Source organism: Castor canadensis, chromosome 10 (genome assembly GCF_047511655.1).
Source record: "Castor canadensis chromosome 10, mCasCan1.hap1v2, whole genome shotgun sequence".
Lineage (NCBI taxonomy): Eukaryota > Metazoa > Chordata > Mammalia > Rodentia > Castoridae > Castor > Castor canadensis.
In genome coordinates, this window is record NC_133395.1 from 119,687,481 (window position 1) to 120,511,774 (window position 824,294).

At 41.0% G+C, this 824,294-nt stretch overlaps 3 protein-coding genes, 1 long non-coding RNA gene and 1 pseudogene across 10 annotated transcripts; 2 read left to right on the forward strand and 3 right to left on the reverse strand.

The window, feature by feature from the left end:
• Positions 1-76,112: 76,112 nt before the first annotated feature.
• Ptprg (protein tyrosine phosphatase receptor type G) lies at positions 76,113-734,741 on the forward strand. 4 transcript variants are annotated; one of them, XM_074044097.1, is made up of 30 exons: positions 76,113-76,593; positions 243,313-243,417; positions 455,850-456,029; positions 462,646-462,794; positions 528,853-528,948; positions 581,391-581,457; positions 603,029-603,186; positions 612,816-613,008; positions 631,123-631,307; positions 634,966-635,074; positions 640,529-640,578; positions 642,394-643,150; positions 656,617-656,746; positions 668,759-668,845; positions 680,350-680,441; positions 691,732-691,823; positions 699,240-699,336; positions 703,429-703,511; positions 703,690-703,824; positions 704,684-704,818; positions 706,567-706,739; positions 708,283-708,418; positions 708,991-709,137; positions 711,068-711,161; positions 712,001-712,077; positions 712,579-712,707; positions 716,586-716,732; positions 717,741-717,883; positions 729,719-729,854; positions 730,415-734,741. In XM_074044097.1, the coding sequence occupies exons 1-30, from the start codon at positions 76,509-76,511 to the stop codon at positions 730,559-730,561; spliced, it is 4,314 nt and encodes a 1,437-aa protein (XP_073900198.1). In that variant the 5' UTR covers positions 76,113-76,508; the 3' UTR covers positions 730,562-734,741. The 4 variants fall into 4 exon arrangements, with proteins under 4 accessions (XP_073900198.1, XP_073900197.1, XP_073900200.1 ...); XM_074044096.1 differs by having other exon boundaries at positions 76,120-76,593; positions 656,614-656,746; XM_074044099.1 differs by lacking the exon at positions 668,759-668,845 and having other exon boundaries at positions 76,126-76,593; positions 656,614-656,746.
• A 15,391-nt stretch (positions 734,742-750,132) lies between these two features.
• LOC141411408 (ATP synthase F(0) complex subunit f, mitochondrial-like) lies at positions 750,133-750,394 on the reverse strand (annotated as a pseudogene).
• Positions 750,395-754,309: 3,915 nt separating this feature from the next.
• Positions 754,310-771,234, forward strand: Cep15 (centrosomal protein 15). Of its 4 annotated transcripts, none has more exons than XM_074044103.1 (6): positions 754,310-754,440; positions 754,971-755,066; positions 755,615-755,790; positions 757,232-757,371; positions 766,418-766,492; positions 768,351-771,234. In XM_074044103.1, the coding sequence occupies exons 3-6, from the start codon at positions 755,781-755,783 to the stop codon at positions 768,483-768,485; spliced, it is 360 nt and encodes a 119-aa protein (XP_073900204.1). In that variant the 5' UTR covers positions 754,310-754,440; positions 754,971-755,066; positions 755,615-755,780; the 3' UTR covers positions 768,486-771,234. The 4 variants fall into 4 exon arrangements, with proteins under 4 accessions (XP_073900204.1, XP_073900203.1, XP_020028301.1 ...); XM_074044102.1 differs by having other exon boundaries at positions 754,971-755,148; positions 757,248-757,371; positions 768,351-771,225; XM_020172712.2 differs by having other exon boundaries at positions 755,709-755,790; positions 757,248-757,371; positions 768,351-771,225.
• A 32,553-nt stretch (positions 771,235-803,787) lies between these two features.
• Fezf2 (FEZ family zinc finger 2) lies at positions 803,788-807,862 on the reverse strand. Its single transcript, XM_020172725.2, has 5 exons — positions 807,588-807,862; positions 806,344-807,244; positions 805,880-806,014; positions 805,550-805,682; positions 803,788-804,672 (listed from the first exon to the last, which is right to left on the reverse strand). The coding sequence occupies exons 2-5, from the start codon at positions 807,184-807,186 to the stop codon at positions 804,413-804,415; spliced, it is 1,371 nt and encodes a 456-aa protein (XP_020028314.1). The 5' UTR covers positions 807,187-807,244; positions 807,588-807,862; the 3' UTR covers positions 803,788-804,412.
• An 817-nt stretch (positions 807,863-808,679) lies between these two features.
• LOC141411341 (uncharacterized) lies at positions 808,680-810,235 on the reverse strand. The gene is made up of 3 exons (XR_012436105.1): positions 810,032-810,235; positions 809,398-809,530; positions 808,680-808,818 (listed from the first exon to the last, which is right to left on the reverse strand). It is a non-coding gene; the product is annotated as an uncharacterized lncRNA (long non-coding RNA).
• Positions 810,236-824,294: the final 14,059 nt, after the last annotated feature.

Here is an 824,294-nt window from a genome sequence, read left to right on the forward strand (position 1 = left end):
GCAAACAGCTGGAAACTAAATAACTCATTACTTAATGAAGAATGGATCATCGATGAAATAAAAGAGGAAATTAAAAAGTTCCTGGAAGTCAATGAAAATGAAAACACAACCTACTGGAACCTATGGGACACAGCTAAGGCAGTCCTGAGAGGAAAGTTTATAGCCATGAGTGCATATATTAAAAAGATTGAAAGATCCCAAATCAATGACCTAATGATATATCTCAAATTCCTAGAAAAACAAGAACAAGCAAATCCCAAAACAAATAGAAGGAGAGAAATAATAAAAATAAGAGCTGAAATCAATGAAATAGAAACCAAACAAACCATAAAAAGAATTAATGAAACAAAAAGTTGGTTCTTTGAAAAAATAAACAAGATCGATAGACCCCTGGCAAACCTGACTAAAATGAGGAGAGAAAAAACCCAAATTAATAGAATTAGGAATGCAAAAGGGGAACAAACACCATGGAAGTCCAGGAAATCATCAGAGACTACTTTGAGAACCTATATTCAAATAAATTTGAAAATCTAAAAGAAATGAACAGATTTCTAGATACATATGATCATCCAAAACTGAACCAAGAGGACATTCATCACCTGAATAGACCTATAACACAAAATGAAATTGAAGCAGCAATCAAGAGTATCCCCAAAAAGAAAAGTCCAGGACCTGATGGATTCTCTGCTGAATTCTATCAGACCTTTAAAGAAGAACTGATACCAACCCTCCTTAAACTGTTCCACAAAATAGAAAGGGAAGGAAAACTGCCAAACACATTTTATGAAGCCAGTATTACACTTATCCCAAAACCAGACAAAGACACCTCCAAAAAGGAGAACTATAGGCCAATCTCCTTAATGAACATTGATGCAAAAATCCTCAACAAAATAATGGCAAACCGAATTCAACAACACATCATAAAGATTATTCACCACAACCAAGTAGGCTTCATCCCAGGGATGCAGGGGTGCTTCATCATACGAAAATCAATAAACGTAATAAACCACATTAACAGAAGCAAAGACAAAAACCACTTGATCATCTCAATAGATGCAGAAAAAGCCTTTGATAAGATCCAACATCATTTCATGATAAAAGCTCTAAGAAAACTAGGAATAGAAGGAAAGTTCCTCAACATTATAAAAGCTATGTATGACAAACCTACAGCCAGCATTATACTTAACGGAGAAAAACTGAAACCATTCCCTCTAAAATCAGGAACCAGACAAGGATGCCCACTATCTCCACTCCTATTCAACATAGTACTGGAATTCCTAGCCAGAGCAATTAGGCAAGAAGAAGGAATAAAAGGAATACAAATAGGTAAAGAAACTGTCAAAATATCCCTATTTGCAGACGACATGATCCTATACCTTAAAGACCCAAAAAACTCTACTCAGAAGCTTCTAGACATCATCAATAGCTATAGAAAGGTAGCAGGATATAAAATCAACATAGAAAAATCATTAGCATTTCTATACACTAACAATGAGCAAACGGAAAAAGAATGTATGAAAACAATTCCATTTACAATAGCCTCAAACAAAATCAAATACCTAGGTGTAAACCTAACAAAAGATGTGAACGACCTCTACAAGGAAAACTATACACTTCTGAAGAAAGAGGTTGAGGAAGACTATAGAAAGTGGAGAGATCTCCCATGCTCATGGATTGGTAGAATCAACATAGTAAAAATGTCGATACTCCCACAAGTAATCTACACGTTTAATGCAATTCCCATCAAAATTCCAATGACATCACTAAAGAGATTGAAAAATCTACTGTGAAATTTATATGGAAACACAAGAGGCCACGAATAGCCAAGGCAATACTCAGACAAAAGAACAATGCAGGAGGTATCAGAATACCTGACTTCAAACTATATTACAAAGCAATAACAATAAAAACAGCATGGTACTGGCACAAAAACAGACATGAAGACCAGTGGAACAGAATAGAGGACCCAGATATGAAGCCACACAACTATAACCAACTTGTCTTTGACAAAGGAGCTAAAAATATACGATGGAGAAATAGCAGCCTCTTCAACAAAAACTGCTGGGAAAACTGGTTAGCAGTCTGCAAAAAACTGAAACTAGATCCATGTATATCACCCTATACCAAGATTAACTCAAAATGGATCAAGGATCTTAATATCAGACCACAAACTCTAAAGTTGATACAGGAAAGAGTAGGAAATACTCTGGAGTTAGTAGGTATAGGTAAGAACTTTCTCAACGAAACCCCAGCAGCACAGCAACTAAGAGATAGCATAGATAAATGGGACCTCATAAAGCTAAAAAGCTTCTGTTCATCTAAAGAAATGGTCTTTAAACTGAAGAGAACACCCACAGAGTGGGAGAAAATATTTGCCAGCTACACATCAGACAAAGGACTGATAACCAGAATATATAGGGAACTTAAAAAACCAAATTCTCCCAAAACTAATGAACCAATAAAGAAATGGGCAAGTGAACTAAACAGAACTTTCTCAAAAGAAGAAATTCAAGTGGCCAAAAAACACATGAAAAAATGCTCACCATCTCTAGCAATAAAGGAAATGCAAATTAAAACCACGCTAAGATTCCACCTCACCCCTGTTAGAAATAAGGGCAAAATAGTTTCTGCTGGGTATTGAGGGGGGAGGGAGAGGTAAGGGAGGGGGTGGGGGCAGTGGGGAGAAATGAACCAAGCCTTGTATGCACATATGAATAATAGAAGGAAAGAAAAAAAATTATGGATTTCAGGACTGGTGTACAAATTGAGTCTCAAAAAATAAAGAAGTTTGACAAATGAAAAAAAAAAGAAATCCTACCTGACCAAAGTCATTAGCCCTCATGCCAACTTGCCGTATCCTGAGCACGTCTCCATCACAGTGAGTCAGAGCGAAGACAGGTCACCCCAATGTGTACACTCAGTTCCTTAATGAACTCACACCCAGTGAGAGAGCCTGGCCTATTAATATTTAATGGTCTTCTGATATGATGGCATGGAACTATTGAGTATCCCAACATGCCTCACTAGTGTGAGGTTGTAAAGTCAATTTGCAGCTTACCACCATCCTTGACTTCTCACCAGCAATTTATTGCCAACCCTTGTGATTTCTGTCCACAAGGAGCTTAAAAATGAAACTCAGATTGATGAAAGAAAACTCACAGGATTTCCACTACCACTGGAGCAGGGTGTGAATGAGTAGGAGATCAACTGCATTAGATATATGACAAAAATGAAGTCTAAAACCTTGTGGATATGGGCCAGGGACAAAGGAGAAGATTGAGGGAATGTGAAGGAAGCAATAATAGAGTTGTAGAAGTAAAAAGGAAAATACAGGTTGAAAACCACACTGGAGTTCCTTGCTTACGAGGTTAGGCATAACAAAGAAAGTAACCATAGATAAGAGCTGGTAAATTTTAGAATATGACTTTTTAAATACACAAATAAGACAGGTTCATTGTAGAAACAGAAATCACACTGCCCAAGGATAAACACAGCTGAAACTTAAATGTGGTTCTTTGTTAAGCCTAAATATGCACTCTGACTCTTACATACTGTTTATTACAGCCTATAGATACATAGATATAATATTTTATGATCATTCTTCCATATCACTAAATATTTTTTAATTGTTTTATTATTCATATGTGCATACAACACTTGGGTCATTTCTCCCCCTTGCCCCCACCCCCTCCCTTACCACCCACTCCGCCCCCTCCCTCTCCCCCCCACCCCCTCAATACCACAGAAACTATTTTGCCCTCATCTCTAATTTTGTTGTAGAGAGAGTATAAGCAATAATAGGAAGGACCAAGGGTTTTTGCTAGTTGAGATAAGGATAGCTATACGGGGAGTTGACTCACATTGATTTCCTGTACATGTGCATATCACTAAATATTATAAACATTTTTAAATGTCTTTTTTCAGCTAACTACTTCATATTTCAGACATATTAAGCAATGTAAAGGGCACAGTGGAGTGGCTCACCTGTAATCCTAGCTACTCAGGAGATAGAGATAGAAAGATCACAGTTTAAGACCATTCCAGGCAAAAAAAGTTGGCAAGATCTTAACTCAACAAACTGACATGGTGGTACAATGCTATAATCCCAGCTACATGAGAGGCATAGGTAAGAGGATTGCAATTTGAGGCTAGTCTGAGCAAAACACATGAGACCCTATCAGAAAAATAACTAAAAAGCAAAGTGGGTTGGGGGCATGGCTCATGGTTTGCCTGCCTAGCAAGCAAGGAACCCTGAGTTCAAACCCTAGTACTACCAGAAAAAAAAGATGTTCAAAGAATAATATAATGAGCACCAAGCCTGAGAGAGAAATCATTACAAACTCTGCTGGAACTTCACACGTACATGGATGACATTCTCTCATGGTAACCACTTGTTCATTAAGGATGACTTTTTTCCTCGTTGTAAAATGTTCCATTATAGAAATGGACCAGAATCTACTTAACCAATTTCTTACCACTGGGCATTTGAACTGTTTCAGATTTTTCATTATTATAAACAACACTGCAATAAACATCATTATTTATATTTTGCATATATATTTGTATATAAAAGTAAAATTGCTATTGCCTTGTGGTAAGAACATTTTTCTGGAATGCAACAGTGCCAAGTTGCCCTTCTGGAAAGTTCTAACCCCACACCTCCCCTAGTCATTTTATGAAAGCTGGTAAAACAGCTGCCAGAGGAACCCTGGAGAAGCATCATCAAGTGAGTTTCTTTTTCTTTTTTGGGACTGGGGTTTGAACTCAGGGCTTCTCAGTTGCAAAGCAGGTGCTCTACCACTTGAGCCACACCTCCAGCCCATCAAGTGAGTTTCTACTCCACATTTTTCAATAAGCCAGCAGGTGTCAGTCCCTGGACATGGGCCCTATGCCAGCTACTGAGGCTACAAAGGCAAGTCAGGCCTGGTGGATCAGCAGGAACAGCACTGGAGCAGGAGGCAGAAGGTGTGACGGTGGAGGGCAGCCTAGCAAAGCACTTCAGAGCCCAACTTCTGAGCCCATCTCCACCTGGACAAGTGATTTTACTTCTCTGTGCCTGGTTCCTTTATCTGTAGCTATAGAGATCATCAAACTTGTTCTGCTTAATCCAGAAATCTGAGACTCAAAAGAAGCCACACACAGTGCCAGTCACTTGGAACAGTGCTATCAACTCACCTGTATGCACAGCATCTTCAGAAAAGCAAGGGAGAGGAAGGGAGGCCAGAGGAGCAGACCCAAGAGGAGAGATAGAATGTAGAATGTAAAGAAGCTGAGGAGCTACGCAGGAGAAATGGTGGTTATCAACCAAATGCAGGGGCTCAAGCCTGCAATCTTAGCTACTCAGGAGGTAGTAATAGAGAGGATTGCAGTCAAAAGCCAAGCCGGAGGTGGACATGGGCAACCAATAAGAACTGGACATGGTGGTGTGCACCTGTCATCCCAAGTTACACTGGAAGGGAAAACAGGAGGGTCACAGTCCAAGATGACCCAGGCATAAAGCCAAACCCTATCTCAAAAATAGCCAAAGTGCCAGGAGCATGACTCAAGAGGTAGAGTGTCTGCCTAGCAAACAGGAAGCCATAAGTTCAAACTCCAGTACTATCAGAAAAAGAAGAAAAAAGTGGTTTTCAGAGGCTGGGGAGGGTGGAGGTGGAGAGTAGGGATAGGGACAGATAGAAGGAGTAAGTTCCAGTGTTTTATTGCACTATGGGTAATAATATTGTATTGAATATTTCTAAATAGAAAGAATTTTGAATGTTCTCACCACAAAAAAAGTGGTAAGTGTGCGAGGTGATGGATAGCCTAGATATCCTGATCTGATTAGTATACAATGTATTCATGTGTCAAAATATCACACAAAATTTGTACAATTATTATGTATCAATTAAAAATAAACTTAAAATAGAAACAAAAAGGGAGGATGGGCATGGAAAACAAAGAGGTTGTGCTCACCACACAGAAATACACTTACCCTCCTAAGTAAGAAAGCCCAGAAAATCTTCCATGCCAGGTTTCCTGTGTCCCTGCTGATGTGTAGCCCCCCAGAACAGATTAACAAAATGCTTTCTGACTGTGGCCCATTTCACTTGCCTCAGGCGAGTGAACTTGAAGACAATTTCAGAAAGGGCCTGGCTACATGCACAGGGCTGTCTTTTGTTGTCAAGAAAGAAAGCACTTGGGCTGGTAGAATGGCTCAAGTGGGAAGAGCACCTGCCTAGCAAGTGTGAGGTCCTGAGTTCAAACCCCAGTACCACCAAAAGAAAACAAAAAAAGAAAGAAAGAAAACGCTTTCTTTCATCACTCATCCCATGGAATCTATGCGTACTGATGCACCACAAACATTATATTTACACATATACCATTCGTGTATATGTGTAAATATATATTTATATATGCCATAACTCATGTACTCAAGCAGTAATGCATTTAAAAAAATATTCAGGGTTAGTAGTGTCAGGTCCTATGCTAAATGCTGGGGAATATAGCAAGACTATTATTCTGAACTGGGACACACCTGTTATTACAATCTCGGGAAACTGAGGCAAAGGACCTTGAGTTTGAGACCAACTGGTGCTACACAGTGAGACCCTGTCTCAAAAAAAAAAAAATAAATATATATATATATATATATATATATGAAAAACAGGGATGACAGAGGTGAAAGAGTAATAAAGGGGTTGAAATTGATCAAAGTACTCTACCACTTGAGCCACACCCCTCAGCCTCTTTTCCTTTTGTTCTTTTTCGAATAGGGTCTCGTGCTTTTGCTTCAGACCATGATCTTCCTACCTATCACCTGCACTGTACTTGAGATCATAAGTGTATACCACCATTCATTGCTAATTGGTTGAGATGGGGTCTCACAAACTTTCTTTTCCCCCCTAGACTGGCCTCAAACTGAGATCCTCCCAATTCCCACTTCCCAAGTAGTTGGGATTACAGTTGTAAATCACCAAATCCAGCCTAAGTGTTCAATAAGCAATATTAAAGTACTAATATTACTACTATTAAGAACTGTGTGTTATCCCTTTTTGTGCAAATAGTCATAATTTTTAAAATAATGTATAATGCTTAACATTAATGGTTAACATTCTATGCACAAGCTTTGGTAATTTTTGAGTCAATTCATCTGTAACACCTATTTTATTCTTTTTAATGACTTTATAGAATTCCAGTGTCTTGGTATAGCATTGTTTGACTAATAAGCCCACTACTAATGATCATTTAAACTTTCAATTTCAGGTTCTCAATGCTGGAGGGAACGTCCTTGATACAGGTTTGGGTTTTTATAGGGATATTTTCTTAGGATGAATTCCCCAAAAAGGAATTGCTGTATCATTGAATATAGATGTTTTGATTTTAATAGTTATGGCCTAAGGCAGTCATCGTCCAGAGCCCAGAACATTTCCAGCTTTCTGCCTTCTAGAGCCTCATGGAGCTGCCCCTCCTCATCCCCTTGCCAGTGGAAAGGCCATCAAAGTTGGCCAATAGGTTATGAGTGTGAGGAGCACATATTCACCATTTTATTGCCAATTTGAAACCTTCCAGAGCCTCCTTTCTCTTCTACCATAGTGATTTTCCACAGTCAGACAGTGGCTTCTCCACCCGCCTGACTTCTTTAGTGAGTCCAATGTGGATCAAGACCTGAGCTCACCTGCCACGAACATAGCACGGATGAAGAATAACCACTTGTTGTTCGTTATATGGCATAACCTGCTTGACACACAGCCAAACAGCTCTCCACAAAAACTTACTACGAATTCTCACTCCTACCAAAAGTGCCTGCTTCCCTGCATCACTTTTGCTATTTTCCTGAATTTTACAGATTTCTCCTTTCCACTGACTTAAGAGAAGTGATCAGAGAAATGCCTCAGTCACTTACTAGGCTTTATTAATTTCACACCCCTATTTATCTATTAGCAAATCCCGTTTTCTCAAAAGTACCCACCAGCTAATATGCAATTAAAAACCCTTCTTGTGCTTTTAAATTGCTTTGGTTTCTCGACATTACTAAATTCCTTTTTAATGCCCTCATCTTAATGTCAATAACACAATAATCCTGTCTATGTCTCTCCTTACTCTCTTGACTTTTACCCCCTCATAGAGAACTGAGCAGTCACTGTATTTTATACGTGTCTACATCGAATTGTCCTTTTGAAAAATTCACATTCACACTCCTTATCTTTTCCCTGTAGGTTCAACAACAAATGGAAGTGAGTACGGAATACATCCAAGCCCTAACCACTCTGTAAGGACCAGCTCAAGTGTTAGCTACTTCACCAAAACAGTTCCATATCATCCTTCGCTTAAGGTACCAGCCTCTCCTCTCCATTCCTCTGCACTTTATTTTTTTCACAACAGTCCCTCTGTTGAACTGCAGTTAGAGGGCTATGCTTTGTGAATGCACCATTCCTCTGTCCCATTGGCAATCATATCGTTATTCATTTATATGGAACATATTTTGCTACTGCTGAATCACAAGTTGAATCATTGGGTAACAGCTGTCCCTAGCAGCTAAGGAAGACATGTGATCAGATGAGCACCAGAGTGAAGCAAGACCTTTCCAACAAGCACATTCTTATTTATATATATATATATATATATATTTTTTTTTTTTTTTTTTTTTTTTTTTGTGGCACTGGGATCTGAGAACAAGGCCTTGCAGTTGCTAGGCAAGTGTAACTATCACTTGAGCCACACCCGCCAGCTCTTGTTTTGCTTTAGTTATTTTTCAAGTCTCACATTTTTTCCCAGGGCTATCCTCGCACCTTGATCCTCCTAATTCTACCTCCTGCATAGCTGGGATTACAGATGTGCACCACCACACCCAGCTAGCATTCTTATATATTTTTTCTATGAGTTGAATGATTCTTCTACTGATGAAATCCAGGACCAAGGAATTTATAACCTTTGGTGTCTGAACAAACTTTCTCATGGAAAGTCTCTGGTTGGAATAATATAGCAAGACTCAGGCCAGTTTAGTAAATTATAGCTACTAGGACTTTTTTTTTTTTTTTTTTTGGTAAAATGCAAGTCCCAAGAGGGCACCAAAGTTGTTCAGTAATTGTTTAATACATACTTGGAGATAAGTGAAGATAAACTACCTCTCCCAAACCTTGCTGCAATAAAAAGCAAGTCTAGAACCAAATCCTATCATATTAAACAAAACCCTTATTAGCTAAGCACTCATTAATCAGCAAGAAGGTACAAAAACAGTCACATAACTCCCAAGCTCAACCAAGCCCCAGATCTGTGTTCTGGGTTCTGAACATTCTTTGCAAAAACCATTCCCTTGGGACAGAATGTTAACCTTATAGCCAGCACCAGGGAGCTAGAGTTATTTGATACCACATTAGAATCAAGCCTTAGGCACCATTCTGAATTTTGGAGTCAAAAGCACACTGGAGTTTTACGTCCTAGTCATGCAAGACTGAGAAATGTCTCTAAAATATTTTAGCAATCTATATATCTTGAACACCAGTCATTTACCAATGAAAACCACTTCTCTTACTTATGCTAATTTACATGATCTGTGATACTGGTCAAGAATTCATACAGTTGAGGCACTCATGGCTAAATTCATCTGGAGTGTGATCATATGAGCAAATGCGAACTGGCCATCTCTTGAGCACACTCTCAACTGGAGACTGTCTGCGACAAGGGTGCAGCTTAAAACTAACCAACCACCTATTCAGACATAATTTAAAATCAATTATAAACATCAACACATACGGGGTGACTTATGTAAGATGCAAAAGCACAAAAATTAGGGTATTGACTCCAACTCTTGAAATTTGGGATGGCCATGAACAATGAACTCAGTAGGCACCTCTCAGTGAATTTCTGGCCATATTAACTGTGACACTGTAAAAAAAGGAGAATTTGATTCACTAAGAAGACATTTCTTCTAGTATATTACTGGTATACAGTGGAAACAGCTGCCAGGTGAGTCTCTGCACCCTAGACTTCACACCCCGTCCTCCCACCTCAACTCAAGCATTGGAACACATCCAACACACAACTCAACATACAACTGGAGTTTTTTTTTTTTAAAGAAAGATGTTTTATTCCTTTTTTTTTTTTTTTTTTTTTTTATTGTTTATCTGACCTCCTAAGAAGTCAGGATTAGAGTGAAACAGCCAAAATTTCCAAACAGTCTAGTTTCTGTCTGCTTTATTTTTTTTTTTTTTTTTTTTTAGTTAGGCACAATAATCTTTTTTTTTTTTTTTCATTTTTCTTTTATTATTCATATGTGCATACAAGGCTTGGTTTATAAAAAAGACTTGGTTTAAAAAAAAGACTTCATTTTTTTCCTCTGGTAGTATTGGGGTTTGAACTCAGGGCCTCGTGCTGGCTAGAAAGGCACTCTACCACTTGAGTCACTCCACCAGCCCCTAAGACTTCATTTTTTAGAGAAGTTTTAGGTTCACAGCAAAATGAGCAGAAGGTACAAGATTTCCCATACACCCCCTGACCTCTTCACCTACACAACTACCTTCTATGTACGTGGCCCTTAGGGCTGGTGGGGTGGCTCAAGTAATAGAGCCCCTGCCTAGCAAGTGTGAGGCCCTAAGTTCAAACTCCAGTACTGCCAAAAAAAATGCTACCCCCCTCTATGAACATCTCCCATCAGAGTGTGGTTCATTTGTTGTAACTGATGAAACTACAGCGACACTACTATCACTGAAAGTCCATGGTTTACATTGACTGAAAGTCCATGGTTACTTTTGAGACTGTACATTCTATGGGATTAGACAAATGAGTAAAGACATGTATCCAACACTGTTGTTTCATACAAGTAGATTCACTGCCCTAAAAATCCTCTGTGCTCTAACTATTCATCCTTCTCTCCCTCCTAACCCCTAGCAACCATTGATCTTGTTACTGTCTCCATAGTCTTAACTTTTTGAGGTCACAGAGTTGGAATCACACATTAGCAGCCTTTCAGATTGACTTATTCCTTCCTTATTGTCTTTAAGAAAGACATAAAGGAGGGAAGACCTCTGAGATCCCCCCTCCCCTGCCTCCTCGCCACATCCCTCCTCTCTCTGAAGAACATTCTTCCTGTTAATATTTTGTGCGACATCTCTCCGTGCCTCTGTAATTCCTCCACTAAGCCAAGGGTTGGCACTTAAAGGTATAACCGATTGGACATGGCCTTTTATTTTTTCTTCAGTATTTATATAATGCCTTTTAAGTGTTTTTTTAAATGTGCTTTAGGTCAGTGTTAATGAATAAAAAGTGTTGAATGGTATGACTCTAAGTAAGTATCTAGATTTTTTTTACGATAATTCTTTGGTTATACTGTTTCACTAAAAGTCCTTGCACTGCAAGTTGCATTTTCCTGAAAAAATAGCCTTGACATGTGATTCAGACCCTCTATGTTTCCAGGCATATCTTATCTCCCATTAGAGGTTCCAAGGGCAGGACCCGGGCCTCTTTCATGGCCTGTATGTGAGGCTTTTAGTTCAGCACAGCAGGACATAACAGACCTTCTACACAAACTTCTTAAGTAAGTGGATAGGAACTGGTGGTTGTTTGTGCTGTTTCTTTGTTGGCAGTATTGGGGTTTGAACTTGGGGTTTCACACTTGCTAGACAGGCACTGTACCAGTCAATTCACTCCACCAGACCTTTTTTTGTATTGGGTTTTTTCGAGATAGGGTCTCCCAAACTATTTGTCCGATCTTCCTTATCTCTGCCTCTTAAATAGCTAGGATTACAGGCCTGAGCCTCTGGCGCCCAGCTTGTGCTTGCTTTGACTATGGTTCTGGCCATATTTAAACTTACCTTTATTCTGAAATTATGCTAACATTTCGGTGTATTTAATTGCATCCTAAGTGCACATAAGTTTAGAGTATAACTTAGTTCATTATTCCCTAGTACTCATTCTACATTTTTATAGATGGATGGTGGGCATTGTGCCAACCCCAAAGAATTTTTGCCTAAAATTCAATCAGTAGTTGCCATGTTTTTAAAAGACTCTAAATTGTGGGGACAATTGAGAGCTAAAGCAATTTTCTAACTAGAAAATTTCTAGCCTGGGAGTTTATTTAATAATGATGGTTTGTGTTTACTGTGTACTTACTATGGGCAAGGCTCTGTGCCAACCACCTTACAAGCATGATCTCATTTAACCCCTTTTCCTTTTTGCCTCAGGCTCCAGTATGGCTTGGCACCACACCATAACCGATCTTGTCCTCATTGAAAATGTTGATAGTTTGTTCATTGCAAATGTTACTGCATTCATTTGGATTTGTAAAAAACATTATTTATCTTGATTGCTGAGTTTTTTGGCAGCCCCTTAAATTTTGTGCCTTATTTCCAGTAACAGCTTAGAAGGTGGGGCCTTTTATGTTTCTCCCTACAGAGATGAGGAAACTGAGAATCAGAGTGGCTACACTTGCCCAATGTTTACAAGTGCCAGGAACCGTGAAATCTGAATCCTGAGGCCCTGACATGGCAGCCCTCAGCTTTGATACACAGTTACACAGATGAGCTAACTCAGAAGCAGAATATCTTGAGGATTCTCAGAATAACGCAATAGTTAACAAGAAGTACACACAAGAACCCAGGACTCTTCACCTGTCACTGGATCATAGTGAAAGGAGCCATTCCCTGCAGGTGAAAAACTGCGTTTATTCCTGGGCTGCACCAAGCTGCAGAATTTATTCTTACAAAATCATCTAGGAGCAGCATGCTATATGTGCTTTGTCCAGTCACGATCCACTTTCTGGCAAAGAATTTGGGAAGAGGTACTCTTGGAAGGCATTCGTTCCTTCATTCACTCCCTTAGACTCTAAGATACACAGCACAATAGAGGCACAGGCAAAAAAGACACAGATATTTAATTAAAAATCTGAGATGCAGTATAATAAGCTCAACCAAAGACAGGCTCAAAAGTTAAAGTGCCTCTGTTGTACATTCTGAGTGCTGAATAGTGTTAGCCACAGAACTCAGCGTTTAAAACACAGCGTTAGGCACTAGTGGAAGAGGATTCAGAGAACTATAAAGTAAACATCCTTCCTTTCAGAAGCTTATATTCTCTTTGAAGAAAAAACTCATATACATAGGCCATATCCAGCTCCCCCTCATTAAGTAGTTGACCCTTTTAGTGATTCTCATAACTTACACATTTCTTTGTTGCAGACACACTCACTCACTTCTTCAAAATGTATTGCCTGCTTACTATAGACAAGTGTTTTCTAGGTATTGGAGATATAGGTATGTACAATATGAACAAAACTTCTGCTTCTGTGTAGTTGATATAAGCAAAGAAATGAGCACCATAACAAAGAAGCCCTAAGACAGCATGCCACAGTCAAGGAAAGCTTTTCCAAGGCACTATCACTTGAGTTGAGACCCAAATAATTTGAAGGAGCCCTCAAGTGATGGTGTGACATAGAGCAGAGGAACAGCAAGTACAAAGACCTTGCGTAGGAATGACCTTGGCTGTACTCTTAAGTGCAAGAAGGATGTTTTTAGATAAAGATAAGAGATAGTCAACACCCAGGACATGGGTTTTTTTAAAAATAGATTTTAGTTTAAATTTATCCTTTTTTGTAATTATTTAGCATCTGCCTTCCAAAATACAAAGTAAGATTAAGGAGGGCAGGAGTTTTGATCTTTTGTTCTTCGTGGTATTGTCAATACCTGGCATAGCAAATGGCACAGAACTGAGGCTCAGTGGGTGTTAGGAATAATGAAGAACAGCGGAAATAAGTCTTTTAGGAATCGTGGGATTTTGGACATAGCTTTTCTCTCTTTAAAGTTTCTGTTAATAGTCAAGCACTGGTGGCTCAACTATATAATCCTAGTTACTTAGGAGGCTGAGATTGGGTGAATTGAGGTTCTAGGCCAGCCCAAGCAAATAGTTTGTGAGACCCCCCATCTCCAAAATAACCAGAGCAAAATGGATTGGAGGTGTGGCTCAAGCAGTAGAACACCTGCTTTGCAAGTGAGAAGCCTTGAGTTCAAACCCCAGTCCCACCAAAAACAAAACAGTTTCTATTAAGATATTTATTTTAATCTTTTTCTTGCCTACAATCCCTGACTTAATCATCTACCTCCATGGGCAAAAGCTATGCTAGATGGTAGTATGATAAGAAGGGGTCTTTGAAGTTTATCTTGGAATTTGACTTAAGTAAAAGTGTACAGTGCCTTCCCAATATGAAATTTTAAGAATGTGATAAATACTTGGTCTTGTGGTTGATGTAATCTAGTGTAACAATGCCCCAACAATGCTTTGGTCAGACAGAACTGCAAGTTACTTAGCCCTTCTAAACCACAATTCCTTCATTTGAAAACAGGGAAATGAATCATACCCAACTCCAGAACTATTGCGCTGATTAAATCCAGTATTGTATGCCATGGTAAATTTAGAAGTGGGCCACTCACATCCCCTTCAGTGAAGAACTTGCTGTCCACATACAGGGAATGCAGGCAGCAGACGCTCCAACTGTCTGTTCCCTTTGAATCAGACTCAGATGTAAGAAGCCCCTCACTCAAGGTCAGCCCCTTCCTCCATCCCCTTCCTGAGCAAGTCAAGGTGACTTGTGATTAAGCAAAGCATGAGTGTGAAGGTGTGACAACTTCACCTTAACACAGAACCTCTTCATAGTCAATACCCAACTAAGAACACCCACCAGATCAGATGAGAATTCTCCAGACCTGAGTCACAGGTCAGCCTCTTCCTCCTCTGCAACATTTTTCTTCCTCTTCCTTCCTTTCACTGAGTTGATAACCACCCTATACTTCAAAGCCCATCTCAATATCTGCTTCTGGAGAACCCAACCCCAGATGTATGGCAGGTACTCAGCACAGAACTCAGCATGTGGACTGTAAACACTCAGCCAGTATTATCATTGTTATCATTATTAGCCCTAATGACAAGAGCAAAACTCCTTGCTTGTTTTCAATATGATTTTCTGCAATGAGATCAGGACTGACAGTTTTCAATGGAGTCACCTGGACTCAGTCATATTCTCTCTCTCTCTCTCTCTTTCAGAGTGTACATGGATTCATTCATTCATTCATTCAAAATCTCAAATGATTGATATGGGCCATAAGTGCTGGGAATTACTAGAATACGAGGGCATTTTAATTGGGCTTAACCAGACACAAAGGCAAGGATGAGACTTACTACCCTGTTTCATCAGATGATCTCGAAAATATAGAATTGTTTATCCCCAAAATAGGGGCCCTAGTAGGGAACGGAAAGAAGTAGACAGTGTGAGGGCTCCAGAGAGCACAGCAACAACAAATCATTCGACCTCTATTGCAGAAAGAGAGCGTTACAGTCAGTCTGTTTATGTGCATCTTTACTGTTTCTATCAGCTTCCTCTTGTGCCTTATGCATGGATGATGGGTAAATTTGTGGGTGGCTGAGTGAATGGAAATTCTGTTACAACTATGCCAAAAATCCAGGAAGATTACCAGGGAAATAGTAAAGAATATACAAAACACAATGAAGAGAAAGAAACACTTCTAAGGCACCCAGTTATTTCATTCAATCATTGCCTAAGCTTGCTGGATTCACGTCCAGCTATGATGCTAGGGATAAGAGACACAGAAAAGTAAAATGACCCCTAGCCTAAAGAAACCAAAGGCTTTTGAATGGAAAAAAAAAATTATACGCTAGAAGGAAGAGATTTTTTTCTTATAGTTGAGTCCTTCCCACTCTCTCTTTGGGGACATGCACTCAAAATCTTTAATTTGAAGAATGGATTGATGAACAAAGCTACTTTGGGATGGTTATAGAGGTTACCTGGTTTTTTGTTGTTGTTGTTGTTGTTGTTTGAATAAAAAAGACAAACAGATTTAAAACAGATTTAGAAAGTACTCCTGGATAAATAGCCTCACAAGTACAAGAGTCAGATTATTTGTAAACAACACTTTGAAAGGCCGTTTTGAAAGCAATTCAGGAATTGGTATCAGCAGGGCAGGCACTAGATAAACAACGCTGCTGAACACAAGAAGAAAGCTGGATTAAAAACATAAAAGTGTCTGTTTAAGTGCTTGGCTGGACTTGGATGGAAAGGATTCTCCAGAGGCCAAGAACAGAAAAGCAAGGTTGCTGGGAAGCATTCCTCTGAGACTCGAGACCTTGAACTTTGGCAAGGTCAAAGGGATGGAGGTGGGCGAAAGGTGCTAATTTGATATTCCCACATAAAGCTGAGACCCTCTCTGCAAGAAGCAAGAAGAAATAAACGTAGTGTACTGACAGCAACCACAATAAAAAAATAAATAAATAAATAAATAAAAGCTCTGTGTGAAACCAGGAGAAAAATCTTCCCTGAGAATTTGTAACAAGCCTGCTTTCACCCTCCTTGGCCTGCTGTCTGAATTCTACCTGTAGGATCCCAAAATACTTTCCAAATAAAATTGAATTTCAAGTTGAACAGGATAGTTTAAGATTGTGTCTTTTCATACACTGAACTGCAATTTTTTTTTAATTTCATTTCTTTATTACACAGTTCCACTTATCATACATGAAAAGGCAGAAAATGTACAAAAAGAAAAAAACATGTGAACAGTCCTCAACATTCTTCTGAATTAGTAAGAAATTATAGAGAATTCTAAGAGCAGCAACCAAGGACAGCTATGGTAGAAAATGATTCAAGGCAGCATAATGAAAAGAATGACTCATTTAAATTATTTGCCTTTGTTTGTTTCTTTTGTTTTTTTGTTTGTTTTTGTTTTCGCATACAAAAACTAGGTAAAGCCTTTGGGGCCCTGTTAAAACAAGGTGATAAGATGTTCCTCATTAATTTGTGAAATTAATGACAACTAATAGCTTTCTTTCACTGTATCAACATTTAAGCTCAGTGGAAATGATATGAGGCATTCTTGGGACTTAGTCAAGCGTCTGACAGTGGCAAGAGCTCAAAAGCCTGGACAAGGCAAATGGGCAAGATAGAAAGACGTTAGATCTGGGGAAGGACTTAGGTCACTAGGGAAAAGTAGTATACAGGGAACAATTATCTTGATACTGCAATGTTTTCCTCTGGCAATCAACGAGATGTTCAAGTTTACCTAAAATATTCAAATTTACTTAATTTGTTCAAAGGGAAGCAATGACATCCAGAAAGCATCTTATTGAAACAGTCAGGCTCCAAATTTTTCCAAATTGATTTTTTCCTCTACCCAACTCTTCGCCTGTTCTGCATTTTTTTTTTTTTTTTGCAAACATCCTTCCTGTATATAAAATATCAAGCAATTCGGCATTGTCATATATTTAGGAGTTGAGTGACAATGAGAGGAGACAGAGTCTCACCAATGCCAAAAGAATTAGTGGCTCTATTATGGGAACGGGACTTGGTAGGCAGGCTAGGGCTATTTGAAATCTGAAGTCAAGATGTCTCAACATTCTTTTGAAATACGTCTGTATAGTATTTCATTAAAATAAAGGCACTTCTTTGATAAATCAGAATTAATTTCATTTTTCTAAAAGACGTCTTCCATAGGAAAAGCTAGCGTCCTGCCCTCTTCGTTTATTTGTAAGGCAGGCTATAGGAAGTGGGAGGATGATTGCTCTCAAGTCAGACATCTAGCCACACTCACCAAAAATGGGCAAAAAAGATTATGCTACATTGAAATTTAGCAAAAAACAGAAGAGGACTATACATTAAAATTTAAAAGTAACATTTTGGAGAGAACATTTGTTAATTGTCTCCCCCTGAATACCTTCTAGTCTTCTCCTTTTTTTACTAAGACCCCAAAGTTTTCAATCATAAGCTTTCATTGGAATTGAATAAGGGTAGGCCCAAACTGGCTATGCCAGCCACCCAGTGCATCCTTCTCCCAGCCACAGTGAATGGCTTTTTGAGGAATCCTGGGAAGCATTTAGTTTCTCTTTTCCATGGAAGCTACCAAAAGAATTCACCAGAATACTGTGGCCTCTGTTCCAGCTACCAGTCTTTTGTGATCATGAAATTGATGCATACAATCTGTAGGACTGAGTGGTCTTTTTTTTTTTTTTTTCTTTTTTGCAGTACTGGGCTTTCAACTCCAGGCCTCACTCTTGCTAGGCAGGTGCCCCTCCTCCACCCATGTAAACTGGAAAGTTAAGAAACCAACACTCAGGGCCAGTAAAGCAGCTCAGGTGGTACAGTGCCTGCCAAGAAAGCACGAGGCCCTGAGGTCAAACCCCAGTATCCCCCCCTGAAAAAAAGTTTGGTGATTTATTATAATAAGAAGAATTCCAACAATTTTTGAGTGCTTACCAAGTAATAAGTGCTAAATCCTTTACATGACTTACCTACTTAAGCTCAAAACCATCCCCAAGGGACCTACTGCTATACTCATTCTCCAGATACGCATATTGGGTGGTTAGGCAAATCATCCAAGGTGGAGCAAGCATTCAAATCCACACCATCTTATTTGAGGCCATTTGTTTTAAACTTCAATATCCCATCTCTGGTGCCATCTTGTACCCAAGGTTCAGATGTGCCTCTGTCTTTGAATCTATCTAGTATTTGTAATGTTTCCCTTTTAGCTTAAGTTGGTTTCTGTTTATTGCAAGAAAAATGTGTCTTAAGGAGAACATTAGTGACAATCAGGAATTAACATTTATAGTTCCAAGGAGCTCCAGAAACAGTGAGTAAATGGATAATCAAATGCCATCGGTCCCCCTCTGTATTGGGCTGCTGGGCACCCTGATTCACGACTTCTTCATACTCACAGGCTCTGAGCAATGTTTCCTGTTTGTGCCCTGTGCATAGCAGATGCTCCGTCCCTGGGCATTTTGCTAGGAGGTGGATAATTTCCTGGAACTGGAAGCACAGACAACGCCCTCTCCTGCAGGCTCGGCATTCTGAAGGGCAGATGCTGGACTCAGAATAGTTAGAATCCAAGGCCAAATTGCATTGAGATTGGATTTTTGAAAACAAAGCCACCCTATTTATGGCAAGATTAACTCAAGGCTGAGACTTTGGAGGTAAGCACATCTGAATTGGAGTCCTGACCAGCTCCACCCCTGACTGCTGTGTGACATTGGGCAAGTTTCTGAATGTTTCTAAGTTACATGAATTTTTAAAACATTACTTTGGGATTTGAAAAAGAAACCCAAGTACAAAGAAGAAAATAATTAGTTCTGTTTCCCCCAGAATTAACTATTACATCTTGCTATATTTGCCCGTTTTCTTTGCTCAGTTGGTTAATGTCAAAAAAATCTATTACTTCCAAAAATAAAAAGGAAAAAAAAGAAATAAAGAAATTTAGGAACTGGCAGAGTATCTCAAATGGTAGAGTGCCTGACTAGCAAGCATGAGGCCCTGAGTTCAAACCCCATACTGCCAAAAAAGAGACAGAAAGAAAGAAAGAACAATAGTATTCATGAAAATGGTAAGTATTCATTATAAAGATCCAAACAGCCAGGCACTGATGGCTCACACCTGTAATCCTAGCTACTGAGGCTGAGATCTGGAGGATCATGGTTTGAGGCCAGCCCAAGCAAATAGTTCTCAAGACCTCACTTTCAAAATAACCAGAGGAAATGGACTGGAGGTGTGGTTGAAGTAGAGAACCTGCTTTGCAAGTGCAAAACCCTGAGTTCAAACCTCAGTCCCACAAAAAAAATTTTCAAAAAAAAATACAAACAATGCAAAAAAGTAAGAAGAAAGTTTTTTCATCACCCAATTCCACTATCCAGAAATTATTTTATTTACATTAGGAAATTATGGAAATTTTTTTATATATGTGCTGATGGAGGGTTGGCTACATAAATAATTATTTAATAAGCTGATTACATAGATGGATAGAAGTATGTTCCTACGATCAGATCTGCTTTAAATTGTTTTTAAATAAAATATTTAATTTTATTTGTCTTTTAAAAATAAACTTAAGGGGATTAGTCTTAAATTTTTTTAACTTCTAATTTTCTTCTTCTTTCCCCACCCCTCCCCACCCTGCTATGGAGCCCAGAGTGATCTGAAACTCCAGATCCTACTGCCTCAGCCTCCTGGGTGCTGGTATTACAGGCATGCACCACCCTACCAGGCTCTCTAGTTTTCTTCTTTTATTTTTTCTTCTAACTGAAGACCCCAGGTTCTCTCTGATCCCCATACTCCCCCAATGTCCAAGTCACCTAAATTTTAAAAATTAATTTAAAATTAATATTTCAGTCCAGGCATCATTGGCTCACACCTGTAAACCATTAGCTACTCAGGAGGCAGAGATCAAGAGGATCATGGTTCCGAGCCAGCCTGGACAAATAGTTTGCAAGACCCTGTCTCAAAAATACCCAATGCAAAACAGGGTTGGCCGAGTAGCTTACATGAGAAAGCACCTGCTTAGCAAGTGTGAGGCCCTAAGTTCAAGCCAAAAAAAGATGCAGGAAAAAGGAGTGTTTCTGATCATTCCTTGTTTTTTTTTTTTTTTTTTAGCTGTGACATTGTCGTGCCCCACAGTTTGTGCCCATCTTGTGTCTCTCAGTGTTATAGCTCTTGCTTATGTGAAGAGATAGTCTCCACAACTCACATGCTCCCAGGTATAGTGAGAAGCAGACAGGCAGAGTGAACTGACCTCACAGTCCCTTTTTAGCCATGAGACAGCTGGCCACCTCACCTCCCAGGGCCACTTCCACTTCCTCTCCATGAAATGAGGACCATGTTGACATTGCAGGATGCAATCCTTAGTGTTAATACTATAAAGCTCAGAGGAGAGAACTGAGAAATTATGAAGATACATAGCAACATGAATTTCTCTTCTCTGTCATCTGTCACTAACAAGCACTGCACATAGTAGGAGCTCAGACAATGGCAGCCAATTGTTGTGTTCATTTTGCATTTAGCCATCAGTCTCAGGTAAAGGTTGAGACTCAGGCAAAGCCTCTTCTTTTGATGTATTTGCTAGTATTTTGTACATATGATATTTTCACTTATTGTCTTATCTGTTTTTTCGAAAAAGTTGATGAAACACAAATATTGTCTTGTCTAGGTAAGCTGTTCCCAAAAAGTCTTGTCAAAATAGTTACAGGCACAGAAAAGTGCTGTGGGGAGGGGGCTGTTTTACAACCCTATGGGCTCAGAGGGAACAATTCAACTGCACAAAGATTAGCTACCATTTACTAAGCAATGCTGGGTGCTGACACTGTAGTTCCTATAGCCATCCTGGATGCCTCACCAAGACCCCATGGTTCAGAGATGGTGTGGGGAAACCTTTAAGGTGAGAATGGGCTGGCAGAGTGGCTCAAGTGGTAGAACGCCTGCTTAGCAAGTGTCAGGCTCTGTGTTCAAAACCCAGTACCACCAAAAACAAACAAAACAAACTTTTCAGGGTCCACAACTATGGCTTCTCAGCAAGTTCCAGGGATAGAACTGAAGCATGTCAACTGTCTGAAGAACTTTAACTACACCTCATGCTCCCTACAGCCTTTGACTAAACTTCCAGAAGGAGCCATTTGAAGCATACAGGATTTTGCCTCACACAAATGTTAGTAAAGAAAGACCTCAGAGAAACTGGTTTCAGCCAGGTGAAATGAAATGTCATCAATGCTAAGACCCAACTCATGAACTCCAGAAGTTAGGTAGGGACAGGCAAATACCACTGTATCTAAATATATAACCCAATGATAATCCTTATCATTTTTCTTTTTTTTTTCCTTTTTCTTTTATTATTCATATGTGCATACAAGGCTTGGTTCATTCCTCCCCCCTGCCCCCACCCCCTCCCTTACCACCCACTCCGCCCCCTCCCTCTCCCCCTCCAATACCCAGCAGAAACTATTTTGCCCTTTTGTTGTAGAGAGAGTTCCTTATCATTTTTCTAAGGTGAAAATTAAATGTCATTTAAGCCTCAGGATTGCATATATCAAAAATATCAAGTTAACATGCAAAAACAAGCATATTATCAGAATGAAACCACATGCTTTTACTACCACATGCTGTGGTACTCAGAATAATAACTGCTGTTCCCCAAAGATGTCCACACTTTAATCCCTGGAACCTGTGACTGTGTTAGCTCACATAGCAAAAGGGACTTTGCTGATGTGATTAAGGGTCTTGAGATGAAAATGAGCATGGATTATCTAGGTATGGCCAGTCTCATACAAGCAACTTCATTAAGAGGGAACCAGCATAATATATTCCACAAAATAATAACAGAAATTTTCCCAAATCTAGAGAAATCTATGCCCATACAGGGGCAAGGGGCCTCCAGAACACCAAACAGACCTGACCAAAATAGAATCACCCCACCGCATATTATCATTAAAACAACAAGTATAGAGACTCAAGGAAGATGATTGAAGGCTGTAAGAGAGAAAAAACAAATAACATACAAAGGTAAAACCATCAAAATCACAGCAGACTTCTCAACAGAAACATTAAAAGCAAGAAGAGCTAGGGGTGAGGTCTTCTGGGCACTGAATGAAAATGACTTCAACCCCAGGATACTCTACCCAGCAAAACTATCATTCAAAATAGATGGAGCAATAAAAGTCTTCCATGATAAGCTGAAACTAAAACAATATATGACCACAAAACCACCTTCAAGGGATTCTGCACACAGAAAGTGAAACCCTACATAACCATGAAAGGGCAGGTAGTACCAAGCGACAGGAAAAGAAAAAGCAAGAAAGTAGAGAGTAACATCGATTTATGTACACACAATCAAACCTTCAAACAACTAAGACAACTAAATGACAGGAATCACCACATACCTATCGGTACTAACACTTAATTTTTTATTAATTTTTATTTTTTTATTATTCATATGTGCATACAATGCTTGGGTCATTTCTCCCCCCTGCCCCTGCCCCCTCCCTCTCCCCCCCACCCCCTTGATACCCAGCAAAAACTATTTTGCCCTTATCTCTAATTTTGTTGAAGAGAGAGAGAGTATAAAAAATAATAGGAAGGAACAAGGGTTTTTGCTGGTTGAGATAAGGATAGCTATACAGGGAGTTGACTCACATTGATTTCCTGTGCGTGTGTGTTACCTTCTAGGTTAATTCTTTTTGATCTAACCTTTTCTCTAGTTCCTGGTCCCCTTCTCTTATTGGCCTCAGTTGCTTTTAAGGTATCTGCTTTAGTTTCTCTGCATTGAGGGCAAAAAATGCTAGCTAATTTTTTAGGTGTCTTATCTATCCTCATATCTCCCTCGTGTGCACTCGCTTTCATCTTGTGATCAAAAACCAATCCCCTTGTTGTGTTTGCCCTTGATCTAATGTCCACATATGAGGGAGAACATACGATTTTTGGTCTTTTGGGCCAGGCTGACCTCACTCAGAATGATGTTCTCCAATTCCATCCATTTACCAGCAAATGATAACATTTCATTCTTCTTCATGGCTGCATAAAATTCCATTGTGTATAGATACCACATTTTCTTAATCCATTCGTCAGTGGTGGGGCATCTTGGCTGTTTCCATAACTTGGTTATTATGAATAATGCTGCAATAAACATGGGTGTGCAGGTGCCTCTGGAGTAGCCTGTGTCACAGTCTTTTGGGTATATCCCCAAGAGTGGTCCAATACCATTAATTTATAACATCTGTATTAATTTATAATGTCTCATACACTTTATTGCTTGCTCTGCACATATATGTCTGGGAACCTTCTCTTTTTCGCCTTTGGGATCCTTGTAGTTTTTACTGTGGCATGTTACAGATGTATAACACTGACAGGTTGGATGCCACTGGCACTGCTACTACCTCAGCATCTACCTGTAGAATTGAACCGGATAATTCAGTGCATGTGTCTTTCCTGTGTCCCCCATACCCATCCACAGAGTAGACACAATAAGATAGATTTATTTAGCCCAAAAACAGACATGAAGACCAGTGGAACAGAATAGAGGACCCAGATATGAAGCCTCACTACTATAACCAACTTGTCTTTGACAAAGGTGGTAAAAATATATGATGGAGAAAAAGCAGCCTCTTCAACAAAAACTGCTGGGAAAACTGGTTAGCAGTCTGCAAAAAACTGAAACTAGATCCATGTATATCACCCTATACCAACATTAACTCAAAATGGATCAAGGATCTTAATATCAGACCACAAACTCTAAAGTTGATACAGGAAAGAGTAGGAAATACTCTGGAATTAGTAGGTATAGGTAAGAACTTTCTCAACGAAACCCCAGCAGCACAGCAACTAAGAGATAGCATAGATAAATGGGACCTCATAAAACTAAAAAGCTTCTGTTCATCTAAAGAAATGGTCTCTAAACTGAAGAGAACACCCACAGAGTGGAAGAAAATATTTGCCAGCTACACATCAGACAAAGGACTGATAACCAGAATATATAGGGAACTTAAAAAACTAAATTCTCCCAAAACTAATGAACCAATAAAGAAATGGGCAAGTGAACTAAACAGAACTTTCTCAAAAGAAGAAATTCAAATGGTCGAAAAACACATGAAACAATGCTCACCATCTCTAGCAATAAAGGAAATGCAAATTAAAACCACACTAAGATTCCACCTCACCCCTGTTCGAATAGCCATCATTAGCAACACCAACACCAACAGGTGTTGGCGAGGATTCGGGGAAAAAGGAACCCTCTTACACTGTTGGTGGGACAACCACTCTGGAAAAAAATTTGGAGGCTCCTTAAAAAGCTAAACATTGATCTACCATTTGATCCAGTAATACCACTCTTGGGGATATACCCAAAAGACTGTTACTCCAGAGGCACCTGCACATCCATGTTTATTGCGGCACTATTCACAATAGCCAAGTTATGGAAACAGCCAAGATGCCCCACCACTGATGAATGGATCAAGAAAATGTGGTATCTATACACAATGGAATTTTATGCAGTCATGAAGAAGAACGTAATGTTATCATTTGCTGGTAAATGGATGGAATTGGAGAACATCATTCTGAGTGAGGTTAGCCTGGCCCAAAAGACCAAAAATTGTATGTTCTCCCTCATATGTGGACATTAGATCAAGGGCAAACACAACAAGGGGATTGGTTTTTGATCACAAGATGAAAGCGAGAGCACACAAGGGAGATATGAGGATAGATAAGACACCTAAAAAATTAGCTAGCATTTTTTGCCCTCAATGCAGAGAAACTAAAGCAGATACCTTAAAAGCAACTGAGGCCAATAGGAGAAGGGGACCAGGAACTAGAGAAAAGGTTAGATCAAGAAGAATTAACCTAGAAGGTAACACACATGCACAGGAAATCAATGTGAGTCAATTCCCTGTATAGCTATCCTTATCTCAACCAGCAAAAACCCTTGTTCCTTCCTATCATTGCTTATACTCTTTCTACAACAAAATTAGAAATAAGGGCAAAATAGTTTCTGCTGGGTATCAAGGGGGTGGCGGGGAGAGGGAGGGGGTGGAGTGGGTGGTAAGGGAGGGGAGTGGGTGTCGGAGACAAGGCTCCCTTTGTGAGCCATTCTGTCTTGACCTTGCCCTGGAACATTTTGCGGTTGTTTGTCCCAACTTCTCCATCTCCAGCACAAGATGGCGCCATCCCTGCTTCTCTTCCGGGAGTTTACCTTGCCGCCGGCGCGAACGTGCACCCTATCAGAAGTCCTATAGCAGAACCAGCCAAACAGCCTGCACCTCGTCATACCCCTCACTCCCTCAGCACATAAATACCCCTGTGTGAACAATAAAATTTTGCAGCTTGATCAGAACTCCTGTCTTGCTGTCAGCCTTCGTGTCTCTTGTCCCTTCATTCTTCCCCTTCTAGGTTCGCTACCCACGCTGATGTGTCCTGCAGGACGGGACAGGTGGGGGCAGGGGAGAGAAATGACCCAAGCATTGTATGCACATATGAATAATAAAACAATAAAAAAGATAGATTTATTTAAACAGGTTGCTTATATTGTATCACTTTGACACTGTCTAAATCTTCTAAGAAAATGGGAGAATGAGTGGCTGGGGAGATGTGACTCAAGTGGTAGAGTTCCTGCCTTCAATCATGAGGTCTTGAATTCAAACCCCAATACTGACTGAAAGACACAGAGAGAGGGAGGGAGGGAGGGAAGGAGGGAGGGAGGAAAGAAGGAATGAAGGAATGAAGAAAGAAAGAAAGGAAGGAGGGAAGGAAGGAAGGAAAAAAGGAAGGAGGGAGGGAAGGAACGAACGAACAAACGAAGGAATGAAGGAAAAAGGAAGGAAAGAAAATTCTGGATAGAAAAATTTTCTTCTTAAACTTGACCTGGTTCTGTCCTTAATGACCTAATAAAAGGAAAAACAGGCTTTTTTGGCTGGGATGACTTCATTAGTGTGCTGTGAAGTTTCTAGGATATAAACAATCAAAATACAGATGATTTCCAAAGCCATTGTGAACACTCTCAATGGACACTGAACTGGACTAAATCTCATCACAAATAAACCACTTTGGGTTGAAAAATGACTGGAGATGTGCAAACATGGACCAATACCAATTTGCAACTTCTGTTAAGACAAAGTACATGGCCTTTTGGATTTATCAAAGCTATTTATAAAAGTCCACAGGGCTGAGGATTAAAAAGAGTATTAGAGAATTGGCAAGGTATAAAATCCATGGGCCAGTGTCCAGAACTAAGGAGTTTACCTTAAATGTTCAAAGGAGACCTTCTGTCTCACCTTGGAAAAGTGAGTGATGCATAATGTTAAAGGAAGAGAAATGAGACTTGAGGACCAGAATCATCGGAGTCAATATAAACAAAAATGTCCTTTGGCAAGTAATATTTTCCATGAATAATTAAAGCTAGGATTGGCTAAAGCCAGACTACAAATAATTCCTTGATGCAAAACCAAACTCACTGAATAACCTCAAGGGAAATTCTCCATGTGCTAAATGGAAACCACAGAACCAAGGTTCTGGACCTTGCTCTTGGAAAGAGAAAAAATCTGGCTACATTTCTAATCTTACCACCAGAGAGCCCTGCCCACCTGCTCAGTGATTGAGATGCCCAGACTTTCTTTTTTCTGAAATTAAAAGCATAGGAATACAAAATAGTTATTACTTTTTAACCAGCTCTACACGTCTTACCAAAAAAACACTGTACTTGTTTTAATTAGAGATGATTAAGACATAGTCTCTTTCTTCCAAGAGCACATACTATTTTAACAGTAATTACAGTAAAACTCGATGAATTTAGTATTAAAAATAGCATAGATGCTCTTTTACCTAATATAGAGTGAGGCCCCTAGCCTTGTTCTTTAATTGATTTGGAAATTCTAGGTTGTTGTCTTCATTTAATTTTATATTTTATTCTGTCAATTTCTATTTACAAAGATGACTGAGATTTAGATTGGGATTGTGTTGAATCAAAGCTCAACTTGGAGTAAATCAAACATATTAACAATATTTACTTATACAATCCATGAACATGGTACATATCTCCATTTATTTGGGTTTTCTTTAAAAGCACAGAAATATTTTTGTTGTAAAAGTCTCAGTAGATTTGTAAGTATTTTGTGTTTGAAGGCACTACTGTAAAAGTATTTAAACTCTTATTTATGGCTAGCATATAAAAATCCATTTGAGCTGGCCTCAGGTGGATTACACCTGTAATCCTAGCTCTTTGGGAGACTGAGATAGGGAGGATTGTCGTTTGAGTATTGTGCCAGCATGAACAAATAGTTCTCAAAACCCCATCTCCAAAATAACAACAGCAAAATGGACTGGAGGCGTGGTTCAAATGGTAAAGCACCTGTGTTGCAAGTGTGAAGTCCTGAGTTCAAACCCTAGGCCGACCAAAAAAAAAATTTTTTGATATATATTAAAACATGTTTATATATTGCATACATATAAATAAATATAGATTGTGATGTTTGTCTTGTGGTTTTATGATATGATGGATTGATTTGATTGACTTTCAAATGCTGATTTTCAAATGTCATTAGCCAAATTTGGAATGTTTTCAATCGTAACTCCTTAAATCATTTCTCAGCCTCACTTCCTTTTCATCTTCTTCTGTAATTCTGATAATATAAATGTTGCAACTTTATTTCCTGTAGGTCCCCGAAGAACTTTTTTCTATTTCTGTCTTTTATTCGTATTAGGTGAATTTTATTATACTGCCCTCAAATTCACTGATTCTGTCTTCCTCATCACCACTCTACTGTTAAGCCCATTCAACAAATTTTAAATCTTTTCTGTCATTGTATTTTTCAGTTCTATGACTCTCATTTTCTTCTTTTTGTAACTTCTGTTTCTTTACTGGTATTGTCTATTTTTTACTTTAATTTGTTTCAAGGAAGTTTGCATGTGATTGTTGAAACATTTTTATGATGGTTGCTTTAATATCTATTTTTTCTCAGTGTTGGTGTCATTGAGTGCCATTTCTCACTCAAATTTTGATTTGCCTTGTCTCTTGGTTCTTGAGTGATTTTCAGGTGTATGCTGTATACATTCCTATTTTATTGGGAGACTCTGGGTCATATATAAGTGTTTTAGTTTAGCAGTCAATCACCCTATTTAGGGTTAGCAGTGGATTGTGGCCTACTTTTGGGAACTGTGATTTCTATGGCAGTTTAAATTTCAGAGACTTTGGGATTCTATTTTCATCTGCTTGGTTTACTATTGCTTCTGGCACTGTTGGAAGGTACAGAAGAGGTTCCCCACACCAGACTACCAGATGTCTTTTGGTGAAAGATGTATGTGGTCAGATCTACCTACTAGTGGTCCCCAACTGTCTTACTGTCCCTAGGTGAGGGACAGAATGGCTTTCTGTATCAGGTTACTTGATATAATTGGAGCTCCAAATTGCTGGGTTTTTGTTTGTTTGGTTGGTGGGTTGGTTGGTTGGGTTTTGTTTTGTTTTGTTTTGTTTGGCTTTGCTTTTTGCGGTACTGGGGCTTGAACTCAGGACCTACACCTTGAGCCACTCAACCAGGCCTTTTTTGTGGTTGGTTTTTTTTGACATCAGTTCTTGTGAACTATTTGCCCAGGCTAGCTTTGAATCTCAGTCCTCCTAATCTATACCTCCTGAGGATTACAGACGTGAGCCAATTTATTTTGCATCAGGATTTGCATCAGTGATCTTCGGGGATTTGATTTATAATTTTTTCTTCTTGTAACGTCTACCTCAGGTTTATGTGGTAGGTTATGGTGGCGTCATGAAGTGAATGGAGGTGTACTCTCTTCTCTGTCCTGATTGTGTAAGAGAGGCATTACTATTCCTTGAAGAGTTGCTAGAATTCACCAGTAAGGCAATCTGGGCCTGGGAGGATTTGATTTGTGGGAAGTTTTTGATAATGTATCCGATTTCTATAATAGCAAAAAGGATGAAGTTATTAAGATTTTCAATATCATCTTCTATCAGTAAGTTGTATTTTTTAGGAAATTTTTCATTTTCAGATACATTTTTGAATTTGCTGACATAAAGTTATTTATAATATTATATTAACCTTTTAATGCATATAGGGCTTATAGCAATAGCACCTATTTAATTTCTAATATTGGTGATTTGGGTTTCATTTTCTCCTGATCATTCCATCTAGAGTTTTATCAATTTTGTTGATCATTTCAAAGAACCAGCTTTTTGATTAGTGATTTCTCCTCATTGTGTACTTGGTTACATTTTGCTTTTCTTACTGACCTGCTATAATCTTTGTTGTTTTCTCCCTTCTACTTGTTTAGATTTACTCTGGTGCTCTTATTTTAGCTTCTTGTAAATGTAGAATTTTAGTTTCTTTCCCTCTGTACACTGTTTTAGTTTGATCCCACAAATTTTAGCATGTTGTATACTATTTATGATATAGTTCAAAATATTATATTTTCCCAGTGAAACATGAATTATTTAGAAATACATTGTTGAATTTGTAAATGTTAGCAGGGTTTCTATATATCATATTATTACTATTTTTTAATTTCATTCCTCTCTATTTAAAAACATTTGATATTATTTAATTCCCTTAAATATATTAAGACTTGTTCTATGAACTTATTTATTTATGGTTTGTTGCATCATAAACCCTTAAAAAGGTGGTATATTGTGGGGCACCAGTGGCTCACACCTGTAATCCTAGCTACTTGAGAGGCAGAGGTCAGGAGGATTGCAGTTCAAGGCCAGCCCAGGCAAACAGCAAAATGGATATAGCTCAAACAGTAGAGTGTCTGCATTGCAAGTGTGAAGCCCTGAGTTCAAACCCCAGCAGAAAAAAAAAAAGATATATTTTGCTGTCCCTATTATAGTCTATAAATATCAGTCAGAACAAGTTGGGAGACAAGAGTGTTATGAAAATTGTCTAGTTCTTTACTTGATTTTTTTTTGTTTGGTTTTTCTATCAATTTGATGGAGTATTAAAATCCTGTACTATAATTGTGCTATTTTCTTTTTCCCTTTAATTCTGTCAAGTTTTCTTCATATATTTTGAAATGTAGAGGTAGGAAAAGCAGGATATCATCTAGAAACATTTATGCTGGGTACATGCCACTGGGCATGGAGTTATGAATTCTTGTCTTTATTAAATAATGACATCATGGATAGTAATGACATTATCCTGCTATTTCTGGATCATGGAGTAAAACTTTATTACAATAAAAACAGTGTTATCAGAAGACTCTCCAGGCTCTTCCAGGACAAAATATCATTAAATGGAGTTTAAATGAGATCTTTTATGGAAAAATTGTATTAAAATATATAAACACAAGTAGGAGGTATCCTAGTCATTATCATTATAAAATCAGAGATGGAGCCCTCTTTAGCCAATTCCACGCTAGAGAAAACTGTGTTCTAGAAAGCCTTTCATATTAACAAAGTTCATTTGGGCTGTTAAAAAAAAAAAAAAAAAAAAACCAGAGTCCTCATAGTGTTGGTAGGGAGTTCTTTTCTATGAAAAAAAGAAGAGGGCAGGAGAAATATTCTAAAAATTACAGAAGATACATCATATGGATTAGATCAGGATGAAGAATTAAATAAATCTATACATAAGCATATGAAAACCTGACTAGAGTATAATACGGGGGTTTTTTTGGTATTGGTAGTTTTTTGCTATTGGGGTTTGAAGTCAGGGACTCACACTTGCTAGGCAGACATTCTACCACTTGAACCACTCCACCAACCCTTTTTTGTATTGGGTATTTTCGAGATAGGATCTCTTGAACTATTTGCCCAGACTGGCTTCTAACCACAGTGCTCCTGATCTCTGCTTCCTGGAGTAGCTAGGATTACAGAAGTGAGCCACTGGCGCCTGGCTATAATGTATTTTTTAAAAAACACACAACTCTACAGGTGCATGTATACATGTGTGAACATGTGCTTATTTATTTATTTATTTTTGGTGGGATCAAGGTTTGAACTCAGGGCTTTGTGCTTGCAAAATAGGCAGTCTACCACTTGAGCCACATCTCCAGTCTACATGTGTTTATTTACTCGTACAGGTCTACATCAAGACTGAAATTGTTAATATAGATAATTCTTTGGGGAGGGACTTCAGAATGGGGAATGGGCTAGGAAGTTGAGGTTAATGGGAGATACAGCAAGAGGGGTACTTTCACTTTTTTGCTTCCTGTAGTCTTGGGTTGTTTTTGGGTTTGTTTTTGGCAGTACTGGGGTTTGAACTCAGGGCCTCACACTTGCTAGGCAGGCACTCTACCACTTGAGCCACTCCACCAACCCCACTTTCTACAGTTTTATATTGTTTGTATCTATTTTATAATCAACATGAATTGTTAAACAATAGTTATTCTTTAAAGTTTGAGCAAAAACCAACTGATCCAAAAGTGGTAAATATACACCCAAAAAATAGTTAAAATTTCTAATGTCGGGACAGAACTGAAACTTGAAGAAAGATAAAGAGGGAGTCTTTAGAGAATTTACTAATACAATGCAAAGTTGAATAATATTGCTGCAATATTTTTCCACATATTCACGAAAATAATCTGCTCTGAGATTAATGATAAATATACATTTTATAACTTGTTTGTTCTATTGGATTTTTAATCAAACTTTAAAAAAATAAGCAAACACAAAGCTACCTCCTGAGCATTGCAGCATAATAGCAGCCTTCCCTTGTGCTGTACTTTATAAGATTAATTAAATTAAATTGGCTCTTAGGGGATCCTGAACTTCACAGAAGGGTAAAGGACAAAGACACGTGGAGCTCTCCAGGCACTGCACCACTGGATTTGGTTTGATGGGCTGGTCAGTGAGAGACCAGTGAGAGAATTTTCTGGCAAGCAGTAACATCTTTAAGTAGGTCCATTTTATCCCAACAAGATATGTCATCCTGCGAGTGCATTTAGAATGCAAAGCGATGATGTGACTGAAAGTTGTATTACCATTGTATGGCATACATTTTTTTTTTCACCAACCTAACAGCCATTTTCCTACCCATCAATTTCTGATCCTCCTCAAGTGAGAGCCTGGGCATGTAACTGAATCCTGTCCAAAGGGACCGGAAGGGGACACTTCCTGGGGTAAAGTAGATAGATGAATGAAATAAATACATGTCTCACACCCTTCCTGCTGTGGAGCGTTGCTTTTTTTGCTGCTGCAGCTGCCATTTTACAACCATAGAGACACACATGTCAGTGATACACTAAGGATGAAACAGAAAGAATGTGGGCTCATCGGTCAGGTGGGAACTTTACCTTGGAATCCCCTCTTGTTATACTTCTGTTTGCTTCTGCTTGGAATAAGAAGATATCTGTGGACTGAGCAGAAACCATGAACAAAATCAGGGGTCAGATGCGATCCATCTCTTCAGCATAGATAAGAGGATGGCCACAGTGTGCAGCAAAAGTATTAGGCCTGTGATTAGGAAAGGTTTTGAATGACTACGTGTGATCTGCGAAGGCACTGGAGCCAGGGCAGCTGGAAATGAAGAATTAAATCAGTGCCCCTCCCCCAAACAGAGATCCACTTCCCAGAGAGAATCAGCAGTGAGACAGAACCACCTGAGTGTTCAAAGCAGAGAGTCATTCTCGGCACAGAATTGCTTGTTGTTAGTATTTAGGCCACATTCCATGGTTCCTCTGAGACCCTCTTTGGTGACTTGCACCTTCAAAGATCTGCAAACTTTTGTACATAACTGTTATTCCAGCTGAGGGTTTTAACTCCCAGGCAGTAATAATAATATAATCATTTATTGATTATATTTACTGATACCCATTCTATGCCAGGTACTATTTTACATGTTTTCATGTATTAATTGACAATAATTCCATAAAGAGCATGCTATCATTTCCCCCATTTTACAGGTGAGGAAACTAAGTCATTAGGTAACTTAACCAGCATCTCACATCTAGTAGGTAGCAGAGTTGGGCTATGATCCCTGCCAGTGCAGTTTCAAATATTGTGTGCCCAACTCCTACACAGACCTTCCTCTTAGAAATAAGCTTCCTTCCACATTTCAGGGAAAAGGAGAAGAGAGGAATTAATCTGAAGAACAGATGTGTAGAGAGAGCATAAGAAAAGAGCAAGAGAGTTCACAAGTAGGGAAAAATAATGACCATGAATGTGAGTGACTTTCTCTATGTCACCAAATCGTTCCAAGCCCAATTCCCTTGCATTTCCTTCTTTCTATCAAAGCAGAGAAGGCATCAGAGTAGTCAAAACATTCCCCTCCCTCGCTTGCCAAGGTTACTCATCTCTTCTCCCAAAGTTCCTACTTTCACCCTAGCCTTCATGTTTGTTTTATAATGTATTTACCACATGGTAGATGGGAGCTTTAGGCTGTTATTTTTCTTTTAATCATTCAGAGACAATGGACTGTAACCCCTTTGGTGGCTAAAAAGAAAGGAGCCAGGGCAGGAGCTGGGGCTTAAGTGGTCTACCACCTATCACCTGCCTAGCAAGTAGGAGGCCCTGAGTTCAAATCCTATTACCACCAAAAAAAAAAAAAAGAAAGAAAGAAAGGATCCACAGGGGTAGGAATATATACCAGGAAAATATGCCTTTCCCCAATGTTTCTTTTACCTAAGAATACTCAAAACCAACACAAGACAGAGCTCCCAGTATTCTCTCTTCCCTGACACTACTCGCAGTCCTTTCCCAATGAGAGTCCTCCAGCATCAGTGCTTTCACTGGAATTTCCCAGGACCCATGCCATGCCCCAAATCAGTTATTTCAGAATCTCTGGAGGTGCTGCCCAGTCAACAGTATTATTTAAAGCTCCTCCAGTGATTCTAATGAGGTTGAAAAATCACTTCCCTTAAATATGGTGTGATCACATTGTTAAAACACCATTTTCAAAAAGGTAAATCCTGACTCTTATGCAAATATAAAATGAATGTGTTTGGTTTGTTCAACTCATCAATGAAGAGCCAGTAATATGTCAAAACCAGTTCAAAGAGAATTTGAGGAGCTGAATAGTTATAGGCAATATTAGTATAAGGTTGTTGTGTTACATACTAAACTAATTAATGTCACTCCCTAAAGTAAATACAGAGTCAATGCAATCCCCATCAAAATACCAATGGCTTTTTTTTAGAAAATGGAAAAAACAATCCTAAAATTCATTAAGAATTACAAGGGACCCTAGGTCACAAAAACAATCTTGAAAAAGCAGAACAAAGTTGGAGGACTCACACTTGCTGACTCCAAATCTTATTACAAACCTACACTAATCAAAATAGTGTGAGACTGCCATAAAAACAAACATCCGTACCAATGGAACTGAACTGAGAGTCCAGAAATAAACTCATCTGTGTGTAGCCAGTGGAATTTTGACAAGTCCATTAAATGAGGAATGAACAGTCAATTCAAACAATGGTGCCCAGACAAGTAGTTACACACAGGCAAAGGAATAAAGTTGGACCCTTACCTTGTACTATATTTTTTAAAAAATCTCAAAATAAATCAAAGACCAAAATAGATCCAAGAACTAAATGTAAAAGTGAAAACAATAAAAATTGGAAGAAAACAAAGCAGTAAATCTTCATAACTTTGGGTTTGCCAATGGTTTCTTAGATTTGACACCAAAAGCACAAGCAATAACAACAACCAACCAGATAAACTGACGTTAAGAGGGGAAAAGACAACCCACAGAATGGAAGAAAATGCTTGCCAATCATTTCTCTGATAAGGATTTATATGCAAAATATGCAAAGAGTTCTTAGAACTCATCAACAAGAAGACAAACAACCCAACCATGGCAACGGACTTAAATAGACAGTTCTACAAAGAAGATAGAAAGCATATGAAAAAATATTAATTGTCTTTAGTTGTTAGGGAAATACAAATTAAAACTACAAGATACCATTCTACATACACAAGTATGGTCAGACGCCCCCTCAAAAAAGGAAAGTGTTGGTGAGGATTTAGAGAAGTTGGAATAGCCCTACATTGTTTCTGGGAATGTTAAATGGTAGAACTGCTATGGAAAACAGTTTGGCTGCCCCTCAAAAAGCTAAACATAGAACACCTACATGACCAAGAAACCCACTCCAAGGTGTATACATAAAAGAATTGCAAACTAGTATTCAAATACTTGAATATTCAGAGTATCACTTTTCATAATAGCCAAAGATAGAAACAACCTAGTGCCCATAAACAGATGAATGGATAAACAAAATGTAATATAGTCATATAGTGGAATATTATTCAGTCATAAAAAGGATGCTATAGCTACAACTAAGATAGATGAGCTTTGAAAACATCGTGCTAGCCAGGCACCAGTGGTTCACGCTTGTAATACTAGCTCTCAAGAGACAGAATTAGAAAGATTGTGATTCAAATCCAGCCCAAGGCACATAGTTCCAGACCCTATCTTGAAAAAAACCAATGCAAGATAGAGCTGGCAGAGTGGTTCAAGTGGTAGAGGGTGTACCTAGCAAGCATGAGGTCCTGAGTTCTGAGTCCAGTACCAGAAAAAGAAAACAGTATGCAAAATGAAAGAAGCCAAACACAAAAAGCCACATATTGTATGATTTCATTCACATGGAACAGCCAGAGTAAGTAAATCCATAGACAGAAATCAAATTAGTGGTTGCCAAGGAGTGGAGAAGGTAGGGTGAGATGTGCTATGAGGTTTTCTTTTTGGGTGATGAAAACATTTTAGAAGTAATAGAGGTGATGGCTGGCTGCGCAATAGTCCAACTGTATAAAATGCCCCTGAATTGTACACTTTAAAATAGTTAATGGTTAACATTATGTTGTGAATTTGACTCCAGTTTTATAAAGAATTGGTTAACATCCAACATCCCCATAAATTGTAACCTTTAGGGTTAGCCGTTCCACCAGATGGAAACTAATTTCATCTGGCCAAACCCTGACAGACATTAATCTACACGTTAACCTCTCCCCCTATGGATTGTAAAATGGCCCTGACAATAGAAAGTCACTCTTGCCCTGTACTGAAAAAAACACCCAGTAATTTCTTCCCTATTTCCAGGATTTAGAAATTTTTCCCACCTTCAGACAGAGTCCAAGTTACCAGTTCGGACTTCAATCTTATTGGGGGTTACTTTCACCTTTGCAGAGAGCTGCCATTTTGGAGAGGGACAACCATACTGGGGTTTGAACTCAGGGACTCAGCACTTGCTAGGCAGGCACTCTACCACTTGAGGCACTCCATTAACCAGGGCTGTCATTTTTTTAAATCAGCTGATCTCATTCAAGACCTCCCTAGTCTGTTAGAAATACTGGATTTAGTGTGGAAAGAGAAAGGGCTGGGATTTAGCTTTCTTAACTCCCTGAAGATTTTTTTAGCCCCAGTGCAAATTTACTCATTCCTTCCCAACAATCACCAAGTCTTTTATGTGTGGGTTTATCTGTCTATTTACCTATGTCCACAATGGGTAAGAAATAAGTACCTCTCACTCTGTCTGCAGAGCTGGAGTCTAAGCCCTTTGCAAGTAAAGCAATCCAAAAGCCCTAGCAAACTTTCCGCTTCCCACCCCCAGATGAGCTAGACCTAGCAAAGGAAGAGGGGTGGAAGAAAGTGGGGGACTGAGGGAAGACTCAAGGCTCCCAAGAGCAGGAAAGTGCTGTAGCAGTTTTGGTTGGCACTTTGATTTTTACTGAACATTTTGGGCATGACAGTACCTTCTGAGAATTTAAAGAAAGCTGAAGAGTTTTTCTGCAAGAAAACACACATACATACATAAACACAAAACTTGGCAGATATTTCAGATGCTTCTGTGCCTCTGGGTAAGAATTCTTCCTACTCTGGGTGCCCCCAAACCAGCAGAAATAGCCAGGGTAAAGCATTTTAGTGTGATCTGACTAACCCATCTGTAGATGAAGCCTCCAGTCTGTGGCTTTCATCTTTTTAAAAAGATCCACAGAATATATGAAATTACTTCCTTTATCTGTAGGTTTCTAAAATAAAGAAATCAAATTGTGAGCAGGGAAGAAAAACATCAAAGAGGAAAACTTCTGTTTTTTGGAGTTCTGTTATTTTAGCTAATTAGCCAGCTACTGTTAAAAGACATTAATTTCCAAAAATGTATTTATTTTGCTCTGTCACATTTGTTTGCTTAGTGTCACTCTTATGTACATAGATTCTGGTTAATGAAGTCTCGAGCACGCTTCGCAAGTTTACACTCAAAATGCATCGAGCTCTCTCAACTTCTAGATGAAATTCATCGTACTTTTTTCTCAGCTTATATATTTTTGATGGTGCTTTTTCCCCTCCCTTTCACAGCTCATTATTTTCATCTGTTAACTTATGTAATAATTATTTATTTATTAGTAAACCTTGGACTATTTCAGAGAAAGGGATTTTTAAGGCGATCTAAAGTTAAAACTAAGATTTCTTTGCATGCACCATTGTGGGTGACAAATCTCTCAGTTTAATTAAGAATATAATAATATCAAATGTCATGGAAATTCCTTTTCTGTGCCACTTATGACATTATGAAGCTTAAAGTAAAATTCAAGGTCCTTTTTTTTTTTTTTTTGAAATGTAGAGTTGATGAACAATGCCTCTGGAAAGATGAGGAAAGAGCTGTAAACCAGAGCCAGTAATCAGTTACCATGCACCCGTACCTGGTGGGTTTTTAGAGCAAGCATTCTTGTCTTTGGACCAGTGACCCTTCTGACCAGTCAGGCACCTTACTCTTGACTGTTTGTACAAAACTTCTCCAGTTTAACCACTGAAGGCTAGCATCCAATTTTTGACAGTTGGTCACCCTAATTACCCCTTTCAGCAAAACCCAACATTATTAATTTATTGTAAACAATTGTCTTTCATCAAGCTGGTAATACACTCCAGAAAAACTGGTTTAATATACTCAACTTAAAACACATTTAAGACCAGAATGGAAATTACGTGAGTTTTGTGTCAGAAAAGCCTGGTAGCAGAAAGACTAATTTGCATTGGCATTTTACAATGGAGAAAATTTACATATTACTTGTGAAATTAAAAATAAAGACTTTTTAAAAAGAGGCAGATTTGGAAATCTGCCTATAAAATGTTAATCTGAGAACAGTAAAGAATTTCTTCTACAACTCAGATGTGTTATCATATTTAAATATGAATTGTATTTGTTGGAATAGGTAATAAGTTTAGATAGTACAGAAATTCAAAGGGAATACAGAGGATATGCTCAAGGAAACATCTCCTCCCACTCCTATTCCCCAGCCATTCAACTGTCCAAACAATTATTAATTTCTAGGATATTGTTCAGAGCTATTCTATACAAACAAATGAATAGCTAGAATTTTAGAGAATAAAATAATAATTACTGAAGATGAAGTTGAAGATAGGCAAGGATGCCTAACCTGAGGCAGAGGTTGGAGAAACCCATCCTGCAGGCCCTCTTTGGAGCTGAAGGGTAGGATTAGCCAAACTAGAAGAGCAAGGAAGGGTGAGAGGCATAGCATGGAGGCAGCTTGGAGCCCTCGGGGAGCCACCTGCAGGTCAGAAGCGTAAGGGAATAGAAGTGGTAGGGACAGGGAGAGAGAATCTGGAGAGACCAGCAGGACCAGCAAATATGCTTTCTTTCAACAGGTAAGCATGAGGGTTTTTTTAAATGATCATTAGCCAAAGAGAAGCAGACTCTCTACCACGGAAGAAACACAATGCAAGATCTTGAAAGGCAGTTCTCTGTCTCAAGGCAGAGTATGGAGGAGGGGCAGGTGTCTCATTCAAGAGCAAACTGATTTGGGTATGCTTATTATTAGTGTAACTCAGAGTACTTTTCCCTTAATTGTTGAATTTGATGCATGCCAGATCTTTCCTTATGGAGACCTTATGTCCCAACTCCAGCTCCAAGGATATTTCTTTTATATGTGCCCCATCCTGGAACCCACAGGGAAGCTGATATCTGTCCAGAGTGGACAGATGTGGGGTGAAACACCGGGTATAAAGGATACCCTTCTCCCTTTTATGACAATCCTAAGGGCTGGACCAGACCCCAGGGCACTGGAAAGACTCCAATTTCTTCATCCAGAACAATCAACAGTCTTTTAACAGACTACAGTCAAAATCACAGCTGTTTCGGACATACTCCTCTCCTACTTTAAAGATAAACAATGTAACCCACTTAGATTAATCATAGAAAGCCCTTGGAGTATGACACAAGAACCATCTATATTTCGTAGATATGGGTTGGGACAGATGTCTCAGGACAGACCTGTTAGGTGCCTTTAAGCTGCATCTAGCTCCCACCTCCTCCTAGGTGACACTCAGTTCTACCTTCACTCCAACATTACCTCCACGTTGTACAACAATCGACTCAGGTAACTGTAGTGGAAGCCAAGGACCTAAGACAAACTGTGGCTATTGAAACTGGGAGACCAGTCTCAGGTGGTCCTGTTTCCATTAGGACAGTCCTCGGACCAAGATGGAATGTATTGCATGTTGGCTCTGTTTCAGGATGCTAAAGCTTGGGGCAACGAACCCTGCCGGACGCTGTCACTACTGTTCCCAGAGGTCAGAGGTCCTACGGGTCAGCCCCCGAGGACTCTTAGGCCACCCACCCTAGATGTCAATTATACCCCATGTCTCACCAGACAGGAGGGACATTGACAAATGTGGGAAACCTGACGGGATGCAGTGAAAACCAGTTCTTCAAAGCCTCACAAACCAGTCCACACTCTCGGTGGGCAGAGCCGATGTCTGGTGGTACTGCGGAGGACCTTTACGTGAGACTCTCCCAGGTAACTGGGCAGGCACCTGTGCTTTGGTACAGCAGGCAATGCCTTTCACCCTAGCATTTAGATCCCCAGCCTGTGCCACACATCTAGAAAAAGGAGAGACACAGACATAGACACTGCAGCCAGCCACAGAGGCTCCTTTGATCCCCACGGTTACACTGATGCCATTGGGGTTCCTAGAGGGTGCCAAAGGAATTTAAAGCCAGAAATCAAATTGAAGCAGAATTTGAATCAGTATTCTTCTGGTGGTCCACTATAAATAAAAATGTCGATTGGATTAATTATATTTATTATAACCAACAAAGGTTTGTTAACTCTACCAGGAATGCCATCAAAGGAATAGCAGAGCAATTGGGACCAACTAGCCAGATGGCTTGGAAGAACAGGCTAGCATTAGACATGATGTTGCCCAAAAAGGGAGGAGTTTGCATAATGACTGGAGTTTCGTGTTTCATGTATATACCAAATAATACAGCCCCTGATGGAACGATTACTAAGACCCTACAGGGATTAACATCCCTATCTAACGAGCTAGCAGAAAACTCAGCTATAAATGGTCCCTTCACTGACCTAATGGAAAATTGGTTTGAGAGATGGACGGGCTGGATGACCTCAATCTTAACCTCCTTGATCGTAGTGGCTGGAGTTTTAATTTTAATAGGATGCTGCATAATTCCTTGTGTCCGAGGACTAATACAACGGTTAATTGAGACAGCCCTCACCAAATACCGCCCCCCCCAGCCCTACCAAAATAACTTGTTTCTATTAGAAACGCAGGAACACGAGAGCCAGCGGCTCCTAAATGAGTTTGAAGAAAAGAATTTAAATTAAAAGAGGGGAAAATTGTAAGAAAAATTATCTTTTCTATCAAAGTATTTGTTACCCTCTTAGAGTACTTAAAAATTCCTCAGGTCATCATGTTAGGTGACTTGCATGTTCAAAGGGTCCTTGCTTCTTCTTCCGGATTCCTGTACAACTCCGTTGCCCAACAAACTGCATGCCTAACCCATCCCCCAAGCCTTTTAGCCAATCAGGAAAGACTGTGAACCTTTGACCTGCACAAATCCCAGGTGAGGGGCAGGTACGACTGAGTCATGCCTATAAGGAGGAGCCACCATCAGCCATTCTGTGCTTGCGTGTTTGCTCAGCTGGAGTGAGCACAGCTTGCACCCTCTTGATCAAGAGAAAATTGCCTTGTCAAGAAAAAAAAAGAGCAAACTGAGTTTCCTCCAAGATTCATATCCAGCTCCATGAAGTGAGCCATAAGGAAGGCTTTGACAAAGATATTAGGGGAATTGTTTCACCGAGACTCTACTGTCCCTTAAACTGCCTGGACAAGCGCTGATGGTCTCCATATGGCTGGGAAGGGTTGCAAAAAAACAGCATTCATCAGTCCTGCCTCCTCTAGTCAGGGCTCAGCAGACATCAGGACTGTGAACTGCATTCTCTGTGGTTGAAACTCTTGGAAAAGCTTAAGGAACACTGTCCCTCCATGTAAATTTCCTCTGCGTGTCAATAGCCTTCCTACAACTGTAAGCTTGTTCCCCTTTCTGAGCCAATAAGTAGGGACTCACATTCTAGAAAGAATGGCTTGCACCATTGCATAGCCATTTTTAAGAAAGAAAAGAGAATTTTCAAGCAATAGAAAGCAGAGGTCCCCTAATCTGGTTCTGTATTAGGGTTGTCTTGATAACTTAAAAAAAAAAAGAGAGAGAGAGAGAGAGAGAAAATTTAGGACCCTGGCCTTGATTTACTTGGTCAAAAGAGGAGTCATAAAGGAGTTTTAGTAAAACTCCTTTATTAACAACAATAACATTGTTTGAACAACAATAAAATTGTTGTCTCATTTTTCAAGCATCATGAGGGTTACAGTGATCAACTGAATTTGAGAGACTTTATCCAGAATAGGGAAGAGTTCTCAAACAATTTGATTTGAGGTTGTTGAAAGGTTTCTAATGACAGTTTGGGACACTCTTCAACTCCCCAGCAATTGCTAGTCTCCATAGCAGAGGAACTGGCCAGAGGAGAAGAAAGTCCTCATAAAAATCCATGGGCAATGGGTCATTTAACCACATTCACGTACCTTAATGCAGTAGACATGTTCTAGAATAAAGGTTAATAAATCAAATTTTTATGAATAGAATTTTTAATTGTACAAGGAAAGCTAGAAATTTAAAGAGATATTATGAAGGAATTTTTCAATTCAGTATTTTAAGTGTAATGCGTGCAAAAAACCTACATAGTAGAGAAATATTGAGGTGAAAGTCACTTCTCCCTTCTAATTCCTTCCAAATAATCAGTTTTAACCCTGTCTTTTCTTTTTTGTTGGTCTGAACTCAAGTCCTCACACTTGCTAGGCAGGCATTCTAGCACTTGAGCAACTCCACCAGGCTTGTTTGGTGATGGGTATTTTCGAGACAGGGTCTCGGGAACTATTTCTCCTGGACTGGCTTTGAACTTCAATCCTCCTGATCTCTGTCTGCCTTCTGAGTAACTAGGATTACTGGTGTGAGCCACTTGTGGCCAGCCAGTTTTAACTATTTCTTGTTTCCCAAGCATTTAAGCCGTCCCATCATGACTTTATAGGATGTTTGCCTTCTTTTTTTTTCTACCTGTTTATATATGAAGGACACCACTCCATGTTAGCAGATAGAGTCCCTCATTTTTGCATTGGTAGAATTAATGGGTCTTAATATCTATGGTCTTTGAAACTATTCCTCTACTTAGAGGTGATCTACTTAGGTGATCTGTCTCTCTGTCCCCCGGTCTCTTTTTTTCTCCCTCACTCTCTGTCCCTCTGTCTCTTTTCTTTGTCTGTCTGTCTGTCTGTCTCTCTCTCTCTCTCATACACACACACACTCACACTCACATTACTCCAACGAATGTACGGGTAACTGGTAAATATATCCTTGTGAGTACATTTTTATACTTATATGAAAACGCATTAACCCATTTTCTGTTGCTAAAACCACGATACACAGAGTGGTCAGTTACAAAGAAAAAAAGGTTTATTTTGGTTCATGGTTTTGGTCCAAGGTTGAGGGGCCACATCTGGTGAGTTCCAAGATAGTTGGAGGCGTCATATGGCAAGAGTCAGGGAGCACATGAGTGTATGTGTCCTGACTTATCCTTCTTCTTATCTATGTATATATATATGGATATATAGATATATACACACACATTCTTCTAATCTTAATTACTAATCTTAACTACTTCCCACAGGTCCCACTTCCAAACCCCATAGTCATTAAGTTTATACCCTCTTAACTCCTCAGAGTGGGTATTAAATTTCAATATCAGTTTTCAGGAGGGACAAAACTATTCAAACCATAACAGAGAATATACATATGTCTATAGGGTGTTGTATTGTATAACTACAGGATAATTTACCAGAAGTAAAATTCCCAGGTCCATGCATATCAAATTTAGTAGACAGTCCATTCTGAAAGTGTATTTCCCCAAAAAGTACACCAACTTCCACTTCCAACTGCATGCATGGCAATCCAATTTTCCTGCCTCCTCACCTCCCCTCTCTACTATCAAATCGCTTCCTCTTGGTCAGTTTTACCAGTGAAAATGGCATCTCATTCTTATTTAAACTAGTATTTATTTGATTTACAGATGGAGTATATTTTTTTATTTACTGGCCACTTGGATTTTATTGAGAATTCTTTTGCAAAGCAGAGTCATTTTTCAAAGTGATCCTTCAGCTCCCATGACTTATCTCTTTCTAAGTTTGTGTTGTCATGAATCAGCCAGAACAAGTCATTTCCAAGGAGTAACCATGCTCAGGTCACGCTTATTTTGCAAAAGCCATCATTGGATCCTGCTCCTGCCCCACTTCTTGCCTGGGCTTGGCTGCCAAGAGACTGGAGCTTATTTCCTCTCCACCCACACCTTCCTTACTTCCCTTCAGTTCTGGCTTCTGTCCATAGCACTGTAACAAATGGGCATTCTGGAAGGTCACCAAGTGCCTCCTTATTGCTAAACTCCTCGACCTTTGTGATATAATCATTCTCTTCCATTTGTGAGAGGCACAAGGGCCCCACTGCTTCCTAACCTGTTTGGACTTCAGATAACTCAAGAAACACTAATGAGAATAACCTTCCTGTCTTAGGCTTGGTGAGAGTCTTGTTTTGTTTTTTGCCTTTTGTGGTACTGGCGGTTGAACTCAGGGCTTTACACTTGCTAAGTAGATATTCTACCACTCGAGCCACTCTACCAGCCCTTTTTTGTGTTGGGTATTTTTGAGATAGGGTCTTGCGAAGTATTTGCCCGGGCTGACTTCAAACGGTGATCCTCTTGCTCTCTGCCTCCTGAGTAGCTAGAATTACAGACATGAGCCACTGGCACCTGGCTTGGTGGAGTTTTAAAAGAAAAAGAATATATATATCTATATATGTATATATAGATATATATGTATATATATAAATGAGCTTTGTAAGCTATAAAACACTCCACAAATGGAACTTGTCATTAATGTTCAACTTCAGTTCCCACACAGGGTTAAGCTTCAAGGACAGACTTTATGCGCTTGTGATCAGGTGATGAGCTGCCTCTCTTAGTTTCCTCTCTGAAGACATTTGGATTGAGTACCTACTGTGTGCCACACAGCATGTGGGGTGCCAGGGAAACAGCAGTAACCACTTTGGGAAGCATTCATTGAGTGTCGCCAATGTGCCAGCAGTGTGTCTTACAGATCCCTAGGACAAGCAATGTTTAATCCTCATATCAATTCTGAAGCCACTATCATTTTACCTCTGCCAGAGATCCAGAAAAGTTAAGTGGTCTGTCCAAAGTCACAAAGCTAGTAAGGAGGGAAGCTGGGATTTGAGCCTGGGTTTTTATAACTGCTTCAGAGTATGTGCACACAGTACACCAGCCTGCCTTATACAACTGCTGGGAAACTTTCAGGAGACAAGGCAGACGCTTCCTGAGATGATGCAGGTGTAGGTGAGATAAGTAGGTGCTTAATAAAGGCAGATGCTTGCTAACTCCAGGGCCAAGCATGTCTGCATGGATAACTTGGGGACATGTGGGTTCTAGACAGGGTTGACATGAGCTAGTGCACAGACCTCGGGGACACTTTGATTTTCCAGCTGAGCACAACAGTGGCACTGGATGGTGATCAGTGTGTGCCACAACCAATTGCCCACATCTTCCTTCTGCCACCGGGTCCAGAGCCACTCCTGTTTTCACTCAGTTGAAGGCCTTGGCCAGAAGGAACAAGAAGCGATCAGGTGTCCAGCTGAAGTCTTGACCCTGGAGGAAAGCTTTCCAAGGTGTCCCCGCAGGCAGAAAGAGCAGCCACTTCCGAGCACTCCAGTGTGAGGACCAGGTTCTCTTGCAGAGGCTACCCTGAATTAGCCATCGCTCTGGGTCATTTTACACATTTGACATTCAAGTCAAAGAGAGACAAAGTTCATTGGTAAACCATCGTTATCAAAAAATGAAAAAATTACAAGCATAGAGCTAAATGGTTCATTAGAGAATACACCCGACCCCACAGGACACTGGGACCAAGTACTGTTGCAACAACTCTGACTACTGCCACTTCTTACCCAATCTAAGACAGTCCCAGTTGGAAGACATGGCACTTTTTAAAGCACTGTAAGGAAAACCATTGTGCTATGTAATTGTAAGAAGCGCCCTGACTTTATAAGAGGTTGGAAAGGTGAAAAAATGTCTCCAAATGGACAGTTAGTAATAAGAAGAAGTGGTAAATTTTTAGTGTTTTCCATTCCAGGAGCAATCTTCAGAGCCCTGTGAAGGAAGTATTGTTCTCCCTCTTTCATAGATAAGGACATGAAAGTCTAGAAACTTCAGGTCACAGAAGTGTCCCTGGAATCCAGACCTGCCACCCACACCCAAGTGCTCTTTCTTGGAAAAGGTCTGAGGCAATGTGGAGTCACAGAGACCAAGTTGGAGAATGAGTGTGGATGGGAATAGTGCCCAGAGCTGCCACCTGCCAAATGACATTGGGATGACATACTGTAAGAGACATGTCTGGCTCCCTGAATAGTTTCACCAAGGTCATCTAGCATCAAGAACATGAAGACAAGCACCAACAGGCCGTGAGCTGACCTGGTGAGGGTGGCAGTGAACATGGTGGAAGGGACTCTTACCCCATCCTCACTTCCCTGCATGTGGCTGAATTCTGGAATGACAGGCTCATGGGTGGTCAGTGCTGAAGCTCTCTTTTGGGTATATTCTCTGAGAGAAAACACTTGTGATAATCATATGTATTTCATTAGTAAATTACAACTGCCAGCTAGGGCTCCTCAACCTCCTCCTATTCTTGCACGGCTGCTGTCTTACCCCCATTTTCATCAGCTGAACAAACAGAACAGGTCACACAAGTTGAGGTCTCAGTCCCACTCAGATGAGTTTGTCTCAGGAGAAGAAAACTGCTGGATGCTTTTACAAGGGAAATCAGTTCTGTGATGAATAAGGGACATCCGTGTCCTCAGGCCACACTCTCAACAGGCAAGTCTTAGGATTCACCTGGGGAACCTCATTAAAAATATTGGTGCCTGCTTCCTCTTCCCCACATCTACTAACTCAGACAAGAATTTGTATTTATATTCTAAATCTAGAAGTTACATTTTTGTTAAAAGTGCTCCAGGCTATTCTTTCTGAGCAGGGAAGTTTGGAAAACCCTGCCCTGCAGGCAATTCTTGTTTTAATGGCTGGAAAGCCATGGAAATAGGTGACACCTGGGTTAGGACATTGCTGAAATGCAAATTAACTTGCATTGCTGGAGACAAATGGATAATCAAGTTCCTCTTTCTATTGTTTTCTCTCACAACAACAATAACAACTTCTTCCAGCTGATTTCCAGGACATTAATGAGGCCGATTATACCAACTAGCTGCATCCTAAGAAGGAAAGTCAAGAATGCAGAGCAGATGCCCTAAATTAAGCTTCCTGGAAGTAAGAATATTATTGCCATTTCACAGGAGGGGATTTCAAAGCCCAAGAGGTCAGCAACTTGCTAAAGAGTCAAATGTGAGTGCGGCTAATGAAGGGAGCCTAAGCTTGACATTACCATTTGAGTAAATCTCATCTGCTTAGAAATATTATTTTAAGCTTTTTAAAAATCGTTAGCCTCACGCCTGTAATCCAAATTTACTCAGGAGGCAGAGATCAGGAGGATCATGGTTTGAAACCAACCAAGGCAAATAGTTCGAAAGACCCTATCTCAAAAAATACCCAACACAAAAGAGGGCTAGTGGAGTGGTTCAAGGTGTAGGCCCTGAGTTCAAATTCCGGTACTGCTAAAAAAATCATTAAGCTTTAAGTTATGGAGTCAACCTTAGTGTCCATTAACCCATGAATAGATTTTTTTTAATGTGGTGTACATATTCAGTGATTAAAAAAATAAACTGAGCACTGGTGGCTCACTGCTGTAATCCTCACTACTTGGGAGGCTGAGATTGGGAGGATTGTGGTTCCCCAGCAAATGGTTCACAAGACTCCATCTCCAAAATAATAAGGGCAAAGATGGATTAGAGGTGTGGCTCAGTTGGTAGAGTGCCTACTTTGCAAGCACAAAGCCCTGAGTTCAAACCTCAGCCCACCACACACACACACACAAAAAAAAAACAGAAGAAATCCTGTCATTTGTGGCAATGTGGCTGAGCCTGGAAGATATTATGTTAAGTGAAATAAGCCAGGCACAGAAAGATGACTGCATATTCTCCCTGGTATGTAGAAGCTAAAAAAAAAAAAAAAAAGTTAATCTCATAAATGTGGAAATAATAGTTACCAGAAAATGGGAAGGGGGAGGCAGTGGGGAAGAGGTGAACAGAAAGAGGTTGGTTAATGGGTACGAAATTACAGTTAGATGGGGGAATTAGTTCTAGTGTTTTATAGCACAGTAACATCCTTACTGATAAGGATGAGGAAATATTGGTGGCACTTGAGCTGCAGCCATCTGTGGTTCTAATTGTAAAATGTCAAGCTTACAAGAAAGGCCTTGGTATTCTACACAGAGCCAAACAAAGTTACACTATCCTGGTGAGTATTATTAAAATAATTCTTTAGCTCTGTTGATCAAATATCAGTGCAGAATCCCCTTTGTATGTTGTTAGAAATGGAGGCTCCCAGACCTCAGATTTTTAGTCAATAGATTAAGTTTGGGGTGAGACTTAGCAATGTACATTTTGGGTTGGCAGAGTGGCTCAAGTGGTAGAGCAGTTTCTTATCAAGCATGAGGCCCTGAGTTCAAACCCCAAAACTGCAAAAAAAAAAGAAAGAAAGAAAGAAAATAAAAGAAATGTGAATTTTAATAAACACCCCAGTTGAATCTGTTGAATCTGAATCTCATAATGGGCCCCCCCATTCCTGAGATTCTGCATTAACAAAATGTTCTTGTAACTTCTTCCTGCTCTTACTGTTCTGTTTCACTCCAAGGGGACCTGCTTTTATATTTGATACAGAATTGTCAGAGGTGCCTGAAAGAGTTTCAAGAAAAACAGGTAAATAGCAGCAGTGATTTAGGAAGTGAAACAATTCACTCATTTAGGCAGATCAGCGCCCCCTTGTGGATTGTCTTCTATGGCCGATATGGGCCTGGTAAAGGAGCCACACGCAGATCTTGCTACTGAGCCCATCAACAGAACTAAATCAAGAATATCCTTGTGGTTTGAGGAGCTGGAGTTCTGGAAAAGCCATTTGGTTTTCTGCATCCTCCTTCTTTTGATTTCTTGCCTCTGATCTGATGTTTGGAGCTCCTGTCCCACTGAAGGCATGAATAGAAATTAATTGACTTACCCTGTCTCCAATTTTCACTTGCACAAACCCACTTAGAATTTAATTCTGTAATGTCTGCTTCTCTCAAAGCCCTCTCTTTTAGAGGTAAAAATCCCTAGATAAACAAACCACCAACAAAAAGGTTTTTCCCTTGGCTATTTCCAAAGATAGATAAGCTAAACGAATTTTGGATAATACCATCCATCATAATTTCTAAAACAAATATTTTTTTCAAAATCTCTTAATTCTATGATAATCCCTTGTAATATGTGTTTGCTGTATTATTTAAGATTATTCAATTCTGCAATATAAAGTAAGAGAATCAAATAAGGAGAAGAGATGAAACTAAACAGAGAAGCAAGTAGCTTATGAAACGCCTTAGACACAGATAAAGGAGAGCAACACATGTGCCAAAAGTAGATAGCAAGGAATGGGAACCAGCAGGCATCCTGTGTCCCTGCTACACGAGTCACGGGCAAGATTTGAAAAAGGGATGTGGGCAGGCAATCACAATAATGCAGTGGTGACTCCAAGTTCAGCAGGCATCCAGTGGTCCATCTATGTGGTCTTAAATTGGCTGCCATTGGTGACACCCATTCTGGCCACAGGGTATCAGCCCAAGAAAGACCAGTGGCTGCCTACAGGAAGAGCTGGAACCCTCCCGTCCCTTAACTACTAGAAGTTATCATATCCATCAAAAAGGACCCACAGATGATAAAAAAAAAATTTACCTCGGTTAATTTGACACATGTATTAACTATCTATTACTTTTTCCCAAAAACTTAGTGTTTGGAGAATGAGCACTGATTGCCTCACAGTTTCTACAAATCAGGAATTCAGGAGTGATAGGGCTGAGTGCTCTTGACTTTTCCAGAGGCTGAGCCAAGGTGTGGTCAGGGTCACAGACATCTGAAGGTTTGACTGGAGCTGGTGCAGAGGTTTCCAAGGTGGATCACTCTGAATCCTGGCAGGACAGTGCTGGGGTTGCCGGGCCTTGGCTCCTTGTCATAGGACACTGGAGCATCCTCCGGATGTTGAGGCTGGCTTTCTCCAACTGCCATGGCAAGCATTAGTATCTTTTATGGTATGATGTCAAGAATCACAGATTCTGGGCTGGTGGAGTGACTCAAATTGGTAGAGTTCATGCCTAGCAAGCGTGAAGCCCTGAGTTCAAACCCCAGTACTGCCAAATTAATAAGATTAAAAAAATAAAAGGAATCACAGATTCAGTCCCTGCCCCGCGCTACTCATTAGCAGGACTGGTCCCCATCTTTTATAGGTTGAAGTGCCACATGGTCATATTTTAAAAACTCCCCAAGGCACCTACTTGATCCTCATATTTGCAAGCTAAATGGAATTTGTTCCATCCCGTCCACTTTCTTTCAATATCTGTCAAGTATTTAGTAAGTGCCAGCCTTGTGACAGGTGTTAAGAATACAGTTCTGAGCAGAGAAATGCTTTGGGGTGACAAGATGGAAGAGGCCACCAGTCAAGGACAAACCCAAGGGCAATTGAAGGATGCTGCCTGGGGTGAGAATGTGGAATGGTTACCAGAAACCCTGGTAAACAAAGAGGAGTTTCCTATCTACAGAAGGCACTCACTACCAAGTTCCGAGGATAATATGGGCTCACTATTTCCAGACTTGTGATTTTTTCAGAGAAGAGTGAACTATATGTACACATATGTAAAATGTAAAACTAATTTACATTTTTACAAAACACTAGGAAGAAGCTAGAGTTGTGGCTCAAGTGGTAAGAACATCTGCCTAGCAAGCATGAGGCCCTGAGTTCAAACCCGTGCCCCCTCCAAAAATAATTTTTTTAAATACTGAAGAAAAATTATTTGTGGAGCTAATTTAACCAAAGTTTGCCATTTTTCCAAGTCTAAACTTAAAATCACGTAAACAAGCAAACAAATGAAAAACTCTGCCTGGTGACGGTAACTCACACCTGTAATCCTAGCTACATGAGAGGCTGAGATTGGGAGGATGGAGGTCCAAGGCCAGCCAGTTGGGGGGAAATAGTTGGAGAGACTCCTCATCTCCAAAAAACAGCCAGAGTAACATGGACTGGATGAGTCAGCGCAAATGGTAGAGCACCTGCTTTGCAAGCTCAAAATCCTGAGTTCAAACCCCAGTCCCACCAAAAAAACACAAAATAAAACTGAAACTTTTAGGATTTTAAGATAATGTCAGCAAAAAGTAGCAGAGTGATTCACAAGTCTAAGTGATAAGGTAACACTTTAGCTAAAACTGAAAGATGAGAAATTCATGCATAAATATCATATAGACAAAAGTGTTCACATAAAACAATAAGAGTGCAGATGAAAGTTCAGATAAAAGCCCTATTATCTTTGTGTTATTGATGAACTTGAGTTAGATTCTTATATTTTAAAATTCTGTTAGTACTTTTGTAAAGCTTAAAAACAAAAATTTCTGGGAAATAGAGTTGAAAAAAAATGTGTAATGGAAGAAATTGAGACAGTCTGCACTTAAGTAAAATAAATTTACGATATCCTGGATAATATTTTGTCCTGGCCACTTAGAGAGAAAAAAACTGTATTTAAAGAAGCAGGTAGAAATAGGAATAGATAAAGGTGTAAAGATATACTTATGTCCAAACCTAGCTTGCTGCTTTTGGTGATTAAAAATAAGAGCTATCATGCTTTGTACCAGTGGCTCATGCCTGTAATCCTAGCTACTCAGGAGGCAGAGATCAGTAGGATCACGGTTCAAAGCCAGCCTGGGCAAACAGTTCAAGAGACCCTATCTTGAAAAAAACCCATCACAAAAAAAAGGACTGGTGAGTGGCTCAAGGTGTAGACCCTGAGTTCAAGCCCCAGTGCTGCAAAAAAAAAAAAAAAAAAAAAAGAGCTATCAAATCATAGAGATAGCTCAAGGATAGAGCCCTTGCCTAGCATGTACAAAGGTATGAGTTCAACCCCCAGCACTGCAACACAAATAAAATTAAAATGAGAGCCATCAATATTCTTAGTCACTCATTCCCCCCTCCAAATTATTTATTCTGTCCAAAATTTACAGTTTATGATTGAGAAACAGAAATGATTCAGAGTGTCTTGAGTTTATAATATAAATTTTGAAGTCTGTAAGATTGAATCTACTAGGCTTTCTGATTTAAGTGAGAATTTTTTTTAAGACTGATATTCTGTAGATAAGACAGAGTGGGTTTGAATATTCAGTTTCAAAAGGTGAGTCGCATCTGCAGATAAAAATCACAGGATTACTGCCTAGCAAGTGAGAGGTCCTGACTTCAAACCTCAGTACTGCCTCCTCCCCTCCCCGCTAAAAACCCGAAAAATCATAGGATTATTCAAGAGGGTATTGGTGCCAGGTGCCAGTGGCTCATGCCTGTAATCCTAGCTACTCAGGAGGCAGAGATCAGGAGGATTATGGTTCGAAGTCAGCCTGGGCAAATAGCTCTCGAGACCCTATCTCAAAAATATCAAGCACAAAAAAGAAAAGGGCTGGAGAAGTGACTCAAGGTGTAGGCCCTGAGTTCAAGCCCCAGTACTGCAAATAAATAAATAAATAGAATTATAACCTCTCTCCAAACTTTTTATCTTTTAATTTGTAAAATTAATATAGGTAGACAACACATGTCCAAGTATAATAGAGGTAATAAGATTGTACAAGATCTGTGCACACCCTCAATGTTCAATAAATGTCACCTCTTGCTATTACCTGGCCACATATCTTCCATATGGCAACCTTGTGGGAGAGGAGTCAAACCACCTCCTACATATCTTTCTTGCCCGTAAAAGCCATGGGGTTCCTTTTTTTTTTAATTTTTGGCAGTAGGATTTGAACTCAGGGTCTATACCTTGAGCCACTCCACCAGCCCTTTCTTGTGACGGGATTTTTCGAGAGAGGTTCTCAAGAACTATTTGCCTAGGCTGGCTTTGAACCGAGATTCTCCTGATCTCTGCCTCCTAAGTAGCTAGGATTACAGGTGTGAGCCACCAGCGCCCAACTTCATGGGGTTCCTTGTAGGACACAATTTGGGCCAACAGCTGCCAGGTGGGTGTTTGTTTAGTTCCTGAAAAATTGCCTTCATATCTTCATGCAAGTTCAAATCCTGGCATTCTGTTCATGATCTCAAAAAGGGTAAATCACTTAAACTCTCAGCTTGTTTGCCTGGAGATAAGAATAAAAAGTCACTTTCCCAACTGTGATATTAATTAGTACAAGTAAAGTGTTTTGGAAATGCAAAATATGGTTCATTTTTTTAAAGGGTGAAACATAAATGTGAAATTCATTGGAATTTTAGCACACTGTAGAGGGAATGTGACTTTTAATGCTTTTTTGGAGGAAAATATTAGATGGTGGCTGTGCTACTTAGCTTTCAGAGATGTAAGTTCATTTGGAACAGAGGTAAGAAGCTTGGGAGATGAGAGAAGTTGTTAAAACTTGGAGTAAAAAGCAATACAGAAATTAGGAATTTTACAGGACTCCTTCCCCTCTGAGATCTCTTTAGTAAAAATGAATCTCTTTCCAGTTTCCAAAGATTTCCACTACTGAAGAGCTCTGGTTTTAATATGGGCCTAACAGCACTCAAATTTTCTCCTTGTCGTGAAGGGACTCTGTTGAGTATTAAATTGCTCATTTTACTTGTGGAAGTGAGGGTCCCTTAGTCACCAGATTAATGTAATGGGCTTTATGGGATGGTTTATCAGTGAAGTGTCCTAAAATCATAACTTGCTTAAAGAACTATTTGGTTTTTCAAAATGGAAATGCCATCCATTTCACCAATAAAATTCACGGAGAAAGTCCTAATGGGGAGGAAAATCTGTCATGGCCCACATTGAAATAAATGTTGATAATGAACAAGGGTGCTGCCTCATTTTTATTACATAAAGACTGTTAAATTTTTAATGCGTGTTTTATCACAATTTTTGAAGACCCCCTGTGGGGTAGACATTATCCTCCCCAATGGAAGGAAATCGGGGCAGTTGGGCGCGGTGACTGCCTTTTCCTGAGTTTGTGATGCAAGTTAATGAGGGAACCAAAATTAGAATCCCTGAGTTCCTGCCCACTGTCCTGGCTCTCCTGAACCCACTTCTTCCCAGGCAACCGCCATTCACCGTTTCCTGTTTGGTCTCAGAGGAGTTTAGACCCTCCCTATTCTTTTTTCTGACCTTCCAAAGATAGGAATATTTATCATCACTCTCCCCCTAAAAGGTCTGCCAGGCACCAGCCATTTTTGGGTTTTACATAAAGAGCAGGCTGGTGACATCCAGCATTTGGTGAACTGGTTTGAGTGGGACAGGGACCTTAGCCAAGGGGACGGTAATTAGACAGGCTGGGCAATGGGTCTTGGGTGTCAAGGATGGACTTAGCTTAGAAATGGAAACTGATCTAAGGATGACCTGGAAAGGGAAGTATTAAATTAAGGAAAGGAACAGTAGTGACTGGTGGTGTACTGTGATTGTGAGCTGAGCTGGAAATCAAAGACGCAGATTGCAGGAACGAGGTTGAAAGAAGAGGAAGTTTTTTGTTTCCTGGCTCCATCATTAATTTAATGATGAAGTCCTTAAGGTGTTTAAGTGCAGTGCTACCTAGGACAAGGAAATGCACTACAGGAGTCTGTAAGGCCTCTTTGTGTCTTGGAGTTTTTTTCTTAGAGCTAGACAAGTAGGCAAAGGTGTAGGAATCGTGGTAAAACGCAGATTCTGGACTCCATAGACTTAGACGGAGCCCATTTTCAGTAACAAGGCTCTATCTAGAGCTGTGCTGTTAAACAAAGATGCATACATAGCAAGTTCCAGGCCAGCCTTGGCTACATAGCAAGACTGTCACAAAATACCAAAGAACCTGGACACCAGTGGTTTGTACCTGTAATCCTAGCTACTTGGGAGGCAGAGATCAGGAGGATTGCAGTTCGAGGTCAGCTTGGGAAAACAGTTCAAGAGCTCGGATCTGGAAAAATACCCAACACACAAAAGGGCTGGTGGAGTAATTCAAGTGGTAGAGCTCCTGTATACCAAGCATGAGATCCTGAGTTCAAACCCTAGTACAGCAAAATAATAATAATAAAAACAAAACAAAAAATAGACTCCAATGTGAGCTACATATGTAACTTAAAATATTCTTGTAGCCATCTTACAAAAACAGTAGGAGAAATTAATTTTAATATATTTTCTTAATACAACATATCCAAAATATTGTATTTACATCGATTACATTTACTATGTAATCAATATAAAATTATTGATGAGCTATTTTCCTTTTTTCTATATTAAATCGTTGAAATCTGGTGTGCATTTTATCCAACCAGAACATTTCAGTTGGGGGCTGGCCGTGGATGGCTCATGCTTATAATCCCAGCTACTTGGGAGGCTGAGATTGGGAGGGTTGCAGTTTGAAGCCAATGCAAGAAAATAGTTCAAAAGACCCCATCTCCAAAATAATCAGAGCAAAATGAACTGGAGGTGTCACTCAAGCGGCAGAGTACCTGCTTTGCAAGTGGTAAGTCCTGAGTTCAAATCCTATTTCCACTTTAAAAAAAAAAAAGGACATGTTATTTGAACCAGCCAAATGTGGGATGGAGTGACTGGTGGCTTCTGGACTGAGAATGCAGAGCTCAACAACCCCAGCAAAAACTAAGGTGAGTTCAGATACTTAAGCTTCTCTTCCAGCCCTTGTTTTTTTGTTTTGTTTTGTTTGCAGTACTGGGGTTTGAACTCAGGGCCTACACTTTGAGCCACTCTGCCAGCCCTTTTATGGTGTGTGTGTGTGTGTGAAGGGCTTTTTTCGAGATAGAGTCTCGCAAACTGTTTTTCCGGGACTGGCTTCAAACCCTCCTGATCTCTGTCTCTTGAGTAGTTAGGATTACAGGCGTGAGTTACCGTGCCCGGCCAGGAGTCCTTAATTATTCACCAGGATAATTAATAGGAGCCTAGTAGCACAAATTAATGAACTGAGGGTAGGCCTCAATTACAGATTACTGGGATTCACTCTCAGAGATTAAAAAAAGAAAAAATCTTTTTATAATGAAAAAAGTATGAACATCTGTACACAAAAACAGAGAAAGAACACTGGCCCTCGTCCCTCTCTTTAAAGCACCGCTGTGTTAGAGAAACTGGGTTATTCAGTGATCAAGGTTGCTTGTCTCTCTTTTAAATGTGGCTGCTAGCTCCCCAGTGGTGCTGTTTCACTTGTTCTTATATTCCCCATATTTCCTGCAAACTGGCATTTATTGCTAGACAAATGAAGAGACTCAGAGTCCCACAGATTCTAATTAGAAAAGGGGTTTCAACCCTATTCTATATAGGGACACTTGGGAACATTAAAAATTACTGATGCCTGTCCTGCATCATCCTGCACTTTAAACTTAACTGGCATGGGGAACCCTCTGCACATCAGGGTTTTTGGGTTTTTTTAAGCTTCTGGGGGCTCTGGTGGGCAGCAAGGGGAAAATGCACTGGCTAGACAAACTCTAGCTTGAAACTAGTATTTCATCAAGGCCTCAAAACAGGCTTTCTCCACCCCTTGTCATTCTGCCTACCCCACACTCTGTTTGAAAGCCTTCTTCTCCTGTCCCAATAGAAAGAAAAATCACCAAAACACTCCCAGAGAAAAACCTAGAAGAAGCATACAGGTTTTGCTTGCAAAAGAAATTTATATTTTTCCTTTTAGAATTTGCTTTGCAAAGACGCCTCCATCAGGGCACCCTGCTGAGAATTAGTCACCTGGAGAGCTTAAAAAAATAATGACATATGCTAACAGTGACTCACACCTGTAATCCTAGCTTCTCAGGAGGCAGAGATCAGGAGGATCATGGTTCAAAGACAGCCAGGCAAAATAGTTCACAAGACCCTATCTCAAAACTTACCAACACAGAAAAAGAGCTGGTGGGGTGTTTCAAGCTGTAGAGCACCTGCCTAGCACTGCCTAGCAAGCGTGAGGCCCTGAGTTCAAACTCTAGTACCACCAAAAATATAAATTAAATAATAACGATATCCACACACCGCCTCCAGGCAATCTGATATAATTGTTTGGGGTGGCTCCAGTGACACAGCACCTGCATAGCAAGCATGAGGCCCTGAGTTCAAGCCCCATACCCCCAGGGAGGAAAAAAATGTGTTTTTCTAGTCAAATTAGAGGAGGAAAAAAAGATACAGCCTTTTTATGTCAGTATTATTATTATTATTATTTTGCAGGACTGGGGTTTGAACTCAAGGCCTACACCTTGAGCCACTCCACCAGTCCTTTTTTGTGAAGGGTTTGTCCAAAATAGGGTCTCACAAACTATTTGCCCACATCAGCTTCGAACTGCGATCCTCCTGATCTCTGTCTCCTGAGCAGCTAGGATTACAGAAGTGAGTCACTGGTGCCCCGGCTCTCTCAGTATTTTTAAAGCAAGCTATTTATTAACTGATGCAATGAGCAAATATTGAGTGTTTGCTGTGTTTAGAACACCATGCTGAGTGCAGCGAAAGGAACTAAAGAGATGAAAATATAAAGTCTCTGTCCCCAAGGCCCTGGAAATCCAGAAGGGAGGCAACTCTACCTGAGAACCTATTACACGTGGGCACCCTGAGAAAGCTGTTTCTCAGAGCCTTCTCCAGGCCACAGAGATTTTCCTGGTTCACGCAAATACTATCCATTGTGTTATAATTAGTTGCCTCCTCCCCGTTCCTTTGGAAGGCTGCAAGGACTGTGAGGTCAGAAACCTTATCTCAGTATCTCTAGGTCTAATCAGGCCCTAGAACACAATTGGTTTCTGGTGAAGAATGAAAGGAAGAGAGGGAAGCACTGAGAAAGAGGCCTAGCTGGGGGTGAAACGACCTTAAGGCTTAGCAATGGTGCTTGTGTTCCAGGCATTCAGAGCCTGTTGAGATTTAAGTAAGGCTTTCTAGCCTCCCAGGAATTACACTGAGAAGGGTGCAGTGGTTCAAGCCTGTAATCCCAGCCACTTAGAAGATGGAGGCAGGGGGATCTTGAGTTCAAAGCCAATCCTGGCAAAAGTTGGACAGACCTCATTACAAAAGCAAAATAAAGGACTGAAGATGTGGCTTCAGTAGTAGAATGCCTGCTTGTATGCGTGAAGCCCTGAGTTCAAACCCACCAAAAAAAAAAATTAAAGAAAAGCTTTAATGGAAGCAGGTGTGACAGAGCTAATCTGAGGAATCGTTTTAAGTGTTTATAGCACCAACAAGTCCAAGGTAGGGGCCCTGGGCCTGGGTTTTTCTCTTTTTCTTTTCTTTTTTTTCTATGCTGGAGATAAAATTCAGAACCTAGTAAGTACATGCTAGGTAAGTGCTCTACCACTGAGCCACACCCCCACTGGCCCAGAGATATTTTAAGAGAGAAAGTAAGAAGTCCTTGGGCTGGGAGTGTGGATCAGTCAGTAGAGCACGCAGGATGCCCTGAGTTCACTCCCCAGCCCCCAAACAAAAACAACAAAAGCAGGGATCCAGCTGGATGCTGGTGGCTTACTGCCTGTAATCCTAGCTACTCAGGAGGCAGAGATCAAGAAGATAGGGCTCAAAGCCAACCCTATCTTGGAAAAAAACGCCCAACACAAAACGAGACAGACAGGTGGAGTGGCTCAAGTGGTAGAGTGCCTGCCTAGCAAGTGTGAGACCCAGTATCACCACCAAAAAAAAAAAAGCAGGAACTCTCTTCAGTGACCATGATAGTGAGTGAGCTGGTGAAGATCTCGGGGCAAACCCATCCATCCTGTTTTGTTCATGAACCCAACATACATAATTGTATATATTGAGCCCTAAAGCTGTTCTGTGTTCCAGGTTCTGGGGACCAGAGCAATGTAGATCTGTGAGCTTCCTGATCGTGTGAGGCTCATACTCTAATGGAGGAGAAAGGCAACCATGGAAGAAAGCAACAAGGTCAAGGTCAGGTGACTACACAACGTGATAATTTTAGTGTGAAGGGGCAGTGTGTTGTGATAGGTTGTGTAGAATAGCCAGGTAGAGTTTCTCTGAAGCTGAACTTGAAATAGTGAAAAGAAACGGGCTGGCAGAGTGAGTCAACCGGTAGAGCGTCTGCCTATCAAGTGTGAGACCCTCAGTTCAAACCCCAGTGCTGCCAAAGATAAAGAAAAAAGAAACAAACAAACAAGGGTTGAGGAAATAATTCCAGCTAACACAGCAGTCTGGGACAGAGGATATTTTGCTCCCCATGGGAGCATGTCATAACATTTATGGGTAGAGGCCAGGGATTCTGCACATCCCACAGTGCACAGGACAGCCCCACAGCAAAGAACTACCAGGCCCCAAATTAAGAGGCCCTGAGCAAGGAGGACCAAATTGTAAGGGGCTTTGTTCACCCTGTCAATGATGCACCTAAACTGTGTCACTCCAGAACAATAAACCTGGACCGTATAGTTACTACAATTTAGGAATTTAAGTAGATGAGGTATTTCCTTTAATAACTTTAAGCTAAGCCATTGTAGATGGATTGCTATTCCCAGCTCTCTGCTATTCCAATAACAGAGCAAAAAAACAATTTCAGTACAATTTTCTTCTGAGAGTTTGAAGGAAAGAACTTCCAAACAATCGGCCCCTTCGTTCTGTGGATCAACAAAATTGCTGCAGCAACGAGGGACCCAGAAAATGGAATCTTGTTTAACCTTGTTTAATCCAATGCTCGGGTCTCCTGTCATACATCTTTATGGTTCTTTCATCCACCTAAATTGCTAATGTGGAAAGAAAGACACCCTCATTACTGAGAACTCAGACATGATGGATGATGATGTAATGATTGATTTACCGTTGCTGGAACACGGAGCCGCACATGTTAAATCCTTAGTAGAGAGAAGCGAGGTTGAACGGGAAATATGGCCATTAATGTGGTTGTGGAGAAACATGAAATAACGTGCTGTTGGAGAGTTTTGATGTTCACACACGTATAGTTTTATAAATGTGTTCACAAGTGCTTTAGTTTAAGAAAAAAAAAAACAGGCACTGATGGTCATGCCTTTAATCCTAGTTACTCAGGAAGCAGAGATCAGGAGGATCGCAGTCAGAAGTCAGCCATGGCAAATAGTTTGAGAGACCCTATCTTGATAAAAATCCATCACAAAAAAAGGGCTGGTGGAGTGGTTCAAGATGTAGGACCTGAGTTCAAGCCCCGGCCCTGCAAAAAAAAAAAAAGAAAGCTTTATTTTTCCCCCATGCGAGCTACTATTGTATGTAGTGTTGAAAGTGACAGGAAAAAAAACAAGGTAGACTCCTTGGTTTCCAAGCAAACAGAGTGCAGTATGATTCAGAATTAAGGAAATGCCAAGTGAAAGTCAGAAATTTATGGCTTCCACCCTGTCTAGCAGGCATTCTCTCTATTCTACAAACAGCAACCTGATTTTTCCTTGTGTGACCACCTCACTCTAACCGTCAGTCTTGTGGATTGGATCAGTGTGATTCCCAGTTATTTCATGTCACCAAGAGTAGGCACAAGACCCAAGCCCAGCCAATCAGCATCTTCCATTTCTCTGGCCACAGGTTGGCCTGTTCCATGATTCCAGGTTGTATACCTGGCCCAAAGTGACAGTCAGCACCATTAAAAAGAAAGCCTATCTGAGATTAAATCTAATCAAAAGAAAGAGAGAAAAAAATTGAAGGAGCTCTGTGTATGTGTGTGTGTGTGTGGTCTGGGAATCAAACCCAGTGCCTCACACACACTAAGCAGGTACTCTACCACTGGACTACATGCCCACCCAAAGGAGTCTAACTCTGCTGACACTATTTAAGTCCCTGGATTTAGTCATTCCTGATGCCAGTGCACCATTTTTAAAATTTATTTTAAATTTACATACAGTAAAGCTGACTTTTCTTTGGGGCCCAGTTTTATGACTTTTGACACACGCATATATTTGTATAGCTATCATCACAATCACGATTCAGAACAAAACAACAACAACAAAAGATTCAGAACAATTCAAATCCATTACCCCCAAAACTCTGTCCCTCGTTATACATTCCCCCTGGCAACTACACACAGCTTCATTTCCATACCTCTAGTTTGATTTTTTTTCCAGAATGTTACAGAAATGGAGCCATGAAAATATAGCATTTTGATACAGGCTTCTTCACCTGAGGACGGTGACTTTAAAATTCGTCCAAGTCACTGCATGTATTAATAATTACCTTTGTATTGCTGAGTAGTACTCCACAGATAAGATATACCACTGTTTCTCTAATCTTCATTTGAAGGACACTTGGGTTGTTTACAGTTTTTGAGTGGTTACCAGTAGAGCTATTAGAAATATGGATATGCAGAGTTTTGTGTGAACAAAGCTTTCGTTTCACTTGGATAAATAGCCAAAGGTGGAATGGCTAGCTCATATGGTAAGTACACATTTAACTTTACAGGGAACTGCTAGAATGCTTTCCACAATGGTTGTACCGTTCTATATACTCCCAGAAGCAGTGGAATGAGAGTTCTATTGACTATGCAACCCAGCCAGCACTAGGCATTGTCAGTCTTTTTTAAAGGCCTTTTAAGTGGTGTGCAGTGATATCTTATCGTGATTTTAGCTTGCATTTCTATAGTGGATTACAATGTTGGACAACTTAACATGTACTCACTTTTTTTAATCCATACACCCTCTCTGGTGAAGTGTCTGTTGATATATTTTGCCCATCTTTGCATGTTTTCTGACTGTTCAGTTTTGAGAGTTAAAAACATATTCTAGCTACAAATCCTTTGTTAGTATATGATTTTCAAATATTTTCTTTTTGGGAGTGGCTGGTACTGGGAACTGAACTCAGGGCTTGAGCTTGCTAGACAGGTGTTCTACCTCCCAAGCCATGCAGCCTGGACTGCAATCCTCTTTGAGCTTCTCCAGATAGCTGGGTGACAGGTGCACACCACCACACCCAGGTTATTTGTTGAGATGGGACATCAGTAACTTTTTGCCCAGTATTTTTTCAGAACAAAACTTATTTTTTATTTTTATGAAGTTATACTTATGGGTTTTTTTGGGGGGGAGGAGCTCGCACTTGTTTGGCAGGCACACTTGTTTGGTGTGGCACTTGAGCCACACCTCCAGCGTCATTTTTTTCTATTACAGATTTTGCTGCCAGTACCCTATTGGAGAAATTTTTGCCAGCTGAAGTACATAGGTTTTCTCCTATGACTACTAAATTTTGTACATTTTTATTTTACATTTAGATTTGTGTTCATTTTGAGTTAATTTGGGGTAAGATATGTAGTTGTAGGCCAAGATTATTTTGTTTTGCCCATTACTATTCTGCTGGGCACCAGTGGCTCACGCCTATAATCCTAGCTTCTCAGGAGGCAGAGATCAGAAGGATTGCAGTTCAAAGTCAGCCTGGGCAAAAGGATTGCAGTTCAAAGTCAGCCTGGGCAAATAGTTCAAGAGACCCTATCTTGTAAAAACCCATCACATACACACACAAAAAATCCGTCCTATATTAAATAGACTCTGTAAGATCCGTTGGCCATGTGCATGTGGGTTGGTTTCTAGGTTTTCTGTTCTGTTACAATGTTCCCTGTAGCTATGCTGCAGCAATACCATACTGACTTGATCAGGGCAGCATCAGAGTAAGACTTAGACCTGAGTAATGAGAGCCTTCCAACTTCCTTCATCTTTCTCATAATACCTGGCTATTCCACTCCCTTGACTTTCCCATGTAGATTTGAAATCAACTCGTCTATATCTATGAAAAGTCTTTCTGGAATATTGATTGGGATTGTTCACCACATCCATAGATGTATTTTCAACTGACATCTTGATTACAATGAGTCTTGCAATCCATGAACATGCTATAGTTATCATTTATTTACCTTTTATTTTATTTCTTTGATCAATTTTGCACTTTTTAGGATGCTGCTCCAACACATGTGTTGCTAAATTTATACCAAGCTGTTTAATTTGGGGGAGCTTTTTTCATGTTCAGTTGTCAGTTATTTGCTGCTCATGAATGGACATACAAGTCATGTTTATAGGTTCATCTAACATCCTGGACCCTTGATAAACTCACCAGGATTTGTTGTAGATTCCTTGGGTCCTTTAGTCAGAAAATAACATCATCTACAAAATAGACTGAGCTTTATTTTTTGCTTTGTAATATGTATGCCTTTTTTGCTTATCTTATGGCACTAGTCAGGACTCCCAGAAGAATCTGAGAAGAGTTGCCTCATTGCCAGTTTTGGAAGCCAATAATTCAGTCTTTCACATGTAAGTAGAAATTAGCTGTTTAAAAAAAAGAAAAAAATATATATATATGCTCTCTACCACATTAAGAAACTTCCCTCTATCTCTATTTGACTCATAGTTTTTGGATTTTTTAAAATCATGAATGACTGTTGAATTTTGTTACATGCTTTTTCTGCTTCAACTGATAGGAGCACTTAGTTTTCTTTAATCTGCTAATATGATGGAATATATTGACTGATTTTTAAATATTGAACCATCCTGGTATTCTAGGGTAGACCACATTTGGTTGTGATATATTATTTTTGTTGCATATTGCAGAACTCAGTTTGACAATATTTTGTTGAAGATTTTAAAGCCTCATTTTTTTAAGCCAGTTTGAGTTAGATTTCTGTCACTTTTTATAGGTACAAGAAAGCAGTGTGAGTATTCCAAAGACAATACAGTAATTTCTGAATGTTGTGATCAGGAAAGTTTACATTGAAGAGGGGTGTGAGAGCTCTTTTATTTCACAAATATTAAAAATTTTTAAATGTGAAAAAGTACATTATTGCAGGCTTTTCTATAGTTCTGATGGATACTCTGACTTATACATAAAAGTAAATTGGTTTTAAAATTGAAATAGCTTTATTTTTGAGGCTGCATATATATTCTATAGGGATACAAAGGTCATACATTGTATAACTCCACTTATAAGAAATATAGGACAGAAAGACGATTGTGGGTTTCCAGGAGCTAAGGGGAGAAGTAGGGACTGATTGCTTAATGGGTATGGGGTTTCTTCGGGAAACGATGAAAATCTTCTGGAATTAAATACTGGTAATGGCTGTACAACCTTGTGAACATACTAAAGGCAGTGAATTATAAACTTCTGAATTTTGAATTTTGTTATGCAAATTATATCTCAATAAAACTATTATTAGCAAAAGAAAGAAATGATAGAGAAATCCTATGCAGGCTTTACCCAGTTTCTCCCAATGTAATGTTCCTGTAACATGATATCTCAACCAGGATATTTTTTGTTTATTGATTGATTGATTGATTGATTGCAGTATTGGGGCTTGAACTCAGGGTCTACCACTTGAGCCACTCCACCAGCCCTTTTTTGTGTTGGGTATTTTTGAGATACGGTCTCTCAAACTATTTGTCTGGGCTGGCTTCAAACCATAATCCTCTTGATCTCTGCCTCCTGAGTAGCTAGGATTACAGACATGAGCCACCAGCGCCCAGCTTAAGTCTACAGTTTATCTTAGTTAATTTTTAAAATAAATTGTAAGCTTAGTTAGATGTTCACTTAAAAAAATCTAGGGTTGGGGGTGTAACTTAGTGGTAGAGTGCTTGCCTAGCAAGCACAGCAAAAATAAGTATTATATGAACATATTATTTGAATATAGACACCCAATTCCTTCAGCTCCATTTGTTGACAAGGCTAATCTTAATCTATGGAGTTCTTATTGCACCTTGGTGAAATATTTCCACTTGGATCAGTGCTACACAATAGAACTTTCTGTAATGACTGAAATATTCTAATAAGCACTCCCCAACATGGTTATCACTAGCCTCTGATGGCTACTGAGCACTTGAATGGTACTGGGTGTAACTAAGAAACCAAATTTTAATTTTATTTAGTTTTTACTAATTTAAATAGGCCTTATGGCTTTTTTTCTATCATGTTATTTATTTTTGGTGGTTCTGGGATTTGAACTCAGGACTTACTTGCAAAATAGGCACTTTACTACTGGAGCCACCTCCAGTCCTGGCTACTGCATTAGACAGTATAATTTTCGACATCTTTTCATACCAGAATTTATACCTGTACTTTAATCTATATATCTCATATATATCAAATTATTCTCATAACAATACATTTTCTTCTTCTTCTTTTCTTTTCTTTTCTTTTTTTTTTTGGTCACACTTGCTAGGCAGGCGCTCTTACTGCTTGAGCTACCCCACAAGCTCAACAATAAATTTTTCATACCAAATATACATTATTCTTAATGATAAACTTTTATGTGCCACAGAATAGTGGAAAAGGTAATTAAAAACTGAGTTTTGAGAAAGTCACATTTATTGCATAACAATTTTGTGTGTGTGTGTGTGGGACTGGGGTTTGAACTCCATGTTTTGCAATTGCAAAGCAGGTGGTCTACTGCTTGAACCATGCCTTCAGGGCATTTAACTCTGGTTATTTTGAAAATGGCGTCTCTCAAACTATTTCCCTGGCCTCAAACTACAATTCTCCCTATCTCAGACTCCCAAGTTGGTAGGATTACAGACATGAGCCACCAGTGGCCAGGCTTATTGTATGGACAATTCATCAGGAATATTTTCAGCAATAAGTAAGAGACAAGACTTCCTACGATAGCTTAAACAGATAGAAATTTGTTCTTATGTAGGAAGTATGAAGTTCATGAGTGTCACCAAAGACCCAGGATTTGTTCCCTTTTTCTGCTCTGCCATTCTCATCTTCATGCTTTTAAGCCTCATGGTGGTAGGATTGCTGCTACCGCTCCACACCACAACTACTTCCAAGTGAGGAAAAAGAGGAAAGAAAAGGAAAGTATGGCTAGTGATCGATTCCCCCACACGTACTTTTAAAATATTTTGTTATGGGAAGTTTCAAACCTATACCAACAAGTAAACAAATGTGATGAAGGCTGGGGATGTAGCTCAGTGCAGAGTGATTAACTCGTATGCATGAGACCCTGGATTCAATCCCAACACTGCTAAATAAATAAGTAAACAACTGTGATGAAGCCCATGTATCCATCATAGAGCTTCAACAGCTTGTTTAATCTGTACCTCCACCTACCTCTCCCATCCCAGAGATATTTTGGGGGACACTCCAGTCATTATTTCATTTGCAAACATTTTAGTATTTATCTCTAAAACAAAAGATTTTTTTAGGTATAAATACAATACTGAATATCATTAACTGTCTCACAGCCTTAAAGAATATTTTCTTTGCTGAGTGCTGGCGGCTCAGGCCTGTAAGTCTAGGTACTCAGGAGGCAGAGATCAGGAGGATTGCAGTTCGAAGCCAACCCTGGGCAAATAGTTCGCAACGAAGATACCCAACATAAAACAGAGTTGGCAGGGTGGCTCAAGGGATAGAGTGTCTACCTAGCAAATGTGAGACCCAGAATTCAAACCCCAGTACCACCAAAAAAACAGCTTCTTTGAATTCAGATTCCCCGGATATGATATAGCTCTTAAATGATCTTTAGGAGAGGTTATGCGTTTTTCATCTTACTTTACCACGCATTTGTTAACATCTAAGGTTTTCCTCGGTCTGGGATCTGCTGACTTTGTTGGTGTGATGTCATTCAACGTGTTCCCCTTCTACATTTGGTACAAACTGCGCAGATTCACAGATTCACATTTTATCCTTTAGGAGATTACTTTATGGGTGGCAGAATATTGTTCCCTCAGACGGGAGACAATCTGGCACATCCTCTAAAAGTGAGCGTCCCCACCTCCCTGCTTCTGCCTCAGTCTCCTTGGGCAGTACTGGATCCTGTGACTATCCACAGTTGCAAAGGAGGATGGGAAATAAAATATCATATAAAATGAGCAGTATTGGGATTGGGTCTATTAGTACTACAAACTAACTCAGAGTTTTCTTAGCAAGAAAGAAAGGGCAAGACGTGTTATTCGGACAAGGAGTATAGTCTGCCATCACAGTTTAATAAAAATTCATGAGTAAGCAAGAAAAGCATTATGTAGTTAAAAGTATTATGACCTGGACGCCAGTGGCTGGTGGCATCTGTAATCCCAGCTACTCAGGAGGATCGCGGTTCAAAGCCATCCCTGGGCAAATTGTTCCTGAGACCCTATCTTGAAAATAACCTACACAGAACTGGGCTGGTGGAGTGGCTCAAGCGGTAAGAACCCCTGCCTAGCACCATGAGGCCCTGAGTTCAAACCCCATGCACCCAAAGAGAGAGAGAGAGAGAGAGAGAGAGAGAGAGAGAGTTATGATATGAGTAACATCTGTACATGAGACGGATGACAGTTAATGGTAACTTATGCTGCATTGTATTTGTCACGTTTCAAACAGGTCCATCTCTCCTCGGTGCTTTGAGGTAAGTGTAATATAAAATGGCACTTTTCAGATAATTTCTCTTGAAACAACTTGATCCTGTAAATGATCGCTTAGTTTCTTAATAGCCTCCTGTTTGATATGCTGAAAGGAACATGTTTCTAGAATTTTTGAGAATCCTCTAATGAGTGCTGGCTGAGCAATGAGCCTCTTGTTTTCACATAAAAATAAGAATTAAGTGCTTCTATCTTAAAGTTGAAGAAGCTGTTATTTGACTTTCTGACTAAATATTTTCTGTTCAAACTAATTTCATGTACTTTATTAGGACAACAAGACTTTAAAATTTTTTCCAAGTAAATGTTTCTGTTTTCAAAAATTCATTGTAGAAAAAGTTTAAAAATATACGAAATTGAAATCACTGTGACTATCCTGAGATAATCACTGTAAATATTTTAGTGTATTTCCTCCCAATCACTTAAATATGCATATAAGAGTCTTTTATAAAGTTGAGCTCTATGTATTTAAATTTATGTGTTGATTCTTATCTTACAGAGTAAGGTGAGCCCTTTCTCTGTTTTCACACATGTCATTTTAATGGCGATGCAATAACCCGCTATATTGAGAGTAGAGTTTTCAACATACTGTTGTGGATTTATAATTGGCATTTATAAATATTATTGCAAGGAAACCTTATAAATCTTTTTCAGAGTTTTTCATTTTTAAGTATCATTGTTTTAAGACTACTGAGTTTTATTTCTGCACTAAAAGTACAAGGGTTTTTGAGGCTTCTTTTTTTTTGTGAGACTGGGGTTTGAACTCAGGGCTTTGTGCTTGCAAAGCAGATGTTCTACTGCTTGAGTCACACCTCCAGTCCATTTTGCTCTGGTTATTTTGGAGATGGGGGGGGGTCTCATGAAGTTTTTGCCTAGGTTGGCCTCAAGCCATGATCCTCCCAATCTCAGCCTCCCAAGTAGCTGGGATTACAGGTGTGAGCCACCAGTGGGAGGCACTGAGACTCTTGATACATATTGTTTGATGTAAACATGACTTGGCCCCTGCATCATGCTGAAATTTAATTCCTGTGTGAAGTGTGAAGAGGGTGGAAACTTAATTTGATTGTGTTATTTGGAGGTGGGCTCTTTGGGAAGTTATTAGGATTAGACATGATTGAACACTGGTGGCTTTAAAAGAAGAGGAAGAGAGACCAGGCAGACAAACAGACAGACACACACACACTGTCTCTTGCCATGTGATGCTCCGTGCCTCCCTGGTACTCTGCCACTCGGAAGGTCATCACCAGATGAGCCCTCCAGACTCTACATCTCTAGAAACCATGAGTCATAATGACCCTCTATTCTTTATTAAGTAGCCAGGTTTGGGTATTTTGTTATAGTAATGAAAAATAGAGCAATGACAATCTTTTTCAGGATGTTCATCAATTCATACTCCCCTAACAGCATGAGCATCCCTGTCACTTTGTGCTTCCTAGCATTTAGTGTTATCAATAAATATCTTGTGTGATAATTCCCTGTTTTGGTTTGGTTTTGAGGGGGTTAGATTGCACAGACATCATAGATGTGCAAAATCAGCCATTTCAGGAAAATTTGGGACCCTTCTCTTTTTCACTAACAGAAAATCCTAAACAGAACACCCAAGTCCATTGCTTTCACACATTGTATATTTATTTGAAGTCCCCTTATTTTCTGCAGTTGTTCAAAGTACTGTATGGGTGCCTGAAAACTGTTTTAGGTTTTAAAATTTTCAATTTCAGAATCATCATTGTGAATGGCAGCAAAATATTCCACTAAGTGGCTATGTGATTTAATTAATCCCCAATAGTTGGAAATATTTTAGTTGGAGATTCTTGTTTGTAAACTGTTGTCCCTTTATCAGATTATGTGCATCCTTTTGCTATGATCTGATTCTGACTTTAGCATTGAGGAACAGTAGTTAGGCTTCAGGGCTTACTTCTAAGTCTAAAATACCCAGCAACTGAGTCCTGACTTTATTCCCCAGTCCTGGGTATTTTCTCAAGATACCTAGCCTCTCAGAGCCTTAGATTTCCTTTCTTTAAAATAGGAATAGTAATTGTTCCCACCTCAGAGAACTGATGTCAAGGATTAAATGCAATTGTAGCTACTTTTCCCACCCCTCCTATCTGCATACTTTTCTGGTTCTTGTCTTTTTTGTGTATGTGTGGTATGGGGGTTTGAACTCAGGGCCTCATACTTGCCAGGCAGGCACTCTTACTGCTTGAGCCACTCCACCAGCCCTTTTCTCATGTTGTGTATTTTCGAGATAGGGTCGCTCAAACTACTATCCTGGGCTGGCTTTGAACTGTGATCCTCCTGATCTCTATCTCCTGAGTAGCTGGGATTACAGGTGTGAGCCACTGGTGCCCTTTTAAGTATAGCAGTCACCAGGAAGAAGGGAGACAAAGCCAGTGAAAGCAGAGTCATAAAAGTAGGTGCAGGAAATATTGTTGGAGTCCCTGAATCTAGTGTTTTTTTTTTTTTTTTCTTTTTTTGGTACTGGGTTTGAACTCAGGGCCTACACCTTGAGCCACTCCAGCAGCCCTTTTTTTTGTAATAAGTTTTTTGAGATAGGATCTCGTGAACTATGTGCCGGCTCGCTTTGAACCGTGATCCTCCTGATCTTTGCCTCCTGAATAGCTGGGATTACAGCGTAGGCACCGGTGCCCGGCTTCTAGTGTTTCTTGGTGTCTCAAACTTCCCAGTAGAAACTGGGAATTATTAACTTCCGTTCTGTGCTCTCTTTGGTTCATTTTGGGCTTTTGGTACTGTTAACCAAAAAAGCCTTTTCAGTCCTATTTACTATGAGCATTTAATCCTACTTTGTATATTGTTTATTAAGCAAAACCATTAAATTGCTCATTCTTTTTCAGGCCCTAGATATAGGGCTTTCTGTAGTAACAAATATTATTATTTGAGGATAGTGAGGATTTCCTTTGTTCTATTTTTTTCAAAATAAGCATGCTTTGTTAAATTTAAATTTCTTTTACAGTAAAATAAACATTGTCCTAAAATTTAAAGGCAGCATGTCTAGAATGGGCTCTTTGTTGTTACAGTTTTGCAAGCATTCCACTTGTGTGGCTAAAGAGCCTGAAAACTATTTAGGGAGAAAAAGGTTAATGGGTTCTATATTAGCTTCCTACCACTGCTGTAAGAAGTGGATGATTTAAAACAACAGGAATTTACTGTCGCACAGTTCTCCGTGCTAAGAGCCCAAAATTAAGGTGTGAACAGGGCTCCTTCTGTAACTTATAGGATGATTCTTCTTAGTGTCTGGAGTTTACCCACAATCCCTGGTTCCTTGGCTTGTAGACACATCACTCCATCCCATGGCTCCTTCTTCCTGTGTCTTCTCATTGTCTTCCTTGTGTGCTTTTTTGTCTCTGTGCCCAAAGTTCTTCTTTGTGTAAGAACACCAGTCGTATTGGATCAGGGCCCACTTTTGTGACCTCTTTTCAACTTGATTACCTCTGTAACAATCCTATTTGCAATAAGGTCACTTGCTGAGGTACCAAGGCCTACGATTTTAACAGGATTTTGACCATACCTTCAACAGTTCACCCCTAACAGGAACCAATTAATTTCAATAGATGAGTAGATCGTTTGCAAAGAAGGTCACAGCATGTCCCCATCTCACATTCATGTCACTGTGAGATGTGACTTTGTGGCTCCTCCCATCAAGAACTGTTCAAGGGCGGGGGGTGTGGCTCAACTGGTAGCTGATAGTGCTCTTGCCTAGTGAGCATGAGGCCCCCAGACAGAGAGGGAGAGCAAGAGAGAGACGAGAGAGAGAGAGAGAGAGAGAGAGAGAGAGAGAGAGAGAGAGAGAGATGACGAAGTCTATTTCACTTTGGCCTGGCTATGTGACTTGTTACTGACTAATAAAATGCAGCAGAGCCAGGAGCTGGTGACTCATGCCTGTCATCCTAGCCACTCAGGAGGTGGAGATCAGGAGGATCGAGGTTTGAAGCCAGCCTGGGCAAACAGTCCTTGAGACCCTATCTCGAAAATACGCAATACAAAAAAAGGGCTGGTGGAGTGGCTGAAGGTGAAGGCCCTGAGTTCAAACCCCAGTACTGCACAATAAATAAATTAAATAAATAAATAAATAAAACGCAGCAGAAGTGATGTCATACAACTGTTAAATCTAGGTGTCAAGGTGCTGTGTAGTTTTCACTCTCGTTCTGCCACTATGTTAAGAATAAATCTTAGCTTGGCTGCTGCAAAGGCAGATGGGTGAGGACGACAGTGTCCCAGTCAACATCCGGCATGCTCAGTAAGCATGTGAGCGAAGCTGACTGGTACTGCTGCTGATTGACCTCACACAAGGCCTGCAGAAGAAGCACCTAGTTGAGCCCATTCCTAACGGCTGGTATACGGCATCAAGAACTCATAAAATGAGCCAGACACCTGTGTCTCACACCTAGCTCCCTGGGAGGCTGAGATTGGGAGTATCATGATTCAAGACCAGCCCAGGGGAAATAGTTTGAGAGAGACCCCATCTTAAAATAACTGGAGCAAAATGGACTGGAGGTGTGGCTCAAGTGGTAGAGCACCTGTTTTCCAAGCATAAAGCCCTGAGTTCAAACCCCTGTCCCACATAAGAAAAGAGCTAATAAAATGTGATTATTTCAAGCTACTAAATTTTGGAGCAATTCATTACCTAATAATAAAGAGATTTGGTGTCACAAGCTTGGGTCCTTTGTTTTTTACAATCTTAGTCAACTCAACTAAGTCACATAATTCTTACAACTCCCACTTCTTTCTTTTCAAGGTGAATATTTTACTTATCTGTCACCATTGATTTCAGGTTTTTTGTTTCAATTGATGAAACCTCACCTCCAGTAAAAGGCAGCTACCAACTCAAGGCATTGAAAAGTTGTTTGGTCTGGCTTCAGATATAACTTAATTCAAGGTCTCAAATGAAGATGATATTGGGGTTCACTGGCCCCCATAAACCTGCATTCTTCCTTCTTATGTTTGCTAGTCTCATCCTGAGGGCTGTGGCCCTTCTGCAGCTTAAGTTTTAAGTCATCAGACTCAGCAAACCCAAGAGGACAGTCGTTGGACCAACTGGAAACACAGCCAGTCAGATCGGGGCATGAGCTGCTCCTGTGGTCAAGGCAGGGCGTGTGTCCATGCTGGGCTGGTGAGGTGGAGAAGCAGAGTGGAGGAGTGAGGGAAGACAGGTTTAGGCTCTCCAAGTCCAGCTGGGAGTTTCACACGAAAGAAAACTGAAGAAAGAGAAGCCGCACAGGTAGAAAATAACAGATGTTTTGTCTCTATCACATTGCTGGGTGAGCAGATAACAGTAATAGCCTACATTTATTAAATGCTTAATGGGTGTCTTGTACTGCTCTAAGTATTTTTGTATATTAATTCCTTTTAATCCCCTTAGTTTAAGAGTGAATGCAGTATTTTCCCACTTTACAAATGGGGAAGGCAAGGCTCACAGTGGCTGTGTTGTCCACGATCATGCCATGAAAACGTAAGTTGGCATGAAAACTATTGCCTTCAACCTCAGATGTCCTATACAGATAGCCCTGATTTATGATGGTTTGATTTTTCTTTTATGATGATAGGGACAGTCAGTAGGCAGTAGGAACCATATTTCAAATTTTGAACTTTGAATTGTGATCTTTTATTTATTTTTTGTGATACTGGGGCTTGAGCCACTACACCAGCCCTATTTTTGTAAAGGGTTTTTTTGAGATAGGGTCTTGTGAACACTGCCTCAGCTGGCTTTGAACCGTGATACTCCTGATTGCTGCAGCTATGACTACAGGCGTGAGCCACCGGCACCCGGCTTGAATTGTGATCTTTTACCTGGAGAAGTGACATATGGTATGATACTCTCCAGAGATGCTGGGTACCTCCATTTATTGGGTAGCCACTGGGTCACAAGGGAAAACCACCAGCACTCTACCATCTGCTGTGTTGGTATGCTTTTTTGCCTTAAAGTCTTTTTCACTTACAATGGGTTTATCGGGCCATAACCCCATGCTACTCAAGCAGCATCTGTACTCCAAATGGGTCACCAGTATGGAAGACAGAATTAGAATACAATCTCCAACATTCCCACCCTCTGATTATCTAATCCCGTTTCTAAGAGCAAGTGAGGCTTGTGAGTGTGACTGGATACTCACTCCCTTGAGTAGATCATTTGATAACACAAAGCAGTGGGATATTCCCTCCTAAGACTCATAGCCAATTGTAGTGTTTGAAGAAGTAAGCTGCCATATTGTGAGGGACCATGTGCCTTGGATCTAGGAGTGCAACCCTTGGCCAACAGCCAGAAAGAAAACAAGGATCTCATTCTAAGGTGCTGAATTCTGACAATAATCTAAATGAACTTGGAAGAGGACCTCAAGCAATACAGGAGAAAGCCTTGATTTCAGCTGCATGACACTCTGAGCTAAGGACCCAGGACCCAGCTCAGCACTGCTGTGTCCCGGCCTCCAGAATGGTGAGATGTGTGTGTAAGTGCATTGCTTTAAGTTGCTCAGTTGGAGGTGACTTGTTACCAACCGTGGCCTTCTCTATGTAGCTCTCTCTTCTTCCTCTCTTCAGCTCTCATTCCCAGGACCCTAGCTCTGGTCTCTGTATTGTGAACCCCACATCACCTGGGAGGGGTGGTGTGTTGTCATCAACAAGTGGGGGCACAGCAGGACAGATGTCAGGTCCTTTTTGTGCTATTACTTCAAACAGTTTCTGCTGTCTGTGCTCGTTATTGGTTGTAGAATGAGAATGAAAACCTCTCTGTGTAGTATGCCTGCGAAACTTTTATCTTTTATAGGAAGGAGGGGGCCTGGATTGTGCTTACAAGACTAGTTCAGACTTCAATCCAGTGTCCCAGGACAGCCACCAATGAAAATCTAATGTGATGTGAAATTTGGGCCTCTGCACTATATGGAAGTGGTCATTCACTCTCCAAACCCACTCCATGTGTGTTTCTTTTCATTCCACATTTTGACGTCTTGTCAATCATCTTTCTTTGTTCACAGCCTTGAAAACAGGTTGCTGTGTGTTTTGCCCTGTTCCCTGTATGTCCAGTACACAGTAGGTGCTCATGTGTTGAACCAGCAAACTGTTTATAGGTAGAATTCAGCAGTGCCTGATAGTCGGTCAGCATTCCACAAAGGGCAGCTTTTCTTTTTTACAGATGAGGAAACTGACCTGAGGAGGCTACCCGCAAGTATCAACTCAAGCTTCACAGATTTTCCCCCATTTTATCAGTCACCCTCTAAGGAGACAATCAGGTATGTCACTTGCCTATCTGAACTGCAGGTGACAAATGAACATCCCTAAAACACACCACTTCTAAGAAAACTAGCCCTCACGGGCATTCATGAGGGAGTCAGGGCTCCATCAAAACCAGGAAGGACCAAATTCCAAAGCAAACAAACTTGCCTCATTCTCCACCCGGCGGAGGGTGTTCACCCTGTCCTGCTAAAGATAGAATTGGGGCCCTCCCCTCCTTCCTGGCTTTTATTAGTTTCTCATCCCAAACGGTAACTTTTCAAAGGTTTTTCTTTGGAAGTGTGGGTGTGAAACTGCTTCCTAATCACATTTTGCAGGAGGCTCTGCGAACATCTGTATATTATTTGAAAACCTAGCATCCGGTTGGGACGTTTGGGTGGGTGTGGGACCCTGCCGTGCTGGGATGAAACAGCAGCGACACGTTTAAGATCGCTTTAAACAGAGGCAGAAAATTAGGCAAAAATTACAAATGGCTAATTACTTTGGCTTAATTACACATTTAATCAAAGGCCGCGCCTCCCCCACTTTTAGCATCAGCGTTAAGAGGAAAAAAATAGGACGCTTAGATGTCTTAAGCGATAAAGATCTTCTCAGCCAGTGCCAAGGGGCAGAACTCATTACAAGATAAACCAACCCCCCCCCCCCCGCCAATACTTCTCCCCAGGGCCAAAGGAACAGTGGCTTCTCCTCCCTCCCACCCCCCAGCTGCCAGGAAACCAGTCGTGCCCCGCGGCGCTGCTTTCACCCCGCCAGGGTAATAGGCGCACTTCCTGCGCACTCCGCGAGCCCCGGGCCGTGTGCTGCAATCTTCTCCCAAGGAGCAGCGAGTTGGGAACTCCGCCACCGATCCTTCGTGGCTCGGGGAAGAGGATGTGGGATTTGGGCTTTAGAGATCGATATCCCTCCCCTTTCCTCTCTTCCCAGTGGTGGATTCGGCCAATGGAAACTCGAAAAGGAAAAAAAAAAAAAATCTCAACGCAACCTGAGTGCAAAGGCCGCTCGGCTTTGTTTCCAAGTGAGGGAATGCGCTGGGCTGGGGGGCGCAAGCAGGGGGCGCGGGTGGTGCGTCCCGCCGCAGTACTCCAAGGCTGTGAAACCGAACAGGAAGCTCCCTCATCCCCCAAAAGCAGCTGGCCAGCCCACTCCTTTCTCCAGACTCGGGCCAGGCCATCCCTCCCCACCCCCAAGTCCCTGATCCTCGAGCTCCGCGGACGGGGGATCTCGCCAAAGCCGCGCAGAGCGCAGCGTCTTTAAGAGCTCGCACAACAGGAATCTGGCAAAGACACGCCGGCCCTAGAAAGGCAACCGCCCTCCTCGCTCTCTAAGACCGGATCGCGGTCATCCCCAAATCCCCAGCTGCTCCAACATAGCCCCCAGCCCCCGGGAAGCGCCCGGAAAGCTGAGCTGTGCAACCCCGCAGGCAGGAGCTGAGTGTGGCCGCTTTAAGAGCGCGGAGCGCGCGCGCTCGCCGCCGGCTGCCCCGGGCCGCGCGCTCCCGCCGTCACCGCGCGTGCCCTACTTGCGCGCTTCCGCCGCCGCGCGCCCCCTGCTCGCTCGCTCGCTCGCTCGCTGGCTTTAAAGTCTCTGCCAGGATCCATGCTCACATGTTACTTCCTGTATGGAGGCATGGCCAGTTTCCAGCCCCGCGCTCCCGGTTCCTCCCCAGCCTGCGCCGGAGCCACAACTTTCAGGAGCATGGACTGAAGGCGCCCTCGCCCCAGCGCCCCTCTGAGATCCTTTGTGTTTTCCTCGGGCCGTTTCTATTCTGGGGGGCTCGCCGCTGCCCCCGCCTCTTCCCTCCCCTTCCCCGCTGGCAACCATGCCTCCTTCCTTCCCGGGGCCCTGGAAGAAGCTGCCTGCCTGAAGCCCGGAGACGCCGCGCCGCGCCGCGCTCAACCCCGCCGTCGCCCGCCGGCTCTCCGGCTGCGCTGCCGACTCAAGTTGGGGATCCTCGGCAGATAACCGCCGTCGCGGCTCGCGGTTCCTGCCTGCCCCGGGCCCGGGGCATCGCCGCCGTCCGCCGACTCCTGGTCCTGCCCGATCGGCTCGCTCCGGTTTGAACGGAAAGCAGCCCTGCTCCGCCGAAAGGATCGTCCCCAGCGTGGCTTTGCATCCCCGGTCACTTTTTGAGATTTTTCGGGGGGCGCTCGGCGGCTTCCCGGATTCCAGCGGGACTCGCCGCGGAGCGTGGGGAGCCCGTGCAGCAGGCGAGCCGGGAAAGCGCCCAGGTTTAGCGGAGGCTCGCACAGAAGCAAGAACTTATTCAACAAGTTTACCCCCCTGCTTTCCCCTTTTCGATGTGCGTTTTCGGACATGCGGAGGTTACTGGAACCGTGTTGGTGGATTTTGTTCCTGAAAATCACCAGTTCCGTGCTCCATTATGTCGTGTGCTTCCCGGGTGAGTGCCGGCTGCCGAGGGGATTCGGCTCCGGCCCGCGCGCGCGGGGTATGCGGAGTTTGTGGCTGGGGCGCGGAGCTTGGGCGCCAGTCTTAGGGACCCCGGAGAGGGTGGAGGGGGGCCGGGCGCCCGGGCGCCCGGGGAGGAAAGCAGGATCGGCTTCATTGGCTCTGGCGATATTTAGGGAGGCTGGTGGTCGGGGAGGGTGGAAGTAAGGGTTGGCCGGGGAGGAGGATTGGGGACCTAGGGGTCTGCTCCCGCTCTGGTTTGGGGGGCCTGGAGTCGGAAGGAAGGGACACTTGCTTTTCTAATCCTGCGCCAATCGGGAGGACTAGAGTTGTAGGGAGACTGGGACCACCGGGAGGATGCTTCTGTGGGTTTGGGGGTTCGGAGTGGTCTTTTCGCTCCGGCGGGTATTGAAGGAGCTCATCGGGGGGGGGGGTGGCGTTGCTTTGCAGCCGTCAGACCTTAAGGAAGGGCTGCTTGGTGTCCGGGGATGAAGCCGAAGGCTGGCCGCACAGGATTGAGGATGTGGGGAGCCGCCCGCATTATGGTCCCAGGGACCCGGGGCACCTTCTCCCACCCCAGCTCGGGACTGGAGTGCAGGGTACGCCTCGGTGCCGGCGCGAAGGCAGCTCCCTGGGCGCGGGGGCCTGGGCGCAGTGGGAGGACAGCCAGCGGGCGGTTCAGGGAGATCGGTGCTCTCCCCCCTCTTCCCCGGCTGCCTTCCTTTTGCTACTCTGCTTGGCCCCCGGCTGCCGGGATCGGGGCGCAGGGGGGCGGGTCGGCGGCTGGGTTGCCGCCAGGGCGGATTTTTTTCCCTGTCTCGTGCGTCCTGCCTACCTTCATCTTTGCCCTTTTGCAGGCTGTTGGCGGCTGCCAGCTCCAGACCCGCTCCTTTTTGGCCAGGTTAAGGTAGTAGCAATATTGGCCCTTGACGGCAATAATAAACCACGGCACGTAACGGTGTGCAGCTCTGCGACCCTCCACTCCCAGCTCCCAGCGTTTAGACACCCTCCTCTGTGAGGGCAGAGGCCAGCTGTTTGGATCTCCTTGCAGGGCCCCCAGGCTGTAGCCCCCTCCCTCGAGATGGAGACCACGTCCTCTGCTGTAGCTGGGGGGTGGGGAAGGGGTGGAAAAAAGGGGGCGAGTCTGTTTTCTTCCCTCGCTCCCCTAAGGACAGAGAATCCCCCTTTTTTCTGCCTTCTCATCCACCAGTTTTTGGCTACTTGGAGGTGGGAGGGGGGAAGGCATCCGAATCAAGAAACGGGAACGTGCCCGATGTTCCTCCGTCCCTGCTTAATAGTCGCCTGTCCCCGGGCGACCAAAGAGCCGGATTTTGGTGCAGCGGGTCCCCAGCCCCGTCGTGCGCCCCGGACCAGGGCGCGGGCGCCCTCGATGCCCTCCAGGACCCGCTCGGGAGAGGTGGGGGAGGAGGCTGGCATAGAGTGTCCCCTTTCTAGTTTGGAAGGTTGTCTCGAGGGGCAGAGAGGCAGAGCACGGTCTTATCCTCGGCATCTCAGTTTCTCTCTGCGCATCCTTCGGTCCCCGGAGCCGCACGGAGCTCTCGCCACGGTCCAGATTCCCGGGTTGGCGGCCGAGCGAGGATGTGCGCTCGCCGGCACCGGGAGGCCTGGGGTTTCCCCACCAAGGTCCTGCCTCTAAGGGGAGTGGGGCAGTGGGGCCATGGACCATCTTTTCCTGCAAAACAGCCGCCCTCCCCCTTGGAGGCCACTGTTCAGTGTTGTATTCATCATCCCCTTCGTTGTCACGCACTTGCCTCCTGAGTGGGCTCAGGTGCACCCAGGGGTCGAGCTTTGTGAGGGTCACCCTTTAATATGGGCAGTGGGAGTCAGCGGAGGCCAGCCTTGCGAAATACTCATTCCCAATTCCGTTTCTGGCCGCCTTCCTGGGGATGTAGTCAGTGTTCCCACCGTGATTTTCCTTTCCTGCTGTCGGAGGAAGCTTGAAAGCCTAAATGGGACCACCAGAGATGCCTCCTTGTTATTCGTCTTCCTCCTTTTCCTTTCTTGCCCACGCTGCGAGGTAAACGGCCCTTGTCCCTCGCCTGGGAGCCCAGGGGTGTTGGAAAGGGAAGGGGCAGTGGCAGGAGACACAGGGCGACGTGGGTTTTGGCTTGGAAAAGTGCAGCCGGCGAGGGTGTATCAGCTTTTGGAGCAGGCAGGCAAAGTTACAATGTCACAACGGTGGGAGACGCCGGCTTTCGGTTTTCCGAGGGTGCCGCGACGCGGCTGGACCTTAGGGGGCGCCCCTGAGCCACTCGTCAAGCTCCTGCCACCTGCACCCACCGGCCTGGCCACCTCCACGCGGCGGGGATGCAGCGCACGCGCCCAGGTTCTGAGGCTGGGGACTGCGATGCCCCTTGGCGCAATGAGGTGGCCACGGCTCAGAGCTGCTCCTTGTGGCCCGGTCGCGACTGGAGCTCGCTTTGAGATTCCCCACTTCTTAGATAAAAAATGCGTCTGGTTTTTGGATTAGGGTCCTCCTTGTACCATCTTAACCCAAATCCCCCGTTACTTATTTTGCTCGCTCTTAGAATGGCACCAACTTCTCGGTTGCATTGGAGTTCTCAGCTCCGGTTCTGCACACGGAGTCGCTGTCGTTTGGGGAGAACTTTGGAAACAGACCTGCCCCGGGTTTTTTCCCAGTGTATCAGAAACAGCATTTTTAGTCCTAAAGCAGCAGTATGGCCAGCGTGAGATTCGTGTCGTGTCTAGTGCTTCAAGTGATGCGTTCCAAGTGCAAAGCTGAGTGAAGTATTGTTAAGCAGCAATAGTGGGCACCTTGCATTCTTCTAGATTTAAAAACAACTACTATGAAAAAAATGTTACGACAGAAGAATATAGCCGGGTGTCGGTGGCTCACGTCTCTAATCCTGGCTACACAGGAAGCAGAGATCTGGAGAATCGCGGTTCGAAGCCAACCCGGGCAAATAGTTCACGCGACCCTACCTTGAACAACCCTTCACAAAAATAGGGCTGGTGGAGTGGCTCAAGGTGAAGGCCCTTAGTTCAAGCCTCAGTACCACCAAAAAAAAAAAAAAAAGTACGCAGTTTCAACAGTTGTCAGCCTAATTTGTTATCATCTGTACCCCTCAGCCACCTTAACAGTTATTTTAAAACAATTTCTACACGTAGTTCATTTAAATACTACTTTCTGTCTAGCCATTGGGGATTTAATCGCCTGTGACAGGATGTAAAATATTTGACTTGAAAGGGTTAATCTTTTTATCTATTTTGCAGTCTCTAGTTATTCAGTATAAACTCTTGAAGAAAAAACTGGATTTCTTTCTTTCTGCCTTCAGGATGGGACTTTCTCTTTGGTCCTGATGTTTCGTGTGGTGATTACCTCTAGGAGACTGGTGGGAAACACTTCAGGTGGATAAGCTCATCTGTGTGCCTTGGATATGTGGGAATTGGATGAGCTGGGGTTGGTGTCCTGTAATCCTCGCTCTTCCTTTAAGTGGACTCTTCCTGTATTTGCACGTGCATGGTTTTAGTCTGAAGGGCATCTCTCATTGCTTTCTTAGTTTGGCACTCCATAGTCTTATTCTCAGAAGTATGGTAAGAGGACCTGGTGCTGTGGCTCACATCTATAATCCCAGCCACCATGGAGTTGAAAATCCAGAAGCATCCTTGTGTAAGAAGTTATTGAGCCCCCCCCCCATCTCAGCCAATAAGCTGGGAGTGTCTAATCCCAGCTACTTGAGAGATGTTAGGAGGAGGATTAAGATCCAGGTTGCAGGGCAAAATGACAGGAGGCGCAATTTGAGAAGTAACTAAAAGCAAAAAGGCTGGGGATGTGGCTTAAGTGGTAGAGCACCTGCCTAGCAATCACCAGGCCTTAAGTTCAGGCCCCAGTACCACCAAAAAAAAAAAAAAAAAAAAAAAGAGAGGAGCAAGGTGGGAGATCATACAGGTTTTTAACCCCCCTAAAGTGTCTTGTTTGAAGATTATCCATTTTCTACACTGGGTCCCTTTGACGTGGTTATGGAAAAATTTTGCTCCCTTATAGACCGTGTCCTTAGGTGGCTGATGATGTTAGACTGGGAACACAAACAGGCAGAATGGAATCTGTGGAAAGTAGAGGAAGTTGCGCTGGGAGGCAGAAGAGTCACAGGAAAGGTCCACCGACGGAGGAAGCACCCTGTTGTCACTGAATACAAGATTATGTTGTTTATGGGAAGTTGTCCAGGGAACACTTGACGATTTAGTGCTGTGGAACCCAGCAAAAAACCTTTCAGCCTTACGTTTCTATTTTCTGAAAAATTCCCAAGTTAACCTGGTGTATTGGTATATGTGGCCATGCACGCTGCCATACCTGTAAGGTCATTTAAGGTGCTCTAGCGTAATCGCCATCAGGGAGCCCCTCCTTGCCTCCCCCTCCCATTTTTCTGGCACCTTCTTAACCAAGGGAGCAGGCTGGGTACCTTGGTCTTGCCTAGGCAAGGAAAACTCATGAAGTGTGGTTCTTAGCTTGTTGCTTTACCCAAAAGGCCGTGGTGGTTGGTTGTGACAGGATCTTTATGTGTAGTGGTGGCCTTGAATCCCCTGCCTCCACTTCCCCAGAGCTGGGATTACTGGATTTGGAAGTGGTGTTTTTACAATCTGGACGTCCACTCAGTGCAACTCCGTTTATAGGCAGAATGGAGATTATGGTTAAAGCATTTGAGAATATGGAGATTGAAAAAGGACGATTTCATTTCAGAGGCCTATCTCTTATGGTCATACTCCATCACCCGGAGTTTAGGGGAGAAATCGAGGGCATTCAAAGTGCTTGATGCAGTCCAAAGTCAGCCCTGGTTACATATTCACTTTGGTCATATTGTCACCTGTGGTTTTGGCCCCAGGGTTTTGGCTGTGCCTGTGAAGGGAATGAAAGGCCTGTGTAGCTAATAGCTTAAAGGGAGCCAAGCAAGCTCATCCGCACATCAGCTCATCAGCTCATCAGCTCACCTGTGTGGGATCTGGGTCACACAGGCAGCCCTGTTGCCTTAGAAGAAGTTCCCAGAAGAGCTGGCAGGCGGAGTCTTGTGGAATTTGGCAACTGTCCCTGGATTTATCCCAGAAAGAGGTGGCCTGGGCACAGATCAGGCCAAGGGTGGCTGGGCATGCTTTTTTAGACCCTCAGTTAATATTTGCAGAGGATTAAAAGCCCAGGCCTCCAGTTCCCCCTCTGCAAAATGGGGCAACCATCTTGCCTGCCAAAAACGCATTCTAGGCTGTGGTGGTGTTTTGTGCACAGAAAATCCAACGCCCAGCTGGCAAAAAGACTAACCTGTCACTGACTGTATTGTGACTTACTTTTGGTACTTTGTTTCTGTGGATCTGTAATTATAGAGATCACTCCATGGCTGGGGGTGTAACCCCTGGGTTTGATCACCAGCACTGCAAAAAATTTTTTTTCTTCCAAAAAGATAAACGTATTTTAAAAAACTGTATTAACCACTACCCTTGTTTCCCCCAGCAATTCTTCTGTCTCAAATTTTCAGAAACACAGAATCGCTAGTCTCTTCAAAAGACAGTTTTTTTTTTGGTGGGCTACTGCTTGAGCCATACCTCCAGTCCATTTTGTTCTGGTTATTTTGGAGATGGGATCTTGGGAACTAGTTGCCTGGGCCAGCCTCAAACCACGAACCTTCTCCACCTCAGCCTCCCAAGTAACTAGGATTCCAGGCGTGCGGTAGCAGCTCCTGGCTAAAAGACAAAAATCTTGTAGCCATGTGAGCTGAGTTTCACTTTGGGAAAAATCTGTGCAGATGGGAATGTGTAACATTCCTGGTGTGCAGGACATTGGTAGCTGTTTAGGTCATGGTTGTGCAAGGTTGCTTTCGGTACTAGACGGTTCCCAGGGGATTTCCTCTCCTTAGGGACACCTGTAACTGGAGGGGTTGTTTCCCTTGGTATCATTTGTAGTAAAGTGTTTGTCTTTTTTGTCTTTTTTTTTTTTTTTTGGTAGTACTGAGGTTTGAACTTGGGGCCATTAGACAGGCACCCTACCACTGAGCCATTTTTGGTGTTTTGACATAAAAGTATAGTCATTGTTAACAGGCTTGCCTGGTCTATGAAGGCTTAAGATTTTTGTCTTTCTTTTTGGCCATACTGGGGTTTGAACTCAGGGTCTCACAGGCTTTGCTAGGCAGGCACTCTGGAGCCACTCCACCCGCCCTTTTTTGTGTTGGTCATTTTTGAGATTGGGGGGGGGTCGCCAGAACTATTTGCCTGAGTTGGCTTTGAACCGTGATCCTCCTGATCTCTGCCTCCTGAGTAGCTAGAATTACAGGTGGGAGCCACCGGCACCCAGCCTCAAGGTTTTATTACAGCTGCATTTAATATGGTTCATACTAAAAAAATTAAAAAGTGCTTTTGGGGCTGGGAGGAGGAACGAGAGCTGATCAGGTGCTCTGAGTGCCTGGTTTTCTCTTTTGAAAGCTCCCTAAAGGTCCAGGAGGATGCAGTTCAACTCACATTGAGAGCGTTAACATCTGCCAGCCAGTTCATCCAGATCTGTATGCTCTGTTATCAGTCCATAGCAAGGAGAAATGTTTTAGGAGACTGGAACTTGTTAATGCTTATCATTTAATTTTATTTTTTTCTAGACCACCTTGCTGTTGAGAGCTGTACAAGAGCAGGAGAATTTGGCCGCTGAGAGGAACCCTGCCTCTGCTCTCTTTAGCTGTGCTACCTTAGACAAGTTAATTAACCTCTCTGTGCCTCGTTGTGTTATTTCCCTTTTTGTGAAATGAGATAGTGATTGCATCGGGGACTTCTCAGGTCTTTATGAGGCTGGAATGGGAATGTATACTTGCTCCACACCAAATCCTTCCTCCAGCCTCACTGGCTGGAAAGAGTCATTGGGTCCTGCACCCTCAGGCTTTGTGGACTTTGTGGTAGTAACTGCTGAGACGGTTCTGCTCTCCTTCTGTCATTTTTGTCTTTTCTTTTTGGTTCTGGGATCGAACCCAGGCCCTTGCTCATTAGAAGCAAGCACTCTACCACTGAGCTACATTCCAGCCCCTGTCATTTTAGGGTTTTAATGTGGTGCCACCAACGGGAAGCGGGCAGTAGCATTTAGGTGCTTTGTTTAATCTTGCACCGGTGTGACCCTCCAACCTACTCACGTCTCCGTGTTTCCACAGATCTGGGGCTGCAGAGTGTGCAATGCTAAGCACCCAGGCTCAGCTTCCTGCAACCAGGAAGGTGGTCAGTGACTCAGTTTAGCTATTTTGGGGGAGTAGCAAAGTGACACAGTTGGCTCCTACGATCTAGCTGGCTACTAAAAAAGAAGGGAGGAAAGCACAGTTCGTAGACTGTGTAACGCTTGCACAGAAGAAAATGGGACAGAGCTCTTATTTTTGGGTCTGTGATTCTGTCTTTGTCAGGAGCAGAGGGACGCAGGCTGCCTTAAGGTGCAGCAGGCACACTTTTGAGGAATTCACATCAGTTAGTGTAGGAATCAAAGTGCTTCCTGCGTTCCCAGGGCTGCTGTGGGAATTCTGCAGTGAGCTGAAAGCAGACAGTGCATTGATTTGGAGTCATTTGGATGGGGCCACTGCCATCAGCAGTTTGCCAAGCTGAAAAGCATAGTCGAGATCAGGGAGGAAAAACCGTTGACTTCAAGATTGACTTTTGGAAACTTGCTCAGAACTGTCAAGATTTCTTGACAAGCAGTGGTGATTTATAAATGAGTACTATCCATTTTTATTTATTTATTTGACGGCACTGGGGTTTGAGCTCAGGGCCTCGCTTGCTAGGAAGGCACTCTGACCTCCTCCCAGCCTGATTTGTGATGTTTTTTTTTCCCCCATAGTGTCTCACTAGCTACTTGCCTGGGGCTGGCTTCCAACCGTGATCCTCCTGATCTCTGAGTAGCTAGGGTTCCAGGCATGAGCCACCACTTCCCCTGAAGTGTTTATTATGTGAGTGTGGACACTGAGAGTCCACCAAGATCTTTGCACCATCCCTGGGTAGCTGAGATGCCTCGGGCAAGTTATCCAACATCTTTCAGAAGTGGGATTGGGTGGTGCTGGGAGTCTGGCAGTTCTAGGTCTACATAACCCTCTCACTCAGAAACTAGGGCCCCAGGAGATAGACTGAAATTCTTGGTCCATTGTTACAGTTTCCTTGGGCAAATGGGCCTCAACTTTTTAATCTCTAAAATGGGCACAATGGTTATAATACCCCACACTCCCCAAGCACTTGTCATGACATAGGCACTGTGCCTATGTGTTTTATATACCCTAATCCTCTTTGGAAGTGGAAACCATTATGATCTCTACTTCAGAGTCAGGAAACTAAAACTGATGAGGTGGTCACTCTTCTAAGGTCACCTGGGTGGTACATGGAGGTGGCTGTAATAGGTTTCCTTAATCACTTCTCAGTTTTTCAAACTAATTATTGTTCCTAGATAGTTTGAAAGCTGGTTTTCCTAATTGCACCAAAGAGCCAATGAAAAGACAGACCCAGCTTTACTTGTCTTCCCCTATTACTGTTCCTGAAGAAGCAAGTACCATAAACCCTGGGTGGAATAAAGGTGACTTCCTGTATCTCCTATAACTAAATAAGGAAGCAATGCAATTAGCATAGGATTTGATTTGGTCACATTTACAGAAGACCTTTCAGCAAATTACTTTAGCTTTTAAAGAAGCTGTAATAACTGTGCAGAGAGTCTGGATTTGTTGGTGGTGAGCTTTTTGCTTCCACTTCTCTTCAAAATAATCTACATTGATTTGGTTGGTAATTTGAGAACTTGTTTGGAGCGCTGACTATAGTCATTTTATAATCACGTGGTATTTTTATTACACCTTACATCATCTTGAGTGTGGGCTGTAGGTTGGAAATCATGCAGGACTTCAGGAAAAGGCTGGAGGGAGTTGGTTGTACTTAGCAAGAGATGGTTTGGGTTCTAGATTTTTCCTCAGGAGTTTAGAACTAGCTTTGGGAGCTGCCTCACCATTTGGGGGATCTTTGGCAAGACCCTTGATTTCTATGGGGTTATTCCTCCCCTCTTTAACTAACTGGGCCTCACGCTTGCCAGGCAGGTGCTTCATCACTTGAGCCGCTCCACCTCCACTGTTGATCCTCTTGATCTCTGCCACCTGAGTAGCTAGGATTACAGGTGTGAGCCACGGGCGCCAGGCTGTAAAATTCTTCTGCAATTTTAGGGGTTACTTGGTCTCCTCTGGGCAGTACATGGTGTGATTGTGGGGGACACTCCCGCTAACTTTTATTTCCAGTTTGCCTCCCACAGAGTTAAGAAACCTTCAGTTAGCTTGCTAACTGCTCTACAGAATCTTTGAGAAGATTTGCAAGGTGGTGGGCAGATCTCAGACCATGGATGCCTGTAAGCTTTATGTTACTCTTGTTCTTTTCGTTTCAGAATCTCATTGCGCAGGTATTTTTGGAGTACCTATGGGGCAGGCTGGTGAGCATGGTGAACAGGAATGACATAATTTCTGCTTTTGCACCGTCTTCGGTCTGATGGTGCTTGGGTTTCTGCAGTGCGGTGCACGTGACCCACGCCTGCGACTAGACTTCCCTTTGGGGGAAGACAGCTGGGGGGTCCTTGAGAATAGGCAGGAGCTACAGGTCAGTGACTTCCCGGGAAGACTGAACTGATGCAGACGGAGAAGCGTTTTCCAAACCACAGAAGGGTCGGCTGGTGATGTTGCACAAGGGGCACGCTGACTGCCCAGAATGGCAGATATTAGGATGGAAATGGGCAGAGATGGGTTCAAATCCTGCTGCTGCTTCTCACTCCCGCCTGGAGTTTGACCACTGCTTGATGTTTCTTCACCATTATAGTAAGCATAGTAATACCTTATTAATTAAACAGGGTCATAAGCAAAAAAGAAAGAATCCTGAGTGTTACTGTCCTTGGCTTCTTTTTGGAGACAGGGACTCACTGTGTAGCCCTGGCTGGCCTCTAACTGGAGGTCTTCCTGCCTCCTGCTGGGATCACAGGTGTGAGCTGACATCATGCCTGGCTCTTTTTTTTTGCAATTAAAAATGCTTTTTTTGGCTAGGATGGCACTTTGCCATTTGAGCCACATCCTCTGCCTGCATTATTTACTTATTTTTGCTTGTTTGTTTTTGTGGTACTGGGGTTTGAACTCAGGGCCTTGTGCTTGCCAGGCATAGGCTCTCCCACTTGAGCCAAATCTCCAGCCCTATTTTTTCTTTTTTTAAATGAACATTCAGCCTTATTTCTCCTGAAGTCCAAGTAATAACAGAGGTTTACTTATGCCAACAAAGTTCTGAATGGCTTTTAAAGCTAGCAAGTGTGACTTAAATTTGGGCTGCTGAGGACAGAAGCCTGTCCAAAACAGCAACACAAGGCTTGTTCTGGGTCTGTGTCTTACTTTAGAAAAGAGAAATGAAGAAAGAACAGGCCATCAGATTATCTGGAGTTCTGTAAGGGGCATTTGGCCAAAAGATGCCCTGTTTGGTCAGACTGTTTAAAAGAAAAAGTTGAATTAAAAACTGGGGAGCCAGGCATGCTGGCACATGGCCTGTAATCCCAGGATCCAGTGTCTTAAGTTCAAGGCTAGCCGGGCTACATAGTGAAACCTTGACTCAAAAAACAAAAAGGTGGGAAGGGAGGGCCGGTGTGGTGGTGCACATCTGTAATCCCAGTTACTTGGAAGGTGGAGAGGATTGCAGTTTAAGGCCACCAGCCTGGGCAAATTAGCCAGAGAGCCTATCTGAAAAACAATAGGACTGGGGACCTGGCTCAAATGGTAGAGTGCTTGAGGCCATGAGTTCAATCCCCAGTAATACCAAGGAGGTGGGGGGGTTCATCGAGTGTTTTCTGAGCCTCTCACTGTGCCCAGGCACTGGGAGATAGATAATAGTGACCAAAACAGATGGACGTTCCTGCCCACTTGGTGGCTTCTGTGAGAGGCTGGGTTACTTGGTAAAAAGTGTCCTTGCTTGACAACCACGGTGAACTAGAATTAAATAGTTCCCCTTGGGAACCAGTGTGCACCTGGCCCGCAGTGGTTATTTACAAGACTCAGCTGATCCCCGAGGGTTTACTTTCTCTGGATAGGTGAGGTCTACCTGAGGGACTGGTCTTTTTTCAATGCTTGCTTGGGGTTTTCTAGTGCCTGGCCTGGTCAGATGTAAGTGCTTGTAGATTCGTGCATAGACTGAGAGCATGTGCACCGCTGGCTGCTGACTTGACTTCATTCCTGTCAACCTGGCCCATTGTGACCAGTTGACTATTTCACGGAAATTTGTTGACTGCTATAGGTATCTAAAGAACTGTCACCTCGGTCAATTAAAAAGAAAAGTGATTTGAAAAAGCTCTGATTGAAGCATTGTCTTCCTTGGTCCTTTCCTTGCTAGTGAACTACTCAAGATGGGGTGATGTGGGGTGGTGCAGGGCTAGGCCAGTAATGAACACAGTAGTATCTGAGGAGACTTAATCGCGCAGCTGTCACACTAACGGGTACCTTGCCACTTAATTTCTTTCCATACACTATCCCCACCCATTCACTTTTGTAAGCAGATTTTTAATAAATGATTGAAATCACATATCTGTTTTTCTCACCAACAAATAAAGCCTGAACTTGATTAAGTAGCATGGCAGCTTTTGACTTAGAAGACTTAGGGAGAGGCTTAAATTTTCTAGAACACTTTGCTAGTCTGTGCCTGCCCTAATTTTATTCAGCCAGTTGTTTTCTCTTCTAAAACTCGTAGACATCAGTCCCTCATTTTCTCAGTTGACCTATTTGGGAAGAAGATGCTGAAATAATTTCCAGTAAGACAAGGTGGGATAGTCCTGGCATTACAGTTCTTTCTGAACATGTTGTAGGTTATGTTTTCCGGAAGAAAAGCTTTGCCGTTGTTACTGAAGTGTCTTAACTGCTATGAGGGAGTGGCTGGTCTTGAAATTACTGCCTTTGCTCATGATGCATAGTGGAATGAAAAACTGACTTCTGGACAATTGAAGGAATACGGTAGGACTCTTACCACATGAATAAATAAAGGAGTGTGGGAAAAACTCTCATATGCCGAGAACCTTTAAGCAAGATATTGAAGGAATGAAACGTTAAGATGGGGAGTTTTGTCCAAAGAGGACAAGTGCAAATGCATAGTATTGCATTTGCAGTACTGCAGTGCTGGAGTGGCTATCAGCTCTGTCCTTTGTTGACTTTGGCCAGTTGTTTACCTGTATTAGTTTTTTCATCTGTAAAGTGGGGATGATGACTTTCACCAGCCTGCTGGAGTCCATGTGAAGACTGCTGCAAACACCAGGAAAGTACTGAGCACACACAGTGCTGTCAGTGGCACCTGTTTTTAATAGTGATTGCTTAAGACTTGGGAGACAAATGCTTGAGTAAATAGACTGTCAGTGCTATGCAACCCTGGGAAGCGGGGGTGGGGCGAGCAAAGACCCCCACAGCTGATGAAGTGGCAGAACCAGAATTTGAACTGGCTCTCCAGATATTGTCACACTTCTGGCCCTGCTAGCAGAGCAGGTGGTGGATGAATTTGTTATTGACAGATTTAGCAGAGAGAGATGGCTATTGTTAAGTCAGATCTCTGTTGCTGTGACAAAAATATTTGAGATACTCAGCTTATGAGGAGGAAAGATTTATTTTGGCTTATGGATGTTAGGTCTTGTTTCTTTGAACCTGTGGCCAGGGCATCATGGGAGAGAGAGAGAGAGAGAGAAGGGGTCAGGGTCTGAATATCTCCTTCAAGGACACATTCCTAGTGATATAACTTCCTTCCATTAGGACCTGCCTTGTAAAGGTTTCCCCACCTCCCACAAGCATCACAGACTGGGAACTGAAGCCTTTCACATCTGAACCTTTCAGAACCAAGCTACAGCAGTGACTAGGTTTCATTTACTCCACACACTTCCTCACTTGCAGGGATAGGTTTATAGGAATGGGCTTTCTTTCCCAATGCTGTTGACATTTTCATTCCTGAATTTATCAGTGTGCATACGAGGTGCACGCCTGACTGCACACCTGTGTTAATGTGGGGCCCATGGTGTCTCCTGGGTGTGTGTGGACGTTCAGTGAAAGTCAGCAGCACTCTGCTGCCTGCCCCCGTGTGAGTTGGCAGCTTTTGTATAGAAGGGTTAGAGGCTACTGGCATTTGAGCTGAGGGTCCTCACTCATGGTTGAGGCAGACATTGCTCATCAACCACAGAGCTCTTTGCTGCAAACACCTGCCTGAGGTCTTAGACCCCTTTGCGAGCCTTCACGTGGGAGGGGACTTGCTGTCTCTCTGCTGTACTAAGATGCATTAGCCAGCGTTTGAAAACAGCATAGCAAGGAAGCTTATCTTTGCAGATAGGGGTGCTGCTGCATGGGCCATTTTTAAGGTTTCCTGGTCCACACCATTGACTTTGTCTCATATTTGTTTATTCAGGGAAAACAATGCCATCTCTTGATGGTGGTTACATCATATTCTAATTAGTGGCCTCCACTAGTGGAGGCTCAGGGATCTAAAATTACTTGCTTGTTTTCCCTTTCTTCAAAGCCCAGAGGTTCTGCATCTGGTGATGGCTTGCAGGACTGTTTGTATTCCAAAGTGCCACCTTTCTGATTTCGTACCTATTAAGTAACTGTTAAGTATGGGCTTGGTGACAGCAGTTTTAAAAAACTGACTGACTTAATGGATCTCTTTCCTCTGATGTTTATACCTAGTAAAGCATCTTGTGTTGACTGTGAATAAATCCATTGTTACTTCTAGGGTAGCTTGTCCTGGTCATCTCATGAGTGTTATTTTTGTAAGGAAATTGGAGAGGAATTCTTTTGTGAAGCTGACATCGATATAGTTTTGGTGTGACATCAGATACTCCTGTATTTGTTTCCTGGGTATGAATTTTTCTCCCTAAAGGTCCCTTCTGATGACAAGCCTTGGCTTATTTACTATGAAATGTGTATAGGGCTGCTGTGGTGTGGTAGCCACTAGCCTCCTGACACTCGAAATGTGGCTTTTCTGCTTTAAATGTAAATACACACCGATTTCAAAGACATCTACAAAATGCATGTAAAATATCACATTACAGTTTTATATTGATTGCCTGTTAACATGGTAATATTTTAGATATATTGACTAGAAAATACTACTAAAGCTAATATCACCCATTTCTTTTCTGTTTCATATAACTCATAAAACTTAAAATTATATATGTGTCTGGTGTACATCACAGGTACCGTACATGTACACGGCACGAATCCTGCATTGCGTGTCTACCAGATGGCACTTGTCTGGAGTGCTCTTTCCAGTCTTATCTCAACTTCCAGGTGATCGGATCACTGCTGCAGTCCCCTGTGTGACACCGATTTCCTCTGCTCCTTTCCCTGGCCTTTCAGAACCTGGGGCCAAGAGAGGGTTGCTTTCTGGAAAGCACTGTCAGTAGAAAGTATTGGAGTCTGGGTGACACAGTGGTGACTCTGTGTGCTTGTTTGCCCCACTGTGAAATGGAGTGATGGTTCCTACTCATAAAGTTGTTTGAGGAATAAATGAGGTAAGCCACATAAGGCCTCTGGCACAGAGGAAGCACTTGAAAAATAATAGCCACTGTTGTTTTCCTGGCTCATGAGTGAGCATGCAGCCAACTTCCTGGCATTGATTGCTCCCTCTCTGGTTCTTGTTGACATGGGTCTTGTGGAGGGTCGCGTGCAGACCGCAGAGGATACTGTGAGCATTCTAACTGGGTTCTCGCTCAGTGGTTTCAACCTTGGTGGGTCTTCCAAGATTGCAGGAGGCCCTGGGAAAATCCTTGACAGAAGTGCTAATGCATCCTGGCATGCATTCCCTTGTGCCTGTGTTGCGGACTTTATCCATCTTTTCTCACGCAGCATCCTGGACCCCTGCGTTGGCTTTCCTGGGAATTTCGTTTTACTGAAGCTCAGATTCTCATTATGAATGAACAGCCAAGCCTGTGTAGGGTCCACGCTCTGCACACCCAGGCAGTCATACAGCTGTGGACTTACTTGGTCGGTTGGATTTTGGGGAGTGTTTCCTGCATCTGTATGGAGTGGAAATAGTCCGAAGATCTTCTTAGGGTGTCTGGCTCCTTTGTCCAACACAATGTGAAAATGAGTGCTTCTGTAAGTGGAGTAAAGGGTCAGTTACTTTCCTCCCTTGGTACTGTGTGAGAGACTGATTCCTGGACCTCCCAAGGACATCAAAATCCACAGCTGATCAAGTCCCTTAGATATTTAAAATAACTCTTGTGACCCTTCTGTTTACTTTAAATCATCTCTAGGTTACTTATAGAGCAAAATGTAAATAGTTGTTCACTGTATTTCTTAGAGAATAGTGACTAGAGAAAAAGTGGGTACATGATGATTACAGATGCAGAATTGTTGTTGAATATTTTTGATTCATCACTGTGGAACCCGTGGGAAAGGAAGCAGTGATACGGAGGGCTGGCTGCACTTGGAAGAGAAAATGGGGAGAGTCTAAGAGGCGACGACATCCTCTTACCAGAAACTCTGTTAGGATTGTGCGGAAGTGACCCTAGCATCAGTGCGTGTTCCCAGGCCAGGACCGTGGGCAAGGTTAGTGGAGGCTGGGGTGGGCAGCAGGGGGACCCCTGTGCAAACCCCAACCATGTTTATTTTTATCTATCTGTTTGTTTATCTTTTTTTGCTGTGTGATTGTCTTTATATGATTCCAACTCTAACTTTTTCAGGTTCCCACTGGTTCTGCTCCCTAATGAGGAGTTTGTCAGGGCAGACACCTGTTCTGTCAGGTGTTTGTCAGGGCAGGGGTTAAGAATGGTGGGGCTTCTCTGGTACCTTGGTTTAGGAGGGACAAACAAGAATGCTGAAGTCTTCCAGGGAAGGGGTGGGAGGGGGTGGGGAAAGCCTGCCTTGGAAACCCAGGGGAGAGCTTTCCAGAGCAGCTGTGTCACCTCCCTGGGGATAGGGAAGGGGAGGGGCTCTCCAAGGACTTTCTCCCCATGCTGTGAGGCCAGAGTTCAGAGTGATTGTTAAAGGAGACTAGTTCCCTAGGCTGGCTGTCCACTCAGAGCAAACCCCTTTTAGAGATCCTGTCACCTGCTCTGGTGACAGCTGTGCCCCGTCTATCCCTTCACCTGGAGCTCTAAGAACCAGCCCCCTCTCAGCCAGTCTTTGGGTGGGTTGGGGGGAGGATGTTCTAAAATTCTTACTCCTATGGGCTTTTTTTTTTTTTTTTAACATTTTTATTAGCATATATTTGTTGTGGGGGTTTCCTTGTGACATTTGCACATGTGCTACAGTATATCTTAATTAGATTGACTCCTTCCATCATTCTCCCTCATCCCTCCTCCCCCGTTAGAATAATTTCAACAGGTTTCATTGCTGTATTTTCATACACATACACAAAGTACATCCACCATATTCGCCTTCCTTTTCCCTTTCCATTTGCCCTCCCCCTACCACTCCCGCCCTCTCTTGGACAGGACCTGTTTTACCTTCCTCACCTTTGGTTTTTAAGTGTGTATTGATTGTTCATGGGGGTTTTGCCTTGGTATTTCAGACATGTATCCATAGCGCTTTAATCAGATTACCCCCCCATTAGTTATTCTTTCTTTATCGCCCTGCTGCTTTCTGTGCGTGACATTGCACTGTTTTCATACACAGATTCATTGTTTCCATATTACATTCTTTCTCTTTTCCTTTCTTGCCTTCCAGTAGTCCGTTCAGAGACCCACTGTTACAGTCATGTTCTCTCTCCCTGTATATATGTATATACGTATTTGTGTGTGTGTGTGTATATATATATATATATATATATATGTATATATATATATGCATATTTATGTATAAGATCATATATGTATCTATCTATACCTTTACCTTTGGAGTCTTATCTTCCCCAGAGAGGAAAAACATGAGACCTTTGTCTTTCTGATTTTTGGCTTGCTTCACTTAACGTGATGATCTCCATTTCCATCCATTTACCTGCAAACAACATGATTTTATTCTTTATGGCTGAATGATATTCCATTGTGTATGTACCACATCTTTTTAGTCCATTCATCTGTTGTGGGCATCTGGGCTGTTTCCAAACCTTGACTGTTGTGAGTAGTGCTGCAGTAAGCATGGTGTGCAAATGGCTCTGTTGTGTCCTGACACACATTCATTCAGCTATATGCCCAGGAGTGGTATAGCTGGATCCTATGGCAGTTCTATTTTTAGTTTTTTTTGAGGAGCCTCCACACTGCTTTCCATAGTGGCTGCACTAATTTACATTTCCACCAGCAGCGGATAAGGGTTCCTCTTTCCCTGTGGGTGCTTATAATGCTTATAATGTGACTGACACAAACCACTGTGCAAGGGCTGGCAGAGTGGCTCAAGCAGTAGAGCACTTCCCTAGCAACGTGAAGCCCTGAGTTCAAATCCCAGTACCTTCAAAACCGCTGTACATACTGAGCACCTGCTGTGAACACTTACTGTGAGACGAGCTGGTAAAATAAAACAGCCTTGCGTTCGGGGCTGGATGTAACCTTCTTTCTGATTCATCCTTGCACATCCCAAGTGTGCACATAGAAGTGTTGCCAAGTTAGGGACCTTGCCCATGGTGAGATACCTTTGAAAGTGCTGGAAGCAGGCTCCTGACTCCATAGCTAGCACCTTTTCTGTGACATCGCTGTGCCTCTGTGAACTGCACTCACTGTAGTGAGCTCTGAGGACTTGAAGGTGCCAGCCGAGTTTGAGTTCTGAAAATGGGAAAGGACAAATTGAACACGTGTTTTAGTACTGTGCACTTGACCACCATAGGGATCCATGGGAGATGGTCGTCTTTGTACGCATTCCAGTTTAGGGTTAACGAAATGCTGGAGTGTATGTTAAACTGAGCAAATGACACGTGCTAGTAAACAAGGAAAAACTGGTGTGTTTTATTCCTGTGGCCAAGAATAAAATAAAAGGACTTCAAGATCACCTTCTTCTGCCTCTTTTTAAGCGTCCTTGGGTAACAGATACAATTATCGTCCTCTTCCTCCTAATGGCACATTGGGAAGGTGCTGTGAGGGTCCTATTGGTTTTTGGAGGTTTCTGTAGTTACATCTCTCTCTCTCTCTCTCTCTCTCTCTCTCTCTCTCTCTCTCTCTCTCTCTCTCTCCACTCCTGGGCTGGCTTCAAACTGCAATCCTCCTGAGTAGCTTGGATTACAGGCGTGAGCCATTGGCAAGGGACTGGAGTTGGAACTCAGGACTTTGAACTCGCAAAGCAGGCGCTCTGCTGCTTGAGCCACACCTCCAGTCCTGTAGTTACTTGTTTTGATGGAGAGAAAATACTTGTGTTTCCTTCTTTGTTACCTTAGTCCCAGGGCATAGCCAAACCTTGCTTTCTGCCCTCTGACTTTTCAAAGGCTTTTGGGCCTGGCCTGTGTGTGTAGTCAAGGAAGCATCTGTGTAGGTAGGGAGGAATTTTCGTCTTGGGTTGGCAGAGGGTCATCTAAAGCCTGGGTAGGTGGCTCCTGGCTGAGTAATGCATCCCATCTAGCTGTGATTCAGTTGGTTCCAGCCTTGAGGACTCAGTGTAACTCTAGTCATCAATTCCTGGAGAGAACGTTGCCAGGTTTGGTTTTTTCTTTCTTTCTTGCCACACCTGTTAATTAGTTGCAGACGCTAGTTAATCAGACTACAAGTGTGAAAGCTCGGGGGTAAAGAGGAAGGTCAAAGTCTTTTTCTGCACACACAAGCACTCCTTTTAGTGGAAAGATTTTGTGGCAGCCTTCCCCACCTGTCACCCCCTCGTGGTTCTCGAACTCTGCATTTGAGTCCTTTCTGAGTGAAGGCTGCCCACTGCCATGGAGCTTTTGTCCTCTGTGGACTTGATGGGGAATACACACAAGACTGGCAGGGCAATCACAGAGGCCAAAAGGGGCAAGAAGTGAGAGAACCCACTGCACTTGCCAGACCTTCACTTATTAATTAATTAGTTAATTGGTCAGTGATGGTCTCCCAGTGTAGCTCAGGCTAATCTTGAAGTTATGATTCTCCTGCCTTAGCCTCCCAAGTATTGGGATTACAGGTATGTGTCACCATGCCCTACTCCTTATTTTTAGTTTGCATGGAAATGCTGGATTTCATAATACAGTTCATGTGTCACTAATACAGGTTGAGAATCCCTTACTTATCTGAGACTCTTAGGACCAGCAGTGTTTCAGATTTTGGATTTTTTCAGAGTTTACAATATTTGCTTAAACTTAATTGAGTTATCATGGCAGTGAGACCCAATTGTAAACATGAAAGTCATTACTGTTGCATGCAGAAAGCCTGATGCTAATTTTATCCAGTACTTTCAGTGCACCTGTATATTCTGACTCACATGAGGTCAAGCATGGAACTTCCCACTTGGGTTTCAGATTTTGAAGCTTTTCGGAGTTTGGATTTTTGGATTAGGGATGTTTATCCTGTGTATAAATGATAAAAATTATAAAAGTAGTAACCAAGTGTGCGTTTGAACAGTTTATCCTAGGGTACCAGCTCAGCTGGAAAGTACCACAGTTGGAACCCAGTTTATGCCAGGATTCTGTGTTAAGATGCTGGGAAGGAAAGATGAGCACATTCACTCTTTGGTGAAGCTGTTCGCTTTGGGACTTTCTGTTTCCAGGCTCTAGATACAGAAATGAACGCCTGGGCTCCCACTGGGACATTGTGTGGGGAGCCTCCTGTGTATTATTATCTCAGGGAAAGTAATGCATTCAAGTCAGCTATCTGAAACTCCATGAGTTTACACTTTGCTTGGTGTTATAAAAATGTATGTGAATTTGAGGAGTGAAGTAAAGATCCCTAAAACATTGGTGTAACTGTGTAATGCTGAAGATGACAAAATACTGAAAACTAAGTGTCCATCCCAGCAACACCTGGGAAACGAGGTGGGCTGCCTCCCTGAAAGCCTGCCTAGTGGGTTCTTTTGTTTGGGTGGTACTGGGATTTGAACTCAGGGCCTCATGCTTGTTAGGCAGGCTTTCTTATCACTTGAGCCACTCTGCCAGCCCCCTGCCTAGTGTTTCATGTAAGCATGGAAGTAGGGAGCTGGTGAGCAGAGGCAGTGTTGAGCCTGCTCAGGCCGCTGACCACTAAGTTAGCGACTTATTCTAGGACAAAGTCAGGCAGTTCTGAGATTTGAGAACCCATATTTGCCTCATCTCATGCCTTAGCTGCCGCCTCTGTAATAAAGTCATTTGTGTCTGTCCCCTCGCAGGTGGGGGTCACAGAGGCAGGAGAGGCTTGGGAGCCAGTGGTGACTGCCAGGCTGAGGTAGTCACATGTGATTCTGTTGTCCGTGGAGAATAAAATAGCCCAGAGAAAGTGATTTTCACACGGTCATCTTCAAACTGAGACTGTAGTGCCTTCTTGTTTATCATGGACTGGGTTTGCGTCCTTAGGCTCCATTTTGTTCACTTATGAGATAGGATAATGGTTCCTGTCTAAGACTTGATGTAAGAACTAACAGGGCTGGACACTTGACTCATGCCTGTAATCCCAGCTACTTGGAAGGTATAGTTAAGTCCTATCTCAACAATTAAGCTGGGTGTGATGGCAAATGCCTGTCATCTCAGCTACATAGGAGGATCATCGGGCAAAAATCTCCAGACCCCGTTTGAAAAATAACTAATGCAAAAAGCTGGGGGAATGTAAGTAATCACTGGTCTCTAGCAAGCATGTGACCTGTTGATTTTGTTACTGTACTCTATCACTGTTCTTCTTTTATTTTGAGACAGGGTCTTGCTGTGTATATAGCTCAGGCTAGCTTTGAACTTGAAATCCTTACGCTTCTGCTTCCCAAGTGCTGGGATTACAAGGGTATACCGCCATGCCTTACTTACTGTGGTAACTTTTGCCAGTCCTGCACCCTTTATCAGTTTTTTTGCTAGCACTTCTTTGCTGGGCTTTGGGTAGCCATCCTTCCTTCCTAGGACCCTCTGCTGATCACAGGGCTCTATTTTTTCCTGACTGAGGGTAGCACAAAGCCCAGGCTAGGCTCTTTTCACCTTTCCTCCCTGGGCTTGATTGCTTGAGCCAGGTGACACAGGGACACCATTATCTCTCTCACTTCCTCTTCACTGAATCCTCTGAGTGGCTCTGATCCTTGGCCTTTGTGAAGCTGGACTGTCTGGCTGTTGATTGGGTAGGGACAGACAGCCTCTCGAGGAGGCATGCTGATAACACTTAGCCTTAACGGTTTCTCTTGATTTTATTTGTAAATTAGAATAGTAAGGATACGTAAGGAAAGGAGTAAAACTTAATTGAACAACACTTAGAGCCTTAGTTTGAAAAAATAATAAAAAGAGTCCATAATGGCAGGAGGCCTGTCATGTTTTAACTGCTGCTTAGACTGGAGGTCAGCAGAGTGTCCTGATGGCCGCCAGAGTCCGTCTTTCTTATCCTGTCTTGTCTCCCTACCCTCCCACTTTCCTTTCTGGCTTTATTGGACAGCAAGTGTTCCAACCTAAATTAAAATCAATGAGAAGCAATTTCATTTGTGTTTAACAGCGAAGACAAGTGCTTCCAGCCGAGCCCTGTATTTTCAAGTGGAGTTCAGTTTTGGTGTTTGGGTTTTTGTTTTTTTTTTAATTCTTTCTGGCTGATGCTCAAAACACATTAATTTTTCAGTGTAAGCCCTGCTTTGGTTTAAGGCCTTATTTTAACATGTGGGATTTGGATTATGTTTATCCTTAGCAATCTCTTGCAAGGGAGTTTTTTTTTTTTTCTAATGGGATTGGGGCTTGAACTCAGGGCTTCGTGCTTGCAAAGCAGGCGCTCTACCGCTGAGCCATGCCTCCAGTCCATTTTGCTATGGTTATTTTGGAGATGGGGGTCCCATGACCTATTTGCTAGGGCTACCCTCGAACAGCCATCTTCCTGATCTCAGCCTCCCGAGTACAAGTGGCTGGCTACAAGGGATCTTGCTGATGATCAGAATCAGCTCTGCAGGTTCCAAGAGGCTCTGCAGGTCTTGGCTCTGCATGTTGGAGTTTGAATTTGGCTCTACATTTGAAGGTTATTTTAATCTCCTTGTTTTTTATGTTTCACTGATGACGAAGTGCAACAAGTGTTCATTACAGGACAGAAAGTAGAGGAGTCCATATGGGTCCATGGAGGAAAATAGAAACCATCTATAATGTCACAGTCTAGTCGTAATTCATGAATTAACCGTTTGCTCTGTAACCTTCCTTTGGGGTGGGTTAGTGGCACATTTTAAAGACAGTATTAGCATTATGTTACAAATATTAAAGCATCTTCTTGTTAGCATGGAGCTTATTTCTTAGGAGATGAAAAGACGAAGAGTCAAGTTCTCCTTTGGTCAGTAGCAGAAGATTCTTGGACAAAGAATCTTTTATCCCACACCTGACGTATTGGTCGGGGGCCTAACCGGTAGCAGGTCCTCCTGCCTTGCCTCATGGAAGCATTAAGTTGATAACCACAGAAGGATAATGGAATTTAAGGCACTGATTGTGGTGTGGCGTCCTCACGTGTAGTTCTGGTGAAGCCAGTGGACCTTTGAGACAAAGGATATCGTTGATACCATTTGCTTTTTGCTCAGTTTTGCTCTTTTTCATTTGTTTAATCTTGGCCATGTTGTACTAATCTGAATTTTGAATTAATTGCTGCTCTCATTGTTTTTATTAGGCGATACATTCCTCTGATTGGGTAGACCTTTTCCATCTCAAAATAGCCAAGATTTGAAACTTAAGGTCAGAAAGGACAAGTTCTTCAGCAGGGAGGTTAAGAAAAAGAAGGTGGTTGTCTTGGCAGCAGAAGCTTGCTAATTACACTGCCAGTTGTATCTATTTATGATGGAGACACTGGGGACCCAATTAGCAGGTCGTGTTCATGCAAGGGTTTGGGGATTGGGCTGTGGTGTATGAAGATGATACGACAGTGCATGAGCTGGTGCCTTCTCAGCATGGGGGAGTTGGGATGGCTTTGGATCTAGGTGCCTTGGACTGCCACCATTCACTGGTAGAAGAAAGTCAAGCTTGATTGTCGTTCTGATCAGTTGCTTTACCTGCAGTGCTGACTGCACTCAGTTGATGGTGTAGAGAGGATGGCTTCTCAGGAAGACACCAGCCACAGTGATGAGGCCTATGGTGGTGGCAGTCATTGAGCTGGGAGCACAGAGATGGGAGAGGCAGGGAGGCCAGGAAGGGCTGGATACATCTGTTTGGCCTGGATGTCACATTTATCTTGGGGACTTTCTCTTTTCCCTTGGATTCTGTGACTAACATGATAGGGACATGGTGAAACAACGTTAGACTCAATGGGCTACCGTTTTCATACCCTGTTTATTCTTGATCACCCAGGTATTTCTGTGCCCAGGTACCCATGTGACCCACCTGGGGTTTCCAAGGCATAGTGGTTACCTGCGATGGGGTGCTGACGTGTCACTATTGAAAGGTTGGGAGAAGAATTTTGATTCCTTTTTATCTTGGGGCAGAAATTACGGGTCTGTAGTGACAGCAGACACAATCTTGATGTTGCAGGACTGATGGTAAATATCATATTACACGGTTTTGCACTATAGAAATTCAGAAAGCAGCCAGTATGCTCTGTCTATAAAAGGCTTTAACAGGGAACTTGTAGCTCTCATTTATTTTTTGTCCTTAGCTTTTGAAATTGTGAAAAAAACCTCATTTTTTCTTGGTTGCAAAAATTGTACAAAACATCCCTGTGTTCTCTTCTGTTCAGATCCCCTTCCCACCCATACTGTGTTTCTCATGTTTGCTTTGTCTGTCTGTCTCTCCATTCTCTACACACATGCAGTCTCCTCTTTGCCCCAATCACTTTTTTCTGGGTGGTTTGAGAGCAGTTTGTAGACACGATGCTTTCTTACCCTTCACCACTGCAAGGTGTATTCAGTTCTCATCTGGAACTGTAACATGGATGGAATTTGGCCGTCTAATCCATAGACTCTGTTCATATTGACTCAGTTATTCCACTAATGGTCTTTGGAGGAAAACAGATTTTAATTTTTAACTTTGCCAGGTTCAGAATCTGAACCCATGATGACGAGTTGCATCCTTTCACTCGTGGCTTCTCAAATCTGGACCTTTGTGTTTCAGACCTTGCCCTTGTACCTGAGTATAGCCCTAAGTGAGAGTCTTCTCACTTTGGGTTTTTGTGGTGTTTCCTCATTGATTATCATTGATATTGGTTATCATTTGCTCCTTACTGCATTTAGGGGTGCTGTTTCTGGAACGAGGTTGCAGGATTTGCCTTAGCTCTTTTTCATCTGATACTCTGATTTGGGGGGGAGGGTTTTGAACATAGGCCCTTAATATACGTGTTTTTCTAAATTATAGATGTACTACTATGCTGATGTTAAATGTATAAAACATTCCCAAAATGCAAATTTTAAGAGGCATGAATTAATATTCATACAACACATGCATATTCATACATGCATATACATATTCATATGCATATCCACGCATATGAAGGCATAGCTATTCTGTTTCCTTCCACTAAGCTCAGGACTAGAGACTCTGCAGGAAAAGCAGTGACACTCTCCCTGGCATGGTGTGCCGGCATTTCTTGTTCTTGATTTAGATTATACTGTTCTCTGTAATACAGGGGTCAGACATCCATCGCCTGGGGCCAAGCTGGCCCACTGCCTGTTTTGTACAGCCTGTGGGTTTGACAACATTAGCGTACTTTTTAAATCCTTAAACCATTTAAAAGACGTGAAATTTAGGTTGGAGATGTGGCTCAGATAGTACAACGCCTGCCTACCAAGTGGGAAGCCCTGAGTTCAAACCCTAGTACTACAAATACCAGAACAAACACATGAAAAATCATAGGACAAACTTCAGGTCCACAAATAAAGTTTTATTGGAACACAGCCGTACCCATTTGCTTACACAGCATCACAATGGCAAGGTACTATATAGCCTGGAGGCTTAAAAGACTTAGAGGGAAAAGGTTGCCAGCTCCTGCTCTGACGTCATCTTAATAATGAAACACTGCTCCTGCCACTTCCTGCCACTTCCTGAACGACTGATACGTGTACTGTGTATTAATTCAGCTCTCACCACAACTCTAAGAGGTAGGGGCCTCCTGAGCTCTTTCCTTCTCAGAAACATCTGCTTTAGAAGTCAGAAAACGGAGGATATGAGAGAGAGAGAGAGGAGAGAGAGAAAGAAAGAGACAGAGGGAGTGGGGGGGAGGAAAGGAGGGAGAGGGAGGGAGGGAGGGAGAGAAAGGCACCCAGTCCCCAGTGACACAGATGGTCAGCAGTAGGCTGGGATTTGAAGGCTACTTTTTCTCCTCTTGGCTCTTGGTGACTCAAGGTCATTCTGAATGCCTAGAATTCCAGTGACTGCTGGGGACTTAGTGGGGGTCAGTGTGAGGAGCCTGGGCCACCTGATTGGATGGACAGTGTGGCTACGATAGCCTGGGCCATTGCGGAGCCTGTAGCCCTCTGGGTGTGTGACAGTGGCTTGGTGAAGAGTGGAAGAGTGGATGGATGGAAGGATGGTGTCTCAACCCAGGGTGGCAGTATAAGTGGGGTGGGGACAGCTATTGGCTAGAGCAAGAGCCCATAGTCCAGGAATCTGTGACGAGGACTTGAGTAGTTGGACAAGGGACAAGGCTGGAGCCCTAGGGCATCGGATGGAAGGTTTCTACTGCAGGACTTCTGGAACGTCTAAATCTGTTCTCTGTGCCTCTGGGGCAAGTGTTTTCCCAGGCTGGCCTTATCTTCTCTTTCTGATTAGATGGATCTGCCAGGAGGAAGAGAGAATCTACTCCTGGGTAGGCACCACTGGCATTTCTTTCTTTTTTCTTTAATTAAAAACTCTGAGAGAATTTCTAAGAAAGAACCTTTCAGCTAAAGCTTAGATCTGTTGACTACTTTCCTCACCCTGCCTCTGGCAAGTGAAATTATTGTAATAGATTTTCACATATATTTATACAAATACATAATTTCTATACAAATAATACTGTATCATTCTATTGCTTGCTTTTTTTCATTCAAGGACGTTTTTTAAAGATGTTTCATTGTTGATCTCCAGTACACTTAACAGTCCTTCTAATTGCTGTATAGTATTTCACTGTTGAAATGTGCCAGAGAGGTCATTAGATCTTTGCTACTGCTACTAGTCATTAAGACCACAGAGAACCATTTTTACGTGCCCATTTGCCAGGATTTGTTTAAAGTTGATGAACAGAATTGGACCTGCAGGGTTGTAGGATAATAGGAAGAATAGAGCCTCTCTCCTCTGGTTCTGGATCTCCTAGGCTGTGAGTCAGCCTTCCCTAGCTGGTCCTCTTGGTCTGGCTTCTGGTGTATTTTGTCCCTTTTCTTTCTTGGTGGAGGTTGAGAGTAGCCTGCTGTGTTATTTGCAGGCCAAATGTGCATGAATCCAGAAACACTCCACACACCGTGTCACCAGCCCTGCAGTGTGTTGTCTTCTGTTTGTCCGTGGTGGAAAGGAGGGTGACATTGGCCAGGGCATTCTTGCCCTACTGCTTAGCTGCTTTTGAGCATGAGGCACACCAAGGCATCCCTTGTAGGACTGAGCTGTGCAAAATGGATGGGGAGGCAGTAAGGAGGGGAGGAGAGGAGCTGAGGAGTGTAGAAGAATTAGAATTGTGGACGACAGGCTTTGTTTTTCTTTTCTTTCTGTGGAGCACCATGGTGTAGCTTTGGGGGATAGGGCAGGAACGTGGGCTTTGGAACTTGGTGGGCAGAGTTGGTTCAAATCTTGTGTCTAGACACAATCAGCCAAGTTAGTTAACTGCTTGGTTCCCCTGATCTTTGAGAGACATTCCTCCAAGTGCATATATGCGTACATGTGTGTACACATGTATGTGTGTGCTCACACACGTGTGCGTGTGTGTGCAGTGCTAATGGTTTAGAAACTGCCAGGTAAGTAAATGAGCAAAACTAATATGTTATTTGAGCCCAAACTACTTGGAGATTCCGTGGTAAGAAGTATGGGGTACAGTTTGGCTGACTTCCTTCCCTGGATAGTCAGCCATGCTCTAATATTCTGCAGTGTACATTTTTTTTTTTTCATGTAGAGCTATGCCTAGAAAAACGGGTTTTGAGTTTTTTTCTTAGTTCTAATTGTAGGACACACTCGTCTTCTAAAATAAGGAGAACAGGTAGATTTGTAGCTTGTGAACTGTCAGTATTCACCCTGTCTCTGAAAACCACCCTCTCACCTCGCTGAAGTCTGGGTGCTTCTGTATGGCCCCACAAGCTTGTATTCCACAGGGCGAATAGCCCTGTTAGGAAGGCAACAGTCCCCCCACAAACTGTGACAGGAACCTGGGTGCTGACTCCTCCTGGACTCGTGTGGCATGGCTGGTCTCTGGCGTGCTGCAGGTGTTTTCTAGGGAGAATGAAGGCTAGGCAGGCAGAACAACTCAGGTTCTGTATCTGAGATAGAGTCTTACTAAGTTGCCCAGCCTGGCCTTGAACTTGTCATCCTCCTACCCCAACCTCCTAAGTAGCTGGGGTGGTTCTTCTGCATACTGAAATTTGAGATGCATAGGGCTAGGACCCTCCAGGGTGTCAAGATCCATATATAGACCTCCCTTTGCAGCATTTCCCATGAATACCCAAGGCACCTCCCTTCCTCATCAGGATAGATACCTGTGAGTCCCTACAACCACCTAGGTCATATGAGGCCCCATTGTGATGACTTGCTACAGGTAATCCTGTAGTTTCTTTCAGCCCAGAAATCAGCATTTCCTATGTTGGTCAGCAAGGTAAGAAAAACAGATTTAAAAAAAATGTAAAACAGACACACATTTTCCTCATACTCCACATAACTGTGGTTACAAGGGTGGGAATAGCTGCTTAAAGGCTTAACTTCTGTTCCTTAAAAATACGCTGTGTATACACTTCTCCTTTTCCCAGCTAAACAAAATAAAGTGGCTTTCCAAAAGCGGAGATGAGTAAGTTGTTTTTTTTTTTTTTTTGTCGTAACCACCACTGTCTTTACTCATCAGTTCCTCTCTTCATTTCTTTTCAGATCTAAGCATTTTTAATGAGGAATTAGAAAGGTTCGGGGAAACAAAAAAAAAAATGGAGAGAAAATTCTGCTGAGCTGGGTAGCTACTCTTAGTTCTTTTAAAGTACTTGAAAAGTAACATTTTGTTTCTCCCAAGTCTAATTAATAGCTAGTTGGATCTCATGAAGACCTCATTCCTTTCAACCTTGAAGACAACTAGAACGATCCATAGTTCTGTGTATCATCACAATGAGTGAATTCTCTCTCCCTGGTCACTTAGCTTTATCTGCAGTGTAGGCAGCAGACGACAACTGTGTTTAAAAAAATAAAACGTATCCCAGGGTGTTCGCTGTGGCAAGTGATGAATATGTATTGATCTTTAGAATTACTTTTTAAAACAATGTCATTTTGAAAATAGAGTCTAAACTATGTCCTAAACACGGCTCTTAACCAAGTATCCAGCCTGTTCCTGAGTGTTTGGATTAAATGTGTTTGGAAACCAGCATGGAGAAATTAGAATGACAGCTGATCAAGATGGCTTTAAGCAGAGAATTGAAACCTTATCTGAGCCAGGCATGGTGGTGTATGCTTGTAATCCTAGCACTTGGGAGGCTGAGGCAGGAGGATGTCAAGTTCAAGACCAGCCTGGGTTACGTGGTGGCATCAGGAGATTCCAAGCAGAGCCCTGTATCCTTGCCCGTGTTGGTTCACAAATGCTGTGACTCATTTGTCACTGGACATTTCTTCATTCTGAACTGACTAAGTCTGAATTGGGTTGGTGTCTGAGGTAGTCTCAGGAAAATAGGTCAGGCCTTTGTTGTGACCATGGGACACTCGGGGTCCAAACTGAAAACAGGCAGCAGTTGCACAAGCTGCATCCTTAGGGACAAGAGGAGCTCCGGAGGGCTGGCTGACTGCCCTCCCCAACCCAGATCAGTTACTTTTTTTGAAGCACTCCATTTGCGAGCACTGGTGGTGGTTGGAATTTGGTAGGCAGAGTTATGTTTCAGTTTGGTAGATGTTTGCTAAGTCTCTTCCTTGTGCCAGGTCCTTAGTTGGAGCCTCAGATATGCCAGGGGGTGGGTTGTGCCTGGTGTGGACTGCCACCAGCACTTGGCCTGCGGGTAGTTTCCACTCTAATAGTCTGACTGCCTTTCTTTAAGCTGACTCTTATCAATAAAGCATGACTGAGAAATCTGCACTGTGTGTTTAGGGAAATAGTTTACAGAAAGAAACACCATCTTGCAACAAAATTGGCCTGATCTAAGCAGAGCCAAGGTCTGAAATCCACAGGGAAGTGTTAAAATTAGTGGACTTAAAAAAAAAATTCCTAGTCTGTGATTGGAAAATGAAGGCGTAATTCTTAATCCAGATGAAAAGTGAGAAAACTGGTCTCTTTGTTTATAGATGTTTGTCACTTAGTGAAAACACACAGATGATGGTTTGTGTTTTCTGTTTCCATCTGGACATGCTGTGTGTGTTAGTACACACAGTAATAGGAATCTCCCAACGCCCTGGACAGAACTGATCAAGAGGGTGTTTCCTTTGTATCCTGGATGTACAAGCCTTGCCTTCTGTGTTTGTGGATGAGCCATTTGTTTCCATACTGGGAATGATGGTAGAACCAGCCACAGTCATACTCACATTTTAAGAAATTTATTAATTTTAGGCTGGGTGCCAGTGGCTCATGCCTGTAATCCTAGCTACTCAGGAGAATTGCGGTTTGAAGCCAACCTGGGCAAACAGTTCACGAGACCCTATCTCAAAAAAAACCATCACAAAAGAGGGCTGGTGGAGTGGCTCAAAGTGTAGGCCCTGAGTTCAAGCCTCAGTACCACAAAAAGAAAAAAAAAAGTTATTGATTATAACTGTCTTCTGCAGAAGGGGAAAAATCTGAATCTACTTAACTGCAATAGAGGGGTAATTTGATCGAAGTACATTATATGCGTGGATGGGTATATTACAAGGAAGCCACTTTGTACATGCTAATAAAAAAAATCTTAGCTGTGCAAAAAAAGTTAACTGAAATAAAACTATGGGAACTCCAAGGACCTCAGGGTTTTTTCTGTAAGGCATGGGGCTAGAATCAGGTAAAGAAGGCATTTATTGTCTGGTGCTGGTAGCTCACCCTGTAATCCTAGCTACTCAGGAGGCAGAGATCTGGAGGATTGAGGTTCAAAGCCAGCCCGGGCAAATAGTTCAGGAGACTCTTAACTTGGAAGTATCCAACACAAAAACAGGCTGGCAGGGTGGTTCTCATGGTAGAGTGCCTGTCTAGCAAGTGTGAGGTTCTGAGTTCAAACTCTGGCACTGCCAAAGGAAAAAAAAAAAAGGAAGCATTTATTTCCCTGGGACTTTGAGGGAAGGTGGTAGAGAATTTCCTTTTGATACCTTAGTATTTGTCCCTAGGCGTTGACCCTTCTTCTGAACAAAATAATACAATATTCACAACCTGTATATACACAGCAGCTGTCAGGCTCTGGGTGGGGCTGTGTCTAAAGCCTGTACACAGCTGGATTTGAGTCTTTATCAGTTTTATAGATGCATGGTTTATGTAATAGGCAAGAAATCTAGCTAATGTTTACATCAGGGTGAAAGATTAGATTATTCATGTTGCATTTTATACGAATGTTTTCTCTCAGCAAACAAAGTTTGAGATAGCTACCAGCTAAAGGTTAGCACCCCTGTGTTCTTCAGGAAGATGAAAAAACTGAAAATATTTCGAAAAGCAGGTTCTCCTTTCCCTATTTATCCATGGCCCACCCTCAAGGCAAAAAAAATCTCATTAGGACAGAAAGACAATTCATTTTGAATGTAAATGTGAATAAACCCAACTTTTATTTGGTTTGAGAAATGGAAAATGAATGATTTTCAGTAACTCTGGTCAGGAAGTATTTTAGGAAGTATTCCTTAAAAACTGTCTCTCTTTCTTTTTTCTGTTTTTTTTTTGGTGCCTTCATTCTCTGTTGGATCTACATGCTCACCTACCCCTCTCAATCGCTTATCTTCGAAATGTATAGAAAAAGGTAAAACTTTATCTGTGGCCACTCCCTCATTCTTTTGTTTTATCTTTTCTTTTTTGATGCTGGGGGATCAAACTCAGGGCTTCCTGCATGCTGGGGACTTCCTGCTATCACTGAGCTATGTCCACCCCAGCTCCACTCCCTTTGTTCTTGAACCCAATAAAATCAGTCCCAACTTACTACGTGGTGTATTAAAATACTTAGGTCATTGTTGTAAACAATAAATTTGTTTGAATATCCTATATATTGTTTGTGCGTGTCATGTTTAATTTAATCCATTAATGGATAATTTGAAAGGACATTGAAGATCCTGTATTTCTTTGACAGATTTTTGTGAGTTGTTCAATCACTTTTAAACAGTGATTTTTTTTTTCTTTTGCCCTGTATTGATGTTTCTGTGAAAATGGATAGAGTGGTTTGTGTTACTTGCAATTAGGGTCATTTTACGAATATGGAGTTTATCTTCTTAGAGCATTTGCAACCATCACCATAGAGTATAAGACAAAAGAAAACATTAGTCTAGCATGAAAAATCCACTTACAGAGCACAGTTGTTGCCAGGTTTGTTTCTCTTTACCACCAAGATTTAGTTTTGAAAACAAGGGCCATTGGCCATGGGAAGCTGCTACTGGCACTGAATGAAAAGAAATTTTGCACACGATTCTTCTGAAACTCTGCTACTTTTGTTCAGGGTTGACTAGGCTCAGTGGTAACAAGCTTAAAATGAAATAATGCCTTTTTGCCAACGCCATCTTGATTCTTCTTGTATGGACTCCTTGAGCCAATGTAACACGTAATGTAGGGCCAAACAAGGAATCGATAAAGCCATTAAGCAGCTCACTGTCTGGCTAGGAATGTTGATGAATGGGTCTGCATTTCCCCTTGGGTGTTTTTACTCACCACGGGAGGAAAAGGAGTGGGCTGACAAAGTAGAGAAATAGACAACAGCTTTGGTCCTTGGCATGAGGCCATCTGACTAGTGTCTTTGTACCTGGAGATGCCTTCCTTACCTATGGACTAAGATGTGAGGCTGACCTTACTGTCTTTTTATTTTATTTTATTTATTCGTACTAGGGTTTTATTTATTGGCACTAGGGTTTGAACTCAGGGCCTCATGCTTGCTAGGCAGGTGTTGTACCACTTGAACTATTCCACTAGCCTTCATAAAGTGAACAGGTATGAGACTTACTCATGAAACTTAGCCATCAGTGAAGTCCTAAGTTCACTGAGAGTCCCAGGGCTACCGCCCATGAATTTGGGTGGGGTGTGATGGCCATAGTACGGTTGGTCACATCGGGAAGTGGAAGTGAGTATGGTGTATCCGTGTGTCAAGACTCCAGGAACAAAGTTTAACAGTCTGTGTGATTCACACAACAGGAATTTATCGTTTCACTTTCTAGAGGTCAGAAGTCTTAGGTAAGGTGTGGACACGGTTGGAAGGAATCTGCTCTGTGCCTTTCCCTTTCTGGGCATTTTCTAGCCATCTTTGACATTTTCCCAGTATGTGTGTGTCTGTGTCCAGATGTCCCCAGCATACCTTTTTTTTTTTGCACTGGGGTTGAACTCAGGGCCTCATGCTTGCTAGGCAGGCACTCTACCACTTGAGCCACCCCACCAGTTAAATGTCCCCTTTTTGTAAGTACATCAGTCATTCTGGATTAAGGTCCTCTTAATGACCTCATCTTAACTCTGGACATCTGCATGTACCTTATTTGCAAAATAAGGCCAAATTCCTAGGTACTATGGGAAAAGTACTGGGAGTTAGGACACAGAAGATTTTGGAACACAATTCAACTCATAATGGATAGAACCATAACTAGTATTTTTCTTTTTTGCGGTGCTGGAGATCAAATTTAGGACCTTGTGCATGCCAGGCAAGTAATCGACCGCTGAGCTATGTCCCCAGCCCCCCATAACTAGTTTTATGTGTCTACAATCTCAGTTAAGTCTGGTTCCAGTCAAGGAACTATAGATTCAAAATGACTCAACAGCCGTCATGTTAGGACTTCTTTTCAAGCTATCACCTACCCTGCATTCTGCAGAGGTCGTATTACTAGAGTAAAGAGAGCAAACCCTGGAGGTAAATGGACACACTTCAGCCTTTTATTTATCTTGTTGTTTCTGGGTACCAAAAGCAGAGTAATTATAATCCTGAGTCACTTGCATGAAGACTTTGATTTGAATCAAGCTCATGGGTGGCAAATGTCGGCACAACACCAAACACCTGCTGCCTTGTTACAGAACACGTGGACCGTACTTGCGGGTGAGTCAGGGGATTTGTCAAGAGTAATTTTAACTCTGGCTGAAACTTTGTGTGCTGACCTTTTCCATTTATTAGAGCATATTAATTGTACAAAGGGGTTTTGTTGTGCTATTTCCACATATATATAAAAATGTACTTTGATCAAATTCATCCTTACTATTGCTTTTTTTTTTTTTTTGGCGACAGTGGAGTTTGAACTCAGGGCCTCATGTATTCTTACCACTTGAGCCATTCTGCCAGCCCTTTTTGTTTTGTGATGAGTTTTGTCCAGGGCTGGCTTTGAATGGGGATCCTCCTGATCTGTGCCTTCTGAGTAGCTAGGATTACAGGCTATTACTCTATCTTAAACACACCCTTCCACCAACACACACATTGTGTACTTTTGAACTTTTTGAACTTACCAAAGTTTGGTGATGGTGTGGGTTTTTTTTTTTGTGGGATCGGGGTTTGAACTCAGGACTTTGAGCTTCCAAAGCAGGTGCTCTACTGTCCACACTTCCAGTCCATTTTGCAGTGGTTATTTTGGACATGGAGGGCTCATGAACTATTCGTCTGGGCTGGCCTTGAACCCCAATCCTCCCTATCTCAGCTTCGCAGGTAGCTAAGGATTACAGGTGTTGCCTGACTTGTTTTGTGTTTGATTGTTTTAAAGTTAGGCGCTTTCTGGCTTGCCTTTGGCAGTGGAACCTATTTTGTGAATACAGTCTTAATTGAAATGTCAGCATATGAAATGAATTTTATAAAAGCGATCCACAGATTAAACCAAGATAAAGACTGATCAGCCATCCTTCGCCTCTACCTTCCCTCATGAACTAACAGTTGGAAGACACAGAGGAACTAGGGGGAACATGTTTGACTTTGCCTCGTGATGAGAGTTATAACACGCAGGAGAAATTTGTAACAAGTAAAGATATTATATGCTTTGGGTCATCTCAGACTATTCTGGACTAAAGTCAGTGCTTGTGGCATATTATTCAACAAAGAGTGGCTAAAAACTGTGTAAGATGTTGGCTATTCAAAGATGAGTGAGAAGCTAGTGGTTCACGCCTATAATCCTAGCTACTCAGGAGGATCAGGGTTGAAAGCTAGCCCTGAGCAAATAGTTCCCAACACCCAATCTTGAAAATGCCCATCACAGAAAAGGGCTGGCAGAGTGGCTCAAGTGCTATGAGTGCCTGCCTAGCAAGCGTGAGGCCCTGAGTTCAAACCCCAAAAGAAAAAAAAAAAGAAATCAATGCTCTATACTTTGTTCTGCAAGAGTTCACCTATTCGTTCCATTTTAGGTATTTGGAACAGTGACAAAGCCAATGAATAATACTTGCTTTTGTGGCACTTGTGCTTTAGTGGGAGAAGGTGCTATGTGTCAGGAAGAAGGGAGATGTGGAGTGACTGGAGGTGGGGAGTTGGGAGTTGGGTGGGTGGCCACCTGTGTTAAATAGGCCTTTTTGGAAAAAGTTGACATTTGGCAGAACTGTGAAGGAGGGAAGTGAAGCAAGCGCTATCTGGGAACAGAGGGAACAGACTCCTTGCCCCCAGGCATGATCTTATTTGCACCCTGGCCGCACCCTGCCGGGGGAAGGGACTGTCTCAGTCAGCAGTGAGCCAAGGTTGAAGTGGTCAGGACCAAGTGGCTCAGAAGTGGTGGTGGAGCTGCAGCTGGTGGGTGGCTCTGAAGGAGATGCAGCTGGCTAATTGGGCAAACGTGTCCTTGTGACTGTGTTGATGGGAAACGCCTTAGGTTTCTGTTGCTGGCCTTTTGCTAGCCTGTGTGTGGCAGGACCAGAGCCCTATATTTATTTTGCTCACTTGGGTCTCAACAGCCTGGTTTATAGACGTTGCTTGTTGTACATGTGCTGGCTGAATAAGGACTTAATAGGACTCCCACTTTTGAATTAAGAGAGAAGCCAAAACACCTAAGACAGAGGTGATAAGACCCAAGGGTGGTTCAGGAAACCACCTCTCCTGCAGCTAGAGTTCCAGGTAGCTGTCTCTTGTACACAGGCCTCTAATTTTCTCTGTGGGTCACAGTAAATAGTCCATTGTTCATCAAGGAGAGAGGAAATTGATTTCAAATTACTCTCGTATTGGTTAAAAACTGAACTGCCACGAATGCTTTATGGGATCAGGGAGAAGATAGGCCCAGGGTTTTAGCTGCAGTAAAACCTGTTTAATTAACCGAATGGTGTCTGTTACCACCTGCCAGCCAGCGTGACCCCTTTTTTTGCAAAGGAGCTTGGTTTGCAGAGCATACTCCCAGGGCCAGGCGGAGTTTAGACTTGTGAGGGTGGAGGATTTATGCACGAGGCCCTTTCCTTCTGTTCTTCCAGTCTTTTCCCTGGGTCAGACTGATGAAAACTGCTTACTACTTAGTCAGGAATTTTGAGATCCGGTTATTCAACACAATCTTTTAGAATACAGAATTATGTAAACTTACAGTTAGGCTTTATTTAAGAAGTTATGAACACCCCAAACTCATCATTTTCTCGTTACATTTTTTTGTGCTTCCGTGTGTGGTACTGGGATTTGAACTCAGGGCCCGAGACTTGTGACAAAGGCATTCTATCACTTGAGCCACTCCGCCAGCCCCTTTTTTGTGTTGGGTAGTTTTGGAGATAGGGTCTTGTTTTCTAGTTACCTTACTGTCGTCTGTGCTCTGTACACTGTGCCCGTCTTGTGTGTTTGGCAGAAATCTGTGTAGTGGTTTGCTACTGCACCTTTTTCCTCCTTCACGCTTATTGATGTCCCATCATGTTGACAGTTTGAAATTCACTGTGGGGAATATTTATACTGTGGAGATGGCATATGCTACAATCAGCAAGGTGGTAAATATTCATCCAAACCACTGCCCAGAACCATCCTATGCACTAGTTGCCTAGGTCGGCCCTAGCAGAATGCTACAAAGTGAGACAATGAAAGTTTTGTCTGTTGGTTCTGGAGGCCAGAAGTTCAAAATCAAGGTGTTGGTGAGTTGGCTCCATTTTGGAGGTGCTGGGGGAAGATTTTCTTGCCTCTTCCTAGCTCCTGATCCTTTCCGGAGCATCTGTTCAGTCTCTTCCTGTATGTGTTGTCACATGGCCAGCTTCCTCCTGTCTTTCTCTCCTTACTACAAGGACACCAGTCATACTGGATTAAGGACCTATCCTATGACCTCACCGTAACTAATTACATCTGTAATGGCCTTGTTTCCAAGTCATGTCATATTCCAAGGTATTGGGGGTTAGAACTTTAACTTAATTTTTTAGGGGGGTGGGGGGCTGGGAGGTACACAGTTCAACCCTTAACCATCCTCCAGTGGTTTTAATTTGCCTTTTGGGGCAACTTGCGTGTAGGGACCCAGCTCAAATAATACAAACAAACATAAGAGCTGTGTGTAGAAAGGCAGTTGCTGGTGGCTCATGCCTGTGATCCCAACTACTTGGGAGGCTGAGATTGGGAGGATGTGGATTGAGGTCAGCCTGGTTAAGTAGTTTGAGGGACTCCATGTCCAAAATCACAAGAGCAAAATGGGATGGAGGTGTGGTTCAAGCAGTAGAGCACCTGCTTGTAGCTCCAGTCCCAGCCTGTGTGAATAATAACTTCAGAAGTTTCTTGTGCTTTGTGGAACATTCTTTTTCACATGTGTTCTCAGGTAATCCTCCCAGCCACCCCATTATGTACTCAGTCCTATCTAACAAATGAGGGGTCTGACAAGGTAGAATAATTGTCCTAGCTAGTGAGTAGTATATTAGCACTCGAACCCAGGTCTGTGGCCAACTATTACCACACGGCCTCTGAACAACTGGCCATGACTTATTTCTCTATTAGCTGTGCCAAGTGCACATGGACAGTTACTTATGGCAGAGGAGGAAGGAGGAGGAGAAGCTGTTTTTTTGTAAAACTCCTTGCACATCCGGGCATTAAGCTGAGTGCCTTGTATCTCTTGATTTACTCCTTGGCAAACTTCTGAGTTGTTCCTGTCTATGTAAATGAAACGGAACTGTAGGGTGATGAACGAACTTCAGTCCCTGGCCAGGATCACAGAAATGCTGGAGGGGGGAAAGCTGCGATGGTGACTCTCCCGACCCACAGACACGTCCTCTTGGATTCTGCCACACTCTGACCTTGAGTGACTCCCACACCTGATTAGCTAGCACCTCCCGTTGCTGATTCTTCTCTTTGCTAGAGGTCCCACCTCTGTCTCTGCGCTTTTCCTGGTGGTTGACATCTGGTATATTCCTTTCCTACTGCTGAGTAACAGATGAGTGCAGACTTAGTGACTTACAACAACACAGATTTTTTTCCCTCTGTCTCCCTGTGTTGGGGAGTGGGCTGGGTCCTCTTTCCAGCTGAGAGCCAGGGGGTCAGCCATGACTGTGATCGAATCTGAGGCTCAGGGTCCTCTTCCAGGTTCAAAGGTTTTTGGCAGAATATAGCACTCTGTGGTTGGAGGACCAACACCTCAGCTCCCCATGGCCACCTGCCTTTGCCAGTCAAGTGGTTGCTTCTACCGTATGCACTTTTCTTCTTTAAGGCCAGCAGGCAAGGATTTCTGCTGTGTCCAGTCTCTTCTAAAAGACTTACCTGATTATGCCAGGCCCACTTGTGATAAATTCCCTTTGCATTAAAGTCAGCTGATTAGGGACTTCAATTACATTTGCAAAATCTCTTCACCTTTGTCTTTTTTTTTTTTTTTTAAGTACTGGGGCTTGAACTCAGGGCCTTCACCTTGAGCCACTCCACCAGCCCTATTTTTGTGAAGGGTCTCACGAACTATTTGCGTGGGCTGGCTTTGAACCACGATCCTCCTGAGTAGCTAGGATTACAGGCATGAGCCACTGGTGCCTGCCACCCTTGTCATTTGTAATGGCTAGAAGCACAACCCAGGTTCACCCCCCACTCAAACAAGGGCATAGCATAAGGGATGATGGGGGTGTTACACCAAGTGAAAGAAGTCAGAGAAAAATACTGCATGATCACAGTTAGGGAACTCACAAACAGAGTAGAAGGGTGATGGCCAGGAGCTGATGGGTAGAGCAAGAGGATCGAACCTAGGGCCTTGTGCATTCTAGGCAAACACTTAGCCACTGAGCTACATCCCCAAGTCCCCCAGTTCCTTATTTCTAAAGAGAGAAACTGCCAGATAACATGGCTTACTCTTAGATATCAAGACTTGAGTCACATTCGCCTTGGCCACAGATGCTGTCCCCACCTGTGTGACTGAGGTGGGGACTTTCACTCGCACTGTAGCTTTGTTGAATGGCATTTTCTTAGGAAACAGTGGACGCTTGAGCAGGTGAAAAGGATTGATGTCCACTTTGGAACCAGAAGTGGCCACCACACCCTGTATGGAGCAGCCTGATGCACTTGCAGGGTTAAGATCCATAGCCGGTGTCTGCCCCCGTCCCCCACCACTGCGGCTGAGAATGCTGAAGTGGTGCAGAGAGCCATCTGTGAAGTCAGAGCTGGGGGTTCCTGGCCGCTCCTGCGATCTTTTCCATTTGGTGTAAATCCTCTGTCTTCTGACATGGGCATCGTTTAAAGACTAATCGATGTTGTTCTGAGGAAATGTCTCAGAACTTCAGAAGTCAGATTAAAATATGTTCTTTGGGATTCATTAAAACTGAAAAGCCTGGGGCCAAATGCCAGCCAGGTGTGGATCTGACCCATATCTCTGCTACTCTAATTTTACAGGATTTTCTTTCCACAAAACACATCATTCCACTAACTTTTTAGGCCTTACAAGGCCTTATTTTTTCGTAGTAGTCGTATTTAAAGGAAGGACCTGAGCAAAGATAGGAGAATATGGGTGGAAATTTGGTTATTAGCCTGACTGTCCCCTCCTGCTTCTCCTTAGAGATAAATTATCTGGGGGAGAAGACACCAGGGTGGTGTTTCTTGCTGTTGGGTTTTATCTGTGTAGTGTCCAGCAGGTACCTGTGACAGCTGGTCTTGGGGTTGCAAATGAATAAAGTGCCATTTGACTCAGGAAGTGAAAGGGGTGAGGTGGGAGAGCATCAGGGCATGGCTACAGTGTGGGGTCCTGGACACAAATGTGTCTTCTCGAAAGCCACCTGAGTTGGGCATGGGCTGGTTATTGCCTGGTGTAATTTGCCCAGTGCTGCTGCTAGATGATTCTAATATTTCTGTGGAAGCACAGCTCTGAAGTCTCCCCTAATTATTTCTAGTCTGTAAATTTTGCTAAAGCATTCACTTCCTGCAGGTGGCCAGCTTTGCTGTCTGTGTTGCGTCTTGCCCAGGTCAGCGGCTTCCCGGGGATGCTACTTGACCCAGTAGCAATGTCCATTTCTATCTTCCTCTCATAGGAACTTTTGCACAGGTGTCTGGCCACCTTCTTCCAGGAAGCCTTCTGGCTGCAGAGGAGCCAAGTCCTAGATCTGGGTTGGGCTTTTTTGAATTACATACTTTATTAGTGATTGGCTGAGGACTGACCGTGTGATCTGACTGTCCAGTGGAGTAGGAAGATGCACAATTGGGCCTGCCCACAGAAAGCCTCCTCTTTCCTTGAAGGCTGAGAAGCTATGGGAATGTGCCACCCACAGTTGCTGCAGCTGTCCTGTTCCCATCCTAAGGATAAAGTCAGGGTTGAGGAGGGCCGCCCTGGAAGAGACTTGAAGAATCTGGGTTCATGTTGACATCCTTGGGCTGCTGAGTCAACTGGCTCTTAAGCCTGCCCTCCCTTGGACTTGAATTTGTGGGAGATAAGAAATTCTTTATTGCCCATTTTTATTGCTGAAGGCAGCTTGAGCTGACCTGAGCAGCAGAGCAGAGGAGAGGCTCTAGTCCATTTGTAGACCTCATGAGGCAATACAGAACACCTCCCTGAAGCTGGATGGGGCTGTCCCTAATTCAGGACTTGGTAAAGGAAGAGTTCATCTTATGACTTTACACTGGTCCCTTGCTTTTGGTCTGTCCCTAGGAGGATTATCCAAGGTAACATTTCATCCTTCTGTGGAGAAGGACCCACCCTCTGGGCCTTGTGGGAAGAGGAACATGTGCAGTACATCTGTGTGGGGCTCAGTGTGAAACCTTGTCCTTGCCCCCCAAGGTTTGTGGCCAGGCCAGCCTGACCATGGTCGATGGAGGCCTTTGGTCTCTGCAGAAGGTTAGGTACAAATTGATATGAGTAAACTACTTTGTATTTAAGAAAATTGTTTTTAGGATGACTTAACTTCATCCTGGAAAGAGCCTCACTCTTTGAGGAGAAGGCTGAATTTAGTTAGCATAATCCCAAAAGTTTCATGCACTTAAGAAAGCATAGAGAAGGACTGGAGGTGTGGCTCAAGCAGTAGAGCTCCTGCTTCACAAGCATGAAGCCCTGAGTTCAAACCCCAGTCTACCAAAAAAAAAAAAAAAAAAAAAAAAAAACAACTGAAGAAAGCATAGAGAAGAAGGCAGTTCTTACCTGACCTTTGGTTTTCTATGAGCACAAGTCAACTGGAAACACCCCACTTCGTGAAGCACCCCACATCGCTAAGCATTCCAGATGCTTCTTTTTTAAATGAGAGTACCATTGCATTTCAGATGTTTTCTTCTATCAATCAATTAGAGAAGGTTGTTCTTCCCCGCCTTTTTCCAACTAGTTACAAATTTCAGGACTGCCCTTCTGTGAGTAGCGCAGATAACTTTTGATTACGCACAACTGGTTTTTCACATCTGCATGTTTTTAGTTGTGGGTCGTATGGAGTCTGGAGAGACAGGGAGGTTTGTTAGTTCTGATGTCACCCTGTTGCCTTGGTTCACCCACCAAGGTTTGGTTGGTGCTGGGGTTTGAACTCAGGGCCTTTGCTCTATGACTTGAGTCACATCCTCAGCCCTTTTTGCTTGAGTTTATTTTTTGAGATTGGGTGTTGTGCCTTTTGTCCAGGGCCAGCTTTGAACTGGGATCTTTCTATCTTTGCCTCCTGCGTAGCTAGGATTACAGGCGTGTACCACCACGACCAGCCCTGCCTGGGTTTTTACTGGCTACAGGATCTTGGCAAATGGGTTACTTTCTTTGTGGCTCAGTTTCCTAATCTGTAAAATGAAACTAATTATTGACTGATCTTGTAGGGATGTGAAAATTAGTAATTTAATACATTAGTGCATTTGAAGTGCTTGGAGCTGTGCCTAGCATATTGTAAGTACTATGTATTTGCTATTAGGCAAGGTCAAAATCATGAAAGCTGCTACTCTACAACTGGCTGCTTCATCAGTCTTTGATAAGAGATTTTAGAAGACTCAAATTGTTTGGTAGATGTAATGTCACTGCCTTTTAGATTACAAGTGATTTACTGCTGGATATAAAACATTGCCCTGGGAGATAAGTTTTAGAGAAGGGCCTCCATGGGCTAAGAATACTGGGCTGTAGCCAGCAGTCTTCATGGCAGATGGCAAAGAGATTATATAGTGGGTTTGCCTAGATGGATTTGGCTGCACTCAGGGTAATGGCGGGTCCAGGATCTGACGTTACTTAAGAGCTCAGGACTGAGGCATGTGGAGTTTCAATAAGACAAACATTTCTCTCTTAAATGACCATTCCTCTCAAAGGCAGGTAAGTCTTCCCTTTCACTCTCTTCCTTTCTGAATGGCCATGGCAGTACCAGTTTGTGAATAGGAATCCTAACCATCTGTGGGTGTAGAACAATAAAGCCTGTGCTTGAACTTGAAGACATCCTGTAGTGCTGTGACCTTGGAAGGACATTGTTCAGCCTCTCTTGGGCTCAGTGTCCTCATCTGTAAAATTCCCATCTCCCGTGAAGCTCGTCGTGTGGATCAGATGGGATCACGTATACACAGTGACCAAAACTATGCTTCCTTCCAAGTCATTTTTTCTTTTTTTCTTTTTCCTGCTCTGTTTTCTAAGCTAGCATCTTGGCTACCAAAGTTCAGTTTCAGGAAATGTGAAAGCTTTTTTTTTGGGGGGTGGGGTGGGACTTTTATGTTTCATTTTTACTGGTCTCAGTTTTTCTGAGGTGGGAGCCTATTTCAGGAGGAAAAAATACTTTCTCTTTTCTTTTTCTTGGATGTTACTGGGGTTCGAACTCATGGCCTCACACTTGTGAAAGTGCTCTACCACTTGAACCGTTCCCCCAGTCCTTCTTGCTTTAAGTTTGTTTTTAGATAGGTTCTTGTGTTTCCCCTCAACTCCGTGGCCTCAGACCAAAATCCTCCTATCTCTGTCTCCTCCATATGGGGATTATAGGTGTGAGGCAGTGCACCTTTTTTTTTTTTTCTTGAGTAAGGTCTTGTTATGAACTTGCGATGTTCCTGTGTTTGACTCCTGAGTGCTAAGTTTATAGGTGTGTGTGCCACCCTGCCTAGCTACTAGCTACTTTCTTCCTTTCCTGAGTAACTACATTTGTCTTTTCTCGCTCCTTTTTTTTTAACACTGGGTCTCACCATGTTATCTAAGTTTTTCTTGAACTCCTGGGCTCAAGAGATCCTCCTGCCTCAGCCTTCTGAGTAATTGGGACCACAGGTGCATGCAACTACACTCATTTTAGTTACTGCATTTTCCTAATGAGCCTTAATTCATTTGGAGTTGCTTTTCTGAGATTTGAGGGTGGCAAACGTTTTCTGTACAGAGCCCAATACTACACATTTTGGCTTTGTGGGCTGTCTAGCTCAGCCGTACCCCATCTTTTCTCATTTGTATGTGCAGCTTACTGGGTAATCAAGTTCAAATGCAGCAACAGACAGTCCGTTAGTGAACAGACTTGGCTGCGTTCTGATAAAACTTTATTTATGGATTCTGAATTTTGTGTACTTTTCATGTGTCATGAAATTTTTTTCAACCACTTAAAAATAGAAAAACAAATTCTCCACTTGAGGCCCATACAAAAAGAGGCAGTGGGTTGGAGTTTATTGTCCCTGAATTAAGGTTTCGATAAACTGTGTTATAATAATCTGGGCAGGTGAGAGGCTCTTGTTGAAAGAACTTGTCTGGTGAATCTTGGGATGCAAAGTCACATTTATAGGAACACCCGTGTTCAATGTGGTTGAGAAACTTTTCTTGGGTGGCCTCTGCCCCAGGTGAGATGCACTTTGTGTTTCCTGTGCTCTTGCAGGTAGTGTGGGCGGGGCCTTATGTGCTCTTTTTGCAGCTGGAGATGCTAAGGCCTGCCCCAGATGCCTGCAGGGCACCAATTGCCTGATCGCCTTCCTGAACAGCTGTGAATTTCTCTTGTGGGGAGCTTCAGCGTTCTGCATTCTCCTGCCTGCTAGGTCCCTTTGCCTTCTTTCTGTCTTCTCTGCATTAAGGGTGCCTTAATGTATTCTCAGTGTGACTGTTGGCAGAGAGCAGTTGTATCCCATAATAGCAGGAGTATCCATGGAAAGAGATAGATGGCCAGGTTGTAAATCACCTCGAGAGGATCTGATGCTATCAGCTTCACGGGGAGAACAGGATTCCATTACTGAGTTTGAATTCTCTGGTTCCTGGAATTCTTTTTTTTTTTTTTTTTTTATACTTGTAATTATTTGGCGGGATGGCCTTTGCCATGAACCATTGGTGACAAAGAGCAGGTCAGCTTTGCCCTGCACTCCGCCTCCGTCCCTTGCTGTGTGTGTTTACCTGCTTTCTGTACAGCCCTAGCCAGCACTGCAGAGCACTTCCACTAACACCCGCACAGGGTAGAAAGAACACTTATGCCTCGTGTTCAAAAGTGAAGAAAATCACACCCCTTAGACTAGGGCACTGAAAAGCCTAGCCGCCTCCTCTCAAATGCACCTGCTGGCAGCAGAATGCAAAGGACTTCTTCTATTTTTAAGAGAGTAAACTGTGCCTTTTACTTTCTGACTTAATGCACAGAGATAAAAATATGCTAAAAACATGCTCTTTTAAATAAAAGTCACAGACCAGAGACATGTTGGAATCTTTTCATCCAGCAAAGCTAGCTTCCCTTGAAGCAGGACATCGGTATTTAGGTATTAATATTCCTCTGTGGCTCAATCAGCTCTTTGAAAATGAATTTCTCCGTACTGCTGTCACAATTAAAGACAGACATGCTGAGGTGAACGGGAATTTGTGTGTTTCTTAGATTGGAAGGATGTGTTGAGTCAAGTGAACATCCTCTCAAGGTTAAGTTATCTATTTAAATCCCTCCCAATTACAGGGCCAGGTACAATCTTTGATGAGATTCAGGGAGAACAAATGACTTAATCTGTGGGAGAGAGAGTCTCTTTGTATGAAGGGAGCTGTGCAATCAGAATGAACTGGACGTTGTTTATTATCGAGGGAAAATGGTTACATAAATTGAACACGGCGTAGTCTGAATAAAACACAAGCCGTTATTGGGTTACTGAAGGCTTCATGATAAAAGAGGGGAGGGTGTTTTCTTTGTTGTTAATGGCTTGGATCTTAGATGCTTCCCAAAGGCTTGGTCCTCTGCTGATGGTGCTGTTGGGAGGGGGTGGAAACTTGAAGGGCGGGATCCAGTTGGAGGAAGTTGTGTCATTGGAGATGTGCTCTTGGGGGTCGGGGTTAGGACCCTAGCCTTTCCTCTCTCTTTGTGCTCCTGGCCACCACGAGGTGAATCTTTCTTCTTCCATATAGTTCTGCTGTGATGAGCTGGGCTGCCACAGATCCCAAAGATTCAGGACCAAGTGACCATGAACTAAAACCTCAAAAACTATGGACCCAAATAAACCTTTTTACCTCAGGTATTTGTCACAGTGTCAGAAAACTAACACACTGATAGTGCTTTTTTGGGGGAGGGGGTTGTGGAAGAGAATCACGAAGTGATCAGAACCAGAACCACTGGCAGTAAGTGCCTGTTTGTATTGAGTCTCTTCCAAGGAATTTGGAAGGGAATACACTTTCACTTAAAAGATGATCTCCTGGCAAGGCTTTCCAGAACAATCACCAAAGTCCTCTTGGCTTTACCTACAAAATAAGTCTGGGTGTTTCTGGCCAGTGCTCTTTTTCCCTATTGCTACTGACTTGGTAGTTCACTGTCCTGAGTTCTTTTTCTGAGTTGTCTTCCTGCTTTCAGAAACACGGAGCATGGACTTGCCTCTACGTTACTCACTGATTACTTTCAGCCTGTGTGACTAGAGTGTCCTGTGCACCTGGCTCTACTGTGTCTCAAAGCCTTTGTGGTTAGTTGCTTGGGATTGTCTTGGTAGAACAGTAGTTCTACAAAGAGTCTGGAGCCAGACTGGTAGGTCCAAGTCCTGGTTGGGTCTTGGGCAAGTGACAGAAAATTTTCTGTGTCTCAGTTTCCTCTTCTTTAAGTTGGTTGTAGTAATAATTTACTTGAATGATACTTAATAATTACTCTTTTAAGCTTTCATTGAGGAATGAATGAGTTAACATATAGAAAGAATTTAGTCCACTGCTTTGTACTCAGTACACACTGATTGCATTTGGATGGTATTACTGTTTCATTGTAAAATAAACATTGTAATTAATCTTTTCCCCATGGATTTTTTTATATGGCAGCTCTATCTTTTGTACATTTCAAGTCAAGTGTCCTTGTCTTTCTTAGTACCTTTCTTCTCTACCTCCCAAACACACCTTGTACTCTTCTCTTTAATAGGTGTGTATGTGTAAAATTTACAACAACAGTGTAAAACCTGGTTTCCTCTGAATCACTTGGATTCATTAACACACTTTTCTCCCCCTGGACACTTGAATGAGTATTTTCTGGGAGCAAGGATATTCTCCTATCTTATCACAATATGTCCATCAAAATTGGAAGATTAACCAGCATTGCACTACTCTAATCCTCAGACCCCATTCAAATTTGTGCCAGTCCCCAAAAACAGAAGAAACAATTTAGAATTACATGTCATGTTTTAGTCTCCTTCAGATCTGGAACAACTTTTCAGGCTTTCCTTGGCTTTTATGACCTTGACACTTTGGAAGATAACACAGCAGTTACTTGGTTGGCTGTCCCTTACTTTTGGTTTGTCTGGAGTTTCCTTAGGATTCGATTCAGGTTCTCATCAGAGTTGAAATATCACAGAAGTGGTTCTCTATTCCTTTCATTCCACCCTGTCAGATAGAACCTCATTTTTATTTGCCCCATTGCTACCGGTGTTAACTTTGGCCATTTGATGAGGACAACACCTTCATTGCAGAGTTGCTCATTTTCCCCTCTTTGTAATAAATATTTTGTGGGAAGGTATTTTGAGATCATTCTCACACTTTCAATTAATAAGTTTATTATTATTTAATAGTTTATGGACCTATGGATTTCCATTTTATTTAGTGTGTTACTATCTTATCATCATTGTTTGATACTCATACTGCCCCACATTTAGATGGTGGGAATTCTTCCAGCTGGTTCCTTTTTGACATGTCTCCATCATTATTTGAGTAGTTCCTTTTTGGAGTCAGAAGGTGCAGTATATCTTATGCTTTGCCGGACCAGCCCTGGGTTTTTGGCCAACATGCTGAGCTCCAGTGAGTTCTGATTCCTCTTAGAGGAAATGGTGTGCTCTTTGCTCTTGGGATGTTGCAGTGCCCAGACTCTTTGAGTGATCAAAAATATATATGCATGTCTGTTTCTATAGTTTTATGTATTAAAAGTCACAAGTTCATACTGGTACCAACCCAGCCCAATACCACATGGTTCATCTTACTTTTCTCCTTTGTATGGATGTAATTATATCCTCCAATAGAGAGACACTTGGCTCTCACTCTCTTGAGTATGTTTACTTACCCATCCATCTCAGGACATACTGAGCCACTCCTTTGTTGACACCCTTTTCAACTTTTCTAAATGCCTCACTGTACACCAAGCTCTTCTTCCTGCCAGACACAATATCATCCTACCTCCCCTGGATGTCCCTTTTGCATAGCTGATGCCTTTTTTTTTGTACTGGGGATCAAGCCCAGGGCCTCACACATTCTAGGTTAGTGCCTTACCACTTGAGTTACTCACCTAGTCTTTTTTTTTTTTTTTTTGACATAAGGTATTGTTGGCCTTGAACTCTTCTACTGCCTCTGCCTCTGGAATAGCTGTGATTACAGGAGTCCAGTACTATGCCCAGCTCCAATGATCCCTTTATGCAATAAAGTCATGCCGTTCTCCAGGTGGAGAGCAGTGCTGTACCAAGTAGTCAGCTTGGCAAGTAGTGTGGGTGGGGTGGATTTCATTTCCTTCCATTGACCCCTCACCTTTGTATTGTTTTTAAAGTACCACACTTTATGTGACACCTCTATGTCCTGATGACACCTCTATGTCCCCAGCTACAGTGGATTGGTCAGTAGTGGCTCCTAATCCACCTTACCACTCAGGTGCTGTTGTGACTGCTTCTCTGTTGACCAAAGATTTGAGAAACTCTGAGTCTAGTAGTTGACTTCTTGCCACTGATGGTGGAAGACAGAGAAGACTTGGCCTGGTAAGAGGGGAGTGAAGTGGATGGGCAGAGAAGGGACAAAAAAAGAGGACTATTGGAGGCTTGGTAGAAGGACCACGTGCCTGACCCTGGTTTGTCTGAGGCTAGCTGCATCCGTGTTTGGTATTTGAGGAATAACCTCACATTCTTATAACACATTCATCTTGAAGTTGAGCAAGACATACAGCGAAGCCCTAGGTCCAGGGACAGATCAGGACGCTCTGGGAGGCTGCAAAGTCCCTGGATACAGGGACTGATTTTGCAGTCTGCAATAGAGAGGTGAGGGTGTCTGCCGAAGGCTAATGTGTTGGTAGGTGGTAGAACTAGGAATCAGATGAGCTCTGTCCAACTAGGTTATTGGCATTTAATTGCTCTGTCATGGCTTCTGCATAAAATAATAAGAGACTTGATGTACGTGTGGGCTTCTTAAGGTGTCGAAGTGATTTCAAAGATTGTTCTGTTTTTGCTTTCTTCTGCCTTCTTGCACGTAGGAAGTTTACTTTTAAGAAGATGGTGTCAATCAGATACAGATCTTTTGAGAACCAGATGGCCTTCATTTCTTTCTCCCTGATTAGCTATATAAAGCTAATTGTCCAACTGAGAAAGGCTTAATTTTGCAGGCTTATAGGGGAGGCAAGCTTATTGTTTACAGCTTTTCACCCACCTCTTGCCTTCCTTGCCTGAGGCTCTGCACCAGCAGGAGAACCCAAATTTAATACTGGAGAGTTTTGGAAGAAGTTGGAGTCACCCATAGTCATAGAAATTAAAGCGTTTCAATTTGGCAAGTTAAAGGTGCACCTGATGTGGTTCTGAGGTCCTCCATTACATGTCATTTTTGTATTTTTCATACTGTAAATGGCTTGACCGACAGCAGGAGTTTGTATAGTGTTTTTCAGAGAGTGTCTGCATTAATGTCCTGTAGGCAAAAGCTTGGTAAGTGCTGGAGACCATATTAAAGAATTATAATATAAAAATTATGCTGAATTATAAATGTGCAGGAACACATTATTCTAACTAATTATAAACCTCACAAAAGAGGCCAAGTGGTACTTGGTAAATCTGATTATTTAGTGTAGTAGAAAAACTATTTTTGCATCAGTGAAAATATTATGCTGAGGCGTTGTGCCTTTTATGTAGAGTAAAGATAATAGTGACTAGAATACAGGATTAGCCATGCGCCGTGTGCAAAATGGCAGGCTTAAACAATTCATTATATTTTGGGCAAATTGTCTTAATATAATCTTCGTGCCTTTCTAATTTAAGCCATGAAAGTTAAAGTGTAGACTGAAGTTAAATCCATTAAGAAACTGGTAAAATAGTTAGGGCATCAAAGCCTAAACCCCAGTAGTGTATGTGTGTGTGTGAGTGAACATTTCAGTTGTGAATTCACATTGCATTCCATTGCAAAGATGTGCCATTTTTAATTAAGAATAAAACATGGCGGGGTATTCTAAATTAGGCCTGATTATAATTGCAGATGGCACTTGAGCTTTTGGAAGCTGGTTTCTTAAACTGTTAAATAAAAACCGTCTTTTTCTTTTCCTTTTTTTTTTTTCCAATTGTTTTGCAGAAGTTGTGCAGTGGTTGTTTAGGGAGAAATGGCTTTCAGCTCTTTACTTCCATTAAGCTAAAAATCACAGCATTTCCATCTTCTCTTAAGAGGGTTTGGGTCTGAAAATTTTTTTCTTAATATTTTCTTAATCCATGCAATAAAAAATTTTTATCTTACCAAACTGGACTTTCAGGAGGCTTTGTGTGGATGAATATGGAAAAGTCATGATAAATACTTACCAGGTGTCCTGTTGATGGTTGCCCAGTCACTGCAATAGTAAAATGACAATATTCTCTTTTATTATAAAATGTACATTTGACCATCAGTAGACTTTTAGTGATCACAGTTAGTACCTTCACACTCCCTTTTCTTCTATTTGAGAAAGCAAACTGACTTTGTTCAATGTTCCAGAAAGGCTTCTGCTCATGGTAGGCTCTTGCCTGATGTGTACTGGAGCGCCTTGCGTATAGAAATCACCTGTATACTATTTCTACTTGTTGATTGATGGCTATGATTACCACTAGACCAGCAGATCACACCTGGGAGGTCACAATTTTGCCCCTCAGGGTACATTTGGCAAGGCCTGGCAATGTTTTTGACTGTCATGACTGAGGTTACTCTTACTGATGTTCGTTAGTAGAAGTCTGAGGTGCTGCTGGATGTCCCGTAGAGCAAAGGACAGCCCCACACAGGAAAGAGCTACCTGCTCCAAAATGTCACTGGTGTAGGAAGTCCTCCTGTATTATGTACAACAAGCACCAGTGGTGAACTCACCAGGAATCTGCCGTACTTTATCCTCTCATTACAGTTCTGGTGGGTTGTGTACTAAATGTGAATTGGTTAAAAAGAAAAAGTGTAATCTGGCTGGGGTATAGCTCATGCTACCCCATGTATAGCTCATGGCTAGGATACATGAGGCCCTGGGTTTGATCCCTAGTCAACCAAGAAGTCAGAGGGTGAACCATGAATCCATCTTTTTTTTTTTTATTTTTTTTTTATTTTATTTTTTTTCATTTTTCTTTTATTATTCATATGTGCATACAAGGCTTGGTTTATTTCTCCCCCCTGCCCCCACCCCCTCCCTTACCACCCCCTCCATCCCCTCCCGCTCCCCCCCTCAATACCCAGCAGAAACTATTTTGCCCTTATCTCTAATTTTGTTGTAGAGAGAGTATAAGCAATAATAGGAAGGAACAAGGGGTTTTGCTGGTTGAGATAAGGATAGCTATACAGGGCATTGACTCACATTGATTTCCTGTGCGTGGGTGTTACCTTCTAGGTTAATTCTTTTTAATCTAACCTTTTCTCTAGTTCCTGGTCCCCTTTTCCTATTGGCCTCAGTTGCTTTAAGGTATCTGCTTTAGTTTCTCTGCATTAAGGGCAACAAATGCTAGCTAGTTTTTTAGGTGTCTTACCTATCCTCACCCCTCCCTTGTGTGCTCTCGCTTTTATCATGTGCTCATAGTCCAATCCCCTTGTTGTGTTTGCCCTTGATCTAATGTCCACATATGAGGGAGAACATACGATTTTTGGTCTTTTGAGCCAGGCTAACCTCACTCAGAATGATGTCATGAATCCATCTTGAATCAGGCAAATGGTATCCTGGACCGAACCAGAAGTTTCTGACAGGCCAGGTAGTAGATTTGTTAGGGAACTTTTGGGGATGCACTGACTGCTTTGACTTTTAGAAAGTCTCCTTTTGTTAGGGTGTATTTCACCATCTAAACATTAGTCCAATAAGTGACGAACTCTTCAAAAGGTGTTTCTGAAAACATCTTAATAAATAACATCCTACAAATTCTGTTCCTCCCTCACACCACCTTCTCCCTAATGAAGATTGGCTGTGTGTGGCTACCACCGCTTAATTGTCTTGCATTTGGAACACACAGCTCAGAAAATTCAGAGAACCAGGGAGCCAGTATTGAGTAGAATAATAACAGGACTTTTTTGAATGATGGCATTTCTGATGGCTTTTTTTTTTTTTTGCCTTACATAAGTGGAGGAGGAGGGATGGAGGATGTCCTGGGGCTTCATTTACATTTTGTAGCTTGTGTTTCTCCCCCCCTCTTAAGCTCGTGCCCAGGGAATTGAAATTGCAGTTTGCCTATTATGCGTTGCAGTAATCTTTCAGAAAAATTTTATGTTTCAAAATCAGGCAGCCAACAGCAGTAGCCAGTGATATATGGAGCTATTGATGCGAATTGAATTTGCAGAGGGAAAATGGGATTTGGTTGCTGCATGAACTCATAACGAGGTGGCCCTACAGATTTGTAATGGTCAGCCATTGTTTGTGCCCAGAATCAGCTAGGAATCAAATACCTTTTGAAGAGAGACTGAAATGAAACTTACGGGTTTTTAAAATTCCTCCAATGAGGAATCAAAATGATGTCATTTAATTTGACTGTTGAGGATACCTGAAGATCACCGTTTTTCAGAAGTGTAGTATGGATTGGTGGACTGTATTGATCCCATTGTCAGTAAGGACTCTAGACCCATACCTCTGTTATATGTCTATTTATTTTACCAGTCATGTATGTATGTTCTTATGCTAAAACCCAAAGCACATTAGAAAACACTGAAAAATAAAACATAAGGTTAAAATTATTATGGATAGAAGAATATAAAGATTTTTTTCTCATGTGCCCAATGCCTTTTCTTAGGCACTCCTGGGTACTAGGTGCTGGAAGTGACAGGCACTAAGACTGACTTAGATGACTATCCAGTGCCCTTCCTCCCGTGGTGCAAGAGGATTGAGCCTGTTTGATGTGTGGCGGGAGCTGTGGACAGGATCAGATCAGTCCTAAAGATTCAGGAATGGTTCTTCTCCTGTGTGTGACTTTGTAGGTGACAAACAGATTAAGTCAACTGAAGCTTGGTTGCCCCTCATTTTTTTTTGGGGGGGGATGGTATTGAGGTTTGAACTCAGGGTCTCACACTTGCTAGTCAGGTGCTTTACTACTTGAGCTGCTCCACCAACCTTGTTTTCTGAGATAGGGTCTGTGAAGTATTTCCCTAGACTGGCTTTCATCCATGATCCTCCTGGTCTCTGCCTCCTGAGTAGCTAGGATTGCAGGTGTGAGCCTCTGGTACCCAGCTTGAAAGTATTTCTTGAAAGTCTCCACTCAACCTCAGAACATTATTTTATTTGATTTTAATTTTTGTTTGCTGTACCTGTGTTTGAACTCAGGGGCTCATGCTTGCTAAGCAGGTGTTCTACTTCTTGAGCCACGCCCCTTTTTGGGATAGGGGCCCATGTTTTTTGCCTGGTAGGCCTGCTCTGCCATCCTCCCTGTTTATGCCTTCTTAGTAGCTGGGATTACAGATGTACACCAACCATGCTCAGCTTTGTTGGTTGAGATGAGGTTTTGCTAACTTTTTGCCTGGGCTGGCCTCCAATGGTGTTCTTCCCAATCTCTTGTTTCCTCAGTAGCTAGGATTATAGGTGTGAGCTACCATGCCTGGCCTTCACCTCAAAACACCTTATATACCAAAGGACAGATGGGACAATATGTGCTGAGCCTAGATCATTTCACTTCAGTGTTCTCTTTTCTCTTCCTCAGTAAAAAGTTTCTGTAGGGTAGACAACTCGCAACTTTGTTTTGTGGTTGACTTTTCCTGACTCTTCTCCAACACTATGGTCAGTGGGGGAATTAAAGAAGATTTCACAGTTATCAGGCAAAAAGGCATTTTTGTGTTTAAATTCATCAAACTATAGCTTCTTATTGAATCAGATTTGCTTTAGAATTACAGAAGGTGAGTGAAAATGGGACACTGGAAGGATTTCAGGAAGGAAGTTTTTTTTGCTAATTGTAATTAGTGCTGAACAGAAGTTGGTACAGTTCTGTACTTTTCCAGTGTCAATCACTTTGGGTGATTTAAAAAAATTTTTTTTGCTATTATTTTAAGTGACAGATTGCAGTACATATTTTAGGACTACCACCCATTTTGATTTGAAAGATTATGTTGTTGGAATTTTAGAGACTGCAGGTAAAGACCTAATTTTACTAAATAACAGAGACTTCAGAATCTTGAAAATGACTTTGCTCTTTGGAGCTCAAAGTGTTTTTCTCTGATTTACTGTTCAAATCACTGTAAATCCTATAACCAAGCGAAGTAAAACTTTGCATGTCTTTTAGAACCTGTTTTCTGGTTTTCCATGTTCTGTCACAGTCTTACCTTAATAGGCAAGAAGTATAAATTGTGTGGATTGCTGAGCGAAGGTGATGGGCAATATATTTCAGTTATTTCTGGTTAGCAGCTGCTTCTTAACAATGGATTATCTACCCGAGCCACTACTTTTTTTCCAAGTTGCCTTAGGAAAACATTTTTGCATCTAAAATATAACACGGGAAGTTTATTATTTTGTTGCTTTTTTGGTTCTTATTTTCTAGTTCTGGAACCCCAGGCATCATCCCCTGAAGCTGAAGTTGGGACTAATTTTCCACTGTGCCCAAGGCCAGGGAAATACCTCACTTGCATATCAAGCTTGATAATAACACAAAGCTTCTTGGTTCAAGCAACAGAGTGGATTGTGACTGACATAGGCTCAAATATGACTTTAGGTTGAGTCCTTTTTTTTCCCTTTTTGATAATTGGGTTTAAACTCAGCCTTGCACTTGCTAGGCCGACCCTGTACCACTTGAGCCATGCCCCAGCACAGCTGCCTTTTTTTTTTTTTTTTTTTTTTGGCTGTACTGGGGTTTGAACTCAGGGCCTTAGGCTTTTGCTAGGCAGGCACTCTACCATTGAGCCACTCCACCAGCCCTGGGCTTCTTTTCGTAAGGTTATCCAGTCTGGAGCTCTGACCAGAGAGTGGGATATCTACTGGAGGAGCCAGAGGGGCTCTGAACTCCTTCCTGCAAGCCCTGCTGGGAGGGTAATGGGCTTAGGAGGGCAGGCCAGGACTGCAAGCGCACACTTAGCCTCGTTTTCTGCACCTTTGCACAAGGCTAGAGAATTTGGTTCCGAAGTGATGCTATCTCAGATTGGAAAAGAAAATCCCTCTCATTTAGCACAGATAATGTATTGACAGTGTTGTAGAGCTCTTATAATTGGAAAGGACCAATTACAGACACAAAGAAAACTTCTAGCTGGTTTTTTTCCCCTAGTACTGGCTGTTGAACTCAGGGTAACAAGTGTTCTACTAATTTGAGCCATGCCCCCAGTCCTTTTGCTTTTAGTTTTTCTGATAGTGCTTTTTGATGGTGATTCTCCTACCTCTGCCTCCTAAGTAACTAGGATTACAGGTATGAGCCACTATGACCAGCCCTCTTTGCTGCTGTTTGTAGAAGTCAAGTGATGGGTTACCTGGGAAATGGTTAACTTAATTTAGGAATTATAAGTACCCTTTGAACAAAGAAAACACCCAAGGGGCCAGTAACATGCCAGGTAAGACTGTTCCCTTATTGCAAAGCACCAAGTGCAACCTGTAGTGTTTATGTAGAAAATGGGGCTGGGGTGGGTAAATATGATCAAAGTATATTGTATACATGTGTGAAAATCCTTACAAGGGCAGGAGGAGGGCTCAAGTGGTAGAACACTTGCTGAGCAAGCACAGGCCCTGACTTCAAACCCAGTACAAAATATAAACCAAAATACAAAAAAAGTTAGAAAATGCTCTTTTTTTGGAGGGGGGGTGGGGAGGGAACACCGCAAAGGCTGTGTTAGCCCTGTCACTTCGCTTAGATTCATTGTTCAAGGTTTTTGGTTGACCTTGAAACTGAAAAAGAGAGGCCACCGAGCTTAGGAGCAGCTCTCGGGAAGCCAACTGCCCTCCCTGGGTAAAGGTTTTGGGTTTTCTGAGGGTGCAGTGTGCTGTGGCAGTCCCAAATGTGGTTTTGGGATTAAGGTAAGATAATGGATTCGAATCCTCACCTTTCCACAGCAGCAGGGATGGCCGGTGGGTGACATGTTGAGGTGTTTGTTTCCATGAAACCTGTTCTACAGGGATCATTAGGTAGAAAGTGTCTCCTTTTTGATAGCTCACATTTTACATCTTGGGTGTGAAATACAGATGTGATGGCTTGGATGGCCTGGAGCTGTGGCACCTAGTTTGGCACATGAGGGAAAGGCCAAGGAAATTAAAGACTTGGGCATCTTTGAGCGGCTTTCTGCATGCAACCACTTGTCTCCAGTCCTCTTGTCAGGTGCCATCTCCATCACGTCTCTTCCTCTGAAAGAAAATGTAAGCATCTGAATGGAGCTGTGGCAGCAGCAGCATATGGGTCCTGATATCAAACCTCTCAGATTCCCAATTTGCAGATCAAGGATACTAGAATTAACCTGGTGGTGTCTTTCTATGGCTTCAAGGACAGCACGTGGCAATACTCAGTCCTGTGATTGACAGCTAATCCTGCCTGGTTTAAGCTACTGTTACCACACGGTGCATAGCTTGAGTTGCTGTGACAACCTTCTGCGCCGAGTGGCTTCTTCACTGTGTCCAAGTTCTGGGGACAAGTCCCAAGATCAGGGTGTTGCTTGGGCTGGGAGGGAAGGGCCCCATCCAGATTCTTGACTTACAGATGGCTCCCTTCTCACAATACCTTCCCTCTCTGCACATTTTGGGTCCAAACTGCCTCCTTTTACATGGACCCCAGGCATGTTGGGATAGGGTCGTTCTACAATCGCCTTTTAGCGTGATTTCCTTTGTAAAGACCCATGTCCATTTTTGGTCACATTCTGAGGTACTCAGTCTTAGGACTCTAGTACAGCTTTTTGGGGGGCAGAATTGAACCCATAAACTTGCCTCTAGTAACATCACCAAAGAAGACATAGTGCCTCACCCTTGTTCTGGTTATAGAATGTCTTTATAAATAAAACAAATACTTCTTCAGAAAAAATTGCCCTCCCAAGCTGGGTGCTGGTGACTCACTCCTGTAATCTAGATACTTGGGAGGCTGAGATTAGGAGGATCGTGGTTCAAGGCCAGCCCAGGCAAATAGTTCGTGAGACCCCCGTCTCCAAAATAACCAGAGCAAAATGGACTAGACGTGTAACTCAAGAGGTAGAGCACCTACTTTGCAAGTTCAAATCCCTGAGTTCAAATTGTCCTCCCCCCTCAAAAAATGTCCTGATTTAAGGATACCTTTGAATTTCCACCTCTATGGCTTCTCGAAGCTCGGGGCTTGTAAAGAGGCCATGTCCATCTCTAGCTGCTTCTCTGGTGATCATCCGCCCTTACAATGCTCTTGGGAATGGGAATTCACCCGTGGGGTTTCCAAGCCCTGACTGAGAAATACAAGAGTCTTAACTCCACTCTCTTTAGAGTGCTTTAGAAGGAAATATCAACGCTGGGCAGCTGATGTCCACGGTGACTTCTGCCTCAGGACATTCAATGATCCCACTGCACGGGATTTGTTTAAGTCACATTCCCTGCATAAACATTGAAAAATGCTAAATGAATTAAAAAAATACATAATCTATACCAGGTATTACATAATACCTAATATTAGGTAATATTATGTACACCCTGACCTCACCTGGCTCTTAAATAAACTATTTATAAGGCAATTAGAAAAAAAAAAAAAAGAAGTGAAGCCCAGTAAGTAGTTTGTGCACTAGGTAAATAATGTCCCTGTCCTGACAGGGTTTGGGGGGAAGATCACTTTTAGGTGACATTGTGTGTTTGAAGAAGCTTGTCTGCAAATAAAAGGCATAATTGAAATATAGCTGAATAGGGATCAAGAGTGTGATTCAAGTGGAAGGTAAAACTGATGACATCTCTTACTGCTTTATAGATGAATTACTTTATGGTGGCCATTTCCTGACAAAGCTTTTTTAAAAACTAAAAAAAGCATTTTTTCTACATTCTAATCGTCCATCCTGGTGGCAGCAAAAGAAAAAAAAAAAAAGCTTTTTTTTTTTTTTTTTCCTCTCTCCCTTAGCAGTGATGGGAGATACTGCTTATTGCTTAAAAATCTATATTTGCCTGCTGGTGTACCATTAAAAAGGGATTCGGTAGCCTGAATTCCATTTTTTATTTAACATAACATAAAGGCTTACAGTTTCCATATTGGCCAAATGCAGAATGGGTAGGTGATTTAAATTTTTTTTTTTTTCAATTCGAGTATTAGTATTCAAAGTCCACTTAGGCCAATGAATTGGGAACATTTAAATGTAAGCTGGGAAGATGACAACCGACTTGCTTCTGTGTGATCCACCATTGTAACTGCCTTGGAGGCACAAACCAGCCAGGGATGCAAGATCACCGTGTGGACTGGTTGCCAGGTGCGTTTGGCTGCCAGATGCCAAGGTGGGCCGTTGTCAGTTTCTTGGTACTGTCAGCAGTCCAGTCTGGTGCGTGTGAGCGCAGGGGCTGGGATTCTGGTTGGCTTATCATGAGAGCACTTGACACTCATTACCCAATTATATTTCCTTGGTCCACCAGACCACCTGTGATGTGTTCCTGGAAAAAGAATAATAACTCAAATTGTGGGTCAGATGTTAGGGACAGAGCATCACGTAGATGACAACACTGTGAAAACAACAGTGACGCCCAGAAGGAGGGTAATCTAATTTCAGATGGTCCCATTGAGCCAACAGATGGATCAGGCAGCCTGAAGAGGCAGGGGAGACCCTGTGAGTAACAAGAACTTCAGTGAGGAGATGTGTCAGCCAGATTTGTTGTGTGGACTTCAGGTCCCCATTTGAACAAATCAATTGTTTTTTTCTTTTTCACATGGAGAAATTTGGATTCTAGATACTATCTGATTTATGGAATTACTGTCACTTTTTAGGTATAGACAAGGGAATGGTGCTGGAATTATACTTTAAAAGAGTTCTTACTCAGTAAAGCCCATTGTCCTAGTAACGTATGCTAATAAAAATAATAAGAAAAAGAGTGTATTTCAATGGCTTGCTGAAATAGCTGTGTGTGGGGGATTATAATGTCTAGAATTTGCTTTAAGATAATTCAGTTGGAGTAGAAAGCAGTAGGATTTGCCATATGTGATAATTGCAGAAGGCAGGGGATGTGTATAAGAACACTTTCTTTGAATGTTGGAAACTTTCATAGTACAAAGTTAACAAATAATAATGACAAACCTGTGTTCTATTCTTCATGGTGTCTTCTGGCTTTGTAGGGCCTGTCCTTTTAAGTATTCTTGGGATGATGAAAATTTGAACATTTAACCTTTTATCTCAAAGTACTCCAAGTATAAATATGGTCACTAATATAGCAAGCAACTCTTGCAGAATTGACAGGTTTTATTTAATGACACATTTTCCTTTATTTGAACTCAGCCCTATGGAATACCGGGGATGTTTTATCCATCAGACTTCACTTTTTCTTTAAGTTTTAGAATGCTTTTGTAGGAAGTAGCAGGTGTTTAACGATCAGTGGGAGGGTTCTCTCTTTGCTGAATGCAGTAGAAAGTCATTAAAAGAAGTTTAAAATATGAAAGAGTGAAAGTAGAATTTGGGGGGAATGTATGAATCTGTTCTCTCGCGGCCTGAGTTTTATGGAGGTCAGTTGAGGTGTGCTGTAATGGTTTGCAGCCTCATTGTAAACTGAGCCAAAGTCAGATCTTTCCGCCCTTTGGTCAAACATTCCTGAATGAAGAGAATATCAGCTAAAATGGAAGATGGCCAAGGTGTGGGGTCGTGCATTAGATCTTAGATTCAGATAATAGATCTTAGATTCAGATCTTAGATTCAGTTGTGCTGATCTGGGAATTATGGACAGATTTATCCCCAGACTCTTCATTACTTTTCTTTTGCATTTTCTTTCCTGCTGTGAGTGTGTGTGACCTGTGTGCTAGGCACTGGGGAAAAAGACAGAAAAATTACATATACTTTGCTCTTTGCTCTCTCTTAATTCCTCCTGTCTTCTCACTTTCCTCTTTTTCTAACATTATCTTATCAACTTCCTCCCTCACTGCCTCCCCCACCCCTGGTGGTACTGGGTTTTGAACCCATGGCCTTGTGCTTGCTAGACAGGTGCTCTACCACTTGAGCCATGCCCCAAGTCCTTTTTGCATTGGTTATTTTTGAGATGGGGGTTTCACATTTTTGCTTGGGTAAGTCTGGACCAGTATCCTCCTGCCCAACTGGAAATACATTTGTGTGCCACCATGCCCAGCTTTTATTGGTTGAGATAGTGTCTCAAAATCTTTTTGCCTGGCTGGCCTCTAATCTTGATTTCCCCCATCTCTGCCTCCTGAGTAGGTAGGATTACAGGCGGCAGCCATTGGGCCTGACCTTGTCCTATCAATTTCTAATGCTATAATAGCCATAGTGAAGGTCAATTACTTGGTTTCAGGGTTATGGTTATGGTTAAGTTATGGTTAAGTTGAAGCAGTTGAGGGTTGGGGTGAGATGGGGAAAGTGAACGTCTACCATTTCTTCAGCTCTGATCTTGGGCAATGAAGACATGTCTAATTTATTTTATCAAAAAATCCTGCATAAGAATCACTTTTTATTTACCAGGAAGAAAGGGAAACTCTGAAAGCTAACACCATGACCAAGTTCTTATGGCTTGCAAGATTTGTTGGCAAACACTGAGTCAGTGTATACCCGTGCTTATAACCAGCTGCCACCTGCCCAGGATGATAGGACTTCGGGCAGTTTTCAGTGAAGTGTCTGCCATCTGTTGACACCATGATGTTGCTTTTTATTGATTCCATAAGGGACATTTAGAGGTAGGGGTGTGTGTGGGGGCATTTGGAAAGTAGGGGGTCTACTGTACCTTGGGCACATGCATGTCAGGGGTCCTTAAACTAGATTTACACTTGAAATATTTTTTGGTAAAAGAGGGACCCAGGAAGAAAAGAAAAATGACAGTAAGTTTGGCTGCTGTGTGGTGACTTTGCTGGCTCTGGGTTTTAATTTCCAAGTTGAAAGTCCTATGACATAATACAGAGGGACCTTTGTGATAGGAGAGCACTGTCCTCTCAGGCTTGTGCCTGATGTTACCTTTGAGGTCTCAGGCAAGGAGATAAAGGGTGAAGGTTACCCAGCAGTCCTTGGATGCTCCTGCTATCACCTCATGTGACGAGTGTGTCTGCTTTCAGCTTGGGCGTTTTGGCTGCTCAAGGGCCCTCCTGCCAGACTCTGAGCCACTGTGCCAGGAATGAAGTTCGATGTTACAGCAAAACGTTTGCTAAACGGGGGATGAGGAGCAGTTACTCTGGCTGTGGCAATGTGGCCAAGGACACTGAGCGCTGACTGGCGGCTGAGATGGCACTTAAGTGGTGTTTCTTGGCTACACATGGTGGGATCAGTCAGCTGGATGTGTGCTTTAAATGGATGATGTTATGGGCAGGAAATAAAATGACAGGGAGGGAGCAATCAACTTTGTCCCTGGACCTTACGCTGGGTTTTTCTGGTGTCATTGGCCAGAGCAGATTTTGAGGGGAGCTTCATTTAGTTCAAGCAGTGGTCATGGAGCTAAGTCAAACAATGCAAACAAACCCCATTCTTCTGGCTTTCCACTTTCCTATGTGAACACAAAATGTATCCACATCAGAAGAAAACATTTCTGTTTGCTTTATTATTTTAAGTACCAAACTGTAAAATGCCTGGTAAACTTCAGTATTCTGTACTTTTCTACTAGTAGTGACTTTTTTCCAAATCAAAGATACATTCTTTTGTCATCCCTTGTTCCTCCTGCAATTAAAATAAAAATGGTTATTTCCTATTTTCGAAGAATTTTTTTTTTTTGAGATAAGGTCTTATAGCCCAGACTGGCCTCAAACTTGAGGTCCTCTTGCCTCTGCCTCTTGAGTGCAGTCAGCAAGGGATCCCCTTAAAGATTAGGTCAGCGGAAGGAATTTTTCAGTTTACCTGACCATCTGTGCAATGTATTGTGGCTTGGCCTGGTTCAAAATATTTATCACTTCAAATCTTTTGACAAACAAGGGGAGAAAGAAATACTAGCAGACTGTCTTCAAAGTGCTACCATTGTCAGCGACTTAAAAATGTATCCTTAAGATTAAAATTCAACCAGCACGGGTGGCTCACGTCTGTAATCCTAGCTACTTGGGAGGCAGAGATCAGAAAGATCGTGGTTTGAGACAAATAGTTCTCCAGACCCTATTTCGAAAATACCCAATACAAAAAAGGGCTGGTGGAATGGCACCTGACTAGCAAATGTGAGGCCCTGAGTTCAAACCCCAGTACTGCCCAAAACAAAAATTCAAATTCAAGTCATTAGACTGGGAATGAGGAAATAGAGTTGATTGTTGGTTTTACATTCTTCAAACTGTAAAGTTAAAATAAAAGGTGGCAGCTTTTTGCCAGATGTAAAAATCCTTCCAGGTATGTTAAATAGCTGTATTATTTTCTAGAAATTACATTTATTATATGCAAATCCATGTTGCCTCTCCAGCCTGTTTTGCTCTGGTTGTTTGGGAGATGAGGCCTCAAGAACTATTTGCCCAGCCTGGCCTCAAAGTACAATCCTCTCAACCTCCCAAGTATCTAGGATTACAGGCGTGAGCCACTGGTGCTCAGGTATGTTGCCAAAAGGTTTTAAGACTTGTGCTTTCATAACTAGCTTAAAGCCATCTGTGTTTATTCTCCTTAGACTGGGAAGCTCTTTCTGAATCAGTAGAGAGGAGGGAGATTGCAAGCATTGCAAAGCTTCTCTTTGACAGTGTGTGACAGAGGCACTGAGGTATAGATAGAAACAAGGTGTGCATCTTCCTTCAAGGAATTTGTAATCTAGTGACAAGGATGATCATGGAAATAATCCATTCCAGTACAGTGACTTGGCTGCTCTGATTGACTGCTGCAGTGGGTGCCAGTTAAAAGGGCTGAGCCATTCTGCAGAAGTGAGAGTTGGCACGCGTCAGTCGCCTAGAGTAAGTGAAGACACATAGCTAGTACTTACCCACTGGATGGGGGTGGGGTGTGTGGCTGTAAAAGGAGGTGGACAAAGAGCCCTTTGTTTGTATGCTGAGAAGTTACAGCCAGCCCTGTATCTGCAGGAGATTGGTTCTAGGATCTCCTGGATATACCAAAGCCTGCACGTGTTCAAATTCCTTCTATAAAATGGTGTAGTATTTGCATAGAACCTATGCACATCCACCTGTAAATTTGAATTTATCTCTAGATTATATATAATACCTGATACAATGCAAATGTATTTTTCCCTGTTTACTGTTACTTCCCCATTGCCTGGGATGTGAGAAGCAACTTGTAGGTATTTATTAAGTGAATACTTGCTGAAAAGTCAAGTTAGGTGGTTTTCTACGAGAGCCAGAAATGAAACTCACTGGGATGACTTTGGGGGCAAGGTGATGGGGGCCACAGACTTTCATTGTCATTGTTGGATTGCTCGTTGCTAATACACAGAAATAGCAAGTAGATAGGCTTGTATATTTATCTTGCATCCTACAGCCTTGGCAAACATTAGCTCTGTGTTTTTTGTGGACTCTTTAGAATTTTCTGTATACAAGATCATGTCACCTGCAAATAGACAAAGTTCTACTTTTTTCTTCCCAATCTGGATGCCTTTTGTTTCTTTTTCTTGTCTTATTTCCCTGGCTGGAACTTCCAGCATGGAAGAGAACAGAAGTGGTGAGATAGGGTACTCTTATGTTATTACTGATCTTAAAAAGAGAAACAGTCTTTTGCCATTGTGTCTGACAGTACCTGTGGGTTTTTAAGATGTCCTTTTTCAGGTTAAGAAAATAACTGTTTTATTGCTGGTTTCTTGTCTCTCTCTTTCTTTTTTTAAATTGTGAAATGCCATGAAGTTTTGTCGAATACTGGATCCACAGAAATCTAAGCTTTTAGGCTAAATTCTGATTTTTAAAGCATATATTGCAGAATAAACTTCAGAATAAAATTTCCTTTATTTATTTGGGCAGTGCTGGAGTTTGAACTCAGAGCTTCATGCTCTCTAGGCAGGCACTTTACCACTTGAGCCACTCTGCCAGCCATGAATTTTCCTTCTTGACCCTCGCTCAGCAGAGATGTGAGGGGTTTACCCCTGCCTCTGAGCTCACGACCTACCCACAGCAGCATTTGTCTCAGACTTAACCATCCAAGAAAGATGCCTGGACTTGTCCTCTGGAAAGAACTCACTCTAATGACAGGATGTTTCTTTGTCAGTCTCAGAAACAATCTGCAGGACGTGATGCCACATTGATGTGAGCACGGTGGCCAGTGTTTGTTTTGTGGGTGTGTGAGTGAGCTGCTCTGAGCTGTCGATAGAGTTCCGACCTTGCCACTTGTCTACTCTCCTTGAAACTTCAGTGTTTGATTGCCTTCATTTGCCCTGCAAATGATCTCCAAGTGCAAATCTATCTAAAGTCTGTATTTATAATAGACAAGGTTCAGAGCAGAGCCGGGACCTTGTGAAAGACACCTATGACTTCCTGTGTGTGGGACAAAGACTTCCACTCTTTGGAGCCTGTCAAACAGGCATTTTGCAGGCATGATTTGGCTGCATGGGGCCTTTTAATTTAAGTTTATATATTTTTTTAACAGGTATGTAAAAATAATCTGTATACTGTAAAATGAATTTGGTGAAAAACAAACTGTTAGGCATGAGGATAAAAAGAAAAGGTGAGATATATATGAAATAAAAATAAAAGTGTTTTATTTCCTAGCAGTAGTAATCTCTATTTCTATCTCTAAACATACACATTCTATTTCTGGCAACACTTTACTGAGACAGAATTCATGTACCATGTAATTCATCTGTTGAAAGTGGTTCCATGAATTCCCAGTCGTGCCACCATCAAAACAATGAGTTTTAGAATATTTTCATCATCCTTAAGTCCTGGCTGGGGATGCAGCCCAGTGGTAGAGCACCTGCCTGGCAACTACTAATTACATTTTTATAAATACTTCATATGATTGTATTGTGTGCATGGAGTTAATACGGTATGTGATCATTTTCTGACTGACTTTGATTTAGTATAATATTTTCAAGGTTCACCCATCTTGTGGTGTGTACTAGTCCTTTTTTTTTTTTCTTTTACATTACTGAGTTTGAACTCAGGGCTTCCTGCTTGGCTAGGCCAGTGGTCTACCACTGAACCATACCCTTACCCCCTTCTAAGGCTTTAGTTATTTTTAAGATAGGTCTTAGACTTTTGCCTGAGCTGACCTTGGATTGCTGTCCTCCTTCTTCCATCTCCACATAGCCAGGGTTGCAGGTGTGTATCACCACACTTGCCTTTTTCTTTGAGATAGGGTCTCCCTAACCTTTTTCCTCTGGCTAGCCTTGAACCATGATCCTTCTATCTTTGCTACCCAAGTAACTAAAATTAATAGTATGAGCTACTAGATTTGGCCTTTTCTTCTTTTTATGGACAAATAATAGTACACTGTATGGATATACTGTATTTTGTTTATCCATCCTTTACTTTGTGGGCATTTGAGTAATTTGTACTTTTTGCTTTTTTGAGACGGGGTCTCGCTCTGTAGACTGGGTTCCTGGCTCTACTTTTGGACTTTTATGAATAGTATTGGGAGAAACCTTTGTTTGCACGTAGTTCCTACTGAGCACCTGATTCTCCCACTGCTGCCTGTCTTCACTTGTTGGCCCAGCTGACTTGTAATACTTTACTTAGTGAAATCTGCTCTCGTTGGTCTTGGGTCCCCCTTCCTTAGAGATGGGAAATTAATGATTCTTTGATTGATCCATTCATAACAACCTTGTGTGTAATCCCAGTCAGTTAAATCTCCATTCTTTGTCTTTCTTCATCTCATGGATCAAATTACTGTACACAGTGAGAGTCGATTGGCTCTGTCAGGGGACAGGTCCTCCCTCCTAGCCAGTTAGGGGACTAATGCTAACTTACAGTGATATGAAGGGAGTTCTGGCGCAGGGAGTGCTTTCTATCAGAATGGCACTGGGCAAGTCATCGAAGCTTAGCTTGGTTAATTTTCTCATCAGGCAAGAGAGGGAGGTTATTGAGAAGATTGTGGGAAGCAGTCCATATAAGCAGGTCATGTGCTAGGCACCTTGGTGAGGGTTCTATGGCAAGGAAGAAAACAGAGGCCAGAGAATTTTCAATGACTTTCTCAGTGCTCAAGCTGGAGCTGCACACGTCTGGCAGAACACTTCTGCTTCCTAGCTCCTGCTCCCCCAAGGTTTCAGTTCCTGAAGGAGGTGGAGCTGTTGGTGATGCTGGCACACGCACCTGGGGACCGTTAGCCTTCCTGGGAGTTAGCCAGGGCTGCTGTCCTGCTCCTTCCTCAACGCTGTTGTCCTGCTCCTTCCTCAACGCTGTTGTCACAGGTGGGTTTTGTCTGTGTGGTTGTCATTATTGGCCGTGCGCCACAAGCAGAGGTTTCAGTCCCATTTGAAACTGACAGCCACCCCACTGTAAAAGCTCCTGCTCACAAGCACAGCCGAGCCACGTGAGAGCTTGCCTCTTCCCTGATGGAGATAAATGTGGACGCATTCAAGCCTTGGACTGGAACAGTCTTACTAAGAGAACCGTGTGTAATCCTTGCATTGCAATTGGATTCCAGTTATCAGTACTGTGACTTGGTCTTAAGGAATATTAAGGACATGTTAAAAAAAAAAAATCCTGTCAGACACCAGTGGCTCACTCCTGTAATCCTAGCTACTCAGGAGGCAGAGATCAAGAGGATTGTGGTTCAAAGCCATCCCAGGAAAATAGTCCGAGAGACCCTACCTTGAAAAAACCCATCTCTCTCTCTCTCTCTCTCTCTCTCTCTCTCTCTCTCTCTCTCTCTCTCTCTCTCTCACACACACACACACACACACACACACACACACGGGCTGGTGGAGTGGCTCAAGGTGTAGCCCTGAGTTCAAGCCTCAGTACCGAAAAAAAAAATTAGGTTGGCTTTTAGAAAGGGGGGTATTGACCTCAGATGTGCCAAACCTGTAGCCAGTGTTTTCAAAATCATGGTAAAAGTTACCGAAGGCCAAGTATCCCTTAGCCTAAATGCTTGGGACCAGAGCTGTTCCAGGTTTTGGACTGTTTGGGATTTGTGTAGACTTTACTGGTTGAGCATCCTGAATATGAAGAACGAAAATTAAAAATGCCTCAAACTGTAAACCAACCTCTCTCTGTCCCTCCCTCCCCTTTTCTGTAGTACTGGGATTTGAACTCAGAGCCTTGTGCTTGCCAGGCAGGTGTTCTGCCATATGAGCCCTTAACCCTTTTTTGCTTCAGTTATTTTTAAATAGGGCTTTGCTTTTATGCCCAACTTAGAACAAGATCCTCCTGTTCACATTTTCTGCACAGCTGGGATGACAGATGCATGCCACTGCACCCAGCTTATTGGTTGAGATGAACTTTTTGCTCTGGCTGGCCTCAAACTGCAATCCTGCTATATCTATCTCCTCGGTAGCTGGGATTACAGAAGTGAGCCACTGCACCTGGCTTTGGACTCATGCCAGTGGATTTGTCGGAGCATTTTGGATTAGAGATGTGTAACTTATTTTTGTAAGTATTCTAAAAACCCAGAAACTGAGGGAAGAAAGGTATCTTAGTGTTCATTCTCTTCAGATGCTGATTGGGTTAATTTTCTCATCTGGCTAATGAGGATAACAGTATTACTTACCTCACAGGGTTACTGAGAAGACTGAGTGATGCTACCCTGATTTGTTGTGTATTCAAGAGCATTCACTAAAGACATTTAAATGAATACTTATATATAGTCATTTTCTTTCATTACATTTAGCAAAATGTCAGGATGATACTATAGAGTTGTGTTTCTCAAATTTAATTAATCTATAAGTCCCTTATCAAGGGGAAAACATGTAAGAACCCTGGCCCCACAAACAAGATACTTCAGGTTTTTTTGACTGCCATGTGCCAGGTTTCTTACCTGGGATGGTTTCAAATGTGAATGTTTTCTTTTTTAAATTTTGTTTTTGGCAGTACCGGGAATTGAACTCTGAGCACTTTGTTCGCTAGGCAACCACTCTACCACTTGAGCCATGCCTCTAGCCCATTTGCCTTTAGTTTGTTTTTCAGATAGGGTCTCCTGCTTTTGTCCAGGCTGGGTCTGGACAGAGATCTTTCTACCTGTGCCTCCTGAGTAGCTGGGATTACAGGTGTACACCATTACACTTCCTTTGTCATTTTCTGACAGAATGTGGCGTCTGCCTGGCAATGTTTGTGGATCCTGGACTACATAAGAAGGAGGGAATGTCTACGAGGCCCTATTAGTGTGAGGTGAAGTAACAGTGTCCAGGACGTCACAACTTCAGTGGCTTTAAACCATAAGAGTTTATTATTCTTTCTCAGTTCTGAAGATGGGAAACCAGAGATCAAGGTGTCATTGGCAGGTCACGTTCCTTGTGGAGACCTGCTTTTGCCTCTTTCAGCTGGTGGCTTTCTCTCTGTCTCCATGGTCCCTATCATTTTCCTCCAGCCACACTCTCATGAGGGGCCTTTGTTGACTTTAGGGTCCACCTGGGTAATCTAGAATATACTCCTCTCAACACTCTTACTTGTATCTTTTTTCCAGTCAAGTCAATATTTACTCCTTTGTCATATGATGTGATCTTTACAGGTGGCAGGCATTCGGACGTGAACTTACCCTTTCTGGAGGATGGGGGACACTGTTCAGCCCACTGGCCTAACCAACCACTAGCTTGTGTCTAGAGGACCAAAGCATAAATGCACAGTGCTGGGTATGGCTTTTTCTAGGGCAGCCACTTTTCCTGCCAAAGAATGACATGTGGTGCTTCTTTTGCATAGTACTCTCTGACTTTCACTAACACAGTATTCTATAGCCTAGGCAGTTGGTGGGGGCACCCTGCTAAGTGTTCCTGACGCTACGTCTTGCATTCCCATGGGGACCCTCAATGTGGTACTTCTCTCTTTGCACTCTTACTAACCCCCAGCCTTTTCCTCCCCTGACCTGTCTTCTCAGACTCCTGCCCGGGTTCCTGATTGACAGCCCTGTTTCTTGGTTGAGCACTTTATATGACCATGAAAATTCATAGTGGCCTTAGGGGAGGAACAAAGGGGATGCGGTTGGTTGGCAGAGGACAACCATCGCTGCTTTGTCTTTTTCCAGAATAAAAGCTGCCCTCTGGAGAAAGCAGATGGGCTTATGGGGGCGGAGAACCCCCATCTTCAACTGGGTTTTCTCTGCAGTGTGGTAAGTGTGTGTGTCCATCCATCCCCTCTTCTTCTCAACAACACACTTGTTGAGTGTAAATCCCAAGTTTTTTTATGTGGCACTCATATTTAAACCTCGTACAGCCCCAGAAGGAGCTCCGTTCTCATGTCATATAGCAGATGAGGCAAATGTCTTAGAGTCCTGTGGCTGCCAGTGTGTACTGCCTGATCTGGAGCCTGGGCTGATTCTGGTCCCTCCACCCCCCTTTTATTTCGGAGCACAGGCTTTCAGGTCTTAAGAATGAAGTCACACCAACTGCAGTATTGTGGCGTATTCAACATCTACTCACTGTTGGATATTTCACATCGTACCTACTGCAGGTTTCTTCTCAGATCACCTTCAGGATCTAAAGGATCTGGAACAAGCAGGGCCCTAGGCTCGGGGGATTCTTTTCTTCTCCTTCAGTGCTCCATGTGGGAAGGTGTTTGTATACCAGGAGAGAAGGACATAGCTTCCATAGTGTCCCTTGTCACTTGAGGGGTCCCATGGGAGCACAGGAGGCCAGGAAAGGGCATCCAAGCTCGGGCCAGGGTATGTCTAGGTAGGTTATGTTCTGATTACATGAAACTGGAGGCGATTTACAGGGAAGACTGTGGCCTGACTCTTTGCTCATCACCTCAGAATGTCCTGTTAGATCTGAAGTTGTAGTTCTAGTGAGATTAAAATAATTCCTCCTCCTCCTCCCCCCTTCTCCTTCTTCATAAAGCTCATTGATGGTGCTGGGGTGGCTGCCATCAAGAGCACCCTCATGGGACAAAATAGAAACCTCAGAGAGGTGAAAAGCCCAGTACATAGTCATCCTGGGGTACAGTTACACAGTGTGAGGCATTTGTTAAGTCAATCATTTCTACTAATCTTGGGAATGGAGTTTCTTTTCTGCACCACCGTTTCCATGTATTTATTTATTTATTTTGATGTTTAACCTCAGTGCCTCACGCTTGCAAAGCAGGTGCTCTATACTTGAGCCGCACCTCCAGTCTCTATTAAAATATTTCCCCCTATCATCCCCCCCCGGAGATTCTGTGGTTTGAACTCAGGGCCTTGCACTTGCTAGGCAGGTGCTCTGCCACTATCGATTTCCCCAGCTCTCTGTGCTTTGGTGATTTTTCAGATTAGGTGTCATGTTTTCCCTCAGTCCTGTTTAGATCACGATCCTTATTCCTATGCCTTTGCAGAGCTGGGAATCAGACGCACGAGCCACCGTGCCTGGTCTTATTGGTGTACTTTTAAAGGAAGATCATGCTGTTCTTACTGTCATTTATGTAAACGTTTCCAATTCCTTTGAGGCTTATCAGCTTTGGCATTTTGTCACACTACAGATGGATGGGCTTGTTCTGTTTAGAAGATGGGCCACTGGTACTTATTATGGAGTCTTAATCCAGGTTTAGGACTGCTTTATGCAATCTGACAGCGATTAAACACACACACCTCCCCACCCATACACACACGCCCCCCCCCCCCCACATTCTGTGGGTGCTTTGGGAGGGGTCTTTCCAAATCTAGAAGTTGGTTATGGTCTATAATTCCACTGCTTATGCCTTTTAGAAAGATTAAAAGCAGGAAGTGAATCTTGCCTGCTCCTGAGGTCTGAGATTCAGAATGAATGGGTCTAATTTTGTTTCACATATATATTTAATGGCCTGGGCCCCTTTCCTGTGGACTGGTGGACATTTAGCTAATGAGTGCCTTCTGTGGAGCACTGGATGGTGGTAGAGGGAGGGCATGCCCAGCCTTCCCACAGCAGGGCTCATCTGCCCAGTTGCTTTCATGCTTTGTGTTTTGCTGGATTGTTATTTTATACAAATCAAAGGATCAAGCATAAGCCCAGCGGCTGACCAGGAGTTATTTGCTTGGCTTCTCCAGTCATCTTTCTCCACCACCATAGGGGAAACATCTGTCCAGGTCACAGATGCTTGCTTTAGGCTTGGGGAGCAGCTTGGGGGTCCCCTGACAGTTCTGGGAAAATAATTGAGGAAGGCGCTGCTCCCAAGAGCTGCTGGCTGGGCCACATCTGTGTTGTGACCCAGGCTACAGAGAGAGAGAGGAACCCTGAGTTCACTTGCTTTCCTTGAGTATGGCCCTCTTGTATTTTGAGGGGTCCCCTGAAACTCCAGGTTTCATTTGAACATAACAAGGCTTTTGGTCATAGTCTATGTAGTAGAAGCTTGGATGTGTGATAGGTATGTGTTTAAAAGGATAAGAATACTACAGAGGCTGAAGGAGGAGGACTCTTGAGTTCAAGGCCAGCTTAGGCAACACTTTGATCCCTTCCTTCAATTGATTTCTTTAAGAATAATTTTTGGGGCTGTGGCCCTTGCCAATTATATGTGAGGCCCTGGGTTCCATCCCCAGATGAGGGCAAGTTTTCCTATATAAAATCGTTACAGCTAAAAATGAAGACAAAGTGATGGAAATGAGGGCTGTTAGTGTGCAGCCATTTATGAGTTGATGGATCCCCAAGAGACATCCAGCTGCCCTGGTGGTAAACCGTTAGTGCCAAGAAAGTAGCCCTGCAAAAACAAGGCAGCCAATCACATTTGTTCAAATACTAGCTTATGGAAATTACCGAGGCACTGAAATATGTGAACTACCTCATACAGACCAAATTCTAGACTGACCAGAGACTTGCTTACTTTAAGAAATAAACTGCAAGGAATAAAAAAGAGATGGAAGCCTGACGCCAGTGGCTCACACCTGCTACTCAGGAAGCAGACATGAGGAGGATCGTGGTTTGAAGCCAGCCTGGGCAAATAGTTTGTGAGACCCTATCTCTTAAAAAAAAGCAAAAAAAAAAATCTATCACAAAAAAGGGCTGGTGGAGTGGCTCAAGGTGTAGGCCCTGAGTTCAAAACCCCAGTACTGCAAAATAAGAAAACAAAGAAAGATGGAGGTGTGGTTTATATGCTTGCAAGGCTCCAAGTTCAAATCCCAGTACCACACACTACCTCACTCCTCCCAAAAAGAATTCTTACATAGTAGCCAGTCTTGTTATGGGCTTTATTTGGATTCTGATTCAAATTAATCTGTTGAGCACAAGCATGGTGGTGCACACCTGTAATCACAGCACTTGGGAGGCTGAGGTACAAGGATTGTGAGTTGGAGGACAGTTTGGGCTACACGGCAAGACACTTTCTTAAAATCAGTAAAAACTGAGATTTGAAATCTGATTAGAAATGAGACCGGTATTTGGGAGTGGCTATTGAAATGTTTCAGGTGCAGTAATTGTTTTGTGTCTTTATTTATTTTCATTTTTTGGTTGTACTGGGGGTTTCATGGGCTTGCTTAGACAGGTTCTGTGTCTCCTGAGCCTTGTCCCCACCTGCCCCTTTTTCTGTTTTTGGTTTTGTTTTATTTTTTTTGGTGGGATTGGGGTTTGAACTCTGGCTGTTGACTTTGCAAACCTGGTGCTCTACTGCTTGAGCTGCACCTCTAGTCCATTTTGCTCTGGTTGTTTTGAAGATGGGATCTCACGATCTATTTGTCTGATCTGCCCTTGAACTGTGCTCCTCCTGATTTCATCCTCCCAAGTAGTTAGGATTATAGGTGTCAGCCACCCGCTCCCGGCTCTGTTGGTTATTTTTGAGAATGGGTTTCACTTAAAGCACTGCCTGGCCTGGACCAAGACCCTCTCTTTTTTATATTTCTCCAGGTGGCTGGGATGACAGGCGTGCACTACTTACTGCACCCAGACATTGATTGAAATGTCTTGAGAACTTTTTGCCCAGGATGGCCTTAAACCATGATCTCTATCTCCTAAGTAGCTAGGATCACAGGCTTGAGTCACTACACCTGGCCTCTGTCTTTGTTAAAGGTTACTCTCTGTTAAGTATTTGTGGATGAATGTAACTGGGGTTTGTTAAAAAATTACACGGAAAGAGAAAGTGGGAGGGTGTCCTGAAGCAGGATGGGCTAGGAGCTCCCTGTCTCTGAAGGCCATTGGTGAATACATGGGGGTGAGGTTTCTTTATACTGTTTATCATTGTGTGTGTTGGGAATTTTCCATAATTGAAAGTGTAAAAGGGAAATATGGTAAAGTACCACCAGTACAGCTTTTATTGATTTCTTAATGTAAAACCACGTATGTTCACTATAATAAATGCAAGTGAAATAAATCTCTCTTTGAATTGGTTGCTTTGTATACCTTCATACATCAGTCTTTTTAAAATGAAAGCAGGTACTATTATATTCTCTTGTCACCTGCCTGTTTCATTGATCTGTTTGCATGTTGTCCTAGGCCATTGAATCTTCTTCTGAAACCTTTAGAATTGACTGCAGAGAAATGTTCGATTTAGGTTTTTATACCCTGCTTTTATCAAACTGTCCCTTTATTGTTAAATAAATGGTGCTTACAGTTTTGGATGTTATAATGAGTTAAAATGTGATGAAAACCTTTGTAACTAAATCTCAACACATATCCTTCTTTCCTTAAAATAAATTCCTTGGAAGTGCTAAGACAGTATTTATCCAGCTTTTCAGATAGCTTTTGCTCATATGTGCTCCTTAAGAATCATTCTTATCTTCCTTTTGATGGTACTGGGGTTTGAACTAAGGGCCTTGTACTTGCTAGGCAGGCGCTCTACCAATTGAGCCATGTCTCCAGCCCTCTTATCTTCATTTTGCAAGGATTTCTGTTTCCCTCTTGAATCATGACTCTTCTTGAAGCCAGATCACGTATTTCTAATATCCTTTACGCTTCAAAACTTGTCCAGGTGTTCAAGAATGTTCACACAATCTTCTTATAATTTTCAGGAGACAGTATTCTTAATGGAAGTTAGCATAGAAGATGGCATGTTTATTAACTAATTGTGCCCAGGTAGCATCTGGGAAATAAAATGAATATTCAGTGTTTTCATCAAGCTAAAACTGCAAGCCCAGCCCAGTGTTCTGATATTTATTAATCTGCAGCTCACATTTCCTGTGTGATCCTGGAGCACTGCAGGGGAACAGGCAAGGAGGTGCCTCCTCAGTGCCGTCTTCTATGCAGGTCAGAGAAGAACTCTTCAGGAAGTGCCCCAGCATTGCTGAACGTGTAGGTTTATTTCCTTTCGCTTAGGTGCAGCCAGATGGAAGATTATTTAGATCCTCGTAGAAGCGTGTTTTGTGCTTACAGGGCACGTCTCCTCCTAGACTCCAGTCCTGTTTTTCTCCTCTCTTTTTCAGGGCATTGTGAGCCTGGACCATACTTGAAAAATAGGCATGGAGCTGTTTTGTATTTCCAAATGCCACATGAGCGCCCACGTTCTCTTTGAGATCTAGAGGCGTTTAGTCCAAGTTTAGCATCTCTAGTTGGGATGTTCAAAATCTTAAATGCTCCAAACTCTGAAAAATTTGAGCCCTAAGATGACTCCACAAATGCCAAGTTGCACATCTGTCCTTGTGTGATGGGGTGACAGTGAAGTCTATAAAACCTAAGTAAATTTCTTGTTTAGAATTCATCCTGTCCATCACATACCTCAATCTGCGTATGCACACATTGCACAATCTGAAAAAGTCCAGGATTTGAAACCCTGGGCCCCAACCATTTGAAGTAAGGATGCTCAGTCTGTAACTGTGGAGTGGGGATGGGGGCTGTTTGGCTTGGAAAGCAGGTAGATGGTGGTGGAGGAGGGGCTGTACCTTTCAAAACAGAAATAGGACTTCTTTTTAAAATCAGAAACATTGTGCTACAGAGATGACAGAGCTTGTCTAACATCAGTGTTAATGATGAAAGCGACACATCCACCCAAGGCTTCTGGGAAGGCCGCCAACTGGACGGAAGTACTCATCACTCCCTTCTCAGCCCTGTCTACAGAGGCCCACAGATGTGGGGTCTTGTAGAAGACCTTAGAGGAAACAGGTGAACTCTGGCTTTGCGTTTAAAGGCAAAGGCTGTAGTGTAGACAGAGTTTGCACGCATATGCTGAGCGTGTAATTTTGTTATTTTGGGGAAAATGACATGACTTTGTGACTTAGTTTCCTCATTTTGAAAATGGTGGATAATAGCTGAATCTCCCTCACTGGGTGATGTGAAATAATAAATGAAGTACTGTGTATGTTTAGAGTGGTGAGAATAGCACCTCGTGTGTAGTAATGACTTTATAAATGATTAATATTGATACTCTGCCTTGTTTTTGTAGTGCTGGGATCAAACCTCGGGCCTTATATCTGCTTCTATCCCCCCGAGCTACATCCCCAGCCTTTGGTTTTCATTTCTTCTTTTTAACAACAGCATCACATTTTATTACAGACATTATTAGTAAGAGGGCTTCATATGACAACTTCATAGATCCCAGCCCTTGGTTTTCTAAGACAGAGGCTTGGGCTCCTCGTGGCCTCCTGAGTGCTAGGACTATAAGCGTGTATCACCACACCCCGCTAGTTGATATTCTGACTTTATTAGAAACATTTTGACGCATCTTATCTAACACCTTCATATAGCAGGCAGTTCATAAAAGCTGTTAAATGATTGCTTTGATTGTATACAATAATATTTAAGCTGAATTTCACTCTTGCAGATGAATTAGCAAGTCCTTTTTTTTCCCCCTGAGTGACCGTTTATACCCTGTAGAATGGAACAGATGAGCCTCCTGGTTTTTTTTCCTTCCTCTGGGCTCTGTGGAAACAAATCCATTATGTATACTGCACCTACCCTAACAGAGATGCTCGTACACATTGAAATTACTCTGCGCACCTACAGGGTTTCAGCAGATGTGTGAATATTAAGTTATTAATAACTAATTGGGTGCTAATTATGTGCCCAGGAGTTCTTGGAGCTGATAAAGAGGTGTCACCTACTGTGCCAGGCCTCTGTCTTGTCAGCTCTGGAAAATCATTTCTGGCAGATGTGTCAAAGTGAACTTCTGAGCATTGGGTTTTGAATAAATTCCCCACAAGATTTGGTTTTATTTATTTAGTTTGTGCCACCTAAAACCTCCAATGAAACAGGTGTGGCTTCCCATAAGTAGAAATTTCACGTACCATTTTTGCACAGATAGGGGTGGCCCGTAGGTAACCGCAGCATTCATGTCTGGGGAAATAGGAGACCTATGTACCCCAGGGAAGAACTTGAAGGCACTTGATAAATGATTCTAAAACCCAGTGGGTTCTGGATATAATTTTAGAGATAACTAGTTTTGAACGGCTTTGAACTTGAACCTTGTGAGACTGCAGCACTGAGGCATGCGCCCCATGTTTGCACCTTCCCTCTCATCACTGGTTCCATCTCTGTCCCAATCAGAAATACTTTGGCTCTAGTTAGAAATCTGGATTCATGTCAAGATGCTGGGAGTGAGCCATCAGATCTAAGAGTTTTGCAACTCTGTAAAGTGATGTTCTGAATGAGGTAATAATTGAAAAAAAAATTTTTTTATCTGTTTTTGTCTCTAGTTACTCAGAAACTTTAGATTGCTAGAAATTTTCACCTTCTACTTAGAAATGACTTGGAAACGGGCAGGACACTCATTTGTCTTAAAGTCAATCCAAAGAGAAAGGAAGGTGTTGGGTGGACAGGACCCATTTACTGCTAGGAAGTTGGTACTGTGTTGGGACTGCCTGGTTGGTTTGTTGGTTAAAATTAACTTCATCGTAAATACACACAGTTTAGGAGACTTTAACCTTGGGTATTACTTTGCCTCCTACTAAACTAAGAACATTTCCAGCCCAGGGATAAAAAAAATGTAGTACAAAAGATATAAGGGAAATCTGAAGATGAAAGTAAATAAATAGAAGCCCAGGCTTAGCAAATATTGACAATGATTAACACCTCTTACGGGTCAACTTGGCAGAAAACCCAGTGTTTGAGTTGAGCCACAGAAAATAAAAACTAACTCATTTGGATTGTGGTTAATAGCTTTACCCACCCAGCACATACTCTTTCTATGCTGTGCTTTTGCCTGCCTGCTGTCTGAGAGCCCTATCTGCATCTCGTTCTTGCCTGCTTTGAGTCGTGGTAGAGGACAGAGTCTGTTTGGAGTTTAGGTTTCCAGCTTCCCTTGCAGCTAGTCTTTGGGCACATGGTGTGCCCTTCATCAGTCCCATGCATTTGGCCCAACTTTTGCATTGGTTGGCAGTTTTGCAGTCATAGGGACTGAGGAAGAGGCATTTTAGCAGTGGCTACATTTTATGCACAAGGACAACAGTACCTTTGCTTGCCTGGTTCCCAAACTTGGTTGTTTAGCCCCAGGGTTGGGAAATCATTTTCTATAAATCGTCTTGACAGTAAGTATTTTTGACTCTGTGGGCCATTACAGTCTTTGTTGGAACTACTCAGCTCTGCTATAGTGGCGTGAAAATAACCGTAGACAACATATAAAGGAATGAGCATGGCTGTGTTCCAATAAAACTTTATTTATAGGAACAGGCAGTAGGCTGGATTGAGTTCTGGTTTGTCAGTTCCTGATCTCGTCTACCCAGTGAGTCCAGTTGCTGAGCTACCTAATTTTTCCAATAAACTCTGTTTCTTACATCGCATAGAGGTGGTTTATTTTCCTTGCCACTGGGATGCTGCCTCACGAAGACTCTGTTGTCTAATTATTTTGTGTACTGGCTGTAAAATCCTGTATGCTTTATACAGATACAAATGGGGGCTACTCTGTGTGGAGATGGGAGCTCTTTTAGGGTAAAATACAACTTATTCCTGATTGTTACATTAGATTTTCTTAATTCTTTTTTTGGTGTGGTACTGGAGATTGAATTCAGGGTCTCTCACTTGCTAGGCAAGCACTCTACCACTTGAACCATGCCCCCAGTCCTTTTGCTTTTAGTTTTCTGTTTAGATAAGAGTTTTGTGCTAACTTTGCTTAGACTGACCTTGAACCATGATTCTCCTACCTCTGCCTCCCGAGTAGCTGGGATTACTACATCTGGGTTTAGTTCATCTTATTGTTAATGGCTCCTCTTTGTCCAAAACTCTTACAGAGTTACACATGCAGAAATTTTCCCCTGGCAACTTTTCCTCCCCTAGAAGCTATCCCTAACCCTGTCTTCCCCCAGTGGTATCTTTTGTATAACTATAGGATAATAATCAAGATGATGGAATTGCCATTGCCCCATTTATAGACTTTATTCAGCTTTCACTAGTTTTACACGCACCCAGTTGTATATGTGCTGTGTTTATGGGTGTGTAGTTCTGGGTGTGTTACCACATGTGTAGATTCATGCAGCCTCCACCATAATCATGATATGTCACAAAGATTCCGTGTGTTTCTCCTTTCTAGCCACAGCTCTCCCCTAACCATCCCTCTCTGACCTCTGTTAATCACTAATCTATTATCATCTCAAGAATTTTATTTCAGTGAAATTATATAGTATATACTCTTTCAAGATTGCTTCCTTCACTCAGCGTGATTCTTTTGACATATTCAAAAAATTTTTTTATTGGTGAATAGTATTCTGGGTTGTGGATATAGGCCAGTTTGTTGAACTGTTGAAGAATATGATATTTTTTTCTATTTGAGGTTATTATAGATAATGCCCCACTACTACCTAATTTAATCCTTACAATTCCCCAAAGAAGGGCTGACTGATACTGTTATTTTTCTAGAGAAGGAAACTGAGTCTCACATTATGTAGTTAACTTTTTCAGACCTATGCCACTCACCAAGTGGCAGTCATAAATTCTGTCCCTTATTGGAGCTAGTGTCATCTTACTAGGCTGCCTTGGTAAAGCACCACCGAGATCTTGGATGTACCCAGTGCCTGGAGATGAGACATTCCCTTCCAGAGTGCTCTGACCCTGAACGTGGCCTTCAAGACCCATTACAACCTGCCAACCTGCCGATAGATACCCTTTTGGACTCATCCACGAACATTCTGTTGGTTGGGTTTCACATGCCCTCTTGCTTTTATTTGCCTGAGGCATGAGGCTTTCTACTACTTCGTGGTAAGTGGAGGCTTCATATTTGTCCAAGATGGTCCTGCTGCAGTCACCTGAGCATGTTGTAACAATGGAAGTGATGAAGGAAGCTATTGTAAGGTTAATGGACCACCCCAGAGAGGAAGATTTTCTGAGATTATAATAATGTACTTACAGATTCATCACCCATGCAACTCTGCCCCACACAGGGCCTCACAACTGAACTTCAGCTGGACTCAGTAGCTTCCAGCTACTCCAGATTCCCTGACATTCTCAAGGAACCCATCCACTCTTTCCTGAATGCCTTTGTGTGTCTAGGTACAGTCCCAGGCTCCAAGGATCCAGATATATGACACTTACTCTGCTATTGTCAGCTTCATGATGACCACAGGAAGGGGGCTTAATAAATGAGGGATTTTTGCTCTGGAATTACACATCTTGGAATGCCTCAATTCTTTCATCCTGAATCAAAAAAGTACTTCATTTTGTGCCAGCAGTTAAAGGCAAGGTGTTTGATTGGGGTGACCCCAGGTTAATACACCTGCCCCTCTGTGACTTTCAACTTCAGAACACCCACTTCTGACATGTTCATTTTGTTGCCATCTGGAACACTTGTAAGGAGAGGATGTAGAAGATTTTTTGGTAGGTCCTGTTACTCTTATTGGAAGAATAATGGAATATTGCTTTAGTGTTTGCCAAGAGGATGTTTTCATGTGTTCCTTGTGTATTTCAACTTCCAACTTCCAAATAAGAAGAGTAAGGATGGCGGAAGGGGACTGGTTAGTGAATCTCCGATGTTTAAAGTTTCTGATCTTTGTTGATGCAGTTATTCATTTGCATAGAAAATAAAGGAGGCCATTTTCTTGAACTGTCTCAATGAATCCAAAAGTTAAGAAATGTGTCCAAGCATGGTAGCACATGCCTCTAATCCCTTTACTCAGGAGGCTGATCAGGCAGGAGAATTTTGAGTTTGAGGCCAGCCTGGGCTACACAGTGAGATCCTGACTCAAAACCAAACAATGCATATACAAGTTGACTATCAAGGTTAAAAACCCTAGTGGCAACTTAGAATTTTGTTTTATTCTGTTTCTACTGTCATAGAGAATACAAGAGACTGGATGATTTGCAAGCAATAGAAATGTATTTCTCATAGTTTGGGAGCCTGGGAAGTCCAAGATCAAGGGTGCCAGCAGTGGTCTGTTAAGGGCTGCTCTCTGTTTCCACAATAGAGTCTTTCTTCTGCATCTCCTGGAAGGGAGCAGTGTGGTGTCTTCACATTGCCCAAGTGAGAAGGGTGAGTGAACCCAGTGCTGGGTGAAACCTTTTATAAGGGCCTTAATCCCATTCTCTAGGGAGGGGCCCCCCTGGCCTAAGCACCTTCAAAAAGTCCCATCTTTAATACAGTCACATTGGCAACACCTGCATTTTGGAGGGGACACATTCCAATCTTACCAGGGTGCTGAATAATTGAATAGCTTGGCTTTACTCTGTTGAGCATAGTGCAGGAAACTTTGCTTGTGTATTGGCTTTGCGTAGAACTGGATTGTCCTGTTGAATAGAATGAACTTGGACGAGTTTTAGTCATTTGCTCAAGGTCATCTGACTTGTGATATAGGTCTTGTGATTGGTAGAGCCTGGATTTGGAGCGTGGGCCTTGATTTGTTATGCTGCTAAGACTATCGTTTCATCCAGTGTGCTGTGTTTGGCTCATCAAAGGCAGGCTGCGAAGAATTCCTTTTATATTGGGTAAGGTGGTACATGGTTGTAATCCCAGCACTTGGGAGGCTGAGACAGGAGGCTGTCAAATTTGCAGACATGCTGGGATACATAAGAGAGCCTGTCATCAACAAACAACAACAACAAAACAAAACAAATGGTAGTCTCAGAGTCCTTGTAAACATAACGTAGGGTTTGATCACTAAACTTAATATGTGACATCGCTGGTTTCTGTTTCTCCTGTCCTTAATTAATGTTCCCTCTTTTGTGATTCCCGAAAGAAAAATAAAACCCACATACATCAGGGATTATGGCAGTTTTTGTCCTCCCTGTTTAAACGTAGTGAAATTATGAAAACCAGAGCCACTGAGAAATTCTCTCGGTGCCTAAAAATTGCAAAACTACATTAAGAAAGCCAACCAAGGGTCAGTGCTCTATGTACTGTAATGCTTAAAATATCAAATGCCAGTGAAGTATTACGGAATTTCTCATTGCCCCACACTGGGAACAGCAATGGGAAAGTGTAATACAAGATTTTTGTGGAATGAGCAGTGTTCAAAGAGCAGAGTGGAGAGTTCTGCTCAAAACTGCCAAGAAGCAGCCAAAAAAAAAAAAAAAAGGAGCTCAGGAATGATTGAGCCCTGGCCAGGAGAGGGGGAATTTGGCAGTCGACTTTTTTAGGATGCAATAGTTATCCAATGGTTGGGTGCATCCGTGACTTTTGTGAGGAAGTCCAGAGGATCTGGGTGATGACTGAGCAAGGAAGTAGTTTGGTGTCTGAGCCCATGCAGTCTCACCAGCAGTCTCTTTTCTATGGAATCCATGCTTCTGTTTAATCACAGAAAAGAAACATCTCCTCATCACACACGCAGTCAGATTTTCTGTTTTGTTTATTAATGTCATTTTCAAATGGTTCGTGATGTTTTCACCTTGATTTGCAAATTTGCTTCTCTGTGAGATGTGTGCCTTTGGAACAGTCTTTCCCCAGGTTTGGCTCATAGCTTGCCTTTTCTTGTTTCCTTTAAGTTGTAAAGTAATTTTAACTGCCCATAAAACTTTTAGGAATCCTATTTACATCTGAACAATGATTCAGCAATTTGAACCTCTATTTTCTGTGGAGTTGTCTAGTAAAAACTTTATATGACTCTGCTGACTCTAATGGTTTAGATAAATTACACATTTATCTCTGTGTATGTTTATATTTCTTTCCTCTCTGCCTACACTTCTAGAACTATTCATCAACCTTAATTACTCTGGATTTGGATACTCTTTCTCTCTCTCTCTTTTTCTTCTTTTTGTTTTTTTAAAAGGAAAAACATAATTTCTATATGCTCAACCAGATGGGTGTGTTGGCTGTAAGATAAAAATCCCAAAATACTTCACAGGCCATCTGGTGTCTTGGTGGGGTTTTTTAGTTGATTAAGTTCTTGTATATTGATTTTGGTCTCAGCCATGGTAATCACACCCCCTTTAGATTTCTCCTTTAAAGTCATAACTGAGATTTTGCCCCATTGTTAATTAATATTTTCCTTTCACAAGAAAATATTGGTGATAGCTGGTCACAGACTCTCAAGTGTTGCGTGTATGAATGCACTCATGTGTTGAGGAGGTCATTCTAAATAGGCCTGATGCAGTCAGTGGACTTGCTCTGTTCATGAGACACAGGAGATGGTGAAGGGTTCATATGGGAACTGCCTTTCCCTGGAATCTTGGTACTTGGCAGGCCACCTGTTCATATTGTATTTCTTGTGAGTCTTGGGCAGTGCAAGAGGTATAGAGAAACTAAGCAGTATAAGTTATACAAGAACGAAATAGCGCTAGAGGCCTCCTTCTGCAGATCAGGGTGGTAGCCATTGGCACAGCTCACCCTCAAGGCCTCCATTCCTGATTCTGAAGTTGGAGATTCTTTTGTGCTGCTGCTCTGTTGCTCTGGTGCTAGGATTAAGGGAAATTTGAAACAGATGTTCCCCTTCTTTGTCTTTCTGGAACCTTGCTCATTAGTAATAACACTTTCTATAGTTTTAATCATTTTTTTCTTTTATTTAGGATTGATCCTCAGGCTCGCTACTTAATAACAGGGTATGATTTTCATTCAGATATCCTGAGGGCTTTTTGACCTCTCTGACATTTTTAGGCTGGATAATTCTGTGTTGTTGGACCTGTGCTGTGCATCGTGGGATGTTTAGTAGCACCCCTGACCTCTACTCGCCAGCTGTCACCAGCAGCTGCCTCAGCTGGAAGAACCAACAGCATCTCCAGTGGTTGTGTTTGTGTGTGTGTGTGTGTGTGTGTGTGTGTGATCATTGCTACTTGAGAAACACTCTTCTAAAGTAATGCTAGTATTTGTCACTGAGTAAAGGACAGAAGTCTGTTCTGTCAGCTGCAGAAGCTCCCTGTCAGAGTGGTGTGGAGGGGAGGTTTCCAAGATGACCACTGGATATCATGGGGGTGGAAATTATGTCAACCAACCAATTCGTATTCATGTAAAAACAGTTTACAAGTACAGTTGTCTTTGAACTAGGCAGGGGATCATTTCTAGAAACCTTTTCCAGTAGCAGAGCCTGCAGATGCTCAAGCCCTTTAAAATGCTGTGCTATTTGCATAACAGCACATTGTCCCCTGTACTGGAAATCATCTCTAGATTACTTGTAATAGCTAATCCAATGTCAGTGCTATATAAATAGTTGATAGACTGCATTGTTTAGAACATAATGACAAGGGCTGGCAGAGCACCTGCCTAGCAAGTGTGAGGCCCTGAGTTCAACCCCCAATACCGCCAAAAACAAACAAAAATGACAAGAAAAAAGTCTGTACTTTGCTCACTAGATGTGCAGTTTACTTTTTTTTTTTCCAAATATTTTTGATCCGTCGTGGGTTGAATCTGAGAACACAGAATTCACAGATAGGGAGGGCTGACTGTACATGTAAGATAGGAAAGGCGGTTTTTAAAAAGCACTTGTAAGCAAAAGAGGGAAGAATATTTTAAAATCTCACAATCTAGAGATAAGTGTAACTTCACATTTTATTCTATGTCTTTGTAGTTTTGTTTCAATGTACATTATGTACAGAAAAAATAAGCTGTACCCATAGAGATGGACAAACCGTCCTGTCTGGCCTGCTTTTTAAAAAATTCATGTTGAAAATTCTCTTCTGGGAATTCATTCTCTCTCTCTCCATCCCTTCTCTCACTTCTCTATCTCTCTATCTTGGTTTTTTTTTGAGACAGGGTCTCACTGTATAGTCCAGGCTGGCCTTGAACTGATGATCCTAATGCCTCAGCTTTCCAAGTGCTGGGATCATAGCCTGAGCTGCCGTGCCTGGCCCACATCCCGTTTCTTCTAAGTCTCCTTTTCTAGCATGGTTCATAAATGACAGACTACCTGTCTCCCTTCCCTTCCTCCTCATTTCTTTCAGTTGTAGTAGTAATCATTAATTGATGAATAAATTTGGTTTACTATCATTTTGTTGATGACATTGTTTTTCAAATGCTTTGATTTATTCCTTAAATACTTGTGTTGTGTTGTGTTGTGTTGTATTGTGTGCCAGTCATTCTTGCTTCAAACAACCACAATGAAACAGTGAACAAAACAGACTTCTCGCCTCGAGGGTCTTACAGTCTAGCTACATAGCTATAGCTTGGTCATTGACTGCGTCTTCGTTTTGTTGGGGTTCATTATGCTCTTCTGTTTTCTCATGTGCAGCTCCCTCCCCTTCTAACTTTCTTTAATCATTGGGGCAGTCTCTTCTCTGTAAGGGCCCAACCTCTATGAAAAGTATGATCTAGAATCTGTTTGCCTGTGAGATTGCAGTCAGCCTTGGCTCTGGCTGCTCCCAGTTTTCTAGTGAAATCAGCACGAGCCAGAAGGTACTAGAAGCAGTATGTGTGTGCGTTATTAACTGTGGGGAACTGTGAAGGAACATGTCAGGCTAATTAAGGAACAGAATTTGTTAAAGCAGACAGTTGACGGAAGGGTGCTTTTCTTGTCCTGGTTTTCATGTATGGCCTCGTGGGAAGCCCGTGTAGAATGGAGGAGGTCTGGAGGGTATGTGATGTTAAGTGCCCTTCTTGGATAAGTTACCTCATCTCTTCAGATCTGTTTGGTGTTGTGTCCAAGGCTTGATGTAGTCATTAACTAGGCCTGAAAGCAGCTTTCATCCTGGGTTCTGGGAAGTGGGAGTTGCTCAAGAGACTGGAGGCTGCTCTTGTTTCCATGCCCATCTTTGCACAGTCTTTTGGGTGACTCTTTCTGTGGGGAGCTGCTGTATGCCAGACACTTGGCATACGTTCTCAAGTCGTCTTAGCATTCTTAGGAGATGGAGGTGGAATTCTGTCAGTTTTTGCTTCCTATGTTTTGGGGTTCTGTTATTAGGTAAATGTATCTTTCTACTTTCTTTTTGGTCAACCGACACTTCTATCCTGGGTGCTTGCAGATAGCACAGAACTTCATGGGTTCAACTAACTGCTGGTGATGAAGGAGAATTAACTGATGCTGTTTGATCAACTGGTTGAGATGTGGGGTCGTGGTCCCCTAGTGAGTCATCCTACAAGTGGAGTTGCTGGTTCTCTGAGAGTCCTATGTACTGCTTCCCTACAGTCTGCTCCTCTGTCCTCAAGTAGGTCAATAGCAGGTGGCAGTGTGGAAGATGTTAGTTTCCTTGTGAGAAAGAGAGCCAGCATGGACCAGGCTGTGCTGCTGGGTGTGTGTGTATGTATGAGTGTGAACTGGGCTTATGGTGCTACCCTAGGTACTCACCCCAGGGATACCCAGCTCCACTAAGAACGTGTTTGGGAATTCAAACTGCTCCAGGCCCTGGGAAGAGAAGAGATGGCAAGAGGACCTAACTTGAACCTCAGATTTGCTATGTGTCCTTTCATCCTGAATCAGGTCCATCTTCTGACATACACTTCGTGGTTTGCTTGGCTTCAAGCTCAAGGCTGTCAGAACTGTGGAAATAGGAGTGTTTTGGCTAGGTTCAAGCAAGTACCAGTATGTATGCATTTGTGTCAGGTCATTCTGAGACTGGACACTGTTAATCCACTGTCCCAAACTTCTTAGGAAGTAAAGGCAGGAAGATCACATGTTCAAGGCAAGCCCGGGCAAAAGTTTGCATGCGACCCTGTTTCAAAACAAAAATAAAATTAAAGGCCTGGGGGCACAGCTCAAGTGGGAGAGCCCTTGCTTAGCAAGTATGAGACCCTGGGTTCAGTCCCTGGTACTGTCAAAAATAAAGGTGGGGGAGGTTGTCTTAAGCTTGGGTTGATCCTTTCCTCAAGTTCCTGTGGGTTCAAACAGCAGGTCACTATAACGGTTTATATGACCACGGCAGTGCTGGGCAACAATTTGAGCTGATTACATTAACTTCTTGGTTTCTGTTCTTCCTACCCCACCTCCATCACACTTTTCTTTTCAAACTTTATTTTCCTTCTATTGCTCATCTGTGAGATAAATGTTGATTTTCTTGTTTATTTTCCCAGCTAGGAATTAAGGCTTTTGAGGGCCAGGGATTTGATTTATCTTGTTTGCTGCTCCATCCCAGCCTCTACTAGATAAAGTATTTATACCCGGAATGGGTGAATTTGCTACAGGCTCACAGCCATGGTGTCCCCCTCCCTGGCCTGTTCTTGGCCACACTCAGGAAAAGATGATCTTCAAGTGAGAACACGGTACAAGTATTTTGAGCTTGAGCTCAAAAGTGTTTTCAGATGTTTCTGAACTTTTCCATTTTGTGTGTGTGTGTGTGTGTGTGTGTGTATATATATATATATATATATATATAAATAAAATGAGGTACTTGGGGCTGGATCCCAAGTCTAAATGCAAAATTAATTTTTGTTTTGTGTATACCCGATACAATATTCTTAGCAATTCTGTGCATGAAACACATGAGGTCAGGTGTGTTTTCCACTTGTGGTGACAACACCACATGGTTGGCTGTCAGTTCTGGATTTTGGAGTATTTTGAATTTTGGATTAAGGATTGTTAGGAATGTTTTTTAAGATAATTGGGGTGTCACGAGAGAGATGATACTACTCAGAAGTCAACAGGCAAGGCAAAATTTACTTCTGCAGAAGGGCACACACTGGCAGGAAGTCCTCAGGGGGTTTATCTGAGCCATGCTGTCCCTCTTCTGCCCCTGGATTGGGCAGGTTTTGGGCTCACAGTCTACACGGTTGGCTAATTAGAAAGGGGCCAGGTTAGGAAGGGGGCTTTGGGAACAAAGAAGTTTAAAAGTTCATGGAAGCAGTAATTGTTATCAGCTCCAGAACCAGGGCATCTAGAGGAATTCTTGCCTTGGCCCAGCTGAGGATAACAACCCGTTGTTCTTAATAGAAACTTTTATCATGGTAAGCAGAGTCCGTGATGCAAACATATGGGAGGCGAGTTAGTGAGACTAACATTTGTAACAGCAGTGGTTACTGATTAAATCCTTGGACAGAAAAGACCCAACTGAAGTTGATTCTCACAGCATGCTCAACCTATATATGCCTATCAAAGTTTTAGACATCAAGGATTTTACCTGCTATGCCCCTGCACTTCTGAGTCCATTTTCAGCTCATTCATGTAATGCTGTTCTCAAGGCTTGCTTTGGAGGATGTTTTTGGATATTGTGAGCAGCCCTCTCCTTGGGAGCATTATCCTCTCTTTAATGCTGTGCCCCTGGCCTGCAGGGACACCCCTGGACTCCTGCAGCCCGAAAGCCTGGCCGATTCATCTTTTAGGGGTCCCAAGCCTTGGCCTGATGAGAATCAAAGTCATGGTGCTGGTGGTTTTATTCTTGGGGCTCCAAAGCTGTCTGTCTGATTAGATGTTCTCAGGGCTTAAGTAGACGTATAAAATATTTTTTTCTCTGATCGACAAAGGCTGTGATGGAGCAAGTCTAAACAGTACCCTTCAGCTGAGTAGTTCTGGGAGCTCTTGACTGCCTGCGCTCTGTTTGCTGGGAAGGACGATGCCTTAGTGGTGCTATTTCTTAATGTGAAGACACCTTTGCAGGGTTTGTCCCCACAGTGGGATCCCAAGACAGGGTCCTGCTTTTGGTAGCTCATTTTCCAAGAGTGCTTAGGCAGTTAAAGTATGCGCTTTTAAACTTTTGAGTGTCAATCTTCTTTTTCCAAAGAGTGCACCGGATCTAATGTTGGATGGCCGGTAGGTGTCATTGTAAGTATCGTTGATGCTTAATAGGTAGTTACTACTCAGAACTCTCTGTCGAGAAGGATTCTCAAGTTGAATCTGTACTTAGTGGAAAAAAGGTCACAATAGACCTATTAGTGTTTCTGGTAACCTGTTTACCTAGACAGAACTTACTAGTTTTTCATTCCTGTATGTGATAAAAAATTTCCTTAAAAATTCATTTAATTGGAAATAAGATTAAGCTAGAGATAGGAGGCATGAGGAATATGGCAAACCCATGAACATCGGATGAGAAACAAAGAAATTCTGGAAACCCTAAAGAGATGAAAGTCAGTGTGCCTGATAGGATTGCGTTGGGGAGGATTAACGATAGCAGTAGTTTGAAAATATGCCCACAATTTTGTTGCTAATTCTTTGAGGAGGTGATACTTAACTCTCCTCCCATTGATTGACTTGGTGACTCACTTCTAATCAACACAATAAGAGAGTGACTTTAGAGACTAGGTCTCTCAAGAGACCTGTTTCTTATTACTCATTCTTTGGGAAGCCACCTGCCACCTCATGGGGACACTCACTCAAGCAGCTCTCTGAAGAGGCCCATGTGGAGAGAACCTGAGGCCTCCGACTGATAGCCGTAACTGGACCCGAAAAGTCCATCCTCTGTCAAGGTCACATACGGCAGCCAACACCTTGACTTGTAACCTATGAGCAATCCTCAGTCAAAACCACCTGGCTAACCTGCTTTGAATCTTGACACTCCTGAAACTGGGACATGATAAATGATTGCTATTAGATACTGCTACCTTGTGGAACCATTTGTTACTCAGTAATGATAGCTAATGTGAGTTAATGATGGAGTCATATAGACAGCATACAGTCATTACTTTGTCCAAAGATTGTTTCCTTTCCATAAAGAGCCTCTGAATGGGGTCAACAGTGGTGAGGACCTAGATAAAACCTTGCTGGGGGCAGAATAGGAAACATTTTAGGTTCATATTTGGTACTTAGCATGAACAAGAGAGACTTCACGAAATGAGACTTCCCAAATAAGAGTTATTGAGTACAGATGGACTGTTGGCATGCAGGAGTGTGGCAGAACAGACGTCATGAACGGAGAATACAGAAATTGACTTTGGATTTATCTCCAAATCAAGTAGATTTTCACAGGTCATTTCTTTAATTTTCAAAGTCCTTAGAGCAAGGACATTGGCATTCCACCCATGTTTTAGTATGAAATCTGACTGCCACTTAAAAGTGTAATCTCCATGAAGGGCACCATGTGCTGGTGTGGTTCCGTCCCAGATGACTGGTGTCACAGAATGGAAGGTTCTCAGTGTATTCTTGTTGAAAGAATGAGTGAACATCGTGTATGATTTTGAGCAGATGACATAGTAATTTTGAGTCTCAGTGATGAGGATAAATAACCCTATCTCACAAGGCTATGGGAAGGCCCGGTGAAAGTGTGTTTAAGGTATCTACTTCACACGTAGCCTACACATAGCACGGGCATATACTCCTGAAGGACAGAGAATGAATGTGAAGGTTGGATCATGTTGCACTTTCTGCTTTGGCAGGAACGGCCTAGGTAATTCAGGTCTTTAAGGTGTCAGTCAGGAGTTCAGAATCAGAACTGTTGGCGTTTGGCTTCATGGTGAATCATGTAAAGTAGGGTACCGCCAAGTTCCCGCTGAACATGCTCTCATGGTGAGGTGATGTCACGCCCCTCTCATTTCCAAGAAGACGACATTACAGTTGTGAGTCAAGTGCTCCAGCAAGAAGCCATGTGCCTGAGACTCAACTGACGGTGGCTGAGAACAGAGCTCTTGATCTGATGGGCCCTCACTCCTCTGTCAGTCCTCAGGGTGAGAGTATGTCAGTCATTGCTGTCTTTCACTAAGATTGTTCCCATCAAGTGACCCACTATAAATCTGGATATTCCGTACAAACAATTCACTTTTGCCTTTGCGCTGTAGACAGTATTTATGGGCCATATATTGGGTGCTACCAAAGGCATTATAGGAAGATGTTGAGTAAGATGCTTTTGTCTGAAGGTCATGCAACGTTCAGTGAATTACATATCCCTGGTTTCATTTTAGATTCTTTGGTTTTTGGTTATCAGTGGCAAGTGGAGTTTCCCTATAAATCTCTGTGTTGTCACTATTTGAATAAGAACTCTCACAAGAGGATTTTGTATTTAATGTCTGATTTTGTTTTGCTTGTGCCGTTGGGCTGTGGTCAGGCTGGGGTTCTAAGGGAAGGACGTCTTGTGCAGAAAGTAAGGTCATCCTCGTCACGCCAGCCCTTTCCTTGCTGCTGTCCAGAACTGGAGACCTGGACAAGGTAGGGCATGGGGGTCCAAGAAATTCCTCACTGAGCCTTCAGTAATAGTGCACTTCAACTGTCCTCTTCCTGGAAATACAGGTTTACATCCACTGCACAAAGTCAGACAAATACGTCTGTTTGTCAACAGTTCTTCTATAGGAAGACTCAGAGAGCTACTGTGCCATGTCTGGGCCAAGTAAAAAAGTCCAAAGCAGCTGGGTGTTGTTGGCTCGTGCCTGTAATCCTAGCTACTCAGGAAGCAGAGAAAAGGAGGATCTTAAATTTTGAGGCCACCCCAGCCAAATATTTCACAATATCTGATCTTGAAAATACCCAACACAAGAAAGGGCTGGTAGAGTGGCTCAAGTGGTAGAACACCTGCCTAGCAAGTGTGAGGCCCTGAGTTCAACCCCTAGCACCACCAAAAATAAGTCCAAACCAAAACATAGTGAGTTTTTAAAAAAATGAATAAATACATTATTTCATTAAAGCTATTATGTTTCTAAAAATGAGATATGCAGATAAAGCTCTTATGGAATTTTTACATGTGATTTTGAGAAGTCTAGAAAACTAGACAGAATAAGACTTCCTTTGAATAAGGTTGTGCTTTGTTTTTTCCCCATTGACACGGCTAATTAAACTGGGAACCGGAAACAGGTGGCCGTGTATGTATCTTACTTGATAAGTAAAGAATGATGTTAACCTTTCCCGAATGCTGGCGGCTATTGAGTTTGGACAGAAAATCCTATAAAGGAGAAAGAGCTGCAGAGTGTAATAAACTCCCAGTGCTCGATAAAACCCCTGTACCTCTTATGCAGGCTGGTCAAGATCAAGGGCACTGCTGCTGAGCTGCTGAAGGGTCCTTGCTGGGGCCGAGGTGATGAGATTTCTCTCTTCCTGCTATCTGTCTGAATTACTTCTGGTGCTGACAGAGATGGGGACTCTCGTTTGAAAGCAGCTCAGAGCCTTTGGATGTCTTTCTTGCCTTTAGTTACACCTACCAGTCTTCATTTCCCAAATAATTTCTTCCACTTCTGGATGGTGTGTGTGGAAAACAGGCTTGTATTTACTTCCTTGCTGCTGATTTGAGGCTACAGGGCCTGGAGGAGGCAGCCCAACCTATCTGTGCCATCTTTTCTAACCTCTGCCAGGGAACAAAAGGAACACTAGTTTTGTTGGGTTGTTATGAGGTGAAGTGAGGTGATGAAACAAAGTGGCTGGCAGGGTCTTCCTGGTACTGCTTTTCTCCTTATCTAAGGTAAGGTTTTGAAACTCCTCTGGACTCCTGACAGTTTGGGCCACAGAATTCGTTGTGATGGAGTTCCATCCTATGCACTGTAGGGTGTTTAGCAACGCCACTCACCTCGATCTTAGGAAACAGGAAGACTGCCCTCCTCTTTGTTATACAAAAGATGTCTCCAGACACTTTTGTCCCTGTGCACGGATAGAAATGTACTTGAGAAAACCTGATGGCAGATTTTTTTCCTTTGTTCACAAATGGTGTAGAACAGAATTTGGAATTAACAGGTGACTTCAGTGTAATAATTGCTTTTCCATTTAACAAATTTTATAATGACACCGCTTCCCACACACCCCTAATTCATTCAGTTGATTTAAAAGGTGCTTTTAAAACTCACACTCAGCTGTGTGTTCCTTCCTGTTGCCTCAAGCAAGCATTCATCTCTTCAGAATAGCTTTGAAAATAACAGTGGCCATGGTCTCTGGTGACCCCAAATCATCACAGAAGCACCCAGACAGCTTATGAATAAGCTCAAAACTTAAATGTGTCCCTAACAATTTAAATTGGGATTGCATAGCTTAGTATTTGATTGGATATTTGAGGCTCTAGAAATTTAAAAAAAAAAAAATGGATGTATAAGCATTGACCAAGAGATAGAAAGGAAAGTTCTTTCTAGGTTTTTCTGGAAGTTTTGGTGTATTTGATATAACCATAACAGAAAGAAAAAGGATGAGTTTTGTGCTGGTTCTCAGTAACGGTATTTGTTATATTAAAAGAATGTTTATAACAAACTTATATGCAACCCAGTGTATTCCGCTTACTATTTTTTCCCCCCTATTTTAATTCTCTTGCACTGAGCAACCTGTGAGGAAGGTTGTTTGGCTACACCAAGAAATTGAAACCAAGAAAAGTTAAATAAGTTGCCCAGGACTACCTAGCCAATGAATGTCAGCCGGGGTACTGATCTTCTGCATTGGTTCAATTGATTGTACAGCCTGATGTACGAGACTAGGGCTTGGGCAACCTTGGCACATAGGCAAAGTCTCACCAGTATCTATTTTTGTAAGCAAAGTTTCATTGGAATACAGCCATGCCTTTTGTTAACTTACTGTCTGTGACTGTTCTCTAACAATGGCAAGTTCAGTTCTTGCAGCAGGGACTAGATGACTGCCAGGTCTCAAATATTTACACCTGTCTGGCTCTTTACAGAAAAAGTCTGCATTCACCAACACAAGAACATTCTTACCCATATATATGGTCTAGAAAAATAGGAAATTAAAAAACCCACCATTCCAAAAACTTTCAAATACAATTCAGTTAAAATTCATCTTCTGCATTGAGGGTCTAAATTTTTTATGTGCATTCTTGGTGTTATGATGGATATTAAAACATTTATAGAGCATCCCTGTTCCTGGGGGCATGCCTGACAGTCCTTCTTGGGAGATTGCAAAGGAACAGGTGAAGTTAAACACAGTAGAAATGGAAGTGAGTGTGGCAAGACTGGTTAATGAACACCTGCCCGTGAGGGCAAAATTAAGATGTTTCAGAGGTAGATAAAGACAGTGGGTGGTATTACTACAAGTAGGGCTTTAACTCCTTGCGAAATTTGAAACTAGCACTCTTAAACATTCCTTGCTTCTCCCTGCTTCTCTGTACTTGCTTCCGAATACAAACTGACAGAAAGCACTTGGTAAAGTATGGGTTGGTTCCTTAGAACATGGGGCTCACGGTTGGGGAAGGGGAGATAAAGAAATGAGTTTCTTTTGTCAAATCAGAAATTATGCAGATTCTATGCAAATTATTAGAGGAAATGTGTAAGGCTTTAACTAGTTTTATGGTTTTTATTGCTGTTTTAAAAAGGTTGCTTTGTGAACATTACCCTCCGCTGAACATGGTGACACTTCCTGAAGTTTAAAGAGACCTTGGAGTAGAATCGCAACAAATATGACACTCAGCTGTTTTGAGGAGATGGGATTATCTTGGGCTAAAAGTATGTCACACTAAGGCTGTCATTTATTAAGATTCACTTCATCACACAAGCTTCTCTTTATCTGAAATTAGTAAGAGCTGCAACCAGAAGCTGCTGGCTCACACCAAATTCACAGAAGACTTATTTCGTGTATATGAAATCAATGCTGGCCTAGCTATCATAGGCTCATTTATTGTGCTGGACTTTAGTTAATATAGGAATATTTTATAATTAACAGTCTTGTCCCCTGGTAAAATGAATAGTGTGCATTGCATTTTTATTATTGACTTTTCTTCCAGGTGTCTGTGAGTGAAGAATTCTGGCTGCTTTCTAGGGTTGGTAATTTTACACTTTGATTTTTGCTTGCGAGTGGACAGAAAACATAGGCAGGAGTGTTAGTTTCCAGTAGGGATTTTGCAGTCCTTTACTTTGTGGGGTTGATGGGTGATTTTTATGGTACAGAGCTTGAGATGCTGTTACTTGTGCCTAAACCTCAGAAGCAGGTCAGAAGAACTGATGTAAAGTGTGCATCTTGTGGTTGGGGATGCAATACAGTGGGAGTCTCTGGGTTCCATTCCCAGCTCTGCAAAAGATGTAAAAAGAAAAAAAAAATGCATATTAGTGAGGCTAAGGTTGGAGCTCAGTGGTAGAGTGCATACTGAGCACACTTGGAGTCCTGGGTTCGATCCCCTGAGCGCGCGTGCGCGCACACACACACACACACACACACACACACACACACACACGGGTGTGCGTGCACTCAATGAAAACCACTGCAGCGTGTTTGATGCTGGTAGAGGCAGGCAAGGACTCCTTAGGACAGACATCCTGTCCTGTCCATCTTCCTCTTTTTTTCTCCTTGTAGACTTTACCATCACTGTTAATTACAGTTCTGTGTCTATTTCAGGTGGTGTGTTCAAGGTTCCTGTTGCACGCTAGCGCCTACAGTGTACTGTTGAGCGAGCAAATTGTTTTGAGTTTTCCCTTCTCCTTTGAAGCAAGGAATTTCCTCCTTGGAGTCACTTTGCCCAGGTTTATCTTGCCAGTCTGCAGAACACATGCACTTTGATGGCATTTGTCCCCCATGGCTGCTGTTTTGACAGGCTGGCCTGGGTTCAGAAGGGATTGTGACACACCTTGGTTGGGTATTGACCCGTGGGCTAAGAGGTCTCACGGAGCAGAATGCATGCTGTTTAATTGCAGGTGACTGAGTCTGTGAGTGTAGTCCTAGGGTGCTCCTTTCAGGGAAGAGGTGCTTAACAGCGTGGTTAAGAGTTCCATTTTGGAGTCCAGCAGACCTTGATTTCTGTCTCCCTGGTAGGAGTCCTGGTTTTTTTGTTTAAATTATGTTACCGTGCATTGTGAACCTGTAATCTGTTTTCAAAATGGTATTTATCTGCCCCACATTGATCAATGCCACATCTTTTCCTTGCTTATCTTGGCTTCCCATATGGCCAGACTCCAAAGCCAGACCTAAGGAGGCCCAGGAAGTCATTAACCTCTGTGACATAAAATCCAGACCTTCCAGAGTGGAACTAGTGATGAAAGGCAGCGTGGTAAAAAATCTTTCAGCCCCATTGCTTTTTCCCCAATCCTGGTTAGAGGTATTAGACCTGGTATGAGTTTTTGCCACCTGAGGGGATTTGCCATGGTTGAGTTTGTGCCATCATTTGAAAATTATTGCTTAGTTCTTTGAGAAATAATTAAGTAGAATTGCAGAAAAGAGCCCTTTGTTGGCCTGTTGTGTTCAGTTGTAGCCATTGAATTCCCAGCCCTAACTTGGGGCAGGTGTGAGGTAGAAACACTGCAGATTTGGAACACTCAGCCTAGTTGATGCTTATGTTCATTTTGGGTGAAAGAACAATTTAGGGATTTTTTTTTTGGTTGTTTTTTTTGTCTTTTTGGTCTACTGGGGTTTGAACTCAGGACCTCACACTTGCTAGGCAAGAGCTCTACCATTTAAGTTACACCCCAGCTCTTCTTTTTGCTTTAGTTATTTTTCAGATAAGGTCTGTGCTTTTGCCTGGGGCAGTCCTTGGATCTTCGTAATGCTGCCTCCTGTGTAACTGGGATTATAGCTGTACACTACCACACCTGGCCCATGATTCAGTTTGAGAACATGATGGTACCCCTCTCTTGGCTGTCAAGGGAATTAGAAGAGGCATCTGCAGGGAAAAAGCATTTCCTTTTGGCTTTTTTATTTTATTTGAGTTCTGTTCTCCAACGCCGTGTGACTATTTTGTAGAGAAAACTGATTCAGAGAGTTCCCTCATATTTTGGGTTCTAAAATGTTATTAGATTGTTCCCACATGTAAACTAAGCTTTCTGAAAGTTGTAGACATTTTGGTGGACTGACAACTTGGCACCCATTCTGTCTAAAACTCTGGGTTAGAATTTTTAGTGAAGAACAGAGCACCTGAATGGTCCCATGGCATAGATCACCAGATCGAGGCTCTCAATGTTGAGCTCTCACTGAGCTGTTTTGTAGTGTGTGGGATGGGGATGGCACATGGGAGACTGTGGGAATCAGCGCTGACACTGAGTGCCACCCTGGCACAAGGTATCTGACTGAGCAGGATACCATCACTCATGGGGAAGGCTGGAGTAAGGACAATTCGAATTATAGTAGAGGGGCTGGGTGTGTAGCTCAGGGGTACAACACAGCCTTAATCTGTGTTATGCCCTGGGTTCAATCCAGCAACCCCCCAAAAAATGTGGTTGGAAAGAAAACCATATGACTGCACACAAGAAAACACTGTGGCTTGAGTGGAAAGTCCTGGATGCTGAGCTCCATCTCTCCCCTCTCAGTTTTCAATTTTGCTAGTACCTAATGGACTAAAAGCTGTAATGCAACTCCATAAATACCCCCCTCCCCTTTTTTTTTTAAATGGGAGGTAGGAGGAGCTGCCCAGTACTCTGAGAAAGTGACTTGATGCGTTGCTGGATTGTTTTGTTTAACAAGTGTGTATTGAGCACCTGTTAGTTGAATTGGTAGAAAATGAATTTAGAATAATTTTATCTTGACCTTTTCCTTCTGCAACATTCACATCACCTCGTGAGGTAGCTGGAAAAATCCTGGAAGGCCTTTCAAGCTCTGGGTGGGAAATTTAGAAGTTGTCAGCCAGTGTCACTAGGTGAGAATTCCCCTCTGTGTGAATGTCATGGTTACAGTCTGCTTTTTTGCCTCTAAAAGAACAATTATATTCAAGAAATTTCCTAGTGCATTTAAAAACAGCTGGGTGAAAGTCATTTTAAATCCCCAAATCCAACACATTAGTTCTTTTATGCATTTAATTAAGCAGAAGTTAAAATAAATTAGAACAGAAGACATTCAGTGCTGATTGTTGAATCAACAAAGCAAGAAACAGCCTAGCATTACCCCTACCACAGATGTCTGTCACTCAGTGCTGGTGCCCTATCAACTTGCATCAACTCTTAACGTTTTTTGAATAATGATTTCTTTTCTACTAAAAATGGCATGTGATGTATAGCAGGCAATGTTCTTTACAAAAACCTCTCTCTCTCTCTCTGTCTCTCCCTGCCCCATGATACCTGCATGCATGTTCTTTGGAGAATGGGGAAGGTTAGACTGCAATGGTAAAGTTTAAGAAAAAGTTTCAAAATTAAGATTTATCTGTACATTTGGGTATTATTAGTGGAATGAGTGTTAAAATTGTTTCACTTTTTAATGCTAAAACATTCTTACTACTAAAACAGTCTTATAATTTATCTTTATAATGCAAGTAATGTATGGTTTGTTGTGGAAAAAGCTGAATAAAGACACATTTGCCAGAAACTGAGCCTTGTATTTTTAACCCAACTATCATTGTTAGTGTTTGTGTGTGAAGACTTTTTTCTAGAATGTATGTACCTTGATAATTTTTTAAAAATTGATTTTGCTTTCTAGGCGGTTTTTACCCTATTTTCCATTTAATAGAATATCATGATTGACACGGTATTTGGTATTGACCTCCAAATAACCAGTGTGAGGGGTGAGCATATGGCTAGTGTTTTAGCTCACAAAAGGCTAGCCTTAAGACTAGGGTAGTTATTGTAGCTAGGTAATGTGAACACCGAGGCATCTTTACAGCCTGTTACTTTTGTCTGTTTCCCTTAACAAAAACATTCTGGTTGTCAATAGTCATAAACATTTTCCCAGGTTCGCACATTCACATCTGTGTCATCGCTCTGAGGAGCCACATGTCATTGCATTGTAGCATGGACCACAGATTCTTCATTTCCTAATTGTAGACACCTCTGTTCTCAGTTTTTAGACCATTTGTGGCAACAGATGAAAACTTGGCATTTTTCTTAAGAATAACTTGTAGGTTAAATTTTTACTTTTCATTACCAGCAAGGAATCTTGAATTTTGATAACCAAAGAGATTGGCTGGAATTTTGCCTACTTTACAATAAGCACAAATCTTAGAAAATTAAGAAGTTAGTAGTCTGTGAAATCAGTACAATTTTTTCTGTGTACTTTGTTGTGATTCAGATGAGTCTTGCAGCTATGCACACACACAAACAAGAGTTTTGTCCGTTAATCTTTATGGAGGGATGTATCTTGTCATGTCATGTGACTGTGTCCAGCTGTTCTAGAGAGGTCTGCTGGGCAGTGGAGACTGTGTAACTCCTGTGTGGTCTATCTTTTTTGAGCGATTTACCCACCACCAGCTAGTATTTGCCATTTCTCAGCCGAGAGCTATTCTGGGCTTTTCCCTGGCCAGGGGACAGAGGAACCAGCTAGAATAGAAATTGGTACCTTCCAATGTGGACCAGGATTTCTTTGTTTCCTGCTTCTACATTTAGTCAGATTGAGGATCTTTAGGGAGGAGAACTCTGTGAGCATCAAGTTAGTTTATTAATGATCACTACCTATGTGTGCACAGTACAGGACAGGTGCTGTGTCACACCTGGCACCTGCCTTATCCAATTGAATGTTTACAGCAGCTTTCAAAACCAGTCCCTACTATCTATCACCACCCCCTCTTCCTCCCTCTGTAGAAGCAAGGTACTAAGGCCTAGAGACATAACATAACTTGTCCCCTAATGGTCACCCAGCTAGATACAGATTTCTGGACATCATTGTTGATCCATTTAGTGTCTTGAATCAAGAAGTATTAGTGCCAGACTGGTGGCATGGGTCCAGCAGCATAGCAGCTGACTGCCTAATAAATGCAAAGCCCTGAGTTCAGCTGAGATGACCAACAAAACTGATCAATGGATAAAGAAAATAGGGTATGTTACATATGTACCATGAAATATTATTCAGTCATAAAGTAAAAGGAAATTATGCAGTTTACAGGAAAATGGATCAACTAAAGGTCATCATGTTTAGTGAGATAAACCAAGTTCAGAAAGCCAAATACCACATGTTCTCACTCATTTGTGGAACTTAGAGTGATGATGATGGTGATGAAGATAGAACATGAATGTAGAAGGGGGACTGTCTACGGGGATCAATGGCACAGAAAGTGGGTAATGGAAAGGATACTGGGGGGAGGGTTAAAAATAATATACACGTTTATGTTCAAAGACAGCATAATGAAATCCACCAAACATGAGCAGAGGAAAGGGACTATAATAGAGGGATGAACTTGTTCAAAGTACACTGACACGTGTGGAAAATTAATCCCCCTCCTCATTACTGTATGCTAATGAAAAAGATAATAAAACTGTAAAAATAAAATACTAGAAAAAAAAAGAAACGTATTAGTGTTGTTTTTGGGAGATACACGTTTTCTTCTTAATTATAATGTATACAAATGGAAGTCCCAGATACTGTGGGACTACCTACCTGTTGGTTATATGGCTAAAAATTTCTTTCCTTCCTAGGCCTTACTAGATAGGTTTTGCTGCCTTTTCATTTTTCTGTCTTTAATTTGATTTGGAACCACCCACATTTTCCAATGCACAGGGTCTCAGAGCAGTGGAGTAGTATGCTTTTTTGACATATTTGTTAAGTTAGAAATTTCTGGAAATTGGCAGCTTCCTTTGATGTAAAGCACCTAAGCCGTAAGTCAATCATAGAGTCCTTAGGAGTGCTAAGCTGTGGGCTAGCAGGGGCAAGGAAATGACTGGCAGAATTTCCAAACATAGCTTGGGCAAAGCCTGTCCCGTGCATTAAAATTGATGAGTGTCGTTGGGGGAAATGTGAAACCCAGAGGTAGAGATTCTGCACGTGGAAACATGACATGCTGTGCACAGAGCCTGAGCAGTGTTCTGATGTTCAGTAGATTAGAATGCTTTATCATCATTAGTCAGGCATGGGCTACACGAAATCCAGGGCTGGGATTGGGTGAGTAGGCTCAACTCACAAGCAAGCCAGAGGCATGAGTACGACTGCTTCCACCTCCCCCTCCACCCCACCAAAGGAAGGGGGATGATGAATATAAAATGACTGTTGTTTTAAAGGCCACTTGAAAGTCAGCAATTGAGAACACTGTTCTGAGTATCTAAATGGGCATCCCTGATGGGTTTTCAAAAATTGAAGGCAGGGATAGATACTTCTGTTTGGTCCAGGGAAGAAGTAGTCAACATTTGTCTGCTTATTAGTCTTTAAACACACTTTTGAAGGAAACTAGGCTTGGCAAGAACCAGGTGCTGGTAGCTCATGCCTGTAATCCTAGCTACTCAGGAGGCAGAGATCAGGAGGATTGCAGTTTGAAGCCAGCCCAGGCAAATAGTTCATAAGTTCCTATCTCAAAAAAAAAAAAAAAAAAAAACCCATCACAAAACAGGGCTGGTGGAGTGATTCAAGTGGTAGAGTGCCTGCCTAGCAAGTGTGAGGCCCTGAGTTCAAACCCCAGTAACCCCAAGAGAAAAAAGACTGGGAGCAGTCATGTGACTGGAGTTGCCACATGGATCCTGGTATTTCCCTTCATCTTATTCTTTGAGCAGTGCTGTTGTAGGATGCTTCAGGCCCTCTCAGCTTTAAGGCTGCCATGCTGTCAAAGTCAAAAGTTATCTGTGCCCTTAGTTAGCACAAGTCTCTGCCCATCAAGGCCACAGAGAAATCAGGAAGGTAGAGGAACTCATGTCTTATTTCATGCTTTCCAAGATTGCATTTTCTGGATATGAGGAAGAGGCGGCAAGTGTGATCTCTTGTGGCCCCGACAATGGTTGCATGTCTCCATGAAGAGGGCCCGTGGGTTGGGTTACAACTGAATGGTCAAGCCAGTGTCTTACCAGTATGTCAACAGGACAGCCCCCTATCTTCATTTGGACCATAGGCTCGAGGAGGCTCAGTAGAATGGAGCCAGGTCTGTCCTAGTCCTCCTCATAGTCCTCAGAAGAGGCCAGCCTGATGATGTCTTCCTCCCGGGAGCTGCTTCTCCCCTGAATAGGCCCACACTTTTGCTTAACAATTCTGCCTCTGGTCTGGGGGACCTTTTGGGGGTCCTTGGGCCATGGGGGACATTCATTTTTCCAGTGTCCTTCCTGATGACAGTAGGCACACTGGTCTCGCCTTAGTACCTCTCTAGAGTGGGACCGTTCTGGGGGTGCTGACCACCGTCCACAGGGATTGCCTCTTCCTCTGCCATGGCCTGCACACTGGGGCCCACCCAACTATCCAGCTAGAGCTGCAGCAAGGAGGTCCGCCTTCCTTTTCATCATTCATGATTGACAAAGAATTGTGCGGCCACCTGCAGAAGCTCGCTGGCGTTCATACCAGCCAACCCCTCAAGTTTTTATAATTTTTTCCTTCTGTCCCCCTGTGCCTGGCTGACATATGCTGCATAAATCATCCTCTGGTTTTCAGCTGCCTCTGGGTCGATAGGGAGTGTATAGGCAGAAAGCTTCACATAGCCAATTATACAACTGGCGGGGGCTCTCATCTGGCTCTTGGAGGACTTCTGCATTTTACTCAAGTTCATGGCTTTTTTCTGCCCTTCCTTCATGCCTCCTAATAGTGTCTCCTGATACTGTTCAAGGTGCTGATAATCTTGGTCATCATTAGGGTCCCAGTGGGGGTCCTCCTTGGGGAACTGGCCTTCATCGCAGGCTTGGGCAATTAGAGTGCACACAGGAGCATGATCTTGCAGTCACTTTAGAGCCACCAAGGTTGTATGGCGTTGCTCCTCAGTATTAAATAGTCAGAAGAAGCCGTCAGCATTCTGTCCAGGTGGGCTTATGAGTTTGGATGATGACAACATTAGATCAATCAGAGCCTGAGGCTTTTCTGTGAAGGAGAGGGTACAGTGGCACATAAGGGGGTATGGTCTCCCACTAATATATGGATCTCCCTGGCTCTTTACATTTTTCCCTGCACTTGGAAGCTGCCGCTGCCCTGGCTACCATAACTCTACATGCTTTTTCTAGATGGGGCTTTTGCCACATGGGCCAGTTGAGGACTGCATCCTGGCAGCAGTTAATACAAAGAAATTGATACGGGTGTCCAGGCTCCCCTGTATTCACTTCAAAAAGTCTGTTGACTATGACCTTCACTAGTGACACCTCCGAGGGCCATCCTTCACCAAAAGCAGACCAGTCTATTTCACAGAAGGTCCTAAGCTGTCAGGAGTCACTTGACTCCGTAATTTCCATTAGATCCCCTTTTAAGGTTGTTAAGCATGCACTCTAGAGGGATGATCTTACTCTGACCTTCTCCCATTCCTCCTGTTACCAGACAGAGACAGAGACAGAGATGGAAGGGATGAGGGCTGTGGAGAGGAGGTAAGGGGTCCTCCTCTCTGGCACAGAGGGGAAAACACCAGAACTTGATTTGGCCGTTCCCCTGTGGGGATTTAGGTGTTTCTTAGCCATAGTGAGTCCACAAATAAGCCCCAGAGCAGAGGCCCTGTTACCATATGAGTTCACCCCGGACCTGCCAGTCGGGACTCCACGTTCGCTTTGCAGCTGGGCTGCGTCTCAGGTTCACACTTAACACACTCTTACAGCACAGTACTTCCACCCCACTCTCTGAACCCAAGAGACGTGGTTTCACCCCAAAAGGTGTTTACTAGGGTATCTCGCCGGGAGTTGATCAGACTCCTCTTCTGCCTCCTGAGGCAGGCCTTAATTCAAACCTGGGTTCTACCAGTCTGATGAGTGGGGCTCCCAAGTTGGTTCCCGTGCCTTTCTGGATTCCGTAGTGCAACGAAACTCACCTCTTTGGTTTTCTGGGAGAGAGGCTTCCTCCCCTGGATCAATGCGTCCAGTGACCTCTGGCAGGGGCGGCCCTCCTGGTGGGTGCTGAACCCGTGACAAGGAGTGAAAACACTGTCCTCTGAATACCTGACTAGCCCCCAGAAATGTTGTAGGCCGGCTCAGACAGAGAGGCAGGGTGCCAAAGCTTTTGGGAAGCAAGTTTATTAAGTAGGCTGGCAGCTTCTCAGTGACTCTAATCCAGTGAATGAGCCCCATGAACAAGGGGGCTTTCCTTATATACCATTTAGAGCAGGTTACAGATATGGGGGGGGGTACAGCTTATCTTATACATGGTCACATATTATTTCACTGTCTATTTTAACCCCTGGGGCCAGGTGACCCTTCTCTAGATTTGCCCCAGGTGTTACTTGATATTCTTCAAATCCATTTTTTTTGTTGTTTGTTTCACTGTTGCACTCATTATCTCTCATTATCTCCCTCATTGTCTCTCATTATCTCCCTTCCCCCTCCCTGCCTTTCTGCCATGGTGCCATGGGTCCATGGCTGCTTTCTTCTGTTTGCCTCTTTGAGTGCTCCAGCTGTGGAGATCCCCAAACAAGATGGCCATCTCCCCAATAACAGAGCCCAAAAGTCAACATCCTACTCTGACTTCCAGGTTTCTTACCTTGGCACCCCACATTTCCAGACAAAGTGATTATCCTGTTGTAACCATTTCTTCTTGTGATAATTATTAAAAACAAGCCCAAACTCATTTTCTGTTGGGTGACTGAAACATTTCTTTTAAAAATGGGGTCTTGCTATGTAGCCCAGGGTAGCTTAGAAGTAGTGATCCTACTTACTGCCTCAGCCTCCTGAGTGCTGGGATTACAGGTATGTACCACATATCAGGCTTTTAAAACTCCTTTTTTTAAAGATCTCTAAAAGTGGGTGACCATTGTGATATCCAGTGCTGTCCTTCAGGCTGTCAAGCTTGCTAGGCAGCATTCTGCCATGTCAGCCACCCCACCAGCCCTCAGTTCTGTGTTTCTTATTACACCCTCTGCTCCTAAGTACAGGGATGCCTCCCACTGCCCACATTTTTCATGAAGGATCTCTGTAATAGCTTTTGTTTTCCTTTTTTGAAAGCTTTTCTGGAATAAAGCCTTAATTTTTTCTTCAGTGAGGACAATCACCCTTGACTGGGAGAGGGAAAGAATATTCACAGAGGGCACCAGTGATGGGACAGCAGAGTCTGTGCCACTGTGTGATTGGGTAGTGTGGACAGTTTGCTGCCTTGGGGAAGGAGGTATATACAAACTCCCAAATGGTACATTAATTGATTTTGATTATATGACTCCAAGAGCTGGAACATTTCAAACTGTTTTCAAACTAATGGCTGCTACTTTTGGCAAGGAGCCCAGCTGCATGTTGGCTTCACTACCAAAGGAGATGATGACAGCACATCAGGAGGACTGAAGACTTACTAGGCTTTTGAGTAGCTGCTCAATGTCAGAGAACTTTTGTTTTTCCTTGAAAGGTTCCAGAAATTTAGCACCCACACCATGAGCTAAGCCTGTATGTTACACAGTGAGCCCAGTAAGTACATGTACAACCTGAACAGTAAGAGCTCAAGGTGTCCCCATCAGATCCAGCTAATAAAACCTCAGCTCATCAGAAGTTCCCAGGGCATAATGGAAGTTGATAGAAAAGCAAAGGGTGGCTCTCAGGAGAAGGAAAACCGGTGATACTCTGCCTGCTTCACTGTGTCCTACTTCTCCCACCCTGGCACACTAGGACATTTTCTGTTTTGATCATCCCCCTAAGCAATTTACTAATTAAACATTAAGACTAGTATCCTCCCAATCCCAAAGCAAAACTCACAAATGCTGCAAACCAAAGCAGTTGGGCTAGAAAAGAACAGAGAATCAAAAAAGAATCAGAATCAAACCCAGAGCCAAAGCAGGTAACCCAAGTTGGGTGGCCATGTGTCCCACGAATACCAGCTTGTCCCAGTGTCACCTTTCACTCTCAGAAGTACTCTGGTCTAGACAGTTAATTAAGAGGCCACTGTAGGAATGCGAGGCATGAATGAGACCTGCTGGGTGAATGGAGTCAGCCTCCTCCCAGGGAGCAGCCAGCACCCTGCTTCCTGGACAGGGTCATGGGTGAACCTGAACCCACTGTTGCCCCCATGGGTTTCAAGAGAAGTCACAAGTCTGGATTTTTAGGTGAACATCCTGATTAAAAATTGTTGGCAGTGATCCCACTTCATAAAAAACACTGGCAAAATATGTCTGTGATCTCTTGGCTTATTTCAACGAGGTTTTCCATTCTTTCCTTTTTTAAAAAGGGAAAACCAAGAGATGAAGGAGAAGATCAAGGAGGGATGGAGATTGTAACCCTTAGTATCGTACTTGGGTCACATTGTTGAGCAAACTTTGCCCGTAGCTACTTGTGGTTGTAAGGTAGTGTAGAATAATTACTGTCACTGGGTCAGAGTTTGGCTGCAAGTGGCACTTGCTGGGCAGTGGTATCTCTACCTGGCACAGGTCAGGTGCACCTTGGTGCATGTGTAATATGTAGAGAACAATTAGTTGTAGAAATCATTTTCAAACACGACTGTGGCTTTTAGGTCATGGATTTTTGTTTCTTTCCACAACCAGCTTAGATGAACAGCTTTGGTTTTGAGTCAAGTTGAGTTAATCTTACGTCTTTATGGTTCTTCTAAAAACAAAAATGTAATAATGTTCTTGCTTTCCCTGGAGCCATTTCTGTCTCTGTGAAATAGGCGATTTAAGGTCCATCCCATCCTAAAAGCTTTTAGCTTGTGAAAAGCTTCTTTTCCTGCTTTTAAAACCTTCACTTTGTGTTTAGAATAAACGGCAGTCCTGGATCTGTTAAGCAGGCAGTTAATAATGCCCACTGCACACCCAACCATAAAACCTGCTCGGAGGGCAAGGCGATCAGGTACTGAAACATTACAGTGAGCTGTGACCCCTCAATCTGCATTTTTAATTACACTGTTCATTTACAGTGGGGTATCGATCCACTTTCCATTGTCCTGAAGGTTGCCTTATCATAGGAGTCTGTTCATATCAGACTGCCTGCGTGGACCAGCTTGAATTCAGCGCTTTGGAGGATGATTGTCATAGGGAGAAAACAAGGCTGTTTGTTTCACCTTGATAGACTTTCCAATCTATGCTTCATTCTCTGGGGATGATTCTTATAATGTGGATCATAAGAATGAAAGCCCATGGAGTCTTCCTGGGGTTTAGATGAGATAACTCATGTAAAGTGCTTGATAGTTGCACACAGTAAATAAACTCTGAGGAAAAGGTAGCCATTATAGGATTTTCCTTGCTCTGAATTTAAATTTTTTAAGAGCCTGAATCCCCCCCCCCATTTTTATTAGTATATATTTGTTGTATAGGGGGATTCATTGTGCCAATTCCCAACAGCTTTACATTGTACGTTGGTCAGATCACCCCACCATCTCCCCTTTCCATCCCTTCCCTGCCCCACTTGAAGCAATTGCATGAGGTTTCATCATCCTATTTTGTATATGTATATGGAACCCATCAACCATATTCTCTCACCCTCATCTCCTCCATTCACCCCCCCACAAGTACCTCCCCATGTACTGAATCTATTTTCCAGTCCTGTCTTTCATTATTAATTCCTAATTCCGTGTTCAAAGGGGTTTCTCGATGTGTCCCTGCTGTGAGTGTACTTTCCTTTGGTCCATTCAACCCCTTCCATTACTCTCCCCTTAACCCTTACCTCCCATTCCCCATTATTCAGCAGCTTTCAGTATATCTCATTTTGTCCTGTACCTGTAGATGTAATGTTGACTATCATTCTCTTTTCCTTTTGCTCCTCTCGAGTTCCATAAAGTAGTTTTACAAACATGTTCTACATATAAATTTGTATATGATCATGTTTGTTTTTGTGTGTACATTTACCTTTTGGATCTATCTTCCACATATGAGAGAAAACATGTGGCCTTTGTCTTTCTGAACCTGGCTTACTTCACTTAACATGTCCTCTAATTGCATCTGTTTACCTTTAAACCACTCATTCTTCCTTTTAATAGCCTGAATTTTGGATTAGTCATGCTGCTGACTATAAAGGGAAGTCAAAAAAAAAATGTTGCCTTCTTGTTCTTGATTATTGAACAGTGAGCTAGTCATGAAAACAAATGACATAAAGACAATTAGGGAAAATTGGCCAAACACAAACAAATATGGACTGTAAATTAGATCACACGCTACTGGTGCTGATGTATTGGGATCGTGTGCGAGAATGTCCTTGCTTTAAGATAAACACTCAAGCACTTGGGGCTAAGAGGAAGGATAACAGTTTTCTCAAATGGTTGAAAGAAAAAAAGCATAGAAACTTATGAAGCAGATGTTACCAAACGGTAATAATTGGTGTGGGTGAAGGGTTTGGAGTTTGCTGTAATATTCAGTCTAGAAAAGCTTTTAGTAAAGAGGACTGGGGAGGGAAGATGTAGCTGGTAAATGTCACATACCTGTTTACCAGGCAAAATGATTCTCTTGGATTCTCACCGAAGTTCCCATCAAAAGGTGGTAGATATCTCCCAGTGGGTCTCCCTTGCTGCCCTCTTTCCCTACCCTGCCATTCTCCATTCCTGGGATGGTTATTTGGAAACAGGAACTTCCTCACCCAGCAGTGAGTGCCCTGCTATTTTGTTCCCAACTCCCAGCCATAATCCTTTGTTCATGACATTATAATCATCACCACAAGTGGCTAATTGTGATGTCACAAACGGAGGATTATGACTCAAATGAGGAATAAACAGCAGGGGCGGATTAATTCCTAAGCAACAAAGAAGATCTGTTGGGTACAAATGCCCCAGGGTAATAAAATTTAAAACAGGAAAAGGCAAGAGGAAGACAAAGCTGAACATATGTGATCTATTAGCCAAATTGTCTTTAAGTGGAAAGAGGACCCCTCCCCTTAATTTTCCACGTGGCCTGAATAGTTCCTTTATGGTAGATACACAGGTTTGTTTTTAGGTCTAACTGAACTCAAGGTGTCTTGTTGACTAATTATAGAGATGTCACACCTGGGCTGAAAAGTGGCCATTATGGAGCCATTGAGGTGTTTTCATTTTCCATAAAGTTGAATTGTTCTTTGCAGTCAGTGTTGCTGAAGTCAGGCTATAAAGATCAGCATGATGGCTGGAGACAGCTGGGGTGATAATTGACAGCAGTCCCAACCTGGAAATCCTCAGCCAGGCTGCAGAGCCAGAATGGCCTGGGTCGCTCAGGACAGTTTTCTGAATGGGTTACATGGAAATGAAGCAGGGGTAACAGCTGTTGCTATGGATTGACCTAGAATTAGTAGACAATTCTCCACGGAACTGTAATTTTCAATTCCAAATGAAGGATGTATTTTTTTTTTCCCCCTTTTAGAGAATAGGTGGTTCTCATCCCCTTCGGTTAACCAAGCATTCAAATTCTCCTCTGAAGACGACACTTAACACACTCCTTTATCCTTGGGAGTTTATATGGGTGTTTCAGGAGTGCTTTTGAGTTTGTGGCCTTTTCAAAAACCACGTAGCCAAATGAAACTGAAATTGTTCTCCTCTTACTAGGACATCGTGTTCCCTTTCTCGTTTGTTATTTGTAGTGCTTTTCAAGCCTTCTGGACTTGAATGTGGGAAGCTGTCTTGAAACACATCTGTGAACAACTTGGGGCTACAGTTAGGTATTAGCAGTCGAGCAACCAAACCCACATTTTAAAAACATGGTACATTTAGTTATAAAAGAGATTTCCCATTTGAATCTAGGCATTTAATAATAGCCTTCCTGCACAAAGTAGAAATTACTTGATTATTGTCTTGGGCTGAGATTAGAGCATGATGCTATATTGGTAACATTTAAAAACTTGTACCTTCATCCCTGGCTTAGCTGAAGCAGCTTAGTAGTGCCATCCAGCTGGGCATTAACATGGCCTTGCAGTTGCATGGGAGTTTGAAGTTCCCTCCAGACAAAACAGCCATGGGAAAGCCCAGCACCCACTGGCCACTGTGACCTCCTCTGTTGTCTGAATCTGTTAGGGATGTTTCTAGGGCTTGTCAGAGGAGCTCAGACCTTCTGGCCTGTCCCAGCTTGCTGTGTTCAGGTTGGCTGGCTCTAATTCCTTTTGTTTTTGGTGATACTGGGGTTTGAACTCAGGGTCTCACACTTGCTAAGCAGGTGCTCTACCACTTGAGGCACTCCAGTCTTTTTTATGTTGGGCAGTTTTGAGATAGGGTTTCTCAAACTCTTTGCTCATTCTGGCTTTGATACACCATCCTCCTGATCTCTGCCCTGTGGGGAGCTAGGATTATAGGCATGAGCCACTGGGGTCCTGTGTTTGGCACTTATTTTAAGGTGTGTATTTCATTTGGAGCATTTATGACCTTTTTCAAAAATGCAGTTATTTTGGCATGGTTTTCTGGGAGCCAGTGTTTGCCACACTCCAGTGATACTGGGAGAAACAAGCCCAAGAGGGCTCTGTGTCTGCATGTGGCAGCAGCTCCCTACCCCAGTGTGGGGGTTTTTGGGGGAAGTCTCTGGCCTATTGCTTTGGAAACACAGCATTACACAAGTTGTGACCTCCGAACTTGGGCATTTAGAATTCCTTTGGGAGCCAAAACCAGGACTATGTGAAACAGCTTAGAACAATTTAAACAGCAAGAATTAGATTAAAACTTGCCTGTGAGATTCGGAGGAACTTGGAGAGCTGAGTATAGTTCTTGGGAACACTTCTTGCCGTTGTTCAGTCTGAGAACCAGCTTTTAAAAGCACCAATGAAGGATGATGAAGACGAGCAGTGTCTTTGTCCCCAGAAATCCCTGCTTGTGAGTCCTTTCCCTGCCTCCGAGTGACCTTGGAACCAATTATTTAAACCAAGGCTGGTCTCCTGGAGATGAATTGAAGTCCTTGTGCCCCTTTCTGTCATATTCTCTCACCTTTTTTTTTTTTTCTTGGTGAAACTGGGATTTGAACTCAGGACTTAACGTTTGCAAAGTAGGCATTCTACCACTTGAGCCATACCTTCATTTTGCTCTGGTTATTATTATTCTGGTTATTTTGGAGATGGTGGGGTCTCATGAACTCTTTGCCTGGGCTGGCCTCGAACTGAGTGATCCTCCCTATCTGAGCCTCCCAAGTAGCTGGAATTACAGATGTGAGCCACCAGCGCCTGGCATATTCTCTTTTTTAATACAGACACCTTTCTCTATTGACTGGTGATGCCGAGAATTAAATGGGACCCTGCATGTGAAGAATTGGACAAAGGACCTGCACTTCATTGAGAATTTGGACTTCTCACTGGGGCAGAATCATGCAGGCAAACTTATGGGAAGGGTCATATCAAGCACCCTTTTGTGGACAGCAGGTTGGATTGCCTAGAAAGAAGAGCCTGGGGCTGAGGGTGATCTCAGTGGTAGAGCCTGTACACAGCATGGCAAGGCCCTGGGTTTGATCCCCAGCACCAAAAAGAAAGTTCAGAAAAGGTTTGACCAGAGAGGAGGTGAAGAAGTTCTGATTAAAACTGGGAGTGTCTTTCATTGTCCCCACAGTATCTGACTGACTTCCTCATCTGTCAGTGTGTCAGTTCAGGTATGCAGGCACTAAGTTAGTGGTGTAAGGAATTAATGCCTGTGGCAGAAAAAGGGGTGGATGGGGGAGGACTGGACTGCGAGCTGCAACTCAGATTTGACAGTTGCAGCTAACTCAGCAGGCAGCTCAGGAGCAATGACTCCCCCATAGAAGACTTCTTTGTCTCAGTGCCACTCCCTGTGCAGCCTTTGGCAGGGGACAAGCTTCATCTGGACACAAAAGCTGCTTGGATTCTGAAGGCTCCACGCTGAGCAAGTTTTCCCTCCCTCCCTGCTTGCACTTGCTAGGCAGGTGTCGTACCACTTGAGCTGCGCCTCAGCCCTTTTTATTTTGGTTGTTTTTCAGATAAGGTCCATGCTTTTTGCGTGGGCAGGCCTGGGACTGTGATCCTCCTATCTCTGCTTTCTATGCACTTGGGATTACAGGTATGAGCCACCTGGCCCAGGCTGAGTTCTTTGCTGTAAGTGGTGCCTCTCAGGCTGCTCCACTGGCTAAGGTGGGGCTCTTACTCTGTCATATTTCCATCAATCACATTATCCTGTTTATTTCTTTCACAGCATTTGATCAGCAGTTGTTACAGTAAATTTGTACAGTTAATCTCTGTCCCCAGGGAATAGCCTCTGCTGGTCTAATTGACTTCTGGCCCTTGAGGTATACTCATGGGGCCCAGAGGTGGCCAGTTCTTGGAGCCTGGCCTATGACAGTGTCAGGCCTCTAACTGCCATGATGTCTCATTGGGGCTTGGAAAGATTAGTTTCCACATGTCGGGCTGAGAGCAGGAACGCAGTCATTGTAAACATTGGCTAAGCTTTCACCAGGGCTGTGTACTGTGGTGAGCACTCTGTGTGTGTTTTCTCATTCCTGTGGTCCAGTGTGGCGAGGGACTAGCTTGTACTTGCTTAGTAGAAGGATGTACGTATGCATGTCCAGCTGGTGAGAACTTAGACCCGAAGAATCCCAGGGCCCCTCACCTCAGGAGCAACAGAGGTGGGTCTCAGCTCATTCTGTTCACCAAGCCTGTCCTCTAAATTGCTGCCAAGTAGCAGAGAGAATTGGGAGTCAGGGAATGAATGGAAGGAGAGCTCGATGCAGCATCACTGTCTGATACTTCTCGTGGTTCTCTATGCCAGTGCTCGTGGCCTGTTAGGACTGGCCTGTGCCATTAATACTTGGTAAGGCTGTGGAGACACGAGTCATCTTAGACTTTACTAGTGGGGACTTCAAATTGGTACAGTTTCTGTGAAGGAACTTGTCTGTGACCACCACAATTATACATGCGTATGTAGTTTTATTGTTGTTATTATTATTATTTTGGTGGTACTTAGGGTTGAACTTAGGGCCTTATGTTGCTAGGCGGGCACTTTGCCACGTGAGCCACACTGCCAGCCCTTTTTACTTTGGTTATTTTTATTTTCATTTTTTTTTTTTTGTGGTGGTACTGGGGTTTGAACTCAGGGCCTCATGCTTGCTAGGCAGGCACTTTACCACTTGAATCACTCCACCAGCCCTACTTTGGTTATTTTTGAGATAGGTTCTCACTTTATGCCTTGGAGGGCCTGGACCTCCACTGTCCTATTTGTGCTTCTCTGTGTACTTGGGGTGACAACACGCCCATCATTGATTGAGATGGGGTCTTGAGAATGTGTTTTGCTTGAGGTTGGCCTCAAACCGTTAATTTCCAGATCTTCACCTCCCAAGTAGCTAGGATGATCCTCCTGAGCCACTACACTTGGCTAGTTTGAGAAAAGATCTCACTGTGTAGCTCAGACTGGCCTTGAACTCAGGATCCACCTGTCTCAGCTTCCCAAGTACCGGGATTATACGTATATCCTTCGATCAGGCAGCTATGGCTCAAGGAGCTTATTACTCTGTGGTAATGAGCAATAATTAATAATAAGTAATAAAAGTACAAAATGACATATGTCAAGGTTATTCATTCTAGTAGCATTTGAATTTGGAAAAAAATGGAAGTAACCCTATTGCCACATTAACTGGGGTAGCTTTAATGAATTATACTCTGCTAAATAATGGCATATGTACAGCTGTTACAATTAGCAAAACATCTCCCTGTGAACAGACACATATGTTTCTCCTTATATCTATATTTCTCTAGAATTTTTACTAGTTGGGGAAGGGATCAAGGTACATTTGTGTGGATGTACATAGGAGTATCATTGAGGGGTTTAGGGGAAGATGAGGGAAGAAGATGAGTTTTTCACTGTCCATTCATTTCCACCTTTGACTCTGATTTTTTATAACATCTGCATGCTTTATTCCAAGAGATAAGTTCAGTAAAGACATCCTCAAAATCAACCAACCAAAAATAAGTTTGGCATTGGCCATGAAGACCAAGAAGAAGAGATCATGGTTAGCATACCAGCTAGACAGTCCTTACTCTGAAATGAAGCAAAGTATCTATTTTCAGCTGAGAGGAAAGTACCTGGAGAATTTTTAACAAATTTGAGGGGAATGACTTGAAAAACATTACCTGGAATTGCTAGGGCCTTGGTTGGCTCTGCAAGTAGGTCCTTAGCTGTTTGCCTGTCACCTACAGACCCATATTTGCAGTTGCGAGCTCTGGCTGTCAGCCCTCTTCAGGGTAGCATCTGACCTTTCTTCATCTGACAATGCTTAATGGTTGTTCTGTGCAGTGCCAGGGCACCTGCCTTCCAGATAGATTTGTCAAGACCTTAAGTGGTCTCTGGGTCCAGACACTAAGGCACCTTGTCTGACCTGACCAAGACACCAAGGCACCCAATGCGACATTGGGACCTTTTTGGAAGTTACTGGCTAATACTTTTTCTTTTTCCCACTGCAAGTGATTGCAATAAAAAGAAAAGGAAACCATTGCCTTTTATATTGATACAAAAGTATGGAAAAGAATGAGGTGGTAGGAAGCGTGAATTATTTTTTAAGTAGGACTTTGTAGCTTGGCTGGTCATAGAAATCTTTCTATTAACACATTAGACAAATTCTTTAGAGGCCAATTTGCATTCACTTAGAGAAACATTTGTGGGGGTGGTACAGAAAGGTGTAGCAATACCTGCTCCTTCTCAGGGAAATCAATTTGTTAAATAACCCTGAGCATATGACAGCTTTATGATAGGGTTATGACTTTTTTTTGTTTCCATGTCTGCTGAAGGGCTAACAAAATAAGACAGTTTAATCACATGCCATTGTGCGGCTGGGGGTGTGGGAAGCTCAGACTTGCCTCTAGAAGAGGAAGTGGGTACCAAGTTCTTCCTAGCAGAAGCTTGTAATTACATGGTTTGGACACTCACTCAGTTGGCCCCTTCTAAGGGTGTCTCACTTTCCTGAGGTGTGGCTGACATCACTTTCTCCACCTCACATCTAGTAGGTGAGGGAATCACCAGGTAGGGACTTTAGAGGGAGAGAGAGTAGGGGCAGGGAAAGGGGAGAGAGAAAAAGAGTGGGAGGAGGAAGGAGTTGGGGAAGGAAGAAGGAAACAGATGACTGTATCTCCTCCTGGGAAACCCACATTTCCAGCCACATTTATATTATTTGCAGTGGTTAGGCAAGGACCAAAATCTATACAGGTATGATTCTGGAAAATTGTTTTCAGATCACAGGCCAAAAAGGGCCTTGTCAGTCCCCAAGAGGCAGCTAGACTGTGTCCAGGCATTTGTCAGCCCTGCTGGGGATCTTTGTGGAGTCTGAACTCCTTAAAGCTAGAGCTCATCCAGGCCTCCTTTTCTTCATCACCCCCATCCTTTCGAAGACTCTGAGGCCACCAGCTGTGGCAGCAGGTCTCAGCTTTATCAGTGATTAGCTGCACTGTGGGAAGCTTCCCCTCTCCCTCTGTTTTGGATCAGCAGTGTAATCTGGCCCCTCAATGAGTTGGGATGCTGGCAACTGCAAGTAAAAGAAAGAAGGCGATATCCCACCATCCCTGTGTTTCCCAAACCAAAGGACTTAGCATTTCTGTTTGCAAAATTCAATTGTTAGTGCCCTTTGTCAGCTGCTACTTTAAATTCTGTGTCCTTTTTGTGTTTCTGGGTCACTGCCTCCTGAATAGCAAACACTGCCCTCCCCCAGCTCTCTTTTTTTCTCTTGCTATTTTGTGTGAACCTTGTCAGTGGCAGAGGCTTTGGTGGAGTAGTTTGACTTTGCCTGTCTTGCCTAGTCATGTTTGTCCTGTCAGTCTGCTTAGCACAGCAGGGAAATTATCCTAACATGTCCGGTGTGACCTTGAACCTGATAGAGAAGGCCAAGGTTGAGGAACTTTTGGCAATGGACCCTTACTCCGTTGGGGAACCAGTGTTGGTGAATTAGACCTGACCTTGCCCAGGTGTCTTGACATCAGTTTGAGGACTGTTTTTTGTTTTGTCTTTTTCATTAATAATTAATTCACCACTCTGGACTTAAGGTTCTAGGAATGAAAATTGTATTTGCTTTTTGCCTAAGCATATTTGTGGCTTCTGTAACAAAGATCCCTAAATTGGAATTACCTGTTTGATTGAGCTAATGGATCCCTTATCTACATCTTTAATACAGAGCTGAAACTATGTGTAAGGTACTGCCGAATAAAGACCACGCTACATGTGGAAAGGAAAGATGTATTAATCCAGACTGTAGGGCTTCCACTCTTTTCAGGTTCAGAGTGAGGCAGCTTGGCTGAAAATGGGTAGTGGGCTTTATAGGAGGGGCCAAGCCATGGGGGAGGGAGAGAGAATCTGGTCTCTGATTATCTGGGATCACCAGATGGAACAGGTCGACATGCCTGGCTAGTTGAGTAACTGGAAGTTACTGAGTTGTTTTGCAAGCTGAGAAACAATCAGGTAGGGAGAAACAAGTGGTAATAAATCAGAGGGTCTGGTTTTGCTAGCCCTCAGGACCTTCTGCCCATACCAAGAATGCCAGGGACCTAACACTATGTATACATTCTCACACATATTCATACACACATTGATTTGTTTGCTTCAGTGACATTGGATGTACATTTATGGTGGTCAAGTGTGGCAGATATGAAATTCACTTTGGAGGGAGCCCTAGAAGAGCACTTCAAGTAAGTAATAAATAAGCAATGTAGCTAGCCAGCTGGGAAGACCCAATCTCTGCTTACAATACTGAGCAACCATGGTGGCTTTGGAGACTGAGATGCCACCACTGAAGTGACAAGGGCAGGTGATTGCAGACATTGATTTGCACTCTGTCTACTTCTCCCAGGTATATTTGGGTGCTGCCCAGGGGAAGGAGCCTTTAGAATTCTAGACTTAACATTGATTGCTGGTGGATAATGTCTTGCTACAGGTTAGTGAAAGAATTTACACAGACTGAGAGTGGGGAAAAAGCGAAAAAAAAAATTTATTAGGATGCTATTAAAAGGGTGAGAGAATGGCCAGCTGTGCAAAGAAGCATGGTCCAGTGTGGCGAGTAGATCTTATACTTTTGGTTAGGCTACTTTTGATTGGTTGTGTCTCTTTTTGTGGAGCTTACTGATTGGTTGTGTTTTCATGACCATAGCCCCTCCTTCCTCATTTGGCCTGTCTCTTGGTATTTTGTTCCTGCCTTAGCTCCATAAGTGGGGGACTTTCCTCCACAGATAATTCTCCCAAGAAATAGGAAGGCAAACCGATATGATGATCATGGTGAAGACAAAATAGAAGATTACCTCATTTATCCCCATCATGGAAATTAGTTGAGCAGGGAAATTGAGATCTTAATCAGCTTTTACCTATTTTATACTGGGAGCATTTGGGGAGTCTCTGTTTGTACTCTGACAATTTTCTAGGTAGTAAGCTGTGCTAGAGTTTGAAATGACGTTCCTCTCAAGTGCTTTGCAATGAAAGCACTCCATGGAAAAGCCCGTCAGCCATGGGCTCCCCTTCTTTGTAGCAAGTCTCATTGTTCTTACCATTTTATTATCAGCTTCCATCTCTTTTCTTCCTCTGGGCACTGTCCAAGTCCTCCCTGGGTTAGGTGATCAAAGAGAGCTGTGCCAGATTTCATTTTGGCATTGGCCCCAACCAGGCAGTGGCCTTTACTTGTTGTGACAATGTCACCAGCTCTCCGTGCAGCAGATGGTTTGGAACACAAATGCAGTGATTCCTGTGGTTGCTACCACTTCTTGGAAGTGTGGGGGCTTTGGGTTCTTCAAGTCCAGTAAGCCAGAGAAGTGGGAGACTTTAGGATGGCAGAGACCCCCAGTGGTAGCACTGATGCTTGACAGGACATGCGGTATGGACCCCTGCTGCCTTGTTTTCCATCTACAGACATCTGATATGTGCAAAGTGAAGGAAATGTGGCGAATAGTGGAAGATAGCTTGAAAAAAGAAGCATAAAAATAGGTAAAGGCTGGGTGAGTCCTTAACACACTCTTGTGGTTTTGCTGTGCAGGTTCAGGAAGGGAGAAATTCATCACCATTATCATGCATTACGGCCAGCATTGTGCTTTATCTCCATCTATGAGAAAGCCATCCACTCACATAGAGTCTGGTGATTGACTCCTGTTCTCTTTGAAATACCCTTTTAAGTAATTGTCCAGAAACTACTTTGAATAACAGCAACCCTCAGCTGGCTTTTGAGCCTGTGTTAGACTTTCTAGAGAATTATTTCTTTTTTCAAGGAAATTAACAGACCATACATTCGATGCCAGGCAGTTTTAGATCTCAGAGCTGTCTTCCTTGAAAGCATGTTACTGTTTCTTTACATCTCTCAGATGAAACTGCTCAGAGAATGATTGATTTTTTTGGAAGGAATAGCTATGTTTTTACATAGACAAAATGAAACCACATTGTCTGTCAATGGAACAATGGTTAAATAAAGTATAATTTGTTCTGAATTTGGAATATTAGGGACCCTCAAATGTCAGAAATCTGTGTGAATGGGCATGGAAAGACGTTTACTCTGTTGCTGGGTGATTGAAGCAAGTTGCAGAACAATATACCAAGTAGTATATTTTTGTGCTTTATAAATGAGTGTCAGGGCAGCCTAACTGTGCGTGCATATCTCTGTGTATGATCCTATAATTACCTTGAAAAGTGACTGAAAGGTACTCGTGAAATTTTGTTCCTTTAGGGGCTTGGGCTGCACTGGGTGGAAGGGACAGGGGTTGACCGTTGTGCTCTGTTTTAACCTATACGTTGTCCTGTTCTCATACAGTGAGACTATATTTATATGCTGTTGGTATATAAGTTATTGGAAATCTTCCAATAAGATGAGTAAAGCAGAAAGTACTCTACCTGAGGCCATCGTTTCTGTTCTTATCAAGAACATATGGTAGCACCAAGTATTTCAGTACAGTATTACAACTTCAGAAAGCATATGGCCTTCCTAAGATCTGACAAGTAGTAATAGAATCACATTAAGGGCAGAGGACTTAATGTTTGAACTCTAGATTCACAGCAGACTTCCTGAGGAAGGAGAGAAAGGGGTGTTCATTCACATAGGTCAAGGATAAATATATGTTAGGTTTTAGAGGGTATTTAAGTGCAATGAAGAACGAGTTGATTTCTCTGTCTTTCTGTCTGTCATCTTCCAGTGCTAATCAGTGGATCTTTCCTGGCAAATAATGACTTTTCTTCTGTCACCAGCCAATGTCTCCTTAAGGATTCAGCTCCCCTTGAATAAATGTGGAGCCAGTTCATGGTTTGATGAAGAGTTTGATGTTACACTTAAATTGCAAATAACTTTCTTTTTATTTGTACTTCCATGGGATTGGACAGATCCGTGTTCAGGTCTCTATTGCACAAGTTCATAGCAATACATCCTTGTATTAAGCTTTCAGCTGGGGGTTTTCACCTATAAAATGTGAATAACAAAATGACTTAGCTCCATGGAGTTGATGTATTAAATGGAACAGTGCACCAAAATGACAAGTAAAAGTTGGTGGCATGTATTGTTCGATACATATTAGCTGCTGTTTACACGTGAAAATGAGCAGAATTGAAAATCCACGGCAAAAGTTAGCTTCTTCTCTGCAAGCCCATAGTAAAACTTTTTTTTATGTGTTGTACATTTTCTTATTTAATATCTTCCCAGCCCTGTTAGTAACAGTTGTTCTTAGAGCAGTGGGATAGGACGAGAAGCTTAAGAATTTTTACTAATTGGTTGCTATTTCTTGGAATAAAAATGGAAAAAAGATTAACAAAGGAAGAATATTAAAAGCGCAATTTGCCTATTCATTACATGAGCTGTTTCGGTTTTATGGCCAGGTAGGCATTATATTAAAGTCCAACTATTTAGCAAGATGTAGAAATGATTAATATATAAGAAATTGTGAATTTAATACATGTCCAAAACTTGTTAGAATAAATGATTTTTATGTTTCCATTAGGTTTTGTGATGGGAAATAATATATTTTATGTAAGGGAAATTCAAATGCTTCCACTTACTATCCAGGAGGTGTCTGTAGACTTTGGACTGCAGTCATCTTTTCTAATGTGTTCTGAGCTCTTATGGTTAATCTGCGTAGGTAATGTGTTGTAATTGAATATATGATCACATCAGTAGTGTCTGTTAGCTAGTGTCTGGTAGATTCAGCAGATGTCTTCTGTCCATTAGGTGGGTGGAATTAGTGATAATGAGTCCCCCAGGAGAGCTGGGACCTTGACCTAGGAAGGTATGTTCAAATACTCCACAAGGAAGGACGAGGGGGTGTAGCTCAGTCTTAGAGGGCTGGTCTGGCCTGCAGCAGACCCTGGGCTCCACAGCAAGTGTAGAGGGAGGGGTCAAATAAAATAAGCCAGAAGAGAGACAAAGATTCAATCTGCTACAAAACAAAAAATTAAAAGATATGTGTTCTGGGGTGGAGAAGGAGAAGAAGCCATTATGAAATCTGGCTCATGTGGAGAGGAACTAAGAGTGCAAATGACATTTTGAGTTGGGAGGGGCTTGAGGGTCAACCATGTCCTTTCAGAGACAGAAGACAGCATTTTAGGTAGAAGGAAAAAATGTGCTAAGATGTGGGCACAGAATAGCAGTTGTTCAGTGCTGCAATGCAGGTGAAACTAGAGTACTGTAGGCAAGAGGCCGGTTGTGTAGAGCCTTGCGGGTGCATTAGTGACCACCACTACAGCTGGGAAGGAGCCTTCCTAAGAATAGTTACTTTTTAAATTTTTAAAGTTCTTTATATATTTGAACCACAGTGAGATAACCATTGTTATTATTATCATCATTGCTATGGTTATTATTGGACTGGGGTTTGAACTCAGAGCTTTGCAATTGAGAGAGCATTTATCTCAGGTGGATTGTCAAACTTTCCATAGAACACCAAATTAGGAAATGAATGGATCAAATACTTTATCACTTATTCTTAGTCTAAAACCGTATCAGTGGAAATACATATGTGGTTCCGGAAGTGTTGGGAGGCAATGGGTTGACTTCCACAGAAGTAAAAATATGCTTGCCTTTTGACTGAGTGATCTCACTCTTGGGAATTTATGCTGTGGTTTAGTGTTTGCCTCGAATGCATGAGGCCCTGAGTTCAATCCTCAGTACCACAAAAAAAAAAAAAAAAGTAGTGGTAACTGAATAGTAATACCAATGTTTATGTAGAGTTCCTCATTTGCAGTAGTTTCTGGAATGGGAGGAAACTTGAAGCACTCTCTCTTGAACCTCCCCAACTCTGGGGGCTCTGTTCTCCTGCTTTACACTTTTCCATCTCAACAAACTCCCCTGTTTTGCTCTCAAACAGAAAAAACAAAAACCTAAGTGTTCATAATTCGGGAAATTTTTATTAGCATATAATTAGTTGTATGGGGTATAAATTGTGGCACTTACACATGTGCTTACAATATATCTTAATTAGAGTCACCCACTCTTAGGTCTCTAGGGGAATTTTTAATTGTGATGTATTTGTGTAATGGCGCCTTACATAGCCATTTACAGGAAAAGTGGTGATTCTGTGTATTGATCTGGAATAATTTCTGATGTCTGTATCAGAAAAGTGAAAAGGGCCATGTGTAGATTTCATTGGATATTCTGTTTGTTTCAGTTTGTGGACCAGAGAGCATTCTCTTTCTCTCCTCCCTCCCCCTCTCCTTTGTGCACACAGCGCGTGCGCGCTCTCTCTCTCTCTCTCTCTCTCTCTCTCTCTCTCTGGATCTGGAAGAATGGTTACCAGTTGTAGCTTCAGGGGAGGAGATCTATTTTGTTGTGTACTCTTTGGAATTGTTTGGATTTTTGTTACAGAATCCTCTAGTTCTTCAAAATTGAAAAATAAAAAAATCCTTCCTTGGCTTCAGGCTCCCTGATGTTGATTTGAGGTTTTACAATTTGGATTTACTTGATTTGATTTTCCACCACTTTTGACAGTACATGGATTGAGCTCAGGGCCTCATGCCTGGTAGTCAAGCACTCCACCACTGAGCTATATCCCCAGCCCTTTGTTTTGTTTTTGGATTTTTGACTATTTCAGAATTTGTTTATTTATTGATTTATTTTGGTGGTACTGGCAGCTGAACTCTGGGCCTCACGCTTGACTAGGTAGGCGATCTACCTCTTGAGCTACTCTGCCAGCCCCAGAAAAAAAATTTTCAAAGTCACTCATTTCCCTTGAAGATATGATGAATTCTGAGCCTCACAACAGCCCTTTTTTGCTTTATTTTTTCAGATAGGGTCTCACAGTTTTTTCTCAGAGCCAGTCTCTCTGACTTTGATTCTCCTACTTATGCCTCCCATGTATCTGGGACCACAGGTGTACAGCAATGCAACCAGCTTATTGACTGAAATGGGGTCTCACTAACTGTTTGCCTGGAACTGTGGTCCTCTAGATCGATGCCTCCTGAGTAGCCGGGATTGCAGGCTTGAGCCCCCGCTCTAGCAATTGAATTTTAATTTTATTGTTCTTGTCAAGTGAAGAGTGTTTCTAATCAAAGATGCTATTAATCATATGTACTGTCAATCAATTTTGACATTAAAAGATGCAGCTATATTAAATACACATTAACTTTTTTGAGTGGTTTAGGATTTGAACACAGGGCCTTCTACTTCCTAGGCAAGTGATACCATTTAAGCCATGTCTCCATCCCAAACTACACGGTCTTAAAAGTAAGATTTTGAGGCTGTTGTCACGGGAGCAAATCTTATCACACGGCTCTTCCATGTACTGCAGTCTCTCCCCTTAAATTCCCTTAAAATTTATGTGATCATGGGGAGAGATGGAGATTGACTAACATCATAAGCACATATCCAGTAAAAAAAAAAAAAAAAAAAAAAAGTCTAAACACTTGTTGATTTGCAGAGGGGGCCCATGCCCAGTTGTGTAGGTCTTCTTGGCTAATGGGCTCCGTTTGGATGTTTTCTTCTGTGTTTTCCTTGGCTAGGTATTTTGGGAGAAGGTACAGGGAGGAACAAGCAACTGAACCTCAGAACTAGGCTTTGAAGCAGTGAATATCAAAATCTAAGTCCTCTACTGGCTCTTGGCTCACAGAGGGTAGAGTGTAAGAAGAAGGTCTTGTGAAAAGCTAATATGTTTCCTTCTCATGCATCATTGGGTCATGGTTAATCTTGGAGTTGGACTGGGGTTTGCATACTGCCTTCATCTGAGATGGCCTTGTGACTTGAGGGTAGCTTGCACCTCATAAGCTGCATTTGTTCCCCCCTCTAATAGTGAGAATGGTAGAAAGCTTCAGGGAGTCATTGGGAAGATTAATGTTTGAGGGGCCAGGACATATCACCTCCAAATCTGGCTCATGGGCTTTTGAAAGAACAGAGCAGGAAGGTCACTCTCACCTTTTCCTTCCCTTCTCTTGGGCTGGTGATAAGAGCCACACTGAAGAGCTGATCTTCCCATACTCACAGGAAGCAGCATCCTGACTACTGAAAACATGAAGGCCCAGAAGAATCTGGTCTCTTCACTGTGTCCCCTTGGTTTGCTACCCCTGACTGGATCATGCCCTTGCATCCTCCGGTCACACTTCTCTGTGACTGTTCTCTTCATCAAACCTAAGCCTAACACTCTACAAGCTTACCGATTTCTTAGGGTCACCTTCCCAAGTTTCCAGTGTCAGGTAAAACTTAAGTAGATTCTATCATATGCTTTTTTCTTGCTTATCTGTTTTGTGTTACAACATGTAACAGCCATGAACCTAAGATGGAAGAAAAGAGTTCTTTTTCCTATAAGTTTGATCCATGTAAAGTGCTCCTGCCCAGGGCTTTGCTCATGGGGGTTGGACAGTTAGGATTCACGTTGTAGTTTGTCATCATCATCTTCCTCATCTTTTGTAAAAAGGCTGATAGTAAATACTTTAGGCTTTGTAGACAACGGCTTCTCTGTCAGAATCACTCATATCTCCTCTGTAGCAAAACAGCAGACATAATAGACAATATGTTAGAAATAAAGTCAGGGGTGGTCCCTTTTCAAAGGCATTTAACCCTTACTCCCTGCTTGCTTGCGGATCAGGGCCTATTGATAAGGGAACTTACACTGGGAAGGGTAAATCATGATAGAATGAGGAAATGGGTAAGAACTATGTATGTGCCAGAAAGCACATGTCACAGGGAGACCTTCCTACCACAAAGGAAGATACCATTTAAAGCCGGCTTCTAGAATTTGACCAATCCCAAGAAAGGCATATTTTAAAATAACCCAATAGGAAATGTAGGTAACATATGGGAAGAATGCCTGCCCCATAGTCCTCAGCCAATGAGGAACTGGGGGAGGCACTTGCACACTAGAGAATATAATGCTTGTTGTAACCACTGTGGGTGTGCCTGCTCTACAGGTGCCCTATCTTTTAAGCCCACCTTTAAAGTCTTGCTTTCGCTGTATTCCATGTGTGTCTAAGTCCATTCTTTCATTTTCTACAAGTGAGCGTATTTCTCACATATGTAAATGAGTGTGTGTGTGTGTCTGTATTCCAATAAAGCTTTATTTGCCAATTTGTCCCATATATATAGAGAGATATAAACGAATGTAGATGAATGCCAGGAAGATTAGTTAATTGGCCTATGGACATAGAAATGGTTCTGAGATCTTTTAAAAATTAATTATTACTTATTTTTGATGTTGGTGGTGCTGGGGTTTGAACTCAGGGCCTCATGCTTACTAGTCAGGCCCACTTGAGCCGTTCTGCCAGCTTTCAGACCTTTTGTTCTCAGATCTCCTTCACACTCTTAAAAATTACTGAAGAGGACTTCCCACACACACCAAGAACTTTTGTTTATCTATCTGTTTTAAAAAATTAAAACTGAGCCAGTCCATGGTGGCTCATGCATGTAATCCTAGATGCTTGGGAAGCTGAGATCCAGAGGATCATGGTTTGAAGCTAGCCCTGGCAAATAGTTTACAAGGCTCTGTCTTCAAAATAACCAGAGCAAAATGGATTGGAATTGTGGTTCAAGTAGTAAAGAATCTGCTTTGCAAGCCTGAAACCCTGAGTTCAAAACGCAGTCTCCCCCCCCAAAAAAATTGAAACTGATTAAAAAAATGAGTTTATTTAAAATAGCATGTTCACATAAGTGACACATTTATATGAAAAGCAAGAAATTTTAGCCAGAAGAGTGGCATTACTTCACATTTTGCAGGTTTCTTCAATATTCCAGCTCTGCAGAAGACAATATTCCCTTCCATCTGTTGTGATGTTACAAGTGAAGGAGTCTCTGGAAAACCCCTAGTACCTCCTAATCCAATCTTGGGGGCCCCACAGTTTGTGAATCTGTTCTGTAGCCAGCATGGAGGAAAATTCAAGGAGGATTACCCGGTAAATGTCAGTTGCTTTTAGCTGCCATTTCAAAGTTCCTTTGTCATTCTTTTGTGAGCTGAAAGTGAACGTGGCAGTGTCTTGCCCTGCCCCCACTGCAGAAGGCACAATTAGTCAGGTGGTAGGAGTAGATGAGAGGAGGTTTGCTTTATTTTCTGCAATGATTGTCACCTTAGCTGAAATTGTCTGCCATTGCATCTCAATAGAGTTTTACTACTGTAGAGAAACAAAAGCCAGAAGATAGTCTGAATTCATTGGAGTAAAGGCGAACAAAAGACTCCAGCTTCAGAACAGAAGCATGCCTGTGAGGACAAAAAGGCCTAAAAGAATGATTTGCATAAAAGTGAGGCACTTGAAAAGCTCTTGGAAAATAAGGTTAAATACAAAAGGAGACTGAACCTTAGAATGGCTGCTTTTAAAATAACTTTTCAGGATTTTTAAGAACAAATGTTTCATACTGTAGTTTTGAGGGCCCTTGAACTCTATAGGGAAAAGAAGTCTAGAGAGGGGTGTGTGTGTGTGTGTCTGGTTCACTCAGAATTGATCCTTATTTAGTGAGTAGGTGGCACTGAAAACCTTGTAATTTTCATACTCATTGTCTTCTTCTGGCTCTCTCCATCTCCCAGGGAGTTCCACATGCTGCTATAACTTGACTTTTCAACCAGAAAATAAGTTGACTCACACGTGGCTGGAGCAATGCTTTGAGATCCTAACATAAGCCTATATATGTGAAATTTTTCTCATAAAGAAAGGCAAAATTTTTTCATCCAGATTCGTTTGCTTCTTAGATACTTTCGAGTAAATAGATTGGGGAGAAAGTTACAAATAAGCTGAGAATGTTTAATAGTAAGAGTTCTCCTAGCCCTGACTAGATAGAAATGAGTCTTAAAGTAATTTAGCATAGTGCTAAAAGCTGGTACCTAATTGCCTTATCTTTATATGTAGCTTAACTTTAAAGGAAATTTATAACTAAATTGGGCTCAATGAATTCCCTGGTTGCCTACTTTTATTACCCATTATAACATATTTCTGTTTAATTTACCTGTGACAGCCATGATCTTTCAGTGTATTTGGAAGATGTTAAAATGAACTTGACTGTCTTTGGAGGTTGAATTCTAGGACTTCTCAGAAAGCCTCACCAATCTTGATTCATTCGAGAATTGTTCCTATTTTGAATTTTCTCTTTTGAATGTAGGGGAAACACCCCGTTTTTTTCAAAGACACATGTTCAGCTGTGTCTTTTCCATTCTGTATGCACACCCCTCCCCCATTTGTGACATCTGCTACATTTCTATTGCACAGGAAGTATATGTGAACCAGCCTTACCACTCTGATTAGAAACAAATGTGCATCCTATCATTAAAGCCACACAGCAATTAGCAAGAAGTGAAAAGAGTCTAGGAGGGAGATTCCAGCTTTTTTCTGGAAGCACAGGCAGTGGGAGATTTAGCAGTGGTGATCCCCTACCCCGCCTTGCTAGCCCCTTTGTTCTGTTTACTGCTAGCTACATATTTCTTCCTGTGTGTTCTGGGAGCTCTCCACCCTCACACCATATGGGCTTTTTCCTCTGGTGATTAATCAGGCTGCATGCTGGGCTTTCTGATTCATTGGGGACTGTGTTTCCTCGTGGTCTTGTCAGAACATGCAGAATAGCAGTGTGATACTTCTCATTTGCACTTGCTGCTAACAAGGTATCTGACAACTCAGTATTGCTTTGGATGCAAGGCCCAGGGATGCCACTGGGCAGGTGCTATTTCATTTTCAGATCTCTAATAGATTAAAGGTTGAGGAGGTCCAGATCACATTTTATTTCTGTTGTATCACTAATTTTGTGTTATTACAATACTAAGATGGATTTTTTTTTTTTTTTTTGCCAAGGGGAAGGATGTAACCAAAGCCCACATTCAAAGGCCCATTCTTACCTCTATAATGTATTAGTGAAAGTAGAGAAGTAATCTCTAAAGGGTTGTTATCATCATAATGATAATGACAGAGAAATAGCAGTCTAGGTGTTGTCAGAAGACAAAATTACAACAAATATAGCTACAGATCTAATTTACTTTTATTCAGCATTCATCAATCAGGGCGGTCTCCATTCTACAAAATAGAATGAGACTCCCACTGGACAGTGACTCAACAGTGGGTTTCCTAAGGTTCTTTTTGCGACACAAAAGGACAATGGTAAAACACAAAACAAAAAACTGATTGTTTTAAGTAGGTTACTCTAGGTTCTTTTGTAAGGTTTCAGGTAGGGGTGTGGGGGAGTGGGGGTATTGGGGGGAGGCAGGAATCTCCTGTTCTTAGAGAGTCTATTTTGGGTCTATGGCTTCCTTAATGGTTCAGTTTGATTATATTCCATTTAGCATGAGTGACTCCATTTTGATTTGATCTGGTTTGCAGAGGTGTAAAGCAGAAACGCTGTTCTAAACACTGGCTTTCTGTTTTCGCTTAGTAATCTTCGGAGCATGAAGCTAAGATTTCGTCCATCCTTCGCTCTTGTTGATACTTACTATAGTGAGATGTGGAGGAAGGGACTGTTGTTACCTTCACTGTAGAGAAAAGAAATTCCAGACCTAGGGAGTAAAGTATTCAGCCTTGAGACTCTCAATTAATAAGTTACAGAGTTGCATTTTCTTTTTGCTTTTCTTTAAACAATTTAGCATTTTTTTGTAGTTGAATTAAAAGAGCTATTTGTGTATAATAAAACACGGACATCTGAGGTTTATGTCTGGACACATTTACATAGGTGTGTTATTTCTTCACCAGAGTTGCCATCCTCCAGATGAAGACATTGAACATTCCCAGAATTCTCGCCACCTGGTCATTTGTCCCTATCCGGTGGTACCAGTTACCACTGTTGTGCTTTCACTCATCATGGATAGCTTTGTCCATAGAACCTCATGGAACCATACGGGGTTTTCTTTTCCATGACTTCTTCAGCTCACTGTGAGACTCCCTCACGATTGCATGCATGCACTTATTCCTTAGTTTTCATTGATTATATGAATGTACAGCAGCTAACCCATTTTCTTGTTGTCAAACCTTTGAGCTCTTTCTAGTTTTAGACTTTTAGAGATAGAGCTGTTAAGAGCAGTCTGGTAATGCCTGTTGGTACACGACTGAATGTAGTTCTCTTGGGTGAACCACAGGGAATTGCGAGGTGGGTAATGACTTGCTCTTGACCCTGGTTCTCTATCCCCAGGAGCTTTGCCACTTTTTTTTGCTACCTGCTGCTGCTTCCTACATCTTAAAAATCTGAATTTCTCCTTATGTGATGAAGGTGTAGATTTTTTGGTGAAAGTTCAGTGTACTGGTCTTGGAGACCATTAAACAGTTCATTTTCCAACTGATGCTTTTGGTAGAATAATGACAGTAGAAGAATACATCTTACCAATATTGCTGGAGCTTAACAGATTGTAAAGAAGTTTCTCATTCAAAGCTGGGCTCTGGTGGTTCAAGTCTATAATCATAGCTACTTGGGTGGCTGAGTTTGGGAGGATCAAAGTTTGAGACCAACTTGGGCAAATAGTTTGTGAGACCCCATTTCCAAAATAACCAGAGCAAAATGGACTGGAAGAATTTTGCAATAAAAACCTTGAGTTCAAACCCTAGTCCCATTAAAAAAAAAAAAAGTTTCAGTTATAATAATGTCACGTTCCCCAAGGGTGGTGTTGAGAGAGTAGCCGTATTTCACTTTTCCTCCTTCGGCCTTATTTCTTGGCACAATGGAGTGATCTGAATTCAGAAAGCAGAATAGGATTTCTAAGGCATCCACAGGTCGGGGAGAGCTGGCATCTTTTCCCATACTCCCCTTGTACTAAATGGTTGAGTGGCCTTGGGGCAGCCAGTTGGCTTCTCCTGCCCTAGTTTACTCATTTGTAAGATGGGTGATGGGTGAGTATAGTGTTACATTGAGAAGTCTTCCTCTTTGTTGGTAAGCTTCCCTTTCAAAAACATGTGTAAAATGCATATTTGGGACAAGAGGTGTGGCTCAAGTGGCAGAGCACCTGCTTTTGCCAGGCCGTGATTTGTAAGTGTGATGCCCTGAGTTGAAACCTCAGTCCCACCAAAAAAGAAGGAAAATTCGTATTTGTATAAAATTTTATGTGAGCTTGTTTATGTGTATCAGCTTAGGATTCCTTGATTATAAAGGATATTTCTGATATTTCCAATTCTTGTATTAAATGAAGGCTCACCCATCTGCTGTGTGAAGTCTTTCGTTGCACTGGGTTTCTTGTTGTGGAATCTACTATTCTCTCATCGCTAAAATGAAAATGATACCCATGAACTCCTGTAACAGGAGGAAGCTGGGTACACCCTTGGTCCCACTTTAAATCACTTATCTTGGTAAGCTGCCATTGTAGGGGATTCTTGTGCTGGGGGCTGGGAGGGTACAGAGAAGTGAATGAGGCATTTAGCTCTACTTTTTAGAAGGGCAGTGGGATTGGATATGGTGACCAGCTATGGAGAGGAGAGGCTGAAATTGGTCATCTGGGAGGCCATGTAGTGTAATGGTGAAAAGTACGAGTTCTGTGGGTGGACGGCCAGGTATGAATCTCAGATCTACATGGGTCAGTCTTTCAATTCTCTCTGCCTCTTCTTGTCCATCTGTGGAAAGGGTCTATTATCTGTACCCACCATTTAGGATTGTGAGGGCTTTAAATGAGTAAGAGCGGAGTTTCTTGGCCTTGCTACCTACCATCTGACACTTTGTGCTACTTAATTGATGTCCTGTGTCTTATAGGATATTTAGCAGTGTCCTTGACCTCTACCCAGTAGACTTGTCCAGAGTGGCAGTGAGAAATATCTCCAGGCATTGCCAAATGTCCCTGAGAGGGGTCAGAACAGCTCCTTCACTCCCTGTTGAAAACCCCGATTCTTCCATGAAATTACCTGCTAAATGCAGTGGTAAAAATGTCTTATTGAAACAATCTTTGCCTTCAAGAAAAAAAGAAATCTGAATAAACCCTAACTCCTAGCCAAGTGACCCACGAATGGAAACAAGCTCTCAGAGCTAACGCAGGTCATGTAATAAAGTCTGCTTGTCCCCGTTGCCCAGCTTACTGAATGATCAGTGTGCTTTCTGTCATTCACTCTTTGTGTCAGGTGGGTCAGAACCCACTACCTTCTTCATGAGCAGTAGCTCTGCCTGGCCCCTGCCCTGACCACTGTGGGGTGACAGGTTTGCCACCTGCCCATTTACAGTTCAGCTTCTCTAGCAAAAGGCTTTGTTCTAGTTCTTTCTCAGAGCAGACCTGTGAAATCATGTCAAAGCCAGGCAGCCCTGCTGAGAGCGTGCCAGCCTGCTGGAGGTGTGGACACACGATGGGCACCATGGTGGGGACCAAAGACACAGGCATAGCTCTCAGGAGTGGTGCCCTAGGTAGTGGCTTCTTGCTCATTAATGGCCATGTGCCCCCAAGGTATCAGCTAAGTATTTGGGACACCCTGGTGAAGTTAAGTCACCGAAGATGCCTGGGAGAGGTGTGAAGACCAGGTGGACAGAACACCTTGGAAAAGACTGGAAAGCAGGAGCCAAATGGCAGCCGTTGATGGGTGTTGCGGTGGGGGCGTGGAGGGTTGGGACTGGAGGGTGGCAAAAGGCTTGGGAGGTTTTGATTCTTCCTTTATTCCCTTTTTTTGTTCAGTGATAATATTTTGTTAGTGGTTTCAGGCTTTGGATCTTGTAGGCAAGTTTAAGGGAAATGTAGAGGTCTGTTGTAATGTAGCTAACCTTTAAATTTGCCCATTTAAAGGGGAAAAATACCATTTTCTGTCACTATCATTGTCCCAGTGAAAGTATGTTTTGTCTCCCCCAAAACTGGGAAGAGCATATCCATGAACTAAAGAGGAATCCTAAGAATCCACTGGTTGCTAGGGATGGCAGCCAGGCTGTGTTGGGGTTTATTTCACCAGGGCCAGGAGAAGTTGAGCTCGTTCTGGGCCACTATTTGGTTTGTTTGACTGTAGCTCTTATTAGTGACATGGACAAGAAACTTAGTGAGCTGCTGAGTCCCCTGCCCTTGGCAGTGGGAAGACTAACAGTGCAGTGGCAGCCATGTGGTGTGGGACCCTTACATTTGGGGTGCTCTGGTCCATGCATTATCCCCTGGTTTCCCTCTCCCTCTCTCCAGCCTTTGCTTTTGACCTTTCCCTCAGTAGCTGGCTAGAGTGTAGCAATACCTCAGGGCAGTCCCATTCCCAAAGCTCTCACTCATTCTGCCTGTGGCCTATTGTTTGTCTGGGCCCTATGGAAGGAACCCTTACCTTGCAAAAGAGCTCAGCCCCCCACTCCCATCCTCCCCACCCCAAATCCAGAGTAAATTAGCTGATCAAATGTGGGGAATGTCATTCTGTCAACACACACAAGATCAAATACTTGCAGTCTGTTGATATTCTGAAGTACCCTGGGCTTGCAGAATTGAAGAGGCCTTTAAGTGCTTGGGGCTACCTGTTATTTTTAAATTCTGCTAAAACAAAACAAAACAACCCTGAGAAAATGTAGGCTGCAACTCTGAGTATCCTGGTGAATTTGTGCCTATGGAGAGCTGCATTTTCCTTACTTCTTCCCGCCCTCTCTCCCTCCATCCTTCCTTTCCTCCCTTGGTCTCCCCTTCCTTTTCTTCCTTCTATCCATTCAGTGGCAGTGGGATTTGAACTCAGGGCTTCATGCTTGCTAGGCAGGTGCTCTACCACTTGAGTCCTCCACCAGCCCTTGCATCTTCAGTTTAAACCGAGGCCCTGACCTGTTCTTGTTACTAATAAAACATTCAGTGATATGTCTTGTTAGACAAAGGAGACCCTCAGCTCTTGGTTTGGAGAATGAGCATAAAAACTACGCTACCTCAGCCTCTTCCTTTTATTTTTATCTTACTGGGTCAATATATTACTATTTTTGTTTGATGTTTTTTTTAACTTAAAAAGTGCTATATGAATACACTGCTCTTTGAAAAATCCTAAAAATATAGAAACACACCTGACCAAGTCTTCCTCATTCTAGATGTTCTGACTTGAGGACAGTCCTGCAAGAGGATTTTTATTAGATCAGTCCTTTTGTTGTACTCCAACCTTTACCTGATTGGATGAGGCTCACCCACACCAGGGAAACCATTCAGTCTATGGATTCAAATATTTACCTCATCCCAAACCACCCTCACAGACCCCTTGAATAAGGGTTGTCCAAGTACTGGGGTACTCCTTGGCCCAGTCAAGTTGACATAGAAAATTTCTCATCATAATATTAAAGAGTATTTTATTTTGTGCTGCAGATTGAGCCCAGAGCCTTGGACATACTAAAGAAATGCTTTCACATTGAGTTGCAATCCCCCCACCCTCACCTCCCCACCTATGAAGGGAATTTGTAATGGCTACTTAGTCTCTCCAAAATGCTGTGTCACCTTGTACTGCTCACACCAAATTATTAAAGCTGCCTTTTTCTTCCTCCCATAGTACTGTGATTTAAATTCAGGGCTTTGTGCTTGCTTGGCAGGTGCTGTGCCTATTGAGCCAGCCCCTTTTCCTCTGATGATTCTGGAGCCGGGATCTCACTTTTTGTCGAGGCTGACCTGTACTGAAATCCTCCTTTTTTATGCTTCCTGCTGTAGCTGGAATGACAGGCACACACTAAAATGCCCAGCTGTTGTTTGAGATGGAGTCTCACCTTGCCCAGATGGGCCTTGAACCAGGATCCTTCTGATCTCAGCCTCCCAAGCAGCTAAGATTACAGGCATGAGCCACTGGCACCCTGAAAGGCCTGTTTTTTTAATGCACATCCTAGCCACCTTGTGATCTAACACCAGTAAAAAAATACCAAGTCCTTTGACGGAATAAACTGAATGAAAGGAAGTATCAGACTTCCTACAGAGGCCCGGGGACCCTGGGCTCCTTTCCACCCTGAGAGTGGATCTTTAGTTTAACACAACCTGGTTCCACACCTCTTTTTTCAGGAGCTGGTACTCTGCAAATCTTCAGTTGAACTGTGCACAACATTTCTGTTCTCAGTGGAGCACACCAACCTGAGTTTCTGCAGAATGTTTTGAAGACTTCTTAATTTTTACTTGCTATTTCCTAAGTGACAGTGAGGATCTTGCCCTAAGAACACAAATCACACAGGATAGGATCATTGAAAAAAAAATATGTCACAGAGGCATGGTATCGCAGGGAAGCAGAACTCTGTAGTACAGGCTTAGTGGGACAATGCAGCCAGCCACAGGTGTGTGTCACTGAGTTCAGTGCTCTGTATGTCCAGCCTTGGATCTCCATGAGGAAGTCACTCAGCCTTGGATCCTTCCTGCAGCCTCACGCAGTCAGAGCTGTGGTCACCGAGGCAGTCCTGTCTTGCTGATACTAGAAAGATGGGCTGGTTGGTGCTCAAGGCTGAGGCTGAGGTGGCCATCCCAAAACTCTGGACCACTGTCAGTCACGAGACTGGCCACTTGGTTTGTAAGGCCAAGAATGGCTTTTCATTGTAAATGGTGCAATAAGTATGTATGCAATCTTCACTGTGCTTCCTGGCACACAAAGCCTAAGCTGTTTTATTTTCTAGACCTATACAGAAAAATTTGCAATTACGGTTAATCCTATCTGTCTATAAAATTGGAAAAGTTTTACTTTGGGAAAAAACAGCCCATTTGGTATGATGTTATGGATGCTTTTACTTTCTTAGAAAAAGCTTCTACTTTGTTTCAGTGCCACCAATTGATGGTGAAAATTTGAATTCCATTAAATTTTTACATAGAGAAAATACACCAGACACTCACTTTAACACATGCAAATATTTTGTCACAGTTACTTAAGACATTATTTTTTTTTTAAAGAGAAAACACTAGAGAATTGCTGAGTCCCTAAACATCCATATTTCTTCCCTCCCTGCCGAAGTCGCATCTTGTTTTGTTTATGTAGATTTATATATGGAGGGAAACTACAGAAATCACACATGGTAAGTCTTCTGCATTAGGCTCAGTTTGTCATGGTGAACAGTGTATTGGCAGTTTACAGATCAAGTACTCTGATAACACCCCAACAGCTGGAATTTCTTGTTTTGTATTTTGAGGGAGATGGGGGTCTCAGTATTGTAGTATAGCCAAGGCTGACCTCAGCCTACCCAGTGCTGGGATTACAGGCATGCAATACCATGCCTGTCTCTGACATCTGGAATTTCTATATGGCGTCCCAGCCCTTCTCCCTTTTGTCAGTCAGGTGTGTTTTGTTTTATGTGATTTCTTACCATCTCTCTTTCTAGAATGCATGTTTTTGGGTTCTGAGCTTTAAATTCATGACAGAGTTTAGACAAATTCTTAGAGGCAAAAAATATTTTTAAGCCCTTGGATGTACCAGACGTTTTACTGGGCCAAGGGGATTTGACAGAAAGTGAGACATGACCCTTCCCCATGGAGCCTGAGTGGAGGTCATTCCAACCCCTCTCCTCTCATGTAGTATTATCCCTGTGTAGTATAATTTGATCTTTTTTTCTAGAAGGGAGTAATTCCTGCAGTTAAATTCCAGTGTTCTGCTGTGATTACCAGCATCCTTGTGTGTGACAGGTAGTGTATCCCCATTTTTGGTCCATTAGAAGTGGTCACCTTATCTATTACCTGGCAATGAGGCATACCCTCGCCTATTAAGTGGCCTGCAAAAGTTATGTGGCCATTTCCATTTGTTATCAGACATTGTGCTAATTGCATGGGTGATTTAAATGTTAAGAAGGCATTAAAGCATTTGTTGTAATAATTTACAAAGGAATTGGTGTGTTACAAATGAGGATAAGGCCATAGTTTTAAAATACTGCGTCGCGTATCTGTGTGTAAAGTGACACTTAGGAGACATTAAATATCCAGATGAGAGATTTGAACCGAATGCTCTCAACATCCTTTCACGTAAGTCCTTCCCGAAGTGTGACTTCTGCAACTATGACTTGCCTACACTGGGAACGACTCAAGGAGAAGCCCTAGCCTACCTCGTGTCAGTACTGCTGTGTTAACTGAATCTTGGACGGTGGTCTAAACGTTGTCCGTCCATTGTCTTCTCTTGCTTTTCAGTAATGCTAAGCTTAGTTTTTAAGGTGAAATACAGACTTTTCTTCTAGTTAGCTGTGCCTTAAGTTCTGGTGGCAGTCGTGGGGTGAGATGCTTATGTATATGACTTGAAATTCTGGAACGTTTTCTTAAGGGTGGGGGTGCATATCTTTTGTTTTTCATTCTTTCCTGCTGGGTGGAACGTGGACATGACACCTGGGCTGGAGAGGTTGCTACTGTGTGTAGAACCCCAAGATAGAGACAGAAGTAGTTTGGACAGCACTATATATTGTGTTGTGTTGTGTAGATTCTGGCTGGCTGAGGGGATGAGTGAGAGGACTGAAATTCTTTCCAGGCCCTGCTTTGCACATTGTGCACATGAGGAAGGAGAAAGCTCAGTCTTTCACTTTTCACAAGAGAATCATGGGCTTGCTAAGCCAGGGACCTGCAGGACTCCTCTCACCTGGAGGTGCACCTTTCTGTAACTTATTCAGAGGTGCCACAGGGGTCCTCTTCTCAGGTGCTCTCCCTCTGAGCTATGTTAATGCTAGTAAGAAGCAACAAGCACCAGAAATGTCTTGCTTCAGCTTCTCTTGCTTTGATGGTTTCTGTTTTTGGTACCTGGACCTAATCCTGATCAATTCACCCTCTTCATCTTTGCAGGGGTCACTTTGGGTTTATAAGTCTGCCAACAACCAAAATGAAACTTGGGTAATTTAAGGCAATTGGAGTTTGGGGAAGGTTCTCGGGAGCTCACAGAGCTGAAGACTGGCTGTTGGTCAAGCCTGCAGAGGCTGGAAGCATGCACACGAGGGGTGTGTACACTGGAGCAGCGCAGTCTGCTCAGAGGGGTGGCTCCTGCTTTGGGGACAGTGATCCCCAGCTTGTCTCCTGTCCTTCCCAAGCTCATCTGACTTGCTCCGCAGTGTCCCAAGGCTGGTGTCCACTGGACAGGGACAGAATCATCTTGTCCCTGATTCTGCCAGGTTGAGCAGGGAAGGCCCAGTCCTTGGGTAGGACAGCACACCTCTGGGTGGAGGGTCCACCTGCAGGGGGCAGAGCATGCTTTCCCTGGACTGTTGCGTGAAGAGGAAAAGAGAAAAAATTAAAGGAAGACAGTGGGGAAAGCTCACCCCACTGTGTGCTCTGGAAATCAGAAATGGCTGGGAGCACACACCAGTTCCCTACGATCAGGCTTTCCCTGTCTTTCCTTTAGTACTTAATTCTCTCCTATCCAGAAGAGAGGGCTTACTTTCTATTTATTAGTCCACACATCGATCTGCAGATCCTTATCGACTCTCTGTACTTTGTGTAGGGTCATAATGACATAATGGACGCAGGGACCCTGGAGGCCGCGTGCAGTGTGCTGGCCTCCAGAATCCCATGGACGCCGCAGATGAGGCTCGGGACACTTAGCTCGCGGCCACCTGTCCTCCCTTTCACTCGTTAGGGAAGAGTTGATTGGCTTTTTCCCCAGAGTTGGCGATCCACTCTCAACTCTTGAGTTTCTAGTGTCAGCCTGGGCCCTGCAGAAGTCTGTCTGCCTCAGAAGTGCTATTTTGTGGTGGTTTTATGGTTTTTCCCTTATGAATAATTTACTCATGGAGCTATAGTATCTTTGCATCGCAGTGAGCTTTGGTGTTTGTCGGGGATGTAGCCTATCTGGAAGAGAGAGACCAGTTCTTACTACAAAATACCACAGACCCTATGGATTCAAGTCCTGAGCTCATGGATGCATGAACAAATTATGATCTAGTCCATTCTCTTAAAAGTATGCCCATTATTATTATTACTGTCTTCCCCATTGCTGGGTATGAAGTGCCTTATGCTCCAGTATTTGGGGACCAAAAGACAAAACTGTATTCAAACTACCTTGGAAGAACACGTGCCTAATTTCCCCTTCCTCCCTCCCTCCCTCCCTTCCTCCCTTCTTTCCATCTTTGAAGTACTGGGATTTGAATTCAGGGCCTCCTCCTCCTCCCATCTTCTTCTTCGACTGGGGTTTGAACTCACGGCTTCGCAATTGCAAAGCAGGCGCTGTACCACTTGAGCCACACCTCCAGACCACTTTGCTGTGGTTATTTTGAAGATGGGGAGGTCTCATGAAGTATTTGCAAGGGCTGGCCTTGAACTGCGATCCTCCTGAGTAGGTTGGATTACAGGAGGGAGCTACTGGACCCTGCCTCCTGGTCTTACTTCTTTAATAAAAATTCCCAGTGACATTGGCTCCATAAGTTGTTTTGGTGGCTTTTTAATTTATTTTAAGCTTTTTTTTTTTTTTAAGCCCTTACAGAAAAAGATATGTTGATGCCCTTACTCAAAGCTCTTACCCAAAACTTAGGATGGGATGACATCCTGGTGAACCCCACTGTGGTGCCTCCATTGTCTCCCTCCCATCATGGGGCTGCCTGGGAGCCACGCCCAGCATCTCCAGAGATCTGTGGAGACTAAGAAAGGTCACAGCTCACACTTAGAGCATGGTTTGCCCCGCGTGTACATCGCTTTCACATCCTTGTAAAGCTGAAAAGCCCTGTGTCACAGAACCCCAACTCGGGGACCATCTGTAAATGTTTTGTGGACTCATACTTTGTAAGATGTTTGAGTGGCTCTTGCCCAAAAGCCTCATAGCAGCTGTTTTTCTGAGCCTTTCGTGGCTAAGGTCGGAATGCTCTGAGAAAAGGAGAATAGTAAAAACGTGATTACAGTTGATGGAGCGCTTCTTATCGGCAGTACGTAATGCTGACCACGAGCCTTTGTGGTACACGCTGTTGTTGGACCCATTCTACAGATGGGGAAACTAAGGTGGAGGATGTCAGGATCCCAGGCAACAGATCGGACACTTGCGTGATCTCTGCCTCAAATGTAATTCCATGGGAAACCAAAGTTGCTCTTGTGTTTCTCCATGCTGGGCGGATTGAGATTTATGTTTTACTCGAAGGAGAAATGGTAGGTGTTGTGTGTGGTGCAGAACGAATTGTGTTTATTGTGGATAGAGGCTCCACATTCCTACAATAAACTTTAAGCCATGCACTCAAAGCCTTTCAGATTTTGGAGAATTTCAGATTTCAAAGTTTTGAATTAGGTTTATCCTCAATTAGGTAAAGTCTATGCAAAATACTCTGAAATCTGAAGCATTCCTTTTCTTTTCTTTTTTCTTTTTAAACTCGGCTTTGTGCTTGCTAGGCAGGTGCTGTACCACATGAACCACACTCCAAACCTTTTTGGTTTTATTTTTTTGGGCAGGGTCTTTTTTTGTGTGGAATTGGCCTTGCACTGTTATCCTCTGACCCATGCATCCCATGCAGCTGCGATTACAGGCATGCATCACCACCCGTGGCTTGTTGGTTGACATAGTGCCTTGTTACCTTTTTTCCTTGACTGGCCTCTCACCATTATCCTCCCAGTCTCTGCCTTCTGAGGAGCTGGGGTTATAGGTGTGTACCACCACTCTTGGCCTCTGAAACACTTCTTGTTGCAAACATTTCAGAAGAGGGACAATTCTGAATCAGTATTGGAGTATACCAAGCCTCTGTTGGACCCAGAGAAACCCCAACTTCACTCTCTTCTTGTTGGCCTGTTACACTCAAAAATTTTTTAGGTCAGTGGCATTATTTATGTTTTTCAAAAATTCCTCCCATGTTCTTAGCGCCTGTTCACTTTGGCTTTAGTGGGTTAGAAGTGAATAGGGTTGTGACATTCTGATACTGTTGTTTAGCTTCAGAATCTCGAGGTGTTTTATATTGGTTATTGGGAGGGAGCAGAAAGCTTAGAAGGTAGAATTTTTCTTTTCTGTCTTCTTTTTTTTTTTTTGGTGGTACTGAGGTTTGAACTCAGGGCCTCATCCTTGCTAGGCAGGGACTCTACCACTTGAGCCACTCCTGATCGCTACTTCCTGAGTAGCTAGGATTACAGGCATGAGCCACTGGCATCTGGTCTTGAAAGTGGAATTTTTGCCTGTGTTTCCTTTCTTTGAAACAAAATGAGGAACTCTGTGCATCTCCACAGTAGCCTGTGTCCAGGCTTCCATGCTGTGAGATAGTAACTTTTCTCAGGGATGAGGAACTAGAGCCTGGGGAAAGCAGAGGCCATTGAAATGCTAGAGACCCACAGGGCAGCGATAAGCTGGCTGAGTGGAGCTAGTCCGGATGGCAGGTTTTGGTAACTTCTTGGCCTGGTCTGCCTCTTGTCTGTTCCCATTTGTCAGAAAACATGAAATTCAGTGCTGTTGACTTGGAGCTGTCATTGCACTGCAGGGCACACAGTGATTCTGGAGTTTGGTTCCTAAGTTGGAAGAATATAAACAGTTAGCATGGAGTTGTTACCTGCTAGTGCTTTGGTGGCCTCCTAAATTGTCCCCATGGTTGGGAGACACCAGCCATCACATGGCTTCCTAAAAGCAATGGAAACCCAGAAACCTTTTAGACAAGGATTTCCACTCTTACTGTTGCAAACACTTTCACAAACTGCAGAGTTCTTCATGTGAGACTTTGTGTTGCTTGCCTGCTCCCAACCACAAGTTATCTTAACGCAGAGAGAGAATGAATGATGCCCATGGAGTATGAAATTTTAGAGTAAGAAGTTGTTGCCTTGTGGGAAGCTGTAACTGAAGAAAAGTTCCTGGGGTTTGTTTCCTTTCCTTTTCTTTTTTTGGCATTGCTGGGGGTTGAACTCAGGGCTTTGCACTTGCTAGGCAGGTGCTCTACCTCTTGAGCCATGCCCCTAGTTCTTTTTGCTTTGGTTATTTCTCACATAGGCCTTGGACCTTGTTTGTTCTATTTAAACCTCCTAAATAGCTGGGATTACAGGTGTGAACCACCACCTCTGGCTAATTAGTTAAAATGAAATACTGCTCTATTGACAAGCATTGATTAAGCACCTGCCACCTTTGCCTTGGAGTAGAGGGAGGACTGTGGTTTGCAAGTCTTTTCCAGTAGAGTCCTGGGGTACACTGCATCTTCTCTGTCCTTTGTAGCTGATCTGGGTCTCCCTGCCTCCTGACCTCTGTGGTGGAGCTGGGGTAGGATCTTTTCTTTGGCAGCAGGTGAACAAGCCTGGGGGAAGGTAGAGGAATCTGTGATGCCCATGTTACAGTTCTGTGTGTGATCTCCCCCACCTCCCCATTTCCACTTATCTCCTATTTTCTCTCCATGGGAGTTTTGCAAGATTCCCTCTTTCTCTTCTGTCTTCCTTCCTGACTCTAAAGGCCCATGATTGCCTTTCCACAGCAGTGTTTCTCACCTGGGGCCATGTTGGTACCCTGGGGACATTTGGCAATGCCTGGAAACATTTGAGGTTGTCACCTCTGGGGGTGGGACTTGCTAATACACCAAGTAGGTGGAGGTCAGGGCTGCTGCTAAAAGTCCCAAGAGGCCCAGAAGGATCTCACAGCAAAGAATTGTCCCACTCCAAGCTCAGGAGTACCAAGGCCAAGAAGTCACTTGGTCTGGCCTGGCCCCCTGTCATTTGCTCACTGCTTTAGCCATCCGAAGTATATAAACCTGCTTTCTTCTGTTTGCCATCCGAAGTATATAGACCTGCTTTCTTCTGTTTGCATTGCAGACATTCTCTTTAGGTGAGGCTAATCTAATCACTGCCCAAAAGCACGAACAGTTCTACGTTACTGGAATCCAGTCTGGAGGTTGTATGCCTCGGGAGTCCCACCGGTTACCAGTCATTAACGGAAAGACTGACCAGTCCACAGTGCAGCGCACTGGCATTGTGCTGCTCTGGACACGATAGCAGGTACTTTGAAGTGACAGGGTGACCCAGCCAGTCTCTGTGATCGCTTCAGGTGCTCACTCATTTTGGTGCAAGCCATGTGACGTGTTGTTTGGGGGCTGTTAGTCTTTTTTGGCCTCACCTTGCCTATCACTTCCTCTAGGAAGCCTCTGCGACCCCTGGAGCTCTCAGGTTCAGGTGTCCCTCCCCAGGACCCACCCTTCTAGTGTCATAACTCTTAACTCCTTGAATCCCAGGGACTTGTCCTTGCCTGTGGAAGTCATCACCTCCCACTGGCCTAACTTACTCCTGCTGGGCACAGAATGGGGCCTCTGAAAATACTCTGGGCTAAATAAATCTAGGACAATTGAAAATCAGCATTTTGCTTAATTAGAAAAGGAATGGTGGTCAGAAAAACCCAGGAATTTGGAGTCAGTAAATGTGTGTTTTCGTGTCGATTCTCACACTCACTTATCAAATAAATAGGTAAATGAGTGGCAGAACAGAGAGCTATGAGCTGGGGAATTCTGCCAGGACTCTTGGGCACACAGCGCCATCAACACAGAGTTGATCTGCATTGTTTATTTCTCTTTCTTGGGACTGGAGTTTGAACTCCAGGCTTTGTGCTTACAAAAGCAGGTGCTCTTCCGCTTGAGCCACACCTCCAGTCCGCTTTGCTCTGGTTATTTTGAAGATGGGGTCTCTCAAACTGTTTGCCCTTGAACCATGATCCTCCAGATTCCAGCCTTCTAAGTAGTAGGATTATGGGTGAGATACCAACAGCCAGCTCATCTGCATTATTACAGACAAGGATTTCTGCCTATCTGGAGTCAGTGACTGCTGTAAGGTGAATTCAGATCTGTTCACCCCCCTGTGCATTTCTCAAACAGGAAGTCTTGCTGGGAGCATCCAACACCCCAGCTCCTGCCTCTTTGGACTCCTAGCTCACTCTGCTTCAAAGTCATCTTGTCCTCCTTGCTGTTCCTCACTCTTCTTACCTTGGTGTTGCATACAGAAGTTCCTCCTTAACTGAAAAGACCTCAGGGGATGCCTGAAAGCTCAGAGAGTACCAAACCCTGTATCTTTTAAGAGATTAACAACAGAATATAATAATAGTAATAATAATAATAGTAATATAGTTTTAATGTACTATGGTGAAAGGTATTTTATTACAAGTATGTAATGAAAGGTATTTCATCTGTTTATTTCTGGAATTTTCCATTTAATATTTTCAGATCCCACTTGCCATGAAAGGTGAGACTGTGGTGGAGAGGTCGGTTTCATTGCCCTTCCCTTTGCCTGGAAAGTTGTGACAGACACACATGGCTTGCTCTTAACTGCCCTGTGGATCTTTGCTCAAATGTCACATTTTTGTTAGGCATTCTCTAGAGTTCACTGTCATAAAATACAGAACCCTTGCTACTTGTCCTATCTCCTCTCTGCTTTTTTTTCCTTCATTGTTAAATGCCACTTGACAGTCTGCATATTTTATCTTGTGCATTTTCATTTCTTGCCCCTTCTCCCAGTAGAATGAAAATAAACAACAACAAAAAAGTGCATCCACCCTGATGGCCAAGGGATTTTCTTCCTTCATTTTTATGACGTGTACCATGCATGTGGAAAAGTGCACACTCTGCAGTGAGCTTGGTGATTGCTCACAGCCTGAATACGCTCAGCCAGCCAGTCCTCAGATCAAAGCTTACAATATCACCAACACCTTCCTGTCCCTTTCGTTCCTCTTCCAAGGACAGCTACCATCCTGACCAACAGCATCAGAGGTGTGCATGGGAGGGACTGTTTTGCCATATTCGTAGTATATGCTCGGCCCCCAGAGCACAGAGTGACTTAAAGTAATATGGGGAGCGATTCCTGTATGCAGAGGTAGCTGGATCTCCCAAGCTGTTCTGTGCCGATGGGTTAATCCTAACCTTTTTACAGTGCATTTGGAGACTTTGTTTTTGGCGATACTGGGGTTTGAGCTGAGGGTTTCACACTTGCTAGGCAGGCACTCTATCATCACTTGAGTCCCTTCTGATCCCTTTGTTTTTGTTGGGTATTTTTCAAGATAGGGTCTCATGAACCATTTGCCTGGGCTGACTTTGAGCTGTGATCCTCCAGATCTCTGCCTCCCAAGTAGCTGGGATTACAGTGTAAGCCACTGGTGCCTGGCCATTTAGAGGCTTTTTGAAGCATTGTCTCCCCGCAGGACACTAGGCTTATAACTTAGCCAGTCACCCTTGCCACTTGTTTCTGCTGTGTTGGCCTTGGTTATTTAAGCATTTTACCTGTGATCTCTTTAGGTGAATTCTTCTAGTTTGTAATTTTAATTTATCCTCTATTCTATTTGCTGGACACCTAATGGACATCTCTTGGGTGATCATTTTACAGAATTATGTAACTTTTCTTGCTTTTCACCTATATTGTAAATTTAACCAAGTGTAATAAATTTGCACCAAATTTTACCCTTTAGTCTTGGTTCTTCGATAGCTGGGATTATTGTACGTTTTCGCTTCTGGTCACTGTCCAATCTCTGGGGTTATTTGACAGTTGGTGACGGTTCCACATGGCTGCCTCCCTTAGAATTGCAGCTTTCTGGTTTTAGTGCTTTAAGTAATAGGACGCCATCAAATCTGATTACACTGCTAACTGTTTGAGATTTGATGATATGTTCAGAGATGCAGTGGCTCCTCTGGCTGTAAAGATGTCTACAAATTCAGGATATGCCATTGGCTACAGAGTCACTTTGTAACTGAGCAAAGTTATTGGGCCTTTATCCTGGAAGATGGCACGAAAGAGTCCAAAGAAAGTCACCATATCAGCTTAATGTGAGGTTTGACTACATGCTAGAATATTATACAGTCATCAGAATTCATTATATTTTAGGACTGGTTTTGTGTTCTGTCTTTTTGTATTTAACACCATGTCCTGCATATTTATGACAGGAAATGCCTGGATAAATCAACTTGCTTCTCTCTCTTTGTGTGTATGTGGGTTTGAACTTAGGTGTTTTCATTCTTGTGAGGCAGGTGCTCTACTGCTTAGACCACGCCTCCAACTCCTTTTTGCTCTGGTTATTTTGGGCATAGGGTCTTGCTTTTGCCCAGGCTGGTCTGGACTGAGCTCCTTTTATGGTTATATGTGCTTCCCACCATCACTGTGAGCACAGGCATGTGCCACCATGTCCAGCGTTTTTCTGTCCAGATGAAGTCTTGCAAACATTTTGTCCCACACTGGGCAGGAACTACTGTAATCCTTCCAATCTTAGTCTCCCACACAAATAACTAGGATTACAGGTGTGAACCACCAGCGCCTGGTTTACTGCTCTTAAAACCCACAGAGACTGCACCCTGGCTAGGCCTGCCATATAACCAGACCTATGTACCAGTTAGGATGAATTCACTGGCAAGTAAGAAAAACCCAACTCACATCAATGAGAAAATAAAGAAGTATGTTAGTGTACGCTAAATACACAACCAGAGGGAGTGCATTTCCAGGTCACCAGTGGCCAGCCAACTTCACTGGGAGCCCAGGGTGCTTCTGTCCTACTGCTCTGTCATCTGTGTATCAGATTTGTCCTTAGAGTGGTTCTCAGCTTGGGCTACCCACTAGCTGCTGGGAAGTTAGGTAGCATCCCTTAGCTTTTGTCACAGACAGAGTAATTTATAGTGAACAGAACCGGTGCACAGTTCTGGAGACTGGGACGTCCAAGATTAAAGGGTTGGCGTCCATCCTTATTGCCTCCTAATGCCATGGCAGAAGGCAGAGAAAAGGGAGAAATACACACACACACACACACACACACACACACACACTGCAAAAGAGACAATAGGGGCCAAACTCATCTTTTTAAAAATTATTAGCTTATTGTTGTGCTGAGGGTACATTGTGATATTTACAAATATTCTTATAACATATCATAGTTGAATTCACCCCTTTCACCATTCTCCTTTATCCCCTCTCCTTCAATTCCTGGAATAGTTTTAACAGGTCTCATTTTTCCATTTTCATACATGAGTACAAATATTTCCACCACCCAAACTTATCTCTCCCTCCACCCCCTTTGGCAGAACTGGGGTTCAAACTCAGAGCCTCATGCTTGCTAGGCAGGTACTCTACCACTTGAGGCATTCTGCCAGCTCTTGTGTTGGATGTTTTCAAGATAGGGTCTTGTGGGTTATTTGCCCAGGTTGGCTTCGAACCGAGATCCTCCTGATTTCTTCTTCCTGAATAGCTAGGATTACAGACATGAGCCAATGACACCCTGCTGTAAACTCATCTCTTCATGAAGTTATTGCAGCAATAACAAATCTACTTCCAAGATAATCATGACATCAGTCCTAGCCACCTCTACACATTGATTTTTGAGGACACAGCCAACCATAGCAAGGCACATAGGTGAGTGATGGAAGGGCGGTCCAGGATTGAATGGATTCTGATCTGGAGGAGGAAGTAGGCCAGGTAATGGTGGGGAGAAGATATGAGATAGGGTCTACCACATTCCTGGAAGTAGGATTGGGCATTGTGAGGTCAGCTTGTGCATAAGTATCCTGGAAAGTTCACATTAAGCAACTACATGGAATGCGAGAGTCTATCAAGTTTGTTTCCCTTTAATTTCATACTCATCTTCAGTGGGAAATTGTTACTTTGGTTAGGTAATGAATTAACTGGATTTTTTTGTTATGCTTGTTTATTGTGATTGAATTTTTAAATAGACTGCTTTTAATATGTAGTTATTTAACTATGGAAATACATTTTCTGTTAAGAAACATATGAAGGTGCCAGCTCATATCTTGGAGATTAAAAAAAAAATAATGTTTTAATGTGTGCAATTTGCAAGATGAAAGTGGCCCTTATCGGGGGTTGTTTAGGGAGTGGGTTTGTGGGAGTGGGGGTAGGTGTGAATGGGTTAATTTAGAGAACTATTTAGTATTGATTCCAGGTCAAATACTTACTTTATTTTTTATCCCCTTTTCAGGAAATGCCACTGTTGTAGGAATTATATAATGTCTTAATTGGTACATTGTTCAAAGACCCAGTAATGTGTGGTAGCACAGTTTTATTTTATTTCCCAGTATTTTATCAGATGTTCAACAGGATATTACACATTTAAAGTGAGGTGGCTTTTCTCTTTTTTTTTTTTTTTTTTTTTGTTCCTTCACAACATCATTAATTTTTAGGATCTGATTATCTGTGGAGATAGCTTTCTACAAAGTTGCTAAGTTTCTTGGTTCCCATCCTCTTCATACCCTCCCCCTTTGGCTTTCTATTGTAAATAGAATACGTGTATACATTTTGAGAGGAAGAAGAAAACTCTGTGATCCCATTGTCTTTAAGTATCTCCATCTTCTTCTATGATTTCCTGTTCCCATGTGGACTTACCAAAATGGTGACTGTTAATAGACAGCTCTAGAAGAATTTCTGTTTGTACATAACATACCTGTATATAAGATCTTTTATACATACAGACACTCCTCTCCTTATGACAAGGTTATGTTCCAAAAACTTATCTCAGGTTGAAATTATCATAAGTAGTAAGTGGATTTAAAACCCCTGATCTCCTGGACACAGTGGCTTAGCAAAAGTGCCCTGTAGTGCATCCATTGCTTTCTCTCCCGATGGCATGGCTGACCAGGAGTTGTGTTTCCTTCTGCTGCCCAAAATCCTGAGAGAATATCTTGCGGCAATTAACTAGCCTGGAAAAAGCTCAAAATTTAAAATTATATGTAAGTATTATTTCTGCAGAATTCATAGAGTTTTTGCATCATGATAAAGTTGATAACTCATAAGTCGGGGGTGATGTGTAGACGGGTATGTCTTTGAGATACAGATAGTTTACCTTTTAGTTTTGAAACAATTGTACATTTACATGAAATTGCAGATGTTGTACAGAGATTTTACCTTGTTTCTTCCAGTCATGGCAGCTTCGGTAGATCTTGTGCGTTATGGCACAGTGGGCGTTGCTACAGTATATGTTTATAGTGTTATTGACATTTGATCTCCTGGGGTGTGTAACCATCAAATTCAGAATGAGTCCATCACCCCAAAGTTCTGCCTTATTTCTATTCCTCTGTAATCCCACAGCCCCACCCTACTACTCCCAAATGTCAGCATCTGTAAATCTGTTTTTATATGTCCATAATTTTAGGATTTTGAGAATGTTAACATGCAAACAATCTTACACCGTGCAACCTTTTGAGATTGACTTTTGTCAGTCATCGTTATGCCCCCGCTCTCCCTCCGCTGTTGTGTGTGACACTTCAGCCAAGTTCGCGGTGTGGTGATGTTCTGTGGCATGGGCGCACCATGCTTTACTTAACCTTTCACCTCATGAGGAAAATTTTGGTTGTTTCTGCTTTCTGGCTGCTACAGAGTCAACCAAGAACCGTTGCGTATAGGTTTTTAAGTGGACATAAGTTTTTGCCTCTTTGGGATAAATACCCAGGAGTACAGTTGTGGGGCTGAATGGTAAGTATGTTTAGGTGTTTTAAGAACCTGCCAACTTCTAGGCCAGGACTGTGGCTCAAGTGGCAGAGCTGCTGCTTAGCAATGAGAGGCCCTACGTTCAGCCCTTCCCTCCCCCCACCCCCCCAAAAAAGGAAACTGCCAGGTTGTTTTCCAGAGTTCTCTTACCATTCCACGTCCCTACCAACAGTGTGTGAGGTCTAGGTTTTCTTTCTTTTTCTCTTTTTTTTTTTTTTGCAGTACTGAGGCTTGAACTCAGGGCCTTCACCTTGAGCCATTCCACCCACCCTTTTTTGTGATGGGTTTTTTTTGAGATAGGGTCTCGAGAACTATTTGCCTGGGCTGGCTTCGAACCTCAATCCTCCTGATCTCTGCCTCCTGAGTAGCTGGGATTGTAGGTATGAGCCACTGGCACCCGGCGAGATCTAGCTTTTCTGCAACCTGTCCGCCACAACCTTAAATGTTGTTATTTAGTATGTAAAAAGATTTTTTTTAGCCATTCTGATAAGTACTCAGTGATATCATAGAGTGCTTCCAATTTGTGTTTCCCTAGGGTAATAGCGTTGAATATCCTTTTATGAGTCATTTGCTGTTTTTCGTGTTCCTTGCCCACTTCCTTACTGGGTTGTGGTTTTTGTTTTTTAACTGCTGAGTTTTAGGAATTCTGTGTACACTCTAGATTGGAGGTGTCCTCTGTCAGATACATGGTTTGCACTTTTTTTTTTTTATTAATGCCTTTTACAGGACCAAAGTTCTGACTTTTGATGAAGTCGTCTATGATCATTTCTTTTGGATTATGCCATGGTTGTCATCTACAAAGTCTTCCCCAAGTCTCAGGTCTAGGAGATTTTCTCCTGTGTTGTTCCCTACGAGCTTCATATTTTCCATCTTAGTCTGCAATCCATTTTGACACAATTTTTTGTATTAGGTGTGAATTTTATTTTTTTGGCAGCACTAGGGCTTGAGCTCAGGGCCTCATGCTTGCTAGGCAGACAGTCTACCACTTGAACCACTCCACCAGCCCATTATCCCTTTCTTGTGCCAGGTATTTTTGAGGTGGGGTCTTGTGAACTATTTGTCCAGGTTGGCTTCCACCTGTGATCCTCTTAATGTCTGCCTCCTGAGTAACTAGGATTTTAGGTGTGAGCTATCGGTGCCCAGCTGAGGCTTGAATTTTTGGTTGAGATGGAATTTACCTGTGGATATCCAGTTGTGCCAGCACCATTTGTGAAGACTCTTCTTCCTCCACTGAGTTGCTTGTGTGCCTTTGTCTAACATCACTTGGGTTTACTAGGTTGTTCTCTGTTCTTTCTGCCCATAGCACACAGTTTCAATTATCTTAGCTCACAGCAAGTCTTAAAATTGAATAGCTTGACTCCATTTAGTCTGTTCTTTCCTATTGATGATATTCTCTTTAGAAGACTCGATTCCTGAACTCCACCTGTCTCCATTTTGCTTTTGCTTGGAATGGCCACTGTGTTCTGTACACATGACCTCAGTGCCCCTTGAGAAGTCTCTTTCATGTGGCACATTTCCTGAGGACCAATCTGAAAGGACTGGAAATGTCTGCTTATCATCTGTTTGATGTCATTCTTTTTCTGGATCCCAGTTTTGAGCCGGATGGAGAGGACAAAGCCTAGCTCAGCAGGAGAGAGAGCGCTGAGATCTTAAGTACTAGCTGCCTTGGGTTTAGGACAGGCACATGGTGTCAATACTGCTGGCTTTTTTTCTTCTAGATACCAAATAAAACACTGCTGAGTGGTAGCTGGAGAAGAGCTAGGTGTTTGTGAGTGCCTGGGATGGGTGGTAGACAACAGGTCTTCCCTACACTTTTACTTCAGCCTCTCTGGTTTATATATTTTCTTTCACTCGTCATTCTACATGACCTTGTAACAGAAATCTTCATGGAGCTGCAGCCAAGTGTCTTTACTCTGGTTTCTGTGTAGTGCTTCTGCTCGTTGTTTACCATCACTTTCAAGTGCAAGGGCTCCTGCTTTTTAACTCAGTGGGACATTTCTCACCATCCATAGAGACGTGTATGGGTTAGTGGTTGAAGGAATGTGGGATTTGGTTGTGCAAAGCATATCTAGAGCAATTGGGTGAATAATTTGGGGAGAATATAATCTCAAATCTCACTTGTTCTGAGAATTTTTATACTGGAAATATATTGCTCTTAAATGGATAAACACAGAAAGCGCTAAGTATAATAATAACTGAATACTTTCCTACCTACGACATGTAAGATACCTTCAAGGCCATTTTATAATTCATTAAACATTGCTGCCTCTTCTGATGCCCTCGCTTTCACCATTAAGGGTTATAATTGTGGTATTTTTGCAATGGTAGAAATTCTCTATGTAAGTTTGGAAATTCTGAGTTTGTGAAGCAGTTCCTACTTACTGAGATAGTACTATTGAATTTCATCTTGATTTTCTGTGACAGTTTGCTGAGTGCAGTAGTTTGTAATACAGAGATGAGAGATGAGAGAGAGGAGTACTCATGGAGTTTAAGTTGTTTTTTGGTGGGTGGTGGAACGATATAAATCATTGCAAGGTAAGGTCATAATTTTCAAAAAGTTAAGAACCTGTCTCTCACACAAACAAAATGAATACCTGTCAGAATCATATCGTTACTGAGGAGAACAGTAATATGGCAGAGCTGGCTAAAGGGCTAAAAAGGAATGGCAGAATGATTGTCAGGTTCTGCCCAGCACTGGTTAATGTCCTACGAGGTAATAAAACTCTAACTGTACCTGTAACTGTAAAACTGCAACCTGTTTATCTTCAACATGGATGTAACTCTCTACGTTAATGTGTAACTCAAGTCTTGCCTTTAATCAAACAATGGTGCATTCTCCTTGGTCCTTAGGTAATTTGGGGTAAACTGTTAAGTTCTGTAGCAAACTGACATTGGTAAAGCAGGCTGGATTCTCTACCTTATTTCTGAGTTTTGAGTAATTTTTCTCATTGGTGGCAGCTGACAATACTGGGGTCTTATAGTTTGCTTTTGACTGGTGCTAAACGCTGGTCCCCTTGGCTACTTGCTTTTTTTTCTTCTCTGTTGACATTTGCCACATGCAGTCCCACCCCAGTCCTCACTGCATTCACCCTGGCTGTGAAAGGACACTGAGAGTGTACTCTATAATCGGTTAGCATGCTGACAAGGAAGGCCAGGCTGTTGCAGAAGACCGAATTACAGAATTCCCACCTTACTTGTTTTTGCTGTCTTCAGCTTGGAGAAGCATGGACTTGGCGCTGCCATGTACTATCTGTGTGACCTTGAGCAAGTCAGTTTTAGCCAGGCCTCCATTGTGGTCACCTGAAATGGGCTCAATACTGGGGTTTACTTTGAAGGAATATTGTAAGGATTAAAAGGAACAATGAGAAGTGGTACCCAGCACAGAGTAAGTTCTCATTTAGAGAGATCATGAAGAGCTGTGTGTTGTTATGATTTTGTATCTTGTTACTTTAGACCTAGTTGCCCTGAAAGATTTGCCAACCCACGTGCTTAGGAGGATCAGAGGCATACACTTCTTATAACTGAAGAGGACTTAAAAATTAAGCACAGGAGAGGGACAGGTGGCAGCTGTTATCTGCATCCCAGCTGGGCAGAGGATGTGAGCGTTAGGGCACAAGTGAGGGACAGGTTTTTGCAGCTCTGCATCTTGGCCAGCTGTTACCATAAGGTACAGGATAGCTTGATACGGAGTTCTATAAAAGAGGAGACTGACATGTGGGTTGCCCTGGATTCCTTGTCCTTTGTGAATGTTGGCTAATGATAGACATTAAAAATACATCCATAAAGTTGGTCTCTCGCTGTCCATTTCATTTGCCCTGGGTTGACTCAACAGGAAAAGTGCATTGTTCAGCTTAGACCATGGCAGACCTTGAAGTGACATTGCAGTCACTTCCCCAATCCGAGGCTTCACAGACAAGGCAGTTGGGTTTGAGTACAGTCACGTGACCTGTTGGTGGGACTTTGAATTCTTTGTGGCAGTGAGCTTTACACACTCTTTTATTTGAAGGGTTAAAAAGTTTAGCAGTCTTACGTGTGTGTGTGTGTGTGTGTGTGTGTGTGTGTGTGTGTGTGTGTGTGTGTGTTCGCTTGCAGTACTGAAGTTTGAACTCAGGGACTCCTGCTTGCTAGGCAGGTGTTCTACTGAAGTTTGAACTCAGTTGACCCCAGCTGCTCTAGTTTTTGAGACATTGGTTTTACCACCTAGACCAGGCTGGGGTGTTACTCTCAACACTCCTGCCTCTGCCTCCTGAATGCTCGGATTACAGGCATGAGTCACCGTGCCCCTCCTTGGCACAGACTCATTTTTGAAAGATTTGTTACACGTTTTTTTTTTTTTTTTTTTTCTCTTTAATGAGCCTGCTAGGTGGACACCAGGTGCTCATTTCTGTAATCCTAGCTATTTGGGAAGCTGAGATCTGGAGGATTGCGGTTTGAAGCAAATAGTTCATGAGACCCCCATCTCCAAAAAAAATAACGGGAACAAAATGGACTTGAGGTATGGAGCTCAAGCGCTTGCTTTGTAAATGTGTGTCCCTGAGTTCAAAACCCAGTCCCTCAAACATACAAAAGAGACTATTGCTTCCTGGAACAAGGGAGAGAAATACACCAAAATTTGAGCTGTGATTGTGGTTATTTTTCTTATTTATACTTTTTATGTACTTTCCTGTCTAATGTACTCTGCTCATGAGTGTACTTTGCCTAATGTGCTTCTATCATGAATATTTATGACTTTTATAATCAGAGAAAGTAATCAATGCTATTAAAAAAAAAATCTATCACAGAAAAGGCTAGATGTGTTATAATATAATTATTGATCAGTTCCCCAGCTTCAAGACTGTTCTTTGGCTGCAGGAAAATGACGGTCTTATTTTGTTACTTAGACTGAATCACCTGGGTCTTCCTTAGTTCTCTGACGAAATGGTTTGTGACCATAACAGTCCATGGAAGTTGCAGGTCCTTTCTGTTTGTGCAGAGGCAGGAGCTTGTGATGCTGGGCTGGAACCGACCAACCATTTCAGCCTCAGCGTCTCAGCTGTTCTCCTGTTCCTCTCTTACTAGCTAGGCAGACTTGAAAGTTCAAGCAAGGCCACATCTGCTGTGAGTCCTGTGACCTTCAGAACCCAGGCCAGAAAGAAATTTGAAACACCCCCGCAGCCCCCCCACGCCCCCCCCCTTTTTTTTAATCTCCAGGCTTTCTGCAGACACATCATTTTAGAGGGCTTATTTATTTTAAAATATTTTTCTAAACCTACGTTTGAAAGATTTTTACTGCCATGCTCATTGTTGATGATTTGACCGAGTATTGCTCCGAATGTGGTTTGAAACCACCTGCATCTGATCAGAAGCCTGAAAATTTCTATTCTGGAATAATACAGAACCATAATCTTAGGGGTACATTTTTCAGTAACACTATTTTATTACTTTTTGAGACAAGGTCTTGCTAAGTAGCTCAGGCTGGCTTTGAACTCACCAAGTTGGCCTGAAACTTCTCCTGCCTCAGCCTCTAAACTCCTGGGACAACAGGTGTGTACCACCACACCTTGCTCCAATAACTTTTTTGGGGGGGAATGTGTTTGAAGTACTGGGGTTTGAATTCTTGCTAGGGAAGCGCTTTTACCACGTGAGCCACTCCTCCGCCTGGGTTGACATCAAACTGTGATCCTCCTGATCTCTGCCTCTCGAGTAGCTAGGATTACAGGTGTGAGCCACCAGTGCCCGGCTCCAATAACATTTTAAACTAGTGATTTGGGCGTGTGAGACTGTGTACCAAAATAGACATCCTCTTTCATAGAATTGTCATGAAGTTGGGAAACTGACACTAAGAAGAGTGGTTGTGGCACTCCCCACCCCCCCCAGACATGCCTAGACTTGTTAGAAAGTTTGCTTTTGTTCATTTATCACATGGTGTAGAAAGTGGGTGGAAAATGAAACTGTTCTCTTCTCTGTACATGCTGTCTTTACCCTCCCTTCCCCTTGGTTCTCTCTGAAACCTGGTGAACACTGTCCTGTTGTCTGTATGCTTCAGTGCCAAACCAGGTTGTTAAGCCTCCTGATGGGTACATGGACCTTCTGTTTTCAATGCTAAAAAAATGAATAGACCTGGGCATTCTCAGCTTCATAAAATACCTTCCTTCCCCACTGAATTAGCAGTCTCTTCAATAGAAAAAAGAGGGGAGATAGAAGTTGAGTTCCCCTACTGTGTAGGAATGGTTTGGGGATTGAGGAAAAAGAAATGGAGGGATTGACCAGGGTTTTGTGCTTGGGGACACTGTTAGGAACATCTCATTCCTTCTTAACCCTTTCAGACACGAGCATTGTAGTGACCATGGCAGGGAAAGGATGCAGAAGCTGGTGTTCCCAGTGCCATGCAAGGTTTTAAAACAACATGTTTCACAGGTGTCAGATACAGGCCATTGCTTTCCTCCCCTTCTTTGTCCAAAAGTTTTTCCAATGCTCTACTGTCCAACAGAGGTCTGGGATGTAGCTGGGAGTGAGGGGTTGCATGCATAAGGGCCTGAGTTCAAGTCCCAACACCGAAAATACAAACACAACACACGAGTGAGCTACATAGATACTTTGAGCTTTTCTCATAACAATCATAAAAAAGTAAAAAAGAAACACGTGAAATCAACTTTGATAATTTATTGTGGATCAGGCATGGTGACAACATGCCTGTAATCCCATCTACATGGAAGGCATAGGTAGATGGATCAAGTCCGAGTCCAGTCCTGGTCAAAAAGTATAAGATACTGGCTGACAAATTACTAAAATGAAAAAGGTTAGGAGCGCGGTTCAGGTAGAGGGGCCCTGAGTTCAACGCCCCCCTCCCCAGTACTGAGAGAGAGAAAAAAAGATTATGTAATCCGATGTACACAGAAAACTATTTTAACATTTAACAAAAGAACAGATTTTAGAGACACCTTCTTCCCTCCCTCCTTCCTTCCTTTATTTTCTCCCCTCCCTCCCTCCCTCTTTTTCATTGTACCTTCTTCCTAGGTCATTGAGGTGCTATGTACAGTCTGCACTTGAAGCCCACGTGGCCTAGGGCTAGTGAGGGGACAGTGTGGGACAATGCCACCCTAAAGCTGCTTTTCATCCCCTTTTCCCAGTTGAAGCGTGAACATATGCCTGTGGAACGTTCACTTCTGTTTTAGGAAAGTGAATTGTTTTCTCAGCAGTTCCTTGGTGTTGGCATAAGCCTTCGTGTGTAGGCTGTAGTGTTAGAATTCTCTTTGCAAGCCTTGTAATAATTTTCAGGAATTATCACTTTTATTACAGTATATTTGGTGCAACTAGAGAGATTTTACAGTGCGAAATCTCTTAAAAGGACAATCAAAAACACATTGTGTTTCTTCAAAGACCCGGGGCTGGGAATTTAAGTATCTCATTGAGTCCTTGAGAGTGAATGTATAAAATTAGAATTGCCCTAGAAATTCCCGGTGCAAAGGTCACTTTGTCTCCGCCTGAACATAACAGTGTTGGCATTTGTGTTTAAGTCTCTGCATATGTTTATTTTAAAAGAACCTAGACATGTGCCATTTACAGGGAATCTATTTCCTTTTCTTTATGTGGAGTATCTGGGTTTGAAGGCTTTTCTCTGTCATCCACTGTGACTTTGGCAGAGAACTTCCCAATCCTGTGCAATGGTTGCTGGGGAGGAGGAGAGGATTTAGCCTCAAAATTATGGTTAGGATGAGGTGAGGTAAGACAACTGCAGGAAAGAAATGTACCTGTACCAGTTTCTGGATTGATTGTCCTTGTTAATTTTACAAACTGAAGCACCCTAGAGGACTTTTAGGCATGCATTTGCTTTTTTGACACAGAGATGGAACTTCAAAAAATTCTGCTTTCCTTCCCAAAAACATGAGTTGAAAATTGTTGTTTCTGCCACACTGTCTTCAGTGCCTTTTCCTCATCTTCTCCAGTGTTTTCTCTTGGGATTGAGCATCTCTTTCCTTTGGGTAAATTATTTCCTTATTTTTATTTATTTTTCTTTTTCACACAGGGTCTCTCTGTGTAGCTCAGGCTGGCGTGGAACTGGTGATCTTCCTGCCTCTGTCTCCTGAGTGCTGAGATTACAGGTGTATACCATCATGCCTGACTGGTAGATTATTTAAACAGCTCTGGTTAGACTGTCACCTTTGAAAAGAACGTCTCAAATGCATTTCAGTGTCTTCTTCTCCTGTTTTCTTTCCTATAACCCCAGTTCCTGAATAAATCTCAGATATCGGGCATGATTTGAACAACACCTAGAATCTGCAGGCTCTTTTCTCCCCGTTTTTTTGTTTCACTGTGTTGAAAGTTCCAGAATAAAAGAAAGACCTGATGTTTTTATTAGTTTCCAATACTCTCTGTCCTCTTGCTTTTTAAGTGCTGATAATGCAGAGGTGATATTAAAAAGTGCTTCTGTTTAATCGACCTGTGTAAGTAATACTTAAAGCAGTGTTTGTTTTTCCCAATTTTCTCAGGAGCTCTGTCCACGGTGCTGTAGTTTCCGCCTGTGTGTGGCACCAGTTTGCTGTCCAGTATCTCACTGCAGAAGCTAACATACTTCTCGCCTGCTGTGCAGAATTCCAAGGGAGAATTTGACTTATTCAATTTGGAACCCCCCAAAGATAGGAAATTTCCATTCAACATCAGTGTATTTATTCCTTTAACAAAAAAACAATAGACCGTCTCTTTATTCCCTCTCTCACCCTAAGTTTGATTTGACTGGATTGCAGAGTCATAATAGAATTTAAATCCAGAGTAGAAATGTCTCCCTGAAATCAATTTCACTCAGTTTCTTGTATACAAATAGGTATTGCGGGGGGAGGGGGAGAAATACTGCACTGTGACTTTCAGCTTGGGGTTTGAGCTTATTCTAAAGTGAGAAAAACTGCTTTTTCTATTTCTTCAGATGGGTATGGAAGTGCAATTGGTCAGAGCCAGAGGTTTTAGAAAAAGCAGAACCCAGAAAGAAAAAAAGAAATATACCCTGTTTTTTTTAAAATCATGGCAGTTTCTTCATCAGGAAGGGACTTTTGGTTAAATAGCTCTTTAAAAAAAAAAAAAAAGGGGGGGGGGAGAATTTTTTTTCCTCCTTGTAATTATTTAAGAAACTGCCTCTAGAGCTATTTAAGGAGACTGAAAGATAAGTGCTTTAGCTATCTTGAAGTGATCTGGCAGAAATTTTTATGTGTGTGGTTAGAGTTTTTTAATTAAATAATTTTATTTAAGATTGTAATAGCCCTTTTAAATTATTTTCTGTGAGTCTTGTATTGTGTTATTTCAAGTTAATAACTCCTCTTCAAGCAAAGCAAAATGCAAGATATTTCTTGTGGTGATTTCTTGCTGGAATTGATGAGAACAAAGCCAAACTCATTCTGGCTGGAAAAGAAGCAAATTTAACACCTAATGAAAATGGAGATAACAAAAATGAACTTGTAGCCCTGGGATATTCCGAGTAGCAACGTGTAAGTGGTTGCCTGGGCAATACCAACTCAGTTCCTTGGGTTATTTTCTCTTTAAATGCCTGAGACCCATCTACATTGAGTGAATCAAAAAACCCAGATGAGGGGCCTGTTTATCAGAGAGTGTCATATGGAAGAAAGTTCCTATGGATTTGGAATAGTCACTTATGTCCCTCCCAGCTTCATGGAGGGGCGTAAGTGTCTGTGATACATTTGCATGAATACAGGCAATCTTAAACAGTCGCTAAAGAGAGTATCTGTAGCATTGTGCAGAGATGAATTACCTTAGATTTCATTTATTAATTAGCCCTTGTGTAAGTTGCTTTCCCTTCCAGTTTCGCACCCGTTCTTGGGGAAGAGTTTTTCCCAGTGGCATTGTGTGGGGAGGCCGAGTTGGGATTTAGGCCATGTTCACACATAAAATGGTTAAAAGCAATAGTCCTGAGCTGGGCACCGGTGCTCAGCTTCTTGCTTCTTTCTTTCCATCATTTTTTCTTTTTTTTTTTTTGTAAACAGTTGCTGCTTTGTTTGACTCTTACAAACTGTTGCCTTTTTTGGGGGGAATATGTATAATCAGTTCATTTCTTGAACAGCCTGCATTCACATGAAAAGAACAGAGGTGAAGTTGATAGAACACAGTATCAAAGTGAAACTGAAAACCAGTTGAGTAGGCATTTGAGCTGGTGAATGTATTAGGCTACTCTTTGTTTCCTTTCCCAAATTTGGCTCCTCTAGAAGACTCCACACCCCTGCACACATAGGCAGCTTCCTGACGCCCTGGGATCCAGGAGGATGGATCTCTTCTTTTGCCACTCTGTTCCCTGCACAACACAGTCATCTTTTCAATGCAACATTGGTAAAATGCTCTAAAATTAGATTTTGGGAGTAGTTGCATAACTGTAATAATATTGAAAACGATCATCTTTCAGTAAAGTTGTATTACAGCATATCAGACATCAGACTTGATTGGCTGCCACCTGAGACTCTTTCTTGCCTTCCCAGTCTCCTACCCTGAAGGATCTACTCTCCCCACTCACCTCCATGCTTTCCCTTCCAACCCTGGCTTACCAGCCTTCACAAAGGCTGGCCTGTTTCCGCCATGCTTTTCCCTGCGTCTTCATCCTCATGCAGGCTATGCGCCAGTCTCAGATTCTATCTTCCTTCCCCGCCAAGAGCTCAGCTAATACATCTCCTTCCCCAACGACACATGCACCCTCTGTGGCTGTCCCATTTATTTCACTTCATTTCCACATTTGTTTCACTGTTGTACACAAGTTCAGTGCCAAGAGGGCAGGAGGACATGAAGTGTACTTTGTCGAATGCCGTGAGATGGAGGCACCCTACCAAGCAGAGTCCTTGAGTAGTACTTGGTGAAATCTGACCACAGTCCTTAGACTGTGTTCGACCGAAAGAAGTTAGGAACAACTCCTCCTCCTCCTCCTTTGGTCTTGACAACTTACTTCTTTTGAAAGGTGCCATTTTTAGTTTTCTGAGGCTCATGTAGAAATTTTTTCCATTTCTTTCTTTCTTTCTTTTTTTTTTTTTGTGGGACTGGGGATTTGAACTCGGGGCTTCACACTTGCAAAGCAAGCCCTCTACCGCTTGCATCACACCTCCAGTCCATTTGCTCTGTTCATTTTTAGGGGACACTATTTGCGTGGGCTGGCATCGACTGCAGTCCTTCCAATCTCAGCCTGCCAAGCAGTTAGGATTTACAGGTGTGTGGCACTTGTGATATTTATTTACCTTTGAGCAAGGGCAAGTAGCATATTACCTGAGAGACTCTGATGCCAAAAATTCAATTTTGTGAAGAGTAATTGGAAGGGGCTGTGGTGTACTGGAGCATTTGCCTATCTTGCATGAGTACTGGCTTTGATCCCAGGTACTGTACTGGGGTGGCAAAATTAGTTGTAGTATAGTATGCAGGTTTGTGAGTAGTATCTGCCTCAGGGCTGTGTGTTCTTGGACAAATAACATACCTTTTTTGAATAATTATACCCAAGCTACAGGATTTATTGGAAGAATTACACGAACCATTGTATTGATCAGACTTTTAATAGTGCCTGCCTCTTAGGCAGTAATTGACTTAGTAAATAACTTATGACTGAGCCAGGCCACGAGTGCAGACTCAGATGGCAATATGTAGACAATTTAAGAACTACAAGTGATCAAACCAAAAGAGACTAGATGGAGTGAGAGGCCAGCTCTGTATTCATGGCTGTTACCTGAAGAGCTGATCGCCATTCACATAGCACATTGTTTGCCTTTTGGGAATAAAGTGTAGAATTCCCATTTATAAAAGAGAAAGATATTGGGGTTCTCTTTTGGGTTTCCCCATGCTGACACATGTCCATATGTACGCACAGCGAGTGAGATAAAACATCTGGATGGATGACTGTTGAAAAGGGTGGCCTCCCTGTTCAAAATGGTGGCCGCCCGTGTGCAGTTTCCAGGCTGTGTTTGTCAGTTTTGTGAATCATTAAGGATTCAAAGAGACAACAGAATTGTGAGCTTGTCGTGCACACCTGTGACTTTGGACATCACCAAAACACTATGCGTGAATGGCTTTGACTTTCCTGGAAATATTACAGGGTTAGGAGATTTGATTCTTTGCAAACCAAATAATAATAAAGCAGAATGGAAGAGTTGGTGGTTTATTTCTGTCTGATGTTATAAAATATTTGAAGCTGGAAGCCCAATTTTTTTTTTTAAAGCAGAGTGCCTTAAGAAAGAGTAAAACTATGTTATTTTTAAGATTTTCTTCATATATGTATAATGATCCCCATTCTAAATCAGCTTTCTAAGTTTCTCAAAACTTGTAGGTTTTTCTTTTGTTTTCGAACTTGTAAAACTGTGACAGAGTTAATAGCATGGGGTAGCTGTAATGTCCTTTTAGTCCTGATTTAAAAAAAATACATGCTGCCTTTTGGGACTAGCATCATTTTACAGGAAAATAATGACTAGAGGTTCAGGATTTTGCTTTTCTGCCTGACTGAACTAATTTTTATTAGGCTGTTTTGTGTCTTTTTTGCCCCCTAGGATAAAACTCTGCTGGGTGATTGCTCTTTCCCTTGAATTGCCTCTGAATTTTAGTAATTTATTTTGCTGGGAAAAAAACTCATGGCTCTATATTAGGTCTCTTTATCACGTTAGATGATGGAAAAAATGTCTTTGTTAGGACAATAGGTACATTTGAATATGACAAAATAGGCAATCTACTGTAATATAATCTATTGTATTCGAGGTTAGCTCAGTATCACAAACAACTTGAGGGACCATCTGTAATTTGCTAGTTGCAAAAGAACACACTTTTTGATTCTACTTTTTCGGACACGTACCAAGGAAATTTTACTACAATTAATTGCAATACAGGCACAAAGAAAGAGTGGCTGATCAGAATATTTAATTACTTAAAACTATAATTTGATACTTTTGCTCATTGTCGGCAACAAAAAAAGATAAGGATATATTCATTTCAGACTATTGTGTGGGCTTTAATGTTCTTAAATACTCTTTTAAAATCCAGAGAAAATTGTATTTGATTTCACCATCCTTGAGGGATCTTTAATTTGTTTGTTTTATGAGTAGTTAAAATAGATACAAACAGCTTACTGAACTACTTGCCTGCCATTTTAAAAATCTGTACCCTGAACTTGAATATGAGCGTACTTTTATTTTTAGTGGGCTTATTTTTGGCAGTGACTCTGGCAGAATTAGAACTTCTTAGATGAACACCCTCCATCCATTCTATGGACTTTTCATTTTGTTATGTGGGGACCAGAATTTCTTTGTTCTGATGCATTCAACTTTGGGTGGAAGTTAGCCTGTTCTTCCAGGCTCACATCTTTTGAAATGACATAGAATTGGGCAGGAAGTTCAGTGGAAATAGCTTGTCCCTGGACGGTTTTCCTTTGGACAGAATATGTACAACTATGTAAGAACTTTGCATGGTCTTACTGTAAATTTATTCTAGCTTCACTGCTGTGTAACCTTGGCCATCTAGGTGCTTTTCCCTGTGGGAATTGAAGACATAGACTAGGTGGAGGGGATATTAATGGCTCCACAGGGGAAGGTTAAACAGTATGGTGGGGAAATGCATACTTCCTTGGAAATCCATGGTGGCCACCTATCTTCCTTTCTTGGTGGACCTCTCCAACTTCCATTCCCATATACAAATGCCTATGAAAAGGGACCACCTTCATCTAGAAAAAGGAAGACATCACTGTGTTTTGTAATTTTAGTTTATGCATTTAGAGTTTTGAAAGAAAAGCATTCTCTGTTCATGTGTAATGACTTTTTTCTTATCTCATATAGACTCAGTGACCCTTGCTTCTCTTTCACAGTAAAGTATATTAAAAAAAAACTATGTCAAGAACGTTATTTTTAATGTGGTGTTCAGAGAAGTAGTACCCTTCAAAGGAAAAACATTCTCTTGCAAATTAACACAAGTTCAAGTTATTTCTCCCCCATGCCAAAATTTCTGTGAAATGCTAATTCCCCAGAACCCTCCTGAAAGTACAGTTAAGTCAGATGGGTAACACATCTGCTTTTTAGATTCTCATAATCAAAACATTTATTCTTATAAACTATGTCTGGTAGCTCTGGGAAATTAAATAATGTACAGAGGAAACAGTTTTGATGCACAGATGACACACGCAGGAATTTCAGGTGCTCAGGGTTCTTGAGCCTGCTCTGAGAATGAAAACACAGGCGGACTCCAGCAGCAGAGGTTGGAAAGATTTTATTTGTAGAGAAGAGAAGAGAAAGACTGCATAGTGGGGGATGCAGGGGGACCTGGAAACTGGTAGTCCCCTGGTTTGTGTTGGGAATTGGGTTTTTAATAGCCTTTTTGCATTGCCTGAGGGCAGAGATGTCTCTCTGGTGCAGACAGAGGTTTCCTAGGAAGGAGAGGTGTCTCCTTGACCACTATCACCTTTTGGGATCTACTGCAGTCCATCCTCCAGTTTCATTGATGGTCTTCAGTAGTAGGTAACTCTTAGGATATTTTTATAGGAAAAGATCGGGCCTTTGGGTCTGGAAGTGTTTTTATCTTTCTTTCTTCAGGCTGAAAAATAGGTACGCATGGTAGAAGTTCTGGGAGGAGATGGAATTTAGGCAAAGTCCCTGATGAAAATACCTGTTGACTTAAGACCCCGCCTGCTGAGTGAGATTTAAGTGTCATTGGCTAGTTAATATAATCGGTTGTGAATTGTGAACTCTATACTTTCATCTTGTCAGCACTGAGAGACTCCAGTACTCCTATAGGATGGGAGTAGCTGGATTTTCCCATTCTAACCCTGTTTCATTATTATATAATCCAAACTCTTAAAGATGGCTAAAGCCTGAAATTGCTATTGCCTGGCTTTGCCAGCCTATCTGGAGTGTATGTGTGTTGGTTAAAATGACATTTGAGGTCAACTGTGTATAGGACAAGGTTTCTTTATGTCTTCCATAAGAGCTATTGGAACTCCTTGCAATGTGAACATAACAAAAAGCCTTCCTCAACTTCTGCCTGTCAAATGACTTGGGCTCCATAAACTGTGGTGGGCTTGGTGCGGTAGAACTTGCTAGATACATGTTTGCACACCTCCATCCCCTCCCTCTTGAGTTTCCCATGCATAGGCAGATTTACATTTATTGTCTGTTTTTGAAGTACAAAAGCCCACCTTCTCATCAGCACACTCATTTTTAATTGTGTAATTAAGCTGCTGACATAAGCAAGTATGCAATTTCACATTAAGGTAAGGATCCGTAAAGGCATGCATTTGCATAACTTAATTTTCTGCACAGAGATATTGAAAATCAATAGTGTGATTCATAGCCATACCACAGCAGTGCCATGCTGCCGTTGCTTGGCTGTTGGAGCTTGGGAGAGTCTGGGGCATTCAAATTGAATTTAGTATGCTGACTTTGTAGCTTTACTTTGAGATCACATGTTGTTTCTATGTCCAAATCTCCAATCCTGGCCAAAAAAATAGTAAGTTGCTTAATATACTCTCTATACATTTAGGACTCATGCTTGCTGGATGCCTTGAGCCACTCCTCCAACTTTGTTTCCAGATAGGGTATCCTGAACTACTTTTGTGGGCTGGGTTTGAACCTTGATTCTCCTGATCTCTGCCTCCCAGGTAGCTAGAATTACAGGCATGAACCACCCACGTCTGGTGGCTTGCTTTGTGTTTTAAGTGTTCCTGCTGAGTGGGCAGTGGTGGAGAGGAGAGGCAAGGAAGAGGAGGGTGGTGTTTTGGCCGGTGGCTTATGTAAACACACAGGCACATTTACAGAGGAACCTAAATGGACGGTTGTGTCCACTGTCCTGCAGAACACAAACCCCACTGGCTTTCTTGCACACATGTGCATCCCTGCTTTTCCTTCAAGCACTGCTTGTGAGGGTTGGCCAATGGGGGAGGTGGGCCAGCAGCATCCAGGAGTGGGTGTGCTCTTTACTTCCTGGGACTGCACAGTCAGTAGGTCACACAGCATGCCTTGCAGAAGCATGGTGTCTTGCACAGCCTGACAATGCTGTGTGCATCCCACACTGCACTGCAGTATTTTCAAGGGTGTGGAGAGGAAGGTATGTAAGGACATGGTCATTCTGTCTGTAACACTACCTCGCCTCTGCTTTTTGTCCCAAGATACTCACTGTTAGCCAGGGAGTTCTGCTTTGGGATGTATCCTTATAGATTGATTTTTTTTTTCTTTCTTTTTGTGGGTAATTCTGAGTTTTGAGCTTTGGGCTTCATACTTGCCTTGCTACACACCTCCATCCCTTTTTGCTTTAGTTATTTTTGGAACAGAGACTTACCTTTTGTCCTGGGGATTGCCTCAGACTGTGATCCTCCTATCTATGCCTCCTGTATAGCTGGGATTATGGATGCACACCACCACACCCTATTTGTTGAGATGTGATCTTGCTAACTTTTTTACCTGGGCTGGCCTTGCTCTGAGATGCTTCTGATCTCTGCCTCTCAAGTAGCTGGGGTTATAGGCATACACCACCACATCTGACCTCCTAGATTGACTTTGAAGAGTTAAGTGGGCTTGGGGAGGTGGAGGTTGTGAGACCCTAAATCCAGTAGCCTGGATGTGGTCTGGTTACTTCGAAGGCTGTGCCTACCTGGGACTGACTGCTCCGATAAGAGACCTTCTCCGTAGCCTGTGTCCCTCTCCAGCCACCCTGATCTCCAAAGTTCTGGGAAATGAAAAGCACCTGCTTGGGCAGGGGGAGGGGGATATCATAGGGATTATGATTCTTTCTTATATCCTTTGTGCAGGGCATGCTTGAAGAAAACCCATTCTTTCTCTCATTTTCTCTCTGGTCTGTTCCTGCACTTTTTGGTTAGAAGTCTGTTCTGGCTCAGTTCAGATCTGTTTGTCTAAATTATGGAATTTGCTCTAAATTCTTAAGTTGGTACCACACTCTTATTCATTGTGCAGCAGGCTTCCCTTTTCTGCTTGGCCAGGCTGTCCCTTGTGTGAAGAATAGCTTTGAAGTTATAGATGACGAGGGCCAGAGCTGGGACTGTCGGAGATGAAAGGGACCTGGGTTCTGCTCACTAGGGAAGTTTTCGTCACTTCTTATCTCTGGTTTCAGAGTAGAACCATGGGGAACCAGGTACAATGGCATTTATGCCTATAATCCCAGATAGCTGGAGGACTGGGCAGGAATTTGGGGCTAGCCTGGGCTACCTGGGAAGACCCGGTCTCTTACAAAAGCCAAAACCCAAACCACATCACCTGGAGTACTTTTTTTGGGCGGGGGTGGGTACTGGGGTTTGAAGTCAGGGCTTTGCTCCAACAGTGGCCTTTTCTTGATGGAGACATTGATGGTCAGAAGTTGAAGTGACTGTTGAAAGGCCACCATCAGTGTCATTAGGGCATCTGGCATGCCGGAGACAGAAAATGGAGCTTCACATGGATTGGTAGAATCAACATAGTAAAAATGTCAATACTCCCCAAAGTAATCTACATGTTTAATGCAATTCCCATCAAAATTCCAATGACATTCATTAAAGAGATTGAAAAATCTACTGTGAAATTTATATGGAAACACAAGAGGCCACGAATAGCCAAGGCAATATTCAGCCAAAAGAACAATGCAGGAGGTATCACAATACCTGACTTCAAACTATATTACAAAGCAATAACAATAAAAACAGCATGGTACTGGCACAAAAACAGACACGAAGACCAGTGGAACAGAATAGAGGATCCAGATATGAAGCCACACAACTATGAGCAACTTATCTTTGACAAAGGAGCTAAAAATATACGATGGAGAAATAGCAGCCTCTTCAACAAAAACTGCTGGGAAAACTGGTTAGCAGTCTGCAAAAAACTGAAACTAGATCCATGTATATCACCCTATACCAAGATTAACTCAAAATGGATCAAGGATCTTAATATCAGACCCCAAACTCTTAAGTTGATACAAGAAAGAGTAGGAAATACTCTGGAGTTTGTAGGTATAGGTAAGAACTTTCTCAATGAAACCCCAGCAGCACAGCAACTAAGAGATAGCATAGATAAATGGGACCTCATAAAACTAAAAAGCTTCTGTTCATCAAAAGAAATGGTCTCTAAACTGAAGAGAACACCCACAGAGTGGGAGAAAATATTTGCCAACTATACATCAGACAAAGGACTGATAACCAGAATATACAGGGAACTTAAAAAACTAAATTCTCCCAAAACTAATGAACCAATAAAGAAATGGGCAAGTGAACTAAACAGAACTTTCTCAAAAGAAGAAATTCAAATGGCCAGAAAACACATGAAAAAATGCTCACCATCTCTAGCAATAAAGGAAATGCAAATTAAAACCACACTAAGATTCCACCTCACCCCTGTTAGAATAGCCATCATCAGCAACACCACCAACAACAGGTGTTGGCGAGGATGCGGGGAAAAAGGAACCCTCTTACACTGTTGGTGGGAATGTAGACTAGTACAACCACTCTGGAAAAAAATTTGGAGGATACTTAAAAAGCTGGACATCGATCTACCATTTGATCCAGCAATACCACTCTTGGGGATATACCCAAAAGACTGTTACTCCAGAGGCACCTGCACATCCATGTTTATTGCGGCACTATTCACAATAGCCAAGTTATGGAAATAGCCAAGATGCCCCAGCACTGACGAATGGATTAAGAAAATGTGGTATCTATACGCAATGGAATTTTATGCAGCCATGAAGAAGATCGAAATGTTATCATTCGCTGGTAAATGGATGGAATTGGAGAACATCATTCTGAGTGAGGTTAGCCTGGCCCAAAAGACCAAAAATCGTATGTTCTCCCTCATATGTGGACATTAGATCAAGGGTAAACACAACAATGGGATTGGACTTTGAGCACATGATAAAAGCGAGAGCACATAAGGGAGGGGTGAGGATAGGTAAGACACCTAAAAAACTAGCTAGCACTTGTTGCCCTTAACGCAGAGAAACTAAAGCAGATACCTTAAAGCAACTGAGGCCAATAGGAAAAGGGGAACAGGTACTAGAGAAAAGGTTAGATCAAAAAGAATTAACCTAGAAGGTAACACCCACGCACAGGAAATCAATGTGAGTCAATGCCCTGTATAGCTATCCTTATCTCAACCAGCAAAAACCCTTGTTCCTTCCTATTATGGCTTATACTCTCTCTACAACAAAATTAGAAATAAGGGCAAAATAGTTTCTGCTGGGTATTGAGGGGGGGGGAGAGGGAGGGGGCGGAGTGGGTGGTAAGGGGGTGTGGGGGCAGGGGGGAGAAATGAACCAAGCCTTGTATGCACATATGAATAATAAAAATGAAAAAAAAAAAAAGAAAATGGAGCTTCAACAGGTGAGAGGTTTGTGTAAGCATTGTACCTGTGAATGTTACGATAGGGCTGGCTTCAAATTTGCTTTTTCCAGGGCTTCAGTATCAACAGAATGAGCCCATAGGTTTTGAGTCCTCTGCCCTGGTTCCATTTTTTAGCTACTCCCCTGATCTCATACTTGGTCCTTGTGATGCCCAACCACCCCGTCTGGATTTGGGGTGACATCATAACACCCTCCGAAGGAAAGCAGGATCTGAAGTCAATCAAGACCCATCCCTAGAGCTGACAGAGATGGTGGGGGCGAGGTGGCTGTGCAGTTCATCTTATGCAGATTAGTTGGAGTGTGGTGTAACTAATTCAGAAACATAATATACAGCACATACCCACTGTGTAGTGTGAGAAGGAACATCCATCCCTTAGACCAACTACGTTCTGTAGACTTTATTTGAGCAAAACAAGAACAAATGTGAAACAAGCAGACCCCTAGAATCAGAGGCAGATTCTGAGATTTCAGCCAATAATGTGACCAGACAGTGTTTGTAGAGAAATAGGCAAGATGTGGAAAACAACTTCATAGACCACAGCTTAGTCAATCTATCAGTCCGTTGATTACACAGTTTGCAGCCTAATCAGTTAACTGGCTACAGAGCCTTCTGCACCGAGACAGAGGTCAGCTACTGTGATTAAATTCACATATTAGTTTGGGCTGTTGGGTCCAGTACTGAGATACGTGTTCTGCCCATACTAGGACCTGTTGTCCTCATAGCAATCCTATGAGGTTGATATTTCGGGCTGCCTTTATAGATATGGAAACTAGAGACACACCTGCAGGCAAATGGAAGCAAATTCATGTGGTCAGGATGCTGTTTTATACATTGTCTTGATACAAAAAGAAAGGATTATTTGGGAACAATTATTGAAGTACAGTAAACAGGCATATTAAATACACAGAAGATAAATAAGCCTTACAATTAATTATTTAGCATGCCTTAGTGGAGAAAAAAAATACATTAGGAGAGTAGGAGATGGGAAACTTTATTTTTGATTGCTAGAAGCAGAGAATGGTCAACTTACTGGTACTTTGGCTCATCTGCAAAATTGTACGATGGATTGGATGATAGGCATCTTTAAAAATGAGCTCTGACTTACAGTTTGACTTGGAGTTCAGGACCAACGAGCAGATACAACTAATACTAGGTTTACTTTTTCAGATGTGTTGCTTGGAGTTTCTTAAATTCTCATTTTCCTCTAAAGGGCTCATCTCTATGGAGTATCTTTTTCAAGCATTTTTCCTTGTGTTAAAGCTAATCTTTGCAATTGCAGTGTAAGTGTGAAATATATTCCATTTCCTAATTTTTCTACAAGACTGTCACATTCTCATCGAAGCTAGTGCTATGGAGATGGTATTAATATTTTTATTATTGACTAATTTGGAATAGAGAAAGAATTTTGTCCCTCTGTTGCTGTCCTCATGTTAAATTGAATATACAGGTTCCCAAACCATTTTCTTGGCTTTTGAAAGGCGCACTTGATTTTGTTTGGGTGCATTTAAATATTAACATAGTCAGGTGGTGAGTATTGTTGGAGCATAATCCCATTTCATTTTGGATTCTGGGCACCTGTGGTATTTGTCTTTGTACACATCAGTGCATTCAGGTGTGGGCTCTCAAGGGAAATTTGCATCCGTGAAGGGGAGGAAAGGGGAAAGGCTTGGAAGGCTGTGACAGGCAGCTGAAGAGAGTATTTTTGCTTTTGCTGGGTGGATCAGATTCATTCTGTGCTTTCAAAAATGCATCATTAAGCAGTGTTTCTTTTCTGAGCATCATCAGACTTGGAGCGTTTCTTGTTTGTGGTCCTCAGTAACACAGGTGACTGCTTATGGGCCAGGGGAGTGGAAGATGGGTACTCACCAGGAACAGCGTCTTAGTCTCACACTCCATTGTGTTTGGGTGGCAGAGGCCCTGACTTTGATGTAGAGATACTCCTGCTATGTTCACAGATCTGCTGCTTGCTCTGCCATGTGTGTCTGAGCCCGAATTCCTATAGCCCCCCAGTAGAACAGATACAGTGACCCCCTAGCTCCGAAAACATAAACCAGGCTTGAGGGCCATTGCACCTTGCACACTTGCTTATTCATACATTTGGAACCAAAACCACAACTTCTAGTTCTACCAGCTGTCTGACCTCGGGCGAGTGAAGATGACTTCACTTTTTGAAGCTTCAGTTTGCTCACTGCACATCTACTGCCTGGTGGTGTTTGGCAGAGTGAATAAGATAATAACCATAGTAATCTCTGGATTCTCCTGTAGGCTTTTTTTTTTTCCAGTAAAATAAGGAGGTTCTATTTAGTCATCCCCAAGGACGGTCTGTGCTTCTGCAAAGTCACCTGGTGTGTGTATCTGTCACCCCTCCTGTGTCCAGTGAGTGAGGGCTTCGTCTCACTGTGGTCTCCCTCTCTTCCAGCGGTGACAGAAGGCTACGTCGGGGCCCTGCAGGAGAACAGACACGGCAGCTCAGCGCAGATCCGCAGGCGCAAGGCCTCAGGCGACCCGTACTGGGCCTACTCTGGTGAGTTGAGCTGTCTTGATGGCCATCTATGCCAGGGGACATTGTATCTGATCACTGGGAAACACAGCTTTCACCACATTCTCAACTCTGCTCTGTGCGTTCGAACTCTTTGGAGTTCCTTAAAAGTTGAGAGTCAAGTCTGTATTTCCTTAAGATTGTTAAGCCCCTAATGGATCTTTCCCACTGCTTTCCACCCTCCTAGTGCATGTACCTGAGTTCATGAGTTACTGTACCAAACTGGTAACTTTCTGAAAGACACAGTTTATCTCTTCTGTCTTTTTAGTGGCTGTAATTTCAGAAAGCAGAAGACACAAAGCTAGTCTTCAGTTGCTTAAGTGTCTGCTAAATACGACATCAGATAGCAAAAATGGTCTCCTGTGCTCTGATCCAAGAAATAGAACTTTATTTTCAACTCAAGTCTTGTCGGTTGAATTTCTTGTAGCCCTATACCAGATTCTTTTCATTCTTATTTTTACTTTCAGCCTTGGAGAGAGTGAGATGAGAAAGCACTGTTACAATTATGTTCAGCCTTGCATTGGAAATAATTTTCTTGCATTTAGAGACCTTTCTGGATTATGCTTTCTAGGACGACCAAAAAAATATGACAGGTGGATTGTTATTGCTGCAAGAGATTTTGTGAAGCTCAAAAAATACATGGAAAATGGATTATAGCTAATTAAGGAGAAATACTTGAAGAAGCTAGACCACTCTAGAAATTGCTTTGGCACTGAATAATTTAGATTCTGTGTATGAAAGAGCTCGGAGGCATGGTATATTACTTTCAATAATAAATCTGTGTATTATGCAATGTTGTTGCGTATAGAGCTGGAAGGTATACTTTTCATAGTCATGCTCTGATTTTAAATCCTGAATTTGCACCTGCAAATCTGGTTAAATTTATGTCAGTGTAAAATTTATAGGTCTGATCTTTAATTACACCTTATCTATTGGCTTTTTGCATCCTTTTGTCTATTGATAAATCTCCTGCCCATCCAGGGAGAGGAGCCTATCTGTTTTGTTTTGCTGCTAACAGATAGCAGTTGTGAAGTCTTCCATCACACCTAGTTCTTCGTGATTAAATTATGTAATTAGAGCCTTTTTGTCACCATTTCTGATAAATGAAGGAAATTGGGAGACCGAAGGCCAAAATTACATATATATAGCTTCTTGCCAAGAAACCCAAAGAAAATTTATCATGTTGTATTCTGTGGTTCCAGTATGAGTCAGGAAGAGGCATAAAGTGGCCTGCTATTTACAGTTCATCAATTTAAAATAATAATGCTGTTAGTCAGGAAATTGGAAGCTACAGCATCAGCACCTCCAATTGTAAATGTTGGCGAAGAAATGAGAGGCCTAAAACTTCTCCCGTTACTCAGTTAAAAATGGGCATCAGTGGTGCTGTCCTTGGGATGGAGTAATCATTGATGGCCTTACCTGTGGTGGGCTTAAGTAGTATCATTTTGTACTTATACAGTGCATTGTATCTGGATTTGTTCCTGCTCTTTTCACTAGAAAGGCTAACAGGTCAAGATAAGGGGTTGACATACTTTTTGTAGAAAGTATAAGATAATACACATGTTAGGGTTTTCAGACCCTGTGGTGTCTGTGACATCTCTTCAACTCCACCATTGTAGCATAAAAAGCAGCCAAAGATAATACTGGATAAAACTTTAAGAACACTGGAATTTCAGTCATATAGTTTTCATGTGTGAAGAAATATTATTCTGATTTTCTCCCAACCATTTAAAAAAAATATATATATATACCTGTATGTATGTATGCATATGTATGTATATAAAATTCTTTGTATACTGTGCCAGTTGGATAGGGTTCATCGCTATTTTAGTAGCTCTCTTTTCCCCTGGAGTTCAGCTACCACAGTCATGCGAAGAGTCCCGCAGAGGGATATGAATTGGTTTGGAAGAATCAGTGTATCATGTGCTAGGTGTAAATAAGAAGAAATAAGAGAAAATAAGAAAATGAAAAGCATGAGCCAGATATCAGATACAGGCTGAGTATCCCTAATCCAAAAAGCTCTGGACCAGTAGTGTTTCTGATTTTGGATGTATTGAAATTTTGGAGTATTTGCATATCCATAGTGAGGGTGTCATAATGAGGCATGGGACACAGGTCTGGGCATGAAATTCATTTGTTTTTCATGTGTACCTTATCTACAGAGCTTGAAGATGTTCTGATTCAATAGTTTTACTTCACCTGTGTTTTGACTCGGACCTGTCACAAAAGGTCAAGTGCTGGGTTTGGAGTGTTTTAGATTTTCAGTGTTCAAGTTAGGGATACTCAGCCGGTACGCAGTCCTCATATGTGGAACAGTTCTGGGAATTCCACAGTGTTGGTGGTGGTTTTGTGCTGTTGGTTCAGTACTGGTCTTCATGGCATGAAGACTTAGGGTCCAACAGAGACTCCTTGGCATTTGGCCAATGGGTATGGAAGGGGCAGGAAGGAGTAAGAGTTGGGGATCTGTTACTTTTGACTCATTAGACCAGTTCCTTAAAATCACAGCAAACTAGATGTGGGATTATTACAGGGACATACCTGTAAGTGTAAATCTTGTTTCAAATCAGGGGGGAAAAAAAGGCTTTTTCTTAAATTTAGCAATAAAGAAGCAGACCATTTCTGTAAGGTTGATGTAATGGTCTTGATTTTAATCTTTTGTCTGTAATTCTCTGATAAGATACTATCACTGGTGCTTTGGGAGTGTGGCATGTGAGAGAGTATGGATTTTGTAGTCATATCAATAGACCATAGTTTCAGTAGCAGTTTAATAAGTTGTGATTATGTCAGGACCCTTAATTGCTTGGAGCCTCACTTTCTCCATCTGGGAAATGGGAATAAGTAATAGCATTTTCTTCATGAAGTGTTGTGGGAATGAAGTGAGATGATGAGTGTGAAAGTTTTTAACATAATCTCTGCCATGAAGTAAGTACCTAATTGTTTTTGACACTATTACTTGTTTTGCTGCCTTTGGCTTTGCTACTACTGGAATTCCCAGTGATTATTAGATAACACCAAGAGCTAAAGAAGTGAGATTTGTTCAGCCAAATTTATAAGATTCTGCCATTTGGGGTTTGGGAATGAGGGTTAAGCTTACTCTTCAGTTCAGAGGTGGGCATACTACCCAGGAGTGTTTTTATTTATAAATAAAGTTTTATTGGAACACAACCACATCCATTACTTTGCCTATTGTCTGTGGTGCTTTTGTGCTAAGCATTTTTGACAGACACTTTTGACTGAAAGTGCTAGGAAATTAGTATCTGGCCCTTTATGGAAAAGGTTTGCCACCCCTGCTGACGTTCAGCCTGGGTTTTGAGTGGATCTTAGCTTGAGTCAAGAGCAGAACTGTTCAGGGGTTGGGAAGACATTTTTTGTTGTCCTGCATTTGTGTTGAGCTGAAGTGTCTCAGCAAGCCTTCTGGGTAGCATTCACAGTGAGTCTGGTGATCCTGCCTCTGGAAAGTCTTGGGGAGGAGGGAATATGAGCCAGGTGGACTGTGGTTTGGGGAATGGCCAGGCAGAGGAGTGGCCATTTGCTTAACTGGTTTATTGTGTTCTATTCCTTAGTCAATGTGGTGGGGTTTTGTCAGTGACCCATAATTCTGATGGCATCCCACCCCAATCACTGCAGAGAGTTCCATGAAGTTTTAAGTTGTGGATAGTTTGATTTTAGGATATTGTCATGACTGGAGTTCATTAACGTTAGGATAACATTTTAATTTTCACTTGACTCATATGGAAATTTTCAGAGTCCTTTTGCATAATACAGATACCCTATTTAGATTTGAAATCTTTTTAAAAAGATATTTTTGTTTATTTTTGTTGTATTGGGGTTTGAACACAGGGCTTTGTGCTTACTAGGAGCTCTACCAGTTGAACCACACCTCCATCCTTTTTTTGGGAAGGGAAGAGGGTTAGTTATTTTGGAGATTATATCTTGCTTTTTGCCCAGGCTGGTTTGGACCATGATCCTTCTGTTTTACTCTTTCCCCTGTAGCTGGGATGACAGGTATATACCACTGCACCCAGCTATTGGTTGAGGTAGAGTCTTACAAACTTTTTTTGCCCTGGCTGGCCTCGGACTGTGATCCTCCAGATTTCAGCTTTCCGAGTACCTAGAATTACAGGCGTGAGCCACCCACTCAGCTCAACATCTTTACTTTTATAGGCTTATCGGTACTGACAACTTTAGCATAGAGGACTCTTGCTTGGGGAATCTCTTACTGCCTTGTGGTCATTTGAAGATGAGTTACTACCTTCTGGTTCTTGATTTGGCCTACTGTTCAAAAAAGGTGGTAATATCTGAGTTTATGTGAAAACATCATTGATAAAAGGTATGAAATGGAACATACAGTTTCAAGATTGCTTTATATCTTTGAATTTCTTTCTTACTGCCAACACAGAGAGGAAAAAAAGAATGACCTCTTTATGTATTTCATGTAGAATTTCACTGGAAAAAAATGTACCTGTCTAACGTATCACATGAGAAACATTACAATAATTCCTCTCTCTTAGTTTTATCCACCTAAGATGTAGATGTTTTTCTGTGTTACTTCAGGTGATGACAGCTCATGAATTTTGTAGTTTGCCCAGAACTTCTGTTATTATTACACAAAAAATAGCACGTGTGGATAGGTCACTGTTGCTGGAAAGAGAGATGAGAAAAAGTCTGGAACAAGTTCAAGTAGAAATTTGAGGTATTTTGATAAACCTGCCCATTTTCTCCTTGTCCCTCCGAATACTTGGAGAAAAATAGGTTGTCTCCCCTATACCCCTTTTTTCCTGCATCTCTTATGGTCTTACCTCATGTTAATTCTATGTGTAAAGATCTTCTATGAATCAGTACAAGGGAGACATCTCTCATCTTTATTGGAATCCAAAATTGAAACATTCAAAGAGCAAAATTCCCTTGAAGTCAAGTTCTGACATCAGACATGGTGAAGGTCAAATACAATCATTTTAAGAGGCATTCCTTCATGGGCCAGGCAACAGCCAAGGTCCTTTCTAAAGGGCACAGGATGATGACTTGCTGCTCTGTAATATGGAGATAAAAGGTCCACCTTGGTGGTCTCTGTGGCTACACCTGTCATCCTATCGCTCAGAGGCTGAGGCTGGAGGATTGTGAACTCCAGGCTGGCCTGGGCCACCTAGTAAGACCCTGTTTGAAGAAACAAACAAATAAAAAAAAAAAAAGCAAAGCAAACAAACAATAAAAAAGGACCTCCCTTGCAGGATGGCTCTGAGCCATACAGCCCCTGGAAGAAGTTTTTATTTTCACCCTGCACTAGAGTACAAATCACTCTGCTCTTCATATATGTCACTGCACCATATGTGCATATGACATCTGGCTGTGTGACACACACGAGTCGGTGCGTCTGTGCATGTGTGGGTGTGTGTCTCATTTCCTCAGTAACTGTACACTCCTTCAGGACAAGGACTGCAGTTCTGTTTTTCTCTACATTGTGCCTGAGCATCCCCTTTTGTGCATATCTGGTTCCTGTTTTTCCAGTGGGCAAATGGCTGGCTAGATGAATGTGGATGGTGCCAGAGTCTGTGCTGTGGTCGTCCTGCTGTGAACTTCAGATAAAGGAGTGGGTGATTTATGAGAAGTTTCCCCGCTGGGCCTCTTTAAGTAATGAGCTCCCCTGGTGAACTGAAGATATAATTAAATTCTATAAAATTACGTTTCCATGCCTATTTTTAAGAATGTCTGTACAGGGTAAATCAAAACATACCTGCCTGCAAAAGTCTGCTTTTGTGACTACAAGAAAGGATGATGCTGTAGAAATCCAAGATTTAGTGTTAACATTGTCTCATTATTTGCCCTTCTCCTTAAGGCCTCCTATGGAGTCTTTCTTTTTCTCTTTTTTTTTGGCAGTACTGGGTTGTAAACTCAGGGAATCATGCTTGCTAGGCAGGCACTCTACTACTTCAGCCACCTTGCTAGCCCTTTTTTGTGTTGGGTATTTTCAAGACAAGGCCTAGTGAGCTATTTGCCCAGTCTGGTCTCGAACCATGATCCTCATACTCTCTCCCTCCCAGGTAGCTGGGATTACAGGTGTGAGCCACTTGCACTCAGCCTATGGGGTCTCTTAAAGGATTCACTTCCCTAGAGTCTTGGTCTTCACAGGCGATCTCTTCTGATAGGATGGAACTGCGGCAGAGCTGGGATGGATCAGCCTTGAATTTATTCTTCCACATCCTGCTCCAAGGTCACCTCTGCCCTGATGCAAATCCATCTCTGCCTTAACCTCACAGTCTCCTCTGTATTATTTACAATGACTTTCCATTTTCTCTATGCATCACTATTAATCTGATTATAGTTTTGAAGTGAAAGTTTTTTTCCCCTGGCATTTATTAACTGCTTACTGTATGCCAGATGTTGTGCTGTCATGAGAGGGCCAGAGAAGATACTCATGGAATTGCTTTTGAAGGTTCCCTGCCTTTTACGATGGGCAGGTCTTTGCCAGCGTGTGCAATTGCAGTGACCTTGAGGCATGAAGCCAGCTGGCCATGTCTGGGCACTGGAAGCCGCCCGGTAGTTCCATAGCACGGGAGGGGGTGAAGAAAGTTCAGGGAATGTCACAGAGCCTTGCATGTGCCGCACACAGGGGCTCAGGCCATTGTACTAGTGACCAGAACTCCTTTCTGTAGCTGGTAGGGCAGCGATACAGGATTCCATGGTGGAAGTGGACCACAGTTGGTTTTATCTTTGAGGAAGACCACTAATTGTAGGGTAAGGATTGGAAAGAAGAAGGAAAGATAAAAAATGACAAGGGGATTTGAGAGATAAAGGGATTTATTGGGGACTGAGAGATAAAAGGAAGGAACCCATGGAAATGTATTGCTGTTTGTCATGTACATGGACGAAAAAGCAAAATGAATCTGGTATGATTGAGGATGGCAGTGTCTTTAATTTAAAATGAGGAAATGGGAAGAGGAGTGGTGGGTTGCTTATAAATACAAGAAATTTGGAGTTGAAACTACTTAGGTGTGGTATTGTGTTTTGTCTCTATTTTTATGTTCTTTAGACTTCATGTGCTTTGAGTAGGAAGTCTGTAGTTCAGCTTCATATTTCCCTGTTCTTACCTAAATGTTTTGGGATAGGAGGGCCTGAAGGTAGGGAAGAAGTTGTAGAACACACTGTGACTTGCTGTAGGTGTTGTATTTCTTTTGTACATGATCTGTGGTTTTGAGGATAGGTAAAGTGAGAAAACAGGTGGTCACACACTAATCCAGGTTTGATGTATAAAAGAGGAAGATGGTTGTCACACGCTTAAGACACCTTGGGCCTGTTTCAATACTTGGCCTTGTTTGGCTGTTTTTGTTTTTCTCTTATTTAAAACAATTTATTTTGTCTTCTTTTTTCATCATTCTTTCATCTTAAAACAATTCACCCTTGCTACTTCTGAAGTTTCTAAGCATCTTCTCTCTGGAGATGGCTTGGCTAAGTGTAAAGTTAATGGGTACAGATGCGTATTAAAAGAGGACATGACTGTATTCCTTAGGGTCCTTGTGACCCTTGGGCAAGTATATTAGGAAGATAACATTTTGTTCAGTGCTGTGTTGGCATGAAGTGATTCCTGTCATGGATAACAATTTAAGTTGTTGCTGTGACAGGGCATTTGAGACATGGGAAAATGGAAGGTTGAGAGTTTTAAACCTACTTTGAAGGTAACAGTTTGCTGGAGCCTTTTTTGGAGGACTTTGTGGTGATACCTGTGAAATTTAAATATTGACAGTCACTCACCTAGCACTTCTGCTGTTAGGACCTTACCTTTAAGAAACATTTGTGCATGTCCCCCAAGTGGCACTGTGTTTAAACAGCCTAAATGACCATCAGCAGAGGTGTGGGTGATTTAGTAATTCCTTATGCTGAAATACTTGCCTAGCACTCACTGCTTTAAAGAAGATGCTTTAAAATAACATGAGTCATGGTCTCATTAATGAATGAAGCCAAGGAATGTGGAGATTACAAACAGCACTTCCTTGTGGTTATCCTTGACAATTGAGGGATGTTGTGTCTCTCTTTCTCTAATCTTCAGAACAAAATGTTTTTACTAAATGCAGGGTCTGGCTAATTATGAAATTCGTGTAAAGCATTTACACCCATGGTGGAGTTTTATAGCGCTTAGGGACGTTCTCTCTTTACATTTATATCTCTAATACATTTTAGTATCTTTCAGAAGTAGATGTAGAGCATTTTAGCTTCCTATTCTAGTATAACCACATTTTTAAAAATGATCCTTTTATTTTAGAATAGATGGCTGAATTATTTCAAGTTCAGGCAGTGTTCTTAGTAACAATTTTGAGAGGAGAGAGGGAGAAGGACTAATTCTCAAAGGGAAACCAGAAGGAAAGCAAGTGTGTTTTTTCTCTTTAATTGGCTGTCTCTAAATTTTTAAGGTGAAACATTTTCACTGGCAATTCAAATTTTATAAAATGCTGATATGAACCATGCAGAAATTAATGAACTGATATTGACTTAGCTTGAAAATGAACATCAGGATTTATTGAGCAAAGCAGTAAATATTGACCCAGGCAGAGATAAGGTCAATATTTACTTTGACATAACATAAATCCTTATATTCATTAACCTATAAATTTAGAAGGTCTACACAAGGCATACTGAGAGTTATGTAGAAGTATATATTTTTCATATCTTTGATGGATCAAAGTCAAACATCTTTTTTTTCTTATCATAAATTTAAGAAGAAGATGTTCTCGCTTTTGATACTAACTTCTTGTGAGAGGGTGGGGGGAGGACATGATTGATTTAATAGGTCAAAGAAAACTATTCCTATCGAAATGCATATCTAATAATCAGAGAGCACAGGTGTTCTGTGTGATTTACTTAAAAGCTGGTGGTCTGTCTTTCTAACCTAACAAAATGCATTCATTATATCTGATTTGGTTCATAAAACCCACTTTCTGATGATATGAAAGAGGAGAACATTCCATCTTTCCCTCTGGATATTGTTAAGCTATGTTTTGTAGAATTTTCTTTGACAAATAAAATATCATTGGTATATATCATTTTTAGTACCATTTTATTGGCCTTTTTCTTGTTGAAATTATTAAGTTGAATTGAACTTTTAATATTTATCTAGTTGTGAGGGCTCCTGGTGGGGCCATTGGTAGCAATTTAATGTAAGCTGTTTCACTGGCTTGTGAACTTTCAGTATTGTTAGTATATTGCTAGATTAAGTCTAACATGTGCGTAAAGATTCAATTTTCTCTCTGTTTATTTAAAGTGTAAACCTTATCACAAGGTTAAATGTAATCTTGTCCTGGAGTAAAGTCTTTAGTTTCATATGAGCCTGTTTTGTCGAGTTCACCTTGGTGTTTTTGTCAGCTTTCTGTTACAAAATATCTGAGATAATCAATGTATAAGGAGGAAGGGTTTGGTTGTAGATTATCGTTTCAAAGGTTATAGTCTGTTGGTTAACAGGTTGGTTGACCTGTTGCTTTTTGCCTTGTGGCATTGTGGAAGCTGGTAGCAGAGGAAGCTGCTCACCTGGAAGTGAAATATACAGACCAGAAGGGGCCTGTGTCCCTATAACCCTTCAAGGACATCAGTGTGCCCTCCACCCCCATGACCTAACTTCCTCCCACTAAACCCCACCCATTAAATGGTCCTTTCCTGTAGTGCCACCGGCTGGCCACCAAGGGGACATTCATGATCCAAACTGTAGCATCTGGGGTGTTTCTTGAGTGATTGTACTAGTCTTCCCTGATTTGTTGAATGACTCTGAAATGACACTCCACCATTCAGCTAGTGACCTTTAAGGATCCTGTTTGAGAGTAACGGCATTAAAAGTAATGTGTCTTCTCGGTGTCTTTCATGCTATTAAAACTTACCTGTCCTGTGTTTCATTTTCTATTGTGTAACTAAGATTAAAAGACACAGAAGTGATATGTTCATAACATAGAATCTTGCCTTCCCGAGAAATACTTTCTGCTCACTTCAGGAATCCTCAATTTTCATTAATCTCACCACAGTGTATAATATTTTCAGTGAGCATAGCATCAAAGGTGATTTTATGTCCTATGAAAAAGGACTCTAGTGTGATATAATGGTTTGACTTTAACATAATCAAGTAATTTCTTCTTCAGTGTTTTTTTAATCAAGGAGGATCTCATACTTACGTACTAATAGGTCTTGTCACCTCTGGATCTTTTGCTATTGTCTTTCTCGCCTTTTTATTTTTTTTTGGCAAGGAGAGATAGTCTCCAGCTGAGAGTATCTTAGAATTGGACCTTGCACATTTCATTATTTCCTGGTACCCTTCCTATCTGGCAAACCCTGCTACTTTTCTGTTTGAGTGTGCTAAATTTTCTGATAAATTATATTTATGGTTTTATAAAAAGCCGACCAGGTTCAAGAAAAATTACCTAAACATTAGTACAGCTGGCATTCCAATATGGCAAAATAAGTTTTCTTTTGTAGGGGATGCTGTCACAATCTTGGAAGAACTGGAAAAAGCCTTTTCTTGTATGCCATGTCATCAGATCAGTCTGCGATGTGAAAAGTTACAAAGGGTATGGAGTTTCCTTAAATTGGCTTAAAAATTAAGGAAAATATTTAGTGTCCTGGTTTAGAAACCATGACTCATTGCTTGCACTGGCTCTCAATTAGCCATGTAAGTTGTTTAAAAGTCTGAACTTCACACTTGGTCCAAGCCACTCTGCCATTGCCCTAGGAACTCCTCTCCCTATTTTGGTATCAACTGAGGATCCTACAGTAGACTTCAGTACCTGTTTTTCACTGTTTCTCCCAAATCTGGCATTTGCTAAATGTTTTAAACATCATCTTGCTTATCTTACTGGAGGGGATTTCAGAGAATGATGGGGGCTAACTTGATGTTTTAGGATGTGTGTCACACTGTGTAGACCACTTCTTCAATTGAATCCATCTTGATGTCTTCCATAGAGTTGGGAAACCACTGTATCCTGATTTCCTTTGTATGTTGGTCCACATTCTCCCAGTTTGTAGGCCACTCCCTTGGAGGAAAACAAGCTCCTTCTTGAAGTGGCATGAAACCTGTCACTCCCAAAGGAACCCTTTTGTAGCTCTGCCCCAATTATTGATGTCCTCTTTTCCTCCTGTAATGCCATTTTCTCTGTCCCACTGTTCCCCTATGTCTAAGTGTGAAGACAGTGTTCTTCCTCTTAGTAGGGCACAAGTGCCATTAGTACAGTCAGTATTGATTGACCATTGAGAAATTTTAGCAGGAAAATGAAATGTGAACCCCTTCTAGCATGCTTGACTAGTATCCACCAGGATGAGGGAGCCAGTTTTCTTGTGCTTCTGTTTCTGGGGCTTGCTGTGATAATGGGAGGTATTTTCTTCTCGCTGTTGTTAAGTTCATAGTCCACACTCTCCTGGAGGAGTGATTTTGACACTTTTCAAGGTCCTGTGGCTTTTACATTCTTACACCACCTCCTAATGAGCTATCTTATGACACCCCTTTCATGTAAAGATTACCCTTTCTTTCACATTCCACTAGGGTGTGAAAAGGAAGTTTCCACACTCCAGGCCAATTGTGCTGCTCACCTGCTGTGCCAGGAAGAACTAGTCAAGATTTGCTTCCCTTCTATCATAAAAGAGTGCACCACAGTAAGCAGTATTACCAGGATTTGTCTCCTGAAATCCCACAGAAGTCATTTCCAGGAGCGTGTTTTAGAAGCATTTATTTTAGGATTAGTCACAATGTTTTAATCTCTCGAAAAGACCCCTGACGGATGGCTTAATAATAAGGCCAATTTATTATCTCATACACCAGAAGATACCTCTGGACAGCCTCTTTGTACTTATTCTGTCACCTTGAAGATATAGAGTTCATCTTCTGGATACTTCGTCATCCTAATTGTGTGGCCTTGGTCCTTAGAATCACTCTCCTTGTGGTTTTAACATGGCCTCAGGAGTTGGGGAAGTCAAATGGTTGAGTTATGAAGTCCAGAGAAAAAGGAGAAAATACTCTTTATTTGTGACTGTGTTTTAAAGCAAGTAAAAGGTTCCTAAGAGGACCCTATCCCTAGCCAGTTAACCCTCATATTTTTTTGGCCAGACCTAGGTCATTTGGTCATGCTTAACCCAGTCAGGAGGAATGATGATTGAGTTAAGACCCATCAGTACTTAGGCAGCACCAACAGGAGAAATGCTATAAACAGCCTATGGTAGCTACTACTTTTGCCATTTTGTCATAGGTCTTACAGGCCACACCACCTGATGGCACTTAAATAGTGGAAGAAATATTGGAAAGAAATTGACTTTTGGAATACAAATCTTTTTTCCTAAGACATTGTTGCAAATAACACAAGAAAGCTCTCATTTGAAGTCCTTTGTAGTATTCAAAGGTGCTCTGTCCACTTCTGTAGCCATATGTGGCTATTTAAATTTAAACTAATTAAAATTAAACAAAAATTCAAAGTCTGTTCCCCAGCCACATTAGCCTCATTTAAAGTTGTTAGTAGACACAGCTGCTGAGTACAACACAGTTACAGCATATTTTTATCCTTACAGGAAGTTCAGAGGGTGGAGGCATTGTAGACCAACGACAGGTTGACATTTATAGAGTGCTGGCTCTGTCCCAGGCACTGGGTCAGAGTCTTGATTCATATTTATACAAGTCACCTGTGATGAGCACGTTGGAGTCCCCTCAGATTCACATTCTACTGGTGTCCTCTGCCTTCCCACCCAGAGGCTGGGGAAGTGGGTGGTCTGACACTTGGAAACATTCTTCATGGAAGCATTAGGTTCAAGTGAGGATTAAGATCTTTCTGAAAACCTTCCAGACTGCCCACCTCCCAAGCCTCTCAAATCCAGGAAGCTCCATGCAGACCTTCCCCTTCCTTGTGGGGGCTGAGCTAAGGAAGCTAAGTTAAGTTATATAAGATTCTGTATCTTTGGCTAAATAAACCAGGAGCTGTCAGTGAGTAGAGGGTGTGGAGGCAGAGGTGGGGCTTCCAGGTGTCAGTCTCCAGTCTTTGAGTCCTTCACTGAGAGCAGATTTATCAAGCATTGACATTGTGGCAAGCTCAGTTCTAAGAACTAGCATGACCACAGAGAACAAAATAAGTAAGAAAATATGGTGGAGACAGACAGTGAAGCATATACAAAGTAATAGGTACTCTCATCGCATAGTGCTTTGAAGTACAGTAGATGTGCTGTAGAGAGTGTTGGGAGTGGGGAGGTGCTCCTTTAGTTTGAGAAGACCTCTCTGGTGATATGTGAGCACAGACATAAATGTATCTCTCTCACAGGGACTGAGCCCTATGGGCATGTGCGGTTAGTATTCCAGGCAGTGGCAAAAGGGGACAAGACACAATGGGAAATGAAGAAGGCTAAATGGTGTTCCTAAATTCATCCTGCTAACTTTACTTAGGCCTCTTTCTGGAATCTCCTGCCTCAATATTCTGGCTTGGGATAAGTTTTCCATTGTGTAAGAAATAGTTCTCAACTGGGGACTGTCTCATCCTCTTTGGGAATAATTGACAAAAGACTGAAGACATTTTTTGATTGTCACAATTTGGGTGGATGGGTGGGCAACTGATGATTTAGTAGGTAGAGACCCCACAAGAAAGAAACAACCTGGTTTCAAATGCCTGTAGTAGATTGGAGGTGTGGCTCAAGAGATAGAGTTCCTGCTTTCCAAGTGCAAAGTCCTGAGATCACAAAAATAATAAAAAAAGGAATAAAATATCTGACCTCGAATGCCTGTCATGGCAAAGTTGAGCAACCCTGTACCACAGCCTCAACAGAGTTGGTCCCCATGATGCTGTGAGAGTTAAGTCTTGCTAGCCAGTAATTGATCCAGACTTTCCCATTTAGTATTCTGGGTAACACAGCCACCTGTGGTGTGCAGGATGGCTAAGGTATTGGAGAGAAAGGCAAGTGACATGGCATTTAGTCCTTTTTGGAGACTGGAGAGTAGAAATGAAAAACTTGGCAAGTTGACCATTCCAGAAGTCTATGCATGAAGTCATAAAGGCAGGAACAACACTTCTGATCATGGTGCACAGCCCACCTCTTATGTCTTATGGTAGTGATGAATGACAGCTGTGCTGCAGTAAAGACATGGTGAGATTGCTTTTATGATTATTGTTTTACTTCCATGGTCCCTGATGACTACTCCTAGTGTCAACTCTTTGATCTAAGAGGTTGTTATGAAATAATATCCATTTTAGTGTTGCCAACCACGAGTGACCGTGAAGAATCAAACTGGCCAAACTGCTGTAGCACTATGAGAAAATTTATAGTTGCCCTGTTGTAAACCTTGGCAAGTCACTTCAGGACTGAGCAGGGCATAGCAGCTGCTTTCATGATCACCTTTAGCAGGAGTCGAAAGGGAAACAGAGCTGAGAACAGTGATGGATAGGCACTGTCTTTCAGCTTCTTGTCTAGTGTCAGTACTGTAATATTTGATGAGTTGCATAAATGTTGCAGTGATGGTCACAGAGACCCTTCAGAATAGATAGCTAGTCCCTGTGTACAGACCCAACAAAAGTTCTATTGTGGTGGGGTAGAAGCATGTATATTTCTTTATTATAACTGTCTCGGTGCCCTTAGTTCCCACAGAGCAGATGGTTGGTGTTACGTGCTATCTTTCTCCCAGTCCTCTTGAATATGGTGTGTTTTTTGTTGGGGGAAGTGGGCTTGGGGTTTGAAGTCAGGGCGTCACACTTGACTAGCAAAGCAGGTACTCTATTGCTTGAACCACACCTCCAGTCCATTTTGCCCTGATTAGTTTGGAGATGAGGGTCTCTTGAACTATTTGCCCAGGCTGGCCTTGAACCTTGATCCTTCTGATCTCAGCCTCCCGAGTAGCTAGGATTCACAGGTGTGAGCCATTGCACCAGGCTTATGTGTTTGAATTTAAAGATTGAATTCATGTGGTCTCTGTTCTGAGGGAACTCAGTCTTTTTTTTTCTCCTTTTCTCTTTTGAAAATGAAATTTTATTATCTATGACAACCAGTGACTTTGTAGGTTAAATATATCAAAATCTAATATGTTTATTCTCATACTCTTTGTAGACCTGGAGTTCTACCTGTGGTCTCCACAGAGTTTGAAAAGATGTAAGATCAGTCATGTATCAGGCCCACAAAGAAATGTCTTTTCTTTACATAGGAATGCTAGTACCTTACGAAATTACTTGCATATCCATTTTAATTGTGTGTAGACATGTCTTGATCTAGCGTGCTTTCTTCCTATACTTTGGAGCTCAAATCCAGAAGCTTGTTGATGGTGAAAGTCATTCTAGGTGTATTTTTCTCCCCAAAGAAATGTTCACCTCATTTTAGCATCTTTTTCCTGCTCTGGATTCTTTAATCCCAGGGTTATTTGGGTTCTTCAGTCAACGCTGTTAAAAGGAACTTTGAGTTTTGAAGATTATTTTTTTGTGCGTGTAAGTTTTCTCTTTTAAATTTTGAGTCTTAGTTTCTCTGATTGATGTATTTCCCCAAATCTCCCTGTATATGTAATAAGGGTAGATGAGGGATTTTATATTTCTCTGGCGGAAATAAAGTTTGCATTACCTAAAGGAAAATAGGTTCCTTTCACAGACATACTACTTAACATCATTATCATTAAAATGTTTTCCTACTTAAAGATGATAATAAGATAGCCATCAGTTACAAAAACATGCTACTTAGTAGAAGAATGACCAAACTGTTTTTCAAAAGTAATTAATTTGCTGGTATGATGAATGCTACTTCATGTTCTGGTTTTCCTTTTGGCTGATTACATCCATGTTGATTTCCTTTACTAAATTATTTTAAAATAAATTTTCCTTGCCAGGTGCCAGTGGCTCACCCCTGTAATCCTAACTACTCAGGAGGCAGAGATGAGGAGGATCGTGGTTCAAAGCCAGCCCAGGCAAATAGTTTTTGAGACCCCGTGTCAAAAAAACCCAGCACAAAAAAGGGCTGGTGGAGTAGCTTAAGGTGAAGGCCCTGAGTTAAACCCCAGTACCATTAAAAAAAAAAAAGAAGTAAATAAAATAAAATAAAAAAGTTTTCCTCATGTAGATATCCCAAATACAGAGTCTTATTTCAGTGGGTCACCTACAGTTGGTTCCATTGAGCCTTTTGTAGAAAATGTTTTTCAGGGTATGGAGAACATTCAAAGCATTCTTTGCTATGAATTGCTTGGCATTTAGATGTTATTTTAAGAAGTGAGGTAAAGCTACAATATAAAAGGTGGAAAACATACTTTTATAGTGTGCTTTTCATTAGCACACATTAATAGTAGATGGGTTTCATTGTGATGATTCCATAGATGTGGAACAGTGCATTTTGAACAGGTTCACTCCTCTATTCTCCTCTTCCCCTTTCAGTGTTAGATGGGTTTCCTCATGCTGCTTTCAGGAACTTCTATGTATTATATATTGATCTTCACTCCCCCCCCCCCATCCTCCTCTTCCCCCCTCTCCTTCCTGCTGTCCCCCTCAACAGTCTCATTTTATACTCATGCCTCTTCCTCCTCCTCCTCCTCCCCTTTCTCCTCCTCCATCTTCATCATTTAAGTCTAGATTCCACATATGAGCTAAAACATTGCAATATTAGGCCTTTTGAGATTGGTTTAGCTTACTCAACATGATGATCTCCAGGTCCATTCATTTTCCAGCAGATGACATAATTTCATTCCTCTTTATGGCTGAATAATCCTTCGTGTGTGTGTGTGTGTGTGTGTGTGTGTACGGACTTCTAGATCACCATTTGTTTGTATATCCACTTACTGGTTATTGAGCACTTCAGTTGGAGTTCATGTATGGTGAAGAGAGCTGCAACAAACATGGCTGTGCAGGTGTCTCTATCGTTTGTTGATTCACACTGCTTTGGATATACCCCCAAGAGTGGTATGGAAGTCATAATGTAGGTCTGTTTTTAGCTTTTTGATTAACCTCCATACCGATTTCCATAGTGGTTGCATTAATTTACATTAGAACCTCCATCCTCTCCAGCAGTTTTTGTTGCTTTTGCGACTGTGGTTTGAACTCAGGTCTTCTTACTTGCAGAGCAGGTGCTCTACTGCTCCAGTCATACCTCCAGTTCATCTTGCTGTGGTTATTTTGGAAATGGGGTCTCCAGAACTATTTTTCCAGGCTGGCCTTGAACTGAGATCCTCCTGATCTCAGCCTCCCAAGTAGGTAGGATTACAGGTCTGAGCTGCTGGTGTCCTGCAGCTCCTGGCTATTTGCTTTCTTGATTTTGGTCAATCTGACTGGGCTGAAATCAAATCGAGGTATAGTTTTGATTTGCATTTCTTTATGACTAAGGATTTTGAACATTTTTTTCATGTATTAGCCATTTTTCTTCTGGGAACTGTCTTGTTCATTTATTAGTTGGATTATTTTTTCTCTTACTGTTTAATTTTTGTGTTCTTTGTATATTCTGGATACTCATTTTTTATCCCCTGGAGCATTCTTTGATATTAATTGCTTGACATTTAGATATTTTAATACATTAAGTAAAGCTACAATATAAAAGGTGGAAAACATACATTTTTCACATTTTAGAATTTCATTATACTGTCCAATGCTTCAAATGTAAGTTAAGATAAATATTCGCTATTTTATTTTGCGCTCATTACAGAACAGATTTATGGATTGGGAGGACAAGATATATCATAATTAGAAATATATTAATTGATTTTAGGTTTTTATCTGTAAAATAGGAGTCATAAATAGAGTTACTAGATTTCATGTTTATGGTCTTGGAATTTGATCGAGACAGAATTATTCATCAAAAGAGCCTCCAGTCTCACCATTTATCATAACTAATCTTGAATTTATATCTCTGCAACTCACAGGTGTGATGTATGTCTTATTTTTGGTGGGGATGTTTGCTACAGGAATTATTTTCAGACAATTGGGAGGCTTCCACAGTCATTTTAACTGTTAGTTGCCTAGATTTAAGTAGTTTCATTAGTTCCCTGGTGTTAGAATTGTGGGTGCAGAATCAAGTCCCCTCTGGCCACCTCAGCACTGATTCTCAGTTTCTGGCAGGGGGGTAAGTAGTGGTTGTTTCTCAGAGAGTGGTTTCCCACTGTCTGTGCCTGAAACATTTGGTGAGCAGCTGTTGGATAGGCTTTTTGTGGGAGGAGGAGACTGTGGTCAAGGAAGATTGGGAAATGCTGAGGTTTGGATGGTAATGCTTGTGTGGTTATTGAAGGACTCCTCACAACCTTGAATAATCCAGCCTTATTAAAGAATTGGACACTCACCTTCCTTTAGGAAGAGAAGGCAAGAGGAAAATAGAGTGAGCTTGTAGGGCAGAGGTGAGGACGTAGGACGTTGATTCTCATGAGATGGATTAATGTCTGTTATCAGAAATGATCTCCTAACAGCTATAAGAGAGTTGGTCTACTTTTGTGGATTGTGGTGACAGGGAATTACAGTCTTAAGAAAGGGGCTTCACCTGATTCACCCAGCTTCTGTAAAATAGTGAAAGGTAAAACTGTGCCAATGTGCATCCAAATTATTTTACTCTTTCTTGAATTTATTGGAAGTAGAGCATTTGTGTGAAAAAATTCCGTGGGGGAATGGAACATCACTTAGTTTCATGTGACGAAAACGTGTATTCAAATCACCATAAATGAAAATACTTACTTAAAAATCCTACATTTTAATTTAAGGGCATATGTTTTATAGTATACCTCCCTTGAGAACAATGATAATGTATGTGAGGGTGGGATGCTTGCATTTAATACTGAGTTTGAGAATAAGAGAATTGTTACCCAATAATGATTTCAGCCAAGTCAGACTGCATGCGATGGGACCTAGGCAGTGAGGGTCCCAAGGAAGATTCAGTTGTAAATTGATTTTTTTTTTTTCTGGTACTGAGGTTTGAACTCAGGGATTCACACTTACTAGGCAGGAAGGAGCTCTACCACTTGAGCCACTTCTCCAGTCCTTGTATTTTGTTGTTTTGAAACATTTGTAGCCCAGGCTGTCTTCTAACTCAGGATCTTCTTGCCTCTGCCTCCTCAGTGCTGAGATTATAGGTATGTGACCCAACCTGGCTGGAAATTTAATTTTCAGAGGGAAGAAATGGGCTTGGAGATTATGGGTATTGAAAAAAGTATGGACACGTGATTCTCTACTTGTCTTTTTGTTCTTTCTGACTTTAACTAGTAGTGGGATCCCCAAATGGGGCAATCAAGTGTGTTTCTAGATGTTGCCACTTGTCCTGGGGCAGGCAGGGGCAAACTGGTCCTTACTCTGCTCTAGAGCAGGTAAGAAATGACAGTAGGTAGTTAACAGTGTAGCATAGTGTAGAATTATTAGTGGTAAACTTGACAATGGTGATTGACCTGACAAGTTTATGTCGGTAATTCTAAAAGGTTTCTTATTATAAGTGGGTAGGGTTTTAATGTTTCTTACCATTTGTTGTAACAAATATGGTAGATTAGATTTTATTTCCCTTTACTTTGTGCTTTGTCTGCCTTGAAAAGTGGGGATGATGTTGATTATAGTTCAGGTTGTCTAGTTAGGAGGGTGGGTGTTGGCTCCAATCTGTATACTTCCTTAATTCTGGTTAATGACGTGGGATGAGTGATTTGGTTTATTTTTAGAGTTTGGTTTACTTTATCAGGGTTATCCTCAACAGAAATTTATGTCACATTTACTTCAGTAAAGAATCAAAGTTGCTGCATATGGTTAATTCATGACAGTGGACAGACTTGTAATGTTAATTACCTGAGTATGTTAAACTGAGAATATACAGATACGTGTATCTGTATATGTGTATATTTGTGTATATATGTATATATATTATTTTTTGCATGGGGGTTAGAAATAATTATTTGGATGAGGTTAATTTTGCATACCCCCCCCCATTTAGTCTAGTGTAATTCACCTCATCTTTAATTTCTCTGGAAATGGCTTCATAAAGTATTTAAAATGAACTGTGAAGGGAGATTTACTCTCAGAGTTGGAAATTGCCTTTATCTATGTTAGAATTTTATCTGGAATTACAACTTAATAGCTCTTAAAATTATTTTCAAATTCATATCTTAGTGCATTTACAGTTGGCTGTTTAAATTTTGGGGCAGAAGGAAGGTTATGTCTTTTGGCTGTGATTTCTATTGTCAGATAATTCCATCTCTCTGTGGGTCATGGTCTTCTCTCCCTCTTAATAACCCTCCCCCCCTTCCCTCTCTCTCTCTCTCTCTCTCTCTCTCTCTCTCTCTCTGTGTCTGTCTCTGATGCACACACGCACACGCGCACGCACACACGCACACACATACACACATGCACACGCACGCACACACACACACATGCACGCACACACACGTATACGCACACTCACGCACACACGCACACACGCGCGCGCGCACACGCACACGCACACACACGCACACACATACACACACGTACACACACGCACACGCGCACACACACGCACACGCACACAAACACGCACACACATACACACATACACACACATACACACACGTACACACGCACACACACATACACACACATGCACACGCACACGCGCACGCACACGCGCACACACGCACGCACACGCACACACACATACACACACGCACACACACATGCACACACGCACACACATACACACACGCACACACACATACACACACGCACACACATACACACACGCACACACACACGCACACACACAGTTTTCCCATTTGAACCATTTGTTCTGTGCTGACATTCTCTTAACTATCCATCTGAGTAGATACATAAAAATTGTTTTAAAAGTAACTGCATATCATTGCAGAATGTGGTGTTTAGACATTTTCTTATGGAGGAACATTGGTGTTGTGTTCATGGTTTTGATATCCCCACACCACTGAAGTACCCACCCTCATGTGCTTTTATTTTTGTTGGAAAAATGGTTAAAAGCAATTATGCTAGATCAAAGAATATGGTGTTATTTTCCTCCATCATATCCTTCAGTATAGGTTTTTTTAGATTGGTTATCTCCCATCACAAGAGGAGGAATGAATGGAACAACTCCCTAATATATAGAGTGAAAGTAATGAGTTGATTCCCCCCACAATGGAATTGTTTTTATAAGCAGAGACAGCATTTCAAACTTCACGTATTCATTTTCAGAGCTTAAGGTCAAAACATGGAGGTGCTGTGTATGTAGACTGGTGGTAGCTTCGTGTCCAAGGGAATTGAATGTACTCCATAAACTCTTTGTATTGGGTAATCATAGTCAGATAGACTTTTCTTAGAGGAAAAGGGGGGAGGACCATACAATAAGAATTACTTACTACTTAGAGTTGTAGAAGATCAAATTTTTACTGGGCGGCATATTTAAGAAATGAAAGTGATATCCCTGCCTACTCTTTCAGGTATTGTTCATAGGTTTGAAACTGTTTTCTGTGTGAGCTGAAGAAGAGGGAGGAAGAAGGGACATTAATTGCTAACTACTGACCAGTGATAGGAAAATAATGAAAGATTCCAGTTCAGTGGGGAAAACATGGTAGAAAGTTCTGGGAATGCTGTGAGTTTGGAAAATGAATACATGTGGCCAAAAAGAGAAACTTCAGAGGTTGGAGGTGGTTATTGTATAAGTAATACTGTATTCCTTTGTGTAAACGTGTTTGACGTGAGTAATATACAGCAATCCTAAGATGAGGATGTGGTTATTGTTATCATATAGCTGTGAAAATCCAGGGTCATAGAGTTAAGTAAGCTTCCCAAAGCCCATGACTCCGTCCCAAGACCTATCAAACAGGCCTGGCACAGAGCTGCTCAGGAAAAAGTTTTTGCATGACTGAAAACTTCAAAGCTTGTACCATTTTAGGAAATTGCAATCCTTGCCCGAAGTCAGCTACACGGAACATCACAGAAGCTTGGAGTCGAAGGAAGAGTTTATCTATTAACAGGCTCACTCACAGGCAAAGTGCCAATGACAAATGACTTTGGTGACTCTGCTGTCCTTGCAGCATGAGATTGTCTTTGTCATCTGGCCACTGTATTGGGCAAGTGTGCCTGGGCCTGGGCTCCGTTGTTTGGTTCTCATTTATGTGCATTACCTAATCATTTCTTCAGATGAGTTGTGTATATTTATACCCACTTGGAGTTCGTTTGCTGGCAGTCAAAACGTTTGACTTGTGCAGAAGTGATGTGAGAGTTGGTACTGGGCTATGGTAGAAGTGTCTACATAGTTTATGAAAGTAGTCAGGTCAACCGCTGCCTAATGAGAGGAGAGTTGGGCCCGGGATGCTTGTGGCCTCAGTTGGATGCAAATCTCAGTCGGTTCCCATTTGCTTGCTCTCCAGAAGTCCAGATGTGTTTTGACTACTCGCTTGGGAAACTTCAAAGTCAAAACTCATTGTTTCACAATTAGACAGTGGTAAACTCATTGTCCATTATGATAGAATCAAAATGCCATGTGTTGCATGGATCTGCAGGCAGTCAGAGGAAGGTAAGTGTTGTTTGTTGACTGATGTCTGCCTCCCCTACACTCATGTGGCTACTGAGTAGCTTTTTGGGATAGTAAGAAAACAGAGCCTTAACAAAATTGCAACACGTGCTCCAGTGATCCAAGGATTGCACTGTGTCTGGACTGTTTCAAAAACAGAATTTATTCTTTTGTTAGACCTTCCCTCTTGTTCCAAATTGGGCCCCTTTCTTGTGCCTTCCATAGTTCTCACTTCTTAGCAGATAGACTCCTCTCCCACCTCAATTAATAATAACTTTATATAGTTAGAGATTGCATGCAATATTGTACCCTTTAAAGAAAGTTCTTTGTACATTCTTAAACTTGTAGTACTATAGCAAACTTCTCAAACCACCATGACCTGCCTGCCTTGCTGAGCATTTATTTGTTTGTGCTTTTTTTTTTTTTTTGTTAGTAGTATGAAAATAATGTTGCTGGAGAAATGTCAGCCTCATAATGGAAATCTTCCTTCAGATAATGTGGTTAATATTAAAAAAAAAAAAAAAAGTCCAGGAAGATGATTCAAGATAAAATCCCAGCTCTTTGAGAAGTGGAGGAAGGTGAATTGTGAGTTTGAGGCCACCCTGGACAAAGTTAGGGAGACCCTATCCCATAAACAAAAAAAAGCAAATCTAATTTCTGGGAGCATGGTTCAAGTGGTAGAGTGCTTGCCTTGTATGGTCAAGACCCTGGGTTCAATCCCTAATACCACAAACAAACAAAATCAAGCTCATCAAATACTCAACAATTTTAAAAATGGCTTATTTCTGTGGACAGCAAACCCTCAAAGTTCTGATGGCATGAGTGGATCAGGTTGTTCTGACAATGCGACATCTCCCGTTGGGAGATGGGTGGAGAATGACAGCGTAGGTTGTGCTTACGGTGGTGTTGGTACTGCTAGCCAATCCTAAAGTATTTCACCAGGGTTTTGTTTAGATCTGTGAGAGCCATGAGTTTGATTTACTTTCTTAAAATGTTAGCCAACTTTGTGATCACAAGCTCTCATTGTTTTTGGAATTTTCAACTTAGATTTATTGAGTCAATTGATACCAACAATTTTCCCCTTCTTTACCAAATGTGGAAGAATACAAATGTTGAACTTGGTGGTATTGGAAAGAACCTATTGGCATCTGTTCTTAATGCCTTCTGTCTTGGCCAGAGAGAGAAGAGGCCATTGCTCGTGAACAAGGGCCTTCCTGGGGCAGCGCTCAGTTTTCTATTCAACTAGACCTTGTGGGTGCTTCCTGCTCTTTGGTTGCAGTTACATGTAGCCTTAAAATTTGCCACTTGTACTTAATATGTTAGCACCAAAGACATTTGTCATTCTTGAACATTCTCATTTTCTCCTACAACTGAATCCTAATTGATTCAGGAATGGCTCCTTGGTGTTTGTTTAAATTCTGTCTTCAACAAGTATCTCAGAAACCATGTCTTTGCTTAAGTGTTGCTAGAATTTTAAGTTCACTCCATTCTCCCATTGGAATTCATTATTGCATGCCTGTATAGTTTTCCTTATTTATTGTTGTTGCAGGTAAATATTCACTGGCACACTGTGGTTTGCTTTGCACATTGGGCTGTGAAATTCTTGAGGGGAAAGGATTAAGTCTTACTCTTCTGAATCTCTGCTGGGCCTAATCTGGTACCACACAGAAAAAAGTTATTACATAAATATTTGAAGCCTTTTTATTAAACTAAGTGTCTCTGTAGAACGTCAAAAGTAGCATTTCTTTTAGTCAATAAGTAATAAACTGTTTACTTAGTAACTTTATTTTATAAAGATCTGTACAACACTGTCCAGGAGAACTTTCCTTGATGATGGAAGTATTTCATTCTGTGCTGTCTTGACAAGTAGCCACTAGCCACATGTGACCAGTGGGCAGTTGGAAATATGGTTAGTGTGGCTGAAAAGAGGATTTTAATTTGATTTAATTTTAATTTAAGTAGCCACATGTGGCAAGTGACTACTGTGCTAGACAGCTGATTTAACCTCAATCGTTTCCTCTTTCATTTCAACAATCTATTAAGCATATGTTAGGTGGCAATACATTTACAAGGCCCTGGGGATACCAAGGATTATTGTTTACTTCCAGAAAGGGGAAAAGTATCACAGACCTCCTGAGGGTCTGAAAAGATCCCAACACATTCCAGTAAATGTGATGCTGATGGGGCACCTAGGGGACTGAGGAGACATGGAAGAGGATAGGTTTTGTTTTTTTTTTTAATTTTTATTTTATTCATATGTGCATACAATGTTTGGGTCATTTCTCCCCCCTCCCCCCCACCTTCTCGATACCCAGCAGAAACTATTTTGCCCTTATCTCTAATTCTGTTGAAGAGAGAGTATAAGCAATAATAGGAAGGAACAAGGGTTTTTGCTGGTTGAGATAAGGATAGCTATACAGGGCATTGACTCACATTGATTTCCTGCGCGTGTGTGTTACCTTCTAGGTTAATTCTTTTTTTTTTTTTTCATTTTTCTTTTATTATTCATATGTGCATACAAGGCTTGGGTCATTTCTCCCCCCTGCCCCCGCCCCCCCTCTCTCTCCCCCCTCAATACCCAGCAGAAACTATTTTGCCCTTATCTCTAATTTTGTTGTAGAGAGAGTATAAGCAATAATAGGAAGGAACAAGGGGTTTTGCTGGTTGAGATAAGGATAGCTATACAGGGCATTGACTCACATTGATTTCCTGTGTGTGGGTGTTACCTTCTAGGTTAATTCTTTTTGATCTAACCTTTTCTCTAGTTCCTGGTCCCCTTTTCCGATTGGCCTCAGTTGCTTTTAAGGTATCTGCTTTAGATTCTCTATGTTAAGGGCAACAAATGCTAGCTAATTTTTTAGGTGTCTTACCTATCCTTAACCCCTCCCTTGTGTGCTCTCGCTTTTATCATGTGCTCAAAGTCCAATCCCCTTGTTGTGTTTGCTCTTGATCTAATGTCCACATATGAGGGAGAACATATGATTTTTGGTCTTTTGGGCCAGGCTAACCTCACTCAGAATGATGTTCTCCAATTCCATCCATTTACCAGCGAATGATAACATTTCATTCTTCTTCATGGCTGCATAAAATTCCATTGTGTATAGATACCACATTTATTATAGCTTTTATAATGTTGAGGTACTTTCCTTCTATTCCTAGTTTTCTTAGAGCTTTAATCATGAAATGGTGTTGGATCTTATCAAAGGCTTTTTCTGCATCTATTGAGATGATCAAATGGTTTTTGTCTTTGCTTCTGTTAATGTGGTTTATTACGTTTATTGATTTTCGTATGTTGAACCTCCCCTGCATTCCTGGGATGAAGCCTACTTGGTCGTGGTGAATAATCTTTTTGATGTGTTGTTGAATTCGGTTTGCCTTTATTTTGTAGAGGATTTTTGCGTCAATGTTCATTAAGGAGATTGACCTATAGTTCTCCTTTTTGGAGGTGTCTTTGCCTGGTTTTGGGATAACTGTAATACTGGCTTCATGAAATGTATTAGGCAATTTTCCTTCCCTTTCTATTTCGTGGAACAGTTTAAGGAGGGTTGGTATCAGTTCTTCTTTAAAGGTCTGATAGAATTCAGCAGAGAATCCATCAGGTCCTGGACTTTTCTTTTTGGGGAGACTCTTGATTGCTGCTTTAATTTCATTTTGTGTTATAGATCTATCCAGGTGATTAATTTCCTCTTGGTTCAGTTTTGGATGATCATATGTATCTAGAAATCTGTCCATTTCTTTAAGATTTTCAAATTTATTTGAATATAGTTTCTCGAAGTAGTCTCTGATGATTTCCTGGACTTCCATGGTGTTTCTTGTTATCTCCCATTTTGTATTCCTATTTCTACTAATTTGGGTTTTTTTTCTCCTCATTTTAGTCAGGTTTGCCAGGAGTCTGTTGATCTTGTTTATTTTTTCAAAGAACCAACTTTTTGTTTCATTAATTCTTTGTATGGTCTTTTTGGTTTCTATTTCATTCATTTCAGCTCTTATTTTTATTATTTCTCTCCTTCTTTTTGAAGAGGATAGTTTTAAGCCAGGATTGAATGTAGCCCAGACCTTGGAACTGAGAGATGGACACAGAGGGTATCACAAAGGATGACCACTTGTCATGAACACATTTTATGGTTCATGGGGGAGGGTGGTGAGGTCACTAGCTATAGATTTGTTTCTTGTTTGTGAAACAAAGCAGATAATAACCTGTATTATCCCCTCTTTTCTAATAGAGCTTTGAAGTCCTATTACTTTTAATAAATGATATTAAAAAATGATATTACTTTTTCCATTTATTTGACTCTGAGCCCTGACACTTGTAAAATTCACAGCATTTCATGTACCACGTGTATTTAGCTTAAGAGTTGGCTTTCCAGTGCCTACTTAATACCAGTCACATGGAAGGTCTACAGAACACTTTCGTTTACTTACTCACACAGCAAATGCTCAGTGGCCTGCTTCATGAGACACGGGCTGCTTCTGGAGAATGTGACCTGTTTGGTTCCTGTTCCCATGAAATATCCCTAAGTAGGGCAGTCAGGCAGCAAATGTGAGAACATGTCAATAGACAAAACTGACCTATTGCAAAGCAATGAAGGAAACAAATGTTGCTGTGATAAATGACAGCAGTAGGTGTCTGATTTTGGTGAATAAGGTCTTCCCAGTCATGTGATCAGTTAGGGACAAAGAGTTCTAGACAGAGTGAATGGCAAATATAAAAACCATGTGGTTGGGAAAACACGTGGCTTGTGCTCGTGTCTGATGGAAGACCACAGAGACTGGAGAATGTGAGAGAGAGAGGAATAGTGTGATTGGACCTTGGAGAGGGAGGTGAGGTAGGGAGGAGGTAGATCTTACAAAATCTTCTAGGAGGCTTCCAGGTGAATATAATCCTTAGGGTGGTGACAGTCATTCAAGAGAGCAACACACAACACTAAGGGAAGAAAGTTTGTAAATTTTTGGTCAGCCTTAGAAGTTACTGAACACTTCTTATGGTCAGCTCCATTGCTATTTTGAGGTACTCTCATTTTGGCCATAGTTTAACATTGATTAGGAAACTGTGCAGAGTTCTGTGTTCTTCAGGGAGTGCTTGAAGTCAAGAAAACCAGGGAACATCTGATGAATCCTTGGAGAGACAAAAGTGGAGGAGATAATGCTGTAAAAGTAGGTTTTGACTCTAGGTCTAATTTTAAGAGCCAGTCTCCATGCGAGAGGCAGTAGTTGGCCAAAAGAATGTGATTGCTCCTAATTGCCTTCCTAATTACACTTGCTGGTGTTGGGTGCTGATGGCCTGGTGTTTGGCACTGTGCATCACATTTGACTTGTCCCTGGAGAGCTGAGACTAATATACTGCCCAAGGTTGAGCCTATTTTCACAGCCCTCCTGCCAGCACAATCACAGATAGATGTTGAGGGGTAGAGATGATGTAAATGCTCATTTCTAGGTAATAAATCCACCCGGAAGTTGACATCCTACCAGATCTTCCAGTGCAGGAAGGACGATGTCTTAACTTCCTTTGTTTGAGCTCTTGCTCAGTGTTAGTAGTGTACCAAGAATTGAGGGAGCATAGGTCCTGTTCGTTCTAGCCCATGTTTTCTCTATATTCATCTCCAGACACTTCACTATCTCAAGCATCCTGGCCTACCATCCATCGTTGGGGTCTCACGCACCACAGAAATCTGCATTTGGCATTCCTGAAAGGCTTGGTGTTGGGCTTGGGAAGACAGGAACTCCTACCGTTTAGTCAGAAGCTTTGATCCTATGAGTGATCAGAGCTGGACATCAGTCACTTCCCGGTCCTGTTCTATCCTTCCCTATTGTTTCCTGGGTCATTTCCCAAGTAAATTCCTGGTACTTTTCCCTTTGTATTCGGACCTGTTTCTTGGCATCCCTAGACTAAGTCAGTTTAAGAAAAATTGAGGGGGAGAACAGAAGAGGGAGAATGATGGGAGAGTGAATTTGATCATTAGAATGCATTGTAAGCATGTGTTGAAATGTCACAGTGAACCCCCCTTGTACACCTAATACATGCAAATAAAAACTTTTTCAAAAGCAAAAAAAATAAAAGAAGTTGATACAAGAACTTAATGTTGACAAGACATGGAGGTCACGTGCATAGCAAGTATGTTTCTCTGAATAAGATAAAGACAGGTTTATTATATAAAGTACAGTTAAGTGATGCCAAGTTTCTTGAAGCTAGTCACATCGTGCAGACTTCTGGGACTGATGGCCATACTTTGTTTTGTTGTTTAGTGCTGGGATCATTCTAGAAAGCTGGAATATACTGACTCTTGATTGAGGGACAGGTGGGCACTTGGACCCTCAGTAAAGAAACTTCAGAATGCTTAGTGAATCGAAATTGCCTGCAAACTGGATTTGTCTCTAATTTTGGGCTGCAGTGGATCTGCTTCTATTTTTCTCTTACCTAGTGTTTAATGTCTTTGAAGCAGTTTTTAACATTTAAAAGTTGAGGCCTTCACAGACCAGTGGTGCAGTAGATAATGCAGAAGATTGTAAAAATTGAGGACTGTGATGTGAAGAGCCTATATTAATGTTTTCCTTCCATTAGAATCGCAGCACTCATCTTTACATGCTAGTGTAAAATCAAGCAGGGTCCCTGGGTTGCTGCGTGTGCGCAGTGCCTCCCTCTGCCGTTGACATTCTCTGCCTGGCCCCATGAGACATCATTGAATTTGCATCCATGATCTAAGAATTTGTTTTCAGTTCATTAACTGTTTGAAAAACTTAATTCTCAGGCACCGCTGCCAATTAGCTTTAAATATGAAGATAAAAGATCTATGAAATTAAAATGTGAGCCAGTGTCCATCCTTTTTGTTAAAGAGGGTGATGTACTTGACAGTATGCTATTATAAGTTAATGGGATTTTGTTAGCCAAAACATCCATGAGTTCAGAGCGTTCCTTGAATGTGCCTCCAGAGGGAATGGGGAGGCATTTCTGTAATTATGCAGCTCTTAGAGTATCTGATTTTGGTCTCCATAGTTATGTTAGCTAACTTCAGATGACTTAGAGTGTTTGCCAAAAGGTTGAGGGAACACATGGATTAGGATTTGAGTAGGAAGAGCTCACTGATGACCCCTGTAGGAGGAAGAATGCACCTAGTCGGGAATTAATTATTGATTCTGTTTGTGCATCTACGTTTAAAAAGTTCAGAGTTGGGCGTGGTGGCTCACACCTGTAAATCCCAGAGGTTTTACTGGGGCTGAGGCAGGAGCATTGCAAGTTCGAGGCCAGTGTGGGCTATACAGAGGGATCCTGTCTCATAAAACAAACAAATCAATATCGTCCCTCTAAAAGTTCATAACATTAGCAGCAGAAGAGCTAGTGAATTTGCAAACTGTTTCCTAGAAAGAAATTTTTAGTAATGTAGACTTTTCAGATAAAACACTGATGTTTGCTGGGTATGTGTTTCATTCTGTTTTTCTAGAACAAAATGATTGATTAAAATTCTAATAGTAGTTTGATGACTGTCTTTTGATTGTTTATTCCAATGTGTTCTATTTTTAAAACTAATGAGGAGTAGTACTCTGTGTGGATCAATGAATTTGAAATAGATGTCCTCTCTTGTGTATTCTTACTTCTCCACTAGATAAAAATTTGTCCATGACCATGGTCGGTTGGTTATCAGCATAACACTGTCTAACTCTGAATACAGACAAGCAGTTGATTGTCAACTGAACTGTCATAAGGATGTCAATCTCTAAAGTAAGAGAATTTATTTAATTACACTTTGTGTTTTTCTTAACAAACATGATTGAAATTTGTCATAGTTTCTGCTTGGCCCAAAATGACCTGCACTAACTTAACTAACTCAGCAAAGTCATGCAGTGAGTAGCTATTTTGTTTTGGCTCTGTGACTTTGGGACACACCATTGTAGAGTTCTACTCTGACTTTAAGACCTCTAGGGCCAAAGGGCAAGTTACTTTATGTTTCCATCTTCCTTGGCTTTAATTAAAACTTGTGTTATGCCTGTAATCCTAGCTACTCAGGAAACAGAGATCAGTAGTATCACAGTTCAAAGCTAGCCCTGGGCAAATAGTTCTCAAGACGCTATTTTGAAAAAAAAAAAAAATCACAAAATAGGGCTGGTGGAGTGGCTCAATGTGTAGAACCTGAGTTCAAGCCCCAGCACCCCCAAAAACAAAAAACAGAAACAAAAACTTGCGTTAAAGATGGACTCAGTCAAGTGTACCTCTCTGTGTACCATGTCTTCAATGCTAGACATTGTTTATTTTGCAGGGTGTCACTTGGGTAATTTAACAAACCAATCAGTGCTAATTTAATAATAAATGAAGACAATGCTTTATTCATCAATTTAGTCATGTGTTAAATCAGTCAGTAAATTGAGTATGAACCATTAAGTCTGGCTGATGAATCTAGCCATCACAAAACTTAGCTGGCATTAAATATTAAACACATCTTTTTAATAATATAGAGGGTGATGTGTACAAAGAAGTTTGTGTGTGGCTAAATAAGTATGTTGAGTGGTCCAGAAACTGTGGAATTTTAAGGAGAGGGTGATCTTAAGACACAAGGGCCAAAAGAGAATACTGACGTGGGATGGACCCTAGTAACCTTGTTGATCCAGAATATTTTCTTGGTGATGTGATGTTTAAAGCTGAAGGTTCTAGTCCCCTCTGCTATTTCTTCCATAATTGCATAACTATTGTTTGTGCCAAGCACTCTTGCGGGCACTGAAGACTCCTTTGAAGTTGGGAGAGATGGGGATGACTTCACACAACACCTTCATGAGGTAACTGAGATAATAGGGAAATGCCTGTGTTGTGACAGGAGCATCTATATCTGTCCTAGAGTGTGGCATACTGGACAGGAGAAGGTTTCTGGGTGTTTGTGTGCGTGTGTGTGTTGGCGGGGGGCAAAGGAATGGAGGAGTGATACTAGCGCCATGGGTGAGGAGGGTTGAGAATGGTGTGTGTTGAAGGTTGAGATTGTCATCATACTGGGGTGGGAGGTGGGGCTGGTAGCAGCATGTTTGCTGCAATAGACAAATCCTGATGTACAGAGGCCAGAACTGGCATAGGTACCTGCTGGAGACCATAGATAGGACCCTGGTCCTGGAAGGAATTTGAGGACAAGCATTAGAGGAAAATGGCCTTGGGTTGCCAAGCAAAATCCTCATCAGTCTTTCTTCCCTTTGCTCTTTGAAATGGGGAGCCACGGAGGGGACTTGTGCTTTGGGTTAGCTGGGCTAGTTGGAGGTGCCACGCAGATGTGCTCTTGGGAAGGTCCAGCTGGTCCTGGCCATTTGAGCCTGAAGACTGGGCTGGGGCAGAGATTTGATGTTAACTGAGATGACTCAGTGAAATTCATAGAGCAGTATCCCTTGAGAAACACTGAGTTTTAAGGATCTGAACAGGAAACAAGGCCCACCAAGGGAAGGCTTGGAATGGTGACAGGTACACAGTGACATCAGAGTGTTGGCTGAGCCACGCACTGCCTGGGAAGTTTTGAAGAGAATAATGATCGAATGCATGAGTAGTTCAGAGCCACGGTGCCAGGAACCCACCGTCCATTCCCACCAGTGATCGGAAGGTTATTACATTGTGTCACCCAATGAGGGGGCAGTGCTGATCTGGGCAAGAAGCATCTGTCAGTCAACTGATGTTTTCCTCCCTCTTCTTAATGTGTATGATAAAATGTAAGTACTTTTGATAATACAAGGACATGTGTTTAATGAGCACAACAGACACACAAACAAAGTTTATTCCTGGAAGGAGTGCTCCAGATGGGGAAGTAGAGGCTGGTTTTGAAGCTGTCTTTCTGGACTTTGGAGAAGTACGTGCTAGGCCTCTAAAGTTGGTCTTCTGGGTAGCTGCTCCTTTTTAAGTTTCTCATGCATAGTACTAGGCAGTTAGCCTGATAATTTCATTTGGTGAGCACAATCTGTTTCTTCCTCCGCCCATTTTCACATGTAGAAGCAAATATCATTAACAATCAAAATGATCCATTTGCTCTCATTACGAGGTGCAGTTCTCTTCAAGAAGTTAGTATGCATATTCTTGACCTTTTTTTGGAATTAAAAATTATCTTGAAAATTTACCTTTACATCTCTAATTTCTGTGGTGTGCTCAAGAACAGCTTAATAGTCTGAAAATGGATGAATTTAAAATTAGAGAGTTGAAGGTCGTCACCCAGCAGTGATAACTCAGCTAATGAAATATTCATTTCCAGCTACGAAGTGGCACTGTATATCAACATGTTGTCACTGTCTGTCATAGTTACGTAGAGCGCAGGTATATTTATGCATTTATAAATAGCTAAGAAGAAAAAAAAGAGGCTAATTACATGCAGGAATGCTACAGAAATTTTCATGGCTCTGCTTCTACCAGGCAGCTAACCATTTTTCCAAGGCACGTTTGTGAATTAAGTATAGGTTCTGCATATTAACCTCTGGTGTGTTTGGTTTTGAGAATGATGCAATTAGACGGAGGGCAATTTGGGAGATATACGTGGCTTTTTTAGGCCATGTGCACACCGGGGCTTTGTTTTACAAATGTAAATCGAAGTGCACCATTTAACACTTACCTAGGAAAAATTGAGCCCAAAACTCTTTGGTTTGAAAAATCTAGAACACTGAAGAAGGGATATATATTTATATAATTAGCTTCACCAATTAAGAATGAATTTACTTTAGCAAAAATCAATGTAATTATCCTGATAATTCAGGCTAATTAAAAGTCCTTCCCACATCCTTAAACCTTCATTAGTTGTGTGTTTCTGCTAACAGCAGATTTTTTGGTGTTAAATTAGCTTCATATTTTGTTTAAAAGTTTTGCTCTATTGTGGTGGTGTAGACCTGGCTTCTAGTGATAGTGCCTTGATAAATAGACATCCTTCAGGAAGAAAATGAAATGGGAAGTGTAAAACATCGTGCATTAAATTGAAAGCATGATGGTGCATCTACTCACAGATCAGTAACAAAAGGGAGATGTTATTAGAAATCTTGTGTACAGGGTTGGATGGGTATTTAGGGTCATGATAACCATACTTAGTGCAAAGTCTCTGTCTCTCTGTCTCTCTGTCTCTCTCTCTCTCTCTCTCTCTCTCTCACACACACACATACTCGGGAAGCAGACCCAGTTCTACCCCATACTTTCCCTTTGAATCCTATACTTCCCCTTGTCTAAAGATAGCCACCCTTATCCTAATCTAGCTGTGGCCCCTCAAAACAGAAAGTGACAATACTAATTAGACTTATAAATAAATGCCACCTTCAGTGAACGTCATATGTAGGTTTTCTAAAAAACATTTGTGCCTCTGGCATTTTCTTACCATTCGCTGTGGAATTTAAAAAAAAGCAGCCCATATTTTCCCGTATAATCTGGAGGGGGTGGAGTAGGTGGTATCAGATGTATGTGTCATGTTGGTTGTTCAGAAATTAAAACAGGAAGATTTGCCTTGGGCAATTGGCACTTTGTTTTAGCTTCTGAAAATTTTATTTGGTTCTTTTTCTTCTTCCTTGACAGTTCCTAGCTATTTCACTTGAGAAAAGAACACAGATTATGGTTTGGACTCACTTCCGGGCTTGGCAACCACATGGTACAATCAAACTAGTGTTTGGCTGTGGGTTGATACCTTGAGTTTTTTGAGGTATTTTATTACAGTTGGTCATGAGTTATGGTCCTTTATCCTTAGAGGGCTGCGAGCAAAATTTTAAACGTCTGGGTTAGTTATGATGATTATTGTAGGAATTCAAGGGTGGTTAGAGGATCAAGATAGGTTATAGCTAGAAAAAAAGAAATATCTATTCCAAAGCTGGGTATATATACTTGTTAGTGTCAGGAACAGGCAAGAATATTATTTTTGGAAAAAAGGCCTACTTTTACCTTTTCTGTCTATTTATATCCTTGTGTCTCATGGGTTTTTTTTAAACACCAGAAATGACATGTCTATCAAGTTCTGGAGTGAATATATTTTAAAATAATTATTCTGATTAGATCATGTAGAATTCAAATATGCTAAAACTGTGGAAAATTACCATTGTGTCTTTGAAATGTCCCACTGGGAATGGAAGCAGTACTCATTGTAACTGTGCTTGAATGACAGGGAGCAAACAGATGCGTTCTGAAGTCTTTCTGAATTACCACCATGATCTTCTGGGGTTCACTGCTGGCTTTTCTCAGCCAAGTACAGCTGGAGTTTTTGACATATATCCCAAAGGGGATATATGCTTGATAAGTGCTCTAGAACCCAGGCTAAAAAAAAAAAAAAAAAGTCAAGCGTTTTCCCTCATAAGAGCTGCATGCTGATGGAGGGAGGGAAGGAGGAAGGAAAGGAGGAGAGAGGGACAGACGAACAGACATTTTGAAGGAATTATGGGGATGAATCTAGTGACCTATGAATATTCATTTGTGTTTTCTGTTGATGGTTAAAGTTAAGAAAAATTACTTTGGAAAGATTCCAGAAGCATGAAAAAGCCTACAGTGGGAATTACCAAATTCACGCTTTTTCCCCCTTTCTGCTAGTTCCTGAATGGATCTAAGGCACCTCAGGTAGAACCTCAGCGTCTCCTGGAAGACCCTTCCTGCACTGAGTTTTAGTGGATGTGCTATCTGGCTGGTGTTTGAAATGGTAAGGATTCTGAGCGGTACCAATAGTGTCTGCCTTTCGGTGGTCTATGAAGTCAGGTGTGCTGTGTACCTTGAGAGGCGCAGAATCTCTGTGATAGTCTTGTTGAGGCCTTCTGGGCATTTCCTCAGGCCTGATCACTAACCCGTAGTCCCTAAATGTCTCTGTGTGCCTCTTCTGGACCTTAGTGTCCACACCTGACTTTATGAAAGTCTTTAATCTCAGTCAGATAGACACTTTGTCACAATGGTTACCCTGGAGTTGTTCAGTTTCTTCTCAGAAACTTCTAGAAAGTCGATGTGTTGACTTGATGAGCTGTGAATCTCTTCCCCTTGATGAGAACTCCCTTCTTAACTAGGCATTGGTGCCCACGATTTTGTTCACAATACTCCTTGTACCAGTGGAGTCCTGTTTGTTAACGGTGTTGGAATGGGGCCACTCATTCCCCAAGGGTCTCTACTCCACTGGTGGACTTTTGTCTTGAAGATGGCGCCCAATACACCAACTTCTGAGCTCACCTGGGAAGAAAGATACGGTTGTACTATCCAAAGTATCCAAGATGTTAGCTTCTGGTTGTCTCCTGACTTTTGCTTCTTCCTCTCTCATCAGTTGCCTGTTTGGCAACTCCTGTCCCTGTCCCACTGTAAGAGTGACACAGTCACATGGACCAAGTATCAAAGCAGGGGCTTACATTTCTTTCTTGAGAATTAGAAGTTCAGATCTTTAGAACTACTAGATTTAAAACAGGTATTTCAAACCATGTCATCAAGGATGTTTTGGATTACAGAGGAAACCAGTTATATTGAGATAGCTATCAAAATAGTGAAATTTGTGATTGGCATTACACCTTTTATTAACATTACAAGATCTACAAGCAGGTGGAATAACTATCATAATATTAAAGTTGTCATGGGTGACTACTTTATCTGTGGCAACTGTATGAGTTATTTCTGATGACAAATTCTCAAGTACTGGTAATAGCACTGTGGTTTTTTCTACATTCATATTTGAAGGAATTATTAAATGTTAAATTCAACAACCTGAGTCTGAGATTGTAGAAAATAAAGACTAATCTCTTTTCTAGTGTAAGGTCACAGATCACTGGAATTGAAACTATGGTTTATTGTAGACCAGGAGTCATAATTTGTTTCTGTGACCAGTGGCTTGGCAAATGTTTTTGGGGCTATGAGCCAGATAGTGTTGGTTACACCTAGTCAACTCAGTCCCATGAAAGTAGCCATAGATGGCACCCAAATAATTGTTCCTGGCTGTGTTCTAGTAAAAGGATTTGGCCCTTGGGCCATAATTAGTTTTTTGTTTTTGTTGTTGTTGTTGTTAGATGAAAGCTTTACTTTCTAAGAGTCCCCATCCTGGCTGAGAAGTTCTCATGTTGGTTCTTACCATAGTTTCTGTTCTCTGTTATTTGCATTGGTCTGCCCTTATGTGTGGGAACTCTCTTGCACTTCATTTGCATTGCATTTAATTTAATAGATGTTATTTCTTGAGTACTAGTATAATATAGAGATGAGTAAGACATAAATCTCTGCCCTCTGCTCCCTCAGCTAGTAGAAGGTTTCCTACTAGTGAGTAGACCAACACAGAAATGCTCCAGTATACATAGTGTATTATTGCTACCACAGTTAAGCATGAAATGCTGTTGACCTTGGAGGACAAAAATAAGATCGTGTTCTTCCTTTCTGAGATTTCTCCCTGTTTTGCATTCAGTACTTTCTATGGGAAGTTTTTATTTCTTTCTGTGACCTGGAATATGTACAGATCACTATGTTCATACATATTTTAAGTGAAATCGTTCAGAAATCAAAAGTGTTTAGTTTTTAGTGGTACATGATTTACAGATGATGATAGCATATTACTTTGGATGTCCTTTGCTTCAAATTAGTTATTATTTTAGGCTTCTGAGTAAGGTGAGATAAAGATAATGCTTGAAGATTGTCTTCTACCCAGGGAGCAGTAAATTTGGCTCGTGGGAGGAGTTTCCACACCTGGCTCATTTTCTCCTAGTTGAGGTCCTTTCCATCATGTTAGAACTTCATATTTAGCCGCTCTTTCCAAATAGTACCAAGGCCAAAATGGCCAGTGGGTTTCATTTTCAGTGCTCATTCCAGTGGATGGTGTCTACCTGAGTGATGGTGAGCTCCCAGGCTGTACCTGAGCTCACTGGGGTTGACTGGTTTGATCACTCAACCATTATCTGTTATGGCCACTGGAGTGGAGGGTGGAGGGTGGCTGCCTTAGCTCTTGAAAACTGATTATTTTTCAATTAATTGAGAATGCCCCATGTCCCCTGGTCATGGCGTTCAGTGGTCAACCATTAGGGTCCTTGCCTTCCGCTCACCCCCCAATTCCCCTTGTCCAGCACAGGATACAAAGGAGAGCCATCTTGTTTTTGTAATTATCTCAGGTACCTCTTTATTGTAAACTTGCACTTGAACAAAAAGTGTTACAGTCTGTTGGTTTGGACTAAAACCAAATTTGATAACAAAACTTAGGTTATGTGTTATTTTACCGAAAACATCAGTATTGAGATCATTTGAGCTTGTAGAGATAGAATAAGAACCATCATGGTTGCTGCTGCTGTTTTACTGACCTTTGTACATAAAATATCCTTTTGCTTTTTCACTAAGCTCATGGATCGTGTTATAAATGTAGCTTGCCTTACAAATTCACAAGAGGAAGTACCAGAGCAGCTCTTCATAGCTGTTTGCTCTGTTTTACCAAAGCATCCTGAGATAACCTCTCACTTTAGAATCCCTTTTCATCTCTGAAGTTCTTTGGCATCTTTGCATTTTGTTTTGGAGGGAAGGAGTGGAGGGAATTTTTTTCCCCCTGAAATTCAATTATGCACATTGTGATTCAATCACTTTAGGAGTGTATGTTTCAATAAGCCATTCATCTCTGTCCTCTATAGGTAATTGATTAGTTGATTAGTATTCACTTATCAATAAGTAAGGTATATGTAATCTGATTTCTCTTTTGAGACAGGGTCTTGCTGTGTTGCACAGGCTGCCCTTGAATTATTTTTTGTGTGTTTGGTACTTGGGCTTGAACTCAGGGCTTATACCTTCAGCCACTCCACCAGCCCTTTTTTGTGATGGGTTTTTTTCGAGAGAGGTTTTTATGAACTATTTGCCTGGGGTTGGCTTTGAACCATAATCCTCCTGCCTCTGCCACCTGAATGTTGGAATTACAGGAGTGCACCATCATATCTGGCTTTGGTTTTTCCTAATGTATAATTGCAAGGAAATTCTAGGTTAAAATGAATTAGAAACCAACATCTCCTTTTGCCCTCTTACTGTGTAAAGATAAGATATTGGTGATCATTTTAGAATTTTTTAACGGGGGTGGGGGCTGTACTGGGGCTAGAACTTGGGGCCCTGTGCTTGCTAGGCAGGTGCTCTACCACTTGAGCAATGCCCTCAGCCCTTAGTCATCTGTTTAAAATAACAATTGTCTAATCAATGGTTAAAATAGTTTTAAATTATTAATGAAACAGGAAAGAAGTATGATGTAATTTTTTTTATTTGACTTCACTTCTCCACATTTATTTATATATAATTGATCCTGAGCTGTTAGATCTCAAGCTTTGAGGATAGTTTTGGGAAGACAGAAACCATAATTTCTCAGTGGGCAGGAAAAACAAAATCAACGTTTGCCTTGGGTACTCAAGAATGTGTTGTTTTGTAGATTTGTAATTCAGGCTTGCTCCCACAGAGACTGGGAAATTACTTCCTCTTGCAAAGATGTGTTCCTGGAGACATGTTGTTCCAGTCTTTGATTCAACATCATCCAATAATTTTAAAGATGAAAATGATCCTATTACTTAGGTCACCTGTTTGTACCCAAGCTTGGGGAGGTGTTTGGAACAGTTTCAGGTGCCATGTCCTGTTTATTTATGCTACTTAATGACTGTTGGACAAGCTACAAATCTCTGTGCTCATTGGGACATTCAGGTTCCCTTTTGCTTCCAGAGGTATTATTTATTCATGAATTTATTTGAATCTCATCTCACTTTTTGGTTTTGTTAATGATTTGCAGATGTGTAAGGGAACGGGAAGGCAGAGAAGTACATATTTAATGCATGGTCATGAATAATAAGTGAGCCTGAGTTCTAGAACTTGGGTGCCTCCAGTTGTTGAAACTCCTCATTCTGCTTGTCTTGTGACATCAGAGCACAAAGGTTTTCTGGAGCAGGCAGGGCTTGTCAGAAGATCTGTGCTCTTCTAGTTGGTATGATGTCACCAAAGTAGATTGTGGCCAGAATATGTGGCATATTCCAGGTTCTTAGTGTTTGATCCCTTCCACCAGTGAAGTCAGGAATTTGGTTTGAAGTGTCATGAGTGTTTGTCAGCCTTCCTTAATTCTCTTTTCCGTGGCAAGTTTTTTTTTTTCTTCTCTTTTAAAGAAAGCCTTTGACATGACATGTGAAGTAAGAATTGTATGCTTGTGAATATTGAAAATATCTCAGAATTTGTGTCTTTGTCGGTCTAGCCCATCTCTTCTGATTCCTACTCTTCACAATGACCAGAACAGGAGTGGACCCTTTACATATCCTGGTCCCAGAGATGGGAATGTCACTTGTTGGAGTACCCATCTAGAGTGGTGGTTTCAACATTGGCTATATGGCTCAAGTCTAAAGAGTATCTTCTTTGATTTGCTAGTCCCCTTTTTCTTTTTGGCAGTCCTGGGGATTAAACCCAGTGCCTTGTATATGCTAGGCATACAGCATCCCCAGACCCTGCCAGTCCCCTCTTAAACAGAGAATTTATCTATTGCTAGAACCAACTGTACCTGAAGCCTTGGATTTAAAGTTTTAAATTGTTTAAATCAGTCAATTCCCCCCCACTTTTTTTTTCTTTTTTGGTGCTGGGTTGGAACCCAGGGCCTCATGCCTCATGCATGCGAGGTAAGCGCTGTGCCACCCACCTACATCCCAGCCCTCCTTCTCACTTTTAACTTAAAAAGATAGTCAAATAGTACTTTGGGGAAGTGGGCACAAAATGCCACTTAAAACAAAGGCTGTTTTGAAAGCACAAGGTCTTAACCTACAAATTGTCAAGAGTCTAGGTACAACTTCCTAGATGCCATTCTTTTGTCCTTTTTTCTAGCCACAGCCACCATCTCTTGCTAGTTGCTTTTTAGCTAAAGGCACAAAAGTTTGGCTAGGTTGTGAAAGAGCAGCAGAGTCATCTGTTTTCTGTTTTTCCCTGCCATACACAAATAAACATCGTTTTGGTTATTCACTTATAACTAACTCAGTGTTGAAGTTGCTTCCAGCAGATGTCTTGGACCATCCTGACTTGGCTGCGGAGAAGGTGACATCCCCTGGCGTGGCTAATGCTGCAGTCTGGTGTGTCTGCTTGTTCTAGAAGCTCACTGCTGTGCTTAGTTTGCCCAACTGCCTCTTCTCAGCATAGAAGATCAATTTACATTAATGTTCTTTTGTAAATCCTGTCACTCCTGCTACTTTCTCCTGTTGGTCACCTCCACCCCCTATTTTCCTTTTTAAAATCAGGATTTATCATGATTAACACTATGACTTGGATTTGGACATTTAAAAAATTGATGTGTTCAAATTACTATTATTTAAAAAATTCTCCATGTCTTTATTTTTCGGTTGCCATCTGTTCATTTAAATATTCTCAGATTGTTTAAGGCTTCAGTTTCCCCTCCATACATTTTCTGGCATTTGGCTCTCCTTTTCTGACACAATAGGTCAGGCTTGCAGAAATCTGGTCCCGTTGTAATTTGACTTTTTCCCATCGTCAACATACCGCCTATGCCTTCCGAAATCTTTCATCTCTTAGGTCTTTGAGCAGATGTTAACTGTTTAAATATTTTGTTGTTTTGGTGTAAAGAAAATTGAAATACAAGACGTCAGTGATACCATGCTTTGCTTATATGAGAGCAGATTGCTGCCTACAAGTTGAATATGCAAACGTCTTGAAAACATGGAACATTCTTTCCTTATGCATTTTAACCATCATCTACAGGTTGTGTTCTCTGCAAAATGAGTAAATGCATCAGGTTATAATGAAGTTTTTTGTCGAGTCTGGAGTTTATCTCAAAAAGGATGTTTTAATTCTCTGAATTGGTTTTCAACCCTGGGAACACAGCTGAGGCTTAGACGTGAGATTTGGAGAGATGTGCATGGGGGAGGTTTGTATATTTCATAGTTGATAGGTTCTTGTTCATATTTATTAAGTTGTCATATGAATGTCTAACACAAATGAGTAATTTGTAGGTGTTGTAAAGTGAACTTGGTGTCACTTGGAGCAGCAGTAATGGCGTCTGTGGTTTTTATGAACATAATTCTTTGCATGCTTAGCATATAGCAAACCCTATATTTCATTTATTTTTGTTTTTTAATTTTTTGAGACAGGGTCACCCTGTGTAGGCCAGGCTGACCTCAAACCCATAGTCCTTCTATCTCAGCCTTTTGAGTCCTGTAATTACAGGAGTGCTCCACCACGCCAGTTTTCCAACCTGTCATGTGACCCTTCAGTTAGCTTTATGTGTTGATCCCTGTGATTGCCCCGTTTTACAGATGAGGGAACTGAGGCACAGAATAAACAGCTTTCCTCAGGTCATACCAGTAATAAGTAATGGAGCTGGGATTTTAACCTTCCTCGTCTGAGACCACTGCTCTTGGACTTGGCCTGTGTTTTATTTCTTCATTGTGGTAAGTGACTTTTAAGAGTAAAGTGTGTGAAGGTCAAGAAGTACCATCACTAGCTGGTAATTTTTTCCAGCTATAAGTAGATATGCAGTGTTTCTTCCTAAGAGTTTGGAAGTTGAATGACAGAATGCAGATCCCTGTTTGGTATGGTGGTTGGGAGACACCAGCTGTTGTGATTTTTAGGATTGTTGATCCCTGCTACACTGTAGGACTTGCTATCTACCATGCCTCCTGCCTCCACTGTCAAGTGGCCTTTGGAAAGTGACAGCTCGTTATGACTTGGAGTGTAATCACGCCTTTGTATAGATAATGCTTCACTGCCTCTGTCTTACGTGATATATTAAATAATTGAATTTCCTCAACTTTATTCAGATTTCATCCTTGGGCCGTTCTCTACCAGCCAAAATGAGGAGAAATTTGTAGCTCAGGCTCTCATGTTAAAAGTGGGCATTAATATTAGCAAATTCCCCTTAATAATCATCACATTAAATTTGATGACTGGAGGGGACATCCTCGTAGCTTATAACGAGGAAAGTAATGTGTCTGGGAGACAGGGGAACATTTCCCAAATGTTAACTATTGAGGGAGATTAAAGAGACGGATGACCAGGGAGGCTGACGGCTAGCGTTGTTAATCTGATAGTCTACACTCAGCTAACTCCTGGTAGGTTTGCTGTGCATCTGTGGCCTTTTAATCTTTATTGCAGAGATAGAAGATTATGGAAACCTGTCCTGGAGCAAAGATTATTGTTACTTTTTTCTTCTTAAATGAGTCAAAACAAAGGAGAGCTGTAATAAATACAGGCTCTGACCTTGAGGTTATTAGAAGAGGAGTCCTTAAATCCAGGAGCCAGGAGAACTGACCCATTGCCAACAGGAGGCCCTGAATGGGCAGTTTTTCTTCTTCCTTGAGGCAATAGAAGCTGCTTAGAAAGGACACTGGCCTGCCCAGCATGAGATGAGCAGGCTGAGCCCTGGGAGGCTGGGGTCTTTCATTTTGAGAGCTAGCCCTAACCAGTAGTCATTGTCCCTTCCCCTGTACTTTGTAAGTCAAGCTTTTTGGTTTTCCAGGCTAGGAAATAGGTTTCCTTTCTGGTGTCATGGATTGCCAGTGGTTTATTGGAGTTGTATGTATGCAAGCCATACATGTAGGCCAGGGTTAGAATCTTTAGTGCCCAACAGTGAGTGGGGTGCCTAGCACCCCAGACCTCCACTCCTGGGTCACCAGGTCATCAGCTCTAATTTTAAATGTAAAACAGAAAGGCAGAGAGGAGGGAGGGAGGGAGCAAAGGAATGGAGGGGAGAGGGGAGGTGGAGCTAGAGCCTAGGCAAGGCCAGCCTGTGCTACACAGGGAGAGCCTATCTCAAAAGAAAACAACAACAACAAACAAAAAAACAGCCCCCAAAAAATGAAAACCACAACAGCAGCAAAGAATGAGATAGAGAAAGAATGGAGAAGAAGGGGATGTTTAGAGCCATTGGAACTTCTTCCCAGCATAAGATAAACACGACAGTGAGATTTTTTTGAGTTGAGCTCTGTTGGAACCATTGTGGTCACGCATTCATTCATTCTTAAAATATTTGTCTGCATTTTAGCATACATAACTTCCTGAATTATCTCTTATATCAATAAACTTTTTCCACAAAGATTTGCTCTGTCTGCTTGGTACAGGCTTCAGAAGAAATTTATTAGCTGTGATGTAGGAAAGAAATGTTATAAACTGTGACTGCCAACCCAACATTTCAGTTGTAGCCCTCCCCCAACCCCTGTAGACATTCCCACCAAAATAATTGTATACGACAGTACAGTGACATGCAGCTAATTCTCCTGGTAGGTTAAGAAGGGTTCTTTGGGTGTTGAAAATAATATCAGGCATGAAATTACTTCTTTTCCAGTATAATGCTGGGCCAAATCATTTGCGACTCATGGTTCGTCCTTTGAGACTTATGTGGAACATTTCCCAAGAAGCAATAGATATTTTTCAAAGTTGCCATGCATTTAATGACCTGTTAATTAACACTCTTGTAAGGCATGCACAGTAGTGTCCTGGTTGCTGTTGCTTTTTTTCTACTTCTTTATAAAGTTTTGAACGGTTTTGAATCTTGTCATTTTTATCTTTGCATTGGAAGGGCCTCTTGATAGAGGTGATTTTTCATTTGTAAGATCTCCAAGATAGCTGGCTCAAAGATAACTCATGATAACTCGAGTTAGAGTTGGAGGCAAAGATATGACAGTGAATGATGTGGTCTGCCTTTATGGATGAGCAGCATCTAGAGTGTATCGGTCAGTGTATCAAACTAGGGGCACGGTGGGCATTTGCCTGGTTACCCTTGGTGTAGAGCCAGCCTTCTCCTTGCCAGGCATCTTCTGTGAGGGTTTCTTTCTTTTTTACACTGTTCTTCCAGCTGTGAGGGTCATACTCTTTAAAACATACTGTGTATTTTACAATAGTTTGGATTTATGGGACAATTGTGAAGGAGACAGAGAGTTTCTACTGAATTTCTGTCTAACTCTTACCTGTCATTAACACATTACATTACACTGGTACATTTACCACCACTACTGGACAAAAATTGATACATGGCTGTGAAGTACATACTCACATTTCTGTAGATTTTATCTAATGTCCTTTACTGTCCCAGGATTTCAGAATTGCTTTTTCTTACCCTATCGGCTTAGATTCCTCTGGTTTATGGCAATTTCTTGTATTTGCCTTTTTTGAGATGACCTTGACAATTTTGAGTAGCACTTGTCCAGTGTTTCATCCCTTTAGTTGGGATTGTTTCCCTCATGATTAGACTCAGGTTCTAGATTTTTGGTGTGGAAAGCAACGGAGGTAAAGTGCCATTGTCACCACATCCTATGAAAGGGACATGCTAGTGACACAATTTATGACTCTTGATGTTGACTTTCATCGGTTATTGTTGGATTTATTCACTGTAAATTTGCTCTCCTTGTCTTTGGTGTACCAAATTCTCTGAAAGGAAGCTTCTGTGTACAACCCACAAATGAGATGGGAGTCAGGCTTGACCTTCTTGAGAGCATGGACACAATAATCCCCTCACCCCCAAAACCTTTGTATTTATCAGCAAGTACTTGAATTGTTATTTGAGACATGGTGTGCTCTAAAGTTAAGTGTGAACACAAAGCCAGACCAGCCTGGACGTACATTCCACCCTGGCTCTTTGCCACCTGTGTACCCTGGAGAAGTTGCTTTAACTGTGTGCCTCAGCTTCCTTACCTGAAATAAAGCGAAGGGTAAAGGAGGGACTCTGTGCACAGTGCTGAGGGCCTCTTTGGAATATTCTAATTGCTTAATAAATTGTAACAAGGTGGTTGGGGGGTGGTGGCTGATGTATTACTGCTTTGGAATTGGCTTGTTTTCCCACAGGGGGTGTTAGGTTTTCCAGGTGAGTTGAAGACAGGTGACATCCTGCTATGGCAGCAATTTCCAAAACAGAAGCAAACAAAGAAGAAACCGTGTGGGTGAACATACCCTGAGCACTGATCGGGAATGCAGTTTCTGTGGGAAGGTTGGTGGGTGCGGGGAGTGAGTAGGCTGTCAAGGTCACTTCGTGGCATCTTTGCTGGTGCTGAGATTGGTTCTGGCTCTTGATGTCCAAGTTGCCCCCAAAGCCTGAAATTCCCTATAAGGCCAACCTGTTCTTACTCCTCCCTCTCAGGACAGGTATTTTGGCTGAGTGAAGGTGGTTAGGTTTTCCTCAGTTAGTAGGGGTGGAGGAAGAAGAGCAAGTGGAGTGTGGACCACACTCTGCACAGAAAGAGAAGAATGGCAGGAAGCAGAATTTATGGAAGCTTTGTTTGCAGTGTTCTCAGGACGAGATTCCTGCCTCAGCCCTGCCTGCTTCAGCTATCCTCTGGGAAGTGACTTCCTGGGAGGAAAAAGTGTATAGCCAGCTGCTTCTGCAAAAACAGATTGCTAGCAGCTCAGAGGAGTGATTGTGAGGTGGGAAATTACTTCTTACTGCTTCATTTAGCTTCAGAAGTACACATACTTTCATGACTACCCCTCAGGGGTCTATGCATACACACGTACAACTACACACACCTACCTAGGTATACTTTCCAGATACAGACCATTGGTGTGTGTGTGTGCGCGCATGCAAGTAGCAAGGAGAACTAGTTTACACACAGACACACAGAACGAAAGGAGGGGTGGAGGATGCAGAGTGAGGGAAGGTGAGCTGGGAATAGGAAGGTAAAGAAGGTAGGTTTATGAATAACCCTGGTCAGGTACAACCAATAGGTACAAATTGAGGGCAGAACTTTCTAGGAAGCCCAGAGGCCTGCTAGATTGGCAGGCCATGTCCCATTGTATCCTAGCTCCATTACTTGTGTAGCCTGGTTCAACCTCACAGACCAGGTGGACCTGCAAACATGTCTTAAACCATTAAAATTATCATTAATATATAAAAGAAGTAGAAAGCCCCCTTATACTCATTTCCCAGCTTGGGTGAAACTTTGTTTTTAATTTTCAGTTTAGTCATATTCATATAGTGAAGGTGTGGCCACCCATATGAACACCAGGGTTGTTGCCCAGGGATGTCAAAATAGGGCTTAGGAAGCTGACCAAAGAGTAGAGAAAGTGCATGCTGGGAGGCCAACTGCAGTGCCATTACCCAGCTAAGAATGGAGGCCAGCCCTGTTAGATATGTTAGTTTCTTTAATATGAAAGCCATGCTACAGAGGAAGTGTCATCAATAGGTTCCTTAATTGTTGGTAGACGTCATCGTTCTGGGACACTGAACAGTGTTTTTATTGCAGCTTTGCTTCCTTTATCGGTAGGATAATTGTATACATTCTCATCAAACTCTGTTATTCAGACACAGTCATTAATTATGTCCCTCTTTTCACTCTCAAAATTGATTTGGTTTGGATAATAAATAGCGTGGTCAACATTCTTCTCAGTCCCTGATAAGAATGCATATTATCTGATTCTTTGACTGTCACCTTAGAGTGCCTCCTTGTGTGCCATCACAAGGACACTTAGGCTTGAGCAGCAGTGAACACTGTGTGGCCATGAAGGCCTACAGTCAGTCTAAAGGTATTTCATGTTCAGATTTGTCTGAAACCCAGGCCAGATGGAAAAACATATTTGCTCACCCTGGTGTGTTCATCCCCCTCTATACAGGAAACCTCTAAAATTCCGGGCTTCAGGTAGGCATAGTAGGGCTGAGAGGCCACATTCAGCTGTCGTCTTGTTTTGGAAGTAAGCATTTATGGCAACACAGCCACTCCCATTTGTTTCCACATTACTCACCGCTGCTTTCGTACCATCCAGAGGAGAAGGCCTACGTTAACAACTTACAGAAAGTTTGCTGTCACCTGCTGTAGAAGACCATGTGCAGCAGAAGTATCACGTGACCTATCAATATGAATCATACATGTAATTTAAAATTCTTTCGTGGTCACACTAAAAAATGTAAGCAGAAACAAATGAAATAAAACATACTATTATACATCATTTCTGAATTACCATTTTGACATGCGTGAATGAAATTGTTGGTGAGATATTTAGCATTCTCTTTTTCCTGCTGAATGTTTGAAAGCCAGTGTATTTTTCACGGTGTAAGCACATCTCCCTTCTGACTAAGCCACACGTCAAGTGTTTAATTGGCCATCTCGGGCAAGGAGCCACCATATTGGGCCATGTGGTTCATAGAAGGTGTGCCTGCCTGTAATATGTCCCTGACATAGTGTGACTCAGTCACTTTCCAACTTCCCTTCATGTTGTATTACACATCTTTGCCTCCTGAATGATGTATTTATTAATCTATCCACCCCATCATCTACTGACCTACCTCCCTATCTATCTAAATTAATTGAATTGACTTTGTATTTTTGTGTTTTGGGACAGACTTGCTATGTGGCCCAAGCTGGTCTTGACCTTGTGGTCCGGCTGCCTTAGCCTCTGAAGTGCTGGGATTTTAGGTGTGCATCACCAGGTCTGGCATGATGCTCTTTTATAACCACATGGCGTTGAAATGTGAAATCCGGTGGTTGGCTTGGCATTCTCAGTGGGTGATGTCCCTACTCTCCACCAGGTTTTTGGTGTTCCAAGCTGTTTATTCCTCAAAAGATTTGAAAGTACCCATTTGTCTTGAATCTTCTAGGCCTCTTAGAATAATCACCAAGCATTTGGAAAGTTAAAAGTTGCAATGCTGGGATCTTCTGTGCTTCCTCTAGGACACAGCTGTCAGGTATGAAAAATCTCCTTGGTGAGATCCATTTGTTGGATTAATCACCACCTTTCCTTTGGTTTTGATTTATGGTTCTGTGGGAAATTCAGGAAGGTGTTCAGTGCAAGCGAGACTAGGCTCATTCCTGGAGAAAGTCAAGGGCAAGTTCCAAGTGAAGAAAAAGAACAATTCCCAAGGTTCCTGGAAAGAAGCATTGGCCATTCCAATTCCTGTGGGCATTTTGTATGTTAAGTATTGGTCCACTGTCCCCTTTGTGGTTCTCCTAGCATCTCATGAAAGGAAGGAGTTGTGTAATTATGTGGAGCAGCTCACTATATTAAAAGTTTTTGGATTAATCTCAGGTCTCTGATGGTGTTTGAGCTGACAAAGACATACGGCCTATGACTCCCTTTCTTCTATTCTTGGGAAGATGCTCACTTGGATGGGCAGACTTGGAGTTAATGGTTAAAACTAGATTTTATCCTCTTTACTGGGTTATAATCTCTGTCACCTGTGTACCTCAACTTCTTCCTAAAGGGAGGTACTTTTAGTTCTTTGTTTTTATGCTTCCAGACTAGGTTTGTTTTCATATCCCCCAGTGTCACCAAATTCCTCCTTACTCAGTGGTACTTTGCAATAGGCTGTGTTTGACATCCTCTTCTCCCAAAGGGTTAAAATAAATCTGGCTCATCAGTGTCTTTTTGTTTGAGAATAGCCTGAAAGTGCTGATGTTACATTTCCTTACTCAGATGCTCATTTTTTATTTTCACTCCAGGGTTTACTTACTTTCCTACTCCTCCTCCCAGAAAGAAAGGAAAAAAAAAAAGACTTCATTGATATGTCAAAAAGATGAAAAGATATTATAAACATACTTTGACTTTTCTGTTTCTTTACCCTCACCCCCTTTAAAAAATAAGTCTTGTAGCATCAAGCGTTTACTAAAACAGCAGTTTTGAAACTTAGGATTTTTCTTTTCCCTCCTGTATAAATGCTTATCTTCTTCCCTGTTTGCATACACAGGCGTATTCCCTTTTGGGGTTTGAGTTTTATGATAGCACATTATTAGGAATTTGACAGATCCTTTACAGCGCGAGTCTGTTGTGTTTCAGAGCTTCATTGGTAAAGGGAATGCAGGCATTAGAACCACACATAGGCAGGATAGATTTGATTGGTCCTTCCCCATTGCTGGGGCTGACCTTGGCTGTCTTAAAGAGGTTATTTCTTTTGCTCTAAATCAGTGATTGTGAAGTTGGGGTGATTTTACTCCCAGGGTCATATTTGATAATGTCTAGAAATAGTTTTTGTTATTATAATGGGATCAGAGCTGGTAGTATCCAATCCAGCATCCTACAGCACACAGAGCTGTCCTTCTCAACAGGATTTCTGTGGCTGGAATTGTTAGTAGTGCCAAGGGTAAGAAATCCCACTGTACAGGATGCTTTATCTGGGATCAGGTTGTAGCTTCTATGTTTCTTTCTCTTTCTCTCTTTGTCTCTTTCTGTATCTCTGTCTCTCTTAAACAAATGCCACCAAGTCAAGAGTCCTTATGTATATTCATAATAAATTACCTCTTGAGGAAAATCTTAGGTCTGCTTTTCCTAAAAATGGGAGAGAGAAAATCAAAGTGACCCTATGGTACCAGTTACGCACTGTTGGGTTTCCCTCAGAGGTCTGTTTTCTGGGTTAGTATAATTAACACAGCTGGAAGGTTGTGAAGACTAAGGGTGTCACTAATCCATCCCTCAGATAAACCACTCCGTAGGGATGTCTGAGCATATAAACTGAGATCACATTTCCTCTTGTATTTATTTTATGATTGGAAAGAAATACCAGACTAGTCCTTAAGTCATTCTTAGCCCGAGCAGAGCTCATATATTTTACGTTTATGTCATTTCTTATGAAGGGTAGATGTTGGATAGGGCCAAGAGGTGGAAATGAATTTACAAATACTGCGCTTTGCAAAGTTATGATGTGACCTTTGGTTTTATATTGTGGACCGTGTTTTCTATTAAGCTGTCAATCATCTTCTCTGTTTGCCATTTAAGAAAAAGAAAACCTCTTTGTGGATTTTGGTATAAGGTGACAAAATTCACTAGGTTGACTGCTAACGTTCTGGGGTGGACATTTGGAGCTGATTGCTTTTGAGTCAACAGGTGTTGAATGCACTAAGTACAATTTTGTGTGTTTGGTTTCTGTTAGAACGTACATACCATTGTTAGCCTGTACTCATGAGACAGGGTAAATAAAGTAATGTGTCCTTTGGGAGTTAGTATTTTGATCTTTCAAAAGTGGACAAAGGAAGAAAGGGAGAGAATGAGAATATATCCAATTATAGCAAACATTTTGATGGAATGATCTTCAAATGCATTTTGTGGCAAATAACGGTGTTGGTGAGAAGCAGTGGGGTTTTGTGAGGTTAGTGAACCTTTCCATCTGTCAGCAGAAGGGGATCTAGGCAAAATCTCCCTGGGATAATTCACAGTACATGTGGAATATGGATGGGTTAAAGACTTCATTTCACCACCCTCCTCATCCGAGTTTTAAATACATATGCCCTGTCTGCTCTGTGGCTCATTTTGGATGCAAGGAGTGGAAAATTGAATTTAATGATTAAGTCCTTTTGGTTTCTGAGTCGTGGATATTCTGATGATTTTTTGTGCTTCTGAATTTACAGTGCATTTGAATGAATACCACATTTTCTTCTTAAATTATCTAAAACGTATGATAGAACAGTTAGTGAGTTGTGCTGGTTATATCTGTGGGAAAATGAAGGAAAAGAAGGTAACAAAACCAGATTCCAATAGGTCCCCGGCTGAACCAAAGAGTGGTAATTATTCTTTAAATGCTAAAATACAGTTTTACCTAATAGAAGCCTCATAAAACCAGTGTCCACCATGCATCTGATTTCACTGTTGATGTAATTTTAGGAAATCAAATGAACTGAGATAGAAATTAAGTTTCAAACTCAGCAGCTTCTACACCCCTCTCAGTTCTATTAGATTTAATAGAAGCTTTGCAGGTGGAAACACAGCAGGCCCCCAGCCGTTATCACTTCAGAGAGAGGCCGTTCATAAACAGAAAACACATTTGTGCCTTTTACTTTGCCATTTAAAAATTCTTCAGTTTTTTTTGTACCTAAGTTATTTATCACACGCATGGAGAGGACAATTCAGGATATTGTATTTTGACAAAGGGAAAGAGAAGCCATTTGGATTCCTATTAAAATGAATTGCATGTGCTGTACATCACTTTCTCATTTCTAAGACCACCTGTGAATCATGGAGAGAGGGCATGCTACCATTGGCCACCAAAAATGGGAAATTTAATAGTTTATCAAAGACCAATTGGAAAGGAGGACCATGCTGAGAGACCTTGCTTGGTGAGCCAGCTTGTTTTGAAGTCTATCAAACTTAAAAGCAGATAGAGGGTTTAATTGAAGTGTTTTTTTGCTACCTGGTACCTCTGAGACAGACAGCATGGCTGCCAGTGACATTGTCAAAACTTGGATTTGACCCCGAGCTGTGCATGTTTCTTTGACTCTATACCCATTCATCTTTTATCATGTAGGAATTTTTAAATTGTGGTCAATTTTATATCATAAATATTGGTCATTATAAGTCCCAGGGGTTAACTGGGCTTTGTATTTTTCTTCATTTTTTTAAAAGGCTAATAATGATTCAAGTTATGGAAATATGCTAAGCGTGCCTGGAAATAGCTAATAATACACAGATATATATCTATGTGTAAATTTTATAAATAAATTTTGTCCATGCCAATTTCATCTTGATGTCAGAATGACATACGCAGACACACACGTGTGTGCACACACACGGATCAATGAGTGTTGTCTAGAGATATTTTTGCCTTTCAAACTGTAAACTGTGTGTTGAGACCGTTCATAGCATTCTTACAACCAAAGCTCTTCCTGCAATGAAGCTTAGAGAATGACTTTATCTTGGAGACTCTGTTTTGATGTTGTGTAGAGCAAGGAGCACTCTGACATCCAATTCAACAAAGACTCTGAGGCTCAGACATCCAGTACTCCTGGTGCTGTTGTTAACGCCTGTTTATCAGATTATTGAAGGGCAAGCTACTTGCCTCTGAGTGTGCTTGCTGCTCCTGCATTTGTGTAATCCTATCCAAGCACAGTTCTGATAGCTTTGTACAACAGAACTCTCCACAGACACTACCAAAACACAGTAGACTAATTCTTTAGGATCGGGCCTTTTGTGTGGGTGTAACCGAGTAAGTAGGTGACCTAATAATTGCAGTCTGCAGCTTTTGAAAATTTGTGTTGTTGATGTCATAGAAGTTGAGAGTAGAGTAATGGTTCACAGGGGTTGGGGAAGTGGAGAGAGGTTGGTCATCTGATCCAGAGCCAGAGTTAGATAAGAGGAATGAGTTTCTGTGTTCTGTTGCATAGGAGGGTCAGTAGAGTTAACAATAAGACATTCCTTGTATATTTCAAGGAGTTGTAAGATAGTTTGAATATCCTTAACACAAAAACTGATAAGTACTAAAAGCAGTGGATACATTATTCTGATCTGATCCTTACCCATTGTGTACTTGTCTTGAAACACTACATTGTACCCCATAAATGTGTACAATTATTTTGTGTCAATTAAGAAAGAAAAAAAATAACTGCAACCTGGGCTACACAGAGAGTTTGAGGCTAGCTTGAGCTGCATTGTGAGACCCTGCTTCACAAAACCACACAAATAAACTAAATTGCTAGCTAGTTATTTATTTTTTAAAGTGGCATTATTGGAAACTAAAGTAAAACATTGTGAGCAACATTGATGCTGCTTGTTTGGCTATTTAGGGTGTGGAATGCAATAGTTCTCAACAGATACCTCCGTGGAGCTTTGTAGCAGCCACCTCCCTCTACTCTATAATCCTGAAGTCTTTGGGGTTTTTGTTGCTTGGTTGGTTTGTTTGTTTCATTGCCCCGGATAATTCTTATGCAGAGGGTCTCTTGGTCCAGTTTGGAAATCCTAAAATAGATTACAACCTCACGAGAACCTACCCAGACAGGAATCAATTTCTGTGAGCCATTAAAATTCCATAATTGGTATAGGACCTTAAAGCAGATTTAATTATAGAGGACAGACCATCCTCATTACAAAACATGGAGATTTCAAGTTACGTCTAAAGTATTTGGAATTTACGGTACATTGGGCACAGATCCCCTGGCCTAGATAAAACTGAGTTTTCCCCCTCCCCCTCCCGCCCTCCCACGTAGAAGTTGGCAAGAGAGCACCAGTGAAGCTTATTCTGGAAACCAATCCTGTTGTTCAAATCTGGCAGTGAAAACAGCTTTCAAACTTGAGATGGCCCCTAATGGAGCCTCTGGATCCAAGTGCTTTTAATGTTCACCCCCTTTGTGTCCTAGTGGATGAAAATAGAGATACACCATTTTACTTTATATTATTTTAATTTTTGAAACTTCTATTTAAAAATTTTTATTACCATATATTAATTGTTCACAGGAATTTCACTGTGATATTTCTCTTCAGGCATACTTTGATCATGTTTAATCCTTCTATTAGTCTTTCGTGTAAAATGTCTTGTGATTTCTATGGGAGCTGTTGTTTTTCCTGTTAGGTGACTTAAGTTTGCTACTTTGCTTCTTTATCTGCAAAATGAGGACAAGAGAACCAGCAAATTAGGAATAAGCAGATCGTGTGCACATTACTAGCTCACTGGCTTCCCATGGTGAAGATGGTTGTCTCATTACTATAAATAGTGTAGCGGGATGTTACAGAAGGACTGAGCAGTGACACTGGCCTGCAGTGTCCAGTTTGGAGTGTGGTGTAATTATATTACCCTGCTACCTTTGGGACGGACCATAGGCTCTAAGGGTAGAACAGAACACCAATTGTACTTTTTCCAGACATGGGACTGCTGATGGCTCTTTGGTGCATCTGGAAGGGGAGCTCCGAACCCCTGTGAAATGAGTTCTGTACTGAGCCCAGCAGGAATCATTAAAGGGCTGGGAAAGTTAGTAGAACACACTGGAAGACAAAACGATATAGTGTAAGAGGCACCCAAAAAATAATGATTGAAAAGCACTAGTGTTGACACAGACAAACTTGCACTGGAGCTGGTCCTGTTAATTTCTGTAAACTGGGTGGACACATGAAGTAAATAGTATGCATGATATGATAATATAACTATTCTGTATTCCTTTGGAGGGACAGAAACACATAGATTAGAAGTATAAACATGGACCCAATAATGAAACCTTTCTTTCTTTTTTTGTTTTAGTATTTGTTAATTATACAAAATAATGGGTTTCATTATCACCTTTATCTTCTCTTGTCCCACTTGCCCCTCTCACTCTTTCCTTTCCTCTTCCCAAATTATCCCCCTTCTAGAAATCTCTTTTAAAGGAGGGTAAACGTGATTATTTTGGTAACATCATAAGCTTCGGTTCTTCATTTCCCTGCAGTTGTCATGATTTCACTCTTCACAATGGCTGAATAATATTCCTTTGTGTGCATATATCACATTTTCATTGTCTATCCGTTCATGGACACTTAGGCTAATTCCATAACCTGGCTTTTGTGAATAGTGCCTCAGTAAACATGGGTGTGCAGGGATCTCTGTTGTATACTGACTTAGATTCCTCTCGGCACCCACCCAGGAGAGGTATAGCTGGATCATATGGCAGTTGTATTTTTAACTTTTTGAGGATCCTCCATGCTAATTTTCATGGCTACATAATTTACATTACTGCCAGCAGTGAATAAGAGTTCCCTATCCCTGTCCTTGATGACAGCCATTCTGACTGAAGTGAGATGAAATCTCAATGTTGTTTTCATTTACATTTCCCCGATGGCCAAAGATGGTGAAATTTTTTCATGTTTTGACCATTTGTACTTATTTTGAGAAGTGACTGTTCCGTTCATTTGCCCATGTTGGTTGGCTATTTTTGTGATTTTGGTGCTTAGTGTTTTGAGTTTTTATATATCTGGATAATAATCCCCTTTTATATGAATACCTGGAAAAGATTTGCTCCCAATGAAAGTACTTTACTGGCGATCTAAGGAGCTTAGATTTGATTCACTTGACAGGTGCGAACCATGAAAGCCATTTCACTAGGAGCACAGATATCAGTGCTCTGAATTCTCATGATTTCAAGATAATTCCTGTGGGAAAAGCAGAAAAAGACTAGTTTCTCCCCTGTACCTCTTTTCTATTGGGGAGGCAGAACTCTCCCAGGATCCTTACTGCACACTCACTTCTGTCCTACTGCTTGGGATGGTGTCCGTTCCTGTCCTGTCGTAGCACAGAGCAGCTGAGAAAGTTTCTCCTGTTGAGCCTCTGTAGCTGGAGGTGGGCTGTGTGTGCACTACACAAATGGCTCCTGGCTTGTGGCCAGGCTACTATTGATACTTGTAAGTTGGAATACACTGACACTTGGGAGCCAAAGTTTACTCTGTGGGGAGCGCAGGAGAAGATAAGAATACACTGCTGATACAGTGTGGAGGATGACAAAATTCTTTGTGGAAGACCAGCACAGCCTTTGGGCCTACTCACTTTGTAGGGCCAAAGTGAGTTCCACTGTCTGGAAAAGTGATCCACGGGCAAGAGTGCAGGGTTAGAAGAATTGATCTGGGAATCTTTTACTTGAAAGGTTACAAAGAGACCCCAAGAATCCCAAGAAAGAAAAGGTTATAGTGGAATGGACAAGAACAAAAGTCTTCAGAGTTCCTGTATATGCAATGACATTGCCACTTAACCGTCCACTCAAAACCTCTATTTCCTGTCCACTGGCACATGCCTTCAGTAGAAGCTGCAGTGGGCACCGTGTTTTGTTTTTGGCGGTACTGGGGTTTGAACTCAGGACCTTATACTTGCTGGGCAGGCGGTCTACCATGTGAACCACTGTGGTAGCCCTGCATTGTGCTCCTTATGCAAACCCACTGAAAATCCAGTTCCTGGGTCTGACTGTCTCCTACCCACACATCATGCCACCAACTTCTACCTCTTTCTAGACAGATTTCTCTGCCCAGAGAAGTGGGGAAGTGACAGAGACTCATTGAAACTCATCACAATAGACAGGCATTTATTTTAATTTACTGTAAAGCTTTATTGAAAAGATGGCAGTAGAATTTTCCCTCATGGGCCTTTGTTGGAGCATTCCACCATCAGGGCGATACCACACAGAGAGAATGAGTATCTGATTGGCCATCTGCCAGCCAGGGAATCATCCACACTACATCTTAAGCACCTCTTAGCCTACCTAGCCTGCGGAATGAGAGGCCCTGAAGAGGAGGGCATGTGACGGTGCATTTGGATCTGATTATTGTTTAGATTATACACTATCTCCAGAGTAACTCCTTTACTGTATCTCTGCTGTGTCTACCAGCTGTGCTGACTGAGGACATTCCTTGGGCCCATTGACCTTGAACTGGGCTCTGTGATTCTCTTTTGTCTATGGGATATAATAGAAGGCACCTCAACAAAGGCCTTGAATGAATTTGGCCTCTCTGTTTCTACCATCTGCCATGAGACGTGCATGACCCAGGGTCACAGGTAGCTGCTGGTCTCAGAATGAGAGGTAGTTAAAACCTTCTTTACCCAGCCTATAGCTTAATCTCTTCATCACCTAGTTCTTCCAAATACCAGAAATAAATGTTTCTTGTTGTCCCCCACCAACATTCTTCTTCTTTCTTCTCCCCTTCTTTTGGTCACACAGTATTATTCCAGAAATCTGACTTAACACAGCAGGCAGGTTGACTAATATAGCTACTCTTAGACCAGCAAAGCAATAGGAGCTAGAATGGTCATTGACCTGGGAAATGAATCAGTCATGTGTAGGGTCACTCATTCTGCTCTGCATTTGACCAAACTTGAATTTCTGTCACACCAGTGTTCACCGCAAAGTGATCTACCTTACTGTAGATCACAATTTGAATGTTCATATTCTAATTAACAGAAGCAACATACATTATTAGACTTAACTTAAAGGAATAATCAACTGTGTCATTCAGACAAGAGAGAAAATGGTGCCATGGACCTTTTCCAAATTCCCACAGGCTGAAAATATAAAAACTCTCCCCAGAGTGCTGACAGCACACCTGGTATTACAGCTCAGGTTTTGTTTTGTTCCTCTGCCAGTCCTAAAATATCATTAGGTTACAAATCAGCTCTAACGGTTTAGATTATTGTTCATCTTGGGCTCCGTGCTTTCTCTCCATTAGTTGTGGCGTAACAGAAATAATTTAATTTATTAGTAGGCCCGTCTTCTAAAAAGCTTTTATTTCAAAATGTGCTTGAGGATATAGTGGGAGAGAATCATGGGCTTATTATATTCAGTGTCTTAGGAGGGAAAATTGCTAGGATATAGCAGGTTTTGAAACATGTGGTTTTGTAGAGTAAGAAGCTACTTCTAACCTGACCTAGCTGATGTTTCCTAGCTGGTGTTTGCTTCAAAGAACAGATTTTCTGCTGCATGCTAGCTGTAGTAATTTTTCTGGTATGTCAAAAATTATGATTTTTAAACAAGCAAACAAAAACTCTGATTTTAGATTTATTGTCTCGGGGATAACTGAGTATTAGTGCTGGCATTTATTCATTTATTTCATTAATCCATCTGCCAGCTATCCAACAAACATTTATTCTTCATTTTTATTCAGATATGATCACTTTTTCTTTGATATGTAATCGTCTTTCTACACAGGTTGAAGATTATTCAAAGTGAAGGTGTATATTTTAGTACTATAATGATCACGAATGTAATCTCAGATTTGTTACTAAATTTCCTAGTTTTCCTTCATAAGGCCTCAGTTGGTTGCTTTCCACAGTGAAGGTTGCAGATTATTCTAAATAGACTTAAATGCCTATGTTCACAAACTGGAAATGCACATTCTTCATGAAACTTCATGAAACTTGGGTTTCTATACCGTTCTTCCAATGAGCTGCTTTTCACAGTAGAGATTGGGGGGGGGGGGGGCACAGGATGAGGAAAATGGCTCCAGATCTGAAAAGAAGTACTGTTACCCTTGATGCTTCTCTAATGCCCACCTGTGGCTACCCTGCCCATATTGGTCCAGCTCTGCGTTCACTCAGGTGATATGGGTGGAGTGTGGGAAGAATTTGAGGGGATCAAGATGGCAGACAGAAATGCTGTGCACCTCTGTGGCTGTTTTAATAGATATTTAAACTTGAAACCACTTAACTGGTTTAGAATGCTGGATTCACCTAAAAGTACATGACTGTCTATAGGATCTTAAATGCTTGCCCCATGTTTTATGGAGACATTTATAGTTTAGCTGCTGTTAGCAGTGTTGTTCTATGAAATGAATAATTGCTTACATTACCTGAACCAGGGTCTCATCAGTTACTGTTCAGTGTCTTGAGATACAGGGAAAAGGGAATGAGGAGGAACACAGTAAAAACTGTCCAGCATGAGGTATGTGTGAGGCTCAACTTAATGGGAGAGGATGTAATCTGAGACTTTGGCTACAGTAAGGAATTTAAGAACTAAATATCCTTACTTGTGGGTGGAGGTGGGAGTTACAGGTCACACTGATTTGTTTTCCACCCATGATGGCTTGCTGAGTTCTTGATGACTTTGATATAACTTTAATAATAGTCACAGTAGTCATAGTCATGGTAGTCGTTGATGTAATACATGCTACATTTCTAGCTCTTTCCATGGAACAGCTTGTTTGGTTTACCCAATAAACCTACGATGAAGGGTCTGCCATTATTCATTTATGTAGTACTTTTCTTATCTTTTTTTGGTGATTTTACTGGGATTTGATCTCAGGGCTGTGCACTTGCTGGGCAGGTCTCTACTACTTGAACCTTGCCAGCAATGCAGAGAATCTTCTTTCTTTTTTTTATTTTTGCAGAACTGAGGATTGAATCCAGGCCTCACCCTTGCTAGGCACGCACTGTCCTACTTGAGCTATGCCCGGCCTTGTATTTTGTATGTATTAAATTAATTCTCTTTGTTTTTTTCCTTTTTGTTCTTTGAACATGTTCTCACTAGGTAGCCTGGGGTGACCTCAAACTTGGGATCCTCCTAACTCAGCCTCCCAAGTGCTGGGATTCCAGATATGCATCACTAGGACTGGCTCAACACGATGAGATATTATATATTTCACATTGAAATGGACAAAGAAAGGTACCTGTCCTAAGTCATACAACTTCTAAGTGTTGAGCAGGATTTGAACTGGATCTTGTTTAAGGACTGGTGCTCAGTAACCATTGCATCATTCTCTTCAGGTATAAAAGAACAGACCGAAGGACAGGTTTTGCCTGTTTTCGACACAGTGATTGTGACAACACACCAGGAGACTTGTGTCTAATGGGAACTTGCTTTGTTGCTTTTTGACTTGCTATAGTGCAGCCTCTGTCTAGTTTCTCACATAGTTGCTTGATCATGTGTTTGTTTATAACTTGAGATCTACTGTTAAGCTCTTCTCAGAACTCAGAGAAATGTGAGTGACATGGAAGGCTGCCTAAAACTCCATAAAGTCAAGATTTGCTTTTGGAGTGGCTCATGCATAAGCCACAGGAGAAAGAACTTGTATAAAAATTGTGGGTGCCCTTTTAGGGTGTCTTTGTTTTGTTTTACCTCCATCTCATTTTTTTCTTCTTTGTATTTATCTAGGATGAAGTAGGAAGTGCTCAGGAAAGTACATTTGGTTGTATTTTGGCCACAACTGTTGGGGAACTAAGTTTTGATCTTTATTTTGTAAATAAAGATGCTGAGGCATAGACAGGACTTAAACTCACATCTTCCTAGCTCCAAGCACACCACATTTTCGCCTCTGCAGGGCTGCCTCAGACTCTTGCTAGGTAGGCATTAGCGGGTGCTGCTCTCTCAAATTTGTTTTCATTTATTATTAAAAGAAATCTCATTGTTTCATTTTAGTGTCTCAAATGACTGAAACTCTGTTTCCTGTGCAGTCTTGGAATATATTACAATGGGTTTAACTATTTCCCGGTGTCATCTCTCATTTGAGCTAATCAGAGCATATGAGCTGATATATTGCCAAGATCGGCCAGCCTACTTGATGCAGTCTTATTGTTTTACTGAGCAAAAGTACTTTATCCATTCTTTATTACAGGTGCTTATTGAGAACCATATTGCTCCACGGTGTCGGTCATTACCAAGCAAGATGAAAGCTACACCAGCAGTTTATTAGGAGAGGGGAGGCCCACATATCATGCTGTAAACTTTTATAAAGCACCAGTTGCATGCTGGGCACTGTTACAGGCACTAGAGATACAAGACTGAGCAAAGCCTATTAGATTCCTGATGTTCTTTAGAAACATAACTAGAGTTTGGAAATACTAGAACAGACCTCTCATTATTTTCATTTTTATTTCGGTATATAGGCTGTTTGATTGCCTAAGTCATTGATTACTGGCTGTCTTTGAAATCCCTGAAAACATTACTCACAAATAGAGATCTTTTCATGGAAGAACTGATGTGTTCATTTTGATGAGTGTGCCTTGCCTGCTGTTTGATAAGTTTTTCAAGTTTGGTATAAAAGTTGTATGATGAATTCAAGGTCATCTAGTCAAGCTTCTCAGGTGAATGAATCAAGACCCAAGAATGTAAAGTTCAGCTAACAAGGCAACCTTGTTCAGAGAGGATGTTGCTTTGTTTCTTCTTTGTGTCTTATATTCCTGAGCAGACTGAAAAACCTGGAACAAATAGTCTTCTCACTGCACTCATTAGCTCTACTGGTTCTTAAGGTTTTGAGGGCCAAGAACTCCTTGAATATCTTCTCCCCAGAGAAACTCCTGTGGCCACATAGATTCATTTTCCTTGAAAATGGTGTGAAGAGGACATGGTTGGTTGATCTTGTGGATGTCTTCTTAAGAGATGATGAAAGTTTGGTTGAGAATGGTCATGAAAGAGACTGAGAGAAGTCACCAGGTGTGAGACTTTGGTGGGCTAGAACCGACATCTCACTGTGCTGATTCAAACTGTTTCACCTGCAAATTTATGGATAATGCAGCTTTTAGGGGAGAGATAATTTATTGATAACATTTAATTTAATATTTTGAAGCTTGTTGGTATGTACTTGTTTCAGAAATTTCCTTTTTTCTATACTTAACTTTATGATATTACAATAGCTATTAATAACCTAAAACAAAATTAATAGTAAACATTTTAAATTTAAAGTACTTTTTTTTTCATGAAAAAAGCAAACAGTTTCACAGAAAATGTTGGTGGGTGGAAGTCTTGATTTTGGGATGAGTTGATCGATCAATCAATCAATCATAAATCTATCATAGGGTCTTGTGTCAGACAAGCTTCTGATTTGCAGTCCTCCTGCTTCAGCTTCCTGAGAGCTGGGATTATAGGAATGAACCACTATGCCTAGCAAGAGTCTAGATGCTTTTATTTACCTTTAAATATATCTATGAAAAAGAAAATGTTTAGATGTTTGGGTTTAAAGTTATAATTTGAGTTGCCAGTGAATTGAAAAGAGAGTACCAATGGTGACAATTTTCAAATCTAAAATTCCTCCATGAAAAAATAAAGCAACTAAGAAAGGTAAACTATAAAATTAAAAAAATATATGTATTTGCAATGAACCTAGGTTATGTGGTACATCCATCCATCTCAGAACACGTGATGGGACAAACCACAAACAACTGAGATGTGGGTGGACTTAACCCTTGGGGAAAGGGACAGAAGACCTAACTCCCCTGCCCCACCCCCTGCCAAATATCATCTACATATTGCCGAAACATTGGGCAAGTGTTCTTCTATATTCCTATATGTTCAATTCCTCCACGAGTGCAAGGAAAACTTTATAAAATAAGATTGGTGATGTCTGCACACTGCCATTACTGAACTAACAAACTGAATCTTCTAAGGCAAAACTTGCCAGCCACATGGAATTGTGGAATAGAACCCAGACTGAGTAAGATAGGGCAGTGGAGGCTCAGATAAAATGGGACAGTGGAAAAGAGAGATCTTTGAAAGCATAGTTCACAGTTTTGGGATCATTTTATGAATACAATAAAATGGCAGGTCTAGATGTTTGCATGCTTTCCCCATGTTTGATGGTAATATTTATTTTATTAAAAAATGAACAAAGGAAAAGACTATAGTTGAACCCCTTATTGAAGAGTAGTGCTCGTAAGCATTGAAAACTCTGTACACTAGTCTTAGAGAAAGAAGAAATGAAGATTTGTAATGAAAGATGGCAGAATTTACGAAAGAAATAAAAATTAAACAATAATTTCAGAAATTAAGAGTAAACTGAAAAAACCGAAAGAATAGATAAAGACAACTGTTAATTGAGTTAATGAGCTTTGTATGACTATTGCAAAATCCTTGAGATAATTAACTACGTTTATTTTGGCTTACTGTTTTGAAGGTGTCAGTTCCATGGTCTTTTGGCTCCATTGACTTTTGGATTGAATTTTGGGCAGTATGTCATAGTGGGAATTTATGATGAAGGAAGTTGCTCAATGTCATGCTGACTGGAAGTGAAGGATAGAGATAGGGTAGGCGTGCACTCCCATTTCTCCACAGAGGGCATACCCCGAAGAAGTTAAGACATCCCCAATATATCCCATCTCTTAAAGGTACCATGTCCTTGTAGGGCCAAGACGGTGACCAAGGATGGACATTGGAAGACATTCTGTATCCTAACTGTAGCACTAATATTTCAAGAAAAGAAGAGGAAGCAGTGTTGGAACATTTTAATAATCAAAGAGAATAAAATGAAAAAGATGTAAGGAAAAAGTTGTATAGAAGTATGTAAAGGAGAACCCCAATAGACGTGATAAGAGTCATTTGAGAAGAAATGGAAAATAAATAGAAAAAACAGTATTTAAAAAGTCATAAGAAAACCTTATTGAAGTACGAGTCCTTGAAACTACACAGAAAGGGCCATTGGGGTCCTCAGAAAATCTCTTGAGACATAGTAGAGTAAAAATATGAGTCAGTAAGAAGAAAAGAAAAATCCTTTCATTATCTGGCAAGTAGGGGAAGGAAAATTGGATTCTGTGAAACTTTCTTTTTGACAGTAGTGCTATATGCCAAAAAAGATAATCTAGTTTCATGTTCAAGTTAATTAAGGAGAGAAAATGTGTGTCTTGAATTTCACAACCATTAAAACTGATCTCCATGCATCATCCAGCAGATGATGGTGAGTCTGTCAGAGATCAAGGGATGTTACTTCTACATGAGGTTTTTAAGGTCCTAGCAGAGAACGAGCTTGAGACAACCTCCCAAGCTAGGAGGAGCCCTGATTGTATAAGGACAGGTAGGCCATCAAATGGAGGCACTTTCTCTTTGTAGTAGTGTTTCGGTACCAAGGTCATTGTGTTGTGTTTAAGACCATCACGAGAAATGTTTCCAGTGAATTCAGGAGAGGTAGCTCGAGTATTGACATCATTTGCAACCCTGAATAAATTTGTGGATCTAGGAAAGAATCATCGAGAGCCACTAGCATTACATGGATTTTATATTATATTCCCTGATAGACATACAATGGTACCCATGAAGTCATTCTGCCAACAAAATGTGGAATTGTGGTTGGATCAAGCTTCTGGATCTATCAATTTACAAGAAATGAAAGGGTAATGTAATAAATGGCACCATTTATTACAGTCAGTAAAACAGTAAAACAGACAATCTAGATCATGGGAAGCTTTACAGAAGCAAAATGTAAAAGCTTTATAGGGGCAAAATGAGGAAAAATGGGAACCTGTACATTAAAAGTGGTTTATGAGTACATTGGTTTATCATAACATATGGACCTTATTTGCTTGGTGATCCAAACAAACAAGTTGTAAATCTGGAAAAAAGTTATGTAGATGGGAAAATATGAGTAATGAAGTTTTGAGAACTTCTAATTCATCTCTTTTCAAATATTTCATCATATTTTGCCTTATATCAGTAATAATGGAAAAGAATAGATTAAGGATCACAAGGTCTGAGCAACCAGTTAAAGATCTATCTATCTGTCTGTCTGTCCATCTATCTATTTTCTATTTATCTGTTTGTATCTATCTATCTGTCTGTATCTATCTATCTATCTATCTATCTATCTATCTATCTATCTACCTATCTATCTATCTATCTATCTATCTATCTATCTATCTATCTAATCTAGCACTGGAGTTTGAACGCAGGACCTCACACTTGCTAGGCAGGGACTGTACCACTTGAGTCACTCTGCCAGTCCTCAGTGGAGATTTATTGTCCAGGTTGGGCATCCCTGATTTGATAATCCAAAATCTGATATTCTCTCAATCTTAGAATTTTGAGCACTGACATGATGCCACAAGCAGAAAATTCCACCCCATGAAACTTTGTTTGGTGTGTAAAATTACTAAGAGATGTCTGAAATTCCCTTTGGGGTATAATGTATAAGGTATAAATGACACATGAACAAATTTTGTGTTTAAAGTTGGATCCCCTACTTAAGATGTTTAATCATGTATATGCAAATATTCCAGAATTTGAAAAACTCCCTAGCCTGATCTCTTTTTTTTGGTGGTACATTTAGTAGAAAACACCCCTTTTGTATTTCTTATCATCTCCATGTATCCTTTGTCTTTGTGACTGTAGGTGATTTCACAGTAATTTTTTGGCGTTTGAATCACTGTAGCTATCAAACTGGAAAGGACAGGTGTTCAGTTCAGCAGGTTGAGGCTCCTGGCCGCTGGGGATGGCTCAGAGGGTTCTTGCTTCTGCACTTCCTCTGTTACGGTGGGAGTAGGGGGTTGTATGTGAGTGAGATTTCCTGTGGCGCCTTGGCTACTCTGGAGGACTTGATTACTTGTTACTTCTAACACCTTTATTTATTTATTTATTTATTTTTAATTTTTTTCGTTTTTTTCATGGCTACTAATAGGGGATTTTTGGTACTAAAATACTTGCTGGTCCTTGGTGTGGTGACCTGTACCCTCAGTCAACTGTATACCTCTTTCAGCTATGCAAAGTCAGAAAATCGCCTCTGTAACAACATCTTCATACCTTACCCCACCAGGCAGACACTGGAAAGGAATGTTCCTTTTGAGGTATATTCTTACATGGCTGAGGGGAGAACACTCTCCCTGTATTTCTTTTGGAGGGAAAGGGAAACAGAAGGGAGTACCTATTCTCTCTTGCCATTGAGGATCACCATCTCTTTTGATATTCCTTGTGATGTATTTTCTAGTTAGGAATTCCTGAGGCATTGGATTTTCCACCATCTATTCCATCCTGTTACGTTTCCTTTTTACCCCAAAGTTTGGTTGCCTTGGAAGATTGATGAAGCTGGAGTGGAAAAACCAGTTAAAATAGTGAAATCATATTATTCAGTGTAGAGGAGCAAGTACATCTGCATTGTGGCAGGCATTTAAAAATGGAATCGATTTTAACATAGGTGATGAAAACCTAAAGATTATTGAACCTAGGCGGCGGTGCCTCACGCCTGTAATCCTAGCTACTTGACAGGCAGAAATCAGAAGGATCGGGGTTCAAAGCCAGCCCAGGTAAGCAGTTCATGAGATCCTATCTTGAAAATACCCAACACACACATAAAAAAAGGTCTGGCAAGTTACTCAATTGGTAGAGCACCTGCCTAGCAAGTGTGAGGCCCTGAGTTCAAACCTCAGTACTGCCAAAAAAACCCCATTATTCATGTTACTTTTATTTTGTAGATTAGCTATTAGGATGGAGAAGAGAACAAGCCTGTTTTTCATGGAGGTAACATGTGCATGGATTCTCAAAGCAGTCAGAAATTGATCAAGTAAGATAGTGGAGTAATAACCTGCATTTCTTGGACACACCTGTCAATTTGGGTCAGGAAGGTGAAAATTTTACTACCCGGACTTAAATATTCCTGTTGAGTTAGCTTAAACTATTTGCAGGACTTTTCCTGCAGAAAATACTTGTCATGTTTATCGATGCACACACTCATTCTGCCAGAGAAGCTAGGTGAAATTTTTATTCATTTGCTTCTTTGGGTATTAAATTTATTTTTCTAAAAAATAAGCAGCCTTCACCCATGGACCCCAGAGAGCCAGCAGCTAGCTCAAGTAGGGCAGTTAGATGGACTAAAAGCAAAGTGTGCATTGAAGATGTGTCTCCTTGCAGCAAGGGAAGCCATAGCTACAGTCTGTTCCACTCTGGAGATTATTCACAAGAATATTGTACGTAAAATAAACTGCAACCCTTTAATTACCAGCTTGTGGTATGCATTAAGCCATTAGGGTTTACGTGGCTTCTTTGGGTTTAACAGCCTGTGGAAGACAGAGCCCAGGGGGGATGTGCATGTTTCTTGACCTTGATTGATTTAACCAGGTATGACCCAGAATCTTTCAGACAAGTCCTGAGGGCACAAGGGCAAACTAAAGGTACACTTCAGAGTAGAGAAAAGGCTGTGTGGCATTTTACCCTGACTTATGGTCTCCTCGAAGTGTCATTGTGAAAAGGACCAGGACGCAAGATGAGCTGGAAATGCGCTCCTGAGGTTTACATGGACTGGAGAAACTCCTGGTCATTGCTCAGAACTAGAGAACTAGGTATCCATTGTCTCCACCTGATTAGGAGTGACCAAGGAGGAGAGGGCCAGCCCCGTCTCGATAGGCTTACCGTCCCCCAGCTTTTATTTTCAAGCTCAGTAAGTTGAATGCTTAAAGGGGCAAATGTTCATATTCAGCATGGAAGAAGGAGAAATGCAAGTAGGGACTTGTCATTTGTGAGATGAGTTTGCTTGTGGTTGTGATCACTCTAATAGTAAAGACAAGAGGAAAAGTGCAAACAGAACTCGATCCCTATTTCAGTAACTTTACAATGTGTATGATTCATAGTTCTTGTTTCTTTTCTTTTTCCCCCTTAAGGTAGTGGAGTTTGAACTCAGGGCCTCACACTTCCTAGGCGAAGCAGGCACTCTCCCACTTGAGCCACAGCTTCAGTCTTTTTTGGTTGTTGTCATCTTTCAGACAGGATCTCACACTATGACGCCCAGGTTGTCATTACAAGTTTAACAACACACCCAGCTTATTGATTGAGATGGGGGTCTCTCAACTTCTTTGCCCAGTTTGCCTTCAACTGTGTAGCTAAGACTACAGTGTTTGTCAGCCGACTTACCCTATATAGTTTTTAAAATACTGTAGGAGAAGTATTGTCTGGGTAGTTAAATAAATTTCATGACGTTGAAGTAAGACTTTTATTTGATATCATCCATTGCTTGCTACTTTCATAATCTTCTTGAGAAAGTGAAACTAATCTGAAATTTATCAGTCAGAAATACTGCATGTAAGTTACCTAGCAATGTGCATGGCACATGGAAAGAACTCAGAAACCCTTGACCATGACTATCATCACTAACTATCCCTCTGGTTTCAAAAGAGTAAAGTGGATATCTGAAATTAAGCTTTGTGTTTTCACTTGGGATGTGTGGGTTTTGCATGGGCAATGCTAGCTGGATAGTGCTTCTTCTTTTGTCTCCTAGAGACTTTGTCTGTGTGTGCTAAGGCCTTTTATTCCTGTTCTGACATAGGGTCCCTGCTCTCCCAATGGCGTGTTGCCCATAGTGCATATCAATGCAAATATGCCGAAGTTGTGGCTACAGTAGGACCAACCTGCAGTGATGCTAAGTGGATCTGACACGATAATGACATGGAGGCTGTTGTCATTTGATCTGGGTCACTGGAAAATGGCTGGGAAATGCATTTGTCCTTTCACCTGACCCTCCCACCCCCCCACAGCAGTGCTTGACTGTAATCATGGGTTTTCTGGTCCATTTTCCCACATCTTGCAGAACTTCAAAGTCTAATGTCGGTACTGTTTTTCCTCCTCCCTTCCTTTGGTGACTGCTGATTTGTAAACAATCTAAGAATGGCTTGATAGTCAATGTTAGCGTTAGCTGCAGCTTAGAGTGAAGGATGGTTTTCTTTACTATGATAGAAAAAGCTTCTTACCTTATACGTCCTTTGTAACCCATTGATTGAGTAAGGAAAGATGAAAGACTCCTCTGGTCCTCATTTCTCAAGATCTGCTGGTTTAAAGTCCAGGAGACCCAATGTCCAAATAAAGAATTTCTGAATTTCTTTTGTTGTTTAAAAGTTGGTCTTATGGTGGAAAAAACTAACCTTTCTGAAAATCATTTGGTGACTTAAGTAGTGATTGCTATGCTTTAAGACATATTTTTAGCTTTCCACCTCCCAACCTATGGTAGCCCTCCACTTCTTTTCCCCTTCTACTTTGGGTGTGACTCTCCAACTTGCTCAGGCATCTGGACTGTGAGTGGGATAGAGTGCTGCATGCCTTTGGCTGGAAGCTTCAAGAGTGAGGGCATACTTTGTGACATACCCTTGCTCACTGCTCTGCAGTCTGGGAACCGTGGAAGAGCAGCTTCGTGGCCGGGTACCTGTGTGCGGGAGATGCTGAGTTTCCTAAGTGGTACCTTTCGAGCATGAGTGTGTTAGACACTTTTCTCTTTGCTGTGACCAAATGCCTGACAGAAACAACTAAATGGAGGAAAGATTCATTTTGCTCATAATTTCAGAGGGCTTAGTCCTTGGTTGTTTGGTCCTGTGTGCTTGGGTAAAATATGGGGCCGATGAGAACATGTGGCAGAGGAGTGTCTTCACCTCATGACAGACAGGAAGCAGAGGCATAAAGGAGGACATGGGAATGGGGAACAGGCAGCACCTTCAAGAACCGCCCCCAGTGACCTACTTCCTTCATGGAAGCTCCATCTCCAGCAGTTTCTACCACCTCCTAAAATAGGTTCACCAGCTGGGGACCAAGAATTCAACACATGAGCATGCAGGGGACATCTTACTTCAAACCATGACAGTGAGCAAGAAAACACCTTGCTATTTTAAGTTTCTCTTTTGGAGGATTGTTTGTTTTTGCTATATAACCTGATTGCCCTGAGTGGTATGGAGTCAAGATAAGACTTTCATTTTCAGTCTTTACAACAGTGTTGGAGAAGGATTTCATTCCCCACCTCCCACTGTCATGTTTGTGTAGCATTTTCCTGATCATGTTCCATCTGTCCCCTCTGCTGTCCACCTCTATAATGACCAGTAGCATTTGATAGGAGGTAGAATTAGGATTGAACCTTGGGTCCCAGGCTCACTCTTGGGTCTACAAATCTAGGTCCTATTTAATCACTGAGAATATTTCTTATGACCTTTTGATAGCCTGTGACATCCCTGGTCAGTCCTTCCATCCAGGGAAATGTGTCTGCCTGCTTGTGATGATTCACACATCCCCTTTTTTTAGCTTCATTAGATCATACAAATATCAAAACAATATAACAGTTATATCAAGTACATTAAGTTTAATGATTTTCTATTTTAAGATATAGGTCATGACTGCTGGCCGTATGATATTATCTACTTTGTAAAATTATTTCATGCTATACTTATTATATGCTATCTTAAAATGTTTATGCCAGTGCATAATAAAATAGGATATTACTTCAGATATACTACTTAAAGAGAGATATTCTTACTGTTTTGGGAAAGTTTAGGTGCTTTTCTTAACATTCAAATATATCTTTTCCTAATCATTTTCTTGAATCAATTGACGGTTCTTAGATTGAGTCATTTAAGCACTGTTGACTTCTGTTCCACGTGCAGTAGTTTTTGTTTTGCTGTCAGTATTGAGTCACTGCTACGTTTTTGTGCTATGTGGTTTTTTTTCTCCTTCTGCATGACTTCTTTTCATGTTGTATCAAGGCATGTTATGTGGATTTTTGTAGTAAAAGCATGGGTATGAAATAAGTGTCACTTACATTTTAAAGATTTAAAATCCTAGGCTGAGAAAGGAATAAGTTACTTTTCATACGCAGTCAGACTTGGGTGACTGGACAGAAGATACTTGATCTCTGTCTACTCTTGTGGCCATCTACTGCGTATATCAGCACGTGTACCTCTTGTAGTCAGTAGCATGTGGGATGTACAGATGGAGAAGTCCTAAATCCTTGCTACTCCATGGGGAAGATGCCTCTTAGACTAGAACAAGGTGGACAGGATTTGTTTTGTACATGACCAAACCCCTTCATTTGCATAATTCTGCCAATCAATCAACACCAGAGATTGTTGATCAACATCCAGCACCCACAGAAGCTGGATGGGATGCATTGGAACAGCTTCAGATAGCATGGTGTTGGTCTTCAGCTCGTGGGAATTGACTTCATGAAGAGCTCAGGGGGCACAGAGTGACAACTCAGACAGAGCTTGTGTGAAGACACAGTGGCAAAGATGATGTGAAAAGGTGTACACTGTGCTTTCCATTTCCCTCAAGGGATCTATTTATTTGAGCAGTGTCTTTCATATATTTTTCTCTGTTTTCTTGGCCGGGAGTATAAGATAGTTCCTTAACTATGAGACTGACTCTTTTCTCAGAAGGGGTCAAACCTGGAGCATGCTCTGTCAGCTGTTTGCCCTGTATCCAGGTACATATCTTCAGTGCATGGTGTTTGTGCATGCGAGCAAAGGGGACCATGCTGGCATCCAGTTCAGTATTTGTTGATCCTGCATCCCAACAAAGGAGAAGTAAATGTCTCTGTCGTGTCCCACGTAAAACACGGAGCCCTAAATAATACTGAGAGAGCTTCCCTGAGTCCTCCACAAATAGTACATTAATGTCAAGGAAGTGTTGAGCAATTCCCAGAGAGCATTGTAGTTCAATAATGACCGTTATTTATCACAAACGTGTACTCTGTTTGTTCACATTGGGTAATGAATGACCTTTCTGTTTCCACAGCCAGGGCCAAACGGGCCTCTGTCGACACGGGTGCAGGCTGGGGGCCATTTATCATGCCTCACTTAAACCTGATCATTGCCTTAAAGATGCCACCTGGGAAACACTGTGATGGAAGGATCAAGCCAGAAGAAAGCCCTCTTGGGTTAACTCAGCACCAAATGCTCTTCCACCCTTCCTTCGCTCTTGTTCTCATTCATATCCTCCCTCCCTCATCATCATCAGTGTTGTTAGGGAAAGTGACAGACATCCACAGCAAACGTCTGCTTCCAACCTTGATGTTGCTTGCATGATTTTATCTTTGTTTTATTGCTGCGTGGCTTATCACCACTTTTGTTTTTAGTGAAAATTTCCATCACAGTCCAGAGCATGACTCAGTAATGTCATTTAGCTGATGTGTCATGGACCTGAACTGGGAGGAAAGCTGACCCAACACCTGTGCGTTTAGGAGAGAGGTGGTTGTTGTGAGGGTGATCTGTTTGTGGCTGTTGGTTTTGCAGGCAGCTAAAAATGACCACATTCATTTCAGTTTTAATAATGTCATTATGTTGGGGACCAGTGTCGAAGGTCCTTGCCTTCACTAGCCAAAGAATTGACTCCTGGGATGGCAAGGTCAGCACACAAGTAGGATTTATTAGAGAGAAAGGCAAAGCTTCCCTTATTTATAGATCAACAGGGAACCCGGAAAATCGGTAGCTCACTGTTGTTTATATAGAGGGTTTTTTTAGTTGGTCCTTTTTATTGGGGAGGGGAGTTAAGGTCTGGGGTGGAGTGGCCTTTTGACATATCTTTGTAGGAACACACTGTTTGGGAGGGGAGTCAAGAGTTGGGGGTGGAGTGTTCTCTTAACATATCTCTGCAAGAACATACACTTCTGTGAAAGCCTCCAGCTTATCAGCCTTGTGGCATTTTGAGGCATCCCCAGGGGGCCATAACTTGTGAAACTGCATGTCCCTTTACAGGATGTAGGGTTCACAGTGCTCTCATGGGGCATGGTAGCACTGGCTCATTTTTGTCTTTTGATCCCCCAGACACAACAATGAGGTTCCATGGTGCACATCTCAGCAAGAAGAGGAGGAAAAAAAGCTTTCCTTCTGGTGATAAAATACTGCGGTGTGAAGACAGCATCTTTGTCACACACGGTAGTTGTGCTTAAAAGTTAAGTTTACATCAAATGTTGGTCAAATTTATTCACTTAAAAAGACATTTGAAAGCTGACTCTGAGAAATGCCGTGATGTCATGGGGCACAACCCTGAGAATGCTGCCAGTTTTGAAAACCTGGGGAGCAAATCAGAATCACCATCTATTCAGAAACTTCACTGTGTGAACTTGAATTTCGAGAATGTTCTGCATTGGAATTGCTTAGTGCAGACCCTCTTACTCATGTTGAGTAGTACAGTGGGGGGACTGTACTTCAATTCTAAAACCTAGACATTCTCTGTCAAACGGAAAACAAACAAAATTGTTTGTCTGTTAAATGGTAAACAAACCTTAGGGGCTGCTTGGTTTGCTGCTGCTTGATAGATTTGTTGACAGTTTTCTCTGCATCTTCAAATTATTTAAAACAAGTGATGGTTGTCATTACCAGGAGGTAATGAGCACATTGTATTTTGTGAAGCTGAAGTGAAGGGTTTGCTTTGTTACTTCTTTTTAAAGAAATGTTGTGGCTGTATACCTGAAGTTGCTCAGGCTGAGATTGTCAAGCTTTTGGGGACCAGTGGGAGAATGGTGGTCATGGAGCTGTAACGTATGCTCTGTTAATCTGTATAGTTATTGTCACTGGACTAAGGCTGTGTGGGAAACCTAGCTTATGCAAGGATCAGTTTCAGGCATAAGCAAGGATGCTCCTAGGTGATGTTGCAGACTTTTTCATGGGAATACATGAATAATGTGTGTAAACATCTACCTGAAGCTTTTCTGAGAGATCATAATACCCATTTATGGTAAGAGAAGAAAGTAAAGAAAAGCTGGGAGAATTGGTGGGTGACTATAATCCCAGCCCTCCAGTAATCCCGGCACTTGATTGGCTGATGTAGAAGGTTCATGATTTTGAGGCTATCCTGGGCTCCATAATGAGACCCTGTCTCAAAAAACTAGCAAGTAAGTAAAGGATTGGATTATTTTGTTATTATTTGCATAAAATCATTCGGATTATTTTTGTCTCATAAATACATCACACATAGAAATAACCTTTTGTCCTATTTCTTACTTTGAGTGAGTCCTGAGTTTTTGATTTTTTTTTTTTAACTTCGTACCATATCCGTTGCTTGATACTTATCCCATGTGGAAATGAAATTAGAGTCAAGTCACCACTCAGTTTGTTCATGCCTTCTGGTGGCCATCCAACTGTTTTCTTCTTACTGTGTTAATCCAGTTACTCCACCTACAGTTGTTTTCTCTGCTTAAATGACTTTGGAATTTGAGGAATGGTGAGTTGAAAATGCCAGGTGGCCCTTTATGGACAAAATTCTACCAAAATTTGAATATTTTTTGACTTGTTCCACTTACAGGAAATGACATTTTCCCCTTGAGAAAAACAGGATACTTTTGAATTAGAATTGTCAGTTCATGGCTGGATTGACTCAAGCATTTAAGAGTATCTGCCTAGTAAGCGTGAGGCCCTGAGTTCAAACTCTGATGCAGCCAAAAAAGAAAAAAAGAAAAGAAAAAAAAAAGTTAAAGATAATTAAGTGCACACCTGTAATCCTACCCACTCAAGAGACAGAGATCAGGAGGATCATGGTTCAAAGCCAGCCCTAGCAAATAGTTCCTGAGACCCTATCTTGGAAAAACCCATCACAAAATGGGCTGAAGGAGTGGCTGAAGAAGTAACTGAGTTCAAACCCCAGTGCTGCCAAAAACCAAAGAATTGTTAGTTCAAACTGTGCATGTAAGTAGCTAAAAACTAATACACACACATATTTATTCATACATGATAGAGATTGATTATTATAAAAGTTTTCTAATTGTTTCAGATAAGAAGACTAAAAAAATGAAAGAGGCCAAATTCATCATAAATTGTTCATTACTATTCTAGGTGGTATGGTTTTTAAAATATAATTTAATATCTATAATGTTTCTGGATGAAGGATTATATTTATACATTGATTTATACATTTGTATCTTATAAATATCACAGAAAGAGTCAATCAGGAAATTATATCTGCCAAAATACATGTAATCATGTTGTTCAGCCAACAAGGAGGAGGTGCTTTGCATGCAGAATTCCATGCAAATGAACCCACATTTCCATTTAGCTGTAACAGGCATATTCTCCCCACAGCTGTGCTTTTGGTTTTGACATGGTGATAGAAACTCTGCTTGCAAAATTATTGGATTTGGAAATAAAGCTTGGAATATTGAATTTGCTGCTCAAAATAATAAGTTTTGAAAAAACATTATTACTTGCCAGGTACTGCTCAAACCCTTTGCCTGTAGTAATCCATTTAATTTTCATTACAACCCTAGGAGGTAGGTACTGCTAAAGTTTTCTGAAGGGAATTTTGAGGCTTAGAGAGGCTAGTCTTTTGGCCTAGGGCCACACAAATGGTAAAAGACTGGCCTGTAGGTGAACTCAGGCTTTTCAGCTTTGCATCTGCCACTTTTGACTAGTGTGGGGTTTGGTCTGAAGAGCATCAAGCCTGTGTCTTAGATTACCTCACCTGTTTCCCTCTGTGGTTCTACAGAGTAGGTATCATTAGCTTCATTTTACAGCTAAGAAAACTAAGGCCCAGAATCATTTCCCTGGGGGAAAATATTTACCTGCATCATTTTTTTGAAGTTTTTCAGTGATATGGATTGAAGCCAGGGCCTACTGCCTGCCTGGCTAAACTAGACTCCTACCCCTTACCTGCCTCTTCTTATTGGACAGGAGACTTGGTTGCAGGTACAGGTGTAGTCTCTTGACTGAAAGTTTTTCAAGGAATTCTATGTATGTTTAGGACTCAGATTTCCATGCCTTCAGTTTTGCAGGACAGTTTGCTTTATCTGTCAAAATGAAGGATGTGTATTTTTCATATTGCAAATCTACTTAAACACTCCAATCTCAAGAGCCTGTCCTCGTTTAAAATTTAGATTTTGTGCTCGGGGCACAATTGTAGTCCTAATACATTGTCCTAGCAAGGATGTCGAAAGATGTGGCCAGTGTCCCTGTGGACCCATTATCTCTTGCTGCTTCTCTTGTCTTCTCTGCACTTGATTCTTGACATGTTTTCAAGGGAAGTTCATCTTCCAAAGGAGAGCACTGTCCAAGTGGTAGATGTTCTTATCCACCAGGCTATGTGTTTTCTTATTTCTCGTTTATTTTACTGCTTGAATTAGCCAGAGCACAGTAACTTACCATGATTAATAAAGTATAGGTCAGCTTTAGAACTTCAGGAAATATTTTTCTTGGGAAGTAAACATTATACATAGCTCATTCCTGTTTTTTTTTTTTTTTTTTTTTAAGGCTATTTGTCAAAAAAATCCATTTTCCTTGAAAGGAAATTATGTGTTTTAGCGTCTTCTCTTGACATGTTGCCTCCCTTGAGTCATTTCTTCACAAAAAATCTCCTGCAGTTAGAATTGCTGGATTGAGCTTTGCTAAAAATTGGTCTCAGATCATCTGCAATAGTTATATTGTCAAGAGTGTTCATCAGGCTTTCTTTTTTGGCCTTATGATTATTTCTCTCTCAAGATACTTTCCTGGTAGGGGGGAAAATGTACAGTATAGTACTTTCTTTACTGTTGTGCTTAATTTATTTAAAAATCTGGTTCTGTCATTCGTGAGGTGCTAATTTTGGCTTTTCATTTTGAAATTTTATTTTTAAGGTGGACATATCAGGAATGTAGGGCTCAGGCTTAGAAAATTGAATTTTATTTCAGCCAGATTGTCAGTCTAAGCCAATCAAGGCTTGTTTTTGTAGGCTTTGTTATTATCCGTATTTGGATTTGTTTCATATTTACAATCCATTATGGTACTTTCTATCTTTAATTCAGCTAAACATAGAAAGAAAAGCCAGATATATCTAAGGTCCAGAATCATAAATGTCAGGTCCATCGAGAGCGTTTGTATTTATGTTTGGAATTAGTGCGGTGGCTTTCCTGTGTTTCTTTGATTGAGCAAGAGTCAAGCCGCCTTACGATGGGTCATCACTATGACTCCATCTTGTGTTCTCTTGGGACACAGGGGCTTAGGATATCCCCTCAGCTTCCTTTCCCTCTGCCTGCCTCTACTACTTCTCCACAGCTCCAGACTCTTCTGTGATTGGAAAAGTCAGTTTTCTTCCTTAATCAGATCATGTCATTGCAAATACCCGTACCTCTGATCATCTCACATTGGTGGCAATGTGATGTCAACATCTGTCTATGTTGTTGATTCTCCTGTCTGCTTTCCCAACAGTGTGAGAACAAGTTACCTCGACCCTACTGCAGGTTACTGGCTTTGTGGGTATTTTTGAGGCCAGAGCCTGATTCGTGCCCCAAGAGCTCTATTGTGGGAACCTCTGGGGTGTCCTAACTTTCCTGGTCTCTTCTTTGTAAACCATGGTTCTTTGGTGATCCCTTTATCATAGTGGTATGTCCGTCTTGTCTCTTTCCTGTAGGTACCTCTGATCTCTCAGGTGTGGTCACTTCTCACCCTCCTCCTTGCTATGAGTGTCACACATATGAGTTTCACACATAGTAAGTGGTAGATAGTGTTGTGAATGTGTTTTAGGTGACAACATTCTGGGGCCTGGTGTTGATCTATAAGGATGGTATGCTCAATTCTAGATCAAGTTACTGTGCTTGAATCTTGGCTGTCAACTTACAGAGGGACCTTGATAATACAACAGAGCAGCTACTTTTCATTATGCCCTTCCTACCTTCTGGTCACCTTGCTAAATGCTCCAGATGTTACTGACATGCAGGCTTGATGTTAAGGAATTAGACGTCTATTGTCACGACTTCCTAGTTGAAGAAGTAGAAGTACAGCAAGTGTTCTTAACTTGCTCAGGATGGTGTAGCTTGTAACTAGGTTAAGTTCAGCTTGAGTTCAGGTGTGACTTGAGACATTGAGCATTTGATAGCTACCAGGTAATACCTCCCGAAGTGTGTAACTGTGTCACATAGCACAGAATGTGACTCACGAGCAGGGCTCTATTCACCCATGTCTTGCAGAATGCTCAGGCGCCAGGGGTACCAGACTGTTAAGGACTGAATACAGACGTGCAGTCTGAATGTAGGCCACACAGCTCAGTGGAGGAGGTCAGCAGCATCTTCTGGATCAAATGACAGTCTTGTTGAGCATTGGGTTCTGTGTTTGAGGCAAAGGGACAGCATTGGGAATGTCTGTATAGGCATGTGTGCTATATTTTCCACTCTCAGGTGCCTTTAGCCAGCAATTTGAGTGATCATCAATAGTTAGTGAAGATGCTCAAGCCAGGTATATTAGTCTCCTAGGACAGCTATGACAATACTGCAGCAGAGTGATTTAAACAGCAAAAATGTATTTTCTCACAGTTCAGAAGGCTGGAAGTTCACGATCAAGGTGGTGGCAGCTGTAGTTTCTCTGGAGGCCTCTCTTTTTTAACTTGCAGACAGCTGCTTTCTCACTTTGTCCTCATGTGGCCTTTACATTTTCTCCTTCCTCTTCTTTATAGGGACATCTGTCCCTTTGGGTTTGGGCCTTGTGCTCCAGACCTCATTTAATTTTCTCTTTCAGAGGCCTATATTGCAGTAGAGAGGCAAACTGACATAATGATTGGATTTAAGTCTTTTCTAATTTACTGCAGCACTGAAGTGATGAACATTCAATATCAACTATACTTCTGAGTTTTGAAGTTTTGTTTTTTTCCTGCGTTAATGATATGCAGTAAGATACTCACCCTGATGCTGGGCAGTGGTGGTGAAACCCTGAGCTGCCCCTAGCATGCGATGTGGAGGAGAAAGAATCAACACCCTATAGCAAGTACACCGTGTTGCTAAGCTGGGAGGTTCCATAGGTTAGGTATATTGAAAGCGTTTTCTACTTGGGATATTTTCTATTTACGACGGGTTAATCTAGGAGTATGTATGATCCCATTAGGACTAGGGCATCACCATGCCAATCGAGGGGTGTTACAGTTCCCTTCCTGATCAAACTGTTCAGATGTGGTGAGTGGGAAGAAACTGAGCCAAGAAGCCAGGTTTCCTGTGACAAATCACGAAGGCATCAGAATCATTGTCCTGAATTAGTATCTGAGAAGCAGGTAAGTTGAGAAGTATATGTTGTGTGTGTGTGCTGAGATCATCCCAAAAATTGTTTCTGTGTGTGTGTGTGTGTGTGTGTGTGTGTGTGTGTGTGAAATGATAATTCCTAGAATTTGTGTTTATGGATTCGGGACATTAAAACTAACAGAAGAATTTATGCTACTCTTTTTCCTTAGAAAGATCCGTTTGGATTGAATTTCCAAGCAAAATTGCCAGATTGAACCTCCTAGTCATTTTCAATGCTTTTGAATTTTGGATGTGCTAGACTTAGTAAGCTTAATTGTTTCTGTAAATGATTGGTCTGCAGTGGATGAAGAAAGAAACTCTAATGTGGTATCTGGTCCACGCAGTGAATAAAATCGGGCTTTTCCTTTAAAACTCTACACGGTGGTTTATGGTTGTGAATGTCTAAGTAAAGACAGTCTCTTCAATCCGTGACACTTTAAATTTGCTGTGTGTACTTGACTTTAAAAGTTAGAAAAACTTCTAAAGAGCAGTTAACCAAGTTTTATTTCAATGAGGCCGTAATTTCCCTCATAAATGATTGGACAAAAAGCGAGAGATTGAGTATTCTTATCCCTTTTCCTATTTTCTTCATCTGCTCTCTCCCTTTCAAAATGTCATTTGGAATTAGTTCTTGCCTTGTGTTTCTGTAAATAAAATTGATAGCGTGTTATTAGCGTCTTTGTTTCCAGGACTTTGTGAGTTTCCATTTAGAAAGGAGCTATATAAAATCTAAGCTTTTCATGCTTAATGGACTAGTCTTTTAAGTGAACAATGGTGGGAAGTTAGCACATATTAATTAAAATGCATGGAAAACCAAAGCTTTATGAATTTGGTGAGGGTTTAGTGAAGTATATAGATTTGACTTTTGTCATTAACAGAATTAGAAATGTTTTAGCAGCTCGAAAACTCGTAAAGTATATGTCCTTTAAGATAATAGGTAATCTTTCACTTAGAAGCTTTAAAGAAACGTCACTGAGTAAAGAAATTTCAGGGGAAATGATTTTTTATTGGTGGCAGGAGGGCTTATTTGATGTGCTAAATACATTTATTTAGCTTTTGAGTTGATTACACCTGAATAATATACTTAGTTAGATCTAAGTTTGACCTCTGTAAATGAATGCCATTTTAGATGTAGAAACAGCAGATAGAAGAGAATGTTCTCTAGTATTTTCTGTTTCTTTTTTTAGTACTTTTATTGTATTTGGTGGTGCTGGGGTTTGAACTCAGGGCTTTGTGCTTGCTGGGTAAGTGCTCTACCCCAGCCCCCCAGCCCTCTGTTTCTTTAAGAATGTGTGCAGTTGCTCCTCCAGGCCCCTAAATTAGCAAGGAAGATAAATGCCAAAACAAATTAAATGGAAGTAAAGCAAAAAGGTAAGGAGAAAGAAGAAATTTCTTTCTTGCTGGAAGAAATTTCTAGAAAGGACTAGAGCCACAGGCTAAAATCTTTTAAATCAACCTTGTTAGGGCTTGAATTGAGAAGGTGGAAATTTGACTTATAGGACCATACAACCTGATAGAGCAACATTAAATTCTTACTTGAGAAAAATGGTTTAAAATATTTTTGATGAAGTGTAAGGTTCTAGAGACTACCCGTGTCCAATCTAGAGAAGTTAGCAAATAGACCTTGAGAAGACTCAACTAATAATGAATTACACTAGGGAAAAGGAGTGCTTTTGACATGTTGTGTATTTTCTCCCAGTAGGATTCTCCCACTCCTGTCCCCCCCAACTCTCACGTCCTCGCCCTGTCCACACAACATTTTCTTTAGAAAACTCACACCTCTCACACTTTTGGTTTATTTTGTAATCCTAATGCCTCTCAGAGTTATATGAATTTTATGTGGTACTATTTCTTTTTCCTCCCCAAAAGGTGCTATTAAAATGACTGTGTGTTTCAGAATTCATGGAGTCTTAGTATTTAGGGAATATAGCACACGTATATTTACGTGTACACTGACAGTTCTGATGCACATCTATATTTAGACATGTGCCTGCGTTTTCCTTGATATTACATCATGGACACTTCCTCGTGGTGTTAAGGTCTGGGCATGGGCAGTGGTAAATCATATTACTTTATATGATTAGGTCTTAATTGAGATGGTTTTGCTTTAGTCATTTTGATTGCTTTTAATTTTTGACTAAATATGCTTAATTTTCTTAAGAACGTTCTTTATTAATTCTATCTGAATGTGCAGGAGTGATTCTACCCTGTGTTTTTCTAGTTACTAAATCTTTCAGGTCGAAGATAACGCAGGTTTGTGTCCTTTATAAACTAGGAACTGAATGTGTTGCACATTGAATTATCAGTGGCAAAAATATTATCTTCTTCTAGGGCAACAAAAATTAAGGTTTTTTTCCTCTTAAATTATGTGACTTAATAAGCAGCTAATGAGTGTGTAATGAGGATGATTTGGGTTTTATTAGAAGTGATGGCAGAGTTTGAATTATGTAACTCTTTCTTTGGTTTTTGCCAATTTGAGTTTTAGGAGTAAATATTTTACTCACCAAGAGATGTTTGAATGACCAGGCACTGCCTGTGTGGAGGTACACAGGATAAGGTCTTCTTGTTACCTTCTGGAGTTTGCATTGAGGGAGGAAGAGCTAGCTGGTCTAGAGACAGGCAATATCCAACTCAACAAACATGTCGAATGTGGATAACTTCCAGTAGCTATTAGGTGTATACTGTTTTCTATCCCTGAATTGTTTTTATTAAGTTCAGCATACAGAAAAAAAAAAAAGATGAACTGTGTCATTATGAGTGTTACAGAAGTTTAAGCAAAAGCATGTTATAGTGAGTTGGGTGTGGTGGGTTGTACACAACAATAATCCCAGCACTTTGGTGATTGAGGCAAGGGAGTTGTTAGTTCAAGACCAGCTTTGGCTGCAAGGTAGGGCGCTGCCTCACACAAAGAAGCAAACAAATAGGAAAAAGATAATTAGGTATTTTATATATAATTGACAGTCATAGTACAGTGAGGGGCAAAAACCTTTGTATTTAGTCACCAAAGACAGAAGGTTTCTGGAAAGACATGAGGTAAAGTGGGGACTTGCATTGAATTCTCTAGGCAGAGAAAGTAAGGGCCTGTTGCCTGTTGCTGTCTTTACTGCATTTTGTGTGTGTGTGAGTGTGTGTATGTGTGAGTGTATGATGTGTGTGGTGTGTGTGTGTGGTGAGTGAGTGTGTGTGTGTGTGTGTGTGTGTGGTATGTGTGAGCTTTCTTTTTATAAGAAAGGGGGGAAAAATCTTTGTCCTGTAGGTAAAAGTGATTACAGGGACTAATGGGGCATTGAACTAACCAGAGGTACAGTGTGCACTCTTTCCCACCCTTTTATTGAATCCTTTTCAGTGTCAGGTCAAATATATGTAATTAAACTTAGTCCCCCTCCATCCCTACCCCATCCTACCACCCCCAAGAAATGCTCCAACGCTAAGGAAGTGGTGCCACAAGAGAACAACCACAGGTTTCTCTTCTTCCCTCCTTCCTCCCTTCCTTCTTTCCCTCCCTCCCTTTTTTGGTGGTGCTGGGGTTTGAACCCAGGGCCTCAAGCTTGTTAAGCAGGCGATTAACCTCTAAGGCAAAATCCACAGGCCTTTTCTACTTTAGATGTTTTTCAGATAGCATCTCATGTTTTTTCCCTTGCCAGGCTGGAGCATTTATGCTTTCCGTACAGCTGAGATGACAGATGTATACCACCTCACCCAGCTTATTGGTTGAGATGGAGTCTCCCTGCTTTTTTCCTGGGCTGGCCTCAAACCACGCTGTTGCCGATGTTAGCCTCCTTTCATTTATTTTTAAAGTTATGGCTGCAAGGGAAATTTGGGAAGTATCCATCAACTGGGAATTTCCTAAGGTTCTGAAGACAGGAACAAAAACTGCTGTGTTTTGCAGTATTTTAAATGCATAGGTTTTGTAATTTTGAGAACTTTACATTCTGTTTTTAAGAGTTTTGTCTTTTTTTCTTTTTTGGTTATGAGAACCTCATATACTAAGTGTTAGGCTCAACTAATATTGTCTTCCTATTACAGGTAGATTTATCCTTAAATTTCAATATTAAAGAGGAAAAACCTTTCCTTATCAATGGAATTTTGATAGAATAAATACTTGGGGTGTGGTAATAAAAAAGAGGGGAACATTGCTCCAGGGATATCCGTTTTAGATTTGGGAAGGACTGTAGAATCTGGGAGCTGTCAAGGTTATTAAAATACCTGACATACAGGCTTCCTTAACCAAACCTTTTTATTAAATTTTCCTTAACATGAGTTATCTCAAAATACTCCCTGGGGGTGAGTTTTGCTTACACTCATTTATCTCTGTCTCATTTTCCATTTGTACTGGATCTGTTTCTAGGTCCTCTGTGTACATTTTATTTTTCTTTATTCTTTTTTGGCAGTGCCACGCTGCTTTAAATACTAACTTTAGAGTATGCTTTTTTTTAAGTGCTTCAAACCATGTATCTGTAGATACATTTGCATATATATATATATATATATATATATATATATACACACATACAGAGAGAGAGAGAGAGAGAGATCTATAGATAATATGTTTGGTTTTTCAAATCCTTTCTGGTTATTCCTGGTCCATATGACTGCAGACTCAGACATTTCCAAATATTGGTGGTCACGTGACGTAGGAAAGTCTGAATGACATGCAGTCAAAGTAGATTTCCTTTGCAGTATGAATCAGTATGAAACAGAGAGGAGGAACTTTCTCTATGAAGTGGAATGTATTACAAATCAGACCAGAATGACAGAGTTGTAAGAGGGGTGCCAGATATTTCACAAAATATAATTTGGATTTTCATTTGAATTGCCATGCCTTGGGCATATATTAATATTGCTGATGTCAGTGAGAGCCTCTCAAATCTCAGAGTTTGACTAGAATAAAAGTTTGATTCTGACTCATGCAAAGTTAATAACACAAGTGTGGCTTCTTAATAGGTTTAAGCTCCAGGTTGGCATTCAGAGAGCCAGGCATCTTCTATCTTGTAGTTCTGGTGACCCCATCTATCTTAGCCATATTTTATGGTTCAGGCCTAGAAGTGGTACATGGTACATTTGCCATATTCCTTTGGCCTAACACTGGTTTTTTTTTTTTTTTTTTTTCTGTACCTACAGTGCACTGAAGGAATTGGGGAATGTCACCTCCATTGGTGTCATCAGGGAGAAAAGGAGGCAAATTCTGTTGTTGCAGTGAAGCCTCTGTTTAAATGCGTCCTGTTCACACTTATTTAAGTTGGGTTGAATTATCGTGAGCCTTCGGAATCTTTCTTCTCTGGGCCCGGAATAGAAGCGAGACTGGAATACAATGTATTGATGGTAGAGCTGCACTGTCTTCCCTTGGGGATAAGTCTAGAATGAAGAGCCACGGATCTCTGCTCACCTGACTGGTGAGGGAGCGTACAGTGTGTTTACGTGTATGTGAGCTTGTGTCATAATGGGTCTCCACCTCCCTGATGTGTAGCACTCCTTCTCAAAACAATAGGAAATTTTACTTCATCTGTGCCATTTGATGCCCCGAGATTTCATAGATGTTTAGAGCAGCAGGTTGACTGTTTTGGATTAAATGTGCTGCAGGGCATGATAGTGTTCTACTCAGCACTGCATTGATTCCTACACATATGTTTATCAAATAAAACCAGAAATTCCAATCCCAATGAGAACATTTCAGTCAAAACCTTCCCTTTTTTTTTGTTTGCTCGCTAGGGTTGCTGTGTGATACAGTCCTGGGGGGTTACTGTTTACAGCAACTGTTAGGAATTATGTGATGACCTGGGGTCTCTTCTTCCACACTGTCACACATAAATGGGAGGATTTGTAGTTAGTAATTTGCTTGAAGTTCTTAACTCTGAGAGATCTGGTATAAAATCTGTATTTCATGTTTGCAGTTTAACATGACTGGCTAAGTGATGTATTAGGCTTGTCAGATGATGTACAGGACCCATAGTTACAGTTAAACTTCAGATAAGTGACAAATAAATTTTTAGCATAGGTCCATCCCATTCAATATTTATGAGCTATTCATACTAAGCAGTGTTTGTTCTTCATATGAAATTCAAATTTAAGTTGAACTGGGAAATCTGTATTTTATTTACTAAGCCTGGCAGCTGCAGTTTGTAGAAATATTTCATCATAGATCTTTAGAAGATTATGAAATGGCTGGACAATTTGGGGATACCTATATGAAAGAATTGCCATAGTTAAAACGTTTAGCAGGCTGAGTGTGGTTGCTCACACCTGTGGTCCCTCACACCTGTGGTCCCTCACACCTGTGGTCCCTCTACTTGGATCCAAGTTCAAAGTCCTCCTGGGCAAAAAGTTAATGAGACCCCACGTCAATAAAACAAGCCCGTGTGGAGGTGAGTACCTGTCTTCACCTTCGGGGTGGTCTTAGGTAGGAGCTTCTTAGTCCAACACTGGCTCTGGGCTAAATGCAAGATCTTATCTGGAAAATAACATGAGGCAAAAAGGTTTAGGGGCCATGGCTCAAGTGGTAGAGCTCCTGCCTCACAAAACTCAGTACTGCACCCACATACTCCCAAACAAAAAAGGGTTTTGACTAAATAGACTAGGGCAAGGCTGTATCTGGTTTCTATTTTGTTCCTAATTCTATTACTGTACTTGGAACAAAGGGGTTTCAATATCCATTTTTTATATGGCTATGAATAAAGGAAAAACTGATTCATTTATTTTGTCATTGTGTTTGTTTTAGCAGCTTAAGCATCTTGTGGGTGGAGATTGTTTCATACTCTTCCTTTCTTTTTTCAGAGTTTTAATGATTTAAAAGGTACCTAGCAGATTCCTGGTAGGAGCCCTTGTGAGTGAAATACTCACCTATCAAGACTTTTTACTGGGTGCAAATCACTAAGGGATTATTTGAAAGAGCAGCTAGTGGCTCCCATGTTGAAATTTAAAAGAAAGAATTTTAGACTATAGATGAGAACAAATAACCTCACAGGGAGGATGCCTCTTGAGGCAAACAAGCACAGATTGGTGCTTTAGGCAGCCAATGGCGAGTGTCTCCACTGGGAAGTTGTCTATTGATCTTATTGTCCAGGGACTTGAAATAACATTTCAGTTTTCCCCTGGAAAGTCCATGATGTCATTTTCAAAATCACACAGTTCATCCCTAAACTTTTATGCAAACTCAGAAATGTCTTTAAGAAATACACTCAGTGTAAGGGTGTATATGGTAGAGAATGACCACAAAAAGCTCCTTTCATTCTGTTACCTAGGATGGACTCTTTACAAGGGGAATCGCTACAAAGTCTGTGAAAAACTTCATATGTAATGTAGTGTTTCCCATTAATTTTATTGATTCGTAATTATATGGATCATTAGATTGTACGAAGTCAAATGGCAGAAAGGTTCTGGAAGAGAGAGGTGTAGTCACAACCCATACGTGTTTGGGTCCTAGATTAGATGGATGATTCTTTTGCTTTCAGTAGCTTAGCCTAAGTCTCTTGGGGATAATAGTAATACGGTTTGGATACAAATGTCCTTAAAGGCTCATGTAAAAGGCATGGTCCTCAAGGGAACTAACCCAATTAATGGATTTAATTCATTGATAGATTCATAATTTGGTGGTAGTATTGGGATGTTACAGAAACTAGGAGCTGGGACCTAATTGGAGGAAGTAGGTCACTGGGAGTATATTCTTGAGCTATACTTCTTGTTCCTAGTATCCCCCGGAATCTTTTTGCTTCTGGGTCTCCATGAATTGACCAGCTCCCCTTCACACATTCCCTCTGTCATGATGTTCTGCCTCGCCATAGGCTCAAAACAATGGACTCATTGGAGTATAGATGAAAACTTTTGAAGTCATGAGCCAAAATAAACCTTTGTTAATTTTCTCAGGTACTTTGTCACAGCAATGAAAAGTGAATAACACAAATAGTGATTGCTGTAAGAATGGAAGATCTGTATAAAGCATTCACTTCAATGTCTAACTCCTGATAAATTCTCTGAAAATTTGAATTGCTATATTTTATTACTTATCCAGGTAATGTTTAAGACAAAATTATTGTTACATTGTTAAGACTCATCTACAATAGCAAGTAAGCAGGTAGGGAGTGTACTCATCCATGTGACTTGCGTATCTTAGGACAGTGTCACAGTTAAATTGCAAAGGACTCCACTGCTATAGCAGCTCGACTATATGACCCTGAGTCTGTACTTAGATGCTCTCTGACCTTCAATGAAGAACAAGAACCACTCTTACTTGAGTATCCTCCTTCGGAACATGGTAGTCCCAGTCCCTCCAGTGCTTACAGCTTGCCACGGTGCCAAGAACAAAGCAAACCTTGGCAAAAATGCACAGTGGAAGAGAAAACATGTGGCCAGTCCAATTCAAATGAAATAAAATAAAAACTTTAGTGCCTCAGTGTTGGGGGGTGGAATTTTACCCCCTTTCTCCCAGGAATGTATTGAAGTTCTAGCCCTGAGTACTCTAGAAAGGGACCTTATTTTGTAATGGGTTCATTGAAGAGTTAAGATGAAGCCTTTGTAGAGTAGAATGAACTTCTAATCCCTTATAAGTGGTGTCCTCTGGGAAATTTGAACAGATACACACACAGTCAGAGAGAACCTCACATGACCTTAAGGATTGGGATCAAGGTCATGTATCTTATCAGTCAAGAAACGTCAAAGCTGCCCAGCAAACCTCCAAAAGCTGTGATACAGGCATGGAACAGATTATTCTCACAGCTGGAGAAGGAACCAACCTGACCACACCTTAACCTCAGACTTTATCCTCCAAACTGTTTGACCATGGGCTTCTGTTGTTGAACCCACCCAGTTTGTAGTTTGTTATGGCAGCTCTCACACACTTCATGTACTCGCCCTCATTAGTCATATATTAAAGGCTCAGCAGCTGCTTGTGGCTGCCATCTTGGAAAGTGAAGCTACCTAGCATGACAAGTATTACAGAAAATTTGTGGTCACCCTTCTTTAGGGGATTGCAGACCATTCATAACCCTATAAGCTCCAAGCCTTGAGTGAGTTACGTGTGGTATACTCTGTGTGTTTGAAATACAGTGCAAAATGCAAATGATTGCCTTAAAATTGGACTGGTCAGAAAACCCAGATATTTACTGGGGCTTCCTGTTTTGGAGGAGGTGGGGATAGAAGTCAAGAAGGGCTTCTCTCCTGTGCTGGATGAACCCCTCCTTCCCCTACCCTCACACTCTTACATAATTGCAGTCTATATATAGAACTTCCCTTTGTATTCAGCTCTGCTTTCTTCCCTGTCTCCTTCCTCAGACTCTACAGAAGTGTTTGCAAAGAATCTTCCCCACTTTGCGAACTGTAAATTGGCAGATGAACAGGGTTGTTTCTCTAGTTTTAGGACTGCTTATTGGTGTGTGCAGGTTACAGAGCTGTCCCTGGTTTCAGCTGAGGACATATTGTGAAAGTTTCTGCACCCTGGCCTTGGGCTGGAATACAGATGCCAGAGAACCTGTGCAGGAGTGGCTCCTAGGAAACGCCTCATAGGTGGGGAGTGCAGGTGGAAACCTGTCTGCAGGGCTGCTTGTCTCCTCATCCACCAGGATTTGTACTCGCCAGTGGGGTGGTCCAGTGACCTCTTGTGGGGCTGAAGTGGTCTTTTTTCTGCAGTCTCTATTCTCTTCTCATGAGGTTGGACCCTGTTCACTAGGCTGGCTTGCTGTGGTTTTTGGTCTAGCAAGTGCAGTTTATATCCCTGATCTCAGAGTGGCTCATTCCTCTTAGCTCTGTCTGAGATGCCTCATTTAGCAAACTTCACCTTCAGTGAATCAGAATTTGTTACCTTTTTAAGTTAAAGATGTTCTTTTAAAATTGTGGAGTATCTTAATATAATTTAATTACCTTTTCATTGTGGGCACGTTATTTCAGGCTATTTTTATTCATTAAAACTTTGTTTAAATAAGTCCTTCCTATAATGAACATGGAACACAAAGAACTTCTCCTTCCTGAATAGCCCCATACACTGTATCTTGGGTTGATTTATACTCGATGTGAAACGCCATCTATAATATACGTATTTAACACCACTGTTGCTTCCCTGCTATGTGCCAGGCACTATGAAACCCAATACATCCATTTTAATCCTTAAAGTGAATCTTACAAAGGGTTGGAGGATCCAGTCAGTTCCATTTTGTAGATCGGCAAACTGAGGTTTAGGTTAGTTTCCTAACAAGTCCTCTGGCTAAAGGACGGAAAGAACTTATTTGACACCACAGCGTACCCCCACCCCCCCACCTTGCTTGTGAAATAGTGATTTCATTAAACGTTGTTTCAACCAACATTGTGTCTGTTCTTGCAGTCTCTGGAACATACTTGGCCCTTTGCAGTCAGGACAAACCCATTTCCTTACTCAGTGGGAAACACTCCAAGTATTCCTCTTGAAACAAAACGCCAAAGATTATTTTTGCAGACTTCTGCGGAGTCATTTTTGGACAACACCCTGGAACAGGAAACCGCAGTTTCTCCTAAATTGGTAGAGGATGGAAACAGATAACACTCTTCCTAAAACCATGCCCACAATTAGTGCTTTCAGGTCAGCCCAATGGCAAGATGGCTTGTTTTATGCATTTCCTACCTAAACAGCTGATTGGAATCTGCAGCGTGGGGATTTTCATGAATAATTTTAGAGAGTTTTATTTAATTAACTGGAAATGCACTGCAAGTATATGTGGAGTTGAGGGGGAAAAGAGTGCTGTATGACTCAGACTCTTTGAAAGCTTTCCTGGGAAAATGGATTGGATATAAAGCAGGGTATTGCAGTGTAAGTGACGAGAACGTGCTTGGCTGTGGCTCCCTGAAGCCCAGGTTCTGTCTGCCCTGTGTTATTGGAGAGAAAGCTGTGAACTTAGTGAAATAGAGGGTGTTGTGTGAGGGAAGGCCTGCTCTGAGATGTTGACTTTTTCTTTGCTTTGCTACAGGGCAGTAGCCAAAACTATTCATAGAGCAAACCCTAGGTACACCCATGGCAGGCCCAATCCTACACCCAGAATTGGGAAGTAGTTAAGCCATATTTCCAGAGCCAGGGGACCTCCTTTCTCTTAGGTCTGCTTCTGCAAAGTTCTGATAACTGAATTGACTGAAGCAGAATGAATTTTTTCATGATTAGTTTTTAATTATTATGAGCAGTACATGGCTCTATTTTCCTGGTTAAAAAAAATTGAAATATGTCACAAAAATTTCACTCCCCCTACTTGTAGCCCAATTCCAGGGGTTTCTACTTCTCTCAAATCAAAGCCATTGGTGGGTTTGTTTGTATACTTCTGGATTGCTTTTTTTGTATATATGCATATGTCCCCTGGGGAAATATGTATTGTCATTGCTCTTTTATTTTAAAATACACAGTTTATTTTATAGCTGTGTGGATGTGTATCTGTATAAATAACAGTTCAAAAATGGATTTTATTGTATTTATGCCTTATATAAGTTATCTGCAGTAGTTTGTCTTCATATTTTAAACTGTTACAAATCATTGATTTATTTGCTCCCTCATTACTGCATTTTTAGATTGTTTGTATTTTATTGACATTAACAGCCTCTGGCTGCATGCCTCCAGTGTCCCATCTATGCCACTGTCTCTGGTAGCCACATTTAGAACTTAAAACACTGCAAAAATGAGAGCACCATCTTTAAGCAAATCTTAAGGATTCTTTCTGCAAAGCAAAAGATGACTTTGTATGAAAAAGGATAAACTGAAAGGTGGATCTCAAGTTTGCATCCCTGTGTTATATCTGAATTGAGGGAGCTCCTGGGCACCTGCAAGTAAGATTTTTTGGAGTCTGCATCACTGATCAAATAGGTGCCAGGTTAGGTGGGATTCTCAGTGAATTCAAAGTACCTGTTTTTGTTTTGTTTTGTTTTTCCCCTGTGCTCATTGATGGCCGATTATCCTGTCTGTTGAACATATTACTGAGGTGGAGTCCACACACAATACAAAATTAACTGTCATTGTGACGGTCAGTGTGGCACACAACAGAGCGTACTCTGGCTAAGCTTACGCAATGATGGATTTTGTTGGAGAAAGGGAGCTGGGAAAATCTCTAGCAAAGTTGAAAACCCAGTTTAGCAGGGATTAAGGTTCCCTAATGAATCTGACTCAACTTTTTTTTTTCCCCCCACTGTTTCTGTTTAGAAGTCTCTTCATTGTTTGTTGGGCCTACTCTAGGAAAGGATGAATACCCTGTTTGAATGGATGGTCTACCAAAAAAGGATCTAGTTGGGAAAACATTAATGCAAAAGGAAACCAACTGCTCTTAGCAGAGGGAGGAATTTAAATGCTTAGCGACCAACAAATACATGGTGTCTGTTGCCAGTGAATGCATGTGCCAACAAATGACAAAGGTTGCTTTATCAACACGAGTGCATAACATTCAACAAATTCTGTTCTCACCTCTCATGAACTTGCTTTACTTGCATGAGGAGGACAGGCTGTTTGAGTTGTATTAAGTGTTAACAGTTAACAATCAGAGCAAAGTGATGTGCACCATTGACAGCACATTCAAATTTGAAGATGCCTGTGAATTGTCACTAGGAGGGTTTGTGTTGAGACTATTCTTAATGGGTTTCTTTTTTCCTTTTTTGGCAGTACTAGGTGTTGAACTCAGGATCTTGAGCTTGGAACAAGCGCTCTACCACCCAGCCCTTTTTTTATGTGTGTTTTTCAGATAAGGTCTCATGCTTTTGCCTGGCCAACCTCACAGATAGCGATCCTCTTACCTCTGTTTCCCAAATACCTGGGGTTATAGGCATATGCCATTATGCCTGGCAGTGTTGTTTGTTACTTATTGTAATAGAGATATAATATTACAAAATTTGTAGTATGTATGGTTAGTGAGTTTGTTCTGTTTTGCCTTTCATAGCATAATTTGAAAAATACAAAATTAGAAGGTATGCCTTTTAAAAGCAGTTTTAAATTGACATTAAATTGGAACCACGTTACTTAAAATGTTTTATGATACTGATTTGCTGGCCTTCAGAATCGGTGATGTAATTAACATGGGTGGTTTTAAACTACTAAGTTTTGAAGTCATTTTATTTTGTAGCAATAAATAACTAATACACTGCTGATATGGTTGAGGCAAAATATTCGGTTGATGGGGAAAATATTTGTAATTCTTTGAATTATGTTTTAGGGATTTAACAAAAACATCTGTGATAATGGTCCTCTTGGTGTTATGTTTGAAGATGATGCTAGATTTTAATTTTTTCTCTTTCTGTGTCTGTTCTCCCCTAAACATAATTGTTGGAAAGGAGATGTTTTTGCCTCTTTTCCAAGAAGGATGGGTTCTGACTTTTCCTTTTTCGTGGTCAGTTGTAAAGTTGTATTTAGGACTACTTTGACCTTTCTGGGGACTCTGTCTTGGTGATTACATTTCACATACATTGTGAGTTGATTTGTAAGGTGGTCCCAGTACGTAAAATAAAGATTTAAAAATGAAATTGATATGGAGATGTATGGTTTGACAAATCCTCTTGCACAGATTTTTTTTCTGAATAGTTTTTACATTTTTATTTCTGCAATATATTTTTATTTAAATGACATGTAGTAATTGTATGTATTTGTAAGGTGCAGTGTGACATTTCAGTACATGTGTACATTTATGGGGTCATTGGTGTTTCTATCCTCTTAGACATATCTTTTTCTTTGTGTTGGAATCATTCACAATCCTTTGTGCTAACTAGTTTACAATTTCTGATAATCGCCCCCCCCATAGTTATCATATTATGTTGTAGAAAATTTTAAGTTTTTCTTCCAGTTGCACTCCAGTACATTCTTATTAACAGTCCTCTCTCCATTCTTCCTTCTCTGACACCCTTCTTTGGCTCTGGTAAGCAGTTCTATTCTCTACTTCTTTCAGATTACCTTTATGCACATGAGATACTTGGCCTTGGTCTTGTAGTGGTACCCTGAGCTGATTCCCAACCCCACACAAGCACACATGAAAAAAGAAAAAAAGAAAACAAGAAGTTCAGAGTCCTTTGTCTCCTCCTCCTTCAACCCTCTACTCCTTTTCAAAGTATTGGGAATTTTTTCTCTTAAGGTCTGTGCCTCTTGAGTGTACACAGAAGCATGGACACATACATTTGTACATGGTTAATTTGCCCTAGGTGGAGTAGTATGCTGTAACATGTATGAAACATGGGCAGTGTGTAACTTCCCAAGAGTGATGCCGGAAGATCAGACATATCCAAAAAGCAAGTAGCTCACTTCCTGTAACAGGAGCAATCTGAGCCAGTGATACTTACCCGCGGGTTAAGCCAGGTGTCAGGTAAGAGCACTGCTATTTGAACACCCATTATCCTAATGACCTGTGATGTGAAATGTGTGGTGAAAGTGAACACTGAAGGTACAGTAGAGAGGGAGAGTTTCGTTCACATTTCCAGTTTCAGACCTTTGATATATGTGCATGTCATGCTCCTAAATTTCAGATTCTAAATTCTCTATTTTTTAGGTTTTTCTTTTTTTGCTTTTTTTGTGGTACTGGGATTTGAACTCAGGGCCTTGTGCTTGGTAGGCGCACTCTACCATGTGAGCCACCCCAACTTTTTTTTTTGAGAGATTCTCAGTTTTGCACACTAAGTTTTCTGTTAAAGCTGGGGATGCTGGTTTAGAATGACATGAAGTCTCTTTGGGAGGTGACTATGATTTGATTTTTCCTTATTTTCTCTGCTTCCATAGGTGAGCACAGTAACTGTGTGTTTCCTGAGTGTTACACTAAGACTTTTTTTGCCTGCGTTGTGCTCAGTCCCCAATCCAGGTCCCTTTGAGGGTCTTTGGGTTCTGGGATTGCAGGTGCTGGCCTACAGGATGTGACAGGATGCACCACTTTCACAACTGGACTCTGCTTCTGTTTTATCTCTGTCCTCTCTTTTCCTGAAGGGATTGATTTTTCTCTAGCACTTCCCTCAGTTCCCTAGATTTTCTAAGTTACCTCTTTGCAACGCATACCTCAGTTTCTAGGAATTAATTTCTTCATGCTGTCCAGATGGAAGATGCTCTCACAGCCCTCCTTCTAGCTCAGTAGGATTCTTGCCCTGTGGTTTTTCAAAGTGTGTTCTAGAATTGTGTTTTTCCTTGGAGTCATACACAGTTTTATTTTCTATATTGTGGTCTTCCATGTAAAACTTCAAAACTCAGTTTGAAGAAAGACTTGGAATAGCTTTGGACAATTCATATTTTAAGTTGACTTTACAGTGCTATACTGTTTTTCTCGTGGATATAAAATAATATGATAGGGTATGGCCTTTGTAAAGTCCAGCACACACCTTATTATAATATTCTTAATTTTATTGTTGTTCTTTTGACGTGGGCGCTCGATGGGTAGTTCAGGCTTGCCTTGAACTTGCAATCTTGCTGGGATTCCTGGTGTGTACCACAATCAAGGCCCATCTTCTTTTTCTTTTAGTACTTCTTGTGTTCTTGGTTAGATTATGCTGCAGGCATTGCATTGGGAAGCTTCCTGAGGTGGAGAAACTTGGGCTGTTTGCACACTGTCTTCTGTGGAGTTTTGGAATGTTGGGAGGCTCAACAGGCAATAAATCAGTGAAGGTTAGGGAGGCACAGCCTAGCATCCCTTGGTTTTGAAGAGCTAGGGTCTGAGTCTCTCTTGCAGATGTCTCTCTGTCACTCTGGGCATGCTCTTCTGCCTGGTCCTGCCCTCTGGAGAGTTGTCATTCTTGCTTTCCCTTCCTTTCAACATGCCTCCTCTGCTGTCTTTGTATCTAAGTTTTAGGTGCTTGTGATGGTGGTCAGCAACTATCAGGGTCTCCAACTCTTCTACTTTTCTAGAACATTAAGACCAAGAATTTTTAAAATTGTAAAATACTCATAATGTTAAATTTACCATTTTAACTGTTTTTGGTGGTCCTGCCATTTGAACTCAAGGTCACACGCTTGCTAGGCCACACTCCACCACTTAAGCCACTCCTCCAGCTTTTTCCCCTGGTTGTTCTGAGATAGCGTCTAGCATTTATTCCCACATGGCCTGGCTAGGATCCTACTTAGGCTTACCTCATAGTTGGGATGGCAGGCATGTGCCGCCACCACCCAGGGTGGCCTTGAACTCTGATCCTCTAATCTCAGCCTGCCAAGTGGCTAGAGTCACATGCCTGGGCCAGTTTTATCCATTTTGGTGTACATTCAGAGGCACTCCTACCTTCACAATGTGACCTACTGTTACACTGATTCGTTCCAGAACTTTTTCACCACATCCAAATGGAAATTTCATACCCTTCAGTCCCTGGCAGCCACGAATCTCCTTTGAAAATTCAACAATTTTTTAGGGTATTTATCAAGTTGTAAGATTTGTCTGTTAGGATACAGTATAAGGATAAGCCAAAAGGCCTACTGACATGGAGTCTACGCCACAGTGGCAGCCTTCTTCTTAGCACTCCTGCTTTGCCACCCAATCTTGGTGCATTCACATTTGCCTGTTGCATGGAAAAATACACACCCATTCATCTTTGATTCATTTCCCGCGTGTTTCCAGATACGGGATTATCTATGCCTCTGCAGCTCACTCTTTCTAAGTCTGTTATATGGTCGCGTCTCCAAGTCATTTCAAAGGACGCTCACTCATTCACTCCACAGCTCTGTAACATTTTGTAGCGTCCATAAATTACTCAATCATGCTATGATTAATCTAGAGAAATTCCCATGATGAGAGCTGTACAGGTGGAGTTAGTCCCTTTTGTATGTGAGGGTACTGAACCTCACAGGGTCCCCTCACAGGGTAAATCATTTCCCTTAACTCACAGGAACAGAAATGCTCTGTGACATTGTCACTCAAAACAATGTCTTTCAAATTAATTCCACCCACATCTATTTCCAGTGCATTTTTACATGCGTGTTGTTCTTTATTTTTAAAATAAAAACGTCCGTTTTGTTGGCAGTTCTGATCTTGATTCATTCCTTTCCTACTCTCACATTTTTGCTTGTGTCTAATCTTTTTTCTTTACTACCTCCAAACTGCTCTGTGTAAATAGTATTTGACATTTTTGCAGTAGGTACAAATGCCTCGATACTCTAGCAGTCTTATATTGGAACATCTTATTTAGAGTTAGGATTAAAATGTTCTTTTAAGATCACTTTTTGTATGTTACATAATTATAGGAAGTACACCTAGATAGTTGAAGTGACTTACTTAAGTTCATACAGCCCTCCAGTGGCCAAGGCAAGACTTGAACCCACGTCTCTTCTCTGTATATCTCAGCTCAGAGGGCACATCCATAGGGTACCATGGGAGAATAAACCTTTTATTGCTTAATGGTGTCTGCCTTGAATGGTATGGGCAAAGGCAGACAGGACGGGAGGAAGATCAAATGGTGGCACTTGTGCCTCTGTTCTCACATGTAGATGACTCGTAAGTATGGCTAGAGAATTATATTTCAGGTATTGGAACAGTCAACCTAGGGACCAATCACAAAGTCAGGTGAAGTCTTGTGTGTCATATAGCTTTGAGGCTTTAATTGTTTCTAAGTGGGTGAATTATTGTTAATTGGCGTTATTGCTAGTGTCTTTATATTAGTCTTGGGAAGACCAATATAGTTCTTATTTTATCCACTTTTATTAGTATATTGCTGTTGAATGTTGGGTTTGTGACCCTGATTTCCTTCTTTTTTCTACAATCAAATATGGTTTTCTCTTTCTTCGGGAAGAAATGACATAGGTTTGGTTAAACTGCTGTCACAGTTTATGTCCTCAACATAATGGACTCTGGGGCCAGATAATTCTCTGTTGTGGGAAGTCTGTCCTGAACATTATTGGATGTTTGTTGACACCCCTGGCCTCGTACTGGAAGCCAGTAGAACCTCCTCTTGCCATTCCATCTTGCCAACCTTGGCTACTGGAAAAATTTCCATTTATTGCCAAATATATTCCCATGGTAAAATGGCCCCTGACTAAGAATTATTTGGTTAAACTGACCCATGTTTTCAGTAGTGTGTAATAAAGGTGTTTGTTTGAACTCGGGACTTCTTGCTTCCGAGGTAGATGCTCTACTATTTGAGCCACGATGCCAGCCCTTTTCTTGGTTGGGTATTTTCAAGATAGGGTTTCGTGAACTGTTTGTCCAGGCTGGTTTCTAACTATGATCCTCCTGATCTCTGCCTTCTGAATAACTAGGATTCTAGGTGTGAGCCTGCAATAAAGTTTTTAAAGGTTATTTTTCCTGTAGCCCATTTGCATTTCAGGTGTTACAATAGTGACAAGAATGCATAAAGGAAATTCTGAGTACTCATTCCTGCAAGAAAGATGTAGCCAACTTTTTTTCCTCTTAGTATTAAGCATGAAAGCCACAAATACCGAAGCTCATGTTACAACAATAGGTGGCACCCTCCTCCTGGAAGCCTAGTTCAGAAAGTGGATGGAGAAGACAGTTCTGTGAGCAAGTATGTTTTACTCACTTTTATTAATAATATCACCAATTCCTTTTATCTCATTTCTCTTAAAAAGGATATTTTGCTTAATAGTGCTCCCAAAGCCAATTTTATTCTTAAAAACAAGCACAACTTGCTATTACAAAGCAAGTCTGCAGCTAATTCAGTGTTCATAATAGAAATGTCATCTAATCGTAGGATTAAACCAAGTGAACTTCAATGTGCCAATTTTCCCTGTGCAGTACATAAAAATACTTTTCTTGGGGTATTAGGTGTTCTGTGTGTATTTGTTTGAACAAGTAAATGAGTATTTACTCTTAGTATTTTAATTAAGAATCACACTATTGTAATATATGGCTTCTCTAGAAAACAGGTCAGTGGGGGGAGCTGAAATTATGAGGGCTCACTGCTTCCTTTCCTAGTAAAATCTAAACTTTTAATTATGATGCCTTCATGTATGTTTGGAGAAGACTACAAATTGAAATGTAAAAATTATAACCACAGTGCTTCTATCTGCACGGTAGGCCATTTCATCACAAACTTCTCTTAATCAGCTATCTACCCATGAATTCAAAAGTAAATGCTGTCTTCCTTTTTCCTCACAAGTGTGCAGAGCATGCTGAAAGAATTAAGGTATGGAGACCAGAATGTTCTTGAATGAATATTTTTCTTTTTATGGCTGTGTCTTCACTTGTTTGAGGGGATCACTAAGTAGAGCAAAGTTTCCTCAAAAGGAATGATAGTATTCCTGTTGAACATCCTGGTATTTTATATCCACATTAATATTTGTGCTTGGGTCATTTGTCCTGAAAATGTCATTGATCATTTATTCCATACCTACTTGTGTGCCCCATGTTGTTAAAGACCTTAGGGATATTTTCTTTTTCAATTTTAGTTTTGAATTAGCATATGTTAATGATAGGTGGTGACTTCTTTGTTATAAGTCCATATATGTGTACAGTGCACTTTGTACAAATTCACTCCCTCCATCCCTCCTCCCTCTTTTTTCAAAGAGTGTATAGTGGGTTCCTTAGGCTGTCTTCATATGTCCTTTTCACTGCTCAGGATCCTTTTCTTCTCCCCTCCCCCTTTCCCCTAATTGCCTCCTAGTCCATCCCCCATTCACATTCAGTTACATTTTCTTAATTTAACCCATAAAACAATTTGGTAGTAATGAGGAGTTTCTATACCAAGGAGGGTTATTAAGTAGCTGAAACTGTACTGTTATTAAATCAGCCTGAAACCCAGGTGTGATTGAATTATTCGTCATTCAAAACCACAAACAGTCCCAACAAGGAAAAAATTAGAGCCACAGTGACCTAATGGCTTAACTTCCTAGTATCCCTGTGTGCCTCTGTCATTCATTCTTTTAGTTGCAGAAAACTGCTTGAAAAGTTGACAAAAGCATTTCCTGATTTGAGGTCTTGGCTTGTAATCAGTCCCTAGTTGCATCTGTTTGGTCCTGAGCAGTTTCATTTGTTAACCCACTGTATTGTCCTAGACTCTTGATTTTTTTAGTTTTAAATAAAGAAGGAAATTGAATTATGGAAAGGCCAGTGAATGATCAATGAATGACTGAGCAGTTGCAGAAATAATGGCCTGAAATGGAAATCTCTTGAGAGATCCTTCGAGAATTCTTTCTCTTGGGCTGATTTTAAGCAACCAAATACTGTTGCCCATGGCATTTAACCCTGCATGGATATTCATTCTCTTTACTTGTATTTTTTTTTACACCATGACAGAAACTCCCTTGTTTACTATGTATTTCTAGCACTTAACCTAGTCTCTGATACATATTTAGTGCTTAGCAAATAGTTATGTAGAGAGCAGGGTTTTATTCTTCTTTCATAAATAACTGATCCTGTCTTGGGATGTTTGTTTTTGATCAATCAACTCTATCATTTATTTATTAGTATTTCCTTTATAATTTAGTAAACTCTAAAAAGACCAAGGGATTCCAGTTTGCCCCTCGATCCTTAAAATCCTGTGTGATTGCTTTCATCGTGTTACTGAAGGTTTTGAGTAGAGGAGGAAGCATTTGGCATTCTGTGTAGATTTCAGAGTGAGGAGGTTGGTTGGTGGTGGAACTGAAAGCAGGTGGTTCGAGTGCTGCAAATCCTTCTGCTGAATCTTCAGAACTTCTGTAAACATCACATCCCATCTCGTTTGTTGATCATTGGTCCTGTCTTTTCAAGTGTCACAGACTTCTAGATATTCCTTCTTTGCCTTAGAATGCCATTGTTTGATGGAGAAAAAAAACTCTGAAGGTTTCTGATGACTTCAATTTCATTTGCAGTAGTATGAAATAAGAGAGGTCTGTTGTAGACTTCTGTGTGTGTGGGTCTTTATTAAGTTGTATACAATTTTGTCACCTGTGTAGGTTCATGCGTGGACCATCACATCACGATCTTGAACAATTCCAACGTCACAGGCATGGCTACCCTTATCACCAAGCTTCCTCCTGGCTCTTCATCCTTGTTCCAAGTCCCTGGCAACTCCTAACCTCCTATTTTTTAATTTTACTCTTTTTTCATTTACTTACATGTGTAAACATTGTTTGGGCCACCTTCCCCCCAGCCCCCCAGGCAGAACCTTTCCCGCCCTCTTTTTCTCTGATTTTGTTGGAGAGAAAACATAAGAGATAATAAGAAAGACATAGCATTTTTGCTAGTTTGAGGTAAATATAGCTGTACAGAGAGATGCCTAGCATTGCTTCCATGTACTTGTGTATTACAGCAGGAATTGGTTTATCTCTGCCAGACCTCTTTGCTACTTCCTGGCCCCCTTCCCATAGTGGCCTCTACTAATTTAAGATTACTTTATTCTCTCCTGAACAGGGAGCTCATCAACCACATTCAAGTTTTAGGTTTCCTTTCCTTTCCCTATTCCGTGCACATTCTCCCCTTAGTGAGTGACCCATGTCCAATAATATTTCTGCATTTGTTTTAGGTCTATAATCTACATATGAGGGAGAACATGCAATTTTTGGCCTTCTTAGCCTGATTAACTTCGTTTAAGATGATGTTCTCCAATTCCATCCATTTACTTGCTAATGACAAAATTTCATTCTTCTTTGTGGCTGAATAAAATTCCATTGTGTATAAATACCATATTTTCTTAATCCATTTGTCGGTATTGGGACATCTTGGCTTTTTCCATTGCTTGGCTATTGTGAATAGTGCTGCAGTAAACATGGGTGTGCAGGTGCTTTTGTAATAACCTGAGGTCACATTCCTTCTGGGATATCCCTAGGAGTGGTATTGCTGGATCATATGGCAGATCTGTGTTTAGATTTTTAAGAAGCCTCCATATTGTTTTCCAAAGTGGTTGTACTAGCTTACATTCCCACCAGAAGTGTATGAGGGTTTCTTTTTCCTCCGCATATTCACCAACATTTATTGTTCATGGTGTTGTTGATGATAGCTATTCTAACAGGGGTGAGGTGGAATCTTAGTGTGGTTTTGATTTGCATTTCCTTTATGGCCAGAGATGGTGAGCATTTTTTTCATGTGTTTTTTGGCCATTTGGATTTCTTCTTTTGAAAAAGTTCTGTTTAGTTTGTTTGCCCCCTCCTTTATTGGTTCATTGATTTTGGGAGAGAGTGTAGTTTTTTGAGCTCCCTGTATATTCTGGTTATCAGCTCTTTGTATAATGTATAGCCAGCAAATATTTTCTCCTACTCTGTGGGTGATCTTTTCAGTTTAGAGGCCATTTCTTTTGTTGTACCGCTTTTTAATTTTATATAGATCCATTTGTCCATCCTTTCTCTTAGTTGCTGGGCTGCTGGTGTTCTACTGAGGAAGTCCTTGCCTTCCAGAGTATTCCCTGCTCTTTCCTGTACTTACTGCAAGGTTTTAGGTCTCATATTAAGGTACTTAATCCACTTTGTGTTGATACTAGTACAGGGTACAGGCAGGGATCACCCTGTGTGTGTGTGTGTGTGTCTTTATAGGGTAAACATTTAGGGGATCAGACAATAAACCCTTGGGGACTGGCTTTATTCTTTCTGTCTAATCTACTAGAGGACTTTCCCTGTTACCGAGTATATCAATAATTGGTTCCTTTATATAGTAGAATTTTAAGAATATGGACTCCCATTTGGAGAGGATGCTCTAAGAAGCTGAGCCTGTATTGTGGAAGCTTTAGTGACATAGGTATAAAGGGGGGAATGTTTTATTTAACTGTCGCTCTCCAGTGTTTCTACCAAGTAGCATTTTCTTTTTGTTTAAAAAGAAAGAAGGAAATGGTACAGGGATTGCCCCCTTAAAGCATTTATCAAACGGGGTGTGGCAGACAAAATCCCATGAAGATACTGATCAAAGATGCCCTGTAGGAACAAGGCCTGGAAGGGAAAATACTGCCTTCTTTGTACTGTCTTGCTGCAGTGGCTGTTAGTAGAATCCTCTGCTTTGTCTTCAAAGCTTTGGAGCAAAGCTCCACATAAAAGAAGTGGAAGCAGGGGCCACCAAAGAGGCTTGTCTTTGTTGTTGTTTATACTCAAAGTATTATTCTCTGCTATTGGCAAAGTAATTTTCAGCTCCAGGTGAGCCCAGATCAGTCTCAGTGGTTTTCACAAGCCTGAGAGGGAGGACTAGAATGGTGTTAATTAGTCAGAGATGAGTGATGGAGGGCGTGTTTGGCACACCCCATCAGCACAGAGTTCCTCTAGTGGCATGAGGCATTCCTCAACAGTCCTGGCAAAGGTAGGCCAGTGAGTATTGTGGATGCCCAGGGATTTTATTGTACTATTTAAATTTTCTGCCATGTGTCCTGATGGTCAGAGCGCATTGCTGTTTCAAAGTTGCAGTATGAGTGGTGAAATTAAATGGCTATCGGTGCAAAATGAAGAAACATACAGAAGAAGCAGAGGGGCAAATGCTTGCACACTCATAAGGTATGTCACTGAGTAATCAGTACATTGCAACTCTGACTTTGGCAGAGTGGCCCCTTGTTAGGTCTTGTGAGAGAAGGTTTTTATAAAGGGTTAAGAAAGGCCCCTCCGAGCCATCTGGCTTCCTGTTTTTGCCTTGTGACCTTTCTCTCCTGCCACTATGCCTTCTACCGTGAGACCCTCAGGGTGCTTGGTATAGGAAGAGTTGTTCCTAACCTTCTCATTCTGTCCACTTGCAAGCAAAGTAGCTAGACTGAGCGTTTTCCGGATTCTGGGAGAATTCAAGCAAATCCTAGGTGATTAAGAAACCAGAGTCATTTGCTTGTCACTTGATCTTTCTCTAATAAACGATCAAGTTCAGCTTTGCATGGTGAACTGAATTTGTTTCAGCTCTTAATTTTTCACCTTGTCACTGTAATTATCTTGCTGCCTCTGCATCTTTAAATCCGGTTCACCAGTCACCCGGCGCGTTCAAATAACCCAGACATTTTAAAATTTTCACTTCAACATCTGTGCTTTTGGAAATTGAGAGGAGATCTGAACTAAGGAGTACATTAAAAAGTAGGCAGGGAAAACCATGGGACTCATTGTCTTGTAATGTGTACCACCTCTTTTCTCAGTTTTACTAGATTGCTCCACCATGTTCCTCTCTGCACTTTTAGCTACATGGTTTGACAAAAATGCTGCCATGGCATTTTGGTGTCTGAAAGGCCTCTGTGCCACTGTCACAGGGTCTCATTCAGTGATTCCCTTGCTTTTCCACTCTGAGACCATTTTGTTTTGGATTCCTGCATTGCCAAATGTTCAAGCCATTGGCTACATCTGGTATCTGCAAATTGGGGAGTCATTTTGCTGATTAGTGGGGATGCTGGTGCTTTTTTCCAGAGGCATACTTTGACAATTGCTTTGTGCATGTGGCCAGGAAAGAAAGGCCTTTGGTTTTTATGGGTCAGTGTTAGGTAAATGCTGTTATTATTCTCAACTCCATCTATACATGTGAAACCACTGCCAACAATGGTGTCAGTGATGATGATGACGATGATAATGATAATAATAATAGTGGTTTTCTACTTAACAGAGCTAAATGTGATCTTTAGTTAGAGCATCTCATTTAATTCTCTTAAAACTCTAACAAATTATTTCTTCCCATTTTGTAGCTGAGCAAGCTGAGTGCTAGAGGTGTCTTTGTGGAAATTTCATAAATGATGAAGCAGGGATTTGAACTCATATCATCTCAACCTAGTTCCAAGTCAGTACTGACTGCATCTGGTCCTCCTACTACTCTCAACTGTGGAGTAGATGGGACCAGGGGTGCTCTCCTTCTTGTGGTCCTGGACCTGGTCATCATAAAATCATCCTTTCTTGAATGTAGTCTTCCCCATGCTGACAGGGCAGGTGACAGCAAGCTGCTTTCTCTGTGTGAGTGTGGCAGAGACCATTGCTGTATCATGCATTCACTTCTCCTTCCTTTCTGTGCACACATCTTCTGCCACTGGAGTCAGATTTCAGAGTGCACTGCCCTAGGTCAAAATGTACTTCCTCTGATGGCCTGCCTCTGTGCTCTGGTAGAAAATGCTGAGATTCTGCAGTTGTTCAAAAGGCACAGACATCTCATTATCATCCTGTAAGCTGTTGCCATAACACGTCTGCACAGTGCAGTCAGGGCTGAGAGGGGCTTCCTTCCTTTATCAGTCAGGTGCTGTGCTTGGCTTACAGATATGATTGTTAAGTCCTTGGCGGCGTGAGTGTGAGGAGACTGCAGTTACCAGTGGGACAGTTTTGTAATTGAGCCAAGGCACTCCTCAGTGCCTGTTCCTGTGTGGTGCTGTAATTCCTGCAGTGCCATCCTGCATGGGGCTGACTTTGATCTGTCCACTCTTCAGTACCGCTGCCTCCAGCTACCTTTGATACTGTGACAAAATACTTAACACAAAGAACTTAAAGGTGAAAAGATGTATTTTCGTTCATGACTTCATAGGTTTCAGCCTGTGATTCGCCAGCTTTATTGCTTTTAGGCCTGTGGCAAGGTAGAAACATCACGACAGAAGGGAATTTTGAGGGAAAGTGGCTCATTTCTTGGCAGTCAGGAAGCAGAGAGACAAATAGGAAAGGGCCAGAGACAAGATACATCCTTCAGAGTCATGTCCCCAGTGACCCATTTTCTGTACCCAGAGCCCACCTCCTAACAGCCCATTTGGCTGGGAAGAACTTACCAGTGGATTTATCCATTGCTGACATTTGCGTCCTTGGGATCTGCTCACCTCTCAGTAGCCCCACCAGCTGAGGACGAATCCTTTACACTTGAGTCTTTTGGAGGTGGAGACACTTAATCTCTAAAGTGTAACAACAGGTGTCATTTTGTTATTCTGCTATTCAACAGCTGTATTTGGGTATCGTTGTCTTGGCTCTGATGAAATGATGAAATGCTTTTCATTTTGCCCATGGTAGTGCACACCTCAATTTGCGTTTTCTCATGATCACTTTTTTACATCTCTTCTGCCTTCTCCCAGATGAGTGGAGGTAACATAGGACAGGAACCAGGAGGCTGCTGTCCCATTCTGTGCAGGCTACTGGGAGATGGGATTGTAGCTGAGGTGTCACCATTCTGAAACACCTGGCCAGGGCTTGGACAGAGAAGTGAGCATAGGTCCCTCTGTACAAACTACATTCATGCAGAGTTGTTTGTCTTTAGAACTCATTCACTTTTATCCTGTTTGCAGTGAAAGAGATACTGTGGAGGACCTAGGGCCCACATCAAAGATTTGATAGGAGTTTCATGGTTTCTTATGGGCTGTGTATAAGATCATCCTTCAAGCCAGGCATAGTGCTTCATCAGGTTGCCTGGGATTGGAAGTGGATGAGTACCAGATGGCCTCTTGGCCCTGAATGTTCCTTCTGGAGCTGAGAAGGGTTTTCTTGTCATCATGATTCAGTGACAGCAGGCATTTATGGAGGCCCCTCTGGGTGCCTGGCATGGCTTCCTACCCCCTGCTTCTCAGAACCTCCCATCTTCTTTTATGGCCAAGGAACAATTGTATATGGAGACCTACCAGCCACCCCTGTTGAGCTGACTTGATTTCCTGAAGTGAGAATGGTTAAATGGGTAATGAATGGAAGCAAAAAGCTAAGGGAAATTGGTGCCTGCTGGGTCAGTGGTAGTTTAAGCAGCTGTACATGTATAGTTGAAGTTGATAACCTTTCTAAGGTGAGTCTTTTCCCTTCTGTTCTTTTATAATAATAACAACTTTAATAATTCATTGCTTTTTATGAGTCATATGCTAAACTGTTTACATTTATATTCATTTGATCATTTCATGACTCATATCTTCATATTAAAAGAAGGGGAATTGGAGCCCAGAGAGGTGACATGAAGTGCTCATAGTCACACATTTTGAGGGCAGATCCTTCCAACTTGACAGTCCAAAGATTTACTCTGAACCTCTTCTTCATCACATTCTGTAGCTCTCTCTCCCTTTTTTAGGACTCCTCTGAGCACGTGTCCTGTTCCAGATTGGTGGTGGAGTTCCAGAGTGACAGAATGTAGGCCTTCCTTGAAGGAACTCTGAATTCAGATGAAGGGACCAATGAATTGTGGTGGAGCAGTTGCCATCTTCCTGCATGAGCGTGGAACCAAAGCATGGATCTATAAAGTTTGAGAGTTGTAGTTGTTCCCCAGGGAGATGGAGCTTTTGGGGTCATGCTGATCTCAGAACCTTTGTCCTGGACACTCTCAGAGCAGGAGAAGCCAGTGTCGTTCATTTTCTGTGTGGCTCTCCTAAGAAGTACAGCATAAGGTACAACATAAGGGCCTCCTACTTTACTTAAGCCGAGCCCCGCCATCTCCCATAACCAAGTGAAGAATTACAAAGCAGAAGTGTCCTTTTTTCCCTTTCCTCTTTCCTCCCCTTCCTCTATCCCCCTCTCTTCCCCCCCCCCCCACCACCTCTTGATTTCTTATTAGTGCATACTAATTGTAAAAAGGGGTTTCATTGGGGGGTATTTCCATATTTGCATATGAAACATTTTGATCAAATTCATCCCCTGTATTACTTTTTATCCTCTTTTACAGCTATTTTAATAGGCTTATTTATTCTATTTTCATAAATAAATATGAAGTGCTTGTATCATATTCACCCCCGCCCCCCTGCCCGCTGGTTCCCACTTTCCTGTTTTACACTCATGTATTCATTTTTTTTAAGGTCTAGATTCCGCATATGGAGACATGTCTTAAGACCGGTTTTGTGCCAGGATCTGTGTTGGGTCTTTTCGCTGTTAGATATCTGAATTCATCTTCAGAGTTGCTCTGTGCAGTGAGTTCAGGAAAAGCCCTAAGACCAGAGTTGAAGGTGCCTTTTATATCACTTCTCAGTTTTCAGCCTTTTCAGGATTCCTTACCTTTCTCAGAATTCATCCCCAAGTTCCTTAGTGCTAGGATAAAGGTCTGATGGAATCCATTTTAGGTTCTCTCATTGACTTGGTTTGCTGTTGTTCTGTTCCAGGCACCCTGGCCTCCTGCTGCCCCTTGAATTGCTGCCTGTGTCCCACCCAGGGCTGTGCCTCCCTCTGCTTTTCTTTCTTGTCTCCCCCTCCAGTCTCTGTCTTTTTTCTGTTGTATTTCCTTGTGTGAGTTTTGCTTAGAAGATTTTCTTGGGCAAAGTGAACTCATTTGGCTCATTGAATTACCCTGTGGCCAAGTTGTAATAGAAAATTGTTTGGAAAGGAACGTTTGTTTTTTTTTTTTTCCTCTTTGAGTAGCTGGAATAAGGCAAACCATGCAGGCTTGAGGTCAAATAACTGTTTCTCCTTGTGTTTAAGGGTTCAAAGACCAGGCTTGCTAGTTCTTGGATCATTTTAAAATCTTATGTGCATCAATCTTCATATTTCATCTGCCTCATATTTAATTCAACACACATTTATGGCAAGGCCTGATTTGATGACTTGCTCATATTTTTTTAAAGAAAAGTTTTTAGCAGAATCATGGGATTATTTGACCTTTAGGTTGTTCACCTCTAAGAACTTTTTGGTGAAGTGAATCTGATCTTGTCTTTTCTGTCTTGCTTCATAGACCATTGGGAGGATGACTTTTCCATTGCTAGACACTGGCTTTTCCTGAGACATCTGTTCTGGGGCCATTCCTTCTAGCTGTACTGTCACTGTTAGCACCCAGCAATAAAGTTCCCCACAAGAGACTAAATTCAGAGGAGGAGTCACACCCCGAGCTCTCTCCAGAAAGAGTCCACGTTTCTCTGAAGTGTCTTCATGTAATTCAGAATTTACTTTCCATTTTGACTTAAGGGTGTCTTTGTACAAATCCCTGGGTGTGGCTCTCTTTTGCCAGAAGCACAGAATGAAAGAACATCTTGTGGGCAGATTGTCATGAAAGCAAATCAAGTTTCAGTGTTTTGGCCCCATGACCAAAAAAGGCCAAAGACCTAGAATGAATATTTGCTTTTCTGTCGAGCGACTGCACATGGCTTCTTTGATGTCCTCATCATGTGCCCGTTATGAAATGTGTGAGCTGTGCTCACAAATCATGCGTGCCCTTTTTGATTATGTCATTTATACATTTCTCATCTCCTTTGAATAGAGTGCCACCACAGCCCCTGCTTACCTTTTCTTGCTTCTTTTCCTTCTTGTCTCCATCACTTATTATGGAGCTGTCACTTGGCATAGGCCCCTAATACTATTATTACCTTGGGGCTCAAGTTTCAGTATGAATTTTGAGGGGACACAAACATTCAGATGATAGCAATATGAGATTCCTCACACTCTTGCTGTTTCTGTGGTCTCAGAATATAAGTGCACCTAGATGCTGTTGTATAAAATACTGTTTTCTTTCTGTTGGATATTCATCCATCCCATCCATTCATTCATCCATCCTTATATGTATATGTATGCATTTAATATAGTTTTTATACATAACAAACATTACTGTTGCTAGATTTCCCATTACAAATTCGGAAAGTTATTTTTTTCTCTAAGTTTTGAACATCCTATGATTGTATAAAACCTGTGAAAATGCTATCTATTTAATCAGTGACATCCTATTGAAATGTTGGTTAAAGCAGAGTTAATGATAGTAATAATAACTGAGTGTGCTATACTTCTGTTTTTGAAACAAATTAGGTTATTTACAAAAAGCACTTTTAATGAATGTGACTTATGATTTTCTTTTCATATCACTGTTCAGAATCAGCAGTGGAATAGAGTGATTTTCACATAAAAATGCAATTTGGAGGTATTAGGAAGAACTTAGCCTGGTTTCTTAGCATGTCAGTCTCTGGGCTTCAGAGGTTCCTAGTTTCTAGGACGAGTATCTTGAAGGTCCTTCGCCTACTTTCCCCACACCTTATTTTGGTCAAAACTGCAAAAAATGCTGACCCTCCCCTGACCATCTGACTTTAATGGATAGAATTTCATCCTCTGGGCCTTTGTTGGATCCTGGTTGATACTGTTTGGCAGAATCTGCAGTGAGTTCATGAAAAGAGGAAGGCTTTGTTGATGTGAGATTTGTTTCTCTCCAGCCTGGCATTTTAGAATTCACCTTGCGTTCCATTTCCCATTGATTCTGGGGTGGTGCCTTCCATAGTCAGGACAGCAGGGCCTGGAAATCACCAGGCCTTTCTGAATTGCAGCTCTGAAGCAACCTTGCTTGCTTGCTTGCTTCCCTTTTGAAGGAGATAAATTGCTCCCTCTCATCGCTCTTTCTTTCTGTTTCTCAGCAAGGCTGCTTAGCTGTAAAGGCCATGGGTATTATGGATCCAGGGATCTATGTTTTGGAGCTGAGAGTTCTTTCCCAGCCTTTAAGAAACCCAGCTCTGAGCCAAAGCTTTCGACAGCTGAAATCCCCTAAGGTCTAGTCAAGCAGTGTAGAGATGCTGGCTTCTGGGATACCAGAGTTTTTCTCCTATCCTCCATGGACTGTGGAAACAGTAAGGGAAACACTTTTCAAAATGTCTTCTTTCGGAAAGGATTTGGCCAAAAAGTCTATTTACTGTGCAAAGTAGCATGCACTTACACAAAAGCAGTTTCTCAAGTGCGGCTGGAGTTTGAAATGCAATAAGAGTGTTGGTTTTAGAGTTAGAATCATTTGGTTCTAGTGTTTGGCTCTGTGGTTCACCAGCCTTGTAATCTTGGACAAGTTTCTTACTCTCTTGAGCCCTGGGGTCCCCACCTGTAAAATGGGCACCATGCTTGGTCTAAGCGTGGCTGGACGATGCAGGCTGTGCGTATATTGCCTGGCCCTTTGTCAGAGCCACACAGTTGCCAGTTGTTTTTTTTTTTTTTTTAATCCCACCATGACCATTTGTGTAGTGCACCATATCTATGAAGTTCTTCCTTTGGCCAAACGTTACCAGTTCATTTTCCTCAAGAAAACACTATTTCATGACATAAAATGAAACACCAAAGGCAACCTGGAACGTATCCCGTTCATCCTGGCTGGCGCTATCAAGCAGAATCTGCACTGATGTCCATGAAAAGAGTTAGTTTTCTTAGTGTGGAGAGGAAGGGCTTTTCAAGGCTTCTGTCTTCTCAGGCTGTCTTCCTGTGCTCTTTTCAAGAGGTGAGTGGTCTCTGGAGCTCTGTATGTCTAGGCCATGTGTTCGTAGAATAATCCAGAAGTCATGGCAGCAGTGAAATTTCCAAGCTGGTTAAACCACTGCATTTGGACAGGAAGATGTTCTTCAAATTCCATATTACCTTCGTGATACACCTTCAAAAAATGTGAGAAGTTGATTGTGTACCAGACCTCTCCATCAGGGGAAGGCGAACATGAGTCAAAGAATCAATTAAGAGTTGTAAAATATGGCCTTTTAACTTTTCCTCTTAGAAGAGCCACGGAGTGAGGTCAATTGATACAGCCATTTGGGGGAATTGAATAATAATTCAGCGAAGTTGAACATCTGTATGCTTGAGGGTCCTAGCAATTCCATGTGTCACTTAGAGCAACTTTTGGTTTGTGTAGTAAGGGTGACAGGGACAAGAATGTTTATAATTAACATCAGTTAGTGACAACTGGAGTGACTGTCACAGGTAATAGGTAAAGGTGCTATGGTCTATTCATAGCTTGGAAGACCATATAACTACTGATGAAAAAAACAAACAAACAATAAAACCGGATCGTATACTGATGGTTCATGCCTGTAATCCTGTCTGCTTGGGAGACTTACATTGGGAGGATCACAGTTCGAGGCCAGCCTGGTGAATAGTTCACAAGATCCCATCTCTAAAATAACTAGACCAAAATGGGCTAGAGGTGTCGCTAAGTGGTAGAGCATCTGCTTTGCAAGTACAAAGCTCTGAGCTCAAACCCCAGTCCCACCAAAAAAAAAAAAAAAGGACCACCAGATCATTGTGGATACATTTTTTTCTTTCTTTGCCTATAAGATTTCACATACAAATTATTAAAAGAACTGAAGCAGCCTGAACAAAACATGAAATCTTGTTCAACTAATCATGGTGATTGTATGGCTATCAGTAAAATGTTTTGAGTATTTGAAAATTTTAATTTCAGATTGCTAGTACAAGAGAAGAAAAGTGGTATAGAATAGATTATGGTTTATAATTGGCAGATACTTTTGTATCATGTAATACTGCTTTCTTGAAGAAAACAGAGTAGTAATGTGTGAGCAAATGAAGTGTTTTGAGTGAATATAGTTATTTTGGGGGAGTGGGCTACTTCTCCCCTTCCCATTCTGAGTGATCAGGGCCACTTTCCTGCTTTTCTGGGTTTATGTCTCAGTCCTCATTCTTCCTGGGTGTGCAAAAGGCTGAAACAGATGCTCAACCTATGTCCTGTTGATTCTCCTTGAAAACTGTCCAGTGGAGTAGTGCACATTCAAGTGGACAGTATGTGACAGAATAAATGGTACCTGTTTTTTATGGTCTAGTTTGATAAGGGGACAGCTGCTCTACGATGCAGTTAGAGCATCCTAGCAGTTGAAGCTCGGATCAGACTCTGGGCCGCAAATATCCAGAGTCTACAGCACTGTACCATGTCCTTGGCTCTCACCTCCTCTTTGTAGTTGAAGTTCTTGATTCAGAGCAGTAAATTGGTGCTACCTTGATTACTTTATGTTCCTCACCTTGAGATTTCAAGGTGGCTTAGCAGCCCTTGCTGGTTACCTCTATCCCCTTGGGAAGGTTCTGCTCTCAAGTTTGATTATGTCCCACCAGATGTGTTTCTAAGATTTGTCTAGCTGATGCAGATGTATTCAGTGGAGCTGAAGCGTTGGTTTTAAAGGCATTCACATAATTTCAGATTTGTGGTTTCTTCTGGGATGGAGTGCATTTTGAGGCAGAGAGGTAAAGGCCTCTCTTTTTGCTTAAATGTTTGCAATACTTTTTTTTTTCTCTCTTCCTTTTCTTTTTCTCCATACAAACATATACTCTCACCCTCTCCAAACTGTAGGACTTGGTCTAGGACCCTGAGTGATGCTGCTTGGAGTGGTTTGGCATCTTTAGGAGCCATATGGCAATGTCTGAAGAGAGATCTGATTGTGATGACTTGGGACATTGGGCATGGGCTGTTAGCATCCAAGGGATGCAGGTGAATATCCTGCAATGCTCAGGACAGTCCCCTACAACAAGGTTCATCTAGCCTATTCACAGTGCTGAGGTGAGAACACCTGCACCAAGCCAAATGTGGGAGTTGTAAGCTGATGCCCATCACTGAGCACCAGAACCCCTTCCCATTGGCATTGTTTCAATGTGCAATCCAAGAATTCTCTTCTGTAGAGTTGAAAGATGAAGCAGTCAGAAGTGAGTCAAACCTGTGAAGTCTTGACATGTGAAAGCTCCATCAGGTGCATGAATGTACAAGAAGAGAAAATGGCTTCCTTTTAAAGGTCCCTCTTGTCTTTTTATTCCTGCCATGGTCCCTTGTGAAAAGAGGGAGATTGAGAGTAGATAAAGTTCTTAGAAGTCTTTTGCTCTAGCTTTTGATGCTGCTTCTCATTTCTTTTTCTCTTTTCAGTATGTAGAAGTCACATGTCGAAGCACAGAACTGCTTAGAAAACTAAGAGTGTTAATACAGGGTGAAACCTGCCTTTTCCTGTGCCTGGATCAACAGCTGGCACTTGAGGGGGGAGCACCATTGATACCACTCAGTGCCTTTCTACAAGGGTCTGGGATGCCTGGGGACCTTGTCAGAGGTACTTGATTCCGTGTGAAAGGCAGACCATCTGCTGAAGGAATGATAATGTTTTTAATGTTAATTATGTAGGCGACTGAGTTAATCAGTAAAGTGCCTTCTTTACATATTAGTGAAAGTGGAAAGTGATTCAAAAGAAGGGTTTCCTAGCAGCTTGAGAAAGATGTTTGCTCTGTGTTTGTCTTTTGTGACATGGGTAGCTGGCGAAGTGGACATCTGTGAGGAGAGCTGTCTGCTTGGAAGTATGCCTCAGCTACGCATGCATGTGTACACACTCAAACACACACACACACACACACACACACACACACACAAACACACACAACCATGTTCATTCCTTTGCCAAGGTCTTCCTATTCTTTTAAGAGTTCCGTAGTTTCTTACAGAGATGTAGCTGAAGGACAGTGCTTCCAGAGGCGGTTGGATTTTTTTCTACTTCTTCCTGGAATTACCAAGAGGTAGCAGTCACACTCCATTTATTTTTGTCTCCCTTTGATCAGAACCCAAGGTAAGGGACCCATCTGGCAGTGATGAAGTCTTATCATTGTAACGCAGTCCCTATTTTTGAAAGTCTTAGCCATGATCAACTACAAGTAGTTTTTCCTTATTAAAAAAAAAAAAAACTTTAGAAACAAGATTTAAGTTTTTGATACTCCAATCTCCCTCAAGAAAAGAGGCTTTTACAATTAAAAGTGGTAATCAAAACAGATGATATATTTTGTCTGTGGTATTTTTGACAAAAAAGCACAATTCTAGTATGACACCAGATTATAAAACCATGTAGGTGGTGCTTCCAAATGCAGTACCAAACTGTTTTTGAGGCTAATACTGGACAGTTTTTAAATTCTAAAAGCTGTAGTCTTATAAGAGTTAGAATAATCTAAAGTCAAAATGAGAATTCTCCTTTTCAATTCCTGTCTTTAGCCCCTCTTATATTACCACCATACCTACATCCAAAGTTAAAAGTTTGGCACAAAAGATGCCAGAAGTTTTATTCACAGATGTGAGGGACATAATACATAGAATCATATTGCATGTGTTCTGTGACCCCACGGTAACTCATGCTTTTTAGGACACATTTCTTTTTACCTTATGTCATTCTTTCACTCTATGATATGACAATTGTAAACATTACATTCACTTAATTTCAGCAATCTCTGAGAATTTATTCCTAAAGTATGCTCTTATGTGTGGAATGTCTTCTGTTTTTTTTGGACATTAAAAAAGGGAAAATTTGTAATTCAGTCTTTCATTTTTTTATCTGAAGAGCCTGGGATCCTTGCTTTTTGCATTGCTTTTTAATTCTCTCTTCCTAAAGTATGACTTTGTAGATGTCAAATATCTGGGTCCAACTCTAAGAACATTTTATATTTCCATCTGCAAATAAAAAGACCTATATTTAAATTCCGTGGTGTCCTACTTGTCGTTATTTGTTGGGGTGATTTTTATTGGTCAGCGAGTGCAGAAATGGGTCTTAGCATTTGTATATTGAGAACATGGTTGTTTTTCAGAGGTGGAGAGGTGAATGAGCATGCTGGCTTGGTTGTCAGAAGTTAATTTTGCATTTTTAATCTCTGGTACAAATGTTGGGGCTTACTGCAGGGGGTTCCTAAGTAAATGAGAGGAGCCAGAAAGGTGCTCACCTGTGCTTGTCTGGCAGTCCATCATTAGATCAGAAAGGGTGACTGGGAACAAACAATTTACAGAAGTGTATCATGTGTGAAAGGTTAATAGAAATACAATAGACAGAAGAAATTCTAGTGCTTTTGTGTACAGTTTCATTGAAGAGCACTTTGTGCTTGCTTGCATATCAGAAATGCACTCAGGGGATACTAACATGTTTTCATATAGAAACTGAAGATGCAGTGGGACTGAATTCTAGTTGGTGAAAGAAAAATAACTCTTTGTTTTCAAAATATTTAAACTTCCAAGAACTGGGTTGTGAAATTAACAGGCTCACCATGACAACTTTCAAAATAAGGAGGAACAAGTTGTATTTTTTGAACATAGAAAGCTAACACAATTACTCAAAAGTATAGTAAATGTCCCAATCCTTCTATGCATTTAATCCTAACTTAATTAGCTCCTTGCACAATGGAGTGTTTAATCTGAAATGCTGCCACGGGTCATTAAGTGAGAGAAGTACTTCCTGAGATCTCTGTTGTTAAAGCTAGGACTTTTTTGTATGAGATAATGTTCCCTACATATCAGAGTTTTTGCTCATATTCTTCCATTTATCATCAAAACTCACTTGAAACACTGAGCACTTTCCGTTTTATTGATGGGGCCTTTTAGGAATATTGGGGAATTTGCACATCACACGGACAGACATTAACTTCCAGAGACTTGACAAGCCTTCTGCGTGATGAATCCATTTGCTCGGAAGAGCCTTCCTGACACAACAGTAGTAATAAACTGGAGTCAACGGCATTTGATTCAGCTCGGATTATAGGTTCTGTTTAATTGTTGATTGCTGACTCAGGCTAAAGAGTATACAATATGAACTCCAGTCTTCTTTGATTACAGCTCTGTTTTGTTTGTGACTTAAGGTTTGCTCAGGTTTGTGAAATACAGTTGGATCCTCCTGTCACTTTGGGGTGTGAGGGTGGGTTATTTTAATATGCTTGAATATTTTGTGCATACGTCAAGCTGCATGCCTTATCTAGCAAGGTATCTTACTTCATAAGATCACTGACTCGTGCATACCAGAATTCGTTGTTCTACTCAACTATTTCTATACAGTAATATGAAGAAAATCTAACCAGGGCAATAGAAAATTGAAAAGTAGTAATCAACATGAATTCATCAAGAATATGTCCTCTGAATTTGGCCTCATTTTCTTTTTTGATACACATTGAACCAAAGTTGCAGAAACTTTTTTTAAAAAAATAATTTGGCAATTTGCGCTCTTAGTTTATATCAGGTGTTTCACTTTCCATGGTGATCAGTCATCTTAAGTCTTAATTAATCAGGCAGTGAACACCAAGAGGGACAGTTTTCTCTGTCTGTTTCTAGACTGGCTCTCTGTCCTCATCATCAGCTCAGACTGGAATATTCCAGCAATTTTAAGTGTTCTTGTCGATGAATGTGGGATGTCTTTCTGATTTATTTAGATTTTTTAGTGTTTTCCTAGGTGTTTCATAGTTTTCAGTATATAATATTTGTTTTTCTTTCATTAAATTTATTCCTAAGTATTTCATTTTGCATTGCGGGGAATTGAACCCATGGCCTCATGCATATGAAGCTGGAGCCCTTCCCCAGAACTCTATTCCCAATCCCTATTTTATTGTGTTTTGATGCCCTTGAAATGGAATACTTTCTTAATTTCATTTTTGAATTGTTTATTGCTAGTATAAAAAATGTGGCTATGTTTTATTATTAAAACATAGGATCCTATATCCTGCAAACTTGTTAAATTTGTGTATTAAGTCTTACAGTTGTTTTCGTGAGTTCCTTAGGGTTCTTTGCATTTAAGATCATGTTATCTGCAAGTAGAAGTAGTTTCTCTTGGTCTTTTCCAGTCTGGATGGTTAGAACCTCCAACACTGTTGAATAGCTGTGGTGAGACCTGACATCCTTACCTTCCTAGTGCATTTTGGGAAATATTTTCTTCTTATGTTCATTTATGTACTTTTAGTCATTGCTTAACTAGAGCTGTATATGTAACTTCACATGGTTCTTTTGTAAACCTTTATGTTATAATGAAGCAAATCAAAATTTACTTTATAGTTCAGGTGTGGAAAACTGAAGGAAGGATTGTTTCCCCCGCAGCCTGCCCATGGTTCTTCACCTGGAAAATCAGTCAGTGATGTTACTGTTGATGGTTCCTTTTCTGTGCATCTGCGGCGTCTTGTGGTGTGGTCCAAAGCCTCTGCCTCCATTAATGGAGCTGCCACATCTGTCAAACTAACAATGGTACTTTTAATTCATTTATTCATCATATTCACTGAGTATTTACCAAATACCAAGTAAAATTGATGTTTTAAAGAACAGTTCATAAGAATCTTAAGAGTGTAGTTGCTAGATGCCATGTAACAATTAATTTGATAAATACAGAATTTATTTAGAATATACATCCCTATCACTCACCATCACCACCACCTTTTCAAGAACAATATCTTAAAATGGATTCAGAAATGGACCAGTGGCCTTGTGAGAAGATCTGAAGCCATGTGGCATGGGGAGGAGCTAAAAGTCAGGGAGTGATTGAATGGTGTTCAGCCAAGAATCTTGGGATATAAGAAAGAAAGAAGTTACAAGATTATGAAGCAGATCTATGTCCTATAGCCACGATAATGTGTTAATTACCACTGAAACTGAAGACCTATTATGGGAGCTAGAGTGACAGACATTTGGGTCTCTTTATAACAGTATGTTTCTACTGAATCAGTTTCCCTTGACTTCTCTGTACCGAACATGGCATCTTTTTTTGGGTTTTGTTTTTGTTGTTCTTTGTTTTGTTTTTGCCACAGTCTCTACCACTCCCTATTGTCTTCATTTCATTCATTTTGTTAGCAGCATCTTTAACGTATGATTTCTTTCTTTGTCTTATTCAGCACACAATTCTACCATTCTGGAAGACAACTATGTAGTTGACTAGATTTATTTTTACGTACTTAATACTTCACTCAGATATGCCTACATAGCATTCCTCCTCCCCCTCTCCCTGCAGTATATCTCGGTGAAGAGAAATTTCTTCTGTCCCTGTCCTCTTGGCTTCCTTTACACTGTTTTAGCTCTTGATGGACCTCTGCAGTACCAGGGAACACATTGGGGAAACCAGTGGGTCTAGTAATCTTTGAAGGTCTGCATTTCTGTATTTTAGTGTTTCTCAGCCACAGCAGTATTAACCTTGATCTGGGCCCTATAACCCATAGATTTGGGGGTGATCCTGTACACTGTAGAATGCTCGGTAGCATTGCTGGCCTGTACCCACTAGGTGCCAGTATCTGCCATTGCAGAAGTGATTCCAGGCACAGAGAAGGGTGTATGTGTGTTGGCTTTGGTGAGAACTACAGGGTCTATATTAGGAGTCTGGGTAGCCTTTGCAGTCTCAAGTACACATCTAAGAATTTTCAACAGATTTGAATGCTGAAAGATGCACTAAGGCATTTGGCTTCTCTGTGATTTATTTGTAAAATAGATTTTAGTAATACCTTTCTCATAAGACACCTGAAAGTAAAATACAGGTAATGTATTTTATGGCAATTTAGAGCTTAAAGAGGGAGTGCAAACCTTACAGTACATTAGTTTATTTGATTTTGTGTTTATTGAAAGTTTTTGTGTGGACTGTTTCTAAACACTCTGGTAACTTAAGAGAAATATTTATTTCAGGGTTTGAATCACTATTGATGGTCTGCCCCTCATGCCCCATGAAATATATTGTCACAATCACCTATTCTTATCCCCAACTTCCATATATTTCAGAGTTGCTTCTTCCTCCTTGGAGCCTCATGCAGGGTAGGAGCTTTGGAAGGGTGTGTCACATTTGTCTAACACCCAGTTACATGGCATTAGTACTGATGGTGAGTCCCTTCTCAAGAAAGCACATGCCAAATCTTTCATTTCCTGAGAACATAAACTGGGAGCAGTTTTCCAAATGGAAAAATCATTTGGCATTTTGAAACATCATTTAGAAGCACCTGGGTAACTCATAAATTGTGGGTCAGTCATTATTCACACAATGCCAGTAACTAGTTGAAAAGCTGTTTCCTCCGAACCCAATGGCTTGCTCAGATGTGTTTGCTTTCCAAAAGACTAGATTTGTTAAATTGGTTTATGATCTATTTTCAGAAGCAAGAATGTCCTAGAAATTGTACAGTTCTGATATTTTTGAGTTACATCCATGCACTTCCTAGCAAGTTATTCTCTGTGATACGAGGTAAATGAGTCTTAATCTTGGAGACAAGGATTTGGCTTGATCTAGTGTTGGTGGCACAGTTAGGATGAATTTACTAAGAGCTTTGAAGCTGGTGCCATCTTACTTCCCGGCTCTGCTAGAAAAGTCCAGCACATTTTCTATGAATGTTAAAAATGATGCCTCTTAGAATTACTTATCTAAATACCTTACTCCTCATGCGAGTTAGCATTTGAATGATAGTCTTTCTCTGGATTCAGAGCACTCTGAGTTTACCTCCATCAAATTGCTGCTACACTCTGTTACATCTGTCTATTCATTTGTATCTTTCTTTCTAGTTTATGTGGTCCAGCACAGTTATTGTCTGTTTTGAGGAAGAACCAGACAACACAGGAGGTGTTTCCTGACTAAATAAGTGGCCCAGTCTCCTCTGTCTGGCCTCCCAGACCACTGCCAGTATGTGACCTGCATTTTCCATCTCCTCTGCTGCTGTCTGAGGACTCTGTCACCTTGGCTGGGGGCTTAGTGGCTGTCTCAGTGCCAGTCCTGTTCTTAGCAGATTTTGCTCACCTTGCTGCCTTCACATGCAACGCTCACAAGTCTCAGGCTAGATCTGGTGACCACTGTTGGCCATGGCTGGGCCTATTGGTTGGATGTCCTTCTGGGAGACTTTAATTATCACTTATAAAGGAAAGATAACCTTGGGAGCAGAAATGAAAAGTGACAAAATCTATACGTCAAATCCTACACAGTATCTGCTAGCTAAGCCATACCCCCTACTTTCTGTTTTCCTACCTATATTAGGCTCTTGGCCACTTACACCTCAGTGAAGCTCCTGTGTTCCCCATTTCTTTGTGGTTTTCTCTGTGGTTCTCTTCTTGCACTCTCCAACTCATTCCAGAAGAACTTCCAGTGCCAAAGTCCCATCCTCTGGAAACCTTTTGTTTACTGCTGTAGGAAGATCAATCTTTCATTCTAGAATCTCCTTTAAGAATACTTACAAAATAAGTCCTTATCCTTTAGTAATTCCAAACTTGCCTTCTTCTAGAAAAGGAATTAAAATATAATTACGGAATGATTATGGGAACATGGAAAATTCCATAAGTGTGCCATGTGAACAAAGAATAGTATCTTTGAGAGTTCCATATAAAACAGGATCAGAAATGAGATTCATATTAAAATGCACAGGATACAGTTCGCAATACCTTTTATGGGCTCTGGTACTTCTCATATCCTTTGTGTGGCTCTGTCACTGTCCACTTGTGGCATCGTCAATGAATGCACCGTGGCAGGAGAGAATGGCAGAGGAAGCTGTATACCTCATGGTGGCCAGGAAGCAAGGAGAGAGAGAGAGAGAGACGAGGTGGGGGTCAGAAGCCAGTGTCCCAATATCCCCTCCAATAATACATGCCCAGTGACCAAACTTCCGTCTGCCAGGCCCCATCTCCTAATGATCCCATCACCTCCCTACAAAGCCAGAGACTGTTGAGCACACCTTTAACACATGGGCCCATGGGGTGATTTAAAATTAGAATCTTAATAGGAAGATTGCAAAAACTAAGTAAAGAAGCAGAAGCATTAAATGAATAGAAATTGTGTCAAGTGTTTGGGAAGATGGAAAATTCTGGGACCCTTGATCGGCCTACGTTGCAGAAGGCCTTTTCAGGATTGCATTTAAGCTATCGTGAGAAGTAAAAGACCTAGGGTGGTGGTGGTTGTTGTGTGTGTGAGAGAGAAATAGTGAGTGAGAGAGAGAGAGAGAGAGAGAGAGAGAGAGAGAGAGAGAGAGAGAGTGTGTGTGTGTGTGTGTGTGTGTGTGTGTGTGTGTAGTTTTGCCTGGTAGCAGGAACTATTTACCTGAAGTCTTCAGTGCTAGCCATGGTTGTGTGTTTGAAGAAATAAGGACTGTCCATGAATCAGGATAAAAACTTTTTTTGTCCTTGTAAAAGTTGAAAATGCTCTTGAAAGGCACGAGTTTCATTTATCTTTGAAAATCCTCATCTCTTTCTGGTTCGATAAGTAGGTGTGTATACAAGGCTATGTTGTGCCTCATACTTTCCACTTGCCACTTCTAGTAAACTCTCCAGGAGTGATCTTCACATTTGATTCCTGACTGATTTAAAATGCCCCTAGCAAATGAAAAGCCCAGAGGAAAAGCATGGTAAAGCTTTAGAAAATGGGCTGCTTCACGCTTAATCAGAATACCTTCTCTGAGCCCCAGCCACTTACGAATCCGTCCTGTATACCCAGTCGGTAAACAATCTTGACATGTGGTGTTTGCTTTCATTGTTGGCTGGAGCAAAATGTCATTTATTTCACTCTGCCAATTTGAAAACCACGCTCTTCTATGAAAATACAAGTAGATGAGGTGTAGAGGTAGGGTTTTTGCTGTCTTTCCAACCAATTTGTGATTTTTGTAGATCATGTAACAGGGTAAACTGTGACAGTTTTGCTTCAAGCCAGACACTGGGCAAAATGTGTTCTAAGTTTTGCCTACAAATCTCTGTTCTGCTGTGTTTAATAAAAACAAAACAAAACTAAGTATCTTTTAATACAGTACAATACTTGGAAAATGTACTGATACCTAAAGACATATAAATGATTACCCCCTACTTCTTAAGCTGTTGTCAGGGTGTGGTATTTTTTCCTGTTTCTTTTTCTGTATGCATTATTCACATTAATTCATTTGGGACCTCCTGTGTGTGCAGTCTTGTTATTTTAGTTTCTTATTACAATAGTCCTCACAAACTAACATAAAATTCAATGGTTAGATAAATATCAAACTATTCATTTTACCAGTGCTCTCGTCAGAGTAGACAACGTGGCTTGCATCTGTCATCACAGTGGAGAACCGTTGTGTGTTTTCAGTAGATGTCAATCTCAGGACCTCCCCACGCAGAGATGGGAATGTAGGGTAGTTTCTCAGTGAGCTACCTACACCAATAGTCATTTATTTTCTCACTCTCATTGCCTACAAAGAGGAACACGAAGACATGTACACACTCATATAGAGAGATCCTGGACCTAGGACAATTAGAGCACCCCCTGCAGTGACATGTCATGTACCACTTGGTGAATGAGAAGAACTTAACACAGACCAATTGTCCTAAAATGGAACTGCGAAATACTTCCCACACTTGTTAGATTCCTGTTTTCAGTTCCAAATTCTAAAGACCACCTTCCTTTCTAGGGAGAGAAGTGGCTAAGAGGATGGAGACAGAGAATTCTTTCTCTCCTCTCACAGGGACTGGGGAATAAAAATAAGCCTTTGTGTGTCAAGTTTTTAAGTCTTAACATCAGGTTGAACCCACTATCAAGTAGATCATTTACTTCCATGTATTTTCTATGCCTTTTTGTTGGGGTGATTTTTGTTGTATTATTGAATATTTTGATTTGACATCATAGGGAAATCATTGGGAAGACCACCTGTACTAAGAAGGATGGTGTTCAGAGACATCAGTATCTGATAATGGTCGTCTCCCTCTTGTACCACTTGCTGTCTGGAGCCTACCCATTGCTGCACAGATCTGCAGGAGTCAAAGGCAGAAAGTGGAAAGCTTAAATCAGGCAGGTTGGAAGTTGATGGGAAGAGTTAGTTATTGGGCACAAGACATATTGCTGAGATTATACTTCCTGCTTACTTAGGGCCCGAGATGATTTTGGACTACCTTAACTAGCCCTTCCATTTTCTGTTTCTTTTCAGATTTGTGTTTCATAGATAATCTTCTTCCAAATAGAAGGGTTTTATTTTCTGCTTAATTGAGTGTATACAATTGATTATATGTTTGCTTCACCAGCTCTTTGTATTGTGGCATTTTTCTGCTGTTGGGGAATTGATCAGAAGAAGACTGAACTTTTTTTTTTAAGTGAAGTTTTGATTAGGGATGATGTCAAACAGCGCAGTGTTCATGGGCGATCAAGCAAGCCAATGAAGCATCTTGTGTGCTCAGTTAATAAGAGGAAAAAACTCTCAGGTTCCAATTTTCTGATTGTTTTTCACTGAAACATCTGTAAATACTATTTTTTAAAGCCTAACTATAGCCTCTTATTTTTAAGTGCCACCATTAAATACTCATTTCAGTATGGTAAAACAAAGTCAGCCATTGGTGAGGAGAGGAAGCAAAGCTTGAAATACAAATCTAATAGATGAGACCCTGCTGGGAATTCTAAACCCCTGGCAGTCATTTCTGTGCCCTACCCAAAAGCCATTAAGCCAATTTTAACAAGACTTTTTATTTTTTTATTTTTTGACGCAGTGAAAAAACATGCTAAGGATAAAGAGTGCTGTAAAACTTCAAAGTTTTTTCTCTCTTGAAGATTTCCAATTCAGTATTCGCAACATGTCCTCGGTCTTGAAATGTTTTCTCATGTCTTAAGGCGAGGGAAACCAACAAACAAAAACACAGAAATTTTATACACACACCTGAAGGAAAGTTTCTTTATCTGTTAATGAAATCCTTGTCCTTTTTGCTGGAGCTGCTAGACAACCTTTTTGTTCAGTGTGGTGGTTGTGTGCAGTTACTCTTGTTTTGCAAATTCTAAGGCATAGATCATAGTTACAGATGATGGCTTTCAGTAAGTTAAAAAAAAGTAAGTTACAAAAAGAGGTTAAATCATACATATTTATTTAGGGCAAAAAAGAGGACTTCAGTGTATCTTTGCTTATATTCTTTTCTCTTAAACAAAAATTAATATACCACTTACCTAAATATTGCTGATGTCACATTCTTGGAAATGCAAAGATATTAGAGGAACATTACTCAAAATCTAATTTTTCATAGGAACATTCAATCACAGAGTTCTGGAGAATACCAAAGTGGATTAAGGTAAGATCAAATAAGAAAGATAATGTTTTTTAAAAAAAAAAAAAAAAACCACATAGAGCCAAACAGAATCAGAGTTGTAGAAGGTACTCAAATAGGGTGTGCGGTGTAGTGATTTATTTATATCTTTCTCTACAGCCTTAGGGGGTTTTGACTCTCTGTATTTCTATATAATTTTAAGCTGTTAGGAATGTTGAAAGCATAATACAAAAACTATGTGCATACTTGTGATTCATTACTTCTTATTTTAAAAGTTTTAGACATTATGCCCCTTACAAATATTTTACCCATCCATACCCTAGGAAAATGTACTTACCTGAATTATGTTGGTGTGATTACCATCACTGGAATCCATGTTTCATGTTCACATTCTACCACTGTTCTTCCCAGTGGATTTCTCCTTTGTTCGTGTTGCAGTTCAGAGTCATGGATTGTATTTTCTCATTGTGTCCTTGTAGTCTTATTTGATCTGGAAGAGTGACTGAGTCTTTGAATTTTATGAAATTGATGTTGTGAAGAATATACGGCAGTTATTTTGTGGAAGGTACTTAAATTAGGGTTGTCTGACATTTTCTTAAAATGAGGTGTAGATTATGCAGGTATGGTTATAGATAATGTGTTTTCCCCAGTGTGTCATATAAGGAGGCCCTGAAACGCTCTACATTATTGGTGATGTTGACTTTTATAACTTGAGAAATCTGATCTAACCTTTTCTTTAGTTCTTGGTCCCCTTTTCCTGTTGGCCTCAGTTTCTTTTAAGATATCTGCTTTAGTTTCTCTGCGTTAAGGGCAGCAAACGCTAGCTAATTTTTTAGGTGTCTTACCTATCCTCACCCCTTCCTTGTGTGCTCTCGCTTTATCATGTGCTCAAAAAGAATTAACCTAGAAGGTAACACACACGTACAGGAAGTTAATATGAGTCAACTCCCTGTATAGCTATCCTTATCTCAACCAGCAAAAACCCTTGTTCCTTCCTATTATTGCTTATACTTTCTCTTCAACAAAATTAGAGATAAGGGCAAAATAGTTTCTGCTGGGTGTTGAGGGGTTGGGGGGGAGAGGGAGGGGGTGGAGTGGGTGGTAAGGGAGGGGGTGGGTGCAGGGGGGAGAAATGACCCAAGCCTTGTATGCACATATGAATAATAAAACAATAAAAATAAAATAAAATAAAAAAATGACTTGAGAAATCTGGTGGGCATCTTCTTTCATAGTTAAGCTACTGTTTCCTCAAATTATTCTTTGTTTTTGTTTCTTTTTGGTAGGATTGGGGTTTGAACTCAGGGCTTTGGACATGCAGAGTAGTCCATTTGTTGGATGTGGGTTTCTGGGACTATTTGTCTGGGTTGGCCTTGAAAAGTCATCTTCTAGATTTCAGCCTCCCAAGTCGGTAGTTTGTAGGTGAAGCCACTGGTGCCTGACTCAAATTATTCTTAAGTTATTTGTCAGGTAATTTTTTGAATCTGTGAAAGTACCCTTGTTTTTGTCTTTATCAAATTTTCTCTGTTAGTTTTTAACATCCCTTCATAATTAATCTTACTGTTTTTTTGGTGGTACTGGGAATTGAATTCAGGGCCTAACTCTTGCTAGGCAGGGACTCTACCACCTTAGCCACTCCACCAACACTTGATCTTCCTTTGATGATAGTTTTCTACATCAATTCCTCTCATTTAATTCTCTAACCTCACTGAAGAAAGAGCTCCTTTTCTAATCATTTATTTATTCCTTCATTGACTGTTGTCATAAGGACTAACATTCTTGCTTTATACAATGGGTTAGCATCTGTAATTGATGTTAATTGCAGTATTCAATTTGGTTGTCCCAGATTTGGCTAGTGGGACCCTTTTAAGTTGATTCCTTTGTTAATTGTACATATCCTTACTATGTCAAATTTTATTAGGAATGCTAATTTTTGCCCCAAAGTGGAATATATATTTATTTATTTTTCCATGATGTGGAATATGAAATGTTGCATTTTTCTCTCCATCAGTGCTTTTTCATTACTCATGCAAAAGGGTGTTATTATTTCTGATTTATATACTTGAATTGTTTGTTTGCACATTATAGTCTACTTAATGTTAATTAGTATTGTCTTAAAATAGAAAATTCCAGAAAGTAGATTTTTCTTATGGGGATGTCATCAGACTCTGCCCCAGAAATCTGTCCTGCCCTGCTAAACTATTTTCATAATGAACTGCAGATGTCGTTTAGTTCATACTTTTAATTTTAATACTCATATTATTTCCCTTGTCACTTCTGCAGCAGGCCAGTATTCATAGTCTGGATTTATTTTTTTAAAAAAGAAAAGACATTGTAGAGACCTACCTGCAAATAAGTAAAGAATGAGAGAAAGTGATGGGGGCAGGATTTTCTGTGAAACGCATGGAGTTCATTTCACAAGTGTCTGTTAAGGGGCTGCCAAATGGAGAGATTTTTGCACATAACTGTTCTCATACTTTTTGTAGAAAGAAATTTTAAGTTTTTCCCACTTAAGCTTTTCTGCAGGGTAAGCGACGACAGCTGTTGCATTCTTTTCAGTAGCAGAGTATGATTCATTTTGCAGACTGAAGGTCAGACTTGAAACCCAATTATTACACTTAAGGTATTTAGTAGATGGAAAATAATCCATTGCTTGATATTTAAGGTTAACTGTATTGCCAAACTTAACTGTGGGAACAGCTTAGTGAACCTTGCCATTTCTGTTGTATGTTTGTCCTTGTCTCCCTTTTCTGTTGACACTTCTTGTCCTGTCAGATTAACCAATCCAAACCTTTTACCATGGAGAGTGGTGAGTAATGGATGTGTGTGAACTTATTTTGTTTTGTTTTTTGGCCTTTTCATAGTCAGGGTTTTCAATTTTTTTTCCAATTCCTAACTCAATACCTGTCATCTTTGTGTAAAGGAGTTTGGAAGCCTTGACACCAGGAAAATTGCAGACATTCCTTGAGATACGATGTAGCTGCTGTCATTCCTTTTTATTCTAAACATGAATATAATTGAAATTGATAGTTGTAATCATCAAAAAATTTGGGAATCCATCTTGAACTCCCCATTTTGAGAAAGGGTTTTCAGTATAAAAATGGAAAAAGGTGTAATCTTAAACTGAATTCCAATTTGGCATTTAGGGATCTCTCCTTCCACCCGCTTGGTGATACTGGAGTTTGAACCAAGGGTCTCATGCATGCTAAGCAGGTACTCTAGCTCCTGTGCCACACCTGCACCCCTTTTTCATTAGGTACCCTTCAAGTAGGGTCTTGTGTTATTTGCAGGTCCAGTTTATGTCTTTTGCCTAGCTGAGATGACAGGTGTATACCACCATTCTCCACTTCTTTTTGCTGAGGTGGGTTGTCTCATGATCTTTTTGCCTTGGCTGGTCTGGAATCATGTCCCTCTGGATCTGAGCCTCCCCCTGAATAGCTGGGATTACAGATGTGAGCCACCATACCTGGAAGCATTTAGTTATAAAATAATCTTTCTTCTTATGCTTTCAAAGCATGTGGTCATTTTCTGCCTGCCTTTGAGTTTCTGACAAAAGACATTGCTTACATGCCTGGGGTGGGTGGAGGGGGTATGAGGAAGAGTCTCCAAATAGTGCTTAAAATTTTACTTTTCAATTATAAAAAGCTATCTTGTTTAAAATTATTATGTTTACAAACTGATGAGTTTAGTATTACCTGTGGTTCTTGAAATTTTGATGTTTATCTGTGGAGATCCCACAGATTTCAGATGTCTGTTTTATCTGCTTCCGTCTTTAAAAATTGAGTCTCTGACCTTTCTCATCCTCTGTCTTTTCCTGTATGTGATCTCAGCTGGCTTTTCTCCACTCCCTGGTTGACTTATGTTACTGAATATCCTGAAAGATGTAATTTGACAGGTGGGTTTTCAGTGTTAACTATTTATCTTTGGACTGATGATGGAAACACAGAACTTAATAGAGTTCTTTTAGTTGTGTGTGTGTACCTGGCCATTGCAAAATGTTGTTAAACAGAGACAATTCAGAAATGAAGTCCAGAGTCAAGAGATGTTACCTTCTGGGGATAAAGGGTAGCAAGAGCAGTTGGGATACCCAGAGATAACCAGAGGTTTGTTTTAAACTGTGAAAGACATATTCAGCTGGATTCCCAAAAAGAAGCTAAAATGTGTTCTGCAAAGCCATTATACGTCAGACCCTTATGGAATTTTTAGACTCTTTAAGTTATTATGGGAAGTCTGAGGCCCATCTTTAAAATAATTTCGAAACTGCTACTATGAAACAATAATAGTTCTTATTTTCTACATATCGATGATGTGCTCTTTTTAAGAAAGGTTTTTCATTTAGTCCTCTCAGTAGCTCTTTGTATTGTAGTCTTCATTTGACAGATTAGAAAGGTGTATCAGAGAGTGTGTTGAACAATTTACAATCCATCCAATTAGTCAACACTTCCAAAAACCAGGCTTCTAACCCACACTGTGTGATGGCAATGCTGAAGTGCATCCTTGGATGCCCCTAGAATATTCTCAATTACTATGTGTATTAATTAATGAAATAAAATTGGGTATGCTTTATTTTATTTTATTTTTTTAGTATAATCATCTCAAGGGTTTCAGGTGGCTAATACCTAAAGATGAGTCCCAATAAAGAATAATATAATCAATCTCTATACATCATAAACTTCCATTCCCAGTTTCTAACTCAGCGATATAACAGACATTCTTACATTTAAACTGTTATCTTGATAGGTGGCTTGTCATTATTGTCGACTGGGATGGAGTGCAGATAAGTACTACTGGGAGCCATGTGTGATAGGAGAGGAAGTTCTAAGTGGAGTGCACTGAATGTGAAAAATTTCAGAACTTACCAACTTTTAGGAGGTAGCAGCTTGAGCTTGCCTGTGAGCTGCTGAAAGATGTTGTAATGCACTCATTGAAGAATCAAGAACTGTAGGATGCAAAGTTGGGACATTCCAAGTCCTTTGCTAATAAAGATAATAATAATCACTCTTAATTGTCAGCAGGTACTGTGCAACTGCAATAAATGTGGTAATTTATTTACTCCTCATGAGAACACAGTGAGGTCAGTGCAGTCTGAAACACATCCCCTTTAATATCCTAGGCAGTAAGACTTAGTAAGGCTGTTCTGGAAAAGCCATAGTCTGGCTTCAGTGCCTGTGTTCTTCACCATCATAGTTTAGCCACCTCTGTCGTTTTAACGGTCCATGCGATTTGAAGATTGCTTGGGAAATAGGAGTGGTGGTCTGTGCCTTGTTAAGGTCATCCCTTATATGAGGTTGCTGGTAGGCTCAGTCCCCTGGCTGATTGTGTTATTCATAGCAAACCAACTGCCACTGGGTTTACATGCTCATTAGACATGGTCAGCCCATGTCTTGTACTGGACGAGCAGAAACTAGTTAAAAGAGTAACCATTATGGGGTTGGAGGTGTTGCTCAAGCAGTAGAGTGCCTTCTTTGCAAGCAAGAAATCCTGAGTTCAAACCCCAGTCCCAACAAAGAAAATAAATATAGAACCATTGTATAATCTGAAAGACATGGAGTATCAGAAATGGTTTATTCCATTGGCAGCAGTTATGGGAAAGAATGCATTAATAACAATATGTATTTCTTGTCTGGAGTCTTTTCTACATTCGTTGACAGCCATATCTTGTTTCTTTTCCTTTTTTCTAATAGCTGTTAGAGGGTCAAGCAGTTATTAATCCCCCCTTACAGATAATAAAGTGATACTTACTAAAGGTAATTGCCTAGCTTAATGTCACCTAGATATTTAGTTTCAAAACCGAGATGCCAACTAGGGCTTTATCGCTGTGCAGTTGATGCTCTTAAATACTCACAGTTAAAGAGAAAAATCTTCTTTGGTATGAATCAGATTTAAGCATGCTGAGGGAGTCGCAGCTACCTCTGTCCTGGGACTTCACCTCCACTTACTAATTTATTAAACTTGTTTTCCCAGATAGCTTTGCATTACTGTAGCAAAATAATAGAGATAAATAATTTATAAGGAGGGAAAGTTAATTTTTCCTCAGGGTTTTGGAGGTTTCAGTTCATGGCCATCTGGCTTTTTTGCTTTGGGCCTGTGGCAGCACAGTACACGAGGTGTGGGAGTTTCCTCACCTCATGTCCCCTGGGAAGCAAAATGAGAGATACCCATGCACTGGGGTTCCAGTTTCCCCTTCAAGGACACAGCCAGTGGTTTAACTCCCTCCTACTAGGCCCTACTTCCTAAAGGTTCCACCACTCAGTATCACAACAATTGGGGACCAACTCTTTAACACCCTTGTCTTCTGGCGAACATTAAAGATCTAAACTGTGATGCTTATTCATTCTGTCTCTCTCTCTCTCTGTCTCTGTCTTCCTCCCTTCCTCCTCTGCAAGTATGTTTGTCAGAAGTTCAGCCTCAACCTGAGTGACATTTTATGTTTGCTGCCTGGGAGCTATCCTTGGGATTATAGGATGTTTAGCAATATAGCTGGCCCCTTTTATCCCCTTTGTTTTAACAAGCAGAAGTCCCAAGACAGATACCGTGCTGAAGGTCCCCAGAGGAGAGTTGTTCTCTTCTGAGAACCACTACTCTGTGTGAGGAAGACCAGCCATAAATTGTAAGGAAAGAATTTGACAGGGGCTCTGAAACTTCCATGTATATAAGAATCACTTGATCTTTTCAAGCATTACTAAGACTTAGAGGTCTGGGAAGGAGCCAAGGACTCTGTGAAATGATGGCTTCAGAGTTGGTCCATACTTTTAGAGGAAGTGACGATGGAAACTAGCTGTGGGCCCTACACACAGGAGAGAGTGGTACCTTTGTGGGAATTAAGATGCTTCTCTCTCCATTTCATTTTTCTTAGATCTGCAGGCCTGCTTGCAGTGATTACATTTACAGTTCAGATAATGACTTGTTCCAGGTTTCTCAGCTTGTAAAATCACATGCTGTGGATACAAATTTGTAGGATTTTGACCTTACTAACTGAGGAGCAATTATCCATGTGTCTTCAGATAGAGGAGCCCCCTTTGACTTTGAAAATACCACCCAGAGGATGTTTTATTGTAGGAAGTCAAATCTTGTTTTCTAAAAACTTGTTTATTGGGCTTGATGGGAGCAGTTGAAGACCAGGTTTCATTGTGTGTAGGGGATGACACCGCAATAAAAATCAAGTGTAAGATTTTGTGATGGGATCCAGTTTTTGTCACACTTGTCTGCTGTTGCTGCTTATGAGCTCTGTGAGTGAGTTGTGCCAGGATTCAGGAGGGTGTCATGCAAGTCTCAGTTTGGAAAGCATTGCATTAGGAGTGATTGTTCTAATGAGTGCATTGTTTTCCAAATGTCTGCTGTGGGATTGGCTTTGATCAGTTTGAATATTAAGCCATTTGTAGTTCAGGATCCCCACCAGTCAACAACATCTCCATCTTGGCCAGTAGCCAGCATCTTTTTCTCTTATAGCTTAGCTTTTTAAAAATTTTATTGTGTATATTTGTGTGCAAAGAGTGATGCCCATGTATTGTTTCCCCAAAGTTAGCCTTCTCCAAAATCTACACTACACATATCATGAAATACTACATTGATACAATTCACTAATGTTACTCAGATTTCCTGAGTCCAGTTTATATACTTGTATGTATATGGTGCTCTGTACTATTTTATTTGTTTTGGGTCCTAATGGTTGAACCTGGGGCATGTCACCTATGTACCTTACCCCTAAGTCTTATCCCCCAACCCTCAGTTCTGCACAGTTTTATCATGTGTATCATATTCACTATTGCTGTGAAGGTATAGTAATGAATAGTCCCAACCACTTAAGAGTCTCTTACTTTTCTTGTAAATTTAGTGACTTCATCCCTAACTCTGGGAAATGCAGCCTTCTTTCCTAACTCTTGGAAAACCCTGGTCTGTGTCCATTTCTAAAACTTGTGCCAAAAATGTTATTGAAATAGAATCATATAGTATGTTATTTTTGAAGATTGGCTTTCTTTTACTCAGAATAATTCTTAAGAATCCATCCAAATTGTTTCATGCAATTGTTTGTTCCTTTTTATTGATAATATTCCAAGGTACAGATGTGCCATAGTTTAATCTTTTACTTATTGAAGGGTACCTGGACTAATTCTAGTTTTGAGCTCTTAGAGGTAAAGCTGTGAACGAACATTGTCCGCAGGTTTTCATGTGGACCTAAGTTTTCATTTTTTCTGGGATAAATGTCCAAGAGAACAGTTGCTGGGTTGTATTGTGGCTGCATGTATAGTCTTGTAAAAACACCTGACAAATGGTTTTCCCTAGAAGCTGTACCATTTTACACTCCAGCAGTATATGCGGGTCAGTTTCTCTGCATCCTTGACAGTTGTGGATGATGACATTTCACCCTTCTGATAAGTGTGTAGTGCTTCCTCATTGTGATTTTAACTTGTATTTCCCTCATTGATGTGTAACTGTCTTGTTACTTTTCGTGTGCTTTTTGCCACCTGTATATCCTCTTCTTTGAAGTTGTGTTCATGTTTTCTCCCCAGTTCCCTTTCTAATTGATCTGCTTTTCTTTTTACTACTGAATTTTGAGAGTTCTTTGTGTTTTGAATCTTAGTGTTTTGTTGAATTTATGTCCCGCAAGTGTTTTTCCCAGTCTGTAGCTTGTCATTTTTATCCTCTGTGACTTTGTGTTTATGGACTTTCACACAGCAAAAGTCCGAAATTTTGATTAGGTCTGACTTGTCCTGTTTTTCTTTTATGAATCGTGCTCTTAGTGTCAAGTCTTTGAACTCTTTGCTTAGCTCTACATTCCAAAGACACTCCCCTGTACTTCCCTGAAAGTTTTTCAGTTTTACATTTAACATTTAAGTTGATGGTCCACTTTGGGTTAATTTTTGTCATCAGTATGAGATTTAGGTCTATTTCTTTCTTTCTTTTGCCTATGTGTGGCTAGTTACTTCAGCACCATCTGTTGAACAGGCTATTCTCTTTTCATTAATTTTAAATCTTCAGTTAAAAAAAAAGAGTGGAGCATATTTTTGTGGATCTGTTTCTGAGTTCTCTCTTCTGTTCCATTGATACATGTGACCATCTCCACCAGTGTCACATAGTCTTCATTGCTGTAGTTGTACAGTACACCCCAATATTAGGAGAATGGTTTTTCCCTCTTTGTTCTTTGGTTAAGATAAGTTTTAGCTCTTCTAGGGCATGTTCTTTTCCATATAAATTTTATAGTCTGCTTGATGCCTACAAAAACTTTGCTGGCATTTTGATGGGAATTGCGTTGATAGTGTAGATCAGTGTAAGGCAGAATTGACATTTTTACTGTATTAAATCACACGGTTCACGAACAAGTCTGTCTCCATCTATTTGCCGCTTTGATTTCTTTCAATATTGTTATGATTTTCAGTGTCCAGGTCCTTCACTTACTTTGTTTATTATGTATCCAAGAATTTCATTGTCTTTGGAATAATTGTAATGGCCTAAGTTTTATTTCATTACTTCATCGTGAGGGTATAAAAATGGGATTATGTTTTATGGTTGGTCTGTTGTTCTGCCACCTTACCGAACGCAATCACTAGCTCTAGGATGAATTTGAACATTCTGTGGGATTTTTTTTTTTTATGTAGATAATCATGGCTTGTTTTTTCTTTTTGTGCGCTTTTTTTTTTCTCTTTCATGTCTTATTTTAGTGTCTAGAAAAATTTTAATAAAGCATCAAGTCAGAGAGATGAGAGCATATATCCTTCTGTCATTTTAAATCCTGGGAAGAGCACATTCAGTCTTCACCCTTAATTAAGTTGGTTTAAATTGTAGCTTTTACTGTGATCAAGTTGTGGTAATTTCTCTCTAAGTTAAGTAAGATCATATGATTTTCTTATTCACCTTGTTGATATTGGAGTATTACATAGTCTCTCTATTTTTAAACACATCAGGAGGCACACCTGTCTCACCGTGTGTCCTCATGTGTCTTCTGTTTTTCTTTCTCTTACTCTGACATTTTTATTTCTCTATAGGTTAAGGTTTAGACAGTCCCAGTCAGAAAAGTTGGGGCAGATTCTATTAGGTGATTCATCCAGACCATCCAAATTCATGGTTTAGCCTAGCTTTTCTGATTTGACAGAAGTAGGTGTGACATGGCACATTGGTTGTTGTTCCCAGGTTGTGCCTGTCCTTTATGATTATTCAATGATTCCTCTTTTGTTATTTTGGCCAAAGTATATTGGGAACAAATTTCAATGGAAAGAGACCTCTTTGCATGTTCTGTTTGCTTTTAATGTGATCAAATGCAGAGGAATAAACAGTCAAGAGGGAAAAAAAATACAGAAAATCATTGTGGTGACACTGGGTTGAGATTAATCTGGCTTCAACTTTGGTTTGGGGCATTAGTCGTGGCGTCTCCCAGAGGAGTTTGCCCAACCACTTGTAAATGTTTTTAATCTCTGAAATGTAGAGATATCTCTCTCAGGTAGGCGCAAGGAAATTGTACAAGTTGGCCTCTCTGTCTAGTGCCTGGCTACCTTGTTCACCTGCCCATAAATAACGCTTAGTTTTGACCATGTTGGCTGCGTGTAGAGTGGGTGAAGAATTCTAATAGTGAAAAAGAATGAAGAGTAGAAGGGCATTGTGGAATGGATGCTGAGACAGATTTTGCTCATATTTTTTAGGGGAATGAGATCTAAGTGAAATCTTTTCAGGAAAAAGATCAGAATGCCAAAGCCAATTATGTTTCATAGTGAATGTAGGGAAAGCTCATGAATTGAAAGTGATTTCTGATGATTTGTTAAAGATGCCTTCACAACAGGGAACTGTCAGTTTCTGCTTTAGTGAGTTCCCTGGCTTGGTTTTAATGTTGCTGTCTGCCCTAGTCCTATGGGAGAGCATGAACCTTCCAGAAAACCTGCCAGGAATCAGTCCCAAGGCGAACTTCCCTGCAGACTCATCTTGGAATACCTGTTACTGGATTTTCAGATCCTCATTCTCTGGATTGGGGGGAGGTGAGGGCAGGTCAAGATCTCTCTTTACTCATATCATCAGAAATCTCAAGAAATTCCAAAACAGGTCCAAATGATGAATGGGAGCTGTGGGGATGTCAGCAACATTTTGGATTTAACTGTATTAACATTGCAAGTTACTCCTTTTTTGTGTGCAACCATAGGAAAATCGCTTAACCTTTTTGTACCTTCCTTGACTCAGCCTTTTGAATGAGGAAGCCTAAGGGATAATAACTCTGACCTATTTTAGATGGTTGTTGTTAAGAATTACTTTAAAAAATGACTGCAAAGCACTTTACAAATAGAAATTGCTCTATAAATGCCTTTTAAAAATGTAATTTTCTAACACAGCTTTAAACAGAAATAGTCATGTTGAGTGCATCAGCTCAAATTACAAGTATGAAATGACATGGTATGATGGCTAGAACTTGGTTTTCCTTCTTTCTTTTTTAAATCCCCTAAGTTGGAGGCAATAATGGAACAACATAAGGTTGTAATGTCTCCTTTTATCTGTATCATCGTTAAAAAATAATGCTGACGCTAACCTCTAACACCCACATTTTGTTTGGTTTTGTGTTTTTAATAGGCTACTCCCACCAATTTGAGAATTTAATTAGAAAAATAAATGAATCTACCATTGCTGCTGTGTTGTTAATTCTCCCCGTGTCCCAATCTCTCAATTAAAGGCTTGCTCTTCTAGTTACAGACACATCTGTGGATCTGTTAGAAGCCTGCAAATTGGTGTGCACCTGCAGAGTTGGCAAAGATGCCTTTAGTACCTGCCCTCATATGCAAAATGTGTTCTGTCATTTATCCTTCCTTGCCAGGATTGTGTGAAACAGCCCCTCCTAAAATCTGAGTCTCACTGTCACTCCCAAACCATCCCATCTCCTCAGCTGAGACAATTGGAGACCCATTAACACCAATGGGATTTATACATTATAAGCTCATTTTCCACCTCAGAACTTATTAGCCAGATGGTTGAGGTGGTAGCAAATATTAGACAAGTTAAAGGGAAGAGGCCATGGGAATTCAGAACACATGACTTTTGACTTATGTCATTAGATGCTTGTCCTGTCATTAAAAAAAAAAAATTGTAGGTGACAGTATTGTATGGTTGTTCCAGAGTTGGACTGGCCAGGTATAAGTTCTGGCCCTATTGTAGCCTTAAATGAAGGCCTGAATTCTGTTACCTTATTTTTAATCTAGAGATGGTAACAATAATGATCGTGAAAGTTAATGGATAAAAGCTTGGAAAATTCTTAGTTTGGGCCTGGTGCATAGTAAGTGCTTACCTATAGCTGACAAAAACGGTGTCCTAATAGGAATAGAAGGCAAACCAGATCGTCTGATCTGAATTTCAGAGATCATAATGCTGATGCTAGTGAACTTGAGTTTAATCCTATGGATTACATTTTGCTGCATTTTTCTCTTAAATTATGTTTTATTACTGTAAGTTTGGTATATTTGTACTTTCTGTATAACTAAAGACACTATAGAACAGGGATTCTCTCTCTCTATATATATAAATATATAATATCACTTTTTAACAATGTGACACTGGCAAGTGGCCTGAAGGTCAAGTTGACAAGCGTAAAGCTGCCATTTTTTAGTTTTGCTACGCAAAAATTTGTTGAATGGCTTTTTATGTTTAAGTTATGTTTTAAGTCTCTGTTGACTACTGATGTCAGGAAAATGTTACCACCTGCCCACTCCAAGTGTTACACATTGAGATCAGGTGGAAATTGTAGTGTTTTAGCTCCCTTGGCAATTGTCAATTGGAAGGGTTATTTGCATGACAATGAGCAAAATGCTTATCTTTCCCCAAGTTTAGCTGAAGATCCCTCAAGCAATAGAGAAGCATTGGTTTTCACACTGCCCTTTGAGACTCGGCAAAGTGTTAATAGCATCCCGGGCTCTGTAGTCCAGCAAGTTAAGAGCATTTCACACTCCTTCTGAGATTAGCCAATTTACCACCTGTTCTCTTAGGGTGACCACCTGCTCCTAGGGTCTGACCCATCCTGTTTTAGACAAATTTGGGATCCTCATTTTGTGGATTGCTCATTCTATTTCTTGTGTTTTGAAATATTGATGTCTTTGCCAGAGATATTTGCATTAAAAAAGCAAAAGGAATCTATTTAATTAAAATGGAATTATTTGGTAGTTATGATTGCCTGTTTGTATTCCTCCTTCACTTCTCAATGAAGGTTTTAAGTTGTAGACTGGATGAGGAGGTCCTCTTCTGTCCTACCAGTTTGACATGGAGAGAATGGAAACATTAGATGGCAACTGAATTGTTGATAATGAGCCACCATGGAGTGTCACTGTCCCTTTCACCATGGGGCACCCTATGTACATCTACCATCCTGCTCTGCTTTCTTTAGTCTTCCAGGTGATTAGAACTGAAGAGGTTTGGGCATAACTGTCAGGGGTGGCTAAAGGAGAAAAGGATTCAATGGGAGAACATACAGCGCTGCTTTCCATAGTGTGGTAGTCAGTAGACCCAAATAACACTGGCCATGGGACCAGTAATTTGGGAACAAAGTACATCTAAGCTTAAGGGAACGAATTTAATTCATAGTTCACACCTTTTTTTTTGGGGGGGAGGTATTTTTTGGGGAGGTGTATTTTGGTGGAACTAGGGGTTGATCTCAAGGCCTTGATCCTTCTAGGCAGACACTTTACCACTTGAACCATATCCCTATCCCTTTTTGCTTTAATTACTTCTAAAAAAGCATCCTGAATTTTGCTGGTTGCATGACAGACTTGAGCCACCAGCCCTGGCCCCCACCCTAGTACTTTGAGATTGATAATACTATTATTTTATCAAATCAAAGTCCGCATTGATCCTCAGGCCTGTCATTCATTTGAGCAAGAGAACTTACTACTATTTAAACTTTGTATTGCTGAGATGCCATCAATTATAGGATCTGTCCTGATTTTCCTGAAGCAGTTAAATTGCTGAGGTATAAATAAGGAGCAAAACCATATTGGCCAGTGTCTATAAAACATCAGCAGTGTGTTAACACACAGTGACCACTCAGTAATCACTTGAGCGCCCTTGACCTCTCCTGCTTGTATTTTCTTCCAATGGTAAGTCTTTTCTGAACACATAATACTTACCTGGCATTGTTGCATATTAGAGATCTATGAGTGAACAGAGCAGACATAAATCCTATGTCTTGTAGGGCTTTCACTTTATCCTGTTGGCTCAGTGTTAGATATATCACCTCTTTAGCTGGAAGTTACCCTTGAGCTCAGCTCCCTTGTTCTACTGGGAAATAGTGTTCTTTCTGGCCCCATTGTTGGGGGTAACTGTATATGTGCACATAGATAGCTCACATGTGTCCCTGTGTCCTGTGTGTCTTATGTTCAGTCTACATTGGTGGCCACCCTTGCCTCAAACAACCCTGCTATGCTCAGTCTCCCTCCTTCCCCCGCCTAGGTTGCGCTGTTGCCTCCATCTGGTATTTTGTGTGATCAAACATGAGCTTGCCACCTCCCCAGCACTTCTAGGAGCTGCTGTTCTCCTGAAGTCTTTCTACATCTTCCATTGTGATTTGCTTTACCTCCTAGGCCTTCTTCCTGACATTCCTTTTCATTTGCTTCTCCATTGGAATTCATTGAAAATTGCAGTCACATGGATATAGCCTCCTTGAAGAAGCCCAGCAAACAATAATTATAGGCTAAGAATATGTGATTTTATTAGCACAGGTGGACAGTTTTCAGTAGCTATCTACCTAGTCTTCCTGCTGTGCTCTCTCTCCCCCACAGTCAATTCTGAGTATGCAAGCCCAGCTGATCTTATGAAAACACATGTACAGTGCTTCTCTTATTGTCAGTGAACTTGTTTCTAGACACCCCCCCCCCCCCCCCCCCACTGAAGGACTTGAAAATGCAGACAGTTCCAGGTCCTATGTATAGAATATTCTTTTCCTATACATAGTCATGATAGAGTTTAACTTAATGAATTAGGCACAGGAAGAGAATAACAACTATAGTAATAAAATAGAGCAGTTATAATTCAGAGTAATAATGGGGAATGTGTTTTTTCTCCAAAATACCTTTTTGTACCATACTCATCCTTCTTTGGGGATGATGTGAGGTGATACATAAAAGGAATTACGGTATACCTTCTCCTTCGCATAGTTGAAATGTCAGCATTGCAAATCTTATGCTTCGGGTCCGTTATTAAATAAATTAGATTGGATAACCAAGATGGCTAGGAAGTGACAGTGACATATACGATGTGAGTATGTTGGACAAAGTGTTGATTCACAACCTAGATGAGACCAAGTGAGATGGTGAAAGAATTCATTGCACTACTCAGAATGGTGTGCAACTTTAAACTTTTGGATTGCTTACTTCTACAATTTTCCATTTAATGCTTCTAGGGTGAACATGGGTAACTGCTTATAAGGTACTAGCTACTATATTCTGTTTTTGTTTGTTTTTTGGGTGGTGCTGGAGGAAGGGACCTGATGCTTGCTAGGCTTGCGCTCTGCCATTTGCACCACTTCATCAGCCCAGTTTTTTGTTAGGTCTTTTTGTGTGTGGGGATACTGGAATTTAAACTTAGGGCCTCAAGCTTTTTAGGCAGGCACTCTTAAGACTTGAGCTCCTCCTCCAGCCCAATTGGGTATTTTCAAGATAGGGTCTCATGAACTGTTTGCCCAGACTGGCTTTGAACCATGATTCTTCTGATCTCTCCCTCCTGAATAACTAGGATTACAGGCATGAGTCACCAGCACCTGGCTCTATAGTATGTATTTTTCACAAACTAAGTCCAGGGTCTTACAGTGAGGTCATGTGGCAGGCTATGCTCATTCAATTATTTTTGTACTTTATTAACAGGAAGCACATAAAGAAAAACCAACAACTCTTCTTACACCTTTTCTTTTTATTTGCATCTGTTCTGTCATCTCACATTTCTGGACTGATTTAAAGTTGTCAGCCAGCAGGATGGATGTCATTCAGGCATTGGCAGAAAGAGGTGCTTCTGTAAATAGTCTCTCACATCTGGGTGTTCAGTTTCTCTGGCTGGGACTGAGGGAATCAGGAACATAGAGCTTTTTTTTTTTTTTTTTTTTTGTAACCAGGACAGATCCAGCCTATGCTGCTGTGTACTCTGCTGGGGCCAAACTTTCCCTGGCCTTTCACATTTTCAGTGTCCAAGCATAGCTGTGGGGCCTCACCAGCCTTGGACTTGCCAATACTAACCACTTGAAACTAGGCCCTGATGTGATTTTGAGTCTGTCCAGAAGGAGCTGAGCTTTTCTCAGGACTCAAGAGACTGTGAAAGTCTTAGGAAAAGGAAAAAATGCATGCCAAGAGAAAGAAGTGCAAATACCCTCTGTTTTCTGCCTCTCGAGCAGGGCCAGTGGTTTCCGCTGCTGGGTTTTCTATGTTATTTGACTAACCATCTCCCTTGGTGCCCAAGCAAGTATGGGCAGTTTTAGCCAAGCCTTGCAGGACTCCGGGGGATGACTTGATGCAGTGTTTCCCTATGTGAAGCATGACCCTAGTGTGCTGTTCACAGGATTCTCAACCTTCCTGTGAGCCCTCAGTCCTCTGGCTCCTATCTAGTTCTGTGGTCAGCTTTCTCACTTGTATATAATCCCCAAGCACATAGCTGGGCTTTTCACTGCATTTAAATTGTGACTCAGAATTTAATGTAATCTTTCTAAAGATTTTCCCTAGGTGGTTTGAAAAAGGTGTAAATCCAGTCTGTAAAGGCCATGAGAGGCATACATGCGTACTGTTCATATTTAAAGTTTCACATACACATTTTTTTCCTTTTCTCAAAAGTCAGCTGAGTAATTGTACCTAGGTTTTCACCTCAGTAAATTGTTAAATATTACCAAATGGCTTTGATTTTAATTGGAAGGCCTTCCCCTCCCTTCAATTTTATTTTTCAGATTTTTCCTCCTCCTGTGATGGAATAAACAGGGTGCACTTAGGGTAACATTGGGAAACTTTGAACTGAGTCCATGAAAATTAAAGCAAGGGCCAACATGTCTTTACTTTTAATCTCTGTGTAGATGATAGAATATATTCATCGGTCTAATATTTACTTCACATATTTTATATCTCTAATAAGTTCTCTTATGCTTTAGAGAAAATATTCTTATGATAGGATCATTTAAGTATTAATTAATTAACTCAGGGCATCATGCTTGTTAGGCAGGCACTCTAGTGCTTGAGCCATGCCCTCCATTCCTTTTTGCTGTAGTTTTCAAATAGGGTCTTGCATGTAGGTCTGGGCCACAGTCTACATATTTATTATTTATGGTTCCCGAGTAGCTAGGATGACAGGTGTGCCACCACACACAACTTTTTATAGGCTCAGATGGGGTTTTCATGAACTTTTCCCCCAGGCTAGCTTCGAACCGCTATGCTCTTGAGTTCCTAGGATTACAGACTACTTCTACCCAAGTTAACTATTAATTTTTCATTAATATATGTTGGTTCAGAAGACATGAACACATTTAGTTTTATTTTTCAGATTTTCATTTAGCTCCAGAGTTGCATGTGATGTCATTAAATTGGGAGGGATTCTATTTTGTCATGAAGTTATGCCATCTGTATGGATTGGTGTGTGTGTTTGCTTTCTTATTGGTGGGACTAGGGTTTGAACTCAGGACTTCCTACTTGCAAAGCAGATGATCCTACTCCCTTTGATTATTTTGGAGATGGATGTCTTATGAATTACTTGCCTGGCCTGATCTCAAACCACAATCATCCCGATCTTAACTTCTCAGTGTTGGAATTAATGACCCTCCAGTGCTGAAAACAGTCACACAAGAGACAGAGAAAATCGTGACAAGGCAATTTCTATTGATCAAAAGGATACAAGCATGCTTCCACTGCAGCAGAGTGGCCATGAGAGCACAAAATGCCTGACAGTGGCTCCTTCTTATATCCCTCACTCACTTGTACCTGCCCCTCACCTGGGATTTGTTCAGAGGAAAGGTTCACAATTTCCCTCGATTGGCTGAAAGGCTTGGGGGATGGGTTAGGGCATACAGTTTGTCAGGTAGTGTAGCTGAACAAACATCTGGAAGATGAAACAGGAACATTTTAAACAACACCAAGTCACCTAAGATGGTGACCTGAGGAATTTTTAAGTACTCTAAGAGGGTGACATAAACTTTCATAGAAAAGATCATTTTTCTTTTTCTTTTTTTTTAATTTTTATGTTTTTATTATTCATATGTGCGTACAATGCTTGGGTCATTTCTCCCCCTTGCCCCCACCCCCTCCCTTACCACCCACCCCACTCCCTCCCTCTCTCTCCCCCACCCCCTCAATACCCAGCAGAAACTATTTTGCCCTTATCTCTAATTCTGTTGAAGAGAGAGTATAAGCAATAATAGGAAGGAACAAGGGTTTTTGCTGGTTGAGATAAGGATAGCTATACAGGGAGCTGACTCACATTGATTTCCTGTGCGTGTGTGTTACCTTCTAGGTTAATTCTTTTTGATCTCACCTTTTCTCTAGTTCCTGCTCCCCTTCTCCTATTGGCCTCAGTTGCTTTAAAGTATCTGCTTTAGTTTCTCTGCCTTAAGGGCAACAAATGCTAGCTAATTTTTTAGGTGTCTTACCTATCCTCACCCCTCCCTTGTGTGCTCTCGCTTTTATCATGTGCTCAAAGTCCAATCCCCTTGTTGTGTTTGCCCTTGATCTAATGTCCACATATGAGGGAGAACATACGATTTTTGGTCTTTTGGGCCAGGCTAACCTCACTCAGAATAATGTTCTCCATTCCATCCATTTACCAGTGAATGATAACATTTCGTTCTTCTTCATGGCTGCATAAAATTCCATTGTGTATAGATACCACATTTTCTTAATCCATTCATCAGTAGTGGGGCATCTTGGCTGTTTCCATAACTTGGCTATTTTGAATAGTGCCGCAATAAACATGGGTGTGCAGGTGCCTCTGGAGTAACCTGTGTTACAGTCTTTTGGGTATATCCCCAAGAGTGGTATTGCTGGAAAAAAGATCATTTTTCTTATACCAAGCAGGTAGGATTGCAGGCATGAACCACCAGCTCCTGGCTAATTAGGTCATATTTGAAGAAAACATTTTTAAGACATGAGATTTCAAAATTATTGGATCATGTTCATATAGAATATATGTTATGTTATGTTTGAAATATGTTAGATTATGGAAATCTAACATATTTGAGTTGGGTTTTTAAAGTTCTGTCTTACTACTGTTGCTCTTGGCTGAAACATTAAGAGAAGTGTCCTAGATTTCTTTTTTGGAAAGAACTATTTTTCCTCTTTTGTAGAAAACAGAATTAATTGAAGCAATGAGTAAAGTTGTTGTACTTTTGATTTGGGCAGCTTAAAACACAGAAATCTTGAAATTTTGAACACTTTTCTTCAGAAAGTGTTATTTGGGGCAACGTTTTCTCTCCATGTGTTACTTGTTCTCCCCCCCCACCCCCCCATACATCATTGATGGTTCATAGTAAGTGTTCTTTATTGAATGTAACTCCCAGCCAGTTTTTGCTGTATGCTTGGTTTATGCTCTTGCTAAAAGAATCTGAATGGCGTCTCTTAAATTTTAGACTAAAAGAAGTACGTCCAACATTTTGCAAAACTTTCATTCTGGAGTTGCGTGCACATGGTCTCCCCCTGACTCCATCATCTTGGTAGACATCACTAATCAATCAGGCAGTCTTCCCAGCAGAGCCCAGATGTGCCTTCTCAGCACTTCTCTGCAGATCCTCCATTCTTTGTGTTGAGTTAGAACTCAAGATGACATCTGTTTGTCATCTTTGAATGAGATATTTTTATTGAAGGTTCTTTTCTGGGCAAAACCCTATGCTGTAGGAAATCAGGGAAATTCTTTCAGAAGTTCATATTCCTAGTAAGGAAGATTTCTCTGAAACTAGGTGGAACCTTAAGCAAAATACTGGTAGAAGCATCTGTGATTAAGTGATTGCCAATGAGGGGCCTAGGAAAATTCTTGGTTGCTCTGATTTCATATGAATTTGGACAGTCAGTGGAACTTCTTTCTCAATTGAGGTAAAGCTGATGAACTTGTTTCCTTTGTACTTTTTTTAGAAGAGACCAAGGCACAAGTATGAATTAACATTTAAAAATCAGTATTTTCAAAATGATGGACTGGAGGAGTGGCTAGTAAGTGTGAGGCCCTGAGGTCAAAAAGCAGTACCACAAAAAAAAAAAAAAAAGAAAGAAAGAAAAGAAAACTATATATAAAAATCTGTATTTTAGAAATGGGAATGGGAACCATGTTGAAAAATGTATGTTTGGAGTTCATTGACCATTTGGCACTAGTTCTGTATTTAAGCATTGGAGAACATGGTTAGAGTGTGGATTATTTAGGATCAGTGGTTCAGTGTGGCTTAATTTACTGACTCAGCAGAGTGATAAACCCTGAAACCTTCTGTATTTATTGTGGGCCGGGGTTAAGAATAGGTAGAAAGAAAGGAAACATGAGTGAATTTGACTGAATGCACTTAAGCTCACATTGGTTGTGAGGTAGGACTTACCACCACTCTAATAAGATTGAGTAATGCTGACATTTAAAAAGGAACATTAATTATGTTGCTGTGATTGCAGATTTAAATCATTTCAGCATTATGGTTACAAATCACAGGAGTCTTATGTTCCTGAATTTTTAGGACATTGACTGCATGGAAGCTGAGATATGGTGGAGGGGTTTGAAATACTGACCCTTCTCCCCTTCACCCCCTCCTCCTCCCTCAATCCCAACTGAGATTTCCTGCTGATTCTTTCAGTGACTTGCCCTTTCACTAAATAATTTTTTTTTGGTCCTCAGAAACTACTCAAGCGGCTTTTGCTTTTTCTTAGAGTGGTTAGTAATGAAGTGGGTTTTTTCCACCCTCTTTGATTACCAGGTGATTTTAATAGCAAGGCTATTTTTGGCTCCATTCCTTGGCCAATTTTGAGATGATTTTTTTGAGTACATTAGAGCCACATGCTCAGTGGCAGCTCTTCAGTAGAAAATTCAAAGATGAGTTACTAAGAATTTAAGATTTCCTGTCATATGAGGTCAAGCAAATGATACAAATTACATAAGTATTTCTCAACAGTAGGGGAGCTGTTCTCTCAGGCTGAGTGTACCCTTTCTAGATAGCTAATGGGAATCCCGGTCAGCTTACATTTATAAGCCTTTGAGACTGTGAAGATTAGTGTGATGGGTGGCCGAAATATAATAACAAAGAATATGTACACTTTGTCAGAAAAATTGCTTATATTTGTGCCATGAAGTTCATATATCATAAAATATCAAGTGAGATCTTTATTATTGATGAAGGAATAAAGTTTGTTGCCAGATTACTTGAATACTTTATTTAAAAAAAAGCAGGTGTCAAGTTCAGAGGGTTGTCTTCATGGTATATTAACACTGTTGGTTTGTTTTCTTTTACTAATTTCCTTTTCTTTTTCACTTGGTTTCCATTCTTTTTTCCTCACAGATACTCACTGCTAGTATGTGTAATACACTTGTTTCTTTTTGTATTAGAGATGCCATTGCCTGATTGAACATTTTTACTCAGCACCATCTTTCAAAATGTGTGTGACAATGGAATTTTATGCAGCCATGAAGAAGAATGAAGTCTTATCATTTGCAAGTAAATGTAAATGTAATGAACTAGAGAACATCATTCTGAGTGAGGTTGGCCTGGCCCAAAGACCAAAAATTGTATGTTCTCCCTCATATGTGGACATTAGATCGAGTGCAAACACAACAAGGGGATTGGACTTTGAGCACATGATAAAAGTGAGAGCACACAAGGGAGGGGTGAGGATAGGTAAGACACCCAAAAAACTAGATAGCATTTCTTGCCCTAAATGCAGAGAAACTAATGCAGATACTTTAAAGCGACAGAGGCCAGTAGGAGAAGGGAACCAAGAAGTAGAGAAAAGGTTAGTTCGAGAAGAATTAATTAAGAAGGTAACACACATGCACAGGAAAGCAATGCGAGTCAACTCCCTGTATAGCTATCCTTATCTCAACCAGCAAAAAGCCTTGTTCCTTCCTATTATAGCTTATACTCTCTCTTCAACAAAATCAGAGATAAGGGCAAAATAGTTTCTGCCTGGTAGCAAGGGGGTCATAAGGGAGGGGGCAGGGGGAAGGGGGTAGAAATGACCCAAACATTGTACGCACATATGAATAAAAGAAAAAATTTTAAAAAATACATTTAAAAAAATAGAAAAAAAAGACTGGAAAATTCTGGAAAAAAAAAAGTAAAATAGAGACTCAAGAGTAAACAAAAAAAAAAATCTGTGTGAATTGCCTAATGTGCCTTGCTTATTATTTTTTGTTCTAGCATAGTCCATGCATCCGTCCGTCCCATTCTGTTTACCTGTTTTCACAGTGAGGGACTCTTTGGCTGTTGTAACCCAGTGTCACATGAGCATCTTTGTACCTGTAGCCTGCTGCACAATTATGCATAAAGTTGTGTTTGTGCGTGTACTTGCATTTATCCATCCATCCAAAGATTATTTTTTTGAATTTTAGGTGACTTGCTCATTTTTCCAAATTTGGTGCATTTGATTATTAGTGAATTTTACCAAAATGTGCTCTTCTGGTTGCTGTTCTTTCCAAGCTGTCATCATTTGCATGTGTAGATTCACCTGAGTGTACCGTAACTCACATTGCACCGAATCCTAATTTTAGATGACCCAGTGGGTATAAAATAGTATCTCCCTGTGTTACTTTGCCTTTTTCTTATTAGTGGGTTTTTTTTTTTTTTTGGGATTTGAACTCAGGTCTTTGGCACTTGCGTGGCAGGCTCTTTTTCACTTGAACCATGCCAGCAGTCCCCACTTCATGCCTTTAACCATTAAAATTTCTCCTCCTTGCAATTTCCTTTTCTATACCCAGTTTTATTATTATTTTTTAATTCATTTTTCTCCCTTTTCTTGCTAGTGACCATCTTCTTAACCATGTTTGTGAGGTTTAGGGTGAGGACATCCCTGTAGTAGTTGGTACAGACTGTGTGACTGTGAAATACCACCTGAGGTCACTCCCTATTATCTTTTTAACAGCAAGCAGTCCTGCTTGTGCCTGTGCAGTTATCTCCCTGCTCCCAGCTTTCCCCTAAGTCAGCCCCTGCCACCCTGCTGTGCAGCTAGGTGGAGCTCACCTGGACAAACCTCTTAGGGCCACTGCTTTGCCTTCCTTGGTGCTTGGTGGAAGATCAGGGTTTCTGCTGTGTCTCCAGCAGAGATGATGTCAGCTTTGACTCCTCCTGCTGTCTTTTTTGCAGCCACAGGTTCCTTCTTTATCTTTCTAGGGCCTTCTCAGGCCCAGCACCTACTGTTCCTTATGTGTTACTGCTGTTGTCCCCTGCAGAACGTTTTCCACCGGGTAAGGTCTAGTCTTCATCCTCTCCAGCCTTCTCTCCCTTTGTGCTCGGTTAAGTCATTTTGTGATCCCACCCGTGGCGATCCCTACTTCTTACTTTGGAACTTTTTCCCTACCTCAAATTCATAAACTACAAATGAATATGTTCTTTGTTTAGAGACAAAATGGAGGGAATGCAGAGGATTCCTCTTGTGAACTATGAAGTCAGTGCCCTGTGCCCTTCTTTCTCCTGCTACCTCCTAAGCCTCCAGCCAGGGACTTGGGACATAGAAGCACAGTTAATGTTTGTTGACAGGGGACTGCGTGTGTGGGCTCATCACTTTGGCTTGCCATCTAACATTTGATCCGATTTTTATCCAAGTGGACCTTTTCTTGATTTTGTGGTTTATATTTATTAAATAAATATATTTAATTGCATCTTTCTTATTGATTAAATATTTATACTTACATGTGTGTTGGTCTGTTAACATTGACTACAAGTTATTTTTCATAGGAGATGTGTTGTGTGTGTCCCTATAAATATCATTATGGGCACAGCAGCTGCTGTGTCACGGTTTCTCGTTTCCCGATTTTGAAGTAGTAAGTTGATTTCAGTTTCATTATTTTTTATAATGAAATGTAATATTTCTTGATATAAATTAATTTCTTCACCACCTAGTCATTTCGTTGGAATTACCATGTTGAGCAGCTCTTATTAAAGGCTGCTAGATCATGTAGGAAGATTGAAGTTGGTTTCCTTGCTGGTGCTATGTACCTGTTTATCAGAAGCACCACCAAAATTGAGTTTTATAATTTCATTGTATTTTAATAGCTCTGAAGTGTAACTTGAAAGTTGTTCCTATTTGCTACTCTGCGTTTTTCACCAGGATGATTTATACCCTTAATTTCCTCTATTTCAGTTGTCAATATGCATTCTTTGATGTCCTTCTAATACAATCAAATCTTTTCTTTTGTGATTGGTAGGAAGAACAAAAACTCAGCTGTGTAATATTTTAAAAAGTATTTTTGGAGCCTTATAGAATTTGCTTTTTGGCATATTCTTTGTTACTTTGAGAAAGGGCTCACAAAGGAGGGTCAGGCTTTGGTAACTTCCTTCTTTATAAAGCATGTGTATTTCCATATGGTTATGGCCTCTTACTGCTACTACGACCAAAATAGTAATAGCTTTGCTCTACTGAGTGACAGATACCCTCTACTGCCCACCCCCAATAGACAGGAATTCATATGTAATAGAGAATGTGTGGTCTTGGTTTCTTTTGAAATTTAAAGGCTATTTGTGGATTTGCATTCCATACTGTCGCAACACATCATCAGGATTAGGCTTTGCTTACTGAACTCAAACTGCAAAGCTTGCACTTAGGTGTGATGCAATTACTCTTTAATGTAAATGGGGGGGGGGGGGGAAAGAAAAAAATCCACTGCAAGCTGTCATTATGATTGATTCTTGTGCTCAGAAGACTGGCAATCTTTTCTAAAACTTTCATGCCTGAGTTTTGATCTCTTGCCTTTTTGTTTGGTATACTCAAATAATCTGCATATTTTTGATATTTAATTCCCCTTATTCTTGTCAATTGGGAGCTAGGTTTGGGAGGCTGGCATTTCTTTATTCTCTATCCAGTTAGGGGATTCTTCTAAAGCATTTGAATTATGTAAAGTCGAAAAGCATTTGAACAGTGGTTTAATACAGATATTTCAGTTTACTCGGAGGCAATGGACTGTGTATGGATTGGAGTCAAGGAAAAGTTTGATATTAAGGAGGGCATGTTGATGTTCGAAGTTAATTTTTCACCATTAAAAATTACTGTCCTCTCCCCATTTCTTTTTCTTTACTGGTTTTCGTCAAGGTGAAAATGACAGGAAGGTTTCCTTGTGAAGTCCTGCAGTGGACAAATTGGACAAGGTGTTGACTGTGCAAGACTACCAGCCAAGGGAGGACAGGGTGGCTGGCACTGTTTTCTAATTTCTAACTAGTTCAGATAAAGTCTGAACGGGTTGCCATCCTATGAATGTGTGACTTTAGTGTTCACTCAGTTTTCTAGGTTTATATTTCTAGGTTTCTTTTCCTTCTTCTACTTAAGATTTTACCTTTTGTGGTCTTCAAAAAGAGATACCAGTGGCCTGTGCCTTTTTCCTCCATTTATGTCATATTCTTTATGAAGTCAACACCCTTGGTTTGATCACTGCTACCCCACTCACTTAGCCTGAATTGAGGATAGTCAGTTGTACTTCTACTCTTGACTTTTTTATGTCATTTTCTTCTCACTGGTTTGAATGTCTAGTTTTACAAAGCTGTGTAAACGGAGAGGTCTGGTCTTAGAGAGGAGCTCAGCTCTCAAAGATTAGGACAGATTTGCAAAAGAGTCCCCTTTTGTGTCTGCACTATTGCAAAAGAAAAACCTACCCCCTTTCAGCCTAATTGAGTCTGTTTCACAGTGGGATCACAAATGTTCTGGTTTATTTTCCATCTGAATGAAAACCGTAGGTCATGGAATTGCTTTTCTTCTTAGCCGCAGCTGTCCTGTAGCTCTGAGTTTGAGTGGAGCAAGACTTCAGTGAAAGGTCTTACAATTGACATCACCATGAGAAAACAGATGAAGGTCAAGATAAAGATTCCACTGTTCTCTGACTTTTTTACTTTCTTGACCCACTTTCCCTGTGTTGGAAAGGATTTATTTTACTTGACTTAACATTTCTTACTGTGATTCCATGTTGCCTGTGTAAGAGGTGAAGTTCATTGATGTTCTTGGAGATAATCCTTCTACTTCAAGACACAATTCACATCTCTCCCCACTGGGGTCCTAAATTTTCTGCTCCCTTCTTATTTATTTTTTTTTTAGAGAAATGCTCTGAGGACACACAACCAGCCTTATCTGGTACTTTCTTACCATCTGGTAGTCATCATTGACTATTTCTCTTTCATGCTATAATCCTGCAGTGTGGGAGGCAGATCATCACCCATTTCCTTGTGACCATGTTCCAAGTTTGAGCATCTGAAACTGTTCTTCATAAGTTAGTCAGAATGGTCTTACTGTTTATGAATAAAGATGGAGTTATAAAATGATACTAGTTTTTAGAATCAAATATTTGCACAGTTTTATTAGCTCAGTTTCTCTGTAGATCACGACCAAGGAAGTAAAATATTGATAGCAAAGAGAATGGATGATTATCTTAGCATAATATGTAAGTGTAATTTAGAGAAAAAGGACTAGAAGTATGTGCATAGACTTCATAGCTCATTCTTAAGTTCACTCTCTGGGAATAGGTAGGGAGGACCCTGAAGACTTTTGTGTATTCCCTACACATTACTGTATTGATTTTTACAATTTGAATCTCTTACTTATATAATAATGGAGTAGGGCATGATTTTCAAAATCAATTTAAGATGAGTAGCTGTTGATTATTTCTTTCCTTGCCCTTACCAGTTCTGAAGCAGGCCATTCTTTGTCACCCACTTTTCTGTTCTGTGTTTTTTGAATATTTCAGGACATCACTCTCACTTCTTTTCTGTTAACTTGAGGATGGCAATGGCAGGGGAATTGAACTGAAATCCTGATTAATGTGGAAGTTGTTCCTGTGTCTTTACCGTTTTTAGCAAGAAACGGCTTCAAGTGGTGGAAGGCTTTGTTGTTCTGTAATTAGATCCGCAAAATACATTTTATTTGTCATCATCTTTTTATGCCTTGGCCTATTTCTAGAGATCAGTGCAATAAAGCTGTGAATCTGTATTCAGTAATTGCAGTTTGAGCCTGTGTGAAGGGAGACCTTAGAAGAACTATGTACGTTTTTATTTTATTTTTTTACTCTGGAAAGAGAAGTTCAAGAACTGCATATATCTGATTATTTTTCAGATTCTCTATGTAAATAAAAATTCATCTTTTAACAGGAGCACTGAATCTTGGGAGGTATTGTTGGGGTTTGCAAAACATCACATTATCACTTGATTTAAAGTCACATACCTAAATATTACAGGAAATTGCAAATAGTGACCTGGGATTTCAGACAGTTTGTGTTGCATTTATAATTCCTAACCAAATAGCACACATAATTGCAACCTGTTCCTGAATAAATGTTTCTGGGCCTGTGTGATTTAGCACATATGAGGGAAAGGAAGTTGATATTGCTCAACTGTTGTTAATTCTTATAAATCGAAAATATACACATGGCTGGTAAATCAGACATGGTCATTGTGGCATTTAATCCCTCAACCAAAATGGAGTCAGGTGCACTTGCTGTGGGAGGAAGTTTAATTTACCCTTCAGTCTGAAAGCTGAGGAGATATTCTTCTCTTGAGCTATTAAAAGACGGCTGTGTATATTTTTTTGTTTGCCTTTGCAAATTGAGTTTTTCACAGGACTCTATACTTATTTTTGGCTGTGTGTGCAGAGCAATAATAGTTAATGAAAATATAGTTTGATCAGACCTAGGGTTGTGTTGGTGAAAATTATTTTAGTAACTACATTATCTTAGAAATTAATTTTGAAAATCCTAATTTTAGTGCTAGATGGCACCCAAGAGACCATCTATTTGAAAGTATGGGTTTTGTTTTTCTTTTTTTCATGATTTTATTAGCATATAATGGTTGTACAGGGGGATACATTGTGAAAATACAGCATTTGTATTCTAAATTGAGGTTATCATTAAGTTTTGAAATAGTTTATTAAATGTGTAATTTTTTCCTTTTAATTTCAAGATACATGTTACTGCTGTTCTATTTAATCCGTGTTTTAGTGTGTTGAGCTTCAAGCATGAAGAGAATGCTATGCATGGGTCCCCCTTTCTAGGCAAGGAATACCTTCCAAGACGCACAGTGGATGAGCGAAACTATGGATAGTATCGAACCCTGTATATGTCATGACTGTTCCTATGCTGATAGAGTTCTGATAAAGTTAATTTTAAAGGTTAGATGTAATAACAGATTAACGGCCATAAATAATAATGAAGAACAGCAGTTAATATGGTGTCGTAGAGTTGCCAGCGTCACTTCTCCTATGCTTTGCAGCCATTATTCAGCAATATAAAGGGTTACTTGAACAACAGTACTGCCATTCTGAGACAGCTACGCTGATTGACAGGGGAATGGTGTATACAGCATGGACACGCTGGATAAAAGCTGGATTCCTATTCTTGATGGGACAGAGTGTTGTCACATGAGATTTCATCATGGTACTAGTAATTTAAAACTAATGAATGGTTTATTTTTAGAATTTTCCATTTAATATTTTTGAACTACACTTGACAGCAGGTTAAAATGTTAGAAAGTAAAATTCCTGTTTAGGCAGCAGCCGGGGGTAGTGGTAAACATGTTTGTTTAATTCTCCTAACAGCTGTATGACTCATGGGCACTCTTGTTATGTCCATTTTCTTTCTTCTTGGTGGTCCTGTGGTTTGAACTCTGGGCCTTGGGCTTGCTAGATATGGGAACTCTACCACTTGAACCATTGCACCAGCCCTGTCATTTCCATTTTTAAAATGAAGAAATTGAGGTATAGAAATATTAAATTGTGAATTGGTGTGTGGTAGATACATTTCCATGCGAGATCTCAAGCTTTGGATCACTGTTTATAAAACCCCGGCCAGCTCCTTTATAAGTCTGAGCATTATAACATTCTCAAAATGTCCAAGTAATGATACTTCAAAGGATGCTGAGTGATGCTCGTTCTGGATAGTTTTGCATGTGTCCTCAGCCATTCTTTGACCTGTCTTTGTCCCAGTGCTGTAGGGGCTGGAATGCTACCAAGTCAGCTTTCCTGGCTGATGGCGGATGCTTTTTGGGTCAAGGTGGCAGCCAGTGCTTTTTGGGTCCCCTGCAGCTGTTGAGACAATATGAATCTGTGCACCGCAGGTCTGCCAAGTTAGACTCCAGCTCCTCCTTATGCTTCAGGAAGTCACACTTCCCACAAACCTCCTGCCCTGCAGTGGCTCACATCAGTGCATCGCTATGTCAGGCTGAATAATTCGCAGCATTTAGCACTTAAATTGGCTCATTGCAGACAATCCAATTAGAATAAAGTCTATTATCGTTTTGGTACCTTGGAATGAAATGGAGTGTTTAAGGGATGAACGTGCCACGTTGCCTGGCAGCTGCTTCACGTATAACTCATCCTGTCTTGCAGGTTCTTTGCGTCTTGCTAAAATGACGCCCTGCTTTAGTGTTGAGGCATGCAGGAAGTTTTGGGACACACCTTTTCATACATTCTTTCCATGCTTCAGTATTTGAAGTCTCCTGAGAGCTAGACCAACACTTATTAACATCAACGTTCCCTGTCCTGCTAACAAGGGACATTTAATTAAGGTTGCCTTTCAGATTGAAGTCTAGAATCCCAACAGGCATTGATAAAGGAGGTAGGAACATCCTGCAAGTAATAGATCATGCAGTTTAGAGATGTGTAAAATGGAAATAGCAAGTTAAGAGCAGTTTATTGAAGTCTGGTATTTTTTCCCATAACTTGGGCAGTAATAAATGTAAAGGGGATCGGAGGGAGGCTCAATAGTGGACAGATGACGCAAAGAAGATGCTAAAGAACACAATCTTTGGATTGTATCCAGGCTAGAATGGCAAAATTCTGGCCTCACTGTGAGGCATTCTTGGGAGACTCAGAATGAAATGAGCATTAGATATAAGTTGTTTCAAACTAGGATCATAAGGACATAGATAGATTTAGGCTCATCATGCTTATAACTGAGAAAAACCTTCATTATATTGGATGGGATATATACATATAGTGAATAAATATGTTGAATATATGTATATACTCTGGATTTTTAATTATCTTATGCTTAACGGTACTCTGAAAATACCATTGGGTATCAGATTCAACAGACTTGGATTTGACATTCAGCTTCAACCTTTTCTAGTTGTATGACCTTGAGAGATACCTATTAGTCTTCCTACAACTCTTTTGAAAATGTACAAATAGTACTGTGTTACAGGAAGTAGTTTGTGAAAGCTACTTGTATTCAGTATATCCATAAATTTTGTCTGCTTATTTGTTTCAAATGTAAGCTTAAAAGTCACATGGACAAGGAAGGCCCCTGAAGTAGCTTCCTTTACCCATTGAAGATTTTTGAAAGGGCTGACTTCGAATTGGACACCATGAATGGACTGGGAGCAGGGGTAGGGACTGCCCCTGCCATCCATTGACTGTGGCAATGATTTAGGCCATTTCTTTCTACCTCTCCTTCCTTTTTGTCTAACACACGTTTTATATCGCTAGCCCACTGATCCTCATTGATTTATTTAAGGCAGCGGATCACAAAGGCTACCTCATTTCCTGGCGAAAGTGTGGGCCTGTAAATATCCTTTTATCCTTCTGTAAATGCTGGTAATGGCTTCCTGAGGAGAATTCTGTGCTTGTGAGAACAGGACTAGGAATCTCTGTACACTGTTGCCACACTCTATAGTTTTTACTGTGGTTCCCTGTGTTTGAAATATTTCCAAAGGTCAAGGCATTAGTGCTTGTAACTGTTCCTGTGATTCCTGTAGGAAAGGTCAGGCACCTGCTCCACCCCTATGTCATCCTTCAGAAGCCTGGCTGTCCACCTATGGAGGGAGCATTGTTTTTAACTCTAGAGAGTGGCTCTCTGATGTTTGTTCAGCTCCTGTTTCTTCCCAGGTGTTGTGAGGAGGGTTGAAGATACAGATGTGGTTGGTCCTGCACAACTGGGTAAGGGAGTGTTTGGTGGGTCCTTTCCAAAGTAAGAATGTGGCAGAAATAACAGAGCATTTAGAGACTGGTCACCATTTACTTTCTATATATTCTGTAATAGGGAGGAAGCAGATTAGATGTCCATACAGCATCTCGGATCCAGGTGGTCATCTGCTATGTGTGTATCTCTTTGCTGTAGTTGAAATTCCTGGGTGGAAACTCTTGGTCCCTCCATTCATGAGGGTGTCTCCTTTTTGATGGTGGAGTGGAAGGTTTTACACATAGCCCGTATAGGACAGTAGGGGAAATTGCTCCATGTATGGGAGTGAAGTTGGGTAAAAGGGAGTAGTTCTCAGCTAGCCTGTTCCATCCGTAGGAATTTATGGTTGCATCCAGTCATGAGATGGATATTCCCTGGTTCATGTGCCTAGTCTGTGGAATTCTTACATGTTTCTTTATGAACATACTACCTGCTCACAGTGTTTTGTTTTGGTGGGACTAGAGTTTGAATTTAGGGCTTTGTGCTTACAAAGCAGGCAGTCTACCACCTGAGCCACAATTCCAATCCATTTTGTTGTGGTTATTTTGGAGACGGGTTCTCATGAACAATTTGCCTGGGCTGTCCTCCAACTGCGATTCCCCCAATCTCAGCCTCCCAAATAGCTAGGATTATAGGTCAGCACCTAGCACCCACACTGAGTGCTTCAGGTCTTGGGTAAAACATGGCTGGCTATAGGTACTTCCCTTTTCCTCTCCTTCTGCAGGAAGGGGCACAGTCTTCTTCACAGGGTTTACTTAAGTGCAGTCATGAGCCACTGCTGTTAATCCAGTTAGCTCCCTGGGAAAAGAAGAAAAATCATCATTTTGTGGTGGAACAGTATTGCCAGCACGAACTAGGAAATTCTCTTGATTCTCACCCATGGAAGAGAAGTGTCGTAAGTGTGAATCTAGACTGTTCCTGCTGTAGACATGGTCTAGGAAGGTGTGACAGCTCTGCTTTGCAAAGGGAGCTGCTCCCAGGAGGAGAAGGAGTTTTCCTCCCTAGTGAGATGACTCATGCCTGCACTTGCCCCCACATCTCGGTTCTAGAACAAACTCGTCTTCACCTGTCAAGTGTGATTTCCAGACTACCTCCAGATCCGTGCATCTGAGGAGCCATGTTCAGAAATACTCTGGATTATTTCTTCATTTGCCGGCTACCCCAAAAGTGTCATTGTTGCTATTTATGTATGGGAGCTCTTGCTGAGTGTTTTGACAATTGGTAATCCTGCATTAAGTGAAAATATTTTAATGCACATTTGGTGATTGTGAATTTCAAATCATTAGTGTTTTAGATTTAGTGCAATACATTTAGGGGAAGTTGACTTTTCATTTGTTAACCTCCCCACGTAAAAAGTTTTGTTTGCTTTCATTTGACCTCACAAATATGATGTCATACTTGTGTATATGATAGGTACTTTATACAGCAGCAAACTGAGGGCCTTTTTAAAAAAAATCGTAGGAATAGAGCCTAGGGCTTCAGGCCTGCCTGGCAAGCACTCTACCAATAAGCTGTAATCCTAGGAAGCTCTTCACAGTTTATTTCACTTCCCTTTTTTCTCTCTTCCTTCTCCCTCTTCTCCATCTTCCCCCTCATTTGGCCTCTAGGAAGTTTTGTCTTCTTTGACTTTCATTTAATTGTTGGGATAGTAGGAAAGAGCTATCTCCACACAGAGCCTCCTCCTGCAGATACAGCGTGAGGACATGGGACCGTCCATATGGAGTTACAGAGGTGGCAGGAAGCTGAGGCGGAAAATGGTGTGCTGAGATGTGACAATCAGGAGATGGATTGGCAGAGTCCCCCGTTGCTTAGGAAATTGGAAATTAGTTTCCTTCCATAGCCTCTTCACAGAGAGCAAGAAATAGAGTCTATGCATATTGAGTTTAATGAAGCCATAGTGTACATGTCTCTTTACTTAGCATTTTATAGCTTCTATATATTTAATATGATAAATTAGGCCAGGCATGGTGGTGCATTCCTGTAATCACAGTGCTCAGGAGACTGAGGTAATAGAATCTAGAGTTCAGGACCACACCCCCCTCCCCCCAAAAAAGAAAAAAGCCTATGATAAACATACAGATCTGCTTTTAATTGTATCCACTGTGTCCCTAGATCTAGTTTAAAGGAAGCTCCGAGTGTAAATTGGGCTCAATTTGTAGACCCATTACAGCTGGCTGAGCTTCTGCAGGCATGGGCTATGGTTGAGCCCCATGCTGCTAGTCAATGTGACCTGCCATTAAAAGTTTTGTTCCCTGGCATTATGCCAAGTTGGTATTCCCAACCCAATGTTACCTAAAGACATTTTAGCAGAAATAATTCTGGACATTTCTCTGGGATCACTTTCCTGCAGAGTCATCTTGAAAATTTGCTGTTTCATTCAACAAATGAACCCAAGGAGAATCTTCTTTGCAACAAGCTTTAGAGTTGGCACAGTTGTCTGAAGCTTGTTTCCCTTCCCCCTCTGCCTGCCCACTCCTAGCCAGCCATGTACTTTGCTTCTTTACTCAGTGTCTGAGTTTGTTTAAACTTCACTTTCCTATTGAGGCCTACCAGTACATAGCTTGTCCAAAACATGTTTCTCTTGTGCTCTGTTCCTTTCTCCTCACTTCCTTTCATTTTCTTCATCTAAATTATCCTTCTAGCCATTGTATGTTTGTTATCTCCCTCCTCCTCCTAGAACTTAACTCTTTACACCCTGTTTTCCCATGGTCTAGAGCTTGGTAAGTCCTGATTACAGTTTATTAAGCTGATTAATGCTGACACATGTGCCAGTCTTTACCATAGTTTTCACCCTTGAACTGTTTGTGTCTGTTTTCCCCAAACTGATCTCAGTTATGTAGGTGTGCAGGTAGAAGCCCTGAGCTGTGTGATCATGAAGACAGTAGGATAGTGCTGTGTTTTCTTTATTTGCTCAGTGAAATCGCCAAGGTTTTCCCAAAAGGAGGGATCTCCCCTTTTGGAACAGTTCCTTTTTTGGAACTGTTTTTTCTTCACAGACTCCTTGAGGAAGAATATGCAGACACAGTCTACAATAGATTGTTAGTTGATCAGCTTAGACATTCCTAGTATTACCTGTTTAGGGATAGATAAATAATGTGGAGAAGAGAGAGAAAGAAGGAAGAAAGAGAAAAGAAAAGAAGCAGAGAGAAACATAGAAATATTTTATTTTGGAAACAACAGTGTAATTTTGCTACCACCTAATAAGCCTTTGTGTCACAAGTGTGTATTGATATACACAGGAGTGGTATGGTTTGAATTTGGTTTGTCCCTAGGAACTTGTGTTGAGGTTTAATTCCCCAGTACTGCTGTGTACAGAGATGGGGTCAGGTGGAAGGTGTTTGGATCATGGAGTGGACCTTTCCCAATGGATTAATGCCTTTCTCTCAGGAGTGATGTCTTGTTCTCTTGGAACTGGATTAGTTACCACAAGAGCAGGTTGTAACAAAGCAACACTACCCTCTCTTCTGCACTTACTTGTTTGCCCTCCTCTTTTCCCCGAGTTAGAAATACCGCAAGACTCTTGTGTGCAGCAGCTGGATCGTGCACTTCCCAGCCTGTAAACTATAAGTGAGAATAATCCTCTTACCCTTCTAAATTACCCAGTCTCAGGGATTCTGTTACAGCAAGAGAAGTAGGTAACATAGGTATTATCATTATGCCTTTTTTACGGATTAGTAAACTGAGGTTCTGGAAGGCCAAATGATTTACTCCAGGTCCCCAAGCTGGAACTCCAACCTTGTTCCTATTCCATCACCTGCTTTTTCTTTTTCTTCCCCTGTTCTACTATGCCACAGAATTTTGTGGGGGAGATATATTAACTAATTTTATCAAGAGAACTATATTTCTTTAAAGAAAGCTTGAAGACAACCTTACAAACATTTTTAGAGGTCACTGTAAGCCACCAGTGCTGGTTGTTATGCTGCAGGAAGATGGGGCTTTTACTCACCCACGGATCTCTCCTACTCAATTTCCATTCGTGGATTTCCAGTTTTTCCCTTTCTTCCTTTTCTCAAAATTTATGCTTCCTTTTGTACTCACCAAAGGCTGCCCACTATTGTGTGTTCTGGCTGTGCCGTGAGCTCCAGTTGGCTAGACTTGGAGCTGCCCATCCTGCAGTTTGCCAAAGAGGTCTGGTGGTCACAGAGATGCTGACCTGCACTACCAGGTCCCCAGGGTCAACTGCTTCTGGATTTGTCAAGTCCAAGTTCGGAAACTCCATTGTGTCCTGACTATAGGTGGCCATGGCAGAAGGAAATGGAGTTCAGGGAGGGTGAAAAGCAGGCTGTTATTATTAACAGAAGGCTATATTAAGAACTGTCATTTTTAGCACATTCTACGTGCCTTATATTGAAGAGCCATAGAAGGGAACAGAAACTTAGATATATATCGATTGAAAAAAAAAAAAGTATGGGCTTAATGAATGAGCGTCTCCCGTGTGCTAAGTGCTGACCTATTTGAAAAAGCAGGATAATCTGGACTTGACTGTCCAACAGGGAGGCTAGGCGTGGAAGAAATACTCAGACTGGAAACACTGCAAAGTTGAAATGGAAGAAGAGATGATGACTGTGGGGACATGATTTTATGTGATAGGCCAGGGCTCAGCAGAGTTTTTCTGAAAAGTATCAGCAGTAAATATTTTATCCTTTAAATGTCCTAAGCTTTTTGCAAGTACCTGTCTTTGCCAGTGTCTTACAAAAGCAGCTGCTCTGACTGAATGTTAGTGTCCTTGAAATTCCTATGCAAAAGTCCAACCCTCAAAGTGATGGATGAGATTTGGAGCTGAAGCATGTGGGATGTAGTTAGGTCATGAGGCAGAGCCTTTATGAATGGGGTTAGGGTCCTTAGGTGAGGAATGTCTGTTGTGTAGTGATCCAGTAAGAAGGCAGCTGTCTGCGAGCCAGGAAGAGAGATCCCTCCAGAGCTCCTTTGACCATGGTGGCCACCCTGATCTTAGACTTGCCAGCCTCTAGAATGTGGGAAATAAATTTCTGTTGTTTTAGTCACCTGGTGTAGTATTTTGTTACAGTGGCTAGAACTGACCGAGACTGCAAACATAAATAGAGTGTGTGCAAACAGGCATGCTTCTCCTTCATTAAAACTTTGGGTACATAAACATTTGAAAGTCTGGATTTGACCTGTGGGCTGTAGTTTGCTGACCTTTGACCTGGTTCTTATTTTACTTTCATTCTTTGGTCCTCTTTGTGTGTACTTTTGCCTTTATCCTTGTCACCTTGTGATTCAAAGATGGCTCCCTTAACCTCAGATAGCCCTGCCTCATGTGACCCAGTCCCAAGAATGTACTAAGGGACAGGAAGTCCAAACAATTTCTCCTTAAAAATCTTGGTCAAAGAAGGACTACCTGCCCACCCCCAGGCCAGAGGGACTAGGGTGCCAGTGACTGGCTTGGCTCAGTCATGACTTACCACTTGGGTTGATTATGTTGTTGTTTCAGAAATACTCAAGGCCTTTTTCACAGTAAGAAAAATGATGGCTACTGGTTAGCAGTTGGGGAGGTTTCTATAGAAGCTGAGCTCCTGGCTTCTTCATACTCTGCCCAGGTACAGTCCTAGGTGAGTTGCAAACACCAGAAATGCTGGTCTAGAGGGTACAAAGAAGGCTGTTGTCTGAAGTTCATGGTGAAATTAAGACTTTGGAGAAAGATTCCATTGAGTGGTTATTATACTGTTTTGACTCCAATTCTCTAATGCCATTATAATTTGGTTTGTAATATTTCACATTTCATGCGAGCCTTAGTACGTTGTATGGTGTTTAGTGTTCAAAGTAGGCAAAAAACATTGATTGATAGGATCATGTTAAGTCCTTTGTGCCTCTAGCAAATGCCAGCAGTTCTCATGGTGGTAGGAAGTTGACAGCTTTTTAAAAAGACAACATGAGAAACAGAACAAACTATTGGGAAGAAAATAAAAGTGTGTAACATTGTCCTTTTGTTCCACATTAAGTGTGCCATGATATTTCTTGTCTTCATTTATGACGTGCACCTGCATGCATGCCTATGACTGTCAAGTGTCTGGATTCTATTTTTGTCCACAGAAAACGCCACAGTTAAGTAACCAAGTCCCATTTTGGAATGCAGATTCTATTTTTTGTTCTGTTCATTTGATCTTTTCTATTGGTAGATACATTAGCTTCTAAAGCATGCAGCTGTATATCCTTCACACACTGAGGGCTTCCCTGGAAATAAATGCTTGGCTAACTGGAAGTGTGGCTGCTCTCATGCTATATTTCAGTCCTGCACTACAGCTCTGTGCCTGAAGTTACCTTTGTGAGACATTCAAAGGCTAAGCTCTGAACTGTCCCTTGGAATATCATTAACTGAACTGTTGAGAGCTCAGAATAGACAGAGACCTATTAAAGATGTTCCTGGCCAGCTGGGCAGGTCTCTGAGTTGGCTGGTTTGAGAATGGCTGTGTCCTGTGCTGTGGTAACAGGATGAACTTGGCCAGGAATGTCAGCTAAAGCCCTCCATCCCATTTCTGTAGCCTTGCTGGCTGGGTTCTGAGACATGAATGATTTCATTTGGGAACTTGTTGTAGTTTGCTGCTAACCATCTGAGTCTGCAAAGTGATGCCTTTTAAGCATGACTGGGACAAAATAGCCCTGGGGCTGTGTTTGGTGTGGTTTGTCTGTAAGGTTTAAAGGCTCACTTTAGGATTTTTTCGCTTTAGAAAATTCGAACCTCCTTGAAAGTTGTCATTTCTATGGTTTGTAAATCAAATTATCATCTTCTTTTCAGGGTGGTTGTTTAATGTTTAATAGAAACAGGAGATAAAATTCCTCTGCAAAGATTTCATAATCTCTTTGTAGAGTTGGATGATTCTTTCCTTTCTGTGTGAAATGCATATACTTGAACTCAGGGAGGGGGGATGGCCAGGGGGTCAAAAAAGGGTTGACAATGATCTAGAAGACTTGTATAGCTCAGGTGTCTTCCGTATCGGCAAGCCACCTGAATCCACAAAGTTGTCGGGGAAGATAAATCAGTCAGTGATGGATTGTGCCCCATTCTTCTTCTGCCATAAGCAGTGTGAGTGGAGAGGCTAAGTGAGTTCATTTGTCAGTGGGAGGATGAAGCAGAGAGTTAAGTGACCTTCCAGCCCTTTGATTAACCACAGTGTGCTGCTTTGCTGCCCATGTTGTCCCAAATTCTTGTCTTTCAGTTCCACCAGGAACAACATGGAACAAATCTTGGATATTGAAATACCACATCCCAGGATCCCTTGTCCTGAATAAGGGGATGTTTCCACGAGGCACATAAAACGCTGAGCAAATGCAATGTGTTTGTTAACCACCCAGGCCTCAGAGTGTGGCAAGTTCCCATTTCAAGTGAATGGAATTGGGATCCAAATCACACTTTCCAAGCAAACTTACTACTTTGCCTCTGGGTCCATTATTGTTTAGCCCCCTAATTTCTATTTGGAGGATCAAATTATATCCACTTACTGAAAGAAAAATCATAACTATTGTTAGATTGCATGGACCAGAAATTTATTCACCTCTCATACATGGGGGTCAACATTTTCTAGAACGAGATGGTGAACTTTTAAATTACAATTTGCTGTTGGGGAGTTTCCATAACATGAAAATTTTAATACTATTGTGATAATACAGAAGACAGAGACACACTGGTGGTTTAATTTTTTTTTGTTGTGGTTTTAAGTATAATTTTTACTTCTATTTTAAGAATTTTTAATTCGATTTCCAAAGACAGAGATATAGTGTTTGAAAATGTTTTGTCTCTAGTCAGTCTTTGATAGGTTTATATAAAGATATCGAATGTATGGTAGCAGGTTTTATATATCATAAAATGTCATTCCCTATAAAACCATCGGTTAGAGAAGTACTCAAGAAATGGTCATTATTATTCCTGCCCCACTTTAGGGGAGGGGCATTGGCAATGCCTGGACACATTTGTGGTTTTCACATTTGGAGGGATGTGGATGCTGTTAAGCATCCTAGACTGCCCCGAGCAATGGCGTATCTGGTCCAAAATGAGTGACCTTGGTATAGTATAACCGAAACCAGTGGTCTGCCCTAAGATTTTTGTTATTTAGTATAACATTTGATTTTTCCAAGCACCTGTCAAAGATGTATCAACATGCAGAAAACACGATTTTTAAAATAACAATGGTGACCCTTCTGAGGCACATGGTTTCCTCAAGGTGTTTTCTCTCTGGGAATGAGGACCAAGGTGCTATTTCACATTCTAAGATTCTTATTTACTGAAGAGTTATGAGTAAATTTTATACAAAATAGACTGCGTTTCCGAGACTGAGTATTTAGTGTCATTCTCTTTTAACCCAGTGATTTTTCAAGTGGCGCCATATTTAGTTTTAAAAGTCCTGTCATAGACAACTGCCAACTCAATGTTTAGTGGTATCCTTTTTTAATCCAGTGTTACTCGAATGACTCATGTCTTGTCCTAAGAATTGTAAGATGAGTAGTCAGCTCTTGGTCCGTATGCTTTTCATATTGTGTGTTTCCTCTAAGAAAAGCTCGTTAATTGAGCCAAATTGTCTTTGGAAGTTAGTTTTTCATTGTGGATCACTGCCCAAAAGATGATGAATTAAATTGTTAAACTCATTCTAGTTGTGACCTAAGATGAACAGAAGAGATATCCATTTGAAAAACGCAGCCCAGGTTGTTGGGTCAGGTTGGGTGAGCCGTCCCTTCAGGGTTAGTGCAGAAGCAAGGCAGGCACCAGCCCAGTGGCCTGAGTGGCTCAGTAACATGTAACATCAGGGGAGTTTGCATTTGTACGACTTTAGCTTCTGGATACTTATTTTCCTTTAATATCTTGATTTGTACTGCATTTCCTTTCTATCATATGAATACAGTCATGGATACCAGTTTAGACTAAATAAAAGGCAGTAAATTGTCAGTAACGAAATACTAAATTTTAATCAAAGTTATTAGTTACGCTCTTTCTTGCCCTGGGTTGGATATTGACATAATTAATAAGAGAATAACAGAATGTGGTATTTTTTTAACTCCTACAAATTGCTTTTAAGTTCTTCATAATCTGGTTGACAATTGCAAGTATGAGTATTTATAGAGGAAGATAAAGATGGAGCTACCTACACGGTATCTATAAATACAGCTGTACATATAAATTTGACAATGACAGCCATCTTGCAAGTTTTTAAGAAGTTTTGAATATAGAAAACTTATATTTGTACAGTTTTTTTTGTATTTTGAGCATGTTCTTCCTTACCTTCACGGGGACGTTGACCCGGAAACACTGGTGAGTTTGTACCAACACATTCCATCTGGACGAATGCCAGTGGTTTTCTGTGCAGGTCTTTACTGAGGTGCTCACAGCACCCGGATAGTCCTTTTAGTTCATTTTGGGGTGTAGGACAGGATCTTACATACTAGTTCTCATTTTTGATATTTTATCAGCAATGATTTTCTTCATCAGGTAGAGACAGACTAGCAGCTAGAAAGGACCGAGATCACTGTTAAGAGAGGTGAATCCACAGCACCTCAAGGCTGTAGGTGTCCAGGAAGCTGTGGACCAGGCATCACTGTGACCACCATTCATGGGTGATTCTAAGTAAAATTACAGGTTAGAGAAATAATACTAGTGATACTGGTGTTGAATAGCACAGAAGAGAGCAATGGAAAAGAAGCAAAGCCAACTGCATTCATTCCTTGGAAGGGTGCAAAACTTGTGTTGCCCAGGGGACCTTGCAATCTCCCCCTACTGGCCTACTTAATATAATCATTTTCTGCTCCCTCATCTCTCTCTGCCCAGTGTCTTAGCAGCAGTCACTTTTGGCCACATCAGTTCTTTTTTCCTCTGCTCTTTCAGCCTGGAAGGCTCTGGAAGGGTCTGGAAGGCTCTTGAGATGTTCAGCAATTTCTTACCTACAGTCTTTCTGCCAAAGGATTTATTCTCTTTTGGGTCTGACTCTAGTCTACTCTTGCTGACTTTTGGCTCTTAGAATTGGTTTTTGTACTTCTTTCTTAGGAACCCATGAAGTCTTTGAGAGAGGGACCTTGTCTTCATTCTTGATCTGTTCCCTGCCCTCATGTTCTTCTGGCATACCCACCAGCTATGGAGTATTCAGTAATTATTTATTCAATAAATGAATAAATTTTTACCCTTTATTTTAATTTTAGCACTTAAAAGAGTAAGCATTCATTTTCTAGAATGAATTTTTGATATTTATATAGACTTTTGTTCACCATAACTGTTGCTGAAAACAGCTTTTCCATTTCATTGTTACATCTTGCTTTGCTAAATTATTACACATTGCCTGCCACACTACACCACTATTAAGCTTATCTCACTGGTTTTTCTGGAAAGTCCCAACTGGGTCATTGTTCAAGCACAAGCTAATCCCTCCCTATCTGCTGTAGTTGCTTTTACAGTGTCCTCTGGCCACAGTGGTCCTTACTTTCCTCAGTCCAGGGAGTTAGGTATTTACCTTTCTGATCCACCCTGAATACACTTTTTTCAGAAGAGTCAAACTAACAGTGGTGTCCATGCTTTTTACTTTCTGGTGGCTTTAAGAGAAAAAAGAATTATTCCCCTCCCAAAAAAACACCCCCCAAAATACTACCAGATTGAGCAACAGTGATGATCATATTATCATATTTCAGTGATTGTCTCTGTGAGATACTGGGTCTATATTATAACAAATTCATCTTTCACAAGCACATAGTTTTCCTTTTCTTAGCTCGAACATGAGGCCTTTGGACTTAAGTTTTTTTAAGCATTGCTCTTTCATATTGTCTTCCTTACCAACTGGCAAATATTTATTTTGCCACCAAATATGTCTGATGTTCACCATTTATTCCATTTTAGCCTTTTTTTTTTTTTTTTTTGCTAGTTAAAGCATGAAGTTTTTGGTGAAAAAATACCTGTTCTACCAAAATTTGCTTTTTAAAATTGAACAAGATCAGATTTAGCCACAGTTTAGCTAAATAGCTACTACTGAACATGTGAAAGGTGAGCTCCATAGGTGTGGGAATGACATGATTAAGCCGATAGTTAGGTAAAGCTTTTCTAGTTCAAGAGCTGCATCCTTTGACTGGATATTGCATAGATTCTTGTTACTGTACTGCATGGAATTATCCCACTGTGGGCATTGGTGTTGAACACAGCAGACCATAAAATTCCATTTCATTTCTGTTGCATAAACATAGGATCACAAATAGTGTGATTATTTCTGGCAGCCTCAGGCATCTCAGCTGAAAGGAAGATGTAGGTGAATATTAATAGTTAAATATATTATAAGCTTCCCTGCTTGAGCTGACCAAGTGCCTTTTTTACTCGCCTTTAAAACGGTCAAATATAAAGACATCTAATACTGCCATTTGTTGAGTTCTTACCGTGTGAAAGGCACTGTTTTCTAGTTTGCATTTTCGTGATCATAGGCAGTCTTCAAACCAACATTTGTGTGTTATATTCTCATTTTACAGGTAAGCAAAGGGAAACCCAGAGAGGCCATGAGACTTGGAAAAATTACACTGTAAGGAAAATCTCACGGCCTGCGGGAGCTCATCCTAGGAACCTAAGTGGGAGCGTCTGGAGATTGAGAAAAGACAGAAGACAAACATGAGAGAAAACTGGGATTAGGTGGGCTTGGTGCTCTGGTGGAGACGCACAACAGCCTTGTCCACCTCCAGCGAGTTTATTATATACAGTGGCAAACAAGGAAGCAGAGCAACAGTTCTCAGGGTGGCGTGTCTTTGTATTTATCAGGAACAGGGGAACCTGTGGTCCATACTCTTTGCACTTAAACATCTTATGACAAGCAGCTGTGCTGCATTTTGCTCTTGCTCCCTTCTGCAGTTGCCAGTCCCAGCCTGCAGATATCGCTGTGCTTATGTCAAGTTCTCATAGGTTTCTCATAGTCTGCTCTCCACAGGTTAAGAAAAACCCACAGCTTTTGTCCCCATGTAGAAATCTTGGTCACACAGTCAGAAAAGACTCATGTTGCTCACTGTTTCATTGACTTTGATTGGTTTTCTCTTGAGGGTTTTTCAAGTGTCCTCTGCTCATGGTCTTCTCATCCCAGTATCTCTTGGGAGGCAAGCAGTGCCTCCAACCCTGAAGAGGCCAGTGTTGACCAAGAGTAGGGCAAGAAGAAACCACTGATTTTACTTGCTACTTTACTTTTCGCTAAAGAAGCTAAAGTGCAGGGTGGCTAAGTTGGCCGTCTGGATAGAGACTGCCAATTAAGAAACCCATATGGCTAAGAATGTGTGGTCAGACACGCAGGATTGTTTAAGCATCACCATTGCTGCCATCCTATAATTGGGGCCCCTGAATCCTTATAAATATGTAAAGTGGGAAGTGTAAGACAGGAGTAAATGATGGCACTTCAGTCTACATGGAAGTCTAGTCTCTCTTCAATGTCTGATTAAAAAAGTAACAATAGTCACATCTTGAAAGTTTGGTGGTCAGTTGTCATGTTGAGTCTGTGCCTTCTGCAGTTCCAATGTAGGGCTTTTGTAATTGTACTTGGAACTTTGTAGGGACACATTAAATGTTATGAATGAATCAATCACGTAGTCAATCAATCCATCAGTTAATCAGTCTCATTTTTCTCATCTCTAAAATAGCCATTATATCATTTCACAGCTCAGGGGATAAAATGAGATTCTAAACCAAGTACACTTTGCTTAGAGTGTCTGGGGAGTGTAAGGTATTAGAAATGCTAAAATTTCCACTAATTGATTTCTACCATGCCATTCCTCTTACTTTACTTGGAAGCAATAAGTATTTGGAAAAGATCTTCTAAAATCAAAGCGTAATTCACTTTGACACTGGGAGCCGTAGTCACCCAGCCTTCCGCTACTTGTTCTTTGTTTGTTTGTTTTTGTGCTGGAGATTGGATCCAGTGCTAGCTAGGTAAGTGCTCTACCACTGAGCTATATCCCCAGCCCCTGGGTGCTCTTCTAGTTCTGTAGTTTCCTCTGTATTTTCTGCAGTGTTATTTCAGTCTGTGTATCTCGCCAGTAGCCATAGGAAATGACAAGATAATCTAATTGATTTTCCCCTTGTCTTCTCAATGATATCAGTCTTTTCTTTCTTTGGCATTTATATCAAACATATAATCAGTAGATCAGCTAGTTTGAAAATAGTTTCCACTACAGAAATTCACCCCATTAGGTATCTGTCCTATCAAGCCCAGGGAAAGCAAATTTCCTCTCTGTAAGAGAGACACATGTGCATTGGGTAGGCCCAGTCTTTCACTCCCACACCTGTGTTTTTGTGCCTGAATATTTTCTGTACTCCAAGATGCAGTTATAAATACCTTGCTTTGTGCGAACATTTAGCTTGTTGTACTGGATGTTAGGATTAGCAGTAGAAGGAGGGTCATAGATCCAAGCTGTAGATCCTAGCAAGAATGAGAAGAAAGGTATCAGTCTTAAGCATTGCGCTTATCACACTAAGCTTTACGTAAGAGAGATTCATGTATTTTCATATATGATTTAGAATCAGTGACACTGCATATTCTAATGAATGTCAGAATGCCCCAGTAACGGATGCTGAAGTAATCTGCAGAGTGGGTTATATATTCTTGCATTTGCTCTAGAAGTTAAAATTTTAAAATAGTGATTCTGCTCTTCACAGATTAAATCTGTCTTCTTCTAGGTGTTTGGTTTCCTGTACATTTGTTGTAACAATAATCCTAGAAACCGTGGCTTAAACAATATGGTGGATTTTGTTCTCGTGAAGTAGTCTGTACCATCCAATATGGGAGCTGTGATTCCCACCATAATACCTGCACTCTAGCCAGCTGGAAGGCACAAAGTGGACCTTATTTCCCATTCCCTATAAGAGGAAGTACTGCTTCCACTGTTGTCTTACTGGTCAGAATTAAGTTACATGTGCAGCTGCACCTGTCACAACTGTAATGTGGGTTTGTGTGGCCATTAGCCCAAGTAAAATTTGAAGGTTCTATATCTGAATGCATTGCCATATTGTGTAATCTCTTCCGTCTGGCCAGTCTATTGTCCCATTGTCTATCCTAGGGAACCTCAAGTCAGTGGTTGACACACCATCAGTATATTTCTTAAAAAATGAGCGAAAGGGAACCCAGCTCCTCTTTGCAACTTTGTGAGCATGGAGTCCCCAACTAATTGTTTTCACCTCCCTTTTGTTGCTCTTCTTTCCATACCCTGGGTTTACAGAACACCGCCCCTCCTCTTCCCACGGATGTGCTTTACTTGATTTGAAGACAGCTGCCTTGTGCAGCTTTCCCCTCTCCCTTCCTTCCCCTCCCACCAGGACCTGCACCCACATTTCTCTTAACTGTCGTACATTTTTATAAACTGGAGTCCTTCACCAAGCCTTGTCTCTCACCTCCAAACCCATTCCAGTTTGCTCATTTCTCATTTGAGCTACAGACTGAAGCAGTTTCTCAGTTTTGCAAGTAACAGATGGACAGAAAGCAGTCTGCTTCATGTGCTTTGGATGGACACTCCGTCTATGCAAACCCTGGACTGCAGCTTTTTTCTGTGTTACAGGGGGTGGTAGATGTAGGCAGGTTCACACATTCCTGCCCATGCACCTCGCCCCACCCAAAATATACTTTCAGTAAATTTTACTGAAAGTGGACAGAGAGAGCATGTCTGGCCCTTCTCTATAAGCCGTGAGAAACACCAGCTCAGCATTGTGGAGTCCAGCTTGCCAGGCAGCTGGTCCCTGGTGCATTTTTGTACAGCATACTGGGGCCTCTATAGTTTTAACACCTCACTTTGCCTCTCATGTCATCTTTTCTTATTGTCATTCCCAGATGTCCTCAATTTTTTTTAACATTACACTTTTTATATATTTGTAAGATTTCTCAAATCCAAGTAGCGTCTTTAGGTATGTAAGTATGTATTTCTTATAATTATTTTAACATTAGTGAACCTCACCTAATGCTTGGTTTGTCCTGGGCAGTGTTGTAAGCACTTCATGTAGAATATTTAATTTAATGATCCCGTGGAGTAAATATCATTCCTCCTTAGGAAAGCTAATGCCTAGACAAGCAAGTCACTTACCCAAGATTGCTTTTCAAAGGCCAGGTGGTCTGATTCCAGAATCGATCTTGTGAGTCAGTATGCTCTACTCTTTTCACTTGTGACCTTGAAGTTTGGTCATGATTAGCCATGGCTATTGCCATAGTTGACAGTACATTAAATAAATGAAAGCCAGAAAATAGGGACAGCAAAACCCCCTCCTCCAACATGTGCACATACACCCGTGTCAAAATAGAACCATGCCAGATACAAATGATGGCCAGAGCAAGACTGTGGTGGTGAGGGCTGGTGTCCATTATAGCAATGAGCTCTCACCATGCTTTTTTTGCTTTGCACATCTGTGTTATGAAATGGGGATAACCAATTGCATTCCAGTTGTTAACAGTGTGGGGATTAAATGTCAGCCTTGTGTTCTGGGTGTGACAATTCTATTGCATTTATAGGTGACACAGTACAAAAATTACCAAATGCAAATAATGAGGAAGGAATATCTTCTGTGGTTGTACTCTCTAAAACAACCATTGAGGAAACATTTTAAAAAGCCAGGTGATGGACTAGTATGTTTTGTTTAGAAGCCAAACTACATTCTTACTGTTTAGAAAACTGATAGACACTTAAGAAATTTTTTTTTTTTCTTAAGGATCCTGGGGTTTCAATTCATGTCTTTGCACTTTCTAGGCAGGTGCTCTGCCACTTGAGCCACACCCTCCAATACTTTTTGCCTTAGTTATTTTTCAGATAGGGTTTCACACTTTCTGACCTCAAATCCTCCTGTCTCTGTCTTTTGTGTAAGTGGGATTATAGATGCAACCTACCATTCTGGCCCTGCCTGTTCCTTTTGAATTTGAGATCTAAAGTCCATTTCATTTTCCCCCAAATCTCACCATTGTTGAATCACAGTAGCTCTTGTGAGGTTTGCTTTTTCATACAGGGGTGTTATGAGTTGCATTGCTCTTGCAAACAAAGCTGAGATTCTGGGCCAGGCCATCTCTACACATTGGTTATCAGACGCAGAGGCTTAGAAGCTATTTGAAACGCCTTTATTGAAGATTTAAAGCTGTTCATATTTCCATTCTCCTGCACAAACATTTAAAAATGTAAGACCAACTGCCTTTGATGGCGGCAGCTGAGGCAATCACACTTTATGAGTTCTGTGTTCTCTTCTTTGAGGCCTGGAAACTTGGAAACATTTTCACAGCTTCTTGCTTATTTTAGAGGCAAAAAACTTGCAGTCAGAGTGCTGACATTTTTAGATTTATAACAGGTGATGGCAAAAGACATACATTGTGCTCATGGAAATGCTAGCGCCACTTCCATGTCCTAGCTCCAATGTATTTATTAACAACTTTTGAGTAAAATCTTAAAATTATCTATTAAGCATAATTTTTCACCCTTTCTGACAGATTACTGGTGCTGCCAAGAAGCTTTTAAGCTGTAAATGAAAAGGGAAAACAATCTTGCATTTGATCTTGAGGGTTTTTTTCCCTCCCCTTCTTCAGTGAATTATCTTAGAATGGTATTGTGCCTTGAGTGCTTTCATTGGAATTTAAAACTGTAAGGCCACCTTTTCCTTCTGTCTGGACTTAAGGTTTCCCACTGTTCTAAGACTGCATTTGAAGTTACCTATCTTATCTTAGGAACGGTTTTAGAAATACTCTTCCTTTTCATTTAAATTTCTTTTCTCTGTAGGTAACCTAATCTGAATAACTGGTTTTTATCAAAGCTTTAATATGCATCCCCCCACCCCTGGCAGCTTTTTACTCCTTTCCTTTTTTTTTCCTTTAAGTTTTTACTTTTATAAAACTTCTGTGATTTGGTTGGCTAACTAACTGGTGTGGTGGTAGGAGCTTTTGTGTTCAACTATAATCTTGGCAATGGGTTTTAAGCAGACATTTGCACTGTCTTTTCCTGCAAATTAGAAACTTCTGGAGTTGGAATAGGACTCCTATATTTCCTCGGAGTTTGATATAAATTGAAATTTATTGTTATCAAATTCTGTTCTAAGTGTTCTTGAAGATTCTGTAAAGGCCAGTAGAGAAAGGAAATTGATTTAGCATTCCAATCTTTGTGATGAATATCACCATGTTTGAAATTTTTAAGTGTCCTACTTATATTAGTTATTTCTCCTAATAACCTTCCTAGCGAGTATGCTAGGTAAAACTGTTGGGGATTTTTTTCCCCCTTAGTTTGTATTCAGAGGACATCCTTGCCATTGCTCTTAACATCCTACTAACGTGGGTCTGTTAATGGCAGTGATCAGATTTCCATAGTTTTGTGTTTCATGTGGAAGAATCCATGGCAGGACAACTGGGTTTAAATAGAGTTTGTTAAAAGTTAGGGAAAGAAAATACAAAAGGGAGTATTGTGGACCCAGGTAGAAATTGGAAGCAGAGAGAGTGTGTTTCTCTCTTCCAGGTGCTTTAAAACCTTTGCTAACCTATGGGAATGGAAGAACCTGGTGATTCCCAACCAATAATCAGTGAGTGGAGAGGGGCATGGGTGGTCCCTGGGCCAGGTGGAGGTAGTTGAGTTGTTCTTGAGTTAGGTTGGGGATAACCCACACACATTTGCAATTGAAAAGAAGGGTCAGAGGAAGAGGGGAATGTTCTATCTGAAATACAATATTAAGTCATATGTTTTCTAAGAGTCCCCAACTTTCCCTAATTCTAGCCTGCCTCAGATCTAAAATGGAAAATGAAAATTTTTCTTAGGTTTCCATGTTTCTGGAAGAAATTCACAGGTAGTGTTAGCATTGCTAGCATTGCTTACCATTTTCATCTTGCAATTTCCAGGTGAAATAGGGTTTCCTGTTTTTTTCTTAGGGGCTGAAAATTTTTATAAGTGGCTATTAGTTTCCATCATACTTAAGGTAAAATGGCTTTTTGTCTATGAATGGAAAAAGTAGATTCAGACATCAAATGTTAGTTTCTGGAAATGGCCCATTGTAGCTCAGTGTAAATTTGTCATTTCAATTATAAAATGTGACAATTACTGAAGCAACTGGGAAACCAGATCTTGGTACAGCTGCACTGTCTACAGAGCGTTCTGGCAGTTGTTTGGATAATGTGCACATGAGTCCAAACCAGTAGTCATGCTTGTAGTGTGTCTTGGAGCAGTTTTTACATAGATTAAAGAAACTTTTCAAATAAACCTTGCTTTCCAATGCAAAGCAGCTCTTTATTTGCTCACAGAAGATTGGGAAGCTCAGTGGAATAAGCTGACATCATGGGCCTCTCAGCAAACTTCAGACAAGTTCCTTCCCTGCACTAAGCATAAAAAGGATGCTTACAGAGCAAAATCGCATTAGTTCACACCGGGCTTCTAAAAAGTCATAAGTGATGGAACCCAGAGGAAAAACTGATACATAATGAAGTCGCCTTGGGAAGCTGTGTTGCTAAGTCTATGACCATTTGACGGTGCTAAAGGAATACAGAGAAATTGCCTAAGAGTTTAGAAAGTCATTTGAAGTTTAGCCAAGTCAAGAAACCACAGTGCAGAAGACAGTGCATACTCTTATTTCTGAAATGAATGGCTGCTTGTGTTGTTTTTTAAAATTTATTTTAACAGTACTTGAAATGACGTGAAACATGTTTTCCTTTATTTTCCTGCTTTCATCCAAAGGATGCAATAACATGCTGACATTTATTATTTACAGAATAATAATTACCTACACTGAAAAGCTGATAATTTTATCGTTCCTTTCTTTAGGAGATTGGGGTTCTGTATCTAATACTGCCTCCTGTCCATAATGCTTGTGGTGGGTGTCCACCCCTATCAGTGCAGAGCTAGAGTGAAAGAAAACTCTGGAGGCTCCTTGAGTTGAATAGAAAGATCTCTTTAACTGGGTTCATGGCTTGGCTTTATTACTAATTTGATTTTGATATAGTTGCATTCCTTAGTTTCTCAGTACCTACTTTAATGTTAAAAGAAAAGTCACTTTTCTGGGAAAATACTGAGTTAAATAATCAGGAATTGGATACATTGTATACACCAGTTGAAAGCTCATGTATGAATGAAATCCATTCATACGTGTGTTTAATTTGAACCTCTAATCTTACAACTCTGAGGATTTTCGGGAAGACATTCAAAGGTTTTTTTCCACCAAGATTTCTCAATTGCTAATTTATTTCTAATGCTTGTACATGTGATTTTTGCTTACACTCTTGTACATCTTGGATTGATTTCTACTTTTGCTCTTTAAGTAAATTCATACATTTTTATAAGAATCGGACCAAATTTTATTGTGGTTTTCGTAGAGTCCTTTGTATTTAATAGGTGCTTATTATTTGGTGGTCAGATGTGGCTTGGTGAAAGGTGTTCTATGATTGGTGTCAGACATACAGTGTTTCCAGCACTAGCCTTGACTCACTATATTTTCTTGGGCAAAATGACAGCTCTGCCCTTTCTTTTTCAGGTTTGAAATGACAAAGAAAAGTCCCAAACACATCATATAGCTCAGAGGTGACAATCAGGTACATCTTTGCAGGAAACTATCCTGTAATAATCGGGCAAGCTTCATACCTGAAGAGCTTAATCCAGTGCTTGAAATGTGACTCCCACCATGATGATTTTCTACAAGGAGTTATCACAAGGGCCCAGATGGTCAGTTAAAAGACCAGTGATTGGGGGTGGCAAAAAATTTGACTTTGTGCTGACCTTTATATTTGGCTACTTACCCACTGTTAGGAAAAACGCCGCTCACAAAGAAAGCTCATGAGAAAAGTCTCACATCCAAGAGCAAGGTTTAAGGGCAGGCTCAAACTGCCAGGCTGGCTGGGGAAAGATGGCACAGCACAGACTCTGGTCCAGGCGTGGCTTTTACAGAAGAGGGAGGTTGAGGAAGTTAGCGCATGCGCTGTAGTCTCTGGTAGGGGTGGGGCTGTCTTAGAGCACTGGAATTTCTGTTAAGGGACGGAGCTGCCATTTTTGTCACTGATTCACAAAATGGCCACATTATTACTGCATCACCCACCACCTTTTTAAAAAACATCGAAGCCACTTGGCTATTAAATGTTTTTAAAGTAGTTTTACTCTGTGTTGGCTTATACTTTTTTTTTTCCAGTACAGGGATTTGAACTCAGAGCCTCGTGCTTTAACAGTTCTCATTCAAAGTCCTTTATGGTTGTTTGACCTCTTCCCAATCTATGCCACTAGTAACATTTTCCTGTTGTGGCAATGTCTTCTCTTCAGACTTTGTCCAAATGTTCCCTTCAAAGCAAAACCACTCCTGAATGGCACCGTTGCCCAGTGTTCACATATTAGTGTCCCTGTAATTCGGGGTGCATCTTACAGCTGGTGACTTCCATAATTGTGTTTGGCAGTGGTGGATCTTTGTGACACGTGGTATCATACAGGAGGTAAGTACAGCATGCTTCAGCCAGCATTTTCTTTCTTTCAGCCCCATCCTTGTAGGTCACAATTGTTTGATGGCATTAGAAGTCTGGGGATTGCATGTAAATGAAGGTGAATTTAAGTCCTCAGTTTGCAGAATTCTATAACTTTATCACAGCTGAAACTCCCTTTTGGACAGTGCCAAAAGGCCTCATCTTATGCAATAAACTGTGGGTTCCCCAGAGATTGGGTAGGGCATTTGTCAGCCTCTGCCTTTTCAAAGCATAATTTTGAAATTTTTAAAAAATTTCAATGTATAGTTTTTCCCACTAGAATATATTATGATTGGCTATGAACTGACTATTAGTTTTTAAATTACTCCCATGTTCTAGCATTGATCGGTATGATTTTATCTACCCAGTCCAAATCTTTTAGAATCCAAATGGGAGGGTGACATGGCAATCTGACTTCCTCCACCGCCCAGGCTGACATTGCCCATGCATTAGTGGTGTTTCTTGAGATGCCCCCCAAGGTCTATGCTGGTTAGGGTGAGAAAGAAATGCATTCCATGTAAGTCCCGTCTGTGTCCTAAAGACTTCCGTACACTGGCTCTGATACCCTTTCTTCTTTCTTCACCTAGTTTCTTATAAAATGTACCTGACATGGACAGGAAAGAGCTGAGTTGAGTATGGGGTTATTAAGCCAATCAGTGTATGTTGTACAGGGTACAGTCTTGGGCAACAGGTTGTAAGCACAGCACCAGAAACTTCCTAATCTATGAGGATATTTTGTATACTTTCAAGTCTTTAAAAAGAAAACTTAAATCAAGGCACAGCTGGAAGATTGTGTGAACTCACCTGAGTCAGAAAGGATGTACCTACAAATCACAAAAACAGGCTTAAGTGAACAGATGGAATTATTCTGGGACACAATGACGAACTGCAATGAATAACTTGTTATCTCTGTGCAAGTATTTTTGCTAAATTAGTAAGATCTGCCAGGGCTACCTTTTATTGAGCACTTAATGTATGCCTAGATACTGTCCAGAGACCTATGAATGGAGACCAAACACTGAACTTGTTGCTCCAGTGGACAGGGACTGCAGTGGATATGGCAGTTATACACTGTGACATGGAGTGCTTGTCCAGGCAGTATATTTATTAAACATCACTCTTGAAATACACTGTCCTCTGCCTAGCCAGGCATTTTGATTGGCTTATTGATTGGTTCAGTCATTATTCTTTTACTTCTATTCTTTTACCACAGTATAACTTCTACATATAATACTGAAATTGGTGATTCTAGGGATTCCTACCTTTTGGCTTCCTTATACAATTACAAAGTCCACTCCACCCGGCATAGCAGTTGCTAAAAGCCCAATGAATAATCAGTTTTAAATTTTCTGTCTGTCAGGTATATGTTCAAGACTGCAGTGTGCAAGTAACATCACAATTGGTCAAATCTGAGAAACAACATAGTTTTTGTTTTTTAATATAGTAAATAAAAATGTTAATTCCTGCTGTGCCTAAGAAGTTTGGAACAGGGAGCAGGAAAGAATTTAATTTGGAAGATGACTTCAATAAGACTTGGGTCATAATTTATGAATTTTGAAGGGAATGCATCAGGCCTCTGTGCTTTTTTTGTGGGACTGTTTACTAGTGAGTTTTCTTCTACCTTCAGAAGTTGTCCTCTGTGGTCTGTGAATGGCAGTGAGCATTTTTGAATCCAGATGGGTCGTTCTAGCCACAGGTAAGCCAAGCCCAGGTATGATCTTCCATTTCTGTGGATTCAGCTGTCTTGATTTTGTAAATGAGAGGCCCAAAATACCTGCGCTCAGTAATTAGTGTCTCTTACTGCATCAGTGTGCTATTTTGGCACTGCTGTCTTCTGTTGCAGAAATTCGATGACATCTGTTTACTTTCAACTCTGAAAGACCTTTTGAAGCTCACTGAATTTGTAGGACATGAGCCTGTTCTTACATTAGAGTTCTTTGCCGTATCTTCTCTCTTCTGGAACATTTTTTACCAAATTGTTGAAAATTAATGAAAACATTTGAACAAATTTAGACATGTATGATGAGAAATGACAGCTTCTAATAAAGGAAAGAGTGTTCTGCTCAAATCTCTTCTTGGAGGCTGTGTGCTTGAGGTTAAGTAAGGAAGACTTTCAGTTTTTCAGTGGAGTCTTTTAGAGAAAAGGCCCTCATTGCCTGTAAAAATCTCCAAAGTGGATCGACCAGGGTGACAGTGCTATTCTTAGCAGTGATAATTAGTTCGGCTTAATCGTGTCTGCATTTGGGCTTTTGATCCTGTGCTCATGTGTAGGCCTGTAGAAAGAGATAAACTAAGGTGGGCTAAAGGTTTTTGCTGAGGTTGGTCTATGCAATAAGCATGTGTTCAACTGTAGAAAATGATTGACTGAAATTGAATGGGTTATGAAATGGCCTTAGAGTGGAAAGGACCGTGCTGCATTTATATGTGAGGAATTATGCATAGCAAATACGTAGTGGTACAGGGAAGGATTCATTTCAGCAGCAGTGGTTTTGACCAATGCCTTGGCACCATGGAAATGACAGATCAAGATACAATGCCACTTGTGGAAGAAATGCCAGACTTGTAGAGCAAATCTGAGGCCCTGCAGTTTGTCCCGATGAAGGTGAAGATGAATGTGTACCTGGTCATTAGGAACAGGTCTGGGGCATGCAACAGAATATTCAGGAGAATTGGACAGAAATAAAAACTCAAATTTATTGAAGTAACTGAACAGGTTGGACTGGTTGTGGCTCTCTGTTTGGCTATAGTTGCAGGTGTCTGCCTGAGTTGGCTTCCTTTCTAGGCCAGCCCTTTCCACGTGGTAGTCTCCAGCATCACAAAGTTTAAATCGTCCTTAGTGTTTGCAATGTCATTTGAGTAAGAGCTCCTTGCCCTAAAATTTCTTAGAAAGGACCTATCTCTGGGCCAGTCACTCTGCATCCAGAGTGACATGTTTGTCTAATTGTTAGGTCTGGATTTCTGCCTACTTCCAGTTTCACAGGAGCTTGTAACACTTGGCTTGCCTTTTAGAAAGACTGAATATTGCTTGAGAACTAGTTTCCAGAAAGGAAATCTGAGTACATTCTTGGAAAGAGAGGAATTGATGCAGGCTAAGCAAGAACCACACCTGTTTCATGGGGGATCCAAAAGCAATCTAGTCATTCATTTATTCCCTCATCCTTCCAACAAAGAATTATCCAGCACCTACTATGGCTAGGCATTGTTCTAATGGGGGTTCAACAGAGTGCAGAATTCCTACAGCCCTTTTCTTCGTGGAGCTTACAACATTTTCGTGCTGTTGTTGGGGTCGTCTAAAGTGGAGAATGTTCCCCAGACATGGTTGCTATAGCTACAGTAAAGGGCAGAGGGTTCAACTGATTCTAGGAATGCAATCAAGGGAGCAGGGCATGAGGTACATTAAGAAAGGAAGGAAAAGATGGAAAGAGGACGTTGATGCTGAGTACTTAGAATATTTTTTTTTATCAAATGTGGAGGTGTTTGTAAACCTTTCTGTTAATTGGGAGTGGGAGAGTTAATGTATTTACTTTTGAGAATGTAGTCATGATACTGTGTTATTTGAGATGCTTTGCCTGCCCTGGAAGAAGCATGGCTTTGGTTATCTACGAGCTTGTTACCACCACTAATGTCTATGATTATCTCTGTCACAGTGGGAATATAGCTGTCAGGGAAAGAGAAAGGCATTTCTTCTTCACCATCAGTAACGCAGCTCACTCACTAGCACTCCAACAAGAGGGGAAGGCACTTAGTAAGAAAAATACAAGCAAAAAACTGTCCTAGAATTTTCACACGTGGAGGTTTTTAATGGAAATACTCAAATAGTCTCACCAGTGGCCTGGGTTTGTTTTTCTTTTTTCCCCCTCTAAGGTCTGAGTTCTTTTGAGCATGAACTGATGGCTTATAAAACAATAACAATAAACAACAACAGGAAAAAAAAACAAGGAAACAAAACAAGACAAAAGCAGGTGTGGCAGAAGTATTTATAACTGAGAGAAAATGGATTTGAATGAACAGATGGAAAAATAAAAATAATACACTTCTTGTTGATGGTGGCAGGATGAGGATTTATTGTGTGCAGAGTGGGTGAAATGTGAAGAAGTGGATGTGATATATGGAATTAAATATATGGAGGAGAATCAGGGTTTGCTCACTGTTTTTGCTGGTTTATGGCCTAGTGTATATTACCTTTTGCACAACTTCCCCTGCCTGAGAACTGGTGCTGTCCTAATTTCACATGGAGGAATTTGTGACAGAGAAGGGTTCAGGAACTAAGTTTCCATGATTCGTAACTGTTAATTCAGGCAGTAAAACCCAAGACTTTTTTTTTTTCCCCACTTCCTAAGACTTTAGTTTTGTTCTTTTTTTTGTTGTTGTTGCTTGTTGATTGGTGTGATGGTTTGGTGTTTGTTTATTTATCTACTTATTTTAGTTTTCTTTTTCCCTTTGGCTTTTCATCACTGCCCTCATTGCAATTGTCCCTTGGTTTCAAGGGAGAATTGGTTCCAGGATCTGTTGCAGATAGCAAAATCTGAGAATACTTAAGTCCTTTTTATAAAATTGCAAACATTTGTATGTAACCTACAGGTATCCTCCAGTAAGTTTAAGATCCGGTCTAGATGACTTGTAACACCCAGCACAATGTAAATATATGCAAATAGTTGTCATGGAGATAATGACAAGGACAAAATACTTCTTCATGTTCAGTACAATGAAGTTTAAAAAATTTTGTTTGGATTCATGATTGATTGCACCTGTGTGTGTGGACCCCAAGGACACAGAGGGTCAACTTTACTTCATATCATCTGGTTAACATATTAAAGGTGATCAGGACTCTTCTTCCAGAGGAATCCCTGCATGGCCTTGCTTTGCTAAGAAACAGTCCTACTTTGCATGGTTTCAAGGTCCTTTCTGAGCACTCAAATGATTACCACGCCTGCTCTGAACTCTTTCTCTTCCCTGACAGTGCCTCTTTGCTCTCAGCTTTCTTCCATCTCCCACCTGCTACCATCTTACTTGCTCCCTCTTGTGCCCATGCAATTAGTCTTATTCTTCTGTGGTGACAATTGTGCCTCCAAATTGCTTTTTTCTGAATGCTTGACTCTGGGAGCTTCTGGGCAGAAATTGGGTCTTATTTGTTGAAGCTCTGTGTTTTTACACTAAGCAAAACTACAACAAAAGAAATGCTGAAGGAAAACATATAAGTGGTAAGATTGAGAGGGCTGGGAGTTCTTGGAATTTCCTTTTCAGATTGAATCCCCAAGAAGAACGTTAGGGCCAGGAACCATGCCTAAAATGATTTCTAGTAATATTTTTAGGAAAATTCTTGGCTCTAGGTTGTTTTTGAATGGCTATTTTGGGGCAAGATTGCCTTTCTTTTCTTGTGCTCCAGGCAATTGGATGAAAAAGTCTTCTTTCAAATGGGAAGACTTGTTCATAGCTGAACTGGCTGATTCAAGTCTCTTAATTATTTTACCATATTTATGCCTGCCACAGGAAATGTGAAAGTGGATATTTTTAGATCCTTAGTCTTAAATTATTAATACAAGAAGTCAAAACTGGGAAGAGAGCTCAGTTGCTACATGGCCATACTGTACTCATAAACATTATCCGACTGCAGAACAGAATTTCTGGGTTAAACCCTGGAGGCATTGCAGTAATCCTCTGTGTGGATGAATTCTTTCTGTAAATGAACCCTGGCATCTCCAAAGCAAGCCATCTCCTGCCTCTAGTGAACTGTCTTTGCAGAATTTCCATTGCTAGAACTTGGAATGGGTTAAAAAATTTATTTTCCCGAGTAGTGCAAGGGACCAAGGATTATCCCCCAACTCTGAAAGATTGCAGTCCGTGTCCTGTGTGATAACACCTGTGCTTATGAACACTTTTTAGCGATGCTTCACTGTCTTTCAGTTCCTTCTGATTATATCTCTTGTATTGGATAAGAGACTTTACCTTTTTCGATTGATTTCCTTCTCCTAGTTACTACAATTGGAAGTGACAGTCATGTTTGTTTTTTTTTTTTTTTTTTTTTTTGTTTTGATGCTGGAGTTGGCATCCAGAGCCTCATGCATGCCTGGCAAGCTCTCTTACACTGGGCTGCACCCCTAGCCCAACACTTCTAATCCAGTCTACCTAGCATTTTCTGTGAGTCCTGTGCTGAAGCTATTTGGAAGTTCAGTTCCCATTCTAATTTGAGCTGGTAACCGGCTTATTTGTATCTCTTTATATTCTTAGTTTCATAATAATTACATTTGTTTTCAAAGTTTACTTAGAATTCCTGTCTTTTTTTTTGCCTATGGTGGATCATTCTTTGTCTTTGTACTGGCTTTGAATGATTGATACTTCACTCAGTGTGGTAAATTTGACATGAGGCTATGCACTGACTTCAGGCAACCTTTTTAAGCAGCATTCTTCATCTTTATATGGTTGAAGGAATTTACATGTTCAGGTCTGGATTATTCAGCAGCAGGATGTCTTCTAATTTCCTTTCTTGGTGTCCCTGAGGGCAGGGAGCTCACCTAATTTCCTATATAACTTCCATTGTCTGTCTCAGTGCCCTCCTGGGAGATGGTCTAGAAGCACTGTTTGTTGGAGGATGTGTAAGGATTTCTTCCTGCCAAGAATCAGGTAACTTCCAGTGGTGTACAAAGTACATGCAGGATGTGATCTGTTGCTGATGGAGTTGTTTATTGGTTCTGTGAAGTCTTGTTTATCTAACTGGTATTAACAAATAACTCAAATCCAAACTAGGAATGGTAGGCTCAGAATGTCAGTATTGCTCAAACCTGAGATGTGGAATGAGGTGTATGCTGAGAAGGCCTAGGATGCTGTACTACTGAGGATCCCAGGAAATCACTGCTGATCACATAGGACCACCATGGTACCTGATGTCTTTGGGAGCAATTTTATTTTTAAGCAGTGATGGAGAATTCTACTCAGGTTTGTAATCTGCGAATGACAAGCCATCATTTCAACTATATCAAGGCTGTTTATGATAAAAGGGTCGTCACATCATTATCATTCATCAAATTCGTTATCTATGGGTAATTCTTCTAAGGACCATCTTGGATGCCCCTTCTTTACTCTCTCTCTATACTGTCTTCCAGGCAGCCTCATAAGAACAAAAATTACCATATGTCTCAAGAGCTCTCTTACGTTGATATTTCTGACAAGAGTTCCCTGTTTGAGCTTAAGGCCTGTATGCCTAGTTGATTGACATTAGGGATTCTCAAAGTACCTTAAAACCATGCTTCCCACTTCCTTACTTCCTACCTGTTCCTCTTCCATTCCTTCCTTACTTACATCCCTTTCCCGCTTCCTTACATCCTACCTGTTCCTCTTCCATTCCTTCCTGTCCCAATTAGTGGCAAAAACGAAATTTCTATTTGCATGAACCTTAACCCTGAGGCCCCTCTCTTCCTTTTTCTGTATTAATCATATGTTCCTCTGTATTAGCTCATACCAGTTTTTCCATGGCCTCTTGAATTCATTCTTTGTATCCTTGCCTTGCTCACTACCTCATTCATTCATAATCGCTAGCCTTGATGTCTCTAGAAGATTCTGAGTATCTCTCCATGTTTACTCTTTTGTTCCTCCATAGGTGTCTGCCTGGAAATCTGGAAGACCTTTTGAAAATGGGATGAGGACTTGGGGACATGACTCGAATGTTAATGCCCCTGTGTAGCATTGGCAAGGCCCTGAGTTCAAACTCCTGTGCCACTGGGACAAAACAAAATGGGTGTGTGACCGTGTCAGACTCCTGCCTTCCACCCCCGCCCCCAATTTCCCCTGCTAGGTCTACGCCTACAGCTGACTGTGCTTGGACCCTGCTTCTCCCTGCCTTGCCTTTCTACCTCCCTTCCCTTTGTTTGATTCTGGTTCTGGCTTCAAAGGTCAGTTTTAAACCCGTTTGATGTCACAGCCTGGCCATTTTCCCTACACCCTATACTTCCCTTTTCTGTGTTTCTGACAATGAAGAATTACTTGAAAGGGGCAAAAACAGAGAAAAGAAGTTTTGGCAGAGGTATTTAGGCCAAAGGATTGATTATTAAAGCAATTGAGGGTCAGTCTTGGTGTTGTTAATTTTCTCCTGTGGACTTTGCCAACCAGGGCAGGACTCTTAGCGTGAGAGCCTCTAGGAATAGGAGCGCCTTGGTATGCCAAGCAGCACTTGTAGAGGTTGACCTAAGGGCTCCCTGTGAATTAATGTTGGCTTTCAAAATGGTAGCCAAGTGGCGTAATGAATGTGGTTGTGCAACAGGGACTTAGAGAGGATGCTTTTGCTGAAAGCACCGACTCTTCCCTTGGGCCTGCAAATTTCTATGGGTAATTAAAGGCAGGATAAAAACTTGTCATCTCAGCCTCCTTTTTGCATCTGTCTTTTTTGCTTTCCATTGGTCTTTCCTGCAGTCAGTCTTGGATTGTAGGAACAACAGATCTGATGAATAAACATCTTTTGTCAAGAATCCAATCTGGAGCTGTGGCTCAAGTGGTAGAGTGCCTGTGAGTGCAAAGACCCGAGTTCAAACCCCAGCTCCACCAAAAAAAAAAAATCAAATCCACCCCTAACCCAGGCAGCAGTGACTTTCTTATAGCCACAAGGCCCTGCCTGATCAATCTTGATAATGTTCAGCCATATTGCTATAGATTAACTCTGTATGCTTCTTGGCCCCCTCTCCTGTCCCTTTGCTATGTAATCTAGGATATCATGTCAGTGTCTCAAGACAGAGCTCAGAACTGGTCCCTTTTGCTCTTCCATGGTAGCTATAATTAAAGTTACTTTCCTGCTCTTAACTATTACGTTTTTGTTTAATTTTTGGGGCAAATTTCTTTGGGTCTCTGGCCTATAACTTGGGTGACAATTGTAGGGGTTGTCCTGTGGGGTAGAAGAGCTTCTCCCGACAGGCTGGGCTGGCTCCTTCCCTGTTCTCATCTATTTAATGCTCAGTGTGGGTGAGGGTCATGAAAGAAAGACCCCTTTGTGCATATAATATATACGGTTCTCTCATAGAAACTGGAGAAAATGTGGGGGACTGATAGAACCTCCTGCTCTTTCACTTAGTGTAATCTGTTTATGAAGTGATGTTCTAACATGATTCTGGATTTCAGTGTAGATCTTTTTACATCCGGCCAACTTGCAGGCCAGCTCCTACTCCTCTGGACAGAGAGTTTTTGGTTAGAAACCTGCATAGAAGACTGACTGATTGATGTTCCAATTTGTCTTCCTAAAGAAACTTCTGGATATAATTTTGATTATACCTTGCTTGGTTTCACATTTTATGTTCACTTTAGCACCTGAATCCTATCCATACCCATCTTCCCACACTCCCCAAATTTCTTGGCCCATTCTTGAGGTGTGAACATGAGCAGGGGTCCCTGTTAGTTTCCCTTGTTTCACGGTCATTTCTCATGACCCTGACTGCTGATGTGCTTTGAAGGGAAGGAGTGGTAAATGTACCTGTTCAGTCTAGTGTTTGGGGAAGCTGGGCAGGCAAGGGTGGTGAAAAACAGGCTTAGGAAGAGCTATAAATACCATCTGCTCCTATCACCTTGATGGTCTGTATAAGATAAAATGATAGATAAAGACAGGGTTGGCTTGTAGAGCTTTTCTATTTAATGAAGTGAGCACTAGGGCTCTCTGGTGATTCATGGGGGAGATGTTTATTGCAGCCCTGAGAAATGGCATGAGTTGGGCAGACAGATTTGGAGACAAGAGCCTGGACTTGAGAGAAGCAAAGGGGACAATTTAAGATGAAGATTTTTCAGATACTGACTTGGGTAATATATTTCCCTTTATTCCTTACAAAATCGTAAATGACATCATTATTCTTTCTGAAGCTGAGTTATAGCAGTGGTCCACTGGAAATATTTTGGGGTGAAGTTATGGGAATTTGGTGGCATAAAGAAGAAAGCTCAGGTTGTACAGGTGAAAACGTCTCAGAAAGGTGTGGCGTGGAGGACTTAACAAATCAGATGGAATGGAGAAGCTTGAACAGAAATCAATTTAGGTAGAAAGAATTGCATGCATGTTTTGAGCAATCCTAACATGTCCTGGGAAAGGAAGAGACCTTCTATAATCCTTTGATGGAGTCAACCTGTATATTGTTACAATGTCAGTATTGTTTCAATTTAATGGCCTTATATAATGGCATGGCCCAGTGATTAATCTAATACTGACCCCGGCCTTAGTTCTCGGAATTATGGTTTAGGCTGGTGGATAAGAATCACTGGCTGTTCCAGTGCTCTGTCATATCCTTGAACCTTATCTTTTTCTGCTTTAGTCTTTTTCAGACCCTCACCTATGACACGAAATCTTTACTGTTTCTGACCAAATAGAATGTTAGATGTTTTTAAATAGAAACATGGTTTTAAATGACCATTTCTTTTCCATCTGAGGAGTAAATGTTACATAGATTGAATCTTAATGTATTTGTGTTTCCAGAGGATGATAAAAGCCATTAGCTGATATTGAGGATGTTCAAGTTCATTTTAATTGTAAAATAATATTTACAATTTGTAGTGCTAGGCTGTATCTTTTTGGACTTAGGAAGAATTGATGAACATCTACATAAATGTGTATGGATTGGAAGCCAGGAATAAAATGGCATGAAAGTCCAAGTATGGCTTCAATCTATTTATATGTAAGTTTGCATCCCAAGCAGGATTACTATCTAGCTAGAAACCTGCCTGCTCAATTATAACTAAATGTCAAATTCCCCTACAGTCACCCATTATTAAAAATATCCTTGTCTTAAATTTACTTTGGCAGGATAATGTGCTACTGTGTTACTCTGGGGAGTTAAAATTTACATTGTTTTTCTGTTCCCCTGAACTTACAGCATTCTCAGACACACACACACACATATAAGTGTGTATACAGATGTACTTGGGGAAAGTTTTACTTCAACAGTAGATGATTTTAATATTGTTTGAAATGAAATAAAAAAGCTTTGTTTCTTCACTGTGCAGTGCCATAGATTCCTTCCATTTCTTTCCTTGTTCCTAAAATAGGTAATGCAACATAATATGTTGTGCTCATTAAAGAACAGAATTTCAATTTCAGAGGTGGAATTGCCAAGTTCATTATTTCTGGAAGCAACAACAAATGTACCATCCCCTTACTTTTACCTGAAAATAAAAGAACATATGTACAAATGAAATACATTTATGAAAAGACAGAACATTTGGCCTTTGAGCTACTATGTATGCCTTTTTCCTCCCCAATTTCATTTTTTATTTTCATCCCATTAATTATTCACAAAGAATTTATTGTAACATTCAATACACACACACACACACCTACCTCCATACATGCTCATCACACACTCATCACACACTCACATACTCATTTTGCAGTCAAGAGACCATGAAGGAGATTGTCATAGAAAGTAACATTCCAGCTATGTGCAGAGTCATTTTAGAACCTTCTTATCATTTATTTGGGTCAGGTGTAGTTCCTTTTCCCCTCAACCTCACTATTTATTGAAATAACATTTGACAAGGACCTAGTAGCTCCCAGTCTGATTAAAGAGATTCAGGAGGACTGACCATGTATTTACTAATCCCTATTTTACATTCCTGCTCAACATTTAACTCAATAGATGTATCAGAGTCTAAATCTAGAAGGTGCATATGAGAGATTGAAAGAAAACAAGGAGGAAGTCAAAAGGTGATTGCTCTGGGCTTGGTGGAATGCACGTCTGGCCCTTGATACCTGGGAAACTGAGGCAGGAAGATCACTTAGTTCCAGGAGTTTGGGGCCAGCCCAAGCAGCATGGTGGGACAGGGTCTCCCTCTCCCTCTCCCTCTCCCTCTCTTAATTACAAAGCTAAGGGTTTGGCTTAATGGTTGAACCTGTGCTTAGCATTCATGAGTCCCTGGCTCAATCCCCAGAATCCCCTCCCCCCCGAAAAAAAACTTACTCATGATGTATTGAAATGAAAACATGTATTGAGTCCTTTTATACATATGTTGAGAATTGTACCTTCTCAGGTGTGGGTGACAGTATCATGCTTTGATTTCAGGGTGTGGTGTCATTTATGCATTTTTTTTGTATAGGTGACATGACATCCACGATGAGTGTTTTCTATCCTGGAATGTAATCACAGTTTGTTCCTTTTCTCCTTAAAACACACCATGTGTCATGGTATGTATGGGTCATACCATGATTTTTCTCTTTATTTCTGTTAAACCTGTTCAACATACATAACAAATTGTGTTGAAGACTTGTTAGTAGTCCACATTAATATTAACTTGAAATCTCTCCCTCATATCACTAAATCACTACAAATAAAAACTGGTACTGTGATGCATGTTGCTTGTCTATAAATATCACCTGAAAAAGAGAGCAAATAAAGTTGTGTATGTTTAACTGGGAACAGTTGAGAATTAATGCTAAATTAAAATATTGTCACACAGATTAGTAGAGGCATACATACAAACAGTCTCTGATGCCTTTTTCTTTACTGTGAACACTGAATAATAATTATTTTATGAAGGTAGTACATTGTAAATATTTATAAACAGAAATGTAAAACAGTGAGACCACAGTGAATAAATTATTTTGAAATATTTTAAAATCCAGTTTTTATATGCTTTTTAGTAAAAATTATTCACGGTGATCAATATTTCTTTCTCACTTGCCATCTGCTCTGCTGCTTTGGCTGTGTAGATCTAGGTGAATGATTCAGTGTGCTGTATAATGCACTCCCCAAATTTATGAACTTGGATGAAGCATTTATACAGAAAGCATGCAAACATGTCATCACTGAACACAGGCCTTCTGGTGTTGGTAATTGGCAATCCTTCCCTATCCACCAGAACATTTAGGTGATTATGATACCTCTTCTCCTGGTGCTGGTGTCTTTCAGTAGCTTTCTTATGACAAGGTAGGAGAAACTCATTCTGAACAAAAGAATTTCATTGCATCCTTCAGGCAATTTTGGTATTTTTCTATTGCTCTTGAAATAAAAGGCAGGCAGAGTCCCTTTCATGTGATTCCATTTTAATTGATTCTCAGCAGCCCCTTTTTCATTCCTCCTCCCCCACAACCTGAAAGCCTTAGTTACAGTCTTTGGGCTGAGAAAATGACACTTACGTGGTTTGGCCACCCCTTTCTTAATCTGAAAGCAGATGTCTGTATCCAGTTAATAATCTGTGACTCTAGTTCTTTCTTTTTGTAATTTGGCTTGGAGGATTTCCCTTAATGACATTGATGTATTTTGGTGGTTTATTGGATACCCTTTCTAGTCCCCCAAGTAAACCATTGTAGACTTTACTGTTTATGGTTGGGCTGGTTACAAATGTTCTTGACATTTTCTTGAAAGATTACAAATGGAGTGATGTTATGTGTATATAAGGACAGATGTCTCTCCTATGAAGCCACTCTTGATTCTCTTAGTTTAAATGAATTGCCACCCTCTTTTGTATGCTTCCATAGTTTTTTTTTTTAATTTTTTTTCTTTTATTATTCATATGTGCATACAAGGCTTGGTTCATTTCTCCCCCCTGCCCCCACCCCCTCCCTTACCACCCACTCCACCCCCTCTCTCTCCCCCCCATCCCCTTGATACCCAGCAGAAACTATTTTGCCCTTATTTCTAATTTTGTTGTAGAGAGAGTATAAGCAATAACAGGAAGAGACAAGGGTTTTTGCTGGTTGAGATAAGGATAGCTATACAGGGCATTGACTCACATTGATTTCCTGTGCGTGGGTGTTACCTTCTAGGTTAATTCTTTTTGATCTAACCTTTTCTCTAGTTCCTGGTCCCCTTTTCCTATTGGCCTCAGTTGCTTTAAGGTATCTGCTTTAGTTTCTCTGCATTAAGGGCAACAAATGCTAGCTAGTTTTTTAGGTGTCTTACCTATCCTCACCCCTCCCTTGTGTGCTCTCGCTTTTATCATGTGCTCATAGTCCAATCCCCTTGTTGTGTTTGCCCTTGATCTAATGTCCACATATGAGGGAGAACATACGATTTTTGGTCTTTTGGGCCAGGCTAACCTCCCTCAGAATGATGTTCTCCAATTCCATCCATTTACCAGCGAATGATAACATTTCGTTCTTCTTCATGGCTTGTATGCTTCCATAGTTACTGGGATGTTCTTTTGTGCTCTTTTATGAGTCTCCCTTACATAACTTGCCTTCATGATGTCTTCCCTGCTGGATGGTAAAGCCTACAGAGGCAGAATTGAGCCTTCTCATCTGTGATTCACTCTGCAAAACACAGAATATACAGTTGATAATTACTTATTAAATTGTGGATGGTTAAATTTTTCTAGTCTAAGTACCCTCTGAACCCTCATCATATCAGTCAAGGATCATTTGGTGGCTAGAATAGAAATTCACACAGTTTCTGAAGGCAAAGGCAGGAGTTTATTTGCAGAGTATAGCAATGTCTGTCGGAGGCAAAGCTGCCCAGCATATCCTGCCAGAACTCGGTAGGGAGGGGGTCAAGAAGTAGGATTCCCCAGGTTATTGTCCCATGGTTTGCCTGACTGTCATGTGGTCAGATGGAACCACTGTTCCATGGTCAAACCACTGTCAGTTTTTAGAGATACCATTTTTCTTTTCTACTAAGTGATGGCTGATGAGGAATGCTGCTGCATTGTCTCCACTTCTACAAGCCTAAGCCCTCAGTTTCCAGTTTCCTGTAGAGATCCTGTCAAGATTCTTCTTTGTGTATAGTGCCTTTCTAAATTAATGTAGCCAAGAACCTGGGAAAATGATGACATTCCAAGATTGGATCACCTCGTTTGGAGAGTTTCCCCCCCGCCCTTTCAGGCATATAAGTACTTTAAGCAGTGGGTTTGGATGGAGAAAAATAATTGGTGGAGGTAAATGATTGGCATACGTGGTACACTTCTGCCACTGAAAGATGTTGGATAGTGACCATATTTGGATGGAGGAAAATAATGACTGCGACAATTCTGGTTTTGTTGTCAAGTTTTCTTAGACTCATAAAACGTGTGTCTACTCGTCTCAGACATACCAGCTATACCCGCCATGATTGATCAGTGGCTTTGCTTATATAGGAAGTCTTCATGGAATACTGGAGTCATTGTACCTTTGTTCTTCTTTGCCTTTTCGTGATGGATACAGTCCATTCCTTTCACATCTGTGCTCCTCTCAACATTGTCTTCTGTATTATGTCTTTCATTCATCTTTTCCATGTGCTGGGAACACTCACCACTCAGCTTTATAGGTCCGTAATGGCTCAGCTTAACTGCCCTGTATTGTCTAGAGTCTCACATGTCTTGTTTCCTCACTTCAGTTATTTCGTGCTCTTATTCATATGTTTTGCAAAGTTTCTGGTAGGTAATTGCTTAGTGCTTTTCTCCAGAATGCATCCCCCCAATTTTCTCCCTTCTGTACCTTGGATCTCTGTACTTGCTATACAGTAGGAGGCCTATGAAATGTCTCTTTCACCCATGATTGTCTGGCTGTCATACCTCTCCTGGTAGCCTCTTCTTCAGCAATTAAAACTAAATCCTTTATTTGGCCATCTGTACCAGGATGATAAATTCCCTGTTTGTATAGTCAGTTGCCCGGCAATCAATGTAATAATGTACATAATATAGTCATTTAGCTTTGGGGGTTGTTTTTCTGCATCGTTTAATCAAGTCATAAATCTAAGTTATGGAGTCTATTCTGGAGACTGAGTTTCAGTAAAACAGATCAGTGGGATCTGTCTTGGGAACCAGAAATTTAATATTCTGTGCTTGACATCCCAATAGAGTCATTGTTTTAGCATCCCAAATGCTGGATTATAATGTCCTTATATGATAGGTGTAGGTGTTCAAATGAGCAAAAGTTAGGCATTTTTGCCCTCACTTCTGGATCAGAGGACTCTGGATCTGGTTTTAGGCTTCTGTAGGTTAATGCAGCCATGAACCTAGTGATTAAAAAAAAGATGACTTTCTAGTGGGACGAGGAAGCCATCCCTTTCTATGGTCTGTCCTGTGACCTCTGTGCTCAGGTAACTCATCTTCTAAAAGTCCTACAATTAAAGACTTGCTTAAATACCAACCAGTCCTTTCTCTGATCAACTGTATTAACTTGGATAAGTTATTTAACCCATTCTTCATTTATAAGGTAGGAATCAGAATAGATTGTCTGAATCAGAATCTTGTAGGGATTCACTTGGATAGAGGTATTTTTAACACAAAGGCAAATAAGCAACAAAATGGGAAGAAGCTTTGTCATCACAATAAATATCATCACCATCATCTTTGTCTCGCCAGGAGAGCCTTTAGGCGTGATCCTGGTGGCACCAGGAAGACCATCAGTAGGTACTCACAGCTGCAAATATGATCTTAGGGAGGGTAATATTCCATAAACATGGATTGATGTATTATTCATTGCTTCAAATTTAACTTTTTCTTCTTGTTTCTGAATGATACTTTAAGGGATCATGTGTTGGGGAAAGTTTTATCTACAGATTTCCCTCGGTAGTATGTTTGTTTTATACAAACTTCTTAAAATTTGGGGTTGGGTAAATCACGCACAAATAAACCATTTCATTCATTCATCTTTGTATTCTGATGAGATTGCTTTCTGGTTTCTTGGTGATAATCGTGGCCTACTCCTTTGTTTACTTTTGTAAATAAGATAGGTCAGAGAGCTTGTCTTGAACTATTGCTTTCTTTGATCTGTACACTGTTCTAAAAAATAGCCTAGGAAAACCCAGCCTTGCTTGAAATCTCTTACCAATTCTTTGTGTGTCCATTTCTGGATTTCAGCAATTGGCTGAAGTAGTTGCTTTCCTTTATATTAACTGCTCTCTAAGTGTGATTGTTGAATAGCAGTATTAGTATCTCTCTGGGACTTAGCAGATAGGCATGTTGACACACCCATCCAGCTCCACCCCCAGGCTCTTTTTTTTTTTCATTTTTCTTTTATTATTCATATGTGCATACAAGGCTTGGTTCATTTCTCCCCCCTGCCCCCACCCCCTCCCTTACCACCCACTCTGTCCCCTCCCTCTCCCCCCCACCCCCTCAATACCCAGCAGAAACTATTTTGCCCTTATTTCTAATTTTGTTGTAGAGAGAGTATAAGCAATAACAGGAAGGAACAAGGGTTTTTGCTGGTTGAGATAAGGATAGCTATACAGGGCATTGACTCACATTGATTTCCTGTGCGTGGGTGTTACCTTCTAGGTTAATTCTTTTTGATCTAACCTTTTCTCTAGTTCCTGGTCCCCTTTTCCTATTGGCCTCAGTTGCTTTAAGGTATCTGCTTTAGTTTCTCTGCATTAAGGGCAACAAATGCTAGCTAGTTTTTTAGGTGTCTTACCTATCCTCACCCCTCCCTTATGTGCTCTCGCTTTTATTATGTGCTCATAGTCCAATCCCCTTGTTGTGTTTGCCCTTGATCTAATGTCCACATATGAGGGAGAACATACGATTTTTGGTCTTTTGGGCCAGGCTAACCTCCCTCAGAATGATGTTCTCCAATTCCATCCATTTACCAGCGAATGATAACATTTCGTTCTTCTTCATGGCTGCATAGAATTCCATTGTGTATAGATACCACATTTTCTTAATCCATTCGTCAGTGCTGGGGCATCTTGGCTGTTTCCATAACTTGGCTATTGTGAATAGTGCCGCAATAAACATGGATGTGCAGGTGCCTCTGGAGTAACAGTCTTTTGGGTATATCCCCAAGAGTGGTATTGCTGGATCAAATGGTAGATCGATGTCCAGCTTTTTAAGTAGCCTCCAAATTTTTTTCCAGAGTGGTTGTACTAGTCTCCATTCCCACCAACAGTGTAAGAGGGTTCCTTTTTCCCCGCATCCTCGCCAACACCTGTTGTTGGTGGTGTTGCTGATGATGGCTATTCTAACAGGGGTGAGGTGGAATCTTAGTGTGGTTTTAATTTGCATTTCCTTTATTGATAGAGATGGTGAGCATTTTTTCATGTGTTTTCTGGCCATTTGAATTTCTTCTTTTGAGAAAGTTCTGTTTAGTTCACATGCCCATTTCTTAATGAAATTAAGAATGATAATTCTTAATGATATTCTCTTAAATGAGAATATCTGGCCTGGTTACAGAAACTGCTCCAGGTCCTTTAGGAGGTGACAATGTGACTAGAATTGAGTAGCTATTTCACACTGAACTCCTGCTTCGAATTTCTCCACAGTCCCTGCCCTTCCTTGCTGCCTTACATGTAGCTCTTCTCACTGAGTTAATTCAGCCTCCCTGGTGCCTGGAGATATTTTTGTCTGGGCACTTAAGAATTGCAGGGTTGCCTCATACATGTGTTGATTTTTGTTCTGCCTCAACAGATCTGACACCTTAAGCTCCTTTTAAGTCCTTTAAGCCCCTCTAAGCCTGAGTAGAAATACATGGTGAGAGGGACATGTCTCTAAGTGTATGGTTAGCATTGTGGGAAGACTTTTGACAGCTGTGTTGACCCTCAAGAAAAGTCAAGGATAGTAGACTGTCTAAAAATGAGTGTATTAATTTTATTCCTTAAGCACACTAGAAAACTGGGATTTAGAATCAAAGGTACCTGGTTGCAAAAATCTTAATTTTGTTTCTAAAATTTCATGGTTTGGGGAAGTATCTATCAGTTCTTTGAGTGCAAATTTTCTCATCGATAAAATGAGTATAAAGAAAAATAGGGGGAGAGTTAAGTGGTTTGGATATAGGAAGCTTCTCCTTAGTGTTAAGGTTCATTTTTCATATCCATGATCAGATTTATCAAGCTTTTTCTGAAGAACAAATGAACACTTCAGGAAGCATGGTTAAAAAATGGGGACCTTATTTATTATATAATCAATAAGCCATATATTTAATCACACATTAATCATGGGTATTATGTATTATAAATTAGATGAGTCACATTTTCAGTAAGTGGATTTTGATGCTTTGTATGTATCAGGGACTGTTCTAGAAGGTGGATACCTCTGAGAACTAACTATTTGGCAAGATCTTTGCTTTTTTTTGGTGCTCATATTATAGTTTGGGGATGGAGAGAAGAGAGAATGATCAAGAGTGCTGTGATTCCGTATGTCCTTTAAGAAGGCATTCTTTACAATACCTTAGAAACAGGTGCTCATTTAGTCTATCTAGGGCTCACAGAACCAGCCAGAATAGAGACTGCATTACAGTAAACAAGAGTTGCAGGTCCTGTGTGAAATTTTCTTCAGTAGGCTGAGGCCAGGATATATAAAATGTTAACTTTTCAGGAATGTAAGTTTTATTCTAACATGGTTTGGCGGCCAGCCCAAACACATTAGTAATATGGCTTTATAATATAAACCATGACTTAATTTAAAATTGGTAATCTTCACAGAAGTAGAAATTTGTGAATGGAGCAGGAAATGGCATGAAAAAGGTGATCCCTCCTTCCACACTGGGAATATTTCGTAGCTAGCTTCTTCCTTTGTGTCCTGTCAAGCACATCATTGTCTCAGTGACCATTTGTTTCCTGTGAGGTTACGAGTTACTGACAGCTCTCCCACCTCCCACAAACACACACTCTGCTGCCAGAGCAAAATGTTCATTCAACATCAAAACCCTACATCAAACACTGTTGAATTCCAAATTGTTGAACTGCTCTTCCCTGGAAGTGAACTTGATGCAACCTCTTCTGTGTGTCTCCAGGCACCTGTAAAGACAATAATTGTCTGTTCATGCCAATCTCCTTGTCTTTATTGCCTTGGTCCTCTTTTTCCTCTCTTTATTGTAGTTCTTTGTCAGTCCATGTTGTATTTTGGCTTTACATGCATGGCTCAGCCGGAGCTTCAGGCTTTGTTCTCACTGCTGTTTTTTAAGCCTTTTTGATGAGTTGCTGGGTAGTCCCAACCCACACCATTGTCATTTGATCACGTATCATCTCACTGACCTAGAATTGTACAGGGAATGCGGTATAGATGAGTTTCTCTCTGAATTATTCAGCGTTCCCTTTTTACAAAAGAAAGAAAAAGCCCAACTAAAATGAAATAATTGTGTAGTTCATAAAGAAGTGAGAATAGTCCCAGTGTTACGTTAAAGTCTTTGGGGTGGACTGATAATTAACAAGCATGAGTTATTTCAGTGTGTCCTTCTAAAGTACCTGTAAAAATAGCTCTAGGTGTGTTCGGTCATTGAGTTGTTCTGTGGGAATTTATCATAGTCCTACTGTGTGATCAGCCTTAGGTGATGATAATGGTCTAAGTAATTCTAGCTCATTGCTAAAATGTATTATGTTGTTTGCAGTGCATCATCTAAAGCACCTACCCTTATGTAGTACTGTGAGTTAGGCACATAGTACCTATGTACGCACCCCATTTTATAAGTAAAGAAAGTACGGGGCATAGAGTTGAGGTGAGTTGTGCAAGGCCACTTATGTAGCGTGTACCCATTGTGGGATTCAGTTGCCTGGCTTCGGTATTCAGGGTCTTTAGCACTATTATGTGCATGATATCTTTTCTTTTTTGAACTGATCAAGTTGAACCTATTCCACGTGGGTTTATTTTCCAGACTCTCAAAGAAAACCTGTCTTCCACGTCATAAGAGCAAGTGTTCCTTCTAGTTCCATCTGCGTTACCACAGGATCCAAATTAATAGAGTGCAAAGGAAGGAGATTTCAGTGCTAGTTACCATGCTTCTCCACCTAACATATCACTTGCACATTAACAAAGTCTTCCATATTGACTGACACTGGACATGGGATATTTGGTTATCTCCTTGCATGCTTAACTACCTCCTGGCCAGTGTTTTGATGCTATGGAATGTTTCTGAGCCAGTGGACCATTGCAGGTTAATTACTTGTGTGCACAGCAGGCAGTGCTGTAAACAGGGAGCCACCAGCAATTCATGGATGAGACATTTACCTGAGACAGCTGAGACTGGGGCTGTTAATGAGTCATCATGATGAGAGGTGAATGAGGAATATGAAGAAGGCACAGTACCTCTCCTTTCTTGGGAGTATTGTTTCAGGTGTCATGGTGATGGTCTATGAACCAAACCCTTGTTTCAAGTTGCATGTGCTGCTGTGAAGTTGTCTTCTGGTGACACCAGTAGAATTGTATTGTAGGGATTCAGTATTTCTAATGTCACTTGAATTCCATATGAAAAGCATGTGTTGAGAGGATCAAGCCCAATGACTTGGTATTCTTTCATTTATTAGGGTTTTTTTTCACATTATCAATTTTAAGAAAGATTTTTTTGGGGGTACTGAGGGTAGACAGTTTTGCTACCCTCAGGGGAAATAAGGGGGAGTAAAATTGACAGGTGCTCTTGAATTCTATGTTGAAGTCAGTCACTACTGTGTAGAGTTGCATGGGTTGTCTTGATTCAACATTGGTATGGAAAACACATCACGCTCAGGCCACTTTGGGGAGATCCATGGTCAAAGTTCTCTCATTCTTTTTTGGGGGATGCCATAAAACTCGTGGTTGGGCTTGTGGAAGGTAGGAGTTGTCACAAACAATGCAGACTCAAACTCGTTCAAGGGAATCAGTGGGATTAGTGGTCCCGGGGGAAGAAAACAGTTTTCTGTATTCTTACGACAGAATAAATTAAAGTGGAATGAGGGCTCAAAGAGGAGTTTTTGAAGAAGGAAAACTTTTGTTTCGGTGTGAACCTGTCATGTGGAATACAGGCCTATCCTTGGCATTGTAAGCCGCTACACAGGGCTTATCCAAGGTATCACAGGACTGACCACCCTCCATATTCCTGGCAGGAAGATGGTCTGTCATAGTGGCTTCTGGATGTGTATGATGTGATCTCTTGCATTGAATTGTAAAGTCTTTTTTAAAAACATCTAGGGAGAGTGGAGTGTTAAAAACTTCCATTAGAGAAATTTTATTATTACTCTTTTTATCAGCAAGCCTTTTGATTCATCTCAACCTTTTCAGTTCCCTAATCTCTTTTCTACTTGTCAGAAGTAGTAAGAAATATTAACCCAGCATAGGAATGGTCTCAAACTCATTTCAGATGTTGGTGATGCATCACCCTACGTCTTATATCAGCAGCATTTTAGACGTCTAAATTCATTTCTTTTCTGGGAAGGAAAGGTATAGCTAAAAGGAAAAAAAGGCTAATGATATAATTATTAACATTCTTTCAGATTTAGTGCACTTAATGATTGCTAAACACAGATGATAAATTTAGCTAATTTAGACAAGTGCTTTCCTTGTTGGGTAAGATGGCCATGTCTGTCTAACCTTTAAAGTGGAATCTCTGGACCAAAGAGAATGGATGCTTTTAAACATGGATGAATGGATCTATATATAATCCAAAGGTTCTATGTGTCCTTCTTAATAAATATGTGTTTCCATATATACTAATGGCCTTTAGGTTTTTTTCTAATAATCATGTAAAACAAGCATTTTAAAGAATAATAAATGATATGTGACTAATTTTACATATAAGCTCTCTGTCTTTCGTATGGAACTAGAGGTTGGAGAAAATACATGTTAAAGTATATAAAGTATTCCTTTTTGGAAGTTGAGTCATAGCATGGAGAAAATCCTCACAATAACCTGTTATTCATATAATTGCTGCAGATACTAAGCTACGTGGTTGATGCCTTCTGATCATAAATCAAGCACTATACTTGCTAATGAAATTGTCTGAACTCTTAAGTGTAAAAAGATGTAGTTTATCAAACATCTATGGAATGATGAAGTTTATAATCTTGGGTGTATTATTGCATTCGCTCCTTGTCAAAACCATTTTCCTTGTGGAATGGTCTTTGCCTGTCAATTTTAGAACTCTGTTGTCTATCACATGAGGGTGCCCTCCAATTGTTGAGACAGGGAGTTTGTCATTGCCCTTTGACATTAAGAATCGGGATATGAAGCCTATCTGTGCTTAGTTTGGGCTTTCTTAGGGCCTTTAATTTCACCTGTAGAGTTCACTGGATTTCATGGTGAAGATTGTTAAAGTTAAAATATATATTATGAGATGTGTCTCCAAAATATTTGTGTTAAATTTTAGTGCCATTGCCGTTGTCTAAGAGGATACTTCTGCCAGACTGGTTTCATAATAGATCCAAACATGATGTAATTGAGGCGCTGTCATTGTGGGGTTGGTTTTGGGCTCTTCACTACTGCCTTCAATTATTTCCTTGTTTGTTAAATGGAAAATGGGAAAAGGAATTAATGAAGATTATCATGGTGGCACTTCCTGAGAGTGATGAAGATTTTTCAGGGATAATACAAAGAAAATATATACGTACAGTTGGTTAACCTTAAAGAATGTTTGTAGGGTTTTCAAGGCATGTAATCCCAGGATTGAGTTCAAGGCCAACCTGGGCTCTATAGTGAGCCTCTTTCTCAAAAACCAAAAACAAACAAACAAACAAACATGAAATCAAGAGCATTTGTAGGGTAATTAATCTCATAGCTCACTTTCACTTAAAACCTTAAGTTCTTTGAGCCATGGTGTCTGTTCTCTGCATATTTGAACCATGTGAGATAGCGCTTCTGATTGCTTGAGTTCATACCGTTAACTTCAGTTAACTCACCAGCTTAGGGTACCTGTGTGGTTTTGAATATTTTAAATGCCTTTCTTATATTCTGGCTCCTGCCTATGCCTTGGTGTTAAGAAGAAGACCCTTCTTACGGAATTTTCCTTTCTTCTTTGGTCATTTACCAACAAAGCAATAGAGAAAACTGAAGCAAACATCTTGATGTCTGAAGATCGTAGTCACTTCTTCAAATTTGGTGTTATGTGTTGCTGATTTGGGAAGCTAATTTAATGTCAAAGAAAATAGTACCACTTTATATCCTCATTGCTCTGCGCCTGAAAGAGGAAGTTCTTATATTTACAAAATGTTCTGACCCCCTAGAGGGGCATGCTCCTCCTGACACTTGAGGAAGGAATCATGGGTGCTTTCAGTGTGACATGAACAAACAGCGGTGTAGTTTGATTTGTTTCTCTTGGTGTCCTGCAATTTGCTTCTCATTTGGATCTTACTCACAGAGTGAGGAACAGCTCTGAGTCTATCCTAATGGAAATGCCACCGTACGTTTTAAGTACAGTAGTATTGTTTTCCTCAGACCCACAATGCTTTGGAAGTCTGTTTATGGTGTCCTTGCTCAGCAAGCAGAGTTAAGAGCCAGAGACTTCAATGTCTGTTCCTTTATCAAATCTTTTTTTCTTTTTCCTTTTCATTTTTCTGAGTTTTGTGTTTTTGGAGGGAGTTAGGGAGAAAATTTTATGCTAATAAATGAAAGCAACCCCTTCTTAGACACTCGAAAGGTCCAAATTTCCCCTTAAAAAAGTAGTTCTGGAGTTGAGACCCAAGTCTGCCAAGAGAATGAAGCTGATTACAGCTTGCTTCCTCCTCTTTGTCCAGCATCTCCTAAAATGGTTATTTTACATTGAAGCTTTGTCTGCATTAGCAGTTTTGTCTGCAAGGAAAGGACTTCTAATTTGCTAATTAGAGCACTTGTTTTTCAAAGCCAGGATCCAACTGTTTTGAAAAATCATTACGCATTTTCATGGGAAGTGAGCTCCTGAACTAACGAATTCCAGCTATGTCCATCAAAGTGGACTTGATGTGCTTGCCTCACTGAGTGTTCAGTTCTAGAATCAGGAAGGGAAAATACATGTGCCAGCTGCTTAGTCAGAAGCTGTGGCTCTTCACTTTCTAATCAGTCTCCTTTTTCTCTTTTTTGTGCAGTGCTGGGGTTTGAACTGAGGACCTTGTGCTTGCTATGCAGTCACTTTTAAGCCATGTCCCCAGGTCTTTTTGCTTCACCTCTGTATGCCTAAGCCACCCTGCATTGCAGTCTTCCTATTTATAATTCCTGTCTACCTAGAATGTGCATCACCACACCCAGCTTTTTATTTTTTTGAGATGGTAACTTTTTGCCAGGGATGGCCTTGAATCTCGGTCCTCATGATCTCTGCCTCCAGGGTAGGCAGAATCTTGGATATTTGCCACTGTGCCCGTCATTTTCTTTCAGTGCTTTTAATGCATTTTGCTCGGTAGGGTTCTTCAGTTTAGTGCCTTGAAAAATTATTCATGTCTATCTCCTCTTCTCCTTTTTCTCTTTCTTGTTCTTCCTTTTCTTCCTACCACATCTTCCTACCACACCTTCCATCTGCCCTTTTCTCCTCCTCCTAATTTCTCTTACTCTTCTTCCCTTCCTCCATTCTCCTCTATGTCTTCCTTTTGTTTCTCTTTGCCTTCCTCAGTTTTTTTTTTTAATTTCTTTTCTACAAGAACTTAGTCTGAAACTGTCCTGAATTTTTGTCTGGGTTTAATTTTTCTCATTACGGGAGAATTGCAGAACCAACACTACAGAGCCATGCTTCACTTGTAACTTTTGTCTTTTTATTTCTAGTAAACAAGTATTTACACAGTTACGTAATAGGATGTCTTCTTTAATGTTGGTTGGTGCTGCTTCAAATTTAAACAGGGCGGGCTGTCTTAGTATGCAGAGATCTAAAATTTTAACTAACTTGTGTTAATTGGTGTATATTGCCATCAGTGTTTTTTTCCATCTTCATTTCAGCATTGATGGCATTGATCTAAAACTGGTAATTATTTAACATTGTGTCATTTTTGTGACTATCTGTCGAGACACAAAAGCAGTTTGGAACTTCATTTTCTTTTTCCACCTACTTTTGTGTCTCACCTACAAACACATGGTTTTATTGAAAATTCTAGTGAGTTTTTTTGTAACTATAAATATTTTCTTTGCTGATTATGATGAATGATGGTCAGTGATAACCAATGAGCCATCTCACCAACTTAGAGCATTGGCCAAGCTCTCAAATCCTTTGTGGGACAGCTAGGCTCTGCTTTTAGATCTGGACATGGAATTGGACTTGAAGTTCACCTCTGGAAGTGGCTAATATCAGATCTGCCAAGAAGCACTTACCTATGTAAGCCATGACTGGAGCTTGATACTCACGTCGGAGGGTGGGGGGTTCTGGAGCTGTCCCTCTGATTGCTCAATCCTGCCTCTTCTCCTTGCTTACTGGCATGCTCTAAATACCAAATAACTTTTTTCTTCGCTTCAGTGTCTCCATTCATAAGTTGGAGATAGTATTGTCAGAAGCCAGTAAGATAACTTAGGGACCTTGGTCTGTTATCAGAGGCCTATAAATGTTACCTGTTAATAAAGAATGGATGGGGAGGGAGAAGAGTTAAAAGCTGTTTACTTGGGCAGAGACCTAGGTTTTTTAACTTTCTTACCCTCAGCTGTTTCATCTGTAGAACAGATATCACCACTGAGTTTATGACTTACAGTTGGTTTGAGAATTGTGCAAGCTCCTGGTAACAGCTAGTACTCAATGCTTACTCTTAATATTGTTGGCTGTTTTTGTTCTTAAAATACATTTACCTTGACCTTTCTCTTGGAGGTGCTCAGATGGTGGCTGATCAATTTGTACTTCCTTTTTAATGAAGTTCCCAAGTGCATAGCACCCAGTACTTTTGGGACCCCCTGACCCAGTCATCCCTAAGTCACGTTAGTGGACTGCCACTTCAGTCCTGAAGTGAAAGTATTTTTCACTTACAAATGACATTTTCGATAGTTTTGTCTAGGATCCTTTTATGGTAGCAACTTTATTTGCAGTAAACAATAAATCCATCCTTTCTCTAACACTCGCCATTGAGCTTGTTTCTTCTCCATCAGTAATCAATTTAGCTCCTCAAAATACGTGAAGATTTTCACCGAACATTTTATGTTGATGACAAACGTAGAGACCCTGTAAAAACCAAGAATGTTGGTCAGTTTTTGTTTTTATGATTTCCTCTTTGTCATATCCCCCTGACATACCCCATTTATGTCATGTACTCCTTATTTGTCAAACGCCCACACTGGCCGATGTCATCTACAAAGCTGAGAAAGATTAAAGTGTGTCTTGCCCTTGGAGAACTGTGTTCTGGTCTTTCACAAAGGAAGTCACTTGTTTTTCTCTGTTGCAAACCCTGCAGTGTGTTGAAAACACTGGTAGAATTTCAAGTGCAGCTGACTGGAGTACCTGGATTTTAGTAAATGGCTCTTGATGTTGTCAGAGTTGAGACAGAAACATGAGAATTCATAAAAGATTGAAAAATCCTTCCTAGAGAATTCTAGATAATGTACCATTTGCTGTGATGGAGAGTTCTATCTTTGGAGTTGGCCTTTTGAGCATTTTTTATCAAACAACTTGACAAAGGAGATGGAATTATTAAGTTTAAGAATGGCGTGTTGCTGGAGGCACAGGTCAGAAACTGGATGACAAAAATCTGTTCCCAAGAAAGAGGTCAGAATGTTGAATGAAAATTAAATGCAGTAGAGGAGAGAAGCAACAGGTATAGAGTGCAGGGATAGAAAAACTGCACAGAGGTATCTCATTTTTAGGTTAAAATAGTCATATGCATCTGATTTAAAAGGCTGGAGGGCGTTTTTTTTTCCTCCCTCATATAATTCCACAAGACATTGTCTCTCACTTTTTTGTTTTATTGTTATTGTCATCTGCCACTTAAGACATAGATTTTCTAATCCCTTGAAATCTTAATACCGTAGTGATTTGATCTGCTACGTACTTTATACGAACAAAGAGTAGGATATTTACTCTCCCTAAACAAACTTTGACCCCAGGTGTGTGTGCCACAATGTAGTAAGACCTCAGGAGTTTAGATTCCATTGGAATGTTCTGAGGTCCAGGTTTCAGGCGTGTGTTTTTCTGCATTCTTAAATACTTTTCATGTATTCTCAAAGTAAATTGAATTCTTAAAATAAGAATCTTCCTGGGCTGGCCGAGTGGCTCAAGGGGTAGAGTGCTGCCTAGCAAGTGTGAGGCTCTGAGTTCAAAGCCCAAGTATTGCAAAAAATTAAATAAATAAAATATTTTAAAATATCTTCCTAGATCAGGCTAGTGTCTTTTGACTCTCATTCTAGACGTGATGGACTTAATTATTTAGTAAACTTCATTCCACCCTTTATATTTGTTCCATTCTTGGTTTTGATCGTCTTTGTTTTTCATGCTCTGATGTAAATCTATAATTACATCTCCACAACCAGCTTTGTTTTCACGAGTCATGTCACATACTCTTGCCTGCATTTTAAATTTGTATGTACTTTTTAAAATATAACTTTAAATAGGTAATAAATTTATATGGTTCAATATTCAAGGAGTATAAAAGAGTAACTACTGAAAAATCACCCTCATTTCTTTTTCCCTTGTCAGTGTTAAGAGTGTCTTAAATGTGCTTGAAGAGGTATTTGATGCACATACGGATAAGTGTATATAGTTATTATATACACTTTTGCAGTGCTGGGTATTGAATACAGTGCCTTCCCCTTGGGAGGGAAGCAAGCACTCCACTCCAAACTATACTCAGCCCTATTTCCTCACTTTTAAAATGAGTAGCAAGCAGCTTGTCATGTGTGTCTTGGGTTTTCACTTAAGAATAGAACTTGAAGGTCATTTTATTTTTGCTTAAAAGAACGATATCCTTCTTTCCTCTCTTGCTCCCTTCCTTCCCTTCCAGATTGAACATTGCTGGTAGTACTACAATAACCAACCTGAACCACTCACAAATGCAGAACTAACCGCAGGGGTAAAGGAGTATATATTTGTAATTTTAATACCGACTACCAATTTTCCTTCCATAAGGATTGTATCAATCTCAGGTAGTGATAAATGAAAGTTCTTTACTTGTTTGAATATATCATTGAGAATTATATGTAATCGGATGTCTTAATGTTTACAAATTTAGTAGGTAAAGATCTTTCCTACTAATTTTAATTTTTAAAAAATACTGATTCATATCCTTTGCCCAACAACATAGGGTGTTTTTATTGATTTTTTATTGTCTCTTGTCATATTCAAGAACCTTTTTAACAGTGGTTTCTGCAAAACAGAGATGAAATATTCTAGAATGTATTTGATTTTTGTAGTGTAGTCTGACTTTGGCATTTAGGTAATAATGTAGAAATGCTTTCCGCACTTTGTAGATTTTCCCACAATTGCTTCTAGCATTTTTATTTATTTTAAACATTTATATTTTGATGCACGTGGAATTTATTGAACTTTAAGGTTCTCTACTTTTTGGACCATTGTATAGTGTTGTGTAGTGAACTAAGTTAGCTTAGGACATCCCTTCTTATGAATACTTACATTATTTCCACTTCTTTCAAATTATAAAAACTGTTGACATTTAATATTCTGTTTTAAAAACATATTTTAGAATTGCTAGGGCATAGACTTCTGAAATGTACATATTACCTATGTTACATTTCTGCCTGAGAAGTAGGATCCCAATATGTTTTAGAGACAGGAAAAGGAAACATTTCTTGTAAGAGTCAGATGGTAAATGTTTTAACTTTCTTGTCTCTTTTACAACTACCCAAGTCTGCTGTTGCATAAGTGAAATTGGCCTCAGATCTTAAGTAATGAGTGTACATGGCTGTGTTCTAATAAAACATTATTTACAAATCATGTAGAACACAAGAGTTGGCCAGTAGGATATAATTTACAAACCCCTGTTTTAGAGTATGGTTTAGATGCATAGATCTGGAATTGACTTTTAGGTCTGTCCTTACTATGTAAACACAAATTTAGCTTCTGAGCCTCAATCTTCTTACCTGTATAATAAGAAAACTGATACATACATGACACAAGTTGTTGAAAGGAGCAAAGAAGATTATGATGTAGAGAGTGAATCTCAGTGAATATAGTGGGTGTTCTCCAAGTGGATGACTTACCTAGTGATATCTGCTCTGCAATGTCACTCAGTTATTTAGTTCTCAAACTTGGAGTAGCTTTCTGAATCACTTAGTAATCAAGATGACTTGTTTTAAAGCTGTATCTGTGATTGTTGATTTTTCCTTTTGCCTCATACTCTCATCTCTCTTTAAATTTTTTTTTTTTTACAATTACCTTAAATTATAAACTCTTATTTATTTCTATACCTGACTGGTGAACTCCGTACACCACGTCTTCAAGTTGAATAGTCCTGTATTGAGAATAAGCAATTCTCTGACATGGTACTTATTCCCCCATAGCTCTTAATACCAGGAAGAGGAAGTAGCAGAGTTGTAGAGATAGAGTGGTTGGCCTGTGGTAGTAGATGGCAAGGCCAGAAAGGGCCCCTTTGGTTTTTGTCACTACTTCTTTTGCTAAATACCTCTAATTTACTTCCTAGATTGTATTTATTTTGGAACTTATTTACCCTGTAAACTTAGGAAAATAGTAAAAAGTACAAGTTAGTCTCAGTGTGACAGAAACACAGAATCCATCATGTTCTTTTGCCTTTACCTCATAAATGTGGCGTTTTATGTCTAGACATTTCCCTGGGTAGTGTTTAATAGTTAATATATTTTGAAGCATACATTCCTTTTTTAATAGTTGTCACAGGACAGGCGTTAATCACCCTGTCTGCACTCTGTGAAGTGTTTTCTAGTCCCACGTTGCATCCGCACCAGGCCCCTCAGCTGCTGAGTGAGTGAGCATTGTAAAATGGTTTTTAATTTCTTGTTCTTTTCCTCTCAGCCTTTGTGTCAGTGGGTTGGTATAAGAATCCCAAGTTCTTGTCTCTGGGAATTACCCCTCTTTTTTCTTGTATTAAAATTTCTCATAAGCTCAAACAGTTTAAAATGTGTGGTAGGATACGGATTGTAGAAAAAATGGTATAGAAAAGTCCTTTCCCATAAAGACAGGACGTCCCATCCGAGCCCTGTTAGAAATAGGCCTTAAGCACTGGTTTTGTTTTGCTTAGTGGCGTGCGGTTGTGGCCTGGCAGAAGTGTTGATGGCCCTCTCAGCAAGTCTTCCTCACATGATAACTCGCTGTGGCAGTGTCTGAGGCAGAAGATGCTAGTGAGAGGCAACTCTTCCCACTGAGTCTTTCATGGATTCTTTCCTGTGACCCCTGTGTTAGCAAAAATTTTATCACAAGGAACCTCTGAGCTGTTTCCTTTCTTTGTCTAAATGAAACCCTTACCCAAGTTTATCCTTTCTTCTAGGGAAAGAGGAGATGAAGAAAGAGATGGGAAGACAGAGAGTGTAGGGCAATGTTGTCTTTTTATTAAATCCAGCATGCCTTCCTGATTTTTATCTTTACAGTTTGACATTTTTGTCTTAGTGATGAATGTGGAAAGCACTGAATACTTTTTAACTATTGGTCCTCTTAAACTATCCTTCTGATTCTATCCTTATCGTTAGATGCAAATAGCAGAAAGCCTATTCAAGTGTGTTTAAATACAGACACTTAAAATGGAAAAGTCTAGAAATAAAATTTAAATTTGACCAGGACTCTACCTGTATCTCGTTTTCCTTCCTCCTCTTGTTGCACTGGTCAACTTGGTTTCCCGCTGATTCCATCCTGCTTTCAGGTTAGTGTCCTCTTTTCCTTCTTTAGTTCCATTCCTGATAGGAGGTAGGTTGCTCTCTAGACTCTGAAGGAAAGTCTGGGCCTTGCATTGAAACTATTACCAACCTAAACCAGGCTCTCTGAACCGTGAAATCCCATTTTCTAATTGGTTTAGGCCTTGACCAACACAGTTTCCTGACTCAGTCTACCATTCTACTAATTGCCAAATACCAATTGTGTGCCATTTCTGAAACTGGGTCAGAGTCATTAAATCCAGACCTTAGGGTTTAAATGTGGTTCCTACTGGAAAGTGTAGATAACTGTGTTCATTGAGCTCTTAGTATAGGCCCATTACTGTTTAATGAGCTCTTGGTGTAATAACTTTTCTTATCCTAATCACATCCCCCATGGTTAATTTTAGGAATGCGTGTGGTGGGGTTTGGAGATTGACTAGTGACTCTCCAAAAATATCTTACATATATTTGATTCTTTTAGGTATTGCCATAAGTGCTCTTAAGGAACTTAGAAGTGTCTGGAGTTTTAAAGATAATCTGGTGTAACCCATAAGGAAATTTCATTTTTATAAACTTGACTACTGTCACAGTCCACTCTAACCTTCAGGTCTAAACTGGGAGTGGAAGAAGCAAGTGTGTATCATGAATATTACCATTTGCCTCCCTGCACCATTGACAGACATTGCTATTGGGTCTGGTCCTCATGGATAAGTAATGATATAGTCTATGAGACATTTGGGGCTAATACGTGAATCAAAGCCTTTTTTCCGTCTTTAAGCTAGGACTCAGGTTCTAGCCCTGTTGCCTAGTGCTCGCTTCAATCTGCTGTCTGACTTCCTTATTCCTTGGGTGGTTACGTCTTGTGTGAGTGATCAGAATTCTTAAAGAGCAAATCCATGTCACATAAATGGTGTCGAGTATTTGAAGTATAGCTCACTTGAAAGTTGAAAACATCAGGTCCAGAGGAAGCTTATCTCCATTTTTCTAAACACATAAGATGCTTGGATCACATGGGAAAAATGGTGGCGGCTTTGTTCATAGCTCACATACTTACTGTAACCAATTCCTTGGTGTAGCCACAAGAAGCAAAAGTAAAGTTGTCCCAGTTTGAAACCATGTTAGTGAGATTTTGAGTGAATGATTGACTCCAGTTAATGACAGGAGTTTTTATTGAGGATTTGGATGTAGGCTAGATTCAACTAGAAAGACAATACTTTTCATCTGAGATATATCTAAATATGAATCATTAGAGACAGTGTACCCTTGAAGGACCATCAGAACCCTCTGGTATGTGAATTGAATGTGGGTTCATGCTGTCGCTTTTGTTATTCCTCTCTTAAACCCATACAGACATCACTAACCAACCAACTGCTCCTGAGCTCTCCCGCAGCCTCTGGGTGTGTAACTGAGACCATTGGGTTGCCTGTATTGCCATCATCACTCTTTATAACATCGTCACTCTTCAAAACAGTAAAATAGGCTCCAGACACACCTTCATTGTACAATTAGCTCTGGGTCCCCCAGTTTTAAAGACTCTGACTAAGAAAGTCACGTTGCATAGAGAGCAAAAGAATGCTAGGCAACAAGACTTGCTCCTAGACGAACTTTGACTCATATATTAGCTTCAAATAACTGAGAGTGTATGATTTGTGAAGACTACATCCTTGTTCAATGTCCGTAAAACATGCCATCGGGGCAGGTGGTGTCACCTGTTAGAGAGTCATTGTGACAGTCATGTCACATCTTTGCTCTTTCTATTCCTGGTTGAATGTGGCAGTGGTCAGGTTTGATGGTCCTGAAATTAATTTTAACTTTTAGGATTAAAATAGGCATCCTGGGAAATCAGTAAAATAATAATTGATATTTAAAAAATTAACAAAGTCTTATTTCTGGTGCTATTGTCTGGCATTATTTCTGGTGTTATGACTAGTTACTGAGAGATAGTTACTGAGAGTTCTCTTAGAGCACATCATTTGATGGAAAGTGGAAGAATAAAGTGTTTACACCTATAATGTAAAAGCTAAAAATTTATGAGCATACTTTATTATATCTGAAAGGTAACTATATTTGCTTGACTGGCTTAAAAATTAGCATATTTCTAGTAACAAAGTTAAACAATTTCATAATTATGCATTAATAAAGTAAAAACAGTGGAGAGCAATATGAATGCTTTTTAGCACTTTTCCCATTTTTCATATGTATAATAATAAATGCATAAAGTGTAATTAAGGTACTAGTGTTGGTATATGCAAAGGAATTGTAGCTGAATCCCATAAAGTTTTTAATTAAAAAATGGGATAAAGATGTGTATTAGATTGGGTGGAAAAGCATTAATTATATTACTAGGTAAAATGGAATACACATATTTTTAGATTGTTGTTCTTGGTGTAAAAAAGACACCAATATGCGGAGATCTAGGTAATACTTTCCATAAAAGTTCCTTGAAGGGGGCATTAATAAGCATATTTGACTAGAAACAGCATATAACATGAATATTATTTTTGTTTTTAATTAGATTTAGACAGAATTCATTTTTTTTAATGACTTTTCATTAGTGAACAGAAACCATTATTTGAATCTATTGTGGTGAACCAAATTCAGAGGGCATGCTTATTTTCAGGGTAAGACCTCTTACGTATTTAAAGAAAGTATTGTTTGGAATACAACTCACAGCTAAGCATTTAAAAATCCCTTTCTTTTAGACAAAAGTATGATTTATATGCTGTGAAAGTACAACTTTTTCTCAGGTCAGTTATGAAAAGACCTACGTTGAAGTGTAACTATTTGATTAAATTGTAGAGAAGCCTTGTTGATTACTACTTTTGTTTGTTTTTATCTGGACTTTTAAGTAGTGTTTCTGGTATGAGTAAGAGTGGATGTGGGGCCAAATTAAAATTCTTCTCTCAAGTCTTTATTTGATTTTCTGTTTGAATAGGATAACTAGTATTAGTTTATAATTGATACATCTGGACCATGTTCTTTGGGCTAAATCTACCTAAAAAAGAAACAGTGAATATCAAATAGGCTTTTAGACCTGAGCCAGGATTTACAGTATTTGCCATTATTTTCACGTAGGGAATTCTGTCTGCCTTAATCAGGCCAGTTGGAATTAATCTCCAGTTGGTGATTTATCCTCCATACTGTAGAAATTCGTCTTCCTGATGCTAGTCCCCTGAATTGTTAACATCACAAAATGCGAAAAATATAGTGACTGGTTAATGGTACACTGAGGAGGAAAAGTGGGTTATTTCAAGGCATAAACGAGTCATAAATTAAGCTAATGATGCTGTTTCTTAACTACAATTTTAAAGGTGCATTTCTCCAACTTTATATGTTACAAGAGTTTTATACAACCTTCAATAATGAAATATCACCTATAAGCTTGCTAGGTTTTTCTTTAGCCCAGTTTGCTTTTCTCCTTTGCTCTGTATAAATTCCTTTCTTGCAGAAAGGCTGTGAGAAGCATCCCAACACACTAAATCAGTGTCCATCTGTATGCCATGGACCATTCTCCCCCAACCAAGTTCATATCAGTAAACCTGGTAAAATCTGGATATTAAATGGAAGATCCATTTAACAGAACTTTGATTTTATTTGCTTTCTCTGAAATTTCATAAATAATTCTTTTCATTTTTGGGTCTAATGGTTGATCTTTTGTCTGAGACAATGTAAGAAGCCAATCTTGGTGCATTACTATTAATTGAATTTCAAATTGAACTCAGAGATTTCGTGACTTTTCCCACTGAATTCCCAGTGTTGCCTCTGCTACTCAGTATTGATTGTCTTGATTCTTTAGCCTTCTCTGGTCTGTGACAGTGTTTTACACTGTCCTTGTTTTTTATGACCTTGACATTTTAGGTCATATATTTTGTAAGTTGTTCCTCAGTTTGAGTTCATAATGTATTCCTCATGATTTAGACTAGAGCTTATGAAAGTTTGCACAGCATACAACAGAGATGATGTGCCATTCATCCAGTCAGGATGTCCTTGGTTGCCATGTTATCACAGGTGACATTAACTGTCTTCACTTGGCTGTCATATCTTTCCCAAGTGTCTCTGCTGTGAAGTTTCTGTTTTCATCATTCCCTTATTAATTATTGTCAAGCAACTCACTGAACTCAGCTAAAGCTGGAGTAAAGTCCCACTCTTAGAGGTGTTAACTGTTTTAAAGCTTGGTCTCTTCCCAAGTCAAAAACCTGTTTCAGGTGACCAGGGCCTTAAGGGTGATGCCACCCAAGTGTCTCCTCCTCTTGAAGTCTTGTGTGAGGAGAGAGGAGGCTCTTTTCTCTTTGCATTGCATGAAATACTTGAGTGCACCTTGCTGTTTCCTCCATGGTAGAGTTTCTTGACAGCTTGCTACACATTTTGTAACTCAGCAACAAAGGGAGTAGTCATAGCAGCCTGCACTTACTGAGCTTTCATTTTCTGATATTTTTCTAAGTACTTCACATGGGTTATCTCAGAGTCCACACAACCACCCTTTTTTTAAAATTTTATTTTATTTATTTATTATTCATATGTGCATACAAGGCTTGGGTCATTTCTCCCCCCTGCCCCAACCCCCTCCCTTACACCCATTCCGCCCCCTCCCTCTCCCCCCACCCCCTTGATACCCAGCAGAAACTATTTTGCCCTTATCTCTAATTTTGTTAAAGAGAGAGTATAAGCCATAATAGGAAGGAACAAGGGTTTTTGCTGGCACAACCACCCTTTGATGTGAGTACTGTTGTACTGGGAAAGAAGCTGATCTTCAAGCAGTTTAAGTTGACTAAGGGAACCCTGGGAACCAGGACAGCCCTGATCGCTTGCGCCCATTTCTCTCTCAGCACTGTGTCTGGTCATGAGCAAGCGTTGACTCACTATTTAAAGGGAGATGATGATGGCTTGTTCATGAGACTAAATTTCCTCCTCAGATGACCTCTTTCAATAGGGAAAGTTTGTTAAGTCACAGAAAAAAATAAGAGGTTTGAAAATAGTCATTTTTCACAGAAGGCAATGAAAGCAAAGGTTCTGTTGCCCCATAGCTTAAAAAACCAGTTGTCCTTGGTCAGCCTGTTAAATTTACATGAAGATTTGTTTGTGTAGATCACATAGTCAAAGCTCTCTTAGTTTGTCACAGTTCAGACTAATTGAATGTATTAGCAAAGAAAAGGACTGTTTACTTCTGAAATTGGCATCTTGGCTCTTGAGATCAGAGAAATGAAGAAGACTTACCAAGGAGTTAGCAGATAGATATTTAAAATTTGAATTAAATCATGACAGAGAACATGCATAGTGTCATTAGAAAGTTGAACTCTACCACTCTTTAATCTCTTTGTCTATTTCATTTATTTGCATCCAAAAATATATTTTGTGGACTTACTGAATGAGACAGAGAAAGATACCTGCCTCATAGAGTTTAATCGTAGTAGGGAAGACAGATTTTTAGGACTCCACAACATAAAACATAATAACACATGAGGCTCAAACAAAACAAGAAGCCTGTGCCAGCCTAGCACTGAACCTCTGTTCATCCTTGCCAAAGGAACGTTTTCATTGAGATCCAGCCTGCAGCCAGGGATTTTAGATACATTTATTTCATGATTTAAAAAAGAAAATATTCTTCATCATAGGATAAATGAGAACCCCGTTAGATTCTTAGGATGTCTCCATTCAGATCTCATTCCTGCTAACCTTTTAACAGGACTATGGGAAATTACTTTTGGCATCCCAAAGCACCCTGGGTTTGTACTGAAGTGGCGGTGTCAAGAGCTGGTGAGCCATTTCCAATGATCAAGCTACCGAAACCAAGCTACCTGCTCATTGTAAGAAAGAGTCAGTCAGAGCAAAGTAAAAGAAAAGTGACCTGTCCTTCTTACTTTTGATGGGCAATGTCATACCCCAGAGAGGAAGGCTTATTGCTGATTGTTCTTTTCCCTCCAAGCTAGGCTTAAGTTAACTACAGTCTTTATTTGGTGTTGTGTTTTTTACTTAGGAACATTTATTCAAAGTTCTGAAAAACAAAGCATTCAATACTGTGAGACTTTGTGTAACTGCAAATGATTAATGACATAATTCTGAATCCTTTTACAAAGTGTCTTAACACCAGAAAGATTTATATAGTGTGGAATGGCCACAGTGGTTCGATTTGAGAATAGGTAATCAATACCTGTGGACTTGAGAAAAGTCTTCTATTTCCTCCACTAATGACACAGGGGTTTTTGCAAGGCAAGGGTGTGTGGAGCATGAAGCTCTCCAAAGAAGAATTAATTTAAAATCTGAAGTGGAAGATCAGTTTCAATTAAAATTGCACTTGAACGTATATTGGGTGGAAGTGTGAAAGCAGGCATGTAGTCAGCTTAAATCTTCAGATTGTTACCAGTGAATAAATGAATCCCAGTAGTTCCAACCCTGATCATAGTTTTATAGAGTGCTAAATTACATTTCACCCACCCCTGGAAGGTTATGAGGGGTAATATGAATGGCAAATACTTTCCCGACACTGCAGAGTATTTTTTGGGAGGGGTAGATAATTACCAGTTATTTGTGTTTTTACAAAGAATGGTTTCCTGTTATTTCTTTGGAGTCATAGGTGTTTGGATTTATTTTACCATGCCTTATAGTGTTTTTTCCCATTGACTATAATTTTATTACACTAGCAGATTTCTAGATGGCTTTTTACACACACACACACACACACACACACACTAAAACATTACTTTCTAGTAGATGAGTGGATTGATCTTCTAAGATCACTTCGTCTGGTATATGAAGAATTGTAAAACTAAATACCCAAGGAGATAGGTTTGTGTATGTATTCACACACTAAACTTTCCTGACTGAGGTCTGTGTTTTGTCTTCTAAAAATTGTAATGTTTACACTTATTCTATGTCTAGTTCTCAGAAAAGGGATGCATCCTAATCTTTTAATCTGAGATTGTTTCTTTCTTGCTTTATGTCAACAAGGTTAAAAGTAGGATTCAAGAAGTTCTAAGGGATTTTTATCCACTTAACACACTTTGCCCCTAGTAATTTCTTTCCAAATGGGGCAGAAAAGGAAATGCACTGGGCCTTCTGTGCTTAGGTCTTATTGGAACCTGTTAGAATGACGTGTCGTGGTTGCACTTCGTGCACTTTTTCCTTTATTTCTGTGGTGGATGTTCTCCCAAAAGTTTTTGTTTATATGAGTGGTAAATTCATTGTGAAGGTAACTTTATCCTTCTGTCTCCTGTGAGAGAGAGGGATTGAAAAGGAGAGGTTAGTGGCTTACTATCCAAGAGTACAGACTGTCACCCAATTGAGAAGTCTTTTGCAATTAGTCAAAGGTAACCCTGCCTGGTTACCTCCCTCATTTATATTGATTTTAGTCACTTTATTATTATTATTATTATTTTGCTTTTCATTTTCATTTTCTCCTTTTCCTATTTATAGATTTCTGAGAGCTAAGGAGAAAATTGTATTTAGGATATTATTCACCATAACAAAACATGCTGAATTGATTTAGACACTTTCTTGTGAGTGAATGTTCTGCTCATTTTAAGGAACTTATTTAATAGTTTTCAGAAATGTCAACAACTCTGTTAACCGTCCTGCATGACTCCCTGAATCTGATTAAAGACTAAGTTAGCAAATAGTTTGACTGCAAATCAGTAAGCAAAACTATATGAAGTAATGTGCCTTTTCTGAGATCTCGCCACACCAAGCAAATGGCTTTCATCCATAATTTCTGGAATTGTGCTGACCTCTTTGTAATGGGAACACCTTGGAAAATGTATGTGAGAACATGTGGCACTTGGCTTCCTACATCTTGTTGGTTCCCTCCCTGACCCTTACCCACGAGGACTGAGTGTTGCTTTCTCTCCACAGGTGTCTATGGTCCTGAGCACTGGGTCACATCTAGTGTCAGCTGTGGGGGTCGCCACCAGTCTCCAATAGACATTTTAGACCATCATGCACGTGTTGGTGAAGAATACCAGGACCTGCAACTTGATGGCTTTGACAATGAGTCTTCTAACAAAACCTGGATGAAAAACACAGGGAAAACAGGTAGACCAAGAGTTCTTTACTTATCTACCACTCAACATGAAATATTTTGGGGTGTTTGACATGTTCCTTAAATAGTGCACATTGTTAAGGGGTACCTAAATCAGCTGTTACTTTGATAAGCAGCTGTGTGTGTGTGACCTTGGGAAATTTACTTAACCATTCTGTGCCTCAGTTTTTAAAAATATGTAAAATGTAGATAATAAAACAGTATCAGTCTCTTAAGGTTGTTATGCATCAATGAATTGATAGGTGTAAGGTGCATAGAATGGTGTTTCTGGAAACCTATCAATATGGTGGCCACTAGTCATATGGTTTTTATTTAGATTTAAATGTTCAATAAAATTTAAAAATGTGAAAATTCAGTCAGTCTCTCAGTTGTACTGGGCCCGTTTCCAAACTCAGTAGCTGCATATAGGTAGTGGCTACCATATTCTAATAGCACTGGACCAAAGAGACATAAGGAGATAAAATACTTACCTTCCTTTGGATGTTATTTGGTCATATTTTCTTACTCTGTCAGACTGCAGATGAGCTCTCTTACCCTTTGTATATCAGATCAGCAGTTTGATCCTTCCTCTCCTTGCCCACTTGTCACTCGGGGAGTCATGAATATGTAGCAGCATCTTTTTACATCTCTAATGGGAAGCCAATATTGTAGCCCTGCTAACTGCTGCGTGGGCTCATGTTGATGCCTAAAGATTTTCATATCTTGGTTTTTATCTACTTAGAATTTTACCCATTAAAACTCATTTCTCTTGCTCTCTCATACTTTCTCTCACTCACCTTCAGCCTTTTGGTACCTGCTTGCTTCACCTTACAATTGCCTTTCCTTTAAACCCTGCTGGTGCTGGAACAGCTCTTGGGATCCATTTTCTTTGCCCAGAGTAGCATCTGTTGGAGATTACTCACTGCTGATTGCTCTGAGTTGGCCTGGCTTCTTCATACAATTGCTTCTCACTTAGACTGGCTCTGTGCTCTTTTTCATATAACCCCAAGAACCTTTCTCCTTCCTGTCTTATAGCAGGTTACCTACTGTCTTCTGTTCTGTATTTCCCCCTTTGTTTAGCTGCACCAGGGACAGCTGTGCTATTTGTCCACTCCTTGTCATCCCTCTTCCTAGCCCTCAGCAGACATTGTGTGCCTGTTGTTACAATCCATGGTCTTCAGTGGTCTTTCCTTATGTTCCATGTGTATATATGCATATGAAAGATTCCTTTTGAGATCATCTGAATATAAGCAGCCGAGAACTTTGGTCCAGTAGTTTAATCAGTGCATGGAATGCAGTGCTACTTGAGTTTCTAGAAGCCTGCCAGAGGCAATGCACTGGGCTCTCTGATCCAGTTTTCTCCTTGATTTGCAACGCTTGACAGCCTTCTGCAAAGATAACACGTTTCAGTGACAGCTTTCAGCTTGGTATCGCTAGTGAAAGGTTTTCAACGTGTGTAGGGTTCACTCAGTGTGAGCTGATTCATGACCTTGCTCTTCCAGAAGCTGATTATCAATCTCTGTCACTCTGCTAACTTCCTAGAGTGATCCACAACCTGTGGCTATCTGAGTGCAGGCTCCAGTTTTAGAGCACAACTAGCTAGGTACGGACACATCTGTGTCAGAGATTTCAAAATACAGTGTTTGGAGAAGCAAAGTTCATCCCATTACCTCTCAGACTGTGCTGATTACTGTGAAATTCCCTGTATAATGCTGGATAGGCCCATCTCTCATAAATCCTCTCAGGTGACTCCTGAGGAGGGTTTTTTAAAAAAAGTGACAGCCAGTTATATGCAATTTGAAAGAACATGAGAGTGTTTTCTTAATGTCTTGAAAGTGTGTTAGTGTATAGTGGTTTTTGAAAGTTGTGATTTTTTTTTTTCAAGCATAAGCCTTGAAACCTTTCATTTTGTAGATCTTAAAATGCCATATGAGTTAACAAATTTTCCAGGATTTTGGAGAAATGAGGATTCATTTACTCTGATTTGTCTGAATCTCAGAAATTTATTTGACCATTCCAGCCACTGTGGTGGGGGAGGGTTCTGCATGTACAAGTTAAGGTGGGGGAGCTAATTTCCTCAGTGAACCTTACTGAGAAGGAATTTGTGGAACTCCAGTGTCTTTTAAAGCATGCATATCATGACTGTTGAAAGATATAATAGGAGGAAGTGTGGCAAAGGGGCACAGTGAGTCTGCATCATTTCTTAGAGCTCATATGAATGTGTAATTATCAGAAAGTTAAAAATATTTTAATTTAATTTTTTTTGTCTAGTACTGACATTTGAACTCAGAGCCTCACCCTTGCTTGGCAAGCACTTTATCACTTTAGTCATATCCCCAGTTCCTTTTTGCTTTAGTTATTTTTCAGATGGGGTCTTGTGTTTTGCTCCAGCCAGCCTGAACTGCATTCCTCCTGCATACCTGGGATAACAGGTGTGCATGTTACTTGTTGGTTGAGATGGGGTTCTTGTCAACTTTTTTCTGATGCTGGCCTTGATCATTCATCCTTCCCATCTCTTCCTCCTAAGTAGCTGAAATTGCAGACATGAACCACTATGCCTGACTAAAAGTTAATTTTTAAAATAAACTTACAAGACATAAGCCACGTGGTCTCATTTTCTATCTGTGTTAATACCAAAATGTAGTAAAGGCTTCTTTTCCTTAACTCATTTATGTTTTTTTAATGCTAGGGGTTGAACCTCTGGCTTTTTACATGCCAGGCTAGCTCTCTCCTACTGAGCCACCTCCTCAGCCCTAGAATCATTAATTTTTAGGAAACACTTTTTTCTTTTCATAGTTCCAGAAAGTGAAATCAAGAGGGAGTATTTATTTATTTTTTCTATGATGGAAATTTGCAGGTCACTTATCTGTAAAATAGAGCCTGTCTTTTGCTTATTGAAATATGAACATAGAAAGTTAATATTTAAAGCAGCCTATTGCATACAGACAGTAAGTTTCCCATAAAACAGTTTTAGTGTTCGGATCTGTCTCCTCACCAAGACTGCTATATATCCCATCGGGCGTAATCAATAGAGCAACTTGGTTGTGCCTCACCCATTTCTGGAAAGTTGTCTGAAATATCTTTACAAGACAGATAGTGTCTCCCTATTTCTTCCTGAGGAGCCATAACTGTCTGTGGTGCCAGTTCTTACTTCATTTAAAGTCATTCCTCTTGCTTTCATTTTTGTGTAATGAAGACAAGAACATTTCAAGATAATCTTACTCTTCCTTACCTTAGCTTTCAGCTAAATGATCAGAACTTAAGATTTACATGGTACTTCTGGTGTATGTCAATAAGCCATGGCTTCCATGAATTTTAACTATAGGCAGTAGGCAGCTTTTTCTTTGTCTTGCCTCCCTCCCTTGCTCCCTTATTTGTTTGTTTTTAGGGCAGTACTAGGGTTTGAAACTCAGGCTTTGTACTTGCTAGGCATGCTCTCTACCACTTGAGTCTTGTCCCTAGCCCTTTTTGCTCGGTTATTTTAAGATAGGATCTTGGGTTTATGCTGCACATATGTTTGCCATTTTTTCCATTTTATATTGGTTTACTGTATTTTTGTTGTTGTTGTTGGCCTACATTCTTTCCTATTTGACTATAGCTAACCAGTGCCTGACAGAGATTCAAGAAAAGGATGGTAAAGTAATAAAAGCTGAATGCAGGGACCGTGGGTGTTAGATCTACACAGGAGCAAGGATTAGCAGACCATCAGATTCGCTTCATTTTACCCAGCCTTAGAACTTTCACAGCGCAGTTGCACAGTCAGAATACACAGACTTAAGAACAAACTAATTGCTGTCTGCTATAAAGAAAAAATTCGAATCCTAACCTTGCTCATATCCACATGCTGTTTTCCCACCTGAATGTGTGTCCCCAGGCTAAGTTCTGAAGAGGAACGTTGGCTCTGCCTTCTGCCCGCACACAAGGTAATAAATGCATCCTCAAGGTCAAGACCATGCTGGTGTCTGATGCATTGCAGTTCATAGCTCAGTGTAGTTGCTGTGTCTCTGCAGCTCTGAAGAGTTGTTCTTCCTTTCCAGTGTTGGTGGGGACATTGATCCGAGCCTGACTCTGAGTGCCAACATGGGGCTGCCACTGTAAGGGCCTCGTTGATTTTCCTATGCCTTATTCCCTGGCCTCTTGTCTCACCCTGTTCTGTAGTACCAGTCACCCTGGTCTTTTCTACTCATTTCTACTACCACAGGACCTTTGCACGAGCTGCTTCACCTTTGATGTGCCCTCCTGTTTTCAGGTTGTCTTTTTACTCAGGTCACTCCCATAAGGCCTTGTCATTCCCTATCCCTCTCTCATCTGGGGCTTGGTGCTCACTTGGTACAATGTGTTACTTAGGCATGTTTTCTTCCCTTGCTTGTTAGTTCTTGGGGCCTGTCTTTCCCACTGGTTATAAGTCCCAAGAGGGCAGGAGCTGATTCTGATATACCTACCTTTTCTTCCCCCCAAAATACTCAGTAAATATTTACTTTAGAATTGAGCTCCATCTGAAAATGGAGCCCCTCACCTGTGTGGCCGCTCTTCTGTGTACACAGGAGGTTCGTTCTGAATTGTCAAAATGACTGACAACTACCCTTCACATGTGCTCCCTGGGTTCCTGGCACTGTGCTCAGGGCTTTTGGGATGTGATTTCCTTCAGGTGTCAAAACAGTGCCCTGGTAGGCACTGAAGAAGCTGGGGCACAGAGAAGTGAGGTAACCTGCATGAGTCATACCGCTGTTGAGTGGCAGAATGAGATGAGTTCACTGGCTTAGGCATTTTGTGGTCTGTTGTAACTACCTGTACTTCCTTCTGTTTTAAAACATTTCTGTTATCAGTGCTAATTAGAAAATTGTTACATGATAGCCAGGGAATTTCTCTTTTTCCAATTTGTTTTGTAAACAAAAGTACCAGCCTTTTTTGGAAGAGGTGTCTGTGCGTGTAGCATGCTATGTGAGAAATTCCATAAAATGAAAAATGAGATAAATGCTTCTGATTGTGCAGTTCCCTAATTATTCCTTTCATTATTCATATAAACCAAATAAAATGACCCCTGACAGAGATATAAATGATTTAGGTCAAATCAAACATTTATAGAGTGATGCTGAGTCCCTTCGTGTATTGATACAGACACCCTCAAAATCTTTGCCTCCATCCTTTGAATACAAGATTCTATCTGTAGAATTTGTAGCAGGCTGAGCTTAAGGCCTAGGTGTTTTGACACTTGAACAAAATGTATAAGGATCGTGTTATATAATACTTCAGATCATTTTTTGTCATTTAAGATGTGTCTTAGAGGCTGTGAAAGGACAAGCCCTTTGCCTGTTTTTACATTAAATAGTGAAAAAAATCAAAAGGAAAACATTACTTTGCGATTAGTGAAAACTGTATCCAATTCAAGGTTCTGTGTGGTTCAATAGAGTTTTATCAGAACATAACCGTACTCATTCATTTACATCTGATCCTTGGCTGTTTTTGTGCTACAAAGATTGTTCGAGAGACTCAATGCCCTGCCAAGGCCTAAAATATTTACCAAAAATTTAGCCCTTTAAAAAAATACTTGGTGACTTCTGCAACCTACCTGAACAGAGTAAAGCTGGAACAATGCTGTGGCTTGTTTAACTGCCACAAGAAACACCTGCTTTAATCCCCTGTCCCACTCATTGAACTTTCACTGTGTATTTTTCAGCAGTGGGAGAAAAATTGCCTTTAGAATGCACTGAAAAGGCACTTACACAAGCAGGGAGCCTTCCCTGGCTTTTAATGCCTCCCTTATATAGTAGAGTACTGAAACTAATTGCTCTGTTGTAAAAATGGGTCATTAGCCTAGTCCTATCTTTTCTGGAGACCTCATTTTCATGCAGGATTTCTCTGTAAGGCTCTCACTGGGACCTCTTTATGAAGAGGAGACAATGAGGATCCAAAAGCTTTGGTTTCCCATGGTTCACACCAGCATGGCTTTTGGTCACAAGCCATTGGGTGTATTGGTTGTCATCTTACTTGGACTCAGCAATCAATAAGAATTTCAGTGAATGAGTGAATCTGGTTTAGAAGAAGAAACAGACAAGGTGTTGCATGTTACCTAGAGACTGTTTTGTATGCCTTACATATTACATTCATTTTTAAAAGTCAGTCTTTTCTGTTAGTATAAATCCAGATTATTCTCCAGTGCTCTTTCCCATGATTGAAGAGAAGAGTGTTTTAGAATTTAGGGTTGGAATTGGTGGAGGTTCTCTGGGCTGTGGATGGGCTGAAGAACATTTTCTTATGCTTAGAATAAAAAAAAAAAAAAACAGGAGAGGATAGCTCACTGCCAGTTTTGGGGTGGCTTTTTGGGAAGATTCTGTACTGCATTTTTTGTCCTTGTCTCCATTTTTTCTCCCATCTGTTAAATGGGTAAGAAATTCCAAGAACTTTCCTGAGGAATTGTCACAATCCCAAACCCAGTGTTGATCCAGACTTCCCTGCAGCTGCATCATCCTGACTTATTCAGACTGGTGGTTTTGACTTGACGTTTAGCAGGTGTATGAAGCAGTAAGTCACACCATGGTAATCACAAACTTTATTAGTAAGCCAAAGAAGAAATCGTTCCTTTGGGTTTGGAACTCACTGCGCTTCCCTGTTTTCTTTCATTTTTCACAGTTGCCATCCTTCTGAAAGACGACTACTTCGTCAGTGGTGCTGGCCTGCCCGGCAGATTCAAGGCTGAGAAGGTGGAATTTCACTGGGGCCACAGCAATGGTTCTGCAGGCTCAGAGCACAGTGTCAATGGCCGAAGGTTTCCTGTGGAGGTGAGAAGCTCCAGAGTGTCACTTTGTTTTGGGACTTTACGTTAATGCCTTCAGGCATCCTGCAGGTCACACTTGGACAGTGCCTGCTCTCCTCTCTCACAAAATTCCTTTTCTGTCACATGGCAAGTTTCTCACCTTTGCCCAAGTGGAGAAAGGTAGAGATGTCACAGCCATACTCAGCCTCGATCTTTCAAGTTCATCCTTTGTTTCATTTATGCTGTTTGCTTTCACTGTCCGTTTCTGAAGCTCTGCCTTCAAAAGGTGACATTTTGTAGGAACCTTGGGTGACTTCATTCTTTCAGAAAATAGAGAAACTAGCATCATAGGAAGTACACCTCAGAACCATCTTTTGGTTGTGCACACGTCCGAAGAATGGTTTCTGCCCCTGCCAGGTGTGACAGAAGCGCTGTGACCATTGGTGGGTTTGATGGTGACCTTTTGCCTCAGTCCATCTTCTCACAGATCCATGCTGTCAGCCAGGGGAAGGGTGTGGCTCATGAAGTCGTTTCCTGTTGTGTGCACATGAGGGGGAGCATGTTATTAATGTGTTAATGTAGAGCACATTGCTTCTGCTGATAACTCATCTTTCCCTGTAGTCATGGTCAGCGTGTGAATATTCTTGTGATAAGCATGTGTTGATTATTGATTCTGCATGTATCAAGCCTTACATGAGAAGAGTGATTCTACTTTGTATTGTCTGCCTTGGACAGGGAATCAGGAGCTAGGAACTGTGGATGAAAACCACATACAAAATAGTACCAGACTTCTTAATTTGCATAAGAACTAAATGAGTGTCGTGCCATTCTCTGACCATACTGAAACATGGAGTACTAGGACCTTTTAGCATGTGTTGATCAAAAGAGTCAAGGAACCAAGGAATGTTTTCAAGTCCTTCCTCCATGGTACTATGGAGTTGGACTCAGTGCCTTGCACTCGCTAGACAGGTATTCTGTCACTTGAGCCACTCCAGCAGTCCTTTTTGTGTTGGTTATTTTTGAGATAGGGTCTTGCTTTATTCCTTGGCTGGCATGGACCGAAATCCTCCCTATTCATGCTTCCCTTGGTAACTGGGATAAAAGGCATGTTAAGGCCTGGCAGTTGGTCAAGATGGGGTCTCAGGAACTTTTTTGTCTAGGCTGATCTGGAACTGCAACCCTCCCTATCTCCCCTCCTGATTTGCTAGGATTAAAGGTTCACTGAGCTCAACTCTTCATGTTTTGTAACTTCCTTTAAGTTTGTCCTGCTTTGATACTCAGGTGAATACTTGAGACTCCAGTCACAAAAGAAATGCATGTGTGTCCACCTGTGGATTCACCTGTGGTTTGTTCAGGTTTCCTCTTTCTCTCTCACTCTTCCAGGCTGTTTATGAGCCCTCAAAGTCTCCTTGATGCTTCTGTGAAGAGAGCTTAGGAGATGGGAAATCATTAGTGTCTCTGTATTTGTAGATGCTTTTGAGTGTATGGGGGAAAACTGTGAATTTTTCCTACTGTCTGCTCACAACATAGATCACCTTTGATTCCAAAGTGTGTGGGTCTTTACCCAGGGAGAAGCAAAGAAATCAATTCTGCAGCAGCCATCAGCAGTCTACTGTGTAAATCAGTTCCATTGTGACACTATGTACCTGGGAAGAACATCCACACCTCCCAGGTGGGTGGCTCCTACCCACAAGACTGCCTTTACTTCAGACCCTGTCAACAGTCCAGGCCTTGGGTAATTCTGACAAAAATTTGCAGGTGCAAATTGGGGTTCCTGTGACCCCGTTCTTAATTACATTATCAATTTAGTAGAGTGCTCATGGAACTTGGGGTAGCTCTTGTTATGTTTCCTGATTTAATATAAAAGGTATTTTCAAGGATACAGACAATCAGTTGGATGAAGAGATAGTTGAGTGAGGTCTGGAAGGGTCCCCAGGAGTTTTGGGCCTCATGGAGGTACTCGTGCCACCTTCCTGACCACTCAACTTCTGTGAGCTCCTGAACCCTGTACTTTGGGACTTTTATGGCAATTTCATTGAAGCCTGCACAACCTTGTTGAAATGGGATGGAACAAAAAGGAAATGGTTTAATGCTAGGTGGTTGAGAAGGGATAGCTGAACAAGACTGGTCTCTCCAGATGCTTCTTAAGCTCTGTGTGCAGCATTCCTTCCTCCTGGGTATACAGAGGACCCTTCTCAAATGCCAGTCTTATCATGTGCTATAACACAAGGTCAGAGCATTTGTTTTTCTTTTCTGCAGTGTTGGGATTTGAACTTGGGGCCTTGAGCTTTCTAGGCAAGTGCTCTAACACTTGAGCCACACCCTAGTCCTTTGCTTTTAGTTTGACTTTGAGATAGAGTCTCACATGGTTTTTTTAGGGTCTGGCCTAGGACTGTGCTCCTGCTACCTCTGCCTTCCAGCTAGCTGGGATTATAGGCATGCATCACCATACCCGGTCAAAAAATTTCTTAATGAGCAGCCCCAAGACAGAAAGAAAGGTGGTGTAATAAAAAGTTTTAAAAATACATAAATATTTAATATAAATAGTACCTCTTCACCTTGGGTTCAGGAGCCAGGAACCATGAATGAAAACTAAAAAATATATATGTGCCATAGTAGCATATGCTTTTCCTGACTTTTTTATGCCCTATTCTTAGAGAAACTAGAGGTGTCTTTTCTGAGAAAATGCTGTTTATTTTTTCTCATTTAGCTAACAAATTTTCAGTACCAACGTCCTGCCCGCCCTCGGACTGGTCTTACTGAATTTTCTGTTCTCCTCACACAAATTATATGTCTCCTGAGTACGGTTTCTGCTTAACAGGCCCCCTCCACCCTGGGAATGGAATGAATCATTTCTTAGAAGTCTTCACTTTGTTCACATTTGGAAAGCATATTCCTAGAAGCAAAATTCCATGATGGTGCCAAGTGCGGGACCTCCCTTCTTGTCTTGTTGACAGCTGCCTCTGGCCAGTGGGAGATGGAGGCATCATTTGTGTCCGGCCAACTTTGTTCTGACGCTTCTTTGTCTTCAAATTGGGTCTCCATTTATTCCATCAGTGTTGTTCTGGAAAAAAAATTGCTGGGATTGGAAGTTTGCAAACTTCATCTGGATATAATCTTAGAAAAAAAGATCACTGGAGCTGGGACCTGTGAACTTCAAGTTCACTTGTAATCACACCCTCTGGCACCAATACTGCCTGTCTCCTCCTCACGCTTGATTGGGAAAAAACACATAGAATAGAGGTCTGTTGTTTTGAGATCTTATGACTTTTATGGAATATTTCAGTTTTTCATTGCTAAGTAGGCACAATAGATTCTGCAATACTCAGCCTTGTTTGACCAGGTTCCTTGGATTTTTTTCTTTTAAGTAACGTCAGGCATTAGGCTGCCTGTATTAATTGGATTTGTTATCAAAAGCAGTCTGGTTCATAGCCTGCTTCCTTAAAATGTGATAAACATGTTAAAGCGCTGAGTGATTTATTTAGATGAACTTGAGTTTGCAGAGATTATAGGTAACTGGGTCCAATTTAACTTTAAAATATGCACAGAAATGTTGCTCAATTTTGTTTAAAATGTGTCTGTAATATCTTATCTTAGGTTGTGGTATTTGAGCTCTTTTATCAATACTTGTTCTTCCTGGAATTTTTATACTGCTTGAATATCTCACAGTCAGTTTAGTTTTTCATGTAAGTATACTGTGTTCCAGGAAAGAAAGGAAATTTTCAGTGGGTGGCGGAGGAACTTTCAGCATCAGGACCATTAATCTGTCTTGTACACAGCACATGTGAGGGTTTGAGAGGAGTCACTGCTGAAGGTTACGCACGGATTGGTAGAATATCGCAGTGCTTCTCCACTGGGGACAGTGTTCCCTCTGCTACCACGCTGGCCAGAGACAGGAAGCAATGTCTGGAGACATTTTTGGTCCTCATCATTTTGGGCAGTGATTTATACTAGTTTCTAGTGGGTAGCAGCCAGGGATTCTGCTGGCTGTTCCAGTGCCTGAGCCACCTCTCCCTGCCCCCCTCCCCTGTAATATGTCACCCAGTCCCCAGATGCTGCTGATGTCATGGCTGGGAGCAACTGGAGCCAGGAAGGCAGGGTGTTAAGTGGAAGTGAGCCTTGCCACCTTGGTGGGATCATTTTCAACACGTGTTTTTTACTGGAGAATGTGTACCTTGCCCTCTGTAACAACCCTGCGGGTTCTGGTTCCTGTCCACTGCACTTGAGATCCAATCACAGCCTTGGGAATTTCAGCAGCTCCCTAGGCTTCAGCTCTGCAGATGCCTCACAGGAAGCTAGTTGTGCTCCCTGTGGGGAAACTGCAATAAACCCAGCTTTGTAGGATTTTCACCTTCCCAGGAACTCTTTGACTCTATAGGCATTGAGAAATTAGACCACTGATTTCCTGGCTGAAATCCTGCGTATGGTGTGCTGTTCCTACACTCAAACACATCCATCCTAATAGTTAGCCAAAAAGTTCTTGTAAAAAACCAAGCCAGAGCTCTCCAGTAGACAGCAATGTCTGTGGCTCAGTTAACATTAGGGAAGAACGTTGGAGTCTCTGCTAAGCTGATCCTCAGATTCTAGACCTAGTGCAGTTCTCTTGTTGCCCCCTTGTTTGTGTAGCCTCATGCCCTGCCTAGCAGCAAGCAGGGTCATGTGTTCAGTTGCACAGGTGTTGCACCACACGTCAGCCAGGCCATAACAGTCCCCGTCCTCAAAGTGTGTATTCTCTAGTGGAGACAGAGAAATTAAGATAGCTGCTATGGTGTCTGGAACAGAGGGACAATTTGCAAGGAGGTGGATGGTCTCTGTGGGACAGTGATACTTACAAAAATGGAAGAGATGAATTGGATCCTGCTGGTAGAACCCTAGGGATATGCAAAGGCCCTGACCCTGGTGGCATTTTGTAAACTCAAAGAATAAAGAGAGGTTAGTGCAGCTTTTGTAGACAAGATAATTACCTCCCCCACAAATGTTTACCCACAAATCCTTTGACCTGCAGATGTGATTAATTGTCCTTTCAGGTCAAAAAACTCAGACTATTCCAATGAATAAAACAGGATTTTTTGGGGGGCAATTTTAGGGTTTGAACTCAGGAACTTTCACTTGCTGGCAGGTGTTCTACCACTTGGGCCGTACCCCAAACCCTTTTTGCTGTAGTTATTTCTCAGATATGTTCTTGCTCTTTTTGCCTGGTTTTGACCTTTAACCATGATCATTTTACCCATGCCTCCTGTGTGGGTGGGATTATAGATATGAGTAACCTTGCCCACCTTGTTTATTGAGATTGAGTGCTAATTTTTTGCACCAGCTGGCCTCAAACCATGACCTCCCAAGTAGCCATCTCCCAAGTAGCTGGCATTGAAGGCTTGAGCCAACCCAGCCATGGATTTTGAGTAATCCGTCTCACCATACTTACCTCCGATGGTTGAACCCTATTTTAATCATCTCCCTATTCCTCACTCATTCCTCGTCCTACAGTTGATAACCTAATTCTAGGTTCACATAGTGCTAATGGGAATTGAACCCTGCCTCATTTCCATGAGTAACTGGACTTGGAGTTAATTCAAGGGAAACCTCCAGGTAAAACCTCTGAGAGCACCACTAAAGTAGAGCTTCTTGGTGTGCTTGCTGTCTAAGGTAATTAAAATCTTATTTATTACAGTAAGAAATTGCCGGAGTTGTTAATTCAGACTTATTGGTGTTTTATGAGTTGAAGTCTTCAATCAGTTTAAATGATCCAAATTGATCATCTGTGCCCTTTTCAGTGGAACCCACAGCTGGTTCACCTTAGCGAGACTACAGCACCTTAACGAGCGAATAGAAGCAGAGTCATCTTTTTTCATCTGAACCATGTGCACATTACCATATGGTACAGGGCTGCAGTTTCCAGGCTGAATCCATGAGGCCAGATGTTGGAGAATGCAGTCTTTTTAAGGAAGGTGTCATGCCTTGCATATGACAGAAGATGCTCAGTGGAACCAGGAGGTCACACCCTCTATAAACATGCACATTTTTATACCTTTTTTATTATTGTGCTGGGGGTACCTTGTGACATTTACAGAAGTTCTTACAATACATCATAGTTGAATCCACCCACAAACATACACATTTTAAAAAGCCCGAGGTAGGTGGTCCTACTACGTGGAAATACCAGTACACTAAACGTGTCACTGTCACCCATGTTTTTCACCAAAATTATAAGGAACAGCAAGATCCCTTTTGATCTTGGAATGGGGTCCAAGACCCTTCTGTCGCTTTAATTGTCCCAAAGAACACTGGTCAGCTGTAGCCATGACTTAAACATGTCGAGTTATTAGCTCTCTGGAGGGCCTGACGTGTCCAGGTGCTCCTCACTTCCTCCTTCCTGGTACTTTCCGAAGTCTTGGTCTAGATCAAGGAGAAGGATTGCCCGCGGTAGGGGGTAAGAAGTTGTTCATTTGATACTGACTTCTCCCCAGCTGATTCCCCTTTCTGCATTCGGCCAGGGCCACCAGCTATGTCCCTTCTGCCCCTCTCTCCCTCCCCAGGCATGGTCCCCACTCTTGCATTCTCTGCTTGGAGCCTGCCTTCCTACCCTCAGCCTGACCAGTGTCTTTCCTGTCATTTTATGGAATGGGTTTTGGCTCTGCCCTGGAGTCTTTGTGTCACACTCTGGCTAGACAGCTTCTTGCCATGATCTCTAGGGTGTGGCCCAGGGTGTTTCTGCCTGGCAGGAGGCTACACAGTTAGGTGTGGGCCAGACCTTCTGGACATCAAGGCCACATTGATCCATAGTCTTTATAGCATGATACTGTGAAGTCTGACCTATTCTGAATTCTCTTGGAGACAAGTTAAGATGTCACATGCCTTTTTGAAAATTTATGCTGTGCACTGTCATGTTAAGGGCATTGAAGAGTCCCCTAGCAAATCTGTTCCTGGTAGGAGTGGCTCCCACCTGTAATCCAGCTAGTTGAGAGGTGGAGATAGGAGGATCCCCATTCGAGAACAACCTGGGCAAAAATAAGGGAGACTTCATCTCAACCAGTAACCTGGGTGTAGTGGTACGTATCTAAGGTTCCAGCTACATGGGAGGTGGAGGTAGGAGGATGACCATTCAAGGTCAGTCTGAGCATTGTTGGTCAGGCCCCATTTAAAAAGTCAGCCATGCATGTGATGTTTCACACCTGTTGTCTGAGCTTCTGGGCAGGAGGAGGTAGGAACAGAGCAGCCCAAGCCCAGCCCTAGCAAAAGTGGGCTAAAAAAATAAAGTAAAAAGCACAAAAGGACTGGGCACATGGCTCCAATGGTAGAGTGACTGCCTACTTCGCACAAGGCTCTGACTTTAGTTCCTAATACTGCCAAGGAATAAGCAAGATAAAAGAAATCTGTTTACCTTTATCAACTGCAATGTTTTTCCAACATGAACACTGTTCCTCTCTTTTTAGGTAACGGATCCTGTCCTCTTTTGGAAATCAGACAGGTTTCTCCTTTAGTTCATAGTTCTTGTGACAACGGGACCCTGTTCAAGTGCAGGCCTTCAGAGGACACAAGAGTGATGTGACATTTCTGTCACCTTGAAAATTATAAAGACATCTTGGCTTGTTGAAAACACTAATTGTTCAGCACATTTGTGAATTTGTTACTACCGTGGCTTGTCATTACTGCCATACGAGGGGAACTGAGACATTTTTTGTAATGTGACCTTTCATGTCACACTTTTTTCTCTTTATATATGTGTGCTCTGTAATTCCTGAAACTACTGCAGGTCACCTGAAACCGGCTTTCTCCCCAGAGTCCTTCGTTAGTGGAGCTGAAGGCAAGGCCTGCCGTCCCTGGCTTCCGTCTCCATGGCTGTTGCAAGTGTTAGAGAGACTGTTCCATCGTCCCCTGGTGTTTGCCATCCTGTGGTGTAGCCAATTGTGTTTGCTCTGAAGTGACTTCTTCAAACATAATTTGTGACTTTGTTGAAGTAGAGATTCCATCTTGGAGTCGATGTTTGATACTTCCAGTAAAATATTTAATTTCCATCTGTCTGGCTCTCATGTGTGTCCTGTGCTAATTGAGAGACTCATTTGCGGTGGTCCCAGGACTAAAGAGTTTGCTCAGTAGAGACCTCAGGGCCTGGTTGTACAAAGCCCTGAGCAGGTTTTATGTGGTAGAAACAGTTGTGTCCCTGGTGTGTCACTTGGCAGTCCTCCTCACACTCATCCTTAGATGTGAAGTTAGCTCAGAGCCTTTCGATGGTGTAGCACACCATGTGACATGCTGATCGCTGATTGTGTCGCCCTGAGAGTTACAGTTAAGGCGGGATGATTCGCTCTGACAGGCAAGCCTGATTTAAATTGGATTTATTCTCAAAAGTAGAAATTTGATGACCTGGGGGACCTTAGACAACCCAAGACAAGGTTTGGGTGGGAGGGTCATAGTGATCCTATTATAGAGACAACCTGATGATCCCTTATTTACTGTTTCCAGGGCTGGTGGAGTGGATCAGGAGGTAGAGGGCTTGCCTAGCAAGCACAGGCCCTTAGTTCAAACCCCAGTACTACCAAAAAAAACCTGTTGTTTACTGTTCCTATCAACCTTTTGACAGCGGGGCTCTCCACACAACCTCCTTAAAGTTGGAGTGGCTGAGCACCTGCGGTGGCAGAGCACTGCCGGAGACACTTGTAATTCTAGCATCTGTCTGTTCTCTGATAACTCTAAAACCTGAGCATCATGTTTTGTATTTGGTGAAGTATTTTCATTGTTTTGCTCATCGTCACTTTAAGTTGCTTTTGGAATCACCCCTGCAGTAGAAATAATGTAGAATCTTAGCTGCTGTTTGCTGTATAATAGGAAAGAAAAAAGTCAGAAGGATTCAAACGCGCCCAGATGGTTGAGTCACAGAAACTATGAGGGGAACAGGAAATGTTGTCAGCTGGGTATGTTGAAATGTCTGTGGGAAATACTACAGCTTTGACCTGGGCTGACCACTGCATTCCAGTCATTTCCAGCAGCACTGTCTGAGATCAAATGTAACATGTGCCCTACGGAAATTTGGAAAATTTTATTCCATATTTTGGGAAGCCACTTTAAAAGAGGTTAAAAAACACAAGTAGTTTTACTTGATCTGAGTTTATTCTATAGAATTTATATCTTAGAATGATAGTTATAAAAATTATGAAAATTTAAGTGATTGTAATAACCTACATTTATTCTAGTAAGTTCAAACTATTATTTCAACATAAAAGCCACCATGTCTGGCTGTAGTCTAGCTACTTGGGAGGCTGAGATGGGGGCTTGAGGGGGAGAAATCATGGTTTAAGGCCAGTCTAGTCAAAGTCACAAGTCCCTATCTCCAAAATAACCAGTGCAAAATGGGTTAGAGGTGTGGCTCAATTTGGCTTTCAAACCCCAGTCCCATCAGAGGAAAAAAATTATTATTACATAGATATATTACATTCTGTCTTCATATAAAAGTTTTTGAAACTCATTTGTATTTTACACTGGCCTCCCATCTCCTGGCTGGCCACATCTGTGTTCTGTGTTCTTGATAGCCACATGTAGACTATGTCTGCTATATGAATGCGTGCTTACTTATGGGTTCCAGAGTATAATAATAGAATTTAGATAATAAACTGGCCAGAATATAATTTTGTTTCTTCCAACAATCACAACAAATTGCAGCTCATCGTATACAAAATATCGATATGTTGAATGCACAAGTCTAAAGCTGTAATATACAACATGAAGATTGTGGTTTGTGATAAGGTATCTTTTGCTAAAGTAATATGGTATTGCTGCTCCTCACACAAGTGACAACAGTGGGGACCCATGTCACATGTTGGGCTTTTTTCATGTTTCATGGTTGTAGCTATTTTACTCTAGCTCATAACATCATGTTGCATACCTTAAAGATGTACAATAAGATTTACCAAAATATATCCATCTTTGCAATCTTTCAGTATTGGGATCTGAATTCTTTGTTGCAAAGGCTTCACATGGATGTGTTTTGTGATTTTTTTCTTTTTTTTTCCTTTAAAAGCTTTCTGACTTTTTTCCCTTACTTTACTCTTTCACAACATTTCTTCCTGAAGCTTTGGCCACTATTCTTCTCACAGTCCATTTCCAAGCTGAAGAATTCGAACAAAGCTGGCTGGGAGACCTTTGTGCGCTGACAGTAGAGGCCTCAGACAGCCTGATCAGGTGTTTTGTAAGTTCACGTCAGGAGGATTTATGGATATGTGGCCCAACACCTCCATTTCCCTCCCCTTTTTTTTTGATCTGTCAAAATTTGAGCAGAAAAGTTTCAAGCCATCTTAAATCTAAAGCCTTTCCAAGTTCTTTAGTGCCACTGTCACTCAGAAGGGACAGTTGGAAAGATTTATAAAAAATAGAGAGAGGCAAACTTTGAAAGAAAGTCTTATTTCCTCTCTTCCCTTCTAAATTCCTGACACAGATATTCTTAGCAGTGTCTCCTCCCCCTACTCCCCCAATCCAAACGAAGGACATTCTAGAGGCTTCCCAAGTTGCAGTGCATGCCGGGTCCTGGGATCTGCATACACCAGATGGACAGAGTCACTAAAACCCTATTTTGTATAAAAATACAAATTTCTTCTAAGTGTTTGAGGATGTCTTAAAAGGCAAGACTTTAAAACTTGGGTTAATACAACGATGATTTCGAGGGTTAATAGTAAAATAACTTCTAAATCCAAGCTTTTACCGATAAACAGGTATAACTGACTTTTCAGTTTTCTTATTCAAGCCTTTAGTGCGTCAGTTTATAAGGTTCAGTGTTTCGGGGAATGCTCTCGGTTTATGACTCAGGCTGCCATCAAGAAGGACAGAAGAAAGGAAACTTCCCTTTGGTTTTCTGCAACCTCTCTGGCTTTCTCAGCTTTTGAGTTTGCCTCTGCCTTTGACTCTGTCTTGTCATTAGCAGGGTAAGAATGAGCTGAAATATCATAACCAAATCTAGGCAGCACCCATAGAAAACTTTGGCCCAGGCTGGCCTCGAACCATGAATCTCCTGGTCTCAGCCTCCCAAGTAGCTAGGATTACAGGTGTGAGCCGCTGGCACTTGGCAGGCATAGTGATTTCTAGAGAGTAAGGGACTAATTCTGAGAACAGAAGCTTTCAATAAATTCATTCAAAAGATGTTTAAAGGAGCAAACCCTCTTACTCCACCTGCCCAACTACCACTTGGATGAAAGATGGGAAAACCCCCAAGTAAAAGAGTTCATTCTCCCAAATCAGTGCACATTCATCCTCTCGCCTCCTGTGGGGATGCTGTGTGTGAGTCCTGTGGCACAGCTCAGCTGATGCTCTTTCCCAGGTCTCTTCTTGCAGAGTGTGGGTCTTGTATTAACAGCCTTCACATCCGCACATCAAGACAGATTGTTCCAACTAGTTATTGAGGCCCACGGTTTTGTGGGCTGGTGATATGTACGTGAGCAGTTACCACTGCAGAGTTCACCTGTATGCCATGGGGAATTTGGGATTGAGATTATCAGTTTTGTTTTTGAGTTGAGGCAGAAGCCATGAGAAGGGGCCACTGCAATTCTTGGCAGGTGCCTTCCCTGGAAGGTGCCCCAGTGTCCCTCCCACACAAAATCTTAGGAGGTTTTTAGGCTTCTTTCCTGTGCACCACTCCATACTGTGCCTTCCCGGGGAGTCACTGAGAACCATGCACCCTGCAGAGCACCTGGCTTGTCAGAGTGACAAGGTACATGATTTCATGGCACCTAAAAGACCAGCAGAGTCAACCTTAACCAGAACTTACCTCCAGAGGAAGTGGGCATTTTTTAACTGCTAAAACCGTATTGGAATTATGTTTCTTATTTCCTAATATTGGTAAATGGAAACAAAAGTAAATGCAGTCAGTGAACAGTGTTTTTCATGTTAAAATGCTGTGTCATCTTTCTTATGAGTGCCATAGCTCTGTATAGTTCTCAGATTCTTGCTATTTCGAGAGTTTTCTAGAAGCCCACAATAGAAGCTGAAAGTAGTGTCAAATGCTAGAGGGAGTGTGGACCCTGGAGGTAATGCACCTCTCTAGTAGGTCATTCTCTTTGAATAATTTGGGATCTTCAAGTCAATCCAAAAGTACCTGAAATTCTAATTCTACCATTTGAGTTGAGGTACTGCTGCCTAGTCAAAGTCTAAACTAAGGAAAGAGCTAGATATAAGAGTTCTAGCTGTATTGAATACCTTCATAAAACCATCAGATAATGTTCCAATATTAGTATTATAAAGAGCAGAAGGTGCTGTGATTGTACAAAATGTGAGCAGGCTTTGGGTGAGTCCCTTCGCCTGGAAGGAGGTCCGGATGTGCTATGGCTGGGGATGGCCATAGGGAGAGGAAGTGTTAAGTGCACTTGCTCTTGTTGCTGGTGGTAGTGAACCAGCTTCACCTCCAGGGGAAAGGATGGGAATGGACGGGTGGTATGCGGATAGACTAGGATGGTGACCTTAACAGTTTTGAAAGAAATCAGCATGGTCTTGGGGTCCCCAGTAGAACCGGAATCAGTGGACTCTGCAGAAGAAACTGGTTATAGTTTAAGGCACATCATGCAGGCTAACAGCCAGTGCTAGCTATGGGCTCATTCCCACTGTGTGGAGAAGTGAAAAATATTCCTCTATGTCTATAAAAAACAACTCGCAGTAGGAACAAGTTTGGGTTTGTTTTACAACATGGTGACTGTGGTCAGTAACAATGGAAAATTCAGAACTTGTTAAGAGTAGGTTTTCATTTTGTTTGTAGTGCTGGGGATTGAACCCAGGACCTCATACATGTTAAGTAGATGTTCTACCATTGAGCAATACGTCCAGGCCTGAGTGAGTAAACTTTAAAATGTTCCTACAACAATAAAATAAGAAGTGTGAAAAAATGGAAAGTATGGTTGTATATATGTTAATTAGATTAACTCATTCCATAATGCAAACATATATCAGAAACTATAAATATGTGAATTTATTCTTTGCAAGTTCCAAATTTAAAAGCAAAGAACAACTCCTACAATAATAATTGACTTTTAATAAATACTCATCTGTGTATGCTTGGAGCACTCTACATGTAGTCATTTAATTATGACTTAAAATATTCTTGGAGTAGCCTAAGTGCTAGAGCACTTGTTTAGTAACCTCAAGACCCTAAATTCAACCCCCAGTACTGCCAGAAAAAAATAATAATTCTTCCATTGTTTTTTTAAAACAGTTATGAAAAAAAGTCATCCTAATAGAAGTTTCGGTAGATAGAGCCCGTTGTAGACTTGATGGAAATTAGTTAGGAGTCTTGAGTTCTCTATTGATCACATGGGATCCGCTTTCATTGTGGTACATTTCCAATATTCGTCTTGCTTAGAAGGTGAAAATAAGTATAGTCAGTGTCAAAGTGAATGTAGCCATAACCTGCTTTGTGACTTCAAGCATTGTGAATAGCTTCCATATTTTGTGAGAATCCCCAGTCCTTCTAAAATCATACCTAATTTTTTTACTTGTTCCTTGGTGCATTCTACTGGTATTTCACAATTAACACATTTTAAGATCAGGAAAAGAAGTAACTAAGTCTAATCCAATGTCATTTAAAAATTTTTATTTTTCCAAAATTAGAAATAAGGGCAAAATAGTTTCTGCTGGGTATTGAGTGGGGGGGAGAGGGAGGGGGCGGAGTGGGTGGTAAGGGAGGGGGTGGGGGCAGGGGGGAGAAATGAACCAAGCCTTGTATGCACATATGAATAATAAAAGAAAAATGAAAAAAAAAAATAAAATTTTCAAAGTGAAAAAAAATTTTTTATTTTTCTAGGCAGGAGTAAGTTGAAAGGCAAATAAGTGCATAAAAATAATGTTTGCAAAATTCAAATCATTTATGGTCCTCTTCAATCAAACTAATTTGTGAATTATAAAATAATTCAAACAGTATGTGAGTTAAAGAAGCATGTTTTGCCTATAATCCCAGCTACTGAGGAGGCAGAGACTGGAGGACTGCCTTTTGAGGCAGGTCAGGGCCTGTCTGAAAAGCAAGCTGAACACGGTGGTGCTCATCTGTGGTCCCAAGTACTCTTGAGGCTGAGGTAGAAGAATCTTGGTCAAGGCCAGAGTACATAAAGTTAGCTCCAGACCCTGACTGAAAAAGCTAAATAAAAAGGGGCATAGCTCAAGTGGTAGAATGCTTGCTTAGCAAGCAGGAGTAAAGGAAGAAAGAGACTGCAGGAGAGAGGGAGGGAGCAAAGGAAAGGGAGAATGGAACAAAAGTATGTTTTTCTTGCAAACACATAACACCTTTTAGAAATACTAGTATAGTATACATGGCTTTATAAACTCACTTGCATTCACTTGAGGGAGTCTTCTGTTTCAGGTAAGTAGTGCTCTCCAGCACCCAGGTACCAGCTCTGCCTGCAGGGACCTTAGCACGGGGTTCATCGCTGCAGCCAGATTTCCAACAACTGTGTGACTCTAGGCATCGATTTCACCTGTGTCCTCTTCTGTAAATTAATGTCTAATACTGATAGCTCCCTGCTAGGAGTTTTTATGAGAATTAAAATTTTAATATTTGTATACTATGACATAATGAATGATGAATTTTTTTTCTTCTCTCCACAATGTGGATGTATGGAATTGATTATAACTTTACATAGTTGGTGGACAGTTCGGCTAGTTCCATTGGTCCCTGCCAAAAACAGCACAGCTATGTAGGCCTTGTATCTGGGATAAATTCAGGTTTTCTATTTAGATTCTAGTTCTGTTTTGACTTGTTTCATTTTTGAGAAATGATTGCACTGTGTTACCCAGGGTAACTAATTGGCCTCCTGAGTGCTGGGATTACGTGTGTGGGCCATCACATCTGGCTGTACAAAAATTCTTAATCTGTCTGTATTAATAATTGTTTTCCCTGATGATGAAATATAAGGACTCCTAAAACAGAGCTAACATCTTAAAATGTGTGAGTAAAAACCATGCATGTATGGATTTTTTGTTTGACCGAGAGGTCTTATCAGTCACTTCATTGAGACTTTTTTTTGTTTTGATGGTACTGGGGTTTGAACTTAGGGATTCATGCCTTGCTAGGCAGATGCTCTACCACTTGAGCCACCCCAGACTTTAATATTGTTTTGAGGTCCCCTTTTTCCTAACTACCCCTTCAAAAATAAAGTATCTCAAAAAGAGGAACAGGTACCTTTTTCTATAGGACTAATTTGTCTTTTACCTTCTAATGTAGAAAGCATATGAAATTTCATTCAGAACCTCATTAGTGTTACGAATTTTCTGAGTGGTAAAAAGTTGCAGCCAAGGTTGACATAGGTGACTTTTCTACCTGTGGGCAAGGGACCATTGCTGTGTCATTACTGTCCTTAACTTCAGCTCCACATATAGTACCAAGCATGGCATAGGAGACCTATTTAAATTTTTCACTTAATGAAACAATAAAAACACTGTTCTTTCTCTTAGTAAATTTGGCCCTATCCTTCAAACTCATGTGTAGAAAACTAGATCATAAAACATTGGTATATTCTACAAATCTAGTTCTATTTTGGGACCTTGGCACACCAGTACCAGTGTTGATGGGTATTTCATTCTGTCATAACTGAATGACAGGACAGCGCTTGTCACCATCTATGGACTCAGGAGAGGGTAGAAAGTTCAGTAGGTCTCACCCAACAGGCTTTGTTCAGTTTAAGTAGATTATGGTGTGAACGATGGAGGTAGAGCTCATAAGTGGCAGGGCACTGGGATTTGAATTGGGCCTGCAATTTATTTGACACGGGTAATGTTCTTATGAACAGGACGGAACCCTGGTTTTCAATGATAGGTAGAAAGACTGGCTCCAGGATTGATAGAGTGTTGGGTGGATTAGTAAATAGATTTGCTAAGAAGTGGAATGATATGCCTTTGGGGTCTGAATTCACCTAGCAACAGCCTAAGATAACAAACCCAGTGATACTTGGATTTCAAAGGTATTTTACACAGGAGCTTTAAGTTTTTTTGGTTGAACTATTATTTCTGCAGAAGTGAAATCTATTTCTTCACTTAGCAAAATATGTAGTTAATCCCTTGGTGATATATCATTTAGCTCAAGCGTTTTATTTGTCTTGGCTGTTATTTTTTTTTAAATGTTTGTCAGCCTTACTGCCTATTTATTACAACAATATAACATATAAACTCACCACAGCATGAACTTACTACTTAGGAAAACACTCCACTAATTAATTAAATTTAACCTCAAGAGTCTGAAGCTTAACCTCTCTGCTATGTATGTTATGATCAAATTACCTATTGTAAATATTTAATAAAATAGAAAAAAGCAAAAATAGTTCATATTATTTTGTCAGTCAATTAGACTTAACACACAACCTCAAATCATCTCAGATGGTACAGATGTGTTAGTAAGCATGTAGTGTGGTTCTGCCCTCAGGGACCTAGTTTATCAGAGCTTCTCCTTGGGTAAAGATGAAGTTGGTCAAAAGTTGATATACAGTGACATTTTTACAACTGTTCTTCTGCACAGTTGCAGAAGAGATGTCTCCCTGGAAATTTCAGCCAAAGACCCTGTTTCTTTCAGTTCTGTTTACATCTTCCTGCTGGGATTTCTGTCCCCATTTCTGTCCTCTTATGTAGTAAGTGGTCCATCTGCTTCTGACTCTGTCTTACCCCTGTGTACTCCTCCAGGTGTCAGTTTTGAATATGCATTACTTTCCTTTCTGTTTATTATCCTTCTTTACTTCTAAACAAATAAGAAAATCTTTTCCATGGTCTTGCTACCAAAATGGCTGAACTTCCTGTAATTTTGATGTGTGTAAAATCTGCTGTTTTTATTGATATGGAAGCTCAAAGAGCTTCTGAGATTCTAGAGTCAACATTAGCAGTGCCAACTCTTGACTATATAGAGTTGAAACCCATTTCCCTATTTTGTGATTTATGGTAGTGAAGGTACTGGTTTGTGACAGTGTTTTGGAGCATAGTAAACTCTGGGTATGGAAGATTATAAAAATACCAGAGAGATTAAGAGATACGTACAATAATCCTTCGATCACAGGATCACTAACCCAAGTAACAGTGTTAGCAACTCCTGGGGAATATGTTAGTCCTCAATGTAAAGCTATTGTTAGGACACTTCCTAATTATTTTCTCAGACAAGAAAGGGCTCAAAGAATCATCATTACTGGAAACATAAATGAAATAAGGCTGTTTTGAGACTGTCAACTATTTCATTTCCTTTTATTTTTTGACATTTATTATTTTTTTAACCAATAGAAATTGGGTATATTTAGGGCATACTACATGATATTTTGATGTATGTATACATTGTAGATTATCCAGATCAAGCTAATTAGCATATCCATTGCAGACTCTTTTTCTAGATACCCTGTGTCCTTCTTTTCTAAATCATTTTGCATTGATTTAATGTTTTTGATTTCCTCCCCTCTCCCTCTCCTCCTTCTCCCTCCCTCCTTCCCTCCTCCTTCCCTCCTCCTTCTTCCTTCCTTCTCTCTCTACCCTTCTCCCTCCCTCCCTCCCTTTTCCTCTCCAAATATGCTATTACAGAACTCCTGTCTTCCTGCTCTTTTGTGTTGTAATTTATTTTGGCAATACTGAGAATGAAACCATGAATTTCTATCTTTGTAGGGTTTTGTTAGAAGTAGGTATGGAGGTTCTGGACATAGTGGTGCATGCCTATAATTCTGGCTATTTGGGAGGCAGAGATAGAGGTGGATTGTAGCTAGCTCAATATAAGCACATGACCCTGTCTGAGCAACAAACTTAGAGCAAAAGGACTGGGGCTTTGGCTCACGTGATAGATGGTCGCAAGGCTATGAGTTCAATCGTTAATGCTTAAAAAAAGAAAAAAGTATGGAAATATCCTTTTGTGTGTGTGACTGTGATTGGAACCCAGGGCCTCATGCATGGTGCTAGGCAAGTACTGTACCACTAAGTTCCAGTTCCCCAGCCCTGAGCATTCACTTTTTCATTGAAGACAACTTAAGAGAATACTTGAAACCCACTGATACCAAGTGATTGTGATTTTTTATTACATCACACTCAGGTAGACTGTATTACATACTCAGGGAAAGCTAGCTTCCACGTTTCTACGTCTCTGCAAAACCTCTTTGAACAGTTCCCCTTTTGTTATTTTTTATATCAAGTACATTTTTTAAAACAAACAGTGAAAATGTTTAGATGCAGACTAACCCTCAACTCATCTGATAGATTCAGCTCGATCAATTAATGAGTTCATTTAAATTCCATAGAGCTCAGCAATGAGATGTGTACTGGGTTTAGGATTATAGTACTGGGTTTAGTGTCATAAATAGGGCTTTGTTGTATGGGTTTTGACATGAGATTTCTAGTTCAGCAGATAATGGAAATTGCCACATTTCAGTAGAAATCTATCTTGAAAAGCAGATTGCTCCCACTGTTATGTTAGCCTAACCTTAGCAGTTTCTTGTTTATTAATGGAAGGTTATCATCATAGAGAGACCCCACTTAGAGGCGACATCTTTATATAATAGGTTGGCAGTTAGACCCAGAAGGGTTTCATGTGTGGGCAGTAAAGTCATTGTTAGATGCTGAGACAAAGAGTGGGTCGGAACACTAAAGATTTTAATATGTGGTGTCTAAGCTGTCACTACCCACCTCTGTGCTGAAGAGATGAACTTATTTTTAAAAGATTATAGGTCTGAATGTGCGCACACGCGCACACACACACACAAGACACATTTTCTTTCTTTTCTTTTTTACTTGATTTTTGTGCTGTTAGGTATTGAACTCAGTGTTGCACCCATGCTAGGCAACTGCTCTACACCCATGGCCCTGGTGTTGAATTTATTTATTTTGCTGTTTTTTTGTTTTTGTTTTTTCTTTTTGACAGCGCGGAAGATTGAATTAGGGCCTCGTGCTTGCTAAGCAGGCATTCCACCTCTTAGCCACTCCTCCAGTGCATTTGCTTGTACTTTTTCTGATGGGGCCTCCTGCTTTCATCCAGGCCAGCCTTTAATTCCGATCCCCCCACCTCTGACTCCCCAGAAGTTGGTACCTCACGTGTGCGCTGGTATGCCCAACTCGCCGCACACAGGTTCTCCATGCAGATATGTTCACATTACTCTGGGGATCTTTGCAAAAGGGCTGGGAAAATCTCTGAAACTTGGTGTTTATGTACTTCTACCTCTTTGCAGGAAATTCTCAGTTCAGGAGGATGAAAAAAAAAAATGTTTTTTATCAGTTCTCTGCATGAACTAGTTTTCCTTTTTCACAGTAAAGAACAGCAAAAAACATTTTTTAGTTGATTTCTGAGGAACTCAAAAGGGCTTCAAGTTTTTGTTTTCCTGACAAATGTAAAATGGAATCACTCGAGTAATCTTTGTTTCTTTCTATTCTTTTCATGTGACCTCAATTATACTAATTTTTTTCCCTCAAATATCTACTTGTCCTTAAAAACTATCAAGTTTCAGAACCTCAGAATTCTCTTGTGAATCCACGTGGAGATTATAAATGTTTTTGCATACAGTCATAATAAAAAGTAGTTTGACTGGAAAAAAAATCCAAGGTAGGGCTTTGTATACTGGAGTTTTCAATAAGTACCTAACTAATTTTTATGTGAGGTAGGAAAGAAAATCTCTAGTAGTGGCTTCTTCAGTTATTGACTCTGAGAAGGCAAAACCATTTTTTTCTCCTTTCTCATATTTTCCTGATACATTTCTAATCACAAGTTTTTCAAAAGGTTAATAGAAATTGTGGCGCTTTGTTATCATGATGCTTAAATGATTTCTTTTTCAATAAAGGGTATGTTATTAAAGAGAGAAATGATTTTGTAGCTCATGCATTAAAGCACACAGTGCCATCTGTCTTAAGCCCAGGCAATCAATGGTGTAAGTGAAGCCGGTTTATAACTCATGGGTTTACTAATGTCACTGCATAAATAGCCATAATGGAATTGATTTTTTAAACTGAAGCAGCTTTTATCACATACAACAGTTTGATGATGACTGTATTAAACTTTAGCCTTTGATGAGTCCTGGGTTTTTGTGGATACAGAGGTTTCAGAAACTTTATGCTTAAAGATTGAAAATGCAATGTTTTTGACATTCAAGTGTTTTTTATATTAACTACTTGTCCTTGGTTTTTATTTCCCAGATAAGTCCTTAATGGTCTATGTATCTTGACTTTTCTGTATCTCTGAAGTATTCTGGTTACCATGGTTACCTGTTTTATGCGCTCATGTCAGAGACACAGAATAACCCAGTGAGTTAGTGCATGAGGTTTGTACTGGGCCAAGGGGCTGGGTGTGGGTGGCAGCCCCTTCACTGTTCCCTGCAGGACCTTACCTGAGCCCACGACTTGACTTTTGCAAACCTCTGTTGACTCATCTCAAAGATAGGAATAAAGTGGCCTACTTAGAAGATTGTTCTGTAAAATAACAGCATCCTTGTGTTGATAACATTTGACAAGATTGTTGTGGGCAGATTCTGCTCTGAAAACATGGAGGATGAGGAAATTGGTGTTGTACCCTGTACTGTTAATTGCCCCAGGCTGTCACCCTTACCTTTCCTCAACTGTCAGTGCCTTGTTCTGATCTTGGGCATAGGAGAGGGCTGACAGCTTCAGTTCTACTTCAGACCACACTGTTCCTTCTTCACTTCTCCCCCCCCAACCCCTCCCAATGCTGAGGGCTGTAGTGAGGTAAATCCCCTCTCAGCTCCCCCATGTAGCAGTCAACATCTTCAATCTTAAATCGTCTGCTTAATAAATAATTTGTAGCTTACCTGAAAAAGCCTCTGTGCTTTGCTAAATCTAATTTCTCCAAATATTTTCTAGTGTCCCCTCATATTTTAACCCAGCAGCTGACAGAAATTTACCTGTAGGCTAGCTTAATCAGATTTCACCCTAGTCAGTAGCCCAGCCTAAGAAATAAACTTCCAAATCCATCAAAAAATGTGCCCTACAGCCAATGTGATTTAAAAAAAAAAAAAAAAAAAGAGGGATTTGCTAAATGATCACCCAGGAAATGTGTGTTCGTCTATGAGACGAGGCCAGGGGTTAGGAAGAAAGGCACTTTTTTGTGTGTTTCAGTAAGTAATTTTCCTTGTTATAATAAAAAATCACATCACTTGTTGGAAATCTGGTTGATGCCCAAGTGCTTTAGGCAAGTGTTTGCAACTCGTGATTATTTATTCCCCAGATCTTTTCAGATGTGCTATGTGTGAATCAGCCCAGCCTGCATTTAAGACTTGAAAAATGTTCTTTACGGTTCCTTGGTATCAAAGAATCCATTAATTACTGAGAGAATGAGACAGTGGTTTACTGGAAGTCAGAATCTCCATGTTCTTTGTTCTAAAGGAGAGAAAAGGAGCCTTCCACAGTTAGAAGAACCACTCTTTAAATACCCTTTTAATATCCCATTCAAAGATATGCACTTTCTTTTTATCATAAAAAGTTCTCTCAAAATGATAACATCCACGTTGCACTGGAAAATATTCTTGTGTTCCTGGCAACCATATACTAATTACTGCCTATACATTCTTAATGGCTTAATCTGTCATATTCTTGGACAGGAGTGATTTTGATTCCAAACAAAACTGAAGTCCTTGACCAAACATACTATGAAATGTGGTTTCATTAAATCTTGTTGATAATTTAGGCAGAAAACAATTGTTTAGTTTAAACAAGGAACAGGAATGCTAGGGTATTATGATCAAATATCTGAGAAAGCACATATATTACCATCTGTTGTCAAGCTTCGCCACCATATTTTGCTACAACACATATTAGACTTTCAGGGCACAGTTGAAAACAGAACGTTGCTGTATACAACTTAGCACTGCTGAGTTGATGGTAACAAACCCACTCAAATCGGCATACACATAAAAGAAGTTTGTTACAAAGATAGGGGGTGTCTCTTGTTACTGAGACGTACAGTTTTGGTTAGAAATGAGCTAGAAAGTGAACAGAGTCTTTACATCTTAAGTTTCTTTTTTTTTTTTTTTCATTTTTCTTTTATTATTCATATGTGCATACAAGGCTTGGTTCATTTCTCCCCCCTGCCCCCACCCCCTCCCTTACCACCCACTCCGCCCCTTCCCTCTCCCCCCCCACTCAATACCCAGCAGAAACTATTTTGCCCTTACATCTTAAGTTTCTATTGGTTTTTTCTTCTACTCTGAACACATTTTCTCTCCAGTTCTTGCTACTTCCTGAGTTTGTGTGGTGTGGGTTGATACTCAGTGATGGCCATTTGGACCTAATGCTGAAGTCCCCGGTCCATCTGGGTCAGGTAGTACATACCTGGTTTAGTTGACTGTGGCCATGGAATGCAAAACATGGCTGACATGGATTTAACACCTGTGATCCTCTGTGTGGATGTTTCTAGAGAGAAGGAAGTGGGCAGATTCCCAAACACATTCCCTTTCTCAAACAGTAAGAACTTTCTCGTTCTAACTTCTGAAGTTGGAATGCCACATCTACCTGGGGCAGCATTAGTCTTGAACCATGGTCCTGCAAGAACTTCCATGTCTGGCAGCTTAGTGTCTAAAGAAAGCTTGAATGACACAGGTGTGAGTTAAGAATCTGTGGACACGGTACTTACTCCTTTTTCAAAAATGTACCTCTCACTTTCACAATGTTTGAATTTGCCTCTCACAACAGAAGAGAAAGGTATCTGTCATTTAAAGATGGTCTCATTATCAAAAGGTGACCGGGGTATTCTGCTAAAATTCACATTCGTAGCACGCTCTTAAAAACTGCTAAAACACTAGGTATTATTTATGAACAAGTCAAAATAGCAGCATGTTCTCTGAAGAGATGCTTTGGTTATTTATTTATTAATTTATCCTTCTCCCTTGGAAAACTTACCATCTGGATGCTATCCACATTTTAAAAACACATAAATTAAAACCCAAGGCAAATTGACTATACCACGGGTGACCTTCAAACCTCCTCTTATCCCAGCCAGCCATTTCCCATTCCGATGGTGTTGAAATGAGGGAGGAAAAGAGGCACAAATACTGATATACCCTCCCCTCTTTATTCACTGAGACCAGGTCTTCCTTAATAACACGTTGCATTCTCTCTAAACTTGATATTATGAGTGATAATAAAATATGAATTATGAATATCATGCAAGAGTAACGTTCCTAAAATAACACTGTGCATTTCATTTTGCCTGGCCACCTTCCACCTGTCACAAGGCATTGCCTAATCTGATTTTCCATCTTGCATTTTCTGGCTCTAGTTGAATGACTTCACAAATTGCTTTCATGATTATCCCTACGTTCTGTTAAAGGATATGGATTTGATGAATAAATATATTGTTTACAATTTGCCACTATCATTTGTATATCCTGAGTTGCGCAAGTTTTAAATTGCCTGAGGCTTTTAGTGAAATCACGTATATACAAACGTAGATTTAACTTTATGCAGCTGTGTTGTACATCTACACACATGATTCTAGAATGATAGAAAAATTTCTCTGTGTTTTATGTCATGTTACTTTCTGTAGTTTTTTGGACCTAAGGTTGTAATGATACATTTACCAAAAGAAATGGAAAAGAAGGTTTAGTTTTTTGGGAGGGATGAGGGCTGCTGTTACTTACATTTATCTGGTATCCTGAGGTCAACCTGCCAAATTTGTCATAAGTTGGTTGCTTCTGACAACAGTCTAATTGAAATACTAATTTAAGGAGTATTTTGTCATAGGAAGGTGGACAAAATATACATAACACTAATTAGTATTTTTCAGAGGTGATGTGACATTTCTATAAGTTAGAACTTTCATCCTATAGATTCATTGTGGAATTGTGGTTAAATGGGTATTAGTCAGCTTTGGTGTGTTTCATAATTACGGGAAAAGGGAATGGGGCTTTTACTGGAAATACCATCCTTGATCAGTCAGTTGACCAACAAGGGAGGACGAAGGAGGCACGGGTCTTGGAGTATTAGGGGGACTTGTAAATCATAACATCCAATTTGTGAGGGGAGACACCCTCGTGAACAGTTAATGAATGGCAAACATTATGAAATGAAGAATGTTGCGTTGCAGATAAATCTGAGGATGTCATGTAAGTCCCTATCATTGGATTATTTGTGCAAAAACCTGGACTGAGCAAGAAATTGTCTTCATTTAGGATGAAGGCTGGTTCACCTCTGCAAAGGACAGGAATGTAGACTGACCTGAGCTGCCTGTACTTCTTACTTCCTTTCCTCCTCCATTACCAACATTTGCCAACAGAAACGTAGGGTAGTAATGTATTGGTTAGCCAATAGGTGTTGAACACCAAGGTATACCAGTCTATGTCAAGGTGAGTGAGGTGCAACTAGTACATTAGTTGCAGGTACTGTATAATAGGTGACTTTCTAGGTTTGTCAGAATATAATGAGATGACTTCCTTATCTAGTTTAGAAGTTTGGTGAATATTTCCTCTCAGGAGCTCTGTATTCCCTAAAATATGTGTTTCAATGTGTAGGGAGAGAATTGCTATTTGAGGAAGAAGCCCCAGATGGCTAATGAACACAAGTCAGATTGGTGTGACAAGAGAGGAAGCTGGAAAGGTAGATGGAGTTTAACAGTAATGGGCTTGGATTTTATCCTGAGGAAAATGAGAATCCTTTCACAGAGTTATCTGTTAGGAACATGTTTAGGACTGCAGTGTGGACAGTTGACTGGGTTGAGGAGTCACCTTAGGACTCTCTGAATGTAATAAGACTAAGTGATGATGCTCCCTTATCTAGATCTGCTTGTAGGCTGGGGCCAAGGAAAGAAGTAGACTGATGCAAATGAAGCTGGCAAGCGTGGAAAGAAAATAGAAAGACAGGATGTTAGCACTTGGTTAGTGTAATGTGGTGCTGTGTGGAGACAGTGATCCCTGTGGAATGGCAGGCATGGGAAGAAGAAAATGAGTTCTGTTTTAACACATAGGATATATTCAATTAGAGAGTTCTAAGAGACCAATTGGAGCCAGGAACTGATGGCTCACTCCTATATTCCTAACTACTCAGGAGGCAGAGATCAGGAGGATCATGGTTCAGAGCCTGTCCATGGTTCAAAAAAATACGCAACACAAAAAAAAGGGCTGGTGTCATGGCTCAAGTAGTACAGCACCTACCTAGCAAGAGTGAGGCCCTGAGTTTAAACCCCAGTACTGCCAAAAAAAAGAAAGAAAAGAAAAAGAAACCAATTGGTTAGATAGATCTGCCTCTCAAAAGACAGTCATGGTTGGAAATACAGAGCTGAGAGACACTAGCATGCCCACAGGAATTCGGAGATATGGGTTGAATATGCACTGTCCCCATTGAGTTCTGTGAGTTCCAACAACCTTTAGAAGACAGAGTGGCAGAGGAGACTGAATACCTGTGTTCGTAGGAGCCAAATTACACACCTGCTTTGGAAATGCAGGAACGTGAATGACAGTATTGCCAGGTACTTCCCCAGTCTCATGGGGTCGGGATTGAAATGGACCTCAGCTGCAAGATAGCTTATTGGTGACCTTTGCCCCAGCAATTGCTTTCAATGTGGTCAATAGAAATTTGAATAGGAATATTGATCACACCATTTGCTGAACAAACCTGACTACTGAATATGCTAGTACAAAAAGTGAAGTTTCCAGAGGTTGACCTGGTAAACCCAATACAGCCTTTTTTGCCAGGAAGTAAGGAAACAACTGGATTTTATTGAAGCGCACTCCACTTTTACAAAAGTATTGAAGGAAGGAGGGAAGTAACAAATCTGATTTAGTGAAGACATTTTCCTTGACAGCAAGATTTACTCCTGGGTTATAAATTTGCCATGATCGAGACTAAAATGCAGTGAAAGTTAAATTTCACCTATATCTCATTCAACACCTAACGTGATTTAAATGACAAGATTTCAGAAGTGACATGTAGCCTTGAATCTAAATATATTTTTTATGGTTGGAAATTTTAATTTCAGATCAGTGAGAAATCATGACACCTCTTCATGTGTAAGAGACTGAAAGAGTTGAGTGTTAGGCCTGGTGCAGAAGAATAAGATAAAAACTATTAATGCTAAAGTGGAATCAGATGGCAGAATTTGCACAGGCTTATCTATAAATGCACTCCCGTAAGATAATACTGAAATGGTTGAATGACCAACCTAGTTCTAGGATGGAGGCAAGACCTGGCCACTGTCTCTCCTGCCCCAGCCATATCTGGAAATATTCTTTTCTGTGTTCTCTCTACTCCAGCTTCAATGGCCTCATTCCTTCAAAAGACCTTACCGTTTTCCACCTCAGGACCTTTGATCCTCCACTCCTAGCTTGTCCTGTCTCTCACCAGACTCCTTATCAAATGGCATTATTGCAGGAAGCCTTTTCTTGCTTTCTTGTCAAGATCTGGTTTCTCTGTTATCTACTTACCTACTTTCAGGATTTTGGAGTGAGTGGAAATTGGGCAGGGAAAGAATTTACTAACTACCTTGACTACTCTTGAGATTTTCTTTTCGGGTGGGGTGGTGGAGACAGTACTGGGGTTTGAACTCAGAGCTTTGCGCTTGCTACGCAGATGCTCTTTCAGGTCTTTCAAGATTTCCCAGAGGCCCTTATTCACTGATGGTTTTCATTAAGAGAATGATGAAACAGGCCAATGTTTTATGAAATGTGGGTACCCACTGAGCGTGGGTGTTGAGTATGTAGGTTCTCTCAATTCTCAAAGACAACCTATGTTGTCAGTATTATCTTCATGCACCACGTAGGAGGAAACTGAGGCACCAGGTGATAAAGTATCCCAACTAGCAAGTACAGTGAGTGGTGTTAATAAAACCCAGACCCTCTGGGAGGTGTAATGGGGGAATGTTTTTGAATGAAAGTTGCTTGAAGCCAGGTGTTGAGTCTGTTGATAGAATGTCTTTCTAACCCTTCTCTTTGGTTAAAGATACTTTCTTTAAGGTATACTTTCATTAAAATTTTAGTAGCTTGTGCACAGTTCTCCAGTTTTGATGGTTTTCAAAGGGTAGTTGAATGATAGAGAGAAAGGAATCATAGCTGTTCTAAATCAGCATTGTCCATCCCAGTGCAGGTTTTATAATGTCCATGCTAGCTGAAGAAAATGATGGATGATTTAAACATAAATAAAATCAAAGTCGTGGCTTTGGTGGGCTTTCTGTATGATTCTCTGCAGTAGACTTTGCCACCACAGCAGCCAGTCACTGGAGGGCCGGTTCGATAGATGTAACGAGAGCAATCTAACTCTGTTACTTTTAAATTAAATCGGTGCATGTGGCCATCCTCATTCATAGCTTCTTCTTGGGGGTGGGGACGCCCTGTATTGATTCAGGTGATGGATAAGAATATTAAGTGTTTGGAGAGAGGCAGGAGCCCACACTGGGGCCTCCACTGAAATAGACCCCAAAGCCTTGGAGTAAGTTAATGCTGCTAGATTGGGGAACAAGGAAAGCTGGGGCTATGTGTAAAGTTAAATTCTGAACCTCGAGGCTGTGCTTTGGGGCTTGAGAATGCCAACATTTTCGTACTCTGCGCTTGAAGAACATTTTCTCTGAGCAAAGACGAATACTAGAAGAGAGTGACATGCGTCCATGATCCTCAGGCCCCACTGGTTTCTCAAACCTTAGCAAACTAGAGATTGCACTGTTAAGTGATACATGTTAAGTGGCTATGATCGGGTTCGGTGAGAAGGTATGAAGATTCTTCCAGGACACTACAGAGTAATTGTAACAGTATTGCATTCAAGTGTCACTTGGTGAAATGATTAATTGAATTTGCTTTCATTTTTCTCATTTGTTTGCTTTGGGTCCTGTCTTCACTGTCCCCGATTTAAAAAATACAACTTGTCCTGTTCTGCCCAGTCCCCAGCAGTCTCTGTGAAGTCCTTTATTATTGCAAAGTGACACGTGAAACCTTGCGAGTGACATTCATAGACTTACAATCCTACTCCTTCAATTGCTTTATTAATGCTTGGCTTTCAGCATAAAAGCCAGCCCAGTGAAATCCACAGAAAATTTCCGATTATGACGGTGACATTTATCATTCTCTAATGGAGAAGCTGTAGCTTCTAGCTCGAAAGTTGGCGGGTGCACCCTATGCAAAATTCCTCATTTTAGATGCAACCCTTGCTAAGAGCTGTTCTCTCAGCCGCTGGATGGTACTCAAGTCTCAGACAGATGGAGGCCTGTGTCCAGCAATCCATGGGGGGAGGGAGAAGGAGGAGGAGCAGGGAGGCACTGTTAGTTTTTAACTATAGCTTGCATGGGTAAAGAATTGATGTCACATTAACTCAGTGATATATTCAACCTATCAAATGCTTTCTCTGTGAAGTCACTGCTTTATATACTCTGAATATATCTGTGAACAGAAAAATATTCTTGCCACTGTGGAGGTATGGGTTAGTTAGGCCAGAAAATACTATAAGTTATTGTCTATCTAATAAGTACTTTGGAAAATAATAGTGGACATTAAGAGAAATCAGTTTAACAAGAAATTTGCTATGGGGCTACAGTGTACTCTTTTTTTTAAAAATTTTTTTATTAAGTTGACATTTAAGCCAAGATTCACCAAAGAGGTGAGTCTGATTTGGAAAATCTTACAACCTCTAAAGAAATTCCAGATTAGGTTAAAAAAAAAATTCCCTCCAAAAATAATGATAATTAGCAATCCATAATTTGAGAAAAATAAATCCCATGTTGTTACCGAAAATGCTTTCTCAGTTTTCATTCCAACTTCAGAATCCTCTTCCCGCTAATAAGAATTGGATTGAATCAGCCACTCAATTTTAGTGGCTAAAATCTGCTCAGGATTAAACACTGGGGTGGCTGGCTGCAGCCACACTTTTGCTTTACTTTTACTGGCGTTGAGTGTGATTCACTGGCCTGAATCGCTTTTCAAGGTTCACTTATATATGCAACTTCTTGGGAAAGAAAAAGATAAAACTGTCCCTAGAGCGATTTTACTGAGATTTTGGTCCAGAAGGAAACAGTATAAATAAACAGCAAGTGAAAGCAGTAGCTAAAGCAGTGAGATTGGAACAAACTGGGAGACAAATGCTGGGTAATTTGTACCATCCTCTGATTAAACGGCCATGAGCAAATCATCAAGGCCTCCAGGGCACACTGCCTTGCTCTTTGTTGTGCCTGTGGGACGACATGAGCACACGCATGGCTCTGGTCACGGATAACTCATGCTGGATTTTCACGTCTTTCCCACCCCCTTCCGTGCTGCATGCCTGTGGTATCCCCCAATGTACAAAGCTAGGAATAAGAGTGAGTAAATGATAGCAATCTTTAAGCACATTATTAATTCTCGAAATGATCTTAGCAGAGAAGTGCTTGTTCTATCCTCAGTTTACCAATGTGGAACCAGAGGCCTAAAGGATTAAATTCGTGATGTGCATGCAGCACATGCAGCTTGTTAACTGTAGGGTTGGGGTAGGGGTAGGAACCCAGTCATGGAAAGATAGGTCCAGTGTTTTCCAGGTAAGTCCTTGCTCTTGACTTGATCCCAGAAGGTAGAATTGATGAAATTTGTCTCTTGATTCCTGCTGAGCTAAATTGATTATCTCTAGCCCTTATATTCCACCTCGATTCGCCCTCTCCCTGCCCGTGTGTCCTGCGCCCATTGAAGATGTGGCAGCACCCCTGCTTTCTATCCACTAGCTGCCAGTAGCAGTCCCCTCGGAGTTGTGACAATCAAAGGACCTCCAGAGACTGCCTGAATTGCTTCTTGTTGAGAACATCTAGTCCAGATGCTCAGGTTACATTTACCTGTTCTTTTGTGCTCAAATCAGAGTCTTTATCTCCAGACTTCTAATCTGTGCAGGAACTGTTTGCTGTGGCCGTGTGTATTTGCTTGCTCAGAATGCCACAACAAAATACCAAAGCTCATTTGGTTTAATGACAAAAACTTATTTCTCATGAATCATGGACTAGAAAGTGTTTCATGAAAGTAGGCCCTGGGTTTGATCCCCAGGACTACAGGGAGAGTGAGAGGAAGGGGGGCGTGTTGGGGGTGGGGGGGTACAGAGAGAAAAAACTTCTGGAAAGTTTCTTAACATCTCTGGTAAGAATTAGTGTTTTTATGAAATAGGAAGAAAAAAGATCTCCTTTTCACCAATAAAATTGTGGAAACAGGATGAGTAATAGCCATGGAAAGTCTTAGAATATTTCCCAAATACTGTGTTGTATGGTTGTCCACATTTTCCTTCTTTTAAGGCCAATTGTGGTCTCATACATAAATTTGATCTTCATTTGGTTGGTGGATTTCCAGTTTCACAAATTAGCGTTTGGGTGTACAGAACTATTACTTCTTCTCGTTTGGAAGAGTGGATGATCAGTTAGCTGGGAAGGATGGCTCATGCCTATAACTCCAGCACACAGGAGGCAGAGACAGAAGAATCTCAAGTTCAAGGCCATCCTTTTCTACATAGGTTGAACTCTACCAAAAAAAAATGTGTTTGGGTGATTTCCCATGTTGGGGCTCCTACAGCTGGTGAGTCCTAAACAAGCTTTACAAGGGGAGTGTCTGCTGCCAATGCAGCTGTAAACACTTGGCGCCTTTGCTGTGTAACATTACAGCTCTTACCCCATCCCCAGTGTTGGAGTAGCACTAATCATTAAGTATGTTTAATAAAAAATATCTTTGCACCTTGTGAGTGACTCTGTGTGTTAAATATTTTAAAAAGTTATTCCACTCAGTGAGACACTTCTGACATTAAATAGATTTACTAAGAATGGGTGGTTTAAGATGGTTTTCACTGTTAAGTATTTTTTATAGGTAGTTACTTTTTCAGCCGACAACCAGCTCTAAGTCTTTAATATTTAAAAAGTTGCTTTTATGGCTGCCTGGCGCATCTGTATATAAAACATAACTTGAGCATTGCCCATAAATTTTGAAAGACTCTTCCTAATGAACATAAGAAGAAAGTGTTTTCATTTTCTAAGCATATTTGTATTTCATACTCTAGAGTAGATTCCAAGTTTCACAAATTGTCGACAGTTCCCACCATATCAGTTTTAATGTCTTGTAAGATGCCAGATAACAAGGTGTCCCTTGAAGAAATGTATTTATCCAGCATTAAACACCTATGGGGAATGTGCTGTGGGTAATAATTAAGATGTGTGATGCAGTGTCCCATTGAAGCCCTGTGAAAGCTTACAGGAAAGTCAGTCTGTCTTTGCAGACCTTAATCAAAGTTGTACATACTTCCCATAAGCAAAGTTTTTCACCAGACCTAGATCAGTGATGTACAGGAGTTTGTTAGAGCTTGGTTATTGACCTGAAGTAGGGCTGGGGACACACCATTATTTCTGTTTTAGGAGAGCCCTCCTGCCATATGTAGCTCCTAATGGCCTCTGCATATATAGATGTTTCAGTAATTTTGCCAAGGTGGGCAGAGTGGCTTACATAACTGATGACTGGGAAGAACACACCTTGCAGGACCTGGCTGATGTACAAGTAGCAGAGATAAGGATAATGAACACCCCAAGCTTGGAGTCCTGGCTCTGCCCACTGTTCTCAGTGAGTCTGGGCTCAGATTTTAACCTCTTGGTCGTCTCAGTGTTTTAATCTGTATGTTGTGTAGTAACATATCATTCTTGTAGTGATGGTATTAGAGCTAAATGAGCTGGTGCCAGTTGAAGTTTTCTTTGCTCAGCACTTCCAGTGTATTCAGTATTCATTATTTACTGTTATTATTTTATTTTTCTGTGTAATTGAACAGCACAGTTGATCCTTTGCAACAATGCTTCCAAGAAGAATTGATATGGGGACTATGAAGCCTGTTTGATACCAACTATCTTCCACCATCCAAAAGACAAAACATAGTTTCCTCCCTTGGAGCACTTGAAAGCTGCTGCCATATTTTCCCATGAATAAGTGATTGTTGTCAGAAGGTTGAGATGATTACCATCTTTGAATTCTAGATAGCACTCTCAGGCTGAAATGACAAAGGATTGAGAATGTCTTTGAATTTCTTCCTCTTTGATACCCAAAGAAACTGCAAAAACTCTTCCTTCAGACACAACCTATGACCCCCTAGCTCTGAATATTCTTATGTTTCCCACTGTTGCTTAGCAATCACCTTTTGGCTTCCCTCCCATCCCCCTACTCTGGCATCCTGGGTGATATTCTGGAATTGAAGTGGCAATTAAAAGGAACTTCTGATTTCTGTCTGCAAAAATCTTTCACTAGCTCTCACATGCCCAAACATCGTGGTGCTGATGATGGTGAAGATGGTGCTGATGGTGATAGCTGTGGAGATAACAGTGAAGGTGACGAGGGATTTGGGTGGCTCCACTGATGATGGTGAGGAGGATAGCAGTAGTTGTGATGTTGGTAGCTCCCTTGTATTAAGTGTTACTGTGAGACTAGCACAGGGCTTGCCTACAATATGTCATCTAACCCTAATAACTGCCTCTTAGTTCTGTATGGTGACCATTCCTCATTAACAGACTAGCTCTGGCTTCTCCAGGAACATACTCAGGAAACGGTGAGATCAGAACCTAGCTGCCTTGGTCTTCATTGCCTTGTCTGTTGCCTCTGAGGAACATGGGAAAACTAGTGTGGCCAACATTCCTGTGACTTGCTCATAGGGCTGGGGGCAAGCTTAGAGCTTAGCCCAGCTTCGCCTAGAGTTTGAATGACTGTTGTAGAGTCTGAGATGTAAACTGTGCTTCCAGCCTTGCCCCTGTCCGCTCTTAAAGCCATGCCAAGAGACCAGAGTGGCATAAACCTGGGCTTTGACCATGAAGTTCAGGTGGCTTCAGGACAAGTCCCGGGGTGGCCCAGTGGCCATGGTTTCTGCAGTGTGTCTTTGCTATGCTGAAACTCATTCCCATTCCACGTTTTTGATCTTCTGACACTTGTGTCATGTCTCATCCTCTCTCTATATTATCAATGTTTAAGCTTGTTGTTCCTTTGTCATGAACATTCTTCCTCCATTTCTGGCCCACCTTTCTACTCCAGTTCCTGTCCTAGGTCTTCTGGCAACTTCTCTGTTCATACCCTTTGTTGCTCTGTGCTGAGTGTTCTTGTTTCCTTTCCTGTGTGTCTCCGGAGACCTCGAGCATGTAGACATGCCTTGGTTCATGGTAGGTACCATCAAGATTTGATGGGCATAGCAGCCAGCCAGAGGTACATAGGAAGACTGTAGAAAACCAAAAAAATAACAACAATAAAAGGTTGATTGCCTGCTTTAATAAATTCACATGATGCTCATGCCTTAGAAACACACCAAGAACCATAGATAGCTGGGCTCCAGTGACTCACGCCTGTAATCCTAGTTACCTGGGAAGCTGAGATCTGGAGGATCACAGTTCTAGGTCAGCTGGGCAATAAGCTTCTTTCAACAGACAAGGCTGGGCATGGTGGTACACACTTGTCATCCTAGCTATGGTGAGAAGCTTAAAATAGGATGATCGCAGTCCAGGCTAGCCTTGGCAAAAAGCAAGACCCTATCTACGAAATAATCAGAGCAGGAAGGGCTGAAGGTAGGGCTCCACTGGTAGAGCCCATGCCTAGCAATACCAAGCCCTGAGTTCAACCTCTCATTACTAGGAGAGGGAGGGAGGGAAGAAAGGAGAGAAAAAGGGAGGCATAGGATAGAGTAAGAGTTATGACCTTTATCCTTTGACCAACATCTTGAAAGAGTCAAATCCTTTACTTAACATATAATTAAGTATTGTAGTAAAAATAAATTTCCAATTAAAATATAATCCTCAGTGTACAATTTTTTTTTTTTTTAGTAACGTGTCAAAGTTACCAGGCTAAGTGGGAGCAGGTTCATCTGTTTGAAAATTTTATTTTTAACAGACAGAAGGCATAAGGAAAAGCAAAACTCATTTTCCTATTCTGTTTAATTTGATCATATAAAAATTATCTCTACAAATACGAAGAGACCCATGTGTTTTTCTATTAGGTTTCTCTTATTTATTTTGTAGAATCAGCTTCACAGATAAACCTTTAGTGTTTTGTTCACCAAAATACAATATTGTTTACTTTCAAATCCTATTTTCCCTTCCCAGAAATACACATCAAGACTTTTTAAATCAGTATTTGGTTATTACCAAATGACTTAGCTGCCTATTTTGGAATGCTATTAATGTGGTTGTGTTTATTTTATTAAGGAGCTTTTATAATAATGCCATTACCAATTTTCCCATATGCATCCACTTTAGAGCCCTTTGCAGGAGAGAATAAAGGAGGACTGTATTTTAAAGAGGCTGATAAAATATTATCTTCTGATTTAAAAGCTTTTTATTTTACTTATTTGCCTTCTGTTAAGTATTCAGCAGTTCTAGGGAATCTTTTATGTACTTGGAAGTGAGGGCATCTTGCTTCAGAAATAGAAGAGCAGACTTTTGGTCATAGATGAAAAATTTTTAAAGTTCTGCCAGTTTTTTGATTGGAACCTCTGGTTCCAAAAATGTAGAAAACCCAACCCTTGTCCAACAGCTGGTGGTGTTAGTTAGGAAGAAAATGCATAAATGAAGAGACAGTGTTGTGAGTGAAAGAAAGTTTTGATACCTCTGAAGGAGGGTATTAGAGACCAGAGCAACTGGTCAAAAGCAGGGTGACCCCAGGTGGTAAGTGTTTGTGAACACTGGAAGAAACGAGGGCCATTAAGGTGGCAGTTTTCAGTTTTCTCAGGCTGGACACTGGAGGACAGTCTTTGCTCTTTCTTTTTATTTTTAATTTTTTTAATTTTATTCATATGTGCATACATTGTTTGGGTCATTTCTCCCCGCTTCCCCCTGCCCCCCACCCCACTACCAGGCAGAAACTATTTTGTCCTTATCTCTTGTTTTGTTGAAGAGAGAGTATAAGCAATAATAGGAAGGACCAAGGGTTTTTGCTGGTTGAGATAAGGATAGCTATACATGGAGTTGACTCACATTAATTTCCTGTGCGTGGGTGTTACCTTCTAAGTTAATTCTTTTTGATCTCACCTTTTCTCTAGTTCCTGTTCCCCTTTTCCTATTGGCCTCAGTTGCTTTTAAGGTATCTGCTTTAGTTTCTCTGCGTTGAGGGCAACAGATGCTATCTAGTTTTTTGGGTGTCTTACCTATCCTCACCTCTCCCTTGTGTGCTCTCGCTTTTATCATGTGCTCAAAGTCCAATCCCCTCGGACAATGTTTGCTCTTGATGATGGTGGAAGCCAGCACTCTTTACCCAGCCATGAGCCATCTTACTTCTCCTCCGCTCTCTTCAGAACCTTACTGCTTAACTCCCACCTTGCAGTGTTTGCTATTTGCAGAGACAAGAGTGAGAAATCTGCTTATGTACACAGATCCTCAGCTTTGCCTCTTACGAGCTGTGCCATGTCGATCATGTCCCTTAACATCTCTCTGCTCACTTTCTCCATCTTTCAAAGTGAGTCAATATAATGAAACCTGTGAAAAATTATTTTGAAAAAGGAGAGGGAAGATGCGAATACAATCACATGTACAGAAATATCATAGTGAAACTATGCTATTCAAATAACTAATATATGCTTGTAAAATGAGAAAAAAATATAGAGAAAGTAAAAATGATTGAATTAGTAGTGATAGTGATGTTTACTTCAGGACATTATTTTTGTTAAATTAAATGAGCTATTGTAGTCAGGGCAGTTAGTTCAGGGTCTGGCACCGGGCAAATATTCTCGAAATCTTAGCTGTGGCTATTAATGAAAAACAAAAATAATCCAAACATACGTTATGCATTCACATTTCCGTTATTATTAATATCTTTCTAATGACAGATATGTCATTTCACAGCCCAAGTGCCAGCTCTTCCATTAAACTATCTCTCTTCACGATTGGAATTAATTACCCTTCTATATTCTTATTTACTTTTCCCTTTATGTTTATTATAACCCTTAATACTTAATGGATTTTATTATGTGTGTTGTAGAAACTTGGGGCCATTCCTTACTCATCCTTTTAATCAAGCCAGAGCATAGTAATTATTTTAAATTAAATAGCATGGTTGGGGAGGAGAGGATGAAAAGTGTGACCCGAATGAGTGTTTTAATTTGCTGTTTTTGTAAGAGTGGAGGTGGGGTGGGGGATGGGGGCATCCATGTTATGGAGCCCACAGGAATTGTCCCCAATGGTACGCTGACTCTCAGCTGTGCATTTGGAAGTTAGCTAAGATTTCCATGGTTGCTTTTCACTTGCTGCAAACTCTATCTTAGGTCGAATATTCATTCTCCAATTCAGGAAGAAGTTTCCCCAGATGGAAAGCCTTTGAATTATTTATGCAGTGTTTATCTCTGAGTTTACTTCCCATCACAGCCAATTAAGGCTATTTGGTTTCATTAAAAATAGCATTTTCTCATTTGGGAAAACATTTATCTGAAGGAAATTTAAATTTACCCACTTGGAGGCTCCAAAGCTGGGATGGAGTTAGCTCTGTCGCCCTTAGCCAAGAAACAGGAGAGGAAGCCAGTGCAGTTTTCTCTCACTGGACACTTTTCTTTTCTTTTAAAATCACCAACAGACATGGATTAGTAGAATCACACTTGATTTTTGTCCAGCATTTAAATATAAAGGTCTGCACATCAGAAGCACATATATGGCCTATGAAAGTGGACTTCTTTGTCTACAAAGTTATATGTGCAAGTACCCTTAGTGATTTGTTAAGATAGCTCAGTACATCTGGAATGGTAGCCATCAAGAGGTGGCTCATGCCTGTAATCCTAGCTGCTATTTAGGTAAGATCCAGAGGATTGCATTTAGAGGCCAGCCTGGCCAAAAAGTTCCAAGACCTCATCTCAACCAATAAAAGATGGTGTAGTGACACACATGAGCATGCCGTCCCATAGGTGGGAATCTTAACTTGCAGGATCACAGTCCAGGCGTGCGTACGAGACCCTATCTCAAATATAACTAAAGCAAAAAAGGCTGACAATGTGGTTCAAATGGTAGAACACCTGCCTAGCAAGTTCAAGGTCCTGAGTTCAAACCCAAGTACTGCAAAAATAAAACAAAAAAAACATAACCCAGTGTCAGTCATTGGCTTGAATAAAGTATGCTTGGTTTTCTCTTCCCAGATCATGACACGTGGTTTTAATCTCCAAGGTCAGCCCCACCCCCCTCCACCTCCCCCTAGTCTGATGGTGTTCCATTGTGCATTACACTCAGGCTTTACTTTTGTAATGCATCTTTTGCATTCTTGCACAGATACTTTTTCGGAGGGCTGTAGGTACTTATTGTTTGAACCCCAGGGCTTTGCACTTGTTCGGCAGGCATTCTACCACTTAAGCTATGCCCCCAGCCCATTTTTTTCTCTTTAGTTATTTTTCAAATAAGGCCTTGAATTTTTGCCCTTGGCTAGCCTTGGACCTCAGTCCTCCTACCTACACCTTCCATGTAGCTGGAATTACAATAAGCCTGACTTATTGATTGCTATGGGGTCTTGCTTCAATCTCTGCCTCCTAAGTAGCTGGAATTTCACCCATTCCACAGATGCCAGTTTTGAGATGACACAGAATTTCATTGGATGTGCAAAGGTGAGATAAAATGATAAGGCCACAAAAGACTGAGTTACCTTGCAGCCAGGATGTCTTGAAAATCTGCACCAGCCCAGCCACCATAGTTGAGGACTCATCACTAGGAGCAGTGACTTTTTCAACACATGCTCTGCTGATGATATATTCCCTTTACAAGATGGTTGAATAAACCTATCTTTCCCAATCTTAGCTGATCAAGAGTAATGGCCATGACTGTCAAACTTCAGGCTATTCTAGTTACTAGGGTTCCCTCCACCCACTTAGTTTCACAAAAGGCCATTTGTAACCAGATTGGCAAGAATGTAATTGAATTTAGACTTAAACTGGCTGATGCTGATGTCTGATGATAGAAATCTGCCTCCTCCAAAGTATATCTTTTGAGGATTCTCTGGTGTCTCCTACACATGCTTTCAAGGTACATATGTGCACAGATCTTACATGGTTTCTTCTGGTTTTCTCCCTTCCACGTGAGTGCCTGCTCTGCTTTCTTTATGGAGGATAACAGTAGGGAATGCTTTGTGTTACCTCCTGAGCCCATGTCAGTCCTTACTAACTGATCATAGAATGAATCCTTTCCCAAGTCTCTTTGGGTTTCCTGGTCCATCTCAAAGATCAGAGCCAAGCAGCCACCACCAATTAATCACCATTCGCATACTAGATTAAACCTATTTGCTACCTTCGATTTAAGTTAAAGTCTTTCTTGCCTGCCTTCAGCCTGGGGATCTCTCTGTCTCTTATGATTACATGCAAGTTTGTTTTGTTTTAAATCAAAACTTCCAGAATTCGTGTATCATCTACAATCTGAACTAGTCACATTTTCCTCACAAAAATCCTTTGTGTAATTTCGTTCAATCCAAGAGTATTGAAAAAGCCTTTTGAAAAGATTTCCTTATACGTAGTAGTAGATATTTGTTATCCATCTAGGTTGTTTTGACTCTTTCTTAAATGGAAAGATGTTTAATCTGCAGTACACCAGGAGAAAAATATGCTAATAACAGTACTATCCTTTATTGGGCACAGACAAGTCACAAGATTGTGTGCTCATCTAATTATGATGACCATGTCGTGTTACGCAGGATGTAGCGAGGCCTGGAGAGGATAATTTGCCTGTATACTTAAGTGCCAGGGCCATGAGTGGAACCCAGAATGGAACTCAGGTTTGCAAGCTTCATTTCAAATTTGAATTGTCATCTTTCTGGTTAAAGCATGCTGATTGACACCACCCTGTTCGATTCTGTCTCATTGCCCTGTGGTGCATTTGTGAGTAGCTTCCAGAATACAGAGATTATAAGGATTCCTTGGTTCATATGCCCAACTTCCTGTCATTTAAATAGTATCACATGATGCCTCACTTATAGGTCTAGCCTTTCACGGAGTTCAAATTTTATATAAGCCACTTTTGCCCCGTTTAGCTGTCACCTTATATATACACATTTTTCCTCTCACTGAATGTTTGGGCGTCAATGCCAGATTCCTCAGTGATCATTCATGCCTCAGGATGGTTAGGGCCCCTTCCTCCTAGATAGAAATCATTCTAGCAAGGAACTTTGAGTTCAGAAATGCAATAAGCTTTCCACGTTTCCTTCTCCTACCACCTTCACCCCCAGACTTTTCAAAAACAGTTTTGGGTTTAGAGCTACACAAATGCAAAAAGCCAGCACAGTCATTTTAGCTCCAGTTTGCAGTTGAAACAGTGGGATGCATAGCTCATTTCACTAATATTTTTTAAATGTGCATTAGTAACTTGACACTCCATTCATTACTATATTTCATATTGAGAAGCTAAACTTGCTTTTCTTAGAAGCCTGCTGAACGTAAGACAATTACCTCTGCAAGCTACCTCTGACTGTTTCATATTTAACATAACATGTTAACATAATAATGCTGTTTTATTAAGAAAAGAGGGCAAATTATATGATAAAATTTCCACTTGAAAAAAAAGAACCAAGGATGCAACAAATGCTGCTCTTTTAGGGGTAGCGAAAATACTTCTAAGTGTAGACAAGATAGATGGTAAATCCTTCTGACTTGTGCCATAGAAAGCTGTGCTAGCTATTAGTAATCACTTTATCTCTTTTAAAGACCAGATATGGGAAAATATTGTAGCTATCCATGGGAAGGACAGCCTGTTTTATTAAACTTTTGCCTTCTTACCAGCTTTTTAATTCGCTTCCCAGTCATTTTCTCTTCTGGAGGACCCGGGGAATACTTGTAGAGTGAAATGGAAGGAAATATGCTATTAGCAGAATATTACTGTCTTCAGAAAATGTTGGCAGTTCTCGGATCTGGCAAGTTCCTGCATTGCATAAGTGCTGTGCCAACATGTTGTGCTGCGTCTGTAAAGGTGAACGTGTTCTTTTCCCCTCCTGCAAGGAACAAAGCCAGAGAATATGTACAGTTCAGAAGCTGGCCCAGTGCAGGCACATAACTTTCATTTAATTAAAGGTGCCAAGTAAAGGGAGGCTGAGATAAGCTTGAACAAGTGGCCTTCTGCCTGTTTCCCTCTGGCCTTTTCAAAAGGGACACAATATATAAATGAATATTTTGTGAACTGGATGAGAAAATATAAAAAGAAGAAATGTCAACTTCAAACACAAATTTGAAGTTGATAACCTTGAATCAGAGTGAGAAGGTGAAGACCCTAAGAGTATTAAAATGGAAAACAGGAGCCAGATGGGAAAAATCCTTTATTGTGGCCCCTTCTGTATCCTTCAATTGACTCTCAACCAGGGCACTTCTGTGTCCACTTGAGGCCTAGGTAATTTGAGCAGGTCGTTTGCTGTTTTAAAGTTTGACTTCAGATTTATGAGTGCTTCTTTGCACTTTGAAAGTGGGCTGTGATTTGTACATTTCTCCATTTTCTAATAAATTAATGAGAATGATTAGCCATCTGGAATATTGGGAAGAGAAGGGTTTATTGGGAAGTAAGTTTGAAAGTTCTTGAATGGGGAAAAAATGTCTTTCCCATTTTGAGTAATTAAATGGCATTGCATGTGTGAAAGAAGTTTACTGTTTCATGTAATCAAATGCATCTTTACTCCATCACTTTCCAAATGATGTGTAAGATTTTCATTGTCTTGTGCCCATTAAAATCTTGACTGGAGTAGAACAGATGAAGAAGCTGCAAAAGGTGCTTGGAGGTAAATCCTTTTTGAAGGTTTGGACCATGGTAACATGTTGATTTGAAAACTGGGAACACTTAGAGGTACAGTGTTAGGTGAGTTCTGCAGTGTTGAGCCTACAGGGCAGGTCAACGGGAATTCAAACTAGGAATGGAAAAAATTACCAAGCTATCCATATGAATTCTGAGGGAAGCCAAAACTGCTTGGTTGAAGTCAAGTGGTGTTAGGAAGTCATTTTCACATAGCTCTATATAGAATTTCTCATGTTTGTTGTTTCTCCTAGACATCAAAACGTAGTGTTAAATTGGGGAAATATTAGACATAATTTAATGTGTGAGTAAAATGATGCCAAGGAGGTTTTTAAAGCTGTCCATGGAATGGAAAATTAAGTTTGTTGAGTTTTTTAGTTGCTGTCAACAATATCAGAAAAAGGATATTATTTATTTGTAACATGATAGTACTTACTTGTAATCCCATCCACTTGGTAGGTGGTAGGAGGAGGGTCTAAAATTCAAGGGCAATCTGGACCAAGTTAGCCAGACCCAGTACTGCAAAAAATAAAATAAAAAGGAAAGAAAGAAAAAGAAGAATCTAAACAAGGAAATTGTTAGAAGAGTTAAAACAGAATAAATCTATTATATGAAAGAAGATATCAGTAGAGTCTTGTATAGAGTAGAGTAGAAATGTAGACTTGAAATGAGCTTGAGACACTGCCCAGTGACTCTGCTGTTTAAAGGAAAATTGAGAAACAGGGTGGATTAGTCAGGGTTCTTGAGAAGAAGAACAGAACAAATAGAATGTCTATATTGTCAGAAAAGATGACTAGTTAAGTCTGGCTTACATGATCAGAGGCTGCATAGTCTTACAGTGGCCTCATGCTGGCTGGAGAGCTAAAGAAACCATAGCTTATTCAGTCCAAGAAGCTGAAAACCTCAGAAAAAGAAGGGCCAGTGACACAGCCCTCAGTCCCAGGATGAAGGTCTGGAAGCTCCTAGCAGGTTACTAGTGCAGCAGCAAAAACTGTACCTGCTCAGAAGAATTAAGCATGTATGCACAGGCAAGTTCCTCCTCCTCCTGCTTTTTCCTTCCATCTGGCCCAGCAGCCTCACATTCAGGATGGGTCTTCATCCCTCAGTTCTCTGGCTCTCATGCCAGTTGTCTCTGGATACACCCTTTTAGGTACCACCCAGCAGTGTCCTTTACTAATTTCCTAGGTCTCTCAATCCACTCAAGTTGACAACAAAGATTAGCCATGACACAGGAATACTACTAAATAGCTTGCACAGTTGTGTTAGTATACTTTTGGTTGGTAACTACAGAATCCATCCCTAGCTAGTTGAACAAAAATTGTGGGAATCTAGAGGGCCACATTACTGAAAAATCTAGAAATAAGACTTATTTCTAGACTTAAATGCCACGTGCCAGGCCTCCATAGCCTAGCTCCAGTTTTCACTTAGACAGGATATTTTTTGGGGGTTGTCATTTAAAATGGGTGCTCCATTTTAAATCTTTTTAGTTTTAAATCCAGTTGGCGAGAAAAATACAGATTCCTCTCTGTATGCTTCTGGAGAAGTTCTCAATAACCCCTCCTTTGTCTAAATACATTCCATCTCATTCCTATATCTCAAGCTTCCACAACAAGCTTTTCTTGTAATGATGTGAAAGGAATAAGTTGGTTACCAGAGTAGGTGAAAGCCAACAGATGTCTCTTCTACTGCACATAAAGCTAGTTAGGGGTAGAACTGAAAGGGCACCTTCAGGTTCCATGATTCCTACTTCCTGAGCTTAACATTTTTTCCATTGGGCCATTAATGCAAGAAATATTTACTGAGTGTTATCTATAACAAGGTACAGAATGTAGCAAGAATCTCATTGGCAAGTTGGTTTCATTGTGCATTACAGCAGCACTGGGTGTTAGTGGCCAAAGCCAGCTACTACAGGAATCATTTGGCCTGGCTATCCTGAACCTACTGGGTCAGAATTTATGGCTTAGGTGTCTGTGATGGTGTTGTGTTGCCAGACTGAGGATATACTGTGCAAGAAAGAAGCACTCCAGACATGAATAAATGTCTTCATTAAGGCCATTTATAGATCATTCCTGTTGTCGGAGTTTCTCCAGACTAGAGGCACAAAGTTCTTGATAGGAATCATCCTGTTAAACTAACGATCTCAGCGCCCCATCCTAGATCTGTTCAAATGTCTCATCTTCGCATTAGTGATCTATATTTTCTTTAAGCTTCCCTGGTGAATTCTGATATATGATAAAAATTACTCTCCCAGAGTATACAACATTGAACCATTGGAGCTTCGGGAAAACTGTTTATTAGAAAACTACTTTTATGTTTTATCAATTAAAAGAAAGCTTTATTAACACTCAGTGTATACATTCCCACTGGCAGTCTGATGCAGTGTATGAACTAGATGGTCACATGTCTTATTTTGGAGGCATTTGATGGAAAGCATGGGAACCACACAGCATGTGAACTTCCAGTTGCTTTCAGTATATTGCAATCCATTGCCTTTTATGTACTCCTGTTATAGGTAAATCTATATGTTAATGTTATTTTGTAACCAAACCACTATTCCACAAATAGGCAAATGGCTTAATCAGCAAGCTTTCTCCCAGCCACCTTCTGGGTTTAAAAAAAAAAGCAACGAGGATCTGACCAAATCCGACATAAAGCTGGGCATGGCATTGACAGATTCTCAGTTCAATTTGATTTGCCTCTCTGTGCCCTATCAGGAATGATGAGCCTCAGCAAAAGTGAAGTTTTGTGTATTACCAAGTAGTAGCATAAAGATATTACATGATATTAAAGATATTGCATGTTATTTTAAAATAATGTCTGTCACTCTTATTATATGGTTTCCTTTTTTGCTTCTGTGTGTATTTTGAGAATGAAAATACTGTTAGTGCAGTGATAAACATGTATGCATAATTTATCAGCAAATGAGAATGCTAGCACACACAAAAAGTTACACAAATTGAGTACTCACTTGTTCTTAAAAAAATACAGATCATCACTTTTTTTTAAGGTAGTTCTTAGAGTTCTTATGCTCATTTTCATATTCTGATAATTTTGGTTAGCCTTTCATTTATTACTTTACATTAAAGACATGAAGGAGCTGATGGCGTAGCTCCGTGATAGAGCACTTCCCTAGCATGACAGGCCCCTAAATTCTATCCATAGCACTATTAAGGAACAGAAAGAAAAAAGACAAAAGAAAAGAAAAAGGAATAAACTTGTCATTTAATGTTATTTTTAAGCCCTAAGGAAAATCCCTCATAGGTATTTGCATGTTAATAAATTGCCTTCTTTCTCTTTGTCAGGTTTATTTACATATTGCTTTGTTGGTAAAGAGGAGGAGACACCAGCATAGCCAGGACTCAGCTCACACCACACGTTAATGTTTAAGCTATCCTTTATCACTGACTTTCTGGCATCCATTTGTTTTTCCAGTCCCAATACTGTTTGACAAAAGGAATATGTTAGTGTGCATTCCTGTAGCTTTGAAAAAAAATATCTTCCCCTAAGGGTGTATCAACCTCCTGACAGATATTTGAGTGTCATTTTTCATGGTTTAATATAGACTGTATTCATATTTATAAATGTAATTGCACTCCAAAGGAAATCAGTAATTTGTAAGCGATTATCTGTATTTTGAACTTCACTGCCTTGCTTTTGATAACATTTGAAACTTCTCTGACTGGTGCTTAATATTCTGCAGGCATGACTTTGTTTGCTATGAGAAAGATAAGCAGGACATGTGCCTCACACCTGTGGTGTTGAGGATAAGGTGTGTGCTTTGAACTCTCTTCTGGGCTCTTTGCAGGATCGTCCGGAAATTGTCTGCAGTCTGATATTTCATCTTATCCAAATGTAAACGAAAATAAAAACTTCTGCCCATCAGAACTTTTGAAGGGTCACAAGTCTTATACTGTGTTTCGATCACTTGACTTTGTAGCTCTGGAAGCCAGATGTTCATGCTTTAAACTCGTAGAGCTGTCTGTTGTGGTATAAGCTTTGTAACAGTAAAGTGTTCGACTATGAAGTAGACAGCTTGGTGATTTTTACATATGTATACACCCAAGTAACCATGTACCCACCATCCAAACCAAGGTGTGGATCAGTGGCCCTAGGAGCATGCCTCGTGCCCCTCCCAGTCAGTAATTTTAATGTAGCCTAAAATCATTGCAGAGCTGGTCTGGGTTTTCTCTGGACCATGCTGTCTGTTCACAGCCCATAATGAATACTGTTTGCATTGTAGTTCTCTAATGTGTTTGAATGCTATTCTTGAAAAACTTATAGGACAATTCTAAAATTCTATAGCTCCATGTAAGTAAGAGACCTGCCTGCCTCTAAAATGTGGTTAGACCTTCAATAATAGTCAAGATCCATTATTAACTAAGTAATATCTCGAATATGGTTTTGTCCCATTTGGTCTCCTCTCTCCAGTTGGTCTTCAATGCATATGTCACCTGTGCAGAATAGCTTATTAATATATTATTTGGCTGTCTAAGAACCATTTGTGAAGATCAGTTGATCTGATTAGTGTGTTGTTTCCTAGCAATGGGTGGGACCTCCAAGGAGAGAGACGTGGGCCAGGTAATTTGGTTCTGAGAAATAATCAAAGTCTTGATTCTTGTGTGTCACCTGGTTGCCAGAGAAGACTGTCAGAGAAGGAGACAGTTTAGCAGTGAAGCTTGAGGCAGTTGCCTATTGTTGAGACATTTGGATCTTTTCAGGTACATGGCCAAAAAGGGGGGGGGGGGGGCGGGAATCACTATTTTTTGTCCCTCTCTTTAATTCCATTCTTCATTCTCAACAGAATTACAGTATTCCTTTATTTATCAACCATGTCACAGCATGTGACAGTACATATAATGTGTTTCAGACCATAAGGTACTTACACGGAACAGGCATTGATATGGCCAAAGAACTTCATAGATGAGTCATAAAGGCTGGCTTACACGCTCAGTTGGGAGCAAAAAGTACCTCATGTTTCTGGCATTCCTTAGGGAGACAGGTCAGTGCAGTGATGTGCACTGGACAGGAAGTACTTCCCAAAACAGGTAGCACTTAATTTGAATCTTGGAAGATGATGAGTAGGAGTTTCCCAGGTAAAATTACATCTTAAGCTTTCTTATTTCTGGTTGTTCTGAATTGATACACTCACATCATAAATTGCTATTGTGGTTAATATTGTAATTAAGGCGCAATTATGTTTCAAGTATTAGTGGAAATGAGTCCACACTCTCATTGCGTTACAAAATTTAAAGCAGTAATTATTATAGGACTATTATTATAGTATTATACTCATTTTAAAAATGACACCACACTTACTTTTTTACATGTTGGATTAGAATTGTAAAACATGTTAGAAAAAATGGGGAATGTACCTCAGAGATCTAGAATGCCACAGATCTTAAAGGCCAAGCCAGCCACGTGCTCGAATCCTAGCTACTTAGAAGGCTGAGATTGGGAGGATTATGGTTCAAGGCCAACCGGGGCAAATAATTCATCCAAAATAACCAGAGCCCAATGGACTGGAGGTGTGGCTCAAGCAGTAGAGCACCTGCTTTTCAAGTGTAAAGCCCTGAGTTCAAACCCTGATCAGAAAGAAAAAAAGGAATGAGGGGGAGAGGAGAAGGGCAGTCTGCTACCACAAGAACAGCTACTGTTATATGTTCTAATGTGGACTGGTTGATCTGCTTCCCTTTATCACATTTGCTTTTCTCAGCAATCGTAAACGCTAGGTAATGTTATGTGGAATCCCTTCTAGGACACTGAGACATGCACCTTTCCCTGTGTTGCTTTCCTACGCCTGCATTAATGGGGTTCCACAAACCAGGTGGCATAGAACTACAGATTTGCTGTTTCACAGTTGGGAGACCAGAAGTCCAAGATCAAGGTCTCAGCAGAGTTGGTTCCTACTAAGGCCCATGAAAGAGAATCTCTTCTGTGTGTTTCTCTTAGCTGTTGGTTTTTGGCGGTCTTTGGCACTCGCTGGCTTATCCGTGTATCATTTCTTTGTCTTTGCCTGGTGTTCTCTGTCTCTGTGCCCAGATTTCCCCTTTCTGTAAGGACATACTCATATTGGATTGTAAGCCCATCATCATGGCCTCATCTTAATTTGATTTGCTGAGACAATCAAGATGACAGTCCAGCAGGGAACAGAGCCTCACGTCTATAATCTCAGATACTTGGGCAAGTGGAGATCAGAAGGTTGCAGTTTGTGGCTAGCCCAAACAAAAAGTTTGAGAGACAGATCTCACCCAGTAAAGCTGGGTGTGGTATTGCCTGCTTGTGGTCCCAGCTGCATGGGATGCATAAATAAAGAGCATCACAGTTTAGGTCAGCTGGGTAAAAAAATGCAAGACCGTGTATGAAAAATAACTAAAGCAAAAAAGGACTGGGGCATGGCTGTAGTGATACAGTGCCTGCCTAGCAAGCACAAGGCCCTGACTTCAAACCCCAGTAACAGTGTGTGTGTGTCGGGGGGGTGATGGGTAGAGAGGCTAGTGCTTCAACATCTTATGGGGGGAGGAGGGACATAATACAAAACCTAACTTGCCCAAGGTCACTTACCTAGCAAACAAGAGGCAGAATTCAAACTCAAGTCCATGTGATTCTGTAGCCCAAGACTCTAGTAACTGTGCTGTCATACACTACAGAATGCGTTCAGATCCAGTACAGTGAGCAATCCAGCAGTAAGCAGGCAAATGTCATGGTATGACCGTCTTGTCCAGATAAGACTGACTTCAGGATATGTCCCCATAAATAGCATTAGTTCTGTTCTGCTGGAATTGGAGGTTTTACATAGCCATTAAAATATGTGTTATAGGTCTTGTTCTGTGTGGAGCAGGCATTTGGGTAGTGTTCTCTTTAGTCTAAATACAAAACAGGCTCTCTCAGGCTCAGCACTGATATTTCGGGCTGGATAATTCTTGTTGTGTTACGTGTGGCACAGTATATTTAAAAAGCGTGCTTGGCTGGAGGTGTGGCAACCCTGAGGCCTTGAGTTCAAACCCTTGTGGCTCAACAAAAAGAAAGTATCCTTTGCCTATTCTTTCTAAGAATATAGGAGATGCTAGTAGACCCCTGCCACCGTTGTGACAACCAAGAATGTCCCCAAGTATTTTCAAATGTCCACTGAAGGGCAGAATCACCCATTTGAGGACACTGGTTTAAGAAATAAGAAACACACTGAGTCTACACTGGGAATGCCTGGCACATGCTGTCTTGCCTGGACTTTGTGTCTATTTAGGGTGGCTGCTGAGGAGTGCAAGGGAGGCTTACCTGAGGCTCTGTGACATCCATGGGCTTGAGAAGGAGATTGACAGATGGGATGGAGAGCTGAAGACTGAAAACACATTACACATGCTCTTTGATCAACTTGATTGCATCTCGGCAAGACAGTGATTTGGGAATAAACAGGAGATAAAAGTAAAGATTTCCATCTGAAGAACAAGGCATCATCCGTGTTTTCAGGAAGAAGCAGATAAGTCTGATAATCCTGAAAATGAGTAGTTTTACTTGATATTTGGGGTGATACTTACTTACAACTAGATTAGGGTTTTGGTGAGCCTGGGTCTGAGGGATAGGGTGTGGCTAACCCTGGTTATACCTGCAGGACCATTTGTGAGGTTTTTATACTGAGCTTTATGGTGAGAAGCCACAGTTGTTCTCAGGCAACCTTTGGAGCATCAGTAGGAAGTTCTGACTTACGGCCGTCCACATCCTTCCTCTTAGCCATGGATGACAAAGAGTCCTACTTCCCATTTTCTTTTTGCAGGAAGTACTTCTTTACAGGCGGCTTTGCTGGGACGACCGAAATGTGTCCTTTCCTGAGACATGTCTGGGTGTCTGTGCCTTACGCAGTGATGTTACAGTGTCCTCACATCAGTCAGTGTGTTTTCTCTTGGCCCAAACCACTAATGTGGTTGTGTACACTGGTCACAGCTTAGAAAACTGAAATAAAATTAACTCAGGGCTTTACTGCATAAAATGACAACTAACAAAAATAATTCTGGCAAAGCAGTACCTGGACAGGTTTGCAGTTCTGAGAGTGCTGATAGTCTAGATTCACAATAGTGTGTTTCAAAAAAAGAAAGTAAGAAAAAGGAAAAAGAATCCATTTGTCTTGTGGTTAACATTCCAAAACAGTAAGACTGAAGAACTCTAGATGAGTCTTAATGTGCCTTTTAAGACTCAGAAAACCCAGAGAGCTATAAGTTCTACACAACTCTGTGTTCCCAGACTGAACAAAAACCAGGGTATCTCCATGAAGTGCAAATAGATGATCATGTAGACTCTGTGGGGAAGAATTACTGAGCCAGCATGTTAAAAATGCTTGAGGTGTAAGCATTCAAAGCAATAATAAAGCCCAATTCTCCAACCTTTAGGCCAGGACATGGAGCTGTATGAAGATGGAATCCAATTCTTTGAATAAAAATATAACCCTTACCAGAGACCCCTTTGAAAACACAAAAATGCATGTGCAGATGTGTTTGCCCTCGCATACAAATCTCCAGGGATCCAGCCTTATAACTTTTCTCTACACAATTCAGAAAGCAGGATGGAAAATTACATTTACCCAGCCATAGATCTTCATATCAGTCCTGTGTCTTTATTGTGTGTCATCTTATAATGTTTTTAATTTTTCAAACTAACATATAAAAACATAAAACTTGCACATGGGTATAGGGTACCATGTGAGACTTCGATATATGCATACCTTGTGTAACGTTTACTAATTTTCAAAGGGAGCCCAAGTTACAATTGGGAGGCATCTTGATGGCATGATGACATCTGAATGTTCACTTTCAATGTGTCATTTCTCTTGTGTGAAAGCCCATGTCTCTGCACCCAGTTTTTTCATGTGTAAGGAGTACCTCTTGTGTATTCTATCGGCCTCTGCTCTTCCCCTGTGGTTGTGCATCTGGGGAATTCTTTTGCTAGATTTGTAGGCAACAGTCCATCCGGGACCACAGAACATGCCTAGGTACAGTTGCTTAGCATAACCTGAGTAGGCTGTAGGGACCAGATTGAATTCAGAGTTGATATTAGGGTCTAGCAGATAGGACAGAGCTTGTTCCTGTCCAAAGCAGGTGTTGAGACCAAAAAGATGCAGACAAGAAAGAAAGAAAGAAAACAGAGCCCCAGTGACCAGAACTCAACTTCAGTGAGGGCTCTTTTCTTTCTGAACTACATCCTGGCAATGTGTCCTGCCCTCTACCTATGAGCTTATCAGTCATTATCACACCAACAAGAGATGAGGGCCTGCGGAGCAGCTCAAGGGGTAGTGTATTAGGCCCTGAGAGATAGAGAGAGAGAGAAGTGGGGGGGGGGGTTGGTATTGGGTGAGGACTGTACAACAGAACTCTGTGGTGTGTGTGACCTACCTGGTGGATAGCTATCCATGGTGTTGGATCTGTTGGAAGGAAGCACAGCCTGCAGAGGGTCCTAATTGCTACCAGATGTGTTCTTGATGCAGTGCCTGGCCTCTCTGCCTCTCCCTTTCCTGTTCTTATACTGAAGTTAACAGCAGCACCCCCTATGTAAGTTAGGTGATGGTCAAGTTCTCTGTCTTTGTAAAGCTCGTGTCCTGCTCATTATTTCATAATGGGAGCACACACAATTCTAGATTCTGATTTTTTTTTTTAGACTTAAAAATCTGCCAAATTCTGTTTGCCTGGAACCCCACTCCATCCAACTATTAGCAGTCACCTTGAAAACATCTTTAAAGCTTTCCTCCCATGACTCTACTCTGATACCATCCACAAAGTCCCCATTGTGCATAAAACAAACCAGGGAACAGGAGCTCAACTCTGATAGTACAGCTGCCAACCTTCTGAGTAAAGTAGGCTGAGGCCTGGAGTGAGAAGAGGATTTGGTTGAAAGCATCATTGATGCTCATGTTTCAAATAAGTTTAAAAGCTGTAGGTGCAGAAAAAAATCTCTGCTCTTAGAAGTCGGGATGGTTACTTGTGGTGGTGGTGTGGCTTAGTGACCAGATACAAGTACTCCGGGCTTCTGAGGGTCAAGACATGTCCTGTCTCTTCTGCATGCTGTTTTCATGGGCACATTCACTCTGAAACCTCACAACTGCACTCAGAACTGTGTCCTCTTCTGCGTGTTTGTTATTTACTAAAGTCTGCAAACTATTCATGTCATCCATGAGCAGTATGGCTCTCGTTTTAGTCTTTCTTTGAGGTTGCTGTCTTGCACTTGTCACTTCAGATATTTTTGAAAGAAATCTTCTTATTGACAAATAATTAAACAATCCTGAACACATTCATTAAAAGTGAAGTCATTGTTTCACTCCAGCTCCTGCGTTTCCAGTTCTCAGATTTAACTAAGTTTAAATTTCTTAACAATTATTCCAGGTTTTTCCTCTCTGTTTCTGTATTTTCCCCCTTTACTTGGAAAAGGGAGTGAGTATGTATATATATATATATATATATATATATATATATATATATATATATATATGTTATATTGCTCCATAACTTGCCTTTTTAGCTTAACACTGTGTCATAGGCCTCCTTGCATACTGGACACATAATCAACATCATTCTTTTTAATAGTTGTTTAATATTTCATAGTATAGATGTCCCTTAATTTGTCTAGTCATTTTCCTGTGATTGACAATGGACCTATCTATAGCTTTCTGCTTCTTGAACTCCCTGAATCTCCCTTGTAATATCACCAGCAATGTGAATCCCAACTAAGGCAGGCAATTTTAAGCACCTTTCAATTTAAAATACCCTCATTTAAATTTGGGGCAAGAGGTTTTGTGAACATGGCTTTCAATGGTGGCAGAATATCAAGTTTGGAGGTAATGAACCTGGTTTCCTGGGCAGATTTTTGGGCATTTTCACTGTTGCATTATGTGTTATGGATCTAAGAGAAGGGAAAGACACAAGTGTTTGAATGCAGTTATATTTAACATGTGTAGTCTCTGATGTTTTCTACATTAGCTAGTCAGGATGGATGGTGCATGGAGTCAGTCAATAGCATCATTGTTGACTAACACTGTCTCCTGTAGATTTTTGGCTTCATAAAGCCATGGCTTTGATAAATTTTTTTTGTTTTTAATATCCACCCTTAAACTCTACTTTTGTTCTGAATTATTAGCAGGTCCTGCTGAGATTTTTCTGTCAAGAGTCTCAAGATGCTCTCATTAACAGAATTATTAACCCCTTTGCAAAGCAGCAGGATATCCTCTGGCTTGGCCCCAGAGCCTGGAAAACCTCTCTTGCCTTCATCTTGATGCCCAGGTTACTTGTTTGTCAATGGCCACTGGAGAGTGCCACTGGGGTTCTTCCCATGGAATTCTGCACCTGATTAAATGGATGGATAGAGGGCTGAAGTGTTGCCGGAAAAACAAGTACATTAAAATATTAATGGTGGAGTTTATGTGGTGACTTACATGATTATAGATGTGACTGTATACTTATAGATGTCCACAGTATTTTTTTTATAACAAAATACTGTGGGGGTGGAGGGGGGATGAACCGGAGGAGAAAAGAGGAAAATCTAATCAACAAAACACTTTGAAGACATATGATGCGCAATTCAGTATCAAGTAACCAATGCAATGGAAATGTGGGTTTTTAAAAAGTTTTTAATAATAATAGTAAAGGTAATGTTTATAGCATCTCAAACATTTTGTGACAGTCTTATTTTTACCATGATGATAAATCCTAAATCTAAATTTTTTTAAGTTTGTGTCAAATCCCAAGCCTTTTTAAGCCATCAACATCCAAACTTGACTTCATACATCTCAGTATTCCATACGTGGAAACAGGGACTGAGAAAAATCAAGTGACTTACCCTTGATCTTAGCACCCGATAGGGCACAACACGAACTTGAATTTCCTTTTTCTTACAGTGTCTTTTCTATTCTATCGTATGTCCTCTCTAGTTCTGAGATTCTAAGATCTAAAGTCAGTTTCTGGGGAATTCATGGGAAGTGGAATCATTTAGCCAAGAATGTCTTGAACTGCCATCAAAGCTCTAAGGTTGGCAGCCCTCTTTTGTCCTTGTCACGGAGGCCTTTGACTACTTCCTAAAGTCTCTTCGTTCACCATCCTTTAGGTTTTACTCCACATATCAGCAGCACTGTTTGCCAAGCTTTGGCCAGCCTTGTTTTGCCCTCTAATTCTTGGGTAGCCTTCTCACCAAAGATGGGGCTGGGACAATCAGTACCTTGTGCATTAAAATAATTTTATGGCCAGATATGTGAGAATCTGCTAATCTAATGAGTATACTTTCCCATAGACAGCTGTGTCCAATGAATTAGCAGTCAGGATGGATCAGAATCAGCAGCTCCTTTTCTTTGTTTCTGCCTCCTTCATGGTGTTTGTGAGCTTGATTAGTTGTCTGCCTCATGGCAGCCAGAGATAAATGAAGAGTGAGTTGTGTCAAAGTGAGATGGAGAATAAAGGAAGACCACAACCTGTGTGATGTTGAACTGTGTGTCGCGAAGGAAGGCTGACAGATTCTTTCTTCTGGAGCTCTTTGCTGATGAGTTGGGTCCCATATCCATCCATTAACTTCACCCTCTCCCCCTGAACTGCCGTGGTGGTTTCAGCTTTGTTCTTTTCTGTTTCAAATTTTCTTCCTGTTTTTTTTCTTATCGCAAAGGGGAGTTTTCTAGATGAACTATTCTTGAGAGCCAGTGAGTATTTTAAATTATGATAAAACAAACACTTTCTCTGCCCCAAATCAACCTGACTTTCTACCCCTGGGAAAACTACCATTAGTTTGTGTTATTTTTCGAGAGCCAGGCCTGTCTTGCTATATTTCTGCATGTGTGTGCACACGCACACAACAAACACAAAATTGTGGAGCATGAAGTTTTAAAATCAAATATGGTCGTACTGTATTTTCTACCTTGATTTTCTCTATTAATAATACATGTTTGAAGCTGGGTGTGATGGTACACACCTGCTGCATGTGATATGTCATGATCTGAGGCAGGCCCTGAGGAAAAATATAACATCCTTGCAGAAAAATAACTAAAAGCCAAAGGGGCTGGGGATGTGGCTCAAGTGGTAGAGCCTCTGCCTAGCAAGCGTGAGGCTCTGAGTTCAAATCTTATTTCCGCCAACAAAAACCTATCTATCTATGTATCTTCTATGAAATCCTCCAATGTCAGTACCTATTGATCACTTCTTTTTCTCTCCTTGATAGGCTGTTTTACCATTTCTCCTGTTTATTACACATCTGAAGATTTTTTTCCCTTTTATACCAAAATGGAGAGAAAGAATTACTTGGGTGTATCTATTTGTGATGCTTATAGCAACACATTGATTTTCTATATAAAGTCTATATAAAGTCTATATAAGTTACATAATAAAAAGGGCTATCATTAGGAAAAATGAGTGAAATGACCATTCTTAGGAGTTATTAGGAAATTTACTATGAAAACAGAAGTGTCCATCCAGTGAGTGAAGAATAAGGTTTCATGAATTGTCAATGGTGGAAATGGTGTGCACCATCTTCAGGGAATGGTTGAACTACTTGTGGGTATCTGTCCTAGAGAGGGGATTTTTGCTCAAGTAAAGTTCACAGGCTTTCTGGCAGTGGTAATGCTTAACTCTAGCTAGTGGTACCCTTTAAGATGCCCAGAAACGCCTTAGACTACCTGAGATCAAGACTGAAAATGGGTCTTGCAGGAGGTATTAGTTACCTTCTCATAGCTGTGACAAAAAATGCCTGATGCAGACAACTTAAGGAGTAAAGATGTATTTGGTTCACATTTCACACATGAACGTCCATAGTAATAGGGAGGTTGTGGAAGAATAGAGCAGCCCCATCATCGCAACCAGAAAGCAGAGAGAACAGCATGTCTGGGCTGGAGTGGCTTTCTCTTTCCCCCTTTTTGTTCCATTCAGGACCCCAGTGTATGGGATGGTACCACTCACGGTCAAGGTGTGTCTACTCCCCCCCTCCCCACCCTAGTTAATCCTCTCTGGAAACACCCTCACAGATACACCCAGCGTGTGCTTTACTGATCTTCTAGGTGGTTTAAATCCAATTAGTTCAGACAGTCAAATTTAACCATCACAAAGGGTTATCAGCACATGGTGATAGAAGGAACCATGAGCTCCTCTGATGAGAAGTGACAGGCACTGTGCAGTGCATATATGGACAGTCTAATATTTTAGGCCATGTGCAGCCCTACTAGAAGTCACATCCAGAGCTCCATAAATTTCCCTTTCTACCAGTCAGCTAACCATGGTTGTGTGTTATTGTAAGGAAAATTGCCCAACGGAGATATAAAACACATGCACTTCCAGGTGGGCAGTGACTTCCTTTTATCTATTCTGTAGTCATTTAATGAGTGTCTGGTGTGTGCTTAGCCCTGGGACCAATGTTGCTGCCCTCCAGTGCTCAGAGAGGTCACAGAAGGAGGCCATTAAGGAGACCTCCATAGAAATTAAAGGTGATGTGATGAAAAGATTGCTCCAGCTTAGTTGACCCACCTAGTGTCAACAATGCCTCACTGTTGAGGGTTTCCTGAGAATGTTATATGGTGTGGTTTGAAGTTTAGAGAATTAGAAAGCCTCCAGGTTGTCCTGCAGTTGTGTTCCCAGAAATGTTTCTTATAAACTTTTTTTCTCATAGACCCTGCCTTGGTGTCATTCAGCTACAGAGAGGAACATGCTGTTTTCTGCTTAACACAGCATCACTTGTCCTTGAACACAAGCTCTCTTTAAGGCATCAGGCTGGGAGAAAGGAAGAGATACCACCAACTGTACATCTGTGTTAATTTTCTTTAGCTTAATTGCAAATTTATGACATCGTCATTTTCCCCAGGACCCATTATGGGGTAGGAAATACAATATCAGAAGTGAGGAAAGAACTAGAATGGAAACTTTGGGTGAGTAAGTAACAAATAAACTATATTTCAGGTTTCTTGTATTTCAAAACGGGAGACATATTGCTGATTCCTAGTTGGTTTTGAATGATTTATAGCCTTTTATTTGTGGTTGAGTGTTGCAGTCTGTGTTGTCATGGAAATTCTATTGAATTTATAGGTCCATTTATCCAAAATGATTTTCCAGACTTCATTTCATGGTGAATCATGGGGCTGTTACTCCCAAGTACAAAGCAATTTCTAAAAAGTTTCATATTACAAAGAGCACAAACACTGTGGTGGTGATTTTCACGTTCTTGAAATACAGATGAGTTCCACATGCACCTCGGGGAGTCCTCCCCTTCCACCATGTCCAAGGCCAGTTAGCTCTCCTGCATTCCAGAACCAACCTTATAGACACAGTGGCTATGCAGGCAAAGAAACATTGTTTTAATAGAAAAGAGTCAGAACAGGATCTTCAAGAAGAGGTGAGAGCCAAGTGGAAGAAACCACTTTTTATGGGTAGGCACAAAAGTGCTTTCCCAGTCTTTTCACCCCAAATAGCAGACTTGTTCCACCCCCATCAATGCTCTGTAGTAGTCAGAAGAGAAAAATACAGTGCTTTCCCTTATGTTGCTTGTGACTATAAAACTGATTGTCTGAACCTCAGTGTTATTGGCATTTGAGGCTGGCTGGTTATTTGATGTGGGGCTCCATCCTGGGCATTGTAGGGTGTTCAGGAGCATCTCTGGCCTCTGCCTGCTAAGATGCCAGGAGCACCCTCTCACATAGTGATAATCAAATGGATCTCTCCACATGGCTGGCTAAATTTCCATTAGGGCACAGAATGGCCCCTAGTTAAGAACCAGTGTCTGGAAGCATTGAGCTATGATCTAGAGATAACTAATAGATAGGTCTCATTGGTAAGGGGAATTCTGATCAGGACATTTTATCATGGAGCAATTTAAAATGTCTGCGTTCTGCAGTCAAATGCCTGTCTTCACATCCCAGCTTTGTTCGTTGTTAGGCAAGATCTAATAGTTCGGCCTTCATTACCTTTTGTATAAAGTAGAAAAAGATGGCAGTACCTCCCTGGAGAGTCGTGGTAAAGATTCAAGGAATTAACTGATGTTTAGTATTGTTAGCAGTTGGGTGTATTGAAACAGTCCTGGCGCATTTTCAGGGCAGGTCAGCTCTTAGCCTCACGTGTCAGTATCTGCCACAGTGGTAGGTAGTGGAGGGCATAGCAGTGCTTGGTGCGGGTACCAGTCTCCAATCTTTGGTGGAAGTGATGATGTACAGTCATGGCCAGTCACTGTAACTTGCTCTGTCAAGCAGGTCAGTTTAATCTAGCTTTACACTGAGGGTTAGAGCACCTGAGTGAAATCAAGTGGGTGCAGAAGAGGGAGCAAACATAGCCCTGCTCTGTTGTCTGAGCCCCGTTTGTTCTTCCCAGTTTCAAATTTGCTAATTTTATGTATCCACTATTGAAGTATCATATATAAGGAGGAAGGCCCGCAAGTAGTAAGTGTACAGCTAAATGATTTTTCATACGCTTTGTTACCAGTGTCCAGATCAAAAAGAGAACTTGTTAGCATACTTGCCAGGGACTATTGCCAAGGAGTAGCCACTGTGCTGCCCTAAAGCTGCTGGATACTTTGTTCTTTCCCTCCCTCCCTCTCCCCTATCTCCTGTCTCCCTCTCTCCTCTTTCCCTCTCTCTCTCTCTCCTCTCCTTCCTTTTCTACCTTCTTCACTCCCTCCCTTCCCTCCCTCTCTCCTTCTTGTCTTTCCTCCCTTCTTCCCTCTGTCCCTCCCATTCCGTTTTGCATGTGGCTTGTTTTTGAAGTTTGTTTGTATTGTCACTCCATTTGGCATTGGTCATTCCATTTGGCATTCTATTATGTGACTATCACAATTTATTCATCCATTTAATTCTTGGTTATCATTTGAGCAGGTGCCAACTTGAGCATATTTTAAATAGTCCTTTTCTTCACCTATTTATTTCCTAATCTTTTAGATTCACAGACATGAGAAAACTGGTGGCTTACAGTGGGACAGACTTGCTGGAAGGTGCTTTACTTGAGATATTTTATTTACTACTCCCCAAAACTCAGTGACATAGTTTTTATACAGTTTACTCAGAGGGGTGCTAAGGCTCAGAAAAGATAACTTACTCCCTCTAAGCCACAGAGCTGTTGAACAGGACAGCTATAGTTTACTGTCCCTGTTCCCAAATACATGCTAAAGATACAGCCAGATGCTGTACTTACCTCATTGATGCCTAAACTTATGTTGAACTGTAGGAAGTGACTTATGAGGCATACACAGTAAAGCCCTGGAAATCCCAAGTACTATTGTAACCAACAGCCTGAACTCTCCCTTATTAAAGGAGAAGTGCAAAGATGAAATATTTATTTGGTTAATCAGATGCATCACTGAGCCAGAAATTCTGAAAATCACCTAGTAAATAGACTTATAATGGAACAAACTTTTGCAAGAAATCCCAAGACTGTCCCACCCCTCTTTGTATGGCTCAAAGCCCTACAATTCTTCTGCTCCGAAAACTTGGATGCCTGCTGTAAAGTAGTTGAAGATAAACCTGTGTGACAAGGCAAGTGAAAAAAGGAAATAATTAGGGATCGGTGCACTCTGTGATTAACGATATTGTATAAAGGGAACTTTTCAGAATGTTTATTTAAATGTTACCTTATCCACAAAGGTGCCAAGTACCTGCTATTCTTTGAAGCATGCGTTTTCTAAAAATACTCTTTCAATGAAAGCTGCTCAAAGGCCACACATGGGTTTCTTTGCTATATCCTTGTGGGATACTGGCTGGCCAAGGAGAGAATTGATTTCACCTTAATTTACCCATTCCTTTCTCCTTTCTGCTCATAAGGAGAAAATATCCACAGTAATAACAAAACGCTATTTAGTTTGCTCTGGCTTTTCTAAAGCATGTGCTAAGTGTGAGTTTATTACAATTGCATGAGTATCAAAGGGGACACTGAGCCATTGAGGCCTTAATGTCTTCAGGATAAAAGTCAGCTCCGACTCTATGGTCCATGCTTTCTGCTCTTCATCTCCTTCATGAGCACAGTTCTGTGAGGCACAGAGAGCAAACTGAGTTGTCACTGGACTGTCACATTCTCCAGGAACAAGCTAGAAGGAAAAGCTGAATGGAGATGGTAGTTTGCCTTTCCTGTTTGAGCTCAACGAAGAGGTGATGACCAAATCAGTTTTGTCATGTGATCTGTGAACACATTACACAAATGAATAATTCTGGTTTGAGTTCAACATTGCAGTCTTTAGTCGACAGGCTGGAAACTCGGGCAGAATTTCTGTGTTACAGTCTGAAGGTAGTATTCCTTCCTCTCAGGGAGACTTCCTGCCTTCAAAAGACTAGATGAGACCAAATCTACTGATTTAGTAGACTATCACAAAAATAGTAATGACCCTTTTTAAAAAGCAGAATTCAGAATGTTCTTGTTATGTAAGTTTATATAGTATATTGTGTATTTATTTATTATTTTTCACCATAGTTAAAATGAATAGGTCTTCTTTACTTTGAGCATTAAAATCTCAAGTCAGAGTTAGTTATAAAATCCTTTGGATTTCTTGTGGATTAAAGGGAAAGTAATATACATAATCTGTGTTTAGCAGAACTCTACCTGGGGCCACTGAGCCATTTCACAGTGATTTTGATCTATATATTACCTTGCTAAGTATTTACTCCAGTGATCTGTATTCCTTTGGTCTTTCAGTAGCCTGATCTGTCCTTGGCACTCCTTACCTTTTTCAAGCTTCGTGGAGGTGTTTGTGGCTTTATCATTTGGCTATCCTTGCTTCAAGTCACAAAATAAATTAGCAGTGTTTCAAATGAATAACCCACACCTTTGAACCTGGCCAACCTAGGTTCTGCCTGCTTAGATCTTCCTGTCTGTATGTAGAAATTTTATAAAATCTCAATTGTGATACCCCCAAGGCAAATGATCCAAAACGTGGAACCAGCAGATCATTACCTGTGTTTAGATCTTTGCTTGGCCTTCACTGCACATCTTTCTTGTTAGGCCACTACCACATTAGAACTGGTTTACTGCAGGTTATCACCAGCTATGATGAGAAAACCATATTTCACCTCTTCAGTTCTGTTCCTCCTGCCTCCTGTGTGATTGTAATTCTACTACTGCTTTTCTAGTCCCGTCCTTATCTCCTCCTGCTTGCTTATGTGGCTCGTATCAACTGGTTTTGTTTGGGTTTTTTTGGTAGCTTTTGCCTGTGTCTTCTTCCCTATACTAGGAAACACCTACTGAATCCTTTCAGTAGCTTGCCTTTTCTCTGTGCTCTTCCCTTGCTGAATTCATCCTGGCTTTTTCCTTGGGTTTTGTTAGGGGAGTGCATAGGAGAAATAGAAGCTTTCAAGAGGAAATAAAATGTGGAGCTTTTTAAATCTGCAGAGAGGACACTTTAGGATTTTCTTCCCTTGTGTAGGATCATTTCCCTTTGACTGTCATTATCCTCAGCAATCTGAGAGCTGACTTAGGCCCACCATCTTAACATTAGACAATAAAAAAATTCACCTTCAAGAAATGTCCCTTCTTAACCATTGCCTGTATTAATTGAGTATTCATTTAATGTCTTTGTCTCTTGACTATGATCCATTCATTGCCTTATGCTTTTTTGTGACACTCAACTTTGACTTTCAAAGGAAAAGTTAACCTTGTCTCATTAATGACATTTTAGTCTTCTTAAGCATTGACTGTATCCTCATCAGTCATGGTGCCTTTCACAGAATAGGCAGGAAGCAACTATTCTTGCCAATTGGAAGGGAGCACAGTGATTCAGACCTTGAACCCTGAGATTGGAAAGGTTCTTTTCCTATCCCAACCCCGCTTTCCTATTTGAAGAGCTTTTAATATTTGCCAATTATAAAATTTTGAGAATCCTTGCTTTCTGTGCCTGTGAAAATGAGAATTGTAGTGGAACCTACTTCACTGAATGTTTATGAATATAATACAGTTCCTGACATACAGTAGGAATTCAGTAAATATTTGGAAAGTAAGAACATAGAAGACTCTGATTTTCAGATTGATCTCTTCTTATTCATCCAACTTAACATGAATAGTGGTATAAATTGGAAATCAGGCATATACTTTTATTTCTAAAGTCAAACTGCAACCAGAGTCATCCCTCACACACCACCCAAACAGGCATTGAACTCAGGGTTTGCTATCTACTAGATAAGCCACGCCCCTACTCCTTTAGCTTTTTAATTTGTTTTCCAGATAGGATCTTGAGCTGACTTTGCCTGAACTATCTTTGATCAGTGGTCTGCTTCCTGGCCAAACTAGAATCATTTTAAATATCAGGAGAACTTTTCCGACCTAAGAAGCTTAGGTGGGCTTTTGTGCGCCCTTCCATACAACACCCTAGCACCTACAAGAATAGGTCAGTGCTGCACACACAGTGCCTGTGCCACTTCCTTCCAGCACTGGGTAATCGTGCCCTTCATACATGCATTTCCCATATCTGTAGTTTAGTCCCTGCTTCCTGATCAGTGCTGAGGCTTAACTCAGATCTGTTTTTCCTCTGTAAAGTGCATTTTCTAAATGACATACGGTATTCTAGTTCATTTATCACCTCAATCTGGCTGCAGAACTGCCTGGACCATTTTCTAGTCCAGCCATTCTGTGTGGTAGAGATGAATGATCCATCTAGGCCTGTGATTCTTACTCAGGACTTTGAGAATGCCAGCAGAACTGATCCCCTGATTGTGCCCTGCTGTGCACAGCCTATTCAAACTGCCTTTTTAGTTGAGTTTCATCTAGATCGATTCTGTCCTCGAGGATACATGTATAGGATGTGCATGATGAAGGGTCAGCCATTTACATCAGGTTAATCCAGCTTTCTTTCCTCTGCACAGTAGGCTGTGTTAGGGTAGACTCACCCTTATGCTGTATAGTGTTCTTTAACCAAAATATTCTATTCTGAAATACATTTAGAAAATACTGAGTTCAAAGTCTTCTTTCAATTTCAGTAAATCTCACTATTTAAGGAAATATATAATATTGTTCCCTTTTTGAAAATATTTAACTAGCATATACCAAAAATATGGGGGATTTCATTGTGGAATTCCATACATTATACTTTGAACAAGGTCATTCCTTTCACTGTATTTCCATTCCCTTGTCGCTCCTCCCCCTTTTCTTTTTCTTTTTCTTTTCTTTTATTTCTGTTATATTATTGTTGTACTGGGATACAATTGGCATTTACAAAGGTGCTTACAATGTATCTTAGTTAAATTCATCCCCTCCATCATTCTCCTTTATCTACTTCCCCACCCCAAGTTCAAGGTCTTAAGTAAAATTTCCCATTGAAAGGAACCAGCACTCACTCAAGAAATGGCTGATTTTAAGGCTGCGTCAGAGGGAGTAAAAGTTGAGCACATTTGTGCTTGATAATGAAGTGCTAAAAAATTAAAAAGGGAAAAAAAAAGACAATGATGAGAACAGAGGAATTCTTGTGAAGGGTCTCCTGCTGGGCACATCTCGGATACTTTGAGCATTAAAATAAATAATGTTAATAACAGATATAATAATGAATTGAATAAAATGTAAACTAAAGTAAAATGAGCCCATGCCAATATGAATAGATCATTGACTACTTTGTGGAAAAGGGAAGTTATTCCTTATCTGACAATACCATTAGTGAATATAGAATAAGCAGTAGAATTATAAAATCATAAATAAAGATTAAAACCAGCAGAGCACCAGTGACCCACGCCTATAATCCTTGCTACTCAGGAGGCAGAGATCAGAAGGATCATGGTTCAAAGCCAGCCTGGGCAAATAGTTCTCAAAAAAAACCCATCACAAAAAAGGACTGGTGGAGTGGCTTAAGGTGAAGGCTCTGAGTTCAAACCCTAGTACTGCAAAAAAAAAAAAAGATTAAAACTAGGGTATGAAAGTTAGATGAAGAACAAGATATGAATGTAATCTGAAAGTATTTCTTATAAAGTATCTTTTAATTTCAAAAGGGAGATTAATAAGTTTATAGTGAAGAAAGCTGTCAAATATCATTGTACCCACGTAAGCAAGATAAATGCCACCAATATTGGTGTAAACTCTAACCATGTTACCATGCACCGAATAAACCTATCATTGCTATGGTGACCTGCACAAAATGTACCTGAATTTCACCATGAGAAACCTGTGACAGTGCTCAGTTTTACACATAATTGCTATCTGCACTTCATTTTATCAGAATCAAGAAAGAAAAGACTGCAAAGCTGTACTAAATGAAAGTAGGGGGTTGGGAGGGGACAGTGCAAAAAGACATGACCACTCATTTGATCCTAAATTGGATCCTGGACCCAGAACCAAAAAATGATCTGTACTGGACTTCATTTGGAGCCTTAGCAAATTGGTAAATGGACTGAGAGCTGGGCAGTAATATTGCATCAATGTGAAATTTGCTTATTTTTATAGTAATACTATGATTATGTAAGGGAATATCTTTATGCTTTGAAATTATGCACTTGAAAGGGTGAAGGAGGATAAATGTAGTAGAAATATTTTGTGCTCATATATGAAAATGGGAAAATGAGACCTGTTGAAGCTATTTCAGGAAAGTAGGAGGAGGGGGAATAAAGGAAAATGATGGAGGGGTGAATTCTACTGTGATACATAGTAAGAACTGAACCCCGGTACAATAATAATTGATAAAGAACAAAATAAAGAAATTATACACTTAAGTAGTCCATGGTAAAGGGACATATATCTCTAACTTACTCCCAAAATCATTGAGAAGGGGGAGTGGAAGAAGAAGGGAGAATGAGGGTGGGGGCTGAATGGAACAATTTATAAATAATTACGATACCCGCGTGTGATGGTTGATTCTCGCCATCAAGTTTATTGGATTGAGAAGCGTTTAGGAGATTAGTAAAACACACTTCTAGCTGTGTTTGTGAGGGCATTTCCAGAGAGGGTTAAGTAATGCAGGAAGATCTGCCCTGGTGTGGGCAGCACCACCCTATAGGCAGGAGACCCTGATAAAGTAAGAGCAGGAGGAAGCCAGCTAGCACGGGCATTTCTCTCTCTCTGTTTCCTGTCCACCACAAGGTCAAAGGCTCTGCTCTGCCACACCCTCACCACCATGATAGGTAGAAAACCTCTGAAAAATCTCTGAACTCTATCTTTCCTCCTTGTCAGTTGTTTTTCTCAGGTATTTGTCACAACAACAAAAGTCTAAACCTGGGTAAAGAATTTATGAACAGTGATTCGATATTTTTATTGCTGGATTTCCAGATCTTTCCTTCAGCTTATTTGTACCATGTTTCTTTGGTGGGGAGTTTGTACATAATAAGCATCACTTTAATCCACGTGATTACAAAGAACGCGCTTCCAGGATTGCTGAAGAGTGGCCTCTGGTTATGGCTTCTGAGAGTAAATTCCAAAGGTGGATGGTTCCTCACGATGCTATCTAGCCACACTAATATCCTGCCAAAATATCTTTGCAAAATAGTTTCTCCGCTTTTTCTCATCTTCAAAAACAAGAACAGAAATGCTAGAGTGCAATTCACTCAGCAAAACTACATCTCCCTATTTATTGTCATAGTTTTAGATAGCTTCAAGATGTTAACATATTTCAATAGACTACAACTGGAGAGAAATAGCAGGGAAAATTGGTATTTCCAACGTGTCATCCTGTTCTTGTTATGAGAAGTTTTATTATCCATGTGGGTGGAGCCTGGACTCAAGCACAGTTTCTCAAAATGCATTTCCTTACCTAGTTTTAAATGAAAATGCCCTTGAAGAAGTCTTAAAGTATTTTGTATCACACAATTTTTGGGTGATGCATGAAACACCCTTTTCATAGGCTGAAGTATAAGAAAGCCTCTGCAAACGTACTTAATGTGAGGGCTTCAGTTTTAAAAGGAAAGTGAAGTGTAATTTTCTGAATATACTTGTGTAGAGTTTCTTTCTTGGGTTAGTAGAATTGTACCCAAAGCAATTCACCCAGTGAATTTTAATCTGTACCTCATAGAATGGATTCTCAGTGTAAATTCATGATATCTCAAGCTGTCGAATCCTAAAGGTAGCACATTTATAAGAAACTGCCAGAATCCACGGGAATTGCAGTCTTAAGAAAAGGAATTTGCTTTCAAAAAGAAAATCCTCCAAAACTATCCATCTGCCCTCCTCCCATCCCTGCCAGTCCCTAATTTCCCTGAAAAGTGACCTTATTGGGGCTACGTGATTTCACCCTTCTGAAGCAAAATGGCCAACATTGTTCTTGGTTGGTTCATTGAGTCATGAGGACTCTGTTTACCTTTGACCTATACTTTACCTAGTCATTGTGACTTAGCTTTGCCTGCTGGGAATTTATTGTTCACTGTCAAATCCCCAGAACTCCCATCTGGGATGTGTTCTTTCAATGTATTAAAAAAATAATCATATCATGTTAAATTTGGAAAAGTAAGGAAACAGAAGTTAGGAAAGAGAATTCATAATATAGGAGGTCTGATTTCGGTTAGGTGTAGGGTCATCCTGGAAGATACAGTGGAATCGCATTCTTCTAGAAACATGGTGGTAGTGTGTGCCGACCTGGCATGGTCTAAGCCTAGCACCATATACTGGATTAATGTGCTTGATCCTCACAACCACCCTACCCAGAGGAAATACTTGGCTTTATACACAAGGAAGCTGAGCCTTATTAAGTAGCTTATCTGTGACCCCTCAGGCAAGTAGGCATGGTGGCTGATATAGGAACCAGAATCTCTTGTTTTCTCACAGTGAGACCACATAGGTGGTCTCTTGGGTATGGTCTGTGGTCGATTTTTGTTCTCTGAATTTTAAATATCAAGGTATGTTAATCATTCAAACTGTACACTGGCTTTAAGTTGATTTGTCTACATTTTGCTTTATGAGTAAGCAAGTCTAGCCACACGTGAAAGGAGGCATTTAAGGTAGGGATGGGATCACCTGGAGCTTAGATACCACGTGGTGTTCGGTCTTAGGCAATTTGATGTCCAGTTTCTGACATACTATATCCTCACCTCTAGCTGAGTATTGAACTTCTGTTCTGACTTCACAGAGCTTTTAAAAAGTATTAAGTGAAATAATATACGTGATGGCTTTTTGCACTTTGTCAAATGTATAGTATTATTGTGACTATTACCATTATTTGTCTTTGTGAGTTTACTGACATAAATTGTCTCTTGAACTGTTTCTGCAAGCTACTGAGATATGCTTGCAAGTTCTCATGATTCATCTGCATATCATACATAAAAACTCACCCACTGTGTGTTTATAGTTTTAACACACAGATGGAAAGTCACAGGATTAGTTTTCTACTTCAAGGTGTTTAACTCCATTAAATACATTTTGCTTCTTATTGGGGAGATTTCACCATGAGCTGGGTAGTGGGTAATGAGAAGGCAATATTGTTATTTATTTCTGGAGACATGGCTGCATTGGAGTCTTGTGAATGATGGCATGTTTTCTGAAGTAAACATGAGCAAAATGACATGTTATCTGGGCTCTGTTCTCAGGAAGAATCTGGATACATGAATAAATGTGTGGGGCACAGTCTTACTAAGTGGGGGATATGGGTCCATTGCAGAATTCTCTAATTTGTATAGGTTTGCAAAATAATAAAGTTTTTAATTGTTGTTTTACAGATGCAGATTTTCTTTTACAACCCAGATGATTTTGACAGCTTTCAAACTGCCATTTCTGAGAACAGAGTAATTGGAGCCATGGCCATATTTTTTCAAGTAAGTTAGCGGTGGTTAAAATACTTCAACCGGAGAGTTTTCTGAGTATTTTTTTAATTTGTGGGATTGTTCCATGTTTAATGAATGCATCTGTTTTCTAGTTCACACCTGTCTAAATGAAAGATATTTCATATTGTCGAATGTGTGATTTAAAATGTAAATAAGTATGTTTAGAAACATAATGAAAAATTTTGCATGAATTATTCTGATTTTATTGGTACTTGACTGGTGCACAGATTGAAGAAACACATTTATCATCGAAGTTACTTTGCTGCTGAAGCATTTTGAACAGGTTCCTTCAGCATATTAAGAGGCTGATGCAAGGGAAAAAAAGGTGGATTCCTTTCAAGCATCTTTAAAATTTGACATCACTGGCAACTCAATTAATAAATAGCATTTAGTCACTTCTCTGAAGAGACCCTTCTTCTTTCCCTCCCCCAAATCCCCGTGGTGACTAAAGTTTTTGTTGCGACTCCAAGTTAGTACATTCATGAACTCTGATCCTTTCTTTCTCTTTTAATGTGCTTCTGTTAATTTATTGCTCAGAGCTCATGTGTCTGTTTTGCATAGAGAAGCCAAAAACCTTGCATCCTGCCACAGATAATGCTCTCCAGACTTTTTAGTAAGTCAAATCAAATTAAACTAATGTCCGTCAGAGAGTGCCTTTCCCAAGTTGCCTATAGGAGAAATGGCGCTTTTCATATGGAAGGTAACCTGAGCAGAAGGCCTGCAATTTGTCTTTCTGTTCTAACATTTGCCTATAAACACTCCACACAGATGCCCCTTCTATCTGTGAGTCAGATATCTTCCTGACAACTCCAAGGAATTTAAAAGATATTATAATCGTCTCTAACATAGGTCTTTGACATCTGCCTTTTTGAGCCAGCTTCTTTTCATTGAGATGGAGCCATTTTGGTTTGGAGGATATTAATTTTACTGTCCTTTCTGGTGGGTAATATATGATTGACAAGTCTCTCCATTGCCCCTTTCTCTCCCTTGCCCCTTTCTCTCCTGCTCAACTATCTCTTTCTTCATTTTCTTTTCTTAGATAAAAACAGTGGGAGATTATACATGAAAATTTGAAAAACCTAATATTCTACTTACTGTCAGAAATCCTTGCTTATGGCACCAGTTTTCAAAACACTGGGTTCTGGTCTACTAGTGGGCCATGAAGTTATTTCAGTGAGCCCTAAGCCAGTAGTTTTAAAATAATGAAATTGAATAACATAAAATTGGAAAATATCAACATGTATCACACATAGGAATGATAGAGCATTTTTATTTGTTTATACACAGTAATGCATTCTGGACTTGTACTGGCTCATGATATAAAATATATTATTTATTATGGGTCAAGATCATATGTTTTCCAAGTTGTTTATGCTCTAATGGGCTTATTTCCCCATTGTTCTTCAACACATGTCTTTTTCCCTGAATACATTCATGAAACACGGTAAAACATAGTGTTTTAAGAGCTAATTTACTTTAGCCAAAAATACTTGTTTTGTGTCCCACTTCTTTTACCTGACACCTACATAATCCTGATGTTTCACCCTCAGTATGTTTCTTTGTGGAGTATGTATAACAATTTTAATTGTGGACTGGAGGTGTGACTCAAGCTGTAGAGCACCTGTCTACTAAGCGTGAAGCTCTGAGTTCAAACCCCAGTACTGCACACAAAAATGACCATTGTGGTGATGAAGTGCGTCCACAGTATAGTTCCTGGTATATAGAAGACACTTGATAAAAGTGTATCTATGAGTTTATGTATACATATTCCTAGATACCATCTGTGCTTTTTTTTTTTTTTGGGTTAAAACCCCATAATGTATATGTCTCCTTTTCATGAGCAGAAGTATATTCTGACACTGCCCTGAGGGAACCTGTCTTAGGCTCTGTCTGGACCCCTTCTACTCCTAAACCATGATTGTTTTGCCTCTGGCAACGCTGGCATCACATGAAGTACCCAGAATGCTCATTCCCACTTGCTGGGTAAACCCTTTGCTTTCTATCAGTGCCTCTTGTGTGCTGCTCTCCACGCGGCTGGGCCTCTCCTCCTCACCTTCTCTGTCACACTCATCTCTGTGCAGACCAACCAGGTTCTACTTTGTATGTCACCTTTCTTCCAAGAAAGTACATTTTGTAAACATTCTTGAGTATTGGGAGAACTAGTTCACAGCCTGCTTCACCCAAACACTTTCCCTTTTTTCGGCTCTCTAAACACTTGTTAAATATAAGACCAATTAGAGTCTCAGCCAGGCAAACCACCAAAATACTTCACTGTTTAATTTAGGTTTTGAATTTTTTAAAGTATTTCTAGGACACGACTACTAGTTTGAATATAAAGAAATTTAATGTATACTTTATTTGTTAACTTCCTTTTCTGAATTTTGACCTGCTATCCTATAGATAAAATAAAGGGCACGTAATAAAAAGTAGAACAGACTTTTATTTAGACAGGAACCGTGTAGTTACTCTCTTTTCCTTGTGTCAGTGCACATGCCTATTTAGACATTTAAGTTCACACTGTATCGCACAATGGAAAGAAAAAAGGATTATTGTTACTTTAATTTGGCAGTCTAGTTAGATCCCATAATTTGAATCTTTCTGTAGGAATAAGTTTGAAAGTTTGATTTTCTAAACTAGAGAAATCACGGTATGTAGTTCCACATTCAAACATGGTATTTTACATTTTGATATCAACTCGGTACCTGTTTTGTGCCAGGAATTGTGCTAGTTGCTACATTTGGTGTGATAAACAGAATTGTCCCCCTTCCACTAGGACTTCACTCTATTACTCCCGTGTGATAATGGCTAAAAAGAGGTGATCAGAGAAACTTCTCCACTTATAAAAAAGGCCATCCTCTGACCTTTCATAAACCCATGTGTTCATTTTCCAGGGTCACATGATATGAATGAGCCTCCAGCCCATGTCACACAAGGCCAAGTTCCTTGTAGAAGTGGTTAATCTTGATGTTGACTTGTTCTATAAGAAGAATAATTTTCTTACACTTTTAGTTGTTCTTTAATTCTACACTTTCCCCTTCAATATGTGTGTGTGTGTAAATTCTGGTGTTCTATCTTTGCTATGGTTGGATACAATGAAGGTCATAATGTTAGCAAAACACTATAATAAACACAGACCTAGCTGGGCACACAGTTGACCAGAGAGTCCTTTGTTGACGAGACTCAAGATTGCTTCATGTGGCCCACTGGGCCTCAGGAGCATGATTTGTTGAACCTCTGCAGTGTTTAAAACCCTTTTCTTCAGTACAGTCTGAGAGGTTCTACAGAAGAGGCCTGGACGCTACAGTAGTGGTGAAGATCTGGGGAGTGTCTGACTGTCTGCTGTGGAGGATTGGCCTTACCTTTGTAACAGTTTCTCAGCAGTGTTCTCCATCTGTTATGTCATCATGGTCTTAAGATCCTAATAGTGGCTTGGGCTTCAGAAACTTTGAATTGCAGCTGACATCTTTTGGTAACAGGCTGAGTTGAAGGTCAGCCTCAATATTGAAAAAATGGCAAGCTAGGTCTTCCCCAAGTGCTTCCTGTGAGCACCAGTGAAGAGAACAACAGCCTCCATGTGTAGAAAATGAGGAATCATTCCAGGCACATCTTGCTCCACAGAAGTCTAGAAAGTGGAGTCATGTCATAGAACTTCCACTGTTCGATACGAGTAACCTGATATGACTGTCTGAAAAAATGTAAAATACTGAAAGTTTTCAAAGTGCTCTTTAAAAATACTGTGTTATTCTAATACCATACATGGGTTATTTGGCTAACAAATAAGAAATATGAAAACCCAGGCTTACAAAAACCAAAGTCAGTGGTATAATTAGGCATTTTGTAGAAGGACATTTTGCTTTTAAAATGATTCAGAAAAAGAAACTCATAACGACCTTGCTTTGAGTAGACCTATACCAGCAATTTTCTGTCATCGCCATTGAACTGGGTTTGGATTTCGTTTTTCTTGTTTGCCATCTGTTTCTTCACCATTGTTCATTTAACACTTCCCTCCATTTTTCCACCAGAACCAACGTACCTTCTAACTGTTCATGGTCCTAATTCGATGCTTGTAGAAGTTTGGTATCCCCATTCTGTAGGTTCAATTAAGTGTGCATAGTTACTGTTGAATTTATGATTTGCGGTACATCCCAATCATTACACAAATGCCTGAAATTTCATTTATAATTCCTTGATTCTATGGAACTATGCTTAAGTGCATCTGCCATTAGAAACTTTTCTCATGTGACATTCAGCTCCCCTTTGGGGTGTGCTCACTTCTTAACCTTTGCTTCAGACAGGAAGATATGAAATTATTATCATGTCTGTATTTAGAGGCCAAATCAATAGGTATATTTCCTATACAGTTAAGAAATGAGTTGCATCTGACTTGTTTATAGGTTATCTTTCTTGAAATATTTCTTTTTGACAGCCTATCTTCAACAGCCATTGAGGTTTCTTCATTTCATGTTGGAAGTTCTGCTTCCACTGGGGAAGTTGAGTGAGCCTCTTCGTCCCAGTATTGTTTTCATTTCTATTTAAATTCTTCCCCAAATTTGACAGTATCAATTGGGTTTCTCTAAGGTCTTAGAGCCACTTGCCTCCCTTTTCATTTCTGCCCTTCCTTCATAGTTGAAAGGAAACATCAGAATTCAAATGTCTCGAGAGTTGCTATCCCATTCTTTATATCATGTCGGTGCTACAGACTGCTTAATTATTTTTCTCCATCTGGAGAGGCTTAGTAATTAAATGAAATGGCAGCACCTGGGATTATTTATAGACATTGAGAAGGCAGGAGGAGTTCTTGATGACTCATCCATCCAGGGCTGACGAGACTGCCTTTTTCTCCTCTTCCCTGCATTTCACCTTCCACAGCCCCTATTCAGAGGTAGATGTGATTTGTCCTTCCTTTGACCTCTTTGACGCTTAGCCTTCTGTCTAGTATTGAAACTGTTGGTTTACTTCCTTCTTAGATTTTCTTTTTTTAGTTTTTTTTTTTGTGTGTGTGAGACTGGGGTTTGAATTTAGGGCTACGAGATTGCAAAACAGGCTCTCTACTGAGCTGAGTTTGAGCTGCATCTGCAATCTCAAACTGTTTCCACATTCAGTGTGATATATTGTATTTTTTTGGGGGGGTGAGGCAGTACTGGGATTTAAACTCAAGATCTCACACTTGCTAGGCAGGTGCTCTACCACTTGACCCACTCCGCGAGCCCATACTTCCTTCTGCCTCTGTACTGTGAGTTCTTTGAGAACCTGGAGGCTTATTCATTATCACATTTCTTGCATGTGGCTAGTCCTGTGGCTTATTTGTGCAAATACTTACCTTCCCTTAGTGGAGACATATTTAGTCTCTTTAGCGTTGATTGGAATGGGTCATCCTGATAGCCAATCAGCAAAGGAGGAGTAGAACTAGGTACCAGGAGTTGTAGGACCTAAGGATGCTAGGGTAGAATTTCTTTGAAAAGGTCTATGTCCTTTCCTCTTTGTGTCCACCTACCCACTTTTTCCTAGCCCCCACACCACTGTTTTGCCTTACCTGCTGCTCAGGAAATTTGTACAAAGCAGTCTTGAATCCTCTCAGTTCTACTGCACCATTAATGACTTGGGTTTCGGAATTGCATTATCTAGGTGGCTGTGTAAGCTTCACCTAAAAAAAGATGATGGTTTTATCAGAAATGTAAGACTGTTGCGATGGACAAGGACCTTGAAGGGAAGGATGTGAGTCTCATAATTCATTGAGAATTTTGATTCTCTGTCCTGGGCTTCATCAGGTCTAGCATGTTGGTTAAAGGTGTGTGTCTTCATATTTATGTCTGTAGTTGTGAAAAAGCAACAGGACTTTAAAATGTTTAAAGTTCTAGTGCATTTAGAAGTCCTAAAGGAGTATTTTGGGGCCAAGACTATCTGGATGTATCTGTGTTTGAGGATGTTTTTGTAAAGGTCCCTACCAAAGTGTTTTTACCTCAGTCCATAGTAATTGAGAAGGTATTTTGGATTATGTGCCAGTTTTCTTTCTGGTTTGCCTCTGTTTCTCTTTGCATATCTCATTTCTAGGGTCTCTCTATGATAGTTAATGGGTAAGTTTCTACATGCTTTAGTGCCTCTTTGTGTGCATTTCTTTGCCTTTTCTTGCTCTTGCCTTTATTTATTTATTTATTGAGACTAGGGTTTGAAATCAGAGCTGTGTGCTTGCAAGTCAGTCCTTCTACCACTTGAGCCACACCTTCAGTCCATTTTGCTCTGATTATTTTGGAGATGGATCTCACGAACTAATTGCCTAGGATAGCCACAAATTGCTGCCCTCTAGAGCTTGGCCTCTTACGTAGCCAGGGTTACAGGTGTAAGTATAGGTGCCTGGCTTGCCCTTGCTCTTCTTCACATGTCTGTGATTTTTCTTCCTCTTACCACGTTTTCCTGCAGATTCTCTTAAGTCAACCATATGTACAATTTTTTATTCATTAATTTGCTAGTCATTTGTTCGTTCTGCACTAAATTGCCTTTTCTGTGCCCTGCTTTATAAAAATTACAAAAGTATCACCCCCTCATTGTATCCTGCCTTCAAATAATAGAGAAACTTAAATTTTGAGAAGAGGTGGCCTTTGAAGTCTTCCTTCACAGGTGGCCCCATCATTTTGTAACTGGCAGGTGGGCGACGCCAAAACAAGTCAGTCAGATAAAATATCATGAGAAAAATGCAACAGTTGTATCTTTCGGATAATTTCAAAATGCTAAGTATTTCATTTTGAGAGCTTGATCAAGTTCCTAGTTGTGAATTTTAATATTGGACTCTTCATTCTTCAATAGTAAATTATAAATCATGCCTTTTATTTATCGTGATCTAAATTTGTCCCTTTTTTTTTGAACTCTCTCCCCAAAGAGTCATTTTCTTTTCTCTTTGTATTTATTGGCAGCACTTGGTACTAGTTGAGCCACACCCCCAGTCCTTTTGTTTATTTTTGCCTGGGGTCAGTGTCACAATTTGATCCTCATACTCATGACTTTCCTTTAGGTGGAATCACAGGTACACACCACTGTGCCTGGTTTATTGGTTGAGATGGGGCTAGCTAACTTTTTTCCCAAGCTAGCCTCAAACTGTGATCCTCTTGATCTCTGTCTTCTGAGCAGTTTGGATTATAGACACAAGCCACGCCTTTTCCTTTCTCTCTCTCTCTCTTTTTTTATAGTTGTGCTGGGTGGGAATACACTGAAGTATTTTGTAAAAGTTCTTACAATATACCAAGTATATCAAATTTGAATTTGCTGCTTTTTTATCCCTCCTCCCTTTTTTTTTAAAAATAAAATAGAAATTTTTGTGTTACTATAGATGGCTTACTTTTTTCCCCATTGTTTCTGATGGCAATGTTAAACAAGAACCAATATCGAGAGAGAAATTACTGATTTTCCCCCCTGCCTCCCAAAATCCTGCCAATAACTATTTTGTGTCTGAGGACATGTGAATTTCTGCTGAAGACTGGTGTAGGTGGTTTGAAACTTCCCTTTTAGACTGCCTTTCAGGAATTGCAGTAAATTAATATCTCAATTTATTCCTTTCCAGTTGTTGCTGTTTGAATATCATCCTTCTCATGTTTTCCACATCCTTGGTTTTACCCAGTTATAAGTTCAATTCTTTCACTACATTACTTAGAAGTGCTATTTCAGAATGTTTTGGGTAGATTAAGAAGACTTTTTTTTATACACACTCAAAAATTAAAATACATATGTCTCAATTAAACTATTTTAACAGCTAATTGATTTCATAGGATTTACCATTAAGTGAGGATTTACCATTAAGTGAAGACAAGAGTCATTCTTAATATTCCGATGTAATTTTGGAACAGATTTGTGGATACACAACCCTGAATTTATAGCCTGTCAGGTGTTTTCAGTACATCTTCTGTCTGCAAATGGCTTGTAATTCAAATTTCCTCTTAGTGGACATTAATAGGACTATTTAATTATTGGCGAAGCATTACAGAATTCAGAGGCTTGGAGGTCTTTGAATATAACCATGTGAAAATCTATTTTAATTAAATCATTGCACTTCAAGGACAGTTACCAAGTCCTTTGCTTTTGTATATCATTGAGTGATAGTTTAGAGTTGTCGTTGCCATTAGTTGTAATATACATCCTAAAATCTGGATGTCATAGACTCAGAGATGTTACGCACTCTGTGTGATTGCCCTAAAGTGACAGATAGATAACATGCATGCTTCTCTAAGATGTTAAGTTGTGACCATTGTTCTATGTTTTACCAGTCCACAAAGCCATGAACTCGAGTTTTGTAACTTCAGGTCCAGTTGTGTTCTTGTAGATGTGACTGACCGCCCTTGATTGTGATCTTGCAGGAAGAGTAGGCTGATAAGATGTCCTGTCCACACACACAGTGTGCTGCATTCCAATTTGGCAACTCTCACCTCATCCCTCTTCTCCCAGATAAACTAGTTAAAAAGATACTTCTAAATAGAGTGCAGTCATCGGATAACATTTGTTGAAGACTGACTTCTATAAAATGCTAATGACAATGTGTTGCATATTAGCTTACTTAATCTGCACTGGGACCCTTCAAGATATGATTACTGCTTTGTACAGAAGCTGAGTCATAGAGGTTGTTTCAATATGAATTATACAGGCTAATCAACATTTCAACAGAGACAGTCTCTTTCCAGGGTCTGGCTCTCTGTAGAAAACTGAATAGGACATTTAGATTTCTGTTCATGAGGGTGGAAAGAGATGTATGTGTCATTAGTTCATTGTTGTCATGTTTTTATAAATGCTTAAGGCCTCTCTTAATTTGGGGATACTGAAGAGGTATTTTCTTGTAACTTAAAATTAAGTTCTTTTGTCTTTAGCTACAACCTTTGATCTTAAATTCTCTTATGCTCAAGCATGTAACCATTTTATGGATTTGCTGGTAGCATTTTTCTTTAGCTTCCTCTCTTATAAAAAGTCCATAAAGAGTATTGAAGTATGGCATGAGTGAACAGAGGGAAGATTGCAGTGGTCATTTATTAACATTTTTATGGCCATGGTTCTCATGGGAGTGGGAACAGGACAGGAAATCCTACTCCCCAGGGAACATGGGGTCATGTTTGGAGACAATTTTGTTTGTGACAAATAGGGCAAAGGTATTACTGGCATAGTGGATGGAGAGAAACCATGGATACTGGTAAATATCCTGACCCCACTGTACGCACACACACACACACACACACACACACACACACAAAATTATCTGGCCAAAAATATCTCTGCTAGGCGGTCATCAGCTGAGTGACTGAGGACAGCAGTTTGTTTTAATCTCAGTGGAGGGGCTTAGTGAGGACTGTTTGGGGATGTTGCAGGTTGGTGATCCATATCAAGAATGAGAATTGGACAGCTAGGTCCAAGAAGTCCTAGCTGTCCTGGCCAACCAGGACTTGGCCAATTGGGATTCCACCATAAAGTGAAGAGGTTTACACACCCAGGTATTTAAACCTACTGAATTTCTAGGTATCCTAGTTTACCTCTATCTCCTTGAATTATAGGGCCCCACATGGGCATTTGTTCCCAGATACTGCAGTGATTTTTTTTTTCAATAACAAGTACCAATTTCATAGAACATTCACCTGGATGTAGAAAATTAAGCAAAGGTGAGAACATGTGCAAATGCCTTTGAACTCAAAATCAGTACAAACTAGTTTGAAACATCCCTTCTAGAGTTCTTAGAGGCATTTGCCTCCACAAATCACAGCACTCTGTTCCCATCGCCTTGGAAAAGCATTTTCCCAGGGCTGGAATTTAAAGCTGTTAATGCTACCTAACGTTAGGGCTTTGCTCTTGACTCTTTTGAAATCTCTTTTACTCCCTGGCTGCGTAGCCATTGATAGCCGAATTTACTAACCTTCCATAGCTGTGTGCCTCTCGATGCTGCCTGCCTCCACTACTGCTATGTAGAACTGCCCGTTCATGAGGAAACTCAATCCTCTTGATTTTAGCTTTAGGATTTGCATTGAGGCTACATTGTTATTTCCTCCATCTGCAGAGTCTTCATTCACCCATTTTGATTTGATATGGTAGCACACTTTGAAGAAGTTTAATTTTATTTATCCCTGTGTCTTAGTCTGTTTTGTGATGCTACAACCAACTCCCTAACACTGGGTAACATGTACAGAAAATCAGGTTATTTGGGTCCTCATTCTAGTGGCTAGAATATCCTAACAGTGTCTTGTCAGGGCCCAGTGTCCAAGTCACAACATGGCAGATGGCCTCAGTGACCAGAAAGTGTGTGAGAGTCATATGTGGGTGGGCACAGAAGAGCTGACCAAGTGAGAGAGGAAGCAACAGAGGGAGAAGGAAGCAGGCTCTTGTATAAACAACCCATTCTTGTGGGAATTTTCTGCTTCTGTGAAACTAGTGTTAATCTGTTCACAGGGACGGCCATGACCTGGTTACCTGCCACCAGATCCTGCCTCTTACAGGTTTCACCACTGTTCAGTGTGGTTTCAGTGAGAACTAAACTTCAAGCTACGAACTTTTTGAGGATAAGCTATATTCAGACTATAGCATCATGAACGACTTTGATTTTTCTCAGCATAAGGGTTTTTTCTGTAACCCCTTGAACTTGGTAACACTTTTTTGCCAACTATGGTGTTTTTCAAGAATTAAACTCCTTTCATTTGTGAAGGATTAAGAGACAGACTCTATTGGGAGAACTTCTTTGCTAGAAATATTTTATTCCTCTGGGCTTTTAACTTGCCATAGGTAAGCAATGAAATTTGACAGAGTAAAAGGCACAGTGGTTGGAGTTCACTTCATTTCTTTATTATAACTATACAGATGTCTTTTGAGAAAATTATTAGCATTGAACCTCTCCATTTGGGGTTTCTTGGGAACTATAAAACATACCTATGCATTGATTTACCTGGATACATTTGTACAGCAGATTTTGTTTTTCTTAGCTCATGTATTCTTGGAAGAGGTACTAAGTTTTATGATTTTGTGTGTGTATATGTATGTGTGTGTGTGTGTACGTGCACGCGCGTGCATGTGCGGGTACAAATTCCTAGGTAGCTATATATAAAATGATACAATAGAGGGACTGGGGACAGAGTTTGTTAGTAGAGAGAGAGTTTAGCATGTGTGTGTCCCTGGATTCCATCCCCAGTAACAAAACAACCAAAACAATAAAACTAGCTAATTTAGATCTCGCTTATTAGAATTTGGATTTTTCCAAAGTTGACATAAGCCACAGCCTAACTTCTGCATTGCAAGAAGGCATCAGTTAGGTATATCAGTACTGCAAATGCAATTGCAATGGAAAGGGTGGCTTAATCTATGTATTAATTGGGTGTTATCAATCTATTTTATGTAGTACTCATTTAACATCAGACCTTTGGTTATTACTGAGGTCTCTTAGGTGTCTACGAGAATGGGTTTGTGAAGGTCACTCTTAAAATCCCACTACCAGTAATTGGTTTGCACTATGTATAATGAAAGTTTGAAAAAGATTTTTTTTTTTTTTTGCAGTGTTGGGGATTGGACCTAGGGCTTTGCATATGCTAGGCAAGTGCAAGTTATCCCCAACTTAGATTACTTTTGTCTGAAATGATTCTCAATTCTGACTCTTTGAAAGTTCAGTTCAGGGGACTTCTCAATCCATATTGCTGAGGTCTTACTCAACTTCATGCCCTGTTTGCCCTGGCATCTTGGCATCCTTCACTCAGTGCCATTCTAATGAGGTTTCAGTGACTTCTATTTTAGGTATTCTCCAAAGGTAGCTGCCAGGTCAGTTTATCCTTTTTAACAGAGTGGTTTGTAGGGGTTAGTGCTGGAGGTTCCAGAGTGGGAACAGCTAACTAATACAAAGCCAATTCTTAAATCTTTCAGGAAAGGAAATGAATGTTCAGGGTTGTGCCTGAGCTTGGTAACCCAGCTTTTCTCTGTCTCTTCTTCTGCCTCCCTTCCTTCCTTCCTCCCTCCTTCCCTTCCTTTCTCCCTCCTTCCCTTCCTTTCTCCCTCCCTCCCTCCCTCCCTCCCTCCCTCCCTCCCTCCCTCCCTCCCTCCCTCCTTCCCTCCCTCTCCCTTCTTCCCTTCCTTTCCTTTTAATGGTAATCAGCCTGAAGTATTATGGTTCCTGTATATTTTGAATTTTACAGGTGAATGACGTCCTCATCCCACTAAAACAAATCAGACAGATAAAATCTCATGCTTTCTGAAAAGAGACTTTTAGTGTCTGGTTCTCTTTGACTACAAATAATATTTTTTTAAAAAAAGGTGATAAATTTGAACTCTTCTCCTAGGTCAGGTTCCTTCACATTCCCACCAAACATTGTACATATGTTATCCCATGTTATTTTTCTAAGAACCCTCTGAGGAGGAGATTACGATTCAGAATCTTCTCCAGATGTGAAGAGTCCCTGACTATGAAATCATCATCTAAGGAATTGAAGTGAGATGTTGCACACTAAAATTCTGGCTTACTGTTTATTGGTTTATTCCTTTACTCCCTTTCCCTCTTAGTTATAAAATGGAAATACTGATATCTGACTGATTTGTTGTGAATTTCACATGAGTTACTGTATATGAAAGCACTGTGGAGACATCTTTCAGGTACATTATAAATATTGATAAAATAATAATGGTTTTAGTCATGATCATTAATAGTGACTACAGTCAAATTACCAAAATAAATACCATTACTTTCTCACATCCTGAAGTATGGCTTAGAATATACACTAAAATAAACATACTGCTTCGACAGGTCACCCATACGATGCACCCATGCATCCTCCCTGAGTGCTGTGTTTTGCTGGAGCGAGGGTGCTTCATATCTCTGATTGCGTTGGCTGAGAGACAAGATCTTAAGTGGCTGTTATTGGTGCTGTAACTCAGTAATTCAGCAGGAGGTAACCAAATTCAAATTTCCTCAAGGAGCATCTACTTGTCTCTCATACCTCTTTAAAGAGGAGCTAAAGTAATTAGTTGCAGCACCTTGGATGATGAAATAGTTATTTAATTGGAGCTGCTAGTTGTCTGGGAGATAGGCAATATAACACACCATTCAGCTGGTGGCGAGGCCTTTTTAGAAGTCAAAGGGCCCCATAGGATTTTCCCCTGGACCCCAGGGATTCCTTAGTTCCCAGAGGTGTGTTCATGTCTAGAGTCGGCCATAAAACAGGGATGCTTTATATGGCTTCATCTGTGCTGGGAATGCATCCTCCTCTGTGAGATTCCGTATTAGTGTTGGCTTGGTCAGGGGCAATGCTGGCAATAAGGATGTGATCACTGGAGATTTTTAAATGCCACCTGTGAATTACTGCCTGTGCTGGGGGTTGATTTAATTAGCCCCAGTGTGGATGCAGGTGGAAGGTGGGAGCCAGGAGTGGGTTCCCTTCTGTAGGGTGGCAGTTTTGACTGGATGTACCCCGCCTAAACAAATGAGATCATACCACCCACACAGCCCTCCCGCCTTCTCCCTGGGTTCTTTCTCATACTTTTGTTCATTGCTCTTCCAAAATTGTGAAGTCACCATGGCATACCATATACCATGGCCAGCACTGTGTTTAGAAAATTGAATAAAACGTGGTCTCTGTTACCAGGGAGATGGTCTCTCCCCTACCCCCCTGCCATACACACATCTGTAAGTCCCCTAAGACAGGATCTTGGCTTGTTTGGTGGTGTTATTCTTAACCACACAGATACTAAGTAAAAATAAGAGGGCTGATGGAGAAAACAGATTCCAGATCCATATTGCTTAATAAGATCCCAGTTTTGCCCCTTAACAACAATAAATTCTATCAACTCCACTTAACCTTTCTATGCCTCAGTGTTCTTATCTGGGAAATGGGACCAGTGGTTACAGATCTACCTTAAAACAAAAGGTTGCTTTAATGTCTGTATTAGCTCATACACGTGAAACGCACATCTGGTGGATCATAGAAATTCCTCAGTAAATGCTGACTCTCATTCTACTTGAAGCATTTGTGTCTATTACCACATATGCAGTGATTAACTCACTTGCCATGAACAACAGTCATGCAGAGGGAAGAATCGGGAACCTGTGTTGTGTGAAAGAGGAGAGGCATCCTTACCAGTGTGTGATGTGTTACAAGTGTTTTTGGGGTGTTTTGTTTTGTCTCCCTCTCTTCCTCTCCAAATTGACTGAGCTAAGAAAGTATAGGATACTTTCCTCAACCCTGGCTGTACAGTGGTCTCGCTGTGTAGGTACTAAATGACGCTGGAGTCCCAAGCCCACAACGTAGATATAAAACTATCTGTCCCTCTGTCTAGGTGGGTTTCCGATCTGTACCACCCATGCATTTAGTTCAATCACAGATCAGAAATAGCAAGAAAAGCAAAAAAAAAAAAAAAATACATCTTCTGTACTGTATCGTACTGTATCGGCTTTTTTCTTGTTGTTATTCCTTATGTAATACAGTAGAACAATTCCTTATATAACATTTACACAGCATTGGGTGTGGTAAGTAATCTAGAGGTCACTTAAAACACGCATGAAAATTTGCATAGGTTGTATGCTTCCCACATCATTTCTTATATGGAACCTGAGCGTCCATGGATTTTGTTATCCTTGGATAACCTGGAACCAATCCCTCACAGAAATGAGAGACAACAGTAAATGCTCTTATAGCTGCCAGCATGAATTCAAGGAGCCGTGCAGGCTGAGAACTGCTGGCACAGTCAGTAACGAGCCTCCTCAGGACTCCTTTGGGTTCCCCTCTTTGCCCTCCCCTCTCCCTCCTATCCCCCACTAGCTCTCTGCTTAGGCACTGGACAAGTAATCTAGGCCTCACTCTTGGCATTCTAGTTTTCTTAGGGAGCCTGTTCTCAGCTCCTGAAACACTAGTGATCTTCCCTGCATCTCTCACAGTGAAACTCTTAGATTCTCTTCTTATTTTGTTTACAGTTCAGGAAGCTGACTGGCAGAAAGCACAACTGTCTATTGGTGACCCCACCTTGTTTTATTAATAATGGTAATAATGGTAATTAATAATTATTAATGGTATTAATAATGGTGTCTGTGTGCCTAATCATTTGTCTCAACTCCCAGTTCTGGGTAGAAGAAAGTCAAGCAGAAATGACAGGGACCAGGGGCTCGCTGATTCTTCCTGACAACCCCACTCCCACCCCGACACACACACACACACACACACACACACACACACACACACACACACACACGATGAGCCAGACAAGACCACACACACACACACACACACACACACACAGGATGAGCCAGATAAGACCCACTAACCTAGACATGAGGATTGAGGAGTAGCTTGACTTGACCTCCTTGGATCTGGGTAATTTGGGAGGTCAGATTGGAAGCATGGCCACTAGGTGTGGGTGTGGCCCAGGGGCTTGGAAGACAGCTCCAACTTACAGAGTGGAGATTGCTTTTCCTATGAAAAAGGCACTGGGGTGGTGCCTTGGGGAGGGGCCGGTGAGGGAGACTGGAGTAGGGAGTTTGAGGAAGGGGTGGAGGGAGCGTAAGAAGCAGAAGAAGAGTTAGCTTCCTCCTGAGTTTTCTCCATAAATGGAGCATAGCACCAATTCCCACTTCCTGGGAGCCCAGAGAGAGGGAATGCGAGAGAGCATGGGCAAGTTCCAACCTCCTTCCTCTTCCTGCTGCTCCTCCTTGTCATAATGAGGAAGAGGAGGCAAATATGGTGGCTGTGTGTTGATTCAAGTGTGTTAGGCCATTTGATGCCTCAAACCTATGAAGTGAGGACTTCTCTTCTCACTGACAAATGAGAAAACCAGGAAACATGGATATTCCAAGATTACCCAAGCCACACAACTAGAAAATGGTGGGTTTGACCTCATGACTTCCTTCCTGTCCTCGACCTCAACATTATGCTGCCTCCTACCATTCTTTAAAGGCCCAACCATAGCCTCTTTTTCTTCCCAAGATGTGGACATAGAGTGCATACAGCACCCTCTAGACTTTCTGATTGCCCTTTGAGTGGTCACCATGTTGACAGTACCTGGGACTTGGGTGGTAAGGACTTTAAGGAAAAGTCTTTTTTCTGGAAACACATTTTGAACTACTTCTCTTGCCTTGCCTGAGATTTGGGTGGTGCACAGGTTGTGAGAACTTTGGGTGAGCACAAATCTGGCTCCAAAGCATTTGATGGTTTTAATAGGCTACCCATGGGACCTCAGTACAAGTTCATAAAAGTTGGACTATGACGTGTGTCACCATTCAGCTCTTCCCATTGCTTCAGTAGATGTTGGATCCTCTGATCCAGGATGTTCCTGGCTGGAGTGGCACCTGCTGAAGAACTCGGTACCCAGAGCCACACTTCCCATCCCAACGTCCCCATCGAAGGCATCTAGGACCCATGCTGGACATTCATTTTCTGAGACTGGGGAGGCTCAAGGGTGTTCTCTGGAGGTGGATGGCCCCTCCGCTGCTGCTGAAATTTCCTGGGAAGCCCTGAAACAGTTCTGTTCATGCTGGCTGCATTCTATCAAGAAGGATTTTTGGACATCCCTAGGCCAGGAAGGCTTGGACCTGCCACAGAGGAGCACTTCCATCCACAATCTGACTGTGCTGAGCAGAATGATAATCTACCTTCGGTGCCTTTATCGTCCCAACTCCAACATAATCATCTCCTCTCTGGCTTTATAAATGAGGAAATGTTGCACAGCATTTTCCTGTTAAGCCAAAAATCAGGCCAGATATCTAGCAAAGTCATGTGCCTTCAATTATATCCTTACTGTAAAAGCTTTGTTTAAAAATGTCTGGTCCTAAAGCAAAGTAAGAACACGGTTTCCCATCACGGTTGTAAGGCAAACAGTCTCAGTGTCAGACGGGACCCTGTTCTGCAGCAAAGCTATCAGTTATCTAGTGTATTAAACTATTTCTCCTGTGGGGCTTCCTGCAAGGTAAAGGAAGACGACTGAAGGACATTTTTGGGACTTGGGATGGATGCAGTCTAACTAGAGGCTTACAAGGCTCTTTGGGATGCAAATGACAATCCTTTGATAGTACAGGAGTATGGGGGTCATGTACCATCCTGTGTTCTCAACACATTTCTCCTCTGCACGTGTCCAGCTTGAATAAACCTTTCACTGGCGGAGTGGCTCAAGAGGTAAGAGCGCCCACCTAGCAAGCACAAGGCCCTGAGTTCAAAACCCTAGTGCCGCCAAAAAAAACCAGTCTCTTTCAGTGTTCATCAATCCAGTATGCCTTAGAGCCCAGTGTATGCCTCTGGTAGACACAGAGTCTCCTTGGTAAGACATAACTACGTGGAGTGGTCTTGGTGGATATCATTCTTTTGGGGGAAATGGTATTTATCCTGTAAGTGTGCCGGTGGATATAGGGTTAAACTTGTGTTAAGTCCAGTGAAGAAAAGAGACACTGAGTGCTTTGAGAGCATTTGACGGGTGTCAGGTCTAGATTTGGGATTGAACTGAGGATAGCTGGGTCAGGAAGTACAGGCCGAGTGGTGCCATTTCTCAGCTGTGATGGGGGAGCATAGCAGGGCCCCAAAGCAGGAGAACCTAGCCATTGTGGACTGAGAAAACCAGGAGACCTGCACCTACAGCTTTGCCCTTGCTGGACCCCAAAGAGTATTAAAAGTGGCTTTTCTGGGGAAGATGCTGAATACCTGAAGGAGCAAGAGGACTCACCTGGCTTGCATTTTCAGCAGATCAGAAACATTGGAGAGAGGGTCCTCTGGAGTGGAGCAAGGATGTGCAATGACATCACTTTGTCCTAAAGAGGAGAGATAGATGGTAACTGGGACCCCAGGTAAAACGATCTCTTTCTATTACCGAGATTGAAAGAATTTTATGTTCTTATGTAGGAGGAAGAAAATTAGTTTCAGGCTCTGGGAGCATGCATTTGAAGCAACTTGGTGACTAATGAAAATAGCACTTCTGGAGTAGAAAAACAGGTCAGACAGGGTTTTATAAATGCTGCTCACGACGGGGTTAGTTGAAATGTCCTTATTGTTGTTTTGATACCGGCAGTTTTTCCAAACTCACTTTTTGCCTCTTTTTTCATTTGATGTTTTCTCCTGCTGTATTTATTTCTTTCCTTGTCTGTGTGAGTCATATGAGTGTATTAAAGGGCCTTCTGTCTCTTCCTGGTTCCATTTTAATTTTGGAGAGCTAGGCAGAGCAGGATTTCGATGCTCATGTCTGTGTTTTGCCATGTGTTATCTCTGCAAATACAACCGGCCACACTTTGCACTGTCAAAGATAATTTTGAGGCCATATTGTAAAACCCATAAACCCATAGATTGACCTTCTTGGGGATTTCATTAGTGTATTTCTGCAAATAGTCCAGAGATGTCTAATATATAAAAATTACAGTCTCATTCATACTATCATATTATCTGTCCACCCTTTGTGTTTCAAGACAGATTGATAACCAGACTGCAGTCTGATTATAATTATCTGAACAAAAGAACAAATTGGGTGGATGGTCTCTGTCTGCAGTGTGGTCTTTAATGCCAGTCACATTTTATTCTCTGTTACAATTTATGGTTCCAAATTCCTTCCATTTCGATTCATTTGTAGCACAGAAGGGTTTTTAAATGTACAGTTTACTTGCTTATCTTAAAAATACAAAGCAAAACACCAACCATCTTAAAAGTGGAATTATGGGACCAGGCTGTCTTAAGATGACACAATTAGAAACCCACTGTCAGAAACACAAAGGCGCTCCCAACCACACATTACTGTTACCAAGCATTTAAGCAAAGGGCAAACTCAGAGTCTCTCTGTAACTGACTCCCACTTAGTACTATAAAGACGATATTGGTTGTAAAAGCTCACGGGATAAAATAGGCTAGGTAAAGGGCGGCCTTTGCAGCTCCTTCAGATCTTGGCTGTGCAGTCTTCCTGCTGAGAAGTGAGAGTGTGACTCCCATTAAGTGCAGTTCAGGATGTTCTGCCAAAGGAGCTATTACTCCAGACCTGCATCCTGTCCAGTAAATGAAAACCTAAATAAACCCTGCAACAGCATCATGTGTTCTTTAAAGGACTCTGCTCCGAGCATTTCCATATCAATGCACTATCAGCCATGAGTGAGAGTGCATTCTGATGTGTTCATGGTACTGGTGTATGAATGTGAATTGAGGGACACAGCTCTTTTGAGGGCAAAAAGAGGACCCCATTTCTACACTTCTTCAAATTAGAAAACACCATAGCAAATGGGGATCTGATCAGAAAACAAGTTTCTTACAAAATCCCTTATAGAAAATAAACTTCACTCAGTCTTTTGTGCCATCTCTACAGATCATACTCCAAAAATAGACCTTCTGAGAACCCCAGTAATTTATTATGTATAATAAAATATATAAAATAAATAATATAGTCTAATGGTCAGAAAGTACCTTAAAACCAGAAATTCATTTTATTAAAGAATTTCTTCCATGGTATTTCCTCTATGCTACTATAGTCTTTTTACTTTGAAATTTGGGCTAAATTAGGTTCTGCATTTTTAATACAGAGAATACTCTTAAGTCTTTGGTTTTCCATTGTAAGGTACACAGAGTATTTATACTTTAAGAAATGTTTTAATGGGATAACAAGCATGGCCAAAGATCTGATAAAGGACTTTTTAGAAGAGATAGCATTTTGGATTCTCAAAGTACTCTTAGTGAAATGTTTTTTAAGTGCACAGTATAATGCTAGGAAATTAGCTTCCATCATTAAAGTAAGTGATAAATATCTCAGAATAATAACTATCACCATCAGAGTTGACCAGGTTTGAGTGGCTGTCACCTCAGAGATTTACTAATCCAGAAATTATCTCTACTATGGATGCTTAGCTTTGAAGAAAGCACATGACCAAATGATTAAAAAAACTAGAAAAAATATTTTAATATTTATTTAATTTTCTGTAGGTGTTGAAATTTTGTCAGGTACCTTTAATTACTTATATTATTTATTTCCCAAGCTAAGTAGACAAATAGACATCATGAATTTCATTCTATCCTCCACCCTGGGCATGGCCACCTTTTAAGTGCAGAGGTTACAACAGTGACTGAGCAAAGTCACAGAGTTGGAACTAGAATTCAGACCTTTAGCTTTCATTTTTGCCTTTTCCCTGCCTTCTAGGAAACCTGACTTTTCTAGGCCTGTTGCCTTTTTATAGGTGGGCAGGTTCAGTGAATTTTCTAGAAGATGTGCTGAGTATTTTCACATTTACTGTTAGACAATAGACAGCAGCCAGGTTTGTTACCTCATAACTTTCCATGCTTGAGAATGGTAGAACTGAATTGGATCCTTGATCTTGAAGTATTAAAGCCATAGAATATATTCTGACTTTAGGTATGGGGTGTGAAATGTAGAATGTCTTTGAAACAAAAGTACATCTCCAGTATCACTTGACAAACAAAATCTGAGATGATGAATTTTTATCCTCCTTCAGAATTTTGAATGGAGAACCAAAGCACCCCAATGGCCACGTGCCTGCATGTAGAGTTGTGTTAACTGATTTATCCTTAAAATTCCATGTGATACCTATAATCCCAGTGACGTGGGAGTTGGAGATCAGAAGAACTGAGGTTCTAGACAAGCCTGGGCAATCAATCATTGAGACTCCATTTCAACTGATAGCTGGGCATAGTGATGTTTGCCTGGCATCCCAGCTACATGGGAAGTGTGAATGAAATGATCACTCTTCAGCCTAGCCCAGGCATAAACTTGAGAACCTATTAGAAAAATAGGCAAAGCAAAAAGGGCTGAGGTCAGGGCTAAAGTGGTAGAGCCCCTGCCTAGCAAGCACAGGGCCCTGAGGGACCCTTTTCTGGGGCTTGACTAAGTATGGAGGGTTTTCTTGCACTTATGAATGATTCAGAGTAAGGATTAGCTAGAATCGAAATTGGGATTAGTTTAGGACTCTCATAATCATCTATGTTTGCTTTCACAACAAATTCTGTTTTTTCTGTTGTTTTTTTCAATTCCTCACTGCAAAATCTGTTTTTTTTGTTTTTGTTTTGTATTATAAATTTTTTATTAAGATATTTCATTACACAGAGCAGGGCTTCATAGTGACGATTCCAAATAGGCTTATTTCATTCATTGGTTAGATCATCCCCATTATCTCTCCCCGTCAATTTCCTCCCCGCCCTACTTAAAGCAATAGCAAGAAGTTTCTTTGTTCTATTTCATATAAGTTTATGAAATCCATCAACCATATACCCTACCTTAATTCCTTTCACTCCCCCTCCTGTACCTCCCCACTCTACCTATTTCACAGTCCTGTCTTTCATAATATTAAGTTGAGCTTCAAAGGGGTTTCTCAATGTAAAAATCTGATTTTTTAAAAATTCATTTCTACCCATTACTACTTAGTAGTCTTTTGAAATGGCATCTAAGGCCTGAAAATTAATCTCAAGAAAATAATTTAAAGGTTGAAAAAGCTTTGGACACAAAAGTATTGATTCTATAATTAGGATGGTGACGTTGATAGAAAGGACTCAAATGACCAACATTTTGGAATTGATTAAATACATTAGGTTCATCCTGAAGCTGGAATATTAGGTAGCCATCAAAAATTATGCTTTACGGAGACTTCTTTTGATGTAAGTCACATTATTAATTCATGGTATTATTGATAAAATGTTAGTGCTCTAAGCAAACATAGCAATTACTGTACTACACATGCATGTGGTTCTTCCTAGATTTCATCTAGGAAGGTGACATATATCATGTCACAGTGAGGTAAGCAGTCATAGTCCCTATGAAATAATTAAATTTAGTGACTTCATTTTTAGATGAGGAAACTGGATTCTGGGTAGTAAAGTCTCTTTAGTAAATGGAGAAACAGTGATCTGAGTTCCCAAACCTGGTCTCTATTGCTGTTTTGTCCAACAGAAAGTGCCTAACAAATGATGACATCCATGATGCAAAATGTGTTCCCATGTGTGTGGAAAAATTTGGAGGTCATGTGGTCTAATTACCAGCACTAATGAACTTTGTGCTGGGATTTTAGGTAGCCTACTCCTGCTTCTAGTTTTTTCTGTATCTTATAAAAAGTGCATGAGATACTTTTGTTATTAGTATAATTTAAAATAAGCAAGTCAAAGCCTTCTTTACATCCCCTAGAATTTCCATGTCATTGAGGGAAACCCACCCTTAAGCTGTTATTCTCATGTTTTCTGGTTTCTGAGCAGTCAAACCATAGGGACCAGACTTCCTCTACCATGGATTTGGCACCTTGTTAACTAGAGTCTGGACACAGGCTAGATATGCCTGGACGATTCTCTGCTGTCCAGCATAAGCAAAATAATAAGAGGCACATGGGAATGTATGATCTAAAATCTGGATCCCTCAGTTCCCATGTCATGATTTTTTTAGGTGATTTGGCTAAATCCTCAACCATTTTAACCATGGAATAAATACTATTGAAAACTTTATGGAAAAAGTAAGGAAAAGCATTTCAAATGGCACACTGTTTCCACTAAGCTGTGGACAGGATGGGTTTTTTAAATGCTATTTCAAATACAGCAATTTTTTCATTCCATTTTTGCTGGGGAAAAGTAGAATCAGGGTCCTTTTTTGTTTTGTTTTCTGTCTCTCTGCTACACCTTCTGTGTGTTTGCCTCTATAAAATATAATTTGCAATGATAAATGATAAAGTGGTACTCAGAGATGCTAAGAGAACCTGATAAAAGATATTTCGAGAGTCTCTTTCTTTAGAAATACAGAAGAAAACATTTGTTTCTGAGGTGGAGGATTTGCTTCAGCCTAATTAGAGGCATGTAAGGATGCAGATGAAGGAAGATTGGTCACGAAGTTGAGCAGAGGGTATGCATGGGTGATCATTATTTACTCTTCCTAATTTTATGTCGAAAATTACCATGATAAAAAAAGTAAATCAGACACTTAACTGCTATGTCAGCAATTCTCTTACATCATGACAGGAACAAATTTAGTTTAAAAGGGGAATTTCCAGGGGTGTTACATACAATTTTAGTCTAGAGGTTGCCAAATCAAGCCATTGATACATGAAAAAAAAAAAATCCACATTATTTTCATAAAGGATCATGCCAAAGAATAGTTTGTTTTTTCAACTTAACCTGTTTTTATAATAATAATATTGATGGGCTTTGATGTGTTGAATTATGACCTTTGAACTTGAGGCCTTTTATTAATCATTATTGTCTTACCTTTGGCTATTGTCAGGTTATCTGACACGTTCACCTTGGTCCACCTCTCAGGGTTGTAGGCCATCCTGGGGCTCCCTCCATTCATCACTAATCCCATCTAGAATGTGACAGCTCCTGTCCAATTACTGTAGATAAAATCCAGATGTTTTAGTCTGGCTCAAACCCACCCCCGTGGATTGATTTCCTATTTCCTAGGAATGGAATCACACAACCCCATGAGAACAAATAATTTAAAAATTCTTATGCTTATTTCCAAACAGACTTCTAAAATGTTTGGGCCAGTTTACTCCACAACCAACTGTACAGCACTGCCCATTGGCCATACACAAATACACAGTGGGAGTTACTGTTTTTTCATAGTATCTTTGGCAGTGATAGCCCACAAAAAAGTATCTGTTTTCTTTAAGAATCATTGAGGACATCTTTCCAAATTTCCATTGATATTCCATTTTTCCCACTTAAAATGTATTTACTCCTATCTTCTTTGGGTGGGAGGGGTACAGTACTGGGGATTGAACTCAGGGCCTTGCGTGTGCTAGACAAGCACTCCACTACTTGAGCTACAATCCCAGCCCTACGTCTGTCTTCGTAGTCTATTCTCTAGTGACATCTTTGCAGCAGGAAAGATGCTCATCTTTCATTCTCCAAGGTAAGTGTCCTGAGGGGCTATATTCATCTCACCCACTTTTGCATCTTCAGTATCCAGTCTAGAGCCTAGCATAGCATATGTAATTAAAATAACTGTTACCACATCTTAACACCTTTCTTTCAAAAATGAACAGGATGGTAACCATTTTGAATGGAAATTTCTGTGATACTCTTTGCTAGGAGACACATTTTTTTTTCCCTCTGTAGAATAAATCATGACTATTCTCCAAAGGAGCCCCTTGGGGAGGCCTCAGACGACAGTGACTGTTACACAGGATTGATTGTCCTGCTGATTTGTAAGCTTCACTGCCCTGGCCAGGACCATTAGGTAGGAAAAGGACGTGTGTTATACTGAAATTTGAAAGTTGCTACTATTATATAACAGTTATCAGTAATTTCTCTGGCACTTGTGCTATCAACTAAATGGAAGACAGGAAGATTAAGAGTTCTGAGAAGACGTTTTTATTAGGCTGTTGTTCTTGGTTATTTTACTGGCTTTTTGTTTTTCCCCATCTTGGTCTTAAAAATGAGGAGGTAAACGACACCTGTTGGTTGTATCCTACTTGACCCATCTTTTGTGTAGTCCTTCTTTGCTTCTCTGCTTCATTAATTTTGCTCCTATAAAATTACTTTTCATAACATAAATTTTCCCATAAATCCTGTTCCACAGTAGATTACCTTTATTTTTTTGTTGTCAGTTGTTAACATTCAACCTCAAGGTTATGATCTTTCTGTGGCATGCTCAGATTCTGCCTTAACATGAGGAAGCCCATTGTTTGCCTTGCTCTGGGTCCATCGCCAATCAGACTTTTAACGAAATATGGCGCACTCAGCCCTCACCAGCTCTGCACTGGTTAGTGCTCTCCACCAGCTCTGCACTGGTTAGTGCTCTCCACCAGCTCTGCACTGGTTAGTGCTCTCCACCAGCTCTGCACTGGTTAGTGCTCTCCACCAGCTCTGCACTGGTTAGTGCTAAGCGGAGTTCTACCTTCTCTTCCTACACATGGAGCTAGAATTCTCCTGAAAAAGTAAAATAACAGCAGAATAGTAGTATTCCAAGTTGAATACCTGAAATTTCAGTTCCGTGCTTTTTCTTTTCTTTGTTTTGGGGGGGGGGGGTATGGTTTACTTGAGTTTGAACACAGGGTCTCACACTTACAAGGCAGGCACTCTACCACTTGAGCCACGTACTCTTGTCTTTTTTTGCTTTAGTTAATTTCTTAAGTAGGGCCTGGCATTTTTGCCCATGGTCAGCCTCGGACCATGACATCTCTACTTGTACCTTCAGTGACACTCGCTTATTGGTTGAGATAGGATGTCACCAGCTTTTTGCCTGGGCTTACTCCAAACACGTTCCTGTAAATCTCCTCCTAAGTAGCTGAGGTTGCAGCTGTGAGCTACCATGCCTGCCCTCTTTTCTTTCCTTTTTTTCTTTTTTTTTCAGTTTCTTTCCTGTTTCTGTAGTCTGCCTCGAAAGGCCAGCCTTAGAGTAGAATTCATAATTACTACTGTCCATTTTGTTCCATCTCCTTGGTTCCAGTGCCTTCTCCACAAATCCCTCTTCTTTTCATTCTGATGTCATTTTGTGACAGATGGAGAATGAAGCAGTAAGCCCAGACCAGGTGGCAGAGTATCTGTGTTTGCATTTTGATGACACCTGACCCTGGGGAATCCAGGCATACAGACTGAGCTGCAACCAGGTAAAAGACAGGAGTGGGCAGCATTAAACTTCTCCAGCTCAGGAGTCTCATTGTGGCATCAACAGCAATGTCGAGTTTTGATATAATTGTGCAGGTAGCACCAAAATTTTAAGCAACCTGCACTTTATAAAGAGCTGCCCATAATCTGATTCATACTTCTCTTTCTAGCTGTTCTCACCCTCAGGCACAGAATCCTATTGCAGTACAATTAGAAATGAACGCAGTCAGCATTATACCAGCTCCCTGATAATCTAACGCTCTCAGTGCAGGTTCTAGAACATCAGGTTTATTTTTGGTGTTTTATTGTCCAATATCCCTACTCAGAAGCATGTTTTGGCAGAGTGGAGTTTGTAAGTTTTTGCCCCTGGTATCCCTGTTACCAACTCTGCATGTCATTTTCAAGGCAGTTTGTCTGTCCAGCCAACCTAAAATGATCCACCACTTAAGTTCTTTCCCTAAGTTCTGGACAAGCTTATATTCTGGGGGAGAGTGTACAATGGCAGTGCTGATAACTTTGACCTCTTGACATTCCAGGCTTTTCTGATACAAGACACAAAGGAATGGCAAATATGCTTGCTTTTTCTCTGAAATCAGCTATTTCTTTCAGTCTGCTTCCTTACCACTTCCTCTCTGTCTCTCTGTCCCTTTATGTGTATATAACATGAATGAATGTATGTCTCTACCCATCTATCTCCCTGTGCTTCTACCTACTTAAAGTCTCTTGAATATCACCAGTTGTGTTAGTTTTCCATCACTGCAATGAAATACGTGAGCTAATCAGCTTCGTAAGAGGAAAGGTTTATTTAGACTCAGTGTTTTGGAGGGTCTACTCTGTAATTGATTTACTCCATTTTTGGAGGCCTGTGGCTAGGTAGCACATCAAGACAGCAAGTATGTAGCAAAGCAAAATTGCTCACTTTGTGAAGGGGAGCAATGGGAAAGAAGGAGCCAGAGTCTCACAGTCCCCTTCAGGGGCATATCCTCAATGACCTAAGATGTGTCACAAGACCCTACTTTCTGAAAGTTCAAACACTTTCCAGTACTGTCACCCTGTGGACCAAACCTTTAACAAGTGGGCTTTTGGGTCTTTCTAGATCCAAATTATATCATCAATAGGAGATTTTAAAATTACAAAATTATAGCAAAACTTCTACCTCCAGAAGTTTCATTATGCCTGCACATACTGTAGAGACCTCATCTGCAGAGAATATGCCTTGCCTACTTCTCATTGTGAAACTGTATGGTATATGTCTCTCCCTGAAGTTATCAGGTATATAGTGTCCTCTGCAGTAGGCCCCACGCCAGTCCACAGCCTAAATTTAGTGCTACATGGGAAGAACTTCTACTTGCTCACTGTCAAAACACAAAATGCACTTTATGGTGGCACTGCTTTGAAACTTTATAGGAATTTCCAGGTGTGGTGGTCCATGACTGTAATCCCAGCTTCTCCAGAGGCAGAAGTCAGAGGATCAGCTTTAAGGCCAACCTGGACAAAGTTAACCTGAGATCTCTTCACCTAACTCATGGACTCAGGCTGAGTCAGGGTGAAATTACAGTATATAGCATTGCTCACCTTCCATGCTGTACTGCTTCCATGATTTGCAGGTATCGTTGACTTCTTTCACTTTATTTTGTCAGCCAAATGCGAGATTTGGATACAACATCCTATAGCTTTTGAAATGCTGGAAAACTTCTCTAATAGCCAAAATTAAGTTGCAGCCATGCCTAAGAGTGAGACATCCAACCTAAAGGGCTTTCAGTCCTTTGCCTTGTTATCCGGAAATTGTTTTTCTCTTGGTAATGACCTGGACTTTGCTTATTTATTCATCCAGTCATTCACTTAGTAAATTACGATGAGGTCCCCAGGGTGTACCTGGCACTGGGAGGCTGTTTTGTAGCAATTTCGGTGCCCAGGGGAGAGCATCAAGGACCATTTAAGACCATTTAAGGGCTTGAGCTTGTATTCTCTGTGCCTTCCTTACACTTGCTGTTGATGAGAAGAGAATTCACTGAAACAATTCACTGGGAAAAGCCCTCTCACGTGCTACTTGTTCACAGTGAAAGCCAGAAATGGCAGTCATGTGTAACCATATGTCAAAAACTTCTGGACTGGGCTGGAGGAGTGGCTCAAGTGGTAGAGCGTCTGCCTAACAAGTTGAGGCCCTGAAAACTCAGTACCACCAAAAAAAACAAAATTACTGTATTACTCTAGAATTATTGGATTAAAAAAGACTAGAAGTCTGTTAACTACCACAGCAACACTGTTACATGTGGATAATCGTATATATTTTATTTTTATTTTTTTAATTTGCTTGCCAGTATTTCTCATTTCCTGCAGTTAACATGTCTTAATTATATAACAAAGAAGTTATCATTATTTGGAGGGTATAGTTCGGGGAAGGAAACATCTCAGTTCAAGCAGCAAGGTCATTTTGGAGTTGTGAGTAGCCGTATCTTTTTATTAATAGATCTGGGAAATTCATTGCTGCAGCACGATCTGAGTCGGTGAGGGGGATGAAACTATTGTCCATAGATATTTATGACCAGAGCTACACTAAGACAAATAACATGTTTTAGTCATTGTCACAGGGGAAATTCATTGTATTTCCCAGGCATGTGTATTAACAGTCATGGCCAAATGGCTGTATTAATGTTCTGGTGTGTGATTTGGGTTAATTACTGTCATAGTTTTATTAGGCCTTGACATACTTTCAGTTCTAACATATAAAACTCAAGAAAATCCAGGGTCGCTATTAACTATGTTGCTGCAAATGAATTTCTAATAAAGACAACTAAAATCAACAACTGTAGAGTCACAGTGTCAGCAGGACAGTGAAGATTCCCTAATGGAGACCTCGCCCCAAAGTCATTGTGATTCGTACATTCATTAGTTTTCTTGTCTTGAGCTTTTACTTAAGACTTGAAGGATCCCATTGGAGCAGAGTCTGATGCAGTTGCTTCTGGGTATGTGAGACAGCAGTGGAAGGGAGGGAGCATGTAACAGACCTTCAGTATGGGTGTGATTGCCATTTCCTGTTTTGGCAGTAGAGGGTCACAGATTTACAACTTTCAGTCCTGACATGGAACTCACTTTCAGACCTGATATGGAACCCTTGCTGTGTGATTTGGAAATTAGGAGCTAGTCAGGTATCCAACATTCACAGATCAGTCTGGGTCTCATGATCTCTCTTCTCAAGTTCCTTGATCCATTCATTTCATAAATGTTTAATAAACATTGCTGTAGGTGCTTAGGGTACAGCAGTAAACATGACAGACACAATATCTCCTTTAATGTGAGGATTTCTAATAGGATTATTTTCTGTAATAACATTCATAAACTTAGAGATTATTGCTTTCTTTTACAGATGTCAAGGCTATATCATAGCACAATAACTAAGCTTTATAGTTTTTATGTAAAGTAGAATTCCAAAGTTGTATTTTTGTGGTAAACCTTGTGAGTTTGAATGTATACACAAACATAAACACTGAGAGACAGAGAGAGAATGAGATTATATTGAGCATCCCAAAAGCACTGACATGACACCATAGTGGAAATTCCCATACCTGATTTCATGTGTCTGGTCATAGTCAAAGTGTATGAACCATCAGTGCCTTTCTTGCTGAGATTTGCTTCCCATCCCTAAGATGTCTCTATGGATATAAAGATATTCTCAAATTTAAACAAACTCCAAATCTGAAATTCTTCTGGGTCCCAGGCATTTCAGATAAGGATACCCAACCTGTAGAATCTCTTAGGTAAAACTATATTATCTGTAGGAAGACTGAAAAAGGAATGATCTCAGTAGATTTTGTACATTTTCCATAGTTTTGTCATAGTGGAGACACAGGGGCAGGGATGAGGGCATCACCAGCTTATGGTGAGTAATTGTCTTTGTGTCACTGGACTCTAGCTTTTAGAGTTAGGTAGCACATTGTGGATCTTGTCAGCAGACACCCTACACTAAGCAGGGCCATCCTGAAAGTTCTAACTCAGACAGGGAGGTAAGAAGAGAGAGGAGAGAACTCCATCAGATATCCTGCTGCTAAATTATGTCTTCAGACTTAATTCTCTTCTAGTCCTTGTCCTGCAGTATTATTTTTCCTTTCTTTTTTTGTGGTGCTAGGCATTGGACCCAAAGCCTTGTGCTTGCTAGGCAGGTGCTCTACCCCTGACCTGTGCCCCAGCGTCCTGCAGCATCAGTGACTTCCCACATAATGCCTTTAATAAAACTGTTCCTTAACTAGAAATGGAAGGAGATACCAGTATTCCATGTAGCAGTGTAGCAAAACTCTCTCTAATGTAGCAGCTATGTAGTTAAACTTAGTTTTATGTGCTTCTGTCACCCTGAATATCTTTGGACATATAGCTTAGGTCCAGTCTCTTTTGTAGATTCCATAGAATGAATCTAATAATTTATATTAGCATAAGAACCTTATTTGAAAGAAATGCTGTAGCTTTCTTTTCTTGATTATCTTCATTGGAAGTATCAATGTTAGATTGATCTCAGCATTAAGAAGTTGATGCCTTTTATTGAACCAGAATCTCTCTTACCTATAAATTAGTGCTGTTCACGGTGTCCCAATTAAGGTTGAGAACAAGAGAAATGTGAAATAGTTGTAGAAATGGAAATTACAGACATATGGCTGGTTATAACTCACTTTCACAGTTGGCATGCCTGTGATGGATTGTATCTCAATCAGAATTTTGTCAGTAGAATCAGATTCTGAAGTGTATCATGGGAGCCAACTGTTACAAAGATCTTATGCCATGAAGCGTACTCCTATGAAATGATTGATCACCCCCTAATTGAGATTTGTGTATTCTTAAGTTTTCATGAACAGGAAACTTCTGAGCCAATAAAGGTACATTGATGTGCTCTCAGCAGAAGATGTGTAAAATATCATTATAATAGGTAACATAATGAAATAGCTTTTTATTACTCAACCAAAATGTTTCTAAGCCCCAGATAATAACTTGTGAACTCCACAAATGTCTATTTCTGCCGTAAATATAAGTATATAAAATAGATTAAGACCTCACTGGAGAGTTTTCCATAATGTCACATATTATAATGAAAGTTTTCCTTTAAAAAATGTTTTTATTAGTATAATATTGTTATACATGGGGTTTCTTTGTGACATTTCCAATATACATGTATTGGACCCCAGTTTGATTCATCCCCTCCATTGATCTCCCTCATACCCCACACCCCTTCTTGAAATGACTTTGACAGGCTTCAGTGTTCCATATTCCATATGATATAGAAAGTACCTCAACCATATTCACCCTCCCCTTAACGTGTCCTGTATTATATCAATGAAAGTTTTTGTAACTGATCTTTTGCAAAATACTTATTTTGGTTCCTACATACTTACAAGCTTTTCAGAAATGGGCCCATTAACCAGAGTCATAGTTTATGATGGGACAGGGAAGACATTTATTTGTTTATTCATTCACTCTTCCGTTCATTCATTATATTTTTATTGAGCTGCTCCTTGTGCCAACCATTATACCTACATACTTAACTGTTTTCTCATTCTCCTGTTACAGAAAGAAAGAACTTCTAATCAGTCAATGCCTAATAGAATTTTTAACATCTCTGTATGATGAGCCAGATTCTCTCTCTTAGACTCTCCCATGGAAAGCATGGTAGTTAGTTACTTTTTGCCTCTCAGTTACAAATTCACCTTTCCTTTCCCAGCTTTGTGAGACTGGAGCTGACTCCTATAAACATTTCTCCTTTCTAGTCTGGTACAGTAGGCTTTCTAAGTAGAAGGCACAGGGAGCAATGTAAAGGAGTCATATGGTGGGACTTGCTGTCCTGGTAAGCAGGAGATCAGCAAGATAAGGCCCAGTGTCACTTTCTCCGCCTCTGTCACAACAGCTGCAACGATATCCTCCAGCAAATTTCTTTCCAGTGGGGTGGGCTGCTGCTTTTGGCTGAGGTTCTTAGCAATTCAGTTCCTCTGGACCTACTGGGGCCTGTTCATCCTGGTAAATTTCTCTCTCACCCCACAAACTCCTCTTGTAGATATGTTCTGGCCAGCATTATTCCAGCAAGCTTCTTTGTTACCTGTGGGTCATTTCTGTGGACCTGCTAGCACACCGTCTGGCAGTGTCCTTGCCCTAGGTTGCATGTTCTTGTGACATTTCTTGCATTGCCTAAGGGTCTGGATATCAGGCCTGTGGGAGGACTCTCTTAGGAGTTCTTTTTTTTCTTTTCTTTTCAATTTTATTTTATCGTTTTTACATTTACTTACATATATATATACACATTATTTGGGCCACCTCCCTCCCTTTCTTTCTTCCACCCCAGGAGTGCTTAATTTCTTCTTTGCTCCCTCTCTCCCCTAGAGATAATAACCACTTGCTGTACTAGTTTTCCCTGAGTCCCTTAGGTCCCCTCTTTTGGGAAATTAACCACCTTTTACTTGTTAGCAGTTATTTGTTATTTTATTTTGTGTGTTCAAATTACTGGTGTGGTTTCTGTCTCCTGATGGGACCCTAACTGATGGAGAAAGGGGTAAGATTAAACAAAAAAACACCCACAAATAAAAACTAATTGCCATCAACTACCAACTCGTGACCGATGCCCTATTTTCTTCACTGTGCTGGATCACTGACTTTATTTTAGTATAGATTACATCAGACTTTCCATAATCAGGTACTGAATATTCACAGCAGCATGGCTGCATTGAGCACAAAATAAGTAAATACCCTTTTATGCCTCTGTAATATGAAGGCATTTATCCACTCACAGATTTATTTCAGCAGCATACTTGGCACTGGCGTAGGTGCTAAAAAAGGAATGGTCCTCAGACCCTGCCTTGCAAGTGTGTCAGGGAGACAGGACCTGCATGTGTGAACAGTAAAAACCAGCAATGCAATAGAGTTTGCAAAGCAGCATACGGCCCCATTAGCAGCTGTATTGCTTCATTTTTCTAGACTAAGTAATGTTGCAGAACACCCGTGTTCTGTTCTGTACCATCAGTTCACAATTCTGAGTGCCTGGGCGTTCATTTGTCTTTTCACTTGTTTTCCATTTTCTCTACGTCCATGGTACTTGCTTGTTGCAGCCACAGGGGCTGTAAATTGGTAGGCCCTCAGTCATCAATGAAAATTGCTAGTATATGACACCAGGCTTTTGAGATGGTGTCTGAATATGCACTCTTCGGGGGTTTGGGAGGCATCTCTTCCACCATGTGGGTTTCTGGAAGCCAGTTGAGTCGGATAAAGCAGGAGTGTTTTGGGGGATGTCTCTGGCTTGGAGTGTGTAGGACTCCATGTGAGGTTATTCTGGATTTGGAACCTTTACACAGGCAGGGTTCTTGGAGCCAGATAGAGGGCGTCTGGTGTGTCTTTTGTTACACGTGCACTCTGCAGAATAATATTTGAGATGTTACCATCCTACAGTTGTTCTAGTGAATTCCTCGAGTGGACTTGTGTTTTCTTCTCTCCAGCTGTCATAGAGAAGCTAAATCACACTGACAGGCAGGGCCTTTGCAGCAGCAAACGGTTGCTGACGGTGATGCTCTGGGTTTCCCTGGACCAGCCTTTCCTCTTGCTGTTCCCGAAAGATGCTCAACCTTGATCAAGTCCTGGGAACTGCTGTCCGTCTACTCTAGTGAGTCTTCCTCCGAGAGGAAACAGTATGGTTTAGCATCATAAACGTTCTCTGAGAAATCCCAAAATGAAGGGAACCTTTCAATTTCTAACATAGTACCCCTGAACTAGTATTCTTCCTGGGTTCTTTTTTTTGCTCTTAAATCTTAGTTTTCATCGTCATCTTACTTTCCCTATAAAAATTAGAGGATCTGACTATTGTTTTCGCTTGTGTGTCCTCCTCACACCCTCACCTGCCTCTGTGTGTGTGTGTGTGTGTGTGTGTGTGTGTGTGTGTGTGTGTGTGTCAGATGGCAATTGAATCTTGAACTTTTTTGGTAATCCCTGCCACTCTTTAGGATTTGAAGCACTAGATAAGTGGTCTTGAACCCTGAAAGGAAAGCTATGAATATAAGTGTAGGAATTGTGATCATAGGCAGCAAGATCCCCTTAACCAAGCCTGTTACCACCACCTTCTAGGTGTGACTGTTGTGAAATCTCTTTCCTCTCCAAGCTTTGCCTGCCAGAGCTATTACAGGAAGATGACTACTACTTCTAACCTTAAAGGGTTGTTGTGGGTAATGGTAAAATGAGATCTGTAGTGCTCTGCATTGTGTCTTTTCTGTTTGTTCCATTTTGGTTTTTTTGTTTTGTTTTGTTTTATTTTTGGCAGTACTGGGTTCTGAACTTAGGACTTCATGCTTGCTAGTCAGGTGCTTACTACTTGAACCACACCCCTAGCCCTTTATGCATCATCATTTTTCAGGTAGAGCATTGTGTTTTCTCCTAGGGCTGACCTCAGACAGCAATCCTCCTGCCTGTGCCTCCAGCATAGCTGGGAACACAGGTATGTACTACCATGGCTGCCTTTTTGATCAATAGAGAGTCGTGGTAACTTTTTGCCTGATCTGGTCTTGAACCCCAGTTCTCTCCTTCTCTGCCTCCTGAATAACTGGGATTATAATCATGAGCCACTGCTCCTGGCCCCTTGGTAGTATCTTAAACCTTCAGCTAGTCCTTTGAAAAAGAATGGATTGCTGCCAGCAGTGGGGTTTCCCACCTGGGCATCATGGAGGCAATGAGTGAAGCCACTTGAACAAAGTGTGCAGATAGGTTCTGTTGGTGAAGTGAAGGAGATTGTAAGTAACATCAGCTTAAACCAGAAGCACCAGATCCCCAGGGTATGAGCATGTATTCGCGTCTGAGGAGGATGCTCGAGGGATGGGAAGAAGAGCAGCCATTCCCACCCAGGACCACTCCTCTTGTTTGGCATTGGACAGCTATGTTTCACCCTTCAGCCTGACCATCCTTCCTGTAGTCCCACTGGGATGTATCTCTTTAGGTCTTCTCTGCCTGTTAGCAGAGACTGTCACCTGGAGTCAAATTGCATTGGGGGGATGGGGTGGTTTACATGCATCATGGGGAAATGTGGTGATTCGTGTCTGAGGCAGATTCCACTTTGGATCTGTCAAGGAAGAGCCTCTTTGACTGAGCTAACACATCCTATGTTCCTTCCCTGATTACAGGGCAAGAACTAGGCTCCGTAGGGTTCGAGGACATACTCAGTGTTAGCACCTTCCACGTGATCAAAGCAGATTATGGATTAGTTGTATAGATTGTAGCCCATCACCAGACACTGGACAATCAAGCTCTGATTTTACAACATGTGACAGTGAATGAGAAACATGACAACTGCTAGACACTATGCCACCGCTGGTCCTGTCACTGGTCCAGGGCTAGTCATTGCTGAAAGGCTTCTTTCAGCATAGAGGCATAGATAAAATAATTTATATCACTCATATATTTAAATCTGTTACACTAAATCTGATATAGTCACAGGTTGAAATTAAAAAATTACACATAAGAAATTTAAAATTTATGCAGATATGTCAATATCACATAGAAAATACATCAGCATCTGAATACGTTTTTGCAAAATGTGACTAAGTTTTTTGTGGTTCCAAAAATAATCATGCTTGTACAAATTTCAAGCAACATGGAATTCCATCAAGTGGGTGTTTTTTGTTTGTTTGCAGTGCTGGTGATTAAACCCAGGGCCTTGGTCTTGTGAGGCAAGCTCTACCACTTGAGCCATGGTCCCACCCCCAGACTTTTTATTTTGTTTCTGAGGTAGTGTCTCTCTAACTTTGCAAGGGCTGGCCTCATACCTGCTATTGTCGTATCTCTGCGTCTTAACTATTAAAAGATTTTTCTAATAGTGTGAATTTTTTTTCTATAATGAACAGCACTGAAGCATTATGTTTATATTTGTGCTCTTACCTACTTTCCAAGGTTTTTCCTTCATTTTTTATTTTTATTTTGTTTGTTTATTCATTTTTTGGTGACATTGGAGTTTGAATTCAGGATCTCATATTTGCTAGGCAGGCACTCTTACTGCTTGAGCCACCCTACCAGTCCTCCAAATTTTTTTTCATTGTATTAATTCTTTAAAGTAGACTTTTAGGGGGCACAATTAGTGCTGCTAACCAACACCACCACCCTCACCAAGGGTGTCATTTCCCAGTTGACCATTAATTTGATTTGCAGTCAGTGTTAACAACTCATGTTTCAGGTGTCATTGTTTCCTCCTTTCAAGAACTACAGGCCAATCTCCTTAATGAACATTGACACAAAATCCTCAACAAAATAATGGCAAACCGAATTCAACAACACATCAAAAAGATCATTCACCACGACCAAGTAGGCTTCATCCCAGGGATGCAGGGGTGGTTCAACATACGAAAATCAATAAACGTAATAAACCACATTAACAGAAGCAAAGACAAAAACCACTTGATCATCTCAATAGATGCAGAAGAAGCCTTTGATAAGATCCAACACCATTTCATGATAAAAGCTCTAAGAAAACTAGGCATAGAATAAAGTACCTCAACATTATAAAAGCTATATATGACAAACCTACAGCCAGCATTATACTTAATGGAGAAAAACTGAAACCATTCCCTCTAAAATCAGGAACCACACAAGGATGCCCACTATCTCCACTCCTATTCAACATAGTACTGGAATTCCTAGCCAGAGCAATTAGGCAAGAAGAAAGAATAAAAGGAATACAAATAGGTAAAGAAACTGTCAAAATATCCCTATTTGCAGATGACATGATCCTATACCTTAAAGACCCAAAAAACTCTACTCAGAAGCTCCTAGACACCATCAATAGCTATAGCAAGGTAGCAGGATATAAAATCAACCTAGAAAAATCATTAGCATTTCTATACACTAATAATGAACAAACCGAGAAGGAATATACGAAAACTATTCCATTTAAAATAGCCTCAAGATAGGTAAGACACCTAAAAAACTAGCTAGCATTTGTTGCCCTTAATGCAGAGAAACTAAAGCAGATACCTTAAAGCAACTGAGGCCAATAGGAAAAGGGGACCAGGAACTAGAGAAAAGGTTAGATTAAAAAGAATTAACCTAGAAGGTAACACCCACGCACAGGAAATCAATGTGAGTCAATGCCCTGTATAGCTATCCTTATCTCAACCAGCAAAACCCCTTGTTCCTTCCTATTATTGCTTATACTCTCTCTACAACAAAATTAGAGATAAGGGCAAAATAGTTTCTGCTGGGTATTGAAGGGGGGAGCGGGAGGGGGTGGAGTGGGTGGTAAGGGAGGGGGTGGGGGCAGGGGGGAGAAATAAACCAAGCCTTGTATGCACATATGAATAATAAAAGAAAAATGAAAAAAAAAATAAAATAGCCTCAAAAAAAATCAAATACCTAGGTGTAAACCTAACAAAGGATGTGAACGACCTCTACAAGGAAAACTATACACTTCTGAAGAAAGAGATTGAGGAAGACTATAGAAAGTGGAGAGATCTCCCATGCTCATGGATTGGTAGAATCAACATAGTAACAATGTCTATAATCCCAAAAGCAATTCCCATCAAAATCCCAATGACATTCATTAAAGAGATTGAAAAATCTACCGTTAAATTTATATGGAAACATAAGAGGCCACGAATAGCCAAGGCAATACTCAGTAAAAGAACAATGCTGGAAGTATCACAATACCTGACTTCAAACTATATTACAAAGCAATAGCAATAAAAACAGTATGGTACTGGCACAAAAACAGACATGAAGACCAGTGGAACAGAATAGAGGACCCAGATATGAAGCCACACAACTATAACCAACTTATCTTTGACAAAGGCGCTAAAAATATACAATGGAGAAATAGCAGCCTCTTCAACAAAAACTGCTGGGAAAACTGGTTAGCAGTCTGCAAAAAAGTGAAACTAGATCCATGTATATCACCCTATACCAACATTAACTCAAAATGGATCAAGGATCTTAATATCAGACCCCAAACTCTAAAGTTGGTACAGGAAAGAGTAGGAAATACTCTGGAGTTAGTAGGTATAGGCAAGAACTTTCTCAATGGAACCCCAGCAGCACAGCACCTAAGAGAGAGCATAGATAAATGGGACTTCATAAAACTAAAAAGCTTCTGCTCAACAAAAGAAATGGTTTCTAAACTGAAGAGAACACCCACAGAGTGGAAAAATATTTGCCAGCTACACATCAGACAAAGGACTGATAACCAGGATATTAGGGAACTCAAAAAACTAAATTCTCCCAAAATCAATGAACCAATAAAGAAATGGGCAAGTGAACTAAACAGAACTTTCTCAAAAGAAGAAATTCAAGTGGCCAAAAAACACATGAAAAAATGCTCACCATCTCTAGCCATGAAGGAAATGGTAATGAAAACCACACTAAGATTCCACATCACCCCTGTTAGAATAGCCATCATTACCAACACCACTAACAACAGGTGTTAGCAAGGATGTGCGGGGTGGTGGTGGAAAGGAACCCTTTTACACTGCTGTTGGGAATACAAACTAGTACAACCACTCGGGAAAAAAATTTGGAGTCTTCTTAAAAATCTAAACATAGGTCTACCTTTGATCCAGCAATACCACTCTTGGGGATATACCCAAAAGACTGTGACACAGGTTACTCCAGAGGCGCCTGCACACCCATGTTTATTGCAGCACTATTCACAATAGCCAAGTTATGGAAACAGCCAAGATGCCCCACTACTGATGAATGGATTAAGAAAATGTGGTACTTATACACAATGGAATTTTATGCAGCCATGAAGAAGAATGAAATCTTTTCATTTGCAAGTAAATAGATGGAACTGGAGAACATAATTCTGTGCAAGGTTAGCCTGTCCCAAAAGACCAAAAATCGTATGTTCTCCCTCATATGTGGACATTAGATCAAGGGCAAACACAACAAGGGGATTGGACTTTGATTACATGATAAAAGCGAGAGTACACAAGGGAGGTATGCGGATAGGTAAGACACCCAAAAAACTAGATAGCTTTTCTTGCTCTCAATGCAGAGATACTAAAGCAGATACTTTAAAGTGACAGATGCCAATAGGATCAGGGGACCAGGAACTAGAGAAAAGGTTAGATCAAAAAGAATTAACTTAGAAGGTAACACACATGCACAGGACAGCCATGTGAGTCAACTCTCTGTATAGCTATCCTTATCTCAAGTAGTAAAAACCCTTGGTCCTTCCTATTATTGCTTATACTCTCTCTTCAACAAAATCAGAGATAAGGGCAAAATAGTTTCTGCCTGGAAGCGAGGGGCTGGGAGGAAAGGGGGGGCGGGGGTGTAAGGGAGGCGGGGGGCTTGGGGGAAGGGGGGAGAAATGACCCAAACTTTGTATGCACCTATGAATAAAAGAAAAAATTTTTAAAAATAGTTTCCTCTTTTCTTGTGCATATCTATGGTAGCTAACATCCTTCACACATTTCCACTGTTTAAGTTATGAAAAAAGGCAGTAAGAAACAGAGTAAGAAATGTTGACTGCTAAACAATCAATGTTCATTTTAAAAGTGCCTATTTTTAAAACCCAAAATATATGTGAAAATGTTTACTCTTTGGCTGGTACTAGGGACATGGCCTTCCTAAAATGGAAATCAGCTGAGTGTTTAATTGTGCAGAGGCACAGTCAAAAGCTTATAGGTTTCCAAGGAATCAGGGAAATACAGATTTTCTCAGACCACTGTTATGTTTGTCACTTCTCTTATCATCCTACCTCCTGATTTTCTGTACCCCAGTGGCCTGACTACCAACCAGACAGCATTTTAATCTCCCTCAGGTTTCATGAGAGGCAATGAACAGAGTATCTAAAATTCATAGATAACCCTGCTGTTGGTTTATCTCCTCAACATTAATGCAGATAACTAAAAAAAACCCACAACAGAAAATTCCCCTTTCCCTTGGGAGATTAAAAAGAGTGTTTATCTTTGGTGCAGACGCCCAACTAAAATTGTGTTCTGTAGTATATATCAACAGATTCTTAAGAGCTTGGGAATAAAATATATGCAGGTGGGTTTCTTCTTCACAAAAAAGTGATTGAGAAAGGAGAAAAGACCATGAAACTCATGTTTGTTCTCTCCTGACATTTAAACCCAAAGAAGAGAATTAATACATCACTTACAGATCTGCTCCAAGTCAATATTAATAACTTGTCTTTATTATACAGGAATGGTATTGATTAATCCAAGGCACATTCTACTAGTGTCAGAGAACGTAAGTAGGAGAGTTGTTCAGAAAATATATTAGTGGGCTGGGAGTGTAGCTCTGGGGTAGGGTTTGTGCCTAGCATGTGTGAGGCCCTGGATTTAATCCCCAACCCAAAAAAGGAGGGAGGGAGCTTCTTCGAGTTTTTTCTTAATGAGACCCCTTGCAGTTACCCAACGTTAATTTGGGTCATTTACCTGACACGTTTGAGAAACACATAGGCAATAATTTTAAGCTAATTTTTCAGGTTCAGAGCATCCAATTTATCTATCACTCCTTCCCTTCACTGAAACACACGCTCTCCACGCAGCACTGTCCAGGGTTCTGTATGTCGTTTCCCTTGAGGCACTCAGCTCTGGCGCCTCCACCCAAGACTAGCTTTATCAGAATTTGGTCAACCAAGTGTTATTGAAAAGGACCATCTTTAGTCATTTACAGAGGCTAAAAATATGTTGGAGAAGGCAGTGAAGCATGCAGTTAGCTTTACAAAGCTTTCATCTGAAATGATAAGAATAAAGTTGGAGAAATCCCTTTAGAAAAGTTGAGAGATTTTTCCAAGTTAGTCCAAGAACTGCTGTAGCACAGCTCATTCTCTGTACCATTCTACACTCTGTATCATTTAAAGTGTGCAACTTTGCAAACTTAGCATCCTAAGGTCTCCCATTTCCCAGTGCGCTCTTAGTCATTTTGAATCAGTTGCAGTCGAGCCAAGATCTGAATACCACACCTGCAAAACAATGTTTCTAGATATTTGGAGATTTTCATATGATGCTCACTGACAGACACAGTCCCCCACACCATGAAATGTGGGCAGTTTCTGCGTCATCATTGAGTGCTCCTTGCTTGGTGTGTTGAACCTTTTTTAACAGCTATGCATGAATCAGCCTTCAGTCCTAAAAGAATTTTTAAGGCTTATTGTGGAGAGGCACTGCGCTTCCTGGTTCAAGGCATCGTCACACAAAGCATATGTCATTGTCTGCTTGACACAGTACTAATATCGTGTCTTCTAATATTTATATTGCTCTACGTCACTCACAGGCTTTTGCACCCTAAGGGCAGAGAATTTTCCCTTTCTCTGTTTTGCTTTTGTTCATCTGGTAGATCTATTTGCAGTACATTATATCCTAGTATAATTGTTGGTACTTAGTAGATGCTTAGTAAGTATTTTTTGAATGTTTGAGTTAATGAATAGTTGGGTGTATGGTTGAATGGAAGGAATTTGCCACTGATAAGTTTAACAGTATTTAATATTCACTGGTTATTAAATTCTTCACTTGTGTCTGGCACTGTGCTAAGTATTTTTGTGGATTATCTCATTTGACACAACAGCTCTATTGGGGAAATACTGTTTGGTCTATTTTTAGCCTAGTGTGATGGTGCACACCTGTAATTCCAACACCTGAGAGACTGAGGCAAGAGGATTGTGAGTTCAAGACCAGCCTGAACTATGTAGTAACTTCCAGGCCTGCCTGAGTGCCATAGCAAGACCTTGTCTCAATAAACAAAGCAAACAGAACATATTTGCATTTTCTACATTGAAAAATATGAGGCTTAATACTTTATGTACTTTATATACATAAATCTGAGTTTTGTGAACAATTTCTATATAAAGAGCCAGACAGTAAATGAACAGGTTTGGCTTTGTAGGCCATGAAATTTCTGTTCCAACTGCTCAGCTCTGTTGTGGCAGCACAAAAGCAGCCAAAGGCAACATGTAAATGAAAAGATGTGGCTGTGTTCCAATAAAACTTTATGTCAGTGGGTGGGATTTGTCTCAATGGCCATAGTTTGTTGACCTGTATCACACATTGTCATCGATGGAACTTTGATTTGAGTCAATGGGACTTAAAAGACCGTATGTTTAATGAATGAGAAGCAAATTCTGATACAGAAGAATAAGAGAAAAAAGACTGGAAATTTGCATTAGTCATCATCATTAGTAATTACTACTCCCCCACCCCTCCAGTGCTCAGGATTAAACCTGTCTATTGCACTGAGCTATGCTTCCAGCCCAATAATTACTACCATGATTTAAAATATGGCTATCTTTTGCTGTTGACTTTGCCTCTGACGTCCAACTTTCAGTGTGGTGTGGGTTAAAATAAAGTAAAAACAAAGCCCACCACAATGTACTGATCCCTGGTCTGTACATTATGTAGCACAATACCTGTTACATATGTCTTTTCATTTTATGTGCACGCCTCATTGTCTACTTGCCTGAGTGCTTACATCACTTGCTTCAGGTCACGCAGCCAACACACAGTCAAGGCTTGAATAGAATTCTTTGGAGATAAATCCAGAATTTTTTCAACTTTCTAGATACCCTTGCTAAAGTGTAACAAGAAAGGGAAGACTCAAAATTACTCCCGGGCTTGAAGATTTAATCTGATGGGTGAAAAGATGTTACCATTTTATTGAAAAGAAGAATTTCATGAAAGGTTAGGGTATTGTTGAGGGGATCATTTTTGGCTCAATTTAGCTCTGATCCCCCCAAAACTGGTCTGTCTGTAGCCAGAAACAGGAGTACATGTGCATCTTTGTGTGTTTTTCTGTATACTATCAGCAGAGCATGTTTGTCTTTTTTGGGGGAAAGAATGGCTATAGGTAGCATTTTTAAGAATCTTCAATGTGTCAGGACCTGTGTTAAAAACTCAATTCAATCAGCTTGCCCATCCTCTGAGTTTTGAAGGGACTAAGCCCTTTTCATAGATGAGAAAATTGAGACTCAACTGGATTGTAATTAACTTTCCACTGGTAGCACAGCTCTTACATAGAGGAGTGAGGTTTTGAACCTGAGTCTACCAACCTGGTTTCAAAAACTGCACCTGACTACCAACTAGTTTTGCATATTCCACTAGCTGTTTAAGATGGCCTTATTTCATTGATCTTCCTTTTTCTAAGAAATTGCTGGCTCCCAGGCTCTTCCTGGTTAACTGCTACCTAGACTGCCTTTTTATCCCCACGGGGACCATTTTTTTTCCAACCAAACTGCTGGAAGAATTGTAGCACCTGAGTGCTACGCTCAGCCTCCATGCTCTAAGAAGTCATATTATTTTCTCAAAGGAGAGAAAGTTGGCCTAGCAAGTAATGATTGCTGGGAAAGAACTTTCTGGTTTTCCATTTTGTTCTGCTATAAATGGCACGTTCTATCAATTGAGGCCTGCTGGGAAAGATTTTGTCTTTCCTTGTTGCAATTTAATTTTATCCTCTGTCGATCTCAGGTACATTTTAAATACAAAGCCAAACTGTTCAGTTCCCATTAACCTGAATCCTACAAGTTGAAGTGGACTTTGTGTAGACTACCACTTAGTAGACAGGAATTTCCCTAATTAGTGGATTTAAAGATGTGTATCCATTTAAGAAATCTCTTTGTAACCCCAAACATTGCTTAACTAAGGCTTTAAATCAGATCCTCAGAGGGGTTTAATGAAAACCCTGAGTGCGTTTTCCACTGTTGGTAAATGAAGTGCAGTGTTGAGATGAGTGAAGTAGTTTATTTCAGAGAACATGCAGGGAGCTTGTGTCACTCTTGTACTGCTGGGCAGCAAACCCTTTCTAGAAGAGCACAATTTAGAATCGGAGATGGCTGATGAGGTATTGCTTGGAAGAGCGAATTGATACTTCATCAGTCTTCAGAGACTACATTAATGGAGCAGTCTTTCAGTCTCGAAATGAAGCCCCAAGTAGAAATACCCCCTGTGAAAGAGCGCTGTGCTATATAATGAGTTTGCACTTGGTTGCTGTGAATCTGAACAGCTGCTTGTGCCTCAGTTCTGTGGCCTGCACTTTGCCCGGGGACACCTTTCGTGATGACAGTCTTAGATTCTGTGTTGCAATTTATTCGGTTTTTATGTTTGCTTAAACATAAAACCTACTGCAAACTCTTGTCTCCAAATTGACTGTCGGTATTTAATTGCTCCACTTGGGGTTTTCTTGTTATCTTTGCCAGGTTTTCCTTGTTGGAACCTGGCTTGTAAACACATTGTTCCTCACCCAACTCTAGAATCTGTGACTCAGCGTAGCAGCTGAGGTCCAAGAAAGGCAAGGGCTTACTCAGAAGGATGGGAACTGACTGTGTCACAGCCGTCAGCCCCTAGACTGGTGGTCAGTAGCGTCTCCTTTCGCACTGGCCCGGTCTTGGTGCGTGGCTGTCTTTTGCAGTGTGACACATGGTTACAAACCTAACAGCTTAAAGCAGTGGGGTTACCGTCTCCCAGGGTCTGGAGGCATCTCTGAATCACAGTGTCTCACAAGGCTGCAGCCAATCAGCTGGGGCCTGGAGCTTCTCTGCAAGTTCACCTGGGAAGCCACCCGCTTTAAGCTCACACAGGTTGTTGACCAAGTTCACATTCTCAAGAGAATGTCCCCGAGGAGCCCAGTTCTCCCTTAGTTGTTGGGCAGAGGCTACTTGCAATCCTTGTCATGTGGGCTTCTCCAACAAGATTGTTTGCTTCACCAAAGTGTGCAAGCCCAGTCAGGTACTATTGATACCTGCTAGCAGGATGGCTATCAGCATCTTCTCTGACCTAACCATTGAGGTGACATCCCATTGCTTTTGCTTCATTCTGTTGGATCAGAGTAAGTCACTTGACCCAGCCCTCCCTTGGTGGGGGTGGGGGGAGAGGTGAGACTGTGCAAGGGTTGGATACCTGGGTTCAGGGATTGCTGGAGGCCGTCTTAGAGTCAGCCCACCACAGAGTGCAGCAGACACTCAATACATATTTGTTGAATGAGTGAGCTTAAAATGTTGGGTGTAATTTAGGCTAAGAGCACTATACTCTTTCCCCTATGAGACAGGTTACTTTAATACCTTATTTATTTTATTTTTATGCAGTGCTGAGCATTGAACTGAAGACCTTACACATATGGGCCAAGTGCTCTCCCTCTGAGCTCCATCCCCAGCCCCACTTCAATATTTTATATATGATAACCTCTTGCATATTTACCTAGTCTTTGCCCATTCCTAATAAGGCAAATCTATGACCTTCCCTACTCCTAAGGAGGCATTTTTCCAGCAAAAGGATCAGCCTGGCATCCCCTTTGATCCAGTATGCCTTGTCTCTTGTACTTTTCCTACTGCATACATGGTAGAGATTTAAAGCAGTCCCCCCATAGCATTTTCTCTATTCGGAGTCTTTTATAAATAGAGTGCTTCAAGCAGCTTTTTGCTTTGAGGGAATGGAAAAGCAAAGGTGAGAGTTCACATCTAATGTGTTTTGGTTGAAGTCGCTTGCTACACAAGGAACCAGCCAGCTCTGCTTTCTCCCCTAAGCCTTTGACATTGTTGGGGCTTTTCAGTGCATGGCGGGATTATTAACAAGAGAAAGTCAAAGTTGTCCAGCAGTGCCACACGGAACTGAGAGAAACTTGCAGGCAAGTCACTGAGCCTGAAATAAGCTGCTGTTGCCCCAGGCTCCCCCAGTCTCAGACTTTTCTCTTCCTTTTTTAATTCAAAGGTCATGGCAATATTGGTATGAAACAGTTTGCATTGTAGCTCAAGACTGTAGTCCATGCTTTGCTGGGTTTGAATTTCTTTGCCTCTTCTCAGTGCAAGAGCAGCCTGTTCTTTGAGAAGAATGGCTAGGGTGGGACAGGTGGTCCTGGGACCCCATCTTGAACTACCATAAACGCTTCCCCACTACCTTCTTGGCTCTGAGACACACAACATTGAAAAGACAAGGACAGAAATCGCCATGTGGCCCCTATAGAAGTGCCACTTGCCAGATGCCCCAGCCTACTGTTCCCTCCTTCTTTTCTGCTTGGTTTTGAAATGCAGGGTTGGGTAAATCCAAAACCAAAGAAAGTGCAGTTGGATACCCAGCCCCGGACAGTTTTATCCTCATGAAAATCAGACATCACCTGCGCAGGCAATAAGCAGACCTGCTCTTGGTTCAATCTGCCATTGCACAGACCTGCTTCTTGCCTTGGCGTCACCTTGCAGGGCTCTTTTCAGTAGTGGACTCCACCAAACCAAGTCTGACAATTGGATGGTAAAGACTCTGGTGGGTGGAGTTTTGAGGCAGGGAGGCAGAGAATGGTCACCACAAAATGCGTTTCTTCCTTGGCTTTCTCTGGCCATGGATCTCAACTCTCTGGAGATGAAAAACTTGTGAATTGAATAGTTTCCACTAATATTACAAATTAACAGTAAGTAAACTGTGTCAGGGCTGGAGCTCCATTTTAAACAGGGTAGGATAAATTATATTAGCATCTACAATTTGTTTCCTTTTATATTAATCCTTCCTGTGACTGAGGAATTTGAAGTTTTTTCATCTCCCAATGGAAACCAGTCCCAGGAGACTTATCTCTGTCGAGTACTAGAAAATGATTGATGATCCAGGGCCAGACCGTCCACTCTGAGGGGGCTCTTCTGTGCTGTTTATCTGTTAGGTTCGGTTTAAGTTATGGTAGGATCCTGGATTTTAAGCAGTCACATTTAAAGCCAGCCTCCTGACTGTCCACACTTACCTCCTTGCCTTCCACAATTGGGAGAATAAACGCATTCATTTCATGAGAAGTCCTCCAGCTTTGCTGTACTGATTTTCCCTTTGCCGTGCTTCCTTCTGAACTGTGTCCCTGCTTTCCATGTGGTGTGGAATGCTGAATGCATCAGCCCTTAGCAGCTCTGATGGTCAGGAAAGATTAGAACATGATGGTAGGGAGACAGGGGAAAGAAGAAGTTTTTGCATCCAAAACCAAGACCATAGGCTGTCCAAGAAGAAAGGTAGTATTTGTTACTCCTAATTTCCAACATGGCTCCACAGTTACTAGTTTAATGCTAGAATAGAAGTCTTCTTGAGCATATCAACAAGTGTTTAACGTGTTAATAAGGGAAGCCGGTCAGCACTTTGGCTCTCGGTAAGGGCTACCTGAAATGCAGTGGTGCTCAAAGAGCCAAGTTATAAATGACAGCAGCTGGAATCACAGTATAGCAGGTGATAACCAACATGACGCAATCCAAATGAAAGAATCTACAGCCTCCTTGCTGTGTGGTTCCGCGGAGAGCAAGGAGAGTCCAATGAGAAGTCAGACCTCATAAGAAGCACTTGATTGTGGCCTGATCAAGTGCATTAGCGTCTGAATTCACCTGTACTTGCTTAACTTCAGGGTGGACAGATCTCTGCAATTCAGGAAGACTGAACAAAGTCTCCAGTCCTACCGTTTGCCACTTTCCGCTGTAGCTACGGTTAATGGGTAGCCATCCACCCCTTGCGTGCATAAATCCTTTTCCCATTGTAGGATATTGGCTTGATGTGGCATTTATGGAACTATAGGAGCAGCTGGCGATGTTGGATTCAAGGCAAGTAGGTTGTCCTGGCCATCCTATTGAGCAGATGGCCAGGACTTGGAAATTATTAGGATCCAAGACAAGGGTCAGTTGCACGGGAGCTGGGCAAAGGCAATAGTAGCACGTATCTGAACGCAGACACCTGCAGTCCGATGGGGTCTCCCTGCCTCTGTTTGATTTTGCTTCAAGCAGGAATAGATGCAGGCCCTCTTCCTGGGCTGGGATTATAAGCACATCTCTAGAGTTTATTAATTATTACTTGGCGACTAATTTGATAATTGTTGAATCCATATGGTGAGCTATTCTGTAAAAAGAAAATTTGAGGTTAAATTTCATCAGCATGTGTATGAATTTGGCCTTTAGTCTAGTCCTGCATGTCACCATCTTGCCAATGTCTCTGTGTATTTTGGATATACCTAAAGACAGCTGGAAAGCTTCAACTCTGAGCCCTCTGTCGTGCTCGTGTGCTAACCTTTTGAAGATGACTAATGCCACGAAAGCTGCTCTGAAGTGGAAGTGCCAGGAGCTAAGTTTTGCAACGAGGGTGCACACTCTTCAGGGAGAGAGGGATGTCTGTTTCTTCTAGTCCATTTTAAGCTCATTTGTGCAATTGCTGCCTTCTCAGTATTACTGTGTAACTCCTTTGATCTTAAAGTGGAAGGAAGCAAGTTTGAAGAGCCAGGAAAAACTCCTCATGTGGCTTTAAAAGGAGCAGCGTATTACAAAATTGAGAGGATGGCAAATAAAACATAAATTTGGATCTTTTGAAATTTAAGCTCAAAGACGCACTGACTTTGAGAGCCAGGCACATTGTGATGCTTAGGAATAAAAGTGTGGCTCAACATTCATTCAAATTTGAGGGTTTACATTAACGTGTATCCCAATGTGATCCATCCCCTCGCCTGTTTGTACTGAGTATGATACGTGGTGATTTATACTTTCAGTCCTTCAAGAATATGGTTAGACATGTTACAGATGAGGATACAGAAGCTTCCAGACTGCTCTCCTAATTCACAATTCCAGATTTTCTCCCTCACTTTGCCTCCTCTACCCTGGACAGGGAACAAAATGTAAATGTAGGTCACTAAAGCAGCTGTCTTCACTGTCATATTTAAAAGTCGCCTAAATTGCTTAGCATATGTTCATTTTTTAAGTGGCAAATTGATTGAAACAGTGAGTGGCAGGAATTATTTTGGTTAGGACTGTGCCTTCCTAGAAGAAATCCACTTATTAGCATGCTGTTTGGATTCCCCACCCTGAGTTTTGGAACCTAGACATAGACTGGGGAATGAGCTCAGTATTAGTAAATTTCTTTGACTAGCTAACAAGCTCCCCACCCATCTTCTCAACACCAGCCATGTGTACCAGCAATGGAGGCTGGGCAGTCGAGTGCATGGTGTAGAAGGCTTTGCATTTGTAGGGTTGCTTACAATCTGTGGTCAGGCCTTTCAGCTCAAAGAAATTCAGGTCTGAGTATTGAACACAGAGATGCTATAATCACGAGTGAGCAGAAATTGAACTTGGATTAGGTTGCCTGGCTATTTTCCTCTCATGTGGCCTGCAGATGTTGTGAATTATCAGTGAGTGTCAGTCACGGAGGATTACGAACACCTTCTTTGAGCCTTTACACCATTAGACAAGACTAAATGCATTAAAGGGTCCCCCTAACTATAAAACTTCCCCTCTCATTTTGGATGGAGCCTCAGAGTATAGTAATCTCTCCATCTGCAGGTGATAAATTCCAGGACCCCAATGGATGCCTGAAACCACAAATGGTACCAAACACAATATACGTTCTATTTTTCCTACACATATGCTGCTGCACTGTAAGAGATTAATAATAACAACTAATAGTAAAACAGGACAATATACTATAATAAAATTGCCAGCATTAGTCCTCTTTGCACTTTGGGGCCATTGTCAACTAAAAGAGGGACAGATGGTCTGATCAGCAGACTGGCTACTGAGTGATGCTCCAGGTAAGGGGGTGACTTGCATTCTGGACAGGCCAGTGCAGGACAGCATAAGATTTCGTCATGCTACTCAGAGCCTCATGCAATTTAGAACTTGTGAATTGTTTCTTTTGGGGATTTTCCATTTAATATTTTCAGACCACAGTTGACCATAGGTAATGAAACTGCAGAATGTGAAACCATGAATAAGGGGAACTAATATATTTCGAAAAGTTTCCCTGGTAGAAAAGGGAGGGTTAACACAGCTGTGGAGGAGTATAAGTTGATAAGACTTGTGATGTGTAATCTCTTCCAGAAAACTAGAAGAAACCTTAAGCCAGTGAAATTATTAATATAGAACATCACCCTCCACCTCTACACACACTCACAGAAGCTCAAAGAGCTAAATTTCACTCTGTAACAAATGTTTACAGTTACTTAAGACAGCAGTCACTTTATTATTAACTGATTCTGTAAATTGGCTGATCAGTTAACGGTTGGACCAGCTCAGCTGGTTGGCTGAGGCCAGATGGCCTGGAATGGACTCAGTCACCTGGCTGGTACTTATTGGTGCGTCTAAAAGGACTTCTGCTGAGCTGCCTGTGTCTGCTCCCTGTACTCACTCTCTCATCCTTCAGTGGGCTAACTTGGAATTCTTCCCCTTTTGGCCTGATGATTCCAAGTATGGCCTCTGCCTACATCACATTGACGGCGTCTTAGGCAAAGCAAGTAAGATGTTCAAGCCTAGATTCTGAAAACAGAGAAATTTGACTGGAGTCATGACTCAGGTGACAGAGTGTCTGCCTTGCAAGTATAAATCCCTGAGTTACCACCAAGAAAAGAAAGGAAGAAGGTCAGTCAGTCTCGATGGAAGAGTGGCAAAATGAAATTGCAAAGATGCATGTGTCAAGGACTGAAGCAACTGTGGCCCTTTTGCCATCTCCCACAGGTGTCAGAGAATTAGGTAACAGGTAGTTAAACTGGAATGAACATTTTACCAGGCTGAATCAAAAAGGCCCCCTGTGATACCTTCCTGTCACATAACAAAATACCTGAGATTAACTCATAAAAGAAGAAAGGGCTTATTTTATCTCACAGTCTTAGAGGTTCTAGTCAATGATTGGCCCCATTTCTTTGGACTTGAAGCAAGGCAGCATGTCATGGTGAGAGAATGTGGTAGAGAAAACCATTCACTTTATCAACCTTCAGGAAGCCAGTGGGAAAGAGAAAGCAACCAGGATCCCACAGTTCTTTTCCAGGGCACACCCCCAGTGACCTGAAAATTTCCCACTAGTCCTAACTACTACCTTCCCATAGAGCCACCCTGGGGGCCAAGCCTTTAATACATGGGCCTTGGGGGAAACTCACCCAAACCATAATATCTCTTATTACCTACAACTTCAGTTTCATATGGGATCTGTCTCTGGGATCTTACTGTATTCTGAACTTCAGAAATTTGGTCACATTTGCTGGTAAGTATCTCCTATCTTGCATTTTTGAGTTGTGATTCCATTTTTGGCCGTGTTTTAAATTTTTGCTAAATTACTTGCCGTAGTGCAAATACAGGATTTTTTCAAATAAATTTTGATTTGGTTTATTCTGTGGATATTTGCCTTTCATACTTTACCCAGTATATTAAACCCTTGGCTAGAGTTTCCTGTTAGGCATTTTGGAGGCACACTCATGCCAACTCCAAGCATTCTACCTTCATGATAGGATGTACCTGGTACTTACTCACTGATACTTTTTTTTTCATACCTGTAGTGTTTGTGATATGGCACCCAGTTTTACATAAACATAACACAGTGCACAGTGACACCTGTGTTCTGAACATAGACAGAACTCAGGGCTCCAGACATGAAGGTTTGATCACTGTTACCATGGAGGGTCTAGCCAGGGTTTCTCTCAACTTCACCCTGTGAACTGTTGACATGTTGGGCCAGGTAATTCATTGTCTTGGGGGTGATATTGTGGGCATTATGGGATGTTTAGAAACAATCCTGGTCTCTACCCACTTGAAGCTAGTGACTGTTCTTCCTTCCTTTTCTCCTCCATCCCTAACTGTGAACACTAAAAATGTCTCTGGGCAAGGTCAAGTCCCCTTAGGGAGGGCAGAGTTGACCCCTGGCAAGAAGCACTGCTCTCACTTGCAGATGCTGAACCAGAGGAGAGAAGAAAATGTGTGAAGTGTGGGTTCTTATCAGAGAAAACAGGAGGAGGAAAGGCATCTTAGCAGGGAGAGTAGGTAAGGGTAGGAAGCAGTGTAGAAAATTTGCAGTCTTCTTAAAGTTCAACCTAGGAATGGGGAGAGTTTTTTGTTTGTTTGTTTGTTTGTTTGTTTGTCTTTTTTCTTTTTTGGTGCTGGGATCGAACTCAGGGCCTCACACATGCTAGGCAAGTGCCGTACCACCGAGCTACATCCCAGCCCCTCAACCTAGGAGTGGTTCTGGATTCCTCTGAATTAACTTGAAACATCAAATTTGGTCTTGCTAGTACACATTGAAAGGTTCATTAATATCTCAACTTCATTATGTTAGAAGTAGATTAATGGTAAATACTAATGTTGAAGGGGAAAAAAAGGGCAGGAACTATCATGGCCACAGATAGTGGATTTTTTAAAGCTCTTTTTTTATTTTGGAAAAAATTAAACATACACAGAAGTAGAGAAAATGTATTGTGACCTCTCCTGTAGCCATCAGTCAAGGTCATAGATGATTGATTCAAGGCCATTCTTGTTGTATCTATACCCCACTCATGCCCCCTGCTGTCCACTCTTGGATTATTTTGTAGCAAATTCTAGGTGCCATTTCATTTTGTTCATAAGTATTTCAATGTATAGCTAAGAGAAAGTACATAAAATTATGATTATAATATGGTGAAATTACAATGTTCTAGAAAGGGCAAGAATGAGAATTTATGGTAAGTAATATCAGAGAGTAAAAGGAAAGAATGAGTGGGATCAAGATCAAAGAAGCTTGACTTGGGGGGGCACTGAAAACCCCAGAGGGAAATGAAAGTGGGGATACTGACTCTTCAGATGGCAGTCTCCTACTGTCTTGCTTTGGGTCATTCTTACAAATGTGAATTTTCACAGGGACTAGGGTCTTTGCAAAGGAGAACAGGCTGGCAGGGAACTGACGTGTTTTCTCAGAAGAAAGGAAGGTATTAAAATATTCAGTCCATGATGGATTGCTCTCTGATGACTTTCAGTGACTTTTTAGCCCCATCAGGACCTACTTTTAAATAAAAGAAAACAGAAAGGAAGTCTTGCAGTTGCTTTTGAAGATTTTGCTAAGCCTGTGGCATTTCCCTCTTGTTGTAATGTATTCTGAGAAGTTTCTTTCTTCTGATTTAGACTTCCTCACTTGATTTTATTATGTTGTAAATCTCCAGCATTTGGTGAGAGTCATGGTATATGTGAGCTCTAAGCAGCTTGCTAGATAACATCTCCCTCCCTCCCCCCTTAGAAGATTAAACTGAGGCTGTTGTACCTGATGCCAGAATAGATTTAACCAATCATATTTCCTTTACGTGTAGGTCAGTCCGAGGGACAATTCCGCACTGGATCCCATTATCCATGGGTTGAAGGGTGTCGTACATCATGGTAAGTAAGGCACATACACTTCCTTTGGCTGGGATGTGAGGGCTCAGCTCTCCACCTAGCAGAATCAGGTTATCTTACAGAGCACAGAGGGTGACAACCGTTTCTCATCCACAGATGTTGAAGGGCATTAGAGCCAATATTTGATGAGTGAAGAGCACGCCCATTCATTACCTGCAAATGGGTCTGGGTTAGCCATAAGCCGTTTGTTTCTCTTCAGGTACTACTTTGAATGCATAGGTTATAAATCAAATGTCCAAAGATACACTATTCTTGTATGTTGAACCTGCCATTTATCTCATCTCTCTCCTAAAAATATTCTTCTTTCAAGTGTCTTTTCCCTTACAATTTTCTGTTTGATCTGCCTCTCAGATTTGGGGGTGTGTGTGAAATAAGTAGTCAGGAGAAGGTATTAAACTTTACTGCACATGAGCCAGGATCACATAGCCGCTAGAACAGAAAAGGCCAGGCTGATATTCTGTACATCAGACATCATATCAGGCATAAAACTGGGAGAGGAAGTAAGATAAATGGGGTCTGTCTTTTCCAACTGGTTTTTATTGGAGGAATTTCCCTGCAACTTTATTATTGGCAATGCACATTACCTCTGACATCAAGATCCTCTCTTTTCAAAAGTACCCTTGTCACAGTGAGGTGTGGAGTCTGGATCTAATGTAATGATTTGCAAAGTTTTAATAATCTAATTAGAATTCCAAAGAGATTGACAGAAAAAGCATTAGTAACTGTAATAAAGCTCCCTTCATTCCCACAGCTGTGATAAAACATCTTCCTACCTTTTGGGAGGATTGTCTGTAGACATGAGCCAATTCTCCGTAGCATTTAACAAACACCTCTTCCAGGGAAACTAAACCAGTTATCAGGATTCAATTAAGTGGGGTTTAGGATTAATTGTTCTGTTCTCACAACTGCTCAATCCTGCAGTAGACACAACAAAAAGCCCAGTGAAAGTAAGAACATAGGGGAAACTGAAAACATCCCATAGAACTTTTCATTTTAGGGAGTTTCCATTGCTTCTTCCCAAGTCTCAGTTTCCATAAAGGCATTAGGCTCTGCCGTCATGACCCAATTACCTCCTAGGGTGCCCACATGATACCATCACTGTGGGCGTTAGGATTTCAACATATGAGTTTAGAAAGGGACTCAAACACTGGGCAGAAGCTGTTCCCTGGAAACTGTGTCACCTGGCTTGGTTGCAGAGATGTCCTGGGGTTTGACTTTCACCCTGCTGTCTAACTAGAAAGTCAGAGAGACCTGCAAAAAATAATCCCTTACAAAGGAAGTTCGTTTGTTTATTCAGCAAAGCTAAGTTGCAGACCCCGACTGTGTGCAGACTAGTGTTGCAGCATTGATGAGGGCAGCCTCTGGCCAGCTCTCATGGGAAGGAGAAGGAAGGGAGGTTCTGTCCTCTATCCCTGCACCTCGTTCAGAATGTCTCCTCCCAGCCTTTGGCATTTCCTCCATTGGCAGACTTCTTCCTGTGCTCAGACCATGGGTACCTCCCTTTTATGCTTTCGGGTCTCCTGAGAAACTTCTTGTTTAATTATCCTACCAAGTTATTTGCCCCTCTCCACTCCTGTCACTCTGTCACCTCATCTGGGTTTCTCCCTTCAAAGCACTGAACACACATTGGGAATGACCTTGTCTGTTTACTGACTCAGGCATTACTACACAGGAATGAGCTTCATAAAAGCAGGAAACCAAGTTTGTGCACACTGTATCAAGCAAATAGTACTCAGTACTATTTGACATGTACCAGGCTCAGTACATATCAGCCAAAATGACCAAATCAAGTAAGTGATTTCATAATAAGTGAAAGTATGAAAATATAAAACTGAACTAAGGAAAATGAACTGGAGAACACTCAATGTTTGCCTTGATTGAGAAGAGAAAGGAGTAAAAGTGTCTTTCTTCAGAAAGGGAATGGAGCATTTAAAATAGTTAAAAAGAAATTTTGTTAGAGCTAGAAGTATTTTCAGTTGAAGGTCCTTTGAGGGATTTGTGTGATCTGTTAATTTGAAGGAGCATAAATAATTGTGCCCTTCACAGAGCCTCTGGCTTGGGAATGATGATAGAGATGTGTAAAGAGAAAAAAATCAATATGGATTTCAGTAGTGGTTAAGAAATGGCTTTTATTTCTTCAGCTCTGGGAGTCGTATCCTAGAATGTTAATTTCTCATTAAGTGATTTTTTTTTCATAGGAAGAATCTTATATGTTCCTTCAGTTGAGGCGCCAATGACTAATCTGGTCATAGCAGCCAGCCATACTTGACAATTAGTCATCAGAGTCCTTTGTGAAACAGACGCCAAGATGGAGTTTTAAGTGCAGGAGAGGTCTCTGGCAGGAAGGGATGGCCTTAGAAAGATAAGGGGGAGAGAGAGTGGGAATAGGTTGGGGGCGGGAGTTGCTCGTCCCTGAGGCAAGTCTGATACCTCTGAGAGGAGTGAAGGGAGCTGGGAGGATTGATTGCAGGTCATCTGAGGAAAGTCTTGGCCAGGCCCTCAGGGGACTCCAGAGAAAAGACAGTCCCTGAGAGGAGCCCCTGAGTTGGGCAGGAATGGCCTAGTTCTCTTCCCTTCACTGATGTAGTCAGCAGCTGGAGTAGCACTGCTCCTTTCTGGAAGAGGGATCTTGAGCAAATAGTCAGCAGCTGGAGTAGCACTGCTCCTTTCTGGAAGGAAACTCCAGCACTCCCGCAGCTGGCCTTCCAAAACCCCATAACTAATCAGTTTCCAGGGGGTTTCCTACTTGATCCTCCTCTCCAAAATGCTCAGATCATTGAGTGCCTAATGCAAGTGCACCATGAAACTCGGAGAGCATGGGGCCACCCTTGTGAGTTTGCAGAGTCTTTGGGGAGACCCACAGTTAAGCAGGTAATGGCATTGACAGCAGGGGAGCAATAGGCTTCACTCAGACTTGGAGATGTCTCACACAAAGTGACCAATAAGGCCTAAAGAGTTCATAGACATTGTCCAAGCAGGAGGCGGGCTCAGGATTCAAGCAGGGATGTGTTGTAAATGACGGTGTCTGTTGATGGGGGGGTGTGGTGTGTTTGGGGCTCTGAACACTTCAATACAGTCTCTCTCTGCTGCAAGAGACACCCCACAAGCTCTGTGACCGCACAAAGTGCTGTTTTTTAATGTGTTCCTCTTGCATGGAAATTATGAATTGTGCAAACTTGAAATCTGTGAGATATAAAGAGAATGGAATAAAGTAATTTGTCATTGATTCCAATCCTATCCATCTGTCCATCTAGGGATATATGGAAACATCAAAATATATTTAATTAAGTGTTTTCTTTATATCACCACTAAAATCCACAGCAAAGGAAAAATTTAGGGGGAAATTCTGAATACTGTTTACTGCATTGACTCAGTCATCTATAGCACCCTCTGTAAACACGGGCCAGCAAGCAGCCGTACCACATATTATAAATATTGGTTCCTGAGAACTTAGTCTAGTCCCAATTTGTTTAAAACCTGTTCTTAAACACACACACAATTTGTGTATGACTTGGTATAGAAGTAGTGTCTTTTCCTCGTAATTAGTTTTACCTAAATGGTCAATGTATTATGTGTAATGCAAAATATGTATTATGTTCTATGTCAATTAAAAATTATGTTTTTATGACTCTCCCCCTGTATAATGAATATATTCTGATAAAAATTTATTATAAAAAATGAAGTAGTTACACACACAAAAAAAAGTATGTGTTTTTGATGGTCACAGGGAGCTCACACCTATAATCCCAACTACATTGGAAGGATCATAATTCAAGGTCAGCCTGGGACAAAAAGTTCGACCCCATCTCAACCAATAGCCCAATGTTGTAGCACGTACCTGCCATTCCAGCTGTGGGAGGCTGAGATTGGGAGGATCACATTCCCAGGCCATCCCAGGTAAAAAGTTCAAAAAATTCCATCTTAGTGGAAAAATGCTGGGTGGGGTGGTGCATACCTATCACCTCACTGACAGGGGCAAGCATTAAATGGGAGAATTGCAGTCCAGGCCAGCCTGGGCAATAAAGAGACCTTATCTCAAAAATAACCAGAAGAAAAAGGGCTGGAGGCATGGCTCAAGTAGTAGAGTGCCTGCCTCACAACAGCAAAGCCCTGAGTTCAAATTCTAGTACCACCACACAAAAAAAAGCATGCATTTTTTTCAAGCTTTTGGACTTTGCATACTCTGTGTACTCCTTTTTATATCACCCACCCAAACAAATGCCAGCGCCAAAGCTTGTGTGCACCTGTGCTGTTAAGTCATGGAAACACTAACTACTCCCCCTTGGCAGCCATCTCAAAAAGACTGATTTTCTATTCTGAAGGAAAACAGGTGTTGAGCTTTGTCTGTTTGCCCCTCTTTCCCAGCCTCCTCCTCACAGTCACTTCCTCTCTCTTCTGCAAGTGCAGACGGCTATTTCCCTTCTGCTGAAGTGTGGGGGACAGTTAGAAATTGCACTGGACATACTGTACACCGGTCATTTCCAGATATCTGTTCTCTCTAGCCTCCCTCCCTCCCCTGGCTCTTCCGAGAATGCTGTCAGTGAAGGCACACATACATTATCACTGAAATCCCTTCTGATAATTCCCCAAATGAGGCTTTTACAGGCTTTTCTTGTCAAACTCCAGCATTGGAAATCAGGGCTGGGACGAGATCAAAGTGTTCCTTGCAGAATAGCTATGCTGACTGACCAGTTTATTATCCGGGGTCACCTTTGGGGTGTTTCTCCCTTTTTTTCTCCACTTGTCCTCTCCTCTCCAATCAGTGGACAAAGCCCTAGGATAGCTGGCATCTTTCCATGCACCTAACTGAAAAGGAAGCGAGGCCCTGCTACATGTTTCCAGGTAGTGGTAAAAGCACGTGATCCTGCATTTGTTCTTTAGTTCACATCTCACCTGCCCGGACCCAATTTCTATTACAAAGAGTAACATGGCGGTGTCTGAGAGAACCACTGAGCCCTTCTGAAACACTGGGTAGGCCTCATCTCACACAGTTACAGTTGTTTCACTGGTCATGATGAACTGGTTAAAAAGAAACCAGCCCTCCTGCTAGGGGATGCAGATGGTAGAGGCCTTTTGGAAAGCCAGCAACACATGTGCCCTGCCTTCTGAGGTGGCAAGCCCATGCTTAAAGGTATACCCAACGGAAACAGCCACCAAAAAAGATTTGTACGTAGTAGCTTTGTTCCTAATAACCCCATGTATCCTGGAGGTCCTGGAGGCAGTCCAAATGTCTTTCCATGGGGCACGGATATTACAAGTTGTGATATATTCATGTGATAGAACATTATACAGCAACTAAAAATAGTAAAAACCTGACTTAACAAAAATGAAGGAGCACATAGCCAAGCATGGTGGCACACATCTGTAATTCCAGCCCTCAAGAGGCTTAGACAGGAGGACTACATGTATAATAAGACCCTGTGTCACAAATCAAAACAGGGGGCCGAGAGGCATAGCTCATAGAACACTTGCCTAGCAAGTATGAGGCCCTGAGTTCAATTCCCAGCACTGCCAAAAAGAAAAAACATAACTGCATCGTTCCGTTTGTGTAAAATTCAACTACAAACCAATCCATGATGACAAAAGTCAGAAAAGTAGGGTGGAGTAGGGTAGAAAAAGGATGGGAGGGAATTTTCTTTTGTAATATAAATACCATATGTCTTGATCTAGGGCCCCTGAGTATATAGTTATAATAGAATTTTGCCTTGCTGTCCCCTTGGATTTGTTCATTGGATGGTTTGTGAATTGAATTAAAGAATAGCCTGAAAGTATTATACTTTAATTTCTCAAAGATATCCCATCTACACAGCTTATAAAACTTATAGCACACATCACATAACCAAATGCCACATGTGCCAAAGTATCTGACATGGGCAGCATGTGAATGCCAGGAGCTCTCATTCTTGTGAGATGATCAGTTAGCATAACCACTCTTTAGAAAACTACTTGTCAATAACTAACCAAGTTAGTCCAGGAATCCCAATCCCATGAATGTACCCTGGAGAAACTTAGATGTAAGTGTGCCAAGAGGTGTACACAAGCTAGGTGCGTGGCGGCTCACATCTGTTATCCTGGCTGCCTGGGATGCAGAGACTGGGAGGATTTGAGAGAGAGAGAGAGAGAGAGAGAGAGAGAGAGAGAGAGAGAATGAACATAAGAATATAGTGGTGTTGTTTGTTCTAATTACCCAAACCTCAAAATGTGTTAGGAGCCCATCCACTAGCAGGCCATATGAATCCAGTGTGGTGTAGTCTATAATAAATCATTTCCTACTGTGAATGGGAATGGATCACCCCACAACATGGTGCATTCAAGAATCATAGGATGCAGTTCAAGTGGTAGGGCACCTGCTTAGCAAGTGAGAGACCCTGAGTTCAAACCCATTAGTGCCAAAAAAAAAAAAATGGTCCATATAGTTGATTATATGAAAAAGATTCTAAAGAATATATAGCATGTTCTTTAACATAAAGTTCAAATAATGAGGAAAACTTAACTCACAGTATTTAGGGGAGGATACATAGCTAGCAAAACCAAAAGGAAAGGAAAGTGATTTTTTTTTTGGCCATGCTAGGGCTTGAACTCAGGGCCTTGTGCTATTGCTTGAACCACATCTCCAGCCGGTTATTTTTCAGATAGGGTCTCACATTTTTGTTCAAGGCTGACCTCAGACCACGATCCTCCTGCCTATACTTCCCACATTACTGGGCTTGCAGTCATCTTCCATCAAGCCTGGTTTGTTGGTTGAAATGGCATCTCCTTGAATTTTTGTCCAGGTTTGGCCTTGAACTGGGATCTTCCTGACCTCCACCTCTTAAGTAGCTGGGATTACAGATATGAACCACTATACCTGGCTAGAGTAATGATTATCTCACAAATAGATGGTGGGTACTTGTTGGGGGGTGGATGGGATAGCAACAAAGACCTAGTCAGCAGGGGAGGTCAGCTCCTGAGTTCCAAGTAGTGGCCACACACCAGCATTCCCTTTCGGATTATTTGTTAGTGGTGTATTTATGTTGTGCACAGCTTCCCGTGAATGTGTTCTGTTTCACAACCAAAAAAGACAGTGGTTAGCAGTAGAAGGTAAGAGACTGAGACAGCGCTTTCCTCTGGGACACAGCAAGTACCAGGTGGCCTCACCACAAGCAAAAAAGGGGGGTGACAGCACTTTTCTGAAAATCATTTCCCGTAACTACCCTTGACAGGCTGTGTGTTCACTCTAGCTAATTGATTGCAGGCCAATGAAAGAACTGTGCCTCTCTGGGGATTGTCTCATTAAGAGATGCCTTTGGAAGCCAGTATCTCCTTGTGGAGTTTGAAAAAGGAAATTACCACCAAAGAGATGGGGTGGCAGATCTAAAAACAAAAGTCTTCTTACACTTCAGAGCTGGGACATGCTGACCCTGCACCCATAAAGGGCTCATTAGCCCAAAAGGCAGTAGTAGTTGAGGGACTTGGCCCAGGGTCGAACCTTGAGCAGTGACCCAGCCCAGAGTCAAACCAAGGTCTTCATGACCTTGACTCTTGTTTCTCTCAGGCTTTCTCCCCTGTTTCTCTGCCAGGGTCCTCGCTGCATATATCAGTCTTGATTGAGTCTCATCAGATAGTCTCTGTCAAAGAAGCAAGTGAAGAAATATTTTGCCAGACCATAATCTGTCTTTGCTGTGGCCCATTGTGACAGTCGCAGGTGTCTGAAATCTCAAAATAAGCAATCTTATCTGAAGCCAAATAGCCAGAGTTTCTGAAAATATGTTGCATAGGCTTTGGAAGAAGAGGACAAATTCCAGAAAAAGGGACTCTTGGAAAAAAACTGATTCAATAGGCTGACATGGTCCTCTGTGTCATAATCCAGCAGAAAGAAGATAGAGCAGAGGTGAGTTTGATGTGATTTAAGGGATTTCTGAGTTCCCGAGATGCCATCCCACACTGTGGGATATGCTGCCATTCACCTTTCCCCAGGTCATACTTAGAGCCCCAGGAACTGAGTGTCAATGAAAGGGACCATTTCCCCTTCCACCCCTCAAGTCCCGATGGCGTGCTAGTCAAAGTACTGAAGGTAAAAGAGCCAAGATTTCATTTGGCCTTCTTCGTGTGGAGAACCTTCTCTTTTTTTTCTATCCTTTTGGTCTTGATTACTTACCTGCAAAGTTATCTCCTGTGTTCATACACACAAGCAAGAGTTTTCTTATTTTTCTCTTGAAACTTGACTCTTTAGGAACACAACAGAACAGAGAGAGGTTCGAGAGCTGTGCTTCCAAGTTCTGGCTGTCCTGAGTTTGAATTCTGTCTCTCCAACTTAAAAGCTGTGTGATCCTATACGTATGGTTGAGTCTCTCTGTCCTGAATTCCCGTTTGTAAAATGTGTACCTCATCAGTATTACAGCCGATTTCGAGGCAGGGAAAACGCAGAGCTGAAATGGGTGCTTGGCATGTATCCACTGCCCTCTAAATCAGGGCTCAGCTACTTTTATCTGTGGGACCACATCTGGTCTGCTGCTTTTTAGTAAATAAAGATTTATTGAAACACACAAATCTGACCTACTGCTTATTTGTAACAAATAAAGTTTTATTGTTCGGCCACACTCATTTGTTTACACATTGTCTATGGCTGCCTTTTCCATGGTAATGGCAGATTTGAGCAGTTGTTCCTGAGAGATCACCTGGCCCACAAAGGCTTAAATATTTAGTCTCTGATCCATATCAGATAAAATTTTCCCACTCAGCCTCATCTCAGTGGTAGCTACTGTTGTAGTTAACTCTACTAATAGTTTTATCTTCACAGTGGTTTGTGTATGTTGAGGCACTATAAGTACCCTCTCAGGCATTTCTTACCTGTGGTGGACTCCATAGCTTTTGATGTTGCCCATATTACCTCATAATCCAAATGCATTTCAGCCGAATTGAGGGTTCTGTTTTAATATTTACCTTAAAGAAAGAAATCATTCATGTTATTCTCTCAGTGTGCAATGAGAAAACCAATGTTCTATTATCTGCAGCTTACTGACAATTGCAGTCATCAAAATACACGAGAAAATTTCCTGCTTGAAGTATATGTTTCCAGCACTTAATTACATGGACCTCTCCTGCGATGTCTTAAAATATGCAGCACCCTGCTCTTCTCTAATTGGCTCATGTCTTTTTATGGATCCAGGAAGGATTGATGTTTATCTGGACACTTTTGATCTCAGAATCTTCTAGAAACAGACATACTTAAGCCATTTCCACAGTTTCCTGGATTTTGGAGTATCAAACTACCACCATAATTGTGAGCTATTTCCATTTCTTTTCTTAGCCAAAGCCAGGAAATGGGATGCTATGTCATTTCTGTTTTATCACTAATGGCATTGTTAACAATAACCTTAAGACATAAAAAGACTTCAAAAGTGATTCCTTTCAGGTATGATTTGAATTTGAGACTGCTTCTCATTCTTTGTCAATATGTTATCATTGGAACAGGATTGTGGAAGTCCAGAGAAATGCCCTTTTTCTGGTAGTTTCAATGACATTTGTAAAGCAAAGATAGAGTTTAAAAATAATCTCCAGTGGTCCCCTGTGAATTTGGCCACTAAAGAACTTTGGACCTCCTCAAGTGACATTTTTTTTACCCTACTTTCATGCTGTTTGTTACTTTGGTATAAGAGAGACACTGGCATGAAGGGCCAAGAACCTGAGTCTGGCTTTGAGTACCTGTCTGCTTTTGACTAGACTTTCAACCTGGACAAAACACCTGATCTCCCTATGGCTAGGTTTTTCTGTTGTTTGATGAGGTTATGATGGTACTGCCTTATTGTCTTATCTTGAAGATTCAGTGACATTGTACATAAGGTGCCTGGTGTATGGCAAGCACCCAGAGTTAGCTGTTACCACTGCTGCCACGCCCTCATCATCATTGGTCCTGTTCTTACTTCTGACTGGAGAGTACGGGGACTGTGGACAGGGAGTCATGTGGAATTTGGAGCTCTGCCTCTGTTGCTGCCTATTTTATTATTACTATTCTGGGGGAACATTGTGACATTTACAAAAGTTCTTACAGTATAGTTGAATTCATCCTGTCCATCATACCCTATCTGTTGAAGTAGAATTCTTGATGCTTGACATTGTTGGTCCATAGAAACAATTAAAGGAGATGGGCAGGTGGCATGTCTCAAGTTGTAGAGTACCTGCCTAGCAAGCACAAGGCCCTGAGTTCAAACCTTAGTACCTCAAAAAAAAAAAAAAAGAATTAGAGGAAATGAAACCAAGTGAGGTGGTGTATACCTGTAATCCTAGCACTTAGCAGCCAAGGATGAAGATTGTAGATTTGGGACCAACCTGGACAACAGAGAAAGACCCTCAAGAAACAAGCAAAAAAAAAAAAAAAAAGTAAAGGCTGATGGAAACAATGATGAAAAAATGATTTGAAGTAGCCAGTATTTTTGTTATCGGGGCAAGAGTGGTGGGCAAAATGGGTGCAGGGAGGAAGCAGATGCCTCTCAGGTGTTGACCCAAGCATGTACCCAGCCCTGCTCAGGTCCTCTGTAAATTAACCCCAGCAGCAACACAGGGAGATAAGAATTCTTAATCCTGCTGGGCACCATTGGCTCATGCCTAATTGGGAAGCTGAGATCCAGAGGATTACAATTCCCAGCTGGCCCAGGCAAATAGTTCAGGAGATCCCTATCTCAAAATTCCCAGAGCAAAATGAACTAGAGGTGTGGCTCAAGTGGTAGAGCAGCTCCTTTGCTAGTGCTAAGCTAAGTTCAAACCCCATTCCCACAGACAAAAAAAATTCTTAATCCCATTTTATAGATGGACAAACAGATTTCTGAGAGATCTCAGAAATCTCAGTCTCAACTCAACTGGTAGAACAGTGATTGGAACCCAGATGTACTGGACTTTGAGATGCATTTTCTTTCCCCTCTGCCGGGCCAGCATCTGATTTTCAGCATCAACCAACTTTCTCATTCCTGTCAAAATCACCTTAATTCTTGTGTACCTTGTTTTTTTCCTTTGTGAATTAGTTCATTGGCTCGTGTCAAAAGGAAGCTAAAAGAATGTACACGTCATGTCATTTTGGTCACCAGAACCTCGTAGGGGAGAAAGTCAAGCCCTGGAATTCACAGTGACAGTACTAGGGTTTTGTCACTGCATGACCGTGTAATTTTAATGTCATGTCCATTTCTTTAATTGTTGACAAGACTGAGATCTTCACATACTTTCTCTTTGGAAATATTAATGTCACAACACCTACTCTTAGATCAAAGTGCCACACTTGGTTCACTGAAACTGTTAATAAAGAAAAGGAAGTGGGTGGTTTTGAATTAGGGTAGTGTGACCATATCATGACCTTGGGCCGTCCCTCTCTGGGTGCTTGAATTTGGGATCTGACTCTTCAGATGGGCCCTCTGTCTCTCATGTCACCCTTGCCTGGACCCCACAATCACCATAGGTGCCTTGACATGGGTCTCTGGGATTGGGCGTGTCATGTATTTAATTTTCTGCCTGCTGATGGAGTGTTTCAGAGGCACAAATAAGGTCCACACCTCTACCTCTCCATGTATTTGCCCTGTTGGTGCTTGAATGATACTGCTTGGTTCTCTCCCCTTTTGGGGATGGACCCCACTCTTCGTACAGGAACAAGGATCAGCAAACTTTGCTTTTAAAGGGACTATTGGCAAATATTTTAGACTTTTCCCACCATGTCTTCTCTGTAACCACTCAAGTCTGCAGTCCTGAGCAGGACATAACAAACAGGCATGGCTGTGTTCTAATAAAGCCTAATTTACAAAAGCAGGCACTAGAGTAGACTTGGCCCATGAGACATTGCTCACTCACTTTTGACTTAGATTTACTTAGTGTCTCTGTTTAATTCATTTCTTTCAGCCGTTTTTAAAGGACCAATAAAGCACTGTGTCAGGAGACATGGTCTCTAACACAGAGCCATGTTAACCAATTATGTGGACCATTCAACCTGTGACCTCGTGTAAGTTCTCAGCCCTTATCGAGTGTTGGCACCTGCTTCGTAGGTTATGAGGCCTTGTTTAGCAAAAGGTCACAACAGTAACTGACTCTGTTCTTGGGGTTCTAAGTATGACCTGGGGAAAGGTAAATGGCAGCACATCCCACAATGTGGAATGGAGTCTTGGGATACAGTTGGTAAAGGGTAAACTGAGGCTGGATGACCCAATGGGTGTAATTAGGTGAGAATTAATGCTGTTCCTAGCTACTACAAGTGTCTTTCACAGTGGTCACATAGGACAGGCTGTGGACCCAGTTTCTCCTAGTCTCCCAAAGGTGATGGGGCCCTTCGTTAGGAATCCTGTTGAATGCACATCAGTACTGTGACCCATGATTCTGCAACTCTTAACTTCTAACAACTGTAAAGTCAGAAAGTATCTTAGAATTAATGTCAAGTCCTTGTTTAATAAGCAAGTGTTGTCTTTGTCAATGGTTTTTAAAATAATGATGCATCTTGTGATTGGTGACTTGAATAATGAAGAAATATAGTATCTGGGAATTACTGGTTATTTAAAACACACCAACCACTACTGTGCTTGTCTGTTCGCTTGTCTTCCCACGTGCCTGGTAGGCACTGACTTTGTTCTGAGATGTGTTTTAGCTACTGGGTGTAGATACAGGCACAGTCATGGCCCTAGAATAATCAGGCCATTCTTCGCCAGACAGTAAACAAGTAAACATGTGTTGGGAGGAAACTAGATAGGTGTCAGAAACAGTTAATGGCATTGGGGATAGTCTGAGAGGGGGTGGTGATGACAGGTGCTCAGATAGTGAGACCTGAGCAGAGATCACATGGAGGGTGAGAAGGAATCCCTGTGTGGTGGGGGAAGGAAAAGCATTGAAAGCAAAGGGAACAGCAAGGTGAAGGGGCAGGTAGGTGGCCCACATGGGAGAAAGGAAAAGAGGTAGGTCTTAGAGATAGAACTCATCCTGTGATTGATGCAGGACCTTGGGACACAGTGATGGATTCAGATTTCATTCTAAATGAAGTCAGCAGCCACTGAATTTAAGCTGGGTAGTATCTGGATTAGTTTTATGTTTAAAAAGCTAAAAATGAAAGGGCCCTTGATTCTTCTATCAGATGTAGACCTGATCCTATACCTACTGCAGATGAGGAACTTAGAACTTGGGGATCTTCAATGAGTTAGAAAGATTCCAGCACTGGACACCCAGTGGTCCATATTCCCTCCTGTGTCATTGTGTCATGATGGTCCAATCTCTCTCCCTCTCTGACCCTTGCTTGTAAAATGAACTAGTGCCCTTTGAGACCTTTGTGAATTCTTCAGCTCTCTGTAGTTCTTGGGTGGTTTTCCCAGAACCCTCTAGTCCTGACTTCAGTCTTGCTCTGGTTCCCAGAAATCATTTGTCATGAAGCCTGGTAAATGGCTGCACCTTGGAAACAGGACAGCGCCCTGGAGAGGTGACATGCTTTGACAAGTCAGCATCCAGTCATGTACAGCAGGATTATTTCTTGAATTTAAATCATAAAATTAACTCCCTGTGGGCTGTGCTGGGCTGGGGTAGCCTCTGGTACTTAACCCTTTCTGGCCTTCCCCGTGCCTCTGATGCAACACTCCTAGTCTCCTGGGTTCTGACCCTCTGACTCTGTCTTCTCTGGATGTCCCATCTCTTACCTTGTGTTTGACAGGCCTTCCTGTCACCAGCTGTCAGACAGGTCACACAGTACATGTATGACAGGTCCAAGCTTGAACCAGAGCTATGTATAGAGTTTCACTCCACTGTGGCCTTCTCATGACTTTTAGCCACATTCTCAAGTGTGCTTTCTCCAGCAGCTGTCTTGATCTGTTAAATTGGGGCCTTTTGAACTTTGCCTCTTGTTCACTTTGCTCTAGCCATATACCAGGCAGAGTGGGTTCCTTTGCTCTTTCTTTCTTCTGCCTGCATATTCTTCTCCCCAGGGGCTCTTGCCTTCATTTCATGTTCAGGATTTAAATCACATGCTTCCAGTTCAGCAAACTTGCCCTTAAAGTTGCTGTTTTCAAAAGTGGTCAGAGTGGACCTCATTGAGAAATGGCTCCTTCAAATAGGACTGAGTTGTCAGCAGTTGAAGAGCTTTTGGTCTAAATCCAGCCATGAATGGAGCGCTGGGTTCCAGGCAGCATGAAGAGCCAGTGCAAAGGCCCTGGGACGGCAGGAATCACAAAATAGGAGAAGAGCTCATTTTTACACTCCTAGAAACTGTTGACACAGCTTCAACATTACTTAAAATGCAGAATGTCACTTCTCACCTTGGGCCTACTGGATCAGAACCTCATTGAGTCAGGCTACCCAGTGATTTGTACGTGCAGGAAAGTTTGAGCAGCTCTATTGTAAATTGGCCTGCATTTAGAACAAGTCAGTGCCCAGTTCTTTCCATAGTCGTTCTGTCCCTCCCCCCGCCCCTCTCTCCAACCCAAAAAAATGTCAAGTCCTACCCCAGTGATCTAAAGCATTTAAGGGATAGTTTATTGAAACCCTTGAGGACGTGGACAGTCACTGGACTAAAAGCAGTAGCTCTGACTCATACAGTTTCCCCGAAACTCCTTGGTCCCTTGTTTTTGGGGTGTTTTCTGTTTTCTTCCCTTAGAAGTGGCTCAGCTTCCATTGTAATACATTCTTTATTGGGGGAGGAGTGTTTGAATGTGATCCAATAATCCTTTTTTATGTCCTTCCTCCATTCCTTCCTTCCTTCCTTCTTCCTTCCTTCCTTCCTTCCTCCCTCCCTTCTTTCCTTCCTCCTTCCTTCCTTCCTTCTTCAGACATCCCAAGCCCCTTGACTTTTTGAGACATGGTCTTGCTTTGTACCCCAGGTTGACCTCGATCTCATGACCCTCCTGCCTCAGCCTCCTGCTGCTGGGATTAAGCCACCACACCTGGCTAATTCCACAGTTACTGTTATTTGGAGTCAGGGCCTCATGCTTGAGGCAGGCACTCTACTGCTTGAGCCACTCTGCCAGTCCTTTTTTTTGTCAAGTGTTTTCAAGATCAGGTTTCACAAACTGTTCTCCTGGGCTGGCTTCAAACTATGATCCTCCAGATCTCTGCCTCCCGAGTAGCTAGGATTGCAGGCACGAGCCACCGGCACCCGGCTTTAATTCCACATTCTTGATGACTGCACGTGGTCTCTTCTGTATTTTGACTGTTCACCATATTTTATAAGAAACTTTTTTTTCCCTGTGTAACCAAAGCATTACAAATACTCCGTTATTACCACACTGAAAAATGCAATCAATCAGATGATTATCATCTAATGTTTTAATGATCACATTTTTAATCCAATTATGCATGTTTGAATCTTTCAAATTTTCTTTAATTAAAATTTGCCTCCTGGCACTCCCATCAGAAATAAGAAAGTGAACAGAACCAGCCAGATATAATTTAATGTTAAAAGGAAGCTGCAAGGGTAACTGGACTGTGCTGGGTTTAATGGTTGACCATGACTTTAAAGACCTCATACAAAATTTCCTAATTGATAAGAAAAATTTAATCATCTTCAGATATACTTTGTTTGCATTCAAATAAGGTTTGTCTTTTTTCCAAATAAACCTCCCCTAACTGGTTATTCATACTGTCGTTCAAAATGCTTAAAAATGAAAAGTCAGAGTTGGGTGAAATGTAGACTACTTAATACAGTGTGTATTTAATATAAAAGTCATGCATTATTCATTTTCGCAATTTGAATAGCTTTGAATTTAGCATCCCTGTTCCTCATCTTTTTCTTTGATGAACAATTAATTATTAAAATATAATATTGTCTGCATACAGCACCCGGGACTCCTTGCAAGGAGTGCGAGATTCATTCCTTTTCAATTCTTTTATCTAGTACTGCACAGTCCCTGCTTATTGTGGTATAATGGAGTGAATGGTGGTATAAGTGGAATGTTTTGAATATTTTTCTCAACTAGTAAGTAGCTGGAATAGGAATGTTTGGAATTTAAATTACTAATTAGGATAAAAGTTGGGGATGAAGAATGCTCTGACGGGGACAGAGTCACATTGCTTTTATAAAAGGGTAAGAGAGGACCTCTCTCACTGTGTAGCCTCCAGGCTGGTCTCGAACTCATTTCCTGCAGCTCCTTCTAAATGCCAGGATTACAGGTGTTCACTACTATACCCAGTTTACTCCTCTAATCCCTTAACTAATGTAAACTCGTTAATACTCAGAACTTCTTATGAGGTCACCACTCTTTTATTCCATTTTACAGATGAAACTGTTCTAGAGAGATCAGATAACTTATCTTGGGTCAGGTCTTTCAGTTGATTGGTTAGAATTCAAGACCAGGGGACTTACCCATGGAACAGTGTATTCCTCCCTCTTCCCAGAGCTGTCCTTAGGAGCTCCTGTCTTGGGTCCTGCCAGTTGAGCATTTGTGGCTTAAGCAGGCTCGTTTGGTCATATTGGGAATATGCAGGCCTCTGTTATGAAAGTATCTCTACTGTGTAGCATGGCATTCTTATAGGCCTGTTTTTAGTTGAGCATTGCTGTGAGGCTGAATAGGAAATAGGATTTTCAGAAAGATCAGTGAATACTAATGTTCAATTTGAATTTAGAAAACCAAGGGGAAAGTAAACCTAAGCAGTTAATTATGTAAGTTGAGCATAGTGGTGCATACTTATAATCCCAGTACCTGCTGAGACAGGAAGATCTTGAGTCCCAGGCCAGCCCGGACTATGTAGGGATATGTTTTCTTTAAAAACATCAACAGCTAATACCCCAGTTACTTCCGTCATGTAAATTGTTCACAAAATAAGTAATAATGACAGTGGCCCTTGAACTTGTACCATGCCCTCCACTACCCAACCACAAGTCTCCTGTGACTTTTAACAAGGTGATTTTTGAATACTTAGGACCCCTTCCTACACTTGTGTTCAAATACTTGTGAGCAAAATGCCTGAGGGCCGAACCCATTCCACTGGCTATTTTTATATGGCCCCTGAGTTAAGAGTGGTTATTACATTCCATCCCTAACTAAGTGAAATGTTACTTCTCCAGAAAAGGATTGCATTCTTCTCATTAGTAGGCTTATATTTTGAAGATGGTAGTCAGTTATCATTAGAATCTTGAGTACTGCTAACAAGGTTGTAGAAATGGGTTTATTATGTAAGTACCTACGTGGCATCTTTGAATTTGCCTGTTGGCTTGCAAAACCTAAAATACTTATTATCTGATGCTTGGCAGAAAATGCTTGCTAATTCCTGATTTAAACCCCAGAATGTGCCAGCCTGGAACTTACCTGGGCTGCTCCAAGGAAACTGGTAGTCTGGACATGTCAGCACTCACCATGGGCTGGCCCTGTGCTTAGCCCCTTATAGTCATTAGCTTCCTAATTGTCACGGCAACCCTGAGGGGTGTGTATTCTCATAATTGCCATTTTACACATAGGGGAAATAGCTCAGAGAGGTTTCAGTCTTTGCCACACAACTGTTAAGTATCAGTTGGTTCCAAAGCCCAAGCTAGAGGTTTGGCAAAGAAAATGCTTGCCATCACTGCTCTGGCTGTTGGAGAATATGTCAGACCTGGCCTGCACTTGAGGTACTAGTAATGCAGTGTCAGAAAAAAGACATGCACAAAGCATGAAAGGAAGCACATTTCAAGACCATGGTGGTTTAGAAGAATAATAATTATTAAGATAAGAATAATGTCATTGTCACAGTGTATTCCCAGTACAACAATAATAAAAATAAAGTATAAAAAAAATAGTGTCATTCGTTTGGGAGATGCTTGCTATGAAGGTCGTTCTAAACCTTTTATTTATATGTATATATATATATATAAAAACATATATATGTTTATACATGTATAAATAACTATAAAGATTGACTTTTATTTTACCTAACTTGCAAAACGAGCCAAGATTTCCTTTTTTTTTTTGGGTAGTCCTGGGGTCTGAACTCAGGGCCTCTACCACTTGAAGAGTCCCACCCCCAGACTTGAAGATGTTTTGGTGTCGTTCAGTGTCATACCACTCATCTCCCGATCTCCCGATGTCTCTCATTAGATTCGTTTCTTGTCTTACTTAATTTCTTGCAGCCTAGAAAGGTTTAATCCCTGTGTAGGCCCAGGCAGCAACCCAGTGGTGGAGTCGGGGTTTGAACCAGGGAAAGCTGAGTGCCTTCTCTGCTCACCAGGCCCTGTTGCAATGGAGACATGGCTGCTCTGATGACAGCAGTCAGATCTCCTGTTCAGCATGAAGCCAGGCATGCCACTCAGGTCATCTGTGGTATCCAAAAAAGAATCCCACCCAGTCTCTGTATTCTTATGTTTCTGACCTGGCATCTGTCACTTCATCCTGGCCTTCCATTTGCCCAGCCCTAAAGTTAAAATATTGAACTCAATTGGTGGTTTTCAAAGTGACCCTGGGGCCTCACCATGGTAGCTGCATGTTAACCTGCTAGAGTTGCTGAGCCTTTAGTAAAATTTTTTTAACAAACATTTTTGCAGTCCTGGAGTTAGAACTCAGGTCCTTGTACTTGCTAGGCAGGTGCTCTACCACTTGAGCCACATCCCAGGCCATTTTTGCTTTAGTTACTTTTTAGGTAGAGTCTATTGCTTTTTACTTGGGGCCAGCCCTAGAGCTGATCCTCCTACCTCTGCCTCCTGAGTAGCTGGGATCACAGGTATGTGCCACTGTCCAGTCAGGAAAATTTTGCTAGACAAAATAGTGCTTTGGCTCCCACAGCCACTAACTAGGACAGCCCCAGGCCTTCCCAGATCTCTGAGTCCTGGAATTGAAGCTAGCCATGGGGTAGAATTGAGAAACTGATAAGCCAGGTCCTTGTCCCCTGTCCCCATAGCCAGGTCTACCCACCATCACCAATGTGCTCTGTGAGTATCAGCACCTGCCTCTGATGCCCTTGGGCCAGTCAAGGACAGAGACAGAGATGGTCACATTGGTAGCAAGAGTCATACTTGCTGTTCCGCTTGGTCCCTGCCAAATTCACAAGTCCACAAAGGAACTCACTGACAAATCCTGATCCTGCCATAACAGTGTGTTGTCACCTCCACACACACACTGCATTTGCCCCCCTCTCGCCCGTCGTGGGTGGGACAGGCATTTCTGCTTTTATCTTTTTGTGCTCTTGAAAGCCATGGCCTCTTCCTGAGTGGGCACCTTAGATGGGGGCTTCACTGCACCCTGGCCAGATGTCCTGTCACTTCCTGATGGCATGACTAGCATGCTTAACTGCAGCCCTGAGGTTACATCAGACCCCTAGAGGGAACTGCAGTTTTTCTGATCTTTCAGTTTTAGAGCCTTGATCCTCAGGCAGGTTGGTGGTACAGTGTGGTGTGACGCTAAGTTCCCCGACGACGTGTGAGGGTCAGGAAGGTGGTTTTGCAGCTAGCGATGCCAAGCCCTACACACACCCTCTCTTGCGCTGGGCTCTAAGTTGGCTATTTACACAGCCCAGGAGTTACTGAAGCAGCCAGCAGAGGCCAAAACATGTCCTCTGCTGGCCAAGCCAGTCCCAGCCAAGCACACCTGTGGAGTGCTTCCCCACTATTAGACTGCAGGTAGCTAGAGTTAAATTAAAGCTCAGATCTGCCAGTGGGCAGAGGGGCAGGCCCACTATTACAGCCTTTTGTCCCCAACAGAAACTGTTTGTGTAATTGTGATTATAGAACCCTATGATTTGAAGACTTTTGCATTTATTTGTTAATAGCTTATTTTTCCTTTTAAAAAAAATTAATCAAGCCAGATGTGGTGGTACATGCTTGTAATCCCAGGACTTCGGAAACTGAGGCAGGAGGATCCAGAGTTTAAGGCCAGCCTGAGGTATATAGAGTGACCCTGTTTCAAAAAAATGCTAACAAGTAAGTAAACAAATGAATGAATAATTGGTATATGAATCAGCTTCAGTGTCAGAGCCTCATGAGTAATTGCTGTGACGCTGCTACTTTCTCATGACCTTGAGTTTCATTGTTTAACCTCCACATGCCTTGATTTCCCCATCTGTAAAAGTGGAGTATTGAATGCACACTTCCCAGAGCTGCAGAGTGAGAACAAAAGGAAGTGAATAACAAAAGCCTCAATTCTAAACTTGGTTTCCTGGTTTTGCGTTCTGGGCTCTGTAAATTGAGAATGCAATAGACCACCCCGGGGGAGGGGGGGGTAGTTATTTTAAGTATGAAATAAGTTAAAAGGTGTGAAGTTCTTATGTCAGGACTTGGTATAATATAACAAGTACTGCTTAAATGTTTGTAGCATCTGAATACAGTAATGCCTGCATGTAGTAAAATCCAAGTGAATGTTAGATCTTGCTCAGTGACTCTCTTCCAAAAGATTGTCTGGGGAGACAATTGCCCAAATATCTGCTTGAGTTGTTTTGCATGAAAGATGATGTTTGCATGAAAAGAGGAGGAGGTATGAAGCTTGGAAGAATATTTCCATCGGCACAGGCATGTCTGTGATGTCACTTAGAGCCCTGAGGTCCTCCATGGAATGTCCTGGGCACATGGTGGAACCAAGAAAACCATTAGCAGAACTCTAATAGTCTTATGACACATTTAACAGGGATGAAGAATCTCAGGTTTAAATTCAGGGCTACATCTCTGGTTTATGAAGGATGCTGTGAGATTGATTGGGCCTGCTTGGGAGAATTAATAAAGACAGTGGTCCATCTCTACTGAACTATTCCTATCTACTTCAGGGTCTTTGCCTGTGCTGTTCCCCTTATCTGAAATGCTCTTCTTCATCTTTTTCTGCTTCTGCCCTTCAATTTGCACTTAATTAAATTCACTTCCTTTAGTCGCAGTCCCTGTTATGCACACCTTGTAGTGTGCCACAACTCTTAGGAGTTGTGTTGGGCAGACACTAACTTATGTCTTGCCTAGCTTTCTTCATGGAGTGACTGTGATGTGTCAACTATTGGTTCTCAGCCCAAATGTCATTCTACTTAAGTGAGGATATCTCCTTTTTTTTTTTCAGTACTGGGGTTTGAACCTGGGCCACCTGCTTGCTAGGCTGGCACTCTACTGCTTGAGCCACACCCCCATCGGACATCGCCATTCTTAGATCCATCATTTTTGAGTTGGAGGCACACTTGGATCTGGATTGTCCTTGTGTGAAATAATACCGGGGCCACGTCTGGAATTCTGCCATCATTCATGGCTTATAGTTTTCTTTTCATGGTGATTCTCTCATCTTGTCCCAAACTGTGTTCCACTGAGTATCTTTTCATAGGTGTTAACTAGAGAGGGGTTCCAAGATTTAATCCAAGATTGGGAATGCATGGATTAAACAAAGTTCAGTCATTTCTGTCCTGCAAGACTTCTCAGAGACCTTACCGTGCTGGTATATTGTATTTCCTGGAGTGGGGGAGGGATTGTCATGTTGTTCACCATTTCCATCACGGATGAAAATCATTTCTTTAGGACATGTAGCCTGTGCTGGTGTGCTCAGAACATGCCCTGGGAAACACTGCCATGTTTTCCACCATCAGACGCCAGTGCTGCTCAGCATAAACAAACACAAGGCTGTGATGTAGCACCAGCAAGCCTGGGGTTGTGATTGCATTTGCAGCATCATGTAAGTTACCATTGTGTTCTTTTTACAAACAGAGAAGGAGACCTTCCTGGATCCTTTTGTCCTCCGGGACCTCCTGCCTGCATCCCTGGGCAGCTACTACCGGTACACCGGCTCCCTGACCACTCCACCATGTAGCGAAATCGTGGAGTGGATCGTCTTCCGGAGGCCCGTCCCCATCTCTTACCATCAGGTAGGTATTGTGCCCCACAGCGTATCTCTGTTTGCTTGTTTTGTGTTGACTCAACTGTCCAGCATTGGTAGGATGTTTCCTTAAATTCTTTGTTCTTAATTGGTTTCTTTAATCTTTCCAACCAACATCTTTTTTTGAATCCAACGAATTATCTACCTAGCTGAGAATCGCAGGCATGAAATGAGGTATTGTTTAAGGATTCAGTCTTGAGGAGTTGTTGATTTATCAGAGACTTTTCCAAGCTCTTCATATATGTTAATCCATTTAATCTTCATGAATCACAGACTTATGAGGTGGGTACTATTTGTATCCCCATTTTATGGGGGAAGATGAAGAGATACAGAGTGTAAGAAACACGCCAAGATAGCTGAGTTGACTGAGCCCCAAAATCCTTCTCTAGCCACTAAGCCTGCTCACAGTTGAGAAAAGAGATCTGTATGCATGAAGAAATTAAATAAAACATTCATTGAGCTCTGTGACTCACTTTTTGTCATTGTGACAAATACCTGAGCAAATCAAATTAGATGAGAAAAGATTTATTTTGGCTCAGGGTTTCAGAGTTGTCAAGTCCATAGTTGGCTGGTTCCATTGCTGTGGGCAGAGCATCATGGTGCCAGGAGCTGGGGGTGGAGGAGGCTAATCATCTTATAGTGGCAGGATGTGGAAAGTCACAAGGGAGGGAACTGGGACAAGATATAGCAGTCAAAAGCATGGCCCTTGTGACCTACTTCCTCTACTCAGCCTTACCTTCTAATAGCCCATTCAGCTATTAGACTCATCAATTGAAAAATCCACTGATGAAGTTAGTTCTGTTCTGAGTCAGTCACTTCTCAATAGTGGCAGCAGCTGAAGACCATGTCTCCACTATAATAAGCTCTTTCCAAATGCAAAACATTTTACTAAGCACTTTATATATGTTAGCTTCGTCAGTGGCAAAACAACACTGTGAGGTAGGTATTGCAGACACATGGCACACAGAACATTACAGCAGGAAGAGTTGAGTAGCATGCTAAGGATTCATGGGTAATGAGTGATAAAGCCTAAAACCACACTTGGCTTTACTTGATTCTGAAGCTCCAGTGTTTTTGACCAGTGGACTATACCACTTCCTCTGGGTGTGACATGAACAGATTTCCCTGGAAGATAGGGTGTAGACTGAGCAGTTAATCATGGGTAAAAATCAGTAAAATGGAAATGGAGTTGGGTCCTTTAAATCATCTCACAAGGATTACTAGATAGAAGGGGAGAATTCCTGGAAAGGGCATGTTAGCTGTCAAAAACGTACCGAGATAGGAAAAGAGCAAAATGTTTTCTGTTTAATTCTCAGAATTCAAGCCAGGAACAGTGGGGGTAGGATTTGTAAGGAAGTGAATTGGGACCACTAATCAGGACTGTCTACAAATGGAAGATTCTTATCCGGGCCTTTCAGAGGAATGACCTTCTTGCTAGCATTATGGCTGGGGATAGGGATGGCACAGAGGGAAGAAGGTGGAAAGTCTAGAATTTTCTGGTAGTATGCCAGTAGGGTAACTAAAGACACCTGCAGCAAGACTTTGAGCCTGACTGGTATGGGAGATTGTCCAGAGATTTTCCTAACAGGATAGTGGGTACTGAAGAGGGAATGGAGGAGAGGTTTGGTGGTGTTCTAATCAGGCCTTTTTTGGATGAAAAAACCAGAAACTGACCTCAAGCAGCCCAAGGAGAGGGAGTTTTGTGAAGAGACAGGGCGTTCTGAGATAAAGCAACAGGATGGTAACTAGTTAGTGAAGTAAGTAGTTTTCTCTCAGACTTGTAGAGTCCATGTGGTCTCTTGAATCTTGGAGTTACCTGACCTGGCTTTGTGAGCAGTCCTGTCTTTAGTATAATTCTGGTCCCTGCTCTTTTCCATATTGTCTTCTCTTGTTTCCACAGCTCAGTTTGCCTGCCCTAGTACTAGTTAACCTTTAAACTCAAGGGCTGGCTACTAGCTGACAAAGCTTCAGTCAGCTATTAAAGCAGGTTGATCTGAATAAACATTGAACAGCTGACTGATATAGTGGCTTTGGGTCATGTGACCATCTTTGTGGAAAGTCACTGTCACTAGAGGGGTTAGACAGTGTCCTCAGAGTTCCAGTGTTGTCCTTCTGGAAGTAAACTGGGTAGCTTTCTAGAAGGAGGCTGGAGCAGGAGAGCTCCTCTATCTTTCTACCAAAGTTAGATGGTGTAGAACCAGGCTAACCAGATTTATTTGGCTTTACTGCTGTCAGCAATCATTTTTCTTAGAATTTTATTTATTTTTAATTCCACTCTTACAAACAAGGAAGGACTTGGCAATTTGATTTCTGAACAGGATCTGCTTGCCGTAAGGAGATAATGAAATAAGAAGCAAGTTTTCTTCCTAATGGAGAAGCCAACATTGTTTTATTTTTTTTTTAAAAATGAAATTATAATCAAAATATTTATTTCTGCAGGGTTTAGGGAAGCGGTTTCTTTTTCCTTAAATGGATCTTCTTTTTTTAATCACTTATGATAAATGCTTTGGTCTTCAAAGATTTAAAGGCTTGAGGTAATAAAATCAAACAATACAGGTTCAGCTACTTTTTTGTAGTATTCCAGGTAAAGGGAAAAACAAAGGGTAGCAGTTGGTTGGCTGGGGAGATTTGAGGACCACTCACAAATAATGGGTTTTGTGGGAGCTCTAGATGTTTAGTTGGTCCAAACAAACACCCAGTTTGGCGGTTGGATGTCTGATCAAGTATTTGTCAGTTAGAAGCTTCTAGAAATCTGTTTGCTCTTCCACTCTACCACTCAAGGAGAAGAGATTTCTTTGCCTTCCAATGCATACTTCTTGGAAGGTATTGTTTCAGGGAAACCCAGAAGAAATAAATTAATCTTACGTGTTTTCTAATTTCTGTGTTACAAAACCATCTTCAGCTATGACTTCACTTTTGTCAGGCACCACTGCATAACATCCCTGTCTCACTCCCATGGGGAGACGTCAGCTCATTTTCTTGTGACCTCTCTGGATCCTTGCAGGCTAGCTTTGTGCTGGTCACAGCTGCATCATCCTCTGGAAAGGAGAGCGCTAGCCATCCAAGTATTATCACTTCAGACCTTCCCATCGCACCCTGCCAACATTCTTTCTGAACTTAGTACAGAATGTTCGCTTCAGAAAGGCGAATGGCCAATTTGGAAAAGCCAAGAAGTTAGGAACTCCACATGTTTCTTTCTGAAAGAAAATGTTCCTAGTTCATCAAGGCCTTCATTCCTCTATTTCTGCTCTCCTCTCCTCTCACCTTCCATCCCCTCCCCTCTTCTTCTCTCCCCTCCCTTCCATTCTCCCATGACCCTTTTCTGACTGGTTATCTCTGTCATAAACAATAGGACAGATCTTTGGAGTTAAGGCCCTGTGCCTTGGAGGCAAATGGCCTGGACTCCATTCCTGGCTCTGTTCTTGGGTCAACTCACTCAACGACTCCGCCACTCACTGCTTCAGTTTTCCCATCTGTAAAATGGTGAAGGTAGAGGCGTTATAAAGATGAAATGATGGAATGTACATCATACCATGCTGGCGGAGTGGCTCACGTGGTAAAGCACCACCAAAAAAAAAAAAAAATTTAATAGATTTTCATTTAGCCAGGCACCTGTGGCTTACGCCTATAATCATAGCTTCATGGCAAGCTGGGATCTAGAGGATAGCCATTGCAGGCCAGCCTAGGAAAACAGTTAGACTCCGTCTCCAAAATAACCAGAGCAAAAATGGACTGGAGGTGTGGCTCAAGCAGTAGAGCGCCTCCAACACCCTGCGTTCAAACCCCAGTCCCACTAAAAAAAAAAAAAAAAAAAAAAAAAAATGCCATGGCCTTGTCACCCAAACAAAATGGTAATACTCTCTTAGTGAGGGATGTCAAAGGAACAGGACTACCCTTTGACAGGACTACTCTTTTCTGACTGAAGTTATCTCTGTCATAAAGAATAGGACAGATCTTCGGAGTTAAGGCCCTGTGCCTTGAAGGCAGACTGCCTGGGCTCCATTCCTGGCTCTATTCTTTGGCCAACTCACTCAACAACTGTGCCAACTCAGTAACATGGTGAAGGTAGAGGCATTAATGATGAAGTGACGGAATGTACAGGAAATACCTAGACTTGTACCTGACAGCTTATGTCGTTCTACATTTTCCAGTAGTCACACTGAACAAATATAGAGGAACAGATGAAAATATTTTTTTGTGTTGCTGAGAATCGAACCCAGAGCCTCAGGTATGTTGGGCAAGCAATCTACCATGGAGCTATAGCCCCAGCCCCAAAATTGATGTTAATAAATAGCCGAATCCAGTATTCCAAAATATTATTATTTCACTGTGAACTAGCCACGTTTCTAATGGACTAGCCAGGTATAGCTGCTGGCTGTCACAGTCCTAAGGTATATCTCAAGGCCATGACAACTATGAATCATTTAATTCAGTAAGTTTTTGTTCTATGGTGTGCATTTCACATCAACCAAGAAGATTTCTAAATAGTGGATGAACATGCTGTCATTAAGCCAAAAACGATAGCTTTCTGTATTAATTATAGCAAAGTCCTTTTTTTTCTGAACAAGGCCTTTCTATAATTGCCTTCATCCAAAACTGTAAGAGTTACAGGATTGACATGATCCTGCATTTAGCTAGCTCTTCTCAGGTTTCATCTTTGCAGCTGTGGTTCAGTCAGTAAAACGGGATGGTCCAGGCTAGGGGGAATTTTCATATTCCGTCATTATTTTCTACTTTAATAATGAGGCAACACAACAGGGCCTGCCCTGTCATCCCCCAAATGTATAGCAAAGCCAAAGTGTCTCTGACCTTAGGTGAGACACTGCAGCCTGCAATGCTTTTCCTCTGGTTTTTTATTGTGCTAATAATGGACTCTGCTTTTGTTTAATTGCCACTATATACCCATCCCTTAAAATATTGTACATATCAGCCTTTTAATGCTTCGTATTTCTATTACTTTTGGTTTCTCTCCCCTCCAGCCACAATGGCCTCTCCCTACTTCTGTGGACAAAAGCGCCTGTGACATCAAATAGCTTGAGTAGATTTCAACTTTCCTTTGATTTGAACTGACAGATTAAAAACTTATTATTCCTCAGTAATACTTTTATAATAAAAACTAAGTTGAAATGATTTATATATACTTCCAGCCAACACATTTGCAATTCAAGGTTGAAATTGTTCTTGAAACAGCACCAGTTAAAATGCAATTACAACTCCCCAAGCAGGGATAAAAGAAAGAAGTGTTTTACACATTCACTTCAAAAGTTAGAAAGTCAATTTAATATTATAGAAATAAAACTTTCATTTATTTTTACTAAATGATAAAGACTTCATTAGTTATATTAAAGTAAAGATAAATCCATTGTGTTTATTACCTCCTTCTGTAAAAGGGTAAGACGAAAAGAGCGTGGTGAGTTGGAAGGTATTTTTCCTTCTGTCCACCATCTTGCTGCCCAGTTCTTTCTGTGTTGGGCCATAGTTGGGTTCCTTTCAGAGCACCAAAGAGGACAGATAGATTTATGATGCCAGTACTAGGTTCTCTAGTTAGAATGGCCTTGGGGTCAGCTCTGGGAATCCTTTGGGGACTTCCACTGTCACCACATTCAGTGCTCCCTCTGTGTTGCTTCTCTCCAATGAATCATTCTGAGGGTCTGTATTGTGTGTGGCAGGAAATGACTGAGAACACGAGAAATGGAGTCACCTGGCTTTCTAGTCCTCACTTCACTCGTTGGTTCCTTTGACTGTGGACAAGTTACTTAATGTCTACACGCCCAGCTTTCTTATTAGTCAATAAAACCAATGCTACTGTTAGCAACAATACCGCCAGCCTATGGGATCTCTGTGGTGATCTGCACCTGCTGCTTTCACCCCATGCCTTGCACAAAACAAGTACTCAGTAAATATTAGCTGCTAGTGTTAATGATAGCATTGTTAGTGTTACTGTTTTAAGCTAAAATCAGTTAGAAACCAAAATAATTTCTGTAAAGTGCTTAATAACCACCTTGCACAGAGCAGGCTTGATAATACAAGAAATAAAGAGGAAAAGAAGGAAAAGCAGATATTGACACCTTGCAGATGTTGTAAATTCAGCGTACGTTGTCACCACATTCCTCCTAAAATAATATCAATTACAGTTATTGAGCACTAACTGTGTGCCAGGAATTCTTCCAACTACTTTATAAACTCATTTAATAGTTAGGAAAAGCTTATGAAGAAAGCTTGCTATTATTGCTATTGTACTAATAAGGACACTGAGGCACTGAAAGATTAAATAAGCTGACCAAGGTCACACCTTTGTCAAGTAGGGTTCGAAACACAACTTTGAACTGATTTAGCAAGAGTTTCAAAGTTGGAGAATGAGGCCTAGGCCAAATCATGAGGGCCGCACTGTGAAGAATGGGAGACTGAGCTGGGTGTTGGGGCCAATGCCTGTATTCCCAATTATTTTGGAGGCAAAAGCAGAATTGAGAGTTTGAGGCCAACCCAAGCAAAAGTTAGTCAGGCCCTATCTCAAAAACAAAATACAAACAAAAATGGTGGGGGTATAGCCAAAGTGGTAGAGTGCTTGCCTGGTATGTATGAGGCCCTGGTTTCAATCCCTAGTATTGCAATTAGATAGGTAGGTAGATAGATAGATGACAAAGAGGCAATATTGGACAGAGGTATGGTGTGACTTTGTGTAATTTTTAAAAAGGATCACTGTAGCCTTTAACTAGATCTGAAAGGGCCATACACATTAAGCATCAAACATGTACACTGGCCAGACATCCAGAGAGATACCACTTGGTGTGAGTTGTCCAGTGACTCCGGGGTTATTTAGTACCGTCATGTCACACAACACTGCAGGGCACCGCAGCCACTAGGAGTTAAACAGAGTGGAGTCCCAAGTCAAGGGTGGGGGTCCAGTGACAACCTGAAGGATGTGCTAGTAGATGTCTAAGTGGAATCCAGGAATCATGGAGGCTTCCCACTCACTGGCCATGAATGGCAGTTACCAAAGACACAGGCCACTGGTCATTTCCACTTTGAGGAACAGCAGTGTTTTAGAGTGCTGTCAACCACCAAAGGGCATTTGATGAGTCTGCTAAGCTTGTCCTCCTCCTTGAACTCTTTTGTGTGACTGTCAGGCGAAGCTATGATCCAGTTGACAATATAATACCGCTCAGGTCATCAGTTCACTCAGAACCATCATCGTCTTCCTTCAGAATCTGTTGGAAGTTGAGTTAATGACAAGAAAGAGGCCCAGGCTTTTAAGCCATAGCATGTCATTAAGCTGTAAGAGCAATTTAAGCAAAGGCATTTTTGAGTTTCATTCACAACCTGCCTCTTTTTACAGTGTTGTGGCTAATTCTGAGCCATCAGAAACTTTTTTAGCAGAACTAAAAGCTACCTGGAAGAAACAGGTCATTGTGGAAAGTCTTCCAGGCCATCCTTTTGTCAGAGACTAACTTACTTCAGGATAGTTTTCTGTTTCTCTTTCCAGAAAATTCCTTTCTAAAATTGCTATGTATGGCATCCAGTCCATGTTTAAAATAAAATGAAAAAAGTCACCCTGAAAGTTGAGATTTTTCCCTTTATTCAACTCACGTCTCTAAGCTTTAATTTAAGCTAATTTCCTTTTATTTGGCCTTCCTGGATGTGGAGAATAGCTGGTCAGCATCTTCCACACACAAGGACCTTTAATCAAATTACTCCTTACTCGCCTTTTCTTCAGGCTAAACAATTCCACTTCCTTTAACCTTTCTTCACAGAACTCTCCATCCTTTTAATCATTTCGGTTGGTCTTTCCCTTGGACCGTCTCCAGAGGGTCTTTGTTAATTCCTTTCATACAATTTTCAGAAATAATTTTCTCTTAAGAAAATCAGAAACCTGCTTTCACTTTTTTGATGCATTTGGTCTGATTTTGGTCATCTTATCAAATGAGTTACATCACTGAGTTGAGGTAACATCTGTAGTTGTGTACATCTGTGTGGCTCATATCTGGACAGAGTAAACAGTCCAGTTATTAAATGTTTTTCCGTCGTGGTTCATATAACTAGAGAAAAAACAAAAGAAAGAAGACAGATTATAAGTAGAGAAACAGTGCGAGGTGTTAGAAGTCTAGTGACTTGTGGACAGTTGTGTCACATGACGGGGTACTTTTGCTCTTGGGCTAGGAGAGAGGCTGTTCTCTTTCTATTACCTCAATGAAAAGGCAGAGAAGGTTTCTTCATGTTTTTTTACCACTTTACGTAAGCAGTAGAATTGGAGGGAAGGTGGAGTGATAGGTGACTCTGAATTGAAATGATTTTTCTTGGCTTAAATCGCTCTGTGAATGCATCATTTTCTCATGTAAAGAGGGAGTCTCAGATTGCTGGTAGCAGGTTATTTTCTGGGTCATTCTGTGAAGCTATTTGAGAAACAGTCGTCTTAGCTCCAAGCTTCTAGAAGAATCTGGAAAAGAAATCTAGTAATTCTCTTTTCTTTTTTATTTTACACACTGGTTCCCCGAAGCCTGCAAGCGTCTCTCCCTCCCTTCTGGAAAAAGATCTTTCTAGCGACCAGTTGGCTTGGCCATTCTCTCCTGAGAGCAGCATTCTCTGGTGACTTCAGAGGAGCCAGAAGGATGAGCCATGCCCCCACAGCCTTTCCTCTTCGTTCACCTGCCTCATGGAGTTAGTATTTTTGGTCCATTGCTTTGGTGACAAGAATAACTTGGTGGACCAATGAGTACCTGTCTTGACAGTTTGGCTTCATCTGTCATCCACAACAGAATGGTCTTTTTAGTGGGCCAAAGATGGAGGTCACAAAGAGTCGTTTCAGTCATAGAAATATGGTCATAGGACTCTGAATTTTTTTCCCTTTGCTTTTCTCAGAAACTTTTATTGGCACTCTCATAGAAGATGTTTCTTCTTGTTGATAATAATGACAACAGCCAGTCTCTTTTGAAAGCTTACTGTGTGCTAAGTGACTTAAGAAAGGTCTGATCCTTTCACACAATAGGCCCTGAAATTGCAGATGTTTTACAGATGGGGAGACCTGAGTTTCAGAGGACTCGAATAGCTTATGCATGACCACCCATCCCTAGATGTTGAACGTGGACTTGTAGCTTAGCCATGTATTTAGCATTAAGTGACTTGGTGACTTGGCTGAACTTGGCCACTAGTATGTCAGAAGAGGCTTATTGATACAAATTAAGTCGCTAGCATTTATGGAGATCTCATGTGCCAGGAACTGTTTTTGAGCTCTGTACATGGACCAAAACCCTGGCATACTAGAGCAGGTGAGTCATGGGGCTAGAATATCCCCTGGCAGTCTGGCTCCTGTACCTCCAAACCACCACAAGTCTAATGCTCTTCCCATAATATTAAAAATGTAGCCAGGGAACTCTGCAGAAAGGACTCTAGTCTGAGATATGGTCTCCAAGAGTCGCACCCAGCCATCAGGTGGGGACGGTCCCTGGTTAGCAGGCAGGACAGAGACAGCAGGCAGCTGTGTGTCCTGTGGCGTGTACCAGCCTTGGTATTGTCACTTCCTGCCATTTTGTGTTGTTAACACCCCCACCTGCTTTGGTTCACACAGCTTTTCTAATTGATGTGTTTTTTTTTTTTTCCTCCCTTCTCTGATTCTCTGTTCAGCTCGAGGCTTTTTATTCCATCTTCACCACGGAACAGCAAGACCACGTGAAGTCGGTGGAATATCTTAGAAATAACTTCCGACCACAGCAGGCTCTGAATGACAGGGTAGTGTCAAAGTCTGCGGTCCGGGACGCCTGGAACCACGACATGGCAGACTTCTTAGAAAACCCACTAGGAACAGAAGCCTCTAAAGGTAAATTTGGATTAAGTGCCCTAGCCTGGGGGAAAATCCCTTATCATAAATTAACTTTAAATTAAAAGGAGTTCAAAGAAGCCAAGAGTTGAAATGATGTTAAGAACATATGTTTCTGTTAAAAAAAAAACAAAAAAACAAATAACTTGTCTGGATGATAAATAGAAGTAATTGTGGAATGACTTCAGTTTAAAAGGTATGTTAAAAATCATCCTTTTGAGTCGTAATAGATCATTCATCCTCTCTGCGTTTTTACCTTGTCTTTCAAAACTAATTAGGAGTGTCTATTGAAAGCTCTTGGAGAATGTCTTACTTGAACGATTTCCCTGTTGAGATCAGGATTTTTTTTCTGAGCTCAAACATCAGGATATTTGAATTGCAGCCAACACCCCATACCAAGCACAGACTCCAAGTCTACATGGCTCCCCCACTGAAAGTCACTTGCTTCTTAAAACCATTCAACAGCTAAATTCCCGTATCTGATAAGCATGAATATAGCATTTCAGACATCTAAGACTTTTCCATTTGTGCTTTCTTGTGTGAAATGAACATGGGTTCCTCTCCCAGAAATCCAGAAAATGGATTCTACCTTGAAGGAATAGCGGTGGAAAGCCCTGGTGCTTGGAAGGGAGAAAGGAATTTTCCTTTGGTGAGAAGAGGTGGATATTTCCCAACCTAGTACTCTCCTCCTGTGGAATCGTTGGCTTGGGTGACATGGGAAGTGCTGTGCCCCTTGTCAACACTGGAAGTAGTGTGGTGAGTTACATGGAGAGCTTTTATTTGAAGAGCACCCCCACTTCCAACAAAAAGGACCAGTTTGTTAGCATATCAACTTCATAAAAACAGGGGGCATGACTTTGTATTCCACAGATAGCTATAGGGATGTGTACTTTGATAAGCTTGAGAACATTTTCCATGCTCGTGTATCTGAAAAGGAGCTGAAAGAAGAGGAAAGGGAATTGAAAAGCATGATTTTAGGGTCCAACATGCTGATGCACACTTATAATCTCAGCTACCCCAGCTACTTAAGAGGCAGATATTGAGACCAACAAAAAGTTAGCAAGACCCCATCTCAACAAACAAGGTAGGCATGGCGGTATATATCTATAATTTCAACTATGCAGAAGGTATAGGTAGGTAGATCATGCTCTAAGGCTGGCCCAAGCAAAAAGCATGAGACTGTATCTAAAATATAACTAAAGCAAAAAAGGACTGGAACATGGCTCAAGTGGTAGAGTAACAAGTGTAAAGCCCTGTGTTCAATATCTCCCCTACTCCCAAAAACACCATCATTCTTTCCTGTCCATGTGATTTTGTGAGATACCTTTGAGATGCAAGTCATTTGAAGTGAACAGTATGTTAGGGCTCTTTCACTGAGAATGGTGGGAGAAATAAGTTCTCAAACATGAGAGCTATTTCAGGTTGGGCAGGCAATAGTGGAGTTTGAACTCAGGACCTCACACTTGCTAGGCACAGGTTCTACCACTTGAGCCACTCCACCAGCCTGTTTTGTGATGGGTTTTTTTGACTTAGGGTCTTGCAAACTATTTGCCTGGTTCACATCGAACCTTAATCCTCCTGACCTCTGCCTCCTGAGTAGCTAGGATTAAAGATGGGTGTGCTGCTGCTCCTCCTTCTTCTTCTTTTTAACTAAACTTGGCTAAAATAGAGAAAATCACTCAAAGGCTTTTCTCCCACGAGAACTTGCTTGGAAAAAGCAGGACTCTTTGGGATTCACTGTTTTGTCAGAGGTCTATGTAGAGGACCTGGAGGGAATGAGGAATTTATGTCAGGAGTAAGACGATCCCGTAGTTTGAAATTGCTGAGAAGCTTATATACCTTCTTCCTGGGGGAAATGAGAAAGAACGCAGCAATTTAGGGGAGGTAAGTGATTTCTGGCAAAGGTTAGTAGACCCTCAGAAGAGAAGGTAAGGACTGGAGGTGTGGTTCAAGCAGTAGAGCACCTGCTTTGCAAGCACAACACCATGAGTTCAAACCCAGTCCCCCACCCAAAAAAAAAACCACAAACAAACAAAAATAGAGTAGGTGGCAGGTTGTGTCACAGTCTGTCTGGCATGGCGCCACCCCCACGCTCCTCTCCTGTGATGCGGGTTGGTCCTCCCTGGTTAATGTAATTCATGGGGAGTGAATACATGATCATTGGGCTCCTTTTGGAGAACCTATCATTAGGCAGACAAGGGGAGCTCAGAGAAAACCCCTCCTGCATTTTCTGTTCCCCAGATGCCTTCAGTTTGAAGTCTAAAGCTGCATGTTTTGGCGTGATGTTTCCTGAATTCCTTCAACATACTGTTACAGTGTTACGTATGTAACAGGTGTACACCTTGATGAATTTTCACAAACTAAGTACTCCTAAGTAACAAGCAGTCAGGTCAGAAAACTAACATCCCATGCTGGGGTTGATGGTTCACACCTGTAATCCCAGTTATTCAGGAGGCTGCAATTAGGACAATCATGGTTCCGGGCCACCCCAGGCAAAAACGTTATCAAGACCCTCATTTTACTAAACAAATCAGGCATAATGCACACACCAATAATCCCAGCTGCAGAGGAGTCATAGGTAGGAGGATTGTGGTCCATGACCAGCCTCTGGGATAAAAAGCAAGAGATGCTATCTGAAAAATAATAGAAAGTAAGGAGAGCTGGAGGAGGGGCTCAAGTGGAAGAGCACTTGTTTAGCAAGCACAAGGGTCTGAGTTCAAACTCCAGTACTTAGAAAACTAAGGCCAGCAGCATCCAAGGAGTTTCCCCACTCCCTTCCTAGCCAGCGGTAACCACTGCCAGGAAGCAGCTTTGCATGCTTTCGTAGAATCATCTGGTCCGTACTCTAGTGTGTCTTCTTTTGCTCCACATTGGTTTTGAGTTATCTCTGTTGTCGTATATAGTTGCTTTGTTTGTTCTTATTGCTGAATTCCACTGTGAGACCATTCCAGAACTTATTTACCTCTTACAGCATAGATGAATATGACTTATTTCCAAAATTTAGTGATTATGAAAAGTTGAAGAATATATAAACATGGGTGTATACCCTGGAGTCCCATGGCTGAGTTCTCAGAGTCACATATGTTTGGGTTTGGTTAAACATCACCAGTTTCTCAAAATGACTGTGTGTACTCCTTTACACTTCTGCTAACAGTACAGAAAATGTTCCATTTTATTGTAATTTTATTTATTTATTTATTTATTTATTTAAGTGCTGGGGATCAAACTCGGCCTCAAACAAGCCCTCTACTACTGAGCTATCTCCCCAGACCATCTGTGTTTTCACAGCTTTTTTTAAGATATAATTTACATACCATCAAATTCAGCTATTGCAAATATACAATTTGATAATTTTTAGTGAATTTATACTTATGCAACCATCACTGTCATGCAGTGTTAGAACTTTTCATCACCGTGAAATATTCTCTCTGCCCATTTGCAGTGACTTCTTTCCGTCCTCAACCCCAGGCAACCTGTGATCTATCTGTCTTTCCATCTGTGTTAAGATGTTAGGATGTATCCATGTGGTGGCAGGTATCAGTAGGCCGTTCCTTTTTATTGTCCAATTCCAGTATTCCTATTTCTTTTTTTACTAAGAGCTTTCTCAAGATTTATTCTTTCTTCATGTATGCTTCTGTGGTTTTAAGTGTAATCACAAAGTAAATAGTCAGCACTATCTACTTCTAGAATATTTTCTTCACACCACAAAGAAACCCCACAGCAATTAGTCACTCCCTATTCTCTGTCCCCACTACCCTTCCTCCATCCCTGTATTAGACACGAATACACTTTATAGCCTTACGGTTTTATCCATTTTAGATATTTCATATAAAATAGATCATAGAATATATGACTTCATCCCTGGCTTTCAGTTAGTGTAGTACTTTCAAGATTTTTGTGTTTGTATCAGAAGTTACTTCCATTTTATGGCCAAATAATACAGCCCTATATGGATATACCACCTTTTGTTCATTCCCATGTCAATTACGGGGCATTTGGAGGATCTGCTTTTATGCTGCTGAGAGCATTCGTGTTTTTGTGTGGATACATGTATTGAATTCTTTTAGATGTAAACTCAGGAGTACGGTTGCAGAGTCACATCCTAGCTCTTTGGAAGAACAGCCGGACTGTTTTCTGAGCATTGTCTCACCATGCTCCATCCATAGTGGGTGAGCGTTCCCACGTTTTCACAACCTTGCCAACACTTGTTATTGTGCATCTTTTGTATTTTAGCCATCCCAGTGGAAATGAAGTAGTTCCTCTTTGTACTTTTGGTTCACATTTCCCAAATGCCTACAGATGACACTTTTGTTCTTAAATGCACATCCGTGAACTCCTACCTGACCAAATGTTTCTCCTTTTTCCCCCTAATAAAACTTGGGAGACTCACTAGTAATTCGATGGTGCTTCAGGCAGCAAGCCACCCGCAGAGTCTTAGGTCATTGGATGACCTGTACAGCTTAGGTGACTGATCTTAGAAGGATGAGCAGGAAAGAGGCAGTGTCAAAGAAGGATCCCTTCCTCTTCAACAGTTTTTTATAAAAAGAAAGATTTTAAAAGAGGAGGGCGATATTCTGTGATCTTTCAGGTGGATCAAAAAGAACCAAGCCCATCTGAGTTGGTGTCTCTGTCAAATGGTCATTGGAAGCTTTCAGTGCACAAGAAAGCTATGATGCTCAATGCATTTATTGGTTGTTGAAGAAAGAAAATAACTTAATTAATTAAGGCAAGAGTCATTAAATTTTTTTTAGTTAAGGGCCAAAATAGTTGGGACTTTACAGGCCATAGGGTCTCTGTTGTAACTCTTCCACTCTGCCATTATATCATGAAGGTGGCCAAAAACAATAGGTATATGCATGCTTATAGAAAATGTCTTCTAATAAAACTTTATTTATACAAATGGCTTCAGAACAGATTTGGACTGAGGACCCTAGTTTTGACCCCTGCTCTAGAGGGTGGTTCAAGCTAAGATGAAGAAACCCTAGGCTTATTTTAAGGTAAATATTCAGTATCTTAAGGTGGTGGGAAGGACTGGGGATGTAGCTCAGGGGTAGTTATTGCTTAGCATGGACAAGGCCCTGCATTCCATCCCCAGCACCCAGAATAAAACATAAATGGTGGACTGTGAATTGGTTGATGCTTTTCTCTCCCACTCCAAAACCGTAGGACCAGTCAGAGTCTTGATAACTTGGTAATTAACTACTTACTGTTTCACCTTATCACCTGACCATCCTTCACTTCAGAGGTGTAAACACAGCCTGGGGTGACTGAATGCAGCTCCTCAACACTCCTGTTCCCTTGGACTGAAGGTGTGGCTCAAGTGATAGAGCACCTAGTTTGTAAGCAGGAAGCTCTGAGTTCAAACCTCAGTCCCATCAAAAACACTCCTGTTCCCTAACCTTTATCTTCACCTAGAGTAGCACTGTGGTGGGTACCTGAGTGAATGTTCCCTATCCCACCTCTGTCAGGACGATCGGAGCTATGGAAGGGACAAAAGAGAAGATGGCATTTCAGTGCCAAGGACGGGAGACATGGGCCCACAGGCCACCAAAGCAAAGGGGAAGAAAAGTCATCTTAATATCGTATTGTTGCTGAAGAAAGACATAATGGATGTGATCCATAAAAAAAATCTAAAGCTTTAGTTCCAGTAAATGGAAACAATATTTAGGCTCAGTGGATTGTTCAAGGGACATCCAATTCACTGCTCTGCCCTTTGTCGGTAAATAACTTGGACAGACTTTAGGATTTAATGGACTGTCATTTCCGTTATTCTGCAACCCATCCCAGGCACATGGGTGAGTATCCCATGATTAAGTGCTGGATACTGTCTATTGTGAAGACTTTGGAACAGTGAACAGAGAAAAATTACTTTCCTTCCAACAACGTGAAACATATGGTTTATTAATTTAACGAAACCTGTTCAACCCACAGCAGAATCAAAACCACTTCATCTGATAATTTGATTTGATGGCTTAATTAAAGTGACAATGTATAATGTAATAAAAGCAAAGAAAAATCAGGGACACCGGCTGCCTGCCTACCCTCTAGTCCCACAAGCCAGCACCCTGGTTTTTGGGGAAAGGATTTTCTTTCCGCTGATGGAGGGATCTGTTTTTTAGCTACATTTTCAATGCTAAAGATTGCTTCCTGTTTTGATTAAAAGCAGATTTAAGGGACTTACACCTCTGTGGGAGAATGAGTAAGTAACTAGCTTATTTTAAATCAGAATACATTGAGGAGGAACATCACATTTTCCACTGAAATTAGCAAACAAAGAAGTAAATCCATGATTGCTTTTAAAAAGAGTTTGACATTGAAATCATGGTTTTCTGCCATTTTTGGAGAAAATATTAATGTTGCTCTATTTTCAGTTTAATCATTTCCACTCCCTAGATTAATGAACTTGAATTCCTTTATCTTATTAAAAGAAGCTCTGATAGGAATATTTAATTCTTTTGTAGGCAGCTGCCCTCCCAGAAACTCTTCCAAAAAATTGTCCTTTTACTTCTAGAAACTTTCAGTACAGCAAAGTGCTACAAAAAATCATATTTTTCATGCAGTCCCACAGAGAGTTTTTATTTAACTCCCTTCAAAAAAATAACTCACATTTGCCAGAGTTTTTTTAACTTTGGGGGTAGTTAAGGAAGAGGGTAAGAAAATAGGCCTGCAGTATCCTAGAGTCTTATACTCTTCTTTGTGTGTGTGTGTGTGTGTGTGTGTGTGCGTGTTGTGTATGATGTGGCACTGGGGATCGAACCTAGTATTTTGTGTATGCTAAGCAAGTGCTCTATCACTGAGCTACACCTCAGCCTTTTTTGTTTTTGAGACAGTATCCCTGTGTAGACCAGGCTGATCTTAAACTCAGGATCCTCCTTTCCCATACAGTTCTCGTCACTGCTGGAATTTGTTTTCTCGTATCTAGTTCTGCCACTACCCCATAAGCTCCATGAGTGATAAGACACACTCTCTGTTTCTCTCTCTCTCTCTCACACACACACACACACACACACACACACACACACACACTCACACACACACACACACACACACACACGAAAGAGGTACAGTAAACATTGTTGCCTCCTCAAATATTGGATTGGATAGATGGATAAAGGGTTGGATGGGAGGAGGGGGGATGGATGGAGATAATCCTGCATGCCAGGTGGCCAGGAATAAAAGTTTCCTGCCACACAGAGTTGGCAGACTTACCAACCACCGAGCAAGGCTCGGTGCTCTTACCAGGAGAGCATAGCCAGGCATTTGGAGTAGGAACTCCCAGCACCTGAAGTCAGAAAAGCTCCTGGTATTTGCCAGAGGCACTCATATGGGTTTGTTTAAAAACAAGGAAATAAACAAACCCCTAGAGAGAGGGCTTTCATCACTGCTGCAAGGAGCAGCCCAAAAGCAAAAAATGGAGGCAAATAGAGCAACAGGCACTGGTGACGGGATGCTTCCAGACACCACTGCTATGGTTTGAAGGCCGTTGAGCAGATACTAGTAACAGACACCAAGGGCTGTCAGTTGTTTTCACACTTTATAAATAAATATATTGATTAAATAAATTCATTAATTACTTAATCCTCTCTGTGTCCTGCCAGGTAGGCAGAGTTTGGTCTACAGGGCTGACTTAGCAACCCTCCTACAATTCCTCCTTTTCTTTGCTCACCAGAAAATTCTTTTCTGTCTTTGGTTTCTTTGGGCGGGCCCCCTTGTGCTTGTGAACAGCAGTGTGGAAACTGCCATCCTTCCTCCCACAGTGACACACTGGCCCTTTTCTGCTAGCCACCATCCACAGCCCAGGAGGCATATGGCTCTAAAATGTCTGCCTGCATCTTCCTGGAGCCACAAGAGGAATATAGCTGGAGGCAAAGACCATGTATCTTCCCCAACTTCCCCCTGATTTGTCCTTAGGCCACCATAGGGTGTTTCAAGGCACTTTCTTCACCACCTCCTGCATTTCTTAGGAATATGGACAGAACCTGTACTTTCTCAAGGTATATGAGACCGTCTCACCTCCCCACTCCTGAGACTCCAGAACTACTGTGAGACAGCAGTAGGGACCCTGGTGGCTGTCTCTCCACTCAGCTTTGCTCTTTCCTTCTGAGCTGAGCCATGGTCCTTATGTTGCTGGCTGTACGCCTGAGCCTCTCTCTTGACTGGTTTTGTGATTCCAAACCACGGGCTTAGACCGAAATGAATGTCTTGGCTGTCACATTTCAGATCTCTGCCTATGCTGAAAGGGCACAACCTATATGTCCGATGCTAAGTGCTGTCAGGTGTTATCGAGTGCACAGAGCCCTGTGGTGCTGTGCTTGTGTGTTGGCCATAGGAGCCTTCTCAGTGAGAAGTGTGCTGACTACTTAAAACTGTTGTTTTCAATCTGCCAGCTGCAGAGTCTGTGCCCCCCCCACACACATATGGACCCATTTGCTAGAGGCAGCTATAAGGCCTGCAAGGCTCACTCAGTCTCTTCTATGTGCTGAATTGGTGATTTCCAAAGGGGCGCTAGAGGGCGCTGCCATTCTTGGCCTGGTTTCTGTTTGCAAGTGACTGACTGGCTCCCAGTTTCCTTCTTAGGCCCCCCTGACCAAACCCAGTATGGGCTGCCTGAGGGCAGCACCTGAGTGTGGGAGATCCTGAAATCCTACCATGACCAGTTACCAAATGACAGTTGATTAAGATGCCACATTTGGAAGGTGAAATGAGTTTACACTCCAAGAACTTCACCATCTCACCCTCACTCAGCCAGGCGTGAGAATAAGTAAGGGCAGCAGGTAGCCAGGGAGAAGCAGAGATCCAGAGCTTATCAGGTGAATGTCAGGCATGGGGCACTCCCTTTAAGTTCGGTAGGTACCAAGCCTGTTTGCAAGAGATAAATTATTTTAAGGACTAAATGGAAAACAAATGAGGGCACTTTACCCAATCAAAACATAATTATCTAAAATAAACTTATTTAAATTAAAGCCTCACTAAGCCCATGTATGTGATAACTAGTTGATTTCTTGCCACATCTGTTAGGATCACTTGTAAAGAAGCCTCATGGGCTCTTATATCTTGGATGGTGTTTAGCTCTCAATCTTGCATTGCTAAGGGCAGTTTTAGGCTCTATTTTAAATGACCCAGCTGCTTCTTCATAGCTGCACCGTGAACTTAGCAGTGAGAACTAGGAAACCCAGCTACAATAAACCATGCTACCATGCAAGGGCACTGAATCCTGATCTGCAGCTTGGTCTCAGGCACAGACCCCAAATTGGATCCCATATCTTACAGCCAGGCAAGGGGAAGTGAAGAGGCACCATGTATGTAGAAAGGTGCCACGCCCTGGTAAGGTGGGATTGGTCCACCCTGCTCTCTTGACAGGAAGTCACAGTATTGGCAGGTTAAAGCGAGGGAAGGAACCCAGAGGGTAGGGAGTTCAGTCTTCTATCCAAGACGCAGCTGTTACCATCAAGCGGGGCTCAGAGGATGCATCATTCTGAACTAACGCCAAGCCAAACAGTGCTTTTCTTCCTGCACGGGACATGGACACCTCCCATGGCCTTTTACTCTCAGGGAAAGAGGAATGTCATAGAGAAAAAAAGACTCCAAGGGGGCAGGAGAGGACTAGGATTGAATAATGTGGGAAAGTCCAAACCTTCTGCTTGGAGCCCTTGGGAACTAGATTTCTGCTTCTGCCTCTCCAGGCTACCTGTTGTTTGCCGAGTGTGGAAGTCTGTTACAAGCACAGCAGTGACAGTTTTCAAGTTTGGGCTCCTCTATAGTCATTGCCACCGAGTGTTTAATACTAACATGCCTGCTGAGAGACTGGATTATAATTCAGGGCTGTTCACAGTGGTGGAGGAGAAGTCATTGCACGGTGTAGGGCAAAGTTCATAGCAGCATATTATTCAGTGAAAGTACAAAGGCCTCAAAACTTAAGTAGCTGTCCTGGTACTTGGCAGAACTCAGGGCCACAGTAATCAGACTCTGCCATGTTAGAGGTGACCATCCAGCACAACCTGGCCTGTGGTGTAAGACCCACCCTGGGATGAACCTTGACTCCCAACACTTGCTAGCTTCGAGACCTGGTCCTGCACGGTGCTCTTCCTCTATCTCTGTTCTCCAACTACATCTGTTTTTTTTCCTTCAGTTTTTCTCTTAGAGGGCCCTTTGCACAGTCTGTTTTTTTCTGTCTGACACATCTAATCTTCGTTCTGGCTCACTGCTTAATAAACACCTACTCATTCAGATTTCAAACATCACTCCACTCAGTCTTTGCCAGCCATCTAATGACTGCACAGATCTCAGTCAGGGTGCCTTATTAAGCCTTTGTACAGAACTGTTAAACCATTTTCCTTAAAAGCATGTCTTTGTGTAGCATGTTCCTCGGTGGCAGGAGTATTTAAGCTTTTGGGTGCCGTGGACCCTTTTAGCCTCCTGGTAGATCCCATAGGCCTCTTCTATTCGTAGTCTTAGATGCATAAAATAAAATTGAATTGATTATATAGAAAGACAGTTATCCTGAGGTATTAACAAAATACTTTTAAATTGTGGTATAGTAATTTATCTGCTTTTTGATGAAGGCATTTTACCTACAAGCCAGTGGCAGTTCTAATAATTATTAGCCATTGGCAGTGTCACACCAATCCTGCTAACACAACTTTGGTTTGTTGCTAACAGTTAAAATGTAAGAAAATGGCACTTGCGAGTTAGAGGTTGGTGAAAATCATAGTGCCTTTTTTCCTCTCCAAGTTCAGACTTCTGTGAACTTCTCCAGAGCACCTAACGACCCTCCCAGTTGAGAACGCTGCTTTAGATTAGTTGAAGAATGTGTTGTCCCCCACTGGACCGTCCTATCCAAGAGGTCAGGCACCATGCCAACCTGTGTTCACCTTTATCCCTACTACCTGGCCGAGGACTTGGCATGCAGTAGGTACTCAATAAATACGTACAGCTATTCCCCATAGAACACTCCATACATGTCAGTCGCATGCTTGATTGCTACAAGCTTTCACCCAAGCTTTATCCAAAATCCATACATGGTTTTCTTAAAAAAAAAAAAAAAAAAAAAAAAAAACAAAAAACAAAAAAACCCAAAGTATTCAGCCCCCAGAGTGAGCAAGGGAATTAATGACCCTTTTAGAGAAGAGGTAATGATACAACCAGTAATCCACAGAATTACAATAGAATTTTCATAGTTCGATTTAGGAAATGCTACCTCTCAGCCCAGAGCCAACCTCATCAGCTTGAACTCTTGACTACTTTCACATCAGTGCACAGTGGCACAGAATAAAGGTCTTGATCCTGGGCACCTGTCTAGCATCCCTGTGATGGCTGCAGGGACATGAGTTCCATATGCATTTCTAATGGATGAAGAATAATGATTGGGCTGTGCTGGTTCTAGAAGGACTTGGACTTGAAGGAGTTGGAGTCTGCTCTGGAAATTGTCCAAAGACTCCCCACTCTCATTTGTCATTGAGAACAGAAAAGGGGAGGATTGGGGGTGGGGAGGGCTGAGGGATAGAAGAGTGGCAAGGAAGCTTTTTACACAGAGGATGGTTAACTCTTGGAGAAGTCACAGTCCTGAGTCTGCAGCTTTGGTGCATAGCTCCTGCGTGGGCTATTGGTCACCCTTTAAGCAGTGAGCAGCCCTCCTGACATCTGTAGTACCTCCGTGTAGATAGGGAAGGAGATGGGGAAGTGTGTGTGTGGAGAGAACACATATGACTGCCTTCTTATCCCTCTGCCCCCAGGCTTCAGAATCACACAGACTGGATTCCAAGTCTGACTCCTCCTCCCACTCTGTGGGCCCCACCCAATGACTGTCTCTCAGGACCTTAGAGTCCTCATCCTTGATGGGAGAATCATTGGACCGACCTCTCTGTGTGTGGATGATCTGAAAGGAGTCGCGAGCCTGGCTGTGCATAGCATGTGCCGGTGGCTGGCACATGCCACTCTGTGGTCTTCAGAAGTTGTGAGTTGAAAATGTACCAGAGCCAGGATCTCGCTCTGATCGCCTCAGCCCTGGTTCCAGCACTGTCCTCAGAGTTTGTCCCTCAAGAGCTCTTGGGCAGAGAGAGGGGAAGAGGCAAACCCTGAGCTCAAGACTCGCAGTTTGAAGTCCTGTGTGATGTAGTTTGGGGGGGGGGGACTCTGTGTTTACTGAGACCCCTTTGATATAGCTCTTCAGAAAGAGAATTCTTTCCCGAGGCCATTTCTTTGGAAAGTTCCCTAAAGGATTCTGTATTCAGGAGTTCCTGAGCTGAGCTAGAGTGATTAAAAAATGACAGGTATGTAAGCAGGCTGAGGCAAGGCTCCTGGCTTTGGGTGTCCCCATGCCCCTTCCCCACCCCACCCCACCCCCGTACGCACACACTGTTCTCTTCCTCTTTTGGGGGAGACGCAACCTGTGCTTTCTGACCTGGGCCAGGCAGGCCTCCAGAGAAGTCCTCTCTAGGCCATCCTCTCTTAGTTGGTCAAATTGATCTTCCGACATCCTCTCCCACCTGGGCCATCGTCTCTTTGACTCCTAACTGATAGTGGGTCTGTTGCCTCAGGTATGAGCTAAGAGGGTTCAGATGCCAAGAATTGAAGGCATTTGGAGAAGGCTCTGACTCTCAGAAAGAATCTATCACATGACTTTATCTAAATCCCAAAATGAGGAGAGTTGGGGTGAGTAAGACGCGCCTCCGACTTGTGGAACCACTGAGAAAATACCCTTGACATTGATTTAGAATCAGAGGACCTTGGGTGCTCTGTTAGAAGCCTCTTCATTATTTAACGAAGCCTAGGATCATAATTAAAGGTGGTTCAGAGTGAAGGCAGGACTTCTGGCGAGGAACAGCATCAGATGGCTGTATAAAGCAATCAGACCTTGGTGGGAAAACATAATCAGGCCCCTGAGAGGGGAATGCACCTCATGGGATGTTTGTTTAGAGAACAGGGGTCGGTACCTCCCGCATGGTTAAAAGCCTTTGATTTTGCACAAAAAGATGTACCAAGATAACCTCAGGCAAAGCAAGTTTTGCAGTAGCCATTGTTAAGGGAAGGAAAGATGCAAGTGTTAGGCACCTTCCATGGCTTATACAGCATTCCTGGTGCATGCTTTTGTTTTGGGCTTTGAACTTGCTAGCCAGGTGATGCTCTTCACTTGAGCAACACCCAAGTTCTTTTTGCTGTCGTTGTGTTTCAGATAGGCTCTCACACTTTTGACCATGTGGCATTGAATCATGGTCCTCCTCCCTGCACCTCCTGTGTAGCAGGGATTACAGGTGTGAGCCATCATAACCTACCTCTTCTTCATGTTTTAGGGCAGCAAAATCCTCACTTGGCCTTGGAGGCCAGGCAGCCGTGGGTGAAGAGGCTGTGTCAAGGCAGTGGGGAGTGGTGCTGACCACTACCATGTGAGGATACAGGCCTGATTTAAACACCCAGAAAACACCCATGGGAGCACAGTAGTTTGCTCCTGAATGTGCCAAGGAGCCTCTGGTTTGTCCATGGTGTTCCCTGTAGTCCTCACTCTAATCCTGCAAGAAAGATATTGCCTGGTACTAGCCACCCATTGGACAGATGAGAACACAAAGACCTGTATGAGCGTGGGCTTTGGAGCCCAGACGTTTTTGTATCAGTTCTTCCAAAGTGATCCATAGAACTCCTGGTGCTGCTTTGGTCTGTTGTATGTTTGGGCTGGGGAGGGGGCTTTGTAGCGAGGGAAGAAATCCATGGCTGAACAAGCCAGCAGCTATTTAACAACACAGGCACCTTGACCAGTGTGCTGCCCATTTCTGCATCTGATCAACTCTCCCTTCCTCCAGCCAGTGAGTATTCTGGGAGTTTTGTTGCCTCCGTAGACTAAATGAATTCCTTCCTTTCTTCCTACCTTTCCTTTGTGTGTGTGTGTGTGTGTATGTGTTACTGGGGTTTGAATTCAGAGCCTTGCTAGGTGGTTGACCTACCACTTGAGCCATGCCCCCACTGAACTTCATTCCTGATTGGCAATCATCCCCTTACAGAAGATACAATCCCCACACAAACTTGAAGCCCTAAATTCAGCAATGAATTGAGAGGCACTGATTTTCTAGATGGGAACTTCCTCCATGGTGCTGAAGAGCAAGATGCTTTCTCTTACTCTGAGGCCCTGTGAGGACACCAGTGATTAAGAGTTTGGTCTCTGCCCTGGAGGTGCCTGTCCCAGGCAGAGGGACAGAGAGGAGGACAGATGATAAGGACAGTGAGGACAAGGCAGAGAAAGACAGATCATCAGTTGAGGCTGGATGAGCTGGCCAGAGATGACTGAATGAAAAACAAAATGGAAAGCCACGAAAGCAGGAAGACATCCCTGGACCCAAGGAAAGATTAAGAATTTCATGTCCCTCCAATGTGTCGTTCATTCATCCAATCTGTACTGAGAGCCCTGCCACATGCCAGCCAGTGCAGTGGATGTAAGGATAATGTATTGAACAGGACATAGATGTGCCAGCCTTTATCTTCCTGGAATAATTTTTGCATTTTCAGTTTTTGCACTGTATTAACCTTCCTACCCCTTTTCCCTGCCACCTCCCCACTCCCTCTGGTACACAGGGAGTTTCCTTGTGGTATTTCCATGTATGTATGTATGTATTATAATTCCAATTGGTTCATCTCCTCTATTTTTTCTTCATTCTACCTTAGTCCTTTTCGAGGGGCAGGGAGGGTGAATTCAAGTGTGATGTATTTGATATATTGTAAGAACTTTGTAAATGCTACAATGTACCCCCCACCCAGCACAATAAAAAAACAAAATGTGCCAGCCTCATGGAGCTTACTCTGTAGAGTGGAGGTGGATTGTTACAGATGGTGAAGTCAGTAATGTAATTCCAGGTAGTTGTAAGGGCTAGGAAAGGGGTAAGCTCTGTGGAGGAGGCAGGCCAAGCTGCTCAGCCATGCTGAGGGATGCAGTTTGAGGCCAAGAATACAAATGAACTTGAGAAATGTGTTTCAAATAACAGTTTGGCCTCCCTTTATCTTCTGAGTCTGGAATCAGCAAACCACTAATTAATTTACAGGCCAAAACACAAATCTCTCTACCATCTTTTGGGTAATGTGAACTAAGAGTAGTTTTTATATTTTTAAACAGTAGAAAAAGATGAAAAGAAATTTTGTGATACATGAAAATCCTATGAAACTGAAATTTAGTGTCTAGATACAGTTTTAACTTATTACCTGTTCTGCTTTATGTTTCAAAAGCAGAGCGAGTAGTTGCAACAGAGACCATGCGACTTGCAAAGCTATAAATATTCACTATCTGGCCTTTACAGAAAGTTTGCCAACCTCTATTCTAGGTCACCCTAGTACTTTGAAAGGCCTCTTCCTAATCTGTACCACTGTACACAGAAGAAAACCCCAGTGTCCAAGAAGATATGGGGTGGGGCTGGGAACAGAAAGCAGAAGAGAAGTTTCTGTTCACTCCATGCGTCTCCTAGGCTGTGCCGGGGCTCTTCTGATGTGGGGGCTGGAGCAGAGACAGGGCTGGCATCCTACTTACTGAATTAGCTTCCTGCTAGGCGATCCTGTGAGAGTGAGGCCAGACCAGTCTTTAGAGAGTTTAACTCAGTATTTTCTAATGCAGTGAGACAGTGGGAGTCTGTTTGCTGGCACCCAACCCTATTTATTACGAGGAAATCTAGCCGTGACATACTGAGCAAATACAAAACCAAAAATCAGGTGCAGATCTACCATCCTGGTCTTTATATCAAAACATATGTGTGTACTTTCACCTGAGTCTGACCAGACAGGTAGCTACCTAGATATTGAATCCCCAGAATGGCCACAATGGGTGACTGTCTACACTGAGATTTGGGGCAGTATTTTTGTTTTTTTACCTTTCTCCCTTTTTTTGTTCTACAGGGTTTAAGAATAACATGAATCATCTTAATGTACACAGAAAAGCCCAGCGATTCTCATTTCAGAATTTGAGAACACTGCCTCCACATGTGGGTGATAGGAGCATTTATGTGGTTGTGATGTAACTGTAGAGAAAGCCCCATTCTCACATAATTCATGGCTAACTGGACCAGGGTAGCGGGTAGCTCTAGAAAAATGAAGATAAATAAGAACATGGTAGGAGGTGAGAGAAGATGGAGAAGTTAGGTCATCATTGTGACCTATAGAATGTTCCCAATATACAAACCTCCTTGGATTGCTAGTAATATTTGGAAATAGGAGAGTGTAGATCTTTTCTGATTTTTTTTCCCCTCTCTTAAACTACTCTTAAGAAACCTCTTCCTAGGTTGGGCTATTTAAAAATTATATCCTGGTGCCACCTAGTGTCAGTGCTGTGTCATTGCACCCTTGGTGGCTGCCTGGAAGCCTCCCTGTAGATTCTTTGTTTGATGTCCCTGCTCTAGTGGCATTTCCACTGCAGGCAGCAAGATGCCTCCTGGGGTCCTGCAGGGCAGTAGGAATGCCTCATTAATTTATCCCTTCCTTCCTGTCTCAGCCACACAAAGCACATCTCTCTGATGGAACCATGGTACGGCAGCTGAAGAGCAAAAGGGTGCCTCCTTGTCAAAACCCATCTCTGCGTTTCTCTAACAGCTACGTCCTGACAGCAGGCCCCTGCTTCCCTAGCAGACACAGAGCTTTGGGTTTGGGGCTCTTGGGTGGGAAACAGGCACATCTGGCTGGTGGTGGGCTGTGGCATACAGCTGGACTCTGGAAGTGCCCATGTCAAAACTGAGCCCTGGTTCCCACAGCACAAGCCTGCATGCCCTCCCCACTGTCTCCCCCACCCCTCTCCTCTGTTTGCCTCCCTCAGCACTCCATCCCATAGCTCCAGAACCTGCCGTTTTCCTGCCCTCGCCCCCCTCCCAGGTTGTTCACAGTACATCCTGACAGTTTCCCTCCTGCATTCTTGGGTCTTCTACACTCAGCTTACACTCAACGACACAACCTTGTGTCATTTTCAGGTGAAAGGTCAGAATTTGAATCCAGCCACCCAAGGCCTCACTCTAGCTGTACCTGTCCCCTCACTAACCCTCCTTATTCTCTACCTTGTTCCTGCCCTCTGATTTTGTTCAACCCCCGAGCCTTGCTTCTGTGGTCCCTGCTTCCCCAACTTCCACCCAGTTCTTTTTCACACATCTCTGCCCTGGGCCAACAGGCTGAGTCAAATCCCCTTCTAAAATACTTCAAAAATACTGTGCACCTCTCTGACCCTCCCTCCATCCTTTCCAGCCAAACTCAAATTCAGAATCTGCTATGCATGAGTGATTCTTTCATGAATCTTCATTTTAGACCAGTGGTTCTCCACTGAGGGCAGTTGGCCCTGCAGGGGACACTTGACACTGTCTAGAGACATGTTTGGTTGTCACCTGATCCAGAGAAAGCCATCCTTTCTATGTATGCCTTTGTGTTAAAGTTTTTTTAGAGTCTCACATTAAATTGTATTTATTTATGCTCTGTTTTCAGTAAATTTTCACCTATAGTTTTAGTTAGTTGAGAACTCTGCATGTCCAATAATTTCTTTGGGAAGTCTGTCTCACAGAAAAAAAAAAAAAAGGCCAGATGGAGCGTGCTGTATTAAAGGAGCCTAAAGTGTGGGTGTGGGGAGCAGCTGCAAGCGATCTTTAAGATGAGGGGGGATATTTGAATATAGACGAAGTCTGAGTAATACTATTGAGTACATGATTTACATGATGTATGTTATATGAATAGAATACATGGAATGTATGGAAATATCGCAATAACACCTCTCACTTTGTACAATTCATGTATACTGATGAAAATAATCAAAAATAACACTATCGATTGAACATTTCACTTCTTAGATATGATACTGGCCTTCTGATTATGGGACAATGACCTTATTAACAGATGCAGGCCAGAATATTTAGGCCTGAAATAACAAAATGTCTGCAACTTGCTTTCAGTGGCTTAGCTGAAAAACAGTTGTGTGGTTATGTGTGGGTGTAACCAGTAAGGAAAGGGATGGAGAAGAGATGTGGCAGAATGTCACTGGTAGATGGATTTAGGGGCAGGTGGAGAGGTGTTTTCCCTACTGTCATTTCTACTTCTCGGGGTTGAAGTCTTCAGGGTGCACAGGGGGATGGCGCCCTGTACTGGAAGCCCCCTGAGCTTGGCTGTGTGTGTCTCCAGTCTGCAGTTCTCCACCCATCCACATGAAGGTGCAGCCTCTGAACCAGACGGCACTGCAGGTGTCCTGGAGCCAGCCAGAGACCATCTACCACCCACCTATCATGAACTACATGATCTCCTACAGCTGGACCAAGAATGAAGATGAGAAGGAGAAGACGTTTACAAAGGACAGTGACAAAGACTTGGTAAGAACCCTCATTCCAAGTCAGGGTGCGGGTTCCCCTTAAAGTTCCAAGGGGGACTCTCTGTTGGACCACTTTGCCAGTCACTGTGCAGTGTGCTGTGTGTCATCCCGGGCTGTCTGTTGAGTGTGGAGCCCACCTGGACTCCATGGTGACTCTCCACCTACCTGCTGAGAGCGTGAAAAGTGGCTCACACCCTTCAGACTGACTGCATTTGCTTTCTTTATTAACAACCAGAAAGCCTCCCTTAGGCCTTTTGCATCTGATCAGGTTTTTGTGGATAATAAGCATATGATGTAAATAGTAACTTTCTGTTATTAGTTATTCTACCTCAGTTGCTATCTCTTCCTCCCCTGCTACAACAATGACTGCTGTTGTCACCACTGCCACCCTGCTGTCTACAGTCCCCACCACTCCCTCAAGTATCCTTACACATTCCTGTTACCTGATGGACTCCTGTGGCCAGGTCCTTTTTTTTTTAACCTCTATTCTCTGACTCTTAGACACGGTCATATCTGACCTCATTTTTAACTCTACAGGCCCTAGTCAGCTTCTTTTCAAACTTACATAAATGTTTAGCATCAGACATCACCCAGGCTCTTCAGAGCAGACTTTGTAGAAGCCACCTTCATCTTTATCACACCATGTCCTAGTTTTACGTCTTTGCAGAGAAACTCAAAGTGACACGTTTGGGTTTGAAATCTCGTGTATTTATCATTAATCTAAGGAAGACCATGGAATAATGAAACCTGTAATCATATATACATGTGAAAAATGCACTGATACTTAATAACTGTTATCAGTTTTTTCTCCCACTCCCAATACAGAGTCCTCAGGGCTTATTCAGTCAGTTTAGAATAATACCTTTAGATGAAGATTCTTTTGCTTCATTTCCATTTATATTTTTGATTTCTCAACTAACATTTTTATCTGGGTCACATTAGGGAGTGACACGCTTCATGAAATCAAGAGAGGAATCTATTGAAAGGCACCCAAGGTTATGATGTATTTTAACCTTAATCTTGTCACCACTGGAAGTACATAAGGGATTTTCCTCTTTCTTTTTTTTTTTTTTTTTTAATGAATACCATTTGTATAATTTATTGCTGCTTTAATTTTCCCAAAGAATACTCATCATTTATTTATTTATTTTTTTTTAAACATTTTTTTTTTTATTCATATGTGCATACAAGGCTTGGTTCATTTCTCCCCCCGCCCCCACCCCCTCCCTTACCACCCACTCCACCCCCTCCCGCTCCCCCCCTCAATACCCAGCAGAAACTATTTTGTCCTTATCTCTAATTTTGTTGTAGAGAGAGTATAAGCAATAACAGGAAGGAACAAGGGGTTTTGCTGGTTGAGATAGGGATAGCTATACAGGGCATTGACTCACATTGATTTCCTGTGCGTGGGTGTTACCTTCTAGGTTAATTCTTTTTGATCTAACCTTTTCTCTAGTTCCTGGTCCCCTTTTCCTATTGGCCTCAGTTGCTTTAAGGTATCTGCTTTAGTTTCTCTGCATTAAGGGCAACAAATGCTAGCTAGTTTTTTAGGTGTCTTACCTATCCTCACCCCTCCCTTGTGTGCTCTCGCTTTTATCATGTGCTCATAGTCCAATCCCCTTGTTGTGTTTGCCCTTGATCTAATGTCCACATATGAGGGAGAACATACGATTTTTGGTCTTTTGAGCCAGGCTAACCTCACTCAGAATGATGTTCTCCAATTCCATCCATTTACCAGCGAATGATAACATTTCGTTCTTCTTCATGGCTGCATAAAATTCCATTGTGTATAGATACCACATTTTCTTAATCCATTCGTCAGTGCTGGGGCATCTTGGCTGTTTCCATAACTTGGCTATTGTAAATAGTGCCGCAATAAACATGGATGTGCAGGTGCCTCTGGAGTAACAGTCTTTTGGGTATATCCCCAAGAGTGGTATTGCTGGATCAAATGGTAGATCGATGTCCAGCTTTTTAAGTAGCCTCCAGATTTTTTTCCAGAGTGGTTGTACTAGTCTACATTCCCACCAACAGTGTAAGAGGGTTCCTTTTTCCCCGCATCCTCGCCAACACCTGTTGTTGGTGGTGTTGCTGATGATGGCTATTCTAACGATTTTCCTCTTTCTGAAGTCAGACCAGATTGCATTAATCAGTAGAAACTATCTAGGCGCTTTGTCGGTTTATTGTGCTAAGTAGAAAATAATTAAACATGCAAAGATGAATAGATACCTGCTTGGAGTGAATTCTGATAAGCCCTTGCATAGATGGAGTGAAGATTTTGCTTGGAACAGAAGATGGGGTAAGAGGTTTAGAGAATGAGGCATAAATTCGTTTCAGAAAAAGAGATATAGGGAAAAACATTTGATAGCAAGTTCTGTTTCATAAGTGTCTCTGGGGGTGTTTTTTTTCCTTTTGGGACACAAAAAATTAATTTTCTTAATTCCTCAGCATGTCAAGAGTGCCGAACAGCTTAACAAAGCTGTTCTCTAATTTAGGAGTAGTACTTACTGTTTATGGCATTTTTCAGTCTATATCCCTCTTCCATATTCTTGCCGCAAACCTGTGAGGCAGATGTTATTACCCATCTTTTCCAAAAGAAATAAACAAGGCTTGTCATTAAAGCTATTGGAATGGATTATTTAGGGATGGTGACCTGGATTTGGCTGGTGGTAATTGATCAGGGGTTGGCAAACATTTCTAGAAAGGACCACGTAGTAACTATTTTAGGCTTTGTAGGTCTTATAGTGTCTGTTGTAAGTACTCAACTCTGGACATAAGCTGAAAGTAACCATAACCGTATGTCAGTGGATGGCTGTGTGCCAGTAAAACTTTATTTATAAAAACAAATGGTAGGCCGGATCTGGCCTGCAGGCTGTAGTGTGCTGACCACTGTGCTATAGACCAATGGCGTTCATTCTGCTGGTTGGTGTGGTCTACCTATAAGTAAGTTTTGCCTGGCCTGTGTCACGTAGTTCTTATCAGAACCTGTGAAGTGGCTGTACCCCTCTCCACTTCACAGTTGAAACAGGCTGGGAAGATAATGAGCAACTGAGTCAGGATCACACCGCTGGAATTTTGACTATCATGACTTTTAGCCTGGTACCCTTCCTTGCCTCGTGTCTCAGGTTACACACAGTCAGGATATAGCAAGACCTTCCAACTGCAAAGATACAGATACACAAGAATGTCTGTCCATATCCTAAAGTCTGTATGGCTCTAGAGATATTTTTTGATCTTTCTAGGTGCCATCTAAGATGAATAATTAAAGTTAGCCAGGCATGCTCTAATCCTAACACTGGGGAAACTGAGGTGGGAGGGTCACAAATGTGAGGCCAGCCTATGCTTCATAGAATATACAATCTCAAAAAAATTACAGCTCATAAGGTATAATAATTATGACAGATGTCCAAGCCATGTGAGTTTAAAGGGGGCTGAAAACACAATCTAAGCCTTAATCAAGAATAATGCTGTTACTTTTCTTATTCTGCATAAAACAAATTCCCAGGCAAGGTCATTTCTGAGCAGTCCTTCCTTCCAAGAGGAGCCTTTGGTTAGTAAGGAGACACTATGTCTGTCAAGCTTTGTCAGGTTTGCTTTAAAATGTAGTGTATGCATTGACTTTCAAAACCAACTCACGGCCTTCTCTTTCTTCCCTACAGAAAGCCACCATTAGCCATGTGTCACCCGATAGCCTTTACCTGTTCCGAGTCCAGGCCGTGTGTCGGAATGACATGCGCAGTGACTTCAGCCAGACGATGCTCTTTCAAGGTGAGGCTGCTTTCCCTCTTCCTCCCATCTGCAGTACCTGAGCCATAGCCTCTCTCCTTGTGCTTTATATTTTTCCTCTTCCAGGGCTTGGGCAAAAGAAAACAAGCCTGGTCTAAGGATCAGTGTAGGATGTAAAACATTCCCAGAAAGTCCCAGGAAGTCAGATCTGTATTTGTAGGTAGAGGTTTCATAGGCCAGGAGAGGGGAGGACAGTGCAAAGCTACTTTTTTAATTGTTGGATTTATTGTTATTTTCTAAGTGTGAGGAAGCAGGTACTTGGGACTCCTCCTGCCCATCCTCTAGCTCTGTGTCAGATCACAAAATCCCCTCGTAGTTATTTTGTCAGCTGTCCTCTTTGGCTGTGTAACATGATTCGGTTCACTATTCGCTAAGGACCTGGAGCCCACAGACAAGCTCCTGTGTGTGGGATCCTTGAGATTCCTGTGATAGAAATGTATGTTCCTGGTGACTAGGAGAAAGTTCCAGGGCCAAAACTAGAGGGAAGCCAGTAGGACTTTGCCTTGGCAAAAAATTTAAAAGGTACCAAACAACAACAAAACCATCAAGATCTGTAACATTTTAATGGGATGTTTTTCCAAAGCAAAATCAGTATGTAGATTTCACAAATAAAATAGCAGAATTTTAAGTAAGGATGGGGACTGAGAGTGTAGCTCATTGGTAGAACACATGGTTCCAGTGCTTCTTACAGAATAGGAAGACAGCTTGTGGACCCCAGTTTTCCAACTTGGTTTTATGATAGGTGCTAAGACCACGTGGAAGTGAGGACCAGGATTCTGGACTCTGCTCTACCGTGCTGAGGCCCTGCCTGGTCAGAATCTCCTGCCTGGAAAATGAGAAATTTGCTCACCAGGCCAGTGGTTCTTGAACATTTTGAGTCTTGGATTAGATGAAAACTTTGGATCTTTTCTCTAGAAAATGCTAGAATTTTGCATATAAGTACGGGGACCCTGGTGTTAGACTGGCAGCATCTGGAAGCCTGAGAGACATGCACATTCATGAGCTCTCCAAAATCAAGTGCATCAGGATCTTTGCAGTAGGGCCCAGGGGCCTGAGTTTTAGTCTAGCAAGATGGCCCCGGTGACTGACATGCACAGTGAATGGATGAAGAATGCCAGGGTAGAGCTGGGAGTCTGGAGTGAGTCGTGGTATGAGTCCTGGCTGTCTCTTAGCAACTGTACCATTCCGAGAACACATCTTATCTTCTTGAAGCTGCAGTTGGCCAATCCCGAAAGGGGTAGTATTGACAGTAGCATCTTCACCAGGTCCTTGTAGAATGATACAGGGTGACATTTGTTAAGGAATTGGCATAGGGCTAATTACTGTCACTATGTATAAGCTCTTCATTAGTACAGGCTGAGTATCCCTTTTGTAAAATTCCTGGGGCCAGAAGTATTTCACATTTTGGAGTTTCTTGGAGTTGGGAGTATTTGCATATACTTTATGGGTTGAACATCCCTAATTCAGAAATTTGAAATGCAAAATTCTTCAGTTTTGAAATGCAAAATTCATTCATCTGACCATCATATCAGTGCTCATAAAGTTTCAGATTTTGGTTCTTTGGACTAGGGCTGCTTAGCCTGTATTGAGTTTGATATAAAAAATAATAAATGATGACCCCAGGGTAGGAAGCCCTCCAGCCCTAGATACCCTCCAAGGGTCCCTTCTAGCTGGAAAATTTTGCATGTAGCATTTAATTGTTCTTTGCCAATGATCTTATCATTCTTTTTGAACCAGTTGAAATTATCATTGTTACATTTTTTCAGAAATATATCTCACCCACTGTGTCTACCCATACCCTTAAAGGTATTAGCCTCTTTCCCTGTATTGAGTTAGGGCCATGGGCCAAGGCCAGGGCTGTGCTAGCCAAGGGGAAAGAGAAGAGGAGGCCAGACTGGGAGCTTGCTGTGGCCGGGCCTGGCGCTTCAGACACATAAATCATGATTAGGCTTCCCGTGTGTTCTGACCAAGAACCTGGGCTCTGCAGAACTGCCTCTCCTGATTAATAGCCCCTGAGCTGCCTGCTTCTGCATGACTTTGAAAAATTAAATGTTTATAATATAATGTAATTCAAAGAGGCTCTGTCAGCTGTAAATTCAGGGCAGGGAATATTTCAAAAGTCTGATCACGGTGACTGGTTGAAAATGGCCAGTGTCTCCAGTTGTGTGCCAACTTTCATTGCTCAGCAGTGGACACCCATTTAGACATCTGTGTGCTGGTGTTTATCTCTGTGTACTCAAAAAGGACCAGTTCCTTCCTTTACACCAACCTACAATGGTTTCGGGTTTTCCCTACAGTATCCACGTGAGCACTGTAAAAACCTTAGTCTTTATCAAGGTTATCTCACTACCTCTTCATACTGAGCCATATAGGTGCTTATTAGCCAGAGGGGCCAGTGTCTAAAATTTACCAACTACTGAGTTTTTTAAAAAGAAAAGAAGAAAGCTTAGAAAATCCCACCGAAGCTTTGTTTACAATAATTAGATTTTTCAATAATAAATTACATCTGATTTGGGAGCAGGAGGAAGCCACATAGAATATTTACCTTGTTAGAGTAAATATAACAATATTTATGTTCTGTATAAGATAACAATAAGTCTGTTTACCTCACTGTGGTAGATATATTAGCAGCAAGATTTGCAGAGTGGCTCACAGTTACGGAGCATTGTCACATAAATTATTTCTGAACCTCACAGGTGGCAGCTTATAAAGTAGGTGTTATTTTGCAAATGGGGACTGATGTTCAAGGTGCAAGTAACTTGAGAAAAATCACTCAGCTAACAAATAGACTTTAGTTTTTTTATTCTAAGGCTCAATCATTTATATACAGCAGTGGCCCACCACGAAGAATAAACATTACTCAGAACCCCAGGTCTTCAGCAAAAGGATAGAGAGATTGATGGTTAACTGAATAAGCCATTTTGCAGTTCTCAGCAATTGTGGGGTTCTTGAGGTTTTTTTCTTTGAGCCTAAGACCCATTAGGCAGCCTGACAAAGCCCACAGATCCTCTCTGACAGTGGCTTCAGATAAATAGGTAAAATGCATAGGAAAGGAACCAACTGTATTCAAAGGCAGTTATCAAAATCTTTTAAACAAATTTAAGATATTAGCAAAATATGACCTCATTTTGTGAAAGCAAAAAATGACAAAGGATTTGTCCATTAGCTGCTGTGACTTCTGCACAGTGATAAACAGCAGAGCTATTGTGAAATACCTACCACAACTGTCAGACAGTGCGAAAATATTGGTGATTTCAATCAGAGCCAGAGTCACAGCTCCTGCGAGTGCAGCCAAGGGTAGTCACTACCTTGATCCTGGAAAGAAGTGTGCACCATTGCAGGAGAGCTTAGCAAGAATGCAGATTGCACATTTCCTTGGGACCTTGGATCAAGAGTTAAGCACTCCTGATGTGAGCGATCTATGGAAAGTTAACTATCACCAGGGCGATTACTACCTTGGTGCAGGTAGTTCAAGACTAATGAAAAGTTGAAAGCTGGTGTGCTGATGGAATGGCTATTGAGTTTGTTGGTCTTAATTAGAGCCATTTTTAAAGGGCAGGTAAGGCAGATCTCCTGGGAGCCTTTTTTCCTGTCTTAATGAAGGGAGGTGTATACACCTGTCTTGAGGCAGGGAAGTATCGATCTGTGAGCAGCTCAATGATCAGGGGACGCTGTATTTGGTCCCAGGTAAGACCCATGATGGTTGCTTCCTCATCTGCCTTGTTTGACCTGGAATCTAAACAGATGTATTGACTTCTAGATCGTCTGTTCTCCACATTTGTCTCTTTCCACATTTTGCTTTCTACCTATGCAAAATGAATACATTAAGTCAGAGGTTGTAAGCTCAGGTGCCTGTGGAACTTGGCAAGGGATATGTGCAATGCAGTGAGGTTTGTCAGTGAGAAATTACAGACGACATGTGGCCCAAGTAATGGGAGACCCAAAGTCCCACCAATATCACCCTGTAGAAACATGAGCCCAGGCTTGTCAATATTGAAATTTTTCAGATAAGCAAGAAATTAGGATTTTTAGATGAAAGCTACTGTTTACAATGTTTTTAGCAAATTTGGTTTTTTAAAATAAGCTTGGAGAGCAAACAAATATATGTAGGCTAGTTGCCATTTCTGGTTTAGATTTTAAAAAGACCACAGCAGATGCAAGTATTATTTATTTTGGTAATTAGCATTTTTACTAAAGTTTCCGTGCCATGTATGTAGGAGGCAGGTTTTCAGTTAATAGGCTCAGATGCTTTTTGAAATAACCACAAAGAAAAAGTTTGACATTTTTTAAGTTATAATATTTAGCCTAGTCACAGTAGCCAAAAAGCAGACTGTCCGTCAACCAATGAATGACTAAACAAATGTGGTGTTGACATCCAAGAGAATATTATTCCGCCTTCTGGCACATTTTGACACATGGATGGTCCTTGAGGACAGTATGAGAAGTGAAACATGCAAAAATGCAAATGTGAATGACTGCATTTATATGAGGTATCCAGAATGGTCAAATTCATGGAGGTAGAAAGTTGGGTGGCGGTTGCCAGGAATGGGGTAGGAGGGAATGAGTTGTTGAAGGTATAGAGTTTCATTTTTTCAAGAAATTCGAAAGACATGGGATGGTGAGGGATGGTTACCCAGAAATATCAACGTCCTTAACGTTACTGAACCATTCATTTAACAGTGGTAAAGATGCTCAATTTTATGCCGTGTCCATCTTCCCACAATTAAAAAAAAATTAAGTTAATATTGTTTAATCAAACCATATGGGAGAACAGAAGTGCAAGAAGAACTAACATCAGAAAGGAGAAGACACAGTTAATATAAAATTGTATTTCCACCTGAAACCAAACATTCAGTCAATACCTTACAGGATTTTAAAACAGAAATAAAGTATATGTCAAAGTAAAAAAGGGAAGTCAGGCGAGAAAGGGTTCAGTTACTAGAAGTTGTTGCATTTTTAAGAAAGGGCAAAAATACTAATTTAAGATAAACTCTTACAAGTTAATGATGCGTACTAGAATCAGTTTAAAAATAGGCAAAACTCTTACCAAGGCCGAACAGCACTGGAGAACATCGATATGTTAAAGTGAGTGGTAGTTGCGCAGGTATTCATATATGCAAAATATAGTTCAACTGTATACTTACAAATCGTAGGTGTTTTGTGTATGTAAGTTGTACCTCAGTAAAGCAAAACTAAAAAATTTTTTAAAGTTTAAATTAATAGATTATCGTAGGATATATCCAGCTCTCTACATGATTTTGCTCAATTCACAAGGTAAGAAGGATTTTATATTTTGAAATGGTTGGGGGAAAAAAAAATCTACCACAGAATAATACTTCGTGACATGGAAATTCAGATCTATGTCCATAAATTTTGTTGGAATCCCAACCCAAAAAAATGGTATGTTGTTTACATTGTGACTTCTTTATTTCTCAGCTAATACCACCCGAATATTCCAAGGGACCAGAATCGTGAAAACCGGAGTGGTAAGTGGTGGTAACAATTGCTGGGTTGCTTTTTCAGGACTGGGCGTTAATTTGCATGCAGTTACTATTCTTACCACGAGGTGGCAGTATAATGTTATTGAACCACTCAATGTGAGGTTAAAATATGAGAAAAAATTATATTATTCAGTCTTTATAATTCAATACATTAGAAAAACAACTGTGTGACAACATTAGAGGCTCCTAATTTTGTCAAAATAAAAATCTTGCATATATTTAATATTTTATGATTCCTGGAACCAGACAATACAGAAAATCTTTTCTAAGGCCTTCATTTGGCATATTCTAAATTCAGAGGTTGTCACCAGCTCCAAGTCACATGGATATGCAAATTTGCGTGATCTTGAACTAATATCTCAGTTTTCCTATTCCTGGTACAACTAGTAATCATCATACTAACCCTAATACTGCTGGTAACAATACTAGCCTGAAACTCACTAGGCACTTCTGGGATTTCAGACACAGATTATTTTGTTTGATTTTTCAAAACAGCCCACAAAGCTGATGTTACTATTAATTCACATATTACAGATAAGAAAATCAAGGCAAAGTGAGTAAAAGTAATGTGCTCAACCTTACCCAGAGAGCAAATGAGGGGTCCTCCACTCGTGTCCAGGCTGCCTGACTTTATCTCTGTAGCATTTGGTTTTCATTAACTGACCTCAGAACTCAACTTTCTCACATGACTGTCTTTAAAAACTGTTGAGTTTTCAAAGTAAAACTTGATGATGGAGTCATGAAATCTGAGTTTTCTGTGAATTGTTTTGAACTGCATAAATGAGGAGATAAGATTTTAGATTCTGTACACAAGAACTGAAATTAAACTTACATCCCAGAACAACACTTCCTGTTGACTTAGGATACCTATGTGAATAAAACTCCATCACTGAGCCTGAGTTTAGTATAATGGGAAGAATGAACTGAGGTCTGGACCCAGGCAACCCTGCCCCCTAAGCCTTCCTAGCCATGCATCTTGGATGAGTTCCTTTGCATTTGTGAGCCTCAGTTCCTCACCTGTAAAATGGCGTCATGAACATGCCTACCTCCAGGGTAGCATGGAAAGCCCTGGCTCATAGTTGGCACTTGTTAAATGGAACTGTTGCTGCTGATGGTGACACTGTCGTCTACGTGGGCCTAGATTTTGCCATGGACAAGCCCAGAGACTCTGAAAGGAACAGTGGCTGGACCCCACTTAACATGCAAGAGCAAGGATGGAAACCAGTTCCCAGTGCTTGTGGTGCAGACTGGGGCTCCTGCCTTTGAGCCCACCACTGCAGACCTGGGAAGGCCACTGTCCCTCTAAGTGTACCCATTCCCTCACTGCCAGATGACAGAGTTGGACCAGATTCCAGGGCCCTTCTAGACCTCAGAGCTCCCATGTTCACCTGTGGTGCTGTGGTCGCCATAAAAGCAAAGGACTCCTGCCTCTGTCACCCCAAGAACAGTGGCCCATCTGATGTTGCTGGCTGACTATGTCTTCATTGTCTGTTTCTAAGCCAGCTTTTATTTTCTTTTTTGCCACTTAGCCCTGTCCTGAGCAAGTTCACTGGAAAGCTGGGTTGGATGCACTAAGTTTTTAATGTGTTGACAGTAATTGTAAGACCATTAAAGGAAGAGTTGGTCACACTGGATCTGTCATACATAGGCAATTTTTCACACCATAGTTTAGAAAAACTCATAGGATGGATGAACAAAATTCTTTGAGGTTTTACAAAGCAGGGTCTCGTATCAATCCTAATTACTGATACCATTCTGCTTTTTCCTCCTGTCTCTTCTCCATCCTTCCTGGGGATACAGCCCACAGCCTCTCCTGCCTCTTCAGCGGACATGGCCCCCATCAGCTCTGGGTCTTCTACCTGGACGTCCTCTGGCATCCCTTTCTCATTTGTTTCCATGGCAACTGGGATGGGCCCCTCTTCCAGTGGCAGCCAAGCCACCGTGGCCTCGGTGGTCACCAGCACGCTCCTGGCTGGCTTGGGGTTTGGTGGTGGTGGCATCTCCTCCTTCCCCAGCACTGTGTGGCCTACACGCCTCCCAACGGCTGCCGCAGCCAGCAAGCAAGCAGTGAGGCCAGTTCTTGCCACCACTGAAGCCTTGGCTTCTCCAGGGCCTGATGGCAACTCGGCACCAACCAAGGACGGCGAGGGTACAGAGGAAGGAGAGAAGGATGAGAAAAGCGAGAGCGAGGATGGGGAGCGGGAGCATGAGGAGGAGGGGGAGAAGGACTCTGAGAAGAAAGAAAAGAGTGGGGTGACCCACGCCACTGAGGAGCAGAACCAGACAGCACCCACCCCCACCCCCTCGTCTCCCCACAGGACTGCTCAGGGGGGTGGACATCAGACTATACCTTGGCAGGGGCAGGGCCACCCTGCCACTCCCACCAACCAGCCTGGCCTGGACTCTGATGAGGTCATCCCCACCCAAGTGCCCCCCACAGCCACAGAGGATCATTATGCAGGAGGTGACCCCAGGAGGCCTGAAATAACATCTAAAAAGCCTACGTCCCGAGGGGACCGATTTTCTGAAGATAGCAAATTTATCACTGTTAATCCAGGTAAGTGGTACTGGTCTTCCTCGGGAGGGGGGGCCCATGTTGCTGTGAACTGCCAGGGGAAGGGGGGGTTGTGAAGAGTCAAGAGGTAGGCATATTCCTGATGTCAAAGGTGCACGTGTGCATCTGGGCCTGCCAGGGTGTCTCTCCCTATTTTATCCTGGTCAGAAGAGCCTTCCCCTTTTTCTTGGCTGGAGTGTAAGTTTTTCCCTGACATTCGTATCCTTACTTCAGAGTAACTCCAAGGGTGTCCATCAGACAGTGATAGAAACGAATAGAAAGACACTGGGCCTAAGAAGTCTGTCCATTAAGATTTCATTCCTTAGTCATTTATTGAGCACACCTATTATGGTGACTTCATTTGTGCCAGGCGCTAGACTGATGCTCTGCCAGGAAAGCCTGATGCTGCCTGATAGTAGAAAGGAAAAGACAAGTGGTTGACAGCAGCTGGCTAGAGCACAGGCCAGGAAAGTAGATAGCAGGGACATTAGCAGGCAAACCAGAAAACAACCTAACTCAAGGTTTTTGTTTGACTGTTTTTTTATTGTTTTTGCAATACTGGGGTGTGAACTCAGGGCCTTGCATTTGCTAGGCAGGTGCTCTACCACTTGAGCCACACCCTAGTCCTTTTTTTGCTTTAGCCTTTTTTCAGATAGGGTCTCACATTTTTGCCTGGGGCTAGCCTCAGACCTCCTCCTGGTTGTGATTACAGACACACACCATCATGCAAAGTTTTGCTGATTATTATTATTATTATTATTTTTGGCCTGGGCTGGCCTTGAACCATAGTCCTCCTTGGCCTTAACTCAAGTTTTTTGATTGTGAGATGTTAGTAGAGGAAATGAACAGGAGGTTGTGTCTTAGTGGAGGGACATTCTGGAGAAGTGCCTCTTCATTGAAACCTATAGAATGGAAAGCTTCACTCTGGGGAGAGCAGGTATTTTATTCTGTGATGGCCCTGTGTGAATTGCCCCATTTATAGGAGGTGAGACCTGTACAAGGCTTGATCCACACTTAAACTTTAATGAACCCCATGATAGTTTCCACAAAGGAGTCATGGCGTGAGGAGCTGCTGTTACTGTTAGGGGCTTTCTTAATAAGAAATTCTTCATTTTGCTAGACTACAAGATGTTTAGCAACAATTTTTTTTTTTTTGCATCGAAGCTGTTGTGGAGTTATAAGAGTGCAAAAAAAAGGCAACTGGTAAATATTTATTTGCTTTTGCACTTGTAAACATTAAAATTCATCTAAAGCTGAGATCTCGTATGTTAAGACACAACTTAGAATAAATTTTCATGTTTTGAATTACTTTCCTCGTAAAGCTGGTATGAACTAATTTTTTTTTAGTAGGGGTCTCCCATGGGTGTTGCTCAGTTTGCCGTGGTTGGTGAGGAAAGGTAAACAGTAGCCTTCTATGGAATTGGGTGAAGGATATCTGGGGCCAATTACGAACATTCTTACATGACTGTGACATTCTCTCTAAGGGATTGCTGTGAAAAAGTTGAATTTCTTGCATAGTAAAGAAATACAGAGCATCCAGTGTGTACCAGACACTGCACTGGACGTTGGGAATAGAGCACAAATCAAGACAAACTTCTGATCTCCTGGTTTGCATTCTAATGGGACAACTCGAGAATATTCCAGTAAACAAATGCATGCGTTTAAATAGCGTTAATTGCTAGTGTCAAGGAGGGGGACCTTGTGGAGTTGAGTGTCATGGATAACATTTAAACAGAGATGCACAGGGTGAGGAGAAGCTAGCTGTACAGAGATTCAGAGAAGAACATTCTAGGCTGTATGAATAGCAGGTCTGAAGACCATTACAGGAGATGAATTTAATTGTGTTAATAACTTTCGGAAGGCCGTGTTAGTTGCACTACGGAAGGAGAGTTGAAGGCATGCATTTAGAGATTGACAGATCTCAGATAAGGAAGAATGTGTCAGCCATGTTGGGGACTTGATTGTACTTGAGATGAGAAACCAGTAGCAGAATTCAACAGGGCTGGTGTGTCGTCTCGTTCGCTTTTTTTAGGAGATCCCTTGGGTCTCTGCATGTAGATTAATTATGTAGGGGAGGCAGAAGTCCAGACTGGAGGTAGTATTGATGTGGCTCAGACTACTGTGTTGTTTCCAAAGACAAGGGGGGTGCATTGGAATGAATTTTCAAACCTGCATGGTTCAACCTCTAGACCAAGGAGTGTGGCACAGTAGCAATTCTCAGGCTGCTCCTCGTAGGCGCGACCTGACCAGACTCCTGAAAATCTGGCGTTAAGAGCTGGGGTTGAGATGCTTTATGGCTTTGGAAGCTGGAGAGGGGCAGCTGCAGGTAAGCGGAAATCAGTTACTGCCGGTGGAGTCAGATTCTAGATTCCATGGAAAGGAGAGAAGAAACAGATGGCAAACCTTGGGGATTCCCAAGTCCATCTTCAACCCCTCAGGTACAGAACATTTACAGTCTTGGCATGAGTGGCTTTTGGAATCCGATCAACCCAGTAGGCTTGGCCCCTCACTCACTCAGGGCCCTCAGGCAAGGTTCTCTGCTCAGGGGCCTCATCTGTAGAGTGGAAGTGATGATAGCTCCTTAGTGCAGAAGGTGAGTCACCCTCCTTGTGGTGACAAGAAGGAGGGGCTGTCACCAGCCCAAGTGCCACACAGTAGCAATGGCAGCTATGAGAAGGTCTTTTTGGCAATTGTCCACAGACAATAAGGAGCACACCAACCCTGGTCCCCAATTAGCTGTCATTAAAAATGTCCTGCAAGAAATCCCACGGACCCAGGCACTTGTAATAAGAACTCCGCCACCCTCAAATGAAGGTTTAGTTCTTCGTAAAGCAGATGCTTCTCAGAAACGTCAGGTAATCTAAATTTGAATGCGGTGGTGGAGATCATCTAAGCCTGAGGTTGCAAACTTTTTCAGCAAAAGCCCATCCAGTAAATATTTCCAACTTTGCAGACCACAGTTCTCACACCTACTCAACTGTGCTTTATAGCACAAAAGCAGCCATAGACAATACTTAAGTTAGTAGACATGCTTATATTCCAGTAAACTATGGAAACATCCACAATCTGTCACTCGCCAGTGCCTGGCTCAGGCAGAAATACATATATGTCATTCATTCATAATGGATTTGTGTGACCAGAGGGCAAAACCAGTAAGGCCACATCAGTCTGCAGTCCCCATGGTCTCACTCCACTTCCATCCGTTCCTTCCTATGCCCTGTCTGCCTCCTCCAGCGTGGTATTCATCTTTCTTTAACTGAAATAACCATCATTTTAATGTTTGCAGTGATTTGTTTAACTCAGTTTCACATTTATCTTTTATTCACATTGAGTAAAACCAGTTCTTTGAAAAAAGCAATAATGTTCGGGCTGGTGGTATGGCTGAGGTGGTAGAGCGCCTGCCTAGCAAGTACAAGGCCTTGAGTTCAAACTCCAGTAGCACCAAAAAAAAAAAAAAGTATAATTTGACAAACTATTATATTTTGAAAAGCATCTCCAAAAGGGCATCTTTAAATTCCTTTGATATTTATAGTAGTTGTAAGTGCTCTTTCCTGGAGGAGGAGAAGAAGAAATCCTTCCATGGAAGAAATGGCAAACTCACTTCTGAAAGTCACACAGGTCCTTTCAGTTCAAGGACCAGGTGTTCGGGCTGGTAGAGTGGCTCAAGCGATAAGAGCACTTGCCTAGCAATCTTAAGGCCCTGAGTTCAAACCCCAGTACCGCCAGAAAAAGGACAAGAACCAGGTGTTGAATGTTAGGGAGTGGTGAGGACTGTAGCAAACTAGTGTACACTCATCTTTTATCCAATGGCCCACCTCACTCAGTTCCAAGTGACTATTGCCATTGAAATGCCTCATTGTCAGAAATCCAGGTTTGGGGAAAGAATCTCCCAAATTTTAAGTGACTTCAAATCTTTAAAACAATTTTTTTGTTGTTTCATGTGCCAAACTTAAACACATACCTGGGTCAGATAGGAACTGCTTGCATGCATTCATTCTCTCCTGGAGTGGTGGCCCCTGTAGTTAGCACTGTTCTGGAAGCCTGCTCCGGGGGTGGAGGCGTGTGTATGCGTGTGCATGTGTGTGTCCTCACAGTCACTCCCCCTCAGCAAAGCTTCCTCTGGCATCTCTCTAGTGCACAGCCCTCCACCGGATGTGCGGTGCGTGGAGCTCTGGCAGATGGGAGCCACAGTAGCCACAGCCTGGGTGTGGAGACACAGTCCCAGCCAGTTGATGCAGTAATGTTCTCGATGGTGTGTGGTACAGCGTGCCCTAGCCAAAAATTTCAGCTGCACAGAGTCTGCAGATCATCACCATTCTGGGATTGGCCATTTTTGATTCCTCTTTTTTTCAGATTGAATCTTGTTTATATCCCAGCTTCTAAACACTTGTTCCTTGGCAGCTCAGCCCTGAGCCAACTGGTAAGGGGATGGTCCAGGTTAACATGGCAAATGACAGCCTACAGGCCAAATCTCACCCCTAGCCTGCTTTTGTAAGGTCCATGAGCTGTTAGTAGACCGAATTGGAAGAGCCCCTGAGCTGCTTTTCTGCTCTGAGTCAGAGCAGACCCACTCCTCTCCTGTGGGGATACGGTAAAGTACTCTTGGAACACTCAGACTCTAAAGAACACCAACTTAAAATCCTTTGATAATTGAAATAATAACTTCCTCCGTTCACATTTGTTGGGGGCTGGCCCCGCCTGTTCTGAAGGCCATCTCCATTTGCCACCTATCTACAGTGCCACCTGGAGCGCCGTACTGTCATGGCATTATGCACCCAGGCTCAGGAGAGTCAGGAGTGTACCCAGGACATGCTGTGCTGCCTCACTCTGGGTCCAGTACTGCTCGCGGAGTGAGCAAGAGACAGTTTAGATGAAATATTATTAAATGCAGATTTTAGTGTGTTTCTAGGGAGCTACCAGTTTTCCTCTTGGGGCAGAAGTTCTTATCTGGGTGTGTTTTTATCCCTCCCGCGGGGTTGTTTGGCAGTACTTGGAAACATTTTTGTTGTCACTTGGGGGAAGGTTACTGCTGACATCTAGTGGGTAGAGGCCAGGCGGAGACACTGGTGAACACTACAGTACACAGCACATCCGCTCAACAAGGAAGTGTCAGGTCCAAAATACTGGTAGTGTCAAACTTGAACCCTGAATTACAGCATCAATGCAGTTCCCTTTGGAAGGAAATTCCCTGGAGGAAAAAAGAGAGTCCTTAAAGACAAACCTTGGCAACAATGCAGCCATGAAGACAGGGCAGAAATGCAATACCCAGCTGTCTGGAAGTTGTGTACTTTACTTCAAATAAATTACATCAGGCACTTATGGATACCAGAAGTAGTTCTCAGCAAATACTACCTGTGTTGGTCAGATTCCTTTTTTGAGAGATGTTTTCTGTCTAACTCTGTCTGCCCCTGCTCTGGATAGCTTAACGTGGTTTCCTGTCTTTCATATATGGTTTACTTTCTTTCTACACAGTAATCTGGAAGTTTCTTTCTCACCAAGTGATCTGTGAATTAGGACAGATATACATCTCTTGGTGTAGAAAACCAGACCCCCGCCAAGAAGCTACAGTCAGGAATTCAGGTTGTAGTGAACAGGACACTTGATATGAAGGTGGTGTCTAGTTTCTGTCCCCAACTCATTTGGGAGTCACATGATGTTGAAACCAAGTGTCCATGACAGGCATCTGGTAGGTTAGCACTTAGTAGCTTGGAACTAAATTAGAAATTATCAAACACCTTCAATTTTCCAACATCTAGTAGAGATGACAGAGCATCACTTGATTATCTAGGTCTGGTAAAGCAGGCCTGTGTGAAAGGGAGTAGGAGCTTTGTTTACAAGAACCTCAGGAGACAAAATGGTGCTCTGGTCCCCAACTCATGTGTGTTACCTGGATCACAGAACCAGGGCTGGTGCAGAATATGTGCATCTGTGACCCAAAAAAAAAAAAAATGTTTCTCTGCAGTAGTGGTTCACGTCATCTCAAAACTCCAGAAAAATAAAGGCAGGTCATATGGCCCTGTAGTAAAGGTTGTTATACCACTTCAGTTAGCATGTCTTCTACAAAAAAAACAAAACAGTGGCTGTGCATGGTGACACACATCTGTCATCCCAGCTACATGGGGGGCACAAGTAGGGTTATGGGCCAAGACTGACCCCAGGTGAAAAATGTGAGACCCTACCTAAAAAATAACTAAAACACAGAGGACAAAGGATGTGGGTCAAATGGTAGAGCACCTGCCTAGCAAGCTCAAGGCTCTGTACAAACCCCAGTACTGCCACAAAAAAACCAACAGCTGATAAAAATGTAGAGAAATGGGAACTCTTTATACACACTGCTAGTATACACACTGCTAGTGGGAACATAAAGTAGTGCAGCTATTGTGGCAAACAGTAGACCCATTCCATTCCTCAGAAATTTGAAAATACAGTTACCATATGACCAGCAATTCCACTTCTGGATGGACACTTAAAAGGGTGGACACGAAGATCTCTAAGAGATACTTGGATATCCATGTTTATAGCAGCGCTATTCACACAGTAGCCGAGGGGTAGAGGCAGCTCGTGTCCATCAGTGGATGAGTGCGTAACCAAAATGTGGTACATACAATGGAACATTATTCAGTCCTACAAAGGAAATTCTGTCACGTGCTACATCGTGGATGAACCTTAAGGACATTGCTAAGTGAAATAAGCCAGTCACAGAAAAGACAAATACCGTGCTATTCCACTTCTATAAGGACTGGATTAGTGCAACTCATAGAAACAGTGCGTAGAAGGGTGGTTGCCAGAAGCTGGGGGAGTGGAGAGTTGTGTTTACTGTTTGGGGGTTTTTGTTTGGTGTTCTTTTGGTGGTACTGGGATTTCAACTCAGGACTTTGTGCTTGCTAAGCAGGAGCTGTACAACTTGAGCCACACCTCCAGACCTTTTTGCTCTGGTTATTTTGGAGGATCTCACTTTTTTCCCAGGCCAGCCTGGGCCTATTTTTAAGTTTTCTGCTATCACTGGTCGCCACCATGCCCTGCTTTTTTCCATTGAAATGGGATCTCCCAAACTTTTTTGCCCATCTTGCCTGGAACCATGATCCTCCCTTGTCTTGGCCTCCCTAGTAGCTAAGATTATAGGCATGAGCCACCAGCACCAGCAAGAGATGAGTCTAGTGGGTACAGAGTTTAGCTTTGTAAAATGAAAAAGTTCTGGAGATTGTTTGAACAATGTAAATACACTTAACACTATTAAACTCCATGTTTAGACATGGTTAAGATGGCAAATTTTATATTATGTGGGGTTTTTTTTTTAATCACAATTGAAAAAAAAAGCAGCCACCTTAATTCACAGTGGGTGGTTTTTAATGAGGGTGTTACTCAGAACAAAAGTGGTAACATTGCCCAGAATGGAAGGAGGCTGTCCATTTATGAGCTGGAAAGTAATCCTCCTCCTCCTCCTGATCGCTCTGAAAAGGAAAGCACATGCTTTTCCCAGTCCCGGCAGTACCCTCGCAGACCCACGCTAGTTTTAGTCCTGACGACATGGAAGTTCTTGTCCCATAGCTGGAGCTGAGCCCTCGCTGTGGGGCAGGAAGCATATTTCAGCTGGGTCCATCTGATGTATCTCTGCCTGTCGCATTTATAGTACATTGTACTCCGTTTTTATTTGCTTCTACTGGGATAAGAGCCAAGCCAGTAAAAGGCAAACAGCATTAATTCAGTGGTGACATATGCCACTGAAAACTGTTTTTCTTTTCTTTTTTTTTTTTTATTTTTTTAAAAAGCAGAATGGAGGCACTTTATTCAGATTCTGCTGGATGCTAAGATGAATACTAGGAGGAGGAGAGGCAGTAGGGAGGTGTTTAAGTCTGCCCTACGTCCCTTCTGCATATGCCCAGAGAGGGTTGGTTAGCATGCTGCTCCCACTTTGTTTGGAAGACGTTTGCAAAGCAGGCATGTTCCCTAACCTTGGGCCTCTCCACTGTGTCGGGCACTGTGATCTGGCACTGTGCTCAGAAGTACCCTCACCTACCCTCATGCTACAGTACTCCTCCTTGAAACTCTAATTTTAAACTTTTGAACAAGGGGCCCCATGACTTCATTTGCATCTGGCCCTAAAATTATGTTGCTTCACACAGATTATGTCACTTCATCCTCATGGCTTCCCAGAGAGGAGAACATTACAACCGGTCTCCCTTTAGTAGGGAAGGAACCAGAGGCTCAGCAGTTGGCAATCACTTCCCCAAAGCCACACAGAGAAGCAAGACAGAGTTTATAGCCAGGTCTACCTGACTTAAGTGCAGGATCATACTGTCACAGAACATACTGCCTCATTTGTGCTGAATGATTTACACAGTAGCCACCCCAACCCCACTTTGCTTTCCATAGTTTACATTACCCACAGTCAACTGCAGTCCAAAAATACTAAGTGGAAAATTCTAGTAAATAGTTTTAAAGTGTGCACCATTCTGAGTAGCCTGCAGACATCACACACTATCTTGCTTCTGCTACCAGGGTTGTGAGTCAGTCCTTTGTCCAGTGAATCTGTGCTATGTACCCCACCCTTCCATTTGTTCAGTCTCTTTAGTAGCTATCTTGTTTATCAGATTGTTCCCAGTGTCACAGCACTTGTGTTCAGGTAACTCTTAGTTTACTTAAGAATGGCCCCAACATGCAGAAATAATAGTGCTGATAGTTTGAGTCTGCCAAAGAGAAGGCCTAAAGTACTTTCTTTAAATGAAAGGTCAAAGTTCTTGACTTAATAAGAAAGACAAAATCGTATGGTAAGACTACTACACTGAGATGTTTTGAGAGACCACATTCATATAACTTTTATTCTATTATGTTGTCATAATTGTTCTACTTTATAATTAGATATTGTTGTTAAGCTCTTCCTGTGCCTAGTTTATAAACACCACTTTATAAGCATGTCTGTATAGGAAAAACCATAGTATGTGTAGGGCTTGGTACTTTCTGTAGGTTCAGGTATCCTCTGGGGGGTGCTTGAACATATCGTTGCTGTAATGGGGGACTCCTAGTATTTTCTGGTCTCTGGAGATGTGAGGTAGGAGAAGGTTCTTGGGCCTGGCCGTACATTCAGTGCTCTGTGCTGTGTGTTCCCAGTAGCACCTGTCACCTTGCCATTCTGTTCAGACCAGAGACTCAGTCAGTGGTAGGACAGATCTCTTTCTGAAGGAATGCAAGAAGTGTGGTGGTCTTGTCTCTGGGTAGACTCTGAGGCTCTAACTTCTTACCAACAGTCCAGACCAACAGTCTCCTGGGAGGCAGCCCTTGTGTGCGTGCCTGTCACTTACACATTCAGGTATTACAGAGAGGAGGCAGGTTCAGCAAAGACCCATGCCAGCACCATCTGCCTGGGGCTGTGCTGAGACGGTGGTGAGGAGGAGAGCAGTAATGGATGATAGTGATGGATAATGGTACTGCTGATGGCGTTGATGGCCACCACAGCTAACCTTAGCCAGGTCCTGATGAGTGCCAGGCAGCACAGATACTAACTCATTTAATCTTCATATCACTACATTCCTCCACTCACAGAGATGGAAAGTGAGGCACAGAGAAAGTACACTTACACAGAGTTGTACAGTGAGCAGGAATTGAGCTTTCTTCCTCTTTTTCTAAACACAGGTGCAGATCCCCTGCTTAGGGGAAGGTATGGTAGCAACAGAACAGTTACAATGGAGTGTGACATGAGCAGGAAGAACTGCACAAAGGGGTGATGATGGTTGTGGTGGCATTTACTTGCCATTTGCCTGTGCCAGGCACACTTCTAATCAGTCTACCAACATGCCTGGGACGTAGGTTCTTTTCATCCCATTTTACAGATGAACTTCAAGCACAAACTGCCTTAAGTTATTGGTTAAATAACAACACACAGGAAATGGCAGAACTGGGATTTGAACCTGTGATTTCAATTTTACTCTGCTCTCCAGAGAAAGCACAGAAGTGAGGGCTTGGGGAGCTCTTACAGAGAAGACAGAGCCAGGACCAGGAGAAGGATCAGTAAGAGCTTTCAGGGGCCAGTGGGAAAGGCATTTTTGGCAGTAGCAACAACAGGGGAAAGACAGCGAGGTGGGATGGTAGCCAAGGATGATTACCAATTGGGTGGGTGTGTCTGGAACACAAGGGGCAGGTGCCAGGACGGGATGTCAGGGCCAGATAGCAGGCCATGTCCTCTCTGTGCAGGAACTTGGGGTTATCCTAGAGCTGAGAGGAGCTCCTCTGGAGAGTGTCAGAAAATTTGGGGTCATCTGGATATGAAATCCCAATTTCAGGCTCCTAGTGCCATGAAGACAAAACTGCTGTGAACTTGAAAGTGAAATTGACTTTCTCATGTCCCACATGGAAATCCGGTAGCACTCCTGTGTTTGGCCTTAATGGAAAAGACCTCAGCAAATCCAACTGCCTGCCAGGAGTCAGGATCGAAATCCAACTGTTGGGAGAATGTTTCCTTTGGTCTCTTACACCACAAGTTGCTGCCAATCTGAGGTCCCCATAGACACTGCCCTTGGGGGCTGAGGATTTCAGATAGTGCTCTCCTCCCCTCCCAGTACCCGCCGCCAAAATATAATCGTACTGCATCACACAATGTTAGGAAGAAATGACTGCAAGTGGTACAGCCTGAGTCTGAGCCTACCTCTGACCCTTGCTCACTGTGAGTTCAAGACTCTTTCCCTACCCAGACTTGCCTTCTGTCCTCCAACAGCAAGGAGTCTACCATCTTTCTGGGTCCTGGCCCTACCTACCTCTCTGTGACTCTGACAAAAACTACGAACCTTCAGCTTGTAGAGGAGGAGGGGAGGACAGACAGAAGTACCTATACAGAAATGTGCATTCAATTTCAGGGATGGTGAAAGTGCCACTGATTTTCACAAACAGATCACCACTCCTAAGCCCTCATAAGGCCTAGAAATTTGTCTTAAAGTGTTTAGGGTAAGAGAGATACCACAGAGCTGATACTTCCAATGACTATTTAAAAATGTAAGTGAAAGTGGCGATTTTAGCCAAGAGTGTTTTTCAGTGGTCTAGGATGGGACAGACAGTGAGTTCACATTTTCCTTCTAATGCCTGCCTACCATGTGGCCACTTAAGCAAGAATCTTTTTCTGTAAGGAGTGGCAGAGAAAAAAGACTGGGAGTCCCCTGGTACCTGTGTCTTTCCTGGGATAAATACTGTGATAATTGGCCCTGTGGCCTATTCCAGCAGCCCTCCTGACATTTTTTCCATTAACAGGACCTCCAGGTCTTTGAAATGCCCCTACCATCAGCCAGATAATTGCCTGCCTGAGCTGACCCCTGTTGGGACCCCACAAAATTATTCTTATTTGCAACTCTGGTTCCTCTGGCTAGTTGCCATTGCTTTTCAGTTAAAAAACAATTTTATGGAGGAGAGGATGCATGTCTGATGTTTGTCTGCCTCTGTGTCAAACCCTGCAGAAACTTCCATATCCATAGGACTGTAACCAGATTCCCTTCATTTAGATCCCTGGCTGATCTAGCTTCTAGGTTTTGCTCTTGACCACGCTCCCATCCTTGTACTTGCATAGTCTCTGCCAAGGATACACCCGTTGCACTTGGCCTGGCTAACTCTCCTTCATCCTTCAGATCTTGCCCTAAACCTTACTTCCTGGAGGCAATGGAGTCCTGGGCTTGGATGCTGTTTCCTTCTGAGCCCTGTATTTCCCTTTGTCGTGGGTACTGAATTCAGATTGGTTGTTCTTAGGCCTGCCTCTTGCCCTGTAAATAACTCCTCCCTCTTGGGCAGGGAGTTACTCCTGTCTGAGGTCATACTCCGTCCCCATCCTGTGACACCATCCTGCAGCACCGTGCCGGATAACAGTGGGGACCTGACAAATACCCATGCAATGAGAAGATGGGACCCAGAGAAAGGCACTGGCACAGCCAGGAAGGCCCTTGATAAACAGTGTGTTTCACCTGCCTGCCTCTGTCTTCTTACCTGTGAACTAGAGATAATGAGGCCCAACCTGTTTGAGGGACCTGTGCCTGAAACAAAGGAGGTGTTGCACGTAAAGCACACCCAAGGAAACCCAGTGGAACATACTGTAACACACCACCTCGCGACTCCGAGTCTTGCCTCTTTAAATATCTGCTCCCAGGGCCAATTAGTTCTCTCCTTTTCAACCCTCCTTCCCTCCCTTGGAAACCCAGCCTGATTAGCCCTGCATTTAGTCCATTCTGCAGAGGGACACTCTGGGCTGACAGCGTGCTGGCCTCATTTTTGCAGAGCAGGTGGAATCCTTGCTGAGCACAAGTCAGCCTGCAGCTAGCTTTGGATTGTTTGGTGGCTTCTCCCTGCTGTCACAGTTAACCTTTGCTTCCTTGCCACCTGCCTCTCTTGATGGCCTCTGTGCACCTGTGTTGCTCCCAGCCCCAGTCCTGCATCTGAGCTTCACTCCAGCTAACTGACCATTTCCAGGCATCTGCCCCATGGTTCAAGGGAGACTGGATCTCCTGTTGAGGCTCCTGGCGGCTGGAAAGGTGGAGGAAAGAGCTGCCTGATAAGAGGTATTGAGCAGGGAGAATCCTGAGCCAGTTCACAGACTTTCTCTATTAACCCCAAGATGGTGGCTGCTATCTAGAGGCAAATGTATATAACAAGTAGGGTGAGGTGTGGCTTCCTGTCTTCCGTTGTCCTGAGCTTTTAGAAGGATCAAGGGTAGGTGATGGGATCAAAGGAAATTCTGGAGAACAAGATTTGAGAACATCCAGAACTTCTGAGGACCTGGGTGGTAGGGGCAGTGGGTAGAAGCCTGGAGGTGCTGCTGCCAGCAGGTGCTGGTATTCAGTCTTTGTCACTGGTCCACGTGCCAAGGCAAGAGCACCATTGCACTTTGTCCCATGCCCACCTTTGGCCAGCAGGGTAGGCAGCCTCACACTTGGATGGTTGTCCCACCAAATGGTCTACCAGAGCAGAATCAGGCTGGAGTCACTGTAGGAAGGGGCAGTGGGTGGGAAGGAGGCAAAAATTGGTGCCACTGTAGTCTTACCTTGCTGCCCTGGTTACCTTTGGGAAACCCACCATACTGTTGCTTCTGCCCACACACTAGAGAACCCAGCAGGCTCTCTGACACTGTGTCGTGCCCCTTTCTGAGCACTTGGTCACATTTCCTCAGTGAGCCCCAGTTCCCTCTGGATTGAGATGTTCATGTTAAGGCTGACATCTCTCCTCTGCTTCGCTTTCTTTAAGAACATTGTGAACTTCATCAGCAAATTCATTCCACTGACTAGTAGAGAATGCCACCTGCAGAAGAGGCCATATTTGGGTTGGGAAGAAATGGGAAGGTCTACAGATTGCCCCTCCTGTCCCAGGGTAGTCCAGAGAAAGCAGCTGAGTTCACTGGAAACCATAGACTGGAGGTGGGGTGAGGGCAGGCACTCCCATCATGCTTTGGTTCCCTGGCTCACTCCCTTCTGTCATCTAAGTGGGGTGATTTCTCCTTGCAGCAGAGAAGAACACCTCTGGAATGATAAGCCGCCCCTCTCCAGGGAGGATGGAGTGGATCATCCCTCTGATTGTGGTATCAGCCTTGACCTTCGTGTGCCTCATTCTTCTCATTGCTGTGCTAGTGTACTGGAGGTGAGTAAAGCTGGGCAGCTGGGGAGGGGGTTAGCCACCTATTGCTTCCATACATCATTGTCACCCAAACAGTTCTCACTGTGTCACACAGGGAGCCCAGCTCACAGCCTCTGTTTTTTTTCAGAGTTTAGCCAGGTTAGTTGAGTCATGCTGGCTCACTTGGTGAGCCTGGCTGCTTTCACCTCTCAGATGAACATTCAGGGTTTCTGCTCTTTATCTAATAAGACTCATCAGTGGGAAACAGGTGTAACAGGTGTTGTGCTTTCATTCCTCCTTCCCTTCTTTCTATTCATTCAATTAATTTGAGCCCCCTCCCATTTATCTAAGAACCTAGTGATATAAAGGTGAGCAAAATATAACAATTCCTACTCTTATGAAGCTTACCTTTTAGTGGAGGAGACAGGAAATAAAGCAAATAACTGAAACATCGAAGTCTTACGATGATGTCATACATGTAATGGAGAAATGTAACTCTGGAAGGAGGAGGGCTGTATAGTTCCATGTTCAGAGTGGTTGAGTAAAGCCTACTTGAGCAAAACTTAAATGTGAGAACCAGTTGGGCTTCATTTGAGCCCAACCAATACTCCTCAAAGCAGACAACACCAAGTGCAAAGACCCTGAGTCAGGCACATGCCAGGCTTATTGCCGGCATAGCCAGGAGTTGCATGTGGCTAGAGCACTTTGATACAGATGGAAAATGGTAAAGAAGGATGTTAGGACAAGACAGGGCAGAGGAGGATCAGGTCATTGAGGGCCTTGTTAACACATTGCCTCTGACCCTGACATCCAGTTTGGTTCAGTAGAGAGTTGTGATCTGACGTCAGGATCACATGGATCGAAGAGGAACCGGAAGTGGAGAACCCTGAGGTGAAGTGAAGGAAGTGTGTGTGGCTCACAGCAGGTAGCAGTGCAGGTGGTGAGCATCGATTGCCTGGAGATGTATTTTGAAGGAGGAATCACAGCCTGTGCTGACAGATGGCCTGTGTACCCTAGGATCTCCTGTCAATTGACTAGAACAGGGGCACAAGGAGAGGGTTCATCTCAGGCTTCCCTGGAGGCCTGACAGTGCCTCTAGGACTGCTAGTGCTACAGACCAGCTTAGTGATAGAGTAGGAGTTCATCATGTTTGAGTGAGCATGAGAACACCAGACTCCCCTCCATGTCTGTCCTTCTCCAGGAAATAGCCCACTGGTTATTTGGAGGCTGCTATGTGAGTTTAACTGAGCATGGAAAATGATAGAGGCATGTCTATATCTTGGCTTTGGTTTTAGTGTCTTGTCTCTCTCCACCCAGGAACAGAGATGTACCACAGATCTCCACCAAACTATTAACCCTTTTTAGCAGTCCCAGCACAAAGAAGCACCTTGTAGAGCCAGGTATAGTGGGTCACACCTATAATCCCAGTGCTGGGGAGATTTGAAGCAGGAGAAACAAGGCCAGATTGAGCTACATAGCAAGACCCTGTCTCAAAATAAAAACAAAACAACAACAACAAAAAACAAACACCTTGTACAAGCAGTTCTAGCAAAAACCTTAGGACCTTTTCTGATAGATGGGCCCATCTTGCATGAGCTGCCCATGAATGGATCATGGCAACCAGGAAGGGCCGTGGACTATGTGGCAAGCAGGCGTGAGCAGCTAAAACACAAGTGTACCACATTTCTTGTGGAAGAGACTGGGGCATATCGTAAAGGCAGCTTTAAACCCTGGCATTTAAGATGTACTTTGGAGCTGATAGAGTGGCTCAAGTGGTACAGCACCTGCCTAACAACCATGAAACCCTGAGTTCAAACCCCAGTTCCACCAAAAAAAAAAAAAAAAAAGAAGGAAGGAAGGCAGGAAGAACGTACTTTACCTTGAGGAAGTGACTACTGTTCATGTTTCCGAAAAACTCAGTAAGTCCAAATGGAAAATATATTAATAGTGCATGTCTAAGATATTTTTATAATGATATGTGTTTTTTTCTAAAACTTGAACTAAAGTAGCCAGAGCAAGGGCCTTCATCCAGAAAGTCTGGATTTGAGCTTTTACCAAACTCTTAATGCCAATAGCACAAAATAAGTGTGAAAGAGAAAACTCTTACAGAGCAAAGAAAATAAAATTGGATTAATTTTAGGATGGATAAGTTGGCTAAGCATGAGAAGGGACAAGGACCTTTTTTACTGTCCAGTGTTTTTTCTCTTTATTAATGTGAAAGAAGGAAGTACGGGGGAGCTCACACAGAGAATTGGCAAATGCAGAGGAGACGTGTGAGTCCCTTTGGCAGTGCAGTTTCGAAGCTAAAACAGCAGTGCTCTCTTCTGCCTTTTCAGGCAGTAAGAGTGGATGATTGGCAAACAAACTTGACATAAGTAGATCAAAAGGCAGATCAGATTCTCCTGGGTTGTATCCTCAGTGGCAGGCCTCGCACCACAGTTTACACCAGCTCTTTATGGCAGCAGTCTCTGTCACAACCAAGATTTGATCCTTTGTGGCTAGTATTCTGGGTTATGTGTTTGCTTGAAGTTGGTTTTTCTGTTTGTTTGGTTTATTTTTGGTTTTTTTTTTTTTAATTGTTGTGCTGGGTAGGCGTACATTGTGGCATTTACAAAGGTTCTTGCAATGTATCAAATATCATACTTGAATTCACCCCCTCTACCATTCTGCTTGGAGTTACTGATAATGCAGAGTTTAATGGGTTCATCAAGAAGTGAAAAAATTCAGAAGGTCTCTGAATTCCGTCTCTCCACCTGTCTCCCAATGCATGATGATGTTAGAGCTTGCTTGTATTTGTGGGTCCATTTTGAGTGCCGCCAAAATGGTAGTTGGGTGACACAATTTCATGTGGTTCTTACAAATCTATGTGGTAGGCACTGTCACTGTGCCCTTTCTTTGGCCTGCTTTTTTGATCAGGGAAGGGAAAGATGACTAATACTTGTTTTATAGTAATTGTGAGCAGGCAGTGTATAATATTCTCATCCATGGTGTTGGTCAGAACCCTTTTCTCTTACAGTTGACAAAAATCCACTTCAAGCTACTTTAAAGACAAAAAACAAAAGTGTGTTGATTCATGGAATTGAACATTTCAGGGGCATCATCAGGCCTGGCTGGACCAAAAGATGGAACAGCATGTGAGGGCTTGACTGGTGTGATCTTTCTGGTTTTCTTGCTGCCTCTGGCATCTGCTATCTGTGTGGTCCTCTCTAAGGCAGGCCCTTTGACTGCTCCCATGTAGTGACCTCTGGCCCATCTTAGATTTAGATTTCTCTAGCCCAATGAAAAGAGATTTTCTTTAAGAATTCCAGTTAAGCCTCAAGATGGGATCTTTTTGGGTTTTTGTTTATTTTTTTCAGTACTAGGGCTTAAACTCAGGGCCTACACTTTGAGCCATTCCACCAGCCCTTTTTTGTGGTGGGTTTTCTTGAGATAGGATCTCTTGAACTGGTTTCCTGGGTTGGCTTTGAATCATGATCCTCCTGATCTCTGACTCCCAAGTAGCTAGGATTATAGGTGTGAGCCACTGGCACCTGGCTAAGGTAGTGTCTCTTAAAACTGACTTAGGTCATTGATCCATCCGCAGAGTCTTCTGGTGGCCAGTGGAACAGAATATGCTTGTTAGGCTTAGGTCTTAATGTTTACCTCTATAACCTAGAGGAGAGGTCAGTGTCATTGCTAACAAAACCATGGACTTAAAGCTGGCTTGAGGTGGATTCCCAAAGAACCATCCAAGCCCTCAAAAGGCAGCTAGTTTAGATGGTTCAGCTAAGTGTACTGTGTTTTATGAAATGATAAAGGTATTCATACTGTTGCATGGATATGTAGCTTTCTACTATTTATGCATTGTATGTCCCTGCCATACACCGTTGGGCTTGGTAACTCAGGGATAAAGTCCTTTGGCCCTCACGGTGCACTGGGAGAGACTTGAGTAACTATAGTAGAGTTCAGAGAGTGTTTGGAGAAGGGTAAGCCCAAGTTGAGCTTCAGTCCAGTTTGGGAGGGAGGTTGAGATCAGGTAAATCTCCCTGGAAGATCTGACAGCCAGGCAAGTATGAGCCAGGGGAGGAGGATGAGGCTGGAGAGAGAAAACCTGGCCCGTATATGTGGTTCTGTATCATAAGCAGCATGTGGGAGCAGAGTGTGGGACAGCAGGGGCCAGATCAGGAAGGCATCGGTGCCACCAGAAGGGGTAGGTGCCTTGCCCTGAGGATGAGTGAAAGGCACTGAAGGAGCAGAAGGTGCAAGACTGTAAGGTCCAAGAGTATCACTACTGTGCAGTGGTTAAGGAGGAACACAGGTAGGTCTATAATTAAAGCCAACTTCTCCCACTTTCCACCTGACAACTCCAAAGGGTGAAAACTAGCTCTGGGAAGGTGAAAAAATGTGTTCATTCTGTGTGTAATGCACACATACTGTATACACACAGATATGCTGTGTATTAGTGGTAGTAAAATTATATGGGACTCTTGACTGGGAAAAAAAAATGGTCTGAAAGGGGCCTTAGGGGAGGTGCCAGTGGAAAGCAGGTTGAGCAGAACTGCCTTAGGCAGAGAGTCATTCACCAGCCTCAGTTCCCTCATCTGTAAAATAGTTAAGAAATGTGCCTTTGAGTTCAAGTGACGTTCAGTGTCAGCTGTGGGAACTGCCTGTCCCCGTGCCTGGCAGATAACAAATGTCCAGACATTTGCTGTATATATCTGCATGCATAGATTTGACCTTAGAGAAAGACAGAAATGTAACTATGGGTCCTGGTGTGCCTATAAAGCAGAGTTTTTTAAATAAATTATTAGCATGTAATAGTTGTACAGGGGGATACATTGCAATGTTTACATATGTGCTTACAATATATCTCAGTTAGACTTACCCCCTCTATCTTTCTCCCCTTTCCCCCTTCTTAGAACAATTGTAACAGGTTCCATTCTTCTGTTTTCATATATGGATACAAAGCACATCCTCCATACTCAACTTTATTCCCCCTTTTCTTATGCCCGTCTCCTCTCGCTGGTACCCACTCTCTGGAGAAGATCTATTTTTCTTTCCTGCCCTTCATTTTTTTTAAGTGAATATTGATGGTCCAAGGGGGTTTTACCTTGGTCTTTGGCCTGTATATATCATGCTTTAATTAAATCAACCCCCATTACTTAATCTCTATCTCCATGCTCCTAATATTCACCAGCATCCAGTACAGTGCATTATTTTGTATTCATATATAGATGGACTGTTTCAGTATTTTTCATTCTCGAACATTAGAAAGAAGCTTTTAATGAAAAAAGTCAATGGTACAGATCTAAATAAATGTTGCTCCTGAGATATCATCACATTGTACCCATATGCAGTTTCTGTGGCATAAAACAAAACTAAGATGTATTTTAAAACACATACATAAATATCACAATGTATTCCACTGTAGAATATATATTAATAAAATGATAAATTTTTAAAAAGTACTTGAAAAGAACCTTTGGAATCTCCTTCCAGAGTTCATTCTTTTGAGTGTTCCATTGTGCAGAGTATCCTAGAAATAGCTAAAAGTCATCGGCTTCGAGCTAAATATAGTATAAATGTAGGTTAACCAACTGAGCAGAACCACTCTGGGGCAAAAAAGGCAAGAGTAACAGTAAAGTTAATGAAATTGGGGTTTGGACGATGCTCCTAAAGTGGCTAAAGGCAATTCCAGAGGAGGACATCCCTGAGTAACCAGGTTAAAGACTGGATCCCAGTCCCCACCTGCACCCAGGGAAACCACCTTGCAGCCCACTGGCTAGCCTTATTTGAAGTTAGCAGCGGTAGCTGCAGCAGGCCAGAGGTCTAACAGCAGACAGGAGTTCATTTCTTACCCATGTGAAGTGTGACGGGGCCAGGAAGTCCTCCTCTACTGTTTGTCCTCTTCCTGGAACACCTCTCCCAAATTTCTGCAGTAGGGATAGAGAATTTGAGAGGCATCCAGCTGTCAACTGCTTGCACTGAAGTGGAACCTTCCATTCACTCACCCCAACCACAGATGGTCCCTCAATGATACACGATTGTGGGAGGGGAGCAGACAGGTGTCCATGAAGCATTGTCATGAGCGTCCTTAGATATTTAGGACCATTGTCAGCATATGTTTCCTAGAAAGAACCACCTTGGAGGCCGGTCATCTGTCTCTTTACTTCAGATTTGGCCCAGAGTTAAAAGTAGGGATACAGATCTCAGATGCAGAGTCGCACCGGGGACTATTTGAGCTACCTGGCAATAGGGGTCTGTAGAGAGATATTTCATTCTAGTATATTTAGCTGATGTTACAGGTAGGATACTACACTTCTCTTGGTCCTTGCAAAATTCTGCCTTGCTGCGATGGAAAAGCCAGAATCTGTAACAATGCAGAAGTTGCTATCAAGCTAGGAAGAAATGCATACGAAGTGATCGTGGACAAAAGGCAGGATGGTGGGATGAAATCAGCTAACAGTTACAGCCTGCCTCCTTTTGTAAATGGTACCCTGTTATGTCCCTTAAAGGTACTATAATTATTGCAATCCATGTTGTGGTTCAGAGCTATTGCCTATGATTCAGAGCAATTAACAGTAGTTCAGAGTTCTTGAAGATAAAGAAGAAATCAATCGAGTAGTTTGGAGTGTGCCATTTTGACCTTCTGAATTAATAGTTAGAAAGTGCATCCAAGACCTGAGTGCCCCCGCCTATTGTTTATCTGACAGTAATGTTCCTGAAAAGACGTGGAGCAGTGCAGCAGCTGCCACTCAGAGAGAAGAGGGAAATTTGGGGAAGGTTTTTTTCTTTTTTTTTTTTGCTTTGCATAATTTGAGGTAGATGCAGGGAGAGGAACTATGTGCCTGGTGTGCAATCAGTGTGCTCGGGTGTACACTTGTTTAACAAGGTGTGCTCTTAGAGAGTTTAGTTACTATGACCAAGGCATTAGTGTGCCTGAAATGATATTTTAAATTGGTTTTTTTCTTCTGGAATCCTGCAGAGTTGCCTTGACGGGAGCTCTCATCTCTATGGCAAGCAGTCTCACCCCCAAGATGACTTTGTATATCTTAAGGCCTGTATAGCCAGAAACCTTTCGTTGAATATTCTCCATCACAGGCAAGTGTTGAACAGTTTATGCATCCCTACCTAATTGGCATGTAAATCTCAAGGAGTAATTAGTAGTATTGTATTTATTATGCAGATCAGAAAACTCAGGCTTAGTAAGATAAGGTGATATGCCCAAGTCACAATATTGATCTTTGGTTAACCTGGGGTTGGAGGCCAGCCAATGTGACTTCATATCCCACTGCCTTAACCATGACAGTAGCAAGCCCAGGTGGGATGCATTTACTTCCTTTACACATTCTGCTTTTGTAGTATATGTTTTCATGTCAAAAAGACACTGCAAAGGATATACCTCAACTGGACCATCTCACATTAGTGGTCTACTTGCTTGGAAGGCCAGATAGAATGCAAACTGTGGTTTGAACTTTCTAAAGTCATTTGGAAGATAACATCAGGAACCAACTGTATTTTCTGGAAGCTGAATAATGAGATATCCGCTCACTTCTCATTACTTTGAGAAGATTTTGATGCTTACTAATCCAGCTAGTTCAGTCTGTCTAGTTCCAGCTGTTTCCTTGATGTTAAAGTTAGTATCTTGTTGACCATAATTCTAGCTTAGAAGAATAAAGCCACTTTGCTTCTCAGATTCAGAGAAATCTGAGCTAACTACACAGATTCTGCACCAGAGCACTGGAAACTCTTTAAGTCAAAATTGTGACATGACATGCTAAAGTTTGATATTAGAAAGATGTCTTGCTCTTATCTGATAAATTCATGTCCCTCTTGACTGCATGAGTAAATAGTGTGACAAATTCAGTCAACACCAATTTAGCCACACAGACAAATAGCAAAAAGTTTCGCTCTTTTACTCTGAGTCCCATCTCTACATTTTTCAGAAATTTTGCCATGTGTTGGTGCTTCCTCATTAAGAATGCTGTTCATGAAAACAAGTGAGTTTTGTTGACATTGCAAGTTTTCTCTTCCCTGAGTGTTCAGTGGGAGACAGTGTAAGGAATGCAAACCGCAAATGTGTGGGGCTTGTGTTAGCACAATGGAGGCTCAGGCAAACAAACAGATGCACGCGGAACTCAAGTGTGGACACGTGGCAACACGCCACTCGTGCTCGAGGGATGACTGACCACATGTGCCTCACTGGAACGCAGGTCCTCCTGTATTCTCACAGTAGTGACAATGACATGGAGCAGCTGTGAGCAAGCACGCACTCTAGAGCCATCTGCTCCTGCGGTCTACACTTCCACACTTGCTGGCTGGCGACTGGGTTTGGATTAGGTGTTGTCCCTTCTTGTGCCCCAGCAATCACAAAGGAGACCAATGTACAAGAGTGGCTTTCTCCTAAACACGTGACTGCAAAGGGATATCAGGGGAAACATGCCAATAAAAATCACCAGTAATGGTTAAATTAATGCAAAGTACCCATTCTTTCTTTTTTTTTTTTTCTTTTGATATTCTCCTGGTTGAACCCAGGGCCTCTCATGCTAACCACTCTACTACTAAGCTACACCTTTATCCCCAGCCCTTTCTTTAATTCTGTTTTGAGATGGGGTCCTGCTAAGTTTCCCAAGACTGCTCTTGAACTCAAAATCCTTCTGCCTCAGTCTTTTGAGTAGCTGGGACTACAGGCATGAACCACTACACTCAGTAGGTAATACATTTTAAATCCTCAAGGAGCTTCAGTGATAGGCAAGTCATAGGGAAGGTAGCATATCCTTGTCCCAGAAGAGAAAACAGTGTCCGGAAGAGGAAATGACTTATGTTGGATCAACACCTTGGAGGTTTTGGAGTTTCTCACACCTAGGATTTCTAACCTAAGACCTTTTATGGCTGGCCCACTTAACGCCTTCCTTCGTTCATTCGTTCACCACTTCTTACACATCTAGTTTATGCCAAGCACTGGAAATTCATCCAGGAGACTGAATTCCTGCCTTGCAGGGGCACACATCCTCATGGAGGAAGTACACAGGTAAATAAAGGTCATCCCATAAACCAGTGGTCTCTAGGTCAGTTTTATTTAGCTGACATGTTGTTTTTTAATTCTTGAACTATTTTGAAAATAACATCTGACTTAAACACAGCTGTCTGAGTTCTCTTGGTGAATTGGACGACCTGGGAACATTGTTCTTAGGTTCCCTTTTGACACCGTTGGGCTAGACAGAGCTGACCTTGTGGCCCCTTTTGCCAACCATCCTGTGTGTAATCTTACTACCATCCCTGGCCTCCTTGCTCTTGGGGATGGTCGAATTTGTGCTCCCCTGGGATGCAGTGGTGATAAAGAGAAACAGTGTGCTCTGCAAAGAACTTGACTGGGTCAGGGTACAGTGAAAAGGAGTGGGAGCAGGGAGGACTTAGAGGAGAGGATATTTGTGCTGTGGTATTTTTTTTACAGAACAAAGAAAAGGACAAATACTCTCTCCTCAAACCATCCTCCCTCCATGCAAAGCAAAGGCCACTTTTATGGCCTTACACAGGCTGTTCTCCAGGGGGTTCTACATCCCAAGTTGCTCAGTGTCCCCTTGTGCTAAGGAGGAGAATCAAAAGATAGATCCATATGAGAGTATTCTTAAGTCTAGAAAAACCCGAACTTCTAAGTCATCATTTTTGGTGGCTTTGCGGGATCACCTTTATCCTTTCTTCAGACATCTTTCACTAGACCAACGGTGTTTCAGGCATTTTAAATTTTCTTGTAAAACTGGTGACTGCCCATGTAACTCATCTCTTTCTGAAACTTGTATCTGTGGCCATGTTTCCAAAACTGTCTTTTTTTTTAATCATTAGGAATAATATTAACACACAGCCTCTCAAAACCTGACAATGTGTCAACCCAGTGGGGAGAACTAAAGCACATTTTGTGATGCCAAAATATGGCTTGTTTCTGAGAGTTTGAGTTTATGACATTGTGGTGTTAAAGTGTCTTGCTTTGCAATTCTACAAGGAATGGGGATAGAGAGGGTTGGGAGCCTTTTCAGGCTGCCAGCTGTTGTGGGAGGTGGGTACTTTTTTTTCCTTCTTCTTCTCCATCCCACTGTTCAGGGAAATCTAAGTCATGTGGCAGCAACGATCCCAGGCAACTTATTTATTTATTTATTTATTTTGCTCAATAACTGTTTCCCAAATGGCTACTGGGGCCTTTCAGAATTCAGGAGAGCTGTCAGTTGTTATAGTAACCGGCCCCCTGCTGTTGAGCTGGCTCTGAGATACCAGTCGAAGCTCTTGGAACAGCCTAACACACAGTCATTAGACAAAAGCAGGGATGGGATGCACAGCTAAAGGTTGCCATTTACACGTGCTCCACGGTCCTTAAAAGTCAGGACCAATTCTGCTTGCAAGTAGTGGATGGATGCATCTTTGAACCAACCTCACTTTTCAGGAAAGAGAAACTTGCTATGTCTCCAGACTATTCTTGGTCACCCCCTTTCTTTGACATTTCTCGGGATGCAGTGTCTTCTGTCCCAGGGTTGATGGTAAGGTGACTGAGCTCAGGTCACCCCTTGATCGCTGAGATATTAGTTATTGATCGTATGGCATTTGCTTCTCAGCAAAGTGTTGTCAGTTTACGGGTGGTAGTTTGAAGCGCCTGTGATTGTGTGTGAGGAGAAACTGTAGAGATAGCCGGCTCTGCTCCAAAATTCCCGAAAGAGTAAATCTGGCAGAATTCAGAGTAGGGCTAAGGGTTGAGAAAAAGTCTAAATATTTTAGGAAGCTGCAAATTTCAAGTTTTTATGAAAATTGCTAGAAACATTCCAACACACTCGTGATTTCTTCAGATTAATGTTCGTAGCCACACAGCATATTCGTGATGTTGGGAGGGCAGTCGGTGTAGTTCCAGAATGTTCTCAATAGAGGGAGACAGGAAGTTCTGAATTACAGCCATCCCTCCTTCCCCTCTCCCTCCCCCGACACCCCTTTCAGTCATCTTCCCAAGTTTGGGCTTTTCTAAATTTTGGTTCTTGTGCCAAGCACTTTTTACCCAATATGGCAGTCTAATAATTATCAAAATAAATGAAAGCTTTATGAAGGGGGGTTAAAAAAAAAAACCTAACAGGAATTTGAGGATGCTCATTCCTAGAAGGAAAAAAAATGGAGTGACTCAAAAGTGGGACTACCTATGTGACTTCACATTACTGTGCAGTATTCAACAGAGCTTCCCCAAAACAAAACAAACAAACAAAAAACCCCATATATTAGGAGTTTGTCTTTGCTGTTAGCAACAGAGTTTGTAGCACAATAGTAATTGTTTCACTGTGCAATCCTATAGCCAGGTTTAGGGGACAAAATATGATTAAATTGATACTTTCGATTGTTTGTGTGTGACAAAATTACATCTTTTAGGTCTATAGCCATGTCTCAGATGCTACGGTTATTTAAATTTTAAAGGGAAAGTAAATGTAGAACTTCATATATAGTAAAAACTTAGCACTTATTATCCCAGCTCCCCTGAGGTGCTTCTGCTGTGTATTCCACAGTCTGTATTGTGAATCAGGACAGTTTCCAGAGGTGACAAGAATTTGTGGGGAATAGACAAAACCCAAGATTTGTCCAATGGTAACAAATTCAGAGCCATTTGTGGCAGATAAAGGCCCAGATGTTAGATACTAGCCTAGTAGAACCTGCCAAGTTCTGTTTATGGCCATGGTATTTGAACCACTCTGTTTTCGAGGTCAGTATGTCAAGGTCAAAAAGCAGGTATCTCAATGAGAAGGTCATGATTGTTGGAACCCAGTCTCTGTCAACACCAGAATAATGCTGCCCCGTACTACACAAAGATGGCTTTGAAGAACAAAGTGCCTGTCTCTTACCTCAGCATCAGAGACCTTCCTAACAGCAGCCACCTTTGCATGTGGACGTCCTCTTTTGAAAATGCCCCAACCAAGGCCTGATGACAGGGATGTCTGTGTTCAAGGGGAGGGAAGGCATTTGTGTAGAACTCTAGGTGGCCAATTGAAAATACTGTCTTCTACACCTGTTCTCTTTTGTTTTCTGTCCATTTAGAGGGTGTAACAAAATAAAGTCCAAGGGCTTTCCCAGACGTTTCCGTGAAGTGCCTTCTTCTGGGGAGAGAGGAGAGAAAGGGAGCAGGTGAGGGGCGGTCAAGCTTAAGGGGGAAGTCTCGATGGCTGGGACTGCCTGCTGAATTTTTGTTTTGTTGCCATGGGGTTGAAAGTCTTGTAGACAGCAAATGCTGGTACTCAGCCAACTCCCAAAAGCAAGACTTGCAAATATCAATTCAGCTTGCGGGTAGCTGGTAGTAGTTACAGTGTGCCCTGCGTGTGCTTGCTTCGCTCTGTTTTGTGGGTTGGGGGTGGTGTTGTTTCTGGATTGATACTTAACTGGGGGTGCTCTGTGTTTGCGTGTTGCATCCATTTTCTTTTTAAAATTTCAGATGTTTGCATGTTTCAGAGCTTTTTTTAAAAAAATGCATGCATTTTGCCTTATAAGTGGAAAATATCTCTTAGAAACCTACATTTGTAGATCATTCAGGGATGAAGAGGAAGAATTAGGGAGAGAAACCATAAGAAAGGTGGACTTTAAAAAAAAAAAAGTAAAAGCATATGAGCTTTAAGTAGTTTGAATATTTGGGAAAATTATTGACCTGAAGAGATTTATAAGAAACAATTAGAAGTCATGACTGTACAGTCTTAATCACCACACTTGAGCCTCTTGATAATATTTATGTAAGGCTTGTTATAGGCAAACTGTGCTAATATTAATATTATATTCTTTTAGTATTAAGTAGATGGTAAGTAGTCAAGTTCAATGATCTTATGTCATTAGTAAAAACCTTTCTTACTTTCAATGAACCAACTGATAGAATTTACCTTTAAATCTTTACATGCAGTAACTTGTCTGTGTTGCGAGTAAAACTGAGTATTGAGATGAAGTTTCAGTTACCTGTCCACTATAATCAGAGATACCTATGATATCTGAGACTGTTTAGTATAGGAGTTTTGACAGATTAATGAGAAAGTCCATGACCTAGGTATCTTCTAAGCTGCATGGTACCATTTTGGCTTTGTAAAAAATGTAATGATTGCTGACACTGGTAATATAGTTAGTCTTCAGTCTCTTTTTACTTACTGAAGCTTTCAATTTCTAACACATTTTAAAAATTCCAGTGGTTAAAAACTGAGTTAGAAATCCCTCTTTATAGCTTTGATTCAAAGGTCTCATCCTAAGGGTCACTTGAAGGGTCACTTGGACGTCACTTGAAGGCTTACGTTTTGTACTCATTCCATTAGAATGTGCTTTTGACTGTAATACCTGAAAGAACTAGCATTGCCTCATAGACATCACAAAAACAAATACACATTTGAGTTCTCAGGCTCGCAGAAATGATGCCATAACCTGATAAATGATCCCTCTTGGCCCCCAGTGTGGAAGTTGTTTATTTTTACAATCATACTCTAGATCATAAGAGAGGTGCCTTGTGACTGTATTTTGTTACAGAGCAATCAGGCCGTCTGGTATCTTCTCTACTTCTGAGTGAAGGAAGCATGAGTCATTTTCATCTAGGTGTAGATTGGAAACCATCTTCATGGGAAATTAGTATTTGTAGAACCTACCTGATTGGAAATCATATAGTTTAATGTATTTTGGGGTTTGTTTGGTTTTTTTTTTTTTTCACAGTGTAGTAACTTATAAAGAAAAAAAAATAAAAACAAACTGATTCAGAGATATGGGTTGTCACTACAACTCTACTATTGTCTGACATTATGACCAGGAAGCCCTGTGAGCCTCAATTTCCTATTCTAAAAATAGGTCTGTTGGCAGCTGGGTAGGGTGACACACATCTATAATCCCAGCATTCAGAAGGCTGAGACAGGAAGATTGTGAGTTTCAGGCCAGCCTGGACTACATAGTGAGATCCTGTCTTAAGAAAAAGTCTATCGAGAGCTCCTTTTCGTAGGATTTGTGTGAAGAGGTACACATGTAAAATGCTTAGTGTGTGGGATTTGTTACCCAAAGGACAAGATGCAGCTGAGTGTCTGAGAAGGTAAGTTACTTGGCCAGGCAACCCTACTGAAGTGGCTGAGACCTTCACTTTAGCCATCTGAGTGCTGAGCAGTTCCCTTCTCTCCCTGCTCAGTGTCATGCTTGGTATTTCATGAAGGGAGACGTAAGCCAGCTAGAGATCCCGTCCTCAAGGGCTCAGAGTCTCAGCAATTCCCCACGATGGCCATTGTCTGCTCTAGTCCTCCAGAGCCTACCATTCCACATCTGCCCTTTGGGTTCCACCTCCACCAACCCCTACTTCCTCCCCAAGTGCTTCTGGTGCTGCCTCCTGACCCAGCTCCATGCTGCAGCTGCTCTGGAAACAGCCTTCTGGAGGGCAGCTGCCCCTACCTCTTCCAGGCTTCTGCCAGGGGCTGGAGTGGATCAGGGCAAGCCCGTACACCAGCCTCCCTGTCTGCCACTTTTGCCTCTTTCTGCCCCTCTCATCTCCCACCTTGGCCTGCATTTCCATCTGAAATGCGATCAGGGATCAGGAGATAAAACCCTCTTTAGGAGTGTTCTCTTTAGAAGAACCCTCCAAACAGTTACAAGAGCTGTCACAGAGTTCCAGCACACAAAGTGGATGTGTTAATATTTTGCCCCTTCTGTCCATGTTGCCCACTTTCACCCTCTCCTTGTTGGAGAGGTGACTGCCCCTGAGGTCTAGGGTGGAGAGAATTGCTAAAATCATAATAGTGGCTATAAAAGTGAACTCATTATTTCTCCAACTCAAGTACTAAAGTTTTCAAAATGGCTAATGGAAATGTCGAACATTTAATACAATGTGATATTTAATGCAATTCAAAATCAGGTTTAAAATGTCTATCCCAGCACCACCACCCACTCTGTTCCCTGCCTGCTCACAGTAGGGAGCCACCCTTGCTAGGTTATCCCATTCTTCCAGAAATAGTTACAGATATGAAAAAATAGGAGTCTCTACCCCTTTTTACACAGGAAAATACTGCATACACTCTCATTCACCTTGCTTCTGTTCACTTAGCACGATTTTTCTCCTTGCACATAATTTTACTATTTAACAAAAGCATGGTATATTTTTGTAGAGATGTGTCATGACTTATTTAAGCTAAGCCCTGTGGCTGTCAGTTGGGTTGTTCCCAATCTTTTGTTGTTACAGACAGTGCTGTAGTAAATAACTTTGTGTGCATGTCAGTTTGTAAGTGGGTAAGTACACATGTAGGATAAAGTCAAGAAATTGTCACATGGTCCATGTGTTGGAATTTTGGTAGGTGGTACCAACTTGCCTTCCATGGTGGGATACTGAGCTGGATTTTTATTAACATCATGAGCACCTGCCCATTTCCTACAGCCACTGTTGAGCATGTTGGCCTTTTTGGTACCCACATACTTAAAAAAAGAAATGATCTCTCAGTGCAGTTCCAACATGTTGCTGCCATTTGTCATATGTGAGGATGATACATTTGTTTTTCTTTTGTAAACCTTTTGCATATACCTTCTGTCCACTTTTTTTGTTAGTGTTTATTTCTAACCAAGAGAGAATGTGAGCTGCATTTTTTTTTTTTGCAATTTGTAATTTGCTTTTTAACGATGCCTAGGTGTTTGTTTGACTTTTGTGCAATCTAACTTTCTATATTTTATATTTTTTAGATTTTGAGCTATAGTTAGAAAGTTTTTCCATTCTGAGTGTATGTTTTTAAAAGCACTTTTATGAGTTCAAATTTTAATAATAAACTCCTTAGCCACTGAGGATTTAACCTGGTCAATAGTGTAATGTCAGCATCAACTCTTTCTTTCTAGGTGGTCCCAAACATGTACCTAACTAGATCTTTAAACTATCACTCTTATAATGCAGTCAGCCAGTACGTCAACAAAATAAAAAAGTTGCCAAAGGTTTGTACCATTCATTTTAGATAATAAATACTGAATAACAAGGAATAAAATAAGAATTTATGTCCTACCTCTTCCTCAAAATGAATCACATTAGACCATCTCACTGCCATAAACTGTCCCAAATCAGTGGGTGGGGCTTGTGTCAGTGCCCTTAAGATAGTGGCAGGTGAGGTGGCAAGTGTCCCTAGCCTCAGTCCCATTTGTTCAGAGCATTGCAGGCTAGGGTCCAAAGGTGAAGCATCTGCCTCAAAGCCTTCTAGGTATTAGCTGGGAGCCTGGGGAAGTATTGTGGAGGACTCATTTTTTTGGGGAGTCAACTGTAGTATCAAAAATGACAAGTTCAGGTTTTTGGTCTTGTCAGAAGCTTCTGCTATCCCATTTCCTGGAAAGGACTGCCAGCACCTCAGTCATTCTTAGGAATCTTAGTGTGAGGGTATATATTGCCTTGAGACCACTTTTGTGTTAGAATTTGTTAATTTCTCCCGCTTTCCTAAAGACATTAGCTGTAGGCAATCCAAGTCATCCAATGAAATTTTTACTGCAGAAATCAGATTTTTTTTTGTCACTTTTGCCTGTCACAAGAGTGAATTGGGACATCTCCTACCCTGTGTGAACTCCAAACTATCTTGGAAAACTTTCTCCTCATCTAAATTTAATATTTTTATCCCCTACCATGCCCCATCCATCTTCCCAGTGGTAAGCTTTTTTCTCTGCCCTTCCTTCTTTGCTCTCTCCATGTATCTCATAAGCCCTATTTATGGAGGTGTGACAGCCATATGCCCCAGAATTTCCAGGACAGTGAAACGTACCATTGAGTTCTCCCCTGACACATTCACATTTGTTGGAGCTCATGTCCCCTTTTATGGTTTGGAAAATATGCCAACTCAAAGTGTATTTTGGTTTTTGAATTTTTCTTCGTAGACCATCTCTTCCTGGGAAGACACTAGCAGTGTAAACTTGGTTGTATAAGCTGAATCACTTAACATGCAGTAAAGGAAACTGAACAGCAAGTGAGTTGTTGTATATGAAAAAATCTCAACTTAGAACTAAGTTGGGCTCTTTTCCAAGGGGAACCCAGGAGGATCTTCAAACAGATACTTCTCTCTGAGGGAAAGCCTGACTACACTCACTGTCTTGCCCTTCTATTGTTGAATTTGTCCCTTTCATTTCTAGACACATTTTGCCCTAAAAATCAATCTATGTCTTTTTTCACATAGCTCTCAATCACCTTTCTTTGAAGTCATGTGAGCGTTTCCTATTTATAAGAGGCTCTTATTCATACAAGGTTCTCTACAACAGATCCATTTACAAAAGTAAACATTAATGCAATTTCTGTTCTTGACAGCATGAAACTAAATGGGATTATTAGTGGGTGTGCCACTGTAAATTTAAATGAGGGTAGTCTATAAATCAGTTCAGATTGCTTAATTAATATTCAGCAGCCGCTCGGCCAACTGCCCACTGTAGTCTGCAATTAGAATTTTGCACTGCACATTGCCAGCAAACTAGCAGTGATGTGATTATAAAACCATTGAGCTTAATTTGAAGATAGTGACTTGCTTTCTGATCTCTGTGTATCAACATTTGGTGAGTTTGTGATTCTGAGTTTTCATACAGGTTTGGGAGCCGTATTAGGATATCCTCCCTTCCCAACCCATGGCAGCTCATGACACTCACAGCATCATGGAGGACAGTGTTGTCACAATAAACCAAGGACCCAGGATAGGAGTGTGACATCTTGTCAAAAAGGATGGACATAATGACCCCAGTGTCTGTGGACTTCTAAGACCCCACTCCTCACAGCGGGTTTGGTTGCCTGCCATTGGAGGAGTCTTTCTGATAAAGACAGCAGTGTTGAGCACCATTGCAGACATTTCAAGATTCTAGACTATCACTTTCCCTCTGAAAAGCACTGGTCACCTAATCAGTCCCAGTTTCTTGTCAGACAGGCAAAAAGAGAAAGAAGTTAGAAAATGGTTAGCCCATATCAAAGGTTATTTAAACGGGTACCTGGAAAAACAGGCTGCAAAAATGTGGTCATTCTGGGTGTCCTGCCTTAACATGTCAGGTTCCCTGGAAGAAAATGGATGGGGGAGAGCACTGGAGATCTAGAGATTTTTCTGCCTGTCTTTGTAGTTGGCTCCAGTTTGTGTAAAGAGTAAGTCTCTCTAACCGGAATGTGTGTTAATACTTAGAAGGCACCATCAGAGCAGCTGTGTGCCTGTGTGCCTTTAGTTAAGAGCAACAGTTAGACACCTCAGAACCTGCCATGTGCCAGTGGGGAGCTCAGGGACTTGAAATTGACAGCTGATGTGGGTCAGTGTTTACTACACCTTGATTAGAGATGTGCTGTGCTTTCTCAAGAGCAGAATTTTTTATTATTGAAAAGATCTCTGAACTAAAGCAGATACCTTAAAAGCAACTGAGGCCAATAGGAAAAGGGGACCAGGAACTAGAGAAAAGGTGAGATCAAAAAGAATTAACCTAGAAGGTAACACACACGCACAGGAAATCAATGTGAGTCAATGCCCTGTATAGCTGTCCTTATCTCAACCAGCAAAAACCCTTGTTCCTTCCTATTACGGCTTATACTCTCTCTACAACAAAATTAGAAATAAGGGCAAAATAGTTTCTGCTGGGTATTGAGGGGGTAGGGGGGAGAGAGGGGGGCGGAGTGGGTGGTAAGGGAGAGGGTGGGGGCAGGGGAGAGAAATAACCCAAGCCTTGTATGCACATATGAATAATAAAAGAAAAAAAGAAAAAAAAAAGATCTCTGTATCCTCAAGATAGCTCCCTTATTTGAAAGAAGAGAAACTTATTTTTAGAAATTTCAGTCCAAGAGAAAATGTTCATGACCATAAACCTACTCTATCCTGTGGACTTTGTAGAAGCTAGACTCTTGCATATATATGTGCACACTCCATGAGGCCATTAGATGCCATATAAATCCAGACCATGGGCTCAGGGAGTGGGCTTTAGACCAAAGGAGCACTAACCAGAATCCACACAGACTTGACCACGGTACCCTCTTGATGGCTTTCCAAAAGGTATGAGCTTATGTTGGTTTTCTAGAAAGGGATGGATGAATGAAGAATAGTAGAGGAAGCCTGTTTCCATATTGCCCCATTAGAACTTTCTATGGAGGGTTGGGGACATAGCTCAAGTGGTAGACAACACCTGCCTGGAGCTTTCTATGGACACATACAAATGTGTCTATTCTAGGTCAAGCGCTAGTGCGTGTGGAGGGTATTCAGGGGCTATGTTATTTCACGCATGTATACCCGTAAGCAGGAGACTGATTTAGGTGGCAAAATACTCACTCTATGGGAGGCATACCAGAAGTGCTTCCAAGTAAGGAAGCAACGGATTTCATTCTCCCAGTTCATTTTCATTCTGTCCCACATACCCAATGAGTTTGAGTCAAAGAAATACTGAATGCTGAATTGTCTCCTTTGTACCCATCTGAGAGTGTTCAGTGAACATTTGATATAACATGGTTTCTTTCTTGATGGAAGTGGGTTTTGGAAAGCTTCAAAGCACGGTGATTTCCAAGTTTGTTCCAGTGGCAATATACTGCAATACACTTTGAATTCAGGACATCAGAACCTCATGAACTATGCATCAAAGTAAATCCTAACACCTTCTTCATATTGATGATTTGTTAATAGAAACTAAAATGAATTTTGCTAGCAGACAAGTACAGCAATCCACAAGAATGATTTAAAAGGTAGCTTTAAAAGTGAAAATTGTCATTTGAAAATACACATGATGGACAAAAACATTTGATAAAAGAGAGAGTGGGGGAGGGAAAGAGAAGGATTGTGAAAGAAAGAGATTGAGAGATTGTGAAAGACTGATTCCCTCCAAAACACTAAGGTAGACTGAAACTGGGCAATTTCAAGTGTCAGAAAAGTACATAGTGCAAATGTGGGCTAGGAGAAGCAGATAACTAATATGGATTATCAGTAGGCAATCAGGATCAATGAAAATAATGTGCTACCTGACTTCTGTACCTGGGATAGCAAGAACTCTGGAAGGATGGAAAGTAAAAATATGGGGGAGAGGTGGGGTTATAATTTGTAGTTAAACTTGTATCTTTCTTTTTTATTCCAAACATGATCTTCTTAATCATTTTCCCCTTTTATGATACTTGCATAAACCTATTTGTTGTAAAGTAATGGTAGTGACTCTTCATGATCCTAGAAATCTGTTCCATGTAGGGAGGAGCTTGTAGTATAAGTTAGGTGGAAGAGAATGGGATCTAGCTAGAAAATTGAAATTGCATGCACTCCTGAAACTTCTGTCCCCATTCTGCCTTAGACAACACTGCCTCTTTAAACATAATCATAGGTTAGAAGTTTAGACATACTAAAACTTGTGAGTATTTTGCTTTTTCTTCCAAATTTCTGCCTTTGCTTTCTTTTTTCTTTAATTCCTATATATTGCTGAAGGTCAAGAAGCAAAAATTTCCATGGACTTCTCAAAAATGAGCCAATTAAAATACAATCCCATATGATAGTCAGTTGATTTTCCAGAATACAAAACCTGCAGTATAGAATTTGTACACACGAAAGGATCATCCCAGTGTTGTCAGGGTTCAGAAAGGTTGACAGCAGGGTCTGGCCCAGAGCAGACCTCCAATAAACTGTTATTGAAGAAATGAATTAAGTATTAACAGTGTTGTGTCTCAATGAAATGGAAGTTTGAGCACCTATCAGAAATGAGGGTGTTAACTGTATTTGTTATGAAGGAAATACATACATAGTCTGAGCACATTTTGTTATTAACAAATAAAGCAAGTCAGATACTGATGGCTCACACCTGTAATCCTGGCTACTTGGGAGGCTTAAATCAGGAGGATTGTGGTTCAAGGTCACCCTGGACAAATAGTTTCCAAGACCCCATCTTCAAAATAACCAGAACAAAATGGACTAGAGGTGTGGCTGAAGTGACAGAGCACCTGCTTTGCAAGCACAAAGCCCTGAGTTCAAACCCCAGTCTGACTAAAATAATAATAGTAATAATAACAACAATTAAAAACCCAGAAAATGGGCATTTGCCTGAATTTACATCAGATTACAGCAGTAGCCTCTGGTAGGTCTCCTTGTTGCTCTATAATCCTCTGCTCTCTGGGCTTAGTTCAAATGCCTCCTCCTCAGCAAAGTCCCTCCTTCACCTCGTCACTCAGCACCACAGCAGTCATTCTTCTTTGCTTTCTTCACAGCTCCTGACCATTTGGAACTATTTGTTTACATGTTAAGTCTCATGAGAGCAGGGTCCTGTCTATCTTGTTTATCATTCTACTCCCAACATCATTGAAGATGATCAAGAAATAGCCGATAAATAAATGAGGAAAAGTGTAGAAAGATATGCCCCAAAATATGTATAGGAATTATCATGAGGAGGAGGATTTTGGGTAATGTTAATTGATTTTTTTCCCTCTTTATTTATATTTCCTAATGTCTCAGCAAAGGTTACCTGTTCTTTATGTAATTCTTTAAAATCACTCCAGCGCTTAGCCAGACTGAAGGAGTGGTTTTAAGGATTGTAGACAGTTGCAGAGAACACATTACCTGCACACACGATGCAGTGCAGTGAATGCTAAATAAACGTTTGCTGATTGCACAGAAACCTTTATTCTAGGAGAAGATTCCACCACCTCAAGGTCTGCAGCTAGTGGCTCACCCATGTCTTTGTGTGGGTTGAAAATGTGTGACATGCAGCAAGGTGCAGGTGCACAAAGCCTTGCTCTTGGATTTCTGACTCTCATCCCCAGTTGTGCGCTTGTCTCTGGCAATCACAGAGTTATTTAACTCCAGGGAAAATCCATCATAAATAGCAGCCCATGGGACCCAGGCGTGTGTACACACTGCATTTTTCTTTAAGGAGAATGTGTGTGTCACATGTAACTGGCACATGGGCTGGACTGTATGCTTGTCTTCTAGGAAAAAACCCTGCATTACAGTATGTTCTTCCCCAGGTCATTTGAACTTGATCAGTGACGTGGCCAGTAATGGTTCTATTTGATAACAATTTTATGTTTTAGAAACCTAATAGACATAGTAATTATCTTAAAATATGGACCAGCCTTCCTTCCTTCCCCCCTTCTCTTTTTGAAATAGTGTCTCACTGTGAAGCCCAGGCTGGCCTTGAACTCTGGATCCTTCTGCTTCAGCCTCCCAAGTACTGGGATTGCAGGTGTGTACCATGATGCCTTATCCAAATTTTAGGTAAAGGCAGCTAGGCAAAGTGATGAACATTTGTTTTCTTTCTTTGTTACAAATGCCAGGCAATTCATAGAAAGAGTCATTTTTTCCTCAGTGCTGTACAAGGTATGTGTCAAGAGTCATTTTTGTTCAGGATGCCCTAGTGATCTCAAGGAACAATCCAGATTGATTTTAGAGTAATATCCAAATGTGTACTTGGTGAGAGCTCCTTGCCATGTGAAAACAGACACTGCTCAAAGCGAAGTGCTCCATCCTGTGTTGTGTGATCCTTTTGATGGCTTCTGGTAATCGTAGCCCAGTAGAATACTTAAGACAAAAAACTGTACGACTTTGAGGCCTCCTTCTTCCCACAGCAATCTTCTTTGGTTTCTAGAGTGGCTTGATTTTTCTCCTAACCCATCTTTGACTTCCTAGAAACATCCCAGGGTACTTTTGATGATATGAGGCCTGTTTGGCCCTGGTAGTTGAATACAGACCCCAGGAAAAGCAAAGCTGTAGGGTGTGTAGATGTTGGTTGGCTGAGACACTGAGGAGTGGGGCTGAGCCCAGTGACACAGAACAGCAGAAGGATGCCGCCTGCTTGGCTAAAAGGCGCAGCAGTAGGGCCAGCTATTGTAAAGCCCCTCCACCACATGAACAGGGACCCTTCTCTGGTCACAATAGCCATTCACGCTGAGCAGCCTCATTAAATATTCAGCCTGTGCTTCCGGCAGCTCATTAGGGCTGCAATGAACAGTGACGTGGAGGCTGGGAAGCCAAGGACCGGCCAGCATCAGTAGCAGAGGCTGAGTGAGCTGCCGATGGCTGTTCTGTTCCCTGCTTGTCCTGTGATGACCAGTGTGTGCTCCCTGCTTTGCCTGAAGTACAGGTAAAAACGAAACCAAACTGAAAACAAGCAGATGACACTTGAGAACTTCTATCCTTGTTTTAGAGGTTGTCTGGCAAGGGCTTCTGATGTTGGCACGCTGGCTCCCTTGAAGCCCCCCTGACCTCTTTACAGAGCTCGCTGAGGCTTTGGGGGCCTTGGCTAAGCACAGACATGCTATTGTGTAGTGGGGCTGTTTGATGACTCCATTTGAGGGGGGTAGGAGCATGGTTTTGAACTTGGTGCTGAGGGTTTAGAATAGTAAATGTGTGCTCTGTAACCTGTCAAATGTAGAAATATGTGTGTGTGGGGGGGTCCTAGTGGTTTATTGGAGGAGTTTACTCTGTACCAAGTTCTCACATACTAGAGTGGCTCAGGTCTGTCTGTCCGTTTTCACTGTCAGGTTGGACGTGTTTATATGAAAAAGATAGTTCTCAGCAGTTTTGATGTCCTCCAAGGCTCAGTGCTGTCCTTGTGTCTTAACTACTCTCCCATGGCTTTGCCATCAGTGCTGTGTGATGGTTAAAAGCTGGGGAATTTTGTGAAAGGAGATTTGGAAAATGATGAACTCGGGCAAAGGTGTATTTCTGTGGTTTCACAATTTGTGTGTTTTTCTCGTTTCCACACAGAAAATGTTTTCAGACTGCTCACTTCTATGTGGAAGATAGCAGCTCGCCGCGGGTGGTCCCCAACGAAAGTATTCCTATTATTCCTATCCCAGGTAAGCGAGGTGCTGCTCTTACTTCCGGGGGCTTGTTTTCTAGTTCGCTTTGTTTTATGTGATAGCCATGACAAAACAGTATGTTCATAGCCGTTTACAACTTGCCACGTCTAGAAGATCCTTACCTAAGGGCAATTTAATGAAATCTTTGCTGCTCTGCATATCTACAAAGTAATAAATCCTCTTAAGAAGAACAAATAACCCAACTATAAGTTATTACAGAATAGAATTACATGTAAGAAACTAAAGTAACAGTAAGAAAATGGAAAAACAATAATTGTACTTACAATCAACTTGGATGAAATTTCATCTGAATGAGCATTTTGTGCATACATTTTTATCATAATTTGTGATATATTTTTAAAGGTGTGGTTTCTCCTAAGGGTCCTTACTCTGGTGATACTTTTAATATGGGACATTTTAGTTACAGTGTTTGTGTAGACATCCAGGGAGGGGTACACTATTGATACGGTATGTGTCTCATTTGTCCTCAGGTAAAATAATAACGCACTGAGTATGAGGGACTGATTGGCAGAGCACACAATAGTGAGTCCCAGCAAATGCTGTAGACATTTAGAACTTTGACAGTGGGTTATTATTATAAATAGGACGTGGGATTTGAAGATCTCACCCCCACCATTCTGTTCTTCTTTGTCTTCCTTTCTCTTTTAGCAACTTTGTACTTTCTGCTGCTGAGTTTCATTATGGACTTCTACATTGAAATAGATATGCTACACATCTGTCCTCTGGACATTAATTGTTCTTTTGTGTATAGAGGCAGTACTTTTAGTATAGCACCCTGCCCGTCCTCACCTCCTCATCCCTCTTGTCTGGGTTTTACTTGTTTGTTGTCACTTCGCACTAGAATGAGAGCTTCCTAAGGGCAAATGAATGTGTTCTTAGTACTAGAAGAATACTTTGTGCGTAGTAGGCACTCTTTTACTATTGGATGGATGGATAAGTGTTACAGAGACTTATTTAAAGTTGTTAAAAGGCATAGCTGTGAAACTCAGAGGTAGAGTCATTCTCTGGGTACCAAAAAAGAACGCTTCTTTTGTTTGCAGAGTGTGACTAGGTATGGTAAAGGTTAGGGACTTATTAGTCCCTTCATGTGTCTGTGTGTAAAGTCATTAGCTATTGCTAGGGTTGGCTGTACTCTGCCTGTTCCACCTAAAACTTCTCACAGTATCAAGAAGGATAACAGAAAAGTCTCACTTGTTCCTGCAGGCTCTTTCTATGGCTGCCCAAAGACTGACGGGACTAGGCTTTGTGTTACCATGTGTTTTCTCTACTGACTTTTACCCTTGGTGGAGCAGACACTTGTCCTGGGAGAGGAGCTGCAGACAGGAGTCATGAGGGTTCATCACCATGGATCAAGTAGTTTTGTAGTACACTCACTTTCCTCTTGCAGCATCCAGAGTCTGTGTTGGGCCTGGGAAGTTCCTGGGAGCCTCTCTCCTCGGACCTCATTCATCTGACAAACACAACTATTGAGTTTCTTGCACATTTGAAATCCATTTTTAAAAAGACAAATGGTAAAATGCTTCTTGGGCTGTTGGCAGTTTTTATTTTCTTCTACTACTAGATTAAGAGTCAAAAACCCTGACTATACCATGGATCCTCTGGTCAGTGAATTGACTAACCTCTCAGCCTTAGTTCCAGAATCTAGAAAATGAAGAGAAAGCCTGCCCTGCTTGCCTCTTGAGGCAGTTGTAAAGATCACATGAGATGGCATGGAACAGGACTTTGGAAACCCTAAATGAAGTCAAAGTGTAAGCTGCTGAAACTGTCTTCACACTCATGGCATTACTAATCTCAGGTGCCATGAAGAAGGACCATTTTTATGGTTCTCATATTCAAATTCTACCTAACACAGAACTCTAACCACAGGGTGTACCCACCTCACACTGCCTTTTTGGAGGTTTTAGAACTTTCAGTAGGAAGTATGGAGAGAATGCCCTAAACCATGCCTGACTTGCTACACCTTTATGTGGGTGTCTTAGAAAAGAAATTGCCTTTGAATGTTTTCTGCTTTACTTCTAGCCACCTATTTAATTGCCACACTAAATTCTCAACCAAGGCATTTCTTTAAATGTGTTTTTCTTCCCTTTAAATGTGAATTTCTCCTGATTCATACTGATACTATGTATAAAGTCTGGGGAAAAAATTTCTTCAAATTCCCAATTGAGAAATCCATGGTATTCTCTTGTACCTGACTTGCTGTGGGAGGTTCATTCTTGATGAATTGTAAGACATTTATAAAACCGAATTACTTTAAATGCATGACACTGTGATGTTCAGAGCTTACACTCTAGTGACACCATGAGTAAGGGTGATCTTTCTCTGTTTACTCAGGGTTTCATAAAAAGCCTTGCCTTAGTGGGGGGCACACCTCAATAGGGAGCTGCTGAGAGAGTGACCCCTATATCACTTTCCTTAAGGAGCTTGCAACTTGACTGTGATGTCTGTTTTCTGAAATAAAATCCCACTGTCTTAATAGCTACATTTATGAAATACTTTAATTTATGAAGCACTCTTAACAGTCTTTCAATTTATTCTTTTGGTTTCCTCTGCTTACAGCACTACAACTGTCTTGTATAAGAAGAGTCGATATAAGAAAAACACGATTTTTAGTAAATCTGAGTTGCTCATTATTCACTCTACTAAAGCTTTCATCACAACTTTTCTTTAATGGGGACCTCCATGGGGTCATTTAAAGTGCTATGCCTTAGAAATTATCTAACTGTGCTTTTTCCTTTAAAAAAAAAAAAAGAGGTTTACAGAGTTAATATGGAGTACTTATTCTGCCCACTCAGTCTCACTTCTGTTTCATTCTTGTTCAAGATTAAATACCAAGAGTGCTGGGCCCAAGAGTTATCAACTTAATAATTTTTTTTTCATTTGAGCTCTACAGGTGATTTTTAAAAGATACTTATAACAACCAGTTAATGAACCATTCATTGTACTGGGTAAAAATGTGTACAGCTGGGTGTGGTGGTGCATACGTGTAATCTTATCTCTCAGGAAGGTGGAGGCAGGAAGATCACAAATTCAAGGCCACCCTGGGCTGGATAGGAGGACCCTCCCCTCTCTCAAGAAACAAACAAACAAACAAAAGCATGCAGCAGAGTGGGATTTAAAATCCAGGTACCAAACCATGTAGAATATGTAAGATGCTCCTATAGCTTACTTTACAGTTAACCTTTATTAAAAAGTCATCTAATAATTATTATTGATCACTTAACCAACTAAATGTTTTAAGTTTGTTTTCGCTACAGTCCAATAGAGACTGTAGATGATATCCCTGTTTTAGAAATGAAGAAACTGAGGCTCAGAGGTAGTAAGTTTGCCCATTTATGTATGTAGATGTATGTATGTAATGAGCTGATTCTGCAATTCTCAGTGTGACTTCAAAACACAGAGGCTTAGAAGTGGCTCTGCCACTTCTAGCATGTTATTCTGACAGTTTTGCTATCAGAACTTCAGGCTGCATTGATTGCAGGCATTTTCAAATGCAAGTAATGTTCTCTTGAGTCTTTTTTTGATCCCTTAATCGTTATCACTGGTATCAGCTATTTGCTTCTCCTTTAAATTCTCTTTCATCTTCCTGGGGGCAGTTTCCTAATTCTTTGTTGAAGTTTCTTCCATATTTAAAATAAAACAAAACAAAAAAACTCCCCTTATCTCTGTCTTGTTACTTTTGTTCTCTTTTTTTTCTGAAAGATGCTCAAGTCAGCAATGTTTCCATTTCTGTGTGAAAAAGTCTGTATGATTTAAATGACTTACAGGCCATTCACAAACAGGTTGACTATCATAGCTGTAGACATTGTCAGAGAGAGAGAGAGAGAGAGAGAGAGAGTGTGTGTGTGTGTGTGTGTGTGTGTGTGTGTTGTTTTTAAGACAGGGTCTTGATACATATTCCAGCTGGTCTTGAACATGTGCTCCTCCTGCTTCCACCTCCAAGACCTGGAATTACAGGTATACTGTACCATGCTGGGCTACAACTCTGGTTTTGAAAGCCCAAAACATAAGTGGAATCAAAAACAGTGAATGACTAAGGATAGCTTTGCTAATCTTTTGATACTCATCCCTTGAAGATAGTACTTTATAGAAATTTTTGAAGAATTTTGAGTCATCAGGTTTACTGATTCTAACTGAGATGTTGGAATTTAGGGCCTTCAGTGTGTGATTCTGGTTTAATATAGCAATGGTGGTTTTTTAAGAAGGAATACATTTTTTACTGATCTCACCTACACTTAGGAAATACAGAAATGCCAGAGACTAGATATGGTAACTAAGGTTAGATGCATTAGAATGAACTCATAACATAGGAGTGTTTATCCAGTGTGAAAAAGTTTCCAGTCATGATAGAAGTGACATCAATTCTTTTATCAGAAAGATTTTAGTATTTTAGTGACAACTCCATGTATGATGTATAGGAGAACTGGTAGGGGGTTAAGTTAAACTGACTTCTGCAGGAGGATGAAAGGGACTTTGACTCTTAATATTTTTCTCTAGTTTTTCTTTCATAACCAAATGTTTCATGGTTACTGGTTTCCCTTTGTTTCCATGTGAGGATAAGCATACATGAATGCAGTAGAGACCCAGCTGTCAGTCAGCTGGTATGCTCCATATTCTAAGATACTGAAGTGCCCACAGATTTCTGTCTTTAAGATTGATAATACTCTTTTTGTCTCTTTTTTGAGACAGGGTCTCACTATGTACTCTATCCAGGCTGAGTTGAAGCTTGGGATCCTCCTGCCTCATCCTCCCTAGTGCTGGAATTACAAGTGTATGCCACAATGCCTGGCAAAGTCATAACATTGAGAAGTACCTTTTAAAAAAATCTAGTGATCTAGGCATATCCTTCCATCCTTCTTTCCTTTCTTTTCTTGGGGAGAGCTCTCAGGACCTGCTAGGCAGTTACCCTACCAATGAACCTCATCCCCAGCCTGGGAATATTCTTTTGAAACAGCAATGTTGCATATTTTTATTACAGGTATTAATTAAGCATGACCTACAATGTCATCTACTGTATTATATCATTCTTTTAGACTTTCAGTGTCTATAACCTGTTTCTAGAGCATATTGAAGGGGCTTTCCAGATGCCCTACTACCAATGCTTTTCTCTGGAAATTAGGAAACCTAACTTTCTAATAAGAGCATTACAAAACAAAATGCAGCTGCTAACCAGTAGCTTAGAAATGCAGAAATGATTCATGCCTTTCCAGCAGTTAAAATACATCTTAGTAATTTGAAGGTCACTGGCTTCAGCAGGGTGCCAGCATATAAAGGGCTTTTAAACATGCAGTTTAAACCCCTTGGGATTAAACCAACCTTGTTGGCATATTTTATTTATGTAGAGATTATCTCCAAAGGAGATTCATTGGTCTTTTGACTATAATGAAACCTTTTCTTTATTGACTTCATTGTGTCATAAATGAAAAAGATTTCTTTTTATGTCAGGAAATAAAATATTCCAACCTCCACAACACTCTTTGCATCCTAAGAGTCTGCTTTAGACAAAAATCTGTTTGCCGTGTCCTAAGTCAGGAACTAAAACCTCGATAATGTTCTTTTCTTTCATGTTTTACATTATCCTTCTAAGTTGGCACAGCGGCCTAAACTGAGAGAGTAGATGAGAGGGGAATTCCTGAAATTAAGGTCTGCTCACTAGAGGTGTGCTAACAACACCTTATAGAAACCTAGCTGTGGGGATGGGGTCGGGCAGAGAAGGTATGAGCAGCTCTCCTCTGAGCTGGGTTCTGTGCTAGGGCCTTATGTCTTCTCCCTGACCACAGTCGGGGGATTTGGTTGGAATTTGGGATAGGGTTGTAAGATCTGCTAAGGGTTAAATGCAGTTTTTATCTAAAGGGATTGTTCACAGAGCAGATGACTTAGGGACCTGTGATATCTTAATTGTATCTATCTATCTGTGTGTGTGTGTGTATGTGTGTGTGTGTGTGTGTGTGTGTATTTCCCAACTAATCTTTTCTTAAACTGGCCTTCAGCCAGTCAACCCAGCAGTTACCATCTGTGCAGGAAGGTAAATAACACTATCTGGTATCTTCATGGTGAACAATTAGTGTGTATTTTCCAGGGAACTAATCTTACTATAAAACAAAGCACATCACTTCAACCCTTTATGGTTGCAAAGTTTCTTTGGGTCTTAGAAGATAATCCCAGTGGAAAAATCCTGGCTCTGGAGTCAGCCCAGTGCTGTCCCTAGATGGTGGCAATGGGACTTAGACAAGCTCTTGGTCCCTTAGCCACAGTGTCTTGTCTATAAAGTGGGCAGGATCTCAGCCCCTAGGGATATGCATGGAAAGCAAGCAGCACCTAACAATCAGTTATTGTCATGATGCGCTCATTAGGTCATAATGCTCTCGCTCGCACCCTTCTTCCTTTTCGTGACACTGTGAATCGGGTATTGCTGCTGGTCCCATTTCACAGGTGAGGGAAGGGAATCTCAGGGAGGCAGAGTCACAGCACAAGGCAGGCTGGCCCTGGCTTTTCTGCTGTCACCATTCCCTCTGGATGCATGAGCCACAGATGGCCCATCGGTGGGGGCTGAGTAGAGTAACAGCCACAGTGCTACGGAGTGCAGGCTAGAGCTGGACTGGCGGTGCAGCTCCTCCCTGTGAGGTACGCCCAGGGACAGCTTCGCCTGCTGATTTTTCCTTTCTAGTAGCAAACCAAAGTGACAATAAGAAAGTTAACTTTTTCTCTTTATTTATCTGACTTCCTTTAAGATTAATAGAAAGCAAATTTAGCATGTATCAGTAGGGTAGAGAAGTCTAAAAGTATTGGTGACCCGTTTCTTAACAGTTCCACAGAAGGAAGTACAAAAGTGACCTAACCATAGATTTTGGAAGCAGCTTTTTGAGGGGGAGGGAGGGGCAGTACTGGAGTTTGAACTCAGGGTCTCACATTGCTAGACAGGTACTCTACCACTTGAGTCATACCCCCCAGCCCTTTTTTGCTTTATTTTTTGTATTGGATCTTGCATTTTTACCTGGAGCCAGCCTCTTACTCAGGTCCTCCTACCTGTACCTCCTGCACAGCCGGGATGACAGGTACACAACACCATGCCCTGCTTGTTTGTTGAGATGGCATCTCTGATTTTGGGCAGGGCGGGGCAGGCAGTACTGGGCTTCGTACTCATGGTGTTGTGCTTGCTAGGCGGGTACTCTACCACTTGAGCCCCAGCTCCGGCACTGGTCTCACTAACTTTTTGCCCAGGCTGGTGTCAAACTACAAACCTCCCAGGCTCTGCCTCCTGAGTAGCTGGTATAACAAGAGTGAGCCATCCTACCTGGCCCAAATAACTTTCCTTTACATATGTTTTGTTCTTTTTTCCCAGCAGTGTCACATGTGAGGTCCACATTTCCTCAGCTTTGAAGAGCTGAATCACTTGAGCAGAAGTTGCTTTAGTTCACTCTCTAATGTTCTGCTTTCATTATAGACTGACCAAGTGAAAAGACCTTGTATTTTCATAGTTTAAGTCTAACCACCAAGAACCAATCTCTTGGAACTAAGCAGAAATAACAGTATTTGGTAACAATAAGCCTCTCTTCTGATACCAATTCCCTTTTAATTATATCAAACATTTTTTAATGGGTGATCTACTAATAAGGGGTGGTCCCATTTTTGCCTGAGCTAAATCTTTGGTATCACACAATTCTGCAAGTAATATTTTATCAGATTAACCAGTACTCTGTTCAATGTCTTGTTCTTCCTGAAGCTGGTGCTTTCAGAGTATATCACTGTGCATAGAGCACAGGCTTTGAGTTCATCCTGGCCTTGAGATCTCAGCTATAGCATCGAGTTGCCTCAAGCTTCCTTATGTGCATTGTAAAGGTAACTCTGTTCCTTTCATCTGGTTCTTGGAAAGAAAAATGTATGAAAAACATTACCAGCTGGGCACCAGTGGCTCCCACCTGTAATCCTAGCTACTCAGGAGGTGGAGATCAGGAGGATTACAATAGTTCGTGCACCCTATCTTGAAAGTACCTGACACAAAACAGGGCTGACAGAATGGCTCTGGTAGGACACCTGCCTAGCAAGCATGAGGCCCTGAGTTCAAACCACAGTACTGCCAAAAAAAAAAAAAATTACCACAGTCTTTGGCAACCAGCTAGGGCTTAATAAATGGTGACTTTCTTCTCATCTACCAACTCTGTCTTTACACCGTAGTAATTTCCCATCAAACAAGTAAGTTCATGAAAACGTATTCACTTAGATTCCAACCCATCTTTATTCTTCATGTTTCTCCTACTGCAACTACCACATCAGTGACAAGGATTCTCACCTAAGTCATCATAGCCATCCCTTATATGGCATTTGTAGTGTTCATATGATTCTACACTTTGTTATGTTAATTGCTGTCCCAAATGTTGCTCTTGAGCAGAAACCATTTTCCTAATATGTGACTGCATCCTAGATGTTCAGTAATGCTGGACCCAGTGGTTGCCAATCCTTCTTCTATACCATAGCCATTCCCTGAGTCAGCACACTCTACCCTGAGTCTGCAGCCACTTTCCTCTGCCTCCAGTTAATCTTTCAGAACTTGTTTTCCCAGCTCTAAGATGGATATGAAAATCATAATGTATCTCTGCAAGAACAGGTTAATGATACATGTAAAATGCAGTCAAAGCACCTGGGCACTAATTAGTACTGATGATATTCTCTGTAAACTTTAGTTTAACACAGACATTGAGCGGGAAATAAGATCTTCTAAATGGATATCTTCTTCTAACACGTAGGACCTTTCTAGATACAAACTGAGCAGATCAGGTCTATGATGCTACTCTAAATTACTTGGTCTTCTGCTAGTTATATTAATTTTATAATCATTTGGCTTGTGTTAAGATGACTTAGTGGAGAGAGGAAAATAGCCTTGTATTCATCTTAAGATACAGAAAAAAAGATTTATGTCCACACAACTATTTTCTTGAGTGAAAGACCATTCTGTGTCACCCGGGGAGGTGATGACAGTCAGTACAGTCTGCATCTGTATGTGCATTTCCTTGTCTGGTAGTTTTATGACGTTATTGGTGGTGCCTGAAAAGCTGGAGGGTGTGGCTAGACTTTCTTGGGTAAAGATGCAAATTGGAGAAATGAGTGATCACATATTTCCCTGACTATCGCACTGAGCTCTTCTGGATTTTTGCTGTATCTAGCCACGGGGTAGCAGGCAGACTGATTTCTGGGCATGTGTGACATTACTTTGGATATTACAGTTGAGTGCTTTGCAGGAAAAAAACAACTGAAACTTAAAGAATTTCTTTCAATAATTTGAGATTGACTATGACCTTCAAAATACCATGGTTTTTTACCTTAGAATCTTGCAGTTTTGAAAATCTTTTATGTTACAGGGCGTATCTGAAGTTGACATGGCTTTTCTTATTTTGAACTACAGTCTACAGCCTTCATCATGGCACTGTCTGTGTACTGGGAATTGGAAAATTCTGAACTATGATCCTTTAGTACGTGGTTCCTTCTCCTTATTACACTGTTAACTAGGTTACTCTGCTCTTGGAAAGTGCCATGCCTTCATTTCTAAATAAATAGGAAAGAATTGCTATGGTCTGTAAGCCAGGGTGTCTGTGGGGTTGGGTTGTGTCCGGTCTCACTCATTTTGCCTCACGTGCGAAGATGGGCTTATTCTTAGGCTAATCTAGCTTTGTACATTAACTCTTTCTTTGGCTTTCTTTAGCTTGAAATCTTTTCCATGCCACCAATCATTATTGTAGGATTCGCTTACTTCTCAGCATTTGAAGTGAAGTGATCAGATAATTTTGGAAATTGTTCTTGAACTGTGCATTCTGCTAAATCTTCTGTGGAAACGTGTTGGCTCTGCTTAGTTTGTTAATGCTGGTTACATCACTAGAGTTATAGATTTCTTGGGCATACAAAATGATTTGCATATTCATGAATATCTTCAATCCTGAAATATTTGTAAATAACTTGGCAATTTTTTTCATAAGGTTGCCTATTAAAATGATAAGGACTTTAATTGTTCACACAGATAGTATTCATGCTTACTGAGACCACCTATTTGACAAGTAACATTTCTCTGCCCAGCAACTTAGATTCTGGATCTGTAAGTCACCTTTCTTAAACAAAGTAGAAGAGATTCTATTTTCCGCCTAAGAATGATTCAAGTTTGAAAATGTCAATAGATGCAAAAAGCCACCCTAGAGCTTTGCTCTCTCGAAAGAAAGTCGAGAAGGAATGACATAGTCAATGTTAACTGTCACCAGATGAAGAGAAATCAGATTGTCAGGCCTGGATCTATAAAATTCTTGCCAAAGTAGGACCTCATTTACACATACAGATCTTCATACCCTTTGCTAAGAAAAGCATCTGTGGCAGTTTAGATGTTTGTGCGTTTGCCAAAGATCTTTCACTCTGAATAAAGTAAATGTCATGTCTGTTGTTTATCTCAAATTCAGCGGAGTATTTTTAAAAGGAAATATTTGTGGGGGAGGGTCGGGGGGAGGAGGTCGAGGAACTCCAGTGCGGTGGGTGTGGCATTTAACAGTAGTGATCAAGTACAGGATAGGGTCTCTGTAAATAAGCCTAACGTACACTTTGGATTTACAAACTGAAAATGTCCTTTGGAAGTGACAACGCTACCATAAATTGGGAAGTGGGGAGTCTTCCTGAATCTGTACCTAGTCTGTCAACGCAAAAAAAAAAAAAAAATCCAGTTAATTCTGTCAAACTGATTATTTGGCATCATGGAGACACAGCTGTCTTGAACTAAAATTCTGGAGACTTAAAGATACATGGCATTGTAGCCAGAGCCAGCTGGTACAAGGGCATCTATCTATGTACAAAAGATTGCGTAGACCTCAAAGATTGGAAATGGAACTTAATTGCTCCAAGTTCAAGCTGGATCCCCGTGAATAGCAATTTTTAAAACACACACACTCAAAACAGGTTGTGGTAAAATTTCTTGGCAAATAGGTACTGTTGGTAAATTCACACTTAATTTATGATGTAGTAACTTAACTATGCAAATTGTTTTGAATATAAGAAGTAAAGGGATGTCTGTGAGTGCCTTTTAAAAATATTCCATTTAATTTGGCTTTATAGGCAACGAGATCCTAATGTAAAATAAATCCTGAGACTTTTCTTCAGGACATCTATTTCAGATGACACAATCATACCATTCTTTACAGAAACCAAATATTTGTTTAAAATAAGTATGATCTGCTTTATCAGTGTCATTTGTTTTATGGAAGTATTCTGTGTGACTTTGAATATCATTTTCTTCCCCCAGATGACATGGAAGCCATTCCTGTCAAACAGTTTGTTAAACACATTGGTGAGCTCTATTCTAATAACCAGCACGGGTTCTCTGAGGATTTTGAGGTATGTTTCAAAATTGGAAGTTAATTTCCACAAACCTAACTCTTATTTTTCAGGGTGTGGGGTTTTTTGTTGTTGTTGTTGTTGTTGTTTGGGTTTTTTTGGTTTTTTTTGTAAACTGAATACACTCTAAGCTTTGTGTTACGTTAACAATAACTATGGAAATGTGAGATTTTCTTTTTTCTTTGATGACTTTGACAACCATTCTTTCCACCAATAAAATGAAGTGAAAGGGAGTTCTTTGGAACTGTTCTGAACGTGCACTTTTCAGAAGACCAGACTCAGTGGTAGAGAAGAGGCCAACTAGTGGGGCCTGTTTTTCTGGTTTTTTTGCATCCTAGTTGTAACTGGGAGCAACAGTCGCAATGCAGCGCTCCCTGCTTCCATGGCACTTCTGGGGTGCACATGGTGTAGTAGAGACAGCAGGTTTGGCATCTGAAGAGCTGGGTGCTGGCTCCACCAGTAGTGTGCTTTGCAGTCCTTGGGCCAATCACTTCATCTCTGATCCCCAGTTTCCTCATTTTTAAAAATGGTGCTAATGTCGCCTAAAGATCCTAAAGATGTTAAAAAGAAATAAATGATAAACATCCTTACAAGTGCTGGGTTAATAATTAAGAACCAAGCAAAGCCTGGATTGTTGTTGTTTTCATGATTATTAATGCTTGGAGAGAAGACATGGGTTAACACAGCCTCTGATTTTAAGAAGTGGTGTATAGGAAACAAGGTAGAGAGTGGCATGCACCACCCTGCCAGCTCTGGGTTCTGTGCCAGTTCAGCAGTGACAGGGTGTCAATGAGGAGCTATTAAACAGACTGCCCTTTTCTTCACTGAGGCGCTTAACTAAGGCACATCTCTGGCAGCAAGAGTCCTGCCGAGGAGGCCAAGTTTTCATGGCAGCTCAGCTGTCTTCTAGCTTTGTGGGTAAGTCAGTTCCTTTCTCTTTCTCATTTCTACATTAAAATGGAATGGAAATGAGGATGAAGAGGCTAGTCTGCCCACTTCTTACACCATTGGTTATGGGGCTCAAAGGAAGTAATGGGAAACACACACTGAGGAGCCATACAGCTGGGAGGCACAATTATCTTGCATAAACAATGAGAAATAAAAATTAGACCAAAATCCCCTGTCTCTATGCAAATTTGGAATCCCCAAAGGCTATCAGAAAGGCAATTATATTGACTACTCATTTTAAATGACGTTTTCCTCATAGTTTTTTGTCTTTGTTCTTGTTTTTTCTTTTTTTGTTGGTTGTTATTGTTAGTTTTTGTATTGTATGTGTTTTTAGCCAGACAAAAGCAGAAGTGGTAGAAAGGACACTCTGATTTATTCTATCATATGCTTTATGGAACAAACAAAAACATGTCAAGTATTTAATGCTGCTGTTAGATGCTGACCCAAAAAAAGGTGCTTATTCAACTACAAAGAACATGGTTTAAGTCAAACATTTTGTATTCATGAGGACGGCAAATGTGTGTGGTGTTCAAGTGATTTAGTTCAATTGACTGTTGACTGGATGACTGAGCAAGAATATTGAGGCATTTAACAGTGTTGATGGGATTCAGGACAAACATTTATCCTCCAGAGAGCAGAATTTGATCAGGATGATTAGATGCAACTCCACTTTCTCAATTATGTATGATTTGAGACCCCCGTGCTATTCATCACAGCTGGTTTTGACACCATTTAATTATTCAAAATAATCAGCTGCACCTCTGTAAACTTGATCTGACTTAAGATGGGCTTTGTTACATCAAAATCATGCCTGCTAGCAAATCCTGGGCATCTGTACCCATTTCTAGCCTAAAAATAATAATAGTGACATTGCGGCTTTAGTCACCTGCACTGAACTTAGTAGTAGTTTAACAGTTACAGGAGTATAAAGAGGAGGTGGGTAGGCAGGGCACATTATCCTCACTGTTGTTATTTCACAGTCTTGCCTGGTTTGAAAATTTCTACATCGAAGCTATTCAGAGTTGGAAGAATACTCTTGCTTCTAAGAAGAACAGTGATCCAGCAAGACAAAGGAGAGAATAAGACATACAAAAACTCACCAATATACCATCACCGGCTAATTCAGTGAAAATTTCAAGTATTGTAAAATGGAAGCATTATTCCTCTTTGTAATTCTAAAAGGGAAAACTGATAACATGCTATAAAAAATATTAAGGCTATTTTATAAGTAGAGTTAGTAACAGACTATATAAGAAAGATCACAAAAAAATTTTGTGGACTAATAAAAATAAACGTTTTATTATGCTGAGAGTAGTAACCCCAGAGGTCCAGGTCTATTTATGTAAAATAACAATGGCCGAATTTACTTCGCACTGTGTGTAATTATTCCATTCCTTTTTTAGAACTACCCTGTGATGTGGGTGCTATCTCATTGTCCTCATCTTATAGATGGGGAATTTTTCAAGAGAAAACTGAGGCCTTGGAAACTAGGTGCCCATTACCTGCCTTTCTGAGATAACCCAGAATCTGGCTTACAAAAATCCTACCCAACATCTTAATAGAGGCCCACAATTAGTCAAAGCACTGATTTTAAGAGTACAGAGACACACCACTTAACAAGCAATAGTTAGCGCCTAGGAAGAAATAAAACAACTCACCATTCTCTGGACATAATATAAGGCACAAATATGAATTAGAGTCCTTACCCTGATGAGTTCAGCCTAGTATGGATGTAAGGAGACCAGAGTAGAACTAAAGTTCTACTCAGGGAAAAGCAAAATAAGTGCTGTAAAGCAGGTAGAAAGTTGTGAAGAAGTGCAGAGGAGAAAGGCACCTATGAATTTCAGTTGGCTATTTCAGTTAGCTATTTCAGTGAGAGTTCTTGCCCTGTCTGGTTTTAAGATCTTGGAAGTAATAAGCTACAGTGAATAACTCATGTTTTCAGAACTGTGCTGCTTGGGGGAGTATGAGAAAAGCAATTCACTGTTAGTTTTGAATCTTTGTCTAGAGGTAATGCTGAAAGCCAGCATTTTATCCTTGTCAGATAAATTTTGAAGATTGCAAAAAGCTGGCTACATCATACCTACCTCTGAAAGATATTGCTATCACTGGAAATAACATCAATCCTTATCTTAGGATAGTGTTCCATGACCCATTCCCATGGCTTCCTGAGCTGACTTTAGCCTTATTGCCCTTCTCAGGAAGAGGCTTCCTGAGAGTAGTTTAACCACATTAACAATCACTTTCCCAGCCCCTCCAATCACAATGCAGAAGACAGAGCCTGCATGTTCTTTCAAAAGGAGGCATCTCCCTGGGTCCACAGAATTAACAGATGGGTTGGAAGAATCTGAAGTTTAAAGGGAGAGATAGGCCAGAGATCCATAGGGGATGACCCTTGTTAGAATTAATCAGCTGAGCTAGATTTGGGCTCGTTGCTCATCTTAAATCAAGACAACAAGGCTTTGTCCACCTGAGCCCATGTGCTGCGGGACCAGTGACCACAATGGCTTTGTGTTATGAATGGAGACTTCTGGGTTGCTGATGACACATAACTGTTGTCCCTGGACAGAGGTGTAAGGCTGCACAAAAGACTGCTGCTTGCAAGAGAGCAGAAATTGACCTGACACAGCTCCTTGAGCTTCTGTGACAGAATGCCAGTTTGGTCTTAAAGAAGATTTTTTTCTTAAAATTATTTTGAACCTGTTTTATGAAGAAAGTCATAGTTATTGTTTAAGACTTATGAAGAGTGGGGAAAAGTGAGTTAGCTCAATTTCACAAAATATACATGAAAAGTAGTTTTATGTTCTGGACAGCTGTAGGATGATAGGTACTGTGTTATCCTTTGCAAAAATGGATTAATTTTTCTGCAAGTGATAAAGATAGATGAATTTGGGTGGGGAAGAGAATTGGCATTCTTAGTAAGGTATCTGGAGATAAAGCAGAGAGCAGGAATTCATACAGTCTTCCCAAGGTCCAGGGAGTTAAAACTGACTGTGATTAGAAAGGTGGAAGATGGGATAGGACCTTGAAAGGCTGGGGAATAGATCTGGAATTTATCCAGAGGTTTATGAGTACAAAATAACAAAGTCAGCACAACATCAGAAGAAAGTTGATTTGGTGGCATTTTGTAGCCTGTGCAGAAGACAGCAGAGGTAGGAAGATGCAGTGTGACCAGCCCCTGTGAAGGGCCAGCTCCTTATTGAACACTGTATCAGTGCTGGGCTGCAGTCATGACCTAAACTGAGCAGACTTGTGTAAAACAGTCCCCTTAAAACTATAGGTACCTATCCTATAGCTATAGGCTACCTGAGTGGTATACATACTTGTGCAAAATATTTTCTTGGAGGCTTGTCTTGCTAAGCAATCTGAAAGATTTCTGAATGGTTTTTGTTCCGTTTTTTTTTTTTTTTTTTTTTTTTAATAAAGCCAAAGAACCTTAGGATGACAGGTCTCCTAGACAACTTCTCCCATCAAAACTCAAGGCAGGAGGTGATTAGCCTATTTTGTCTCCCAAGAATTCTGGCTGTATCAAATGTCAGCGTTTTTATGAAACCTCCAGTTTTCCTTTGGCTCTCTCCTGTGGTCATATGCCTGTTAATATTCAGAATACTCATTTTTGAGGATTGTAGCTTTGTTGTAGACAAGGAAATATAAATAAGCTTAAACTATTTATCAAAGTGCTGAGTAGGTGACTTTACAATACACACTGCATCAGCCAGTGTCACTTTAAAGGGTTGTTAACTCCTATTAAAATCATATTAAGTTTGAAACAGCAATTCTGATAGAGAAAAGCCACTCCAGGATCAGATGATATTACCAGCATCTAAATGAGCCAAGCAGCACCGCCAGGAATTACAGATGACAATTATTCACCAGACAAAATCAGAAAGCCCTAGGCAAGCCCCATGAGTTCTAATAAAATCAGATTTAGCTTTATCTATGACTACTCTTTGTTTTCTGTCATTCACATAATTGGAAAAGTAAAATAGAGACAGTGGATCAAACCAAGGGTTTTGTATAACAAGAGTTTGGCCATATTGAGTGGCTGCTGTAAACAGTGCAGACAGCTGCTCTCAAAGAGCTCTGGTCAATTGCATTATGTTCTAACAGAGGTTCAGCTTTGGTCCAATAGCTGGTCAGATCCACACAACAAGAAAAAGAAAATCAATAAATAACCAGAACAAATCTGAGACTAAAGAACTAAAAGCTAAAATCTCTCAGCATACGATATCTAAAGAACTCAGTCCTTAAAGAAGTACACGCCAAGGATATGACCTTCAAAACCCAGAAGCAAAAGAACATCAGCCTGTTTCTGGGATTTGTATATAGACCGAGTTAATATCATCCAGAATACAAATCCATTTTCCCAAAGTTTTCTGCCTTAAAACAGCGTGCCTCGGGCTTTTAAAGCAATTCCAAAAGGCAGGTTCCAGTATTCCCCGAGTTTGGCTAGCATGGCTTTTGCTTTTGTAGATGTGAGCTTATCTGACTTATTACTTTGTGCCCACACACTTTTCTCATTTTTAGAGAAAAGAGGCAAAGCCAGCCTTAAGGCCTTTTAAAAACTACTGTTTGCAAAACCACATGTTAGGAACTTTTAAAAAATAGAGCAGAAAAATATCAGAATTTGTCATATTTGATAAGAATAAGAAACAGATAAGAATCATCATGAAGCACCCTTTCCCCAAAGAGATGGATTGAATTAATACCTGTGGGGCTTTTTTTTTTTTTTCAGACAGCTGGGATGGCCTACAGTTATGAAAAATTCAATATACAGCTTCCAAGAACTGGAGAATCGATGCATATGGTTTCCTTGAGCAGATAGTAACCCTTTATTTTTACACCTTAGTTAAATTCTTTACTTCCAGGGAGTGCCTTCTTGCAGAAAGGAGAGGCACTCCTCTACTGGGAAGTATTTGGTGAATATACAACACAACCAGATCTTTATTGTCCTCATGCTTAATGTAAATGCTGTGGAAATCATCCGTAATTGCTATGCAACTCCTTTGTGAAAAAAAGTCTGCGTGCTTCTAAACTCTGTTACATCTGCTATGTGTAAAACATTTCTCCTGATAATTTTGTGCTACTTTGCTCCTGTTCTTTGCAACAGCTGTGCACTGCTAATGACTTCCCTTATTAGTTAGCTTCAGTACTTTCTTGGGTTTGAAGCATTCAGTGTAGAAAAATTTGGCTTTTCAGCAACCTTGTATTTGGCTAAAGGGATGATGTTTATATCCGGGGCCAAAAGAGCGGGAGAGAGTTGCTTCTGCCACTGCGATTTTTTTTCTAAAGGAAGTTCACTGGAATAAAAATAGACTACAGAAGTGATTTGTCTGATCATACAAATCTGAGCTGGACAAGACAATTAGTTGAACTAAATATTAGAGTAATTTCAGAACGGAGTCTTTTTAGTCAATTTGCCGTCCTATGATTATAAAATGAGGCTGTGAGGCCTCTATGCACATTGCATGGTAGAAATTGTGTTCCTTGGAAAGTTCCATTCGTCCCGTAAGACTCAGGTGAATTGTCATGTCTTGTTTTAAGCCTTCCTTTGTTTTTCTTTGTTCGCATTTTTTTTTCTGCTTTTCTTAGGTCTCTGGTCTGTTGATCACATTTGATTGACAGTATCTTTTTTCCCTCATCAACTCTTGACATATTTAAAAAGAGAGATTCTTTTGTATCCCAGTGCCTACTCAAAACTTGTAACAAAAGTAGACGAATGATGAATAGTAAAGAATGAAATCATTATTATCTTCTTCATATGCATTATATGCAAGTTATTGATATGGGAATAATTATATCTGAGTTTGGGCTTGAGGTGGTAATGGCAAATTCAATGCTAGGGAATAAATATTTTGTCTTTGGCCGAATAACATGTACATGAATATCATACATCTCTCTAGACACATTAAGACAAATTCTGAGAAGTACCTCATTAGGCAATTTCATTATTATACGGACACCATACTCACACAAACCTAGAAACCTAGACGGTCTACATCACCCACTCAATGCCATCTCTTGATGCAATCAAGAGACACAGCAAATACAATGCTGTTACAGTGGCTGTCACTTCTGTGAAATAGCATACTTTTTCATGGTACATTTTTATGAATAGAAAAAACATACTCTAAAGTAATAATAAAAATACAGCATAAATGCATCAGCTGGTAATAGACACTTGGTACCGTCACACATTATATACTACACATTATTGGATTACTTTATACAACTGGCAGCACACCAGGTTTGTATGTCAGCCTCACCACACATGTGAGCAATGTATGGCACTAAGATGGTGCCACAGCTTTGACGTCACTAGGAGATTTTTCAGTGACAGTATAATCCTATGGGACCACGGTTGTATGGGCAGTCCATGTTGACAGATATGTTGTCATGCAGTGCACGATGCTAGTTCGTTTTTTTCTAAATTGTGTCTAAAATCTTGCTGTCTGCTTTCTTCCCTAGGAAGTCCAACGCTGTACAGCTGACTTAAACATCACTGCAGAACACTCCAACCATCCGGATAACAAGCACAAAAACAGATACATCAACATCTTAGCATGTGAGTAATAAACTTTAAATTATCTTTGACTGTAAGGAAATTAAATCTTCATGCTGAGTGTAAACTGCAAGCCAAACAGTCAGAACGAGGATGCCAAGAAAGAATGACACTTGCAAGGTAACCTCCCCTCCGCCCATCTTCAGGCACGTATTAGAAGTGGAGACGTTTTCTTCCCCCTTAGACTTTCATTTGTCTAACAGATCAAGGTATGTATGCTTTGATAATGAAAAGCAGAGACACCAGTGATTATAGGTCACTCACACTTTGGTAAGGACCATGTTACATAGCAATTTAACGGTAAATTTAAATTGAACCACTTAAAATTTGAACAGGACTATAAAGTTTAAATAAGGCTTTTGTGAAATAGAATTCACATCCCATATGTAATATACCCATTTAAAGTGTACAGTTCAGGGAATTTTTGTATTTTTGGGGTTGTATCATTGTCACTCTAATTTTAGAAAAATTTTTTGCACCCCAACAACAACAAAAAGAAGAAACCCATACCTGTTTTTGCAAGGACTCCCAATTCCTGCTTACCTCCATCCCCTAGAAATTGTCTGTTTTCTGTCTCTGAGGATTTGCATATTCTGGACATTTCATATAAATGGTATCACAGAATATGTAACTTTTCCTATCTGGCTGCTTTCACTTAGCATAGTATTTTCAAAGTTCATTCATGTTGAACTATGTGTCAGTGCTACATTCATTTTTAAGCAGTTGCTCTACCACTTGAGCTACACTCCCAGCTTTTTCTCCACTCCTTTTTATATGTAAATAATGCTCCATTGTATGGCTATATGACATTAAGTTTATTCATTCATCATTTGATAGACATTGTATTTTTTCCATTTTTGGAATCATGCTGCTCTGAAAATTCACATACAAGGCTTTATGTAGGCATACATGATCAGTTTTCTTGTGTGTACACATGGAAATAGATTTGCTAGATTATATGAGGACTCTGTTGAACATTTTACATTCCCACCTGCAATCTACGAGGGGTCCGGGACTCCACCAACTGTCCTGATGGGTGAGAAGCAGAAGCCCACTGTACTTTGAATTCCATTTCCGTAATGACTGGTGATGTCGAGCGTGTTTTGTATATCTCTTTGGAGAAATGTCTGTTCTGATCCTTTATGCCTCCCTTCCTCACTCCCCTTTTAAAAGATGGATTACTTTTCTTCTTTACTTTGAATTTCCCTTTATGTATCCTATCTACTATTTAGGTTCATAAACATTTTCTTTCATTCTTTGCACTGTCTTTTTTACTTTTTTCCTCTGAAACACAACCTTTAAATTTTTGGTGAACTCCAACTTACCTATATTGTTGTTGCCTGTGTTTTCGTATCATATCTAAGAAAGCATTGCCTAATGCAAAAATCATACCAAAATTTACTCCTGGGTATTGTCCTAAGGGTTTTTTGTTTGTTTGTTTGTTTGTTTTAGCTCTTAAATCTAGGTCTTTGATCCATCTTAATTTTTTATTTGGATTCTACTCGTTCCATTACCATTTGTTGCAGACTTTCCCCTCATTGAATTGTCTTAGCACTCAGGGAAAATCAGCTTACAATAAAGTAACAGGTTATCTCTGCAGTCTTAACCAATTCTGGTGATTTATATGTCTATCCTTTTGCCAGTACCACACTGTCTTGATTACTGACAGCTTTGTGGCAAGTTTTTAAATTGGAAACAGTGAGCCCTCTTCTTCTAAACTGTTTTGGCTACTCTGGGTCCCTTGTGCTACTGTATGAGTTTTAGGGTCAGTTTGTCTATTACTGCAGAAAATGGAACTAAGATTTTTGATCGGGATTGCATTGAAACTGAGATTAATTTGGGATCATTGCCATCTTAACAATATTGCCTTCCAACCCATGAAGACGCTTACTCAGGTCTTATTTCTTTCAGCAGTGGTTTATAGTCTGCATTGTACAAGCTTGTGCTTTTTTTGTTAAATTTATTCCTAGGTATTGTATTCTTTTTAATGCTACTGCAAATGAAACTGCATATTGCTGATTGACAATGTATAGCAATACAATTGGATTTTGGTATGTCGATCTGGTATCCTGCAACCTTACTGAACCCATTTGTTCTAATTGTTCATTTATGAACTATGAATTCCTTTGGATCTTTCTGTATAGAATGATATCATCTATGAACAGAGATAGTTTTACTTTTCCTAGGTAAAGTTATTTTTGAATAGAACTGTTTGTTTACAAAGTGAGGAGGGAAGGAGAGAAAGAAAGAAAAAGTCATTTTCTTTCCCCTCCAGTCTTTGAGGTTGTTGTGAGGATTTGTCCATCTCTTCTTACCATACAAATCAGGTGGAGATTGATACACATCTGTGTCCTACATGTATCATTCTCTGGACTGAATCAGCCTTTAGTGACCTCTTCTGCTTTGATTAAAAATAGATGTCCAAGAAGAGACACAAAATGAAAGAAACATGTGTGTGATGTACCAAGGGTGATGTGTTCTGCGGAAAAGCCACCATCTGAGCTTAAATGTGGTTATACTTCCACAAATTCAGAGAGTTGGGTTTGGTTTTTTTCTTTGTCGCTCGGATTCTGAGCATATCACCTGTCGCTTACCTATCCCTCTATAAATGCCTTTATGTCACAAACAATAGCATAGAAATGTCCTGGAGACAAGTACAACCAGACCATAAATGTACCATGAACATGATACAAGAAAAGCCTTCTCTTACAGGGCCATTACAGCTTTCAGGGAATATGTAGACATCACTGGATCCTGTGATACTGATCTGTTGGTCAGCCTATTAACTTTTAGTCACATATGAATTTTGAAACTTGAAGAGTGTCATGCTAAGAAATAACAAAACCATGGCTGCTAAGGCATAGAAGTATGCATCCAGAAAATTTTTCATTGAGGGCCTCTTTATAACTGGTAGTTCATTTCATGTAAATTCTTTAATTTCTGAGAACATAAGCAATTCACAGTTCCAAGAAAGTACAAGACTTTCAGAAACAGGACTTGGTGCAATCTAAGGTCAATAATGCCTACACTGATCCCCTCCGTTCACTTTTTTTTAACAAGCCTTTTATGAGAACAGCTCTAAACAAATACATGTTGGCTTTGCCCATTCTTTTCCTGTGTAGGAAAAAGAAAATTAAGATGTAACCCTCCTTTTATTTCTTTTGCTATTGTAAAGAACCAGGCTTATTCTGTTGGGCAACTAAGACATATGATGCCCCTGTCATTTTGTTCCAAAGGTAAAGATAACGAAATCTTAAAAAATGTGACTAGAGATTTCTGCAGTGAGATTCCTCTGAAAAGCAGCCTTGGTTCCTTCGGTTCAGTGATGTGGCAGAGAATCCATCTGAAGTTAGTAATGGAATCTTCTGAAAATATTTGTTCTGTACTTCATGTAACAGTCACCTTTTTAAATCTATACTAAAGGAATAAAGGCATGGGTAATCAAAGGCCTTTTTTCTTGGTTTCAAAATAGAGGATTTTAAAGGATTGCAAATTGCAATGTGCATAGTTTTTTATTAGCATATTATAGTTGTACGGGGATACATTGTGATATTTATATACGTGCTTACAATGTATCTTAATTAGATTCACCTCTTCCATCTTTCTCCTTTATCCCCTCTCCCTACCCTCTTAGAACAATTTCAACAGGTTTCATTGTTGTAATTTTTGCACATGAATACAAACTACTTCCACCATCTTCACCCTCTTTTACCCTTTCCTTATGCCTTCTCCCCTCCTACTGTTCTTTATTTTTTAAAAAAGAAATTTTTGTTAGTTTATGATAGTTATTCAGAGGGCTTCATTGTGACATTTCCATATATACATGTATTATACCTCAAATTGTTTCATCCTAGTTTTACAGGAACTAGTTAGGACCTTAGTTGCATTTCTTGGACACTCACGTCAGAGCATGAGTTAGAAGTGGCCCTGTTTTTTGCTATGGATTTGATTACTGTGTGTGTTTGTCCTTGCTCGTTTAAAAGGTTTCTCAGCACACTCTGGGAAATACTCAGGGAGTTTGTGTTTAGAACGCCATCAGTTTTTTTTTTTAATTCCACAATATTTTGTTTTTGCCTTTTTTCTTATCCTTTACAGATGATCACAGTAGGGTGAAGTTAAGACCTTTACCAGGAAAAGATTCTAAGCACAGTGACTACATTAATGCAAACTACGTTGATGTAAGTCAGACATGTTTTCTAACTTGTCTTTGACCACAGTAGCAATTGTTGCATGTATTAATAGTGCACAGAGCTTTCTCTATAAGCACAGTCCATTCATTGTAGAAGGTGCTTGAATTATTAACTGATCTTGTGTGATACTGCTTTCATTTTATTTTGTACTCGGTCATCTTTGAAGGGTTACAACAAAGCAAAAGCCTACATTGCCACACAGGGACCTTTGAAGTCTACGTTTGAAGATTTTTGGAGGATGATTTGGGAGCAAAACACTGGAATCATTGTCATGATTACCAACCTTGTGGAGAAAGGAAGAGTAAGTCCTTAGTTTACTACCTTAATAATGCTCTTTCATTCACAAAATATTTATTGAGTACGTGCTGTAGAGTGGAAACTTGACCAGATATAAAGTTACAGAAATGAGAAGTGTTCTCTTTGCTCTTAGTTTGCTAGCCAAAGCATTGCAATTGTGAACTGAATGTGCTGTTAGAGGTGTGTGTTAGGGGAATGCTACAAAAGGAATGAATTCATTCTTTAGGATGGAGTATTTTAAAAGAGGTAAGACTTGAGTTAAACTGAAAAGAAGAGTAGAAAGAGCAAGGAAGTCAAAAGATTCAGGGTAGAGTTAAGAAACTACTAATCGTATAGGTTAGGAGTAAACAAACACTGCTTACACACTTCAACCATCATTAAGAACTTTGTAAAGCATGATAATTAATGTTGTAAAACAAATTGGCTCACAAGTTTATAAGTGATGTCAGTTTGGGCTGCAATAAAGGCTAAGCCTCAGGTTCATTGGTCAAAGTCACCACTGCTTAATTTTGACCATGCAGCCTTTGGTGACCCAAGTTGTAACAGAGATTCCCAGTTAGAAAAGACCTTCCAAATGATATTTAAACTCCCTTTATAATATATCCTGCCCACAGTTTTTTCAAGTTAAATAGACAGGTTGTCTGCTTGGACCCTCTTTAAAATACATATTTACTGAAAATGATCATAACTACTACATCCGTTCTCAGATGACCTTGCCCAAGCTTACCCCAACCTGTTAATCTCTTTAGAGGTCACATCTGCTTTTGAGCAGCCCAGTGCATTTCTTTCTCAGTCAAATAAGTGGCAATCTTCCCTGTGTCTTAGCATTGTCATCTAATATTTGTAACTTTTTTTTTTTGCAGCGAAAGTGTGATCAGTATTGGCCAACAGAGAATAGTGAAGAGTACGGAACCATTATTGTCACACTGAAGAGCACAAAAGTACACGCCTGCTATACTGTTCGTCGTTTTGCAGTCCGAAATACAAAAGTGAAAAAGGTACAGGGAGCGTGGTGGCTACCAGACTGCCTCTTTTTTATGTTTGTATGAAAATTATTGTGCAACAAAGGCCAAATTTCATAACCAACTTGGGTTTGGGTTTTTTTTAAATATTTTTAAAACATTTTTTTCACAACTCTTTTGACTGACATCAGTGTATAGTGTAAAAGGTATTGGTAGAACAAAGAATAGAATTTAACTGGCCTCATAGAGTTCTTTCATCTTTTCACAAAAAGTCATTCTCTTAGGTTTTGCTAACACTCAACAAAGATGACAGCATGTGTTTATTGATTTAGCTATTTAATTCCAACTTTCTGACAGCTTTAAAGCATTGTTTCCCAAAGAGTATTCCAAGGAAAACTAGTCCTACAAGATGCTTATTTAAAAATCAGGCTCTGCTATCCAAGAAGAAAAGGAGGTGAATACTACATAATGTGATTCCCCTTTTAGAAATGCATAGTGAACACGACTGACCACATGTTGTAGTTAAAAAATATATAGCTTTGGTTTTCCTGTTTTCTGATGTCATTTAACCATAGAATCCTTTTCTGTAGAACTACTAATATAATATTCTAAGAATCACACAGTATGGAAATGCTGCTTTCAAGTTAACTCAGTTTTTCTTTTATCTTTCCCAATCCACTGTCACAAGAATCCTAGGTGATCATAGCAATATTTTCAACTCTAGAGAGATGCTCTGTAAGAAAATGTACTTACTTGTTTGTAATTGTTTGGAGCAATGGGACCTTTTTTTTTTGGCATCTTGGGAAATGTGATAAAATAAAATAGTAGCCTCTTTGACCCCACAAGGTGGCTCTAAACCCCAACAATCCTTTTTATGAATAGTTATTTCTAAAAACAGCTGAAGTACATGAAAATCAGTAGCACCACATCTGTGTTTTGTATTATAGAGCAGTTGGCTGGCTCAAGCTTACTAATAATTAGTATAAAATTACTAAGCCTGTGACTCATGGCAACCTCTTAGGTATTTAAACAGGCCCACTACCCTTCTTCTACAAACAAGTCAGAGAATGAAGTCAATTAGGAACTTTAGGTGTTCTGTATTCTGATCAGAGGAAAAAGCAGAAAAATGAGAGTTAACAAAAGCATTCTAAAACTCATCGTGGCCCTTGTAGCACCGGGCCATTCATCCTTCAAGGCTCATTATTGTGATTACTGACCCTACGTCATCAAAGAAAATATATTTAGAGATATTAAAAACTGGAGAAAACATATCACAACAAGTGATCTATTTGGAAAAAGTAGGTTATGAAAGTGGCAGATACATGAAACATGGCCTCTCATTCTAGACCTGGAGAATCCTTTCCCCCTTGGGATCCTCCCCTTGCTTTCTAGAGAGTGGACAGCAGCACCCAACACCCCCAGCTCTGGAAGGCCCAGGCCAGACAGTGGAGAAGGCATGGGAATCACAGCCCAGAGGCAGACAAAATCAAAGCACAAAGTTGGACAGCAAGTCAGAACATGGATGTCTTGTAGGAAAATTACAATGTGCTTTGGTAGTTCTAAGTTCAGATACCTGATGGTATATGTTCACTCTTGGTATAATCTTCTAAGAGATGGAGATGGTTCACATCTAGCTAGATAATGTCTCCATTTAGTGACAAGAAAGTTGACCACAAAAGGGAAGTAACAGTAGTGGGGGAAGCCATGTTTGCTGACATGCTTACAGTATTCTTCCCCAAAATGTTCACCCTCAGATTAAAGCCACCTTTTTGTCTTTCCCGTAGGGTCAGAAGGGAAATCCCAAGGGTCGTCAGAATGAAAGGATTGTGATCCAGTATCACTACACACAGTGGCCTGACATGGGGGTTCCAGAGTATGCCCTTCCAGTCCTGACCTTCGTGAGGAGATCCTCAGCAGCCCGGACCCCAGACATGGGCCCTGTGTTGGTGCACTGCAGGTACACTGGTGTCTTCTCTTTCTTCTGCTGGCCTTCAGCATGGGAAATGGGCAAAGCAGGAGCTTTGGGCCTTGTGAACATGGACTTCAGGAACTCTGCCACGGTCTTGTTTAATTTAGAGGCCAAATCCTTCTCTGAAGGCTGAGATGAATAAAGCTGGACCGTCTTTGGAAGTAACGATATTTCCATAACATTAAGAAATTTCTGTAATTTTGAAAAATTCTGCTCAATTAGTTGAATGTCTAGTTTTTATAAGATTCCCTATTGTTCATAGGGAAATTATAGGCCAATCCTAGTAAATAAAAAATCTGAACTTAAAGACTTTTCCACACCAGTGATTTTGAATTTTTGTAACAGAATTTTTGAAGAGTTCCTCTAAATAATAATTTGGTGTATATGAAAGAATCCTTTTCAAAATTTCTAGTTCATACATGTTGCATAAAATACCTTTAAAAAGCACTGGGAAAGCCTAATGGAAATCCTATTTTTCTCTCAGCTAACTTTAGATCATTGATTTGAAATGCTGTTACTGTGTTTCATTTGCTATTGCATTCATGCTCCCCCCACACCCAGCTTTAGTATTCAAATGATTACTTATTTTATGATTAATATTACATAGCTACATGGAATTTTCTAAGCATTTCTTTTGGGCTCTTACAATATGCTTTCATAAAACAAGTCCTTTGCAGAAGTTGCAACACATCCTTTGCTTAAAATCCCATGAAAATGCTACTTTTTTGATACTCATTTAAGAATCACTAACATGAAGATAAGTCTATCAAACAGCCTAGACAGGGAACCGTCTGTCCAAAACAAGCTTGTTACTCAGTACAACAGAAATCAGATCTTCATGGGTATCTTTTCAAACAACAAATTAAAAATACCAATATAAGAAGCCCTATTCTTCTGGATGCACCATTCTCATTCTATTCCTAAATTATTAAAGAACAATATCCCTTTAAGTGGAAACTTATAATACTAACAACATCCATCTGTTTCTTAACTGCTGCAACAGAAGCATGCAGTTGTATGGAAGGGGGGTTGTTAAAAGGGTGAGTACTCACAGAAGCACTGAGAGTTGGAGAACCTACCTACCAGTGCCTCAGCAGGTGGGTTCTGGTGCAGCCATGGCTGCTGCTGTGAGATACCACCTGGTCCCTTGCATCACTTAGCTTCACGCCTTTGCGTGAGCTACAGGAGAGGCTCAGGAAGCAAGCACTCACTGTGTGTCTTGCAGCTCCTATGGTAAAAAGGCAATCTGTGCTCCTTATCAAGATTTCGTAAGGTGAGGGCTGGGAACATGGCTCAAATGGTAGAGAGCCTGCCTTGCAAATGCTGGCTCAAACTCGAGTACCACAAAAACAAACTTAACAAGAAGATTCGTAAGGTGGAAAATGCCATAATGAAGTCTTTGAGCGCTGCCTGCATAAGTGTTCCATGTCATTTATGTTGTTTTATAGAGCTCAGTTCATTTGATAAATACATTGTCATTTTTTCCACCCATGGTTACAAAATATTAGCTTAATATCTTCATTTCTTACAGCGCTGGTGTGGGCAGGACAGGCACCTACATTGTAATAGACAGCATGCTGCAACAGATAAAAGACAAAAGCACAGTTAATGTCCTGGGATTCCTGAAGCATATCAGGACACAGCGTAACTACCTCGTCCAGACTGAGGTAAGGAGCGGCTGCCAGCATCCTCACAAAATTCCAGCACACTCGGTAGCTGAAAATAGAATGACATTGAGGAGGCAGATTTGTTCTCTTGGGTCTTGAACGAGTTAGTAGTTTGTATTAGACGATATCCTGCCCACACTACTAATCTTTGGATCATAGTTTTCTGTTTCTGGGTGAGTCTTAATGTGTGGATTGCTCAGTCAGTACACAAATACTTAGGATCAGATACAGTTGTATCAAGAACTGTGTTAGAGGCTGAGGGGAGTTAAATATGCTGTCTGCCCTGATAAACACACAGGAAAGGATAGTTTTTATAAACACACGTTTGTCAACTGCTTGCTGTACCGGACAAACTCTTCCAGTGTGCAATACAGACCTAAACTTAATGGTCTCCCCTGAAATAAACTATGATGGATAAGCAAGTGAGTATTGGAGCAACTCACCTAGGTGCAAATGTTTGAAGGAATTCAATGTAGGTCCCTGTTCAAGGCAGAGTTAATGTAAAGTCAGCTTCATGAATGGGTGACTACCCTTAGTGGTTCTCAGTGATCATCACCTATTGTACCTTTTAGGAGCAGTACATTTTCATCCATGATGCCTTGTTGGAAGCCATTCTTGGAAAGGAGACTGAAGTATCTTCACATCAGCTGCATAGCTATGTTAACAGCATCCTCATACCGGGAGTAGGGGGAAAGACACGACTGGAAAAACAATTCAAGGTAGAACTTTCAATAATTTCTTTGATCTAAAGCAAGGAAGAGAAAAATGCCTTGAGTTTGGGGTCAGGCCGTCTCTGCATCAGTGTTTAGAGCGAAATGGATCACTTTTTGTGTCCTTAAAGGTAATGCAAAGAAAGTTTTGATCCATGTTTGTATTCAAGTAGAAGCAGTACAGTGCTTTATTTTCTTCTGAATAATTTATGACTTTATCTGAACATAAACATTATCCTCTGACAACAATGAAATAAGACTTTAAGTCAATTACTCTGGTCAAAAAAAAAATCCTCTATGAAGACTACTTATTCTAACCACTTGGAAAGGCTAAGACATGAGGTTAAAGAAGGGCTAAATAGCAAGACCTGTCTTTAAAAAAAAAAGAGAAGAATGGTTATTTGTAGACAAGTTGTCCTCAAAATATGCCTGTTTGAAAAATGGTTCCACAAGACATTTTGGAAACTAAAAAGTTACTAAACTAAATAATAGTAGAGCAAAGTTAAGTTTTCCTAAATTGGAAGTTCTTTTTCTTTGATAGAGGTGTGAAGTTTAAAGGCAGGTAAGGTTTATATGGAATTGACTGAAGAAGGAAAGGTGAAAAAGACAGACTATTAAATTAAGATCAGAAAAGCTTGAAGAATTAATTATAACTTTCAAACACTACTTATGTTTGCGGTTACTACGTGCTTTCCTATTTATTAGTCTCTTGTTTTTCAATTCTCATTTTCTGCACATTGTTCTATATGTAAGCAGTTTCTCATTTTGTGTCGAGATGGAAATGATGAGATGATCTGTGTGACTTTATTTTTCATGGTAAAATTTTCCATAAACTGAAACCTTCATCTGTATCTTGCCAACCAAATTATACCAAGTGATAGGAAATGAAAACCAATTAAGTTCACTGAGTTCAGTCATAAGAATAATTTTAGCTTTCTAGCTCTCTTCCTAACATCCTAACTACTATAAAAACCATTTGAGGTAATTAATAGTGAGCACACAATATATCATTTTAAATATTTAAGACAAGTTCTTACTAATATATGAAAAATTCTGCCTTTCTTGTAACACAGATTCACATAAAGGTTTCAGAGTCTATGGAAGAATAGACTCTGAAGAATACTATGAAGAATAAAACTGCAACAGTTCATTTCATTCTTTCCATCTTGACACAGGTTGAGAAATTACTTACATGTAGAATTTAAAAAGACTAACGAGAGCTTCCCTATCTTAAAAATTCAAATTTCCTGAATCCAAAGCTTTGTCAGTGCCAACCTGAGGCCACAGTGGAAAATTTCTTCCAGGCTATGTGAATATAAAACATAAATAAATTTTGTGTTTAGGCTTGATTCCCATCCCAAAAATATCCCATTATATATATGCAAATCTTCCAAATTACCTCTAGGGCCTAGGACAGTAGTAATAAAGCATGAGGAGATGGAGATTGTTCCCATACATTTCATTCAGATTGACCCATATACACAACCCATATACACACAAGAAACAGAATTGACAAAATGGTTCAACCAAGCTACAGAAACAGGAAGAACAACCAAACCACTGGGCTAGTTCTGACTTTTGAAAAATGTCATTTCAACAGAAATGTAGTAAGTTGTTCTTGATCTTCGAGCAACATAACTAGCTCTTGATGCCATTGCACAGTCTTCAGGTGTAGACTCACTCAAGTCTTCACAACATCAGTATTATGTTAACAAAGAAAAATCTTCACAGTATTCCAGAAGCCTACAGTCTGACAGTAGAAATAAGACAAGGACACAACCAAGACAAGTTCCACTAGGGAGACAGCAGGGTGAGTGTTCTTTGGGGCACAAAAAATGTCTTTGTTCATGAGTAATCTGATTATTGGTATTCCAGATTGTCAAGCAGGTACTGCAAATTATACCCTTGAAAGAAGACTAAAATGTTGCTTTTGTTTCAGCTGGTCACACAGTGTAATGCAAAATATGTGGAGTGCTTTAGTGCTCAGAAAGAGTGTAACAAAGAAAAGAACAGAAACTCTTCAGTCGTGCCATGTAAGATCTTAAAACCAGTTTGATTTGGTTCCTGTGTTCATATTGTTTAAGTATGTAGAGACAACAACTACCCAAGGGAAGACATCATGTCCTGTTCAACTGAGGGAGTTTGAGGCAAATTGGGGTGGTAGGACTTTGCCTTCCAACAAGTCACACTATGATAAGAAATAAGGTTCTAGTTCACCTCAAAATACAAGAATTAGGTTACCTCTTTTATATCGTAATTAAAAATAATAAAGCTATTATCACTATGCATTAACACTCCTTTAAAATGTAGAGTCTGAGATTAAACTGCAACTGAAACTCCATCATTAAATTATTTCTGGCTATTGAGATCCAGGCAGCTGTTGACTGAGGGCTGATTCTTATATAAATAACTCGGGACACTGCACAGGATTCATCATAGGTATAGGTGACCGTTGGAGGGATTTGTCTCACTAAAAGAGGCCACTGTTTTATAAGCCCTTTATTGGGAGAAAGACATTTACAGGGTTGGTAAAAGAATAAAATATAATATATTATTGTAACTGTAGTACTGTACACTAGGGTTAAAAGTTATCTGAAACACTCTGGCATGTCTGTACAGAAGATTCGCTTAGTGGTCTGCTGTGAAAACCTCTCCTACAGCAGGAATTTCACTCCTACAGTATTTGTCCTGGGTATATGAGGACAATTTAATTTTATGTTCTGCCTTAGCTAATAGCACTTCCGCTTGTTTAAACGTATAGGTTAATCTTAGAAGGTTCAGGGGACAGATTATTCCCATGTAAATCTCTGGAGGAGCTGTTGGTTCCTGTGGGTATTAAGGCAAATGTGGTATTGTTTTTTCCATATGATAGCTGAGCGTGCTCGAGTGGGTCTTGCACCATTGCCCGGAATGAAAGGAACGGATTACATTAATGCTTCTTACATCATGGTGAGAGTCAACAGTTAATCATAAATTAAGTCAATTAAACAGAATGGTGTTAAAGAGCAGATACCACCTATGTGACTGATTTCATTTTTTAAATAATTTCTCAATGTGTAATACCAAAAGTTTAGAGATTTCTGTATGTTGAAACTTTTTACAAAACATACCTAAACAGTGGGTGTATAAAAATGCCTACATTAAGCAAAATGCTTCTTAAGGAATTAATTTTATTGTTAATATCACCCATCTAGCCTCTGAATAAATGTTGAAATTACTGTTAAGTAAAAACAGCAGGGGTAACTTCAAGTGAATTGCATGTGGAGAGGAAATTGTGGGCACATTGTTAACAGAAGTATGTCTAAAAATTAGCCAAATGTTCTGAATGCTTTTCTCCATTATTTTGGTGCGGTCAAAACAATGTTGTCTTGTTTCATGAATTTATTTTACTACCACAAAGTTAGAACAAAATGCTTATAATCACCAATCTTTCCCTCTTCCCAACTGAAGGGCTATTACAGGAGCAATGAGTTTATCATAACTCAGCATCCTCTGCCACATACTACGAAAGATTTCTGGCGGATGATTTGGGATCATAATGCACAGATCATTGTCATGCTGCCAGACAACCAGAGCTTGGTAAGTGAAGCACATCTGCTATATATTAACGAGCCCATGAGGCTACACACATAAATTACGCTGCTACCTTGCCACAGGGCTGTTGTGTCTGTATATGGTAGGGAGGGAATTTAAGCCTGTACAGATTCACTTCGTAGAATCACAGTATAGTCTATCACTTCCATTATTTGATTCTCTGATGCTGTTAATATTGCCTGTCAGTTGTAGCATACGTGAGAGTGTGGTCAACCGTTTTGAAAAAGATCCTTTTAGTAACTGCATTCATGTGATGTTATACTGACTTCTTACCCACTGTTTGTCACTTTTCAAAAATAGTTTCATGTTTATAGACTATGCGATTGTTTACTTTCCATGTGTTAACTTATTTAGTCCTCAGAACAATTTTATGACATAGGTACAATCAGTATCTCATTTAATAGCTGATAAAACTGAGGGAACTAACTTGTAGAAGACCATGTGTCAATAATTGGAGGCAGGACTTGAACCTGAGCCATCTGTCTCCAAATTTCATGCTTTTAATCACCTTACTGTATGTCCTGCCATGCATCATAGGAATGTTTCTTAGCAAAGAAGGATACCGTATCAGAAATACTAATAGTGTATCATTTTTTTTCCCATGCCACAGGCTATTTTGTTCCAACCTACAAGTCCCCTTAAAGGCTTTGGTTAAGCCACTACTTCTTTCCCTTCCCATATTCTGTTAAATAAAATCTCTTAACTATTTAGGAGACTGGTGAGCAAATTTAGACCTCCTACATAAAGAAGGTTTAGAATTAGCTGGGTTTTGAAAAGTTACTATGTGGACACGTTGAGCCAACAAGATAAAAACAAAAACCAATGAGGCTCTGCCTCTGTGAGTGTCGGATTAATGAGTAAAATCAAGAAAGAACAGCATGTGATTGAACCCCTAGTCTGGATGACATACATTTGACTGTGTGCCCAGTCGGTAAGAACTTCTTCACTTTGTCGCTTTTTGCTCCAGCTTCAGAATACCAGGGCTGCTTCTGTATGATGGAATGGCAGCAAAGTTGAGAATCTTAAGCTAAAAGCTGGAGTGTAAATTTTCAAATTAGCTGGCAACAGGAGTCCATTCTGTTTGGCATGTGGAAGTGGAAGGCATTTTGGATTGTTGAAAGTATTCGTTTGTTGAGTGAGTCAGTATTTGGTTATTGACAGTTAACAGAGGACAGTCACCATAAAGCATCTACCCATAGGCTTATTTGTGTGGAAAGGCTACTGGACAACTGGACCCAGAATATGGATACATATTCTACAGAGAGGGAGGATACATGGAACACAGTGTATCTCAGTCTACCTAAGGCCAGGCTACAATCAAATGTCTGATCTCTTAGAATCCAGTTTCATCCTTGCATAGTTTTTTCTAAAACTGGTTTCTGGATTGTTCTTACTGTACTCATTATCACTGTAACTGTGCAAAAGTATAATCCTGTAAGTGGCCTGAAAGTCAGTGGTCCCTAACTTAAAAAACACTTACCAGTGCTCAGACACCTTTCATCTATAAATATATTTGTCAGCGGAGTAACCATGAGACCAGAATGCCTGCTGAATTAAGAAGATGCACTTTAGTTTTTTAGCCTTTCAAGAGGAATAATAATTCCCTAGTTCAATTTCTGTATTCAAAAGGCTTTTCCTGCCTTTTCTTTCACCATAATTAAAATCTCTTTGGTATCCTTCAGTTAGATAATTTACTACTCATATTATCATCTTTTTGAGACACACTATTCTCACTTTTCAAATATGGAAATTCAGGCTCAGAAAGATTAATTTATCCAGGATCACATCTAATAATCCTATGCTTAATCTGCATAGTTAGGTTTCAAGCCCATATCCATCATTATATGTTGAATATGTGTTTATAGGGTCATATCTCCATTTTCTTGAACAAAACATAATAAAACCCCTAACAGTTACAGACTTCTTTTGTATAGACTCAACCCAATTGCTAATCTGTTTCCCCTTATGCTGAGCTTTAAAAATAAAGATGTACTTGGCAATAAGCTGTATTGAAACTTGAAAGGGAGATAAGTCTTATTGGACTGCTGGCTCATTTCTGATGCAACAATATAAGATTAAACAAAACCTTCTTTGTTTTGAACATTATTCACAATTACTTCTGACTTCAACGATAGTAACTAGGCACTTTGAGGAAAAGGCCCATACAAATCGACATGCTACAAGCAAACTAGTTTGTCATTTGAGCTAATTAGAAAAGGAGGGAGGGGTGTGCATCACCATAATCAGATTTCTCACCAAGTCTCCAACCTAAGCAACAGTTTCTTAGGCTTCCATAGTTTTCAGGGATAAAATTCAGATACCAAGCTGGAGTATCTATTTTTAATCTTAAAGTGAATGAACATGTAAAGCTTGCCTGATTCAAAGCTGAAAGACTTTCTGTTTTATCTTCTCTTGAAATCTAACATTGGCAGCCTAACTTTTCTTTTAAAGAGTACCTTGTACTTACAGCCAGCATGTTTATTTATGCACAACTCCTTTGTAAAAAGTTCTATCCTTTACCATTTATACACAGCGTGATTGTAGACAATTTATGGACATCCATGAGCATGTTCTCATCTGTAAAGACAGATGATAAAAAATCTCTTATCTAGGGGCTAACTCCCAAAACTTAAAAAGAACTTACACAACTCAATAGTAGAAAAATGAATAATGTAAAATTTAAAACATGGGCGAAAGACCTAAATACACATGTCTTTAAGGAAGACAAAGTAACCAGTAGGTATATAAGAAAAGGTGCTCAATGTCATTAATCATAAGATACACAAATTAAAACCACTACACCATACCACCTCACACCCATTGAAGGATAACAAATGTTGGTGAGAAGAAAGGGAATTCTTTTACACTGTTGATAGGACTGCAGACTGGCATACCCATTATGGAATACAGTATGGAAGTTGCTAATGAAAGTCAAAGGAGAACTACCATATATTCTAGCAATGCCTTCTCTGGGCATATACCCAAAGGAAATGAAATGACCACCTTACAAAGTCAGACACAGAAAAAAAATACTGCATTTTGTCACCAATAACAAAAACAATTCAAACAGAACAAAACAGTAGTTATAGAGGTCAGGGAGGAATTGGAGATGTAGGTCAAAGGATATGAAGCAGCAGATATTTAGGATGACCAAGTCTGAAGCTCGTGTACAATGTGAAGACTCCCGGAAATGAAATTGTACTACATTTGGAATTGATGCTAAATGAGATATTAGTTGCTCTTGCCATAAAAAGTTTAAACTATGTAAAATGATAGATATATTAATTTCCTTAACTAGAATAATCTTTCTACTATCTACATATCCTATAACACCATGATGTACACTTCAGATATACACAATAATTTCTTTCAAAAACTCCCTTTATCTTACTGATACAAAAATTAACATAGATAATGTTAATGAAACCCCTTTGCAAGATGTTACTCAACTGTAGAACTGTTACCAACATAACCCATAGGAAATAACAATTAGCATGTCTTGGTTGCTTAAGCAACTGTGAAATAATAAAATTAATTGACCTAGATCCAATCCATTCTTACTGTGCCAATTATGATTCAGTGCGCTTGTCAACTGGGGGTAATGCATCCCCTATGGAGAGAGTGAATGGGTTGTTACAGTGACAGGTGAGAGTACTAGGAGATGGTTATTATCAGAACATATTTTATGATAGACTGCACTAACCACTGAACTCAGCAGGACTACATGGGGATATAATTCCATGAACTCAACTAAAAAGATGACTTTGAGAAGTGTGGGAAAAGGCAAGAAGTCATTTTGCAAGAAAATTCACAAACAAATGTTCTGGCAGCACTACACAATAATTTTTTCTTGGTTCCCAAAGGCAGAAGATGAGTTTGTGTACTGGCCAAGTCGAGAAGAATCCATGAACTGTGAGGCCTTTACTGTCACCCTTATCAGCAAAGACAGACTGTGCCTCTCTAATGAAGAACAAATTATCATCCATGACTTTATCCTTGAAGCTACACAGGTAACTTAACTTAAACCTAAGCTCCTCCGGAATAGCCAGACCTGAGCCCTGGCTCGTCCTTTTAAGGAATAATGAAGTAATTTACCACCCTTGAGACAGGCCCAGGTGTTTGAGTAAGACTTAAAATTAAGTATGTACATTTCCCTTTTTTCTTCCTTCAAATATTTGCTTTTTCCAGCTGGCTAGATGAAATGTAACAGTTTCTCTGGTTGGCCTGCATACAAATAGGCCTGTTGACCTAATTATAAAAACAATATACTAGAGCTCAGGTACTTTCTTTGCCATCAGAAGTATAAGTCTTGCAATGTGTTGCAAGGATGATAATATAAGGGCTTTTTAAGTGCACAATATTTTATTTTTTTTATTCTTATTGTTTTATTATTCATATGTGCATACAATGCTTGGGTCATTTCTCCCCCCTGCCCCCACCCCCTCCCTTACCACCCGCCCCGCCCCCTCCTTCTGCCCCCCACCCCCTCAATACCTGGCAGAAACTATTTTGCCCTTATCTCTAATTTTGTTGAAGAGAGAATATAAGCAATAATAGGAAGGAACAAGGGTTTTTGCTAGTTGAGATAAGGATAGCTAATACAGGGAGTTAACTCGCATTAATTTCCTGAGTGCACAATATTTTAGTGTGTAAAAGAAAGGATAAGAGGGGTCCCTCTTATACATTAGTAATTTATATCCTATCCTATCTTCTAATTTGTAATATTAAAGAAAAAAACAGGAAGGGGGCCTAGGTCATCATTTAAAGTCTCCTATACTTTATTATTACTTGAATTTGGGACCTGAACAGAATCGAATTCTACTGTTTTCACCAGCATGATCTGCTCATCTTTTCATGGCAGACCTCTTTAGTATTTTTAGTCTCACCAGTTGCAGTTTGGCTAACCTGACATTGCTTATAATTCTGTAACGTATGCTTTCTAGGAAGCAAATTCTAGTCACTTGATTGTAGACCTATGAAGTGAGGACAGGCTGTGACTTATGTTGTATTGGTTACAGGATGACTATGTCCTAGAAGTTCGGCACTTTCAGTGCCCCAAATGGCCTAATCCAGATTCCCCCATAAGCAGTACATTTGAACTGATCAACGTCATCAAGGAAGAGGCCTTAACACGGGATGGCCCCACCATTGTTCATGATGAGTATGTATCTGTTTCTTCATTTTAATTTATTTATTAAATGCAAAAGAAGTTGTAAGGGAAGACAGAATTTTCAAACTACCCTCTGTATCAGCTTTGACAGCTCCTTGTTATTTCTGTTGTGTACATGGGCATAGCGTGTTTCTGGTTACATTTTAATAGAGTCAAAGTTAGCCAAGACTTCAGGTTCTCCTGAACTGTGTATTCTAGGAAGGGGAAGGTAATATACCTTAGCTACAGAAGTAGTCATATATGTTTTTGAAGTCTTTATGTTTTAATACCAAATATTTTTTATTAATAATCTGATTAGCTTTTTATAGAAATTTTAAAATCCTTGCTCCGAATTTCAATAAAAACTTTTTAGGGATGGAACTTTGTAAAAGTATGGGTTGTTGATGATTAGAGATATAATACTTATGATATTGTTTACAGGACTGCCTGTAATTTAATGGCAAAGAATACAGATGTTACAGTTAACAAAATTACTTGTGCCTAGTCTCCATATGAGAATGATATTCAGATCTAGCCCCTTTCCACTTTAATAAGGAAAACATCATCAATATATAAGACAGTATGTGGATATTTGGAGTTAGACTTCATGTCTAGACTCAACCTGTAAGTCAGTGTAAAACCCTGGACCATCTAGAATCACAATAACCTTTAGCCAGTACAGAACCAGTTGACGTCCTCAGTTCTGGTTTAGTTCCAAGGTAGCTCCCAGGTCAGCAAATTCTCAGTGTATTCATGGTGGTCATTGGATTACCAATTACTCTAGTAGTGTAAGACATTAATAATTTGGAAAGCCATGCTTCAGTCTTTTGTTTTCCTTGAGGTAATGCAGCAACCTGATGTACACAAGACTTTCACCCCACGTCAGAACCTTCACTTCAAGTAATAGTGACCGTAGGCTTGTATTTTAACTTTCTCAGCCATTTTATGCTCTTTCCTAGGAAATAGGAATATTTCAAGACATTGGCCTATGAGTAAGATTAAAAATGAGAAAGCATAGTTGAAGCTTAAGATCAATTCTTAGACTGTGACAATTGACAAGAAGGTTTAAAGTAGGCAGTTGTTACCAGTCTATGAAACTTTCTGGCATACTAGGACATAAAGTTAGGGCTGCTTCTAGCTTGTTCCTTACTAATCTGAATCAGCCTTTCAAATGCCTTCTGGGTTTACCAGCTCTCATCAACCCAGGACAAGTTCTAATGTTGCTGCCCAGCACTATGACTGATTTTGCTTGTTATGGTAGTACCTCGCAGAATTGTGTCCTAATGTCAGTACTGAAGTTCATCTTTATATTTCATGATAGGGAGAAAGGATAAGAACCTCAGTTAAACACTGGACAGAGTATTTGATCCACTTATCTGTGTTCAATTCTGGGTTCTCTTAGTGATTTTTAATGTATGTCATTTCCAAAATTAACCAAATTACTTTTTTGACTGTACTGGGGGTGTTGAACTCAGGGTCTTATGTGTGCTAGGCACGTGCTGTTCTACTTGAGCCACTTGCTTTCATTATTGTTAAGAGAGGGTCTACCAAACTTTTTTGCCTGTGCTGGCCTTGAATTATAATCCTACCTGAGTAACTAGGATTCTAGCCACCATGCTAGAATTCAAAATATATTTCTTTATCCACAATCTGGGGGATACATTGATTTTCCACATTAGTCAAGAGAAAATGTAGATGTTTTAGAGTTACTAGCTCCAGTGCAATACCTAAACACTGGTTAACTTCTCAGTTTTGCCTACTGTTGGTATCCGTAGACATCCTTTCATGGTGGCCTCAGATAACTCCAATTCCCTATCTGCTACTATACTCATCATCGTCCCTGATTGCCCCCTCGGTTTAGTTGCACAAGCCAGAATCTCAGCAGTCCTTTTTCAGTCCCCCTCACCTCCACATCTAACTGGCTACCAGGTCTTGCTGTTACCCATTCTTTCAATACACTTTTCAAAGTTTTTGACAATTTGGCTTCGGTTTTTATTTTTCCAGCTATTTTCCCACTCCTCCATTCAAATACTTCCTTGCCCCTGCATGTCCTTTCAACACAGCTCAAAAGTCTCTCTTTGAGACTATGTCTAACTTATTCCAGAGACAGTAATCAAAACCATTAGCAAACATTACATACCAGTGCACACCAGACAGATATCTGCTTATCATACCACTCTATAACTATTTGTGTACACGACTGTCACTCTCCCATTGCTGAGGCCAGCAAAGGTAACATTCATCCCAGTCTCTATAAGGTAAAGTGCAATGCCTGGGGCAGAGTGGGTGCTGGCTTAACTATTTGCATGAATGGATATCGTGTTTTAAATTATGACTAACAAAGTACTAAGGATATGTACCCCTATGTAAATTGTCCCCTAGAAGCATGGCTTTTTGTCATTTATTGTTCAAAGTCATTTTTCCTGTGTAAATTCTTCGGTAAAACGTAAACCAATTGTAGTGTCTTTTTTAAGCTCTGTGTTTAAAGAGAAGGCTTGCATACATCTGGTGTAAGTCAGAGTTGACTTTGTAAGTGTGCAAGCTTTATATCTTCATAGACATAACACATCCTTCAGATTCCAAGCTATGTACCAGGTGGGTGACATTTTGTAGATCAATGTCTAAGGATAAAGGTTCTGTTTAGGGACAGGTACATCTTAAAGGCAAACTGCTGGAGTTTAGCATCCTGTATTTGCCTGCTCAAGAGTATTCTGTTCAGAGGATGATCTCTAAAATTTTGGCAATCCCTACACAAGAAATCTACAACGTAGACATGGTTCTTACACCACCCTAAGAGACAGCCATGGATTATGCTTTTGCCCAAATACACAAAACCTCAGCGATTATTTTAATTTGGTCTTGAGATCACAGATATTCTATAAGAAGTGCAAAAATTTATATACTGCTTTCTTATACCTATTGCTGAAAAGACAACCACCAATCATAACTAAGAAGATAAATTTATGATCCCCACTTCACATTTAAGGAAACAGGCACATGTGAAGGAACCTGCCGAGGACCTGTGGAGACTTACAGTCGGTATGAGAGACAGAACCAGCTACATAATTTATGGGATGTAGTATAAAATGAAACTGCAGGACCCTTCTGAGCAAGCCGGGTCATTGAGGCACAGAGTCCTATGCTGTTGCAGCAGAGGCCAGTGCAGAAGCTCATAGTCAAAGCACATTGTAAAATCCTGCTGTTTAACACTGCCCCTGCTGGGTTTCACAGTAAGCATTCCTGCACTTCTCTCCCTCATTTTTTCAGACTGTGCTTTCATTTTTTTTCTACTTGATACTCATTCGCTTTCCAGCCTTTAATTTTTAAAAGTCCTGTGGAAGGCTGTTGTGTTGCTACTCTTCTTAAGGAATGATACAGATACAAGCGTGAATTCCTCATTTTCCTCCCTGCCCTACTGATTTCCTTCACAGTGACAGGGTTATAACTCTGGACTCTGTCTTAGTTAAAAACAGTCTTAAAAGTAAAGCTACAATGAGTGTTAGGAATTACTTGAAGTAGTAAAACTTGATTAGATTGATATAGACATTATGTACAGTAACCAGATAGGGAACCTCAGTGGGTTTTAAAATGAGTATAAACAGCACCTTCTAAAAATTACAGTATATCAAGTTTTTTTTTTTAAGTTTAAATAATTTCTTTGAAGCATAGGCAGGGAAAGATGAAAATACTATGGCTTTTCTCCTAATAGCACTAAATCAGCGTTACTTTTAATAGGGCCCTTAAATGAACTGCCAAATAAATTTCCTAGTCCAATAGATTGATAGAATGCTCATTTTATCAACAAAATTAGAGATAAGGGCAGAACAGGTTCTGCCTGGAAGTGAGGGGGTGAGGGGGGAGAGTGTGAGGGAGGGGGGCAGAGGGGAGAAATGACCCAGTGTAAGCACGTGTGAATAAATGAATAATTAAAAAAATTTTTTTAAAGAAAAAGAATGCTCATTTTCGCTAGTTTCTACATTACTTATATCACTATTGCACCAAGTTCCTCTAGTTTTAAGTGCAAATCCATGAAACTCCACGAACATCCTTTAATCCTACTTAAGCCCTAAACTTCTGACAGAGAGTACCCTTTATTTTTTTTTTGTTGTTTTCCTTTTTACTTTAATGCTAGGTATGTAGAAAATACTTAAAAGTTCCTGCAATTGATTTTAGTTTCTAGTCATGTTCAAAGCCTAATTGTATGGGTGCTTTCTCTTAAGTACAAATGGGGATACAATCTAAGAAGTATGTCACTGAGGGATTTCCTCTTTGTGTGAACATCACAGGTGTGCTTGCACAAACCTAGATGATATAACCTACTGCACATTAAGACTGTATGCTATAGCTACTGTCATTTGCCTTCTGTCCTTGACCAAAATGTCATACAGCATGTGACCATACTTATTTAATGGCTGAACATAGGAAAGGCAACCCACAAAAAGGCCAGCATAATCCCATGTAAAAAGCACATTCCATAAATAGCACAGATCCACATTACCAGACTTTTCTTTCTGACTGTCTATAGTTTTTAAAAAGCCAAGAAATAAAAAAGGAGAATCTTGAGTTTAACTATATCCCTAGGACTTATTAAGTAAAGGTTAAATTCTTCCCCTTATGAACCAAATCAGTACAAATGAATTTTTGTAATAGCATGCTAAAGTAAGGTCAACTTAAAAACTTTTACAATTTAAAAACTGGGGAAAAACAACATGATGAATAAGAAGCAAACCACAATAAATCAGTTAATAGAGCAATCCTAGTAGGATATCAAGATAATATGCTCAGAGATCTAATAATTGAGAACCAATGTTATAAATCAAGAACAAAGTAGTACCTAGGAATGGAAAATTATATGATTCTTGAAATTTAAAATGTAAAGAGATGGGCAAGAGTGGAAGGTACAGTGCTGAAATAGTGGATGTGGAAATTCTAATCTGTCCAAAGAGGTAGTCCACAGGGTTGAAGAGGTTAAAGAGAATCTAATAGGTGGGGTTTTCTAAGAACTGATTAAGGATGAGTTCTTAAACTGAACTACCAGAATACTTTAGAACGTTAACATTTGGAGAGAAGATTTGAATACCACATTAACAAGCCTGATCTAATAATGATATGAAGAAGTCCTCACCCAGTGGGAACTATACAGAAGTACATACAGTCTCTTTAAACACATACACATTGAGCAAAAGTGGAATTTCAATACATTCCTTAAAAATGTATACCATATGGTACACTTGCCTAGTACACACAAGGCCATGGGTTTAATCCTAGTACTTCCATACAAGGCCACACTGATTGATCACAATGAAATAAGATCCCAAATCCTTATGCCTGGAAACTAAAGTTCTAATATCTAGAATATCTAGAATTATTTATAGATAACTCATGAGTTAAAGAGGTAACCAAAATAGAAAATTTCAAAATACTTAAGGCTAATGATGATCAAGGTGCTGCATTTCAAAACCTGGTAAAACAGAACCAGACTACACCCAGAAAAGAATCCATAGTCCAAACAACATATATCACAGACTTAAGATCTACTAAATTTTTAACTCAAAAAGCCGTAGAAAAATACAAATTGATAAAAAGTGCAAGGAATTAAAAGATAAACGCAGACAGTCATGAAATGGAAGCAAGGAGATAGTAAAATTTCAGGAGTAAAGAGAGCCAGCCTTAAAGTAAAATTTCAGGAGTAAAGAGAGCCAGCCTAAAAAAAGATACCACTTTGGAAGACATGAAGAAAACATTAAGGAAGGTATAAATTAAGAAGGAACAAGTCTGCCATTTATCTGTGGTTACGTTGAAAACACCTGAGAATTGTTAGTTTGCTTAGTGTAAAAATAATGTTAGTTCTCTGAGTCCTTCTCTTGTAGAGTTTCACACTAAAATAATTATGAGTAAAATACCTGGGATTTGCTTCAGCATATCTGGGGGAAGAAATAGAGGTGAAAGGAGAGTGTCTAGGAGCCAATGGTTGCTATAGCTAAATGATGGCTACACGAAAGTTTCCAGATTATTGCACTTGTGTATGTTTAACATTTTCTACAGTAAAATAAGCATTTGAAACTGTAGCTCTAATAAGTACTAATACATTTTAAGCATTGATAATAAGCACAGTAAAATAATGTTTATTGCATACGTGGGATGTTGCATTCTCTCTTCTGAGCCATTTATATGTCAACTGAAGTTTAAGCTCTAACCAATGAGACCTTTGGCAGTCACTTCACCTGAATGTGCCAGGTTCTTCAACCTGTGTACAGGTAATAGTACCCATACTGTAGGGTTATTGGAAGGATTAAGTTGGTACATATTAAACGCTTAGAAGAGAACTTGACACATAGTAGAAGCAAAAGACATATTAGGGATTATTAAGAACCAATAGATAAGGATAATCCTAGCTATGCAGGAAGCAGAGATAAGAAGGATCACAGGTTAAAGATAGCCCAGGCAAGTGGTTGGCAAGACTCTATCTCGAAAAAAATCTATCACAAAAATAGGCTGGTGGAGTGGCTCAAGTGGTAAGAGTGCCTGCCTAGAAAGCGTGAGATCCTAAATTCAAACCCCAATGCACTCCCCCCACCAAAAAAAAAAGAATTACCTGTTACGAAAAAGTGTAAGAGTTATTCTGGTAATGTACAGCTGGTTAAAAGTTAGCCAAAATTAATTAGTGAATTTTAAGACATTTTTAACATACAATAAAACACCCATTCATTATACCACTACCCCCCAAAATATGTTAGCAAAACAGAAAACTCTGCTCAGAAGCTCCTAGACACCATCGATAGCTATAGCAAGGTAGCAGGATATAAAATCAACATAGAAAAATCATTAGCATTTCTATACACTAATAATGAACAAACTGGAAAAGAATATATGAAAACAATTCTATTTACAACAGCCTTAAAAAAAATCAAATACCTAGGTGTAAACCTAACAAAAGATGTGAATGACCTCTACAAGGAAAACTATAAACTTCTGAAGAAAGAGATTTGGAGAGGCTCTCCCATGCTCATGGATTGGTAGAATCAACATAGTAACAATGTCTATACTCCCAAAAGTAATCTACATGTTTAATGCAATTCCCATCAAAATTCTAATGACATTCATTAAAGACATTGAAAAATCTACCGTGAAATTTATATGGAAACACAAGAGGCCATGAATAGCCAAGGCAATACTCAGTCAAAAGAACAATGCTGGAGGTATCACAATACCTGACTTCAAACTATATTACAAAGCAATAACAATAAAAACAGCATGGTACTGGCACAAAAACAGACATGAAGACCAGTGGAACAGAATAGAGGACCCAGATATGAAGCCACACAACTATAACCAACTTGTCTTTGACAAAGGAGCTAAAAATATACGATGGAGAAAAGACAGCCTCTTCAACAAAAACTGCTAGGAAGACCAGTTAGCAGTCTGCAAAAAACTGAAACTAGATCCATGTATATCACCCTATACCAATATTAACTCAAAATGGATCAAGAATCTTAATATCAGACCACAAACTCTAAAGTTGATACAGGAAAGAGTAGGAAATACTCTGGAGTTAGTAGGTATAGGTAAGAACTTTCTCAATGGAACCCCAGCAGCACAGCAACTAAGAGATAGCATGGATAAATGGGACTTCATAAAACTAAAAAGCTTCTGTTCATCAAAAGAAATGGTCTCCAAACTGAAGAGAACACCCACAGAGTGTTTTGCCAGCTATACATCAGACAAAGGACTGATAACCAGAATATATAGGAAACTTAAAAAACTAAATTCTCCCAAAACTAATGAGCCAATAAAGAAATGGGCAAGTGAACTAAACAGAACTTTCTCAAAAGAAGTAATGGCCAAAAAATACATGAAACAATTCTCACCATCTCTAGCAATAAAGGAAATGCAAATTAAAATCACACTAAGATTCCACCTCACCCCTGTTAGAATAGCCATCATTAGCAACACCACCAACAACAGGTGTTGGCGAGGATGCGGGGGAAAAAGGAACCCTCTTACACTGCTGGTGGGAATGTAAACTAGTACAACCACTCTGGAAAAAAATTTGGAGGCTACTTAAAAAGCTAGACATCGATCTACCATTTGATCCAGCAATACCACTCTTGGGGATATACCCAAAAGACTGTGACACAGGTTACTCCAGAGGCACCTGCATACCCATGTTTATTGCGGCACTATTCACAATAGCCAAGTTATGTAAACAGCCAAGATGCCCCACCACTGATGAATGGATTAAGAAAATGTGGTATCTATACACAATGGAATTTTATGCAGCCATGAAGAAGAACGAAATGTTATCATTCGCTGGTAAATGGATGGAATTGGAGAACATCATTCTGAATGAGGTTAGTCTGGCCCAAAAGACCAAAAATCATATGTTCTCCCTCATATGCGGACATTAGATCAAGGGCAAACACAACAAGGGGATTGGACTTTGAGCACATGATAAAAGGGAGAGCACACAAGGGAGGGGTGAGGATAGGTAAGACACCTAAAAAATTAGCTAGCATTTGTTGCCCTCAATGCAGAGAAATTAAAGCAGATACCTTAAAAGCAACTGAGGCCAATAGGAGAAGGGGACCAGGAACTAGAGAAAAGGTTAGATCAAAAAGAATTAACCTAGAAGGTAACACACATGCACAGGAAATTAATGTGAGTCAACTCCCTGTATAGCTATCCTTATCTAAAGGTTGGGGGTGGGGGCAGGGGGGAGTAATGACCCAAGCATTGTATGCACATATGAATAATAAATAAATAAATAAATAATTCATTAGGGATCATTTACTATTACACTATAGCATGTATTTTCATCATTTTGAAATTTTAGAAGTTTGACAAAGAACAACATTGTACCTGCTCTCAGTGCTTAATACATGAAAGTAGGGTCCAACCAAGGCAGTAATAGCAAGAAAGGTAAATACAGAGACAAAAGTGATATTATTACATATAAAGATGTGGTCAACTACCCCAAAAACTTACAAATTATTAGAAGTTAAAATTTGCCATGTCAATAACTGAGACAAAGCATAAAATGTCAAAAGAACAGGTCATTCTGAGCAGTAACAGAGGCTCTCAAGCACCAAGGAACTAACCTGAAGTGAAATTGGCAGACACTGTGTAGGAAACTATAAAGCCTAATTGACCTGAATAAATGGAGAAAAAGATACCATGCTTGTGAACAGAAAAACTAAAAATGTGAGTGGGCCTGAATTTCCTCAAATCCATCTATACATTAATGCAACTTAGTTAAAATCCCAACAAAATTTTTCAAAATTTTGATTTCAAAATTTGGTTTCAAAATTGCTCTGAAACAGGGTAGAGTCATCTGGAAGATTAGAGGTATTTTAAAATGAATGTGTAAGTAAAAAATGAATTTGGGGTATAGCTCAGCTGTGGAACTAATGTATAAGAGCTAAATATTTACATTCCGATGATGATGAAGATGCAGGATATTTGGGATTCCCTACCAAAACCCTTCCTTTCTCTGCCTGTGAGGCTGCCTACTAATTCCATGAAACTTTTTCTTGTTCCATCCTCAGCACGAAAAAAAAAATTCATAATACATTTGAAACGTTAAAAATGAGATCCATGTAAAGACAGCCAAGACTACTATGGAAAATTGTCTTTTTAGATAACAAGACTTTTGAAAACCTACCAGAATTAAACAAGTGTGGAGAGGCACCAAAAAAATAAACAGACTTAAGGGCCAAAATGAGTGTAGAAATCGGCTTGCATATATGAGATTTAGTATATGATTTTTAAAAACAGCTCAGGTTAATGAGAACAGATGAGATTATTCAATTACAAATGCTGGGACAAATGACTTTCCATTGGAAAAATGTCTAAATCAAAACTATCAAGATAACAATCAAAATCACAAAATTCAGATCAATTAAATTTTAAAAAACAGAAAATGTAGAATATCTTTAAAATTCTGGGCTACAAAAAACATTCTCAAACAAGATTCCCCCCACCAAAACAAACAAAAAATGGTTGATAAACCTGATTACATGTAAACTACACTGTATTCCAGTATAACAAAAATGACCCAAAAAGTTAAGAAAAACTAGAAAGTGGGAAAAAATTTTTGCAACATAGACTAGACACATGAAATAACTCCTAGCTAACATAGCTGGTGTCCAAAGTATACTAAGGTAATGTCAGAAGAGGAAATACAGATGATCAATAAACAATCAAAATTAATCCTTCTTGGGAGTCAAGCAAATACTAAACAACAACAAAATGCAATTTTTCACCCATCAGATAGACAAAAGCTTTTAAAGCAGTTTAAATGATGGAGGAAACAAGTGTTCACGTCCTGGGAGGAGAAAGAACAGGTAAAACCATATGGACAAGAAATATGGTAGTATCTTTAAAACTGAGAGTAGGTATAACCTATGACCTGGCTCTTCTGAAGCTCATGACATCCATGCCTGTGTGCACAAGATACAAACAAGATAAGTGTCACTCAAAAGGGACATGAGTAAATCTGGCATGCATGGCACAGGGGAAGTAATGAACTGTGTTGAAATGCAGTAATAGGCCAAAATCTGGAAGGCTGTATCTAATTTCATAATCATTTTACCTGTGCAAAAGTTACCTCTAAAGTTGGAATGGCGATGAAGGAGGACTTTGGTCTTATGATACATTTTAAACTTTTACACACATTTTCATTTCATGTAAGAATCAATTTAAAACTCCATACTTCTGAAGGGAACAATGGCATCTAAACACTAGACTTCCACCACCAACCAGCAACACCAGCTTGAGGAACTCATTTAATTCGTCTGATTTCTCATCACTCATAATGTGCCATCAGCAGGTTCCTGTGAAAACTGGAGTTGCCAACCTGGCCTGATGAAAAAGTCTAGCAGTACCTTTCTGATCATTTTCTCTGTGTGAGTGAAGCAAAGAGAACCATATTTATTTTTCCATGGATCTTAAGAATGTGCTCTCATTTGGAAAGTTCCGTGTCATTGCCAAAAATAATTACTTAATATGAAAGTACTTTTGAAAATTCTGACTTCATTTTGAGTGATATACAGTCACATTGTGCTTCATTACAAGGATAAGATCTTACATATGCATAGTTAGGTCATTTTGTTGTTGTAAAAACATCACAGAGTATATTACACAAGCCTAAGTGATAGTTGAGTGTTCTGTACTGTGCACCATTGTATATGCTGTACTTCTGAGTGGCTGGCAGCACTTAAACTGTTGCACTAAGAAGCTTCTGTGGTTATGATATCACTAGGCAATAGGAATTTTTCAGCTTCACTATAATTTCATAGAAGCATCATAAATGTGGTCTGTGGTTAACCAAATCATCATTATGTGGTGCATTTTTTTACTCTTCCTATTTGTAAATTCAACTTAACTGTTTGAAATTGTTTAAATTTTCTTTTCAGAGTAACAGGCCTAAGTCTGGAAGACTGCACCTACTTGTGTAATGATTCTTACCTTCCCAAGTTACCCCTAATGTTGAAATTGCTCCTGTCCCAATAGTCTAGAGTTAAGATTCTCATGTCACTTTGTCCTTTTGCCCCATCTAACTTCCCCCACACTAAATCTGTCACTCTCTCAAGTCCACCTTTGAACCTCTCATTTCATCTTGGACTTCAAGCTAAGCTTCTAATGAGATTTCACTTTCAAAAATAAATGTCACCTTTATGCAAGCTTCCAAATTCCTCCCCCTGAACAGTGTTCCACTCATTTTTGTCTTCAAGAATAGATGTCGATATAGTCGATTTAGTTTGAAGGAAAATGCTTGATGGTGATTTCATTCCGCTGTCTAGTTCCTTCGTAAATCTGAAATAATGTCTTTCTTGTTCCCTCTCCCAGGTATGGAGCAGTTTCAGCAGGAATGTTATGTGCCCTTACCACCCTGTCCCAGCAACTGGAGAATGAAAATGCTGTGGATGTTTTCCAGGTTGCAAAAATGATCAATCTTATGAGGCCTGGAGTATTCACAGACATTGTAAGTACTTTGCTGACAAGCAAAACCTGTACCACATCAGTTCAGCCTCAGACTCACCCTGTAGGTTCTGTAGAGCAGCAGTTCTCAAGTTGGGGTAATTTGTCCCCTCAGAGGCATTTGGCAATATCTAGAGACTTTCTGATTGTCACAGTTGCAGATGCAGAGAGTTGCATTTAGTGCATAGAGGCCAGGGTTGCTGGAAAAACCCCTGATACGCACAAGACAACCCTGACAATCCAGAATTATCTGGGTCAGAAGGTCAGTAGTGCTATAGTTCAGAAACTGTGCCTTAGAGTAGGGGATTCAGTAATTATAAGAGATGGATGTTTCATTATTTTAGTCAACTGTCAATGTTGAGAACTGGCTCCACACCAATACAGATAAAGGGTTATGAAGTAGGTATAGATCTTAAAGAATTCAAGTGATCAAGTTTCTCAGGTAACATTTTGGCTATTCCTGTTTCTCTAGTAGGTTTTTCATAATTACGTTTTTAATTGGTATTTCCAAATTAGATGAAATAACTGTTCTTTGGCTCAAACAGTCTCCCTCTTGTTTTTCAGGAGCAATACCAGTTTGTCTACAAAGCAATGCTCAGCTTGGTTAGCACTAAAGAAAATGGAAATGGTCCCATGACAGTGGACAAAAATGGTGCTGTGCTTATTGCAGACGAATCGGACCCTGCTGAGAGCATGGAGTCTCTAGTGTGACTGGATTCCTGAAAGGGCACTGAATTTGTAAACTTCTGAAGACTGAGAACTTTTTTGAGGCCTTTTTTTGCCAGACTCTAGGTTATACAATAACCCAGTTACTTTTTTACACTGATAAAAGTTTTGATATTTATTTTTTGCCATTTTATGTCTTAATGGTATCCTACTGAGCATTTGCACCTCTGTTCATTTCACACAGTGAAACGCAGTTTCACCTAGTTATATGATCAGTGTTACTGCCTATAATCCAATACTAAAGTGACATTCCATGACAGCATACAAGCTACTTTTTAGTTCAGTACAGTGAGAGTCTTTGTTATAACAGTGAATCTTGGTTTTATTATTATTGCTAAAGCAGTTGCCTTCTACTAGCAGGCAGTGCTGTTGTTTTTCTTAGTCCTCCCCTCTTATTTTTAGGCACTGTTCAATTCTGTATGCCTTCTGTATTTTAATGGAGTGGATGGGCATTGTTTTCTTATTCAGAATAGCAGGCTATTGGGAACTACTGAGATGATCTGTCAACATCATGACCTTGAAATAGTTCCATTTATGATCGTTAAGTGAGCCATTCAGAAATTAGAAGGCTTAAGAGTTGCTTCATGTGAACATCTCTTATTAGTTACAAAGTTATATTCACAGCTTAAAAATGTGTCAAAATAAAGGATAACTGTATTACAGCTTTCACAGTAGCTATGTGAACAGTGTGTGTTATTTCCATTTTTGACTGTCTGAAATAGCTACACCCTAAAATCAGGGCTATCTTTTACATTTAGAAAGATGGCAATTATTTTACACAACTCAGTGATGGGACCCTTTAGTTAATCCCCACTAATGCTTTTAGTTTATACTACCAAAACATTATGTTAGGCAGAAGAAGGAAAAATCTTTACAGGTGTATAATTTTGAAACTAGTCCTCTAAAAATTCTTGCCTACTCATACAGCCATCTAATAAAAACTACCTATACAGCTAACATTCTTTTCTTTCCCTTTTTTTGCCAAATGTTTCATAATCTGAATTACACACATTCTTCTACACAAGATTAAATTGAAAATTTTGTATTAGCAAAATTCTTGGGACTATCTAAACTTCTACACATGAATAAATCTTATTGGGAAAGAGATAATTAGATACTGAATAAAAGGTGATAGCTACATTTTCAAGTACTTTTTAAGAGAAAGAGACAGCTTTGAATGATTTTGTGCAGTTTGGCCTCAAGGACACTGATGATCATTAGAGAGCCCGAGGTCCATATTAACCATATTCACCCCACAGTACCTAAGTGTTACTAAGAAATTCCAGTAGAGTTTATTAGAGGGGAAAAAAAGCTACTTAACTGAGATCTGTTTCTTCTGTTGCATGTGTGCTTTTGAGGGTCACTCTCTGTCAGATTTGAGATCGTAACCAGAATTGGATCTATGAAGAACAGGCTTTGGTTTAGTTTTTAATAGCAATCAACTTCAACAAAAAGGCCATAGTGGCTACTGCATTTTCTGGGTGGGCATTACTGCATGAATGATGATTAGCACTGAGGTTCTGTTTATCTTTTAGTTGATTGATCTGAAGTTTGTCAGAGTGGCACTGGAGTCCAAGGGTTTCAATGACTAGGCCAGTTCAATAGAGTTCTCTTGAACTATATAACTTATCAGGGTTCATCTCCTCTTTTTTTCACACACATCTGCTTTTCAAGAACTGTGAAGGCTAGTTGTGATAAAGGGCTGTTTGGGTGTGCAAATTTTGCGAGGTGGTGTGTTTGTTAGATGACACAGACTTTTTCAACCCCCGCTCCCCCATCAGAAGTGACACTGTATCTAACAAAAGGAAAGCTTGAACCTAGGAACATTACAACTGCTGGAAGGCTGAGGGGAATCATGAAGAAAAAGGTTTCAGGTTATGATAAAAGAGTCTTAGTCAATTAGGTGGGTTACTTTGGTTCAGAGTATTGATAGGAGGCAATGTGTTTCAGTTGATGGTACAGTGGCTTTGACATTCAAAAAGTAACATTCAAGTTTGAGTTCCTGGTCTCTTCTTGAGTCATTTTTTTCTTAATAAAGTAAACTCTGCTTAGAAGACAAAAGCAAGTATTCCCTTCTGTGCCGTTAACAAGGGTACTCAGTCCATTGAAATGTATACCCTCCCCAACCCAGTTCTATGACTATCTCTTACTCTTTCTTGGGTAACAGAATAACGATGAAAGAGACAGCAAGTAAAGAGAACAGACACATAACACACATGGTTTAGAAGTTCTCTGTAAGCGACCTGTATGTCCACAGCAGGCTTGAACCCCAAAGTCTAGGGATCCTGACCCACTGAACTGTGAGCAGTTATTTGCCTATCTTACCAAAGTTGTCCAAACACCCCTCACTGAGGATAGTCAGAGTCAACAGTTCCTCACCTTCAACACAGTATCGTCACTATTACTTCATTTGTTATTGGCAAAAATATATTTGCATCTTTTCAGAGGCAGAGTTCTAAAGATGGTGTTTTCTTTGAGACATAAGCACGTTGCATAAGTACATAGCAAGGTTATTACCACTTATATGCAAGGGAAAGGAAATAACTATTGCAAGTTAATGTGTGCTACTTTATAAAAGCAGCTGTTTGTGGGTATGAATTTAGCTATAGGGGAACAGTGTGCATAACCTATAAAACTGGATTGCCATGATCAGACCAGGTGGCCGTGCTGGATATCAAAGACCTCTTGTTTCCACCAAGAGAACTTTCTTGCACCCAGTAGTCTCATTAAAAAAAAAAAGTTCTAGATTTCAAGAAGAATAAAACTGGTTGACTGATTTTCTAATCCATATGCCTTGCAGCTTTTAGTGTTCATTTCAAATAGAAGAGTCCGGCAAGGTCAAAGAAGGGTTATGAGGTTCAAGGTCCAGCTGTTGGAGGTTTTAGTCCAGAGTGAAACTGAAATCAATAAATAGCCTAATTATTTTATGACACAGCGCAATTGCCTTGCTAGGACTTTTTCATAAATACATATATACTGTATTTAAAAATTAAAATATAGATACCAATTTACCAAAGATACATATTACTAATTCTGAACAAAAAAAAAATTAAAAGAAACCCAGACTCATCATAATTTAAGAGAAAATAATCAAAATGTAGTTGTCTTAAATACTTAGCAGTTATGCTGGAAAATTGCATTTTCAACTCCTGTGTTCTAATATTTCTTTTCAAATGGTGCCAGTGAATTTTTATATGAAGGAGAAAAAAATGCCTGCTTTTTTTTTTTTCATTTGCAGCTATAATTTCACTTAACCCTTTGTGCTTTCTCTTAGTTGCCATTTAACACACAATATTGGCTCTACTTACCTAGAAAGACGGCATGCTAAAAATAGGAAGAAATTGTTAATGATATTTGGCCTCTACTTTGTCTTAGCTGTTAAACTGTTTTTAGTATTTTTGTTAAATATTTGCAAAGGGAAGCATTTTCTACAGAGGATAATTAATTTCAAGAAAAATATCTTGAGTTTTAAGAAATAAACATCTCCAGAAAAGGAGACAGTCAATTTTATAAAATGTCACAACTCTCCAACATTTGGGGTAGTGACTCCTTTTTGTTAGGACATTTGAAACTAGCAAGCATCCATTGTTTCTACAGAATTCATCCTTCATGTTGACTCATGTTTCTTTCATTTTGATCTAGCTAAAATCATTAAAACTGTAAATATTTTGTTGCTTGGGTAAGCATCTTCTGGGAACTTTGTATCTATGGTATATAATCATAGAATTTTATATTTTCATATAAAGCTAATTTTTTTCTAGTTTCAACTTCGTCATTGTTTTTTTTTTTTTTTCTCTTCGTGGTGGATATGTGAATTCAACTTTCTGTGTATTGAAGTAGCAAGAACCATCTTTGCATTCCAAAAGACTCCAACGTGTTATTTCTTTGAGGCAGTGATTGTGAAAGTTGGGCTTTCTTTTTAATTCCGTTGACCATTTGTGCAATAGGAATTAGACAGGATTAGAAACTGAATTCATTCGTCACATTGATCCATTTGGACAAAGTGATTTTTTTTTTTAAATTTGTTCTGGGGGGAGGGGTTTTATAACCTGAAATTTTTCCCTTTTTTCTTCTGTTTAAAACTATATCAAATCATTCTATTATAGTGTTATTTAATATGTAAATTGTATTGCTATACATAAAATAAAGTATGGTTTTTGATGTACTCATTAGTGTTGGCATTTTTATGAAAATACCGATATCCACTAAAATTAGATTACTAGGTTCCCTTAATAGGTCACATTAAGACCCACCAAACCTTCATCTTAGTTTTCATTGTAGTAAAATGAACATTAGTAGTCGTCTTCACATAGGCAGCAAACCAAAAACAAGTGACTTTGCTGGGTTGATTTATCACTGTTCTTGCTCCTTTAGAGACTAAATAATGAGCCAGCACCTGTGGCTCATACCTGTAATCCTAGCTACTTAGGAAACCGTAATCGAGACAATCTCAGTTTAAGGTCAGGTACACGAGACTCCATCTCCAAGAAAACCAGAACAAAATGAACTGGAGGTGTGACTTAAGCAATAGAGCACCTGCTTTGCAAGTGCAAAGCCCTGAGTTCAAACCTCAGCCCCACCAAAAAAAATGATAAAGTTTGATGTGCATTTTGAATCATACTTCATCTGGTTTTTTTACTCTCCTGGTATGTTGTAAACAATTCCTACTTTCTCCACTATATCAACACTTGTAGCAACTTTTCCCTTTTAACATTTACTATCTAGGATGAAGACTATATCCTGGCAACACTTTATGTAGGATCAGTACAAGTGCTCCTACTTAAACGGAATTCTCACACTTCAAAATTGATATATGAGTCCTTTGGTCTGCCAGTTCTCTCCTTCAATGGTGCCACATCAGGTGCTCAACTCTTAATACCAAGGTTCCACTCTTTCCATATAAGAGCTGATATTTCATTCTCCCTAAGTAAACTAGTGATTTATGAAACAATATAGTAATTCCTTCCAGGAGTATGTGGAAGTATGTAAGAGAATGTATCTTGAGCAGGAGGTGTGGCTCAAGTGGTACAGTGCTTGCTAAGACCCTCAGTTCAAGCCCCAGAACCACAAAAAAAAAAAAAATTCCTTTACAATACAGTTTTCCTCCAATTATACCCATGGGGACCCTAATACTCTTGTTTGTGACCATAAGGTCACAAAACAATGGCCTATAGATACTTTTCAGTCCACAGATACATTTTATTTGGCTTATAATTTAATTCAGATTAATTACCAACATTTAAATACTTTAAGATTTGGATTTAAACCTTCCAAAACTGTGGGTGGGCGTATGACAGCAGGGTCACAGTTCCCATGGCAATACCAAGCTGAAGAGGCATGGCAATTGTTCCTTTATGGTGGGGTATGTACTCAACCAAGTCATGACTCGCCCTTATCACCTTGTCTGGTCATCATTGGTCACTGAATTTACCTGCCTAGATCTGTGAGCAGTTGCCTCTGGGATATCCAATCAGAATTTGGGTACCATGTGTTTCTCAGACTGATAAACCAACAACCAAGACCAACAGGAAACCACCATCAAAATTCTGCCCATAAGAATGGTGCAAAAGGAGTTCCTTAACTCCCCCTGAGACCATGAAGATGATACCATGAAGTAGCAGGTATGACTGTTAGAAGCAATGAAATCAATTTCAAACCCCTTGGCTTTTATGGTCCAGGATATAACCCTAGACATGGAAGCTTCATTTCTGCTAGTAAGAATAGGGGGAAAAAACAAGTGTGCAAAGGAGTACTCCAAAACTCCATTTTTTAAACAGCTAAACCATGGAACCTTAAGAACCTTAAGATTTAGGAACAACTCATAACCATGCCTGGATTTGACTCTGGCTTTGTATTTCCACCTAGCTTAAAGAAAATGGGAACTGCAGATTGGCTACTACCAAGCTAAAGGTAGCTTTTGTGATTATGAAGTAAGTTTGGCAAGGAAGAAAATACGAACTGTAGTTTATCTGAATCTAACAATTGAAAAAGAAATTATTATTACCTGATCTAATAGATTAGGTAATGCATAGCCATACAATATTACATCATTGAATTGCAGTTTTTATTGCCCTGTAAACTATTTTCCCTTTCCCACCCTACATCTTCAAGGTGTAAAGTCAGGCTTTATGGAAATATCCAGATGGCTTGGGAAAGCCTAGGAGAATGTTCTAAATTAGAGACATCTTTGGAATTATGTGAGAATCTGCTCAGTAAGCAGTAGCTTACTTTATGTTATAAAGTCATTGGCAGAGGTATTTCCAAGCAGTTTAGGCAAAATTACAATTTAGTTTTAAAAATCAGTTCTTCAATTCATTAACAAAAAAAATTGACCTACAGTAGAGATTGCTTTTAGAGAAGGGTAAGGAAGACAATTGTACACCAGTGTGAGAACAAACAAGTAAAGCTTGTAATCACATGTGTCCCTACTACATACTGTGCTCACTAAATTCTGTTTATTCTGTATTAAATACTGGAACTTAGAAAGTGCTTGCCCCACAGTGGGAAATATGTTAAAGAATGAAGGACTACTGAGTCACACAGCCAAGGTTGCAGTCAGTTCTGCTACTTACTGACAATGATTCAGGGCAAGGTGCTTCACTTTTCTAAGTGTCATTTTTGTCATCTGTAAAATACAGAAACTAATGTTTTCCTTACCAGACTGGTGTGAGAAGTAATGAGATGATACATGCAAAGGTTTATTATTTCTTTAATTAATTAGCAGACCTACAGTGAATAATGAAACAAAAAGCCAACCACCTTAGCTTGTCCACTTAAATAACAAAACAAATTTCCTTACCAAAGGGGCTCACCAAATGACATTAGATCCAAGGGAGGTGGGTAGAATTAAAAGTGGCCAAGTATTCTAGTATCCAGAATCGAGAGTAACTGAAGCAACAAATGGTCAAAGCTTGAGTATTTCTCTTATGGGGGCATTCCAATAAAGCCTTTTTTTAGGGGGAAAAAAAAGATGCTCCATAATTTTGGCAACGTTAAACAGAAACAATCATAATATTTGTTAATGTCAAGCACCCAGTATGGACTATTGTCTGGTGCTATGAAAAAGACAGACATTGTTTCTATCACTAAGGGCAGTGCTCTCTTGCTACCCGAAGTCTTGTAAAACACTGTCAACAGTGATAATTCATTTCTCCTTGGCAGAGTTTTAATCTTATATTTCTCACTATTTTTTATAGATCACTTTCATTATCACCACAATTATTCCTCATCACAGACTCACTTGGCCTCAGTAGCCAGTCACCATTGTATTATGAAGAAGTGGCCATAAATTAAAGCTAGTTGGGGTTTTTTTTGTAACATATCTTAAAGACTATGAAGTACATTTTCTCAGAGTATCTTACTAGACAAATACAATCATCTGTTTCCTATGCCAAAACTGTTGACTGAGGAAGAAATAATAAGAGTACACAAATTATGATTACTTTTCTTATAATTCTCAGTGCTTTAGCAATATTTAAAAATAATTCCAATAGTTTACATTTCCATGACTCATGAATCTTGACAATGTTTCAAAAGTAACTGCTTTTAAAAACTAATCATTATGGCATGGGCTGTTATAAGATAATAGGTATGAAACATCTTTTTCCATGGAAAGACGAAATACAATCATGTGAACTTAAATAGAATATATCATCAACATTTATCAAGACACCTTCTGTTGAGACAAAATTGTTACATTACTTAAATAGATTTTGCAACAGAACATCCCAACAGGCTACCCATGATTCTTTATTTTTAAGCTTTTGTTATACCGATAATCAAATAGTCTCTACTTAGGCAAAGCATTTCCTGCTCCTTCCTTTGTCTTTCTCATTTCTTAAATGCCTTAAGTAGGTGTGGACCCAGGCTGTGTAATTCCAAACCATCACTTGGCCTTTCAACGTTATCCCAGTTTTTAGAACTGTAAAGGAGTTCTTGACTCTTCTGTAAAGTATGTGGACCTAAATATCCTCTCAAATTCTGAACAGTACTGAAGACAAGCAGCTGGCCACACACCGTCTCCCTCAAGAACTCCCTTTCGCCAACTGTTCTGAAAAATGTTCTTGGCTAGGAAACCATGTTTCTCAACCAGGTATGCACAACTAGGTAGCAGGTGGATTATGGGACTCAACTATAGTGTATTGTTAACAACACCTGTCATAGTCATTTCTTCCAAGATCCATTCCTTTGTTACATTCTCAGCCTATTCATGCTGGAGTTGCATTATCATCACCCCACTCTTCTTTACTCTTCTCTACTCTCAACTCCACTAGTTTGTCAGAAAGGTAGCATCCCACTTTCTTCTCCAAACATTCAAAAAAATTAAACAAACAACTACTGTGTACCAGGAGGTACAGGTGGTATTCTAGGCGCCAGGAATAAATAAAGGAGTTCACAAAGTAAACTCCTTGAATCTCATGGAACTTACATTTGCTAGACAGACAACAAATACACAAATATTGAGCATATCAGAAAACAAATAAACCAGGATGGAGTTAGAGAGTAATGAGGGATGATAGATAAAGTGGTCCCTAGGGCTGTGTACAGAGTGAGACATTGATAAAGTTTAGTAGCTTGTTTCTATAATTTTCTTTTACCTCACTGGTAAGAAATATATGAGAACCAAATATGGGGTCTGACAAGTGCAACTCCCCTAGGTATTTATGAAGATTGAAAATTATTTGGGGTTTGAAGGGATTCCTCCCTACCTCAGTATCTGCCATTTCTCAAATCTTTATTGTTGAATTCACCTCATATCCTCAACATGTTAGCATTGCCAAGTCTCAAACTTTCTTAAAGTAATTCTTTTTTCTTTCATTGACAGCCTCTGTCTCTAGATAATTCCATCCAATCTTGTGTCATTATATATACTCTGTTCTCATAACTCAAAGTACATATCCAGAATCATATCAAATTGAATATTATCTCCATTTGTAGATCTTAATAAGCATCCCAAACTTAACATGACAAAAGTACAAGTCAGACTCTTTTTCCTGTAACTTGTTCCTTGCCCTACTTTTCTACTACCTAAGTAAACAGCAATAGCGTGTAGTAGGTCCAACCTGGTCATCATCCTTGATTTTGCTTCCTTTTCTGTTATTTTTTAAAGACACAGGTTCTTGCTATGTTGCCCAGGCTGGTCCTAAGATTCAGCACTTAAGGCTCACTTTCCAGAGCAGCTAGAACTATAGGCACATGACATCACACCAGGCTGCGACCATTAAATAATGAGAAACAATACAATTTTTTAACACAGGCAAAATAGTTGAACAGATTCTCCATCAAAGATGCAAAAATAGCAAATAATCATATAAAGAGATGCTCAATATTCTTAGTCATTAGGTAAATGCAAACTAAAACCACAATATAATAGTTAACAGAATTAGTGAACTTGAAGGCAGGTCAATATATATATGATCTAAGAAGAAATTTAAGGAGAAGAATGAACAAAAATGGTCTAGAGAATCCAGAGCTATGGAAGAGTATCAAATGATGTTCGTACACACAATTGGAATCCCAGAAGGAGAAGACTGAGGAAAAGGTAGAAGAGGTATCTTTTTTGTATATACTGGCCTATATTTTCCAGTATTGGCGTCATCAGGCCACAGATCCAGTTTTCTTAGAAAACACTGTGCAAGATGACCTCCCCGCAAAAAAAATCAGAGTCAAATTGCTAAAAACCAAACATAAAAAGTCTTGAAAAGCAGCTACAGAAACTTGTAGAAATACATAATCCAAAAAGGAAAGAATTATAGCAGACTTAATGTCACAAATCATACAAGCTAGAAAACAGGAATGACATGTTTGAAGTGCTGAAATAAAAATAATAATAACTGTCAACCCAGAATTCTCTTCAGTAAAGAAGAGGATACTCTTCTTCTAAAATGATTCATGTGATTGGGTAAAAAAAAATTTCCAATTTTAGCCATACTCTTACAGACTGTTTTTATCTTCCAAATGAAAGTTAATACTTGGAGTAGGTATACTTTTCCATGTTATGTTTCACAAATAAGATTTAAGAACAGTCTAAGTAGGAGTCACTAATGCATTTGTTTATGGAAAATCATTGGAAGTCAGTAAATCCTTGTGTAATATACCAAGTAAAAACTGGCTGAGAAGTAGGAGAAGGAAGCTATAATATTATCATACTTGTGCCATTAAATAAGATTATGTTGTTTTGTTAACAAAGTCCAACAGAACACAGAACTATGGTATGATTCACGTCTATGTTATGCAGGTAGAGAACACATTAAAAGGCAAGATTAAATCCACTGGCCTGTCTTCAAAAAAAACCACTTTTGCAGACACTGAAACAAAATTCAAGTACATTGTTGGATTTGCATCACTCAGGCTGTGTGCAAACTACATGACATATGAGCAAAGAGGATAAAAGCTAGTATATTAAAGGAATATTTGAAAAACATTCAGAGAACACACAAAGTTCTCTTAATTAAATTCCCTTTAAAAAAAAACAAAACTAATTGAACCTTCTCCAACCTCCTTACATTTGATAGTTGTTTCTGTGAATGTCAACCATGTCTTTTAAAATATCATCATTCTTCTCTTTACCGTTTCCACCTATCCAACCTTATATTTCCTCCTCTTCAACCTGTACCTCTGTTCTAGCCAAATTCAATCTACCCACACACTGATCCATGAAATCACTGCTTTATTCCTGAACTTAGACATTCACCCCTCCCCTACACTCCTATTTAACACTCAGGCCATGATTCTCCCCAAAACTGTTTCTGACTAGCTAACCTGTAACTTTTACTAGTAAGATGAATCGCTTGTTTTTTGTTGTAGTGGCACTGGGGATGGAGCCCAGGGTAAGTTCTCTACCTCTGAGCTATACCCCTAACCCTTAGTTTTTTGAGACAGGGTCTCACTATGTAATTCAGGCTGGCCTCGAAGTTCAGATCTTCCTGCTTCCTTCTCCCAAGTGCAACCACTTGGTTCTTATACCCTAGTTACTATGGCAACTTGTTCCAGGTCTGTTCATCTAGTTAAGCAGCAGCTGTCCATGAAAGGTTAAGGCGATATGTGAAGAATGAAGACATGAGCTATGTCTTTCCTTGTAAGAGAAATGAGCACTAAGAGATACAATGACCAACAAATTTTATCTTTTCAATATTTATTCCTTGCCTCTTTTTTGAAGTGTTTTATTATGTTATTATTGTCTGGGGGTACATTGTGACATTTATAAAAGTTCTTAGAATATCTCATAGTTGAATTCACCCTCTCCATCATTCTCCTTTATTCCCCCTGCCCCTATCCCTGGGATAGTTTCAACAGGTCTCACTTTTCATTTACCTAGAAGAGAACAGACTATTTCCACCTCCTTAACTCCTCCCCCCACACTGGTGCTGTCGCCCACACAGGACCTGTTTTACCTTCCTGTTCTACATTTTTGAAAAAAGACATTTTTGTTTGCATAAGATAACTATACAGGAAATTTCCTTGCGATATTTCCAGGTCTATATGTATTATAACCCAAATTGGTTCATCCCCTCTATTTTTCTCCTTTCTACTTAAAAGTTCTATAGTCAGTCTTGTACAGAAGCTACATCAATCCCAACACCCTTTAAAAATATATAATTAAAAAAAAAACCTTGGGCAAGATGATTTTCCTTTAACAAGTTGACAAATAGATGACATTTTAATAACTGGAAACTTGTTAATGTCTGATAACTAGATACTATTCATTTTCCTAAATAACGCTTTTTTTTTTTTTTAAGCTATACTGGGGTTTAAATTCAAGGCTTCGTGGTTGCTGGACGACAGTCTACCAACTGAGCCTCACTCCCAGCCTCTAAATGCTCTTTTAAACATATTTGTCGTTTTTCCAACATGAGAATATCGTTCTGCAGAGAGACACTCTTATGCTAATAAGAGCCTATATATCCTAGTTTCTAGTAGTAGATTAGGTGTTAAGGCAGCCTTCCAAATAAGAGCTACAGTATTAGAGAAGGTAACTATCCTAACTACTTTAATATTTGTGAACATATTTAATATGCCTATCACTGCAGTCTAATTGCTGTAGAAGATGAAAGCAATGAAAACTAGTACATGTTCTCTACACATAAACACACATACACATAAAAACATATACAGACCCGAAAATTTAGTAATAGTGCAGGGCAGTTCTATTACTAGGACCCAAATAAATTAGTATTACTAACAGAAGTTAAGTGCTACTGGAGTTCAAAGAAAAAGTTTCAGGAAGGACAAGATAAGCTTGGCCTTCAAAGATGGGTAAATCTTAAGTGACAAAATAGGTACCAAAGGACATTCTGTGTGAATGTTGGAGAAAGCCTTGCAGAAACAAAGTTTTTATTTAGAAAATGAGATGAACTTGGACAAGTAAGATGAGGTCTACGTCATGGAAGAGCCTGACTGTCAACTGAAAGGATTTGGACTTTACAGAGCCTGAAGGTGAGAGCTACTGAGATGTAAATAGATCAGTGATGTCCTGGTGAAATAATGACTGTAAAACATATTATTTGTCTGAGTCAGTATGCTCTTCTCAAATATTTTCCTTGAAAATACATCTCTTCTTCTCAAGCATAGATTAGAACTTTCCTGTGCAGCTTTAAATAAATGTCTCTATTTTAAAATGTCCCTAAGAATGATGGTGAAATTTAAGTACACATATTAGGGCTCTCTTTTAAAGAGTGAGTCAAAACTGATGGAAGCTGTTTCATTCATCTGGGGGTTAAGTAGTATTATAGTTTTGGACTTTCAAGAAATACCTCAAATCCAATAGATTTGTTAATTTTACTCTCTGGGGAACTTTGCTGTGTGAGTTTGAAAATGGTTTGAAGATAAGTTGAGATTTACTTATCAGTGACTTCTGAGAATTCATTATTAAGCTCCAGCATAAATGACGAATACTCAGTAATTTCACATCTAAAAGGTATTGGGAAATTAGTTCACAAAGTCCAGTGAAAAATGTAAATCTCGGATGGGATGTAGCTCAGTGGCAAAGCACTTGCCTAGCATGTGTAAGGTCATGGGTTCCATCTCAAGACTCAGGATATTATTGCAGTACTTACTGCCAAAAATCTACCTTTGTTTGAATGCTAAATAAATAAGATGCTAAATGAACTTTACAGTTTATCAGTCTTCTCAGCTTCTATATAACAAAGATGAGAGAAGATGTTATCCTTGGAATGATATGGACTGAACCTCACAATCAAAGGAAACTGAGTCTATGATGAGCTAGATCCTTGTTCTAAGTTAAATCATTTAGAGCAGGGTACTACCTTAGTACAAAGATTATGTCTGGTATCGTCTAATGAAATAGATCTGCTTTACCACTAATGGCACTCTAAAATGAAAACCTTATGTTTATGGAGCATTCAATTCTGAAAGCACTTTCATACCCATTATCTCATTTGGTCTTCCCAAGTATCCTTGTTGCAAAAGAAATTGATATTTTTACCTATCTCACTAATAATGAAATTGAGTTAAGTAGCAAATCCAGAGCTACTTTGTGTTCTATTTTGACAATATTGTCATTTCAACACACCGCCTTTCTAGCAAACACCATTGCAAGGTTCTAGCACATTTCAGTTGCCAGGGTCAAACTTAAGCTTCATTCAGGACATAAACTGAGTTATAATTTTTGTCATTTCTGAAATAAGTTGAGTTTACTGCTTTAATATTTCTTTTTTTGTATATGCTTCATTTAAGTATGGTCTACTCATACCTGAAGTAGAAATTGTATATGGATTTATAATATTTATGTATAGCAAAGTTGACAGAGAAATTTATATAAACTAATTTTTTCCACATGTTTCCATAAAGTAACATAAGTACTCTCAACAAACTACATTTTAAACTATCAATAAAAACAATGGTGATTTATTAAAAGGAATTTGAGAACATTCACAGTTGTCAGAAATTCATTTGAAGCATAAAATTATTTATCTTTGGGAAACATATTTTGAGTATGAAATAAATGAATGTTCCATTGTCATGCTCCTAACTCTTCTTTTGGAGAAAACATGTCTTGCTCAAATAAAAAAATTTGCATGAAAGACAAAATAACAAAAACTACTCAAGAAAATCCTTCAACAATGCCTAAGTGTTTTAACTATAGAGCACATTTCTAAGCTGTTGTCTACGGTCAATTACTTCTCTATCAAAAGTTCACCCATACTAAGGCTATATAAAGAAAATACCACATAACCTTTTTTTTTTTTTTGAGGTGCTGGGGTTTGAACTTAGGGCCTACACCTGGAGGCACTCCACCAGCCCTATTTTTGTAATAGATTTCTTAAGATAGGGTCTCAGGAACTATTTGCTGGGGCTAGTTTTGAACCAAGTTCCTCCTGATCTCTGCCTCCCGAGTAGGAGGATTACAGATGTGAGCCACCAGCATCTGGCTCATATAATTAATCTGTCTCTGAATACTTAGTTATCTGATAGCAAAACACAGTCCAAGGATATCACACATTTCTTTAGTACTTCAATTTTTAGACTTAAAGTAGGTAGTATGTAGTATCTTTATCATGATACTCTCAAAACTTAAGGTTATTCTTTGAGAATGAAACTAGGAAGAATCAAAACGTAGATTGGATCAGATGTCCACAAATACTACTCAACATACCGATACCACCATCAACATGAAATCTAAGGCCTTTCTATAGACCCAAAATCTGACTTTAAGGTAACTAACGTTACCTTACTTCAACTAAAGTTACCATACTTCAACGAAGTATGCCTGAATTGCAAAGATTTTATGTAACCATTTTGACAGTATACATTATGAAAAATGAGCTAAACTAAGAATTCTGTTTTAAAGGTTGCAATTCACTTTTTTTTTTTTTTTTGCTTTGTAGCTTTTCATTTGAATTGGTTATTAACCCTGAGAAATTGCCACTTGAAAAATTAGCAGCTAGGCAACTTTTATTCTTGCAAGACAATAAACTATTGGAGATGAACACTTCTCTTTACCATTTAAAAATTCTAGTAGACGTTTCTCTAAAACGTTTGCTAGATAAATTCTTTTACTTTGATTTTGAGTAACAAGACTTTTTATGTTGCTTTTTAAAAACACAAGATGGACATGGTGGCTCATACGTGTATGTGTAATGGCTACCAAGGAGGCAGGAGCAGGAGGATCCTGAGTTTGAGGCCAGCCCAGGCAAAGTTACCAAGACCCTTCAAAAATAAAATGACTTCAATTCTGACACATACTATCTTTGTTTGAGAAGTGATACTTTAACTTTTGTTAAGTGTAAAATGATAGATGAATTACTGATGGTGTATGCATTATTGTGCTGTTTATAAAAGCAAATAATAAGACATGAATCAAGTATCACTTAAAGATCAGTAAGTAAATAATTATATACCTGTGAGTGGAATCATTTAAAATTTTAAAAATATAAAACACAAGGGCTGGAGGCAAGGTGCAAGTGGTAGAATGGTTGCCTAGCATGTGCAAGGCCCTGGGTTCAATCCCCAGCACAGCAAAAAAGAAAAAGAAAAAAAAGGTAGGAAAAAACCTCCAAAGCCTTTATCTTAATGCCAATTTAAATATATTAAAAGTGCATTTATTCAGAACTCATTATGGGGCTAGAAATGTAGCTCAGTGGTAGAGTACTTGCCTACCTAATTTATAGGGCCCTGGAATAGGCCCAGGAAGGAAAGAAAAGAAAGAAAAAAAATGGAAAGAAGGAAGAAAGAAAGAAAAAAAGAAAAAGAAAGACTGCAATCCCAGCACTTATGGGACTGAGGCAGGAGGATCATGAAGTTGAAGACCAGCCTGAGCTGCATGGTGAGTTCTAGGGCAGCCTGAGCTGCATGGTGAGCCAACACCTATTAGGAGTTTGGAGTCTAGGTTAAAAACTCCAAGGCCACAGGAGTACAACATAAACACATTTCTCAGAGATCCTATTTAATGTTTATTTTACAACAACCCAAACAGCAAACAATGATTCCAAAATGTGAGGTGTTCAATGAGGTCCTAGGCTCCAGGAGGCACACTTTTTTTTTTTATTATTCATATGTACATACAAGGCTTGGGTCATTTCTCCCCCCTGCCCCACCCCCTCCCTTATCACCCACCCCGCCCCCTCCCTCTCCCCCCCACCCCCTCAATACCCAGCAGAAACTATTTTGCCCTTATTTCTAATTTTGCTGTAGAGAGAGTATAAGCAATAATAGAAACGAACAAGGGTTTTTGCTGGTTGAGATAAGGATAGCTATACAGGGAATTGACTCACATTAATTTCCTGTGTGTGTGTGTTACCTTCTAGGTTAGTTCTTTTTGATCTCACCTTTTCTCTAGTTCCTGGTCCCCTTTTCCTATTGGCCTCAGTTGCTTTTAAGCTATCTGCTTTAGTTTCTCTGCATTAAGGGCAACAAATGCTAGCTAATTTTTTTAGGTGTCTTACCTATCCTCACCCCTCTTGCAGGAGGCACACTTTTGTGTCTTGAGAGCAACATTCCTTACAACTTCACAAGGCCTACAAGTGTTGGCAGCAGGGCCCTTTGCCCTGGTGGGATCCGTTGGGGTTAATGTAATAATTCACTATTTAAAAAGAGACTCATAACTTGGTAAATAAAAAAAAATGAGAATCCAATCAAATAAATCCTTCCAAAAGGAGGCAAATAATTCATAAAATAAAATCTGCTGTAAGGACTTTGTAAACATATTACACACTTTCCTTTTCTAAGTCAGCTGACAAGTCAGATGAAACTCTTTGGGTCTCTTTAAAGTTCCTTTGGTACTATTTGCTAGATACCGTGTATCATGACCGCAGACAAGAGATAGTTGTATTCTACAAGTCTACTGAAGTGACAGTCGCTCAAAGAACTGAGACTGAGATGAGAAGTGTGCTCTGCAAGCTTTTCTTTTCCCTTAGAAATACTACTAGACACAAACCCAGTACCCAGAGGACAAGCCAACACTGTGAATTAAATACTTACATGTAAAAAGGTATTTGAAAATGCAAAGGAAAAGAAAATGTAACCTCAAATGTACATACATGGCATCTATGCCAGATTTTTGAATGACTGTAAGGGAACACATTTCTTCATGAAAATAGACTTTATTTCTATTTAAACATTTCAAACACTAACTAGGTAATGGTTGCACCGATGACACATGGTTTGGTTTGGTAAATAACTGTACATAAAGTGAAACTACACTGAACTAAATGTTAGTTAAAATAAAAGAAATATAAACACCAATGCACAGGTGTTATAACACATTAAAAGTTGAAAAAAAACTTGCAATTACAGGCCTACACTATTTATTCATGTGTGTGTAATTACATTTTATACACATTTATTTAACAATATCAATCTAAGATATCATTTTGAGAAATAGCTGGATGTTAGAACAGAATGTGTGTGAATGTGTATGTATTTTACTATTTGTATGATTCTGTATTTCACAAAGTTGCTCTTTGTTAGTTGTGTTTAACTGCCACCTAGAGTTTAAATGAATCCATTTTTCCCATCTACTACTCCTCTTAAAAATTTTAGGCATATAAGCCAGTACATTTAATCCCTATTTCATATCAAACAAATATTCTTCAGGCTACAAAGTTGTTCAAGGATAATTTTATTTATTAAACTTAGCAAATTATAAAGATTTCCACATGTTGCAAATATTTTAAGTTGATAAAAAGTGAGACTCACATTTAATCTTGTATAAACAAGGCAATAAGTAGCTTAATACATATTTGGACTTAGGGAAATATACTATGATTTTAAAGTTAACTTACAGTCCTTTTCTTTATCCTCCAATTGTTTTTCAGAGCCAGAGAAAAGCAGGCCCAAATAAAAAGATATTCAAATTATTCCATTTTTTTTACCTCTGAAAAATATGACTATGAAAATTAGCTAAATTCCAGCCAGGTGCTTGAGGCTCACACCTGTAATCCTACTACTTGGGATGCTGAGATTAGGAGGATCACAGTTCTAGGCCACTGCAGACAAATAGTTTGTGAGACCCCCACCTTGAAAAGATTCAACACAAAACAGGGCTGGCAGAATGGCTCAAGTGGTAGAGCACTTGTTTAGTAAACATGAGGCCTTGAGTTCAAAACCTAGTACTAGATAATTAGCTAAATTCCAAGTGTACATTTAACTAATTGAACTTTTTATTACCCTTGTGATGTAAGTGGCATTCATTTCCAAATAGGAGTTTATAAGAATGAACTGACAATACAATTAGTCAGCTTTCAAATTAGGAAAGATGTTACTTAAAAGTAATTTAAAAAAATACTTAAGCTGACTGTAGTGGCATATATCACAGCAATTGGGAGGCTAAGGCAAGAAGACTGTAGCCTGAGCTACAAAGCATGACCCATCTCAAAAAAGAAAAGAAAAGAAAACAAACAAAAATGACATATTTAAATATAAAATCATTTGAAAATAAGACTCAACGCTCTAGTACAAAAAGCAATTTATTCACCAGAAGTGTTAAAAAAAAGGTAAAATATTTTCTTTATGGTGTTTTCATACAAATAAAACTAAATAGCCCAAATGCATTAAACCACAGCCACCTTCTCTGATAATGTTTTACATATCATTAGATCCTGAAACAAGAAATTGCAATCCAGTAAAACTAAAACTTTATATAGAAAGGACATTATATAAAAGTTTTCAAGCAGTTGCATATAGCAAACAATATTGATTTAAAAAACTGGCTGGCACAAAGGGACTTGAATGTCTTCAATAAATACAATTAAGGGCGTTGTATTACAAAAAAGATGTGAATGGCAGAATACAGTGCTTACCAAGTCAAGTACAATTTCAGAAGGATCTTAATTGCTTGCTTAACAGTGGATTAATAATAAAGTCATTACAGGATTATGAGAGCAAAGGGGGGAAATTTGGAGAAAATAAACAGACAGGAAGGCCATGAAAGAGAAAATGCCTACTTCAAAAAATGCCCGAAATAAGCAATAACAGAGCAGTAAATGTATGGAGAGCCAGTTGGAAAATCAAGGGGATAGGACTGGGGAAAAAAAAAAAAAAGCTTTTTATAAATTCTACACAGCTGAAGTGTCTCAATATAAGAAAATGATTGTGTGAACTTCATTAATGGAATCTGGGAAGTAAAAAGTAAAGATATTTACCATGCATACAACATACAAATGATTTCCTAAGAATTATGTATGCTTTCAATGTCAAAATTCTAATGCTTTCTCAAGTGAAATTTACAATTAGTGAGGTTTTTAATTCACTTTCTCAGGGAAAGTGAATTTCAATGCAAATTCGCATTCCAAATCTCTAGGATTGAGCAGCATTTTATCAGCAAGACCTTGTTACCTCAGCTGAGAATGTCTTCAACATAGGTAACTAGCTGGGATAATGATTTCTCTACTGCAGCATTTTATCTGATTGGACCTAGACTGATACCTGGTTCAGTAACAAGAGCTCCTCTATCTGGTTGTAAGTTTTCTTTGCATACACATATTTATTTATTTTTTCACCTTCTATTGGGAATTTATTCTCAGTTGGAGTTTGGAAGGATTCAGACATGCTTGAGTCCACGGTCAGGAATGCAGTATGCCCTCCACACTGGCCCTTCTTCAGCGATACTTGGGTCGTTGCTCACGTTTGAGCCCCTTGTAACAGCGGCAGTGGTTGAAAAGCAAGCAGCAGGCCAGCACCACGTTAACACCGGCGATGATCCCTTCGCGTTGATGGACTTCTTGTAACACCGGTCCTAACCTCTCCGAAGGGCTCCCGCGCTGCCCGAGGAGGGGAATCCCGCATCAATATCCAGCTAGGCAGCTCTGCGAGTTTGACATCCATGAGTTTCTTCTCCTTCAATGGTACGACTGACACCATCTTGGAGTCCTGATGTCCCCATATATTTATACATACACCCATATATGTTGGAATATTTTTCCATAGTAAAATGGACAGAGTACAAATATGGAATAAAATTCTAGTGGCTTTATTTTGGAGTGAAGAAAAGCAGACACACAGGAAATAGACCCTCTTTAGCAAATTCCTGAAACCAAAAAATCAACTCCATTTTAGCCATGAGTTCCTTATTTACCCATGGTAAACCCCAAGGATACCTAAAAGGACTGCTTCTATACAGATTGTAACAGAATTGACCGCCAGTAACTTGCGATCTTTGAAAGTCAGGATTCTGCAATTCTTTTATTACTCCTCAAAAGGCCTGTCCTTCCATTCTCCTGATCAAGCTTTCCTTTTCTATCCTCATTTCTATTCTCCATTAACAAATCTCGCCTTCTCCAGTAATTCCTCCAGTTTATTTATTACTGTCACCCCATCACTTTCCAATTCTCTGGCACTGGAAATGAAATCTTCAAAACTGGGGAAAAACATCCTTCTCCATGCTCCTCTGGCCTCACCCCAGATGTGCTCATACACACTCATTTCTGTGAACGCTGCTTCCTTCACACCACACTTTCCTGCTCCCTGCAAACCAAGTCACAAAAAGACTTCCGAATCCTCCCATTTTCCAAGGTCCGCCTCAGTCTTCCAAAACGCTGTCTAGACTATTCCAGCACATAGAACTCTCTTCTCACCCTCTCTACCTATTCTCGTGGTCTGCATGATACTCCACACATTCTAAATATTCAGACTTAATTAGAATACTGTCTCTTCAAGTTCATTTTACACTTTCCAGAAACATGTTTCCTCCTCTGGGTGCCTAGGATTTAAGTACACAGTTTATATATATTACCCAGTTGAATATCCATAGCAACAAGAATTAAGTTTGACTCTTGCTTACTTGTTCTTTTTGTTTGGTGGTTTTAGGTGCAGTTCAGGTACCTGGGAAAGGGTTTTTAATAATCCTGGATTTGTAACACTACACTCATTGTTTAGATGTGGTCAGTTTGTTTTCCTCAGTTAGTTAGTATGGTTTTTGCACAATATGAATGTCCCCTCAAGATCATATGCAAAAGCTTAATCCCCAGAGAGGCAGTATTAGCAAATACTATGGACGTTTACAGGGTGGGGCCCGGTGGGAGGTCCTTAGGTCAGTCTCAGCATGCTGTCAAAATGTAAGAAGCCACCTGCCCTGTTCTCTCTTTCAATTCCAGTTGGATACATGAGCATTTTGCTCCAACACAAAGTCCCTGTCATTGGCATCCGTGCCATAAACAAAGCCAGCAGAAGCCCTCACTAAGCCTACACTACATTGTTAGATTCTGATCCTCCAAATCTGTGAGCTAAGTAAACGTTTTCTTTTTATAAAGTTCAAAAAAAAAAAAATACTGTCTCTTAGCTTCCTGGCTGCCATAAAGTACACAGCTTTCTCTCTGTTGCCTTCCCATAGGCCCAAAAGCAATGGGTGAATTGACCTTGAAATGAAACCTCCAAAACTGTCTGCAACAGCCATCTTGCAAACATGACAAAAAGTAAGGAAATTTCAAATACTTTCTAATTAATACCAACATTTCCCCCTTTTTTTGGACTTCTCACTCCATTACAAAATTAAATGTATATTGTTTATTGGAAAAAAATACAAACAGACTGGAATTCATTCACTAGCAGTGGGATCTTAAGTCATTTCTCTAAGCCTCAATTTTCTCAGCTATAAAAATAGTAAGAGTTCAGCACCCTAGCTCATAGAGTTGCTGTAATGGTTAGATGAGGTAATTCATGCCAAGAGTATGGTACAGAATGAACACTAGATTAATATTACTCACTTTTATGTTGTCAGTGTCATCTTCTAGCATTTTTGTGTATGCCTTAAGAGCTCAGTAAGAGTCTAGGCTCTTAAGGACACATTACCTCTTACAGATGTTTCATAGATACATCTTTATATAGTGACTAAAGAAAGACACAACGCTTCTTATGTAATGGGGCTAAAGGGATAATTATAGTAGGCTGGTTCAAGATCTAGTCTAGCAGTCAGGAAACTTCACTACACATGTAGAGAACATCCCATTATGGGCCAGTGTTAGTAGGTCACCAGTGTCTCACTCCAGAAAGTATCCAAGCTTACCTAATAAAAGGCAGGAACTGTATATTAATAGATACAGTGTACAGTGGCCAAAGATCCTTACTTGCTAGCCAGGTGGCTGACAAAAGGATCATCTGTGGGATTTGTCATGAGGAGAACTATCACAGCAGATCGATAAGTAAAGAGTAAGCACTTTTATGGAGTGCTCTAAATTACCAAAGTCTTTCCAGATAGCCTTTAAGTTTCTGTGATATATTCCTGGTTACTTTTCCTAAAAGTTGCAAGACATTATCCAAGCTATTCATTTTTTCACTGCTAAGGCAGACAAAGACCTAAAAACACTGCTATCAAGGTAAAAGAGCAAACCTAGTAGGGTTTTTGTCTGCTACAAAAACAAAGTGCAGAGATAAGTTTGTCTTAAGCAACACACAAACACTTTCACTGTGCAGTCTCTCAGTTTCTATTTCATTGAAGCCCATCACAAACTTAAGAAAAATCTTTATTTAGAAACTCACATAAAAGATTAAAAAGGCCTTGTAACCACGCAAGAACTCTAATTCCTAGAACACAGGGCCATTCAAAGATCTATTTTTCATCATACTAAGTGATAGGGATGTGGAAGAGTTTATGAACTGAACAGGCCCTACCAACTCAAGACAGAGCTCTCTGAAATTACAGTGGAATATCAAGGCGGCAGAATCACTTCTGTCACTCACTCAAAAAAATATTGACCACTTTACAGGCCACGAAGTTCTAGTTGTTGAGGATACAGCAGAAAATCAGAAATATCTGAGGCGGAATTCTAGTGGCAGTTGCTGTTGATGGTAAACACAAGAACCAAGTAGAGATTTTATATTGGGGCTTCAGAGAATGATTTTGTGAGGAAGTAGCATCGAAACCTGTACCTAAGTGTATGGGGTAGGGTCTTTCCAAGCAAACTAAGCATTAGGTTCAACAGTTATGAAGTAGGTGCTAAATTTTATGTAGATATCCTGGGAAGAAAAAGATAAATAAAACACCTGTGTTGGAGTTCTAGCTCTTTCCCCTTTGCCAGCTGAGTAGCGCTGAGTAAAACAACTTTTAATCTCTCTTGAGTCTTTTTCTTCCTCTGTAAACCGAGGATCGTGCTATGCACCTTACAGTTACTTCAAAGAATAAAATGATGCTTGAGGAATCACTTGACAGCACGGGGAATCATTACCAGGAGTGTGTGCTTACGACTGTAGGGAATTTCATGGAAGGCTCTGCTGGTTTCAAGCTATGACCCAGATTAATCACCAAATTTGCTTCCTTGTCTGGCTAATGGAACTTACCCCACCAACGATGTGGGGAGATTTAAAACAGCAATCCATGTAAATACAACGAGGGACGCACAAAGACCCCTCTAGACCTAATCGACCGTTACTGTCGTCACAACATGGGCTTTGAACTACCAATTCTGCATGGGATGTTCCCAGGAGAACATTCAAGCTGCTCCATAGGCATCTGTCGAACAAACTGTAAGGCCCCATCAAACACTATGGACGACTTCGCAGTTTCCATTCCACTGGGACATTCGAGTTTTTAGGAAACCAGCTGCACTCTCTGAAACCCTTTTAACAGATGCAGACTGCACTTTTGAAGGGCTTCATAAACGAAGCTACCACCAGACTTTCCCCCTGAGACGGGGAAGGACCCCTTTTTAATTCACCCTTCCCCGCGTATCATCCACCACCCAATTTTAGAGAACCGACGACTAACTACCCTAGTACGCCAGTGTCCGCCCTTTATAAAGAGGTGGTGACGTCACAGGCGTCGCGCGTGCGCAAAGGTGGTGGCGTGACCACGCCCAGTTCTGCGTGGAGGCTCCAGCGCGCCTGCGCAGTCTCCCGCCCGCGCCTTCCCGGAAGAGCCGGGAGTTGGGCGCGGTGCGCCCAGTCTCACAGCAGCACGGGATTCTGCTGGGCCGGTGAGGAAGATATGGTTAAAGGGAAGAGCCAGGGTGATGAGGAAAGTTCAGGAGTTTTTTTGGGTGGGGGGGGAGTGGACAAAATGAGAGTTGGGGCGGTGGTGGTGCAGACCTATTGCAAATGTTCAGTTCAAAAGGCAGAATTTACTGTGGGGCTTCTCTCAAGTGCTCACTCCGGGCATAACACAAAAGTTATCCACCGACTGACTTTGCGGGGTTTCTTTGATGCTGCGTGAGTGGGCTCCGTTGCAAAGCGAAACCGGGAAGAAGTCGGTGAGGGTTGGCCTGCAGTGATCTTAGCGGGAAAATATCCGTAATTAGACGCCTGCGGGCGAGTTTGAGCGTGGTTGCTGTCCGCGGTGCTGAAGACAGGCAGCCATGCCTGAAGAAGGAAACGCAATGAAGGCAGGCAGCGCCCTGCTCTGCCTAGCTGTGTGCTTGCTGAATGAAGACCTCAGTCTTCCCATCAGGCTGCACACGCGAGCGATGAATAAACAATGGGAGTCTCATTCCTGTCTTTTCTCCCTTAGGTCATGCACCTTCACCTTTTCTGCCCATGCAGGTGATGGGCACCTTCCGAGCGTTTCACTAGACCTCTGTCTATGAGTGCAGGTTCTTTAGCCAAGGTGAGCTTGCTTCTGGTGTAAAGTGTGCCACGAAAATGAGTTTTCCCAAACTCTCCAAAGGAGAGAGTGCTGAGCGGCCAGGGTAAGGTGAAGATTTTTAATTGTGCTTTTCCTTCCAGTTACACATGGAAAATACTTTCCTATTTGGAAGAGAGATGGTAGAACTGGGCAGCCTTCCAATAAAGGAGAGACCATGAGTCTCCAGTTGGTTCTCATACTTGTTTACCTTTCTGTCTATGTGTGTGTGCACATGCATAAGGGATGGTGTTCCCGTGTTGAATTTTACAGTGGATTTTTTTTTTCTGTCTGTTGATACAATAAAATGTTCACTAGTTTTAGTACCAGCTGCTTGTTTGTTTCTTATTCTGATTAAGGTTGGAGTTTAGGAAAAAGAGAGGGAAATGTGAAATATGTTGAGTTTACCTGATCTGTGATGTTCTTGAGTGAATCTGGCATATGCAAAAACCATGCATCCTGAATAAAAATGATTTTCATTGTATTCTTTCAAGTCATACATTATTACATCTTAAGTTTACTTTCTTTTTCAGAGAGCCAGTGGGTTGTGGTACTGAAATGATCAGATATTACCAAGTTGAATGAGTACATGTGGTAGAAGTAACTTTAAGTGTTTTTATTATTTAGAAGAAACCGTGTAACAGCTTTGATTAAAAATGACTTCCTTGTTTGTTCAAGAAATTCGCCTTTCTAAAAGACATGAAGAAATGTAAGTTTTTAAAAAGGATAATCCAAACATAGACGTTGTACTGGCTTTATTAGTGAAACATTATATGTACAGGGAAGACTTAAAAATTTGAAAGAGTATTGTTTTTTATTTCCTGCCACTGAAGAGATTTTGGTGTAGGGAATTTCATTGTCTCTTAAGAATAACCAAAGGCTGGAGGCTTGGCTCAAGTGGTAGATTGCCTGCCTAGAAATCACAAGGCCCTGAGTTCAATTCTCAGTATCGCCAAGAAAAAGATAAAAAGAATAACAAAGATTATCTTTTTATGTTTTGTTACTAACATCTAGATAAATTCACCTTTCCTCTCACCCTTTCCAGGCTCCACATTGGTGTTTAATGGACTTCTCTGGGGCTCTTATTCAGGGGTGGCCTCGTATGTGATCTTATACAATCACAGGCCCTACACTTGGTTTAATGCTCTGTCAGTCTTCAGTCATTTTGCACTGGGTCCTGCATATCATATAAGCAATCATACTCATATTTCATGTCAATCCTCTGCCTCCTCTGTCCATGGGCTCTCAGGCTTTTTTTTTTTTTTCTTTAATTATCAGGCTATCTTCCTTGACCTTCAGATATATTTTCCTTACAAAGAAATGACTACTCAGAGACCTCAGTCTTTAGTTCTATGAAATAGTGTTTTTTGAGAACCTCCACAACTGTTTGGAAGGGGGTTTGATTTTTATGCATAATGCTTATGAATTCTTAATTATCTGACATTATTATTTTATCATTTTCAAGTACCTGAAAACTTGTCAAATGAGCATTTGACCAGCAAGTAACTTTTAAAGTATATTAGATTTAATGAAATAGCTTGAGAATTTACTTATAACTTTTTCCATCTTTCTTCATTACTGTTTTACCTTGTTGTGAGCATGCATACATACACACTGCCTCTCACTCATATATCAAACCATCATCTTTCTCTTGGAAAAAGAGGAAAAAATATTTTTATTGCTTCTTCAAACATATGGAAGTTTAGCACAATTCTAAATGTGTAACATGAGATTCAGGGGTACTGAAGTGTTAAGCAGAAGGTTTCATATAGCAAGTTATATCAATGTATGTGTGTGGGGAGGTATATATAACTATGTGTACAAGGAGCTATGTATTACAGTTTGCATTTTCACCAAAAATTAAAACATATCTCCAACACTCTAAAATAATTTCAAAAGACCACAGAGGCTAAAAAACAGAAGCATGTACTTATGGCATATATAAAGGATATGTTAATGAAAATAAAAATAATTTTACCCAGATTGACTTAAGACTTAGTGAACTACATAATTTTTTCATTGTCTCATTAGTTGACGTATTAATTGACTTTCAAAATAAGTTGTAGTTAAAGTGAGTTGTAATTAAATGAATTTTGTATAGTGGTCAGGCAATAAAATATTTGCTTTTTAAATTTGTTCATTTCTTACAGTCTTCATTTTTTCTAGAGTATCACAAAGATTAACATTACTTCAACAAATGAAGAATAAATTTGGAGAACAAAACACAGCAAAGGCATCTCAGCGGCAAGCAGCTAATACCGCTTTTAAAAGGAATCTTAGTCTTTTAAAGGTAAGTTTCCATGACTGAGTACAGAAATTTTTCCTACCTTTCCTAAAATATTTTACATGGATTTTAAGATTTTAATTTATATGATTTCTTTGTTCTGAGTAATAAGTAGAATTAATGAAGTGGTATCTCCTTTGAAACCCATGTTAATTGGGTAAAAAGTATGTGGTTTCTCATTTTTTAAAATGAAAGAAGTTGGAATTTGAATAAGTTCAATATTTTCAGTCAACCAGGAAATCAATGAGTATAGGTCACCTTTATGCAAGAAGAAATAGAAGATGTACCTTTCCATATTCTATCTTCTTTTATTTGAAAGAAGATGCTGAAAGACTTTAAAGTAACTATGATGTGTTTAGATCCAACTCAGAACTATTAGATGTCATGAAAACAAGAACAATTTGATTTTGCCCTCCTGGAGCCACAGTCAACATACAGGATTCATATCTACAATAACAGATTTCTTAGATTTCCTTTTGATGGTTATGGAGGCGGTGGTCAAAGTATATGACTGTGCAGGGCCTCACCATTTGGCCAATGTGCCCATTTGGAGGAAAATCATATGTGTAACATTTTTGGCTGCTTGCTATACTTTGCTTCCAGAATTGTGTGGCTTCATCCATAATTAAAACCCTAAAGTTTGCTTCCATTCAAGCTTCCAAGAGATCCTATGACTAAAACATTTGGTAGTAAGACTATATTATTTAAGTTATAAAGCAGTGTTTTCAGTTTTTATTGTTAAATATTTTCATCGATAGGCATGATACAGCTATCTTCTCTCCTCACTAGAGATAAAGGAAGAGGAAAATTCAGTTATCTTCTCAGCTTCTGGCAGTTTGATCCACAGTAATTTAAGTCACAGCCATAGTGCTACCAAAGCATTCTATATTGCCATATGTCTTACTTGCCCAATGGTGTTAGCGATATTTATTTTTAAATGGAAATATATAGGATATTCTGGAATTTGCTACGAAAAGTTAGAAAAACTAAATCAGAAGGCTTGATTGCTACCTACCTGCAGAAAGTGATGTGATGTTGGTTTTCAAGTGATTTCCTTTTAATGAGCAAGTATTTGATGAATGCTCAGAGGCTGAAAGTAGACAACAAAGTAAGTATAAATCAAAACTCTCGCTCTCAAAGAGCTCATAGGGTTAGATGATGTTAGACGGCTGTAAGCTCCATGTTATCAAGAACCCTGAGACTTTATGTTATCAAACACTAAATTACATGGGGTCGATTTGAGACTGTGAGGAATGGAATAAAAAGATGTTTGAGAGCTTTTTGAATATAGAGATTTTTTTCCCACCTATCCAAAAGTGTTTTACACGAATTTTATGATTTTGATTTATATGTTTCTTTGTTCTAAATAGTAAGTAGGATTAATGAGGCAGCATTAATATGAGAATGCAGTAAGAGAGCTCAAAATAGCAGCTAAGCTTCAGCCATGTTTGAATAGGTATGAAGGCAGGGCATTCCACTGGATTCTTAAAAGAGCCAAGACCAGAAAAATGAATGGCCCTATTAAGGTTCATAGGAATATGAACTAACGAGCTTGAAAATTCACAGAAAACAAGGTGGGCTATGTTTGAGAACCGAAGAGGTTGAGAGGTGATATGTAAAGATAACAGTACTGACAATTGTGTGAGAAAAATAAAATTATCAGCTCATAAGAAACGTTATAAGTGGGTTTTTAAGAAAGATTGATTTTCTGTTGAAATGCAAGGTGGTTTCAAGGATAGAGAAACTCAAGTGTAGCTAAGAAGTAGTCTTATCTTAATTCTACTTATGGTGTTTTGAGTTACAGTGATCAGGTTAGGTATATTAAATGCATTTTGGCTTTTGATATTTTCAAATTAAGATAGGTTTATGGGATATTGGTCAAGGAGCATCTGTATAAAAGGAAGACAATGAACCTTGTTTGATAGTTGTGAGAAACTTTAGTTTGGTATATTTTTTTGCCCTGTCCTTCAAAGTTTAAAAAAAAAAAGGAAAAGACAAAGAAGATGAAAAACCATGCCTCCCTGCCGTCCGCCCATGTGGAAGCAAGTGCATTTTTGCATATGCTTTTCAATCCTATAATAACCATTTGTTGAGCACCTATTATATCACATAGAACTTATGCAAGGTGTGGTCTCTTCCCTCTACTTTTAAAGATTTTGAATAATTGTATGTGAAGTTTTTATTCTGCTTTCCTCATTTTTTAAAAACTTTGGAGATAATGTTAATGGTATTACTATAAAATTCATTGTGAAAGCAAGATAAATAGCGTTTGATTATAGAATTTCAAGTTGGGAGAGACTTTTTGGAGAAGTGGGGGGAAATTAGTGGTTGGCCCAAATACTTATGCAAAACACACACACATACACACAACCAGTACGCCACACCCTCCCCCCAGCTCCAAAGAGAGACTTTAAATAGCTTTATTACATTAGATTTTCATGGAAGGGTATAAGTTTTTATTTTTATTTTTATTTATTTTTGGGTTTTTTTGAGAGAGGATCTCACTGGGTAGTTCTTGATCCTCCTGCCTTAGCTTTCTGTGTGCTGGGATTACAGGCAGGTGCCACCATGCCCTAGTGATCTTTTTTCAAAGATCTAAAATAGATAAAAGCCTGGCTGTTGCTCTTAAAACTGTGAAAATTCACCAATCTGAGCTAACAATTTAAAGATAAAGAAACTATAGGGTGGGTACACCCAAATACCCCTTGTCAAGAGCCGATTAAGGTATCTCTAAGATTGATACTTCAGAAGTACTACATATACCTTAAAGATGGTTCTGTTAATATTGTAGTATAATGTACTATAATGATTGTAACAAAATAAGGATGATCTCTGTTACCATGCATTACTTGACCTTACTTAGCTCTTCTGACCAACATAAAAAAAAAATCAGTAAAAGGGAATGAACTTTAACTTTTGAAAGTAAGATGGAACACCAGTATTCTGTGTTACATGGGTAATATATTCTAAAGCATGTGGATTAATAGTTGTAGAAACTGATAGTATTCCTGTAATAAACAGCTAGAAAATATGAGAGATCAGATTCACATTAGAAAAATTCCAAAATATTTGGGACTATTATTAAGGGCTATTCATGCTAGTTAGTGTAAAGACACTTGTATTATAATGCAAGAATTAAAAGAAAACGTAAAAGAAGACATATGCCTTAATCTTGACTAAGATGACCACTGTTTTCTCTACAGGCACTTGTCACAAATTGATACATATTTTAAAAATCCTAAAAAATTTGTATTGACTTCCATAACCTTTCTATAAATTCATTTGGAAAAATAAATTGACAAGAATACCAAGCATCAAAGGATTTTTTTAAAGGAGCAAAAAGAAGGAGACTAAGCACATCAAATATTTGACCATATTAGCAAATGAATGGATGTAAGTAGTTGAGAAAACTCGTGTCAGGCTTCAGTCAGCAAATGTCATAAAAAATAGTGAACTTTGAAACATAGACTGAGTGATCTTCCCCTATTAGTATTAAATGGAATTTAGCTCCTTTTAAAAAACAAACATAATTGGTACAGATTTGGAAGAGAAAGATAATTTTGTTTCTGAAATACTTTTATGATACAAACTGTGATCTCTCCCCCCAGTGGAAAATATTTCTATCCCTTCTCATTCTATTGCTGATTACTTGCATAAAAAGAATCTTCCCCTCATCAATTATTTGGTTACACTGAACTATAGTTCACATAGGAGAAAATATGCTGAGTACTTGATTCCTTGCCTGTATTTCATTGTCTTTGTTTTGTGGTAGTGGGGATCAAATCCAGGGCCTCGCATAAGACAGGCAAGCACTTAACCACTGTTCTACGTCTCCAGTCCTAGACTTAGTTTTTAAAATAGGTTGGCTCTCCAGCATCCTCCAAGGGCAACCACTGAAGTATTGTTTTGTTCTATTTCTAATATCTGTTTCAATCTCTTACAATTTTTTTATTCTGTCTCTCTTTGTGTGGTGTCACTGGGGTTTGAACTCAGGGCTTTGCTCTTTCTAGGCAGGCGCACTACCACTTGAGCCACACTCCCAGCTCTTTTTACTTTAGTAATTTTTCAGATAGGGTCTCAGGTTTTGACAGCATTGAACCATGGTATCCTACTCGGACCACGATTCTACCTACATTCTCCCACATACCTGGGATAATAGGCACACGACAACACACCTAAGTTATTTGTTGAGATGGGGGGGGGGTCTCACTTTTTTTTTTTTTTTTTTTTTTTTGCCTGGGTTGGTCTTGAACTGCAGTCTTCTCAATGTCTGCTTTCTATGTTGCTGGGACTACTGGCGTGAGCCACCACGCCCCACTATTCTTACTTGTGTTCATATTGTTCCGTTTTTACCAAGCAGAAGCCTCAAGTTAGCGCCTGAATGCCTCTGACATGATAGTAAGAGTCTTTGATAGTTTCCTTTCCGATGTGTTGAGTTCTTCCAGGCTTATTGTGCATATTTGCTGCCCAGACTTGGAACTGGTCATTGCTTGCAGAAGCCCTGGCTCCTTTTGGAGGAAATATATTTAGAGCTCTCAGTCTGGGCACTAGGACTATTTATTGCAACTCCTTTTGATTTTTTTTAAAGATAAAATACAACAAGAATTCCTAACAGTACTTCTAATTCAATTACAGGATTGCACAGTTCTTAAAGCCATTGAGCCTATGCTTCTAATTTTTGCTCCCATCAAAAATCTCAGCTCCTGAAGAATGTTCCAACACCAACCTAACTATGTATAGTAGTCCTTCCCTTACCTATGGGACGTGTGCTACCAGACCCCTCCACACACACAGCAGACGTCTTAAACTAGACAATGCCAGATCCTATATATACTGTTTTTCCTGTACACACACACCATGGTAAAGACTAATTTATGAAGTAGACACAGTAAGAGATTAACAAAAACAACAGTAAAATACAACAGTTGTCATAATATATGGTAATAAAAGCTATGTAAATGTGGCCTCTCTCAAAATACCTTATTATGTGTACTCACCTTCTTATGATAATGTGAAATGCTACAATGCCTGTATGATGGGATGAATGAGGTGAATTATGTAGGTACTGTGACACAGTATTGTCAACTACATAAAGGGACCATGGGACACCAGGACTGTGATCCTTGGACAGTTGAGCCATTAACCCAGACAACTAAGTGACTAATAGGCAGGCAGCATATACAGTGTGGATGCTCTGGACAAAAGAATGATTTACATCCTAGGCAGGACAGAGTGGACCATTGCGAGATTTTGTTGTGCTATTCAGAACAGCATGCAATTTAAAACTTTTGCTAGCTGGGTGTGGTGGCATAGGTCTAGCTGTGTGGGAGGCTGAGATCCAGAAAACTGTGGTTCCATGCCAGCTTTGGCAAAAAGTTTGTGACACCCCATCTTAACACTAAAGTGGGTATGGTGGTACAAGCTTGTAATTCCATTTGTAGCAGGAAGCATAAATAGGAGGACTGCAATCCAGGCTTGGGCCTGGGCAAAATAGTGAGACCCTATCTCAAAAATAACAAGAAAGCCATGCACCAGTGGCTCACATCTGTAATCCTAGCTACTTAGGAGGCAGAGATCAGGAGGATCACACAGTGCAAAGCCAGCCCCAGTTAAATAGTTCTCAAGACCCTATCTTGAAAATACTCAACACAAAATGGCTGGTGGAATGGCTTAAGTGGTAGGACGCCTGCCTAGCAAAGTGTGAGGCCCGGTGTTCAAACCCCAGCACCACACACAAAAAAAGTAAATAACAAGAGCAGAAAGGGCTAGAGGCATTGCTCAGCAGTAGAGAGCCTGCCCAGCAAGTGCAAAGTCCTGAGTTCAAACCCCAGTACTGCCAAAAAAAATAATGAAACCTTCCTGAATTGCTTATTTCTGGATTTGTGTGGTGGGCATGCTGGAGTCGAATCCAGAGCCTTGTGTGTGCTCAGCATACACTCTACCACTGAGACACTCTCAGCCCCAGAATGTTTATTTAATACTTTCAGACTAGCACTAACAGCAGAAACTGGACCTTTGCAAAGCAGAGCTATGGTTCAGGTAGGACTTCTGTATATAGTTCTGTGATGCTATGATACAGACATCACCACCACCACCGATGAAGTAGTGTTTACTAAGTTACTGTTATAACTTTCTGTCATTAGCTATTATTCCACTAAGGATGTTCAGTCAACTGTGGGTTCTAAGACCACTTAATGGTTATGCCACCAACTCAGTTAGATTTGTTTCATTGGGTTTCTAAGTTAGAACAATTGTTTTTTATTCGCGCTATAACTATATAAAATGTTAAGTGTTCTAGTGACAAATCTGTAAAACAAAGCAACCAAGTATAGTCAGGCAAGTCACCTGAGTACCCTCTCTTCCACTCCCTTTTTTCCTCCCTCATCTTGGGTTGGTTGTTTTTTTTTTAAGTTTTGGGTTATTTGTTCATTTAATTAATATTTAAGTGCATTTTACTAGATAATTGAATGCATAAAGGTTGTATGGGACACAGTACATACCTTCTGGAAGTGTATACAGTAGTCAAAGGGAAGGTTCTTATATAACTTGCTACAGAAGCCTGGAATCAAGTTGCAGAGGATTTTTTTTTCAGTCAGGTTAAGGAATTAACACTTCATCTTCTATGTAGTGGATATCAATTTCTTTTAGTCTATGAAAAGATATAACTTCTTTCAAACAAATAAATCCCATTAAAAGTATGGATTAAAATAAAAAAAGACACATTCTTGGCATGAGTCAGAATAAGCACTCTGAATACCTGCTGAATAAGAAAATGCAGTAATAAGACCATAGCACTAGGAATGAAACTGAAAGACTGGAAGAGGCATCCTGAAGAAACAATCGAGAGATCTTTGAAATTTTAACTGATAGGAGTGAGAAGACTTGAACTGAGGATGGTGACACTAACAGTACTGGTATCTGAGCAAATAGAATTCCCACCATCACTCATTTAGCCCATTCAGTGGGAAGAAGCTAAACTTAGTTTTATTTGGTAGAGAAATTAGGGTGAAGAAGGAAAAAACATAGCCATCCTGTAAACAAACAGTTTGTTGAAGCTAGATAAGAGACAATCATGAAGGGAGATGAAGTAAAAATGTGAAGACAGATGTCAGAAATCTTAAAGCCCACACATAGAAGCCAGGAAAGAAAAAGCAAGCTAGAGAGGAGAGGTAAGAATGAGAGAGATAAGCAAAACATCTAAGGAAGTAAAATATCACTTAAGCTAACGAAGAAGTTGTTCAGAGATATGGCAATTGGAGGGCAAAATGCTACAGAGATGTGTCAGTGTCTTACCACAGGCCTGCTTTCCCAAACCACATGCCCCTGCCCGTGTCTGCTCTTTTGTTTGCATATCTGCTCTTTATAAGAGATATTCGAGGTCTTTATTTTCCGGCCTTCAAGATAAACATTTATGTTATCTCCAGTGCTCATGTCACCTAGATCTGCCACTAATGATAACCATGTAACTATTCTTAGAATACTGACATAATTGAATGTGTGGTTATTCTGTTTATTGGGTTACTAAAAGTAAAAAATAATTTTCCAGGCCCTCTAAAATCATAGAAAAGTCAGGTTTCTGTGTGTGTTGTGGCATCACCATGCAACACTCTTTAGTGTGTGCCTTAGCTGTAAACTTCTGATATGGGTAGACATGCTAACAAATCGATTTTTTTATCCCGAAATTGATGTGTTTTTTCCCTTCAAATCACCTTCCTTCTAGACAGCAGGTGCATTAATGGTTGTGCAACTTTGGGGAGTCCCTTTAGGGAATTTCCTGTTTTTCCCTTTTACATTTCACACCCATTTCTTGCTCCCGCCGCTACCATCTGCTATCTTTTTTCTCCTGTTCAGCATTGGCTTCTTCACACCCCACTCCCACGCCCTTTTCCATCTCTCTCCGTCTGTCCAACAGCCCTCTGCTTAGATTGCTCCAGTGCGTGTACATGGACCAAGGCAACTTTCTCTTTTCTATCAGTTCACTAAGCTTAAAGGAGAAACAATTTACCCAGCCTTGCAACAAGGCCTCTGCAAACTTGATATACTAAGAGGGCACAAGACAGCATAAATGCTGACTTGGAGAGCATTTCTTAAATGGGCTCAAAGATTTCAGCAGCAGTACACATAATTCTACATTTCTGAACATTTTTTTTATCAAGGTAAAATTTATACCAAGTTATGAGTTAAGTTACCGTGGTGTGTTTTATTTTAAATAACCGAAAGAGGCAATATCCACATCTTAAAGGTAAACCACAAATTAGGCATAGTGCTTGAATGCTCTCGGCTGAATGATATTCTGCCCAGCAATAAACTATTAAAATTAACTTGGAAATCTAGTTCTAAAAACCTAGGTAGTATAGTAAAAGGCTCTTGTCATATAGCACTGAGGTTCCTCATTTAGCCTCATTTAAACATGTGAAGTATTTCCCTAAGTGTAAGATTTAAAGCTGGAATGGGGAACAAGTGAGGTGTGTACCATTAACATGCTGTTTGCAACATCTGCAGAAACTAGTATTTTCTGCATTGAAGGTGAGTGCAGTGTAGGTCTATCTATTTTTGTATCTAAATAATTGGTGATACCATCTGGCTATCAGGTGGTTTTAAAGCTAGATTGATGTTCTGATTATTTGGGGAGGGAGAGTTGGTTTTGAGTCAGGATCTTGTTATGTAGCCCATCTGACTTCTAACTCACAATCCTCCTGCTTGGCTCCCAAGTACTGGGATTACAGGTGTGCCCTGTCATGCTTAGGTGCTATGAACATTTTTAAAGGAAGCTCTTTTGTATGAATTTCTGGCACTTACCAGCTATTCAAAGTGAAAAGACAGAAAGTAGAAGTATCATCCCCCTTTTGTTTTAAAATATGAAATCCACACTTTTTACTCCAAGAGGATTAATTGAGCTATAATCAGTTCTACCTCACTGATCCTCCATTAATTCAAACTGTGTATCCAGAGGAGAGCTGAAGTGAGAGATTTGGGGTACAGACATTGATAGCAGAAATGTTGTTGGTGTTATAAGTAAGCTTTGGTTTTTAAATGCTGGTGTTGGTTACAGGATATAGAAGCAGCAGAAAAGTCTCTACAGACAAGGATTCACCCACATCCACTGCCTGAGGTGCTTTCTCTTGAGGTGAGACTCCTAGAGAACAAATGTAACAAGAGAGACCCTATCTTATCAGTAGGGCACTATAAGTTAGCAATGGCTATATGTGCATTTCCCAGAGTTACTTATTCAGCAAAATAAACAACATGTATTTGATTGACCTTTGTATGTGCATGATAAAGATATTGCATCTTTTCCCCTCATCATTTTGAAACTGTCTTGTTAAACCGTAACAGATAGCATGCCTAACTAAGCAAAATGCTTTTCCTGTGAAACCTGTTCAGTCCTTTGACCAGAATTTGGCCCTCAATATTTAAATGCATATTGTGATATAGTGTGGCTTTTGTCTGTTTTATTTAGCCCAATTTTCAAGAACAGTTTGGGAAGATGGTTTGCCAAAAAAAACTCATTTGGTGTATGAATGTATTTGTCATGAATGGGAATTTACTACATATAGAATAGTTTCATTTTATATTTCAATGACCTTTTTCAATGCAATTTTGCTTTCTGTCCAACTGGGGATATGAATAGACCCAGAATGAAAGGCTGAGAATTTGCCCTTCAATTTTCTGTGTCATCTAGGGTAATAAGAAGAGGCAGTGATCAAGGATAGGAAAAAACTTGTGGTACAGAGTTGTGCGTTGGGCATGTCTCTTCCTTTGTTGAATTCTCCAATACCTTACCCTGGCACACACAGGGCCCACACAATAGGGGTTAATCCAGCCGTGAATGGCAGAGCAGCCCCCAGCCACAGGCCTCCGAGGGTATTTTTCTTAGCCAGTCTTGCACAGCAGGATGACCTTTATTTGAAGTATGTCAGGCTGTTTCTCAGACCACATGCATGTGTCCAGATACACAGAATCCCTCACACAGTTTTCAACTGTCAGACCACTGTACCTTTTTAATGCTTAGCATGAATGACTACGTGAGCTTCGTGCTATCTAACTCACTTGCTGAATTTCCCAAAATAAAATTGATAGCGTTGGCTTAATATAAAATGCCCTCCTATGACCCAGAAATTTTAGCAGTAAAGCTCCCTCTCTCTCTTTCTCTCTCTCTCTCTCTCTCTCTCTCTCTCTCTCTCGTGACTGCCCTAAGGAAACCAAAGAAACCATCAAAGCTCCTACACAAAGCATGGCAGTACTGCATAACTTCTAGAGCCTATAGATCACTAGAGTTTAACCAGATAGTACAGCATCACAGCTTCCAAGCTATTCATATTGAAAATTGGTAAATTATTGATACTGTCTTCTCATCATACAAAGAAAGTTCAGGAAAACTATAATTTGTCATATCAAGTATTCTTTTAAAAGATAGTTTATGCATGCATACTTCTCACACACCTGAGTTGCTAATTCATCTGACTTACATATAACACATGAGTTACATTTCCATCCCTGATCTCGTCCAGGTCAAATTATTCGATATTAATTCTGAAGAATTTATTCACGATTAAACACCTCATTGAAATAATTTCAGTAGGGGTAATCTTGGCATAGGATCTGAAACATTAAACACAATAATGATATATGTGTATGTACATATGCATACATATAAAACCATAAATCATATGACTGGCAATAGTCACAAGGTTGGCCACAAGAGGGCGTGTAAAATCACAATAAAATTCTAAAGCCTGTAATTCTGCCAGGCTCTGGTTTTACTGAGAAATTTGAAAATTAACACTAGTAAGTAGCCAGATTTTTTTTTCTAAAATTAACATAAAATATTCTGTAGAGGAAATGCATTCTACGTATATGTATGTGTGTGTGTGTGTATACACGCACACACACACATTTAAGTGAATAAACATTTAGACTATTATGAAGAGCCAAGTTCAATTGCTTGATATGCTTTTTTACTTTGGGATTTTTTTTTTTTACAGACTCGTTACTGGGCATCAGTAGAAGAATATATTCCCAAATGGGAACAGTTTCTTTTAGGAAGAGCACCATATCCTATTGGTGTTGAAAATCAAAATGAAGCCGAGAACACCATTCAAAATAAGGCAAAGCAATAACTTCTTCACATGCTACTTCAAAAAACCTAGCTAATAAAGCTGAATGTTAAAGATGTAGGTAACTGCAGGAACTTTAGGTATGTTCATATTGTTCCATTACACCCTAAATGGCAATGAAGGTAGAAAAAGCTACCAAGAAATAGCCAATGATCTCCTACTGCTGTTTGAAGGTCATGAATTTGTTTTCTGCTAAACACATGGAAGTGTTAAAAAACTATTTTTAAAGATGGACTGTTTATTAAACAAAATATTAATCCAGTGATGTGTGTGTTTACACTATATTCCTTCTCATCTAAACAGGTTGGTTCTAAGTTTTCTGGAATCTTTACTGCTCAGTTATTTTATCAAGGGACAGGACCGAGGTGGTTGTTTGCTCACCATTATGGTTTCTTTTAACAATTGAAAAGACAGTGAGGCTTAGCAGCTTTAATATAATAATAATTACCAGAAAATATATTCATAGGATCTTGTGCCTCACAGATAGACCTCTCAAAGTTCTGGAGTTGGAAAGACCTGAACTATAAACAATTTGGTAAGTAGCTGGCTTCAGAAAGCTTCAGGTTTGGTTTTGCAAAAGGAGACCTATTGGAGCTGGATGGGAACAGTTATGGATTTTGACTTGGCTATTTAAGGACTGCCAACCTGCTAATGCAAATGACCCCTCCCTCATCTTGTCATCTTTAAACCTTCCCTTCCCTCTCCCTTCTAGTTTTATTTCTGAAGACACTGTCATTTGGATTTCTGAGGGTCGTAGCCTTGAACAGTTTGAGATTCCTCAGTCTACCACTGCTTGAGCAGTAAAGGGAAAAAATAATAATTTCTAACTGTAGAGGCAGCCTCTGCTAGTAAAGAATGTCCATGCTGCTAAAAATGAACTATTTTAAATTGCAAACTAGTTTGTGGTTTTTGGAGAATAGGACATGGTAAATAATGTCAACACACCATCACCCCAACAAAACAACTGTCTTGAACTACCCATTGTGCTGAGAAGTTGCTGTAAACTACCATCTTGAAAATACCCTGTTGAGTGGGTGTTGGTGTGGGTAACAATAACGTTGTTTTCATAATATGTACTGGCAGATTAGCACTCTTCTCTACAGTGTTAACAGTTTTAATAAAAGAATAAACAGCACTGAGTGTCAGTCCGATGACAATTTCATCTATAATGTCACAATACAAAATGTCATGAAATATTAGAACTGTTATATAACTATAAAAAGTATCAACTTAAAAGCTGAAAGCCTTTTTAAAAAAAGAAGACAGAGAAAGGAAGACATTAAGAAATCTTGCAGAGTGGCTGGAACAATTTTATACCTTCTCGAGAGTGTTCTGTCATGAAAATAAATTGATAATTTTTTTCCATTACATTGCAGTTTGGTTTCTAGCCATCCAGTTGATTTAGCAGGAGAATGCAGGTTTTTTGGTTTTTTTAGCAGCTTTGAATTGGTAAACAGATTTAGATGTAGTAAAAAGGAACATGAGGAAGTTTTGTTTTTTTTTTTTAAATCCAGTCTTTCCCAGCATATGCACATACGAAGGTGAATGAAGCAATGTGAAACTTCTCTTTAGTCAAATTAAAAAAAGGCTAAACATTTGTTAGTTGGTAAAATATTGTGTCAAGCAAGTAGGCACATTCCAAAATTAAACAGTGGTTGATACGTTTATGTCCTCAAATATTTGAACGTACACTTCCTTTAAGATCTGTGAATGAAACACCAGTAGGATAGATTAAAATACAAGATGAATGGCAGCCACCTCAGAAATCGTTTGGGTTTTTTCTCCTCCAAATTGATTGACTTGCTAGATTTTGTGTTTTTGTTTTTGTTTTTTAGTGTAAGTCTAATATAACCTAGGTTGCAATTTAGAACATAAGACAAAAGTATTTTTAGGCTTTAGTTGTACCATTTTTGGTGTTTTAGTTAATACTTCAAAAATTCCCACAGATGACTTTATTCCTGGCCCCTACTGAGCTCTGCCACCCCACCCTGCCTTGTAGTCTAACAGATTGCACCACATGGTGTCTGTTTTAAAAAAAAAATTCCCGTAGGGACCTGGATATTCCATTAAAGGGCTTTATATTCCTCGTGGCAAATGAGCCTTACATAGGAATTTCCAAATACTGTTTTTAATAGGAAGGGAGTACTACTATATAAAGTATATTTTTTCTACAATTAATAGGAATCAGACAAGGAAAAAAATCATCTAATATCCCCCCAAAATCAGTGTCCTTAACATGTAACACTATTCTCCATGAAAACAATGAATTTGTATTTTTATTTTAAAGTAATGGAGTTTTCAAAATAAAAGTCATTCAAAGAATTTTTCCAAAGCCCTTCTTGGATCATTGTGAATGCAAAAATATTCAAAGCTCATTTTCTGCTGAAACACTTCTGATCTATAAAATTATTAAACTATAAAATGCTGAAGATTGGAAGGCACTGCAGTTTTCTTTCAAACTTCAAAAACATAAATTTTGAGTACTAAGGAAAAAAGCCTAATACTCTAGAAAACAGACATCTGATCTTCCTCCAGTGTAGAGCAGCAGGAATGGACGTGAAGTCAAATGGACACAGCTTTTCTCTGTGTCCAGAGACACAAGCTTTTTAACTTGTCAGCTTAAGGGTTAGATAATAATCTGTAACTTTCTTTACAATTTTGGCCTCTCTGTACCATTCCTCTTTCTGCATTAAAAACAAAACAAAACAGTGGATATGTGGGCATATTATTTTTAATGAAAATTAAAACATAGAGATTTTGTCGCTGCTCATTATTTGGAGGGGTGTGTGTGAATGTGCATGTGTGACAGAGAGAGATTAAGATTGCAATCACCAATTTCAGAGGAAACTATTGAGCCGTAAGCCCTCTGTGAGACAGGTTATGATGCACAAAGCTATGTATGAATTTAGCTCATGTACAAAACAGAGTCTTCCATTTTCCTTCCTTACTCTTAATTTGTCTTTTTACTCTAAGCAAATTCATATCTTATTATTGTGTTTTTTAAACAATCAAGTTTTTTGTTTAAAACAAATTGGAGTTTTCAATCCCCCTACTGAATTCTCCTTTTCAGTTATTATCCAAGCATAATAGCTACATTTTAAAAATCCTCTTTACTAGTCACTTATATTTTTTACATATTACTTTAATTCATGTGTACTGAGATATCTGCCACCCCCCTCCTTTTCTTTGTTGAGTTGTGGACTAAAATCTACCCTTCCAGGAAGGTAAGATCCAGGTGATGTGTGCAAACAGGAAAGAGTCTGTGGGGAAGATAGAGGAGAAAAGATGGCAGAGAACAGAGAGATTACTTTGAAAAAGCTTCGGGTTGGAGCAAGGGACTCCACCCCACCCCATGCATGTTTTTGTTTGTTTCTCTTAGACTTTAGAAGTTAATTTGTCTACCTAGGAAATTTAATTCCCCATTCCTAGTAAAAGAGCGCTTAGAGTTTTCTGAGACAAACATGGAGACATGTCAAACTTGGGCAATTAAGGCTAGGAGTGATTTGTGGATCTGACACCTGGCATTGTTGAGCTTCCTTTCTACTGGAACTGAGATTATATCCTTACTAAAATTCAAGAAAGGGAAAATGATTCCAACAAAGCCTGAGGCTAAGAATACTTCCGGACATCGTCTTACCCAGCAGAGTCAAGTTTCCCTGCTTCCTTCTAAGTTGCAGCTATGTTTTAATAGCTATGCTATTTTAAAAACTCAAATTCATGCCTCAGACAAAGCCAGACACTCAAATTCTGTGAAAGTACCATCTTGATTAACTATAGTAGAAACCAATAGTTGTACTGAGAGCAGACCATGAAATGCACTGGTTTTAGGAAGTGATGACTTAGTGTGTTTCCATATTTTATAAAATTGCTCCTTTAACCTCTACTGTCAAGGTGTTTCACTTTATTCCTTATACTAGGTTAGCAATGTAGAAAATTCTGATATTTTACACAATACCACTTTAGGGACCATAGAGTCAGATTAGAGGTAAAAGAAACTCCATTTATATATTATGTCTAGCACATCTATCTTTTTTCACCTCCCAATACCACTTTCCATACATCATTTCCAAACATCTAGAAGGTCTTTAACACAAACATTTCTTTGTGCTGGCTTCTACCATAGGCAAATAAATACTGAGGTATTCAAAAGAAGCCAAATCTAGAGCCCTTTAAAATGATATCCAGCAAACAAACAAGTGGATAACAATTAAGCACCAGTCGTTCGTTTGCTTTCATTCATTCATTCAACAGATGTTGTTTGTTGACTGCTATGTCACAGGCACAGTTCTGAGCATGAACAATACAGCAGCAAGTAGAACAGAAAATCCATATTCTTGTGGAATTTACATTTGAGCAAAGGTAGCAGGTGGAAGGGGATGAAGGTAGAGATAAAAACAGCCAGGTACTGGTGGCTCACGTCTACAATCCTAGCTACTTCAGGAGGCATCCTCCTTCAGGAGGATGGTGGTTCGAAGCCAGCCCCGGGGAAGTAGTTCATGAGACCTATCTTGAAAATAGCCATCACAAAAAAAAGGCTTAGTGGAGTGACTCAAGTGGTAGACCATCTGTCTAGCAAGCATGAGGCCCTGAGCGCAAATCCCAGCACTATCCAAAAAATAAATAGCTAAAATAAAAAAAGAATATATAGTTTACTAGATGATGAGAAGGGTAATAGGGTGTGAATGTCTAAAATATCCTCTCAATGCAAGAAAACAAAGCAGAGTTCATGATTTCTTAGGTAATATGGCTGGAACAGAATCTTTGCTTAATCAAAGATCTACAGTTGAGGGTTGCCAGAAAAGCAAAATTTACACAGCTACTACTTTAAGCAACTTTATAATAAAGAACACACACAAAAAAATCCTCAGTACTTTAACACACACACACACACACACACACATATATATGTATGTATAACATTTGTAGCAGTATTATTCACAATAACCTAAACATGGAAACAACCTAAATGTCTACCAATGAATGAATGGGTGAACTGTTACATATACAATGGAATATCATTCAGCCGTAAAAAGGAAAGAAATTTTGATGCATGCCACAACCTGTACCAATCTCAAAGACATAATACTGAGTGAAACAAGACAGACACAGAAGAACTAATATTGGGCAATTCCACTTATGAGAAGTACCAAGAATAATCACATTCATAGGGACAGAAAATATGATGGTGGCTGCCAGGCTCTGGGGGAAGGAAGTATAGGGAGTTGGCAGTTAATAGGCATAGAATTTCAGTTTGGGAGCATGAACATTTTCTAGGGATGGATGGAAGAGATGCATACACGTGTCAACATGCTTAATGCCAGTAAACTATATATTCAAAAAGGTTAAAAGGATACATTTATGTTATGTACATTTACCATAATAAAAAAGGCCATTACTAAACACAGCTTGAATACTACCCATGGTGTAAGCTGTTTGATTTAAATCTTATGTGTAATAACCAAGCACATGTAAGCAAGGTTAACTTCTAGAAATCTGATTAGTATCACTGCATAACAAGGCTTCATTCAATGGCAGGTTGTAGATACAATGTTTGTCCCTTACAATTATAATGGATCTAAACAATTCCTATGGCCTAGTGATGTGGCAATGGTGATATAAAACCTATTGTACTGCCAATAATAGCAAAGTACAGTACTAAGTCTTCACGATGACAATAAACGACTGTGTTTCTGATTTATGTATTTACTACACTATGCTTTTTGTTGTTATTTTAGAGAATATTCCTACTTAGAAGAAAAAAAGGGTTAGGACTGGAGGCATGGTTCAAGTGGTAGAGCACCTGCCTGGCAAGAAGGAGGCCCTGAGTTCAACTCCCAGTACCCCGCCCACTCCATAAAAAAAAATTCACTGTCAAACAGCATGTTGTGTTTCACTTGCAGTAGCCTCAGACATCTTGTGTTTAACATGCCTCTCAGTGGCACCACTTCCTCTTGTACTGGATTAACTTCACATTGGTTTTGTTTGGTATTAGAGAGTGAACTCAGAGCCTTGTGCTTGCTGGGCAAGTGCTTCACCACTTGAACCATATCCCCAGTCCTTTTGCTTTCAGTTTGTCTTTCAGATAAGGTCTTGAGCTAACTATGCGTAGGCTAGCCTGGAACTGTGATCTTCCTGTCTACCTCCAGAGTAGCTGGGATTACATGAGGCCTAGCTAGCCTCATGTTGTTTTGATCATTATGGCCCTAGGAGCAATAGGCTGTACCATATATGCACCATGTAGCCTAGGCATGTAGTAAGTAGGCCATCCTAAGTTTGTGTAAGTACACTCTGTGATGTTTACACAATGACGTAATCATCCAAAGAGATTTCTCAGAACATAGCCCCATCATTAAGGAACACTTGACTGTACTTAAATGATGCATTATACTCTGTGTTTTTAAACTCATTTGAACACCTGCCTTTGAAAAGGCCGTTATTCTGGGTTATTTTTTTTTTACATCTATTAAAACTCCTTACAAATTTCTAGTTCCAGGTCTGCCGTAAGTATCCCTTGGTTTCCTCAGTAACTGAGTTAGTCTAGTGTTGTCCAACAGAGCTTTTGTGATGGTGGGAATAGTCCAGATCTGCACTGCCCAATATGGCAGCCACTGCCCACAGGTAGGCACTTCATATGAAGCTAATGCAGATTATTAATTCAATTATTTTTTGTCATGATGGGGATTGAACTCTTGTACATCCTAGGCAAGAGCTCTACCATTGAGCTATACCCCAGGCAAACTTCAATTATTACTTTAAGTGTGTATGGAATAAGTTGGGTATATGAATCTACTTTTTCAACTGTTAATTTTATGAAATCTAAATAAAGATCAAGTATTTCCAATAAAGACTTAGCATCTTAATGGAGACATGCTATAAGTGTAAAATATACATTAGGTTTCAAAAACAGTATAAAAATAATGTGACTTGTTGATTTTTGTGTTAAATTATATCACAAAATTTTTCCAATGCAATCGGTTAAACAAAAATAGTAAGATTAGTTTCACCTGTGACTTTTTACTTTTTGTAAAGGAGCTACTGGAATCATAACTGTGACTCATTATATTTTACTGAACAGCTTTAACTAAACAATTCCTAAGAGCTCTGGCAATTCTAGTCAGTAACTTTATAATACTTATTCAATCCATTTTATTACTTAACTTTAAAACCTATAATTGAGAAATACTTGTGAGAAATACTTGCAATTTTCATACTTTGCTTTTAAAAGAACGCAAAAGAAGAAATGCAAGTAGAAGTTTATAAGAGCAAAATGTTTGTCCTCAGTTGTATTCAGATGTATTCAAGTCTGAGCTCAATTCTTAGAAGATACTAGATAATATACTTCTGGATGAATAGTTAAACCAGGCTTTATATTTGACCAGACTCTTAGAGTACATTTGATAAGAACATTTATTGAAGATGAAGCAGAGATTGATGGAGTGACCCAAGTGGTAAAGCACCTGGCTAGCAAGCGTGAGGCTCTGAGTTCAATCCCCAATACTGCCCTCCCCCCTCAAAAAAGATGAAACACCATGAGGCCACAAGCCAGATAAAATAATTTGGCATTAGTTTCTTATGGCTTAAGCTAAAAAGAAGCTGGATAGTGAAATCAAAGGTTTTTCCTCAGAGGACCTTGATAATAATACTTGCTGGTAAAAAGGCATCTTTCATAAGAAATGTACATTGTAGATAAATGTTATTGATGATGGTGAAATGGAAGCAGGATGGCATTGAGAGACTGTTGAGCTGGACACCTGTGGCTGTGCCTATTGGAGATGGAGATGTAGAGGATCACAGTCCCTGGCCAGCTCAAACAAAAGAATTCTTGAGACCCCATCTCAAACAACAGCTGGGCACAGTGGTATGCTCCTGTCATCCCAGCTAGGCAGGGAGCGGAGATCAGGAGGATTGCCATTCCAGGCCAGCCCAGGCAAAAAGTTCATGAGACCCCATATCAACAGAAAAAGCTGGACACAATGGCACACACCTGTCACCCCAGCTACTGTGGAAAACGTAAATAGGAGGATCCAGGCCAGCCTGGACAAAAAACAAGACTATCTCAAAAATTAACTCAAGCAAAAAGGGCTATAGGTATGATTCAAGAGGTAGAGCACCTGCCTAGCAACTGCAAAGCCCCGAGTTCAAACCACAACCCAAAACTGCCCCCCACCACCGAAGGGGATTGTTGAAGTTATGCCAGCAATTCCCTTCCTACATGTGGGGACTCAGCATTCTTAGTTTTCTTCTCCCTGTTCCCGCTATGACACCAACAGGTTCTCCAGAGAAACTGTGATTACTGCAATTACCAGTTACAATTAGGTTGAAGGGAAATCATGCTTTCAAAAAGCATGGATTTTAACTTCCGAATCTTAACAAGCTGAGAGTCCAAAATGAAATGACTGTCACTGACGTTAACTAGTCGAAAGCTCTGAGCAAAGCCATTTGTATTAACCCTCAATCAAAATTAATTTCTTTTTTGCACAGATCCACCAGACCCTCAAAATGGCCCGACCTGCTGCTGTTGGCAGCATCAATGTCATGAGAAATGGGATTTTTTTTTTGCATCAATTGAGTGATTGCTGGCTCATGTCATAACTTTATTTACTTCCCTACATGAAGGGGAAACTCAACTTTATAAATAGAACAAAGCTTCTTTTTCCCACATCTTCCCTTTTTAAATTGAATTGGAAGTGAAGTTCAATATTCCTTAGACCCAGAATGAACTAGGAATTATGGATGGAGATATGACCTGCCTCAGAGCTCCCTGGGGATGGGGGGAGTCAGCTGTATATAGAGATAGAGTATAACAGAAAGACCAAGCTACAGCCCAGCGCTGGTGGCTCACACCTGGAATCCTTGCTACTTGGGAGGCTGAGATTGGGAGGATTGTGATTCAAAGCCAATCCAGGCAAATAGTTCTTGAGATCCCCATCTTGAAAATAACCAGAACAAAATGGACTAGAGGTGTGGCTCAAGAGGTAGAGCATCTGCTTTGCAAGTACAAGGTCCTGAGTTCAAACCCAGTTTCACAAGAAAGAAAGAGGAAAGGAAGGAAGGACTGAGGGATTCTAACTCATCTGGGAAATGGGGGTGAGTGGTGTGAGGGAGCTGGAAGAGAACAGAGAAACCTATGCTTCAGTTTAAGAGATGAAAAGAGTACCAATTAGCTAAGAGACTTCCAGTTTCAAGATGGCAGATAAGCAATACTGACATCCCTCCTCTGCACACAGTCCTTATAAGTGACAGACTCCTCTTCCCCATCTCTGATTTTCTCTCCAACTCTCTCCAGTGAGACTGCTCTAGTGGGAGTTACCAATGCCTTCTATCCAATAAGTGCTAAGTACTCACTTTCTCAGTTCCTGGTGGCATTTGACAATTCATCACACTCTCTCATGCTTGAAGCACTTCTTTGCTTATTTTCCAAACTGACTCCTCAGTCTACTGGCTCCGCTTCTCATTCCTGACTCCTAAATATTGGAGTGCCTCACAGCTCTGCCTTCGACTCTGTCCTCCATTCTAGCTATGCATTCAGTGACACTATCCAGTCATGACTTTAAAAACAATCCCCTCAGGGACAGCTCCCAAATATGTATCCTCATTTCTGATTTTTTTCCCCTGAGCTCAAAAGTCCAGTCAACACTTAGATATTCAGTATCTCAAATTTAACATGTCCAAAACAGAGCTCTAGATTTCTTCCTCCAGACCTACTCTTCTACTCTTCCTCCAACCTTCTCCCCTTTGCAAATGCTATCGCAACCCCTTAATAACTGAGGTCAAAATCTTGGAATTACCCTCAAATCTTCTATTTGTCTCTTTCCCACCATCTACATACTGCATCAGCAAGTCATATTGGTTCCACCTTCAAAAAACTCCCAAATCTGACCATTCCTCACCAGTGCGATCACCACGATCCTGGACATCCTAATCCACATTACTGCAATACCTGTTTGCTGTTCTCTCTGCTTCCATATGCTTCCTCTTTCCCACCGAGCAACTAGAATCATCTAAATGATACTCTCCTGCCACAAAGCCCAAGGTTCCCCTGTCACCCTTGAAGTGACACACAGACTCTTCATCATTGCTAAGAAGTGGTATATGGTCTTGTTCCCAGCCATCTTTGCAACATCTTTTCCCTCCACTTTTCCCCTTGGCCTCTGAGACCCGGCCACACCAACTTTCTTCCCATTGCTCACTCCTACCTTGGCACTTTTGTGCTTGCTAATGCATCTGCTTGGAACGCTCCTCTCTCCCACACTTTTGGGTTTCTGCTCAAATCTCACCTCTTTGAAGAGGCCTTCCTCGATGCCCCTCTCTTAAACAAATGCACCCCCTCCTTATGCCTCATAACCTTATCTTACCTGTTTTATGTTCATAGTACATTGGGATAGATTATGTATCCATTTACCACTATGTCATCTGTTTCTCCCTCTGGAATGTAAGCTCCATGAAGCAAAGACTCTGTCACCACCTTATTGTCAGCCCCCATCACTGTCTGGGACCCAGAGGGCACTCAATACGTGTATTATGAATCAGTTAAAAGATAAAGAAGCCAGGTACCAGTGCCTCATGCCTGTAATCCTAGCTGCTTGGGATGTTGAGATAGGGAAGATCATGGTTCAAGGCCAGCCTGGCCAAATAGTTTGTAAGACCCCATCTCCAAAATAACCAAAGCAAAAGGGACTGGATGTATGGTTCAAGCTTTAGAGAACCTGTTTTTTTAAGTGTGAAGCTCTGAATTGAAACCTCAATCCCACCCACCCATCCAAAAAGAAGAGAGAGAAAGAAAGAAAGAAATAACCTACATATACATGTTCAAAACAAGAAGAGAAGCATTAAAGGGCCAGAAGCAATGCAAGCAGAGAAACCACAGCAGTGGTCCAGCATCCAAACAAAAAGCAAGCAAACCCAGGGTCACAGAGAAGGGAATGACAACAGAAAAGCTGCTCAATTTCAACAATCATCAGGAAAATGTGAATGATCTCAAGACATCAGTTCTCACCATCACAGTGGAAAAGTGGACAAGGTGTGATACTATCAAGTATTGCCAAATACACAGGGAAACTGCTGCTGGAAAGAATGTAAATGGGAACAACATTGTAACACAGTGGTCCCCAAACTTTCCCTAGTTTTAGTTATAGTAAACAGCAGTCAATAAATATTAAATGGAAAATTCCAGAAATAAATAATTCCTAAGTTTTAAATCATGCACCATTCTGAGTAGGATGATGAAATCTCACACCATTTCATTCCATCTGCCCAAAATGTTAATCATCCCTTTGTCCAGTGTACTCACGCTGTATACACTTCCCACCTGTTAGTCACGGAGTAGCCCCTTTAGTTATCAGACTATCACGTTATTGTAGTTCTGGGTTCAAGAAATCTTTATGTGATAACAAAATGCTATGTTTCAATGTCTTTGTCATTTGTCTCACTTTATCTCATCATGCAGACATTGTACTTCATATCATCATAAGAATGACGAGTACAGTGGATATTTTGAGAGTGAGATCACATTCACATAACTTTTATTATAGCATATTGCTATGATTATTCTATTTTATTATTAGTTTCTACTATTAATCTCACTATGCCTAATTTATAATTAAATATTACCATAGGTATGTATGCATGGGGAAAACAGTATATATAGGGTTTGGTACTATCTGTAGCTTTGGGCATCCACTGGGGATCTTGGGGAAGGGGTACTGTATCTGCAAAATCTCAAACTGTACATGTGCTATGAACCAACATTTCCATTATATCCTAATTTACACAGTTGGACTATAACGCATACGCAAGAATGCTTAGTGAAGCTCGGCTTGTAATATTAAAAGAGTAAAGAACTTAAATATCCTCAGTAGAAAAAAATGGATAAACTCCCATTATTTAGTCATAGAATGGAATTCTACATAATGAAGTTCAAAAGTACTTCTACATGTCACAGCATGAACACTTCTCCAAAACACATTTTAGACCAGACACCAGTGGCTCACACCTGTAATCCTAGGTACTCAGGAAGCAGAGATTAGGTGGACTGCAGTTGGAGGCCAGGCCAGACAAATAGGTTAAGACCCTATTTCAAAAAACACCCAACATAAAAAAGGTCTAGCAGAGTGGTTCAAGTGGTAGAGCCCCCACCTAGCAAGTAAGTAAACCTGAGTTCAAAATCCCAGTACCACCAGGAGAGAGAGAGAGAGACAGAGAGAGAGAGAGAGAGAGAGAGAGAGAGAGAGAGAGATTTTAAGTGCAAAAAATGCAATTTGCAGGTTCAATATATCATTTTTACCAAAAATGTGTACGTGTGTTATTACTCTTATGCCTTACCAAGATATAATGTATATTTGTAAGTTAGAGGGCACAGAAGCAGGTAGATCATTGAAGGGGACCTCATCTTTATAGCACTTTAATATTTCATGGGTAATACATGAATGCATGCATGTAGATTCCTTTAAAGAATACAGAAATTAGCTAAGAGAATTGAAATAGGGTTGTTATTTATAACAGAGCTAACCAGCAAGAAAGCATGAAACAGTTTGGCATATTTAAAGAATAAGTAGGTCTATAGTGCTATAAAGATTGAAGCAAGGAGTGGCAGAAAGATTGAAAATGCTGCCTGGGCTAGACTGTGGCCGGGCTTGTGTGCCAAGTTACGTCTCGTGGACCTTGTCCAATGATTCCACACCATTCATCCATGTCTCTGAAGGAAGTCATAGCTTTGAAAGCTCTGAGAAATTTCTCAATAGCTAGGGTTTAGCTTACACGTTTTGTTAATGTTTCTTAAACTATGGAGTCCTCTTAGAGCCTTACAAAACACTCCTTATCTTTAAGCCCCTTTGACAACTTCTAAAGAGCTTCCTCACTCAAACTGTATTATTTTGAACATAAAACAGAACGTGACTCTGGTAAAATTATATAGATTATATAAGTTTCTCCATCTCCTTTTTGGGGAGTCTCAGGACAAAAAACTAAACTGAAAGGACAATGAAGCTTAATCGTAACAGTGTTTTCAACTTGCCTATTTAACTTCTTTATAGGTGACAGCATTCAGTCCTTCAGTCACCATCTCACACACTCTTCAAATTTGTGAGTTAGAGGCAGAGACTAAAATGCTAAGCAGGTACAGTCACCACTCTCATGGAGCTTAAAATCTAGGCAGAGAAAGAGCTATTAGATGAATTACTGCAACAGAGAAATATAAAATTGCAACATTGATAAATTCTACTACCCAAGGCGTTTTAAGCACATCGTGGTGGAATATGATTTAGGGAAGCTTTGCTTAAAAAGGAGAGGTTGAATTTAAAGGAATAAAAGAAAAAAAGTAGGAGATGTGGCAGTGGATAAGAAAATTAATTCTTCTTGACAGATGGAACAGCATATTGAAAAGCCTGTGGCTAAAAAGTGTAATATTGATAGTTCAACGGACCTTTAAGAAAATAGTTGCTCAAAAAAACTTTCTTACTGTTCCCTAATTTCTGGTGAAATATGGCGAGAGTATAAGTCAATCATATACCTAAACATTTGACCTTAGCATCTTGCTATTTTAGTTGGCAAAACAAGGTTCTAAATCCATTATGTGTTTGGAGATGAGACTCTTAAACCTGAGGCTGTGTCTTTTCTAGTCTGAGTTACCATTAGTTGAGTACCACAAATGAATAAACAGCCTCTGAACAGGGCATGGTGGTTCACACCTTTAATACCAGCTCTTGGAAAGCTGAGTCAGAAGAATCTTGAGTTTGAGGCTAGCCTGGGCTACATGGAGATACCGTGTCTCAGAACTCCAAAAAATAGGGCTGTGGACATGGCTTAATGGGTTGAGTGCCTGCCTATCAAGCTCAAACCCTGAGTTTAAATCCCAGTACTGGCAAAAAACCAAAAAACAAAAAAGCCCACCAAAAACACCCCAAACAGTAAGTAAATAGCCTCTGACAATGAATGTCTTATGTATTCATAAAATAAGAAAATTCTGATACTGTAAACCTAGAAAGTTAAAGTGTTTCTTTAGAAATAGGACACAGAAGAAACAAGTAGTTGATTGACCAAGTTTTTACCCTATCATATCTGTTTGGCGTCTAAAGAAGCTGCCAGCCTGCCAGAAGAAAACTCTGCTCCTTGCTGCCAAACCAGAACTTGTCAGTGCAATGACTTTCCAATTTTGGGGGTGGGAATGGGTGGAGGTTATTTTGCGGTGGTACTAGGGTTTGAACTCAGGACCTCACTCTTGTTAGGTAGGCACTCTACCACTTGAGCCATGCCTCCAGCCCTTTTTGCTCTGGTTATTTTGGAGATAGAATCTCACTTTCTTAGCCCAGGCCAGCCTAGACCACGATCATCTTATTTTACACTTCCCACCAGCCAGGACGACAGGCGCATGCAACCAAGCCCAGCTTTTTTCTGTTGTGATGGGATCTTGGGAGTTTTTTTGCCCAGGCTGGCCTCAAACTGTGATCCTTCTGATCTCAGCCTCCCAAATAGCTAGGATTACAGATGTGAGCCACCAGTGTCCTACTCAAAATGATTTTTATCGCAACCCATATTAAGAAATGAAATTCAAGTTTGGCAGCCAAAGGAAAAAACTCACAAGATCCCCTCTCAACCAATAAAAGCCGGGTGTGGTGGTGCACGCCTGTCACTCTAGTTGTGCAGAAACATGAATAGGAGCTGGGTTCACACCGGCCCAGGCATAAATGCAAGGTCCTATTCAAAAATATCTAAATCAAGCTGGAGCTGGTGGCTCACACCTATAATCCTAATTACTCAGGAGGCAGAGATCAGGAGGATCACCGTTTGCAGTCAGTCCCTGGAAAATAGTTTGCGTGACCCTATCTCAATAATACCCAACACAGAAAGGGCTTGTGGAGGGGCCCAAGTGGTAGAGCGTCTACCTAGCTTGCCTGAGACCCTGAGTTCAAGTTCCAATGCTGCCAAAAAAATTATAAATCAAAAAGGGTTGGGGAATATGGCTTACTACAGACAGATGTATAAACACATAAAACAAGTTCTATGTTTCAAATAAAACTGTAAAAGAAGTTTATTTTTTAAAGTAATTAGTATATTCACTGCTATTACATGAAACCAAATTATTAAAATCACATCATTTTAAGATGGTGCTCTATACAGGAAAATAATAGATAGATTAAGAGAGAAGAAAAGCTTCCTAGGATGATTCACTCATAGGAAATGCCAAGAAAAAGGGCATTTAATTATGATGTACTAATTTTACATTACACTATTACATACTCACACAAAAGATAATATGTGTATAGATTTTTTAAATCAGTGTTGGAATAATGTTTTTTAATGTACCAGGATGACTACCTCAGTTTTGGAATTTGAGCTCTGAAAATTGAGTAAGATCATAGGGTTTTATTGAATTCTTATAACCCTTTGTTTTGAAGATTGAAAATTTTACTTTCTTCTTAAAGTAATCCCAGCTTACAAAAATTAACTTGAAACCAAGGTAATTTGGGATCATAAACTGAGGTAAATGCATTTACTGAAGGTTCTTAACATAGAAATATTTTGGTGAGCAGATGGACTAATTTGGAAATTTTGAGCAGCTCAGGTTGGGGCAGTTGTGATGATCAGAAAGAGGCCTTCACATTTGGACATGGACAAGCTCAAGATATGCATTTACTTTTCTTCTATAGGGATTTGCACCTTTTGTATACCTTAATATTTTGTTTTCCTCTTCGATGTTGACAAAGCTCAGTTTATGAAGATGATTTTTTAAAATATATTTTGCTTCAAAGGCAAGGTATTAAAAATTGTATGATTTTAAAACTTTGTTCATAGACATTGGAAAAAATTGTCTGATTCCTCGTTTCTACATCAGTTTGTCCATACTGCTTTCTCCTTCCTATTCTTCCTACTTACTGAATGTGTCAGTGAGTAGCAACTTTTGCCAGTGTACATTCATCATTCTCTACTTTGTAACATTATTACAGGACAGTCTGTTGTGGATTAGTAGCTCAAAGCATTTAAATATGTCTAGAATTGAAGTTTTCTTAAATTATAGACCCCATTTTCCCTTAGAGTGTATAAATCTTGAATGTAAACAATATTAAGTCAAATAAACTGGTTAAAACTGGTTAAGACAAAACAACTCAGCCAAGGAAGCCCTTATCACAATTTTATTATTTATAGCAACTTGTGTGGATAATCATTACTAAATAGACATTATGTCTTTGTGACTAGAAAAAAGTAATTAGTATAATCATACTAATTTGATATCATATTATTATATGATATATTATTATATGATATCAAATTATTATTAATTACTGATGATACTAATTACATTCTGATTACAAAACTGTCAGTACTTTTAAAAGATACAAACTGAAATATACTGGGGTGAAATGAAGTGATATCTGGAATTTAATATATCTCTTCAAAAAAAGTGAAGCTAATGTGAAAAAAATGTAAAGAAGCCAGTGTGGTAAAAGCGAATCTGTTCTATCTGGGGATGGCTTTGTGAGGGTTCACTGTATAGGCTGAGCTTAGCTCACCAGAAATGCTCAGGACCAGAATACTTTCAGATTTCTTATTTATTCATTCATTCATATTGGACTTTGAAATTTTTGCATATGCATAATAAGACACCTTAAGGATGGGGCCCAAGTCTAAACACAGAATTCATTTCTATATTTTATATACCTGGTACACATAGCGTGACAGTAATTTTATGAGCCTGCATTTTGACAGGGACCCATCACATCAAGGAAGGCATGGCATTTTCCAATTGTAGTATTCTGTCAACATCCACAAAGCTCTGGATTTTGGAGCATTTTTCTTTTCTGGGTTAGAGATGCTGAAAACCTGTGCTATTCCCTCTACTTTATATATGCATAAGATTTTCATAACAGAAAATTAAGTTCAAATAAAATAAACCTACTCTTACCCTTATTTTGTATAATGCCTTCTGATATTTTCCTTAAAAAAAGAAAACTAAATAGAAGGAATAAATGATGCTGAAGATGAAAGGTGAGCCCGAAGGTGAGTTTGTGATCACTAAAAGCTTGTGATGCATGGTTTGAGATACCAGCTACCAACTCCCCTCTGCCCAGATGGAATCATTCTAACACAAAAGACACTCTCTGGTCACTTGCATGCAAATTCAAAACAGAAAACCTAATTCTCCTCAGTGTTTCTAACTTCCAAAAATGTAATGCTTTTTGACATTTCCATAGTTGTCTCTTTAAGTTCATTGTAAATAACGACTGCTACTTTGGAGTGCCTGAGAATGTCTATCACAGAACAAGGATGTATGTCTCTTTGGTGACATCTAAATGTTGATCTCCTAGATTCTGCTGTGACACATAATGTAGTACAAAGACATGCCAAGCAGCATCAAAAACATTTTTTTTTCAAAATCTGGGTTTAATGCAAATGTCAAATCAAATTTAAGGGAAAACAAATTACAAAGTGTATTTAGATGACTTCTGCTAATTAATTCTCCCCATTGGTAATATTTTGAACTTTGGACACAAAGGATGTTAAATGCTTTATTTCTGTTGTTACTTGTAGTTGTTAATTTACAAAGCAAGTTAACCATATAAACTAAAAAAAATTGTAAAGGCAAATTCTATTTTTGTACTAAGTGGGAATTTCCGACCTTAAATAAATCTATGTGTACTGAGTGTTTTTATTGGGCTGAGATGCAAAGTTTTTTAAATGCTGTGATTCAAAATGACTGTCTACTCTCTTCCTCCTGCTCACCTGTGGGAAGATGTCCATCCTTTTGGACATGCCTCTTTGACTTGGTGAATTCCTTCCATGCACGCTTTCCCAGATTCATGTGGACCAGACACTGCCGGCTGGCTACCTAGCACTCATATCACTGCCCCTCCACATTGCCCTTTGTAAGTACAACTTGCTTTTATTCAGAGAGCACCTTTAAGTCATCAAGTGCTTCAGAAAAGTGTCCCCACCCCCAGTTAGCAACTCCAGGGAATTTATTGTAATTGATCTAAACCAGTTATGTATCTCCTTCTCCTTGATATAGATTGGTTTAGGGATACAATTCTGGCCAATGAGATAGTAGAGTATGTCAGCCAGGGTGCTTTCTGGGAAACAGTCTCTTCCTGAAAAGAGAGAAAGACTGTTTGTTCATCTGGGCATTGTTGGAGCTGCACAAGAGGTTGAAACCTCGCAGTGTCTTTCTACCAGCATTAAAGAAGATTTCAAATACAAGAGCATCCATCTAAGAAAATCTCACCAAAACAGACTTGAGGGCCCTGCTTCCAGATTCCTTGCAATAGGAAACACTCAATGTCCTTATTGCCTAAGCCCCTTGCATATTACTTGCAGCTAAGATCTCTAAGTGACATATTCACTTCATAGAGTTTCAGACATAACTATAAATCTATTATTTGCTGAGTAATTGTGGGAGTAAAAGTGGATTTGAGTTAGGTGTGGTGGTACACACACCTGTAATCCTAGCATTCAGGAGGCTGAGGCAGGAGGATCATAAGTTTGAAGCCAGCCTGGGCTATACATTGAGTGCCTGTTAAATACATACATGCAATACATTAATTAATTCATAAATATATAAGTACATAAATAAAGAGTGGATCTGTGCACCCCAAAAACAGTTGGTCATTTTGTTCAACAAAAAAATACATGTAAGAGTTGACATGATATCAGGGAAACTGTAATGTGTAAGTCTCTGAGAAGTTTAGAGGTACTGTAGTAAGCCAAGTTGAACAGAGAACCAAAAAAGTAGATGAGAAGATGGATGTCTGGTTAACCCTATTAGAACAAGGAGAGGGGAAACTTACACATCTCAGCTTCACACATCACTACCCCCAGTACATCTGAAGGCATGACTAGAAGATGTCAGCTGCTACCAAGAAAGACTGTCACATTCTGGCTAATTATGAAACAAGCTGTACTCTGAAAAGGCTGTCCAAATGGCTAAAGTTCTGAACACATACACAAGATGGGCTGACCTATATATCTCATGGCACGTCCTGCACAGTGTATATAAGCAGGACAATTTTGAGGTTAGGTAGCAGCAGATGAAGAGCTGTTGATCCAATCTCCTGCTTGGAGACAGAAAGTAAAGAGAGAAGATCAAATTTTGGCAACAGATCTTTTCATGGTAAAGGACAGAGCAAGCCACCCAATTTTACCATCGATAAGCAATTATTGGACAAAGAACCAGAATTGCTATACCTCTTTTTAGCTGTCTTCACCAAGGAGTGTAAAAACACTTCTTTCCGTTCCTAATTTTTAGAAAGGCATGCCTGGTGAAAGAAAAGGTAGGTAGGACTTGGTTTCCGTTTTCAGAGGGATAATGTGAAGATAATGTGTTTTGACTCTAAAAACATCTTGAGCTCCTTGAAAGAAAGGAACTATGTAATTTTAAAATGAGAATAATGATATATTTTATGTAAAAGAGTTATACGCTTGGCTTGTGATATTTAAAGCAAAATGATCACAGCATATGTTTGTTTTACATGATCTGAGAAGTGACATTCGATATTAGAACACTGCCTGGCACATAGTAGGCAGGCAGATACCAGTTGAAGGAATATTTGTTAACTAATTGCTAGAAAAAATATGTTTAAAAGGATAAGGACATGTTCAATCTAATAGAGAGAAAAAGCAAATTTTTTTAACTCCTAAAACTTCTAAGTAAGTTTAAAGTCTTTTTTGCATGCTATAACTTTAGAATAAATTATTTCTATTATTACCTTGAAGAGTTTTTTTAAAGCTGACAATTTTTTGAACTAGCAAATATATTTTTAAACAGTTTCTAAAACTAAATTAGGCTTGATAATTACGTGTAAATTGAGATGTGAGTGGCAATTCTATTTAAACTCTAAAATCCAAGCTATACTTGTCAGTATTCTTAATACAACATTTGAATTTTAAAAGAATTTGAATGGAGGTAATAGGCTTCTCTGCCTGCTTTGGAAGCTTCTTTGGATTCTTTTCACATATGCTTTTATTTTTTTAAATTTCACACAATAAGTCTAGTAATTCAACAGGATCGTCATTAATGGGATAAGATATTATAAATCCCCATTTGAAACTGCTCAAAGTACATTGAATTCTAATCTGACCCGCACATGTACTATTTCTTAAAAGCTTATCAAATCCAAGTCTTTGAAAATGCATACACTGTAACAGATTTTTTAAAAACATGATGGAAAATATATACCACCCAGCTAAACACTCTCTTGATTTAGAATCGAGGCCTATATGTTTCTATTTCCATAGTGACTATTGCTGTGGAATCGACATGTTTTAATTTAGATATGAGATTATAAACATCATTTGGAGACAGAATTTATTTTCTTCTCCTACAATTTCTGAAAATTGATCAGTCTAAGTGCTGAACAGAAGCAAATTCTGGAGCAGAACTGAGAAAGTCTTTGGTTGAAGGGTCCTTTGTGATTAACAAAGGTGAATTTTCACAGAAATTTGGGGCTATTTAAGTCTTCAAAATTACTGTCAACCTTTCATATTTTATAAAATTAAGAAGAAAGGATTCCTGATCAGACCTTCCCGTGCAGCATTTAAATTATATGAACACCTAATTGTCTAAGAAAACATCATGATAATTAAGGACAGATTGTGCAGAAATTTTTGTCTATAATCCGTAAAAAAAGGTGAAATGAAACATTTTATGCACATCAGTATCTAAGAAGAGTAGTTGGGTGTAACTTGTAACTTACATTTAGGTCAGATGGAAGTTAACAAGCTAAACCACTAAGGCAAGGGGAAGAGAACACATTGTTTTCATTTATTAATTTTTTTCTATGAATTATGTTGAACTCCTACTGTCCCTGGGTTCCAGAAGCTCATAGATGGGGGGTGGGCAGGCACAAGGGGACAGGCAAGTTGTACAGAGGCCTGGAAGGACGATGGTGAAGAGAAAATGGAGGTGTTGGTAGAAACAAAAAGGAAGGGCTAGTGGGAAGGTTCTGAGGTCTCTGCACAAGGAGAACTTGCATATACGAAAAGCAGGAGCTTCTTAAAACACACACACACACAATCTCCACACCCTTCTGTTTAATATGATAGAATAATACAGTCCAGCTGGTACATAAGCAGACACCATCCCGCAGCTTGGGGCCTGAGCTATTAAAAAAGCATAGTAGCTGGTCATGGTGGTGCATCCCTGCAATTTCAGTCCTTGAGAGACTGAGGCAGGAAGAGTGAGAGTTCAAGTCCAGTCTGGGCCACCCAGTGAGACCCTGACTCAGAAAAAGAAAGAACAGCAACAAAAAGCAGCTCTGATTACAGTAATTCTTGACCCCCAGCTTTTTTCTTTGGAGAGATAAGGTTAGAAAATCCCTTCATCAATTTGACCTCTCCAACTCTTTCTGATTCCTTTTTGTTTTCTCTTAATAGTAAAACTAGGCCAAAAGTTTATACAACTCTTGGATTGCTAGCACTGCCCTACTTTCAGAAGCCAGAAATGGTCTGCCATGAAAATACTCTTGAATCTGCCAGGGGGAAGCCATGAGTGGTGTCAGTTGTGAGACGGCAGAGAAGATGAAAAAAGAAGAAATTATTTTGCTTCATTAGTGATTAGCAAGACTCATTGATGATGGCAAAAAGCTACCACTCTGCAGTGCTATCTTAGGCCTGGATATTTCTGGGAGAATTCAGGTATTTGAATATCTGCAGTTCAATGAAATGTGTCTAGCACGCTCTTTGAAGCATCCATATTTAGCATTAAGTTCATTTATTCTTTGTCTTGATAGTCAAGGCTAACTTGCTATTCAAGACTCAGGAGGCCATGAAGAACAATGGGCAGATCACATGGCACAAGACAGCCACTCAATTCATTTCATATTTATCTAACACCCACTATGTTAGGTACTGTTCTGAGAACTGAGAAATACAGCAGGAAAGAACATGTATTGTTGTTGCCCTCACTGGGTTAATATGAGTTTTGGTTGGTTGGTTGGTTGGTTTGGTTTTGTATTTGGTGGGATTGGGATTTGAATTCAGGACTCCATGCTCACAAAGCAGGTGCTCTACTGCTTGAGCCACACCTCCCGTCCATTTTGCTCTGGCTATTTTAGAGAGGAAGGTCTTGTAGTTTCCCGGGCTGACTGAGTCTTGGTCCTCTTGATCTCAGCCTCTCAAATAGCTAGGATTACAGATGTGAACCACCAGGCTGGTGTACACTCATTTAATAGGGGGATGTAGAGAATAAGTAAAGCAAGGAAGGGTGATAAGGAATACATGGGGGAGGGAAATGGTAATGGAGAGGGAAAGGATGATCCATGGAGGAAAAGGGTCCAGAGGAAAGCACGGCACATGCAAAGGTCCTGAGATAGGAACTTGGCTGGCATCAAGGCAAACAGGATAACTTGAGTGGAGTTATCCTTGAGGAAGATGAGCTTGGAGTTGTCAATATGAAAGGATGGGGTGGGGGCTTTGTAAGTGACAGTAAGGTTTTCATTGTGAGTGGTTTTCAATCTCAGTGGTAAATCAGTAGGGTTTATGAGCAGAGGAGTGACATGATTCAGTGTTTCCCAACAAATATTTATTAAGCATCTTCTGTCAGTCAATCACTGTGCTGGGCCATAACACTTGGGTGATGTGAATGTACTAAGGAAAGAGGGAGACTTGGTTCCTGCCCTCCTAGAATTCATATTCTAGTGGGGAAGAAAGAAAAACAAGTAAAACTGATCACAAAAAGAGTTTCTATTTGTGACAAGAAAAATTTTTTAATTGTCATCTTCCTACCTTGGAGGTGGAGACTGGGAAGACCATAGTTCCAAACCAGCTGTGACAAAAAGTACACGAGACCCCATCTCAACCAATGACTGGGTGTGGTGGTATGCTTCTGTCATTCCAGCTGCATAGGGAAGCACAAATAGGATCATAGACCAGGCCAGCCCAAGCATAAAATGAGTCCCTATCTCAAACATAACCAATACAAAAAAGGCTGGCAAGAGTGGTTCAAGTGGTTGAACACCTAAGTAATAAGTGTGAGGCCCTGAGTTCAAACCTCAGTACAGCCAAAAAGAAAAAGAAAAAAAAACTTAATGAGAGAGGGGAAAATACAGGAAGGCTTACTTTGTGTAGGAGTATCCAGGAAGACTGCCGTGCAGAGGTGACATCTGACAGATGAGGTCTCAGAGAATGGAGAGGAGCAGGCTAAATATGAAGTTGGGAAAAACAGTGCATCTGGCAGAGGGAACTGCATGTTCAAGAAACAAAAGGATGTGGCTTGTTGGGAGGACAGAAGGAAAGCAGCATGGCTAGCCTCCAGAGTATGAGGAAGAGGGGGAGGTGGGAAGAAATTGTAGCTAGAGGATGCAGCCAGACCAGGCTGTTAAAAGGGACCTGAATATGCAGTTGATGGCCCAAAGTAGAAAATGACAGTCACCATAAAAGAGGTAGAGATTAAAATCTTTGAGTTGTGAAGAAAAACTGTTCACATGGGGGCATTTGGAAAGAAGTGTTGAACTGCATCTTGAAGTTGCAGAGAATTGGGAGTGTCCAGAGGGGAGCTAGAAAGGACATAGCTGGGGAGTCTGATGTGGCTTCAAATGCCTACTCAGTCAGCCAGTACAAGGGCCAAGCTGGAGCCTTTGGGAACCTCTGGCTTCCCCAACTGAACTGATGATATCTGCTTTGCAGGTTGGGAGAATTTAAAACATCCCTCCTGAATCTCCATGTACACAGTAAAGGCCAAAATATAGCTATCAAGATAGAATATCAGTTTTGCTCATTTGTATTCCTACTCCCCAGTTCAAAAGCATGAAACATGCAACAGCTACAATTTGAACCTTGCTTATCATTTTCAATGCACAGATTATTTTTTAAAGGAGGAAGAGTTTAACTTTATTCATATCTTCAAACTAGATTTGTCAAGTGACTATAATGTACCAGGTCTTGGGCTGGGCACAGGTGACAGCATGACCCTCCAATGTGCTACTTGTAGTGCCCTGGGGGATCCAACTAGAAAGGAGCAAAGAGATATATGACTTGTGATCCTATAAAGGAGAAGAGTGAAGAAATGTGGAATGAGTGAGACAGAGAAGAACGGAGGAAATGTAGCATGGTGGGGGGGAGGCTCCCTCCAAAGATAAGCATCTTTGTAAGCCAACCTAATGCAAAACATTACTACAGAGCCAGGATTATTTAACCCCTTCCTCTCCAGGACAGGCTTTTCTGAAGCATGCTACATTTCCCAGACAAGGAGGAGACAGCCAGAAGAGTGAAGAAGAGGAAGAAAGACACCTGCTCCTGGGGCCCATCAAAGGAAATAGAATGTGCAAAATACCAGTGGTAAGAAGCTGAAGCCCAGAAGAAAATCAGTCATCATTAAAGAACCATGAAGAGCCAGGTGTAGTAACACATGCCTGTAATCCCAGCACTTGGGAGGCTGAGGCAGGAGGATCCTAAGTTCAATATTAAATCTTAACTACATAGTGAGACCCTGTCTCAAACACCAAAACCAAAAAAACAAAACAAAACAAAAAGAACTGAAAATTCCCAACTCTCTCCTCTCCAGCAGACACTCGACATTTATTTTCCCAGAGGACAGAATGTATAACCCTGATTTCCAAAGCTATTGATTTCCCATGATCTAACCAGAAGAGATGTGATGAGTGTTTTAAGCTTAGAGCAGGCACTTGTGAGTTCTACAAAGCTCCCCTCGTGGGATGCAATCATAAACATCAGTACCTTCTTTTTCCAATGCAATATGCCTTTCCAGTAGACAGTCAGTAGTCTTAAGTCGATTTTATAGCTGGGAAAGTAAACCGTAGAGACCTCGTGCATCTTCAAATTAATCCTAGACCTACAGCTTAAATCCCATGTTTACCTTGAGTCACTCAGAACAGCCAATTCTGCTCTGCCTTCCTCCCCAGAGATGCACATTGTATTATAGACATATAAGATAGAAGAAATTTCTACAAGAAAATTCTGGTCAAGAGGACAGTTTTAACTAAAAGCTGTGGATTCTCATGAACTCATCACAATAATCAGACAACTTTGGCTTCCTATATCTTTTCCTTACAAACCTTGTGCCGTAACACAGCCTGGCACCTGCTAGCTGTTACTGTACAACTTGACTGGCACTAACCTGTAAAAACTTGATCTTGTAGGTTAAGGTTTGCAAGCCCCATACGAGGAGTCAGGAGCACATACTTCACAATATTCAAGGGTGAAGATGTAACTTGAAAGAAAATCTGAAAGAAATTGGATCCAGGAAGCTGTTCTGTTTTCTTGAATAACGGGACAATGTGACCCATTGTCCTTTCAGGAGATCAATGTTTGTGGAAGCAAATCCTCTCATATTTTTTTATTTGTTACTTAGATTCCCTATTTACATTCTTATATTGACACCTTGTTGAATATAAGGGGTTTTGGATGACATTTTTGGAAAGGGGGGAAAGAATGAAACTTCTTGCTTTAATAAACAAAGCACAGAATTCTAGGTGCAGATCCTAGAAGTCTGCCTTTCTCTCACCTCTCGACTTGATCTCAGGCAACTATCTTTCTAAAATCTATCTGTAAAAGTCCTCATTTTTATAGACTGCATTTAACAAATTGTTCCTAAAGCATGGAAATGCTGGGGGGTAGGGGAAAGAAATTACCCGATTGTCCTAAAAGCCCTTTCTAAGCAAAACAACCCTGAATCCCATTAATTGTCATAATGAACTTTTACCTCTCTCTTCCCTAAGCTGCTAGCCCCAACCTCAGTCCCAGCTCAATCTGAAGACATTTCTTTCTGAATATGAATATGGAGTGTAGAAAAGCTTTTCTTCCTCCAGTTTTTTTTTCCCCAAGAAGCAAAGCAGAAGTTAGGCATGGTGGTACATAGCCACAATCCCAGAATTCTAGAGACAGAGGCAGGAAGGTCTTGAGTTTGAGGCCAGACTTTGTTATGTAGTTTTGTCTAAACAAAACAAAACAAAAATGAACGACAACAACAAAAGCACTGAATGCATAGGCCATGTTTACCTGACAGATTCATAGAACCTTAAGACGGAATTCAGGTCAGCAATAAAATGGTTGGAAAGAAAATCTGATCTTAAACTTCAAATGTCTCATTTCTAAGAAACAAAGAGAAAAATGGGTTGGGCCATAAAGCTTACTAGTTCAAATCATTGGTTGAAAGGCACAGAAAGCAATTAATAATTAATTAATTGGCTAATTAATACGGAAAAGAAAGTCACTGGAGTGATGTGGGAAAGCTGATAGGACAAAGAGGAGGTTGTGATACCAGCTCTGGAAGGGCAGGAATTAGAGAACAGGCTGAGCCACAATCTCCTTAGGATGAATGATCATCAATTACCTACAGATTCATCCCTCCACAGAGAATGCTATGTGGCCTAGTGGAGACCCATGTCTCCCCCTAGCCAGTGGGTGTGGAGCACAGGGTCTTCCTTCACAGTGTCACTAGTCTATGCTCGATGCAGAAGAGCAGCCCGCCTCCCGCACACACACCCAAAGCAGAAGAGAGAAAGTGGAGGCTGGACAGTCAAACAATGGAACCATCTTTATGCCTACAAAGAATTCGTTAGTGGCAGTCACTGGCACTAAGACATCCTACAAACCTCACTCTATGAGCTTGTGTAACAGTTCATTCTGTTGTTCCCCTCCCCTGACACCACAACTAGGTCTCTGACTTCTGTGACTTCAGGAAGTGTGAGAGAAAGAGTGGTATCCTGGAAAGATCTCACCCAAAAGTCTGTTAAGAGTCTCAAGTTCCTAAGACAAGCAACCACCTCCTTGTGGAAAAATATGGCCTACCCAATATAACTGTTAAACAGTCACATTTAAGTCAAGGATGTGTTGCTTTGGTGATTCCATCTGGAGACTTGGCTGGGAAATGCACGGTTTAAAAACATGGCAGCAATATCTCTTTCTATAAAATTTTTCACTTTGATCAATTACCATTGCATTCGATGGGAAAATGGTATGTGGGTCAAAGGCCTACACTGCCCAGGGGTGCTCTCTGTTCTCTGTGGCACACCTTGGAAAACCCCTTTGCTGAGTCCCAAGCAGATGTAAGCTGGACCAACCAATGGGCAATTGGAGCTGGCGGGGAGGGGAGGTGTTTTGATTAAATCCAAGTAGAACAATTTGAAGGGACAACTGGAGTCACACAGATGCTTCTTAGTTCCTGGGTACATCAGGGACTAATTTCACAAGTAGAAGGGGCTGACCGATGTCAAATCACTTTCACCTAGACATGTCCCATCTGGTCACCCTCTTATTTCCTTCCTAGTGTTTACCATCCTCTGAAATTATTTCATGCTTCTTGGTTAATTGCCTGTCTCCCACCATTAGGATGGAAGATCCACAAGGTTAAAGTCTGTCTTGTTCACACCTGTGTTACTACTACAATGTCTGGCACATAGCAAGCCCTCAAAAAATATTTTATGGCTGAATTCCTATAGGGTGGAGAACAATGTGGCTGGCTGGGTAACTACCCTGCTCATAAGTAGGAGTGAAAGCTGATTTCCAGCTTTTACTTTCAGTGTTAGCCACTATATGTCAAGCTTTGGGCACAAAACAGTCAACAAATGGACACAGACCCTATCCTTGCAGTGCTTATAGCACTGTATTTGCTAAAACAAACTAACAAACAAACAAAAAAACCCACTGAGTCCACAGTATTTGACTACTAACAGCAGTAGTAATTAGAGTAAGTAGCTATAATTTATTCAACAACTATGTGCCAGGCCTTTTTCCACATTTTATCTCATTTAACTCTTTCTAACAACCCTTTTAGTATTAAGGATTCTAAAGACTAAGCAACCAGGTCTGCAAATGTTAAGCAAAATCACTCATAGTCAGCAGCCCATAAATGTTGAAATCAGTTGGTCTGTGGAACTCCAAAGCCTATCATGGTTCATCTCCAGCCCACTGTCTCCCTCCGCACCAGATGGGCAGCCAGAATAGTGAGGCTCTCTCTGCCCTTAGATATCTCCAGCTCCAGAAAACCATTCCACCGGATCACTAAGAAATTCAAAATGCCAACCACTCACTACCTCACTACCTCGTGAGGCGCCTCACCTTCCAGTGATGACTGCAGTCACTTACCTGAAAGCCTGCAATGAGTCAAGTGTTTGGCTCTTCCCATTCTGCCAAATCATCATAACAGCCACTTACAGAGGAGAAACCTGAGGCATAGAGACACTGAGTCCTGGAGTTGCTCAGCAGCAGGGTTAGATTAATATTAAACTTAGACACACCCAACTGCATGGAAGTGCCCTCAAATTGAAGTCATTATTTCACCTTTGCACTTTCCCTTTGGCTGGGCTGCTGGAGATTACTTTTCCTCCATTCCTCCACAGCTAAGGCCTGCTGCTCTTTGCAGTCTCACCTCAGACATCACTTCCCCTAGAGAGGCATCTTGGACTTCCTTTATGTGTGGTGTCCACTAGGACTCTTGGGGTTAGAGCAGAGACACAGGACTACAACAAATACCTACAAAGTCCACAGGTGCATCCATTTTCGGTCACACCAAGGTTGGGTGATGTCAAGGACCAAAGTTCCTCCTCTAGCATTCTCAGTTCAGGAAGGTCTTCTCCCACAAGGTAATAGGGAGACCCACACCAGAGCCCCAGACTAACATCAACCTGCTTTATAAAGTCTGCTGCTCGGCAGAAGTCCTGGGTAGGACTCTCATTGGCCCCCTTAGGGTCAGTTGCCCAGTCCTGAGCTACTGCCAGTGAACAGCCAATGATACTGTGCTCTGATTGGTTAGGCCTGGGTCACGGGTTTCACTGTGGAGGGATGGAATATCTCCCACCTTAACCATATGGATTGAGAGTGGGGGAGGGGGACTTCTCCAAAGGAAATGTTGGATGTTGTTACCAGACGGGAGAATGATGATCAGCAGGCAAAAATAACAGATGTCCACTACACACACCAACCCAGACTGGATTGAATGCCCAATTTCATCTTCATAACCAAGTATTGTGTGGGGATTTTTGTTGTATGTGTTTTTCGTCCCTATTAAACTATGAACTCCCTCCAGGGCAGAGGCTATGCCCTTCTCTTCTTTGTAACTCCAGTTCCCAGTTGAGAGCCTGACATAGAAGAGGTGTTCAAGCCATATGATTTTGAAAGGATGATCAAATGTATTAAGTAATTTGCAAAGAGCTGGTGATGGTTCCTCATCTTTCAATGGCAGCATCATGGTGAGATGGTGGAAAGAACACAGATGCTAAATCTAGGTTTTTCAAAGGGTAGTCTGGGAAAACACTTGCAACTAGACCAAAATGCAGGTTCCCGGGTCAAGGGCACGATTTGTTGACTCAGCATCTCAGTAAATGAAGTCTAGGAATCTGCCTTTTAGCAAAAACTTCATGTGATTATTCTGCACAAACATATTAGAGCCATGGTGACATAGTCAAACAGTCATTTCAGGGCAACTCCCAGTTTCTTCATGTTCCACTTATGTGAACTAAACGTGGTCATATCCTTTTAGCCACTCAGTTTGCTGCCCTTTAAAATGGGCTAAGGTGGGCTTGCAGATACAGTTCAGGGGTACAGCACATGTTTAGCATACACAAGGCCTTGGGTTTGATCACCCCAATCAACAGATAGATAAATGATTGATAGATGGATAGATAAAAACAGGGATAAGAAAGCTACCTAATATATAGGTAATAAGGAGCCAACCAGAAAACACAGTTGGTTTCTTTAGAGTGTCATATTAAAGTTTTACTACCTGAGTCTTTTCAAATACTAACCTTCCAGAATGCCAAGTATGCATGGGCCAGGTGCTGTCTAAAGTGCTAATTAGGATTACTCATTTCATCCTCTCCACAGTCCTGGGAGACAAGTACACTCAATATTTTGCAGATGAGGTACCAGGCAAAAGTCATATTCAATATAAGTGGCTGTGGCAGGATTTGAACTCAGCTGCTCTCATGTCAGATCACAGGCTTCTAAATTACTTATTCTACTGGGTCCTATGTCACCTTTGCCTAGGCAATTCACCACCTGCCACTTTGGAGACATTGAAACTCTTTGAGGAAAATGAGCTCGGTATAAGACCTATGACTGAAAAAGACTGAAGAAAGGAGAAAAACAATGACAGTAGGGTTATGTCGTGTGGCTTTCTGACAGGATGCCTTGGGGAATAGCCAACTATACATCAGACTCTGGTTCACAAGCAACAGAAAAGTTCCTTTTCTTTTCTCTTTCCTGAAATGTACCTTTCTAGGTTCTGTAACACTTCTGTGCTTTGAAAATTGGAGCTAGTCTTTAATCTTAGATAGCTGTTTTTATTGTGAATTGCTGTATATCTTCTCCTTCCTTACTCCTAGATACCAATATATTTTTTCCATGAGGTATGAGCAAAGCCTAAAGTGCCAAGCCAAGGCCTCTGAAATGTGATAGCTGTTACCAAGGATCTGAGAGGAAGAATATGTAACTTAGAATTGAGACTGAATAGTTGTACTTTACTATCTGGGATAGCACTCATCCCACTTCAGAGATGCAATCCATAGGCATTTAAAAAACAAAGGCTTGGCATAACTGGTGGACCGCCCTGAGAACCTCATCTTACCTCTAAAGTCTCTTCACCTAGCTCTGCTGAACACAGAGTGTCGAAGAACTTCCAAACACTTCTGCTGTAGGGACATAAAGGCCTGTTTATGTTTAAGTAAGATATAATATACACATATACCCTTGACCCTTTGTTCACAAAAAACCCCAAACATTAAAATAAGGTGTTTCTTAAGCCAGATGAACAACTATGAGGCATAATTTAAATAATTCTTGACCTGTTTCCAGAAACCAAAGTATCACCAGTACCTTTCTTTCCTCACCACCTCTGCTCCAGGCAAAATTGGGAAGCCAATCACTGAGGGTGAGAATTTTGAATGGTCATTAGGAGAAAGAGTAGAAAATCTAAATATTCACTGATAACATATGGTGCCCCTGGGGGGCCAAAGGGTCTAGAAAAGAAGGGGTTAGTTTGATGAATGCCAGGGGCTAATTATCAGATTGCAAGAACTTTTGGGGGAACCTGTTAGTGCTAGCCTGATACATTTTTCATACCTAGAGGGGGGAGGGGACAGCAAGAGCTTCAAATGAGCCCCTGCAGAGGCCTGGGGTTGGTTGCTAGAGTTCGTTCTGTGCTGGAGAGTCTGCTTTTTCAGCTTACGTCCTAACTCTTGGCCTGTTGAGTTATTCACACTGTCTGTCCACTGTCCACCAAGGGGCCTGGCCGTGGCTCCCTTTCCTTGAGCTATGTACTTTCAACCAGTTTTGAGCAGCCCCATTTCAGATTGGCCTTTTTATGTTTGATATAAAGAATAGTTGTTGGCCAATTTCATCTTTTCATCGCTGTTCTCTAGGCCTGGATCCAAGCAGTTTGTCAGATGCTCATTAACTCCCCTTTTGGCTCTTTCTAGTGTGTCTCCTAAGCTCATTGTGCCAAGAACTAACGCTTTCTTTTACACGATTCTCTTTCTGTGCTCCATCAGGGAGACAAATTACTTTCCAAAAGGGATCGCCAGGGATGGTTTAATGAGAATTTCTCTGGGGCTAGGCATGGAACGCAATGTAGTTAACATTCGGTGGACTTAATTGGACTTTTCTTTTCTGCTTCTTTTTTTAAAAAAAAAATCTGAAGCTATCCTGTTAATCTCTCATTTGTAATCAATTGTGTTGACTAAACAAAAGTCTAGGTCGTCTTTTCTTCATGTCCCAGACAATCCTTTGTTGCCTCTAAATGCCTCATTCTTGAGTGATCCTGGTCGCTAGATGGGCCCGATTGTTGACAGTTCATTATTGCGCTTTTGTCCATTTAATCTTTCTTGCTGTGTTTTGCATGTGCATGCCTTAATGAGCTCCGTTGGCAATTAACATGTTTCTGGGAGCAAACTGGTTGCTCAGACGTTTGAGGGGAAGTGCAGGGAAAAGGGCAACGCAGCTGCCTTGAGGTTGTTTATTTCCCAGCGTTTTCTCAAGACTCCCAGTCCTCTCTTTGGCAGCCCCCCACCCTTCCTCGCCTGGCCCCCTTCCCTCCCCCAGCCCAGTCACCATCAGCACACCTGGACACCTCGGCTGCAGTAACTCTTGGGACTAGCTCAGGCAACCTCTACCTCCTCGGGAGCCAAACATCAAAATGGGGCCCCTGTAGACCCACTGCAGCAGCCAAGACAAGAGTGAGCACAGTATCCCCAAAATGTGTCTGGATGCTGGCAACATCTCGGTGTCGCTCTTTGCAGAGAGGAACCTCTAACCCGCCTAAGGCAATAGGACTGTACAATCTGTTATGTACAAGGCTGTGGCTTTGGAAGAAGGCTTTTTTTTTTTTTTTGAGTCTTGCTGGCAAGATTGCTGAAGTGTGAGCAGTCATGGACAGAACAAACATCTTGTAGGGGAAAAGATAATTGGAGTCTTTTTTGTGTCTGTGACAGGATTCCCCTCCCCCGCAATTTGAGTTTTTAAAAATTTTTTTCAGAATGGCCTCTTCAATTTAATCAAGGTTAGAATATTAATATGCAGCTGATGACTACCTTGTTTAAGTCATTTATTAATATTGTAAACTACAAGTCATGCAAACAGTTTAATATTAAGAGAAAAAAATCAGAGAACACACAGCCTTTCACCCATCAATTCCGATGCATGGTGAATAAGAAGGAACCCAGCTAAGATGGTTACTGAAGAAGCTTAGTGCTGGCTTCAGAACATGTGCTGGCTGTGGAAGGTGTTTCGAAATTCAGGCAGAAGGTTCCTTCTCTCCTTTCACTATTTTTCAGGTAAGAAATCCTTCTTTCCTGGATCCCATATCTAAAGATAACAGACATCCTAAACCCTTGACTTCAAACCCCGGGAAAGCACAGCTAAGCCTTAGAGATGCCAAAGAACTGTTTACCTACAATTACTATCAGATGTGAAATAACACCTTCTCAGGTGAGAGCGATTGACAGAAGCTGGTGTGAAGGTTAAGTAACAATCAAGTTAGGAGGAAACAACCTCAAGGAGGCTGGAGTGTGCAAGAAACTGCACAGGTATACTCCTGAGCCACGCTACCCAACTGCACAGATGAGCAGTCCAAGAGAGTTATTTGCTGCCTAGCTAACAAGGCAACAGTCCCCACCCCTGTCAAGCTGGAAACAAGTTTCTTCAGTTGCTGAGATGGGAGACCCAGTTAATTGCCTATGAAACTTTATTTCAGAGGACTTTTGTAAAGAAAGTTATTTCACTTGATGGTTGAAAAGTTATCTCCCTGGATGGCGTGCTCCATCTTCTCTTCCTTTATCTTTTCTTCTTAAGGAGAACACCACCGTGATTTCCACCTGCAAGCCAACTTCCCCCTCTCTTCTTTAAAGGATGCTCTTGTACTAGATATCCCTGTGGGTGGATCTGCCCTGGCCTGAAATTCTGGAGCTATTTAAGAAGGTTGACTTGCCAGGATGGGATCTCCAAGGAGCGCATCTGAAAAGGACCCTCTCCAGAGAGAGGAAAGGATTTGTGTTGAGATGACTGTCATAGAGCACACAGATGTCCCCAGAACTGAGGGGGGTGCGGGGTGTCGGGCCAGGCTAATACAACACTATGAGAAAAAGTGAAGGGCTGACTCCTTCAACGTTAGGCAATCTCTCCCGATATAAACGTCTGCGAAGGGCAAAATGTTCATGTCCTTAGCCGGCCGGTCCTCCTCGTCCATCCTGGGGTTTCCTTGGGTTTCGAGCACACACTGAGATTTTGGAGTTAAATCTGCATATTCCTGTGGGTCCCAATCTCCCCTCAGCGAACTGCAGCCAGAAACGAGATAGCATTTAAATTCCCCCTAGCTTCCTCGTCCCCCCTCCCCTGGCTGCGTCTTCCCAGACTTGAGGGGAGGGTGGGGAGGAATACAAAAAAACGAGGACGCTCTCCTTTCAGGAAATGGAATTCTAATGTACGCGTTCCTATTTCTGAATCGGAGGTACTAAAAATACCCCCGCGACAGCCTGAGGAAGCTGTCGCTGTCCTCTGTGCAAACAAAATCGACAATTCTCCTTCCCTGCGCAATGGGTCTTCGAATTGGGAGGGGGCCGGGGACAGAACCGTTGGCAGTGACCAGGATAGATCTTCCACCCTGCCCCCAACCCCAGACTTTCCCCAGGGCCCAGTCGCAAGATTCCTCCTTCACCATTTAGGATGGAAGGCAGCGTTGGTCTCCTAGAAGCCCTAAAGAGTTTGCATCCCTGCCCCACCTAGCTCTCTGACCTCGGGCATGTTATGGAGCTGGTCTGTGCCTCAATTTCTTCCTCCGAAAAATGGGAATAATCTTCCCTAGCTAGCAGGTTGTTGTCAACCCTAAAGAGACTGTGTCGAGTGCCTGGATTGGAACAAGTGTTTGGGAATCAAGAGTTTTTTCTCTTGTGGAAACCACTGGCGCTCTCAGCAATGAGTGCCTACTGTATACCCACGCGTTGGGCTAACCTGCACTCAAGCTACTTTCACAGTTACTTGGGCGGGATTACCCTTTGCATCAACCGTCTTTCCTTCAAATAGCCGCTGCCTGCAGTGGAAATCCGCGTGGGGTCAGCGCCCAGCTGTCGTCGCTCCCTCAACCTTGAGGCTGCGTGGAAGTGCAGTCCTGGGCCCCGCGCCGCATTTCCTCCCGGCGCTGGGGAACATTGTTCTAGAAGACGTGGGCTGCATTGCGGCGCAGATATTAAAAGAGTGGGGGAGGGCCAGGGGGGCACCCGGCTCGACGCGCCAGTAATCCGAGCTCTTGATTATCCAGATTCGGATCAAACGGGGTGGCGGCGGCCGGCCCCCTCCTGGGAATGATTAGATGATTAATGTAATGCTGTTTGAAGGGTCTCTGTTTTCTCTCTTAATTTGGGTCATTACTTAGAAAGCAAGCGTGAGATCATTTCATCAGCGTGCTCGGCGCGGAGATAGCTATTCAGGAAATGGGCTAACTGCGCGGTAATCAAGACCCAGGAGGCGACTGCGGCGAGCTCCGGGAGTCCGGGCGCGCCCTCCCGCGGCAGGGCGCACTGCACGGGGAAGCCAGCTCCAGACCAAGAGCGCAGGCGGGGGAGCCCCGGAGCTCCGGCTAGGCTGGGGACCCTTTAGCCTCCAGCTCTCCGCGCCAGGGGAGGTTGGGAGCGGTGGCTGTCCTTCCCATGTTGCCCTGGGGAAGAGACGTGCCCAGAAGCGCCTGGGCGAACCTGGTCTTTTACTCTGCACTGTGCGCAGCCTCTGAGCGAGGACTCACCCAAAAGCTGCTCCCCCAAATCCAGCCAATTTTAACTCTTTAAAATTATTTTTTCTTACCCAAATAAGGCAACACCCAGAATCCCAAGCGTCTGAACAGTCACCAAATAAAAACTTGGTACCTTGTGGAGGTCTATGTAGGCCTTTTGGCCTGCTCCCTGGTGGCTTAACACCCAAGCACTAGGGAAGCACCAGTTTGGTCTTATCCTGGCCCCTGTGCCCCAGAGGAAGTCGCGTTTGGGAAAGGAAATACTACAAACGCCAATTACCATGTTACCATCTCGTGCTTTGGAGTTGTTGCTCTGACCTCGCGGTGAGGGGATACGGGGAAAGAAAACGCGCACTAGTGATTCTTTTTATTGAGTCATAGATGTGTATATATTCTGTGTTGGCTTGTACAGGAGGAATTACATGGCTGTATAAAGATGGCTGGGGCGCCACGCTCTTCTGGGGGGCTCTTACCGTGACAAGCTGGGGTTAAAAACCGGCTGCCCGAAGAGAAGCCGAGGCCTGTAATTAAATACGTATCGGCGCACTGGATTTAAATAAGTTTCCTGAATATACAAAGGTGGGAGCCACGAGTTTGCTGCCAGTCATCGAGGAAACGTTTAACTTTCCAAAAATATGCTGGTTTCGATAAATAGATATTTTTTAGCCTCTCTGCTATAGTTTTTTTTTTCTTTTAATTTTAGAAATAAGTTTATACGTGTGATCTGTTTTGGGTCAGTACAGGGCAGGAAGGGAGGGCAAGGCAGTAGCTCTCAGCTCTGCACTGTCCTAGTCAGGTCCTTTGCGGAGGGGGCGGCGGGGCCGACGCTGTCGTGGAGTTTGCGCACGTGTTTCTTTAAGTCAAAGTTTCTGCAAAAACCTTTGCCGCAAGTGGCGCACGTGAAAGGCTTCTTGTCATTGTGGGTGTGCATGTGGAAAGTCAGATTGTAGACCTGGTGGAAGGCCTTGTTGCAGATTGTGCATTTGTACTGCTTCTCGCCGCTGTGGGTCAGCTTGTGGTTCTTGTAGTTCCCTACAGGAGACCAAAGACAAAAAGTAGGGGTATGGAGTGGAAGGAGGGGGCCCGGGCATCCCGGGGGCGGCTCAGGTGCCCGTGCAAAGAAGGCGACGCTTGGCTAGGCGGGCACGACCTCTCCGAGTGAAGAAGTTGTCAAACTTCGTCTGTGTCAAGCCCAGGGCACTAGCGAAAGGACCGAGAGTCGGGTCTTGCAGAGCCGGCCCTGGCCCCTGTCCTGCCGGGTACAGAGGCACAAGAAGCCTGCCTCCTGCGGCGCCCTGCCGGCTGGGAAACTTTTGTTCAGCCCGGAGAGGCACCGGATTCTTCTAGCTCATGCCTCGCTGGAAGAAATTCGCACGAATCTAGGTTTCATCCCTCGTTTCCTTCCCCCCATCCCCGGCTCATTTTTAAAGTTACTCACTTCCCATCCCCCAGTGACCACCTAGAGATCCAAAAAGTGCCTTAGAAATTCCAGGCCTGAGGGCACTGGGGACTGAGACCAGTTTTCCCCCAGTCCTAATTTTTTTCCAAGAGATAGATTTTGTTTAGATTTTTTTTGGGAGTTGTTTTTCATTTGAAAGGGGAGTTGACTGCAAAGAGAACCTTTTTCTGGCGGGCAATACTACCTCTTTTTCCTACTTCCTTTTCTTCTGCCCCCTCCCTTCTTTCCCTTCTCCCAAATTCAGAGTATCCCACTGCATTCAACCTGAATCCATCGAGATCTACTAACCCAGCCCCGAGAACATCCACCTATACCCGGCACAACCAAAGAACTGCTGCTCCCTAGCCTTCGGCTTTTGTGCTGCCTCTCTACACCGCTCCCTCCCCTCCTCACAGGCGCGACCCGCTAAGTCCCGAGGTGAGGTGAAGAGAGGGCCTGCCAGCACATTACCTTTTTGGTGAAAGCCTTTGCCGCAAAATTCGCAGACGAAGGGCTTGTAGCCCGCGTGGATGCGGATATGCGTGTTGAGCGTGGAGCTGCGGTTGAAAGCTTTGCCGCACTGGTTGCATTTATGCGGCTTTTCCTGTGGAGAAGGGTGCGCGCACAGTAAGGCTGAGACCCAGGGAACTTTCACCTCGGGAACAGCTCGAAGGGACACAGCATCCCCGGGAAGGGTAAGGGGAAATCCTTGGCCATCCGATGCTCAAATCGCTCACACTTAGGGCTGGGGTGGGGGTTGTGCGCGGGCCGGGCCTGATGGGCGGGGAGGGGGGCACGTACCTGGGTGTGGATAATTTTGTGCCTGCAGAGCGTGCTGGCTTGGCGAAAGCCTTTACCACAGACTTTGCACACGAACGGTCTGGCTCCGGTGTGAACCGGCATGTGGCGGGTGAGGTTATAGTGAGCGTTAAACACCTATGGAAGGACAACAGGGTATGCACCGGCCGAGGGCCTACAATCAGCCCCAGGAGGCCATGGTTTACCTCCCCCAACCAACACCTACTTCAGAAACTAGGCCCTTTTGTAAAAGTGCTTTCCAACCTGCTGCATACACCAATACTGCGTGGCCACTGACAACGCCAGTCCCATTTTACAGACCAGGAAACTGAGGCCCAACTAGGTATCCAGTTTGAGTATACAGCTATTGGGGAGTTCCTCAGTCTGAAAAAGGGGTGCTCAACGCTGCCCCAGGGGAGCAGTCCCCGCTGGTCGCCCCTCCCGGCCCTGAGGACCCTGGGCCTCACCTTGCCGCACACCTCACAGGTGAAGTTTTTGGGCTTGCCGTCCGTGGAGCCCCCAGGTAACTTGCTGTGGCCCTTGACGCCCCCGCGCTCGGCGGTCAAGGCCGAGTTCTCCTTCAGCACCTGCTCCAGCGGCGCTGGCAAGCGCTCCTTATGGGGATAGGGAGCTGGATGGGGGAACTTGTCCGCAGCCAGGCCGGCCAGTTTGGCGTTCTCCAGCAGAAAGAGCTTAGGGTGCGCAGCTAGGGCTGCGGGGGCCTGCGCGTTGAGGAGGCCAGACGGGAAAAGGTGGCCGCCGAGGAGCTCAGAAGGCGGGTAAGCGGCGGAGTCCAGGTAGTTGAAGTAGTAGAGCGAGCCGCTGGCCGGCAGCCCCACGGCCTGGTTGATGACCTGCGGCTTGATGACCCTGCCCGCGGGCAGCGCAGACGGCGCGAGGCCCAGCTCGGCCTTGCAGCACACGCCACAGTTGGTTTTGCACAAGCCGCTGGCGCCGCACACTGGGGCCCCCCCGCCGCTGCTGCCTCCTCCTCCTCCACCGCCGCCCGCCCGGAGGCTGCTTTTCCAGAGCTCCGAGTAACTGAGCAGTGCCTTGGACGGCACCTCGTAGCCTAGGGGCTGGAGAGGGATCATACAAGGCAGCGGCGAGCAGAGGTTGAGCAGTTTCTTGCTCTGGCTGCCGTCCGCCTCTAGCGCCCCGGGCCGGGGCTCAAAGGGCGCGCGGGGCTCCGACGTCTTGGCCATGATGCGCTCGATGGAGAAGGCCAGCGTTTTGGAAGTGGCCGGCGACGCTCCAGCGCGCGGGCAGGCCGGGGGCACCATGGTCTCCAGGGAAGCCGAGCTGGCCATGGCGCGCGGAGCCGAGCCGAGCCGGGCTGGGCCAGGGCACAGCCTCTCTCCTCTAAGTCTGCATTCCGGAAAAGGCAGGGCGGGGGGGGGGGGAAACCGCAATTTAATAAGCACCTAGTCGGGCCCGGGTCACCCATTTGCATTCAAATGAACAGAAGCAGAACAAAGTGCACCCAAGGGTACCAAATTACCGCCCATTAACCCGGCTCGAAAAGGTACCCACCAGCCCCTGCCCTGGGACTATAAAAGGGGGAGAAGGGGGAGGCTTTACAATGGAAAAGGGGGGGCAGAAAAGAGCCTCAAGTTAACCCCCCTGGACCCAGGCCTCCGCCACGCGTGCTGGGAAATGGACAGTGAAGGGGCAAAGTTAAAGAGGACCGGGAGAGCCATCTCGCTTTTACCTCTTTCCCCCACCGCCAAGGAGATGCGTTCCGAGCCATGCAGCGTGTCTCTTCTGTCACATTTTGATGGCAAACATCTTCCCCTCCGCGTGAGATCACTGTCTTTTACATTCAGCTGACATCACATGAAGTCACTTGAAGTGGAATGACATGGGCGGCGGCGCGGCTCCCGTAGCGGACCCTGTGTTCCCCCGCGCCTGCCGGCCGCCGCCGCCACCGCCCCTCAAACTTTAAAAGGAGGCAACTGGCGCCCGCGCTCCCCTCGGGAAAGTGCGAGCGGTTTGCGAATCGGGAAGGAGGGAAGAGACGGGAGGGGGGAGGGGGAGGAATCGTGATGGTTTTGCCGGTGGAAGGAAAGGGGGGGGGGAGCTCAAACCCAAACCTAGACAGAGTTCCGTGCGTGATTCACAACTTTGGGGGCCTGAAGGTTTGGGGGACACGGGGAGGCGGGGGGGTCCCAGACGCGCTGGCCCAAAGGGCCCCTGGGTGTCCGTCTAGTCACCGAAGTATCCCTTAGCCCTCTGCAGCCGAGCTGGGCATCGTGCTAATAAACTGCCATTTACCCACGGAGTCGGCGCCAGCCCCGAACACGCGCAAATGATAATTACCTCATTAGGATGTGGCGCATGGACGCGGGCGTCGCGTTTGGAGGGGGGGAACTTGCTAATGGGGAAATATTAATTTATGCAAAAGCAACGAGCTCTCCTTGGCTGGCGTCGGAGGTCGGGAGAGAGCTCCCGCAGCCTAAGGACGACCTCGAAGCGTCCGGGAGAGCAAGGCCGCGCGCGGGGGACCCCGGGGCCTCCAAGCCGGGCGGGTGCTCCTCCAGCTTTCTGGCCAGCTCTCCGCCCAAGGCTGGGGAGTCTGCAACGGGAGATGGAGGACTATTTGAGTTCCTAATCGATCAGCGTTGCTGATTTATGATCGGGGTTTCTGAGGCAAAGCAGGGCTCTGCGCCTGGTTTAGAGCTGCGTGCGGGAGGATTCGGAGGGCAGCTCTCCCTGCTGATGGGTACTTACTGTTTGTATAATTGAGAAGGTCCAATCTCCACCTGTTTAAGGAGCAGATTGAAACAGCAGAACCTCCCCTGGATCCTATTAAAACGTTTTTCCTCCTAAGGCCATTCAGTGGAACCAATTTTCCGAAGTGATTCATAGAGCTGAATTCTGCCAAGGCAGCTCTTTCACTTTTAGCCACTAAAGCACCGCGTGGAACCGGGTTTTGTGTTTTTCTAAAATAAAGAGAAGGATTATCAGAGGGAAGAGGAGGGGGCCTGAAGGCGGGCGGGCAGAGACTTAGTGTGGCCAGAGGTACAAGCAGAGGGAAGAAAAGGCCCTTTTCTAGACAGGCCCCAAGTAAGTTCGGAGGAATTCAGCGTTTTGTGCCTGGCGCACAAAAGCAGCGCGCTCCGCGCTTGGTTTGGAGGGGCTGAATTCATCTGTTTGCAGACCATTCCACCTGCGTATCACAACAAACTGCTCAAAGACGCTCCAGCACTTTCAACAGGCCGGGTGCTCTTGGCGACATCAAAAGTGGTCGAGGCTGAGGGTTCTTGCGGGGGAGGGGGGGGTGGGATGACTAGCAAGAGAGCGAGCGAGAGAATTAGGTTTAGGAAAGGAGGAGGGGTGTGCAGGGGTTTTTGAAAAACTTTTGGCTGGTTTTGTTCGCGGGACAATTATATCTTGCCAGCCGTCTTTTTCGAGATCACGAGCTTTGTAGCCGCAACCACAGTTTAAGCGGATTACGGTGGGTATAATATGAGCAAACAGGGTTGTGGGTTTGATAGTGAATTCCATCTCCGAAGACACACCATTCTGTGGAGCTGGAGGAAGTGGTGGTGGAGGTGTAGACCCTCTCCTTCTTCGCTCAAGAACAGGTCTTGAAAGGCTGAGTGTCCATCCCATCCCAGGCCCCTCAGCATTGCAGAGGCATCCCTTGGAAACCTATCAAGGGACAGACAAGCAAAGCTCTGGTTTTAACTGCAGGCAAATAACTCCCTTTTCCCCTATCGAACTTCTCTCTCCTGGTCCCCACCCATCCAGTTGTGGTTCCCCTGACCTGACATTTCAGACCAGTTGTGGACATGGCAGGTAGGGAAGGGGAAAGTACACTTGGAAAGCAAGAAAAGGGGGAACAAAGGGTCTCTGAGGAAAAGTGGTTTGGAGAGGAGGGGGGCTGTATGTAGTAGGTTAATATTCTTATCCTGCCAAGGTCTGAAACTACTCTTAAATTTAGCAATCATTACTCTATTCCCTCACCACCCCCCTGCAACTTCCAGATTTCCAAGCTAGAGAGACACTTGCCCCGACTGGAGAACACTTCCATACAGCAATTTGGGACACGTTCACAGACTGAATTCCAGACCCAATGTACCCCCATCCCTATGTTAATGTGAACACATAGATTAATCTCCCCTCCCACCAAATATGAAACAAACCACTCACCCCAACACTGAAACAAAATCAATACATCCGCAGCCTCTCAAAACCTGAATTTCTATCCCGACTTTCCTGTGGATCCCTTTCGCCACCAACATCACACCCCAACCCTTTTTCCAAATTGGGTAATTGTTGATCTCCGCAGCAGCTGAGGGGTCTGCTGGTTTGAAAGCTCCATGGGCTGAAAGGCTTCCAAGGGCTTCCCGTGAACCTGCCTTGCCATCCCTAGAGCTTTCTGCGGTTGCATAAGCCATCTCTCTCTCTCTCTCTTTCTCTCTCCCGGCATCACAAAGCGGTGCTACCTCCACAGGAAGAAAACATTTGGGTAAAAACAAGTTGCCCCCAATGTGCCCCTCTTTCCAATGTTGGGTGCATACACAGGCTTTTATGAAAGTATTTAATTAGCTTCTACAAACTTCTCCTTCCCTCGCCTGCAGATTATATTGAAGTGGAGGGTTGGAAACTATTTTACACCTTGCCACTCACATGTTAATTAATCTCTATCTAACCCTAATTGCAGTTTATTCAAGCACTGCTCAACAGCTCACCCACACAATAAACACTGATCCTACTTTTATACATATTACTTCACGTTAACACATTGAGTAATTAACTCCAGTACCAACTAATAGTGCAAACAAATATTTTCTGTAAACGAGATGATTTCAGGCAGAATAATAGAAGACGGGGGAACCGTGGTGCATGGTGGAGGAAGTGCTGAGATTTTCATTCCTTGCCCCCTAACCCTCCAAATTCATTCTCCTAGGAGTACCATTTTTTTTTAGGCTAAATTTTTTTTTTAGGGTGGACAACTCTAGAAATTAAAATCTCAGAATTTTAGGATGTTGGTAGAGGGGTTCTGTGGAATTAGGGATGACTTCTTCCACCTGTACATTTTCGGTGTGTGTGGGGTGTATGGGGAAATCCCTACGCAGGTGATTCAGGGATGTTGCTTTATTCAAGGAAAATAAAGTTTTCTGAAACCTTCTGCTCTGAACAAGGCCTGTTCTTTAAATGGTATTTTCTAGTAGGAGCAGGCAGAGGGTTTGGTGACTTTCTGGAACTTCCAGACTCTGTTCAAACCCAGACTAGTATACAAGTTCCATCTTGGACGTGCCTGTGCCTTGGGTTTGAAAGACAGACATAGAGCGCCTGATCAGAAGGCCTGTGGTCACGGCCCAAGTCCGGCCTACTGGGCGGCAGCACGTGCTTGGCCCGAAGGCTGGATTCCCAGAAGCCTTGGGACAAACCCTAGACACCCAGGCCTTCGGCAGTCAGCCTAGTTCCACTACAAGCGGAACAGCCCACTACTCAGAGCAGTGGGGCAGGCACCCACCACGGGGTCTTCCTCAGTCTTAGGCCTCTGCTCCAGGCCTGCCTCCCTCGGAGAGCCCCAGCCAAAGGCAGGATGCTTTGGTTTCTACACCATCTGGCCTTAAGGAAAGCCAGAGTTAGGCCTGAAGCCCGTACGTGGCCTGTACCCTTCCCAAACTGCTGCAGAGCAGGGGACCGAGCCCAGGCACCTCCGTGGCTCTATGGGGCCAGATCCATGGCCAAGTGATGCCACACCCCGGCCAAGCCCGACCCCAAGGACTGGTACACAGTTTTAATTGAAATCGTAGGCTTAAGCCCAGCTGGCAACTGTCTATTGATGTTACAGTAGCTTCTCTTGTAGGACACATATTAAATATGACTGGTCACACTAGGACTTCGCCTCTCCTCTCACCCCTTCCCTCTGACAGGTTTATGGTTACTAACCCTGTAATAATGACTTCGTTAAATTTTTTTTATATAATGCCAGAAGTCGCCCACACTTTAGGACAAATTACTTAGCAGATGCCTTCCCAAAATGTAGACAACCTCAGAGGAAAATCCCTTTCCTGTGCTCACACATTTGTACCACTCCTGGCAACAGGGAAAGACAAGCATTTCCTTCCATTCCAATAAGATACTGGGATTCCCACCTCCGTGGCTGTGTCTCTTGGTTCTGAATAACAAAGGATGCTATTATTTTTAAAGCACTATTATGTTCTCATCTGATTGCTATATGTACTACATGGTCCAAAGCCGCTTCTCCTGGAAGTTGAGCAGCATAGGGAGAGAGGCACATTCTGCTGAGTTTGAGCAAGCAGGCACTGGGGAGATTTGATGTTTTTACCTTACCACTCTGGTTTGTTTGGGGGGAGGTGGTGGGAGCTAACCCAACCCTCCCCCCCCCAAACTTTATGATTTAAGGCCTGTGCTACCCTCCTTCCCTCCTCCCTCCCTACTGTGCTCCCTCTGTCCTGTCCTCTCTCCCTCCCTCCCTCCTTCCTTCCTCCCTCCCTTCTTTCCTTCCTTCCTTCCTCCCTCCTTCCCTCCCTCCCTCCTTCCTTCCCTCCCTCCCTCCCTTCTTTCCTTCCTTCCTCCTTTCCTTCCTTCCTTCCTTCCTCCCTCCCTCCCTCCCTCCTTCCCTCCCTCCCACTCTCCCTTCCAACATTTAAAATCCGATTCACTTGCTGTTGCAATTAACCGCTGCTGAAAATAGATTAACTTTTGAAGAGAAATCCTTCTGCAGTCCTCTCTTTCACCCCAGGAAGCATTTTATTGAAAACATTCCAACAGGCTTGCCCGTGGTAGGCCTGTCCAAGACGCCGGGCCTCTGCCTTCGGTGAGTGCTGTTCTTAGGATTAGTGCTGTGGAGAAACAAAGAGCCCTAGACTAGATACCCTGGCCCAGAAAGGTCAGGAGCGCTGGAAGAGTTCCGGGTTTCAGGTACTGCACGGTCCCAGGCCTGGACCACTAAGGACAGATGGGCCAGAACCATCTTCATCTGTTCACATCCTTTGGGAGGCTGCTGCGGTGCTCACAGGGTGGCTGAGTGCCTGGTCCTCTGCACCCAGCGGCTGTTTTGCAGCGCTCTTTGCATTTAGGGAATGGTCTGCAAATCTCAAGGCACCCACAGACCAGTTTTCACCCTTGAGCAGGAGAAGCACTTCTTAGCGTGTCTCCCCAAATCTAGGCAGTGTACCTACTCCTAGGCCAGAGGGAGTCTCCCCAAAGAGCAGATCTGCAGTCTCTACTCCTGCAAGTTTGCTGCGCTCTCCTCTCTGCCCTGGATGCATATATAATTACAAATATATATATGCATATCATATATATGCATATCTATGCATACCGTGTATATGCATGCATGTGTGTATATATACTATCGACAATCCAATCCTAGAAATGCCATTTAATTAGGAAGCTAATCCAATACTCCTGCGCAGCAATTTGCAAACGTACTGTGTCATTTTTTTCCAGGCTCAGGAGGGAAGGAGGTTGCCTCGTGCACCTGGATTTTTCTCTTGCCAAAGGAGATAATCATTTAAAAGAAACAATTGTGATGTATTTTTCTATAGGAAATAGATACACTACACACACAAAAGTGTGTATAGCGTATATATTTGAAATTAAAATGCCCTTTTGGTGAGTGACAGGCCCCATGAGGTTGGGAGATGTCTATATACGACTCTCAGGGAAGATGGCTTAGGACCCTCCGTGTTATTTAACTTGGCAGCTGGTTAAACTCCTCAGCGGAGCCTGCCCAAAGGTATTAGCATTAAGTGCTGAGAGCAGGAGTTAAGCCAGCAGAGAAAAGGAGGAACCAGAGGGGGCAAAGAGTGAAAGGAACCAATTTCAAGGTTCCCCAAACTTCTGTAAGTTTGCAGGGCAGTGCAGGTCATAGCTGGATGATGCACTGCAAAAGAACTTGAAACGTTGTTGTGATCATTCAGCTAGCCAGGGTCTGGCTGTTTTGTCTGGGTGTGATAAGAACTTCCCATGTGTATGAGCAAATCAAAGAGTTCTTTTCTGCCCTGGTCTGAGGAGCTCTCGCCTTCAGCTGAATCCTATGTTTTCCCTACCTGAGTAAAGATCTCTGTCAGCGTGCTCCACCAGGGAGTTTGTAGCCTGACTTAAAAGACAAAATGGAAACTCTAGAGGAAAGCCTCTCCAAGAGTGAATCAACCTGTTTCTACTGAGTGGGTGCCCCTAGCATACAGACCCACACTTTTTGGGAAAGAAACTAGGGCAGTTTATGCCTGCCTCAGTACCAAGTAAGTACCCACCGGAGTCAGTTCTCAATCATCCATGAAGTCAGTGCATTTATCAATATCGCCTTCGTTCAGACATGACAATTCAGATTCTTGGAGGCTAGATAACAGAAGCTAGCTCACATAAGTGATTAAGAGGTGGTTTCTGGAGCCCACACTTCTAAGCACCATGCTAAAAGAAACAAACCAACAAACAAGGAAAGAAACAAACCCAAAACTAAATAAGCGTTTAGAATGTGAATTGTGACACTTTGGAAAATTGTTTGGCAGTGTCTACTAAGGTTGAATATTTGCATTATTTGTGACAGTCCACTCCGAAGTAAATATCTAACAGAAATGTGTACCTATAGTCACCAAAAGACAGGTATTAGAATATTGATAGCGACACTCTTATTTATAAGTTCTAAATTGGAAATTGTCTGAATAACTATCAGGTGTGGAACCCAAAAATAAATAGTGGTATATTCCCCAGATGAAATACTATCCATCACTAAGAGTGGACTAGCCTCTACGAATCACAAAAAGCAGCAGACACAAATACTTGACACTGCATGATTTCATTTCAAAAATTTCTGAAATAGGCATAATTTGGGGGCTCAGAGGGGCTTCTGGGGTGCTGATAAAGGTCTATTTCCTGATCAGGCTCTGCATGTATACTTGTTTACTTCCCTATGTATCTGTTATACTATAATATATCTGTTCGATGCACTTATTTACATATGTTTACATGTGTTATAATATCTATGTGTCTATTAAGTAAATGAATGAAACAAGAGTTTGGCTGCCCCCAGCCCCCATTTCTCCAAAAAGACTCTGCTTCTCTGTTGTATCTTCAGTAATATTTCTTTAATTTCTTCCTCTGGAGCTGACAACCATATCATTTGGCCTCTCATCTAAACTTTGAAAAACAAGTTGCATCCAAGCTTCTAACATGATTGTTTCTGGAACTGGGCAGTGGATCCAGCTTCCCAAGGAAACTGCAAAGAGCTTAAACATGAGGAGTCAGAGGAGCTCATTTGAAGTGTCCCTTTCACCTACAAATTCAGCACTGTAAACTTGGACCTAACCCTTTGTCCAGGGCTCTAGGTGAATGACTTCAAGCTAGGGACTGCCTCAAACTTACCAGAGGCACTATCTGGCTGGTAGCCTTGGGAGGTGGAGGAGCTGGTTGATGGCTAAGAACAGGGTACGGGATGTCTGTAGGAACTGGCATTAATAGAAAGCCTTGGCAAGTTCTTAGAGCTCCACTCACTAGGGCTTGGCCCTAGACAAGACCAGGGGGGAAAAAGACAGAATCTTGGCTCTCTGGCAAGTGACCCAGTTAGTAGAATGAGCAGTTTTGCTCTGGGAGAGTGTGGGGAAGTTTATTTTAGAAGTTAAAAAAAAAAAGCTTGGAACACAGAAACAAAACCAAATACTTACAATCTCTCTGTGCAAATTCATGGTGAATTCTGCCAATGGCACGAGTTGCAAATCTGACCTCGGCATTTCAAGACTAATACCTAAAGCAATGAAGGCGAGGGCAAGAAGGAAGTAAGAGTTGGGGCCCTGAAACAGATATACTAAAATCCTAACTCTCTTGTCCTGAAAAAAATTGAGAGGAGCTAGAACCCAAGGTAATAGACGTCATTCTTCAGTTAGCCAGCACATCTATCCTGAGACTTTCTGGGCCTAGTCTTCTAGATGCTATGGGTACAGTGCTTACCAAGATGGTACAGTCCTTCCCCTCATGAAATTTATATTCTGTTGTTGAATACTTAGGGATGAATAATTGTCTTCTGTAAACCACCTAAGGGCCAAGCATTGGAGAATGGATATTGGGCGTGCCTAGGGTGATAGAAGATTCTCAAAAGATGGACTTAGGAAGAAAAGTAAAAAACACAGTAAAGAATTCTGTGGCAATGAGGTTAAAATACTTAAGAAAGTTCTCCAGCGGAAGCTGTGGGTTGAAATAATAAACAAGGGGTTCTGCAGGCATTCCCATGACAGACTCCTCCTTTGACAATTCATTGCCTGGTGCTTTTTCTACAGAGAATTCTGGTCTGGGTAGACTTGGGTTCCTCTGGAGCATGGCATTTCTGAAGATGTGAAGACACAATGTGAAATCCCTTTCTGGGCTCTATAGAACTATTTTTTAGGCAGTGTGGGTTCTAGAATCAGATCAAGTTAGAAGTTTAGCTCTAGCTGTGTGTTTAGACAAAATAAACCTCTCTGCAAGCCCAAGTTGACCATCTTTGACAGAATGCCTACATCATCACAGAGTGATGGGGAGTAAATGAGCAAATACACAGAAACTGCTGAGCTCTGATGGCTGGCCAATGGAAAGCCCTCAAGGAGCGTTTGCTATTATTGTTATGATAACCGTTATTATTGATAACAATGGTCCTTCACACTGACTACAGGAGGAGAGAGAAGAGGACAGCAAAACAAAACAAGGAAAACAATAACAACCCCCCCAAACTTCCTTAATCTGCTCTTTTCTTTTTTTTTTGTAAATAAGGTGATTTCTTTTCTGATTAAAAGTCATCAGTGGAGAAATTTTGGGAAAAGTGGAGAATTATAAGGAAGAAAATTTAAATTATACATTATCTTACTACCCAAAAGTCACAATTTTTTTATGTATATTCTTTGTTATGCCTTTGCAAGATTGACATCATATGATAGACACAGTTTTTAATCTGTTTTTCCATTTAATATAGCATGAATATTTCCTGTGTTTTAAATATGCTAATCAGACATGATTTTAATGTCTGTAGTATTTCACTATGTCTTTAATATGAGTTAAATAGTCCTTTGCTGTTGAGTATTTAGATTGTTTATAATTTTTTTTTTGCAATAGTTCCATCAGGAACATTCTCACACATGAATTTTGTGCATAGCTAATTCCTGTAGGATAAATTCCCAGAAGTAGAATTACTGTGGCAAGAGATATGCACATTTTTAAAGCTTAAGATACCAACTGACAAATTGCCCTTTAGAAAGGGGGTACATATTTATCCCCACTCCAACAAGCAGGACGTGACAATTCCTCTTTCCCAGAACCTGTACTAACACTAGGCATAATCATTTAAAAACTCTTACCAATTTGATAGGCCCCAAATGGTATCTCATTGCTATTTCTGCCCATGTGTTCTTTGCCCAGGGCAGACTTGGTTGCCAAATTGTGGAGAACTTGGAATGTACAAATGATAGTGCAGACCTGGGTGACAGAATAGAGAAAGACATATGGGAAAGGATGTCCCAGAGAGAGAACCGTCCAGAGAAAGAGGAGACCAGTGTCACATTTCTTTTGGCACCCAAATGATTCCAGATTGCTTTAGGCTTTGAATATTTTTTTGCAAAGTATCTCCACCCCTGTTTGTCATAAATGGACTGCTGACCCCTTACTCCTTCTAGACCTTGTTTACTAGGTCTTGCACAGGTTGGACCTGGGGTGATGCACCTGTAGCCCTGTAAGTGGGAGTTCTAGGCTGATGAGGTCAAGGTGGTCTAATGCCTCTCCTAAAAAGCTCTCCAACAACTGTGTTCTGGTTTGGCCAGATGTTTTGCAAATGCAAGTTGGTTGGTCAGCAGGGGGACATTGGCAGGAACAGTTGGGCCAGTTTAAACTGCTCACCATGGCTAGCAAAAGAATTAGATGTACCAGAAATGAGAACAGCGTCCTGCACGTATTACACAAATAGAAGAGAAAGGAAAAGAAGAGGATTATTTCCCTGCAAGGGCTAGGTATTCATGCTGAATTTGAGCTCCCCATCAATCAGAGAACTGCATGCTTTAGTTACCTCTCTGATTTCTATTTAATCTCTTGTGGTGATTAAAGAATAACCAAATCGTATTATGAGGCATTTTGACCATACACAAATAATATAATGGTACAGGATAACACAATGAATCCATATTTCATCACCCAGCCCCAATAAGACCCATCTATGTTCACTCCTGATGCAGACCATATCCTCATCCATCAGCCTATCATTATAACCAAAGTCCCAGACATAATATTTTGTTGTCCAAATATAATTTAAGGATCATCACCTGAAGTACCCATGATAATTTCTTGAATCATCAGTCAGTGCAGTGTCCAAATTTCTAATTTTCTTATAAATATAATTTTGAAAAAGGCTTTGTTTAAATCATGACCCAGATCAGATCACAATAACATCCACACGTTGTAACTGATGGCTATGACTTTTAAATCTCTTTTAACACACATGTTCTTCTCCATTTCTTTTTTCCTTGCAATTTACTTCTTGAAAACAGTCATATTTTTTTTGCTGTTGTTTGTCTGTTGGTTTGTTTTTTGTTTTTTTGGTCCTGTAGAGTTTCCCACAGTCTGTATTTTGCTGACAGCATCTGTGTGGTGCTGGTGATTCAAAAGACTCACTCCTTATGATCTGCCCTTCTTTCCTGAATATTCTTTTGAGAGTAAATCTTTGCTGTTTAAGCCTCCTGGCCTGTGAACTCTTAGAGGGTAAGGCTTCACTAGTTCAGCATTGGTTTCTAATGTCACATCCACCACCTGAACAGCAGGTACTCTTGGTTTGTTGAGGAATCAAATGATTCAGAGAACTGTGCTCTTTGTATTTTTGTCATGCACATCCTTGAAGAGAGTTTGCAGCACTGCAGTTTGCACTACTGGTTTTGGTGCCCTCTCGCCATTGTTTTAAAAGTATAGACCTTTCCCTCACTGCCCTAGAGTCAATACCCAGCACAAGTCAAGATTCTTAGTTATTGACTGCAGTGAATAGCAGACTGACTTGTCATTTTCTACAGTTTCCAAAAGTATATTGATGCTTTCATTCTCCTTCCTAGTTGCTAACTGCAGGAAATGAAGCCTTCCCTGACCTTTCCTTTGATATTGAGAAAATACTTATTTTATTACCAGAATAAAAATTTTCTTCAGAGCCTCTTCTCCCTCCCACCTCCACAGGTTCCTTGGGGGTGGCAGTGGAGGTGGTGCCAGTGCTGTAGAGGAGAACCTTCACATTCTATAAATAAGATCTTGCTTGGGGAAGGAAAGAGGAGCCACAGCAACTAAGTCTCCATCTCTGTCGTTAACTCTGAGCATCTGTTAATTTAACAGCTTTTAGTGTGGTAAGTGTCGTCTTTTGAATTATGCTTGTAGACTAATTACTCTTTTACAATAGAGGAGTAATTAAATTAATACTAGTCAACTATGGGCTTATTAATAGACCAGTGTTTTGTGTTTGCTGGCTTTTTGGGTGCAAGTATTACTAATCAGAATTAGTAATACTTATTGAGTTCAAACAACATAACCTAGTATGAGACGAAAATCAAGGTTCCCCACCACCCTAAATCTGTAGTCTCTCTCTTCAGAAACCATTACCACTTTCCTACTATATTCCAGACCATGTGAACTTAGTAATTATTAGCAATTATTATTATACGAACAAAGTGACACTACAAAGCAGGTAGACCAGTTATCTCCATTTTCAGATGCAGTAAACAAGATTTGGTGGGTATTAGCAATTACTCTGAGGCTACATGGTTAGTTGAAAGAATGGAAACTTATATCTGGCCAGCTGAGACCCCCACACCCTTGCTGTTAACTATTTTACCCTATCTAGAAACACAAAAATATGACTTACTAGTATTTTCCAAAATAAACTGTAGACTATGATCTATGTAGACTGGTTTGACCAGTTCAATGGTTTGATTTTCTTTCAAAAAAGTGTAAGTGGTCAGGCGCTGGTGGTTCACTCCTGTAATCCCAGCTATTCAGTATGCAGAGATTAGGAGGATCGTGATTTGAAGCTAGCCCAGGCAAATAATTTGCTAGACCCTATCTCAAAAATATCCATCACAAAAAAGGGCTGGCAGAGCAGCTCAAGGTGAAGGCCCTGAGTTCAAGCCCTAGTGCCACAAAAAAAGGTATAAATGTATAGCCTATGTACTTTCCATTAAAAAAAGGAAAGGAAGGGCTAGGAACAGTGGCTCGTGCCTGTAATCCCAGCTACTTGGAGGAACAGATTTGGAAGATCACAGTCCAAAGCCAACCCAGGCAAAAAGTTTGTAAGACCCCATTTCAGCCAATAAAAGCTGGGCATGGTGGTGTGTGCCTGTCATTCCAACTATACTGGAAGGGTAAACAGAAGCATTGTAGTCTAGGATAGCATAAATGTGAGACCCTATTGGAAAAATAACTGAAGCAAAAAGGTCTGAGGGTGAGCCTCAAGTGTTAGAGTGCCTGCTGAACAAGCACAAGGCTCTGAGTTCAAAATCCTAGTGCTACAAAAAAGGAAGGATACTATCTCCATGTTACAGGTAAAGGGAATTAGGATAAGTGTCAATGGATAAAGCAGGGAGAGAGACTGAGAAAAGAAAGGACTTTGGCAGAGGTTCTCAGCCTCTCCTCCTCTCTTTCTCTCTGTATAAGCATGAACTCACGTACCCTTTGGTAGTCTGGTCAGCCTGTGGACCCAGCTCAGAATAATGCTTTAAAGTGAGTAAGATAAAATATGTAAGGTTCCAAATGTTACCAATCCTATTGATTTAGGTATTAAAATCTTAAAATAATTTGTGATCTAGTGAAACATAGACTTCTTGTTTTGAAACAATGTATATACATCTGGAACGTATTCATCCTATCTGAAAAATTTGTGCCTTGACCAACATCTCCCCGTTTCCACACCCTTAACTTCTACTTTCTGCTTCTACAAGTTTGACTTTTTTGGTTCCACATGTAAGTAAGGTCATGCAGTGTATGTCTTTCTGTGTTTGGTTTATTTTACTTGGAGGCATAATGTTCTCTGAGTTCATCCATGTTGTTGCAAATGACAAGATTTCCTTTATCCTTAAGGTTGAGTAGTATTCTATTATATGCATATATATTTATATATGTATCTATACGTGTATGTATATGTATGTTTGCATACACGTGCACACACACCTGCCCCATTTTCTTTCACCATTCATCTACTGATAAATACTAAGGTTGATTCTGTATCTTGGTTATTATGCATAATGCTGCAATGAACATGGGCGTGCAGATATTTCTTTGGTATCTTCTTTCTTCATGCGTTCAATAAGATCTAGTGGCAGGAGTAATAACTAATGTAACTGAGAAACACTGATGAGCGCTGAGAAATCACAACAACCGTAGGGTGGCAACTGTAATGTGGGAAACAACCATAATGTGACATGAAAAGATCTGTGATTTCTATTAGTGTCAAAGTCACAAATACTAGAAATACTTACGTGATTTGCTGCCTCCTCCCCAGTCCATTCAAGTTCATGGACCTCCTAAGTTTTAACCAAATTCTTTAGGGTGATATGCCCTCCCTGGTAAAGATCTGAGCAGAGGTTGGAGGATGACACTCAACCTTGTTCCTGTACCTACTGCTAGTACTTGTACTTTAATGTTACATTTTTCTTGTCCAGCGTTCCCTGTACTGGGACACATTTTTTTTTTTTTCCCAGTGGTACTGGGGTTTGAACTCAGAGCCTCACACTTGCTAGAGCCTCACACTCCACCAGTCCAATTGGGATACTTTTTGAAGCAAATATATTTGAACTATAATTCTTTAAAATGTTTTTAATTTGAAAAAATAGTGGATATCCATGATTAAAATAATCAAACACCATAAAATGGCATGCATTGCAAAATAAATCTGAATTTTTTTTCCATGGTTGGCTGTCCTCTTTCCCTCAGGTAACCACTCTTTCTGGGTTCTTTGGAATCACCTGAATTTCAGTCAGTGCTCTTGGCTGCCAACAGTAGAAACTGATAACAGGAAAGGAGGTTGGCAGAGTGGGTCAGAGACCCTTCTGAAGGCTTGGGACACAAGCTCCATCAAGAAACAATTAAGCAGGGTGCCAGTGACTCACACCTGTAATCTTAGCTATGCAGGAGGCTAACATAGGGAAGAAAAGTAGCAGATTCAGCTCCTTATGGGTGGTGACCACCATTTCTGTGAACTGTTCAGAAACTGAAACATGTGATGGCCCCTTGAAAGCTTGGGAAATTAATAATAAAAATTAGCATTTATTGAGCATGTCACATATGTATCTTTTTGCTTTTAGTATTTTACACATATTAATGCACTTTATCTTGATGATATCCCAATGAACTTCTAACAACAGGCAATACTTATGGTATTCTTCTGATTGGTTATATTTTTACAGATGAGAAAACTGAGTACTAGGAAAATAATTTTTCCCAAACATGGCTAATGATTGCCACTGATCATCTGAAATCTAGATTAAGGTCATCCAATCTCCAGAACCTGTGTTTCTTTTTAGGATCATATGAAATTAAAGGAAAATTTTATTTTCATATTATTGTTGTCCTGGGGGTACATTGTGACAGAACCTGCATTCCTAACCCTCTCCTTTTAATTGCTCCTGCTATACCTTGCTTGACAAGTCCAGTAGTTCCTTGCTATCATCTTTACTTCAATATTTACATGGAGTGGTTTGAGCACCCAGCCTCCACAGTAACAGGATCTGGGCCCCTCCCATTAATAAGGATTAGCTTTCTTTAATATATTGTAGGGAAATGGGCAGTTGTTTTTGCCCACTTCTCAGTCAGTCCCTCATTCTGCCTCTACCCTCAGTTTACTTTGGTGAAGCTTTTCCTTGACACAGGTATCTCTGTTCTCTTTCATTCTCTCCCCTCCACCCCTCACTCCCTGCAAACAAAATTAACACAAGAATGTGTATAGCAGCCTCATTGCAAAGGTTTGGTGATGATAGAGGGTAGATGTGACATGAGTTCATTTCCTTACAGTGGAAGGTTGCTTCCCAATTTCAGAGATCTTAAGGGTGAAAAAAATTTTGACTTAGAATCAATAGAATGATACAAGAATTGATTTGACTATAAGCTGGAGGGGAAACGAGTCAGAGACAGTTTTATGTGCTATTGATGCAGAAAGAAGTCCATTTTATTCACTGGGGATCATTAGTCTACCTTCATCTCTCCAGAATCACTTTATCAGAACAATCCAAGGATTCTGAGTTATGGTGAAAATGATATTTTCTTATCCTGCCAGAAATCATTCCACTCCAGTTCAATTTTCAATATCACAAAGTCAGAAATTGTCATTTAATTAATGCTCTAATGAGCTCAAATTTTCCAAGTACACACAATGTCAGTACTCTCCACATGCTCTGGAATTTTTAGTCTATCATCTTAATGTTTAATTTTTTAAAGAACACTTTTGACTCAAAATTAACTAATTGAACCAAAAAAATACCGAAGTAGAATTTATTACACTCACAGCCCAGTTCTAGGAGGTGTTGGAGGGGACCGAGTGAGATGTATGGCTGAGTTCCCTTCTACAATAAGTATCGTTATGTGGAATTTGAAAGGTAGCCACAGCTTCCACGTAAACTGTACTTTAATTGGCACCAAGTGTCACCAGTATTTGTCTTCCTATTGTGCCTTTTTCTTTTAAATACATTCCAAAATTTCCAGCACTTTTTCTGAAATTCATAGTCTTCAAGCACATCTTTCCTGCCTTATGCAAAGCCTTGTTTATTCTTTGCAATTGTATCCACCACCCAGGAAACAAGCCAGCTTGTTTCTGATGGACAGAAGGAAGTATGCCAACTTCACTATGTTTACAATTGCTTTTTGCTATCCTACCATCAATTCGTAGGAGATAAGGAAAAAAATTATTTGCATACTTTTGGCTTATTGTTGCCTTTGCATTCCTCTTATTTTGTAGTTGTGTGATTAATTGTAATCACTTTATCCCTCTGCTAGCTGATGACTGTGATTAATTTGTTGCTCAGTGTTTTTCTTTGACCTTCAATGTACAGTCATCAGGGCAGAGAACTCTGCTGGCAGACTGTTCCACAGTTGCCTATCCTCATGTTTTGCTTAGTTACAACAAAGGCAGATTTACAACTTTAGATGAAATGCATGATTTCACAAGAAGGAAAACAAATGATAATTTTAGTATTTAGATGAAGAAGCAAAACAACCTTGAATAAAAGATGAATATTGATTTAAAAAAAATTATTTACCAAGCACTGCAGAATTGTGCATAATTTGATTTCATTTTGGATTTGTTAATCATGTATCTGATGAGACTTGGTCACAAGGAACATACTTATTTTGGATCTAAAAATTTAAGTGGAACGAACTTATTAAATTTGGTATTCAACTCTCTCTTCAACAAAATTACAGATAAGGGCAAATTAGTTTTTGCCACATAGCGAGGGGTAAG

Excerpts from the sequence above, each read along its gene's own strand:
- Ptprg (XM_074044096.1), top strand. The coding sequence starts at position 76,509 with ATGCGGAGGTTACTGGAACCGTGTTGGTGGATTTTGTTCCTGAAAATC. Across the intron at positions 709,138-711,067 it reads GACTGGAAAAACAATTCAAG|CTGGTCACACAGTGTAATGC; the intron begins GTAGAACTTTCA and ends CTTTTGTTTCAG. Across the intron at positions 729,855-730,414 it reads CTGGAGTATTCACAGACATT|GAGCAATACCAGTTTGTCTA; the intron begins GTAAGTACTTTG and ends CTTGTTTTTCAG.
- Cep15 (XM_074044102.1), top strand. The coding sequence starts at position 755,738 with ATGACTTCCTTGTTTGTTCAAGAAATTCGCCTTTCTAAAAGACATGAA. Across the intron at positions 757,372-766,417 it reads GGAATCTTAGTCTTTTAAAG|GATATAGAAGCAGCAGAAAA; the intron begins GTAAGTTTCCAT and ends TGTTGGTTACAG. Across the intron at positions 766,493-768,350 it reads CTGAGGTGCTTTCTCTTGAG|ACTCGTTACTGGGCATCAGT; the intron begins GTGAGACTCCTA and ends TTTTTTTTACAG.
- Fezf2 (XM_020172725.2), bottom strand. The coding sequence starts at position 807,186 with ATGGCCAGCTCGGCTTCCCTGGAGACCATGGTGCCCCCGGCCTGCCCG. Across the intron at positions 806,015-806,343 it reads CCTGTGAGGTGTGCGGCAAG|GTGTTTAACGCTCACTATAA; the intron begins GTGAGGCCCAGG and ends GTCCTTCCATAG. Across the intron at positions 804,673-805,549 it reads CAAAGGCTTTCACCAAAAAG|GGAACTACAAGAACCACAAG; the intron begins GTAATGTGCTGG and ends GGTCTCCTGTAG.